The 937,492-nt window shown below is 43.3% G+C and overlaps 2 protein-coding genes, 9 long non-coding RNA genes, 2 other non-coding genes and 4 pseudogenes across 18 annotated transcripts, besides 42 other annotated features; 8 read left to right on the forward strand and 9 right to left on the reverse strand.

Annotated features, from left to right (window-relative positions):
* On the reverse strand, positions 14,910 to 191,488 carry F13A1 (coagulation factor XIII A chain). The gene is made up of 15 exons (NM_000129.4): positions 191,413 to 191,488; positions 189,361 to 189,508; positions 176,177 to 176,365; positions 137,384 to 137,635; positions 121,637 to 121,755; positions 119,138 to 119,245; positions 95,512 to 95,686; positions 92,859 to 92,997; positions 68,049 to 68,152; positions 66,623 to 66,711; positions 52,814 to 52,967; positions 45,406 to 45,693; positions 38,284 to 38,444; positions 22,639 to 22,775; positions 14,910 to 16,598 (listed from the first exon to the last, which is right to left on the reverse strand). Exons 2-15 carry the CDS (start codon positions 189,488 to 189,490, stop codon positions 16,445 to 16,447), a joined length of 2,199 nt encoding a protein of 732 aa, NP_000120.2. The 5' UTR covers positions 189,491 to 189,508; positions 191,413 to 191,488; the 3' UTR covers positions 14,910 to 16,444.
* Positions 39,811 to 40,476: an enhancer, noted in NCBI's record as "OCT4-NANOG-H3K4me1 hESC enhancer chr6:6169218-6169883 (GRCh37/hg19 assembly coordinates)". NCBI's record gives its function as "activates a minimal SCP1, AML or CMV promoter by ChIP-STARR-seq in naive H9 embryonic stem cells {active_cell/tissue: H9 hESC(naive)}" and the evidence as "EXISTENCE:reporter gene assay evidence [ECO:0000049][PMID:30033119]".
* On the reverse strand, positions 40,130 to 40,261 carry MIR7853 (microRNA 7853). The gene has a single exon (NR_107007.1). It is a non-coding gene; the product is annotated as a microRNA 7853 (primary transcript).
* MIR5683 (microRNA 5683) lies at positions 40,160 to 40,235 on the forward strand. Its single transcript, NR_049863.1, has one exon. It is a non-coding gene; the product is annotated as a microRNA 5683 (primary transcript).
* Positions 48,708 to 49,207: an enhancer, noted in NCBI's record as "H3K4me1 hESC enhancer chr6:6178115-6178614 (GRCh37/hg19 assembly coordinates)". NCBI's record gives its function as "activates a minimal SCP1, AML or CMV promoter by ChIP-STARR-seq in naive H9 embryonic stem cells {active_cell/tissue: H9 hESC(naive)}" and the evidence as "EXISTENCE:reporter gene assay evidence [ECO:0000049][PMID:30033119]".
* Positions 89,224 to 90,423: an enhancer, noted in NCBI's record as "CDK7 strongly-dependent group 2 enhancer chr6:6218631-6219830 (GRCh37/hg19 assembly coordinates)". NCBI's record gives its function as "activates an origin of replication core promoter dependent on BRD2, BRD4, P300/CBP, MED14 and CDK7 cofactors, with strong dependence on CDK7, by STARR-seq in HCT116 cells {active_cell/tissue: HCT116}" and the evidence as "EXISTENCE:reporter gene assay evidence [ECO:0000049][PMID:35650434]".
* Positions 156,713 to 200,993, forward strand: LOC124901253 (uncharacterized). The gene is made up of 2 exons (XR_007059428.1): positions 156,713 to 156,766; positions 200,579 to 200,993. It is a non-coding gene; the product is annotated as an uncharacterized LOC124901253 (long non-coding RNA).
* Positions 202,638 to 202,687: an enhancer, noted in NCBI's record as "active region_23915". NCBI's record gives its function as "activates an Ori minimal core promoter by ATAC-STARR-seq in GM12878 lymphoblastoid cells {active_cell/tissue: GM12878}" and the evidence as "EXISTENCE:reporter gene assay evidence [ECO:0000049][PMID:35858748]".
* On the reverse strand, positions 217,291 to 493,652 carry LY86-AS1 (LY86 antisense RNA 1). Its single transcript, NR_026970.1, has 8 exons — positions 493,458 to 493,652; positions 440,244 to 440,315; positions 435,121 to 435,214; positions 309,402 to 309,558; positions 239,828 to 239,981; positions 237,181 to 237,435; positions 219,437 to 219,576; positions 217,291 to 218,246 (listed from the first exon to the last, which is right to left on the reverse strand). It is a non-coding gene; the product is annotated as an LY86 antisense RNA 1 (long non-coding RNA).
* SNAPC5P1 (small nuclear RNA activating complex polypeptide 5 pseudogene 1) lies at positions 217,913 to 218,193 on the reverse strand (annotated as a pseudogene).
* Positions 232,448 to 233,647: an enhancer, noted in NCBI's record as "CDK7 strongly-dependent group 2 enhancer chr6:6361855-6363054 (GRCh37/hg19 assembly coordinates)". NCBI's record gives its function as "activates an origin of replication core promoter dependent on BRD2, BRD4, P300/CBP, MED14 and CDK7 cofactors, with strong dependence on CDK7, by STARR-seq in HCT116 cells {active_cell/tissue: HCT116}" and the evidence as "EXISTENCE:reporter gene assay evidence [ECO:0000049][PMID:35650434]".
* Positions 262,130 to 262,179: an enhancer, noted in NCBI's record as "active region_23916". NCBI's record gives its function as "activates an Ori minimal core promoter by ATAC-STARR-seq in GM12878 lymphoblastoid cells {active_cell/tissue: GM12878}" and the evidence as "EXISTENCE:reporter gene assay evidence [ECO:0000049][PMID:35858748]".
* Positions 263,128 to 263,297: an enhancer, noted in NCBI's record as "active region_23917". NCBI's record gives its function as "activates an Ori minimal core promoter by ATAC-STARR-seq in GM12878 lymphoblastoid cells {active_cell/tissue: GM12878}" and the evidence as "EXISTENCE:reporter gene assay evidence [ECO:0000049][PMID:35858748]".
* Positions 263,428 to 263,627: an enhancer, noted in NCBI's record as "active region_23918". NCBI's record gives its function as "activates an Ori minimal core promoter by ATAC-STARR-seq in GM12878 lymphoblastoid cells {active_cell/tissue: GM12878}" and the evidence as "EXISTENCE:reporter gene assay evidence [ECO:0000049][PMID:35858748]".
* On the forward strand, positions 405,406 to 406,654 carry CNN3P1 (calponin 3 pseudogene 1; annotated as a pseudogene).
* Positions 417,829 to 417,888: an enhancer, noted in NCBI's record as "active region_23919". NCBI's record gives its function as "activates an Ori minimal core promoter by ATAC-STARR-seq in GM12878 lymphoblastoid cells {active_cell/tissue: GM12878}" and the evidence as "EXISTENCE:reporter gene assay evidence [ECO:0000049][PMID:35858748]".
* Positions 417,969 to 418,018: an enhancer, noted in NCBI's record as "active region_23920". NCBI's record gives its function as "activates an Ori minimal core promoter by ATAC-STARR-seq in GM12878 lymphoblastoid cells {active_cell/tissue: GM12878}" and the evidence as "EXISTENCE:reporter gene assay evidence [ECO:0000049][PMID:35858748]".
* Positions 418,109 to 418,158: an enhancer, noted in NCBI's record as "active region_23921". NCBI's record gives its function as "activates an Ori minimal core promoter by ATAC-STARR-seq in GM12878 lymphoblastoid cells {active_cell/tissue: GM12878}" and the evidence as "EXISTENCE:reporter gene assay evidence [ECO:0000049][PMID:35858748]".
* Positions 455,909 to 456,018: an enhancer, noted in NCBI's record as "active region_23922". NCBI's record gives its function as "activates an Ori minimal core promoter by ATAC-STARR-seq in GM12878 lymphoblastoid cells {active_cell/tissue: GM12878}" and the evidence as "EXISTENCE:reporter gene assay evidence [ECO:0000049][PMID:35858748]".
* Positions 457,843 to 457,932: an enhancer, noted in NCBI's record as "active region_23923". NCBI's record gives its function as "activates an Ori minimal core promoter by ATAC-STARR-seq in GM12878 lymphoblastoid cells {active_cell/tissue: GM12878}" and the evidence as "EXISTENCE:reporter gene assay evidence [ECO:0000049][PMID:35858748]".
* Positions 457,943 to 458,072: an enhancer, noted in NCBI's record as "active region_23924". NCBI's record gives its function as "activates an Ori minimal core promoter by ATAC-STARR-seq in GM12878 lymphoblastoid cells {active_cell/tissue: GM12878}" and the evidence as "EXISTENCE:reporter gene assay evidence [ECO:0000049][PMID:35858748]".
* Positions 459,546 to 525,808, forward strand: LY86 (lymphocyte antigen 86). Its single transcript, NM_004271.4, has 5 exons — positions 459,546 to 459,696; positions 495,752 to 495,838; positions 497,119 to 497,247; positions 520,451 to 520,503; positions 525,370 to 525,808. The coding sequence occupies exons 1-5, from the start codon at positions 459,561 to 459,563 to the stop codon at positions 525,451 to 525,453; spliced, it is 489 nt and encodes a 162-aa protein (NP_004262.1). The 5' UTR covers positions 459,546 to 459,560; the 3' UTR covers positions 525,454 to 525,808.
* Positions 514,164 to 514,213: an enhancer, noted in NCBI's record as "active region_23925". NCBI's record gives its function as "activates an Ori minimal core promoter by ATAC-STARR-seq in GM12878 lymphoblastoid cells {active_cell/tissue: GM12878}" and the evidence as "EXISTENCE:reporter gene assay evidence [ECO:0000049][PMID:35858748]".
* Positions 524,683 to 524,873: a silencer, noted in NCBI's record as "fragment chr6:6654090-6654280 (GRCh37/hg19 assembly coordinates)". NCBI's record gives its function as "represses an EF-1alpha promoter that drives an FKBP-Casp9 reporter gene in an ReSE screen in phorbol 12-myristate 13-acetate-treated (for megakaryocytic differentiation) K562 erythroleukemia cells {active_cell/tissue: K562(+PMA)}" and the evidence as "EXISTENCE:reporter gene assay evidence [ECO:0000049][PMID:32094911]".
* Positions 545,118 to 545,617: an enhancer, noted in NCBI's record as "H3K4me1 hESC enhancer chr6:6674525-6675024 (GRCh37/hg19 assembly coordinates)". NCBI's record gives its function as "activates a minimal SCP1, AML or CMV promoter by ChIP-STARR-seq in primed H9 embryonic stem cells {active_cell/tissue: H9 hESC(primed)}" and the evidence as "EXISTENCE:reporter gene assay evidence [ECO:0000049][PMID:30033119]".
* Positions 565,049 to 565,998: an enhancer, noted in NCBI's record as "NANOG-H3K4me1 hESC enhancer chr6:6694456-6695405 (GRCh37/hg19 assembly coordinates)". NCBI's record gives its function as "activates a minimal SCP1, AML or CMV promoter by ChIP-STARR-seq in primed H9 embryonic stem cells {active_cell/tissue: H9 hESC(primed)}" and the evidence as "EXISTENCE:reporter gene assay evidence [ECO:0000049][PMID:30033119]".
* Positions 565,618 to 671,997, reverse strand: LOC101928004 (uncharacterized). Its single transcript, NR_187687.1, has 5 exons — positions 671,669 to 671,997; positions 664,976 to 665,131; positions 582,523 to 582,684; positions 581,698 to 581,807; positions 565,618 to 567,988 (listed from the first exon to the last, which is right to left on the reverse strand). It is a non-coding gene; the product is annotated as an uncharacterized LOC101928004 (long non-coding RNA).
* Positions 580,203 to 604,217, forward strand: LOC101928047 (uncharacterized). Of its 2 annotated transcripts, XR_001743949.2 has the most exons (6): positions 580,203 to 580,423; positions 581,812 to 581,893; positions 584,537 to 584,700; positions 588,636 to 588,754; positions 595,607 to 596,126; positions 599,822 to 604,217. It is a non-coding gene; the product is annotated as an uncharacterized LOC101928047 (long non-coding RNA). The 2 variants fall into 2 exon arrangements; XR_002956321.2 differs by lacking the exons at positions 580,203 to 580,423; positions 584,537 to 584,700; positions 595,607 to 596,126 and having other exon boundaries at positions 581,717 to 581,893.
* Positions 582,790 to 583,579: an enhancer, noted in NCBI's record as "H3K4me1 hESC enhancer chr6:6712197-6712986 (GRCh37/hg19 assembly coordinates)". NCBI's record gives its function as "activates a minimal SCP1, AML or CMV promoter by ChIP-STARR-seq in naive H9 embryonic stem cells {active_cell/tissue: H9 hESC(naive)}" and the evidence as "EXISTENCE:reporter gene assay evidence [ECO:0000049][PMID:30033119]".
* Positions 582,920 to 582,979: an enhancer, noted in NCBI's record as "active region_23926". NCBI's record gives its function as "activates an Ori minimal core promoter by ATAC-STARR-seq in GM12878 lymphoblastoid cells {active_cell/tissue: GM12878}" and the evidence as "EXISTENCE:reporter gene assay evidence [ECO:0000049][PMID:35858748]".
* Positions 583,747 to 583,896: an enhancer, noted in NCBI's record as "active region_23927". NCBI's record gives its function as "activates an Ori minimal core promoter by ATAC-STARR-seq in GM12878 lymphoblastoid cells {active_cell/tissue: GM12878}" and the evidence as "EXISTENCE:reporter gene assay evidence [ECO:0000049][PMID:35858748]".
* Positions 595,609 to 596,302: an enhancer, noted in NCBI's record as "OCT4-NANOG-H3K27ac-H3K4me1 hESC enhancer chr6:6725016-6725709 (GRCh37/hg19 assembly coordinates)". NCBI's record gives its function as "activates a minimal SCP1, AML or CMV promoter by ChIP-STARR-seq in primed H9 embryonic stem cells {active_cell/tissue: H9 hESC(primed)}" and the evidence as "EXISTENCE:reporter gene assay evidence [ECO:0000049][PMID:30033119]".
* Positions 595,619 to 595,678: an enhancer, noted in NCBI's record as "active region_23928". NCBI's record gives its function as "activates an Ori minimal core promoter by ATAC-STARR-seq in GM12878 lymphoblastoid cells {active_cell/tissue: GM12878}" and the evidence as "EXISTENCE:reporter gene assay evidence [ECO:0000049][PMID:35858748]".
* Positions 620,838 to 621,455: an enhancer, noted in NCBI's record as "H3K27ac-H3K4me1 hESC enhancer chr6:6750245-6750862 (GRCh37/hg19 assembly coordinates)". NCBI's record gives its function as "activates a minimal SCP1, AML or CMV promoter by ChIP-STARR-seq in naive H9 embryonic stem cells {active_cell/tissue: H9 hESC(naive)}" and the evidence as "EXISTENCE:reporter gene assay evidence [ECO:0000049][PMID:30033119]".
* Positions 622,076 to 622,693: an enhancer, noted in NCBI's record as "H3K4me1 hESC enhancer chr6:6751483-6752100 (GRCh37/hg19 assembly coordinates)". NCBI's record gives its function as "activates a minimal SCP1, AML or CMV promoter by ChIP-STARR-seq in primed H9 embryonic stem cells {active_cell/tissue: H9 hESC(primed)}" and the evidence as "EXISTENCE:reporter gene assay evidence [ECO:0000049][PMID:30033119]".
* On the reverse strand, positions 622,732 to 630,128 carry LOC105374901 (uncharacterized). Of its 2 annotated transcripts, none has more exons than NR_187807.1 (2): positions 629,781 to 630,128; positions 622,732 to 623,351 (listed from the first exon to the last, which is right to left on the reverse strand). It is a non-coding gene; the product is annotated as an uncharacterized LOC105374901 (long non-coding RNA). The 2 variants fall into 2 exon arrangements; NR_187808.1 differs by lacking the exon at positions 622,732 to 623,351 and adding an exon at positions 629,102 to 629,270.
* On the forward strand, positions 630,182 to 630,820 carry LOC124901254 (uncharacterized). 2 transcript variants are annotated; one of them, XR_007059436.1, is made up of 2 exons: positions 630,182 to 630,321; positions 630,627 to 630,820. It is a non-coding gene; the product is annotated as an uncharacterized LOC124901254 (long non-coding RNA). The 2 variants fall into 2 exon arrangements; XR_007059437.1 differs by having other exon boundaries at positions 630,192 to 630,321; positions 630,577 to 630,820.
* BTF3P7 (basic transcription factor 3 pseudogene 7) lies at positions 665,482 to 666,327 on the reverse strand (annotated as a pseudogene).
* Positions 673,871 to 675,070: an enhancer, noted in NCBI's record as "MED14-independent group 3 enhancer chr6:6803278-6804477 (GRCh37/hg19 assembly coordinates)". NCBI's record gives its function as "activates an origin of replication core promoter dependent on BRD2, BRD4, P300/CBP and CDK7 cofactors, and independent of MED14, by STARR-seq in HCT116 cells {active_cell/tissue: HCT116}" and the evidence as "EXISTENCE:reporter gene assay evidence [ECO:0000049][PMID:35650434]".
* Positions 674,380 to 674,559: an enhancer, noted in NCBI's record as "active region_23929". NCBI's record gives its function as "activates an Ori minimal core promoter by ATAC-STARR-seq in GM12878 lymphoblastoid cells {active_cell/tissue: GM12878}" and the evidence as "EXISTENCE:reporter gene assay evidence [ECO:0000049][PMID:35858748]".
* Positions 674,810 to 674,869: an enhancer, noted in NCBI's record as "active region_23930". NCBI's record gives its function as "activates an Ori minimal core promoter by ATAC-STARR-seq in GM12878 lymphoblastoid cells {active_cell/tissue: GM12878}" and the evidence as "EXISTENCE:reporter gene assay evidence [ECO:0000049][PMID:35858748]".
* Positions 674,880 to 675,019: an enhancer, noted in NCBI's record as "active region_23931". NCBI's record gives its function as "activates an Ori minimal core promoter by ATAC-STARR-seq in GM12878 lymphoblastoid cells {active_cell/tissue: GM12878}" and the evidence as "EXISTENCE:reporter gene assay evidence [ECO:0000049][PMID:35858748]".
* Positions 681,704 to 682,903: an enhancer, noted in NCBI's record as "P300/CBP strongly-dependent group 1 enhancer chr6:6811111-6812310 (GRCh37/hg19 assembly coordinates)". NCBI's record gives its function as "activates an origin of replication core promoter dependent on BRD2, BRD4, P300/CBP, MED14 and CDK7 cofactors, with strong dependence on P300/CBP, by STARR-seq in HCT116 cells {active_cell/tissue: HCT116}" and the evidence as "EXISTENCE:reporter gene assay evidence [ECO:0000049][PMID:35650434]".
* Positions 681,704 to 683,233: a biological region, named in NCBI's record as "P300/CBP strongly-dependent group 1 enhancer GRCh37_chr6:6811111-6812310".
* Positions 682,292 to 683,233: an enhancer, noted in NCBI's record as "OCT4-NANOG-H3K27ac hESC enhancer chr6:6811699-6812640 (GRCh37/hg19 assembly coordinates)". NCBI's record gives its function as "activates a minimal SCP1, AML or CMV promoter by ChIP-STARR-seq in naive H9 embryonic stem cells {active_cell/tissue: H9 hESC(naive)}" and the evidence as "EXISTENCE:reporter gene assay evidence [ECO:0000049][PMID:30033119]".
* Positions 721,962 to 722,256: an enhancer, noted in NCBI's record as "tiled region #12260; HepG2 Activating non-DNase unmatched - State 10:DNaseD, and K562 Activating DNase matched - State 5:Enh". NCBI's record gives its function as "activates a minimal TATA promoter and a strong SV40 promoter by Sharpr-MPRA in HepG2 and K562 cells {active_cell/tissue: HepG2 | K562}" and the evidence as "EXISTENCE:reporter gene assay evidence [ECO:0000049][PMID:27701403]".
* Positions 727,482 to 728,681: an enhancer, noted in NCBI's record as "BRD4-independent group 4 enhancer chr6:6856889-6858088 (GRCh37/hg19 assembly coordinates)". NCBI's record gives its function as "activates an origin of replication core promoter dependent on BRD2, P300/CBP, MED14 and CDK7 cofactors, and independent of BRD4, by STARR-seq in HCT116 cells {active_cell/tissue: HCT116}" and the evidence as "EXISTENCE:reporter gene assay evidence [ECO:0000049][PMID:35650434]".
* On the reverse strand, positions 742,520 to 761,180 carry LOC105374903 (uncharacterized). Its single transcript, XR_926431.3, has 3 exons — positions 761,096 to 761,180; positions 744,816 to 744,970; positions 742,520 to 744,027 (listed from the first exon to the last, which is right to left on the reverse strand). It is a non-coding gene; the product is annotated as an uncharacterized LOC105374903 (long non-coding RNA).
* Positions 756,499 to 769,394, forward strand: LINC03055 (long intergenic non-protein coding RNA 3055). Of its 3 annotated transcripts, none has more exons than XR_926428.2 (3): positions 756,499 to 756,859; positions 762,179 to 762,286; positions 769,046 to 769,394. It is a non-coding gene; the product is annotated as a long intergenic non-protein coding RNA 3055 (long non-coding RNA). The 3 variants fall into 3 exon arrangements; XR_926430.2 differs by having other exon boundaries at positions 769,049 to 769,394; XR_926429.3 differs by lacking the exon at positions 769,046 to 769,394 and adding an exon at positions 763,692 to 765,291.
* Positions 757,930 to 758,565: an enhancer, noted in NCBI's record as "H3K27ac-H3K4me1 hESC enhancer chr6:6887337-6887972 (GRCh37/hg19 assembly coordinates)". NCBI's record gives its function as "activates a minimal SCP1, AML or CMV promoter by ChIP-STARR-seq in naive H9 embryonic stem cells {active_cell/tissue: H9 hESC(naive)}" and the evidence as "EXISTENCE:reporter gene assay evidence [ECO:0000049][PMID:30033119]".
* Positions 789,628 to 789,677: an enhancer, noted in NCBI's record as "active region_23932". NCBI's record gives its function as "activates an Ori minimal core promoter by ATAC-STARR-seq in GM12878 lymphoblastoid cells {active_cell/tissue: GM12878}" and the evidence as "EXISTENCE:reporter gene assay evidence [ECO:0000049][PMID:35858748]".
* On the reverse strand, positions 809,432 to 809,723 carry RN7SL554P (RNA, 7SL, cytoplasmic 554, pseudogene; annotated as a pseudogene).
* Positions 839,522 to 839,816: an enhancer, noted in NCBI's record as "tiled region #4402; K562 Activating DNase matched - State 5:Enh". NCBI's record gives its function as "activates a minimal TATA promoter and a strong SV40 promoter by Sharpr-MPRA in K562 cells {active_cell/tissue: K562}" and the evidence as "EXISTENCE:reporter gene assay evidence [ECO:0000049][PMID:27701403]".
* LOC105374904 (uncharacterized) lies at positions 864,922 to 866,651 on the forward strand. Its single transcript, XR_926432.1, has 3 exons — positions 864,922 to 864,966; positions 865,876 to 865,979; positions 866,150 to 866,651. It is a non-coding gene; the product is annotated as an uncharacterized LOC105374904 (long non-coding RNA).
* Positions 872,202 to 872,496: an enhancer, noted in NCBI's record as "tiled region #13455; HepG2 Activating non-DNase unmatched - State 22:ReprW, and K562 Activating DNase matched - State 12:CtcfO". NCBI's record gives its function as "activates a minimal TATA promoter and a strong SV40 promoter by Sharpr-MPRA in HepG2 and K562 cells {active_cell/tissue: HepG2 | K562}" and the evidence as "EXISTENCE:reporter gene assay evidence [ECO:0000049][PMID:27701403]".
* Positions 913,292 to 914,180: an enhancer, noted in NCBI's record as "H3K27ac-H3K4me1 hESC enhancer chr6:7042699-7043587 (GRCh37/hg19 assembly coordinates)". NCBI's record gives its function as "activates a minimal SCP1, AML or CMV promoter by ChIP-STARR-seq in primed H9 embryonic stem cells {active_cell/tissue: H9 hESC(primed)}" and the evidence as "EXISTENCE:reporter gene assay evidence [ECO:0000049][PMID:30033119]".
* Positions 922,132 to 922,633: an enhancer, noted in NCBI's record as "H3K27ac hESC enhancer chr6:7051539-7052040 (GRCh37/hg19 assembly coordinates)". NCBI's record gives its function as "activates a minimal SCP1, AML or CMV promoter by ChIP-STARR-seq in naive H9 embryonic stem cells {active_cell/tissue: H9 hESC(naive)}" and the evidence as "EXISTENCE:reporter gene assay evidence [ECO:0000049][PMID:30033119]".
* Positions 922,465 to 922,584: a silencer, noted in NCBI's record as "silent region_16879". NCBI's record gives its function as "represses an Ori minimal core promoter by ATAC-STARR-seq in GM12878 lymphoblastoid cells {active_cell/tissue: GM12878}" and the evidence as "EXISTENCE:reporter gene assay evidence [ECO:0000049][PMID:35858748]".
* Positions 922,615 to 923,064: a silencer, noted in NCBI's record as "silent region_16880". NCBI's record gives its function as "represses an Ori minimal core promoter by ATAC-STARR-seq in GM12878 lymphoblastoid cells {active_cell/tissue: GM12878}" and the evidence as "EXISTENCE:reporter gene assay evidence [ECO:0000049][PMID:35858748]".

Here is a 937,492-nt window from a genome sequence, read left to right on the forward strand (position 1 = left end):
AAAAGATCATGAATCATCAAAAAGCAGAGTTTTGTTATTCAACTTTATATAGCTTTTTACTCACCTTTTCTGTGTCTTTCCTTTCCCTCTAAATATAGGAAATACATGTGAAAGTGATAGAATTAAAGCGAAATTATCATAAAAGTCAATGAAAATAGGTCTTGATAAAAATGACTGCATGTTGAGGGAGACAGAGAGAGAGAGGGAGAGGCTATTGTCTTTAAGGTCTCTTTGAAAATTTTTTATTTTTAATTTTTGTGGGTACATAGTAGGTGTATATATTTGCGGGTTACATGAGATATTTGATACAGGCATGCAAATCATAATAATCTTATTGGGATAAATAGAGTATCCATCACCTCAAGCATTTATTCTTTGTGTTTCAAACAATCCAACTATATTCTTTTAGCTATTTTAAAATGCACAATTAAATTCTGTTTTACTATAGTTGCCCTATTATGCTATCAAACTAGGTCTTATTCATTCTTTCTATTTTTTTTTTGTACTCATTAGCCATCCTTTCTCCTGCCCCTTCTCCCTGACTACCCTTCCCAACCTCTGGTAACCATCCTTCTATTCTCTATCTCCATCAGTTCTAATGGTTTTAACTTTTAGCACCCACAGATAAGTAAGAACATGTGATGTTTGTCTTTCTGTGCCTGGTTTATTTCACTTAACATAATGACCTCCAGTTCCGTATATGTTGTTACAAGTGACTGAATCTCATTCCTTTTTACTCCATTGTGTATATGTTCTATATTTTCTTTATCTGTCAGTTGATGGACACTTAGGTAGCTTCTGAATCTTGGTGATTGTAAGCAGTGCTGCAATGAACATGAGAGTGCAGATATCTCTTTGATATACTGATTTCCTTTCTTTGGGGTATATACCTAGGAGTGGAATTGCTGGATCATATGGTAGCTCTATTTTTAGTTTTTCTGAGGAACCTCTAAACTGTACTCCACAGTGGTTGTACTAATTTACATTCCCGCCTGTGGTACAAGGGTTCCCTTTCCTCCACATCCTTGTTAGCTTTTGTTATTGCCTGTTTTGTGGAAATAAGCTATTTTAACTGGGGTGAGATGATACCTCATTGTAGCTTTGGTTTGCATTTCTTTGATGATCACTGATGTTGAGCATCTTTTCATGTATCTGCCATTTGTATATCATCTTTTGAGAAATGCCTATTCAGATCTTTTTGCCCATTTTTAAATCAGATTATTATATTTTTTTCTTACAGAGTCAATTGAGCTCCTTATATATTCTGGTTATTAGTCCCTTGTTAGATGGGTAGTTTGCAAATATTTTCTCCCATTCTGTGTGTTGTCTCTTCACTTTGTTGATTGTTTCTTTTGCTGTGCAGAAGCTTTTTAACTCAATGTGATCCCATTTGTCCATTTTTGCTTTGGTTGCCTGTGCCTGTGGAACTATTGCTTAAGAAGTCTTTGCCCATTCCAATGTCCTGGAGAGTATCTTAAGCCTCTTAAAATCCAAATCTAGAACGCTTTTGGTGAGCTCTATATTTGATATTGCTTTTGTTCTCAGCACTGCCCAGAATTTTTTTTTTTTTTTGAGGTGGAATCTCTTTATGTTGCCTAGGCTGGTCTTGAACTCCTGGCTCAAGTGATCTTCCTGCCTCAGCCTCCCAAGTATCTGGGATGACATGTGCATGCCACCACATTTGGCTACCCAGATTTAATTTGGGTCCATTTATAGATCAGCCAGAGCCAGACTGCATCTGCTTTTATTGTCCTTTCCTGGAATTATAAAATCTAACATTCTTCACATGCACATGCAAATGAGCCAAAGTAAAGAGGAGATGTGCAGGGGAGGCAAAGATGCTGAGAACCCTCTCTGAGGTACAGTAGAAGGTGGGGAGGGAGCTACTGCAAATCTGAGAAGTCTGTGAAAAGAGATAGCATTGAGTGTGCCAGGCCAGCTAGTCTGCAGAGAGCCACCTTACCAGTTCCCAGTCCCTTCAGCCCCTCACACTCTTTCTTAGGACTTAGTGCCAATGCATTTAATATAAGGAGATATGGGTGTTGGTACTAGTCTTCTGAAACATAAGAAATTAATTTTTTTAGTTGCATCATTTCTTTTAATTCAGATTTTGCAGAGACCGGAGTTCTTATGCATGTAAAGTACTAAGTATTTGGAAATAATAAACATCCATCTTTCATTCTAATTAAGACATGTGTATATCTGGTTTTATTACAGTCTTTCTCTTTCCCAGAAAACTACTTCAGGGGAGGCAGAGACAGATACAAGAAGAAATCTGAACATGTACTCTTTCTGAGCAGTGCTGATATTTCCTGGGCTCTGCGAAGATGGAGGGCACAGAAAGTGGTAATTAGATCAGCAGCCTTTAATGCCTTATTCTTTATGCCTAATGCATAATGTCAGAACAGACAATCCTAATTTTCTACGACCTTAAGTAGGATTATAGACTATGTGGGCTGAACCTTCCGCCCAAGAACCCAACTCAGCTCTGCACTAGAGAAGACTCTTTACCGCCTCCTGGTGGATAAAGTAAGAGAAACATGTTTCCCTAGGGCCAAGGCCAGAGAATCAGTTCATTGGTTAAGTGCTTTTTTTTTTTTTTTTTTTCCAGAGGGGAGAAAAAAGGTGTAGCAATATTAATTGGATGTGGAGCTGTAAAGTAGGCAACATTTTGATACCTCCTTTAATCAAAGGCACTGTCTCTCTACTACATATTGTCATCCCCTGTTGGGCCTAGATACTTCATTGTGGTATTCATTCTGGCCCACTCTTCCTACTTAGGAGGTCTTAACACTTCCCATGATTCAAGAGGAGCTCCTGTCTCAGCTAACTTTGATGGAGGGGGAGCCTCCAACTGGTTGCACATCCTTTAGCTGTTTTGCTCCTGACAGCATTTCCTCCCAGCCTTGACTTCTCATTTCCAGCTATTTGAAATCTTGTTAAATTCTAGATAGTGGTTAGCTAGGAATGGGTCTATGCAACATTGAGTACGCCATGTTTTTCCATACATTTATGCTTCCAATACATACGCAGTGTTTCTTGAAAATTCAACCTCCTCCAACCAACTGATACAATTAACAGTCATTTCTGGAGCCTGGATTATTATTAATTGCTCAGTCCTCAACATCACTTTGCTTCTAGGCCTTTATTTTTCCTGCTTTTACTGACTTCCCATGGTTGTTAATTGAAAGGCAATTATTATTTAAAATTACGCATCAGGTGTTGTGGGAAAAAGTCTGGGAATCCAGCTAATAAGTTGAGAAGTCTGTCTTTCTTTTTGTTACATCTGGCGTATTTCATTATTGGTACTCCAAAAGCATATTGTCTTTATCTGATAAAAACAGTTGGCTACAAGGGCATACTGACGAGCCTCAAGTTGCGGGTTAAATTCTCACCTGGGTAAGGTAACAAAATGCTTGTTTGTGGACACACACTGTGAACAAGACCCGCAATAGCCATCGTGATCACAGGAAAGACTGAATGACACAGTGCATGTTTCAGCTCAGATTGTTGATGGGAAAATGTTAGGTGTTATATCAAATAAAGACCCATTTAATAATAGCTTCTTAGAGTTGGAAGTGACTTTAGTAACTCTCTTTTCCATTCTCTTGTCCAGTTTAGCAACCCTCATGAAACCATTCCCATCAGAGAAGGTGAGTCTTAGCGTCTGCTTGGGCACTGCCAGAGTTGGGGATTACCTCCTTGAGTGGCTGGAAACTGCATTTGTGGGAAGGTCAGCTCATGGTGCTTGGTTTTGAGATAGAAAATGAAAGTTCAACTTCTCTCTTTTTCTGTATATTTATCTCTAAATTTTTAAAACCTGGCCTCATCCCTGAACTCCAATCCCAGTAACAAAAGGAGCTCTGAGTGACAGAATCTTTCCTGCAGAGTTGTTTAAAGCTACTTTGGTGGTAGTATGGGAAAGAGAAAAGGACTGTTTCTGATTTTCTGATTATTGTCTTCTGCACGGGAAAATGGGAGGTAGGCTGCTGGGAAACTTGGTTAGGATAATTCAGGTTAGGATGATTTATTTCCAGAGGGGAGCAGATAGACAATGGGATATGTTCAAATGAGCTATGCTCAATAGTGAAGTTCTGATTCTCATTTTATCTTGACATCTGTTGTCTTTGATATTATTTGGGCTTGTATGCTGAGGACCCAGTATGGTGAAAAAGGAAACAAAATGCCTGAAGAAAAAGGGCTTTGGCATTTTGGGAGCATAAAAAAATTATTGAATGGGGGTAACCAATAACAGGAAGAGCCTGAACTATGGAGTACCAGGGAGAGTAACAGTTTTTCCCTACTCCATTAGATGACCATTAGGATAATTCATTCATTCAATACATGCTTATTCTGTACCAGGTAGCAATGTATACACCAGAACTGCAGAGCTCCTATAAAAAGTGGATGCTTGCCTAGATAGGCTCTGTTTTAGTCATTTGGGACTGTAGTCATTATTGGCAAAGGAAATCATCATGATGGGTCAGCCAGATACTACAATTCCTTTCAACCTTTGGTAGAAATTGTCAGGGAAGCCATGCCAGGCCACAACAGAGGTAAAAGAGATAATCAACTTTAGGCATAGAGGGTATGATTTTCCATGTGTTAACATGTGGTCTGCCATCCAATCTCTGTTTTATTTACTTATTTTTATGCACACTGAAGCAAATTCCAATTGATATGGGCAAATATTACTAATGAAGAGTGTTGGTTTTCCAAGTCCTTTTCCAAACTCTATCTATAATGTGCTACTAAAGTGAGAACAGCAGTGCCTCCCTCTCTGGCATCCAGACATTGTTTTTTGAGCTAGGGAACTTAAGCCTTTGACTAGGAGGTCAAAGCAGCTCAGTTGAGTCTGGTCAGATGGTGTCCTGTCAGGAAGTAAATCTGGAAGCTTGATGTTAAAGAGGGAAAAGCCCCAAGAAAATGAAATAGGACTCAATACATATTCATGGACAGCTTCTTCAGCCAAGGAAGAAGAACAATATGAAACAAATTAAAAAAAATTTGTATAGCCAGACCCTGTGGCTTTATCTTGGCAATTCTAAGAATAATTTTCTTCTGTTACTGTTATTGAAGCATAACTAAGATGGTCCCCAATGATCCCTGCCTCCTAATATCCATGTCCTTGTATAGTTCCCAACCTTTGACTGTGGGCTGGACTCACTGACTCACTTTTAGTACATGGAATACAACAAAAATGATGGGCTGTCACTTCTGAGATTAGGCTACAAAAAGATTTTGGCTTCTCTCTTGCCTGCCCTATCTTGCTCTCTTGATTTCTCACCATGATGAAGCCAAATGTCAAGTTGTGAGTTGCCCTGGAGAGATACTCGCATGACAAAAAACTAAGAGTGACCTCCCACCAGCAGCTAGCAAAGAACCAAGGCCCTCAGTCTACCAGTCTGTGTGGAACCTGTGAACAAGCTTGAAAGCAGATCATGTCCCACTCAATCCTTCAGATAAGACTACATCTCTGGCTAGCTGATGGCAGCCTGGTGAGCAAACATGAGCCAGAGGACCCAGCTAAGTCATGCCTGGATTCCTGACCTACAAAATTATGAGCTATAAATATTGTTTCAAGCAGCTAAGTTTTGGGGTAATATGTCACAAGAGCAATAAATAATGAATATAATAATAAATGTGTATTTCTTTTCCTTTTTCTTTGAGATGGAGTCTCACTCTGTTGCCCAGGCTGGAGTGCAGTGGCACGATATCAGCTCACTGCAACCTCTGCCTCGTGGGTTCAGGCAATTCTCCTGCCTCAGTTTCTTGAGCAGCTGGGATTACAGGCACATACTACCACGCCTGGCCAATTTTTGTATTTTTAGTAGAGACGGGGTTGCACTGTGTTGGCCAGGCTGGTCTAGAACTCCTGACCTCAGGTAATCCCCCCGACTTGGCCTCCCAACATGCTGAGATTATGGGCGTGAGCCACCGCACCCAGCCTAAATGTCTATTTCAATGAAGTTTTACAACACCCAGATCAAGAAATGGAATACTTCTGGTTTCCCAGAAGCTCTCTTGTGTCCCTTGAGTCCCTCTTCCAAGGGTAACCACCATCCTGACTTCTAACCTATAGATGAGTTTTGCCTATTTTTGAATTCTAAATAAATAGAATCATGTTATGACATGTACTATTTAGTGTCTGGTTTCTTTATTTCAACGTTAGGCTGCAGTTCTTTCATCTTGTAATATTTTATATAGTATTGTATTTTATGGAGCTATTTATCTTATTATATATTTTTAGTATTCTCATTGCTGTGTTACAATTAATTGTAAATATGCCACGGTTTATTTGTCCATTCTATTTTAGCATATTTCTATTGGAAATATGCCTGGGAGTAAGATTACTGGGTCATAGCATTTGTTCAGATTTAGCAGATAATGCTAAATAGATTGCCAAAGGGGTTGCACCAATTTACACTTTACCAGCAGTGTCTGAGACCAACTTTTATTTCACTATGTCAGCAGGCTTCTTTGCTGCCTCTCAGTTTAGCACAAGACAAATTATCCCATGGTATTTTAAAAGCATACTTTATTGGTAATACTACTACTAATAATAAGAAGAATAACAGTGATCATAATCTTTTGGATATCTAATTGCCTGATATGTTAATTTTCAAAAAGCAAGATACAGTCAGTACTTCATTATATTTTATATTTTATCTGTATTTAGAATGCATGGATACCATGGTTATCTTTAAATTAGACTTTTAGGAGATACCCAGGATTAAAGAAAAGAAATGGTAGAAGTAGAATGCTTTTATATTTAGATGATTTAAACGAACTTGGGCTTTTCTCTTTTTTTAAGCTTAACTTTCCCAGTTAATAGCCTTCATTTTCTGGTTAGTATTGCTAGTTGAAGATATCACTGAAGCCTATTGTTTTTCATCAGAGAGACAGGTTTTATTGTATTATATCTATTTTTCAATTTTGCATCAGTAATAATATTTTGTTGATCTATATGAGTTTTTAGCATTGTGTACTCAATAAAGATAATTGGAATATTACTGAAGATACCCAGCATTTCGTTTTAATGATAAGCATAAAAGGCAGATTCCTTTATTTGAGCCATAATTTTTGAATTCATGGTTATAGCCAAGACGACAGAATCATATGAGCTTAGCCTGTGTCTATAATAAAAGTAATGTATATAAAAGCAAATTTGGAAGTAGCAGGCCAATACATGGGTGCTTCAGCCTCGATAGGCTTGGTTTGGATAGGGAGATGCTTAATGGTTGTGTTTACTTGTCACCTGAAAGTCCCTGGAAAATAGAGATGTTCAAATTTGAGGTGTGGGTAACATTAGCCATATGGGCCTACCACCTGAAACTGTAAAGAAACAGTGAATAATAAAATGTCATCAAAAGTAGGAGAATAAGAATGTCATTGTGGCAGGAAAACATTCAAAAACCACATTAAATGCTATGGTTCACAATAGAAGGACATCCTCTATGAAGTTTAGGAATCTTTCTTCTGAGGAAAAAGAAATGGAATGGCAAATCAGATGCCCTTCCCCTTCCTGAGGGCTGTGTCATACCGATTGATGGGAAAGAACAATGAAGATTTACCAGAGAGAAGCACTCCCAGTGTATTCTGTCAGGGACCTCAGGAGACCACCTAGACTTGGGCCTTCCGTGGGTCTTGGGCAGTGCGTGCTCTGATGAAAGGGTTTACACAAAAACATGGGGTCTCAGCTGTGGCATAAATTGTCCTTGTAGAAAGAGTCTGGGCAGGAGAATGGCTGGTCATTGTGACCTCCGGTGAGGGCTGAGGACAAATTGCTAGAAGGCAAGATGGATCTCGGGTCACTTCTGTCAGTCATGCCAAAGTGCAACTGACTTCCTACACCCATGGCTGGTTTCTGACTCGCCTTTATCAGAAACACTTGGTTCCAGGCCATTATTATGTTTACTAATTCCAGGGGCTGCAGATTTTGGATTTAGGTATAACCAATATAAAAGTAAATTACTTTATTCTATTTTGTTTCACATAGTTTGAGCTATATCAGTATAAATCTATGTGCACATCAAGACATTTTTAAATATCCAAGAAGAAAAAAATAGAACGGGAGCTTATGACCAGACTGGCCATTCCTGAGTACTTCAGTTCCCAGGTAGGCTGGGTTCGTGGGGCTGCTAGTGAATCTGGTATCTCTTCAAGATTCTCCACAGGAAGGCCTCATTTCCTAGGTTTTTGTGAAAAAGAAATGTCATCTTTCATCACTGTGCTCTCTCTCTCATCTTCAAGTTATTCCTAATGGCATCTAACCAAATCTTGGTGGAGATAAGGATGGTGAAAGGCCCATAAAACCACAATTTAGCAGGAAGAGTTAAAGGAAATGGCAATGTTTAAACTATTATGCTTGGGAGTACACATTAGGTCTCCTGACATATGTGGAGGCTTCTGAGAGGCAGCATGCTGCATATCTGTACATAGTCTTCAGAAAGAACAGATAAAGTTCAAAAACACTAAGCATTTCCTCGAAGCAAAAAATAGCATTAACCAGTAAATTTCTCTCTCTCTCCTGAGATTGTTAAGCTTAGCGTTCTGGTAATGTTTTACTGCATTACCAATGACCTCAAACTTAGTGGCTTAAAATAACAGTTAACAACAACGGATTGCACATTTTAAAATAGCTTGAAGTGGGGACTTGAAATATTCCCATCACATGAAAATGATGAATGCTCATGGTGATGGATACCCTAAACTTCTTGACTTGATCATTATACATTCTATGCATATAACCCCATAAATATATATGTATATTATATATCAATCAAAAATTAAAAACCAACTATTTAATCCTATCTCATCATTTGGTGGAACAGGAATTTGGGCAAGGCTGGGCAGGGTGATTCTTAAGTGACATTGACTGAGGTCACTTGGTGGTGTTCAGGTGGTGGATGGGCTGATCTGGAGCGCCCAGGATGGCCTCATTATCAGGTCTGGTGCCTTGGCGGAGGTCGCTGGAAGGCTGAGCTCAGAGCAGGGTTGAAGTGTGTATACCCGTGGCTTCTCCAGCATGGGAGTCTCAGAGTAGTTGAGCCTTTAGGCAGAAGCTCAGGGCTTCTACGAAGAGGATTTCAAGAGAAAATAAGTGGAAACTGCCAGTTTTCCAAGGCTTGGAGCTGAGAACTGGCAGCATTGCTTTTATCACATTCTTTCAAAGCAGTCACGGCCCACCTAAAATCAAGGGCAGGAGAGGGAATGTGGTCCCCATTTCTCAATGGAAAGAGTGACAATCATTTTATGGTCATTTAAAATCTGCCACCTTTATAACAAATCCTAAATCTGGTGGTAACATATTTTTCATATTGTACCTTCCCACTGTCTAAACTTGCTCAAATCAGAAAAGAGAGGAAAGAATCCTCTTCGTTTATAGGTACATGCTGTTTACTAATAGGAAATGCTCATTAGGACCCCTTATGTTAGTTTTGGGACTATTGAAACGTTACTTAGGTAATTATGTAAGTCCTAGAACAATGATTAGTGTGAAAATGAATGGGAGTTCATGAGTAGTATCAACAGCTAGTTTACCAAGTATCTTTTAAAAATGTTCATTGTCTTTAGAGCTAGAAAATGCTGTGTATAATTCCTGGCAATTGAGGTGAACACAGTTTCCCTGTCCCTTTTCCCGATGCAACTGAGGCGCTTTGTTTCTCATTTATTTGTTTGTTTCGACAAAGTAATTTCTTACAGACACACTAAAAGGCTTTTTGTTTGTTTCATTCTTATGTAGAAAGGAAGGTGCTTGGGAAGGCAAACTTGAGTCTGAATGAGTTGGGGTGGTGAGAACAGAAGGACGAACTTGCCTTAAGGTGTGAAGGAATGTCTCTAGAAGCAGTTCATTTCTTTTCGATACTGGGTTGGAGAGAATTTTGCCTCAAAGACAGACATAAGCATGACCTGAGGGGCAAGATTCTGGGTCTTCAGCGCTACCTGCTCATGGTGATTTTACTTGGCTGCCCTAGAAGGAACTTGTCTGTCTACACTTCTATAGTTTCTGACATAGACAGCTCTCTGTCTCTACATGCTATCTCTCCCACTTTATCCACTTGAGCCTCGTATGTCTCATTTCCCTTCCTTGAATCCAACTGTGGCCACACCCCCATTCTGACACCTTCTTCACTGGCCTGAGTTAGGGCATTCCACCCCCTACTTTCTTGGCCCTGTCACTCCTTGAGCCACGCATAACTTTTAGTTTTGTATCTAGTTTGTTCCTAGCAGCCTCTCTTAGTTCTACTCTACAATACAGACGAGAATAAACAAATTCTCATTTCGGGAAGTGCTCCAACTCTGACCCATTCCTGCGTTTTCGGCCCCACCTCTTCTCACTGGACACTTACCATCTCTCCATCTCAAGCCAGTTGGGGGCCATGTTCATGGTCTTCTCTCTATGTTGTTACACGAGCTCCTCTTTGTTAAATGGTCTCCAACTTACCTATTATTTTTTCAAGATTCAATCTGAACCTTTCCTCCTTGATTCCTGGGCACATTGAGGAAGGCTTCTTTAGACATCTTTCTGTCTTCATTCCTATGGCACCCTGGGCATAGCTCTATTATTTGGTTGTGGATTATCTGTTTAAATATCTTGCTACTCCTCTGCTTTATGAACTCTTTCTGGGCAGGAACCATGGAATTTTTATCTTTGCATCCCTGTTCTCTAAAGTGATACCTGATGTGTGCACGGGTGGATTGTTGGAAAAAAAGGATGGATAGATGGCTTGGAAGGCTAGATGGTTGTCTGGATGTCAGGGGATGGCTGGATTGTCGAAAAGGTGAATTAATTGATGGTTGGGTTCGCTGACGATTAACTTTGTAATAACATTGGACGAATGTTCATAGGCAGTGACTTTCCCCCTGGGATTTTGTGACTTTTGATTGCCAATGAGTCTAGCACAAACTCAATTTCCCATGACATTTCTAATACAAATTTATACATATTTTTATTTGTTGTTCTACTGCAGCTCTTCAAAGCATCCTGAAGTTGGTCTTAAGCCAGCATTCTTAAAACTCTAAGGAGGCAACAAAAGATTTAAACAGTGTACAGCAAATGGTGACTCTGAAACCAGAGTTGTTTCACTGCTCACTGCCACCCCGAGATTGATTTGCCATGATAGATGGCTTCCTAGGCTCAATTAGGTTCTTAATTATGGAGATAGTTATATTTACTTCTGTCACAGGGCTGATGAGGTGAAATATTTGCAAAACAATCTATCTATATCTATCTATATCTATCTGTCTATCTATCTATCTATCTATCTATCTATCTATCTATCTATCTATCATCTTATATGTGTTGTTGTTGAGGTTGTTTGAGATATCCCCCAGGAGAAACAGAAATATTTATGTTTCTTATGTTTCCCCTCTTTTGTCTTTGAAGTCCCAAACACCAATAAGGATTTGTTTAAAAACACTGAGGACTAGCACAGGTAGAGACTCAGGGAGAGTTAGAACTCACAGTCCTGCTGCTACCTGAGACACATTGCTTGTTATCATTGCTAAATCATAACTCTTAGAGCCATAGCATTAATATGTATGAAATCCTAGCTATCAAAGGGAATGGGCTGGCTCTAAGGGTAAGCATGACAAACAGGTTCCATCTTGCGTGCCAGTTTCTTTTTTTCTTTCTTTTATTTTGCAAATTTTTATTTTTTAAAATTTTAGTTCTATAGATTTGCAAGAGCAGTGCAATAAGTACTCACATATCCTTCACTTACATTCACCAGTTGTTAATGTTTTTTTTTCTCAGTTTTTATTATTATTATTTATAAGTTTTAGGGTACATGTGTGCATTGTGCAGGTTAGTTACACATGTATACATGTGCCATGCTGGTGCGCTGCGCCCACTAACTCGTCATCTAGCATTAGGTATATCTCCCAATGCTATCCCTCCCCCATCCCCCCACCCCACAACAGTCCCCGGAGTGTGATGTTCCCCTTCCTGTGTCCATGTGCCCTCATTGTTCAATTCCCACCTATGAGTGAGAATATGCAGTGTTTGGTTTTTTGTTCTTGCGATAGTTTACTGAGAATGATGATTTCCAATTTCATCCATGTCCCTACAAAGGACATGAACTCATCCTTTTTTATGGCTGCATAGTATTCCATGGTGTATATGTGCCACATTTTCTTAATCCAGTCTATCATTGTTGGACATTTGGGTTGGTTCCAAGTCTTTGCTATTGTGAATAGTGCCGCAATAAACATACGTGTGCATGTGTCTTTATAGCAGCATGATTTATAGTCCTTTGGGTATATACCAAGTAATGGGATGGCTGGGTCAAATGGTATTTCTGGTTCTAGATCCCTGAGGAATCGCCACACTGACTTCCACAATGGTTGAACTAGTTTACAGTCCCACCAATAGTGTAAAAGTGTTCCTATTTCTCCACATCCTCTCCAGCACCTGTTGTTTCCTGACTTTTTAATGATCGCCATTCTAACTGGTGTGAGATGGCATCTCATTGTGGTTTTGATTTGCATTTCTCTGATGGCCAGTGATGGTGAGCATTTTTTCATGTGTTTTTTGGCTGCATAAATGTCTTCTTTTGAGAAGTGCCTGTTCATGTCCTTTGCCCACTTTTCGATGGGGTTGTTTGTTTTTTTCTTGTAAATTTGTTTGAGTTCATTGTAGATTCTGGATATTAGCCCTTTGTCAGATGAGTAGGTTGCGAAAATTTTCTCCCATTTTGTAGGTTGCCTGTTCACTCTGATGGTAGTTTCTTTTGCTGTGCAGAAGCTCTTGAGTTTCATTAGATCCCATTTGTCAATTTTGGCTTTTGTTGCCATTGCTTTTGGTGTTTTAGACATGAAGTCCTTGCCCATGCCTATGTCCTGAATGGTATTGCCTAGGTTTTCTTCTAGGGTTTTTATGGTTTTAGGTCTAATGTTTAAGTCTTTAATCCATCTTGAATTGATTTTTGTATAAGCTGTAAGGAAGGGATCCAGTTTCAGCTTTCTACATATGGCTAGCCAGTTTTCCCAGCACCATTTATTAAATAGGGAATCCTTTCCCCATTGCTTGTTTTTCTCAGGTTTGTCAAAGATCAGATAGTTGTAGATATGCGGCGTTATTTCTGAGAGCTCTGTTTTGTTCCATTGATCTATATCTCTGTTTTGGTACCAGTACCATGCTGTTTTGGTTACTGTAGCCTTGTAGTATAGTTTGAAGTCAGGTAGTGTGATGCCTCCAGCTTTGTTCTTTTGGCTTAGGATTGACTTGGCGATGCAGGCTCTCTTTTGGTTCCATATGAACTTTAAAGTAGTTTTTTCCAATTCTGTGAAGAAAGTCACTGGTAGCTTGATGGGGATGGCATTGAATCTGTAAATTACCTTGGGCAGTATGGCCATTTTCACGATATTGATTCTTGCTACCCATGCGCATGGAATGTTCTTCCATTTGTTTGTATCCTCTTTTATTTCCTTGAGCAGTGGTTTGTAGTTCTCCCTGAAGAGGTCCTTCACATCCCTTGTAAGTTGGATTCCTAGGTATTTTATTCTCTTTTTAGCAATTGTGAATAGGAGTTCACTCATGATTTGGCTCTCTGTCTGTTGTTGGTGTATAAGAATGTTTGTGATTTTTGTACATTGATTTTGTATCCTGAGACTTTGCTGAAGTTGCTTATCAGCTTAAGGAGCTTTTGGGCTGAGACAGTGGGGTTTTCTAGATATACAATCATGTCGTCTGCAAACAGGGACAATTTGACTTCCTCTTTTCCTAATTGAATACCCTTTATTTCCTTCTCCTGCCTAATTGCCCTGGCCAGAACTTCCAACCCTATGTTGAATAGGAGTGGTGAGAGAGGGCATCCCTGTCTGTGCCAGTTTTCAAAGGGAATGCTTCCAGTTTTGGCCCATTCAGTATGATATTGGCTGTGGGTTTGTCATAGATAGCTCTTATTATTTTGAGATACGTCCCATCAATACCTAATTTATTGAGAGTTTTTAGCATGAAGGGTTGTTGAATTTTGTCAAAGGCCTTTTCTGCATCTATTGAGATAATCATGTGGTTTTTGTCTTTGGCTCTGTTTATATGCTGGATTACATTTATTGATTTGTGTATATTGAACCAGCCTTGCATCCCAGGGATGAAGCCCACTTGATCATGGTGGATAAGCTTTTTGATGTGCTGCTGGATTCGGTTTGCCAGTATTTTATTGAGGATTTTTGCATCAATGTTCATCAAGGATATTGGTCTAAAATTCTCTTTTTTGGTTGTGTCTCTGCCCAGCTTTGGTATCAGGATGATGCTGGCCTCATAAAATGAGTTAGGGAGGATTCCCTCTTTTTCTATTGATTGGAATAGTTTCAGAAGGAATGGTACCAGTTCCTCCTTGTACCTCTGGTAGAATTCGGCTGTGAATCCATCTGGTCCTGGACTCTTTTTCATTGGTAAGCTATTGATTGTGTGCCAGTTTAAAATCAATTGCTAGTTGCTACCTGGAAATGAGAAAGATTCTGAGGTCTTATCTGAGCTACAATTGTTCAGTGATGTCTGCCATGAATATAGGATCTCCTATACGTGATTATCATAAGACCATAACATGTGTTCGTTATGCTAGGTCTCCATGCTGGCTATCCACTGATTCACCATAATGGTTCATAAGATTATTTATGAGAAAATATCTACAGAGATTTTATAGTTTCTGGAAGCTGGTTTTTGAACTAATATGCAACTTGATCCTTCAGTGAATATAGTTAATAAAATGTAGAAAGAGAGAGGTGAAGAAAACTGTGACATTAACACCTGTTAGAGTCATTTTCTTTAGAGGATAAATGCTTGTTGTTTTCCTATCCAGGGTGGGTTGTCTACTGCGGAGGAAGGATGGTTTCTCAAGAAGTTGTGATTAGTAGTGTGTTATATTGAAAATTAAAAGCATTCACTTCTGCACAGATGCAAATATAATCAGTTTAACTTTATTTTAAGCTTCTATTACATTGTAATTAATAATAATATACTAAGTTAAGCCAGTTTAACTGTCTAGCAAAATGCATTTCATTTTAAAATTGGATATTGGGAGACTTGGCAAATGCTGTGAGATTACTTAGTAAAGTTAAGTATGATGTATATATAGAGGGGACCAGCTCACCCTCATAGGTTAGTGCTGAAGGCTCAGGAACAGTCTCAAAGGCTTAGAAATGTGGTTATATAGACCAGAGCATTCCATTCTGATTTTGCCCCCAGTATACTTATCACTGTTCATTTTTTGCTAAGAATCACAGTCTACTGACCTAAATCACACCCTAGACATATCAGAGGGAAATTCTGACCATAAATCAGCCTTGCAAATACATAGCAGGCAGCCTTCTCTGTAGTAGCCTTGGAACATAATACAAATGATGTCAGCATCCTCTGTGGTTGGGTCAGAACTAGCACTGGCTATTTGCAAGGCTGAGTCCATATTACCCTTCAGCACCTGAGTGCCAAGCTGAGGTCTCAACATGGGTGATGTGAAGGACAAGAGAGAATCAGTGGCTGCAGTCCTTCTATATATCTGGTCACTAGATCCGCCAGCTTCTTCAACTTGTTGGGCTTATTATATCTCTGAAAGGGGACCTGAACCTGCATCATTCTGCAAAGGAGATGATTCCTGAGAGATGGGTGAAATATAATCACTAACTAAAGAGATAAATTCTTCACTTTACTTCCTAGTATTGCATCCCAGAAAGGGTTAAAGTAAGGGATATTGGCTCCTGCTGATCAGGCCACAGTGTGACACATTCTATAAAATGCATCACAAAACTACATTATTCAATAGACTTGAGTGTTGCACCTGCTTTCTTATCTCCTTGTAGGTGGTTAAGTTTCCCACAAATGCAATTTGTTAATATGGGGCCACCTCTTCTAACAAGGTAAATCTAAAATTTGGCAGGCATTTGCTTGGCTGCAGGTGCAAAATGAAAGATCTTTTTCTGGCTTTGCCAAAAATAAAAATTATGTTGTGCTCTAGTCCTGGGAAAAATATTCTCACATGGAGGGTAGAACCTGACCCCGAGAAAGGGGACTGGAATTCTAGAGCCCAAATCATGTGCTATTATTCCCAAAAGGCTGAGTGGGGAATCTGAAGTCTTGTTTTAAATGAGGCCAGGTATTGAGCAAATCTCCCTGGTAAGAGAGCCCACTGATATTTGGAGATGTAGCCATTTGTGATGATAAATGATGACTGTTACTCTTATGAGCTATGAGAGCTTAATTAAAGCTAATGCTTAGCACTCTTTGGAAGGTGGAGAGATTAAAAACTAACTTCCTTGCCGAATAGCCTGGGTTTGGAAAAGCATGTTTTTGAAATATGTGGGATCTCCACTCTGGAGCCCTCTGCAGTCCTGTCTGGGTCTTCACACCTAAGTCAAAGCAAGAGCTATTTTTGCGTTAGAATTTCCTTAGCCAAGACTACAAGAGGCCAAATGCCAGGGTTCATCTCAGCTTCCTGTGCATTCACATGGAAGGTCGTCTTTGAATCTGCACGTCCAGCTCGCCATACACATGTCTCAGGGAGTCACTGCTCATGCTGGCTATCAGCTTCCGATGCCCAGAGACCCAGGGCCGGCACACTTCTTCCCACTGCACGGTGGAGTTGGGCCGGATTTCACTGAAAGGATGGAAAAGAGAGGAGAGGTTGGAAGATCCAGCTTTCCACTTTGATCAGGAAGCAATGAAAACTCTTGCCTAAGTCACTTGCTTTCTTTCTCTCAGTTGGTGCTTAGGACACTGAAGACTCTCACTGGCTGATTCAGCAAGTTATGCCCCAAATGAGGCCCCCACATAAAGCTCTGCAGAACCTGTCACTGACAGTCTTATTGGGTCATGGTTCCTTCCACTGGGATGCATCCGCCAGCCTCCCAGTGGCCATCAGGAGCTGGGCTGATTCCCATCCAACCATTAATCAACTGAACTCTAGCTTGTCTCCAAGCCCTCCATAGTAGCCTTATCTATGTGACTGATCTTCTGAGCCTCAGCTCAGTTTTTGCCACTAGTTTCCTCCTGGAATTACAGTCCTATATGAATCCCCCAGCTGCCTTTGCTGAGGCCCTGACACTCGAATTAGCTTTTGCCAACTCCCTTGGGATAGACCTTGTTCCCAGGCTCAGCATCTGGAATATAGCCCTGCCTGCTGCCATTTGACTTTGAGAATCTTCATGTTCTGTAATTCAAATTCCTATTTCAACCACCAAATTGGGCCCCTCCACCTATGCAACTTTCTGCTACCATTTGTTGCCAATGCCCTAATGTATGCGGCTAATGACATAGCCTTTCATGGTTCTAGTGTTCTCCTCTTCCTCCCAGCCTTTGCCCTGAAGTCTTCCTGAGTGTCACGAACAAGCCCACATCAGTGCAGACTGAGACTAATCAGGGTTGGTGAGATTTAGTGTTCTCTGGGGTGCTTCACATATAGCCTCCCCTATAAACCTTGGGAGATTATATTCAGGTTTTATATGTATGACAGTTCTTTGAGGCAGATACTATTCAGCAGATTTTATGATCAAGAAAAATGGAAGGTAACCAGTGAAGTCCCTTTTTCAAGATCACATAATTGGTAAATGGGCAGAGATGAAATTTGAACCCGGGTTTTTCTGAGTCCCATATTCATACTCTTTCTGCTCCTCTTCACTGCACTTCATAAAAGTGTACACCATATGTTCTATAAGAAAAGGCTTTTTCTAAGATATTTGCACACACATATTTATAGCAGCACAGTGTGCAATTGCAAAAATATGGAACCAGCCCAAATGCCCATCAATGAGTGAATAAAGAAATTGTGGTATGCATATACCATGGAATACTACTCAGCCATAAAAAGGAATGAAACAATGGAATTCACAGTGACCTAGATGAAACTGGAGACCAGTATTCTAAGTGAAGTAACTCAGGAATGGAAAACCAAACATCCTATGTTCTCACTCATAAGCTGGAGCTAAGCTATGAGGATGCAAAGGCATAACAATGAACAATGACGCAATGGTCTTTGGGGACTCAGGGGAAAGGTGGGAGGGATAAAAGACTACAAAATGGTTACAGTATATACTGCTTAGGTGATGGGTGACCAAATGTCTCAGAAACCACCACCAAAGAACTTATTCATGTAACCAAACACCAACTGTTCCCCAAAAACCTATAGAAATAAAAAAAGAAAAGAAGAAAAGGCTTTTTCTGACCATTGTGCTTACTTTTTCATAGGTTTTATTTCTCAAGCAGGAAAGATACTTTTTGACTTAGTAATAAGAGTGTCCTGGAAGTGTTCATGGAGGATTCATTGAACTCTTTGCAAGATAATTTAGGAAAGTTTCTCCTGCCTGTATGCAGAGAGAAAATTCTCAGTGCTCAATTCAATACCAATATAAGTTTGGGATATTTATTTCTCAACAGCTGTGCTATTGTTACCTGTATCCATTCATTCTCTCTCCTCTGGTTCCCCCAAGTGATCAATCAGAAGCACTTTGTGAAACAGTGGCCCTGGTTAAGGACCCGACCTGAGACCATGTACTGTAGATAACCACCTCAAATAGAAGCTAAGTATTTAGCCCCCTCTTATCATTTTCTCTTACTCATAAAACCATCCGGCATAATGATGTGTACATACGAAAAAACTCATACATGAAAATACTCATACATGAAGATACGTATGCATGCTATTTTACATACAGATAAATTCATAACAGAGAAAAAAGTATTTTGATAAGTGGAGCAATGTTGGAGTAATCCTATTTTCTGGGGATGGATGTTGTGATAAACGATTCTCAGTAACGTGCTGAGCCATCAGGAGATACCGGCCATTTATCATCTTGAATGCACGCAGGCAAATAAGATTATTATTACAATAAACTGCAACTGCCCATGGTTTGTCCTCTGTGCTTCTAGACCTTAGCTTCTGTCCTATTTGAGAAACTTAAAGTTTAAGCCCAAATCACAAAGTGGGGGAGTTTTTCTCTTGAAATAACATATTGAACTGGATCATTTTCTAAAGAGCAAAATAAATCTGGAAGATAAATTATTTGACGCTCTGGAAGCATCAAGTGCAGAAAGTTAAGAGTCTGTGGAGGTGGAACCTCTGCACATCTGAGACAGGCCGGAGGCAGTGGGGGAAGAGCAGGAAGATAAACCATTTCAGAGTAGAGTTGGCTCACTGCGAGTGAGGGGTGAGACACAGCACCGCCTTCTTTGTTCCTGGCTCCAATTCCCTGTTTACCAGCTCCTCACCTTCCAGGCCCTCTGCTTTGGGTTCAATAACCCCTGCCTTCTAGACACCACATCTGGCAGGGTGTGGGTGAATGAGTGGGGGTGGTGATTCCCCAACTATTTAAGAGCTGTATTCTAGAAAGAAATACGGTCTTGCAAAGGATTTTGGTTTTGTGGAATTGCACTTTCTAGGCGTCCAAGTTGTTACATGGATCTGGCGCTCCTAGATCAGATCTTGGCAACATAGGGCACAGTGGAGTGCTTCTAATTATCTGACCATATGGAAGTGGGCACGGACTGGCTCAGGTCTTGGTTGTGAAGGTGTGTGCTGGAGTGAGGAGTAAACAGAGAAAGTGGCACTTGCTCCAAGTTGTAAGCCCATCTTAGATAACAAATGTTTTCTATGTCATGATTTTTAGCCCAAGTTTTGACTGTCTCTGAGAAATAAAGCTTCTCTTGTCTGGGAGATATTCCACCCTGAAGCTGGGTTTCTGTAACTATTCAGCCATAAAAAGAATAAAATCCTGCCATTTGTAACAACATGAATTAGACTTGGAGGAAGGGCATCATGGTAAGTGAAATAAACCAGACATGGAAAGACAAATACTACATGATTTCACTCACATGTAGACACTAAAAAAAAAAAAATTATTATACCATAGAAGCAAAGAGCAGAACAGTGGTTACCAGAGACTGAGGAGGAGAACATGAAGGGGAAGATGGGAAGAGGTTGGCCAATGAGAACAAAGTGACAATTAAATAGGAGGAATAAGTTCTGGTGTTCTATTGCATGATAAGGTAACTATGATTAACAGTAGGTATTGTATATTACAAAAGAGCTAGAAGACAGGCTTTTGAATGTTCTCACCACAAAGAAATGATAAATGCATGGGGTGATGGATACACTAAATACTCCGATTTGATCATTATACAACATATATATGTATCGAAACATCAAATTGCCCCACATAAATATGTAGAATTACAATGTGTCAGTAAAAAAAACTTAAAAAGAGAGATTGAGGACTGTTACGGACTAAATGTTTGTGGTCCTCACACATTCATTTGTTGAAACCCAAACTCCAGTGTGATACCATTTAGCGATGGAGCTTTGGGGAGGTAACTAAATTAGAATAGGTCATGAGGGTGGGGCTCATGATGGGATTAGTGCCCTTCGAAGAAGAGGTGCCAGAGAACTTGCCCTCCCTCTCTCTGCCCCATGTGAGGACACAGTGAAAAGACAGCCATCTGCAAGCTGGGAAGGGAGCCCTCATCAGGAACCGAATTGGTCGGCACCTTGTCCTCAGACTTCCCAGACTCCAGAAGTGTGAGATATAAATGTTTGTTGTATAAGCCACCCAGTCTATGGCATTTCTGTTACAGCAGCTCAAACTGACTAAGAGCAGCTAGCTCTCTGTCTATCTACTTGTCTGCCTAGACTTACGTGTTGCAGTAACTACTAACAGTACCTTAAGCCAGTGTGTGGGCAGGACATCTGTGTCCAAGAAGGGACTGGCCTTATCCATCCTTTCTCCCGATTCACTCCACTTTGCTCCACTCCAATGTCAGACATTAACAATAAACAAACCATCTGGAGATTTAACCTATTTTGAGCCTGAGGCCTCCCAAATAGTGGGTCATTGCACTGTGTAATAATTCACTGTGTAATAATTCATCTTTTGTCTAAGACACACAGTGTCTTTTTTCATGTGTTGGCCTTGACCAAGGTGGAATTCTAGGGGGATAGCCAAGGTGTAAAGATAGAGAAGTTTCCGGTACACTCAGATAAAGCTTGTGGGTTTACTGTCTGGGAAGGAAAAAGTTGGATACAGCAGGGGGCTGTATGGAAGAGGAAACGTGTTTCACTTTGCCTGAACGATTCTTGCATCTGATTTGAGTGGGAAGGTGCGAGAATGGGTGAGTGAGACTGTCGTTTCTGACGAAAGCAGGGGTATGGCTGCTGACCTCTCTATGTAGCTGGGGTTGATTACTAATTTACTTATTTTTTTTTCCTGTAACTTTCCTGTTAGCACAGGAAGGTTGCTATGTTTTGTGCTTGCGTTGTTTCAAAAGCACTAAGATTATTTTCTCTGTTGTTTATTGCATCTGCAATAAGGCATCTCTTAAATGATGAGATGCAGAAGCTACGAGCATTGTAATTTGAAAGAAATGCGGAGAGCCCTTTATGGGCAATAAAGTTGCCCCAGAGGGTATAAGTGAGGCCTTGCATTTATCCCACAGATTCCAGAGTGGGGTCGCTTCCATAAAGGGTGTCGGGAAAATTCTTGACATATCTGGTCATGAGGCAGTTTCCAAAGTCCTCTACCTCCCTTTCTATGCCTTAGAAGGTCACTCCACAGGAAATGTGCTAGATTGATTGATGCTGACAAGGACTTATTTGTGGTAGAAATGAAAGTAATAAACCTCAAAGATTGGGATCCATTCTGGGTGTCACACTTTAAGAGGAGTAGTGACAAATTGGAATGTGTGGGAGAGAGAGAGAGAGAGCTGAAACCATGTTAGAGGAGAGGGAAATAAAGTCAGGACAGATATTTGTCCCCAGGTAGAAAAGATTCAAGGAAGATGAGACAGCTGTTTGCAAACATTTGCAAACCATCAGATGGAAAAGAGATGGGCCTTACTTTCTGTCAGTCCAGATGGCAGAATTAGGATCATTGGCAGGATCAAATGGTAGAAAAACCTGTTTCCTTACTGTTAGAGCTACCTGACCATGGAATGGGTTATCTTGTTGGGTCACACTCTTTGTTAGTAGAAGTCACAGAAACTGAGACCTGTCAAGCACAATTTGAAGTGGCCTGTGTGTGGAAGAGGCTGAGTTTCATTCATATCATTACAGAACCTGGGGTTGTCTTTGGTCCCCTGAATGGGGAACCATCTAGAGCTCTTTAGGCTCAACTAAAAAAAAACCTGAATCCAACAGTTGTAGACACTGATTGGGATGGTAAAATCTGTGAGGTGAGGCTGGAGACAAAGCACCCATGAAAAGGGGGTATCTCTCAGCATAATATCTGACACGTGGTAGGAGCTCAATAAAGATGAGAAGAGACCATACGTGAGTAGGTAGTACAGCAAAGTGGTTCAAACTTGGGTTCTGGAATTCACCAGCCTGAGTCTGAATCTTGGCTCTGTTTTCATAAACTGTGTAACTGAACCTGTGTAACCAGTCAACCTCTCAAAGCCTCAAATTCCTCAGCTACAGAAGGGAGATAATAGCAGTATCTACATCGTAGGGTGTCTTTAAGGATTAAATGATGAAAGTGCTGGTCAAACCAACCCTAGTTTTACTCCACGCCCTACAGAAATGGTCGGCAAGGAGGAGGCAGCTTCCAAGACATTTTCACTGGGGAGCAGATCTATGTTTGGAAAAGACACACACAGAGAAAGCTTCCCACAGCCCTGCACTGCCTGCCCGGTCTCCCCAACCCAAGGTTTACCGGAACATCTTCTTCATTGGTCTTGTTACTCCAGGACCATCCAGGTGTACCCAGACATTTCGCAGGGTTTCTTTTAAAGGATTGGTAAACTCAACTGTCACAGTCATGTCAGAACCAACTACCTGAGTGCCACGGACCTAAGAGAGAGAATGCAGGTCATTAGCACCAAATAAAACCTCGTTCTGCTCTCTTGTTGTCTTAACCATCATCACTTTTACTAGAGTTTTATGATACAGTTATTTTTTTGGCAATGGAACCAGTGTGATGAGGATAGCTGATTGCTTTGACTGGAGGATACCTATTGAGAAAGAGATGGAAATTTACTAATTAGAATCGCACTCTTTTCCTCATTATAAAACCAGCCTAATTAGAGCTCAGGTCAATAGCGGTGGCCACTGACTGCTCTTTGACAGCAGGAGGGGGAAGTTCATTTGGTGTGGCAACACGTTTCCACGGTGAGGGCGGCCAAGTGAACTTTGCTTCTGGATAGGCATCAAGTTTCCTGCTGGGACAAAGGGGATTCCTGAGTTTAAGAAGTAGAAAATGCTTCAGGGCACATGTGCCTTCTTAGTTTTAGACACATTCGCAAGAAATATGCCAAGGATGGAGTCCTTACTGTTGAACATGAAGAGGAACCTGGATACTAAAATAAGTAAAGGAGATTTTTCTTCTACAGCCACAGTACCAGAGTCCAGGAAAATAAAAGGTTATTTGTTGGTGAGTTGATCTATTATGACTCTCAGAAGTATCAGGTATTTGGAAGAACACCACAGGAGACAGCCAGAGCTCAGTGCCAGGTTCAACACTTATTAACAGTGGGGACTCAGGTGATTTAGGCTTTCTGAGACTCAGTTTTCTTGTCTTTAAAATGGGCTGACACTTTTATGGGGCGATCTATGTAGAATGCTCTTATTATTACTATACCTTAAGCTGTGTTTACTGTATGCCACACACTTTAGAACCATATGCTTTTCCAACATAAACGCAATGTGCCGCAAAATGCCAGGTGGCTATAAGACTTGTTTGTTTGTTTAGGAGCTATGTATACCAAATGAATGGATCTGTATAAGCTCTAAGTAACTTGGGAATAAGATAAGAATAATAGTTCTTCCCTTGCAAGAAAGGTTTGGAATGAAAAATGCTCATAAAACGGCAAACATATTGCAAGGCACATGGCAAAGGCCCAATGCATTACAGTTGATGCTTTTTAGGGTAGCAATGCTCTGGGTAGTTTGTCTTATTCACCTTATATTTCAGCCCACTTTTAACTCCAATACTTAGTACTTCAATACCAATGTCCAGTAAATATTTATTAAATTAAGTCAATGGCTCAAAAATGGAATTTACTGGATGTCTGGATCTTCCAGATGACAACACAGCCATTACTATTCCATGTTCCTTTAGCCACTATATAATATGGGAGAAAATATATGGAAATGAGGCGTTTTTAAGAATGGACGTAAAGAGGAAGGACATTGCCCAGAGAAGAGGACCCTTGCTTACTTATGCTACAGTCAAGAATAAAATCTTCCTGATCTGATCATTACACACTGTATGCATGAATTGAAAAATCACATGTACCCCATAAATATGTACAATTATTATATATCGATTAAAAGAAGAATACACTCTTATGGCTTTACTCATCAAGCCATGCTTTGTGACTAAATTTATGGCTATGGGATTTCTTAAGTCTATAAGAAAAACGAAACTTTCAGCCAACTCCCTAAACTTTGTTACATTTAAATCCGCATCTCCTGGAGGGCAGTGGTGGAGAGCTGGATTCAGGGGAACTAGGAGAGGGGCAGACGATGGTCATGGTAGCAACAACAGCAGGTGCACCTAGACAGCATGGATCGTGTGCCAGGCAGGGAGTCCAGCACTTTAACCAGCAATCCTCAGTCTGGTAATGGGTGGATCCTGTAATTCATTTATTTGAGGCACCCCTGTTGATTACAAAGAACCAGCCCCAGCTGACAACCATAATTCACATATATTCTCACATAAGCCTCACAACACAAGGGCTATATTTGTATCAGCTCGATCAGACTATAATAATAGTTATTCCCTTAAGAAGAAGGAGGTTTTCTAGGGCAGGATCACTGGTGCCAGGCATTTCATTTTATAAAAGAGAAAACTGTGGTTCAGGAAAATAGGTAACTTGAATGAGGATTTGAAGCTGCCAAATGACCAAGGTGGGATTGAAGTTAAAGTCTGTCTAACTGGAGATCTTGAACTCTAAGATAGAGTGCTACTCTGAGGTCAGAGGAGCTGGAAAAGCCAACAACTCAGCAATAACAAGACAACCAAAACTGTTTCGTACTGACGTCCAAAAAAAAAAAAAAAAAACGGCAGTCAGAAAGTAAGGGAGATTTTCAAACCGGTGGGAGCAACATTGGATTTGAAGCCACACTGACAAGACTGAGAATGGATAAGGCCTAATGGGGAGGAGACTGGTTCAATGACAGGCAAACTAGAACATGAACCAGAAGTTACTTTTAGGCTGGCTGGCACATGGGGTGTGGAGAGAGAAGCCTGGTTTGAAGGCTGTGGCAAAAACAGTAATCATGATCTAGATCAGGGCTTCTCAGCATCAACACTACTGACATATCGGGCTGGATGCATCTTTGTTGCAGAGCTGTCCTGTGCCAGGTACGATGTTAAGCAACATCCCTGGTGTCTACCCACTGCATGCCAGGAGCAGCCCCGCACCCCAGCCATCACAACCAAAAGTGTCTCCAGCAATTGCCAAATATTCCTTAGTAAGCAAAATTGCCCTCCAGTTGGAAACCACTGGTATAGACAAAACATGTGGAAGACAGACTGAATTTTTCACTTTCTTCCCAGAGGCCCTGCCTCAATCAATTTAGATATTGAAGGTGTAGCAATACATCAGAATACTTTACATGGTGTCCCTGATTTCATTCTCAAGTGTGTCCAATATATTTTTTCCTGCATTAAGAAACATTTCAAAAACATCTTTGGATTTAAAAAATACAAAATAAAGATAGCATTTACAAAAGCTCTCTAAACTGAAGAAGATGGAGCTGCCACAGAGACATTATTGGCAAAAGTGTTTGCTATGATCACTATATTCTTTCTGGAAAAAATATTTTGGAGCCATCTGTCTTCTCCATGGTATGCTATATAAGGATGGGCATAAGCCCCTTCAAAAGTATATCTGATAGTAGCTACTGACCTTTCCTCTACACAGACATACACAGTGACAAATACAAGATATATACAATATGGGCATGTATTTTTAGGGGATGCACTATAGACCTATGAAGTCCATACATGGTTTTCTAGGGGCCCATGAACCCTAGATTAAGAACCCTTCCCATACCAGTAGACTGGCTCTACATGAAGCCTCCTACGCTGTGGAAAGTGAAATACACCCTTCCAGGTCACTGATGACAGTGAGAAGGAATGCTTAGTATTTGAGAAACTGGCCCATGCAATTGGGCCATCATAGATAGGCTTCAGATCTGAATATGTTCAGGACATTAAACCTTCTCAGGTAATTTCATATGTCATGCCTAATCAGTTTGCTTCCAGTATTGTCTCTGTAATTAGATGCTGGCATGGGTGTATCAATTCTGCCCAGATTTCCCTGATGCTGGAGTGGGGAGCAGGGAGAAGGATGGGGAGGGGTGAGAGGAGAAGCCCTTCTCTGGTTGTAGTGTGTTTCTTTTGCAATTAACAAAGACCAGTGTCCCTTTTCTGACACTTGTCTCCTGCACCGAGAATGTAAACTTCCTGTCCCTGACTACTGATGATAATGAGCCTTAGACACTCAAACCAAACTAAATGTAAAAACCTACCCAATGCTCGACATCACTGTGTTCTGCTTGGGAAATGTAACTGGAGGTGTCTCCCTCTCCTTGCTTCTTTTGAGGAAAATGCTGCCAACACATAGTGTTTTCACGTTATGTGTTGATTTCAGTGATGCACCATGCTATGGTACCTACAAAATGCTGAGAACAATGACTATTTGGGGAGAAAATATCTGTTTGCATCACATTATTTTAGGAATCTGCAAAGCTCCCTTTTCCTTATTGCTGAAAGCATAATTCCATATCTGCATAGTCATATTTTCATTTCATTTTCACAGTCATATTTTTCATTTTCTTGCTCTCATAAAACCTTAAATAAAGGGAGCCTTCAGGCAATTTAGAGAAGGTTAGTTCAAGAAGAAACTTTTATGTGTATTTGCTTTAGAGAAGAGTATTCATTACTTGGGCCAGAGAAAAGAATAAAGCATATGTCTTACTTGGTGACGTCAAATGCTTTTGCATATACTTGATGGCCTTAAGTTTTTCTCAATATTCTATTGAAAATATCTCTCTCTGTTTTAAAAAAATCAACCCGTAGTATGCTTTTTCAAGTTACATATCACTTACTGATATTGACATTCCTGTCCTTTATACTAATTCATGATAATGAGCTGCTACTCTGATTCTTTGGTAAACAAGAAAGTTACTAACACACACATACTCTCTTTCTCTTATATAAACTTTTTGGAAAGAAATTACTTTTTTAGAAATCACAAGATATCTTCCACTAAGCATATGCTTTAAAAATACATAACTGTATTCAAAATTGAAACTGAAATGAAGGAAAAAGTTTGAGAAAGAGTAACAATAAGTGAGGTTGGCAATTTGAAATACATGATTTATTAGCACACCTAACAGCTCTTATTTCAAGTACTTTCAATCATGTATTGCACGTATTTCTGGAAACTGTATTTTTCCCTCCCCCTTGGCCTGTGATCATTTTTGATAATGGGCAATTTCTTGTTTGCAAACTCTGCTCATCACCACAGGCACTGCCCCTGCTTTTAGCTGACACTTAGATGAACACTTACTGACCAATGCTAATGGTTCTAGGGTGGTTAGGAAATGTTCTCAGTCTATATTTTTCCAATATAGTAGCCACTAGCCACCTAGGGCTATTTATAATTAAATTAATTAAAATTAAGTGAAATGTAAAAAATTCAGTTCCTCAGTTGCACGAGCCATCTTTCAAGGACTCAAAAGCCTCATATGGCTCGTGGCTACTGCATTGGATGGAGCAGATTTAAAATGTTCCCATTACCCTAGAAAGTTCTATCAACTCACTTAATCCTCCCAACACTAAGAGGTAAATATTAGGAGTCTTCATTTTATAGATGAGGAAACTGAGGCACAGAGGAGTTAAGTAACTTGCTCAAGTTCACACCATTAGTAAGTAGGGTAGGAGAGATTCAAATGTAGACAGTCTGGGGCCATAGCCGTTGCTCAGCAACACGTGATCCTGACTCTGGTTAATGACAACAATAATAACAAGTAACTTACATTTATTTAGTTAGTGTTTACTTAGTAATGCAGGCATTCTGTTCATCAGTTTACTTACACTACCTTATTTAATCTTCTCTACAGCCCTATGGTCTTGGGGGTAGACATGATTATTAATCCCATTCTGTTTACGTGAAATTGAAATTTAGAAGATAAATAAAAAGCCTACAGAGTTAGGAATCTGGCGGAAGTTGGATATAAATCCAGGTCTTTCTGACTCTAAAACATTCATCTTCAAAACTACCTATACTGTGATCCCTGACAGAATACAGGTAAAAATAGAAACTTTTTTTTTTGCTGGAATAGCTTCTTTATTTTCTGAAATCCAGCAAAGAATCATTTGCAGCATCACCTTTTAAGTTATCGCTAAACCATCAGTTGAGGACGAGGATTATAAGTTGACCCTGAACTAAATTAGAAAACATCTATAACTCACCTCTCTCTTTTTGACTTTATAGAGAAGGAATTAGATTTCTATGCCAGAGTAAAATGTGACAAGGTAGCCTTGGGGCCTTGATATATATTACTTGATGATAATAGGAGTCACTATCTAGGATTTTCTCTTTTAAAAATGAGAGATGCCACTTTTAAAAAGAGAATCAGTAGCCCAAACATACTGGGATTACAGGACTGGAATGTGAGATTGGTTATTCTCATGTGTGTCTCTTTTTAAGATTCAAAAAAATAGCAAACATGAAATGCACAGAGCAAATTATGTTTTAGGTACCGCAGTTACCAGTGACTCCTCATTTTCATTCTAAAATGTGTACTGTTCTGTAGCTGTCCTGAAGAGAGAGATGGAAATGAACACCTTCGATGAGGAGGGCTCACTCATAGACATAGTTTACGATCATCTATCCTGGCTAAGGGCACCCACGGTTTGGTCCCACGGCCACAATCCTCTGTGAAAGTAGCCACGAGGGGATGGAGAGTCAGCTATGGGAGCAGGGCTGAAGGTGTCCCCTCCTAGGGTCCCCTGGGGTAAGCAGGCTTTCCTTGCTCAGAGTCCCTCAGGACTCATAGGTAGATACCTCTGATTTACTCCACAAATAACCTGAAACAGTGTCACGGACATAACTGAGGTGACTGGGATGCACACAGTGGTGCTATTCCAGGCCAAGCTGAAGGGAGAGCAAGCTGGATGCAGGGGCTGAAGACCGGGGCTGCCACTTTGAGTTTTTAGACAAGTCGCTTGACTTCTCTGGGCCTCAGCTTCTTATGCAGTTAGTGGGGTGACTCAATGTAATATCATACAACAGAGCATCTGACACATACTAGCATTAATGAAATATGAGGTTTAAAGGGAGAACATGTTGCCAGGGTGACCCTGAGAACCTCCTCACCTATAGGGTCTTCTATGGAGAATGACGTGGATTCGGTTTCTCAGGGGTTAGAGAAGAGAGCCACAAAGGGGAGAGGTGAAGAAGCCCACCTCCTGGTTCCCATCCCCGGCCTCCCCATGAAGGGTGTGGGTGTGGGCAGGGGTGAATCTTGGTGACGAGAGTGCGATGGAGCCACAGAGAGTGCAGGAGGCTGGAGAGAGAACGTGCTCGGTTGTGGACATGGAGGGGAAAATGGTCAGGGTTCAGCAATAATTAGAACACATAGTCTGTTCCCATTTTCCACCTTAATGAAGTTTGTGATATTTACAGCACTAAATGAAACTACAGTTAAGTCTCACAGTGTAGCCAGTCACTGTCATGTACTTTGTTTGGGGCACTCATTATATCTCAAGTGGTTTCCCCTTTTTTTCTTTCTTTTTTTTTTTTTCGAGACGGAGTCTTGCTCTGTTGCCCAGGCTGGAGTGCAGTGGTGTGATCTCAGCTCACTGCAAGCTCTGCCTCCCAGGTTCACGCCATTCTCCTGCCTCAGCCTCCCGAGTAGCAGGGACTACAGGTGCCCGCCACTATGCCTGCCTAATTTTTTGTACTTTTAGTAGAGATGGGGTTTCACCGTGTTAGCCAGGATGGTCTCGATCTCCTGACCTCGTGATCCACCCACCTCGGCCTCCCAAAGTGCTGGGATTACAGGCTTGAGCCACCGTGCCCAGTGGTTTCCCCAATTTTAATGTGTCCTCTGGGATAAAGTTGTATGAATGGGATGTGGGAGGAGTGAGATCAGCAGCCACCACAGCCACCCACCCTTCCTTGGTCCATCCCGGTGGGTTTCCAGGGTGTGAGCCGTAGGGAGACTGAAGAGGATTCTACTGTTAACCTCGGTAAAAATTGTGGGCATCTCATGAAAAGCTCCAGTTAGAACACAACATTAGGATGGTTGTTAAGAAAAAACAAGCTAGTGTCCCAAGTTGGAAGAGATCTGGACATGGGGCTGGAGCCAGGATGCAACTGTGCAAAGTGGAAAAGGGAACCCCCTTTTTTGGGGGGATGTGGCTCCATGCCAGGCTGCAGGGCTTGATGGTTGGCGAGTGGGCTGGACTGGGTCCCCTCACTGTCTCCTTCCCACCTGCAGATGGGCACAATCTGCACAGGGGTGAGTGCTGGCCTGGAGGGAAGCCGCCCAGAGGAAGGTCCCTGCCTCCTCTCCGGGGTCAACAGTGATACTTCCCATGGATCTTGTGTTATCTATACAATTCCCCACCAATCAGTGCTGGTCATGCAGATATTCTGCTTGTTGAAGTCGATTTCTGTGGGTTAAGCATCTTTCACAGGCCCCATGTACACTGTCTTTGCAAGAGGAGCACCCCAGGCTCTGTGTAAGTGCTGGTTAGCTCAGGTTAAAACAGAGCAACTGCACTCCTGGAGCTGTTCCAGGTGGGCCAGTGCTGAAAGAAAGTGGCGCAACCTTTCCCCATTTCAGAAAAATGCAACAAAAATGTTCTCACTGTTGGCCGGGCGCAGTGGCTCACGCCTGTAATCCCAGCACTTTGGGAGGCCAAGGTGGGTGGATCACCTGAGGTCAGGAGTTCGAGACCAGCCTGGCCAACGTGGTGAAACCCTGTCTCTACTAAAAATGCAAAAATTATCTGGGCGTGGTGGTGGGCGCCTGTAATCCCAGCTACTTGGGAGACTGAGGTAGGATAATTGCTTGAACCCAGGAGACGAAGGTTGCAGTGAGCCGAGATCACACCACTGCACTCTAGCCTGGGGGACAGAGTGAGACTCCATCTAAAAAAAAAAAAGGAAAGAAAGAAAATGTTCTCACTGTTGAATTTTTCTCTGATAATGTTTTGCTTTTGTTTTGTTTTGTTTTTTGAGTCTTGCTCTGTCACCCAGGCTGGAGTGCAGTGGCGGGATCTCGGCTCACTGCAGCTTCTGCTTCCTGGATTCAAGTGATTCTCCTGCCTCAACTTCCTGAGTAGCTGGGGTTACAGGCACGCACCACTACAGCCTGGCTAATTTTTTATTTTTAGTAGAAACAGGGTTTCACCATGTTGGTCAGGTTCATCCCAAACTCCTGACCTCAAGTGATCCAGCCACCTTGGCCTTCCAAAGTGCTGGGATTACAGGTGTGAGCCACTGCACCCGGCCTCTCTGATAATGGTTTTGAAAGCTCTAGGCATTTGCTACAATTTATTTACAGAGTGGGCACCAAATAACTATATGAAGAATGGATGAATGCAAGAGTGACTAAATAAAGAGATAAATAAAAACTAGAAAGTCTTTCAGCTAATGGACAAAATAAATACAGAGCAAACGCTTACTTTTAAAAACTCTTGGAAACAGTCAATTGTCCTCATTTTAAAAGCTTTTTTTTTTTTTGAAAAATTTGGAGACATCTGTTTGCTTATGCTTGTAACTTTAAAAATCACACACATAAAAAATGGTTATGTTTTCTCCTAGCAAAATTGTTCCTAGTTCACATGAGAAAATTAGTTCTATTGGTGCTTCCTGACATCCTGCAAAGGCTGCAGGACTTTTTCCACATGATAATACCACACAAGTGCTGGCTCCTGAGCTGCTTTAGAATGGCAGGTACTGAGTAGAGATCATTGGAGGAACATGTGAGTGTCTCCTCTCTCCCCTAGGCCTTACTCCAGGATCTCCAAGGCGGGCCTCCCTGCATGAGGAAGGCCCCATTCCACAGGGAATGCTGCATACACTCAACACCTGGTGACCAGAGATTCAAGAGATTCCATGCCACTAGGTGAGGGCCACACTCAGGCCACTGGCCCACTTCAGGCCAGTGGCCCACATGCTGCCCTAAGCAACCCCCATGCATTGATGGGACTACAGAGGAGAAAGAACATTTACCAACAGCTACTAGGTCTGGACGTGGGCCATGCATTCTCACAAACATTGCTACAGATGTCAATCCCCCCAGTGCAGTGTTTTATATGTGACTGTACTTAATAGAAGGAGCAGTATAATCATAGTGTATTCACTTTGCAAAGGGGATACTGAAGTTCAGAGAGAGGATGTGTGTGTGTGTGTGTGTGTGTGTGTGAGAGAGAGAGAGAGAGAGAGAGAGAGAACAAGCAACACATGGGAAGGCAGAGAAAAATTCTATGTCTGATTGTAATGAAATTTTCTTTTCTCATCAAAATATTTTGATAGCATGGGGAAAGAGACGTGTGCTCATTAAAGTTTAATGACTGTCTCTCTCTGCCTGTTTCCATGTGAGGATCACACACTCTGACTCACACATGGTGGGTGCTGGGAATGGTTGACTGGGAGCACTATTGAGCCCAGGCCCCATCTTTATCACCACAGGGACCAGTAAAATCCACGACTGGGTCCACTGGGATGCACAAACAGGAAGCCACTGGCCTGCTTTGGTTGACGGTGACTTGGATTCAGACATGTGAGCCCAGTATTGTTCCAGATTGGCCTAGATTTGATCTAAAGGGGAATCAGGTAAGAACAGCTGGAAACTAGCTTTTAGGAAACTCCAGTTCCAAGGCTGAGTTGGGTACTTCCTGGAGAAGACAATGCTTTGGGCAAAGGCTTTGAAGAGAAGGGAGGAAGAAAAAGCGGCTCCGACTTGTGGGAGAGCAGAGTTGACAATCATGTTACATTCCCACTCTAGAAACTCCCTTGAAGCCTCTTTGTTCAGAGAGTCGATGATAAAGCTCTCATCCAAAATTGTAGACTCCCCTCCACATAGCCTCAAGCTATCTTTTTCAGGTTACCCTTACTCATCCCTGCTCCCAGCCTCCACCCCAGCCAAGGCACGCTTCTCACTGCTCTACATACTGCCGTCCACCTCCCCTCTAGCCCTTGCTAACATTTTCTTCCTAGTATCTGAAGGGGTCTCTCCATCCATCTCTACTGGTTGAACGTTATCTGTTCATTGGAGACCATTCATCTTTCTACAGTCTTAATTCTTGATGTCCCACACCACTCAAGTGTGTGTGATCTCTCCTCCCTTGAATACAAAACTCTCTGCAAAGTCAATGACCACCTCTGCTTTTTGTGATAGTTCCATTGTAGCCCAGCGGCTGCCAGCACAGGCTTCCAAGTCAGGAAGACCTGGGCCAGAAGTGTCTCTCCTTCCCTCAACAGGCACGTGATCACGGGCCAGTTACTAATAAACAGCAATAATGGCAATAATAGCAGCAACCAACATATGTAGGTGTGCACTGTGACTCGGGCATCCAATGACTCATAAAAAACTCACAAGGACCCCAGGAGGAGAGTTACCATTGCTTTTGACTTACAGATGAGAATGCAGAAGCCAACAGAGGTGAAATGATCTGTCCAGGTTTACACAGTTATGATGTTCAGAAAACAAGCTTTAAACTCAGATGATTTGGTTCCAGAGCCCATGTTCTGACCACTGTGCTACAAGGCACTGCCTTCTCTGGTCCTCTCAGTTTTCTAATCAGTAAAATAGGGTTATAGTAACGTCCTCCTTGTAGGATGGTATAGAGGGTTAAATAAGATCATAGAAGAGAGGCGTTTAATAATGTAGTGCTTAATAAATCATAGCTGCTGTCATCATAATCACCAGGGGCTGGTCCCAACCCTTATCTTGACTGAGCTGAGCAGGAAGGGCTGTGGTCTCCTCTCTGTCTCTCACATAATTTCACCCTGTGCCTGGCACATTTGCCCACAGCAACCTTGAGGCTCAGTCAGTTGTGTGTCCATCCAGGCTCAAAGAGGTTGAAAAAGGGTGTGAGCGTTTTCTTAGAATTTAGAGAAACATATCCTATGTAATTCTGGACCTCTGAGCCATTGTGGTTTCGTACTTTTACTGCATTTAGCTCCCTTTCCAAGTCCTCATTTTTAAAAAACCTTTTATTTTAAGTTCAGGGGTACATGTGCAGGTTTGTTATATAGGTAAACTCATGTCATGAGGGTTGTACAGATTATTTTGTCACAAAGATATTAAACCTAGTAGCCATTAGTTATTTTTCCTGATCCTCTCCCTCCTCCCACGCCGCACCCTGCACCCTCCAATAGGACCCTGTGTGTGTTGTTTCCCTCTATATATCCACATGTTCCCATCTTTTAGCTCCCACTTATAAGTGAGAACGTGCAGTATTCGGTTTTCTCTTCCTGTGTTAGTTTGCTAAGATAATGGTCTCTGGCTCCATTCGTGTTCCTGCGAAGGACATGACCTCATCCTTTTTTACAGCTATGGCTGCATTGTGTCCAGTCTACCATTGATGGGCATTTAGGTTGATTCCATGTGTGTGCTATTGTGAATAGTGCTGCAATAAACATATATGTGCATGTATCTTTATGATAGAATGATTTATATTCCTTTGGGTATCTACGCAGTAATGGGATTGCTGGGTCAAATGGTAGTTCTGTGTTTAGCTCTTTCAGGAATGGCCACACTGTTTTCCACAATGATTGAACTAGTTTACACTCCCACCAACCGTATATAAGTGTTCCTTTTTCTCCACAACCCCACGAGTACCAGTTATTTTTTGACTTTTTAATTATAGCTATTCTGACTGGTATGAGATGGTATCTCATGGTGGCTTTGATTTGCATTTCTCTGATGATTGGTGATGTTGCCAATAACCAGCATCTATAAGGAACTTGAACATGTTTACAGGAAAAAAACCAAACAACCCCATTAAAAAGTGGGCAAGGGACATGAACATAGATATGGCCAACAAGCATATGAAAAAAAAAGCCCATGGAGGCTATAATTCTTAAGAAACTAATGCAGGAACAGAAAACGTAATACCGCATGTTCTCACTTATAGGTGGGAGCTAAATGAGGAGAACTTACGAACACACAGAAGGAAACAAACAGACACTGGGGTCTACTGGAGTGGGGAGGATGGGAGGAGGGAGAGGAGCAGAAAAGATAACTACTGGGTACCGGGCTTAGTACCTGGGTGATGTAACAATATGTACAGCAAACCCCTGTGACACGTGTTTATCTACATAACAAACCTTCATATGTACCCTCAAATCTAAAATAAAAATAGAAAGACAGGAAAGGAAGGAAGGAAGGAAGGAGAAAAAATAACTCTTAATTGAGTTGTGTTTTATACAATTTATCTGACCCCTCTCCCTAGGCCTCCTTTGGAATATTTCAACTTGAAGTTTTCTTATTACTCTCCTCTCCCCGTTTTTCTCTTCTCCCCCCCATTCTCGCTCCTTTTTCCCTCTTGTCCCTTCCTCTTCTCTTCTGTTCTCTCCTCTCCCCTCCTGTGCCTTCCTCTTTTCTTTCCTCTTTTTCTCCTCTCCATCTTCCCCTCCCCTCCCCTCCCTCCATCCTTTTCTCCTCTGTTCTCTCCTCTCCCCTCTGTTCTTCTCTCCTCTCCCTCCCTTCCCCTCCCTCCTTCCCTCCCCTGCTATGACTCTGCATTTCACCTCTCCAGGAGGCTAGGCAGGTCCCCAGTCCACAGGCCGGAGCTTCTGCACTCAGGGCCTCTCACAGCTCCGTGACTCCTGGGTGGTCCTTAGGGTGTGAGTGCTTTACCCAGGAGCACTTCTACTCCATTTGGATTTAGGTTATCCTTGGAGTTAGTTGGGCTAATGGTTAAAGGACAGTTTATGGGATGATGCCCCATTCCACCTTTTTGAACAAACTTGGCATGGACAGAAGCCAGAATCTCCATCTCTCTCATGCTCTCTTCCCTATCAAATGTCCCTACCTCTAAATAAGTTTCCTCCAGGAACAGCATCTCTGGTTGCTTTGTGGAAGGAAACACAAAACAATATAACTCTCCATTTAAAGTACTCTCTACATGCCCAGGTCTGCTAACTTGTGGGATAAGGTATTCTGATTGTGCCCTGGGGAATTAAACTGCTCTTTAAGTAAACCCAGAAGATAACTAACAAATAATCCTGCAAATTAATAGTGCCTAAAAGATGAAAGTTATCAGTTTCCTTCATACATCCGGTTTATTATCAGTGGTGCAATTAAATTCTATTTTCTGCTGTGGTTTGAGCACTTCACAGCTTGGGAAGCCTCTCTCCTGAGACCTTCACAGGGACAGGCCGTCACTTCATAATTAGGTACGCACACAGGCCTTGCTGCTGTCAGGGAAGGTTCAGGGTTGAGCTCATAAATGAAACCTGCGCAATAGCCCAGAAGGGTAGCAAAAGCTGCTTCCACCAAGCAGCTGGGACAGGCCTGCAGCAGGGGGTCCCACATGTCTATAGGAAGAGCCAGCTGTGAAGAACAGCTTCGGGGTTAGGGCATCCTGCACCTTAAGCTATTAACTTCACGTTCTCATGGATGATGGTACCTCTGCAGCAACCCTAATCCCCACCTCTCCATTTTGCATTTGTTTCTCCCTTTGCCTGCCAACCCTGCACAGCCTCGTTTTCATTCTTTTCAGGCGTCCTGTGCACACAACGCCATGGTGGGCCTGTGGGCCATGACAGAGGCGAAGGAAACAAAGAGACATGACAATGTAGGCCTTTGTAGAAAAGAAGGGCCTGGTGTTCTGCTCCCTGATGGGCATTACATGCCCGTGAGTTTGGGTGGGACTTGCCTTGGGGTGGCTCACTGTGTCAATTACACAGGACCAGACCATAAGAACGTTCAGTTGAAGGAGCTGGTTCCCAGCCCTGCTTTTGCAGCCAGCCTGCTGGGGTTGGAAGCCCAGCTCCGCCATTTGCTGGCTGTATGGCCTTGGAGGAGTTATAGAACCTCTCTGTGCTTCAGTTTTCTCATCTGTAAAGTGATGCCAGTACTCTTTACCTTGTGGGGTTGTTGGTGGTTGAAAATGCAACCATGTAAAGTGCTTTAAGAACAGCGTCTGGAGCCCAGTAGTTACCCAAGAAACACTGCCATTCTGAATGCTGCACAGCAGTCATTGGCTTTCCAAATGACTCACAGCAAAGGATTCACGAGAAGCAAGGACTACCTACCCTCACCCTGCCCACCTCTAGGACCATTAAAATGTGATCAACTTTATAAAGCTTTGATTTATCTACCACTTTAGAGCAATGTAGTTTAGCAGGATCTGTGCTAATTGCTCTTAATCACTTCAAGAAGATTGTTCTCCAGAGACTAGGGAAGGGCTCTAAGACCTGGATAAGGGCTGCATGAGATGTCACTCCTCAGGGTCACTGCCAGAAGCCTGGGTTCCTGCTTCCAGGGCAGGAAGGCGTCTCATGGATGCAACCACAGATGCCCCCAGAAGCTACAGCTGTGGGCCTGAGAAGTAGGAGCACAGAGGCTCCCACATTTATCTTCCACTCTCATCAACCCTCGGCCTTCCTCTGCCAAGTCTCTTGAGCCATTTGGGCAGAGATTTCTGGTGATCACTGGAGAGGCATCATGAAAACTACTGGTCAAATGGGCAAAACAAACCTATGGTGATAAAAGTCAGAAAAGTTACTATCTTGGTGATAGTCTAGGGGGTTATTGGCTGTAAAAGGCAAGAGGGAACCTTCTAGGGGTGTTGGAAATCCTCCATTTCTTCATCTGGCTTGTGGTTGCAAGGCACACGCACATACAAAATCATCATCAAGCTGTATATTTTGATCTGTGCAATCTACTATCCACAATTATACCTCCATAAACAATATTACTGTCCAAAATGTTGCAGGCAGTTTATCTACCTCTTATAGCATGCCTGACCCACTTTATTCTGGAGACACTGAAAGTTCTAAGTATCTGTAGCCATTACACATCTTTATCTTCCTCCACAAGTGTGTTTATACCCACAGGTTATATTTATATCTGCAGCCACATCTATATATTTAAATCTGGAGAGGAGAGGAAAGTGTTATATGTATGTGTCTATATATAGGGCAGTTTACTTCTTTCAAAGAACAAGAGGATCCTAGCACTGGTATTTTTTTTTTTTTTTTTTTTTGAGCAGGACATTCATTCACACACACACACACATACAAGCACGCATATGCACACATGAACACTAAGTCTGCGTGCCTTTGTCTCTGTTCCAGGATGAGACGCTAAGACTGACCTTGATGATGATCTCAGGGATGGTTAGCACGGTGGACTTTTGCTTGGCCAGAACATCCCTGGTCTCATTGATGCGAGCTGTGACAAAGAAGTGCAGGGACGCTTGTTCCAGCAGCTGACCCATGTACTCGCCGGCTTGGATCAGCACCGCCTCTTTCTTGACTAGTAGGAGAAAACACACACAGGCCTGGCATCAAGACTTGAGACAGGGTCTGCTTTACTTTTCTCCAAGTTTCCCTACCCCTCCCACATTAGCCTGGAAGCCACCAGGAACACAGCAAAGGTAAGGGGCAAGTGGAACAAAGAGTCAATTGGGGATAAGCTGTCCTGCTTCTTAGGTAAAGAATGTGCTGGAAATTTAATATTCATTGAAGTCTCACTGGAGAAAATGTGTCAAACCTTCCAAACAGTTCTTTTGCTGTTGTAAAAGAAATGCCATGGAAAAGATGTGATTTTCATGGCAAAGAAGGACCAATGGGTTTTAATGGTGGCTTTGATTTGGGCCGGGATCATCCCAAAATGGAACATGTGGGGTGCTGAAGTCCAAGGCCCCCATTCCACATAGGATCCCTTGTCAAATAAGAAGTGTCTCACCTAGGCCATGGGCCACACTCAGACTAAATTGTCAACTACCTACACATTTTCTCTGTAGCATTCCACATTTTCTCTCCAATCTGATATGATTTTTCTATTTAAGAGAAGGAAGCTGTTGAAACCAGTTTCTACCAAAGGCATTCAACTATCTCCGAACCTCTGTTTGTGATTTAGAAGACCTCTGTGCCAAACAATTGTTTTCTCAATGGAAACCAGTCACTGATGTCAGATTTCTAGGTCCTGGGGACAAGCCAATGAGAATGGCATTTGGAAGATGGAGAGTGGTCCTGGCTCCCCTCCAATTACCATCTGGGCTGAGGATGGTGAGTTCTATCTTGTGGCTCTGGCTCACTTTCTCTCTAACTCCCATTTCCCACTGTCCAGGATTCTAGAGAGCAATGGGCAGTTTTTCTGTAGGCTGAGCCCAGGTGTGCACCCACTGCTACCTGGTTGGAGCCAGATGCCTGTATGTGCCGACAGCTGGCAGACTCCGCAGGTGAATGGGTGACTCATTCCTCCATCCCCAGCCACAGAGAACAGACTCTATGAACCTTCACAGAACTGAATGTCTTTACTGCTTTCCTTCTCAGTTTCTGGCTTTTGCCAAAGACTTCCCCTTCCTGTGGAAGTTATTGAAGGAAACAGCTTCATGGCCAACAGTTTGAGCACAGAGGGTAATTCATTTTAGCCTGCTGTACTGAACAGCAGTTTTGCAGCAGGGTGGGGTGCCTGTGGATGGGCATGCACCAGAGCAGAGGGCAGGGCCCCTGACTCCCCACTGGCTCGAAGGTGTGGGTGCATTGAGCCATGCCCATCATCTGTGGAGGAACTCTCACACCTGCGATGGATCTGCAGCAGCTTGCTCTGGACCTTGAAGACCAAGAGGCTGGGAAAGCCTCTGTCTTGGGCAGCACTTCTATTTGGAAGTCTCTTTACAGATGCGTAAGTGCTGTGCCTTGCTTCCAGGACTTCTGATTGAAGAGTTCTCAGTCATGGCTCTATATCACAATCACCTGGGGACCCTTAAAGACCTACCAAGCTGGCTCTCATTCCAGGCCAATTAAATCAGAGCCTTGGAGGACCTAGACATCTGTATTTTTAACAGCTCTGCAGCTGACTCTGATGTGCAGCCAGGGTTGAGAAGGGCCACTCCAACAACCAGGGGCATCCCTGTAGAATCAGCCCTGCAGACAGCCTGGGTTCCAGTGGAAGGGATGGCTTTCCAGTCCAGGTCTTTGCTGTTCCTCCTGCGGTCTGCACACCAGCAGCACCATCATCACCTGGGAGCTTGTTACAGATGCAGATTCTCTGACTTCTTACTGCACCAGTGAAGTCAGGATCTGCATTTGAATAAGACCCCAGACAATGCCTATTGAAGTGTGAGATACTCTGAGAGACAGGAGGTTCTAACAGCAGAAGGGGTAAGTTAGGGCAGAGTTAGGGTGGACTGAGAACTACCTGGGTTTTAAATTGAAAGGCCTGCATCCTGAGAACCCCATCAATCCCTGGAAAACTAGAAAGGTTGGTCATCCTAGACTAGTAGTTGTCAATAGGAGGCAATGTTATCCCCAGGGGACATTTGGCAATGTCTGGAGAACTTTTTGATTGTCACAACTGGGGTGGAGGGTGGGTTACTACTGGAATCTGGTGGATAGGGGCCAAAAATGCAGTTAAACATCCTACAATGCACAGGATAGTCCCACAACAAAGTATCCAGCCCATAATGTCAATGGTGCTGAAACCAAGAAACCCCGCATAGGGCAGGTGGATTATTAGAATGTATTGGCCTATTTTGGGCAAGCGCTAAAGAGCTAGCTTTGTTGGCTTGATTCCTGGGGCAGAGCTATTCCATTTAGAGCTGACTCTTTAAAGCTATGACCTTGCCTTGACCTTGGCCCCCAGGTCCTGCCTTTTGGAATGACCCGCTCTCGTATTGCTGTCTTTGGACCTAAGCCTGGACCCTGCTTCCTCCATGGCTCCCCTTGCAATTAATTGTTTAGATGAGTGAGGTTCTGGCCCTCTATTGGTTACAGCCTCAGATGAGCACAAATGGTCAGTTTATCGTGTCTCTAGATAGAATGGATGAAGTGGCAAGGTGGAAGGCCTCGAAGAAGATGCCTTTTGCCTCTAGCTGTTTCCAGTAATAACAATAATAAAATGACTTCTTCTGACTATTTCTAGAGGACTATGTTTGACCACTGGATTTCTTTTGGCTAATGGGATATGATTTCTTTACAGAGGCTCTTGCTACCTTTATAATCTCAGTATCAGGACCCCTTTCTTCTCTGAGGTAGAACACTCCCTAAATCATAGCACTAAAGAAACCAGGCTGTGCTTCAGAGCCCAAGAGAACAGTGCTTCTGAAATAGTATGTTATGTAAGTGCTGTGTTTTGCCACTGCACAAGAAATTGTTCTAGATAAAGTTTATTAAACGTGGCAGGAGAAGGAGGAATAGGTTTTCGCTCTATGAGCGGTAGGGCTGGGATGCTGCCAATATCATTTACGGTGTCTGGGGAAAGCCAAGGGAGACACAGACTGGAGCTGCCTCATCTCTTTTCCAAAAAGCAAAGAAAACTAAATATAGCCAAGTGGAAATGATAGCACCTTTGAAGGTACGGAGAGGTTTAAGTTATTCAGATCTCCCAAGCTGATTCCAGCACACACATTCCCTTTAATCATCAATCTGGAAAGTATGCCTCCCATTCTACTTGGAAAGCTTTCTTTGCAGCAGAGGCATCTAAGAATGCTTGATCAAGGCCTGAAGTTATGTGGCTTTTTGCAATACACTGCAATTTAATTTATATTTCAATATACAATTTATTGGTCACAGTTAATACCACCTGCCTGCAGGGCAAAGGAACAAAGAGTCTCCAGTTCCCTTCAAGTTATTCAGGACAACCTGGGGCTGGCCAAGCGAATGGGAGATGTGTTCCTATGGACTCAGGCATAGGTTTGGTCAGCTGTCCCTAGGTCGATGACTGAGAGAATGATATCATTCTACTCACCCATACAAGCTCATTCTTTAATTGGATTAAAGAGGGAAGGGGAAGGAGATTATGAGACAGGACACTTGTGAGGTGGGAAAAGGGCTGGCATTTGGTTCTTTGTCTAAGGATCTGTGCTAGACTCCAGGTAATGGGAGCACAAGGAAGGGACCTGGCCCACTTGGGGCCAAGTTTACCCTGAACTGGCTCACTGTCACTGCTATTATCTGTCTACTCTATTATCTGCTTTGCCTCTCATTGCTGTGTGGGGGCTTGAACACATCGACTCATCTCTCGAGCTTCAGTTTCCCCAAATGTAAACATGTTGGAAGTTACCATTTACTAAGATTCTACCATGTGGCACACATTTCACATTCATCACTCATTTGGCTTCCTCCATACCTTCCTTCTCTCACACCACATATCCAGTCTCTCAGCCAATCAGGCGGGCTCCACCTTCAGCACATGCCCAGATCGGACTGGTTCTCGCTGCTTCCATCACTGCTATCAACCCCTTTCAGTGGAGTGATTGCAGAAGCATCCTACCAGTCTCTAACCTTCCGCCCTACTTCCTCTTTAGTCTCTTCTCAACACAGCAGCCAGTGGTCTTTTCAAAACCTAAGTTAGATTATGCCACATTTCTGCTCAAAACTCTCTAAAGGCTCCTCAGCTCACTCAAAATAAAAACCAAAGGCCTTATAAAGGCCTACAATTCTTTATATGGTCTGCACCCAGCACTGCCCCCTTGCCACCTTTGTTCCTGATTCTGGCTCCTTCCTGCTCATTGAACACATCAGACATGCTCTGGCCCCAGGGCCTTTGCACATACAGTTTCTTCTGGCTGGAATGCTCACTTCTGACCTTCACTCAGGTCTCTGTTAAATGTCACCCCATTAGAGAGGGTTTTTTTTCTGACCATCTCCACAGGTACTCCCCGTTTTCCTTAACCTGCTTTGTATTTTTCTATTACCCATATAACTATACTATAGATTCACTTGTTTGTTTGGTTCCCCCATGAGATCAGAAATTCAGTAAGAATAGGCATTGCTGTGTCTCCAGCATAAAACAGAACCTGGACTTGCAAGCACTAAATAAAGGTTAGGGGAATGAATCAAGAACCCCGGGGTGTGTGTGCTGTTTTTCCCCTTTGCAGATGAGGAGAGACAGCTCAGAGTGCTTAAGTACCTTGCTCAGGAAACACAGCTGGTAGGTGACACAGTCATCGCTTACATCCAGAATTGTCTATTTGCAAAACTCTCTGAAATCAAATGTGGCTGCCTGTTTTAAACAATCCCCATGACTGTTGTCCTCTTCAGTCCTTTACACTGACTATTCTTTTCCATGAAAATTACCTTTACTACCCTAGGAATAGGAAAAGTGCCAAAGCTTTTAGTTTCCAAAGAAAACACTATAGTGTTTTTTTTTTTTGAGATGAAGTCTTGCTCTGTCCCCCAGGCTGGAGTGCAGTGGCACGATCTTGGCTCACTGCAACCTCCACCTCCTGAGTTCAGGTGATTCTCCTGTCTTAGCCTCCCAAGTAGCTGGGATTACAGGCACCTGCCACAACGCCTGGCTAATTTTTTGTATTTTTAGTAGAGATGAGCTTTCACCATGTTGGCCAGGCTGGTCTCGAGCTCCTGACCTCAGTTGATCCACCCGCCTCAGCCTCCCAAACTGCTGGGATTACAGGCATGAGCCACCATGCCTGGCCCCACTATAGTGATTTCTTAATTGTTAGCTCCATTACTGAAGCTGGGGAGATTTGCTTCCTTCAAATTTGAGTAAGTTCCTTGGAATTAGGATTTTAAAAAATAGTTTCTCATTTTTCTGGGAATATTTTCCAAAACCTCAGTAAGGGGACCATGATCTGTGACAGCCACAAAATCCAGAGAGCTTGAGAGCAATTCAGACTTGTGGCTTGACCATCCCAGGGGAGCGTATTAGTTTTGCTTGCCTTTGCTTTGTCAAAATTATTATTTGTACACTTTTCTCTTCAGTGCCCCATGTCAGGCCAACAGAAATTGGTGCCCCAAAGTATCGAGGTCCTTTGCAACCTGCTCTAACTCATTCTCTGCCTAGAGACCAGTTTCTTCCAATGGACTTGTGTTGCCCATCGTGTGGTCAACTGTTGTGCCCACCAAATACGAACATCCTAGGAAATGTGATTTTTTGAGATTGTAATCCCCAAGGCAAGCTGTAGCACGTGGACCCTGATCTGCTTAAAATATTCTGAGTTTTTACAGTGATGAAAATGCTTGGAAGGATGTGCATGCAAGGACGAGAAAGAGGCCCCACAAGAGATGGCAGAGGCAGAAAACCTCTTCCTAGGCCCCTCCTAGATGACACAGCTTTGTTTCCAGCCTCCATTCTTTTCTTTTTTTTTTTTTTTTGAGACGGAGTATCGCTCAGTCACCCAGGCTGGAGGGCAGTGGCACGATCTCAGCTCACTGCAACCTCCGCCTCCCGGGTTCGAGCAATTCTCCTGCCTCAGCCTCCTGAGTAGCTGAGACTACAGGTGCCTGCCACCACGCCGGGCTAATTTTTGTATTTTTAGTAGAGATGGGTTTTCACCATGTTAGTCAGGCTGGTCTCGAACTCCTAACCTCAGGTGATCCGCTAACCTCAGCCTCCCAAAGTGCTGAGATTACAGGAGACAGCGTTTTAAGAAGCGGCCTATGTCAGCGCGTGTATCTTTTTGAATGGGAAAGCAAAGCACACTATTCATTCTGGACAGCCCCCAAAAGACTTTCCTAACTTGGGCGAGAGGCACCAGCAGAGGGCCTGTTTCTGAGATGGATCATTTAGATCCATGCTCCACAAACTCTCCTGTACACTCCAGTCTGCTTGGGATCTTGTCAAAACATGGATTTTGATTCAGAGGGTGTGGGGTGGGACATGAGATTCTACATTTTTTTCAAACTCCTGGGGAATGCTGATGCAGCTGGCTCATGGACCACACTTTGAGTAGCAAGAAGTTACATTTAATTCTCACAACTCATGGGGCTCTAGGCTTTGAAATTTTCAATGTTCACTTCTGTGCATGAGACGTGAGGATGAAAGTGGAGGCTTTTGGGCCGAGTGCGGTGGCTGACGCCTATAATTCCAGCACTTTGGCAGGCCGAGGTGGGTGGATCACCTGAGGTCAGGAGTTTGAGATCAGCCTGGCCAACATAGTGAAATCCCGTCTCTACTAAAAATACAAAAATTTGCCTGGCGTGGTGGCATGTGCCTGTAATCCCAGCTACTCGGGAGGCTGAGGCAGGAGGATTGCTTGAACCCAGGAGGCAAAGGTTGCAGTGAACCAAGATCATCGCATTGCACTCCAGCCTGGGTGTCAGAGCGAGATTCCATCTCAAAAAATAAAAATAAAAAAAAAGAAAGTGGAGGCTTTTGCAGAATGAGTGGGTTCTCCCTGTGAGGCTCACACTTCTGAGATCTTGGAGGGAACTTTAACTTTGATATAAAGCTATAACGGGCATTAACACCTAGCAAGACAGGGGCCAGACAGCGAGTCTCAGAAAGAACCACACCATTGTTAGCTTACAGGACAAGGGCTCCAGCGTCACGTCGAACGTCTCCTTCTTGAATTCTGCCTTCGGGACCCCGGTGTAGAAGGTGATGTTGGCTGAGAGATAAGCTGTGATGGTGTAACGGTTGTGGCTGTTGTTCCGGAAGGTGATGGAGAGCTTGAAGTCTTTTCCCAGCACAGCATTTTCCACTTCAAAGTCCATGTCAACGTTGGACCTTGATTTCATGACACCTTCTGTGTTGAGGGGCTTTTTAGCTCCGTACATCAGGGCAGTTTCTAGGGCCAATCTCTCTTCTTCTTGACCTGGGGGAGATCCAGAGATAATGACAGGCAAAAATACAATCCACCAGAGAGAAAGTCACATTAATGGATGCACCGTGTACTGCACTTGTTGGGGTGTTTCTATAATACAAGCTTCAGACCTCCCCAGGAGGAGGGTGCCGTCATTATTCCTATGTTATAAATTCTGCAAAGTCAGATTGCCAGACAGTCAGTGACCAGCCTAGGCTGCAAGTTAGGAGGTGACAGTGTTGGGATCTATCCAGAAAGGGGTTTCTCCGGGGCCACTATTTCAGGGGGTGGGAGGTAAAATTGGCAATGTCTATCTTTTCTTAAACTGTGGTGTCAGTTTGCTTGCTTTTCTTAGTCCCAGCCATGTGGCTAGAATTTGGGGACCTCTAATAATTGGAAATAATTGCCTCTTGCCATTCCACCTCCTGCAATGTAACTTTTCTCTCTGATTTGTGAATACCTGCCCCCCAATAAGACCTGTCTTCCTCATCTCTCCTTCCACTTGGGCCTGTCCCACTTGCTGTTTGCTGAGCTGACCCTTGAGGGCTCCTGCCCCGTTCTTCCCTATCTCACTCAATTGCCATTGCCCCCAACACCCATGCCATGGCAGAAGGTTCTACCAAAACTTGCATCCCCCAGTCCCCAAGGATGCTGGGCTCTGGCAAGACATTAAAAAGGCGACCCTGCCCAAGGTGCTCCGGTCAGATCCCTTGGAGATGCCCTAGTTGTCCAGCGCCTCCTGGAGATGTTCTCCACCTTAATTAGCAAATTAGAGGTTCTAAGTGAAGCCCAGCAGCAAGGACACCTCTTTGCCTTTCTTTACACAAGGTTTCCCAAACTCATCTGACACGGAGGGCAGTTTTTTGAGGGACATCTGTTGACAGGCGGTGGTGCACCTAAGTTCTAATGCAGTTCGAGGTGTGTGTGCTGCTTTTAGGAAAATGTTTTGTGCAGGGTTTGCAAAGTGGTTGTGGTGGAGATGAAGGGAGGAAAAAGAGGAGGGTAACCTCCAGAAGAAGAAAAACATAGCTTTGTCTAAGTGATGAGGCAGAAAATACAGATACAAGTCAGGCCTCAGAAGGAGCTTATGCCTCAGACACTGGGAAGGTGGGAGAACGGTCCTTACAGAGCCTTGGACAAAAGGCTTTGGCTTGGAAACAGGGCTCATGCAGATGTGAGGGATGGTCATCATCCTCTTTTCCATCCTAAATACCTTTGGGTTTATCTTTGTGTATCCCTAAGGATAGAGATGAGAAGATGAAGGCAAATTCCTTGGCTTGTAAAAACTAGGCTTGAGAATGGCTAGTGAAAAAAAAATCACTTTAAAATAAGAATCCTAGCTTTTATAATTATGCTAGTTTAAAGGTATTGTCTTCTACTTTATCTAGTTAATAATAAAATGCAATGGTGACTGAGAGGTCAATGAATCATCAGAACCCTCACTGAGGGCTAGCTCTGTGCCAAGCACTGGCATAAGTGCTTATGATGCATTGTGTCATTTAATCCTCATAACAACACTATAAGACAGACACTATTATTACCATCACTTTCCTTGTTTGTAAAATAAGGGTGTCTACATCCTAGGTTTATTAGGTGAATTAGAGGAAGTAGATATATAATAAATGGAAGCTACTCTGCAAAGACAGAAAAAATGCCAGAAGGCATTGCATACGAATGTGAATGTGTAGTGTGTGTGTGTATTAACGATTTCCCTGATTGTCAAGACTGCAAGAATGTGCCAGGAACAGTTGGTCTAGGACAAGCATCAGCTAGAGCACTCGGAGGGAGGTAAGAAAAAGGGAAGGAGGAGTGAGGACAAGGGAAGTGCAGTGAAATCTTTTAGCAGAAATCATCTGGCCAATAGATCCATGAGAAGAGAACATTAATGATGATCACTTTGGATGCGGGCCAGAGATGCATTGAGGCAAAATGCAGGAGGGAAATTCGAGCATCAGGAACACATCAGAGAGGAGCTGAGCTGGCCAAGGTGAGGTGAATGGGAGAAGAAGCCTTGAAGCCAGCCACAAGCAACTTCACAGCCTGCCATGGGTGCAGGAACCTGGAGCTTCCTTCTGGGGAAGCACTGTCCTCTGTGAGCGGAGACCGCCAAACAGAAGCAGGCTGGGGCTGTTCCAGGAAGCGCAGGCCCAGAGAGGAGAAAACAACTGCACGGCTTTCCCAGAGCCTGGCAGAGTAATTCCTGTTTCTCTACAGTTATGCTGCGTGCTCTGGCATCTTACATAATTCAGGGCCACAGGCAACATTTTAGTGCAGTGAGAGACATATCCAAAGCCAGATTATATTTTCTGAGATTCTTCTGCAGCCTCTGGGTGCAAAGTCAAAAATATCTTTCCATTAACTAGGATGTAATAAGAGAGCCCTTTTATGTTGGACGAAGCCTCTCATTCTTCTGGCTTTAGCTCCACTGTCACCTCCCCTGTCCTCCCCCTCTTACCTTGTGTAATGTGTCCTCAAACCCTAGTGTTCTCGGCTCTCCCTAACACATACCTGGTTTTATTTCCTCTTCCTTGTCACAGTACTAGTTACTGTGTGACATTATCTTCCTTGCTGGAATGCAAGCTCCATGAGAACAGAGACATGTTGTCCACCTCTGCATCCCCAGGCCCTGAAACCCAGCCTGGCACAGAGGATCTGAAGGATTGAGGTTTGGAGAAGCATTTTGCTTTCAGCCAGAGACAAAACTTTCCTCTTCATAATAGTCCAGTTTAGGACATTTTATGTTCAACTAAGCCTAGCTGTGAAAGTGCCTCCCCAGTAACCATTCATTCAAATCATCTCATGCTGTTGGAAACCCCATAATGTTCCAAACACCGTGCTAGGCACTAGGCACAGAGGAGAAACAGTCTTTCCCTCACTGGTGCAGAAGGAACACGTGAAGAGCAATGGCAGCACACAGGTGCTCACCACAGATGCTGGGACGGAGGTTGGCCTGCAGTGCATGGGGAAAGGAAGGGGCATGGGAGGCCTCTCGGAGTTTTTGGAGCGAGGGCAAGACCAGGGATGCAGGTGGGGGGCTTGGCTTGTTGGAGGAACTGCTGGCAGGTCCCTGGCCTCTGCATACAATACCTGTGGGGGCATGCTCAGGAGGTGCAGTGACCAGGTGCCGAAAAGCCACTTAGCAAGAGGCTTTGTGAGTTAGGACTGGATGCCCTGGAGGCCACAGGGAGAGGGGGGGGGGGGTGGGGCTTTTAAGCAGTGCTGGGAGAGGCTCAGGTTTATATTTCAGATATTACTTTGGCAGCAAGGCAGGGGCTAGACTGAGGGAAGGAGGGCCTGAGGAGGTGAGGTGGAATTGGGAAGCTAGAGCAAGTATTTTTCCAGGAGAAAACTAATCATAGCCCAAACTAATAGCAGTAGTATGGCAGGAATAACAGAATTACTAGTAATAGGGGAAACTTTTATTGGACACTTATTATGTGTCAGGCACTATATTAAGAGTTGTACACACCAGATAATATTTAATTTTTAGGCTACAGAGCTGGAGGGGAGGGGATGCATTCGAGAACAATTTCAGAGGGGACATTTAGAGGATTTGTTGCTTAACTCATTCTTAAGTAGCTAAATTTGAGTGGATGGTGGTTCTCTTCACCAGAGTAGGGGGAGTGGGAGAAACGGACCTGAGGTGAGGGAGAGAGTGAGAGGTGTCATTTGGGAAGTTCCGTGTCAGGTTTCTGTAGGACATTTAGGTAAAGTCCCGGTGGAGACACAGACATGGGGTGATGGTACATATGTGAACATTAACACCAGCTATGTGGGAAGAACATCAGGTGGGTGGGAATGGAGCCCAAGGATAGATGCCTAGAATGAAATGGAATTTGAAAAGGGTGAAGAAAGGGGAAAAGCTTATAGTCAAAAAGAGGTAGGAAAAGAGGGTCAGGCAGGAGGGGGTGGAACCAGGAGAAAGTAACATTGTAGAAACAAAGAAAAGACAGAATTGCAAGCAAAGGGAGTGAACAACAGCACCAGGAAGTATAGGAAGGTCAAGTAAGCTGAAGTCTGCAAAATGTTTCTTCCCTGTGACAATTGGGTGGTCTTGGCAACCTTGAGAACAACTTCAAGGAAGTGCTGGTAGCAGAAATCAGGACAGAGTGTGCGCGGAAGGAGTGGAGAAGGAACACAGCAGGACGCAAGTCCAGGCAGCGCTCCAGGACGGCAAGGAGGCGAGGAGGAAGAGACAGTGGTGAAAAAGATTTTTGTAATTTTTGTTTTTAACACAGCAGATATTTGAGCCTGCTTAAATGCTGATTGGAAGGAGAAAATAGAGAGGGAGAGGTGGAAATAACAGTGACCCTGGAAGTAACTGAAGGAGCAAAGAGGGAATGGAATCAAGACACTGTTATCAAAGAAGATATATTGCCACAGGAGAAGTCTTCAGAAATTCTGATTTTCAAAGTCTTATCGTTTCTTAATTATATATCTTGAAAAAAGTTATAAAGTTAATAATAAGCTTTAGTAAGTTGAAGTGAACCTGATCTTTCCATGATTTAATTCATTAAAATAGTTAAGTCCTAAATCTAGTAATAATTTGTTTCCTGTGATTCTACTCATTTCCATATTTTGGTATCTACACTCAGCATTTGTGGATCAGAGAAATTATAAGAGATTCAACGGTGAGAATCAGGGTGGTAAGTACTGAGCCACGGATATGACGAGTCCTCACTGCATGCCAGTGGCCAATGGCGGCCATCAATCCTTCTACCCGCCACATTCAGATGCAGTCTTGGTGTTCTTCTCAAAACAACATTCTACTTGGTCACTTCCAAAGTTCCAGTTTGAAATGTGTATGCCACCCTTGATTAAGAAACTATCCACTTGGGGTCAAACTCCAGCCCCGAAGCAGGATGAGTCGTCGCTTACAACCATCTATGTGGATTTAGGGATTCTTCTAGTTGGACCAGACCTCCACACTGTCCCTCTCCCTCAGCCTTGCCTCCTTGCTAAACTCTAGAGGCCTGGACCTCAGATGTCTTCCTCATGCAGTGCGGACACATTTTGTTTTAATTTGTTATCCACCCCCAGCCAAGCCCCTGACTCCTGTTTCGTGGACTGGGTTTTAGTCTTTCCTCTCGTGGCATCTGATTCTGTCCCATTCCTGAGTTGGCCTTCACTGTCACCTCCATGCTGACAGCTAATGGCAGCTGTGCTCGGCTCCATGGTTTCCAAGAGACATCTGTCATGTGGACAGCTCGCTTCCTGCTGCCCCTAGCTGCCTGTAGGTGCAACTTTTCTTCACTACTCTGTCTGGTCAGGACTTCTTCCAAATACGAGAGTTCTCACCACAGTCCTTGCCTTACTGCCTTTTCTTGGGGACCTCTTTCCCCAGCTTCATCTGCCAATTCTTGTGTGTCCTTTGGGCTTAGTGAGCCCATCACTAACTTCCTCCACGAGGTCTTCCCCAACTGCCGATTCTTGGCTGAGAGCCTTTCTCTGTGCCCGGCAGCACCCGTCCACCCTGTGCCAGAGCAATTCTCACCCAGCACAGTGAGGGCTGCCTTCTGCTTTTCTCCCCAGCTGCATGGGAAGGCAGGGCTGTACATGTATCCAGCTCTACACAGCACTGGAAGATGGCAGATGGTAAGAGCCAGCTGTCGTGTGGATGTATGTATGAATGAGTGGATGTTGCAGCTAACTTTTCTATGAACTTGCTTTTTTGTTTCTCCAAACCTTTTTTTGCTTATAACTCTACAGTAAGAGGGCATTGCTTGTTTGTTTTGTTTTATTTGCACTTATATTGTTTTAAATTTTCCTTTAAGGAAAAATCCAAATGACAAAAAAATACCACCTTTGTATCTGTGTTGTGCAATGGATGATAACCAACAGAAGAGGAAAATGAAGCATTTAAAAAATACAGTGAAAATTCACTAGTTCAGATAACAAAAATTCTGACTTTCTGAGACTATGCACAAGTGTTCTCAATTCAGCAAGCTTCTTCTTTGTAGTGCAAATTACTTTTGTAAATAAGAGCAGGGAGACTGTCTAAACTATTTAAAATAAATTCTGCACTCCTTAGCACTTCATGGATTCCAATGAATATTTAGGTATATGCTAATTACTTGTCATTTTTATCCATTTACTAAAAATAAATACTCCTAAGAACCTCTGGCAGTGAATCATTTGCAAAATATGTTGCATGTTCCCCATCAGGACACTCACGGTCCTCCAGTTCTGGCCACTGCTGGCCTCGGGCAGCTTTGTCTTCAGTCACTGGGCATTCTGAGCCTGCAGGATCCCCCTAAACATACCGGGCTGCTGCACGCCCTGTAACTTTGGTCATGTTCACACTGTCTGGAAACCCCTGTCCAGCTTCTTTAACCGAGGTCCACGACTTCTCTTCTCAAGTCTTTTTCTGAATCAGTTGGACTAAATGCCCCTACTTATTGTTTCCAAAGACCCCTCTGCACAATAATCCTGTCACTCGGACCAGGACAGGAACTGAGTCCTGCTCACTGCTGGAATCGCCAGCACCAAACCAATTGCAGGCATAGAGCGGACACTAAGCATTGATTGAGATAGAATTAAACTCAGTAGTGCCATTTGAAACATTCTATGCAATAAAAGTTAACAAAAACCCACCATGACATTATTTTGGAATTGAAACTGGCCTTCGACCTAATTGTCCTGAGTTAGAGAGATTGCATTGTCCTATTAATATTGTATTATCTACGTTGTAGTCTTCCATGATAATGTAATAGAACAATGTATGTGGAAATAATTGGTAAAGTACTAAACAAATGTGAAGTAGTTATTTTAATTTCTATTATTGGACTAAAATTACATTAGTTATACAGTGTTTTCTAATAGGATTATTTAAAATTAAGGTTCTTGTGAGCAAGAACATATTCTATATTCTGTTAAATTAGGTATGACTTTAAACCAAATCATTTTACAAGCCACGTGAATGAGAATTCTGCCCAAAGCAAGCTAGCAAAGAAAACTACAATGAAAAATTGCATATGTGACGTGTCTTTCACACGTGAAAGTTTATACTTCTGCTGTTGCTACCAAATGCTGCAAATGCCAGTGCATTCTCTGGAACTCATCTCTGAGTGACAATGAATAAGTACTCAATGGACTTGGGCAAATAAATCTTCATTCAGTGGTAGTAAATTACCTTCTTGGAATTTGTAAGTATCAGTAATATCCATCATGCCATCTCCTCCAATTTGTTTGGTCACAATTAATTTCCCAATGTGGGTGGCATCCACATTTTCCACCACATGAGTGCCATCTTTCTTAGCTGTAATGTAAATGAGGTCGCTGTTGACCTGGAAACAGGAGAGGAGAGCATTAGCCATCATCACATGTCTGCTGTTGCCAAAGTCTTTAACTGTCCATAGAGCAGTCGTCTAGAGATCTCTGGAGCTGACATGCCCCTTTCTTCAACAACATTGGATTCGTATCATAGGGCCAAACAGGTTTTGAAAATATTCTAAAGGCGAATCTAGTTGATTTAGTAGTACTTTAAATAAAGATTATTTGAGGCTGAGATAATAAACTGTCTAAGAAGCAACCATTTTTCTCCCTCCTCTGTCCTTGTGATAAGTCCTACCTCTCACAGGAGAGAAGACAATGCCATGCCACCATGCCCATCGCTTGCTTCCCTGGACTTCTTTTGGGCTAACTGTGGCTATGTGACCTACTGCCAGGAGGAAGAGGAAGTCTGCTAGGTGGCTTCTGGGAAACATTTTTCCCCTTTGAAAAAGGAGAGAGGTACATGGATGAGTTTGTCCTTCCCCTTCTGCTTTCAGCTGTTTTCAGGTGTTTTCAGGTGAAGGGATGCTTGAAGCTGCTGTGGCCATCGTGAGACAGTGAACAGAAACACTGCTGACAATGAGAAGGTGGCAGAGTAGAAAGCTGAGAGGCGTTTGGGGATTTGGGGGCCTTAATGATGCTGTTAAATGGCTAAGCCCGCATCAGGACCACCTATTTCAGGATTTCTTATATGAGAAAATCAGTCCCCATCTGTTTCAGCCACATTAGTTCTGCTACTTGAAGCCAAAAGTATTTAAATTGAACAATAATATTAGATGATCTAGGAGGAATTCAGGCTATTTTCTATTGGTTCAGCAACTAAAATGTGCTATTTGTGGGACTCAGAAATAGTGTCTTGGGGCCATGCTGTCTGCCCCCAAGCTCTCCCAAGGCTCTGCTTTACTATTCTACTTTCTAGAGACAATGACTAATGTGTGCCTGAAAGCTGACTGTACCAGAGTCCTTTATTACATATTTTATAATCACTTTCTTGAAGGTTCCAGTTATTATCATGGAAGCAGGTAGGAAGCATGAATTGTACTGCTAATAGTCATTGATGTATTTACTAAATGTTTCCCAAGCTCCTCTCCAAGCCTCAGTTACCCACTCTTTAAATAGGGTGATAATAACTCCTTCTTCATAGGACGATTGGCAGAATTAACAGAAACAAATGCACACACATTACTTATCATAGTGTCTGGCATAGAGTAAATGCTCAGTAAATGTTATTGATAATAATATTGAATAGTATTGCCAGATATTGTTTAAGGATTCAGAATCCTAATGATGAACAAAATAGATTTGGTTGCTGCCATTAGAGAGTTTATGCTTTAGTAAGCATGATTCTGTGCATCAGAGTCACCTGGAGAACTTTAAACAAAAATAGACGCCTGATTAAGGAGGTGGGACCTAAATCACGTGAGGCCCTAAATCCATTATATTTTACAAAAAGTCTCACATAATTCTGTTAGATAGTCAGGCTTGAGAAGCCCTGCAATACAGTGCGATAAGTACCATGAAAGAATAAGTACAAGATACTTTGGGAGCACATGGGGCAGTGGAGTCAAGGGTTGGCTAGAAAGTAACAGCCAAGGTGAAACCTAGATGGCATTTGAGAGGAATACTAGATTTGCTGCAAGAAACCTGGGTTCCGATAGTGGGTGTGTCCTTGTAGAAAGTGCATGTTAATCTCTATGAACTTCAGTTCCTGATTCTATAAAATAAAAATGATTAAATTTGTTCTGCCAATTTTATGGGAGCATTTTAGGCCAGAGTGAGATAAGATCTATGTGAACATGACTTGTAAATTTCAAAATTGAGTAAAAATATAATAGTCATCATTAGGTAATGGGGAAACTTGAAGATATATCCCTAGGTTTTAAAGTTGAGGTTAAAGAGAGCAATTTTACTTTCTCACAGAATGTTCTGAGTGCACATGAAGTCGGATTTCTACTAAGGGGGAGATAGCCAACATTTGTTGCATACCTACAATGTTTCAGGGACATTTTATAAAGGATTTAGTTTGAACCTCACAACAACAAGCCTGTGAGGTATATATTGTAACCGTATTATGGATGAGGGCACCAAGACTCAGAAGGGGGAGGCAAAGTGTTTGTGGTTTCATGGCTAGGAGCTGCTGGAGAAGCAGCTCAAGCCCTGGGACAGCCCATAACCTGGCCCTTGGCCTTCACGGCACACCGCCTTTCCCACACCACCCTGCGGGAGCATGAGCCCCAGCTTGAGTGGTGAGATGGTTCCACACTTGCGGCTCAGATTTCTGAGGGTGATAAACGGTGGCCCTGCCCCTCAGCAGAGCAGCCAGAACTCAGGGGTGCTAGCCACATGTTGTGAAAGGCTGAAATGTGAAGTCAGGAATCAGGACAGGAGAGGACGCAGCAGATACCTGTGGAATATTTGTCATTTTGGAAGCTTTAAATGAGCTGTCTGAGAATTCGGGAATTCCCTCTGGAGGAAGCCATGTAAGTACAAACAGCGACCCCCTCTACTTTCAAATCGTAGCAACAATAATGATAAATAACTTCTTAATAACAATCCTTATAACAGCTTGTGGTTTTCCAGGGAAACAAGCAAAATATGAAAGTGGCTGATTCCTGCCCCCCCACCTTGAATATGGCTTCAGAAATTCCTGTAGGCTGAAATCTCAGGACAGACCAACAGCACTGTCCTTTGCGGAGAGAGGAGACGAGAAACACCTGTATGGGGTGGCTTTTGTATATGTGTGTTGGGGTGGGATGTGGAGGGAAATTATTCTTTCCAAGCGACATTAGCAAGCTTTCTTTTTGGTTTCGGCCTGTAGTGGAATGGTTCTCTATTCTGGTTGTACTAGGGAATCATCTAGGAGCTTAAAAAAGCATGGAATGATTGGCCCCACCCAAAATCAATTGACGCTCTATGGTAGAACAATAGATAAGTTCAGAGTGTATGGCAAGGATTATTGGACTTAGGCTGTGTGGCTCTGGATGAGTTACTGAATCTCTCTCTTTTTTTTTTTTTATTATACTTTAAGTTCTAGGGTACATGTGCACATTGTGCAGGTTAGTTACATATGTATACATGTGCCATGCTGGTGCGCTGCACCCACTAACTCGTCATCTAGCATTAGGTATATCTCCCTATGCTATCCCTCCCCCCTCCCCCCACCCCACAACAGTCCCCAAAGTGTGATGATATTCCCCTTCCTGTGTCCATGTGATCTCATTGTTCAATTCCCACCTATGAGTGAGAATATGCGGTGTTTGGTTTTTGGTTCTTGAGATAGTTTACTGAGAATGATGATGTGATCTCATTGTTCAATTCCCACCTATGAGTGAGAATATGCGGTGTTTGGTTTTTGGTTCTTGAGATAGTTTACTGAGAATGATGATTTCCAATTTCATCCATGTCCCTACAAAGGACATGAACTCATCATTTTTTATGGCTGCGTAGTATTCCATGGTGTATATGTGCCACATTTTCTTAATCCAGTCTATCATTGTTGGACATTTGGGTTGGTTCCAAGTCTTTGCTATTGTGAATAATGCCGCAATAAACATATGTGTGCATGTGTCTTTATAGCAGCATGATTTATAGTCCTTTGGGTATATACCCAGTAATGGGATGGCTGGTTCAAATGGTATTTCCAGTTCTAGATCCCTGAGGAATCACCACACTGACTTCCACAATGGTTGAACTAGTTTACAGTCTCATCAACAGTGTAAAAGTGTTCCTATTTCTCCACATCCTCTCCAGCACCTGTTGTTTCCTGACTTTTTAATGATTGCCATTCTAACTGGTGTGAGATGGTATCTCATTGTGGTTTTGATTTGCATTTCTCTGATGGCCAGTGATGGTGAGCATTTTTTCATGTGTTTTTTGGCTGCATAAATGTCTTCTTTTGAGAAGTGTCTGTTCATGTCCTTCACCCACTTTTTGATGGGGTTGTTTGTTTTTTTCTTGTAAATTTGTTTGAGTTCATTGTAGATTCTGGATATTAGCCCTTTGTCAGATGAGTAGGTTGCAAAAATTTTCTCCCATTCTGTAGGTTGCCTGTTCACTCTGATGGTAGTTTCTTTTGCTGTGCAGAAGCTCTTGAGTTTCATTAGATCCCATTTGTCAATTTTGGCTTTTGTTGCCATTGCTTTTGGTGTTTTAGACATGAAGTCCTTGCCCATGCCTATGTCCTGAATGGTAATGCCTAGGTTTTCTTCTAGGGTTTTTATGGTATAAGGTCTAACGTTTAAGTCTTTAATCCATCTTGAATTGATTTTTGTATAAGGTGTAAGGAAGGGATCCAGTTTCAGCTTTCCACCTATGGCTAGCCAGTTTTCCCAGCACCATTTATTAAATAGGGAATCCTTTCCCCATTGCTTGTTTTTGTCAGGTTTGTCAAAGATCAGATAGTTGTAGATATGCGGCATTATTTCTGAGGACTCTGTTCTGTTCCATTGATCTATATCTCTATTTTGGTACCAGTACCATGCTGTTTTGGTGACCGTAGCCTTGTAGTATAGTTTGAAGTCAGGTAGTGTGATGCCTCCAGCTTTGTTCTTTTGGCTTAGGATTGACTTGGTGATGCAGGCTCTTTTTTTGCTTCCATATGAACTTTAAAGTAGTTTTTTCCAATTCTGTGAAGAAAGTCACTGGTAGCTTGATGGGGATGGCATTGAATCTGTAAATTACCTTGGGCAGTATGGCCATTTTCACGATATTGATTCTTCCTACCCATGAGCATGGAATATTCTTCCATTTGTTTGTATCCTCTTTTATTTCCTTGAGCAGTGGTTTGTAGTTCTCCTTGAAGAGGTCCTTCACATCCCTTGTAAGTTGGATTCCTAGGTATTTTATTCTCTTTGAAGCAATTGTGAATGGGAGTTCACTCATGATTTGGCTCTCTGTTTGTCTGTTGTTGGTGTATAAGAATGCTTGTGATTTTTGTACATTGATTTTGTATCCTGAGACTTTGCTGAAGTTGCTTATCAGCTTAAGGAGCTTTTGGGCTGAGACAATGGGGTTTTCTAGATATACAATCATGTCATCTGCAAACAGGGACAATTTCACTTCCTCTTTTCCTAATTGAATACCCTTTATTTCCTTCTGCCTAATTGCCCTGGCCAGAATTTCCAACACTATGTTGAATAGGAGTGGTGAGAGAGGGCATCCCTGTCTTGTGCCAGTTTTCAAAGGGAATGCTTCCAGTTTTTGCCCATTCAGTATGATATTGGCTGTGGGTTTGTCATAGATAGCTCTTATTATTTTGAAATACGTCCCATCAATACCTAATTTATTGAGAGTTTTTAGCATGAAGGGTTGTTGAATTTTGTCAAAGGCTTTTTCTGCATCTATTGAGATAATCATGTGGTTTTTGTCTTTGGCTCTGTTTATATGCTGGATTACATTTATTGATTTGCGTATATTGAACCAGCCTTGCATCCCAGGGATGAAGCCCACTTGATCATGGTGAATAAGCTTTTTGATGTGCTGCTGGATTTGGTTTGCCAGTATTTTATTGAGGATTTTTGCATCAATGTTCATCAAGGATATTGGTCTAAAATTCTCTTTTTTTTGTTGTGTCTCTGCCTGGCTTTGGTATCAGAATGATGCTGGCCTCATAAAATGAGTTAGGGAGGATTCCCTCTTTTTCTATTGATTGGAATAGTTTCAGAAGGAATGGTACCAGTTCCTCCTTGTACCTCTGGTAGAATTCGGCTGTGAATCCATCTGGTCCTGGACTCTTTTTGGTTGGTAAGCTATTGATTATTGCCACAATTTCAGATCCTGTTATTGGTCTATTCAGAGATTCAACTTCTTCCTGGTTTAGTCTTGGGAGAGTGTATGTGTCGAGGAATTTATCCATTTCTTCTATATTTTCTAGTTTATTTGCATAGAGGTGTTTGTAGTACTCTCTGATGGTACTTTGTATTTCTGTGGGATCGGTGGTGATATCCCCTTTATCATTTTTTATTGTGTCTATTTGATTCTTCTCTCTTTTTTTCTTTATTGGTCTTGCTTGCGGTCTATCAGTTTTGTTGATTCTTTCAAAAAACCAGCTCCTGGATTCACTAATTTTTTGAAGGGTTTTTTGTGTCTGTATTCCTTCAGTTCTGCTCTGATTTTAGTTATTTCTTGCCTTCTGCTAGCTTTTGAATGTGTTTGCTCTTGCTTTTCTAGTTCTTTTAATTGTGATGTTAGGGTGTCAATTTTGGATCTTTCCTGCTTTCTCTTGTGGGCATTTAGTGCTATAAATTTCCCTCTACACACTGCTTTGAATGTGTCCCAGAGATTCTGGTATGTTGTGTCTTTGTTCTCGTTGGTTTCAAAGAACATCTTTATTTCTGCCTTCATTTCGTTATGTACCCAGTAGTCATTCAGGAGCAGGTTGTTCAGTTTCCACGTAGTTGAGCGGTTTTGAGTGAGATTCTTAATCCTGAGTTCTAGTTTGATTGCACTGTGGTCTGAGAGATAGTTTGTTATAATTTGTGTTCTTTTACATTTGCTGAGGAGAGCTTTACTTCCAAGTATGTGGTCAATTTTGGAATAGGTGTGGTGTGGTGCTGAAAAAAATGTATATTCTGTTGATTTGGGGTGGAGAGTTCTGTAGATGTCTATTAGGTCCGCTTGGTGCAGAGCTGAGTTCAATTCCTGGGTATCCTTGTTGACTTTCTGTCTCGTTGATCTGTCTAATGTTGACAGTGGGGTGTTAAAGTCTCCCATTATTAATGTGTGGGAATCTAAGTCTCTTTGTAGGTCTCTAAGAACTTGCTTTATGAATCTGGGTGCTCCTGTATTGGGTGCATATATATTTAGGATAGTTAGCTCTTCTTGTTGAATTGATCCCTTTACCATTATGTAATGGCCTTCTTTGTCTCTTTTGATCTTTGTTGGTTTAAAGTCTGTTTTATCAGAGACTAGGATTGCAACCCCTGCCTTTTTTTGTTTTCCATTTGCTTGGTAGATCTTCCTCCATCCTTTTATTTTGAGCCTATGTGTGTCTCTGCATGTGAGATGGGTTTCCTGAATACAGCACACTGAAGGGTCTTGACTCTTTATCCAATTTGCCAGTCTGTGTCTTTTAATTGGAGCATTTAGTCCATTTACCTTTAAAGTTAATATTGTCATGTGTGAATTTGATCCTGTCATTATGATGTTAGCTGGTTATTTTGCTCGTTAGTTGATGCAGTTTCTTCCTAGTCTCGATGGTCTTTACATTTTGGCATGATTTTGCAGCGGCTGGTACCGGTTGTTCCTTTCCATGTTTAGCGCTTCCTTCAGGAGCTCTTTTAGGGCAGGCCTGGTGGTGACAAAATCTCTCAGCATTTGCTTGTCTGTAAAGTATTTTATTTCTCCTTCACTTATGAAGCTTAGTTTGGCTGAATATGAAATTCTGGGTTGAAAATTCTTTTCTTTAAGAATGTTGAATATTGGCCCCCACTCTCTTCTGGCTTGTAGAGTTTCTGCCGAGAGATCCGCTGTTAGTCTGATGGGCTTCCCTTTCAGGGTAACCCGACCTTTCTCTCTGGCTGCCCTTAACATTTTTTCCTTCATTTCAACTTTGGTGAATCTGACAATTATGTGTCTTGGAGTTGCTCTTCTCGAGGAGTATCTTTGTGGCGTTCTCTGTATTTCCTGAATCTGAATGTTGGCCTGCCTTGCTAGATTGGGGAAGTTCTCCTGGATAATATCCTGCAGAGTGTTTTCCAACTTGGTTCCATTCTCCCCATCACTTTCAGGTACACCAGTGAGACGTAGATTTGGTCTTTTCACATAGTCCCATATTTCTTGGAGGCTTTTCTGGTTTCTTTTTATTCTTTTTTCTCTAAACTTCCCATCTTGCTTCATTTCTTTCATTTCATTTTCCATCGCTGATACCCTTTCTTCCAGTTGATCGCATCGGCTCCTGAGGCTTCTGCATTCTTCACGTAGGTCTTGAGCCTTGCTTTTCAGCTCCATCAGCTCCTTTAAGCACTTCTCTGTATTGGTTATTCTAGTTATACATTCTTCTAAATTTTTTTCAAAGTTTTCAACTTCTTTGCCTTTGGTTTGAATGTCCTCCCGTAGCTCAGAGTAATTTGATCGTCTGAAGCCTTCTTCTCTCAGCTCGTCAAAGTCGTTCTCCGTCCAGCTTTGTTCCTTTGCTGGTGAGGAACTGCGTTCCTTTGGAGGAGGAGAGGCGCTCTTCTTTCTAGAGTTTCCAGTTTTTCTGCTCTGTTTTTTCCCCATCCTTGTGGTTTTATCTACTTTTGGTCTTTGATGATGGTGATGTACAGATGGGTTTTTGGTGTGGATGTCCTTTCTGTTTGTTAGTTTTCCTTCTAACAGACAGGACCCTCAGCTGCAGGTCTGTTGGAATACCCTGCTGTGTAAGGTGTCAGTGTTCCCCTGCTGGGGGGTGCCTCCCAGTTAGGCTGCTCGGGGGTCAGGGGTCAGGGACCCACTTGAGGAGGCAGTCTGCCCCTTCTCAGATCTCCAGCTGCATGCTGGGAGAACCAGTGCTCTCTTCAAAGCTGTCAGACAGGGACATTTAAGTCTGCAGAGGTTACTGCTGTCTTTTTGTTTGTCTGTGCCCTGCCCCCAGAGGTGGAGCCTACAGAGGCAGGCAGGCCTCCTTGAGCTGTGGTGGGCTCCACCCAGTTCGAGCTTCCTGGCTGCTTTGTTTACCTAAGCAAGCCTGGGCAATGGTGGGCGCCCCTCCCCCAGCCTCGCTGCCGCCTTGCAGTTTGATCTCAGACTGCTGTGCTAGCAATCAGCGAGACTCCGTGGGCGTAGGACCCTCCGAGCCAGGTGCGGGATATAATCTCGTGGTGCGCCGTTTTTTAAGCCCGTCGGAAAAGCGCAGTATTTGGGTGTGAGTGACCCGATTTTCCAGGTGCCATCCGTCACCCCTTTCTTTGACTAGGAAAGGGAACTCCCTGACCCCTTGTGCTTCCCGAGTGAGGCAATGCCTCACCCTGCTTTGGCTCGCGCACGGTGCGTGCACCCACTGACCTGTGCCCACTGTCTGGCACTCCCTAGTGAGATGAACCCGGTACCTCAGATGGAAATGCAGAAATCACCAGTCTTCTGCGTCACTCATGCTGGGAGCTGTAGACTGGAGCTGTTCCTATTCAGCCATCTTGGCTCCTCCCTCCGAGTTACTGAATCTCTCTGAGCCTACCTTCCTTGTCGGGCTGGTGGATAGATTGGTACTACTTGTGAAAGCCCTACATTTACGGCTAATTTTTCTTCCTTCTTTTGAATGTAATGTTAGTGATCCCCTTTTTCTATCCCTACACTTGAAGGGTTATCATCACACAAAATCTGGGCATTGGTGCATGAAATTGGATATTTTTTTCACAACACCACACCCTTGCCTCTTAAGTACAGGCACTTCCTACATAGTAGCCTCTACCATTGGTCAGGGCCCTAGCTTCTCAGTAAAGGTGGGGTGGAAAGCAGGCTTGGGGGCTGCTCTCTGCAAATGTCCACCTGGGCCCATAGAATGTGAACATTTGTCCACAGGTGGCAGAAGATATGCTCTTCACCACTGAGGCTAGAGACGTGCTCTTGCTTTCAGGACCCTGGACAGAGTTTGCTTTGGTTTGTTTATTTGTTTCCAAGTGGAGATAACCTTGTCTGCAGGCTCTGCAGAGAAAATGCTGCTTCTCAGAGGGCATATGGAGGCAGTGAATGCCTTCCTGGCACTGGACCCTAGATCCTGCTCTCAGCAATGCGGTTACAAGAGCTTCTACCTTCATGGAGCTCATATTCTAGAAGGGAGAAATGGAGTACACACTAAGGTTGGAGGATGAAAACAACAGGGCAGATGGTGATATTTTAGGTGCAGTTGGGTGAGCGAAGGCCTCTTTGAAGAGGTGACCAGAGCAGAGACTTGAATGCAGAGAGGGAACAAAGCATGCAAAGCATTCTTCCTACACAGAGTGAAAGATAGTGAGGGGAGCTTTCCTAGCAAAAGGAGCAGTATGTCTAAAAGTGCTGACACAAGAGGATGTGTGGATGCTTTCTGAAGAGAAAAATCTCAGTATGGCTGGAGGGAAATAAACAAGGGATGAAGTGGAAGGGAAGCCATGGAATCTTGTAGGAATTTATGTTCAGTTTTATTGTAAGGGTGGTGGAACTCCACCAGAAGGGTTGGGGCAGGAGTGTGATGTTTGTATTTACATTTAAAGAATAATTCTCTTGCTCTGTGGGGAATAGACAGAAAAGGAGCAAGAGGGGGATCAGGGAGATGAGTTAGGAGGAGTTAGGAGGTAACTTTATGGAGCTCAGTGTTGTACAGAGCTCAGAGGGTAACGATAGAGATTGTAGAAGTGGCTGGATTTATGATAATTTTGGGAAGGTATTTTTGGCAAGATGCATAAGGGAGGTTAAGAAGGAAAGCTAAAATAATTCCAAAGTTTTGTATGCTATTTGAATAAATGACTGGATTATTTTATAGCCAAGTAGGAGATGCCAAAAAAATAGGCTGCATCTGATAAGATAGTAGCAAAATAAATAAGTTTGAATTGAGAATGAATAATCTACAGGAAAACATCTCCACACGTTGTATAAGAGAACTGCTGGCCCACAGCAGAGGAGGGCTTAGCTTCTTGAGTGATGAGATGGTTGCTGTGGTCCCAGGGAGCCAGTTATTGCTCCTGTCAAAATCATCTCAGCGCCAGTGAGGGCAGGCAGGAGTGTGTGCATGCATGTGTGTGTGTATGTGAGTGAGTTTGGGGTGGAGTGGTGTGAAAGAGGGCAGCAGAGTTAATGAGAAGTTAGGACAGAAGAGAGTTATCTTTGGCAAGAAGGAGAGAGTTCTTCACTAAGAACCCCTGAGGGCTTCGTGAACATGGAATCTTGGAATACGACTCCAGACGCTTAGAACAGCTCTCATCTCCTCTCACCTATTTGGAAGCCCTAGGCCACCATAAGCTGGGGAGATAGGCAGATGGGGCTTCAGATCCACAGGAACCCACTGCAGCAGGGAGGACATGGGAAGGGAGGGGTAAGAGAAATAAGCTTCAAGCCCTGGCAGAAACCCAGAAATGTGGAGGGTGAACTTCCAAAGTGGAGGAGGAGAGAAAAAAGGAACAGAAGGTAAGACATTTTCCAGGCATACCCCTCTTCTTTTTAGGCTCTGCTTTCACTCATGGAGACTAAGGCCCTGGGAACACTAAAAAACAGTCAATGAACATGATGCTTGATCAAGCCTGGAAATGAGTAAGGAATGACCAAGAAAGTCAGCATGCTGGGAGGGAAGAGAAGGCGAGCTGATGCAGCAAGGACGAGGGAGAGCAGAGAGAGCCACAGACTCGAACCTGAGTCATATCGACTCATATGACACTCCCCATGGGGTCCCACTGCAGGCACCCTTGAGAAAAGATTCCTCATACACTTTTCATCAACTCAAACATCTCTTAAAAATGGCTCAGCCCCTGGAGCGCAGCCCATGCCAAAGCAACAAATTGTACCCTCTGTCAGACACGCCTCTGCAGTGGGTGAGAAAGGAGTAATTATAATCTGCAAATCCTGATGACATTCATAACACCCCGATCTATATTTAATAATAGCAAAAAGTGTTTGCATTTACAGCTATTAGGCAGCTTGCTTGTGGAGGGAGGTCCTCCTTCTCCTTCTTTGCAGCAATAAAGTGTAATAAAAAGCTGAAAACAAGGCTTTGTGGATTTCAGAGTGATCTCCTCATTAGGGGCTCTCGTAGCATCATAAACTATCAAATGACAGCTGGGAGGTTTGTGGAAATCTTCAAATCCCAAAGTGAAAACGAGGGGATAAAATTCCAAGTCCAGTAAGCTTGGTCTCCAAAGGCTTCTGTAAACTGCCACGGCAGGTACGATGAGATGAACACTGGTCTTTTGTGTGTTTCAAATTCCTGATCTTGCTGTCTGAATTTTGATGTTCGTTTTGCTTTCTAAATATTAACATTTCTCAGTCCTGCCTCCTCTTTTCCTCATTATTGCCATTTGTCTAGCTCATGCCCTTTCCATCTCTGGCTTGGAGGGATGACCAGCCCTCTAGATGTTCCCCACAACTTCATAACAACCCCTCCAATCCGTGTTCCACAAGGCTGTCAGCACCTTGCCCAAGTTCCCACCCAGTGAAAACTCTCCCTCACTTACAGGAGGGACAAGGAGCAAGTCTCTCAGGGAGGTCCTCTGCACTGCGTTCCTTCAGCCTCCACCTTCCAACACCCCTGATGCATCCTTGGCGTTCTAGTGAGTCTGCACAGCTTTCAACTGCCCCCACAAAGCTTTCAGATGCTCAACTCATCCCCCTGCTTTGCACTCCTCCCTTCCTCTGGCTTCTTTCTAATCATTTTGCCTAATCATCCCTCCTTCCCATGTGGTCCCACAGTTCTCTGCTCTTACTACCTGGGGACACTTCCACAGGCATCCTCACTGTCTGTTCCCAGGTCGCCCTTCCTTCCTAGATGGTGTCTTGTGGTCTTTGCCATCCTGCTTCAGTTCTTGGCCTCTACTTCCCAACTCATGCATCATATGAATGCAGATCTGTGCTCTCTACATGGCCCACCTGACAAGTATTGTTGTTATTTCATGTTCAGTGTGTTTGTGCCCTGTCACCTGGCATCTAGAAATACGTTTCTTAAAGACTTGAACCTTAGAATTCCCCCCAGTACAATGCCTGGTGTACATTAATAATAACTATTTGTTCCTCCTGGAGTACTAGAGTGCAATGGTTACCAGTATGCATTCAGGTATCTGCCTGGCTTCAAATCTTAGCACTGCTATTTATTAGCTAGATGGTTGTGAGAAAGTCACTTAATCACTCTTTGCCTCGATTTTATTTTCTGTAAAATGGGAAGAATTATCAATTTTAGAAGGTTGCTAAGAGCATCCAATGGTAGGCAAAGTGAAAGACATTATTTCAGTGTATTTACTGGTGCAAATATACCCTGGGGAAGTCCTGCCTCTCAGTCTTTCAAGTCTTCCTAGGCCGGCAGCCCAGCCTTCTCGTTTACCCAACATCTCTTACATTTAATTTGATTTTCAGAGCTCTCCTTGAGTATCCTTTAACAGCCTGTTCTGCTTCCAGTCCCTGCCTAGTTCTTCTGAAATGGCAGAGCCTTTGCCCAGGCATTCCCATCAACCCTGTAGGTGGGCTGTATTCCTCTCTTAGAGTAGCCTCCAGGCTCCCCTTCCTCCTTTGGCAACTCAACCCTCCCTCCCTGGCCACAGGTGATGGTGTGGGATGGCAGGACATAGATTGCAAAGGCCAGGGTAAGACCATGGTTGGGTGTGTGTATGTGGATTTTGTCTTACCTGGATTGCTGGACTAGTCCCAGAGGGAAGTGGCATGTCCTGAAATTTCAATTCATGACCCATCTCTTCCAATGAGGTTAGTTGAGAGATCCATTAGTCATATAATTTCTCTGGAGCAGTTGATACTTAATGGGTGCAGAGAACTAAGCTAATGTTAGTAAAGCATTTACTTTTGGGAGTAGGGAATCCCAAAACATCAAGGAAAGAAAAATGTTAAACAAGAACTGCATTTAGCATTAATAGCCTGGAAGTTGGAATAATGCCTAGTTACCTTTGTCAACACGAAGCATACGCTATGTACCTGGAAAACTTAGAAACAACAACTTTTAGCTTACTCTTTCATGTGTTAAGAGGTTGGGGAGAAAAACAGCACTTTCCTCCAGCTTCCTGCTTACCTCTGCAAAAACAAAAGGTGCATCAAATTGGAAGCAGACATGGCCGTGCTTGATGGCTTGAACCGAGGCGGGGCCACACCGATACATGCCTGCATTGCACAGAGGAAGGGCGGTGTGAGTTTGTCATCTCCAATTCTGTCCAGATACTGCAAGATTCATGGCACTGAGGGTGACTCTGTAAAGACCAGTGTTCCCAACTTCATTGCTGATTTAGCCCAGATGCTTTCCAAGGCTGAAGAGAATTCCATTGGCTATGCCCCCTCAAGCCAAAAATTGAAGCCATGGAAATAAATACAAGGCAACACTATTCCTGCATCTACTCTGCCACCTACAGACACATACCCAGATGTGTTGATGCCAAGCAGGTGGCTTACACAGCATTTATCTCTTGTTCAGGTGGTATCTGAAATGTTGGAAATGTTGATGTGTGCTCTGTGGTTGTGCTGCTGTTGCTGTTTGTTTTGCTTTTTGTCTTTTGTTTTTGGACATTATGAACATATGTCAAGTTTAACTGGAGAATTTGGACATTGCCTGTGCATTTTGGCCATGCCCACCATGCATTTAGGAAGTCAGAGGGCCTATGTTACTCTTCTAAAATGCTTTAAATTTTAACCACCTATCTATATAGTTAATAAGAGATTAGCTGCTATTAGTCACCTGTAAAATGTCCCCATGATATATATACCAGAACACCAGAAAGTGCTAAACTTTCTTCCTTAAAGCCTAGGATTATAATATGGTTTCAGTATGAATATCCATTGAATGTTTATGCATGTTCCTGTGTGTGCCCATCGATATATCAACACCTGAGGAAATAAACATAATATCCACAGTCTACTGATTCTTTATATTATCATATTAAAGAGAGATGGAGGCTTATGATGTGATTTTATAAAAATCTGGGGGAGGTCAGAGCTGCAGCTGCTTAGCATAGTTGGCAAGTTAGAAGACAAATACCCACATACTGAAGCTTTGGAGGAAATCACATGACATAAAAGGAGGCCAGGTTCTGGAAAAACAATTTAAAGGATGATCTATAATTATTTTTCGAGTTCTCTATTTTCTCTCCTGCCTTATATCTTACCAGTGCATACCACAAAGGGCTGAAGTATATTTTATAGCCTAGTAAAAATGCTTACAGATATTTTCTCTCCTGTCTTCAAAACTGCTTAGCAAAGCAAGAATGGATGAATTATACGTTGTTTTATATTCTTTCTCTAAAATCTGTAAAATAATCAGGGTAAAGCTGACAATGGAAATGAAATTAAACCTGATTGGAAGGTAGCTAATACTGTACATGTGCCCAGGAAGCACACTTCAGATGTTGCCTCCCAATGGGCGTGGTTCCCACACATCAAATGCAAGCATAAAAGCAAAACAAAGATCAGCAATGAAGCAAGTTCCCAGAGGGAGGACACAGTTTTACCATCGCTATTTTCCTGGGGGGTGCTGTCCACAGCTTGCCAGCCTCCAAATCCAACAGGAAGGTCAGGCCTTGTCATCCATGCTTCATTCCAGCAGTGGTAGTTCCTTAGAAAACACAAGCCCAGAAAGGTTAAACTTCCCATCACACCCAATGCTCCAAGAGATCAAGAAGTGACGGCCAGGCACAGTGGCTCATGCCTGTAATCCCAGCAATTTGGGAGGCCAAGGCAGGTGAGTCACAAGGTCAAGACATCAAGACCAGCCTTGCCAACATGATGAAACCCTGTCTCTACTAAAAATACAAAAATTAGCTGGGTGTGGTGGCGGGTGCCTGTAGTTCCAGCTACTTGGGAGGCTGAGGCAGGAGAATCGCTTGAATCTGGGATATGGAGGTTACAGTGAGCTGAGATTGTGCCACTGCACTTCAGCCTGGTGACAGAGGGAGACTCCATCTCAAAAAAAAAAAAAAGTGACCCCAAATCCTGTGCATATGCTATCTACAGATTATTAGAATGGATTAAGCCAAATCTGAGGGCTCCTGGAGATATCCTGGGGCTCTAGACTTGGGTTTTCTGGGCAGATTCATTCTCATTGGCATCCCTCAGGACACTCACATGGCTGGATGTCTCTTTCCCTCTGCTAAGAGCAGCTTCAAGGCCACCCAAAGATATTTGAATCAGTGCATTGAACAGTTTTAATCTTAACCATTTTCTGCTGACTAACGAAACAACTTACTAGGTACCGACAGGGTGGGGAAGAAAAGTTAACCAAAACTGAAATATTTATTTTGAACTTTTTAATATAGTTCCTATTTAGAAAAAGCATATTCCTTTGTAGCAATTAAGCAAAAAATACTTGTGTTTGTGGTCTTAGACTATTACTGTAGAAACTACAACAATTATGCCTGACTATAATTCTCTACAATTTCCATCTCGTGTCCAACAAGAAGAATACGTTGTCAGGGTGAATCTCTCTTTACCCTTTATTAAAAGTGCTAAGGGTCATGGAAAACTTCTCAGAAATTTGAATATGACCCTGGAAGCAAGAGCATGGAATAAAATGCCATCATGAATTGTATTATTATGTCCTTGAAAAGACCTGAAATTATATGACAGTACAGAATCAAATGAGAGCACATTAACCCCTCAGCACTATAGAAAATGTTCATATAGTAATAAAGAAAGATTTAATAATGTGGTGAGGTAGTTACAGCAGTCTTTGTTTATGACACTGATGAATTTCAGGTTCAACTACCACGGGTTCCGTGCCTAGACGCCCTTCAATGTCAGCTGTTTGCCCATGCTCCCATCTTTCTCTGAGTGCAGCCCATTTTTGATTGGTTCAAGAGATATTAATTTCACTATGTACCCACTACACACCAGGCACCTTGGTAGGTGCTGGAGACTCAGAGATGATCAAAACATAGATTCTTACCCATAAAGGGTAATCTTCTAGGAGAAATGACAAACCTGTAAACCAATTATCAAAACTGTCATAGGTTTGCTGTGAGACTTAAATAAGCTAATACATGTATTTCGAACACAGACTGGCATGTGTTAAGTGCTCAAAAATGGTAACTCTCAGGCTTTGAAAAATAATTAATTTAAATGATCCCTGGTAAAACGGGTGTTGATTTGGGGTGCCATGGAGTCTCAGTGGAGCAAAGTCTCCAGGTATTTGGGAAGTGATGTTTGAGCTGAGGCTCGAAAGATAAATGGGAATTTAGGAGGTCAAGAAAAGGAGGAAGAACAAAGTTACAGCGGCATGAAATAGCCATCATGGTTTGTTTGTGGAACTGTCTGCTGTGTGTTGTGGCTGGAGCATAGCGTGTTTGAACATTCAGGTTCATAGGAGAACGGTGATGGCAGGCAATGCACGAAACTAACAAATACATATAACACTTCCTTAGTGCGAAGTGGTGTTCTAAAACCCTCATGGATGTTAACACATCTGATGTCCCTAGCACCCTATAAGAACAGTACTATTGGTCGGGCGCAGTGGCTCACGCCTGTAATCCCAGCACTTTGGGAGGCCGAGGCGGGCAGATCACGAGGTCAGGAGATCGAGACCATCCTGGTTAACACGGTGAAACCCCGTCTCTACTAAAAATACAAAAAAATTAGCTGGGCGTGGTGGCGGGCACCTGTAGTCCCAGCTACTCGGGAGGCTGAGGCAGGAGAATGGCGTGAACCCGGGAGGCGGAGCTTGCAGTAGTGAGCTGAGATCACCCCACCGCACTCCAGCCTGGTCGACAGAGCGAGACTCCATCTCAGAAAAAAAAAAAAAGAACAGTACTATTATAATTACCCCCAGTTTACAGGGGAGGAAGCTGAAACCCAGGAAGGTTAAGAACCTTGCTGAGGTCACAGCTAGTTAGTGATAGAGCTCTGAAATCCACACTCTTCAACACTGACCTATGATATAGGTAAGGATAAGATTGTGAAATCCTTTGATATCAAATTAAACATTCATGCTTTATTCTTAGGCTATAAAAAGCCATTGGAATAATTTAAGAAGAAGATCTAAATTTGCAAATCTCTGTTCGTGGAAGATGGATGGAGAGGCAAGGCTGGAGATTGAGCTGAGTCCTCCCCGGCTGTCCCCCACCCCTGAAGAACTGCAATAGTGGACCAGAAAGGCATTCAGGTGGCCAGCACCATGGAGAGGGAGAGAAGCCATTGGGGATACAACCCACAGGTTTAGGGAGATGTGAGGGACTCGGATGAGTTGGGGAAGACTTTTGCCTGTCCAAGTAGTATGATGGTTTTGTTTACCAAGACTGTGAATAAAAAAGGAAGAGAAGAAAGTCTGTGTTGGGACTGGTGGTGATGGGTGGATGACCAGCCCAATTCTGGGCAGGATGAGCTTGAGTGCCTGTGGGAAACCCAGGAGGTGAGGCCTAAGAGGCATTTTTGTCTACACTTGTGATGCTCTGGATTGGATGAAGCGGAGGAGGAGGTTGCGGGAGTATTGGTGGGTGGTGGAGGAGGGCTGGGCAAAGCCAGCTGACAAATGAATGAGGAGGGAAGAAAGAGGTAGCTTCTTCCTTAAGAGTGACTTAGAGGCTGGCTACAGTGGCTCACACCAGTAATCCCAGCATTTTAGGAGGCCGAGGCAGGAGAACTGCTTGAGCCCAGGAGTTTGAGGCCATCCTGGGCAACATGGCGAAACCCTGTCTCTATTAAAGTTAAAGAAGTTAGCTGACCTGTAGTCTCAGCTACTTGAGGGGCTGAGTGGGAGGATCACTTGAGCCCGGGAGATCAAGGCTGCAGTGAGCCATGATTGCACCACTGCACTCCATCCTGGAAGACAGAGTGAGACCCTGTCTAAAAAAAAAAAAAAAAAAGTGATCTAGGTTGTAAGACAGAAGAAAAGATAGGGCAGGGGCTAGCATGTAATGCAATGCAGGGAAGTCTGTTTCGGTTATTTTCAAATTAAAAGAGACTGAGGCATGTTCATGGAGGAATGGAGGAAGGTAGAGACAGTGGGAATATAAAAGGGAGCTGAAATACCAAGGTTGCAAGAGGATGAGGCTGAGAGCAACACCCTGGACAGATGTGGGAAGCAAGGCAGGGTCTGCAGGGAGAGAAGGGTACAGATGTGGATTAGGGTGAAGGTGTGGAGGTCTCTGAGCAGGAACATGAGGTCAGTTCCCACCTGAGAGCCTCCATCTTTGCTTGGAAGCTGGAAGGGAGGTCACTGTGTATGTTAGACAATGACTCTGCTAGCCTCTCTCCAGAGCAGTGAAGGTTGCCCCATCAGGCAGAAGGACCCAGGGAAAAACAGCAATAAAACATTTGCAACCCTGAATGGACGCCGTCCTGCTTCCTATACGACCCGAAGTGTTTAGTGACCCCCTGGCTTTCACTGCTACACCATCACCCTAGATTAATAGGCTCCAGAATAGCCTTATTTAAATTCAAATATCCTTGGCAAGGTTAGCCTGGAACAAGATAAATATGCTTTGCACTTCAGATCTCAAGTAAAGACTTTTCTTTGAGGATAATATTTCTTTTCAAATGACCAGGACCCGGGGAAAAGTTTCTTTTCTCTCACTCTGACATCTAATTAGTTACACATGATCTCTTCTAGTTTCACTCATGGCTGAGACGTTATCTGTGTATTTAGGGTGGGAGTTTCATAACAGGGTCAGGAACTTGCAGGCAGTGGGTGAGGTGGGGAGGAAGCAAATGCTCCCAGTAGGGCTGGGCCTCCATCAATGGGTGGAAAGCTAATGGCTCAGCTCCCAGACAGCCCATGAAGAGAACGAGAGGGTGCTACCTCCACAGCCATGGGGATCTCTTTCACCATGCAATCCTCTCTACTCAGGAATGACTAGGGGAATTGTGTCCTAAGCCACCCGTGCCTCAAGAGTTTCCATTTGGCTGACATTACACAATTCTATTTAAGCATGCTCAGTTTTTTATATCCCAAGTTCCTCCATGAAAGAGGCTAATGTTTACAGACATTTATTTTCCTGTTTTTTGTTTTGTTTTGTTTTGTTTTCTTGAGACAGGGTCTCATGTTGCCCAGGCTGGTATTGAACTCCTGGCCTCAAGCCATCCTCCTGCCCCAGTCTTTTAAAGTGCTGGGATTACAGGCGTGAGCATTTTTCTCAGATATTTAGCATTTTTGCTGCAATTCATACGTGTCAGAGGATCTAATTTTCAATATACAGTAGTGTCATTTCCCTTTGTGTTGGAAAACTTCCTTTAGCATATCTTTAATTTTTTAAATAGACACATAATAATTGTATAATTGTATATATTATAGGGTACAAAGTGATGATTTTACATATATATATAAAATCAAATCACATTGCAGGATAATTAAGTTAATAACATATCGATTACCTCCCATATTTATTTTTGTGGTGCAAACATTTGAAATTTACTCTCCTGGCAATTTTGAAATATATAGTATAGTATAATTAACTATAGCCAACATGTTGTATATTTGATCTCAAACACTTATTCCTTCCGTACAGACTTTTCCTAATTTCATCTACTGATTCTCCAGGTTGGAAAATACCAACTGATTCCTGAAATGCTACTTTTTATTCTAAAGCTTCTTTATCTAGATCCATAAGAGTTTTTCTGTTTTCATCTTGCAATTCCATCATGCATTTGTAGAGTGCATAAATCTACTTTGGGAGCTCTGTTGGTCTTATTCTTCTACACATCTCCAGCACTAGAGCAGGGCCCAGTCATTAGGAGGTGCTCAGTAAGTGTTGGCTAAATAAATCATGAGGACATCTAGCAAGGAAGTTCTTATTAAACCTTTGCTTGTTTGTTTCTCTTTAAGATTCATGGTTTTTTATGTTCTCGGAGCCTTCATTTGAAACTTAAGTTCTCACTATACAGTCAAAAGGTACCGTGTCCCTTTAAAGTAAAAAAATTCTAAATCTCCTTGTTGCCTCTTTCTATAGAAGCAGTATAGAAATCAAAATAAAGGCCTCATTTCATTGAGACTTGTTTAATCAAGATGAGAACAACCTTTGGGAGGATAACGATGGAGATGACAAGTGAAGAACACATCTCTGCTTTATGTTTCTTCCTGTGTGTTCCGTGCAGTGACAGCTAGTAATTTTTAGAACTCCTTTCAAGGATGCTAATAATTCAGCAGTATTGGTACAAAGGACTCAGAGAACCTTCACCAAAGGCAGTACTTCACTAGAACAGCAGCACCATCCCCTGCTGGGGGACCCTACATGGGACGTCATAGTTTATGTTGTGATTCAGTAAATCCATGTGCTTTGAATTTGTACACGGGAAATAATCATACAAATGCAAAGACAAGTGTGTTATGTAAGAATGTTCATCATGGTGTAAGAAAGGGAAAGTGGAAGCATGGAAGCAGCCTAACTGTCCAACATGTGATCAAGTATTTTGAAACAGAATAGAATGCTATTCAGCCATAAAAATGCAGATCTATATTGACTAGGCAAGAAAGACATCCATGGCATATTAGTGTTTCAAAATCACATGCAGAGCAGAATTTTAAATGACTCCCACTACCTTTTGCATAATTTTGTATAATTTTCTCCCCTGAGTGTAGGTGAAATCTATAAACAGAACAGGCTAGTACTCCTGTGACTATGTTGCTTTATGTGTCAAGGAGGATTTTGCAGAAGTAATTAAGTTTACTAATCTGTTGACTTTGAGTTAATTAAAAGGTAGATTATCAGGTGGGTCTGGCCTCATCAGATGAGCCTTTTAAGTCTGGGTCTAGAGATCAGAGACAGAGCAAGTCAGGGATTCAAAGCAGCAGAGACATTCTCCTGCTGGCTTCAAAGAAGATAGAAGCATCTATGAGTTCTACAGCTGCAAGGAACTGAATTCTTTCAAGAACCTCAATGAATTTGGAAGAGGACTCTGAGCATTAGATGGGACAACAGTCCCAGCCAACACTGATCGATTGCAGTTATCTGAGACCCTGAGCAGAGAGACCCAGTCAACCAGTGACCAAACTCCTGACCCACAGGAATTGTCTGATGATAAGTTGTGTTTTTTTAAGCTGTTACGTTGTGGTACTTTGGTACTTTGGTATGCAGCATTAAAAACATGCATACGACACACAAAGAGACATATTACAGAAGGGTTAAGGAAATGTTACAGATGTTCTGAGTAGTTAGAAAATAGATACTTCTTACTTTGGTATTTTTTCTGCAACATTTAAAATACTGCATAATAAACATGTATTAGGTTCCCTCCGAAACACTGAGGACTATTTATTTATTTATGTATTTATTTTACCAAAACCCAGTAGAGCACAGTAGTTCAAAATCTGTCTTGGTTCTGGCTAAGGTCATATCCAGAGGTATAGGAGCCTATGGGGTGGTGAAGAGCTGGACAGAGAACACAGCTGAGACCAACATGGGCTTCAGGGTGCTATGTGTTTGAAGAAAATAAAGTGGTTAATTTAAACAAGGAGTCCTTTACTGACCTTAACTTGGCTAACTAACTGCTTAAACAGTCCACAGGGTCATCTCATTTACAATCTATCTGTCCAGAAATGTTTCAGAGAAAAGGAGTTCTTAAAAGGGAAGAAAGAGATATGGGCTTGTAATTTTGTTTGTGCAGCTTTATTAGGGCTCAGGGGAGAGCACAAATAAGATCAAGAGAAAGCCCTGGAGGAGATGTCTTGGACCAACTTCAACTGTAAACCAAGGGTTTGAATTCTTTCATAGCAAAACTGGCAGGGGGTGAAAGAAAGGCACTGTCTATCTTGCAAATCATTTGTGTATTTGTAGCAGATGGGTGTAGCCCTACCTCTCTGGTTCTGCTAATACATTCCGAATACAGACAACAATATTGTTGACAATAATGACAGGACATCCTGGATTATTAAGCTCTGGCCATTTCAGGGGCAGTGGGGATAGGATGGGGTGGGAGTTGTTGGAAAGAAGTGGGAACAATTTGGTGGACTCTGAGGCTTGTCTAACAAGACATTTCAAAGTGGAAATGAAAGCCTGGACTTAGAAAAAAACTTGTTAGGAAATATAATGAAGGAAGATGACAGAAAGGAATTATTCAGAGGAAAGAGGCATGCTGCAGGAATCTTTGATGGAGCTGCGAGCATGACACTATTTCAGAATACAGCTATTCATTGTTTGAGCCTGTTGGAGTGCTGAAACCAGCAAGGGGCATTTGGATGTTAACTGGCGTCATGTCAAAGGCCAGCAGTCCAGTCAGGTGGAGACTAGGCCAGGGCCCCTGTCCTCTCTGAGGCTCAGCTGCTTCAGATCCCTCTGGCTGGGAGCCACCTGGGGAAGCCCTGGGTAGCCAGTCATGAATGGCCTCATTTGCATAGCAATGCTATATGGGAGATAAATGGAGGGCGCCATGGGCATCCCAGCTCAGTAAAGGATGCTGTTGTAGGAATCAACTGACCGCCAAGAAAAAAGAAGAAATGAATGTGTTTATTCTTACTTGTCCTGTGAAGGCAAGGGGTTTTGCAAGTCTCACTGAGAAGTCACGTGTAAATACAGTCTGATATAGCACAAGAGACCTCAATGGAGGGGGTTGCAGATGGCGGGGTGCACTTGGACAGGTGCTGTAGCTTCCACCATTAAACTATGAGGTGTATGTGTAGTAGGAGTGATAGTCAAAACCATTAATAAGTGCTCAGACACAGGCATGAACCAAATGGATGTTGCAACCCATCGGAAAGGACATCAACGCTAAATGCAGTTCTACCAGGGCATCCTGGCTAGATACCAGTCCAGATGTCCTCACTCACATACACACTACAGGAGTACTGAACAAATTTCCATCCACAAAGTCTTTAGGGAGTGAGTCCTTCCTTAGTCCTGAGAGTACAGCCTTTCCACTCTCTTCTTAAGCTTCCAAGAACAGATTTCTTGGATATTTATCAAGAGAATTGTAAAGCAGCTTTGTTAATAGCAATTTTTAGAAAATTAGGGGCTGATTATCCAGCTTTCTTTTTTTCTTCTCCTTTCATTTTTCCCCATGGTGTGATTACGTGTTTTATTATTTTTTTTTTAGTGTAGTACCTCCAAATGGAACAGGCAGGGAATGAAACCAAATTTGGCAAAAATAAAACACAAGTTATAAAACAAAACAAAACGAAAACAACAAAAATTAAAATTAAAAATTTTCAGAAAGTAGATGCCACCCCATCACACAGACCACGTTTGCCATCATTAGTTAGCAGAAAGCCCTTTCTGAGCACTTCTGGGTTCCCTTTGCTGGGTTCATTTTGAAAATGAAGCCCTACCCCCTTTTACCACTCTGGCATAGCAAGCTAGGAATTAATATCCTGACTGAACATGAAGAAAATATTGAATTTTGAGAGCATTTGTTTGTAAAAGTCTAATGTATAAAAAAGTTTATATAATAAATTCTGGACAAGTGTCTCCATAATTATTGAAAAGGGTTAAAAGAATTCCAACCAATAGACCCAGTAGGTACCAAAGTTACTGTTTTGCATTATAAACTATTTATGAATATGATATTCTACAGCTGATGGCTCTTATTTTTGTAACGTGTTCCTAGAGGTATTATTAATTACCAAAAGGAATTACATTACATTCAGTATAGCCTAGGCGGTGCATACTTTATTAGTTTCTAATTACTTTAAAACTAGTAACCTTCTAACGGTATATATGATGACTCTTGTAGGCAAAAATTATGATTAACCAGAACATGATTCCATTGCCATATGGAGTGTTTTCTATGTGGTTTATTAAATGATTCCCACTTTTTTTCCCTTTCTGCCTAATTTCCCAAGAAGTTATTACAATGACCTCTGACATTTTACCCCCAAACTCCCCTTGGTTTACTCTCAAGTGAGACTTGAGTGGAATGAGGGCTTCAGGCGCTCTTTGGAGACATTCCAGCAGCAGGAATGGATGGGTACCTGAGAGGAACGGGAGGAGAGTGTAGGGCAGTGATTTCCAACCTTCAAAGAGCAATGCCCCCTTCTTGTTTTTAAGCAAATATTTTTTACATTCCTTCATTAGGCTGAAACTAAATCCATAGATGGCTTTCTACATACATAATTTTCTAAAAGATCAATATCATGCCCCGTAATGTATGGGAGAAATGGAGAAATAAAAGGATATACATACAATAATATGTGTTTCAGCAGATATATGTCAGGAAGACTCTACTAGATGCCAAAAATATTCTTACAAAATGTAAAGCACCTTAGCAGTGTGGTAGGAAGCACTTGTGTAGTGGTTAAGAGTGGGCTCTGGGAAACACCTCCAGAGTGGCAGAGTAAGGACTACTGGAAATCTGCTCCTCCATAGAGCAATGAGAACACTTGCAAATATGATCACAGCTGACCTTTCCAGAACTCTGGAAGTGAAGCAAACAACAATCTGAGGGGCATTTATTCAAGGAAAAAAACAAACAAACATAAATCTCAGTAAGAAGAGTGACTTTGTGGAGTTTTAATTTGCCTTATTCTCACCCCACCTCCACAGTAGTCTTAAAAACCAGTAGCCTCAGTAGCTTTGCAAACTTGCAGCCTAGAAACCAATGAAGGAGAGAAAATGAGTTTTGAACACTCCGAAAGCTCTTTCTCTCCAAATTGCCACTGCTTAACTTGCCTGGCAGCTCTCTGAAAAGCTCCATTCTCAGGGCTTGTTTTTATTTGATCTGATTCACAGCTCATTCTGAATCAGCCCTATTCATATAATGTATAAAAATAAAATAGAAGCAAATGTTTAACATCATAATGCCTGAAGGGGCAATACCACTTGAGACTAAAAAAGGGCTATCCAAAACACTTTGAAAGAAAAAACAGGGAATAAGATGTCCATAGGAGGCTTTGAAAAACTCTGACATAGATAGCCACAAACATGTGCAGGGCTGTGAGCATGCCCAAAAGAAAAGCCCCAGGAAGGTCCTCATCTCTCATCTCTGGTTGATCTTGAGGCTCTGTCCACACAGGAAGTGAAGGCTAATGAAGAATTTTAAACTGCCTGCGGGTTAATTAAAGACTTTCCCCAACACACACACAACGCTACTTGGCTAAAGCTGGGGAGCTTTTGGCCCAAGGTATTTAAGGAAATCTCTGTCCAATTGTTATATGACCACTAAGCTAACTCAGCTCACTTCAGTGGCCATACATGACAAGAAAAACAGACTTCATAGAATTAGTCCAAGAAGGTCACTAAATAAACGAGCAGCAGCAGCAAAAACAACAACAACAGCAAACATCAACAATAGGTGCTAGAGAACAGGAAATCTGATTTTAAGAATTGCCACATTATATTATTTTAAATGTTCAGTTTTCAACAAAAATTATAAGACACAGAAAGGATCAGAAAAGTATAGCCCATACACAGGAAGCAGCCAAGAGAAATTGGTATTAAGAAAGCTAAGACATTGGACTTACAAGACAAAGATCTTAAATTAGCCATTATAAATATGTTCAAAGAACTGAAGGGAAACCATGAGAATTATATCTCATCAAATAGAGAATACGAATGAAAAGATAGAAATTATGAAAAGGAACCAAATAGAAATTCTGGAACTGAAAAGTACAATAACCAAAATGAAAAATTCACTAGTTTCAACAGTAGAGTTAAGCAGGCAGAAAGAAGAATCAATGAACTTGAAGGTAGGCCAATTGAAATTATCCAATTTGAATAACAGAAGCAAAAAACTAAAACAAAATCAAAGCCCCAGAAACAGGTGAGATGTTACTTATGCAGTTGATGAAGTATATTAACATTTTCCTAATGGGAGTCCCAGAAGAAGAGGAAAGAGAGCAAGTAGCAGAAAGAATATTTGAAGAAACGATAGCCAAAAATTTCCCAAATTCAATGAAAGATATTATTATGTACATTGAAAAAGTTCAAAAACTCCAAGTAGGATAAACTTAAGATATCTACACTTAGACACATCATATTCAAACTGTCAAAAGCTGAAGACAAATAGAGAATCTCTTTTTTACTTTTTTTCTTTTTCAAATCTCAGACCTGAGTGAAACAAAGAATCTTTAAGACAACATTAAAAAAATAATTTACCATGTACAAGAGATAATCAATAAGATGATTTTAGTTTTCTCTCTTATTCGCTCTCTTATTTTTCTCTCTTCTCCATTTCTATTTATACTTCATACATACATAAAAAGTTAACTCAAAATGAATCCCAGACCTAGATGTAAGATCTATGATTGTAAAACACTTAGAACAAAACAGAGGAGCAAATCTTTGTGACCTTGGATCAAGTTATGGTTTCTTAGATATGACACCAAATGTATAAGCATCCAAAGAAATAATTAAAAAGTTGGATTTTATAAAAATTAATTTCTTTAGTGCTTCAAAGAACACCATTAAGAAAGTGAAAAGAGAGCCCATGGATGGTAGAAAATATTTACAAATCACATATATGATAGAGAGCTTATATGCAGAACATATAAAGAATAGTTACAATTCAACAATACAAAAGTAGGTCAATTTTAAAATGGGACAAAAATATGAATAACCATTTTGCCAAAGAAGATATACACAGGGCCAAGAAAAACACAAAAAGATGTTCAACGTCATTGGTCATTAGAGAAATGAAAATTAATCCCACCATGAAATACCACTTCACACCCATTAGGATGGCTACAATAATAATTAAAAAAAAAAAAAAAACAGAAAATAAAAGTTATTTGCAAGAATATGAAGTTGGAACTTTTGTGTATTGCTAGTGGGAATACAGAATGGAGTAGCTGCTTTGGAAAACAGTTTGGCACTTCATCAAAAGAAATTAAACATAGAGTTACCATACAACCCAGAAATTCCACTCTAAATATATGCCCATGAGAAATAAAAAACATATGTTCACATAAAAACTTTTACCTGAATGTTCATTACAACATTATTCATGAAAGCCAAAAATGGAAACAACCCAAATGTACAACTGATGAATGGATAAATAAAACCTGGTTTATCCACACAATGAAATATCATTCATCAATGAAAGGGAATGAGGTACTGATACATGCTACAACACGGACGAACCTTGAACACGTTACGCTAAGTGAAGGAAGCCAGACACAAAAGGTCACATATTACATGACTCCACTTATAGGAAATGATCAGAACTGGCAAATCCATAGAGAGAGAAAGTAGATTCGAGGTTGCCAGAGTTGGAGAAATGGGGAGTGACTGCTAATAGGTATGGCAGAGGGGAGAGAAAATGTTCTGGAATCTGATGATAATGATGGTTATACAAGACCACAAATATACTAAAAATGGCCTAGTGCCGTGGCTCATGCCTGTAATCCCAGCACTCTGGGAGGCTGAGGCAGGAGAATCTCTTGAGGCCAGGAGTTCAAGAGCAGCCTGGGCAACATAGTGAGATCTTGTCTCTACAAAAAAAAAAAATTAAAAATTAGCCAGGTGTGGTGGGTGTGCCTGTAGTCCCAGCTACTAGGGAAGCTGAGATGGGAAGATTGCTTGAGCCTGGGAGGTCAAGGCTGCAGTGAGTCATGATCTTGCCATTGCAATCCAGCTTGGGTGAGAGACAACCTGTCTCAAAATAATAATAATAATACATAAATAAAAATATACTAAAAATTATTGAATTGTGTACTTTACTTTAAAGGAGTGAATTTTGTAAATTTTGTAGCATGTGATATATATATATATATATATATATTTCTTTTTTTTTTTTAGAGGCAGTCTTGCTCTGTCGCCCAGGCTGAAGTGCAGTGGCACGATCTCGGCTCACTGAAAGCTCCACCTCCCAGGTTCATGCCATTCTCCTGCCTCAGCCTCCAGAGTAGCTGGGACTACAGGCACCTGCCACAGTTAGCCTGCAATGTGGGACTACAGGCACCTGCCACAGTTAGCCTGCAATGCCTGGCTAATTTTTCTGTATTTTTAGTAGAGACGGGATTTTTACTGTGTTAGCCAGGATGGTCTTGATCTCCTGACCTTGTGATCCACCTGCCTCAGCCTCCTAAATTGCTGGGATTACAGGTGTGAGCCACCTCACCAGGCCGTGAAGCATATTTTAATAAGGATGTTAATTATTTTTATTTATTTATTTTTGAGACCAAGTCTCACTCTGTCACCCAGGCTAGAGGAATACAGTGGCATGATCTTGGCTTACTGCAACCTCTGTCTCCCAGGTTCAAGTGATTCTCCTGCCTCAGCCTCCCAAGTAGCGGGGATTACAGGCATGCACCACCACGCCCAGCTAATTTTTTTGTATTTTTAGTAGAGACAGGTTATCACCGTGTTGGTCAGGCTGTTCTCAAACTCCTGATCTCAAGTGATCCTCCTGCATCGGCCTCCCAAAGTGCTGGGATTATAGGTGTGAGCCACCACGCCCAGTCAATAAGGATGTCATTTTAAAAAGAGTGGGCTCTGGGGTCAGCCCCCTTGGGTTTGTAATTCAGGTTCTGCCACTTATTGGCTGGGACCTTGGTTAAGTTACCGTGCCACTAACAGTAATTACCTTAACATGCTGTTAAGAGGTAGAAGTAAATTAATACATGTCAGCACTTAAATCAGGGCATTGCAAAAAAAAGTATTTTTGTGAACATGAGCTACTCTTATTCTTTGAAGGTGGCAAATAATGTTTTTTCCAACACTATTGTGTGCCTTCAGTGTATATTCTCAGTCCTCTAATGCTAAGGCTCATGGTCTAACTCCAGGTGATTTTCCTAAAACCAACTTGGCCAGAAATATGGTTAACAAGAAAATGTTTGAAAATAAGCATCTCTGATAACTGTCCAGAATTGGCAACTGCAATGCATCATGGGATATTTTTACAAACCCTTAAGCATCTTTAAGCAATTTGGTCTACATTCTGAATTTTTCTTCTCTACTATTTTACTTGGAATTCGTTTTTAGATCATTCTGCTTTGCAGACAGTGATTAAAATTGAAGATAATTTTACAATATAAAAGTCCAACTAGATGAGTCATACACAGCATCTAAAATAATGTATAGAAGTGACAATAATTAGGGGGAGGAGCCAAGATGGCCGAATAGGAACAGCTCCAGTCTACAGCTCCCAGCGTGAGTGACACAGAAGACGGGTGATTTCTGCATTTCCATCTGAGGTACCGGGTTCATCTCACTAGGGAGTGCCAGACAGTGGGCGCAGGTTAGTGGGTGCGCGCACCATGCGCGAGCCAAAGCAGGGTGAGGCATTGCCTCACTCGGGAAGCGCAAGGGGTCAGGGAGTTCCCTTCCCGAGTCAAAGAAAGGGGTGACAGACAGCACCTGGAAAATCGGGTCACTCCCACCCAAATACTGCGCTTTTCTGACGGGCTTAAAAAACGGCACACCAGGAGATTATATCCCGCACCTGGCTCGGAGGGTCCTATGCCCACGGAGTCTCGCTGATTGCTAGCACAGCAGTCTGAGATCAAACAGCAAAGCAGCAGCAAGGCTGGCGGAGGGGCGCCCGCCATTGCCCAGGTTTGCTTAGGTAAACAAAGCGGCCAGGAAGCTCGAACTGGGTGGAGCCCACCACAGCTCAAGGAGGCCTGCCTGCCTCTGTAGGCTCCACCTCTGGGGGCAGGGCACAGACAAACAAAAAGACAGCAGTAACCTCTGCAGACTTAAATGTCCCTGTCTGACAGCTTTGAAGAGAGCAGTGGTTCTCCCAGCACACAGCTGGAGATCTGAGAAGGGGCAGACTGCCTCCTCAAGTGGGTCCCTGACCCCTGACCCCCAAGCAGCCTAACTGGGAGGCACCCCCCAGCAGGGGCACACTGACACCTCACACGGCCGGGTACTCCAACAGATCTGCAGCTGAGGGTCCTGTCTGTTAGAAGGAAAACTGACAAACAGAAAGGACATCCACACCAAAAACCCATCTGTACATCACCATCATCAAAGACCAAAAGTAGATAAAACCACAAAGATGGGGAAAAAACAGAGCAGAAAAACTGGAAACTCTAAAAAGCAGAGCGCCTCTCCTCCTCCAAAGGAATGCAGTTCCTCACCAGCAAAGGAACAAAGCTGGATGGAGAATAACTTTGACGAGCTGAGAGAAGAAGGCTTCAGACAATCAAATTGCTCCGAGCTACGGGAGGACATTCAAACCAAAGGCAAAGAAGTTGAAAACTTTGAAAAAAATTTAGAAGAATGTATAACTAGAATAACCAATACAGAGAAGTGCTTAAAGGAGCTGATGGAGCTGAAAAGCAAGGCTCGAGAACTAAGTGAAGAATGCAGAAGCCTCAGGAGCCGATGCGATCAACTGGAAGAAAGGGTATCAGCGATGGAAGATGAAATGAATGAAATGAAGTGAGAAGGGAAGTTTAGAGAAAAAAGAATAAAAAGAAACCAGAAAAGCCTCCAAGAAATATGGGACTATGTGAAAAGACCAAATCTACGTCTGATTGGTGTACCTGAAAGTGACGGGGAGAATGGAACCAAGTTGGAAAACACTCTGCAGGATACTATCCAGGAGAATTTCCCCAATCTAGCAAGGCAGGCCAACGTTCAGATTCAGGAAATACAGAGAACACCACAAAGATACTCCTCGAGACGAGCAACTCCAAGACACATAATTGTCAGATTCACCAAAGTTGAAATGAAGGAAAAAATGTTAAGGGCAGCCAGAGAGAAAGGTCGGGTTACCCTCAAAGGGAAGCCCATCAGACTAACAGCGGATCTCTCGGCAGAAACTCTACAAGCCAGAAGAGAGTGGGGGCCAATATTCAACATTCTTAAAGAAAGAATTTTCAACCCCGAATTTCATATCCAGCCAAACTAAGCTTCATAAGTGAAGGAGAAATAAAATACTTTACAGACAAGCAAATGCTGAGAGATTTTGTCACCACCAGGCCTGCCCTAAAAGAGCTCCTGAAGGAAGCGCTAAACATGGAAAGGAACAACCGGTACCAGCCGCTGCAAAATCATGCCAAAATGTAAAGACCATCGAGACTAGGAAGAAACTGCATCAACTAACGAGCAAAATAACCAGCTAACATCATAATGACAGGATCAAATTCACACATGACAATATTAACTTTAAAGGTAAATGGACTAAATGCTCCAATTAAAAGACACAGACTGGCAAATTGGATAAAGAGTCAAGACCCTTCAGTGTGCTGTATTCAGGAAACCCATCTCACGTGCAGAGACACACATAGGCTCAAAATAAAAGGATGGAGGAAGATCTACCAAGCAAATGGAAAACAAAAAAAGGCAGGGGTTGCAATCCTAGTCTCTGATAAAACAGACTTTAAACCAACAAAGATCAAAAGAGACAAAGAAGGCCATTACATAATGGTAAAGGGATCAATTCAACAAGAAGAGCTAACTATCCTAAATATATATGCACCCAATACAGGAGCACCCAGATTCATAAAGCAAGTCCTGAGTGACCTACAAAGAGACTTAGACTCCCACACATTAATAATGGGAGACTTTAACACCCCACTGTCAACATTAGACAGATCAACGAGACAGAAAGTCAACAAGGATACCCAGGAATTGAACTCAGCTCTGCACCAAGCGGACCTAATAGACATCTACAGAACTCTCCACCCCAAATCAACAGAATATACATTTTTTTCAGCACCACACCACACCTATTCCAAAATTGACCACATACTTGGAAGAAAAGCCCTCCTCAGCAAATGTAAAAGAACAGAAATTATAACAAACTATGTCTCAGACCACAGTGCAATCAAACTAGAACTCAGGATTAAGAATCTCACTCAAAACCGCTCAACTACGTGGAAACTGAACAACCTGCTCCTGAATGACTACTGGGTACATAACGAAATGAAGGCAGAAATAAAGATGTTCTTTGAAACCAACAAGAACAAAGACACAACATACCAGAATCTCAGGGACGCATTCAAAGCAGTGTGTAGAGGGAAATTTATAGCACTAAATGCCCACAAGAGAAAGCAGGAAAGATCCAAAATTGACACCCTAACATCACAATTAAAAGAACTAGAAAAGCAAGAGCAAACACATTCAAAAGCTAGCAGAAGGCAATAAATAACTAAAATCAGAGCAGAACTGAAGGAAATAGAGACACAAAAAACCCTTCAAAAAATTAATGAATCCAGGAGCTGGTTTTTTGAAAGGATCAACAAAATTGATAGACCGCTAGCAAGACTAATAAAGAAAAAAAGAGAGAAGAATCAAATAGACGCAATAAAAAATGATAAAGGGGATATCACCACCGATCCCACAGAAATACAAACTACCATCAGAGAATACTACAAACACCTCTATGCAAATAAACTAGAAAATCTAGAAGAAATGGATAAATTCCTCGACACATACACTCTCCCAAGACTAAACCAGGAAGAAGTTGAATCTCTGAATAGACCAATAACAGGATCTGAAATTGTGGCAATAATCAATAGCTTACCAACCAAAAAGAGTCCAGGACCAGATGGATTCACAGCCGAATTCTACCAGAGGTACAAGGAGGAACTGGTACCATTCTTTCTGAAACTATTCCAATCAATAGAAAAAGAGGGAATCCTCCCTAACTCATTTTATGAGGCCAGCATCATCCTGATACCAAAGCCGGGTAGAGACACAACAAAAAAAGAGAATTTTAGACCAATATCCTTGATGAACATTGATGCAAAAATCCTCAATAAAATACTGGCAAACCAAATCCAGCAGCACATCAAAAAGCTTATCCACCATGATCAAGTGGGCTTCATCCCTGGGATGCAAGGCTGGTTCAATATACGGAAATCAATAAATGTAATCCAGCATATAAACAGAGCCAAAGACAAAAACCACATGATTATCTCAATAGATGCAGAAAAGGCCTTTGACAAAATTCAACAACCCTTCATGCTAAAAACTCTCAATAAATTAGGTATTGATGGGACGTATCTCAAAATAATAAGAGCTATCTATGACAAACCCACAGCCAATATCATACTGAATGGGCCAAAACTGGAAGCATTCCCTTTGAAAACTGGCACAGACAGGGATGCCCTCTCTCACCACTCCTATTCAACATAGTGTTGGAAGTTCTGGCCAGGGCAATTAGGCAGGAGAAGGAAATAAAGGGTATTCAATTAGGAAAAGAGGAAGTCAAATTGTCCCTGTTTGCAGACGACATGATTGTATATCTAGAAAACCCCACTGTCTCAGCCCAAAAGCTCCTTAAGCTGATAAGCAACTTCAGCAAAGTCTCAGGATACAAAATCAATGTACAAAAATCACAAACATTCTTATACACCAACAACAGACAGAGAGCCAAATCATGAGTGAACTCCTATTCACAATTGCTAAAAAGAGAATAAAATACCTAGGAATCCAACTTACAAGGGATGTGAAGGACCTCTTCAGGGAGAACTACAAACCACTGCTCAAGGAAATAAAAGAGGATACAAACAAATGGAAGAACATTCCATGCGCATGGGTAGCAAGAATCAATATCGTGAAAATGGCCATACTGCCCAAGGTAATTTACAGATTCAATGCCATCCCCATCAAGCTACCAGTGACTTTCTTCACAGAATTGGAAAAAACTACCTGAAAGTTCATATGGAACCAAAAGAGAGCCTGCATCGCCAAGTCAATCCTAAGCCAAAAGAACAAAGCTGGAGGCATCACACTACCTGACTTCAAACTATACTACAAGGCTACAGTAACCAAAACAGGATGGTACTGGTACCAAAACAGAGATATAGATCAATGGAACAAAACAGAGCTCTCAGAAATAACGCCGCATATCTACAACTATCTGATCTTTGACAAACCTGAGAAAAACAAGCAATGGGGAAAGGATTCCCTATTTAATAAATGGTGCTGGGAAAACTGGCTAGCCATATGTAGAAAGCTGAAACTGGATCCCTTCCTTACAGCTTATACAAAAATCAATTCAAGATGGATTAAAGACTTAAACATTAGACCTAAAACCATAAAAACCCTAGAAGAAAACCTAGGCAATACCATTCAGGACATAGGCATGGGGAAGGACTTCATGTCTAAAACACCAAAAGCAATGGCAACAAAAGCCAAAATTGACAAATGGGATCTAATGAAACTCAAGAGCTTCTGCACAGCAAAAGAAACTACCATCAGAGTGAACAGGCAACCTACAAAATGGGAGAAAATTTTCGCAACCTACTCATCTGACAAAGGGCTAATATCCAGAATCTACAATGAACTCAAACAAATTTACAAGAAAAAAACAAACAACCCCATCGAAAAGTGGGCAAAGGACATGAACAGGCACTTCTCAAAAGAAGACATTTATGCAGCCAAAAAACACATGAAAAAATGCTCACCATCACTGGCCATCAGAGAAATGCAAAACAAAACCACAATGAGATACCATCTCACACCAGTTAGAATGGCAATCATTAAAAAGTCAGGAAACAACAGGTGCTGGAGAGGATGTGGAGAAATAGGAACACTTTTACACTATTGGTGGCACTGTAAACTAGTTCAACCATTGTGGAAGTCAGTGTGGCGATTCCTCAGGGATCTAGAACCAGAAATACCATTTGACCCAGCCATCCCATTACTTGGTATATACCCAAAGGACTATAAATCATGCTGCTATAAAGACACATGCACACATATGTTTATTGCGGCACTATTCACAATAGCAAAGACTTGGAACCAACCCAAATGTCCACAAATGATAGACTGGATTAAGAATATGTGGCACATATACACCATGGAATACTATGCAGCCATAAAAAATGATGAGTTCATGTCCTTTGTAGGGACATGGATGAAATTGGAAATCATCATTCTCAGTAAACTATCACAAGAACAAAAAACCAAACACCGCATATTCTCACTCATAGGTGGGAATTGAACAATGAGAACATATGGACACAGGAAGGGGAACATAACACTCTGCGGCCTGTTGTGGGGTGGGGGGAGGGGGGAGGGATAGCACTGGGAGATATACCTAATGCTGGATGACGAGTTAGTGGGTGCAGCGCACCAGCATGGCACATGTATACATATGTTACTAACCTGCACGTTGTGCACATGTACCCTAAAACTTAAAGTATAATAATAAAAATAAATAAAAATAAAAATAAAATAATGTATAGAAGAACAATCTCAATTTCAAAAATGCACCTACAATGTGTGAAACACCATATGAGTACTGAGGACATAATGAGAATTAGGATTATACACTGATTAGGGCAGTGTCCCAGGTGTGAAAGCTGGTTAATTTCTGCTCTAAAATGTGCTTTGAAAAAGGTTTGTTTATAGATTAAGACCACCCATTGCAGCATGGAGTTTTTATGCATTAAAAATTTTTTCCAAGCAATTCTGTTTATTCAGTGCTTGCTCTATGCCCTGCACACTGTTACATGCTGACAAAACAACAAAAATAAAATAGATCAGACACTGCTCCCCCTGTGGGTGGGTGCATTCCGGTGGGGAAAAGCTGAGAGGAGGACACCAACCCTCACCCAGAATCATCCTATCAGACCACACTCTCTCCAGCAAAAGAACACAGGGAGGCTTCTTCATTTAGAAGGAGCGAAGCCTTTCATTGAAAAATCTTTCTTGATCCTAGTAAGTGCCAACGTCTCTGTCTTTTAAAATTGTTTCCATTTTGACTGTGACCTTTGTATAATGAGGTGATCAAGCTGAGCTCTTCCAAGGTGAGGCCAAACCATTGCTGTCCCCCTGCCCCTCTGAGTAGCCCTGACTCCCTCCTCACTGAGCCCTCGTATTCTATTTGCTGTTTGGACTGCAGCTAAACATTGAGCAAGCGTCTTCATTAAACTGTCCAGTGATTCATAGCTGCCTTCCCCCCAGAGGTTACACATAATTCAGAACTCATCAGCACGCTGGGGACAGGCGGCCGAAATTGCTCCTTCTGGGATCTGCTACTTTGCATTTGCCCACTTGGGGTTTCATTTGCTACCCTGGGATCTAATTACTCTGCCCTGCTCTGCCCTTCTGAGGTTCCTGAGTCCCCAGCCCTCTCCTGAACAGCTAAGGAGCTCAGACCATGGCCTCTGTTGGCGTCAACAGTGGGGCCGCTCTGTGCAAAACTGTAGCCCCCCTGAGGTGAGGCTCCCTCTTGGAAGGAAACATCCTTCATGCAGGGGACCTACGGTGGCAAACCAGGAAGCAGTCTGTCCTTGATGGTCTGCAGTAGTAAGGCGAGAAGGGTCACAGCAAGAGACAGAGCCAAACTTGTCACTCCTGGCTCTGGAGTGTGGCGAGCAGAATACACCTCTCACACCCTCTTGTACTTTTCCTCTGAGCCTCCCTGCTGGCTGATTTCTGGTTTCGGCAGGCTGGGATTTGGCTGAGTCATGGAGAAGAGGACACCCTGAGTCACTGAGACCTAACTGGACAAACTGATTCATCACAAACTGTGGACCATTGGGACCTGAGTGTTGAAGAAGAAATAGATGGTGGAGGATGAGAGATTGTTCTCAGGTCTCCTTTACTTGGAGAGGAGAGGGGCCCCAGCCACAAACCAACCAGGAGCGGGGAAGACAGGTTGAGGTGGGTGTGTTTGACCAGAGCCTGTGGAGGGAGGTAAGTATGAGGCCAATAGCTCCTGAGATCCTTGCTAGGAAATCCATCAGGCCATGTGTCGCCAGTCTACACCGCACTGACCTCACAGAGGTCAGCTGATGCCCAGCAAATCATTCCCACCCCCACCTCAGCCCCTGTTTAGCCTCCACCCTCACCCTCACCCTCACCCTTCCTCACCAGCCCTATGCTCAGGCAGCCCCTGCTTCTTACCAGTGACCAATAATAATTAAATCAGCATCAGGCCTACCTCTATGGTAAGCACTCTACCTGGATGACCTGATTTAATCATTATAGTCACTCCATCGGGAAATGGTAACTACTAAGATTACTTTCATTCTACTGATGAAGAAAATGAAGCTCAGAGAGGTGAAGTCATTTTCTCAAAGCCACACAGCAAGTAGCTGCCCAAGCCAGAGCTTGACATAGGAGTGTGGCTGTGGTGATCATGCACTGGCTGATCTGTCTGGGGACAGCCCGCACTAACCTCCTCAATCCAGGAGAGTCTTAGCCATACTCTTGTTTTCCTGGACCACCTATAACTTCTAAGGTGCATGGGTGTTTGCACTGGTGAGGCCAAGTGTCTGCTTTTTCTTTAAAAATACCCCAAAGTAACAGAAATAGCACAGTCATCTTAGGACACTGGGCATCCCTCTTTTTCTGACCGCTTTGATGTACTTGGGTTGATGGAAACATATTGCCTCTAAGAAATTCCAGCTGTGTGACTAATAATGAAGGCAATAATAGCAGCTAACGTTCATTAGGCACCTGTTATGCTCGGCTCTGTGATGAGTGAAGCAGGGAATATTGTTCTCTCCACTTTAGAGGAGAAAAGAGGCACAGAGAGGTTGTGCCTTGCCCAAAGTCACACAGCTTGGGCAGTAGCAGAGCCAAGTCTTGGCCTCAGATCCCACTGAGCCCTTTAATCCCTGTGCTTCATGGTCTGGGCACGTCCTGAGTTGTGCTGGTCTCAGCCCCGCAGTCAGTCAGAGCATCTGATCAGGCATCATGCGTTGAAAACCTACTACAAGCCAGGCAAAGGAAGGGAAGAGGAGTCTCGGGCAGTGGTCTGCAGTGGAGGGTGGGTGAGGGTCCCAGGCCAGGAAGAACAGTCTCAGGGTGATGGGATATTTGAGTAAGGCACCAAAGGAACAAATGGTGTCAGGAAAAGGGGAAGTAATTTGGAGCAGGGACCTGAATGAGGACAGGGTTACCAAGGGCAAGATCTACCTTCGCTATTTTGTATTAACTCTGTTTAGGGCCTGTGGGGTTATTTGTAGGAGTGCCTCATAGGGACTTATTTGATGATGGGAGGTACCTGAATCAAGGAGCTGGGAAAGATAACTTTGAACTGCACTTAGCTACAAAGGCTGTGTGTGTGTGTCTGTGTGTCTGTCTGTGTGTGTGTGTGTGTGTCTGTGTGTTTTTAAGGAAGAGATATGGAGAATGCCAAATAACTATCTTTTTGTCATTTTTAACAATTGCAATGAGTTTTTGGGGTGACTATTTTGGTCTGTTTTGTCATCCCATATACATGCAGGGCTGCTATATTATAATTCTGCAGGCTTAAAGTGTTCTTTAAATTTCTGTTCAATTTACAGAGACAAGGTTTTGTCTTACACGTGCCCTCCAGCTTACTATGGCTCAGCTCATTCCCTTCCAATGAACCGAACTATTTTTAATTCATGGTAGCACTTTGCTACTCATTCAGCAATTTCATTTCAACATTCTCCAATGAATGTGTGCCCCTACTGGTGAGTTAATACTGCTGCTACAACTGTGATCCATTCCTGTAACATGAAGTTCAGGCACTTCTAACTTTTAGTTTTGCTTAAAATGAACTTGTAACTTCCTACCATCCCCATTTGGATGCTTGTATAACAGAAAGTGTTTTAGCTTTATTATTTGTGCATGAGACTCATTTTTGGCTTAGAAGTTCTACCTAGCTCAATGCCTGACCACAGAGGAACTTATGCCCCAATTTCCTCCCACACAGACCTTGATAAAAATTCTTCCTACTTAAACTCTTAGGATTTTTTTCGTTTCTTCTTAGTGTATTGATTTGGACTTAGGGGGTCTCAAGGAAAAATGGAATTTCCCTGGGATCTTAAGTTCCCTCTAGCCAGCTTGTAACAAAGCTGTTCAGGGCAGTGAGAGAACCCCACAGCTGGTTTTGGGGAACAATTTCAGCTTTACTCCCATTTCTATATCTCAATGAAAGGTGACAATATAATCAAGGAGAATCTCATCTTTACATTCGAAAAGAAAACCTATACTGCTGAAGTCATTTAAAAGGTTGTGGTTAATGGTCAGAAGCATTTGGGTTTATTCCCAGCTCAACAGATGTATGACCGTGAGCAAGCCTTTTTGGGCCTCAGTTTCCTCATTTGTAAATGGCGATATTAATAACATCCACCTGATACAACTAAAAAGAACTGGATAAGATCATGCATACACCAAGACCGATGCATAGTAAATACTAAATAAATGTTAGCTCTATTAGTCCCAGGGCACTGACCCAGAGAACGCTTGGCTCCAATACTTCTGCTATTAACTGTAATATTAATATATCAAGGTAGAGAGGAACTAGTATAGGCATATGCAGCAGCTAAAACTATGACCTTTTTTTGGTGGTTGCTATTATAAGGAATGATTGATTTTTATCACTAGGAACCCAAACTGTCTCTTCAGTAACATTTCTAATCATTTGCTAGAACATTCTTTGACAATCAGAGTTTTCTGCCTGTGCTGTTGAATGGTCCTCAAAATAGAACAGAAACATCAGATTGAGTCTATCTTGTGGTAAATGTGTAACATTACTATAATGTGACATCAGCCAATGCCATTGTCAATCAAACTCACCACACTGAATCCTTGGTGAGTTTGGAATTCACGTTCCCATCTTCTTCCAGGAAGATGTCCATTTGCAAATTGGCATCATTATCATGGGCAGAGAAATAATTGGTAACAATTCTTGCTGGTATTCCAAGGCATCGTAAAACTACAGGAAAGGACAGACCACAGCTAAACACATCACCAGCATTTAATAAACACAGAGTGAAAAAACCCTTCTTGTAGGGGACTTTCTTCCTGACCCAACATGAAAAGCCCTTTGGACATGTTATTCTCAAATGTTCCATGCTGGAAAAGGGTGGTCATTCAACCCCATGGGGGCGGTAGAGAGAAATCTTGCTGTGTGATCCTTCAGAATTGCAGCTGGTGTCAGGTGAAGCCAACTAGAGTAGAATCCCAACAGGGTTCTAATTGTTTCGTTTCTAAGCGTTTGATCATCAACGTAGTATTATTTTAGTCCCATGAATGGGACTATGTTCCCGAAAATACAATTTTAAAAACCCACTAATAGGAAGTTAGGAATTTACAGAGTAGGTCCTTGGTGGAATTTGCTGTCTTGGCCAGAATTTGCTCCTGTGACATGCATTGGTGGGTGACACCACAGATTCATTTTAGTTCATTTTAATAGATAACAAATTATCTGAATACCTTTCTTGCCATATGTACCTACTGATTAAACTTAATCCAAATGCCCTCCCTGCCTCCCAGGACACCAGACATCAGGGCTCATTGAAAATAATTCAGCTGACAATTTTAAGATTAATGACTTGGCTTGCCTTTTTATTTTCTCCTTCAGAATAGTTTAGCATTTTTAACCAAAGACTACCCACCTCCTTCAACAGAACAACCTTGGAAGTCCAAACTGGAGTCTGGTAGAGATTCAAGGGTCCCCCTCCTTAAAGGACTTGATCTTAATGCCCCAAACAACAGTGGCAGCTGCCACGGGCCTCCCGTTCCCATTTTCCTTTCTTGATTTTCAGCCCTGTTCACCCAGGGTCTTATCAATAAAACGATTGCCACTCTCATTCTGTTTCTGGCTGAACACTAATTCACATTATCCCAGACACGACTTGGTCAAGACTCTGCCTTACTCATAATTTCAAGAAAGTGAGGCTTGACTTTAGGGCACCTGTTCCTCCTTCCCCCAATTTCCATCTTCAGGTTTACTCTCGTTGTGACTTCCCCACTGTGTGTTTCTGCCTTTTCTTGATTTACCGCCAAAGCCTGTTTTCAGGCATAGATTGGATAACCTTTTTATGCCAAAGACACGAACGGATGTAAGGTGTTCACTATTTTATCTTGTTGTGAGCCGGAAGGAATTACACTGGGATAGTGAAATTGTAGGCATGGGGAGAACTTGGGTCCTTTCTGTCTTCTAAAATCATTTCACAAGAGTGGTTGCCTCTGTTGGGCATCTTTTACCTTGTCTTGGTTTGGGAGCCTCGAGGGATGGGATGACCTCCAACCTTTAACCTACCATGAAGTTCCGGCTTCTATCTGGAACTTCAGAGACCAGTGCTTCTAGGGGACTATACTTTTGATTTTCATTGCTCCCAAGAAATATGTATTCCTTCTTCCCTGGGTTATATTTAAATGGCTAAGAAAATAATCTTATCCTGTTTGATACTATGGGAAAATAAAACAAAACAAAACTCATGACTTTTTTTTTTTAAATTTAGATCACCAAGTCTTAGACTGTTGAGACTTTGAGCTAAAACAAATAGGTTTTGTAATCATTTTTTTAAATGACCTCCCTCCAGCCTCCAACCCCTCCCTTTGTTTTTGATTTAAAAAATGTTAGCTAGGTAAAAATTCTTTATTAATGAGCAGGCAGAAAGGACACCCCAACTTGAGCTTAATGTTTCTCCAAGGCTGTAGAAATGACTTGTGAATGAAAATCATTACCAGTGATGAAGACATACTGAAATAAATGTATTTTTAAAAATATTCACTGAATTAATTGTAATATCGTCTGGGTCTAGAGAGGCAAATGCCTCTGAAAAATGATGCATGACACTGAAGAGAATAATTCTGTTCTCATATGCTTTCCTCTACAGATTGGATGTTGGGTGGATTAAAAACCAGAGGGGAAACTGGAGAGGGAAAGATTGTTCATTATGTTCTGATCTCTAATTGCTCAGGGGCATTGAGAAATGTGGAAAAATGAATATGAGACCACCTGCTATAATACCTTCCATAACTGGGATAAAAATTAAGTGTATATATTTATAAAATTCTCAATAATAAATAAATACGCATATTTATACAACTTCTCAATGATAAATAAGCAATATATATCTTTTGTTATTTATTATTTTAGTTTTAACTGTTTTAGTTTTTTTAAAATGTGGTGGCTGAAAAGAAAATGGCTTTTTTCTCTATATTTTTACTGTAACCCTCTATTTCTTCGGGTGTTAAGTGATGGATTACACAGGATATAGTCTATCATTCTTTCTATAAAGATTCTGCAGTCAAAGAGAAACTATGAGCATATTTGGCCCACTACAATTTAATTATGCATTGACTACATCCCAGAATGGCTCACCCATAAATTCTATAGTGTCAACAGGGGCTGCTATGTCTCTTTGTTAGGTTATAGAAAAAATGTCTTAGAGTGAAGTTTCCTTTATATTAAAAAGAAATTACTCAGTTGGATACTTACATGTGTTAAAGACACCAGCAAAAACCCAGCATTGGCCATACCGGACTGGATTCTCAGAGCTCCGGTATTCCAATAGAATGTCAACGCTTCCAGTCCAGGCCGATGGGGGGACGCCATAGGCATAGATATTGTCCCAGGATCCAACGAGGACACCTTCGTCATCTTTGGCATTCACCTAAATGAGTCCGTGAGAAGTGAGAAGGAAGAAAGTTCATTTAGGTTTGTCTACTCCAGGCTATGCATGGCGCAAGCTATGGCTGCCATTGCCTTCTATATGTTGTGCCCAGTGAAAAGAGTTCCACTTCTGTTCGGTTTACCATTACATTGTTAGAAAAAAAAGATGCAAAAACTAAATACGCAAGAGGAGACCAAGTAACCAAGATTGCCTGTTAAATCGCATATTATAGCAAGGCAAAGTTGAACGGCAGATAGGAGGAGTGTGACACCTACCGGATTGGAAGAAGACATACATAGGACACTTGGTTTGGGCTAGGTTAGTGCTCAAGAATGATGTGGGGAAGAGAGGAAGAAGACCTACAAAAGATAAAATCTCAAGTAGGGAACTTGTCTTGGTGGAAAGATAACTCAAAACTCACAAATGAGAAATTAGTGGTCTAATGGATTTTGACTTTCATTTTGAGTGGTAGACTCTACCGACTTGAAAAAGTTAACAGATGTTGTCATTTTGAGTGGTAGACTCTAATGAATTGAAAAAGTTAACAGATGTTGTCTTGGAATCATTAAGAGTTAAGAAAATAGATTCCCATGGGATGCTTACAGAGGTTTTTTGTTTTTGTTTCTTTTTTCTTTTCTTTTCTCTCTCTCTCTCTCTTTCTTTCTAAGATAAGGTCTCGATCTGTCACACAGGCTGGAATGCAGTGGCACGATCATGGTTCACTGTAGCCTCGAACTCTTAGGCTCAAGTGATCCTCCCACTTCAGGCTCCCGAGTAGCTAGGACTACAGGTGTATGCTCGGCTAATTAAATTTATTTTTTTTGTAGAGCCAGGGTCTCCCTATGTTGCCCAGGCTAGTCTTGACCTCCTGGGCTCAAGTGATTCTCCTGCCTCAGCCTTCCAAAGAGTTGGAATTACAGGCATAAGTCACCATGCCTGGCCCAGAGCTTCTTTTTCCCTTTGTAAAATTCACTTAAGTATTCTTTCTTATGATTGTTTAAACAGATTAAAGTTTTAGAGTTTTCTTAGAAGGTATTTCTGTTTCCATAAAGAACCTGGGATGTTATGGTTTAAATATGGAAGAGACTTTAGCAGAGAAAGGCAATCTTGAATATCTGGATAAAACTTGCCACACCTTCAGACTACATTCATCTTGTAGCAGCAGACCTAAAGTGCAGGAGCAAAGACCTTTTGTGTTTACATAGTAAAACAAAGGCCAAGAGGTAACAGTTTCAAGGCATCTTGCCAGTTTTTTTCTGGGCACTGCTGAATCTACCTCTCTTGGTGTAACGTTGATCATGTTTAATTACAGTCAGAAGAGTTTAGGTGGGGAGTCCAGGAGCTTTTCCAAAAACTGGTGCCATTTCAACAATGTTTACATTGACATTACAATGGTGTGGAGCCTTGCTACTTGAGGCATTCATGGATCAGCAATATTGGCATTCCCTGGGAGCTTGTTAGGAATTCAGAATCTGAGGCCCCTCCCAGAACTCTTGAATAAGAATTTGCATTTTAACAAGATCACTGGGTGATTTGTGTGCACATTCGTTTAGAAGCACAGGTCTGAGTTATAATGCAAAGACATTAGTAAGCAATGTGAAACATATGATTGAAGCATGTGTGTTTTGATTATGAAAATCACAGAAGAGACATTAAAACATGGTGAGCTTTTATGTGTTTGCTGCCTCACCAACTAACAACTCAGCCTCATCACCTGCCTAGACCCCTCTTTTTGACTTGCTGTGTCTAGTTGTAGAGAAGTCTGTCTTCCCCGCTGGTTTATCAATTCATTGGGAACAAAGAAAAAAAATCTCCGTCTTTCTGAGTTTTACCAAGTGTTAGCAAAGACTGGATGCTCTGTAGTTGTTCAATAATCACTTATATAGTCAACAAACATATAGGAAATGTATATTTGAGTAAGAATAAGACCTTATGCCTGGAGAGAGATGGTCAAGAAACCAATCAAGTGGATGTAAAGATTACTGGTATTAAGACAGAAAAATGTAGAGGTAGAGTGGGAACCTGAGGAAGGGAGTTATCAGTTAGATTGGAGGGTGGTGGTGGTGATGCTGGGGGGCCTAATAGAGGGAGATGACAGGCAAACTGGCCAGAAAAGGCCATCTACATAGTGGAAACAGTTTTAATAAATGTGTAGTGTCATGAAACAATATGGCAGGCTCTGGGACCTTCTAGGAGCTCTGCATGGGTATTATGTAAGTAGGCAATACCGAACGAAATAAAAAAAATACTAGAAGAAAACATGCAAGATGTGCAAGCATCTTTTACTGTGAATGACAAAGCCTTCACTGAAATTTGAGATTTACTCTAGCACTGAGTGGTATTTCCCAAGGAGGGTCCCTTCTGGGGAGTGTTGTCTAGAAGATCACTATTCAATTTGGTTTAGACATGCTATCTTCCCCCTTTAACTCTGTGTCCAGTCAGGTTAAAGTGAAGAAGAACTTTATGAACCACACAGTTAATTTGTTCAATGTAGGAAAAAATGAACTCTTTGGGGGTCTCTAAAAGACCTTGCTCAGCTAATTGCAAACTCATGCCTTTGATATAAATTTTGACTTTAGCTTATAGAGTCATGAAATGACTGGAGTGCAGCAGGCTTTAGCCAAACATTATGGCTATATTAAAGATCAGTACTTCTCCTTGCAGTTGGATTGATTATTTAAAAATCTGTATCCATTATCGTGAAGATTGAAGAATGCCTTGGTAGGCTATGATGTGGTTTGGTCTTTGTGGGTAGGTAGGTTTAGCTTTGAACTCACATTATCATTCCCTTATCACTGAGACATAAAATAGGCTCTATGAATTTCAGAGGTAAAGGCTCCTAAACTGTGGTCCTGATAACTGATTTTCAAACAGATAGCCATTAATTACAAGGGCTATTTATAGCATAGGGCTGAACTCAATCAGCTAAGGGGAAGAGTAAGGAAAAAAAGCTCTGTCCTCTACAGACCTTTTAATTGTTAATGCTGAGCTGTTCCCCTGTTGCTAGATAAATCACAACCCTCATTTATTAGCATTTGGGCAGATTAGCTACTGTTTTCTAATTAGAACATTGATTTCTAGGGAGCTCAGGCCATGAAAGAGGTAAGTTTTTAGTGACAGATGTAAAGGGTTAAAATAATATCTCCCCTCATAAGCAACAAGATATGTTTGGAGGACATGTTTGTCATTTTTCATGCCACAGTTGGCTGTTTTAACACCCTCTCATGATCTCAGGGTTTGACCAGTGGCAGAATAAAGTGTCTTGGTCTTGAGTCACTGGTGGTCAAGTAGACAATACAAGTCCAGGACTACGTACAGGAGGCATTATTCAACTTCATTAAGGCTACACTAAATTGCCCTCCCATAATACCTACAAAATTAGAAAAAAATTTCAAAAACCCCTAAAAGTCATTATCAGCATAATGCAATAAACTTCAAAACATGGTCCCAACAAAACATGAGGACTATGGAGTAAAGCAGAGAGGCAACATGGCTCAGCTCCTAACCTTAACCATCTTACCAGCTAGTCAACAAAAACCTGAGATTTCTAATTTATATTTTAAATTCTAGAAAGTAATAAATATAATCAAAATGCTGATCTTTTTGGCCAGGCATGTAATCCCAGCCCTTTGAGAGGATGAGGCAGATAGATTGCTTGAGGTCAGGAATTCAAGACCAGCCTGGCCAACATGGTGAAACCCCATCTCTACTAAAAATACAAAAACTAGCTGGGCATAGTGGCACATGCCTGTAGTCCCCGCTACTCTGGAGGCTGAGGCAGGAGAATCGCTTGAACCGGGGAGGCAGAGGTTGCAGTGAGCTGATTGTACCACTGCACTCCAGCCTGGGCAACAGAGTGAGATCCTGTCTCAAAAAAAAAAAAAAAAAAAAAAGCTGATCTTTTTATTGTTCTGAACAGAATGGTGGAAACACCTGCTGTGGAGAAACGAGTGAAAAAGTATCTGCACCTTAAAAGAGGTAGAGATTCTGGAACACAATTGGGAAATAATACAAGCTGAGCGTATCCCCCAATGGAACTGAGATATGCCTCCAGTTGTGGGGGTGGGTTCTGGAGTGACAGATGTAGGAGAATCTTAAGGGAAAGAGCAGACCCTAAGCATGATACCAAAGATTGTTCATCTTCTAATACTGTAGTCCTCACTCCAATCTCTTGCAGAGTACTGAAGAGTAGATAGAATGTGGTACATTGGCCTCAAATTGTAGTTCAGAAGTGAGATCAAACTAACCTTAGATTGAGAAGAATTTCATTTATTACAGCAAATAGAACGTCTAGAGACAAGAATGATGCAAGTTTGAGCATAAATATAGGGAAAAGAAACTGCATGCAGAGGAAGAGACAGAAAGAGAGAGAGGGAGAGATCATGAAAAAATATACATAGAAGAAAACGAAATTAAGGAGCATAAGTCATTTTTCTCACAACCTTTTAGGAGATCACAGACCAAGGCAACAAATTGAGGACCAAATCATACCATTACAGAGCTAATAATAAATTATAAACTGCAAGAAACAGAATACATATTATTAAAAATAAAAATTAATGACATAGAAGAAAACTTGAGATATCAAAGAAAATACTAATAAAAAACCAAAGTGATGAATTATTTAGAGAGATTCTAATAGTACCATAGTTATGGAAAACAAAGATGATACAACATAAGGATGATTAGTGTCCTTAAAATAGAGAACCCAAGGATTTGGATCATCATGGTGGATGGGAGGCAGGACTGGATTGCAGCTCTGGACAGAGCAGCATGTGGAGGCTCGTGCTGTAAATTTTAGATCCAGGTCGACTGCAAGAACAAACCAGCAATCCTGAGAGGACCACAGACTCTCTGAAGGAAGCAGACTGCTTCTGCAGGACCCGAGAGACCCCCCCAAATACTGTGAGTGTCCCAACTATGCAAGTGGGAAAGGGAGACCCTCCTCTCCCGAACACAAACCTCCACTGGAGAAGCTGAAGGTCTGTTTGTGGGAGAAGTTTCCGACTTCACCTGGTGCTGGGTCAACTTGGAGAGCTGAGGGAAATACAGGGGTAGAGGAAGCAGCAGAAAGGCCCTGGGAGCTTGCTAGGTCCCCTAGCAGGCCATCCCTGCCTGGCACCACAGAGATCCATCAGAAAGGTGGACAGAGGAGCAGAGGATAAAACTCCACATGGAGAAGGAAATCTCTAGCTGAACTTTGTAGCAATTTGAATGGGGTGAGAAGCCTCCTGGCCAAAACTTGGGGGAGGGTGCAAATCCGGTGTGCAGACTCCACAGGTGTGGAAGAACCAAACCCTTTTCTTTTGCAGCTGGGAGGTGGGTAGACCGGGTCAGGTTTTCAAGGCCATCTTGCCCTCTGCCTGGAAATGGACTTAGGGCTGTTGAGGGGGGCACGGTGGGAGTGAGACTGGCCCTTTGGTTTGCATGGCAGCTGGGTGACTCCTGTGACTGCCAGCTTCCCCCAACTTCCCTGACAACCTGCATGACTCAGCAGAGGCAGCCATAATCCTCTTAGGTACACAGCTCCAGTGACCTAGAAATCTCACCCCCATCCCCCACAGCAGCTGCAGCAAGACCTGCCCAAGGAGAGTCTGACCTCAGACACGCCTAGCCCAGCCCCCAGTTGATGGTCCTTTCCTACCTACCCTGCTAGTGGAAGACAAAGGGCATATAATCTTGGGAGTTCTGGGGCCCTGCCCACCACTGGTTCCTCCCCATACTACCACAGCTACTGCTCTCTGGAAAGCACCACCTCCTGGCAGGGAGCCAACCAGCACAAAAATAGAGCATTAAACACCAAAGCTAAGAACCCTAACAGTGTCCATTGTACCCCCTGCCACCTCCACCGGAATAGGCGCTATTCCGGTGGCTGAGAGGGACCCAGAGATGGCTCACATCACAGGATTCTGTGCAGACAATGCCCAGTGTCACTCCAGAGCTGGGTAGACTTGCTGGGTGGGTAGACCCAGAAGAGAGACAATCACTGCAATTTGGCTCACAGGAAGCCACATCCATAGGAAAAGGGGGAGAGTACTACATCAAGGGAACATCCCATGGGACAAAATAATCTGAACAACAGCCTTCAGCCCTAGACCTTCCCTCTGACAGAGCCTACCCAGATGAGAAGGAACTGTAATATGACAAAACAAGGCTCTTCAACACCCCCCAAAAATCACACTAGTTCACCAGCAATGGATCCAAACAAAGAAGAAATCCCTGATTTACCTGAAAAAGAATTAAGGAGGTTAGTTATTAAGCCAAACAGGGAGGGACCAGAGAAAAGTGAAGCCCAATGCAAGGAAATCCAAAGAATAATACAAGAAGTGAAGGGAGAAATATTCAAGGAAATAGATAGCTTAAAGAAAAAACAAGCAAAAATTCAGGAAACTTTGCACACACTTTTACGAATGCGAAATGCTCTGGAAAGTCTCAGCAATAGAATTGAACATGTAGAAGAAAAAAATTCAGAGCTCAAAGACAAGTTCTTTGAATTAACCCAGTCCAAAAAGACAAAGGAAAAGGAATAAGAAAATATGAACAAAGCCACCAAGAAGTCTGGGATTATGTTAAATGACCAAAGCTAAGAATAATCGGTGTTCCTGAGGAAGAAGAGAATTCTGAAAGCTTGGAAAATGTATTTGGGGTAATAATTGAGGAATACTTCCCCGGCCTTGCTAGAGACCTAGACATCCAAATACAAGAAGCACAAACAACACCCAGGAAATTCATTGCAGAAAGATCTTTGCCTAGGCACATTGTCATTAGGTTATCCAAAGTTAAGACAAAGAAAAGAATCTTAAGAGCTGTGAGACAGAAGCATCAGGTAACCTATAAAAGAAAACCTATCAGATGAACAGCAAATTTCTCAGCAGAAACCCTACAATCTAGAAGGGATTGGAACCCTATCTTCAGCCTCTTCAAACAAAACAATTATCAGCCAAGAATTTTGTATCCAGCGAAACTAAGCATCATATATGAAAGAAAGATACAGCCTTTTTCAGACAAACAAATGCTGAGATAATTCACCATTACCAAGCCACCACTACAAGAACTGCTAAAAGGAGCTCTAAATCTTGAAGCAAATCCTGGAAACACATCAAAACAGAACTTCTTTAAAGCATAAATCACACAGGACCTATGAAACAAAAATACAAGTTAAAAAGCAAAAACAAAAAACAAAAAAACCAAAGTACACAGGCAACAAAGAGCATGATGAATGTAATGGTACCTCACATTTCAACACTAACATTGAATGTAAATGGCCTAAATGCTATATTTAAAAGATACAGAACTGAAGAATGGATAAGAACTCACCAACCAACTGTCTGCTGCCTTCAGGAAACTCACCTAACACATAAGGACTCACATAAACTTAAAGTAAAGGTGTGGAAAAAGGTATTTCATGCAAATGGACACCAAAAGCGAGCAGGGGTAGCTATTCTTATATCAGACAAAACAAACTTTAAAGCAACAGCAGTTAAAAGAGACAAAGAGGGACATTATATAATGGTAAAAGGCCTTGTCCAACAGGAAAATATCACAATCCTAAACAAATGTGCACTGAACACTCAAGTTCCCAAATTTATAAAACAATAACAAATAGACCTAAGAAATGAGATAGACAGTAAGACAATAGTAGTGGAGGACTTCAGTACTCCACTGACAGCACTAGACAGGTCATCAAGACAGAAAGTCAACAAAGAAACAATAGATTTAAACTATACCTTGGAACAAATGGACTTAACAGATATATACAGAACATTTTATCCAACAACCACAGAACACACATTCTAATCAACAGTGCATAAAACTTTCTCCAAGATAGACCATATGATAAGCCATAAAATGTGCTTCAATAAATGTAAGAAAATTGGAATTATATCAAGCCATCTCTCAGACCACACAGAAATAAAACTGGAAAGCAACTCTAAAAGAAACCTTCAAAACCATGCAAATACATGGAAATTAAGTAACCTGCTCCTGAATGAGCATTGGGTCAAAAACAAAATCAAGATGAAAATTAAAAAATTCTTTGAACTGAATGACAATAATGACACAACTTATCAAAGCCTCTGGGATACAGCAAAGGCAGTGCTAGGAGGAAAGTTCATAGACCTAAAGGCCTACAGAAAAAAGACCAAAGGAGCGCAAACTGACATTCTAAGGTTACACCTCAAGGAACTGGAGAAACAAGAACAAACAAAACCCTAACCCAGCAGGAGAAAAGAAATAACCAAGATCAGAGCAGAACTAAACAAAATTGAAACAAACAAAAATACAAAAGATAAATGAAACAAAAAGCTGGTTATTTAAAAAGATAAATAAAATTGATAGATCATTAGCAAAATTAACCAAAAAGAGAGAAAATCCAAATAACCTCACTAAGAAATGAAACAGGAGATATTACAACTGACACCACTGAAATACAAAAGATCATTCAAGGCTACTATGAACACCTTAATGCACATAAACTATAAAATCTAGAAAAGACAGATAAATTCCTGGAAAAATACAACCCTCCTAGCTTAAGTCAGGAAGAATTAGATATCCTGAACAGACCAATAACAAGCAGTGAGATTGAAATGGTAATTAAAAACTTATCAACAAAAAAATGTCCAGGAACAGACGGATTCACAGGAGAATTCTACCAGACATTCAAGGAAGAATTGCTACCAATCCTTTTGACACTATTCCACAAGATAGAGAAAGAAGGAACCCTCCCAAATTCATTCTATGAAGCCAGCATCACCCTAATACAAAAACCAGGAAAGGATATAACCAAAAAAGGAAACTACAGACCAATATCCTTGATGAACACAGATGCTAAAATCTTTCACAAAATACTAGCTAACTGAATCCAACAACATATCAAAAAGATAATCCGCCATGATCAAGTGGGTTTCATAACAGGAATGTGGACATGGTTTAACATACACAAGTCAATAAATGTGATGCACCATATAAACAGAATTAAAAACAAAAATCACATGATCATCTCAATAGATTCAGAAAAAGCATTCAACAAAATCCAACATTGCTTTATCATTAAAACTCTCAGCAAAATCAGCATACAAGGGACATACCTTAATGTAATAAAAGCCATCTATGACAAACCCACAGCCAACATAATACTGAATGAGGAAATGTTGAAAGCCATTTCCTCTGAGAACTGGAATAAGACAAGGAGTCCCACTGTCACCACTCCTCTTCAACATAGTACTGGAAGTCCTAGCCAGAGCAATAAGTTAAGAGAAAGAAATAAAGGACATCCAAATAGGTAAAGAGGAAGTCAAACTGTCACTGTTTGCTGACGATATGATTGTTTACCTTGAAAACCCCAAGGACTCCTCCAGAAAGCTCCTAGGACTGATAAAAGAATTCAGCAAAGTTTCTGGATACAAGATTAATGTACACAAATCATTAGCTCTTCTCTACATCAACAGTGACCAAGTGGAGCATCAAATCAAGCATTCAGCCCCCTTTTACACACATTGTCGAACATGAAGTACTTCAGGGAATATGGTACCTATCATAACCAAACTATTAATACTTGAAAGTGATATCAAAATAATTAGGGGCTGAGTCAAACAAAGAACCCAGGAACAGAGACTCTGTGATAACAGATTCAGGGGTGAGAAAACTCTATATAAGTTAAGCATCTTTGGGATTTACAGTTACAGATGAATTTTAAGACTTGATAATATAAAAACAATAATCATCCTAAGAAAAAAGATAGGAGAAAGAGGAGAGGAACAGTGAAAATGGTAATGTTTTAGTGTGTGGGTCTCTCAGTTAATTGATACCATCTAACATTAAAGTATAATTTAAAAGTACATAATTACTTTATTCTTTTAATGGTTTTTATAATTTTTAATAACCTTAGGAAAACCTGTTAAGAAATGATATCTCTTGTAGTGAAGAAATATTTATTTGAAGTTTAATAATTTCTTCTGTTGCAATTTAATTTCTTTCCTATTAAAGTAAAATTCAATAAAACTTAAAATTAAATAGAATTTGGGTACAATTACATGTAATACTTTCAAATTAAGTAGCATGACACCATTTGGTATAAATACAAACAGATCAATGTGACACAATAGAGAACACAGAAATAGACTCACACAAATACAGTTAACTAATTTGTGATAAAGTTGCAAAGGAAATTTTATGGATAAAGGATAATCATTTCAAAAAATGAGGTGGCATCAATTGGATATTCATATGCAAAAATACGAGCTTTGATTCATACCTTGCACCATATGTAAAAATGAACTCAAAATGAACCTTAGACCTAAATATAAAACCTAGGGTTATAAAACTTCTAAAAGGAAGCAAAGGAGAAAATTGTGTGATCTTAGGTTAGGCAGTTTCCTTAGATAAAATATGAAAAGCATGATCCATAAAAAAATTTGTAAATCAGACTTCATAAAAATTAAGAACCTTTGCTCTTTGAAAGGCCCTGTGAAGAGAATGAAAAAATAAAACTAGAGTGGAAGAAGATATTTGTAAATCCTTTATCTGATTAAAAAGAAAAAACTTGTATCCAGAATATGTAAAGAACCCTTGAAACTCAATAGTAAGAAAACAAACACAACCTTAAAACAAGAGAAAAATATTGGAACAGATATTCCATCAAAGAAAATACGTGGGTGGCCAATCACAACAAAAGATGCTCAGTATCATCAGCCATTAAGGAAATGCAAATCAAAACCACAGCAAGGTAACATTGGACATCTATTTAAAAGTCTAAGATTAAAAAGACTGATCATATGAAGTGTCCGGGAGGATATGCAACACTTTAGACTCTCATATGCTGCTGGTGGGAATGTAAAATGCCCATCCAATTTAGGAAACAGTTTGGTAGTTTCTTAAAAATTAAACCTATGTTTAGCTTATGACCCAGCCACCTCACTCCTAGGTATTTACCTAAGAGAAATAAAAGCTTACGTCTATACAAAGACTTTTACTAAAGTCTTCCAAGCTAAAGTTTCTGGCTTTATTTGTAAGAGGCAAAAACGGAAAATGGCCTAAATGTCCATCCACAAGTAAATACATGGGCAAATAGTGATTCATCCATACAATGAAACACTACTACTCAGCAATAAAGAGGAATGAACTACTGAAACAAAAAACAGCATGGATGAAGCTCAGAATACAGTAAGGAAGCATAAAAGAAGCCTCACAAGGAGTACATACTGCATGATTATATTTGTGTAAAAGTCTAGAAAACACAAATCAATGTATAATGACAGAAGGCTGAGCAGTGATGGGGGATGGTACACAAAGCAGGGAGTGGTTTAAGGAAGAAATTACAATAAGGAAACTTCTGGGGGCAATGGATATATTCATTATTTTGATTTTAGTGTTCGTTTCATGGGTACATATACATGTCAACATTATCCAATTGTACATTAAGTATGCACATTTTATTGTCAACTATATCTCAATAAAGCTGTGAAAATCAATGAAGACTTTTAAATTAAACCAGCATCTATAGTATAATATTATCTATGATTTTAAAATTATTTCTCCTGTATAATTCAAAGAATAGAAATAGCCCTAAAACATGACCCGTACTGGACTTCTGTTTAATTTTGGTCATTGGAATATGAGCAGATTCTAACTTGATACTGAAAAATAAAGAAATGTGACATTTCTTGATTCTTCAATTTCCTGTAGCGCAGACCTTTACATTTTGTATAGTTACTATTTCTTTCTGCTTTTTAAAAAAATATGCAAGGGTACTTTTCTCCTCTGTGTGCATTTTATATGGCTATGATGAAATGACTTTTCTCTGTTATAAACCTATCATATTCCGTTAAATTTCATTGTTAAAAGTTATGTCCTCATAAAGGCTAGGATTTCCATAACTCTTTTAGAAAATAGTCTTATACCTAATTTTGTCCACAATGGTTTCTCAAAGACCATTGGAAATGAATTTTGATGTTGGGTAACACGAACTAACATCAAAGGCCTAGCGTTAAGTTTGGCAAGGAGAAGAATTATTTCCTGTAGAAAATCGTTTCCAGGTTTTGTGAACCACAAATCCCCAGCTACAGTGTGGTGGTGACCAGACTTAATCACAGGTGGAAGTGGTGTGGTGGATGTCAAATTGTGCTTCATGACATGCTAGGGTTTTGCAAAAGAAACTCAGTAGTTACGGTGTTGTGGGGTGGGGCAGGTGAGAATTGAATGTTGATAGTCAAGGCTGCAGTCACCACCTTTCTTTAATAATAGCTGCTCTGCTTTTTCTCTTTTATGTATTTGGATTCAATTGCTGTTTGAAAAAATTGTTCTAAAAAATAAAATTTAAAAGGTCACAGTTCTGGGAATGTAGAGATCTGTTTTTGTGCCTGCTCCGCCATTTGCCAAGTTATGTTGTAAGGATAGGAAGGGAGATGAGCTGAAGGTCAAGTACTCAGGTTATTCCATGGGCAGGCATCCCAGAAAATGCACAAGAAAAAAGAAATAGGGTAGCAGCAATTCTATTTCTTCCCTTGCCTGGCTCTTCATCCTTGATTTTCTTCTGGGCTTTTATGGCACTTACAACAGCCAGGGTCACATACTTGGTCGAAAGGAAAGGAAAATCATCTACCATGTCTTTGGTTTTTCATAGTGGTTTGCTTAATAACAAGCTGTTTTCTGCCTTGTTGTTGCTGGAAATGTTATTCTCGCTCCCTGGAATGTCCATCCACACTCAAACCTCTTCTTTACCTGGTGCCCTATTGATCCTTTAAAACTCAGCTGGTTTCACCCTGGGAATCTTTACTTATCACCTTGATTTGGATGTCCTTACTCTTTGATCACATAGTACTCTTTGCATAGTACTATCCATTTATCACATTGTATTGTGTCATTGGTTAGACTGTCCTTGTTCTTTTCCCAGACTTTATGTTCACAGAAGGAAGGAAGGCACTATGCTGTTTTGACTTTATATTCCCAGGGCTAGCACAGAGTGGGAACTCAATAAGTTCTGTTGAATGAATGGATGTGCTATCACTGGAAGATGGCTATAGGCTACATTTTAATACTTCTTTAATAGATCAAGACAACGGGACAGTTAGAATGCCAATAGGCACTTCATTAAAGCTGGAAAGTTGTTTCCAAAATTTACATAGCAATACAAAGGATCTAGAATAATTAAACATAATATTGAAAAAGAAGAACAAAAATGAATGACTACCTGATTTGAAGGTTTACTAGAGGAAAGCAGTAAAAAAGGCAGTGTGGTATTGTCATAAGGACATACATATAAACTAATGAAACAGAAAAGAGAGTCTAGAAATAGATCCATACTCATGTAGACATTTGATTTCTGACAAAGTCACCAAAGCAATTCAATGAAGAAAATGACAGTCTTTTCAACAAAGAAACTCTTTGCAACGAATGAAAGCCTTTCCAACAGTCTTTTCAACAAATGCTGGTGGAACAAATGGATAAATTTGGAAAAAATAAGATTTGATCCCTACCTCACACAACACCAAAAGGTAACTCAAGATGGATCATAGACCACAATGTAAAAGTTCAAATTATAAAGCTTCAAAAATAAAACATAGGAGAAATAGTGGCAAACATGGGCAAATAGTGATTCATGTGAAAGTCTTCATGTGGAAAGAACATTTACTGGGGATGACTATTAAAGAACAATGAAAAAATTTGATTTTATAAAATTTAAAAACTTTTGTTACTTAAAATATGCCATTTATAAAATATAACTACAAGCCATAGTTTGGGGAAAATATGTTCTATACATATCTGACAAATGAGAGGTATATACACAGAGCAACTATAACTTAATAATAAAAGTACAAATGACTGAATAAGAAAATCAGTAGACTTGAAAACATGCTGCATATATATATATATATATAGCCAATAAATGTATTAAAAGATGCTCAAAATCATTAGCCATCAGGGAAATGAAAATTAAAACTACAATGAAATGCCACTATATACCCATTTGATTGGTTAAAATTAAAAAGGTTCAAGACATCAAGAATAGGTGAAGCTGTGGAGAAACTGGAACTCTCATATGTTGCTGGCAGGAATGTAAAACAGTAGAGCTGCTTTGGAAAACTAGCCAATTCTTATAAAGTTAAATATATACATACTTTCTGATCTAGGCATGCTCTCTTTAGCTATTTACTCCAGATATATGAAAACACATACACAAAAACACTTGTACAAGAATGTTTATAGTAACTGTATTCATAATAGCTTCACATTGGAAACATCTTAAACATGCATCAATAGGTGAATGGATAGACAAATTGTGATATACAATGCAATAAAATACTTCTTAGTAATGGTAAGGAAAGCATTGAAAACACATGTAACAGTTGATGGAGTAAGAGAAGCCAGCCCTATTTCTACTGTGTGAATCCATTTATGTAAAGTTGAAGAATAGACAAATGTAACCCATTGCAAGAAATCAGAATAGTAGCTACCTAATGAGGTGGGGATTGACCGGAAGAAGCACGAGGGAAACTTCTGAGCTTGTGGAAATGTCTATATTTTGATTGGGGTGGTGATTACCCCAATCAAAAGTCATTGAATTGTGCATTTAATATCCATGATTTTTTACTGTATGTAAATTTTACTTCAATTAAAAAAAATCCTGTAACTAACTGTAATGAATAGTATGAAGCATATAACTACCGATATATGAATGTCCTTTGGTATATATATGACCCAAGCTCTGATAGGGGTGGGTAATTAGACTCATTTTTCATGATAACTATGACCACAGGAAATTATTAACCTTGTCTCTCTCAGTATCTGAGGATGCTCATTTGGCCAAAACATATTTTACTAATTGACAATAATGAGAGAAATAAGCAAATGTGGACTGAGAGAGAAAACTGAGATTTCAAGGTCTCCAAGTGTGGCCTGCTGTTTTCATTGCCATACCACTGCTGCATGGTGTAGAGCTGGTATAGAACAGGCCTCAAAAATATCTGAATTAAAGGAATGGACGTATGAGAGAGGGAAAAATGCAGAGCAGGAGGAGGAAAAAGGGAAGGATGTAACAGGAGGAGACAGGGGAAAGAAAGAGGGTATGAAGGGAACCCAAGGTGCATGAAGCTGTGCATATCCTAAAGGGCTGAGCTGGCTTTGCTTTGCTCCTTTGCTATCCATCTATCCTGGGGATGCTGGCCCCAGGAGACCAGAGCAGCACCAACCGCTCAGCTTGGAGGGAGTGCTGTAAAGCATCCCTGTGCTTCAGAAATAGCCTGTGTGATTACAGAATAGCTGCAGCATTGAAACCTCATTCCAGGAAGCAATTCAGGGAAAGCAGACATTTAGATTGCCCATGATTATCACATTCGAGAGATGCCTTGTAATAAATGTCTGTTTTTCTCCAAAAATATGGGGTGAAGAGGCATAAGAAATGTAAGCTTAATAATTGAGAAACCAAGCTGTTTGACCACAAATGGAAACTTCATTACACTGCTGGCTTTTACCATAAGAGAAAAAAGATAATGTCTGAGCAGTTCATCGTCCCCCCACTGCCCCCACCTGAAAGAGAAGGATTGAATCAGACAGGACATGTAAAAGGCATTATATCTGTATCCAAGGAGCTCATGTGACCGGGAGAGAGGACAGACAGAGGACAAATCCAGGGGAAATAGAACATTGTGTGTGAATTAGTGGGGCCAGGCAACTCATGACCCACCCCCAGTGCTACCAGCAACCTTGGATAAAGTTACTTAACTTCCTGATGCCTCAGTCTCTCCACCTGCACTTTGGTTATTTATGGAATGGATTTATGCAATTTCTCAAAAGTGGCTATGAAGATACTTTCTGTTAGATAAATTCTATTTTCCCACTGGCTTCCAATATATCTGTCAATTTTTTAAAAATCTTCAATGAACAGAAATGAAAATCCCTGGTGAATAAGGTGACCTTATGGTATTGTTTACTTTGAATACATTAGAGAATTGCTTTGAGTCTGTACCTCTCATTCATCATTGAATTCCCTGGGTCATTTTAGAATCATAGAAATGACTTTCATTCTTAGAAATACCTTGACTTTAACTTTAATGGTTTTCTAAAAAATCTTTTTAGAGTTGGTAATTTAGTACTTTACTCTGTTGGACTACAGTAACACTCTTCATTAATATAAATCAGTGGATTCTCCCAAAGTTGTCACCCCGAGAGCTCCTACTAATTGATATGCGTTACAATTGGAAAGGTTGCAAGGAACACCGGAGGCTTCTGCCTTTTTCTGCTGTTCCAAACTGAGAAATTTCATTCCTGATATGAATCATAGAAAGAGACAATAACACTTTTAAATAAAAGCTGATAGGGTTGGAGACCCAGAAGCTCTGGATGGAGACTCAAGTCCATGATGGAACCTACATCTGGCAGTGGTCACCACCTGGGGAATTTTGACCTCTAGGCATCTGTGGGTTAGTAATGCAGGTAGGCTGTTGTCGCTTTTATAAAAGACCAGATGGAAGTTGTATCTTTACCCCCACAAAGTGACACCGAATCATATTCAGTGTGGTCATACTCATTATCTGGTAGAGATGATTACCACCACCGCCACCATCATTAGAAGTTCCCATTGGCAGTTATATAAATCTGACACAAGAATGGGGTAACAAGGTATTATTACATAATCATGATTTGTTTTGATAGATGAACTTTTTCAAAAATTAAAATCCATATGGGTAAATGTGAAAAAGTTCCTTGGTGATTTAGAAATGCCAAGGACAATGCCCATTGAGCACCTGGGTCCTCAGATGTATCTACGACCGTTCACTCCAAAAAAAGAGGTTTAAGCTGCTTTATAAACCAAAGGATGGGTTAGATATTGCTTTGTAATTAAAATTTTTCTTAATAAAACTGTTACGAAAGTACCTTGTGACTGGTCTGTATGATCAAGGAATAAACTTTAGAAATAAATACAAACTTTATATATTTATTTCTGTCTTTACAGTTCATTTGGGATGACTCAGGTGTGAAATTTCTAATCAAAGTGAACTTTTAAATGTAATCTGAATATTTATAATTAAGGTTTGTTGCATGAAGAGGTTTGCTCAACGTGAAGCTTCCTATAAGATGACCAAGTAAACAATTGAAAGAAAATGAACAAAACATGGTTTTATAGTTAACCCCTTGAGGAGCTGCTTGGCAAGATATAAAAGTAGTTATGTCATTACTGTCTTTTTCATGCATGGAAAGAAAAAAATCTTTCTAAATACTGGGACAAAAAGAGGGGGAGGAAAAGATGGACAAAGGGAAAATAACTTTATTTTCTGTTTATCTGTAGGATCACAGATGCATGAGGATCAGAAGCACTAAAGTCCATTTCATCTCAAAGGTCTACAGTCATTCATCTTGTACTGTGTCCTAGAAAAATCCAGGACCTACTCCGAATTGTGGTCAGTTTGATTTACTAGCTGAAGTTCAAGATTTTTTTACAATGCTAAAGAGTACATCGAACATCGATTGGTTAAAAAAGTTTAGTCATGAGTTAGTTCCCAAAAGGCATAGTCAGAGCAAAGTATTAATGGGGATTAATGATGGCATTGTGGTTCGATATTAGCAAAAGGCCAGGGTTAAAAATAAATGCATACATCTCAAGGGAAGCTGGATAGTCCAGGATGGCAGCAGTACAAACACTGAAATTTAAAAATATGTAACTATATTGACGTTTTTTTCTCTCCTCCTACTTTCCTAATTTTCTCATTAATATTACCTTTTTTCTTACTACAACTGAATCAGAATACCATGGATCAAGTAACTGTAAATGTTGAGATCCTATGGAATAAACTTCAGTTGTGTCAACCTTAGTTTTCTGAATTGCAAAACAAACAAGCCCCCAGAAGAGCAAATAACCCTCTACTACATTTTTCTTCAGTGCTTTTGGTGACTAGCTGTTTGTATATAATTTCCACCATGGAGAAAGGGTTTCTTCAAATAATAGCATGGTTAATTACTGTGGGACCTCAGACATTCTTCTATCTTTTGATCCAATGTTTAGTCCTGGGAAACCTTTGAGCTACATTTGAGAGATTTGCTTTCCCATACAACCCTATGCTTATTTCCATCACAGAATTTGCCATGCTGAGCTAAAATTTTCTATTTACTAGTCTGTGTTCTCTGTTAGACTGTAAGCTTTGTGAAGGCAGAAACTTAATTTTGTTCACAATTGTACTCCAGTGTTCAGACTGGTAGATTGCCATAAACATTTGTCAAACAAATGAGTAAATACTGAGTGTTTTACCACCATCACCACCACCACTACCACTATCACCACCATCATAAATCACCACCACCACCACATTACGCCATCACCACCACTACCACCATCACTCCCACCACCATCACTCCTACCATCACCACCACCATCACCGTCACCATCTCCACCACCACCATCACCATCATCATCACTATCACCACCATAATCACCCTACCATCACCACCATTATTATCACAATCACTATCACCACCACCGTCACCACCACCATCATCACTAACTCTATCACCACCACCACCAAACACCACCACCATTATCATATCATATTTGGTACCTGATCGTCTTTGGAAGCTCATTCTCCAGGGCCCCAGTGCCTATGGCTATTTAGAATCCTCTGATTGATACCTTTCTTCACTTATTCCCCATTTTCAATAATTTGCCTCATCTGGGCTCCATTCCCTTGGGGCTCTCTTCTTTTCTAGGAAATGGCAATTCAATCTTACATAATTATTGTGTTATTGGCAATAACGTGTTGATAGTGGCCCTCTAAGGTAATATGATCTGAGAGTAAGGACCATATCTGGTTTCAGCTCAGCCACTTATTTGCTGTGTGACTTTGAGTGAGGGACACCACTTCCAAGGGCTTCTGCTTCCTCACCCAGAAGACTCTTGGAGAGTCCTCCCCATTGCACACGCTGGTTCAGCATGTGTTTCGACACAGATCCTCCACTGGTAATGCCTTGACCCACTGGAGCAAATATGGATGGAGGTGGTACATGTAGGTGTGTCACAGTGAATAACGAGCCTTTATCTGCAGTAGCGGCAGCCTTTGCAGAAGCAGCTGCATCTCCTTGGGGGAAATTCTCTGCCCATAGTTGCTGCCAGATCCTATCAGTCGGGAGGCAGGAACAGGCATAGACAGGTAACCACGCCGCAGTAATGCCAGGTGGTTGCACAGCCTTCCCTTTTCCCCAGAACCATGCTGCCCTTGTCACAATATGTCACGGCCCACCTTCTTTGATAGTCTGACTCAGGGCTCAGAGTCCATGTCTGGCTTATTCACAGAAACTTGGGGCTAGCAATAGAATGCTTTATTAATGCCATGTGAGGGAAGTAAGTGTTCGGATGGCACAAAGTTAAGCATTCTCCTTAGCTTTCTCTGGCAATTTTCCTGGTGGGAACTGTCACATCAGAAATGCATTGAAAAGAAAGCAGCAATCAAGCAATGCAATTTAAAGGGAGAAGTATAACTGTGGGCAAGTTTCTTCATTTTTTCTAATTGCTTCTCTTTTTTTTCTTTTCTCTCTTAAATCAATCTGCAGTATAGCTTGGTAAAATGCACCACTCAGTATTTAAAGGAGCCTAAGCAAAAGTTAGCTTATGTAAGGTTATAATATCTCAGGCCTAATCTCTAGATGATGAGAATACAGGATTTTGGACTTGCTTTCTCCTGGGAAACTCCAATAGCCCCAGGCTGTCCAGATTGTCATAACTTTTCCTACTTTTACATCAAAGTGAAATAACAGCAACTCAATATAAGAACAAGGGAAGTTACTGAATGTATAAAGGAAAAAATAGAAGAAGGGAGAGCACTATTTTGAAGAATAAAAGAGTATTCTTGCTGCCAATGTGGTTTGAGTACAGAGACAAAATTTCACTTTAAAGACAAAGATGCGAGGCCAGCAGAGGTGAGTTATTTACCCTGGGTCACATAGTAAGTTAATAGCACAACCAGAATCAAGGTCCAATCCCTCGACACGAGCTGAGTCGCTTCCCATATGATGCTGCCTTCACTTTCTTTTCAGTCAAGGATGAAAACCAGCAGGTTTTGAGTGAGTTAGGAAGACAGATTCGCTATGCAGGTGAGAAGAGAGTGTTACTTACATTCCATAGGTGGAGAAACTGAGTCACAGAGGGGTTTAGTGCTGTCATCCTCACTAAGGGTGATTTTTACCCCCAGTAGACATTTGGTAATATGTGGAATCAGTTTGAGTTGTCACAACTGGTAAGGGAACAGTTATGACAACTTGCATCCCCCAGGTAGAAGATAGGGATGTCGTTAAACATTCTACACAGGACAACCTTCTACAACAAACAATTACCCAAGGTCACATACAATAAATATAAATATACTGAACAATAAATATTTTTATCTGGGGATTGTGCACTTAAAATCCTTTTGAGATGGAGTTTTACTCTTGAGTGCAATGGTGTGATCACAGCTCACCACAACCTCTGCCTCCCGGGTTCAAGCAATTCTCCTGCCTCAGCCTCCTGAGTAACTGGAATTACAGGCATGCATCACCATGCCTGGCTAATTTTTTGTATTTTCAGTAGAGATAGGGTTTCTCCATGTTGGTCAGGCTGGTCTTGAACTCCTGACCTCAGGTGATCTGCCCGCCTCGGCCTCCCAAAGTGCTGGGATTACAGGCGTGAGCCACCGTTCCTGGCCCAAATTCAGATTCTTATTATGATTGAAAGTTTGCACAATTTGGGTTATCGGTGCTTTTTTCAACATGCACCCACCTGTTGCCTGAAAACTCCTTGCCAACCTTCAGTGCTAGACTTGTCCTGGACCACAGTAAGCAAATTTGTCTTTGGGGCCCCAGTCGTGTGCTCTGCATCTTGTCCCCACCCAGCTCCACTCTCTCCAGATACCCAGCAAAGACTGGTCTGCTCATCCTCACTGTTTCCCAGCAGCAAGTGCCCTCAGGAAAGTTCTGCCTTCCTTCACTCTCACCTGGGGATGAACTGAGATCTATGTGCTATTTCTTCTGGAGAGTCCACATGCCACCTATACCGCTGCTCTGGCATTTGCAACCTGCGAATGGGATTTCTAGCCTCTATGACCAGGCTGGGAGGTGTTTGAGAGGAATTCAGAACAACTCTGCACCAGCCTCTGTTTTACCTGTGAGGCCTGGGCCCAGCCCCTGAGAAAACACACACAGCTCTGTCGCCCTGCAACAGGGTTCTGGCTAAGAGTCCACAACTTCAGAACATTTTCTTGTGGGCTCTCTAGGCACATCTTTTCATACTAATAAAGTCAAATCATTCATTGAGAAATTTAAAGATTTTTTTTGTCTTTGTTCTTTGTTTAACTGCATTCAGAAATTTCATGATAGATTTCCAGGATTTGTGAACGGGAGAGTATCTGCCTGAATGACCAAAGAACACTTGATCTTTCCTCTGTGTCATTTTTTAAATTGATTTTTGGAGGCTCAGTATTTTAGCTTTTAAAATTATTAAAACGGAACAGATTTTGGAAAGATTCACAGAGGTATTCTAAGGTTTAAAGGAGCTAATAGAGGTGAAAGTGTTTTTGAAAACCATTGAATATTTTGTGTATATAAACAAGGGTATGACGGAAATGGAAATATTGCTCAAAATGTCTCAGGTCAGGACCTCTACCCCTTAACACCCAAATTCTCCCCCTCCAAAAATAAAACCAAACCGTTTTCCAAATGGATTTTCTCTGTCTAGTTTTAAATCTTTTAATTGGGATATAAATTTTCAAACTTAGAACTTCATAGGCTTTACATGATTAATAAAATCTCAGGGCAATTTGCATTAGGAGTATGTGTGCTTATTCAATAATTAACAGCTTCCGCTTAGCCAGCTGCCACCACAGACACATTAGGTTAACTGCTTCCTGTCTGCTTCTCTTTTGCACTGGCTTCTGCTAGGCAGTGATTTCTGACTTCTGGGTGCGTAAAAGTACACACAGTGTGTGAGTAAGCTTATGCTGATGAGTGTGCCATTTTAGAATGCTTAAGAAGGAATTAATTTAAATTTAACCACTGCTAGCTGTTGCTTCCTTTCTTACTGCAAAATTGTTATGGTAACTTCAAAGAAGAAAAAGAGAAATCTTGTGGGCGAAACAGTAAAAATAGTGATCAGATGCAAGTCTAATATATTTGTTATAAACGGTCATGACACTTTGGTAAACATTTCCCAAATTCAACATTCCCCCAAATCTTTGGAATTCATTGGCTTCCCATTATGGAATGTAAATGCATAGGAAACAAAACTGCCTTTACATGTTGGTTTCTATTTTTACTTTTTATGCTCTGCTGTTTCTTAAATTCACATGTAGCTTAGTTATTAATAAAATAAAAGCCACCATTCTTAAAAGCTAACCAGAAATTATATTTCATATCATTCACAGTCTAATATTTTTATATTAACAATATTGATTTCATTTAGCTCAAAAGAATATACAAACCAAACTCAAACATAACATTCTTTCAAAAAGAGGATTTCTTAGAAAACTTAGGGAAATTGGTAATATAAGTATTTCTTTTTTTCAGTCTTTGATTGTTTGAAATACCACCCAGTTTAACATTTCTTCAGAAATAATCTACTCTTCAGCCAGATTGGGTCTACTTCTCTGTACCAACATCTGGCTCTCCATGTTGGGTACATTGATATAATCCAGGACTGCATGGGTCCTGGACATCCCATTTAATCCACGTCCTATGCCTGGCCCACCCTTCCCACTCATGGGAGTTCTATCTCCTTTCTCAGAAAGTTGTTCCACTGCAAGATCTCTGCATTCTCAAAGTTGTTTTAGGATATCCTGCAGAGAGCGGCATGAAAAGTAGAAAATGTCTAGATTTGAAGTCAGCAGACCGGAGTTCTAGCTGTGGCTTTGTCACTGAAAGCTGTCCTTACCCTGTGTCCTAACTTGTAAAAGTGCATGAGTAATGGCTGCCCTACTTACCACACAGGATCCTGCAAAGAATCAATACCCACTTCGTAAGTGAGAAAGCCCTACAGTGACACATCCTTGTGACAGGAGTTAGGATGAGATGTAGCCATTCATTTCTTCACTCTTACTATCAGTGTGAAAATTGAGAAAAGCTGTGCCTTGCACATCTTCTGTGCACCTTGATGTTTGGTTGATCAACTGTTTGATTATAGTCATTGACATTTTTGTCATGATCACTCCTCAGTCTCTAGGCAAGGGGTTCTTAAGAATAACTGGTCTACAGTATCATTATATCTATCATTGTTTTCTAAAGCCAAAGAAACATACAGTATTGAGACGATAATTTTGTTTTATAGCACATGATAAGCTCAGAAAATTCCAGGAGCTATAACTGGGTGTCAGAAGCTAGAATCTTACAAATGAAAGTTTATTAAGTGTAAGTCATCATTTCAGCAGCTCTTAATGAACTGGCATATATACTGAGGCAAATGACAGGTGTAACAGATTTTAGGTATCAGTAATTGCTGCTTACCATTGCAGACCCCACACGGCTGACTTTGATGGGATTCCCTCTTCCAGAGAGGTCCATTTGTGCTCTGTCCATCACATACAGGCAAGTGTCCAGGATGCCATCTTCAAACTATTTGGAGAAAGAAAAACAAAGAGAAACTAGTGTTCACTCTGCAAGCAAAATATTCTCTGATGAAAAATAACATGAAACCACAACCTAATGTTTAGAAATGTGTGTTTCCTGTATAGTGATCTCCCATAATCTTTAGTATGAAATATTAAAGTAGAAGGAATGAGACATCTTCTTTTGTTTTTCATTAAAGTGAATAAGAATATAAAAGCAAGCCAGAAACATAAACAGAAATACTAGAGAGTTGATATACTCAGGGATCATAAGCTGACTTGAAGTTCTTCAGAAAATGATTCAATTTAGAAGGTCTTTTCAACATATTGGCTCCTGTACCCAAGAAGAAGGAATGAATCATTTACCAAAGTCAGGCCAGAGTCTTAGGACCTCGAAAGTAATGTGAATCCTCGTGCATTTAGAAAATAAAGAGCTCTCAGGTGTATCACAGGAAGGTGCTTCACACTACTTAGTTTGCACCCAAAATAGTAGGAGACCTCATATAGTGACTGTCCCTCTAAGGTTTCCCCTCTTCTGAGACAAGGTGGACCCCAGGATCAAGGAGAGGGCAGAAGGCTGCAGAAAGTAGATTACACTATCAAGGGAGGAGTCTGGTACCAGTTCAGTCTTCTTAGAAAGAACTGCTAGCCACAGGCAATACCAGAATTTTCTTAAAAAGGAATAAAGATCAAATAGCAAGACAGGAAGATTTTACCTATACTGTACCTCACTGTAGTAAGAGATTTTCCTGAATAGAGAAACCTTGTGTGCTATCCACCCAAGTGCTTGTGACAGAAACCACAATCATAATGGCTAATTACCACACAATTCTTTATTCAGTCCAGTTAGAATACCCACTCTGGGTGTATCCCAAACTGACAGGATGGATGCAGTAATGGGTAATTGCACTAGTTCTTCAGGTATGCAAATAGCTCAGTATTTTGGTTCTTATTAAGCAGCTTCTCTCAGCTGTGTTTGCTGGGCAGGATAGCAACTAACTGGAGAGTTAAGGAAATAGTCATAGAACGGATTGATTCCCTGCATCACTGTAAACATGCTTGGCTGGTTATTCTGGCCAAAGGATACACACCAATAGCCTCTTTGAGTGGCAGAAGATACAATCAAGTGACTGTGCTCCAGGGTGCCTACCCAAAGGCAAGCTGGCGAAGAGTGCCCTGACTGGGCTTGGGACACTTTTCCAGACCTCCTTGCTGCCCACCTTGATGACTTTTCCCCTTGTTAGCTATCTATAGATTGTCATATTTGGGCCATAAATAGAATCACCAGGCTAAAGGCTAGAAATTGGGGACCCAAGACAAGGGCATCAGGCAGTAGGCAGTATAGTCAAAGGTTGCATGTCACTGAGGAGGGGATGGCTTGAAACCAGGGAGTCAGGCAGGAATCCAAGAACAGGGGGTGCCAACTAGCTTGTAGCTTGGCAGGACATTAGAAATGCAGGCGGGGAAGCCTGAGCACTGGGCATGTAATTCTCCGGAGTCAGGGAAGCTGTTCACAAAGCCAGGTAGGCAGGATAACACGGGTACTGGAGCAGTGGGTAAGGAACACAGGGAGATCCCATATGGAAGTCAAAGCAAGGCATCCGGAGCCAAGAAAGTACCCTGTGACCACCAGATTCCATGAAAACTCCCTGCTGGATGCCCAGCGCAATGATGCACAGTTCCAGCCATCCCAGCCAAAACTCCTGAGAAATGACATTCGCCCCCGCTTGTGTCGCTAATTAAAAATCATTTTGAAATCACAGGACATGCATTCATTTATGGAAAATTGGTAAAATATCATTCATTTGCTCCATTGTTAAAGATACCAAACTGAAATAGTTTGAATGACTGAACATCTTAAAGAAATGCCATTTGCTACTTTGTGTCTAGACAATCAACTTGCAGCTGATAAAATCTTTCTATGTAAAAGCTCAGTGGCCCTTCCTTTGATGAAATGATAACACTCTTTTCTAATTAGCAGTACCCTAGGCTAACACTTAAAAAAAAAAAAAAAGAAGCTATTTCTTTGAATTGGGCACACCCCTTGCAGTATTCTTTGCATCACTTTGAAAATACCTTTCTTTATAAGCCAGGTTGAACTAATGAGATTTCACTGTTCTAAGTGGCCAAAGCATTTCTCAATAGAATGCCACATTATTCATGGAATCTCTCATTTCTGTAACACTGTAATACCCAGAGATATGTGGTTTCAGCTGATAAATTACGCAGTTGTCTTTATGAGTCCCTACTCCTATGCTCTCTGCCTTGGAGTCTCAGATCCTAAAAAGCAGGAAATTGTGCTTGTCTAATATCGATATATGGGATCCTGTAGGGATACATGTGACAAAAAATATGAAGTAAAAATGTCCTTGACAATAACAAATTTTAAGTGGCTCACCTGACCATAGCTCCAGCTTCTGGTCTTGATGTCATTGACCTCTCCATAAAAAATTACCCCGATGTCATTCAGGACATACTCTTCTCTTTCTTTCTCATTGTCCAGATACACAGCATCATCTGCATCAGGGTTTAAACATAGTGACTATTACCAAACCAGACTGTTTCCAAACACTTGCAAGTTTATGCAAGTTTATTTTGTTTCTAAACTACATTTAATCAGCCAAATTTTTAAAAAATGCCCTTTGTTTCACCAAGCATAGCTCATTTCCCAATATTTTTAGTAATGGTGAACATAATCAGCACCAAATTCAGTCTGTAAATGATGACATTTGTTAGCAAAATGCTGACGAACTCTGGCTCTTTAAGTTCCAAGCAGCAGAATTAAATTGATATGTCTCATTAAACATTTTATGATTCTGTTGCATCAGTAGTTTCAGAATTCTATGATGCTGATGTACGTCTCTAACACTAATTAAAATATAATTTCCAACCTTTTAACATTAATAGAAAACTAGATGAATTGAAAATGACTTTTAAAACAAATCTGGGACACGTGAGAAGGCCCACGTGTCATGTCTGTTTTGTGGCCCATCACTGGCAGGAGGGAAGCAGTAGGTCATCTCCTTTTAATGAAAGATACTTGTGAATGTGCAAGTATGTGTGTGTGTCCAACCAGCTTCCCTGGCCAGTGTCTTTCATTGCAAGGACTTTTCTTCCCTGTGGCTAGAATTTCAGGAGGATCATCCTCCCCGTCTATCATCAGTCTGGTACTTATTCCCAGGCCTGGTGGGAGAGCAGCAAAGCATCTTTAACACAGACAGGACCCTACAAGTGTAAATCGCACTCAGGAAAATGTGTGTGTTTGGGACAGGCATCTAAGCGTTTTTACACGAATTCTACCTCAAGGTAACGAAATAATTGATTATAATAAATGCAAAAGGAATGGTAGAATTAGAATGTCACGATCTTGCAATCCCTAATGAAGTAACGAATTGAGGCAGAAATAATTCGTTAAGAAGAGAACTTCGTAACGGGTGGATGAGACTGATAAAACGTGAACCAGATACTATTGACAAACCTAAATATATGTATCTTCTGCCAGGATGAATGTCCTAGGAAGCAATGGCGTGACTTATGAAATATTTTTGCCCCTTCCTCCAAAAAAAAAATGCCACTTGGAGCTGAATCTGACAGAGTCTGTAGATCTAACCAGCTGCTTAACAGAAAATGCCACAGTGGTTAAAAAAAAATCCCACAGTGGTTAGAGAAAAATATTTCATGACACCGGGGGATGGAATCAGCAAAATTCAGAATATGGAAAGTTCTACATAAAAAATGACTCAGTTTCAGCCATAAGTTTGTGGCATGAAGAAACAGATGAAGAGGATTACTCTAGAGGAAAAGATTTAAGTGACATACCAACCAAATTTAATCTACAGACCTTAATCCAAATAAACTAACTAAAAAGATAATTTTTAGACATTGGGAAAATTAAAGATGGTTCATTAGATAATACCAAGGAGCTCTTGTTGATTTGTATTAGCTGCAATAATTATACACAAACACACATAAACACATACATACACACATATGTACATATGTATCTATGTATACTGTATATATGTCTATTTTTAAAAAGCTACACGCTAAAATATGTACAGGTAAAATAATATGATTACTAGAATTTACTTGAAAATGCTAAGGCAAAAAATAAGGAAAAAAGGGATAGATAAAGCAAATGTGGCAAAATCTTGATAACCATTAACTCTGAGAGTCATATAAGTAGATATTCATTGTGCTACTCTTTCTGCTTTTGAGTTTATCTGAAAATATTTATAAGAAAAATTAACTTTGTCAAAAGATATAAAACTGAAATACAAAATGAACACATACAAAATGTTTCCAATTGGATGTGAACATTCAGTAATGTAAAGATATAAATTCTACCCAAATTAGTCTATATGACCAATGTGAACCCAACCAAACTTCTACTCAGAAGTTTTGGAACTTTGCATGCTCATTCAAAAGCTTATCTGGAAAAAACAATGTGAAAGAAAACAGCCAGGCAGGGCGTGGTGGCTCATGCTTGTAATCCCAGCACTTTGGGAGGCTGAGGCAGGTGGATCACTTGAGGTCAGAAGTTTGAGACCAGCCTGGCCAATACAGTGAAACCCCATCTCTACTAAAAATAAAAATATAAGCCAGGCATGGTGGTGTGTGCCTGTAATCCTAGCTACTCGGGAGGCTGAGGCAGGAGAATCGCTTGAGCCCAGGAGGCCGAGATAGCACTACTGCACTCCAGGCTGGGCAACAGAGCTAGAATCTGTCCCAAAAAAAAAAAAAAAAAAAAAGAGAGAGAGAGAGAGAGAAAATAGCCAAAAACTAATATGTTGAAAAAGAAGAAAGATTGAAGGACTTGCCCAAAGGTAAATTAAACTTTGGACCCCAATTTATAGTTTCCTGCATCTATGCCCTTTGCCATGTAACTAGCAGTTCTTCCCTCTAAATGTGGAATATCCTCTCTTAACTTTAGGCTTATTTTGGCTAATGGGGTGTTAGCAGAAGCAATGTTAGCAGAAGCAAGTAGGGGTCTAAAATATGACTGCGCAGCTGAGCATGTGATCATACAAATCTGCTGTTACCCTGAGGAAAATATGACCCAGCAAGCCCACTGGTCAAAGAAGGATGAGAGGCACCAGAGCAGAGGGTCTCCGGAGCTCTCAGGGAGAGACGGATCCTCTCCAGCTGTTCCCACCGGAAGCAGAGCTGGCTAGTCAAGCCCAGTCTGGATGAGCCCAATCCCAGCCAAGCCCCAGATCCCTGAGTAAGTGCTTATTGTTGTATGCCACTAAGATTTTCTGGTTCTTTTTAATGTAGCATTAGTGTGATTATAGCTAACTGAAACAAAGCTACACTTAAAACTGACATTAGCACAGTAATGGACAAATATATGGAAGGAGCTAGATGTGTATTAAATCTTAGTAAATAATAAAGATGGCCCTTAAAATCAATAGGTAAAAATAGATCTGATCAATACGTGGTGTTTTGACAGCTGGTTATCTATGTAAGAAAAAAAGTGTCAGTAAGATCTCTTTATCCTACTATATACAAACTGTATCCATAGATTTAAGAGGCACATGTGTGTCTCTCCCTGACGATCTTTATTTCACCTGACATGTTCCAGATATAAGCAGGTAGAGAAACATAACGTTCAATAAATATATGAAAAAATGCTCAACTCCACTAACAATCAGAGACATAAAAACCAAATTAACCATGAAATACCAATGAAATACCATAATTCTCCTACCATATCGGCAAATATTAAAACAAATGATTAACCACCAGTGCCAATGAGGGTATGAAGAGATGGATACTCTCATCTACTATGGCTGTAGTGTAAAATACTGCAGCCTTTTAGAAGGGTAATTAGGCAATATCTATGCAAATTTAAAATGTGAATTCACTTTGCCCAATGCTATTTCTAGATGTCTATTCTACAGTAACATTTGTACAAAATGTATGTGCAACCTTCAAAATGGCATAACGTGCTATAGTAAAAATGGGAAACAATCCAAATAGTTGTAAACAAAACACCAAAACAACATGATATGACCATACCAAGCAGCCATTAAAAAGAAGATGCAGGTACTGATATAGAAAACGCTCCAAGATATACTGAGTGAGAAAATGAGGTACAGAGCAACAGGTTGACACAATCTCTTTTGTGGTTTTAAAAAACCTAAATTCTCTAGGTATATATATGCCATCAATACATAAAATGATAGCAAAGTATCTGTAATGATATACACAGTTAAAGTTGGTTTTCCCTGGGGATTCTCTAGGATTGGAAGATTGGTGAAAAGGAAAGTTTTCTTTTAGCCATGTAAATGTACATGTGTGTTTATTTGAAAAGAACAATATATTCAATTAATTGCCAATTAAAAATGAAAAGCACTGAAAATACTTTAAATGGATGACATTACAACAAAATGTTAATTGTTAGTGTCTCTAATTTGTAGATCTTTGAGCTCTTTTTATGCTTTTATTATTTTTTATTTCTATAATGAGACTTTTCCATCAGATAAAGTTATTTTCTAAAATGTGTTTCCATTTAAGTGAAGCTACCCATTTAAAAAGAGATTAACAAGTCCAACTTTTGTGCATTAGTTTTTCTTTAAGAGCAATATAGGGTTGTGCTCTTTTTTATTATCAGAGTCCTTCAACACAACTTTTTTCTCCTTCTTTAAGTCTCCCTGAACCCTTTCCTTTCCAGCACAGATTGAATTAAACCTTGTTCCCTTAGTGCCCTATGGAGGCGGGGGTAACATTTATCCCACTGTATGGACATTGCCGTTTAATGATTATATTTATTGAATAAGTATGTGTTTAAGTATTTACTTCTTAATTTTTTTTAAGTAGTAGCATGTAAATAAGCATTGTTATACTGCTTATTTATGGCCAGGAACTTTCTAAGTGCTTTATAACAAGACACATGAACTCATCAACACTCATAACATCCTTGTGAGGAAAGTAGCCCCATTTCACTGATGAGGAAACTGAGGCAGAGAGAAACATAACTTTTCCAAGGTCATGCAGCTAGTGAGTTGTGAAGCTAGGATTTGAATAAGCTGCCTTCTAAGTAGTCCATGGCTCTTGGGTCCAAAGGATCGGATGACTGCGTCCCCAGCCCCCAACACTGTGCCTTGGAACACGGTAGGAAATCAATCAATGTGTACTGAAAGAATGAGAGATGGGGAAGATGTCTGGAGCTTAGAGAGTAAGGAAGAAGTCCAAGAAAATGAAGGATTTACCTTTGGGCTTTGCGTTAGTATTGATGGGAAGTGATAAATTTAAGTGGCAAAGCATGATAGAGAGGAGTTCTGGAGCTCCAGACTAGGCCACCCTTTCCCTTCCAACACTTGAATTAAATCTCACCTCAAACAGGCAGACATTATCATGAATCCACAGTATGGCAAGGAAGTCAAATGGGAAGGCTCGATTTTAATTTTAAATTTATTTATGATTTTAAAAAGAAGATTGAGGGTGGAAAGCAGTGCTTTATTTCCCGTTTTTATTCAGATCTGTCACTTTAAAATATAGTTGTCCAAAGCAAGGTTAAAAAAAATTGTATCACGATGGAAACTCCAAAAAAACTCCCTATGTTTGGAAGGCTAACAAAAATAGAAAAATGTAATCATTTGCCCTTGGAGATTTTTGCTGTTGGCTTTTTGATAGTGTTTTCGTTTGTTTTTAAATTTTTGGTTAGCTTCAGAGCGGTGGGGTTTCACTAAGTTTCAGGGGAAGCTAGTTCTTCACTTAGTAAAATGGAAGGCTCGACTAATAGGAAAAACAAACTAACAAACAACTCACTATTCTAGAAACCCAACAATTTGGACTGGTAGAAGGTAGACGTGTATGAGGCTTGTGTGGAATGTGGGAGCTGGAAACTATACTTAACTGAGGACTGAGGGGAGAAATAAGGTCTAGACAGCTCCCAGAGTAGGAGCGGCTGCACCTTGGACCAACTGACAACTCTTTGATCGTAGGTGACCTCTGGCAGACAACCACCATTACGATAAAACTCTGAGAAAAACAGATTACACATGGCACCATTGGTGAGTGTGACACAGCACCTCCATCCACTGCCCAGAGCAACTCTGTCACCAGAACAGACCTTCAAAATGCCTCGTAAATAACCACCCTTGCAGGCTGACTAACAATTTACAAGAGGCATGTAGTGAAGAATAATGACCTCATTTATTTTACTGTTCCTCTGGTGGGAATGGAAGGGTAGTTAAAAAAGAAAAGAGTGGGCCAAGAAAATTTGGGGTGGATTTCAGTCACCCTCTGACATTCCCACTGTCCTCCCGACCCAGAGAAGGTAAGGATTTATAACAAACATGTAAAAACAAATGCTGAGCCTACTGATTTTAGTATCTGTATAACCTCTTTGTGAGAAGGAAGATCATTCATCATTGCATGGGCTGATACATTCCTTCTGCTTATTTACATGCTATTTCAAAGTCAGAGCAAGTTCCATTTCCTTGGTCATTAGGCTCAAGTCTGGCAAAGGGAGCCCAGGAATTAAACAAAACTATGGTGCTAGAACAGCTAACCTACATGGTCTCTTTCAACAGTTTAAACCAGAGTTTGGTGTTGTTTCTAATCCTTTAGAAGGAATAATGGTTTGGCCCTTCCAAAAGGCAAAATGAGTCACCATTTAGGGAAGGAAGGAATTTAGAGCGAGGGGATTAGGAATCACTTACACTTGCTTCCCCCTTTATATAAAAGCTGAGCACCACTAAAAAGAGGAAAGATTCATGCTGGGAGTGTGTAATCACTCTTAGAGGGAGTGGCTTGATCTGCAGAGCAAATGTGACTCCGGACTGGTGTCACCATGATATGTTTTTCCATCACAAAGTACATCAAAAGGGGTGGCAGATTCTAACAGGCTGTGTGTGCTGTGGCATACCAGGAGTAACTTCCTGTCGGTGGCAATTGTGAGCATATTAAGGAATGGCATTTTTAGAGTCTGAGCTTTTTATTCTGGAAGGATCCAAACGCACTGCCTTCCTAAAATGGTTTCATATAGCCACTCCAGAGACGTTGCTTGCCTATCTAGTAACACTGGAATGGAATCAATCTATGAAGCACAAGCAAATGGTTCCTCAATAGTCAGTTGAGTTTGCTTCTTTCCTTTTAGCCCCTTCAGTATAAAGTAGAGTAGTTCGCCAGGACTGGTATCCTCGAAATAACAATGACTAACACCGCTTCTCTTGGAGACCCTTGAGCCTAGACCAGAATTTGCACCCTCAGGCTACTGCCATTCATCCATCAATTCACAGATATTGATAGTATATCTCCCACAGTGCTCACGACAGCACAATCATCCGTGCGTGCATAGTACAACATAGTTTACATTCCTTACAAACATGCTGCATTACAGCTCACACCAGCTTGAGAAGGTTACTGGATTTGTGCTAATTTGCCTGTTTTGCTGGTTAAGGGCTTTTTAGTGTACTGAGATATCTTCAGAAGATAGACTATTATTCATGAAGCAATTCTACAAAGAAAATGTCAGAGCTTCTTTACTTAGCACATATCCTCTAAGGGAGCCTGTGCCCTTGTTGGTATGCTTTAATTTTTTTTCCCAGAGAAAGCTTTCATTTGATCTTGTAAATATCAACCTGAATTTATTTATTTATTTATGTATTTATTTATTATGGCAGAAATTTCCACGTTGATTAGGTCATTACAGAATCTTCTCGGCTGGCCATCTATTGGTTTTTTTTCTTTTGTTACACAATGCCAGATACTGATGGCTTTTGTTTTAAAAATATAAGTGCTTACCTTGACAGAGTCAGGATGCTCCAGGGTTAGCCTCAGTTTGTTTCTTAATTTTCTATAGGACTTTGAGAAATGCACGTAACATCACAGAACCTGCTTTCTCTCTTGAAATCTGAGTCTAATAATCGTCTCCTTGCCTCTCAGAATGGTGATTATCAGTTCAGTTCAGCAAACATTTACTGAACATTGACTCAATTCCAGGCACCACGAAAGGCTGAATGAGATAAGGATTACACCTTCCAAACACACAATCTAGGGAGATACTGACTATGAGCACACTTTGAAGCATATAAGAGACTCTACAAGGAAGGAATTGTAAACCACATGAATTGGTGGGTGAATGTGTCTCTGCATTAGACACTTCCAACCATGCTCTTTCTAGAAACACCTTGTAAAGACCTTTGCACCTCAATCCTGGGGTCACCTACATGCCATTGAAAAGAAGGTTTACTGTGAGCTCTCTGGGATCCTTTCTGATTACAGGGCCACACTAAATGATCCTCGCTTGGCATAAAAAGCATAATAAGTCTCTAATGACTCAGATACTAGGAAGAATGATGCATACTATTTTATTTAAGAGGAATATTGAGTAAATAAAGGTTAAAATTTTTCCATAAGCTTTATTAAAACTTCATAAAAATTCAATTAACCAACTATTTGATTACTATCCTATGCAAATACTGTTCTGGGTGCTAGCCAAGGTGCAAAGCTAAGCCACTGGCCAGTCTCTCCTCGTTCCCCAAATAGGTCGGAGTCCCCAGTTTTGTGTTCTTCTTGTGCACTGACTTATTTTAGTACTTTTTACAATTGTAATCAGTTTTTTATTAGGAGCTCATTTGTAAAATCCTTGCTAGAAGCTATACGAAGATTGTGTCTGCCTTTTTCACTGCCATAGTCCCAGTACCTAATTCAGTATTGACTTTGAATTTTTCTGAATGAATACATAATACTGTCGTACTGTGCACAGGTCATTGTGTTGTCATGGGCATGGGATGCGACATACTATCAATATTTGTGGATTGATGGATGAATGGCTCTAGCCTGAGGGCGTAAATGCTGGTCTGGGCTCAAGAGTCTCCAAGAGAAGGAATGTGGGTCATTGTTACTCTGAGGACACCAGTCTTGGTTACTTACTCCATTCTGTATGAAAGGGGCTAAAAAGACCTTATATAAATACAAAGCAAATTGGCTAAGGATGAATTTAATGATAAAATACAAGCAGGTCATATTTATTTATTTGCTGTTAAAAGCATCCAAGATATTGGGAACATATTGATTTCTTCATATTAAATTAAATTGATTTATTTGTTTAAAGAAAAGTGAAAAAACACATTGAATAAAAAGGAAATATTAGATGCTAATTTGGTGTCAGATGCTAAGAGATAGAGAAATCCACACACACATCACCCACAGACACACTCCTCCCAGCACACCAGATATGTTTTTGACTTTTCTCAAGATGGTAAGGTCTGAGATTACATTTACAAGTTATCTGTAATGACAGGGTGCGGCGAACCTAGAGTATTTACTTGGGATTATTAAATCAACACAGCAAACATTTATTAAACCTCAAGTGTGCCAGAGGCTAAGGATATGAGGTCGAATGAGGTGAGGGAAAAGCAGTGATGGAGAATGGAATGGGGGAACAACTTATCAAGAGGAGAAAGATCCCTTAAAGGTAACTGATGCCCAATCAAAAATACTGCTCACTGCTTCTCCAGAGTACTAGGCACAGATATCAGAAATCTAAATCTTTCAGGACCCACTATCTGGCACTAGTGCTAGACTACCAAACTGGAACATTCTATATTTAAATAGTGAAATACATTCAATAGTTCAGAGTTCCTGAGTAGTTAGAAAAACATGATGAATTCATAATAACTGCCCGTCTCACTCCTGCTGCCTTTGTGGGTACAGTTCTCTCTAACACCCAGGAGAAGGGTTTCCTCCCAGAATGGACCCGAAGCCCGGTTAGCACCACTAAACTAAAAACTAAGCAAGCAATTATTCTCCCCGCATGCACCCCTGCCTTCACTGATGTGGCATTGCTATTGATCCCCATTAATGATTTAGTGATTAAGGAGGATAAATTGCCTATGAATGCAAAGCAGGCTGAAGGGCCCTCAGGAGCACAGCTGAGCATTCTCCTATCAATAAGTGCTGTGCATGCTGCTGTAATTTTCAGCCCAGCATCCTGTGCCACCTCGGGCCACAATCTTGTTCACCTGGCTGTCTTTTGACAATTTCTGGAAACAGTTTTCCTTCTTATCTTCTGCTATCTTTTTCACTTGGGCGACAGTCTCACCCCTCTCTTTTGACCTACTTTCCAGTTACCAGGCCATAGCGCTGAATCCTTTGTTATGCATTAACACACACACAAGCATAAAACTGCAGGGGACTGCTGGGCTACAGTGTATGTGCTTGTGTGTGTGTTGGGGGGAGCGGTTCATCATATCATCCCCTTTTTGGGTTATGCTTTGCGTGCTAGGCCGGGAAACCACACAATAAGTGGGGAGATGAACTCTTTCTCTCACTTCATTTAAAAAAATGGTGTTCAGGGCCCAAAAGCATGGTTGTTGGAAGAGATCAAGCAACAAAAATAATAAAGCTCACTGGATCCCTCTGCATTAAGGAAGGAGAATTTGCTCCTGGGACAGAATGGGAGAGAAAAGTTCAGAGAATAAAGGAGAACAGTAGGAGAGAGAGAAGGGGTGGTAAGGGAGAGAGACTGGAATTAGGTTCAGGGTAGAGCCAGTGAAATTTTAAGAAGAGTAAATTATAATCTCCTGAGGTTTTTTGTTTGTTTGTTTTGTTTTTGTTTTTTGAGATGGAGTCTCACTCTGTGGCCCAGGCTGGAGTGCAGTGGTACGATCTCGGCTCACTGCAACCTCCGCCTCCCAGGTTCAAGCAGTTCTCCTGCCTCAGCCTCCTGAGTAGCTGAGATTACAGGCACACACCACCATGCCCAGCTAATTTTTGTATGTTTAGTAGAGATGGGGTTTCACCATGTTGATCAGGCTGATCTTGAACTCCTGACCTCATGATCTGCCTGCCTTGGTCTCCCGAAGTGCTGGGATTACAGGCGTGAGCCACTGGGCCCGGCCCTGCCTCTTGAGTTTTAAAGTTATTGCTTATTGTCTTTCTTTCTTCTTAGAGACAGGCTGGCGGGGCTGCCTCGAACTCCTGGGCCCAAGCAATCCTCCTGCCTCAGCTTCCCAAGTAGCTGGGACCGCAGGCTGCTCTGGGGGCCATGCCCAGCTTTATTGTTTCGTGATTATTATGAAACCAGTGGTCCGCTAAGTGTTGACCCCGACCAGCAGCAACAGCATCTCCCAGGAACTGGTTAGAAATGCAAATTCTCAGGCCAGGCCTCAGACCTACTCAACCTGAGGGTGCTGCACAGAAGTGGCTGAACAAGCCCTCCAGGTGATTCTGATGTGTTCCAAGCGTGGTGACCCTCCAGGTGATTCTGATGTGCTCCAAGCGTGGTGACCCTCCAGGTGATTCTGATGTGCTCCAAGCGTGGTGACCCTCCAGGTGATTCTGATGTGCTCCAAGCGTGGTGACCCTCCAGGTGATTCTGATGTGCTCCAAGCGTGGTGACCCTCCAGGTGATTCTGATGTGCTCCAAGCGTGGTGACCCTCCAGGTGATTCTGATGTGCTCCAAGCGTGGTGACCCTCCAGGTGATTCTGATGTGCTCCAAGCGTGGTGACCCTCCAGGTGATTCTGATGTGCTCCAAGCGTGGTGACCCTCCAGGTGATTCTGATGTGCTCCAAGCGTGGTGACCCTCCAGGTGATTCTGATGTGCTCCAAGCGTGGTGACCCTCCAGGTGATTCTGATGTGCTCCAAGCGTGGTGACCCTCCAGGTGATTCTGATGTGCTCCAAGCGTGGTGACCCTCCAGGTGATTCTGATGTGCTCCAAGCGTGGTGACCCTCCAGGTGATTCTGATGTGCTCCAAGCGTGGTGACCCTCCAGGTGATTCTGATGTGCTCCAAGCGTGGTGACCCTCCAGGTGATTCTGATGTGCTCCAAGCGTGGTGACCCTCCAGGTGATTCTGATGTGCTCCAAGCGTGGTGACCCTCCAGGTGATTCTGATGTGCTCCAAGCGTGGTGACCACAGAGTGCATCCTTCCTGCTCTCACCCTCCATCCCAAACTGCAGTTAAGGTCTGGGCATTCACAGATGTTGTGTGTGGCTGCTTTTGTTGTTGTTGCCAACATTGAAATTGAAGGTGACGGTCAAGTTTCTCACTTGCAGCAGCACAAGTGTGAGTAGGACTCCTAGAGGCAGAGGCAGCCATGAAGTCAGAAATCCCTAAAGAATTTGCAGAGATGTTTGGGCCTCCACAGGCCAAGTAATGAAGAAGATTGTGCTAGTTTGCCCTGTGTTCTGGAAGCAGGGAGCACCCTCCCGGCATGTCCCTGTAATAAGTTCACCTTCTACCCTCCAGATGACTAGCTCACATCTTCCCTATCAAGCGTTTCATGCCCTTCCTTGCTGCTGCTTCTCAACACATGACTTTGCTTTACACTTCACTGACAAAAAAAAAAAAAAAGGAGTCACAAAATGGCAATCACCTCATTCTTCTTCCATTAAACTGGAAAATCTGCACCCCTCTTCTTCTACTCTACTCCTGTCTCTGGAGAGAGTAGATAGCCCCACCCATCACAGGCCCTTCTTCACCTGTTCCCTGGATTCCAACCACTCAAGGATTTCACTCCTGAAACTTCTCAACCTTAGCTCCAAGAATCACCTGCAGAACTTTAAAAAACCCCAAAGCCCAGGCTGCAGTCCAGAGCAATTACATCAGAATGCCTGCATGGGGGACTGAAGCATCCATAGTTTCAAAGCTTCCCAGATGATTGCAACGTGCAGCCAAGGCTGTGAACCACCGTCCTCTCTCTGGACTGCAAACTCTCTTTCCTGGTTCCTCTCCGTCACCATAAAATAACACCCACTCTCTCTTGTCTTTAAAAAATTCTCCTTTGACCTTCGCTTCAACATCTAGGTGCTACAGAAAGTCTTGAGAAAGGTGCCATCTCCCGCCGTCTCTACTTTCTCGCCTCCTGTTTACAACACAGCCCATGACCATCTCCCTGGCTTCTGTCTCTATCACTTTAGTGAAACCGTCCTTTTCAAGATCATCGAAGACATCCATATTTCCACACTATATGGCCACTTTCCTCCCCTATCCTATTCAACTAATCATAGCATTAAACAGAGTTGACTGCTGTCTTGAATCTATCAATGTGTCTGGCTCTGGGCTCTTTTGATCTCCTTGCGCTCCACTGACTGCTCCTGCTCAGCCTCCTTTGTTGACTTCTCCTTTGTCTCAACTCTTAATTGTTAATGACCCTGAATCATTTGTGTCCGTTATTGCTCCTAACCGTGCCCATGTTTACATGTCTAGCTCAGCCATCTCCTTTGAGTTCTAGATTCACTTTATTCAAGTGCTTACTTGACGTTTTCATTTGCATGTCTCATAGACATCACCAAATTAACATTTCTGAATGTAACTCTTAGCTTCACCCCCAGTGCTTCCCCTCCACTTCCCACAGTTTTCCCAGCTCTGAAAATGGCACCGCCATCAACCCAATTGGTCTAACAAGAAATCTAGAGTTATTCTTGAGTCCTCCCATTTCTTTACTTCTCATCTTGAATCCCTGTGCAATTTTTGTTCTAAATACAAAATAGATCTCCAATCTAACCCCTTCTCATCTCCACTGGTACCACCATGTTTAGTTTATCATCATCTTTGTCCTAGACCACAGCTTCCAAATTGGTCTCTGGTTTTTGTCCCACCTTCCTCCAATCCTTTCCATGAACTGAAAACCTAGGGGAGGTCCCTGTACAGCCTCTAGAACAAGAACGCCTCCAGACCTAAGTGACTTTTTCAGAACAGAGGTATCTGGAAGCTGCTCATCATGGATACAACTGAAGATCAAGGCAGCAATTAGAAGGTTATTAGATTGTCCACCTCCTGAGTAGTTATCCTGAAAGTTAATATGTCAAGCAACTTAACTAACCCTTTTCCCGTCAAGAAGAGTGGTCACATAAGTTGAAATGAATGCAGACACATATCCCATTTACACACATGATATAATCCAGAAAAGTTGCAAACAAACCAAAGTCTGGGTAAATTATAGCATTCCTGAAATTTCCTAGAGTTCTGAACAGTTATATGTAGCCTAGGATTTTCTTTTTGTAATAAAAAGAAAGTCAATAACAAACTCTTGATTGATAAGTATGAATTTTTAAATACAATTTTCTTAGAATAGGTTGCTTCCTACATACTCTTCCATCTCATTCTCTTTTGCTGACTCCTTCTCTACTGGACTCCTAAATGATGGTGTTCCTGAAGGCTAGATACTATATCCTATTTCCTTCTTTATCTATATTTTCTCCCTAGGTACAGATAACTCCCAAATATATATCTCTGATTTTCTTCTCCAGATTCACATACCTATTTGTCATTTCTGCTGTCTATCTATGGTTATCTCCAACTTAACATATTCAAAATCTTAATTTATATATCTGTAACTCTGATCCTCTCAGTATTTTTCATCTCTGTAAATATCACCCCATCAACCAGTTGCAAATGCCTCACATCTGGTTTTAAGATTACTATCAAGAGTTCATTTTTTGAACTGCACATGGCCCAGTTAACATTTCCTGTTACCATTTACCTTGAATATCTGTCTCATAGATAGGAGTGTTGGGTACAATATGATGAGGATGGATGTATAGGGAGTGTAGGAATAGCTTGGCGCCTTTTGCCAACACTAGTGGAACAGGTAATTCCCAAGCCATGCTGGGCATGGTGGTTCATGACTGTAATCCCAACACTTTGGGAGGCTCAGGCAGGAGCACTGCTTGAGCCCAAGAGTTCGAGACCAGCCTGGACAACATAGTGACACCACGTCTCTACAAAAAGTAAATAAATATAAATATAAAACAAAGAAAAGATCAGTAGGACCAAGGTGTATGTTCTAGATGAGTAGCAAATATTGTTGTGCACTTATCTATATCTAGGACAGATTAACCCTGATTCAAATGTGACTTTCACATACAAGGATCATTCAAAATCAGCAATAATATGGGCTCATTTTGGATGATGTTAGAGAGCAGTGCATATGGGGTAGGGTGCCATGGGAAGTCTCCTGCCCCATGTGAGCTTTCATATCTTTCACTGCCTTATTTCCTAGGACCTAGAAGTGGTCTCTCCCACATTGATGCTGCTGCAACATCTGCATCTGCCTCTGGAACTTAAAACAGCTTCGTACAAAGTGTGGGAGCAGGGGAGAGGTATGAAAGGGCAGAGATGAAGATGAGGAGAAAATGCTATGTGTGACTGAGGCACAAAACAGAATTGATAGAGAAATCATTGAACTTGACTGAGTTTTATTTGAATATAACTAGATTAAGCTTCTGCCGCAGACAGAAAGGAAGACTGAAAATAGCACTAGAGATCAAGTTATATTATATTAAAGTACAGCTACATCTTTGCACATCCAGAGTTATGGTTTGCAAAATTTGCACCCACTATGCACATAAACAACTTTGTGGAATCCTTTAGATATACAGACTTTCTGTTCTTAAAGTAGGGGGATAGAGAGGTTAGTTCTACTATGAACAGCGTCGACTTTATTTTATTTTTCTGAAGTCAGAGTTATAGACTCTAATAGTTTTGATAATCAAGCTTAATAAGCCCAATTTGTTTACAGAGTAATAGTGTACAGAGGTTATACTGTCAACATATATTAGGTTGGTGAGGTTGGTGCAAAAGTAATTGTGATTTTTGCAATTACTTTTAATTACAAAACTGCAATTAATAGCTCCACAAATAACTAACTGCAACTTTAGACAATCTCCAATTAATCCCGAAATAAATGTATAGCAGCATTGACTTCACATATAGAGGTTTTATCTTCATACACATGGAGGATGAATTTTCTATCTTTCTCTTTCAATCATTAAAGATGGTATATGTAGGAGAGGCATATGTATTTAGAATAATCTTACTACCCCTTCAAAAAGAGATGTATTGGAAATACATGAGCTTGTTTTTTTTCTTTTTTCAAAGACGGAGTCTTGCTCTGTTGCCCAGGCTGGAGTACAGTGGCACAATCATTGCTCACTGTAACCTCCAACTCCCGAACTCAAGCAATTCTCCCACTTCAGCCTCCCAAGTAGCTGGGAGTACAGGTGTGCACCACCACACCCATCTAATTTTTAATTTTTATTTTTTAGAGACTAGGTCTCAAACTCCTGGCCTCAAGCGATCCTCCCATCTTGGCCTCCCAAAGAGCTGGGAGTATAGGCATGTGCCATGGCACCCCGCCAAATAGGTGAATTTTTAAATGAGAAAACTAAATGTCTGCCTCTTACCTTCACACCAAGGATTGAAGAGAATGTACGTGTCTGTTTCTGGGTTTCGACTGGTTCGAAGTACGCCATAGGGAGTCCAGACAGCAACATACATGCGGAATTTCCCCACAATACATTTGGGGGAAGACTGGATGGACAGCCGCACAGACCTGTCCTCTCTCATGACAATCTTGGCCCCCCACTTTCCACTTTGTAACTCTGAGACTATAGGCACTGGGATGTAGGTTCCCTTGTTCTCCTGTGGGTAGCGACCTATGAGAAGAGAGAAGAAATACTCTGTTAGGTTGATTTCACAAGCCATTTTTGTTCTCACTCTGTTATCTTATAGCTGAAGGGACAGGAGTAATCCATTAGAATTATTCTTGACTTGAAGAAACATACAAATCAGGCAAGTCTGCAAATTACTTTGATTGTAAGCAGGAGAACCTTCAAGAGCAAAACTTATTCACTTCATTTGTTTTCTATAAAGCATGTAGAGGATTCCACATTAAGACAAGCAAACAGTGCTCCATTGTAACCTCCCTAATTACTAATTTCAAAGATCTTTAAAAGAGTCTTTGGTAGGCATATTGTCAGAGAGAGAACATTCTAAGGAGGTGGTTACATAAGTTACTGCTGTGCAATTCTGTGAGGATGCTTAATCTTAATGAAAATAATAATTTACACAGTGCAAACCACTGAGAAAGATTAGAACTTCAACACTTTGCTATTAGGGATATAGGTTATACCACTCAGAATGAATATCACATATACTTGTAAATCCAGCACAAATTTAAACATTGTTTTCTGCCTAGGTGCCATGGCATCTAAGTAATGCTCTTGAAGACTCATGGGACTCACCCTCTCAGGAGCCCCTCCATAAACCCACCTGCATAAGCATGTTTGTTCCAGAGGCACCCATCTCCTGTTTCTGCTCCCTCTTCGTGCATACTCAATCTTGGGATGAGCTTGCCCTTTTTACCAGAGGCTTTGTTTTTCTCTGGAACCCCTTTCACTGTTGACGTGTAGACATCAAAGGCAATCTTGCCAGGTAAATGGGACCCATAATTCATTTATTACAGTGGTTCCCAGCAGCTGTTGTCACTAAATACTGATTTAGATTCAGAATACGTCGTATTTAAAAAGATGCAAGTTTAGTAAAAATAAACTTAGAGATAAAAATCTACGTGTTAATGATAGATTTAAAAAAAAATAAGGGATGAAAGGAATTTTAAAGCTAATTATGTAAGGATGCACTTTGGGGAATAGCAAAAAACTAGAGAAGTACATCTGAAAGCACTCTTTGTACCTGTTATGTGCTCAACCTCAGCTTCACCTTTGTGCTAACTTCCACTTTTGTTTTAAAAGCTTCACCTTTGTACTAACTTCTACTTTTGTTGGGAACATGGAAAGAATGAAGACAATCACTAGTTTCCACTGTTACACTTTAAATTAAGACTTCAAAGACTCATATTGAATTTCACCTATCAAATCCAAGTTATACAAAAATAGTAAAGCAAAAGGAAAGCTATGCTTTTTCATGCTGACTTTGAATCCAGTCATAACCTAATTTAAAGACTACTTCTGACATTTTTCATTCATATATTGATATTGCCTACTATGTGCTAGACATTATCCTAAGTGCTAAGGATACAACAGTGAAGAAAACAGACAATAACTTCTGTGCTCATAGAGCTGATATTCCACAGAAAAAGCCAAAGCATGTGGCTTACCATGTTCTTATTACCCCTTTATTCCCTATAACAAAAGATGAGAAGGAAACCATTATCATCATCCTAATTTGACAAATCAGGAAACTAAGAGTCATTAAGCAACTTACCTAGGGTGATACAACTAGCAAATAGTGGAGTTCAGATTTGAACCCAGACCATCTGGTTTGAGAGTCGGCCTGTTCTAAGCTCTATGGCAGCTGTGTGAGTTGAAAATGTTTTGGAGTTGATGAGAACCATGTCAAATTCTGACTCCACTATTAACTACTGGTGCAACTTCAGGCAAATCACTTACTTGTCTTAGCTTCCATTTTCTTGATTCTTTGCAGTTTAGTTTGGGAAATAAAAAGACAATAGATTTTATAATATAATGAAAGCTTTATGCTTAGCACACAGTAGGGGCTGGCTGAGGGGGCACTCATTTTTTTTTTTTTTTTTTGAGAAGGACTTTCACTCTTGCCACCCAGGCTGGAGTGCAGTGGCATAGTCTCAGCTCACTGCAACCTCTGCCTCCTGGGTTCAAGCAATTTTCCTGCCTCAGCCTCCCAAGTAGCTGGGATTACAGGCACCCACCACCATGCCTGGCTAACTTTTTGTATTTTTAGTAGAGACAAGTTTTTGCCATGTAGGGCAGGCTGGTCTCAAACTCCTGACCTCAGGTGTTCCCCCCCGCCTCAGCCTCCCAAAGTACTGGGATTACAGGTGTGAGCCACCATGCCTGGCAAATTGTTTTTTTTTTTTAAGTATAACTTCTACTAGAAAGTAAAGGCAGAAGGAAGAAGGGGTGATTTCTTTTTTGCTCTCTGGTTCTGAATCTGAAGAAAGGTGAATGTCCCAAGGAAAGTACGTTACTTGTGTTGATTGAGATATTGTGGCTAAGGGGAAAGCAATTCAGCTGGCTCTAACACTTCTGTGTGATCTCGGGCAAAGCACTCATCCCCTGTCAACTAAAACTTTGCTTCTTCTACAAAATGGAGATCATGGTGGTCATAGTTTGTGATGGGGAGGGCAGCTTAATAATTGGTAGTTATCATTACTTCCCTGTTGTCCTGGGCTTTCTGATTCCTCTAAGTGATCCTTCTCTGCTCCATCTGTGGGAAATTAGGATGGGTTTACCAATTGCCAACAAACCTATCAAAGCCCAAATCTATTTCAAAGGCCAATTCATCCCAAACTAAAAAACCTTGAGCTGACTGATTTTTCCATCAGGAGAACTTGTAGAAGTAAAAAAAGAAAAAAAAAAGGGTTGCCATTTATTAGTAACCAAAAGCCTTAATAATTCCAGAATCATCATGGAGTCACCTGAAACCTCCCATTCAATCATAATTTCTGATTTTCTGAGTTGTTAATGATCAATGTAATCTCCATTCATCCTTTAGAGCAATGGTTAGAAAACTATAGTCTGCGGGCCAAATGTAGCTTACCTACTGTTTTTTTTTTTGTTTGTTTTATTTTGTTTTGTTTTGAGATGGAGTCTTGCACTGTTGCCCAGGCTGGAGTGCAGTGGTGCAATCTTGGCTCACTGCAAGCTCTGCCTCCTGGGTTCATGCCATTCTCCTGCCTCAGCCTCCCTAGTAGCTGGGATTACAGGCGCCCACCATCACGCCCGGCTAATTTTTGTATTTTTAGTAGAGACGGGGTTTCACCTTGTTAGCCAGGATGGTCTTGATCTCCTGACCTCATGATCTGCCCGCCTAGGCCTCCCAAAGTGCTGGGATTACAGGCATGAGCCACTGCGCCCAGCCTACCTACTGTTTATATAAAGTTTAATTGGAACACAGTTATGTTGATTTGCTTGTGTATTATTGTGCTACAATACAACCCTACTCTTGTAAGAGCAGAGTTGAGTAGTTGTGACAGAGTCCCTATGGTCTGCAACGCCTAACACAGTAGCTGGCCCTTACAGTAAACAATTGCCAACATCTGCCTTAGAGGATTTCACATTTTATTTATTTAAGGAGCGATTTATTACAGACTCTTGAAGTCTAACACTTGAGCCTAAGAAGAAAATACCATCACCTAGCTTCTCCTTCCAAGGAGAAATATGTTTCTAAACTATTCGCAAACATCTGTACTACTAGTAGGTCAACCTTTAGTTTCCTTAAAGTCGCCTAAATTCCCCACAGTCTCAGGGGGTGTTGAAAACATAGGAAGTTTGTAGCTTTTTATTGATTTTATGATTCATGGCTAAAATATTCAATTTTAAGATTGCAAAAGTTGTTTAGAGTTGCCAAGGCAGTTCACATAGTGATGCAAATAAAGTGACAGGAAATAAGTTTTATTTCTTGGGGTCCTTACAAAACCTCTGTGAGGAAATTTTTACAGATGGGAAACTGAGGCTTGGTGAGGGCGTCATGTGTGCACATCACATAGCTAGGCAGAAGTGGAGACAGAACTGGGGACAGGGAAGCCTGTTCTCTTTGCTCCATGTCATGCTTCCTCTGTGGAGGAAGGTGGAGAATGGCAAAAGGGATCTAGGGAGATGAAAGGAGACAAGAGAAGAATAAAACTGGAAAGTCCAAAGGAATATGAGGAAAAGGGACATTGAGAAAATATGCTGCCGTGGATAAGAGTTGTGTGAGCCAGAAATGTGGATCAAAGGAGGTAACAACTGAGTGAGTGAAGAGAAGGAAGACCAGGTGGAGAGAACCTGCATGAGGGTCTCTCTGGGCCAACTCATTTTTTTGTGATTTGCATTGGGAAGACTTCCAAAGTAATGTCAGACACCAAAGGGTGAAGGCTGAGCAATCCTGCTGATACGCTGATGCCACGTGGCCCGGGAACAGGTTATGGAAGCGTTATCAGGGACAGGGAGTGGTGAGATTAATTCCAAAGGAAGGAAAAAGAATCCTGATTGGCAGGCTTTTCATATTCCTGTATGGGAAAGCTGGTTAGGAATGTGGAACCTGATGTGCCAATAGAACCTCAGGGACTGCTCTATTACACCCATGTTTAATTCTGAATGTAATGATTTCAGTGACAGCACTGGGGAAGTACTCTCCATGATTGAATTGTGAGTGAGGAAGTTGTGACAGAGTAGTATTTCATTTCACTAAATAGCCCTTCTCAGCCCCAGGAGTCGGCATGGTTACGAGACCACAATCCAGCTACCCTGGGAAAACCCATCCATCAACATCCATGACTGCCCATCAGCTATCCTTGGCCCAATCTGGATGGAAAACATGGCTCCATACAGGGAACCTCCATGCACGTGTTTGCCTAGAGTATATAATGCCTGGATAGATGTGTTTTTCTCCCCCAAATCATGCAACTTTGCGTTAAAAACATCAGGGCAAGAAAAAGACATCGGGAAAGACAGCATCCAAGAAAGGAATCCCGTTTTGTTTTTAATAATTGCAGCCTTTGAAATTGGACTACTAAACATGAGGAAATATTATAATTACCAATTGCATTTTTTCACACTTATCAAAAACTAGTGCCATCTTCCCAAGTGATCTAGAAATTAACATATGCTCTTAGTTTCAGTGCTTGCTTCCATTTGTGAATTATTATTGAGGCCACAAAACTAATGTTTTTAAGGCAAAAGCCGCTTGGACCATATGCCTATATTCGAATGTCTCATTGTCCCTTTACTGAGGGCCTCACTCTCCTTACACAGACCTACCTTAATCCCCCCAGCTGGGATGTAGGAGGAAGAAGATGAAAATCTTTAATTCCATTTGTGATGTTACTCTTTTCCAACCTTAGCTACCTAGGCTTGATTGAGCTTTGTGCACAGTTTCTTGATATTAGTATTCTTCACAAGATAGGAAAGAGAAATCTAGCCACAGCTCAAATTCAGTGCTATGTGACCCTGGGGAAAATGTCCTCTCAACCTTTCAATGCATTCCACAGACCAGAGAGCCCACTGCACGCAAAGCCCTGCATTGGTAGTGCCCACTAGAAGAATTCATTGCCTTTTAAAAAATTAATCTTTTGGGTTAGTTGATGGCTTTGAAATATTTTTACATTAAAAATACAATGTCCTAGGTGGTGATTAGGTTCCCAGGTAGTCTAGAAAGGACATCAAATAGCACATGGTATGGTCAGTATGGTTGAATATTGTTCCTAATAGAACTGTTCTGACTCCACCTCTCTCATGCCTAGGACCTGGAAGAACATACTTGCCATCAAGGAGGGTTGGTATCAGTGACTGAGTAGACACATCTATCAATCACTGCTCCCTCTCGTGCTCCAAAATAAAGAAGCTGATAACTCAGGACACTCCCACTTCTCTCCTCTTTTGGGCATGTCATCTGTAAGTCCAGTGGCTGCAGTCTGTGCCCCTCATATGCTATACTTAGTAATAAGAAGACTTCTGGCCATATCGTTAGGGAAACGAACGTAGGAGAGCCAGGGTCACAACCTTTTTAAATCAACTGCATCTGAAAACTAGCAAGGCACTTTCCTTGCCAGTCAAAACCCATGGTCCTAAGATGTTGACAGCTAAGGAAACAACTTAGTAATGCCTGCAAGGACAAACTCCTACAACAACAGAAAGTCCAGATGTCCCAATACCCATAATGATATATACTTTCAAGAGAATTACAGTTATGCTTTGATATACTCACACACTAAAATGTCAAGGATAGTTTTCTTTAAATCAATAGAATAATAAATTTTGTCATGCTGTCATCCTACCCACACAAAAGCACAGCTTTGTTTAGTCTTTACATAGACAAGACTCCTATGTAAGAAAAGCTTAAAACAATGACAGCGCATTCCTCCACTTGCTTTCTGAGGATACCCTACTTTGTAATGGAGCAGCTTTTAATAAACTATCTCTTCTCACTGCTCTCTGTGACTCACCCTGAATTCCTTCCTGCATGAGATCCAAGAACACTCTCTTGGGGTCTGCATCGAGACCCCTTTTCCTATAACAATTATTTGCCAGAAAAGCCCAAACAAACATTTTTCTCCTTATTCACTTAGATATCTATTCCGCTTGTTAAACTGAACTGAAGACATTGTCTAATATGTCTGTATAGCTCCCATAGAATGTCACAGTGTTTTGTACCCAGTCGGTACCTAATAAATGTCAGTGAGGCTGAACTGAGCTCTCTGCAAATGGCAAGCCCCACTAAGATCATCATAGAGATGTTAGAAGCTCTGGAATGAGATGCCCACAGCAATCTGGGTGTTCAATCCAAGCACCCCTCACAAGAAAGAAACTTTTTTATTTCTAAGCTTCTTCCTCAGAGGGTGTTTTCCATTCTTATATAAACACATTTTAAGCTGAGCCCTGACTCCATCTACCTGCAGACTTCCCTTAAGAGTTCATTCTTATAAGAGGACTGTCTCTAAGGAACACAGGAATCTATCATGTCTTCAGCTGAGAAGGTAAATTTCATGATGTTAATTCATTTTTCCATTTGATTCATTTGTTTTTCCCAAGGCGCACCTTTCATGTTCAAAATAATCAATCTATTTCCAAATGGGCCCTTGAAGTATGAAGGTAACAGCATGATGTATGTGGCAGCGCTGGAAGTGTGAATACAGTTGCTTTGGAAAAGGAAGCAAAACTTGTGCTAACAGTCTTAGGATGGAAAGGGAGTGTGCTGAGACCAAGTGGGAATAAGTCACCAAATAACTCTTAGAAATACCAGGTTACCAGCTACAAAAACAAAATGCCACCACCAAAAAAGAAACAATCAAAAAGGCACAGAAATCATGGATGATAGCAACTAAGAGGAGAGAAACACAAGTATTCAAAAGCAAATCATCTCTTTGAGGACTGTAGAAATCCGCCCTTTCCATTGCTAAGTTGCCATTGGCAGATTACATACATATTTCCAGATGTTTCCTAAAGAAAAGAGACCTTCCTGGCCATGTTTATTCTAGCTCAGGCAAACTTAGGTAGGGTTGGGGGGAAACTTTGTGAAGACAGAGATGGAGTTTTGTTTAACTTTGTATACCCAGCAGCTTGCATGATGTTTGGAACGTAGTAGGTGCTCAATAAATATTTGGCAAATGGAAGCTAGGTACTTGTTAAGGTGTCTTTTCTACCTTGATTTTATTTTACTTTTCTTTCAGTGCTTCCTACATCACTTAAAGCCTCTTTTGGAGTAAATGTAAGGCGTAATTTTGTGGGATATACATGAAACCAGCATCGTGCTAGGTTTTTTGAGTGAATCAGAAAGAAATCATAAGGCTGTCACCTGATGCTGACTACCTGGTCCCTGGCTTTAAGAAGTGCACCACTTAGATGGCTAACCAAGGCAGGAATGTGAACATGAGGACACCCTGTCTCAGGATGATGCCAGTGGCATTCACAGGAAGTAAGAACATAACATGAACTTCAGAGAAAATACGAACAGCATTGAGATAGGAGAATTTCTCCCTAAGAATGGCTTATTTCTGAGAAAGAGGACTGTGAAGCCCCTTCAGTGAAATGTGCATGCATTTTAAACATTCCTACAGCATGCCAGCCTCTTCCTGGGACTACTGGTCACGAGGAACACAGTGTGGAAACCCAGAGGAGGAAGTGGCTAACAGTGTCTGTGGAAGTTGAAGAAGATTCCTCAGAGAATGTGGTTTTGGGATACAATCTTAAAGGTGGAAAAGGTAGAGAAAAGTCTTCCCAGCTGGGGGAGTAACCAACTGAGGGAATAAGGAAAGGATGGTGCATAAAGGGAATGGCAGGAAACTCAGGATACCTGTGGCAGAAGAAGCATTTGACCCAGGGAGGGTAAAAAGCAAAGGGACCTCCAACGCTGTGCAAAGGTATGTAGAGTGTGTCCTAGGGAGGGGATGGAGATGGGGCAGGAGCCATTGAAAAGCTTAAGTGATCTGGTGAGATTACATTTTAGAAAGATCAGTCTGTCTGCAAGATGGAAAATGGTTTGAGAGGGACAAGAGTGGAGCAAGGAAACCAGTCAGAGGGTGCTGAAGTGCTCAAGGGAGGCATGATGGTGTCTTTGACTGACTCTCGGGGGAAGGTAAGTGGAGGGGTGCCAGCGGAAGCAGGAAGTAGACGCAACAGGTATTTGATGTTGGCATTAAGTAGGGGGGCAGAGCCATAGGCGACCCCAGGTTTTGTTCATTCTTGAAAGAGTTTTTCAGTGCCTACAAGGTGCCAGGCACCATTTTTTTTATTTTTTTTGTTTGTTTTGTTTTGTTTGGAGACGGAGTCTTGCTCTGTTGCCCAGGCTGGAGTGCAGGGGTGCCATCTCAGCTCATTGTAACCTCCACCTTCCAGGTTCAAGCGATTCTCCTGCCTCAGCCTCCCAAGTAGCTGGGACTACTGGTGTGGGCCACCACACCCACTAATTTTTGTACTTTTAGTAGATAGGGAATTTTGCCATGTTAGCCAGGCTGGTCTTGAACTCCTGACCTCAAGAGATCCACCCGCCTTGGCCTCCCAATGTGCTGGGATTACAGGCGTGAGCCACTGTGCCTGGCCCTAGGCACTGTTTTAAGTGAGATACAGCCATGAACCAAACAGTCATTCCCTCTAACCCAAAGATTCCAGACTAAGCTTCAAGCATGGGAGAACATGCTGCTTTATGAGGAGTTTGCTCCAAAAGTTAGGACCTGGTGTTGTTAACTGCGATACAAATTTACTCCAGGAAGCTAGTTTTCTAGAAATTCCCTAACCCACATGTGTGTTGCCTCATTTAAGAGAAGACAGGATATTTTTAGTCTTTAAGAAAAAATAACCAGCAGAAAATGTTCTACAATGTAGACAAAGTTGGTTACAGAGCATAACATTACACTGCAGATTTGTTCACGTTGCCCATTCAATTCCGAAGGACCAGGAGGAACAGGAGTCAAAGAATCTGGACTTGTGTTTCCTGTTGTCCATTCGGGAATAACAACCACTTATAGTTTGTCTCAGCAACTCCACCTATTGACAGACTGGCTGTTCTCAGACCTATTGCCTGCACCCCTAGAATCTTCTGTCAGGTTCCACAGGAAGCCATGTTCCCACGCTCCTCTGCTCTCTGACTTCGAGGTAGGTTCGGCCAAAGAGAGGATTGGAAGCAGGAGGAGGGGAGATGTCAGGGTGTGTCTCCTGTGCTCTCTCTGTCTTGAGGTGAGAGTCTGAGTCTCCTCCATGGCTCCAGCACCTGCTGATGCCTTCTGGGTTCTGATGGGACCTCCTCCTCCATGTGCCTCCAGCTCCTGGTGTGGTGGCAGTTTTCTACTGTTCCTAATTCCTGGGTTGCCTCACCATGTCGTTTGTTTGGCTTCTTAGTCATTCACTCGCTTGTGTACCCAATTGCCTCCAGTAAGCTCCCACTGCTTACAAATCTAGAGCAGTTTCTATTTGCTCTATCACCTTTAAGGGTTATGTCCATTTTATATATGGGAAAACTGAGGCTCAGGTAACTTAAGTAACTAGCTCTAGGCTACATAGCTATCAGGATGCAGAACAATCATTTGAACCCAGGTCGGCTTGGTCCAGAGCTGTGACTGGGGAGGCTAATGAACCCTCTCAGTGCATTTTCCATCTGTAAAATTGGCATTCCAGAAGATGAGGATTAAACAATAGTGTGTGTGAAGGGCATTTCATAAACTGAACAAATTATTATTCTCCGTATTATATGGTGTCTGATGGCTATAATAGCAAAGAAATCTTACTAAACTTATTTTATTTTTATTTCTGAGCATAACCACACAGGTAGTGAATAAGGTGTGAGAACTAAAAGTAAAATCTTATCCCCACCCCACTCCCAACCAACTGTACAGACTCTTTCTTGGCTAAGGGGACCCCAGAGAAACCTTAAAAACTGAGCCGCAGCCATGATGGGATGGGAGGTGGTACACACCTCACTATATTCCCTTTCCTTTTGCTGTTTAGACAAAATTGAACAGAATCAATGTTAAAATAGAGATCATAAGACTGACACTGTGCAGGAGATCGAGACCATCCCGGCTAAAACGGTGAAACCCCGTCTCTACTAAAAAATACAAAAAATTAGCCGGGCGTAGTGGCGGGCGCCTGTGGTCCCAGCTACTTGGGAGGCTGAGGCAGGAGAATGGCGTGAACCCGGGAGGCGGAGCTTGCAGTGAGCCGAGATCCCGCCACTGCACTCCAGCCTGGGCGACAGAGCGAGACTCCGTCTCAAAAAAAAAAAAAAAAAAAAAAAAAAAAAAAAAAAAGACTGACACTGTGGCAATAAAATATATAATTATAAACAAGACCCAAGGCCACACCAGGCAAGGATTAAGTCATGAACCCCTGCATTTAAAGAATAAACTATGTTCTAACTGCCACAAAGTTTTTCTTTTTGTCTAGCAGCTAAACAAGCCCTGGTCTCAAGATGAGCAATGTTGGAACAACTACAGTTCATCCATCACCAGATGCTGACTAACTAACTCACATTCCACCAGCCACAACTACAGTTTTGATTGCGTAAGAGACTGATTTCAGCATCTTTCTCCTGGTAAGAGACTATCAACCATGGACTGGTTCTGGACGATTTACCGAAGCTGCACACTACAATGCATTCCTGTCCCTGCTTCACCTTTTGATGTATAGGGCCTAACTGAAGCACATATAAATGTTAAGTCTCACCCCAAAGCGAACATGGGTCACACATAACATGCATGTTTATTCAGTATGCATACATTAAGACCCTCTTCATAAATGTTCATAGCTCCTCCTGTAACCTGTGGAATATGTATATTTGGCCAACCAGCTCAGCATAAATTCCTGTTCCATCTTCCTTTCCCTTGAAGTGCCCACCTTTCAGCCTCTGCCAGAGGCTGTGCTTCTCAGCCTGTCCGGATAGTCACTCTGCAGGCTGTAACCTTTTATAAGAAATAAAGACTCCTTTCCAAATGTATAGATTTGTGATTTTTCAATTAACAAGTAATTGTTGCTGTGGCACGATTCAGGATCTTTTTCGTCAACAGGTTATTTATTAAGCACCATTTAAGTGCCAGGCACTGTTCTAGGTACTGAGAATACAGCAGTGTCAACACATAAAGATTAATGGAGTGTATAGTCTAGTGGGAGTATACGGACAATAAACAAATAAATACATGATACGTCAAACGGAGACAAGTGCTATGAAAAAATGACTAGAGCAGCTTAAGAGGACAGAGAGGGTCAGAGCTGGGGGTGCTATTTTAGAGACAGTGGCCAGAGGAGACATTTGAGAAGAGACTTGAGAAAAGTGAGGGAATGAGCAGTGCAAATATCAGGGGACAGGTGTCATCAGTGCAAAGACCCTGTGGGAGGTGGTACTTGGCATGCTTGAGGAGGCCAATGTGCCTGAAGCAGAGAAACTGTGGGAGGTGAGGTATCTGAGCAGGGGAATTGGGGGAGGTATGATGCCTGGGGCAGAGGGAATTGTGGGAGATTAGGTGCCTGAGCAGAGGGAACTGTGGGAGATAAGATGCCTGGGACAGAGGGAATTGTGGGAGATGAGGTGCCTGAACAGAGGGAATTGGGGGAGATTAGACGCCTGGAGCAGAGGGAATTGTGGGAGGTGACAGTGCCTGAGCAGGGGAATTGTGGGAGACGAGAAAGTTCCTGGAGCAGGGGAAACCATGGAAGATGATGTCAGAGACAGCCAGATCAAGCAGGGCTTTGTAGGACTTTGGATCTTATTCTGATTGAGAAAAGCAGTCACTAGAAAAGAGGCATGGTCTGCTTTAAGTTCTTTTAAAAAATCACTTTGGTTGTTCTGTGAAGACTGCAGGAGAGCAATCAGGATTGCTATGAAGATCTCTTGACCTCTCAATATTCCCCCTTTGCTTGTTGGTAATGAAAATCCTACCAACAGAAGAGAAATTAGAGATGATGCTGAAATGTTTATATCCCTGGGAAAGGCAATGTGTTTGCTTAAATTTACTGCACTATGTACCTTTCCTAAAAGCTGGAACTGGGTGTTGGAAATAGGGAGGAAAGTGGAGGTTGGAAATAGGGAAACTTGCTCAGGGGACATGGTATAAAAAATGTGGCCACCAGAAGCACAAAGTTCATCTACATGACCATTGTTTCTAGGGCAGTTTCCAGCCCTTCCTTGGCATGAGTTTAAACAAGACTGTGTTATTCTATCAATCCATGAAGGCTAAACTCTTTAAGATCTAGAGATGTGAGACAGAGAAATAGGATGTTGGTGTCACAATGTCTAATTTATTGTAGTTTGCCAGATTTCACAGTTATAAACCAAACTGCATACCCAGCTTTTTGCCCCATCTGACCCCAACTGTTATGCAATTCTTTCAACTGACAAAGAATGTTTCCATATTTCTTGGGTTTCTGACCCCTCGTGCTGGGGTCTGGAAGCCCAAGGGGTGGAGAGGGACTTGGTGGGGAGGCACACTTTGCACTGAACATGAAGGTCACTGACCAGATGCACTGCATTTAGCATCTTCGAGACCCATCTCTTTCATGTTCTCAGTCAGCTCAGAACACATGCCGTAAAGAATCTCCTACAGCAACTGAATTTCCCCCAGCAAATGGCAAGTCTATGGAGCCAAAGCACCATTTGCTCATTTGCTTGTGTTCCATCCATTATATGAGCAGAATGAGCCTTCTAGGTTTTACAAGAAAGGCTCATTTCGTTAAAATCATGGCAACTGACTTAAAAAATAAAGTGTCATTAGCCAACAAAGGAAAAAGTTTAGCTGAATGTCTTCCAAACAAAACAGGCCAACTGATGACATTTTTGCTAAAACAGTCAATTCCTGTTAATAATTGAATGGCAACAATAATGAGAATAAATCACTGGTAATTCTGATAAAGCATTTGTTTGTCTTTGGAGTATATATGAATGCAATATATAAAAGCAAGTGTTAAATGAGTTTGCATTGCCAGAGATTAAAGCAATTACTGGAGAAACAAAAATCAACATAGAAAACATTCTAAGGAGTATGGTACAGTCCATCTAGTATTAACCTACAAGTGGATATTTACAATACATACTCAATAAACATTTATTTAAACAGATGTTTACTAGTGCTTATGATGAGCAGAGTGATACCACTTAATCTGGAGGAGACAGGGTGGTGAATGTGCTGAGATATGATACATTTCCTGTGCTCAATGGGTTTATAATTAAATACGCAAGTTTAGACTGTAATTTAATTCATAATACTAATGCCACATGAGAATAACAGAGCAAGAGTAGTAGACCGTGGGGGAAGTCAACGACTTTATTAACTACATGACAACAAATATGGAACTCAAAGGACTGGCAGAAAGAATGACACACATTTGCATTTTGTTTATTCATATGTATATTTATGTGTGGATGTTTATTTGCTTACTATAGATGTTCATTGTTCCTTCATAAGTTGATTACCGCTTATATTTAAAAGCATCACTTTTAAAAAACTGTATTCAAGCCTAGTTTTTTGCAAGTGACATAGATAAACAATACAGGAGACCACGGATGTAGCTGAAACACAGGGATGTAAAGAAACCGTATTGAGGTTGGACCATCCTTGCCTAATGATGCCTTGTGGGGGAACACAATTGTTCTTGACATCTTTTTAAGGCCTTAGAATATATTCCAATCTTCTCTCATTTCCTCTGGTCATGTGTTCCCCACTGATTTGCCTTTAATAAAGGTCACTGCTGAGTACCTCTTTATTTGTGGGCTTGAAGGGGTACAATATTGCCTTCCGTAAATAACACCTAATTCCAGTGCTTTGGAAAGTGGCACAGTGGAATTTCTTCTAAAACATCTGCCACTACTTAAATTCCAGAGTGCTTTAAGCATGTACCCTGGAGTTTCATACTGTTTGCGGAGTGGCTGGAGAATCCTCACTTTGGGACTCAGCTGGGCCAGCCTTCCCTGGCAGCACCTAGTCATTGAACATCGCATGGCTCCCCATGAAAACGGTCATTTGGCAACTCGTTCTAAGGGAACTGGTCTCAGCTAACAGTTAATGGCAAGAGTCTAATAAATTCATTTTGCTAAAATGTTAATGTCTAAGAAGAGTGCTAATACTTCTTCTTACCTCCATATTTACACTTTGTAGAAAATAATTCCTTCATATCTTAAATGAATAAATTGCCATAATAGAATTTCACTCATTGCATAAAATTGGGAGAGGGCATGCTCTTTACTTCACATTCTGAAGACCTTGTCTTCTTCCTCAGGGGATTTTACAGTCTCAATGTAATTTCTTCTAAGACCTTTCCAGATCCCAGGCCCAGTGTCAGACCAGGTATACCAGGACCAGCCATCGGATCCTGATTATTCTGGACCATTTAGAGCCAGAATAATCAGGATCTGAATTCCACTGATTCCTCCCTAAGGGACGACACTAGGTAGGAGGAGCTCAGTTAAGATGTCATTACACCTTTTATATATCATTATACCTTATATCAAAATAATAAATGTTTGTTGTTTTAAGCCACTAAGATTATGATATTTTGTTACAACAGCAACATAAAACTAATGCAAACACAGAGCACACTGTTGGCACATTGTGAAGACTCAGTAAATGACAAGCTCAAAGATAAAAAATGTATGGAGGACGGCCGGGCTTGGTGGCTCACGCCTGTAATCCTAGCACCTTGGGAGGCCAAGGCAGGCAGATCACGAGGTCAGGAGATCGAGACCATCCTGGCGAACTTGGTGAAACCCCGCCTCTACTAAAAATACAATAAATTAGCCAGGCCTGGTGGCGGGCGCCTGTAGTCCCCAGCTACCCAGGAGGCTGAGGCAGGAAAATGGTATGAACCCGGGAGGCAGAGCTTTCAGTGAGCCGAGATCATGCCACTGCACTCCAGCCTGGGCGACAGAGTGAGACTCCGTCTCAAAAAAAAAAAAAAAAAAAAAAATGTATGGAGGACAAGAGTCATGAATCAGGGGTCACCATAGGTATGACAGAGAGGTGAAAAGAATGGTAAGTGAGATATACCTAGGTTGAATTGGGAAATACTGAAAGGAGGTAAAATACTAATGAGCACACCTAGGATCTAGACCTTGGTTTCTAAATACTACTTTCTATTAAAATGAAGTGGAGTTCTTTGGAGAAATGTTTCTCCTTAGATAAATGGTTATTTTGAGGGTAGGTGCAGGGAAAACTCAAAACGGGCCTGAAACATCTTACTGTAACAGACTATGAGGAAGTAAGGATACTGAAACTAGTTGGAACAGTCCAACTGGCAAAATCGAGGCTGTTTGAACATTAAGTTATTTAATGATAATAAAAGATTTAAGTAACCTATTTAATTAAAAGAGAAAATCAGGATTCATCCAGGTATTAATCAATCATTCTATCAATAATAATTTTGGTAATAAATGGGATTTTATAGTCTCAAGATAATTTCCTATAAAGTACTTATTAACTATAAAAGGAACAAAGAATAACTTTGCAGGGGTAACCCCAACAGTCACCTCTGTGTTGGGCTCTGTGATGTTCTGCCCAAGACACCTTCGGAAATGACCGACAGGCTTATCCTCAGCTGCTGGGAGTGATGACAGAAAATAGTCCTTGGTGGTTCAGGCCTCCTTGGGAGTTGCCTTAGCAGAAGAAAACTGCCTCATCCAGGGTCACACCTCATTCCAGGGGTGGCTCACATCCAGTGACTGATCACTATGGAGGAACAAAGCCCCATCCCTTTGTCCTCATCTCAGGAGCACTATGAAGAGCTATCTCAGCTCCAGAGTTTCACAGAGGGTCATCTGAGGCCTTTGGTGTGAGTGCATTGCAGCCTGACTCCCCCACTACCTAATACTGCTTCCTTCCACAGGAGTTGATCCCAACAGCACTCCCTAATCAACAGCTTGCATGCTAATTTCACAGTCTACTTCCTGGGCACTCAACCTGTGCCACCACCTTAATCGAGTGGTTAAGTTAACATCATCAGTAATGGGATCTGTAAAAGTTATGTGCAACCAGGTAGGAGGCACCAAGAAGAACACAGCATCATTTCTGCAATCTTCCTGTGAAAGATACGTGACTTGATTTTAACATCAAGTGAGGAAACATCAGTCAAACCCAAATGGAGGGGCATTCTAAAAATTACTGCCTTGTAATGTTCAAAAGTGTCAAATCATGAAAGTCAAAGCAAGATTATGAATCTGTTCCAAATTAAAGAAAACTAAAGACATGAGACATGACATCTAAATATAACATGTGATCCTGGACTAGCTTCTGTTGCTATAAGGTACATTACTGAACAAGTAGAAAAACTCAAATGTGTTCTAAAGATTAGACTACCATCAAATATCAGTGTTAATTTCCTTATTTTGATGGTTGCACAGAAGAATGTCTTTGCTCATAGGTAGTACACACTAAAGTATTCAGGGATGACGAGACATCAGATTGACAACTCTAATAACGGTTCTGGGAAAAAACAGTTCTTTGTATGGTTTGTCTTGTAAATTTTCTGTAAAGTGGAGTTTGTTTCGAAATTTAAAAAAAACTTTTAAACAACAACAATACATGTACCCAATTTTTGTACAATTATCCTGTATATTCATGTCCTTCCTTTTTTTTTTCCATCAGCGATGTAGGTTTTTAAGTTTCTTAAGAGAAACATTTTTGAACGAACTTTGTGTGGAGCACCAATCTTGATTCTTCAAAGTTACATGCTAAGGGATACCCTCCTGGTTGCCCTACCCTTGGCAACATCCTATCTCTAACAAAAGACACAAGGTGGCCTTTCCCCTCAAGAAGCATCAGCTGTAAGAGAAGATAGAACTAACTGCTGAGGAGCAGAACAGCAGTGAGGTGTTCCACCCATTGCATAACAATGCAAATAAATCCAGAGGCTGGAGAAATCAACTCGCAAGGGGTTACTTAGTGAATCACTGAAGCAAGGATGATTGAGTACCACAAGGCCAGGTTTACCAACCCATATAAATCTAAGGGAAAAGAGGCAGAGAGCAAAAAGAGATTTGTTTCTAACTTCCAAATATGATTACCTTATGCATGCGCCTTCAGTAATTAGGACTGTGATTTTTTTTCCTGAAATTTTGTCTTGATGGCTATAAACACAAGCACTGTCTTTATGAATCATCTTTATTTTTAAAATTTGGCTAACACTCCACTCAAATGTCTTTGACATGTTTAAAGCAATTTGTTTCACAAATATGAAAGTTAGAAAAGGTTGAAATGATGGAAATGATGGAAGTGAAGTAATGGAGAGAGTGTGTCATTTTCTATCACTTAGAAATATGTTGCACAAATAGAAAAGCTGTTTGATGGAAAATGCCACTGCAGCTGTCTCCACTACTTCATTTCCGTCATTTTAGTCACAGAAACATAAGGGTTTCTTCCTCTTTTTGTAAAATTAATTGCTTTAATACAAAAGGCCCCTGTCCACCCTGGGCACTAACCAAGCAATAACAGCAGACTGATTGCATGAGGGGAGCACATTCCTCATGGGCCTGCCTGATGGGCCTTTCCTGCCGCTGCAAGCTTCTTACAACTCCAGAGCCTTGAAACTGAGTGGTGTCCAAACTCCAAATGCAGCCAGACACTTGATTCAGGGAAATATTTCCTTCTCACTAGAAGCTTGTTTGCATCAGCAGAACAATAAGCTCCTGGACTACCAAGAATGCCGTCCTCCTTGCATGGAGGGTACATACTTCGTAGCCCTCTTGGAATGCTCCCAGTTCCTCAAGAGTCATCTCAAGACCTCCCTGCCCTTTTCTGAGATTTTACCCTTCAACTCTAGCTGATCCTCTTGCTCTTGACTGCCCAGAGTCACTTCGGCCAGTCGTGTCACACATTTCTGGAAGGCAACTGTATCAGTATAGCTCAATTATATACTCTCTGACTGTGTTCATTGTTTGTGGAATTCCTCTCACTCCAACTACAGTAAGCTCTTTAAAGACAGAGATGGTCAAAAGTTTGAAACCAGCCTGGCCAACATGGTGAAATCCCGTTTCTACTAAAAATACAAAAAATAAATTAGCTAGGCCTGGTGGCGGGCACCTGTAATCCCAGCTACTCAGGAGGCTGAGGCAAGAGAATCACTTGAACCTGGGAGGCAGAGGTTGCAGTGAGCTGAGATCACGCCACTGCACTCCGGCATGGGCACCAGAGCGAGACTCCAACTCAAAAAGAAAAAAGACAGAGATGGGGTCTTTCATTCCTCTTAAACCCCCTCTGGGGTGTCACAAACTGCTGGACACAGCAGAGGTTTCTGCATCACAAATTCACTGAACCAGACATGGGACAAGATGTTATAGAGATTTGTAAACAGAATTGGAAAGGAAATAGACAAGGAAGTTGAAGAAGCCAAAGCAAAACCTCCAACAGTGCAGAGAAGGAGCATCCCAATGGCTAAGCTAGGCTTTAGCCAGAGATGGGCAGCACATTTAGCACATCCAGCCCCAGCTTCCTGAAGGCTAAAGAAATGCTCATGAACAGACACAAAAACGGTCAGACCCACCTCCCAAGGGTAACTCCCATTACTTCTCTAACAAATGAGTAAATACCTATGCTACAGTAGGTACCTAGTCAGGCATGAGTAGGGGAGGAGAGGGCTTCCCCCACTACGCACACACCAGGAATGGCAGGCGACCATCAGGTGACGGTCATTGTTAAACTGTCCTTCTAAAATAATAATTGGTCCCAGCCAGTGCTAGGGAAGGGCAGTCTCCCAATAAACAGAAATACCTGAAACTGGTGATCAGCAGCTTCCCAATAAAACCTCAGCAGTTGGGTGAGTGGGCTCAGGCATGCGCACTAAGAGCCAAAATGGCGGAATTTAACCAGTATGTGGCCTTCCTCCAGGGACACTCAACTGGTAAGGAAAAAATGCATCAAGTGGTCACGAGTACAACACTAGTAAACGCACTGTGCATGCTCCGCTTCTAAGCGCTAGCAGGCCACTGCACACGCAGACACACCACTTAAGGGAAGAATCACAGGAGTAGGGACGCAAGACCCCAGAAGTATGCCAACAGGTAAAACCTGAAGTCAGTCAGGTGCGGTGGCTCATGCCTGTCATCTCAGCACTTTCAGATGGATTATTTGAGGTAAGGAGTTTGAGACCAGCCTGGTCAACATGGTGAAACCTCATCTCCATTAAAAATACAAAAATTAGCCGTGTGTTGTGGCAAGTGCCTGTAATCCCAGCTACTGGAGAGGCTGAGGCAGGAGAATCACTTGAACCTGGGAAGTGGAGGTTGCAGTAAGCTGAGATCGCGCCACTTCTCTCCAGCCTGGGTGACAGAGCAAGAGTCTGTCTCAAAAAAACGAACAAAAACCCTAAGTCAAAGTCAAACTGTACACTTGTCTTTCAAGTTACCCACTTGGCCCTTTTCCAAGTGTATTTTCTTTCCTTTCATTCCTGTTCTAAAGCTTTTGAATAAACTTTCACTCCTGCTCTAAAACTTGCCCCAGTCTCTCCTGCCTTATGAGGAGGCAAGAATTGAGGCTGCTGTAGATCCATGTGGATTCACTGCTGCTAACATACTTTGGTGCTGTGGGACTCCAGTACATTTGCTGCCACTAACACCTAGACGTGCATCCACAGGACAGTGTGTATGTATGCATGAGAGACAGACAGAGAGGAAGAGCAAGACAGAAACAGACAGGCCGGGATGAAAGTAATAGAAATCTTAAGAAAGAAGAGAAAAGATCAGAAAAGAGGCCAAGATACTGAGAAGAAAGAGGGTGAAGAGGGTAGCAAGAGAGAGGTACAGCTATTTATAGCCTGTCTTATGGTTGTGTAATACCTGTCTGGCTCTGGCTGCTGTTATAGTAGCATTTTATGAAGGTTATCCTTCCTTAAGGAATACCATAAGAATTTAGCTTTCCTACATAGTTGCAATATTGAAAATAAGGCTGGTAATTGGGTCATCTTATTAGGAAGGAACTATCACGAAGCAGTTCAAAGAGCTTCCAGTTATTCCCTCATTAATCCTTACAACATGCTTCTGGAGTAACTGGAGGGCAAAGATGAAGAATATTTAGTCCATTTGGATCCTTTCTTTAGTGGGCTGTAATTCCACTTGCATGCTCTCTTTTTAGATTAGAGACTCAAGAGCAAGTTATCGCAGTGGGCACATTTGTTTTCATTAAATATTTTCCCCCACCTTTTTCACCTCTTGCTTCATATGCTGCAAGAATGTCTTAGAATTTATGTGGAAAAGCCAGGGAATGCCCACAGTCCGTCCTCCCTGAGTTCAGACCAGCGCTTTCTGGTGGAGTACAGTTTCAATTATGTGGGTGCAAATGAGCCACGTTTATGAATTCTTGTAAGTGAAAGAGGTCATCATAAGATACAAGTGTGAAGACAGAGAGAAACAGACATAGGAGCAAGGGTGAAGGCAAATTAGGGGAATAGGAAAGAGGGGAGAAAGCACAGGAGGCAGTCAGGGAGGAAGCGTTTGTGGATGTTCTGAGTGTTCTCATTCCGATACCCATGGCCCTTCATAAGTGCTCTGTGTGGCACCCTTAATGTGACAAAGACATCAGCGACTCTATTACCCTAGGGACCATAAGCTTCACTGGGAAACTCCAGCTCTGCAGACATGATGTGGGTGACAGGGCAGGGCTGAGGAAGCACATGGTAAGGTCTCTGGCACCAAAATATGGATGGCAATCCCACCTACTTTGAGATTAAACTGTTTCTGTCACTTCAGCTAGAACTATGGGCAAATAATTCCAGGCAGAACTTGGCCTGTGGATTGTCAGAGCCCCTATGTGACTAATGAAGCTGTCAGAATGGATGTAACAAGGAGACTGGGTATTTCTGTTGGGAGGTTCAGTGATGGTTGTCTTTGCCACCAGGAGACAAAAGACATGAGAGCAATGCCCTCCTATTTGCTTTTGGAAGCATTTTCTTTGTGCGTGTGTAGATGTTTTTTAAAAAATAGACAATCACTTATGGGGAATCTATTGGGATACAATGTGAAGTTTTGATCTATGTATACATTGTAGAAAGATTCAATCAGCTAATTCACATGTTTATTACCTTACATAGTTACCTTTCTTTTCTATGTACATGGAAAAAAGAAAGGTAACTGTGGTGAAGACATTAAAAATCTATTCTTTTAGCAATTTTGAAATATACAATACATTATTTTAAACTGTGGTCACCAAGCCATGCAGTAGATCACTAAAACTTATTCTTTCAGTCTAACTGAGACTTTGTACCCATTGATCAACATCTTCTTTTTCCTCATTCCTTGCCCCCAAGCCCCAGCCTCTGGTAAACAACTTTCTACTGTGTTTCTGAGATTGACTTTTTCAGATTCCACATATAAGTGAGATCATACAGTATTCATCTTTCTGTGCCTGGCTTATTTCAGTTAGCATAGTGCTCTCCAGTTCTACCCTTGTTGAGAATGGCAGAATTTTCCTTCTTCTAAGGGCTGTATAGTACTCCATTGTGTCTATATACCACATTTTCTTTATCCATTGGTTAGGTTGCTTTCATATCTTGGTTATTGTGAGTGATGCTGAAATGAACATGAGACTACATACATCTTTTCAACATCCTGATTTCAATTTTCTTTAGATACATACCCAGAAGTGGGATTGCTGAATCACGTTAGTTCTATTGCTAGTTTTGTGAGGAACTGCCACACGACTTTCCAAAACAGCTGCCTTAATTTACATTCCCACTAATAGTGTATAGGGTTCTCTATTCCCTGCATTCTTGCCAAGGCTTGTTATCATTCTCTTTGGTAGTAACCATTCTAACAGGTATGAGGTGGCACCTCATTGTGGTTTTAATTTGCGTTTCCCTGATGATTAGAGGTGTTGAGCATTCTTCCATAAGCCAGTTGGCCATTTTGGTGTCTTCTTTTGAGAAATGTTTGCTCAGATCCTTTGCCCACAACCTGGGGTAAATCACTTAATCCCTGTGAACATTGGTTTCCATGTTTTTAATAAGTTTTATTTCTACCTTCCCTGCCTCCCAGTTTATTGTGAGAATAAAAAAGTGGTTTCCTATACATTATCTCCTTTAACCCATAAATGGCTGTTTAAAATAAATAGTATAGTCCTTATTTGCAGGTGAGGAAACAGTAATGTGATGGGGGGTGGGGTAAAGTGATTCTGTCACTGCTATCCATGGTGGAGCTCGGGTTCTGACTGGGCACTGCCTTGAGTCCAAGCCGCCTCTTTCCCCACCAAAAAGGGCTTCATTTAGCCCTTTAATCACGTGAGCTGTCATCCCTGAGATGGCCTACAAATGGCAGAGGGCCAGCCACTGGGGCATATTGTTAGTCCTCAGACCACAGTGTGTTACTTCACTACAGGTGAGTCCCATTTTACTATGCAAATACACACACACACACACACACGCACACACACATTTTACTACTTCTAGTTATAGAAGTAAACATAAGTTCCTTTGGGGGAAAAAAAGGAGGGGAAAAATCATACAAACTCATGCAGCATCCATTTATCCTATCATTTATTAGTGAGATTTTTTTCCCCCTTGAGTCTCTTACTAATGTCCCTAACAAAATCTCGGTCCTCCAATTTATCTTCCACACTTCTGCTATAGTAATCTAAAAAGTAGAAAAAAATCAGATCTTAATACTCTACCTAAAATGCTACTACAGAGGCTTCTGGCTGTTTATAGAATTACATCTAAACTTCTTATCAAGTCATACAAAGACATCAGTGTGCTTCCAAAATGTCATGCTCCACTGAACTTTTCTATTTTTTTTTTTCTAGAATGTATACAATTTCCATTCCCCTGGGTCAATTTCTATTCGTTTTTTGAGACCCGCCTCAAATAGCACTTTCTGGAGGATTCTTTCAACTATTCTTGCCATCAGTCACTCCCTCCAAAGTAGCTTCTAAGCATTTTGTTCAAAAGGTTGGCATTGAACACAGCCTTTCCTACTCAGACTGTCCCCTCTGGACAACAAATCCTCTGGAGGCAAGGGATGAACATATCTTACTACTCTAATCCCAATATGGTGCTTTGCACATACAAAGTATTAAATAAGAGTTCAATAAGCACATTCAAAAAGAAAATAAATAGGCTTTATGGTTGAAAGAAGCCAAATAAATATCTGAAAAATAAATATAAAAACATACTCTTAACAATTATTTTTGAAAAGTTACTAAATATGAATGCCAAATTAATAGTTATTTCAATGTTTGCACAAAATCTTAAGTGTCAAAAAGAAAAAATGGATATAAAGTTATCACAACACATAGACTACAAATCTGTTCAAGTTCTGTCAGCCACCTGCCTCAGTGTTGTATGGAATAGAGGTAATATGCCTCTATAGTTCAGCATTTCCTGGAATGAGTTCTGCACCTTATTCAATGGTATTATAAAAATAAAAATGTGGTAGGGTAGTGTTTATAGTAGAACAATTTTGGGAATTATTGGGCTAAACAAGATTCATTTTTTGACTACGTGTCTACTCATAGCCTTTTATATATTAATGTGCCTTGGGCCTCTATGAGAAGAGACACAAAACACAGCATGATCCAACTGTATTTGATGATGGAACTTTTTTCCCCCAAGGAGAATCTCACATGACAGGTGTTCATAGAGAACACACTCTGGGAAACACTGTCCTACTTTCTTAGATGCCATTATTAGTCACTTCACAGAGATGCTTAAAAATAAACACGTTGATCATCAATGCAGAAACCCATAGGAGCAAAAATCTGAAATGACATTCTATATAAATGTTGCTTCAAAATGATGAAATAGGCTGTCTATTTTCACCAAAATGCAGCACAAAATAGTTGAAAGAGTATAGGCTAAGAAATAGTTATCTACACGTTACAAGCTGCACAGTTTGGGGCAAGACATTTCTCAATAGAGAAAGTATGTTATGTATGTGAAAATCACACATCAGCATGATGATTTTACCTGGACTTTCTGAAACAAAATCCATAGGAAGACATAGTCTTAAAGGATATGGATGATGTTTTCAGATGTAAGGGTACTCATCTGCCCCTCTAAGACCCTATAGCACCTGCTCACCACCTACATCTTTAAATAACTTGAGATTGTCAGGCATGAGGCTTAGTTCATACTTCTCCACCTACGGCAGTCATACCCTCCTTCACCTCTTTCTCGACAACCTTGGAAGATGAGGAATTTTCCTTCCTACTCAGCCCCTCACCCGTGCCCCTGTCCTCTATGCTTCTCCTCCAGTCCCTCCTGAATCTTCAGAATTCTTCCTTGACTGATTCTTCCCTCTCTGCCTGCTACATGTTCCAGTCCCTCCAATCCTGAAACAAATACTGAAATTGAAACACCCCTCCTCTCACCCACATTCCTCTCTAGTTACCACCCAAATTTTCTTTTCCTCTCCTTCAAATTTCTTTAAAGATTCATCCAAATTGACTACACCCATTTCCTCACATCTCCTTGACTTTTAGACCATTAAAATTTGGAATCTACCCGAGTTCAACCAGTGTCCCCCAACTGTTGACTCCAGTGGGAAGTTCCTATCTCACTGCATCTCCTAGTTATATTTAATAACATTGGTCATGCTTTCCTCTTGAAACACACAACTCTCGTGGATTGAGTGACACTGCAACCCCCTTATTTTCCTTCTGTTTATCTGCTCATTTGGTCTTTGTCTCCTCCAGGGGCTCTAGTTTCTGGACTGATGCCTTAGAAGTTGTTTTCCCCAGGGCTTAAGCCTCAGTCCACTGCTGACTTGATTTACCTTTTTCTGAGTGAGCTTGCCCACGTGTGTATGATATCCAAATTATCTCCTGTCCAACCCAAACCTCCTCCCGAAGCTTCAGACTCATATTATCTATTGGACAGGTTTACCTGAAAGTCCCTCAAGTAATTCACACTCATCAATTCAAACAGAAGCATATTCATACCTCCACCATCTCCTTGGTGGAGGCTCCCTTGGTGGAGGTAGTAAGCATTGTAAGTAGAAGAGGCTGCTTGGGTCCAAATTGAGGTCCCAGCACTTTCCAGGTGTGACCTGGGTAAATTACTTAATCCTTTCAACCATTATCTCATGGGAAAAATGGAGATGGCCATAGTCCAATGCCCAGAGGGCTGCTTGAACAATTAAATGGGAGGCATACAGCACCTCTGCACAGCAACAGTGCCAATGAGTTATCAATGAAGCTACTACCTCCATTAGCATTTTCCACACTCGATTTTTTCCCTCTGGAATTCCAGGCATTCTTTATCTCATTTGGAAGTGCTAGCATCTGTCATCATAGTCACATAAGCCAGCCACCTGGAAGTCGACCTTGACCCTCCTCCCTTCCACCCCTCACAGACTCCCCAACACAAGTCCTGCAGATTTTGCCTCCTAAATATTTCTCAAACCCTGTCACTCCTGTCCATGTCTACAACTGCAGCCATAACCCCGGTTCTCATCCTCTCTCTTCTGATCATCTCCTCTCCTATCCTGAATTACCCTGATTCCCTGAAGTGGGCCAGAGCAAGCTATCTCAAATGAGAATCATCCATGTCACTCCCACCCTGAAAACACCATCCAACACCGCCGCTGGCTTTCCATAAATGCTACTCAAGAAATAAGTGAAAGAAAGATATTAAAGTGTTGCTGATGACATTTCCATGTTTTATAGGGTTTGTGATGCAGAACATGTGCAGTTGACCCAGTCCTAGAAATGCTTGAGCGGGTGATGAACAACCTGCCTCAAGGCTGCCAGCATTAGGACAGCACTTTTATACTCACAGGATGGCCCAGCTAGGGGGGATGCCCAGCACACATGACTGCGGGTCCACCAGCACCCACTTTCAGCTCTGCCCCATCCCTCTCCTCTGAAGAGACTGGAAAAAGGGAATACTTTCACAGCTTGCCTTACAGCTAAGGGTAGCAAATGAAACATAAACGATTGCCAGAAGTGCCTGGGAAAGCTTTTGTTTTCCTGATAAGTGGGGTGGGGCATGCTAATGCCATCCTTCTCCTCATCTTTCTGCTGTAACCAGAAATGTGAAGCTTGAATCTGTGAGGGCCATCATAGAATTGAGGGAAAGGTCAGGAGAATCTCCAAAGCGCTGACCTGGACACCCCCAGGTTCCTGTGGTTGAACTCCAGGGAGAAAGAAACTTGCTCATGGACCCTACTGTCACTTCGGAGGGCTCCTCAGGGAGTGAAACCTCTGCCGTTTTGAGGGGGAGACCTGGTAAGAAATACAGCTTGGGATTTCACCCTCAACTGGGTATCAAAAAAGCAGGGGCCCATGTCAAAGTAACAGCAAATTAACACCAGAAGCTGCTCCCAAGCTTTCACAGTCTCAGCCACAGGTTAGTAAAACCTGTGATTACCACTCCCCTCCTTGCCTTTCATGATTTGTCGAGGCTGCAGGCTCAGAGGTGAGAGAGAGAGAAGGCCCTGCAGACTCCCAGGGCATTTTTCAGCCACACCCACCTCCTCAGATTCATTAACACCTCCCACCTAACACAGAGATAGCTGTGCTCTGCCAGCAACTCATGAACGCAGTTATCAAAGCACAAAGAACCCCTGCAGCACAGCTCATCAAGCCGTGGCCAGGTAAGGCAGTAGCTCTCCTGCTCACCTTCTCTACTCAGAGCCCAGCACACCATCCAAGAGCCCTATTTATTTAAATATTTAGAAAGAAAGAAGGAAGAAGGAAAGAAGGGAGGAAGGGAGGAAGGGAGGGAGGAAGGAAGGAATGGAGGGAGTGAGAGAGAGAGGGAGGGAGGGAGGGAGGGAGGGAGGGAGGGAGGGAGGGAGAGAAGGAAATTGGTTAGAAGGCAGAATCACATAAATAAATCCCATGACCTAGGTTCTGAGAACAGCAACATAGGGAAACTCCAGTGTACTAACATATCTCAGCTCATCTATACAGGCACAGGGAATGAGAGAGCAACCTCAACAAAAAAACTGAATGCAAATTGGAAGCAACTAAGTATAAAGTTATTTTTTCTGTATTTTAAATATAATAATAGCTTGCTTTATGAAACAGCTATGTTTTTACCTATATAACAAACCTGCACATTTACCCCCGAACCTAAAAAAAAAGTTTTTTTAAGTATATAGTGAGTGTGATGGTTAATACTGTCAACTTGATTGGATGGAAGGATACAAAGTATTAATCCTAGGTGTTGCCAAAAGAGATTAACATTTGAGTCAGTGGGCTGGGGAAGGCAGATCCACCCTTAATCTGGTGGGCACAAGCTAATCAGCTTCCAGTGAATATAAAGCAGGCAGAAAAACTTGAAAAGGAGAGATGGGCCTAGCCTCCCAGCCTACATCTTTCTCCCATGCTGGATGCTTCCTGCCTTTGAACATCAGACTCCAAGTTCTTCAGTTTTGGGACTTGGACTGGCTCTCATTGCTCCTCAGCTTGCAGACAGCCTATTGTGGGACCTTGTGACCATATAAATTAATACTTAAATAAACTCCCCTTTATATGTATATACACACAACACTCACACACACACACACACATATATATATATACACACACGTATATGTACAAACACACACACACACATATATATATCCTATTAGGTCTGTCCCTCAAGAGAACACTGACTAATATAGTGAGTGACAGTAAGTCAATCTTTGTTGGTAAGTCTCTTGTTATAAACACTCTTAAAGATGTACTGGTAGAGATTCTTTTTTTTTTAGTCTTTTTTTAAAAATTTATTTATTTATTATTATAATACTTTAAGTTTTAGGGTACATGTGCACAATGTGCAGGTTAGTTACATGTGTATACATGTGCCATGGTGGTGCGCTGCACCCACTAACTCGTCATCCAGCATTAGGTATATCTCCCAATGCTATCCCTCCCCCCTCCCCCCACCCCACAACAGGCCCCAGAGTGTGATGTTCCCCTTCCTGTGTCCATGTGTTCTCATTGTTCAATTCCCACCTGTGAGTGAGAATATGCGGTGTTTGGTTTTTTGTTCTTGCGATAGTTTACTGAGAATGATGATTTCCAATTTCATCCATGTCCCTACAAAGGACATGAACTCATCCTTTTTTATGGCTGCATAGTATTCCATGGTGTATATGTGCCACATTTTCTTAATCCAGTCTATCATTGTTGGATATTTGGGTTGGTTCCAAGTCTTTGCTATTGTGAATAATGCCGCAATAAACATACGTGTGCATGTGTCTTTATAGCAGCATGATTTATAGTCCTTTGGGTATATACCCAGTAATGGGATGGCTGGGTCAAATGGTATTTCTAGTTCTAGATCTCTGAGGAATTGCCACACTGACTTCCACAATGGTTGAACTAGTTTACAGTCCCACCAACAGTGTAAAATTGTTCCTATTTCTCCACATCCTCTCCAGCACCTGTTGTTTCCTGACTTTTTAATGATTGCCATTCTAACTGGTGTGAGATGGCATCTCATTGTGGTTTTGATTTGCATTTCTCTGATGGCCAGTGATGGTGAGCATTTTTTCATGTGTTTTTTGGCTGCATAAATGTCTTCTTTTGAGAAGTGTCTGTTCATATCCTTCGCCCACTTTTTGATGGGGTTGTTTGTTTTTTTCTTGTAAATTTGTTTGAGTTCATTGTAGATTCTGGATATTAGCCCTTTGTCAGATGAGTAGGTTGCAAAAATTTTCTCCCATTCTGTAGGTTGCCTGTTCACTCTGATGGTAGTTTCTTTTGCTGTGCAGAAGCTCTTGAGTTTAATTAGATCCCATTTGTCAATTTTGGCTTTTGTTGCCATTGCTTTTGGTGTTTTAGACATGAAGTCCTTGCCCATGCCTATGTCCTGAATGGTAATGCCTAGGTTTTCTTCTAGGGTTTTTATGGTTTTAGGTCTAACGTTTAAGTCTTTAATCCATCTTGAATTGATTTTTGTATAAGCTGTAAGGAAGGGATCCAATTTCAGCTTTCTACATATGGCTAGCCAGTTTTCCCAGCACCATTTATTAAATAGGGAATCCTTTCCCCATTGCTTGTTTTTCTCAGGTTTGTCAAAGATCAGATAGTTGTAGATATGTGGCATTATTTCTGAGGGCTCTGTTCTGTTCCATTGATCTATATCTCTGTTTTGGTACCAGTACTATGCTGTTTTGGTTACTGTAGCCTTGTAGTATAGTTTGAAGTCAGGTAGTGTGATGCCTCCAGCTTTGTTCTTTTGGCTTAGGATTGATTTGGCAATGCGGGCTCTTTTTTGGTTCCATGTGAACTTTAAAGTAGTTTTTTCCAATTCTGTGAAGAAAGTCACTGGTAGCTTGATGGGGATGGCATTGAATCTGTAAATTACCTTGGGCAGTATGGCCATTTTCACGATATTGATTCTTCCTACCCATGAGCATGGAATGTTCTTCCATTTGTTTGTATCCTCTTTTATTTCCTTGAGCAGTGGTTTGTAGTTCTCCTTGAAGAGGTCCTTCACATCCCTTGTAAGTTGGATTCCTAGGTATTTTATTCTCTTTGAAGCAATTGTGAATGGGAATTCACTCATGATTTGGCTCTCTGTTTGTCTGTTGCTGGTGTATAAGAATGCTTGTGATTTTTGTACATTGATTTTGTATCCTGAGACTTTGCTGAAGTTGCTTATCAGCTTAAGGAGCTTTTGGGCTGAGACAATGGGGTTTTCTAGATATACAATCATGTCGTCTGCAAACAGGGACAATTTGACTTCCTCTTCTCCTAATTGAATACCCTTTATTTCCTTCTCCTGCCTAATTGCCCTGGCCAGAACTTCCAACACTATGTTGAATAGGAGTGGTGAGAGAGGGCATCCCTGTCTTGTGCCAGTTTTCAAAGGGAATGCTTCCAGTTTTGGCCCATTCAGTATGATATTGGCTGTGGGTTTGTCATAGATAGCTCTTATTATTTTGAAATACATCCCATCAATACCTAATTTATTGAGAGTTTTTAGCATGAAGGGTTGTTGAATTTTGTCAAAGGCCTTTTCTGCATCTATTGAGATAATCATGTGGTTTTTGTCTTTGGTTCTGTTTATATGCTGGATTACATTTATTGATTTGCGTATATTGAACCAGCCTTGCATCCCAGGGATGAAGCCCACTTGATCATGGTGGATAAGCTTTTTGATGTGCTGCTGGATTCGGTTTGCCAGTATTTTACTGAGGATTTTTGCATCAATGTTCATCAAAGATATTGGTCTAAAATTCTCTTTTTTGGTTGTGTCTCTGCCCGGCTTTGGTATCAGGATGATGCTGGCCTCATGAAATGACTTAGGGAGGATTCCCTCTTTTTCTATTGATTGGAATAGTTTCAGAAGGAATGGTACCAGTTCCTCCTTGTACCTCTGGTAGAATTTGGCTGTGAATCCATCTGGTCCTGGACTCTTTTTGGTTGGTAAGCTATTGATCATTGCCACAATTTCAGATCCTGTTATTGGTCTATTCAGAGATTCAACTTCTTCCTGGTTTAGTCTTGGGAGAGTGTATGTGTCCAGAAATTTATCCATTTCTTCTAGATTTTCTAGTTTATTTGCATAGAGGTGTTTGTAGTATTCTCTGATGGTAGTTTGTATTTCTGTGGGATCGGTGGTGATATCCCCTTTATCATTTTTTATTGTGTCTATTTGATTCTTCTCTCTTTTTTTCTTTATTAGTCTTGTTAGCGGTCTATCAATTTTGTTGATCCTTTCAAAAAACCAGCTCCTGGATTCATTAATTTTTTGAAGGGTTTTTTGTGTCTCTATTTCCTTCAGTTCTGCTCTGATTTTAGTTATTTCTTGCCTTCTGCTAGCTTTTGAATGTGTTTGCTCTTGCTTTTCTAGTTCCTTTAATTGTGATGTTAGGGTGTCAATTTTGGATCTTTCCTGCTTTCTCTTGTGGGCATTTAGTGCTATAAATTTCCCTCTACACACTGCTTTGAATGCGTCCCTGAGATTCTGGTGTGTTGTGTCTTTGTTCTCGTTGGTTTCAAAGAACATCTTTATTTCTGCCTTCATTTCATTATGTATCCAGTAGTCATTCAGGGGCAAGTTGTTCAGTTTCCATGTAGTTGAGCCGTTTTGAGTGAGATTCTTAATCCTGAGTTCTAGTTTGATTGCACTGTGGTCTGAGAGATAGTTTGTTATAATTTCTGTTCTTTTACATTTGCTGAGGAGAGCTTTACTTCCCAGTATGTGGTCAATTTTGGAATAGGTGTGGTGTGGTGCTGAAAAAAATGTATATTCTGTTGATTTGGGGTGGAGAGTTCTGTAGATGTCTATTAGGTCCGCTTGGTGCAGAGCTGAGTTCAATTCCTGGGTATCCTTGTTGACTTTCTGTCTCGTTGATCTGTCTAATGTTGACAGTGGGGTGTTAAAGCCTCCCATTATTAATGTGTGGGAGTCTAAGTCTCTTTGTAGGTCACTCAGGACTTGCTTTATGAATCTTGGTGCTCCTGTATTGGGTGCATATAAATTTAGGAGAGTTAGCTCTTCTTGTTGAATTGATCCCTTTACCATTATGTAATGGCCTTCTTTGTCTCTTTTGATCTTTGTTGGTTTGAAGTCTGTTTTATCAGAGACTAGGATTGCAACCCCTGCTTTTTTTTGTTTTCCATTTGCTTGGTAGATCTTCCTCCATCCTTTTATCTTGAGCCTATGTGTGTCTCTGCATGTGAGATGGGTTTCCTGAATACAGCACACTGATGGGTCTTGACTCTTTATCCAATTTGCCAGTCTGTGTCTTTTAATTGGAGCATTTAGTCCATTTACATTCAAAGTTAATATTGTTATGTGTGAATTTGATCCTGTCATTATGATGTTAGCTGGTGATTTTGCTCATTAGTTGATGGAGTTTCTTCCTAGTCTTGATGGTCTTTACATTTTGGCATGATTTTGCAGTGGCTGGTACTGGTTGTTCCTTTCCATGTTTAGCGCTTCCTTCAGGAGCTCTTTTAGGGCAGGCCTGGTGGTGACAAAATCTCTTAGCATTTGCTTGTCTGTAACGTATTTTATTTCTCCTTCACTTATGAAGCTTAGTTTGGCTGGATATGAAATTCGGGGTTGAAAATTCTTTTCTTTAAGAATGTTGAATATTGGCCCCCACTCTCTTCTGGCTTGTAGGGTTTCTGCCGAGAGATCCGCTGTTAGTCTGATGGGCTTCCCTTTGAGGGTAACCCAACCTTTCTCTCTGGCTGCCCTTAACATTTTTTCCTTCATTTCAACTTTGGTGAATCTGACAATTATGTGTCTTGGAGTTGCTCTTCTCGAGGAGTATCTTTGTGGCGTTCTCTGTATTTCCTGAATCTGAACGTTGGCCTGCCTTGCTAGATTGGGGAAGTTCTCCTGGATAATATCCTGCAGAGTGTTTTCCAACTTGGTTCCATTCTCCCCATCACTTTCAGGTACACCAATCAGACGTAGATTTGGTCTTTTCACATAGTCCCATATTTCTTAGAGGCTTTGCTCATTTCTTTTTATTCTTTTTTCTCTAAACTTCCCTTCTCACTTCATTTCGTTCATTTCATCTTCCATCGCTGATACCCTTTCTTCCAGTTGATCGCATCGGCTCCTGAGGCTTCTGCATTCTTCACGTAGTTCTCGAGCCTTGCTTTTCAGCTCCATCAGCTCCTTTAAGCACTTCTCTGTATTGGTTATTCTAGTTATACATTCTTCTAAATTTTTTTCAAAGTTTTCAACTTCTTTGCCTTTGGTTTGAATGTCCTCCCGTAGCTCAGAGTAATTTGATCGTCTGAAGCCTTCTTCTCTCAGCTCGTCAAAGTCATTCTCCATCCAGCTTTGTTCCGTTGCTGGTGAGGAACTTCATTTCTTTGGAGGAGGAGAGGCGGTCTGCTTTTTAGAGTTTCCAGTTTTTCTGTTCTGTTTTTTCCCCATCTTTGTGGTTTTATCTACTTTTGGTCTTTGATGATGGTGATGTACAGATGGGTTTTTGGTGTGGATGTCCTTTCTGTTTGTCAGTTTTCCTTCTAACAGACAGGACACTCAGCTGCAGGTCTGTTGGAGTACCCTGCCGTGTGAAGTGTCAGTGTGCCCCTGCTGGGGGGTGCCTCCCAGTTAGGCTGCTTGGGGGTCAGGGGTCAGGGACCCACTTGAGGAGGCAGTCTGCCTGTTCTCAGATCTCCAGCTGTGTGCTGGGAGAACCACTGCTCTCTTCAAAGCTGTCAGACAGGGACATTTAAGTGTGCAGAGGTTACTGCTGTCTTTTTGTTTGTCTGTGCCCTGAGGTGGAGCCTACAGAGGCAGGCTGGCCTCCTTGAGCTGTGGTGGGCTCCACCCAGTTCGAGCTTCCAGGCTGCTTTGTTTCAGTAAGCAAGCCTGGGCAATGGCGGGCGCCCCTCCCCCAGCCTCTCTGCCGCCTTGCAGTTTGATCTCAGACTGCTGTGCCAGCAATCAGCGAGACTCCGTGGGCGTAGGACCCTCTGATCCAGGTGCGGGATATAATCTCCTGATGCGCCGTTTTTTAAGCCTGTCGGAAAAGTGCAGTATTGGGGTGGGAGTGACCCCATTTTCCAGGTGCCGTCCGTCACCCCTTTCTTTGACTCGGAAAGGGAACTCCCTGACCCCTTGCACTTCCTGAGTGAGGCAATGCCTCGCCCTGCTTCGGCTCGCGCACAGTGCACGCACCCACTGACTTGTGCCCACTGTGCGGCACTCCCTAGTGAGATGAACCCCATACCTCAGATGGAAATGCAGAAATCACTGTCTTCTGGGTCGCTCAGGCTGGGAGCTGTAGACCTGAGCTGTTCCTATTCGGCCATCTTGGCTCCTCCCCCCGAGATTCTTTTAAGTGCCCTTTATTTTTAACAAAGTATTTATTCTCGTCTGTTTTTTTTTTTAATTTATGTTACATTTTGGTTCACTTTTAATAGTAAATGATATCTCAAATGTTTAGACATTTAGCTGATTGTAAAACGTTAGCTAAAATGGATCTTCTCTTGAAATGGTGTTGCCAGATTTTTAAAAATGAATAGAAATTATATTCTTTTTCGTTTTTAAACCATCACTTTTACCTTCTGAGTTTCTGGAAATTGAGGTGCACCTGTATATAGAAACCTTTGCACTTAATTTCATTTCTAGTTCACGTTCTATACTTGTCTCTTCTCATTATAGCAATTAGCCTTAAAATCTAATTTCCTTGGCTTTATTCAGTCCTATTGAAACAGGCACTGAATTTTAAGAGAATTATTTCCCCAGCAATGTTCTTTTTTCTTCCTGTCTTACAACTATGGCAGCCATGAAGTTGAGGCTCTCATGTAACTTCCTGAATGATGTGAGATGCAGAAATGACTCTGATCAAGATAAATCCTCTACCATGGGTCCTTCCACGCCCCTCGAAGTGTGCTTAATTTCTACACTAAATAGTAGAGTGTGGAATTTTGTCACTTGCCTTTCTTGTATCTACAACAGGTTGGGCAATGAAACATCTTCAAATGTGTGTGACCTATAATAGAAAATCTTCAAATACATGTGGCCCTGTAATGGCCCACACATACTAGAATACAGCTTAACTCTGAACGCACACATCATGGGTTCTGAAAGGTTTAGAATACATGTTGGTTTAAAAATATACAGATTTTATCTCAAAAACAAATTAGCTATGCTTTTCCCCCTCTTTTATTGAGGGAACAAAAGTAATAGTATTTCTTGTGTAAAAAAGAAAAGAGGACTTAAAATGTTCACTGTAATGGATGCTGTGGTGGGCTGCCTGGACCTTTCCCATTGTTGGGAGTGTTGGTGGCTGACAATTCTCATTCATTTAGTTGCTTTCAGGGGTTACCCTCAGCCACAGAGAACCAATTACACCAAGGCTGTAACCCCAGTCAAGGTATAAAAGGTATAACAGGCCCATGCCCTTGGCTCAAGGCGAGACAACTCTGAAGATCCAACCCATAGCTAGAGTTCACCTTGAGATCCACGGGGGCCCTGTCTGCACTGCAGTTCAACTCCTCCCTCTGTCCAACAGTGATTCCTCCACTCCCTTGCAGATGTTGATCCTGAGAGATCTCCCCAGTAAACTTTCTGCGCACAAGTCTTCTTCTCAGAGTTTATTTCCTAGTAACCCGATCTAAGACATTCATCTTACCAGTTTTTCTAAGACTTCCATTATCATAATTATTTTCTGAACGGCCTATGAGAGTGTTTCAAACCTCAGACAAGTCCAATTCAGAATTGAAGCTTCCCTCTCCTCTTCTCCCCACCCTAAATATTTGGCTTTAAAGATGGAGATAAAACTTCCCTCATAATTGCAGCAGAACTGTGGTCCAGAGCTTCAAACGTGAATTTGTTGTCATGCACGGGATGTAATATGTTGTTAGGCAGGTGATTTTGTCATTGTGTGAACATCATAGAAACAAAGATGGTACAGCCCACTACACACCTAGGCTATATGGCAGAGCCTACTGCTGTTAGGTTACAGACTCATAGTGTGTTTTACTGTACTGAATACAGCACTGCAGGCAATTGTAACACAATGGTAAGTATTTATATATAAACATAGAAACATTTATATATAAACATAGAAAAAGTACAGTAAAAATACAATATAAAAAGTAAAAAATGGTACACCTGCATAGGACACTTACCATGAATGGAACGTGCAGGACCAGAAGTAGCCCTGGGTGAGTGGTGAGTGAATGCGAAGGCCTAGGTCATTACTGCATGCTACTGTAGACTTTATAAACACTATAAACTTAGGCTACAGTACATTTAAAAAAATAAGTAATCTCACTATTCTATTATGATAGCTATGACATCACTATGTAACAGGAATTTTTCAGCTCCATCAGAATCTCATAAGATCACCTATGCATGATCTGTCATTGACTGAAATGTTGCTATGTGGCACATAACTGTACATGGTTCTTGCTTTCTTCTACAGTGTCAGAGTTTCCAGTTTTTAGTTAAGTCTGTTAAATTTCCTCAAAAAATTGTCTTTTTTACATTAATACTCATTCCATCTGAGATTTACTACTGTATATGGGACAAGATGAGGGTCAATTTTTAAACTTTCTTCCAGTTGGAGAGTCAGTTATTTCTGCATCATTTATGTAAAAACAAACAAGCAAACAGATAAAATCTCATATGGTCTTCTTACTTCATGAAACCAACAATCATATTAACTCATATACTGAAATCCATTTCTGGATTCTCTATTATGTCCTACTAAATATTTTTCATAGTATGTTCTGATAGCCGCTTCAGAAAGAAAATACTCTTACTTATTATTTCTTTGTATGATTTCCTTGGTTATCACCAGGTAATTATTATTTCAAATGAACTTTAAGATTATTTTATACAAGTCCAAAAAACCAAAACCAAAGCCAAAGACAACTCAAAACTCCACTGGGATTCTAATTGGAAATGCATTAAATTTACATATTAATTTTGGGAGGCTTTTAAAAATTGACAATCATAATTGTATATGTTTATGGGGTTTTGGGATGTGATGTTTTGATCAATATGTGATGTTTTGATCAAAATATACATTGTGGATTGATTAATTCAAGCTAATTAACATATTCATTCCTTCACATACCATTTCTTTGTGGTGAGAATATTTAAAATCTACTCTTTTAGTAATTTGGAAATATACATTATTATTAACTATAGTCACCATGCTGTGGAATAGGTCACTAAAACTCATTCCTTCCATCTAACTGAAATTTTGTATTCTTTGACCAACCCCTTGGGAGACTAAAAATGTATACAGAAAGACTTCCCACTCAAGAACATGTTTGACTTTTCATTGGTTTCTCATGTTTTTTATTAAGATTTAATAGCTGGTTTATATAGGTTGCGTGTTCAGGTTTTAGTCCTACATTTTATAGTTTTGGTCATGTGAAATTTTTTTATGTCTATTTCTGGGTGCTTAGTGCTGGGGAAGATAAAAGTTATTGATTTTTATATATTTATCTTCTATCTAGCCAACTTACAAAGTTTTATTAATACAGTGCTTTTTTCCCTTGAATCTGTTGGGTTTTCTACATACACAATCATAGTATTAGCAAATATATAGTTTTACTTCTTAGTTTCCAGCATTTATAGCAGATGTATCTCTTACATTGTTCATTTACTAAAACCTTTAAAGTACTTCTTTTTAAAAAGGGAATGATGATAGCAGGCATTTCTTTCTAATTTCTGATTACAGTGAAATTTGTTAACTTTTTTCCACTTAGATATCAAAAGTTGTTGTTTTGATGTAAGCAATCTTTATTATCATTGAGGTGTTTTTTTTCTAAATTTTTCCCCTTAAACTCTTCCTAAAACTGGATGCTGAATTTTACCATGTACCTTTCTGTGACTGCTGATTTGATTGCCTAATTTTTTCCTTTAATTTGTGCATAGGATTATATGGGCAGATTTCCTATGTTGTGCCACCCCTGCTTCTCTGTGCATGTATTTCCTTGATAATCTTATAAATTCCTATAGAAATGTTTACCAAAATGTGTCAAAAGTTAATAGCTATAACTTAATAAAAGGGTTCCATGATCAAATTAATTTAAGAAGCACCAGACCAAAGTTAAATGGTCCTTCCCCAGACCTTTGAAGCTAATGTGCATCGTTAATCTTCAAGAGGAGGTTAAAGGCTGGGCATGGTGTCTCATGCCTGCAATCCCAGCACTTTGGGAAGCTGAGGTGGGTGGATAACTTGAGGTTAGGAGTGCGAAACCAGCCTGGACAACATGGTGAAACTCTGCCTCTACCAAAAATACATAAAATTAGCTGGGCGTAATGGTGTGCAACTGTGGTCCCAGCTACTCTGGAGGCTGAGGCACCAGAATCGCTTGAACCTAGGAGGAAGAGGTTGCAGTGAGCTGAGATCACACCACTGTTCCAGCCTGGGCAACAGAGCAAGACTCTGTCTCAAAAAAAAAAAAAAAAAAAAGGGTGATTAAAGTACAAAGTGTTTAGTGAAGTTTATTGGACTATATTTTTCACGGGCCATCCCATGGGACTAGATCAGAGCAGAATCAACTTTCGGAATGCATACTTGGATTGCATGCTAAGATTTACAAACATTTTCAGCACGAGACCAATTAAATCATGGAGATAAAAGTTAGAATCATAGGATGCCAAAACCATTTGTTTGAGGAAGAATAATTTAGTTAAGCAACACATTATACCAGTTTTACTTTTATTTATATGAGATTTTCTCCTTGGGTGGGCCCAAGTTATCAATATTTGGCACTATACAGACCAGTCTTAGAGCACAGGGTAATTCAGGGGCTGGATGTCATTCCAGCTCCTGCCACTGTTGACATATGACACTAGGAAATCACACAACTGTGCCTGTACCCACCTCTCTCTACAATGCAACCCATGGTGTCAAGACTGGAGCTTGCACATGGCACTCACCAATGACGTATTCCACCCTGAAGAGATCCCTTCTGGGGTCATATGGACGACTGAAGTCAATCTGCACATAGAAAGACTGCCCTCTGCGGACAATCAGCTTGTTGTTTTCATACTTGTCAGTGTGGTGGTCCACCTTGTTAGTGTCCCATCTCTCCTTGAACAGGTGAACGCTCGTGACATTAAGAAACTCTATGAACAAGAAAAACAAGGGTTGAAGAAAATAATCAACTAACTTTAGTTTAAACATAAACTCAAAAACAAGATTATTTTCCCTGAAGAAGGCAGGTAGCAAGGTCTGCTGAATGAAACTCTGTAGGAGGCAGGGGTAGGGGAACACAGTCTCGAGAGTCAGCCTCTTGTGACATTCTTGTTTTTGAAGAGAGCTTTTTAAAGCTTTTTCCACCTTTGATCTCGTTTCAGACCACAAGGCACTCACTGTGGGATAGATGGATGCCTGTCTGGGAGATCCAAATACAGAGAAGCTAGGGCCAGAGTTGAAGTCTTCAGGTTCTCAGTCTCACGCTAGTTTTCGTTATGTTAGAAGCTTCCCATCATGTCACTGCCTCACTCTGTGACTAACCAGGCAGAAGCAGGGAATAGCCACTTCAATTTTCTTATCTTTCCAAAGGAAGGAATCAAATCTGACAAAGCCTCAAGGGGACATTCGAAGGACAAAGTTAGCCATTAATCTAAAATTCTCCTTTTACCTCAAAAAGGGTCAAATGCCTCCTCCCTCTGTAATTCTAAAAGTAGATCTCATCCCTCAAATGCAGGAAAGAGAGGGAGCAGGTCTGGAGAAAGGACACTAAGATTTCCATGAGATAAGTGTGATTGTTTTCAGTGACACAGAAACTATCCTCAGCTTTCCTTAGCTACTAATGGGCCAGTTCAAAAGTCAAAACCTGGACTGTCTGATGCCAACATTCACAGGTTTTTCTTTTGATTTGTGGCATCAGGAGTGTAAACGTAAATCACATGTTTCTTAGTTGTCTAACTTTGTATGTGTGACTTAAATTCATTTCTTCATCATAGAATGGAGACACTAATATTCATTTCATAGCCTAACATGTTCCACTTCTTACAGGAATGTGACAGGAGACGGCATGAGATGACACGTATGCAAGCATTTAGCAAAGGGTCTGACACATGAAAGTCAGCTCTCTTCCTGCCCTTTTCCCCTTCCCCTCTATGAATGATGACTGAAAGTGGGGGTCATCCTAACTCCCTGTCCTCACTGTACTTTAGAAGATCTAGTCTAGAGACTGGTTTCTGCATGTGCATTTGGCATTGTAAAGAGTTATTGGGGAGAAGGTGGGGTGGGAGGGTAGAAGGGTCGGCAGGGGTGCCCTGGCCTCTTGCCCTCCCCCTCCCTGCCCCTGCCTGATGCATGATTTGCCTTCATGGCTATAAGCACCATGTGCGCAGAAAGCACAGTTGCTGAGCTTGTACCCATGCCGGGGCATCTCCTGCCATAGTCGAATGGCTTCCTTTACCTCCACACATAAATCCTGTGCAGGATGCCTGGTCCCTTTGGACCCCATTGTGTTCCATAGTCAAAACCAAGAAGTTGGGCTCTTTAAGATCCTCTTCGGTCCTAAAGTCCAGGAGTTCCTGAAACACTGCTGAGCAATTCAAAGTTCAGGCAATCCTGAGTTTGAATCTCAGGTGTCAAAATTACTGCGTTAAGGTACTTTACCTTTCAGAATCTGAATTTTCTTATTTTAAAATGAGGATACTAATACCCTGAGAAGGTCTATGAAGGCTCAATGAGATAACGGTGCAGTGGGTCTGGCACTATGCCTGGCACATAGTGGGTCCTAGGCTTACTGTGGCTCACTGCCCCTAAACTGTGACAGCCATTTCACAGGGCGTGGTGCTCCCCGGGTTACCCTGACTGCAGCATTACGGCAAGCAGAAAGTGCAGGATGCAGTTTTATTTTTACCTCTTCTCAGAACCCTGTTGTATACATGTTCCCCTGAAGGGCACTTTCTTTCCATTATGCTGTGAGCTAAAGATGTTTAATTCTCTAGACCTCTCTATTCCAAGCTGCCTTTCTCCTAAGTCCTCTGGTCTTATTAAGACCACAATCCCCGTGATAAACCAGCCCAAGAATGAGCTGGAGGAGCACAAATGTTCCTGTTGAAAAGGAGCTTAGCAATCAACTCCTCTGGTCCTCTTTCTTAGCACAGGGGCTTTAAAGTTTTTTTTTTAAAAATAGCTAAACACCAAAGTCCTTAGAAATGGGTTTCATCAGTTCTCCGTTTACCAGCACCAATGGAAGGAATATACTGATATTACATCCTTACAGAATCTCACAGAACAGCAATAGCATTTTCTCAGCCATCTGGTAGAACTACTATACCCTGCATGAAACATTTTCATGAGAGCCCTACTACTTGGGCTTCTAGCTTCCATTTGAACAGGGAACTCATTTTTTCATAGGGCAAACAGTCCATTTTTAAACAACTCTAATTATTTGAAAACTTCTCTTAAGATAAACTGACATCTGCTTCCTTGTAATTTTTCTAACCATGGGTCCTCGTTCTGACTTCTAGATAAATATAGAATAAGTCCTCTTATTCATTTTAGCTGGCACTCTCTAGGTATTTAAAGACTGCTCATAGGATTTTTTTTTTTTCTGAGTAAAACATTCTTCATTTATTTAACTGTTTGCTTGTTTGAAACAGAGTCTTGCTCTGTTACCCAGACTGGAGTGCAGTGGCGCGATCTCGGCTCACTGCAACCTCTGCCTCCTGGGTTCAAGCAATCCTCCCCACCTCATCCTCCTGAGTAGCTGGGATTGCAGGCACTCACCACCATGCCCCGCTAATTTTTGTATTTTTAAAAAATTTAATAGAGACGGGGTTTCACCATGTTGGCCAGGCTGGTCTTGAACTCCTGACCTCAGGTGATCCGCCGGCTTGGCTTTCCAAAGTGCTAAGATTATAGGCGTGAGCCATCACATCCAGCCTATTTAACTGTTTTTAAGAAGTTATTTCTAGAACTTTTATCCAACGCTCTGTTTTGGAATATTTTCCACTTTGTCAATTTCTCTTTTGAAGTGTTATTTTCTGGAATTAAGTACATTACTCTAGTTGTGGTTTTTCTGTAAAAAAAAAAAAAAGAGACCATTACATCTTTTAAAATAAACAGTCTATTATTTCAAATCAAGATATTGTCAGTGTCTTGGATACTCTTAACTCACTGTTGATTTATATTATGCATCTGATAAAGCAAAACCCTTAAAACACATTCTTTTTTTTTTTTTTTTTTTTTTTTGAGGCAGAGTCCTGCTCTGTTGCTCAGGCTGGAGTTCAGTGGTGCAATTTCAGCTCACTGCAACTTCTGCCTCCCGGGTTCAAGCAATTCTCATGTCTCAGCCTCTCAAGTTGCTAAGACTACAGGCTCACACCACCATGCCTGGCTAATTTGTTTGTTTTTGTTTTTGTTTTAGTAGAGATGGGGTTTCACTATATTGGTCAGGCTGGTCTTGAACTCCTGACCTCAGGTAATCCCCCTGCCTCAGCCTCCCTTAAAACACATTCTAATGTTATTTCTAGCAACAATGGATCAAAATTCAGTTGAGGCCCCTACAAGTCACCCACTCATGTTGCTATTTGGCTATATTTATTTGTGCAATTGTTTTCTTCTGTTTAGTTCGATATTAAGACTTTGCATGGGTTAAATTTCTTCTTATTGAATTTGGCTCACTGTCCCATGCTCTTAAGATCATTTTAACCCCTAAGTATGCATTTAATATATTTAATATTCTCCCTAGCTTCTTGTCCTCTGGGAATGTTATAAGTGTGCTATTTTATGTTGCCACTCAAGACATGGGTATAAATGTTGATTAGGCAACTGTCTAATAACTACTAACTAAGTAAACGCACAGCAGTAGATGCTAAAATGTGGACAGATAATTATGACACAGTGTCAGACATCTCTGACAAAGGAAGTAAAGAGAACTGAGGGGAGTATCAGGGAGGAGCCCCTAACCCACATTTAGGGGGTAGAAAATAAGGAATTTCTCTGAAGGAAGTGAGACATAAGCAGTGAGCAAAAGAGGAGTCAGTTGTCCATGTGGAAAGGGGGGTGGAGAGGAATGCTTCAGGCGGAGAAAGAAGGATAGGTGAAGACTGAGGCAAGAGAGTGCATAGTTGCTTAAGAAATTGAAAGATGATGGTTGGCTGAAATGTACTAGTGGGAGCCACGGTGGAAGAGTAAGGAGGAGCCTGCTCATCACACGAGCCTTGGAGACCATGCGAAGGAGTTTGGGTTTTAATTGCATGGTGGATCCAGTGAAGAATCTGAAACAGCAAACTGACATGATTAGATTTATATATATATTGAAACTGCTTCTGGTGGCAGAGTGGAAAAGGGATTGGAAGGGGCAAAGCTGGAAGCTGAACCCAGTTAAGAAGCTGTTGCAGTGTTCTGGGTGAGGGGCCACGTGAGTTTAGCCTGCATGTAGGGGTTCAAGGCACTGCTCCTCTGGTACTCCTGGATTTGCCTTCTCTATTCCTACCCTCCCTCCCTGCATGATAATGTGTCCCTGAAATGAGTCCTGCCTTGGCTTCCCAAGCAGCTCTACCTACAAGGCAAAGTAAGGCTGGAGACGGAGAAATATTCGAGTATTTCTTTGGTATCATTGGTATGTCTCATCCATCCTAGTTCTCATTGCAAATGAAAACCTGGCTTTCCAGCTTTACCTCCTAGCCTAGTGTACCTGGTTAATGTCTAGTGAGACTGGTTAGAGTCAGTCCATCATGGCATAGTGCTAGTTTTATGGGATATTGACAGGTATTGGAAGAATTAGAGCTCCATGTTTAAACCAGTGTGGAAAATGCTGGCCTAACCAAAGCTGATCAGGATTCTTTACTGAAGCATTCATGTGAGACTTTAATATGCTGATGTATACCACAGATATCTCAGAGGGGCAATGGTTTCCAAATGTAAATGACTATGGAAACTTTTTTCTTTGGAGATCTGCATTTTTCAGAATATGTTTTTGGAAATGCTTCACTACTTACTTATTGTGCAGCCTCAGAAAAGTTATTTAATCTATCTGAGCCTCAGTTTTCTTATCTTTAATATGGGAATGAAGTACCTATCTTATAGAGTGGCTGACACCAAGTACATTCTTAATAAATGTTTATTATTATTGTTGTTGTTATTATTATTAAGAGAAGTAGAAGAGCATAGTAAGAGCATAGACTGTGGAGCTAGGCTGCCTGAACCCAAATCCCAACTCTCACGTACTGTCTTTGTGACCTTGGCAAGTTACATAAATGTCCTGTGCCTCAGTTTTCTCATCTGCAAAATGAAGTTGGTGTGAGGATTAAATGAGAAAATGCACCGAGTGCTCTATCCTAGGGCCTGGTACATGGTAAATGCTCAGAAATTGATGGCAATAATAATCATAATAGCACTGAGCATTTGGATTGGCCCTTAGGACCAATCATTAAGTAGTCAGGTATCTGAGAAGGCATGGTGTGAGGCTGGAATCTGAGCAATGGAAGTCACAAGGTAAAGAAGGTCCCTGGGAAGCTTTTTAGCAGTGGCCTTCCAGCCTTCCCAGGGAAGCATGCCATTTTATACTCCTTATCTTCTGAGCAGACAGGCTTGCTTTGAATTTCCACAGGTAAATAGAAAGCATTTCTCCTCTTGATTCGCAGGAAACATCTGTCTTTTTTTTTTTAAAAAAAAGTATCATTGTCTCTTTGTATTATCTTTATATAGGTGATTTTTTAGCCATGGGATTGTAATCCCCTTGAAGACTGGACCATGTCTTAATTATCTTGCTATAGTGCCTGGGGCAGTGTGCAGAAATGCCACAGCAAATATGCCTCCTTTCACCTGAACACCTTTTACGTGAAAATTTGGAGCGTAGAGTTGATCATTCATTTCAAAATAAATTATCTCATTTACTGTAGGATTAACCATAGGTGTCCTTTAAATGTCATTTACCATTTTATTCTCAAAATATGCTAGTTTCAGGACATATATATAGTTGAAGGTATGATGTGGGAATTTATAACATAAGACCTCCAGATCAGCAGTTTTGTTTCACATTGGAATAAAATACTGTCTTTCTAGCCTGCTTATATGTTGATAACAAAGGGTGAGAAAAAGGGTGCTGATTAATGCCTTTGAGAATAGAAAACCTAAGTCAAAAAAAAAAAGACAAAACCCCAGCTCATGGGTTTATAGTTTTTCCATAGTGTAAACAAACATACATATATATCATGAATATATATGTTTATATATAATATATAAAAACATATATTGTTTATATATTATATATTGTTCATATAAATTATATATATTACATATGTTTATATTATATAATGGATATAAACAAATAATATATTACAAATATATATTATTTATATATTATATATTACAAATATATATTTATATATTATATATTATTTATATCTTTATATATTATATATTGTTTATATATAATAGATATAAGCAAACTATATATTTGTTTATATATTTGTTTGTTTTCACTATGAAAAAACTATAAACCCATGAGTTTGGTTTTTAAAAATATATTGTTTACATATATAATATATAGTTTTTATATATTATTTATGTATATATTGTTTACATATTATAAACAATATATTTATATATGATATGTGTATATATATTATATATAAGCAAACTTTTTATATATATATAAAGTTACATATATATAAAGTTATACGTATAAAACAAAATTTATTTCATTGCCCATGAGTCAGCCACCCACAGGTCAACCAAGTATTTGGTTCTTATGACAGCTGATAGTATCAATTGTTTTAAATTATATCATCTATACTGGTATACTTTAGACATTTAATTCTAAGCATGATGTTTTCTAACATGTTACTTTTTCTAAGTGATCTTTTGATTCTCTGTTGCAATATCACTTCAACAAGCCAATGCCTCAGGAAAAACATAAAATCACAGTGGTACTATAAGTGGGGAAAAACTAAGGCAGTGATAAGTAAAACTTTCCTGTATAATCTCTTAAAAGTGCGTCTTGGGGGCCGGGCGCGGTGGCTCATGCCTGTAATTCCAGTACTTTGGAAGGCTGAGGGGGGCGGATCACGAGGTCAAGAGATGGAGACCATCTTGGCCAATATGGTGAAACCCAGTCTCTACTAAAAAAAAAAAAAAAGAAAAGTTAGCTGGTCGTGGTGGCACGTGCCTGTAGTCCCAGCTACTCGGGAGGCTGAGGCAGGAGAACCGCTTGAACCCGGGAGGTGGAGCTTGCAGTGAGCCGAGATCGCGCCACTGCACTCCAGCCTGGGTGACAGAGCAAGACTCCGTCTCAAAACAAAAACAAAAAAAGTCTGTCTTAAAATGATTTAAACAAAGAAAGACATTTCATAAAAAATAAAATAAAACTTGGCTAAGAAGGGGAAGATTAAAAGCTACACAGAGAGGTTGAGAGTTTAAAGAAATAATGTTCCAGACTGTAGTCAAATGGAAAAGACATGAGCAAGCTTAATGGGTTGTCCAAAGTATTGGGGATAGAGGTGAGGTCCCCAATACCACTGATTCAACAAAATTTATTTCATTGCCCATGAGTCAGCCACACACAGGTCAACCAAGTATTTGGTTCTTATAACAGCTGATAGTATCAAAGACTCTGAAGATGACTGTATAAAATATGAACATAGACATAAAAATATCATTGTTCATTCCATTGTCCATTTTGCCTAGGAAATGTCCCTTGCCATGGAGTGTGTTCCAGCAAGCATTGATGAATCTAGCATATTGATTTTTGCTTTGTTTACTGGGTTAACAAGGCAGTTTAGATGGAAAAAGTCTTATCATCATCCAGACTCCGTTTGCCACAAACAGGAAATGAATTTGCTTCCCCTGTCCAAGCCTAGTTCCTGGCAAAATGGAACAGCTCATTGCTAAGCCGCCTTTTTTTTTTTTTTTTTTTTAAATACGGTAGCTAGAAACTTGGCAGCTCGCTCTTTCAAAGTGACAGCTTTCAAACTGTCTACCTAACACAATTTAGCCTAATTCCAAACATATCGGAAAATGGACTGTTAAAGAAAAGAAAAAAATCTCCGGAGGAGCAACTGCCTCCCTGTCCTCCTACTTTTTGTCTAATATGAACAAAATGTAAATTATTGTCTCCCTAGGTTGTAAAATATTCTTCAGAGAATGATTATACCTGTCACAGATGGGATCTTGAAATAAGTTAAATGTTTAGGTTTATATACTAGGAATTCCCTAGTGAACTGAATTCTCCATGCAATTTTTGGTAATATTGTTATTGAACTATAAGCATAAATGCTATCCATGAGAAACTGATTTATTTAAAAAAAAACAGGAAAAATAACTCTTTCTCACATTTCTTTTGGGTACCCAGAATTTTAACATGTCCTTAATTAGAATGATTAAAAGCATTTTCTTAAGTGGCTTAATTTATAAAGTGTTGTTATTAATACATCCTGGAACCTATAATGTTGAAGGATTGCTCAGGTGCTCAGAGGAAGCTGGAACAAGAGAAATGAGCCCCATACCTCCAGGGGCTAAAACCCCTCTGGTCTATTCCTCTTCTAGCCTGGAGTATCTCTACAGCTTCCAAACATATCTCCTGTTCTCCATTTTCTCCTTACTCTTTTTTTTTTTTGAAACGGAGTCTTGGTCTTATCGCCCAGGCTGGAGTGCAATGGCACAATCTCGGCTCACTGCAACCTCCACCTCCCAGGTTCAAGCGATTCTCCTGCCTCAGCCTCCCGAGTAGCTGGGATTACAGGCGCCAACCACCACCCCAGGCTAATTTTTGTATTTTTAGTAGAGACAGGGTTTCACCATGTTGGCCAGGCTGGTCTCGAACTCCTGATCTGGTGATCTGCCCACCTCGGCCTCCCAAAGTGCTGGGGTTACAAGCATGAGCCACCGTGCCCAGCCCTCCCTACCACTTTGTAAAGCATAATTCTGATTATGTATTTCTGCTAATTAGAATCCTTCTCAAGTCCCGCATTATCTGCAGGAGGAAAGCAAGATCCCCAAGGCCTGGTATGGTGTGATGCCTGCCATCTTTTCCCAGGCTTATATCTTCTCTTTCATCTTTTAGTCCCTCCTCACTTGCAATATACTGTTCCCTCTACTGCAAACACTTTTCCATGCGCTTGCCTGTCAGGAACACTCATACTCATCCTCTAAGTCTCGGCTCCAATATCCTTGCATCAGGAAGCCCTCCTCATCCTCTTCCCCACTCCACCACACCGCTAGACATTGATTTCTGTTATTTCACTGCAATTTGCATAAATCACAGTCACAGTCTTTATTACACTGAATTGCAATGATCTTTTATTTATTTTGTCTTCTACACTGAGAGTTTCTTGAGGCCAGGGACTAACTTACTCAACTTCATGTCCCAAGGGACAGCCTGGAGCAGCTCCTGACACATATGTGAAAACCAGTGTATATTTTTCCAGGAACTGAATGAAAGGAGGAACTGCTGCTGGACAATAGCATTTCTCAGTCATACACTGAATGCCTCTTAGTCTCTCAGTAACCTTCAATCCAGAGAGGTTTACTCTGCACAAAGAGGAGGTTTATCATTAATTGGTTGATTTAATTCTGACAAGGAGTGGTGGGATGGAGGAGATTCTTAGAAAGGTATAAGACCCCATTAGCCTGAAAAACTACTAGAACCCAGTTTTTAAATAGGGCCAGGCTTGCTTTCCAGTTTTAATTCAATACAATAGAACTGTTAAATGATTCCAATTACTGCTACAAATGGTCGCCTATTGTTAACAATATAGAGCCAAAGCAGACCAACAACATAAGGTTTCTTCTGGAATATTACATTTCCAGCTACACATAACCTTTCAGACCAGGAAGGCAGTGGAGAGATTTTTCAGAAACACCAACTAAGCCTGCAGAACAGTCTATTAGAAATTGATACAAATCCAAATCTGAGGAGATCGTCTCAGTACCTTTCCTGGCTACAACTGAATTCAAAGGGTGACATTAAAGATGCCTAAAATCATGCAAAGATGTCAAACGCTACCACTGAATGGCTGGTCCCACCTCTGGGATTTCCGTGCCTACCTCAAATATTTCATTTTTTTTTTCTTGAATATCATGGTGTGTATGAGAGGAAACTTACATGAGTTTATACATTTTAAAATACAGATTTTACCAAAATAATTCTTAACCAAATGTTACCAAAGCCATGACTTAAGGGCGTTATATACACTCAGTATACCTTAGAACACTGTATATATCACACACAGTGATGGGCAGGACTCACTGCTACAGAACTATTAGAAATGAAAAAGCCGCCATTTCCCCCCTTTTCCTCTTCTTGCCTCTCTGCATTTCTCAGTCAGTATTACAAGAGCAGCTTGCTAACTGGAAGAGTGGCCACTGAAAAAAATGGAGACAAGAGTTTAACTTGGGGCTGGTGTTCCTGGAGCCAAAGTCATCATCCGCAGATTGGTAACCGCGGATACAAGGCCTCTTAGAGGCCACTAGTGGCCACTGGGTGAACTGCATGAAGATGGCATTTTAAAAATGAGTGTTCTTTCCAAGGTTTAGTCGCTTAGCAAATTTCGTCCCTTAGTGACTTGGAGAAAACTTGATATATAGTGCCAGAAAACCTGCTTTTAGAACAATTAAATATAAATCTGAAATGCAAAAGGTAACCAGGAGATAGACCTCCTTGTTCAGATGGTTTGTGTGCTGCTATGTGTGTGTGCATATATATATATATATATATATATATATATATATATATATATATATATATATATATATATATATAGTTTTTTTCCTGTCCTTCTCATCTGGGACTTGCTGTCATGATTCTGGGCTTCAGAAACCGTATCCCCAGAGCATGTAACACTTATCTTGTCTGTGAAAAATATTAAATGAATGCATATGTATGAAATCTGTAGCTTGTTATTAATAATAAATTATAATGCCACTAGAGCTATGAGTCATTCAATTCACAAGTGATTGACTGTTCGTTCATTCATTCTACAGTCACTGGACATTCATATTCCTATGCCAGTGCCTCTAATGGATATCCCAGAATGTCACTTGGGTTGTGGACACATATGTCTGCCAAGTAAATAATGACTGATTTTTTCAGAGTAATTCAGTTATGCTGCTCCCCACCTGTGCCTCCAGAAATCAACAAAAGCAGTAATCCCAGATTTTATTTTTCTTAATTGGCCTACCTGCACATGTTCTCTGACAGTTTTAATGTCTTACTAGCAGCATTTTGTTCAGATGTCAGATTTATGGGGGCTACAGGTCGTACATATTCCTCATAGGAACAAGTATTCCCTGGAGTGCTTTCCTGACCTTGCTGGGATATGATAAGTTGCACATTCCCAGTCAATGAACACTTATTGGTCACGTGCTGTGGGTCAGACTTGATCACAGACACTGCTCACTAGATGCTCACGACAATCTGTGAAGTAGGCATTGCTTCCATTTTGCTGATGGAGAAACTGAGGCTTGGGCACCAATATGACTTTCCCAGAGTGAGCAAGAAGTGGCAGATGTGGAACAGGAAGCCAGGTCTTCTGCCTCTGCTCTCTGCTTCCCTGCTTCCCTGCACTGCCTTTGTAGAGGTTCCCGTTTTTCCCAATCCTGGCAAGGGTGGCTGTGTCCTGACTCCTCGTGGCAAGGACGGTTGTGTCATTACTCCTCCTGTTCTTACTGCCCACTTCTTCCAGTGCCTACACCCCCTTTCCGGGGGCCCAGAGTCTTTTGGGCCACAGGGGAATTTTGCTAGAAGATGGAATACACAAAGGCAACCTGCTTAATAATTTGATATCTGTAGGCTTTTGCATTTTATTTGCATTCTTAAAGAAAAAGACTCGTAGACTGGGTAAGCAGTGAATATCAACTGCTTACCTTCAGCCTCTATTTCCTAACATATAACATGGGGATGAGGATTCATTGATTAGCAAGTCCTCTTAAACTCAGTTCTGTGGCTGTCAAGGTGGGGTTTTAGAGAGTGGCATCCAGCTGGGAGACAGATTTCAGAACTACAAGTTCGTCTTAGCCCCTCAAACTCTACCACCTGACTGAAGATGCCCTTCTGTTCTGTGAACTTCTTTTCCCAAACTTGGATGGTACTGGATACCTCCCTGATTTCACTATTTGATATCAAATCATCTAGTGTGACAGTAACACAATGACACCAGTCCACAACACCTGGGCAAGTGTCTGGCTTGCTGGATAAACTGCACTTCCCCTTTCCCTTTGCTATATGGAGAGCTGCATCAATCTGGGCTTTCAGGCATTGGTCTCCTTCTAATGAGGGGAATCGACCACACAGCTCCAGCATGACCATGCTCACCTATCCCAGCAAATAGGTGTTTATCCCCAGTGAAACCCAGCACAGAACACCCTTAGGAGTAAAATTAGATTTTGGTGCATGAATGTTATTGACAAAAAAGACTCCCTGCTCAATGCCACTCGGGGACATGAGTCTGAATGTCCCTGCCATGGCCCAGGGGAATGATGTCTGTATCACCAAACCAGTGCTGGCACCTGGACCTTGTCACCACTGACAGGGCTGAGAGGAGGTCAGCTGCCGGCTGCTGTACCCGGAACAGGTTTCTAGGGATCAGGCAGAGGCAAGAGGCTGGGGAAGCAGCTTGCCTTGCCAGCTCACCAGGCTGCTCTGGAGAGAAATAGAGGGCTTCTATCTCTATTACTGTCAGAGTCTGGCACTTCTCCCCGGCTCTGAAATTCACAGCAATGGATGGAGGAGGGAGGAGGGAGAAGGAAGGAGGTGCAAGCCAGACAATCAAAACAGCCACAATATTTTGGAAGTGGAATATTCCAGCTAGAGAAAATTCTCTAAAGCATTGAGCAGTAGGGCTGGAAGAGGCCCTAGCTAATCCAGCACTCTGGTTTTGTAGAGGAAATAGTTGAGAGGCAGAAAGACAAAGCAACTTCTCTGAGGTTACAAGGTCAGTAAGGGGCAGAACTGGGACAAGGCTCTGGGTCTTCGGTGCTTTCACCACTTAAAAGAAAGCTTTTGCTTTCTTCCTTTATAAAACCAGAGATTGGCAGGGGGCTTCCTTTTGTGGGAACCCCAGTGGAGACAGAGGATGTTTACCTGCAGGGAAGAGGGGCCAGGGCCCGGCTGTGCCTGGACCCAGAGTGGTGGGGAAGGGGGGTATGCTCATACCTTGCAGGTTGACGCCCCGGGGCACCACGCCCTGAAGCTCCACTGTGGGCAGGTCATCTTCCGCTGCATTAGAGTTATTGGGTGGAACTGCTCTTCTGCCTCCAAAGGCGGTCCTGGAAGTTTCTGACATTTTTGACTTTACAAGGTCCTTCAGAAAAAAAAAAAAAAGAAGACAACAGAAAAGGCATGTAAAGTGAGTAACATTTGAGACAAGGATTCCAAAATAGAGAAACAGATATATCTGTGTGTGATAGCACTTGAGCAACACATTTTGCCGTTTGCATAAATAAAAACTGAGAAGTGGCAGCAAGGATTAGTCTAATGATGGAATACAGTTCCCCAAGGATCTTGGGGAGATTTTTGTATGTGTCAAAACATATGGAAAGCAGAAGAAAAGGGGCTTATTCAAAGAAATTTAAAAATTAAAAGATTTTTGGAGACCCAGATTCCCCCACCCTCCATAATCCTACAGCAGCATCTTCGCAAGAAATGTTTCCTGTTATATGCATGTGCTGTATCTATGTTCATTTCATACAGATTTATGAGATTATAAGTCACTTTTAAGAATAAACGCACACAACCATGTCCAGACAAATGTTGTCTTCTAAAGCGTTTACATTTGCAATTTAATTCAACCAATATTTATTGAGGGCCTATGACATGCCAGGCTGTGATCTAGGTACATGGGATACATCAGAGAACAAAACAGAATGTTTGCTCTGATAGATTATAGTCTGATAGGGTTAGGGTGGAGCCCAAGAAGAGCCATAAGTAAATCCACTTAGGGGTGAGGAGGTAGGAACTGCTTTGGAAATTGAGCCACATGGAGGAGGATAAGGAGGTGGAGAGGTTGGGCATGCAATTTTCAATAGGGCTATCAATAGGCTTAAGAAGTCAGGGTTGCCAACATTTCCCATTCCCCAAGCCTGCTTCCCCTTCCCTTGGAGCTTGTGCAGGCACTGAGCCAGTTTAAACAACACACACCTGACGGTCAGTGCCCAGTAAGTACTTGTTGACCAAATGACCAAATGAAGGGGGACTTTGTTTCTGGGCCCAGTGAAGGTTCCCCCTTGATCCCCTGGATTACCCAGTCATGACTCCTGGAGACTTGGCTATTTTCAAAAACCAGGCACACCCCCAAGAGGTGAAGAGTCCCCATTATAGAGGCCACCAGAGTAGAGAGATGGTTCCAGAGACATGTGGAGCACTAACAACATGCTGGAGAAAAGACAACCACGCCTAAGGTGTCTGGTCTGAGAAGGAGACAGGAGTGTTTGGATGCATAAGGTGTGAATGGGTATCCATAAGTATAGATAAATATATTTACAGTCATTGGTGAGCTGACGGGGGAAGGGAGGGAGAAGAGCGAAAAAGGGTTAATGATAGGGAGAAGGCTGCGAGAGCCATCCTCTAGTGAGAAATACCGAAGGTAGGCTGCGGCATTGCCAGGGGTGCAGAACAGTGTGGCGCGCTGTCGGGAGACACAGTGCTAAGGGGGAGAAGGGGGGAGCCCCAGGTGCACGCCTGGCTGGGTGAGTGCGGCGGGCAGGAGCCCTCGCTTCTGGGCGGGTCTAAGGAGGAGAAGTGGCTCGAGTTCAGCTCCAAATTGGGACGGAGGCAGGCGATGCGCAGGAGTGGGGAGGCGCGCAGGAGTGGGGAGCCAAGCCGGCGGGGTTCCAGTCTAGCAGGCTGTTCTCACTTGGCCCCACTCCCTCCACCTTTTGTGTTCCAGCTCCATAATCTGCTCCCTGAGGAAAGGGGGCTCGTCCCTTGGGGAAGCACCTCCAACTCCCCCATCCCCATTTGGTGGCATTCTAAGCAAGCAACGGCTTCGGGAGAGCTGCCTCGAGAGCCTGAGAGAAGTCCCGCTTAGAAGCTGGGCTGGGCAGGTGCGGAGTTGGGGGCGGGAAGCCAGGATTGGGCAAGTGGAGCTGCCTGTGACCGGCGCCACAGGGCCCAGAGCAAGCCGCTTGCTGGTTCAACCAGGAAACCGAGGTGCAGAAGGTGGACGCAGCGGGCCCTGGCTCATAGGGTGCAGGGTCGGTGGCTTACCTGCAGGCGCTCCCCTCCAGAGGTGCCCTCGCGTGGGCTTGCTCTGTGCGCCTCGGGGACTTCCTCAAACGGACTCGGGAAAGACAAGACAGTTGGCTCTTAAATAACTTCCTAAGAGGAGCCCTCACCCTCCTCCCCTGTCCCACAGGGTTTTCTCCTCCCCCTTCTCCACAGCTGGAGCCAGTAGGGGAGCTCAGAGGATTTTCTATTTACTTCATCTGGCCTGTTATCCCGGCAGGTGCGCCCTTCTCTCCCACTTGCCCCTCTGACTCCCAATTTCCCATTCCCACTTCTCCTCCCCATCCCCATCCCTAGATCTGCCCTCCCCACCGCAACCAGTTGCTGGGAGTACCAGGCAAGGGGCCCTGCAGTGCCAGGAAGTCCCCACCCGTCCCCTTTGGTCAGAGGGTCTGGGAGGGTTTCCTTTACAAAGGAATGCTTTTGCCTGGCAGGTCAGCTGCTACTGTGGCTTGGCAGGAGGGGGGTCTGCCCTCCCACAGACAGGTCACACAGACAGTTGTGACCATGCATGCAGTGAGAGCAACGTGTCCCTCCTGTGCAAATAAGGCATGGTCTGCATTCCTGAATCATCCCAGAGCCACAGCCACCGCCTAACCACAAGACTTCCTGCAGGAATGGGATGCCTAGCCCCAAGGAAGATGAGTAAACATCTTTAATAATGCCATGCAGATTAGAAAATAACACTTGGTTTTCTCTGAAAATCATTTTAGTGCATGTTCAAAAATTAGAAAATTTTCCCCCTAAAATTTTAATTTTTTTCTTTTACTCTTTCTTTCTTTCTTTCTTTCATCTTTCTATCTTTCAGATGAAGTCTTGCTCTGTTGCAAAGGCTGGAGTGCAACCTCCACCTCCCGGGTTCAAGTGATTCTTCTGCCTCAGCCTCCCAAGTAGCTGGAACTACAGGTGCATGCCACCATGCCCGCCTAATTTTTGTATTTTTAGTAGAGATGGGGCTTTACCATGTTGGCCAGGCTGGTCTCGAACTTCTGACCTCAGGTGATCCACCCTCCTTGGCTTCCCAAAGTGTTGGGATTACAGGCGTGAGCCACCGCACCCAGTCAAACATGGCTATTTCTAACCTTCTTTACTGTCTTCAAATTTCTGACCCTGCCACTCAATCTCCCAATGTTATAAAGAAGAAAAAAAAAGATGCCATTGGTTAGAAATTCTCTCAATTTTCTGCTACCAATCTATGAACCTGCCTGCAACCTTATCTATCTTTTCCTCTTTCTTCTTGTTACTGAAGTTGGAAAGGTCCCTCCTCCCTCTGCATCTCCAAACCAGGCTTCTGCGTTGCCTTGTTCTCCGGGGCTTTGCTGTGACTCTTACGTACTCTTCCTCTTGCAGCTTCAAGCTCCTGCTTGCTAATAGTGGGTCTTCTCAGCATTCATGCAATTTCAGGTCTCTTCAGTATTTTTTTAAAAACCTCCCCCAACCTATGTCCCCACTCCTGCTGTTACTCCTCCTCTCCTCCCCTTCATCACTAAGTATCTGCCATCTGGCTTCCGCCTCATCATTCTACTGAAAGTGGAGGTCACGGTCTCCAAGGCCTGTGCTCAGGCCAAAAGACAGGATTCAGTTCTTATTTACCTGACCTTTTGGAAGCATTGAACTCTGTCTTTGAAGGTATTTTTCCTAGGCCTCCTTGACATTGAACACTCTGTGGTTTCCTCCAGTGCAGCGCAATATTCCTTGATTGTCTGAGGAACTCCCATAGTTTTCAAATTCCATCTATATCCTGACACCTCCCAAATCTGGGTCTTTAGCCAAGATCTTTTCCAGAATTGCAGATTCCCGTATCTAAGTGCCTACTGGCTATCCTCATTTGTCACATCCCAGTGACAACACACGCTCATCATGTCTAACATGAGATGTATCACTTTCCTGGAAAACCTGGTGCATCTCAGGAGTTCCCTACCTCAATGAATACCATCACTTTGCACGCAGGTGGTACACCAGACACATGGGCATCATTCTTGAGGCTTCCTTGTTTCTCTCCCTCAATCATCAAATCCGATCCTTGAGCAAATATTTTCTATCCTACCTCTTAAACAGCCCTTGAATCTACCCGTGTATGTACCCCTTTCCAGTCCATTCTCTACAGTGCAGTCAGAATGAGCATTTCAGGGCTAAAATCCGAAATCAAATTATTTGCACAAAGCCCTTATATGGCTACTTCTCTTTGCTTTTTGGATAAATTGCAAGCTGAAACTGACAAGGCCTATACAAGCTGGACCCTGCCTCTAGCACTGCTCTTTCCCTCAGCATCCATACAATTTGAGGTCTCCAGTATTTTTAAAAAACCTTCCCCCAACACCAATCTACCCTCCCTGCCTTCCACTGTTGTTTCTCCTCTCCTCCTCTTCATCACTAAGCTTCTGCCATTTGGCTTCCATCTTTCTTCCCTATCATCTTCCTCTGCCATCTTTCTTCCCTGCCCAGTCTCCCTCCACTGACTCCCCAGTTGTCTTGCAAGGAGTTTGCCTTGTTGTAGTGCTCCTCACACTGCATGATCATTTTCTGTTTCCTTGGCTGTACCTGCACTAGAGTACAAAAAGGTAGGGACTCCAGCCAGAGTTCCCTGGAGAGAGGCTGCTGACCACTTAACTATCCAAAGGCCGTCTTTGCCACATCCCTTGCTGAGTGCTAGAGAAAGACCCTAAAGATGTCTAGCACTGCTTCCCCTCAGCATTCATACAATTTCAGGTCTCCTCAGTATTTTTAAACCCTCCCCCAATCCTTAACGATCATATTCTGGTAGTTCTCCTGGCAAACATCAAATCTGAGTGTCTAGAATTCCAAGATACCCTCATCCATGTGGGGTTGGAGGATGAGCAGCCACCCTTGCACCCTTCAGATGAGGTTACGCAGATGCCAGGTACCCCTGGGACTTGGGGTTGAGTTGTGCATTCAGAACAGGATTGTCACCCTCACAACCACCTCCACGGTGTCACTTTTGGCCTTAGACTAATTATTGGCTTTGTGAACATACACACACAGTGGTTGGCTTTCTGACTCCCCCAAACCACTAACCTCAAGAGCATCATAAATGCAATGGCTTTCCTTGTGCTAAACAAAGTCGATAAAAATGTGTCTAAGCCACCAAGCCCTAGAATGCGGTTGAAGCCCATTCATTTTACAGGGTATTCCTCATGGTTATATGGCTGAGACATCAGAACAAAGGTTTCTGGTCACACAGTGAATCTTGAACTGTGCTAGGGATGCAACTTCCACAGGTGCATAGGCTCTGAGGTCCTTAAGGATGGGATGGTGTCTTTTATTTCTGAATGCCCCCTGCCTGGCATGGAAGTGGAGCCATGTAAATATTTAAGGCATGTAACAGACGGGGTTCATCCAGGAAAACAAAAACCACTTTAGGTCTTTCTAAAAGAAGGAATTTAAGGCAGGGGATTGGTTACACAGGTGAGAGAAGAGACAAGAAACCAAACACGAGAAGGTGAATCAACTCCACAATTAGCAACAGCAGAGAGGAGTTGGTGTCGTTGTAGCGGGAGGACTGAGGGTAGGTCAGGCACTGGAACCGTGTGGTCCTGTCTGGTGGGAGCTTTAGATCCCATAATTCCAAGAAACACTGTCTGAGGTCAAGAGGGAGGGAAGAATGATCCTAGCTTGTCCCTTTCTTCCCGCTCCCTCTCCCTCCCTTGTCTGCCGTTTTGCTGAACTCCACTAGAATCAGTTGACAAAGGACTCTGGAAAATACCGCCTGCAAAGTTAGCCCCACCACTCCTGTGCTGGGGCCCCAAGGCTACCCCCAGGTTCTGTGATTCACTAGGAGGACTCACCAGACTCGGCCACCCACGTAGCTATGATCAGATACAAATGTACATATATCATATATACTACACGATAAATCATGACGAAAAGATACAAATCCAAATCAGCAGAGAAAAGGCACTTGGGCAAAGTCTGGAGGACCAGGCAGAAGTTCCCAAAGGTCCTGTCCTAATCAAGGCACATGGGCTGTGCCTACCAACCCTGGCAATGAGTTGTGACAACACTGATATAATGTCATCTGCCAGGGATGCTCACCAGAGGCTCAGTGCTCAGGGTGTTTATGGGGGGCTGGTCACATAGGTACCCTCTACCTAGCTCATAGCCATTTTCCAGACTCCCTGAAGGAAGCAGGTGTTAAGCATGAGCCACAATTTTTGTACAGTTTAGGCCCAGCCAGCCCCACTTGTCAGTTAGGGAACAGTGGGAAGACTCCTGAAGTCCAAGTTCCCAGATGCCAGACAAGGGCCAAGCTTGCAAGTAGGGCTTTCTAAGCCAGTTTCAGGTTTGCTATGTTAACTCTTTACTGCATCCATACAGGGAAAGGGTGAGGAAAGGCTCTCTGGGCAAACAGTTCCAGGACTGCCACAACACACTGTGCTCTTTCATCATGGCATGGCCAGTCCCTCACATGAGATGTCAATAGGCCTGGAGCACGAGGAGACTCCAATGAGAACGTCACAAGGGTAATCCAGTTCTGCCCCTACTTTCTTGGCCTTACCAGCTCAGCATGAGACCTCCAAGGAGACGTGAACTCCCTCTGGCTGCACGGGCCTGGGCATACCTTCTCACTCTTCTGAAGCTGAAGGGCTCACCCCATTGCCTCCCCAAGAAGCAGGGTAAAAATTCCTAAACACATCACTCTGGGATCCTGGCGTCTCTCAGAAATATGTAGTAAACTTTGGGAGTTGTGAGTAAACAGAAAATACGTGGGAGGAGGGATTCCGGATCCCCTTACCTTGATCCTTTAATTCTGAGTTTTCATTTCTATGGTATTGACACTTTTCTCTGCAGTCTCTCCAGACAAACCATCTTTCTCCTACTTGGCAATACCCAAGGAGCAGACCATATTTGTTCAGGCAATGAATTTTCTGGCAAACTCTATTTGATTTACATGCAAAACTTCACATCTCAAACAAACAAACAAAAAACCCAGTCATGTCTGGACGCTGCTGGTTTTTTCCAGCTGAACAAGACCTGGATTTTGTTGGTTATAGATGTAATTCCAGAGGGAGGTGAGTAGATACATAAATAACAACTGGCCTTGTTCAAAGATGCCAGACCCTCTGACATGAATGACCCAAGTTCGTCTCTTGGGAGAGTCTTTCTCCTGCACTGCCCTTCATCCTGTAGGAGCTGGAGAAAACTTTCCACTCCAGATGGAAGTGTCCTGGGGGAGAGGATGGAAGGGAGGCTGGGTGGGCAGTTTGTAGTCAGGTTCTAGCCACAGTAGTGAGCAGTGGGGGAAGGCAAGCGGCCCTCTGTATCCATTCACATATTTTTCAAAGCCTCACGAGCGTTTTCACAAAGTCTGGCAATGACATTTTAAAAGGAATTTATAAAGCATCATCGCAGTTGCCACCACAATAGGGCGTGGGATCTAAGACAGGACCATGTCTCCCACAGCCTCTTTTCCTTCTTCTTTCAGGAAAGATGAAAACCCATGCCAGGGACAGGTCCAGATGGCAGGAGTTTTCTCTTTGCTTTGGCTTCCCTGGGCATAGCCCACTCTTGCCAGGGATCTACGATCACCTGTAATCTACCTTCCCGAGGAGCAGTGATGGATTGCTGGGGGCTGCCTCACCTCATGGCAGGCAAATGGAAGAAAGCTGTTCTCGCCTTAGGAAAGAAAGATTTAACTAATGTACCCACCTTCTTACAGTAAATATCTCTGTCTTAAAAAAAATTTTAATTGTGGTAAAATACACATAAAATTTATAATCTTAACCATTTTTCAGTATACAATTCAGTAGTGTTAAGGCTATTCATGGTATTGTATGACCCATCTCCAGAATGTTTCTGTCTTGCAAAACTGAAACTCTGTTTCCATTAAACAACTCCCTGTGAATATGTGTGTCTGTGTGTGTCTGGCTATATATTTGTGAGTGTATATGTCTGTCTGCATGTGACTGTGCACACATCTGTGTGAGCGACTGAGTGTGTCTGAGTATCTGTGTGTATGGGTATTTCTGAGCATGTATGCCTCTGTGTGTATGCATTGTCTACGTGAGTGTATGTGTCTGTGAGTGTGTGCACATCTGTGTGAGCAAGTGTGCCGTGCATATGAGCGAGTATGCAGGTGGAAGGGAAGGACTGAGGAAGCACTGAGGGTTTAGCTCCAGAAAACTTTCTCCACTGGCTTCCTAACTCCTCCAGAGTCCTGATGGAGTTTAAGGAGACTCCAAGAGATTTTTAAACTTGAAAAGACTTTATAAAACATGACGAAGGGTCAACTAGAAGTAGGTCTGTTACAGATAACGATTTTTCAAGTTTAAAGGAAAGAAATTTCATAAAAAATGAAAAATTCATAAAAAAAGAAAATTTCATAAAAAATGCTAGAAACACCCACAGTGGGAAGAGACATCAGTCATGCCAGCCTCACTGCATATGACACAGATGCATGCATGGTTTAATTCAATACTTTTCCTTAAGTGAAGCAAGAGACCCCACATCCACCCATCCCAAGTATCTCACTTTGCCAGAGGAAAAATTCAATGATAACAAAACATTATGAAAAAATTAGTAATTAAAATAATACAGCAATGTGTATGAACAAAATAATCAATGAAAGTGAAACCTAATAGTAATTCCACAAACTTATTACAAAGCTATTAATTTAAAGAGTAGTGGCAATTGAAAACCACAACCAACACCAGATAATGGGGATGCTATAAAAACAATGCTTGCTTCAGTAAAACTATCAGAATGCTGACTAAATGTGTATGCACATATGTGTGCATGTGTGTGTGTGTGTGTGTGTGTGTACAAGTACAGTAGGAGCTTTGGAGTGTTCCCAAGAGTAATATGGCAGCTGGAGTTAGAATCTACTATCTATGTAACCTTGGGCACATTACTTAACCTCACCTGTAAAATGGTGATCCTAATAATGTATACCTCACAAGATTATGAAGATCAAAGAAGAGAATACCTATAAAAAGGTTTGTATAGTCCCTGGCAAGAAGCTAGCTCTAAATAAATATTACCAGTAATGGTATGTGTGCACTGGACAACCTTCACTCATCCATGATGAATATTTTAACTTTTTGTAATAGTTATTACCTGTATTTTCTCATTATCATCCTCATATCAGGGAAGTGAATATTTAAGTTGCTAATAATTTTGGATAATTTGAAGAGGCCATTATCAGCATTTATTGCAGTATTTTCTGTCTAGAACCTCTTCAAGAGCTTCATGTGCAATTCATGCTTGTCAAGGGGTGAGATTTATAATTGGCTGGTTGTGGTTGTATATGTGAGGATATGTATATGTGAGGATATGTATATGTAAGGGTCTATTTCTCTTGCTCTGTCACCCAGGCAGGAGTGCAGTGGCGCGATCTCAGCTCACTGCAAGCTCTGCCTCCCGGGTTCACGCCATTCTCCTGCCTCAGCCTCCTGAGTAGCTGGGATTACAGGTGCCCGCCACCACGCCCGGCTAATTTTTGTATTTTTAGTAGAGACGGGGTTTCACCGTGTTAGCCAGGATGGTCTCAATCTCCTCGTGATCCGCTCGCCTCAGCCTCCGAAAGTGCTGGGATTATAGGCGTGAGCCACCGCGCCCAGCCAATGCCTTCCATTTTTAAGCTATATAAGAAAGATGTCTGGGGAGTGGGTCAGAGACTGATTTTATTTGATATATACCAAGTGAAGGCACCAGCTTCCACATGGTTGCCAGTGAAGGGACCAGCTTCCACATGTTGCCAGTTCTTTCTGGAAGCCCACATCCAGGTAGGCTTCCTGGGCAGACCCACGGGCATCTCACCAAACTCTTCTAATGAGGTCTGTGGCTATGGGTCAGCAGGGTGCCCCTGTCTTGGGCACTCTTGCCCAAGAGTGCCGCTGCCCTCTGTTGTAGTCGCACAACTGCACCTTCTTGCTGATGAGGTGAAGCACTAACACAAGGCCAGAAATGGAAGGGACATGATGTCAGCTGGAGTCTTCCTAACAGCAGAACTTCTGGATAATGATCTATGAATTTCTAAGGAAAGCCAAAGGCCATTGCATAATCGCATGTGTGGGTGCTAAAACAGCCAAATAAAGGGGCAAGTTCTCCTTTCTTTGATGCTCCCTCAGCAATTTCTGCAGTGAAGTTTCAGATAACTGTGCCAGAGCCCTTCCTGTGAAAGTGTTTCTTGTTAATGCATTTCTCCTCTCACAATGGTAACTATAAGTGGTTAAAATAGCATCAGAAACACTAACTCTATCATATGGACATATATCATGATTCACTAAAAATATTTCCCACAATGCAGTTTTAACTTAAACAAAAGTTGTTTATATATACGTGTGTGTGTGCATGTGTGTATTAATAAATATAGACAGTGTAACTTACCCAGAAGAGTTCCTTATGCCTATGTTCTGAAAAAGACAGCACAGATGCCCAAAAATATAAGAAATTTTATAAGGGGCTTTTAGTGGTCCAAGATTCTCCTGCTGGCTTCTATGAGTGATAATGATCTAGAATTCTTCGAAAAGCCAAAAAGAAGTCTTCCAACAGCCATGACTTAATAAAGTCCATTGTCCCTGATTATTCAAACTCCTTCTGATTGTTCCATCTGATTTCATGATCACAAAGCCTATGAAAACTTTCTGTTCTGGGAAACAGAATCAATAATGTTTTATAAGCTTAACTGTGTGATATGATGTGATATTGTGTTTTATGGAATTGGACATGGCCTATGTCTCTACTATATTTTCACCTTGTATGCAACCTCCTGGGATACCATTACATATATATATATATATGTGTATACACACACACACATATATATATACACAAATACATATATATACACATATATGTGTGTGTGTGTATATCTGCTATATACATATATATGCTATATATATATACACACACACATATTATAGCTAGGTATGGCTTTATGTAGTACTTTCTTAAACATTCACCCTCAAACCTGAAGGGTTCTTTAATGATTGTGTTCATTTATTCATTTGGGATTAGCTAGTTTCCAAGGATGGATCAACCATCCATGCCTCCCGGTATTCCCAGCCATGTGTAGTCCCCTTCCACAGTGAATCTGGCTTCAACCAACAGGGTGCAGTGGAAGTGGCCCTATGCCAGTTCTCCACCTAAGCTATATGATGTCCTAACAGCTGCCTTTTCATGCTTTTAGAACCCTTAACCAACATTAAGAAGTCTAGCTACACTCCTGGAGTCCAGCTAACATGGAGAAACCATACAGAGAGGCCACATGGAGCGGTGGGGACATGAGAATGTGCAGGGAGGGAGAGGAGTCCAGCTGCCTCATAATCCTACCGGAGCCCAGGCATCAGCCATCTCTGCCAACCTGCAGCACGAGTGAGGACGCGAGTGTGCCACCTGGCAAGTGGATCCTCTGGCCCCAGTCAAGGAGCTGCAGCTGATGGTGCATGGAGCAGAGAGAAACTGCCCTGCTGAGCCCTGCCAAAATCATAAAATTGTGAGCAATGAAACAAAGTGGCTGTTATTTTAATCCACTAATATTTGGGATAGTGTGTTACATCGCAATAGATAACTGAGACACATTCATCAAATAAATATTTATCTAACCTGCTGTTTATAATAATAATACAACACTAATATTGAGTATGCTGTAATATATAGCAATATAATTAATATGGTAATATTTATCTATCTATTATTGACAGACTTTGTGATGAGTAGGAAATTGTATCTATCTTTAAGGCCTGCAGTCAAGAAGGGGAAACTATATTAAAAGCTAGTGTTTTGGAATTTCGTCAACAAGTCTGTTTCCACGATTTAATAGACTTCAAAATATTCTGTGTTTTCCTCCTATAACAAATATGTTCCTTGTGGACCTAATCTGGCATATAATATATGTACAAAAATACAAGTTAATTAATGAATTAAAGTCAGTGGAATCTCTTATGTCAGTGAAAGCAATAGGGTTGCTGACAAAAAAAGAAAGTAAAAGTTTTTAGTGAATTGTATATGCACCACTGGTTTTTATTTCACCTTTATCTTAAACAGTCAGCCACTCACTTAAACTTTGGCTTCTGAGGCTGAGAGCCACATAAAAGGGAGCACTAAATAACTGCAAGTGTAAAGAATGATTTGTGCTCCCTAAAATGCTTTATTCATACAAGGGAACTGAGGCTTGGAGAGGCAAAGGGGCTTGCTCATAATCACACACCTGGCACATTACGGATTTCAGACTCAAACAGACATTTTTAAAACCAAGTCCATTGTCTTGGCTAAAGTACACCTTCTCCAAACTCCTATCTTTCTCTTACTCAAAATTTCCCTTCAAATCTACACATTCCAAGATCTCTCTTAGAGCTGGGCCCATGGTGCTCCTGGAAGATATGATTGGATTTCTCCTCACCCTCTGAGCAGTGTAGGCACAGGTCTTCTGGTGCAGGGGATGGGGACATTAGAATGTGGCAGCTAGCTGGTACCTATTGGAGACCACCCCTGTAGGTGGGGTGACTCTACCACTCTGGTCTGTCAACAGAATAGTTTTTATGGGACCCTCATACGGGTCAGGGACTCTGTTATGTGCTGCAAGGGATTTGCAGGGAGCAAGAGAGAGGTCCTTTCCCGCAAAAGACTTACGGTCAGCCCCTAAGCTTCTCGGTGAAGGGAAGAGCAACATTGAACATCCGTCTTGGACACCTTGCCCCTTGGTTCTTCTATCTCACGAGTGCCTCGCAGTGGCTCTGCCTGTGGACCCTTACTCATGTTCTCTGGACCAGGGTTGTTAACCATAGCAGGTTAGAACTGCCCATTTATTCTAAATACAACAGCCAACTACCATCTTTATTTCAACCCTCACTTCCCACCACTTCTTCTCTAGTCTCAAAATGCCTTTCAGCATAGGCAGGAAATATGACAGAAGAAAGTCCCAGTCGAACAAACAATAACCGAAAATGCTCTTTGTTGCTGGGCCTTGGCGATCAAAGCCCTGCACATGTTTGCCAGCTGTAGTTCAGATGGTTTCTATTTCACTCAGCATTAATTTTTTATGAAATCTGTGGCCCAGGGGCCCATAAGCGGCTTTTAGTTCTTCATTCTATACTGTCTGGTCTAATTGCCAAGGCATGGTAAGACTCAGATTTTAAGGTGTCGTTAATGTATTTACCAGCCTTCCGGTCTACAGGCAGGCTCACCTCTTTGTGTGGGATTTTAATCATGTTTTGTTTTTAGAAAGGAAATGAAGGTATTCTTGGACTAAATATACTTGCTTTTCTTTGGATTTATTATCAGTATTTCACATCAGCGAGACAGCATACACAACACTGCCAATCCCAAACCTCAGACTTTATCTTCCAGTTTAAGTTTGATTCTTAAGAAGCATATGGAGTCTGTGCAGTGGAGGTAAGGCCTGTTTAAAATGAAGGCTGTTGTTTGTATGAAACATGCTTATTTAGTAGTTTATGATAAGGGGCCTGCTGACCCCAAAGGCTATCTTTCTTCTCACTTAGCAGCAGCAGCCTGGACTTTGTTTCAGATCGTCTCTGGATGCTGTAGCAAAGCCAGCAAGTGACTCACTGTCTGTCCTCAAACTCTTTGCAGCCCCCATTACTGAAGAGCCCCACAGACAACTTAGAAAACACAGTGATGGGAAAGTGACAGTGTTTGCAGAGTTGCTGGTTGCCAGGGGTCTACATGCAAGGCCAGTGCCGCGATCATTTTCATGAATTTCAGATGTCCTTTCTCTTGCCAACTTCGTGTGTTTTCTGAAAAATAATAAGAAAAAAAAAAAAACCCAGTCATCTGGCCTTACTTCCTTAAACCGAAGCTATTAGAGGTATCCAGGATCTGACTAGGGCAGCTAATTTTCTTTCAGTAGTGATTATAGCTGCACACCCTGCACAAACCGCATGCAAGACTCCCCCTCAACATAATTTTACATGCTTCACTTCTCCAATTGGCTCCAACTGTTAACAGAGCCCAGGTTTTGCATACACAGCCACACTTGGGGAGAAAGAAAAATACTTTGTTGCAGGCAGTTTTGCCTTGATACTTGGCACTACTCCATTTCCTGACTGCGTTACACTCCCTTCCCTCCCAGGTACCTGAGACTTCTTCATGCATCTGAGTGTCTGGCTTTTGATGCAGCTCCTGGTTAGGAACCAGCCCTCTCCATGGTCATTAGCTTCCTTTTTTTTTTAAAAAAAAAAAAAAAAAACTACCATCTAGTAGGCAGCTTCTTCGGCACTATTGTTAATCTGAGAATTTGCTAGTACTTAACTCACTCTTCACACGCCATAAAAATCTCTATTCTTTGAAGTGTCTAAGTGTGTGATGGCTGAATGTGTTGGGAGGAGCTGTGTTTCAATATGTTTTTTACTTTTGTTCTCAGGCCAGAGAAATTTCATTCAGTTTCATGTGTTCAGTCCTTGAAACAAAAGGCAGTGCTTCTATTTGAAGCTTTGGTTCATTTAAAGGAAGTAATCAATTCTGTTCTGTGAGTATTCACTGAATACTTCCTAGGACCTATGAACTGATTCATGCCAGAGGCTGCAGGGCCTCTCAAAAAAAAAACCAATGTGTACCACAATCCTCTAGAGGCTTTCTGATTAGACAGATTGGGAGCAGGGTCCAGTTCATAAGCATTTCTGAAACATCCCAAGGGAATGCTGACGTTGCCTCGGTGGACCCCCTTTGAGTAACACTGCTGAGAGAGACACCTTAGTAAATGCTCAGGGTTTTGTGGGAAGACATTGAAACACATCTGAATTAGACAGTAAGACAACCAGTAACACAAATAATTCAAGCCCCAAAATGCACTCTAGAGATATAGAATGCCAGTGGCCTTCAGGAGGTGATAGGAATCACCAACCACTGTGGACCAAAAGTGTCAGATTAGTCGCCGCTATCTGGGGTAGGGTTTTGGAGGCAGTCGGGTTTGGAAGAAAGTGTATGATGTGGATAGGTGGGAAGGGAGAAGAAGGCTTCCTGGACAGGAGGATAAGGTAACAAATAATGATATGTTTGGACTGAGAGCTGATGCATAGTTTCTGCAGAAATAAATGAAGACCAACCAAATGAGAACCAGAAAACTATTTATTCAGAGCTTGCAAGACAGTTAGTCACCATCACTTGCATTTTGGCAGAAATCCAAAGGCAGGCAGAGGAGTGGGAAAGTTTTAGAGTGGCAGAAAGGGAAGGTTCCAGTGTGCGCTGATTAGAGGCTGTTGGCATGAGGAAGCTGGAGGTGGCTCACTAGAAATGGGAATCCCATTTGATTGGTTAGGGGGTATATTTTGCTTTTTCCAGTTGGTCCTAAATTGGAAGGATGGACAAAAATTAAGGAAGCTGTAATTTATTGATCAAGTCCTGGCCATTTTTGACAATTGTTATAGAAGTTATTGCTTGACTTCCTGAGTTGTTATGAGAGATAAGAACTTACTTTCTACAAGTCTGACTTATAAGTAGCATACTGGCTTCCTTGGCTGGCTACATAGAGGTGGGATAGTCTCCAGGGCAGGTTGCTGCAGGCTGTGGGTTGTAGTTCTGTTTTTATATATGGTCTGGCCATTGATGTTTGTACATTCACTCTCTTGTTTCTGGATTTTTGGGGTTTGCCCTGATGTCATCTCTCTTTTCATATTTTTTCTTCTTCATTTTTTGAGATTATGGGCTTCTAGCCTCATTCCACTTCGCCAATGACTTTTGAGAGTTCTCTCCTTATTTTCTGAGCACTCAGGAGCCCTTCTATGTTCTATTTATTCTCTCATCCCTCAGATTGATGATGAGGAACTTCTCCTGGAGGAGCAGATGTTGGTTCAGTTGCTCCTGAGTGAAGCCCAATCCTCAGGTTCCATCGCTATTCACAGGGTGACAGCTATCGCTTGTATGGAGATACCAAAGCTGCATGGGAGACATCAAGGACCAGGGGTCACAGTTCTCTCCTTGACCTCATATGGAAGGACAATTGAGTGCTCTCTGCAAGAGCTTCCAAGTCCCCAGGTAGAGGGAACCCTGCAGGCTCCCCTTGGATAAATGCAGATGCAGGCACTGGGCCCTCTGCGAGTGTCTCGAAATGGAAACTCTGCAGATGGGGTCTTTGCTGCCAAAGCTAACATCCTAAAGGCTCGTGGCCCCAAACAGCTGAGCGGGGTCACCTCTTTTTCCAGCAAGCGCTTAAAAAGGCTCCATATCAGTGCTCCCCAGACACCACACTGAAGCTTTGCAGGACAACTCTCTGTTCTCACCATCTGTCGGCAGCTGCTTTGGCCACAGCAGTCAGCTGCCAACTTCTATCTTCCATCAGAGATGGCCTTCCTTCAGGCTTCTTGACCAGCTCTTTGATGGCACATAACCTTTTAGCCACCTCTCTAATTCTGCAGGTGGCTCACCATGGTTTATTTATGCCATTTCTTTGGCTCTCTGAAACTCCTCTTGGGGTGGCTCCCAGGAGGTCTAGGGAGCCGTGAGCACCTAATTAATTTTCCATGAGAAGCTCATGTGTTGGGCCATCCTTTCTCATTTTTTTTTTCAGAATTGCTTATTTGCTGCACTTATAGTCATTTCTCATGGAAAAATTTGACATATAAATCCATCATATATTAGATTATTCCAGTAAACTAAAATGGCCATAGGCACTCAGTGTAAAATATTTTAGCATTTAAAACATCCATAGCAAAGGTTTTTCATTTATAATAATCATAGATATTATTAAAGTAAATAATACATCTGGGAGCTAGGGCTTTTTCACCTTTGAATTCAGACATGTTGGGTGTGTTCGGGTATGTGCATTTATTTTTTCTGGGCAGAAAACAAATATCTTTGTGATGGTTACATAAACGATGAAAAATTAAGTTATTGAAATAATGATTCTGTTATGTATATTGAAATTAGAGATTAGCTGCTCCTCGATATCCATTTTCTTTTTCTTCTATAATAATTGAACCTCCAGTATTTAGCTATGCACTTGTCTGCAAGAAGAATCCTACTTTCCAACTTTTCTTGTGTGTGGTTATGGCCAGATGACTAAACTGTAGAGAAAGGGGTATAAATGGAGATATGTGTGTGTGAAATTTCTGGCATGAGTCCTTAGAAGGTGGGGATGTGCCCTTTCTTGACTTATTTTCCTTTCTTCTGGCTGGAATGTGAACGTGATGGCTGGAGCTAAAGCAGCCATGTGGATCACATCGGGAAAGCCTTAAGGATGGTGTATGAAGCAGCCAATCAGAAGGAGCCTGAGCTCATTCCAGCCCTGGATCACCTCCTCAGCCTCTTAAGTGAGAGTTAAATAAACATTTGATCACTTTTTAAGGAGCACTGTTATTCTTGTTTTTTAATCGCTTGTAACCAAGCCTGATCATAACTAATAAAACACCAAAATAATCAAATATAAAGGAATACATTTTGCATTGTCCTTTAAAAAGATGGAAGGAACATTCATGCCACAAAGGACTGCCTAAATCCACCCAGAAGCATATTCACCAGAGTCTCAAATAGTAGCTCATCATGGTCACAGTCTTCAGTGTGTTAGAGCTGCTCATACCTTCAGGATACTGCAGAGGTCTTACTTCTAGTCACTCATGTTTGCCTTTGGATCATCACCAAGAATAAAACAATGTCAAATATGTTAAGCAGATAGGACATCATAGCACCCACAAAATCTCAGTTTAGAAATGATAGAAGGATGCATTTTCTTAAAAAAAAATAAAATCACAATAGGGGTAACCTAAAATAATTGGATGGTCAAAGCCAGTCTTCACTGTCACAATGTCAAATACATTTAGGGACAAACAGGTAACGTTAATGTAGTGTGATTTAGGACACCTGAGTGTCAGGAACACGTACTCAAACCTGAGAGTCCCTGTTCTGTCTGAACACACTCAGATTTTTCTAAAATACATGTCTGGCTAAATAAAACTTGTCTGTGAGCTGGTCCTATTCCCAGGCCACCAGTTCGTGCTCCCAATAAGTTTTTTTCAATATTTTCATTGGATTACAGTAGACTTCATTGTTGGGGTAAGACATGATCTCAGGCTTCCATTATAATTAAGGGGAAGACAAGATGGGTCAGTATAGGTGACTTTTAGAACCTGAAATGCCTCACTGGGCTCAAGGATTATAATCTGGGATGGTTATCGTCGAGCTTGGCGTGAAGTGTGGTGGCCACGAGAATGATCCATATTAGAAACCTAAATACTAGACAGACAAAGAAAGGAAGTGCACATCCAGGGTTGAGACCAAGAGAACTAGGGGTTCAAATACAGAGAGTAAGCCATCAGTCTCTGAGCAAGAGACAAGAAATAACCTGAACAGGAAGTAAAATTTAAAAGAAAATTTAAATTAAACAAATACAATTCATGTCTTGTATGTTGTATATAAAAATTAGATTTAAGTTAAGAAAGGATAATATGCAGACAACATAGACCTTATGCAGATAGGCTAACAGCCATTCTTCCCATCGACCCACACAAAAATAAAAGGCTCAAAAATAATTACGTAAAATCAGGATTTATAACAATGCCTCGAGTTAACAACCCGCCTACTTGGTTAAAGTTCCCTTTAATTTAAACAGGTGACATGATTCTGAAAGTTATTAAGACTACGTCTGTTTCCTTCAAGCTCTAATTTGATTATTGACAAGTATAAAAGATTATTTCATAGATTGTTCTTAATATAGGCTATGCTGGTTGTTCTTAACATAGGCTATGCTGGTCCAACTCCCCTTATGACAAAGCTGACAAAAATTCAGAAAATGAAACACATTTTCCTATAACATTACTTTTTTCCAATGTGTACCACTGTAACTGAATTAACATTACTTGGCTAGAAAAACATAGATAATTTTGTTTGGGTGGGAAAAAAACTAGAATATTAGAAGAAACTATGAGAAACTATATACTAAAAAAGGGGGCAGGAAATGAGCCACAAATCTTAAGGTTTATTATTGCATCCTTCACTTGTGAGCTATCTGCACTCTAGTGAAGAGAGGTAGCATATAAAAAATTTTGCCAAAGAAGTTCAATATATGGGAATCAACATATAGACACCTAAAAGGAGGTAAAACATAGCTCAATAGTATCAGCCCAATTTCTCACATCTTTACTGTGGGACAGATGGAGAAACAAATTGACATCCAAAAGGTCACTGATTTTGATATTCCTAGGACAGAAATGCTCCCAACTGGGAGTAAATCCACAAGTCACTGAAGTGTGGAGGACTAATCCACTTTATCACCTTCATCAAATATTTAGAAATGGTAACATTACTCATTGGAAAACCACTAAGGGGATAAGAAAGAAATGTTGGCCGGGCACAGTGCCTTACGCCTGTAATCCCAGCACTTTGGGAGGCCGAGGTGGGCAGATCACCTGAGGTCAGGAGGTCGAGACCAGCCTGGGCAACATGGCAAAACCCTGTCTCTACTAAAAGTACAAAAATTAGCCAGGAGTGGTGGCACATGCCTGTAAATCCCAGTGACTCAGGAGGCTGAGGCAGGAGAATCGCTTGAACCTGAGAGGCAGAGGTTGCAGTAAGCGGAGATCGAGCCAGTGCACTCCAGCCTGGGCGACAGAGCAAGACCCCGTCTCAAAAAAAAAAAGGAATGTTTAGGTTCTCTGGTTTAATATATGCACAAGCTGGACACTTTATTAAAACATTAGAATTGTTTTCCCATGAAGACAAAAACCTACTTGTGGGAATTTGAGAAACACAGTTGATGGGACTATGTCTCCAAAAGATTTGCATATGTCTTTGTATAGAAACACTAAAATCTCTCACACACAGATTACAATGGAAGAGATCTGCAGTCACAGGCCAGATGAAAATGCTTGGTCTGCCAGCCCAGTGACTGATGTTTTACATTAAGGATTGGACTTTAAAGATTTACCTTAAAGACTGAGTTGCTGGCCTGAAACAGAATACCAGCGAGGTTTCCCACTGGAATCTCTTCATCCCAGAAAATTGTTTCAGGGACATGGACCCAAAAAATCCCACTAAACTGTATGCAGCTATTTTTGGAATAATTAAGTATAAGCCCTTCTAAATGTAGAGTTGATTAGTAAAATAAGTGTTATCCCAGGATTCACTGCAAATATTGTTCAGTTAAATAACCCATTAAGCACAAGCTTCAAAACAGCAATTTCTTTCTAATAATTGTAAAGTTTTGCACAACTAAACAATAAAAGCCAAATAATCCACTCACAATAAAACCTGGTTGGATAAGATACAGAAGGTTATGCTATGAAACAACAGCCATCACAAATTAATACAGTTTTGCTCCCCAAGTACTATAGTTCTTTTTCGGAACATTGGTTGCCCTTTTAAAATTTTATTGATAAGGAAAAAAAAACAGCTACACAAGACCAGGATGTTGAAAGGTAATCTATATCCTCAAAATAAACTAAAGGTTATTGTAAATAAGTTAAATAAGTTATATCACATAAACTGCATTTACCTTTCCCCTCTACAAGTTATGGTACCCACCAGAGGCTGGAATCCCAAAGCAATGAAAAGACAATTAGAATTATATGCCTTGGTTTTGTTTTTATTAGTCAGAATGAAAAAAAAAATAACCTGGTGTTGAAAGCACAATGAATTTGAAATAACACCTAAGTCAGAGTCATAGCTGTGCCACCTTCGGCTGTGCAACTTGGGAAACTCAATTTATTTGTTGTCTTGAGTTCCTTTCCTATAAACTGCAAAATTTGAATAGATTATCTCTTTTTTTTTTTTTTTTTGGTTGGAGTTTTGATCTTGTTGCCCAGGCTGGAGTGCAATGGAGCAGTCTCAACTCACTGCAACCTCTGCCTCCCAGGTTCAAGCTATTTCCCCTGCCTCAGCATCCTTAGTAGCTGAGATTACAGGTGCCCACCACCATGCCCACCTTTTTTTTTTTGTGTGTATTTTTAGTAAAGACAGGGTATCACTATGTTGGCCAGGCTGGTCTTGAAGTCCTGACCTCAGGCGATCCACCAGCCACAGCCTCCCGAAGAGCTGGGATTACAGGCATGAGCCACCGCGCCTGGCTAGAATAGATTATTTCTAAAAGCTTTTCAAGATCTGACATTCGTATAATGATGAGCAGCTATTCTTTCCTTTAGGAATTCCTGGTGGGCTTTGCTGTCATTTCTTCATAACGCCTACTGGGGACACTATTGCTTTCTCCCTTAGTATCTTTCTTGTGACAACCGCATGCCTGGAGGTAATCAATTTCCTTTGGTGGTTGGTGGTTCATAAATGGGCATGGGACTTAAGTTAGGGACTCTAAGATCAGGGATTCTGGGAAAGTTCATTCTTAATTTTCTGCAAAAACTTCTGAAAATAACTCTGCTTTCTTTCTTTGAACTTGGCTGGGTGCAAAATGCGAAATCTGAAGTGTTAGTACTATCTCTCTACCACTCTAGAGGTGAAGCCAATGTGTGGAGAAAAGCTGAGTCCAAAGACTGTCAGGAAAAACACATCCAGAACCACAGGATTAAGTCAGCAAGGAAGCCAGCCCTACTCCGAACTTTCAGTTGTGTGAGCCAACACATTTTCTATTGCTCCAGCCACTTGGAGTTGATGTTTTATATAACCAAATAGAAATCTGAAATTTCTATTTCATTGTACTTGAAATGTCCATTTCTGCTTTTTTTTTTTTCTTTGTAGAGATGGAGTCTTGCTCTGTCGCCCAGGCTGGAGTGCAGTGGCACGATCTTGGCTCACTGCAACTTCTGTCTCCTGGGTTCAAGCGATTCTCCTGCCTCAGCCTCCCAAGTAGCTGGGACTATTGGCGCATGCCACCATGCCTGGCTAATTTCTTTTATATTTTAGTAGAGACGGGGTTTCACTGTGTTGTCAAGGGCTAGTCTCAAACTCCTGGGCTCAGGCAATCCACCCACCTCAGCCTCCCAAAGTGCTAGAGTTACAGGCATGAGCCGCCGCGTCCGGCCCATTTCTGCTTATGTTTCCTCTGCATCCACTCTGCATGCCGTGGTAGAAGTCCTAAGAGTGATTCACCTGCAATGTGTCCACTTGATCTAGAATCTCAGAGGGCTTATTTTATGTGTGTACAGTAAAGGAAAGTGACAGGTTTGAAATTCACCTGAAAATGGCTAAATGAAGAGAACATATAACTTAAAACCAAATAAAATTGAGGGAGATAATAAACGCCAGTTTGGAGTTTAGCTCTTTCTGTCATGACATTATTTGAGTTCTGCCAGAGATGGTTTTTTTTTCCCCCACAAACTGAAAGATGTCTCTTTTAATTTCTCAGTAATGGTGGGAGCAATGTTACATGTCTATTCTTAGCCTTCAACCTTTATTTTGCTTCTCCCTTGGAAACTAGATCATCTATAAAAATATAAGAAGACAGACCCTCATCTGTACTTTGCAAACAAATAAGAAAATTAGGTTGTTCTCCTTTCAACTGTACTTTTTAAGAGAGAAGGAAGACAGTGGAGAACAAATCTTAATTGAATTAAAAACCACATTATTTTTATAGCTGTGAGTTTAAATCATTTTCATTTAAGAATTTTTAATGTTCATTCAGAAAGTCTTATATCTTAAATAGATTTTTGTAAATAAGTGCATTGGGTTAAATGTTAATTGACTTATACGTGAAGCACCAAATAGTTAAAACCATCTGTCATAAGCCTTAGATACCAAGAACTTTACTAGGTTACCCTGAATGTCTTCCAATGGTCACTTCTGACATTTTCTGACATGCTTCCCAGAACTTGGGGACAAAGGAACATCTGGCACCACATATAAAATTTATCATTACATAAACCAAAGATGCTGAGGGCATCCTCATAAAAGCAGTACACTGCAAAGAAATTGAGTTTCAACGGTGATTGATCACTATTTGATTTGTGCTGTTAATTCTTCCAAGAAATTTCATAAACAAATAAGGCAAAATCACATTTATATAACATTTTATCATGTACAGATCCCTTTTACATTCATGGTTTCATCTGTCTTCTATAAGAATTCTGTGAGAGAGCTAGCCATACCCATATTTTGTTTTTAGATGAAAAAAACTAGGCTTAGAAAGATGAAGGGCTCTGACTAGGTCACACAGCTAGTAAGAGTAACACTAGCAGTTCTCAGGTGCTCTTTTCACCTACCTGATGGAGCCTCAGGTTGGATTGAATGGCTTCTTCAGAGAACCACTTCCAGGTTACAAAGAAAAAGAAGTGATACCTGATTTGAGTTCTCTCGGAACAGGATGTTCATAGACCCCAGGAACAAAGAAATGAAGGCAACTTTAATGGCTGGAGAATGTGGAGAGGAAGAGGACTGAATGACAGGGTCAAGACCAGGTGAAGGTAGAGCTACCCCCAGAGAAACATGTGGCCTTTGTTAAATCACTAGGGACAGGCACTAACTTTGAGGACATTTGGGCCAAATACTGTGCGAGGTGCCCAAATTCCTCATATAATTTTCTTAAAAACTTGTTTCCCAAGTGTGGAAAGATTCACTAACTCTCCCAGATCTACATAAATGGAAAGGAGAATTGGCATATTTGGTTCTCAAGCCCTCCCTGGCCTCAGTGTCCTCACTGACTTTGTTGATTTCTAACAGTCTCTTCCATCTCTCAAATTCTGAGTTGGCTTTAGTACTACTGATATGGTTTGGCTGTGTCCCCACCCAAATCTCATCTTGAATTGTAATCCCCATAATCCCCATATGTCGTGGGAGGGACCTGGTGGGAGGTAATTGAATCATGGGTGCAGTTCCCCCATGCTGTTCTTGTGATTGTGAGTGAGTTCTCAGAGGTCTGATGGTTTTATAAGTGTCTAGCGTTTCCCCTGCTGTCTCTCATTCTCTCTCCTGTCACCCCTTGAAGAGGTGCCTTCCACCATGATTTTAAGTTTCCTGAGCCCTCCCTAACCATGCAGAACTGTGAGTCAATTAAACCTCTTTTCTTTATAAATTAACTAGTGTTGGGCGTTTCTTCACAGCAGCATGAGAACAGCTGAATACAACTACAGTTCACTAACGAATCAAACTCTCCCGGTTGACTTCATTCCCCTGTAATGTGGTTCTTTGTTAATTTGAAATTTAAACTAGTAAATTGTGACGTATCTTACAGATCGTTATGGCTCAACAGTATTAGTTTCCTGTTATTGTTGCCATTGTAAAGGCTTTGGTTTTATTTGTTTTCTTTTTGGCTTTACGTTTTTCTAATTGTTTGCTAATATCTAATTTAGATATTCTTTATTTCACCAAATCATGCATTTGGAAAGACTACTCATATTTTGCCTGTTGTTTTGCAATCCAAATAACATACCATCAGGCAATCAGAATAACATCCTTTCTTTTTACAAAGACTGGCCAGTTTTTACTTATCTTAGAAAGCAACTGAATATGGACTCCAGTATGAAACATAAACACTTTTTGCTTTGTGCCAAATTTGGAAAATTTGCAGCCTCTAGTTCTTCAAATATTTTTTCTGCCCCATTCTCTCTTTCATGTTGGGATCTTAATTAAATATATGTTATGACTGTGGATATTGTTCCACTAAAGCCTGTTCATGTTTCCCCCAATCTTTTAGTGTCTGTTCTTCAGACTGAATAATTTCTATTAATCTATTTCTGTTTATCTTTTTCTTATGTTACCTCTAATCTGCTGTGAAGCCCACCAGTGAATTTATTATTTGAAATTTTATTTTATTGATTTATTTTTGTCCTAGAATTTCCATTAATTTCTTTTTGATCCTTTATTTTCCCTATTAAGATTTTCCATATGTCCCTATATGAGATTTCCTATGTATTCTTTCATTATGACTAAAGCAGTCTTTATCTTATTGAGCATGGTTATAATAACTGCTTTAAAATACTTCTCTAGTAACTTCAATATCCAAGTCATCACAGAGTTGGTCAATATTAATTTCTTTTCTCTAGAGCATGGGTCATGTTTGACTGTTTCTTTGTATGTATGGTAATCCTGCATTGCATCCTGGACATCATGAATGATATTTGTAGACACCATGAATTTTGTTATGTTCCCCCAAATAGTGTTGATTTGCATGTTTGCTTATTTTAGCAGTTAGCTCACTTAACTAAGTTTATTCCCATTACAAGAAGTGAAATTCCTAAACCCTTCATTTTAAAAGGCTTCTTTGAAGCACATGAAAAATCTGATATTAATCAGCCACTTCTTCTGAACTTATTACCTGAAAAAATATCATTCCACCATAAAGCAAATCAAACAGAGGGACCTGAGTAGATGTTTACAGAGCTCTTTAGTTTGTAGAGACTTCTCCTTCAAATAATAATAATAATAATAACAATAAAATTCTCTCATAGCTCTTCTGTTTTCCAAAACTAAGGGAGTTAATCAATTTGTTAGATTATGAAAGCATATGCGTCTATAATTTTATCAGTTTTCGGGTAGGTATTTAAACTCTATAAACCAGATCATCATTTAGGGGATTTCATATGACATTGTACTTAAATGACTTACACTTCTTGGCTGAACCAAATTTGATCTCCAAGAAAAGTCTTTGATTAATGAAACTACATTATTTATTATTACACAAATCATAGAAAACAAAAGAGTAGCTTTTAACAAAATTCGTCTATGTAACACAGGGTGAAGGACTATAGGGAATAGATCCAGCAGACAGAAAAAGAAATCTACATTCTGAGTTGGCTGCAGAACAGCTCAGACATGGCCAACTCCAGCTTGAGCTCCAGACAGTTGCACTGGTGCTCTGCTGGGAGATTTCAGGACAAAGTAATTTTGCAAGAGAAGGATCAACTTGAGATAGGACTCTGAAGTTTTTATTATTCACAGTACTTAAAGGTCTGGGATAACATATTTTAAGAACCCAAAGCAAGATGCTCAAATCAATTCTTACAGTTGGTCTCAAAAATAGATACACATAACTAGATGTTAGGACCAGGTTTTCTCCTGTTGCAGGGTTTCAATAACCAATAATGTTCCATTGGAAAACAGCTGCTCACAAGTCAGTTTATAAGCTCCTTTTTTGGTTAGTAAACAGTCTTCAATAATTGTAGCTGACCCATACTTAATTTTGCTGGAAATTGTTTTGCTTCTTTCTAGAGAAGCTTCTATTCATCAATGTAAGGAAGAATGCAGAACCTCCACAGAAAGGAATTTAACCTCTAAGAATCACTACTCTAGAAAATGATAAAAATAAAACCACTGAACTTGTTAATAGTAGAAGATTACTTAAAATGTTTTCATCCACTCATTACTGAATTTCATGTAAGAGATGTGTAATATTTAGAACTAAAGAAAACTTTACAGATCACATAATCAAACCCCTTTTGTTTCCAGGCTTGGACACTAAGGCCCAAAGCAGAGGTTTGGTTCTGCATCTACCTGTGTGCTAGCTGCTCCACTGTGTCCCTAAATTTACTTCATAAGGCTGTTTTTTTTTTCTGAGATAGATACGGAAAAGAGAAAGTGCAAGGACATAGAGAATGCATATTTCTCACTTTAACAGATATTGCCAAAATGCCCATGAAGATAGTCATGTTGGTTTATGCACCAACAAGCATGTATGAGAATGCTGGTTTCCCCACAGTTTCATCAGAACATACTATCAGACAAAACTGATTTTAAATCATACCCATTTTTGTAAAAATCATATCTCATTGCTTTAATTCCTCTTAGCACTAGTGAAGAAGCTAAGCAAATGTTAATGTGTTTAATTAGATAACTGCATTTCTTTTCTTTCTTTTTTTTTTTTTTTTTTTGTGAGATGGAGTTTCACTCTTCCCGCCCAAGCTGGAGTGCAATGGCCTGATCTCGGCTCACTGCAACCTCTACCTCCCAGGTTCAAGTGGTTCTCCTGCCTCAGCTTCCTGAGTAGCTGGGATTACAGGTGTCCGCCACCACACCTGGCTAATTTTTGTATTTGCCAGTAGAGACAGGGTTTCACCATGTTGGCCAGACTGGTCTCGAACTCCTGACCTCAGGTGATCTGCCCACCTCGGCCTCCCAAAGTGCTGGGATTACAGGCGTGAGCCATTGCTTCTCACTAATAACTGTATTTCTTCTGTGAATTTCTTATTCTTTGTCCATGTATTATTGGTTATTTGTTTTTACTAATTAACTAGTGTTACTCTTTACATATTGCAGTTATTAATTCTTTTAACTGTTACATATGCTGCAATTTTTTTTGTCTGTTTTCTCTAAGAGTAACTCAACATAACTTTAATGAAATACTGATTAACAAAAAAGGGTATCCATGTTTCTCTGGGAACTTTTACATAAATTCTGCTTGAGAAGGTTATTTGTATTTTGTTTGGCTTTCACTGTTGCTTTGGCAGGGAAAATTAATTTTATAATATTCAGCAACTACTCATTTCACTGTATAGTGAGTGGAAAAGGGACAGTATGCAGAAATGATCTCTACTTCAGATCCCAAGTATCAACAACTCTTATTCTGTAGCTGCCATCTCTGTTATAAAAATCCAGTCTTCCAAGCATGGCACACTTCTTCTCTAAGGGCCAGAAATGAATTTCAAACTATCTTGTTGTATCTTTTCATTAGAGGAAGAACTGCTTCTTTTTTTTTTCTTTTTTCTTTTTCTTTTTCTTTTTTTTTTTTTTTTTTTTTTTTTTTGAGACAGAGTCTCGCTCTGTTGCCCCAGCTGGAGTGCATTGGCAAAATCTCGGCTCACTGCAACCTCCACCTCCTGAGTTCAAGTGATTATCCTGCCTCAGCCTCCTGAGTAGCTGGGATTACAGGCGCATGCCACCATGCCCAGCTAATTTTTGTATTTTTAATAGAGACAGGGTTTCACCATGTTGGCCAGGTTGGTCTCGAGCTCCTGACCTCAAGTGATCTACTCACCTCAGCCTCCCAAAGTGCTGGGATTACAGGCATGAGCCACCGGGCCAGGCAGGAACTGCTTCTTTTCTCTTTTGCTATCTAGAAACCAGCAAACTCCATGATGGCTATTTATCTATAATTTATTTTTAAGAACATTCTGCCAATGACATCTCAAGCAAGATGTGACAACAGTTACACAAAGCAGTCTACAGCATGCAGTGTGTCTCAATGCCTCTGAGAAGTAGCAACAACTTTTGTTCTCAGATGGCCCTCAGTCCTTCCCCGTGTCATCTTTCTGTCCTAGACTGTGGCCTAACTGCTCACAAGGATTCAACGGCATGCAAACAGCTGTTAGTTGGTTTTCTTAAAAGAGGTATTGTTGATTGGAAAGACTGGCTCATATTTAAACTCTGCCCTTTTTGCAAATGCCAGATTTTCTCAATAGTATTCCAGAGGAAATTTTGTTTTGAACACAGTTACTGAATTTGACCAGACTACAGACATAGCACCACCCATATTGCTCAATGCTAAGACACAGCATCTTTGATTTTCTGTATGTCATAACGTTCTGAAGATTGAGTTATTGATGAGAAATTTTTGCAGCTACACATCCTCCTATAGTTCTTGCTCTCCATTCAAGCAGGCCCTAGGGCTCATGGCAAGATGATTTCCTTGGGGAGAAAGAGCCTGAGACTTAGAAATTTAATTTGTATAATGAATCCTGGCTTTTTCCCTCCTTTAGGGATCTGATTCTTCTTTCTCTTCCTCCTCCTCTTCTGTCACAGGACTCTATGCTCCACTCCAGCGTAGTTTGGTTGACTGATGCTTCATTCTCTATATGCACTGACATGACGTGTGACTGTTCAGGCACAGTTGGAGAAGTTGGAGAAGACAGCACCTCATCCCCTCTCCCAGAACTAATCATTGATTGGAGGGCCAATGCTTCAACCTTGATGTGATTCAGCAGGTCATGCGAGGGCTGCCTTCAACAGGAGCAGTGTCTCCTCCTCCTTGCGCAGTTCCTGACCCAGCTCGGCATGTTTCCTGGTGACACTGCTGCTCGCCACATGGCCCAGTGCTGCAAATATTTTTATATAATTACATTTGTTCATTCAATTTTTAAGTGTCTTTTTAATAGAGAAAACAATCACTTTATGAGCTCAAAATCTGCAAATCCCTTGTATTTTCTAAAAGACTTTCTTCAATTACAAAAATTCCCCTTATGTTTTATTCTAATACTTTATAAATTTTGTTTAGCTTGTTGATTTTGCATCTGAAATTTACATTACAATAAAATAAAGATAAAATTTAATATTTTCCCTCAGATGCATTGCCAAGTATCCCAACATAGTTTGTTGAATATTTCTTTTTTCTCTGCTGATTTGAAATGCCAATTTTCTCATACACCAAATTTCCATACAGATACATGGCTGTGGCTCTGTCCAATATTCTTTTCCACTGATCTGTTGGCATATTCCCATGCCACCATCTATGTTCAATTACTGTAGGATGAATATATATAGATATATGTATATCTATCTGTCTATATCAGAGCAGTTCTCTCTCATTGTTCTTGTCTTTTAAAATTATTATAGTTATCCTTGCTCATTTACTGTTCAGCATATTTTGCTTCCAGTAATCGATTGTAAGAAATGAATGTAATAATTTTTTTAAATGGCTCTGATGTTGAAAAGACTGTAAAAAAATGAAGTACACATTGGCCAACTTAGCATACCTTTTGAAAGATATTGTTTAAGATTCCATATTGATCTTGCAAGATCATTCCAGGGAAATAAGTGTGTTATTGTGGTGGATACACCCACCACAATCTCACCATTTGAGGATGTATCTCATCATTTTGATGATGGCTCCAAATCCACCTTATTCTAACACAAAGTGGACTTTGCAATCATAGTTCTTGTCCACTAATTGTGACACGTGGATTCCATCACCCTGTTGTTTCTGAGGCATTCTTTGCACTTGCTTCCATTAGGTTTATGAAATTTGTGAATTGGGCATTTTTACTGAACTTTTAATCTTTCATCATCTTCAAACGATCGAATAGGCTAAAAATGCTGCAGACTGTGCAAGGCTGTGCACCTCAATGCTAGAGGAAGTCTGTTAATCAGACCCGCTGCATGGATTTCATCATTTCACCTCAAGCTTTACCACAAAGGTTACATCTGCTGAATTAGAAATAGGGTGATAATTCTCATTTGCTTCTATCTCAATTCGGACTTAGATAAAGACTTTTAAAAACAAAATTACCTTCTGGACACTGCTTCTTGATGGACTCTGCCCATTTTAATTACAAGAGTTACTGTTTTTTTAGGAGTCAGGAGCTGGATTAATATGAGTTCTTTCACTCTCAAAAGACCTCACACCTCATGGCCTTAAATGGTTAAAACCTGAAAGAGACAGAGTTTAAAATATAATAATTCATTACTTGGCATGAGATTAGTCCTCAAGTATTTCCACAACCACTTGTACTTCAGGGAAACCCCCATCAAGAACCTCATTGATGGCTAAAAGACACCGTCAGGTAAAGAAGTAAATACAGTCCATACTTGTAATTTGGTTCATCTGGGTTACTGGAGCTTCCTCTCATCATTGCTTCTCTTCTGTTTCTATGCATTTATATTGCCTTCACTGAACATACCATTAGCTTCGAGTTGATTTTGTATAAAGAAAGAGCTTTTTAGCAAAGGTCTTTTGGCCCCTTGCTTGTTTTATTACTGTCAACACAGAGTTAGAAAAGAACTATTTAATAAAGTTGTCAAGGTCTTGAAATGATCGCTCAGCCAGTTCATCAAAATGATGGAAAAGATAGAGCAAAGTATTTTTGCATGATCCTGTCCTTATTATCTGTTGGTCATCCAACAAGGATCAGCTGTACAGACAGTCACCTAATAACGGTAGCTCTAAAACAATAAAAATGGAAAAATAGTAACTATATAGTGAAGAAACCTGGCAGACACCTCCTTCACCAAGTGGTCAAGTCCAGTAATGGGACAAATCAAATCCTCTGTCTCCAAATATAATGAACTGGGGAGAACGCAACACCTCTTTTGTGCTATTGCTGCCCCACAACCTGATTCTCACTGTGAGGAAACATGAAACAAACCCAAATGGAAGGACATTCTACAAAATATCTAGCCTATCCTCCAAAAATATCAAGTTATAAAAATCAAGGAAAGACTGAGAAACAACTGTTTCAGACTTAAGGGGACTAAAAAGACAGACAATATATCTTTCAGGATTTTCTCTGGTCATAAAGCATATTACTGGGACGACTGGCAAAATCCAAATAAGATCTATGGATTAGATAACAGAATTGTAGCAACATTCATTCCCTGAGTTTACTGTTTGTACTATGGTTATATATTTTGGAAAAAAAAATCCTTGTTTTACCATTTCAGTCCCCTGATCACTCCTAGCTACAAGGGAAAAATAGGAAAATCAGTCTATATACCAAGCCTAGTGAGCTGGTTAAAAATCAGAGTTCTACTACCTGTGATAAAGGAGAGAATCGATACTAGAATGAAACCAGTGGTCTTAGACATGAAGTATGTGTTCTTGAGAAATGCAGTTGTACAAAGACAAAGTCGCTGGAGAGGAAGACCTATTTTAAGGCTATCAAGGGCAATCTCATGGATGAGAATGAGATTATACATACCCCAGCCTCATTTGGACTAGAATGAAAACATCAAGGACTGACTGCCCTCACTCACGTGTTATCTCAGGGGCCAGACCATCTCCTGCACCTCTACTTTCCTTTATCTCGCACCCACCAGTTTCTTCTCCCCACCTGCTTTGCTGACATATGACTCCAAATAGTGTTCCCAGTTTTCAAGTCTAAATGGCATGGCAGGTCCTGCCTTCACTATCAACTACCGGTGCTCATTATATCTGTTTCTATTGAATTGATTCCACCCATACTTTCGTAAAAGGATTTCAGCAACCACAACACATCTAGAAGTGCTTCAGAACAGTTGTCCATCTGGGGCTAATCCTATGCGGCTTTAAGGAGGCAATGTCACATGGTTATGATTTGAGATTAGAGGGTTATGATTAGAGATTCTCTTGGAAGAATAAAGGGTCAGGATGAGAAATGATTGTGATAGTTGGAGGATATTTCAGAATACTTTTCATTTGAAAAAAAAAAGCCAAAATTAAGATGAAGTGATCATTCACTTCCAGAAGTAAAAAAACTGCTAGGATTGATCTTAAGAACAGCAAATCAAGTAGCTAAAGTGGAAATGTACAGTAAACATGATGAAGAAAATTACCCCCAGTAAAAATCCATCGATGGAATTTTTTCAAAGACCCTTCCCCAAGAGCATACATATAGAAATAGACGGGGCATGGGAGGGACAAACAGGCAGCAAATCAAAGCGATCTGCAGTGAAATTAAAAGAGAACTGAAGCCTGTGACATTATCCCTCTCTCTAGTAAGTTTTCTGCCTTTACTTGAATTTTTTTCTAAACTTAGGTCTTGGTAAATCTGGCAGCTGTCACAAAATACCATCTGTCCTAAGAAAATGGGTGTAGAGGTGGCTGTGACCCAGGGGATTTTCCCAAATGCTGTTGGCATGTATTTTTGGCCTGATCAAGTCCCTGACAAGAAAGTAAAAATCCTACAAAGAAAATCTCTGAAGCTGCACTCAAAAGAGAAATGGGTGCACAGTCCCGTTATAAAATTGGGGCAGGAGCTGTCCACTGTGAAAAAAGGGGAAGGTGGCTGGGCGCAATGGCTCGCGTCAGTAATCCCAGCACTTTGGGAGGCCAAGGCGGGTGGATCACGAGGTCAGGCGTTCGAGACCAGCCTGGCCAACATAGTGAAACCCCGTCTCTACTAAAAATACAAAAAAGTTAGCTGGGCATGGTGGCAGGCGCCTGTAATCCCAGCTACAAGGGAGGCTGAGGCAGGAGAATTGCTTGAACCCGGGAGGTGGAGGTTGCAGTGAGCCAAGATCGCGCCACTGCACTCCAACCCAGAGGGCAGTGTGAGACTCCGTCTCAAAAAAACCAAAAAAAAAAAAAAAAACAACAACAAACAAACAAACAACAACAACAAATGGGAAAGATGAGGAGGAGTACAACTTAAGATAGCTCATGCTTAACTCCAGGGGAGGCAGGGGAGAACAGAGAGAGGCATGGGAATTCTATAAAGCAGGCATGGAGTTTGCCCTCTGAGAATCCATCTATATCTGATTAAATGTACGGATTAGTCAGAATTGTCTGTAACTTTTAGTCTACCAGCTGAGAGCACACTTCTAACCTGAGTAATTTAAATATTGGAATTGCTCAGTCTTGGTGAACTGGGTACATTGAAAGCTGTCCTCATCAGCTCTGTTTAAGTTATCCAAGCATTTGAGAGGAAACCGTTTTAACCTCAGTCTGCCATCATTGATAACAGGAGGTTTTCTTCAACTTGCAAAGAAAGCCATCAAGTACCTTTAAGATAACTTCCTGCTACCGGTTCTTTCAGCGGGTGGGAAAATATTTGGCCAGTGCCCAGGTTTTGCAGGAGAGTCAGAGTATTGCAATTGCTCATCTATCTCCCAGCAAAACTGTGACTGTGGATCTTGTTTGCTCTGAGAGAATATCGAATACTTTTATTTATTTGTGTGTGTGTGTGCAGGGGGATTCGGATGCTTGTTTGTCACCCAGGCTGGAGTGCAGTGACATGGTCATGGCTCACTGCAGCCTCCATCACCTGGGCTCAAGCAATCCTCCCTCCTCAGCCTCCCAAGTAGCTGGGGAGCTGGGACTACTGGCACACACCTGCCCTAAGTTTTTTATTTTTTTGGGGAGATGGGGGTCTCACTTTATTACCCAGGATGGCCTCTAACTCCTGGCCTCAAGAAATCTTCCTGCTTTAGCCTCTGAGTCACTGGGATTACAGGCTTGAGCCACCACACCAGGCTCTGAATGCTTTTTAAACTAACCCCTTGGCCATTGTGCTGAGCAGGTATTAGGAAAACGGCAGACATGCTGATGAATACTCTAAAGCCTACTTATCCGTGCAGAGGGGGGCTCCCCAAAACTGATGGGGAAATGCAGCAATATCCTCCTGATTCCACTGGATGTTTAAGAGGAATGTGGGAGATGCCTCTACAAACTAAAACCTCAGCTAGGCAAAGGCCAGATGCATACGGACGAGAAACACACAGAAATAACCTGCAGAGGCCGGGCGCGGTGGCTCACACCTCTAATCCCAGTACTTTGGGAGGCTGAGGTGGGTGGATTACTTGAGGTCAGGAGTTCAAGAACAGCCTGGCCAATGTAGCGAAACCCTGTCTCTACCAAGAAAAAAAAAAAATTAGCCAGGCAAGGTGGTAGGTGCCTGTAGTCCCAGCTACTCGGGAGGCTGAGGTGGGAGAATCGCTTGAACCCAGGAGGCAGAGGTTGCAGTGAGCCAAGATCGCAGCACTGCGCTCCAGCCTGGGTGACAGAGAGAGACCTTGTCTCAAAAAACAAAATCAAAGAAATAACCTGCAAAGGAAACGCATGCAAACCATACACACTACACATACACACCACACATACACATCATACCATGCACACAACACACACTACACATACAAACCACACGTATACATCACACCACGCATACCACCATACCACACACACCACACATACACACCACACGTCACACCATGCATACCACATACATATCCACCAAACACAACCACACCACACACACCGCACACCACCTGCACACCTGTAAGGTAAAGAAGTGGATACAGTCCATATTAGTAATTTGGTTCATCTGGGTTACTGGAGCTTCCTCTCATCATTGCTTCTCTTCTGTTTCTGTGCATTTATATTGCCTTCACTGAGTATACCATTATCTGTCTCTCTCTCTCTCTCTCACACACACACACACACACACACACACACACACACACACACACACACTATGTACAGTAACCCCAGGCAGCAGCGGCAGTCCATGACTACTTCTTTCTCACATAAGTGACCCCGTGAATTCATTTCTGCACAGGTGTCTGAGCAGTGGGTGGAGTCTCTTTCTGTCAGTGACAGAAGGACCTGCAGGCTGGAGACTGTGGGAGTCTCCAGAATTTTCAGCATCGAAGGGGTTGCCTGCAGCCCCTGATGTGAGCAGATCCCTTGGCAGAAGCTGTGGAACCTGCTCATTTGCTGGGAAAGGAGGAAGAGTGCCAGCACGCAGTCTGTGTTCATGCTGAGTGGGGCGTCCTGAGACCTATCGGGGTGCACCAGCCTGTGAGGGAGGCACAGTGCCCTGTTGGTGCGAACGCCACGTCCTTCCAAAGTGTGAGGCATTCAGACTTGACCTCCAGGCACGCTTTGCCCCTCAGGGGATTTTTCCTTATCTCTCACTCTGTCCTCCAGGTGCTGAGAAGGACTTCCTTGAAGGTGCTCATTGAGCCAAAATGCCTGAGGAATGTAGGATTCCCTTGTCACACTGGGTTCTGGGCTTCATTAAAAGAAAAAATATATATATATGTATATGTATATGTATACATGTAATATACACTACGATGAAAATGTCAGACGTAATGTAAGATGTGATGTATAGTATGTTCAATATATTTTAGGTGTACCACATGTATTTATAATATAATAATAAATATTATTTATAATATATTTTAATATATATTACACAGATATAGGTATGTGCATATATGCACATGTATGCATGTGTCTTTTATTTAATTAACAAACACTTATATACCAATTTCTAGGTACACTGTCCCAAGCCCTTTATAAATGATAACTCATTTAATTTAACCTTCAGAACAACCCAATGCTACAGCTTCTTCCCCCCACCCCTACTCCCACTTTACAGAAGAGGAAACCACACCTGGGCAGGTTGAGTAACATGCTTCAGGGTGCATAATTAGCACGTGATGAAGCAGGGTTCAAACGGCCCCTCTGGCTCCTGATCTTGTAGTCATGTTCCATTCCAGCACCCTGTCCAGCTCACTCTCACCTGAGAGGGGGAATTTAGTCAGGCTTAGTTGGGCAGTTTGGTAGTATATAAAAATTTTCCCTGGGCTTTTCTCTGGCCACAAACTCTCTAAGATGATTTGAGGGATGTGCATCTACACCTCTGACCATTCACATTCAGCTTTGCAAGGTCTCAGACTTTGGATGAAGAGAGTTGTGGAGAACGAATTTGTTAACGCTGCAAAGAAATGTGAATTGTGGTGTAATTTCATATTAAACAGTGTGAAAAGTCATAGGAAATCTTCTTTCACAAGATATTATTTAAGCGATGCATTTATTTACTAGAGATGAAAATAGAAATAATCTAAATCCATTTTTAAATGTTTTTTTAAAAACCACGCTAAATTTTTTAAATGTTTTTTTAAAAACCATGCTACCAAATAATACAAAGAACAAATTTGTGCGTGTGTGTGTGTGTGTGTGTGTGTGTGTGTCTGTCTATCCTATGCATATAAATGTCTTATTATTTACCTGTTATAAAATTCTAGATGTCACCTCATTAAGCCCATTATCAACGAGTTATTACTGACCATCACTGATGTTTTGGGCTATTTTTACCTGCTTTTATTTATTTTGTTCTTTTTTAGGAAGTTTTACTCATATATTAACTTCTCCATTGACACTGCTTCTTACTTAACACTATGTGAATGCAGATTGTAGTCAAAGATATTCAAGGATTCAAGGGTTTGACTATTTTCTCATAGCAATAGCATTTGCTTGTGGAGTATCTTAAGGGCACTTTGAGATGAGTGAGAATGAGATTTTGATACTGAAGATGGGCTTAGAGCTGGTGCCCTCATCACCCTCCTTCTCTGAATGAGCCTCATGGAGCAAAAATGCCACCGTGGAAATGAGGTGGTGCACAGTGCTGGTAAAGCTTTTACAGTTTATAAATTCTTTCCTCCACAGTGTCTATTGGCATATCTCAAAAAGAGCCATTGTCCTGACGATGCCCATGATCTCCCAGAAAGATGTAAAGAGAAATGACACTGGTATCCAGAGTAGCCCAGAGGTAAGCAGAGCCCAGACCCCCATAGGGCTGCCCACGTTAGCAAATAGAAATACAGGAAGTTAAAGTCAAATTTCAGACCCTAGAGTGCTCAACATTGTACTACAGACCCCAATGCTTTACATTTCAGATAAGCAATAAATAATTGTCTGGTATATGTATGTCCCACATAAGCCATGGAATATATTTGTACTAAAAGAACCATTCACATTTAACTGGGCATCTGGTATTTTATCTGGCAACCCTAGCAAGAAGGCAGGGGCAGCACAGGTACATGAAGGCCACTTTGCTCTACTGATAGATGAATACAATATTCTTTGCATCTGTGTTTCCCTGATGAGTATTATAAACTAATGTTTTCGTGCAACCAAGATAGGAGTATATTTTAGGGAGTCTCTGCACAGCCATGAGTGAGAAGGTAGTGTTAACAAAGAAGAAGGAAGTGTTAGTGAAAAATTGGAGAGACTGGAACAGAAGTGCTGATTTCAAAGCATGCCTTGAACACTAGGCATTTGCCATCAGACAGGTCAGTAGACTCGTAGGGAAGGGAGAAAGGAAGGAAGACTTTTTCAAGTAGTTTAGCTTTGCCCATAAATTGTGATGATATCTACCTACTGACGATGGCTTTTGAGAGACTTAAATAATACCACCAACCACAAAAGTGCTTTATAGAGTACAAAATATTACACAAATTGTCAGGATCACATTTCCCAACTATACCTGTTTTAGGAGGAAGAAAGGGAGGAAAAGGAGCAGGAACCTCTTTCTCCTCCTCTTCTGTATCTATCTGCTTGATCCTGAGCTGATGGTCTTTCATGTATTAAGGAATGTCATATCACTATGACCACCTCAGCTACTGCTAATTAATTCAACTCAAGCTACTGCTAAATGAATGACAGCAGATTTCGATATCCTGCTAACTTGCTTTTTAGCTTAGAGCAGCCAGGCTATTTTGCAGCCAACCAAATACACATCAAAGAATGTTAAGTCTTTCTGTGCCACAGATATAATACAGATTTCTTTACAAAACAAAGATGGAGGGTCAATATTCCCTGAGGCAAAATGCTGAAATATATCAATTGCTATCCAATATAAAGCACTGTTTTAACAGTGAACATCCTTGGAGTCAGAAGACCTGGGTTTAAGGAGAAACTCTGCCATGTATTGTGTGTTCTGGGCTAATCCTTTAACCTCACTGAACTGTAATTTTGTTTTTTTTTTTTTTGAAAAATAACCTTATCTTTCATATAAGCTGTTGTGATGATTACATGTGGTTTATATACATATATAGCCCTTTGTGAAATACAATACACAATAAAATATAACCTGTTATTCTCATTAAGCTGTGTTGTGTTTGCATTATTACAACTGAAACAGGAGTCCCGATCTTCTACAAACACTCGCAAGGGTCAAATCCTAGCGTTATTTCCATCAGCTAGTTCCTACCCTGAGTTTTTGGACTTATATACTTCCCTGAAGTAAAATTGCCCCAACTTTCTTTCAACTAAAATTTGAAGTATTCAGGAGGCTTACATTCAATTTAGTTTAGCAGTAGTTTGGAAGGATGTCGAATATTTAAAATGTGTCGTTTTTCTGAGGTTCGAGGTCTTTAAGATGATTTGGGGGTGTGCAGATATACCCTCTGACAGTTCAAGATCAGCTTTGTAAAAGTCTTCATATTTCATACGCAGACAAATGCATTAACAGTGCCAACAAATGAGAATTACAGTGCAATCCAGACAAAGGGTGTAACAAATCCAAGGAAATCTGCTTTGGCAAGAACCACTTGGTGAATGCAATAAAGCAAGCTCTGAGCTGCAAATGTCACTCCCTGCCCCCACGTTGGTCTCAGCTGAGCAGGTGGGTGTCTGCCTTGCCTTGAGCCACTGAGCAACTAGGAGCGTGAATATTATTTATTATTCGTAAGAAATGGAGCCAGTGCATTTCAGATATTTGCAGAGTGTTGCAGACATTAATGAGAGTGGAGAAGCGATCTGTTCCCTGGTGGACCCCTACTGCATTTATTCGAATGTGTGATTATTAAACTGCACAAGTCTCTCTGGGGCTCAATGCCCAGAGTGCATTACACCCTGGAGAATGTGAAAATACTTTAATTAACAACAGGAGTGGGCAGACCTGCTGAGTGCCTTCTGTTACCATCCTTGCGACCTGGAAAGTCAAGACTCATTTGTCACCCCCACCATTTTTCATTATTGATATAAAGAAAACACTAAGCAACAATTTCATTTGAAATCAATTGGAAAGGCTGCTAAATATAAGATATTTCACTCCTTTCCTTCCTCTGGCTGAAGTTTATTAGTAACCAACATTACACAAACACATGCACACATCAGCATGCTCACACACACATGAGAAATGAACTTGAGATTTCTCTATATTCCACGTGCTCTGCAAATAGTACGGCACTCTGGAGCGTATAGATGGAGAACATGCCAAATTGACTTGGAATATGCATCCATTTGAACATGTAAATTTGCATTAGTCAATTACTCAGTCTGATAAATGCTTTGGTTCATTAGTTTAAATAAAATACTGGGAAACTCCTAACACCCTAGCTGACTAAGAAATGATGTGTTTTTGTTTGTTTGTTTTTTAAATGTTGCTTCAGTGATTTCTGCCTGAACTGGTTGTATTTAAGACCATGTAGTACCCAACCACAATTTACAGGCCAGGAGAAGGGGCCTGCCATGGACACTGTGCAAAGATCAACTCTCATTTTTTAATCTTGTACCCTCTGTCCAGAACTGATGTGTTGCCGCGTGAGAACTGAATGTGAGGAGAGTGGTTGTGCACACGCATGCAAGCCAACCTTGGATGTTGCCCCACAGCTGGTCTGCAGTCTGGCTTCTTGTAGAATAGAGCCACTTCATGACATGGACTGGTTTGGCCAGAATTCAGAATTTACTTAACAAAGACCTAATTGTCACATCACTCTACCAATTCTTAATTATTTATCGAGCATCCACTAGCGCCCCAGATTGGCATAGGCCCCCAAAACAGTGGGCAACCCAGACGAGAAGAGACCAGTATCTGAGACACATTTGGAGAAAATTAAATGCTGATTTGTGACATTGAGACTTTAACCTCCTTAAAAGCATACTATTTTTCCAGAAGTATTGGGGAAAATACTTTTCCAGAAGTTTTGTTTTTTGCTTTTTTGATGTACTAAATGAGAGTGGAATGGACGGTGAAGCAAGAAGCTATTTTTTTTAAAATAAACTTTTCATTTCAGAAGAGTTTTAGATTTATAGGAATATTGTGAAGGCAGAACAGAGAGTTCCCATATGCCCACACACCCAGTTTCCCTATTATTAACATCTTACATTAGTCCAGTACTTTTGTTATAATTAACAAACCAATAGTAATACATTAGTATTAACTGAAGTCATACTTTATTCAGATTTCCTTAGGTTTTGCCTAATGTCCTTTTTCTGTTCCAGAACCCCATCCAGGCTACCACATTACATTTAGTCACTGTATCTCCTCAGGCTCCTCTGGGGACAGTTTCTTAGACTTTCCTAGTTTTGATGACCCTGACAGTTTTGAGAAACACTGGTCAGATATTGTGTAGAAGGCCCCTCAGTCGGGATTTGTCTAAAGTTGTCCTCATGAGTAGATGGGGGTTATGGTTTTGGAGGGAGAAAGACCACAGAGCTGAAGTGCCCTTTTCATCATGTGAGATCAAGAGTGTGTACTATCAACATGACTAATTGCAGGTGCCATACTTTTCTCCCCAAGAAGACTATTGTCTAAAAGTATTTGAGGCCTTCCCTGCCAAAGTAGACGTATAAGGCATCAGTCATACACCAAGTCATATACCTGATCCACTTCTTGGACTATGACCAGCTTCTCAGTTTACTCACATGGCTTATGGACCCTAATATTTGTCATGCAGCACTTGCTTTCCCTAGTAAGCATCATTTTCAGCATTAACATTAGATATTTAAAATGTACAGAGGCTATGAACTATCTTGAAGAGAATATACTTTCCACCTCATTCTAGAAAATCAAGTGTATCGTGATTTACTTGTGAGAAACCTCAGCAACTGAGTATTTCAAGAAAGAGCTGAACCCTTATATTGACTGACTTGGTGATTTTACATTTTAAATGTTCCTGTCACAGTTGAGTAGCTATAGGTACAATTTTTTCATGAGATAACTTGCGGGATTGAGAACAGGAGTGTTTACTGAGCATCTACTATATATAGACATTTTACATAGTGTACCTCATTTAATGACCACAGTAATCCTACATCCAGGTCAGGTATAATTGCATGCACTTCACAGAAAAGGAAGTGAACTGTCTGGTAAACCAGGGCACATGATGACGAATGATGAACTAGAATGTCTACATGACCCATATTCTTTCTACAATACACTCTACTCCTGCTGGAGTTGATAATGCTGTGTTCTAAGGGGATACAGATAGGTCTCTCTCTCATGCCTGAAGTGTCTCCATAAGTGATGCAAGACTTTTGATCTCCAAGAATTGCCAGACTTCAAGAATCTTCTGGAAAAATAAAAGGTTTTTTCTTTATATACATTAAACCTTGTATGTTTAGTAAAAAAGTTCTGTACATTTCTTCATTTTTCCTATATTTAGGCAAAGTTTCCCACTCTTTTTTGATAATGATATTTAAAAATGTCTTTAATAAAATTGCTCATAAAATTTATAGGACTTGCCAGAGAATCAAAGTGAGGGAAACTTTAATAATAGTGTACAATAGAAAAATACATACTAATGTGATTAGTATGAAAATGGAAGCAACATATGTATTAAAATAGATGGTTTTTTTTTTTCCTGTAATACACAAGGAGCTTGTATAACTTAATGAGAAAAAGAACAATCCAACACAACCATGAACAAAGCTCAGGAATAGGCCGTTTTCAAATGAGGAAATAAAAATGGCTAGTAAATATATGAAAAGATATTCAGACTCTTTACTAATCAAATAAATGCAAATCAAAACAACAGTAAGATTTTTGACACATCAAATTGGCAAAAATTGAAAATGCCGATTCCCAGAATTGGCGAGAATTTGAAACAAATAGTTTTTTAGCAATACCAATCATAGCTTAAGTGTACATTTCCTTTGAACCAGAAATTCCCCTTCTAGAAACTTATGCTGTAGAAATATTTGTCAAGTACACAAAGATATGTTTCCCTGGGTGTTAATTGCATCATGGTTTATAAATTACAAACTAGGAAACAATCCAGCTATCAATTAGTGGGGGTTTATTAAAACAAATTATAGCACATACACACAATGGAAAGCTATGCAAATCATTAAAAAAAGATATAAAGGAGAGCCACATTATGTTTTTGAGTGAAAGAATCATGTGGCTGAAGTTTATATTTTTTATCCAATGTGTGTCACTATATGTGACTTTGCCTACACATTCCCATACCTATCTTAATGCAGCAGTGATTGGACTTTACAAGAAAGAGAATCCTAAACGAGGCATAATCTTATTTTTTGCATGCACTGATAATGCATCTGCAAACAGACCAGCAATTTAGAAAAATATTTGTAAGCATAGTCAGGATGTTATAAGCATGAAGTTCAGCTATTCATTAAAAACATGCTGAATTAAGGTCATTGTACATTATTAACCAGGACTCTGTTAATAGTGCACAATGACCTCAATCTAAGACGTTCTAGGAAATATCAGAAGCATGGGAGTTATATAAGACGATTTCTTCAAACATATGGATTTCATTAATTGCATGGCTCCAGATTCGACTAGTCTTTTCTCTAATTCCTTTGTCACATGCTGAATGTTATAGAATGAAAAGGCATAAATAAACATCATTACAGAAAATGTTCCTTTGCTACTAGCTTTAAGTAATTGCTATTCAACTCTAAATAACCCACTTGAAAAAAAGAAAACATCATTAGTCTGAAATGTCTGCTAACGTTTTCTTTCTACTTTGTTAAGGTCCATTTAAGGAGAGACTTATCACAGCCATACTCAAATAATCTGATCCTCTAAAAATACTTTATAGTTAAGTTACACTGATGAAAGTAATGTATTTACCCAAGAGGTAAACACATTGCCTGGAAAATTCCTAATTGACAAAGGAGTAGGAATTTACCCTGTTGTGTGTGGGGCAAACCAATGGTGAGGCTCTGTGGCCCTCAGTGGAGAATAAAACCTATAACAGCAAGGGTAATGTTCACTCTATATGTCTACAAAGGCTGAACTTGGACGCCATTGTCTAGCATCTTTTGAACTAAGTCTAGAACAATGACACTCCCCTTGGACTTTCTAAGATACTTCTAGGGCTTTAAGTTTATCTGATATTTGGCAAATGCTCAGCACAATTTTGATTCAGAAAATAGTCACTCTAGCCATATCTAATATGGATGGTAAAAACTGGCTCATTATTATGTAGTTATGGAAAGTTGTCCAAAGGATGCCAGGTGTTCATCATGGCTACTATGATTTTGAGTGGAAAATGTGGACCCAAAAATCTTTTATGAGGAGGTACAGATACGCCACCTAAAACAATAACCTACTAAAAGCACTAAGAGAAATGAACAACAAATGAAGCAGCCATGGGAAATACATCAAGAAAGTATGGCAATCTGGCTGGACCCAAGGAGTGCTTTGAACAGCAGCAAGCTCTAGAAATAGCAGCAGAACTTAGCCCAGTCTGGTTTGTGGGCTGCTGGTCATGCAGTGTGGTCTTTTTGGTCACCTTTGCTCACAAAGGTAGAGTTCATTGGAACAAGGGACTGTTATAACATCTTTCAACCTGGTATTCATTTTTGAATCATTGCATAACATTTACATGGAATAACACATACCAAGTTTTGAATAGTAACAGGCGCAACCTCAAAGGCACCATGACTTGGATAGGCCTTCAAAAGTCCAGCGACTTGGTTGAATGAATCATAATCTCTTTGATCTAACATCTGGACGGCAACCCCTTTAAGGATCTCATTTCCTGTATATTCACATCTCTTCCTTGCATAACAATATCCACCTTCAGACACACACAGGGTAAAAGCAGAGAAAATTTTCAGAGTCTAAGCTCAACAACAATTTTGTTTATTCCAGCATCATGGTTCAGCCTTTTGTTTTTACTTTTCAAAAACATTTTTAAAACAAATTGGGTATTTTTTATTACTACAGTCCTAATGTTTTACATATTGCTTAGCACATAATTGACAGTAAACAGTTAAGGAAGGAGTAATGGAGAAGGGGAAGGAGTTTATTTGAGAGAGTTGGGGCTTAATTATCTGTCACATCTTCAATTCCCAGATTTCCTGCAGCATGAGTCAACTACTAACCCAGTGAGCAACAGAAAATTTCACATCGTTTTAAGAAAGATAGTGGGGCAATCTTATTTCTACTGCCAGCAAAACCTAGGATGGCAGCAGCAGAAAAAGGTATAAAACATAATTTAGAGGTTAAGAGCAACTGGGGCAATGAGCTAGATACCCTAGTTGTGACGACAGACCCACAAAGTGGGGCGTCAGGTTGGGAATTCTGTGATTAATGGCTCTACAAAGGGAGAGATTTTAAAGAAGCAGAATATTTTATAAGTATCTTCCTAGTGTTCCTGTAGGCCCCTGACCAAATCTTTCTGATGATAAAAATAGCATTTCAACAATCATAGATCAATACTTCTGGGTCTCCACCCCTCCATTCTCTGATAAATCTCTGGCCTTTCTCAAACTCTTCATGCAGAACCATTGATAAACTCAACAAGCATCTATGAGCCACGACTAATATGTGCCAGTCATGGTATGAGGAATACAGCTGTGAAAAGGATAGTCATGAGCCCTTCTGTGAGGAGCTGATAATGTGATGAAGGGTTCTGGGCTCTCCCAGAGATGGTCTCACTTGTACTCTGAGTGCCAGTGCTGTTGGCTCTAAGAGACATCCAATGCTCTTCTTTCCTCGTCCCATTTTCTTTGGGGATGATCCCTACCCTTAGCTGTACCCAACCAGCACTGCTGTGGTCAGTGCCCAGAAGTCACACTGCTCCTCTGATGGCGCCCATCAGATTGCTCCAAGGCTGGTCTTGCACCTGTTAACCTATTTCCTGTTTGCCTGAGAATACTCTTGTCTCTCATCTTAATGTAACATCATATACATCTGTGTTACATTAGGATTAGAGACAAGTTCTGTTTAGAAATAACTACATGAAGTGTTTTTATATTTTATTTTCACATTGCAAATCAGTCAGATTTGCTTCAGCCTCAAACAGCATGTTTATGTAAATTAAATGAGCACTGGTAGCAAGCTGCACTTGTTTCATTTTTTTCTAAATGGGAAATAGGAAATGGGCTAAAAATATGGAGGACCATGGCCAGGCTGCCATTGGCTGAGGAAGCTGAAGCCATTGGGGGCATTTCCCATGGTGGCAGAAGGTGCCAGCACCCATGTTCATGGCATCTTGTCCTTTCCATGGCCCACAAGGACTTTTGTCAACAGGCTTTGCAATGAACAACAGTCCTTCTCTCAAAAACTTCACATTCTAGAGGGAGAAAATTGGGGAAGGACATATATATATACACATATATACATATATATATTACATATACACACACACACATATATATATATACACACATATACATATGTTCAACTCCATCAGCTAGTGGTGACCATTATCAAGAAAAACAAAAACAAAGGACAATAAGCAGAGAGAAAGTGATGGTAGAGATCACTTTTATATAGTGATCGTCAAGGGCCACTCTGACAAGGTGGCATTTGGGCTGAGACTGAATAAAGTGAGGTGGTCAAATGGATATCTGGGGGAAGGGCATCCCAGTGGAGGGACCTACTCGTGCAAAGGACCTGACGTAGGATTGCACCTGACATCTTCAGGCCACCCCTAGTAAGTGAGTGTGGTATGATCAAGATGAACATGAAGGAAATGAGGTCAGGTAGTGAAGGAGCTGGATTTCATAGGGTCTTGCAGACCTTGAGAAGGGCTTGGGGTTTTCTTCTGAGTTAGGTAAGAAGCCATGGTAGGGGTTGCACAGAGGGCAGCACAATCTGACCTCGGTTGTAGAATCAGCACAGACTGGCTGGGGTGTAGTGAATAGATCGAAGGGTGCTGAGAGGGAGATATTTGGGGGCGGGCAAAAGGTGATGGTAACTTGGGTAAGGTTAGTAATAGTAGAGGGGTTGGAGAGCATGCTTGGACTCAGAATTTGCTTTGTGTTGGATGTGAGGTGGGAGGGAAAAGCAGTTAAGGACAACTTCAGGATTTTTAGCCTGAGAAACTCTAGAAGTACTGCTAGCTATCTTTAATTGGAATGTGAAAGTCTAAGGGGAAGAAAGCTTATGGAGCAAGATCAGAACTTCGGTTATGGACAAGTTGATTTCAGATGCATATTAAACATCCAGTGGAGATACTGACTAGGCAGCTGATTACACAGGATTGGAGCATAGGAAGACATCTGGACCAGTGAGTTAACATTGGGAGTGTTCATCTTATAAGTTCATTGGACTAAATGAAATCGATGAGGCACTAAGCATTAATATTAAACAGATAAGAGAAAAATTCTGAGGACTTCTGAAGGATCCTGGAGACCTGCAGCATCCAGGGCTAAAGAAAGGATGAGAGTGTGTTTAAGGAAAAAAAAAAAAAAAACAACCCTGAGGAGGAGTAGCCTGTGAAAATACTATTCTGAAAGCACAGTGAAGAAATTGTGTCAAAGAGAAGGGAGTGGTCAAGTGTACCGAATACTTTTGACACATTGAGGAAAACGAGTATAGGGGTTGATGGAGAATTGAAGACTAGCATTGTCAACATGGAGGTCATCGGTCGGTGAACAATTAGTTTATTTTCTAAACTGGGACACTTTTAAGAGTGAAAGAGGATATGTACTAGTAATCTATTTCTGTACAACAAATTATCCCCAAAGCTCAGTGCTGTGTTAACACAGCAAACATTTATTACCTCCTACAGTTTAGATGGTCTAGAATTTAGAATTTGGTACAGGTTCTGGCTCAGCACCTCTCATGAGATGGCAGCCAGCTATTGGCTGGGACTGCAGTCATCTAAAGGCTTCACTGGGGCTGTGAGATCTGTTTCCAAGGTGACTCAGTCACATGGCTGGAAAGTTAGTACCAGTTGTTGGCAAGGGCTTCAGTGCCTCCCCACGCGGGCATCCCACAGACAGCTTGAGTATTCTAACAACATGGCAACTGTCTTCCCCCGGGTCAAGCAACCCGAGAGAGCAAGGCTGAAGTGGTTACTTATGTTGGCCCTACTCAATCTGGAAGGGGTCCCAGAAGAGTGTGAACAATTGGAGACTAGAGACTAGGATAATTAATTGAGGGCCATCTTCAAGGATAACTACAGCAGGGTTTATCCATATTTATGCTCAGGTAGCAGATATACACTGGGACCATCGCAGGCAAACTGAGATGCATGGTCACCCTAATCTTTGGTGACTTTGGGGAGTGTAGTGATAGAGATGAGAACCACATCAATGAAATCCAAGCCCAGATCTATTGCTCAATCACTCAATTAAAAAATAAGCTAATTTCTCATTTATTTCCACTAGACTTGAAGCAAGTGGAATGGTGAATGTGATGGATGCTCATTTTACCATTAACTTGCAGTCCAACAGGGTTAAGCAGAGTCGAGATGGAAATTTAGATTATATTTAATTAGATTTATTATCTAATAACATTGTTTTAGTACCTGGATCCGGCCAAGCCTAAAGCTCACATTAACTATAACAGTCATCACATTCTTCCCCCATCCTCCTTAAACATTTTAACTTAGACCTTTTTTTTTTTTTTGGAAATTTACAACCAAAGGAATCCAAATTAATGTCTCCCTTGTTTAAATAGATCCTTGTTGAACACCATCTACTAATCTCCCAGACACACCTAGGCGTGTCTGAGTGCAGGGTAAACATAGTTTAAACTCAATCTGGTCTCCCTGGTACACTAAGAAGGCTGTTCAGGTCATCTCCTTTAAGAACTTCAACTTGCACTAGCATCTTACCTAGTGATTATGATTAGAAGATGGATTTTATATGTAGGAGTATATATTGACATTGAGCTGATATCAGTATTTGAGCAATCCATAAAAGTCAATCTTCAAGATGGGCAATGACACAGGTACTTCTTTAGAAATATCTTTACTCTGAAACACTGAGGGATCTTCCTTAAATCATTCCAGTAGCAAAAGCCTTGCCCTGAAAAATGTTGTCAGCAGAATAGCTGGACCACCCATCTGGAACCAAGTTGAAGTTCATCTCTATAAAGGAAAAGAAAATATCTGTAAATTGCATGCTAGTTGCTTTCTCTTCTGTTACCTTCTAACTACCCTTCTAGTTCATGTTTCCTTTAGTCATCCCAAGAACAGAACTAGGTTTTCATACAGCCTCTCAGGATTTATTCTACTTATAGTATATCTATCTTGAATTGGAATGTGATTAAAACTCTATAGGTGTTAGGGACATAGAAGAAAGGTTAGAGGTGAATAGAAAAAGACAGCAGTGGCTGTAATCGGCCTGCGGGGCTCTCTCCTGCTGGAGGTTATCCCACGCTGAGGACTGGGGACTTGCAGCCATCTGGAGGTTACTGTAGATCAGTGCCTCTTTGGAATGCACATGTAGAGGCGGAACAGGACTGAGCTGCGCCTGTAGAAAATTGAATGTGTCCATTGATCCGCTAAGTCTGAATAAACTCTCATTCTTGTTAGCACAGCAATTAGTCCTCATGGTCACTGGAGCATTGAAACAAGGCAGTTTGGCCCACTTGTCTTGTTTTCCTGTATTCCCAAACATGAAACACGTCCAGATTGGGACAGAACAAACCTCCTTCACTTTCAATCACCACCCGCTTCAAATTAAGAAGTAGACTGAGAAGCGGCAACAGCATGGAGGTGACATTTAATCTCAAGATCTACCCACTGCTGTTGCTCAACATTAGCTTGGCCCTTTCAAAGAACACAAGCATGTTCTGGGCATCTACTTTTTTTATATACATAATCTCGCTTAATCCTCACAAGTGAGATTTATACAGCAGCCTCTCTTGCAGAAGCACAGTTCACGCAGAACATGTGCATGTGGCAGAAACATCGGCGATGGGCAAAATCTGCTAATGGATTGAACCTAGAGGAAAGAACCAGCAAAGCCAAGTCATGATTCTAGATCCACCACAAGATCATTTGTGCTCAGTTTCCCTTAAAATGCAATAGACAACATTAAGGTAAGTAGAGGATCAGTGTTATCATGTTCAATGTAGAACTCTGAGCTTCTTCATGGAAAGGTGTTTAAAAATGGACGGTATGACAGCAGTTGAGTAGTCCTTTCACACTCAGACTTACCCAGAGTGGGTGGGGAGAATAATGTGAATTGAGCCCACTGCTGTCTCTGTGCAGTTCAATGTTCCCAGATGGCATATTCAATTAGAGTTTATTTCATCATCTTAAAAGAAACTTATTGAGAAGTTATATTCTACACTCAACAAGGGAGAAAAGCATATCAAGATGCTAGCTCTAATATGCTGTTACTCTTCCATAGTTCATGGCATAGAACCTGCCATAACTTTCCCCAGCCACACTTAGAGAACAAGACAGTGTCATGTCCTCTTTTGAGTGTCAGTTTCTCCCCCTTAAGCAGGGTATCTCGGCCTTGTCACTATTGATATTTGGAGCTGGATAAATGTTTGTTGGGGCAGGGTGGCTGCCTTGTGCATTGAAGGACTGTTTAGCAGCATTCCTGGCCTCCACCTGCCAGATGCCAATAGCAGTAATGACAACCAGAAGTGTCTCCAAACATTGCCAACTGTCTCCTGGGAGTAAAATCACCTCTGGTTGAGAACCACAGCCTTACAAAATGCATAGCAACTGAACTACATTGCTTGTTTGAGTTAGGAGGTGTAGAGGGCTGACTGATCATTTATGCAATCATCCATTTTATAGATGAAGCCACTGAAGCCAAACAAATGTGGTGCCTTGCTTTAGGTAACACAGGTAAGTGGTACAGCTATCATTAGAAACCAGGCTTACTGACTACTCCCTGACTACCTTATCTAAGTCTTGGTAATGGAAAAAAAAAATCCTATTATCATCTACCTGATCAGCGCAGTCTGTTTGAAGAAAGCCCACTAAATCTAGATGGGTTAGATCTAGATTTAGTCGGCTAAAACCGCAATTACTTTTGCACCAACCCAATACATTAGGTGAACCTGTAGTTCTGGAATAGTCAATGGAATGTGTGGCAAATTAAAAGTAATGGCAAATTAAAAGTAATTAAAAGTAATGGCAAAAACTGCAATTACTTTTGCACCAACCCAATATTATTGGTCTAATCCAAGCTCCTCTGAGGTCATGCTGATTTAGGCAAAATAACCCTCTGTCAATTTTTTACCTCCGTCTCCTCAGCCCCACTCTTCTGTTCCCTCTAGTCCCTATAGAAGCTGTGCTATTTCTAGGACACACAGTCACTGAGTATGTTGCAAGATTGAACATCTTCAAATCCTCTAGTGAGCTCCACACCCTTACACAAGCCAACACATGGTTAAATGGTCATGAGTGCAGTTGGTCAGTCCCACCACTGTGCTTCCTTCTTCAGCTCACTTGATTTTCCTTTCTCTGCCCTTAGAGTCACCCATCCCCTTCCATGTACCAAATTCTCACTCACCTTCAACCAAAAAATCCTAGAATGGCCCCTACTGTCAGAAGATCCATGCCCTCCAAATCTGAATTGATCGTAGACACTTTAGCTGAAGATTCCTTTCTTCTTTAAGTATGTCCACCAAATTCTGGGCCTTGCCCAAGAATCAACAGGTAATGTCCTGAAAAAAAAGAAAGAAAGAAAAGAAGAAAGAAAGAAAGAAAGAAAGAAAGAAAGAAAGAAAGAAAGAAAGAAAGAAAGAAAAAAAGAAAGAAAGAAAGGAAGGAAGGGAGAGGGAGGAGGGAAGGAGGGAGGGAGGAAGGGAGGAAGGAAGATGTTTGAGTATGCAAATGTGGTGACATAGAAAGAAATGGCACACGGGGTATTTATTCAGGACATTTTGGGATATAAGATGTGACTATCAAGTAATGCAATGTATTTTCACTTAAGACTTATAGAACCAGGTCTCATTACTCTGTGGGAACTAGAGATTTCGGATACTGTCCCTGGGCTTGAAATTCCCTTATTCTTATCCTCTAAAACACAGGTCAGTTATTTGCAGAAATCTTCTCCAATCCTCTCTATCTCAGTTGGATATAAATGGCCCCAGACTAGGGCCTGATGGCATCATAACACATTGATTGTCCTTAGCACAGTCTATTCTTCTGAGTTGCAATTAGACACTCTCCAGGAGCAAATAAGAACAGTGAAACATGCATAGGGTATCCTGCTGTAATTACTCCAAATTTACAACAACATTTTAAAAGAATTTTATATAAATAATTATACTGCATAGAATTTCAGAATAATCAGTTCTCATAAATGACTTTAATTGCACTGTCAAATAAATGGCAACTTTTTTTTTTCTTTTGACTTAGCAAATTCTGTTTTCAGTTTTGGTGATGCTGACTTCTCAGACACCATGGAGAAATGCTTACCACATCTGGCATGGCACACAGGTGCTTACACACTATTTTTCAAATGTCAGTTCCTAGATTTCCCCTGTCCCACTTCCATGCCCTGCTGAGGATGAAGTTTCCTGTGCTTCACCCCTATCCACACATTCGATTGACCACCCCATTTACACCTCTGGGCTGAGAGGTCTTGGGCAGCTGCTACAGGAGGGCTGGGATCTGGGAAAGCATGAGTCCCACCCTCAAGGAGCTTATAGTCTGGTGAGGACAAAAGGCAGGTAAATCAGTAATAATAGTACACAGTAAAAAGTGGGCAGGAACCTACGGGGAAGGCTGCTAATCCCATCTTGGTGATTGCCCTCACCAAAGAGAAACCTTCCTAAAGAAAACAACATCTAACTCAAAATTTAAAGGTGAGTGGTCCAGGCAAAGTGAGGTGGAGGGAAAGTGTCCCATGTGGAAGTTTGAGGAACAGAGAATGTCAAGAAACCTCTCAGAGGACATCAAGTCTCTTCTGACACAACACCTTCCAAATATCAGCAACTGGCTTAAATGGCTTGTTCTTAGACAAGACTTTTGGACAAAATGATATCAGAGCAAGGAGAAAGTCCCCTGAACTGCCAAGACATCTCTCTGTCTATTCAGACTTGCCTGTAATTAACTGAGAGCACAAATATGCCATCCTATAGTTGGAAATAAAATGCCTCTGGAGAGGTCACTTCTTAAGGGTTAGAAGCTCTACACCAAATTATATAAATGGTGATGTCAGAGCTCTGGCTTCCCAAAGGCAATGATTCTTAAACATTAAAGGGCATAGGAATTACCTGGGAAGCCTATTTAAAAAGCAGGTTTGGATAGTTATACACCCACATACATAGCAACATTATTCACAATTGCCAGAAGTTAAAAACAACCCAAATATCTTTTGATACATAAATAGATAAGCAAAATGTGGTCTCGCCATAAAAATGGAATATTATTCCATCTTGGAAAGAAATCTTGTCAGATACTACAACATGGATGAAACCTGAGGACATGATGCTCAATGAAATAAGCCAATCACAAAAGGACAAATGCTGTTTGATTCTACTTACAGGAAGTACTGAGTAGTCAAATTCATAGCAACAAAAAGTAGAATGGTGGGTGCCAGGGGCTGGGGAGGGAGGAATGCAGGATTGTTGTTTAATGGGTATAGCATTTCACTTTGAAACAATGTAAAAGCCCTGGAGATGTGGTGATGGCTGCACAACCATGCGAACATGCTTAATGCCTCTGAACTGTACACTTAAAAATGATCAAGATGATAAATGTTATATGTATTTTACCACAATTAAAAACAATAATGAAAAAGAAAAAAAAGAAAAGCATGTTCCTGGGGTCTGCTGCCAGACAGTCCAATTCAACAGGCATATGCCAAGGAGGTACCAGAGAAAGGTAAAGTTCAACTTAAAGAAATAAAAAAAGATACATGATATGAATGGAAAAATCTCCAGTGAAATAGATAGCATAAATGAAAAACAATTACAACTTTTGGAAATGAAGGGTACACTAACAGAAATGCAAAAGGCACTGGAAAGTTTCAGCAATAGAATTGAACAAGTAGGAGAAAGAAATTCAGAGCTTGAAGGCAAGTCTTTTGAATTAACTCAATCCAACAAAGACAAAGAAAAAAGAACTGTAAGAAATGAACAAAGCCTGCAGGAAATTTGGGATTATGTTAAATGACCAAATTTAAGAATAATTGGTGTTCCTGAGGAAGAAGAAAAATCTGAAAGTTTGACAAACATATCTGAGGGAATAATCAAGGAAAATTTATCCAGCCTTGTTAGACATCTAGACATCCAAATACAAGAAGCTCAAAGAACACCTGGGAAATTCATCACGAAAAGATCATCACCATGGCACATACTCATCAGGTTATCTAAAGTCAAGATGAAGAAAATAATCTTAAGAGCTATGAGGCAAAAGCATCAGGTAACCTGTAAAGGAAAACCTGTTAGATTAACAGCGGATTTCTCAGCAGAAACCCTACAAGCTAGAAGGGATTGGAGTCCCTATCTTTAGCCTCCTTAAATAAAAGAATTATCAGCCAAGAATTTGGTATCCAATGAAACTAAGCTTCATAAATGAAGGAAAGATACAGTCTTTTTCAGACAATCAAATGCTGAGAGAATTCACCACTACCAAGCCAGCACTACAGGAACTGCTAAAAGGAGCTCTAAATCTTGAAACAAATCCTTGAAATAGAATCTCCTTATAGCATAATATCACAGGACCTATAAAACAATAACACAATGAAAAAAAATGCAAGGTATTCAGGCAACCACTAGCATGATGAACAGAATAGTACCTCACATCTCAATACTAATGCCGAATGTTAATGACCTAAATGCTTCACTTAAAATATACAGAATAGCAGAATGACTAAGAATTTCCCAACCAAGTATCTGTTGTTTTTGAGAGAGTCACCTGACACATAAGGACTCACATAAACTTAAGGCTAAGGGGTGGAAAAAGATATTCCATGCAAATGGACACCAAAAATGAGCAGGAGTAGCTACTCATATCAGACAAAACAAACTTTAAAGCAAGAGCAATTAAAAAGGACAAAGAGGGACATTATATAATGATAAAATGACTAGTCCAACAGGAAAATATCACAGTCCTAAATACATATGCAGCTAACACTGGAGCCTCCAAATTTATAAAACAATCACTACTAGACCTAAGGAATGAGATAGATGGCAACACAAGAGTAGTGGGGGACTTCAATACTCCACTGACAGCCCTAGACAGGTCATCAAGACAGAAAATCATCAAAGAAACAATGGACTTAAACTATACCCTAGAATAAACAAACTTAACAGATATTTACAGAAGATTCTACTCAACAACTACAGAATGTACATTCTATTCATCAGCACATGGAAATTCTCCAAAATAGACCATATGATAGGCCAGAAAACAAGTCTCAGCAAATTTAAGAAAACTGAAATGATGTCAAATACCCTCTCAGACCACAGTGGAATGAAATTGGAAATCAACTCCAAAAGGAACCCTCAAAACCATGAAAATACACGGAAATAAAATAAGCTCCTCCTGAATAATCATTGGGTTAACAATGAAATAAAGACGGAAATTTAAAAATTCTTTGAACTGAATGATAATAATGACATAACCTACCAAAACCTCCGTAATACAGCAAAAGCAGTGCTAAGAGGAAAGTTCACAGCATTACATGCCTACATCAAAAAGCCTAAGAGAGCACAAATAGACAATCTAAGGTCACACCTCAAGGAACTAGAGAAACAAGAACAAACCAAACCAAAACCCAGAAGAAGAAAAGAAATAACCAAAATCAGAATAGAACTAAATGAAATTGAAACAAAAAAAATTACAAAAGATAAATAAAACCAAAAGCTGGTTCTTTGAAAAGATATAAAATTGATTGACCACTAGTGAGATTAACCAAGGAAAGAAGAGAGAAGATCTAAATAAGCTCAATTAGAAACCAAACTGGAGACATTACAACCAATACCACAGAAATACAAAAGATCATTCAAGGGTACTACGAACACCTTTATGCACATAAACTAGAAAACCTAGAGAAGATGGATACATTCCTGGAAAGACACAACCCTCCTAAATTAAACCAGAAAGAAATAGAAACTCTGAATACACAAATAACAAGCAGTGAGATTGAAATAGTATTAATAATTAAAAAGTTACCAAAAAAAAAGTCCAGGACCCAATGGATTCACAGCTGAATTCTATCAGAATTCAAAGAAGAATTGGTATTAATCCTCTTGACACTGTTCCAAAAGAAAGAAAAAGAGGGAATCCTCCCTAAATCATTCTATGAAGTCAGTATCACCCTAATACCAAAACCAGGAAAGGGCATAACAAAAAAAGAAAACTACAGACCAATATCCCTGATGAACATAGATGCAAAAATCCTCAACAAAATACTAGCTAACTGAATCCAATAGCATATCAAAAAGATAATTAATCATGATCAAGTGGGTTTCATACCAGGGATGCAGAGATGGTTTAACATACACAAGTCAATAAATGCGATACACCACATAAACAGCATTAAAAACAAAAATCACATGATTATCTCAATAGATGCAGAAAAAACATGAGACAAAAACTAGCATCTCTTTGTGATTAAAACCCTCAGTCAAATTGGCATAGAAGGGACATAACTTAAGGTAATAAAGATCATCTCAGACAAACCCACAGCCAACATTATAATGAATGGAATAAAGTTGAAAGCACTCCCCTGAGAACCTTAACAAAACAAGGATTCCCACTTTCTCCATTTCTATTCAAGATACTACTGGAAGTCCTAGCCAGAGCAATCAGACAAGAAAAAGAGATAAAGGATATCCACATCAGTAAAGAGGAAGTTAAACTGTCACTGTTTGCTGATGACATGATTGTATACCTAGAAAACCCTAAAGATACATCCAAAAAGCTCCTAGAACTGGTAAATGAATTCAGCATACAGTTTCAGGATACAAAATTAATGTACATGAATCAGTAGTTCTGCTATACACCAAGAGTGACCAAGCTGAGAATCAAATCAAGAACTCAACGCCTTTTACAATAACTGTAAAAAAAATAAAATACTTAGGAATACACCTAACCAAGGAGGTGAAAGATCTCTGCAAGGAAAACTACAAAGCACTGCTGAAAGAAATAATAGACGACACAAACAAATGGAAATACATCCCATGATCATGGATGGGTAGAATCAATATCGTAAAAATGACCATACTGCCAAAAGCAATCTATAAATTCAATGCAATTCCCATCAAAATACCACCATCATTCTTCACAGAACTAGAAAAAATAATCCTAAAATTCATATGGTGCCAAAAAAAGAGCCTGTATAGCCAAAGAAAGACTACGCAAAAAGAACAAATCTGGAGGCATCACATTACCCAACTTCAAACTATACTATAAGGCCATGGTCACCAAAACAGCATGGTACTGGTTTAAAAATAGGCATATAGACAAATGGAACAGAATAGAGAACCTAGAAATAAACCCAAATATTTACAGCCAACTGATATTTGATAAAGCAAACAAAAACATAAAGTGGGGAAAGGTCGCCCTATTCAACAAATGATGCTGGGATAATTGGCAAGCCACATGTAGAAGAATGAAACTGGATCCTCATCTCTCAACTTAAACAAAAATCAACTCAAGATGGATCAAGGACTTAAATCTAAGACCTGAAACCATAAAAATCCCAGAAGATAACATTGGAAAAACACTTCTAGACATTGGTTTATGCAAAGACTTTATGACCAAGAGCTCAAAACAGAAACAAAGATAAATAGATGGGACTGAATTAAACTAAAAAGCTTTTGCACAGCAAAAGACATAATCAGCACAGTAAACAGACAACCCACGGAGTGGAAAAAATCTTTACAATCTATGCTTCCAACAGACTAATATCCAGAATCTACAAGGAACTCAAACAAATCAGCAAGAAAAAAACAATCCCTTCAGAAATTGGGCCAAGGATATGAATAGAAAATTCTCAAAAGAAGATACACAAATGGCCAACAAACATATGAAAAAATGCTCAACATGACTAATTATCAGGGAAATGCAAGTCAAAACCACAGTGCGATATCATCTTACTCCTGCAAGAATGGTCATAATCAAAAAATCAAAAAATAGTAGATGTTGCCATGGATGTGGTGAAAAGGGAACAGTTTTACAATGTTGGTGGGAATGTAAACTAGTACAACTACTATGGAAAACAGTGTGGAGAGTCCTTAAATAACTACAAGTAGACCTATCATTTGATCCAGCAATCCTACTACTGGGTATCTGCCCAGAGGACAGAATTCATTACATGAAAAACATACTTGCACATGCATGTTTATAGCAGCACAATTCACAATTGCAAAAATATGGAACTAGCCCAAAATGCCCACCAATCAATGAGTGGATAAAGAAAATGTGATATATATGGTATGTGTGTGTACTCAACATGGAATACTACTCAACCGTAAGAAGGAACAAAATAATGGCATTCGCAGCAACCTGGATGGAATTAGAGACTATTATTCTAAGTGAAGTAGCTCAGGAATGGAAAACCAAACATCGTATGTTCGCACTTAAAAGTGGGAGTTAAACTATGAGGATGCAAATGCATAAGAATGATACAACGGACTTCCAGGACTCAAGGGGAAAGGGTAGGAGGTGGGTGAGGGATAAAAGACTACAAATATGGTACAGTGTACACTGCTTGGGTGATGGGTGCACCAAAATCTCGGAAATCACTGCTAAATAACGTACTCATATACAAAAAATAAATTTAAAAAATTTACCCCCCCCCCCCCCGCAAAATACACAAAATAATGGGCATATGTGTGAGGGTCTCACCAGTAGACAGAATTCATTTCAGGTGCCTCAAATGAAGGTACTAAGAGGAGGGATTCCTCACTTAGATGAGGACAGGTTTGAGAAGACCAGCAGGAATGCTGAAGCACCCAGAAACCAATGGCAGCAGAAAGGTAGAACTGCTCCTAGGGCTGAAGAGGCAAAGGATGGAGATTGTGGTACCCAAGCCCAGTGAGCACTGGAGCTCTGATGAAGCCAGTCCAAGTGGAGGGGCCATGCAGCAGGAGCAGGGGTGTGAGGACCAAGCAGGGAGGGAACCGGAAGAAGCATGCCGACCCCTCTCGCCTCCTGTTCTCTGGTCTCCCCTTAGGGCCACCATTCACTGAGGCCAACAGAACTAGACAGGCAAGGAGCCAGGGATGCAGTTAATCAAGGTCAACCTCCCAGAGCATAGAGCTGGGATAGGGGAGCAAAATAACTAGCAGGGTAGTTATTGGGGGTGGGGGAGCTCTGAAATCAGCATTAAAAATAAATCCTCAAGAAATCCTTTTGCAGTGACCCCTCCACCACCACCACCACCACCACCACCACCACTGCCCCCCTCCCCACCCACCCCGCCGCTGCCCAGACACATCTTGAAGACACTGTCTTGGGGGAAGGAGCCAGAAAGCCTGAAAGCCCCGGGCAGCCAGGAGTGGAGACAAAGGTGGAAATGGAGTAGACGGAGTTGATAGAAGGGATGCCAAACACGATGTCACAACTGTGATCCACAGAGTGGTGCTATTTCTCCCCTTCAGTTCCCACACAGAATCTGTATATAGGACGACACCTTTGCATACTGCATCACTTCAGCAGGCTCTGAACTGCAAAGCATGTAACTATGGTTTCTGTGGACAAGCAAGCACCTGAAATAGATTTATGTGTCTGGGAAAGTAAACAATCTCTCCTTTGCAGACCCAAATGTGACATGGAGTATACTAAAACCATAAGCACACACTCTGGTTCCTTTACAGATGGTATAAATCTTTCGCCTTGGCCGGGCGCGGTGGCTCACGCCTGTAATCCCAGCACTTTGGGAGGCCGAGGCGGGTGGATCACGAGGTCAGGAGATCGAGACCATCCTGGCTAACACGGTGAAACCCCGTCTCTACTAAATATACAAAAAATTAGCTGGTCGTGGTGGCGGGCGCCTGTAGTCCCAGATACGCGGGAGGCTGAGGCAGGAGAATGGCGTGAACCCAGCGGGCGGAGCTTGCAGTGAGCCGAGATCACGCCACTGTGCTCCAGCCTGGGCGACAGAGCGAGACTCCGTCTCAAAAAAAAAAAAAAAAAAAAAAAATCTTTCGCCTTTTACTAAAACCATGAGCATCATTATTCTAAACACTATGTCCACTTTCAGGTAATCACTCAGATTAAGTCATAAGTCTGCATATTTCTGAGAAAGGTGCAACAAAAAGCAACTTTGTAATGTGTACAAATTACACAAATACGTTGTTAACCTTGGGCAAGCAAGAAGTAGCTAATTTAATAAATCGTAAGTTCTGTGAAGTTTGAGGTTTTTAACACGCAATAGGCATAAATTACACAATCACAGGATTCATTCTTCTTTTTTTTTTCCGAGACGGAGTCTTACTCTTGTCACCCAGGCTGGAGTGCAGTGGCACAATCTTGGCTTCCTGCAACCTCCACCTCCCAGGCTCAAGCAATTCTCGTGCCTCAGCCTCCTGAGTAGCTGGGATTACAGGCTTGTGCCACCATGCCCAGCTCATTTTTTTTTTTAGTAGAGACGGGGTTTCACCATGTTGGCCAGCCTGGTCTCAAACTCCTGACCTCAAGTGATCCACTTTGGCCTCCCAAAGTGCTGGGATTACAGGCATGAGCCACCGCACCCGGCCAGGATTTATTCTTATTTACTCATTTATTTAACTAACATTTACTGAACTCCTGTAATATGCCAGGAGCTAATCTAGCTGCTGAACAAAACAGGAAAGACCTGGGCCTTGGTGGAACTGAAATAGCTGAAGCTGGGGCAAATTACACTCTGGCTTCCTTTCTACCACATCACAGGTTTTTGGAGTTTAGAAAGACTGAATTGCCCTTTGCAGAACTTTATTGAAAATGCTGATGTCTTCCTAAGAGCAGGTGTATGGAGTAAAATTCTAGGCTGTGTCTCATAGACTCTGCCTGCCAAAGCTTGGCATGCCTCTCTTCCTCCCGCCCTCCCTCCCTCTCTCTCCCTTCTCCCGTCCTTCCTCCTTTCCTCCCTCCCTCCTTTCCTGTCATCCTTCCACCCTTCCTTTTCTTCTCTTTCTTTCTCTCTTTTTTCTCTTATCTGCTCTCTTTCTTTTTTATCCCCCAATCACACCCAAACTGTTATACTAGTTCTGTTCTGGAGTACAACCTTCAACAAAGCAAAACAAAACAAAAACACCCAAGGGTTTTATTTATTTATTTATTTAATTTTTTGAGATGGAGTTTTGCTCTTTTTGCCCAGTCTGGAGTGCAGTGGCACAATCTTGGCTCACTGCAACCTCCACCTCCCAGGTTCAAGCAATTCTCCTGCCTCAGCCTCCCGAGTAGTTGGGATTACAGGCATGCACCACCACACTTAGCTAATTTTTGTATTTTTAGTACAGACAGGGTTTCGCCGTGTTGGCCAGGCTGGTCTCGGACTCCTGACCTCAGGTGATCCGCCCGCTTGGCCTTCCAAAGTGCTGGGATTACAGATGTAAGCCACTGCTCCTGGCCTCAAGGGTCTTTTAGATTGAAGTAAAAAAAAAAAATTGGAATTTGTTAAATTGGTAGCCTACTTTGTGTTCCTATAAGCAAACAGAAAGTACTTCTCCCAAGGCACTGCCATACCACTATTTGACCATATTTTATTTATCAGTGACTCTCCAGGTCTAACCAGGGTGACCAACTTATCCTGGTTTTAACACTAACTCTTCAATCTCCTGGAAGCCAAGACAGTCAGTCACCCTTCCTGTAACACAATAATACCTAGCAGATTCTTTATACACACTTTCTATATGAATAAAGAAATACCCTCATAAAAATATGCAATACTCATCCACACACTTCATTGATTCAATTTTCTATAAGATGTTTTCTCATGTAAAAACAGAAAAAGGAGACTTTCATACACAAGGCTATTTCCAATTATAACCATTAAAAATCAAATGTTTTAGGTTTGAACGTTAAAATATTTAAAATCTCATATAAACTCAGTATGCAATATGTTTATTTTAGTATTCTTAGAGAAAAATGTCAGAGTATTTATTCTTGTTATACTCTGTAACTTTCATTCTGCCAAATGTAGGTGGGGTGAGCAAATAGATTTTTGAAAATAGATTCTGAAAACCAGATTTAAAAAAATCTAATGGTTTCAGGCAGTCATAAACTTGGGATTATGGCTTTCTGCAGGGCAGAAGTAATGAGGCGTGAATAAATATTGTTGATCTCACTTCCTCCCTCTGTAAATGACCAACAAGAGCCATGTTGTACATGTAACGCCACTGACTCACAGGCAGAGGAACCCAAACAACTTCATTTGTGCTTCATAGTTGAAGACAGCCCCTGTTGCGTGACCTCAGGCTAAATAAGCCATCACAGGTCCAGAGACAATTCTTCCTGCAGACACACTTCCCAGCCCAGCTCATCAGGAGACGCTAGCTCAGGCACAGTCTCTCCCACTCGAAAGCTTTATTAGCCATTATCCTTCGTGACTTCAAGGTGAGATCTCAACACACAGTAAAAACTGCTCATTTTCCATTGCTTCTCACCTAACAGGCAAATCTATTTCCCTTATAGGACAGGAATTACAAGTGTAAATGCCACCTACACAGCTATTTCACTGCAGGGGCCACCCCACCAAAAAGAGAGTATCTTAGCCATGGGATATGCTTTTCTGTGGTTTAAACCAAGTTTAAGTAAGAACGGGTCACAGTTTTATTTTCCTTCCTCCCTCCTCCTCTCCCTCCATTCTTTCATTCTTTCTTCCTTCCTTCTCTTTCTTTCTTTCTTCTCCTTCCTTCCTTTCTTTTTTCCTTTTCTTCCTCATGAGACTGCAGAAAAAACTTATAAAATACTAATCAACAGTTTGCAAGACTAACGTTCCTTAGAAAACAGCTTAGGAAGTACTGCTGTGAACATCGAATGGAGATTAATGATCTACCCTGTCCTCCTCATTTCAGCAGAATGTTCTGAACCTATGTTCTCACCTTTACTCCTTAATGGAGAGCTGCATGGGGGAAGTGCATCGGTTTCAGGCCCAACTTGGTCGCCAAACCACTGCTGGGTGTCATCTCTTCACCTCTACAATGGGAGTTTGGAATGAGGCATTCTTCAATGTTCCTTCAGTTCTAATCATGTTCTACATTAATTGGTACACATGCATGCACACACACACTCCAATGTAACCACATATAAAGGCATGGACAAAGTTGTTTCCCTCATCTCTCAAAACACTGTTGAAGTTCCAACCCCCAGTACCTCAGAATGTGACTTTATTTGGAGATAGGGCCTTAAATAGGTGATTAACTTAAAATGAGGCCATTAAAGTAGGGCTCTAATGGATTATGACTGGTGTCTATTTTTAAGAGGAGGAAAAGACACAAGGGATGCATGTGAAGAGAGAGAAGGGCATGTGAGGACACAAGGAAAAAGGACACCGTCTGCAAGCCAAGGAGAGAGCCCTCGGAAGGAACCCACCCTGACAACACCTTGACCTTGGACTTCCAGCTTCCAGAACTGTGAGAAATACATTTATGTTGTTTAAGCTGCCCAGTCTGGTATTTTGTGTGTTGCAAATATGTCCCCTTTCTATCAAGGAAGATCTGCATTGATGCTCTGATCCCAAATGTATGTGCAACATGAGAGAAACTGAAGATTTGTCTGGAAGACCCAGACTTGGATCCAAATGGTGCAGTTGGAATAACTTCCTTCAGGAAGATAATCCATACTGATGTGGTTTATGGCTGACCTTTAACCACAACCTCATGGCATGTCTTCGTTCTCTTGAAACCTGCAGCAGAACAAGCCTCATGCTGGAAAAGCCATGGCTGACATGGGCTTCTCCCCTTTGCTAAGATTCACGAAGACCCAGAAAATTCTACAAGTATTTACTGAGCACTCATCATGCACTGGGAGTGGTGCAAGACACAAGATAAATAAAACTGGGGCCTCCTGCCCCTGGAGAACTTACAAGTGAAGGATGATGGACATACAAGCAGCTCCACTAAGCCAGATGGTGTTTTGCTCAAGAAACTAAATGCTATGGAAGTTTTATCTGTGAGGAATTATATTTCATTACGAATAAAAGAAGTCCTAGGGAAAAGTGGCTCAAACAAGTAAGGACTTTATTTTTCCTATACAACTAGAATTCCAGAAGTTCATGGTTGCTGGTGTTGCTTCAAGGCTTCAAAGATGTTAGGGTCAAGGTCTTTGCAACAACTGTTTTCCCCCAGCTTTATTAAGATGTAATTGACCAATAAAAATTGTATACATTGACAGTATACAATGTGAGATCTCCACCTATGCATACACAGTGAAATGGTTAAATCAAGGTGTTTAACATCTCCATCACCTCCATACTTATTTTTATGTGGTGAGGACATTTAGCATCTGCAACAATCTTGATGGTCCCTTGTAGTTTCAAAGTGGTTACTCTAGCCACTGTGTCACATTGTGTTTTAAGGAGATAAAAGAAGGAAGGAGGAAAAGAGCAAAAGGCAGACCAATGCCAGCTGCATCTGCAGCCCATTTTAGAGGCTTTCTCCTTGAATCCCACCCACCTACTTCCATTAACATCTCACTGGCCAGACCAGTGCTCCATAACCTCTGGGCCTAGAGAGAGGCTGAGAAATGCATTTTTTTTTCACCTAGGCACTTTGCTGCTCATCCCTCCAACAAGAATGAGAAGGAGAAGTAGAGGGAGAATAGATTTGGGGTAGGCAAAACAAACAGAGAGCAAGGAGAGGTGTGTTCATCTGCAATGGCTCATTCCATGTTGTTAGAGGATGTGAGGTGTGAGCTGAGTCCAGAGGCAAGCAGTGTGGAAAGAGCAGTCTATGCAGAGGGGTCATCACCGCAAAGACAGAAGGTTCAAGACCACAGATCACATAAGAACCTCCGAGGCTAGGGCTTAGCATGTATGGGCAGTGAGAGAAAGTACCAGAAGATCAGTTAGAACATGCAGATGGGGGCTAACTGGTGAGTTTACTAGTTTCCTAGCGCTGCCATAACAAATACCATAGCCTGGGTGCCTTAAATACCAGATTGATTTCCTCACAGTTCTGCAGGCTAGAACTCCAAAGTCAAGGTGTCAGCAGGGTTGCTTTCTCCTGAGGCCTCTCCCCTTGGCTTGCACGAAGCTGTCTATCACTGCATCCTCACATGGTCACAGATGTATGCACACATCTCTCTGCATGTCCAAGTTTCCTCTTCTTATAAGGATACCAGCGACATTGGATCAGGGTCCACCCTAATGGCCTCAGTGTAACTTAATCACCATTTTAAAGGTCCTATCTTCAAATATGGTTGCATTCTGAGGTATTGGGGGTTAGGCCTTCGACACAGGAATTTGGGGGTGGGAGGGCAAGACATGACCAGAATTCAACCCATAACAGGGAGAATCTTAAAATCTAGGCCAAGGAGTTTGTGTTTTGTTCTGTATGCAAGAGGAAGACAGCAGACGTTCTGAGCGGGGAGAAACATTATTAGAGTTATTATTTTTTAGCAGGCTAGTCCTTTGTTCCCATTGTGTAGGATGCATTAGCAGCACGGAAACCCAAGGGAAACCATGGCTTTAGTGAGGGCAAGAGGGAATGATGATCTGAATTAGGGCAGTAGCAACAGAAATGCAAATAGGAAATGCAGTAGGAGATAAATCCAAGAGACACTGTGGGGGTAGAATAACCAGGATTTGCTGACTAATTTGATATCATGGTGCACATGAGGGAGGAGTTGGAGGCAATGCTGAGGTTCCTGAGGCCAGGCAGTGGAGTGTGTGGGGGTGGTATTCACTGACATGCTGTGAAGTAGAGGAGGCCAAGTTCAGTTTAGGACATGACCATGCTTATAAGATGTGCATATGACACTAGGATGGAGCGATCAAAAAAGCAGCTGAAAATGTGGGTCCAGAGCTTGGGCATCACCAAAAGCCTTATTTTAAACAACAGGTTGGCCTAAGCAAACTTTTGAGTAGGAAAATTTGTCCCTGATGTCTTTCCACCCCCTGTCACATTCTCTCTGCTATCCTTGGGTCCTAGGCCCACATGCTCTCAAACTGCCCTTCCTCCTCCTCCTGAATGCAAACGCCCCTGCACTCCATCAAGCTCCAAGTGTTCCTAGTCACGGAGAAGGAAGAGAGAATGATAATCTCCCGAAGGAAAGCCTGGTGCTTTTCAGGCAGTGTCAGGGGGAAGAGAGGAATCTCAGCCTGAGGCTGGGAGGCATTTTCACAGTCAATGTCTTTTCCTGCTGCTCCTGAAATCACGCTATGCCACTCAGCCTTCTCAGAGGACTCTGAACCCAGAAATCAGACTTTGACCATCTGCTTTTGGCTGCTTCTGAGAAAAAAGGCCTTAAACCTTCAGATATGTACTTGAAAATAAAGAATGCATACCATGGATTTGTGTGTGTCAAATGGGTTTGGTTCATATTTATAAACTTGACTTTCCTGAAGCAATAGATTGCCAAGCAGCCCTGTGCCCTGGGGAAAGATCACTGATGCAACCATGCCTCTAACAACATTTAATCTGAGTTACCTTTCTGTTTGCAGCCGAAGAATTCTCTAGAATGGCTTTCTTATTAGGATTAGGCATGGGTCAATGTCTGTCAAATTTTAGGTGGCACTAAAACTCCGTAAGAAAATGGATACCTTTCCATTTCAAGCATGCCAAGCCCTGGTCTTTGGTGAAGAAATAGACACATTCTCACCCAAATACAAATTCTGTTTCCCACGCACCTTCTCTGGGCTGTATTTCCTTTGGGTAGTGTGGCGCGGATCAGCCCTTGGGCTGCCTCCCAATTCTGGAATCTATTATTGCAGCAGAAAGGCCAGACTGCAGCTTCTTCGAGTTTTCTCATCGTTCTCACCCTGCCTCAAGAATATAGGTCATGGCATTTGTGGATGCACCTGTGGGACACAGTCACCTATATTCTCCTGTGGGCGCCCCCAAGGGATGGGCTTAGTTGAGATCTGTTGTCCCTGTGCAGGAACCAGCTCTGAGCTTGGGCAGAGAGATATGTCTTACACAGAGAAGAAGGGAGAGGAGAAGCAGTAAAAGAGAACAAGGCTGGAGTCAGCTGAGGGAGACTCAGTATAATTGATTGTTGCTGCCCAGGGCCTCTTTGGCCTTCACCCCCTGGGAGGAAAAGGTGTTATGCACCCCTCAGGTGCACAGGGCAACCCAGATGCAACCCTGAGGACTATGAAGAAGGAGACAGATGTAGCTCTGCACCTGTTTCTTTTTCTCTCACAAACCGCATTTCTGACATTCTTCACCCCACAGCCAATGGGAGTGATGGCTCCTTTTATCACTTGCAGTCTGACCTGCTGGCTGAGGATCTGAACTTGCAAGCTCATTTCTTTTCAGCTGTGGGTTGTTTGCAGTGAAACGATACCAACTGCCCGCTGAATTTCGGGTGGTCGTCGGCCACGGGGCTTTCAGGATGCTCCCCCTAGCCAGCCAGCTCAGAGTCTCAGTCCCCTTTTTGCTGACTTCAAATAATGTTCTAGCAGCTTGGAATCATTGCTTTCCCCCTTTCTGTTCAGGTTTGGGTGAGGCATTTATGTGTAGACAGCCCGACCCCTATTAGTTAGAATGAGAAAATACTAGGGCTGTGAAGCTCAGATTTGATGCTAAATTAATTCACCAAGTTCTTGCTTTTCTTATGGATAACACGATTCTGGAAAAAAAGATCATTGCATTCTCAACGTCTGCTCTGTCCAATACAGGAGCAACTAGCCTCATGTAACAATTTAAATTTGAATTAATTAAAATTACATAAAATTAAAATTCAATTCTTCAGTCACACTGGCCACATTTCAAGTACCCAATGGCCACATGTGGCTAGCTAGCAGCTACCATGTTGAAGAAGCAGACGTAGAACATTTCATCTTCACAGAAAGTTCTATCAGACAGCACTGATCCAACAATTCCATTTCTGACCTTTGACTATGAAATGCAACTGCTTCTTGGCCCTATGACCCTTATACCAAACACTTGGATTTTGTCTGATAACAACAGATCACTGGTGGCAGGATACGTTTAATGTTCATTATTGTTATATTGCTGTTATCATGATGATTTATAATTATAGAATACCTGCCAGGTTTTTAACTAATTTCTTTCCTTATTGTTTCATGGATCTGATTTGCTAGTGTGAATTAATAGCATTTATGGAATTTCCAAGGTTACTCTCCTTCTCCAACAGCATCCCCGTTGCTGACATTGATTCATTTATTCTTCGTGCATTCACTAGATGCTTCTGAAGGGTGTGTTCCCCACGCTTAGATGGGGGTGACATTTGTGAATTCACCTGTGGGACACAGTCACCTATACTGTCGTGTGAAGTACAGACACTGTAACATTCTATTTCAGAGCTGGGGCTCTGGTGTCCACTATGCAGCTTTGCCACTTTCTATCTGTGTCCTTCATTTTCTTATCTGTAAAATAAGGATAATAAACATATGGAGCTCTAGAGATTATGAAGATTAAATGAGCTAAAACATGCACAGTTCTTACACAGAAGGTGTTGTCTACTAGATAGTCTAACATGTTATTTTAATAATCAGCCTGTTCATTTTCATTATTGTTGATATGGGTTGATATTTTAAGTCCAATTCTTTTCTGGCCAATCATTCTACAAAAGAAATGAGGATCCAGAACGGGGATTGTGGTTAGTGTGAATATGTAGCTTCTTCCCAGAACAACCATTTCGACAGTTCCTGCAGCGTGGTGAAATTTCCTGTTCTTTGTTTTGCTGCTTTCTCTCCATGGATAAAAACTATGAGTAAGCTGAATAGTGGTAGCAAGCAAGCAAATAAGAAATTAGATTCTGAAAATGCTTGTTCTTCTTTTACAGAAGAACAGAATCTGTTTTCAGTGCCTGGAGCGGAGCTTATTTATTTATATATATATTTATTTATTTATTTTTCTAAAGAACAGAGCCTGTTCTAGAATACCCACTCAGCATGGCATTCACATCTTTTCTGAGTGACTTCATTGGAAGAAGAATAAAATCAATAATGAAAAATAACATCATCTTTGTTTCCTGAGAGCACTTGAATTTAGTAGAAATTGAAGGAATTCAAAGCACTTAAAGAATTAGATTATTTCTTGAACCTACATCATCTATGGCAGGAAGTCAGTGTGAGCAGGAAGCGTTTACATTTAGGAAATGCTTTGGTGCATCAAGGTCACCTTCACTTCTACAGCCTGGCTTCTGCTCCACCTGTCTGGGTGAAGTGACTCTTTCTGTGACTTTCCCAGGAGCCACACAGTTCGTTCTCCCTGTTTGACATTGCTAACCCCCTTAATCTTCCTTGAAAATTTATTTCCAATATTCACTGCTTTGTTTCTGGGCCTGGCTTGTAGAAGTATCTACATTGAAGAGGCTTTCCTATTGAAATGTAATAGTGTCTCAGATAAAGACCTTGATGGCATGATATTTACATTTTTGGATACTGTGAAGCTGAGAAAATTACCTACAGTGATAGCTTACACAATGAAGACAATAAGAATCAGCAGATTGGAACAATGGATCAACTGCAAAATCTTCATCTTTGGTGTCTCTGAAACAACACCCAGATTGAGGATAGGGAAAAAGAGAACTGTGTTACAAGCAACGTAAGATGTCTTCTGTTTTTTGATAATAGCCACCCTGAGAGGTATGAGGTGATATCTTGTGGTTTTGATTTACATTTCTCTGATGATTAGTGAATTAATTTTTTTTTTTTTTTTGAGATGGAGTCTCGCTCTGTCACCCAGGCTGGAGTGTGATGGTGCAATATCTCAGATCACTACAACCTCTGCCTCTGGGGTTCAAGCGATTCTCCTGCCTCAGACTCCTGAGTAGCTGGGATTACAGGTGCCTGCCACCACGCCCGGCTTATTTTTGTATTTTTAGTAGAGACAGGGTTTTGCTAAGTTGGCCAGGCTGGTCTCCAACTCCTGACTTCAGGTGATCCTCCCCCCTCAGCCCCACAAAGTGCTGGGATTACAGGGGTGAGCCACTGGGCCCGGCCAAGCATTTTTTCATATAGCTGTTGGCATTCTTATGTCTTCTTTGGAGAAATGTCTATTCAAGTCCTTGGCCCATTTTGTAATCAAATTGTTCATTTATTTTTACCATTGTGTTGTAGGAGTTCCTTATATATTTTGGATATTAACTACTTTTCAGACATATGACTTGCAAATATTTTCTTACATTTTGTAGGTTGTTTTTTTCACTCTGTTGATTGTTTTCTTTGCTGTGCAGAAGCTTTTTAGTTTGATGTAGTCCCACTTACTTATTTTTGTTTCTGTTGCCTGTGCTTTTGGTGTCATATCCATGAAGTCACTGCCAAGATCAACGTCATAGAGCTTTTCTCCTGTTTTTTTTTCTTAGGAGTTTTACAGTTTTGGGTCATACATTTAAGTCATTGATCCATTTTGAGTTCATTTTTGTGTATGACATAAGATAAGGGTCCAATTTCATTCTTTCGAATGTGGGTATTGTTTTCCCAACACCATTTGTTGAAGAGACAAAAGACAAGTGTTGGCGAGGATGTGAAAAAACTGTAATCCTTGCACATTGCTAGCGAGAATGCAAAATGGTGCAGCTGCTATATAGAAAACAGTATGAAGGTTCCTCAAAAAATTAAAAATAGAGCCACCATATGATCCAGCAATCCCACTTTTGGGTATTTATCCAAAAAAGTTGAACTCAGGATCTTGAAGAGATAATAGCATTGCAGCAGTATTCACAATAGCCAAGATGTGGAAACAACCTAAATGTCCACCAAGAGATGAATGGAAAAAGAAAATGTGATACACACATACAGTGGAATACTATTGCTTTTACAAAGAAGGAAATTCTGCAATACGTAACAACGTGGATGAACCTTGAGGATATTATGCTAAGTTAAAAAAGTCAGACACAGAATGACAAATATTGCATGATCCCATTTACATAAGATATTTAAAAATGGTCACAGAATCAAAGAGTGAAATGGTGGTCGCCAGAGGCCAAGGGAAAGCAGAAATTGAGTTACTAGTCAATGGGCACACAATTCTAGTCAAGAAAGATGAGTAAGTTCTAGAAAACTACAGTACAGCATTTTACTTACAGCCAACAAAATAACATGTTATAGACTTTAAAATGTAAGAGAGTAGATTTCCTGTTAAGTGTTCTTATCACAACAAAATAAAATAGAACAATGCAAGATGTAATAAGTTTAATAAGGAAAATTATGTCAATGAAGTTGGGGCATGTTAAGAGGAGTCTGGGTTGTAAAACAAGGGAGTCTAACTCTTCTCATTGATTCAAGAGATAATGATTGATTTAATGGCCATATAGCATCTGGTGGAGTGCATGAGTGGCACATGCTATGTGAGCAATGCAAAGCAGTCATCTTTCTTTCTTTGCTGGCCAGACCAGAGCCAGAGCTTGTTGAACTCTTCTGGGGTATGCACTTTAAGATGGGCATTGGCATAGAGAGCTCTGAGAGGGAAATGGCCCATAACAAGGAGATGGAAATCCACGTCATGCTGTGTGTGGATGCAGTTAATTAAGGGCAGGGGTAGCGCATGGTGTCAGTCCTCACATCTCTGAGGGCTGTCAGAGGGTGTTCTGATTTAGTGCCTCCCCAGAATAGGAAAGACTGTTGTCCACCCTGGAGGGGCCAGCCCAGAGCTGGGCTACCACTGCACTGTAATATTAAGGTGGAAATGAGTAGACTCTCTTCCATGCCTCAGATGTCCTGTATTTTTCAGTAAGTTTTGACTATATGTTCCATGAGGGCAGGAAGTGTGACTGTCTTTTGCACCCTTAATTCCCATATCGAACAGTGCACCTGGCACATAATAAGCACTCAGATTACATGTGGAGTTGAATTGAAGGTTCTTTCTCTCCATAAAGGTGTGTGTTCCCCACGGCTGAGCACTAGCCCATCTGAGCATCTCTCTCTCTCCTCTCTCTGATACCTCATTCACTCCCACGATTTCAACCCTCACTTCTCTATGGAGAAGGGACCCCTGAGTCTATGCTTCTTGCTAGGCCCACATTTCCCAATTCCCTGCTGAATTATTTCCAACTGGAAATTTTATTCTCTGTTATTTGCAGAATTGCTAAGTTCAAACTCCTCATGGTACTCACCAGAAAAGCCTTCTCTCCAATTTCCCTGCTTCAGTACTAATACACACATTTCTGCAGCCATCCATTTCTCAATGACAGCACATCAGCAGGCACTCAAGGTTCTGAAGAAGACATGCAGAGTGTAGCTTGTGATTGGTCAAAATGAGACTGACAGAAGCTGATCACCGAGGCATGAGCCTGGCATACCAGCCATTACAGGTGAGGGAGAGGCTCATTTTGGTCAAGTATACATTTTTTTATATATGTATATTTTTTATTATACTTTAAGTTCTAGGGTACATGTGAACAACACGCAGGTTTGTTACATATGTATAAATTTTTATGTCCACTTAATAAGTAAATTCATAATTATCACCTTCTCATCAATAACAAAGAAATGAAAGAATGCAAGGTAGTTCTATTCAATGTGGGCGTGTTTCCTCCAATCATGAAGACACTCTTAAACCCCAGCTTAGCCATCATTGTTGAAGAGTTTAGCGTGCTGCCTAAATAGACTAGATGCTTAATACTTATTTGTTGAATGAATAGAAATAAATCTATTTTCAGGGAATAAAACAACATCAGAAATCTAATCCTATTTCTCTTCTGGCATAGGACTACAGCTATTGAGCACTTGAAATCTGGCTAGTCTGAGTTGAGATGTACTCTAAATATAAAAGCAGCACTGGATTTCAGTCCTAGGATGTAGAATATTTTATTAGTAATTTTATATTGAATATTGATTATATGTTGAAACAATCATATTTTGGGTGTATTGAATTAAATAAAATACATTATTAAAGTTAACTTCACTTGTTTCTTTTTACTTTTTAAATATGACTTGTAGAGATTTTAAAATTATATGCCCAGCTTATATGCTATTTCTATTGGACAATGTCGTTGCAGACCCCTCTGTGGGTGCTACTGAACTCCTATTCATATTTTGGCAATGAAGAGGAGTTATTTGTTCTATGGGGGGCCCGTTCCATTGTATGGTAGCAGCCTAATTGAAAGAATATTAAGTTGAAATTAGTTTTTCTATCATTTCCATACTTCAATCCCAGGCAAATGCCCCACCCTCACCTTGTAATTTCATCGGTCAAATGAGGCAGCTGCGCTAGGTGACCTTGAGGCCCTCTCCCTGTCCAGCCATGTAGGAATCCTCTATTCCTGCCCTCCTCCCCCTTCCACCCAACAGCCCTCCAAATCCTTTCAGGCAGCCCTCAGATCTCTTCTTAGCTTCTGCCAGCTTTTCTCAGCTCCTCAGCACCTCTGAGAGCTTTGCAAATCATCCCTTCACAGCATCATCATAAAATATCTCACCGGAGCCAGTTTGAGGGGGAGGCAGCTTTTGCAGCTCCCAAGAGGGCAGATGCCACTCCCTGCCACCAGGTCTCCATGGCCCCTCCCACACTTGGAGAGTGAGGGCTCCGGGGAGGGTGGCTCTACTTCACTGCAGAGAAAATGCAGTCGGTGAGAGAAAGAGATACACTGAGGCTCCAGAGAGTGTAAAACAAGCATCTCGTCACAAAACAGAGAGGAAACTAAGTCTGGGATTTATTGCTGAGTCCCTTCTTCTGATAAAGAAGCCAGAGGAGCATCAACATTTTCCTTGGAGTCGGGAGTCCTTGGCACCCTCTCTCTGCAGAGTGAGTTCCATCTGAAAACTCTCCTTGGCTGCTCATGCCAATCTGCCTTTCTTCCAAACAAGGACATGAAATCACTCTCTCTAGAACGCAGATTCCATAAGGCTCCAGAAAGAGACTAGGTTTCATTTTAGCCATCAAGGCCCTCTGGCCCCATGCGCTGTTAGCTGGGTGGCCCCTCTTGGCAGAATGACTTCAAAGGGTATTTCCCACCTAAAAGGCCAAATATGTTTTTATAGTTACACCCTCACAGCTTCATTCTTCAACTCAGTGTCTCAGTTCCCTTTTTGCTGATTTCAAATAATGTCCTAGCAGCTTAGACTTATTGCTTTCCCCCTTTCTGTTCAGGTTTTGGGGAAATATTATATTATATATATATTATATATTAATATATATAATAAATAAATATATATATATATATATCATATATATGTTAAAAGAATCAGACTGTAAGCCATTGCCAGTGCACCCCTCAATTATCGGTGAGTCTCTTTCTTAGGAGTCAGCAGTCACTCAGCTCCGTGATACTGCATCTGTGTTGGGCTACACATAAGACAATGATCTACTCCTGGTGTGTTTTGTTTCCACAAATGACTGCACATATTTCCAAATTTTTCAATTGCTTAAGAATAATTGCAGCCCCCAAAGGCCAGTTGTTTGCAAGTCATTTCCCTTGGCATAGACAATCTAATCCATGATCCATATTGGATGCAACTCTCCTGATGTCCTCGACACCCAGAATTTGCCAATACATGTTTTTGAAATTAAGAAGAATTAATACATGAGGCTGGGCTTCTCTAGTCCTGTCTTAATCATGGGTAAAATTCAGCATGGGCTGTATTCCTTTCAGCAATGCCCACGCCATGCCAGCTACTGGACTTGGAGAACTTGAGGAGTGAAGACAACAGGCAATTATCATACTGTAAATGTGTACTGTGTTAGGGATGGTATAGGCAAGACTCAAATCAGCACCTTGGCACCATCAGAGCTAGTTTAGCTGTTTATAGCTCAGACTCATTTTGGTTGGTCAGAAGAGACTCCGACCTAGCTGGTGGGGGCAGTGGGACAGTTGATAAGCCCTGGAGGATTTGTCAACACCCATGGGACCAACAGAGGCAACAAACTCAAACTTTTCCAGTGAGGATGAAAGCCACACAACCCTGTCACTGTATCTTTGGGCTGACCCTCTGACCTCTTAGATGCTGAATCCACCCCTGCCTTCCTGTTCCTGCCACTGCTGTCTTCCTCACCAGGCCCTTCATGCTTGCCTCCCATCAACTGTCTCAGGTCCTGATGCCTGGCAGCCACCCAGACCCAGTATAGCGTATTTTGTCCTCGGGGCTTTTCAGAAGCCTTGAGCTTCTTGACAAACTTTCGCTCCAGTTGGAGGGAGGTCATGTGGTACAGAGAAGGGGCCTTGGAGTGCAGGATGAGAGTCTGAATTGTAGCCCTACCTATGAGAACCGTGGGAACAGGGGCAGGTCACGTGGCATTCTCATCAGTAAACTGAAGATGATAACATTTGTCCCAAAGGAGATCACATGAGATGATAGTGTAAAAACAGTGTGTAAGCCACCACAAGTCTTACCCAAATGTGAGGGTCTCACCTAAGCCCTTTGGAGACTGAAGCTGCACTGAAGCCCTATGCAGACTGAAGCTCACACCTTTGCAGCATCCTGTTTCAGTTCTGCAAATCACCCAATGACTGAGAGGTTTTCAAAACTGGCAAACTCCTATTGCCCATGGGAGATCTCCATGGGGATTCCCGCAGATATCCCTTGAGTCTTTCTGGCTAACTGCTACCTATTTTTCCCCCTCCTGTCTCCTGGATTCAAGGCTGAGTTTGATGCTCCTCCTTGGCTTGCTGACGGCACCCAGAGCATGCCTCTATTCAAGCACAGGCGTGGCACAGATTTTCTGATCTGTTTCCTCTATTCAAGCACATGCGTGGCATGGATTTTCTGATCTGTTTCCCTCTGTAAATCCCTTCGTGGTGGAGACTGTATCTTTCACTACTAGGTGAAAGATACCTTTCACATGTTAGGTCCTCAGTAAATATTTCTTGAACAAATGAATGAATGAAATTCTCACTCATCTCGAAAGTGTACATTCTCTGCTTTCTCTGAGCAGCCTTTCAACACAGTATGACCACAATAATTCTATTTTCTCAGTGGAATTGCACACCTTGAGGGTAGACACTGTCCTGGCAATGGCTACTATATAATAAGATGCAGGGAAGGAATTGCAGGCACCACTGGTTTCCCTCGCATGCTCTGTTATTACAGTACTCCTTTATTACAAGCTTGGGTTTTGTGTTTGCAGATGCAGTCACGTGGCAGAACCAAATCTCATAAATATATAGGTAACGTGGTAACCAAAAGACTCCATTTTGGAATGGCTGGAGTCTCTGAGACCTCTCTAGATGTAGTATAATGTAATGATTAAATGCCTGGGCTTTGGAGTCGATTAGATAGGCTCAAATCTCACTTCATAAACTATGTAATCTTAGGCAATTTCCTTAACTTTGTTGCCTCATTTTTCTCATCTTTATAAGCTTTGTGCTCCTCACATACTTGTTCTGAGAATTAAAGAAGATAATACATATTAAGCAGTTAGCACAGTCCCTGGCACATAGGAATTATCCAATATCTACCATATCTACCAGTTCTTTCTTTCATCATTGTTATTATTTTCATCATTAGGAAGTCATCTCTTTCTTCCTTTTGGTGGCATTCCCTGGCACCTCTCTCCCAGTTTTAAGGATCTCAAGGGCAGCATATTCCACAAGACTTTTAGTACCTCTGGTAGCATTTGTGGATTTGTGTGTCTGTGGATGTAGATATTTGGAAAAAAAAATGTCAAAACTCTTTACCCTCAACAAACCAAGAGTGTTTCAACAAGTATTCAATGACATCTCAGTCTCTTATCAACAAAACAATCTCAAATATTTATTCTTTTCCCCCCCGCTGATGTCTGGTCACCTCCTTCCCCTCCAGAACCACATGTGCCCTGCAGGAGGACAGCATTCTGCCATCTAGAAAGTTTCTATGCATTTCTCCTGCCTTTCTGAACAGGCCCACTGCCATGGAAAGAGAAAAATGTACTCCATTCTCCTGATTTCCTAATGCTGTGGACATGTGGGTCAGGGAGAGTAATTCCTATTTCACTTTTCCTTTCTGTGATTAAACAGCCAGGCCATGGTGCATGACCAAAGTTAAGCAGCTCTCCTCACCTGTCTCCAAAACAAGTCTGCTTACAGATGTGGGCCACATCTTGACCTCTTAACATCAACCACAGAGCAAGACCTGTACCCTAGAGATGCTCAGAAATGTTTGGTGAGTGAAAATGATTGGGTGAAGGAGTAAACAATTAAGAAAGCCAGCAGGATGAGTTGCATTAGCCATGAATTGCACTCGTACTGGATATCAGGGAGCAAACACAGGCTTCTCTGGAAAAAATGCTCTTTCTTTCACTCTCTATTATAACAAGAAGAAGAAGAAGAGGAAGAGGAAGAGGAAGAGGAAAAATGGTTGGAGTAGAAAAGGAGAAAGCAGATAAAGAGGAGGAGGAAAAAATAGAAAGGGATTAGACAATTAAACACGTTTTGCAATTCCATTTCTATGTGTATATTGCTTTACAGTTTTCAAGGTGTCTTCAGTTTCATTTAACACAATATATTTTTATTAAACAACTACATAACATTTGTAACAATTGGCTACAAATTGAATAGGACACAGTTTCTGCCATCAATTCAAAATGATCCTGAAAAGTATAAAGGCCACTTATTTAGATTATGCCTTGTTTTATGATGAGCAAACTGGAGCTTGCTCGGAATGGAAGATTACGAATATTACTTGGCCAAGAGCACAGAGCTTATCAGTGAGGGGATTGGACCTAGAATTCGAGGTCATATTCTCTACCCATACAAGGCTGCATCCTTTATCCTTTATTTAGACCAAGCAATATTCAAGCACTTGCAAACCATATGAATGTTCCAAATATGTATACTGGACACCAAGACTTTATGCACATCCAGTATCTCATTTGTTGTGAACTTTGTTTTTATAATATAATTTACTGCCAAAAATCTGAAAAGTGAGGATTTGATGATATTTATAATCCACATCTACACAATTAAGAATTAACAGCATTCATCTCCAGAATGTAATAAATATTAAATCAAGCTTTTATATGTGGCTAGTAGCTATTTGCCTATTACATTAGTTAGGCAAACTCATTTCAATACTAACATTTAGATTTAAACTATAAACTCTAATCATATTAAAAAGCAACACTGTGCCAAATCTTGAACTGATAGCAAATACTGATTCATATACCAAAATCAGAAGCTAAATTCCACGGAACCACCAGTGAACTGTTTTGAGCATGAATTAAATAGGAAAATATTGGACTTGAAAATTAAAATAATGTCCACAACTAGGTGTCAATCATTCCAACATTCTATTCATTTTAGCCCCTGTAATTGAGCAGGCAAGCTCTCAACAGGAGGATGGGCACCTGCTCACATAGTGGTAAGTACTGGCCAACCTTGCAGCCAAGTCCACCAGAATTAACAAACTTGACCTTGTTATTCAGTAACCAATATGGATTTTAAAAAGAAAGAAAAAACAATGAAAAACATTCATGATTTAAATGGGAACCATTTTGTAAAGAACAACTGCAAAAGCAAATTTTACGTTTCACTGTGTTGCAATCCAAAGTAGCTGAGAGTACTGCTCTGCCACTTCTATTTTTGTAATGTCACACGCCCACAGAGAGTTCACAGGCACGTAGCTGGAGGAGAGACTGGTTCTCCCTTTTGTACCACTACCCTTCGGAGACAGGCATTGGAATTGCTTCTGCTCAGGAAGGCTAATAAACATAGTAACCAGAAAAAAGAAAAAAAAAAAGAACCCAAAGCAATCAATCAATCAATTAGATTAATGGATTAATTTTCACTTAGGCCAGAATTTGAGTTATTTGTTGAGGACAATGCTGGGGAGAGTTAGGGAATAAATCAAGAAACAGGTGGATTTGAGAGGGAAGGCAAACTGGGTGGGGTTAGTGGAGTGACCTGCTATATTCGTTGGCAAAAGCCTTCTGATCATTTTCTTTCTCCCACTTCAAACAGGCTTCTGTCACCATCACTCCACTGAAAGTGCTTTTGCCAGGATCCCAATTTGAAAAGTGAAATTTCCTAATTAAAGGAAGTGGTTGACCCTGCAGCGTGCATATAGATGTGATCCATCGTCGTTCAGGTATACAACATGACTGCCGCCTCTCACACTTAGGCAGGGACCAAGGCTGATAGAATTGACCCTGTTACAGAAAAACTATCCCATCATATGAAGAAGGCACCAGTAAGCTATTTTCTTTCATTCATTCATCAGTTCATTATTTATTCAACAAACATTTGTGTCCATAACATCCAGTCTAGTTCTAAGCGATAGCGATGTGACTAAGCATTTGAATAAGACTGAGGTGATACTTGCTCTTATGGGGCTCACATTACAGTAAGCCAATAAAAGAATAAATGAACAACATAATTTCAGATAGAGATAAGCACAAAGAGCAACATGGGACAGGGTAATGTGGACGAGATCTGTCTTATATTGCATATCAGGAAAGGCCTTCTTGAGGATGCCATATTTAGTAACAAGAAGAACTCCTGCATGCTCTGTCTAAACCACCACCTGCCCACACCCCAGTAGCAACACTCCCAGAGTTGCCCATTCTCCCTCTCGTAGCAGCACATTTTCCATCTCTGCCAAATCATTCCTGTCTGTGTGCAATTTACCTACAGTATCTCTCAATTGTTAAAAAATACCCTCCTCTTGCCTTCCCTCCCCTTTCAGATTCCACCCCATTTCATTTCTCTACTCTCCTTCACTGCAGAAATCTACTAAAAAGACTTTCATCCTTTTTCTCCACCTCTCCTTCCCTTCTTTCTTGAACCTGCTTCAAACAGACCTCTTTCCACCACTCCAATGAAACTGCTCTGGTCAAGTTCTCACTGACCATCAGGTGGCCAAATCCTGTGGTCATTTTTCTGTTCTCACCTTGTCATTAGTGCTCAGTCCCTATCCCCTGGCACTCACCACTCCCTTATACACGGAGGTTTGTACTGTAGCCGTCTGGGACTCTCGAAGCAAGCATGGCCAGCTACAGATGGGCCGGAAGTCCTAGGGAGTCAAAGCCTGCAGGGGCAGCCCTCAAACAATGACAGAGAGGAACTGGTGTATAAATGCCTCAGTTTCCTTTCCCTCCTATGGGCGATTCTGACACAGGTTCTGTATAGGTTCCCAGAGGCATCCAGTGGCATTGAGTTCACTTTCCTACAGTGATAACCTTCTTATGAACACGCCTCGTGTGGACTCCCCTCCATTCCCTGTCTTACTTACCTGCACCCTTACTGGTGCCCCTTAGAATCACCTCTCATATTAAGTGCTTGCGATCAATTCCTTGTCCGGATCTGCCTCTGGGAGGATACAACTCTGACAAATTCGTGGCAAAAGTGACCGCAATTTCCCCCTCACTATATTTGCAATGTGACTTTGCAGCTCCTCCCATAAAGAGATGAAGATCATTTCTCCACTCCTGGAATCTGGGCTGATCTCGTGAGTTGTTTTACTTTAGGGAAAGCAACAGAAGCGACAGTGGCAAGTGATATGAGCTGAGGCCTAAATGATTGTTACATGCTTCTTCTTGCTCTCTTGGGACTCAGCCTCTGTATGTTGAAAAGCCTAGACTAGCCTGCAGAATAATGAGACATTACGTGGGCCAGTGCGAGTCATTTCTGTTACTGTCTGTGAGAACACTTAGCCAAAATCTGCAAAGCTAATCTGCAACTGACTCATTGCCAATCATAGACATACAGGTAACCCAACCCAAACCTGAAGAACCGTCCCACTAGGCCCTGCCTAAATTGTCAACCTATGTAATCTTGAGCTGAAGAAAAGGTTACTTTTCAAAGCCACTAATTATGGGGATGATTCATAATGCAGCAAAAGGTAATTGTTACATTTACTTAAATCAGATGGTCCCAGAAGTGGTCCTAAGAAGATCTTCATGATGAGATTGTGGAACCCACTTGCTTACCAAACAGATGGCAGCAAGTACCCCATTTCTGGTGGCATACAGTATCACAAATAGTGAGACTCTTACCTTTGGTGGATTGAGATGGGCAGAGATGAAAGGGGATACATTGCCTTCTGTAATAGTTCTAGCTCTTGAAGTTTATGTAGGCAATGATCATTATAACAATGGCTGGCCATGGTGGCTCATGCCTGTAATCCCAACACTTTGGGAGGCTGAGGCAGGCCAATCACTTGAGGCCAGGAGGGTAAGACCAGCCTGGCCAACATGGAGAAACCTCATCTCTATTAAAAACACAAAAATTAGCCAGGCATGGTGGCGCATGCAGGTAATCCCAGCTACTCGGGAGGCTGAGGCAGGAGAATCACTTGAACTCAGGAGGTGGAAGTTGCAGTGAGCCGAGATTGACCCACTGCACTCCAGCCTGGGTGACGGAGTGAGACTCTGTCTCAAAAAATAATAATAATTACTATTATTATTATAAGGATAATTGTACTGCTTCTCTTTGTTAATGACAGAAGCCCTGAAAGAATAAAATGACAGCTATCACTCCAAGCTCTAATTTGAATGACAGAAGTCTACAAGAAGGACCCACACCTCCTGTGGCCGGAAGACAAACTGTAATGAATAATCAGACACAATATTTGGTTATACGGTGCTAGAGATATAAACCACCTACACTAAAGTGTAGGTCTGATATAGAAGAGGTAGGACATTGAGACCTGGAATGGGGAACTTTGGGTAGATACACTTGAGAACCTTAAATCTCCCAAATTTACTTGAATTTGCATAAAAGCCTACTTCTTTCTTGTCAGAGGAGAAGTAACCTCTCATTACCTGGAGACCATGGACATGCTTCTCCTTACAAATGTCTTACAATATGATACTAGACCAATGAACAGGCTCAAGTTTCTTCATGTCATAGTGAGAAGTACTGACCCTTTTCTGGGAAGAAAGATGTTACTCACCAGGAACCAGAAGGTTCCTGCTGTTCCATATTTTCCAGAACCTACAACTTTTTTGGTGAATAATACCTTTCCTTCCAAAGAAGGTCAATGTTCCTGCTGGGGATACATATTGAGGGTATAGACTGAGATCCATAGATCTGAGGGGTTGGGGGGTCTCCTGGAGGTAAGATCCTGCAACATAACAGAAGGATTATCAGTAGCTCTTACTCCAGTCTTTCCCCCAAAGAACTGATAGCTGTTTTTCAAAGTAAATATAAACTGTGGAAAGGGAAGAAAGATCTTTTAACAGCTTTTGAATAAGGATATGGATATGGATCAACAGCTACTGTTAAGATGCCATTAAGCCTTTAATACTATCCTGACACCTTGTTAGAGTTGAGATTCACAGATGTCAGGAGATAAATGGAGTCCTGGTCAAAGCCCATCTCACATGAGTTCACCCTGAGTCTATGTCCTTTGTCCTAGCTTGCATAATAGAGACAGATACACATAGCATCTGGCAGCACCTTCATATTGGTTTCCTGACCTACGAAGTAAGAGCCATAAATGTAGGCAAGGCCAAGTGGGAGTCCCTGAAACTCTCTCTCTCCCTCACCAAAGATAATAAATCCGAAGTGATGTTGCATCTGAGGGATTATACCTGAGAATAGCACCTCTCTCAAAGATTTAAAACATGCAGAGATGGCGGTTCTCATCATATTCCCATTTAATTCAACGATATGGTTTTTGCAAAAACCAGATGGATCATGGTAGCTGATGAGGGGATAGCACAAACTTAGCCAAATGATAGTCCCAATTACAGTTGTTGTGCTGGATGTGATGTCTCTACTAGATTTAGAACTAGATCAAATAGCCTCTTTAACTTGGTATGTGGATACTGATTTAGCAAATGCATTCTTTCCTATGCTCATTGAGAAGCGGGATCAAAGGCAGTTCACAATAACCTAGGACAGATAATTTTAAATATTTACCATCTCTACCTCTTCTGATCTTTGTCACAATATGGTCAATTAAATATGTCACAATTAAAGTCCCAAGGGACTTAAATCATATGGACTGTCTACAGAAAATCATGCTGGTCAAGTATATTGATATCATGATAATCAGACCTGTGGAGCAGGAAATGGTAATTCTTTCCTATGTTTTGGAAAGACCCATGCATGCCAGCAGGAAGGAGAAAAAAACCACACAAAGATTCGGTGAAGTTTCTAGGAACTGTGAGGTCTGGAGCATGCTAGGGACATCCCCTCCAAGGTAAAGACAAGCTATTGTACTTTGCACCTCCTACCACTAAGAAAGAGGCACCATGTTTGGTAAGCATGTTTGGAATTTGGAGATATTATATATTACACTTGGAAATCCTCCTCTAACCCATTTATTGGATGATTCAGACAGCTGCAAGCTTTGAGTGGGCCCAGAGCAAGAAATAGCTCTGCAGTAGAAGCAGCCCTACTACTTGGGCCATATGATCCAGCAGATCCAATAGTGCTACAAATATCAATAGTTGAAAAGGACACCATATGGACCCTCAGACAAATCTTAGTAGTAGAAGCTCAGTCAGAACCCAAGGTTTCTGGAGCAAGGTAATGCCATCTGCATCAGAGAACTATTTGCTATTCAAAAAGTAGCTCCTGAACTGTTACAGGTACATACCTAATAGAGATTGAGTGCCTACTATGGAACATCAGGAGATTATGTGACAGATGCTGTACATCATGAATAGGGTATCATCACTGCCAGCAAGCTATAGGGTTTGCATGGCTCAGCAGCAATCTGTCATTCAACGAAAATTGTATGTTTGGGATTGAGCAGGTCTGGAAAGCACAGGTAGGCTGAAAACCCATGCCACATATCTCCATTGTACTAGGGTCTTCCCCTCACTTCACAGCTATGTGAGTTTAAAAAGTGGACTGCTTACAAACGACAGCCTTACTCAAGAGTTTCCCTGATATACAGTGAAGAGGGGAAATCCTCTCAGTGGATGGGGACATTCTGGCCATCATGTTTGTGTGGAAGAAGTGGTCCAAGGTAAGGTCTCTTGAGCATTGATGAATAATTTGACTGGGTGAGAGATCAAGAAATACAAGACTAAAGATCAGAGACATAGAAGTCTGGGGAATAACATATCGGAAAGACCTGTGGGAATGAGCATAAAGTCTGAGTCTTAGTGTCAATGCCAGCAGCTCAATCACTCAGTCACTCAAAGGCAGCAAAATAGATGTGATGATGGGCACATGACCATGAGATTGATCATCCTTACTCTACACCACATCACTCAGAAACCACCAGGCTGATAGAAAGTTGGATGGCCTCCCAAGGGACAGCTGGGGCATGGGCTTGGAATAGCTGAGATACTCCATATGACTGGAATGAAAGATGCTTATCTGAGATACAATTTAAGTTTTAAACTATTGTTTGACCATTTGATGATGCATTATTCATGATAGCTGGCTAGACTACATGGGTCCAGGAACCAAAAGGTTAGGTTAGAGTGGCCTTTCCCTCCCAATGGTCCACTTGGAGAAATTTGTGTTTTCTATCACTGTAATTTTAGAATCATATTGATTAAAAGTTCTGATTCCAAAGACTAAGACTTCACATTAAAAATTCCATTAAACCTTTTAACCCAAAAATCAATGAGTGTCACCTGGTCATTTTCGGCTCTCATACCAATATACACACAGGCAAAGAAACGAATGGTCATGTTGATGGGCATAATCAACCTTGATTATCATTAGGATCTATGGTTGCTGCTGGCTAAAGGTGGCACAGAAGAGTATATCAAGGACTCAGGGATGGCTTTTTGTGCTTCTGTGTCCAGTAATAACCATGAAAGAGCAGTCAGCAATCATGGCATGACTAGGGCACAGTAACCAGTAACTCAGAAGCTTCAGTATCAATGTCTGGGCCACCGATTGCACAAGAAACCCAAGCAGAAGTGTTGAATGAGCGTGAGGAGCATCTAGAGTGGACAGTAAAAGAGGGAGGTAAATGTCTATTATGTCCTTGGGATCAACTGAAGCAGCAGGGACTGTAGCTGGTCCTATTAATCCTCCTACTGAACTTTGCTTTGTTGTGTTTTAAAGAAATTATGGCTGGATTTCACTGTGAAGAATCAGTTATCAGACAGAGTGAACTTAAGATGGGACAGAATTTGACCACAGCAGTGCAAGTATTGAGGCTTCACCCATATTTTCTTGATATCCACTGTTCCCTTACAGGCAGATGGCTTTTAGCTGTAAGCATCTGTGACCCTCTTGCAGAGGGAATTCTCTAATCACGAGGAATTCTTGGTCTATGTGCACGACAGGCCTGAAGTGCCAGAAAGTTCATTCCCTCACAAGACGATCTCAATATGTCAGTCAAGAGTGGGTGGATAAATAACCAATCCGCCCCCACTCGAGTAGGACAATTCTGAAGCAGATTATATGTAGTGTCCCAGAAGCAAGCCCTCCAGTGGGATGGAGCTCCAGCTGCCCACATGGTAACAGCTCATTAATGAAGCCCGCAACGGCCTCCTTCCCTTCCTTGTCTCACTTCCTCAGCCCAACTGATTTCTTCTATAATAAGTCCTAATAACTCCTCAAAGGTTAAGTGTCTTCAGCAAGCCACAGCAAGGTTGTTTCCTTGGTAATGAAAGAAAAAAGAAAGCATTATAATAAATCTGAAAATATTATTCCCAAAGGAAGGTCTGTAATAAGGAAATTACATGGCATGGTATAATGTATGTTTTTAAAACAAAATAATGACTTCTTTGTAGAAAATTGATCAAAAGGAGACCAACTGTAAGTTATTACAGCATCTCAGACAAGAAATGGTGGTGGCTTGGCCTAGAGTCTTAGAAGTGAAGATGTATTACTTCTTAATTCCAACAGTGCGTCTGGGTTTTACACAAACCTTTTTGTAAACAAAAACCTGCAATTTAATCTGGTAAGGCTGTCTTGTTACAAGCTTGGACTAAAGCAATCAGTGAGAAAAAAAATTGCCTATCCAGGGATGGATTCAATGTTGACTCTTTAGAACCAGGTCCAACTAGTTTAGTGAACATTTTATAAAACAGCAACAAAAATATAAAATTATATAAAGCCCATGTGTTACCAAAACTGTAGATACCCTGGTCTTTGAAGTGTCATTGTCATCACTACTATGATGGAAAAAGTATAACATAATGATTAGTTAAGAGTCAAAGAAGGGAACCCTAGCTGCCTGGATTCAAATCTATGATCTGTCCATTAATAGAGAGATGACTTAACTTTCTGAAGCTTACTCAGTTCCCTCAACTATAGAGTGGAAATAATCATAGTATTTATCATAGCTTTATTTGTAAAGATTAAGTGAGATAATACAAAAATGAATAAACAAACATCATTAGGTATCCTGCAGACATTAAGCACAGAAGACTATTATTAACAACTTTCTGTCAAGAGAATTGATAATTTAGATGAAATAGACAAATTTCTAAAAAATACATCTTTTTAAAACTGATTTAAGAAGAAATAAGAGGAATAAACTGTAATATAACCATCAATGAACTTGAATTAGTAATCCAAACTCTCTCCACGATGATAATCCAAGGATATTTAACTTCCTTCACTAGATGATCTCACAAAATATTCAAGGAAAAAATGCTGATAGTTTTATCAAACTCTTTAAATAAGAAAAAGAGGGACACGTTCCTCAGTTCACCTTATGATTCTAGCAACACCTTGATGCCGAAATTCAATAAGGATAGTAAAACAAGAGGAAGAAAATAACAGACTGATCTTATCTATAAACATAAATGCAAAACGAATGAATAAGACATCGGCAAATGTAATCTAGCAATTTTCAAAAGGAAGAAATGACCAAATTGAATTCACCCGAGGAATGTAGGGTTGTTTCAACATTAAAGAAAAAAATATGTTGCTGTGATTAGCCACACTCACAGATCAAAGGAAAAAAGTCCACATAAACAACGTTAATAGATGCAGAAAAAAATGTTTGCTACATTTCAACATCCATTCATCATGAAGTGCCATCATAAAGTAGAATAAGATGAAACTTTCTTAATTTGCTGAGGGGAATCTACAAAAAAAACAACATCAAATATATTTTCTTTTACTTCATTTGGGTTTATTTTGCTGTTCTTTTTCTAGTTTCCTGGAAAGATGCTTAGTTCATTACTTTTGTGACTTTCTTTTATCTTACATATTCACCTTGAGGATATAAGTTTTTCTCTAATCCTGCCCTTAACTGTGTCCTATGAGTTCGAATATGTGGTATTTTTCTTAGCATTTTGTTTAATATATTTTCAAGCATCCATTATCCCTTCTTTGACTCATTGGTTATATAGAAATACATTTATGTATTTTAAAACACAGAGAGATGTCCTAGTCTTTCTTTCTTTAAAATTGCCTTTTTTTTTTTTTCTTTTTTTTTTTTTTTGAGATGGAGTCTCGCTCTGTCGTCCAGGCTGGAGTGCAGTGGCGCAATCTCGGCTCACTGCAGGCTCTGCCTCCCGGGTTCACACCATTCTGCTGCCTCAGCCTCCTGAGTAGCTGGGACTACAGGCGCCCACCACCACGCCCAACTAATTTTTTGTATTTTTAGTAGAGACGGGGTTTCACCGTGTTATCTCGATCTCCTGACCCTGTGATCCGCCTGCCTCGGCCTCCCAAAGTGCTGCGATTACAGGCATGAGCCACCGCGCCCGGCCCATAGTATTTCTTTTTTAAGTTGTAGACATAATTTGAGTCCTAGGATGGTACCTTCCTTCAAAGAGAATGTTTATTTGCTTCTACTAGTTGTGTGGGGGGCCATTAGTGCAAGACCACCTCAATCCAAGTTGAATCTTGAGGTTCCTCAGATGTCAGGAGAAGAGAAGCTGATCTCTGAGTCAGCATGATTGCTGGTTTACTTGTGGTTTACTCTCATCCTAAGGCTGGAGTCCTACCTTTAAATATGAGTGGGGGTAGATCAGATTTTTCACGTTCGGTGGACTTTGACTCTTGTTCCCCTTGTCCTGGGATTCTGCCAAAATCTCACTTCAGTTTTTCCACTGTTGTCTCTGGATCAGCAAATACTCTCACAGCAAAAGTTGTAAATGTTTTTTTGTTTTTTTTTTTAATTCCTATTTCATCTAACTGTTTTTACTTGTTCTCAACAATAGGGTTTCTTCAAATTGTCTTGCTCATCATTACTGAAAGCAGACAAACCCCACTGAAAAGTATACTTTATTTCTCAAATTTCAGTATTGATCTTATCAGCAAAATAGCAATAACAGTGATAATAATAATACCAACCTACTCTTCTTTGGTGAATGTTAAGAAAGATAAAGATTGAAATACCTATTTCTCTGCAGAAGACACATTCCTGTCATTTCTTTCACCATAGTGGAATTTAAGTCATGTTTTTCAGAAGCCAACTCTAAATTAAAATCACTATAAAGTCACCAACAAAAACCAAAGATAATATGGTCAAGATCTTCTTTTCTGTTTGCTTTAAGGATTTGTTCTATTTTAGAGTTCTCAAATAGTGGGGAATATTTTCTTAACAAAAGGGCTCAATCTTACTGCCATAAATACATGAATAGAGGAGAAAAGCCTCCAAGTGAGAACTGAAAGGTACAATCCCCACATTAAGGGGGGTGATTTTTTATTCTGTTTATAAATGGACTCAAATTTCATGACTTAATTTTACTTTTCTTAAAACTAAAAATAAATTCACTGGAACCTCAGAGTAGCAGAAATATCCTAAGTTAAAAATTCTAAAATTACTTCAAAGGCTTTGGGGTTCATGAAAAGAAGTTCCATTCTCAAAACTCTGAAAATGGTTCAGTTTATTCCCAAGGCCTGCTCAGGAATGAAGTGAGAGCTGAATCTGTTTTATTTTCAAGACTAAAAACATATCCAATTTTATTGAGTTTATTGCACAATTAGGCTGCAGATTTGAGGAGCCAAAATAAGAAAATTACAAATCATGTTTTGTACCTCACCCAAACTAGATGACATTTCTCCAAATTAATCAGCTACCCCATAAAGGATACTAACATGAGATCTGCAGAGACTTTCTTCATGCCAAAATATTATGGTGACTTTGTATCTAAACAACAGCCATTTCCAAGAAATGCTGAAGACAGCATGTTTCAAAGGCCAGGATCTTTCACCTGTATCCCAGCGCTTATTTTCCTATGTCCTGAATACACTTAGGTTGCTGGCTTTGGCTCCATTCTGATTTCTCATACACTGTTTTCTCTCTGTTCCTAAAACATTGTGTCATCATTTGTTGTGAACAGTTGGAGAAACATACAAAAGAGGCCTCCAGGCAAAGCTCTTTCCAAAGTGAGAGGAGCTGCTGAAAGATCTTGACTGGTCTACAATGTCAAAAAAGAAAAAAAAAATGACAAAGCCAAAGTTCCCCATCAACCTAAAGAGAGGATTACTTTAGAACTCATTGCATTGGCAGGACAAAGTACTTCATATGGTCTCTCAATTCTCTCTAACATCTTCCAAACCTCTTCACTGACTCTCATCCAGATACTTGCCATCACTCTCCTGCAGTGAATCCCAAGCTCTTGGCAGCATTGTAGGAATGACTCTGTTTGGCAAGCTTTCGTTGCAGTGGGCAAGTGCCACATATAAACTTCATGTGGAAATATGCACAAATACCTAACAGCGGGCATTCAAACACACTTGTTTGAAGATGCTAAGCTTCTTATAATACTTTCTTCTTTTGCATCATAAGAGAAAACATTCATCATGTGTCAGGGGGCAGGGGGTAAAAAGAGAGAGAAACACAAAATGAATCAGATATTCTCCATGTAAGCATTGATAGTCGCTTGGCCAACCTAGCAAAACATTAAAGCAAGAGCATCTGGTCTTGGTTATCCTCTGCTTTTCCCTTGAGAGTCTTCTTCCTTCAACAGGCATCTGTTTATCTCTGCCTCCCATCCTCCACTTTCTAAGTTCTCCAAACATGAAGCTGGTACTGTTTCCTGTGTTGCATTTCACTATTGGGAACCTGACGTTCCAGTTTTTCCCTCCTTCTCACCTAAACTGTCCTGCATTTCATTTCCTCAGAGCTTTGCTCTGTTCTGCTCTGCTCTCTCCAAACTGAATGATTCTTTCTGGCTCATGTGTAGATACAAGCTGTCTACACTTTGCAAAGTTCTCTCATGCATGAATTTCAGTTACCACAGTTACCACCAGTTCCCCCCAACAACATAGTTCCAATTTCCGTTACCACAGTACACTAACTCTGAGTAAATGCATGAAGTACAAACTTCACTGTTAGCTCTTCAATCCACAGATCACCACGCAATAACAGATGTACATCATGATCAGAGACCAACTACATCACTTCCTTCACATTCCCCCAGTGACTGGTCACTGTGCATCTGTTATCAGTTGATGCACAGACAGAAAAGCTGTGGTTGTGTTGCCTCCTTGGCTCCCAGTGGTAAACATACATGACGTTTTATAAAAATGAATACTCAAAAGAGGGAATTAGTTAATAAACATGACAGTCTAGTAAAAAACAAAAATGATAATGGTGAAAGTGAAATTCACATTGAAAGTAAATGGAGTTATAGGAAAAACAGCTGACTGTGGAGATGTGAACCTTGTGTCTATTGGAAAGACTCTAGATAGGCAGCCAGAGGAACTTAAGGAAGGTGAATTTATACACAAGAATTAGGAAGGCAGCAACAAGGAAAAGATTGAAAGTTAAGGTAAGATGTCTGAGAGAAAGACACATCAGCAAAAAAAAAAAAATCATATTGAAGGAATTGAAAGATGTTTCATGGCATTGAAAGTTCAAAGGATAAAATGTTGGAAGCTGATCCAAACTTAGAAAGGAGTGTGACATTCTGCCAAGGCATAGAAACTATGTTTGCTCCATAGAGTAAGGTTTATGACAAAAAGAAGGCAAGCACTCTTCAAACTACTCTTGGTAAGTTTTTTACAAAAAATAAAACTCCTGAATGCTCCATGTTTCTAATGACTTAAATTAGACTGCACTAAATAAATATTAGTTTTACTATATTTTTCGGTTTTCTGTATATTTATACCCATAGTAAGAGCGTTTTTCATATTATGGAAAAAAATTGAAAAACCACAAAGCAATCGTAATGATTATGAACATGGTTTTGCAGGGTAGCAGAGCTGTTTTTATTGTCCCACACACCATGCAGATCAGGGACTGACAGTCTATGCTCAACAACAGGATAACACCACGACCGCTCTTTGATAGAATAGATACATGTTAAAAGCTCTTCGTTAAAAGTATTACATAAGCAATAATTGTGCCTCTCCAACTCTAAGTGAAAACAGCCATCACACTATTTTAATTGAGTTAAGCAGGACTATATACAGTCATGTGCTACTCCATGGTATTGCAAGCAGTGACAGGCTACATACATGACAGTGGTCCCATAAGATTATAATACCATATTTTCATTGTACGTTTTCTATGTTTAGATATGTTTAGAGATACAAATACTTATAATTGTGTTACAATTGCCTACAGTATTCAGTACAGTAACCTCCTGTAAAAGTTTGTAGCTGAGGAGCAATAGGCTCTACCATATGCCCTAGGTGTGTAGTAGGCTATACCATCTAGGCGTGTGTGAAGGCACTCTGTGATGTTCGCACAATAATGAAATCACCTAATAATGGATTTCTCAGAACATATCCCTGTCATTGAGTGATGCAAGACTGTATATTCTAATTGATATCTATTCTAGCCCTCCAGCTTCATTTCTCTGCTACTCACTCTCCTTTTCTCTTCAGACTTGCTGGCGTTTTTTAAAAAATATATTAAATATTTTGGATAGACAAAACATATAAAGAGTATTAAAATTAACTGCCTACTACACTCCCCTGCTTAAAACAACAATTTTTACAATATGGCTGAAGCCCCTGTGTTCCCCTCTCAGATTGCACCCCCCACATCATTCCTCACCACCACCAACACCTCTGATCCCAGATTCTATGTTAATCATTCCCATTGTTTTGTTGCTCCTATTTGTTGGCATATCATGAGCACTCACACGCTTTTCCCGATCCTGGACCCTTTCATGCCTCCCCAGCACTGCTGCTGTTTCCTTTAGCACAAATCCCCTCCTCTGCTCCGCAGCCCTGCCCACCACGGTTCCCTGCTACTTTATTTCAGGTGAGAACTACATTTCGTCATCACCTTCTCGGAGAGAAGGGACCTGGGACCTCCCTCACTGGGTCAGCTCCTGTATTGCAAGTTCTCATAGCACCTGGCCCCTCCCCTTTGCACTGGGCATTTCAGATGTGGTTTTGCATTCATTTGTGTGATTCCTCCATAAGCGGATGTCTCCACACTGCTCCTGAGGGCAAGAACCAGGTCTGCATTCACTGGGCACTTCATCCTGGCACTGTGCCCTGTGCCTTGCATCTAGAAGTCACTTGATTCAGATTGAATCAACAGGGTCAAGACTTTCCTTGTTGTTATGCTCTTTGGGAAGCTCTCATAAAAATTTGAAGGTCAAAGCCCTCTGGCCACACATTGCAAAACCAACAAAATAAATAAAAAATATTTAAAATCCATGTGAAAACCAAATTCCAGCAATGACCAATGAAAAACATGCATACCGATCCCCAAAGGTCAGTGTGATGGAATTTGTCCTACAGTACTGAAGAAAACTGGGCACATGGAAGCAGCTTCCAAAGTGAATTTTCTTCTGCCGTGGCCTAATTTACAGATTGGGAAGTTTGTGTCTGTGAAAAGGTGGCACAGGCAGCACAGGCAGCACAGGCACCCCTGCCCAACTCATGGGTAGTGATGATTTCGGCAGAACTTAAAAGAAATAGAAGGGATGTTTGGAAGAGAAAAGAAAATGTAGCCCCAGACATTCATCAGAGGCTGGCTGGATTAGGAAATCTTTTAGGAGGGGGCAAAAAAGAAAAAGGCCATTTAAAGGTTTCTTGCTCAACAGTATACATTTTTACTGAGACTACTATGGACTTTACCGTCCTTCTCACCCAAAGACCTCATCTCCCAGCTCTGCTCCCAGGTTCTCTCCCTTGCCCACTGCCACTCCTGACACTTCCACTTACATCAGCTCATTAATCAGCACTTGCCCTTTGTGAAATACGCAGCTCCAAAATATTGTAACCTCAGCTCACGTTAATTACTTGGATAGTTGCACAGGATCCTGAGGGAAGTCAGAGACCTCTGCATACAGAAATGCCTCTGCCAAGCCTAATATTAGGATTTGATATTTTTAAAAAACCTCTTTTTAGTATCCGACGTTCTTGGTCAGAGCACATCTTAGAAAGAATAGTATCATGTACAGAGCAAGTGCATCTCCTATACAAAATTCTCTTGGGTTCCACTAGCCTAGATTTGGAACCTTTTAGATATAAATAACAGAGTTTCTGTAGAGTCACATTAAAGTACGTGTTTTTGATTTAGGGTTTATGAATGACCTGGGGCGGGGAGGAGGAGGAATCCATGCCATCCATGAAATTGTAGGCATGCTTTTAAGTGCTAAGGCATTTTTCTGTAGCAAGAATGATAGCATTTATTAGATCCTCAAAGCAGTTCACAGACCCAGCAAGAATCTTCTCAAATCTATTTGCTATTATTGGGCTGGTGAGTTAACCACAAAACTAATCTCTAAACTTGATTGGCCTAAATGCCTTGGACATTGAAATGGCTCCTCATGGCAGAGGAGCAAGATTGAAATTGTGAGAAGGACAAAAGCATTATTCCTCCTGTTAATTACTCATTATTCCTATAATGGTTTTCTTGGGATGTCTATGGATGTCTTACACGAGGAAAGAAAGCATATCATTTACTAAAATTCCAAAGAAACCAGAGCTTTAGGTATACACAGGCAGTGACATTAATTTGACAAGGGGCCTCTGAGATAAATTTGGCAAAGGTGATCTTCTCATCCCCAGAGATGCCTTGCCTGCTGTGTAGGGTTGAAAGCAGGAAGCACAGGGGAAATAAACTGGAGCAGTGCTGGGCCCTGCTCCCAACCACTCATGGGAGCCAACAGTGTGCTTCTCTTTTCAACAATATTTTCAGTGACACCACATTGGCAGCTTGGCATTGGCCATGCAGGGAGTATGTACACCCATGAAAGACAGCAAACACTATAAATACTTTCCTCAGAGATGCAATAATTAAACATTTACCAACACATAACTGATCAAGACCCTTTTGTGAGTTTTCAAGCTGTGCAGAGCTGGTTGTCCAGAGGCCATGCTTAGAGACTAGATGAAGACACATCAAAAAATTTTAAAAAAAAGCTAAATTATAAAGTAAAAAATGTGCATATACCAAATTTAAAGGCATTTTTTAATCATTTTGATGCAAAATTCTGAATAGGCTTATGGGAACGGAACTCTTCACAATTATTTGGTGCCCGTGTGTTGATGGGGCTTCGGGCTTAGGCTTTGTCTGTGTGTGGAGAATCCAGCACAGCTGTGGACATAGATGGAATTTTATTTTGCTTTCCCAAACAACCAGCTTATTCTATACTGGGCCAATGACCACAGTTCCACCTTTTTCAAGGTTTCCGAAACAAGATGTTTGTGGTGATTTTGTTTTGTTTTTGTTTGTTTTGCAACTCTCAGAAGCTCCTGACCAGTTAGGTTGTAAAGAATAACAAGACGATTTGGGTACTATAACACGGACAGGCTCAGGTGAGATTCCTTGGCGTTACCCCTGAAGAGTCAGGCTCTTGATCTGGAAGGAGCTAAATGATAATATCCCCTTTTCTGATGCAGCTGCCACAGAAAATAGAGGAAACAGCTCAGCGAGAAGAAACTAGAGTCCACTCTGCTCTGACTTCAACAGCTCACCTAGTGTTCTATGCCACCAGGGCAGCCAGAGGCTAGCAGGTTTCTGCAGGACTGAAACACATGAACCTCCAAATTCATGTGAGTTATACCAGCAAATACTGCTCCAGTTGGAAACCAAACATCTTTTTGATTACTGGCTATGTTAGTTTCTGTCTGCTGAGATGCAAATGCCAGAACGGGATTAGATGTACAAGAGATTTATGGGTGAGGCAGCCAGAGAGTTAGGAAGCACCTTGAGACTACAAGGAAGGTCTGACAACTGTGGAAGGAAAAAGGCAAGGAAGGAGAATTGGGCAAGAGGAGACTTGGACCACAGCCCAGTTCTAGGCAAGATTCGGTGAGACTGTTGGCGAGCACCCTAGTCAGAGTCACCTGGTAGGAGGAGTCCTGTGTCTCACCAGATTGGGCCTGTCTTAGACCACTGCCAAGCTCAGACTGACCGAGAGCAGCCCATGGGGAGTGTGGCTTCCAGTGAATGGAAGGTAGATCCAGAGGACAGCGGCTTTTGCTTCTTCAGCAGATCTGAGTGGTGCATTTTCATGGCCACCATGCTGGTCATTGTCATACTTGCACAAATACTGCTGTCACTGAATTTGCTTTTTTGGTTTTTTTTAATGCAAGGGCTTGCAATGGCCCTTTAATGCAAGGCTGCTATGTGAGAAGTACAAGGTCATGCAACAAATGTATTTTTATATATGTTGCACTTCTCTTGGGAAAAAGTTTGCAGACTAGAAATCACAACTATGTGAGGGTCTTCCAAGGCTGTTTATTGACTTTGGCTTGCGCTCAAAATGTACAAAGTGTCTAAGACATGATCTACAGGAACAGGAAATTGCAGAAAATGTAAGGGATTGGGAAGCTGGAAGCTCAGGCAAAATGTGGTTCCATCCTTGGGGATAAGAATATATACCTCTCGACGTACATACGAGGAGAATGAGTAGGAACTGACATTGGCAGTGCAAGAGAAATCTGTGCTCTGTATTTTACATTATCTTTGCTTTCTTTCCTTTTATCCTCTACGGCATTAAGTAATGTCCTCTAGAATGTTCTAGTCCTCAAAATGTAAGAACTCAGAAAAGTGATCTTTCATTTACTTTGGGGACAGAATTTTAGAAAGGAAGTCAGTGCAATGGTAGCCACAGTAATTTAAGAAGAGAAAACCCATGGGACAGATAAAATCTAGGAGGAACAGAGGCAGATGCACTTGGCCCCAATACCTTGTCTTACCTGGGCAGTCTCCTATGAGGACTAAAACTTTGGAGAGTCTGCATTTTGTTTTAATAAGGGAGTTCAATTCCCTTAGATAGATTATAAAAATGTATGCCTCTTAGTGAACCAAAGGCTCATTATGCAACACCTTCTAAACAGTGTTCCATAATCACTATCACAGACTCAGGAACTCAACAAACCATTAGCCCTTCCAAGCCTCTTTCAAGGGTTTTCTGTGAATCTCCAGCACCCCAGTCACATAGTCCTTAGAAGGCAGCACCTACAGTCTGATGTCAGAGGCCTGGATTATTTCGGGAGCTCCCAGTCACCCCTTAGCCACGTGCAACAGCCCACTTTGCTATGCAATACAGATTTAAGGAAAAGATTCTCTTGGTTAGGTTCTCAGAAGTATTAGTAGGCCAGGAAAATAGTCTCTCTGTCTCTCTCTCTCTCTCTCTCTCTCTCTGTCTCTTGGAAGTCTACCAAGAAATAAGTGCTGAATAAATGAACAAATGGATGGTGCAATCAGGTGAGAATTCAGACTAATTTTAATGCTACTTTCTTCTATCCTATACACCCAAAGAACTAGCCTTATGCCTCTGTCAGTGGACAGTACAGTAGATGTGGCCCAAGACCTCTTCCCAAGCCTGCTGCAGACAACAGGAGATATAACAAGAATACTTAACTGCTTCCTTTCATTTGGAACTGAGCTCTCGTCCTTCTAAGAGATGAAGGATAATTCTCTGTATTTTGCTCAGTGTTTCATAGTTTTCAAAGCAATTTTATAAGTTATCTTCTCTAGGACTCATATTAGATTTATAAAGCAGGAGCTACCATATTATCTCCATTTTCCCAAAGAGAAAACTGAGGCCCAGAGAAGTTGATTAACTTGTCCAAAATCAAGCGTCAGGGAGTGTTTGAGCTGAAATAATGGTGATAAACAACAGCAACAGCAACTACTTATTGAGTGCTTATTTTGTACTAAATACTAAAAGCTTTGCGTAGACTACCTCTAATTATTAAAAGAGCCTTGTAAAGAAGGTATCTATATGTTCATTTTGTAAACAGAGTAAGCAGCAAAATGCCATTCGTATATAGACCCTCAAAGAACATTAGCAGATTGATCAATTGGAATAGATAATCTGTTGGCTGAGTCCAAATCTATTAAATTTTTAGAAAGAGATTTAGACTTTTAAAGAAGTGTAGTTAGGCAGCAAACAAAAAAGGGAGGAGATATTCATCTAATTCAGAAACATCAGTTTTTCCAATGGGCTGAACTATGGTATTCAAGTATAAAATTTCCCTCTTGTATTCTTCTTTGATTAAATCCCTCTCTGTCAAAGCTGGCCTTATCTTTAGGTGGAGTCTGATATGCTGTAACTAGTCTGGAGGATCCTCAAAAGACCTCTACTTAAAAACCCTTCCCCACCAACAATCCTATAACCTATATTCCATAATTGTAGCTACCAGGCTTATAGTTTGAGAATACTCTAATTAAAATAGAAAAGAATATTACAGGTGGCCCTTTGACTCTCCAGCTATTATTTACCTCTTAGAGTGAACAAAGATTTTAAGCACATGCTTTAATGTGAGAGGAAGGCAGGAAAATAAGGTAATCTGAGTCTAGAAGGGAAAAGGAGGAAAAAGCTTCAGAATGAAGGCACAGCTCGTAGAAAACTTAATTCACGCGTTTGACTGAGCCTATCTTATTTACTAGGAGAAAATTAGTGCACAGTCATACTTCAAGTCATTTCACTCATTATTCCCCAACTGTTTCCCCAATTTCTCATCATTTCATCAACACTTCCTCCCCCTGCACACTCACACTCACACATATAAACTTGTTCCCAGGATATGATTCAGACAGTAGAGAAAATATATCTCTGGCATGATTCCTTCCACAATTTAATTAATACAAGCAAAGTAACAGGCGTGATAATCATGATGAAGCAAAACCACTAACAACGGCAGAAAAATAAGAGAAAAAATATACTCACTGGGAAGATGTTTTATTGCTAAAGTGGGTTACTAAGGTCCCCACTATTGCTCATTTTCTTAGAAGGCTTAAATAGTATAGTCAAATCAATTTGGAGTTGGCATCAATACTCTTGGAAATGCTCTTCCATTTCCAAAAACAGAATGGTAGCAAAGAAAGTTAGCCAAGCGCATGAGTATACATGTATTCATGAACTGATGGTGTGGTTCTATGCTTCAGAACATGACCCTGGGATCCCCTTTCCATTCTTCGTCAAAGATCACTTTTCAAAGCACAGCTCAATTTCTTGCTTTCCAGAAGCCTTCCTGGGTCTCTCAAACCTAGCAGAATCCCTTCTTTCTCAGAAATCCTAGCGCTCATTTAACTCACAGACTGTAATACAACAGTGGCAGCAAGAGATGGTTTCTATTCATGGAGTACTGGGTGTTGTTGTTTTGTTTTCCAGAGCCCAGTGAACAAGACTGCATAGGCTTAGCTGCATTTGTAAACCTCTCCATCCCATCATTTAGAAAGCTAAGCCAGGCATCCTGAGCAGTTGGCTCTGAAGCCTTTCACCTAGCATGGCTGCATGTGGTCCATTGATTGCATCTATACATGAATAAACATTCAGGAAATGCAGCCTTGTTGATAAAGGGGACCAGGGACCTGGGGCTCTGTGTGCACATCACTGGGGTTCCATTTCATTTGTCTGCCTCTACTCACGAGCAAGAGGGATTTATCCATAAAACAAAACAGGCATTTTAGCAACTCCTGGATGCTCAGTTCATCTCTTGGCACATCTTATTTAGGATATTGAGCCAGCTACCAAACCTAGGAGGGAATCTGAGTGGTCACTCAGATAGAGTGACCAACTGTCCAGTTTACCGGGGACTGAAAAGGTTCACGAAATGAGGGTTTTCAGTTTTAAAACCAAGGCCGTCCAGGGTAGAGTAAGACCCCTATGGATGAAGACTGATTCTTGTTCAATGGACAGAAAGCATACAAGAGGCCAAGGATTCAGTACCGTGTCTGGGTCAGCAGGAGAGGGCGGAGAAACACTTGAATTGTAAACGTGTCTTCCAGAAGAATGAGGCCCTTGCAGGATAGGGTTCCTCCAGCTTGTTCAGAGGAAACCATGTTTATGGAAGACATTATGCATACAATTCCAAATCAGGAAATGGATGATAACATAAAAGGAAGAGGCCCTAAGTCCCCTGATCAGAGAGACCTGAAAGTCAGCCCAAGTGACCCCACAGAGGACCACGCTACAAAAACCCCTGGGCTCCCAATCAGCAGCAGTGCCACCTGCTTCAGCAGAGTATGCCTCCAGGGCAGGCTGAGAAGTCTCTGATGAAGGAAGGTCCCAAGAGAGCAGTTCCTGCCCCAGGGACACAGGGCCATCAATGCACATACACTGAAGATCACATGGCATGGCTGGATTTCTTTCCTAATGAAACTTCATGTTAAGGCATAGGACCATCATTTCTGCCCTACGGGAAAGTGGGATTTCCTGGGAAGAACTGTTTGGGGCTTCATCCTCTTAGAAGCTAGACAGCTCCAAGAGGCAATAGAAGACCCTTTTGGCTATGAGCAACTGCAACACAAGATTTTCATTCCAAAGTGAGAATCCCAAAAGTCCAAGGGCCATGGAATAAGATAACAAAGCTTCCCAGGCCTAATATTTAGCAATTTGTCACCTTGCTCTTCTCAAACAGGGAAAAAACCTGGTCCCAAGGTAATCAGATTTCTAACACTGAGGAGCCTTTCGGGAGGTGGGAGCGACAACTGTTACGAACTCCTTGTAGCTCTTGCTAAGCTGTGGTTCCTGGGAGCACCCAAGCTGAATGTGGGTGGCACAGCTCTAAAACGTTCTTTTCCAATTTGTTCTAAATCCTCCACATGCTGGGAAACTGGACCACTTGCCAGAAGCAGGGCCCGGCCCCTCCAGCTCTGATTTTCAGTAGCCAATAGGACAAAATGGACTGCCAGAAGCTACGCATCTTGATGTCCAGGTGATGCTACCCTGTAAGCAACAAGCTTTTTAAAAAAATTCTGGAGTTTTACACATGCTCTGAAGAAAACAATCTTTTTGGATTTTTGCTTCAAGTCAGTGACATCTTTGATGGAGCTGGGTAATTGGAAAAGGGATTTAAATATGTCTGGAGGTTTCCCACACTGTAGAATTTGCAAACACTGTACGGAATCCGTAAGCAAACAGAATTTACAAAGAACCTCTCCCCTCTGGAATTATTCAAGGATCCAGTTTGAAGAGATTTTAGTTTATTTTGAGGTGATGCCAGAAGGCCTTGAAAAGAAGAACAAAGCAGAGTGGGGTGTGGTGTGGCGGGGAGGGACAGAGGGTGGGAGTCAGGGAGTGTCACTTTCTGGTAGAGAAAAAAAGACTGGTATGATCACCCATCTGTGATGGTGACAGAGCAGTTAAAAGGAAAAGCTCTAGGGATGAGGCTGCCCTAGAGTCATTGTTAACGCGTGCGTGTGTTTGTGTGTGAGTGCACATTGCGTGTTTCTAAAACACATTCTCTTTTAATTCATTAAGCAGAGAGAATATTCTTTGAACAACCTGCTCATTTTCCTGCATAGAAGCTATTGCTGGACACACAGAACCCTGCATACCTGTGCACACACATGTGTAGAGGCACTCAGTTCCATCTGGAGGTGGACCATTCATTCACAACGCCTTACACTCGCAACCATTTAAACTGCTTAGAAATGCCTAGGGACCCTCCACCCACCACTCCCACTATGGACTCCAAGAGACTGCACTTCACAGTCTCTGGAGTGATTTTTTAAATAAACATTTTTCATTTTAAAATAGTTTTAGATTTACAGAAAAAAATTGAGAAGATAGTACAGAGAGCCTCCATATACTCCACACATTCATTTCCCCCTATTTATTTACATATTTATGATTATTTATTTATTTTAAGAGAGGGTCTACCTCTGTCACCCAGGCTAGAGTGCAGTGACACAAGCATGGCTAAATGCAGCCTTGAACTCCTGAGCTCAAGCCTTCTTCTTGCCTTGACCTCTGAAAGTGCTGGGATTACAGGTGCAAGTAATTGCACCAGACCCTCCCTTATTATTATCTTACCTCAGTATGATGCATTTGTTGCAATTAATGAACCAATATTGATAGATTATTATGAACTGAAGTTCATACTTAGTTTTTACTTAAAGTCCTTTTTCTGCACCAGGATCCCATCCAGGATACCCCATTATATTTAGTCCTCTTATCTCCTTAGGTTCCTCTTGGCTGTGACCGTTTCTCAGAGTTTCCTTGTTTTTTGATGACCTTGACAGTTTTGAAAAGTACCGGTCAACCGTTTTGTAGAATATCCTTCAACCAGGATTTTTCTGACATCTGTCTTGTGATTAGGCTGGAATTGTGGATTTAAGAGAGGAAGACCATGGAGGCAAGATGCCATTGTCATCCTACTACAACAAGGATACATGATATCAATGTCTTTTCACTGTTGACATTGGCCTTCATCACCTGACAGGGTAGTGTTTGTCAGGCTTCTCCAATGCACGCCATGCTCTTTGGAAGGAACTTACCGTGTGCAGCCTGCACTTAAAGAGTGGAGAACTATGCTTACCTTTCTTGAGGGGAGAGTATCTACCTAAATTAATTCTGCATGGGACATGTGTCTGTTTTTCTCCAGTTATTTATTTATTCAATCAATAATTTATTTATACTAGTATGCACTCATCAATATTTACTTTATGCTTTAGTTTATATTCCATACTACTTTACTTTGTTGCTCAAAATAAAGTTTTGGCCACTGGGAGCTCTTTTAATTCACTCCTGTGTCTCTTTGACACCCTTCTCCCACCCACCCCAAACCTTGCGATATTATGGCTTAAAAAAAATACTTCCATTACTTTCTAGAGCTACAAGATATTTCAAGTTCATCTTGTCTATTTCCTGTCCCGGTCCTAGAATTATTATTTCCCTGAGGAGCCCTGGTTTCTTTTATTGAAGACTATTAATATTAGAAAACAAGATCTGGGCACTAGGTGTGCTCACTGCTACTGGGGTATACCCACAGCCCTTCTTCTAGACCTCTCAGCTGACAGAGCAAGGGTATATATGTGTGCACACTAACCTTCTTATATGCATATATCTATAACTATTGCTTTATGTAACCATCTGTAACCTATATTAAGCTAATTATGATGTCTCCTCTGAGGGATTTTAAAATGTAGAATATTGCTTAAAAATTAGATCTATTTCTTAGAAAGAACATTCTAAGAGGATTCTAATCTAGACTATTAGAGGAAGAAACTTGAACCACAGATATCTGTATAAATGTGTTTCAGAAGGTCAAGGCCTGATTAAGCTAGTGGCAGAGTATATCCTAAGACCTTGAATAGCCAACAGATGGAATTAAGCAGTTTTAAAAAATAAGGCTTATTGTCATTGTTAAGAATTTGCTTCCACTAAACTTTGTATTTTTTACCCCTTAGAAGTCACAGATGTGAATTCACCACTTTTTTAAATTTTTCAAATATTTTATTTGGCTTTTTATAAAATAGAATATTTTTTAGAGCAGCTTTAGCTTCACAGCAAAATTGAGTGGAAGGTACGAAGATTTTCCATATACCCCCTACCCTCACACATGCACACCCAACTTTGTGGCTTGCTGGGTTAGATAACACCCAGTTCATGATGAGCAGCTCAGGTCTCATGGTAACTTGGTGGCCCATGGCTAAGTGTTCAGTTTCTTTTATGACCCAGTGACAACCCAAGAACTGACTTTCAAAAGGAGAGCAGTTACCTGCAGATGGTGGAAGGGCCTTGCTCCAAAATCTTAAAGGCCTGCCCTGTGATTCTTCTATAGGTGCCTACCAAAGGCCTCAAACAGCATCCTTGTCTGCCACTAGCACCTCAAGCACCATTGGATCTGCTGGATCATATGTCCCAAGTGAAAGAGCAGCTTGCACAGCAGCCTGCACCTGTTGCAGAGCCTTCTCCTGTTCTGGTCCCCATTCAAAACTAGCAGCTGTTAGGGTCACTTGGCAAATGGTTCAGATTAACATGCCCAAATTACGAATGTGTTGCCTCCAAAACCCAAGTAGGCCCACTAAGCATTGTGCCTCTTTCTGGGTTGTAGGAGGGACCAGATGCAACAGCTTATCCTTGATCTTAGAGGGGGTATCTTGACATGCCCCACACAATTAGGCCCCTAAAAATTTCACTAAGGTAGAAGGCCCCGGAATTTTAGTTTGATTTATTTCCCACTCTCTGACATGCAAATGTCTTACCAATAAGTCTAGAGTAGCTGCTACTTCTCCTTCACTAGTCCGATCGGTATAATGTCATCAATGTAATGGACCAGTGTGATATTTTGTGGAAAGAAAAGTGATCGATATCCCTGCAAACTAGATTATGATATAGAGTTGGAGAATTAGTATACCCTGAAGTGGGACAGTGAAGATATACTGCTAGCTGAAGGCACATTGCTTCTGGTGGGCCTTATAGATAGGGATGGAATAAAAGACATTTGTCAGATCAACAGCTGCATACCAGGTACCAGGAGATGTGTTAATTTGTTCAAGTGATGAAACCGTATCTGGTACAGCCATTGCAATTGGAGTAACCATTTGATTAGGCTTACAGTGACCTACTGTCATTCCCCAAGATTCCATCTGTCTTCTACACAGGCCAAATAGGAGAGTTGAACAGGGATGTGGTGGGAATTACCCGCCTCCCGCATCTTTCAAGTCCTTGATAGTAGCACAAATCTCTGCAATTACTTCAGGGATGTGATATTGCTTTTGATTTATCATTTTCCTAGGTAGAGGCAGATCTAATGGCTTGTACTTGGCCTTTTCCACCATCACAGTCCTCATTTCACAGGTTGGGGAAGAAATGTGGGAATTCTGCCAGCTGCCAAGTATGTCTATTCCCATTATGCATTCTGGAACTGGGGAAATAACCATAGGATGGGTTCAGAGACCCACTGGATCCATACCTGAGCTAAAACTCCATTGATCATCTGACCTCCATAAGCCCCTATTCTGACCAGAAAGCTAAGATGATGCTACAGGTCTCTCAGAATCAATGTCAGTTCAGAGCTAGTGTCTAGTAGTCCCCTAAAGGTTTGATTTCCTTTTCTCCAGTGCACATTTACCCTGGAAAAAAAAAAAACCACAGGTCCCTTTGGAGAAGGCTTGGAGAGTGATTAACAGTATAAATTTTTAGTAGCGTATGGAGTCTTTCCTGAAGAGGACCTGACCTCCCTTTCATTCAGGGGGTTCTGGCTCTGCAAACTGGCTCATCTGGGAATTGATTGAGGGGCCATGATTTGAGTCTCAGTTTTTATTATTTGAGTTAAACTTTTGTTCACTTGACCTGCAAGTTTTCTACTTATACAGATCAAGCAAAAATTTAGATAGGCTTCCTGACTGTTTCACTTCTAGGAACACCATGATTAATTTGCAAATGTCGTAGATTTACATAGGTCAGACTATTCTGATTTTTGCTTTGTCTCTGCTGTTTTTTATGGTAACTATGCCCACCTTGCCTTTGGCAGGATTCTGGGATGACAGCTGCATCTTGGCTCCTGCCATCCCAGAATCCTATTATACCCACTGGATTTAAGTTTTCCAGTTGAATATCTGTGGTTCCCACTAGAAGATCTGACCTATTGAGAAGAATAATCATGGAGCTCTTCAGGGATGCTGGGACTCCTCTCACAAACCACTCTCTTAAAATGTTGGTGAAAGGTATATTTTCTTGACTTTCCCAGCATGGGTCAGCAAGTTTTAAGTGACTTTAGCATTTCAGTCTCCCTAAGCCTTTGAATCCCTTCCTCCATGTTAACCCAAGGGCAATCAGGCATCTCCAGCTTCTTCACGGTGGGCTATCTTTTGATCCATATTTTAGCCAATCAACCAACCAACCAAACAATTACAGCCCTTTCTAAGTCCCTGAGCTGCAACAGTAAATGCAGAATCTCAGCTTAGTGGGCCCAAATCAATAAAGTCAACCTGATCCCATTTTTTTATTCCTTCCACTATTACCCCTCACCCTTAATACCCATTCCCATGCATATTCCCTGGATTTCTGCTGATATAAATTAGAAAATGCAAGTAGTTCTTTTGGAGGGTAGTGTACTCATGGGTCACACTTTGTACTTTGCCTTTAGAGGCCTGCTGGGACTTGAGTCTAGTTATAGGTCTAGAAGCAAAGAAGGGTGGTGGAGGTGGGTCTTTGGGAGAATCAGCAGTGTCATGGTTGGCCACTGTTTCAGAGGGGGCCATTACCATTTCCTCAGGCAATGCAGGGTTAATCCTCTCAGACAGAGGTGGAAAGGCACATACCATTTTGGGAAAATGCTATGGAAGAAATGCTTAAAATAATTAGAAATCATGGAAACATAAACTAAGTCCATACATATAAGAGTGCATAAAATAAAAAAGCTGTGTAATGCTAAGCTCTGGTAAAAGATTGTAGAGATAGAAAACTTTCATGAATTGCTGGTAGGAGTATAGTCTGGTGTAGCCACTTCAGAGACCTATCTGGTTGTACTTAGACAAACTAAGAACACACAAACTCTAATATATTAGAATTCAGCAGTTCCATTTGTGGGCTTATATGCCCAAATTATTTTACACAGAATCATAAGAAGACATGAGCAAAGATTCTACTACAGTTTTACTTATGACATTGAGGAGCTAGATGTAACCTGGTGTTTACTCTGGGAGATAAGCCAGGTAAAATAATGCAGATGCACATTTGTGGAGTATAATGGAGCAGTTGGAAGAAACATGAATTTCTGGAAAACATTATGGTTGGTGAAAAAAGTAAAAAGTGAAATTTTAGAAGAATAGGCACCATTTACATGCATTTCAAAATACATTCATACAAGTGACATAACACAAAATGGTGGAATGAGAAGGTCTTGAAGTTGCTCCCTTCAACAAAACAAGAAATGAACTGGAAAAAGCACTTTTGAATCAGCTACATCAGAATTCTAGAACCTGATTGGACACTTAAAACAACTAGAGGAGTGCTGGATAAAGTCAGAGGCTGCTATTCCAAGGTAAGAGAGTGGCACACATAAACCAGCCACCATCCTGCATTATTCAGCCCCATCATGGCTGTGAAGATAGATGCTTCTGTTTTTGGAGCAGCTGGCTGGTGTCAGCATGAGCAGTGAGGACCTTCTCCTCCAAAAACTTGGGGTTGTGTGCATTGATGGGTCTGGGTGCCCTCAGGGACTGGCAGAGACACCTGCCTTGGTTCCAGCTCTCTCAGCAGCAGCAGCAGATCTCCCCAGTGACATGTATCAGAAGATTTAAAGGGCCAATGCCCTTTTTTCTTTTTTGTTTTTGGAGCCAGACATTTAAGAAAATCCTTGTCAGGTCACTAGCTGATAGCAGAGATAATGGAATATAAATTTTAGTTAGCACGTACAACAAGGAATATACTTTGCAAAAATGGTTTAGAAAAGTCACAAACAGACTGCCCCATCCTTCGACAAGCAGAAATCAATAATCCTTAAGTTCTCAGATAATCAAATTTACCACATTGATACTCAAATTGTGCAATTCTCAAAAAAAGAATTACAAGCAATACAAAGAAACAGAAAAGTATTAACTCATTCACAGGAAAGAAAAAGAATTTGACAGAAATCATTCCTGGGAAAGCCTAGATACTGGAATTACTAACCAAAGATGATTAACCAATTGCCTGAAATAAGCTCAGTGACCTAAAAAAAACCATGGATGAAGAACTAAAGGAAATTGGAAAAATAATGTATGAACAGAATATCAATAAAGAGATAGAAATTATGAAAAAGGAACCAAACAGAAATTCTGGAGCTGAAGTTACAACATCTGAAAGGAAAAATTCACTAGAGAGCTACAACAGCAGATTTGAATACATGAAAGAAAAGCTCTGTAACCTTGAAGATATGACAATTAAAATGATTAAGACTAAAGAGCAAAATTTTTAAAAAGATTAAAAAATAAACAGAGCCTGAAGGACCTGTTGCATAACATCAAGTATACCAACATCTGCACATAGTATGTATTGGTCCATTTTCATGCTGCTGATAAAGACATACCTGAGACTGGGCAATTCACAAAAGAAAGAGGTTTATTGAACTTACATATGGCTGGGGAGACCTCACAATCATGGCAGAAGTCAAAGAGGAGCAAGTCACCTCTTATGTGGATGGCAGCAGGTAAAGAGAGATGGCTTGTGTAGGGAAACTCCCATTTTTAAAACCATCAGATCTCATGGGACCCATTCACTATCACAAGAACAGTGCAGGAAAGACCAGCCCCCATAATTCAATCACCTCCCACTGGCTTTCTCCATGACACATGAGAATTGTGGGAGTTACAATTCCAGATGAGATTTGGGTGGGGACACAGACAAACCATGTCATAGTAGTATGAGAAGGAGAACAGAGAAAGAAAGAAGCAGAAAAAATTATCTGAAGAAATAATGGATGAAAACTTCCCAAATCTGACAGACATTAATACATATATCAAAGAAGCCCAATAAACTTCAAACAGGAAACTCAAAAAAATCTACACTGTGACACATTATAGTCAAATTGTTGTAAGTAAAAGACAAAGAGAAAATTTCCAAAGCAGCAAGAGAGGTGACTTGTCATGTACAGTGAGTCCTCAATAAGACTGACAATGACAATGTATTTCTCATCAGAAACTTTGGCGACAAGAAGGCAGTGGGATGACAAAGTCTTGTAAGAATAAAATTGTGAATGAAGAGTTCTCTATCTGGTAAAATGGCCGTTTAAGAGTGAAGGAGAAATTACAACATTTTCAGTAAAACAGAAGCTGAGATTAACTTTCCAGTAACTTTCCCTATAAAGAATACTAAAGGGAGTTTTTCAGGCTGGCATGGAAAGACTCTGGACAGTAACTTGAAGCTATAGGATAAAATAAAGAACACTGGTAAAGGAAACTATATAGGTAAACATACTGGCCAGCATTATTATACTTTTGGTTTGTAACTTCCCTTTTTATCCTACACGATTTAAAAGTCAAATGCATAAAATTATAAGTCTATCTTAAAGGGCAAATACTGTATAAGGATACATCTGCAACAATAACATAAAGGGGAATGAAAAGAGATGTATAGGAGCAGAGTATTTGCATACTATTGAAACTCATTTGATATTACTCAAACTGGGTTGTTATCAGTTTAAGATATTAATATTAATCTCCTAAGGCAACCACTAAGTAAATAACTTAAAAATATACAGAAAAGTAAAGAAGGAGGGAATCAAAATGGCACACTACAAAAAATCAACTAACTCCAAAAAGAGGCAGTACTGTAGTAGTGTAGTGTAGCAAATGAGGAATAAGTAAAATAAATAAACATGTAAAATATACACAACAAATAGCTAAATGGTAGAAATAAATCCTTTCTTATCAGTAATTACTTTAAATTCAAATTGATGAAAACCTCCTATTAAAAGACAGGGATGAAAACAGTGGATAAATTAAAAAATAAAAACATGATCTATGTACTGTATACCAGAGACTCACTTTAGATACAGAGACACAAAGAAGTTGAAAATGAAAGGATGAGATAAGATATTTCATGCAGATAATAACCAAAAAAGAGCTGAAGTGGCTATATCGTTGTCAGGCAAACTAACCTTTAATTCAAAAAAGTTTACTAGAGGCAATGGAGGACATTATACATTAATAAAATGTTCAAACCATCATGAAGATATAACATTTATAAACATATATGCATCTAACAACAGAACTCTAAAATATACGAAGCAAAAATGAACAGAATTGAAGGGAGAGGTAGATAGTTCTACAATAACAGTTGGAGACTTTCATACTACACTTTCAATAGTGAGCAGAATAACCATACGGCCATATAGCAGAATAGATCAAAAAGGAAATAGAGGACTTGAACAACACAATAAACCAATTTTACCCATACACATATACAAAACAATCCACGCAACAACTGAAAAATACACATTCTTCTCAAAAGGTATGTTTGGAACATTCTGCAAGATAGACCATAGGGCTAGATCACAAAATTTCTTAATAAATTTCAAAACATTTAAGATATTGAAATTTTAAAACAAAAAATCTTTTTTAATCACAATAGAAGGAAACTACAAATCAATAACAGAAGGAAAACTAGAAAATTAACAAATCTGTAAGAGCTAAACAACACAGTCTTAACCAACAAATGGGTCAAAGAGTAAATCACAAGGGAAATTAGAAAACACCTTGAGATTAATAAAAACAACAACATCTCACTTAGACTCCCACACAATAATAATGGGAGATTTTAACACCCCACTGTCAACATTAGACAGATCAACGAGATAGAAAGTTAACAAGGATATCCAGGAATTGAACTCAGCTCTGCACCAAGCAGACTTAATAGACATCTACAGAACTCTCCACCCCAAATCAACAGAATATACATTCTTCTCAGCACCACATTGCACTTATTCCAAAATTGACCACATACTTGGAAGTAAAGCACTCCTCAGCAAATGTAAAAGAACAGAAATTATAACAAGCTGTCTCTCAGACCACAGTGCAATCAAACTAGAACTCAGGATTAAGAAACTCACTCAAAACCACTCAACTACATGGAAACTGAACAACCTGCTCCTGAATGACTACTGGGTACATAATGAAATGAAGGCAGAAATAAAGAAAGATGTTCTTTGAAACCAATGAGAACACAGACACAACATACCAGAATCTCTGGGACACATTTAAAGCAGTGTGTAGAGGGAAATTTATAGCACTAAATGCCCACAAAAGAAAGCAGGAAAGATCTAAAAATGATACCCTAACATCACAATTAAAAGAACTAGAGAAGCAAGAGCAAACACATTCAAAAGCTAGCAGAAGGCAAGAAATAACTAAGATCAGAGCAGAACTCAAGGAAATAGAAACACAAAAAACCCTTCAAAAAAATCAATGAATCCAGGAGCTGGCTTTTTGAAAGGATCAACAAAATTGATAGACTGCTAGCAAGACTAATAAAGAAGAAAAGAGAGAAGAATCAAATAGACACAATAGAAAATGATAAAGGGGATATCACCACCGATCCCACAGAAATACAAACGACCATCAGAGAGTACTATAAACACCTCTATGCAAAGAAACTAGAAAATCCAGAAAAAATGGATAAATTCCTGGACACATACACCCTCCCAAGACTAAACCAGGAAGAAGCTGAATCCAGGCTCTGAAATTGAGGCAATAATGAATAGCCTACCAACCAAAAAAAGTCCAGGACCAGATGGATTCACAGCCGAATTCTACCAGAGGTACAAGGAGGAGCTGGTACCATTCCTTCTGAAACTATTCCAATCAATAGAAAAAGAGGGAATCCTCCCTAGCTCATTTTATGAGGCCAGCATCATCCTGATACCAAAGCCTGACAGAGACACAACAATAAAAAAGAGAATTTTAGACCAATATCCCTGATGAACATCGATGCAAAAAGCCTCAATAAGATACTGGCAAACCGAATCCAGCAGCACATCAAAAAGCTTATCCACCATGATCAAGAGGGCTTCATCGCTGGGATGCAAGGCTGGTTCAACATATGCAAATCAATAAACGTAATCCAGCATATAAACAGAACCAAAGACAAAAACCACACGATTATCTCAATAGATGCAGAAAAGGCCTTTGACAAAATTCAACAGTGCTTCATGCTAAAAACTCTCAATAAATTAGGTATTGATGGGATGTATCTCAAAATAATAAGAGCTATTTATGACAAACCCACAGCCAATACCATACTGAATGGGCAAAAACCAGAAGCATTCCCTTTGAAAACTGGCACAACACAGGGATGCCCTCTCTCACCACTCCTATTCAACATAGTGTTGGAAGTTCTGGCCAGGGCAATCAGGCAGGAGAAAGAAATAAAGTGTATTCAATTAGTAAAAGAGGAAGTCAAATTGTCCCTGTTTGCAGATGACATGATTGTATATCTAGAAAACCCCATCGTCTCAGCCCAAAATCTCCTTAAGCTGATAAGCAACTTCAGCAAAGTCTCAGGATACAAAATCAATGTGCAAAAATCACAAGCATCCTTATACACCAATAACAGACAAATAGGGAGCCAAATCATGAGTGAACTCCTATTCACAATTGCTAAAAAGAGAATAAAATACCTAGGAATCCAACTTAAAAGGGATGTGAAGGACCTCTTCAAGGAGAACTACAAACCACTGCTCAATGAAATAAAAGAGGACACAAACAAATGGAAGAACATTCCATGCTCATGGATAAGAAGAATCAATATCGTGAAAATGGACATACTGCCCAAGGTAATTTGTAGATTCAATGCCATCCCCATCAAACTACCAATGACTTTCTTCACAGAATTGGAAAAAACTACTTTAAAGTTCATATGGAACCAAAAAAGGGCCCACATTTCCAACACAATCCTAAGCCAAAAGAACAAAGCTGGAGGCATCACACTACCTGACTTCAAACTATACTACTAGGCTATAGTAACCAAAACAGCATGGTACTGGTACCGAAACAGAGATATAGACCAATGGAACAGAACAGACCCCTCAAAAATAATACCACACATCTACAACCATCTGATCTTTGACAAACCTGAAAAAAACAAGCAATGGGGAAAGGATTCCCTATTTAATAAATGGTGCTGGGAAAACTGGCTAGCCATATGTAGAAAGCTGAAACTGGATCCCTTCCTTACACCTTATACAAAAATTAATTCAAGATGGATTAAAGACTTAAATGTTAGACCTAAAACCATAAAAACCCTAGAAGAAAACCTAGGCAATACCATTCAGGACATAGGCATGGGCAAGGACTTCATGTCTAAAACACCAAAAGCAATGGCAACAAAAGACAAAATTGACAAATGGGATCTAATTAAACTAAAGAGCTTCTGCACAGCAAAAGAAACTACCATCAGAGTGAACAGGCAACCTACAGAATGGGAGAAAATGTTTGCAATCTACTCATCTGACAAAGGGCTAATATCCAGAATCTACAAAGAACTCAAACAAATTTACAAGAAAAAATCAAACAACCCCATCAAAAAGTGGGCGCAGGATATGAACAGACACTTCTCAAAAGAAGACATTTATGCGGCCAATAGACACATGAAAAAATGCTCATCATCACTGGCCATCAGAAAAATGCAAATCAAAACCACAATGAGATACCATCTCATACCAGTTAGAATGGCGATCATTAAAAAGTCAGGAAACAACAGGTGCTGGAGAGGATGTGGAGAAATAGGAACACTTACACTGTTGGTGGGACGGTAAACTAGTTCAACCATTGTGGAAGACAGAGTGGCGATTCCTCAAGGATCTAGAACTAGAAATACCATTTGACCCAGCCATCCCATTACTGCGTATATACCCAAAGGATTATAAATCATGCTTCTGTAAAGACACATGGACACGTATGTTTATTGGGGCACTATTCACAATAGCAAAGACTTGGAACCAACCCAAATGTCCATGAATGATAGACTGGATTAAGAAAATGTGGCACATATACACCATGGAATACTATGCAGCCATAAAAAAGGATGAGTTAATGTCCTTTGTAGGGACATGGATGAAGCCGGAAACCATCATTCTCAGAAAACTATCGCAAGGACAAAAAACCAAACACCGCATGTTCTCACTGATAGTTGGGAATTGAATAACGAGAACACGTGGACACAGGAAGGAAAATATCACACACTGGGGCCTGTCATGGGGTGGGGGGAGGGGGAGGGATAGCATTAGGAGATATACCTAACGTAAATGACGAGTTAATGGGTGTAGCACACCAACATGGCACATGTGTACATATGCAACAAACCTGCATGTTGTGCACATGTACCCTAGAACTTAAAGTATAATTAAAAAAATCAAAACAAACAAACAAACAAAACAACAACATCTCAAAACCTATAGGACACAGTGAAAGAGGAGCTACATGGGACATTTATGCTGTAAACAGTGACATTTAAAAAAAGGAGAGATCTCAAATCAACAACCTACCTGAACACCCAAAGAACAAGAAAAAGAAGATTAAAGTAAACCCAAAGCTAGCAGAAGGAATGAATAATAAAGATTACAGTGGAGATAAATAAAATTGAGAATAGATTAATGATAGACTCAAAAGTTGATTCTTTGAAAAGGTCAACAGAATAAACAAACCTTTATCTAGACTAAGTAAGAAAAAGAAAGCAAAGACTGAAATTGCTAAAATCAGAAATGACAGTAGGAATATTACTACCAATTTTGCATAAATAAGAAGGATGATAAGAAAATACTATGGAATATTGTATGCCAACACATTGGATAGTCTGGATAGAATGGAAACATCTAGACCCAAAATACAAAATTGATTCAAGAAGCAGCAGAAAATCTGAATAGACCTATAACAAGTAAGCATATTGAATCAGAAATCAAAAACCTTCCAACAAAGAAAAGTTCAGGGCAAGTTGGCTTCAGTGGTGAATTCTATCAAACATTTAAAGAATAACTGACATCAATAGTTCTCAAACTCTTCTAAGGAATCTAAGAGACGGAAACATTTTATAATGCTTTTCCTTAAGACTAACAGTACCATTATACTAGAACTGGGAACAGATACTATAATAAAAGACACCAGCAGGCTTTTATGAATATAGATTTAAAAAAACTCAACAAAGTACTACCAAGCCAAATTTATCAGTATAGTAAAAGGATTACACACCATGACCAAGTAAATTTTATTTCAGGAATTCAAATGTCCTTCAGCATATGAAAATCAATCAATACAGTATACCACATTAATAGAATGAAGGGGAAAAACTCACATGAGCATATTAGTTGATACAGAGAAAGCATTTGCCAAAATCCAGCATCTTTTCATGATAAAAACATTCAATAAACTAGGAATAGGGGGTAACTCCTTCAACATCAGAAAGGCCATATGTGAAAAACCCATAGCCAACATCATCCCCAATGGTGAAAGACTGAAATGTTTTCCCCTAAAATCAGGAACAAGACAAAATTGCTCATCATCATCACTTCTATTCAACATAGCACTGAAAGTTCCAACCAGAGCAATTAGACAAAAATAAAATAAAATAAAATAAAAGGCATCCAAGCTGGAAGGAGGAAATAAAATTATCTCTGTTCTCAGATGATATAAGCTTATATGTCGGAAGCTCTAAAGAAACCACAAAAAAAAAACTGTTGGAGCTAATAAACAAATTCAGCAAATTTGCAGGATACAAAATCAACACACAAAAATCAGTATATTTCTATACACTAGCAAGGAACACTCTGTAAAGGAAATTAAGGAAAAAAGTTTCATTAATGATAGAATCAATTTACAAATAAATTTAACCAAGGTAGAAAAAGACTTGTAAAGTGAAAACAACGAAACGCTGCTGAAAAAAGTTAAGGACAACATAAATAAACAGAAAGACAACTTGTGTTCATAGACTGGAATACTAAATATTTTTAAATGACAAAACTAATTAAAGCTGTCTAAAGATGTAATGTAATCCTTTCAAAATCCCAATGGTGTCTTTTGCATAAACAGAAAAACCTATTCTAAAATTTTTTAAGGAACTTCAAAGGACCCCAAATAGATCTTGAAAATGAAGAACAAAATTGGAAGACTCGTGCTTCCCAATTTCAAAACTTCCTACAAAGCAATAGTAATCAAAATACCATGGTATTGGCATAAGGATAGAGACATGGACCAATGGAATAGAATAAAGAGCCTAGAAGTAAGCCCTCATATATCCAGTCAATTCATTTTCAGCAAGGTTTCAAGACTACTCAAAGGGGAAAGGACAGTCTTTCCAACAAAAGATGGCGGGAAAACATGCATAATAAAGTTGAACTCTTACTTTATGTCATATATAAGAATTAACTCTAAATGGATTAAAAACCTAAACTTCAGAGATAAAAATGTAAAACACACAGAAGAACACTTAAGGGAAAATCATAACGTTGGATTTGGCAATGACGTTTTAAATATGACACCAAAAGCAAAAGCAACAACAACACCATAGATAAATTGAACTTCAGCAAAAATAACAACCTTTAAGCAAAGAAGACATACAAATGGCCATTAGGTGCATAGAGATATGGTCAACATTATAGTTGTTAGGGACATGCAAATTAAAACCACAATGAAATATTACTACGCACATTAAGATGACTGTTGTTTTAAAAAAAATGGAAAATAAGTGCTGGGAGGATGTAGAACAATTGGAATCCTAGTTGGTGGTGGGAAGGTAAAATAGTATTGCTGCTATGGAAAATAGTTTGACAGTTCTTCAAAAAGTTAAATATAAAATTATCGTATGACCCTGTAATTCCACTCCTACAATCCCACTCCCAAAATAATTAAATAAGGGGAATTAAATGGATACTCATACAACAATGTTCACAGTAGCATTATTCACACACAATAGCTGAAAGTGGCAACAAGTATCTATCAACGAATAAGTAATTGGATAAAATGGCATATACATACAATGGATTAATATTCAGCCATAAAATTGAATGAAGTTCTGATGGTTGCTACAGTATGAATAAACCTTGGAAACATTATGCTAACTGAAAGAAGTCAGACACAAAGGATAAACATTACATGATTCCTCAAAGATGAAATACCTAGAAAAAACAACTTTAAAGATAAGGAATGTAGAGTAGAGGTTATTAGCAGCTAAAAGGCAGGGGAAATGGGGAGTTATTGCATAATTACTAAGAGTGTTTGTTTGGAGTGATTAAAAAGTTTTAGAAATAGATAAAGATGATAGTTACACAGCATTGTAAATGTATTAATGCCACTGAATTGTACACTTAAAAATGCTTTAAATGATAAATGGTACGTTGTGTGTATTTTACAACAATAAAAATACATTCATACAAAACAGTAATGTTCGTTTCGAACACATACAAAACAGTATACATTAAAATGGTTGCATATGAAGTGAGAGGGGGGTACACAGGGAAAAGGCATAACTGTGAAAAAAAATGAATGAATAACAAGAAAGAGGCCTAACAAGAACCAATAATCAACAACAGACCATGAAATAAGAATTCTTAAACTCTATTCTGTACCTGAGGTCTGAAAGAAAACCAAAAACAACAAAAATATCTGAGTGTGTCAAATTATGAACTGCCATTTTGAATGGAACCGACACACATGTCCTCGCGGATTATGATACTCTTCTCATATATTGTCTCAGATCAGGATACTTAATTCCAAAGGGAGTTACTGAGAAATGGAAGGAAATGTATGTGAAGGCTACAGAGCACATTTTACTGAAAGACAGCTGTGTGACACTACCTTCATGTTGATGAATTGGTCCTCCTCTTAATTCTTACAGTACTTTTTATTGATAACATTTGTAATGAATTAAAGATGATAGTCAAGAATTTTTTGATGTTCCTGCTACCAAGAGATGCAGTTAATTTCCCTTACGTTTAAATATGGGTTGGTTTGCAACAGCCTTATCTTATACAGACAGTAAAAGTGTCAGTGTATGATTTCCAAAGCCAAGTTGAAGGTTGATTCCTTGGAATACATCTCTCTGGGACCCCTGAACTGCATGTAAGAAGTCAACTGTTCTGACATAGCCGTGCTCGACAGGCCATAAAAAGGCGCTCTGGGTGATAGCTCCAGCTAAGCCATTTTCTCTAAACCACATACATGCCCATAGTTAAAAAAAAAAATGCAGCTACAAGAAGGTGATGTGAAAAGTAAACATCTCCTCTCCTTGTCTCTCAACACTACTGCCCCTCCCTTTAGACAATTTCTGTTCGTTTGCTATTATTTCTTCCAAATATATTCTGTGCATGTGTTACATTTATATTTACATTTATCCATTCTTATTTACATAGAAATGCAGATATGACCTTATGCTTCTCAGTTAACAAAGTATCTTGGAGATAGATCCATATCATCATATAAAGAGCTTTCGTGTTCCTTTTCATGGCTGTATGTAAGCAATGTCTGGACGTAACCACAATTTATGTAACCAGTTCCAACTTGACTGTTTCCAGTCATTTGACATTCCAAACAATGCTGCAATAAAAAACCTTGCATATTTGACCTAGAAGCCCAATTCCTGGATTCCAGGATATGCACATTTTACATTTTGATGTATATTGACAAATTGCTTCTTAGAGAGTTTGCACTTATTCATACTCCATCAAAAATGTGGGGAATACCAGTGCAACTAGCACTGTGTACTATCAAGCATTACATTCTTTACAAGTCTATTAGGTCAAAAATGTTTAATTGCTCTCTAATTTGCATTTATTTTATTATGGATAGAGTACAACATCTTTTCATGTGTGATATTATATATATACATTTATCTATATCTATACGTATTTGTTTCAGTGAACTTATCTATTTATGATTTTGTCTATTTTATAGGGAGTAATTACTTGTATTTAATGATTTCAAAAAGCTCTTTAGATTTTAGTTAGCCCTTTGTCATATTAGATACATTTTTCTATTTTTTTATCTGTCTTTTAACATTACCTATATTCTTATTTTTGCCATACATAAATTATAATTTTTAATTACTCAAATTTGTCAACTTAGCATTTTTTCTTGATATTTTCTAGCCTTTCCTACCTCTTGATTTATTTTTTCAACCTAATATCTTTTATTTATTTGGTTTTTTTTTAAATTCAGGGGGGTACATGTGCATGTTTGTTACACGAATATATTACATACTGGTGGATACTGGGCATCCAGTGAACCCATTACCATTACCAAACAGTGAACATCATACCTGATAGGTTATTTTTCAACCTTCCCCCTCAACTCTTTCCCCTTTTAGAGTCCCTGGTGTCCATTATTTCCATCTTTAGGTCTATGTCTGCCAAATGTTTAGCTCACCCTTAGTGAGAACATGCAGTATTTAGTTTTCTGTTTCTGAGTTAGTTGACTTAGTATAATCGTCTCCACCTCCATTCATTTTGCTGCAAAGGATGTGATTTCATTCTTTTTTATGGCTGCATAGTATTCCATGCAGAATACATACCACACTTTATTTATCCAGTCAACCACTGATGAACCCTTAGGTTGGTTCCATGACTTTGCTATTGTGAATGGTGCTGTGATGAACATGCAAGTGCAGGTGGCTTTTTTATACAATGATTTCTTTTCCTTTTGGTAGACACCCTGCAGTGTGATTACTGGGTCAAATGGTAGTTCTACTTTTAGTTCTTCAAAAAATCTCCATACTGCTTTCCATAGAGGTTGTACTAATTTACATTCCCACCAACATTGTGTAAATGTTCCCTTTTCTCCGCATCCACGCCAACATCTATTGTTTTTGACATTTTAATAACAGCTATTCTGACTGGTGTAAGATGATATCTCATCATGGTTTTAATTTACATTTCTTTGATGATTAGTGATGTTGAGCATTTTTTCATGTTTTTGTTGACCACTTTTCATGTGTACGTCTTTAGAGAAAAGTCTGTTCAGGTCCTTTACCCAGTTTTTAATGGGGTTGTTTCCTTCTACTGTCTTTACAGACTCAAATTTTATCTTTAAATATATTTTAAACACTCTGAAAATTATAGACAGTGGAATGTACAAATATGAAGTACACAGTTTAAATAGTTTTAGCAAATGTGTGCATTTGTGCAACTCATGCAACTATCAGAGTTGAGAAAATTTTCATTTACTCCAGAAAGTTTCCTCATGCCCCCTTCTCGGTTCTCTCCATACCCTGCATTTGAAGCAACAATTTTCAGATTTCTCTCATCTGAGATTAGTTTTGCCTGTTCCTAAAAGGCTTATAAATGGGATCATGCAGAATATATTCTTCTGTTTTTAGCCCTTAATGCTCAACATGTTTTTTGTTTGTTTGTTTTGTTTTGTTCTGTTTTTTTTGGTTCATGAATGTTGTTGTGGGTATTAGTAATTCACTCCCCTTTTACTTACTGAAGCTGTGTCATTGTCTGGGGTAAATACCCAAGGTTCATCATCTCACACCAAGGAAATCAAGGACATGGACACACAAGAAGTGAGTTTAAGAGTGGAGGTTTAATAGGTGAGAGAAAAGAGAAAAGCTCTCCTTCCTGCAGAGAGGAGCTCCTGAGTGGGTCTTCCAATTTTATGGTGAAACGCATAGGGTTTTATAGACAAGCTTGAGAAGTGGTCAGACCAGGTGTGCCACCTCAACCTAATCTTTTATTATGCAAATGGGTTCTCTACCTGTCCGGCGCCATGTTGCCTGTTCCTTTATTGTACATGTGGTTGACAAAGAAAAAGGGAGGTGGAGCCTCATGTTGAACATGCCTGGCCCCCAGGTAGCCTTTTCCTATTGGCACAACTGCTAGCATTCACCCGTGCAAGCATCTAGCTTGCCTTTCTTTGTCTGCAGCTTGATTTTAGGGGCTGCTCTTTATTAGAAAAGAAATGATTTGGGGGCTGCTTTTCGTTAAAAGCGAAGCCTTACTGAGGACTCTCTTACCCTCACTAACAGCCTAAATAATTTCTTTTTAGCTCCTGTATCATTATGAGTAGTATTCTGTGGTATAAATATACCACAATTTGCTTATCTGTCTCTTAATGGTGAACATTTCCATTTTTGCATGTTCTGGCTAATATGTATAAAGCTATGTGATCATTCTTGCACAAACTTTTTGTAGACATGTTTACATTTCTCTTAGGTAAATACCTAGAAGTGTAATCCGTGAATGACACAATACATTTTCAATTTTTAAAAAGCTTTATAAGAAACTTTCCAAGTATTTTGCAATGTGGTTGTGTAAGTTTATACCTCATTATCATTGTATGAGAATTCCAGTTGGTCCACATCGTCATGAACAGTTGGTGTTCTCAGTCTTATTAATGTTAGTCATTCTGAATGGTGAATGCTAGCACGTTGTCATTTTAATTGCATTTCTGGTAACTAACAATGTGGAGCATTTTTTAATGTGCTTACTAATCATTGATATATCTCTTAATAAGTGTCTAAGTCTTTGCTCATTTTCATTGGATGGTTTGCCAGTTATGTATATTGTGACTATTTTCTCCAAATCTGTGGTTTCACTTTTTTAAAATCAGTGTCAAATGTTTTCTGAAGAACAGATGTTTTTAAATTTGATGAGTTCAGTTTATCAATAATTTCTACTACATGTTCATGTGTACATTCACACACACAAACACAGAGTTACACTTCTAATGAAAGCTAACCCTGTGGATCTCAAACTTTCTATTTCCACCCAAACCATAGTTACAGCTGTTACAGCTGACAGATTGTCATTAATCAAATTATTAATTTCATTCACATTAAAAATGCATACACATAAATACTTGTTGTAATGAAACAGCATATTTTAGAATGCATAGCCCTTCTCATTTTGAGCTCCCACTAACTTACAGGTGTTTTCAAACTTAAGATTATACATACGGTCATTTCCAAAAGGAGAGCTTTTTCCTAAATTCTTCATTAAAATTTATTAACTCCTTGTCAGAGAGGCTGAGGACAAAGACGCTTGAACTAATATGTCAGTACCATTGCCAGCAAAGATCAATGAGGGAGGAGAAAAACAAATCTCAACAATACTATGTCAGTGAAACTATTGGCTTAAATTTACCTAATGTATATTCGGCTATCCAAGAACATACTTTTACAGTAAGGATATACTCTCCTTCATTTCCATATCTCTCATTTTGGGGGCTGAAAAAAGGAGCTATTAATGCAACCAAATGGCTTATTCAGGTCACACAGCATTGAAGCAAGGAAACTAGCCAAAGCCGCCTGCCAACATTCACCAGTGAACACCCCATGGCATCGAGTCTGGCCATGGCAGCCATCTATCTTCACAGCCACCAGATCTCTTGAGCTTCTACATTTCCCTTACCCTCCCTTGGAGAACCCTACCTCCTGGTGCACATCTCAGAAATACAATCTCAGTGCTTCCCTCTGCCAGGATGACTTGGCCCATCTCAGGCATATTGATTGGAACTCAGTGGAAACTTTTCAGTCAATTTTTTTAAAAGAAAGAAAACCACCCAGGCACAACTGAAAAAAAAAACACAAAACCTTAAATTCTATTCAATGATCTGGGTTTGTGCCAGACTGGAGGGAACAACTTGCAAATTCTTCTTTAGAAGCTGTCAGAATACTTGCCTTAAATTTGCTCTGACTCAGCTCTCTGCAGGAAAGACATGTTGCCACAGCTGATTCATCAATAAACTGTTTCTTGTCCAAGACAAGTCATAGACTCACCTTTGATTCCACTTGACTCTGTTCGGTTCAAGAAAGGGGTGCTTGCAGTCAGAGTGGACCACCACACAACTCCCGCAACTCAGTATGCCTTGAACTGCTCAGAGAATGGCAGTTGAGCTTGTCTTCTTCACTCCTGGATGTGTACTCATTCCAAAGGCTTTCAACAAAAACAGATGTTTAGGAGAAAAGGTACAATTTAGAAAATGTCAAATCACCAGGTGCTTCCTTTTCATGATGAATAAATATCAATTTTTTTAAAAAGATGGTGTCAGTAGCAATCCAAAACACGTACTATAGGAAGTGAAAAATATAAGGGCATCCTCCAATTCTTTAAAGACTTATTTTTCTATGAATTGTTCTTCTGTACCCCATAGCATTGTGTTAAGTTTAAATACCAATAGCCATCTTTTATTTCTATTGCTGAAAGACTAAGTAGTAACTTACATGAAGGTAAAATATGTCTCTACCAATACATCTAACTGTATTTATCACATACATTCAATAGAAATTTCAATAGAAAGCTATTATCTGTCAAAAAAAATTCAGGCTTCTTATTGCATTTGAATCTGAATCTGATAGTTTATATTTTCTTTTATGCAGTATGTGAAAAGAAAAGTTGATTCCAGATATGTGGTTTTCCTGATCATCAGAAGATTATGCACCAGAAAAATTAAGCAACAACTTTGTACTTAATATTGGGCAAACAAGTAGGAAGGATTTTCTAGTCCTATTGAAGAGCTGATGTAATTTCAGTACTGGGATAAATATAACTAAGTATTTTTTTCCTTTATATATATTTTCTCAAGAATGTTCATTATTCTCTGAGCTCTTATCTGGACTCTGCATTGTAAATATTCTTTTTATAAGAAGAATACTATAAAATTGAAAATACTTGATAGTGAACTCTGATTCTTTCTTAAGGTTTATTATATACCACTGTGACTTATAATATATTTTAATTTTATCTAAGGCTGAATTAAGTTGTTTGTTTGTTTAGCTTTATAATTTCTATTTCTAATCACTAAAGAGGGGTAAATTTTGATAATCAGTGAGAATTTTGCCGGGGGGAAGGAGTTCTGGAATGGAAGACAGGAACTGAAATAAATTTGCTCCTCTATAAAAGCAACAGAAACAATGACAAAAGCCATCAGAATCAACTTGTTCAGAGCTCTGAAAGTTAATAAAAGGCAGGCAATTATTTGAGAAACATTTATTTAAGAAAAACTGCTGAACCTACATGAGAACAGGGCCTTTGTGATCTTTTAACTTGTTCGTAGGAGCCTTGAATACTAACCATCTGGCAGCCACAGTTGCTATAAAAACCAGCAGCCTTGCAGCCACTAAATGGGACAGACTTGATTTGAAACTTCTCAAAAGTTCCCATCTTCAGATCAGTGTTCACTATTTGACTTGACATAGAGCTCACTCTGCCAGAAAAGCTCTATTTGCAGTCACTATCTGACCTGACTTGGAGCTCACTCTGCTAGAAAAGCTCTACCCCCAGAGAATTGGTTGGAAACAAAGCTTTGAAAATTGTTTAGCAGCACAGTTGCCTGAGGCTGTGATACCAATAGGACCAAACAAGAGGTTGGCCAAAAACTTAAAAGGAAGATCTGGGGAATGGGCCCACACAGGGCTCCAGAAAGCTCTGACATATTCCTGAGGATATAGAAGGAAGGCCACATACATGTACAGAGCTGTGTGCATTCCCTAGAAACATCTGAGAGGAACCCAATCTTCCATCTCTGGCTGACTTTTAGGCCCTGTACAAGCAGGAAGTGAAGGCTAAGACAGAGGTGTAAACTACCTGAGCATTGAAAACACACCCCAACACACACACACAGTCTGTCAGCAAAGGGCAGAAGTTTTATAGCTTCAAGGCATGTAAGAAAATCTCTGACCAATTGTTGTTTGACTGCTAAGCTAACCAAGCAAAGGCTCAATAACTTCACACTACAGGGAATAAATACTTTACAGAATAAGTTAACAAATATCATTAAACAAACAGCAGCAACAACAAACCCCAGGAGTAGGGGTGGAATCTGATATCCAGAGTTGCCACATCATATCAAAAATGCTCAATTTGAAATAAAATATTAGAAGATATGCAGATAAATAGGAAAGGAAGGTTCATATGAAGGAAAAGAGCAGTCAACAGAAAAAGTTCCCAAGGGGCCAAATGAACAAATATTTTAAACCAGTTATTATATATACATATAAATATATATACACATAAATATATATACACACACATATATGTTCTAAGAATTAAAGGAAACCAAGTCTAAAAAATTAAAGTCGATTTAACATCGGAAAAAAGAACAAAAACCACATGATCATCTCAACAGATGTAGAAAAGGTATCTGACAAAATCCAGCATTCCTTCATCATAAAAACACTCAACAAACTTGGAGTAAAAGGAAACTTCTTTAACCTGATAAAAGGTATCTGTGAAATATCCATAGCTAATACCATACTTGGTGAAAGACAGAATGTTTTTCCTCTACAATCAGAAACAACATTGTCCATTCCTGCCACATCTATTCACTATTGCACTGGAGGTTCTAACGAGAGCAATTAAGCAAGAAAAATAAATAAAAGGCATCCACACTGGAAAATAAGAAGTAAAATAATCTCTAATTGGAAATGGCATAATACTGCATATAGAAAATCCTAAGGAATACACTAAAAAATTATTATAACTCATGAATGAGTTCCAAAGATTTCAGGATACAAGATCAATAAAAAAAAATCAGTTGTATCTCTATGCACTTGCAAGGAACAATCCAAAAATAATGTTAAGAAAATAATTTTATTTATAATAGCATCAAAATAAAATGCTTATGAAAAATTTAACAAATGCACACTGTGTACAGTATGAGACTTTTTCACTGAAAATACAAAACATTCCCAAAGGAAATTAAAGAAGATCTAAATGAATGAAAAGATATCCCAGGTTTTGGGATTAAAGGACTTATTATCATTAAAATGTTAATAGTTCCTAAATTAATCTACAGATTCACCACAATCTTGATCAAAATCCCAGCTGGCTTTTTGACAGAAATTGACAAGCTGGTCATAAAATGTATGAAAGTACAAGGACCCCATAATAACTACAACAATTTTAGAAAAAAACAAATTTAGAAGACCCACAGTTGCAACTTCAAAGCTTACTGCAATGTTACAGTAATCAAGATAGAACGCAACTGACATAAGGATACACACATAAATGAATGGAATCGAGGTGAGAGTAAAAATAAACCTCTACCTTTATATTTAACTGATTTTTAACAAGTGAGCTAAGATCATGTAATGGGGAATGAAACAGTCATTTCAACAAAAAGAGCTGGGACAACTAGATATCCACATGTCCAAGAAAGACATAGTTGTACCCCTTTATTATATCATACACATGCACAAAACCTCAAAATGAATCATAGGCCTCAACATAAGAGCTAAAACTATAAAACTCTTAGAAAAAAACATAGGCGTAATCTTTGTAACATAAAATTAGGGAATGTTTTCTTAGATATGATACCCAAAAGCAAGATCAACAAAATAAAAATTAAATAAATTGGACCTTGTGATGGTGCATTTTAGTTGTCAACTTGACAGGATGGAGGGAAGCCTATATGATTGGGGAAGCATTGTTTCTGGGTGGGTCTGAGAGGGTGGTTTTGGAGGATATTGGCATGTGAGTTGATAGACTGATTTGCATTTCTCTGATGGCCAGTGATGGTGAGCATTTTTTCACGTGTTTTTTGGCTGCATAAATGTCTTCTTTTGAGAAGTGTCTGTTCATGTCCTTTGCCCACTTTTTGATGGGGTTGTTTGCTTTTTTCCTTGTAAATTTGTTTGAGTTCATTGTAGATTCTGGATATTAGCCCTTTGTCAGATGAGTAGGTTGTGAAAATTTTCTCCCATTTTGTGGGTTGCCTGTTCACTCTGATGGTAGTTTCTTTTGCTGTGCAGAAGCTCTTTAGTTTAATTAGATCCCATTTGTCAATTTTGGCTTCTGTTGCCATTGCTTTTGGCGTTTTAGACATGAAGTCCTTGCCCGTGCCTATGTCCTGAATGGTAATGCCTAGGTTTTCTTCTAGGGTTTTTATGCAAATCAGAACCGCAATGAGATATCATCTCATACCAGTTAGAATGGCAATCATTAAAAAGTCAGGAAACAACAGGTGCTGGAGAGAATGTGGAGAAATAGGAACACTTTCACACTGTTGGTGGGACTGTAAACTAGTTCAACCATTGTGTAAATCAGTGTGGCAATTCCTCAGGGATCTAAAACTAGAAATACCATTTGACCCAGCCACCCCATTACTGGGTATATACCCAAAGGACTATAAATCATGCTGCTATAAAGACACATGCACACGTATGTTTATTGCGGCACTATTCACAATAGCAAAAACTTGGAACCAACCCAAATGTCCAACAATGATAGACTGGATTAAGAAAATGTGGCACATATACACCATGGAATACTATGCAGCCATAAAAAATGATGAGTTCATGTCCTTTGTAGGGACATGGATGAAATTGGAAATCATCATTCTCAGTAAACTATCGCAAGAACAAAAAACCAAACACCGCATATTCTCACTCATAGGTGGGAATTGAACAATGAGAATACATGGACACAGGAAGGGGAACATCACACTCTGGGGACTGTTGTGGGGTGGGGGGAGGGGGGAGGGATAGCATTGGGAGATATACCTAATGCTAGATGACGAGTTAGTGGGTGCAGCGCACCAGCATGGCACATGTATACATATGTAACTAACCTGCACATTGTGCACATGTGCTCTAAAACTTAAATAATAATAAAAAAAAAGATAGACTGAGTGGGGACGATTTGCCTCAATGTGGGCAGGCACCGTCCAATCAGCTTGGAGCCCGGATGGAATAAAAAGGGGAAAGAAGGATGAATTTGCTCTCTCTCTCTCTTTCTGCTGGACCTGAAACATCCTTTTACTTCTGTCCTTGGACATTAGAACTTCAGGGTCTTTGGCCTTTGGACTCTGGGAGGTACACCAGAGGCCTCCTGGGGCTCTCAGGCCTTTGATCTCGGACTGAGAGTTATGCCATTGGCTTCCTTGGTTCTTAGGCCTTACACCTGAACTGAACCATGCTACCAGCACCCCTGGATCTTTAGTTTGCAGACACACCACCATGAAACTTCTGAGCCTCCATATGTGAGACAGTTCTCCTAATATATCCTCTCTCATGTATCCATATCTATATCCATCTGTATCTGTATCTACATTTACATATCCTATTAGTTCTGTCTCTCTGAAGAACTTTGACTAATGAAGACCTCATCAAAATTAACAACATTTTGCTGCAAATGATACATCAAGAAAGTAAAAAAGCCACCCACAGTAGGGGAGAAAACATTTGCAAATTATATATCATACATCTGATAATTATATGTCATACATCTGATAAGGGACTTTATCCAGAATATGTAAAAAAGTCTTACAAGTCCACAATAAAAAGATGAATAATCTAATTAAAAGTGGGCAAAAAAACTACCAACATAGCAACACTCTGTCTCTACAAGAATAAATAATAAAAAAAAATTAGCTGGGCATGGTGGTTTGTGCCTATAGTCCTAGCTACTCAGAAGGCTGAGGGAAGAGGATCGCTTGAGCCCAGGAGTTGAAGGCTGCAGTGAAATATGATTGTGTCACTGCGCTCTAGCCTGAGAAACAGAGCAAGACCCCATCTCTTAAAAAGAAAGGTGGGCAAAAGATTTGAATGGATATTTTTCCAAAAAAAAAAATGTAAGAATGGCTAAGAAGCATATAAAAAGATTCTCAACATTGCTAGTCATTAGGGAATGCACATTAAAACACAGATGCCACTTCCCATCGTCTAGGATGACTATAATAAAAAAAAACAACAACAACAGACAATAACAAGGGTAGGCAAGGATGTGGAGAAATTGGAAGGCTCATAGATTTTGCTTGCGGAAATGTAAACTGGTGCAGCCACTTTTGGAAACAGTTTGATAGTTCTCAAAATGTTAAACATAGAGTTGCCATATCCAGCTATTCTACTCCTAGATACTATAGGAAACAAAATAATGCCCCTCAAAGATGCTCACCTCCTAATCCCTGAAATCTGTGAACATATTATCTTACATGAAAAAGGAAATTTCCACCTGTGATTCAGTGTCTCCAGATGGGGAGATGAACTTGGACTATCTGTGTGGGTTGAATGTAATCACAAGTGTTGTTATAAAGGGAGGTTGAGGGGATCAGAGTCAGAGAAGGCCATGCAACAACAGAGGCAGAGAGAGACGTTACAGCAGAGGCAGAGATCGGGAGGCAGAAATCATTATCAACAGAGGCAGAAACCATTAGCTTTTGATAATGATCATGGCAACACAGGTGAGATGCCATCGCTGGTAGAGCCAAGGAGTTTGGGTGTCTTAAGAAGTTGGAAAAGGTCCCCCTGGAGCTCCCAGAGAGGTGGCAGCATGGCCAGCACCTTGATTTTACCCTGGTGAAACTGATTTTGGACTCCAGACCTCCAGAACCATAAGATAATACATTTTGGTTGTGTTAAGCCATTAAGTTATGGTGATTTGTTACAGAAGCAACAGGATACTTATCCAATAACCAAGAGAAATGAAAACATGGTCACCCAAAAACCTGTACACCAATGTTCTTACAGCATTTTTCACAATAACCAAAAAGTGAAAACGACCTGCACATCCATTAACTGATGAAGAGACACAGAAAATGCGGTCTATCCAAACAAGGGCATGTTATTTGTAAGAAAAAAAAAATGAATGACTGATACAAGTGACAACATGGATAAACTTTAAAAACACTATGCTAAGTGAAAGAAATCAATTATTTATATGAAATGTCCGAAATGGACAATACAATAGAAATACAAATAAATTAGTAGGGAGATGAGGAGTGACTGCTAGCGGGTGTGGGGCTTCATTTTGGGATGGATTAATTATTCAAAATTAGATAGTGATGATGGTTGCACAACTCTGTGAATATAGTAAAATCTAATATATTGTATACATTAAATGGATGAGTTTTGTTATGAGAATATCTTAATGTTCATAACCTGTGACAAAATACAAATGCTCACCTCACTCTACTTGACAGCAATGTAATTCAAACACACAGCAAAACAACAATACTGTTTTTCATACATTTTTAAATTACCTTTATTGTTACTTTTCTTTATTTTTTAACTTTAAGTTCCAGGATACATGTGCAGAATGTGCAGGTTTGTTACACAGGTATACCTGTGCCATGGTGGTTTGCTGCACCTATCAACTCATCACCTAGGTTTTAAGCCCCACGTGCATTAGGTATTTGTCCTAATGCTCTCCCTCCCTTTTCCCCCCACCCCTTGACAGGCCCCGGTGTGTGATGTTCCCCTCCCTGTGTCCATGTGTTCTCATTGTTCAACTCCCACTTATAAGTGAGACCACGCGGCGTTTGGTTTTCTGTTCCTGTGTTAGTTAGCTGAGGATGATGACTTCCAGCTTCATCCATGTCCCTGCAAAGGACATGATCTCATTCTTTTTTATGGCTGCGTAGTATTCCATGGTGTATATGTACCACATTTTCTTTATCCAGTCTATCATTGATGGGCATTTGGGTTGGTTCCAAGTATTTGCTATTGTAAATAGTGCTGCAATAAACATACATGTGCATGTGTCTTTATAGTAGAATCATTTACATTCCTTTTGGTATATACCCAGTAATAGGATGGCTGGGTCAAATGGTATTTCTTGTTCTAGATCCTTGAGGAATTGCCACACTGTCTTCCACAATGGTTGAACTAATTTACATTCCCACAAACAGTATAGAAGTGTTCCTATTTCTCCACAGCCTTGCCAGCATCTATTGTTTCCTGACTTTTTAATAATCACCATTCTGACTGGTGTGAGATGGTATCTCATTGTGGTTTTGATTAAAGAGCTTCTGCCCAGCAAAAGAAACTAGCATCAGAGTGAACAGGCAGCCTACAGAATGGGAGAAAGATTTTGCAATCTACCCATATGACAAAGGTATAATATCCAGAATCTATAAGGAACTTAAACAAATTTACGAGAAAAAAGAAAAACACAAACAACCCCATCAAAAAGTGGACAAGGGATATGAACAGACACTTCTCAAAAGAAGACATTTATGCAACCAACAAACACATGAAAAGAAGCTCATCAGAGTATTGATTTGTATCTCTCAAGTGGCTTTTTAGTTTTATACTAAGCATTGTTAACCACGAAATAAACGCCAAGTTAACTGATTTATTTTTCACTCAACAAATGAATATATACTTCGTGTCACAGCCTGGATGGGCACTGGACCATGAGTGCCAGTGAAAGCACTAGTGCCATGAGTACTAATGGGCTTACTATATTTTTTATCTTATTCATACAAGGACAGTGGGCATGCTATCTGACTTCCAACTAATCACATATCTTAAATATGCCAAACTCCATTACTTCTGTCACTCCTTATGTAATAAAGCTATGTTATACCTTATAGATTTGTTTAAATGTACTAACTTTATAAGATTATTGGCCAGCTCTAATTTGTTGATACGGATTAGGTTTTACCTGTTTATATACACATGCCTCTCTACTAGGCTGAAATATTTGAAATACAATATAACAATATTAGCCAAATGCTTATGTGGACAAATATATAATTAAGTTAATGCTATGAGTGAGATACACAAGGAGTTAAGAGAGTAATTATCCCCTTGCCTTTTGAGTCAAAGAAGTTTTTTCCAAGGAAGCAGGCAGAAGAACATTTCAGGAAGGTGGCAACATGGCCAAGACCCAGAGATGTGGGTATGTTTGTTCATTTCAGGGAGGCCAATGTGGCCAGAGTTGATCAGCCTTAAAGGCAGATTAGTAGTGGCACCTCAACATCCACTTTCAAACTCTTCATTATGAATGCAACTTGTTAGCTGGATATTGTCCAAGTGGATAAAAGACTTTATATCCCACCTGCCTTGCAGCTACGTCTGGTTGCGTGATAAAGTTGGGAACAACTCAAGGTCAGCCGAATGGTCTCTCAAGGGAGAGAATGTTCTTGTCCATTTGATTTCTCCTTCCAGTTAGCTGGAAGATGGAGGCAGTGACTGGAGATCAGGCAGATATCTTGACCAGGGTGAAAGCTGCATGCTGCAAATGCCAGATCCAGGTCTTGGATACCATATTCGATGAATCAGCCCTAATCTGCCTACCTCTTAGGTCTTTTATGTGAGAAAGAAGAAATTTCTATCCAGTGAATCCACAGTTATTTAGGTTTTCTTTTCTTCACAGTAAAATATAATTAATACACTTTCGAGGATGTGTTAGTTTTTCCTACAAGTTCTGGGAAGATCATAAAGGTTAAGACATAATTGTCTTAGGCTTTAAAAAATGTTTTTCACTGTCATATGAAGAATTAATTGAAGTGAGAACTACTGGATATAGAGATACCAAGTGGGAAACGATTACAGTAATTTAGGTTAAAGATGTTGATGAATTTAGACTAAAACAGTGTCAGACAAAAAGAAAAGGAAAAATGAATTCAAGATATATTTAGGATACAGAATCAACGGCACTTGGTTACTGATCATTGTGGGGAGTGAAGAAAAGGGAGGTGTTAAGGATGATTCCAGTCATTCTAAGATGAGCAACTGGTGGGTTGAGGTGTTATTTCCTGAAATGGGAAATGCTGGAGGAAGAACAGTCTTAAGGGAAAGATCAAGAGTTTAATTTTAGACTGGGAGAGTTTGGAATGGCTGCAGCTATGGCAGATTTACAGTTGGATGTGGAGATATGGAGATCAGAAGATAGATTTAGCGTGGGCGTGGTGCCTCACACCTGTAGTCCCAGCGTTTTGGGAGGTTGAGGTGGGAGGATAGCTTGAGGCCAGGAGTTCGAGGCTGCAGTGAGCTATGACCTTGCCACTGCACTCCAGCCTGGTTGACTGAGCAAGACCCTGTCTCCTGTCTCAAAAATAAAATAAAAGTAAAAAAGAAGATAGGTTTGTATTGTAACTCACAAATTAGTGTTATAAAATGCTCTGGATGGAAACTTGAATTTGGGGGGATTTTGTTGTTGCTTTTCTTCCTCTGCTCTAGTGCTGTGCTTTGTAAACTACAGATTATGATCCTTGAGTGGCTCAGAAAAACAATATTTTTTACTTCATTAATGAGATAGAATTTTTAAATCATGGTGTTCCGCTAATAACTTAAAAGTTTTTATGCAAGTATATATAATGCACATACACATATGTGCATTTATACATACATGATCATGGGTGACTAGATATACACATAGGCTTCATAGGCAAATGTTTTTGCCTATTTCGATTATTGATGTATATCCATTGCCTAGAATGGTGTATGGTAGGCAGTCACTAAACATTAATTGAATGAATAAATATGTGAACATGTGAGTATGTGTACATTCACTGTGTGGCAATATAAAAACTATTTTTTACTATATTAATATTGACATAATTTCAGACTTAAAGAAACATTTCAAGAAAAGTCTAAGAATTCCCAGATACTCTTTTTTTATTATCTTTATTCATTCATTTATTTATTTATTTTTGAGACGGAGTCTTGCTCTGTCGCCCAGGCTGGAGTGCAGTTGGCGCGATCTCTGCTCACTGCAAGCTCCACCTCCCGGGTTCACACCATTCTCCTGCCTCAGCCTCCCGAGTAGCTGGGACTACAAGTGCCCGCCCCCATGCCCAGCTAAGTTTTTGTATTTTTAGTAGAGACAGGGTCTCACCGTGTGAGCCAGGATGGTCTCGATCTCCTGACCTCGTGATCCACCTGCCTCAGTCTCCCAAAGTGCTGGGATTACAGGCGTGAGCTACCACGCCTGGCCATTCCCAGATACTCTTTTTTAATGAGATGGAGTCTTGCTCTGTCACCCAGGCTGGAGTGCAATGGCACCATCTCGGCTCACTGCAGCCTCCGCCCCCTGGGTTCCAGCAATTCTCCTGCCTCAGCCTCCCAGGTAGCTGGGATTACAGGCACACGCCACCATGCCCAGCTAATTTTTGTACGTTTAGTAGAGATGGGGTTTCACCAGGCTAGCCAGGCTGGTCTTGGAACTCCTGAGCTCAGGTGGTCCGCTTGCCTCGGCCTCCCAAAGTGCTAGGGCTAAAGGCATGAGCCACCGCAACTGGCCCCCAGATATTCTTTATCCTTCACCCAGATTCCTCATAAGTTAATGTTTTATTTCATTTTCTTTATATATAAACACACACACATAGACACACACACACCACACACACACACACTTTTCTGAATCATTCAAAAACTGCAGACATAATGCCCCTTTACCCGTAAAGTCAGTATTTATGTCTTAAAAATATAAACCACATGTAGTTATCAATGTAGTTATCAAAACCAGAAAATTAACATTGAAATGCTGTTATTATCTAATCTACAGACAGTATTGGGATTTTTGGTTATTGTCCCAATAATGCCTTTTACAGCAAAAGAAGATCCAAGATCCTGTGTGGCACTCATCTGTCGTGTCTCTTCAGTCTCTTTTAATCTGGAACAGTTCCTGAATCTTTATTTTTATAAAGTATGTTTTTTTTTTTTTTTTTTTTTTTTTTTTTTTTTTTTTACTGTGGTCAGGGTAAAAAATTTTCTGACAGTCACTGGGCTAGTGAGCAGTTAGAGTCTAAAATATCACCTTGGTCTGCCTTCGAAGGGGAAATCACAGAAGAACATTCTCTTTCTTGAAATGGTAGAGGGTGGCTTCTGGATCTGATCGGGACATGGTGTTAGGGAAAGGAGAGCTATGAGAATGTCTTTGTTGCTGCATTTGGATTCTGAGAGGACATTAGAGTCCATTGTGGGAGTAATGAGGTTAAGGACACCTTTGTGTTGAAACCCTGGAAGAAGGTGCTGGCCGGCCTGAGCAGGTGGAATTCAGGGAAGAAGAGAACAGCCATTCTGGGTCTTTGCAAGGTGAGTTGGAACACTGGCTGATGTTGGAGCTTTGGTGAGCACCAGATCCTAAGATGTGAGGTAAGAAAACGGGAGATGCCCCTGGCCACACCTGGCCCTGTGGGAGGAAAGGCCCAACTAGGGAATCTACTCAGGCTCTGGATTAACACTGGCATCTGCCCACCTGGGTTGGATGTGTTGTCAATAGCCATGTGGTAGCAAGAGGCAAAAGATGATGGAATTTCAGGTTTTTCTAGTGAGAAATGGATTCACCCCACCCTAGCCCCATCTTGGACTGCTCAGGGCTTCCTGAGTTATCAGCAGAAGGATGGGTCCTCAAAGGGAAAATACGTCAATATTTGCTAATGTGGAAGGCAGGGCTCTCAACTAGCCAGATCTCATTTGAGTTGCAAAATATGAACATGGGTTTATATTTGCACAATGAGTTTTTGGAACAAGTCCTGCCAGTCACAGATTGTTTTTAAAATATAGGAGATGAAAGAAATCTCCTAAGCAGAAAGAAGAGAATAAAAAGAGAGCCTGAGGAATGCCATTATTTTAAAGTCAGGCAGAGAAGTACTTGTCAAAGGAGACAGAAAAGGCATTTCCACAGAGCAAGAAGGAAAAGCAAGAGTGTGCAGGTCACATAAGCTGAAGGACTTAAGATGGCAGAAAAGCTAACATATGGTTGAACTTTACCTGGAGCGTTTGCACCCTATCAAGAAGAAATAATTATTACACTCTGGCTATTGTACCCAGAATGTTCTGTGACCAGTGCTATTGTAGAGATGTGGATGTCTATGGCAAGTTCCAGCAGTTAAAGAGTCTATCAGGACTCATGCCATCAGCCACAGAAACACATTTCTGCTATCCTTGGATAACCAGGAGAGAACAGGCTTGGAAATGTGCAGCTGAGAGAGCTCTCATGGGCTGGACAAGCCACCACAGCCAAGGTCTTCTAGCAGGAACCCTATTGCTGTCCCCTCACTGAATATGCCTCCAGCCAGCCTGTGTGTTCCCTCATTCATTGAAAGTAAATGTGCCCAGAGGGGCACCTGCATGCCCAAGCTTGAATCACATGCCTACCTTGGGGTGCACTTAGATGGGGAAACACAGGATGTGGGATTCTCAGTTGCAGGGATATTTTACTTAAAACTTGAAACTATTAATGTAATTCCTGCATCCCTCAGTACAGGCAGAGAGGAGAGCAAGTGTGTCCTGGACCTACCTAGCTATAACTATGGCTTTGTGTGTGTTCATGTGCCACATGTGGCCAGGTGGTGGGCTCCAGCACACCACACAGATGAGGGGAGCCCTCCTGAACACTGGGCTATGTCTTCTGACTGACCCAGAAGCTGGTGGGAACAAGCTGTTTTGGCTCCCTTCTCCCCCTCCCTGCTATCCTGCCTCCCCACTTTTTACCACCCACCCCTGTCCCCTAACCACCACCAGCATTCAGTGATAGTCCTGGCAAGATTGCAGTTCCTGTGCAATCTCTCTGTGGACACCTCTCAGGCTGTAGGCACTGTGCCTCTTGGAAACTGGTAAATTTGCAGGGGAAGGGAAGTTCCTAACCTCACTTTGCCTGGAAATGCCATGCCTTCTCTACCCTGTTATTTGTTTTCCTTCTGTTCTAGTCACTAGGAACAGATCAGAAAGTTGGCTGGTGACACAGATAGCCTCGGAGGGAGAGGGAGGGGTGGCTGGAATGCTCCCTTGGCTTTGGAAAGCCTGTCCCTTTCTCCCAATTGGGTGGTGACTGGAACAAATGACACTCCCTCCCAAACACTGCATTTCCCCCAAAGGTGCTCCTCCCTTCTCCCAATCAGCGAGGATAGGATGTAGGGAGGGAATGGGGGTGGTGGGGGAATTCTCTGAACTGATACCTCTCAGCAGGCTCTGAAAGGTGGAAGCTGGGCCTGACCCCTGGGGGTCCAGGGTGACGCAGGGGAGCAGTTTGCTCTGCGGCAAGCAATTGTTAGAACTGAGACTTTGGTGGAAGTCACATGGGGATGATAAGGAGATGGGCTTTCAGTTGGTTTTGTTATTATATTTAAGCATTCTACAGACTGTGTGGCTCCTTGTTGTCTGCAGCCCAGAGTGGACTGCTCCCACCTCCCCACCTTTGGGACAGCATGGATAACAACTGACAGGCAGTTGCCGGACCTTAGGATGAGAACAATTAATGTGGTCACGGATAAGTTTCCAGGGTACCAAGAAAAAAATCAACATTGAAATCCTACCTGATTTTCCTAATATCCTGGAAATTTATCCATCACCACAAACATGGTTCTCATCCTAAGGTCAGACAACTATCTAGTGATGTCCCAAAGGTGGGGAGGTGAGAGCAGGAAGTGGGGGAATTGGATGATGGACAACCGGCGGGCAGGGGGAAGGAACGAATTTCCACTGCGATGAGTTTATAAGTATTAGAGAGAAGCATGTGTGTGTACAAATATTTTTTATGTGTACTTGTAATGTCCCACACATATACCCACTAGGAACCAAGGTTGCTTATACAGGCAGGGGAAGTAGACAAGCTCTTACTGGAGCAGTTTGAAGGGTGTCTCAGATATCTCCCCGTTGCCAGTTTTCACCGGTTGTGGATATCTAACTTTAGAAATTCATTCCTTTGTGAACCTGACCTTCAAGCCATTCTTTCCTTAGGTTTCCTCCTGAAAAACCTCAGCTAAAATATTTTCCTACTTCTCTGAATTTCCACATGCTTTATCTAAGGGCAGAAATCTCACAAAGTTAACCTTGTTGTATCCACAGCACCAAATGCAGTGCCTGACATACACTAGGTGGTCAACAAACAGATACTGAGTGAATTAAAATAGAATCATATCTGGGAATCCTAGAAAGCTAAGTCACTGGTATGTCAAGGGCATTCGGGCTAGTTTCCTCCTCAGAGGAAAGACAGAGGCAGCCTGAGAATCCCAGGTTGCTTTGGGCTATTAGAATGTTAACAAAGCATTGAAAAGAACTCACTAAAGTGACAGCATCAAAATGATGACATCAGAACATCTTGTACCCATTCCTGCTTCATCAAGTAACCTCAGGCTAGTCACGTAATTTCTCTGATGTCAATTTTTTTTATCTACAAGTTATCACGAGTGGATTAAACATTTTCTAAGATCCTTTTTCTCTTGGTTCTCTTCCCTGCTAGAGAGAAGGGAAAATACTTTGGTTATTATTTACTTGTCATCAAGTTTTGTCTCTTTCTACATACATCACATTGATGCTATTACTCTACTCCTTAAAATGTCTGTATCTGTAATTATCCGCCAATTACCTACCAGATCACGTCCAAACTCCATCTACAAACATTCATTCAAGACCTCCCCACCCCATCGACACTTTATCTTTTTCAGCCTTATTTCTCACCATTCCCCTATCCTAAGCTTCCCTTGCAGTCAAAATTGATCTATTTCTGGTCCACTAAATAGTTTATAAATTTTAAAAATTTTGTCCCTTTACTCAAATGCTTCTTTCTACATACGTGATAGTTCATTTCAGGTGTCACCTTGACTGGATTAAGGGACACCCAGATAGCAGGTTAAACATTATTTCCAGGCATTTCTGGAAGAGATTAGCATTTGAAGCAGTGGACTGAGCAAAAACGATCAGCCCTCACCAACGTGGGTGGACATCATCCAATCTGCTGAGGGCCCACATAGAACAACAAGGTGGAGGAAGGACAAATTTGCTCTCTGTCTTCTGCAGATACAACGCTCATCTTTTCCTGCCTTTGGACATCAGAACTCCAGGTTCTCCAGCATTTGGGCTACAAGACTTTTACCAGCACCTCCACCTGCCCTCAGACTGAGAGTCACAGCCTTGGCTCCCTGGTTCTCCAGCTTGCAGACAGCCTATCATGGGACTTCTCAGCCTCCATAACCATGGGAGCCAGTTCCCATGATAAATCCCCTCATATATCTTTATCTATCTATCTATTATCTATCTATCTATCTATCTATCTATCTATCTATCTATCTATCTATCCATCCATCCATCCTATTGATTCTGTTTCTCTGAAGAACTCTGACTAATACAACATACAATTCTCAAATCCTCCCATCTTACTTTGAAGTCCTCTCCATTCTTCCAAACAAAGCTCAAATGTAACTTCCCCCAGAAAGCCTTCTACAGCCAGAAGTGACAGTTTTTCCTTTAAATTCTTATAGAACCTCTTATTTCCTTTTTTTAAATAAGAATCTTTTTTTTCTTTACTTTAAGTTCTGGGATACATGTGCAGAAGGTTCAGGTTTGTTACATAGGTATACATGTGCCATGGTGGTTTACTGCACCTATCAATTCATTATCTAGGTTTTAAGCCCCTCATGCATTAACTATTTGTCCTAATACTCTCCCTTCTCTTGCACCACCCCTGAAAGGCCTCAGTGTGTTATTTCCCTCCCTGTGTCCATGTGTTCTCATTAGAACCTCTTATTTCTATCAACTCTATAGCTCTTTCATAAGGCCTTTTATTTTAAGCATTTGTGTACTTGCATTACTGCTATCTCCAAGTTTGCATGCTCTTTGAGGATGGGGACCATTACTTAGAAATCTTTCTGTCTTGTATAACTCTGCCAATAAAACCCTGCAGGCATGGCAAAAGAAACCCAGCATTTATTCATGTCACTATTGTGCAAAGAACTTTATATATGTATCTTATTTGGTACATATAATCATCCTATGGGGTTTAATATAATTACTCTTATTTTATGGATGTGAAAAATAAAACTCAGAGAGGTGTAGAAACTTGCTAATTATTAATATCCAGCAAGTAGGGAATCATGATCAGATGTGTCTGATTCTAATGTTGGTGATTTTCCCTACCAAAAAGCATCCAATTTATGTAATAGTTGCTCAATCAATATTGATGAGCATATGGTGAATCACTGTGGCAGAGAAAGCAAGTGCTCTCCAAACATCGTGCACTCCTCTGAGTTCCTCAGCCCCCCAAGTTGGGGCCATGTGACTGGGCTCTGGCCAGGGAGATCTTGCTTCAGTCTCATGGAGGCCATGCGTTTCAGATGGAGGAGCCCTCTCTGCCAGAATCAGATAGAGAGGTGATAGGAAATAAACATTTACTGGTTAAGCTGCTGAGATTTTAAGATATGTCTTTTGTCAATTAAGATTTACCTGTTAATTACTCTGAATAACAAAGTAACTGACCAAATGAGCATAATTAATATAATGATATGCTATTCTAAGAAGATTTATTGAATAATATCTAGGTGTCAATTTACTTGTTCCTTGTAACATCATCTGTGCTCTTAGAAAAGTCAGCCAAGATCACTGCTGTTCTTAGAGTAGATGCCAATGAACTCTTAATCCTTGAGCACATGTATTGAGAACTGTAATTTCAATACAATGTGTATGTGTGTTTAAGCTTTCATATACAGGCATACCTCTTTATTGTGCTTTGATTTATTGCACTTTACAGATATTGTGCTTTTTACAAATTGAAAATTTGTAGCAGGCCTGCATCAAGCAAATCTATTGGCACCATTTTTCCAACACCATTTTTCCTGTCTCTGTGTCACATTTTGGTAATTCTCATAGTATTTCAAACATTTTCACTATTATTATATCTGTTATAATGATCTGTGATCAGTGATCATTAATGTTATTATTGTCATTATTTGGGGGCACATGAACCATGCCCATAAAGATTCCACACTTAGTCAATAAATGTTGTCTGTGTTCTCACTGCTTTACCAACCTGCCCTATCATTCTCATCTCTCTCCCTGTCCTCTTGGGCCTCTCTATTCCTTGAGACACAGCAATATTGAAATTAAGCCACTTAACCCTACACAAACCTCTAAGTGCTGAAGTGAAAGGAAGAGTCACACATCTCTCACTTTAAATCAAAAGCTAGAAATGATTACACAGTGAGGAAGGAATGTTGAAAGCTGGGATAGACCAAAAGCTAGGCCTCTTATGCCAAACAGTTACCCAAGCTGTGAATGCAAAGGAAAAGTTCTTGTAGGAAATTGAAAGAGCTACTCCAGTGAACACACAAATGATAAGAAAGCAGAACAGCCTTATTGCTGATGTGGAGAAAGTTCTAGTGGTCTGGATAGCAGATCAAACCAGCCACAATATTTTCTTAAGCCAAAACCTAATCTAGAACAAGGCCCTAACTTTTGTGTATTCTGTGAAGGCTGGAAGAGGTGAGGAAGCTACACAAAAAAAGTTTGAGGCTAGTAGAGGTTGGTTCATGAAATTTAAGGAAAGAAGCTATCTTCAAAACATAAAAGTGCAAGGTGAAACAGCAAGTGCTGATGAAGACACTGTAGCAAGTTATCCAGAAGATCTAGCTAACATCATTGATGAAGGTGGCTACACTGAACAACAGTTTTTTAATGTAGGTGAAACAACCTTCTATTGGAAGAAGGTGTCATCTAGGACTTTAAAAGCTACAGAGGCGAACTCAATGCCTGGCTTCAAATCTTCAAAGGAGAGGCCAACTCTCTTTTCAGGGACTAATGTAGCTGGTGACCTTAAGTCAAAGCCAGTGCTCGTTTGCCATTCCAAAAATCCTTGAACTCTTAAAATTAAGCTAATTCTACTCTATCTGTGCTCTATAAATGGAACAACAAAGCCTGGATGACAGAATATCTGTTTACAGCATGGTTTACTGAATACTTTAAGCTCACTGTTGAAAACCACTGCTCAGAAAAAAAAAAAAAGATTCCCTTCAAGATGTTCATTGACAATAATGCACCTAGTCACTCAAGAGCTCTAATGGAGATATACAAGGAGAATAATGTTTTTCATGACTGCTAATACAACATCCATTCTGCAGCTCATGTATCAAGGAATAATTCAACTTTCATGTCTTATTATTCTGGTAATACATTTTATAAGGCTGTAGCTGCCATAATGATTCCACTGATAGATCTGGGCAAAGAAAATTGAAAACCTAAAAAGGATTCCCCGTTCTAGATGCCATTAAGAACATTCGTGATTCATGAAGGAGGTCAAAATATCAACATTAACAGGGTTTGAAACGTGGATTCTGACACTCATGGATGACTTTGAGGCACTCAAGATTTCAGTGAAGGAAGTAATTGAAGATGGGGTGGAAATAGTAAGAGAACTAGAATTAGAAGCGGAACCTGAAGATGAGTCTGAATTGCTGCAATCTCATGATAAAACTTGAATGGATTAAGAGTTGCTTCTTATGGATGAGCAAAGAAAATGGTTTCTTGAGATGGAATCGACTCCTGGTGAAGACGCTGTGAACACTATTGAAATCACAACCAAAAAATAAATGGAGCATTCCATGAACCAAGTTGATAAAACAGTAACATGATTTGAGAAGACTGACTCTAATTTGAAAGAAATTGTATCGTGGGTAAAATGCTATCAAACAGCACTGCTTGATACAGATAAATCTTTTGTGAAAGAAAGAATCAATTGATGTGGAGAATGTCATTGTCTTATTTTAAGAAATTGCTACGGCCACTCCAATCTTCAGCAACAACCACCTTGATAACTCAGCAGCCATCAGAATTGAGGGAAGACCCTCCTTCAGCAAAAAATATTACAACTTGCCAAAAGCTCAAACGATCATTGACATTTTTTTAGCAATAAAGATATGCACATTTTTTTAGACATAATGCTATTGCACACTTAAGAGACTACAGCAGAGTGTAAACATAACTTTTATATGCACTGGGAAGCCCAAAAATTTATGCAACTTGCTTTATTGCAGCATTTGCTTTATTGCAATTGTCTAGACCCAAATTGGCAACATCGCTAAGTTATGCCTGTATGCATTTGTATAACTTTCATGTCAGACAAGTATGACTCATGAGCCATCTTTTATTCCTTGATGCTTATTTAGTGAGGGTTACTTGTTTCTCCTTTGACCCTGGATGTAAATTTAGGCAGGGCTCGTGGTTATTTCCACATCATAGAAATTCCTACAGCCATTTTAAGATGTAGAACATAGTTTCAATTTAGTAATCATGTAATATTCATCTAAAAATCAACACTTCAAATTTGATTTAAGTTTGAGATTTCTCCCCTTTTTCCCAACTCAGGTCTATTGCAGGTAGGAAGTCATCCTTGGGAAGGGTTAGTTGCCTGCCACATTTTTCCATCCCCCTAGCTCTTGACCCTCCAGGGTTAGAGCCCAGGAAAGGATCAAAGGAAAGGGGAGTAGGAAGGTTCTTCCTTTTTTGATACTGAAGTGAGCTGATGCCAGTGACCTCTGGTCTTACCACAGTTTATGCTGATTTTTTCCTTGTGGGAACTTTCATGGGTTCTTTAGAAGCCCTCCCCTCCTATTTCTGGAGAAGTTTCTCCTACACTTCCACTGATACTAGCAGATGCATCTCTGTTTCTACTCAGCACTTCAACTCAGCTCCTTCCTCATCTCAGCCTTGGAATGGCTAGATTCCATTCACCTCTGGCCTTTTCCTGCTGAGCTGGCACCTTGAACTGGACTGGAGTTGATCCCACGTTGGTTTTCCCTTACATACAGCCTATATCCAGTCCATGGTTAACACTCGCCCATCCTTAGCTGCTACAAACTCTGGAAGCATAGACCATTCCCAACCGGCAGCAATCTCTCCCTGCTGGCCAACCAATATCCCACCTTTTAGATTTTTCTAGTTGGAAAAAAATCTAAATTTTATACAAATTAAATGAATTATACTTATGTGTAATAACACTAATTAAAATCTAAATTATGTACTGGCCCAGCAAACCCCAAAACTTCAAGGGTACCTTAAAGCTTTAAGTGATCTTAAAACCCAAATGCACCAATTTGGAGGGGGAGACTTGTAATACTCCAACAGTGCTCTCCAAAAACCTTCTCCCCAAACCTCCTTATTTAACTCCACAAAACTAACCCTTTATATAATGTGAGTAAGAGGTACACGAGTTATATAATTGCTATCTGACCATCGCCTTTGGGCAGATTTTCCCTTCCCTTTGGAATCTCTTATCTCAGTACTGCAAGTAACATTTTAAAGCTCAGTTAAACATACAGACTGTGGTTGAGGTCAAATCTAGAAAATGAAGTTTGCGGGGAGAGAGGTGAGTACTTTTCACTTTCATGCTTCTTGGTTTTTAAACAAGCTTGATAGTTTTGGAATAATTGTTTAATTAAAAACTACCCTTGGAAAAAAATTTTAATTGTTATATGTTCCAGTTTGTTATTCCTCTTAGGAATGTTTATTTTCATTAATTTATAGCCCATATAATTACATTTAAATATTTTAAAGCTGATTACTTATAAGAACTTTCAATAAATAAGATGTATAAAAAAGACAAGGACATGTTCGTAATGTCAAAAAGACAAGGATGTGTTCATAATGTTCATAATTTCAGCTGTTGCTGATGGTCAAAAAAAAAAAAAAAAGACAATCAGAAACAGCTCTCAGATTCCTTAAAGAACTAAAAGTAGAACTACCATTTGATCCAGCAATCCCACTACTGGGTATCTACCTGGAGGAAAAGAAGTCATTATATGAAAAAGATACTTGCACACACATTTATAGCAACACAATTCACAATTGCAAAATCGTGGAACCCACACAAATGCCCATCAGTCAACAAGTGGATAAAGAAACTGTGGTATACATATACAATGGAATACTACTCAGCCATGAAAAGGAATGCATTAACGGCATTTGGAGAGACCTGGATGAGATTGGAGACTATTATTCTAAATGAAGTAGCTCAGGAATTGAAAACTGAACATCGTATGTTCTCACTGATGTGTAGGAGCTAAGCTATGAGGATGCAAAAGCATAAGAATGATACAATGGACTTTGGGGACTTGGGGGTGGGAGGCGGCAAGGGATAAGAAACTACAAGTAGGGTGCAGTGTATACTTCTCGCGTGATGGGTGCACCAAAATCTCACAAATCACCACTAAAGAACTTACTCATCTGACCAAACAACACCTGTACCCCAATAACCTATGGAAAAATAAGTTAAAACAAAAAAAGAAACAGCTCCCCCAAAAATCATGGCTCATGGCAATTTTTCTGCAACTAGAGTAAGAAGGAGGCAGCTGACCACTGATGCGGGAATCCCCAACATAACCAGACAGCTTATTTCAAGATTGCAACAACTTAAATAAAAACTCTCAGATTTCTCTATCCAGGAAAGACTTCTCATGTCACTATTATTTGCAATAAAATACCTGGGTCAAAGATGCCAAAATTAACATATTTTTATAAGCAACGTAATTCCTGGAGAGCAAATAAAGTCACTATAAGATATCCCTACTGGCACCAACATCACCTGTCCTTACATTACTCAGCATACAGTAGGTGCTCAACAGATACTGCAGGGTTTTTTTAGAGGAAATTGTCATTACCACATGCCTCCAAATTGGCTTCCTGATGGGATGCATCTGTCTGTTCCACGGACCCACCAGCAGAGAGCTTTTCCCAGCTTGGATTCATACAGAACAACCTTATTAAGGACAAATTGTCATCACCACTTTCATTTTCTAACTTTGAAAAGGGGAGTGATTATCCACCCTCTTTTTATGTAAGTGGGAGAATAAATGAGTAGATCCAGACACATTTTTAATAGTATTTTGGGATTAAGAAATGAGTAGATCCAGACACATTTTTAATAGTATTTTAGGATTTAAAAATGGCCCCCTCTAAACTAGATTCCTGAGAACTGATTCACTGAAGATGGTGAGCCACAGGAACTTCAGAGAGTTCCTGTTATAGAATCACAGGGACAGAAAACACCACCTCAGCTGCCTCCCTCAAAATTATAAAAACCCAGGTGCTATTTTAGTACCGACCCGCTCCCCCCGACTCCAGTTCTAACACCTGTCTTGGTTTGGGTGATAAATGTGTATTCAAACCACAAGGCTGTGAGTGAAGATGTCTGCCTTTTGCTCCTGTGGGCTCCAACCCATCCCAGCAGAGGCGATGCCAGCAGACAGTGGTTAAAGGGATGGGTGTTAAAATCCAGCCAATTCCCAAGCACACCCAGCTCTGGAGAAAAATGCCCGTCAGACTTGCGGATGGAGCTGAGCTCCAGCAACCATGCAGAGCCTGGGAGGGGCAAGGAGACTGTGAGGGCAGAGGTCTCCAAGGATGTGGCTCAAGACAGGTGCCCATATGACCCAGGACACATATGGCAAAGAAGCCGAGTGCTAGAAGGGAAAAGTGTGGGCAGAGGGAGACTATCTTTCAGGAATGTAGTCTGTAATTACAAGTGTAGACCTGCACGTGGAGTAAATCCTCCACACTGCTGGGTCACTCCTGAGGATCAAGGAAACATCTCAATGGCCGTTGGAATAATCTGGGCATTTAGGTTAATTGACTTATGTCTTAGATTAAGATCCGAGATCCCTGAGATGGGGTTTCATAAGCTTTATTAGGAAGTGGATTTAGGAAACCAGTAGAGGGAAGTGGAGAAAGGAAGGGAAGGGAGCTCAGTCCTGCAGAGGATGCTGTAGAGACACAGCAACCACACCTCAGAGATGAAGGAACAAGAGAGCTGGAATAATGATAACATTGTATCCATCAGTCACCCACCATCAAGGACTACCATGGGGAATGGGATGGGGATGTATGTTCCTAGACACTTCCAGCTTTCAGAGTGTGCAGAGGAAGCCAAGTTGAAGGTGTTATTACAGGCTGAGAACAGTGGCGGTCCTCAGACAAGGCGACTCAGCCACGCTGGCTGTCAGGAGTGAAAGTTGTACAAGAATATGGCAGAAGAACCAAAGGGATACCTGTGGAGCAGCGCCAGCATCTGCTATAGGGGAGGCCATTGCCTAGAAAATCCACATAGGGGCTGCTTAGAAGGGAGTATGACCTCTGCTCAGAAAAGCACAGGCAATCTGCGCTCATCTTTCTAACAAAGAGTTCCTGGGCTACTCGTCTCAGATATTTTCGATGTAATTGCCCAGTTCCTGTAGTTTTAGAGAAATTTGCCCAGACTAGTCTTTCTCTCCCATCCTCCTCTGTATTCGTGTATTCTTCAAACCGCTTTTTCCAATTGCTGTCTTTCCTCTTTCCCTTTCCTCCTTCCTTTCTTTGCAATCTTTCTCCTACTCCTTCTTGCTCTCCTGCTCTCTCAGCCGTCGCTCACCTTGAAATGCCCATGTTTCTGCATAAAGACAGTGCAGATACCAAAAACTACTTGAGGCAAGAAAGGCAATCAAAATTAATTTGGCAGGTTGCAGTAAAGAAGCCAGCCAAAACCCACCAAAATCAAGATGGCAACAAAAGTGACCTCTGGTTATCCCCACTGCTCGTTATATGCTAATTATAATGCATTGGCATGCTAAAAGACACTCCCACCAGTGCCATGAGAGTTTACAAATGCCATGGCAACATCAGGAAGTTACCCTATATGGTCTAAAAAGGGGAGGGACCCTCAGTTCTGGGAATTGCCCACCCCTTTCCCGGAAAATTCATGAATAATCCATCCCTTGTTTAGCATATAATCAAGAAATAACCATAAGTATTCTTAGTCTAGCAGCCCAAGCTGCTGCTGTGCCTATGGAGCAGACATTCTTTAATTCCTTTATTTTCTTAATAAACCTGCATTCACTTTAAAAGAAACATAAGTTTAGAAATTTTTTCCCATTAAATCAGACTTCTTTAAGGGGGATAAAAATCCTTGGATTATTGACAGAGTATTATTTGATTCCAAAATCTCATTTAAACACCTTAAGTTTTAATAGGTTCATTGTGTCCGTATAGCCATAACGTGCATTTAAAAATCCATGCTGGCTCAGTGCTTCGTGGTATAGTCCTGTTTCTGAAGCTATGTGTTTATTTAGTGGTGGCTTTCTGTTTTATTTGGAGGTATTACCATGTGAAAACATTTGGTAAGCCTGTCCTCTCAGCCAAAATAAAATCTAAGAGAGTTTCAAACATACTTTGAAAGGCTAGTGGACACTAGCCAAAGATCAGGGATGTTTCCCCCACTTGTGCTCACACAAACTTGAGAAGAGATGAATAACTACTTCCTGTTCTCACTAATACCTATCTCTAATTTAAATCTGTCCCTAATTAAAAACGCAGTAGGATGAGAAAGTATAGGATATGATTTGGCTGTGTCCCCACCCAAAATCTCATCTTAAATTGCAATCCCCACCTGTCAAGGGACAGACCAGGTGGAGGTAATTGAATCAAGGGGCGGTTTCCCCCATGCTGTTCTCATGATAGTGAGTGAGTTCTCATGAGATCTGATGGTTTTATAAGTGTTGCTAGTTCCTCCTGCAGTCATTCTCTCTCCTGCCGCCTTGTGAAGAAGGTGCCTGCCTCCCCTTCACCTTCTGCCATGATCGTTAAGTTTCCTGAGGCCTTCCCAGCCATACAGAACTGTGAGTGAATTACACCTCTTTCCTTTGTAAATTACCCAGTCTTGGGTATTTCCTTCTAGCCATGTGAGAACGAACTAACACAGTATAATTGGAAGCCCTCATCATAATAGCTACAGAGGAGGCATTAGCAGCCTCCATCAAAATTCAAAGAACTGATTCATAAAATCAGACAAAGAGACAATACAAAATATGGACTTTGTTGCCTCTCTAAAGATACCAAAATCCACAAAATAATTAATGTCTGTATTTGTACTTCTAACAAATTAGCTTTAGGAATGAATGGGTAAAAAGAAACATAATTCTTGGCTTTATTTATTTTTTCCCAATACTTTGGACTTTGGGTTTGGACATTTTCAAAGAAGATATCTTTATTCTAACCATAATAATACAGTTTAAAAACTCAGTTACTTAATGTCTACTCTGGAGGGATACAAAATAAATAAGATGTAGATCTTGACCTTGGGATGCTTATACACTAAGGAAATCAAACATACACTTATGAAGTAATTTGAGAGGAATGAAAATATACATGTGAAAAATAATATTGGCAACAATTCAGAGTGGAAAAATAACTCCAATGCAAAAAGTGAGCATATGAATCAGGGAATCTTTCCTTACAATGGGACCATGGGCACAGGCAAACACAGTATGTCTTAAGTGGTAACGCTGCTTTTATTTAAGCTGGAAAGTAGGACTGGAGTAGTTTTACATTCTTTACTTGAATTTACTACTTTCCTATATTTATCTGAAAACTATTTTCAACCGTGTGTTATCAGGAGCTGCTGAATGAAGAATGTTGGGGAATTTATTTAAATAGATTCTTATTCCACGTTCACATAGATGTTTTTTAGTAGCCACTTTGACTCTCATTTGAACACATTCTCTCTAGTGAGAAGTAATAGAGTAATGAGCAAAAGCAGATACCCACCAGGATGTATGATAAAGGTGAAAGAACAGGCTTTGTGAAAGGAGGAATTAGATGCCAAGATCGGCAAGAAGAGACACATAGTACCATAGTACCCATCCTGTCATCATCGCAGGAAGAGCTGTATTTGAGCAGACACACTGCACGTCTGTGCTCTGGGGAAGGGGCATTGCCTTCCTGTCTTCTTAGATTGAGAGTCAAAAACAGCCTTGGTTGTGAGGAATGATTAGATGAAATGTTAGCACCTGCCATCTGCCTATATGTTTCAGCTGTAGGCAAAGCTGTCAGAGAACATTCACATTTGTACCCGGAGACCTTGTAAGATGCTGGATTCAGCTGCTGCATGGGCAGGGAAGGGGCACAGTCCTCGGGAAGCTGAGTTTGGGCACAAGACCTGCCACTGGAGAACAGGGGGCTCTTGACCCTGGTGAACCCACTGCCTGGCCATTGATCTTCCAGGCATTCACCGGACAATTTTCCTTACTTTGCCACAGTAGAAATAGGGCATATTTAGGATTGGGGAGATGTTGGTTGAAGGATACAAAATTTCAGTTACCCAGGAGGAATGAGTTCAAGAGATCTATTGTATAACATGATGACTATAGTTAATGTATTCTTGGAAAAAAGGAAATAGGTCACATTTATTTGAAAGAAATAATTAGGAGATACTTCACAGCTTCATAACCTCCAAGAGCCGGTATGCTGGTGGGCATGTCATATGCGTTCTAACAAGAGCTTCCAGAAAATTGCAAGGACTCAGCTCCAGGGTCACTCTGGAGCACTTTGCTTCCTCTGCCACATCTAATGAGGTGAGAATGTGATAGAGCCCTGTCTGTCTCCCATGCAGCCTGAAGTAATCCCATACCAGGAAGGGTATTCTCTGTTGGTCTTTGTTTTGGACAATTTGGCAACTGAATTCAACTCCATTTGCTGGGGGAAACCTGCTGCTACTGGTTTTGGCATCCTATATTAAAGTGATTATGATGACAGCAATAGGTATGCACTCGCTGCATGTCAGGCACTGTGATGAACACATTACCTACATTATCCTATTTAATTCTCCTGACAAATTAGTTATTTTTATGTCACCTTTTATCACAAAGAAAATTGAGTGGAAAAGTGGGGATTCCAACCCATCCTTGTAACGACTTTACTGTTCAGTCTTGACAATTTAGTAAAGAAGGCACTGATGCTCGAAGTTAGCCACAAGAAGTTAAGCCATAAGGCTGGGTGACCCTTACCTCCCTACCCGAAACCAAAGCTTTACGAGGGAAGAAATTTTGTGTCTTACTCCTCAATCTGTCCTCAGTGATGAGAACAGGGATTGGTACAAAGTAGATGTTTAATAAAATTGTACAATGGATGAACCCTCAAAAACCTCCTCTTCCAGGCCACAGAGGTGTGTCCCCAGCCCACTGTGCAAAGCTTGGAGGGAGGCAAAAATAGCTAAAGAGGCTAAGTCTGTCTTTGGGTCTTGCCACCTCTACTTCTTGGGAACTTTGCTCTCCGACACCTGCTGATTTAGAATCCTTACCTTGCCTCTTGTAAATTTCTTCTTGGCTAGGGTGTAAGATAAATATAAGAGAACTTAGAATTAGGAATGTCTCCATTAAAAACAACACCTCTGCAATTCCTCATCTACATGACTCCAAGCCAGTAACTTAAGCTTTCTTAGATCATTTGGAGACAACAATGTCTAACTCAAAGGAATATATATATACTTCAAAGTCATACATACATATTATATATCATCACTGACTAATTATCATTACTATTATTATTTTAGACAGGGTCCCACTCTGTCACCCAGGCTCTGGAGTGCAGTGGTGCGATCACAGCTCACTGCAGCCTCAACCTTCCTGCCTCAATCAACCCTCCCCTTAGTCCACCTGAGTAGTTGGGACTACAGGCGTGTGCCAACGTGACTGGCTGTATATTTGTTTTTATTTTTTGTAGAGACAAGGTCTCACTATGTTGCCCAGACTGGTCTAGAACTCCTAGGCTCAAACAATCTTCTGGCCTCAGCCTCCCAAAGTGCTGTGATTACAGGCATGAGCCACCATGCCCAGCCTATCACTGAAAAATTATTGTAAAGCATCTGAAAAATTAGTCTAAATGGAAAAGTTCATCAGTGACAAATATTTCAGGTATAGAATGTAGGCTTTCCTCGATATTTCTCAGATCAACCCCAAGAGCGGCAACCATCCGCTCTTGACTATATTTTATGGTCACTTATAATGGTATTCCATCTGTCATCTACTAATAAACATAACATCCCCTGTGGACCTTCCATTGAGACCAGTCATCAGATGGCTCAATCACCTCCATAGGTGCTTCTACGTAAGTACCAGAGAGTCAAGCCAGACCACAGCGCTCTGGGAAGTTAGCCCAGTTCTTTTGTATCAGAAATGAATGACTCCTGCCTTGTTCCCACCTCCACATCCTCCTACACACACACTTTGAAAAAGGTGATGTCAAATAAACAGATTTTTTTTTTCCTTATTCAAACCCTGCAAGTAACCTCAACTTACTGAAAGTCCCTGGGAACTTAGGAGAAAGAGAAAATGTGTCATCTTATTTTTTTACTTATCTTCTAATCAAACAGAAAAGCCTCAGCTTTGCTTGGGGGCACTGGAACACATTTCCCTTCTCTGGGCGATGAATATTTAACACATGGGTCAGCTGTAAACAGCTGTGGCTCCCTGATGAATCACCCACTTCAGACACCCAAGCAATGTCGTCATCCAGGCCCTGCCCACAGGCACCTGCGTTTCTCCGCCTCACCTTAAAACACCAAGCAGCTTGTTCCTAGCCTCCTTAATATCAGGACTCCTTTGCCCACGCGGCTCACAGGGTGGTAGTTGACATTTGATTGCCTTTGCCTCTATTGAGCTGATTCATCCCCAGCCTCACACTGCCTATCACTTGTCTGTAGTCTCGTACTTGACACCCATGTGCTTGTTGTTAACTGTGGGAGCACCACCCTTTCCCAGTTTTCTCACTGGCCTGCAAGTTTCTCCCCCTCTCTCTATCAAGCATGGACCCCAGTCTGTTTTATAAATGAGTAAATGGAACCATCTTTCCTGCTTACGTCAGAATTTGCTTCCAGTGCTTGTAACTCAAAGCATCTCAGTCAGACCTACTTCAGGTCAACAGCCCCAAATAACACTGCGCCCGGGCAGGGCGCGGTGGCTCACGCCTGTAATCCCAGCACTTTGGGAGGCCGAGGAGGGCAGATCACGAGGTCAGGAGATGGAGACCATCCTGGCAAACACGGTGAAACCCCGTCTCTACTAAAAATACAAAAAATTAGTGTGGTGTGGTGGCCGGCACCTGTAGCCCCGGCTACTCGGGAGGCTGAGGCAGAAGAATGGCGTGAACCCGGGAGGCAGAGCTTGCAGTGAGCCGAGATCGCGCCACTGCACTCCAGCCTGGGCGACAGAGCAAGACTCTGTCTCAAAAAAGAAAAAATAATGACAATAATAACACTGTGCCCGGCAAGGTCAGCTAATGCCACATGGTAATTGCTGCATGTGTGAGTAGCAAAATCACATGGAAGAGGAGCTGGCCTTGGGGACAATGCCACGTTACAGTGAGGAGCTCCAGAAAAACCCACGTGCAAAGTTCTCAGGTTCACGCTTGGGTGCCCATCCTCTGCCTGACCCCTCAAAAGAATAAAGATCTTACAAATATCCAATGAATACCAGGATGGAAATAACTTGTTTCCTGGCATTCAAGACAGAGGAAATCCTTACTATTAAAACTAGAAATGATTAGCAAAGACATGAAACACAACAGTTTAAAAAACCACAGGGGCCCACAAACACGTGTGGATATTCAATTTTTAAGGACTCGAAACTAATGCAAGCAGGTAGTTAATCTTACCCTCAGTCTCTTACCTCAGAGCAGTTATCTCATTTTAAAGACCCTCATGAAGGAAGTTTCACAGTCATTTATGCAGTAGCTCTGCAGGTAACCTTCATATCAAGCATCAATATGGACATACTGCACTTATTCAAGTACTCAACCTATTTCCTTCTCCTAAAGAGCTAATTCTGTAACACCTAAGAACAGTCACAGTTCTTCCTTTAAATCTAACCTTAATATTCTGTGCTGTGGCTTCATCTTCCTCACCTCCTCTTATTTTCCTCAATGGAGATGGGGCCTGTTTTATCACCATGAATGCCGTTTTTATACCAAAAATCATGTTAGTCTCTCTTCAGTGCTTTCTTCTTTTAGTCTAGTTGTTCAAATCCTTGGCTTTTTCCTTGTGAGCCTTTTTTCCTCTGACTGCATCCCCACCTTCATTTCCTGGGCCCTGTATACTTCTTACGACATGGTTACGTGATGGCCAGAGGGCAATTGAACATTCTGGTGAGTTTTGGCTAATTTGGAAATCACGAGAATCTCTCTTGGGCTGCTAAATTCTTCGTTCCTGTTAGTTCTCCCCTGGACACTCCTTGGTTTTTCTGAAAGTTGCACAACATTGCTGATTCACGTTCAGCCGGTCAGTGTGCAGATGCCAAACAGCATATGATGCTTCGATTGGCTCCACATAAGAAACATGAGCTTCCTGCCAAAACAGGGATAGAGGTGAGGCTTTACCTCCAGGCTCTGTTGCAATGGCCGATCACCCTCTTATTCTGTACTCACAAACTCTTGCAAGAAAAGGCTCAAAACTTGTTCACAGAATCACAACACTGAGGTGTTGCCTGGCTTTGAATGAGACTCATTTTGACTAAATCAATGTGTCCCCACAAGTGTTTGGAGGGCAAAAGGAGACAGGAGTTTGTTCTAACATCATGCCAGCTTAACCTCCACATTGTGTCACTTCCACCTAGGTGGCCAATGGGTTCCATTCCCTTTAAATGAACCTGGTTCATGCCCCTCATACTGCACTGAACCTTGCACAAGGCCAGTCTGAGTGCCAATATTCCATCTGCTCAGCCTCTGCTCTCCTCAGCTTTCCTGGTCTCAGGACCTCATAGGAGGTTGATTGTTTCCAAAAAATGGTCCCAATTCTCTGTCTTTCCCTGTATTCACATTGTTGTAATGTAGCTCTGTAGCTCCTCCCATCAAGGGGTGGAGTTTACTCCCCTACCCCTTGAATCTGGGCCGGCCTTTGTGACTTACTCTGCAGCAGAAATGACAGCATACCAGGTGCAAGCCCAAGCCTCAAGAGGTCTTGCACGCCTCTGCTCCCTCTTGCAACCCCAAATCTGTTGTGAGAACAAGCTTCTGGAGGACGGGAGATAACAGTGATCAGAGCTGAGTTATCCCAGCTGAAGCCATCCCAGAACAGCTAGCTCCAAACAACCAGCCTGCTAATCACACATGCAACAAGTCCAGCCAAGATCAGCCAAGATCAGCCAAGACCAGTTCTCATGAGTGGAAATCATGGATCAGCTGACCCATGGATTCATGAGAAGAAATGGCTGATGTTCTAACTCACTGAGTTTTAGGGTGATTTGCTATGCAGCCATAGCTAACTGATACATACTCCATACCCTGGTTTCTGTTCTCTATTTTGTCACTCAGATGGATGAGTCAATGAGAGGTCTTTTCTCATATTTGATCCCTGGCATTGCTGAAGTACATAATGTCTCTTTTCTGACGACTAGTTTCCTTCTCTATAATTTTGGAGAAAATGTACACTATTGTGGATGCACCTGTCTCCATGCCTTGCCTCCCGGGGGAAAGGACTCAGTCATCAAGACTGGATGATTCCTTACAGGCCCCTTCAATCACCCCTGCAAAGCCACTCTTCTTTCTGCATTTTCTTCTCCTGGGGGCATCACCTCTAGTTGCCTAGTCAGTCGCTCAAGCTAAAACCTAGAAGTAACCTAAGGCTTCTTCTTCCTCATTCCTTGGGGGCCAAGCCTTCAGATCTAATTTCTCATAACCACTCATTGTCATGCATTCCCTCCTCTCTATTCCCACTCCCAGGGGGCTCTGGCCACCAGCAAGCAGTACCCATATGGCAGGCTCTCATTAAATATTTACTGAATGATGGGTCTATCCACTCACATCTCTCTCTGTAACCAATAGAGTCATCAAAGAAGAGCTTGTGAAATATCATTTACACCTCCCCTTGTGTTCTCCCAAATCAACAATAACTTTGGTGAAATCATCTTTTGTTGGCATCTTTTGAAATTGTGGGTCACAGGATGAAAAGTCTAAAATGCATGCAGGATTCCTAATTTCTACTACAAATAATAATGCATTTGGGTTAGGTTTGATTATTATATAGAACTTAAATGTAAGTCAAAGGCACAAAAAGACTTTAAGAGTACTGACCTTTCTGTCGGGAATCCTGCCTAACGCCACAGTTTCATGAAAATCTTTCATTGTATTGAATTTAAGTGGCTCAAAATCATGTCACCAATGGCATTTGGCTTCACAAAGATTACCTGCCCTGGCCACAATCTGATACATACCTGATGATGACTGCAGAGAGTGAACTTTTGAGAGAAGGGATGCATTGTGTCAGGTGGGTGGGAGTAGGCCTGACATTTTAGACCCTCTCAGATGGATCTGTAACCAGCAAAATGCCAGAAGGAGGCCATTCTGGTGTTGGAGGTTCAGAGCCTGTTGGTGGAAGCACCACCCACTCGTCCTTCTCCACATAGCTCCCTGACTGCTATGATTAGGCCTTCGCCTTGGAAGTAGACCACAGGAGCCACAGGCCTTGTTGGGAAACAAGTGTTGATTATCCCAAACTGTCTCTGTAGGATGTGCTTAAATCCTGACATGCATGATTTTGTCACACTAAACATCTGAATAATCTTGGCACTCAGTAAGCAATGACTGGAGGGCAATGCCTAAGGAAGTGGTGAGCAACCTGCAGACCTAAGGCAATGCGGGAGTCACAAGAGGAAGCCCCAGGTCCCAGACCCTCTAGCAGCTGCTACCCTTTGTTACCCTATGCTCAGGGGTGAGCCCCTTCCCTTCCAATCTCAACTTGTTTGTAGCACTGCACAGATGACGTGATACTCTCACATCATTTTGTCAACAATCTCCATAACATCGAGACATGGAAAAATTATTTTTATTGTTCCCATTTTATTATGAAAATATGAAAATAAGGTAGTAGATTAACCAGTGTTGTCCAGGCGCAGTGGCTCATGCCTGTAATCCCAGCACTTTGGGAGGCCGAGGTGGGTAGATCACAAGGTCAGGAGTTCAAGACCAGCCTGGCCAACATAGTGAAACCCCATCTCTACTAAAAATACAAAATTAGCCAGACATGGTGGTGCGTGCCTGTAGTCCCAGTTCCTCAGGAGCCTGAGGCAGGAGAATCGCTTGGACCCAGGAGCTGGAGGTTGCAGAGAGCTGAGGTCGCACCACTGCACTCCAGCTTGAGCATCACAGTGAGACTTCATCTTAAAAAATAAAAATAATAAAATAAAAAGGATTAACCAATGTTACATAAATAATAGTAATACTGCTTACCATGTATTGGCCACTTTCTGTCTCATACTCACTTCCTTTTAGCCTAATTAAAAACCTTGCTGAGTAGCCTGCATCAGCATCCTTTAACAGAGCAGGAAACTAACCAGGGGAGGTCAAGGTCTAGTGGCTTGCCCAAAGTCACATAGCTAGGGAGGGTCAGAGATTGGATTTGCACCCAAGTCCTGCTGATTCAAGGCCCACGTTTGATTGGTTTTAGCTTACTTCCTCCAGGTTTTCTCTGCCCCACTTCCTTGTTTGCTTTTGGGAACCCGAGAATTCAGGGAAGGATGCACAGTTAGAGCTTCATTTTCTTGGTCTCATATACAACCATTCTCTCCTCTTCCTCCTCCAAGAAGAGCTTATGGCCACATCAAACTTGACTGCATTTGCCCATTGCATTAGGTAAATCCTAACTTTCTGAAGGCAGTTTGACTTCCCAATCGTCTCCATAGGAAGAGATTGGCCTCATCAAAATGCCAGATGAGACTGTCCTTTGAGCTGTTATAATCCTGGCATTTGTTTTCATTATTACATTAGCAACTGAGAATAGCTTTTACCTGGGTATCCCATTGAACTGACCTACATGCTGGCAGACAGAAGAATCTTACTGTATCCTCCTCACACCAACAGTCACTTGTTTGGAAAATGAAAATCCCTGACCTTTTCCTAGAAGATTCCAGTGCTTGGCTTCTTTTTCACTGATGGCAAAAGCTCAAAACAAAACCAATAAATATTTGTTGAGTGTCTGCTAAGTGTTAGTCATTGTGTAAGCATTTTAATATTTATTTCCTTTTATTAGATTGGTGCAAAAGTAATTGTGGTTTTTGCCATTAATTTCAATGGCAAAAACCGCAATTACTTTTCAATTACTTCTGCACCAACCTGATATTTTCATAATAACCTGATAAGGTAGTTATTGTTCTTCTTTTACACATCAGGTCAAGGAAAGAAAGGAATTTGCTTGTGGTCATACAGCTAATAAGTGTAAACTTGAGATTCAAGCCCAGTTTTTCTGATTGTAAGTCCAACATTCAATTTTTGCTCTGATATGAAGCCATGTAACTTAGCAATATGTATTATTTAGGACTCTTTGAAAATTCACACTCTTTAACCCCAACTTCTTTTTTTTTTTTTTTTTGAGATGGAGTCTCACTCTGTCACCCAGGCTGGAGCACAGTGGCGTGATCTCGGCTCACTGCAACCTCTGCCTCCTGGGTTCATGCCCTTCTCCTGCCTCAGCCTCCTGAGTAGCTGGGACTACAGGCACCCGCCACCACACCCAGCTAATATTTTTATATATTTAGTAGAGACGGGGTTTCACCATGTTAGCCAGGATGATCTCGATCTCCTGACCTCGTGATCCACCCACCTTGGCCTCCCAAAGTGCTGGGATTACAGGCGTGAGCCACCGCGCCCGGCTTTTGACCCCAACTTCTACTTGTATTTATTATAAAGAAATAATCAGAGACAATCATAAATATGTATGCATAAATAACACAACAGCGTTATTTATAATTGCAAAATTACAAAACCACTTAAATGACAATAGCAAAAATGTTTAAATAACTTCATCATCTGTATAATATTATACAAACATATTTTTGAAGATACAGCATGGCACTTGATGTGAGAAAATAACTAAACTGCAATAAATGGAAAAACACAGAATATAAAACTGTATATATAACCTCAATTTTATCCAAAATAAAAATTAAAAATGTTTACATATACATAAAATAATTGTAAGTGAATGAAACATGCTAACTTGAAGTCATCTCTTCATGGTTTTTCTTAAATTTTTCTATATTTTCCAAATTCTCATCTATGAGCTTCTGACTATTACAAAATAGAAACAACAAGTATACTATTTTAAAGAAAAATAATTCCTATCATTATTACAAATAAGCAGAGGTCAAAGTGGCTCAAGTCCAAAGGGCTGCTTAGAGCAAACACCTGGTCCTTTGCTACTTTACTCTCCAGCGCAAGGAGCGAGAGAGGCAGTGGCAGAGCATACAGATCTAGCTAATTCACTGTGTGACCTTGGACAAGTCACATTACCTCTGTGGGCCTCAGAGGGCTTTTCTGCAAAATGAACAGCCTGGATCAGTGAGCCGTGCCCTAGCAGAGCACAGCCTCCTGCCGTGGCTTCTGGGTAGAATTGCCTTTCATTGTGCAATTAAATCTGGCCTTCCCTCATGACGGGAGAGAAAAATATTTATGAATTACTCTCTAGTTTAGAAATGGATCTCTGTCTGGGAACAAAGGAACACAAGCCCCACTGGCAAATTAGAGTCCATTATCAGCTACTATAGCAGCAAGCTCAGCCTGGTGGTAATTGTATCTGCAATAATAAGGCTGTGAGGGCGACTCTAGGCCATTTGCTACCTGCATCAATCATCATTACAGTCTAGCACAGAGGGGATGCGGAAATGAGCCCATGTTATCAATGGCCAATTAGAACAAAGATCCATCCAGAAGCTCTTGGGAACCTGGCCAGGGCCAGCAGAGGGGGTGGATGAGGCGCACAGAACAACAGGTGGCCTGGGTCAGTCAGCTCGCTGATGTCACCGAGGAAGATCACCCTGAGACGCTGGCCTGCAACTCTGTTTAGAATCCCTAGTGACCTCAAATGATGTCAATTCTGCTTGGCTATGTGAACCCAAAATATCTGAAACAGGTCTCAGTCAACTTAGAAAGTTTATTTTGACAAGATTAAGGACACGCCCGTGGCATAGCCTCAGGACGTCCTGAGGACACGTAGGCAAAGTGGTCGGCACAAAGCTTGATTTGATACATTTTAGGGAGACATGAGACATCAATCAATATATGTAAGATGTACATTAGTTTGGTCTGGAAAGTCAGGACAACTCAAAGTGGGGAGGGGGCTTCAGGTCACAGGTAGAAAAGAAACAAACAGTGGCATTCTTTAATTGTGTGCATTTGTCTCATGTGAGCAAGGGAATGACTTTGAGTTCTGTCTTTTGTCCTTTAGTCCACAAGGAATTTCCTTGTGGGCAAATTGTGAGAGAGGTGTGTAGCTTTTTTTATTTTTGTAGCAACCTTACGTAGGAATAGAATGGGAGGCAGGTTTGCCAGTTCCCAGCTTGACTTTTCCCTTTGGCTTAGTGATTTGGGGTCCCCAATTATTTTCCTTTCACAGCGATGATATGCCAATTTCATGTAAATAACTGTGTATATTCCCTATTGATGGCACCTTTGGATCTACCCTGTGTATCACTGTTCTAGGACTGCCATAACAAATTATGCAAATGTGATGCCTTTAAACAACAGAAATTTATTCTCTTACAGGCCTGGAGACTAGAGGTCAGAAATCAAGGTGCAGTGGGCCCATACATACTTCCACTGAAGGCTCTAAGAATCCTTCCTTGCCTCCTCCAGCTGCTGGTGGCCACAGGCGTTCCTCAGGCTGTGGAAACATAACTGCAGTCTCTGCCTCCATCTTCATAGGGCCTTCTCCTCTGTCTCTGTGTGTTCCCTCCTCTTCCTGTAGGGATACCAGCCATTGGATTCGGGTCCACCCTGACCCAGTATGACTGCCTCTTCATTTGATGACATATGCAAAGTCTCTATTTCCACTAAGGTCACATTCTGAGGTTTCAGAGTAGACATGAAATTTGGGGGACACTACTCAAGTCACCACACCCTGATGTAGGACACTGTTAGATTTTCATCGGTTATCTTTTGCCTAAGTCTTATCCATGATAGTAGATGGGGTAATAATAGCTAATATTAAAATAGCACATACCACATGCCAGGCAAATTCTAATCTCTTCGCATATATTAATTCATTTTATTCTCACTATGAGGAAGTACTATTTTTGTCTTCATTCTTCAAAGGGAGAACAGAGACATAGAGAGATTAAGTAAAGTGTCCGAGATCACAGAGTAAGTGGCAGACCAAGCACTTCAGTTGAGCAATCCGGTTCTGAGCCTAGGTTCTTAACTATGCATCCTACCTCCTTAACGATGGACACAGCTAAACTAGACATCCTGACACAGGAGAAGAAATGCAGATGGCAAAACCCTTTTGGAAAGTAATTTGACAATCCATGTCAATAGTCTTGAAAACATCCATTCATGTTTTATCCAGTAATTATACTCTGGGGAGTTTTCCTTCGAAAAAAAAAAATCTGAATTGTATAAAGCTTCCATCCACAAAAACACTATAGCAGTATTGTTTATAAGAAAAAAGCTTACAAAACTAAGGGAAAAGATACTCTCAAACAAAAGATTACTTAAGTGAATAAGGTTATACCTATAGAATGAAGAATGTATCTCCATTAAAATAATATAGATAGTTTAGAGTAACAAAAGGAAATGCTTATGTTATAACATTAGGTGAAAACTGGAAAATAAGGTGGTCTATGTAAAATATTCTTGACTAGATTTTTAAACAACAGAAAAGAGAGAAATTACATTAACATGCTCACAGCAACTCTTTTAGAATAATTTTTTTCTTTCTCCTTTTTTAAAACCTTTTTGGATTTTTCAATTTCCATAATAAACATATTACTTTTGTAATTAGAAAAGAAATTATGAATATGGAAAATGTAAAGCAGAAGCAGTATTCTTACAGAAGGACTGAGGGGATAAGGGGAGGGGTAGTCAATTCTAGCCCTGGCCTTTACGTCAGAGATCTAAAATCCAAGACAGGCCATGGGAGATGCTCTCTTCTGGAAGCTCTAGCATTTGTTATTAAATTCTGAGACCATTGATTTGTCTTGTTTTTCAATCTGCTAAATTCTGGTTTTGACATTGATATATGCTATGCAAATATCTGTTGAATAAATAGGCAGCTGAGCTAAATAAGTGCACAGCATAAACAAATTAATGGAGAAGTGGAGGCATAGAGAGATTAAATAAATGGTTTCAATAGAAAATGTCTTTCTAATGGAAAAGTTTGAAGCCCCTTCCTTCTTGGTTTCTGAGACAATCCCACTAGGAATCTTGAGACTTGGTATCATTGACTTCACTTTGCAAGGCTGTAGATTAAGCTTTACCTCTTCAGCTATAAATGACGGAATCCCAAAAGAAGAAAAATAAATCTAAGCTGTGGGTCAAACAAATAGAAATTAAACTGACCTAAATCAATACCCAAAAAAGTAACTTTTCCTCTGAGCAAAGGCTGAAATGAGAACCTAGTTGCTTTAAAGGACAAACTGCCCTCCAGTTCAGGGAATCAGAAAAGTTTTTGTCTACATTCAAACCTTTGTAATACAACCCCCGACTTCCCATTTCCTTACATAGAAAGACTTCTATCTGTTTATAACCACATGGCGTCTGTTAGCAATCAGGATGGTTTTGTGGCTCTGAGTTAGGACACAGGGGTCACAATTTGGACGAGTCAGATTGCCTTAGCACGGCCACTCTGAAACTTATTACCATGTGCAAAACAAATATTTCCCCCTGAGGACTAAGCTCTGATTTCTTTTATCTTGCCCAAATTCCTATCTAAGGAGTCTGGGGTGTCATGCTCTACAAACCATAAATTCTCATCAGATAGGTTTTATTTAACCCTATATATCATGACTTATTTTCCAACCTGACTCTGGTATAACATTATGAGACAAGGAAGGAAACCAAAATATTTTCCCCAAAACATATTTCTTTGCCATATCTTGAAATGGCCCCGCAAGCCATCCTCTGTGGGGGAAAATTTGCATATGTAAAGAATCTCTATTAATATAGCTAGATCTTTTTCTTCCAGGCCCTCCCAATCCTAAAGAGATTAGACCTAAGAGTCTAGCACCTTTTAAAGATCTGAATAGGCAACATTTGCCATCTATTGTCTCTAAGGGCAGCCACTATAAGGCTTCAAAGGCACCTTGGTCTCCAAGTCTTTTATCTTAACCTGAAAATTTCATTTCTATCAATCCCAGGTCTTTAGACAAACTCGACCATTTGTCAACCAGCAAATGTTTAAATTTACCTATAGCCTGGAAGCCCCCACCATATCAAACTGTCCCGCCTTTCTGGAAAAAAAACAATGTATTCCTTAATGTATTTGATTGATGTCTCATGCCTCCCTAAAATCTATAAAACCAAGCTGCACTCTGACTACCTTGGGCACATGTTCTCAGGACCTCCTGAGGGCTGTGTCACAGACCATAGTCATTCGTATTTGGCTCAGAATAAATCTCTTCAAATATTGTACAGAATTTAACTCTTTTCATCGACACATCTTCTGACTTCCAGGGCTGGCTAGCTGAAAAAGGAATGTCCTTAGTCACATGCATACTCACACTCTCCTAATGACCCAGAGAACAGGGGCCCACTCGGTCCCCATTGCCACACAGGGGAAGATGCTTCTCTGCCCTTGAACTGATGGTGCAAAGTTAGCCACCAAAGAGCAGGAGCTAACTAGACTGTCCCTAGGACTTCAGGCTGTGGCCGTTCTCCAGAACGGACTCTCTGTGCTTCTGCTCAAGGGCATCAGTGTTTCAGGGCTCAGTGGAGAATATACATAAGCCAGCCTTCATGGACAAGCAGCGTGGCATCCCACTGTCAAGAAAGGGCTAATTTCATGAGGCAAAAGTTTGCTGAGACCCACACTTCATGGCATGGCCATCTGTCCAGCTCACAATAATTCATTCAGCAAAATTATGTGTGAAGCACTGAAGCAGGAGCTCAAGACACTGAGAATACATTCTACTGAGAGAGGCAGACATAAACCAACAATTACAATATGCACATTAGTTGATGGGGTTGGGGAGCTGTACTGAATCCGAGTGTTTGAAATGCTTGTTCCCCGGTGCTGTAAAGAAATAGCACTTGAACATAGATTGAATTTCCTCAGCAAGGCCATTTTTATACTTTCTGCAGAAAGGGTACACTCACCAGCAGTTTTGCCAGGAGAGTACAACGAACAAAGGAGACAGGGTCATTTATAAACTGAAGCGTCCACCCTACTGCTGTGTCCGGTTTCCACTGGCTGGAACGGGACCTCACATTCTGTATTTGTCCCGAATGGCTAGCAACTTAGAACTTTTTTAAAGAGGCAAAGGCAGAGGAGAACAAAGGAAGGAGGAAGTAACTTGTGGAATGCTGAGAAAGGTAAAAACACCTTCAAATAAGGAAGAGAAAAGGGCTATGACCTAATGCTTGCTTGGGCCAGTATAAGCATACCAGGGCAGATATTTAGGCTAAATTGTGGGAGCTAAGAACATAAAGTACATTGATTGCTTTATTATGGCTAGCAGATATTTAAGAATGTTAGCACAGGTCTTTGAATAAATTTTGCTTCTAAGAGAAGTTACTATTTCTTCCTAATTAGATGGGGAGGAAAGTCTTTGAAGAGGAACCTCTACTTTACTTTTTACACAAGTTGGAAGCAAAAAGATCCCAGAGGAGAAAATGACTAAACTGTGCTCTAAAATTCAGAGCATTCCTAGAGCACAGAGACCTGGGAACCTTTATTTCTCCTGAGAGGAGAAATAAAGTACACTGCCTGCATGTGCACAGAGTCTGAATCTACCCATTTTTCCAGGACGGCTAAAGTTATAGCCACTCCATGTAGAAGTACTCCCTGAGTCCCTTTGGGCTTCTAGAACTACAGGACAGATGGCTGCAGATAGCAAAGCCTAGCTGCAGACTAGCTTGGTGACGCAGAATTAGATCGTGGCTATCTATCATGTCCACAAAGAGGTAGGGCAAATTTCTACAATGCCAGGCCCCTTGGCAGCATTTTCAGGAACTGCAGCTCATGACTAGTGAAACGATATAATCAAGACTTGCAAGATGTGAAAGGCACAGTTCAGCTTGGTGACTCGGGGTAAATGTTTTATTGCTCACCCGGAGAACAGTGCCACCAGTCTTCTGTCCCAGGGTGTGCTTTCCACTTACTGGATAACAGGAGTTTGGATTCTTAATTGGCTAAAGAGGATCGTTTTGCTTGGCTGATTATTTGTGCTTTGAATGGAAGTGAGAAGATCTTCAGATTTTAGAGCGTGTGTTAGAGTGTGTGTTCAATTCTAAGAAAAGCACTTCATTTGTCTGGTTAAATTAGCTGCGCCAGTTACATATGTCTTAAAATTGAACTAAAACAGACCAACATTGGCAAGATCTTGGAGTTCATTGAAGAGAAACTAAACTAAATATTTTCAAATTGTAATGGTGGGTAAAACTAAAGATCTGAATTGGGCTACAGGGGTTTATAAACTTAGGATTCTATGGGAAGGGGTAAAGAAATTAATTCTTCAGCCAAAGTTCTTTCAAGTATGCTGTCTTCTCAAGCCAATGATGACAGTGTGTCTTGCAGTATTATAAAGAAAGTATATTCTGGAAGGAAATGTTCCATATGAAACTACAGGGACCAATTGCCTTTGACCACTGATGGCCTAGAAAGTTACCAGGATACTCTGAAAGCTCTGAAGAGAACCAAGAGGCTATCTCAGCATTTTCTTTTCTTTGATTTATTTATTTTTCCCACTCAAACCAGCTTGGGAGTAGCTCATGGCTAATTTTAGAACCCACTCCAAATTTATAAACTCTGAGCCCCAAACCAAAATGAAATTCCATTTTCAATTAGTTAAAATATTTTCTGAAATTTTTTGAAGTCTTACTCGAGCAATGATTCTCTTACGAAATATAATACGTGCAGAGTAACATCTTTATGATTTCAGTTCAAATGAAGCAGAAACCCAAAGATTATATTTTTCTTAAAAAATGAACAGTAGGTAATAAATTCACTGGGAAAGTCAAGTCTATGTGTTATTAAACAGAGAATATTCACAAGGTGATTCTCAGACTCTAAAAGGCTGCATGATTTCCTCCACCCCAACATGAATTCTGCAAAGGAGACAGATGGAAAAGTCTCCTGGGTTTTAGAAACATCTATTTTAAGGGGATTTTGAAAAGTCTCAATGTCCAAATCTGCTGACAAGATACACATCAGCTCATAAGGGAGATTCAGAGCCAGCAGTAGCCAACAAAGTAACCAAAAGCCTTCAGCTCCTGCTGTTTGGTGGCATGTGACGTTTGATTGGGATATTTCCCAGACTTAATCATGACTATTAACTTCTGTGATGAAGAAGTGTGCTGTGGGTGGAATCCCATCTTCCCACAGTGGAAAACAAAATAAAGAATTTTTATCTTTATTTCAAAGGAAGAAAACATCAATTATCCAGGGAAATGAACTGGAAGGTGCAGTTTCACAGCTTCCAGGAGTCCAAGCAATCCACAAAAGACAAGTCCATTTTTTTTTTCCTTCAGCAAAGCAATTACTGTCCTTTCTTCCATGTCGGATGCTCTTGTCACATCTGACACACCAGTTTGATTACCGAGAGAATGAGCAAAGCAATGAGCCCTCAGCACAGGGCTCTCTGAGACTACCAGCACCAGGGCACATTGGGCAACACTCCACTTGGTATTAGAAAATTAGTCTTTCAGAAGACAATGCTTTATCACAATTCCACTCGTACAAATGAAAGAGAAGAGAAGAAAAGGGCTTGGGAGTTTATTTCCTCATGAATGTGCTAAAGAAAGACATTCAATGAGAAGAGTTATGTCTGGGCTCTTTGTTTACAGGTGCCCTCTAGGACAAGTGGCCAAGAAGAAGGGCTTCAGTCATATGGAAGTATGGGATACCAGTAACTGATTTTGTTTGGTGCTTTTGTAACTCATCTTTTCTGCCTGGGCTGAATTGCACCCCACAGCAATGTTGGAGACAGCATAGTGACAGAAAACAAGGAAGCCATCGGACATGGTGACAGGGATGAGTAGGAGGCTCTCAGAGTGATATCACTTTAGGAAAGTATTCAAAGGCTACCACAATCATCTTTCTAGACTGAAATATTTTCCTTAGGATGACCCAAGTGAACTCAGATGTCTTGCAGTCTGGTCTTGGGAAAATACATTCCAAGTTGCTTGGCAAGGGAGACTCAAACCTCAAAGAATAGGACTGGCTACCTATTAGGAAGCCTCCAGAAGAGTATTGGTCACTGAAAGCCTGAACCATGCCTAGCTGGTTGTAATCATGAGATGGGAAAATGTCTTCCAACTTCTACAACAGCACTGGGAGCGTTTGAGGGGGTCTCTGCCAAGAGAAGCAGCGGTGGTCACAGCAAAGTTAAAAAACCAGCAAGGGAAGAGTAGATGCTGGTGGGGACCCAGTGGGAAGCCAGTGGGGAAGAGAGAGATTACATTTGGGGTGGGTGGGGCTGCAGACAGCTCAGTCCAGTGCTGAAAAGGGTGGGCGTGGCTCCATGTGGTTAAAGTTGTCACCCAGGTCTTGAGTACAGGCTAAGGAAACAGAAATCCAAAATAAAGGATTGAACGTTGTTCAACGTTATAAGCAATTTGCATTTATGGGATCCAAAACAAAGATTTATCCATTTTTCCTCTTAATAGAGGGAAATACTCATGTAAAGAAGGCTAAGGAAGCCCCCAACACCAAGATGGGGTTTTTAAAAGTCAGGGAGGCTGGGACTGTGTGACGGAAGTGTTAGGACTGCATGCCAATAAGTTAGACTGTGTTCATTCCCTAATCGCAAACTATTTGACAAAGCTATAGTAATCAAAACTGCATGATATTGGTGTAAAAACAGACATACCAGTGGAATAGAATAGAGAGCCCATAAATAAACCCAGGCATATATGGTCAACTAATCTTTGACCAGAGCACCAAGAATACACAATGAGGAAAGGACAGTTTTTTCAGTAAATGAGGTTGAGGAAACTGGATATCTACACAAAATAGAGTAATACTGGGCCCTTGCTTTTTACAGTATACAAAAATGAACTCAAAATAGATTTAAGACTTAAATATAAGATCTAAAACTATAAAACTCCTAGAAGAAAGTGAAAAGAAAAAGTTCCCTGACATTGGTCTTGGCAATGATTTTTTAACATGACGCCAAAAGCACAGGCAACAAAAAACAAAATAAACAAGTGGGACTGCATCAAAATAACAAGCTGCCGCACCGCAAAGGAAACAATCAACAAAATGAAAAGGCAACCTACAGGGTGGGAGAAAATATTTGCAAGCCATATATCTGATAAAGGGTTAATATCCAAAATATATTTTTAAAACTCACATTGAAAGTAAAAAAAAAAAAAAGAAAAAAGAAACAACACAATTATAAAATGGGCAAAGAAGCTGAATAGACATTTTTCTAAAGAAGACATACAAATGGTAAACAGGTATATGAAAAGGTGGTTAAGATCACTAATCCTCAGAAAACTGCAAATTAAACTACAATGACATATCTCTTTACATCTGTTAAGATGGTAACTATCAAAAAGATAAGAGATGGTAAGTGTTGGCCAGGGTATAGAGAAAAGAAAATCCTGTACACTATTGGTTGGAATTAAAATTGGTACAGCCATTATGGAAAACATAATGGAGATTCCACAAAAAATTAATAAATAGAAGTGCCATATGATCCAGCCATCCCACTTCTGAACATATATCCAAAGAAAATAAATTAGTGCGTCAAAGAAATGTCTGCACTCTCATGTTTATCCCAGCATTATTTACAATAGACAAGATACAGAAACAATGTACGTGTCCATCAATGAATGTATGGATAAAAGAAAATGTGATACACACATACACACACCCATCCCTCCCCCCACCCCCACACACACTCCCCCCCAACACACACAGAGATGATTCAGCCATAAAGAGAAAGAAATCCTGCCATCTGTGACAACATGGATAAGCACGGAGAACATCATGCTGGGTGAAACTAGACACAGAAAGACAAATACTGTATGATCTCACTTATACATGGAATTATAAAAAGTCTAACTCAGAGAAACAAAGAGAGCTCCTAGTTTCCAAGGGCTGGGGATTAGAGAAATGGGAGATGTTGGTCAAAGTGTACAAACCTTCAGTTATAAGATCAATACATTCTGGGGACCTAATGTATAGCAGGTTGACTATAACTAAAAATATTGTATTATTTACTTGAAATTTGATAAAAGAGCATATTTTATGTGTCCTCACCCCACCACACACACACACACACACACACACACACACACACACATACAGTAATTATGGGTGACAGAGGATGTGTTATTTTGATTTCGATAATTATACAATGTATACATATATGAAATCACATTGTATACCTTGAACATATACAATTTTTATTTTTCAGTTAAATGTTTCAAAAAGAAGAAAGGGAGGGAGGAAGGAAAGAAAAAAAGAAAGGAAAGAAGGAAAGAAAAAGTGAGTTTCATAATACATCATTAAAAGAGTGACAAGGCAAGCCCCAAGCTGGGACAAGATATTTGCAGTACATATATCTAACAAAAGACTTGTAAACTAGAATATATTATAAAACTCCTACAAATCCATGAGAAAAAGACAATCTAGGTTAAAAAAGTAAGTAAAAGACTTGAAACTGCATTTCACAAACAAGTTATCTAAAGGGCCAGTAAGTAAATAAAAAGTTAACACCATAACTGAGACACTAACAAATACCCATCCCACATGTACATGCATCCAGGTGCATGTACACACACACACACACGCACTCACAGAGAGACAGAGAGAGAGAGAAATGAACAAGATTAGAAGGACTGAGAACACCAAATGTAAAGACAGAGAACAACTGAGACCCTTCTATGCTGCTGCTGAGAACGGAAAATGCAACGCCACTCTAGATAACTGTTGGCAATTTTATCTGAACATAAACATATGCAGCACTGTGACCTAACAATTTCACTTACAGGAATAAAGCCAATAGATTCGAGTGCTTATGCACACCAAAAGATGTGTCCACAGTTAGCTTTATTCATAACAGCCCCAAACTGGAAACAACCCAAATGACCAGCAAGGGTAGAATAAATAAATTATAGTATATCTACCCAGTGGAAGACTACAGAACAATGAAGGAAGACTGCTAAAGGAAACAAAGTGAATAAAATCTTACAGCATAATGTTGAATGAACTAACCCAGACAAAAGGAGTACATACTGGGTAACTCAATTTACATGAAGTTTTAAAACAGCCCAGACTAATCCCTGATGACAGAGGTCAGAAGAGTAGCTACGTTTGGGGGGCATTACTGGTGGTGAAGGGGCATGAAGGAGCCTTTTAGAGTGCTGAAAATGATCTATATCTTGATCTATGTGGTGGTTAAAATGGGTCTATACATACATATGTAAAAATTCATTTAGCCATGAACTTAAGACATACGCATTTCACCGTATGTTAGGTGTACCCTGATTAGGAAGTTGGAAATATGTCCAGTACTTCATTTTCTTCTCCAAGACCTCTGTGCAGGACTTCAGCTTTGCATCCACCATGTTTTACAAGAGTTATTTGCCTTCTCTATTATGTGTAAGCTTCTTGCAGGCGAGCACCATGTCTCATTTATCTGTACTTCTCCATTTGCCTAGCCCAGTGCTTGCTATAAAAAAGTTACTCGATAAATGTGTGTTAAACTATCCTACATGCCATGTAGACTCTCAACCACGCCTACTGTCCATCTCCTGCCTTCTACTTTGGATTAGAAATTAAAGAACGAGGGCAAACTTGTATAATCCTTTCCATTTGTCAAGATTTCAGATGAAGAAAATATGCTAAATTCTCTCATGGGTGGTGGTTCAGTTTACAGCAAAGGTTCTCAAGATTGAAGAGTATAAAGTTCAAGTGCAGATCTTGTTAAATATGCAGACCCCTAGCCCTATATCTGAAGAGACTTAGGTCAGAGAAGGAACCCAGGTGTACACTTTTACCAAGCACTGAAGAAAGTTCCGATGGTTCATACTAACCATCCTATAACCTCCACCAAAACAGAAGGTTCTAAGACAGGTGTCTTACCAAAATATTTGTATGTAAATGCCAATTTGGGTATTTCTAAAACTACCCAAGTTAAGTGATCTGTTAGATTCCACCTTTCTTTGGAAACCAGGAAGCACATGACATCTTTAATTCACCTAGGGAAACAGCCATTATGGCTGAAAATCCACTTCTGAAGGAATGTTCTACTCAGCACTGGGGAAATAAGGAGGCTACATGAGGTTCTATTGGAGATTTTTCTTTTAGAAAAATAATATTCTGGGGAATTTTTTGCCAATTTCTCTCTAGATAGAGTTCTTCAGGCCACGACACAGACTGACAAGAAGCTGAAAACTCCAAATCAAGACTGGCACCTTGTCCTCAATTTACATCAGTAAGATGAGAACAAACTGTCCGACTCAACTTCTCAACTTTTTCTTTATGTTGAATTAGTTTATCAGGAATTGGTGTTCTTTGGGGGAAAATGTATAAAAACAAGGGAAATCCATCAGTTTAAAAGTTGTCTCTCTCCTCTAAGCATTGAAATATACATATATGCCATTACCAAATTCTGCAGACAGTGGGTTACTGACTTTACTGTGAGTACAACTCCCTGAAGAACTACTCAGAGCCTAGCACTCCTGTGATGTATCTTGGTTGCAAAGCAAAACCAACAGGCCATAAACAAACCAACAAACCACTTGCAAGCATAATGAATGTATGTCACGTACAAGTATGTGGCTGTCCAGGAATACTGAGTTTAGCTCCTCTGACTGGAATGTAACAAATAGCTTTTTAGTTTTGCTTTGTCATCTATTTCTTCCTGATGGAGACGAGGAAAATATTCTTGAAAAGCAGCTGTTAATGGATAGTGACTAGTGGTTTCCTGTGGTCTAAGAACAAGCCATCAATTAGTGCTTTTTATGTTCCTTTAAATTCCAGAGGCAAAGGAAGTTCGATAGTGGTATATTGGCTTCATGGTTATTGAACTAAGAGGAGGAATCTCGAGATAAAACAAAGGCTTTTTTTTTCCCTTTTTGAATGAAGTTATATATATTTTCTTCATTAACACCACGAAATTTCTGGGAATCTCTGGGCTTCAGTTTAGCTCCCCATATCTTTTTGTATGATATAGAATGGTAGAAATGAGAGCATCGGGGTCCAGTGTGAATAATCCCAGGAGAAGGTCAGTAATGCTCATCACACAGGAGGCAGTGGGCAAGGCATTCTAACTCCCTTAGCCTCGCCGGGCCTTCATCTCTCCACAGAAAGCCTTCTCAAAATGGTTTTAGGTCTCCTGGTTCTGACTTCATGTAGAAGAGACAGAACCCAGAAGCTACAATGAACTCTTCAAGAAGTATTTGGAATCTCCCTAAGCAAAATTTAGAGAGTTTGTCTTCTCTGGCCTCAGCCTTCCCAAGTCTTCCCTCCTCTCGCTTCCTCCCCTCACGGCTCCGTCTGCCATTATTTCCCATGACCACAGGTGGAACCACCAACCTCTCTCCACACTGCCTCTGGACTATCTGATAGCTCGAAGATATAAATGACTGGTAGCAGCTTCAAACATTGCCTCTTTCAGAGACTATTCATTCTGGCAGAGGTAAAGCAAAGGAATTGTCTTTGGAATTGAAGGAGAGAAGGGCACAGGGAGAAGAGACACGCTTTGGAGGCTGAAGGGAAGCCACAGAAGACGAGAGTGCATGAACAAGCTCCCACACGCAGTCACAGTTGGCCCATATTCTGGGACCAGGGCTCTGCTTACAGGCATCTCTTCAGGGAGACTGCCCTGACCAAGGGAAAACATGTCCACATAGTCACAGCCTTCAGTCTGTATCTGGAGAACCCCACTTTCTTCCTCATAGCATGTATTGCTGCTTGAAATTGTATCACATATTTATATGTTTTCTTGTTTATCATCTGACTTCCTCACTCTCTGCTAGGTAGGATCTTCATCTTGTTTACTGCAGAATACCCAATAGCTAGACTAGTACCTGGCATATAATAGGTGTTCAATAAATACTTGTTGAGCTAATGAATGAATGATGGAGTGGATGGATGGGTGGCGTCAGGCCTCCACAAGCCCACCAGCCAGCCATCCCTCTATCCGGGTACCCAGGGCAGCACCCCACCCCCGGCCCCCATGGCTCAGAAACCTAGAGCTAGTGTAAACAACTATTCTGGTTTACCTGAGACTAAGGAGGTTCTTGGGACATGGGGCTTTTTGGTGTTAAAGCTGAGAAAGTCCTGGGCAAACCGGGACGAGTTGGCTACCCTCCCTCGAGACACCTCCTGAAAGTCTTTGATAGCTTATGTGAAAAGAGCAAGGTCAGGGTATCTACTATCCTTTCAAGGTCACCTCAGGCTGGCTTTCTTGCTAACTGAAGGTCACTGCTCTCACCAGGTGGTCTCCTCTACCCAATCCTTCCCTTCCGGATTCCAGGAATCATTTCCACTCTTTGTCATTGGGGCCTGGGGGTGGTAGCAGCTCTGACACTACTAATCCTGACTATCTGCACCATTCCTGTGGTTCCTCTCTGCTCTCCTGAACCTCAGTAAATAGCACTTTTAAAAATAACCCCCTCTTGAGTTATCTAAAGATGAATGAGCCACGGTTTTCCATGGGGACCCTGACTGATGTGAGGGAAAAGGAGAAATGTAGAAATAAATGTTATCAGAAACCATTAAGATGCAAAGGTACTTAACCTCTCAAAGCCCCAGTTCCCCATCCATAAGCCTGTGATCACCTCATAGGGCTGTTATAAGAAATGATTAAGAAAATCTACTTAAAGCTATTTGACAGCATATCAAAAGCACTCAGCAAATTTTAGCCACCACTGTAGCTATTATTCTTTACTTCTCTTCTTAACAGAAACAAGCCAGAAGGCAAGATCAGGCTTGCCATTCTTCTGAGAAGGACCCCAGAATCTCACCTCTCCAGATGGCCTAAGGTAACAGGCAGAAATACTGTAAATTTAAAATTTCACATAGGCACAAATTCCTATTCTTTTAGTATTTTTACTTGGGCTTTGAGTGGAGGCCTTAATATTCTATGTTTAGAGATTGGATCTAGTGGTAAGTCCAATGTCTGTTTTGGAGGAGGCCAGGAATGTGGGAAATGGTGGTTGCTTGGCACATTTGCAGGAAATCCCTCCACCTGCGGGACACACCCGCACCTCCTGTCCTGGAAATATACAGGAAATCAATAGGCCACAAAATGGAAACAATTTTGAACTCAAGAAAAGGGTTCTCCTTTTCTAATTTAATGATGCAGTGAACTGTCTGCAGACTTTGGATGAAAATGAGGCCCTGAGAAGATCCTGGGGAGTGCAGGAGCATGAGGGCTGAACATCAAGAGCAAGAAAGATTTCTTTTTCATTAAAACAAATTGGTACACTTGGATTTATAGTACCCAGTAAAGTATAAGCAGGAAGATGAAAATTCCACCATGAAATAAGACAATTTAGGAAAGACAAGAGGGGGTGGAGATAGCACTCAGCTTATTCCAAAGTGAATAATCACACACACACGCACATACACACATACACAGAAACGCTTTGCACATAACTTTCTAGGAAAAGTGGGAATAAGGAAAGAATATATGAGGAAATAAGGCACACTAATGTTCCCAAGAACAGGGCTAGATTTAAATCATGTTATAATATGTTAAAATAGTATCTCCTAAATTCACGGTCACTCAACACCTCAGAATGTGATCTTACTTGGAAATAGGGTCTTCGAAGATGTAATTCGTTAAGGGTCTCAAGATAAAATCTTCCTGGATTTAGGGTGGGCCCTAAAACCAATAACTTGTCTCCTTACACAAGAAAAGAGAGGGAGATTTGGACACAAGGGAGACCATGTAAAAACAGAGGCAAAAATTGGAGCAATGTGTCTTTATAATAGAACGATTCATATTCCTTTGGGCATACACCCAGTAATGAGATTGCTGGGTGAGATGGTATTTCTGTTTTTAGGTCTTTGAGGAATCACCACACTGTCTCCTACGATGATTGAACTAATTTACACTCCCACTAATAGTGTATAAGCGTTCCTTTTTCTCCATTTTATATTCATCACAGCACTATTCACAAGCACAAAGACATGGAATCAACCTAAATGCCCATCAGTGGAAGACTGAATAATGGAAATCTGGTACATATACGCCACGGAATACTAGGCAGCCATAAAAAAGAAAGGCATCCCACATTTTGAGTAATATGGATGGAGCTGGAGACCATTATCCTTAGCAAACTAATGGAAGAACAGGAAACCAAATACTGTATGTTCTCACTTATAAGTGGATGCTAAATGATGAGAACACATGGGCATTTAAAGGGGAACAACACACACTGGGGCCTATTGGAGGGTGGAGAGTGGGAGGAGGGAGAGGGTCAGGAAAAATAACTAATGAATACTAGGCTTAATACCTGGGTGATGAAATAATCTGTACAACTAACTCCTGTGACACATGTTTACCTATATAACCAACCGGCTCATGTACCCCTGAACTTAAAATAAAACTTTAAAAAAAAGGTTGGAGTTATGCTGCCATAAGACAAGGAGCTACAGAAGCTACAAGGAGTTGGAAGGGGCAAGGAAGGATCCTTCCCTGGAGCCACTGGAGGAAGCGTGGCCCTGCTGCCACCTTCATCTTAGACTTCTGGCTTCAGAATTGTGAAAGGTTAAATTTCTGCTGTTTGAAGCCACGAGTTTGTGGTCATTTGTCAAAGCTGTTCTAGGAAACAAATGATGCACATATCAAAATACTTCACATAGTTTATACAGCAGGAGCTCAGTAAACACGACTGGCTAACAGATCACCTAGATGAATCTACTGCCCTATAAAACCATGGAGGTACAACTGTACTTACTTGTGGTCTCATCTCAGAATGAAGACCCAGCACTTCATGCTTCCTGTTTAACATTTTGCAACTAGTGCGCTTCATGTGGAATGAATGGGAGTTCAGAATATGGAACAATCTGACTGAGATTGGTGTACCTGCTAATCAAACCTGGCACTCTGTTTCCAAACTGCTCATTCCAGCAGAAGCCACTGAGTAATTACACCCAATAGGAGATTGGTACCCATCACTGCAGGGGTTTTCACATTACCCACATCTGTCTCAAGCAAGGCCCTATTAGGGTGACACCATGCCTAATCTTTGCAATGGTGTTCACATAATCTCAGGCCTTTGGTCATCCAACCATCCACGGTAGAATCCCAGTTCTTAAGACCCCCTAGCTATTACTGGCCACAGTGAGGGAGGGCCGCCTGCACAGGGAAGGTGGCAGTTGTTGGGGTGGGGGTTGGGGGGAGGTTACTAAGAATGAGGCCACTCTACTTCTGGAGAGGTTGGAGGAGGGCTGGAAGGAAGCAGAAATAGATAAAGCATATCTCCTACAAGACCCAGAGCAAAACATAGCTGGGAGTTCTCAGTCCCTTGCTCTGCTACACAGCACTCGGCCCAGGAATATTTTGAATCCTCGCTTCGAAGTCCCAGTGTACTTAGTGTGGCCCTAGTGATGTTCCTCTGCTCCATCTCACCACGTCCCTCTTCTTCCTGGCTGATGAAGCTATGGACCTTGAGTCCAGTTTGCTCCTCCTTCTTTTTGTTCCTAAATTATACTATTGGTTCCATCCCTCTGCAATTCTAACTTGATTCCAAGGCGGCCAGGTTTCTAGTTGATTATTGTGCTATTGTCCTCCGTTTGCCCCTCCTCATTGTTCTCTGCCCTTCTCCTGGGCCCCAGGGCATCCACTTTGACACACAGCATCAGCCAGACCCCCTAGCTCTGGTTTCTGGATAGGAAAGGAGATACTGGCAGGAGACCGGAGGAGAAAGAGGTCAGATCAGGGTGGGATCAGCGTGTCCTCTTCCCTACTCAGTCCTTGCCAGGCCTCCGTGGTAGCCCTGTCTCAGTGTCTCCACAGCCAGAGCTCTGCCAGTTCCTTCAGGCCTGGAACTGGAAACTGCTTCCTCCTGTTTCAAGTCCCTGAGTGCTAGACTTTGCCTTATCACTTCCTCAACTCTGTCCCACCTCAATAAATGGTGCTTCCATTAAATCCCTTTTATTCAATCCCTGAGGCAGTTACCAATATTAATCAGGTTGCACACATTTAATACTTTACCTAGGCGCAAGCATTACACACACACGTGCAAACCCTCTCTCTGTTATATGAAGAGTGTGGCTTCGAAATCAGACACACGTAAATAAACAGGCATGCCATAACTGCCCAGCTCACTGGGGTTCTTCAGTCTCTGTGACTCTCAGTTAATTCCTCTGGGAAATGAGAACAGAGTCTCTACCTCCTAGAGTGATGATGGAGCTGAACTGAACTTACACGGCACATTCCTGGTGTGCTGCTCCCTCATCTATTCATTCGGTATCATACAAGCGTCCCAGCTCTGTTTGGCAATCCCCCACTGAGCTTGCTTAGGTCTGGTTGTCTGACCTACTTCCAGGTGCAGTAACTTTTTCAGGCTAGGACTTGGGTGGTCCTGCCCACATGTCTAAGCATTTTGCTATAGGATTGACTCCAGCCTCACCACCTCCTTGTCCGGAGGGATGGATATGCTATCTCCAAAGGAGATTGTGGAGGTAAAGAGATGGGTGTAATGATTTCTTCATGTTTGCCCCAGTCCCAGTAGAACTGCCATGAGGAGTGGGGTCTCTATGCCCCCTGCCCCTGCCATTCTTTTGGAGGAAATCTCACCCAACATGTGGTTTGTGAATTGCCTTTCTGGGTGTGTGATGTGCCTGAGATGATGATGACAATGACCAGGGTTGGCGGAGGTTGGAAAAGAAACGGTGGAGGAAGTCACTGTGGGCACAGAATCAGCCCCCCATGCCTTGCATGCAACAACTTAGACGGAAACAGACTCACTTCTCAAATTGATGAATTGGCAGCTGGACATCCAGCTGCTGGGCGTTCCCATCCTGGTTGAAAATTCTGTGTGACATTGGCCATGAGCGATAAACCATGGAAACCAGTGCTAATGAGATCTTGTTCATCCATTGGCTCAAAAACATTGCCTCAGTGAGCACAGCTATGCATGATTAATGGTGGTCAAGAATGAATGCAGAGTTATCACTTCAGACAAGGGAAAAGTTGCATGCATCCCCCAAATTTCTGGAAAAAAAAGAAATGAATTCAGAAAATACAAGCAAGGGCAGGATAGAAGGGGAAAATACTTATTCGAGGTTTGCCACTAGAGATTTCACTTTTATGATGCATTTCAGCAAAACAAACAAACAAAAACATTTAGATTGTTTTCATGAACTATATAAAAGTAAATCGATCCATAAAAGGAGAATAAATAAAGAATTTAAACCACTTTCTTGCCAAAGAACCTTTAAAAAGGAAATATGTTGTTTTTAACAATTCCAAAATAGTCAATAGAATGTTTAGAAATAGTTGATAAAACTACTTTGTTTAGAACTCAATTTTCAAATTGAATCTATTTCTTTAATTAAAAAAACAAATTTACAAAAAAAGATAAAGTGGTAATAAAGGCTGAGATTGGCTGTATATTCAGCAAATGAACCTCCTCAAATCATAACTGCTACATCCATTTCACGACGACTAATGATGGCCACAGCCATTTGTGTTTGTATCATCATCCAGACTGATGACTAAGACAGGCAAAATGAACAGATCATCCATGGCCATTCATTGGACAAGTGTGCAGCTCTGCCTCATAAATAAGATCTACTGTCATTTTTTTCCTAATTGTATAAGCAATACATGGCCACTTCCCAAAACTGAAAAAACAAGGAAAATCACAAAGCAAAGAAGATTCAAGCTGTCGATAATTTCGCCTATAGTCCAAACTACTTAGAGGCTGAAGCAGGAGGATAGCTTGAACCCAGGAGTTCAAGGCTACAGTGCGCTATGGTAGTGCCACTGTACTCCAGCCTGGGCAACCAGCAAGACCCTCTCTCTGAAATTATAATAATAATACTAACAACAGATTCACATTTCAAAGTACTCATTGTTAACATTGTAGAGAATGCATTTCCATATTTTTCCAGTTCTTAATAAAAGATATAAATATAAATAATGTACAGCTATAAGTAAATAATATAAAATGTAAATAAAGTAAATATAAAACCCTATAATATGATTTCATTTTCTTTTATTATAGTCTCTAATTACTGGTCAAGTATATCTTTTCAATTTTTTCTCTGTTTTTGTTTTTTGTTTATTTTTGTTTGGTTGGTTTTTTTTTTTTTTTTTTTTTTTGAGACAAGATCTCACTCTGTCACCCAGAATGGAGTGCAGTGGTGTGATCTCGGCTCACCACAACTTCCGCCTGCCAGGTTCAAGCAAGTCTCCTGCCTCATCCTCCTGAGTAGTTGGGGTTACAGGCGCATGCCACTCCCGCCCAGCTATTTTTTGTATTTTTAGTAGAGACAGGGTGGTTTCAGTATGTTGGCCAGGCTGGTCTCAAACTCCTGATGTCAAATGATCCACCTGCCTCGGCCTCCCAAAGTACTGGGATTACAGGCATGAGCCACTGCGTCCGGCCCCATTTTTCTGTTTTAAAATCAGTGAAATTCCTTTTCTAATGTTTAAAGTAATTTAGTCTGCTGACCCTAACTGAAGATAAAAACTGAAAAATTAAACAACCAAACCCCACACCAACCTTCTATAAATTTTCCTTGTTATTTGAGGCCCCAGGATCTTTGCTTGTGCCCTTCCCTCCACATGAAATGCTCCCTCCTTCTGCTCATCTGCCTACAAACTCCTGGCTTTTGGTAGAGGGCACTTAACTACTTAGTTCCACGTGTTTTCCTTAAAGAGGAAGGACTTAGACGTCATTCCCAGGAGGGAATACCTCTTTCTCCCCTAACTCAGTGCTCCTGAGGTACAAGGCAAGAATATACAGCATTAGGGCGCCCCCTTGCTCCGGTGGACAGCCATGCTAGAGCTCATGGTTTCATGGGACCTCCTTCTTCTGGGCTGTTTTGCACTTGCCATGGGGAGGCCGGCTGTAGTCACACCTCTGGCTAGGTGAATATTCACTCTGCAGACTCAGTTACTCTCTTGCAGTAAACCGCAGGTCTTCACATGGACAGGAGGACTGCAAAGGCCAGAAGTTCCAAGTTTCATTCTTCAAACTTGCTTAAGTCGTTTAAAGTCTTAAGTGGGTATTTCAACACCTATCTAACTTCTACATGTAATTCTCAGGGTTCAGAACTGGGGCAGAACCCAAAAGTCTTCCTTGGACCACATCTGTCATAACAGAATTAACCTTTTATACATACATTTTATAGCACCGAATCATATTTGTTCACATGGCATATCCCATTTGAGTCTAAGGCCTCCTTAAGGCAGAATATTGAGACTTACTTGTCTCTTCATTTCCATAAATCATTCTATTCCTATTATGCTATTTCCTAGCATAATATCTGGCATATAGGAACACTTAGTAAAAAATCTGTTAAATGAGAAGATCGCAAATTGTTGGCAGTGTCACATATTTGTAAACAATCAGACAAATTTTTATCCAAAAAGTTTCCCTACAAATAATAGATTCTTATAATGATAAGATGTCCCTAGAACAGTGATTCTCACATGTTTCAGAATCATCTGGAGCAGAGAACACCTGCTGGGCCACCCCTGAGTTTCTGGTTAGTCGTTTTAGGCCCTAGACTTTACATTTCTAACAAGCTCTCAGGTGATATTGATGCACCGGTCTGGGAACCACACTTTGAAAACTACTATCCTAGAACAATCATTCTCAAACGATTATCAGAATCACTTCTGTTACAGTTGCCCCAGTACATTTCTAAAAAATAAAAAAAAATTTAAAAAGAATTACCTCTGTTTTGCTAAATTTCCACATATTGCTATGATATTCCGACCTGGAAAGGTGGATGCAGAAATCAAATATTTCATACATGACTCTGTGATAGCAAATCCATCCAAAGACAGATAATTGGAAATCACTGGACTTGGGCCGCACTCACAAGCTAACTTTGGAATGACATGTAAAAAAGAATTTCCTGGCCATATCTTCTGTGACTCATTCTGTAACTGTGAATTATTGAGTAACTAACAATTTTCTGGGGAAATCTACTCCAAGATACCGTATGGTGTCTTGGTTTGGGCTAAACTTCACTATTTAATTCCTGATTTTATCATGCCCTATAGGACTGTTCTTCTGATCTGATCAGGATACAGCAAGTCTCAGGACAGCAATCTCTTCACCAACAACTATTAATTAGACACCCACTAAGGGAAAACCACCATGGAAGCTCCAAAGTGGAGAGAAAGAAGCAAAATATTTAGCTGTCTGGAAATATCAGTTGGCTGTAAAGATAGAAAATAGATACATTTTTTAAAAAGATATTTCTAATAACAAACAATAGTTACCCAAAGATTGGTGAAGAAAAGAAAAACTAAAATAACTTTGAGGAAGAGAAGGATGGATTTCTCAAAGCTAGAGAAGTAAAGAAAAACCATTTGAAGAAGAAGAAGGAACTGTAGAGTTATATCGGAAGACAGAATTGAAGAGGCAAGATCCTACCTAGAATAAAGTTCCAAAGAGAGCTTGAGACCCAAGCCAATTATAGAAGGACAGGTCTAGTGATAGAAGTAGGACATCTTGACTTCCATAAAAACAACAAGGGCACCTCTGTCAATTAGCTACTGGCTCTCTTCTGCAGATGACATTGCTCTGGAATAGTATGAGTCTGATTCCTCAGTACCATCTGGCATTTTCTGACTAAGAGCAGCTCTTGTGCTGAAATGCAAAAATGGTAGTAGTTAAAATAGCACAGAGAAAATGGTGGCCTGTGTTTATCGACATGTCTTAGCGTATAGGAGTCAATAACTACTAGATGTTATAGAAAACACATTCATTTTGATGAGCCCTGAGGCCCTGGAATACCTTTCTCCAGTAGGTGATAAAATTGCTGATTGTTGTCTTTGGGAGAAGTTAAAGTGGAAATTAAATGGGCCCATGAAGAATAATAGCCCTTTTGATTTCTTTTTGGACGAGGCATGTGTGTTACTGCCTATGCCTTCACTTGATGTAGCAAACACTAATGATGATATCACGGTGTTCCTTAGTTATTGAAAACCATGTGAAACATTCTAAAATAATTCTGTAAAGTAATCTTCTATTTATCTCATCATGTAAATGTGGCACCACACCTGAAATCAGAAATAGAAAATATTGAAAATTTTGAAATCAAATGTAGCATGCCCTGAGATGAGACACGATTGTTACAGTATCCGCACTAGTGACATCAACGACTAGCTGTGGATGAATAGAATAGGATACTGAAGTGGTTAATCATTAATTATTGTCTTGGAGCCTTCATGCTTTTGTAAAATCATCTGCCCGCATCTGCAGCTTTGGCTGAGGGACATAATCAGACCACTGTGCTTTTATCAATACACTCATCTCTTCCAGGAAGCAGCTTTATGGGCATGGTGGACACGACTAAATCTTGGGAAATCAGATTCTCTCTCATAGGAAATTGGGTCTCTCACTGAAAGATTGTGTCCGTTACTAGTGGGAGTCAAGACAAAGTCATGCAGACTTGAGGCTGGTGGCCTCAAGCGATGAGCAGAGGAGCCAGTCTTTGGGGGAAGAAGGCTGAAGATATGCCTGACAGAAAAGCTGCCAGGTGACTTTCCAGTTCTTGTGGGACCCAGCAGGCCCCCAGCACTTTGTTTCTCATGGGCACATAAGAGGGAGCTGACCACGGCTGCGGCAGGGCCCGCGCCACATGCAGCAGTGTTTGTTCATGGTAGCGCCAGCTATGCAGCCCAGCGGGTCCATGGGTTTGGTTTGAGTATCTGCTTGAGTCAATGTCCATAATCCTCTTCCATACTTTTTCCTTGGCAAAATGAATCTTTATGGCTTTTAAGTGAATAGATGTCATAGCTGGATCCAAATGGGACCGCGCCGGTCTCCTCCTGAAACTGGAGTTCCTTGGAATATGTGTGAGATCAGCTGGCAGCATCCTGAGGCTGCTCTGTGGCAATGGTATGAATGCCACAGGCACTGATGTTTGTAGCCATGAACTTTCCAGGAGATATTTGTCCTGCTCCCTATAAAGATTAGTAAAATCTCCACACAAGATGAGCATTCTTCACATTCACATGGCCTCCAGGAGCATCAGTCTGGGCTCAGGAGTCCTCAGGAATGCAGCACCTCATGCCTTTGGCTAAAGGCCTTTGACAAAGTGCTGGGGGAGGGAGCGTGGCTATGGGAGGGGCATGGCTGTGGAGTGGGCATAGCTAATAAGCATTCACCACAGCTACAGGCTATTTTCATCTCCTCAAATTCTCCAAGAAGTTCTGTCATAAATTCAGTGGTAACTCTCCAGAAAAATCTTTCCCACCCCTCCCCTGTTCCCACTCACCTTAACCCACTTCAACTCATCCTGGCCTGGGTGCCATTTCGTATTCACCCATATAGCCCGTGAGGTAGCCCTTTGTGGTTAAATGTACATACTATGGCATAGTAGTATTTTTGAAACATTAACTGATTTTACTTCTTCTGATATTTGCCCTCTTCCTCCCCTTTATCCTCCACTCCCACTCACTGCCCCCACTCCTATTGAGGCAGATGGTCTCTTCTGGATTCATGGCCTCAAAGAAGGGCAGAAGGTAGAAGTGGTCTATTGATTTAGCTTTGATATTTACCAAAGCCTCCAACAATTAAAGAGATTACACCAAAATACCTCAATAGGGTGCTTTAGAGAGAGGTAAAAGGTCCCTCGACCTCTCAAGAAGGGGAGACCCCCTTACCACTCCAATGCAGGGCCTCAACAATGTAACTGGACTTCAAAGAGAGATGGTATCAAAGCCCTGAATTTCCTCTTTGGACATTAGGCACAGCAAAGATCTGTTGGACCTCAAGTACAATGAAGATGCCAGCATTTCTAATGTGGGTAATCTGGCTTCTCTCCACATTTTGGGCTCCATGAGTCTGTTGGAGCCCTAGTAAGGAGAAGATTACGACAGCGACTGACATTAAGTTTTCTATCCTCATGGTAATAGAGTTTTAGGGTCTCAATTAGTTTCATGGGAAGAAAATAAATGAAGTAGCAAGTGTGTTTTTTAAACTTGAGTCTTAAACACTTGCAGTGTCTGTGTTGTATCATCTTTTCATCAATAGGCCCTCAACAGCCGGAGGGGGAATGATGTGTCTGAGTTCTCCCACAGACACTCTGGAGCAGGTATCCCCAGTGTGCCAGGAACCCTGCTGGCAAGAACATGCTAACATATTTAGAACCGGTTTCTCTTGGGAGCTGTTCATTTAATACGTGTGGCACATGGTAAGGTGGTCAATGAGGCCAAGGTCTTTCAAAGGGATTAATAACTTGACTATTTTTAACTGCTCATCATACATACTTAAGAGAGAGTGGCACTGCTTGTTATTATCTCAATTTACTTCATTTGTTTGCTTTCATTTAAATCTGCTTTATTTCTCTTTGTTTTCTTTCTTCCTTTCTTTCCTTCTTTCTTTCTTTTCCTTTTTTCTTTCCTTCAACAAGAGCCTATTCTTGTCTCCAGAAATATTACGTTAAGTAGTAGGAATACAGATAAGAGATGAGAACACATTCAACAACAAAAAAATCCCATTTTTAAAAACAGCACTGTGGAGGTGGGCATGTGTCTAGTGCGAATAAGGTAGAATAGCACATGCATGTGCCACTCCCTGTGGCAGAGGTTCCACTTAAATAACTGTATGGACGTTCATAAATAAATAAATCTGTAGCAGTGAAGAAATTGGGAGCAATGAAGGTCTTTTGTAGATGGGAGACTTCAATGCATTTCTTGAATATGGAAGCAGATGGGAACATGAAACAGAGGAAACCAAAGCCCAATTATGTGTATGAGGGGACTTCAGGGGAAGTGGCTGCCAGTCAGCCTCACAAGATGTCAGCCAGCATTTAGGCATAGGGTTACTGGCTCCACTCCCACACAGGGCAGAGAGCACCAGGTTTTTATCTCCTAAAGAGGGCAGAAGAATAGCAAGAGACTCTTCACTAAGACAAATGGATAAACTAGCTGGGGAGGAATTTGTATTTTTTTTAATATAGAATGCTTCACAAATTTGTATTTTAGCGGGGATGTTGATCTAAGAGGAAAGCTCCCCTTATTCTGGCATTTGGTGGGTGGAGATGAAGCAGAATGTCTCATCTAAGGCTGATTCCCACACATGTACATCCTAAAACAAAATCTGTCAGTTAGCCCTATGCATTTGCGCAGATTTCGTGTCTGCCTTCCCATTCAGGGGAGATGTCTATTAAGAAACATATCATCAACCCAAATTAAAAAGAAACCTTTACTAGGTAGCTATTATTATGAAACGAATCCTTCACTCATCAATGTGAATCTACAAAAAAATCATCAGACATTTAAGGACAACCACAAGCAGAAAATTAAAAAAAGAAAGACCAAAACATACATAGTCTCAAAGGAAAAGAAATAATTCAAAAACTAGAAGAGATTTTTTAAATTGTTAATAAATATCTTTAAAGAAATTTGAGAAGATATTGCATTTATAAAACAAGAATAGTATGGCTGAAAAGAGAACTAGCAGAGAACACAGAAGAGTTCCTATAAATTAAACATCTAACCTCTAAAATATGAAATTCAAAAGAACAGCTGAAATATAAAGTCAAAATACTCTCCTAGAGCTTAAAGCAAATGGCAAAGAGATGGCAAATTTGAAAGATAAAGGTAAGAGTCATAGAGAAATAATACAGGAGTTGCAGAAATCTATCAGGTAGCTAAGAGGAATTATAGAAAAAGACAGAGAAAATGGATGGGGGAATTTTTTAAAGAAATAATAGGGCATACTTCACATTTGATGAATCCATTGAGTACTGAGCAGGATGAATTAAAATAACTACTGAGCCAGCACATCCTCTTGAAATTTCTGAACACCAAACATAAAGAAAAAAATTATAAAGCTTCCAAAGACAAATTCAGGGAACCATCTAACTCGTCATTAGTCAGATTAGTCAGAAGATAATGAAACAATGTGTTTAAAGTGCTAAGGGAAAAAAATCTTTTGAGCCTAAAATTCTATGCCCAAACTATCATTGCAGTATGAGAGTAAAATAAAAATATTTTCAGATAAAGACCTAGATGATATACCACACTTTCTGTGTGAGGAAGTCTTCTGAGTATATATACTAGTAAAACAAGGAGAAAAAACAGAAAGATGACATGGAATCCAGGGCTAGACTTTCATCCTGGAGGTCACTAATAGGAAGCCCAAGGATGGTGGCTGTGCAGCTGATCTGGACAACAACAGGTCCAGGATAGGAGAGTCTGGGAGAGACCCTATCCTGGGGCACCATGAGAGGATAAAGGGATTCAAGACAATAGTTAACACTATTGAAGGTCTGGATACAGTTGAGATTATGATAGAGAGTTGAGATTCTTTTCCAAATAAGAAAAAAATAACTCAATTAGAAACCTACCTGGTATTTTTTTAAGCCAGGGCCCAAAAATCAGGGGAAGAAAAATAACACTTGATTTTGAGTGACTGATAAAATGTAAGAACAGAAAACCGATGTGACCTTGAAGCTAGGAACACTCTGCTTCAAGTAGCTCTGGAGTCACGACCTGAGACCTACAGGGCAGGAAATGTCATCATTAGCTCCTTACTTGGCACTGCAGTCAACATTTATATAGTCTTTATTATGTCAATGCCACTTACTAGTTTTCCAGTTTTAGAATCCACCAAGAGATAAAGCACAGGAGATTGAATTATGATCACAGAATAGAAGAGAAATGTTATCAACTTTGACAAAGTAAAAGTGCTGCAGCAGCTGACAGAAGATGGGTAGTGAAAGTGATGAGATGTATAGGGAAGAGCAGGAGTGAAGGTCTTATTCTTAGTCAAGAAATAACGCTTACAGAATAAGAGGTGGAGGTTTATTAAAAATATTTAGGTAACCCATAGAATAATTAAAACCAAAAAAGTTGAAAGGGAGGGAGAAAAGGAGGGAGGGAGAAAAAGAGGTAGGGCATGCATAAGTAAGATAAATGCTCATCTCTCATAGCAGTGGTCAATAGATCTTGATCAAAAGGATCACTTAAAGTTCTTTATTGCAAACAGCAGAACTCAGGATGAGTAAGCAAAAAATACCTTTCTAATAGGGTACTGGGTAGCTCACAGAATCCTCTAGAAGTTCACGGTCAAGCAATTTCACATAATGCCAAGCCCAACTCCACTGCCAAAGTGGGCACAACAGTGGCAGCATTAGACTCATAGCAATGGAAAAGCAAATGTCAGCTCCTCAGATGGCTCTGCAGTGAGCTGTTATATACGAGCTGCTGTGGGGAAATTTCTCTATCACCACTCCAGCAGCTGGTGCAGCCCCTGCAGCCCCTCCAACAACACTCAGGCCTGGATGGCAGAAATTCTGCTGCCATTCCCTCCAAACAGTGCTGCAAGTAGTAGTTGAAGCACTACTACCACACTCACGGAAGAAAAGTGAACTCCCCACACAGAACTCCCTCCTCTGCCCCCTCCTAAGTGACAGCCCAGTGTGGTGTGGCAGGTTAGCAGAGCCTATGTCACAGTCTGCTTTCTTCCAGCAAAGGAGGCCAGAGAATGAGTTTTGGCTTCTAGCTTGGGGAGGTATGATACATAACATAACATAGAAAACTCTTCAAATAGAGAAAGGTATTAGGAAGACACTGGACCTCAGAAACCTGGCAAATGCCCACCACACTAAAAAAATCAAGCAATCAAGTTATTGGTTTTCAAAAATGTATTGAGTTTTTTGTTTTTTGTTTTTGTTTTGGTGGACATGGCATTTGATCACCAGAAAAACTAAAAGGAGAAAAAGTTAGTTGTCTTTGCATAGACTGATGGTGAGTAGGACCATGCCAAAGATAGGAAGTGTTCAGTATAAATCCTACATGCCATTTTATATGATGTGTACATGGGTTACTTGGATGACTTTTTAATTTATAATTTTTAAACTCACCCCTAAAACACTTTAACCACGCTATAGACTCAAATACCAAAAACTCTACCAGCCTCACTCACCATATATAAATTCCTACTAAAAAAAATAGTCTTCTGATATTGCCATTTATACACCAGCCAAAGGCAGGTTGGTATTGAACTTACTAGAAATCTTTTCTTTTCCCGTGAGCAGAGATTGTCTTCTATTTCATGGGAGAACCTTTTTAAAGATACTCTGTTGTGTCGAAGGAAATATAGGAGAATGTACAGCCTCGTGGGGAATGGTGCTAAACCTGAGACGGTTCTTTGGTGACGCAGTGGTTTTTCAAGGTAGAGCGAGAACCTGAACTGCCAAGAACAAGTCCCTGAGCTCAGCAAGTCCAGCTCCGTGGAAACTGCCTCCTCCCTCAAAAGCAAATGCAGAAACTACTATCTGCTTCCCCACACTTCGCTGATGTTTCCTATATTCTGACTAGAAAATGAGCTGATGCTATCTGGTTTTCTTCCCTTTTTTCTGCTTTGTTGCTTACAAGAGTTTTTTTTTTTTAATAAGAGCTAGTCTTTACTATGTGCCTATCATTTGCCAGGCAGCTTTTCATTCTTTCTTTTATTCATTTATTTAGCTACATTTACTGAGCACCTGTTCTGTACCAGGCATTGTGCTGAATGCTGGGGATGCAGCAATGAACAACATAGGCCATGTCTGTACACACTACAGTTGTGTAGCACAGCATAGTCGCTAAGCTCATGAGCTTGGACACAGGCTCATGGGTTCAGTCTCACATCGCCATGAACTAGTTATTGATTTAAATCACTTAACCTTACATCTCTGTTTGTTGTTCTAAAATGATGGACACATTTCTAAAATGGGAACATTATTCATCTCAAGGATGTTGTGAGGATTAAATGACATATCTTTGTAAACCCTTGGCACAGTATTTCAGTGAGGGGCAATTAGCAGAAACAGGCAATTATGACAGAATTATACATAAATAAGCACTAGAACAGTTTTAAGAGGAGCCTGCAAAAGGCCATGTATTCTTGCCTGGGTGGATCAGAGAAGGCTTCCTAGAGGAAGTAAGATCTAACCTAAGGACAAACAAGTGAGCGAAATTATTAGTTGAGAAAAGAATAGCAGGATGTTTTAGCTGGAGGAATAAGGTGGAGGTTTGGCTTTTAAGTATGCAACTTCCAGTTATGTTCCGTGTGGCTGACTACGGAGCATCAGTCAAAGAGTAGTCCAAGAAGGAAGCAGGAGCCAAATCAGGGGTTTATAGGTAACATTTTAGAAAACTGAGAACTACTAAAGTGATTTCAACTAGGTGATATTTTGATCAGGTCTACTTATAGAAGTATCACTCTAGATCAGATCTACTTGTAGAAATATCCATTTGGCTGCAGTGTGAAGCGTGGATCGAAAAGAGAACAGACAAGGGACATAATGTGGCATAAACGACTGCCACAGAAGGGATTGTGAGTCTGAAACCTATCCCAACCCAGATCTCATGCAACCAGCCTAGATGGTGGCCAAGTACATGAACCAATCTCTAACATCTTTAACACTTAAGGATCAAGAGAGAAGGATCACACACTCTATCTCTGGAGCTTTAACACGTGGGCTGCCTTAACTCCAAGATCTTCTGAGAAAGAGCTCCCATCAGCACCCTTGGATACAGCAACTGGCACCACACTCTGAACCGATTGAGCTTCTCCAGCAAAGGCAAGACTTCCCCTGTGTGTCCCTGTCTTCCACTGAAGCTGCCCCCACAGTTCTAAATAACCTCATTTCTTGAATCCTCTCAAGAGGAGGCTCAGATGCTTCTGTGTATCTGTGTGGCCTTATGCCATCAAAGATGCTTCAGCATCCAGCTGCTCTGGTCCACTGTGACCTTGTGACATTATGTGACTAACACCAGATCTTTTCCTACTGTTTTGACCCTGGGACCCTAAGGAAGTACCTGAGGGAACAAGTGGAATGAGTTTTAATCCTGCAGGCTTTGTGCGACTTGAATGACAGCCTCTTTCCTGAAGAGGAAACTTGAGAAGTTGAAAACCCACTCTCAAAGAGTAACTACTCTCAAAGACAACCCTCTGCCCAATAACTAGTGATCACTGTAGACATGCGGCTATGGCCCAGCCTCTGCTGAGCAGACAGCAATCACCAAGCTAGCAGAAACCAAGATAGGGCCAGGCAGGATTGGACTTCACCTCCTCAGGAGACCTGTTGGCTCTCTGAGACCCCAGGACCCATGAAAAGGAGGGGAGCAAAGGCCCGGCGAGGGAAGTGAGGGATGGGGATGGATCTGGCCTCTGGATTTCTTGCACCAGCATGTGGTGCCCAAACAGTGCCATCTGGAGACTGATTTGGGTATGTTTGTTTGAACCTAGATTATGTACTGGACCCTCCAATATATAAATGATCATTGATGTCTTGGATATGAAGGAGATTGTCCAGCAGAGGTGTACAGAAGAAGAGGATCCAGAACAGAAACTCAGTACCAACAACTTTAGGATGGGGACGAGGAAGAGGAGAAGACACTGGAGTCTGAGAAGTGTCCACAGAGCTAGAAATAAGTAATCAAAGTGTGGTTCCTGCAAGCCAAGGGAAGAGAATGTTTCAAGGGAGTAGGATTGGTCAATGTTTCTGAGAAGCCACAGAAGACAAAGACAGTCACTTAGTAACTGGGATGGCCCTGGTCATCTGATCAGAGCAATTTCAGTGGAAGCATCAGGGTAGGAACCACAGAACAGGACATGGAAGGTAACAAGGAAAGGTAGAGTGTAAGCAATGTCATGTCCATTACTTTCAACCGTCACATCAATCCTGCAAGCCAGGTATTGTTTTCTTCCCTTTGAAAAATAGGAAAAAGAGAGTTGCCCAAGATGACACAGCTAAGATTTAAACACAAGTCTGAGTGGCAGAAAGACAAAGTCCTTTCCACACACCACTGCCTCCCCAAGCACTTAGCCACCTGTGTGTCTCCGCTGACAATGTTGGAAATTTCTGATAACACTGCACTGAGCAGTGGGATGGGGACACTATGCAGTATGCTTGTTTGTTAACAGAGAAATAAAGTTACATGGAAAACTGGAAAAAAAAAAACAGCAGCAACTTTGCTCTTCTCTTTGTAGCAATGTGTGTGTTTGTTTTCGTGGGCCCTGTTCGTGGACTCCTACTGAACATCTCAGAATTCTTTGGACTCAGATACCTCTTTGCTGTAGTGCAAAGATGCTGACCTGCCAAAAGTGTGTTACAGGCTGTGCCTCTTTGAAGAACCAGCTTGAACTGATTGTTCTTCAGCTTCTCACATAAATTAGAGAACATGAGGCCCACAGCTTTGCCCAAAGTTGTCAACAGGTTTTAATTGTCTCTGCTTTTCCGTACACACAGATGGCTTGGTTAAGCTGCTCTGAGCAGACCTCTACTGTCTCCACTAAGAAAAATTAGACACAACAAATGGAAATCCATTTAAAAAGAAAAGTTATAATAAGGTAAAGTCCTAAGTAACTGTGGCTATTTTTTATGAAGGTAAATGCTATGAATAGTAGCCATGACAGTGCAGAGATAGAGGCAAATTAAGAAAAACTGTAACGAAAATGTGAACTTTTGAAGGCAGGTGCAGAAACTATCAAGAAAAGTAGATAGAAGTATTTGGAAAGGAAAGGAGGTTCTTTTTTTACTGATGGCATCTATAATAGGCCTTGAATTTCAAGTTTATTTTTCCAGGTTCACTCAGAGAAGCTAGAAATGATTCAACAATTATGCTTACAGGAATCTGTCCTTCAGAAATAATACAAGTGTGTAGAGTTATTTTAAAAGATTATATTACAACACTGTTTATAGTAGCAAAAAATTGGAAGCAAACTATTAGATTGGTGCAAAAGTAATTGCTGTTTTTTGCTATTGACAGTAATGGCAAAACCGCAATTACTTTTGCATCAACCTAATAATTAGTTAAATGTAGTTTACATAACAAAACATTGTACACCTAAAGTTAATAATATGAGCTTAAGTTCGTAGAAGGTCAAAGGGTATAAGCATCTTGCATGTTAAAAGGCATTGCTACATTGCACTGTGTAAAGGTTGTACCAAATTACATTTCCACCAACAGTATATGAAAGAACCTATGTCTGTACATTCTAACCAATGCAGCATGTATTACTAATGTTACAGGTTAAAAATAGGTAAGTAAATTATGCATCATTATCATTCTAATTACTATTTCCTTTATTATAAATACAGTTGAACACCATTTTGTTTCATTTGAGAACAATCATTTATATTTTCTTTACTATAAGTTACCCCTTCAGGGACATTTGCAGTGGCTCACGTCTGTAATTCTAACACTTTGGGAGGGCAAGGCAGGAGGATCTCTTGAGCCCAGGAGGTCAAGACCAGCCTGGGCAACATGGTGGAACCCTGTGAAAGGAAGAAGAAACAAAGAGAGAAAGAGAGAAAGACAGAAAGAAAGACAGACAGACAGAAAGAAAGAAAGAAAGAAAGAAAGAAAGAAAGAAAGAAAGAAAGAAAGAAAGAAAAAGAGAAGGAGAGAGAAAGGAAGGAAGGAAGGAAGGAAGGAAGGAAGGGAGGGAGGGAGGGAAAGAAAGGAAAAGAAATAAATTATCCTTTCTTTTTTTTTTATTTTCCTGTTGGGTTTTGGTCTTCATATAAATATATATGCTTATATATGTGAAATTGGCCCTTTTTCCTTTTGTGTTTTCACTTTGTTTAAAATTTTTTGCAATGCTATTGTTTTGTCAAAAATGTTATCAACTTTTAATGGTTTTATTATTAGAAAATATTTATCTATTTAAACTTTCTGAATCTTATATGCTTTTATAATACTTTTAATTCCCATTTTGAACACCTAAATTGTAGCCAATCTGTAGATTTCTGTGTATATAATATGTATGATGGAAATTCAGTCTTTTACCAGATAATTATAAAGATGATCCAAAAGCGTTAACTCGGTACTCCCTATTTTCTTTCACTGTATTAAAATTCCATCTATATCACCTACTAAATTAGTAATATGTATTGCTTCTGAACTTTTTGTTTCATTTATTGGTTTTCCTAGACATGCACCAATACCACATTGTTTTAATTCTGGTAGCTTTAAAATATGTTTTGATATCAAACAAAGATAGTACTCTTTCATTGTTTTTCTTTTTTAAAATATTCCTGGTCATTCTTATACACTTTTTCACAAGATGTTTACAATCTATTTAACTGGTTAAAAGGCTGTTGGAATTGCATTACATTTATGAATTGACTGGAGAACTTTACGAAGTTGAGTTATTCTACCCATGAAAATACCACAGTTTTTTCCAGTAGAATTCTTTATTGAATGAAGGGGGAAAAATCCATCTCTGTGCCAGGGACGTCGGAATCCTAATGCAAAGCTTTATCTACAGGCCCATTCATTTGATTGACACAAAACCTAGCCTTGGCTTAGTTATTTGTTTCTAATTTTGTAGAGAAAGATATTCAATAGCAAATAAGGCTTCTCTGAATGTTCCATTTTCACATGAAGGGCAGAACCAAGACTAAAGGAGTCATTCCCAAGTGGAATGCCTTCTATTTAACAATGCATTGATCTCTGACATTTACGCAACCCAAAACACAGTTTAGTTTTGTTTCCTCATCCCAAACACTACATGATGCCTCACTCAATGAGAAAATATCTAAAATTATCTCATTTGAAAACGCTTAAGAAAATAAGCATTATTGATAAACATTTGCTAATTAACTTTGAAAGATGTCAAGTTTCTTTGCCTGTTGATGGTCTTGGAAATTTCATTATTAAATATTTTCATTATGTAATGGTCACATTAGTTGACAATTTAGTTGCGTAATTTTAGTGGATTGTCATCAACTTCCTATGTAAAGAAGATCACCCACTGACTATTGACTGATTTTTCTAAGTTGAGTTGAGAATAAAAGAAGGAAACTACCATATCCTCACAGGAGTGAGGAAGCTCACTCAGTGCTAGTCAAATAAAATGTTACTGCTGAAGTGCAGCCTGTTAGCTCTGGACTCATTACTCTGAATGATCTCTGAATCCCATTCAGGGTCATTCTTCCCTTGTCTTGAAGAATAGTGTGTATTTTCAGCCAAATATCTCTATGGTCCAGTCCTGTAGTTATCTAAGAAGTCTGATGGCCTTTCTTTATTTCATTCTAGCTCTGTCTCCTTCAGTTCAAATTGTCGATGTTTCTGCTGGGGTGTCTAGGTGCCTGCATCACACCGATACTAATCTCCTTCCCAAATTGTTGTTCAGGCTTCAGAACAAGCTTTCTCTTCAGAACAAGCTTTTTATATTTTGCATTATGGATAGGCTAAAAATTTTCCAAACTTTTAAGTTCTGCTTCCTTTTGCTTAACATTTCCTTCTTAAATTCACTTCTCTCTTATTGCATTTTACCGTAAGCAGTCAGGAGGAACCAAGCCATTTCTTCAAACACTTTGCTTGGAAATCTCCTCAGCTAAAACTCCAATTTCATCACTCACAAGTTCTACCCCCCTTCACAAAACACTAGAAGACAGTTCAGTCCGTTCTTTGCCACATTATGACAGAGATCATCTTTCCTGCAGCTTCCAACAACATGTTCCTCATCTCCTTGTGAGACCTCACCGGAATGGACTTTAGGTTCATATTTCCACCAACATTCAGTTAATGATTTATGCGTACCCTAAGAAGTTTACTATCTCTTTATCTTCGTAGATTTTTCATACGCACTTCAAAAAGTTTGTTGTTAGATAAAGTGTCTTATAAAAGGCAATTAGCTCGAATCAGTTGATAGTGTTAATCAAGTCTTCCCAGTCTTTGCTGATTTCCTAATTTTTCTATCCATTATTGAGATTGATATATCTGACTGTAACTATAGATTTATCTATTTTTCCTTTCAGTTCTATCACGTATTTTGAAATTTTATTTTGGGGTACATAAATGTTCAGGGTTGTCATGTCCTCTTGAGTAATTGACCCCTTTTTATGAAATATCCCTCTTTATCGCTAATATTATTTTGTTCTGAAATCCACTTTGTCTGACATTCATATTGCCAATACAGTTTCTTTTTATTAACATAATGTATCTCTTTCTGTCCTTTTGCTTTTAACCTATTTGTGTTTTTACATTTAAAATGTGTTTATTGAAGGAAGCATATAGTTAGTTCTTGTGTTTTTATTCATCTGACCATCTCTGCCTTCTAATTGCAGTGTTTAGATCAGTTATATTTAATGTGATTACTGGTAGGGTTAAATTTAAGTCTGTCATCTTGCTATTTCTTTTCTATTTGTCACATCTGTACTTTTATTCCTTTTTCCTTTTCATTTTTTAGAATTCCATTTTATTTCCTTTGTTGCCTTATGAGCTATAACTGTTATTTTAGGTATAATGTGTATTTGTACATTTTTAACTTGATATGTACCATAATTACACAGCATACGTAATTAAATAAAATAATATACTATATATAATTATATATTTTAGATACTATAAAACATAAAATTATATTCTCTATATAATTATGCATTAGATAGTATAAAATACATAATTACATGGTATGTAGTATATAATAAGTAATATTATATTGCCAAGAACCATGAGGATCTGATATTTTACCATTCTTGTGAGCTAATGAGTTAGCGTGCTACAGTTTTAGAGATGCTCATAAAAGATATGACTTCTGGATCAGAAATGAAAAACAGTTTATTAATCATAGCAATAGCAGTAGCCAAAATATGAGCATTTTTTGTCAGTTCTCTGAGATCTAATTCACACATGTACATCCATCCCATCCAAAGAGCACCAGATGCCACCTGCACATGCAGAGAGTTGAAGCTGCAAAACATGAGTGCTTTATTATGAGCAGTGTGTAGGCTCTTTATTCCAGGCAAATACAGTATTCCTATCTTCCAAGGATGTTTGCTATATAAACAAACATAGGTAGAGATAATGTTTGCTATACAATCATCCATGAAAAGATAATTTAGAACAAAGGGACTTGCTTGCAACTGCCTTGGCTGTCAGGCATGCAGAAACACAAGAGAACCATAAAAAAATGTTTACCAGTGATACCCACCCTAATTTTTACACTGTCGTGGCTTCCGGTGAATTACCCTATAATACTCCACTTTGTCAATAATTATGATTAATCTGACCCCCAACGAGGACTCAAATCCTTTCCACTTGTTTCATACAACATTTAATTGAGACTACTATTAATAAGACCCCAAGCAGCAAGAGGAGGCAAACCTACAGTATTGATCTCAGTCATGCTCCCAGTGTCCCAGATCCAACCAGCTGAACAACTCCCATAAACCATAAGGGTCTAATGAAACCAGGCGACTTTATTATTATGTTTCTGTATTAACCTTCCGCCTTCATCCAAGGCATTAATCCAGGCACAACCGCATGCATTAGTGATTGCACAGACCGCCTTGGCTTGCAAAGAAGCAGCCTGAATTCTGTTATCCCTAAAAACCCTGGCCAGTGAGTTGAGATTGGCCTGAATGTCTTCCAGATTCTAGGTGATGCTACTGATCACTTCAGCTAAGATCAGCAACAAATTTTATACCACCTTTTCTAATTAGATGGGTTCCATCTTAGGGATGATTGTCTGCATAATGCACATAAATAATAAGTAAGTTATCCCTCTGGGAAGCTCCTCCCAAGTACACCAGGATATGCCCATTAGGTGATATCTCTACAGTCATTTGAGGCTAAATTACCTATTAGTAGAAACCTCTTAAGCCCTTGAAGTTCTCTTTAATGATCATCTTTAAAGTGAAGGTCACTGTGTTCTCAGGAGGAAGGCAAATTAATGCCTGGCTTCCACATGAGTACAGTCCCAGGAAGTACATGTGCTACTAGAAAGAATATATTGCTTACAATCATTGAGATTCCAAAGTGCGATTCATATCTGTCAAGGACACAAGTTAATGGTGTCTCTAATATAGCCTTGTGGCTAGCTGTTTGACCTTAGGATTCCTGCTCAGTTCAAATAATTGAGTCTAGTCCTTGTTTTTGGAGGAACTGCCTGAGGGGACATAGTATAACCTGGCCCACTTGTTCATGCCACCAACTGGGTGACATTCATTTACTCCATGGAATGGCTGAGTCTCATAAACAGGGGTTTATAGGTAGTGTGTGTGAAAAGCTCAGGAACGGGGCCAGCCCCTGCTGTTTCCAGGGGAAACATGGTGAGGTTAAGGGGAATGGCAATCCCATAGAGGCAAGAGCTCTCCAGTGGAGAATGGCAGACCCAGGGAGCAGTTAAATTTAAGAAGCTTGACCAGCTAGAGGAGCCACACCAGTGGGAGAGGATCTAGGGGTGATACGGAAAGGCAAAGATCAATAATGTTTTTCCTTCTTTGTACATCCTGAAATCTAAAGTGTTCCCACCTCATGTGTCAAAGTTGTTCTCCCTTCACCGTTACAAACTTGAAGTTTCCTGTTCCAGTAGGTGTGACTTCGCCTTTTGTACAATCATTTCCTACTTGCACCCAGATGTTTTATCCACAAGAGTCAGTTGAAAGACAAAGAAGGGTCTTTTCATAAAGCTTACAGAGACCCATTATAGCCCATATTTGGCCACTGTAGAGGGACCACTAAGAATGTACTCAGCCAATTATCCTCATGATCCAGGATCATGGCAATCCCACAGGAGAATCCAGGTGACTGAATCAGTAATAAATTTGAATCTCCTGGTCCCTTTTGGCTGGGCTGCCATCCTGAGGGTGCACCAAGGAGTTCAGCTTAGAGCTGCTATTAGGGAAAAGAAAGAGCATAATGCCCTGGAGTGGTGGGAGTGAACTCCAAATATTCACATGAGCCTAAATAACCCTCATCCCTTTCATCCTGACCATTACCCACAAAGCAGCTGGGAGATAATCCCTTTCCGGGGACAGCTGCTTTACTAAGTTGTGTTGATCAAGAGGACATCCATGTTAGTGACTTAGACAACTTGACCAGCAGCTGTGATTGGTTTCCATAGCTCATGGCCTCAAAAGGGGGTATCTTTAATCAGCTGGTCTACCATTCCCCAAGCAGCTGACCAGATGCCTACACCACTGACAACAGCCCAAGAGTCAGTAAAATATAACAAAGTTCGTCAAGGAGCTCATTGGCCAGAGCTGTGGGAATGATGTGTGCAATCCAGAAGGGCAAGATAATTTGCCTCTAAGGGGCTCCCCTTGGGCAAGGACATAAGAACATGTAGGTAATTCTTCACCTTTCTTCTCCTGGATGGCTATCCTGCAACACAGTTATATATTGTCTTCTCAGAGGACAATCACATGACATGGAGCAACCAGCCACACACACGCAGCTATGGCCAGCTTATTAATGCAACTTCTACTGGCCCTCCCTTCTCTCCTGCCCATACCCTTTGTTCCTTACTCATACTCCCTGGGAGTTTACTCCTCAATAAGATAGTAGCACAAAGGGAAAACCCAGGCTAAGACAACAAGACAATTTCAACTGGGAGCTGCATTACTCTAGAAAAATCACTACTTTATAGCATGATGACTAATATTATTAGAGAAGGTTATTATGTTGGCAATTTTTGTGATAAACTACTTTAGGAGGAAATGGTAAGTCAAAAGCAAAATCTAATTGAAAACACTCCAGTTTTCTCTTTGTTAACATTTATATTGCTGAGCTATAAGGCACTATCATCCACTTGTTGCCCACACATCCTAATTGCAGGCAAGGTAAGCAGAAGGAAATAAACAACCTCCTGAGCACAGGCCTTGCAAAACCAAACCTATAAAGCAATGACAAATGTCACTGAGCAGGACAATAATTGAATTTAAAACAAACAAAACAAAAGAGAACTGACTGAAAAGCATTTTGGTTTCATTTTTTTTTTAACTTTGGTTCAAATCTATAATTCATTAACATATCATTTCCCACTTCTCATCTGGAAATCAGAAATATTGGTGATATACATCATGTAGCAGAATCCAACAAAATAATTTAAGAACCATAAATTTGAATGCATGCAGAAAATGTGTGTTTTATTTGTGTTTTTAAATGGGAGGGGTGTTTTTACCTTTTGGAGGAGTTATGATTTAGATTCATTTTTCCAGCACTGGCTCTGAGCTCAGCACTTTCTAGGGTATTTCGGAATTTATGTTCCACTTCACATTTTTCAGCCCCACTATTTCTTTGTAAGGTATCCCAGTGGGAAGTAACCAAAAAAACCATTTCTTTTTTTTCTTCCCCAAGAATCTTAAAAGTCGCCTAAGAAAGATGAAATGACCAACGATGGCTCTCAAGGGGAACCTGAGAAACAGAGAAGATTCATGAGGGCTTCTTAATGTACAAGTTTCTCTCTCTGCATTCACAACCCACATGAATGTGAGAACACACAGATTGGAGGATGCAGGAGTGTGAGCTCTGCTTACACTTTCATGGAGTCAGCTAGTAGGGACAGATGCCCTCCTTTCTCCCAGAGACACTGCCCACAACTCAATGAAACACACCGCCCAATTCCTCCTAGATCAACCCCTTCCACTTCTCACTGGAAGGACTTGAGCTAAATGAAGGTGGTCAAGTTGTATAAAAGGTTTTCCTCATGCCAAATCCACACTGGGTCCATGCCAAGGATACGCGGAAAATATTCCACATTGCTTCCATAAGCGACTTTCTAAACAAGAATTGCACCCTTGCAAGAAATGTGATCATCTTAGCCATGTCATGCAGTTGAATGCACACTTTGGACATCATATTCAAGAAATGTTTACTCTCCCTTCATACAGTGTACAGTGTATAAGAAGGAAGAGAAACACTTGGATCTTCGAGCATTGATTATTTAGAGCAGCAAAATGTAGAGAAAATCATACTTATTACACTCTAGTAACACTATAAACTCCTTACTGAAGACCATGAAATCAGAGAAGAGGAAGAATGGCCAAGAAGGAATGCTGTAGCCCAGAAGAGAATTACACAAGCAAGTAAGATGGCAAAAATTCATCACAAGAGTCCATGGCCCAATGGTTGAGAAACACAGGACTAAAAAATTGATGTTTAAGAAAAAAAAAAAAGTTTCCATAGTTTAACCTTGTATTTAAGCACAACATATAAATGTGAAAAGCCCACCTGAGATGTTACTGATTACACAGATTGAAGAAGTGAGAACAATGTTCATCAGTCCCAGTGTTTTGGGCTTGGAGTGAGATGTCATGGACACTGGCATAAGCCTTTTGCATTTAGCAAGAATTACCTGTTCTGCTGGGTATGGTGTTTCATGCCTGTAATCCCAGCACTTTGGGAGGTCAAGGCCGAAGGATAACTTGAGGTCAGGAGTTTGAGACCAGCCTAGCCAACATGGTGAAACCCTGTCTCTACTAAAATAACAAAAATTAGCTGGAGGTGGTGGTGGACACCTGTAATCCCAGCTACTCAGGAGGCTGAGGTGGGAGAATTGCTTGAACCCAGGAGGCGGACGTTGCAGTGAGCTGATATAGCACCACTGCACTCCAGCCTGGGCAAAAGAGTGAGACTCCATCTTAAAAAAAAAATAGAAAAGAATTACCTGTTCTTTTTCTCTCATTAGGTCTTGATCTCAAACTTCTATGGGTCTTTCTGGAGGGGGAACAATCAGCCACAAAAGCCACTGGATAGAAGGTTGGCTATTTTCAGTGCTTTTGTTATAAAGACTCTGGCTTTCAAAAGGATTATTAAGAAAAATGCCTACTTCTTTGAAATCTACATCAAGTTGTTAAGGCAACAAGATCAAGACTAAATCTAGAAATGTTTGCTCCACCGCCCCCTCCGTCCACCCTGTTATCTACCTCGCAGGTTTTCGTGGGTTGTGCCAACTAATTGCAATCATTGCTGCATCTCTGCCATCTCATCCTGAGGTTTTTGAACAGCAAGAAAAGGAAAGCATTGATTTGAACGATGGCGTGGTAGTACGTATGTATGTGGTTACATTTGTACGTCTGTGGGTTTGTGAACAATTCTGGAAACAGCTCATCAAATTTTCCCCTAAATGCTGTCAGATTTAGCCAAAGAGGTAGGAGAATTGACAGTGGTCTCAGTAGCCAATGATTCAATGTGGGGGTGGTGAAGCGGGAGCTGGAGTGCAAAGGAGCCAAGGAAAGACGCATGGTGGAAATAGGAAATTCAGGGGGAAGAGCTGCTTGAGCTGTTTGCAACTTCTTTCCCCCAGAACCATTAAAAAAATCTCGTGAGCTCAGATCATCAATAAGAGATGATCGATTCCCCCCGAGTCTGAGCTGCACTGAAAACTCCCCCCGAGTCTAGGTTTTTGCTCTTTAGATGTGGGTTTGTGACTGCAGCTTCAAACCTCTCAGCTGCAGGCTAGCTCTCCTGTTTTGGGAATCCAGCACAGTGTCAGCCTTTGAGTGCCAGGGGCAAGAGCACTGGGATTCTAGGCAGGGCACCTTTCCAGAGGGCCCCTGTTGATCCCTGTCCAGGCCTGCCCTGTGCATTTCCTGGGTCCCAGCGTCAATGACCCTGCCTGCTGACCTGGTAGACAACACATCCAAATTTGAGAAGTACTCAGCAGGCAAGAAGAAATTCAGACACAGGGCTGTTGAAAGAGGTTAGGACTAGAGGTTCCATCTATATCCTATTCAAGTGAGATGATGAGGTGAGATGATGAGCCTCCCAGCCACAAGCTGGCAAGAGGAGAGAAAAGGACTGAGGAGGAGACTTTGGCCATAAGAGCCCATTTCTAACCAGTGTTGGCCTGGCAATTGCAGGACCTAACCCCAGTGAGCAGGTGAGAGGGCAGACAGCTTGCCCAAGACAGTGTGTGGTCTCCCGAAAAATTAACGAGCTCTGCTGAATCCCAACAGTCAATGGGTGGATTTTAGATATGTCTCACTCCCTGGACGTCTGAGCTCAGAGACGCCCTGGGGAAAAGCCTCGTGTTTCACACACTTCGTGACCCAGTTTCCATCTGGCTGACAGAAGCTCTTCCTGCCTCAGATGACAGGTCTGAAGGCAGCTTAGTAGGATGGGTGATGAGTTATATGAACACATTTCCACATTAATTGAATTCCCCTCAGTTGGACTTCTGCAAAATGAACTTTTTTTTTTAAGAGCTACATTTTATTTTACTAATAGGGATTTAACTGGGTGAAGGAAGACTGCTGACTCCAGAGGACGTTTTCTGTAGCCTTTCCCTAGAGAGGCAGGCTTGGTTGCAGGAGGCGGTGGGAAGAAGGCATCCCAGAGACCCTGTGTATGAAGAAAATGCCTCTGCCAAATCCTCTGCCTGCCCTAGGTCACTGGTTCCCAAATGTGGGTGAATCATCTTGGAGAACTCTGATTACACAGTTTCCTTAGTCCAGCCCGACCAACTCAATCAGACCTCACGAAGCAGAGCCCAGGAATGTCATTTTTAACAATCTCACCAAATATTTCTGGCACAGCCTTTTTCAAGACCCGTTTTCCAAAAATCACTACCATAAGGCATTCCATCCATCCTCTGTAAGAAATATCCAGTGATTTTCAACAGTTGTACGAGAATGGCATTTTCTCGACAAAGCCTATGAGAATGGAGGGTGAGGCTTGCTGATTGGAAAAAAAGCATTTTCTAAAATTGCTATTTGTTTTCACCACAATAACCATTTCTCATATCAAATCACATAAAAGCTTCTCATAAGATTGGTATCTTTAGCAGAAGAATTTTGGATCAAATATGGTTGAGAAAGGCCGGGCGCTGTGGCTCATGCTTATAATCCCAGCACTTCGAGAGGTTGAGGCAAGTGGATCACAAGGTCAAGAGATCAGGATCATCCTGGCCAATATGGTGAAACCTCATCTCTACTACAAATACAAAAATTAGCTGGGCATGGTGGTGCACACCTGTAGTCCCAGCTACTCAGGAGGCTGAGGCAGGAGAATCACTTGAACCCAGGAGGTTGTAGTGAGCTGAAATCGCACCACTGCACTCCAGCCTGGCGACAGAGTGAGACTCCGTCAAAAAAAAATAAGCCGAGAAATTTTACAAATTGTGAAATGCACACTTTCGTTATGCAAGATTGATCTTATCAGTTTTTCCAGAGTGTCCACCTCTGTTAACCTAAGTCTTTTCCTGTTTGAGTTCTGGATGGTGCAATCTCTGATGCCATGAGCTCTCTCTGGAGGGACACTGGGTTCCCTGCAATCATTAAGGAGAACACACAGCATCCAGGACGAAAGCTCAGATTCCCCCAGCGATGCCTGTCAGAGGGGTATCTTGCTCTCCTTCACACTCTCTCCAAACCCCAGAAGGCCAGGGTGCACGGTTCCCAGGGCATAGAAAATTGCATCCCAGGAAGACCTGCTCAGGAAGCTATTCTCTTCTCTTACCTTACACAGTGAAACCAAGCACCAAAACCCACAAATCTGAGAGCCAGTGTTCAGGCCACACCCACATAGACGGCTCAGCTATTCTAACTCACATCACTCTCCTCTTTAAAATCCACAAGAGACACAGCATGAGTCTCCAGCAAGTGGGAAGATCTGATCTTCGTTCTTCATCTCCTCTGAGTCTGTTTCCTCCTCTTAAAATTGGAACTAACAGTGGTGCCTCACGGAGAGGGTCTGGAAGGTCAGAAGGGCTCACCACATCATGGTGAGGGCCAAAACAAGCACAGGTCAAGGGCAGTGGGAAGCCGTGAGGAGCCATGCAGTGGAACAGGTCTCAAGAGTGTAAGCCCCAGTCCCACCTCCCTTGCTCTGATTGTGCTTTTTCTTAATAACTTGCTGGATGCAGAGAAGATGCTGTTTGCAACTTCTTTCTCCCAGAACCATGAAAAATCTCATGAGCTCAGATCATCAACAAGAGATGGTGGTGCTCAAACTCCCCCTGAGTGTAGCTTTTTGCTTTTTAGATGTGGGTTTGTGACTGCAGCTTCAAACATCTCAGCTGCATGCTAGCTCTCCTGCCTGGGGAATCCAGCACAGTGTCGGCCTTTGATTGTCAGGGGCAAGAGCACTGGGATTCCAGGCAGGGTACCTTTCCAGAGAGCCCGCTGCTGGGTGATCTCTGTCCAGGCCTGCACTATGCATTTCCTGGGTCCCAGTGTCCCTGACCCTGCTTGCTGACCTGGTCTCTGACAACCCTGGGCTCCAACCACTGGGTCCCTCACACTGCAAGCAACTCTGCCTATGCCCAAGGAAAAGCACTTCTTTCAAAGTTCTAGGCCTTTCACTTGACCTTTCACGACTTATTTTCCAAGAAGCTCCAACTCTTGGCTTCCAAAAGTGGCCTCTGTGGCGGGTGGTGTACAGTGTTTGGCCTCGTGCCAAGTTTCCAGAGTCTGCTCACATTATCCTGTACCTACCCAATGCCTGGTCCCCCAATGGCTCCTTACTCCTTCGGCTCTTCCCTCAGTTCAGCACGAATTGCCCACTTCTCTGTGGAATTCTCACCACAAGTAGATCCTCCTCTTTCCTTCATTCACTGCTTCTTCCTCTGCATTGCCCTCAAATTTCCTTTTTTAAATTTAACAAATACGTATGGAATAGGATCTATGCCAGAGATTGGGGATTATTTTTCCACTATGTCATATCCTTGAAAGCCTGGTATTGGGTGCATTCATCCAGCAAGCCTGTATTGAGGATGGATGTGTGTTGAGCACAAAGTACCTAATGGGAACATCATGGCTGTAGCTCCCACCCTACTTCCTATCCAGGGAAGGAGGCAGCAAACATAAAAACAACACCACTCAATAAAAAGATTGCAAGTTTTAAAAGTGCTGTAAAAAAACAAACACAAGAACTGAGGTAGAAAGTTATCAGGTAGGAGGGACACCAAAACTGGACACAGTGGTCAGGGTAGGCTTCTGTGAAAAGATGACCCAGAAGCTAAGACCCAAATGCTGAGGAGGAGTCAGGCAGAGAGAGTGAGGTAAATGGCTTCCAGGCAGAGGCAACAGCACATGCCAGGGAGCGGGGGTAGGGAAGACTTTGCCACGGAAGAAACTACAAGAAGACCAATCTGGTCGGACATTAACAAGAGGAAGTAAGTGGCCGAAAAAACGTTAGAGAGATTGGGAGGAGATATATTATGCAAAATCTTGTAGATTGGGAAGAGATATGTTATTCGAAATCAGTAAAGATTTTGAGTTTATTTCACTAATGAAATTTATACTTAGTCCCAAGGGGTCCGGAAGCCTTCTTGAAAATGAGCCTTTGGAACAAGATCATGTCCTTTGTAGGGACATGGATGAAGTTGGAAGCCATTATCCCCAGCAAACTAATTCAAGAACAGAAAACCAAACACCGCATGTTCTCACTTACAAGTAGGAGCTGAATGATGAGAACACATGGACACATGGTGGGGAACAACACACACTGGGGTCTGGTGGAGGGAGAAAGTGGGGGAGGGAGAGCATCAGGAAGAATAGCTAATGGATGCTGGGCTTAATAGCTAGGTCATGGGATGCTCTGTGCAGCAAACCTCCATGGCACATTTACCTATGTAACAAACCTGCACATCCTGCACATGTACCCCTGAACTCAAAATGAAAGTTGAAGATAAAAAAAAAAAAAGAAAAAAGAAAACAGGCCTTTGGCATGCCAGAGTTCCCGATGCCATGCCTTCCTGCGTTCACCACATATTTTAGAGAGCAACTCTGTGCTGGACACACAGTCATCTCATTAGTTTCCTGTAACAACCCCTTCCTACACCCACAAATCCACATCCACATATATCAACACTTGGATGTGATTTTTGTCTCTCTGCAATTCTGAAATAGTATCAGACCACCCAACGGTTCACAACTAGACTTTTGTTGTTGTTGTTGTTTGTTTTTGTTTTTGTTTTGAGACGGAGTTTTGCTTTTGTCGCCCAGGCTGGAGCGCAGTGGCACAATCTTGGCTCACTGCAACCTCCGCCTCCCAGGTTCAAGCGATTCTCCTGCCTTAGCCTCCTGAGTAGCTGGGATTACAGGCACCCCCCACCACACCCAGCTAATTTTTTGTATTTTTAGTAGAGATGGGGTTTCACTATGTTGGCCAGGCTGGTCTTGAACTCCAACCTCAGGTGATCCACCTGCCTCGTCCTCCTAAAGTGCTGGGATTACAGGCGTGAGCCACCGCACCTGGCCAACTAGATTTTTTCAGTTAGCAATATATGATGGACATCCCTACATGTTGGCAGACACATTCTCAGGGTAACTTTCTTCCTCCTCCTTGCTCAGCCTCGCCTATATGCACAGCTCACCCAAACATGGCCTCCCTCCTCAGCCTCTCCCTCCCCCAAATATACACTGCAGAAAACCTTGACACGAGATGGCAAGTGTACCTTGGAAAAGGCATACTGGAGACTTGTTCTCTAAACTTCCTTTTCTCAAATGGTACAAGCTCACAGCCCAGGAGACCAGTAGTCTCTGGTGAGGTCATGTTGGGCTTACATTTCATACTTTCAACAAAGTAATTTCCTTCATGCTATAAAATATTATGGAGTGGTGGGAGCAGGGGGAGATTCTGGAAGCATGAGGATTTGCATCTGCATACTCAGTGAATCCTCTGTGGAGGCAGTTGAATGTGGCATGAGGAGCTCAGGTTTCGGAGCAAGCCACAGCTGGGTTAAAATTCTGGTTTCCCTGCTAATTAGTCTGAGGGAGGTAACTGGATCTCACCATGCTTCCTCATCTACAAAAAGGAAATATTAACACACAATGGAATATTATTCAGCCTTAAAAATGAAGGAAATTCTAACACATACTACAACATGGTTAAACCTTGAGGACATTAAGCTAAGTGTAATAAGCCAGCCACAAAAATACAAATACTCTATGAATCCTACAGCAGCCAAATTCATACACAGTAGGATGATGATTGCAGGGGCTGGCAGAGGGGGAAATGAAAAATTGCTGTTCAATGCATATAGATTTCTGTTTTGCAAGATGAAAAAGGTCAGGAGATCCACTGCAAAACAAAGATTGGTAAATTTTATGTTGCATGTTTTTATCGCAATTCTTTAATGCAAAAAAGGTGAGAAATAGTAATACCTGTCTCATAGGGTTGGTAGAGTGTGTGTTAAAAGAACTGTGTGGGTAAAGAACTCCAACCTAGTGAACCCAAGTCAGCATGGCATGGAGTGGTGAGAGGGAGACAGAGAGAGAGAGATGAACAGAGAGTCCACTTTCCTCCATGCCGCAACACTGGGAAATGGTGGTGCTGGCAGCATTTCTCAATGGCCACCGTGCAGTTCCTCCTTCTCCCCACTGCACTCACACAGACTCACACACACACTCACACAAGCACATATGCACTGCAAACTCACACATGCAAATACGCATACACTCTCTCACACACACGAACATATGCACCACAAACTCACACACGCAAACGCACATGCTCTCTCACACACACTCAAACATGCGCAGTCACAGACACACACACACTTATTTCTCTCAGCTGTCTCCTCAGCCTCTCTGCCCGAGTCTCCTTTTAGCACAGGCAACAACAGGAAGAACAAGTTGTGTTCAAGGACTTCTGTCTTCAGGAGTCTCCTCAGTCTGCATTCTGGAAGATTCTTCCATATCCTATATTTCCTTACATGAATTCTTATTCCAAAGCATTTCAAGACACTCTTAAAATAATGGCTTTTAACTTTCAGAATCCTAAAATCTAGATACAGTGAAGCAGTTGAATCTGAGCTGTGTACAACATAATAATGTTTTATAATCATGCCTTATTTGACTATAATAAGTCTTTTACACTTTATAAGTTGTTTTCAATACATTAACACATTTAATTCTTAAAATAAAAGAAGGAGGTATTATTATCCCCCTTTTGTAAAGAGGAAAAGCAGTTTCAAAGAGTTTAAGTGAGGTGTGTTCAAAGTCACCAAACTAGCAGGGATCAGAGGTGAGTCTCTGAAACAGCCATCTGTTGGCTTCAAGATTTTTCTGCTCTTTTTACCTCATCACTGGGTAAGAGAGGGTAGGTCAGATAAGAGCTATCTAAGGACTCAGGAAACCGTGGGCACGCTGCCTGGATCGGGCACAGAATCAGAGCTGATCTAGAAAAGAGAACACGCATTTCCCTGAAGGCATGGAGAACAGGAGGAATTCAGAAAATAGGACACGAACTTTTTCAGAGCCTCACACTGAAAGCAGACTTCTTCTTGCAGCCAATAAACAGAAAATGTGTCACTACTAAGTGCTTGCTTCTGAGGGAAGGCTAGAAGAGCTAACAGAAGGGCCCTGTCTCCAAGTTCAGAAACAAAGGAAGCGTCCCAAAGTCCGCAGCACAAATACCGAAGGCAGGAGACGCCTCGTTTCAAGAGATTAGGGTTTTACAGTCTTAGGCAGGTTGTAAGTAAAAACATGAAAAAACAGACCCTGGTGCGTGATGTTCCTCACCCTGTGTCCAAGCGTTCTCATTGTTCAATTCCCACCTATGAGTGAGAACATGCAGTGTTTGGTTTTCTGTCCTTGCGATAGTTTGCTCAGAATGATGGTTTCTAGCTTCATCCATGTCCCTACAAAGGACATGAACTCATCCTTTTTATGGCTGCATAGTATTCCATGGTGTATATGTGTCACCTTAGGAGATATACCTAATGTAAACAACGAGCTAATGGGTGCAGCACACCAACATGGCACATGTATACATATGTAACAAACCTGCACATTGTGCCCATGTACCCTAGAACTTAAAGTATGATTTAAAAAAAAAAAAAGAAAGAAAAAACAGAGCCCCTACACCACAATAGCAAATTGTAGAAAGGTTACAGAGAGAATGAGAAACATTACCCTGTTCTAACTCCAAAAACAATAAAATTTAACGCTGATCCCTCAACATCCAGAGAAGAGTCCCTAGGAGAACCCTGCTATTTGGGGCAGTTGTCACTGTGGCTGCCACATGGTGTCACTTGTGAAACATAGTATTTGGTCTCGTGCCATCTTACCTCACTACTGGGATCTCTGGTAAACTGAGTACAGGGTAGACGCCTCCACTGAAACCTGCGCATACCCTCACTGTAGCCATTGAGAAATGCTGCCAGTACCACCATTTCCCAGTGTTGCGGCGTGGAGGAAAGTGGACTCTCTGTTCATCTCTCTCTCTGTCTCCCTCTCACCACTCCATGCCATGCTGACTTGGGTTCACTGGGTTGGAGTTCTTTACCCACACAGTTCTTTTAACACACACAGACACAAACATACACACTTTTCTCCCAAAACCTGTCAGCCTGTCCCCCAACCTCCATGTCCCAGATTTCTGAGAGCTGAGCTTGCTTCTCTTGATATCTAGTCCTAACCACTTCTTGCCCCAGGATAAATCACATTTCTCATAGGAATAAATTTTATGCTGTGATAGGTTTCATTCCACTTTAAAAGGCAGGGCGGGGCATGGTGGTTCATACTTGTGATCCCAGAGCTTCAGGAGGCTGAGGCGGGCAGATTGCTTGAGCCCAGGAGTTGGAAAGCAGCCTGGGCAACATGGTGAAACCGTATCTCTATAAAAAATATAAAAATGACCCGGGTGTGGTAGTACACATCTATAGTCCCAACTAACTCAGGAGGCTGAGGTGGGAGGATCATTTCAACCTAGGAGGTCAAGGCTGCAGTGAGCCATGATCATACCGCTGCATTGCAGCCTGGGCAACAGGGTGAGACCCTGCCTGTCTCTAAATAAATAAATAAATAAATAAATAACAGGCAGATGGACTCCTTACTTCAGAAAGAACTATCAGATAAACTGGAAGGATAGAGAATGGTTTGGGGGTAGAGTCAGTAGTGAGAACAAGTTGACGGAATCGAAGAAAGAGGATGCCTTAAAAATAAAAATATCCAGCTTTTCTTCCTTCAACAATGCAATTGAAAACCATGTAGTACATGACTATCTCCTGGAATGAGTAAATGGAAAGTTAAACAAAATCTTCAAGTATCCCCAGGTGAGATGCACGATGGGGGGAAAAAAGGCATGTAAAGGTTTAGATTTAGTTTTCTTTCTTTTTTAAAATTTCCAAGACTCACACCTTCTGCAAGTTTGAATGTATTAACCTAAATCTCACAAGAACACGCTCCAAGAACATCCTGTCCCATAAAACCATAGGAAAGAGGAGCATCTTAGGTTGGGCTCTCCAGAAGCAGATCCTGTGAGGAGGATTCCTGTGCAAATGACTTTTTGAACATGCTCTTAGAGGAAGCCAGTAAGAGCGGGGAGCAGGGCTGGGAAGGGAAGAGGCCAAGCAAGAAGGTGAACTCACTCAGGCAAAGTCTTGCAGAGAGTTAGGCTGCAGGGAGCTCAGGAGTGTAAGGCCTGTTCTGCCATGCAAGGGAGCTGAGGCTTTCAGACCCCTGTAGCCAACAGCCATTGGATAAGCTCACCCCAAGCAGATGTAAATTCCCCTGGCACTTCCAGCTCTCAGGTTGTGCATGCCAGGGAGGCTCGAGCACCCTGAGATTGTGGAAGAAGAAAGCCCCCTCAAGCCAACAGGCACACAAGAATGGCACAAAGGAAAGTAGCAATGATTGGGCAATGCACAGACATTATCTGCTATAAGGAGCAAAGAATGAAATCTGAGAGATTCAGTTTTCCCATATACAAAATAAGGTTAACGGTCCAGCACCCATCATCTGTAAAACAGGGAAGGTACTAACGCCTGCTTCATTGGGTGGTTGTGAGGATCGCATTAGACAATTGAGGAAGACATGTCTTCAGCTCTCAGAAATACCAGCGTCTGTAAATACCTACAAGCAAGTAGAACAGCAATTTCAGCTGGGCCTATGGCTCCAGTTATTTTGCCAAAAGAAATGTAGTGACCACACACGTATCCAAAAATCTCTGAGGTCTCTACCGTCTCTCAGCAATTTGGAGAATGCAGGAGGAACTTGGACAACTTCTAGGGGGAATTTAAAAAGCACTTTAAAAAGCATGAACCCACCAGTTTGAACTGTACACAAAGCATTTCTTTCTAAAAATGTCCACCTCGGGTCTGTACAGTGGTTTTTGCCCTGTTCGTCTCTCAGGCACACTTACGAGGAGAGCTTTCAATGCATCCAAACAATTGCTTACAAGCACCAACCTACCGTGAGGTTAGCCCCACACTGAGCTGAGGAGCCATGAGGGAGCTGTTTCTATGGCATTTGAGTAGCACAAAATGTGATTTTTCTCTGGAGAAGACTTTTGAGAATTAGAGGGAATTAGTCATATTTTCCAATGTGGGAATTTTAACAGTTGTGAAATTATGAAGAAGACCTGACTCAACAATTTCAATATTGCAATATGTCACCTAGCTGTCTTGTTACTCAAAATTACATGATTTAAAAGACAGTGACTTTAAAAAGAACCCAACCAAGGTTTGAAAGAAAAAGGAGATATGCAGACAAAGCAAAGGAAAAATATAAAATTGCTGAACATTTACAGAGCTAAGTTTAACAATTCTGGGCTCATTTAATACAGTTTTTATCTTAAATAGAACATTGAAAGGCATGTTTATCCTCTCAGTGAATTATATGTTAGAAATGCACTCTTTAAACAGTGGGTTTTTTTAAACCTACAATATGGAATCTGAACTGGATTTAACATGTTGCTAAATATTCAAATGGGTCATCCCTTCATACTCCCTTTTCGTAGGTTAAAAAAAGATGAGCAGACGTTCCGGACAAAGATGAGTAAAGCCAATTCAAGACCACCTTTGTGCTATACTTTTTCCAGCCTCTTAATTAGGCTACTCCTCATTAACTACCCTAAATGAGCTACAAATAATGATCGGGTCCTGTCCTTTATATATGAAAATTAGTCTATTAGCAAGTGCATGACTAGGGTATTTTCCAGGAGTAGTGAAGGGTTTGAATTTTTTCAAGTACACTCTCTCTGGGCTTTCCTTGTCCTCAAAAGCATACCTTTGCAGGACAGCTAGCCAGGGTGAGAAGGAAAGTAAAAGACTCTAAAACAGACCATTCTAATGAGCTTGGTCTCATTAACATTGGGTGATAATTAGGTAACCTATCCAGAACAAATGAAACACTGGGCAAATTTGAAGAGATATAGATAGCTCCATGGAATGTTAAATACAAAGCTAGAAGTGGTATTAGCCCTTGACTAACTAAATGAATCACTGAATAGAACAAGCACTAGTGCTTATAATCAAGAACCTTAAGGAAAAAAGGGTGGGTGTTATGGTAAAAGAATGATTGCTACCTACAACTCACCAAATTCCCACATACACACATTTCCTGACATATATTTTCTCCTATTGTAATAATACCAATTGAATATGTTAAGAGACCCCAGGCTTATTGTAAACAGTTAAGAAAGAGTATCTAAATCATCCCAAAGAAGTTTATTCCAATTTGTTAACTTCAAAAACTTATCACTCTTTATGCACTTTCAACAAAATAGTTGTCCTCAAATCGATCTATAAATTAAATGCAATTCCAATCAAAATTCTGGCAGAATCTTGTATGAACTTGACAAATTCATTTAGAAAGCTATCTGGAAGAACAAAGCAAGGAAACTTGCTTATCCAGACACTAAGAAACAACAAAGATTAAGTAATTAAAAAGAAAAAAAATATGGTCTTGGCATTGCCTAAGACAGAGATCAATGGAACAGAACAGGAAGCCCAGAAACAAACCCAAGTAAATGTGTGAATTTGTTCTGTAGCAGAGATGGCATTATAAATGAGTGAGGAAAGGATGAAACTTTTTAGTAGCTGATGTTAGGAAAACTTCACAACATAAAGACAAATATCTACCTCATGGCATATAAAAATTCAATTCTAAATTGATTAAAAACCCAGATATGAAAATTGAAACTATGAAATAAGTATAAAATTTTTTTTTAATATTGTGACATTAGGATGTACGGAAAGAGTTTTCAAATAACACTCTAAAAACACAAGGTGAAAAAAAAATTGACTACAACAAAACTGAAGATTTCCGTTCAATGTAGAATATCACAAACAGGGTTAACATATAGGTGATAGAATAGGAGAAGAGAATGCAATATCTAAAATAAATTGGAGGTTAATATCAAAGTTATACAAGGAATTCCTACAAATTAACAAAAACATATAGAAAGCTCAATTTTAAAATGTCCAATGTATAATAGGTAATTCACAGAAGGAAGAACTCAAATAATTAATAAATACATGAAGAAATCCTCAACTTTATCCAACAATAATTGTTGATATGTAAATTAAAACAACTTTATGACCATTTGGTTGACAAAAATGTGAACATTGGTAAATACCAAATGTTAGTGATGATGTTGGCATACAAAAACTTCTTGCACTGCTGGTGTGAGAGAATACTGGTTATGATATATGAGATTATTGTTCAAATATATTCACTACTTCTCTGCCACTTCCATCAGAGGAGTATATCTCCTCTCGTGATTGGGCTTGGCCATGTGACTCAATGTGGTCTCATGGTAGACACCCCTGTGCACTTCTCTGCTGCTGGACTTAAAACCTGGCCATGTGACTTGTTTTGGGCAATACTATGTTAAGAGAAGTGACTTGAGCAGAGGCTCAACATGTGGTTGCTTGGTTAGGCTTTATCCCTTGTGTTTCTGCCATTGCCATGAGAAGAATATGCCCTAGCAAAGTCCACCAGTCCAAGGAGGAAGAGAGATGCAGGGAGCAAACCTGAACCAACCTAAACCTGACCCAGAGCTAAGCCTACCTAAACATCCAGCTGACCCCTGACCCAGAGCCAAGCCTGCCTAAACACCCAACTGACCCACGGATGTATCACTGATAATAAATTGCTGTGTTTTAAGTCATTTAGTTCTGTGTAAGTTTATTTCACAGCGTTCTTTTGACAACGACTGACTGATACACTAATATAGCTTTCAGTCAGTATTTAATGGCTATAAATAGTATATACATTATGTAATAGAAACTTCTAAACAGGCTTCTCTGATTTTTCCTTGTTAGTAAAGGGTGCCTCCCACTATGGAGTCCTTTAATTCCACACACTTGCTTCCACAGTCTCTTTTATAATATATATAAAATGCTAGTCAATGGGACCAAAGAAAACATCCACTAATGGACTTCTGGCAAAAGCTTTCCTCTGTAATAAAAAGAGATGCATGGGAAGCTATAACCCTCTTCTTCTACACTGGCTGTGATCATGCCTGTGTGTGATGTTCACAGCTGCTACAATCATCTTGTGGCCAGTGGGAAAAATAACACTGACTTACAGAGGACGGTAGAGCAGAAAGATGAAATTGACCCGAGTCTTTGGTTACACCACTGAGCTGCTAATGCTTCCTCTAGAACGCTTGTTGTTACATGAGACAATTTAGGTTCTTACTATTTAAGCCAATTTAAGTAGAAATGCTAAAAGCATTCATAATTATCCATGAATCTCAACTCATTTTCCCATTAATCTCAACTCCTAGATATGAACAGGCACATCCGTAAGAGGACAGATGTGATTGTGCTCATTACAATATTGTTTTCTGACAGCAAGTACCCGGAGGTTACCTAAGTGTCCGCCACTTGGAACATGGATGATTAAAATGCCAATGATGAAATGTTAGGCAATAATCAAAAGTAGTAAGCTATATCTAGATAAGAAATTTGAATAAATCTCAAAAACATGGAGTGAAGTAATAAAAGTTAAAACATAGAATAAAATATAAAACACAGTTCCATTTACTTAAAGAATGTAAACACAAGACAACATTACAAATTTTCCAACCATTCATATATATTTAAGGAAAAGTATTAAAAACATTACAGCATGTGCTTAAGTAGGATACAAGAACGTTGGCAGGATTGGGGCATGAAAAAGAAAAATAATTAATTAAAAATCTGAGTACTTATACCAGTTGTTGCTACATAATGAATTATCCTAAAAAGTAGTAGCATTTTGGCAGAATTGGGGTCTCTCTTCATTGCCTAGGCAGATCTTGAACTCCTGGCTTCAAGTGTTCCTGCCACCTTGACCTCCCAAAGTGCTAAATTACAGGCATGTGCCACCACACCTGGCCTGTAGTAGCTTTACAACAATAAATGTTTATTATCTCAAAGTTTGTATGGGTTAGGAATCCAGGCATGGCTTAGCTAGATGCTTCTGACTCATGGTCTCTCAGATGACTCCAGTCAAGGGTTGGGCTGCAGTCTCATCTGAAAGTTCAGATGACAGTCTGAGGATCCATTGTTAAGCTCACCAACATGGTTATTAGCCACAGGATTTAGTTCCTTGTGGGCTGTTGGACTAAGGGCCTGAGTTCTTCATGGCCGTTGGTTCCTTGCCATATGAGTCTCTTTATAGGGCAGCCCACAGCACAGCAGCTTGATTCCTCAGAGCAAGTGACAGAGCAGGAGATAGTATGTACAAGTTGGAAGCCACGGTCTCATGTTTGCTGTATTCAATTTATTAGAAGCAAGTCACTAGGTCCAGCCCACACTTAAGGGAAGAGTATTACATGGGGGAATGAGAACCAGGAAGTGGGGATCACTGGGGGCCACCTTAGAAGCTCCCTACCTCAGTGCCATGACCAGTGATGATCACTTATCATGAACTGAGGAGCCTAATCACTTCAACTTGGTGTTCCCATGCTCCAAAAAATGAAAGGCAAACCAGATGGCAAAAAGAACCAGTGTGGCTTTGACTTTTATATATTTGCAGATCAAGTTCTAGATAATTGACATTAAATAGTTCTTGACAGACTGAGAAGTTATTTGGGACAACATGCTGACTTTAGGTATGTAACTATTAAGAAACACAGGGGAAAAAAATCACAGTTTTTTAGGTAAGATAAAATATCAAGAAGCAGAAAGAAGAAAGTGAATATTAGTATTGTTTCTATGAAAACAGCAGCAAATCCAGATTTAATGTAAAAAATACTGTTCTATATGATAAAACTTTTTGATGTAGATTTGGATAACTCTATAATCAGAGAAAGCTTTTAAGATTCCCTTATTTAACAGGAGGAGAATCAGAGGTTCACATGGCCAGTGACTTACCTGGGGTCATTATAGGCACCTACCCTGGGTCAAGCCACTCTTTTACCAAGCAGAATTGCTTGTCAGAGTGAAAATGTGATATTTGCAGCCTCCAAGTAGAATCTAGTCTGATTCTAAATGGGCTAGACTTGGCAAAATCTTTCTTCCTTTCCCAGGAAATTTACATCAAAGAGTTAATTGCATTAAATTGCTCTGTATTTAACTTCCGTGTCTGCTAACAAGCAAAATATCAATAACAGTCTCCATTTGCTGTGTAAACCGGAGAAGGACTTCTTTTATTTTGTTTCAGTACTATTTTTCTAAAGCTCTCTTTCTTTTTATGCTCCTCATCACAGTGTAAGTCCATGAAAAATTAACGCCCCTGTTCAGCAGGGAGGCTAGCTCCTCTTAAAAGAATGTTCTGGAAAACCCAACAGCAGGACATGCATCTCCAAGCAGATATGTCATAGAAAGGTACAGTGTGTTCCAGAAGCTTCTCCCAAGAGAGTGGGGGTCCCAAGGGCTGTGGCAATTACATTAGACTCATTTTATGTTTCCTCTGCTGTCCCTTACTTATTTCATGTAATAGCACGTTTTGAATCTATGAGTTTGCAAAATCCAGGTAAGCCACCATAAAGGTGTAGAAACCACTCTACTTTCTTGAACTCCATGGGCAATTAGGGAAAGCTGATGCGTCAAATTCAGAATTCCACCAACAAAATGGCATTTGCAATTGCTGAATACAACAATTGTGTTCTACGAGTAAGATATTTTGTGTACAACAAAAAGTTTAAAACATCAGTGTATATTAGAAAAATATGCAGTGAAACATGGGAGTAAGTGTGCTTGCAACACAAAAGTTAGTCAGTGTCATGAAAATTTTAGCCAGAGAACTTGGTTGGCGTAGTATTTAATGAAAAGTAAGTCTGTGTCTTCTCCTAAAGTTAAAAGTATAATTCTTTTTAGTTCCTGCATCAGTTTATTTTTATACACAGTTATAAATCCCCATTTGGATTAAGGTTTTTTACCTGTAAAACTGATAAGGGCTTTCAAATTATGTCACATTATTAAAGAATCACTCTGAGTATAGTAGGTAAGAGTAACCCAACCACACTTCACTTAGTGAGTTTGATTCTCTGGTTGATTAAGATCACCATTCTCCATTTCTGTGCCTATTCCTCTTTTGTCCCCCATCCTAGAGATACTTTGATTTAGCTCACCTCAGATTCATACCTGTTAGGCACTATCTCATAAAATCACAAAACCACCAGGCGAATCAACAGCTTCAACCCTAGAGGTAGACACGGGTTGACCACCAATGGGGAACCCCATCCAGTTGAATTTACTCGCCGACGCATTTACATCATCTCACCCCTCCATACCAGACCCCACTGGATTCAGCAAGAGCTATCTGTCTCTTCCATTTGTGCTCCATTTCTGCTTCAAGGCCAGACAGCTCTTAGAATCTTAGTCCTCAGCATCAAATTAGATGCCTCATTTAGTAAAAAGCTTTCACTCTGCTCACAATTCCTACCTTCACACCAGCCCCCTCTAGGTCTAATATTCTGTATATCTCATTACCCAGCTCCAACAATAACACTCGAATTTAGCCTCATCAAAGGTCATACTAGCTTCCGTACCTTCGAATGAATGGAATAAAACATATGGAATGCATGAGTCACATATAAATGTGGTTCACACATAAATGTGCAATATTTATTGTCTCTCAAAATATTTCACAAGTCCACCACCTTCATCCTTGAGTTTTGCAGGTAAATAAAATGAATGAGCAGAGGACATTAATTACCATGGGGTGTGCGCATTTTTAAAGGCTTTAAAACAACAGTGGTATTAATATCTCCTTGATGCACCAGAAGAGCAATCAGAGGAACACTAAAAAGTCTCCCATTCTCTCTTTTCAAGGTTGTTCATTAGCTGAGCTAAATCTCTCAGAATCAGAGCCAGCCACCTTCGTTCCTCTTATATATGTCTCAATCATTTTACATAGAAAGAATCCATTCCATTAACCATCAACTTTACAGGAAGCAAAGCATAAGATGGCTGCTAACATAGCTAATATAACCCAGTGCTACTCTAATGGAAGTAGAGAATCCAGAGCCCAGATGGCACTAGTTCCACCGTCTGGTCTTAGAACAGCGTTAAATAGTTAAAGGAGAAAAAGCCGTTTAAAACACAATTTTTAAAAACAGTCCTTTAGTCCAAACTACTCTGGCCTAAATCCACCCTAAATCACTGCAAGATTCAATAGAAACTCAAAGGAAACTGCACACTAATGGATTCTCCAAAGAAAAACACATTATAATTGAACCATCCTATTCCTTGGCACACGTAACAGCTGGTCTGACCACACATGTTCGATTCTGGAGCCATATTTTAAGAGGGACAATGACAAACTAGAACACATTCAGAATAGGGCAACCTATTCTGAAAACTATTTCCTATGATGTGGTTGAGAGGACTGGTGATCTATATTCACCAGTGAGAGAAATGAGAGAGCTGCCTGCAGTAATGGGAGTGGCTAGCTCGCTGGACTAGAATTACACAAGAGTGGCTTGAACCATTAATCAAGTAAAGAGCCCTAATCAAATAAATGTAAATTAAAACAACAGTGAAATACTATTTCCACATCCCCACATTCAGCAAACTGGGACATACACACACACATATAATTATTTTTTCCAGTGGAAATGCCTACAGTTTTACTGCTAGGAAGAGTGGGAAAAGCTTTTCTGTTAGTCTGGAAATAAAACTCAAAAGTCTGAAAATTGTACATACCTTTTTACCAAATGTTTTCATAGCTAAGAATTTATCTTAAGAAAATAACTTAACAAAATGTTCATCAGAACATTATGCTTACCAAAAAATAAAATAAAATAGAAAGAAAGAAAAAAACAAAACGGGGAACACCTAAACATCCAATAAAAATCTCTGGATTTTCTCCACGAATAATTGTATAGTGCTTACAACGTGCTAGTCACTGCCAGATATGTTCCTCCTAATTCTCAGAATCCCTGCAACAGCCCTATGTGGGGGACATTATTATCCCCATTTTACAAATAGGGAAACTGAAGTGCAAATGTGTCACGTTGCTCACAGCCTCACAGACAATACACAGTGGGCCTGAAAGTCCAACACAGGCCTCCTGCCCAGACCCTGCGCTAACACCCACATTAGATTGGTTAAAAAGTAATGGCGGGCAAACGCGTGGAATACAATTTTCAAAAATTAGGCGAAAGAGAAACGCGATGAACTCACTGGTACAAGTTAGCAAACTCCACCTTCTCCCTCTTTTAAAGAAAACAGACAACATTTGCCCTTCTGTCTTCTGGCACCTCTCCTCTTCTCCAGCTTTCCAAAGACCTCGCCCCTAGCCCTTCCAGCCCCTGAGGTGGAATTCTTGCAAACCAGACTGCCCCACGTGAGCAGCTCTGAGCTGGCTTGCAGCCTCTGGCCAGTTTTTGCTCTTCTCTCCACTGCCCTTATTCCACAGATTAACAGATAGAATAGAAGTAACTAGGAAGCATATTTTTAGTTTTACATCTCTCGCAAAAAAAAAAAAAAAAAAAAAAAAAAAGCAGTGTTTTTAGGCAAAATAAAAAGTTGAATTTGTAGGGAGCCTCCGTGCGGACAGCCAGCAGGATCCGGAGAGGCCCTGGAGCGCCTGCAAACCCCGTGGGACCCAGGCGTCCAGGCACCGCGCCCAGGAGAGCCAGCTCTGAGCATCCCCGGGGGGCCACTCCTTCTGCCAGGAGCCTGAAACCCAAACGCGAGAGATCAGGACCCCCGAGTGCAGCCTCTTCCCACCACCCGAACCATCATGGCTGACTTCAACTAGGGCCCTTCCTACGGGCTCTTGGCCGAAGTCAGGATCAAGATTGCTTCCAAATAGGATTATCAAACAAAAGATCTTCACAACTGGATAGCACAGGTCAGCTGGGCTTAAAGGAGGGCATCCTCCTCTGTGAACTCATCAACAAGCTGCAGGCAGGCCCAATGAAGAAAGTCAATGAGTCCTCATTAAACTGGCCTCAGCGGAGAATATTGGCAACTTTATTAAAGCTATTCAGGCTTATGGTGTGAAGCCACGTGACATATTTGAAGTAAGTGATCTTTTTAGGATGGAAACGTGACCCAAGTTCAGGCTACTCTGGTGGCCCTAGTAGGTTGGCAAGCACAAAAGGATACAACCACGGACATCAGGGTTAAATATACAGAAAAACAAACACGACGTTAGGATGAAGGAAAATTAAAAGCTGCTGAAACTGTAATTGGATTGCGGATGGGAACCAACGAAGTGCCAGCCAGGCAGGTATGTCAGCTTACGGGACTACAGGCATCTTTATGATCCCAACATGCAAACTGACAAACGTTTTGACCAGACCACAGTTTGTCTGCAGATGGTCACTAACAAAGCAGACAGCCAGGCAGGGATGTTAGCACCAGGCACCAGAAGGGCCATCTACTATCAGAAGCTAACATTACAGCCAGTAGACCACTTGACAATTTCTCTACAGATGGGTACCAACAAAGTGGCTTCCCAGAAAAGAATGGGTGTGCACGGGCTTGGGGGGCAAGTATATGGTCGCAAATACTGTGCTGCTCTGACAGAAACTATCATTCACAACAGAAACAAATGGTTTGAAAATCAGTGATAGTGATTATCACACAGAATACCCAGATGACTAACATGGCGAGTACCAAGGTGACTGCCCTAGAGATTACCAATATGGCGACCAAGGCATTGATCACTAGATTCACAGAAAAGAACTCAGTATTTAGTCTACTGTTTTCATTCAGTGAGAACCAAGCTATCTTTAAATAATTTTTATCTTGTCTTCCTAAAACACTATTAAGCTTATTGTACCTTAAAAAAATGACTTATATACATTCCTTTCTCCTGTATCTGCCTCTTCCCTAAATAGTTGCCTTTTCTTGTTGTAATAGTTAAATCCTACAGCATAACCAATAACTAGCATTTGAAATAAAAAGGAATACTGTGAAAGGGGAGAACTCTTGCACAGCCAATTCTTTTATTAAAGATCTATGCATTTTTACAATCTTAAACTGGTATTTTCAAACAATAGGAAACTACTATTTTTGTACAGTTTAGTGTATCTGATTTCTACCTGGAAGACTAAGCTCATCCTTATTTCTAAATATGGTCTTTGCCAACTAAACCTAAGATGCAACATTTTAGAAATTTACATAATGAATGTTGCCACCATACTGTTTAATTTTTAAAGTCATGATTAGTGTGTGTTTATGATTATATATGTACTCGTTCTCTTCCTTAGCTGACAAGATCTTTTCAGAAAGAGTGATGTTTTCAAAGGAGTATGTATGAAATGGTCTGCAGACATTTAGATCCAGGTGGTGCATTTGCTCTTCCTGATTTCGCCAATGTATCAGTGTGGAGCTGCTCTGTATCCTTCAACTGTATTGACTGCTGAATGTCTCAGCATGAAATTATCACACTACATTTTTTTTTTTTTGAGATGGAGTTTCGCTCTTGTTGCCTAAACTGGAGTGCAATGGTGCAACCTCCGCCTCCCGGGTTGAAGAGATTCTCCTGCCTCAGCCTCCAGAGTAGCAGGGATTACAGGCGCACTCCACCAAGCCCGGCTAATTTCTTTTTTTTTTTTTTTTTGAGACAGAGTCTTGCTCTGTCACCCAGGCTAGAGTGCAGTGGCGTGATCTCAGCTCACTGCAACCTCCACTTCCCGGGTTCAAGCAACTCTCCTGCCTCAACCTCCGGAATAGCTGGGATTACAGGCATGTGCTACCACGCCTGGCTAATTTTTGTATTTTTAGTAGAGACAGGGTTTCACCATCTTGGCCAGGCTGGTCTTGAACTCCTGACCTCATGATCCAACCCTCTTGGCCTCCCAAAGTGCTGGGATTACAGGCGTGAGCCACCACGCCCGGCCATTTTTTGTATTTTTAGTAGAAACGGGGTTTCACCATGTTGACCAGGCTGGTCTGGAACTCCTGACCTCATGATCCACCCACCTCAGCCTCCCAAAGTGATGGGATTACAGATGTAAGCCACCACACCCAGCCCACACTACATTTTTAATACATAAATTTTGTTTGAACATTCAAAAAATAAAATAATTAAAAACAATCATGAGTTTTCAAATTTTTATTTTAGAATAATTAGGGGAAAATTGGACAATAGATCTAATTGCTAAGAGGAAATTTTAAAACTTAGGTTAACCCCCAACACTTTTTCCAATGAATTCTAGTTTTTGTCTTTTTTCCTCTTCATGCTGAATAGTTCCTTGTCATCCTGTACAGATAAACAAACAAAAAATTCTTGCATAAGAAAAAGATAAATACAATTCTTCCTTCTTCTGCATTAGGAAATATCCTGTTGTACTGGGTGTGGTTGCTCATGCCTATAATCCCAGCACTTTGGGAGGCTGAAGCAGGAGGATCACTTGCCCAGGAGCTGGAGACTAGCCTGGGCAACATGGGGAAAACCCATCTCTACAAAAAATACAAAAAAAAAAAAAAAAAAAAACTAGCCAGGTGTGGTGATGCACACCTGTAGTGCCGGCTGTTCAGGAGGTTGAAGTAGGAGGACTGCTTGAGTCCAGAAGGTGGAGGCTGCAGTGAGCCATGATCACGCCACTGCAGTCCAGCCTTGGTGACAGGGTGAGACCCTCCAAGAGAGAGAGACAGAAAGAGGGGAAGGGGGGAAAGGGAAGGGGGGAGGAAGGAAGGAGAAAGAAAGAAAAGGAGAGAAAGAGAAAGAGAAAGAAGAAAGAAGAAAGAAAGAAAGAAATCTTGTTTTAGCATGTGACTCACTTGTGAATACAAGCTTGTTTTAAACTCATGTTCTGTTTCTCCACAAATTCCTATTAAAAGCTAGATTAAAATATAAATGACTAGATAAAAATGGTTTTAAGAGTCTCTTTATATAAATACCAATCAGAAGTAGAAAAATACATAGATGGAATTGCCTCAAATAATGCAAAGAAGTCTGTCATAGCAACATAAGTATTATATGAAGAACTGGTGGAATACTCAGAATCTACAAGTTTTGTGCATACAGAGCCAATGAGAGCCAGTGAGAGCTGAGGGTCACCCTGATCTTTTAACTTCCTTGGATTAAATGCCAGGACCAAGATTTGCAGACAGTCTGTCACCCTGCCAATCAATGATGGATGGGGTTTCCCAGAGGAGCCTCACATTTTTATGGTTACCCCTGACTGCAGGCCTGTATTTCTACTGAATTGGATGTCAGTGTGGATCCTAGCATAGTCCTCTACAGGCTGCTTCTGTTCTGTACCAAATCAATCCAGATATGGAAATGGCTTTTCTTCCCAAACAAACAAAATTCAGAAAACAAGCAATAAGTAAAGCCCATGTTCACACCAATACTCCACTTGGCAGACTTTATACAGGAGGTTGGAGAAGATCAAAGAAATTTACATCATAGCAATGCAAACAACAGATGAGGATAGTATAACCTGGTTCCAAAACCACTTTGGCTCGCCTCCCTGCCATGGGATTGCTGGTCACACCAACCCTAGTGAAGCTTCTGCCCCCTCAGCATCTTGCTAAGTTCCCTCTCTTTCTCCTCTCTCTCCTCTCAATTCCTAAATCCTGCTGACTGCAAGTGCAGAACATTTAGCTCTTCTATTTCCTTTTCTCCTGCTAACCCCATGTGATTTGTTATTTTTTTAAACAAAGCCAGTTCCTCGAAACGGAAATGCTAATGTTGCTACAAAGAATGTTTTTTATAATGCATCTTCCGTTGTAATCATAGAATCTTAGAAGGCATTTGGTCCAACACCCTTGAGAAATCTGTAAGAAAAAGGGATTAATGACTTACTCAAGATCTCATAACTTAGAAGCAGCAGAGCAAGCACAAAAACCCTATTCTCCCAACTCTGTCTGATGTGTTTTCTATTACTAAATGCAAATGCTAAGACAGTTTAATATTCATTAATAAGAACCACTAGACAAAGTGTTAATTTTATGTTTATTACGTTGTAAGAAAGTAACAAATCTAATACAAGTAGTCCCAAAAACTTTGAATCATCAAATATTTTTTGAGCACATAAATATTCCAGGTTGAGTAAATGCTTTTGTTTGACACATAGATCCTTTGTGGCATGGTCCCAAATTACCTAATTTATGTCTATAAATACCATCTATATACTGATGACTCTCCAAATTTATGTATCTCCACTCCTGACCTCAGCTCTGTACTCGTGTATCTAAATGCCTTCTTTACCAAGCTGACTGGTTGGCTAAAAGGCAAGACACAATTCCTGGATCCTTTCTCCACGGCCCCTTAAATAGTTCCTTCCTTGGATTCTCCATTTCAGTAAATAGCATCACAGCTGCCTAGTTGCTCAGGCCAAAAATCTTCTGACTTATCTTTGATTTAGCTCATTCAGTTAAAATCTATGCCTACTCTACGAGTTCCTCTCACAAAATAGATACTGATTCCATTCCGTCTGTCTCAACCATAACCACCTTATCCAAGCTCCATGAGCTCATGACTAGGCTGCTGTAAGAGACTTCTTGCTAGCTACTTTCAGTCGTCCAAATTCCTGCCTTCTACAGTCTATTATTCACAAAGCCAAAGTGGTTCTTAAAAGTGTAAAACACATAATACTCTTGCTCAAAACCCTCCACTGCCTTTCCAAGCATGACCACCAAGTCCCTTTCTTGAGCCTACAGGGCTGTGCATGACCTGGCCCTGTTTCTCTGTGATTAAATATATCATCCTCTTGTTATGGCTTTTATTTCATGCCTTGTTTAAGAAATCCTTTCTATTGCAAGAACGTAAGGACATTCTCCTAATTTTTTTGTAAAGGTCTGTAATCCGTGTGGAATTGATTATGGTGTATGGTGTGATGAAGGAATCCAGTTTCCTTTTTTCCTCATAAATAGCCAATTACCTCCACATCATTTATTGGACAGCCCATTCTTTCTTCACTGGGCAAATCATATTTCTATGAATGGGGTCTGTTTCTGGTTCTCAGTTCTGTTCCATTGGTCTATATTTCTGTAGATCTGAGCCAATACTGGATTATAATAATTATTAGAGCTTTATACTAAACCTTGATTTCTGATAAGGCAGGATCCCCACTTGCACCTTTTCTTCTGCAGGAATTTCTCAGTTATTGTTGGATATTTGCTTTTCTGCATACATTTTAGAATTAGCATTGCTTATAAATCTGCACTTATTCCTATCGTAGCTTGCATTGAATTTACAAATTACACTGGTAGTAATGGTAATTATGAATAGATGTTGAACATTATCGAGTGCTTTGTGTGCATCTGTTGACATCGTATTAATGCTTTTCTCCTCTAATGTGGTGATTGACAAATTCAATAAAATAATTTTCTATTGTTAAGCTAATTTTTATCCCAATATAACCCAATGTGACCATGTTTTTCATACATTGCTGGATTTAATTTACCAATATTTAAGATATTGTGACAATGTTCATAAGTAAGTTCATATTATTTTTGTCTTGTTTTGGAATCAAGATGATAGTAGCCTCAGAAAATAAACTCCCTCTTTTTCTAACTCTCAGGAAGATCTTCTGTAGTATAATTATCTCTTCCTTGAAAGATTGGTAAAACTCACCTATCAAGGATCTGGGCCTGGGTTTCTTCTCTTTTGATAGGGTCTCACTTTGTCACCCAGGCTGGAGTGCAGTGGTGTGATTATAATTGAATGAGCAACCTTGATCACCTGGGCTCAAATGATCCCTCCAGCCTCAGCCTCCCAAGTAGCTGGAACCACAGGCACGTGCCACCACACCCAACTAATTTTTGTGTTTTTTGTAGAGATGGGGATTTGCCATGTTGCCCAGGCCTGGGTTTCTTTATGAGAACATTTTAAACTACTAATTTTACCTTTAATTAATCATTATGGGATTGTTTATGCTATTTTTTCCTTGAACTAGTTTTGGCTAGTTAGATGTTTCTAGAAATTTGTCCTTTTATCTAAACATTCTAATTACTAGCATGTAACTTTTTATATAATTTTCTTTCATCATGTCTTCTGTACTCATGAGTATATCCCTTTTTTTATTCCTAATTGTTTACTTGTGCCATCTCTCATTTCCATAGAGTAAAGTCATTGGAGTTTTATCTGTATTGTTAGTGTATTTCAAAACACAACTTCTGACATTGTCAAATCTCTCTGGTGTATTTTAGTTTACTATTTCATTTATTTCTCTACTTTTCTTTGTTTTTTCATTCCTGCTGCTTTCTTGAGTTTATTCTGTTTTCTTTTTTCCCCTAACTTAAGTTGGCTCTGTAGTTCACTAATTCTTAATCCTTCTTCTTTTCTCATATATTCACTTTGATTTTCCTCAAATTACCTCTTTAACTTTATCCTCTGTTTCGGTAATTAGTATTCCCATTATAATTCTATGTTATGTGTCTCTGATAGTAATTCTTTGAAGTTTTTCTGGACTTGCTTTAAGGACTACTGCATGCCAATTTTTGCAAATGTTGCATGTACTTTTGAAAAGATGATGTGTTCCTTAGTTATTAGAGTTCTTGCTTTCTTGGGTGCTGGTAACTTTTGAGTTCATATGAGGTTGGATTTAAGCCATGGGAATTCGGAGGGGCTTGCAGAGAAATACTTTCCTCCAGAGATGATTTATGTTTGTTTCTGCAAGGTGCCTGGAGATCCTCAGCTGAACACTTGTCATGACATTTCAGCTCACTCTCAGGTTCTACTGTCACTTTAAGTTGCTAACACAGTCACAGGTCAGAAACTAACATATCCAGCCCCTGGCAGTAGCCAAAGCCCTTCGATTGAATATTAAATCTCCTCTCCTCCTGCCACCTGCAAAGAGAACTATGGGTACTACCCCTCTTCCCTCTTTCCCGTCTTCCCAGCATTCCCTTCCCACCACAGCTTGCCAATTGTAGTCTTTGACTCCTCCAGAATCAGGACCAGGGGAGAGGGGATTAGGGAAAAGGAGCCACACTACAGCAGGGCCATCTTTGTGACAAGTATGGCTGGCTGCTTCTCTCTCTCATAGACACCTTGTGGGTACTTCAAAGATTCTCCTGTTGGATTTTTCCAATTGCAATGCATGAGACGTGGGTGATGCTTTTTTTTTGTTTTTAATCAGAAATTTTTTTTTAGTGCAGTTTTAGGCTTGCAGCAAAATTGAGAAGGTACAGGCATAACTCTTAATTCAGGTAGACAAGGAGGTGACCGCCACATGCACAGCCCCACACATTTACAGCCCCCTATATCAACATCCCCTCCAGTGTGGTACATTCGTTACAATTGATGAGCCTACATTGACACATCATCACTCAAAGCCCACAGTTTACATTAGACCTCACTCTTGCTGTTATACATTCTATAAATTTTGATGAATGTATAATGAGATGTGTCCATCATTATAGTATCATACAGAGTGGTTTCAGTTCCCTCAAATCCTCTGTGCTCCACCCATTTATCCCTCCCTCCCCTCTAATCCCTGGCACCACTGATCTTTTTACTGTCTTCCTAGTTTTGCCTTTTCCAGAATGTCATACAATTGGAATCATACAGTGTGCATGAAGAAGCCTTTTCAGATTTGCCTCTTTCACTTGGTAATACACATTTAAGCTTCCTCCATATGTTTTCATTACTTGATAGCTCATTTCTTCTTCAGAGCTGAGTAATATTCCATTGTACGGGCGTACCACAGCTTTTTCATCCATTCACTCCCTGCAGGACATCTTGATTGCTTCCAAGCTTTGGCAATTATGAGTGAAACTGCTGTACACATCTGTGTGCCATTTTCTCTATGGACATGAGTTTTCACCTCCTTTGGGTAAATGTCAAGGAGTGTGAATGATGGCTCCTGTGGTAAGAGTATGTTTGGTTTTGTAAGAACTGCCCATTGTCTTCCAAAGTGGGTGACGGCCTTTCTCCCAATGGAACCAGCTGCTTCCCCTCAGCCCGCCTGCAGTTCTTCTTGCAGACTCTTAGGAGGAGTCCATTACCTCCTCCATCCTGGCCACTGGACAAGGTCTTAAAGTGCCTTCAGGCTGACTTTCCCCCCTACATGGACCACATCTGGCCCACGGAGCACCCCATAAATTCCTCAGGGAGTACAGTTACTTCCTTGATGCAATAGCACCTCCCCTGCGCTGCACCTTGCCAGCTGGTGCCTCCTCCCCTGTTCTTGCCTAGTAACTATGGATTGAATACAAAACATGGTGTGGCAAGGAATATGTTCCCTTCCTCCAGAAAGGCTTTCTTTGCTTGTGGCAGAAGACAGACTGCATGCAGGCCATCTGCACACGTCCCAGCAGAAACCGAGCCCATCAGAGCCTGTGTTGCTCTTGTCTGAAGGCCGCTCACCTGCTGGCCCTTACTCTTGCCACTTGGTCTCCTGGGTCTCAGCTGACAACCTGAGCTACTTACAGGGCGCCTGCTCCTTTGTGCCTGAACTGACAGTTACGTCCACCCAGCACCACCAGCGTGCCAGCATCTTGGCTTAGCTCTCCAGCCTCTTAGCAGCTGCTTCTGTTTGGTTTCTGGGCATTGCATTGTTCACACGCACAGCTTAGACATCAGGAAATGGTTTGAAGAGAAATCGCACGAAGACACAATTTTCCCTGGTTCCCTTTTCTCTGTGTTCATGGCCCATCAAGTCCTGACAACTTTGTATCCTGAATTCCAATTTTTTTGACTGTGGCAAGCTATGAGCTGCCACTTTCTGTTTGGGTTTCACACCCCATGACAGGACCTGAATCAGCGAATGCTCCCGGGGGACAAAAACAGCTGCAAAGAAAGAACTGACTTCAATGCACTTGTCTCCTTTCGAACATCTTGGCCCTTGGATTCCAGCAACCTTGGCTGCTCTTTGATGTTCTCAGACTACTCTATTACATTTTATTTGGTTTGGTTTTCACAGTTCTTCAGCAGGAGGGTTATTCTGGTACAAAATACTCCCTCACAGCCAGAAATGGAAATCCCCTTTAAGTTTTTTGAGGTTTTGTTTTTGTTTTTGTTTTTTTCAAAAAATGTACTAGGTGGCATTTTTCTTATATAATGAACATGTTTTCTCTTCGCTTTAAATGTGAAAGATAATTTGACATAGAACAAAAATGTTTGGTTCACAAACACTTTATCCTCAAAATTCTGTAGATGTGGTTCCATATTCTTTTTTTTTTCCCCCCCGGAGACAGAGTTTTGCTCTTGTTGCCCAGGCTGGAGTGCAATGGCGCCATCTCAGCTCACAGCAACCTGTGCCTTTCAGGTTCAAGCAATTCTCCTGCCTCAGCCTCGCAAGTAGCTAGGATTACAGGCATACACCAGCTAATTTTGTATTTTTATTTTTAGTAGAGACGGGGTTTCACCATGTTGGCCAGGCTGGTCTCGAACTCCTGACCTCAGGTGATCCTCCCAAAGTGCTGGGATTACAGGCATGAGCCACTGAGCCCAGCCAGCCATATTCTTTTTGCACTCGATGATTCAGAGGATAACTCCAATGTGGGCCCTACCTTTGTTCCTTTGTGAAAATTAAATTAAATTAATTGGACATTAATTAAATTAACGTTTCAAACAATACACTAAAAAGACTGAGATCATATACAAAACAATGTCTGCACGGATGTTCTGCAGAGGTGGCTGAGAAGGGATCCCACAGCTCCCAAGCCCTTGCCACAACCAGAGGGCAGGGGCCAGTGGGCAGCTGGGTGCAGGGATTATTTGTGAGGAGGGGTTTGGGAGGTGGTTTTAGAGTGTTTCTTCCAAGCCCTCCCTGGCTCTTCCACAAGTGTTGGGGTGAAGTGGTGCAGAGGGAGACATTGTGTCATGGAGCCCTGGGAAGCACTGAGATTAAGAAACCTCTCTCAGGAGGCTGAGATGGGCAGATCACGAGGTCAGGAGTTCGAGACCAGCCTGACCAACATGGTGAAACCCCGTCTCTACTAAAAATACAAAAATTAGCCAGGCGTGGTGGTGGGCACCTGTAATCCCAGCTACTCAGGAGGCAGGGGCAGAAGAATTGCTTGAACCCAGGAGGCGGAGGGGCAGAGGTTGCAGTGAGCCCAGATCGCACCATTGCACTCCAGCCTGGGTGACAGAGTGAGACTGTCTCAAAAAAAAAAAAAGAAGAAACCTCTCTCATTTAGCCTTCTATCTAACGATGTTTCTATACTGACCATGTTTAGAAATTAGCAAATAGCATATGGTCTCAACTAAATTAAACACCCACAGGAAAAAAATAGTTTAAGGAAACATACCAAAAGGATTATTATGTATTTAGAATCCGGGTAATATTTAATTTTTGTTTTCATATATTTCCTTATTTTCCAAAAATTGAGAAGAACATCTACTAGTTTCATAATGAAAAATCATATTTTCTAAATGCCTAAACACACAATGTTTAACATAACACTACGTACGCCGTACATGTATAACATACAATTAGGTAAAAATTATCCACATGGAAAACACCTGGATAGAACTCCCCTCCCTCCACACACACACACAAAAATCCCAGTGTTTTCCTCTGCATAGCGATTTCTCTATACATATCTGTAAATTTTCAAATTTTTATGTAATGGAGGAGGGAAGGGGAAACTTTAAAACACCAGTCCCAGAAATATGGCCCACCTGTGTGTGGGTGGTTAAGGAGCACACCTGGAACATTCACACCAGGTTCCCCTGGGAGCCCAGTGTCCTCCCCCACTCCAAAACCACGCCCGGCTACTTCTTGTATTTTTAGTAGAGATGAGGTCTCACCACCTTGGCCAGGCTGGTCTCCAGCTCCTGAGCTCAAATGATCCACCCGCCTCAGCCTCCCAAAGTGTTGGGATTACAGGCGTGAGCCACCGCACCCGGCGGTTCGTTTCATTTTCCTTCACTACCTTTCCTCGCTCACTCCACTGGCTCGTTCTTGGAGCCCCGACTCCTCTACACTGGGTCCCACTACACTGGCCCTTGGTACATACATTCCCACACTGTCAATCAACTCTTTCACCCCCACTCTGCGAGTCCCATCTCCCCAGGAGCCCGCGAGCTCCTGGGACAAGGATGTGACCATCCCCAAGCTCCTTCTCCAGGCTGAGCTGGGGGTGGGGGGGCTTTCCACAAATAAGATTAAACTGAACAGGCGCCCTTCCTCCCTCAGCCTTTCCTGGCCCTCATCCTTGAATTCCCAGCCCCCAGCTTTGCTTGGGAAATCAAAAGACGCCAAAAGGCAAAAAAACAGCTCACTGGGGAGAAAAACCCGAGTCTCCCTCCCAGGTCAGTAATTAGTGCGGCCGGAGGAAGAGCAGCCCCTGGCACAGTCGGGTCCTTAACAGCTCCCGCCCCAGAAGCTGCCTTCGGATGAACAGCCGGGTGAATCGCCATGAAAAATTAATCAGCCTCCGCCTGTCCGCGGCCTAGATGGGCGCAAAGCAGATGACCTGGCAGGAACCAGCCGCAGTGAAGCCACCGCAACCGCAGCCGCAGCCGCGGAGGGGAGGCCGTGCACCCGCCCGCCGGGAGAGCCGCGCGCCTGAGCCGGGCGCACGTGGGAAGTGGGCCACGAGACTGGAGTCCACCGAGATGGAGGCCCCGGCACTCGGGCTCAGGCCTTTGTGCTTAGCACGTACTGTTGGAATCCAGCACGCCCTGCTCCGGCGGGCGCCTCCGATCCTGAAGCGCGCACCTGGGAACTCACGCACCGCCCAGCCGCGAGGGGCTTGGCCTGGCTGAAAGCCACATTATTCTCGAAAACAACCGTGGGAAGCACACGCTGAGCTCCCGGGGCCCCTAGAGTATGCAAAGAGGCCGGCCCTGCGAGACTAAATAAGTCTCTCCCCCTAGGACCTAGTCCCTTGCCACCGGCTCCCGCGGCCACCGCGCAGCCAGAGTGCACCGTCCCTAGGGCTTTGGCGGTGGCCAGAGCCAGCAAGTGCGGCGGCCTGGAGCTGGGGTGGTGAGGGCGGATGGCAGGTTGGAGAAATGCAGCCGAGCCGCAGGTTTCTAGAGGCCTCTACAGCCCCTGCCATCTGGGCACTGCACAGACAGACGCTGCGTGAGACCTGGAGCTCGCCACCTCCATGCGGCGCTGCCAGCCACTCCGCTGCGGGTGCAGGAGCGTTCCATGTCGGGGACTGAGGGACCAGCGCCGGCTCCCCAGTTTCTCTGCATTGTGAAGTCATTTTCTTAAACTCGGGCTTTAAATAACCACCGATGACTTGCCTACGGGCCACGCAGATGCTATACTCTGACCTCGCTGGGATGTGCAGAAGTATTCTACTGTTTTGCTTTTGAATCAAATTAGGGAGTTTAGAGAAGTTTTAGATTCAGGTCAGGCTTTCCCAGGACCTCCAGGCTGTGGACTGTGCTCGAGCTTAGGCCAACAGCGCCATCTGGTGGTTATGATCCGCATGTACCCGCCAATGCCTGCAGACCGGAGAGAGTGATGTAATGGTCCACAATTGTTCCTGAAGCCAGCTCTGCAGCAGGCCAGATGTTATGGGTGTTTTATACCCCAGTTTTTCGTGTAAGTCACTGAGCGAGGGGGTTTCTTCATAGGACGAATGCTATATGCTGTAATGGAAATTCCCCTTTTTGCAATCTATTCTAGAGAGGGTGGATTTGAAGCTAGGGAGACATAGGACATAAAAAATCCAATCTCTTTGACTCCCAGCCTGACTACCTGACTTTACCAGGTCCCACCAAGACAGGATGTGAATGCATGCCTCTTGATTCCAAGAGGATGTGGAACTGTTTTACATTCCTATGCTGTCATGGCCTCCACCAGCTCATGCATTCCTTCAGGACTGAAAGCAGACTCCACACTGCCTGAAAAATTCCCGGGACACTGATCCTCACCAGAGTTGCCCCTCTGTCCCTCAGACGTCCTTTTATTCCCTTACTACCGCAGCCTGTGGCTGGCCTCCCGCCAGGGCGCTCCAGCACCTCGGACCCCTCAGCTGTCTCTCTACTCTTTGCCTCTTACCTTGACTTGCCCAGCACCCTGCAGTTGCTTTTCTGTCTTTACCCCATCTGGCCAAGACTAACTAGAGAATGTCACCAAACTATGCCAATTGGACCAGCTGCAAATTTAGGCTGTGGGACTTCAGATGAGCCCTCACTGCAACTCAGTTTTCAGCATTTGTTGATTCCTGCATTGCAGATATTCCAAATGTTTCCTTCCAATTTTTAGCTCTTGCCCTTACAGTATCTCACAATTTGAGAAACAACTTCTACTTTACAGAGTTGAAGTTGGCCTCATGTGAGTTTCCTCAATGTTGCCTCTTTTGCCCTTAAAATGTTTGTATCACCTTATTTTTTCATTCTACGTTACTTCAACAGGGAAAAATCCTTTGTCTTTCCAAACCAAATGCATCTGCTTTTATCTCTAACATAAAATATGAAGCCCAAACAAAGCAGGAAAAAAAAACTCAAAATAGAAGCAAAAGGAAACTTCAAGAAACTATCATTAACATTCTCAGAAGAATGAATAAAAAATATTGCACACATGAAAAAAGGATGCCACAAGAAAAGGAATATTCAGGAGGTGGAAAAATCCTATTAGAAATTAAAAAATATGATAGCAACAATGAAAGTTTCAAGAGAAGAGTTAGAATAGAAATTTAGTGAAGCCTTCCAGAAAGTACAATAAAAAGGCAAAAGGGCAATTTTTAGAAAGAAGGAAAACTACAACATTAGCCCAAGAGGCCAAGTCAGCTACGTAATTTGAGAGACTCAGTGAAAAATGATGATGTGGAGTTCTCTAAGAATTTTGGCTGGGCGTGGTGGCTCACACCTGTAATTCCAGCACTTTGGGAGGCCGAGGCGGATGGATCACAAGGTCAAGAGATCGAGACCATCCTGGCCAACATGATGAAACACCGTCTCTATTAAAAATACAAAAAATGAGCTGGGCGTGGTAGGATGCGCCTGTAGTCCCAGCTACTCCAGAGGCTGAGGCAGGCGATTCACTTGAACCCAGGAGGCAGAGGTTGCAGTGAGCTGAGATCGCACCACTGCACTCCAGTCTGGTGACAGAGGGAGACTCTATCTTGAAGAAGCTGGGGTCAGTGCAATGCACCTGTAATTCCAGCTACTTGGGAGACTGGCTTGAGGCGGGAGGATGGCTTAAGTCCAGGAGTTCAAGACCAGCCTGGGCAACATAGTGAGACCCTGTCTCTAAAAAAAAAAAAAAAAAAAAAAAAAATTAGCCGGGCATGGTGGCTCATGTCTGTAGTCTCAGCTACTGGGAAGGATTGTTTGAGCCCACGAGTTAAGGCTGCAGTGAACCTTTTCTAGTTCTTTATTAATTTTTTTTAGAAACAGGGTCTCACTCTGTTCAATTCTAGCTCATTGCAGCCTTGAACTCCTGGACTTCAACGATCCTACCACCTCAGCCTCCTGAATAACTGAGACTACAGGGACGTGTCACCACGCCCAGATAATTTTTTTAATTTTTATCTTGTAGAGAAAATGTCTCACTGTGTTGCCCAGCCTGGTCTCAAAACAATCCTCCTGCCTCAGCCTCCCAAAGTGCTGGCCTGAGCCACTGTGCCCAGCCCCTTCTCTAGTTCTAACTAGTGACCTTCTCTAGTGAGTCTCAGCCAGATGAGGTATAAGACATCATGTCACTGCACTCCAGCCTAGATGACAGAGCAAGACCCCGTAAAAAGTCTTTAAAAATTTCAGGGTGGCAACAGGAGAGCATTAAACCCAGCGGGGGGTTGCTGCAGTGGGCACAGTCCTTCGGTCCCTGCTTTATACCTTGTGATTCAGGGTTCTCAGCAACCCATGCCATGAGGAATCCTCCTCATCAGAGTTAAAGCCATAGGTCACACACTGCCTTGCAGGCTGTTTTAAAGTGGGTGGAAGGCGAGGATGCCCTGTCAGCCCTGAGGATTTAAAGCCATGTTCTACAGAAGCCTTACCACATGTGACTGTTCAGACCTAGATCTGGCTCATTTGATGCAGTTGTGCTGCCAGTGTAAACTACACATCAGATTTCACATAAAAAACAATGTCAAGTACGTCATTAATCATTGCATTATGTTGAATACATGTTGCAGTGATGTTTTGGATTTACTTGGTTAAATAACGTTTTATTAAAATTAAGTTTACCAGTTTCTTTTTGCTTTTTAAAAATGTGGCTACTAGAACATTTTTAAAATGTGGCTCCCGTTGTATTGTGATCCAAGAATCCTGGTCTAAAAGAGATTTATTATGGAACCAGTCACCAACCTAGTGATTTGTAGGTTTTATTTCTTGCTCTTCCATGACAAGGTGTCAGGGCAGCAGGCCTGGCCATGGCTGGATTCATCCATTTCCAAAGAAGAAAGCAGACACCACTGTAGGTATTTCAAAGCGGAAGAGATTTCATATAGGAAATCTGGTTACCAAATTCTTATTAAAACTGGAAAAACAAGGAAAATGTGGTGTTTCCAGAAATCCTGAACTGCAGAAAGCTGCTACCTCTTTTACAGGATCCAGTGCTCAGGTGAGCCCATACAACCCGGTCCCTGCACTGTTGCTCGGCAGCTCCAAGGCTTTGCAGTCATGTGCTGGCAACCCAGGCAGGAGCCTATAGCTGCTGTTGTTAGTGAAGACACACTGGCACGGTCGCAGGAGCCAACAGTCACCTTCTATGCTGAGCGGGAGTCACTGACATTTGCTAAGAGAGGGCCTACCAGAAAAATAATGGTTTCTATCTTCTAGACTTTCTAATTGCTGGGAATTCCTCCAGGTGGCGGACCTAACCGGAACCCAGGTGGGAAGAGGGTTTGTTAAATGCAGTTTGCAATCTTCCAGCCCTGATGGTAAAAAGGAGAGGGTAGTAGGGCAAGCCACAAAAGCCTTCTAAAGAATCTCTCCTAAAAGATGAAATGGGTAAATGGAGCTGAATGTACTGAGAGGAAAGCATCTGGGAAAATGGGAATGAATTATTGATAATGATACAAACTAAGAGAGCAATAAAAATGGAAAAAAGTCAATTATAAACTCTGGGAAAACAAAAGTCTTACAAATAAGGAAACAATCACAGTACACCACTTGGTTGTGTTGTGAACAATGTTTCTACGGTCATAATAATATTAATTCTGAATATTCGTTTACCAGCTATTAAGTATAATTTTATTGGGGTGATGGGTCAAGTAGGAGAGGGTATGTGCGGGAGGTAGGGCAAGTTGAGATCTAGGAAGTCAACACATTAGTTCACACCTAGCTGGGAGAGAATCAAGAAATCACAGCTTAGGTGTTTTTTTGCTTTTAATGTTTGCAAGTGTATCCTAAAGAAAACAGCTGACCAGTTAAAACAGGGAGTGAGGATCTGGAAGGAGGCAGGAGACAGGGCTCTACAGTTTGAGGTTTTAAAACGTAGGGAGTTATATAATTGCTTTTAATGATGTACATGTAAACCTATGCCTCACATTCAATAAATATAAACTTATATACAATACAAATGTTTCTACAAATTATTGTATATAAAATTCAAGAAACTTTTTACTTCATAAATGAGAAAAACTCTCACTCCCTAAAATCTTCCACTTCTCATAAAACATTGATTATATACCCAAATTTATAGTAATGAAAAGAACATGTCATTACTGTCAGGGTAAAGCAAAGCTTGACAGCACTGAGCGGTATGATTTATTTATGGAAGGAAGAGTTGACTGAGCAAGAAGCTAACTGCGATCATCTTTAGCCATTTTCTTTACCATAAATTTAAGTCCACTTATTCTTTGGGTGAGCAGTTGTGGTTACCAACACTGTTTTGAAAGGATACATGGATGGTGTCATTTCAATCTGTCAGCCATGCCACGATTGGTAGTTAGGTGACGCTGAAATCTGTGTTAACTCTTTGAAGCTAAATGGTATCTCAACAGAGAACTTACTGCTCACCAAATGCCTCACCTCCTGCAGTTGAGTAGGGCCATGTGACTTATCCTAGGCAACACACAGTGAGCGAAGTGATGTGTGTCCATTCTGAGCTAAAGCATTTTAGAGCCAGTGCCCAACTTTTCAGCTCTGTCCCCAGAGCCACGGTGATTGTTGAGACGAGAGTCTCCTATGTTGAGGAGAATCACGAGGTGGTGACAGCACCTTGAATTGTTGAGGTACCACATGGGGGAAGGTTACACTAGGAGTCACCCATCATTCACTGAACTTTGGGTGGTTGAAAAATAAATGGTTATTGCTTTAAAGCCTTGAGATTTGGGCATGTGTGTTACTAAAATATAAGGCATCCTATCCTGACACATTTCCTTGTGTTGTTTTGCTTATAGTGTGTCATTTTAGTATGTGCTATTTATGGAAATCCCTTTACTAATTCACCATCATAAACCCATCGCCAAGCATATGTAGGCCATGATTCTAATAAGAGCAATGGGTTTTGCTGAGTTCTACCCACTCTGTTACCCTGGGCTGTTAAGAACATTTACTTTAAGGCGATTGTGAACAGGGTGTCTTAGTTCAGGCTAGTTTAACAAAGAACCCTAAAGTAGTTGCCATGAACAACAGAAACTTATTTCTCACAGTTCTGGGGTGTGGAAGTCTGAAGTCAGGATGCCAGCATGGTTGGGTTCTGGGTAGGGCTCTCTTGTGGGTTGCAGATGACCAACTTCTCCTAGTTCCCTCACATAGCCAAAAGAGGGCGAGAGGTTTCCGGGGTTCCTTTTATAGGGACACTAATCCCATTCACGAAAGCTCCACCCTATTTACCTCCCAAAGGCCTCTCCTCCTAAGGCCATCATATTGGGGGTGAGGATTTCAACATACGGATTTCAAGCTGGGGGGATGCAAACAATCCATAACAGAGAGGGAGGTATCCTGCGTGGTCACGTAACAAATCTTTTCTCCGTGTGAAGTTAATTCTTCAAGGGAGGTGAACCCACAACGAAATAGCCATTATGTTTTCACTAACAGAAATAACTCACAGAGGAAACAGAATGAAAGGGGTTAGGCTGTTTAGACTGTGTCAGACCTTTCATTCAGTCAATCAATAATAATCGGAAGGCTGCTGAGGTCGATGTACTGTGCCAAGTACAGCATGAGACAGAAAATGAATGGGAAATACATTTAATTTCTCCTATGCAGGAAAGAACAGCCATGGGCAAGCAAAGCTAAACATATCTGCAAAAGTCACAGCTTAGGGCATGAACCCAGGAGGTGGAGCTTGCAGTGAGCTGAGATCGTGCCACTGCATTCCAGCCTGGGCGACAGAGCCAGACTCCGTCTCAAAAAAAAAAAAAAAAAAAGTCACAGCTTAACACATACACAATAATATTCTTCAAATGTCATTCTTGTGCTGAGGTCAAGGAAGAAAGGGGACTGGAGAAGTTACTAGGCAGGAGAAGTCATGGGAATGGTGTTCCAAGCTGGGCTTAGTAGGAGTCAAAGGACAAGTTTTAGTAGAAAGAGAAGAGAATGGACAGCATATGAAAATATGGACACACAGGACAGCAAAGGGAAGGGCCTGAAATATGCCAAAGGCAAGAATGGGCATGGATGGAGCAAGAGGAATTTAAAAAATGAAGGCCAGGCACAGTGGCTCATGCCTGTAATCCCAACAATTTGGGAGGCCGAGGTGGTTGGATCACCTGAGGTCAGGAGTTTGAGACCAGCCTGGCCAACATGGCAAAACTCCAACTGTACTAAAAATACAAAAGTTAGCCAGGCGTGGTGGTGCGCACCTGTAATCCCAGCTACTCAGGAGGGTGAGGCAGAGAATCGCTTGAACCCAGGAGGTGGAGGTTGCAGTGAGCCGAGATCGCACCACTGCACTCCAGCCTGGGTGACAGAGGAAGACTCTGTCTCAAAAAAAAAAAAACAAAACAAAAAACAAACCGCTGGGCGAGGTGGCTCACACCTGTAATCCCAGCACTTTGGGAGGCTGAGGCAGGTGGATCACTTGAGGCCAGGAATTCGAGACCAGCCTGACCAACATGGAGAAACCCTGTCTCTACTAAAAATACAGAAAAAATTTAACCGGGTGAGGCAGGAGAATCACTTGAACCCGGGAGGTGGAGGTTGCAGTGAGCTGAGATTGTGCCACTGCACTACAGCCTGGGTGACAGCGCAAGACTCTGTCTCAAAAATAAACAAACAAACAAACAAACTGCGGTAGGGAGAAATTAGGGAGGGGCCTTGAAGTCCAGATGAGAACCATTTAAGAGAATTGTGTAGAGCTTTATATAAAATGATCTGGGAAAGAGAAAGGTTATAGAGGTGGAGAAAGAAGGCCAGACAGGATTTAAGGCAACAATTCAACAATGAAATTAAGAATGGGGGTAGTGGCTTGGGGTTTGGAAGAGCAGGAGAAAGTCCAAAGGAAAACTCAAAAGGATCTGAAGACGGATGAGAGAGGAGGGTTTGAGAAAAGAGTGGAGACATGACTGACCCCACATTTTCAAGCATGGAGAAGTTGAAAGGGGGCTGCTTTGTGGTAACTAAGAAGCTTCCAAATTCAACAATATATTTCCCTATAGTCGCAGGGAAAGGAACAAATTAGACGCAAAGAAGACATAGAAAAGAACAAGTAGAGAGGACAATGACCCTAATCTCTTAGCTTTTTGAGGCCAATGATCACATTTACTTATGTTAGTATCCTCTTCATGTGCCTAATATGAGGATGAGTACCTGGAACCAACTAAAAATAGTTACTGAGGAAGAGAATAGGTTAACTCGAAATGATTTCGCTTTCCTGTACAACAGAGATGTTAGCGTGATCCAAAAACCTTCCACTACACACTGCAGAGGTTGAGGTCTACATTCCAGAATCACTGAAGGATTTCTCAGAAGAAAGCTAAGTGGGGAAGGAACCAGGTTCACTGATATTGAGTTCATAATAATAACCTTGGGCATCAGAGAGAAATTGTGATTCATGGTTAAATCGTCTCCAATATAATTAACTGGATACAGGTCTGAGTCCTGGACAACAGGGATGTAAATAAGACTGAAAGAGAGCTGCATCATCACTACCACTGTGGAGCAGAAGTGTAGACAGTGACATCCATGAAACTCTGGCGGCTCAAGTTTTGGGTTGGCCACCATGGAGGCAGAAAGAGCTACTGCACACAGCAGTGCAAGGCTGGGTTGCAATGTGCTGGCTGCTGGGAAGCACAGCATGGAGGCTGCAGCCCATCGTGGCAGTGTACAGATTATTGAAATAATTTTATTCATAAGCACATTTGAAAATGCTCCCACCACCTCCCAGAAGTACTTGAAGCAGTGGAAAATATTGCAGTGAGCTGAGGTCTGAGCGTCAATAAACCAAGACCTGTCAGACTCAGCTGAGATACAATCAGGGCCTTTGCCCAAAGTTCATGAGACTGTGAAGGACAGCACCCAAGCTGGTGCAAATTGCAAATATTTGAGGGTGCATTCCAGCCAAGAGGGGCCATAGCTGATTGGGGAAAGTGGAAAGGGTACAGCAGTAGCCATCCAAAGCTTCTGATCAATAAAATGTAACCCGTATGTTATGTACCAGTTTCTTGCTGTAATAAAAAGAAATCTGCAAGAGGATGGTAAACAATTAACTGTACCACACAGAAACTGTTGTAGAGACATCCGCCCCCTGCCCAAACCTGCCTTGCCCTTTCCTGCCTGTGCCTGCTCGCTGCCCAATCTCTGCATCCTCTGTAGCAGCAGAGCCTCTATTTTGTTCTGGTGGTAATGCGCGCATCTAGTCCTTTCAGCTTGTGTGGGTGGGGAAGACCACGCAGCACATCTCTGCGAGAAGTCTCCAGGTGATGCTTCTCTCTACAGAGGCTTTCTAAAAGGGGGCAGACTCCACTGGTCTGTGCCTTGGCCCGTTGTGCCCTGCTTCTTCTAGCATGGAATGGAGGCTCCCCTGCTAGGCTGGGGTTACTGGCCCTTTTGTGAACATGAGGCTATACACTTTTAGGACGAAAGCCTCATACCTAGGAGGGATGAGCAGAAAGGTAAAAGGAGACTAGTGCCCCGATGGCATCATGGAGCCACTATACCAATCCTGGGTTTCCTACCTCAAGATGCTGGCTTATGAGAGAAAAATAATCCTCCAATCAGGATAAGCCACCATGCCGGGCTTGTCACTTGTAGCCAATGCTGTTACTGCCTTTGCACCTTTGCTCAAGACATTACCCATCTGAATGGCTCTTTTCTCTCTTCTCAGCTTAACAAATTTGTCTCCCACTACAAAACATGCCTCTCTACTCCCCTAAATCTAGAGTTGACTCTTTTTTTGTACATGACCCCCCTGCAACTAACACTGTAAGATTCTGGTGACAGAGACCAAGGCTCATGCTCTTTAAGCTTCCACACAATCCTTGCTCTTGGTAGAACATGGTTCCCACTGAGTGCTTCCCTGAAAAATGTAATTCCACAATACTTTTGCATTAAAGTTCATGAACTATTTGGTCTGAGCTTCAAACTTATAGTGCACAAATCATGATTCATTCAGCAGAATAACTCCAGACTCCAGCCCACACACGGACGCAGCCGGCTACTCCCATGCTGTTAGAAAACACCAGTTCTGGGGGTTCCTCTCTGTGAGCACTCCTAACTGTTCCTGAGGAAACTTTGAGTGACTCATAGTCTCCCTTCTAACATCGCCACCTCTCTGTGCTCTGGCAGGTCCATCTGGCTTTCTATGGCCAAAATAGCATCCTGGGATGACTGTCCCAGAATGTACCAAAATAGGTAAAGGGAGAATTGTGCCTTCAGAGGCATTTGGATGATTGTCCGAAACAGAAAATAATAAGAGTTCTTTTCTGGGCCAGATCCTTTATTTGCCCTATGTACTAAAGCAGGTTTCCCCCCTCCATCCCATCTGCCCCTTCCTCGGTCCTTTGCAATGCATTATTTCCAACAACAGTAAGCTCTGCCATATGGCCAATAAATATATTGCTCAAGAACGTCAGTGTATTTCATCAGATGTTCTTCTCCAAAGTTAGAAGGATTGCCACAGTGAACTGGGTGAAGTAGATAGCTCTAATCTGCAACAGCACTATTTCATTTATTCTGATTTCTACCATGTTGCCTAACTGTGGAAAATTATCCCAGTACCCCAGGGTCTGTGTGTGCCCAGTCAGACCAGTGCTGCAGCAGTTCACACAGATCCCAGGTGCTGTGGACGAACTAAGCCAAAGAAACCTGCCCTTTGAATCACCCTGGTTGCTCCAGCCTACTACCTCTACATGTGGGCTCAAGTGGGAGCTGCCATGAAAAGGTCTCTCAATTTCTCCTTATCTGGCTCTCCCACAGGTGGCTCTAATTCCAGGAGCCTTGTGGGAAGCTGCAGACCAGCCAGGGAGCCACTAGAGGGCCCCCTACTAACATCTGCCTGAGCCAGGGGGCTCAGTCCCTCATGTTTTCTGGTATATTCCACACAACTTATCAAACTGCTTACTTTCTTCCATAAAGATTTGGAATACAATAACGATGTCACAGATGTCAAGCGAGGAGAAACTGTTTTTCGTTCATTAACTTCTGGAAAGAAAAGAAATTTAACTTTGGCCAGGAGTGCCCGACTGGGATCGGCGGCACGGCCACAGGGGCACCCTGTGGCTAAACCCCTCATGGAAGGCACTGGAAAGATCCTCTACCCCCAAACGCAGGGTTTAGGGCATCGTCTGTCCTTGCAGAAGCAGGAATCTTGTTAGAGTTACCCAAATACAACATTTCAGTAGGAAAGGCTGGGTGTTCTTGCTTTTTAATTAAAAATTTTATTGAGATAATTGTAGATCCACATACGTTTATAACAAAGAAATCAATAGAGAGTGTTACTAATCAATACTTACTTGCTTTACGGATTATTAGTCAATAACCATAAGAAAGAAATCAATAGAGATTGTTACTAATCAATACTTACTTGCTTTATGGATTATTAGTCAATAACCAAGAGTCTCATATGCGCTTTATGCAGCTTCCTCCAAAGTAACATTTTTCAAAACTATGACAACCAAGATACAATCTACTAATCAGATTTAGATTTCCCTAGTTTTACTGTTACTCGTGTGTGTGGGGGGTATGTATAGTTCCATACATTTTTATCATCTGTGGATTCACGCATCTGGCACCAGTCAGGATACTGAACACTTCCACCTCCACAAGGATCCCCGAAGCTGCCCTTTCATAACCACAACCCCTCCCTCCCACGTCTTCACCCTAACCCAAGCCTCTGGCACACACCAATTTCTCCTCCACTTCTAAAATTTCATCATTTCAAAACTATTATAAAAATGGCATAATATAGGCTGTTACTTTTCAGGATTACCTTTTTACTCCCCATAACTCCCTGCAGAGTCATCCAAGTTCGTACAAGTTGATTCATGCATCGATAATTCATTCCTTTGTGCTTGCATGCACTTCAGCGCATTTAACCATTCACCTGTCAAAGTCTATCTGGGCTGATTCAAGATTTGACGGTTAAGCAAAACTGCTATTGAACATTTGGGTGATGTTTTTAGCACTGATGGCGAATGACGTTGAACATGTCCGTATCCTTACTTTCTAAGTGTATTTTCTCTGTGAAATATCTCTTCATGTCTGTGCACATTTTCTAACTAAATTGATGTTTCACTGTTGAGTTTTGTGAGTTCTTTATGTTTGGATACTAACACTTCGTTAGATATGTGGTTTGCAAATTTTTTGTCTACAGCTTGTCTTTTTCATCCTCTTCACATGGACTTTCATAGAGCAAGTTTTCTGTTTTGATGAGGTCTAGTGTGTCAATTTTTCCATCCATGGATTGTGCTTGTGGTAGCAAGCTCAAGTACTGAAAATTTTATCTGATTTTTTTTCTGAAAATTTTGTAGTTTTACATTTACCTCTAAGACCATGATCCATTGTGAGAATGTTCACATAAGGTGTGAGCCTTAGGTCAAAGTTTATTTTTATCTACTGATGTCCAATTGCTCCAGCACCATTTACTGAAAAGCTATCCTTTCTTCAGTAAATTGCTCTTGTACCTTTGTCAAAAACCACTTGGGCAGATTTGTGTGGATCTATTTCCAGGTTTTCTGTCCTGCTCCTTTAATCAATATGTCTGTTCTTCCACCAATAGCACAGTCGTAATTACCATAGCTATACAGTAACACTATCAGACAGACTGAGTCCTCCTCTGTATTGTTGTCAAGATTGTTTTACCTATTCTGGAGTCTGTTTTTCCATACGCATTTTAGAATAAGCTTGTTTGTTTCTATTAAAAAATTATCTTGCTGAATTTGACAGGGATTCTATTAAAACTACAGATCAATTTAGGTAGAATTAACATCTTACCATGCTTAACTTTTCAGTCCATGAACTTCTTTGCTTTTTTTCATCAGTGTGTTCTATTTTTCAGCCTACAGATCCTGTATTTTGTTACATTTATACCTAGCATTTCATTTTCTTCAGAACGATTGTAAATGGTATTGCTTTTAAGTTCAGTTTGTAAGTGTTCATTGCTAGTATATAGAAAATTGATTAATTTTTGTGTTATCTTCCATCCCATGGCCTGAACTCACTTATTCATCTTAGGAGTTTGGTTCTTGTAGATTCCCTGAGATTTTCTACATAGACAATTATGCCAGCTGCAATTAAAGACAGTTTCATCTTTTCCATTTTTACTCCTTATCCTTCATTTTCTTATCTCATTTCAGTGGCTAGAACTCTCACCATTATGTTGAATAAGATAAATAAAAGCAGACACTCGACCTTTTCCTGATCTTAGAAAGTATGATGTTAGCCATAGGTTTTTCATAGATTCTCTTTATCAAGTTGAAATACTTCAACTTTATTCCTAACTTGCTAAGAGTTTTTATCAACTTGCTAAGAGCTGGGATTTGTCAAATGCTTTTTCTATATGAATTGATATGATTGTATGATTTTTGATTATAATAGAATAGATTACATTGATTGACTCTCAAATATTGAAACAGCTTCACACACCTGAAATGAACCCCACCTTGGTCATGGCATTTAATTCCTTTTATACATCATTGGGTTCAGTTTCCTAATACTTTGTTGAGGATTTTCACATCTAAGTTTATGAGAAATATTGCTTTGTAGTTTCTTTTTGTATTGACTGTCTGGTTTGGGTATCAGTTAATACTGGCCTCAAAAGATGAGTTGGGAAGTATTCCCTTCTCTTCTGTTTTCTGGAAGAGATTATGTAAAATAGGTGTTAATTCTTTAGTTGGTTTGTAAAGTTCTTCAGTGTAGAGAAAATAGCATAGCAGATCTGGAACTGCCGTCCTTACAAAGGGTCTCTTGCAAGGTTTACCCTTGGCTGGTATGAGAGAATGTGGCTGGAAAGGTAGTTCCCTATGGTGATGTAACACTTTCCCTAAATGATAAGAGTGACTCATTGTACCTAGACTGCTAGCATAATGTGATTATGCTGAACTACTGCTTTCCTTGTGAGTGTCTGGAGTGTCAGTGATGTCAGTCAGTCACACAGGCACTACGGGCCCTACATGCCCAATGGTTAGGAAAAACCCTCGAACCCAAGGCTCAGGTGAGCTTCCCTGACAGGCAACTCTTCACACATACTGGTGCAGCTCGTTGCTGGAGAAACTCAGAATGTCCTGTTTGACTCCACTGGGAGGTGACTCAAACACCTGCACCTTGTGTCTCCCAGACTTTGTCCAGCGTGCCTTTCCCTTTGCCAACCCCACCCTGTATCTTTGCACCGTTAATAAATCTCAGACATGCATGAGGCAACATGCAGGACCCTGGGAGCCCTCCTAGTGAATCACTGAACCTGGTGATTGTCTTGGGGACCCCCCACAGATGCAGTGAAACTATCTGGGCCCAGACATTTCTTTTTCAGGATGATTTAATTACAAATTCAATTAGAAGTTGTTAATGGTTATAGGGATATTCGGATTATTTACAGTGTTTCCTCTTTATCTGCAGGGGATGCGTTCCAAGTCCCCCAGTGGATGTCTGAAACCTAGGATAGTACTGAACCCTATCTACCTATCTATACTATGCATGAGTTTCTTTTTCATTCTTCACCATTTCAAGGATAGAAGATTCATTTTTACTGTAGCAGCCCCAGTATATTATTTTTTCCCTTTATTAAGTTGAGAACTTTCATTTTTTAATTTCATTTTTAAAGGAAGCACTTTATGGCTTCTCTTTGGCATATTCAAATCACCACTGTTGCACTCTGGGGCCATTATTAAGTAAAATAAGGGTAACTGGAACACAAGTACTATAATAACACGAAAGTCAATCTGAGAAAACAGCTACTAAATGACCAACAGGTGGTGGTGCAACTCATCAAGACACCGGACAAAGGGAGAATTCACATCCTGGATGCAAAGAGCAGGACAGTAAGAGATTTCATCATGCTACTCAGAATGACACACAATCTAAATTTTATAGATTGTTTATTTCCGCAGTTTTCCATTTAACATTTTTGAGCCACAGTTGACTGAAACAGCAGAAAACAAAACCACAGATAAGGAGTGACTACTGTATTTTACCTTGGTTGAGTTTTGGTAGTTTGTCATTTTCAAGGAAATGATCTATTTCTTCCAAGTTCTCAAATTGATGGGCATATAATTATTAATAGTATTCCCTTGTTATCTTTTCAATATCTGCAGGATCTGTTGGGATATCCTCTGTTTCATTCCAAATTTGGTGATTGGTGCCTTCATTCTTTTTATTTTTGTCAACTTTCATGGAGATTTTTTTCTTTTTTTTTTCTTTTTTTTTTTTGAGACAAAATCTCACTCTGTTGCCCAGGCTGGAGTGCAGTGGCGCAATCTCTGCTCACTGCAACCTCCGCCTCCCAGGTTCAAGTGATTGTCCTTCCTCAGCCTCCCAAGTAGCTGGGACTACAGGAGCCTGCCACCATGCTCGGCTAATTTTTTGTATTTTTAGTAGAGATGGGGTTTCACCGTGTTAGCCAGGATGGTCTCGATCATAGATATTTTTCAACGTCATTGATTTTTTTCAAAAAACCAGCTCTTTATTTCATAATTTCCCCATTGTTTTCCTATTTTCCATTTCATTGATTTCTGCCCTTATCTTTATTTCCTTTGTTATACTTGCTTTGGGTTTATTTTGCTATTCTTTTTCTAATTTCTTGAAGTAGGAATGTAGGTTATTCATTTGAGAACTTTCCTCATTTATAATGTAAACATTTAGGGCTATAATTTCTCACTTAGCCCTGCTTTAACTTCATCTCAGGTGTTCTTGATATCTGTTTTCATTTTTCTTCAGTTCTATAGGTTTTTGTTAATTTCTTTTGAGACATTCTCTTTGACCTTAGGATTTAGAAGTATGTTGTTTAATTTCCACCGATCTAGAGATCTTCCTGTTATCATTCTGTTATTGATTTCTACCTCGATTCCATTATGATCAGAGAATATGCTCTGTATAATTTCAACTCTTTTAAATGTTATGTTTATTTAGGTTTATTTTATAGCCTAGGATATGCTCTGTATTAGCCCATTTTCACACTGCTATAAAGAAATACCTGAGACTGGGTAATTTATGAAGAGAGGTTTAATTGACCCACAGGCTTAACAGAAAGCATGGCTGGAAGGCCTCAGGAAACTTAACATTAAGGCAGAAGGTGAAGGGGAAGTAAGGACCTCCTTCACATGGTGGCAGGATGGAGAAAGAGCAAAGGGAGACATGTCACACACTTTCAGACAACCAGATCTTGCAAGAACTCACTCACTATCAAGAGAACAGCAAGGGGGAAATCCACCCCCATGATTCAATCACGTCCCACCAGGCCCCTCCCACAACATGTGAGGATTACAATTTGAGATGAGATTTGGGTGGGGACATAGAGCCGAACCATATCATTCCACCCTTGGCCTCTCCCAAATCTCATGTTCTTCTCACATTTCAAAACCAATCATGCCTTCCCAACAGTCCCCCAAAGTCTTAACTCATCCCAGCATTAACTCAAAATCCACAGTCCAAAGTCTCATCTGAGACAAGGTAAGTCCCTTCCACATGAGCCTGTAAAATCAAAAACAAGTTAGTTACTTTCAAGATACAATGGGGATACAGGCATTGGGTAAATGCTCCCATTGCAGAGAGAGAAATGAGCCAGAACAAAGGGGCTACAGGCCCCATGCAAGTCCAAAACCCAGCAGGGCAGTCATTAAATCTTAAAGCTCCAAAATAATCACCTTTGACTCCATGTCTCACATCCAGGTCACACTGATGAAAGGGATGGGATTCCAAAGCCTTGGGCAGCTCCACCTCTGTGGCTCTGCAGGGAACAGCCACCGTGGCTGCTTTCATGGGCTAGCATTGAGTGCCTACATCTTTCCTAGGTGTACAGTGAAAGCTGTTAGCGGATCTACCATTCTGGGGTCTGGAGGACAGTGGCCCCCTTCTCACAGCTCCACTAGGCAGTGTCCCAATGGAGACTGTGTGTGTGGGTTCCAACCCCACATTTCCCCTCTGCACTGCCCTAGTAGAGGTTCTCCATGAGGGTTCTGCCCCTGCAGCAAACTAATACTTGGACATCCAGTGTTTCCATACGTCCTCTGAAATCTAGGTAGAGGTTCCCAAGCCTCAACCCTTGCCTTCTGAGCACCCACAAGCCTGACACTACATGGAAGCCACCAAGGCTTGAGGCTTGCACCCTCTGAAGCAATGGCCCAAACTGCACCTTGGCACTTTTTAGCCATGGCTGGAGCTGGAGTGGCTGGGACACAGGGTGCCATGTCCCAAGGCTGCACAGAGCAGAGGGGCCCTGAACCTGGCCCAGGAAACCATTTTCCCTTCCTAGGCCTCCAGGCCTGTGATGGGGGGGGCTGAAGCTAAGGTCGTTGACACGCCCTGGAGACATTTTCCCCATTGTCTCAGCTATTAACATTTGGCTCCTCTTTACTTACGCAAATCTCTGCAGCTGGCTTGAATTCTCCTCAGAAATATGTTTTTTTTTCTTTTGTACCACATGGTCAGGCTGCAAAGTTTCCAAACTTTTATATTCAGCTTCCCTTTTTAATGTAAGTTCCAATTTCAGAACATCTCTTTATGAATACATATGACTATACACTGTTAGAAGCAGCCAGATCACATCTTGAACACTTTACTGCCTAGAAATTTCTTTCCACAGATCCCTAGAGCAGGGGCACCATGCCACCAGTCTCTTTGCTAAAGCATAGCAAGAGTGACCTTTGCTCCAATTCCCAGTAAGTTCCTCATTTCCATCTGAGACCACCTCAGCCTGGACTTCACTATTCATCACTATCAGTATTTTGGTCAAAACCATTGAACAAGTCTCTAGGAAGTTCCAAACTTCCCCTCATCTTCCTATCTTCTGAGCCCTCCAAATTGTTGTAACCTCTGCCCATTACCCAAATTCCAAAATTGCTTCTACATCTTCAGGTATCTTTATAGGAATGCCCCACCTCTCTGGTACCAATTTTCTGTATTAGTCCATTTTCACACTGCTATAAAGAGCTACCTGAAACTGGGTAATTTATGAAGAAAAGGGTTTGATTGACTCACAGTTTCACAGGCTTAACAGGAAGCACGGCTGGGAGGCGTCAGGAAACTTAGAATCATGGCAGAAGGTGAAGGGGAAGCAAGGACCTTCTTCACACTGTCGCAGGAGAGAGAGAGAAAAGGGGGATGTGCCACACACTTTCAAACAACCGGATCTCATGAGAACTCACTCAGTATCACAAAAACAGCAGGGGGAAATCCACCCCCATGATTCAATCACGTCCCACCTGGTTCCTCCCCTGATAGGTGGGGATTACAACTCGAGATGAGATTTGGGTGGGGACTCAGAACCAAACCATATTATGCTCTATCCTGGTAAGCATTCTATGGGAGTTTTCAAAGGCGTGTGCTCTGCAGTTGTTGGGTGGGTGTTCTATGTATGTCAATCAATGCAGTTGGTTGATAGCACCATTCAGATGTTCTATATCCTTGTTGATCTTCTGCCTAGTAGTCCTGTCAGTTGCTGAGAAGGGGATGTTCAAAGTTGTGAACTTCAATAACTATTATTATACTACCTCACCATTTACAAATGGGGAGACTGAGGGTTAGGTAGTTCAGTTAAAGCCTTTAAGAGGCAAGGCTGGGCTTTAAAACCAGGTCTTCCTGTCCCTAAAATCCACACCTCTTCTACTGCAGTTCCCACCACCTATGAATGGGTCCAGATTCCTGTCTTTGAAATCAGGGGGGATACTTTCTGGAAATGCAGCTAAATTGGCTCCTTGCTCAGATTTGAGCAGCAGTGAAGCCCCTGGGCTAAAGCCAGGGTAGGTGTTGACCAAGGGCCCCACGCATGAGCAAACCCTAAACTTTCCTGCCACGACCAGGGACGAGGAGACCTATCTGAGTAGTACTAACCAGGGGTCCTCTTCTGCCTCATCTCTTTGGAGTCTCATACTGGGCCCAGCCTGGATATAGCCTGGGATTCTCCTTCCTTCCCCCAGCCAGCTTTCTCCACCTGTTGTCCTTAACTGTATTCCCACACTTTCGGTGCAAGCAAACTACAGGTAAATAAATGTGGCTGGAATTGGAAGACAGTCAAAATGGAATGAGATTGTCAAGAAGATATGGCTTGATTAGTGTAAATACAGCCTAGTGGGGTGGGGGGAAAGCAGAAACCTGACACTGTTTTTTATCATTAGATGCTGAGAAAGGCTGGAATACACTAGACAAATCCCCCTGCGATCTCATCACCACTAAGCCCAACCTGAGACATTTATTAAAATAAAATTTTAAAATTCTTTTACATCTCTTTCTTCCTGGAGGGAAAAAAATCGTGCATAGCCGGTACCCCCTATAATCATGGCTATAATGAATAAGTGAAACACTCTTGCACACTGGAGCAATGGCTGCCCCTTGGCTTTTTCACCTTGGGCTTCAGGCCAAAGACTGCAGGCAAGAGAGGTACTGACACAGCGTAAAACCCAAGGCCACCTGTTGTCAGCTCCTCTGCTGTATCCTTATCTACCATGTCCTGTGAGTATCCACTTTTGTGGGAACTGTTATATTTTTAAAGTCAACTCTACCAAGTTTGGCTATAAATCTTTTATGGAAATTTAAAGATGAAAAACATATTTCTTCTTCATTGGTCTTATTTGTCTAATAAATGCCTTAGGGACTCACTGCTCAATCAATGTTTCCAATCTCCTGAAATTAAATTATCTTCCTATTGTGAGCTAGACAAAAATGATTTAAGTAGGTGGAATAATTTGGTTCTTATCTTGGTGTTATTGAGTGAATGGCACTATCATCAGTGTTTTTCCCTGCCTGTGTTATTTAATTCAAGATCAACCTGGGGCTTCTGAAAGACAGAGATTATTTTGCCAAAGAGTATATTTCCCAAATAGTCATAGTGGAGCAAAAGGTACAAACTTGAGGCCAGTGGCCTTCATCAAATGCAAGTGGACTTAGTCTCCCCCAAACCAGAGCATTGATAATAAGGGCATTACATAACACAAGATAAACATATGAATTATAATTACAGAAGAAAGGAAAACTTCTGCATCCTTTGTTAACATATCTTGATATATTTCATTTAGGTGTTTGTGGCACAAACATACACTTAACATTATGTATTAGACTCAAGGCTAGGCTTTGCAGGTTTTAAGATGAACAACCCAGGGTCCTGGAACTCACATAGTTTATAGTTGGAAAGGTCCACATATAAATACATAATGTTGATAAAGTGGGATCATGCCATAGTTGATGATATAGTTGAATATATGCTATATAATGCTAGCCATATAACTGGCCATAGTGGGAAGGAGTTTGGGATGGAAGCACACCTGGATGGCATGTATTCTAAACAGTCCTGTCCAGCAGAAGCATCTTTGATGATAGAAATGCTCAATGTCTAAGTGTACACTATGACAGCCACTAGCCACATGTGGCTATTGAGCACTAGAAATTGTTTCCTTTTAATCAACTTTAATAGCCATATATGGTGACTGGCTATCATATTGGATATATAATTCTAAAGTAATGATCCTTGCATCTTTAGTATGCATCAGAACCACCTGAAGATCTCAGTTCTGATCCAGTAGGTCTAGGATAGGGCCCAAGAATCTGCATTCTTACAAGCTCCAGGTGACTCTGACACTGCTGGTCCATGGCTCTCACTCTGGGGAGCACCATTCTGAAGGACTCCAGTCCCTCCACAGTCCATGGCAATAAGCCCAGAGCCGACTTCTTTCCTTTGCCACAGGCAGACTTACTATGAAGTGGATGACGTCGACTGGCCAGCCCTCACTCCCATGGCCCCTTTCCAGGACCTATCTGGTGGTGTGGAGTGGCTGAGGGCATTTTGAGGATGATGCTAAAGGGAGATTGGTATTGGGCATCCATTCGATTGGTCAAGAGGGGTATATGTTTGTGATCCCCAGTCACTTATGTAGCATCAATGCTGGGGGTTCTGGTGCAGGAGTTGCTTCTGGGATGGTCCTACCACCCATTCTGCTGACGCACCAACACTGACCAGACAGCTCATGCCTTAGAGTCTCTCCATAGCACCAACCCTCAGAGACCAGTGGGTGGGGTGGGGAGAAACAAGGTTTGGAATGGAATCTGTGGGGAATGTTTCCAATCAGCAGGCTTGTATCATTGCAAGTGGAAGTTTCAGTCCTTACAGGCACCTAGGCAAAATGGAAGTTCTCTCCTATTAGAAATATTGTTGGTGATTCAACTAAAACAATTATAAACAAACCATCTTCTTTTTTCCCCTTTTTGTTAAGAGAATGAATTATTTTAAAAATAATTTCAACTTTGATTTTAGATTCAGGGGCTGCACACGTGCAGGTTTGTGACATGGGTCTATTGTGTAAATAACTCCACCACCCAGGGAGCATAGCACCCATGAGGTAGTTTTTCAGCCCTGTCCCTCTCCCCCTCTCCCCACTCTAGGAGTCCCCAGTGTCTATTGCTTTCATCTTCATGTCCACGGCACCTTGTGTTTAGCTCCCACTTACAAGTAAGAACATGTGGTATTCGGTTTTCGGCTCCAACTTGAAGATTTTTTTTTAGAGATTAGTATAGGAGAAAAGTTGGAAAGCCCTTGAATCTTATAATTACTGTATAAGGGAAACTCAGTAGACATTTGCCCAAATTTGACATTAATCCTGAAAATTTACCCATAACTAATTGGGGAACTAAAAATTCATTTGTTGTAAACTATCAGCAATAATAACAAATTCAATCAACAATGCTAGAGGGAAGACTTAATTATCTTCCTAGCTTCTTTCTAGGAAAATATTACAAAACTTTCATCTGAAGAGAGGGAAGTCAAAAATGTCTAAGAGAAACAAGTACTTAGGAAAACTACATAGAAAACTAGCTGAAATGCTTTTTCGTGTATTTTTCAATGTTTGTGGTACTGGTCAGTGTTTTAAATTTAATAAATTTAATAATATTTAATAATGTTTTATTTCTTTTATCATTTTAAACATTGAATCAAAATATTCATTTGTATTTGAAATTTTATATTTTTTCCCAAGGGGGCCCATCAATTATAAACGTGCTAGGCTCCACAAAACCTGGACTCACCCCTACCCTTCTGCAAGTAATTTTGAAATGAAGCTTCTATAAGCAAAAAGGACTTAGGAAATGCTTTCTTCACTATTGCATTGCCAGTGCCTACCACAGTGCCTAATACACAGTAGGTGCTTAATAAAAACATGTTAAAGAATAAATGAACAGTAAAGCCTATGTTCCAATAGCAGTGAACAATTATCCAAGACAGGGCTACGAGCATCAGGGGAGGTCCCTGGGCGGGTCAGGGGAATACCTATCCTATTCTGTTCCTCCTCATTAACCTGTATTTATGGCCCCTCTGAAGCAATGCTAGGTTCTGAAGGTCTAAAGCTGTATATGCCAATCCCTCAAGGAGCTCTAAACCAGACAAGGGCCCAGAACTTATACAAAACAGAGTGTGACCTCTGATAAATTCCAAGCCATTCTGCTGGTGCAATGGAGGTAAGAGAAGACAGACCCTCCAGGGTGTAGTTGGGAAAAGTCCACGGAAAGTAGCTGTGAAGCAGAGGAAAGGCAAAGAAGTCAAGGAAGAACTGCATGGACAAAGGTGGAGGTGGGAGCCCCGTGACTTGCTTATAAAGGGAAGAGAAGGCAAACCTTTATCCTCCCTGTAAACAAGGAGGCCCAAGGAGCAAGGTGTGAAGACCAACTTTGGGAAAATTAACTCTGAAAGCCAATTCCAGACCAAGGACTTTGACCGCCAACCTAAAAGTAGAAAAGAACATGCACAGGGTTCTGTGCATAGAAAGACCAGTGTGTCAGGTGGGGGTCAGAGCACTTTGTCCCCGTGACCCAGAGAAGGGCTTGGAAAGAGAGACTCCAGGCAGGACAGGACCAAAGGCTATTCCATAACTCAGTCTCAAGGTTGCACAGGCCAGGGCTGGAGAGGCGGTAAGAATGCAAAGGAGGGATGGAACTGAGAAATGATGCAATAAGGGAAGCGTTGGTTTGTGTGTGCATTTGTTTTTTACATGTACTGAATGCCTACTTCGCAACAGATGCTTTTTCATAGACTGCTTCGCTGGAAGCTCAGACATCCCTGGGAAAATAGAAGTCGTCATCCTCGTGCATTTAGAAGGATCGGGGGCTGTGTGCAGACTCACCTCCCGGCACGAGATTCAAGCCAGAACTTCACAAACATTCTTTTCTGGTTCCTCTTCTTTCCACACGCCACACTGAGGATGTGAGGAATGAGACAGAGTCAAGAACAGCTTATAAGTTTGCAGGATGGAAGCTAACGTTGAGTGGAACTCGAAGAGGTCTACCAGAGAGCAGGCTGGGGAGCAAGAGGAGGAATGGCTTGTTTTAAAGGGAATCTTTTGGAGGCAACAGTTTCTATTTGAACAGCTGGAGTACTGCCTCTTTCTCCTTGTTCTCTTAGCCTGACAAGTATTTTGAGCCCTGGGACTTTGAAAGAATCACTCCCCAGCTGTCCCTGACATTTTAAAATCTGTTCCCAGTTTGAATCAAGTGGAGTCTTTAGTCTTAGATATGAAGGCTATTGCAAAAAGTTTGTAGAAAGCAGTTAATTTCCTCTCTTTTTCCTTGCTGCAGCTGACCTGGAAAAAAAAATATTCAATACAAACAGGCTTTCCTCATCTCTAAGGAGAGAAAGTCTAGCAGATATGATTCACAGCCATCAGAAATTTGATGACCTCATATCTGCACTCCTAGAAAGGGTTCGGCTCTGCCATTCACTCCAAAGGGCTAAGCCACCGGCACACCTGAGGTTAAGCCAATAAAACACAGTAATTCCTTCATGTATATGCCCTCCATTTTTGCCAACTGTCTCCAGCTTTGTCCTTGGAGAAAATTCAAACATTTAGGTATGGTCAGGGGAGATGTGCTTGTCCTGTTCAATAAAGGAGTAAATATTTATGTATGTCCACAATTTACATTTTAATAGACATGTTAATTTGTTTAAATATTTCCTGACATATCAGTTTTAACATGTTATATTAATCTGTCAAAGACAACTCACCACAGCAGAAAAACAGCTCCCTTTTGCAAAAATCAAAAAAGCTGATCACTTTCAAATTTTCTCTTGTCATGGAGTAAAAATTAAGGAAAAACAATAATGGTGATACTACACCAGCAGGCTGACTTTGAAGATCCTGCAGGTATTTTTTAAGGTTTGAGAAAATGACATTAAAAATGAAAGAAACCTTTCAGAGGCCAAAGCAGGTGGATCACAAGGTCAAGAGAGCCAGACCATCCTGGCCAACATGGTGAAACCCCATCTCTACTAAAAATACAAAAATTAGCTGGGTGTGGTGGTGCACACCTGTAGTCCCAGCTACTCGGGAGGCTGAGGCAGGAGAGTTGCTTGAACTGGGAGGCGGAGGTTGCAGTGAGCTGAGATCATGCCACTCTACTCCAGCCTGATGACAGAGCAAGACTCCGTCTCAAAAAGCAAGCAAGCAAGAGAAAGAAGAAAGGAAGGAAGGAAGGAAGGAAGGAAGGAAGGAAGGAAGGAAAGAAAGAATCTCTACCTGCTCCAACTAATTCAACACCATTTTTAAATTTTCTTCATAAATTGCACAAGTGCTGTATGGTTATTATTTTAAAAGATACAAATGTTATAGAAGTATGCTACTAGAGCACTCCTTCCCTGCATATCTCAGAATATTGGGCTGTTATGAATATTACAAGTAAAATTTTCAACATACAATGTATAGTATGTATCTCAGGGATCATATAAAGAATCTAGACTGTGTTGTATACAATCTCTCAGGGCTCTCTGCCACTATAAAATGTCCCTGGTATCCTGGGCTCGGCTCCAAGTAGTTCTGAAATGCTTGCCCACAGATACATGAAACATTTTTACCAGACTCAGACAAAACAAACAAACAATAATAATATAAACGTCAGTGTGAGGTTATGAACTGTCCTGATTGTGAAGAACACTCCTTTAGTTTAAGATTGTATCTTTCATCACCTTTTTTTGGTGTTAAACTATCCTTTCTTTTAAAACAATTATAGCAATAGTAGATGGAATTTCTTTTCTAATGGCATTTGTTACAAAATAAAAAGTTAGCAATCCTAGTTTAGCCTCATTTTTAGAAACCATTTTAACAATTTTTAAGTGTAAAATTTAGTGGCATTAAGTACCTTCACAGTGTTGGGCAACCATCTCCATCATTTCCAGAATTTTATTATCACCCCAAACAGAAACTCGGTAACCATTAAACAATAATTTCCCATTTTCCCCTCCCCCAAGTTCCTGGTAACCACCATCCTGTCTCTATGAATTTGTTTATTCTAAGTGCCTCATATAAGTAGAATCATACGATGTTTGTCCTTTTGTGTCTAGCTTGTTTCACTGAATGTAATGTTTTCAAGGTTCATCCATGTTGTAGTATATCATAATTTCACTCCTGCTTAAGGCTAAGTAATTTTTAATTGTATGTATATACCACATTTTGTTTATCCATTCATCTGTTGATAGATATTTGGCTTCTTTCTCACCTTTTGGCTACTGTGAATAATGTTATAAGCATCAGTGCACAAGTATCAGTTTAAGTCCTTGCTTTCAATTCATTTGGGTATACACCTAGCAGTGAAATGGCTGAATCATACGGTAATTCTATGTTTAACTTTTTGGGGGACCACCAAACTGTTCTCTACAATGGCTGCACCTTTTATATCTCTACCAGCATTTGAGAGAATTCACATCCACATCCTTGTCAACACTTATTTTCCAGTTTTTTAAAATTAGCCATCCTAATGGATGTAAAGTAGTATCTCATCATAGCTTTAATCTACATCTCCCTAATGACTAATGATGCAGAGCATCTTTTCATGTGTTATAGATCTTCTTTCTACCTATTCACACTTTTGCCTGTTTTTGAGTTGGATTATTTGTTTTGTTTTTGAGTTGTAAGGGTTTTTTTTTTAATATATTCTGGATATAAATCCCCTATGAGACATATGACTTGTAAATATTTTATCCCATTCTGTGAGTTGTCTCTTCACTTTGTTGATAGGGTCCTTTGATGCACAAAAGTTTTAATTTTTATGAAGTCCAATTTGTCTATTTTTTTCTTTTCTTGCCTATGCTTTTGGTATCATTTCCAAGAAATCATTGCAAATGCAATGTCATGAAGATTTCTCCCTATGTTTTCTTCTAAGTTTTTATCATTTTAGATCTTAAATTTGGGTCTTCAATCCACTTTGAGTTAATTTTTGTATATGTATAAGGTAAGGGTCCAGCTTCATTCTTTTGCATACGAGTATCCAGTTTTCCCAGCATCATTTGCTTAAAAAAAAATACAAAACAAAACAAAAACTAAAACAACTGTCTTTCCCCATTGAGTGGTCTTAGCAGCACTCCTGTTGAAATTCACCATGTATTTGAGTGTTTATTTCTGGGTTCTCTCTTCTGTTTAATTGGTCTATATGTCTATCTTTATGCCAATAACACATATTTTGATTACGGTAGCTTTGTTGTAAGTTTTGAAATCAGGCAGCGTGAGTCATTCAAATTTGTTCTTTTTCTTCAAGATTGTTTTGGATTTTGGGGGTCTCTTGAGATTTCATATAACTTTTAGGATGAGTTCTCTATTTTTGCAAAATATGTCATTAGGATTTTGATAGGGATTGCACTGAATTTGTAGATTGCTTTTGGTAGTATTAACATTTTAACAATATTAAGTCTTTCAGTCCAAGAACACAGATGTCTTTCCATTTATTTATGTCTTCTTTAATTTTCTTCTGAAAATATTATGTACTTTTCAGTGTATAAGGCTTTTGTCTCCTTGGTTAAAGTTATTCCTAAGTATTGTATTATTTTTGATGCTGTTGTAAATGAAATTGATTTCTTAATTTCCTTTTTAGATTGTATGTTGCTAATGAATAGAAACACAGCTGGTATTTGTGTGCTTTTTTGTATTCAGTACCTTTATTAAGTTCATTGACAGTGTGTGCATGTGTGTATGTGTGTGCGCATGTGTATATTTACAGTTTTCTACATATAAGAATGTCATCTGCTAAGCAGGATAATTTTATTTCTTCCTTTCCAATTTGAATGCCTTTTACTATTTATATTGCCTACTTTCTCTGGCTAGAACTTCCAGTACTATGTTGAATAGAAATGGTAAAAGTGGAAATCCATGTCTTGTTTCTGGTGTTAGGAGGAAAGCTTTCAATCTTTCACAGTTAAGTGTGATGTTACTTGTGAGTTTCTCACATATTGACCAAAAGTTGTTTATTTTATTTAGTTGTGAAATCTGCCAGTTACCGGTATAGTGGCAAGATCAGCTTGGGAACCAGGCAAATTTAGGTTCAAACGAAATAATCTTCTAAGGTTTCTAGGGGCTTTTTGTCATGAGGAAGTAATGAGCATCAAACATACCCATCACCCTAAGCAACTGTAAAACTGGATAAAATATACAAAGCAATTATTTTCAAGAATTGGACAACAGGCAGCATGGGGCTGTAATACTTGAAATAAGAGAAATACAAAGTGATGTCCTCAATTATTCTGACTTTCTGCCTGGCACAGGGAAGTAGCACCCAAAACACAGCAGCAGTCTAACTGGAGTGAGAAAACAAAGATTGGAGTTTGGGGATATTCAGATAACTGGATTTTCATGAGCCCTCTGGACTGTTTGGCTAAATACAAAGTTATACACTATGCAGGGCAAAATTCTGCAAAGCCTCACAAAGAACAACTAAAGAAAGGCTGGGAACTGACAGAGATCCTGGAGGTTACTCATTATTGACAGACATTTGAATTTGATCAGCCAGAGTAAAGAGACTGTAGGAATTCAACTGAAACCCAAGAAAAGACACATCTCAGAGACAGAGCCCCTCTTAGCCCTATAGTGAGGATTATTCTAGGCCTACACTAACAAAACCTAAACCAAATTTCAGCATAATCAACCTGAGCTGCCGTGGGTTTACTACTCAAGATTTTTTGCTAACAAGACTATGTTAACAACATTCAATATTCTTTGAGGCAGGTCCACATAATTCAAACTCTCACAATGACCAGCATAGAATGAAAACATTACTAGACACTGTAAAGAAGCAGGAAAATGGAACCCATAATATATCAGTTAATAGAAACACAAAGACATGTCTCATATTGAGTTTAGCTGACAAGGACTTTAAGAAAAAGATAAACATAATGAATGGACAGATGAGTAGTCTCAGCAGAGAAATGGACATTATCAAAGAAGCCACATGGAAATATTGGAACTGAAAACATTATTTACAATAAAAAATATTATATTTTAAATTTCAAATAGAAATTATCCAAACTGAAACACAGAGAGAAATAAGATGAAAAAAAACAGAGCTTAAGTATTTGTGTGGTGATATCAGTCTAACATACAAGTAATCAGAGTCCCAGAAAGAGAGGAGATAAAGCAAAAAAATAATTAAGGAAATAATAGCCTTAAATATTCCAAATTGTAATTCAACTCATAGCTCCAGGAGATTCAAAGAACCTCAAGTAGGATAAACACAGATAAAATCATAGCAAGACACATCGCAGTCAAATTTCTGAAAACCAAAAATAAACAGGCAATTTTAAGAGCAATCAAAGAAAAAAAAACACTAGATGCAGAGGAACAAAAGTAAAAATAATCCTTAACTTCTCATGAGATTTAATGTAAACCAGAATACAATAAAACAAAATATTTAAAGTTCTGGAAGAATAACTGTTATCAAAATTCTATATACAGTTAAAGAATTCTTCAAAAATAAAAAGTAAAAGAAAGACATTTTCAGGAAAATAAAAGCTGAGATAATTAATTACCAGCAGATCTACACTTCAGAAAACATTAAAAGAAGTTCTTCAGTTTGAAGGGAAATAATATATGGAAACTAGGATTCTCACAAAAGAATGAAGAGCACCAAAAATGGTAAACGTAGGTAAATATGAAATCATTTTTTTCCTCATTTGTTTTTTTTTTTAAAGGCAATTGATTGTGTTGAGTAGTATGCCATGCATCATGGCCATCTACGCAAGTTCTTGCGGCATGTGCCAGATTTCAAAGTTTATCTGTCTCCTGATAAGCAGCAATTTCTGTAGCTAATCATGAAGGTGACTAAGTAGCAAGGTAATGACAGTGTAAATACTAGGAAACTACTCCCTTTCTAACGGTAGGAAGACTGGCCTGTTAGCTGCTTTCTGCAATGTTTACTGCTTGTTCAAAACATGCTAGGCACTAGACCCTGAGTTCCTTAGCTTCATCACAAACCCTCTGCTTGTGTAGTATCTATCTGGGCCCATCACATCGCCCATGTGGAACTTAGGGGAAAGAGGAGTCAATGCAAATACTCTGATGCTCATGCTGCTCATTGTTCTTTGAGTAATAAAGTCCTTGGACCCAGGAGTCTCATGTCTCTTGTCAACATCCCTCAAACAGCAACAGGGTACCTATTAGCTTGCAAGTGGGATGAAGTCTCTAAAACTTCACAGTTCTTAATAACTAGTTAAGAAAAAAAATAGTGACAATGTACTGGGAGATTTACAACATATATAGAAGTTAAATACACGCAATAGAATAAGAAATTGGAGTGGTTAAGTGGAAATGTATAATTGCAAGTTTCTTATATTATTGTATTATATTCTAATTATTCTAATAAATCTTATTAACCCATTATATTATATAATTATTGTATTAGTTATATAATTATTACATATATAATTATTGATAATTATATAATTACTAATTGAATTATGTTGTTATAATATATATTTTATATTCTATTAATATACTATCTTGAGAGCAGTACTGTCCAATAGAAATATAATATAAACCACAAATACAAGCCACATATATATCTTTAAATTTTCTAGAAGCCACATTAAAAGCATAAAAGAAATAGAGGAAATTGTAGTATTATATTTAACCTAGGATCTTCAAAATATTATAACTTCAATATGTAATCAACATAAAAAATTACTAGTGAGCTATTTATTTTACACGTTTTACATTAACCCTTCAAAAGCTAGTGTGTATGTTAAACCATCCACACATCTCAGTTCATTTCAGCCGTATTTCCCATGCTAACATAGCAAAGGGCTAGCCTACTGGACAACACACTAGAGCAACCACTAACATAAAACAAGAAGGTATAGTTAAACTGCTAGAGGAGATAAAATGGAATACCGAATAAATACTATATTAATCCAGGAGGAGGTGGGAATGAAAAAAAGCAAAGAGTAGATAGGACAAATAACACTTCTAGGCATGACAGATTAATCTGTTATCTTCTCCAGCTGGAACAGGGTACAGCCAAGGAAGCCGTGGCAGATGGAGTAATGCAAACAAAGACATTTAGTTACAACCCACTAATGGTAAGCTTTGTGAACATGGACAAAAAAACTAATCTTTCTTATCCTGCATTTATTCCTTTACCATAGAGCTTGTTTGCCTGCTAGTTTCTTCACTTGGAGCAATAAAGTGTTATAGTTAAGAAAATGGATTTGGATATTAGCTCTGGATTTGAATCTTGGCTCTGTCATTTTGAGACCTTAGACAAATTACTTAATTGCCCTAAACTTCAGTTTCCTCATTTGTATAATGGGTATTATACAATACCTGCCTCAAATCCCTGTAAAATACAGTGCCTAGCATCTTGGAAGCTCTCAAAAAGGTAAGTTAGTTGTTTCTTTTTATTATTGTTCAGTTAACTAACTCTTAAGACCATGAACTATAGTCCAGACACCATTCAAGACAGAAAGGATTCACGGGTGTATGACAAAGACCTTTTCCTTAACAGAGAAGCCAGACATGTAATATCTGACTGCCTATTTAAATGGCTGTTATGAGTCAGAAATAAAGCAGACAGAAGCACTAGGGTAAAAATATAAATGTTGCTATATAAGTGTCTGTATTATGATGTGTAATCTTTTTCCTTGGCAAAACACAGCAACCAAGCAGCCTGGAAAAATTATGGATATAGTTCTGATCCAGCCATTCTCTCCAAAAATTAGTAGGTTTTAGTCTACCAATGAGTGGGAAGTAAATTATTCTCATTTAACTTTAAAGAGTAGTTTTCTACTTGTTCACCAAGAAGCTCCAATCTTCTGAATCATATTCAACACTGTTAGAAACTACTATTTTGTTGATATTTTCTTCACTAGCATTTTTTAAAGTATTGTGTTCATTCACATATATGTCCCAACCCCTAATTCTAATTTAGACTGAACTATTTCCTAATGAGGGCTACCAGGTGTGTGTGTGTTTAAGTCGTCTGTGTTTATTCTTAGGTCAGGAATTATTTTTATTTACATGTTGTAAGCACTGTATACTTTATTAATAGTTGGCATCATCCTCAGAGTAAACTTAAGTCTCTCCCTCTGTGTATATGTGTGTGTGTGTATATATATATATATATGCATATATATATGGGTGTGTGTATATATATATATATATGCATATATATATGGGTGTGTGTATATATATATATAAAACACTTTGATACATGTTCAATCTTTATCTTGTTTTGTTTTCAAATCTGAAACATGGATTTAATAAGTTTCATTTTGCCGGTGAGTCTGTGACTTGCCAAAGACATAGTAGTCATTAGTGAGACCAGAATGTAGACATAGGTCTGTCTGTCCAACTCCACCCACCTCATGCAACCTCCTTTATATAGTGTCCTCTGCTGGTGAGTGCTTGGGAGAGAGCAATTGTTGAGCAATACTATTTTATATTTGTTCAAAATATAAGAAATTGATGGCCAAGCACAATGTTTCATGCCTGTGACCACAACACTTTGGGAGGCAGAAGTGGGAGGGTCACTTGGGCTCAGGAGTTCAAGACTACAGTGAGCCATAATCACACCACTACACTCCAGCCTGGGCAACAGAGTGACACCCATATTTAAAAATAAAAAATTAAAAAACATATAAGGAATTGGTCACACAAACACAACTGCCTTTACCAAACATTCAGAAGCTTCTCCAGAAGACCACGTACTCCAAGTTGCAGCTAAAACTGCAGCAGCAGTCTACAATCATGTGTTTGCCTTGAAGAGTCGCAACTAAACAATGTACCTGAATTCACCTTTTCCCACATGACTTCCAAGTTAATCATCTATAAGTATAGACAAATCACCCAAGCAAATGCAATACCTTAGATCAAGACTTATTTTTCTTTTTATTTATGTATTATAAGCACTGTATATTTTATTAATAGCCGGCATTATCCACAGAGTAAACTTAAGTCTCAAACAAATCTCATTGTAGGATTTTCTTTACCTGCACCAGATCATAACAATGTTTGTCCAAGAATAAAAAGCACTGTGCAAAAAGGAGGTAACAATAAATGCTGGTTAAACTGAATTTTCATGAAGGTTTAAATTCAGCAATCTCTTACCTTTTGTTTCTTTCCTTTAAATTTGATTTTATAATAGAAAATGGGTAATAGCCTTGCACAGAAATTTACTAAGGAAGAAACACAAATGTCCAGTAATAATAATGTAAAAAAAAATTCAACTCTATCAGTGCTGAAAAAAAAACCCAAGTGAATATAAGGAGAACCAATGTTTAACACTTATCTGACAATGTTTAACAAAAAATACTGTAAAATGATAATGCCTAGCGGCTGATGAGATGGTTAAATTTTTCAATGTATCTAGAAAACAACATAATAGCATGTATCAAACTCCTGAATAATCTCGTAACTCTTTCACGGAGCATTTCCCTTTCAGGTATTTACCAGATGGAAAAAATAATCATAGCTGCACAAAAATATAGCAATAAAGCAACTCTGTAGCATCATCTCCTATTAATTATTTTGTTATCAAGTGTCGACATGTAAAGTGTTTAAATAAATTGTGGTCAACCCATACAGTAGAATACTATGTAGTTATTGAAAGTCAAGTAATGGAAGAATTCTAAGTGACCAATGGAAGTACTATAATGTTATAGCATATACAGTTGGTACAGTATGATTGTGTGTGTGTGTGTGTGTGTGTATGTGTGTACTGGAAAGATATTTCACAAGATGTAAATAAAAGTGATTTCTAGGTATTGAGATTATGGGTGATTATTTTTCCTGTCTCTCCAGTTCCCCTGCCCCACAGAGGAGGGTTAGCTTGTATATCCCCCAAATCCTTCAATTAGAATATACTACTTTAAGAATGAGAAGCAAAAAAAGAGGAAAAAGGAACTGTGATCTACTTTCAGGGGAAGATGACACTCACACTCTGTTAACTTCCTGAGGGCCAGACTGCCTGGGAGGGAAGCCCCTCACCCCACCTTACTTTGCCCTGCCTGCCAAATGCAGAGGTCCAGTGGCCCAGCCAGAAAGACAAGTTTGTGGGGCTGTCCTCATCCTCTATATTTTGTCCATTTAGCCTAAAATATCTTGCGAAATATATATTATGTGCTAGCCATGGGGCACACAATAGTGAGGGGGAAAGAGAGAACGGAAGAGAAGGAAGGAAGGATGGGAAGAAAGTGGGAGGAAGAAAACTTCCCTGGCATATTATGCAGGAGTCTGACCTTCATCAAATGACTGACCCTGAGCCATGCTAGGCAGAGGCAGGGTCACAGGGCTATAGGAGCCGAGTTCAGTGGGAGCTCCCCAGCCCTGACAGAACATCTTTCTTCAGGAAGCAAGCACTGAGTTGAACTCTCAAGGAAGTGCAGGCAATATGGTAAAAAAGGGGTAAGGAAGGGCAGTCCAGGATAGGCACTAGAGATGCCAGGGCAGGGGAGAGCAGGCAGCAAGGCTGGAGTGCCCACAGCCAGGGAGGCTGGATGGGAAGAGACCAAAGCATGCGAGGCCTCAAAGGTACGTGCAGGGGGCACTGAGAGGCTTTGGCAGGGCATCCCTTGGCAGATGCGCCTTCAGACAGGATAGCTCTGGGTGTAGACTGGATAATGGATTTGGAAGGGGGCCATGGTGGATCCCAGGAGGCCATGAGAAGTCCCATCTAGGGCAGTGACACACACGTGGAATGAAATGATGTATTAGTCTGTTTTCATACTGCAATAAAGACGTACCTGAGACTGGATAATTTATACAGGAAAAACGTTTAATGGATTTACAGTTACACATGGCTGGGGAGGCCTCACAATCATGGCAGAAGGCAAGGAGGAGCAAGTCATGTCTTACATGGATGGCAGCAGGCAAAGAGAGAGCTTGTGCACAGAAACTCCCCCTTATAAAACTGTATCTAGTAAAACTTATTCACTATCATGAGAACAACATGGGAAAGACCTGCCCCCATGATTCAATTACCTCCCACAACATGTGAAAATTTAAGATGAGATTTGAGTGGGGACACAGTCAAACCATATCAAGTGGAAATACTATTTCAGTGACTTTGATGGGGAGTTTCCAATCTTACACTTCCAAATGGTAACAAAGATTGAGTGCAGTGACTCACACCTGTAGTTCCAGCTACTTGGGAGGTTAAGCCGGGGCAGGGGGGAGGATTGCTTAAAGCCAAGAGTTTGAGACCAACCTGGGCAAGACAGCAAGACATTGTCTCTAGAAAATAAAACATTAGCCAGGTATGGTGGTGCATGCCTTTAGTGCCATACTCGGGAGGCTGAGGCGGGAGGATCAGTTGAGCCCAGGAATTCAAGGCTGCAATGAACTATGATCACACCACTGCACTTTAGCCTGGGCAACAGAGCAAGACTATCTCTAAAACAAACAAATAACAACAACAAAAACAGTAACAAAAGAAAGCCCAGCTTTTTGGGCAAGAAGTGACAGCTCAGGACCAGGGACATTATAATACAAATTCCGGGTGAGCAGAGGCCACAGCCAATGAAGCACCATTTTGTCTGAAAAGTACAAAATGCTTCCCCTTCCACCCTTTGAACACCTGCTTTGTTCATCAATAACCTTACAATTGCAGCCCACATATCCAAGCTTCAAAGTAAAAGCAGAGAGCTCAATTTGTGTCTATGAAGCAGCGTGCCGTGATGTCATCTGACCCTTTGTTTTCATCTGTGTGCAGTGGAGACAGGAAAGGCACCACTCATCAGACTCCTGCAGGAGCCATCTGCCAAGCCTCTCTCTTCTGAACTGAGTCCTGTTTTCCGTGGCTATTTTACATTTCTAATGAGAAGCTATTATGTATCACATAGGTTCATCCATGTAGTCCCTCACTATGGAGGACCTGGCCCCAGCTGAGTCTGCACACTAGATGACAAAGAAGCTTTCAGCTTTAAGGCACCTCCAGATATCTAGTTTCCTCTAACAATAAAAATAGTAATAAAAGTTACCATTTATTATGATTGATTTTTTATAGGTAAATTAACCTACATTAAGGGAATGTAACTTATGTGACCTACTGATACCACAGAGTAGAGACAAGATGCAGCCCAGGCCTACAAGACCACAAAGGCCATTCCCTTTGAGCCCTCTCCCCTCAGCCTTTCCCCTCTCCCTCCATCTGAGGGAGACAGAAGCTTGGGTGAGACCTGCTTCTTGAAGCTACATGGTCCAAGTCCCCTCAGTTTCCAAGCACTTGGGGATCACTTGTGGGCTATCACTACAGTGGAAGATAAGCAAACCACTGGGCGTAGTAGGAAAGAGGCCGTTTTCTCAGAGGTCAAGAACTGAAGAAGGGAGTTTCACTGTCTGACCTCCAATGGCCCTACTGTGTGTATGATCTTGGATGCGTCACTCACTATGCCTCAGTTTCCTCATCAGGAGAACAAGAATCATACAACAGGCCCAGAATCCTTTCCCTGAAATCCTTCGGTACAGATGTGTTTTATAAATCAGAATTTCTTGATTTTAGAAAGGTAATAGAGTTCACATTTTATAACACTCCTAACGGAGTCTGGTACAGTACCCATTAACCACAAATCAATCACATTAATAGTATGCAGCAAAACATAGTGAAATACACCCAGTTGAGATAAATTAAAACTATAAACAGTCTCATCAGTTTAGATGAGATTTTTCCACCAAAAGAACTACCTTTAAAAAAAAGAATTTCCTCCTCTGTAGACTTGGAAGACTTTGGAATTTATTTCAGAGTTGCAGAGCCAGGGGTTGGGCAGGGAGGTGGGGTAAAGAGTGGATGACAGAGCTGTGTTTACCTTGTAAGGCTGCTGTGAGGATGAAATGGATCAAAGAATACATGGAATGCACTTAGAAGAATGCCTGAGACATAACAGAAGTGCATTTCGGATATTCTTATTCAATCCAAAAAAGAAAAAACACAGGCTACTTCAAAGGCCATTATTTGTATGTCAAAATTACTGCTAGGATGTTTACTACTACAGGGAATTAGAAGACATCTTCAGAAGAATTCTGAACAAGACCTCATCAGACCTCTTCAGAAGAATTCTGGGTGGATCTGCCGGCCACTGCCAGGAGAGGGAACTCAACAACATCCCTAAGAGTCTGATCCAGAGAATAGGTAAATTATTTTATTCCAAATACCACCTGCCAGTCCAGCAAAATGGGATCTCCAATACTTTGGATTATATGTGCCAAGTGCAAATCCCATAATGGCAGCCAGAAATTCTGGAATTAGCCAGAACTGGAGGGACACACTGAAGCCAGAGCCTGGGATCCTATCTACAACAGTGAATGAGGACCCCTTCTTCATAGCACGTAAAAGAACTCTTTGCATTCTTCATCCCATTTCTGGTTCCCTCCCCAGTGTTTTTCCTTCGGCTTACTGAAATCACTTCATTCTTATCAAGATGAGATCTTGAGAGCATTCTCAATTTGAGGAACAGAGTCATAGCTGCAAGTTGCTAATTTGTCCCATGCTGCAGAGGATTTTTATACAATGGTCGTCAGTCCTTTCACGCTAGAGCTCCCCTCTCTGCAGCTCAGAGCAATTTCTTTGACTTTAACCAGATGCTGCAATGTGTTGCTCTTTTCATCACTGGAAAATTGATCGGACTGATCTATAAGTACTCACCTCTTTCCCGGCCCAGCATACGTGTTCCTCACACCAACAAAAACCATTTCTGTTTGTAGTTTGCCATAGTATATGTAGACTTATTTGAAAAGTACTTTGCATAGTATGTCCTCAGAATAATAAAATATTAATAATAATAACAAATGGGGTAACAAGGAAATGAGGAAAGGGTAGTGTCCAAGATAGGGTTATCAATACGTGTTTGCTCCAATGGACAAATTGTAGTAGGCCTAATGAGCTACCAGTCTGGAGCAAATTAAAGAAAAAAAGTTTATTGTATATACACAATAAACAGCCAGCTGAAAGTATTTCAGAACACTTACTCCAATTTTCCTTGTGAAATCCAAGAAGCTTTTCAAAAAGCAGTCTCTTCTTTTATTAAACAATTGTACTAAAAATATTGTCTGTCTTTTCCCACTAAAAGTTAATCTCCCTGAGAACAGGAACTTTGTTTTGCTGTATTCCTGGTGCTGGGAAATGTAAGCATTTTGGAGGTGCTTAATAAATATTTGTTGGATAAATGAGTGGGAGAACCTGAAGCAAGCAGACAGATGAATTTTCCCTAGTTGTGTAGAAAGCATACAGTTGGTTTCTATACATTTCTATCAAATACATATACAGATTATGTGACATCAAGAGCCCAAGAGACTTTGGGGGCATCTCACACTTTCTGTGCAGTGAGTCTTCCAGAAGTCTGAGAGATCGTGAGAAAGACTACTGAAAAGCTTAGTAGGCTGGCATCAATTCCACAAAATACGTGTATAGCCCATATAACATAGGGTTTGAAACTAACTAAAAAGTAAAACCTCAGCAGTCAGTCAAGGGGGCTGTGAAACAGTGTTACACAGGAAGTTGCATGGTTTCCTGACTTCTACACAGGAGGGGAGCAGTTTTCAGGTTGCACTCAATCTAGGACAGCAGTCCCCAACCTTTTTGGCACCAGAGACTAGTTTTGTTGAAGACAATTTTTCCATGGATAGAAGGGTGGATAGTGGGTAGTTTTGGAATGATTCAAGTGCATTACATTTATTGTGCACTTTATTTCTATTATTACATTATAATATATAATGAAAGAATTATACAACTCACCATAATACAGAATGAATGGGAGGGCTGAGCTTGTTTTCCTGCAACTAGATGGTCCCATCTGGGGGTGATGGGGGACAGTGACAGATCATCAGGCATTAGATTCTCATAAGGAGTGTGCAACCTAGATCTCTCGCATGCACAGTTCACAATAGGGTTTGCTTTCTTATGAGAATCTAATGCCACTGCTGATCTGACAGGAGGCAGAGCTCAGGCGGTAATGCGAGCAATGGGGAGCAGCTATAGAGATGAAGCCTCGCTCACCTCCTGCTGTGCTGCCCAGTTTGTAAGAGGTCATGGACCAGTACTGGTCTGTGGCCCAGGGGTTAGGGACCCCCTGATCTAGAAGACAAAGGCAGGATGTGATCAAACCTGTCTCTTCCCACTGCAGTGTGGCAGAAACTCAGACAGGCCACAGAGAAAAAACCAAAGTAGCAGCGCTATGCAAAGGGAAATTTTTGCCTAATATAATAAAGATCTGAGGGAAATGAGAGGAGAGCACCCACAGTCGGATACAAATGATGAGGAAGGTACATTTGCCACTGGAGACAGAGTGCTACATCATCACTGTGTAGCGTCAAGACTAGTTAGGACTGTCTGCCATCTACTGGCACATGTAATGTAGGTTACATTGGCCCAAACCCCCTTTCCCTGACCTTTTGTGGGTCACAGAGTGGAGAGGGCTGTCACATTGCACACTGCACAGGAAGCAATGCAGAATCTGTTCCTAAGGGACCTTTGCTTGTCCCACCTGCTGGCAGGCTGCTTCCCTCCACTCCACAGCAGCCAATCACCTGCTTATCTCTCCTCTCCCCTTCTCTCCTCCTCTCCTCTCCTCTCTCCCCTCCAGGCCTTTCTTTTTTCTCCCCTCACTCCCTGGAGTATTGTATTTTCTCTTGTGGCACAGCTTCACCCTTACTTGCTTACATACATAGCTGGACTCCTGCCCCCAGAGTCTCACATTTGATTCTTTAAGTCTCTCCTCAAACAAACATTTTCTCCTTAAGAACGGCTTTAGGGATGGTCATCTTGATAAGAATATTTTTACTCTGCAAGAAAAGAAAGGCACCGTCCTCAAGAAGACCTCTATGAAAGGAAAGCAAGGGTGGGTGCAGTGGCTCACGTCTGTAATCCCAGCACTTTGGGAGGCTGAGGTGGGTGAATCACCTGAGGTCAGGAGTTCAAGACTAGCCTGGCCAACACGGCAAAACCCTGTCTCTACTAAAAATACAAAAATTAGCTGGACATGGTGGTACACGTCTATAATCCCAGCTGCTTGGGAGGCTGAGGCAGGAGAATCACTTGAACCCGGGAGGCAGAGGTTGCAGTGAGCTGAAATCATGCCACTGCACTCCAGCCTGGGTGACAGAGTGAGACTTCGTCTCAAAAAAATAAAATAAAATTATATATATATATATATGAAGGAGAGCAGTGTGAGACATGGAAGAAGAGGAGGATTGTCCAAAAAGTAGAAAAGAAATCTGAATGAGACCAGAGCACAGCTTCTTCAGCTACAGCCTGCTAAGAGATTAGAAGTCAGCATCAAAGCCTGACAGTATGTGTGTGTTTGGTTACCATTACGTAGACATAACCATATTTTAAATAACTACCATAAACCGATTCTAATTTTATTCTATAATTAGGGAATAGGACATTCTCAAAGAACACTCTGGCTGTCTTTATAAAGGTTCTAGTTAAAGAACTCCAGACATCATTATGGGTTGATTTCTGAACTAGACGGCCATAACTAATGATTTCAATCAAATCCCATTTTCAGTAGGCAGAACTAGTAAGTAGAATTCCTTAGAGAATGTGGCTTACTCTTAATCCTATATGGGTATGTTATATATGTGTTATATAAAATGCCATCTGTCATAAAACAAAACATTTTATTAAGAAGATTTTTTTTAATTGTACATTCTGCAAATGATCAAATTCTGTAAGCTAAACCAGAGGTCCTCAGAATGTGGCCCCAGATCAACAACACTGGCATCACCTGGGAACATGTTAGAAACACAGGTTCTCAGGCCTCACCAGACACACAGGAGCAGAAACTCTGGGGTGGGGTCCAGCAATCTGCATGTTAACAAGCCCCCCAGCTGACGCTGATGCCCTGAAGACCACTCTAGCCTGAAGACCAATGTCCTAGGGTCACCATGATCACAAGGTTCCTGATTGGTCCATTTGGAATATTTCTAAATGCTAGTGCGATCCCTGAATTATGATTCCTTTCATTTCCAGGTCTTTTGATTCTCAAGAATCTGTACCCCTGTCTTCAGATGACACTGTTTCTGCAATAAAGCCAATGTTTGTGGCCCTGCCCAAACTCATATGTTGAAATCCTAAGCCTCAAGGTGATGGTATTAGGAGGAAAGGCCTTTGGGAGGTGATTAGGTCATAAGAATGGAGCTCTCATACATGGGATTAGTGCCTTTATAAAAGAGGCCTAAGAGAAACCCTTCGCCCCTTCCACCATGTGAGGGCACAGCCAGAAGGCACCATTTGTGAACCAGAGGCCCCTCACCAGACACTGAATCTTCTAGCACCTTAATCTCCAACTTTGGACCTCCACCCTCCAAAATGGTGAGAAATAAATGCTTGTCATTTAAGCCACCCAGTCTAAGGTATTTGTTATGGCAGCCAGAACATACTAAGACCATTTCCCTGCCACAGCTGCCCACAGCTCTCTGCTAGGTTTTCTGCTCCCTGCCCTGCACTCCTGGACTCCTCCTCCAGTGTCAATCATGACGCACTTTGCAGGGAAGGAAGTTCTCACCCTCAATTGCTCTCCTCACTCACATATGTTCAGAGCTCTCTTTACAACTGCTGGAGCACTCACATATCCCAAGGGAAAGCTTCTGTGTTCCATCCTGGACCTTCTAGGGGCTACCACGCTTCCACCAGGGCCGCTGCTCTCACCATAAGCTTCAGACTCTCATCTCCCGAGATCTTGCTCACAGCGCAGCTGCCTTCCGCTCACACAGGCCAGAGGGGCCACCTTGTCTCTTCTTAGAGCAACTTCCCACCACTCCCTTGGGGCTCAACCTTCGCTTTATGTTCTGTAAAAGCCAGCAGTTCTCAAACTTGAGACTGCATCAGGCACACCTGGAGGGCTTGTGAAAATCCAGAATGGTGAGTCCCGCCCCCCAGAGTTTCTGATTTAATAGGTCTTGAGTAGCCCAGAATTTGCATCTCTAACAAGCCCCCAGTGGAAGCTGAGGCTGTCATCTTCCCAGGCCGCACTTTGAGAACTGCTGTTGAAAGCCATCATCACTGAACTTATTTGCAGAGGTACCTAAAAATAATCAATCCACAACTGTTCCTTCTCCAAATGACCACTCTCTGATGTCTATCAAGAAATCCAAATTATTTACCAATTAATTTATTGGTAATTATGTTCCACCTATTTCAAAAAAAGTTTTGAGCTAACTCTAATTTTTGCTTAGCCATCAGCAGAAATAGTAAATTTACCTAGTGCATTCAGAAAAATGCTGTTCCTCCCAGGGAAAATAGTGTTTTCTATTGCTCCTGAAATCTGCTGACCTTGGCACTGACTCTGGTCCTCTTACATTAAGGTGAAGCTGGGGCGGGGTTGAGGAATCAAGACTGAGAAACCTTGCTGTCCTGCAGCAGAATAGAGATACATGGAAGAAGGAAGACAGAATCTTGGCTTTGAAGAGAAAGTGAGATGTGATGTCAATGATCCCACTAACACCAAAACCAGCAAACCAGCCTCCTTAAGGGTGGCCCCACCTCCCCACCCTTCCTACTTTTTCTACCAAGCCAAACCCAGAAATAGAACACGGCTCACTTCTCAGGGCTATTGCCTCTGCCTCATCTCCAGAGACCACATCTGCAGCTCCCAAAACAAGGTCTGTTCTGCAGCTGGACAATTCACTGCTAAAATCCCAAACCTAAGAGCAGAGCCAAAGCCAGAGGAGAGGAAAGTGACAATAGGGCCAAAGCCTCATTCCAGATTCCAAATGTCATTCTGTAGCCCTCGTGCTATCAACTGCTGCCTGCTGGCTGCAGCCAGGTCCCTGGGTCCATACACAGCCTGCATCAAGAGCCTGCAGAGACTCGGGGGCTGGAGATGGGAAACAGATGGTGGCCTGCGCTTTGTCTTTCCCAAGTTTACAGCCTCACCTGGGGGTGGAGGCTGTTCTGAGGGGCCCCCAAGAGGTAAGTTCACGCATCACTACTGACCCTCTCCCTGTGAAAGCAGAAAGTCAGCACGCATCCTACCCCAGACCAGACCAGCCACACCTGTAGATTCAAGGTCCTGGGGGAACAGTATTCAAATGCCTCTGCTCTCAGCCTTTTACTTCTGACTGTGGTTCCCAGCGAGTCTAAAATTTGAGAAGTGAAACTGAACATCCAACTGCCTTGGTGAGGGGAGAGGAAGAAATTTTACAGGCTTTTTATTGGCCGGTTATTTTTCTGTGTGTCCCATACAGGCCCCCACCATGAAGGGTTTCACAGCCACTCTCTTCCTCTGGACTCTGATTTTTCCCAGCTGCAGTGGAGGCGGCGGTGGGAAAGCCTGGCCCACACACGTGGTCTGTAGCGACAGCGGCTTGGAAGTGCTCTACCAGAGTTGCGGTAAGCCCTTGCAGTACACCCATGTGTGTTTATGGGGAAAGCAAGGCCCACAGATGTGAGCCGCTAGTGCTCAGTTGGAGTTGGGGTGGGAGGGGAGAGGGGACCAGCAGCTGAACACTTTCTCCACCTGCAGCAGGTCTGGGAGGGCCACTGGGAGCTTTTGGAAGAAGGAGCGGTGGGGCCAGGACTGGGAGCGGAAGAGAATGGCAGAACAACAAAGAGTACAAGAAAGAGAAATTGAATCTAAATATAGCCATTTACTAACACCACAGAACCCAAAAAAGAACAAAATGATCAGTGAGTCTACCAAATCATCAAACCTCACCAGCTGAAAATTAGGAAAAGCAGCTTCCAGTAGGCCCTTCCTCAACACCGTACACCTGGGCTACCTTTCCATCTGATGTACTTTGCAAGTGAAGTGAAAAGATCACTTCTGCCCAAAGAGAAGATTCCTGTCCCTCTCTGGACACTTTCAGAGCTTTCACTGCAGCAGTAGCTCTCATGAATTCAGCAAGCACTTCGCATGCAGCTATCAATGCCAGGGTTTCTCAGTGCTAGAGATAATAAAAGTGCATATGCCAGGCCTGTCACCCCAGCGGGCCAACCCAATACGCCAACAGATAATTGCAATTCAGTGAAGAGAATGCAGTGAACTGTGGTAAGAAGTGTCAGAACCAACCAATCGGGCTGTGTCTTAGTCAGCTAGGGCTGCCATAACAAACCACCACAGGCTGGGGACTTAAATAACAGATTTATTTCCTCACAGCTCTGGAAGCTGGGCTGGTTTCTCCTGAGACCTCTCTTCTTTGCTTCTAGGTGGCATCTTCTCCCTGTCTCCTCATGTGCTCTTCCCTCTGTGTACATCTGTGTCCTCATCTCCTCTTCTTATAAGTACACAATCATATCAGATTAGGGCCCACCTCCATGGCCTCACTTTAGCTTAATCAGCTCTTTAAAGACCCTATCTCCAGCAGGGCATGATGGCTCACACCTGTAATCCCAGCACTTTGGGAGGCTGAGGAGGGTGAACCACTTGAGGTCAAGCATTCAAGACCAGCCTGACCAACATGGAAAAACCCTGTTTCTACTAAAAATATAAAATTAGCTGGGCATGGTGGCACGCGCCTGTAATCCCAGCTACTTGGGAGGCTGAGGCAGAATTGCTTGAACCCAGGAGGTGGAGGTTGCAGTGAGCCAAGATCGTGCCATTGTACTCCAGCCTGGGCAAGAGGAGCGAAACTCTGTCTTAAAAAAAAAAAAAAAAAAAAAAAAGACCCTATCTCCACATACAGTCACATTCTAAGATACCGTAGTCCCCCCCCAGTCTGCTAGGAATACGTTCCAAGACTCCCAGTGGATGCCTGAAATCATAGATCGTTTTGAACCCTACATATACTATGGTTTTTGGACCCAATAAATGAGACAGCTACTAAGTGACGGACAGGCCGGTAGTAGAGACAACATGGATATTCTAGACAATTCGTGTTCCTGGTGGGCTGGGCAGCACGAGATTTCATCATGCTACTCAGGAGGATGCTCAATGTCAAACTAATGAATTATTTCTGGAATTTTCTATTTAATATTTTTGGACTGCAGTTGGCTGAGAGTAACCGAAACCTTGGAAAGTGAAATCTTGGATAAGGGGGCTGTACTGTACTGGGGGTTGGGACTTCAATACATAAATTTGAGGGGATGCAATTCATCCCATACAGGGCTCCCAAGTGGGGAGCAACTCAGGAGCCCAGCCTCAGGATCACATCTGCTGTTAGAGGGACTGGCTTGTGCAAACGCATGGCATTGTGATATCTGCCACTTTGGAGGGAGATGGGGGCAAAATGCCGTTTGAACTACAGGAGATGGAAAAGAGAAGTTGATTAAGCATCTGAATTGGCCTCACTCTAAGCTGGGGAGTGATGAGGATGCAGTGCTTGAGCAAGTACCTGATCCTACAACTGCCACCCAAAGAGCTGCCCAGAGAGGTCCAGATGGTCACTCTAGTCACCAGGGCCATTTGTTCAATTTGACCTCACTTTTAAAAATAAGGGACATTGAAGTGCACACACACACAAAAATTAAAAATAAGTAAAAGAGAATGAACGACTGGATGCTGGAAGTGCTGATCTTGTCACTCTAGGTTTTCCCATGGCGTCAGGACCACTAGTATCCCATTCATTTTCAGTGCAGGATGAGAAGCAAGATGTGAGATAAATGGACTGGTCAGGGTTGGTTTTTCCAATTCATCCTTGCATAAAGGTTGCCACAGCTGATCTGTCTCCCAGACTCACCCTCTGCCTGCAGCCAGGCTGGTGCATCCTTTCAAGTCACTTGCAAGAGGACTGGGCACGTCAGGGAAAGAACAAGGACACATCACCTGCCCACAGGAGGATGGCTCTTTCCTCTGTAGGTGAAGTTTCCCCATGGAGTCAGTGAATGTCTTAGCCAAGCCACTCAGAATAAGAGATGGAAGAGATGCAGTTCTCATCCAAGGGAGTGGGACGATCAGACAATTAAGCAACAGGGTAAATGCTTTGTGTGAAAGGCTGTAGTGAAGGCAGGCATTGTGCACCAGGGACATAGTAGTCAGACGATGGTGAGGTTGGTATCTGGATCTGTTGGAAAAGGAGTCACCAAGCCTAAGTTGAGGCTTAAAGACTGATGAAAATACTAATGATAACACCTCATGTTGGTGGAGGCCACCAGGCTAAGTACTTTACATGCATCATTCTTATGTTGCAGATGTGTAAACTGAGGGATAAAGATGTTATGACTAGTGAACTTTTCCAAGGCCACACAGCTAATAGTGGCAGAATTATATCCCCAGGGTCACAGAGAAGGTAAGACATTGAGGAACTATTGATGGAATTAAAACAAATTGATCCCCAGCCTGCCTGACTCCAGAACCCATGCTCTAAAACTCCCTGTGGTCTAGAGTTTAATCAGCAGGCAAAGTGGACTAAAGGAGGGGTGAGAGGAGAAGTTTGGCAGAGACAATGACATGCGTGAAGGCAGGAAAATGGGACCAGGCACAGGGTTCAGGGAACTGCGGGAGGGCTGAAAACACAAAGGGCTGAAAGAGGAAGTGGAAGACATGAGCAAGACCCCAGACAATGGCGGGCTGCCTCCCTTTGGCCAGGAGGTTGCATTTTGGAAAGATCCTCGGGCAGTAAGCAGGAGTGTAGATTTTGAATTGGAAGCTATTTGAGGCTGAAAATAGGGTTTTCTCCAGGTGGAGCAATAATTCAGGAAAGAAACCACTAAGGCCTAAGTTGACATCATTTCCGCAGTCTTGATAACCTTGAGGAGAAGGGAAACTTCACAAGCAGTTACTGGGCTCTGAATACTGACTAGGAAGTAAGCAGTTTTCTGAAAAAGCAGAAGTCCTGGCCTGGCCAACTGTCAATGACACAGGAAAGAAGAGAGCCACTGTCTTTACTAAAGCAAAAGGAGGAGCAAACACAGTCAGGGCCTTGGGTTTGCTAAATCACGAGTCCCACGGTTACAAAAGCCCAGAGACTCCACTCCATGCACAAACCACAAACACCCACCGATATATTTATTTATATGCTGCCTCCAGCATATACACGAAGATGTGAGGAGATGACAGAAATACTTATGATTGGAAGGGGAAATAAGCAGCAGTGGAAGAAGCAGGGTGAGGGGAAGCATAAGGGAAAGTGCTATGGACTGAATGTTTGTGTCCCCTGAAGATTCATGTTAAACCCTAATCCCAGTGTGACAGCATTAGAAGGTGGGGCCTTTAGGAAGTGATTAGATCATGAGAATGGAGACTTCATAAATGGGATTAATATCTTAAAAGAAGAGGCCAGAGATCTCTTTTCACCACATGAGGACACAATGAGAAGGTGGCTGTCTGTAAACCAGGAAGCGAGCCCTCACCAAGAACCTGCTCCTGCTGGCTCCCGGATCTCAGATTTCAACCCTCCAGGACTCTGAGAAATCAATGTTGGCTGTTTAAGCCCCCCAGTCTATATAATTTGTTAAACCTGCCTGAGTTGGCTAAGGGGAAATCATAAAGGCAGGAGAGGTTAGGACACATGTAACAGATAGAGCAGCATGAGAGGTAAGAGCTTAGAATCTGGAGTCAGCAAAGCTCATTCAAATCTTGGGCAACACTCTAGATCTCATGTTATTGTTTGTAAGGAGGGTGTATTCGTTTCCTGTTGTTGCTGTGACAAATTTCTACTTGGTGGCTGAAAACAACACATGTATTTGCTCATAGTTCTGTGGTCAGAGTCCAAAATCAATTTCACTGGGTAGACAGGGCCTGGGCCTTGCTCCCTTAGAAACTCTGGGGGAGAATCCCTTTCTTTTCTTTTCCAGCTTGTATAGGTGCATTCCTTGGCCTGAGGCTTCTTCCTCCATCTTCAAAGCTGACAGTGTAGCATCTTGCTTCCTTCTATCATCACATGGCCTTCCTGTTCTGTTTCAAAGCTCCCTCTGCCTCCTTCCTGTAAGGACCCTTGTGATTAGGATCATCTCCCCAACTCAAGATCCTTAATCACATCTGCAAAGTCTCTTTTGCCAAGTAAGATAAGATTCACATGTTCCAGGGGTTAAGAGGTAGACATCTTTGGGGACCATTATTTAGCCTAATGTCATAGGGAGAATATATTACCTACGCAAAGGGCTGTGTGAAGATTATGTGAGAAGGACTATATGAAAGGTGCTTAGCACATACTGTGCACTCAATGTATCTTTGCTGCTGATGATTTTGTACAGTATTTTACAACTGATTGAGGTATAATAGACTCTGAGCTTCCTTGAAGCCAAATCAAACAAGGACATGGCATTGTTTCTGAAATAAAATTAGTTTTTAAGATGCTCAGCTTTTCCTGATATAGGGATGAGCGATGAGGGGAATTTCTCCCCAGAGTAGATGGCATCCTGGATGGTGTGTCTACTGAGAGGCCATGGTGACTCAAACCCGCTGTTTCTCATGATGCCCCTTGGTGCAGGTCAGGAAGCCAGAATCAAGATACATTCTGCAAAGGGCCAAGGCAGAATCCTCCATGAATATAGCATACAGCAATCACAGGTCAGCCTTCTTTGAGAGTGAAGGTTAGATTGTGTACAGGAATGGATAAGCTGCATGTCCTGTGGGCAATCCTCCATAAATATTGTTGCCATTGTTTTTGTTACTGGATGTTTGTAAGGGTCAGATAGAGTTCTGGATTGTATTTTTTGGCAAGGGCCCAGCGTTATAATTTCACATGCTTTGACATCAACCAGGCAGAGGAGGACCTGTGACACATGCTCAAATGACTTATGTCCCCCTTTGGTTTCCCTGATACTCACAGTCTACCTGGACAGAGAAGTGGCTCCTAGAAGTTGTGTAAGGCAGACACTTGCGAACTAGAGCCCGCAGGCCAAACCCCACTCGGTGCCTGTTTGCATATGGCCTGTGAGCTAGGGATGATCTTTATATTTTTAATGTTAAAGAATTCAAAAGAAGAAGAATATTCATGACACATGGAAATTATCTGAAATTCAAATTTCTGTGTCCATAAATACAGTTTTATTTGACACAGCTGCACCCATTCTTTTAGATGTTGTTTATGCTACTCGTGTTATAATGGCAAGGTAGTGTGACAGTGACCACATGGCAAGGCTCCACAGAGCGTTATAATCATCTGGAACTTTCTAGAAAAGGCTTGCCAATCCCTGGCCAAGAGTAGGAAGGAATCTCTTAAACTCTTCGCCAGATCAGAGTCTCAAGTTCCAGGCCTTCCAGATGATTCTACCCACAGAGAGGCTGCATGAGCAAGTGAACTCAATGGTAAACCCACCATGATTGCAAGGTATTTATAAGATCCTTTTCAGAGAATCATCATTGTCATAATAACCTCTCCCTTCTGCATGCCACTTTAAAATTTATGAAGTCCTTCCATTGACAAAGCCTCATTTAATCCTTACAAACAGGTAGATAGGAAGTTTATCTCCATTTTCTGGATATAGAAACTGAAGCGTACACACATTAAGCATTTTAATAAAGTAATATACCTGAGCCATGATACAAACCTATGTGTCCTTACTGCATGCTCAGTGACATAGAGCTATGTCATAGAACTCTAGTAGGGAGTAAGTCATGCCATCAGATCCCAGAAATACAGGGTGAGACCAGGCAGAAGGCACAGCACAAAAGATAAGTCTTCGGGTAAAAAAGTGAAAACGCCAAGCAGTCTGTGGACCAGCAAAAGAAGGATGGGGAGGAAGAGGAGATCAGGAAGAGAGGGAGGTGGTGAGGGAGAGGGAAAGAGAGGAGGAGAGAAAAGAGCGGAAGGAGGAGGAAAAAGAGGAAAAGGAAGAGGGGGAGAAAGAAGAGGAAGGGGAAAAGGAGTAGGAGGAGGGAAGAGAACAAGAAGGAGGGAAGGGGAGGAGGAGGATGAGGAAGAGGTGGGGAAGAAGAGGAGAAGGAGGAGGAGGTGGAAGAGGAGGAAGAGGAGAGAAATGAGAAGCAGGAGAGGAGAAGGGGAGAAGAAAGAAGAGAGGGGAGAAGAGAAGGAGGAAAAGAAGATGAAAGGGGAGAAAGAAGAGAAGGGGGAGGAGGGGGGAGTGGAAAAAGAAGAGAGGGAGAGGAAAGGAGGGGAGAGATTCATCTCCTGATGAAAGAATGGCTTCCCTCCTGCCCCACCCCACCCCAGCCCCATCCTCTCTACGCACATCCAGAACTGGGCCAATTTGGCTCTTCCCAAGTATCCCTCAGGAACATACGACCACCTCAGAAGAGAAGGAGCCCTACCACATCTCCGTTTTTCAGCCATGTGCACCAAGTTCTTGTTTGTTGCAAAGTGATGTCTAGAAATGACATCTTCCAAATTAAAAGAAGTATATGTAGGGCCACTCTCTTATCATTAAGAACAGCATATTTTATAGTCAGAGCCCTCCTGCACAGGAGGCATGCTAATTTCCTGAGGAAGCCCTATTTCCCATCCCCAACCATTCCACCACGAGGTAGTCAGTGAGCGGGGAGGGGAGGAAGCCCTATTCAGCAGTGTGTGGAGGGCTGTGGGTGGTCCCTGTGGGACCTGGCAGCCCCCTGGAAGCATCCAGGGTCAGTTTACCATGGCATCTGGTCACCAGGCTTCACACTTGCAATCAGCACCTGCTCTCCTCCCCTTAAAGACAGTTGGCCTTTAAGTCCACCTCTGCCTAAATAGGCTTCCCATGCTGCTGATGTTTGCTACAGGGCAGGTGCTTTAGCTGACCCCCAAAAAGCCTCTTAATTACAAAGCCTGCATCAAGTCACATGTGCCTGAATCATCCATCAAAGTGGCCAAACGGGACAATTAATCAGACTTGAAGAATGTAAAACATCTCCGTACAGAATAGAGGGTAAGCTGCAAACAACCTCGCCATGTAGCAGAACCAACAGGATATATTGATAAAATGCTCATAGAAAACATTCTAAAAGCTGCCCCAGGAGAAAATGGATGGGGAAAATGCTACTTTCCTCAGAACCTAATAATTCTGAAGGAAATGGAGCATAAAACAAGCATGCATGAAACATCAAAAAAAGAAAAGAAAAACCTCACAGGTCATCTAGTCACTTAGCAATACTTTCAAATATTGCATACAGACAGCAATTTCTCTCTTCATTTATTTTCCCAGATTAACAAGGATATAAAAGTATAATTTAGGAAAAGTAGACAAATAGCTAGAGAGAAAGATGCAATTTCAGAGGGATGACTCTGGGCGCGCAGGATTGAACAGCTAGCTGCCTTGAGTAGGGCAAGGCCTTTTGGCCCAAATTTAAAGAGAGGAAGTTGATAAAGAAACACAAGAATATCCAACACTGTGGTGCAGATTTTTTTTAATGCTAGATGAAAGTGAACGCTGCCAGAAGGGAAGCAAGCCACGTAGGTGTGTTCCTGTGACCACGCCACCAAGATCCTCTGGGTTTCCATTGGTGGGAACGTTTTACAGCCCAACCTCCAAGCCTGAGTTAATTCTCCAAAGTACTTTTTAAACGAGATGCTAAGTAACTTAGTGAATAGGAACCTAGAGAGGGAAAAAAGCCAAGAGTCTGTAGTTCTGAAGAGGCCTCTTCTGCAGGCAGGAAACGTTTTCCCAAACGCTGTTCACAGCTATTTCCATCCTTAGGCAAAATCTTAATGGGCAGCTCCGCTCATGTTTTGGGAGGAGAATCTTTGGAGAGGTAGAAATGGGAAGGGCTGTCCTCCAGCCCAGCAGCTATTTTTGTAGAAACTACAGCATAGGCAACACATTCCTAAAGCAGCAGCGATTGTGAGGTCCTGGGCATGGTTTCAGACCCAGGCCCGCAGGAGGGGGAGTGTGAAGACCAGAGCAGTTTCTGTTTTCTCCAGAGCCCAAGGAAAGCGAAGGTGGAAGAACCCATTCCCAGCTCCAGTAGTGCAGCCAGCGCTCCTGGCAGAACCTGACAGCACCAGGTGCCCCATGAGGCAGGAGCTCCAGGTGGACAGAGGTTGTCGATCCTAATTAGAGCAGTCAGAAGGCACAGAACGGGAGCAGGGCTGAGGATGGAGTATAGAGAGGCAGGTGCTTCCTCCAAAACCTGAACAAGGCGGGGTTTTCACTGAAATAAAAGGGTGACCCATCCGCGACCTGTGTACCATCTAGGTTGGTGTTCATTCCTTTCCAGGGATGCCATGTAAGGCAATATCTGAGGCCCCTGATCCATTAGCTTTGACTGGGGTTCTAGAGACACCAAGTGGGCAACAGAAGAAGCGTGGTGGGATCTATCGGGAAACCAATATTTGCACCTCCGTCTGTGGGATTCGTGTGCAGTAGGTAGTGTGCACGTCAGCATCCACCAGCCCCTGCATGGGACCCAGGAAGGCATCACTGTGTGTCCCTCCTCCAGTGCTCCCTGCCCTCAGCAGAAGTGAGTGGTAACCAACACAGTGGCCAGGAAGAAAAAATCCCCAGCCCAGAAATCTCCACTCGCGTTTCCAAGCACGGTTTACAGTCTAAGGTTCACAAGGTCTGCCTGGTTAGCCAGAATGGCGTCCAAAGGCTCTCTTATTTGAAACCTGACACCTTCCCTTCTGGCCAGTGGAAGCTACACCAGCTTCAGTGATAAATCTAGAACAGAATTATCAGGATTCCTTTTGCTTCCTAACCATTAGAATCCTTCCCCATAGCTGAGATCTTTCTTATTCAAAGGGCCTCTCTGTGTGCTTTAGTGCTCAATTTAGTCGTCTTATATTGTATTTTTTAAATATCCCTTTAAACAATTCAACACTACTTACACAACTAGTAAGTCAAAACTTTGTAAATTTAACAAATTAATTTTTGCAGACATACGTACACTGGCCACAAATTTGTCTTAAACATCTAATCGAATATAGCAGATTTTTTTAATTTGTCTTATAAATTTCAAAAGCAGACAAAGCACAAATTATCACAAAATTATTCAACTCATTTTTTTTCTTAACCTCATTTCAAAATACTGATACCATGAGTTTACATTTATCTCTTTATTATCTTTGTACTGACATTTATTTTTACCTATACTACTAAACTTTCCCAAGATTACAGTAATATTTATCTCAGTATTTTTCTGGGTGTCTAATACATTCCAGACCAAAGATAAAGGCTATCTCTTCAGATCATCTGAGGATGCAGGTTTTGACTTACCAACCAATTGATTCTGGGCTTGGTGGCCAGTCCACAAGTTGAGCTCTCTTTACTTAAATTTTACCTATTACATGCTTAAGACAATTTATGCCTCTTCCTTCACAAAGTTCCCTCTACCCTGCTGCTTTTTTTCTCAAGTGATGTGCTCTTTAAGTTGTGCTAAGTCAGTGTCTTGTAACTCATTGTCCCACCCTTATTGTATATTGACCTGGCCTACAGGCATCATTGGAAACTCATGCCTGCCCTTGCCTTCTCCCATTGGAAACTCATGCCTGCCCTTGCCTTCTCCACATATCATTAGAGGGGTGATTTACAGGACATGCTGAACTTTGTCTGCATGGTCAAGGTTAATCCTTACAACACTTAGCTAGTTCATCATCCTAGAACATAGCATTGACCTGTCTTTCCATTTGTATATTCTGTGCCATCACTGGAGCTGATTTGACTGTTGCCTGATATTCTGCCTAATTTGTATATGGGACCACTTGAGCTGATCAGTCCTTCTGTTCCATTTTTCCCAAGACTATCTGGCTCATTCACAACTCTTTGTCCTTACTCCTACTTGCTTACAAAGATAGAAAAAACTGCATAGTTGTCTCTGATCTATCCATATGGATGGAAATACTTGGAATCTCCAAATAACTAAGAATGAGGCTCCGTGCTCATCTAATGCTTGGGACATGACCCAATTTCCTTCCCATCTTTGTTATCACCTAGACATGCCTGCTAAGTAATTCTGAAAGACAGAATCACGAGAGATGAGGTCTTCAGGAGCTCAAAACAGTAGTCTTCCTATTTCTAGGAACTGCCTGGTATTGTTAATGCCATTCACTCCAACCAGCAGAAGAAACTTGAGCACTTTCCCTTAACCTACCCTCTAGCATTCCATCAGTGCAGTCGTAGAGGACTTTGGTCTTTTCAGTCAGTTCTTAGTGGCTAGGGATAAGAGGGAAGCATGCCCCAGTGTGGGGTGAGACACTGGAGTGGTTCCTGAATGTCAGCTTGATGTCCTGTGAGGCTGACTGACTGGTTTTTGACAGTGTCTGCCTTGCGGCTACTGGTGAAGCATTGGGTTGCAGAGAGCTGTCACATGACGACCTATTTCCCTACAAGCCTGGTGCTCTGCAGGCACAAAGAGAGGGGTCAGCATTCTGCCAGTCCCTTCCCACAGGCAGACGGGGTTCCCTTATAGGACTGGAAAATGTTCAGGCAAGATAAAGAGCCTCAGGGCTTCAAGCCAAGTGCCTCCTTGTTTAGAAAAGGAACATCTGAGCCAGAAAACCAATGTGTCCTAACCATGGTCACAAAGCCAGCCAGCCAGCAGCAGAGCCCGACAGCACCCTCCCAGGCAAACTGCTTCTTATTCAAGCATAAAAACCATCACATGAAGCAAACTCACCCAATGTCAGGTGAAAGATGCTACATAATAAACCAAGACCAGACCCTCTCCTGCACACCCACATCCCCAAAGCACAAAGGATCCTCTCACTAGGCAGCCCTCCTCTTAGGGCAATTTCCCCACGTCCTGTTTTGCCCAAGAGCCTACAAATAAGGGCCTTTGAATATGTAAGAGATCACTGGGGGCTCCTTTATAATATTGAGAAGATAAGCAATTCCATAATTGTACTATTATTGTAAACTTTACATAGAAATGGCATTTTCATAGGGCAGTGAAAGCAAGAGCTTGTTTAGGGTAAGGGCTGCCTTCCTCTGTGATAGGAGCCTCATTAAGGAGTCCAACAGCCTTTAGTAAACACATAACCATGACAGGGGATGCCTGATGAAAATATAGCAGGTCAACCAGGCGCGGTGGCTCATGCCTGTAATCCCAGCACTTTCAGAGGCCGAGGCAGGCAGATCACCTTAGGTCAGGAGTTCGAGATCAGTCGGTCCAACATGACGATACCCTATTTCTACTAAAAATACAAAAAATTAGCCAGGTGTGGTGGTGGACGCCTGTAATCACAGCTACTCAGAGGCTGAGGCAGGGGAATCGCTTGAACCCGGGAGGCAGAGGTTGCAGTGAGTGGATATTGCACCATTGCACTCCAGCCTGAGAGACAGAGTGAGACTCCATCAAAAAAAAAAAAAAAAAAAAAAAAAAAAAAAAAAAAAAAAAGAAAATATAGCAGGTCACTTGGGCCCCTAACACCCCAAAGCTTGAGGCCAGGGCCTGCTTCTGGTCTTTTCTCCAAATGTAGAAAAGCTCGCTGCATACAACCAACTTCATCCATCAGATAAACACCAAAATCCTTCCACTTCTCTCCACTGGGATCATTTGCCACGGGTCTGGATCACTGGATGTAGGATATTTTCCTAAAGGGAAGCATGAGGAGCCTCAAGTCTCCAGAGAGTAAATTCTAGACTGACCTACACTGTGCTTTTTGGAGAGAAGACAGGAACGTCATTCTTCCAGGATGAGCAACAGCTTTTCTGCCTCACACTTGACTTCAGTTTTGACTAAATTAAAGGGCAATTCATGTGTAAATAAGTGCACACTTCCAAAAAATACCTGAGGGGAAAACTGCCAGTGGCCCTTTGTTTATTTCAAGCAGCGGCTGATCAGAGTACAGGCTTGCTAGCAAGTATCAGGTATCCTAACAAAAATGTGCCTGAGGTTTTAGAGTCAATAACAAAAACAATGAACAGGAGACTCTTACGTAAATACTACCTGATCTCAGGATCTCAGCAGAGCTTCTTTCCTGGGGGAGTGGATCTTCAGCATTTGGGAGAAGCAGTGGTAGGAGAACAGGCAACGGAGAGAGAAGGCCACAGTTCCCTTCCTACTAAACCACAGTCATCCCCTACATCTCAACCATGCCAGAAGATGGAAAGTGAGGGTCAAACATGGAAATATCTTCATGGAAAGGGCAGATGATGAAGAGGGTAAGCTGCAATATACAATAGAAAGCAGTTGCAATATACACTAGAGGCCGGGCGCGGTGGCTCACGCCTGTAATCCCAGCACTTTGGGAGGCCGAGGCAGGCAGATCACGAGGTCAGGAGATCGAGACCATCCTGGCTAACACAGTGAAACCCTGTCTCTACTAAATACAAGAAATTAGCCAGGCGCAGTGGTGGGCACCTGTAGTCCCAGCTACTCAGGAGGCTGAGGCAGGAGAATGGCGTGAACCCAGGAGGCAGAGCTTGCAGTGAGCAGAGATCGTGCCACTGCACTCCAGCCTGGGAGACAGAGTGAGACACTGTCTCGAAAAAAAAAGAAAAAAAAAGAAATATACAATAGAAAGCAGAAGGGACCATGGTGCTTGCCTCATCTAAAGAGGGAAACTGCTGTTTCCCTCCATCTTATTGCCATGTGGGAATGCAGTACCTGGGATGCCTGATTTCCTCATTTTTCAAAAGAAGCTAAAGTTCTTCATCTAGAGGTGCAGCCTCCTAATTTATAAATATGGCAACTATTTTAAGTGTGTTTCAACATTGCGCAGACCAACAAAACCCATCTGGAAGCTAGGAACCGTAGAGGGGCTACCCATTTGCAGCGTCTGCTATGGAAAAAGGGTTTAGCCAGGTCATGCCTTTTATGCCACCTGACCCTACCACCTTCCTTCCCCTTCTTGACTCAAAGCACTTCCAGGAAACATCCTTCAGTTCGATTTTACCATCACCACCCTCTGTATCAAAATGGTGTCACCACATGAGTCCTGAAGAATGCTAATTATATAATAGTTATGTATCCACTTGTTCAGTTTGGAATATTCTCATCAGCCCAACAATCAAGTATTCAAGCATACCTAGTTCATGCCAGTCCCATCACCATTTGAACACCTGGAATTGCTAGATTTGATAACTAGCAGACCCAAATCTATTAAAAATTATTCTCGATACCCACAAACACCACTAAAACATGCATTTCCAAAAGACAGCCGAAGGCAAGAAACCTGGTGTAAATTACTCTGGTGATGAAACCACATCGGAATTAGTACAGTATACATAGTCCATACTCAATGTGAATTACAGGAATTTGCTTAAATATTGCTTAAGTTTAGAGTTTCCTCAGAAATGGACCCTGGCACTAAGAATTGAGTGCAAGTTTGTTTGAGAAATGATCCTGGTAGGCACCAGGAGAGTGAAGAAGCGAGACAGGGAAGAAAAAGAAGCCAGCGCAGGCCACCACTGTGGGTAACTGGGGTTCAGTCCTGGGGACCCTGGGGAGCCCTTGTGAAACATGCCTTAGAGATGTCATATCTCAAGGGGGAAGAAACTGGGGTATTGATCTATCAACTCCCACCTGTTATTTGTTGAGAGCTGTTCCTGTAGGCATTAACTCTCAGCACTCCGACTTAACTGTGTATTGGACAAGCTTACTCCCACAGTCACAGAAAGCCCTCAAGCAAAGAGTTATAGGTGTTTACAGGAAGAAATCTTTGAGGAAAATTAATACTGGTGTCTTAGTTCATTCAGGCTGCCATAAAAAAGTACTTTAGATCGTGTAACTCATAAACAACAGAAATTCATTGCTCACAGTTCTAGAGGCCAGGGAGTCGGAGATCAAGGTGACAAGAGGTTCAGTGTCTAGGGAGCGCTCACTCTCTGCTTTACAGATGGTCCTCCCGACTCTGTCCTTATATGGCAGAAAGGGCAAACAAGCTCCCTCAGGCCTCTTTTATGAAGGCACTTGTCCCATTCATGAGGGTGCTGCCCTCATGACCTGATGATGTCCCAAAGCCTCCACCTATTAATATGATTGCATTAGGAATTAGGTTTTAACATATAAATCTGGGAGGACACAAACATTCATACCAAAGCACCCTGCAGTGTCCTTGTGCACTCGCATCTCTAGCATCACACTAAAGCATTCATGAACAGGACACTGGCAAAAGAGAAACCAAGACAGTTCACAAAAATTACCCACACATCTAAGGAAACTGTATGGGCAGTCTTCTTGTCTACATAAAAAACTTCTGTCATAAAAAAACTGCCTTGCTATAAAGTATCTGAAAATAATGGATAAAATATGACAGAAATCTTTTAAATATATAGCTGAGCTTGCAATAAAAAAAATAGCAACAACAACAAAATGATGAGGTCTCCAGAAGCCAAAACAAAGCCAAAGCCAAAAACAAAAACAGAAACAGAAAAAAAAACAAACAAAAAAAAACAAAACACACACACACACACACACACAGAGTGGAAAACCAACAGTGAAGTTGTGTCTACCCACAGAAAACGTGTCAATGTCCATTAACCAGAACTTAGGCTTTAATGGCTGTGCATGAGTTTGGTAAGGAAGCCCTTCCCCATGTGAGATGGAAAGTTGATCCCTCCATGAAGCTACAACCTTCTAAGAGTTACAGTCACAGTAAAAAAATAATAGTAATAAATTAAGAAATAATAAAAGAAACAGAAAAAAGCAGGTGAGGAAGAAAAACACTATTAGGCAAAACAGAAAACAAAAAAAACTTATCTAACTCTGCCTAATCTCTTGGGAAACTAAGTCTTCCATGCAAATATGTCATCTAAGTATACTATCATCTAGGTTTGGGCCCCAAATGTATATACTACCTTCATAGTTCAAAAAAATCTTAAGCCTAGAAATTAAATGTAGAGTGGTTCTTGATTGGGAACATCTGAGGCATATAGGCAGAAGGAAATATTAATTATCTCTATGGGGTCATATACCCTCAATTCACATTTCACTGGGTCTCTAAATTTTTAACCATAAGCTCACAGTCCAAAATTCAAAAAGACAAGGAAATAAACCACCATGAGGAAGAGTCAGCAAAATTCTACCCAAACTGTAGAATTCTACATCCAAAGATATTAGATTTTAGAAATAAAAGATACAGTATATAAAATGTATAGCTTCTTTAATTAAAAAAACTCAAAACATGAGAAAAAAATAGTATCAAAATAATCAGGGAGGTTTGAAAATAAAATAAGACCCTTTAAAATGCAACATTTAATTGTTGAAATGAAAAAATAATGGTTATGTTAAAACATTGTTTTTAAAATAGCTGAAGGGAGAACTGATGGACTGGATGAAAGGTCTAGAGCTATGACTCAAAATCTACCACAGAGAAATAAAACGAAAAATATGGAGCTACAGCTATAGAAGAAAATAGGGGAAAAGGCAATTTCTGAAGAAAAATGCTGAAAATTTTCCAGAACTGCAAAAGACATGCATTTCAGCTTCAATAAATGCAATAACTCTTCAATGTTTATTAGCCAGAGATATCAGTGCATTACATTGGGGGTCTCTCCACCAGGCTACCCACAACATAGCAACGTGCTTCCCACAGTTTCCCAGAGATTCGTAAAAGAAATTTCACAATTAGACCAACCAGGATAAAACCACAAACCACCAAAGGAAAAAAAAAAATGGTAAAAGTTGCAAGAGAAATTACCTAAAAGAAGTTATAGACTGACAGCTGGCTCCAGCAATACTCTCATAGAAAAGAGAAAATAACAATCAACGTAGAACCTAGAATTCTATATACAGTATAGCTACAATTCTACATACAGTATAGTTAAGTCATTCAATAGTAAGTAAAAGACTTTGGAGAAAAAAAAATCTAGAGTGTTTGCCACCGAGACTCTCACTAAAAGAACTTTAAAGGGTACTTGAAATGACCCCAGAAGTCAGTTTTGAGATATAAAATGGAATGACAAGCAAAGTAGCAACTTTATCAATGAATGTAATGATGATAATGATGAATTTGGAACAAGAATGTGTTAGATTTCTATTTCTGCATAACAAATACCCTAAAATTTGGCAGTTAAAAACAATAAGCATTATCACCTCACCTCACAGTTTTTTTCCTCTGGGGCAGGAATTTGGGTGTGGTTTAGTTGGGGGTCTCTGGGAAAAGGTGATGAAGTAGTCAATTCTAGGCTTGGCTGGGGGAGCAGCTGCTTCCAAACTCATGTGAGTACATCGCAATGAACAGACCTCCAAAGATCCGCTTTCATGCCCACTCACAGGGCTGTTACTGGAGTTCAAGTCTTCAATAGCTATTAGCCAGAGATCAGTGCCTTGCCATGGGGGGTCTCCCCACAACGCTACCCCATAACATGGCAACGTGCTTCCCACGGAGTGGGAGAAAGCGCATGACAGCTGTCATAGTCTCATGACATTGCAGCCTCATCTCAGAAGCAACATTCCAATGTTTTCGCTATGTTCTACTGTGTCTGGAATTGATGGGTTCTTCATCTCACGGACTTAAAGAATGAAGCCGCGGAACCTCGCGGTGAGTGTTACAGTTCTTAAAAGGCAGTGTGTCCAGAACTTATTCTTTCTGATGCTGGGATGTGTTCAGTTTCTTCCTTTTGGTGGGGTTCGTGGTCTCGCTGGCTGACTTTCCCGGTGAATGTTACAGCTCTTAAGGGGGCATCTGGAGCTCTTCGTTTCTCGCGGTGGGTTCTTAGTCTCGCTGGCTTCAGGAATGAAGCTGCAGACCTTCACAGTATGGGTTATAACTCATAAAAGAAGCGTGGACCCAAAGAGCGACCACCAGCAAAATTTACTGCGAAAAGCAAAAGAACAAAACTTCCACAGCACGTAATACTACTCAAGCAGGTTACTGCTGCTAGCGCGGGCAGCCTGCTTTTATTCTCATCTGGCCCCACCCACATCCTGCTGATTGGTCCATTTTACAGAGAAGGCCGAGTGGTCCATTTTGACAGGGCACTGATTGGTGCGTTTACAATCCCTGAGCTAGACACAAAGGCTCTCCACCTCCCCACTAGATTAGCTAGATACAGAGTGTGGACGCAAAGGTTCTCCAAGGCCCCACCAGAGTAGCTAAACACAGAGTGTCGATTGGTGCATTCACAAACCCTGAGCTAGACACAGGGTGCTGATTGGTGTATTTACAATCCCTTAGGTAGACATAAAGGTTCTCCAAGTCCCCCCCAGACTCAGGATCCCAGCTGGCTTCACCCACTGGATCCTGCACCTGGGCGGCAGGTGGAGCTGCCTGCCAGTCCCACACCGCGCACCCGCACTCCTCAGCCCTTGGGTGGTCGATGGGACCGGGGCGCCGTGTAGCAGGGGGCGGCGCTCGTCGGGGAGGCTTGGGCGGCACAGGAGCCCACGGAGCGGGGGGAGGCTCAGGCATGGCGGGCTGCAGGTCCCTAGCCCTGCCACGCGGGGAGGAAGCTAAGGCCCGGCGAGAAATTGAGCACAGCAGCTACTGGCCCAGGTGCTAAGCCCCTCACTACCCGGGGCTTGCGGGCGGACCTGCAGCACTTGCGGGGCCCGCTGAGCCCACGCCCACCCGGAACTCGCGCTGGCCCGCAAGCGCCGCGCGCAGCCCGGGTTCCCGCTTACGCCTCTCCCTCCACACCACCCCGCAAGCTGAGGGAGCGGGCTCCGGCCTTGGCCAGCCCAGAAAGGGGCTCCCACAGTGCAACGGCAGGCTGAAGGGCACCTCAAGCGTGGACAGAGTGGGCACCGAGGCCGAGGAGGCGCTGAGAGCGAGTGAGGGCTGTGAGGGCTGCCAGCATGCTGTCACCTCTCACTACCGCTTAGAAGCAAGTCACTGGGCTACTCCAGAGGAGGGGATTGCACGGGACGTGAACACTAGGAGGGGGTCCCTGGGGCCATGTTGGAGGCTGCCTAGTGCAAAACGGCAGATAACAATAGCACACAGAGGAGGGGCTGGTGAGTGAACATTAAAGCATTCTCATGTCCTTGACCTGGTCTTTTTCAGGGAGGAGAGTAAAGACAATGTTTATTTATGCAAGACGAAAAAGTTCTAGAAATCTGTGGCCCAACAATGTGAATATACTGAAGACTTCCAAACTGTACTCTTGAAAATGGTTAAGATGGGAAATTCACTGTCATGTGTTTTTTGCCACAATAAAAACAAATATATACATACTTATATACCAAGGTTTTAAAAATAGGAAAAAGAGAAGTTTATTTTTAAGATTTATTAAGATATTCGTGTTAAATTTTCAAAGGTAAGTACTACCTGACTAGAAATAAAGTATATGATTTCCAAACTATAAACAAAACAATAAAAACAAAAGAAAAAATTAAAATATTCCAATTAAATCCAAAAGAATGCTGGAAAGAAGGGAGGAAAGGCATAAAGAAAGAAAACCCAAAATAGGATAAAATAATTATTAAAATATCAGAGGCTTGGCTGGGCACGGTGGCTCATGCCTGTAATCCCAGCACTTTGGGAGGCTGAGGCAGGTAGATCACCTGAGGTCAGTTGTTCAAGATCAGCCTGGCCAACATGGCGAAACCCCGTCTCTACAAAAAATACAAAAATTAGCTGGGCGTAGTGGCGGGTGCCTGTAATCCCAGCTACTCGGGAGGTTGAGGCAGGAGAATCGCTTGAACCCGGGAGGCAAAGGTTGCGGTAAGCTGAGATAGTGCCACTGCACTCCAGCTGACAGAATAAGACTCCATCTCAAAAAATAAAAATAAAAATAAAAAAATAAATCAGAAGCCCTAATAGATATAAATGGACTATATTAACCTGATCTTACAAAACAAAAAAATGACAAATTGCATTTTAAAAGTTAGCTGTCTGCTCTTTAAAGAAATACACCTAAAATATAGATCTACAGTGAACAATACATTTAATGGTGAAACATTGGAAACGTTCCCTTTAAAATCAAGAGTGAGACAAATTTGCCCGTCACTGCCACTTGTATTCAGCATTGTACTGAAGGACCTCACCAGTGTAGTAAGACAAGAAAAAGAAAATGTTAAAGGATTTGAAAGGAGCAAACAAAAATACTATTATGTGCATATAATATGACTTTGTCTACGCAGAAAAACCTAATCTACAAATTACTGGAACTAATGAAAGTTGAATTAGCAATTTATTTGGGGACTAATTTATTACATTATTTCAAGAGATAGCTAGCATGCATCGCGTTACTTAATTCATTTTCATGGAGGTAGAGTACATCATTATACGTATCGACTACAATTGTGTCCCTCCTCCTTTTGATAAAAATTTAGGTTGTTTCCACTTTTTTGCAATTACAAACTGTTGTGAATATCCGTTATTTATGTCTCCTGTGTCAGAAAATGTTTACCGGCCCAGTCCTTTTTTTCTTTCTCCAGTTTTCAGCAGCTTAAGCCTGGGCAAAAGTATTTAGACTAATTGCTCTAGTTGTATCAGTTTTGTCCAGTAATGTTTCCATGCACACTAACAGTTTTTAAATGTTCTGAAGACACATGAACAGATGGCAAAAAAAGGCTGAACAATATCCAAACGGTTACAGCAATGGTGTTACAGAGAAGGGCATAGCGTTGAGCCAGGCCTTCTTTAAACTTTGCTGTGAAGCAGAAGAAACTCACACGTGGTGTTTAACTTGTGTGCAGGTCTGCGGGGGAAGGACGGCTGTGATTGTTCAACGGGTGAACTCTTCTCCTTTATTCATCCGAAATCCAATTTCCTGTCTTATTTTTCATGGCAGCTTGCTATCTTTCAATATAATTCTTTTTATATCTTTAGCAAAAGTATTTTTTATTCCCCTAATCAGGAAGGGAATGCTAGGGTGTGTTGATTCTGGAGGCAGAGAAATGAGTCCTTTCCTTGGTTAGGAATGTATTTTGCTGGCAGAGAGACCAAGCCAACCGCAGCTCTGCTTTTCCCCTCCAGCATCCACCTGTAAGAGCTTGTAATCTTTTATTGTTCATGGCCCCGGGATCCTATTCCCGGATGGTCTATGTGAAATGAAGAGAAAGTACAAGCAAGTTCAGATTTCCCATAGAAACACCTCCCTCCTTCCTGTCCAGGAGAGCTCTATTGCAGAGTTGGAGCATCCAGCAGACCCACCCTGGCTTCATCTCATTGACATAAGAGATGCAGAAAGAAATGGCGAATTGGCTTTGGGAATGAAGAATTTGACTTCCCTGGTTCCAGTTCAAGACATACGGGTGGGAACTCCCACTGGGTATCCACTCTGCTTTCTTGGGAAAGCTTCACGGTATCTTTAGGAAGGAAGCCTGGGATTCCACACCCTGGAGATACTGGATCTCTTATTCTCTATGCACTTCCTTACACACTTTCTCTTCCTTCAAGGGCCTCTCAGTTGAGGCACTACTCCACCTTAAATCCAGGTGGCCACATTCAGAAGCACTGTCACGCTGGCCTCTCAGCAACATGCTAACACAGAAAAGGAGGCTGTTTATGAGTCAGCTCTGCCAACAGGATTGCTTCCTAGGAAAAGTGCAAATTGATTTTTTTCCTCCTGTTGGTCTGCTGGGGGATTGGAGGCAGCCACGGACAATTCATTAGCACATGTAGGAAGGCCAGGGAGAAAAATAAGCTAAGTTGCTCTCATACTAGAAAGCATTTAGGAAGCAAACCCATAAACATGGATAATTATTGTGTGTCCATTAAAATTTAAAAAAAAAAAAAGAATTCGTGCTTGTTCTGTAGGCCTCTGTGTATGGCCAAGATTGGCTACAGGGCCCTGAACATTGCAAGAAACGTTTGCACTGGCAAGGAAGGGTGCTGGCCTCTATTTTTGTAGAAACAGGGTCTATGTTGCTCAGGCTGGTCGTGAACTCCTGGGCTCCAGCGATCCTCCTGCCCAGGCCTCCCAAAGTGTTGGAATTACACACATGAGCCACCACGCCCAGCCAGGATCTGTATGGTGGTGCTTATACGCAGTAACCCTGCATAGAACTACAAGAGCGAACACGTGCGTGCGTGTGAAAACCGCTAAAACCTGAGTACAGTCTGTAGAGTACACCAGTGTCAATGACTAGGTTTTGATACGTGGTTCTGTAAGATGTTACCATGAAGGGAAGTGGGTGAAAGTACACAGGGCACCTCTGTACTCTTTGTGTAGCTTCCTATGTCTATCATTATTTCAAGATAAAAAGATTTTATTTTAAAAAAATGGCCTGAAGCTCTTGAGCCTGAGGCTACGCATCTCCCTCTGCCTTTATGACCCACAGTGCAGGCCCTGAGCCCCCAGAGTCTGGGCTCCACTGCCCTGGCCTCTGGGGCATCTGAGAAGCCTGGTACAGGAAGGAAGCATGAAGCTTAAAATAGTGCTCAGTTCCTCCTTTTACAAGTGAAGAAACGGAAGCTTAGGGGGGGGCAAGGTGAGTGCTAGCTGATGCCCTGATTTACTGCCTGAGTTACATGGAAGCTTCTGTCCCTAGGAACATACCAAGACAGTCTGCCCTAAAATGGTCAAGCTAGAAGGCCAAAGCGAGGGAGGGCTGGGGTTTTGTTTTGTGGGGTGTGTGTGTGCATTCTCATGTGTGTATTTAAGGGCTGCAAAGGACATACTGGTTTTGATGTCACACTATGAGCACAAATGGTGTAGAAATTCTATTCCACAACATGAGCGATGTTCAGCAAAGTCAGTAAGAAGGTGAGCATGTCTGAGCTTACCTGCAAGATGAAGGCCTGTGATGACGGTGGAAACTCTTTCTGACCCCAGCAGCCACAGAAATTTGTATTTTGCCAAGGAAGGCTCCTTCTTTGAAAATATATAGGAAGAAGACAGAAGTCTACCTTTCTGATACCACTTTAAGCAATAGAGGAAAAGAAAATTATCTTGTTTTTCCACTGTCCTTCCAGGGGTGATTCTAGGACCGTTAAGATCTGGCCGTGTCTGAGCAAACACCAGCCACCTCCGACCTCCAGCCTTTCAAAGAAACAAGCTGGACTGTTTGCATTTATATGATTCAAAATGAAGGTCACAAAAGCACAACTGACTTGATTTTATGAAGAGCTTTTGTTGACAAACGTGAAGTTCCCAGAATACACAGTCTTTGGGACTTGAGTTTTTTTGTATATATTATTCTCTGTGCCTGAGTTGGTAGAAAAGAGCCTACATAACATAGGCTCCTACTCCAGCCCAGTACAAGGTTTTCAACCTGCACACTTTCCATAAACCCTCTCTGCCTCAGTTTTCCCAATTCTAAAACACGGATGATAGCATCTCTCTTAAGGCTTTTGTGAGGATTTCAGCTAATACATACGTAGGGCTCAGAACAGGACCTGCTGTGGAAAGAGCTATAGAAGTGATCACTGTTATTACACTCATCTGTAATTACTGCAAGTATTTGGAAATATATAGGAATATACTTAAGATGAATGGACACAAAACCGCCTCCACAGCTTCCAAGGCAAAGCGCTGCTACCTGTCCACCGTGTGGCAGTTCCTGTCACCCACACTGGTGCCTCCCTGTTCTCTCACCGCACCTTGTGGCTACGCTGCGCGCCGGTCGTGTTTGTCCCCCCTTTCTCCTGAAAGTCAGGGGCTATGCTTAAGACTAAATCACCTTTGTATCCCACATCTAGCACAGTGCCTATCAAACAGTACGGGCTCAAAAAGCTTTAACAATCGGACCGATAAAATAGCAGGGCTTTTGTCTCTCCTGTCAATCTAGCATCTCTCCTTCCATTTTTTCTGCACCTACCAAAAATAAGAAAAAAATCAGACTGCTGCTGTGTTCTGCCAGCTGCTCTTAACTTCCAGCACGTGTCCCAAGCAATCTACTTGAAAGGATATCTACCCCCTTAACTGAGTACTGAACACTATGAAAATAATCTTTGTGGTCTCTTGTATTAGGAGAGAGCAAATTGAAGATGTTAAAAAGCCAATGTATTAGCAAGATTTGAGAAGATCCAAAAGCAAGCTGATTATTTCCAAAAATCAGCTCAACAACTCCTAAGATTGATAGATGTGTCCACAATTTGGGGGTTCTTGGTCTCACTGACTTCAAGAACGAAGCCACAGACCCTCACAGTTAAGTTCTTCAAGAGGGCGTGTCCAGAGTTTATTCCTTCTGATGTTCAGATGTGTTCTGAGTTTCTTTCTCGTGGGTTAGTGGCCTTGCTAACTTCAGGCGTGAAACTGCAGACCCTCGCAGTAAGCATTACACTTCTTAAGGTGATACATTTGGAGTGTTAATCATTTATTTTCCCCCAGTGGGTACCTAGTCTCACTGGCCTCATAAAAGAAACCGCAAACCTTCATGGGGAGTGTTACACTTCATAAAAGCAATGCAGACCCAAAGTGTAAACAACAAAAACACTTACTGCAAAAAGCAAAAGAACAAACCAACCACACAAAAGCAACGAAACAACCAGTTGTCACTAGTGGAGCCTGCAGCCTGACTTTATTCTCTTATCTGGCCCCTCCCACATCCTGCTGATTGGTCCATTTTACAGAGAGCCAATTGGTCTGTCTTACAGAGAGCTGATTGGTCCGTTTTGACAGGGTGCTGATTGGTCGCGTTTACAATCCCTGAGCTAGATGCAAAAGTTCTCCAGTTCCCCACTAGATTAGCTAGATACAGAGTGTTGATTGGTGTATTTACAAACCCTGAGCTAGACACAGAGTGCTGATTGGTGTGTTTACAAACCTTGAGCTAGATACAGAGTGCTGATTGGTGTATTTACATTCCCTTAGCTAGACATAAAGGTTCTCCAAGTCCTCACCAGCTTAACTAGATACAGAGTGCCAATTGGTGCATTCACAAACTCTGAGCTAGACACAGGGTGCTGATTGGTGTGTTAACAATCCTTGAGCTAGATACAGAGTGCTGATTGGTGTATTTACAATCCCTTGGCTAGACATAAAGCTTCTCCAAGTCCCCACCAGAGTAGCCAGATACAGAGTGTGGATTGGTGCATTCACAAACCCTGAGCTAGACACAGGGGGCTGATTGGTGTGTTTACAATCCCTTAGCTAGACATAAAGATTCTCCAAGTTCCCACCAGACTCAGGAGCCCAGCTGGCTTCACCCAGTGGATCCGGCACTAGGGCCGCAGGTGGAGCTGCCTGCCAATCCCGCGCCGTGCGCCCGCACTCCTCAGCCCTTGTGCAGTCTAGGGGACGGAGCGCTATGGAGCAGGGTGGCGCTGCTCGTCGGGGAGGCTTGGCCTGCTCATAAGCTCACAGCGGGGGAGTGGGGAGCGGGAGGAGACTTCAGGCATGGTGGGCTGCAGGTCCTGAGCCCTGCCGCGCCGGGAGGCAGCCAAGGCCCGGTGAGAAATCGAGCACAGCAGCTGCTGGCCCAGGTGCTAAGCTCCTCACTGCCCGGGGCTTGCTGTCAGGCCGGCCGCTCCGAGTGCGGGGCCCGCCGATCCCACGCCCACCGGGAACTCGCTCTGGCCCGCAAGCGCCGCGCGCCGCCCGGGTTCCCGCCTGCGCTTCCCCCTTCATATCTCCCCGCAAGCTGAGGGAGCCGGCTCCGGCCTTGGCCAGCCCAGAAAGGGGTTCCCACAGTGCAGCGGCGGGCTGAAGGGCTCCTCAAGCGCGGCCAGAGTGGGCGCCAAGGCCGAGGAGGCCCCAAGAGCGAGCGAGGGCTGCCAGCATGCTGTCACCTCTCAATAGGGCCCCTTACTTTCCCTGCCTGATGGTTTATCCGCCTTCCTTCAGTCACTCCTCGAACACTTAACCAGCTCCCACAGTGCAGTGTAAAGAGCGAAGCAAGGTGTTGCTAGAGTGGGGAATTCAGAAATCGTGAAGGGACGTTTTTAGCTCATTCTCAAATTCTGATGGAGATATTTTTCATACAGTTTATTCCTTAGAACCTTCTACTTACATTCCCTAAAAGAATAAGTTGTTATTTACAGCCTGTATTGGTTCCCGTGTTCAGGAACACAGGCAGCCTTTCCAGAAGAAAATCAGTGTTTAGGAAACAAAATGGATGAGTTGACTTTCCATCTCCAAAAGTCACGGTGGCTTATGGAGAGGCACGAAGCACACACAACGCAACACAATCCGTCCAAGTTCACAGCCGCAGAAGAACCACACCCAAAATTGCTGAGAGTGTGAACCTTGACTGCCTTACAAACACAGACCGCAAAGGGAGGTAAAGCTTATTCGGCTACAAAAGATGTTGCTTGTCTCTTAAGTAGTTCCTTCATTGACGCCAAATGTCTTTTATTTATAATCACGTCTCTTTTTTTTTTTTTTTATTTGAGTGTATGCTTGCATTCCCACCTTCAAATCATTGCTCTCCGCCCGAGCACAGAGCTCCCGCGAGCCTGCAGGCAGCCCAGGACTCCTGCGCATACCAGGCTCTCTGGTCTTGGCTCTCCCAGCCCCACGCCGCCCACTCACATCTGCCCAGCTCTGCTGTTCTTCCACGTTCTTCTCCACATTGGGAGTTTTTTGCAGGCGTGTCCTGTCTCATGCTCCCCATCCTCCGCTAGCTCTCCTTGCTCATCTCTTCAGCTTTGTTCTCTTTGTCCCTGAACTCTCATCTCAAATCTTTTCATGCCTAAGATCGTGCTTGGCAGAGAGTCGATGCTCAGGAAATGAAACAGAAAAAAAAAATGCTTTTAGGGGCTGTTGCAAGAATCCTACCTAAGCAGGGCCGTGCCTTTCTTGAAAGAATTCTTGAGAGTCGCTTGGGTAACTGCCAAGGTTCCAACTCCTCAGGACTGAGGCAGGGGAAACATGGTGTCCTGTAGAGACAGGAGCCAGAGACATGAAAAAAGAGGGAGAGGCCGGGAGCATCTCACCGGCTCATAAAGGGCTAAGCGGAGGCGGCTGCCTCTTAACGCTTCATAAATTCTGTACACCTTGTGAAATGGTTTGTAAGGAGATTTCTTAGGACATCTATGAAGGGGTTAAACTTTGAGCCGAGTGATACACGGTAGACGTAGGATCTCACGTTTAAGATCATATATCAGGAAATGAGCAAAAAAAACTTGGTGTGGCTTTTAACATTGGGTTTCAAACTAGGCAAGGCAAGAGAATCACCTGGGGAGCATTTGAAAACCAGGCAGCACCCAGACTTATTAAATCAGACTGTCTGGGGTGGAACTCAGGCATGGGTATTTTCACAGCACTCTCCTATTGATTTCAACGTGCAGCCACATTAAGAACCATCAGCAAAGAGCATCCCAACCATGAGGTTATGTTCCACCAATCCTGTTTAATCTCAAGGGCTGGGAGGCCCCAACTGACATCTAGGTTTCATCTCAGAAATATCTATTTAACTTAAAGCTTGGCTGAAGGCAGGCTGCGGTGGCTCACGCCTGTAATCCCAGCACTTTGGGAGGCCGAAACGGGTGGATCACTTGAGGTCAGGAGTTCAAGACCAGCCTGGCCAACATGGTGAAACCCCATCTCTACTAAAAATACAAAAATTAGCCCATGGTGGTGGCACACACCTGTAATGCCAGCTACTGGAGAGGCTGAGGCATGAGAATCCCTTGAGCCTGGGAGGTGGAGGTTGCAGTGAGCCAAGATTGTGCCATTGCACTCCAGCCTGGGTGACAGTGAGATGTTGTCTCAAAAAAAAAAAAAAAAAAAAGCTGGGCACAGGCACAGTGGACCACATCTGTAGTCCTAGCAGTTTGGGAGGCTGAGGTAGGAGGATCGCTTGAATCCAGGAGTTTGATACCAGCCTGGGCAGCAGAACCAGACCCTATCTCAAAAAATAATAATACAAAAAAGATGTATGAACTTAACTAAATTATTTTAAACCTAGGGTGTTCTTACATTAAAAAGAAAAATGTTAAAAAGAAGTTGGTTTCATTTTCTGCAACTGTAATGAGAATAGTCAATATTGTAATATCTTCTTTCTAATAGACTCCATCCTCCTTTTGCCCAATTATTAACTATCTATTATGTGCCTAGCACTGGCCAAGATGCTTTATATGCATTATTTTTCTTAATTCCTAATAAAACACTTCAGTGCATTTTCCTCTATCCCAGTTTCCTTTGGGTTGAGAAAAGCAGCACCTTCGCAGAGTGACAGTGACCTGCACAATCTCAGTGAAGAATTTTATCAAAATTGGGAAGCTTGTTGGGTCTTGTCCCTCTCTGTAAGCAACTTGAATCCTAGGAGGACCAGGTTCCGGCACACATATCTGGACTCGTTTCGCCTCCATCTAAAGCTCTGCTTCTGTCTTCTGTCTGCCTCGCTCATGTACTGCAGGGTGAGACCCGCACAGCAACCAGGGTGCAGTGCTGAGGGCCCTGGAGGCTGAGTCTGGAGATGTGAGGAAGTCACTTCCCTGCCTGAAATCTCAGTCTCTTCCTTAGCAAACAGGGATGTTACTAACACCCCATGCCCTGGCCACTCTCAAGACTAATGAGAGAATCAACAATTCAAATTGCATTTGAGGACCTCCTGGTACGTTTGGTTCAAATCCAGCACCATCAATGAGCAGACCAGGCTGGCCTCAGCTGTTACCTCCCAGCCAGTTTGTCAGTTCCTGCTCACCCATCCATCATATTCCACAACATCAGATGCCAAGGACAACAAACACCTTAGCTTTTTCTTTTAAATCATATCTAGTTCATGACTTCTAGAAGCAGAAGGGAATTCCTTTTCAGCATTTGCGGCATGTCAAGAAAAGTCCCAGAGATCATCTTTGCAGCTGTGCAGTCACGTAAACCACCCTGTGCATCTGGCCCTGTTTCTGTCCCCTGTCAAGAGACAGACAAATGCGTAAGAACCGCAGACATGAAATACAACAGGTGTATCCTGGTTGTGTGAGTGTCACCAGTGTCATGGTTCCCGCTGTCCCTAAGCCAGGCTCTCCCTTAGAAGGAGTGGTGAAATCCACATTGGCAGCGGAGAAGCATGTGCTAACGTCCAATCTTCCATTGTAAAAAGAGAGCAGACTAGCATTTATCCACTTTTCTATCCCACATGGACTGACTCCAAATTAGTAACAGAAAGTTGAACAATTACCAACACCAAGCCAAAGAGGCAAGTTCCCCTGATGCTTCTAGACTTGAGGAAGCCCTAGTAATCTGGTCGCTACTTAACCAATAGTAGGGCTCTGGGTGAACTGGCCTGGTCAAAATGCTCCTTTTCCACCTCAGTTCCACCACGGCTAGCACAGTGTCCAGCGCATATTAGACAGTTAAGAAACATATTGTAAGAAAGAAGAGTGACACTGTTATTAAGATGGTGTTTAAAATGAAGAGGGGCAGGCAAGGTAGTATAAAGTGAATCCGTGGGAAACATGCCTTGTCTACAGAAGACTATAAAATGTTGATGATAATGAGACTATAATGTGTTGACTATAAATGAGAGATTTAGAGTATATATAAAGTTTGCATGCATCTTTTGTTGAGTTTATTATTCAGTAGTGTGTTATCATAATCAGATGATGAAGTATTATACATACGATGATACCAGAAGCATTTCTGATTTGTCTATCCCCAAGACCTAATCCCCTTCCTATCACAGGGTAATGAATGATGAGCCAAGTTGCTCTTCCTATTGCATCCTCCAGCCACTAAGATGCACTGTCTCTCACCCATAAGACAGGTTCCAGTTTCCTCTCACCTTCATGTTAGGATCCTATGCTATGTGGCGCCATGGCACCCTCTTGGTAACACACAATAAAATCTTGCACTTAGTGCATTTGGTTTTTTTGTTTTGTTTTGTTTTTTGTTTGTTTGTTTGTTTTCTTGAGACAGTGTCTCACTCTGTCGCTCAGGTTGGAGTGCAGTGGCGCGATCTCGGCACACTGCAACCTCCGCCTCCCAGGTTCAAGCGGTTCTCCTGCCTCAGCCTTCTGAATAGCTGGGACTACAGGCACATGCCACCACACCCGACTAATTTTTGTGTTTTTAATAGAGATGGGGTTTCACCATGTTGGCCAGGCTGGTCTTGAACTCCTCACCTCAGGTGATCCATCTGCCTCGGCCTCCCAAAGTGCTGGGATTACAGGCCTGAGCCACCGCGCCTGGCTAGCGCATTGTTGATCTACTCCTAAGATGCAAAGATCAGACAAAACTGCCTCAATTAGGTCATTATTTTCCTCAAGACATTTGGCAAGATATTTTGGGCAGAAGAGTGTCTTCATTGCCACTCATCTGTTATGGTCTCTCATGTTTATATCATGATAGAAAAGCCATCTCCTCCTATGCTGATAGAAGCCAAACTTAGGTTATTCTGAGAAAGTGGAACTTAGAGGCCAGAGGGGCCATGCAAGATTCCTACTCCTTTTCTGTCAATAAAAAGGCTTATTATGAATTCAATTTTTTTTTTTTTGCAATTAAAAGCAGACAAGCTAGGGATCCAGAATTTTGAGTTTAGCAGCCCAAACATACCTTCTCACTCAAAAACATATTCACCAAGGTTGCCAGGCAGCCAGCAGGATGTTGCAGATTTTACCATCTCATATCACAAATAGTCGATATTCCATTATGATGGTGTTCATTTTATTTTTGTTGCATTTGATAGCAAGAAACATGTTTAAGTATTTTGAACACACCGTTTACATATCTGAGATGAAACCGGAAGCCAGTTCATACGTATGACTTGAATGTGTGAGTCAATTCCCGAGGAAATGCTGGCATAAGAGAGTCAAATGGGAGTGGAACTACTATTATTTGAAATAATGACCCATTGGGGAGCCTTGCTGTGCTACAGTAATAAGATTTGACAGGTAGAAAAAAGAAGAGATCAGGACATAATAGAAAACCACAGCTAGAATACATTTACCACATTGTAAATTATTTCTTTTTCCACAAAGGTGGGGAGGGAGTATGAGGGGAGGAGGAGGAGGGAACACAGTGGCATTAAGGACAGAAAAGAAGAAAGTTAATTTTGCATTGTGCTGGTAATGGATTTCCAGCAATGCGATTTTACTGAAGCCTTATGCATCATCCTCCTGTAAAGGTCTACGGTGACCCTTGAACGTCATCCTATGAATTCGCCAAGAAAATTAAGACACTCCAGTAAAAGTACAGCCATGAAAGAAGACAGACTTCTAGATCCATGCCCAACTAGATCTGTTTGATAAATAGAACACAAGCTGGCAGAATTGGCCATCAGCCAACCTAAAAGAAGAAATCAAAAGCAAGGTCTGTTTGTTATTTTGTTACATTTGGGAAAGAATTCTGAAAGATGCAGAGGAATATCTGCTACTATTTGGCCCGGGACTAGCAGTTCAACCACACTCAGACACTCTGTCTCCAGTGCCAAGTGGTTCTGTTTCTCTAGAGAACCCTAACACACCCCCCCATTATTAAACAACCATCCAGTACTGTTTTATTGAGCAGTCAGAAGCAGACCAGCTTTATTCACATTCTGTTAACCCAATTTTTCCTTCCCTCCATAAACTGTTTGCTAGAGGCAGTCTTGCCAGTGCAGCTAAGCTGCCTGTGGCTGGTAAGGTCTCCTGGGCCCTCTACGCCCTTTCTCCTCCGCAGGTCGTGCCTCTATTGGAAGCATGCTTGTAATACCTAACATCCTCCTGGGGCCAGCCTGTGTTCTGCCAAAAGCACATGCAGGAAGCAATACCAGCTCTTAGAGTAATGTGGGCCACAGGGAATGAGCCATGAATGTTAAGATGTGTTTGAAGAAAAGTCAGTGTTCTTAATCTCAGGATGGTAGCCAGATCTAAGTACTGGTATGAGAAGAAAAAGAGAAACAGAGAGAGAGAAAGGGAGGGAGACAGGGAGAGAGGGAAAGAATGAGAGACAGGAAGAGAGAAGAGGAGAGCTAGGAGAAAGGGAGGGGGAGAAAGACTACCTTTACAAAGCAGGAAGGACATTGCAATCTTGGGGTTGCACTTGGCCATGAGTATGTGGAAGGCTGGTGGAAGTGAGATTGGAGGGGGGTCAGCTCCTTTTCACAGCGACTCTGCTGTAAGAATTCTACCTTCCCCTGAGAGGAGGAAGACCAATTTCTAACCATTTTAAACCCAAGCAATAGAAATGTAAAAAACAGGCACATACATGCGCTTGTACACACACACACACGAATGATTGTTAAACTGGTGACATCTGAATAAACTTTGTGGATTGTATCAGTGTCAATGTCCCAGTTTTGGTATTGTCCTCCATGTAAGATCTTACCATGGGGGATGATGGGGAAAGACATATGAGACCTCTCTGTATCTTTTTGCAACTTCCTGTGAAAATATAATTATTTCAAAATATAAAGCTAAAGAAAAACCTCAAGTAGAGCTAGAATATGGAAAATGGGACTAGCTGTGTAAGAGTTGGGCCCTCCTCTATGCCTCAAACTAACCAGCCAGCAACGCAGAGGCCACAGGGGGCGGAGCTACATCCATGGCCTCCAGGACTTAGGGACATACATCCAAGCTTTCCGGCTGCCTGAAGTCAAATCAAGGATTGGTCCAGTGGAGTGTACCCGGGCCCCCACCATCCTCTGCTGAGGAATTTCACTTCCAGAGTCTGTGTCATTGGATTTTGTCTTCTTCCTACTGATTCCAGTTGAAAGCCCACTGCTAGCTGTTAATAGAAGCCATTCTGACAAGGTTGTCCTCCCCTCGACAGCTGCCCAGGTCTAGCCCAGCCTAGGCCACTAATGGAGGGTGGAAGGCACAACAATACCTTTGGAGCTGATATTTGTTCAAACGCTGCTCACTCTAAACCTGGCTTGTTTATCCAACTCTATTTTACTCCATGAATGTCCAAGAAAACTTTTCTAGAAGAGATTTGATTGTTGCTGCCCTTTGTATGCAAAACAGATGCTGCTGGCTGCTCTCCTAGAGCTCTTCCTCACTTCTGGCAGGGTTCACATGCTGCTGGTTTGGAGAAGCCTGCCTTCGAGGGCCCACATGCCCGGGGGAGAGGGGAGCAGGGGCAGTTTGGGGTGTGCTGGATTCACCCACTATAATGCTGTCCTCCCTTGGGTGGAAGCCATAGAAGTCAACAGGACAGACAGCAAGGGAGTGCCACATAGAGGCCAAGGAAGAAATATTGAAAATGAACAGTCTTCTATTTCGTGATGAAGTTTTGACTTCTTTCCTCAGGTCATTTGCTGAAATACAGTGAAGTATCTGGAGGAAACACTTATCTCTGCCCTTGAATTCCCAGAACGCCAACTCTGATTAACTTTCCGATGTTATTGCTTCAGAAAGTCCAAAGTCAGATGATCCGTCTTACATGTATTAAAAGTTACTGAGGCAAGGGTCCAAGGGAAAGTCTCTCCGCTCTCAGCCTGTCCGTCACTGTTCATACTGTAGAAGGAGAACTACTTTAAAATGCAACCTACCATCTTTTATATTGGTAGGTGATTCTGAGGCATTTGCAGGATAGGTAAAGCCTGGAAATTGATACAGTGATTATTTAAAGCAGTGATCGCCACCAGGGGTGAGTTTATCCCTCATGGATACTTTGGTAAGGTCTAGAGATATTTTTGGTTTCACAACTAGAGGGTATGGGGATGCTACTGGCATCTGGTGGGTAGAGACCAGGGATGCTTCTAGACATCCTATGATGTGCAGAACAGCACCCACCACAAAGGATATCCAAAACAAAATGTCAATAGTGATGACATTGAGGAATCCTGCTTTAAGGTTCTCGGCAAATTTACTACAAATAACCACTACTATTCATCCAGCAAACAATCACTGGAGATTTAGTATGATATTAAGACATTATGTATAGCCCTGGCACTGGGGAGTTAGCTTTGCAGTATCTAGTGGAGGAATGACAGAGGTATACAAACAAATATAATGTAATATAAAACATGCAAAGTGCCTGAGTGGAAATGCAAATAAATACAGAGAAGGATATGAGTTTGAGAGGGTGGGGTTGGGGGAGGAGGAAGAACCAATGTCACTTTCCCCAAGAGGACCACAAACTGCATGTTTACACTCAAAGATATCACTCTTGCATATAAATTTGAAATAACTGCTAGGAAAGCTCACCAAACCCTTAAGCGCTTTTTAAGCAATCTGTCTTTCTGCTTTTATATACATATCCTCAGAGAGATGCAGCCTACAGCTTTCTTTGTGACTTTGTTCTTTATTGAGATTATTTTCCTAACAACAATGTGTTTCTAGTACCAAGAAAATGCTTTATTTCCTTCTCCCGCCCTTAGTTGATTCTTTCTATCTATACCTTTAAAATATTGATAAACATACAGTGTAATTCTATAGCTGCTAATCAACAACACAATACGTACTTAGCCTCTTTTATTTTGCCTGGATAGCAACTTAAATTTATCCACAATTTTGAGGATTCACCTTCCTAAGCATCTGTTCATTGGCTTCTGTCTTTTTCAATACTGAGTGCCAAGGATGTAGCAGGAACTATCGTCTCCAACCCCCTGCTCCTATTTTCCAGGCTGAAAGAAACCCTGGGACAGCACAGAGATACTTAGGAAGGAGTCCAATGAGCATAAGACAAAAGGGCTCTTTCCCACCCTTAGGAAAATTAGTGACTGGACCAAAGGGGTTTTGATCAAACAAAAGTGTACTTACGTTAGATTTGCAAGGCTGAAATTGCCTAGTGATCATTTCCATTGCAGATATCATAGACAATGATGCATCTTCCAGGTCAGCAATGTGGATGATAAAACTGTCTGGAACACTACATTGGCAAATGTGAGCTCATAGCTAAGCTGAAATGGAAATCAGTTATGAAACAGAACTACCAGATGCCATATGCCTGCACACAAAATATTCTGGGCAATCTTACAAATCAAATAAGTAACATATGTAGTTGAGGTTCTACTTTGTGAGTTTCACTGCACAATACCCGGGAGCAATTTGTTTGTTTGTTTGGTTTTAACTCTGGCTTTGAATCTTGACTCTGACACTTTCTAGTGTGGGGATCTAGATAAGTTAATACAACATCTCCGAGTCTATATTTTCGTAACAGTAAAATGAGGTAAATCATACCTATCTCTTCAGATTATTGTTTATTCTGCAGGTCTGGGTGCTGTCAGGAAAACGAAGACCATATCAGTTATTTTAACAGAGAGAATTTGATATAGGAAGTTGGTTAGAGAACCAGTTGCTGGAGAACCAAAAGAGCAAAGAAAGGACCCCTGAAGGCTGGGAGAGCAAAAGGCAGAGGTTGTGGGGATTAGAAACTGGATGCTTGACAGAAGGACCCTGTGGAGCTGAGACACAGGCTGCTAAGGAAAGGGTGACAGCTTCTGATGTGCTGTTACTGCAGTAGCTTAGGGCCCCGCAGAGCTGAGTCTCAGCTGAAGCTGGGAAGGTGCAAGAGAGCTGGAAACTGGAACCAACTGCCACTGCCAACATGATGGGCCATCACCAGTGACACTCCCAGCAAGTACTCACGAAGGAGCAAGTCCCTTCTTCGACTCCAGCCTCCATCTCTCTGCTACCTTGACTGGCAGACAGTGAAGGAGAAACATGATTACCGAGAGCCCAGTGAAAAAGCAGAGGAAAGAGGGCTGGATTTGGAGCTGAGAAACAGCCCCAATATATGGCCCATCCATTCACTCAACATGTACATTTATGGAGTGCTTACTGTGGATCAGACTGTGAGGCTGTGAGGCTCTCTGCTAGGTGTTGGGGAACCTAGAGAATTAAATGGAAAACACTCCTAAAGTACAAGGCTCAGCTATTAGTACAAGGTAAACCCTCTGTTAAAAATAGCTCTCCTATCTCCAGTCCAGTGGGAAACATAAAGGAAAAGGAAATGGAAAGCAAAACAAACAAAACAAAACAAGAAACCAGCTCTGGCCTTTAAGAAATCTCATGTTTAGATTCAGTGTTGCAGGATAAGCCACGTAGCAAAGTGCAGAGTGATACATGTTTGTACACTTTACCAAGAATGCCAGACATCGCTGTTTTAAGAGTTCAAGGAAGCAAGAGAATATATGGGGGCAGGGAAGCCTTCACAAAGAAGATGGGAATGAGCAAGACCTGAGGATTTAGATAATGGCCAAAAAGACTAAGACCATTGCAAATGGGAGAAAGCACACAAGCAAATCAAACATGGTGGGAATGTGCTGGTGTGTATGTTGCCACTCTGGCCTCAAGGAATGAAGGATGGATTTGTGATGTGGAGGATGGAAGTTGGAGCCAGTCGCTCATTTCTGGACTGTATTCTGAGGCATAGATAAGCCATTGGAGCTTTGTGAATGAGCAGAAGTTGTATGCAGAAAATATTATCTTTATAGCCCCTATCATATCTAACACAATACCTTGTACATAGTGGAATATTTGGAGGAGGAAGCATTACATTAAATGGGATGGGATGGGATGGGATGGGATGGGATGGGTTGGGATGGGATGGGATAAAATGGAATTAGAAAGGCAGGTCTTAACTTTGAAAATCTTTTTAGAAAATATTTTGAGCCTAAGTATTAATGTCTACTCAAGCTCTCCTAACTTTTGTATCTCCCTCTGTTTTGATAATAATAATAGATACTTTATTAAATCCGCTATGCAATCCATGAGCAATTTTAAGGCCAAACGTTCAGGAACTAAAAAAATTCAGGCAATGATAAACATTTTCTATGATAAAAACATTAACAAGTAAAGATATAACCCAACTAGCAAGACCCTGTTTATTCCATGGATGGAGGCCCCCTGTTGTCAGAGTGAACATGATGTTGGCTTTGAAGACACGGGGGGGAGCTGATGAAAATATCATGGGCTTATTTTAAAAAGTGTTGGGCAATATGCTTTTGAATAAATGTAGCAATTCATGTGAAAACAATATTGTTGCAAATTTTGAATATGTTTGCAAAATATACGATGTACTCGCAACTAATCTATTGTTTTCTTCTTCGTAGATCCATTACAAGATTTTGGCTTTTCTGTTGAAAAGTGTTCCAAGCAATTAAAATCAAATATCAACATTAGATTTGGAATTATTCTGAGTAAGTAAAAAAAATGATTAGCATGAAATAAAACATTGCACAGCCTCTTCCAACTCCACACACCCAATGACTTATGTTAACTGTAATGACTGGCTAAACTACTGTTCCCTCACCACTCTCTGGAATTAACTCTATTTATATCTTCATTTTCAAATCTTTCTCTGGGTTATATTCAGGTAGGGTAGAACTCTCACTTAAAGCTGTACTTTTGTATTAAAAAGACTCTAGGCACTCATTTGGATGATATAAGCACCTGGAATCAGTATACCCAGCAAAAAAAAAGGAAAATATTTTGAGATTAAGTATTAATGTCTACTCAGGATCTCCTAACTTTTTTAGTTATCTCAGCAACAAATAAATCTACTACCAGCGGTACGGTTTGTCATTTGTGTTATTTTGTATCCCAAATAGTTAATACAAATTCTTAAACTTTGACATCGGCAAGGAGGAGATGTAATATTTTCTCTCCTACCCCAATCAGTAAGCTAGAGCACTTTCTGATTGTTTAATTTTCATATGATCATGCAATTATAGTTGGTCAATATATTTTCTATAGCTACTAGACGACCTCCTTTTCCAAAGCAGTTATATCAAAATCAAAGTAGAGAGGTTTAATAAACTTAGCATGTGGAATCATTCCAGAGAAATGGAGGGAACATTCATAGAAATCAAGAACTCTCACGCATCTTTGTATTTCTAGAATCTTACACAGTATCTGGACTCTAGCAGCAGCTGGAGAAATGTTATGGGGAGAGAAAAAGCGAGAAAAGAGAAATAGAAGAGTGGGTGGAACATAAAAGGGAGGAATGGAGAAAAAGAGAGAATTGGAAGCCACCACCATGGAACCCGCTGCAGCTTCCTGTGCACCTGTGCTGCAATACCTCCCTGGCAACAGCAGCAGGTGTATGTAGGCGTGACCACACCCCACCGCCATCATGGGGAACAAATGATACTATGCAACTGAGAAATTCCAGAAGCCAGACCTGCAGACATCACATTAAAAGGCCATAGCATCAGGGTGGGGAGCTCAGCTGATTAACTACCTTGTTCCAAGCAGGTATTTTGAGAAACAGCCACCTTTCATACGCAGGGCCCCATCATAATCCCCTGTAGCATTGCCTAAATGCTGTTTTACCAAGGAAAGAAGAAAACTGTTCCCCACACAGAGAAGATTAATGGAAACAAAAGGTTCTTTAGCTCATGCTGCTGTATACTGTGAATGCCTCTGATACACAGTGAAACACGCAGTAAGAGTAAAGCTGTTCTTCTCTTTCCTCCAGGAGAGGACATCAAAGAGCTTTTTCTTGACCTAGCTCTCATGTCTCAAGGCTCATCTGTTTTGAATTTCTCCTATCCCATCTGTGAGGCGGCTCTGCCCAAGTTTTCTTTCTGTGGAAGAAGGAAAGGAGGTAAGCCATCTGTCTTGCTCACTGCTGGCAGGGGCCTGCAGAGAGATAAACTCGAACTTGCATCTGAGGCCAGGACGCCCAGACCAGAGCTCTGTCTCTGCCCCTCGCCTTTGGACGAGCTTATCCTCACTTATCAGCATGTGTTGCAGAAAAATAACAATAAGGCCCATTCCATAGGCCTACCTTACAGGGCTGTTGTGAATATCAAAATGAAATGACACGTATGAGATGCTTTAAAACAGAACATTGTTACTGTGAGTAGCAGCATCTTATAAAAAAGGGCTGGCAGCAGAAAGAGCCAAGAGGTTCCAAAAATCCATTGAGGTTCAGAGTGCTCCCAGGTTTTCCCTCCACAACTTCCTTAGTGGCAGGATGTCCTTAATATAGTAATGGACTTCAAAAACGAAAAAAAAAAATGAAGCTTATGATATGTCACCACCTTTCCCACGTGGGTCATTGACTAGCAGGGCATCCGGGAGTTACACTCGAAGTAGAGAAACGGAAACCCCATTATATTAGCTACCTTTTCGGCAGTGCACCAACCCTCTACCGCCTGCCATACAGCCTTGAAGAAAGGGCAGGTCACCTTCCCCCACCTGTCCCCACCTCTCCTTTCCTCCTTGTCTTTACCCACAGCTTCACCAAGGCCCTGAGATGCTTCCGCGGTGTGGTTAAAACCTGGCTCTATTCTCTGACTGTCCTTCCCCAGGAGTGGTTCTCTCCCAGCTGCTCTCCCCTCCCAGGGTCTCCTTCCTACTCCCACTGGCCAAGGCAGGGCATACCCCCAATACACCCCTCACCCCACATCTCAGAAATACTCCTTTATCTATTTTCTCATTCAAGAGAGCTAGAATTTTAAACAGTAAATTCCTTGTGAAATGCTGCAATTACTCCTTTTAAATGAAAGATCTAGAAGAAATTGGAATCTCCTTTCTACAGTGAGGGATGCAGACAAAAGAAAACAAGGAACTTAAGGGAGGATTGGCCAGATGGAAGTCGGGGGAACTTTGCTGGGATCTGTAGAGGGCAGAACCAGCCTGGCTGCCTCACCACCCTCGCCATCCCTCCCGAGTGTGTGGCACATCACTGTATCCTAGCGTTTGCCATGTTGGACTGTCCTGGTTTACTGCCGTGTATCTTCCACATTGGACCACGAGCTGCTTGAGGGTAGGGTCATATCACCTTTGTCTTTTTATTCCCAGTATTTCAAATGTGGCTGACACACAGAGAGCTCTGAATACAGACACACGCAGAGCAAAATGCCTAACACGATTGAGCATTCGTACCAGGCCCTGTTCTAAGAGCTTTAGACCCAATAAGTCATTTACTTCCCACACCAACCTTACAAGTTAATACTACATTAATATTCCAACTTCATAAATGTGTAACTGAAGCACAGAGGGGTTTAGGAACTTGCACCAAGTCACAGAGCTTGAAGGATCCATGGCTTGAACCCAGGCAGGCTGACTCCAATCTTAGCTTTAATGAATGAATGAATAAAAGAACAAACAATACAACAAATGAGTGTGTCTTGCTTTTGGCCAAGGGGTTTATTTAAAATTATCATTTCAGAAATCTTTCTGCCCAGTGATCTGACTTTGTTTCAAATTGGGACTTTTTTTTTTTTCTTAGCTAACCCACCTTAAAATCATAAGTCAGTTTTCCTCTCTCAACTTACTGGAGACATTTCTGATTAATCAAGTACGTTCATGCATTTCCTCAGAATGGTGAACTCATCATTAGTCCGTCCCTATTTAACTTTTTCCACCTGCCCTCAGCTGGGCCAACCCCGAGCTCCTCAACCACAGTCAGTCCTTTCTCCTTCCCTCCCTCCCTCCCTCCCCTTCCTCCTTCCCTCCCCTTCCTCCCTCCCTCCCCTTCTTCCTTCTCTCCCTTCTCTCCCCCATCCCTCCCTCCCTTCCTCCCTTCTTCAGCCACATCTTGCTCCACCCCCCTATACATACCTGCGGCATCAGCCTTAAGGGATCCTTTGCCACTTTCTCTTCAGAGCTGCATTTTAACATGTGCAACATTATTTGGATGGTCCCCTTAGCATGTGTGGCCCACTTGCTATTTGCTTTTCATCCAGACCTAGCTCAAGTATCCCTTTCTCTCTCTGTCTCTCTGTCTGTCTCTCTCTCTGTCTCTCTCTGAAGCTTCCTCTAGCCCCAACAGATGAAGTGCTCCCTCTGGGTGCTCTGGGAGCATCGTGTTCCTACTTCTGCTGTAGTGCTTATCTCAGATGGAATTGAATTTTACGGTTAGTGTGTGTCCCTCCCAATTAAACTTTAAACTCCTTGAAGGAAGGCATATTTCTTGCTCCTATCTGTCTCTGCTGACATGGCAAAGAGACCTGGCACAAAGTAAAGACACAATAGATACTTGTTTTATTGCATTTGCCTGTGAACATATGATGGATTGAACACAGTTTTACCAGTTCACCTTAAAAATGACTACTTAAGGCTGCTTATGCATGGCACAAAGACACAACATGCATCAAATCCTAGCAGAGAGTACATTTTCCTGGTCCTTCAAGTATAAGAAAACCTTGCTATTTTTGCCTGCGTATGGTTTTAATAGGATTGATAAAACAGAAGAGAGATGGTTCCCTAAATCAGTTTGAGGTATTCAATTCAGTTTAGCAGCTCAAAAGGCTGACATTTGCCTTATTTGAAGGTTGGACAGCTCTGCAGCTATTTATCTGCTTTATTGCAATGGGAGTGATGACTGCATAGGCAAGCTGAGAAGCTGGCATTGGGGAAATTGCCAGAAAACTTCATATAGTGTAAAATATCATATAGTGTAAAATGATCAGAAAAGTGATATACAAATGCTGCATGAACAAATAATTATGTAAACTATGTAAGTCAGAGAAACTAAAATCTTAAAGTCAGAGGCTTTTTGGATAATTAAATTGTTTTAACCCACCCACAAACCTACTGCAGGAATGATTCTATTCCAAAGAAATGGTTAATAGTAAGACCAGAAGGGGAAAAAAGAACACCAGGGAGAACTAAAGTCAATCCAAATCCAAGCACAAGCTGCTGTTGACATGTTACACATAAAAAGGCTTGCTCTGGGGCTTGCAGGTCCTTCTTAGCAGAGCGGTGAGAAAACTTAATGTCCACTGTGGGTGGCACATTGTGGTGTCACTGGCAGTTGAGCTGTTTGGTATCATTGCCATGGCATTACTATGCATTCCTCTGCAAACTGCATCTCGCTGGCTTTTCTCCAAGCCAAATAAAACACAAAATGGGTCAGGCTTAGTGAGACTGAAATGTTGCCTCCTTTCCCTCTGCCTTGTCCTCAGCTAGCTTTAAGGCAAGCATCACATTGGATTCAAAGACCAGCTGATGCTCTTTCAGTATGATTACTTATGCTGTGATTGACAATGTGGAGGAAATAGCGTATATGGCCAACGATAGGGCATTGACTAAGTAGGTCATTATTCAGCCAAACAAAGGTACAGTATGCTGTGATTTTAAAATGATGCCGTAGATTACTAAATTACATGAAAATATACTTGTAAGAATATTATGTGACAAAGAAGCATGCTATAAAAGTGTAGTCACTGTTGAATCCTATTGTATAAAATGTGTGTAAGTGTATACACAAAAAAACTCTGAAAGAGTACACACTTTAGTGCTAAGAGTACTTATCTCTGCAGATCTTTATTTTTGTCTTTTTTGGAAATCTCGCTTGCTTTTATGATAAATTTGCAAGGTTACTCTTTTAAGTGTTACTTTATCATTACAGGAAAGAATAGAGAGAATAAATTCTCTTCCCCTGGGAATAAATTTAAGAGTTTTCAAAGAGAATTACAGCCTATGTAATATCCAGCGATATTTGGACTCGAATAGAAAGTTCTGAATCAAAGAGTTGCGTAGAATATCAAGGGATGATCTAACAGCCATCCTCTTGCCTGGGATACCCACAGCCCCATTTACTCAGGCTGTGGGCTCACTGAGAAGGAGACAACATTGGCCACTGTTTTACTTTCTTCTCTGTTAAAGCTGCCTTGGTCCTTCTGTCTCCTCTGATAGTATCGAGTCATTCAGATGTATTTGCTTTAGTTGATTGCCATGCTTTCAAACAGGTTCCATAAGCTACACATCCACTTTTAAGACTAAATTGAGCTTCATTGAATGTCCTTAATGACCACAACTAATTCCTAGCCCAAAGGAGGGAAGCTGCAGCCAACTCCCTCAATCCTCAAGAACAACAATGCCGATAGAACCCCTGTGTGATCCGGGAGCTTTGGTCTGGTCTGCAAACACCAAGCGCGCCGTTACCCCAGTGGGTCTCCATCTTGGTCGCACATTAACTGCTCCTGTGCTTTCTGAAGCAATGACCACAAGCCACAGGTCGCGACTGAGCCCTGAAATGTAGCCAGTCTGAATAGAGATGTGCTGTAAGTGTAAAGTACAGACTCAGTTTCAAAGCTTTAGTCTTAGAAAAAGAATGTAAAATATCTCTATCATTGTTCCACTGGTTATGTGTTGAAATGTTAATATTTGGAATATACTGAGTTAAGTAGAATTTATCATTAATATATTATTTTAATCATTTATCAATGATAAGATATTAATATTATATTAAAATTAATTTCAACTTTTAAAATGTGGCTCCTAGAAAACATAAAATTATATGTGTGACTCTCTTTAATGTTTTTACTGGCAGCGCTGCATTATTATCTCCCTTTATAATTTTGAAGCTCCCAACATCCAGGCCATACCCCAGACCAATGATATCAGAATCTCTAGGAGTGAGAGCCAAGCCAGGTGGTGACCAGAAGTGCTCTGTGTTGAGAATATGGGAGGAAAAAACTGTTTTTTCCTACATACACCCTCATCTTATCAGATGAGGAAATTGAGTCTAACTTACCCAAGGTCACAAAGCCAGCGGGGGGTGGAACTGGGTTTCTGTCCAGCTCCAAACCCCTCTGCTGTATATCTTCTGTAAACATAAAGAAAGCTTTGCTAGAGAAGAAGTAAACTCATTTCAGCCCTCCACTAAGACCGGAAAAAGATTTAAAGGGCATAACAAAATTATAGAAATCAAAGGATCATCTTTGGGCATAACCAGCCATTATTATAAGGCAGTGGTTCTCAAAGTGTGGTCCTCAGACCAGCAACATCAGCATCATCTAGGAAATTATTAGAAATGGCAGATTCTTGGTCCCTACCCAGACGTACTGAATCAGAAGCTCTGGGGTTGGGGCTTAGTGATCTGTATTTTAACAAGCCTTTTGGGCCATGTGTTGGCAAACTTTCTTCTGGAAAGGGAAGGATAGTAAACATTTTAGGTTTTGCAGACCATATGGTCTCTGTGGCAATTGCTCAACCCTTCCCTTGCAGAGATAATATGAAAATGAGTGGACATGGCTGTGTGCCCAGATTACATGAAGTGAGGTATGTCTATATCTGCTGCATGTATTTTATAATTGATTTGGCTTTGTTTAATTTATGGACACTGAAATTTAAATTTCATTTAATTCTTACATGTGGTGAAGTATTATTCTTCTTTTGACTGATCAGTCCTGCTCTAAGTGGTTCTGTGGCATGTTAACTTTTGTGAACCACTGCTAGAAGGTAAGTCAGAATCCAGGGCTCTTAGCCAGAGTTACTGAGCACAGGTATGCGGGGGCTGTCACCAGGTGGACACTTGACCTGAGCTGCAGCATAAATTCAGATCCAGGACACCAAGGACAATGCCACACCTGTGCTTTGACTCTGCTTTATAAGACCTGTGCCAAAAAATTAGATTTGGGGCAAAAGGGACTTAACAGATAGGCTGGTCAGAGTGGCAGCTGGCAGGAGGAAGAGCACCTTAGGAAAAAGCCAGAGAGCAGGCCTGGAGGTCTCCTTCCCTCCCCACAGCTGCCATGGACAGTCTGGAGGGCCATTACATTTCTCTATTTCTCAATTACTGCATCTATCAAATGAGAGTGGCCATAATTCATTATTGGGTAAGAGTGGAGACTAAATAAGATATGTGATGTGTCTGACGCGTTAGAAATCACAGCACTGAGTCCCTGGGCTTCCTCCCCTACCCGAGGGACCTTGAGGCAGAGGGTTGGAGCATTTTGTGAAAACTGCAGGGCTGATTGATAAACTCTGGTGGGTCTGTCATAGAAACAGGCCAGAGGACTCAAACTGGTTCACCATAGAGCCAGAGGAGCAGCCAGTCCATAACATCTCACACTGCCAACCTGCTCAGGATCCCAGAATTTCCTGACCAGTAACTGAACAAGTCTTTCATGGCTATGTTGTTCTGTTCTGTTTTGTCTTCTTCCTTTGATCTAAGGTCAGCCTCTAAAATTTTTATTTTCTACCACTGGCTTGACTTCCATCCAGAATGCATAATCTTAGGAATGTCTACTCCCTTCAAGGGAACCTGACATCTATCAAAGTGTGATCTGTCACCCTAGCCCACAATAGTCTGACATAAAGACTTTTCCCAAAGTCTGGGTTTGTCAGCACTCACCAGCACCACACATGAGACACCCACAGCCCTGTCTAGCTTGGAATGGAGTCAAGTTCACTCCAGTCTCTTTCAGTCTCTGATTTATCAAGCGTTCAACACATGTTGATGTCCACTCTCAATGAGGTTCATTTTGTTCAAGCAGTTTCCTAGAATATTCCACGTCAGGAAGATGAAAGTGAAATAAGTTAAATAGAGCCAAAATTTGGTTGTAAGATGTACTGTGGAGCCTGAAACTCAGGTATCACCCTGGGAAGTAGAAGCAACACTTCATTCTTGCTCCACAAGCTCTACCCAATTAAAAAGTGGAGAGAAATGACTTAAAGGTGGCTCATGTTTGGACTGTCAAGAATATATTGTGTAGGGCCGTGGAGACGTGAGGTTCTCAACTGGAAGTGAACCTGGCGATTTGGGTAGAGACTCAGATTAAAGCCATAAAGTAAATAGAATGAACACATGATTTTCTTTCTTTTTAAAAATTGTTTTATATTATTTCCAACTTCTATTTTAAGTTCAGGGGTACATGTGCAGGATGTGCAGGTTTGTTACATAGTTAAACGTGTGCCATGGTGAATAACTGCACAGATCATCCCATGATGATCTGTGATACCATCCCATGATAACACCTAAGTATTAAGCCCAACGTCTATTAGCTATTTTTCCGATGCTCTCCCTCCTCCCATCCCCCACCCTCCAACAGACCCCAGTGTGTGTTGTTTGCCCCAATGTGTCCAAGGAACACATGATTTTCACACTTGATAATAAGAGACATGTCAACTATCAAACCTGGTTCTGGCCAAATTTCTATGAGTTCTGACCAGGGTAGATCAACCCAGGCAAAGTGGCCTTGGTTCCATAACACCAAGTGAGTAATACTCTTTCAAAAATAATTTGTGTATTGATTCACAGACTGACTTGCAGATATCAATTGTACACAACCTACTGCCAAAATCAACTGAAATTAAAGGCTTAAGCGAGTTAAATAAATTGTGTGTGTGTGTGCATGTGTGTATACACTGAGTGTATATGATTATGAATTAGAGTATCTGTAGGTCAAGGAATCTTCTTTGAGACCTTGAAAGCTGCGATTGATGTAATTCAACCAATGAAAACCTGAGAGGACTTAATTATGCCTTATTCATGTCAGGATCCGAGAGAGGTGCAGAAGATAATGGTGCCCACAAGAACTGCTGATTCATGGCGCATCCATGCCTGCACAAGCCACTTCTCAGTATGAGCAAAATCCATTATGAAACACATTCAACAGATACACATACCTCCCTGTGTGCAAATGCAAGCTAGAGAAAATAATTAGGTTTAAACTTGATTTTAAATGCATTAATATTTAAAGCTTGCAATTAAAAGAAATATGATGACACCTTTTGCAATCTGAAGAATCCTCTAGTTGAGAAAATAACTGGTCCCTGGTTTATCTTTTGTGTAAATCTGAACTTTCCTACTGTTTGACCGAAGTGAGAAATACATTATAATGAGATGAATTTCAATATAAAACAGAGTAGATCCCCTGAGAACTGTATTTAAAGTCTGGCATAATATTGCCCATAAGGCAGATATTTTTGTGACAGCATCCAAGAGATTCTGTTGTAATGCTCACTGATTTTATACATACAAATAAGTCAAAGGTGTAACCACGGTGGGTGCTTGTGGTTACCCATCTTCCCTTCCTTTTCATTACGTTTCTTAATTAGATGTTTCTCTTCTGGTCCTGGTTCATGCTGAACACTAGGACCTGTGATCCTCCCAGTATCATTCATTGCAGAGCCTTCTCAATCTCACTGTCTGCATCAATTCAAAATTCTGTCTTAACAATAATATCTAGATCAGCAGTCAGATCCCATCAGTTAGATTTCTATGGCCTCCTCTATTTCTGTTTCAATGTGCTCCTTTCCACAGATCTAGGAAATGAAGGGAATTTGGGGGGAGTGCTGGGAATGCAATCTGTTTACTGCCTAGATTTGGAAAAAATCCACAAATGCTTTCTGCAAAATGCCTTACCCTCTGCGCTGCTGGAGTAGAAGACAGGGCTAAACCACCTTCCCAGCAGGTGCTACTTGAAGAAATTAATCTATGCTGATGACCTGACAACCTCTCTAAAGCATGCTCCCAGCCATGGCCCCACTACCATGGGCTTCATGATTCAGTTGTTTCATGTTCACTGCACATACATTAACAAATGCAAGCCCAGGAATTCAGGCATTGATTTAGGCTATAACAGAAGGGGAATAAGCAGCTTAACAGAAGCCTAAATTTAAAAATACAGTAGTCTCCTCTTACCTGATAGGGACATGTTCCAAGACCCCCAGTGCATGCCTAAAGCCATGAATAGTAACAAATTTTATATTTACTATTTTCCCCATATATACATATACCTATGATAAAATTCAATTTATAAATTAGCCATAGTTAGAAATTAACAATAACAACTAATAAAATAGAACAATTATAACAATTTACTGTAATAAAAATATGTGAGTATGGTCCCTCTTTCTCTTCCTCTCTGCCTTTCTCTCTCACTCTCTCTCTCCCTTTCTCTCTCTCTCTCAAAATACCGTAACATTTTCAGGCCACAGTTGACCACAGGTAATTGAGACTGCAGAAAGTGAAACTGCAGATAAGGGGGACTATTGTCTACTGTACATGTTTTCTAGGGTATCACCTATGTTATACTTGTTTGCTCACCTTTGATTTCTGGGCCATTTTAGACTTCCTGCTCCTTCAAAAGCTGCAGGCTTTCCATCCCCGCACTTCATTCCCAACCTTCCCCAATCCTAGCTTCTGGTCCTGCCCTTCAACTGCTGCCAGTATCCCCAGTGACAAAGTGGCTGAGATGGGAACTCATGTGCCTTGGCTCCTCTTCTCGTGGATGGATCTATAGAGCCATGGAGGGAGTGCTAGCTTTCTGTGACCTGGAAAATTGCACTATTTCACCTGCCATTATTATCCCCACTGTCATTTTGTAGCTGCAGGCAGCATGTTACCAAAACCAATATTATTATGGAAGCATTTCCTGTCCCCTGACTCATCAGACTGCAGTGCTGCCGCTGGAGAGCAGAGACCTTAGCCCAGTCCAGTGGTTCTCAACCTTGAGCAGGCATCAGCATCACCCGGAGCCCAGGTTCAACCACAGTTGCTGGACCTAGCCCCAGGGTTTCCAGTTTCGTACATCAGGTGGGGAGTCTGAGAATTTGCATTTCTTACAAGTCCCCCAGTGAGGCTGATGATGCTGGCCCAGGGACCACACTTTGAGAACCTCTAGCCTGGTGGTTATGCACAAGATTTGAAGCCAGACCTACATAGAGCTGAATCTTTACTGCCACTTACCATTTATGTGAACTCAGACAAGTAACTTAATCTCTCTGAGCCTCAGTTTCGTCATCTGTACAATATAGAAAATACAAGTGACCTCATGGGATAGTCATAAGGATAAAATGGGATAATACACATATAGCCCATAGAATGGCGTTCTGCACACAGCAAGCATTCAATAAGTGATCCATGGCAGCAACTTTGTGCAGCTGATGACAGGTTTCTCAAGCAAGGGCCCTGAGCCCCTCAAGTCATCATCTGTCTCAGACTGGAAGTCTGCATTTTAACAAGGCCCATGAAGAGGCAGTGGAGTCATTGAGGCTTAGAAGTTTAAGACCTTTTCCTTACAGGTAGCAGGAAGATGCCTTTGGTCTAAGCCTGCATATTTTCTGATGGTTGAACAAGGCGAAGTTTCCCTGGCCCTCTTGTCCCTGTGGGGAGAGAGTGTCATTTGCATCTCTCATGGAATTGGAAATTTGAAGCACCATCATCTCCCCTTCATTCCTTTCTTCCTTTCATGTATTATTCCTTGTCTCCAGACTTCAATGGTAGATTTCCTGCTTGTAAATACCAGGCAGCTGCTGCTGCAGCAAATTCATGCAGAATCACCAAAAACAATGGTTTACTTATTGCATTAGCCGAACTCCTACCCTCGAACTGCAAAAAAAAAAAAAACAGAACTAAAAGCAGTAGCCACCCTCTAGAGGGTACAAGCAATGACTAAGCAAAAGAGTACTTTTTCTTGCTAAATGGAATGAAAGGAAGCATATTGGTTTTTTTTTTTTTTTTTTTTTAATGAGAAGGAGTCTCGCTCTGTCGCCCAGGCTGGAGTGCAGTGTGATGTGATCTCGGCTCACTGCAAGCTCCGCCTCCCAGGTTCATGCCATTCTCCTGCCTTAGCCTCCCGAGGAGCTGGGACTAGAGGCGCCCGCCATCACGCTCGGCTAATTTTTGTATTTTTAGTAGAGACAGGGTTTCACCTTGTTAGCCAGGATGGTCTCAATCTCCTGACCTCGTGATCAGCCCACCTCGGCCTCCCAAAGTGCTGGGATTACAGGCGTGAGCCACCGCACCTGGCCACATACTGTTTTTTAAGGAATTCTAGAGCCCTGGGTGCTTTCTCCCCATCCTCAAATGCAAGCATGTTTGTAAATGAGCCAACCATGCTGCAACTGTACTTTGACATCAGTCAATTCTTTATGTTCCTTGAGCCCAGCATACTATGACTAAGGATGACCTAGGACCAGAAATACTTTTAATTTTCTAAGACAAACTTCTTTACAAATCCTTGACCGTTATGGAATTTCATAAATCCAGCTCAGTGACATACTTTGATGTAATAATCGTTTAGGAAGCTAATTAAGATGGCCAACTCACGACTCCCCCACATCACCCACTTGGATCCCAGAGCTGCTGGTATTTGCATTTTAAGAAACTAAACATCCCGAGAGCCCTGAGTGTGTGAGCCCGGAGCCCCCCAGTGTGAGAAACGCAGCCCTCTGTGATGTCTGTTTGTTTAGCTTTCCAGTCGCATTACTCTTTCCCAGGGTTGCCCAGGTTTCTGAGGATCAAGTCAATTTCTTCTCTTTGCTTCCATCATCATCTACTTCATTTCCATTTCTAGGAATCTAATCAGCCCACCAATTTATAAGTCGTATTTTGAATGTCGTATGAAGTATTTGTCCACAAAATTTAGGAACTGGTTGGTAGGTGGAACAAAAAAACTTAAATTCTTTTTGTTTTGCTGCTGGAAGTTAGGTATCTCTCAGAGGGGGAAGCTGGACAGCAGACAAACAGGGCTTGCAGACAGAATGCCACTGAAAAAGTCATTTTCCCTGCTAGGCCCCGCTTCCTCAGCAACGACTAAATAGTCGGCACCATCCAGACAGTAGCTACTGGCCCCTGCAGCCATTAAGTACTAGGAGCATGGCCAGTCCAAAGTGAAATGTACAGAATACACACCGGATTTTGAAGACTTAGTACAAAGTATGAAAAAAATAATGTAAATATCTCATTAAGACTCTTTATATTGGTTCCATGCTGAAATGGTAATATTTTTAATAAGTGGGTTAAACAAAATATATTACTAAATTAATTTCACTTATTTCCTCTTCCTTTTTTTGTATAGTTACTAGAAAGTTTTATGTCGCATATATGGTTCACATTATATTTCTCTTAGCCAGTGCTGATCTAGAATTGCACTGTCCAATATGACAGCCACAAGTCACATGTGGCTATTTGAAGAATTTACATTTAAGTTAAATTAAAAATTCAGTGCACCAGTCCTACCAGCCATATTTCAAGCTCCTAATAGCCACACATGCCTGGTGACTACTGTATTTGATGGCGTAGACACAGAACATTCCCATTTTTGTGGAATGTTCTATTGCACAGATCTGACCTAGTAGTATCTATACTGCTCTATTTTTTTTTATTATTATTATACTTTAAGTTTTAGGGTACATGTGCACAATGTGCAGGCTAGTTACATATGTATACGTGTGCCATGCTGGTGTGCTGCACCCATTAACTCGTCATTTAGCATTAGTTATATCTCCTAATGCTATCCCTCCCCCCTCCCCCCACCCCACAACAGTCCCCAGAGTGTGATGTTCCCCTTCCTGTGTCCATGTGTTCTCATTGTTCAATTCCCACCTATGAATGAGAACATGCGCCCAGCCATCCCATTACTGGGTATATACCCAAAGGACTATAAATCATGCTGCTATAAAGACACATGCACACGTATGTTTATTGCGGCACTATTCACAATAGCAAAGACTTGGAACCAACCCACATGTCCAACAATGATAGACTGGATTAAGAAAATGTGGCACATATACACCATGGAATACTATGCAGCCATAAAAAATGATGAGTTCATGTCCTTTGTAGGGACAGGGATGAAACTGGAAATCATCATTCTCAGCTCTAAAGTATTTTTAACAGTCCATCCTGAGTTCGTTTGTGAGTTTATGTTAGAAATTCTACTCTCTGGCCCAGCCCTAAACCCAAGCACTTTCTCTTCTGCTCAAATCCTAGGTTACATCCGTGTCATGGTTCTGAAGGGCCCTTTGTGGTGAGCACAAATACAAACAAGCCACAAGCCTTGTCCCTTCTCAGGCTCATCACCTGGTCCCTCCTTTCTTAATCCAAGGCCGCTGTATTAGCTTTCTATAGCTGCTGTAACAAATCACCATAAACGTAGCCATTGACAACACCATCAATTGATTCTCTTACAGTCTGGATATCAGAAAGCTAGCATCAAAGTATCATAGAATTGTGTTTCTTCTGGAGGCCCAGGGAAAGCCGGCTTTCTCGCCTTTTTCAGTTTCTAGAGGCTGCTGCGTTCCTCGGCCCGTAGTGGCATCACTCTACTTTCTGCTTCCATCTCCACCTGGCCTTCTCCTTCTGATCTCCTACCTCCCTCTTATAAGGACCTCTGTGATTACATTGGACCCCCCTGGGCCACACAGGGTAATCTACCCATCTCAAAATCCTTAATTCAGTCACATCTGCAGAGTTCCTGTTGCCATATAAGGTAACATATTCACAGTTTCTGGGGATTATGATTTGGACCACTTTTGGGGGGTCCTGCACAACCCCCAAGTGGAAAACCAGCATGCCTTGCTGAACTCTGTGTGCCATGTGAAAAGGCCCAAAACTGTGTATAATACGGGAAAAACTCAAACTCCATAGGTTTTCAATTAAAATGCTTTCATAGAAGTCCAACAACTCTGAGAACTTCACAGATAATGCGCTTGCTCACAAATCTGAGGCAAGAGATGAGTCTTTCTGTTAGGAGATTGTATCATTGCTCCCAAGGGCTTCCCTTATTGGGCCATTATTGTCACTCTTCCCCCATAAAACCACCACCTGCATGCCCTCTAACCAGAGGAGAAATGATTTGGCTAGGAGTCAATGACAGCCCATGTGCTGTGCCCATTCTTGGCAAAGAAAGATGGTAAGATGGCAAGGAGTCCTTCATCATGTTTGTCATGGAGAGAAAACCAGCTTCTATTAGGAATAAAAAGTGTAGGGAGAGGCCGGGTGCAGTGTCTCACACCTGTAATCCCAGCACTTTGGGAGGCCGAGGGGCACAGATTGCTTGAGCTTAAGAATTCCAGACCAGCCTGGGCAACATAGAGAAACCCCATCTCTGGAAAAAAATAAAAATAAAAAAAAAAGGCAGGAGGGGGCAGGGATAGCTGGGTGCAGTGGCTATGCCTCTCATCCCAGCAGCTACAGAGGCTGCGGCAGGGAGGATTTCTTGAAGCTGGGAGTTTGAGACCAGACTGGGCAACATAGGAAGACCCCCATCTCTAAAAAATTTTTAAAAATTAGCTGGGCATGGTGGTGTAGTCCTGGCTACTTGGGAGGCTGAGGCAGGAGGATCACTTGAGCCCAGGAATTTAAGGCTGTGGTGAGCTATGATCACACCATTGCACTGCAGCCCTGGGCAACAGAGTGAGATTTCTCTCTAAAAACAAAACAAAACAAAAAAAAAAGAAAAAGAAAAGGAGGGTAGAGATGAGTATATCTCTGAATCATTGCAGAGGCCTAAGGAGAGGACCATGAGTGAAGAAACCCAGGAAAAATTCTAATTTTATAAATGATTCATTACAAGTACACAGTGAATGTTTTCAAGTTGTAAATAACATTAAATTTCTCTAGGTAGTGAAAGGCCGTAAAATAAAATCTCACATGCCTCGTCAAACGGACAGGGAGAGATATCAAAGTAGAGTTAGCTGGAAGCAAAACTAAGATAACTTATGTATAGAAAAAGTCATCCAAACTCACATTATACAGTTATGAGTTCTCAAGTACACTTGTGATTCCAAAAACACCTCAGCAACTATTCCCAGAACACGCTGACCCTTCACACAGCCAATGGGGTGAGACCAAATATGCTGGACATCCCCAAGTAACATTTAGAAATAAAGTTGAGCAAGTTCTAATTGTGGAGCAACAGAAATAATCCTCCAACAAACGGCCATTTGACTTGCCAAAGAGTCCCAAAGTTTTCAAATCCACTTTATTAGAGTTAACTTGATTTATTATAGGTTATTCTACTTATGCACTATTGGACACTTGTGCGCTATTCAGGGACAGTAACTCTCCATCCAACTGAATGAAGAAAACAAAGACAGAGTTCACCGTGCCCCCCTCCTGCTTCCTCCAGTCCCTCTTTTCTAAAACTCACAGGCTTCCTCGCATACCCTCTTCCTCCCCTTGGAGCACAGCTGTGATCTTCACCTCTTGTCCCTGTCACTCAGCTCCTGTCTTCTCCCAGAGTGTGAGATTCAGAGAATTCAAAGAGATAATCCAGGGCATGAAAATTCTCATTCCTGGTCTTTGGCATAAAAGTCAAGGAACAGGTTCCAGGGCATTCGGGTACCATTTCTGAACTAGGTGGTTCCATCACAAGAAACAGGTGCAAACGTACCAGCAGCCAGGTGGCTAGGGCCACCACTAGCTCATCCATGGTCTTGGTATACATTAGAAAAAGGGGCACCTTCTGCCAGGAAGTGTTTCTAGTTTGGGGTACCCCCAAGTAAAGCCAGGTTCAAGGACTTGGGGGTGGGTTGTACACTGGGCTGGGGTGCCAGGAAGCCAGGGTGATGGGGAAAGCCAGTAAGAGATGCATCAGGGAGCTGATTACCAGCACAGGGAGCTAGGGCTCCATCCCTCAGCAACCCCTGGGGAACCGCAGCGTGTGCCTCAGAATTGTCCTTCTCAGGGTCAGGAGGCTTCAGGAGTTCACATCCCTGCACTTCCCAGTTGCCCTTCACGGGCTTCTCTGAAGCAGGAAAGCATGCAGAGGGGCAGCCCCTTGACATGGAGTAATGTCAGAGGCCCTGCTGATGCCCACTCCAGCAGCCGGGATTCCACCAGGGGCTGAGAGGATGTGGCCCCGACCCCTAAAAGCATATGCTGCTGGGATTCAGCCCAGTCCTTGGCTACAGGCCCTGACCCAGTAGGGCACAGCTGGATTTCTGATCCCACTTAACCCTGAGCCAGGCACATTCTGTGCAACTGTATGGGGAGAACTGGAAGAACCCCCTCTGAAATGGAGCAGCCAAGCCTGCAGCACTGAGAGTCCCGGGAGGACCCCTCCAGGGGAGACACAAAGGACTCAGAGGCTCAGAGGATAAGAGTTGAATGGCCCGGGAGCTTGAGGAGATGCCAAATTAGGACACACTGAAAAATAATACTAAAAAGTTACAATTAGGCCTGGCTTAGCTTGGAGCTTACCTACCCACACTGCCTGGAATCCATGGAAACCTGAAGAAACCTCCAGCCTTTAAGGCCCACTGGGATCTAGCTACCGTGACATTCGCCCTGAAGGCAGTGGACATTCTTATCAGTCCCTACTCCAAGGCAAGTTTGTTATTACCTTAAATGAGAGCCCTAACTTACCAGCTCCAAGTCTTAAGGGAACAGTAAGGACTACATCCTCGAGGGTCAGAAACTGAAGAAAGCAAAGCTTCAGATCAGAGGGGATGGGATGAGAAGCAGTGCCTGGGCCTTCCCCATCTTCCAGATCTGGTTCTCTCGGGAAATACCCAGAGGTAAGGAGAGGAATAAAGACTGTATCCAGAGCTCACTAGAACGAAGCCATGCACTCCCTCCCTCCTCCTCCTCCGGAGACGATGCTCTTGGTTGGTCTGGAACATCCTTCCCACCTTCCTCTTCGTCCTCTGGCCCCTCACCTTGGTCCTCCATTCACCAGATGTCATCACAGACTCTGAGCTTCCTCCCACTTTGCTCTTGGCCTCACCTGGAGGGGAGAGTGAGGGCTGCATCCTCCCAGGTTGACACTGCCTCCCTGCATGCAGGTATCCCTTCCAGATACTGATTTCATCTCCTTTGGATATATAAATACCTAGAAGTGGGATTGCTGAATCATATGGAAGTTCTATTTTTAATTTTTTGAGGAATCTCCACACTGTTTTCCACAGTGTCTGTACTAATTTACATTCCCACCGACAGTGGGAATTTCTCACAGAATTAGTCACAGTAGCCAAGATGTAAAAACAACAGCGACAGATGAATGGATAAAGACAATTTGGTCTATACACACAATGGAATATGATTCAGCCTTAAAAAAGAAAGAAATTCTGCCATTTGCAACAACGTGGACAAACCTGGAGGACCTTATGCTAAATGAAATAAGGCAGACAAACATTGCATGATCTCACTTACAGGTGGAATCCAAAAATAAAAGTCAAACTCATAGTAAGAGTAGATGAGTGGTTGGCAGGGTCTAGGGAGCATGGGAAAGGAAGAGATGGTGGTCAAAGGGTGCAAACTTGCAGTTAGAGGATGAGTAAGTTCTGGAGACCTAACGTACAGCACAGTGACTACTGTTGATCACAGTGTATTGTGCGTTGCTAACGGAGTAGCTCTCCAGTGTTCTCACTACACACAAACACACATGCACGCACACAAGCATGCATACACACAAAAACGCACATACATTCACACACAAATGCATGCATGCACACGAACACACACGTGCAGGCACACATGTGCACACAAACACACACACACGAAAGGTGACTATGTGAGGATATGCTAACCACGTTATACAACTTAAATATATACAATTTTTATTTGTCAATCATTTCTCAATATAACTGGGGCAAAAAAGAACACTGCCTCCCCTCTACCCTGCCCTACTGGGCCCAGCAGGTGGGAAAGGGACTCAAAATGCTAGGTAAATGAATGAATGATTTTTTAAACAAAAATATTTGTTCTGGATATGCCAATTGGCCTAGGCATCATAATTATAACTCTTGAGCATTTTTATACTGTTAAGCACCCTAAAAATGCTTCAGCATTAATGTACATTTTATAATAAATTTGGGAAATCGGCAGGAATTCCAGCAAGATCCTAGCAAGGGCTAGGAAATGGGGAGAGGGTTGCCTAAAAGAGTTCATGCAGTCAGCAGGCTGCATCTGCGCTGGTTATTGAGAACAAAAAGAGGCAGACCAGGACACAGGACCAGCCGGGTGCAGTGGTTCAGGCCTGTAATCCTAGCACTTTGGGAGGCCAAGGTGGGTGAATCACTTGAGCTCAGGAGTTGGAGACCAGCCTGGACAACATGGTGAAACTCCATCTCTACAAAAAACTAGGCGTGTATGGTGGCACGCACTTGTAGTCTCAGCTACTCAGGAGGCTGAGGTGGGAAGATGGGAGGATCACCTGAACCTGGAAGATGGAGGTTGCAATGAACCGAGATTGCACAACCTGGGTGACAGAGCCAGACCCTGTTTCAAAAAAAAAAAGGAAGACACAGGCCCTCGTATCAAGTTGATGTCACCCAAAACCCTTGGGACCTTTTATTTCCACAATTTAAAAACCAATTTTCTTTTCAAAAAGACACTCAGTGACAATCACCCAAAGATCTGGGTCAAAAAAAAAAAGCTGATATTCAGAAATGACTTCAAGTGTTCAGAACCAGGGAGGTGAATTTCTTTAATCCACTGCACATTAAAAACTGATAAAGATTGCACATGAAAGGAACGGAAGAAATGGGTGCAAATATACTGGGGCTCTTTTTATAGTCCTGGAGTGTGAGAATGTTAATTAAAGGAATCTCAGAATTGGAGAGGATCTGAGAAAGGATGGAGTGAAAATTTAATTTTAGGTGTTGTTTTATCAGGTTAAAAAAAAAGACAATTTCATGAGTTACTTGCAGTTACCTCAAGAACTTCATGAGCCCCCAAAAAAGCTCCAATTGAAACTGTAAACTGTAAGAGACCAATTTAATGAAAACCTCTCAGCCCAGTGAAGGACCTCTTAATGGTGAAGAACACAAATGAGCAAACCCCGGGAGCATTAAATAAGCATAACAAAATGTTAGGTATCATTAGAGTGTTGTTCTTCAAAGAGTCATACTCATCCATTTTTTAAAACGAAAGTTTAAAAAAAAGGCACAGACAGAACTTAGAAGTTACATACACTGGCTCAAGCAAGAAGCTCCAAAACCTAGTCTCATTGCGTATTTCAGCATCCACCAAGTGAATGTCCATTCTGTTACTGTTTTTCACACCTGGGTAAATAATAATATAGTTAATAACTAATTGCCATTTCTACCCTTCCTGGGGACCACATTCTGCTCAGCGGCTTTACACACAAGTTCTCCAGTCCTCTCAGTGCTCTATGGGGAGGCATTGCTATTTCGATTTGCAAGCACAAAAGCTGAGTTGCAGGATGGCTGAGCAAATTGCCCAACATCACTTAGCTAGTGAGTCAGAGAGCTGGGTCTCAAACCCAAGTCTGTCTCCTTCCTAGGTCAAGGAAGGAAGGAAGGAGGCTGTGCCACCCTACAGCAATTTGTAGAATTTGTAGAATATACCTGCACAATTTGTAGAATATACCTGCATAAAGCAGGTATAAACATGCCCAAGGGAACCCAGCCAGATCAGACAGGGATGGCACACCAGTCCTTGTTCTTGGATTCTGCTCCTGAGCCACACTGTGTCCAAACCCTGATAGCCAGCAGGAGTGCTCTTGGCTTGTTCATGCCCGTAGCAGCCACATCCTGAGTTGCAAGCAGAAGACACCCAATCCAGCCAACAAAAGCAAAGGGAATTTCTTGAAAGGACATTTAGGAGTCACAGAATTGGCAAGAAAGCTGGAACACCAGGCAGAAAGTGGGCAGCTCTAGAGACTGATGAGTTCTGCTTCTCTTGCCAGAACAGATTGGGAAGGGGTCTCTTTGTCTCTCTGCTCTGATTGTCTTGGCTTGGGTCAGAGAGTATCTACTGGGAAAAAGATAACTTCCAAAAACGAAATCATGTTCCAGTAGCTGAACCACTGCAGTGCATATCTGTTAGGGGCACCATTAGCATAGATTGCAATGCAAGGGGTGCATCCTCAGGCTGGGCAAAGCACCAGCATGACAAATGAACCCCGGGCAGGATGTCCCTCTGAACCCTCTATATGTAACCACATATTAGTTACAGTGCCTACATGTACTGCTCAGACAGGTTAAGTAACTTGCCCAATTAATAGAAAAAAGAGCTCAGATTCAAGCCCAGATAGTCTGACCCCTGGACGTGTGCTCTTAGCCACGATGCTTCGAATACACAAAGTTTGCAGTGCTGGGGGATCACAGGGGAGGCAGTAATCACTGAGGGGCTGGGCAAGGCATCATCCTTCTTGCTGACTTCAATACTGATGTGGATGGCCCACCAAGCACCATGATGTCTCAGTTCTTTCACCCCCTTACTTCCAACAACCATTTCCATCTTTACACCTCAACCACCATCTCTTATGTCAACCCTGGATATCTTACAGCCTGTAAAAATGCACCCTTTCTGAAATCTAAATGCCAAGCCCTCTGCCATGTGGCTTCCTCATATCCTGCCAGCTCACCAATTCTAGCACCTTGACTGCAATAATAGAAACTCCATTCAACTCACTTCCCCACTGTTACAATCAACAATTCCCTCCTGCCTTCACTTTCTTCCTTACTCGCCATAGATTCTACGGTATATTATTATAATCTTTTCCTTATGTCTAACCCAACAGCCTTCACTTTCTCTTCTTTTCATTCTTATCCAGTGAAACTCCAACCCAACCATTGACCTTCAGTAGCATCAGAGCTGCTGAATGTCTCTAAGAAAATATACATCTGGGCTAACTGGAGTATCTTTAAATTTATGGCCACAAACCTCAAAAAAAAGCACTCAACACTGCCTAGAAATCTTACTGTATTTCTCAAGTAGATTTCTTCCCCACTGTCCATGAATATTGTATTCCTCCTTTTGCTACTCAACACAACACAGGCACTCGCCATCTAGTGCCCCCTACCTGTCTGTGACCTTCACTGCAAAAATGAAAGTAATCAGTCAGGAGCCCCACTATTGGTTTACTGGCCCATCTACAAACGTATCTACACCTGAACTCATTCTGCTCTGTTTTCTCTCCTACAATTGTGGGAGTAATATTCATGCTTCTCTCAAATGCAGGAGGGAGTGTTAATAGCCTTCCTTTCCACCTTCTTAAACCCTTCATGTCTTCAGTTATTCCCTCTTCTGCATCTTCAATCTCTCTTTCTACAAGATTATTCCCTTGGAACAACAAATATGGTACAGTATCTCCCATCTCGAACAAAGAAACAAGCCATTCTTAATACCACACTCTCCTTCAGTTATCTTTTTTTTTCTTTTGCTCCCTCTTATAACAAAACTCTTAATTCCTCACCTCCTTATCTCTCTTCAGTCCACCCCATTCAGGCATCTGTACTCATCTCTCCAGTGTTCTTGTCAAGGTCACCAAATGACCTCCATGTTGCCAAATCCACTGCACAGTTCTGTTCTCATCTTACTCAGACTCTCAGCAGCAGCATTCAGCATGGCTGGCAATACCCTCCTGTTTGAAAAACATTCACCTCCTGGCTTCCTTGATCCCTCAGTCTCTGACTACCATCCACTCCACTGACCGTCTCTTCTTAGTCTCCTTGGTTGGCTTCTCCTCAACCCAACCTCTGAATGTTGGAGGGCCTCAGGAGGTCCTGTCCTCTCCTCTGTTGATTAATTCTATCTCCTTTGGGTGAGGGAGGCATCTCATCCTGTCCCATGGCTTAATCACCACATGTTAATAACTCTGATATTCATAGCTCCATTCTTACCTTTTCCCTAAAATTCCAGACTTGTATAGCCAACTGCTTCCAAGGATTCTTATTAACCATCTCCCAGAAATAGAGCTCTTCAATCATCACATACACACACACACACACACACACACACACACACACACACACACACTTCCTCATCAGGCTTCCCTAATCTCAATAAATGGCACCCCCATCTATCCAGATGCTCAAACCAAAATCTTCCTGGCCCCCACTCTCTATACCCACTCATCAGTGGGTGCTATCACCCAACACAGCTGTGATCTCATTCGTGTTCTCTACCTCCACCACCACCACCCTTCACCAATCCATCATTTACCTTGGCCACAGAAGAGCCTTCACACTTGGCCTCTCCTCTGCATTCTCTACACAGCAGAATGTCTCTGCAAAACATAAATTAGCTATTTTGACATGACTTTTAACACATTTCCACTGCCTCTGGAATGAAATCTGAACTCCCTACCATTTCCTGCAGGTCCTGAAATATCTGTCACCCCTCAATCTTTCCAAGCTCTTCTCAACACAGTTCCTCTTGTTCACTGTGCTTCAGCAGACTCATCTCCCTCTATCCTCCTAATTTCCTAAACTCTTTTCCACATCAAGGCCTCTGTCCTTATTTTGTTATTCTGAGATGATCTTCCCCCAGCTATTTAAATGCTTGGCCCATTCTGCTCCTTCAGGACTTGGCTCAAATGCTACCTCCTTACAGACGCCTCCATGACCTGCCACCCTGTGGAACATGGTGCCTCCCAGTTCCTGGCATTAGCAAGTATTCATGGAGTGCTTCCCAGGCATTGTTATTAGTGCTGTTTATTGATTACCTCTTTTAATTCCCCACCACCCTAGGAAGTAGTTACTGTTATTGTCATTATCTTACCCATCTTGGAAAAAAGAAAAAAACAAGGAAACTGAGCCCAAAGAGATAACAACTGTCCACAGTCAACTAATCTTGGGACTTAACCCTGAGTAACCTGGATCCAGCCTGGCCCCTCCCCCACCACACCCTCCTGCCTCTCTCATATTACTTGGTGTCTCTTTCCAGCACTTGTTACAATCTGGATATCGTCTTGTTTAGTTATTTCTGAATCATCATTCTCCTCAGTAGAATATGCATTAGTTCATTTTCATACCACTATGAAGAAACACCCAAGACTGGGTAATTTATAAAGAAAAAGAGGTTTAACAGACTCACAGTTCCAGAGGGCTGGGGAGGCCTCACAATCATAGTGGAAGACAAAGGAGGAGCAAAGGCACATCTTATACGGTGGCAGGCAAGAGGGCGTGTGCAGGGGAACTGCCCTTTATAAAACCATCAGATCTCATGCGACTTATTCACTATCGTGAGAACATCACAGGTAAAATCCACCCCCATGATTCAGTTACCTCCCACTGGGTCCCTCCCATGACATGCAGGAATTATGGAAACTACAATTCAAGATGAGATTTGAGTGGGGACATAGCCAGACCTTAACAGAATGTAAGCAATGTGTGGACAGAGACTTCTTTTTTTCATCCAAGGATCCCCAGGGCCTGCCACATGGAAGGTGCCCGACCAATATTTGTGGCATGAATGAATAAGTGAATGAATGGTAGGTGTAGATCAGGAAATGAAAACATTTCTAGCAATAGCTGCTCTTATTTTGGTGCCAATAATTGTCACACATCTGTGTAACCACAAATCATGTGAATGAATCATTTTTTTAAATGATTGAATAACATCATCTATGCTTTATATATTTTTTCAGAGCAGATTTACTATGCTGGGCCTGTCAATAATCCTGAATTTACTATTCCTCAGGTAAGATATTACTTACTTCTTGTATTAAATAGTTTGTTTCTTGAAGAAGAAGAAGAAGGCTAGAAGGAGGGAAAGGAGGAGAAACCAAGAAAGAAGAGAAGGAAAGAATTAAACAGTTTAAAACTTATCCATAGGCCATCCCTGCAAAAACCCTTTCTTAATAAAACTGCTGCTTCAGAGTGGGCACTTGAAATTTCTTGACACACTGGCTTTGTCATTTTGGCATTTAATATTTTACATGTCAGTGAACCTTAGGGAATCCTCCGAGTACAAACCTCCCACTGAGAGGGATGCCGGCGTCTTGTCCAGCAGGATTACGGCATTTGTGGGGTTCCATATGGCAGTGCTGCTGGGCTGTGTGGGCGGCACCATGCATGTGCTGGGACCGAGCTCAGGAGGCTGGCGGTTCAGAGAAAGGAAGATGCACAAGCCATGAAGGCATGAAGGTCCTCCAGTTACTGTCCTTTCATTGTTACTCATAAGCTGCCACTAAGTCAATAAAATGCCCACATCCTTAGCATTTGCTGGCAAAGCTCACAGCTAAGAGTAGAATTTTCCACTAATTCCTTTCTGTTCAAGATAATGTGACATTATTAAATGACTCAATTTACATCACTCTGCTATAAGCAATAAATGTTCAATATGCTACCCCTCAGATAATGGTTTTTTTTTTTTTTGAGAGAGTCTTGTTCTGCCTCCCAGGCTGGAGTGCAGGGGCATGATCTCAGCTCACTGCAACCTCTGCCTCCCAGGTTCAAGCTATTCTTCCGCCTCAGCCTCCCAAGTAGCTTGGACTACAGGCACATGCCACCACGCCCAGCTAATTTTTGGATTTTTAGTAGAAACAGGGTTTCACCATATTGGCCAGGTTGGTCTCGAACTCCTGACCTCGTGATCCACCCGCCTCGGCCTCCCAAAGTGCTGGGATTACAGGCCCCTCAGAGAATCTTATGGAACAATATGAAAAGGATCACAAAAATGTGATTTTTTAAAATGCATGCTGATGTATTCAGTACATGTGAGATTTGGTTATGTGTATGTAATATGTAGTGATCAAGTCAGGGTATTTAGGATGTCCATCACTGAATACATTTTTCTTAACTATAGTCACCCTACTCTGCTATCAAACACTGAATTTATGTCTTCTATTAACTGTGTGTTTGTACCCTTCAACCCACTTCTCTTTATACTCTCCCTCTCATCCTCTCCCTCCCCACTCTGGTATCTATCTTTCCACTCTCTATCTCCATGTGATCATGTTTTTTAGCTCCCACAGATAATTGAGAATAAACAATATTTGTATTTGTGCCTGGCTTATTTCACTTAAGATAATGACCCCCAGTTCCATCCATGTTGCCACAAATGACAAGATTTTATTCTTTTTTATGGCCATATAGTATTCCATTGTGTATATATACCACATCTTCTTTATCCATTCATCCATACATAGACACTTAGGTTGATTCCATGTCTTTGCTGTAGTGAATAGTGCTGCAATAAGCATGGGGGTGCAATTACAAAAATGTAATCACTTTAAATAGTTTTGTTTACAACCTCATCCTTTCAGTTCTCCAAAACCTGTATTTGGCTGAAGAAAAAGGTCTCTTTCTCCATAAAGAATCTCTAACTTAGTTTCACCTCTGGGTTTGTTTCCTTTCTTTCCCAGCCTCTGTGTTCCTATGTCAGAGTGCCATCTTGCTACCATCTCAGATTCCCACTATCATTGCTCTTGCAGCTGGGAAGTCTCCAGCCCTCTCCCTCTGGAAATCTCTAGTTTCCTCCTCAGGCCTTTCAGTAAAATACAAAAGTTTTGCAAGAAAGAAAAACTACACCTGTCTTCACTTCTAGTATGAGGGCCCTAAACTCTCCCAGAGAGTTCCATTTTTCTTTAAATCTTTGCTATTTGAATTGTTTTTCTTTCCCCATTGTTCTTCTGACCCTCCTCCCAACTAGAGGCTGACTTAAAATTTACTAACAATTGACTTTCACTTTTGCATTGTTGGCTTCTTTTTAAACCAGTTACTCAGCAACTGTTATAAGATAGAGGGGAAAAGAACTTCTTAAAGTCAGAAAACCCCTTTGAAAGTAAGTTGAGAGGCCAGGCACAGTGCCTCATGCCTGTAACCCCAGCACTTTCGGAGGCCGAGGCAGACAGATCACTTGAGGTTGGAAGTTCAAGACCAGCCTGGCTAACATGGTGAAACCCCATCTCTACTAAAAATACAAAAATTAACCAGTCATGGTGGTGCACGCCTGTAATCGCAGCCACTCGGGAGGCTGAGGCATGAGAATCGCTTGACCCCAGGAGGCGGAGGTTGCAGTGAGCCGAGATCACACCACTGCACTCCAGCCTGTGCAACAGAGGAAGACTCCATCTCAAAAAAAAAAAAAAAAAAAAAAAAAAGGAAAAAGGTTGACCAGATAAGTAAAAAGCTTTATTTTAATCACCTACAGTGCATGAAGGAAGTGCAGAACGTAAGTTCTTCAACCGCTGATGGTACTCAAGCAAATATTGCCCAGTGTGAGGGCATCGCATGTACAGCAGAGAGAGCTGGAGGCCTTAATCCCAAAATGGGCTCCCTACACCGGCTGCAGGTCAGCCGTGGCTGGCCCGCAATGCACGGAGGCTTTGCTTTCTTAATATGGAACAGACACAGTTCAAAGACTTTTGGTTGTAAAAGACGTACCCCATATCCCCTCCTCCAGCTAAATCCTCCAGAGATGGGCTCTGGGCTAATGGCAGTTCCCATGTGGCCAAAAACGCTCCCACTCAGCGATCATTCTCCAGGGTCTTGGTATTATTTCCCTCTGAACTCATCCAACCCCTTGGCCCGGATTGAAGCCCTACCTGCTGTCCTCTGTCTATGCCTCCTGCTTTCTGAATGAAAATTTAGGGGATCCTTTGGGCTCCCGAAGCATGTGGACAACAACTTGTAGGCACAGCCTGACCCATGTATTGCCAAAGGTGCACCTACAAATTCCTAACTTACAAACTCTGTGCCCTCCTCAACAGCAGAAACGCTGCACTCAGTCCTTCCCTACCCTGGCCTCCTGGCCTCCCAGCACACACCTCCATCTGCCTCCAGCCTGGCACGCTTGCCTAAATATTCTTATCTCTTATACCAGAGTCTGTGATATCTGTAATTCATAATCTAGAACCCCTTCCTTCAAATACAACAGCTCCTCTTAGGTTCATAATGTAGTAATGAAAAATTCTTGTGTTGTTCAATACATTTGTAGGTGTGTGTCTAAATGCACATAGAGATTTTAAAGAAAAGTACATGAGGAGGAAGAGAACGATGAAACACAACGAGATATAAATTTGAGCCGGTCTTTACTCATAATTAATTCTCTAACATTTGGACTGCTTTGGTTATATTCCTAACACTATTTCTAAAATTACAGCTGCTCAATATTTGAGGAGTGTGACTCATGGGAGCGTCTAGAATCATGGAATCACACCCAAGGCACCATCCAGAGCACAGCCTGGTTCTCTTGAATACAATTTCAGTGTTGGGGACTCCACTCTCTTTGGAAGCTCTGCTCATTGCTAGAAAGTTGCTCCCTTCTAACAAAAGCCACCTTTCATGCAGCTTCTCTCCGGTGGTCTCACCTACTCCTTCCCTCTTGCTTTATACAGATTAAACTCTTTCCTCCTTTGGGTGACAGGCAGTTCAAAGATGTGCCAGCAGTCTCCTGGCCTCCTCTGCCACAGTCCCTCTGCTCCGCTTGCGACCCTCCAACCACCCCAGAGCATTTTCCTCTCCAGATTCGTGTCTACAAACACATCACCGCTCCGTGGCTGCTGGGGTGCAGGACTGGGGTGCTGGCAGCAAACAAAACCAGAATGGCTCTTCTACAGTCCTCATAGGACCTGGCTGCCAGGTGGCTTCTGCCAAGCTGACTGCAAAGGAAGGGAGACCTCCTTACAGTGTTGCTGCCAGCAAGGATCCCCAAAGGCAGCCATTCTTTCTGTGATGGTGCATTTTGGTTTTGTGCTGGTGAACTGTGCTCCCCGGGGTCTTCTCTGTCTGAGCATACAAACCTTTCTCCTTCCAGTTGCTCAGGCCAGGAGCCTTGGAGTCACCTTTAACCCATTTCTTTCTCTCCCACCCACTTGCGTTTCCTCAGCGGATCCTATTGGCTGTTCTTTCAAAATCTCTCTGGCACCCAAAGCCTTCCCCCACCTCCACCTCTACTCCAAGTCATCTTCATCTCTCACCTGGATTCCTGCAATCGCCTCCCATCTGGGCTTTTCAGTGAGGCAGCCAGAGGGATCTTACCGACACAGGCGCCAGGGCAGGCCACCCTCTCCTGACCAGAGTCCCTTTCAGAGTGGAAGCTGATGTCCCCACCATGGCCTTTGAGGCCCTAAGAGTCTGGCCTCCTGTGTTGCCCTTACCTCACCCCCCCCATCCCCCCACTCCCTGCAGCCCCACTGGCCTCCTTCTGCCCCTCTAAGGTGGGGGCCCCAGCCCATAGCAGCACTGCACCTTCTTGCATCTGCTTCAGGTCTTTGCCTAAATGTCGTCGTCTCAGCAGGGCCTCCTTTCACCACCCTGCTCAAAATTGCAGACCAGCACTTGCCTTGACCCATCCAGTGCTTCCATCCACTCCCTTCCTGCATGAGTTTTCTCCATGACATGAGCACCTGACACACCATACATAGTCACATATCATAAGGGTGGTCTGTCTCTCCCAGAGATGCTGTCAGCTCCACAGGGCAGGGGTTGGCTTGTCTTGTTCTACGTTATCCACAATGTCCAGAACAGCACCCAGCACATAAAAGTTTCTCTGTAAATATTTGTTAAATGGTTAATTGTACTGTGGGTCACACGTCTAATACTTGACCTGTGCCCCTTGCAGGGAGAATACCAGGTTTTGCTGGAACTGTACACTGAAAAACGGTCCACCGTGGCCTGTGCCAATGCTACTATCATGTGCTCCTGACTGTGGCCTGTAGCAAAAATCACAGCCAGCTGCATCTCGTGGGACCTCCAAGCTCCTCTGACTGAACCTACTGTGGGAGGAGAAGCAGCTGATGACAGAGAGAGGCTCTACAAAGAAGCGCCCCCAAAGAGTGCAGCTGCTAATTTTAGTCCCAGGACCAGACATCCCCAGACTCCACAGATGTAATGAAGTCCCCGAATGTATCTGTTTCTAAGGAGCCTCTTGGCAGTCCTTAAGCAGTCTTGAGGGTCCATCCTTTTTCTCTAATTGGTCGCCTCCCACCAGACTCACCTGCTTTTCAACTTTTTAGGAGTGCTTCCTCACAGTTACCAAGAATAAAGAAAGCTGGCCACCATTGTTCATTGTGGTTTGTTCAAAGAATCTTACTACAATGCTGTAGTTAAAAAGTCATTTCCTCCAGATACAGTGCCGGATGCTGGTGCAGCATAAGCAGTTCCAAGAAATTCAGGAGGGTGACAGCCTGGCTAAAATTAGAACACTGGGAAAATGTGCCATTGCTTCTCCTGGGCAGGCCCCCACCCTTGGACCATGAGGGCCGAGAAGCTGATGCAACCTCACGAATAGGGACATCATACTCTCGCTTATCCAAACATTCATTTCACCTTCATCCCTCAAAGCATGATTACACTTGACCTCAGCATATGCTGGCGTTCATTACTGCATTCATTAATGAATGCAAGGAATAACTCCTGAACACTTAATGTGTATCAGGTGCTGTGTTCTTAAGTTGTCTTCTACGATGCTCTCCGTAAATGAGCATGTTGCCCATGCTACTTCCAGAGCCATTTCTGCGGCCCCGTCTTCTCTCCTGGGATGCACTGATCGCATGGTGGGCTGCATAGCCCCTTCACCATCCGACGCCCCTGTCCTTCCAGTGTCCCTGCTGGCCCTCTTGCTCCTGCTAAGGGGCTGGAGTAAGGTGGGTGAGTTGACACTATCATTCATAAAAATGCCACTATATTAGAGATTAAAAGAGAAAAAAATTCCATAGTTTAAAAAACAGTAGTTGCTATTAATCACTGTTTATACATCAGTAAACCACCTAGAATAGCAGGTCAAAAATGCCTGTCAAACTTTAAAACCAGCATCTGAGGTTTTCTGGGTTATGAGCAGGCAAAATTGCAGCAGCGTCCTTGCCTAGGCCCATAATGCTCGAGGGAAAAGACGTGCGTGGTCATACTAGGCTCAGGAGCAAACCTCTGAACGTACATGGGGGTGACGGTGTTACGCACAAGAATAGCAAATGATTCCTGCCCCTGGCCATTCCCTCTAGCTTGAGACATTCACCTCTCTCCCTTTTCAGTAACCATCACCACAAGTAGTAAAGTCCCTGGCTAGACTCTGTGTACGCACATGTTCTAACAGTACAAGACAGCTGTCACAGCCTTCCAAAGACACAGGTGGAACTCAGCCAGTCCCTTCCCAATCCCTTTGCCCTCTTCTTTAAATTGACTGTGTGGGTGCGTGTGCGTGAGAGAGAGAGGGAGGGAGAGAGAAAGTTTCAGATGCTATAGGTTTGTGTTAAACTGGAATTTCCATATATGGAGACTATCCTAGTCATAGCTGAATATACAAGTACACAGCCGTTTCACTAAGGACATGATTTGAGAGAAAAAAAAATGTTTCTTTGTCCCAGAATATGTCTTTTCTTAGTGTCCTGTCATGGGCCTTAAATTTCACCATTAGTTTTATTCCAGCAAGTTGAAAACATATTTCAATGTTCAGGAGTCTCCTCTTGGAATACGAACAGCCCTGCTAGGAGAAACGCTAGAGTCTGTCATTATTTAACACTCTGGCAGGATGTAGTAACTAAGATGACTTTGAAAGGGCCAGCCCAGGAAGCAGGGTTGTCAGGGGAGGTGGGTGACCCCAAGCCGAGCCCTCTCAGGCTAGCCATTGTGTGGTTACTGGCTGGGGTGGGGTCAAAGTGCCCAGACAATCTATCAAACTAAATTGACTTCTCCTGTAAAGAGAATTGCTACTGTTTCAAAAATCACTATCAACAACTCCAAAAATGTGTCCTCAATAAACTCTTCTGAAGAAAAAAAAAAAAAAAACAGCTTGGTTCAGGATGATGCAGTGCTGCCACAATTAAGGAATTATTATGAAAATCAGCCAGCTTCAGACATTGGAGTGCCCACCAGCCCTTCTTTATATTTTGAGGGCAATTTCCATCGTTACGTATAGAACGTTTTAAAAAATATTTTTGAGGAACATTCCAGTGCCCAAGGGAAGCTTTGTCAGGCTAGAGTCTAGGCAGAATGCTGATAAAGCCCCTCAGGACAGTGTGATCGCATCTCTTAGAACGTTTTGGCTATGAGGAACAGAGAACTCAATTGAATCTGGCTTATGCATAGGGGACTAGGTTGTCTCCCATGACTACTGAGTCCCAGGGTGGTTTAGGTGTCAGCCAGCGTTTGCTGCTGAGGTTCATTCATCATCGGCTCTTCACCTCCATTTCTCCACAGTTCTTCCACCTCGGGTCTCCTGGAATATTGCCTTTACCCTCAGACAGTCTGTCCCACAATAGCAAATCATTTCAGTAGCTGGAGACCTCACATCCACACTGTCCACAGTACAGAAGGCAAAAGAGACCTTTATCCCAAAACCCTGTTACTCATTCTGATTAGAATGGCTTGGGTCACATGACCTCTCCTTGTAACCACAGCAGACCAATCTGGCTCAACTCTTATATGATAAAGTTGTGAGTTGTTTTTCGGTTGCCGTGGACTCCAGGTTGAAGGTTATGTAACCCGAGCATGCCCAGATGAACCAAGTATGCGACCACAGGGGGACCTCAGTGCAAGACTGAGGAGTGGGAACTTAATTAAGAAGTGAACACGGCATGTCAGGATCCAGGATCCAATCATATCAGTTTCCAGCATCACCCCATGACGGGATCCAATCAGATCATGCCTCCCAGCATCACCTCATTGCAAGATCCAATCAGATCATGCCTCCCAGCATCACCTCATTGCAAGATCCAATCAGATCATGCCTCCCAGCATCACCTCATTGCAAGATCCAATCAGATTATGCCTCCCAGCATCACCTCATTGCAAAATCCAATCAGATCATGCCTCATGACCCCATGCTTATAAAACCTGTCCTAAACTCCAACTTGCAGAGACAGGTTGGAGTGTTTCCTCCTGTCTCCTTGCTGGTAGACTTGCAGTAAACCTTTTCTTTTCTTAAAAGCCAGTGCAGTGGGATTGGCCACAATGCACATTAGGCAGTGAGCCCATTGCTGGCTCAGTAACATCCTGACCAATCACTTTGACCCTACCCTGATTGGCTTAGCCTATGTCACATGCCCCACCCCTAGACCTGGATCAGAGTTATTCCCACTGGAACCACACATATCCTTAAGTGGAAACTGGGGAAGTTGCCAAGGGGTAAAGGGAGAGGAAGGGCATGTTTCAAACTAGGCCAAAGGACATGTCCAGATCATGTCTCGAATTAGGCCAGTTTTAAGTTCTAATTCTCTCCTAGCTGTTCACTGGGCAAGTGACTTTTATTGTCTAAGCCCCAGTTTCCTCATCTGTAGGTGCTGACCATAATAATAGTACCTATCTTGTAGAGACAGTGTGAGAATTAATGAGAAAATGCATGTAAAATGCTGAGAATAGGGCCTGGCACGTCACTCAATAAAAATAAGTCATTATTATGTTAAGGTGGGTGTTCACTTGCAGTGCTAAAGCCTCTTTTCCTAATTTACCTCTCCCATCCTCCTACATCATCAGAGCAAACAATCCTAGAAGCCCAGCCCTCACCCATAAGCCCACATTCCCTTCTGGGTCCTGAGATGGTCCCTTGGCATCTTGATTTCTTCTAAGTGTAGCTAGTTTTATTAGACCTGGCATGGGGGCATGTTCCCTGGGCCATGAACTCTGAAAAGAATTTAAGGAAAACATTTGGATACACCTTTCTGGCCCCCAAACAGAAACAATATAACCAGGCCAAAAGGGCCTATGAAAGAAAATGTGGGCCAGGTGTGGTGGTTCACTCCTGTAATCCCAGCACTTTGGGAGGCCGAGGTGGGCGGATCACTTGAGGTCAGGAGTTCGAGACCAGCCTGGCCAACGTGGTAAAACCCCGTCTCTACTAAAAATACAAAAATCAGCCTGGCGTGGTGGCACATGCCTGTAATCCCAGCTACTCAGGGGGCTGAGGCAGGGGAATCACTTGAACCCGGGAGGCAGGCAGAGGTTGCAGTGAGCGGAGATCATGCCATTGCACTCCAGCCTGGGTGACAGAGCAAGACTCTGTCTCAAAAAAAAAAAAAAAAAAGAAAATACGTGTATTTTTTTAATTAAACTTGTTTCCTGCACACAAAGACACACACCCAATGCCTGCATAACTAAATGTGACATCTGCAAATGTAACAATTACGTCTGCCTTCAGGAAAGATAATCCAAAATAGCTAGCACGAGAACAGAAAGGGCCACATCCTGATGACAACCCAGACTCGTTAGAATGGCGGAGTTTATTATCTCAACAGTTCAACTGCAGGTTTGAATTGGCCGTATTTTTCTCAATCAGCAAAACAAGTTAGTCTACCTAATTTTCCAATCATTTTATCAGGCAAGCAGGGGTCCTATAGGGCTTATAAAAGAGTTATTTTCATCTAGTTTGTAAATGTCTTCAGTTACTTAGTGTGGAACGGAAGCCTTCAGCTGCATTCAAATGCTCTGGCCTGAAATATTCTTCTCCCCTTGCGCCCAGCTTTCTTTTCACATGTGACACAAAACCACCTCCTTTCCTCCAGTGGTTTGGTCTCCTCACTTCTGTGGAAAAGGGTATGTATCAATGTTCCTTTAGCCAAAAACAATGATACCTTCTGCCAGCTGGTATTTTTCTGGATTTCCCTGAAACCCACCCAAGGGTGGAAAAACAGAAAATATCCCTGCCACCGAAGACTTTATCATATCATTTCTTTCCTTTTCTTCACTCAGAAGTGGTAGAAGAAAATTCAAGAAAGAGCCAGAGAACATCATTGACATAATCAAGGGGATGCAATAAGGTTTCCACATAAACTACAAAGATTAATATATGTGAGTGCAGAAAGATAACATCTGAGAAGGCAGAACAACCACCATGATAATAATAATTGTGTAAAAGCTAACAACGATTTGTGCAGGCTCTCTGCGCCAGCATTGTGCTCGGCCTGCATCTCAATACTTCATCTCCAGAACAGCCTGTGGGTGCGTAACACAATGGTCCACGTGATAGAAGAGGAAGTCTGGGTTTAGAGAAATTGAGGAACTGGCCTAAGGTTCCCCAGGCTTGTGAGCTCCATCAGTGAGCCAGGATTCAATTCTGTCTCACTCCAAATCCAGGCTCTTTCTACCTAATGTTGCTTGGCTGTTTGGAAAGACACCATATAATAAAGAAACACTTCATGGTTTTAGTTGCAGGCTTGCAGAATGTGTTAACTCAAGCAGCAAATGAGCTAAAAACAAAGGTAGGCTAATGACAGTTACATTAACTCAATGATGACAGCACAGAACAAAAAGGGATCATGAATACTAGTCAGTTTCATGATTTGTTCATGCTCTTCCACAAAAGCTTTTGGTCACTCACTGTCAAACCCACCTGGGTGAATGTGCCATAAGCATAATCTGGCTTTTTCACTGTTTTCTTCTTTCCCTTCGTAAATCTTTAGTCAGCACCTACGGTTTGCTGAGCATTGTATTAAGCACAATACATCAAATATAAAAAATAAATAATATATAGTATAATCCCAATTCAAACTCAGCTTATCTTTTAGGAAAAGGGAAGAAGAAGAGTACCAAAAATCTCCTGTGATGGAGAAACCATGGTAAGCAGCACAAGACAAGAACAAAGCACTGTGGGGGGCTTTGAGGCGGGGAGGACACGTGGCTTGGCTTCACGGTAGAAGGAGGGAACATGCTGGCCCTTGAAGGTTGGCTGGGACACTGGAGGTCCTGGTGCCTACATGTTGTGGACAAGCTCCTGGGGGCGGAGGCAGAGTGGGAGGAATGGCCTGGGGTCCCAGCTCTCTCCCTAGCCCCTTGGTTTTGTGGCAGAGCCTCCTGCAGAGAGAAGCAACAGCTAGGAGCTAACTTTATAAGGGATTTGGAGAAATACCAGGGCACCTGCAGCATTTCATGGGGTCCCGGTGGCAAGGTGGCATAAGGGCAGGAGGGTAGGGCACAGCATAGCTTGTTCCATGAACCTGAGGGGACCCAGAACACAGAGGACGGAAGGCCAGCAAGGCATAGACCCAGGCCCCTTGCCACCCCGGTGCACACCAGAGCAGAGAGACTCTGTCTTCATGTACCTGAAGCGGCTTGGACAGCAGCCCCAGGAAGAGGGAGCTAAAGGGTGAAACGGGAAAGAACTGTTCTTGAGCTGACATGAGGCTTCCAGAAATAAGCAGGGTAGGGAGTGAGGAGAAACTGAAGATTCTGTAACATGCATGTAGGGTTGTAAGTCAGTGATTTTTAATTATGTTATTATTGCTGAAATGTCTTCATATGAACCCACAGACTGTTGACACAGAAGAAATTCCTATTTCCCTGGTGAACAGGTTTTCCCTCCCTTGAAGCCACCCCAGAATGGGGATCCCATTTCCTTACCAAGCACCCCACCCCAGCTCCTTCTGTTCCCCCCACTGCCGTCTGGAAGGCCACGCGCACTATTGTAACACCTGCACTATTCCTATACTGTTGTTTTCCCCTCTGCTCTCAGACAGACAGGCTGCATTGCTCGCGATCCTCCAGACAACAGACAGGCTGCATTGCTCGCGATCCTCCAGACGATAAGTGTAAGAACCTGTTGTCTGTTCATATTCTGGACTGGAGCACACCCCCGAACCCCCACAGTACATCCATTGACCTCATTCCCAAAGCAAACTGGGGAGGGGGGGAGACTAAAGGAGAAGAAGCTGGAAGCTCAAAGTAATGTACAAAGTATTCAGTGTTTAAATATACGACAAAATAGAATTTGTAGAGGATTGTCCTAGCAACCCAGACGAAACATATAACTAACATTTATTAGCCAGTTACTTAGAGCTTTATTGCATCCCTAACTTTCTGGCTCCATAAAAACCACATATGGTCTTGACTTCAGGTGCATAAGCTGAAAGCCATAGAGTACGAGTGCAGGCTAGCAAGTTAACTGGGTGGTGGTAATTTAGCTAATGCCGTGGGAGTACACATGAGGGTTGCCAGAGAACCAGGCTCTAATTGTGTAACAGGGACTCGTTGGCAGACTTCCAACTGGTAGAATGGCCTTTGTTTCAAAAGAAACAAATGCTGCCTCATGCAGCCAGACCCAAAGACCATGCTTGGAATTACCTCTTGCACAGATGGCACCTTGTATGAATTAGAAAAAGGTGCCCTTTCTGGGTGGAACCTGAGTCAGTGGCAGATGACTGAGTAAGCAGATGGTATGTTTGTGCAAAACAAAGAGGTATCCCAAGACACGCAGCCTGGGCAAGGGAGCATATGCTGGATTTCAGTCCCCACTCTCCCCTTGGTCAGGGGTCCTTGTGCAGTCCACAAGCTACACAACTTTACCCAGCAGCAAGGGCTTTGGAATCTTTTCTTGCCATGTGGCACATGTTGATGAAAGAGGGCTAAGTATTCTGCCTTAAGAAGACATCAGTCTTTCCTGTGGATAGATGTTCCCTGATCTCATCAGGACCCCACCCTACTCAACCTCGACTTGTCACTACCAACCATCCCCCAGCCTTAATCAGGAAACATCTCAGCTAAAAGCGATTCTGGAGGCAGAACTGCTAAGTGAAACAAACACATTGGCTTCCCTTCTAATCTTGCTTATTCCTGTCATTTTTTATATATACTTGGAACTGTCCTTGTTCAATTATAACAACAAAAAGTCATTAACGCCCTTGCACCATAACAGGCGTGTTCTTTTCCAAATAAAACGACTACTCCATCATTTTGGGATATCACTCCCTCGAAGCAGCTGTGCTTCTCTGATGCCCACGCTAATTTAAGGGCCCCTCTTTGAAGCCCCTGAAGCACCCTGGCCTTGCCTTGCCCATGGCAAGACACCAACCACACTCCACTATCATTGCTTGTTGATGTGTCTGTGTCCCTAACTAGGACATGAGCCACCTGAGAGCAGAAACGGGATCTGTTCACCTCTGAACCTCTGAACAAATCCCCAGCACTTGGTTTAAAATATTAGTTGAATGAATGGCCTAAGGAAGAACAAGAACATTGGATTGTGTGCTGTATTAATTTCCCAGAGCTGCTGCAATAAAGTACCACAAAAGGTGTAGCTTTAAACAACAGAAATGTATTGTCTCATCGCTCTGGAGGCCAGAAGTCTGACATCAAGGTGCTGGGTGAGCCATGCTCCCTCTGAAGCTGCGAGGGAAGGGCCTGCTCCTGCCTCTCTCCTGCTTCTGGGAGCCCCGGGCACTCCTTGGTTTGTGGATGCATTTCTCCAATCCTTCACTTCTCATCGCCTTCTTGCTGTGTGTCTTTGCTTTATCTTCCTTATGTGCCTGTCGGTTTCGGTGTCCAAATTTCCCCTTTTAGCAAGGACATCAGTCACACTGGATTTGGACCCACCCTCATGGCTTCATTTTAATTTAATGACCCCTTAAAGACCCTATTTCCAAATACAGTCACATTCTAAGGCACTAGGACTTAAGACATCAACATACCTTTTGGAGGGGCACACAACTCAAGCCGTAACATTCTGGCCAAGATTGGGTAATTTTACTAAATCTTCATGGCAGTCCCACAAAGTCGGTACTATAATCTTCATTATTTGTAATATTAGGAAGCTGAAACTCAACAAAAGATTACAGGGTATTCATTGGTGAAGCCGGGTTTAGTACCCATGTAGGTGACTTCAACACTAGACAACCAGACCATCGTGGTGGAGACCAGCTGGGGCTTGAGTACAGATGGACCTCAGTTCAAGTCCTTCCTCTGCCACCTACAGACCATGAGACATCTGTTTCCTCGTCTGTTAAACAGAAATGATGACAAGACAATGGCCATATCATGTGCAGCACAGAGATTGACAAACATTGGCTCATATCATATCATTATATGGCTCTAACTAGGTCTTCCCAAGGAGTGGCCCTGGAGACAGTAGCGGAATTCAGTTAGAAATGAGGCCGCAGCCTCCAGCTTATCTCTGTGGAGGGTGAGACGTACAGAGCCCACCTGTCCTTTTGTGCATGTGGGGGCCATCTCTTTCCTTTCCCGCCCTCCCTCCTCCAGCGCTCTGTGCTCAGATATCATATTGTCAGAAGAGCAGGAATGGCAGGAGCAGCTGCCCAGCCCAGACCCCTCCCTGCTGCCGTAGCATTCCACACACTCTCTATACCTGCCCCTTTCTCTTCTTAGTCCCTATTGTCACTGTTTCATAACCACAAGTAACAATGGGGTGACCTTCATGCAACCACAAATTACAGAAAACCTTTAGAAGTCCTTTCAGTCAAAGGATACCTTAAGTAGGAGAACTGACCACCGAGACCTCTAAAATTCCCAAGAAAGAAAAACCCATACTTTCTTCGGTGGTATCTTTAGTAATAGCAATCGTACAGTCCTAAAATTGCATGTAACCCACGTCCTTATGCCTTTTTCTTTTCTTTCTTTTCCTGCTTTTCTTAAAGTGGTATAAACCTGAGGGCATGTTGCCGTGAAAACCAGAGAGGGGCTGAGTCTCAGCTCCATCATGTCCTGGCTGTGTGACCTTAGGCAAAGCTACTTAATTTTTTTATGTGTCAGCTTCCTCATCTGTAAAATGGGCTAGTAATTTCTGCCTCCCAGATTGTTGTGTGGAATATGTAACGTGCCAAGCTTGGTAAGGACTCAGTGGATATTATTCCCTCTTCCTTCCCTGAAGTCATTTTTAACTGCATGCATTAAAACAAGCACATATTTACATACAACATTAGAACAACTGTAAATATAGTCAAGAAGAAAATGTGGACTCTAAATTCACGGATGCAACTTGTATCTTAAAAAAATAGATCAGCTTGGGAAGATGAAAAAGTTCTGGAGATAGTGGTGATGGTTACACAATGTGAACGTGCCTAATGCCAGAGAACACTAAGAAATGCTTAAAAAGGGTAAATTTATGTTCTACATATTTTACCAAAATGTAAAGTACTGAAAATTGAAATATTTAAATTAAAATTGCTTTAACTGAAGAAAAAAAAAACAGTTCATTCTGAGCTTATTTTCCTTACTGGGCAAGGAAAAGAAAATGGATCCATGAATAATTAATACTTGAAGCCCTTCCCTATAATTTAATATTTTTTACAAAGCATTCACTATTGTATAAGCCTATTCAAATTTCTTTGATCCTGAAATGTTGACAGACATTGACACTATAATAAAAACTTATTCAAAAGCATTCTTTACATTTTCTCAAAATGCTTTTTTGTTTGTTTGTTTGTTTGTTTGTTTTTGAGAGGAGTCTCGCTAAGCCGCCCAGGCTGGAGGGCAGTGGCGCAATCTCAGCTCACTGCAACCACCATCTCCTGTGTTCAAGCAATTCTCCTGTCTCAGCCTCCCAAGTAGCTGGGATCACAGGCACCCACCATCATGCCCAGCTAATTTTTGCATTTTAGTGGAGACGGGGTTTCACCATGTTGGCCAGGCTGGTCTTGAACTCCTGACCTCAGGTGATCCGCCTGCCTCGGCCTCCCAAGGTGCCAGGATTACAGGCGTTAGCCACTGCGCCCGGCCCTGCTTTGTTTTTTAAAATTGTACACTTAAAATGGTTAAGATGGTAAATTTTATGTTATGTGTATTTTACCACATTTTAAAAAGTCTTTGTGGATTTTTTTATTTCAACCATTGATTAAGAAATGAAAACAGACATTCTGAAAAGAGAAGCTTTGGTGAAGGAAGTGTGAAGTCTTCTAGTAAATTGTTAGGTACTTTAATCACATCTTCTGCTCCTAATGGTCAGACTAGGCAAGGAAGGTCAAAAGGCCAGCCTGTCTGAATGCGCCTTCCGCTGTCTTGGGATCCAAGCCAGGTTTTCTGTCTTTTTTTCTTTGTCATTTTCCCCTGTAAGCCTCCCTTTTCAGTCAGTTTTCCAGTAGCTCTTTGACAGCTCAGCTGCCCCGTGAGCATCTGCCGCAGTAGCTTTTCTACACGATTAATCTACCTCCCTCACAGTTCCTGGGCAGCACAAGGTGATTTGCCTGCCATCTCCTCTTATGAAGGGGCCCGCAGGGCTACAAGCCTTCAGGTTTAGACAATAAATCCGGATTGCTTACACACAGCATTATGTTTGTATCCCTGGAAGATTAGATTTCTCTTAAACGTTTCCAATTTTTAGTCAGTGCCTCTATTCTGCCCTCTCCTTGTAGAAAACAGCTTACCAGACGGACTCTCATGCCAACACAGAGGCTGAAATCCACGTTAAGAGGGTAAATAGGAACTTGGCTGAGCCAGGCTCAGTCCCATGTGCTCCCAGGGCCCTCTTAGCTCTCCAAAATCACATGTATGGGGATCCTGCGGGCTGAAAGAGAAGAGGTGGGATGTCTAAGCAGCTATATGGCCCTGCACAGACAAAGGGTCACAGACAAGGGGAAAAGACCATGTTAGAAGGTGGTCTTCAGAGATGGCTTGCAAGACTGTGGATAAAGAGATAGACTATGCAAAGCGCTCAGCACAACACGTCACATCACACATCTACAGCAAATAAATACTCGGCAATGGGAACTATCACATGACCTGGGACGTACTTATATTCCAATAAGAATGTGTGTTGGGCTCAGCATTTAACCCAAAAATAGCATACCTTAATTAAGCATTTTATGATCCATGTACAGACCCAGTGGTCTTTCTTCACCGAGTTTAGGAAACGAGAATCAGAGGAGCCAGAATTTGTGTATCTGAAAGATGGGCCCACAGGAGAATTCCCGTCTGTTCACCAAGTGGAATTAAGGTTCTTGTTTTAATTCTGGGATCACTAAGCAGCCTTCCAGTTGTGACTTGGTTTCTCACATGAACTCCTGCCAAGGAGGAGGGCAGGTGCAGTGTCAAATCCTGGAGTCTTTCTATAAAATTGTGAGTGGGTTCAGGGTTGGAGTTCCAGTCCTGTCATCGATAAGCTGCCTAACTCTGAGTATGTGTTTTTACCTCTCTGGGTCTGTTTCTTGGACTAAATTATCTCAAAGTATCTCTTTGGCCCTAACATCCTGTAACTTTGAACATCCCAGTCCACTGTCAGTTACATATTTCACAGAAACTGTATGAACTCAGTATTCTCCTTTTATCAATTGGCCTGTCCTGAATTTGACTTAAATGACCGACTTCCTCTGATTCTGGTTATTCTAGGGAGAAATGATAAAAATTTAGTTTGTGGACTTATTAGCCTGAGAGGAAAGCCCCACCTCCTGGAAGGACACCCAAAATTGAGTCATTTTGTCTTTAAATTCTTCAAATACAAAAATCTCAGCCTCTTTTCCATCTGAAAAATAAAAGTGAAGCCAAACTTCAGTTTGCAAAGGATGATTGAGTATTCAAAAAATAACCTCATGAATTATACATTTGAGTAAGCACAAGTTATACTCTTCGTTTACTTTACATGTGTCACTAGGTTGCATATTTATACTACCAGTCAGGAAGAAGAAAATGTATTCTCTTTAGGTTTGGTCTGTTACTGGCTTGGTCTTCCTCCTGAGCTCCCACCTATCACGGGCAAAGGAAAGATAGTTAATATAGAGACTGGTTTTCAACCTTAGATGCAATAATTTAAATAGTCTCTTTGGTACTCATTTTTGGGGGAATGCTATCTCCATGCCCTTTTGCCATGCCCATTCCTTCCAAGGTGGTGTCTGGTACATGGGGGAGGAAGCCTCTCATGACCACATGATGGTGGGATGAAAGAGCGGGGGGACAGAGGACTATCCGCAGCTCCTTGCTTGCTTGTCTTGGCAGTATGGTAGTATAGTAGACTGGCAGTATAGTAGAGTTGACTTGATCTTGTCTGTTGAATCTGCCAGTCTGCTGATGATGTATGTGCATCACAAACCTGTGCCCATTCTTTCCCAATGGGCTTTCCATTGACTTTGTCTTCTCTCAGCTCCCACTGGTCAATAGACCACTGAGGCTGAGTACCGTGGCCCAGACTCTATGACTGAGCCCCTCATCTTACCACAGTCGGCCCTATGGTAGACTCACTGACTTTCCACTCAGCATTTATGCCATATAAGAATCAACATAGGGTTGAGAGTGTTAAGTAGACTCGTTCTGTATTCAACTGTCTCACACCACCATGTTGGATCACCCCTAAGTCCCTGCATACTGGCCTAAGTCCCTGCATAGCCTCTTCCCCAGTGTTCTAAATGGTAAACAGAGAAAGCATGCCCAACCCTTCTATCCATTCCTGTGTTCTCCTTGCTGTATCTGTCACAGTGGTGTGCTGGTAGTATGACAACAGGTTTTCTAGAAATTTATAGTGTTTTCCAGTTACCATGGTATAAATATTCCCACTATGTCCATCTCAAGATGCTAGCTATTTGAGGGGTCCATCCCAAGATGGCCGAATAGGAACAGCTCCGATCTGGAGCTCCCAGCATGATCGACAGAGAAGATGGGTGATTTCTGCATTTCCAAATGAGGTACCTGGTTCATCTTACTGGGACCGGTTGGACAGTGGGTGCAGCCCACAAAGGGCGAGCCAAAGCAGGGCCGGGGATCACCTCACCTGGGAAGCTCAAGGGGTCAAGGGATTTCCCTTTCCTAGCCAAGGGAAACCGTGATAGACTGTACCTGGAAAAACGGGACACTTCTGCCCCAATACTGCACTTTTCCCATGGTCTTAGCAACTGGCAGACAAGGAGATTCTCTCCGTGCCTGGCTCGGCAGGTCCCATGCCCATGGAGACTTGCTCACTGCTAGCGCAGCGGTCTGAGATCCACCTGCAAGGCTGCAGCCTGGCAGGGAGTGCGGGACGGGGGTGTCTGCCATTGCTGAGGCTTGAGTAGGTAAACAAAGTGGCGGGGAAGCTCAAACTGGGTAGAGCCCACTGCAGCTCAGCAAGGCCTATGGTCTCTATAGACTCCACCTTTGTGGGCAGGGCATAGCTGAACAAAAGGCAGCAGAAACTTCTTCAGACTTAAACACCCCTGTCTGACAGCTCTGAAGAGAGCAGTGGTTCTCCCGGTACAGTGTTTGAGCTCTGAGAACGGACAGACTGCCTCCTCAAGTTGGTCCCTGACCCATGTGTAGCCTAACTGGGAGACACCTCCCAGTAGGGGCCTACAGACACCTCATACAGGTGGCTGTCCCATCTGGAACAAAGCTTCCAGGGGAAGGATCAGGCAGTGATATTTGCTGTTCTGCAATATTTGCTGTTCTGCAGCCTCCACTTGTGATACCCAGGCAAACAGGGTCTGGAGTTGACCTCCAGCAAACTTCAACAGACCTGCAGCTGAGGGACCTGACTGTTAGAAGGAAAACTAACAAACAGAAAGGAATAGTATCAACATCAACAAAAAGGACATTCACACCAAAACCCCATTTGTAGGTTGCTAACATCAAAGAACAAAAGTAGATAAAACCACAAAGATGGGGAGAAACCAGAGAAGAAAAGCTGAAAATTCTGAAAACCAGAGCACCTCTTCTCCTCCAAAGGATTGCAGCTCCTCACCAGCAATGGAACAAAGTTGGACAGAGAATGACTTTGACAAGTTGACAGAAGTAGGCTTCAGAAGGTCGGTAATAACAAACTTCTCCGAGCTAAAGGAGCATGTTCTAACCCATCACAAGGAACCTAAAAACCTTGAAAAAAGATTAGATGAATGGCTAACTAGAATAAACAGTGTAGAGAAGACCTTAAATGACCTGATGGAGCTGAAAACCATGGCATGAGAACTTTGTGATGCATGCACAAGCCTCAATAGCTGATTCGATCAAGTGGAAGTAAGGATATCAGTGATTGAAGATCAAATTAATGAAATAAAGTGAGAAGACAAGTTTAGAGAAAAAGAATAAAAAGAAACAAAGAAAACCCCCAAGAAATATGAAACTATGTGAAAAGGCCAAATCTATGTTTGATTGGTGTACCTGAAAGTGACAGGGAGAATGGAACCAAGTTGGAAAACACTCTTCAGGATATTATCCAGGAGAACTTCCCCAATCTAGCAAGACAGGCCAACATTCAAATTCAGGAAATACAGAGAACACCACAAAGATACTCCTCGAGAAGAGCAACCCCAAGACACATAATTGTCAGATTCACCAAGGTTAAAATGAAGGAAAAAGTGTTAAGGGCAGCCAGAGAGAAAGGTCGGGTTACCCAAAAGGGAAGCCCATCAGACTAACAGTGGATCTCTTGGCAGAAACCCTACAAGCCAGAAAAGAGTGGGGGCCAATATTCAATATTCTTAAAGAAAAGAATTTTCAACCCAGAATTTCATATCCACCAAACTAAGCTTCATAAGTGAAGGAGAAATAAAATCCTTTACAGACAAGCAAATGCTGAGAGATTTTGTCGCCACCAGGCCTGCCTTAGAAGAGCTTCTGAAGGAAGCAGTAAACATGGAAAAGAACAACTGGTACCAGCCACTGCAAAAACATGCCAAATTGTAAAGACCATCAATGCTATGAAGAAATTGCATCAATTAACGGGCAAAATAACCAGCTAACATCATAATGACAGGATCAAATTCACACATAACAATATTAACCTTAAATGTAAATGGGCTAAACACCCCAATTAAAAGACACAGACTGGCAAATTGGATAGCGTCAAGACCCATCAGTGTGCTGTATTCAGGAGACCCATCTCACGTGCAGAGAGATGCACTTGATAAATAAAGGGGTGGAGGAAGATCTACCAAGCAAATGGAAAGCAAAAATAAAGCAGGGGTTGCAATTCTAGTCTCTGAGAAAACAGACTTTGAACCAACAAAGATCAAAAGAGACAAAGAAGGCCATTACATAATGGTAAAGGGATCAATTCAACAAGAAGAGCTAACTATCCTAAATATACATGCACCCAATACAGGAGCACCCAGATTCATAAAGCAAGTCCTTAGAGACTTACAAAGAGACTTAGACTCCCACACAATAATAATGGGAGACTTTAACACCCCACTGTCAATATTAGACAGATCAATGAGACAGAAGGTTGACAAAGTTATCCAGGACTTGAACTCAGCTTTGCACCAAGCAGACCTAATAGACATCTACAGAACTTGCCACCCCAAATCAAAAGAAAATACATTCTTCTCAGCACCACATCATACTTATTCTAAAACTGACCACATAATTGGAAGTAAAGCACTCCTCAGCAAATGTAAAAGAACAGAAATCACAACAAACTGTCTCTCAGACCACAGTGCAATCAAATTAGAACTCAGGATTAAGAAACTCACTCAAAACCACACAACTATGTGGAAACTGAACAACCTGCTCCTGAATGACTACTGGCTAAATAACGAAATGAAGACAGAAATAAAGATGTTCTTTGAAACCAATGAGAACAAAGACACAACATACCAGAATATCCAGGACACATTTAAAGCAGTGTGTAGAGGGAAATTTATAGCACTAAATGCCCACAAGAGAAAGAAGGAAAGATCTAAAATCGACACCCTAACATCACAATTAAAAGAACTAGAGAAGCAAGAGCAAACACATTCAAAAGCTAGCAGAAGGCAAGAAATAACTAAGATCAGAGCAAAACTGAAGGACATAAAGACACAAAAAAAACCCTTCAAAAAATCAATGAATCCAGGAGCTGGTTTTTTGAAAAGATCAACAAAATTGATAGATCACTAGCAAGACTAATAAAGAAGAAAAGAGAGAAGTATCAAATAGACACAATAGAAAATGATAAAGGGGATATCACCACTGATCCCACAGAAATACAAACTACCATCAGAGAATATTATAAACACCTCTACGCAAATAAACTAGAAAATCCAGAAGAAATGGATGGATTCCTGACAGATACACCCTCCCAAGACTAAACCAAGAAGAAGTTGAATCTCTGAATAGACCAGTAACAGGCTCTGAAATTGAGACAATAATTAATAGCCTACCAACAAAAAAAAAGTCCAGGACCAGATGGATTCACAGCCGAATTCTACCAGAGGTACAAAGAAGAGCTGGTATAATTCCTTCTGACTATTTCAATCAATAGAAAAAGAGGGACTCCTCCCTAACTTATTTTCTGAGGCCAGCATCATCCTGATACCAAAGCCTGGCAGAGACACAACAGAAAAAGAGAATTTTAGACCAATATCCCTGATGAACATCGATGCAAAAAGCCTCAATAAAATACTGGCAAACCGAATCCAGCAGCACATCAAAAAGCTTATCCACCATGATCAAGTGGGCTTCATCCCTGGGATGCAAGGCTGGTTCAACATATGCAAATCAATAAACATAATCCAGCATATAAACAGAACCAACGACAAAAACCACATGATTATCTCAATAGATGCAGAAAAGGCCTTTGACAAAATTCAACAACCCTTCATGCTAAAAACTCTCAATAAATTAGGTATTGATGGGACGTATCTCAAAATAATAAGAGCTATCTATGACAAACCCACAGCCAATATCATACTGAATGGGGAAAAACTGGAAGCATTCCCTTTGAAAATTGGCACAAGACAGGGATGCCCTCTCTCACCACTCCTATTCAACATAGTGTTGGAAGTTCTGGCCAGGGCAATCAGGCAGGAGAAGGAAATAAAGGGTATCCAATTAGGAAAAGAGTCAAATGATCCCTGTTTGTAGATGACATGATTGTATATCTAGAAAACCCCATCGTCTCAGCCCAAAAGCTCCTTAAGCTGATAAGCAACTTCAGCAAAGTCTCAGGATACAAAATCAATGTGCAAAAATCACAAGCATTCTTATACACCAATAAGACAAACAGAGAGCCAAATCATGAGTGAATTCCCATTCACAATTGCTTCAAAGAGAATAAAATACCTAGAAATCCAACTTACAAGGGATGTGAAGGACCTCTTCAAGGAGAACTACAAACCACTGCTCAAGGAAATAAAAGAGGATACAAGCAAATGGAAGAACATTCCATGCTCATGGGTTGGAAGAATCAATATCATGAAAATGGCCATACTGCCCAAGGCAATTTATAGATTCAATGCCATCCCCATCAAGCTACCAAAGACTTTCTTCACAGAATTGGAAAAAACTGCTTTAAGGTTCATATGGAACCAAAGAAGAGCCCGCATTGCCAAGTCAATCCTAAGCCAAAAGAACAAAGCTGGAGGCATCACGCTACCTGACTTCAAACTATATTGCAAGGCTACAGTAACCAAAACAGCATGGTACTGGTCTTCACCAGTTTCTAACAGAGGTTCTGGAACATAGTAGGTTCTCAATCAAGGTCTGTGGAATTGAATTTGGGTACCAGCAGTGCCTCTGGAAGGGGATTTTCTACCCCTCTACTTCTGCCTCCTTTCTCAGGTCCATGAAAACAACCTGCCATTGGTTATTCATCAACAATATGCTCCATGCTGGATCTTAAACTCCACCTTGGATCCAGGTTAATGACACTTGTACTGCTCTAAACTTCCATTGTGTGAACCACCAGATTTTCATCCTTTCTTCAGACTCGTGTGACTGAGTGCTGCTCCCACACATGACCACCCCCGACCTCACTCAGCATCTGTGGAGTTCAATTATATCAGGATCCACAATACCCTTGGGAAATCGATTTCCTCCCCCAAACTTCTGCCTCCTTCTTCTGACCCCCTAATAACCACCAGATACTGATAAAGTAAACCATGATTTCCTAGTTCACTTTACCACCCCTGCCCCATCTGTCTGTCTAGACCTTATCCCAAAAATACCTGATGTGCAAGCCACAGAGGAAATTTTTAATTTTCTAGTAGTCACATTTAAAAAAAAAGAAAAAGGTGAAATTAATTGTAATAGTACATTTTATTTCAATTATCTAAAATGTTATCATTTCAATATGTAATAAATAATTTTTAAAATTATTAGTAAGACATTTTACATTCTTGTTTTTCTCTAAGACTTCAAAATCCAGTCTGTATTTAATCCTTACAGCCCATCTCAATTTGGACTGGCTTCATTTCAAGTTTGTAACGGCCACTAGGAGCCAGTGGATATTGTATTGAATAGCACGTGACCAGAAATTAGGTATTAGTAGTAATAAAAATAATAATAGCTAATACTTACTGTGTACTTACAACATACCCAGCACGCTCCTGAGCCCTGGAGACTTTCTATGCATTCCAAAACTTACTTCTTACAGCAATCTCATAGGCTAGGGACTGTTATTAATCCCATATTGTAAACAAAGAAATAGCCTCACAGATTATGCACTTTCCCAAGCTGATACAAACTGTTGAGTGGCAGAGCCAAAGCTAGCAGACTGGTGGGTTTCCAGGCTCAGGCATTTATCACTCCTGTGACGCTGCTTCCTAACCTACAGAACAGTTACTAAACTTACGAAATTTCCACACATTGGGAATACATGCGAGGACTAAAAATGTGACGGATAGGCCGGGCGTGGTGGCTCACGCCTGTAATCCCAGCACTTTGGGAGGCCAAGGCGGGCGGATCACGAGGTCAGGAGATCAGACCATCCTGGCTGACAAGGTGAAACCCCGCCTCTACTAAAAATACAAAAAAAAATTAGCCGGGCGTGGTAGCGGACGCCATAGTCCCAGCTACTCGGGAGACTGAGGCAGGAGAATGGCGTGAACCCGGGATGCGGAGCTGGCAGTGAGCCGAGATCGTGCCTCTGCACTCCAGCCTGGGCAACTGAGCAAGACTCCGTCTCAAAAAAAAAAAATGTTATGGATAAAATAGCTGAAATGTTTCGAAGGCTAAATTCGTGTGTGTGTGTGTGTGTGTGTGTGTGTGTTGAGAAGGAGTCTCGCTCTGTCTCCCAGGCTTCAGTGCAGTGGCGTGATCTCGGCTCACCGCATCCTCCACCTCCCAGGTTCAGGTGATTCTCCTGCCTCAGCCTCGGGAGTAGCTGAGATTATACGTGCCCACCACCATGCCTGGCTAATTTTTGTATTTTTAGTAGAGATGGGGTTTCACCATGTTGGCCAGGCTGATCTGAAGCTCCTGACCTCAGGTGATTCGCCTGCCTCGGCCTCCCAAAGTGTTGGAATTACAGGTGTGAGCCACCATGCCCAGCCTAAATTCAGATTTTGAAAGTCATCAGAGAGGATAACCATATCCTTCCAGAAAATACCCCCCTGTGCCATAGCCAAAGAGGAAACCCAGCAAAGGGTAATATTTATTATGTTCTCGAGCTTTGAAAACTTCAAAAAGCATTCATTTAGAGAAAGTTAGTTTCCAACAGACTAGACAGACAATTAAAATCAAGCTGGTTTCCCCCTTGGTCCCTTCACTCAATAAACCCTGTTAGCCTCTGGAGCCAATGCTATTAGCCTGGAATGCGGTGGGGGGCGCTCTTAGCTGCTGTCTCATGTGCTGTTTTCAAAGACTTCTCCGTGAGGAACATCAATGGTTTCCTTCTGTTGCCCTGGCTAACTAAGTGGAACACCCTCTTAGCAACAAAAAGGGGAGATTTGCTAGCACCTTCACTATATGCAGCAAATATCATCTCCCAGTAATAGTCCTAGGTAATTAAACTTTTATTTTTCCCATGATTTATCGTCTGGGAAATACTAACTCTGTTAAACTTCGGACTTTACATATAAAATGTAAAATTTTTTTCAGTTTGGATAAAGTTCTGTTATAAGTAACTGAAAATCAAGCAGAGACATACACAAGTTAGAGGTTTATTTCTCTCTCCAGTAAACCTGGGAAGTTCATGGTGGCCCAGTTCACTAGGACTTGGACTTCTTTTATTTTGTAACTCCATCATCCTCACCTGTGGCTTCTGCCTTTTAGTCCAAAATGGCTGTTTCAGATCTAGTGATATCATCACATTCCAGCCAGCAAGAAAGAAAAGAAGGCAAGAAAGTGATAGCCCTCTTCTTTTAAGGACCCTTCTGGAAGTTGTATATACAACTTGTACATATTGGCCAGTAGGCCACCTGAGAAGACTGAGGGCCTCAGTTCTTTCCTAGCTGTTGGCTGGAGGTTGCACACAGTTTCTCATTACATGGCTTTTTCAATATGGCAGATTGCTTTATGAAAACAATATTCAGCAAGACCCAAGCTTCAAGGGGGGATGAGAAATGTAATATTTGCTCTCAGTTTCTGTGGTAGCCATGAAATTATGCCTCTCAGATGTCCGACTAAGGAAACGTAATTGTCTGAAGGCCCCAGCTGCTGTCCTCTGGAAAGGCTGAGGGAGGAGGGTTGCTTGACTTAGGAAGTCAAGGCTGCAGTGAGTTATGATCGCGCCACTGCACTCCATCCAACCTGCTTGACAGAGCAAGACCCCATCTCTAAATAAATTTTTAAAAATACAATCCGCCAGGCACAGTGGCTCACTCCTGTAATCCCAGCACTTTGGGAGGCCGAGGCAGGCGGATCATGAGGTCAGGAGATAGAGACCATCCTGACCAACATGGTGAAACCCTGTCTCTAGTAAAAATACAAAAATTAGCTGGGTATGGTGGCACACGCTTGTAGTCCCAGCTATTCGGGAGGCAGAGGCAGGAGAATCACTTGAACCCGGGAGGAAAATATTGCAAGGAGCAGAGATCGCGCCACTGCACTCCAGCCTGGCGACAGGGCAAGACTCTGTCTCAAAAACAAACAAACGAAAAACCAATCTACTCCAAAAATACTATTTAAATAACAGAAAAAGCCTGTTTCTATTTCTGTCAATGTATGTGTATTGCATGTATGTTACAAATAATCCTTTTCCTAACTTAGAACTTATATTTCTACAGGGTGAGGGCTTATGTATAAAACCAATATAAAATAATGAAGAGGAGAGATACCAAATCTTACATCTTTTCCTTGTACAACCTGAAGACATGCCTCAGACCCAATAATTTTTTATATTGCAATTTTCATTTTAATTCCTTAATTTTGTACTAATTTTCCAAAATGTTTGGTAGATTTCCCTCAATATGCTAAGAGGTCAGCTTAAGAGAATGGGCAGGGGGTCTTGGAAACTCAGATAAGGGCCTTGACACTTATTTTGGGCAAAGCTAACACTGAGTCACAGGGTTGTTCCAATGAATTATTTTCCCTGTTGCCTCAGATGAGAAAAATTCACTCTGATTTTATTTCTTATTCTTGTGTCTGCTTTATCATCACAGTTAATATAAAATATGCCAATAAATACTCTATCTAAACAATAAGTCTTCTCATTTCCTTTTTGCGCCACACAGAACTTGCAGAAAATGGGGAAAACGGGGCTACCTTTTCTTAAACCAGTTTGCCCAGGAAGCCCATGCTGTGTAGTTCACAATTTCAGCCAGGAGGTGGCGGTAGTAACCAATGGCAAAATCCTGAGACACTGCCTCTATCAGCTTCTCATTGTCCTGCGGACGCTTCCTGGATCTAATCTGATGCTTATGAAAGTGATTTCCTTCTTTCGAAAACACCAGGCCCAAACAAAAACTAACTTCATCCTGCAGATAAAAACTGTATGTGCCTTACAAGTTGTCAGACTCCTCCAGACCTTCAATCAATATTTTCCCAGCAGCAAAATGCAGCTGCACATTTTAGGAAGCAGAGTGGGCAAATTCCTTCTGCGGAAGCCCATGAACCATCAGGCCTCCCCCTCAGGGTGGCAGGAAGGTGTGGAAAGGGGGACTAAGCAATCCAAGCTGCTAGACAATCCGAGCTCCAGGGAGGCCAAGCACATTCCCCCAGTTTGTGCAGGAAACAGCAGGGAACTGAAAAAAGGGTTCTGTTGAGATGAGACTGATGTTCCCAAGTCCTGAGTCCTCAAACCGAATCACTTTCCGGCAGCAACACCTGTCTTTAGCATGCAAACATCGGTCTCATAGAGTCTTCCCTGAAAGATGTTTAATGATCATGTCATTACTGTCACTCTTTTTTTTTTTTTTGAGAGTGAGTTTTGCTCTTGTTGCCCAGACTGGAGTGCAATGGAGCGATATCAGCTCACCCCAACTTCTGCCTCCCAGGTTCAAGCGATTCTCCTGCCTCAGCCTCCCGGGTAGCTGGGGTTACAGGCATGTGCCACCACGCCTGGCTAATTTTGTATTTTTAGTAGAGACGGGGTTTCTCCATGTTGGTCAGGCTGGTCTCAAACTCCCAACTTCAGGTGATCTGCCTGCCTCGGCCTCCCAAAGTGCTGGGATTACAGGCGTGAGCCACTGCGCCCAGCCACTGCCACCTTTTAAACTACAGAAGATGAGTGTGCCTGCTCAGACAATGAAGGACTCTGAGGGATTTGGAGAGCCACAAGGAGTCCAGACCTTAACCTGAGGGCAACAGCACCATTAAAAGTTTCTAAGACAAGGAGGAACACGGCTCCACCAATTTACAATGGCTAAGAAGAAAATAAGCTCGTCGGAAGGCAGGAAGTTGAGTCAATTTTCTATCCATGAATCTCAGCATTAGGTTGTTTTTATTGAACTTCTGATAGTACATCTTGAAGAATGCTAAGGAAAAGTCTAGAAAGGTGCTCTTAGTCTCCTTTCTCTACTGCAGAAGCCCTTTGTGATCTCCAGGGGAAGCAGCCCCCGTTTCCATATGGTCCCAGGGAGACGAACGACGGCAGAACATTTCATGTGCTGTGGAGGCACCTAGCTTCAGAATGTGAAAAAGTAACCAGAGCTCTCAAACCTCCCTTTCCTCATGTGTTAAATAGGGATAATAGTCCTTACGTCAGGGTTGTTGGGAGAGTGAAATGAGATCACATATGTGAGTCACTGACCTACAGTAAGTGTTTGGTAAACAGTAGTTATCATGGGCGGAGGCCTGACCTGGGAAACGGTCGGCAGGCACAGTAAACTCACCAGCAGATGCTAAAGGGAGCCCCGAGGCTCATCATACCCACCACATGTACACGCATACACACATACACACACACGCACTCATGCACACACACAAGCAGGCACAGAGCATCCCTCCTACATCTCACACATGCCAGGTCTTCCGGGAGTCACTTCTGTGCTTCAGCCAAGATGCCCTGGAAATTTTCCTTTTCTCACCTGCATGAAAATGCTTTTGAGGCCCCCCAGCCTCCGCCCGGAGTTTAGCCCCTTCAGACTCTGCACCCCTGGGGGTGGCCCTGACCCACCCACCCCTGGAGCCCACCATTCCAGGGCTCCCTGATTGTTTACATGGCAATAGAAAGCTTGAGATCAAGCTGAGGTTGCGGCGCATATTTGAACTACAGGGAAGGGAAAGTGTCCTGCTGAGGTTTAGAAGGAAGGTGGGGACTCACAGAAGCCACACAATGAAAAGTCACTGATGATAAATGCCGATTTCACACCCGTTAACCACGGAGAATGCGCCTGCACCAGGCCCAGGTGTCTCTTGACGGAACGAGGTGTGCCTCTCCCCGCGGTGTGCAGCCTGCCCTGTTCTTGCCCTGCAGTCTCATGGGAACTTGCACTGTTTACCAGAGCTAAGTCGGAGTTCATCAGCATTCACTCAGACCTATTCCAAGTGACTTCTCATGCCCAACCAGGCAGGGACAGGATGGCTCAGTCCCCTGCATAGAAACTTCCAAAGTTCTAAAAGAGTCTTACAGCAGAAAGGAGTTCAGTGCCAGGCCTAAATTGATTCCTTTAACAAAACCTGTGCAGGTTCTGGCTTACAGGACTTGGTTCCAAATGTTGGTTTGGAATGTCACTTCCATCAAAACAATGACTCTCAGGGTGGGTGTGTTTCCAGGATTCCCTCAAAAGACAGTTGAGCCCACTCTCATCCTCCCGCAGAGCCGGGAAGCCAGGGAAAGCCTGGCACATTGGGGAGACTGAGTCAAGTTCAAAATGGCCAGAGAATTGATGAGGAGGGCCAGGAATGGAGAGAGAAGAGAGAGAAAGTACACAGAGGCCCATCAGATAATGAAGGACTTTGGAAGCCACTTTAGGAGTCTGGACGTTACCCTGAGATAATGGGGTGCCATGGAAGGATTTTAAGTAGAAGCCCCACTGATCAAAAAGGCTGAAACTCTTCTCCCTTCAAAGTATTGCAACAGTAGAAGTAAACTCTGTGGCTGGTCCAGGGCCTGGAGCTGCAGGGGTTCTCGGACAGCATAGGAGACAGGGAGAGCAACGAGGGCCCTGGGCTCCCTGCCAGGGTGGGCAGGGAGGGGAGCCCCGAAGCTCTTGGTTTCAGCATAGGGAGTGGGAGAGGCCGGAAGGAGAGGCCAATAAGACACTTCCCAACTCAGGGAGCTCTTTTTAGGTGGGAGGCTATGTTTAATGCAGGTGTTCCTCAGGGGATGTCTGCATCCTGCTTTCTTGAAAATGCAGTTTCCTCCAAGCCTAGAAACTACTATCAGTCCAGACATGATGGCTACACGGCAGTGGTCATACAAAAAAAAAAAAAAGAAAGGTGCAAGATGTGCAAGATGGAAAGAATGGATCTATTTTATGTGGGACATTAGTTATCTGTAAACGTTTGACAAACACCAAAGGCTGGTGCCCTGCAGGCCACAGTATATTGATTTCTCTTTATGCCCAGATATGAACTGCATAAAACTTGAAGCCTGTGGGAAGTAATTTAAGGTTAAAATATTTTTATGATATAATAGTGTTTTTCTAAAAGCAAAGATAGTATAAATAAATACACCTGCACACCAATGATAAGGTTAAAATTGTATATTTAAATATATTAATAAATCAAGCCATAGGGCAAACCGAGAGCAATAAAGGCAACACAGATCCCTAATCATGAGTCAGTCAGCACTGCAGCAAACAGGCAAGGTGCTCGGACTGAAATATTTTCATAAAAGCCATACCAACTTTGCACAAATGAGTTTTTATTCTCTAGACAGCACATGTTATAACGTGAGCCTTTTAATTTTCCTCACTTTTCATTTATTTTGCTTTTGCTCTAGACAAATGCCAGGATTAACAAAAAACATTCTTTCTACATTTATTAAAAAACAAAAATATATTCAGAAACCTAGGCTTACAATATTGGAACTTCCCCTCTCAAAAAGCAAGACAGCTTCTTAGCTAAATTGCAAAAACATTGGCAGGCTTCCATGAGATTTCAAAAATAGTTAAATAGCAAGATGGCCCACATATTTTTCCATGAATACATTAAAAACAGATTGATGACTATTGAAACATGAAACATAACTACTACCATATTTTATGGAATCCAAAACTGCCTTGGTGTAAGACACACTGTTATTTAATGAAGGACTAAGAAAATATAAACACTGACAGAACTCTATCTGTCACAATGTTTTATCACTTAGACTTTTTAAAGCATATTACAAGAGCTCTTTTAGGCCTAATTGAACTTAGAATTTATTCATCATATATCACTCTTCTGCATGAGCAGAAAAGCAAAGATAGGTAAATCACTGGGTTACAGTATGCCTAAGACTTCACAGTCAGCCTCTAACTCTTTGGAATCACTCTTTGATTCTGGATCTTTTATATCCATGTCTTCCCAGACACTGTTGAACCTCGAGCCATCAAGAGCTTCCAGGAGGGTTTTGGTGAGGCCGTATAGCTTTGAAAAGTGCCAGACAATTGTCTTCAGGATTTTCATCTAAGCCTCTGACACCCATCCTCTGAGCTTTGATGTTCACACAAAGGCCACGGCAACCATGTCACACAGCTGCGATGGGAGTATGGGACCCGGAGATTTCAGAGTGGTTGGAGCAGAAGAAAGCATTCCTCTTAGAATCGGTGAAATACACTCAAATGTAATTTTTACTTTTGTGGTCTTCCACTTCCACTTTTCCCCCCACCTCCAACCAGATACATTTATATACATCTAAGTCCAAAGATAACTCAGGGAAGGAGAAAATTCTGACATCTATAATAAAAAGTAGGAAAAAACACATTTAAAAAAAACATGGCAAACCTATCATTGGGGATTATTGCGTCAGTCTACACTCCAGAATGTCTCCAGCTGGTACACGGTGTAAATTAGCACTGCTGGAAGCTAGGAGTACATGTGGGTTAAGAAGCCTGGGGAGGCTCAGGGCAACAGAAATAACACAGGCGCTGGGGTCAGCCCCAGCTGGGAATGGGTGGCGGCTTTCTCATTTAACTTGCCTGATGATGTCCATGCTACCTAACCTCTCTAAGCTCCAGGCTGCTCATCTATTAAAAGGATGATAATAGTACGTGTCTCACTGGGTTGTGATAAGAAGTAAATCAAGTCACAAATATAAAACACCACCAATAAATGCCAAATATATTTTGGTCCCCCCCCCATTTATCCCGTCCTCAATAAACAGCCCCAGACATCACCCAAAAGCTGAAAATAAATCAGAACCACTCAAAAACAAAGAAACAAAATTGAAGCATGCTTTTGTCTGTGTATCACTGAGATTCATGAATGGCAACTAATTCTCTCATATTTTTCCACCAACACAGAAAATAGTTACAGCTCAACATCGGGAGCAACATCTTTGGGTTTTTGACATTCTACTACAAATGGTGATCTTTTAAAGAATAGTATATGAACATGATCCAAGTCTGTTGAGAAGTGAGTTCAGCCACAACCTTTGGCATTCTTGGATGCAGTCAGACTCTTCCACAGCAGTGGCAAGTTCATGCCTGGGCAGACAGTTGGTGAGGACACAGCCCGATCCCAAGCCCAGCTCACTCCCAGTGGCTTCTCTCCCTCCCTTTCTGTGGGCACACCAGCTACAGTATTCTCCTGCCTGCCCCCAAATACAATGCCTCCACGCAGGGCATGCAGATGCAAACCTCTGCCTTCCAGGAAACCCAGCAAAACTTCCTCCTTGGAGTTGGTTCCAGTAAAAGGTGGAGCTCACCCACAGTGGGCAGGAAGTTGAAAACACAATCCCAAACTCAGCAGCGACTTTCTTCTGAGGCCCTGGTAGCTCAGTTAATCATTTCACCTTGGTTTTCCATCTTTCTAATGGGAGTAATAGGCTTCCCTCCTCTACAAGTATGTTTTGAGAATTAAGTGTTTGGGGAATGTGGCTGTTTTGTATGCTCTGGTGGGTGGAACATTGAGAGAATACCAAACACTACTGTGGCGTATTTGTGGTGAACTGACAGCCTGACCCTTTAGTAAACCACATTACTAGGAATCGCGTCCATCACTACTCAAGGCTTTTATAGGTTAAAAAAAAAATCATGGCCAGGCGCGGTGGCTCACACCTGTAATCCCAGCACTTTGGGAGGCCGAGGCGGGCGGATCACCTGAGGTCAGGAGTTCGAGACCAGCCTGGTCAACACGGTGAAACCCCGTCTCTACCAAAAATACAAAAATTAGCTGGGCGTGGTGGCAGGCACCTGTAATCCCAGCTACTCAGGAAGCTGAGGTAGGAGAATCGCTTGAACCCGGGAGATGGAGGTTGCAGTGAGCCGAGATCACGCCACTGCACTCCAGCCTGGGCAACAAGAGCGAAACTCCATCTCAGAAAAAAAAAAAAAAGAAATCATGTAGTAGATGATTCTCTCTCTCTCTTTACCTCTCTCTTTATCTCTCTCCCCACCCTTTTCTCTCTCCATCTCCTTTCTTTCTCTCCCTCCCTTTCTCCTCTCCTCTTTCCCCATCTCTCCCTTCCTCTGTCTCTCCCTTTCTTTCTCCCCCTTCTCTTTCTCTTTCCCTCTCTCTCTCCTGTTTTTGGTCTGTGCAGGTTCATGTCTCCTCTGTTGTGGTAACAGCACTCCTTTCCTCTGGGCTTTTGCAACACTCTCCCCCACAATACCTCCTCCAATCCCTCTCCTATTTGGGGACCCCAGGCAAAGACCCAGGACTCAGGCCTCCCTGGTTATAACATCCCACCTGCCTCAGCCTGGGTTTCCCCCAAGGCAGAGCCTCACCAGCAGGTAGCTTATTAGAAAGAGGGCACAGGGATCAGGGGCGAGGCAAGGAGCAAAAGTCAATAGACCAATGAGTTAATAAGTCGGCCGCCAAGGTGGATGTCTGGGGGAAGATCTTGCCAGGGTTGTCCCAGCAACCTACAGCGTGCACCTTAGAACTGTCTGCCTGAGGGAAAAAAGGCAGGAACATTTAGCCATCGGCTCCTTCCCCTAGCTCCTCTGCTCCTTATTTCCAGGTAAAGCACATACGAGTATTGGGTGGGTTGTGCCCGTGTCCCCCACCAGAGTTTAGGAGAACTGCAGTAGGAGGCAACCCAAGTCAAGGTGAGCCACTCAGGATGTGACTGATGCCATGGCCAAGATGAGAGATAGTTCTGAGAAAATGCAAGACTTGTACAAAAGCTGTCCAGCGCACCATTCCTGGGTATTCTTCCAACAAAGGCACTTCTTAGAAAGCTGTTTTAACCTTATGACACTTTTAAAATTATAGCATTTCAGAATCCAGGAAACTTGATATAGCTCAGGGAGAGTCCCAGTGCACATTAACATATTACATTCTCTAAAAAGTTCTGCAACTTCTTTATCTCAAACGCTTGTTCCCCATGGTTAATCATCAACCAGAAACAGACACTAGGTCATGCTGCAGGAAAGCTTCCATAGAAAGCAGCAGGTAAGCAAATTTCCTTCAGATACTTTTGTGCAATTGATTCAAAGAGGAGGGTCAGGAATGCCATTTCTCAGAGGAGTAAAGCTCATTCACGCAGAAACAACCTGATACCATCAACAAGAATGTCTATATATTGAAGGTCAAGAATAATGAAAAAACTCAGTGATAATATACACCCTGTTTGTGAGGCACTCATCACATTATGGAACATTCAGGCAGTCCTCACCTTGCATAGTTCCCAAACGCACGAATTTTCATTGCCCTGTGGCAACTGAGGTTAAATAACACCAGCCCCCTAACAACATGGTTCCAATTTCAGTCACCATTAACTGTGAGTGATTGCATGGGGGACAACCTCTGCTGCTTGCTCTGCAGTCCACAGACCACCACGTAATAACAGATGTGCATCATGATCAGTGATTAACCGCATCACGTCCTTCAGTCCTTCCGTGTTATCAGTTCCCACACAGACAGCAAAGCGTGTGGTCGTGCTGCTCTCTTGGCTCCCAGTGACAAACCCACGTGACATTTCACAGAAATGAATACTCAAGAGAGGTAGGTAGCCAATGAAGAGGAAAGTATAGCAAAGAAACAAAAAGTGAGAATGCAGGAGGTGAAAGTTGACTCAGACGTAAACGAGTTTAGAGAAGAAAGAGCTGATGGTGGGAAAGTTGATGCTGTTGTCTTTTGAGAGATTCTGGATGTGTCTTTTGAGGGACTCAGGATAAAGATGCTGGCAAAAACTTCATATTAAAGAAACTCTTGGAGATATTTCACAGCACTGAAAGTGTGCAGGACAAAATGTAGGAAGCCTATCCAAATATAGAAAGGAATGTGACAATTTGCCAAGGCATAGAAAAGATGCCTGGTCCATACTGTAAGTTTCACAATGAGAAGGTGGCAAAGCCCTTTTCAATTTACTCTCCATAAGTCTTTTACAAAGAAATAAAACACTATTTCTCAATGTTTCTCATTTTTTAAATTATGACAGGCTAAATAAGTATTCAATTTGCTATCTTTAAATGTTCTTATACATTTACGACCAGTAGTAAAACAGTTCTTAACACTTTAAAAATTTTTTGAAGATTATGAAACAATCATAATTTTCCTTGTTGCTTCTTAAAATTGCTTCACAGTTTCAACCTGCACAATCATTTCTTCAGTCCCACACTTTCGTGCAAAGCAAAGACTTTACAATGCTGTGATGTTGTAAAGAAAATTCCCGTTGTCCTACTCTGAATCATTTGACAAATGCAACTGAACCCACCACGATGGAGTTGTGTAATACCAAGGTTACATGAATCTTTCTCTCACATAGTTTGCAGTTGAGGAAGAGGGATGGCAAGTCAACCAACATAATGGTTAAGGCTGACATTGATTGATAGCTTTCTGTGTGCTGGGCACTGTGCTGGTCCTTTTGTTACAGTGCATTGCCTCCAAGGTGGAGCTTTAGGAGGGGGATGATAATGAAAACTTCGGAGACCATGGGGACTTCATCCTTTAGAGCTTGGGTCCTCGTGCCTGTGTGTGAAGAAAGGCCCAGCCAGGAAGGCAGCGTCCCTCTTTTCTGCCCACACCTACAGGCTCCCAAGGCAGGGCCAAGGTGGATGTGAGGCCTGAGACGGGAACTCAACACAGCAGTCCCCTGTCATAAGGACAAGACTGGAAGTTGGCCAAGGTTTGCCAGCATATCATCGCATAAGATGCAAATGCCCGGGGATTCTTCTAACGTGGTGTTAGGCAGATGTACTTCATATCTTCTCCCTGTTTATCTAATTTCATGAAGGCACATTTCAGGAGAGTAAGCTGCCGCAAAGGGTATACATTGTGCCTTGGAAAACTCCCGGGCATGAAAACTATAAACCAGCCATCCAAATTACCTTCACATTTAGGAAATCATTACTGTTGATACGATGTGTCTTTGTTGGATCGTTGTATCTTGGCAGTCTCTTCGAGCCTGTGCTTTTTAGCCTTCTCTCCACCTGTACTTTTAGGCATTGCTTACTTTTTTATAGGCAAAAAGATTACATATGTGCACATGTGTGTGGCTACATGTGGGTAAATATGTATGTATCGGTAGGGGTACTGTATTAGTAGCTGGGGCTGCCATAATAAAATACCACAGATGCGGCAGCTTACACAACGGAGCTTTATTCCCTCGCAGTGCTGGGGGCTGGAAGCCCCACATCCAGGTGTGGGCGGGATTGGTTTCTCCTGAGGCCTCCCTCCTGGGCTTGCAGATGGTGTCCTCTCCCTGTGTCCTCACACCGTCTTCCCTCTGTGGGTGTCTGTGTCCTCATCTCCTCTTCCTATAAGGACTCCTGACATATTGGATTAGAGCCCATTCTAATGCCTTCGTTTTACCTTAATTATCTTTTTAAAGGCCTCATCTCCAAATACAGTCCCAGTCTGAGGTATGAGGAGGTTAGGGCTTCAAATATGAATTTTGAGGGACACATTTCAGATTATAACAGATACATACATATGTATATCCTATAAATGAAAATGTCAGGACGGATTTTAGAGATACAAGTTTTTACTTAATTATGATCCCCCAGCGATCTCATCTCCTCTTAGTCTCAATTTTTCTTGTCTAAGAGAGGGTGCTCCTACCCACATCTTCAGTCCAAATCCCTCTCCTGAAGGTCGGACCCGCATTTGCAGTGACGGTGACTGGACATTTTCTCCCAGGTGTTCGTCAACACTTTCAGCCCTACAGGTCTGAAACAAAACTTACCCACCTCCAGTGAAGCTCGTCCTCCTGGCCTTTCTGCTTCCTTTTTAAAGTCCATCCCCCTCCAGGCCTCCCATTACCGGCTGGGAGCCCCGCCCCTTCCTGGGCCTCCTCCTCCGGGGCTTTCAGCTCCTGGCTGGGAGCCCCGCCCCCTCCAGTCCGCCTTTCCAGGCTGAGAGCCCCGCCCATTCCAGGCCTCATCTCCTGGCTGGAAGCCCCGCCCACTCCAGTCCTCACCCTCCAGGCTGAGAGCCCCGCCCATTCCAGGCCTCATCTCCTGGCTGGAAGCCCCGCCCACTCCAGTCCTCACCCTCCTGGCTGGGAGCCCCGCCCACTCCAGGCCTCACCCTCCAGGCTGGAAGACCCGCCCCTCCCGGGCCTCCGGATCCTGGCTGGGAGCCATCTCTGCCTCCTGCCGCTTCCTGCACTCCTGATCAGGTCAGTGGCCAGTCACAGACCTCTGAAATGTCCTTCCTGACTGTTAGCTCCACAGCATTCCTACAGCTCCCGCCGCAGTTCCGCCCTCCGGAGGGTTCCAACAGCAGCCCAGTGCGCCTCCCCAGCCCCAGGCTCCCTCCACTCCAGTGAGCCTGCACCTGGCGCTCCCTGGCACACATATTTTCCATTGCTCTTCACTGCCAATTAAATGCAAATTTCTCATCGTGGGGTTCCAAGTTCTCTGTATTTGGTCCTCTTATCCTGACAGCTCTACCCTCCCCAGAGCACTACAATCTGGCCAAGAGCCTCACCAGCCTATTCCCCCGAACCATTGTTTTATTTATTTTAGATTCAGGGGTATTTGTATGCAGGTTTGTTACATAAGTATATTGCGTTATGATAAGGTTTGTGCTTCTGATGATGATCCAGTCGCCCAACATAGTACCGGATAGTTAGGTTTTCTTCCATTGCCCCCCTCTCCCTCCTTCCTTTTGGGGTCCCTGGTGTCTGTTATTCCCATGTTTATGTCCTTATGTACCCAGTGTTTAGATCCCACTTATAAGTGAGAGCATGTGGCATTTGGTTTTCTGTTTCTGCATTAGTTTGCTTAGAATAACGACTGCCAGCTGCATCCATGTTGCTGCAAAGGACATGATTTCCTTGTTTTTTATGACTGCACAGTATTCCATGGCCAAAAAAATGTGGTATAAAAATATGTACCACATTTTTTTAATCCAGTCCACAGTCGATGGGCACCTGGGTTGATCACATGTCTTCACTATTGTGAACAGTGCTGCAATGAACATACGTGTGCAGGTGTCTTTTTGGTAGGACTATTTATATTCCTTTGGGTATATACCTAGTAATGGGATTGCTTGGTCTAATATTCATTCTATTTTAGATCTTTAAGAAATCTGCAAACTGCTTTCCACAGGGGCTGCATTAATTTGCATTCTCACCAAAGTGTGTAAGTATTCCCTTTCTCCTCAACCTCTCCAGCATCTGTTATTTTTTGACTTTTTCATAATAGCCATTCTGACTGGTGTGAAATAGTACTTTATTGAAACCACTGCTTTAGAAAGTGAAAGTCCTTTTCAGGTTTGTTTTTCATTCACTGGCAGAGGTTGCTGGCCCAGCAGGGGTTGTGCAAACTCTGTCTTTGTTCCCCTGTATTTGCCTTCCTCTCCCTTTTTCCTTCCTTTCCCTTTCTCAATACACACACACACACACACACAACATGTACAGAAGGGCTCTTATCTGAAATAATCAATAAATATCAAGGACGTGAAGATGTCATGCAAGGAGCAAAGGGGGAAAGTAAACATAAGGAAAATGTACAAAACCTAATTTTTCACCATGTAACCAGCATGGGCTTTAAAGTCTACACAAGACAGACTACCACAAGCCTCTGCCCCTGCAGAAACTGGATAAATCCTGGAGAATGACTATAATCTCCATGACACAAATTCTTCCTCAGAAGGAAGGATCAAGGCTTCTGAATAAAAGGGCTAGGAAAAGAAATTTTCCTGAGGCTGCCAAAGGCAAGTAGGATTCTTTTTCAAGGTCAACAGGCATTAGAAACAGAAGACATACACAGTATGCCAGAAAATTACAAGATTTCCCTCTCCTTGACACCAAAGAGTTAAATATAGAAATGTGCATGTGGACAGTTATTAGGAGAAAGGAGAAAGGGAAGAGAAGGTGGCCCATTTCCTCCCTTGGCCAAAAAGAAAACAAACAACTTAAATAAAACAATAAGATGCTATCATCATGAAACACTGTGCATGTGTTGGCCAGTAGGCTATTAATACACAGCACAGCCTGGAGCTTTGCTGAACATGGAAATGCTTCCAGCCTTTTTGCAACACTGCCTGTATGAACACTGCTAAAAATATTGGTGGGATATATATGTGTGCTTGTGTGTGCATGTGTGCTTGTGCATGCATGTGTGTGCATGCATGAGGATGTATGTGTTGCATGTGTTTGTGAGCACGTCTCAGTAGATCCCAACACAGACTGCTTTGAGGAGAATTCATTTTCATTCCATCCAGAGTTGCTCACAAGTCTGATTAGCTGGGATAGTAAAAGAGAAAGGAGCAGACAGAAATCTATCCCCCTTTTCTCTTTATCTTTGAGACTCTTGGAGAAGCACATGCCTTCACTCTCACCCCACAGAACAACACACCCTTCAGAACCCACTCCCACAACCACACCCACTCCATTCTACACAGGCACATCCAACTGTCCTCCTGTCTGTCTTCACCATGGTGACCAGAGCCTCCACCCTCTACTTCCCTAAAGCAAAAATTGGCAAAGAACCCAAGGAAATGAATGTCTTTCCAGTGAACCAAAGTTTTGTTATGCACTGTTTGGATAACAGTGTCCTAACAGAATACCTGGAAGTTACAGAATATACTCATTAAACCTAGCTGCCGGTTAGTAAGCCCTTGAAATGCCTCAGGGCTCCCATCAAAGAGTTTCTGGAGACAGAGGGCTAGGCCAGTATCTAGGTCCTGTTTGAGAATAAGATTTCATTTCAGAGACCACTTGCTACACTGTATTGAGAATGTTTCAGGGGCTGAATCAGTCCCTCTGGGGGAAAAATGATCTCTGAATGTGTGTCCTGGGTGTGGAAAGGGGAGTGGCTCAGATTGGACATCTTCAATGTAGAGTGTACTCATGCATTGTCTCAGGAATCCTCATGGCTTCCGTACAGCAAGAATCAATCCACATTTCACCCTTTCATAAGGACTCCAGTCATACTGGAGTGGGATCCACCCTAATGACCTCATCTCCATGTGGTTAAAACTCTTTTTCCAAATAAGGCCACATTCTGAGGTTTGGGGGTTTGGACTGCAACAGATCTTTTGGAGATCTTTTTGGAAGGGGCACAATTCAACCCACAAAAGTAGTCCTTACCCAAAGGGACCTATGGATGTTTACTCAGGTGGCTAATCACTGAGGAAAGGGGAAGTCTCAGACAGTCCAAGGACTACTGGACACAGGTCTGAGTTGACATGGACACTTGGGTACCCACAGTGTCATCACAGTCCCCTGTTAGAGTGGGGCCCCCCACGGACAGAGACTAAGTGGAGCCCTAGCTAATGTCCAGCTCCTAATGGTCCTGCGGAGTCCACTAACATGCTGTGGGCATTGCCCTGTTTCCTGAGTGCACAGATGGAACTGATCTACTTGATAGTTGGATTAGCCTTAACATTGGGTCTCTGGCCCATGGGCTATGACCTGTCATAGTGGAGGGCACCAAATGGAAACTCTGAAAATACCACTGTCAGCTGAGGTTGTCAATCAAAAATAATATTGCATTCTGAAGTGGATGGCAGAAATTTGTATCACCATTAAAATCCTCAAGGGTACAAGGCAGTGCTATTAACCATATCTCTGTTTAATTCACCAGCTTAGCCCCTGCAGAAACTGGATAAACCCTGGAGAATGACTGTAGTCTACACCAGGATTAAACAAATAGTAACCCTGATTGCAGGTGCTGTACTAGACATAGTATCTTTGGTAGAACCAATTAGTGAGGCTTTCGGTACAACCATTGACATGGGAGATGCATTCTTTTCCATTCCAATCAAGAAAGAGGATCAGAAATGGTTTGTATTTAGGTAGGATAGAAAACAATATTAAACTGAAGTTTTGCCTCAGGGCTAAATGAACTCTACTGCCTTCTGTCCTAAAATAGCTTGAGGATATGTGGACCACCTGAATGTCCCACAGAACATCATGACACCTTGGTGATGGGGCAGAACCAACAATAGATGGCTATCTCACTAGAGGTCTTGGTAAGATACATGCACTAGAGAGGATGGGAAATAAACCCTATAAAGATTGAGAGATATACATGTCAATAAAGTCCTTACGGATCCAATGCTCAGGGTCATTCCTGAATATCTCCTCTAAATTCAAATAAAACCACTGCATCTTGCATTCCCTACCACAAAGAAGGAAGCACAGTGCATGGTGTGCCTCATTTGCTTCTGATGGCAACACATTTCATACCTAGGAATGCTGCTTCAGCCCCTATACTGGATGACACAAAAGGGTGCTAACTTTGAGTGGAGCCTAAACTAGGAAAGAGCTCTGCAACAGGTCCGAACTGGAGTGCAAGCACACCTGCCACTGGAGCCGTGTTATCTCACGGACCTCATGAGGTTGTAGGTGTCAGCAGTGGGACAAGATGCATCATAGGGTGGAAATTGTATATCTAAGATCAAACCTAGGCAGGACTGGAGGATACGCATGAGTAATCCACATAAGCTGGTAGCCCAGACCCCCATGTCACCCACCGCGGCTATACCAGCGCTCCTGCCTCAGCTCATATTTATGGCCATATTGGAGTGCTGACACACTGATCTGGGGTTACTCACTCACATCAGGCACTGGATGAGTACAGTGTCCTGGGCTAAAGTTGATCTATCCCAGACCCTCACCTTCAGCAGCATCAGTGGCCCTCACAGCAGCTCTCCCTCCTCTGTATTCCTACTTAGTGGCAGCTGTGGCCTGCAGCACCCAGAAACAGTGAGGTAGAGGGAATGGCAAGCATCCATTACCCTGTGCTCCATCAATGGCACTGTCACCCCCTCTGTAGGCTCTGTGCCATGTGTCAGGTAGTACCCAGGGCTTGTGAGACATCACTCCAAGTTTCCAACCAGGTATGCTCTTGATTCCAGTGGATGTGATGACGTTGTGCTCTCTCAGGGCTTAGGCTATGCCAGAGGAGGGATGAACATTCCTTGCTGAATGAGATCCCTCTAGCTGTTCCACCCAGGGCCTCTGGCCTGTCCTTTCCTTTGGTGATGGAGTGTAGAAGGCAGGCGTGGAGTTAACACAGAAAGATTTAACTTTCTGTGTTAGGCAGGCATGGAGTTAACCCTCTGAAAACACAGGATGCCAGTCTAAAGAGTGAAGAGAAAATGTGGTTGGAAGATGTGTTCTTCTACCTTTACATCATAAATTTCAGAACAGTGCATTTCATGACCAGAAGATGAATTACTGTTCACATTTTTCTGCATGCTCTGGATAAGATTTGCAATTGTGATCATTGCCAATGGAAGCACAGTAACAGCTTTCAGAGGGTCAGTGGAAGCCAGTATGGAAGATATACGCTGGACAAGGCAGCCTCTTGAGTGATGATGTAACTACCATTAAACACATGGTATCAGGGAACTACAGAGGTATGATCTGTGTTGCTTCAATACAAAAAAGTGAAGAAGAGCCACGGCACTGCCAGTAATAATGACGTTCCATGAGAGATATACAAGTAGCCAGAACTTTTGCCACTAAGAAGAAACTTCACACTGAAAGGACAATAGATAAATATGTAAATGCATCTTGTCTACCTATCACTCTAAATCAATTGATCAGTGTATACATCACCATGCCTCATGAATTTTGTCATAAATTTTTAATCAAATTGTTTATGCAGAGGATTCACGAAAATGAGAGAGATAATCTGCCCTGGATTAATCAATGACATTTACCAAGCTCTAATAAGAACAAGAATTGTGCTAGATACCATGGATACAATAAAGAACAATGCACAAATGGACTAAATGTAACTCACTGTCTAAACTGGTAGCAATGCATATAGACAGACGCAGGGTGTCCTGAGCAGGGACATAGGAAGGGGTGATGGAATGAACACCCAGCGATGGTTCCGTACTGATGTTCCCAGTTGAAGTCATCAAAAAGGTGACCACTCCACAGGAACTCCATTTGAGGGCCTTGTTCAATGGGACTTTTCAGCCATCCTCCCAATCCAAGTATTTTCTTCACCTATTAAACTTGTCTTTGATTAGCTCTCCATTGGTCAGAGATTCTGTGAGATACCTATGAAAAGATGGAAGTGACACTTACATATGCCTATCCCAACAGCCTAGCTGGAAATCACCAAAATGAGGCAAGAGAACAGGGTTTTTAGTGAACCTTTTTCCTGTGTGCCTGTTCTAGTTGAAGAATCTGGGTTTAATAGACCTAGAATTCTTTATAAAAGAATTCTTGCCAGGCCAGGCGTGGTGGCTTACGCCTGTAATCCCAGCACTTCAGGAGGCCAAGGCAGGTGTATCATGAGGTCAAGAGTTTGAGACTAGCCTGACCAACATGATGAAACCCCGTCTCTGCTAAAAATACAAAAATTAGCTGGACGTGGAGGCACATGCTTGTAATCCCAGCTACTCAGGAGGCTGAGGCAGGAGAATCATTTGAACCTGGGAGGCGGAGGTTGCAGTGGGCCGAGATCGCACCATTGCACTCCAGCCTGGGCGACAGAGTGAGACTTTGTCTGAAAAAAATAAAATAAAAAAATAAAGAATTCTTGCAACCACACCTCACAGATCACAGTTCCAGAACTGCTGCAGAAGAAGGTCTTTCTGAAGAAGGTACAAAGGGGAAAGATAAAGGTGCTGGGTTTTATCTCTGGTCCTGGTCAGAATCAACTCAGTCTTTACCAACAGGGATTGTCCCATCTGTCATCCTTGGTTACACAAGCCCCATCAGGCAGAATGGGGGAAGGACTGAGCTCTGGGCCTGGTGAGCACCACTGAGCGCCCCACTGCTACTTCAGGAATCGCCTATCAGGCTGGTGGGTGGGGTAGGAGTGAAAATAATCAGCACCAGTTTTGGAGTCCAGTCTAGAAGTGGCATTTGACCAGACCCCCCCATAGCTCTTGAGGGTCTTTTCTGAGGACCTTTACTGCAGTCTATGCAAAAAACCCACTCATAGTCCTCAGTAACTTCCAGTCCTCCAAAGCCATACAGTGTGGTCATTTTACTCATCCTCTAGGCTTTCTTTAGTTATTCATGCAAAGATAGGCCTGGCCTTGGGTGTCTGTAGCGAGGCCACAAGGCCTTGGATCAGAACAGCAACGTCAGGGAAAACAAAATCCAAGGGGCTGCCCAGTCCAAGGGCAAACTGGGAGTCTAGTCCCCATCTTGTAACCACGATCTCTACCTTGCGATGCTGCAGGGGCACCTCTTCTGCCTTTCACCTAGGCTCCTGGCAAAGGCCTTGCAAAGCATTATTCAGGGCACTGTGTGAGGCCAGAGAAGGAACTGAGGAAGACCACACCCATACACAGAGATGAAGAGTGTGGAGTGACAGGAAGGCGGGGCTTGAGCTGGTGGCAAAACGGGAAAAGTTCCCTTATCCCCGTGGCAGGGCTTGCGATGGAGGTGTGGCTGGCTTCTTCTGTGCCCCGCTGCTCAAACCTGTAGGGGGAGCATGCAGATGGGCAGGTGGTGGGGCTCCAACCCCACAGCAATGTCTAAGGGTGAATGTTTACAGCTCCTGAGGTCCCAATGGGCCTGTGTTACAGGATGCTGTTTCAGTTGAGCCATCCCTAGTCAGCTGTTAGACCTCCTGCCTTATTCCAAGGACAGAGGCTTTCTGTATCCTGAGGTTTCTTGCCTCCGTGCACCAAAAGAATCAGATCACACATGGGCTTGGAGAATGAGTGCAAGGTTTTATTGAGTGGAAGTAGCTCTCAGATGGGGGAGCCAGAAGGGAGACGGAGTGGGGAGGTGGTTTTCCCCTCTGAAGTCGGACCGCTCCGTGGCCAGGCTGTCCTCCAGCTGCACTGAGTGGTTCTGCCTGTCGATGGCCTGCCAGCCTGCCGTGGGCCACTATCAGTCTGCTCTTACACCGGTGTGTTCCTCTTGACGTCCAGAGGCTTGTGTGCGTGCCTGCTAAGCTCTCAGGTTTTTTTACAGGCACAGAATGAGGGTGTGGTAGGCCAGGGTAGTCTTGGGAAATCCAACATTTAAGCACGAAAACAGAAATGCCTGTCCTCACCTAGGTCTGTGGGCACAGGCCCGGGGGTGGAGCCCTAGCCAGGGACCACACCCTTCCCTTCCCAGCACTTCCCCGCCCCCCTTCCGTATCAGTAGCTTGAGGGAGTTACTTCTCAGGGAGATGTTTTGGTTTTTAGGGAGAAGACAAAACCTCCAATTTGAAAAACAAAGCGAGTCCTTTGGTGAGGGAAACACTGGACACACAGAGGGCGGGCTGGAAGGGCAGGTGCTGGGAAGACAGCAAGGAGTGCAGACCCACTGGGGAGGCAGCCTGGGAAGATGTTTATTTTCTGAGAGACGAGGAAAGACTGGGAAACGGAGAAATTTTTAGGGTGGAGGGTGGGAAACTTGGGAAACAGCAGATGGTCTTAATCTTCTGAGAAAGGAGGCAGTGCCAAGCCTGGCTGGGGCGACAGTGGGAGTGTGGGCTGAGGGATGGTGGGGACATCCTCTGCTAGCTGCTGAAGGTCTAGGATGGGCACTGAGGCGAGCCTCAGCGGTGCTCCCCGGGCTTGCCTCCCAGGAGGGACCCTGCAGGAAGGTGTCCAGATGCAGAGCCCCAACTCCTCCCCCAGAGACTTGGATTCAGTAGAACTGGGATAGGGTCCAAAATCTGTATCATTAGGACACTCTCAGAGTATACTTGTCATCAGGCAAAGCCTGGAGAAATAGCAAAAAGAACCGTTAGCCCCAGGGAGAGCCCACTGGAGGCTGGAAACGGGAAGTATTGGGGAATCACTTAGTATCCTTTATCACAGACTCTGCTGCCCAGAACCCTGGGGGAGAAAGCTGACAGGGGAAGGAGTGTGTAGCCACGTGGGATGTACCCAGGAGGGGAAGGTATCTCCAGGAGGGTAGAGTCCATCCAGGAGGGTGAGGTCTAGTTGGGGGGATGGGGTCTACCCAGAGGGGTGAGGTCTGGCTGGAGGGGGGATGGGGACAGTCCAGGAGGGAGAAGTCTAGCTGGGATGATGGGGTCTGTCCAGAGGATCAGGTCTAGCTGGGTAGAAGGGGTCTACCCAGGAGAGTTCTGGTTGGGGAGATGCATCTACCCAAGAGGGTGAGGTCTAGCTGGGGGGATGGGATCTGTCCAGGAGGATGAAGTCTAGCTAGGGGGATGGGGTTTACTCAGGAGGGTGAGTTCTGGTTGGGGAGATGGGTCTACCCAGAGGATGAGGTCTAGCTGGGGGGAGAGGGTCTGTCCAGGAGGGTAAGGTCTCTCCATAGGGTGCTTTGGGAGGTCTGGGGCTTGGGGTTCCTGTGATCACAGCCCAAATATATGACTTGGACCCACACTTGGCAGAGACCAAGGTGAAGACAAGACAGGACTGATGGACTCTGAGGAAAGAGCGTGGCGGGAGCAGGGTCAAGAGCGAGAGGCCAGAGTGCAAGGAAGTGGGAGGGTCTGAGGTGGGATCCCAGAGTGGGAGCTGGGGAGCTGGAGTGCTGGAAATGCTTCTCATGCTGGAGAGGCCAATCCTAGGGCTTGGTTAGACTAAGTGCGTTTAACTGGGGCAGCAGTTTTACACATGTATTTCAGGAGGAGATGATTTTATCATAAACACATTCCACTGATTCATGTGAAATCATTAAAAAAATTAAGGTCAAGGTTTTTTTCTCCTGGCTGCTTTAGGCTACATGCCCAGGACTCCTGTCCCTCTGTGGTGAGGGGATTTGGGTGGAAGAGTTTGAGAAGCTCTGCTGTGGAATCCTCTCCTTTTTAAATAAAGAGGGACACTCCAAGCCTGGCATTGAAAGGCACACCTCTCGGTGGAAGCAGTTGGCCAGGTTTTGATCCCTTAAGGATTGGAACCTTATGAAATTGCCAAGATTGGACCATGTTTGACTTGTGTAAATAGCTTCTTCCTGTGATTCAGTCTGAATTTTAGACTCCAGGTCTCATCGCTGCCTCCACCATGTGGCCTCAAGGGGGCGCCGCTCCGCCTCCTAAATCCCCAAGGACAAAGCCCACTTTCTTGGCTTCTGGAAGCAGCGCGAGGGGTCATTGGTGGAAAGAAGACTGCTGTATTTAAAAAAGGAAGCAAGCAGAGAGGAACATGAATTCAATTAGAACAGTTCCTTGTCCCCTAAAATATGGTCCCCAGACCAGCAGCATCAGCACCCCCTGGGAGTTTGTAGAATTCCTGGACACTAACCCAGATCTGCTGAACCAGAATCCACAGTTTAGCAGGACTGCCCAGGCTCTCCTACGTATGTGCGCATAGCAGAAGCACCAGTCTAGCCAGCCAAGAGTCTGCTTATTTGTCACCTGCCTTTCCAGCCCCAAGCAGTCTGGGCCCCCCTATCACTTCCCCTGGGGACACATTATTAGACCCTCCATTCTTCAAAATCAACATAAGGTGTGGCTCCCACAGGAACATGTTCCTGTCTAAAGAGCCTCCCCTTCTTTCAGAAAGTATATTCGTTATCTTTGCTGTGTAATAAATGACCCTAAAACAGAGGTTTAAAACAATAAACATTTATTTTTGCCATATGCTGTTGGTTAGAAGCAAGTCACTAATCCAGCCCAGGCTTCAAGGGAAAGGGATCACACCAGGGCCTGAATACCAGGAAGCAGGGATCACTGGGGATCATATTCCAGGCAGCCTACTGCAGGGGATAATCTCCACTCTAAGGGGCAGGCCTCAACAGGGCAGCCACATCAGAATACAAGAAAACCTCCAGAGTCATGTGGTAAGGACGACATGCATTCAGCAACAGGATGCTTGAATAAGCCTTTCAACTGTGGCTTGCAGAATGGCCACATTAGTATCAGTTGGGAAACATTTAAAAAATACCAATGCCCAGGCGCTACGCAAGACCAGTTAGATCACAATCTTCAGGGCATGGGTTTTTTCTAATTTTTAAATTCCCCAGATAATTCTATTGCACAACTGAGGTTAAGAACTATGGCTTCAGGCCAGGTGCGGTGGCTCACACCTTTAATCCCAGCACTTTGGGAGGCTGAGGCAGGCAGATCACCTGAGGTAAGGAGTTTGAGACCAGCCTGGCCAACATGGTGAAACCCCATCTCTACTAAAAATGCCAACAAATTTAGCTGGGCATGGTGGCGCGCCTGTAATCCCAGCTACTTGGGAGGCTGAGGCAAGAATCACTTGAACCCGTGAGGCGGAGCTTGCAGTGAGCTAAGACTGTGCCACTGCACTCCAGCCTGGGCAACAGGTTAAGACTCCGTCTCCAAAAAAAAAAAAAAAAAAAAAAAGACACAGAACTATGGCTTCATATGAAAATTTTCAAATGCTACAGTGAAGTAGTGGTAAAGATTACTAGTGCAAAAGATGATGTGAGGCTCAGCAGCTTGGACTTCTGCTGGGGAATCTGTGGATTGGAAAAGTGGGCCTTAAAGAGTGTTGGAACCATCTCGGAGGTGAGCCAATAAGGCTGACAAGAGATTTATGACTTTCTATGATTGCCTATCTTAGCAAAAGTCCCATCAAGTCATGATGCTGGGGAAAATACATCCAAGAGTTAGGAATACAGAAAGAAAGGAAGGTGGTGGGAGGAAGGAAGGAAGGAAACCTATATGAAGCCAATCTGAAAAGGCTTCATGATGTATGATTTCAACTACATGACATTCCGAAGAAGGCAAAGCTATCGAGGCAGTAAAAAGGTCAGTTGTTGCCAGGAGTTTAGAGTGAAAGAAGGGACAAACAGGTGGAGCACAGAGTAGTTTTAGGGCAGTGAGACTACTCTGTATGATCCTGCAGTGGTGGATAATGTCATTATACAGTTGTTCAAGCCCATGGAATGTACACCACACCAAGAGTGAAACCTAATGTGAACTATGGAGTTTGGGTGATGATGATGTGTCAGTACAGGGTTGTTGATTACAACAAAGGTACCATTTGAGTGGGGACATTGCTAATGGTAGAGGCTGTGCATGCATGGGAGCAGGGGGCATATGACATATGCCAAGTTTCCTCCAAATTTCGCTGTGAACCTAAAAGTGTTCTTAAAAAATAGTCTTTTTTAAGAGACAGGGTCTTGCTCTGTTGCCCAGGCTAGAGTTCAATAGCACAATCACAGCTCACTGTGGCCTCAACCTCCCAGGTTCAAGGGATCCTCCTGCCTCTACCTCCAGAGTAGCTAGGACTATAGGCACACGCCACCATGCCTGGCTAATTTAAAATTTTTTGTACAAACAGGGTCTCACCACGTTGCCCAGGCTGGTCTCAAACTCAAAAGCAATCCTCCCACCTTGGCCTCCCCAAAGTGCTGGGATTACAGGTATGAGCCACTACACTTGGCATTTATTTTAAATAAAATTTTTTAAAAAGAGACAAAAAGAAACCTATCTATTGTTAAAACTTGTCCTCAACTCCAGCTGATGACTACAAAGAAATGGAAACAAAATGAAGACTCAATAAAAGTGCCCATAATCTTCTAGTCTCCAGTCTGTAGAGACACAGAAGGTGAGAACTGGAGAGGCCTTAGAGGTCAGCTCACCAATGCCTTTGTTTTGTGGTTGAGGAAATCGAGACATGAGGTCACTGGGAGGTAATGGCCTTGCTAGGATTAGAACTCACATCTTCAAACCTGAGCCCAGTGCTCTACCTGAAGACTTTCCACATACAGGGCATGACTGTCAATGGGGCATGTTGGACTCCTTCCTGCACACCAGCGCGTGAGAATGAGGCATACTGAAGAGTTAGTCAAGGGAGAGAACATGCACCCTCTTATGGGAACACCATGGCCTTTCACATAAATGTTTCACTGAGGGCTGGTTCACAGGAGGTTGGTGGTACATGACCAGTACTGCAACAGTTAATTTACTCTGTCTCATGGGAACAAGTCAATAGGTTGATCGTAGTCGCTGAGTCTAACATGCTCCCAGCTTGAGCTGCACCCACTCTGTAAACAGCCCCTAATGGTAGCAGCTTTACCCACAACAATAAAACGGCTCCATCTTCAGGCAAGTCCAACCTTTACCTCTCCTCCCTGCCCCTCGCCTGCCTGATTTTAGACACTGTTCTCATTCCCAGGGACCGGGTTGCTCCCAACTTGTTGCCATAGCCACAGGCCTCACCCAAAGCATACCAACGCTGTAATGCTCACAGATCTTGGCAGACATCCAGGCAGATGCAGAGCAGTTGGGGTGAATAACGTTCTCCTCTGAAAGCTGGGCCAAGGCTGTTTGGTTGCACTCTCTCCGCTGTCGGCTTGAGTCTTATAGAGCTGTCCATTTGGCTGCCTGGCTGTGAATGAGCCATGGTTGTTAATTTCTTTCCCCTGCATCAGCTTCTTGGGAGCCTCTAACACAAAACTTAAACAAAGAGCTAAATCAGGCTGTTCCCAGAGCTCCGGACCCTGGCTGTTTACCAAACACTGAAAACGTTACCAGTTGCCACCAGTCCCAAATCTCTAATCTCTTCTATCTAAAAGTCGTGAGGAATGTTGTCCCGAGAGGTCCAGGCCTGGCCCATCTGTGATGCTCTTGGGTGTCCGTTTCAACATCGCAGTCCTGTGAGTTGAAGTATCTTTTCCAGAGAAAGAAATGAAAGACGGGGGTGGGGAGTGGGGTGAAGGAGCACATGGCAAAATAGAGATGGAATCCCTTCAAAAACAAAGAGGAGCCGTCCATGTGCAGCGTGTTCACCCTTGGATGATTTATATTGGCCCAGTGCTCCAGTTCATGGCAATTACAAAGAAGGAGGGAGTGTCAGAAGGAATCTTCCATGAATACCAACAGTACCAGCCAACATCTGTCCCTTGGGGTGGGCAATCTGCTCCAGCCTGTTCAGAATTCTACTTAGAATTCTCAAATGGGACAGTGAACACAGAGGCACTCTGTAGGTTAGAAAACAGTGCATACTGGTAGAATGTTGTTTTCATCAGGCATTCCCTTCGCTCCTCCATTGGCGCTCATGAAGTGAGTTAAGTCCCTCGGCCCCTGCCCCAGGGTATGTGCCCACATTGCCATAGAACCTGCCTGGTAGGGAGAGGGCTCACAGACCTTCTCCCACATGAGAAGGGATTAGGATGGGGGTGGGCAGGGGCCACTTCTGCTGATGAGAACACAGCAGTTCCAATCTCCCTGGAACTGGCCCCCAAGCCCCCTCTCCCCAGTTGCATTTCTGCATTGATTTCCTGCCCAGAGATACTTCACCCGCAGTTGCCACGTCTTTGGCTAAGGAGTTGCTTTAAAAGAGAATACAAGATTTAGATTTAGCTGCCTGGAAGAGGAAGGTGTTTTATTCTTCTTTAAAGGTAGTCTGGAAAATTACCACTTTAGTGGGGGGAAAATATACTCTTCAATTAATAACATAAAAACGAAGCTGGGTGCAGTGGCTCACACCTGTAGTTCCAGCACTTTGGGAGGCTGAGGTGGGAAGACTGCTTGAGCCCAGGACAAGACCAGCCTGGGCATCATAAGGAGACCTCATCTCTACAAAAAAAACCTTGAATTTTTAAAATAAAACCATCACTACGACTAACTTTTAACAACACACTCTAAGAGCAGGGGAAAAAAAATCCTGGGTACTAATGCTGAAAATGCATATATTCCAAGGAATGGTAGCCATCATATCCCCCGTATGAGACAGAACGATTGAACCAGATCCTACACAGCTTGCCTCAAATCCCTGGGCAAGACTTGCCACAAATCCTGAACTTCCCTTCATGTTGTCTTTCCATAATTCCTTCTCCTCCCAGCACCAACATCAGTCTGATTTCTAATATTTAAACCACCAGAAGCTGGGCAGAGCCCACCCAGGAAGAATTCTAAAATGTCATTAACAAATACAGCCTGAAATGGCTTCAGAAGTTGCTGACACTCTGTTGAGACAGTGTCTTTTGAAAGACAAGGACAGTTGAAAACTTCTTGCACCACTGAAGGCGGCGCCCTCCTGCACGTTAACAGTTTCTCCCTCCACCACACAGTTCGCTATCTCTCCATCGCTGGCATTCATACGGCCTCACCCATCTCCCCGAGGGACAGCTGCTCCCAGAACCACCCTGCAGCTGAGCAGCAAGATGAGCAGAATTTTCCCTGTGAGCAGGAGACAAGGCTAAAGCTGCATGTGTGTCAATCGTGAAAGCCCAAATCAGGAGACAGATTAGGACTCTAAGGGAGCTCCACTTACCGAAGACCATCTCCCCAGGAGAACAGGCACTGAGGGCCGCCCACCCCCACCACGCTCTTTTCTGAACAGATAAAGGGAAACTCACATTTTTTTTTTAAACTGAGTTTTGAGTCTTTGGGAAGCTCGTATGCAGTTGACACCCGCTGACTTCTGGAGACATTTAAAAAAAAATTAAAAGCATATTAGGGGCCGGGCGCGGTGGCTCACGCCTGTAATCCCAGCACTTTGGGAGGCCGAGGCGGGCGGATCACGAGGTCAGGAGATCGAGACCATCCTGGCTAACACAGTGAAACCCCGTCTCTACTAAAAATACAAAAAAAATTAGCCGGGCGTGGTAGCGGGCGCCTGTAGTCCCAGCTACTCGGGAGGCTGAGGCAGGAGAATGGCGTGAACCCGGGAGGCGGAGCTTGCAGTGAGCCGAGATCGCGCCACTGCACTCCAGCCTGGGCGACAGAGCGAGACTCCGTCTCAAAAAAAAAAAAAAAAAAAAAAAAAAAGCATATTAGGATGTGATGTGGCACAGCAGATTTGGAGTTCAAAGGGTGTCAGTTCAGATGTGGGTCTGCCACTGATGAGCCAGCTGCATAACCCTGAGAGCCTTCAGCTCTGGAGCACGTGATAGCTTCCCCTGCAGGCTTGTGAGGCTTAAAGAGTACCCATGACAGGCAGGGCAGCATCTGCTATGCAGGAGGTGCTCCACACACCTGCTCTGAATGAGTGAATGTATTTTCCATGCCTGTGACACAGTAGTCACTCAGTAAGTGTAGATTTTGTCCCTTTCTTTTCCCAGATGAGCAGCCACCATAGAGAGTTGGTTTCTGTAGTTCAATCTCTCCATCAAGCCAAAAACATAGCTTCTTAGAGGGACCAGGCCATCTCTGCAAGGTATCGAGGGGGCATCTGCAAAGAGTTTCCATCCTGGCTCCTGTCACTAGCTATGTGTGCAGCTCTGCACGCAGTGGTCTAGTCCCTCTTCCCTCATTCCAAGCCTCATTTGCTCACAGTGAAAATGAAAGAGCTGGACTAGATTCATAGCTGTCGACCATGGTCTATCATCCAAGCCCTTTGTTTGTAAGAAATCTGATACAGCCCCATTAAATAAAATATTTCAAGAAAAGGGGCCAGTGCTTAGGCCTAAGTCAGCTCAGCTCTCCAGCCCACCTGCTCTTAGAGGCTGACCAGAAGGCACACCCCGACCCCCACACACAGGAGCCCCTAGGGTTCCTTGGAGCACAGTTAGAGAACCATAAGACCAGGTTGTCTTTAAATCTCCTTCCAGACCTGACACTCCACGATTCTAAGTGTTTACAGAGTAACTGCAGCACATTATTGAACCTGACCAAATTAACTCAAGCCTGATGTGTAACACCTATCAGAAAGAATACAGCCAGGGTCTCTCCTTCGTCCCCAGCTCCTCAGCCCTGCTGCCTGGGCAAAAGTTACTCAGCATGAAGTCCTTTTTGACTGGTTTCAGCTTGAAACCCTACAGTATCAGGGACAAGAGGAAGTAATATAAAAAAATACTTGCAATCTTATCCTGAAGACAGTGTCCCGTGAACATAAAGCAATTAAAGGAGGCTGTAGAAATAAGACCTGCAATAAATTAGTATGAACAATAGGTGTGGAAAGTGGGGAAAGGGCATCGGGCAGGAAACGCCTAATCCCAGGTTGGCATGACCTTGGGCAAGGTGCCAGTGTCTCAATGACCTTGATGGTAGAGCTGAACCAGGTCACCTCTGTGAGAATTATCTAACCATAAACTTCTGTGACTCTAAGTATTGCATGGCCAGGCACGGTGGCTCATGCCTGTAATCCCAACACTTTGGGAGGCTGAGGCAGGCAGATCACCTGAGGTCAGGAGTTCCAGACCAGCCTGACCAACGTGGTGAAACCCCTTCTCCACTGAAAATACAAAAATTAGCCGGGCACCTTAGTGTGTGACTGTAATCTCAGCTACTCGGGAGGCTGAGGCAGGAAAATCGCTTGAATCTAGAAGGCAAAGGTTGTAGTGAGCCGAGATCACGCCACTGCACTTTAGTCTGTGACAGAGTAAGTAAGACTCTGTCTCCCAAAAAAAAAAAAAAAAAAAAAAAAGACTTGTAAGTACTTCAGAATGTTTATAATGATGTTGTCAAATTGTCAAAATTGGCATATTCCAGCTACTTAAGTTTGTTACTCCTAGATATTCCTCAACTGTAACATCAGTACCTATCTTAGGCCATCGGCAGGGAGTGAGCTGACTGCTCCCCAGGGTCTCAGGTAAGGAACAGATAATGGTTTTCAGTTTGTAAGCTCAGCATGAGCACTATCTCCCAGAGGCCTCTGGGCATAAATGAGCACTTATCAAATCCACGAGAGGCAAACAGCCATCTGCAGGCTGGCAGAACTGTCTGCAAGGATTTGCTTGACACAGATCTCTGGCTGGGCTCATGGTATCAGAGGTCCCCAGGTTTATTGTTTTTAACGATCATTTTTTTCACCACCTAAACAGAAAGACCCTGTAGTTGAAAGCAAGAGGAAGCAACAGAGAGAGGCAGTGAGAATCAAATGGCTCAGTTAAGCCTCGGTGTGGCTGGGCTAACGCTTTTTCAGGTCACTCTTACAAGGTAATCCATTCGCCTGAAGAGGCATGCAGCATCTTGAAGGAAGGGAACCGTTGTGGCTAGGTGATTGGGTGGAATGGCATTCCCTCTGGAATCTGATTGCAGAGCCTGATTTCCAGCTTGGTCCCCTGGTCTTCTTTAGCTTTTGACTTCCAAAGTCTTATTAGAACTAGCTAGGTGGCCCCTAGATTTATGTATCCACTTTTGTCAAAAGCAGGCTACGGAGATGGAGCCTAGTAAGGAAAATAAAGGTAAAGTATTATGGCATTCACTCATTAGGGACAAGATGTCCTCTGGTGTACGTCACAAAGCTTTCACCTGCAAGTGACACTCAGCTCAAACCACCTTTAAAAACAAGGATATTCTAATCTCAGATAAGAAGTCCAAGCAAGTTCCAAGGAGATTAAAACCAGTGGTTCAGTGTTGTTGTCAGGAACATAAATTCCTTCAAGCTCTGGGCTCTACCATCCTCAGAACATTGGTTTTGGCCTTAGGCAGCTCATCCCATGTTTCAAGATCCCTCAGCCCTCCTGGTTTCATAACCACATCGGCAGAGACCACTTCATGGTGACCAACCTGTCATGCTGCACAAGGCCTTGTGCTTAGAAGGACCCACACTTGGCTTAGTGCTCTACCATCACCGTCTTAACATCCTTAGTCTTATCTGTGAACTTGTGTTTTACGAGTGAAATCCTATGGGGACAGTGGAGATGCATGTGAGCAGAGGAGATGTACGCAGTATATATGTCCTCCTTTCCTGCTGTCCTATGTGCAGGTCATGTTGGGGATCCCCATAAGCACAGAATTCCAGGGACCCACGAAGCATGGGAGTCAGTGAGACAGACTCAAAGCCAGCACATTAAGCCCACAACCAAGTAAGTGGCAGCACTGACAGCCCTAAGAGGCCATGCTTTTTGTCCAAATCAGAACTTGCTCTGAACACAAAGAAAATAGAGCTCTAAGAAAACACAGAAGATCAAGCAACCCTACTCTATTCTTTTGAACACGTGTTACTTCCTCGTATTAGACAACTACTTCCACTGAAAATGATGACATAGGTTGGGTATGGTGGCTCATGCTTATAATCCCAGCACTTTGGGAGGCTAAGGTGGGCAGATCACCTAACGTCAGGAGTTCGAGACCAGCCTGGCCAACGCGGTGAAACCCCGTCTCTCCCAAAAAATACAAAAGTTAGCCGGGCGTGGTGGTGCACGCCTGTAATCCCAGCTACTCAGGAGCTGAGGCAGGAGAATCACTTGAACTCAGGAGGCGGAGGTCACAGTGAGCCAAGATTGCGCCACTGCACTCCAGTCTGGACAAGAGCAAAACTCCATAACAAAAAAAAAAAAAAAAAAAAAAAAAAGAAAATGACATAGAAGGAAAGACATAAGTGGTTGGCTAATACACCTTAGTGAACTATTTCAGAAGAAAATTCAGCACAATTCCAGCCTATAACTCCAAAAGCCTCAATTTCTTGCCTTGTTCCTGTCCCTTGATTTTTGTCCCCTCTTCTTTCATCGACAGAGCAGAAGGTCAACTGCCTCAGGTGTGTGCAGTCACTTACTGGCCCTGGAAATGTACATCCAGAACAGAATATTATCTTCCTGGCAGCCGTCCCATTCAGCCTGTGCATGGAGCTGTCCCAAGACCTGAGCCTTCTTAGTTTGGTGATGCTTCACTATGGCTTCAACTCTCCAACTTCTGCCCTCCAAGACCATAGTGATAAGAAAACAAAGATCAACTACCCCCGAGCTGGGAGGAGGACTCCTTTTTTCTCTGTACAGCCTTTTATATGTTTAACTTGCTTACCATGTAATATGGATAACCTATGAAAAAGATTTCACGTGTATACCTTTTTAAATCACTTACTCTACTTGTTTGTGAAGACAAAAATAAATTTAAAAAATGCCACAGACTTCTTGCAAGTTAAAGAAAAAAATTCAGCTTCCTGTGTAATAAGAAATATTGTAAGTCACACTCGTAGTCCGAGCTATTTGGGAAATTGTGGTGGGAGGAACACTTGAGCCCAGGAGTTCGAGACTGCAGTGAGCTATAATGGTGCCCACTGCACTCCCATCTGGGCAACAGAGCAAGGAATCATCTCTAAAAAATAATAAAAATAAAAATAATTTTAAAGATTAAAAAATATATTTAAAAGAAATATCACAAGTGAACTATAATTCATCCCAAAAGAGAATATGGATCTTTTCAAAGAGCAACATCAAAATGTCCAAGGCTAGTCATCATTTCTTTCTTGAGAACATTCATAAGCCACTGCTCACCCCTGGACTCCATTTTAAAAACAGATGCCACAGAGTTCTTCACTGCTTAGCCCATTCTCACATCACCAGTCCCCAAGCACGGACCTCACCCCTGGCCAGCCTTCCGGCATGCCAGGCCTCCTCCTCCCTCAAGCCCATGCGGAAGCAGGGAAGTGGGTCACACAGGGAGCCCATGCTATGGGTGGACGTACCCTGCCGACGAAAGTGGAAGGGCAGAGGTGGAGTGGTTTCTTCTTCCTTATTCCTTTATATTCTGTTAAGCTTTAGCAACTCTCTCAACTGACTCATGCATGGACTTGTTCTAGAAGAAACTGTTAGAGGCAGCAGAGGTCTGAAGGTGCTTTAGTTCCACCCCTAGATGAGAGTGACAGTCCCAGACACCCAGCAAGTTGGCATTAGAACCAGAGCTAGAACCCAGAGCTTGTCCCCAGCCAAGTTCTCTTTCATCTGCAATATCTGATTTCCCAGAATCATCCTTCATGGTGTGTTCTGGACCAATTTTTTGTCCAAAAACTAGACAAAAAGATAACTGTTTCATTTCTATTTCTACACTACAGCTCATACAATTTAAAGGAAGGACACTGCTGTAAGAACCATCCTCCATCACCAAAGAAAACTGGTTGAGTTCTTTTTATTTATTAAATAAGACTGGAAAGGGTCATTGTCTTGATCAGCGTTTCTATGCCTTGACACTGCTGACATTTTTGGTGGGATCATTCTTTGATGTGGGGACCATCCTATGCACTGCAAGATGTGTAGCAGCATCGCTGGCCTCCACCCACGAGGCACTGGTAGCATCTCCTCCCCTCCACTTGTGACAATCAAAAATGTCTTCTTTGGACATTGCCAATTGTCCCCTGAGGGGCAAGATGCCCCGGTTAAGAGTCACTGATCTACGGGAAACTCGATTATTTGGTTGTCATTGAAAATACTCAGCAAGCAAAAAATTGTTCACATTAGGGCTTTATAGACAAATAAATTGGAAAACTGAATCCAGGGCATTCCTCAACAGCCAGTGCCCAGAATAGCCTGAAAGGGGTCCTGGGGAGATAGGTGGGGGCTTCCGTAAACCCGAGGCATGGCAGTCCATGTGTATTATTGACCTTTCCAGGTGAAGGCAAAAGGATATTTGAGTCAGGGTTGAAAGCATACTGATAAAAGCAGAACATGGTCGGGCATGGTGGCTTATGCCTGTAATCCCAAGCACTTTGGGAGGCTGAGGCGGGTAGATCACCTGAGGTCAGGAGTTTGAGACCAGCCCAGCCAACAAGGTGAAACCCCATCTCTACTAAAAATAAAAAAAAAAAAAAAAAAAAAAAACAACCTAGCCTGCTGTGGTGGTATGTGCCTGTAATCCCAGCTACTCAGGAGGCTGAGGCAGGAAAGTTGCTTGAACCTGGGAGGTGGAGGTTGCAGTGAGCCAAGATCATGCCACTGCACTCCAGCCTGGGCAACAGAGCAAGACTCCATCTCAAAAAAAAAAAAAAATTTTTTTAGCAGAACATAAGTTGATGACTGTGAGATGAATAGTGTTGGGTGGAGAGAAGCCAGAATGGTGTTGGGGTCCTTAGAGAAAGCCTGGTATTGTCTATTTGAATAATTGCTTGTGAGCTTTGGACTAGTTGGTATCCCATTGAGCCTCTTTACTGAGAGGATGGGAGTATCACAGGAACCAGACATGGAGACTAGAAGAGCTTTGTGAAGGACACCTTGAATTATAAGTTGAAGATCTTGGAGAATTCTTGTCTTGAGGATATTATACTTGAGAGTAGCATGGAAGGTTCTATTTCTACGTTGAGAGGTTTGGCCTTCTTGATTTGGCCTGCGTCAGTTGAGTGACCAGCTCAAAGGCAGTCGGGTATTTTAGTTAGCATAGTTTGTGCTTGAGGTTTTAAAGGGGGATCAGGGATTTTGACAGAAACAAGAAAAGTGTGATGGTCAATAAGAGCCATGAAAGGGCAAAGATGCAAGGCTGGGAACCCAAGGACCTCAAGTGTGAGGCCCTCGGGGAGCAAAACTACTGACAGTCCAGTTGGAAAGTAACTCTTTCCAGAAGGTTTACTGGGTAGTGGAACTAAGAAGCTGTGCTGGGTGGGGAGGGTCCTAGTAAGACAGAAGGTTCTGTTAAAGGCAGCACATGGATGCTTATCAAGTCCCACCAACAGGCATGGCTTGTGTGCTCTTAGGGAGTGTGGCAAGAGGTGTTCATGGTGAGATGTGTTGCTCGGGGTCCATTAGGAAGGGAGGGGAGTGTCCATTGATGGGGAAGATTCTCTCCTGAGTTAGTGTGGACACAAAGGGGAACATACCCCTCCAAGAAAGTCGTTAAAAGATGGATTTTTAAACCCTTGCTCTCTTTTGTTTTAAAGCCAGCCAATCCCAAGCCAGCATTCTTTTTATTTGTATCTGCATGTGTGCCTAGCAAGTGGGGGTTTGGAGTAAGCAGATTGGCCTGGTTTGCTTCCTTCTGGTAAGTTGTGCAGCCGTCAGTTTGCACTGTGTTGATTTGGCCTTTTCTCTCATGGATTCTTCAGGGTGTTGGGCTAGTGTAACACTTTCAGAGAGAGAAGCGTTCTGCCTACTTACATTGGCTTTGGGGTAATATCTTTGATTTCTGATCAGAAGCCATTAACATAATTAATAAAAGCAAAAGTGGCTCAGTCATCAAATATAAGATCAGATCATATACTTTGTAGAGCTTTAGCAACTCTCGCAACTGACTCTCTGAAAATGTCCTTCCTAACATTTTCTAATCTATGTCTATATTGAGAGGCACATTCATCTCTGTGTTGTCTGCCGTCTTTTATCTTTGACCAATCAGTTTTCCAGGAGCCACAGTGGGAATGGATTCTAAAGTCTCTCCCCTATAGTTCTGGCCTGTATCAGGGTGTTCTGATTTCCTTGGAAGTCCTCATGAAGAGTAGCCCGTGTGGCTTTTCAAACCATAAGGTGGCATCTCTGGTACCCATTAACAGCTGCAAAAATTGATAAAGTTCAGGGAACCCAGGAGAATACGCCCCAAGGACAAAACCAAATGGATTAGTAAACTCTTCCCTGGTCTGTCTGAAAAGCCCTTCACAACTGCATATGGACCTGAGTGAGTCCTTATTCAATTCGGCCCTCGGGTCATGGGCCTTCTATCATGATGGGGAAGCACCAATACATCAGGATGAGGTAGGGAAGTAGGAGCAGGGAAGATTGGGGAGCAGGGGCTAAAGGAGGAAAAAAGTCCCTCAGACTAAGGAGGAATACTGGGTAGGGGGGAAAGCATCAGAGCAGGGCCCATAGAGGGGTGGGGCAGGGGGAGAAAGGGTTGAGAGGTTTTGTTAAGGGTGGAGGAGTGGGAGGAGAGATTGGTAGTGAGAGACGTGCTTAAGGGACTGCTCAGTTTGAAGTAGATTGGAGACATTTTCTCATGTTTCAGCCTCCTTGGACCAAGCAAAATAAGCTGACCTTTGAAGAGAACAGATCTTGAGGGGGATCTGTAGATGGACACAGGGAGATTCCAGGTGCCTCAGAGGGATCAACTTGCAGTTCCAAGTTGTCCTCAGGGAAATCTTGCCATTTTTTGGGATAATGAACTGAATTCTCATCACAGTGGAATACGTATCATCGGAAGGGATTTTTAAAGGGCAGGGTGAGAAGTGGATTGAGAATTTCGCATAGCACCAAGGTTAAACAGAAGCCAACTACGAAACAAAGCCAGAAGGGCACTCAAGCAAATAATCAAAATCAAATCCTTACCACGCTGCCAGGGACCGATATATCCAGAGCATGGGACCAGGAGCTGGACTCACGGTGGGATCTCTGATCAGTCACAGAAGGAGCTTGACGAGCTCATGGGGTCTCTCTCCCTAGGTGGAGAAGACAGGGCTCCAAATGGACTTCCAGTCCCATCCACGTCACAGAGGCAAATTGTCAGAGACAAAGACCTAAGCCGGTAAGCAAACTGACTTTATTCAGGTTATTATATTATAGTCGGGAGAGCACCCAGATCCCAAAACCTGAGTGTCCTGGCAGTTGGTTTTGTCTAGACTTTTATAGGGAGGAGTGAACCAGTTCCAGGTGGGGGTGATTTTACAGTTGGCATGTTTATGTCATCAGGAGGCATCTGTCAATCAGCTGGACAAGGAGTATCTAGCTGTTTCTAGCTTGTTTGGAGGGACAAATAGTTCAGCTAATCATTTAAGAAACAAAGAATGGTAATTTGGAGGGTCTCTGTGTCCTTATCACAGGAAACAAGGCAGTCACCCATGACTGTTACGGAAATCACAAGAACGAGTATACGGCATTTATGAATGGACCTACTGGTGTGCTAGTAGGGCTGCCATAACAAAGTACTGCACAGATGGGGCTTAACCAGAGATGCATCGTCTCACCATGCTGGAGGCTGGAAGTCCCAGGTCAACACATGGACAGGGCTGGTTTCTCCTCTGGCCTCTCCCCTCAGCCATCTTCTCCCTGTGTCCCCACATGGTCTTTCCTCCATGTGTCTGTGTCCTCATCTCCTCTACTTATGAGGACACCTGTCAGGTTGGATTAGGGCCCACCCTAGTGACTTCATTTTACCTTCATCACCTCTTTAAAGACCTCTTCAAATACGTTCACACTCTGAGTTACTGGGGGTTTGGACTCCAACATCTGAATTTTAAGAGGACACAACTCAGTCCGTGACAGCGGGTCTTCTCGAAGTCTCGTGGGGAAGAGTGGTTCTTTGCAGTAAGTCATTTCCTGGAACACAAAAGGGTGGGAGACATCTGACATACAAGTGTGGGCAATTGCCCTTGGCTGTTGTCCAGAGGCACAGGGCTCAGGTGCAGCCCTGCACTGTCACAGGGTCCCAAAGGAGGCCCCTTGGTTTGCTGTGCTCCACACTCCAAGCTTCCACGAGCTGATGGGGGAGGGGTGAGAAAGAACTCGCAAGGGAACCGAGACCTACTGAAAAAAGGAAGAAGTGAAGACGATGTCTACGGGGCTGAGGGATACAGGGGAAATGTGGTTTGAGGTTGACAGAGGGGAGGGGGAAAGAGCCACACGGCAGGAGGCTGGGCTGAGAGAGATTCTGAATGGTCTCCAGGAGGCACAGAATGTGAGAGACAGGTGAGGGAGGGAAGATTTCCCCCACAAATCTTCACCCTGTTAATACATGTGGGCTCAGCCCCACAGGAGTTGTTCGGTGAGCACACACATTACTGTTGAAGACTGGAATCTGATTTGTGCAACTCTGTGTTCAGCCCCTGCTAAGAAAGGCCTGGGAGCAGGGTGCATGAAAGGGTCTGCTTCATTCTGGGTGCCCAGCCACCAGCAGGGTACCACTCCTGCCAGACGCATGGGCAGGCAGCTCGCCTCGTTCCTGGACTGTGAGCTCCCTGAGCACCAGGAACGACCTACTGCTGCCTTACTGTTCCCTCTGCACACAGCAGAGGCTTGGATGGAAGGAATTCCTGGGTCCCTCTGAAAATGTTCAGGCATTAGTCACGTATGAATCAATCTAGACCTGTTTTTGCGTCCGATTATGTTTTCAACTTGCACCACCTCTTGGGGGCACTGATGTCATAATTCTTCCATTCCCCATGTGTCCTGACCAGGCAGGAGCTACGTGGCTGTCTGAACTCTTGTGGGTTTGTGATAAATGGGCGAGTGTTGAAAGAGAAAGGCAAACAAACTGCTTTCCCAAAGAAGTCGGGAGACGCCCTCGACAAGCCCTGGACAGAGCAGAGAATGGGCTCCGCCAGGAGCTGAGGAGAGCCTTGGGGAGGCTTCTGTATCCAGGGACCTCAGCCTTACTGCACCTACCCTACCAAGCAGTGCCCTGAGGACCTGAACTTAGCCCTGTGTGTGGACGTCTGTTGCAGAATGCGCCAAGTGCCCAGAAAAGAGACCAGGGAGACAAAGGCAGCAGGGTAGGATGGCAGAGGGGACACCTCCTCCATCCAGCCACCTCTGTCTGGTGCTTAGGCATCTGGGTGCCCCACACTTCCTGTGCTGCCCAAACAAGCACCAGCTCGGTTCTAAAGGGAAGTAAGACAACACGCACAGCAGAGGCCTGGAAACGGCCAGGGAAGGAGGAGAGGCCAAACGTTAGCATCTGAGTACTTTCTTTTTGGGAGGTGCTGTGAGGCGTGCAAAAGCGAACAGTAATGGCTCTCAGTAACCTCAGCAAATGCCAGCACTCAGCAGCCGCCCTTCCAGAGAGGGGTCGCTGGCAGCTGCAGCATCAAGCGGAGTTGCTGCATAGGATGCTTTTTATAGTGCTGTTTGTCTTCACGGTTCTCCAACAGATGAGCTGGAGGGTGGATGTTTTTAAGATCCATTTGTGTACCGTGAAAGCACATGGCCTGTCTTCCCAAGAGTTTCTGCATTTCCAACTTCTTAATCCACAATAGAAAAAAGTCTAGAAAAACTAATGCAGTTAGAGCAGGTTTTCCTCGTGCCAGTGTCCTCATATCCCACCCCCCCCCCCCCGCTAAAAATGACTCCCCAAGGAACTCCAGCAGAGTGTGGTATTGTCTCAAGATAAAAACAAAAGCAGTAGAGCCAGAGATGGGGCAGAAAAAGTGAGATGAGACATTTACTTCCTCAGGTCCTTTTCCAGGAGTAAATGACCATCGTGCGCCCATGGGAAGAGTGCTGCATCCACGGAGGACATGGGCCAACAGTGCTCTCAAATGGGTTTCATGAAAGCATCTGTGACTCATCCCTGTTCAAGAATGTTTTCATTACGATTCAGCAGAAGCGATGTGCCAGGTCAGCAAATACAACTGCAAAACCGGGGCCTGCCAGCCTGGCCAACACAGCAAGACCCCGTCTCTACTAAAAAGTAAAATTAAAATTAGCTGAGTATGGTGGTGCGTGGCTGCAGTCTCAGTTACTCAGGAGGCTAAGGTGGGAGGGTCACTTGAGTCCAGGAGGCCGGGGCTGCAGGGAGCCGTGATCGCACCACTGCACTCCAGCCTGACGCCGTCTCAAAAACAAAACAAAAAAAACCCAGGGCCTGAATGCAAAGTGAACACTTGCTCCTGTTAATCGTAGCACTTGCATTACAGGCCTGGTGGCTCCTAGCATCCGTCCGCAGCACAAGGCCATGTTGTGTAGTGGCACATCCCCAGTCCAGCCGCGGGGAGCTGCCTGCAAGGGGAGGTGGTGAGCAAACAGCTGCGCAGCAGCAGGGAAGCGTCATCTCCATCTCACTTCATGGCCCTCCCCAGCTGCTGCAGAGATGCTGGGGGTCCCTTCTACAGGCAGGCCTGTGTTCTAATGAGAGCCAGGAGACTGGCAAGATTAAGCAGAGTCCTCATGAGTGATCTGGAAAACCTCACTGCACTTTAAAACAGATCCCTAGATTCTGGGCTTCACCTCATTTAAAAAGGACATTGTGTATACTGTTTCAAGTAAATAAAATGAGAGAAAGAGGAAAGAAAAATAGTTTTCAAAAGCTATCCTTTAATTCCCTGAGAAGCACAGCTCTCGGAGTCTACAAAGGGTTTAATCTGTGCTGGTCGGTGGACAGAATAGTCCATGTGCTTGGCCCAGTGTCCTACTCTCTGAACATTCTAACTGCATGAGCACACTGGGCAGCTGCCTGGGACCCGGGGCTGGGGCTGTAGCCCTAACTTTGTGGCTAGTCCCTCCATATGACCAAGCTGAAAGGCATTAAGTGGATTAGGCCAGCTCCAAGCGACACGGAAGGTACTCTTCCTCTTCTGCAGAACAAGGCTCTCATTTTCAGCTTTAAGGATTTCCACTTCTGAAAATCAGGACTGTTGTTCTGGATCTCAGTGAGACAGCACCCAGCACACCCAGTGGACTTAGAGAACAGTCTCTTGCTGATAGTCTTTAAAAAAAAAAAAAAAAAAAAAAAAATAGGGACCATGGAGGCAGGCAGGCCAGGCTGCACCCATGGGTCAGAGGACTGGGAATTCCCAGGCGTCACTTGGCCTTTGACATCTGTTCATCTTTACAGGCCAAGATTCCAGCAGTCGGCCCATGATGACACAGACAGGGCTAGGGTAGGAGCCACGCATTAGAGCCACAGGGCTGCTCCTGAACCTCATTCTCCAACAGCTGCAACTCTGTCTCCTTAACACAAGCGGATGACAAAATGAATGCAGCTAGTTTGAATTCTGCTTACTCAACCTCTATGGAGTGAATGAGCAGTGAAACGCATGAGGTGGGCAACAATGAGCAACAGGCCCAGATAAAACACAAACGGAGTGAATATGCGGTGGCCTATGCTTTGCCAACCAGCAAGCATAACCACTTTATGCCACGGGTATGGAGTCTGTTTGGGATGGGCTGAAGGCTTCCTGATCCCTTCAGAAATGTGCAAAGGACCCCTCTCTCTGTGGTGAATGGACAGGCTCCAGGAGATCCCAAAGCTCACAGATTCCAGAAGTGAGGTCTAAAGTTCCCCTGGGGCGCAAGACACAAAATAAATTTATTATAGGGACCCCCCCAGGACCAGGCCCCATGGCTGGGGTGGAAGGCTTCCAGGGAGCTATCAGTACACTTCCATCCTGGAGTCAAGCCATTCACAAACAAATGCAGGAATGCAGAAGGGGGCTGGAGGTGAGAACAGAAAGGAGGCAGGCCAAGGGTCGGGGAAGAGCAACAGTGAAATAACGAGGTGATTTATACAATTTATTGTATATTTCAAGGTGGCTAGAAGAGAAGAATTGCAATGTTCCCAACAGAAAGGAAAGAAATGTTTGAGATGATGGATATCCCAATTATCCTGATTGACCATTGCATATTGTATAGAGGCATCAAAATACCATGTATACCTCCAAAATATGTACAACTGTTACATATCAATAAAATTTTAAAAATATAACTTTAGGCCGGGCACGGTGGCTCACACCTGTAATCCCAGCACTTTGGGAGGCCGAGGCGGGCGGATCACGAGGTCAGGAGATCGAGACCATCCCGGCTAAAACGGTGAAACCCCGTCTCTACTAAAAATACAAAAAATTAGCCGGGCGTAGTGGCGGGCGCCTGTAGTCCCAGCTACTTGGGAGGCTGAGGCAGGAGAATGGCGTGAACCCGGGAGGCGGAGCTTGCAGTGAGCCGAGATCCCGCCACTGCACTCCAGCCTGGGCGACAGAGCGAGACTCCGTCTCAAAAAAAAAAAAAAAAAATATATATATATATATATATATAACTTTAAAAAAGAACTTTGTGATTTAACACTGAAACGAAGACAGACTAGTTTATATCTGTTATGTAAAATTCATTCACTCATTCTGCAAGTTTCTTCAAAAATTTCAAGTTCCATATCTACATACCTACCGTAGAGGAAAAGGGCTCCTAGGGAGACCAAGAAAACACAGTTGGTCACTGTATTCTAAGCTGTGACTTCTAGTCACTGCAACGTACTTTTCATTGACTGATGAGAATAAACATTCAAATGGACATTCAGAAAACTGTTCCTGCCGGGTACAGTGGCTCACGCCTGTAATCCCAGCACTTTGGGAGGCCAAGGAGGGCAGATCACTTGAGGTCAGGAGTTTGAGACCAGCCTGACCAACATGATGAAACCCCATCTCTACTTAAATACAAAAATTAGCTGGGCATGGTGGCAGCAGGCATCTGTAATCCCAGCTACTTGGGAGGCTGAGGCAGCAGAATCACTTGAATCCAGGAGGTGGAAGCTGCAGTGAGCCGAGATCACGCCACTGCACTCCAGCCTGGGAGATAGAGTGAGACTCCCTCTCAAACAATATTAAAATTAAAATTAAGAAAACTGTTCCTGGTCCTCTTGTTGTCGCGTTAAGAAACCCAGTCTCATCAGAAGATGCTCCCCCTCTGAACCCCATGCTTCGAAGGCCCTCCTTCAGAGCTGGCCGAGTATCAGCTCTGGAATTCTTGCTGGGTTCAGCGTTTCCTTTGTCTCTTGGGCCAGTCTTCAGGTTCCGACAAGTGGGTGAATTTTCCCTAAATTTTCATGTAACACAAAAGGAACTTCTGTGCTAAAGAACTTTGTGGGGGGTGTGGTTTCTTGCTTGTGGCTTGGGTCCTGTCACTTATGTCCCTCTGCTGAGCTGTGCTAGAGGAAGGATTGAGAACCCCTGCTACAGTCACAAGCCTGGAGGAGACGTGGGTGAGCAGAGGTGCCCCGGGGCCCCACTCAGGACACCTGAGTGCCAACACCAGACCTGCTACCCTGGGCTCTTGTGCCTCATTCCCATCACTGTGGGGAAATACAAAAGGGCAAGGGGTAGGGGCACAGCTTGGTCTAGGATCAGGATTTCTCAAACTCAGAACTACTGATATCTTCGGACAGAAGATTCTTTGTTGCAGGGATTGTCCTGTGCATTGTAGGATGTTTAGCAACATCTGTGGCCTCTACTCTCCTACAGTTATGAGAATCAAAAATGCCTACAGACATTGCTACATGTCCCCCAAATGGGGCACCCAGCCCCCAGTTGAGACTCCTGGTATAGACCTACGCTGTGTAATCCAGAAGCCACATGTAGTCATTAAGCATGTGACTAGTCCAAATTGAGATGTGCTTTAAGTATAAATGTACACTGGATTTCAAACATTAAAGAACAAAAGAATGTAAAGTAACCATGAATATTAATATATTACATTTCGTTTTATATCATTTGTTATAATACTATTTTTTCATACATCAAGTAGATTAAAATGTATTAATTTATTTCTTTTTTTTTTTTTTTAAGCTTTTGATAATGTGGCTACTTAAAACAACTGAAATAACACATGTGGTCCCATTGTGGCCACATTAGATTTCTACTGGCCAGCGTGGGACTAGACTCAGGCTAAGGTCCTCCCAACTCAGGTAAGTCCCAATTCTGTGAGTTACTACTGCAGGAATAAGAAATCATTTTCCAGCACTATCTGCAGATAGCTGAGGCGTAACAGAGTGTGGACACAGAATCCCATCAGAACATTTCCCAAGTGTTTGAAACTCTCTCTTCCATAGTAAACTAAGCAAAACCTGCAGCATCAGCGTTTAGAGGCTACACCCTACTCCATCCCACAGAGGAAGCAGCCCCAACTGTCAACATCCTGTTCTGGCAAGCCCAGGGATGCAATAGGCCCTGGAAAACCCCATGCAGAGGCCCGGGGAAGCCAGTCTCACTGTGGAAACTTTCCACTCCTAGCTACCCATAAGTAAGAGAGCCTGGGACCTGTACTTCTCTAGCCAGGAGAGCCAGCTTCTCATGGGAACTGGTGGAGTGCTTCATGATTTACTATCTTTCCACACACATCACCCTTTCTTCATTCCTGCAACTGTCATGCAGCTGTGAACTAAGATGTCTCCATTTTATATGTGGCCAGTAGAAATTTTGCTCCAGAAACTCAATCACAAGAAATATTCATTTCTTTTTTTTTCTTTGAGAAAGTTTTGCTCTTGTTGCCCTGGCTGCAGTGCAATGGCATGATCTCAGCTCACTGCAACCTCCACCTCCCAGGTTCAAGCGATTCTCCTCCCTCAGCCTCCCCAGTAGCTGGGATTACAGGCACCCGCCACCATGCCTGGCTAATTTTTGTATTTTTAATAGAGACGGGGTTTCACCACGTTGGCCAGGCTGGTCTCGAACTCCTAAACTCACCCGATCTGCCCGCCTTGGCCTCCCAAAGTGCTGGGATTATTGCCAGTGGGCCACTGGCCCCCTGTGCCTGGCCCATTTCTTCATATTGATTGAATTAAATGAATTCTAAGCCCAGATGCCACTAGAGTGGTCAGAAATTCAACCTCAGCCCTTTCTCCACTGTCCTGTCTCATCCCAGCTCCTAAAGTTGTTCCAAAGGCAAAGGTCCATGACTGTGAGCAAAGGAGAACATGCATGGTGGCTTCTCTGGTTTTCCTCCCTGGTCATCCTTACTAGATCATTGTCTTGGCCCACCTGGTACCTTAAAGAGATCTGTGTGCTGCTCACAGGATGCACCACCCCTTTCCGAGGCTTGGCCACCTCTGGGAGCTGTGACTGACAATCCAGGACTCGAGTTCCTAGCGACCCCCCTGAATTCCCAACCCGACTCTCCCCTAGCCACGGAAAGCAACCTGTCTTGTCTCTGCTGGGCAGCTAGCTCTCCTTGAAAACCAAACCAAACCAAACCAAAAGCACCAGCCCTCAATGGCCTTGTCCTCTCACCCCCCCATCCTTAGGCACGAGCTAGCGTGATCTCCTGTATGACTTTAAGCTTTCAAAATAAAATCCATGAGGGAAAATCTGCTTAAGTCCTACATCACAAACCTCCTAAGCAAGATGAGGAGCTCGAAGGCTGGGCAGCTTTCTGGGAATGGAGGCATGAAAGACCACAACAGACGAGACAACTTAAGATCTCTGTAAATGATGCTTTTTTCACCAATGGAGACACCAGGGCTCTGCAAGGTCAAATGACCTGCTCAAGATTACGTTCTGTTAAGAGTCAGAGGAGGGACTGAAACCCAGGACCCCTGACTCCACCTAAACATATCATGAGCAGCTCCTATTCCATGCTCCATCCTGAAATCACCAAAGAGCATAGAAAGAATTCTGTCCGCTCCGCTCCACTGTAAGCTGATGGCTTAGGGAGATTCCCAAGGCCCTTCATTTCTAGTCCTAGAAGCTCCTTCCTCAGAGGAAATGCTCTGTTCCCCACAACCATGTTAGGGGCACACTTCTCTGACCCCCTGGAACATAGCTGGACCTTGCTGGAACATTTCAACAAGACCTTGTTAAAGAGGTGATATTGACACATTACTAAACTAGATATTGATTTACAAGAAATGTTTTTCACAACATCTACAAAAATGTTAAAAAAAAAAAAAAAAAGTATTCAGAGAAACCCACAGGAGCTTCAGAGGTTCTGCAGAGAGGTAATTCCAACTGCACTGATTTCCACTGCATGGTTTTGGATGGAGGAGTTCATTGGAAAAGCCAGTTTAGAGGTGGTGTGAAATGTAGGGTGATCTTAACAGATGGAGTGCTTCTCAGCCAGGATAACTAAAGGGCTGATCGAAGTACTCTATCATAAAATTATAAAAGGAGCCCTAAAATTAAAAAGCATCCTGGCCATACTAGTAGGCCCAATTGGAGGACTCTGCAGGAATTGTCACATGGAATGTGGAGTTTATTAGAGCACCAGAAACAGAGCTGAGGCTTGATGTCCCCACAGGAGACGAGAATCACAGGACCTGATGTAACGTCTAGAAAATGCGTTTAGCAAAGGTTTCTGTTGAACTTTAAAAAAGAAATGTTCTACTCTACTCAATAAGCTTACCACATGCTGCACGGCTAATGACAGAACTGGAAGGATCTACCTATAAAAAAAGCATGGCTTAATAAGACATGGGAATATAAAGCACACACACAAACAAAAATCAAGTAATTATAACTCCTTAGAACACTAGGATGCTTGTTGCAAATGACAAAGTTTGAGTTTCACAGACACGAAGTTGAACCAAAAATCCAGACACAAGAGTACACACTCAATGATTCCATGAATATAAAGTTAAAAACCAACAAGACCAGCTGTGAGTAACCAGTATAGCAGTTCTTCAAACAATTAAAAATGGAATCGTCATATAATCCAGCAATTCCACTTCCGGGTACATTCCCAAAAGAATTTAAAGCAGGGCCTCAAAGACATCTTTATACATCCGTGTGCAAAACGGCATTATGTACAATAGCTGAAGGATGGAGGCAACTCAAGCGTCCATCAACAACAGATAGATGAGTAAACAAAATGTGTTGTATCCACACAATGAAATACATTCAGCCTTAAAAAAGAAGGAGATTCTGATATACGCTGCAGCATGGATGAACCTTGTGAACATCAAGCTCAGTGAAACAAGCCAGACACACAAGGATGAATGCTTTATGATTCCACTTGCATGAAGTACATAGAGGAGTACTGTCCATAGAGACAGAAGGTAGAAGAATGGTTGCCAAAGGCTGGGAGCAGGGGAAATGGGGAGTTGTTTAAGGTATATGGAGTTTCAGTTTTGCAAAATAAAGAATTCTGGAGGCAGATGGTGTTGATGGTGGCACAACAATGAATATGTTGAAATGTCACTGAACTGTATATTTAAAAATGGTTAAGATAGTAAATTTTATGTTGTATTTTACCACAATTAGTTTCTTTTAACCAAAGGGAGGAAATACAGGCAAACTAAGCTATGGAAAGGATGAGGGCTGGTCCTGGAGAAGTGGTCAAGGTGTGTACCCGGGAGCTGGTCGTGTTCTATAGTTTAATGGGAGTGCTGGTTATGTAAGCCTTTTGAGTTTTTGAACTTTTATCAACCAAATATTTAGAATTTTGCCAGTTTTCTCTATGAGTGTTGTGGTTTAATTAAAAGTCTTAGTTTATAGGAACAAAAAAATACCTATACAAGAAAGGTCATAAGGATGAAAGAATCTAAATTCTAGAGTGATATACTACACTACTAACTTCTGCTCATATTTTGTCCCATAATAGCTTCTGGAGCTCCCAAGTTTAAAAGCAACTTTTTATTGCCACTTTGGTTAATGGGCAAGAACCACCACCCCAAGAGTCTATTTTTGTTTTTAAGAAACTTTCTCCTAGGAGTCCCTCCCACAAGGCTGCTCAGCACAGTCCAGGCTCAGTCAAGCACTTCGAGTACAAAACAACTTGAGTGCGTGGAGATCTCACTGTGTGAGCTTTGTAGGGATTAGGTAAATCACAGGTGCACCCTTACCTGAACCAGCCAGCAGCTTATTCATTAATCAAGTGCTTAACAAGCTGTTGCTCCAAGTTCCCCTCTCAGCCTGGCAGACTGGTGTCTTTGGACTGATTCCCAGTTTGGGGCCCCCTCAGCTCCCCTTTTCCACTCTGCCAAAACTTCTCCCTGCAGGTCCTGTCCTATTCTCTTCTCTGCTATATTCCCCATGCAGAGTTGGCCTCTTGGGTTTCTCCTATGTTTCTCCAGCTTTCTGACTCCTGCCCAGAGGCTGCTCTTAAGACTCAGGTTGTGATCTGAACCAGTTTCTCCACAAGGAGTCCCAGGTCTGTCCTCTCTGAACCATTGTCTTTCTTTGCAAAGCTTTTCTACTTGGATCCTATATCCCCTTCCCGCACCTGCCCATGGTCCAAATGCGGCACAGAACTCACCAAAACCAGCTCTACATGTCATTCCCATCTGCTCAAGCCTTAATACTGACTTCTTCCAATAGAATAAGCCCTGCATCCAAACAATCTAATGCTCACATTTTCATTTTACCAGGGAGGAAACAGGCTTGGAGAAGTAACTTGCCTGTGAGCCTATAAAAGTGGCAAAGCTGGCCGGGTGTGGTGGCTCACGCTTGTAATCTCAGTACTTTGAGAGGCCAGGGTGGGAGGATTGCTTGAGCCCGGGAGTTGGAGACCAGTTTGGGCAACAAAATGAGACTTCACTACAAATAATTTTTTGAAAATTAGCTGGGTGTGGCAATGCACCTATGGTCCCAGCTACACGGGAGGCTGAGGTGGGAGAATCACTTCAGCTCAGGCAGTCCAGGCAATATTGAGCTGTGATCACGCCACTGCACTCCAGCCTGGGTGACAGAGCAACACCCGATCTCAAAAAAAAAAAAAAAAAAAAAAAAAAAAAAAGAGGTGGGGGGCAAAGCCACAATGCAAGGGTTACCTGAATTTGGTGGGCTGCCTATTGCACGGGGTAGGGTATATTCAGAGCCTCGTCTACTTTCTGCTGAGCTGAAGTCCTACTGTTGGGTACCATTTTCCCCAGGACCCCACGGCATTCAGATCTTGCCGGCTTCCTCCAGCCACTGCTAGAAGAACATTAGCAGCGAATCATGGAATGTCAGGGATTCAAAGTAGAGGCCCTCTGGTTACATCCTTTTGTTTTAAACATCACATATAAGCCCAGGGCCCTCTGTTTACTTTTGATTTTACCCAAATAGAACCAACTAGGGAGCAGATGTGTGCAGCTCAGCAGGAATCCAGCTTTGGGGAAATACTGAGGTCTCCAGACTTGGGACTGGCTTTGTGTGAAATGCTTGGTTAGGGGAAAGGGGCTCCCTGCTGAACAAGACTGGAAAAACATCTCCCAAAGGCACCTTGTGGCATCTGTAAGCTGTGGGTTGCAGGGGTGCTCATAAAACAAAACTCAAGATAGAAAATACACATATTTCAGACCCAGCTCTGTCCCCTTGAAGCCAGCACTAACAGCCAGCTTGACCCTTTTTCCTGACAATCCCTTACAATGTGGGAGCCAGGGTTCCCACAGGGCCTGAAGAGGACATGCCCGGGGCTCCTATAGCCTTAGAGAGCTGCTCACACGATCTGGGGCTGGATGAGCACCATCAGGCTTATGGAGAGAGACTAGGCCAAAAGTTCAGGCCAGTTCTGTTGAAAGAGAGAACACTTTAAAAAAAAAAATTGTGTTTCTTCAGAATTTGCTCAGGATTATCAGAAAAGAGAGAAGGAAAAAAAAAAACTTTCATCCTCTACAGTTGAGCAGGGAAGGGATGGGGAAAGACTCATTTCCTAATGACAGCCTTTTGTAACTGAAGATCTAAATAAGGTAAAAAATAAAAATGCTTCTCCATTTCTACAAGAAGTGGCCAGCCAGGAAAGGGACTTCTTGTCTAACCCTCCTGTGAAAATGAGGCTCATTCAGTCAGATTTCAACCCAGCCTTCTCCACTTTCTGCCTCCATCACCCTTCCGGGGGCAGAATTTAGCAGTGGTCTGCCACCCCGAGCAGCCGCTCCCACAGGAACTGCCTCATTAAGCTCTGTGACCAGTAACTCCCAACTTAGGAAAAGCTCAAGAAGGACCACTCTGCTTTGTTTGCACTTTTCCAAGAACCCTTACTACATAAAACGTTCTAAACTTGGGAACACTAACTTTTGCACTGTTTCCCACCGAGCCACAGAGCTCGCACCAGCATCACGCTCTCCCTTTGCCAGGATCTGAGCTCGCTGGAGGAAAATACAAGTTCCTCTTTCAGCTTCTTTCCTTCACTTCTGGAGACAAGCTTTCCAGCTACCAAAACAGAACGTTTCCCAGGTTTTCCTCCCACACCTATGAACTTTGTTCCTTGATTAAATCCTAGTTTCCCCTCTAAACAGAACTGGACTATGTCCAACCAATGTCTTCAGTTTCTGCAAACATTAACTCTGATGTTTTTTTTCAAGAGGTTTGTGTTCGGCTTTTGAGTAGGTTCCGGAGGCTGCCAGTGGAAAGTCTGAGGGGGGTATCAGCAGCATTTTACCCCATCCCCCGCATCCCCTCTGGCCAGCAGGACAGGAAAAGGAAGCCTGTTTGCGTGCACGAGCCTGCTGACCGGCCTTTGCCATGCGCTGTGCTTTCCTTTGTAGACACAGAGGGACTGCGAGGGAGGATGAGCAACTCCTTCCTAAGCTGGTAGGGTACATGGCTCCAAGAAACGCTCCTGGTCTGGAGTGGAATGTAGGACCGTTCTCCTCTCACAGCCAGCCACACAAAGCTACCTGTCTTCGGACATCTTTCCCCGACGCTTGAGCAGGCTGCAGGGAAAGGGGCCCGCTTACCCGGAGGAAGGAAACCCTCCGCAGACCCTCCAGGAAGGCAGGCCTGGGGCGCCCCTTCCCCGGGGAGCCTGGAAACCCACAAGGCAGGAGCCATTAGAGGGCAGCACGTGCCTGTCTCATAACACTGAGCAGACTCGTCTTTTTTTTTTCTTCTTCCAATTACAGGGTGTTTCAAAAAGCAAAAGTACCGTGGCTCCAGCGTCAGCAGAAAAACAAGTTAGAAAGACAGGCAGGGGAGGGGGCGATCCCTCCAACTCCAAAGCTGTGCCAGGGAGACACCGCTCTTGGGGAAGTTGGGCTGCAGCCCCCGCACGTGCTAGGAAGATAAGTGAAGGTCCCAACACATCCTGTCCCCTTAGAGCCCCTGGGGCCCAGCAGCCGGGCCCAGCAGCCCGACCCAGCGCCTAGAGCCCATTCGCAGACAGCGCGCTGAGGCGGCTTGGGCGCCATGCCCTTTGGGTTACTCAGCTCTTCAGCCTCCTGGAACGCTAGGACAAAGGAGTGCCTTGGTGCTGGCAGAAGCCGGGGGGCACAGCTGGGTTTTACAAGGAAGGACGAAATCTCATCTCAGCAATCGGGATAGATCAACCGTTGCCCGTCTGAGGTGACCCAATTCAGGGACCAGCCGCTTGGCTCTGAACACACACGTGTCACAACCCCAGCTCGTACCCAGGCCTTGCTAGAGGTAAGAACGTGGCATCCCTCCCTGGGACCAACTCGAGCGCCACTTGGGCGTCCCCTGCCAGGACCGCTCTGCATTGCAAAGGGCCCCTGGGGCGTTCAGGATTGGCCTCTGCCCCTCCTCCCACTGCACCATTCTCTTCTTCCCACCGCACATCTCTTCCTAATTCACCAAGGGGTTCCACCCCAAGGAAGAACTCCTTCGTGCTGGAAAAAGCCTGGGGCAGCACGGTGGGCCTCCCCCTCCATCTGGGTCACCAGAGGCAGGGAGGGAGGAGGCTTGTGTAATCTTACTATTCATTTCTCCGTGCAAGCTCCTCGGGACAGGCCTGAATTCATGATACCATCTCATTGGAAGACCTTTGCCCCCAAAGGGCCTGGGCAGATTGAAGCGTCTAGCAGAGGTGAGGGGTGACAGGTGACCAAACCCCAGCCCTGAGGTCTCACCACCTGCTCACAAGCCCAGAGCTGGGGTGGTGGGGTTCTCACTGCCTTCTCCCCATCCCCCTTCTCATTGCATTTCCTTTCCCCCACTCTGGCCTCGGAACCCAGGCGGCCAGTCCTTAGCCAGTCCCTTCTCGCTGTTGTCCAATCTGTCACTGTGCCTGACTATTCTTTAGGAAGTGGTTACTGTTTGTTGCACACCATTCACAAACACTTCATTTTCAGATCCTGCCCTCTGCACACTACGTGCTAGGACCTTGGCAGGCCCCGTGAGTGGCCAAGTTCCGTACTCTTGGTCATCAGCATCTGATCTGCCTCTGGAACTCCTCTTTCTCCTTCCTTGTTCAATTCAGCGGTTTCAGTTGACAAAGACCAGGGAGCCTCTAACCCCGGGGGCGTACTAACCATAGAAATATCACTCAGTCTAGCATAGAGTGCGCCTATAACTGAATGGGGAACTTCACTGATAGTGCTTCCAGTTTCCAATAGCATTAGGCTAGGTATTTGGACTACATTTCCCACTGACAACCATTTAAAAGCTGGATAAGATATAAAACAACTCAATCTTTCTGTTGAAATTGTCAAATAGTAAGAAGTAATACTGGCTGTTGATCCAGGGAATCATGAGGGACTGAGTCAGTCCTCTCTAATCCTATAGGCATCAGAAAAAATCATGGGTACAGTAATTCCAAAGTCAAACTGACAGGTAGTTTTCATGAAATTTTCCTAGTAAATTATCCCAAAGAACTAATAAGCTGGACAAAAATTATATTGCATGAATATTTATACAATATCTTTTCTGGTAGACTAATTCCACCTAGTTGACAGCTCTGTTAGATTCCTTTGGGGGCCCTCTTGTCTGCCTTGCAGCTGTGCCATTCCTATACAAAGTGCAGAAAGCACCTGCCCTTGTTTGCAGCCATAATGGAAAAAAACCATGCCATTCTACTCTATCCCTCCAATGTCCATAATGCAATTATCAGGTCTCTCGACCTGTCAGATTTTTACTTGCACTCACCAAAAAGGCTTCACTCTTCACCCCTAAGATGGTAGTAATGTAACTACCCCAGTGTTACGGTAAAGGTTTAAATAAGATAATGTACAGAAAACACTGAGCACCACATATCAATAGTAAGTGCCCAATTAATGTTATTCCTATTGTTTTAGCATTAGTATCAACCATAAATGGTTATGATTGCCGTCTTGTTTAAGAACATATCCAACGTTTGAATCTCTTTGGAAACATTGCACCAAATATTCAAACTTTTTCAAAGTGAGACATACTTCCTCATGAAGCAGCCCATCCATCATTGGACAACTTCGGCTACTGTGAAGTGCGTCTCTGTTGAAAATGAAGCCTAACTCCAGTGAACTTAGTCCTCTGCCTTGCAGCCTAATGTCTGATTTCTCTTCCTCATTATCTGAATACTGTTATCACATCCTTTTTTCCCTGCACTTTTTTTTTTTTTGAGATGGAATCTTGCTCTGTTGCCCAGGCTGGAGCGCAGTGGTGTGATCTCGGCTCACCGCAACCTCTGCCTCCCAGATTCAGGTGATTCTTGTGCCTCAGCCTCCTGAGTAGCTGGGACTACAGGTGTGTGCCACCATGCCTGGCTAGTTTTTTGTATTTTTAGTAGAGACGGGGTTTCAACATGTCAGCCAGGATTGTCTTGATCTCCTGATCTCATGAGCTGTCCAACCTCGGCCTCCCAAAGTGCTGGGATTACAGGCATGAGCCAACTACACCCAGCCTTTTTTTTGTTTTGTTTTGAGATGGAGTCTTGCTCTGTTGCCCAGGCTGGAGTGCAGTGACACGATCTGGGCTTACTGCAACCTCTGCCTCCTGGGTTCAAGTGATTCTTGTGCCTTAGCTTCCCAAGTAGCTGGGATTACAGGTACACACCACCATGCCTGGCTAATTTTCGTATTTTTAGTAGAGATGGGGTTTCGCCATGTTGGCCAGGATGGTCTCAAACTCCTGACCTCAGGTGATCCGCCTGCCTTGGCCTCCCCAAAGTGTTAGGATTACAGGCATGAGCCACTGCGCCCAGCCCCATGCTTAATTCTTTCGACCTGTCCCTGGTTGCTCTTGACAAATGTGGATGGCTGGCCATTTCCTTTTTGAGTGTGGTGTGTGACCAGCTGCTCACTCCATTGTATTTCTCTCAAGTCTAACCTCAAATGAGCTTTGTGGGGTCCACATCTGCTGGTGGCTTCTTTTACCCTACTTTTGACTAAAACCCTTTTAAGTCTTTTTCACTCCTCAGCTACAGCTCCGTTATCCTGCTCCTGTGCGATTCATTTGCCACCCCCCCCCCCACTCCAGGTGAAGACAGTGGCATATTTTCCTGTTAGAATCAGCCTATTTCCATGCCTTCCAAGATGTTTTGGATCTTGATTCTGTCCCACTAAATGTTAGTCTCTCAACATTCAGTAACCAGCAAATTTGGTAAAGAGGGACCTTTATGACTTCCTACGGGTAACATGATGAAAGTTTTGGACAAGACATAGCAGAGGAGCCCTTCCTTGTGAGGGCCCAGCTCTGATATTCAGAGCCTCAGAGTCGCCACCTCCCACAGGCTGCCTTCCCCGCTGTGCACTGTCTGTGAGGCATGTTCTGCCTAGCCTAGGCCTTCACAGCAGGGGGCAAGGGGGATGTCAACAGTGCTTGGAAACAGCGAGAGGGACGGGGTCTGGGGTTGCATGGGGGATGTTGAAGCAGAGAATAGAAGGGCAAAAAAAAAAGTCAGCAAAATAAGGATGGTAAGGAAGGAAAAAACCAGTTAGGACAGTAATTGGGTAAGTTAGAAAGAGAGGAAGGAGTAAATGTTGGAGGAAGTAGGTAGAAATTAACAAAGAATTTTCAAAATGGACAACAAACCAATGTAACAAAGATGGCAAGATGGAAATAGTCAGGGGCATTGAATGAGGCAAAACCCTAAGGGCAAGAAGAGACTAAAAGGCCACCAGACCGAGAAGTTCTCCAGGCCACCCTGTGGCCACGGGGATTGTTGAGTTGTGGGGTTTCATGCTGGTTACTGGAGCAGCTGAAAGCAGCCTCAGAGGAAAGAGCTTCCCAAGATGCATTTTGATTCTAAGAATATTGGTTTCACGGTAGGATGTTTTCATGTCTTGAGAATCTTTAGACACAGGAAATGTACATATCAGGCTTTGCGGAATACATCTGCCTGGAAAGGGCAAGATGGATTTAAAATACTTTGTGAAAACCAACCATGATCCCATTGTGTTTTGAAGCTCCAGGTTTATGAGCCGTAACTCAGCAGAAGCCTAGCATGAGAACAACTCATCTGAAGCTCCAACATTTGGGGAATGCAACCTTTCGACAGACATTTGCTGAATGGATAGGAGACTCCTGAAAGCAGAATTCTGCACATTCTGTGGACCAGCCCTGACTACGGAGAGCAGGTGTTAGCCAGTATCCATGCGCAGTGCCTCTTAGTCTTACCTGTCTGCTGCCTTACGCAAGCATGGAGCTTAATATGCTAGCTGTGTTCTCCTAACCTCAGATATCTGTAAAACCAGCCACAGTAAGATAACATGGTAGAGCACAAAATGCTTAGAAGAGATTTATTTGAAGCAATGCTTCCCAGAAGTTTTTCAATGCAGCTTATGGCGAGAAACACATTTTACATCTCTACTCAGTACGCAGCCACTCATACTCAACTGAAACATCTTCTGAAACAATATTTCACTTCACTCTCTGCAATACAGAAAATACCAGATCGTATTGTATGTTATTTCATTGTTTTAAAATCCTGAGCCTAGCTTGCTAATAGATTACAACTCAGTTTGAAAAGCACAGGCTAAGGGGCTTCAAATAGGGGTGACACATTGAACACACACATTTATCACCTCTCCCTTCACAGATCTCATTAAAATGATAATAAAGGAACAAAATGGCAGAAATCCACAAGGACAAACAGCAAACAAGAGGGACATCAGCAGATAGGCAACCTCAACAAGTATATCACAATGAGTGACACACCCCCTATAACAGCCAATTTTGATGGTCCTCCCATAGCTCTTGCCTTATTCTTTGTAATAGGATTCAGATTGTTTAAAATCCCCATATTCTACCGCAAAGTCATGTTATCAGGAAAGACCAACCCTAACCCCAGTTCCATGGAGTAAAGATTAATTAATCTAAACTCTATTAATTGTATTCCCTTTATCTGGTGATAAGTTTAAGAGCTGATCCCTTAATTTTGGACATGGGAGCACAAGAGAAACTCACTCAAGACTGGGATTAATTGTAGGAAATATTTCACAGTTTCCACAAGTCAGAAGAGCTAATCCCAACCCTCTGTATCTGGAACATACACTGCTGCCATTTTCTGCCCATGAAGGGAAATACCCAAGGTACTCTGGCAGAACAGATTTTTGAAAACTTGAGTCCCTGATGATGTAAGTCAGCCACAATGTTAATCAACCCCAGAGCCACCTTATTTCTAGACTTATTATGCAAGATAAAAAAAATCAACTTGCAGTATGAACCACTTTTAGTTGGGTTTTATTTCGGCAAACATATGCCAAGGCACAGCATAAAATTCCACAAGGGACAAATCAATGAGCCCAGAACTTCCAATGAGGGGGACAACTAAGTCATATACACAATAACTAGAATGTAAATGGTATTGAACTTCAAGCACAACATTGGATGCTAGAAAAAAAGAATGCCTTCAAAGTTTTAAAAGAAAACACTTTTCTACCTTGAATTCTGCAATCAACCATACCATTGATCAAGAACAAAAGTAGATAGAATTATCCTTAGACATGCAAGGACGAAAATTTACCTTCCATATGCCTTCTAGGAGCTAATAGTTGATGGGTTTCAGGAAAAGAAAGGAATATAAATGAAAATAAGGGAAGAGAAGGGACCTAGGAACCAGTGAGTCCAGTCAGCAGGGTGGAAGAGCTGACAGCTACACTGTGCAGTCCACACAAGAGTAGAAGGGGAAGACATCCAGGGAAAAATTACATAGACTTAACAGAGTAGAAATATGGCAGATCTAGTGGCAAAGTGATCATCAGAAAGAAATCAAATATGCTGTACTGTATAACGAATTACCCTGAGACTTTCAGACTTAAAATAAGCATTTATTATCTTCTATTTTCTGAGCATGAGGCATCTGGGAGCAGCTTAGCTGGGTAGTTTCAGCTCAGGATCTCTTCTGAGGTTGTCAAGATGTCAGCTGGGGCTCCAGTCAGCTGAGAGCATGACCAGAACCGTAGAATCAGCCTCCACCATGGCTGACTCATGTTGCAGTTGGCAGAAGGCCTCAGTTCCTTGCTGGCTGTGGGCAACAGGCCTCAGCTGCCTGCCACATGGACCTGTTCAGAGGGCTGCTCAAGTGGCCTAACATGGCAGCTGGTTTTCCCCAAAGCAATCCATGAGAAAGTTCGTGGGGGGGGGCTGTAATGCCTTTTATGACCTAGTCTCAGAAGTCACATGTCATTATTTCTGCCATGTTCTATTTGTTAGAAGCAATTCACTAAGTACAGCCCACTTATAAGGCAAGGGAAATAGGGCTCTGCATTTTATAAGAATATTGAATTTTTGACATGTTTTTAAACTATTACACATATGCATATAAAAGTAGCATGTAAGTTAATAAGTGTGGCAAAGAGATAACTTCAAGGGAAACAAAATCTAAAGAAAAAATGTAATCCTAATGCACCACGCAGATTTGCTATTAACAATATCGACATAGTTTTGGTGTTATAAAGTGATTATTGATGTAATTAAAAGCAACTATAGGCCAAGCCCAGTGGCTCATGCCTGGAATCCCAGCACTTTGGGAGGTGGGCGGATCACCTGAGGTCAGGAGTTTGAGACTAGCCAAGATGGTGAAACCCTGTCTCTACTAAAAATACAAAAATTAGCTGGGCATGGTGGTGGGTGCCTGTAATCTCAGCCACTTGGGAGGCTGAGGCAGGAGAATTGCTTGATCCCGGAAGGAGGCAGCTGCAGTGAGCTGAGATCATGCCACTGTACTCCAGCCTGAATGACAGACTTAAACAAAAAACTATGCAGCTATATAAAGAGGGATGAGGAAAGATAAGAGCATAAGGGAGCCAACTTTTCATTAACTCTGAGGAAGCCAATTGATATTACCTGTAATTGATAAATCAAAAAACTATGATCAAGACAGTCTTGCACTGGCAAAATAGGTCAATGACCATATTTGTTCATTGAAAAAATAGAAAACCCAGACAGACCTCACCCAAATATAATCAACTGATCTTTGACAAAGGGGAAAGGATAGTCTTTTCAGTAAATGGTGCTGAAACAACTGGACATCCACATGCAAAAGAATCTAGTCACAGACTATATCCTTCACAAAAATTAATTTAAAATGGATCATAGATGCAAATGTTAAACCTAAAACTAAGACTCCTAGCAGGTCACATAGGAAAGCATCTAGATGACCCCTGGGTTTGGGAATGACTTTTTAGACAACACCAAAGAAATGATTAAAGAATTGATAAATTGGACTTTATTAAAATTAAAAACTTCTGCTCTGTGAAAGGCACTGTCATGAAAATAAGAAAAGCCACAGATTGGAGAAAATATTTGCAAGAGATAAATCTGATAAAGGACTGTTATTCAAAATATATAAAAAGTCTTAAAACTCAATAAGGAAACAACTTAATTAAAAATGGGCAAAAGATCTGAACAGATACCTCACAAAAGACATACAGCTGGCAAATAAGCATATGAAAAGATGCTCCACATCATATATCATTAGAGAATTGCGAATTAAAACGAGATACTGCTACACACTTATTAGAATGGCCAAATCTAGAATACCGTCAACACCAAATGTTGGCAAGGATGTGGAGCATCAGGAACTCCCATTCATTGCTGTGTGAATGCCAAATAGTAGTTTGGAAGACAGTTTGGCAGTTTCTTACAAAGCAACTACTTTTGCAATATACTCCAGAATTTGTACTCCTTGGTATTTACTCAAATGAGTTAAAAACATGTCCACACAAAACCCTGCACATACCCTTCACTGCTTCCATGTTGTAGCAACCAATGAATAAAATTGCTAGAAACAATGTCCTTCAATAGGTGAATGGATAAACCATCGTGCATCAAGACAGTGGAATATTATCCAGTACTAAAAAACGCAATATGGAAGCCATGAAGACATGGAAGAAACTTAAATGCATATTGCTAAGTAAACAAAGCCAATCTGAAAAGGCTACACATGCTGTATGAGTCCAACTATGTGACATGCTGGAAAAGACAACTATGGAGACAGGAAGATGATCAGTGGTTGCCAGGAGTTAGAGGGGAGGGAAGGATGACTAGGTGGAGAACAGAGGATTTTTAGGGCAATGAAACTGTATATTACAGTGATGGATTCATGGCATAATACATTTGTCTAAACCCATAGAATGTACAACACCAAGAGTAAACGCTAATACAAACTGTGAACTTTGGGTGAAAATGATGTGTTAATGTCAGTTCATCAGCTGTTACAAATGGACCACGCCGGTACAGGATGTTGATGGAAGCAACCGTTTAGGGGTGGGGGCAGGCATATGGGAACTCTGTACTTTCTGTTCAGTTATGCTGTGAGCCTAAAACTGCTCTAAAAACAAAGCCTAATAAGAAAAATCACACGCTAGGTCTGGTCTATCAGCATAGTTCTTCTGCCTCCCACTGCCAACCAGTCCCACCTGCCTCCTTTCCTGGCCCTTCCTCACTGCCAGGTCTTGTTTCAGCGCATGGATTACCAGAAGGAAAAATGCTCCCACCGGCCTCTCTCTGTATCAAAACACAGGAGTGAAATAAACCAGCTTTTCAATAAAGAGGCTGGGGTGGGAGGGGCTAGAGAAAGGATGACTTGCTCATGACCCCCAGATCCTCTGACCCATCAGCCCATAATCTCACCTGCCTTACAGTCTTGACCTCTCCCCTAATTCCCACGTACTTTCTTCCTTCCCCCATCTTGATGGCACTGATGGAAGAAACTCTGGACCACTTGCGCCAGGGACACCAAGTCTGCATCCTTAGCCTTGATCGGGCCATGGTGATGAGACAGTCCTCTCCCAGCCCCATTCAGCTCCCTCTCAGCCCCCACAACAGTTCAGCCTCAGATTTTTTCCTGGAGCCTCATGGCTCCCTCGTCATCCTGCACAATAGGAAGCCTTGCCCCCTACTAAACAGGGAAAGGTGAGCTGGCCAGTCATGAATGCCCTGAGCTCTGCAACTCACCCCTGCCCTGCCTCCTGCTCGCTCCTGCCTTCACTGGCCTGACACTGCTGTGCAGACCTCATTCTCCTCTCTGCGCTAGCATCCCCTCCCTGTTCTCTTCACCCTCTCTCCAGGTGTGCCCTTCGTCGTACCCATCACAATTCTCTCCAGGGAAAAGCAAAACCATAATGAAGACAACAAAAATACTCTCCCAGGGATAGCAGGAATTGCACCAAACGGCTTCCTTGCCAGGGCTTTAGCGGGTTTTGACTGGGCACTGAGGGTGGCGAGTCCCTAGGTTTGAATTGCAAAGGCACAGGTGCAGCTGTCGAGCAGAAGAGTGGGTGGTTAAAAAGTGGGCAGATCTCTTGGTTTGTTACTCCAACCCCTTTCTGGCATATATAACCCCCTCCAGACACACCGCTGGAGACTTGAGCCTTCGTGAAGTAAATACCATTATAAACCCCTGCCTCCGAGCAAAACAGCAGAAAACCTTACACACAGAAACTAGCGATCAGATTCCTCCAGCAGCTTTGGCATTCCCTCTAACTTCTGCCCCTCTTTGCCAAATTTTCTAAAAGTACTTTCACTGTCCTACTTACTAACCTCCTGTAGGCTGGTGTTGGGACCCACCACATGTCCATTAACCAGCTCTTATCACACTGGTTACTGCTGAATTTCCAAGTCTAATGGACACTTCTATTGTGTCTTAATAACCTCTGCGGGGCACTGACTCATCACTCTTCCTCCTGGAAATTTCTTCTCCCCTGGCTTCCATGACCCTCTGGCCTGGTTCTCCACCACCACCCCACCCTCACCCAGTCTTTCCCTCTCAATCTGCTTTCTAAGCTCGTTTCAGCCTCTGCCTTGACCTGGCCGTTCTCCCCCAGACAGAGCTCCAACCTGCTTCTCTTTGCTTCTTGTGCTCCACGCCCGCTGTGAGCCATCTGACCTTCTACACACTTTCCTGTACAGCACATACTCTCCTGACTCCTGGATCCGCACTGCCATCCCAGTTAACAGTAACGAGTCTCCCAAAGGGGGTTGAAATCTGAAGATCCAGTCCAGGAGGAATCTAGGAATCCGCAAAGGCTAAACACACTAGGAGTAGGCAGAGCTGGGGGCACCCCTGGCAAGGTGCTGGGGCGGGAGGCTCTGTCAGTTCCTTCTGAGCCTCATGATTAAGCACTTCATGATTAAGTGGGGGATGAGGCTCACTGATATGGGGAGAAAGAGACCTGTCCTGGGATCAAACAGCAGCGCTAAGGCTCCGCATTAGACCACAATCAACCCCCTGCCAATCAACAAAGCAACACTCAGCTGTCCCAGTGCATCTGTTCAGGCTTTGGACACACGAGTGCAGGTTTTAACTCCATGGCACAAGTGTGCATCCGTTTCCAGCCTTATTTGGGGGAGGGGAAAGTTGTTTGAGTCATTTTATATGAAGAATCCACTGAATGGAACATTTGTTACTATTTAATTAGAACAGACGACGCAGCTATGTAAAATGGAAACTGCATTTAACATGTTAAGCATACACAGAATGACCCACTGCAACCTGCCTTCTTAATGGGCATCACCAAGTGACGTCCCCACCAGTCCCCACCGTGAACAGGGATGCCCTGATCATCAGCTGGTTAGACATACACCTAGAAGCATTTTGTAAAGTCAGCTATCAGAATTTAGTCATTAGAATGTACTAAAAACTAATCACGTACTTCAAGCAACATGGATAAAATAAAGTAAATCAACGATGTTTAGTGACAATAAGGCTAGACCCACCATAAAAATGTCAACAGATGGGGAGAATGTTAAGAGCAGAAAACTTGAGACAGATGATGCAAAAAGGCAGAAATGGGGAACTTGGGAGGAATTCTGCTTGTCTAGAGTCAGGATAAGAAGCTTTTGTACCATGTATGGTAGCAGTGGTGTCACTTTTTGGTCCAGCTGGAAAAATAAAAACAGATGCTAGACAGAGGGGGAACAGCAATGCGTGAGATTGCATCCATGACCTAAAGCCCGCCTGGTGTTATTGGGGTGGCCAGGGAGAGGCAAAAGGTGACAACAATGATAGTGTCAACAGCACAGAGTAACTGTGGCCCAAACACCTTTTTGATTGCCATCTATAAGGTGACTCCCCAGTTTCTCTTAGCCCTGAGCTTTCATATCTGCAGACCCATATATCCAAGTGTCTGTTTAAAACATCGGCATGGATAAGTGTTTTCAACCCAACATGTCCCAAACTAAACTCTCAATCTCATCAACAAACTTGCTCCTCCTCCAGGCTTCTGTCTCAGTGACATCCCTATCCCCTCCACCGCACATGCCAGAATCCCTGGAAGTAGCCCTAATTTTTCCCACTGTCTGTTCACCCCACCTCTGAGCCACCATTTTCACACTTCCTCTTCGTCCACGTCACCATCACTTGCATGGACTTCTATACTCCTACGTTGCCTTTTTGCTTCCATTCTCATCTCCACCCCTATAATCTGTTCTCTCCACGGCAGATAGAATAACCATTTTAAAACTTAAATCCAAAATCTTTCTGTGGCACTCAGGATAAATCCCAGCCTCTATGGGCTCACAGGGTCTGGCCTCTGCCGGCTTCTCATTTCTCCTGCAAATACTTCAACCTGCAATGAAAACTTTGCCTATGTGAGTTCCATTCCCAAGTTCTCTTGCATCTGCCAATTCACTCCAAAGAGAAATCAAGCTCCCTTTCAGGCTAAGATGCAAAATAGAGTTTGGCGTATCTCCTAAGGCCAAACTCCGAGCCAATCTTTTAAAATCTCTTGCCCATGTAAAAATTCTTGAAAAGCAATCTCGATTCCCGGCCAGACTCCCTGCCCACGTGTTCCCCACCCGCGTCCCCACAGCTCCGTCCGCCTGCTCTGGTCAACACCACAGCTGGGCCCTGCCCCTTCGGAAGCTGATGCTCCAGCGAGGGCAGTGGATTTATGGTGCAAGGTTACTTGGCGCGTAAATCTGGGCCTCAGGAATCAAGGGCTGTGACATTTTTACAGCCTCCTCCTCCAAGCCCCTGCACGGACATGAGGCAACTGGAGGGAAGAACATCTGGTTTCATTTTTTTTATTCACGGCCACAGCTCCCATCTGACAATATTCTGGATCTCGCCAGAGTTCTGGTCCCGGCTGAATGAGAGGCGAGGCCGTGCTCTGCAAGAGATCTCGTTTTTCTGCCTCACCATGGTGTAAGGAAGCCACCAGGAATTAAAAATGGCACCACCATCACACTGAAAGCATTTGCTCGAGTCCTGGGCTGGGCGGCCACCTGCCAACTTGCTGGAAGTTAAGAAAGGGCATTTCTGAGGGAGGCAGGAGGCGGCTCCGGGCCTCTGTTGCAACAGGGGCTGATGCCGGGGGCTTGCACAGTGCATGCTGGGACTTGTAGTCTCCGCGGGCAAGATGGCCGCTGGGTCCTCAGGGCAGGACACAGGGGCTCCTCATCACCCGTTCCTGTGATCTCAGACACAGCCTGCCACAGCAATGACTGCCATGGCCATAGGTCACCTTGGGAGAGTGCATGCAGAAACACATATCAACCGCTCGACTCTACGCCCAAAGATAAGCCGCTGATTAGGTGCGCCTTTCTGGACATGACTTGTCTCAGTTTCCACATGGCCCAGAGCCCCGCCTCATGACAAGCGGCTTCCTTTTCATCTGATTGAGAACTCCAGACTGGAGCAACTTCAGAAAAACGTGCCCCTCTCTGCTGTCCAACCAGCAGGGATGATTAGAACAATCAGAAAGAGGTCCCTCGGAGGAATGTTCCCCTGCAGTGAACGGAGCACCAGATCCCCTGTCCCTAATCACTGTGTGTGGCTCTGATCAGACCCAGTGAGGGAAACGGTAACTCATCATCTGTTTCCTCAACTACGCATTCGCCTGAATGTCCCAGTAAAGAAAGAAAGCAAAGCAAAGTCCAAGCAGGGCATGGTGCCATGACCCTGTGAGAAGGCACCCTGATCTGCCCTGGGGGCTCCAGTCCACTTTCTTGCCAGGACTTTGAATGCAGACTCTAAGTCACCCCAGCTCAACATCCTTCAGCAGTCCTCACAGCCTAGTAGATAAACTCCTTTCTACACATTTGCTTTTATGGCTCTATCTCATTACTTTCTCATTCTCGTCCTCAATCCTAGTCAAGAGGGTATTTGCCAATGCTTATAGTGACCTTTTACTGAGCACTTACTAAATGCTATGAGCTTTGCTAAGCATTTACACCCATTATCCCATTTAATCCTATATTAATCCATAAGGTAGTTGCCGTTATGCCCATTTTTCAGATGATGAAACTGAGGCACAGAAGTTAAAGTCTTCACACTATCTACCACCATCAAACCTGCAATCAAGCAGATAGTTCTTTGAGGCAACCATGTAGTCAGTCACCACAGGACATGCATAATCACCTACCTCCAAAGGCCCCCAACATTTGCCTGGAAACATTTCTAAGTGCCCTCTCCCACACTCTGCTCCCACCCTTTAATCCTGTGGCCACTCTCCACAACTCCCTTTGCCTAAGTGATCTCATCTATATTCATAGCTTTCACACTTACGACCTCCAGATTAATCCCAGATTCGTATGTACAACTGCCTATTTGAAATGTCTACTTCACTGTACCAAGGCATCTCACATGTAGCATGTCCTGACCATACCCTTCCTCCTATAGATTGCAACTCTTCTAGATTCCTCCCAGCTAAGACTAATTACAAGCAGTGTCCGAAGCCTATCAATTCCAGCACCCTAATGGCTTTTAAATCTGTGCCCTGTTCTCACTGCTTTAGGGTTAGATTACAACCCCTTTTCCTTTTCACCTGATTCATAAAATAACCTCTTATTTTGGAACCTCCACAAACATCTTAAATTGCATCTGCAAGTTCTCTAGCACACCTTCTTTCAAAGGGTGGAGTCTAATTCCCTTACCTTGAGCGTGAGCTAGACATAACAGCTCTCCTCTACCAAATAGAAGATGACAATACGTCATTTCTGAGGTCAGATCACAAAACACATTGCCACTTTCACCACTTTCTCAGATCATTCTTACCTTATTCTGGGGTGAGCCAGCTGCCATGTCATGAGACTACTCAAGCAGCCTATGGCAGGGTTGATGTGGAAGGAACTGGATGTATCTACAAACAGCAATCACCAACTTGGCAGCTATGAGAGTGAGCCACTTGGAAATGGTCTGCTTGCTCCAGCCATGCCTTCCAGTGCCTGTGACCCCAGCCTGCACCTTCATGGCAACCTCCTGGGAGACCCTTAACCAAAACCTCTCAGCTAAGCAGCTCCAGAAATCCTGATCTCCACCCTGCCACACACACAACCAAATGTGCTGTTGTTTGAAGGCATTATGTTTTGAAGTAATTTAGTGTGCATGATAAGTTAAACCCTTATCCCGTTCCCCACTTATCACAGCCAAAGCTGTATTTTTAAAATGCAAGTGTGATTATGTCATTCCCCTACTTAAAATTCTTTTATGACTCTCCATCACCTACAGGCTAACTGTGAAACTCATTAAGACAGCATCCAAGTTCTTCAGCATCTGGCCTCTTTGGCTTCAACTCTCAAGAGCTCACTGAAGGACTCTTCTCTGGCAGGCCATGATTTGTTTTATATCCGATACCCCTTCTCTCAGATACTGCTTGAAGTGTTAGATCACACTAAGAGTTATAGGTAATTTTTATCAGTACACGCATGAACATCTACGAGGGCACTGCCCACTCCTGTCCTAAGCAATAGAACAGTACTGAGCTAGGAGGAGGCAGTCAGGAAGTAATTTTCATGCAAGAGAGAATGCAATTGATAGGGAAGTTATCTAAGACTGATTTAAATAGCAAACGCTGACTGAATCAGAGCCCAATTCCAGCAGACATTCTCTATCAACTCATCTAGATAAAACCAACCTCTTTGGAGACTAAGTCCCTTTCTGGAGACAGAGTCTGAAAAAGTTTTGTGTTTTCTGGAACAGCCTGGTGGGATGGTGTGATGCTTTAAGGTGGCACCTGCATCCTCCCATCCCCCCACGGCCCCGATACCTAAGGCATCCTATCGGGTCAACCTGACACCTGGGTGCCATTGGAAACCAACTGAACCTGGAACACTGGGATTTCAGGTTCAATGTGGGTTTGAAGGGCGTGCCTATGAGAGACCTGGGAAGTCAGTCCTGGCACATTTACTTTAACCAGTGATGTAGCTAAGTCACTACTATATACAGACCTGAAGACTTTAGATATATCTGTAATCTTATAGGGGAGGAAAAGTGAGTGGTATTTTATACTGCTCACCTAAGTGATTTTTTATGTAGGTTAGGAAACACCAATTTTAGTCACTCTTAGAAAAAAGTATTTGTGTAGGGGGATGCCTGGGGGCTCTGGAAGGTCACTTAAATTGGTGGTTGCCTCACCAAGGTGATGAGCCTGAAGGCTTTTTTTTTTAATGGAGTCTCACTCTGTCGCCCAGTCTGGAGTACACGGGCATGATCTCAGCTCACTGCAACCTCCGTCTCCCAGGTTCAAGCGATTCTCCTGCCTCAGCCTCCCGAGTAGCTGGGACTACAGGCACACACCACTATACCCAGCTAATTTTTGTAATTTTAGTAGAGATGGTGTTTCACCATATTGGTCAGGCTGGTCTCAAACTCCTGACCTCAGGTGACCCACCTACCTTGGCCTCCCGAAGTGCTGGGATTACAGGCTTGAGCCACCATGCCCGACCTGGAAGCTTTTATACTTAGAAATACCTGAACTCCTCCACATGGCTGACAAGGCCCACAGAGCGGCAGGGCCACCCAGGCGGCTCTGGCCTCCCCCGCCCCACCTGAGGCTGTTACCTGGGTCTTTCATTCCTGGGATGTGGTGAGGGACTTGATGTCTCCTCCTCCAGATTTTCGCAGGGCTGGTTCCCTTAGGTCTTCAGTCCTAGCTCAGATGCCACCTCCTGGGGGCTTATTCCCTGCACCACCTTTGAGAAGTCGCCCACCCCTGTGTCAAAGACAGGCTGGAGCAAGGAATTTGCATTTGGGTAAAAGCACTGCTGATAATGATAGCTAAGAAAACTCATTTCTTCATACCAAAACCTTGGTCCACTGGGCATTGGTGATGGAGATGGGAGGATTCATCCTTGTTGCTTCGGCTTTTTGGAAATGATTGCTTTTAGCACTTGCTCCACAAAGGGGGGAGAATATAGAAATGCTCTGGTTTCACTAGAGGGTTAATGATTTCTTCTAGTGCTTGCCTAATTGCCTTTAATTGGCAAAAACTTGAAAGAAGCTGCTGGCTTAAACGCCAGCAGTTCATAACCCTCACATAGGTAATTTACTTTGAGGCAAGGGAGTGGCTTTTGTGCCCTAGGGTGGGAAGGAGAAGGGGCAGTGTAACCTCTGGGCCAGGCAGGCCTCCCTCAGTGCAGGGCCTTAGCTGCTGACTAGCAGCGGCGAGGCAGGGCTGCACTTAATGAAAGTGACACTTGCATTCCTTCCAAATCCCCACTGGTCACCACAGCACCTCCTACAGTGTCTGGATACTGATGTCTCCAAGGCTGGTGTTTTCAACCTCTTGATTCTTTATTATGGACTATTCCATAGTCTAATTGTATGCCTGTCTTCTTGTCCTATTTATAGTGGGACACATTTATATCATATTCCTTTTTATATGTATTATATTACAACGATTATATATAGTATGTTATATAAGGCAATATTATATATAAGGAATATATATAAGTAGTTACATTTTAGTCCTGAAATTTATCAAAGATTAGTTATAATGTGATATAATATGTAAGAATTATGTAAGATAATATATATAATATATTGTATTATATTCCTTGATAAAATTCAGGACTAAAAAAAAGAAAGTGAAATAACCAGCCATAATCCCTCCTGGCTGCTCCATGCAGTCATCAGTGGTGTCCTGGTAAGCTGGCTCTACAGAGGAGCAGGAGAAAAAGCCCTGACATGCCATTTGCTAGTTTCCCTGGTATAAATACTCCTACCATGGCCAACCAGCTAGCAAAATTTCTAAATATATTAACAGTCAGCTCCCAGGAGCCCATACAGGCCAGTCATAGCACACCCACAGCAAAACACCTTCCCATCGGCCCATCTTAGGGCTACTGCACTCTGAGCTCCTGCTGCAGCCCCCAACTAAAGAAAATAAAGGCCAAATACGGTGGCTCATGCCTGTAATCCCAGTACTTTGGGAAGCCAAGGTGGGAGGATCAGTTTAGGCCAGGAGTTCAAGGCCAGCCCAGCCAACACAGCAAAACCATATCTACTAAAAATATAAAAGTTAGCCGGGCATGGTGGTAGGTGCCTGTAATCCCAGCTACTTCGTAGGCCAAGGTGGGAGAATCACTTGAACCTGGGAGACAGAGGTTGCAGTGAGCTGAGATCGCACCACTGCACTCCACCCTGGGCAACAAGAGCGAAACTCCCACTCCACAACCACAACAACCACAACAACAAAAAAAAAAAAAGGAAAAAAAAAAAAAAAAAAAAAGAAAAAGAAAAAGAGGCAAGACTAGTGCCTTACTCCAAACACTGGTAGCCCTTATTTTCTAAAAGAAATCTAAGCTGGCATACCAAAATCTGGTTGAGTGAATATTCAAGAAAAAAAATCACCAGTCACTATGAACAATCAGTCTCTTATATGAGAAGCATATTGATTGTGTGTCCTGTCCTGCTTCTCAGCTTGTTGCTGAGTGTGGGGGCGGGGAGAGTTCTTGATGGCAGGGACCTTACCTCCTTAATTCTCCTTTGTCCTCCAGCAAGGTCAAAGTATTCAATCCACAGGGAAGCTCAATTATCCTAATAGGAGGATAGCTGCCCTTACTGAGAGTTAACCGAGTTAGGAGCCACAGCCTTTACAGAAAAGATGGATGAAAGCTGGAGATGAACCTGACATACATAAGGTACCAGGACTGAATCCTATTCATTTGACAGATGCAAACAGTCTTCATCCAGGCTCTGCTGGAAGGCAACCAGTGGAGGCTTACCTGGCTCCAGTGCAGGGCTCAGCAGCAAACCTGGACCTGCCCCCACATAAACTGGAAATTTCAAGGCTAAGCCAGGTATGAAGCTATGCAGAAAGAGACAAGACACATATGCCCCACCTCAGCCCATGCACACCCCCGGCAATGCTAACCAAATCCCATCCCAGCCAAAGGGCCAGGGAAAAAAAAAATGCACCACATGGAAAAGAAAAAATTCAGCAAATAGCTGTCAAGACTAAATGCCTAGGAAACAGCTCTGTGGCAGAGCTCCTCCTTATTGTGGGGGGAAAAAAATAAATGTTCTGCACCTATATATCTCGCGTGGATAAAAACAACGAAGCTGTTGTCTCACGGATTGTGTCAACATGGTAAGGGGTCCTTACCATGTGCCAGTAACTGGGCAAAGCGATGAGAACACAAAAGCAAAAAGGAGAGGCTGTGTCCTCCTTCAGGTCTCATGGCCCTGGCAAGCAGGCAGCCGAGTCCCCGCAGGTGTTCACGCACGTGCAAATGCCTGCCGACTGCAGAGTACGGAGCCAAGAAGTGGCAGAGGATGGAGACCAGAGGCAAAGCAAGGATTCAGACCAATGGCCAGCCCTGTCGAGACCCAGGCTGGGAAGCCAACACCAAGTAGGAGGTTAAAGTACTGAAGCCAGTCACCGAGATAGAGTCAAGTAGGTTTGGAGTAGACGTTGAGGGCAGCACCTGCAAGATTCTTTCAGGTACAGAAAGGAGCCTGTGTTCTCCCCATAGTTGGGAAAGGAGTTATTAGAACTACTATTACTGATTGAGGAACTCTCGAGGCAATCTAAAACACCATCAACCTACCATTATTTGGTGTACCACTAAGTAACAAATCCTAAAGTATTATGACACACCACCAATGTTCCACGCATTTCAACTTCAGAAATGCTAATAAAAACCAGCGTGTATCTTACAATCAATGAAATACAGTAGTGGGGCATAAATACTTTGGTGAAATATTTGAAGGGAAAACGGATACTGACACTGAATTGCCAGAATAGATTAAATAACGTCACACTGGGACACACTTATCACGTTGGGAATCCTGGAAAACCATCGAAACAGGCAGGGCACAGCAAAAAGAATGAAATGGTGGTCTCTGGCTCAGCCATCCTAAGAGTGAAATTCATCAGTTAGGAACCCTTATTAACTTGGTGTCTATTCCTCCATTCTTTCAGTGTCTTCTTTCTCAAATCATATCTATAGGGGGAAAATGCATTATGAGCACCAAAATGTGAAAAAGTGCATTAGTTCTGTGAACTTCTGTACCTGTGATCCCTTTCCTCATACATGTATTGTCTCCTACCCACGGTTGGGTTGACTTCCACTGGAGTGACACACACATAAAGACACAATGTCAAAAATAAGTAGCTGTATTGTTCAACACCCATAAGCTTGGGCCTGGTGGATGAATGGCCGCAGGTGGGAAGTAGGCAATAGTTAGGTCTCCTTAGAGAGACAGGTATGGCAGAGCTACAAGTTGAAAACAAGATTAAGACCACCTGCATGGCGAGACTTAACACACAAAACTGATGAGCCATGAGGAATGCATGTTTTTAAACAGACTGCACCAGTACAAACCAGTCTATCCTACAGGGGCTAATGGCTGGAAAGCCACAAAAGGTCACTCCCCTAGCACCAGTAACATCAGCTAAGATGGAACACTGGCAGATCTACTACTAGCAGGATTAGAGAGAATAGTAGTTAGGCTAAGCATCACATGATCAGTCTGCCGGCCCCAGGCCTTCTACCCTAGTTTGTTCTCTAGGGTATCCTACCCACAGCACGGGCCACGCAGAACAGGGCTGAAGGATTATGGGTTTTCTTTACAATCCTCCCCAGCTGTCAGAAACTGCCCTTATGCCCGACAATAATCCTACATTAAATCACCCCAGCAAACCAAACCCTTATCTAGGCTGGACCACCCCAGACTTACCCTGTGTGTTAAACTTTGGAAAGCTTTTGGTTTCACTGATTTCAAGAATGAATCCATAAACCCTTGGGGTGAGTGTTACAGTTCTTAAAGACAATGTGTCCAAACTTCGTTCTTTCTGACGTTCAGACGTATTCAGAGTTTTTCTTCTAATAGTAGGTTCACGCTCTCACTGACTCAATAGCCAAGCCGCAGACCTTCATGGTGTGCGTTACAGCTCATAAAGGGAACATAGACCTAAACAGCAAACAACAACAAGATTTACCGCAGAACAAAAGAACAGAACTCGCACAATATAAACACACACCACAAAAGAAAACCGACCAGGTTATAATTGCTAGCGCGGCAGCCTGCTTTTATTCCCTTATCTGGCCCCACCCACGTCCTGCTGATTGGTCCATTTTACAGAGAGCCGATTGGTCCGTTTTGACAGGGTGCTGATTGGTGCGTTTACAAGCCCTGAGCTAGACACGAAAGTTCTCCACGTCCCCACTAGATTAGCTAGATACAGAGTGTGGATTGGTGTATTTACAAACCTTGAGCTAGATACAGAGTGCCAATTGGTGCATTCACAAACCCTGAGCTAGACACAGGGTGCTGATTGGTGTGTTTACAAACCTTGAGCTAGATACAGAGTGCTGATTGGTGTATTTACAATCCCGTAGCTAGACTAAACATTTTCCAAGTCCCCAGCAGATTCAGGAGCCCAGCAGGCTTCACTCAGTGGATCCCACACCGGGGCCGCAAGTGGAGCTGCCTGCCAGTGCCGCGCCCTGTGCCCGCACTCCTCAGCCCTTGGGTGGTCGATGGGACTGGGCGCCGTGGAGCAGGGAGCGGCGCTTGTCGGGGAGGCTTGGGCTATGCAGGAGCCCACGGCGGTGTGGGGGGAGGCTCAGGCATGGTGGGCTGCAGGTCCCGAGCCCTGCCCTGTGGGGAAGCAGCTAAGGCCCGGCGAGAAATCGAGCACAGCAGCTGCTGGCCCAGGCACTAAGCCGCTCAGTGCCCGGGGCTTGCGGGCCGGTCCGCCGCTCGGAGTGCGGGGCCGCGGAGCCCACGCCCACCCGGAACTTGCGCTGGCCCGCAAGCGCCGCGCGCAGCCCCGGTTCCCGCTCGCGCCTCTCCCTCCACACCTCCCCGCAAGCTGAGGGAGCCGGCTCCGGCCTCGGCCAGCCCAGAAAGGGGCTCCCACAGTGCAGCGGCGGGCTGAAGGGCTCCTCAAGCTCTGCCAGAGTGGGCGCCAAGGCCGGGGAGGCGCGGAGAGTGTGTAAGGGCGGCCAGGACGCTGTCACCTGTCAATTTCAGGGGCTTAGAGGAAGGCTTCACCTCCCCTGCAGCTGAATGAAAGCTGCCACGTCCCACTTACCCTCTGGGGTCGGATCTAGAGAGTCCCCGGGGCTGCTCTACCACACCATATTCCCTAGATCTTTCTGATCACTGCATGTCCCCTGCGAGGGGGTCTGCACATCTGCCTGCTGGGGGCTGGGAGTGACCGAGAGCCCCAGCTCCCAAACTAAGACCTAATCCTGAGTGTGCAGAATGGCAGGTCTCAGATGCAGAGCCACCGCTGGCACAGAGTAACATGGAAAATGCCTGGCCATGGCAAAAGTGCATTCTGCTCGGAGTATCTGGCAGGAATCGTAATCAGGGCAGAGGCAACTGCATTTGTGGGGAGAAAGTTTGGGGCGATGCAATGTCCTGAGCAGCTTCCTGACCCCCGTCATCGCCGTCCTTGCTTTGTGCCACCACCCTTGAAGATACCCCTTTTTGTGGTTCTGTGGGAGCTGCTGCAGATAAGGACGGGGTGTCGGTGTCTGTTTCTCCTCAGCCGCTCTCAGCGAGGTCACTGGGTGCCAGAAATGGAAACATAAATGGCAGCTGCTGTCCTGAAAGCAGGTGGCTGCTCTGACCGGGGAGGGAAATGGCTTGGGGACTTACTCATGCAGCCTGAGAGCCACAGAGTAGGAATAAGCATGCAACTGGTGTGTGTGGGCACGATTGTGTATGCCTATTTCTGCATGTAAGTTCCAGAGCTGTGAGCTCACACACACAGGCACACAGATACACACAGGAACACACAGACACATGCACATGCATGCACAGACACACACAGACACGCAGAGACATAGACATATACACACAGACACAGAGACATACACACATATAGACAGATGCACACATACAGACATACACACAGACATGCACAGACACAGACACACACATAAGCACACACAGACATACCCAGAGACACAGACACACGCACACACAGACACTGACACACACAAACACACGCAACACAGATACAAACACACAGAGATACAGAGGCACACATATATTTATATATACACAGACACACACATACACATGCTTACTCACATAGCACACACATACACAGAGACACATGAAGATACGCACATACCACACGTATGCAGTCACACATAACACATGCATCTCCCACCCCATTGGTGGTGTCCACAGGGCTGTCCGGAGAGCAAGCAATCAGTAAGTGTTTGTTGGATACTAAGTGAAGGATGAAATGACTGAATGCACCAGTAGGTGAAATGGATGCTTCTGCTTGCAGGGCAGGCTCTAAGATTTGAACAGCGGCATGGCAGAAGCATCGCCACAAGTGCTGATGAGGTGATGGCTTAAAATACTGCAAGCCCCATGCAGAGTGAAAACTCCTTTCACGGGAGGAGATAGACGGCCCAGGAACTGTTGCTCTAGCCTCATTATCTGTGAATGATTGATTCCAGACAGGAATTGAAGATGAGGCAACTGAGAAAAGGAAAAGGGAAACACCCTGTGTGCCTGTTAAATGCCCTTGTTCACCTGGCGAGAGATATGCATATATAGTCTCACCACTGACTATCTTTTTATATATATGGTGTATATATAAAAATATAGAAGTGTACAGTGTATGTGTATATGTGTGTATATATGTGTATATGTCTGTGTATAGACACATATATGCACATACACACATTATGTACATTTATATCTATATAACGGCAATGCCTGAGCTGGCTATTTCCAGGCGGCCAATATCCTGTTTTAAACTGATTTAAAATATTGCCACTGTAAACTAATATCGTGATTTGCAACCACTTAAATTCTGGAAGAATTTCTCAGGACTGTGATGAAAATCCCAGCGTCTGGTGGTTCCCTCATCGCAGCTTAACCCTAATTGCCTACACTAAGTCCAATTAGTGGCAAATCAGATTCCCCTTCATTTCATCTGATGAAGTAAGCTTTGGCAGGAGCATCTGCCCACGCAAAGCAGGGTGAAGACAGAGAGAAGAACGGGGCTGCAGGGAACGGGGACACGAGTGTGGGGACCCAAGGGTGACCACAGTCCTCCTGCCCCTGAGTCCCCACGGCTCCGTGCCTCCGGCTTGCAGATTCCTTTCCCTGGATAGAGTTTTTGCAACTGAGTTTGGTGAGAATCAAATCTATCAGGTACAGTCCTAGAAACAAATAACTTGAAGTCTACTTTAAAGGCAGATTCTCTTGGTCTCTTTCTTTCCTGTGTCTGTACCTCTGTGCATCTCTAACACACACACACACACACACACACACACACACACACACGGCCCTTCTGTAAGCACACTTTCCTCGCTGTCCCAGTCCTCTCAGTGTCCACGCTCCTGCAGGCGCTGACTTGGGTGGCGGTTGCAGAGGAACCAGTAGGACTGGCACGGCCATGGCCATGGAGCATGTGGTCCAGGGCACAGATAGCAGCAGCTCTGGTTCCAAAGGCAGTGCGTCCTGCCAAAGCCTTCTCTCTCTGCATCTCAAGGTCACAATAATAGATTACGAAAGAGTGGAAAAGCACAGCTCAGAAAATGGGCCATGGGGACTTTCCTCTGGGTGAGGAGGGAGAGAACAATGCCCGATGCGGCAGCAGGTCGTTTGAGCTCTGCTAGGGAAGGAAACGCGGAGCGTGAGGTCCCTCCAATGCCCGGCACCTGCAACGCCTCCTGTCCAAGGGCTCTGAAAACACAAAAATTGGGACCATTGGAAAATGATTTTTAAGGTGCTCTGATGTAGAAGAAATTCCATCACAAACATTAACCTGTTTCACAAGAATCAAATATTTACTATTGTGTTTCATGGTGGCTACTTTTTAAGTCCCTTGCAAATTAAGGTAGGACAAATGTTCTCACAAAATAAACATTCTCCTGTCTTCAGAAACCACTGATAAATAGTCCAGGCCGATGGATCCTTGCCTCTCCTCAGAATAAGGGAGGGCTGTTATTTTAAAGCAGCAAATAGAACAGATCCTCAAGTGCCCTGGCGGAACAGAAGGCTGGACTGTTAAAGTCTGTGACACTCTCAGTGATGACGTTGGTTTCTAAGGGCTGCAGCAGCCATACCCAAAGAAAACATTTTATATATGATGATGTAGTAACTATACTTCAAGTCTTGACTTAAAAATGTATAATTCAACAACAAAATTACAATTTCTCTGTAAAAGGAGCACTTTTTAAAAATCCAAGCCACTTACACTGGTTTGAAAATATTTGGGGGGTCTTAACTGCTTCTGAGGCTATAGCAAGTGGTTTCTCATAAAATCAGACCCAAGGGAACTCTCTGAGAGGACCCTAGGCACTTAGATTTTATTCCGGGTATAATTTATTCCAAACAGTTTAGCAAAATGATGGTCACATTATAAGAGCATACTCTGGATGCAAAATGTCCAGGAAAGACAGAAGTAGAGGTGGGGTCCAAGAAACAATTCCAGTCTCCTAGAAACCATGCCTTCTGCTCAAGCCAAGTGCTTCTCCTGATCACGTCCTCCTGGTAACTCCTAGCAGCTGCGAGCATTGGAACATAGTCTTACCAGTTCCGGAGCCACCAGGCACCTTCTCTGAACGTCTGAACTATCAGCCCCTTCCCTCAGAGCAGGCCTGCAGGGACTCAGCAAGGCTGGGTGCTGGAGGGCCACTCTGTAGGTCTGGCCAGAGGGAGACCACACCACCCAAAGAGCCATTCAGCGACCAAGGCTCCCCTGAGCGGTCGCTGCTGGTGACACAGGCCCTTTGCTGGGAGAGCCCAGCCCTACTCAGAACAGAAGGGCTCACTGCTCCAGCCTCCAGCCTTCAATCCCAGCTGCAGCTTTTCAGCTCTAGTTTTCCCTCCAGGTTATCTTCCCTCTGTGGCTTCCAGCGGGTCACCCTGTGATGCTGCAGTTCCCCAGTCTTTGCAAACGGGGGAGAGATGACTACTGACTTCCGCGATGATTCATGCTGGTTGTTTACAGCAGAGACAGAGGCAGTGCGCTGCCTGCACGTCTTGGAATTAGCTGAGCTGTGAGGGTGCAGCGAGGCCAGCACCGGGGTTCCCGGGTATGCCAAAGCTGGAATTGTGCTGCTCCTCTGCAGAGGTGCAGGGGGAGGGGGGAGCAGGGATACAAAACCTTGCCGGTCAAGGAACGCAGTGTTCCTGGCCCTGTCTGGAACCTTCACAAAGCAGGTGGGAAGGGAAAGTGCATGGGTAAGACGGACTTCCCAAAACAGCTTCTGCCAAATGAAATAAAGAATATCCAGTTCCTCCTTTTTAAATAAATAAATATATATATATATATATATATAAAATTATGAAATAATTTAAATACGTAGAAATATGCAGAAATAATAGATCAAAGGCCCAAGTACCCACTCATCAGCTTTAACATTTTGCTGTCTATACTACAGATTTTTTTATTTTCAAAAACAAAAATGTAATCAGTCAAGCAAGCACATGGCAGCTCCTGAAGGGATTTGATGTTGAGCAATCGCAATATCAAATGAGCCCACCTCCAGTTCTCCGCTGAACGGATCAGCTCATAGGTGTTACTTCCCTCACCCTGCCACCCCCGAGTCTCTTCTGTTGCTTGTGGGACACCGTGGCGAGAGCTCCGGAGTCCAGACTCCACTGTGGAGACTGACATGGTTCCCTGAGCTCCCTGCTTGGTCTCCTGTCCTGCCTGGTCTGAAGTCCTGCCTACGAAGACTGATGGCACTGTACCAATGCAGCAGCTTCCAAATCACTGAGCAAGCAGCCCCCAGCTTCCCCTCTCCCCCTGAGCCCACCTTCTCTCCACGCTCCCTTGTCCCAGGCTGTCCATAGGCACCATTTGGCTCCAATTCCACATCATAAGCGTTTCTATGAATATAGGCTTTGTGGAATGTTTATTCATAGGACATTAATCCCAGAGGGGAATAAAAGCAGTGCTGTCCATGACATTATCTGTGTTAGCCTTGGATTGTCTGCTGTAAAATGCTAATTGCAGCCTCTGGAGTTGAGAAGGTGTTTGTAGGAAGCCTGAACAGGGAGCAGGAGGGCAGGCAGAAGAGGCAGCCCAGCCTTCTAGGATGCCAGGGCCCTCAGAGGAGGAGGAAGGCCTGAGGCCAGGCAGCAGGTAGACAAGGCACAGAGCCTGGTTCTGGAGCTGGGCCTGGGAGGAGGCCTTTGTACTGCCCAGAGGAGGGGCCACAGTGTCCCTCCAGCCACCTGCTCACTGGTTTTACCAAAGCTGGTATCCACACATCCCAAGGGTCTCCTCAGAGCCCATGCCGCTGAACAAACCCACGTTTTTTAAAATGAGAGTGACACCAGCCTGCCCATCCTCACAGTGCAGCAGGGTGTGAGTGTGCAGTGGGGAGCAGGGAGCTAAATCCTAATATACGTGATGTATTTTGAGATTCCAAGGAGCTCCTGGATATGCATTCAAGGGTGGCAGTGTTTCAGGAGGGGCAGATGGGTGTGCAGGCAGCCACACCCTTTCCCCTCCCCCTCCCCCTCCCCCAGCAATTTGTTCCTTTTCAAGTTTGAGACACGCAAGTCTTGCATCTGTGTCTCTGGAGCCGCCTACACAAACCAGCGCAGAGATCACAGGGCTGGGACTGGCTGGCGACAGTTCGCTCCCTTAACTCCAGAGGAGGAAATGGAGCCAGAGGTCGTAAAACGATGATAGAATCGAAAACAAGACCATTTCTTTCTGTACCCCACACCCTTTTTACTTTCACAATGCACACACCCACACCCCACATGCACACTCACACCCATGTCCAGGGTGGCTGGACAGAGCCCCTCCCAGTACTGCCATTCATTTTGCATACATGTTTGGCTGGCTAGTGGGCAGGATTATGTCTGAGAAAACCTCCTTTTAATCAATCTGATGCTTGCCAGCCAAGGAGCTGACAACTGTGCAAAGCACTGAGCCATGGGGCAGTGTTCCGTTTTGTCTCCTCTGGGCAGCTGACAAGATGGAGTCCCTCGGAGGTGAGAGGATGGTTTCTAGAAGCACAGGAATTCTCAGTAGTGGATTAAACTGCAATGCAGACCTTCTGCATCCCCAGTGGAGAGTCAGAAGCCTGGGAGGATGCTAAGCATTCCAAGCAAGCAGTCTTCCAGAAAACTGCCAGCTTCCCCACAGCAGCCAGGGTGATGATGGGAAGAGTTGCTGCAGTCCTCGGCTTCAGCTTGTCCAGGAGCCGGCCCAGCACACCCAGCAGACTTCCCAGAGAGCAGGGGCTGGGGGATGGGAGGGGACCCAGTCCCCTCAGACTTCACAACAGATAGCCACCTTACAGAGAGGCCCATGAAATACACTTAAAAGGGAGGAATAAGGAAGGAAGAAAGGGAGGGAGGGAGGGAGGGGGGAAGGAAGGAAGGAAGGAAAGAAGGAATCTGTCAACAGCTAAGCTATGTAAGAAGGCTCATGCTAGGAAGTCTATATTTTTTACAATGATAAGGATGCCAGTTTGTCTGGGACTTTGCTCATCAAACCCTACTCATACCCCCCATAAAATCCCTTGCCTTCTCTATCGCCAGTTCTTAAGGACTTCATTTTTTCACTTAGCCGTTAGCCATTCGTGAACCTTACAAGTTGTGTTCTGAATTCTACCTTAGCTACTAAACCATACCTAAAGATACTGGCTCAGGAGCCAGCTCAGTCTAGTCTTATCCTGACTGTCCTGACACTGGGCCGTGAGCAAGTCTCTCAGCCTGTGGAGGGGAAAGGTGCTTGGAAGTCAGGCAGCCCCGCCTGGCTGCAGACACCACACAGGCTGTGCAATGGTGATATATTGTGATTTAAAATAAGAAATGTGTATTTTGGCCTATGTCTCTGGTTTCTGGAACAGAACTCCTAAAAGAAAGACAAACAAACAAACAAACCAACAAACAAAACTTTGTGATTTCTTGAGCAATAGGAGAACATCTTTTGTTCTAACGTTTGGTCTTTGACATGGTTCTCAACATAGAGCTCCTAAATCCCTTGGAATTTCCTGGGTGATAGGAGTGCTTTTGTTCTAATGAGGCGGCCCTTGGTGTGCTCCTGAGTCAGGGCTGGTCACCAGCAAGACCAAGCTATGATTAGAAGCTTGGAACTTTCAATCCCAACTCTCATCCTTTGGGGAGACTGAGGGGCTGGAGATTGAGTTAATAATTGACCATTCCTACATGATGAAGCCTCCATAAAAATTTCTGAACTCTGGGGCTCGGGGGGCTTCCGGGTTGAGGAATAAGAACACACATGTGTGCCAGAAGGGCGGCACACCTGAGAGGGCATGGAACTTCCTCGCCGCTCCCCCATACCTTGCCTTCCACCTGGCGGTTCCTCAGCTGTATCCTTTTATAATAAATGGGTTAAAGTAAGCAAAGCCTTGCCGTGAGCGCTGTGAGCCATTCTGGCAAATGATTGAACCTGAGAAAGAGGCTGTGGGAGCCTCAGATTTGCAGCCAAGTTGGACAGAAGTTGTTTGTAACCTGGGCCCTACTACCTACAATTGCAAGAAGTAGGGGGCAGTCTTGTGAGACTAAGCCGTTAATCTGTGGGATCTGACACTATCTCCAGGTAGATGGTGTCAGAATTGAATTGTATTGTGGGACACCCAGTTGGTGGCAGAGAACTGGTCAATGTGCCAAAAACCCACACATCTGGTCACAGAAGTGATTTGTGTGGTCAGAGAGAGTACAGAGAAGGAAAAACAGTCAGTTTTTCCTGTCTTACTGATGGTCACCAAGGTTTCACCCCATGGCCTTTGGGGACCTGGGGTTGAAAGAACAACCATCGGGGGTCCTTGAAGCTATCTTCCTGCTAAACATTATCTAAAGCAGTACATCCAATATGGCAGCCACTAGCAACGTGTACCCTTTGAGCACTTGACATGTGGCCATTGGGATGTACTGAAAGTGCAAAAGAAAAAACCACTGGATTTTGAAGATAGTGTAAAAAAATAAGGTAAACTATGTCGATAATTTTTTAGCATTGATTATATGTTGAACTGATAATATTCTGATTTTATTGAGTTAAATGTCATATAGTATAAAATTATATTCACCTTTTTTATTATCATAAAATACAAATATCATAAAATTTACCTTTTCTTTTTTTTGAGACAGAGTCTCGCTCTGTCACCCAGGCTGGAGTGCAGTGCCACACTCTCGGCTCACTACAACCTCTGCCTCCCGGGTTCAAGCGATTCTCCTGCCTCAGCCTCCTGCGTAGCTGGGACTACAGGTACCCACCACCGTGCCTGGTTAATTTTTGCATTTTTAGTAGAGACAGGGTTTCACCATGTTGGCCAGGCTGGTCTCCAACCCCTGACCTCATGATCCACCCTCCTTGGCCTCCCAAAGTACTGGGATTACAGGCGTGAGCCACCGTGCCTGGCCAAAATTTACCATTTTAATCATTTTAAGTGTGCAGTTCAGTAGTGTTAGGTACATCCACATTGTTGTGCTACCATGACCACCATTCATCTCCAGAACTTTTTCATCATCCAGAACTGAAATTCTACGTTCATTAAACAATAACTCTTCATTCTACTTTCTGTCTCTATAAATTTGACTCCTCTAGGTAATTCATGTAAGTGGGATCATAAAGTACTTGTCCTATTGTGACTGGCTTATTTCACTGAACATTGTCTTCATGGTTCCTCCCTGGTGTAGCATGTGTCAGAATGTCCTTTTTTTAAAAAGCTGAATAATATTCCTTTTTCTGTATAGACCACATTTTGTTTATCCATTCATCTGTTGTTAGACACTTGGGTTGCCTCCACTAAGGGTGGTTATTGTGCATAATGCTGCTATGAACACAGTGTGCAGATGTCTGTTTGAGTCCTAGCTTTCATTTCTTTTATTTTATTTTTTATTTTTTTATTTTTGAGACGGAGTCTCGCTCTGTTGCCCAGGCTGGAGTGCAGTGGTGACATCTCGGCTCACCGCAACCTCTGCCTCCCAGGTTCAAACGATTCTCCTGCCTCAGCCTCACAAGTAGCTGGGATTACAGGCGCCTGTCACCATGTCTGGCTAATTTTTGTATTTTTAGTAAAAACTGGATTTCACCATGTTGGCTGGCTGGTCTTGAACTCTTGGCCTTGTGATCTGCCCGCCTCAGCCTCCCAAAGTGCTGGGATTACAGGCATGAGCCACCGCGCGCAGCCCTAGCTTTCATTTCTTTTGGGTATATACCAAAAGCAGCTGCACCATGTTACATTCCCATCGACAGTGCACAAGGGTTCCAATTTCTCCACATCCTCAGCAACACTACTTTCTGTTATTTATTTTTAAGTTTTTCATAGAAACCATTCAGAGAAACCATGGGTATGAAGCAGTATCTCATTACGGTATTTATTTGCATTTTCTTAATGATTAGTGATGGATCGAGCGTCTTTTCATGTGCATAGTGACTATTTGTATATCTTGTATGGAAAACCACCTGTTTCCTTTTACTTTTTTTTTTTAATGTGGCTACTAGAAAATTTAAAGTTACATGTATGGCTCACAATGTATTTCTACTAGACAGCTCTAGTCTAGAGCAAATAAAGGTACAGCTCCTACCATACGGACTGTTTTAGCAATGGAAGGAATCCTGTTATTTAGAATGTGGCAAATGCAGTTCCAATTAATTATCTCTGAGTTTCTTTCCAGGAATAATATTTTATGGTCTCTTTCTCTCTCTGCTCTAAGGACTTAACCTACTGCTTTCATGTCAAAGGAGAAGAAAGGAATCATTCCCCCATACAACGTGGAAGACCCAAAGGTTCAGGGGATCCCTCATCTCTGTAGAGTGGACTGGCTCTTCTGACTGGGGGGTGTCTTGGCTTCAGAGCTCACCACTGTCCTGTACCTGGGGGAAGAGGCATCCATGCATATAAATTAGGCTGATAAAAGTTTGCACCTTCTGAGGTTCCAAGGGAGGGACGAGATACCATCAGAATCAAGTCCCTCAGGCTGGGCACAGTGGCTCACGCCTGTAATCTCAGCCCTTTGGGAGGCCGAGGCGGGCGGAGCACCTGAGGCCAGGAGTTCGAGACTAGCCTGGCCAACATGATGAAACCCCATCTCTACTAAAAATACAAGAACTAGCCGGGTGTGTTGGGTGGGCACCTGTAATCCCAGCTACTTGGGAGGCTGAGGTGGGAAAATCACTTGATCTGGGAGGCAGAAGTTGCAATGAGCCAAGATCATACCACTGCACTCCAGCCTGGGCGACAAGAGCGAAACTCCATCTAAAAAAAAAAAAAAAAAATTTAGTCCCTTGGTCTTGGGGTGGAGACTGCAAGTTTGTTCTGCTAAGATAAATGCATTTCTTGATTCTACAAGCCATCCCACCCACAGAGGCTGCTCCTAACAGAGGCTGCTCCTAACGGATTCCTGGGAATCTCATGCTACATTTAGTAGAAGAAAGCTGTCATCATTTTCCACCATTGAACAGTTATAAGAATGGGGTAGGCTCCAAAGTTACTTTTCATACGTTTTCTTATTTCCTCTGAGGAAACAGCATCACCAGCCCAGATTTCCTTCCTTTTATCTTATTTAAAATCTCGCAAAGGCATGACCCACCATCAGGATTGAGCTTGGCACTTACAGAAAACCCACAAATGCTGTGACCTAGAACTTAATTTCAAAGGTAGAAAGAAGAAAAAGAAGAAATTTTGTGGAAAAAGCAAGAACTATCATGATGTCTGTCACTTTTTCTTTCTTTTTTCTTTTTTTTTTTTTTTTTTTGAGACAGAGTTTTGTTCTTATAGCCCAGGCTGAAGTACAATGGCATGGTCTCTGCTCACTGCAACCTCTGCCTCCCAGGCTGGAGGGATTCTCCTGCCTCAGCCTCCTAAGTAGCTGGACTACAGGCGCGCCACCACACCTGGCTAATTTTTTGTATTTTTAGTAGAGACGGGGTTTCACCATGTTGGCCAGGCTGATCTCGAACTCCTGACCTCAAGTGATCCCCCGGCCTTGGCCTCTTGAAGTGCTGGGATTACAGGTATGAGCCACCACGCCTGGCTGTCACTTTTTCTTTCTAAGAGGAATACATTTGCAGCAGACCAGCCTTTGCAATAGCTGTTAATGTGGCTTGAAAGGAAAATGAGGACAATATTTTAATGTCAGATAACAAAGTGGAAACCAGGCAACACTATGATCTGGTCACCTATATGAAAAGATAATGAAAGAGTAATACGAGGTAGAATATATTTGAATGTATTGAAGGAAAATGCTCTGTAAACATAGGCTTTATAGTTTATGTGTAAAATATAGCTTATAGAAATGTTATTTGCTGGCCAGGCGCAGTGGCTCACGCCTGTATTCCCAGCACTTTGGGATGCCAAGGCAGGAGGATGACCTGAGGTCAGAAGTTCGAGACCAGCCTGGGTAACATGATGAAACCCTGTCTCTACTAAAAATACAAAAAATTAGCCAGGTGAGGAGGTGGGCTCCTGTAATCCCACCTACTCGGGAGGCTGAGACAGGAGAATCACTTGAACCTGGGAGGCGGAGGTTGCAGTGAGCCAAGATCGTGCCACTGCACTCCTGCCTGGGTGACAGAGTGAGACTCTGTCTCAAAAAAAAAAAAAAGAAAGAAAAGAAAAAAATGTTCTTTGCTATCTAGATTCATATAAATACAGGGGACTTGATATCTTGGAAATAATAGTAACTCATGCCTTGATAAATCCTTTTATACCCTAAATTTTTGACCCTGTAGTAGAATCATCTAATTTCTCTGTAAAAGAACCATCGAATTTCCCTATAATAGAATCATCTAATCTCCCTAATGTCAGTGTCCTCATCTGAAGAATTAAAGATATAATTTGCCCTACAAGATTTGGGGGATTTTTGTAAGAACCTATTGAAATAATAGATGTATGAACATTCTAAAAAGTTACAAGTGAAATAAAAATGATTTTATAAGAGTAGTTCATTATACTAGATTTCCTATCACACTGACTAACACTGATATTCATGGAAAGAAATGAGAACCTGTACCAGCACTGTTGAAGACTGAAACAATATGGGATTTCCATCCATCCCACCAATTTACTTGGATCATCTTTTTAGGAGGCTTACAGGGAAGTTGTGCATCATATAGTTTATATTTAATATACAGAAACTTTTCTTTAAGGCAACCTGAGGCTGGGCGCGGTGAGTCACACCTGAAATCTTAGGACTTTTGGAAGGCCAGGGCAGGCAGATTGCTTGTGCAGGAGTTTGAGACCAGCCTGGGCAACAGAGCAAAACCTCATCTGTACAAAAAATACAAAAATTAGCCAGGTGTGGTGTGGTATGCGCCTGTAGTCGCAGCTAATAGGGAGGCTGAGGTGGGAGAATCACCTGAGCTCAGGGAGGTTGAGGCTGCAGTGAGCTGTGATTGCACCACTGCACTCCAGCCTGTGTGACAGAGTGAGACCCTGTTTCTAAAAAATAAAGAGACCTGAGTGAGGGTGGGAGAGAGTTAACCAAAGAAAACTGAAAATAATACTAGAACCTTCGCTATTATGGGCAGAAAGTTTCCTGCAAGCAGCAGCCAAGTTCCCAGAGAGGAAAACAGTGTGTGTCTGTGTGTGTTTAGCTTCATAATCACAGAACGCTTAGGTACTATGTTCTTTTCTCCAATCTTCCTTCTTTCCAAAAAAAAAGAAAAAGAAAACGAATATGGATGCAAGCAGCAGAGGTCTCAGAAATCTTCAGGCAGTTCTGCCTGAATTGCTAAAGCAGGGAGTAGCTGAGGGCCTTGCAGCCCATTCCTCTAGTACCTGTGGCATCTGGGGCCTGCAGCAGGTGTGGCGGTGACGCGGGTTGTTTGTTTTCCAGGGTCAGGTTGGCCCATTTCTAGCCCAGGGCTCTGGGTAAATGTTTAGATTTCATTTTCTGTCTGGTGTTCAACTCCTGGGCGTCAAAGGCAGGCCCCCTGCATGCTGCTGCCCTCCCACGTCCTTTGTCTCCTCCCCGGGGCTGGTGGGAACACTAGAGGTGAGAGGAAAGGGGAGGGGAGGGAGTGGACGCTTTGCCGAGATTCCAGCTCTCCTCAAGAGCCGCTTTCCAGGCACAGCATCCTCCTCTCCCTCGCCCTCTCTAAGGAGGGCTAGCAACGCCCCAGTACTGGGAATGGGGCTTGTTTACACAGCTCATTATTCTCGCTTTGCAGTTGCTATAGCAACCACCAGGGGTCAGTTTCTAGAAGGAGAGGAAGTTCCCTTTTGGGGAGTTAGCCTTCCAGCCCCTGTGCAAAGCGCAGCTGAAAACAAAAGCCGTAGACACCCATGAAGGAAACACATGGAAAAGCTTCCTATGACCGTAAGCATCCTTTAGGGCAAAAACCACTCAGAGACGCCACGTCTCTCCCTTGCTGAGAGTCTCCAGCACAGCTGACGGCAGAATGAAGGTCTGACCCCCGCACGGGCCAGGCTTTCCTCTCGCCCCACCCGATCCTCTCACCCCTTTGCCCTGTCTTAACGGCCTGAAGACATTCGTTGGTAGTTAAGATGACAAGGGCGGCTACCTGGGTTCATTTAAAGTGATAAGTTTCATTAATATTCTGTATTAACTGAGGACCAGGAAGATCTCTGTGAACTGGTACGATTCCCATCTTCTTCCTGAAGGGAGACGCAGCACCGCATCAGAGCAGCGCGCCCATCTCAAGATCCACACCCACGAGAGAAGAGCCGCGCTGCTTCTGTAGAGCTTGCTGGGAAGACCCCCCCAGGACGCCTGGCCAGTAAAGAGTGGCCAGCACTAACCTGCTTAGCTAACTTGATTTAGCAAACAAAAAATACAGATGCCTAGTTAAGTCTAACCTTCACAAAAACAAGGAATTTTTGTGTAAGTCTTCCACGTAGCATCTGGGCCATATATACAGTAAGTCTGTGTAATCCACCATAAGCCAGTCCTTGCCCTCCTCCTCACTGCTCATCATCGCCTCCAAAAACGTATAGCAGATTGTATAGCAGATGTATAAGTTCTCTCTTACAAGCAAATAAAGTGCCAGCTTACTGTTCAGGATGATCTAACCCTTGGACTAGCAGGCTGATCATGAAAAAAATGAAAGGGACTGATTTACATATATGCAAATCAGAGGCCAGGCTAGCCAGACATGTGAGTTCACTAATTTTCCCTCAGATATAAACACCAGCATGAGTTACTTGATTGGTAAACAGAACTCATTTTGTGAATTATCTAAAATCAGTAAAGGGTAATGATTTCTATTTGTTTGAAAGGAAAAACATTTGTACTGTATATGTTTAAAGGAATAGACCAAATTTGTTTCAGTGCTACACACGTACATGGAAGAAAGTCATATTTGCATTTATCAAAGTCACACTCTTCCCAGCATTTCTTTTGCTAAGGTTTTACTTCTTCACCAAGAAGGGTGGCTCAGTGAAAGTTTTACTGAATTTTGTGGCAATTCTGGAAAACCTAGACCGTTGTAATCCTGTGTTGACCCTAAATCCACGAACCCAAAACTTAAGGCAAAAAAAGTTAAGCATAAACTTTTATGAAAATAGCAGCTGTAATATATTCCATCAGGTCCCCACCAACTCAGACTGCAGACTCCCACAAGCTCTAATCCAAAACAGGTAATTAAAACTGTGAAGCCAAACATCAATAAAAATGTTCTCACCTGTTGCTAACTCTAAAAATCTCAATATAGATTTCAGAGAGAAAAAGTGTTGGTTTTAGAAGCTGATCCTTCTAAAGCCCAGAACACTGAGTTCTAATTTTGTCTCTTCAGTGTCTGATTGTGACCTCTGTGGAAGTCTGTAGAGAGTTCTGACTTGGTCTCCCCGTGGGCAAAATGCAGTTACTGAATTTTATGTGTTCTTCACCTAACCGAAAGTGTGTAAGAATGTCTATACTTAACACTGTGAGCGCTTCAGACAAAAGGAAGTACAAATGTGATTTCTGCTCTTCACCTTTTAAGCAACTTTAGAAGTTGGAATCAGTTGGTTTAAAGCACTTAGAAATAACTTCATTTTGGAAACCCTATTTTCATTTATTTAAACCAATAGTCCCATAGTCCTTTCTTAATCGTCAATAAACCCCTACGTTTGAAGCTCAAGCGGTCTGATAGTATCTCTAACACCATTCAACAGCTATTAGATGGGATAATCACCTGTTTATCCTCATGTCACTAATTCAAACGCTAATTGCACTCTAGACTTGGTTTATTCCCTTACTGAAGCCAGACCAGGTGTGCAAGACCCTAGAAGTATGCTGCGGTGTCATGGAACTCCAGTTTCCAGTAGTACAGACAGAACACACGCACCCTTGCACAAAAATCAGCATGTCGCCCACAACTGTGAAAAATTAGTAATTACCTAAGTGACAGATCACAGGGAAGTAAACCAAAGGAAACCAGAGCACGTATCATGCAATTAAAACATTTGTGTATACAGTTAAACACGAAAAAAACAACCATATTGAGTTAAACATAAAACTGTCTGGAATTGGTGGGTTCTTAGTCTGACTTCAAAAAGGAAGCCTCAGACCCTCGCGGTAGTAACAGTTCTTAAAAGTGGCGTATCCGGAGTTTTGTTTCATTATTACGTTTGGGTGTGTTCCGAGTTTTTCTTCTAGGTGGGTTTAGTGGTCTTGATACCTCAGCAATGAAGTTACGGACCTTCGCGGTAACTATTACAGCTCTTAAAGTGGTGCGTTTGGAGCTTTTTCCTCCCACCAAGGCTCAACAGCTTATATTAGCTTCGAAAGTAAAGCTACAAACCTTCGCAGGGAGTGTCATAGCTCACAAAGGCAATATAGTCCCACATAGCAAAACAACAAAACTCCCACAAAGCGCGAGACGACCCGATACACGTTCCCACTAACCAGCTGGGGGCAGCCTGCTTTTATTCTCTTATCTGGCCCCACCCACATCCTGCTGATTGGTCCATTTTACAGAGAGCCGAGTGGTCTGTTTTGACAGAGTGCTGATTGGTGCGTTTACAATCCCTAAGCTAGACGCAAAGGTTCTCCACATCCCCACTAGATTAACTAGATACAGAGTGTGGACACAAAGGTTCTCCAAGTCCCCACCAGAGTAGCTAGATACAGAGTGTTGATTGGTGCATTCACAAACCCTGAGCTAGACACAGGGTGCTGATTGGTGTGTTTACAAACCTTGAGCTAGAGACAGAGTGCTGATTGGTGATTTACAATCCCTTAGCTAGACGTAAAGGTTCTCCAAGTTCCCACTAGACTCAGGAGCCCAGCTGGCTTTACCCAGTGGATCTCGCACTGGGGCTGCAGGTGGAGCTGCCTGTCAGTTCCCTGGCGTGTGCCCACACTTCTCAGCTCTTGGGTGGTTGATGGGACTGGGCGCCGTGGAGCAGGGGGTGGCACTCGTTGGGGGAGGCGGGGGCTGCACAGGAGCCTATGGAGGCGGGGGAAGGCTCAGGCATGGCGGGCTGCAGTCCCGAGCCCTGCCCCGTGGGAAGGCAGCTAAGGCCCAGCGAGAAATCAAGGGCAGCGCTGGTGGGCCGGCACTGCTTGGGGACCCAGCACACCCACCGCAGCCGCTGGCCCAGGTGCTAAGCTCCTCACTGTCGGGGGCGGCAGCGCTGGCCGGCTGCTCCAAGTGCGGGGCCCGCCAAACCCACGCCCACCCGGAACTCTAGCTGGCTCTCAAACGCCGCGCGCAGCCCCGGTTCCCGCTCGCGCCTCTCCCTCCACACCTCCCTGCAAGCTGAGGGAGCCAGCTCCAGCCTTGGCCAGCCCAGAAAGGGGCTCCCAAAGTGCAGCGGTGGGCTGACGGGCTCCTTAAGTGCTGCCAAAGTGGGAGCCCAGGCAGAGGAGGCGCCGAGAGGGAGCGAGGGCTGTGAGGACTGCCAGCACGCTGTCACCTCTCAAAACTTATGTAAACAATATGGGAAAATATTTTGCACAGAAAAAGAAAAAATATGCTGGGAACTAAAATAAATCAATTTTTAAAGTACTGATTAAAAGCAAAGACAATCGTAGGAGTCAGGGATACATCAGAAGTTCCTGCTTTTTACATTCTGGAAGAGAAAAACAAAACACAAGTACAGAACTCATCAATAAGATATATTTGTAGAGTGATGATCTTAAGAAAATTTACAAAGGGCTATGGGGAAAGGGTCTGCTTTAGTTTGGGTGTTGAGGGAAGAACTCTCACAGAAAATGCGAACAATGAGAAGCCCCAAGATAGGAGTGGGCTTGGCATGGTGGAGGAATGGGCACAGGTTGGAGTGCAGTGAGCAGGGAGAGTGTGGTAGAAGGTGTGTTTGGAGAGGCCCCGGGAAGAAGCAAGGGACAGGTGCAAGGGTGGAGGGAGAGACCAGAGTACCCCGCTAGGGCCAGATGTGCAGGATAGAGCATGGGCTAGGGTGGCAACCATGGAGATGGATTCAGGTAATTTTTTGAGGGTAGAACTGGCATGAATTGCTGATGAACCAGATTTGGGGTGGAGGAGAGATGGGAATACTGAATCAAAAGAGAAGAATCTCTTATGACTCCTAGATTTTTGGCCTCAACAACTGTATCGTAGTTCCACTCATCAAGCTGAAAAGGACTCGTGTAGGAACAGGTTTGTGGTGGAATTTTTTATTATTATACTTTAAGTTCCAGGGTACATGTGCACAACGTGCAGGTTTGATACATAGGTATACATGTGCCATGTTGGTTTGCTACACCCATCAACTCATCATTTACATTAGGTATTTCTTCTAATGCTATCCCTCCACCAGCCCCCAACTCCCCGACAAGCCCCGGTGTGTGATGTTCCCCGCCCTGTGTCCAAGTGATCTCATTGTTCAATTCCCATCTATGAGTGAGAACATGCAGTGTGTGGTGGAAAATTAAGAGTTCTGTTTAGACAATTTTATGTTTGAAATGCCTGTTAGATATCCCAGTGAGGATGTCAAGTAAGGAGTCAAGAGGCTCTGAAGTCTGCCTGTCAGGGAAGCATCAGGGCTGGAAATATTTTGGAAGTCACTTGCATGTTGATGGCTTTTAAAGCAAGATACAGTATGGAACAATGTAGACAGACTACACAGAGAAGAAAGGCATCCCACAGCAGAACTAGAGACTGGGCTCAGGAGAAAGAGCCAGTAAAGAAATGACAGCAGGCACAGTGGCTCACACCTGTAATCTCAGTGCTTTGGGAGGCCGAGGCATGAGGATCACTAGAGACCAGGAGTTGAACACCACCCTGGGCAAGATCCTGTCTCTACACAAAATCTTTTTTTAACTAGCTGGGCATGATGGCATGTGCCTGGAATTCTAGCTAATTGAGAGGCTAAGGTGGGAGAATCATTCGAGCCCAGATGGTTGAGGCTGCAGTGAGCCAAGATCACACCACTGAACTCCAACCTGGATGACAGAATGAGAAGCTGTCCCTAAAAGAAGAAAGAGAAAGATAGAGAAAAAGGAAGGGAGGGAGGAAGGAAGAAAGAAAGAAAGAAAGATAGTGAATTAGAAGGAAAGCTAGGCGAGTATGGCATGCCAAAACCAAGAGAAAAAATTTAAGACAAAAGAAAACAGTAATGGTATGAAATGCTGCTGAAAGTTTGAGAAATAGTGAGAAGTTACTATGGTTTGGATAATTGTCCCCTCCAAACCTCATGCTGAAACTTATCCCCAATATTGGAGGTGTGGCCTAGTGGGAAGTGTTTGGGTCTTGGTGTGAACCTCTAATTAATGCCCCCCTTGGGGTGAGGGAGTTCTCATTCTATTCGTTCCAGAGAGAGCTGGCTGTTGGAAAGAGCCTGGCACCTCCCCCATTCTTGCTTCCTCATGTGCCATGTGATCTCTGCACATTCCCCTCCCATTCACCTTCCGCCATGAGCCTGATGCCCACAGCTGATGCCCAATCTTGAACTTTTCCAGCTCTTAGAATTGTGAGCCAAATAAACCTTCTTTCTTTATAAATTACTCAGCCTCAGATATTCCTTTATAGCAACACAAAACAGACTAAGACAGAAGCTTCCTCTGGTTTTGGCAACACGGTGACCCTTACAAGATCAGGTTCAGTGGAGTGGTAAGAGTGAGAAGAATGGGAGGGGAGGCAGTGGGTTCAGTGACCATAGATGACACACATGAGTGACCCTTGGAGCAGATCAGAGAAACAGGCCAGAGCTAGAGCTGTGCCAGCTGGGTCAAGGGAGAATTATTTTAGGGAATGATTTCAGAGCACACTTGAATATTGGTAAGAATGATCTAGTAGAAAGGATAAAAGAGATGGTGGAGGAAAGAGAGAAAAAGAAGAGAGATTACTGAAAAGCAAGCAGGATGGAATCCAGAGAAGGTAGGATTTGGCCTTGATAGAAGCAGGGAAATTTCATCCATCATAGCAGGAGAAAAGACCAGAAAGAACTGGCATAGATGTGGGTAGACCAGGAGATCTGGAGGGAACAAGGGAAGGGGGTTCCTTTCTGATTGTTTCCATTTTCTTGATGCATCCTAAAACAACATTGATAAGGTTTGTGTCTGTGCCCCTACAAAATCTCATGTTGAGTTCTAATTCCCAATGTTGGAGGTGGGGCCTGGTGGGAGGTGTTTGGGTTATGCGGGCAGATCCCTCATGGCATGGCGCGATCCTCACAATAGTGAATGAGTTCTCCCAAGATCTGGTTGTTGTACAGTGTGACACCTCCCACCCCAACTCTCTCTCTTGCTCTGGCTCCTGCCGTGTGAGACACCTGCTCCCCCTTCACCTTCTGCCATGATTGGAGGCTCCCTGAGGCCCTTAACAGGAGCCAAGCCAAGGACCAAACGCAGCTGTGTTCCAATAAAACTTTATTTATAGGCTGGGCACGGTGGCTCACGCCTGTAATCCCAGCACTTTGGGAGGCCGAGGCGGGCGGATCACGAGGTCAGGAGTTCGAGACCAGCCTGGCCAGCATGGTGAAACCCTGTTTCTACTAAAAATACAAATAGCCGGGCATGCTTGAACCTGGCAGGCAGAGTTTGCGGTGAGCCAAGATCGCACCGCTGCACTCCAGCCTGAGAGAGAGAGCGAGACTCCATCTCAAAAAAATAAAATAAAAAAATTTTAAAAAACTTTGTTTATAAACGCTAAAATTTGAATTTCAGATAATTTCTATCTTCATAAAATATTCTTCTTTTGATTTTTTTCCAACCATTTAAAAGTAAGAAAACTGTTCTTAGTTCATGGGCCTTATACACACAGGTGGCCCACAGGCTGTAATTTGCTGACCTTTGTGTTAGAGGAAAACATGCGGTTCTTTTTCGTGACAGACTGGGAAGTGAGTGAAGCCTTTGGCCAGGGCATACCTCTCTTGGACAGCGTGAGGTGGTGCGGCCATCCAGGTGCAGGGTCTTCTGAGCCATGTCAGAAACAGTTAGGGCTTCTTGCCTCCTGCTAGCAGAGATTTATTTCTCCTTTCAACTTGTATTTTCCAACTTTTCTTTAAAAACCCTGTATTAATTCCGGCATTTAAAGGTTCTGCGTATCTTGCAGCAGAGAGAAACAATTAGTCCTGTACAAGTGACCATCTGCACCTCCAGTGCTGACTCAGGAGTTGACAAGAACCCAAGCCTCACTGAGGTTTGAGTGCCAGCTTTGCAACCTTAGCTGTCTTCAGGTTGTGAAGTTCATTCCAGTCATACTGAAATTTCAAGACAGTTAATCTATAACTATTTTGGATTAGGAAATATTATAGGCATATTTTACTAATTGAATTGAGAATACCAACATGAAAAATTCTTTTTAACATTCTAATTTACTCTCAGATTTTTTTAAAACTACTAAATTATTTTTAAATCCTGTGTATCTTCATGTGTAAGAGAGAATATGAAAATAGTTTTAAATAAATTGATAGAACCGAAAACTAGGGAAAATTCAGACAGAGAAAGCATGGAGAATATAATTTCCTGTTAAGAACAAAGGAGGTGATAACAAAGGTAATTTAATTATAAGACCAAGATGAATTTAACATAATGTTCAAATGTTCATCGATCACTCATTCCAAGAATTTTAAAAGAAAATTTTAAATAAATAATTTTTTTTGGAGGGGGGGATGGAGTCTCACTCTGTCTTCCAGGCTGGAGTGCAGTGGCACGATCTTTGCTTACTGCAACCTCCACCTCCCGGGTTCAAGTAATTCTCCTGCCTCAGCCTCCCAAGTAGCTGAAATTACAGGCACTCACCAACCACCATACCCAGCTGATTTTTGTATTTTTTTAAGTAGAGACGGGGTTTCACCATGTTGGCCAGGCTGGTCTTGAACTCCTGACCTCAAGTGACCCACCCACCTTGGCCTCCCTGCTGGGATTACAGGCATGAGCCACCACACCCGGCCAATAAATTAATTTTTTTAACCAGTGTAAACTCTCTAATTTTTTAAAAGATAGAATACTGTTGTTTTTTTTCAGGCACATTTCCATGTTTTACTTTCCAGATCTGCCCCCATAAACCAAACACCCCCTACCAGGCCCTCCCACCCACCTCCAACATTGGGAATTACAATTCGACATGAGATTTGGTAGGGACACAGGCATGGAACATATCATTGTTGTTTTAGGATGCATCAAGAAAATGGAAACAATTAGAAACAATCAGAAAGGAACCCCTTTCCCTTGTTCCTTCCAGATAAATCATTAGAGTGGCACAGTATTTTTTTTTTTTTTTTTCTGAGATGAAGTTTCGCTCTCGTCGCCCAGGCTGGAGTGCAAAGGCTCGATCTCCGCTCACTGCAACTTGTGCCTCCTGGGTTCAAGCAATTCTCCTGCCTTAGCCTCCCGAGTAGCTGAGATTACAGGCATGTGCCCCCATGCCTAGCTAATTTTGTATTTTTGGTAGAGATGGGGTTTCACCACGTTGGCCAGGCTGGTCTCGAACTCCCGGACATCAGGTGATCCACCCGACTCGGCCTCCCAAAGTGCTGGGATTACAGGCATGAGCTACCGTGCCCAGCCAGTATTTTTAAAAATTCACTTTAAAATGGACATATCTGGGTTATACTTATTTCAGGGAGTTACAGACCTACCTACAGGGTGTATGTTTCAATCAAACGTCTCTAGCACATCCACCTCTATTCATAGCTTTGCCAAGGGTTGTGGAGTACCAAAAGCACAAATTTTGCCAAAGGCCATCTAGGGCATCACTCATGGTCACTTGCTGGTTGTGTGACTTGGGCAAGCTATTTACCTTTCTGAGCCTCGGATTTATTCCTACAACAAGGAAAATATGATACTTAGCACTTGGAATTGCCAGGGGATTAAAAATGATAACATATAAAAGCTCCTAGAGAGTCCCTGGGAGACAGGTAAACTCTTACCAGGTGTCGGGACTCTTGTCTTAGTTCCCAAGCTAAATGTAGCCAGCACTCTAAGAGCCTCTGTACACTGACGCAAAAGGGACAAAGCAGAGTGCTTGGCACATAGTCAGTGCTCAACACACATTTGGAGGCTGATGAGTTAATTAACTGGCTAATTAATTAATGTAACCAAGGGCCTTCCATAAAAGAACAACAAAATCACAATGATTTATTTCTATGGATGTTTTACAGTCTCTCCAATGAGTGAGTCATGTCTAGAGGGCCACTATTACACAAGGAGGGATGGAAGCTAAACAGGACCACGTTGTGAGCTGAGGGCATGGATGTTTCTCTCTTCATTTTCAACCAATTTGTTCTTTCGTCCAACGTGCTTTCAGTCAGTGCTCTAGACTTGTTTATTGGCTCCCAGCCGACGTCTCTAAGAAGGGTAGGTAGTCCTGGCCAGGCATGGTGGCTCAAGCCTGTAATCCCATCACTTTGGGAGGCCGAGGCAGGTGGATCATGAGGTCAGGAGATCAAGACCATCCTGGCCAACATGGTGAAACCCTGTCTCTACTAAAATACAAAAAAATTAGTTGGGCATGATGGTGCGTGCCTGTAGTCCCAGCTACTCGGGAGGCTGAGGCAGGGGAATCCCTTGAACCCGGGAGGCAGAGGTTGTAGTGAGCGCCACTGCACTCCAGCCTGGCAACAGAGGGAGACTCCCTCTCAAAAAAAAAAAATAAATAAATAAAAAATAAAGGGAGAAGGGTAGGTAGTCCTACACGCCACAGGGCTCCCACCACCATCCTCCTACCTTTCCTACCTTCCTTCCACTGCCATCCACCCAGGGTATTAGATGACTTGGATTGGGCAATGAGTTCCAAAGCTTGTCAATGAGATGCTCAAAGTTTCAAACCGAGGTATGCAGACACCACTGGCAGATGCAATGAACTCGATAGTCAATAAAGGTAGCATTGGAAAATCAAGCTTGGTGGCATTATTGAGCTATATTCAAAGTGAGTAAACAAAGGAAGTCAGTTGAGAGAAAAAACAAGAGCAGATGTGTAAGGAAAAGCAAAAATGAGAGGCCATGTAGCCTGCGAGAGGCCACTGGAAAGGATAGCTGCCATGGCATCCAGGAGGTGAGGGTCCTGCTCTTGGCTCTTGGGCTCCAGAGGCCCTAAGCACTCATGCCTGCTGAGTGTCCTCTCAATTGGCCAGTGACATTAATCTGTGATACTGTTGGCTGGGTCAACAGGACAGTCTGTAGTGTGAAATGGAAAATTCTCTGCAACCTCATCTGGCCCATTGGAAGCCTTGCCATTAACTATCTAAGGTACACTATCAGGCAACAAGGTGGGAGAGCACAAGTAGGTTCAACTCTCCAGATCCTTATTCCCAACTCCTTCCACCTGTCTTACCATAAGGTAAAAGCTCAAACCTCAAGGTAGTCTACAAAATGCAGCTAGAATTGTGGGCTTTCCTGACTTTTAAACTAGCTGCTTCCATGTGTGTGTGTGTGTGTGTGTTGCACACTCACAGCTGAATTGTAATTTATTCTCATTTGATTTCTTGGTGTCAGTCTGTAGAACCCCAAACCTGAATCATGGTGCCTATGCTATCCTTTTCTCACAACTCACCCTCTCTGTGTGAATTTGATTTTCAAATCCACTAGTGTTTTGAAATGTCTGAATTATTCATTCAGAGAAGCAATGCACCATGCACCAGACACCAAATTACTTTCTATGATACTTAGTCAAAGAAAAGGCCCCCTTTAAAAACACTTAATCTTAAATCTATCTAGTCTCAAGGAAGGAAAGTAAGTTCATATTCAAAATCTGTCAAGTCCTAAGTTGCCCTGGGGAAGTAAAAGCAAATTACAAAAACTGTTCCAGGGATTTGTCCACACTTGTTCATAGCTGCATTATTCACAATAGTCCAAAGTGGAAGCAAACCAAGTTTTTCTCAACAGGTGAATGGATGAGCAAAATGTGATCTATCCACACGATGGAATATTACTCAGCCTTAAACAGGAAGAGAATTCTAACACATACTAGAACATGGATGAACCTTGAAGAAATTACACTCAGTGCAATAAGCCAATAAGTATTTGTCACAAAACGACAAATACTGTATGATTCCACTCATATAAGGTTCCTAGAGGAGCCAAATTCAGAAACAGAAGGTAGGATGGGTGTTGCCAGGGGTTGAGGGAAGGGGCAACTGAGAGTTATTGTTTGATGGGTACAGAGCTTCAGTTTGGGAAGATGAAAAAGCTCTGGAGACGGATGGTGGTGCTCGTTGCACAACAGCATGAATGTACTTAACGCTGCTGAACTATATGCTGGAAAATGGTTAAGATGTTAAATTTTATATTGTATGGAAGCATTACAAAAAGTATCCTGTAAAATCCTTTCTACCTGCCCACATACGTCTTCATGATAAGAGGCTTTTTTTTTTTTTAAGTTTACTTTTAAAGAATGGAACTCAGATAAGAAAAGACCATTTGGGCAGGGCGCGGTGGCTCACGCCTGTAATCCTAGCACTTTGGGAGGCTGAGGTTGGGGGGTCACCTGAGGTCAGGGGTTTCAGACCAGCCTAGCCAACATGGTGAAACCCCGTCTCTACTAAAAATACAAAAATTAGCTGGGCATGGTGGCACATGCCTGTGATCCCAGCTACTCAGGAGGCTGAGGCAGGAGAATCGCTTGAACCCAGGTGACGGAGTTTGCAGTGAGCTGACATCGTGTCATTGCACTCCAGCCTGGGTGACAGAGTGAGTCTCCATCTCAAAAAAGAAGAAGAAGAAGGAGAAGGAGAAGAAGGGGAGGAGGAGGAAGAGGAGGAGGAAGAAGAAGGAGAAGGAGGAAGGGAGGGAGGAAGAGGAGGAGGAAGAAGAAGGAGAAGGAGGAAGGGAGGGAGGAAGAGGAGGAGGAAGAAGAAGGAGAAGGAGGAAGGGAGGGAGGAAGAGGAGGAGGAAGAAGAGGAAGAGGAGGAGGAGGAAAAGGAAGAAGAAGAAGGAGGAGGAAGAGAAAGAGGAGGAGGAGGAGGAGAGACCATTTGGGAAAGGTACAGGACCACCCCATTTGCTTCTCTGGACATAGAATACCAGCCAAGGAAAAGTTAGCACCAAAACAGGGTCAATTGATTTTGTTCCTTAAATTTGATGTCCCTCCTCATCCAACTCCTCTGCTCTCCACCCAGCACAGGCAGAGGTGACCAGTTCTTGCCCCAGGGCCTGTGCTGATGTCTGGCAGGACTCTGGAAGGAGCTTCCTCCTCCCCTTGGAGAGCATTGCCCAATGGCAGGTGGAATGAAAGGAGTTTTGTCTGAGATGTGTAGAGTAAAATCCTAGTCACATGCACAAAAATTTTCATGAATAAAGAGCTTTCATCAGAATACATTTGGATTTTGAAACAGAAAGTTGAAAGGTCTCACCACGTTTCTCAATGCAAAATTTGAAAGTGTGCTTAAAAGTCTTCCTTGTTGCTGTTGCCATTACTTAAATATGTTTATTTCACTCTGCTATTGCTAGAGATGGATAATACCTCTGAATGTGTAAGATTTCTAAATGAGCATGCTTCTTTTGTAACCTAAATCTCCCCAGGTTTTACAGCCATATGGCGCTCCTCTTCCTTTAATAGTCAATTAAATATATGCACGCTATAATCTCACAGGACGGCACAGAGACCAGCAGTCCCAATATTAACCATCCAGGGAGGGTCTGGTCCAGGCAGTTTTTTGCGTTGCCTCTTGCTACAACACCTGACTCCAGCTTGGTGCTGGAGAGCCTTAGGCCTCTGCCCTCTCTTCATAATAACCTGGTGCAAACAAAGCACCTCTCTTCCCACCAGATTCCCCAAGATGATGTGGCATTATGCATGATGGCCAATGCATGAGTACAGGGAGAAACTCGAAATAGAATATCAGACCTCTAGTTCCTAGAAATCATTGCCAATTTCTTGGCACTGGGTCCAGGCCTCTTATCAGATTGCTGGGGTCCTCACCTCTCTCAAGTACTGTTGCCCTATACCTTCTTCCCTCTGGAGGCCCCAGCCCCTTCTCTTTAGGGCTGCCAGAGGGGAATCACAGAATTCTCCTTCTTTTGTGCTGAGCCATATACCTTGCTAGGCTTCAATCTCTTCATTCACATTATGTTTTAAGCCCATTAATGTATTTTCCTGATAAAAGAGACATTTGCCTTGGTTTTTCACCATAAGCAACCAAAGACAAAAGCAACAGAAACATTTAAATTATGTTTTTATCAATTTAAAATTTTTCTCATGACTTCAAGCTTTTCCCAAACGTTATCTTCCCAATGAGGTTTACAATGGCCGTGCTGTTTAAAATAGGCAAGCTGTCGTCCTCTCCCTCCTGATCTTCTTATCTTGCTGTCTAGGATCGTGTTCCCTGGAACAAAAGGCTGAGACCGAGAGAGAGGCATGCAGCAGGCTCTTGGGGGGTGCTCAGGGAGCACACACCTGTGAGGAAGCTGGGAAGGCAGGATCGGGAGAGAGAAGCCGGCACCCCATGTGGTTGGCTGGCTGCCACTGAGGACTGAGCCAGCCTTACAGGGAGCTCTGGAGCTGGGAAGGCCCTAGAGTGTCTCCAGTTGAGGAAAGGGGCTGGGCCTTATATCCCAGGTCAGGCAGACTTGGTCATGGGCTTCACCCTGGGAAAGGCATAACTGTAAGCAAGACTGTTTCCAGAAGCTGAGGGAGGCAGCTGTGATTCACCAGCCACCGATATCCCAGCAGCTCGGGGATGGGGATATCTTCATCCTGAAGAGGAGGTCTGGACAGAAACCCATAACATCCACTGTGCCTGCTCTACTTGACTTTTTCCAATGGCACCTGCCACCTCGTACCATGCTATACACAGTACCGTGATATTTATTGCATCCCTTGTTTGTGGCTGGCCCCAGCTGCCTCTGCCACCAGCCCTGCTAGACTGCAGGCTCCATGAGAGCCAGTCTCTTGCTCTGTTTTGCTGGGCAGAGGGCTTTGCAGAACCGTACCTGGCACAGGTAGGCACTCCACAATTTTTTTTTTTTTTTGAGACGGAGTCTCGCTCTGTCGCCCAGGCTGGAGTGTAGTGGCACGATCTCAGCTCACTGCAAACTCTGCCTCCTGGGTTCACGCCATTCTCCTGCCTCAGCATCCCAAGTAGCTGGGACTACCGGCGCCTGCCACCACGCTTGGCTAATTTTTTGTATATTTTTTAGTAGAGATAGGGTTTCACAGTGTTAGCCAGGATGGTCTCGATCCCCTGACCTCGTGATCTGCCCGCCTTGGTCCTCCCAAAGTGCTGGGATTACAGGCGTGAACCACCTTGCCCAGCCCAAATATTTGTTAATAAATGAAAGGATTCACGTGTCTCAAGTTAAATACTTAGGTAGGATGCAGGTGTTCCTTACACCAGCCATCACCATAGAGAAGGCAGTGGAAGATCTTTTCTCTCTCTTTCCAGGGCAAATCTGAAAGATATTTTCTTCTCCTCCCTACAATAGACTAGTCATTTCTGTGCACTCCTTGCTTGATTAGCAAGCTGTGTAACCTTAACCTAGTCACTCAGTCTCTCAGCGCCGCCCTTCTTATTTGAAATCATTTTTGATGGATCGGAGTTGATGAAATTGACTTCCTGCTTACATATTCTAAGAATTTGTTGAACATCTGCGGATGGCCCAGCATTTTCCCTGTTATTATTTTAAAGATGCCAACTCTAAAATTCTGTGAAATATAGGGCCACATAAAGCAATCTTCTGACCCTTTGTGAATCGATAACTGCTGATCCTATTCTGCAGAAAGCCCAGGAAGTAAGTCCTGACAACATCCAGGAGCACATTCTAGAACGTATAGAATCACACAGTTAAAAAGTCTCCCTCTTTTCTAAATTCTTACTGCCACAACTAGTCATATGTCTCTTTATAAATAAGCATTTTTCATTAAACTCTGAGTTCCTCTTAGAAAAAAGCATGTACTGGCCAGGCGCGGTGGCTTACGTGTGTAATACCAGCACTTTGGGAGGCCAAGGCGGGCAGATTGCCTGAGGTCGGGAGTTCGAGACCAGCCTGACCAACATGGAGAAACCTCATTTCTACTAAAAATACAAAATCAGCCGGGCGTGGTGGCGCATGCCTGTAATCGCAGCTACTCGGGAGGCTGAGGCAGAAGAATTGCTTGAACCCGGGAGGCAGAGGTTGCAGTGAGCCGAGATCGCGCCACTGCACTCCAACCTGGGCAACAAGAGCGAAACTCCATCTCAAACAACAACAACAACAACAACATGTACCTTACTTGAAGCCCATTAAAGTGTCTGAAACCCAGGAGACCCTTGGTAAATATTTGTGGAAACTGATTAACTAAAGGGTCCATGGGTTCTAGGCTTGAAACTTTAAACTTCAGCATTCTCTTTTCCCCAATAAATCAACTTACTTAAACAATTAGACTATACCCACTCACAGCATTGAACAGCCATGGGCCAAGACCCTTAGATGATCAGAATCTTGTCTTGTCTCTTAGAGATGAAAAAACTTTTGGGAATACCTACATCTGCCTGAAGATATTTAATCAAATCTATTATCTATTTAATAATTTGCTTTAGGTGTTGTGGCTTTTAACAATGGAGTGGGCAATCAACTTCATGAAAATTATCATGCCTAACCCTTGCAACAACAATTATATGACCCATTCAACTCAAAAGGAACCTGAGGTACAGTGAAATTAAGTGGCTTGCTCACAGTCACAGAACTTGGTAGAATCTGGATTCGTAACTGGTTCTTTCTCACTGCAGTGACTGAACTCTCTCTGCTACACTATCCCTAATAGATTGCATAATACTTGTCTTATGAAGGAATAGAAAATTAATGGGGAGGAAAAGAGAGAAAAAAATCCCTTATAGTGCTTCCAAAAGGTGAAGTAGGAAAAGCAGTATTTTGACACCTGTATGCAAATGCCTACAGAGGCCAGGCACGTAACCAAAAACGCCAGTGGGGGAAGGTGGGGAGCAGGTGAGTACCAGGTGGGGCCTTTGGCTGCCTGAGGGGCACAGCTCTGTCCCCGTGTCAGTCAGCTGCTGTTGTTGGGCAGGCATTTGTTTTCATGAATCTTCTGATTTCTTTCAAGGGAAATTAGAAATTGGTATTTTCCTGTAAATCTCCTGATTTGTAATTGTTCTCAATAAATTCAAATATTTTTATTAAAAATATAAAACTATGGGAGTCATAAAAAAACCCACTACTATGGCACCATTTTGTGACCCCTGGCCCAGAGCATGAAGTCCTATAGTGATGAGGTCAGAAGAATTCTTCCAGAATTTCATAGACAAAATATTACAGAGAATAGGCTCCTGTTTGGTGCAGTTTTTAGCCCTGTTACAAAAAAGAAGGCAGGCTGTCAGCCACCTCTCATTAACCACTATGTGGAGCAACAACAGCCAACTCTTTTAGTGAAGGCTTTGAGTACCTATCTCCATTTCTCTAAATAACATGCTTATATTGTAATTTCTTGATCTTTTTAAGCTTTAGGCATTTGCTATGGACTTCCAACTCTGGAAGATGGCCATTTGGGTCTCTTTCATATTACATCCTCAACATACACTCCTATACATACCTTCCATGTCTTCCCATCCTACCATCAATGACACAGGTGAACCCCAAAATTAGGGCTCAGCCCAGGTGGGTTCTTGGCTTCACATAGGAAAAAATTCAAGAGCATGCCAACAAAATAAAGTGAAATCAAAGCAAGTTTATTATAGCAACAGAGTATAGGAAAATGGCTGCTCCACAAACACAGCAGGGCTGCCCTATAGGCAGAGTAGCACTTGTGGATTGCTGGCTAGCTGTATTTATAACTATGCCTTAATTATATGCTAAATAAGGGGCAGGGTATTCACACATTTTCTAGAGAAGGGGTGAGGAGCTCCTGGAACCAAGAGTTCCTCCCCTTCTAAACCATATAAAGTAAATTCTGGGCATTTCCATTGCATTTATAAACTGTCATAGTGCTGGTGGGAGTGTCTTTTAGCATGTAGTGCATTATAACTAGCGTATAACAAGCAGTGAGGACAACTTGAGGTCACTTTTGTTGCCATCTTGGTTTTAGCTGGTTTTGTTCAGTTTCTTTAAACATCCTGTTTTGACCAGATCCTGTTTGATCAGCAGGGTTGGAACAAGTGCTCAGAAAACAAGTCCTGCTGATCTCCCACCTCACCAATATTTTCTGTTATTAAGTTTAATTGGATCACTATCCACTGCTTACATTACCATGACTGTGAAGATGCCATTCACAACTGAGCCACATAGTATACTATGATGACTTTTTCTTTCCTAAAAACTGTGTTTTTCTAGAAGTTAATAATCATTCTCTTTCTTTTGCTTAGTTAGTTTTTTCTGTACCTTCCACTAATCCAATCCCAAATTCTCAACCACCTATTAAACCTCTCAATATTTTCAGGTTATTGGGCCATCTGGGACTCTTCTGGAGGTTTCTGATGTCTTAGATCAGGAATGATTGCCCTCTCTGCCCAGGGTGAAGCAGTCCTCCCAGGATGTCTGAAAGATCCTTCCACCTTTTTCATGTATTAATTCCCCCTTTTCTAGCATTCTATGCATCCTTCTTTCTTATTTCCTTGTTTTGGAGAAGCCAATCCTCCAATAGCTTCTTGAATAACATGAGAGGTAAATGTTTTGAGCCTTACATATCTAGGAAATGTGTATTATTCTCCCATACACTCAAGTAACAGTTTGAGCATAGAGTTCCAGGATGGAATTAGTTTTCCTTTAGATATTTCAAAGCATTGCTTGATTATCCCCTACCTTCCAACAATATCATTGAAAAGCTTTCTACAATGGGGAAAGGATTCTCTATTTAATAAATGGTGCTGGGAAAACTGGCTAGACATATGTAGAAAGTTGAAACTGGATCCCTTCCTTACACCTTATACAAAAATTAATTCAAGATGGAATAAAGACTTAAATGTTAGACCTAAAACCATAAAAACCCTAGAAGAAAACCTCCGCAATACCATTCAGGACATAGGCATGGGCAAGGACTTCATGTCTAAAACACCAAAAGCAATGGCAACAAAAGCCAAAATTGACAATTGGGATCTAATTAAACTAAAGAGCTTCTGCACAGCAAAAGAAACTACCATCACAGTGAACAGGCAACCTACAGAATGGGAGAAAATTTTTGCAACCTACTTATCTGACAAAGGGCTAATATCCAGAATCTACAATGAACTCAAACAAATTTACAAGAAAAAAACAAACAACCCCATCAAAAAGTGGCAAAGGATATGAACAGACACTTCTCAAAAGAAGACATTTATGCAGCCAAAAAACACATGAAAAAATGCTCATCATCACTGGCCATCAGAGAAATGCAAATCAAAACCACAATGAGATACCATCTCACACCAGTTAGAATGTCAATCATTAAAAAGTCAGGAAACAACAGGTGCTGGAGAGGATGTGGAGAAATAGGAACACTTTTACACTGTTGGTGGGACTGTAAACTAGTTCAACCATTGTGGAAGTCAGTGTGGCGATTCCTCAGGGATCTAGAACTAGAAATACCATTTGACCCAGCCATCCCATTACTGGGTATATACCCAAAGGATTATAAATCATGCTTCTATAAAGACACATGCACACATATGTTTACAGCGGCACTATTCACAATAGCAAAGACTTGGAACCAACCCAAATATCCAACAACAATAGACTGGATTAAGAAAACGTGGCACATATACACCATGGAATACTATGCAGCCATAAAAAATGATGAGTTCATGTCCTTTGTAGGGACATGGATGAAGCTGGAAACCATCATTCTCAGCAAACTATCGCAAGGACAAAAAAACCAAACACCGCATGTTCTCGCTCATAGGTGGGAGTTGAACAATGAGAACACATGGACACAGGAAGGGGAACATCACACACCGGGGACTGCTATGGGGTGGGGGGAGGGGGGAGGGATAGCATTAGAAGATATACCCAATGTTAAATGACGAGTTAATGGGTGCAACACACCAACATAGCACATGTATACATATGTAACAAACCTGTACAATGTGCACATGTACCCTAAAACTTAAAGTATAATAATAATAAAATAAAATAAAATAAAAGCTTTTCTAAATACTGTTTCTTTTATGTGACCTCTTTACATTTCCTCTCTCTGATACTTTCTGGTGGGTCACGTTTTATTTTCATTTACTAAAACTTGGGGAAATTCTTATAGATGTATGGGTTCACCCTGTCACCTTTACCCTGAAGTTCCAATCATGTATTTCTACTCCCCCACGACTGAGCAAGTTAGAAGCTGCCCATGTAATCGCATTACAAAGGCTATTGGAACAACAGCAGAAGAGCTGGAGTCTCTCATGTGAGGTGAGAACTACACAACAATAAAAAATGAAAAAAGCAAGCTACACACCAAAACCTCACAAAACAGCAACTTGGACAAGAAGACTCTCCAGTTGGCCTTTCCTGGTCCCCAACCCAGAAGACAGGCAACCCCTTGACCTGCTTCACAAGATTCCTCAGGATTTGCCTGGCTGCTGGAAGTTCTGCTTGGCTGGTGTGGGTGGACATTCAGGCATGTTAGTGGGTTCTATTTCTTATACATTGGACTTGCCAGTTTAGTGTTTGTTACTTCATCCCTGGAACTGAATGTGAATTCTGTAATCCTAAAAGACATATGGGATGCCGAGGCCAGCGGATTACTTGAGGTCAGGAGCTCGAGACCAGACTGGCCAACATGTCGAATCCCCATCTCTACTAAAAATGCAAAAATTTAAAAAAGAAATAGATATTCTTCTAAAAAGCCGCAATGCAATGATCGCAACTCAGAAATTCCCTACAGTAATTCCCTACTGTCACCTAATATCTAGTGCATATTCCAATTTCCTCAACTGTTCCTTAAATGTCTCTCTTAGATGTTTTTTTTTTTCCTGTTCTTCATCACCTTATTGGTGGCTGTTGTTTTGACCGAGGATCTGAGGTAAATATTCCTCATTTGACTCTCATGTCTCTTTAGACTCCTTTAATCTTTTCCTCTAGAACGGTCCCCCCAACCACTCCCCCGACACACACTTTTAAATCATGATGTTGATTTTCTTCCTGAGTCCAGGACAGTCTTCTTGTAAAATTTCCCCTATTCTTGATGTGTCGGTTTGCTTCCTCATCCTACTGTGTAGCTTGTCCTTAGCCTGCCCCCGTATTTCCAGTAACTTGAAGGATAGGTCTAGAGGCTTGATGAGATTCAGAATGAATGTTTGGGCAAGAGCATGCCCTGAGTGAGACTGTGTGCTTTATGCTGCAGCCCATCAGGAGGCCCACAAAGTTGGGTAGTGTCATGATGAGTGCTGCCAAGTTTGACCATTTCAGCCAAGTGGTGACCATCGGATCTCTCCATCATGAAGGTGCTTTTATCCCATGCAATTAGCAAACAACTCTGGAGAGATTGGCACATGTGGGTCCCCTGTGCCTCAACAATCCGCCCAATGGCTTGGCCCCATTGATGATCCTTTAGGGTAGCAATCATTACATGAACAGCCCATCAGTTGTAAAATGCCTAATGGATGACTGGGAAGAAGAGAAAGGAGGGTTGAGGGAAGACACAGAGAACAAGGAGTAGAAAGCTGGAAACAGGGAAAACAATTCTGAAAGCTTTGCTGAGGGCTTCCCCTATTTATATTCAACTTTTCCAGAGTCATGAACCCTTTAAGGAAATGCTGGCCTGAAGCAATGACTAAAGAGGGTCTTCTGCACAAGCCTGCTTCATTAGCAAAAAAAGAAATGCATTTCAGTGTGTCCGGGTATCTAAATTTTGTTCTGAACTTCATCTCTGACCTTAGCCAAGAAAGAGCTAACAAATCAGGAGGATGTGTACAGTCGCACCCCAGATCGGGTATTTGGACAGCGGACTTACATGCGACAAGAAAGATGCTGTGCCCGCTCAGCGTACCTGGACCTCTTTGTACAGGGCTCGTTTATCCAGCACACTCAACAATAGGCATTCATCCAGAACTCTCAGTTCCAAATCGTTGCTTCTTTCAAAGCAGTACTTGCTCCGCTCTTCAGAAACAAGTTTCTTTGAAAGATACAAGTGGACACTTTGCTGACCAGTTCAACCTATGCATTGTCTCAGGTAAACTGTTTTCTTTCAGATTTTAGGACATTATGTGTGTCTCCGTGAAGAATTTGGTGAATGCCTGCATCAAAAAGTATTTCCCATGGACTCATATATTTATTTTTTTATTATACTTTAAGTTCTGGGATACATGTGCAGAATGTGAAGATTTGTTATCGACTCATATATTTAAATCACTTCAGTTTATCTCAAAATACATGTCTTTTAAAAGACATCCCAATATTGAAAACTTTGTTCTCTGTTGCCCAGGCTGGAGTGCAGTGGCTCAGTCTCGGCTCACTGCAACCTCGGCCTCCCGGGTTCAAGCTATTCTCCTGCCTCAGCCTCCCAAGTAGCTGGGACTACAGGTGTGCACCACCATGCCCGGCTAATTTGTGTATTTTTAGTAGAGACAAGGTCTCACCATATTGGCTAGGCTGGTCTTGAACTCCTGACCTCGGATGATCTGCCTGCCTTGGCCTCCCAAAGTGTTGGGATTATAGGCGTGAGCTACCGTGCTCGGCCTGATTCTGTGGCATTCTGATTAGACTTATGACAGTCAAGAGCCCTAGCCTCCAAAACAGAAATTAAAGTTTACTCCAACACACACAAGGGGCAAGCACAAACTCTCTGGCAAAGAGTTGACAATTAAGCAGGAGCAGTAAGTCTAGAAATTCTATAATACACAGCACAGCATGAGGCTGGCAGCAGGAACCTGGCAGGAGGCTGGGGGAGGGCAGGGCAGAACACTTCTCTGACTTGAAGAAGCAGAGGAGGTGTCTCCCGGAGGGACTCCCCCAGGAATGGAAAATTATTCCCCAAGGTGGGAACTGACTCCTGGGAAGTCCGCCAGTGCTGAGTCACCAGGTCTTTATGAAAGCCTGAAGGAAGGCTACTCTCCACAAGCTACAGTTTCACGACTCCCTAGAAAGGACTAGAGTTATTTCAGGGGGAGTGTTTTTCAAACCTTGTATTTTTAAAATATGTATTTCAAAACAATGAAATCTTAAATTCACTTTAGTTTTATTTTAATGGATGCATTATTTCTAAGAAGAGGGAGAAAAGAGAATCCTATGATCAAGCAAACAGTTGCAAAGGGTGCTCCAGCTCCTGACAGGCTGGGAATTTGGAATCACTGCCCCAGAGAAGCAAATGCTAGATAAATGCTGAATTGGCAAATTCTTCAGATGCTTTTTTATTTTTATTTTTTTAAATAAAGAACTATAGTGTCTCTTTTCAACAATTTTACCCTATGCCTGCCTCCCAGCCTCCTGGACTCCCCCACCCCATCTTTTGTGCCTTGTCTTGTGCTACTTCATCACCAACAAATTTCTCCTCAGCCTTCCAATTCCCTCCTGCAGAAGTGGACACAAATTTGCAGGAGACTAACTTTGCAGGGACAGAAAAGCCCAACTAAGCAAAACATTCTAAGCTTTCAAAAGGAGCTGGCCAGAAGCTCTTCATGTAGGAAATTTATTGCCAATTACACAATCTCACTATTGGTATCAGCAGTGGAGCACTTGAAGGGCAGGAAACCAATTCTGACTTTAAAAATAAAATCCAGAGGGGAAAAAATCAGCCTGATGCTTCTGATGCACATTAAAATTGTGTGATTTTTTTTCCTAATAGACATAATAATATTATTTCTAATAACGAAGGGGAATGGCATTATTCTCTCTTTTAGAGTGTTCAGATTTGGAATACCATTCTTTGTGTTAGGGATCGAAAATTCTGTTTGAAAGTTCTATTCCTGTCCTTTCAACCATATTCTCTTTTGCTCTTCTCTTTTGTCATTAAACAAACAAAACACCAAACCTGTGTCATCTCTTGCATCTTGAGGTCCGGAGTTCAAGACCAGCCTGGCCAACATGGTGAAACCCTGTCTCTACAAAAGTACAAAAATTAGCCAGGTTGGGAGTTCAAGATCAGCCTGACCAACATGGAGAAACCCTGTCTCTACTAAAAGTACAAAATTAGCCAGGCATGGTGGCACATGCCTGTAATCCCGGCTACTAGGGAGGGTGAGGCAGGAGAATCACTTGAACCTGGGAGGCAGAGGTTGCAGTGAGCTGAGATCACGACATTGCACTCCAGCCTGGGCAACAAGAGCGAAACTCCATCTCAAAAAAAGAAAGAAAGGAAGGAAGGAAGGAAGGAGAAAAAGAAAAAGCAATCCCACTTTGCAAACTGGTCAGTGAGAACTTCCAGGAGCAGACAACACTGCAACCTTGGTCAGTGTCAAGGCCCTGGGGTCAGGCTGCCGAGAGTCAGTCCTGACACTGAACTAGGCAAGTGGTTTAACCTCACTCTACCTCAGTTTTTTCATTGGCAAAATGGGGACAGTCAGTACACCTATCTCATGTCGGGTGAATTAAATTAAAGAATCCAGGTAAAGTGTTCGGCACCATGCCTGAGAGCCAATCCTAACTATTACAATGATGATGGGCATCGCTATCTCCTTGTGCCCCCCAAGCAATCCCAGCTCATCTCTGAGCAATTCCTCTGCTTCTCCTGAAGGGCTCTGGACAAAGGCAAAGGAACATCCTCCTCTGGGAGGGAAGCTTTGGCTGTCAAATAAATAAAATATAGAATAACAAATAATTAAATAACAATTTGAAAAAGAATGTTGACATTTACACTAAGGGTGACCTGGTCCAATTGTTACTGGAGTTTTTATGTTCCATGTGTTGTATTTTTTTATTTGCTCAGTTTATTTATTTATTTATAGAAATAAAGCATTTTAAGTTTTATTTGCAGGCTTAAAATGCCCTTTTTTTGGTCACAGAGGAAACAAGTTTGCTTCAAAATCTGATTCTTTATCTAAATAAACTCACCAAATGACTAGTTGGCATTACACAGAAGTGGCACAAAAGATAGTTGAATCTCAAGAAAATTGATGTCTCTCATTCAGTAGCAAAATCAACCATTTTGACCATTGGTAGAGAACCAAGCTAGTTGTGAATGCTCATCTCTTCACCAAGCATGAAGCCCTATCTGCCTCTGCATTTCCAGAAGGTCCCCAAGGTTTTCCACCTTGAAGGTGGGGCTCACCTGAGCCTAGGGGAACCTGCTTCTCATGTGTATGCCCTCCCAAGCCTACAGGGTATTTGGTGGTTGAGTTCTCTTCCTACAAAAACCAAAATGGTGAAGGGTCTGGGGTGTGGACCAGTTTAAAGGAAAGGCAGAGCAGAAGTGGGCTGACATGCTCATCGCATGAGCCTTCCACGGTCTATGGCATTCTTCTCATTCTTTTGTAGAATTGTCTATAGAATGAGTTTTACTTATACTGTGAGTCTAAGCATGCAATCTTGCCACTAATGCTTCACACAATTCCTACCACCCACCATGAGGTAAGAATCCCATACTCCTTCCTTAGGTTCCCAAGAACTAATAACTTAAAAAGGAAATGATTCACAAAGTCTTCATTTTACCCCATCTAGGCATGTGTGGATTGTTTTGCCTATTGCTTTTGATCTCTTTGTTAGTCTAATACTGACAAGCATTTATCTGTTCATTCACTTTGGAAATGAAGCTTGAATCTTACATGTCCTGGCTTTCTTAAGCAAGATAAAGTTAAGAAAATGCTTTAAACAAAGGAAAAGCTAACACGGTTATGGTAAAATAGAGACTAAGAAATTGACATGTTAGCACTCAGTGGTGAGATTTTACCTAACCAAATCCATCCCCTCTAAAATAGAGATAATAGTATCAGCCTGACTGGTATAGCTATTCTTGGGGGTGGGGGCGGGGGGGAAAGCAAAAGGTCCAAAACTACTTCCTAGATCAGTGGCTTCTATAATTTTATTTTATCATTTTATTTTATTTTACCAGTTTACATGGTAAAAAGTATATATATATATATATATACATCTTTACACCTTGACCGGGTGCACAGACACATAAGCTGAAACAAAAGTTTTATGAGTCAATACTTCCCTTAATTACAGGCAATACAGGATGGTATTTTCTAACTCTATTCTATTTCATTTTAAAATGTTGATGTGACTTAGTAAATAGTTGCAGCTCACAGTTTGAAAAACCATGCCCTAGAAAATTACCTCCTGTGCAGCTGTCTAATGAAGTCAAGCAGAGTGTTCTTGAGGCAAAGGCTAGCTTTCCCATTCTCACGCAGTCCCTGCTTGCACTGCTTCTGCACTGTTTCCCAAATGCCAGTGATAATATTATTTTGACACTTGTTATAAGGGTAGGGAAGACTTTATCCAAGATTACTGCAGGATGTGGTGGCTCACACCTATAATCCCAGCACTTTGGAGGGCCGAGGCAGGAGGATCACCTAGTAGGCCAGGAGTCTGAGACTAGCCTGGGCAACATAGGGAGACCCTCTCTCTGCCAAAAAAAAAATTGTTTTTTTAAAGGACTATTGCAATAGGGACAGTGCAATAAGGGAGAGAGATTGGGCTCAACTCCAAATACAACAAAGACTGCTGGGGCCAAGGAACAAGATGGGGATGATTGGATGAAAAATTACCAAGAGGACACATCAAGGGTACAGAGATTCTTGCAAAACTGACCTAACAGAATTCTTGCTAAAGGCAGGCCAAGGATATATACATCAAAAGTGAGGGATGTTAGAAATGAAAGTGTGAAAGTGCAGTGAGAAAAGAAAATGTGGTACATAAAGAACTTGATCAGATATTAAGGGTGATCATAAATCAAGGGTGAGGGATTCTTGCTAAACTGACTTAACAGGATTCTTGCCAAGACTGGGCAGTGCAGGCTCGGCAACGACTAAGACCAAGGCCGAAGCCTAGTCGATAAGAGAGCTCAGAGGAGCCTGACTAAGCCTTGGCCAAGGAGAGTCTTTGCCACCAGCTGTGGTAAACACAAAGATGGAAATGACTTTGTTTTTACTACGGGAGGAAAAAACTCTCAGATACTGAAGTTGTCTTGCAGAAAGCAGGATTACCTAATGGTTCAAAGCATGGCCTTTGGGACTTCTAACTAAACATAGCAGATTGACCTCCAGAGGCAGGAAAGGAATTAAAAGACATCAGAAGAAGAGATCTCAGCAGGTGTTTTTATTATTATTATTATTATTATTATTATTTTGGAAGATGGAAAGCAGATAAAGAAATGGTACAGATTTAGGAGTAAGTTGTGAGCTAGGGTGCCTGCAAGGGGAAGGGGGAGAAGAGGGTGTGAGAAGAGGCCAGTCCTCTTCCAGGACTCTGAGAGCATAAGCTAAGGCACCAGATGCCTTAAAAGACAGGTGCAAGGCTTGGGTGTGAAATAGGGGAGCAGAGTGAAAGTCAGAACATGGTCTAGTTCGATCTCCATGTGCCCTTTTCTCCCTTTGACCGCAGCAACTACCCTCCAGCCCATACATACTACTTCACTTCCACCCGACCCCAGCCTGGGACTGGCAATTACACTCTGGGAGAAATTAACCTGAAATTCTCTAGACTTGGGGTCATCACACACAGTGTAAAGTAGGGGTCAATAAAACTGAAGGGACGGGGGATAGGGGTAAGTTTGCACAGTGGAGACTGAGACACACAGGGATCCCCACTTCGTCACCTCCCCCTGCCCCCGCTCACAGCTAGCATTTTACCAACCAGGGTACAGATATAGACATTAGTTCCCTGGATAGACTAAATGGTCCTGGAAAAATAAAAATAAAAAAGGATTCCTTTAGATATTGAAATATGGGAGTCCCCACAAAAATGTCCCGCTCACCACTAACCCTACTTTGATACCCACCAGTTAAAAGCCCAACCTTGAAAACACAGAGCTTCCAAGTAGCTAAGGGTCTCTAGGCAGGCAAAGTAAGACTTCAAGATTTAGAAACCGAAACAGACACAACAAAAATAAGAACCCAGGAGAAACAGAGACAACGCAGGAAAGAGAAGAAAACTTCTAAAATAAAAATAAACCAGATTACTCTCCTTAGAAAGAGAGAGAAGATATTGAATATGTAAAACTAGAATAAAATGTTTTTAATGTAAAGCAGTCAGAAAACAAGAAATTGGATCATTAAAATTCTAATAAACAATTGAAAGATAAGTCAAAGAAATCTCCCAGAAAACAGAACCAGAGGAAAAAAAGAAATAAGAGAGATAAAAGAAGAGACTTAAAAGCTCAATCCACAAGTTTCAAATTGAATGGTAGGAATTCCCGAGGCAATATATAAATTGGAAGGAAGGAAATTCTATATAAAGAAAAGTTCCTATAACTAAGTTTCTATAACTAAAAGCTAAGATTCTCAAATTGAAAAACACCACTAAAATAATAAAATTTTTAAAATGTGCCCTTTTTTGGCACAACCAAAGTCCTGTGCCATAAATTTCAAAATACCAGGGTTAAAAAGAGAATTCTATAGGGAACACATAGCAAACCAAAAAAAGGGGATCAAATGGCTTCAGATTTCTCTCCAGCAACACTTATTACAGGAAAACAATGGAGCAATGTTTCACAATTTTGAGGAAAGATCATTTATAGTCTGAAATTTTAAGCTTGTCCAGTTACAATTCAAGTGAATAGTAGGACATATACATTTTTAGACATGTAGGCACTCAAGAAAAATTACCTTCCATGCACGCTTTCTTACAAAGCTGCTAGAAGATCTGCTCCAGCAAAACAAAGGAGTAAATCAAGAAATAAGAGGGTATGGAATCCAGGAAACAGGACATCTAGCACAGGAGAGGGAAAGGGAAATAGCTGATAATGCTGAAAGAAAGGTCCAGCAAGTAGCTGACTAAGAGGGGGCTCCAGGGAAGGGTCTCCAGGAAAAGTTTGCGAAAAATAAGACTACAATTTCAGCATTTTTAAATAGAGACCTTATGTTGATAAGATCTACACTGCAGGAAGCCAGAGATTGAGGCCTACTACACTTCAATTTTTTTTTTTTTTTTTTTTTGAGACAGAGTTTTGCTCTTGTTGCCCAGGCTGGAGTACAATGGGGCGATCTCGGCTCACCGCAAGCTCCGCCTCCCGGGTTCAAGCGATTCTCCTGTCTCAGCCTCCCAAGTAGCTGGGATTACAGGCATGTGCCACCACATCCAGCTAATTTTGTATTTTTAGTAGAGACAGGGTTTCTCCATGTTGGTCAGGCTGGTCTCAAACTCCAAACCTCAGGTGATCCGCCTGCCTCGGCCTCCCAAAGTGCTGGGATTACAGGCGTGAGCCACCACGCCCAGCCCATACTTCAAGTCTTTAACAAATAAAAGCGACTGACTTTCTTTTATGAACCAAAAGTTGATGTATCTCCTTGAGATAATCAAGGAGGGAAGAGATCCTGTGACACTCAGCAGGTAAGGGGAAGGCAGACCCTAGAACTAAAAGTCAGCACACTTCGAATGTGCTATTTAAAAGGGGAATGATGATACACTTTGAAAGAGGTCATAGTATTTGTCTAGTAGAATATGTAGCATCTATAAAGTGGTCACAATATTTGCCAAAGAGAGTAAAACCTTTAAGACCAATAAAGGATCCTTGAGAGCTAAACTTCCTGTTTTCATCACTTTGTTAATTTGTTAAGATTTTAATTTTAGAATCCATAACACTGAGTTCTATTTATTCTGGAGGCTGGTTTACTTCACACTTGCCCCCCACCCAAAGAAAAAGATACAGAGAATTTACAATGTTTGAAACAGGAAAACAACATGTACATGCATTTAACATGTCTGATGGTGTGTGTGGAAAGAATTAAAGACCTATGTATTGAAAACTAAGTCTTTTTTTAAAATGGGCAGTTAAACGCAGGAAAAACAAAAATTAGTTTAGAAAAGGAAATGCAATCACGACTGATAACTCTCTACTTGGCTATGTAGTCAGCAATATTTATATAGTTTAATAATGTAAATACTGTCCAACTAATGATGTCAACAAATATGATATAATTATATTGAGAGGATACTGGAAGGGGAGTGTATAGTTGTATGGGGATGGTGTGGGGGTAAGTTGTATCTAATTGTAATGAATAGACTATTCATAAAAGTGTGAAAAGGGTTTAGGAAAACAGAGTGCAGTACCTAGCACTGACAGTAGCAGGCAGTCATTGCCACCTCTAGGCATGAGAGCTCAAGGGCAAGGTAGGAGCAATTTCTAGAACCTAAGAGAGCGGCTATATGGAGAGCACTGCCTGCCAGAAGAGGAGGAAGGGGCTTATCTAGGAGAGTAAACACTCTGGCCCCTGCATCTTCCTCCAATCCAGTCTCCTGCCAATGTCTCTCATGAGCCACACCCAACCCAGAAGCCAGTGATCAGGTAGCCTGTTCACTGCGTTCCTACAGGTCAGCCTCTTGGGAGAATGCCCAGGGTGAGAAGAATACATCTGGAAGAGGCAGATGGTGTCCAGTAGAGAGAGACAAAACTTCATCACCGGAAGATGCCAAATGTCTCAAATCAACACATCAATAAAAATTGCCGTTCTCCTATTACATGTAGAATTGAACTGGCTAACATTTGGAAGTGGCTGCCTCTGGGGAGCAGGAAGAATTGGGAGAAGGTGGGCAAGAAAACGCTGTTTTTCATAAATCTTAAACTAGTTGATTGTTAAAATATTTATGTATATTGCCTGATTAGGAAAAAATAGCAAAATATTGTAAAATGTTAAAAGCCAAAACAAACAAACAAAAAACAAAACAAAACAAAACAAAAAAACCTCAGCAGGCACAAGGAGGGGAAGAAATGTGCCAGCTTTGTCACTAAGATAGACCCCATGGATTTGAATCTGTCTAGCTGTGGGGCCCTGGGTCACTCACTTTCCCTCTCTGGCCTTAGTTTTTACAGCTGTAAAACAAAAATAGCATTTCCAACCTCAGAGAGATTTGAATGAGATGATGTATAAAAGCATTTGGTACAAAACGAGCCCTTAGATAATGAGATGCACAGAATAAAAAAGAGAGGGAGCGTGTATGAAAGTCACTAAAAGACAATAGATATCTTTATCATTGGTTTGCTTCTGTCTTTTCTACCTTCCCTTGAAACCTCAACAGCTAACAGAGTCTGGCTCATGGCAAATGCTCAGTGAAAATCTGTTGGAGGAGAGAGTAGAAGACAGCCCTAGAGGACTTTTCTGCCTTACTCCTCCATTTGCTGTAACAGGCCAGATCCAAGGGCCTTGGGATCTGCCTCTCAAAGTTTCACCTTGAGCCTGCCCTTGCAGTCAGTCACTCCCCTGATAGCCCCAGCCCACCTCCTGGCTGCCCACCTCCCTGCAGCTGGCTCCTAGACCATCATAACCCTGTTTTGCATGTGGAGCTTCTCAGAGTCATGCCCCATCCCTGAAGCATCTCCCAGCTTGTATACACATTCCCTCCACTCATCACTCTGGAGCCTTTTTTGTGGGATGATGAACCAAGTAAAGGAGCCGGGGCTGGTCCCTGTGGGACTGGTACATTGGAAAGACTGTTGATGCTCTGCCAATGGCTTCACCACAAATGCCCAGGGATGCTTTTTCAACACAGTGATGGCAAGATTGAAGAAGCACAGTGAAGCATAGAAGAGACCCCTGTGGCTCAGTCACAGGGTCAGAGAGTCAGGCCGTCCTGACTGCACCCCTGCTCATACTTCCAGGAGTGCTCCAAGGACAGGTTCTGATTTCACCTTCATGCAGCTCCCTGGCCACACATGCTTCTCCACTGGGTGCAATGCTCTGGTGGGAGGAAATGAAGTCCTTTGAATTCTTTACTCATTAATACCTATTCCCCATGCGGGACACATTTTTATGGCCTACCAGTGGCCAGTCCCCTTTCATTAATAACAGAACCCTCGTGTATGGCAGTGAGTGCCCTTTTGCAGTCATAGACCGTGGAGTCATCATGTGATCAAGGCCTGCCTCTAGGGAAGGTCCCTCTCCCTGATGAGAGAGGTTCAGGGGGAGGAAGCCCTTTGCCAAGTCTCCCTCGTCTCCTGCTTGGGTTTCCACGGTGTGCGAGGAAACATGGTGGTCATCTTTGACTAGAAAGCAGGATGTTGCTGACACGCCAAAAATGGTAGAGTAGTAAGACAGAAAGAGCCTCCACCCTTGGGGTTATCACAGAGCCACAGAATTCACCCTGGGCCATTCCTAGTGCTCTAAGTCAAGGGTCATGGGATCTTCAGCTGGTTGCAGCCCAAACAATCTTTAATGATGCAATGTGTACACCATCAACAGAGACATCAAAGTCAGTTTCGTTGCTCTTGTATTGCCTGAGAGATGTGGATGCCTTTTTGTCAAAACTCAACCCTAAACTGAGGGCATTCTTATTTTTTGTTTATTTATTTATTATTATTATTTTTAGAGATGAGGTCTCGCTATGTTACCCAGGCTGGACTTGAATTCTTGGGCTCAAGCAATCCTCCTGCCTCAGCCCCCTGAGTAGCTGGGACTATATGCATGCACCTCCATGCCCAGCTCAGGACATTCTTGCAAGGGCAACTATGATGTCTGTGGGTGGAACCAGATGACTTTGATCCCAAGAAAGGGCTCAGGCAGTCAGGCATGCACATTTGCAGCCTGAAGGCCACACACAATGATAGGAGGCAATGGAGCTTACCTTCCTTCCCTGCCCATAAACCTGATGTCACCCTGTGAGTCCTACGGATGTGAGTCACTTTGCTCTTATGATTCTGAAAGAGGGTTTGTGGAGAGGCTTCCTCGGGAGGCTGGAAAGAGAGGGGCAGGTCTCTTCCCTGCCATGATGCCAGCAAGCACTGCAGAAGTGGGACCCAGCAAGTGAGTCTTCCTGGGCGGGAGCAAAAACCTTCCTAGTTGCTACCTTTGGCCTAGTTATATGGAGAGGAGATACCACCTGGATTCTATCCTTTATCTCACCAGTGGTGCCTGGAAGGCTTCAGATTTGCAGCGTGCTTTGAAATGGTTGATTTTCTTCCTAACAGACGGGTACAAGAACCCCTCTTCAGTGCTTCCAGAAGAAATCATGTGAAAGAATACAGTCAGCCCTCTCAGGATAATGGAGACAAGTTCTCACATATTGGTGGGCACACGCATGACCTAGGGAGCTTGTTTAACAGGCAGGTTCTGGGCCTCAGCACTAGTACTTTAATTCAGGAAATCGAGGCAAGGGCCCAGGAATCTCCTTTTGAAATAAACCCTGCATGTCCTTCAACACAAGGTCATCAGACCATTGAAAAATAGATAGAAATGATTGAAATCCATTGATTATTCAGGAAGTTTCATTTTGGGCAATGATCTTTTCTCCTTTTTTTTTTTTTTTTTTTTTGAGACAGGGTCTCGCCCTGCTGCCCAGGCTGGAGTGAAGTGGTGTGATCACCACTCACTGAAGCCTCACCCTCCCCGGCTCAAGCAATCCTCCTGCTTCAGCTTCCTGAGTAGCTGGGACTACATGTGCACACTACTACACCCCACTAATTTGTTTTTAATTTTCTGTAGAGGCAGGGTCTCACTATGTTGTCCAGGCTGATCTCAAACTCTTGGCCTCAAGGGATCCTCCTGTCTGGGGCTCCTAAAGTGCTGGGATTACAGGTGTGTACTTGAATGTTATCCATTAACTCTCTCTTCCCAGCCCCTCCTTCCTCAAACCCTATATACCTCACCCATTTCTAATTTTCATACCAGAATTACTAAAATGTAGTGGCGTGACCCTAGGTATGAGAATTGTTCTTGCATCCCACAATTTATGCCATCTGAACTCTTTATCAAGTATACGCTCTCTCCCTCAGACACATTCCACAGCCATCTGCGGAGCACGTGCTGGGGGCTCAGAAACCATCAGGGCCTCAGTCCTTCATCTTCTCCGGGCTCCTTTTTCTGGTTTATCTTGCCTCCATTCACCTTTACCATCTCAACGCCACTCCTTGGGAGCATCCAAATCCCTCCCCTCCCAGATCAGTTACCCAGTGCCCAGACCCAAGTCCTTGTGCCAGTCTTATTCCACTTGCTCTCCCTTCTCGTCTCACGCTTTCCCGCTGTAGTCACTCTCGCCTGAGATCTGGATAGCTCCTCTGCACCAACCATCTGCCCACCCCCGGCACCTCAAACTCAACAACTCCCTCCCTCCCCAGCAACTCCTCCTGGGTTTCCTGTTTTCTGATTCTGACACACCTACTTTACCTGGGTCAAGACCTTGGAGTAACATTTGATGCTTTTTTTTTACCCGATTTAATTCCTTACCAAATTTGACTCACTTGTTTTCTGTTTCTCTCCCCTCTGTCCCTTTCATTTGCATCATGATCTTTGTGCTTGTCTCGAATTCAATTCTAGTCAAGCCTCTGGTTGCAAGAAAGAAATAACCAGTCAACCTAAGGGGGTTATGAAAAGGCAGAGGCACATCTCACTGACACACAATGGAAATACAAGGGGCCTCATAGGAAACAAGATTAGATCTGGGAAGGTGTTGAGGCAGCTGTGCTTCCAGTTGTTTTTTTTGCCTCCTCTGGGGCCATGTGGTTTCTTACCTGGATCTCTTTCTGCAGATTTGGCCTGTTCCCCTGCCTTTCTAGCTTGTTTATGTCCCCAGATGATTATCCCAACCCCTCATGACCTTCCCGTGCAACTGTTCTCCAGTCTAAATACAGCTTTGGTCACTTGCTCAGATTCGGAAAGGAGAGGTTCAGTGGACACTGGCCAGCCAATGGATTGCACTGGCCTCACCAGGAGCCCAGCTTTAATGCTTTAATACCAGGCAGAATCATGGTATTAACATCGATTCCTGGGTGTGGTCCTTCAGCAGCAGCTATTGGGAAGGTGCATTCCAGATGGGCTGTTTGGGGGTTCCCTGTTATAGTCTACTGCAGTGCTTCCTAGAAGCTGGGTGAAGGACTGGTGGCATGTCCAGAACGAAGTTCTTGCCTTTTTGTGATGAAATGAGAAAAACAAGCATGTAAGTATGTGAGCGTGTGCATGTGTGTGTTGGGAGGAGAAATGATATGTTAATATAAAGTCCCAGATGTCCTTTTTGGGAAATACTGCCTACACAGCAACAACATCCTTCCTGCTTAGGGAAGCTAGCATGTCCTTTTATTTACAAAGTGATAGTGGGACTAGGTGGTTGTTCTTATTGTTATTGTTGTCTATGCCCTTATTTGGCAAAAATAGAATATTGGGACACTTAGGTCAATCTCTTCAAGTTTTGAGGGGAAACTTGGCTGGTTCATGAAATCCAAATGTCTTAGAAACACTAGGCTATGTCCTGGCTCTTTTCATAGCTTCCTAAACGGTCTCTTGACCTTCCAGATCTCTTTTCCATCACATCACTGTCACACTAATCCCTCTAAAATGTTGCTGAATAAAGTATTTTCTTGTTTAAGTCTGCAAGGGCTTTGCAATGATTGTGAAATCGAATAGAAAGTCTTCAGCCTGTACAAACCAGCTCCAACCTAAGGTCCCAGCCCTCTCCCATACCTCTCCCCACGCCCACCATGTGCTTCAGACAAGCTCCTCCTTGGCCCTTCTGACCCTGCCCCTCCCACCGCTGGGCCCGCTTTCCAGCCTATGCAGGTCCAGTGATAATCCCTCCATGAAGTTCTCCAATACTCAGCTAAAGTGAATCTTTCCTAACTCTAAAGTCCTTCTACTAAAACATGCATACATTCTTAGACACATATTGCGTTCTGTGTCATTTGTGGTTTTTTGTGCCATTTCCTACTTACCCCACTCATCAGAAACCCTTGAGCTGCTACGTGTGTGGAGGAAGCGTGGTGAAGAGGAAGTCACAGAACATGGGATCCAAAGCTTGACTCTGTTCTGGTGAATGTCACTAGGAATGTCACTTGACTGGGATGTTCCTCCATTTGTTCCTCTTCTCACTGGAATATATATTCCATGAAGACAGGGATTTATTTTATTTTATTTTATTTTTGAGACAGAGTTTTGCTCTTGTTGCCCAGGATGGTGCACGGTGGTGCAATCTTGGCTCACCGCAACCTCCGCCTCCCAGGTTCAAGCGATCCTCCTGTCTCAGCCTCCCGAGTAGCTGCGACTACAGCAGTCTGCCACCATGCCTGGCTAATTTTTGTATTTTTAGTAGGGACAGGGTTTCACCATGTTGGTCAGGCTGGTCTTGAACTCCTGACCTCAGGTGATCCACCCATCTCGGCCTCCCAAAGTGCTGGGATTACAGGTGTGAGCTACCGCACCTGGCCTTTTTTTTTTTTTCCTAGGCAAAGAACTTTATTACTCTTTGTTTCAAACTTTATTCCCAGGCTTTTTCAGCTTAATTAGCTGCAAAGAATGAAATAGTGTATAAGCAAAAGATGAAAAAAGCTGCAGTGTCCAAAGAGCTTGGGCTTAAAAATATTACAGATCTAGATTTTATCAGATCCATTAGCAAAAATTTCTTAAAATGCAGTCATAATATAAGATAGCAGCTCCCAGCAAGTTCTTCAAGGTTTATCTTCTTCAGAAGTTGGCTCAATTCAGTTTGCCTCATTCTTGGAAGCCTCATCAAAATTCTCCACAAGATCTGGAACTTCATTATCATCATCCTCTCCAGTAGCAAGTGGCGCTTTTCCATCCACAGGTTATTTGGGCAGAGCTTCAGCCAGTCTCCTTAACTTAGTGGGACTGTCTGCACCAAGCTGGTTTAAGATGCCGGGTAGCATTTCTCTCAGCTGCTTTGCCTCAGTGTGGCCTGTAATGGTGAAGGTGTTTGCTGCCAAAGATGCCTGAACTTTAAGGTTGTGAAAGTGGATCACTGTTTCTTGGTTTGTAAACATATTCACCTCTTCAATACTAGAGGTATTGTTTAACCCTAACTTCTTTAAGGAGAACTGAAGATTTTATCATCTGCTGTGGCTGTCCCATGAACCACTTTCTTCTTTTTGCTGGCAGTTCCTTTCCCGCCAATGTGCACTTGTACCTGTAGTTTGGTGAGTTTTCCCTGGTTCATGATTATTTCTTTCATCTTGTCGGAGCAGAAAAGGGGCAGCACGGGGGTCTAGGGTGGGTGTTCAGGGGGTCTCAGGTGAACCAGCTGAGATTAGGCGCACACATGCAGAGATGCCCATTTGTTCATCTTTAAACTGGAGATAGTAATGCCAGCTCCTCAAAGTCATTGTGAGGTGACTCAATAACCCATGCAAAGTCCCTGGAAAGCAGTTGCTGATGAATAAATGGTGGTTTCCTCCCTTGCTTGCCTACAATGAAGACTTGCAAAATATTTGTCCAACTGAGAACATCTTGAATAAGTTAAAAGAGGAAAACAAATCATATTCAGATGTGAATGTGACTTGTAATTTACCTCCAGGGAAGATTCCAGGAGAAGAGTTCAAAATCACCTGAGTGACGCATCACACTGGAAAAAGTGCCCTGCTTCCCAGGTGACCTCAAAGGACAGTGCTCCCTTGGAAACATGAACCCAGGCAGGTTTTGCTTTTATTTTCAAAAAACGTCATTCCTCTGCATGGCGGCTGCACCTCATAAATGGGCCAGTTTGGCTTTTACCATCTCTCCATTCTCTGCTCAACCTTGGTAGACTCACTCGATGATCACCAAAATGGCTCAAAATCAGGCAAAAAGATTAGGAGACATAGAAATGTCTGGAGAGACCATCTGCCTCTGAATTTCCTGCTAAGTAAGCATGAACATCTGTATTGAAGAAGCCACTTTGTATTACTTGCTGCTAAAAACACCGTAACTGGGCGTGGTGGCTCACGCCTGTAATCGCAGCACTTTGGGAGGCCAAGGCGGGAGGATCATGAGGTCGGGAGATCGAGACCATCCTGGCTAACACGGTGAAACCCCGTCTCTACTAAAAGAAAAAAAAATACAAAAAAATTAGCTGGGTGTGTTGGCAGGCGCCTGTAGTCCCAGCTACTTGGGAGGCTGAGGCAGGAGAATGGCGTGAACCCGGGAGGTGGAGCTTGCAGTGAGCCGAGATCATGCCACTGCATTCTAGCCTGGGTGACAGAGTGAGACTCTGTCTCAAAAAACAAAACAAAACAAAACAAAAAAAAACAAAAAACACCGTAACTGATTTAAACAAAAGAAGCAATTATGCCAGGTTCTCTTGTAGTCAGAATTCAGGTTGAGACTACAAAATGTGTTATGGGGAAATGGGCTTAAGGGGTCATAGAAAGCACATTGATCCATGCCTAGGTGTGGAGCCCTTGCTAGGCACCAGGTGCTATTTTTTTTTTTTTTTTTTTTTTTTTGTGATAGAGTCTCACTCTATCACCCAGGCTGCAGTGCAATGGTGTGATCTTGGCTCACTGCAACCTCCGGCTCCTGGGTTCAAGCAATTCTCCCTCCTCAGCCTTCCGAGTAGCTGGGACTACAGCTGCCCACCACCACACCCGACTAATTTTTGTATTTTTAGTAGTGATGAGGTTTTGCCATGTTGGCCAGTCTGGTCTTGAACTCCTGACCTCAGCTAATTCACCTGCCTCGGCCTCCCAAAGTGCTGGGATTATAAGCGCGAGCCACCGTGCCCAACCCACCAGGTGCTACTCTAAACCTTTCATGCACTTGGTCCCTTGCAGCCTCCCACGAGCCACGTGTTCTTACTGCTCCCTCCACCAATGAGGAAACGAAAGCATCGAGAGGCTGACTAAATTACCCAAGGTTGCAGAGCGAGTGCGTGGAACAGCAGGATTTGCACCCAGGCAGTTGAGCTCCGGGGTTCACCTTCTTTATCACTACCCCATTGGGCACCTGGTAACAGATGGTTCCCCCCAGAGGCCATCATCTGGGGTCCCACCTGCCTGAAAGTGTCCACAGTCTTCACATTTGGTCTCATTTCCAGAGGGGGAAGAAATGAAGACAGCATGAGGTGCAAAGAATGATCTGTTCCATGCCTCAAGCCCATTGATATGGTCTGGGTCTGTGTCCCTGTCAAATCTCATGTAAAATTGTAATCCCCAGTGTTGGAAGTGGGGCCTGGCGGGAAGTATTTGGATCACGAGGGCAGATCATTCATGAATGGCTTAAAGCCATCCCCTTGGTGATGAGTGAGTTCTTTGAAGAGCTGGTTGTTTAAAAGTGCGTGGCACCTCCTCCCTCCCTCTCTGTTGCTTCCACTCTGGCCGTGTGATGTGCCCGTGTATGTGCCTGATCCTGCTTCACCTTCTGCCGTGAGTAAAACTTCCTGAGGCTTTGCCAGAAACCAAGCAGATGCTGGTGCCATGCTTCTTGTACACCCTGCAGAACTGTGAGCCAATTAAACCTCTTCTCTTTATAGATTACCCAGTCTCAGGTATGCCTTCATAGCAATGCAAGATTGGCCTAACATACCCATGCTTTCTCTCTAGCAGTGTTAACACCCTCCTCACAGTCTCCAGGTCACCCACTCTGTCCACCCCTTGCTGCCTCCCTGCGCCCCATCTCTGTGCTTTGAGCCCCTGGCCTTCCTGCTCTCCCTTTCATGCCCAGGCCAGCAGCTCCTCTTCCTATTAAGGACAAGTCCATGTTGCTTTTGCAGATGCTTGCTTCCAGTCAGGCTTCTTCTGAGGAAATGTATTCCACTTTCACATAGAGATGAGAGGAAAAATCAAAGTAAACAGACATAGAGAAAGCATGCAGTGTGCAAAGCCCCTTATCCCTACTCAATAAACAACTGCTAAAATCATGGTAACGATGCCTAACTTTAAAAAATTCAGTTCAGTTCTATACATTTCAGGCTTATGAACACTTGCAAATATTGCAGTTAAGATGTGTTAAACACCTCTTCTTTCATTAAAAAAAGAAAATCTCACAAATAAAATCCACAATAGTAATAGGTTTAGTGTACGCCCTTCTAAGCACAGTCAAGACAACCGCCTGTGTTCTTTTTCTACCTGACAAAATATAGCTGTCATGCTTTAGTCACAGAATTACAATGCTTTGCTTTCATGACAAAAAACACTGATTAGGTTTTTAACATGTGCCAGGTTCTGTGCTTGGGGGAAACCAAAATTGTGTGTCAAACAGTCCCTGGAAGCTGACACCATGTTCTGTAAGATGATGATAGAGTTCCAGAGCAGAACACCTCCTCACCCTGAAAGGCCTCACAATGCTCCATCAACGGTGATCTCTGCTGAGCAGAGGCACAAAGAGGCAACGTGACATTTGGTGACAGCAACAGACTAGGACTTGGGGTTTTGTCCCTAGGTGGCCCCTGCAGTTGCTGCTTTGCTTTTTAGGACATCTTTCTTGCTTGTCTCTGTGGGTAAATGCTGACTTATTCTGCAAAACCACACTCAAAAAATGCCTCCTCGATTCCCCAAGACCCAGAAACTTGCTATTTTGCACTGTTCACTGCAGCTCGTAGCTGCCACATTGAGTAATCATTCATTTGCAACTTTAAAAGGAAGAGAACTCACTCTATTCATTCTTGGAATCCTCATCTCCCCGCTCTGTCCCTCAGCACTCATAACACTGTGGCTGGCAAAGGAAGATGGTGGAAGCCAGATGAATAAAACATGAGTGGGTGGCAGAATGTACACCACTGGTGAAGGGGGCTCACTCCCTCAAGGATGTCACTTTGTTCACAGGTATCTCCAACTTTGGTCTCCTCCTCACCACTTCCCTCCCCATCCCAACCGTAAAAAGACATAAAGATGGCGTCCTAGTCCTTTTTCTATTGTTTATAACAGAATACTGGAGACTGGGTAATTTAGAAGAAATGAAATGTCTTTCTTACAGTTCTGGAGGCTGGGAAGTCCAGGGTCAAGGGGCTGCATTTGGGGAGAGCCTTCCTGCTGGTAGGGACACTGCAGAGTCTCATGACAGCACAGGGCATCTTGTGGGGAGAGAGCTCACTGGGCAGGCACAGGCCTCTCTTCCTGTCATAAAGCCAGCCACTCCCAAAACAACCCTTTAATTCATTAATCCATTAATCTATGAATGGATTAATCCACTCATGAGGGCAGAGAGCCCTCATGACACATTCACCTCTTTTTTTTTTTTTTTTTTTTGGAGACGGAGTCTTGCTCTGTCGCCCAGGCTGGAGTGCAGTGGTGCAATCTCGGCTCACTGCAAACCCCGCCTCCCGGGTTCAAGTGATTCTCCTGCCTCAGTCTCCCGAGTAGCTGGGACCACAGGCACATGCCACCACGCCCAGCTAATTTTTTGTATTTTTAGTAGAGACGGGGTTTCACCGTGTTAGTCAGGATGGTCTCGATCTCCTGACCTCATGATCCGCCCGCCTTGGCCTCCCAAAGTGCTGGGATTATAGGCGTGAGCCACCGCGCCCGGCCGACCCAATCACCTCTTGGGTCCCACCTCTCCATCCTGCCACACTGGGGCTTGAGTTTCCACAAGAGTTTGGGAGGGAGCAAACATTCAAACCATAAGCATGGAAAGAGTCTCGTCCGTGATACAACAGCCTTCCTTGAACATTCCTTCTCAGCCATCGAAAGCCTTTTGAAAACTGGCTGCTTGGCTTTCATGTGGCCAGAAAATTTTGTAAAAGCCAACTGTGGTTCTAAGAAAAGATTTTGCTGAGTGAAGTGAAACTCCTCTCATAGCTGCCTGCAGACTGAGGGCAACTTCCCCAGTGTGGCCTCTAGAGAGGAGGGGGAGCCCCAGCTGAGCCCGGGTGGTGAGGGGTGGGGAGTCGGGGGGACTGAGGGTCTTGCTCCACCTGTGAAGGAATGAGCATAAAGAAGGCCTGGCCCAGGAGCCCAAGGCTTAGAGACAGACAGCAGCCAGCGTCCTATCTCTGCAGCTGCTGTTCCCTCTGCTCTGAAGCTCTTACCCACAGATACCCAGCTCACCCTGAATGGAAAACACTAGCCAAATGCCACCTCCTCCAGGAAGTCTTCTGGGGTTCTTCTGGCCAGAATTAACCACCCTTTCCATTATCCTCCTTTGTCATGGCCCTATTCTACCCAGGAACATTGCTATATTTGTTGGCATGATGGTAAACCCTAGAGGTTGGTGACTGTATCTTAATCTTTTTGTTCCCTCCACCCTATCCACACTCATTCTCCCTCTCCTTTCTCTTTCTCTTTCTGTCTCTTCATTTCTCTCTCCATCTCCCTCACTGTATATCTCTCTGTCTCACTCACCCTCCATCTCTCCATCTCTCTCTGTTTCCCTCTGTGTCTCTCTCTCACTCCTCCCTCTGTCCCTCACATACCTTCACATTCTCTGTTTCTCTCTCTCTCTCTTTCACACACACACACACACACACACACACACACACACACACACACACTCAGCACAGTGCTGGTCCTGAGAACCTTTCAAAGGAGCCTGTTGAGTAGCTCTCGGAGAATCTCTCCACTTCCACAAAGAAGGGTGACTAATTCCTTCCAGTGCTTAATGGGGAGAAGTGAGTTTTCAAATCTATCTGAACCACAAAAACTGAGCTCAAGCCACACCAGTTCAGACCCCTTTGGTGGCCCAAGAAAATACTCACTCACTTTGGCACGGCTCCTGGATTTTCCGGTTCCCTTGCATTTTAGAAAGCAGAGTAGTTGCCCCCACTTCTGGGTGCCTTGCTTCGTGCCCATATCATCCGCTCACACTAAAGCTTCTGAGACTCTATGCAAAATAATGTTGAAGACCAGAGATGCCATGGAGAACCATGAATTTACAAGTGAGGAAACCAAGGACCTGAGGACAAGGTGCTGTACCAGTTTCACAGCCGGCTGGTGGCAGGACACAAGGTGCTGTACCACAGTTTCACAGCCAGCTGGTGGCAGGACTTGGGCCCAGGCCTCTGGCTCTGCCGAGTGTTCCCCTGTATGGTGGGTGGGAGGTCCCCTGACAGTGACTTTTGCTTGGTTTTCCTTTTTTCTTTTTTTTGAGGTGGAGTCTCACTCTGCCACCCAGGCTGGAGTGCAATGGCGCAATCTCGTCTCACTGCAACCTCCGCCTCCTGGGTTTAAGCGATTCTCCTGCCTCAGCCTCCTGAGTAGCTGGGGTTACAGGCATGTGCCACCATGCCTGGCTAATTTTTGTATTTTTAGTAGAGATGGGGTTTCACCATGTTGGCCAGGCTGATCTTGAACTCCTGACCTCAGCCGATCTGCCCACCTCAGCCTCCCAAAGTGCTGGGATTATAGGCATGAGCCGCTGTGCCCAGCCCGGTTTTCCATTTAAAAAGCAGAAATAAAGGTTTCACGTTTTATGGTACTGTCAATTCTTAAGATTCAACTAATAAGGAGGAGAAAAAGAAATTTCAACAGGGGAGGCACCAGATGCCTTCACAAACCTTGACCTTCCTTTAGGCTGGCCACAGGTGCTGCCTGACCACCCCTCACCAGCAGCCACGCCTGGTGCACTTAGTTACTGCAATGTGGAGCAGTTTCCTGATCTTGAGGGAGGCCATGGGGATGGGCGGCCATGGTGGGGTGGGATGCCCTGGCCTTGCTCTGCGACACAGCCCTGCTCCCTGCCTCCTTCCTGCACCTGTGGTGAGAGATAATAAACTGGACAAGGCCCCAGCGGTTGCAATTCCAGGCAGTGTGGCACCCTGGTGGAAATACATGGAGAAAAGCGGGGCCAAGCCCTCAAGCATGAGGGAAGAAGGGATCAGGGAGGGAACAAGAAAGAAGCATTACCACGTTGCTGCTGCCAGGAATCAGAACACTTGAGCCTCTTAAAACTAGTGAGTGGCAGGGCTGGAGAGGTTCCCCTGTGTGTGAATGAAAAACTAACCCAGGGATTACAACACGTGCCTTCCTGGCTCTCCTCTCTGGGCCTGGAATGGCTCCTGCCTCAGTTTACCCATCTGAAAACTACCTAATGAGACGCATCCTCGGCCCAGGGGTGGGAAAGGATGAGTGAGTGGAGGCAAGGGGGATGGCCCGGGTGGCCGGCTGCATTCTCTGCTGTCCACCCTCCTGCCCTCCTTCTGGCCACGTCACCTCTCCTCCCTCTCCTTGAATCAGATTGACCCAATAACAGCCTGATCATCCAACTTCCACCCCATAGGCATCTCCCAAGACACACTGGGTTGAGAATGACTGTGCTGCCACTCCTCACCGAAAATCTCTCCCTTCTATGAACACCTCCCTGCTGGGACCAGCCCTCCCTCTCAGGTCGCCAGTTGCCGCACCAGCCCTTGTTGCGTGCTGGGGACAACACCATCACTTAGCTCATCACAGTCTCTTCTTGCCCCCTCAGTGTCGTTCTTGGCTTCCACAAGGGTGCTGGGCTCCTGACATCAGCACCCAGCTCCTTGGGACACACCCCCCTGCCATCTGCTTGAATCAGGAGCCAACATAGGGAGGCAACCTGGAGTCCTCAGGGTCCCTATGAGCTGGGGACAGAGCGGTCATCATTACTTACACGGTCAAGATGTCCTCTTTGTTCTTGGTCATGAGCTTGTTCTTTGTTGGAGGGAAAAAAATTGAGGGATGTTATTCTTTAATAAAAGTTTAAAGAAAAAAGAGTGGAGGGAGTGGCGAGGAGCCAGGGAAGAGGATGTTGTAGAAATCGGGAGAGGGGAGATGAGGGAGCACCTGCTCGGAGACAGTCCTTTTCAGGCCATGCAGTGACACCTGGACCTCGAGGTGAGCCACAAGCACGGTGGGATGCTTCCCGTCCATGGCACCACCGCAGGGGCTCCCTACGGGATCTGAAGGGTGAGGAAGGTGAGGACGGCCACCAACCGAGACAGCGTGGGCCAAGCTGGGTTCTCTGACCCAGCCCTTTCACGTGCCTAGTGTGGCATCAGCAAACAAAAAGGAACTGTGCGCACTGCCCTTGTCCCCCTCCCCAAGCCCTGGAGAAGCCCTGCAGTCCTGCTCTGTCGGATGAGGCTTTGTCACAGAGGAAGCATTGCGTCCGTCATTGCTAATGATGAACAGGTGACAGGGTACTGCCAAGTGCTGAACCTCATGAGGGCACAAGCAAGCCACCCACCAGGAATTAAAGGGAGTCACAGGGTTTACTCAGAACAAGCCAGGTGCCTTTCAAGCAGGGATTGTGTAATCCTCACCATAACCTAATCAGGTCTATGTCAGAGCCTCATCTTGCAGATACAAACACTGAGGCCCAGAGAGGCTGTCATACATCACGGTTGCACAGCAGCTGGGGGAGCCGGGATTTGAACTCAAGACTCCAAAGCCCTTTCTCCTTGCCTTGCCCAAGATGCCCTCTTATGAGATCGGCAGGCAGCCTTGTTATCATTCAGCAGCTAAAGCTGTGGCCAGAGGAAGGTGGAAAGGTGAGGACACACTGCTTCTCCTCACAGTCCAGCGAGTCCCTGCCCGACTCCTGCCCTGCCTCAGGGGAGGGAAACACAAAAAGGCAGATCCTTTCCTGGTGCTGGACACACCCCGTGACGTGTCCCAGGGGTACATGGATGCCTCTGTCATGAGTGAGCCTTCGAGGCCGGGCGAGCACCAAGCGTCTTGCAGTGCTGAGACACACCTGGGGCCAGGCTCCTCCTTCAGGGAGGAAGAAAGATGTGGCAAGATGAGTAATGAGGCCGGGCAGGGAGGAACCTGGCTGGTTTCAGTTAACGCAGGTTTGGGGAAGCACCCAGCTAGCTTCAGTTCAGGACACCACTAGGCGAGGAGGGCACCTCTCTTCACGGTTCTGTTCCATCGTGATGTCTGTCCTAAGCAAATGCTGTCTATGATCCTTCTGCAATCTTAGTGCCCCAGAAGTGGCTAGGGATCCTTGATTTGGCCATAATGTCCTGCAGATTGGACCTTATTTCCATCTCCCCAGAAGCTTTTTGGAAACAAGAAAGGCCATTTCAGAGTACAGGTGCAAGAGGGCCACAGAAGAGCCTGAGGCTGATGCCAAGCTGATGGGGTGAATCTAGTCCACATGACCCTAGAAGGAATATGTCTGACTTCCTGCTCCAAGACTATGGGAGGGGAAGGAGGCAGGAGGTAGAAAAGGGGGAGGCAGTGTCTGCCTGGCTGGGTTTTAGGGCAAGGGGCAGGAGGAGGGTAGGGTACAGGCCAAGGCTAGCACGACATCAGCCCTGGCTGGACAGAGGTGCTGCTGCCGGCAAGAACCCACCCTCATCCTCATCCTCATCTGTTGCCCACTAAAAACTCCATGGTTTCCACAGAAACAAAACGAGTCCCATCTGCAGGTGGGGCAATCCTCTTGTCCCTCTTTCTGCCTCACCCTCGTTTCTCACTGCCTGTCTCCTCCCTCTCCCTTCTTCTTTTGCATCTCTGTCTTCCCCTGAACCTCTTCCACACCGCCATTCCCTTATCTCCACTCTCCTTCCTCCCCCTCCCATCCTGCTCATGCCCATTTGAAATGGGAGCACACACTGGGCACACTCTGCAGTGCCCCCTCAGGCGCTCCCAACCCTGGCAGCTGTGCCATAAGCTGCCAATTCGTCTCAATATTCTATTTTACCATTCTGGCAATTTTCAGCTATGCATGAGATCTCTCAGAATATTGCCTTTGCTTTACTTCTAGGTGTGGCATTAGGACTAAGTCTGGGCCAGTGAAAAGTCAGCAGGTATGCTGTGTGCAACTTTCTTTTTTATTTTAGAGATGCGAACTCAAACTCCTGACTCAAGCAATCCTTCCACCTCAGCCTCCCCAGAAGCAGAGACAACAGGCCGGTGCCACCATGCCCAGCATAGTGTCCAACTTTTTAGAAGTGACCACAGATAAAGGCAATGTGCCTCAGTCTTTCCTTTCCACCATCCTTGTTAGCAGGAATGTGGACATGATGGCCGGAGCTCATGCAGCCACTTTGGCATATGAAGTCTATGTCTCAGCCAGTGTATCTACTTCCCAGGATCTGCTCAAGTGTGGTTCCTCTGCTCAGTACCACATTAAACTTCTGAGAGGATCACCTGACATCACCACCTTCTTGTAAACCATGAAAGAGTTTTTATTTTTTTAAATGAGGTTCATTGAGTTTCATGCCATCTGGTGGCAGAGATTACTGTGCCATGACATTTCACCTGCCTGGCCAGGCTGGGCCCATGGTGGTGGATGTTCCTGACTTCCCATGTTGCTTGTAGGCACAACCCAACAGCACATTGCTTCATGCCTCGCGTCACATGCCTCCCACCACCTGCCTCAGGGCTTCCCTGTTACTGTGAAGAGCAAGAAACCCGGGGATCTACTCATTCAGGTAGACACACGGCCTTTCCAGACAAGGTCTGTTGGGCTGAGATGGGCAGGTGGAGAGTCCCCCTGACTCACACCCGCTCACTTACTGGCCCCAGGTCCTGTGTTCACAATGCAGATGCTCCTGCTGCTGTTTCAGGAGCTGCTTTTCCCAGCTAGGAGATGCCAGCTGGTGCCACCTGGAAGTGTGGAGTCCTGCTGCCCCGTGAAGCCAACTTTGACTAATGGGGGACATGGCCAGGCAAATTTTTCTCCCTTCTTCTCATATGTATTATTCCAAGCCCCAGTGGGCCTTTCTAGAGACACTCTGTGAAACTAAACAATTAGCTGCATTTGTTGAAAGCTGGGGCCGGCCTCGTAAAGCACCCCTTTGTATTCTACTCCTTCCTTCTCGGCCTCACCTCTTTCCCCCTTCCTCTTGCTTCCTGGAGTTGCATTCCTCAAGAAAGTATTTGTACATTAGCTTTGGCCTCAGTCTCTGGTTTTTAGAGAACCCAAACTAAGACAGGGAGACACATGGAGGATGGCAAAGAAGAGATGCGGAAGGAGCCGGGGTCCTAAGAATTGTGGCGTTGCCAAACCCCTCCTGGACTGGGGGCTTCTTGGCCTTTAACCTGGGAGAGAAACAAATGTCTCTCTCATATTTAAGCTACAGCTATTCAGGACTTTCTCTTACCTGTAACCTTTTCCTAATAAATGCAGCTGCACGAGCCGGGCTTGGTGGCACACGCCTTTAATCCCAGCACTTTGGGAGGCTGAGGCGGGCAGATCACCTGAGGTCAGTAGTTCAAGAACAGCCTGGCCAACATGGAGAAACCCCATCTCTACCAAAAACACAAAAATTAGCCAGTTGTCATGGCATGCACCCGTAATCTCAGCTACTGGAGAGGCTGAGGCAGAACCCAGGAGGTGGAGGTTGCGGTGAGCCGAGATTGCACCACTGCACTCCAGCCTGGGCAACAGAGCGAGACTCTGTCTCGAAAAAAAAAAAAAATGCAGTTGCACATGCAAATCACCTCTGGGTTGCAATTCCCTGGACAACACCAGCCCATCATTAAAATGCTTTATCTCCTTTCATTCCCATTTCACTTTCACTGGCATTGCCTTATTTTGATCCATGCAACATTCCTACAAGGCAGGTTGGACAGATGTAATTATTCCTTTCCATTCACCACCCCTTCCTACCAACTCCCTACTTAAAGAGTAAAGAAATGAAATCTCTTTGAGGTTATATGATTTCCCTAAGGGCAAGGGCTAATGAGAGAAAATCCCTGGTCTCCTAGGCTATTAGACCAGACTGCACCACCATTTCACCCTGACCCTTCACAGGCCAAGCAGTTTGGAAGTCACCAGCTTTTCAGTTCTCCTCCCAGGCACACAGTGGAATTGCCTTTTCTGCTGTCTTGAAGTTAGAAGTGGCCAAGGCAATGCACACGGGAGTGTTGCGCCTAGGCGGAAGCTCCAGAAAGCGGCGATGACTCACCCAGCATATCTTCCTCTATCCTGGGGACCATTCGAACTAAGGATGGTGCCTGCTCGGCCACTGGTTCCTGAAATGAGGCTGATGTGAAGAAGGGCATTGCCCCAGGCATAATGGACATATGATGAGAAAGAGAAGTAAACAGGGGCGGGGGATGTTTGCTTATGCACCATAACCCAGCCCCTCCTGCCATGACTATACATGCACTACATAGGTCCCGTTCTGGGATTGTAGCTCATTTTCATTTGTTTTTAAAGGGGACAAATCTAAGCCAGTTTTATTAAAATATCAAAGATCTTCTCAAATTCCGACAGCCCTGAGATCCTCAGGAAGGGCGTGCCTGTGTTGGTTGAAACATTCGCAGCAAGGATGTTGAAAAGCCTTCAAGATTAAAGCCAAGGGATGTGCTTTTGTTTCAGAGCTCACAGGCCTGTACTCAAAAGAGTGGCTTCCAAGTTTCTGTTATCAAATGGAACTTTTCCACAGCCCTGACACAGACTAGACATTCTTGCTAAGAAAAATTGGTTTTTGTTTTTAAAGGAAAGCTTTTCTCTAACATGTAAGTCATTTATCGTTTCATACGTAGGAAGAGACAAGTGTCCCAACAAAGGTGATTTGCCTACTTGTTCTCCCTCCAGCTCTAGGAAGAAACCCCTCCACTGAATTCCATCAGCTCCTAGGCGTTCTGCCCCTGGGTGCAGAGAGCTGGTAAACACTACATTGAGCAAATTGGGGAGAAATAAATCCATTCCTCCTTAAAATCCCTGAGCCTCTCTGGAAGCCACAGTTCTTGAGGGAATGGTGGGCCGATTCCCTTTACAGTGACTTTGGATGTATCTCAGAATGGAAAGAGAGAATTTGCCCCAACACAAGGCTCCCCCTTATTTGTGGAAACATGGCAAGATCACGGCTATGTTTCCTGCCCAAACCCAGGAGAATTAAACACTTCAGAAAGGACATGGAATTCTCACTGGAAGCTATGAGCTCTTCGCTTAGGCAAAGGAGACTCACGGATCTTTTGAGTTTGTAATCTTTGTGAACTCTTCAGGCACTGCAGTTCTATTTAAAGCTAATATATTGCCCTTGTCCAGACCTTGCAGGGGGTTCTTCTCCTCCTGCTCAGCCCCTGGGTGCAACCTTCCCATTCTCAGGGTCCCTCCTGCCACCCTTTATCTTTGCAGCCCTTCAAAGTTACTCCAAGTCCAACCCATCCCCTATGCAACTTCAAGCCACTTAGCTCCCTTTTGGACACGTAATTTTACTATTTCAAGCTAGTAATGGAATCCCTAAAACTTAATTATGTAATTAATCGTTCCAATGTGCTGCGTCTTTCTCCAGCTTCACTGTAAACTGCACAGAGCAGGCATCACACCACATTTTCTTTGATCGCCATCCTGCTCTTTCCACGGGGATTGTGCTGAGGGTGCAATAGTCACTCAACAAACACTCTGCTTCATTTCTCATGAGGGCCGAACCCAGGCTGTTTTCTCCTTTTAATGTTTTAAAATAGATTGTGAAAGTCAAAGTGCTGACAACTGCCACCACTGGGGCACAAATAAGCCTCCGTGTCCCACCTGGCCAGGTGACCAGCTAGACAAAGTCCACCATAAAGTCCATGGTCACTTTTTCTTTGTAACTAACTGGTAAGTGCTTCCTGGGGAGGGACTCTGAAACTTTTTTTTCTTTCTTTCTGTTGTGTGTGTGTGTTTGTTTTTCTTTTTTAAGAGACAGGGTCTTACTCTGACACCCAGACTGGAGTGCAGTGGCGTGATCATGGCTCACTGCAGCCTTGGACTCCCGGGCTCAAACCATCCTCCTGCCTCAGCTTCCCAAGTAGCTGAGACTACAGGTGAGCTCCACCATAGCTTGCAAGATATTTTCTAATCACTAGAGTCCAGTGTCTTTCTTTCATGTGCAGGTTGCATCTTCTACAGATTCCCTTGAAACTCTTCCAGCCCCGTTTGACCTGCTTTACTTTAACTAAATGTGTTTTGTTCTGCCTGCTGAATGATGGGAAGTGGGGCAGAATAGCTCAGGATTTATGGACACCTGGTTGCTGGTCCTGTCATAACCTCTCTGGAACCTTAGATCGCAGATCTGTAAAATGGATACTAAACAGGAGCCGAGTGAACTCTAAAGTCCTTCCAGCTTTGTGATTGCACAATTTAAAAAGCACAAATTGCGATTGCAGGATTTGGACCTCCTCCACCTCTGTCTGAAGGTCCCTGTGTCTGTATTATAATTGGCTATTTCAACAGTCATTCACTTTACTAATGGGGTAGGTAGTTTGGGGAAAGAGGTGTCTCTTGGAGTCCTCCAGGCACAGTGAAGGGGGAAGAAAGTAGGAGCTTTAGTTTTCTCTAATGAACAGCGACCACTTACCTCACAATGTTCACAAATGGGCGCCTGCCCCATCTCGTTGTGTCAGCTCTTTGGGGAAAGATTTTTATGCTTTTGGAAGTTCATGAGCACATAGAAATGATCATAATTTTCACTGCAAGAGAAGAAGTTTTCATTTAACTCCTCCTTCATCTGCTTGGTAAATTAAAACACACACTCAGAGAGAGACAAAGTAGATTAGTGGTTGCTTATGGCTGGTGGGGGGAGGGGCGAGGCAGTAGGAGAGGGGTAGCTAAAAGGGCTTCTGATATTCTACAGCTGACTGTGGTGATGGTTGCGCATATCTGTGAATGCATTAGAAATCATTGGCTTATAGACTTTATTTATTTATTTAAATATTTATTGAGACTGAGTCTCACTCTGTTGCCCAGGCTGGAGTGCAGTGGTGCCATCTGGGCTCACTGCAACTTCCGTTTCCCAAGTTCAAGTGATTCTCCTGCCTCAGCCTCCTGAGTAGCTAGAATTACAGGTGACTACCACCATGCCTGGCTAAGTTTTTTATTTTTATTAGAGACAGGGTTTCACCATGTTGGTTGGCTAGGCTGGTCTTGAACCCCTGACCTCAAGTGATCCACCCACATCAGCCTCCCAAAGTGCTGGGATTACAGGCATGAGCCACCGCACCCAGCCTGGACTTTAAATTGACCAATTGTGCGGTGCATAAATTACATCCCACACAAACACACACAACACATGTTGGCAAGGAAGCACCATAAGAGGACCCTGAGTCTCCCCGTGCTGATGGTAGGGACTAGAAAATAGACCATCCACACGTGGTCCTAGGTGAGGTCAGGAGAGGTTTAAGGTGGTCAGAGAGCAGGGAGAGCCCTGTGGCAGAAGAAGTGGCAGGTACAAGGACTGGAGGATGGGAGGGGCCTCATAGGGAAGGAAGGGCAGGGTCCTGCTTGGGCAGGTGCACCTCTCTTGGTTGATCTCAGGGTCTTAACGGTAGATCACCAACCAGGTCATCTCTTTCCAGGCTGAGGTGTGCAGAGATTCCTGATAAGGAGGGGACCTGGGGCCAGGCTGCCTGCTCCTAGCACAGGGTTCTTGCCTACCACCTCTCTCTCCCACCAGCACCAGAAGTGCCAGGGGTGGGGGCAGGTCGGGGGGGTGGGCAGCGGATCTCAAGGCTTCTGGGAAGTGAAAAGTATATCTTCCTCCAAAAATTTTAGATACATAAATAGAGCTTTACTGATTCCAAGAGATAGTATAGTGAGATTATTGCAACGAATTTAAAAAAAATCATGATTTGGATCTTAATTTGGCAAACTCCCAGCTGTGTGACATTGGGCAGGTAAGTTATGTCTAGACTTCACTTTCTTCATCTATAAAATGGGGACAGAGATTATGCCTTCTTCATCGAGTAGTTGTGGAGGTTCAATGAGAATATGAATTGGAAACACTTAGTAGAACACCTGGCCCCTAGTAAATACTCAACGAATGTCAGGTGGTGTTGGTCTTCATCTTTATTGTGTGAGAAGGATGATGAACTCACTGAACATATGAGGAAACTGAGAGGCCAGAGTGGAAGCCAGGACTGTCATGCAGGTCTCTGACGCGCTGTCAGTTTCTGTTCTGCAGGCTGTGAGCTGATTTGTACCTGGGAAAGCCAAAGTGTTCACATAGACTAAGTCAGAATAAGCTCCTCCAACTCGACTTGATCCTGGGTGCAGAAAATGCTGGAAGCCTGACACAATCACAGCCCAAAGGGAGCAAATGAAAAGAAATCCTCTGAATGAAATTTGGGGTCTCACTTCGGGCAGCACCCACCCTCTGCAAAAGGGAGATGTTTCCACAGCTGCTGATCCTGGATCCAGAGGCAGCACTCCCTCCACGAGGGACACTCGGGCATTGTAAACTCAAGCATCCCTTTGTTTTCCATTCTTCACTCAGACATTCCTGATGACTAACTAGGGATCAATATAAATCACGTCATTGTGATCTCGGGTCTTTTCCTGCTAAAGAAAAGTAGAGAGTATAAGGAAATGACGGTGGTTTGAAAACAGAAAGCAAAAGTACTCCCTACAAAAGTTATCTGGAGCTATTAGGAAAACAAGGAAGAGGCTCCTGGTGATTTGGAAGCCGGGCCAAGGTCTAGGATGCAATTGATGTCAATAGGTCCTTTGCAGGTAGAGGGACAGGTGAGGTCATAGTCTGACGTCTGTTCTTACAGGGCTCCTCCCTGGAAATGACTCGCTCTCTCTGTACTCATTTCCTCTCAAGGCTTTGTTCCAGCAAGGGTTTCTTTTGAAATAGGAGAATCCCAGGTGGCACAGGATGGGATGGGGTCTCAGTGGGAGCAGTTGCTGCAATTGCGAAAGAGGAGGAGGAGGAGGAGGAGGGGAAAGAGGCAATACTTCCAGCCTCCAGGGAAAATCTCTGTGCTTGCTGCCTTATCACAGTGACTGGGTAAGCCCAGGGATCCAGTAACGAAGGAAGGAGGTAGGGGGTGGCCAGGACAATAGTTCAGTTGTTGTCCAAGGCACGCCCTCATCACCTTCGTCATTTCTCTTTTTGAGGCAGAAATCCACCCTCAGATGCACACACAAAGCTGTCATTAACAGAAGCTTCACGTGCACCCCGGAAAGCAAAATTGGGCACTCGGCTTCAAAGGAAACGGCTTCTTCCTTCACAATACTTCATCACTAAATGGTTGTCTGGCATGTTTGTTTTTTCAAATGTCCACATTTTATTTGTCCAACTGATTGTCTCTTTATCAGCAGCAGCCAGGACCACAGCTGAACTGTTTGTGAGTTGGTAGTTTATAAAATCAATGCTAAGTCTTTGCTAGTGTTTCTCTAACACGCTCATTTGTATTTATTCGTCTCAGAAGTCAAAGAAAAAAACACAACATACAAAAGGCAGAGTGGTGCTTTTCTATGTCAATATGTGTTTGAGGACTTTTCTAGCTAATTGACATAAACTCGACAGCTAGACCAGATGACAAGCAAGAATATCCATCCCATAATGAGGCTTCCGGCACTGGCTTAATCAAGTAAATCCAGAAAACAAGGCTCAAAATTACTTGAGAAAGGTTTTAATTGTTTTTGCATCTTTTCTCTTTTTTCTTTCTCTTATTTTAGAAAAATTATTCTTAGAGGTAGAGTCTCAATACACTTCCCAGGCTGGTCTCAAACTCTTGGTCAAGCAATCTTCCTGCCTCAGCCTCCCAGGTAGCTGGGACTATAGACCTGAACCACTGTGCTGTTTTTGCATCTTAAAGGCAGAGCTCTGAGGGAGAGGTGGATCCCAAGCCTGTGGGTTCACCTGCTCTAAGAAATCAATAAGTCAAGGGAAACATCAAAGGGCATTACACATATGGGCTTTGACGCCAGGCCGACCAACTTCAATCCAGGTCTAAATGAGGGTTGAGCTTCTCTGAGCCTGTTTCTCATTCCATAAAATGGGAGTTGCAATTGTACCTACTGCATACAATTATTATACAGTAAGTATTTAAAACAGTGCTCAGCAAACATGAAAGAACTCGATGTTGAAGATAAATGTGTAGTCCACCTCCTCAGTGTGACAGATGCAGAAAGTAAAATTCACAGAATTTGTGCAAACCTCAGTTAGTTCAGTCAAGTCCAGAACCCAGACTCCTGACTCATAGTCCAGTGGATTTGAAATTTTTTTTAATTATTATTTTTTATTTTATTTATTTATTTATTTATTTATTTATTTATTTATTTATTTATGTTTTGAGACAGAGTCTCGCTCTGTCACCCAGGCTGGAGTGCAGTGGCACGATCTCGGCCCACTGCAAGCTCCGCCATTCTCTTGCCTCAGCCTCCCGAGTAGCTGAGACTACAGGCATGCGCCACCACGCCCAGCTAATTTGTTTTGTATTTTTAGTAGAGAGGGGGTTTCACCATGTTGGCCAGGATGGTCTTGATCTGACCTAGTGATCCACCCGCCTCGGCCTCCCAAAGTGCTGGGATTACAGGTGTGAGCCACTGCACCTGGCCACGCCCAGCTAATTTTTGTATTTTTAGTAGAGACGGGGTTTCACCATGTTGGTCAGGCTGGTCTTGAACTCCTGACCTCAGGTGATCTGCCTGCCTCGGCTTCCCAAAGTGCTGGGATCACAGGCGTGAGCCACTGCGCCCGGCCCCGAGTGTTCTTTCTTCTGAGCACACTCGCTTGGCCCTACCTACCACCGCCCCTTTGGGGAAGGAACAGTGGGAGGTGGGAGAAGGTTCAGGAGTAAAAGGAACTCCTCTATAATGAGAGAAGAAAAATGCCTTAGCCTTAGGGTCACTTGGGTTTGCGTAGACTATTTTGAAAGGATGAAACAATTTAAATATTAGTAGCATGCAGACCTCACTAGCTAGCACACAGGCCAAATGTGGGCTTACCCTCTTACTAAAGGACACTGATTTACTAAGATATAAAGAATTTTAAAAAGAGAAATGTGCATGCTTTTAGAAGGTAGTGAAACATTGCTTGTTGTACTCATCAGCTCCAAAAGCCCTGATCGGTGAGATGATTCACTCACCTACGTAAGAGGGGAGGAAAGAAATATCTAAGAAAATTTGTAATATTAAAAAAATATATGTATTTGGAGAGAATTGAGAAGAAAAATGTTCTACACATCTCCTGGCTTCCATGACAAGAAAAGAAGAAAGGTGACATTCAGTTACCTGCTGGCTCAGCAGAGGGTCTTGTTCCTCTCTCTGGTCCTTCCTTTCTTCCTTCATTCCTTCCTTCCTTCCTTCTTTTTTCTTCCTTCTTTCCATTGGTCATTTATGCATTCAACAAACACTGAGCACCTTCACTATCAGTTCCTGTCCCAGTGCCAGAGATACGATAGATAAGAAGATAGGAGAGACCCTTGCTCTAGTGGAGTCTTCATTCTTAAATTCTAGTCATATCTCATTGAGCGTTCACTACACGTTGATCACAGAGGAAAATAAAGTTATTTCATAATGCCTCCATTTTCCACTCCGAGAGTATTCCCAATTTGACAGGCATTTTCTTCATAAATACTCTCAAGTTCCCATTTTCCTCTGGAGAGACCAAGGTACAACAAAGTAAAATAGAAACAAATTGATATAACTCCTGTCAGAGAGGAAGTCAGTGGCAGAAATGATCATGAAAATAACAACGATAGCTGCAACCACAAACATGGTTTAAAAAAAAAAGAAGAAGAAAAGAAAGGACCTAAGTTCAATTCACAAATTGAGCTCAAGTCATTATTTAACAAAACAAATACTAAAGGGTCCTACCTGCCATCATCCTATCTCAAAACTATATCTTATCTGTAGCAAAATGTTGTCCAGTGTAAGAGTCATAAAGTTGTGTTGAGCCTCCACAGATAAAACCAGCACTCTAACTGTGGAAAACTGTTTTAAAATAACAAAATAGACCATGTTTGTTGGTTTTCCCGGGAGAGACCTCAGCTCAGCTGTAAAACTAAGCATGAAAATGGGATTCCTCCCATCCTCCATAGAGCCTGGATCATGAGAAATCTTGCCTCTCAACATGCCAACAGGTCAGAGGGCAGTCATGTTCTTTGCTGTTCATAGTACCACGTTGTAGAAGGCAAGCTGTCTAGGGAATAAAAGAAATTCAGAGCGATTCATCTGGAAATTGCTCTCCAGGGGCTATTATTTTCAAGGTTAGATGACCCCAGAAGAGCATTCTCTTTGCTGACGCAGCCCCAAGTGACCACCTGCATTTTTGTATTTTTTCGGAGTAGTTAGAGGAGGCAACGATCGTCAGCAGCCCCTGCAAACGCAGAGACGGAGCAGGATAGAAATGTTTCCCATTGCTGTGTACAGTCGGTCAGCTCTGCCACCTTCCACGCAATTCACTGCTTAGCTCTTACAGCCTCTGTGGAACAGAAAAATCATCTGAGCTGGGGGGGACTCAGAGGCCCAGAGGCCAGCATTCCTTGGTCAATGCCAACACTACCTTTGCATGTCTGCCATGCATTATTAAGGACTCAGAAAAGTGCTGCAGTGAAGAAACCGGTTGAATTGTTTAATTCATCATTTTCTTTTAGAGATAGGGTCTCATCTTGTCACTCAGGCTAGAGTGTAGTGGCATCACTCTACCTCACTGCAGCCTCTAATTCCTGAGCTCAAACAATCCTCCCACCTCAGCCTCCCGAGTAGCTAGGACTACAGGCATGCATCACCACACCCAGCTAATTCTTTCATTTTTTTTGTAGAGACATCGTCTTGCTACTAATATGTTTTCCAGGCTGGTCTTGGACTCCTGGGCTCAAGTAATCTTCCTTCCCCAGCCTCCCAAAGTGCTGGGATTAAAAGGCATGAGCAACTGCTCCTGGCCTAATTCACCATTTTCTAGACTTATTTGATCACAGAAATATTATTCCTTTAAAACTGGTTAACATCTAGTGGATTCTTTGAAATATGGTCTGGGAAAATACTGATTGCATACAAGTTTCTTACTCACACACACGTATGCACATGTACACACACACACACTTTATACCAAGATCTCAATAAAACATTCCTAGGTAACAAAAGCACACCATAAGTCCATAAGTGTTAATCGAGTGAATGACTAGATTGAGAAATTAATGAGAAAATGACTCAGCGAATTTACCAGAAGGCCTTACACATCCCACTGGAAGACTTGGCAGCAGTGAGCCAAGCCCTCTCCACAAACTCTCCCTCTCCCGTGTGGAATATTCAGGAAGGGATCCTGGGAAACGCAGGGCCCACAGTGCTGTGGTTGCCTCTGAGCCTGGCTAGCATAAAAGGGTGCACTCCAGGTGCTTGGACATGGGGCAGGCAGAGGAAGTTTCAGACTCTGGGGTCTCTGGTAGGTTCATGTCACCTTAGACTTAGGAATAGAGGGCTAAGCACGCCTGTCAAGTTGTCATCTGGTTGGATCCCATTCCCTATCAATAAGGGTGTCTGATGTTTATGTAGTATATGCATAAAAAAAGGTATGCTTCAGGTCCACAATCCCGTATCCAAAACCCTTGGGGCAGGTGTACTACAGATTTCAGAATTTTTCAGATTGTTCCAAAGATAATGTGGTACATATACCATATATTGTGTAATTCCATGCATGGGGGCACTGTCTCATATTCACATATTAACATTTTTGCAATGAAACATGGACATTCACAGCAAGTGAGATAAATAAAACTTACACATTGTTTCAAGCCAGTTCCAGTCAGATGATGCTGCCACAGTGGTGTCAAGTATACAAAACACTGTTCGTTTTCATAGCTCTCTGCATTTTGGGGGTTGTAGGTGAGAGAGTGTGGGTCCTTAATATACCTGTCATGGGAAGGATAGTTGCTACAAAGAGAAAAGGGTGATGGCAAGTCCCCACAATAAATCTAAGGACCTCTTATAAAGAGAAGGGGGCACTACCAGTGCCTCGCATGCTCTTATTTGTAAACAAAAGACTTCCCAATGCTCTATTTAGGGTCAATGCACTGTGGGCCTTGCTTTAATGTTATCTGCTTCAGTTTGGAATCCACTATGAAGGGAATCTATTTTTGCCCTTGAAGGACTCATGAGAACTTTAAGCTGCCTTAACCATAATGAGAAGTGGCTCAAGAAAGAGGGGGTTTCCAAGACAAAAGGATGAAGAACAAAGACCTAATGAGTCACTCATTGATGCATTTCTAAATTCACCAAGATGCCTACATTTTGGGTGAATTTCAGTTCAATCACATAGTTTTATTTTTACTTTTTATTTATTTTTTGAGACAGAGTCTCGCTCCGTCACCCAGACTGGAGTGCGGTGGCGCGATCTCGGCTTACTGCAAGCTCCGCCTCCTGCGTTCACACCATTCTCCTGCCTCAGCCTCCTGAGTAGCTGGGACTACAGGTGCCCGCCACCAGACCTGGCTAATTTTTTTTTTTTTTTCTTCAGTAGAGATGGGCTTTCACCGTGTTAGCCAGGATGGTCTCAATCTCCTGACCTCATGATCCGCCCACCTCGGCCTCCCAAAGTGCTGGGATTACAGGCGTGCGCCACCGCACCCGGCCTCAATCACATAGTTTTTAATGAGCGCAGTGACAACGACACAATGACTTGTTTCTCTCCCTGTGTGCACTTTAATGAACTCAAATATCATTCTTTTTTATTTCTGCCTTTATGGCCTTAGGATTTAACCTAGAAAGAAAAGTTAAATGCAGATGTCTTATCTCCTGTAGGCAATTTTCAAGGAGCCTGCAAGTTTCTAACAAAATTCTCACAACACAATCAATCATTATTTGCCTTAATAAAGTGTATATGTTCCACAACATGAAGTACTTAGCCACAATGCTAATGAAACAGTGATAAGTGGTCCAACTTCAGAAATGGTTGGTATACTATTGGGATATAATACTGGAGGATTCTGCCTATGAGACAGCTGAGCTTTATTCATTAGAGTTCAAGCAAGTTGAAACACCAAGATTGTATCTTCTCTGCATCAGGCCATAGGATCATTGACAAATAGATGTAGAGAGTTCACAAAATCAAAGTGCAAAAAGAATGTGGTTGATGGTTTTTCTTTTCTTTTCTTTTCTTTCTTTCTTTTTTTTTTTTTTTTTTTTTGAGATGAGTCTAGCTCTGTCGCCCAGGCTGGAGTGCAGTGGTGCAATGTCAGCTCACTGCAACCTCTGCCTCCTGGGTTCAAGCGATTCTCGTGCCTCAGCCTTCCAAGTAGCTGGGACTACAGGTGCCCACCACCACGCCCAGCTAATTTTTGGTTTGTTTGTTTGTTTGTTTGTTTGTTAGTAGAGATGGGGTTTCCCCATATTGGCCAGACTGGTCTCGAACTCCTGACCTTGTGATCCGCCCACCTTGGCCTCCCAAAGTGCTGAGATTAGAGGTGTGAGTCACTTCACCCGGCCATGGTTGATGATTTTACTTCAAGCCACACTGCATTAAACTTATCAGACCCATCATATTCACTTCTGTTTGCAAACATCTGCAGACGTAACTGTTCTTCAATGCCTGAATCATTCATTCCTGCGTTTAAAGCCCCTCACTGTCAGTTTGTGGCAACTCACCCCAAAGTCCCCAGATAATAGGCCAATTATATCTTGTCACTGGAGATCTAGTCTCACCAGGCCACCAAGGCTTAATAACCTCAAGAAGGGAATTTCCTAAACCTCATACCCAGCTGGGGATTTAGGACAATGAGTTTCTCTCCATTAATCTTTAATTCCTGAAAATGCTGAGGTTGCCGATAATGGTCGCGTGTGTTTCCCTCCAAATCATGAGCGGCAAGAAGCTGAAGCGCCATGGTTGCTACAGGAGGTAAAGTCTGCCTGTATCCAGCTCCCAGGTGGCATTTGGTCCTAGCAGCTGGGAGGGGACAACAAGGGCAATCCAAGGGCAGAACAAAGGAATGGGGAGAAGCCCCCAACAGCGAGAGTTTACCCTGCACCCACGGGGAGGGAAAACCAAAGCTGAACAACTCAGTGGCCAGAGGCCCTGTGCTTCACACCAAGCTCTCTGAGAAGCCAGAGACTCCTGCTGTCGGGGGGATGGTGACCCAGTGGGAATCTGCACAGGACATAGAGAGAGTGTGTTGGTGGGGGTGGGGGAAGAATCTCCCAAGAGGAGGCAGCCTCTCAGGGCACCATTCTGTCGGCAACTTCCATGAAGCCTCAGAACAGTGCCTGGCACCCAGTTAAGTGCTTAATAAATCAAAGTATTCTCCTGTCTCCTGGTCTGTCCTCTCTAGGCACAAGATTGTCCACTTTGTTCTCAGTTGGGTCTCTGTAGTTCAAACACATCTACTTCTTATGTTTGCATAGAAATCCTTAAGTCAGAACTCTGTAGTGAAATAACTAGTTAAAAAGTGATTGAAAAGGGCCAGGCATGGTGGCTCACACCTGTAATCCCAGCACTTTGGGAGGCCAAGGCCAGTGGATTACCTGAGGTTGGGAGTTCGAGACCAGCCTGACCAACATGGAGAAACCCCGTCTCTACTAAAAATACAAAATTAGCCGGGCTTGGTGGAACATGCCTATAATCCCAGCTACTCGGGGGGCTGAGGCAGGAGAATCGCTTAAACCTGGGAGGCAGAGGTTACGGTGAGCCGAGATCAAGCCATTGCACTCCAGCCTGGGCAACAAGGGCGGAACTCTGTCTCAAAAAAAAAAGTGATTGACAAAAGAAAAAGATTGAATTCCTATCTATCTAGCATTCTCAAAATAGCGAAATTATAGAGCTGGAGAACAAATTAGTCGTTATCAGGGGTTAGATATGGAGGAGGGAGTAAGGAGGTGGGAGATTTTTGCAATGATGGAACAGTTCTGTATCTTGATTATGGTGATGGTTACAAGACTCTACCACCAGTTCAGTGTGATAAGGCTGCACAGAACTGCCCCCCTGCCCACACACACACACACACACAAATGAGTGCATGCAAAGCCGGTGAAATCCAAGGAAACTCTGTAGAGTATACCAATGTCAATTTCCGGGTTTTAATATTGTATCTACTTCTATAAGATGTTACCTGGGGAAAACTGAATGAAGATGAAGGATACACAGGACTTCCTTGTACATTGTTCTGCAATTTCCTGTGAATCTATAATTCTCATAAAAAGGCTGAATCCATGTGAATGAATTACGTATGCAATTTGCTAAACAGTTAAGGTAAGCATAGATAGATATATAGAAAAACTGCGAATAATATGCACTGTTTGGCTCTGATGTTAACTTTTCACACATCCCTCACTAAACGATTGGGATAAACCAGAGCCATCACTTTGAAAAACTCCAGGGTCATCATGCATATTGCAGTCTCTATGAGGTGCACCTTCAGGAGCTGTGCCATATACAACCTGTACAATAATACACAGCAATCCTGCCTTTAGGCAACTGCTGCTAAATGATGCATCTCCATTGCTGGTTCTTTTCATTCATCATCCTGGCTTCATGATCTATTTCTGTTCCTCAAACTGCTCCACCTTTGAAGCCAATCTAGATTGGAATAATCAGTTTTGCAGCAGCATTGATATTTTTGTTACACAGAATTCTCAGTTTCTTGGTCTGTAATTGCTCAGATTTCAAACATAAAACAGACTTTTTATTAATGTATCTAATAACTCTTCATTGAGACCTTACTGTGGGCTATAAAGATTGATTTCTGTATTGTTGTTATTGTAACCATGATGAACCATAGTTCACATGTACACTTGTACAATGCTGTAGTTCGAGGCGTTTCACGCTCTTCCACCAGCTCATCTGTGACATGCTTTCTCTTTAGAGAGAAAGCTTCTCTCTGTAGCTCTGGTATATATCTAGTTCACTAATTTGTTGGCGGAAAGAGAACCTTCCAGCGTGAAATCCACCTGAAACAAGACTCCCTGCTATGCAGCAGTTGATTCTGTTTCTTTACAAGTTGAACCATCCAGCTTGGCTGGTGCCAGACTTTTATTGTTTAACCGTTTCAACCTATTGATGTGCGGGCCATTCATGATTGTGTGGTTCACAGCAGGGCTGGTCCCAGGACAAGCCCAGTGGTGACTCAGTTAAAGGGGACAGATACGGAAACAGATGAACAATGCATGGGGTGAGGAGGTGGTGGTGGCAGGGGCAATGCAGGGGAGAGGGCTGGACAGGTGAGGCAGGCCAGAACCGGTGACTCATGGGCTCCCCTTGGTCAGGAGGGCTGGAGCAGGTAAAGCCCGCCCACAGCCGGGGAACCCACACCCAGCACACGTTCTCTCCTGATCTGCTACTCCCGCCCCAGTTTCCCATCAGACACAGGAGCAAGAGATGCACAAAAGCTGCTTCCTGAGCAGCGAGTTGGGACAAAGCCAACAGGTGATCTCAGGGCTTGGCACTTTCCCCATGCCTGAAAGGAGATCAACCATGAAGGTTACAATACAGGTTTAGAGAATTAATAAAAAGGTGTGGGATGGGGTGAGTTTCAAGCTCCAGGATCCAAGTGTTTACTTTCCTAGAGCAACTTCTGTCTGAGCACCCCCCAACACACCCACCCACCCACACACACACCCCTACACATCTGGAATTTTCTCTCCACTTGCCAGTCACCAAATCCCCTCTCCACCACCACTAGCAGCCCTACTCCCTGATTAGCTCGAGTCAGTAAAAAGGCAATGTGGCAGAGGGGCTAAAAGGTTCACCTTTTCCCAGCTCTAATTAGAGAAAAGAAAAGAAAGAGAAAGGAGCTGGCTAAAAAATAAGACTTTGCCTAGACTCCACTAACCTGGCCTTGCAGCTAAAGAAAAGACTATCTTTTTAAAAGGAGGAGGAGGAGGAAGAGGACATGATGACGGGGGAGGAGGGGGAAGAGGGAGAAGGAGAAGGAGAAGGTCCTTTCATCCTTACTTAACCGTAAGACAAATTTGAATCCAGCTGCATCACTTAGTAGCTGTGTGATCTTGGACAAGTTTCTTTACCCCTCTGTGCCTCACTTTCCTCATTTGTAAGATGGAGATGATGGTGATAATGATAGTGGTGATGATGATGATGATGGTGTGGTGTTGATATTTGTGGTGATGATGGTGATGATGATGGTGGTGATGATGGTGGTGATGATGATGGTGGTGATGGTGGTGGTGATGATGACGATAGTTGTGGTGGTGGTGATGGTGATGATGGTGGTGATGATGGTGGTGGTGACGATGATGGTGATGATGGTGATGGTGATGATGGTGATGGTGGTGATGATGGTGATGATGATGGTGTGGTGATGATGATGGTGTGGTGATGATGATGGTGATGGTGATGATGGTGGTGATGATGGTGATGATGATGGTGTGGTGATGATGACAATACTACCAACCTCATAGGATTTGGGGGGAGGCTTGAAACTGTTGATATGTGTGAAACCACAGAGATATGCCTTGCACATAGGAATGCTCAGTGCACTGAGGCCATTCTTTAAAACTCTGGCTGGAAACCCCTTCACACTCCCCAGTTCCCACAGAGACTCCATCTTCTCCCTCTGCTTCTTCCTGCCTCCCTGCCTTGTGTTCTTTCAGAGTCCCTCCTGACTGTGTCTTTTCCCCATCCCCTTTCCCCCAAAAGACAGCTGGGTTTCAATATTAAAATCAGCGCTTTGGAGTCTGACCAAGGTGAATTCATATTCTTGCTCCACCCCATCCTGGCTTGGGCAGGTGCCTGGCTGTCCTCACCTGGAAACTGTGGCCTCCATCCTGCCTCCCAGACCTAGTCACAGCCATGAGGATGCCAGCCAGGAAAGTGAAAGAATGCCCGCCCTGAACAGGAGCTCAACAAATGGAGCCATTCTGCTTCCATGGCACCTGATGCCTAATTCTGCAGTTGCTCCCAGTTTCCCTCTTTTCTTCCACCCTCCAGACCATATTGTGCTACTAACAAGAACCACCACGTACTGAGCATTCGTGCCTTCCCAGCACTGTGCAAAGAATTTTGCTCCTGTAATCCTCACAACTCCTGGATTTGGGTTCTGCCCTCTGCTCCCAGAGCTCTGTCTACATTTCCCAAGGGTACCACTCAAATAACAGCGCATTGCTGTGAAGATCAAAGCAATAGGTTCACAGTGGGAAAAGAAGAGGAAGACATGAAGGGGCACCTAATGGGGTGACCAGCCCTCCAGGCTTGCCCAAGGCTGAGGACCAACCTGAACGGACGGTCACTCTAACAATCCAGTCATCCACAATGTCCAGGATGCCTGAAAATATCTTTTGCTGCTATAACAATGGCTCAGAAACCCACCTGACGATTTTGGAAGGTACTTAACTTCTCTGAGCCTCAATTTCATCATCTAAAACAGGGATAGCAATGGCTACCTCCTCACGGGGCCGCTGGAGAGATAAAAAGGGAAGAAGTGCATCCAGCATCCTCGCAGCATTCGTCTCATGGTGAGCCTTCCTCCACAGGTGTCAGCATCAAGTCCTGGAAATCACACCTGGGCTTGTCCACCTGCCAGCCACCACCCCTGGCCACTTCCTTATTCTCTCCAAATCTCAACTACCCGAACTTAATCAGTTCAAGCCAGGCACAGTAGCTCACACCTGTAATCCCAGCAATTTGGGAGGCTGAGGTAGGAAGATCCCTTGAGACCAGGAGTTTAAGATCAGCCTGTTCCACACAGCAAGACTCCATCTCTACAAAATATTCTTTTTTAAAATCGGCTCAGTGGGGAGATTAAGTAAGTTATAGACAGCTTGTGAAGAAGAAAAGAGGAGGAAGAAAAAAGAGAAGGAAGAAGAAGAAGAAAAGGAGGAGGAGGGGGAGGAGGAGGAGGCAGAGAGAGAGAAAGAAGAAGAAGAAGGCGGCAGAGAGAGAGAGAGAGAAAGAGAGAGTGCTAGCTGAAAAGAGCATTTTGCCTAGACTCCACTGACCAGGCCTCACAGTTTTTAGAAAAAGGAAGAAGACAAACCTCACAGATGCAGACTGGCTGGAAAACCCCAGTCCCTCAGTTCTTAACCACCAGACAGGGAAGTCTTGGCCAAACAATGGTGGAACAGATTCTTTGAGGGACAGACAAGAGACAGAGGGGGACAGAGGGCCCCAGCTTCAGCCTGATGCTTGGGTTTGAAATGTCCAATCCACCAGCACACCTGACACTCCTTGGCAGGAAGAGGACAGAAACCCTGGCAATCTGGGGGGAGGCACAGCCTGTTCACAGAATCAGAAATGTGGGAGCAAAAGTCATGGCCTTTGGTTCAGAAATGCCAAACATCTAATCACCTCCGGCAAAGTCCCTGGCCCAGTTCCATGTTATTGTGACCTCTGAGTCCTGGCCGAGTGCAGGGCAAACTCCACTACCTGCTCGGTGGCCCACGGGTCCCTTGCTCCTGGCACTGGGGTCCTGTTTCTTTTTACCCTTTCCAACTGGGCTATCTGGCAGGGATCAATCAGTCCCCACATAGAAGACACACTGGCAGGGGTCTCCAAGGCCTTTATGTGAAGGTCGGTGGCTTGGACGTTACTATTTTTTCAAATGGATTAAATGCCAATGGCATGCTGAGCCCACGGAGAAATCAGAGGTAGACAGTCGGCAGGCAGGCACTCTGGGGAGATAAACAGATGCGTGGCATTCCACAGCTCTGAGGAAAGATGCCCCTTGAAGCTAGGGAGAAGCTTTTGTCCATGCTGCCACCTTTAGGGGCTTTCTCAGAAATTCCCACTCCTACGCTCAGTGACGGGATCATCAGAGCCTAACAGCTTCTTGGCCATGGTCGTGCACAGCCATCGCCAGCCACCCTGGAGATGGCAGGCTGTGCTGGGACGGCCCTTTGCTCCCTGCACCCCAGGTGCTCCATCATGACAGGGCAGCTGGAGGCAGGAGCAGCCCCACTGTGTTCTTCACAGCCACCCTAGCTTGGATCAGCTGGTCCCTCTCCTGGGGCTAAAGCAGCGAAGGATTTACATCAACCCAGAAGGAAAAGCCACTGCTTTTGGAAGGGGCCAGGGAAGTGCAGCAGGAGGGGTCAGCAGAGCAAGAGAGGACAGGGACCCACCATGATGATGAAACTGATGACTTCTGTTGCCTCCAGTTGATCGCCCCACTCACCCTCAGCACCTGTACCAGCCTGTGCTCGCCTCCCGCTGTTGCAGGTGTGGAGGCTCAGGACACGCGGGGTGGGGGCAGCCCCTGAGTTCTCCTGCTGTGGAGGGACAGCTCTGACAGGAGTTAGGTTCCTACACTGATTTGGGACAATTACTCTTTCTCTGGGCTTCAGTTTCCTCATTTGCAACATAAAAAGCTTGGGTTTGATGGGTTTTTGAAGGTCCTTTGAGCTCTCTGATTCAGCAATGTGAGTGGAGTCTAGCCGGGAATGGCCCCCAAATGTGCGGCTGGCCCCATCTCTGTGGAGGGATGGAGATGGAAAATCAGGATGTGGTGGCAGGGCTGTCTGTGGGATTCTCCTGGGAGCAATGCTCTTCCCCATCTCACAACTCACCCACACGGCCCTGCCAGATGCCCTGGGTCTGCACCAAACGTTCTCCACCCTCACAGCTTACATCCTGGCTCACCTTGCAAATGACTCATGACAGCCGGGGACAGGGTGCCCCAGAGCACGCCCACAAGTCAGTGCCCATCCGCCCCTTCTCCAGGTGCCACTGCTGGGAGCTGTGGAGTTGTCAGCTGTTCCTAAGCCAGGGGCGCTCCTTGAGTTACAAAACCGAGAGGACATGGAAATTGAAATAGGAGAAGCAGCCAGTGGGGGCCAAAGGGCCCCTGGGCAGCTATGGAAAGACAACCCTGCCAGAGTGAGCACATTATTTATCAGCTCTCTTGGGGAGACATATATGGTTATAAACAGAACCTCTTCCTATCACAAGACATGCCTGCCAGCCTTTTCATGGATCACCAAAGCACCCCCAAGCTTCGCGCTTAGGGTGATTGCCAGGCATGGGAAACACCTAACAGTTGCATGTCAGCACCGAAGGAAGTGGGATTCAGACAAAAGGTGTTCCATTTCACAGCAGGGAGGAGGGAACGCCTTGGAAGAAAAAAGTCTTTCTTGGGGCTACCCAGCAAGCCCAGCCAGAGCTTCTCAGCAATCAGGTGTGCATTTCTGGAGCCCAAACCACTCATTCTCAACCCAGGAACGGGATTAGGGGACTAGGGATATTTTGAGACCCAAAGAAAATTGACCCCCTACAAAAGAGCCCAAAGTGTTCCCAGCATTCTGCAAACCAGCATCTGGACTGCGAGGACATGAGGGCTGCATTGAGTCGGGGGAGAAGGAAGGCTGGCCAGTTAGGAATGACATCATGTGGCCACCGCTAAAAAACAAACAAACAAACAAAAAAAAAACAAAAAAAAAACGCACTCTGCTGTTGAGAGCTGGGGCATAAATGCCACGGCAGTTGCTGGGCATTTATGCCCCAGCTCTTAACAGTGGAGTGGGAATGGATCTCTCCAGGTTGGATCGAGTGGCTGCTTTCCTGGAAACCAGGCTCCTGGTTGCTAGGGCCGATAAGACAGGGAAAATGCTACACTCGGTGTTCATGGGAAAACATTTTGATATTGAAGAAGAGCTGAGACGTGTTAACAGTTGAATAAAAACAGAGCAGCCCTGGCTCAGGGGCTGCAGCTACCCGCCCGGCGGGCACTCAGATTACCCACGTGGTGTGCTGCAGGCAGTGAGTCAGACCGTCCATGCTCCTGAGACTGAGGGATGACAATCCCAAAAGGACACACCACCAAATGTGGCTCCTCCAAGTAGGTCCAAGGACCTGGCCTCTACTCCAGATGGCTGTGGGCCCCTGCAGGCCTCTCACTGCAGCCAGCCACCCCGGCACACACAGTGACTGTGGACGCTGATAGGCAGTGTCATAAGGCTGTAGATGGGGAAAGGGACTGTACAGGCGAATGGGGGATGCTCTGTGGCAGGGCACAGGAAGCCCCTAATGGGGACAGATTCTCCACTGGCAGGTGTGGCCAGAGGGGCACTGGCCTTGGAGCCTCTGTTTGTAGCTCTGTGCTGGGGCTTGGGGCACAGGGCAGCCCTCAAAGGGAAATGGTTTTAGTGGTTCAGGAAATGAAACCCTTTGGCAGAGACCCAGAGCTGGCCTGACGCACGCTGCTTTCTGCCCTACAGCAAACAGCGTGGTAACAAGGTGCCTTTAGGTTTCCATTTTAATCCACTAAGCCAATGCCTTGCCTGAGATTTACAAAGTTTAGACCCCACATTGGAAGATCCAAATGTCCCTCATTATCTGCCTCCCACAAGACAGCTACGAATTTTCCCATACGTAACTAATAACTTCAGTTTTTCTCTGCTATTTCCTACTGGTCTCCACGATCTCTCGGGAAAAGCGTGAGAGCACTGAGCTCAGGATGGCTGGACCCAGCAAGGCCTGAGGGTGGGGCTTAGGGCCACAGTGCTGCCATTGACCAGTGGTGCTGGGAGCCGGGAGGCCCAGTTTTGTTTTATGCGCCCGGCTGGGCATCACTGCCCCAACCAGGGAAGCAGAAATCAGTGAGTCCCAGCTACTTCTCCGTGATGCTCCTCTCACCACAGATACTCCTGAGAGATTGGATCAATGAGTCCCAGCTACTTCCCTGTGATGCTCCTCCCACCGCAGATACTCCTGAGAGATTGGATTGTGTTCCGGAGGGGAGTGGGAATAATGGACAGAGGAGAGAGAAGAGAAAGGGAAAAGAGAGAAGGAGAGAGGTCTGAAGCCAGCAACCCAGCGGGGTAAGGCAGAAAGTGGGAGCACAGAAGGGAAGACAGAGGGGGCTCCCCACCCGGCAGGAGACGACCCGGCATGCTTAAAGTAGAATGCAAAACACAAGTTTTGCATTGTTTAAAAGGAATATTGTGAAAGAAAAAGGAGGCCGGGTGTGGTGGCTCATGCCTGTAATCCCAGTTCCTTGGGAAGCCGAGGCGGGTGGATCGCTTGAGCTTGGGAGTTTGAGACCAGCCTGGGCAATACGGTGAAACCCTGTCTCTACAAAAAACACAAAAATTAGCCAGGCATGGGGGCACGTGCCTGTAATCCCAGCTACTCCGGAGGCTGAGGTGGGAGGATCAACTGATCCTAGGAGGTCAAGGATACAGTGAGCTGAGATTGAGCCACTGTACTCCAGCCTGGGTGATAGAGCCAGACCCTGTCACGCCAGTAATCCCAGCACTTTGGGAGGCCAAGGTGGGCGGATCACGAGGCCAGGAGATGGAGACCATCCTGGCTAACACGGTGAAACCCCGTCTCCACTAAAAATACAAAAAATTAGCCAGGCGTGGTGGCTGGCACCTATAGTCCCAGCTACTTGGGCGGCTGAGGCAGGAGAATCGCTTGAACCTGGGAAGGGGAGGGTGCAGTGAGCCGAGATCACGCCACTGCACTCCAGCCTGGACAACAGAGCGAGACTCCAAAAAGACAGACAAAAAGATAGAAAGAAAGGAAGGAAGGAAGGGAGGGAGGGAGGAAGGGAGGGAGGGACTGCTTGAGAGTAGAGGCTGGGAGAAGGGTCAGGATCAAAAAACTACCTATCTAGTACTATGTTCATTATGTGGGTGACAAAATAATCTGTACACTAAACCTCTGTGACATGCAATTTACCCAGTAACCAACCTGCATATGTACTCCCTGAACCTAACACACAAATTGGACAGAAAGAAGAAAAAAAAGACCAGGCACCATGTCTCACGCCTGTAATCCCAGCACTTTGGGAGGCCAAGGCGGGCAGATCACTTGAGGTCAGGAGTTCGAGACCAACCTGGACAATGTGGTGAAACCTCATTTCAACTTAAAAAAATACAAAAATTAGATGGGCGCTGTAGCACACACCTGTAGTCCCAGCTACTCAGGTGGTTGAGGCACGAGAACCACCTGAACCCAGGAGGCAGAAGTTTCAGTGAGCCAAGATAGCGCCATTTAACTCCAGCCTGGGTGACAAAGTGATGCTCTGTCTCAAAAAAAAAAAAAAAAAGAAAATGGAAAAGACTGAAAAGTTGAAGTGGGGGGAAATTAATCAGTTAGAAACAAGGCTATACCCCAAGAAGGAGCTGAAATTTGAAGTTTAGAAAATAAGGCAAACTACATATATGTGTAATATATATAAAGAAAAAACAAGAAGCAAACATCTAATTAGAGCAACAATCTTCATTCCAGAAAGGTAGCAGAAATAAGCACTTAGCAAATTTAAAGTATTCTGACTAGCAGAATGACAATGACAAAAAAAAAAAACAATATTTATAAAATTGAGCAGTGGCCTTCAAACATTTTTGTCAGGGGGAAAAAATTCAAGTGGTACTAGTGCATTAATACTGCTTTGTTTATAAATTTCATATGATTGCCTCTATATAATTTTTAGAAACATTAGGAAATATAAGAACAAAAATTTAAAGAAAATATTTTAATAATTTAAAATATTTTATTTATCAACCATATAAAAAGCTTTATATGAGGCTGGGCACAGTGACTCATGCCTGTAATCCCAGCACTTTGGGAGGCCAAGGCGGGTGGATCACGACGTCAGGAGATCGAGACCATCCTGGCTAACACAGTGAAACCCCGTCTCTACTAAAAATACCAAAATTAGCCAGGCGTGGTGGTGGGCACCTGTAGTCCCAGCTACTCAGGAGGCTGAGGCGGGAGAATGGCATGAACCCGGGAGGCGGAGCTTGCAGTGAGCCGAGATTGCGCCACTGCACTCCAGCCTGAGCGACAGAGTGAGACTCCATCTCAAAAAAAAAAAAAGCTTTATATGTAATGTTAATATTCTATGAGAGTAATATGATTGAATAATTTTAGTTATTTTTTCAAATCTTGGCTTAGCATGTGATTTGAAGGTCATATTTTGATATTTGATTTTAATGACTGTCATAAGTAAAAGACGTGCCTCACAAACATAAGTAGGTCCAAATGAGGATCTTGGTACATTGGTACGTATCTTTTAAACCTATCCACCATATTAAGCAAAAGGTGTATTGAAATTTGGCTGTTAAGTATCAGTCTTCACTAATGTTGATTGGCTATTATTAAAAATTAATCAGAAGTTGTTGTACTTTATACTTTTAACAAATGTCTTTAAAACTCACTGAAATTTTTTATTTGACAAATTGGGGGCAGAATAGAAAATTCTTTTTCCATATTTTTAAAGAATGCAGGTACGAGGTCTATATTTAATAAATATCATTTTCAGCTGAAAGGAAGGACGAGAAGGAAGGAAGGAGGGAGGAAGGAAGGCAGGGAGGGAAGAAGGGAAGTAGGGAGAGAGGAAGGGAGGGAGGGAAGGACACTGCAAGATTTAGAAATAATCTCAAAGACCTGTTTTCAACATGCTCTCACTGCAACATAACTTTCTTTTGAAAATCAATTATTCTTTCACTCATTATTAAAATGTCATCTGTATTGAGAAGAGACAAATTAAGTTGTTCTTAATTTTCAAGATGATTTTCTACATAGCTTATATCTACTGATAGCTACTCATCAGAACAGGTCAGAAATTTTGGAATTGCTGTCAAATCTGCATCTTCAGATCTGACAAATCTCCTGAGAGCTTTGCCTTGAATAAACCTCTACTTGAAATACATGTTTCCTCTCTACTTCCCATTTCATAAAACGTGAAAAGATTCTACATAGAAGTCAGTTATATGCTATGCTACATATGTATATGTATGTATATATGCATATGTGTGTGTATATACACACACACACTTATTTAGCCACACCACGACCTCCTTGTAGCACATGAGCTACATGTGACAAGTCATTGGCAGATGTGACAAGTCATTGGCAGTGAACATGAGTGAGCATGTCGTTATCTGTCAGTCTCTCAAATTGTCAAATGCCCTCTCTCCTCACAGGGCCGTATATAGGAATGATCACCTGACAAACAGATCAAGTGAAACTACCAGTGTTAATCTACATATTTTCAATTAATCAGCCAAGCACAGTGGCTCATGCTTGCAATCCCAACACTTTGGGAGGCCAAGGCAGGTGGCTCACTTGAGCCCAGGAGTTCAAATCCAACCTGATCAACATGGTGAGACACTCTCTCTACAAAAAATACAAAAATTACCTGGGCATGGTGGCACACACCTGTAGTCCCAGCCACTCAGGAGGCTGAGGTGAGAGGATTGCTTGAGCCCAGGAGGTCAAGGCTGCAGTGAGTCACAAACACACCACTACACTCCAGCCTGGGCAACACAGCAAGACCCTGTCTCAAAAATAAATAAATAAATAAGAAAAAGAAAAAAAAGATTTAATTAAATCAATCAAGTTCAATTTGTTTCATAATTTTAGTTTAGAATACATTGAAATCAAAATTCCAGCTCTCCTGGAAACTCCTGCAGAGGGCCCAGGATCCAGCAAAGAACATAAATGTCTGCTCTGGGAGCCTGTGTTCAATCCCACCTGGACCATTTACTGCTGTGCAGCCCTGAGTAAGTCCTCTAAGCACTCCATGCCTTGGTTTGCCCATCTACAAAGAGAGATAATAAAAATTATGATCCTATGCCGGAGGTTGGTGTGACAATCAAATGAACAAATCCATGTAAAGCTCTTAGATTTTTTTTTTTTCCTGAAACAAAGTCTCTCCCTGTCATCCAGGCTCTGGAGTGCAGTGGCGTGATCTCGGCTCACTGCAACGTCTGCCTCCTGGGTTCAAGCAATTCTTCTTCCTCATCCTTCTGAGTAGATGGGATTACAAGCGCATGCCACCACGCCCGGCTAATTTTTATATTTTTTAGTAGAGACGGGGTTTCACCATGTTGGCCAGGCTGGTCTCAAACTCCTGACCTTGTGATCTGCCCACCTCGGCCTCCCAAAGTGCTGGGATTACAGGCGTGAGCCACGGCTCCCTGCCAGCTCTTAGATTTTTTAGTTTACAGTGGAGATTCAAAAAACATTAGCTGTTATGATTATCACATGAAATAATTTTGTCCTTCTACAAACTGGAAGTACCTGGTGGCTAAGAAACCAGTTAGAGGACTGTTTCTCTTATCCAAACAAAAGAGGATTGTGGCCAAAACCAAGGAAGTGGCAGCGGGGTTGGACAGAAGGAGAAGGATCTGAGAAACATTTGAGATATTGAGTCAGTAGACTTTTAAACTGTTATAATATCAAGAGAAGGAAAAAAGCAGTCAAGTGTGACTTCGAAGTTTCTAGTGCATGTGATTAAGGAGTATTAGCTGAGAAAAGGAAATAAGGAAAGGTCTAAATCTGGTGGAAAAGAAAAACTTATTGAATGCTTACTATGTGCCAGGAAATATTCTAATCGTTTTCCATCCATGAAGTCATTTAATCGGCGTAACAACCTTGTGAGATAGATGCTATCCCCGTTTTATAGATGACAAAACTAAGCCATAAAAGGTCTGTAACTTTTCCAAGGCTATACAGCTGGGCTTCTAACCCAAGGTATCCAACCCAGAGTCCATGACCTCCACTGCCCCACACGTAGACTTTCTTAGAGATAATGAGTTCAGTTTAGTTTGAGGGACATGGAAGAGGCTATGTGGAGGAGTGGGTTGAATGTAACAGTCTGAAACTCGTAAGAGACGTGGAGATAGCAACCAAGCTTGAGATGCCAGATTCACCAGCATAGAGGTGGGATTGCAGCCACAGAAGGGCACATGGGAAGGAAGAGAGATCGTGTGCACGGGAAGAGGCCTGGGAGATATCCCTGGGGACATGGATGCTCCCGACCTGCCCACAAGGGTGTCAGTGTTAGCTGCTTTTCATTGTGGATGTTTGCCTATCATAATAGCTTTATGCAAGGGGGTCTTGGGCTGCTCCGCATCTGAACCCCTTTGCCATATTGGGGAATCTGCCTCGGTCTTGGTGGGACACACACCTTCCACTACAGTAGTCAGAGAGCCAGACATTTGCTGTTCCTCAGCCCTGGAGGCCAAGCCTGAACAAACAACATGTGTCTGGCCAATCTAACAGGACACTGAGTCCTCAGCAAGTGACACAGAAGCAAAGAATGGTGCCACATGCGTTCCACCTACAGCAATGCCTGCACTGTCTTGGGGTGGCAGGGGGGCCCCCTAACCTGAGGCACAACCTTGGCTCCGAATTCCCTTGGCTTCCCCTCTTTTTCTTGCAGTTGTTCTCTAGTCTTTCTATCTGTTCTGTGAACTTCTTGGCTTAGTCCCCTAAATGTCTTTCTCTAGAGCAGTTTCTCTTGTTTAACTTGCTCTCTCACTGGTCCAGTACCAATGCTTAGATAATTGGTACTGGATAATTCCTTAGATAATTCTGTTTTCCTTGCGCTCCTTTCTCTCCATTGTAATAGATTGTGGAAGTGGTTCTATATTTTCACCTAAAAACGTTCCTAAGAAACAGTCACCTCTGAGATTTAATTGTAGGACAAAATACATCCATGAAGAATGATTACCCTTAATCAGAACAGTTATCCAAATGTACAAATGGAATAAGTATGAGTTCTTCCACCACACGTGGAGTGTAACAAATGTCTTACCAAATGTACAAATGGAATAAGTATGAGTTCTTCCACCACACCTGGAGTGTAACAAATGTCTTATTGCACTTTCTTAATTAAATTCAATCCCAGCACCACTTGCCAAGGTTGGTTACAATGGCTAATATCAGGCCGGGCGTGGTGGCTCACGCCTGTAATCCCAGCACTTTGGGAGGCCAAGGTGGGTGGATCGCTTGAGGTCAGGAGTTCGAGACGAACCTAACCAACATGGTGAAACCTCATCTCTACTAAAAATACAAAAATTAGCCAGGCATGGTGGCGGGCACCTGTAGTCCCGCTACTCAGGAGGCTGAGGCAGGAGAATCGCTTGAATCCAGGAGGCAGAGTTTGCAGTGAGCCGTGATCGTCCCACTGCACTCCAGCCTGGGTGACAGAGTGAGACCCTGTCTCAAAAAAAAAAAAAAAAGGCAATATTCATGATCTACCATCCTGGAACATGTAGGACTCCCAGGGCTTACTCACATCAGAGAAATGGGGAAGGGTTCTGAATGGCCTTCAGCTCTGAATGGTCACTATTTCTTTGCTGCCCATAGCCACTGCCAAGAGCAAGTTCTCCCTTCTGGCGTGCCCTGCCACCCTGGCAGCCCCTCACAACTGTCCTCCCATCAACCACAGTTTCAGCCATGTAGCCTTGCCAGCGTCCCCAAGGCCGCAGGACCCAGTGGCCAACCTCACTGTCCTATCCACGCCAGGTCCTTGGAAGTGCTGGCCAAGGGGTGCCCTCATCCAGCAACCTGTGGGTCCTGGAGGTCCTCGTGCACAGATGGCATCTCCAGCCTCCTGACCCTCAGGATGGCCTTCCACACACACAGCCAACACCTGTGTGAGGAATCCAGCTTCTTGCCCCTTCAGGTCCCAAGATAGCAGAGAACACAAGAACCCCTCAAAAGAAAGCCCCTAGCTTTTCCTTATGGAGAAAGTGGAAATTACCTCTTTCTTGTGCCAACGTGCCTCCTAGGGAAGCAGATGAACAAATATACAATAAAAATCTCAGTTCCAGAGCCAATGTATTTCAGAACAGCCCTAAAAACGCAATTTATTTTTAATAAGAATTACTTTTGAAGCAAAAGTTATGTTGATAGATGTTCTGTCTGCAAGTAAAAGAAGTCATCCTAGTGTAAGCCAAAACTGGGCACTTTTTTTGGTCAATGCAGAAATAGAGCCAGACCTCTGAAAAGATTGGAACCCCAACCTGGAAGGCTGCCAAAACCTCCGCGTACTTTTGCCTTGCCTATGCTTTGCTCTGCACACCTGCTTTATTTTGCTCTCTGCAGACCACTTGAGCTCCCCAGAGTATTGCGGAAGAACGTGCTCATAGCTCCAACGCACATACTCCCACTCCCCACCTCCACCTCCCTCCGGAAAGATTCATTCTGTCCATTTCTCTTTCCCCTTTTCTTTTCTTTCTTCTCTCTCTCTCTCTCTCTCACACACACACACACATTTCTCTCTCTTCTCTCTTTTTGCCTCCTCTCTCTCCTATCACTTTCTCTCTCTCGCCCATCTCTTTCTTTCTCTCTCTCCCCTCCCCGCCCCCCACCATCCCTGCTAATTTCCAAGTTCCGAGAAGGGACTCTCATTGGTCCAGGTGGACTCAGCTCTCTCTCTCTCTGGCCCAATCAACTGGCAGAAGGACAGGCTCATGTTACCCAAGCATGGCTGTCAGGAGCCCAGCCTCATCACTTGACAGGCTGCTGAGAGGGAGGGCAAAGATAAGGACGGCATCTTGTTTGGATCTCCCTAAAAGCCGACCCTGAAGCAAGAACTCAAGTGCAAGTGGGGCATTTGGGAGGTGCCAGCAATACCAGCTGGGAAATGAGGAGGTGATGCAGGAAGAGGACGAAAGGCAATAAGGGCTTCTTATTAAAGTAGCTGCCCCTGTGCATGACTCTGGGAGGGAACTCTGGGAAATGGTCCAAGCCTCAAAGTGATTCCACCTGAGAGTCAACGGAGCCAGAGTTGACGTCAGCTCCTGAGAGTCCTCGGTGGAGGACGGCTCCTAAGTGGTGATCACCCTATGGCACTTCCCACCTGTGTTGTGTGTGAGAGCAGAGTGGCTCTCCCCACTCTATCTGTATCTATAGTGTAAAGCCAATTATGTACATTTTAAACAAACACATACCGAAGACACTATGTGTTTTATATACATACATATACATAAATACACATGTTATATATACATATTATATATACATACATATATAGAATTCAAGGACTTAAATCAAGCACATTTAAAGTGGTTGCCTGTGAGGAGGAGGGAACTGAAATTTAGGGATCAAATAAGGAAAAAATATAAAATAAAACAAGACAAGGCTTTGCCCAGACCCCAAAGGGCAGGGCGCCATGAGCTGAGGAGTAGACTTCACTCAATTCTCTGCCATCTATCTGAGTTTTTCAATAAATGTTTTTAAAGCCAAAGTTGATTCATTCCTACAGTGGCATTTTGAAGGGACTATTTTTCCTTTGACCTAGATTGCCCAAACCTTCCTGAGTTTCTGTCCCTCCCAAGGCCTGGTTTTCCCCATTTCCTCCAATTCTGGGAGCCCTCCCATATCTTTCCAATAAATACCTTTTTCCCCATAATTTAGCAGAATCGGCTTCTGTTGCTTGCCACCAAATAACCCAATAAGGCCTCAATGCATGGGGCTCTGGAGGACCATCAACAATCTTCTCAGGGAAAAGACTTCCAGGTAGAGAGATCAAGAGGTCATTTATTTCCACATCCAGTGTCTAAGCTGCTCTGTCTCCAGGGCTTGTGGCTACTGTTTGGGAAGGGCAAGGTCATGCTTCAGAGTGGAGTCCCCAGCACCTTGCATGGGGCCTGGCCTACAGTATGAGGTCAATAAATGCCTTTTGAATGGATAACTTCATGAATGAAAGAGCAAGTAAGTGAGTTTACAAAAACTGCTGTTGTTCAGTTGCTTTTTAATAGAATCCTACCTCCACCCGGCCAGATGTATTTATCTTAGTAACCATGGTATAACAGGCAAAGGACAGCAGGTGTTCTGTGAATTATCTTGGTTGGACAAAATCGCTATGGGTTAGCCCCAGAACCAGTGTCATTGGTGGATGTCCTGTGCAAATGTGCTGTGCCTTTGCTATTTTAAAACCCTTCATAATTTTTTTAACAAGGGGTCTCACATTTTTATTTTGCTCTGGACCCTGCAAATTATGTAGCTGGCCCTGGTTAGCGCCAGACTAAATCAAGCAGCATACACCTACAGGAAACCCAAAGAAACTAAAATACCACTGTTGAACTCCAGTACTGCCTGGCATTCACAATGATAACTTTTAGTAGCAAAGGAATTTCTATTCCAAAAACTGTTCTCTTAGGATCATGGCCTTTCCTTCTTATTTCTGCAGAGCAGGGAAGGGCAATTCCACAAAATCCTCTCCTAAAAACAGATAACCAACCATGTAGAAACCAAATATATGGAAATTTCGGGCACAGACAGAATACATAAAGATAATTATAAGTGGTCTTGCTATGCAGTATAGCTTGGAACAGTACTTGGGTTTCTACAGACATTTTCCATTCCATTTTCTGGAAGAGGGGTAATGTTTTGGGAAGAATATGAATTTGGGACTTAAGCAGAGCTCAACATGAATATTCTTTTTTCATTTAGTTGTATAAACTTGGGAGAGCTATTTAAGTTCTTGGAACCTTAAGTTTTATCTTTAAAGTAAGAATAATCATAAGATTGTTAGGAGAAATAAATTGAGATTAGAATAAAAGGGAAGGAAGGAAGGAAAGAAAGAAGGAAGGAAGGAAGGAAGGAAAGAAAGAAGGAAGGAAGGAAGGAAGGAAGGAAGGAAGGAAGGAAGGGAGGGAGGGAGGGAGGGAGAGGGGAGGGAGGGAGGGGAGAGACAGGAGAGGAGGGGAGAAAAAGGAGAGGGTGGGGTAGGAGGGAGAGGGGAGGAGAGGGGAGAAGGAAAGGAAAGGAGAGGGCAGGAAGGAAGAAGGAGGAAGGGAGATGTCAGCACCTGCTATGGTCTCTGAAATGTCCTCAGTGTTCAGCAAATGGGAACTTCCTTCCTTATTCCTTCTTACTCTCATTTCAAAAAATGGCTGGTTTGGGGTGCTCTGGATTTAGCACCGTTTTTCTCTAGTCCCCACAAGCCTTAAATCCATTCTCAGACAAACACTAAAACTAGGAGCACGCAGGACATTCTGAGATTAAATCTCCCTCTCTTGGCCCATATTCGAATCCCACACAGTGTTTAGCAGTTCTCTGACTTATTTAATTACTCTTTGTGCTTCCTGAATTTCTTTTTCTAAAAGTTCTCAATCTATACACATCTCCTAACTCCCCGCCTCAGTCATCCCCATCCTACCAGCCCACAACCCTCCCAATCCATATCTCCACACACCCCTTCCTAATATTTCTCCAGCGCTCCTGGGTAGCAAGAAGAGTCATTCTCATTGCCTGGGGACAAACACCAGCATAGAAAAGCCCAGGTACATTTTGATAAGTGCAGCCTCGGTCTGGTAGCCACTCTCTGGGCACTTAAGTAGGTAGGGGGCAAAAAATGCTGCTCTCAACAGAATCCACATGACTTGGTTTTGAATTCCTACTTGGTGCTGACCTGGATCTTACCACCTTGTCATAACCTTTGCTACAGAGAGGAGTCACACGATTCACCCACCTCCTGCAGGGCTCGGAGGACAATCAGTAAATTGTTATTAGTGAATGGTGCTTTTCTTATTATTTACTAGCCATGCCAGGAAAAACCAGTTATTCTATCACAGACTGCCTCTTACAAGCAATTAAAAAAAGGAGAGAGTCCAGGGAAAGACAGATAAGGAAGAATTTCTAAGCCAGAAAAAAATAAAATAAAATGATTAAATTTGTACCCAGTTTAAGATTTCATTTATCCTCCAGCAAAGTGAAATTCAGCCCCTTCCAAAAGATATGAGAATCCCTGAAACAATGTGGTCTATAAGAAAGAGACAACCATGATTTCTCAGTTAATAAAATTTCAAAGCCTGCTTTCGGTAAGTATGAATCTGACTCTGGAATATTATCTTGGAATCTCCAGATGTTGGTAACAGGTGAACTCAAGAAACCTGCATCTGAATGGGGATATGGCTTTATCTGGAAATAGATGCTGTTATTATGAGTAAGGTGTACAGTTTATCTTTATAGAGATAGTTCACATACCACGCAGCTTCTTTATTTCCCCAGCTAAATTCCAGCAGCCATTTGTCATTTTTGCTAAGGATGCCTTCAACCAGAAAAGTTAGGCTGGGTCTAAAAGAAATCAAACACCATAATTTGTTTGTTTGTTTGTTTGTTTAACATCCTAATCTCTCTTTTCTGTCCCTGGTGGTTTTACTTTGTGGGCATCAGTGAGTGTGGGAGAAACCTGAGTGTGCATACCAAGGCAGTCAGGTGGTATCTTGTACGGCAGAGATGCAGTATTGAGGTTGGAAAATGGAGTATGGGGCTCAGGAAAGGCAAGCGTGCTAGTAATTCATATTTGCTTTGCACTTTACAATTGACAAAATGCGTAAGTGATTTCAGTCTAATCGATTCTTTATTCTACAGTTTTCATCCTTTTTTGACCTTTAGACATAATGATCCAGTGTGTCACACGCAGAGACATTCAAACATAGAGCATCAAAAATAAACTCTCACACAATGACACTTACCTTTACTCTATGTGAAACACTGTGTTATTTTCTATTTTATTCCATTTGATTTGTTAAAGATGCTGGCCACACCCTTCTAAATTGATTTTGCAACCTGCTAATAGAATGCAACTCTCAGCTTTCTTTCTTTTTTCTTTTCCTTTTTCTTTTTTCTTTTGTTTTTTTTTTTTGTTTTTGTTTTTGTTTTTGTTTTTGTTTTTGAGACAGAATCTCTCTCTGTTGCCCAGGCTGGAGTGCAGTGGCGCCATCTCGGCTCACTGCAACCTGGCCTCCCAGGTTCAAGCGATTCTCCTGCCTCAGCCTCCCTAGTAGCTGGGATTAAAGACTCTTGCCACCACACTCGGCTGATTTTTGTATTTTTAGTAGAGAGGGGGTTTCACTGGTCAGGCAGGTCTTGAACTCCTGACCTCAGGCAATCCCCCCTCCTCGGGCTCCCAAAGTGCTGGACTTACAGGCACGAGCCTCCACGCCCAGCTGCAACCCTCGGCCTTTTAGTCAGTGGGCTGAACACTGTGGGCTGTTACCCTCATCTCCACCTGCTTCTAAGCTCTTTCTTGACTCCTCGGGGCTAGAAGCAACCATCTTACCAGCAAGGATCCACTATCATTTGTGCCAGTACAATGCCCTTGTGTGAGATTTGGAAGGCAGAAGTCAAATGAAGTCTTCCTTCCTCCAGCAGGAGCAGTAGCCAATGACAGGCCACTCAGGTAAACGTGAGCCTTTTCTGGGGCCAGGAGTCTGGGCCTTGCCCTGCCAGCCACTCGCCCCAGGATGCTGTTTCTTGATCTCTGGGTGGAAGTAGCAATTTCCTGATGCTCACAGCTTTGCAGCTACACAGGCGAACTGGAAAGCAGTGGTACTTCTCTCGCCTTCTGTTCTCCCAATCTCTCCTGTGGTTTTTAAGTACCTAACTCCCAGTATTAAGTGCCCATTTGCTTTAAATATTGGTTTCTGTTTTCTGACTGAGGCCTGGTTGAAACAGATAGATGCTAGAAATCTTTATTTTATTTTTGCAGAAACCAAGACTCAAAGTGGTCAACAGTAGTGGGAAATCTACAACTCAATCCAAGCTTCCTGATTACAAATTTACTTTTTTTAAAAAAAACTATACCATAGCTGTATGTACATTAAATAGTTGCTCGGTATTTTGTTTCTACAAAGTTATACTTGTATACCTGCATTATGATAAAACTCCTCAAAGTGTTCGCAATTCTTTTTTTCTCCTCTTTGTCAAATTAAATTCTATTCTTATGTGCCTTCATGAACATACTGGCTGGAGTGCAGTGGCGCAGTCTTGGCTCACTGCAACCTCCACCTCCTGGGTTCGTGCAATTCTCCTACCTCAGCTTCCCAAGTAGCTGGGATTACAGGCATGCACCACCACACCCAGCTTATTTTTGTATTTTTAGTAGAGATGGGGTTTCACCGTCTTGGCCAGGCTGATCTCAAACTCCTGACCTCAAGGGATCAACCCGCTTTGGCCTCCCAAAGTGTTGGGATTACAGGAGTGAGCCACCGCACCTGACACAAATTCTTTAGGTAAGAAGACATTTTCTGCGAGGCAGTTTGGGTAAAGGAGAATTTTATTCAAGGGATAAAATGTAAGAGCCCTCTTCCTAAAATGAAAACAGGACCCAGTCAATGAGGAAATGGAAGTCCACACAATTCTGCCAACAAAGAGGGAGAATGATCCTTATTGGATTCCAACAATTTATACTAACTGTTTTTCCTCATTTTCCCTTCACTTGATTTCCTCAACTGTTTGTCATTTTTCTAATGATGCATAGTTTTACAAGGCAGTCTCAAGTCCTTTGTGAAATGAGACAGGGTTTAACAAAGTGTTTCCATAGACACCCACTCTGCACACATACTGAGGTCTAGAAAATGTTCCCTGCCACCTGAGGTTGAGATCTGACCTGACACCTAACTCTACGGTCAATGCCAGGCCAACAGCATCAGCCTCACCCAGGATTTTGTCAGAAACACACGCTCTCAGGCCCCTCCCCAGACCTGTGTTGGAAACTTTGGGGACTCTGTTGCATGCTTAAGTTGGAGAACCATCACTGTAGACATTTGACTCAAATCAGAAACACTTCCCCTCCTACTTCCCCATTCACGGCCTCTATACCCACCATCCTAAAGCTGTATAAAAGCAAGGGAAACATCAGAATTAGACAGGACTGTGTTCAGCTCCACCTTCTAGCATTCAGGGTGACCTTGTGCAATACTGAGTCTGGCTTCTGAGGCTGGGCTTCCCAATCTGTACAACAGAAACCTCATGCTACCTAGTGAGGCTGCTGTAAGAATTAGCAGTAGTTCTCAATCAACGGCAGCAGCGATCCCTTCTGTGTCGTAACACCCTTGCCTCTCTGCAGTAATATGAAGGCACATATTGCTTTTCAATTACACAGCCTGCATCTTTCCCTCCATGGGAATTGCAATCCATTTCAGCTGATAGATGAGTCAAGAAAAAAATGGCAATAAACATGAAGATACAGAAGGAGCATAGTGAAGAAAGCAAGCAAAAGAGAAAAAGAAGGGATGAGAAGAAAGCAAAACATAGGTGAGAAAAAAAAGGAACAGGAGAAGTTTAGGAAGAATGAAGAAGGAAAAAAGTGACCAGGAAGCAGGTGGGGAAAAAGAGAAAAGAAAAAGTGGGGAAAGAGAAAAAATGATGAGAAGAGAGAAAGCATCAGTGGAAGGGAGGGAAATGAATGAGTCCAAGTTCTGCTGGGAGCCGAGCTTTCTGTCCCTCCTAGCATGAGACTCTACCTAATTACCCTGCCCCTCCAAGCCGCTTCTCAGGCTGGAAAGTGGTCTTCTGTCTGGAAAAAGCCATAAGCATCTTATGTACATATGTTCCACCTAATCCCTGGCAGTGCAGCCTGGGTGCCTGCAGATGGGGTCATGGGTTTGTGCCAGCTGCCACGTGGTGTGGGCAGCTCAGGCAACTCCAGTCCTGGATACCCACAAGCCAGAAGCTCAAGTGGCACCCTTCATCTCCCCAGACCCTGGCCAGGAGCAGGAAGGACTTCTTCCTTTCCCAATTTAAGGGCTGGAAACCAAAGAGAGTCCAGATTCTATTTCCAGTCTCCTCACATTGCTTCCTCCCTAAGCTTTTCCTCCCAAAGCCAGCTTGGTCTGGATGGGCAAGCATCCAGTTCTTTCAAATGAAAAGATGAGAATGAGAGAAAGAAAGGGGGAGAGAACAGAGGCACAGGGAGGAAAGGAAGGAAGAATGGAGAAGAGGAAGAAGGGAGAAGAGGAGAGGAGAGGAGAGGAGGCGAGGGGAGAAGAAGGGAACCAGAAGGGGAACCTGTCCTTGCTCACTCTCTTTCACTTAAAATGTAACTCTACCTGGAGACAAAGAATTTGCCCAAAAGAGCATCGCCCCCGACACGGATTTTTTTTTCACAAGTTTCGGTTTTCCTCTTTCTTTTCTTTCTTTTTTAAAAGCAGGAATGAATTCAATCCTAGAGTCTCATGAGAGGAGATCACTCAGCCTGCTAGAAGGACCATCCTGTCTGGAATCACAGGAATTAAGAGAAACCACAACTTTTCTCAACTCTCAGCGCAACATAAAACATGTCAGCACTTGGGAAAAGGCAGGTGAGTGACAAAGAAAAGCCCTTGCAATGAACTCATTCCTTCCTGGTTGTCTGTCCGGGTCTGCTTGCTATCCACTCGCCAATCTAGAGACCTCTCTCTCCACACCCTCCTCTCCAGAACCCACCCCACATCCTGACCGCTCTGCAAAATGATAGGTGTGATTAACCTGCCACACACTTGAACTTAGAGAGAAAGTGTGTTAAGGAAACAGGAAAGGGAGGGGAAATAATGTGAATATCAAATGTATGGTATATACCAAGTAGGTTAGCAGGGCAAGCCTTAAGTGAAGGGTGAGAAAGCAGCATTCGGCCGCACAGGTGCACTTGGGGAGTTGAGAGTTAAGCTTCATTCACTCACATTTCATTCTGCAGCGACAAAGGCTGCGAAGAACCACCTTGAGCTTAAAAAATGCCCAAGCATGATGGGACAGAATAGGATGGGTTACCAGGGAATCTTAAGATGGGGTCGGCGATGCTCCACAGAGCAGTTGGTCTTGCACCTAAGAACACCTTATGTGTAATTCGCCAAGGTTAAGCAGGGCCCCTCTCAGAATTTCACCTTGGCCCCTCCTTCATGGCCATGGTTTTAGGGCAGCACCTCCAATGAGAATGGAAAAGGGCACACCTTTTGCTTTTCCCCAGACACAGAATTCAACCACTAGTGCAATGCGTGGAGAACACAGACTTTCCAGGCTTCCTGTTTAAATCTCTCCAAGGAAAGGTATTTACAACACACCAGGCTGGGATGAGTCATTCAAAATACTCAAGAATTTTCAGCTCCATTTTAAAGGCAAACAAGCCGGATCTCTTCAAAAACTGCCTTTGGGAAGGGCCGAAGAGTAGTCAGGAGATTCTATCCTGACTTCATCTGGCCATCTATGTAACGAATGATTGCTCTGGTATCTCTTTACTCAGGGCCAGCTCTGCCACACACCCCACCCTCCACCTCTCCATCCAGCTAATCCTCACCATGGCGCCCTCCAGAGCATTCCCAGGCCAGCTTCTGACACCTCTACTACCTCTGACTGAGGGGAGCAGTAATTTTTTAAAAAAGAAAAGAAATCCCCACTTTTTTTTCTCCTTCCTTAGGGCAGAAAATCCAGAATTATTAAATAATGATAACCTAAAGCTGTACAACATAAATTACTGACAGTTTCCCCTTGGAAGACTGAAAATAAAATTACCTTAAGCCAGCATAATTCCTTAGCACACAAAGGCAAGCTCTAAAATAGCAAACATGGACTGAAGCTTTGCACATTTCCAGGTAACTTTCTGTACACAAATATGGAGCAGCCCATTCCTTACTAGTAAATATCCACTTCCAGATGGAAGCTTGGGTGAGCCTTGTCAGGAAATTCTCTGTTTCTTGGAAGCAAAGAAGTCCATTATGGAAGATTGGAGGTCTATTTTTTTTTTTATTTTCTTCAGAGACAGGATCTCGCTATGTTGCCCAGGCTGGTTGCAAACTCCTAGGCTCAAGAGATCCTCCTGCCTTGGCCTCCCAAAGTGCTGGGGTTACAAGCATGAGCCATCATGCCCAGCCAAGGCTGCAGGTCTAAAGAGAGGTCCCCAGAAGTTATCTTTGAGGTCACTCATGTTCCAGGAACTCCATCTTTGTGTATGGCTTCTGGAAGCCACAGAAGGACTGTCTGCCCAAAGGACTTGGGAAGGGCCCCAGACTCCAGTGCCCCGGTACTAACAACGTCTTTCTGGTGTGCATTCACACAAAAGCGCATAACTACTTTTCTCTTGAACAAAACCAGGGATAACAAATCGTGATTGTAATTTTACAGGTGTCTTTTTAAGAAATAATATACTTTATGTTTCAGAACAGTCTTAGATCTACAGAAAAATTCACAAAATAGTACATAGAGTTCCCATGTACCCTGATACCCATTTTCTTCTATTATTAACATCTCACATTATGATGTTGCACTTGTTAACAATTAATGAACCAGTATTGATAATGAAGTCCATACTTTTTTCAGATTTCCTAAATTTGTACCTTAGCTTTCTGTTACATTTTGTTTTTCCTTTCTGGGCACTGCATTACATTTAGAGATCATATCTCCTTCAGCTCCTCTTGTCTGTGATAGTTTCTCAGACTCTCCTTGTGCCTTGTGTTTGATGACTTTGGCAGTTTTGAGGAATACTGCTCAGGAATTTTGTAGAGCATTCTTTGACTGGGTTTGTCTAATGCTTTTCTTATGATTAGACTAGGTTATGGGCTTTTGGGAGAAAGAGCATAAAAGTGAAGCACCGTTCTGCTCATATCATGCCAAGCTTACACGCCATCAACGTGACCTATGACTATTTGTGCTGACCTTGATCACCTCGCTGAGGTACTGCTGGTCAGATTTCTCCACTGTGAAGTTACTCTTTTTCCCCTTTCTCCATAAGGAAGTCACTATGTGCAGTGAACACTTAAGGAGTGAAGAGCTATGCCCCACCTGCTTGAGGGTGAAGTTATCTACATAAATTCATATCTGGAATTCTTGTATATGAGAGATTTGTTGACCTGTCCCATTTATTTAATTATATCAGTATAGACTCATGGACATTGATTTTATACTTTGCATTATAATTCAATGCTACTTTATTCTATTGCTCAAATAAATTTTGAGCAATAAATTTGCTCTTTGGCCATTGGGAGTTCTTTCCAGTGGCTCTTGTGCCCTTTTGACATATCCCCATCAATTTGGCAGAAGGAAGAGAACACTTCCTTACTTTCTGGCACTACAGTATGCCTCAGGCTCATTTTGTATTTTTTTGCCCCAGTCCTATTTCTCCAAGGAGCTCTGGGTCCTTTTATGTGAGAATGATGCTAGAAACCAAGATCTGGGTGCTAGGTGTACTCCTTGCTACTAGGGTGTCTTTTTATTGTTTGTTTGTTTGGTTGGTTTTTTAGACCCTGTCAGCTGACAGAGAAAAGAAGTATTTGTTTGTATACTACTGTATATACATACATACCACACATACACACACACACACACGTACATACATACATTTATATACATACAAACATGCATACACAGTTTTTTATATATATAATATTTCTATATGTAACCATCTTATATTAAGTTAAACATGAGTTTTTACTGATGTTTCCAACTGTAAGCTGTTACCACATGGACCATTCTAGCTTCTTTCTCTTGATTTTCTGTAAATACCGACTCCAACAGTGTGAAATCTCTCTCCTACCATCCACTATTCATTTATTTCATGTTCATTACAGTATAGCTATAGCAATAATAAGAATTGTTAACCTGTAACACTGTGAGAAAGAACGTTATCAGCTAGAGTACAGTGCTTGTGTGCAGTCATTTTGCCTTTAGTCTTACATAGTCTACTCATTTCCAGTAGTATTTAGGTCAGTACCGTTTCTCCCACCCTCTTCAGTGAGGTTGTTCCATACATTTTTAATACAGTTAGCCTCTCTTATTACAGTCTGCATTTCTTCCTGAGATCCCACAACCTTCTAAATGACCTTTTCTTTTTATACACTGTATATATTAAAATTTTATGGGTTTTGACAAATGCATAATGTCATGTATCTGCCATTATAGTACCATCCAGACTAATGTCACCACCCTAAAAACCCCTGTGCGTCATCTCTTTGTCCCTCCCAACTAACCCCTGCCAACCACTCATCTTTTTACTGTCTCTGTGGTTTCGTCTTCTCTGGATTGTTGTATAGTTGGAATCATTCAGTATGTAGGCTTTTCAGATTTGTTTCTTTTACTTAGTAATATGCATTTAAGGTTCTTCCATGTCTTATTGTATCTGGTTTGTTTTTTAATTGACTCCAGGAAAGAAAAAATAAGCAGCCCAAATCTGTCACTTCACCTAATTTTGTTTCCCAACCCAAGCCAAGCCATTTCCTACACATCTGGATTCAGATATCATACGAGAAAACACGTTCCTCGACACCCATATAAAACTGCAGTCCCCGGCCCTCATTCTTTCCTGGCTTTATTTTTAGCACTTTCTCATACACCTTTACTTTTATTTATTCATATTGTTTAATGTCTGTCTCCATGAGCACAGGGGTTATTGCTATTTTATTTTTTGTTGTTTTTCCAGCTCTTGAAATAGTGTCTGCCATGTAGGGCCCTTGGTAAACATCGAATGAATACATCAAATTGACACCCCCCAAAAATATTTATGTGCACTCGTGTGCTTGACTCCATGGCTGGCATGCCCCTTGGCTTGAGAGGAAATCAAGAAATTAGGATGGGAAGATGGAGTGAGGAGGTGTAAGGAAGTGGTGGCTGCTCTCAGTTCCTTATCCTACCTACATGCTTGCCATGGTGGCTGACATTTCTCTCTTAGAGATTAATTTAGTTGGGGTTCTTTTTCTCTACTAGAATTTTGATTTGTGTTTTTAAACATTTAATAGAATGGTTTTGGCTGGATGCGGTGGCTCATGCCTGTAACTCCAGCACCTTGGAAGGCCAAGGTGGGCAGATCATTTGAGGTCAGGTGTTTGAGACCAGCCTGGCCAACATGGTGAAACCTCACCTCTACTAAAAAATACAGAAAATTTGTGGTGGCTCATGCCTGTAATCCCAGCTACTCGGGAGGCTGGGGCAGGAGAATCGCTTGAACCTGGGAGGCAGAGGTTGCAGTGAGCTGAGATCGTGCCACTGCACTCCAGCCTAAGCGACACAGCAAGACTCCCCCCACCAAAAAAAGGCCAGGCGCAGTGGTTCACGCCTGTAATCCCAGCACACTGGTGGGCCAAGGCGGGTGGATTATCTGAGGTCAAGAGTTCGAGACCAGCCTGGCTGACATGGTGAAACCCCGTCTCTACTAAAAAAAAAAAAAAAAAAAAAAATACAAAAATTAGCCAAGCATGGTGGCAGGCACCTATAATCTCAGCTACTGGGGAGGCTGAGGCACAGAAGAATCACTTGAACCCAGGAGGGGGAGGTTGCAGTGAGCCGAGATCTCACCACTGCACTCCAGCCTGGGAGACAGAGTGAGACTACGTCTCAAAAAATAAAATAAAATAAAATAAAATAAGATAAAATAAAATAAAATGGCTTTAAGTGACTTTTTAAATTTCTGAATGTTTATTGTAATGAGTCAAATAATTTAGAGAAACCCAAAGAGTATTAAAGAAGAATCTTAACTCTCTTCCCCACTCCCCTGAACTGCACTTAGAGCTGGGCAGCTGGGGCCCCTGCCCTGAGCCCTCTGCATTAGAAGGCCAAGCCTTACCTATGGAACAGGAGTCTTCAGGGCCAAGAAGATATGCCCATCTGCAGTCAGTGACTCTCCTGCTAGACCACATTCCAGGTGACCAGGATGCTAGAAGTCCCTGTCCGCCTGGCCTCCAGCCCTCTTCCAAGACCAAAGTGGGCCTCCTCCTGGGCCTGTCCTCCCAATGGCAGACTGGCCCAGGATGAGCACACCCCTAGACCCAAGGAGCGTTTGTATGGAGTGAATGAACTGGGGTAAGCAGCGTGGGGTGCCAACAATTGTGTGCACAAGGTCTCCTCAGGTGCACAAGGGACTAGAGTAAAAAGCAGGGGAGACAAGGCCCGAGTTTCCATTGTTTCCATTTGATTTCTTGCCTTGGGCGCGCCACCTGCCTCACAATGCTGAGACCAGGCCAGGCTCCCCCACTATAATTCCATCCTCCTGAGGTGACAATGGTAATGGTTTTGGTATGTAACCTTCACACCCTTCTATATGGGTTCACAAACATGTAGAAACATAAACACATATGGAAGGGGTTTTCTCTCTTTCTCGATCACTTGTTTATGAAAACGGTATCCTAATACACAATATAACATATATCATGATTCTCTCCACTGTACATGTAGATCCACGGCCTTCTTTTTATAATGTGCCACAGAATGAATGCATGTTTCCTTATGATGGATATTCAGTGTTCTCCTCCCACCCAGCTTCCCACCTTAAACAACACTGAAATAATCTTTATACCTACAGTCTTACGTCCTGGTGCTTTTATTTTCTTAGCCATAACTTGGATTCCTAGAAATAGGATTAGTGGTTCAGTTAAAGAATATAAACATTTATTTTATAGATGCATCCAAACTACTTTGGTAAATACACCAATCTGTACCAGTACTGGCAATGGATAACATGCCCATTTCACCAAACCTCCCCACTCTGGATGCTATAAATTGTTTTAAATTTTGAACATTGGATAGGTAGAAACTGATGTCTGGTTAATTTCACTTCTATTTCCCTGACTGCAGTGAGGTTCACCATCTTTTCATATACTCTAGCCATTCGTATTTCCTCTTCCATAAATTGCCTATTGTTAGCCTTTGAGCATTTTTCTGTTGAGATGTTAGCTTTCTCATATCAAATTGTAAACATTTAATTAATAAACTTCAGTAGTTATAAGATTATCAACTTTTTTCCTGACGTTTATCAAATTTAAGGTATATTCTCATGTAGATAGTTCTCAGTTTTGGGGGTAGTCAAATCTGCAATCTTTTTTCTTTTTAAATGTTTCCTGGGTCTCCTAGCTTATTTAAACAGAATCTCTACCTATCCTCCTAAATGTTATCCTACCCTTTTTATTGTCATGTGCTTCTGTGCTCACTTCATAATAGAGCCCATTCAGAAAACAAAGGAGTCCATAGAAAGAAGAGAGTCCCTGAATTCTGTAATTCTGTGTTCTTAGGTCTTTTCTTCTGTTCTTCCATCATTAAGACTAAAATTTCTTTCTTTTTTCTTTTTTTTTTTTTTTGTTGTTGTTGTTGTTGAGATAGGATCTTGCTATGTCACCCAGACTGGAATGCAATGTTGGGATCTCAGCTCACTGCAACCTCCGCCTCCCAGGTTCAGGTAATTCTTATGCCTCAGCCTCCCAAATAACTGGGATTGCAGGCGTGTGCCACCGTGCCCGGCTAAATTTTGTATTTTTAGTAGAGATGGTGTTTTGTCATGTTGGACAGGCTGGTCTCAAACTCTTGGCTTCATGTGATCTGCCCGCTTTGGCCTCCCAAAATGCTGGAATTACAGGCGTGAGCCACGGCGCCCAGCCATAAGACTAAAATTTATTGTCTCCCAACAATCTCTTCTTAAATTGTAAGCAATCCTGCAAAAGTAACACCTCAAATCCTCATCAGCAAATTAGGCTGAAATTTATGAGAGCTTTCCAAGGCAGACATGTTGGGAAAAATAAAAGGCAAAAAACAGAAAGAAGGGGGAAGAAAACAAAGGTGTGAGGGTTCTCTGCACTCATGTGTTCCTCCACACAGCAGGAATAAACTGAGTGTCTTCTCCACATAAGCGGGGCCTATGGAGAAACAAGACTCAAGGGACAACATGGTCCCTGTCACCCAGGGGTTTAGCCTTAGAGGGGAAATGAACACTACAGTCCAAGGTAGACTATACAAGGTATGGCCAAGGGCAGAGAAGATCACTTCTGGCTGGGTGATCAGGGAAGACTTCAAAGAAGTGAGCATGCGGCTGTGTGGAAGGATCGTTTGAGCCCAAGAGTTAGAGGCCACTGTGTGCTATGATCTTGCCACTGCACTCCACCCTGAGCAACATAGTGAGACTTGTCTCAAAAAAAAAAGAGGGAGTGAATATTTACTTATTTATTTATTTTTGAGACAGGGTCTCGCTCTGTCACCAGGCTGGAGTGCAGTGGCTCAATCTCGGCTCACTGCAACCTCCGCCTCCTGGGTTTAAGCAACTCTCCTGCCTCAGCCTCCCCAGTAGCTGGGATTACAGGTGCGTGACATCACACCCAGCTAATTTTTGTATTTTTAGTAAACATGGGGTTTCACCATGTTGGCCAGGCTAGGGAGTGAATTTTAGATGAGGTTTCAAGAATAGCTAAGATTTCAACAGGCAGAAGAGGAGGACTTTCAGAAGAAAATAGCATGAACAAGGACACAAAAGTGGGAGGGGGTAGAGCATTCTGGGGTAAGCAGCTTATCCAGACAAACAAGAGGTGCACATAGAGGAGCCATGAGAGATCTGCCGGAAAAGTCCGTGAGTCCAGACCTCAGGAGGCAGAGCAATGGGGAACATAGTGGCCTGCTTGGCCCCTGTGCTGGAGCTGGCCCTGAAAACAGCGGGGGTACATCCCGGGATCCCCACTTCCATCCGATCTTCAGAATCACCTGAAGCATGTTAAAAATACAGATTAATGGCCGGGCGCAGTGGCTCAGGCCTGTAATCCCAGCACTTTGGGAGGCCGAGGCAGGCGGATCACGAGGACGAGAGATCGAGACCATCCTGGCCAACATGCTGAAACCCTGTCTCCACTAAAAATACAAATATTAGTTGGGTGTGGTGGCAGGTGCCTGTAGTCCCAGCTACTTGGGAGGCTGAGGCAGGAGAATCGCTTGAACCTTTGGAGGCGGAGCTTGCAGTGAGTGGAGATCGCACCATTGCACTCCAGCCTGGTGACAGAGCGAGATTCCATCTCAAAAAAAAAAAACAAAAAAAACCCAGATTCATTACACTCAGTGTGTCCCGCCTCAAACCAACTAAATCTAAATGCCTCAGTAATTTTGATGATATGCCAGCTAGGAACTTCTACTTCTGGCTAAATCTGCCCCCAAGGAAGTGTGATCATATTTGTAGGATTCCTTAGAAATTATGTGTTCCTCCACTTCCTCTAGTCTGGCTTCCCCATGAAAACGCAGCCGCGTTGGTAGCAAAGACCAGCTGCTTTGGCTGTCCAGCTTCATTATCTTGGCTTTTTCCCTGGTAACTGTCCCAGATTCTCCGTAGGTGTTTACTTTGTGTGAGTCAGCTGGCTCTAGTGTAAAGCATGTGACCTGGGTCTAAGCCAATCAGCATCTCATAAGCCTCCTGCCATGACTGGTTCAGGGATAGGCCCTTAGTCCAATCAGAGACCATGAAATGCAATGAGGCTTTGCCTAGAAATGCTGAGCTAAAGATCTTCACTTTCTATGCAGGTTTTGAAGCCAGGAGCCCCTCTTCTTGAGATCTATTGGCAACCATCTTGTGAAGGAAGAGCCCATTGTGTAGGAGGCAGATGCTGGAGAAAAAGAGACAACAGGGCCGGGTTTTATCATTTGAGACTTGAGTAAAGTCATACCGGAAGTCACACCCAGTCTACCCTGGGAAGCTTGGTTACAAGGGCCAGTAAATTCCCTTTTCTTTTCTTTTCTTTTCTTTTTTTTCTTTTTTTTTTTTAAGAGATGGGGGTCTTACTCTGTTTCCCAGGTTACTCTCGAACTCCTGGCCTGAAGCCCCCTGTCTCTGCCTCCCAAAGTTCTGGGATTACAGGCTTGAGCTACTGTGCCTGACTAAATTCCCTTTTTGATTAAGCCTGTTTAGATTAGGTTTCTTGTCAACCTGCAACTGAAAGAATTATCGCCAATACAAGGTACAAAGTCCTGAAAGGTAAGCTCTTTGAAGCACAAGAAAAGCAGGAACCCTCAGTCTTCTTTATAAAGGAGATGTCCTCATGAGAGAGACACGGGCCACTGGCAACTTGAATTCATCTGGAATATTCATAAGCTTCTAGAAATGGCAAAGAAAATGGTTTATTTGATTGGCCAAAGAAGGACTCTCCTGATGATGTAATAATTTCATCTCCTTGCTTCCTTGGCTGTATTGCAGATTTGACAAAGTATTAAAATGGCACATTGTAAAAAATCTTTATATTACGTAAGCATAAAGTGTTCTGCAAAAATCAGAAAGAATTGTGCTGGTTTGGTGATTGCTGAGTCATAAAAGTAAAACATAAAAAGTAAGGTTTGCCGTAAACAGCACTATAAAGGATTTAGTGAACCTAACATGAGTATAAATTACCAAAAGTATGGATAGTGCACAGGGAAAAAGTAAGGTTATCGTTGTATTTTAGTAAAAGAGTCAGTAAATTCTTATAAGATACAAGCTGGAATGGCCCATAAAATAACTTCAGGGAAGAAAGTTTAAAAATAATGAGAAAAAAATTAAAATAACGATTGATTGCATTTGGGGGAGAAGAGGGAAGTCTTTAAAAAAAAATGTAACTTGCAGCCCTTTCTTGCTGTTTTTCATTTATGCATCTGTACCAGGCAGCTGATCAGAAGGACCCATTTTATCTGCCACCACGTGTTTTTGGACAGTGTGCTCAGTTTGGGATGTAACTTTGGTAGGTCATGTTCATTTGCCCTTACTTTACCATGAAATTATTAAAGGGACAATTGTCTGATTTCTATCCTAGCTGGTGGAGGGATTGCTTTCTTGTTTTACCCACATTGTATATATATTTTATTTCAGAGTAGATAGATGGGAGGGAGCATTTACAATTCATGTAAGTACTCATTTTAGAGATAAGAAAACAGATCTAAAGAATGATAATCAATGTGTTGCACCTTCTTCAGTATAGTAGTCCCTTAGTATACATGGGGAATTGGTTCCAGGACCCCCACATGTACCCCAAATCTGCAGACACTCAAGTCCCACAGTCAGCCCTGCAGAACCTGAGTACGTGAAAAGTCAACCCTCCTTATACATGAGTTTACCATCCCACCAATACTGTATTTTCCATCCATCTTTGGTTGAAAAAAGTCCACATAAGTAGACCCCTGCAGTTCCAACTCCCGTTGTGCAAGAATCAACTGTAAAATGTTATTGGAGAACAACATGCCCATTTCTTTATGTATTGTCTGTAACTGCTTACATGCTACAAAGGCAGAATTGTAGTAGTTTCAACATAGACTGTATAGCCTGCAAAGCCAAAAATATTTACTGTGTGGCCCATTCAGAAAAAGCTTTTAAATCCCTGCTCTAGAACTCAAGTCTCCCAATTCTATGATGAATTTACTTCATTTCACCCAGTACTTACAGCACCTGCTGTGAGCTGGGCCTTCCAAATGGGTAAGACAGCCCCAGTACCTACACTCCTCCAGGAGTAGCTCCAGCTCCACTGGTATTCTTTCTACTATGCCACTATCCTTCTCAGTTAACAGCGGGAAGTGGAAAACTCGAAGTTCATTTATTTAGCAAATAGTATTAAGCACTGCTATATCCCAGGCACTGTTCCAGGCTTTGGGAATCCATCAGTAAGCCATAAACATATAAATCCCTGTCTTGGCTAGGCACGGTGCCTCATGCCTGTAATCCCAGCACTTTGGGAGGTCGAGGTGGGTGGATCACCTGAGGTAAGGAGTTCGAGACCAGCCTGATCAATATAGTGAAACCCTGTCTCTACTAAAAATACAAAAACTAGCCAGATGTGGTGCGTGGTGCACACCTGTAATCCCAGCTACCTAGGAGGCTGAGGCAGGAGAATTGCTTGAACCTGGGCGGCAGAGGTTGTAGTGAGCTGAGATAGCACCATTGCACTCCAGCCAAGGCAACAAGAGCAAAACTTCGTCTCAAAAAAAAAAAGAAGAAGAAAAAAATAAAATAAATCCCTGTCTTCATGGACTATCCATTCCAGTGAGAAGAGGTGGACATAGACAGTATTTTTAATTTCTATCCCTTAGATAAAGAACTGCCCAAGGTGAAAGCTAATGAGGACAGAGCTGGAATTAGAGCCCAGGGCTAACTGACTAACATAGAGGTGTTTCCAAAAGATGATTTTGCCTCTGTACAGAAGAGCATGTTGTTTTCTTGGATCTTTCTCCTTCAATTCAAAATCTTGATCTGTCAGGAGAGCTGGGCCAACCCATCAGGTTGCAGGCAGGTGTCCATGGTGATGAAGGGATGGAAAAACTCACTCCTGACCTCCCTCTCAGGTTTTGGCCTCTCAGGCACCAAATTCCTAAGCACAGAACTGGGAAGTAAGATCCTCGGCGGCCCTTCCTACGGGACAGTCCTGCAGGTCCATCAGAGTATTTGATTGTTTAAACGAACATCTGTCTGGGGCAGAAACTGCAAATAGGATAGGAGAAGTTTGTTTGAATTTCCCTTTGGGACCTCAAAGCAGCAGGTGGAGAGAAGGAACTTTTAAAATTTCCATGTCAGCAGTGAGGAAAAGTGGAAGGAAGGAAGAGAAAAACAAAAGGAGGTCTCACAAAAGCATGTCAGAGTCAAAATCAGAAATAGATGTGAGAGTCTCTGGAATCATGTCCTTAGTTCTGGCTTCAAACAGAGACCCTTCCTCTCTCTGCAGACCACTCTCCAGGAAAGTCAGCATAATAGGGTAGGTACATATAAACATTTTACTCCATAAGAATTCTTCTGTCAAAAAGACTTTCATCTTTGCATTTTGATTTTAGGGTTAAGAAGTCTGATGCTTTATTAAACTGGAAAACTCACCTGCCCAAAACCATTGCTTTCTTCAATGGTTCTGCACTACTGAAATCACTCAGTACTTTCTGACAAACAACTTAAAATGAACCCATCCTATACTACTGTCTGACCTTTAAAGAATGTGTAGAAACCTTTTAAAGTAGTATCTGAGCTGGGCGCGGTGGCTCATGCCTGTAATCCCAACACTTTGGAAGGCTGAGGGGGGCTGATCACCTGAGGTCAGGAGTTCGAGACCAGCCTGGCCAACAAGGCGAAACCTGTCTCTACTAAAAATACAAAAAATTAACCAGGCTTGGTAGCACAGACCTGTAATCCCAGCTACTGGGGAGGCTGAGGCACAGGAGAATCACTTGAACCCAGCAAGCGGAGGTTGCAGTGAGCCGCGATCATGCCACTGCACTCCAGCCTGATCAAGAGTGAGACTCTGTCTCAAAAAAAAAAAATAGTATCTGTACTGTAAGAAAATTACCAATGAATGTTTATTACTCCCAGGCTAATATTCAATAGCAACTTTTCCCTAAATCTATTTTCTGACGTCCTGAAGGACTTCTACTAGAGCCAGGAAGTATCATTAGATTTCCATCATTGACACCCTAACAAATCTTAGAGACTAAGGAGTCACATTTGCAGCCTGCTGGCCATCTCAAAAGCCTGTGCCTCTACTGAGGGAGTGGGAGAAAAAAGACCTCAGGACCAGAATTTAGTGAGATATTCTATAAACTCCAAATCCAACCATTTTCCATCCATTCATTCAACATATATTTATTGAGCTCCTCATGAGTGCCAGCCACCATCTAGGCATTGGAGATAGAGTGGTGAACAAGCCAACTAAGTCTCTGCTTCCATGGAACTTGTACGTTCTAGGGAAGGAGAGAAATCAGTAAACAAATGCATGTGTAAGACAATAGTCATCGAAGAGAATTTTAGGCAGGGATAAATACTACTAAGAAAACTAAGGCAGGCCAGTCATGGTGGTTCACACATGTAATCCCAGCACTTTGGCAGATCACTTGGCCCAGAAGTTCAAGACCAGCCTGGGCAACATAGTGAAACTCCGTCTCTACAAAAAAAATACAAAAATTAGCAAGTCTGGCTGGGTGCAGTGGCTCATGCCTGTAATCCTAGCACTTTGGGAGGCTGAGGTGGGTGGATCACCTGAGGTCAGGAGTTCAAGACCAGCCTGGCCAACATGGCAAAACCCCATCTCTACTAAAAATACAAAAATTAGCCGGGCATAGTGGCATGCGCCTGTAATCCCAGCTACTTGGGAGACTGAGGCAGGAGAATCGCTTGAACCCAGGAGGTGGAGGTTGCGGTGAGTGGAGATTGCACCACTACACTCCAGCCTGGGCAACAGAGTGAGACTCAGTCTCAAACAAAAACAAAAGCAAAAACAAAAACAAAAATTAGCCGGGCGTAGTGGCACGTGCCTATAGTCCCAGATACTCGGGAGGCTCAGATGGGAGAATCACTTGAACCCAGGGAGCAACAGAGTGAGACCCTTTCTCAAAAACGCAAACAACAACAACAAAAATTAGCCAGGTTTGGTGGCTTACACCTGTGGTCCCAGCTACCTGGGAGGCTGAGATGGGAGGATCAAGGATCAAGGAGGTTGAGGCTGCAGTGAGCCATGATTGCACTATTGAACTCCAGCCTGGGCAACAGAGCAAGACCTTGTCAAAAAGAAAAGGAAGAACGAAGGAAGAAACTAAGGCAGAATGGGAGATAGTGATGATGGGTGGGTGGGGTTGCATTCCACAGAGCTGTCAGATAATGGGAGGAAGGAGCTAGACATGGAGGGTCTGGGAAAAGCATCCCAGGATGAGGAACCAACAGAGATCCTGTGTCGCAGGACCAGGTTTGGAGGCTGCTGGCACCATGAGGACGTGAGGGCTGTAAGCTGGCAGAGCTCTTAGAGTGAGCATGCTGAGAGCTGTAGGTCATGGGTCGGAGCGTGGGTTCTATTCTACTGTGACAGGAAGTCATGCCGTGAGAGGATTTCCCCGCAGTGAAGTCAGGTGATTCGTGTCCTTAAATGCTGCCCGAGGACTTCTGAGTAGGTGGAGCCTAGGGAGGGAGAGCAGAGGCAAGGGGATCAGTCGAGCCCCGCTGGTGGGATGAGTCTGCCGGGACAAGGGGTGCTAGCTGTGGTCCTCGTCTGCCTTGTTCTCAGCTGTATCCTGGCCCCCAGATGAAGCCTGGCCACAGTGTACTTGGTAAATAGTGGTTGCAGGAATGACTGAAATCCTGGCCTGAGTGAGCTCACAACTTTCCATATGAGGCAAATAAGCAGATCTGTTGGTTATGACCCAGATACGTGGTGACCAGGGCAAACGTTTGTCAGAGGAGTGACGGGTGGGGGCTGGACTGTCTTCCCGGTACAGCTGTGGAGGAAAGCAGGCAGTGCAGCTGGGACATGCAGCCGCTGTCCCCTGGGGCTGGCGGAAGGGTGTGGAGTGACGGAGAGGGAGAGCTGCTGATCAGGGAGCTGGGCATCCCGTTGCAGCCTTACTGGGAAGCTTGCATCCCAGAGCCGACTTGCCTCACCTTTATTCAGGGATTCAGGCCCTTCCCCTCCCCCAAGGGCTTGCTTAATTCCCCTGGCTTCCTTGAGGCATACTCAGAAATTCCTTTCAGTTCCCCTTTCTGCTGGCTGTGCTTGAGGCAGGGATGGGCCAAATACCCTCCACGCCCTTGGTCCATCCAGAAGTACTGAGTCAACAGCCCTTTCCCAGAATCTACCTCCATCTCTTTCCACACCTGCAGCCGGACTGTTCCCAGGAATGAGGTGGGGCAGGACCTGAGAGCAAAGTGTGAGCTGGTGTGCAGAACCACCCGGAGGTGGAAGGAAGCTAGAATCTAGTGTAGGGTGCCTCTGACACTTGTCCCACACATAGATCTCCCAGGGATGACTGTGTGGGTCCGAGGTGGGATGGAAAACTTGCATTTCTTACAGGCTGCTGGGGATGCTGGTGCTGAGGCTTCCGATCACCCTGGAGGCACGGCTCTGTATGAAGGCAGGGTGAGGTTGGCAGAGGAGAGATAAATACAGTCACAATTTACTGAGTGCCAGACACCGGGCTAAGGGCATTATGTGAATAATCTCTTTTAATCCTCACCAGCCCTGTGAGTTGGCACCATTATTATGCCTATTTAACAGATGAGATTTAGAAAGACTGGTGAACTTGCTCAAGGTCACAGAGCTTGCAAGTGAGACTTGAACTCAATTGTCTGACTCCAGCAGTTGAACTATTAAGAGAAATTCCGAGAGGATAAATCTTGATCGTCTGACTATGATGTGTTGTAAGCAACAACTAGAGAAAAGATCAAGAAATGAAAAAAGATGCCCATACAGCCAACAAAGGGAAGGGTGTATATTGTATATGCAGCTATGACTGGACCCAGTAGAATTTCAGGATGCCTCAACTTCTGAACCAATCAAGATTAAAAATAGCTGTGACAAAAGAAAAAAGATAGCATGACACATTATCCTCTTTGCTTCGAATCTATCTAAAAATCTATATTTCAGGATAAAATTCCCTTCAGATTTAAAAATTTCTCTTTTATTTTTGTTGTTCTACCCCACCACATCCCAGGGCGTTTCGTTCAAAATATGTAGTAAGTTATTTCTCTAAATTGTCTTTGTTTTTTATGTATAAAGTATAATAGATAAGCACCTAGTATAAATTATTTCAGATTACTATACTACTGTACAAGGTAAACAGGAGATATGCTGAAATGCAGTTGTGGAGTTACGGCCTGACTTGGTATGAATAGCCTTTAGGTGTTGGACAGGGAAAAAAATGTTGGACAGAATTCTCCTTGCTGGACATCGTGCACATTGAAAATTAAAATACGTCGTGGAATTTAAGTATTTATAATCAGCACAACTCAAGTAAAAGCAACAATCTGGTTTAAATCCTTCACAAAAGGAAACTCAACGTTGGAGCATCTGAAGGGCGTACTAGCCCAACTGTTTTCTTTCCTAGGGAGAAAGTCCCTTGAATGTTACACAGGCTTAAAGCATGACCTTGCATTTTCATCCCTTGGCTTCCTCATTTTTGTAGATTTCAAATCAGACCCGAAAGACCGTCTCACGTGGTTAAATAATGTAGTGTCTGGGTTAATGACTCCAAAATGCAAAATGAGACCGGAGAGAGAACAGACTGTTTCTCCTATAGGCTGCCCTAACTCTCAGCCTCTGGGTCCTCCAGGCGCCCCATAAACATAATCTTGTGCGCTTCTGCTCATCACACCTTGTATGAGTACTCCACGGGTTTATTATACACGCAGGCTCTTGGTGGGGAGACAACAGTGAAACTGATAGATTGTAATTCACGTTCCAGTGAATCCTATGCAGGAGGGGAGGAGTCTGACCACAATAATGAGGCGTTCTTTGTCTTAGTTTTGCTTTTTTAACAAGTTTCCTAAACCTTGGTGAGCTCCATGCTCAAAGGAGTTCAGGGGCATTCTATTCAGGAAATTCTGTTTTTCCTTATAAAATTGGAATTAAAATGCTCTCATCTGCACTTGCTCCCCCAGGCCTTGGAGACTTGGTCCTGGGGACTCCCATGTGTGCAGACCTTGCATTGTCACCCGTGGTGCTTTTTCTCAGCTCCTCCTCTGAGTGGCAGAAGGAACGCTAAAACTCAGATTTCCTGCTTCCACTGCAGGCCTTTCTTCAGATGCTGAATGCCTTTCTACGTTCACTCCGGAATTATTAATATCGGACTGACACCCCCCTGCTTCCATCCTCAATTCCTGTACATATATGCCTGATGTCATCTAATGTTTTCCCTTTGGGGGAAAACAAATTCCAGCTTTCCAACAGAAAGCCCTAGATTTATCAACTCTTCAAGGCTCTCTGTATACAGCATTTTGAATCTAGACAAAATACATAAAGAGTTGATACCTTAGTTTCCAAGAAAATTATGAAAGCAAGCCCTGCTGTTTATGATTATGGGCTCTAAATGTGTAGCCCGGCCCTGTCCAATAGAAATATAATACAAGTCATGCACAGGATTTTAAATTTTCTAGTAGCCATGTTCTAAGAAAAGTAACAGATAAAATTAATATCAACAATATATTTTATTTACCTCAGTGTAACCAAAATAGCATTTGAACATATAGTTAATAGTAAAACAATTGTTAATGGGCAATTTTGCATTCCTTTTCACTCTAAATCCTCAAAATCCAGTGTGTTTGTTACAATGACAGCGTATCTTGATTATGACAAGGCACATTTCAGGTGCTTGAGAGCCCGGCATGGCCAGTGGCTGCAGTGTTGGACAGAACTGGGGTGGCCACTCACGTAATAGCTGGAAAAATCTTCGGTGAGTGCTTTAACTTCTCTACCCCTTCCATGTTTTCCTTCTTAAAGATAGGCCACTGGCTCCGCCTGTCTCTGGATAGCCTACCTATTACACATTCAATAGAAGGAAGGCAAGGAGGGAGGGAGGGAGGGAGGGAAGGAAGGAAGGAAGGGATTAATTTTCTTTTTATGCCTCTTAAGTCATCCCATCTAAAAATATTAAGTATAAAGTCTGTCAACATTAACATGTATTTTTTAACCAGGCAAGGCAGCGTGCACCTGTAGTCCCAGCTACTCAGGAGGCTGTGGCAGGAGGATTGCTTGAGCCCAGGAGTTGGAGGCTGCAGTGAGCTATGCTCACACCACTGCACTCTAGCCTGGGCTAGACAGCGAGACTCTGTCTCTTTAAATAATAATAATAATAACATGTACTTTTTTAACCTGAAATTAAGCTTTTTTTTTTTTTGTAAAGAATTTGAAGAAGGCGAAAGGGGTTTACTTTGGCAGAAGTTTCCATATGACCTTGGTCCTGCGGGATCTCACTGAAAGCTAATGCTGCAAACTTGTCATACTTTGACTTCAAAAAGTCAATGTCAGACCGGGCTCGGTGCCCCACGCCTGTAATCCCAGCACTTTGGGAGGCCGAGGCAGGCAGATCGCCTGAGGTCAGGAATTCGAGACCTGCCTGGACGACATGGTGAAACCCCGTCCCTACTAGAAATACAAAAATTAGCTGGGCATGGTGACGGGTGCCTGTAATCCCAGCTACTCGGGAGGCTAAGACAGGAGAATCGCTTGAATCCGGGTGGCGGAGGTTACAGTGAGCCGAAATTGTATCACTGCACTCCAGCCCGGGCAACAAAGTGAGACTTCATCTCAAAAAGACAAACAAACAAAAAGTAAATGTCACCAAGCACCCACATGCAGCCGAAGCTAAGTTGGTTGTTCAGTAACATTTGAGACAGAGGCCCAAACTCCACAAACTCCACAAGGCGCTGATCCAGCCCCATGCCTTTGAGCAAGAGCAGGAACAGGAAGGGATTCCCCTGCAGACACAGTCCTGGGGCGGCTGCCACTCACACATGCAGCACTGGGTCACTTTGTCTCCTTCATCGCTGCGGCTGCCACTCACACATGCAGCACTGGGTCACTTTATCTCCTTCATCACGGGTGGGCCCAGCCCTGGTCAGCGGGGCCCCCTGCCCCAACGCCACAAGTCTGAGCCCCTATCTACTTTCTGGGGATATTCTCACCTCCCTCCTTCCCAGCCTTGCCTCAACTCTAGCTCCCACCTCCAGGACTATTTCCCCAGCACAAGAGCCCTGCTGTTTAAATCATCAACTGAAGCCTCGTGCACTGCTTCCCTGAGTGGTGTGGGCTAGGGAGTCCTTCCAGGATTTTTCTTTTCTTTCTTTTTTTTTTTTTTTTTTTAATATAATGATGTCCTGATCCCATCCTAATGGCTGAGCTGGACGATTGCTCCGCTGAACACATGGTTCTTACCTAGGTTCTTACTCACCTTCATTTGCATGGGACTTTGAGCTCAGCCCAGATAATCTGCTGCCTCCATCACTGAAACCATCCAGATCCTTTTCAGTCTGGAGAGCTGCTACCACCTCTCTACAATTAGCAATAGGAGCAGAATGAGGAGGACAAGGCTCACAGAGTCCCACCCAAACGATCCAGACACAACCCAGGGTGATTCCAGGTCATTCATTCATTCATTCATTCTAATCTGCTCTCACGGAGCTTCCAATGTAGAAGTGCTCACAGAGAAGTGAACAATCACTTAAATGAAGCAACGTAAATGCCAAGCTGGGGGAAATTTTCACTGACCTTTGCTATCCAACTTTGTGAGCAGTGAGGATGATGGTACATTTTGAGGTAATTCACTCATTCCCTCAGTAGCAATGTGTCAGACAATAAAGATAAACAAGTAAAATATTATAGAATGTTAGAAATAAGTACCAAGGGGTGAGTAAATCGGAGAAGGGGTATAGGAATTTGCTATCTAAAGGTAAATTCTCAAAGACACTCTTCTTTTTTCATAGTAATAATTATAAAATACAGTTTGAGCAAACAGAGCCCGCCTGTAAAAGTGCTTCTTATCTTGGTGGGTGTGTGCAGTCAGAGAGGGGTGGCTCCGATAAAATTCTGTAAACTGGGCCCCAACTTCCTCATCTGTGAAATGGGTGCAAGTAGGGAGGACTAACTCACTAAGTCCATTAGCCCAGGTCTTCTAAGAAGCAGACTCAGAGGGTAGATTGAACCTGCAAGAGATGTCTTTAGGGAAAAAGTTGTAAGAGAAAGTGAAGAGGGAACTAGAGGAGGTTGGGAGAGCCAGGAGACCAGGCAGCAGCCTGGTGGCCTCGTGCAGGAGAGGGAAGGGAGGAAGGTTGGGTAGGAAGAGTCTGACGCTGCAGTACAGTTTCAGCCAAGCTGATGGAGAGCCAAAGTTGCGGGCTCTAGGGAACAGGCCTGCCTCAGTATCCCTGCTGTACTCTTCCCTGGCTGGGAGCAGCCTGTGGGAAGCCTGGCCTCACACACGCAGAGTTCCAGGGTAGATTTCAGAGCATGGTAGCCAGGGCACGTCAGCTGGAGAAGTGACAGGCACATTTTTCTTGGCACCACGGTCCTCTCCTTGTGCCATATATTAGTCTGCTAGGGCTGCCATAACAAAGTTCCACAGCCTGGGTGCCTTCAACACCAGAACTTCATTTTCTCACAGTTCCAGGGGCTGGAAGTCCAAGATCCAGGTGTCACAGGGTTGGTTTCCTCTGAGGCCTCTGTTCTTGGCATACAGATGCCACCTTCTCCCTGTGTTTTCACATGGTCTTCTTTCTGTGTGTGTCTGTGTCCTCACCTCCTCTTCCTATAAGGATACCAGTCCTATAGGAGTAGGGCCCCCCCAATGACATCTTTTCACCTTAGGCCCCTTCTTTACAGGCTGTGCCTCCGAATACGGTCACATTCTGAGGTGCTTGGGTTAGGATTTCAACATGTGAATTTTGGGGGCACAGTTCAATCCATAACATGCCACGTAACTGCTTCTCTCCACAGTTGCAAGTTGCAGCCCCCGTGGTCCCATGTATCCCTCTTCCCTAAAGAAAACTCAGAAGAAGAAAGTAAGACAAATTACAGCCCCCAAACTGTGGTTGATCTTGGGGCCAAACCCATATCTGTCGTCTCCCTCCTCCACTCTCCGGTTTGAGTTCCCTTCACCCTCAGCTCTCACCCTGGCAGGTCCTGGTTGTTTACCTGGTAGTGTGACCTTATCCTCATTCATGCAAGGTCCTGATACCCTTCTTATTCTGGGGTTGCAAGGAGTGTCTAGTCATAGTTGCTATGAGGCAGAAGGTCCCAAGAAGCACCCAAGTGGATCCCTGGGTCCCACATGAATCTCTCCTTCCCGTTGTTTAAAAGGAGCCCTTCCTCCTCCTTCCAGTCAGGGTGGCTAACACTTGCCCGTTGGTGACTCTTCTCACTCACTGATCCCGGACACAAATCCAAGGTGTCCTCGTGGCAGCCATAACTTACAGTTCCTCACTATCACCAGGACTTCTAACCCCATAGAGAGCTCATAATTGTGAGAACCAGGAACACAGAATCTCCCAGTGAGTCACCAGGAGGGATGGTAAGGCATTCCTGTTTCTACTCCTTCAGCCCTGGATCTGTGTTTCAGGGTCCCGGGTTTTGCCCATCAGAGCCCTTAACTTCACAGGAACTGAGCTTCCCAATGACTCTGGAGCTCAGTGACTCTAATAATCAGATTGTCAGTCTGCCCCTCAGCTGTGTCTGCTGTTCCGCTGCAGGAGATCCTTGACTGGGAGCAGCCAGTGAGAAGCACGACCTCCACACAGTCATGGTGACAGATTCCACCATGCGGTGGCAAGGACTGTCCCATCAGCCACACTCCTTCCCCATTGAAGATCTAAAATCATGGTTGCCATGCACAGAGTCTGTGATCGTTCACTCATTATTGTCTCTATAGCATTTAAGGATGTCTGGGAACATGTTTTGGAGTTAAAAGACTTATTGACATTTTAAGACTTATTGACTACATTTTTCTCTTCTATACTATACTGAAAGCTACTGCATTATACGTTACTTTTCTGAGCATCGGTTTCCTCATCTATAGTGCTTACTCATCAGGTCAGTGTGAGACTGAAGGAAATGGTGCATGACTTTTTGTTATGGACTGAATGTGTGTGTCTCCCCAAGATTCCCCCAAATTGAAACCCTAACCCTCAGCTTGATGGTATTTGGAGGTGGGGCCTTTGGGAGGTTATTAGGTCATGAGAGCAGAGCCTTCATGAATGGAATTAGTGCCCTTATGAAAAAGCAATTCTAGAGCTTGCTCCTGACCTCTGCTCTCTTGGCCATATGAAGATACAATGAAGATGGCTATTTGCGCACCAGGAAGTGGGCCCTCCCCGGATACCAGGTCTGCCAGCACTTTGATCTTGGGCTTGCCAGCCTTCAGAATGGTGAGAAATAAATGTTTGTTGCTTAAATCACTCGGACTGTGCTATTCTGTTACAGAAGGCTGAGCTAAGCCTGAGCTAGACTTTTTTTTTTAAAGTTAGTTTACAAACTTGTGGAATGGGTCAAAATGATTCTAAAATTCATACAAAAGAATAGATTTTCAACAATTGCCCAGAAGTTTTATAAAAAGATTAGTATGCAATAAGATCTTTGCCCTGTTGTATATTAAAATGCACTGTAAAGCTGTTACAACCAAAACAATATGGTTCTCGCATAGTAAATGTAAGTGGATTAATGTAATAAAATAACCCCAAATAACTCAAGTATATGTAAGAATTTAATATAGAATAAGGTTCTATTTTGGTTCAGTGGGGAAAGGATAAACAACTCAATAAATAGGAATAACTTAGGGGAAGATTAGAACCCTAGTTCATTCCATCTATCTCTAGGCAAGCTTGCAACACAGTAGGTAATAGGGCCAGGACTCAGGTGAAACAGGAGAGGAAGGCCTCCAGGGCAAAATGTGAGAAGGCATTCATTTTCAGGGTTGTGCAAGTGTCCTAGGTGTGCCTGAGATGCTCATCCGCCTTATCCTAGCCCTAGTCCTGGTAGGCAAAGGTACCTCTCAGAGGAGGTGCTTGGAAACAACCTACATGCCCGTCATTAGGGAAATGAAAGAGTAAATTATAGTGAATATATGTCATGGACTGCCCAGGCTATTAAAAGGGACGAAGCTGGCATGAAAATGTGTCCATAACGTATTAAGTGAAAAACGGAAGTTGCAGACCAATGTCCATCATGACTTATGCTACACACATGTGTGTGCCTGGCATACAGTTTCCTGAGAGAGGTGGAGAACACCCAACAGATAGTTAATCATGGCCCCTTTTAGGGAGTGGGCCGGGATGAGAAGAGAGAGATTTTTTTCTTTATTCTATAACTTTGTTAGCGGGTGAAATATCGAATCATGTGCCCTTTTTGCTTTTGATTGTGTGGAATTTTTCAGGGGTAAAAAGCTGGTGGCAAATTCCTCTCAAAGAAACTACCCAGTTTAGCAACGCATCAGATATGTTGGTTGTGCTAAGGCTGCTGCGGTAAGGGTGAGATGGGGGAGCCACCAAGTTCTGCGTGACAGAATGGGAAGAATTGTGAGTCCTTGGGCATGGGTCAAGGGTCCAGAAATGAATGACAGTGGAGGGGGAGAGGGGACCAGCACAGGGAAGGAGGCCACGCTTCTGAAGAGGAAAGCTGGCCAGCGAGACAAGTCCCCGTGTCTGCAATGGCAAGAAACTTGCAAGAAATGAGCACTTCCTTTTAAGTTGTCCCTGTGCTGCATGGGAGTGACTCTCCCCAGCCACTCCCACTGGCAGCCCCAAATCATTTGGCAAATCTACCACATGCGACTGTCTTTGGGGACAAGACAAAAAATTGGACTCTGTTGACTTAATGTGAATCAGAAAGTAGAGAAGAGACATGAGAGGCAAGATGTGAGATTCAGAACTGAGCAGAATTTTTTTTTTTTTTTTGAGTCGGAGACTCGCTCTGTCACCCAGGTTGGAGTGCAGTAGCGCGATCTCGGCTCACTGCAAGCTCTGCCTCCCAGGTTCACGCCTTTCTCCTGACTCAGCCTCCCGAGTAGCTGGGACTACAGGTGACTGCCACCACGCCTGGCTAATTTTTTGTATTTTTAGTAGAGACGGGGTTTCACTGTGTTAGCCAGGATGGTCTCGATCTCCTGACCTCGTGATCCGCCCGCCTCGGCCTCCCAAAGTGCTGGCATTACAGGCGTGAGCCACCATGCGGGGTCCAGAATTTTTTTTTTAATGTAGCAAGAAGTAACCAGAAGTAGCTAAAATAAAATAAAAATTAAAAAATTAGAAAAAAGACAGATAATAGCAAGTGTTTGCCAGGATATGGAGGAATTGGAACCCTTGTTCATTGCTGGTGGGAGTACAGAATGGTGTAGATGCTTTAAAAATCAGTCTGGTTGTTCCTCAACAGGTTAAATCATATGACCCAGCAATTCCAATCCTAGGTATATCTAAAATAAATAAAAACATACTCCACACAAAAACTTACACATAAATATTCAGAATGGCTTTATTCATTCATAAGAGTCAAAAAGTGAAAACAACCCAAGTGTTTATCAACTGCTGAATGGATAAATAAAATGTGCTATATCTATATAATGAACTACATTTGGCAAAAAGAAAAAAAAAGAAAAAGAAAAAAAGTAATGATGTTTGGAGACATGTCATAACATGGATGAACGTTGAAAACATTAAGTGAAAGAAACCAGCCACAAAAGACTACATAGTGTATGATTCCATTCACATGAAGTGTCCAGAATAGGCAAATCCACAGAGACAGAAAGTAATTAGTGGTTGCTGGGGCTGGGGGAGGAGGGAACAGGAGTGGCTGCTCATAGGCATGGGATCTCTTTTCTTTTTAAAGACTGTTTTTTAGAGCAGTTTTTGGCTCACAGAGAAACTGAGAGGAAGGTACAGAGATATCCGCTGTCCCCCACCCCACACAGCCTTCCCCATAATCCACATCCCCCACCACAGTGGTCCATTTGTTAGAATAGATGGACCTACATTGCTAATCATCAGCACCAAAGTTCATCGTTGACATCAGGGTTTACTCTTGGTGCAGTTCATTCTATGGGCTCTGACGTGTGTGTCATGACATGGATCCAGCACCGTGATGTCATGCACAGCAGTTTCACCCCCTTAAAAAGCCCTGTACTGTGTGTAGTCATGCCTCCCTCCAGCCAACCCCCGGCAACCACCACCAACCTTTACGCTCTGCATAGTTTTGCCTTTTCCAGAATGCCATATAATTGAAATCATACTGGAATTTCTTTTTAGGGTGATGAAGATGCTCTAAAGTCAATTGTGATAGTTACACAGCTCCGTGGCTATGCTAATAACCCATTGAATTATATACTTGAAGCTGGGGCATTGGATGGTATGTGAATTATATCTCAATGAAGCTGTTAAAAATAAATAAATCACAAGAAGACATGTAAGCCCTACCCCATCCCAATATTCTATGTAAATTGTAGACAGTGCACCCAGGGAAGGTGTTCCCACCCACCAGGGAAGTAATTAATACTTAAATATTCAAGTGGAGTGTGTCCTGTGGGCTACAAAACTTTGGCCACCAGGCTGCTGACATCAGAAACGTGCCTGATGTGTTCAGCCCAGGGCCTGAGATGCAGTGAGGACTCGATAGATATTAACTCTGTTAAACTCTTGTTATAACTGAATCCGTGCCACCCAGAATCATCTTCCCTCTATCTTTCTAGCTCCTTTGACCATAACACATGCATGCAGAGGCCCACACTATGGAAGTCTGTGAATAGAATTTTAACTCTATTAATTAGGGTATGGAAAAAATTGTATCTTGTTAAAGGACTTTTTTATTTTTATATTTTTTGAGACAGGGTGTCTCTCTGTTGCCCAGGCTGGAGTGCAGTGGCACGATCACAGCTCACTGCAGCCTCAACCTCCTGGGCTCAAGCAATCCACTCTCCTCAGCCTCCTGAGTAACTGGGACTACAGGCATGTAGACCTAAACCCAGCTAATTTTTGTAATTTTTGGTAGAGATGAGGTCTCACTATGTTGCCCAGGCTGGTTTCGAACTCCTGGGCTCAAGCAATCCTCCTGCCTCAACCTCCCGAGTTACAGGAACGCATCACCATACCTGTCTAATGTTAAAGGAGTTTTCAAACTGTCAGGGACATCTCATCTGATGGTGGGTGGGGAATGGGCAGGGCACCTTCTCTTTCTCCAGCAGAAATCAGGATAGCTGTAAAGAAGAGTTTCTCGACCTCGGCCTAGAAGATTCTTTATGGTGGGGGCTGTCCTGGGTACTGTGGGTACTAGCATCCCTAGTCTTACCCACTAGATGCAACCCTCCCCCTGCTGTGATAACCAAAGTGGTCATGACCAAATATGTCTCCAGACATTGTTCAATATCCCCTGAGGGGAGACGTCTCTCTCTCTCTCTCACTCTCTCTCTTTCTTCTCCCGCTGCCACACACCTGCCGAGAGCCATGGTGAATTTTCTTTTACTTCTTTAAGATCAGAAGGCAGCAGAAGGTTCTCAGGCAGGTTCCAGGCATAACAGTGACTGCCTCTGTGTTTTCCCGCATCTGCTGGACACCCCTTCACATGGGGCTCCTAGACCCCACTCTTAATACCCTCTTCTGTGCCACCCCTTATATCTGCCCCATCATCAAGGACCCCCAAACAAGCGTACAGCCTCCAGCTTTGATATTCAGAATTCACATCATCCGTCCCAATCTGTAGACATCTGAGACGTCCGCAAAGCCTTGGGCCTGTGTGTGCCCGGGAGGTAGAGACCGGACGCAGGATAGAAGCCCCGCAGGCGGCCACATCTGAGTAGCTCCCAAAGAAAGAGCAGGAAGGGGGAGCTGCCATTTATTGAGCAGCTATCGCATGTATCAGGTTTATGTCAGTAGTTTCTTACACATTATTTCATTGAATTTTCACAATAACTTTGCAAAATATGTATTTTCCCCTTTTCACAAATAAAGGCATTGAGATTCAAAGGGGTTATCGCCAGTTGCCTGAAAATATAGCTGCCAAAAATTCCTCTCATCCCTGACATGCAGAGCTCCTGCCACCATGAGATGGGGCCTATTTCTCCTCCCTGTGAGTCTTTGACTTGCTCTCACCACACAATCAGGCAGGAGCAGGTACTCTGGGACTTCTGAGCTCCGGCCTTCAGCAGACCAGCAGCTTCTGCTTTCTCCCTCTTGAATCCTGAGGCCACCAGGCTATAAGGAAGCTCAAGCTTTACATGGGCCAGGCGCTGTGGCTCACGCCTGTAATCGCAGCACTTTGGGAGACTGAGGTGGGTGGATCACAAGGTCAGGAGATCGAGATTATCCTGATTAACACCGTGAAACCCCGTCTCTACTGAAAATACAAAAAATTAGCCGGGTGTGGTGGCGGGCGCCTGTAGTCCCAGCTACTGGGGAGGCTGAGGCAGGAGAATGGCGTGAACCTGGGAGGCGGAGCTTGCAGTAAGCTGAGATCGTGCCACTGCACTCCAGCCTGGGCGACAGAACGAGACTCCCTCTAAAAAAAGAGAAAAGAAAAGAAAAGGCACGTGGGAAGAAACCAAGACTCTGTGGTTAACAGTTCCATCCCAGACACTAGCTGAATGCAGGGACCTGGGTGAGCCCAGGCAAGACCAGCAGAAAAATCAGTCAGTCAAGCCCCAGAATCATGAGAAATAATAAATTGTTGTTTGAAGTCACTAAGTTTTGAGATCATTTGTTATGCAGCAATGGATAACTGATACAGTAGTTAAATAAGTTACTGTAAGGTTAGGCAGCTGTAAGCATAGAGAAACCAGAGTTTCAACAGAACTCGTCTATGCAAAAGCCTCTGCTGTCCCATGAAGGTACACTAATCCATCCCCTAAAGTGTGAGACTGTCTCCCTGGGTTGAGGTGAAACCACGCATGAACACTAACTGAACAGAAAGGATATCAAAGCAAATGGTTAACCATTTGACAGTGATTATACCTGACAACTTTATACCTATAGAAATATATGAAAAAGAATCACTAAAGATAAGATCTGACTATGGAAAAGTTAAATTCATTAGCTTAATTTATATGAAGGGTTTACATTTGTGCTTAATCAATATGCAGCATATGTTGTTTAAATATAATTAATTGTGCTGTAGCAGTAAATTCTGAATGTGGGCGTATCTATTCCCAACTTATCTGCTTCCACCTTTTAAAAGGAAAAAGAAAAACTGGTTGGCAAGTTAATTATTTGTATGTGAGCTTCAGTGCTTCTCACACCCGATGGCAAAGTCAGAATGCTAATTTCCCATCCCTTCTAATCATTATCCCCACAGCGAGGGATGAGCAGGCTCTTTTACTATTGACCTCTTGAGCACTGACCACAGCAGACCTATAAGCAACATTCAAGCTTCCTCCATTCAAGATCAGAATTAGACAATATGGAAGTCTAGGTCCGATATAGTCCATGACTTAGAATTTGAACAAATTGAGGGTAAATGAAGAGGTCAGATCACCTCTCTATATGAACAAACTTTAGTGGATAAAATCCTTAATCCCACAGTGATGTGGTGGTAGATGGTAAGTAGTCAATAACCAGATCTCTTGGAGGAAATAAAGCCCTGATGTGTATGTAGCATTTGCCAATTCCTGTGGTGTAAATACTCCCACCATGGCCAATTTCAGGCTACCAACGTGACATTCACCAGCATGCAAAATTCATGAAAATTTAACAGTCAGTTCTTACCTGAATGGCAGCCCCGGCTCACCACTGACGGCCCACCTACCATGCACACAATATTGTATCCAACAGATTTATATTCACCTGCAAGTGACAGAAAATCCTAAAAGGTTGTGGCTTCACAGAGAAGTATATTTCTCCCTATGTAAAAGAAGTCTAGAGATAGGTAGTCCAGGACCACTATTGCAGTTCCAAATGATTATCGAGAACTTAGTCTTTTCTGGCTCTTAGTTCTACCATCCCTAGGGGACAGCCCTCATCTTTATGGTTTGAAATAGCTGCCCTCCCATTCAAGTTTGAGTAAGCAGAATGGAGGAAGTTGCAGAAGTACATGCCTTCTCTTTCGTAAGGGGGATACTCAGAAACCTCACCAAATATATTTTTAAATGTATTTTCTTTTTTTAGAGACAAGGTCCCACTACGTTGTTTAGGCTGGAGAGCAGTGGCGTGATCATAGATCATAGCTCACTGCAGCCTCAAACTCCTGGGTTCAAGCGATCCTCCTGCCCTGTCAACCTCCAGAGTATCTGGGACTACAGGCACACCCCACCATGCCCAGCTTTACTAAATGTTTTGTTTAGTCCAAGCATAGTCCAAAATATTATGTTTACATTTATATTATAAAGTTACATGGTTCTATCTAGCTGCGAAGAATCCTGGGAAATGGTTTCGGTTGTGTGCCCAACTGAAAGTCAGCACGTTACTGTATTGAAAGGAGAATGTTGAGGTAGGAACCTAGCTGTTTCTGCCTCAGCTACCATTTATGACTGCTAGGGCTGGGCCTTATACCAAGCTCCTCGTGCACACCACTGAAGCTTTTTGTATCACATTCTCAAAGTGCAGCAGGACCTGAGAAAATTTCAAGTGAATACAAACGAGCACCTTAAAAACATTTTAAGAGTCATGCATTTATTTTAATATGCAAGAAAAAAGAGTACAGCGAACACGTAGTTTCACAGAGATTTTTGCTTGGGACTAGGCTAAGGTAGATCATGCCAGTTTAAGTTGAAAAGTTATTAAATTCCAGAAAAATATGAAGAAATAGTATAAATGACATGAGAAGATGGCAAAAATTCTAAAGGGGACGTCAGCTGCCTGAGATTAGGGAAACACTCAGATTTGGTGTAGTTTCCCTCAGTTTCCAGAGGAAGAAACTGAGGCTCCAGGGGAGTGACACAACTTGCCCCAGCTCACAGGTAGGTTTGATAACATTGTTCTTGAACAATGATTAATATCTAATATTGGCTGGGCATGGTGGCTCATGCTTGTACTCCTAGCACTTTGAGAGGCCTAGGTGGAAGGATCACTTGAGCCGACGTGTTTGAGATCAGCCTGGGCAACATGGCAAAACCCTGTCTCTACAAAAAATATAAAAAATTAGCCAGGCATGGTGGAGTGTGCCTGTAATCCCAGCTACTTGGGAGGCTGAGGTGGGAGGATCACCTGAGCCCAGGAGGTGGAGGCTGCAGTGAGGCGAGAGATCACACCACTGCACTCCAGCCTGGGCAGAGTGAGACCCTGTCTCAAATATATGTAAATATAAATCCCTAATATTACATTTGAGAGTAACTATAATGCACCTTCCAGTACTTTTGGTAAAATCCTTTTTTTATACAGATATAAGGCTTAGATATAATCTCTTTTCTATACATATAAACGTAATATTATAATTTCTATAAATACAGTTAAAGGCCCAATTTAATAATTAATACTTTTGGACAGCTCTATGGGATGTTTCCAGGAAACCCGATGTCTCTACAGATAATACCTAACAATAGCTACCAGCTAACAAGAGACCTTTTGATGTCCTCTAGGGCTGGATTTCACCACACACAATGGTGATATTTAGTAAGCATTTCCTAAAAATTAGAACAAATTCTAGGAAATGGAGGACAAACTGGTGAAACTCAGTACATTAGTAACAGCCAGTGACAAGGGTCTAAGGGGAACAATACAAATTTTAGTGCTGTAAATGAGAGGTTCTCGTGTACCTCTATGCAAATTTGTGCCAAAATATATGTAAATTTATGCCAAAAAAAGTCTCAACCCCTGGGGTAGGGGAATATACATATGTGCATATGTATATTTTCTTTTTTAACCAGACTGTAATTCTGTTGTTTGTCATGGTTTCCTGGTATGTGGCCTCACCAGCATGCCCTTCACAGAGAGCTAATTCAAACATCAGCAAGATCCAGCATCTGAAGCCACCAGTAGGGTCTGAGTGACCAGGAGACCACAGGCTGTTGGAGGTCTCAGAAACTCTGGACAAGGTCCCTGGCAGTGAAGCCTCTAAACTCAGAGATGAGTAACAAAGCAAGGTCGCAGAATCAATCAGCTGTGTCTGTGAGCTTCTTTAAAAGCAGCCTTCTATCTGTCCAGGTTGTTTGTGGGCCATTCTGTTGGGAGGAGACAAAGGGATGAGATAAGCGTTCAAGGTTCCTTGGCCTCCAAGAGTGGCTGAAGCCTCCAGATAGACTTGCCCGTCACTGGGATAGATATGCTACCAGGGTACCCCCTGGCGGGTAGAGGAAGGTGATGTGGTGGGGGTAAGGGTGGGACAGAGAAAGAGGCGAATATTTCTGTTTCCAGTTAACACTTTGTGTCTACTATATCATTATAGAAAAAAAAAATGCAGACTTAAAACAGCCTAAACTAATTACGAGTGGGGAATTTGTAAAATGATATGATGCTGCATGGCCTCTGAATAGTGCCCTGCTGTATTTCTCCATGTGACAAGTTATAAATAAAGCCCAAACCTAACCATCAAACTTGAAGAAAAAGTGGGGAAGAGAAAAGCTGCTGTTCATCTCTAAAACCCACCCCTGTGCACATGCAAAACAGATGAGTTCAGAGAGCCCCAACTCAACATCATCTCTTCATAATGCAAATCTGAAAATGGCTTCCAGATGGAATCCGAGATACATAGCTTATCATTATATCAGGGAGCAGGCCCACTTTTGACCACATCCAAATGAACCACTGATCCACAGCGTCTATGCATGGGCAAGTTTGGCTTTTTCAGTTTGCCTGGAACATTCTTAGACCTGCCACTGTGGTTCCTGGGCTCTCCCCTGGGTTCATTGCTGAGATGACATTGACCAATAATGGGACCAGGCAATGTTTCAGGCAGGCCCATGACAACCCCTAACCTCCTCAGTCCCGTGGCAACATCCCTCCTGCTCACCTTCCTCATTTTATTTTTTCCGGGCTGGCCAAATGGGACATGCAATGACATCAAAACATGACGGGGTCTCCCGAGGGTTAGGCTTCCTCCCTTCCTCTCCAAGCCTGAAACTGCAGTACACTCTGTGTGGTGGTAGCCTCGGCTGGTAAGTAGAGCTGAAAATGTAAGAGGGTGAGTATTGGAAAGCATGTAAGTTAGGATTAGATTTGGCTGCAAGTGACAGAAGGTCCAAAATGACAGTGGCCTAAACAATACAGGCATTTATCGACCTCTCAAATGAAACCACACTGGAGGTAGACAGTCCATGGTTCATAAGGAGGCTTCACAAAGTGTCAGGGACTCTTTCCAAGTTGTTTCTCCAATTTTCTTAGCACAGGGCCTCCAGAGCTTGTCCAAGACAGCTGCTTAAATTCTACTTAATAGCATCGTGTCCATATTCCAGCCACTGATGCGGCAGATTGTTTTTAATAATGGTCCTCCAATGAATCACGCCTCCTTGTTTTAAAGCCCTTTGCAATGTCAATGACACTGTCTATTCTTCCATCAAGATGTGGGGTCTAGTTCCTCACCCTTGAATCCAGTTTGGCCAGTAGAATTTGACAGAAGTGGCGTTGTATAAATTACAGAGCCTAGTCCTTAAGCAATCTTGAAGCTTCCTCTCTCTCCCTCTTGAAACCCTGAGGCTGCCATGTTGTGATAAGGTGCATGTGGCTTTGGGAGAAGGAGACACTTCCCAGAGAAGAACTGAGGAGCCCCCGCTGGCAGACATGTGGATGAGGCCATCTTAGATCCAACAGCAGCTGGGATATCAGGCAAGACTGGCGTGAGAAACCTCCCAGATTTCCCAGCTACAGAATCACAAAAAGTAATAAATTATAGTGCTTTTAGCCACTAATTATAGAAGTGACTTGGTACACAACAACAGATAACTGAAAGCAAGCAACTAGCAGGAGAGGCAAAGAAAAGACAAAAAGCACTGTCTTTTAAGCAGCTCTCCCTTTGGCTGTCATGTAACATGGCTGTTGATATCTTTGGGGCTACAATCCGCTGCGAGGGAAATACAATCTTTCTCCTCGGCAGCCTGGTGCCCAGTTACCACCAAGGGCATGGAGGACTAAGAAAAAGCCGACATTAGGTTACGCAGCTGTCACTTAATGAGAGAGGGGGAGGATTAGGAAACAACAAATATACAGCACTTTCCCATGAATAGCAAAGATGTTAAGTTAGAAAGAGCTGTGGCCGGGCGCGGTGGCTCACGCCTGTAATTCCAGCACTTTGGGAGGCCGAGGCGGGTGGATCACCTGAGGTCAGGAGTTCGAGACCAGACTGGCCAACATGGTGAAACCCTGTCTCTACCAATAATACAAAAATTAGCTGAGTGTGGTGGTGCACTTCTGTAATCCTAGCTACTTGGGAGGCTGAGTCAGGAGAATGGCTTGAACCTGGGAAGCAGAGGTTGCAGTGAGCCAAGATTGCACCACTGCACTCCAGCCTGGCAACACAGCAAGACTCCATCTCAAAAAAAAAAAAAAAAAAGAGAGAGAGAGAGAGAAAGAAAGGAAAGAAAGAAAGAGGTGTAACCATCTTTTCCTTTTTTTTTTTTTAATTTTAAAACTTTTTTTTAAATAGAGACAAGGTCTCGCTATGTTGCCTAGGCTATCTTTGAACTCTTGGCCTCAAGGAATCCTCCCTCCTCAGCCTCACAAAATGCTGGGATTACAGGAATGAGCTACTGTGCCTGGCCTTTATCATTATTATATTATTATGATAGTTTTTTTAAATCTTTTCCCTCTTAAACTTGAATTCTCCCAGCTCATAATAAGAGAAGGTAAATGAGAACACCTCCCAAAAATATGCTACCCTTCTGAGATATAAAAATAACTAAGATTTACCAGCCTGAGGAAGGAAGAGGGGAAGAAAGCTATAACTGACCTGTGGAGGTCAAGGGCGCTGGTGATGGGACCAGCCTCCTCAGTCTACAGTGAAATCACACAGGCACTTAAGTGACTCATAAGGAAGCATCTCTGAACTGTAGTCTGGTAGACTCTGAAATGAGGCAACAAGTGGTATTATTGGAATCCTTCTCTTGCTCGTTAAAACTCTGATGAATTCTCAGCTGTCTTTAAGGGTTTGGATTTCATTCATAGTGCACGAGAGAGTGAACTGGAAGAACTCTAGAGGACTCTTCAAGTCCTTCACTTCCATGAAATAGAAAAGGCCTTTTGCTGTGTGTTTGTGCAGGACTCCCACGTGCCTGGCACACTCCTGGGCCCTCGGGGGAAATAGGAAAGAAGGATATGACAAAGTACCTGCCCTCAAAGAGCTTACAATCTATAGAAAGCAATTTCTATGGCCCCTCAGTACACAAGCCCCAGGGAAGTTTCTGGGAGCTGCTGAACAGTTTTCTCCAATTCTGCTGCATATAGGTGAGTTGTGATCATGGGTGAGGCTCTCCCCTTAATTAAGAAATGCCAGCCAAGGCCAGGAACAGTGGCTCACGCCTGTAATCCCAGCACTCTGGGAGTCCAAGGCAGAAGGATCGCTTGAGGCTGGCCTGGGCAACATAATCAGTCCTCATCTCTATTAAAAGAAAAGTCCCGAGGATATATGTAAATTTTAAGAACTTTTTTTATCTTAAAAAGGGAAAATGAGAAAAAGAAAAAAAAAAGAGAGAAATGCCTTCCCTCTTCATGATTCTTCTTTACTCTTATAATCTTCCAACTCACTGGGCACCCCCTAACTTTGGGTTCTTGAAGACTTTCCGGGAGGCACAGCTTGGCTAGTCTTAAGAGAATCAACTTGCAGATTCTCATCTTCCACGTGCACTCTTTCTTAAGGCGGTTGGACTGAGAAGGTGCCCCAGAGTTCCTTCATGATAGCCTGTCTCCCACTTTAGACAAGAGAGGCCCCCTTTCTGCTCTCCCATGTCTGATTCCAATTCATCATTCCATGATGGGGAAACTCCAGGGCAGCAAACAAAAGGGAAGCCCCCTTTGATGATAACAGCGCCATCAACTCAGAGTGTTCTGGAGATTTCCCTGGCATTATATATTTGCTTGTTTATTTGTTAAAGGAACACCCATTATTAAAATTTGGGTATTTGGGAATAGTCTAAATTCAGTTATATGGTAGAGGGAAGTGAAAAACAGCTTTTCATCCACAAAGTCACCTCTTATTCTTCCTAATTGCGTGTGTGTGTGTGTGTCTGTGTGTGTTTGTGTGATACAGACAGAGACAGAGAGAGAGAAAGGAAGGGAGGAAGAAAGAAAACTTATCACTCACTAGGGTTAGTATTATGATAGCAAATTAAGGGAAACTTTTGTAAGAATTATTGAATGCTAAAAAAGACTCTTTCCTCACTTTTTTAAATATAAAAAATTCTTTGCAGCTCTTCTTAAAACTCATCCTTAGGAGGTGTCATTAGCTGCAAAGAAAAGCACATTCAAATAAAGCCTGATATTTACTAATGCTGGTCATTTTTACCATAACTCAATTTTTTTCACAACTTCTAAAATTTTCAAGATACATTAGCTAAAGCCCCAGATTAAAGATTCATGTGATTTCTTGAAAAAATGCTCATCATCACTGGTTATCAGAGAAATGCAAATCAAAACCACAATGAGATACCATCTCACACCAGTTAGAATGGCGATCATTAAAAAGTCAGGAAACAACAGATGCTGGAGAGGATGTGGAGAAAAAGGAACACTTTTACATTGTTGGTGGGAGTGTAAATTAATTCAACCATTGTGGAAGACAGTGTGGTGATTTCTCAAGGATCTAGAACTAGAAACACCATTTGACCCAGCGATCCCATTAGTGGGTATATACCCAAAGGATTATAAATCATGCTGCTATAAAGACACATGCACACGTATGTTTATTGCAGCACTATTCACAATAGCAAAGACTTGGAACCAACCCAAATGTCCATCAATGATAGATTGGATAAAGAAAATGTGGCACATATACACCACGGAATACTATGCAGCCATAAAAAAGGATGAGTTCATGTCCTTTGCAGGAACATGGATGAAGCTGGAAACCATCATTCTGAGCAAACTATCACAAGGACAGGAAACCAAACACTGCATGTTCTCACTCATAGGTGGGAATTGAACAATGAGAACACTTGGACACAGGGAGGGGAATATCACACACTGGGGCCTGTCGTGGGGTGCGGGGCTGGGGCAGGGATAGCATTAGGAGAAATACCCAATGTAAATGACGAGTTAATGGGTGCAGCAAACCAGCATGGCCCATGTATACCTATGTAACAAACCTGCACGTTGTGCATATGTACCCTAGAGCTTAAAGTATAATAATAAAAAAAAATTCATGTGATTTCTTTCAGATTTGATATGTTGTTGAATAGGATAATTATCAAATTATAACATTAAAACCTAATTCTGAGGTGGGCGGATCATTTGAGGTCAGGAGTTTGAGACCAGCCTAACCAACATGGTGAAACCCCATCTCTACTAAAAATACAAAATAATTAGCGGGGCATGGTGGTGCATGCCTGTAGTCCCAGTTACTCAGGAGGCTGAGGCAGGAAAATCGCTTGCACCCAGGAGGCGGAGGTTGCAGTGAGCCGAGATCACGCCACTGCACTGCAGCCTAGGCGACAGAGTGAGACTCCATCTCAAACAAACAAAAAAAAACTTGTTCCACTTAGAGTTACCCTTTATCTTACTTTATATTCTCTAAGGTCACTGATATCTTTCCAGTCTTCCTGAAAATACAAGCAAATACTGACACAGATGCTATTTTCTTACACAAAATATAACCAGCTATATATACTCAATGCTTTTTGCTTTTGTCTCTTCACGGCATTTTCTGGAAAGCTTGCCAGGTCTGTGCACAGACAGCAGCCCTGCTCCTTTGCCCTGCTGTGTAGTATTCATGTGTGGGATGTTCACGGATTACCCAGTCCTCTAAAGACGACACTTGGGTTGCTTCCAGGCTTCTGCTCCTACAAGAGATGCTGCCGTGAATAACTGCTCACGTACATCCTTCCATACGTGTGCAGACGCCTCTGGAGGATCAGTTCCCAGAAGCACCACCCCACCTTTTATTGCTAGCAAACTGTTAATCACCCACTGACACCCATGGCTCAGAGAGCCAGACATGAGAAGAGGCATGTCCAGAGAGGCACAGGAAATGCAGCTGCATCTGCCTTCTTTACTCAACTGTGAGCATCTTAGGAGTCTGGACCCCTTCTTATCTAACTTTGTATCCCCATGAATAACTCAATAAATAAACAAATGAACAGATGGTATTCAAACTTAGGCTTCTTTAGAAACTGAGAAAGACAACCTCTAAGCAGAGAAGGCTACTCTTTCTCTAGGTACTGATTAGTGCTTACTGCTATGAAGTTTATGTTTCTACACAATCTAAGAACTCATAACCAGAACAGGGAAGTTATTGAGAACACAGAGCAAACCCCAGCGACCCATTTTTCTAGACACAGTTCATTCCTCAACCCCATGCCTTACAGCAGATTGTCTGAAGAAAATACCTTGGCTGCCTATGCATAAACTGCATTTTGACTACTCTTAACATGGTTTCTTTTTGTGTTCTGGGACATTAATGGAAGTCATCAAATGAAAACAAAATAAGGGGAAACATATTTGGTAAAACCCTATAGTTTTGGAGAGGCAGAGTATGAGGAAAACTCTTTAGTATGGAGAGGCAGAGTATGAGGAAATGAAAGTGTAAATGGTTTGCCAAGAGGTGCAGTGACTCACGCCTGTAATCCCAGCACTTTGGGAGGCCAAGGTGGGTGGATCACTTGAGGTCAGGAGTTCGAGATCAGCCTGGCCAACATGGTGAAACCTCGTCTCTACTAAAAACACAAAAATTAGCTTGGCACGGTGACAGGCGCATGTAATCCCAACAACTGGGAAGGCTGAGGTAGAAGAATCGCTTGAACCCAGGAGGCAGAGGTTGCAGTGAGCCAAGATTGTGCCACTGCACTCCAGCCTGGGCAATAGTGTGAAAGTCTGTTTTAAGAAAAAGAAAATGTGGATGGTGCCTACATGATGATCGTCGCTAACATGTATCAAATCTTTGCTATGTATAGACCACTGTTCTATGTCTTTAAATAAATATATTCTCTCATTTAATCTGCTCCTCCAAAAACAAAAAACAAAAAAACAAAAAAACCCAGCCAAACAAAAACTACACAGTTGTTACTATTATTATTCCCAGTTTCTCAGTTTGGAAACTGAAGCACAGAAATGTTAAGAAACTTGTCTAAAGACACACAGCACTTAGCAAGTAGTGGAGTTTGGATTTGAAGCCAAGCAATGCTGTTTCTTCTCGTGTGTGTGTGTGTGTGTGTGTGTGTGTGTGTGTGTGTGTATTTACTTTCCATGGTACATTAGGTAGAAATGGGTTCATTTGTAAGTTTCAGAAAAACCCAAAAATAACTATAGCTTGTCAGAAATGCAAGTTTGTAGCCAGGCACAGTGGCTCACGCTTGTAATCCCAGCACTTTGGGAGGCCAAGGTGGGCAGATCACAAGGTCAGAAGTTTGAGACCAGCCTGGCCAACACAGTGAAACCCCGTCTCTACTAAAAATACAAAAATTAGTTGGGCATGGTGGTGTGCGCCTGTAGTCCTAGCTACTTGGGAGGCTGAAGCAGGAGAATTGCTTGAGCCTGGGAGGCAGAGGTTGCAGTGAGCTGAGATCGTGACACTGCACTCCTGCCTGGGTGACAGAGTGAGACTCCATCTCAAAAAAAAAAAAATAAAAATAAAAAGAAATGCAAGTTTATATAGCTTTCACATAAATAGTAACGGTCAGCAGTCCAGGGTTGCAATACTGGCCAAGATCGTCAGGAACCCAGGCTTCTTATCAACACAGAGCTTCTACCTCATGGCCCAAAATGGCTACTGAGCTCCAGCTACCACATCCACATTCTAGCCCGCAGCAAGTAGGAAAGAGAAATAAGGACACACCCCCTCTCTTTAATACTACTTCCCAGAAGTTGAACATGATACTTCTGCTTTTAGTCCATTAGCCGTAGCTTTCCCCTTGACCATGCCTAGATCCAAGTGAGACCGAGGAAAGAAGCCTTTGCCCTTGAAAGGTATGCTAAAATTGTGGGTTATCATTACTGATGAAGCAGTGAAGAACGGGTATTAAAGAGTAACTAGCACAGTCGGCCATACAGTAGTAGAGGAGATGCATTCACGGAACCCCAGTGTGAAAAGGCATTTTGAAGAACTCCAGTGCTTATCTGATGCTTAAGTCAATTCCACAGCATTCCTCCCTACCGATTGTCCTCCCCTCCCTACTAAAAAAAGAGAGAGGCTTGAAGCAACCCGTCTGATGTCTGGACATTGCTTCCATCAGTTGAGCTGATATCCAGTTGGTCCTATTTCATCCCCTTGAGGGCATTCACATTAACTCTCAAATCTAAGTTCTCTCAGACCTAAGAATTCAGAACTAATAATATTTGGAGACATTTATCAAGTCCCACCCCTAGACTCCTCTTCTCCAAATAACCACCCACTGTGCTCTCAAATACCCCTCCCTGTCATCCTCCCAGTGTGCTCACAGCTCTCTGAAGGTGTCCTACCTGGAATCCTGGGAGTGGGTTTACACAGAGGCAGCTTACAGCTCTCAGATAAGATGCATCTATTCACCTACATCTACAGTGGCTTCTCAGAGAGCTTTAAGACTTTTGACAGTTGCTTCACACTTTTAACTCAGAGTGTTTGACACCTACCAAAGCTACAAATCCCCCCAGTGGCCGTTTTTACTGTTGATTTGGGGCTCTGATGCAGAACCTGACATCTCCCTATCTTACCTTCTCCAGTTGATGAGGCCTCTTTATAGGCCTGAACCTATAAAGATAGTTGTAAATCCTGAGTCCATCCATCAACAAACCCTCTGTTCCTCCTACCTCCATCTGCAAGTTTGGTAATAACTCTATGACTTCATCCAGCAGAAGACTGTGAAGGGCAGGGTCACCCCTGAAATCCTCCCTCCGGGTGACATTGATTAATTAAGCAGCTGCTCTGTGGCAACAGTGAAAACTGGTTTGGATGTATGTTGCTGCCATAGTGACATCCAAGCAAGCAGCTAAGAACCCCGAGGCCTTAGCTGTTGGCAGCATTTTCTACCAGAGCTTTCCTTCCACAGGGAGAAGATTCCCAGAGCCCTTAGGAGCCAGGATCTGGCGGTTGGGAGATAGCAGTCATTCATGCATGCATGCATTCATTCATTCATTGTTCATTTGTTAAATATATATTGAGGTCTTCTAAAGCTAGATGTGCTATGTCCTGAGAATAAAGGTGAACAAGACACAGTGCCTCCCCTCAAGGAGCTTGTCAGTCTAATGGAGAGTAAAATTGCAGACAGAAGGACTCTGTGGAAAGCTCCAGACAGGTCATGTCACTCCTCTGCTCAATACTCTACAATGGCTCCCATGCTCCTCAGAGTAAAGGTCAAGGTCCTTCCCACAGCCCCGTGGGACCTGGCCACCCCATAGCATTTATCCATCCTCCTGCTCTTTTCCTCCTTTTCTCCTCTCTAGCCACACTGGCCTCATTTCTCCTGTCTTCAGGACTTTGTACCATACCTTTAGATGCCATGCCATACCATACCATACCATACCATACCATACCATACCATACCATACCATACCTCACCATACCATACCTCTAGACGCTCTTCCCCAAATAGCTAGATTGCTCACTCCCTCCCATCCTGCAAGTCTTTCCCCAAAAGAGGCCTTCTCAGGGAGGCCTTGTCTAGCCACCCCATCTAAAATGTCAACACCCCCAGTATTTCATATCCTCTTCCTGATTTATTTCTTCTTCTCAAGACATCTTCCTCTCTAATATTCTCTACCCTACCTCCTAATCTTGCTTAATTTCTATCTCTGCCCACCAGCATGCAAGCCTCCGAGAGCAGCAGGGAGCTTTGGATTATTTTGGTTTTGTTTTGTTTTTTTGTATTTAGAGCAATTAGTGACTAATACAATATATAGAAGAGGGGGGAAGAGAGGAAGGAAGGAAGGAAAGAAGGAAGGAAGCAAATGAAATTTTCAATATAACCTGGCACCATGGAAGCACACAGAAAAGCCTCCTAGCCCAGCCTTGGGAAGCCAACAGGCTTTCCTGAGAACTGTAGAATGAGTCAGAGTTGGCCAGGTAAGGAGCAGACAGAAAGGTAATTCCAGGAAGAGGAAGCAGCACACACCAATGGCCACACCTGCAGGGAGACCTAGGTGCCGTGGGAACTCGGTGGCTGGAAGCTGCATACAGCTGAACGTGGCACAGTGGCGAAAGGAGGGCGGGGGCTGAGTGGAAGAATCCTGCAGACCATGAGAAGGTGTTTAGAATCCATCAAGAGAGCAGAAGGAGGCAGCGGAGCAAGCAGCCAAGTGCCATAACCAGATTTTCCCTTTACAAAGGCCAGAGTGAGGAAAATAGATGGGAGGAGAACAAGACTGGAGGCATAGACATCAGTTAGGAAGATGTTTCACTCACTCCACTGAAAGACGCTAATGGATGAATTAGGGCAGGAGTCAGCAAATATTTTCTGTAAAGGGCCAGATAACAAATATCTGGGGCATCTTCGGCTCTGTCTTTTTAGCAAGAAAAGAAGCCATGGGCCGGAGCAGTGGCGTAGGCCTGTAATCCCAGCAATTTGGGAGGCTGTGGTGGGAGAATCACTTGAGCCCAGGAATTCGAGACCAGCCTGGGCAACAAAGCGAGGCCCCATCTCTACAAAAAAATTTGAAAACTAGCCAGATGTGGTAGTACATGCCTGTAGTCCCAGCTACTCAGGAGGCTGAGGTGGGAGGACAGCTTGAGCCCAGGAGTTCGAGGCTGCAGTGAGCTGTGGTTGTACCACTACACTCCAGCCTGGGCAACAGAGTGAGACCCTGTCTCAAAAAGAAAAGAAAACAATAAAGAAATCAGCCATGGGCTGGGCACCATGGCTCACGCCTGTAATCCCAACACCTTGGGAGGCTGTGGCAGGTGGGTCTCTTGAGCCCAGGAGTTTGAGACCAGCTTGGGAAACATGATGAGACACCATCTCTACAAAAAAACAAACAAACAAAAATTGCCAGGCATGGTGGCGCATGCCTGTAGTCCCACCTACTCAGGAAGCTGAAGTAGGAGGATCGCTTGGGACCTGGGAGATTGAGGCTACAGTGAGCCGAGATCGCACCACTGCATTCCAGTCTGGGTGACACAGAGACCCCATCTCAAAAAAGAAATCAGCCTTGGATGGTATACAAATGAATGAACATAGCCATGTTCCAATAAAACTTTATTTACAAACCAGTCAGCAGACAGATCAGGCCTAAGAGCCATAGTTTACTGACTCCTGAATTAGGGGGTAATAAAGAGAAATCCATGTATTGAAAGAATGTTTAAGAGCTACAACTAGTAGAGCTTAGTGATTAATTGGCTTTGGGAAGCAGTCAAGGAGGTACCAGTGGCTGAAACAATCAGCACCCATGCCCATGAGTAGAGGCTGACCGTGAGTCACTCGGAGAATCTCTGTATCTTCCTATTTCCAAGAAATCAGTGAAAAGTTGTGCAACTTTTTTAGTGTAATGTTAAAAAAAATTCTTCTATATGTGGGATAAAATTGTCACAATGCTTAAGAGGATACATAATAAAATCTCAATTTTCTTCTCCCTTGATCCCCGCTTCCCAGTTCCCGGGCTTGCCACCGTGCCACTTTCAACTTCATGCAGCCTCCAAGGGCACCAAGTTTCCATGGCATCCACATCTCCTCCAGGTACAGGAATTGGCTTTCTCTCTGCCTCTTACCTGGCTGACTCTGACTCGTGTGTTCCAGGGAAGAATGGCCTAAATTGCAATGAGGGAGAGAAAAGGATCCCCCTGCAGCCCTTAAGCCCAGGCGGGTCTGGGGCCTGCCTTGAATTGTAGGGATCACACCCCTCTAGGCCTGAGAGCCGCTGAACGGCCCTATTAGTGTTTTCCTGCCCGGAAATGTTTCCCTCCTCCAGCCTCCTCTGCCAGGTCTTCTACAAGGTGCCCTGTACCTTTCCTTTCACCCGACTCCTCCCCAGGTCAGATAAAGCTGGGAGCAGGAGGCTCCTCGAGCCCCACTGAGAATCAGAAAATATCAGGGGGTGCGTGTGTGTGCTGGTGGGGCTGTTGCCAAACTATGCCTGGAGGTGACAGCAGTGATGCCAGGACACGGGGGCCGATCTTGGGTCTTCACAGGGAGGGAGAAGTGCCAAATTCTCCAAAAGTGCGCATCAGGCAGTGAGGTTAAAAATAACAATAAAATAAATTCTAAAATAAATAGGCCAGGCATGGTGGCTCACACTTGTAATCCCAGCACTTTGGGAGCCTGAGGTAGGAGGATCACTTGAGCCCAGGAGTTCATGACCAGCCTAGGCAACAGAGCGACACCCCATCTTTAAAATAACATTACATTAAATTAATAAAACAGAATAAAATCAATTCAAAAAATAAACATAAATTTAAAATTAAATGAAATAAAATGCCAAGTGGCCAGCGGTGGGCCGCAGCGTGTGGGGCAGGCAGGCAGGAGAGTGGCGGGAAGAGGGACTCCTCCTTCTGAGCACAGTCTCCAGAAGTGGCTCCTTGTCAACAATTGTAAAGGTCACATGCTGACGCGACAGTTGCTGAGGCTGTGATGCAAACGCACGCAGGAAGCGTTGTGCAAGCAGGCTCTGGAGACCCGCAGGCTCCTGGGCAGAGGGCTGCCTTCTGTGTGGGCTTGCCCCTCGCCACACCTGGCCAGGAGCCTCCCCCAGCCCCGTGACCCTTGTGTCAGAGCCTGGCCAGATGACAGACGGCCTGGGGTGCAGGCGAGACCCACTGAACTGGCAGCTGAGGACAGGTCCAGGCCCAGTGGCTGGGGGACTTCTCAGAGCAGGTACCACAACAGCTACCCAAGGACTCAGGACTTTTCTCCCACAGCCAGACTTGGTGATTGCATGAAGGAGCCCAGCCTCGGATGACCTTTCCCCGTGACAAGGCACTAGGAGAGCACAGACCTCCCCACACAAACAGTAAGTCAGCATGTGGTTAAAAATGTAAATATGCACTACAGAGTTTAAAATATATCAACCGAAGGAGTAAAACCAGACTGTCTGCTTGTCTTGGATTCATTTTGTGCTGTACAAGGCTCAAAAGGAACCCAAATTCTGGCTAAAGAGGCCTTTTATGGGAGGCCCCGCCTTGACGGTGACAGGTTGAGACCTATTGCAAACCCGTGGTGGCCTCACCCACCAATTTCCTCTGCAGCTTCTTCCCCCTCCATGCTCCAGGCTGGCCAGCAAGCAGGCCGGGGGCCAGGGGCACACTAGCTCCAGGCGTGACAGCCAGATGCTTCCTGCACCACCAGGCCTGCTCCGAGGCTGCATCCCAGAAGCCACTCCAGGCAGGCAGGGTTTCTTCCCAACATCTTGGGAAACAGAACTTACACATTACCCCCAGCACACACACAGTACCTAGAACACTCTGGCTTCAATGCCACGCCCATCTCTGTCTGTGTCTACACTGTTTGGGGTTGATTGATAAGGCCCCAAATGCATTCCCACCAAGAGCTCGTTTTGCAGACTTATCATATCACACCACGCCAGGGGCACGTGCACGTTTTAGAACATGGTATCCTAGAGGTGACAGTGCCCTACCCCAGTGTTCATTCTTTATTTGTTCAAACTCCATGTGCATCCAATTGGCTTTCAGTAACACACAAGAGCTCAGGTAACAAGAAGAGAACTGTACCCGGATGATGAACTGGAACATCCACCCTCATCTTCACCTCCTCCACCCCAGGCCATGTGCTTCACAGTCACACAGGGGAGCTTCTGGAATGGACAGTGTTCCTGGTGTTGACTATAGCCGTGGGCCTCTGAGAAGCTGAAGCAGTGTTGGGCGGAGACAGCTTCAGGGTCACCAGGCCCAGCTAGAACTCCAGGCTGACCTCAGGGCAACGTCCAGCATCAAGATGAGCTCCTGGGGCATGAGGCTACGCAAGGCCTGAGACCCCACAGATGGAGGACGCTGGGCCACCTGGTGGGGCTCCTTCAGCAAGAGAGGAAAGCAGGCCAAGGCCAGAGGCAGCTGCTGTCTGAAGATGGGAGGGAGGCGTGCAGGCCTGGCTCCAGCCCACGGTGCGCAGCAAACTCCAGCCTGCTAGACGCAGATGCAATTGGAGCCAAGTGCACCTTGATACCTCCAAGATGTGACCCCTTACCAGACCCTAAACAAACCTTGTTGACAGAGCCAGACCACCCCTATTTGAATCAGCTGCGTGGCCACGTGCCTGTCATTCGGTCTCTCTGTCCCCATTTCTACAATGTAAAACAGGAAAGTGAAACCCATGGGCCAGCGGCCGCATGCAGGAAAGCTGGCACTGTCAGCCATGGCTGTGGTGACTCCCTGGGCCTTAAGCGAGCAAAGAGCCCACACACCCAAATTCAGCACCTTCTTTCCTGTTCTCCTTTGAAGGAAACACTCTTCATATAAAAAGACAGGAAAAGAAACTCGAGACTTTTTCTTCTTTTGGGAGGGTCTCCAATTTAGAATCAGCATATCAATATTCTCTCTAAACCAATGCTTCTATTAAGGCAGAGTAAATGGGAAGAGAAATTCCACGGCCTGCATCTAGCTTGTCACTGCAAAGTGATTCACACAAACACACACTCACACTTTCACACACACGTGCACCTCTGATTGAAGCATTGCTGCTGAACTGATGAGACACCACTATGTAACCTCTGTTTTTCAATTAAGTGCAAAAAGCCAATTCTTAATCTATGCCATAAACTTAAGTACAAGTGTAGTTGAAAGCAATGATGCCACAAAAGACCAGGTCACAGACTGACTGGGGGCTGCGCTCAACTTGTAAGCCTCTTGCCTCACTCCTCTGGCAGCTACAAGTGCTAGAAAATGTCAAATCTGCATTATTCACTTGTTAATACTGACTAAGCAGTCAAATATACTGCCACACTGTGTGACACTCCAAAAGCCACAAGGATGTACTCACCCTTAGAGCATTAACATAAAACTTAATTAAGAACGCCTTGGGGCCGGGTGTGGTGGCTCACACCTGTAATCCCAGCACTTTGGGAGGCTGAGGCTGGCAGATTATGAGGTCAGGAGATGGAGACCATCCTGGCTAACACGGTGAAACCCCATCTCTACTAAAAATACAAAAAAAATTAGCCAGGAGTGGTGGCACATGCCTGTAGTCCCAGCTACTCGGGAGGCTGAGGCAGGAGAATGGCATGAACCTGGGAGGCGGAGCTTACAGTGAGTCGAGATCACACCACTGCACCCCAGCCTGGGTGACACAGCGAGACTCCATCTCCAAAAAAAACAAAAACAAAAACAAACCTTGGCCAGGCATGGTGGCTCACGCCTGTAATCCCAGCACGTTAGGAGGCCGAGGCAGGCGGATCACGAGGTCAGGAGTTCGAGACCAGCCTGGTAAACATGGTGAAACTGCATCTCTACTAAAAATACAACAACAACAAAAAATTAGCTGGACATGGTGGTGGGTGTCTGTAATCCCAGCTACTCGGGAGGTTGAGGCAGGAGAATCATTTGAACCCAGGAGGTGGATGTTGCAGTGAGCCTAGATCACACCATTGCACTCCAGCCTGGGAGACAGGGCGAGACTCCGTCTCAAAAAAAAAAAAAGAATGCATTAAAAGCAAGAAAATTTTGACACATGCTACAACATGGATGGACCTTGAGAACATTATGCTAAGATAAGCCAGACACAAAAGGACAGATACTGAATGATTCTGCTTACAGGGGATACCTAGAGTCACCACATTCGTAGAAACAAAGTAGAAGTGTGGTCATCAGGGGCTGGAAGGAGAAGGGAAAAGGGACTTGGTGTTCAATTGGCACAAAGCTCCAGTCTTGCAAAATGAAAAGAGTTCTGGAGATGGATGGTGGTGGTGGTAGCAAGACCATGTGAACGTGCTTAATGCTGCTAAACTGCCAGTGCTCATGCCTGCAGTCCCAGCAACTGGGGAGGCTGAGGTGGGAGGATCACTTAAGTGCAGGAGGCCAAGGCTGCAGTGAGCTGTGAGCGTGCCACTGCACTTGAGCCAGTAAGACTCTGTCTCTAAAAAAAACAAACTGCTACACTGTACACTTAAAAATGGTTAAGATAGTAAGTGGGGTTTTTTTAAATTTTATTTTTGAGAAGGAGTGTCACCCAGGCTGGAATGCAGTGGCGCAATCTTGGCTCACTGCAACCTCCGCCTCCCAGGTTCAAGGGGTTCTCCTGCCTCAGCCTCCCAAGTAGCTGGGATTACAGGCATGCGCCACCACACCCAGCTAATTTTTGTATTTTTAGTAGCGACAGGGTTTCGCCATGTTGGCCAGGCTGGTCTCGAACTCCTGACCTCAGGTGATCCACCCGCCTCGGCCTCCCAAAGTGCTGGGATTACAGGTGTGAGACACTGCGCCCGGCCAGTAAGTTTTACGTTATATGCACTTTACCATAGTTTTTAAAAGAGAAAATAAATTAGAACAATAATCCCATAAAGTTAAAAGAGGTCAGTAGCGCAGCATGGACCAGGAGATCCTGGGAGTTGTGAAAGTCAGGGAAAGCTCCCTGGAAGAAGGGGAGCTCATGTGGTTGTCCACATCCCCCATCATAAGCCAAGAAGAACTGCCTACCAAAGTGTGAAGGCTGTCCTTAAACCCAATGATGTCTATGGTAATGGAGGGCCAGGCCTCAACTATCAAGGAAGCTGCATCACCAACGTTTGTCCATCACCAAGGCATAGCATGGTATGGCCAGCGTGATCACATGACCCATATTCTGAGACCAGACTGAGAGTGAAGGGCACTGTTGATAATTACAGTGGACAACAGCATATGGTCTCCTGGGGTATAGCAGGAACAGCCCAGGCTTGGGACTCAGGCAGACCTGGTTTCGAATCCTAGCTTAGGCACATACTTGGGCACATTGCTTTCTGCCTCAGAGCCTCAGTTTCCCCTCCTGTAACGTTTCTATCTCGTGAGGTTATTGTGAGTAACAAAAATAAGATGAGAAAAACTTCCAGTCCAGGGCCTGAGAAGTCCTAAATATTACAAGCCTGTAATCTCTTATCTGCAATTCTGGGAAACTAGGGTTCAGAGAGAGGAAAATTGAGGTTTTTATTGTGCACCCTGTTATCTATTATGAATTTCTTACCCTACTTATAAATTTTTTAAGATTAAACCAAAAGTGCCCCCCACCCGACAAGGAAGCACAGCCACAGGAGTCTCTAAGTTACCCTGGGAGAGCTGGGTCCTGTCCCACTGCTAATGCAATTCACACAGGCAGGTCCAGGGGCTTCTCCCAGTTTCAGGCTCCTCGTGTGTACCACAGACGTGCCTTCAGAGATTCCAGCTACAGATCAGTTGGGAAAACAGTGCCCAGCCTAGGTCTTCAGCAGAGGGGATGGAACATGGGGAACTGGTTGCAAAGACGTTGGAGTTGCTGAAAAGTCAAACAGGGGCAGTGAGGCAACCCAGAAAGAAATAACAGGAAGAAGTTTAGAAGTTTCTACCCACTCTGGGCTTGGAAAGGGGATGTTATCTGAACCTGAATCCTGCACTATCTGGTAGGAATTGGAAGGATGGAGGGAAGGGCCACCCAGCCACAGAGGACCAGTGCCAAGGACCCTGACCAGGCTGCAGAGAGACAGAGAAACGCCCTGAATCTCCCGTCCGCTAGCCCTTCGGTTTATCTTCACTGACTCCCTGGGTGGAGGCCAGCCAGAAGCCAGGAGCAAGGGGACCTGGGAAATGTAGTTCTCAGAAGACAGAGCCCTGCAGTCCAAAGCAGAGCAGGGCAATCCAGGAAAACGACCACCACAGTGCAGCCACAGCAGCTGGGGTCGTCCCCCACTCAGAAGGGATCTTTCCACTTTTGTTTGGCATTTCTGCTTCCCTGGTATTTCCATTTTAGATGCCCCATATGCAAACTAATTAAATTCAAAGTTTCATAGAAGAGAAACTTTTTAATTAGCCTGGAAATCTCACACTTGGGGCCTGTCCATCACTTCTGAATCCCCCAAGCAGATTTGCGTCCTCTGACTCCCCTCGCCAGACTGAGCATCTCACAGCCAACACCTGCTCTGCAAGGCAGGCTGTGCTAGGCAGGTGTGCCATGCTGGGGACACAGAGAGAGCTGGATTCCACCTGGCTGCTGGGGGAGGAGGCAGCGGCACAACAGGTTCCCACATCACCTGGAGAGCAGGCGCATTACTTCCTCCAGCAGGGCTGGGCTTCCAGGTACAAGAGACCAGAGGTCACTGTGGTCCAATGGGCTGAGCCGTAGATTAGGAACTCAATTGTTCTTTGTTTAAATCCAGCTGAGACACCCAACCTTGCGTGACCTTGAGCCAAACACAACTCTTAGGATGTAACCTGCTTTACAAGATGAGAAAGACACGAGTAAAAACATCAGCAGACTCTGGAAGGTAAATGAACAATCCTGATAACACCCAGCCCTTCCCCCGAGGCGGGCTTTTAAGCATGATCTTGCTTGTCCTTGAAATCATCCCTGTGAAGGCAGGGAGAGGGAGGACCATTATCTCCATCTTACAGAGAGAGAAACCAGGCACTGAAAATAGACAGCAACCCACACAGCGGGTCATGCTGGCATTAGACTCAAGGCCACATGAGTGTTGGCCCTGACCTGTTTCTTCTGCCCCATGGAGGACCAGTTATTTCCTTAGCCCAGGGGCCCCAGTGACTGAAGGAAGGTCTGGAGGGAGACACTGTTTTTAGGTCTAAAAAGGGGAGAGGAAACAAGAGAGAAGAAGAAGGAGCAAAAGAAAAAGGGAAGGAGGGAAAGCAGAGATAAAGATGGGACCTGGAAGGGGCAGGGTAGACACTAACAGGTTGCCAGGACTCTTAATGACAGCACATGTGAGAACCTGGCTTGGCAAGCTCGGTTTTACCAGCCTTAAAGGCTTCCATGCCCTTCCATCATCACCCAGCATTACTGGAAATTCACTAGGGTTATACATTCAGAAGAATACACAGCCACTCCCCTTCATTTCTGAGCAGGGGTAGCTCCCATATCCGCCAGCCTTTTTCCTCCCCTCAGGGCCCGGTTTACGACACTTCAAGTTTTGTTCTCTGTTGTCAGGTGCTGTTGTGTAAGGTGGGAGAACAGATACTCCTGTGGGTGTGCTTGAGCTGAAACACATTTATCTAAATCTGAGCAGCAGGTGCTTTCACACACAGGAAGAGTGGTATCTGGTACCTTCCTGTAGGGCTGCGAGGGTCCTTCCCTTTCTGCCCACAGCAGCAGATCTGGGCCCACGTTGAAGACAAGCCCTCACTGCACTTGGGCAGCTATAATTTACCAGGCACGTCAAGGGTTGGGAAAGCTGTGACTAACAAGTCTAGCTTGTGCAAGACTCATCCTCTTACCTCTCTCTCACCATCACATCCCCAGCCCCACTAAAGAGTAGGATTCTGGCTGAGTCTTTGGCTAAGATGACAAATGGCAGCCCCTCTTGTTGAGACATCCTAACTCACACCGCTGGATCCGGAAGATGCACACAAACTCCACTTTTGCTAGCTTGCAGCCCCAAGGGTGTTCCAGAAAGTAGACCTTTATAACAGAACAGCTTCCTGGACTACAGGCATTGCTGTATCACTGCATCCAGGCCATAATTCTGATTGCCCCCTGTAAACCGGGAAACTCACTCCTCAGGATGCCCACCTTGCTGTTTGCCATCATGGAAATGCACTGAAGTGGCTCACCTACATTGTTACAGATAAACCACGGGCCACAGTTGCAGCACTCTTCTCAGGGTGTGGAGGGGAAATGACATCTATTCTTTGATTAATGTTGTCTCTCTCTGTCCCCAGAGTCAGTAAACAAACAAGCTGTCCTTGGAGCAAGCAAGCGCTTCCCTTTCGGCATCTCCCCCTCTCTGAGCGGCAGCCCTGCAAGTGAGGCCAATAGCCGTCCCTCAGCTGTGTACAGGACAGGCATTCTTGGACCTCAGAGTCCTGCAGTAGCATTTTGAGGACGCCAAGTTATTGATGGGGACAGGTGCTCATAATTCAGCATAACCCACCCAAGCCGTGTTTCACTTTTTCTGGAAACCTCTTGATTTAGGAATGAAAGCCCCTGGCTCCCCCTGGGCTGGGCTGGCCAGTAAACATCTCAGTCTGAGTTTGCCGAGGTGGGTTGCTAAATTTAATTGCCAGTTTCCACACCATGTGATGGTGTGTGACAGGCCAGCTCACCCTGTGAGTTAGCCAAGGGGTTTTAAATAAATGCTTTCTGACGGAAAGGATGATAAAGGTTCCTATTATTCACCAGTGAGCCTGGAGACTGAGCTGGTCCGGTTTTTACGACTGAGGCACAGCAATGTCAATCTCATGCTCTCTGTCACTACTTCCCACTGTGGCTTGACTAGGACAGCCTTAAGCGGCCTGCAGAAAGAGCTCCAGCCGGGTAGTCAGGAGACCTTTGCCAGCCCGATCCGTCCAAGGTTTCTGTGACCTTGGAAGGCAAATAGCTCTATGGGCCAGCGTCAGCCTCTGCGTCTGCAGAGAGGAGTGCTTCACAGGTCATGCTTGGGGCTTTCAGGAAGCATGTAATAGATATGCAAAGGCATTGCTGTTGGTGAAACATCCGTGGAACACCAGGCAACAAACCACTAAAAGCAGCATTTTTCTTGCTCCGATCCTTTAAAATATCGATGGAGATAAACTGATGCTGCTATTTGTGTTTTCCTTGACTATTTCCTTACGAAGCCCTGCAGTCACCGAATGCTCACTCAACCTTCCTTCAAAAGTGATTCAACGTGTGGCCTGAGAAGCGGCAGCATCAGCCTCACCTGGGCGTTGGTGAGAACGGCAGCATCTTGGCCTCTCCTGCTGAATCAGAGCGCGCTGCTTAACACGCTCCCGGGTGACTCGTACGTAGTCAGTGCTGGGAAGCGCTGGTCTACAGTCATGTTTCTCAAGCTTGAATGCACATCCGAATCCCCCGGAAGGTTTGCTAAAGCCTTGCTGGGCCCCACCCCCACGTTTCTGATTCAGCAGGTGTGGGTCGGGGTCTGCGAACTTGCATTTTTAGAAAGTTTTCTGGTGATGGTGATGCCTCTGGTCCAGGACCACACTTTGAGAACTTCTGGTCTTTCTTGAGCAGCTGTTTAGTGATACCTTCATTCCCACGTCACTAAGGGTGCATAACGTCTCTTCGTTATGTACTCTGGCTTCCTCAATCCCTGGAATTACTGTGGTATCCTCGTGATATATCTTCATTTCTTCCTCTTTAATCATCCTTGATCTCCCCCTTGATTTCAATATGTGTTTATCTCTCTTTCATTAGGAAGCTCTAGACACAGAAAACCAGACAGCTCGGTGCTGTGCAAAAATGGGAGGATTTCATGAAAATCCTACTTTTTTCTCCCATGTAGTTGTTTTAAAATTCCACTTGTTTTTTGTTTGTTTGTTTGAGATGGAGTCTCTCTCTGTCGCCCAGGCTGGAGTGCAGTGGCGCACTCTCCGCTCACTGCAACCTCCACATCCCGGGTTCAAGCAACTCCCCTGCCTCAGCTTCCTGAGTAGCTGGGATTACAAGCGCCCGCCACACGCCCAGCTAATTTTTGCATTTTTAGTAGAGATGGAGTTTTGCCATGTTGGCCAGGCTGATCTCAAACTCCTGACCTCGGGTGATCCACCCACCTTGGCCTCCGAAAATACTGGGATTCTAGGCGTGAGCCACTGCGCCCAGCCCAAATTCCACTTGTTTCTTTTTTTCAGCCAGAGTTATACACTGCTGGCCCATAAGGAACTTGTTACGATGTGACTACTACAGAATAACCAAATCGATTTGCTGCAGTACAATTTTTTTTATTTTTAAACCGCACAAGCAATATAGTGACACATTGGATTAAAGCAATCAACACTGGGCCGGGCACAGTGACTCACGCCTATAATCCCAGCACTTTGAGACACCGAGGCGGGTGGTTCGCATGAGCCCAGGAGTTTGAGACCAGCCTGGGCAACATGGAAAAACCCCATCTCTACAATAAAATACAAAAATTAGCCTGGTGTGGTGGCGTGCACCTGTGGTCTCAGCTACTCGGGAGGTTGAGGCTGGAGGATTGCTTAAACCCGTGAGGCGGAAGTTGCAGTGAACTGAATTTGCACCACTGCACTCCAGCCTAGGTGACAGAGCAAGACCCTGTCTCCAGAAAAAAAATAAACACTGAAGAATAATGAACTAAACCTTTATGCCCCACACCCCCCCCATCTCCTAGTCCACGCTCCTCCTCAGAGTTAATAAACATTGGCAGCTAGGTGTGTGTCTTCCATGCCTTTCTATATGCATATATATACCTACACATTTACATGCAGAAATATGTTTTGGATTTAAAAAAAATTACAAGTACTGTTAATAAAACTTCCTTTTATTAATAAACAATATTTTTCAGAGATGATTTCAAATCAATAAATAGACTACATTCTTTTTAAGGCTGCATGGCAGCCAGGTACAGTGGCTCAGTGCCTTGGGAGGCTGGGGCTGGAGGATTGACGCCAGGAGTTTGAGACCAGCCTGGTCAACATAGAGAGACCCTATCTTTACAAAAAATAAAAAAAATTTACCAGGTATGGTTGTGCATGCCTACAGTCCCAGCTACTCACGAGGCTAAGACGGGAGGATTGCTTGAGCCTAGGGGTTTGAGGTTGCAGTGAGCCATGACCACACCACTGCACTCCAGCATGGGCAACAGAGTGGGAACTTGTGTCTAAAAATAATAATAATAATAATAAATACATACATTTTTTAAAAATGCCTGTCACAGGAAATGTAAGGAGAAAAGAGAAAAGGCTGTATGGCTATATTTTAAGTTATGGACATACTACAATTTATTTAGCCATTCCCCTGTTGATGGCCACTTACATTATTGCCAATAGTTTACCATTACCAACAATATTAAATTAGCACTGTCACGAGATTCAGCTAAGAAGTTGGCCTCCAAAAAGTCTGTATCAATTTACATTACTGCCCCTCACAATGAACATGCTTATTTTACATGGAATCAACACAAATGCCCATCAATGACAGATTGGATAAAGAAAAGGTGATACACATACACCATGGAATACTATGCAGCCATGAAAAGAATGAGATCATGTATTTTGCGGGAACACGGATGGAGCTGGAGGCTGTTATCCTCAGCAAACTAATGCAGGATCAGAAAACCAAATACTGCATGTTCTCACTTATAAATGGGAGCCAAATGATAAGAACTTATGAACACACAGAAGGAAACAACAGACAATGGGGTCTCCTTGATGGGGGAGAGTAAGAGGAGGGAGAGAAGCAGAAAAGATAACTATGGGATACTGGGCTTAATACCCAGGTGATGAAATCATCTATACAACAAACATTCCTGACATTTGTTTACTATGTAACAAACCCTCACATGTACCCCAGAACCTAAAATAAAAGTTTAAAAAATTAAATTAAACAACAAAAAAAGAAAGTGCTTATTTTAACCTTCTCACCAATACTGGCAATTACCAGTCTTTCACGTCTTTACCAATATATTGAGGCTATCTCATTCTCTAAACTTGGTTTTATCTGAAGACTGCTTGAGGTTAAACATTTCTCCATAAGATTATCAGCCATTTTATTTCCCTTTCTCTAATTACTCATTCAGATCCTCTGTCCTTTCTCTATTGGCTTGTTGGTTTTTTCTGTTTTTTTTTTGTTTGTTTGTTTTTGGTTTTCTTTTGCAGTAGGGAACACAGGAGCAATAGTCTGGGTATTAATCTTTGGTCTATTAAAAAAAAAGTCATAAAGTTTTATCCAAGTCTCTCACTTGACTTTTAATAGCATGCTTTATTTTATCTTTTGTTGTATAAAACTTCTAGTTTTCATATAGTCCATAATACGATTTCAGTTGAATTCATGCATTGCTAGAAATCACCTTCTAGAAATCTGCATTATATGGAGGAGAAACAGTCTCTTGGATGTGAATGAAAAGAACTTAATAGAGGAAGTTGTAAATAAAACTTAGTAGGGAAATAATGAATTAATTCAGGCCCACATTCCCTTTTCTTCTTTCTAGCTCCTGTATCTTTTGGCATGAAGTTTTGGTTTGGTAGGAGGTTTATAAAAATAAGTGCGCTGGTTTAGGTGATTTAAAGATTTGTATGGAAGAGTTGAAATGAAGTCAAAGGTGGCTGCTAACAGGAGGCAGGAGTCTCTCTTCTTTCTGATTCTCTTGCATGCAGAAGCACTAACTCTGCTCCAAACTTTGCAAGGATGTTTGCATAGAGAACGGCCTTTGAAGACAGAGATAGTGCTTTCCTCTGGAGCAAAGGGCTGGTTTGTTTGCTGTCCAGTATAATAAAGATAATGTCTTCCCCAGGCAAAGGTTGGCAGGTTTACTTACCGCCCTTAATAAAAGATTGGGGTTTCCTAAACTCAGGGCTCCTCTCCTGTAACACACCCTGTATGTGGAATTGACACCTGGCCCTGCTTGCCTGCCCTGTGAAACTGGGGTTTGGGGAACCAGCACAAGAAAATGGTGGTACTCAGGCTACTGCTATTGCTGTGAGTAGTAAACTGTCCTTTATCTCTAAACCAGGAGTCTTGTGTCTTCTGCCAGCATCTTGAAACTGTGGCAGGCTCACTTGCTAACTTTGAAAATAGGGTAAAATCTCAGAACCTTCACAGTTCCTGACAGTCACCACATAATGGAAGGTTAAAACACTTAAACTCTGCTCTTGTTCCAGTCAAATTTAACCCTCTGCCTACAATACAAAAGTCACATTCTTCTCTTAAACTGAACAGTCCTTAAATGGTTAGGGAAAAGAGAAATTCACTGTAAGAATTTTTTATATCTTGTATATAATTCCTGCAAGTCTAATATTTCAAAAGGTGTTCATGTGGGTGAAGTAGATTTACTCTGTTCATTTCTCTGGAGAAATGAACTTACAGACTGAAAATTTTCAGCTCAATAAATAAAGAAAAACGAATTTTAACAATTAGAGTTATCCCAAAGAGAATAAAGTTTGAGGTCACAAGCTCACTGCTGGCCTAGGTGACCACTAGGTCCCATAGGACTTCTAATGGGGCAGGGATTAGACTGGATGATTACAAAGCTCTCTTCAAATGGAAGATGCTAGTGGGGAGGGTGTTGTTTCAGTGGACGCTCTAATCAGATGTCTTCTCATACCACATAATGAAGCAGGCGAGCTGGTGGATTCAACTGGGACTCAGAAGACTGCACTTGAGGAGATCATCGTGAGTTGAAGATCTCTTGCTTAGTCTCGCAGAAACTTCATCAAGTCTAGCTCACCTGGGAGTCAGTTGGTGCCGGCGAATCAATTCGTGCCAGTGAAATTCACCAAGAGCCTGATTTACAAACTAGAGAGCCATGGCCTTAATTTTAGAGCAAAAGACAAACTTTTCCAATGAATATAGTTTTCTTGTCCAATAGCTAGGACACCCCCCTCCACCTGCTGTGTACTAATGAAGCAGATTTTTTTTTTTGAGTTTTGCTCTTGTTGCCCGGCTGGAGTGCAATGACACCATCTTGGCTCACCACAACCTCCACCTCCGGTTTCAAGTGATTCTCCTGCCTCAGCCTCCCAAGTAGCTGGGATTACAGGCATGTGCCACCATGCCTGGCTAATTTTGTATTTTTAGTAGAGACGGGGTTTCTCCATGTTGGCCAGACAGGTCTCGAACTCCCAACCTCAGGTGATCCACCCGCTTTGGCCACCCAAAGTACTGGGATTACAGGCGTGAGCCACAGCGCCCGGCCAATGAAGCAGAATTTTTAGCCAGATGTGTGTGATACACCAAACCAAAGTGAAAGGAATTGAATGACCCTGGAACTTGCTTCATCTGATAGGATGCATTAGATAGAGGCTGATAGAATATCTCTTCCCAGATGGTGAATAAACTTTTTCTAGTGACCAACATGTTTATGTTCGCTAAACACAATGTCTTTCTGCTTTGACAGTGCTGGAAGTAACTATTCTTAACTTCGTCCGCTCTTTTGGCACCCCCGGAGGCTCAGGCCCCTGCTCTTTGCCCATAGTGACAAGATGATGCATTATTTGTGGTTAATCCCATTTAAGAAGGGCTGCTTCCTAAAGGTATCTAAGAAAAGACCTTAATTTCCTTAGTCCTAGAAGTGTGCGAAGCACCCAGTGGCTTAGTTTCTAGTCCCAGCTCTGCCACATCCTAGCTGGTGTCCTTGTACAGAATTACTTCACTTCTACAAGCCTCAGTTTCTTCATTTGTAACCTACTTACTTCTGGTTAAAGGTTGATCATCATGTAGATAAAAAATACAAGGCCAGGTGCGGTAGCTCACGCCTGTAATCCCAGCTCTTGGGGAGGCCAAGGTGTGCAGATCACAAGGTTAGGAGTTCGAGATCACCCTGGCCAATATGGTGAAACACCATCTCTACTAAAAATACAAAAATTAGCCTGGTGTGGTGGCTGGTGCCTGTAGTTTCAGCTACTCAGGAGTCTGAAGCAGGAGAATCGCTTGAACCCAGGAGGCAGAGGTTGCAGTGAGCTGAGATCGCCCCACCGCACTCCAGCCTGGGTGACAGTGCGAGACTCCATCTCAAAACAATCAAACAAACAAACATATATATATATATATATATATATATATGGGTCGGGCACTGTAGCTCATACCTGTAATCCCAGCTCTTTGGGAGGCCAAGGTGGGTGGATCCCTTGAGCCCAGGAGTTCAAGACCAGCCTGGCCAAACCCCATCCCTACAAAAAATACAAAAATTAACCCAGCGTGGTGGTGTGTGCCTGTGGTCCCAGCTACTTGAGAAGTTGAGGTGAGAGAATCACTAGAGCCTGGGAGGTTGAGGCTGTAGTGAGCTGTGTTCATGCCACTGCACTCCAGCCTGGGCAACAGAATGAAACCCTGTTTCAAAAAAAAATACTTTATAGCAACAGAAGGGAACCCTCATGGAAACTATGGACTTTGGGTGATAATGACAAATCTGTGTAGATTCATTGATTGTAAGAAATGTGCCATTCTGGTGAGGGTTGTTGATAAGGGGTGCGGGGCAGGGGCAGGGGGCAGTAAGCGGGGGCAGGGAACTCTCTCTTCCTTCCTCTTAATTCTTCTGTGAACTTAAAATTGCTCTTAAAAATTAAGTCTTTAATAGAAATAAACACATAATAAACTCTAAAAATACTAAGATCTGAATGTCGAAAAAATTTGTAATTGTTCTAATAACCATAGATAACAACAGCACATAGACCACATTACAATCGGCGGTTTTCCCGCATGCAGCTCGTCCCATTCGTAGTGTGAAAGTCTCATTAGCTTCGATTTTAAGCAGTGCGTTTTTTTTAATCTTCCCCTACGTTCTGGTTCCCATCTTATTTTTGAGGCCCATAGCTGTCTAAGTCATGGTATGTGCAGAGAGAGATTTTTTCCTGCTGATTGTATGAAAAATTGTGCAAAAGGGGTTGTCATCTAAAAAAGCGTGTGACACTGGGAGAGACCTTGTATAGTGAGCAGGGCTTCCCATGAGTTCATCCTGGATCTTTCACTGAGAACAGGATGTTTTGTCAAGGATGGGCAAAGAGGGGCACAGCAGAAAGACAAAAGGATGTGCCAGCTACAAAAACCACGTGGGCCAAGGACAGGGGGCTGCAATGCAAAGACTGGAACTTGCAGCACGGCAAACTAGAGCGTGGCAAGATTAGCGTTTCAGACTCCAGACAAGGCCACTTCCCTCTCCAGGAAAGACGATCTCCTCACCAACACAAGCGCTTGGCGCTTCCCTTTTCCGTCCAGGCGTCCTGGCTGGAACGAGGAAACTCAAAAGTGCTACGAAAGAACAAAAGTGGCCCAAATTCTGAAAATTCTTAAAATTAAAAGATTGTAACTCAAAGGAAGATAAAGAGCATGACTTTTAATTTCTCCAAGCTACTTCATTCATTTTCAGTGCCAAAAACCCAATGCCAGTCTTACATAGTAATCCACTTACTGTAGTTGAAACCTGAGGTGTGAAAAGTTCCGTGTTGACAAAGATTTGCATCAGCTGCTGCCGCTAAACAACATGTAAAAACTTGCAGTTTAATTTTAGCTTCAGAACAAATAAGCGCTTTTCCAAACCCACCCAGGAGCGCAGGCTGTCACTAGGTCTACAGGTGTGCTCTGAAATCAGACACTATCAAGAAATTCTATCGTGCTAAAATGAACAAGGAGCCGGGACGGCACAATCCATCATTTTTTAATGTGTTTTGGGAACTGTCTTAACAAGTGTGGAAGTGTCCCAGCGAGATGTTGTATTCAGCTTCCACTGTGCATATATTAAGCCAGCGTGCGTGTGTGTGCATGCACACATGTTCGTGTCTGCATTCTATATTAGAAGGTCTCAGGAAAAGAGTGATAAATAAGATGAAGCGGTAAGAGGGCACCAAAGACCATAATTAAAGGCGCTTGAGAGCAGTTAGCTGGCCTTAGCTTACTCCTTCAACCAGCCCCATTTATTTTGCTGCTCCGGTGTAGCAGATACTGTGCAGGGCCCCGGCAGAGACACAGGGGTCACGGAGATACAAGCCACTCTCGGGGAACCCCCAGTCTAATTAACATACAAATAGCAGTGACACCCGGCAGAAGCGCTACAAGGCAGGGCAGGCTACAAGGCAGGGCAGGTGAAGTGCTTTGGTGGCTCTGGGTGACAGTTATTGCCACATATCATCTTCCAGGAGTCCTGGGGCCATCTGAAAAAAAAAGAGATTTGATGAACTAGTTTTTCTTCCAGGGGTGAAAGTTGTTCAGTTTCTTGTGGCAAAGAAATATAAAATGAATGGAAAAAAGAAGAGGTTATATGGGTGAATTATTAAATGTAAGGAGTGGAAAGATATTACATCTGTGTAAGGAACACACAAAGATTTTTCTAATTTTTAGTCATAACATTTATAATGACAAATTACACACTAGCCTTGTGAATCCTATGTGTAACACATAAGGCAGGAATAGGCCCCAGTGTTTTGGGTTTTTTTTTTTTTTTAATAGAAGCAGGGTCTCACTATGTTGGCCAGGCTAGACTCTAACTCCTAAGCTCAAGTGATCCTCCTGCCTCAGCCTCCTTCGGAGTAGGGACTACAGGCACACACTACCACCAACCTCACTCTGTCACCCAGGTTGGAGAAAGTGACGCTATCACAGCTCAACATAGCCTCAACACCCCAGGCTCAAGTGATCCTCCCACCTCAGCCTTCTGAATAGCTGGGACAACAGGTGTGCACCGTCATCCTGAGCTACATTTTTTACTTTTGTAAAGATGGAGTCTTACTATGTTGCCCAGGCTGATCTCCAACCCCTGGGCTCAAGTGATCCTCCCACCTCTGCCTCCCAAAGTTCTGGGATTACAGGTGTGAGCCACCATGTCCAGTCTACACCAGTGTTTCCTTTTCCACTGATTTTGGACGCAAATGCTGCCTTCCTAAGAGATGGGTCACCTAAGTCACTCCTTGTCTAGTTCATTCACAACTTCATGCTGATGTCTGCAGATAAAAACCCACATATTGGACTTCCAGTTAACAAGTCACCTCCTCCGTGAAGCTACCCTGAATTTAATTCATTCTTCTAGTTGATTGAGTGCCTACTTTGTGCCCAGGACCATGTTAGAGAGTGGTTGGTGGTCAGGGTTAAATGAGACAACATCCAGCTCACACCGAGATGCTGGCCCACTCTGCCTTATCCCTGTGTTCTCACTAGCCTCTTCTCTGAGGGTTGAGTTGCTTGTTCAAATCCCCTGATAACCTGTAAAGTCCTTAGGCAGAGACGATAGCTTTTATTTTTGCGTTCCCAAAGCCTGGCACATTCTAACTGGGAGGAGAAGCAGCTCACCTCACAGACAGTTCTCACTGACTCAAGCTCTTTACAATATTTATAAGTATAGGTTGCATGTTGTATGTGCATACACAAAAAGTTTGGCCCATATATATATATTTTTTTTTTCTTTTTTTTTGAGGTGGAGTCTCACTCTGTCACCCAGGCTGGAGTGCAGTGGTGTGATCTCGGCTCACTGTAACCTCCGCCTCCCATGTTCAAGCAATTCTCTTGTATTACTTTTCAAAAAATTATTTTTGAATTAGTATTAATATTTCTTCATTTATTTCTGTGCATGAATGTATTTAAATCTTCCCACTCATCATTAAACGGTGCAATGGCAATTTTAAACGCAAATTATTGGAACATTCAGGTGGCATGCAGAACAACCACAAGCGTACAATTCATATTTTGTAGCTCATATACGTATACATTTTGTTCTTTCCCAAATGGCGGAAACACTCCATAAAATTAGCCAAACTTTTTGTTTCACCTCTTGATATGTGCACATTTCACCAACACTACCTTCAGCTTACTGAGGTGTAAGGAAAAACAAAAGAAAGGGAATGATAAGTTCCTATCTTTTCCTTGTCTTCTATGTCATTATTTTCAGCATAACTGGTTGGCTAATACAGGAAAAAAAGTAACATGCGTGAGAAAGGACACGGTAGCCTTCCTTGGTCGTTGATGTTTATTAGAATGCTGTTGCCTTCTTTGTGCATTTGAAGCAAGTCCTGGTTCTAATGGAAAGTATAGCCACTCTCCTCCCTCCCTACTTGCTTTCTTCTTACTCTCCCTTCCCTATGATTCAACTGTGGACTTCACGTCTTACCTTGTGCTTGCTTTGAGCCCTAGTGCTCTCACTGACTCCCATGTATCATGGGGCCCCTGGAATCTGTGCTCATGGGGTATCCCAAACTGTGGATGGGGCAGCAGGGAAGGAGGACGCACACACTGCATAGATCTCCTCTGCACATGTGTATCTCCATTGTCCCATGGGACTTCGCTCATCAAACACAAGTTCACAGGTAAAATCATTAAGAGGCCTAGTGTAGCGGCTCATGCCTATAATCCCAGCACTTTGGGAGGCCGAGGTGGGCAGATCACCTGAGGTCAGTAGTTCGAGAGCAGCTTGGCCAACGTGGCGAAACCCCATCTCTATTAAAAATACAAAAACTAGCCAGGTGTGGTGGTGTGCACCTGTAATCCCAGCTACTTGGGAGGCTGAGGAGGGAGAATCACTTGAACCCGGGAAGCAGAGGTTGCAGTGAGCCATGATCGTACCACTGCACTCCATCCTGGGTGACAAAGCGAGACTCCAGCTCAGGAAAAAAAAAAATTATTAAGAACATCAAGACGTCAACAGCAGAGCACTAAGCAAGTTCAGGGACCCTGTGGGGACAAGGACCTGTGCAGCATCACAGGTGGCATGCCCATGAGCTGGCCCTGACTGCCCTGAATGGGCACAACCAATTACAACTCATTTTCAAGCAACAACTGGGTTGAAAATAGCTGAAAGAGAAAGCCTGAGTTCCAGGACCATAGCAATAAAGAATATCACTTTTCCAAGTTAGATGAGCTGTAAGTATTATAATGTGACTTAAAAGCTATCAGACGTGACTCTGACATTCTGTTTAATTCAACAGACATTTATTGTGCTCAGCACTGTCCAAAAACCCGGTAGGACAGGGGTCGGGGAGTGTTCCTTGTACGCACAGACACTGTGATCTCAAGAACACTAGTCTAGCTGGGGAGACAGAGAGCTACAGAACCGTATCTCCAGACAGACTATGGCTGCTGCTGTCATGGCCAAAATAAGTGCTAGGGAAGCACGAGGGAGAGAATATTTTATTCTAACTGGGAAGATGGAAGTTTTATATTTGAACTGATCCTTAAAAGGTTAGCAAAATATTGATAAAGGCTAGGGAATGAACATTTCTCTTAGCTTGGTTTTCACCCCAAGAAATAAAGCCTGAAACAAGGGTTTTGCGTGAAGTAAGTTTATTTTGGGAAGTAATCCCAGGAAACAAAAATGAAGGAACTTGAAAAAGGGAAAGACAATCTGAAAGGGTATTCCTGCACAGGTCAGTGCTTCGGGTAAATGGGGCTCAGTCCCACTGTGGCCCTCTTTGTTTTTTTTTTAGAGGCAAGGTCTTGTTCTGTCACTCAGCCTGGAGTGCAGTGGTACAATCACAGCTCACTGCAGCCTCGAACTCCTGGGCTCCAGTGATCCCCCTGCCTCAGCCTTCTGAGTAGCTGGGATTACAGGCACACACCACAGTTGTAGAGATGGGGTCTCACTATGTTGCCCAGGATGGTCTCAAACTCCTAGCCTCAGGCGATCCTCCCACTTTGGCCTCCCAAAGTGCTGGGATTATAGGCATGAACCACTGCACCCATCCCTGACTGGGTCCCTCTGAGGAGCCACTTAGAATGCACCTCCATCCCAGGAGCATGGGGAGCGATCTATCCCCTGGCTCCCATCCTCCATGGGTCCAGGACTGCCCTGGGCTGTTAATTCACTCCTCAGCCTTTCCAGGTTTGCCCAAGCTCGGAACAGCTGAGCAGGCCCCCCAGTTACCCCCCACTGTGGGAGTAAAGCAGCCCAAGGGCAGAAAATAGATACAACGTGTAGCTGAGGTAAGGTTTACCCAGCTACACCTATGTGCTGCTGGTTGCCACAGCAACACCTGGAAAAGAAAGTGGAGTGAGAAACATCAGAGAAGTTATGTGCGGTACCTAGTCCAGTGCTTCTCAAACTTGAGCATGTGTCAGAGTCACCTGGGGGGCTCGTTGCCACCAATATATGGGCCCCAGCCTCAGAGTTCCTGGTTCAGTAGCTCTGGGATGGAGATTAAGAATGACCATTTCTAACACATTCTCGTTTACGGGCATTAAGGCTTCTAAGATAGCCATCCATTCTGTACAGAGACACAAGGCTAATCAAGCAGAAGAAAGAGAAGTTTCCTAAACTGAAAAAAAAAATACATACATATTTCCAACAAATGCATAACATGGATTTCATCACAAGAATAGAGCTGGCATGCATTGTCACACACCATCACCACTGATAATCTACTGAGAATTGCTCATCTATTGATAGCCTAATGAGAATTTCAACATCCAGGAATGAAGAAGAGGTTGATGTTGGTTATTCTGTTTGTGCCTTATCCCTGCCTCATTCGAGATCTATTCTCTGTGAATCAGTGCAGTGTGGGAAATAGACAAATAAACATCATTCTCTGCCCTTCTCTGGGTCAGGGAGGCTAAACTCTCTGGACTGGACCATCCAGATTGGCCAACTGGAAGCACTATCAGGAAATCAAAAAGTGAGAGAGGAGAGAAGTAAGAGCGATTATTCCCCCTGCTCCCTTGTGGTTCTCCAGGGACTGCTGGTGGCTATGTCACCAGGCGGCTGCCCTCCTGCTGGAGGCTCATTTCTTATCAGACGCTGACAATTCTGTCCTCACCCCCCACATTGGGCATGGGGATTAGAGCTTCTCACTATTCCTGGTTCCGGGTGCCTCACCACTCCAGGCTCGTTCCCTTAACTCTGCTCAAAGTGCTTCATTAATAGTCTTTCCAGTTCAACTGTCTTTTTTTTTTTTTTTTTTTTTTTTTGGCCAGGATCCTGACCAATAACAGTGTGTTCAGAGGGGGGAAAAAAAAAAAAAAAAAAGACCTGGGTAAAGCTATACATCTGTATTTCTGAGCCTTTTGACATAAAAAAAACCCTGATAACACTCAAGTTGACATTGAAATTTGAAGACCTAAATGCAAGATAAAATGAAATGTAAAATGAATAAATAGATGAGTAATATGTAAACATAAAACAAGGCCTTGGGATGATTGTGTCCATTAAAGATATACCAAAAACAAAACAAAACAAAAACAAACAAACAAAAAACCACAAGAAGAACTTGATAGAGACTTTTTTCTTTCAATCCCTAAGGAATTTGCTACAGGCAAGGGAGAGGCCCCAGAAGTACTAATTTGTGCTATATGAAACTTTCCCCCATCTACACACGTTCTGGGAACATGGAATATTGGCACGAGAAAAGATAGTGTAATTTAGGCTGTGCACATGAAAACCTTCAGAAGCATCTTGGGAAACCTAAGATAAGATCAGACAGAAATTAAATAACCAGAGAACACACTGCTAACACAACGTGTTGCAATCAATTTAAAGTTCACATCTTGCTTGATCTATGCATCCATAATGAAATCAACCAAAAGCTGAGGGCTCTTCCATCAATTTCAACTCTATTCCACAGCACTCCCCAGCCCCAGGCTCTGCCAGAGCTCTTGGGTCAACGTCTTAAAGAACGCTATGATGCTTCTGCTTCTGTCCTCAAGGATCCTATGAAAGTCAGAGCTTCCAGGAGGAGACCCGGTATTCTTCAGCAAAGATGGCCAGTCACTTCAGATCTTGCAGGGACTTTGTAAGTGAGGCACTTAAGTGAGACAGCAGGGTTTTTTACAGCAAGGGAGGATTTCGTTTTAGGCTTGCTGCTCTTCTAAAAGGCCCTCTGTTCTTTTTTTCGCTGTATACACTGTGCCCTGTTGTTTTCCAGATTTCCATGGTTAAGTCCAGCACCCCTATTAAGGCTGTTTGAGTCCTTCAGAATTTGCAGAGCTTCTCTGCTAATCCGATGTGTGTAGTGCTTTTCTTTCAGCTGGGCGTGAATGTAGGGCAAACCAATGCTTTTGTTCACTACAGCAGAATTTTTCCCCATGTGATAATGTAAGATGTGGTGTGTGTCTTTAATCTTCTTATCAATGAGTCATTCTAGTTTATTGGTTCCAATATTTTACCTCAGGTGAGAGGACATCACGATCATGCCCAAAATAGTAGGTAATGAACACTTGCTATGTACTAAATGATGCATATTAAAGTACTTAATCCTATAGTAATCCTGCCAGGTATCCCCATCTTTACAGATGAAGAAATCAAGCTTAAGAGAGACTAAGAGACTTTTTCAAGATCATAGAGCTGGTCAGTGGCAGAGCTGGGATGTGAATCCAGCCAGCCCATTCTTTAATTCTTTAGTCTAATCCAGTTGATCTTGACCGAGGGTGACTTTGGCAATGTCTAAGGACACTGGGTTGTCACGACTGAGGAGATACTACTGGCATCCAGTGGGCTGAGGCCAGAGATGCTATAAGCATCCCACACCAGCACCCCCACAAAGAATCACACAGCCTCAAATGGCCACAGTGCCAAAGCTGACAGACCATGGCCTACCCACTGTGCTATATTAGGTTATAATCCTTTTTTGGTTTGCTTTAATGTCAAGGTATTTGTTAGGATGTCTTTGTTGGAATAGGTTATAGGCATGTCTCTTTAAGATTTACCCTTGATATATTAGAAAAAGTAAGTTCTGCTCCTCCCCCCAGTTTCCTTCATCTCTCTTCCCTTTCCTGAGTTGGAATAAAAGAATGATTAACTGTTTGGTAGAACATTCATTCTGGGAGAACAGTATGTTGTACTTGGATGTCCTGTGATGAGCTGTCCGGTTCTGGGTTTGACTTGGTAGGATACATCCAGGCAGCTTTGCAGATATATATAAAATAATTATCATAGGAGGTTAGAGAAAAGAATTCTCATGATTTCCTTGGCTCTTCCTGTACAGTACATTGAAATATCATACCAATTCTACAGTAGTTTGAGAAAAGCACAGTGCAGGGCTGCAAGCTGTATTTTCAGCTTTTATAAAAGGTCTTTGGGCCGGGCAAGGTGGCTCACACTGGTAATCCCAGCACTTTGGGAGGCTGAGGTGGGAGGATCGCTTAAGCCCAGGAGTTCAAGACCAGCCTGGGCAACATGGCAAAACCCCATCTCTACCAAAGGAAAAAAAAAAAGAAACAATTAGCCGGGCATGGTGGTATGCACCTGTAGTCCCAGCTACTCAGGAGGCTGAGGTGAGAGGATGGCTTGAGCCCAGGAGGCCGAGGCTGTAATGAGCCGAGATCATGCCACTGCATTCCAGCCTGGGCCACAGCCAGACCTTGTCTCCAAAAAAAGTCTTTGAAGCCTAGAGGCCCACTTATTTGGGGCAATGCAATGGTTAGCTCATATGCATTGGCCTTTGCGTGTGAGCCAGGGGAAAGCAGCACCCCAATATCAGGATGCAGCTTTTCCTTCTCCCAAGATCCACAATCTTGTTTCTCTGAGGTTAATATGCCTACATCCTAGACAAGGAGGAAGGCTTTCTTCCTGTTTGTTTATGAATGGAAAGCGTGCTGGCAAATTAAAGAATTTTTTAAAAGATCCTCCCCTCCCCCCAAAAAAGACCTACAGGCAAGTTTGGAAACTTCTAGAAGGGTAGAGCAGAAAAACGCTTGGAAAATCAAGGCCATGAATGGGGCTGTTAATGTAATGCAGGAGAAGTCCTGCCGGGACGGAGAACTGTGGGAACAACTTATAACTTTCCATGTGGCCTTAGGCTGGACGTGAAAATCTGATAATGACGATTTTTAAGCACGCAATGAGCAGAAACATCTGGAAACACGTCTGTGTGCTGGTTGGCAGGTACAAATGCCCTGACTGAGAAAAGCCATGGGAGAGAGCCATGGATGAGCAGTCCCAACATTGCAGGGACCCAGCAACCGTCGGCCCCAAAGCCCTGTGCTCTCCTTTCTCCTTCAACTCCACCTTCCAGCCGCAGAGTGAGGGCCAAACACTCAGAACCTAAATGTGCAATGTGATCCAGTCGCTTAGAGTGCTCTGGGGATCTTGTTGAAAGGCAGGTCTGGAGGGGGCCTAGGACGCTGCATCTCTGCCGGGTCCCAGGTGGTGCTGGCTCTGGCGAGCCCTGCCACTCCACAGACCTCGCTTTGAGTAACGAGGATCTAACCAGGAAGGGAAAGGAACCCCACACCCCGACAGCGAAGGAGCCTCATGAACATTTGCTCACCAGCCCCATTTTCTTCCCCGTTCCGACACATTCTCCGCGTTGCCGTGAAGTCAGAGAAGTCTTCCCAGATGCAGAATCGGATCACATCTCGCCCCTGTCCTTTGCCCTTTGCCCTTTGCTGTTAGAATGAAGTCCCAACTCCCAGCTTGGCATTTCAGGACTCCGGGCAGCCTGGTGCCAGTTGCCCTGTGGAACCATCACCTTCACCTCTCTCTGCTCCACTACAGGCAACTTCTCCCTCGGCTGAGCAGCCCAAGCTCTTCCACACCTTCTCTCCTTCTTCCCCTCTCCATCCTTCATCCGAGATGTCCTCCTCTCTCCCCACCACTGAACTCCTCCTCACCCTGTGACACCCTCCCCTCCAAAGCCTTCCCGGCCAGGCAGTTGCTTCCCATAGCCATCTTTAAAGACCTCTGATATAGTGCATAGGCCACTGCATTGATATGTTTTATGATGCTTGTATGTTGCCCCCTAAACTGTGAAACCTCAGGAGCAGAGACTGTTTCATATTTGGGCAATCCCACATCTTCACACAGCACTGGGCACGTGACATACACAAAAACTTAAAGAAGGGAAGGAATTAAGTATCACATCCATTCCCATCTCTCTCCTCCCAGCACATCCCCTTTTCTTCCCAGGCCTTCCATGCATCTTTTTTTTTTTTTTTCGAGACAGAGTCTCACTCTGTTGCCCAGGCTGGAATGCAGTGGCATGATCTCGACTCACTGCAACCTCTGCCTCCTGGGTTCAAGCGATTCTCCCGCCTCAGCCTCCCGAGTAGCTGGGACTGCAGGCGTGCACCACGATGTCCAGCTAATTTTTGTATTTTTAGTAGGGACAGGGTTTCACCATGCTGGCCAGGCTGGTCTCAAACTCCTGACCTTAAGTGATCCACCTGCTTCGGCCTCCCAAAGTGCTGGGATTACAGGTGAGCCACTGCACCCGGCCGGGGTTGTATCTTTGTGTGGCTTTAAAATATTCATGATAAGAGCTAACTTTTCTAGCATGTTAGACCTCATTCTAAGCACTTTAGTCTTAAGGCATTTAACCTTCCTAATGATTTCCACAGCTCTACCAAGTTATCATTGTCGTTCATTACTGTTCCTGTTTTAAATGTGAGGAAACTGCAGCACAGAGAAGGCAAGTAACTTGACCAAAGCCACACAGCTAGGAAATGCTTGTGCCAGGATCTAGACCCAGGAAGTGGGATGTTAAAAAAAACAGGATGCATCTTTGGCAGGGCCTGATAATAAGAGAAATGAATCACAACTCTGTCCCTTGCTCCTTGCCATGCTTCATCCTCACCCAGCTTCCGAAACAAACAGCCCTCAGGCAAGCTTTTTCTTTGTAGTGGATGCACCCTGGAGCTGGACTACGTCCCGGTGTGTCCTTCATGTGGTGCTCACAGCCCTCCTATGGGCCATCGGAAATGTCATATGTGGCAGCCTGTCAATCATTCAATGATAAGGGAATAGGGAAGGGAGCACGGAGCTCAAACATGTGTTTGCAACCAAGTCGAGGGGTGTGCGAGGGAGGGTGGGCACTGCCCTTGGGCTATGAACAGCATCCCACAACTTCCAGGCAACACGCACAGTGCCAGAGCCATACTGAGTTGGCCTGCAGATTTCACAATGTGAGTCTCTTGACCCCAGTTGGGTCTTGGTCCAGGTGTAGCATCCATGTTCACTGTCACAGAGGGGTTAATGAGAGCCTCAGTGGATGCCACCATCCCAACCAGGACCTTCCAAAAAGAACTTGAAGCAGACTAGACAGCTGGTGTCGGGGCCAGTGGGGCCTGACTTCCCCACTTGCCATTAGAGACACCCAAAGCAAGGAGGTGGATAGCCCTACCACTAGGTTGGCTGAAGCTTTGAGAGGTCTCAGGTGCGATTCAAAGTCTGCGTCTGTTCAGCCCTGCTTCCTCCCCCTTCATTGGCCTAGATTGCTCGTAAACTTCATCTCAGCGTGTGGACAGCCCAACCTGCAACAGGCTGGACTTGGAATAGGATATCTCCTCCCATGTTCTTGCTCCCCTCTTTCTCCTTCATGAAGCCTGCATGTTACAATCCCTCAGCCACACAAAACTAGTTTGTGTCTGCAAAAGACCACGCATATCTGTGTGTCCTCACTTGGGCTCATTGCGATCTTCCCTTCCCCTCCTTTTCCTGCATCATCTACCTGGCAACCTTCTCACCTTCCTATGCGGCTCAGCTCAATGGCCTGACTCTCCTAGCTTTCTTTTTCTTTTTCTTTTTTTCTTTTTGAGACAGCGTCCCACTCTGTCATCCAGGCTGGAGTGCAGTGGCACAATCACTGCCCTAAGGGATTTGGGCCCTTATAACAGAGATGCTTGCTCCTTCTACCACATGAAGAAACGATGAGAAGACAGCATTTATGAGACAGAAATAGGACGCTCACCAGACACTGCATCTGCCGGCACCTTGACCTTGGACTTCTCAGCCTCTAGAACTGTGAGAAATAGATTTCTGTTGTTTATAAGCTGCCCAGTTTAAGGTAGCTTTAGTATAGCAGCCTGAACAGATTGAAAGAGCAGAGAACAGCCAAAAGAGAGTTTTGATAACTGGCTCCTTCCTTGAAAAGGAGATTTATAGATCTGTGGCATTAAGTTCATAAGATTCATACCTGGAAGGAGGAGGAGGGCAATTTATTCAACAAATCCTCCCTAAGCACTTCAGTGTGCCCAGCCCTGTTCTAGGCACTGGGGATGAGGCAGGAGCTTACAGTGGTGGCCCCGTTATGGTCCAATGTAGCATTCAATTAAACACTAGTGCAACATCCAAAAATATATTTCATTCTCTACTGTTGTTTCTCATAAAAACACCAAAGAGGGAGTGTCCATTCATTATCAGAACTGACAATTTAAATCCTCTTTCTCATCGCCTCCATTTGCCACTCTCACACCCAGCAACTGCCCCCAAATCCCCCCATGCAAAACGCCCAACTCCCCACAGCCAGTTCGGCCCCTCCTGTAATGGAGAGCAAAAGGCAGCAGCAGTGACAGAAAAATAAATAGGTCATTGCCTAAAGTTGGCTCCCAAGTCAGAAAGGGAAGTGCTAGAACCCAGGGCCCCAAAACAGGGAGCGGAGCCCCACCAGCTACCATGCTTTACATTTTTTTTAAAGGCAGAAATAAATCTTCAGGAGGCCACCGACTTCATCCTACATCATGGCAGCGAGCTGCCTCTTGGGGAAAGCTAACTCCAGATGGTGTTTATCAAGGAAGATGGTGAGAAGGAACAGCAGTGTTTATTGTGAGAATGTAAAAGATCCTTTGTCATTGTTTATTGGCCATTCCTGACACATCGAATGACTAGTGTGTACTTTATTATTCTGTTTGATGGATATTAAGGAGAAAAAAGTCACTCATCAAGTGCTGAAGAACTGCCTTCTGCCTAAGGCACTCTATGAAGATGTAAATTTGATAATAAGTTCTGCCAGACATTTTCAGCCCTTACGAACCAGTGAGCTGGACAGCCTTCCTTCACCACTTGATCCAGGGCTTAAAGAAACAGAAGGGCAATTGCCTGAACCCCTACCAACCTCAGGAAGTATTTGTTTTGTTCCTGCTTTTTGGCTACCTCACCACCTATGCTAATAAGAATAGCTACCATGTATTGAAAGAGTACTATGTGCCAGGCAGGGTGTCTGCCCTCTTCCATGGATAGTTCTCGGTCAACATGCTTAGATCCACCGCATTCAAAGATGAGGAAGTCAAGGTTCAGCAGTTTCCATGGCTTGCCCGAGGTCCCGCAGCTAATACCAGAAGGAACCATTTCACTGACGCAGGAGTCAGTAGCCCAGCTCCCTGGGGTGCCCAGCCACCCTGCACCTTGGGACAGGAAGAGGGGCAACCCTGCTTTCTGTGCAGATGAATTCATTCACAGCTCACAATAAGGCTTTGCCCCTGCAGCAAACTCCACCAGGTGAACCCGACAGCTGATCACTTTCATGGGGAAAGAACATCACTTTTATTTTATTTTGTTTTATTTTTTAAAAATTATAAATTACAAAATAGAGACAGAGTCTCCCTATGTTGCCCAGGCTGGTCTTAAAACTCCTGGGTTCAAGCAATCCTCCCACCTCAGACTCCCAAGTAGCTGGGACCACAGGCACGCACCACCACGTTTGGCTAGTGTTTTTAAATTATTCCTGTAGAGACGTGGGTCTCGCTCGTTGCCCAGGATGGCCTCAAACTCCTGGGTTCAAGCAATCCTCCCACCTTGGCCTCCCAAAGTGCTGGGATTACAGGTGTGAGTCACTGCACCCAGCCAAGAACATCATTTTTACTAGTTAAGATACCAGAGGGAGACAAACTGAGTTGATCTGGAAGCTTTCTAGACAGTCACTATCAGAACAAGATGCAAAACCCCAAGCTCTGCTGTTTCTAGATTATTCTTTGGCACATGTAACCTCTGAATCTCTCATGGGAAAATTCAATCCCTCTGCATTTTGCCAACCCTGAAATTGACTCAATCCCATTTTAAATGTTCACTCTCCCACCCCAACCCCTGCAACTTTCTGAATAAGTTAATTTTAACAAGGGGAATTTTGCTTTTCTTGTTAAACACATATGTAAAAGATGAGCTGTCTAATTGGTGACAGGTTATTCCAATATTATTGTAACAAAAACCATAGATCTCAGCTATTGTAATTCTTCTAAAAGTGTATTTTGTTTCTAATATTTCAATATAAATCTTTCAAGTGTTTGAGACACAGTGCTGCCTGCAGACAATTGAGGATGGAATATACAGACAATTAGACCTTACCCCTTGCAGTTCAGCATTCACTTTGGAAATAAAAAGCCTTTTTAAAACATTAGTATTGAAACAAGTTTGGGGGGCAGGTACTTTCCTTTTGCATTTATTTATTTATTTATCTATTTATTTATTTATTTATTTATTTATTTATTTATTTATTTGAGACAGGGATTCTCTCTGTCGCCCAGGCTGGAGTGCAGTGGCACAATCTCTGCTCACTGCAACCTCCATCTCCTGGGCTCAAGAGGTCCTCACACCTGAGCCTCCCGAGTAGCTGGGACTACAGGCCTGCACCATCATATCCCACTAAACTCTTATTTATTTTTAAACAGAATTATAACAGTAGTTTAACGGAGACATTTAAAAATTCACTTAGAATTACACCAATCTGACAAATAAGTTCTTGTTATTTTCCCTTCCAGACGCACACATAATTTCCCACCTCTGCAATCCTATCCTGTATGTTTTCAACACTGCTGAATAAAAATATCATTAGTTTTTGTGCATATTATTAGTAAGGGCTTGTTTCTCCTCCAGCTAGCAACACCTAGTAGCTGGGTATCTATGCATCATATTGGGTGCATAATAAATATGCACCTCAATTCATTTGAGGTGCATCTGATGAGTATTTATGCTTTTAGCTTGGTCACAATTCTTTCACATCCATTATTTCATTTCATTCTTACAGTAACTCAATGAGGTTTTATTATTTTCATAAATGCAGAAAATAAGATAGTAGGTTGTACTGTGGCCAACAGGGACAGCTTTTCTCTAAAGGATCAGGTAGAGAGTGAACTCTGCTGGCCATACGGTCTCTATGGCAACTACACAGCTCTGCCATTGCCCTGGGAAAGCAGCCCCAGACCATATGCAAATGAGTGAGTAGATCAGTGTTCTAATAAAACTTTATTTATAGATCCTGATATTTGAAGTCATATCATTTTATGTATCATGGAATACTATTCTCCTTTGATTCTTTTAGACATTGAAAAAATGTAAAACCACTCTTAGCTTGTGAACAGTACATAAACAGGCGGTGGCCAGATTGCCCCGCCTGTGGGCAGTAGTTTGCCAAACCCTGGCCCCCTGAATTAGGATGGACCATGAAAGAGCTCTAATTGGATTGTTTCTGCTTTCATGGGTGAGAAATCCCAGCCTCCAGAAGGCAGGTAGTTTGCTGTGGCCGGGTAGAACTAGAACTCAGATATTCTGAGTCTTAGTTCAGTGCACTTTCCACACGAAGGCACTGCTTAAAATGAAAGCAAATAAAAAGCCAGTTAAAGAGAAAACTGCAAAAACTGCTCAGCATTTCACCCAAAGACAAGAACACCCCGTACTGGCTGCTCGGCCGTTGCTACTTTTGCAGACAGCTTTTGGCATGCTTTCAGAGGGCTTGAGAAATGATCACTGGTTAGGCAGAAATCGTTCCAAGAAACAGACAGTGACTTTTGCTCTGCTACTTCCTTGCACTATTACAATTTAACTCCTCTTCTGCCTGAGTTATGAAATCCGTAAAATAAGGAAATTGATATTATCATTTTACCGTTTACGATAGTTTCACTCTTTATACCAGCTCTAGCAGTCCAAAAATACAATTCCACTTTTTCTTTTCCAGGTAAGGGCTAGCAAAGTGGTTGCATAACAACCACGACAAAGCAGCTGAACTTTCTCCATCCCTTCTGTTTGCTGGAGCTCTGAGTTTCCCCTAGCCTCTTTCTCTTTGTTCTCTACTGTTTCAGTAGGAACAAAACCTCACTAGCTGGAGGTGATAAGGCAGAGGAAAGGTGAGTCCACCCCTCCCAAAAATCAGACATTCTGACAGCTGGAGTAGAGACCACGGCTGTGTGTGTGTGTGTGTGTGTGTGTGTGTGTGGGTGTGTGTGGGTGTGGGTGTGTGGGTGTGGGTGTGTGTGTGTGATGCCACACTTCCACATGCCTGTGCTCATGGAGAGAAAATGGAGACAGAGTTAAACTTTTGGGAGGAAGGAAAGCAGAAGGAGGCAGGCAGCACTTGGTATAACAGAGTAGAAGTCTACCTAGCCATAAGTTTCACCTTGCCACGTGGGCAGAGAAAAGAACACTCTGGAAGTTCTTTCCTATTCCCTGTACTGTTGCCTCCATTAGCCTCTTACTTGATTCGTTCTCAGTGGCCTGCCCTGTCTCTCCGGCCTGGCTGCCCTGAGTCATCAGTCCAGACAGAAGGCCCTGGGGGCCAAGTCACTTCCCAGGCCTCCCTAGGCCCCTCGTTTGTGCACTGTGTGCTTGGTCCCACCTCCCCTGCAGAGCACCCCACCTGCGTGCTAGTCCAGTGTGGGCCAATGTGTGAGCGTCTGCAGCCTCCCCTCCTGGCCTGAGAGCCCCTGAGACCAGGGACTGCATTCACTGGACCCATCACTGGGTGCCAGCCCCTAGCAAAATGCCTGGAACACAGCAACAGAAACTGTTAAATGTTACAGAGCAAGTGAGCCGGGTTCCAAAAATGAAAAACTGAAAAATAGAAACCCACACTTTCTAATGAAGACTCTGTGTTGGTCACATAGGGCCTGCTGCCCTGGTGGGAAGCTGGACTGAGCTGGGGTCCACTGTGATCTCCAGCAGGGCAGAAACAGCAAGGGCCTTAGGACTCAGGTAATAAACAAGCCCTGACCTTCTGGGGGCGACAAGGATCATTAAGGTTATTCTCCCATTTGCCCACGTTCCACCTGGTGGAGGTGCTCAGTTGGCGAGAATCTTTGGCTCTCCTAAGACCCAAAGGCTTCTGTGAGGTGAGTCAGTGGGGAACGTGGCCTTGTCGACAGAGTGCACTGGCATTACCTGAGATGAGATCCGGGGGGAGTGGCCACAGAAGTGAAATGAGTAGCAAACTACACAGCCTAGAGTCATGCCCACAAGATGTCCTTTTTCCTGCAGGTTCTCCATCCCTAAAATTAACATTGTTACCATCTTTCTCCCACTTCACCCCTCAACTTGGAATATTGTCTAGCAAATACTGCATTGCTGCTTTATTCAGTCACTTTCTTACATTACCACTTTCAACATTTATTAAGCATCTACTATGTGACAGTCACTGAGCTGAGTTCTATGGAGAAAAGACAGAGGAAAAGCAGATTGGCTGCCCCAGAAGCTTGTAGTCAGTCTGGGGAAGTGGAGAAGTTAAATTACCCATTTGTAATCAATAGAATTTTATTAGGCACCTATTAAATGCCAGACACAATGAGAAAGTAGGTTAAATGAAATAATGAAGCCCATAATCCAGTAAAACTGATAAACAAATATGCAAATAGCTATGATACATTATAAGATGCAATATGGTTGGAATAAATGGGTATTAAGCATAAAAACTTCAATTTGCCTGGAGGTTGGGGAAGCCTTCACCATATGAGTTTTTAATTGAGCCTTGGAGAATGAGGGGGAAGCAGTGGGGGCGGCGGGGAGAAGCAGAGGGAGAATTTGGAAGGAGGGGCCTTATGGACCAAGTGTATAGATTCGGTAAGAACCCAGGCCTAAAATACTATTATTTAGAGAATGCCAAGTACACATGGGCTTGGGGGAACCTGGCAGAAAACACGGGAAAGGGGTGCCAGGCTAAAAATAAAATTGGTAATGTACCCCACAAGCAATGGAAAGCCAAGGAAGGCTCTCAGGCCAAGGAATGCAACCACCATGCTCAGGTTGAAGAACAACCATTGACTGAAAGAATTAAAGGTCAGTGTGGGTGAAAAACCAAGTTAAAATTCTAAAGCAAATATTTTGACTCCCATTCAAGTGCTCTTTCCATCACACAAGTCAACCAGGACAAGGCTCAAAAAGAAGCCACCAATCTTTGACCACTGGAAAGTAGCTGGGACCTTCCAAAGGAAGAGATGGGAGGCGAAGCTGTGAGCACAGAAACGTGGGAAGTGACATGTATTCCCAGATAGTGGCCTCTTCCAGGGCAAGGACCATGTCTTACCAATCCGTGCATGGAAGCATCTTGCAAAGGCAGGTGTGAACTCCCTGGGGAGGATTCTCTAGAGAATGAGCAACTGCAGGCTGAGCAGGAGCGTGTGTGTGGGTGTGGAGAGAGGTATCCTCCACTGCGCTGGTCTTTCATGTGGGGTAGCCGAGATCTCCTCCTCACCGCCATCTGCACAATAAGCCTTTGCAATTTCAAAGCACCATCCCACGTTTTCTCACATGTAACTGGCTGGTGGAGCAGATGTTGATGGGGAAGTCCTGCTGAAATGACTAATCACTGTCGACTGCACTGGAAAGAGAACCCAGGCTAGAAGCCAAATAAGGCAAAATGACATCACAGCAGCTTAAGAAAGAAAGGACCATTCATGTCTGACAAGTGTGTGATATTTGCGACTCAGAGCTTTATTAACAGCGACGGGGCCCCAAAGCATTCCTACTTGTCCATCATATAAAAATTTAACAACAATTGGATTCCACAAGTCTTATCAAATACACACACAGACTGTAGTAATTAAGATCCTTCAGGAATTATATTTTACATTTAGTCCTACGTCTAAATTGAAAAAGATTTTCAGATCACTTTCGTGTGCACTGTAGGCTCAACTGTTTTTTGAAACTGCTTTACAATAACACAAATTGTGAGTGTTAACATAATAGATGCAATAATGTCTAATACATTGTTGCTAGGCATTTACAAAAAAGCCAAGCGCTATTAAAGTATGTGGTCAAAAGATTACAATGTAACTGAAGCCACATAATATGTTATAATGAGTATAAATTATGCATTTAATTTTAAAGGTTAGCTATATGTTTAGTAGAGTGCTTTAAAAGCAAAATAATCTGATGACATAAACTTGAGTCATGCAAAAGCAAGTTGGTAAATATCGCAAAATATGATGGAGAACAATTTGGTCTCAGCTCTGGACACCCTAGTACTTTAATTGATAATGTGTCTTCTGGTTTTTTGGTTTAGGATGTTTTGGCATAAATGAAAAAAAGCAAATCAGAAACTTGTTTTATTCCAAGCAGCTGGGGGTGTAGATCTTGACTGTAATAGGCCACAAGGGTCCAGTTACACCAAGACCCTCAAAGAATTCCAAACCTTATTCAGACTGGGCATGCTCTAAGCCACCTGGTAAGGGTCACTCTGACACAAAACCTAGGATTCCTCTTGTTCCAGAATCCCTGAGCTTACCTTGGAGAAAGCAAGGGTGTGTGTGTGTGTGTGTGTATGTATGTGTGTGTGTGCACGCATGCCCATGCACACCCATTCCTCTTTAACTCTGCTTTCTTAGTCAATTGCAATATCCCGCCAAGGCCATGTTAACTCCTCCCTGCCTCTAATGTGGCTCTTTCCTACTTCCACCCAGTGCTTCTGCGACGTGGTTTATCTGCCTCCTTTACGGGAGACAGGGCATTTCAACTGGTACTAACCCTATCAACCATCCCTCCTCACCGGTCCACCTCCCCGTCGCCTCCTTCCAGCGGCATCTCCTCACCCTGCCTCATGCACTGGGGCCACCTCTGCCAGCTTTCCATCATGCAGACACCTCCTCTCCCGCCTCTTTCTTCAGCTTCCTGCCTCTCCTTGGAGAAGACATCTCCTTCCTCCTGCCTTGTCTCCCCTGACCCCCACCATTCAGTGGTGACGATGGGTGTGGCCGTCCTTCCCTTTCAATTCCAGTCCGAGTTCTCTGCCAGTAAGTGGCCTCTCCCTATGCCACCCATGTAAATGACACTTATCAGAGTGTTTCTGCATCATACCCAGCCTGGCCACTGCCAGCGCTCACCCAAGCCTAACTCAGCACCTGCTCCCCTAGCAAATCACAACCTTTCCAAGATCCACCTCTCCCCAGGGGCCATCTTGTTCCCTAATAACCTCCAAATTTCTGATCTCTGTTCTCACAAGGTCCTTCAATTACTCAACCTCTTTATACAACTGGCAGCCCTTCAACCCTCTCCTGGCTATACCGCCAACTCATTCTCTCTGTAACTCACAGCCAGTGCTACTGTTGCCCTTATCAGAGCTCTGCATTCCTCCTACCAATGCCAGTATTTAGCCATGATGGCCAGGTCCCACTCTCCCATTGGTTATGAACTCCTGCCTTAAGAACTCCTAATAGAGTCCACTGTGTTGGGAGTACTGGGTACCTGAGCTGTGTGGTGATACTGAGTTGGGGCGCTCCTGGGCACCACGGCCTCCTCAAGTCCACATGCAGGCCCCTGTGATGGGAGAGAGGCCTTGTAAAGACCCACTCTGCAAAGAAAGGGAATGAGGCAGACATGCCCTAGAGATGACAGAGCCTGGGCCAGTGCATGAGGAGCTGCCAGACAGCTTTCAGGTTCCCATGATGTCAGCCTCCACTTCCTCCTGTTGAGCTCCCCGTGGGTCCCCTGACACCCTACAACAAATCCCACTTCACTTAAGCTAAGTAGGTTTTTGTTTCTCGCCACCAAGCCATCCTTGACTGAGATACCTTCAACACAGCTGCGGGGTCGTCCCTCCCACCCACTTGCTCAGTCTTTTCCCCTGCGGAATCTGCTTGCCTGTTTCTATTGATACAGGCACACACCACACAGAGCCTTAATTTTCACTTGAACAAATGCTGCCTGGCTTTGTCCCAAAGAGAACAAGAGGCAGCCCCATGACTTAATCACACAACAGGTGAGCCAGTCCGTGCCAACGTTTACACCAACTTGTCTCGGACCTGCTGGAGTTATCTGCCTGCCGGAGTTTCCTAACAAAAATCCTAATCACTGGCATTAAATTGTGGAATATCCCAGAAGTTTGCAGCACCCCGGCTCCACAGCAGCAGGAAGCACTCCGGCTTTGAGGGTAGAGTTGTATGCGGAAGGATGACCACAGGGTAAAATGTGTTCAAGCAAACATTCTTCATCTCAAATCACTTAGAACTTCAGCAATAAGATGAATGGTTCCTATGGCAATGGATAAGCCCCAGGTGCCAGCAGAAGACTGTAGCTTTCTCAAAACTCCTTAGGACAAGGGTACCTACTCTCTATCACCCCTGTGCACTGGCCACATTTCTTCTTTCAGCTTTGGTCAAAAGTAAATGTTCTCTTGCACATTTTATGACATTGTCTAGAACATTCTCTTCTGAGACAAATTCACTTCTTTTCCTCTTGGGGGTTTCTGAGTGTACGCTATCTCGTTGTTCCTAAAGATAGGATGCGCCTACAACAATTTTGGATTTTTCCTGTCCAGTGTTGCAGTTTGGGGATATGGAAGGAGGTTGTTCCCATGTGTTTCATTTGATTTGGATCATCCTGTCTTCCTCTCGCTCTCCCTTGCCCTTCACTCTTCCCAAGCTCCCATCCTGTCGTTCACGTTCAGATACGACACGAACCGTCACACAGCTTGTGGATGTGAATGCATCCTTTTAGCAGCACCTCTAAATGAAAGGGGCACACTCGGGGAAGCACTCAGTTCTAACAAATGGAAGGTGGTCTTCCCCGCTGGACAGAATAGACTGCTTTGAGAACCCAGGATCATGTTACACAGTGATGTCCACTGTGTATCCTTTCCTGCAGCCTGTCCTTTGAGGGGCCACACTTTGACATAAAGACTGGTATGCCACATTAGAAAGAGCAAAAACATGTTCTCTATGTTCTTTTTTTAAAAAATTTTCTGGTTGATTCACAGAAGCAGTAATGACCATATGTATAGATATAGCTTCTATGGTACATATTTTTTAATGTGAATAAGAAATAAAGTGATACTGATGGGAGCATGATTTGCATTACACATATTGTCTTAGTCCATTTTGTGCTGCAATAACAAAATATCTGAGACTGGGTAATGTATAATAAACAGGAATGTATTGGCTCATGATTCTGGAGGCTGGGAAGTCCAAGATTGAGAAGCCAACATCTGGCAAGGCCTTCTTGAGTCATCCCATGGCAGAAGGCAGGTGGTAGGGGAGCCCTGACTTGTTTTTTTAATAAAGAACCCACTCCCAGGATAATGAACCCACTTCTGAGAAAATGGCATTAATCCATTCATGAGAGTGGGGCCTCCACGACCCAAACACCTCCCATTAGGCCCCATCTACAAACATCACTGCATTGGGCTTCAAGTTTCCAACACATGAGCTTTAGGGGATATATTGAAACCACAACCCTATCATGCTTGGTTTTATCATGATCACAAACAGGCACTGGCACTGTGCAAGGAAGAGAAAAGGCTGAGTGCATTCATAGGCACGTTTGGTTTAAGTGGCCGATGGTCCAGGCGCCATCTTGCTTCTCTACTCTCCACTGGGGGCCATGAGCTTTGTTTGCTACAACGTACTTTCCTTATTTGTAAATACATGGATTTTTATTTCCCATCTTGTATGCTGTATAGGCTTTCTCCTGTGATATTTAGGATTGTTTTTGCCCATTTTGATTAAACAATTCAGTTTTAAGTTTTCAGTAACAAAATATATCAAATACCTTTACAATGGCAATGCCTGCAAAAAACAAATAATTTGTGGGAAAGTGTCTCCCTTTTTTAACCATTGAAATAATTATTTTTTTATCAAGTTGACACTTAAGGAGCCATGAAAAAGAAATAATCATTTTTTAATTTAGATTTTCATAACCCAAGGTTTCTTGGGAATGTAGCCATGGCCTTATTGCAAAACAGAGCATACCATGAAATCTCAGTTATCCAGAACGGCATTTTCTAGTTAAGCAAACATTGGATGTACTATATGCAAAGAAGACTAAGTTAGCAGTCAGGATACCTGACAATCTATCAGGGCATCACTGCCAGACAGAAATACTGCGTGCAGAGACTGTTCCTTTTGTTCTAATTCTCTGTACGTCAAGCTACCACCTGCCCACGTCTCTGGCATAGCACAGCAAGATCAGCCCACTAGATGGAAGGGCCTTGGGCAAATGACTGGCCCTGATTTTTAAGCCACGTTCCTTCCAGTGGAAAATAATTTCACTAACCTAGAAAGGTATTCCGAATTTATTAACTAAAATATTAGTTTTTCAAGTGTGCACCTCAGGATTGGATTAGGGAAGGAGGCTGAGGTGGCAAAGATAGATGCAGGAAGTACGAGGAGGCTGTTGTGATAATTCAGAGGTGAAGGTGGCTTGGACCAGTGCACTGAGGATAAAGAGAATTCGGATTAGGTGGGTTACAGATCATTGACATTTTCATATAGAATTAGGTTAAAAACCTTATTTGGGCTCAGGGACACTTTTTTTTTCAGTCAATTTGGTTAGCATGAGTCAGACCTTTGGTCAACATTTAACTGACCAAATCCAGTTTCAGGACCTAAGAATTCAATGGTTCCACTGGGAAAAAGCCCCAGGAAGGCTCTGCCTGTCGTAGACAACAGAAGTCTCCCTTACATTCCATTTCACATGTCTATATAGGTATATATGTACACACACACACGGATGTATCGTAAAAGCCACAGAAGATTCACGTAAAATGTTTATGGACCCTGGATATACCTCACAGAAGAGTTTTCTGAATTAAGACTTCACAGAGGCAGTTGAACAAGAAGAAACATGAGCTTTGAAGTCAGAGAGACGTGCCTATTACTAGCTCCGTGACTAGCGAAGATAAGTTACTCAGCCTCTCAGCCTTAGTGTCCTCATAGGTAAAATGGACACAGGATCTACCATATGGCTATTGTAAGATAAAGTACCTAGAAACAGGCCAAGCATGTTGGCTCACACCTGTAATCCCAGCACTTTGGGAGGCCAAGGCAGGCGGATCACCTGAGGTCAGGAGTTCAAGACGAGACTGGCCAACAGGGCAAAACCCTGTCTCTACTAAAAATACAAAAATTAGCCAGGTGTGGTGGCGTGGGCCTGTAATTCCAGCTACTCGGGAGGCTGAGGCAGGAGAATGACTTAAACCTGGGAAGCAGAGGTTACAGTGAGCAGAGATTGTACCACTGCACTCCAGCCTGGGTGGCAGAGCGAGACTCCATCTCAAAAATAATAATAATAATAAAGTACTTAGAAACATAATAGGTCATCAACAAATAGTAGTTGCTGTTTGATTCATTTTGTTGGCTAAAAATAAAAAAATTATTTTGTGATTATTTGCACTCTACCTGCCCTCCTCTCTCTCCTGCTCCTGACCCACTTAGAGAAAGCATTAGGACCACCATCCTTTCCCCATTCTCTACCTTCCCCTCCCCTCTGCTTTGTCTATGTGGACACGGGGGTGAATCTGGGTCTCTTCACATGGGTTTCTGACAGGTGGTCCACTATAGAGGGAGATGGCCAGTAGGAGAGAAGAAAAGGGATTCACAAGGTCCTGCAAAATCACCAAGAACTGGGAAAGATTCCATGTATCCCTTTCCTGCCACAGCCCAGATGGCAGTACTGTGACTTCCCTGTCCTTGACAGCAGTTCACCCATGACGCATGCCCATCTGATTTGTGGCCAGGTGCAGGGAACACACAGAAGAGGCCACTGACCCTCCCATCTGTCCTCCATTCTTGCCTCCAGACCCCTGGAGAATCAAAAACCATGGCCTCCAGGCTGTGAGGAAGATGAGCGCATCTCAGCCCAGGTGCTCCTCAGCAAGACGCAGGCTCAACGCTAAGAAAAACTGGCGTCCTCAACTCCTCCTGTCTTTAGGTTTTCTTAGGGGATATAAGATAGGACTCAGACCCACGTGCCTCAATATAAAATGTAAATTACCATTGGTCAATGGTTCCTCCATGTTAATCCTGGATAGAGGAATAGACCCAAACATGTGAAACCCTGGCCCTTAGAAGGAATAAAGCTTTGCACAGAGAACCATGACACAGAAAATGGGTCCCTGCCCAGAAGAGCTTACAGACTAATACCTATAAGGGCAGAAGCAAAACAGGTTTTCCCCATACGGCATGTTGTTGAGATCTTGCTCTTAATGGTATAAATCTTTGTAAATCCTCCAGATTGAAAGATGAATTGAGGGAAGCGTGGTGTGTATAGCAGAAGGCATTTCAGCCGGCCTGTGGATAATGTGACAAGCCCAGGGACTCATGACCCGAGTAACCATGTGGAGGGTCCTGCCAGGAGGGGCAGGTGCTACTACTGCTGAAGACTGTCCCTCCAGACTGTCCTCTCTGACACTGGCCACTAAGCCCAGGCAGTCGCCCAGCCCACGGCCCACCTCCATGCATCTGTCTCTATTTCCCAAGAAGAGTGTGCCAGATGCCAACTGGGTTATGCTGAGACTGAGCTTGACTTGTCTTGTTCCCAGTGCCCAACACCAAACTGGGCACACACAGTCCGTGCTCAGTATTGATGGCATGAAAAAAATGAATTAACTAATGCACTTGAGAAAACAGCCCCCAAGCCTAACCTTAAACCCTAACCTAACCCTAACCCTTCTTTTTGAACTTTCATTACAGGACAAACATGAGAAGCATCCTTGGTCACTTTTACAAATGAGTATCTTCATTACATCACACTCTAAACATGATCACTGAGTCATAGTTCGTTCAAGTTGGAAGGAATCTCAGATATCTGCTAGCCTGGCCATTTCCTTTAACACGAGAAATGTGATCAATTCCACCAGGCAGCGAATGTCTTAACTACTTGCCGACACAGGACCTTAGTAACCTGAAGACAAATAATGTCCACAAGGCAGCATAAGGACCTCCCAAAATCTGGCCAGACCTGAGGGTGTTCATTAGAAGACCTTTACATTGTAAATCTCTATTTCATTGTAAACTCTACAAGATTTGGAAGTATATTCATGTGTGGGAACCAAATCAGCTAGAATTGTTTTTCAAATTATTAAGGTATACTCACAGCAAGCAATTCTTTTAAATTTAGCTGTCACTGAGGAACTGTTATATGCAAGACTCTCCAAAGGTACTCTAGAGGGATGCAAAGGTGAGTTCAATATCGCTGCCCCCAGAGGCTCCTGATTGTATGCAGGCCAGACAAACATGTACCAACGATCCTGATACAAGGCAGACCACAGCACCTGCTGCAATAGAGAAACAAGGTTCAGAGGGAAAAATAACTTCAAGGACTTGGGCCCAGCAGCTGAAAAGGGAAGGAAGTACCTAGTCCTTGAGAGGCGGGTGGAAATCCAACAGGTACGTGGAAGAAGGCAAAGGCATACCGCATGAAGGAATCAGCATTAGCTAAAGCAAGGGATAAATGGGAATCATTTTTTAAAATTTTACACCAACTGTATGTTGGACACTTTAGAAGTATAAATTCATTTATACTCACAACAACCAAATAAATTAGGTATCACTGCTTCCATTTTTCAGAGGAGGGAACTGGACTTCGGAAAGATTAAAAATGTATCAAATGAGGGTCAGGAGTATATAACGCATACGGGGCAAAGCCCAGATGTGAACCCCTGCAAGGCTGACTCCAATGCCAGGACTTTCTCCACTTCGCCGGCTGCCTCCCTGGGAGGGGGAGATGGCAAGGCATAGTTTAGGGACATTAGCTCCGTGTGGCTAGTTCATGGGGACAGGGGAACTCGGATGGTAAGGGGTTGAGAAAATGAGGAAGATGACAGAGAAAGGAGGGAGGCAGGAGGAAAACAAGATAAGAGCTTTGCTGCTGGTTGTTTTGTAAGATGAAGGAAACTAGAGAAAGTCTCAAGATTCAGGGCTCAGAGGAAAAGGAGGTTTAAGATGAGAAGAAGTGACAGCTGAGCAGGATCGCAGAGAAAGAAGAGAGACCAGGCACCGTGGCTCACGCCTGTAGTCCCAGCTACTCAGGAGGCTGGGGCAGGAGGATCATTTGAGCCTGGGAGGTCAAGGCTGCAGAGAGCTATGATTGCACCACTTCACTCCAGCCTGGGTGACAGTGAGACCCTGTCTCAAAAATAAAAATAAATAAATAAATAAAGAGAAGGTTAGCAGCAAGGGTGGGGGCTTTAGCCTTAGAAAGAATAAGGAACATTTCTCCCCCAAAACAAAATGAAAGAAAAAGAGAATGAGAAATTATCCCCATTAAAAAAAAAAAAAAGTCAGCAATCTCCGTAGTGGGGAGGGGTGGTTTGCTTAGCCAATGCAGTGAAGAGGTCTGTTCTGGAGAGGGGAACGAGCAGGGTCAGTTAGGGCTGGAGGAGAGTGGAAAAGATTTGGAGCAGCTGTCCTGGGAATCTGATAGGGAGCTAAAAACGGAGTCAGAGGACCATGCCTGAAGGCACTGGGAGCGTCCCCAGCAGGACTGGGCAGGGCGTCCAATTACTTTCGGGGCACAAATCTCTTCAGTGGAATTCAGCACTTTGGGATCAGGAGTAGATGAAAGGATTGCCCAGGGAGACACAGGGGAAGGTCAAGAGGGTAAGAAAAGGGAGGTGCTTTTGAGAACTTTGCCAAATCATTTCACCACAAAGGGAGGGAGGGAGGGAACAGATGCAACCAGGACGGGTCCACAGTGCCAAACACAAGGAGGGGCTCCAGGGGCCGCGATAAAGGCGAAGAAGAGGCTTAGCAGGAACGAGTGAGTGGGACCCATGGAAGGACGGGGTGGTGGCTACAAAGCCATTTCCGAGATGGCCATCCGGAGGGTGGAGCCTCCTACGGGGTGTGGCTATGCAGAGTGGCAGAGACGCTGAGGGAAGGGGGTCACTGGGCTTGAAGGGGTCAGGTCAGCCAGGGAGAAGTAGGACCGAGGATCACAACCCTGAAGCCCTGCAGAGGAGGGTAGCAGGGGTGGGGCAGAATGAGGACCAGGCGCCGTGCGGAAGCCACCCACCAAGCTCACACAAGGGATGTGGCTGAACATGTGCTGGGCAAACACTAGAGGGTGAGAGTGGGGCTGACTTAGTAAAAGGGACATGTGGCTTGATTTTTAGTGAAATACCATAGTGTCACAACTAGTGCTGTCTCTGCCCCACGCCAAAAGGAAAAGTCAAGTGAAATAGGCTGGGTAGAATTCCCCCAGGGTAGGCAAAATGCTAGGAATCTGTACAGAGAGGGAGGCCAGAGGGAGTGAAGAAGGCACAGGGCACGGTATGGCGCACGGACGTCCTGGGTGGAAACCTACTAAGGCTGAGCTCTTGAGATTTAGAAAGTGTCTTCTTTGACCCTATGCCTTAAACAAAGCCAGCCCAGCCATCTATCCTGTGTCCAGAACTAACAGTAGAGGGCCTGTAGGTATCTCGACCCCTCCTCACAGCAGAAGCCCGATACTCACCCCTAGGCAGGTGTCTTTTTTTTTTTTTTGAGCGGCGTCTCGCTCTGTCGCCCAGGCTGGAGTGCAGTGGCGCGATCTTGGCTCACTGCAAGTTCCGCCTCCCAGGTTCACGCCATTCTCCTGCCTCTGCCTCCCGAGTAGCTGGGACTACAGGTGCCCACCACCACGCCCACCTAATTTTTTGTATTTTTAGTAGAGATGGGGTTTCACCGTTTTAGCCAGGATGGTCTCGATCTCCTGACCTCCTGATCCGCCCGCCTCGGCCTCCCAAAGTGCTGGGATTACAGGCGTGAGCCACCGCGCCCGGCCTAGGCAGGCGTCTTAACTGGCTCCTCTCCAATGCCTGCACGGGCCAGGTTCCAACCCCAGCCCCCGTGTTCACCCCTCAATTTGAGAACAGGTTTGACTCCACCTCATTTGACCTTGGTCTTCTCTTTTTTTCTTTTTTTTTTTTTTGAGACAAGGCCTTCCTCTGTTGCCTAGGCTGCAGTGCCGTGGTGCAATCATGGCTCACTACAGCCTTCAACTTCTGAGTTCAAGGGATCCTCCACCCTCAGCCTCCCCCAAGTTGCCAGGGCTACGGTTGCTCCCCGCTAAACCTGGCTAATTTTTTTTATTTTTTGTAGAGATGGGCTGTCACTGTGTTGCCCAAGCGATCTCAAACTCCTGGGCTCAAGCGATCCTCCCACCTCAGCCTCCCAAATTGCTGGGATTACAGGCTTGAGCCTCCATGCTCAGCCTAGTACTCTCTTGGACACAGTTTTAGACTCAATGATAGCCTCCACCACCATCCCCTGCCAGGCCTTGCCCACTTCAAGACAGCATTTCATAACAACTAACATTTAGCACTGCTCAGTACATGCAAGGCATGGGCTAGAAAAGGCCTTGAAAGTCCTTCCGTTCCATTCCGATTCCTCCTATAACCTTTCCACCAAAAACTGACGCAATGCTGCTAGAACATCCCAGAGCCTGGGAAGTCACTCCTCCTGACACTGTCCATCTCACTGCAGAGTGAATGAATGGCTCTGCTGGAAACTCTTCGCTACTGAATCCTTGTTCTTTCCTCCACAGTCATGCAGAACAAGCGTCATTTCTTTCCCATCTGATAGGAATCTGAAGATGACCATCCTATCTCAACAAAGCCTCCTCCTTTCCAGGAGAAATACACCTCCAGGTCTTTACACTTCTGCTCGTGAGACACATCCTCAGGTTCTGTCCCCTGCCTGTTCCTCTTGCCCAAGTCCCTCTTAAGATGTGCTCCCTGGCATCACACACGGCAAACACTTAGAGCACTGACTGTGCCAGCCACTTTCCAAGCCCGTAGCACATATTAACTTATTTAATCCTCATACTAATGCTATATGCTATTGGTACCGTTATGATTTGCATTTTACAGATGAGGAAACTGTGGCAGACGTGGAAAATAACTGGGCCAAGACTAGTACCAGTGGCAGAGATGAGAATCGAGTCCAGGCAATCTGGATGCACTCAGAAGCCCCATGCTGACCCTCAAGCTTGGCAGCCATTGGAATCACCCTGGGGAGTTCTAGAAACTCCCGAGCCTGGGATCCACCCCTAGAGATTCTGATTTGACTGCACCATGTATCATCTGGGCATCTGAACTTTTAAAATCCATCCAGGTGCTTCAAGTGAGCAGTCAAGAATGAGAACGACTGCTCTCTGCTGTCAAGCTAACACATTCCCAGGGCAGTCTGGCTGGGGCAGAGTAGGGTTGCATTAGAGAGGAGTGATGGAAATTTCCAGGCTTCCCTGGAAGAGGCTAATGCAGGGACAGGCTCAGACACGGGTGACAAGAGCCAGCCTTGCAAGAGCGCTAAATAAACAGTGACTCGGGTGGTACGAGTCTAGAGGCTTTCTCAAAAAAGGAAAGTAAGAAAAAGAAGACACAGAATCCTCCCCTTATAGGATACTTGGCTTCAAGGGCTTCCTCTGGAAAGGACTTCCCCTGGTCACAAAGCCCACCTTGGGCACAGAGCCATCGCTTCCTCAGTCAGCAGCTGCCCGTCCAGTACCATCAGCACAGCTTCCTGATCGCCTTCCAAAGGCTAGAGGTGGATGCAGCAGGGGTGCCAGCCCTTCCCATCCCACCCTCTCCTCTTTCCTGGTTCTGTGAATTAGAACAAGAAAGCACAGGGGCCAGTGGCTCCACAGGCTGAGGACAGGGCCTCTCCCATTCCCAATCGAACACAGTCTCCAGCCCTGCCTTCAAAGGGTATCTGAACTTGGGCCATCCCATGGTACCACTCTTCACTTTCCTATCTCTCTGCTGATATTCCCTCTTGAGCCTAAGCTTGGGTTATTGCTGTTTTTTTTTATTTTTTGTTAGTTATTATTTTTAGAGATGGGGGTCTCACTGTGTTGCGCAGGCTGGTCTCAAACTCCTGGCCTTAAGTGATCCTCCCACCTCAGCCTCCCAAAGTGCTAGGATTACTGGCATGAGCCACCATGCCTGGCCAGGGTATTGTTTTTAAAGCACAAGGGTCTTTATCAGTTAAAGAGAAGCCAATCAGATATTCTCTGGTTGTGCTGGAAACTTCTGCATCTTTCAGTTCCTTGAACTCGCTCTCAGCCATCTGGGCCACAGTGTCAGGGCACAGGGTGAGGCTCTGACCTTGAACAGCTCCACGAAGGCTCAGTAGCCCTTTCCTCCTTTTCACCATCCCCCTCTGCCATCCCTGGAAACCCAGACAGCCATGGCAACCTGAGCATGAATAAAAGAGAAACTACCCTCACCCCAAGCCCTATTAATACTTAATGCCAACATCTGAATGCAAATTGACTTCACTTTTGTTTTATTCCCTTTCCTCCGTGCCCCTCTCTGATATAGAATGCCTTTCATGGAAGGCAGCAGCGGTCCTTCTGTTTGCTAGAAATAGGGAGTCAAGGTGGAGGTTCCTAGCACGGAGGAGAGAAGCACAAACAGGACTGCACATGGCTGGGGCAAACCCGGAAGTTCCAAACTGTATTTTTTAGAATCTTTCCAAATGAGAGTGCATCTCAGGGGCATTTCTTCTCTGTAGAGGTCACAGTGACTTGCTCAACCTGTGGGGGGAATTTTGCAAACAAGGATAGAATATTGGTAGCCTGGAAGCTGTGAAAAATAATCTCCTTCTAAACCTGTAAATCCTCTCTTTTTCTACAGCTAAGAAAAGGCAGATGGTTCAGCAGACAGCTTTGTTCCTATCCTGCACAGTCTCTGAACCTGGCGCTTTTCTCGTCTGTGTGGCAAGACTAAGGCACAGAGGGTTTTAAAGGGGGTTCGGGGTATTAAGTTTTAAAAAGAGAGCAAGAAAGGCAAATGTTGATATAAAAATATTTAATTGTTTGGAATGGCAAAGAATCAGGTAGGTGCTTGAGAAATAAGAAAATTGTTAACACTGTGTCTGTAGTAATAGGGTGAAAAAAAAGAAAGAAAATTGAACAGATCTGGGGTATTTATTAATGAGTTACTTATATTTCTGGTAAAAAGGTGAGGCTAGTGTAGAGTTCATTCACTATAAGGGTGTCTTAAATAGGGGTACTGGCCAGTGGCTCTATTTTTGCAGAGAGGAGTGTGATGACAAAGAAGGGGTCTTGAGCAAATGTCTACTTGCTGTTGGATGCATTTCATTTTCAGCCTCTCTGTGTTTGTAAACACACACACACACACACAAACACATACACACCCACACACACAATACACACACACGCACACACACGCACGCACACACATGCACACACACACATGCATACACACAAATACACATGCACACAAATACACATGCACACATGCACACATACACATGCACACACATACACACATGCACACATGCACACATACACATGCACACACATACACACACATGCACATACACACATGCACACATACACATACATACACACAAATACACATGCACACATGCACATACACACATGCACACACATACACACACATGCACATACACACATGCACACATACACATACATACAAATACACATGCACACATGCACATACATGCACACATACACATACACGCACACACAATACACACATACACATACATACACAAGCACATACACACATGCACACATACACATACATACACATGTACATACATACACATACATACACACATACACACACAAATACACCCATACACACACATACGCAGGAGCTGTGAGAGTCAATCCCCACTCATGTGAGCGGTGTGAGTACCAACGACACAAGGAACTAGGGCCAGAGAATACGTCTGCTAACATAGTGTTTCCTAAACCCTCATGAACCGTCTGCGAGGACAAAGATGTCATAATTCTTTGGGAATTGTTTTCTAGATTGATGGGGGACATGTATAGTTCAGAGCAGAGATAAAAAGACACAAACAGGCTAAATGGCACACCAAGCTCACACAACAAGTCAGGGGTGCAGCTGTGAAGAGAACCACAGTCCCCGAGGGCTCCTGGCTCACAGAGGACAACTGCTCTGCTCGGGTATTAGGATGCGTTCACCCTCGATGATGATGGGCGTTCATAAGGAGGTGGGGACGACACATTACTCTCCAACTGTTCATCAGAACACTTCAACAGCGACATCAGCTAGGAGAAGAAAACACAGCAAAGAGGGATAAAGCAAGGAGAAGAAAAAAATAGGGCAGAGTTGCACAAATTATTCTCAAATTGCTGGATGTAGAAATTAATTCTTAAAATCCCAACTAGAAAGTATAACCAGTAACAAAGGCTACGTAGGCAAACAGAAACTTAATTGACATGATTACTTGATAATTTTTAAATGGGAAGTGAGAAAAAGAATAAAACACAAAACACCTTGACTATAACCATAATGGAAATGTTTTCGTTTTTCTTTTCCTTTTTTTTTTTGAGATGAAGTTTCACTCCGTTGCCCAGGCTGGAGTGCAGTGGCACAATCTTGGCTCACTGCAACCTCCCCATCCCAGGTTTAAACTATTCTCCTGCCTCAGCCTCCCAAGTAGCTGGGACTACAGGCGTGTACCACCAAGCCCAGTTAATTTTTGTTTTTTTAGTGGAGATGGGGTTTCACCACGTTGGCTGGGCTGGTCTCGAACTCCTGAACTCAAGTGATCCTCCCACCTCGGCCTTCTGAAGTGCTAGAATTACAGGCATGAGCCACCGCGCCCGGCCCATAATAGAAATATTTTCTTTGTTGACATGTGCAAAATAAGGGTATTCAGTGGAAACCAAATGAAGCCTGAAAAAGAAAGATGCACCCTTGTTTCAATGGGTGATGCTTCCTTCTACTGGGGGCTCATTCTACAGCAACTCCAGGCTGAAGTGGTACCTGACTCAAGCTTTGAGAACCATGGAAACAAACAGCAAATGCTAACTTTATAAGGGCCTGTTTCCTCTGTTGTTTGAGTGAATCACACTGGGTCACTAGATACTATAATATTTGGAATTTTACATTATCAAAGCCTTGCATCTCCTCCACAGGATTGCCAGAAGAATTCATGAAATTAGACGGATTCATAGACAATTTTAAGTTTCTCATGTGAAAACAGTGTGAGAAATACAAGATGATAATCATAAAAATAACTGTGGCTAGGATGGAAAAGGTGGGCATTGTATGCAATTTGAAAAAGCCTTCTCAAGGTTATATTTATGTCAGGGATACTGGAAGTACTGTTTTGGGGATAAAACTATAAAAAGTACAGTTCAGCTGGGTGTGGTAGTTCATGTCTGTAATCCCAATACTTTGAGAGGCTAAGGTGGAAGGATGACTTGAGCCCAGGAGTTCAAGACCAACCTGGGCAACACAGCAAGACCCCATCTCCACAAAAAATTAAAAAATTAGCTGAGTGTGGTGATGCACACCTGTAGTCCCAACTACTCAGGAGGCTGCAGTGGGGCCTCACTTGAGCCCAGGAGGTCGAGGCTGCAGTGAACTATGATCACACTGCTTCACTCCAGCCTGGGCAACAGAGAGAGACCCTGTCTCAAAAAAAAAAAGTATATAAAAATAAAGAGCAAAATTTGACTGGTTCTTTTTGGCCGATAAGAGAGGAAGCCCAGAATATATTGGGATTCTTAACAGGAGGACAAGCCACTGTATCAGAGGCATACCAGAATCTGGAAGAGAAGGGGAGGGTGGATGACAAAGGACATATAAATTTTATATCTGCAAACTTCATATACATGTTTTAAAAGGTAAAAAAGCAAACAAGCAACTCCACCGACCGCGGCTACTCAGGCTATAGTCAGGACCCACAGTGTGGGCATCCCATGGAGCCTGATAGAAAGGGGGACTCTCAGGCCCACCCAGACCTACAGAATCAGAATCCGCATTTTGTCAAGATCCCCAGGAGATACCCATGCACGTGAATGTTTAAGAAACTTGGTTGGGTGCAGTGGCTCACACTTGTAATCACAACAGTTTGGCAGGCTGAGGCGGGCAGATCTCGTGACCCCAGAAGTTCGAGACCGGCCTAGGCAACTTAGCGAAATCCCATCTCTTTAAAAAATAAGCCAGGCTTTGTGGTTCATGCCTGTAGTCACAGCTACTTGGGAGGCTGAGGTGGGAGGATCACCTGAGCCTGGGAGGTGGAGGCTGCAGTGAGCCATGATTGCACTACTTCATTCCAGCCTGGACCACAGAGCGAGACCCTGTCTCTAAAAAAAAAAAAAAAAAGAAAGAAAAAAGAAAGTTTGAGAAACTTTAAGACCCTTTGCAATAAATTCACCTCACATCTACGACAGTGTATTTGACAAGGAGCTTCATATCCAATGAAAATATTGGAAGCTGCGGTAATAGCTGTCAAAAGCCGAGTGGCTTTTCCCAGTACAGTTTCCTTAAGTAAGATGTCTTTCCTACATTTTTATACTGTGCACAGTCCTAAGTATTCTAACCGCTTTGCACTAATTTGGGGATACATTATATCAGAAGTTTGCTCTATTGGGGCTGCATGCAGTGGCTCATACCTGTAATCCCAGCACTTTGGGAGGCCAAGGCAGGAGGATCACTTGAGGTCGGAGTTCAAGACCAGCCTGGGCAACATAGTGAAACGCTGTCTCTCAAAACAAAAAAAACTTAAATCTGAAAAAAAAAAGAAGTCTGCTGTTTTCCTCTTAAATTATGGGATTTGACATTTAGCCCTTTTCTTTATGAACATATATGCCTTGAATCTCTTCCTATATAGTACACATGTACACCTACTGACATATGTATAATCAGTAGGTTTGCTTTTGTCATTTGTCATTGTATGCCCCCATTTTGCAGGTGTTGACAGGGTCCACCTGAGAATCATAATCATAAATCATAAATGACCCATTCTGGCTGCTTTGCTGGACAGATTCTCTATTGTGGCCCTTTCTAATTCTCCACCACTATAAATAGAGGTATTATGAATATTATTGTGCAAAGTTACTAATTTTCCCCTTTTCAAAAGGTTATTTCCTGGTGGAATATCCCCAAAGAGATAAAGCACAGTTCCTGACTTGAGGAATCTTTCGTGGGCATGTGGAAGTTGGCACCCTGCAGGGCCACACACTTGGGCAGGTGCTGGACACACCCTCTGCCCCTCCGGGCACACTCTCTATCCTGCTCCAGCCCCAGGCCCTGCCTGGCCTTTAAGAACTCTATCAAAGGGCTCATTTTCCTTCTGGCTCCCCTTAGGGCTGACTAGAAGGAGGCTCTAGGAGGAGAAGGGAGAATAGGTGGAGAGAAGGAGGAGTCCCTCCCTACCAGGCTGCAGATTGGCACAGGATCTGCTCCTTACCAATGCTTCCATCAGGAGGCTTCCCTGCACTTGAGGGACTCTTTCTTCTTGCCCCTTCAGGCTTCGGCTGGCCACGGTTTCCCCAGTGCTAGCCAGCTGGTTTTCCATAAACCTGCCCCCATCTTTGTAAAGAGATTCTGAGGTTCTCCTGAATGGTTTTAGACCATACCTTCTTCTTGCCACCTGGAGCCTGCATGGGGCAACAGCATGCCTTGGGACTATGAAGAGAGACTCTATTATTATTATTTATTTCAAGAGATGGGGTCTCACTGTGTTGCCCAGGCTGGTCTCAAATTCCTGACCTCAAGTGATCCTCCAGCCTCAGCCTCCAGAGTAACTAGGATTACTGGCATGAGCTACCAGGCCTGGCTAAGGAACTCTGACCAACAGGGATGGAGCTGTGGCAGTCTTGCCAGGAGAAATATCTGCTAAGCTGGAAGCTCAAAGGCAGGACAAGTTAGCCTGCCTGGGGATAGGGTAGGCAGAAATGTTGGGATCAAAACTGGGAGGGTGAGAAGGAGAGCCTGCTAGAGGCTCAGCATGGAAAGACACATGGCTGGAGAGAAACTAGAGTGGTCATCTCAGATGCTACCGCAAACACAGGCACGTGCACAGGGGAATTTCACGGAGCTACTAAAAATTATGTTCACCAGACTTTTTTTTTTTTTTTTTTTTTTTTGAGATGGAGTCTCGCTGTTACCCAAGCTGGAGTGCAGTGACACGATATTGGCTCACTGCAACCTCTGCTTCCCAGGTTTGAGTGATTCTCGTGCCTCAGCCTCCTGAGTAGCTGGGATTATAGGCATGCACTACCACACCCAGCTAATTTTTGTATTTTTAGTATAGATACGGTTTCACCATTTTGGCCAAGCTGGTCTCGAACTCCTGGCTTCAAATGATCTGTCCACCTTGGCCTCCCAAAGTGCTGGGCTTACAGGTGTGAGCCACCACGCCCGGTCCACCAGACTTTTTTTGTTTTTGTTTTTGATTTTTGTTTTTTGGAGACAGAGTCTTGCTCTGTCGCCCAGGCTGGAGTGCAGTAGCGCGATCTCGGCTCACTGCAAGCTCCACCTCCTGGGTTCACGCCATTCTCCTGCCTCAGCCTCCCAAGTAGCTGGGACTACAGGTGCCGGACACCACGCCCGGCTAATTTTTTATATTTTTAGTAGAGACGGGGTTTCACCGTGTTAGCCAGGATGGTCTCGAGCTCCTGGCCTCGTGATCCATCCTTCTCAGCCACCCAAAGTGCTGTGATTACAGGCGTGAGCCACCGCGCCCGGCCCACCAGACTTTTTTTAATGGCTGAAAACAAAGTTTTCAAACAAAAATGATGAGAGAGCTTGCCCTCCGTATACTAAAACTATGAAAGCCATTGTAAACTCTATAGAATTGGCACAGAAACAGACAAATAGATTAATAAAAAATAGAGAGCCTAGAAGTAGATTCAACAATCTATGGAAACTTAACTATATCATAAAGGAAGCACATCAACCCAAGGGGGGACAAAAACATTTATTTCATACATAACGTTGGCATGACTCGAAAGCAACTGAAAGGCCTGGTGAGGTGGCTCACGCCTGTAATTCCAGCACTTCAGGAGGCCGAGGCTGGCGGATCATTTGAGGTCAGGAGTTCAAGACCAGTCTGGCCAACACAGCGAAACCCCATCTCTACTAAAAGTGGAAAAATTCGGCGGGCATGTTGGGCGGGCATGCTTGTAATCCCATCTACTCTGGAGTCTGAGGCAGGAGAATCGCTTGAACCCTGGAGGCAGAGGCTGCAGTAAGCCAGGATTGCACCACTGCACTCCAGCGTGGGCAACAGAGCACGACTCCGTCTCCAAAAAAAAAAAGCCTCCGGAAAAAAAATTAATTAGATGCCTCCTTCTCCATACCATACTAAAAAATAAAGTCCAAGAGAGATGAAGAGTTTTAATGTCAAAAATAATCAATACAAGCTTTAGAAGGAAATACAGGGGGAAAATGTTTTCTTGAAATAGAAAGAGTCTTAAAACCAAAATCTTAGAAGCCAAAGAAAAAGATTGAGAGATTTCACTGCAAGAAAATTTTGCCATAGTGTCATGGTGTCTGCATGACAAAAAACACCCAAAAAATCAATAGATAAACAAGAGGCTAGAAGAAAATACTTAACACTATGATAACTTCTAGGTTAATATTAAGATCTCTAATTTTATTTACTTTTAAAAAAAATATGGAGTCTCCTGTTGCCCGGGCTGGAGTGCAGTGGCTATAAACAGGTGTGATCCCACTACTGATCAGCACAGGAGTTCTGACCCGCTTCATTTCCACCTGGGCCAGTTTACCCCTACTTAGGCAACCTGGTGATCCTCCACTCCCGGGAGGTCACCTTATTGATACTGAATTTAGTGTACACACCTGATCAGCATAGCACACTACAGCCCAGAACTCCTGGCCTCAATCAATCCTCCTGCCTCAGCCTTGTAGCTGGAACTACAAGCATGCACCACTACACCAAGCTTAGTATGTTTTAATCCTATAAATCAATAGAGAAACAACCCAAAGACATAGGAATCATAATATATAGGCAGGCAATTCACACAAGAAGAAATGCAAATGACCAAGAAGTAAATGAAAAAAAGGCTCAATCTCTCTAGTGACAAGGGAATTATAAATTAAAGCAATAATGAGGGCCGGGCGCAGTGGCTCAAGCCTGCAATAGCAACACTTTGGGAGGCCGAGGCGGGCAGATCACAAGGTCAATAGATCAAGACCATCTCTACTAAAAATACAAAAATTAGCTGGGCTTGGTGCTGCATACCTGTAGCCCCAGCTACTCAGAGGGCTGAGGCAGAAGAATCGCTTGAACCCAGGAGGCGAAGATTGCAGTGAGCTGAGATTAAGCCACTGCATTCCAGCCTAGCCACAGAGTAAGACTCTGTCTCAAAAATAAATAAATAAGTAAATAAATTTTTTTTTAAATAAAAAATAGCCAGGCGCGGTTTCTCACGCCTGTAATCCCAGCACTTTGGGAGGCCGAGGCGGGCGGATCACTAGGTCAGGAGATCGAGACCATCCTGGCTAACACGGTGAAACCCCATCTCTACTTAAAAAAATGCAGAAAATTAGCTGGGCGTGGTGGTGGGCGCCTGTAGTCCAAGCTGCTGGGGAGGCTGAGGCAGGAGAATGGCATGAACCCGGGAGGCGGAGCTTGCAGTGAGCCGAGATCCCACCACTGCACTCCGGCCTGGGCGACAGAGCGAGACTCCGTCTCAAAAAATAATAACGAGATATAGTTGACAAAACGTTACAACATTATCCGCATCTAGTCTTTGTGAGAACGTAGAGAAATGTGCATGCTCACACACTGCTGGTGGCAGTGTGAATTGCTCGAATTGCTCTATTGTTTGGAAATTAAACTGTCAATATGTGTTAAAATTAAAATTGGGCATACCCAGCAATCCTACTTCAAGATATGTATTCCACAGAAGTAAAAGCTTCAGTACTTATGGCCGGGTATCCATAATTCCAGTGAGAGATGACACCATGCTGGCAGCTCTTGCAGCACTCGCTCGCTCTCTGCGCCTCCTCGGCCTTGGCGCCCACTCTGGCCGCGCTTAAGGAGCCCCTCAGCCCGCCGCTGCACTGTGAGAGCCCCTTTCTGGGCTGGCCAAGGCCAGAGCCGGCTCCCTCAGCTTGCAGGAAGGTGTGGAGGGGAGAGGCGCGGGCAGGAACCGGGGCTGCGCGCGGTGCTTGCAGGCCAGCACGAGTTCCTGGTGGGTGTGGGCTCTGCGGGCCCCGCACTCGGAGCGGCCGGCCGACCCGGCCGGCCCCCGGCAATGAGAGGCTTAGTACCCGGGGCAGCGGCTGCAGAGGGTGTGTTGGGTCCCCCAACAATACCGGCCCACCGGCGCTGCGCTCGATTTCTCGCCAGGCCTTAGCTGCCTCCCTGCAGGGCAGGGTTAAGGACCTGCAGTCCATGCCTGAGCCACCCCCTTCCCCCGTGGGCTCCTGTGCAGCCCGAGCCTCCCCGTCGAGCGCCGGCCTCTGCTCCACGGCGCCCAGTCCCATCCGCCACCCAACGACTAAGGAGTGCGGGCCCACAGCTCGGGACTAGCTGGTAGCTCCACCTGCGGCCCCAGTACAGAATCCACTGGGTGAAGCTAGCTAGGCTCCTGACTCTGGTGGGGGACTTAGGAGAACCTTTATGTCTAGCTAAGGGATTGTAAAATACCAATCGGCACTCTGTATCTAGCTCAAGGTTTGTAAGCACACCAATCAACACCCTGTGTCTAGCTCAGGGTTTGTGAATGCACCAATGGACACTCTGTATCTAGCTACTCTGGTGGGGACTTGGAGAACCTTTGTGTCTAGCTCAGGGATTGTAAACGCACCAATCAGCACCCTGTCAAAACAGACCACTCGGCTCTCTGTATAATGGACCAATCAGCAGGATATGGGTGGGGCCAGATAAGAGCATAAAAGCAGGCTGCCCCAGCCAGCAGTGGCAACTCGCTCAGATCTCCTTCTTACGCTGATGGATGTTTGTTCTTTAAAATTTTGCAGCTGGTTATTCTGGGTCCACACTTCCCTTAAGAGTTGCGATACTTACCGTGAACGGTCCCTAACTTCGTTCTTGAGCTAGTAACATCACGAACTCTGCTAGAAAGAAGAAACTAAATACATCCGAACATCAGATGCAACAAACTCCAGACAACAGTCACCAGGGGAGTCCGTGGCTTCATTCCTGAAGTTAGTGAGACCAAGAGCCTACCTGGTCCTACACACACTGTGGCTCCACTTTTTAATATATAACTGTCTGGTGTATATATGACTTGTCCTTAGGAGAACAAGGCAATCTCGGTGGCTCAACGCCTGTAATCCCAGTATTTTGGGAGGCTGAAGGCGGGTGGATCACCTGAGGTCAGGAGTCAGACCAGCCTGGCCATCATGGTAAAACCCTATCTCTACTAAAAATACAACAAAAATCAGTCAGGTGTGGTGTGTGCCTGTAGTCCTAGCTACTTGGCAGGCTGAGGGAGGCTGGTGGCTTGAGCTCGGGATGCGGAGGTTGCAGTGAGCTGAGATTGCGTGACTACTCCAGCCTGGGCGACGGAGGAAGACACATACACAGAAAGGAAAACAAAGGATCATTAGCAATGCCATGATGGAGCCTGGAGGGGGTGGGTAGAAACCTGAAGGAAGGAATACTTTCTGAGAGAGAAAGAGACTGCATTGCACCCAGGCTGGAATGCAGTGGTGTGATCATAGCTCACTGCAGCCTCAAACTCCTGCCGTCAGGTGATCCTCTTGCTTCAGCCTAAGTAGCTGGGACTACAGGTATTCCCCACCACGCTTCTCTAATTTTCTTATTTTTTGTAGAGGTGGCGTCTTGCTATGCTGCCCAGTCTGAACTTGAACTCCTGGCCTCAAGTGATCCCATACCTTGGCCTCCCAAAGTGCTGGGATTAGAGGGGTGAGGGACCTTACCCAGCCTTAAGTGTTTTCTTGATGCTGCTCTGTATTGTTTAATTGTTTTGATCAATATGTGGTACTTTTCTGATTATTTTAAAATACCATAAAAAGCTGAGACAATTGTGTACCAGTTATAAAGAGGACTGCACATTTTTTATACTCGTTATCCAAAGCAGCAGCGCACAGGCAGAGTGAAAAATCCAGCCACAGCTGTGTGATTTAGAGGACAGTCCAACGCTCCAGGTCCCTCTTGCTGTCAGACAGCACCAGGTCACCAGACCTAAATGCCCCAACAATGCCTGAGTCTGCAGTGCTGAGAGGGTACCCGTGTCCAGCTTGGGAGGCCCACCTTTTCACTCCAAGGTCACACTGCAGGTCCCCAGGCCTTTGGCCCCAGATGTACCTGTCCCTTAACTTTCCCTTAAAATCAAATCTTAGGTTCTTACAAACCACCCCAATAAACTCAAAACTCGTGTTATGAAATTCCTTTACTAGTAAATATGCTGTCACTTGGAGACATTTTGCTTACTCCAGGCTGTACATTGGTTAAAGGCCTTCCACTCATCCTTGCCGTCTCTTCTTGAGGAATCACCTGCTGCAGACTTGGCTAATCATAAACCAAGGGGAAAAAAGTCAGAATTCACAACAGTGTTCACTTTAAAAGTTTAAAAAAAAAATGTGAGAGGAGAGGTGGGTATTACAATTTACCTCATCCGCGTGATTATTCACTTGTTGAATTGAAATTGAAGGGAAATTTGCGACTTGCACAAAGACAGGAACCTCTGCTGGAGACTTCCATCTGGGGAGCAGATTTATAAGCCTTTGGAGATGCGGAATAACTTTCCTGTAATGAAGCGCAAGCAAGACCACCCCCTCCAAATGGCGTGTAGGGCCCAGGGAAAGCTAAAATGCACAAAGACACCCAGACGGGAGGGTTTGAGAGGCGTCAGGGTTGAAACCTGAATAAAGCCAACCTTTTAAAAGTGAGTTCGTAGAAATGAGCTGTTCTGTACGTGCTGTTGTTTTTTTTGTTTTGTTTTGTTTTGTTTTGTTTTTTAATGACTTCTCAACCAGGCGGCTGCTTAGGGCTTTGAAAGCTCAATTTGAAATACAGGGAAGGAAGTGACAGAGCGTGATGCAGCCAGGCAGGTGCCTGTCTCAAGTGGAACATGGGCAGACCGTTGCAGAAGAGCGGGAGGGCTGGCAGGAGCCCCAGTGTCGTGCCGGAGCGGCTGGCTGCGCTCTCCACAGCCTCCCCTACAAACCACATGTTGGCCAGTAAACAGAAAGACCAACCGCTTGACGTGTCCTGAAATGGAATTACCAGTGGGCGATATAATAGCAAGATTCAAAGCAGGAAGCAAATAGCTTTTTCTACAAGTTTATTGTCAGAAACATTTTTCCACTCATTTTTTTTTTTTTTGCTTTGCTTTTGCAATACAGTAATGAAGGAGGACCCCAAAATGCTATTCTGGGGAACTGGAAAGAGTATTAATTCTCAGTGCTAAAGATGACACAGACCACAAAAATAAAAACAAAATACAAAAATAAATAAACAAGATTGAAAGGAGGGACTGGAATAGATATTTGTACCTCCATGATCACAGCAGCATTATTCACAACGTGGATGAACATTGAAGACATTATGCTCAGTGAAACAAAAGGGCAAATACTACATGATTCCACTTGTATGAGGTCCCTAGGAGTAAACTCACAGAGACAGGAAGTAGAATGGGGGCTGCCAGGGGCTGGGGGAGGGAGAATGGGGAGTTGGTGTTTAATGGGTACAGAGTTTCAGTTTGGGAACATGAAAAAGTTCTAGAGATAGATGGTGGTGATGGCTGCACAACATGGTGAATGTACTTAGTGCCACTGAGCTGTACACTCAGAAATGGTTAAGATGGTAAAATGCATGTTACATATGTTTTACCACAATAAAAAAATAATCAGGCCACACACAGTAGTCATGCTTGTAATCCCAGCACTTTAGGAGGCCAAGATGGGAGGATCACTTGAGCCCAGGAGTTCAAGACCAGCCTGGGCAACATTGGGAGACCTCGTCTCTACTTTTTTTTTTTTTTTCACATTTTACAACTAAATCTTTATTAAATAATTATTTCACAAGTTAGTAATATAATTATTCTTTTTTTTTTTTTTTGAGACGGAGTCTCGCTCTGTCGCCCAGGCTGGAGTGCTGTGGCACGATCTCGGCTCACTGCAAGCTCTGCCTCCTGGGTTCATGCCATTCTTCTGCCTCAGCCTCCCGAGTAGCTGGGACTACAGGCGCCCACCACCACGCCCAGCTAATTTTTTGTATTTTTTAGTACAGATGGGGTTTCACCATGTTAGCCAGGATGGTCTAGATCACCTGACCTCATGATCCGCCCGCCTCGGCCTCCCAAAGTGCTGGGATTACAGGCGTAAGCCACCATGCCCGGCCTTTATTGATATTCTTCTTCAGGTACTAGACTTCCTATGCATCCTAAACTGACTTTTTTATTATTATTATTATACTTTAAGTTCTAGGGTACATGTGCACAATGTGCATGTTTGTTACATAGGTATACATGTGCCATGTTGCTTTGCTGCACCCATTAATTCCTCATTTACATTAAGTATTTCTCCTAATGCTATCCCTCCCCCATCCCCCCACCCCACGACAGGCCCGAGTGTGTGATGTTCCCCACCCTGTGTCCAAGTGTTCTCATTGTTCAATTCCCACTTATGAGTGAGAACATGCGGTGTTTGGTTTTCTGTCCTTGTGATAGTTTGCGGAGAATGATGGTTTCCAGCTTCATCCATGTCCCCACAAAGGACATGAACTCATCCTTTTTTATGGCATGGTGTATATGCGCCACATTTTCTTAATCCAGTCTATCACTGATGGACATTTGGGTTGGTTCCAAGTCTTTGCTATTGTGAATAGTGCCGCAATAAACATACGTGTGCATGTGTCTTTATAGCAGCATGATTTATCATCCTTTGGGTATATACCCAGTAATGGGATCACAGGGTCAAATAGTATTTCTAGTTCTAGATCCTTGAGGAATTGCCACACTGTCTTCCACAATGGCTGAACTAGTTTACAGTCCCACCAGCAGCATAAAAGCGTTCCTATTTGTCCACATCCTCTCCAGCACCTGTTGTTTCCTGACTTTTTAATGATCGCCATTCTAACTGGTGTGAGATGGTATCCCATTGTGGTTTTGACTTGCATTTCTCTGATGGCCAGTGATGATGAGCATTTTTTCATGTGTCTATTGGCTGCATAAATGTCTTCTTTTGAAAAATGTCTGTTCATATCCTTTGCCCACTTTTTGATGGGGTTGTTTTTTTTTTCTTGTAAATTTGTTTAAGTTCTTTGTAGATTCTTGATATTAGCCCTTTGTCAGATGAGTAGATTGCAAACATTTTCTCCCATTCTGTAGGTTGCCTGTTCACTCTGATGGTAGTTTCTTTTGCTGTGCAGAAGCTCTTTAGTTTAATTAGATCCCATTTGTCTATGTTGGCTTTTGTTGCCATTGCTTTTGGTGTTTTAGACTTGAATTCCTTGTCCATGCCTATGTCCTGAATGGTACTACTGCCTAGGTTTTCTTCTAGGGTTTTTATGGTTTTAGGTCTAACATTTAAGTCTTTAATCCATCTTGAATTAATTTTTGTTTAAGGTGTAAGGAAGGGATCCAGTTTCAGCTTTCTACATATGTCTAGCCAGTTTTCCCAGCACCATTTATTAAATAGGGAACCCTTTCCCCATTCCTTGTTTTTGTCAGGTTTGTCAAAGATCAGATCGCTGTAGATGTGTGGTTTTATTTCTGAGGCCTCTGTTCTGTTCCATTGGTCTTTATCTCTGTTTTGGTACCAGTATCATGCTGTTTTGGTTACTGTAGCCTTGTAGTACAGTTTGAAGTCAGGTAGTGTGATGCCTCCAGCTTTGTTCTTTTGGCTTAGGATTGTCTTGGCAATGCGGGCTCTTTTTTGCTTCCATATGAACTTTAAAGTAGTTTTTTCCAATTCTGTGAAGAAAGTCATTGGGAGCTTGATAGGGATGGCATTGAATCTATAAATTACCTTGGGCAGTATGGCCATTTTCATGATATTGATTCTTCCTATCCATGAGCATGGAATGTTCTTCCATTTGTTTGTGTCCTCTTTTATTTCATTGAGCAGTGGTTTGTAGTTCTCCTTGAAGAGGTCCTTCACATCCCTTGTAGGTTGGATTCCTAGGTATTTTATTCTCTTTGTAGCAATTGTGAATGGGAGTCACTCATGATTTGGCTCTCTGTTCTTGGTGTATAGGAATGCTTGTGATTTTTGCACATTGATTTTGTATCCTGAGACTTTGCTGAAGTTGTTTATCAGCTTAAGGAGTTTTTGGGCTGGACCTCGTCTTTACTTTTAAAAAATAATAATTAATTAATTTTAAAAATAAGCAGGGAAGAATACTCTTAACATGAATTCTATGTGAGCATCTATTCCACATTAAGTACACACAAGCAAGCCAAGCCATGCATTGAGAAAACAGGACTAGTAATCTGATTCAGATTTGGCTCACACGCTGCCAAACATCTCAACGAAAACAAAAGCTACACTCAATTATGTAAATATTTCCCTCCCAAAGTTGAGAATCCTGAAGACAGAATACATGCTCCAAATAACTGATTTGCTTCTGTGCTAATTTCCAGGCTTTCATCATTTTTGCCTGTTTGCAAATAATGAAAATGTGTTAAGGGTAGCAGGCACACTCTGTGTTAAATATAACCGTGACCCCAGGCACCTTCGGAAGATGCTGAGCTCCTTGGAGCTCCTTGGAGCCCTCCCCCTTCAGTCTGAGAGAATGGACCACATGCAGACCAGGCTTTCCTCAGGGGAGGGAGAAAAATGCAAGAGACTGAGAAGGTAGGCTCCGTGGGTGATTCCATAGGTCAACAGTCAAGTTAAAAATGAATCTAGTTCTCTTTAAGTTCCAGTGCACAAAACAGCATACAGCAGTGTGTTGTAGTGGGAAAACCTAGACAGAAGTGAGTTGTAATCTTAACTCCACCATGTAATTAATTATATGATCTTGGGTAAGGGCAGGTTTCTGAACCTTGTAGTCTCAGACTTCAAATGGGGAAAATACAGCTGACCCTTGAACACCACAGGTTTGAACTGTGTGGGTTCACTTACGTGCAATTTTTTTTCAATAAAAGTTACCCCGAGTGTGCCTGCCTCTCCTGCCTCCCCTTCCACCTCCTCCACCTTTTCCACCTCTGCCACCTGAGACAGCAAGACCAACCCCTCCTCTCCTTCCTCCCCCTCAGACTACTCAACATTGTGAAGACAAGGATGAAGGCCTTTATGATTATCTGTTTCCACTTAATGAATAGTAAATATATGTTTTCTTCCTTATACTTTTCTTAATGTTTTGTTTTCTCTGGCTTACTTTGTTGGAAGAATATAGTGTATAATACCCATAACATGCAAAATAGGTGTTAATCATTTACATCATCAGTCAGACTTCAATCAGCAGCAAGCAATCAGTAGTTAAATCTGGGGAGAGTCAAAAGAGATATTCAGATTATTTACTTTGCAGGGGTGGGGTGAGTGCCCCTGACTCTCATGTTGTTCAAGGGTCAACTGTATTTTCCTTTTGTTGAGACACGGTCTCCCTATGTTGCCCAGGCTGGAGAGCAGTGGTATGATCATGGGTCACTGCAGCCTCAACTTGGACTCAAGCCATCCTCCCACCTCAGCCTCCTGAGTAGCTGGGCCCACAAGTGCATGCCACCATGCCCAGCTAATTGCTGTGTGTGTGTGTGTGTGTGTGTGTGTGTGTGTGTGTGTGTATAGACAAAGTCTTGCTATGTTGCCCAGGCTAGTCTAGAACTCCTGGGCTCAAGCGATCCTCCTGCCTTGGCCTCCCAAAGTACTGAGATTACAGGCATGAGCCACTGCACCTGGCCAGGTCAACTGTAATTATAAAAGTATGATAGATTCTTTTATAATATATATACAGAACATATATATATATATATATATATATATATATATATAAAATCTAGAATTATAATTTCATAGGGCAGAATTCTCAATATGGGGGACTAGGGAAGGTAGACTACACTTCCCGCCACCCCACCTCTTCACAGAAGTCCTGCTGGGGGTGGAGGGGCAGATTGCAATTGACATGACCTCTGTATTTTTAACCCCCCACCCCAAGTCATTATAATATACGACAGAGGATCATTATCATGGTAACTTTGGGAGGATCTAATGTGGAAAGATGTTGAATGCATCTGGCAGAGCACCTAATAAGCAATCAATATTATTCACATTAGCTTCCTTCAGGCCTCTAAACAAAGTACCTCTGAGTGAGGTCTCTTCTGATCAGGGTCTATCATTCTTTTTGTATGTCTTCAAATCTCTCCCTTCCAAGCTCTTTGGCCTTTGTCATGCATATATTTGCTCCCAAGTTGTATTTCTTAAGCATCTTGTATGATGAGTTGGGTGGGCCATGGCGGCCTCCTGTTAGCTGTTGAAATCGTGGAAACTAGACAAGGAGCAGATTTACTTCTCAAGGACCAAGCGTGCGGGCATGGCCCATCCCCTAGCCACCCTTAGCCGAGCAGCCTTATCTGCTGAGGGTTTCTCTGGCCACAGGTCTCAGGGCATTCTTCCATGTGGAATGAGGACCGCCCTGGGAGCTTGTCTACTCACTCTTTTGTAGCTGTAACTGATATTTCCATCGTATTTTGGGGTGGCTTGGAAATAAACCAAACTGAAAGTAACTTGGACAGAGCCCGAGAGGTCATTCTTGCCTACCTTTGAATCCAGAATTGAGCTTAGACCCCAAGGGGAGTACACACATGAAAAATCTGGGGAGGCAACTTAGCATAATGGTAACAAGCATAAACACAAATATTAGCAGGACATGGGTTTAAATATTGGCTGCATACTTTGAGAGGCCACGGCAGAAGTGCAGTGATCACCTCACTCTGTCACCCAGGCTAGAGTGCAGTGGTGTGATCTTGGCTCACTGCAACCTTTGTCTCCCGGCTCCAGCAATCCTCCCACCTCAGCCTCCTATGTAGCTGGGACTACAGGCATACCCCATCACACCTGGCTAATTTTTGTATTTTTTATAGAAACGAGGTCTTGCCATGTAGCCCAGGCTGGTCTTGGACTCCTGGGCTCAAGCGATCCTCCCGCCTCAGCCTCCCAAAGTGCTGGGATTACAGGTGTGAGCCACCACATCTGGCTTGGGAGCTAAACCTCTGGGTCAAGGTTTCCTCATCTATAAAATAAAAATAACTGGACGCAGTGGCTCACGCCTATAATCCCAGCACTTTGGGAGGCCGAGGCAGGTGGATCATGAGGTCAGGAGATTGAGACCATCCTGGCTAACACAGTGAAACCCCGTCTCTACTAAAAATATAAAAAATTAGCTGGGTGTGGTGGCGGGCGCCTGTAGTCCCAGCTACTTGGGAGGCTGAGGCAGGAGAATCACTTGAACCCGGGAGGCAGAGGTTGCAGTGAGCCGAGATCACGCCACTGCACCCCAGCCTGGGCAACAGAGCGAGACTCCGTCTCAAAAATAAATAAATAAATAAATATAATTTTTTAAAGAGCTCACACGGTTTTGTGAAGGGTAGCTGAGGCGAAGCACACAGCACAAGGCTTAGCATATAGTAATTGCTCAATAAATAATAATGAGTGCTAACAGAGGAGTAAGACTCAGGCTTTGTGCTTACAGCAATAATGCTAACATTTATTGGGCATTTGTTATGTGAAAGGTACTTGTGTTAAAGCTCTATTTCTATATATACACACTACCTCAAGGCTTACAAAAATTGTTTGAGGTGTTGTCTTCTTTTTGAAGATGAAAAAAACCCAAAGCTTAGAGAGGTCAAGTAGCCTGCATAAGGCTGCAGACAGAGTAGTGAACAGACCAGCTGGTCTGTAACACTGGAAACCACTATTCCATATCCACTGAGGCAAGGTGTTTAATCCTTACTACCAAATGAGTATATAATGGTAATGCCCACTTGACCTCCCTCGCCAAGGATCAAATATGATGGATAAGGAAGGCTCAGTCTCTCTAAAGAAGTGTACACATGCAAGACGAAGCCATTATTAAGAGAGGTGAACTCTGCTTAAACAACCCACAGTCTAGTAGGGGAAGACAGACAAGTGCACAAATAACTATAACCCAGTGTAGGAGATGATCCACCATAACAGCAGTACCCACGGAGTTTAAAAGAATACACTTGCTTTTATTTTAGTTAGCCTTGGTATGAGAGGCTTTTTTTTTTTTTTGAGACAGGGTCTCACTCTATCACCCAGTTTGGAGTGCAGTGGCGTGATCACAGCTCACTGCAGCCTCGACCTCCTGGGCTCAAGTGCTCAAGGGGCCACAGGTGTGCACCACCATGCCCAGCTAGTTTTTTGGGTGTGTGTGTGTGTGGTAGAGTAGGGGTTTCACCATGTTGTCCAGGCTGGGTGAATTCCTGGGCTCAAGCAATTCACCTGCCTTGGCCTCCCAGAGTAATGGGATTACAGGTGTGAGCCACTGGGCCCAGTGGTATGAGAGGCTTTATGAGAAACAGCCATAATGTTCACATATAGTTTATTTCCTTTGTATTTGTTTTGAATTTTTTACAACTGTATCAATAGTTAACAAATAAATGCATACATTCAACGTATACAATGTGATGCTATGCTGTATGTATTGATTGCAAAATGATTACACAATCAAGCTAATTAACACATTTATTATCTCACAGTTATTTTGTAGTGAGAACTCTTAAGATCTACTGTCTTGGCAAATTTCAAGTAGACAATACAGCATTACTGACTATAGTCATCATGCTGTACATTAGATCTCCAAGACTTATTCATCTTATAACTGAAAGTTTGTATTCTTTGACCAACATCTCCCCATTTCCCACTTCCCAGCCTCTGGTAACCACCCTTCTACTCTGCGTCTGTGAGTTTGACTTTTTTAGATTCTACATACAAGTGAGATCATGCAGTATGAAACCACCAGAAGACCCTGAATAGCCAAAACAATCCTGAACAAAGCTGGAGACATCATACTTTTTTATTTCAAACTATATTACAAAACTATAGTAATCAAAACAGTATGGTAGTGGCATAAAAACAGACATGACACATAGACCAATGAAACAGAGTAGAGAGCCCAGAAATAAACCCAAGCATATGCAGTCAACATCCACAATGGGGAAAAAATTTTCTCTTAATCGATGGTTCTGGGAAAACAGGATATCCATAAGCAAATGAATGAACTTGGACCCTTATAATGAAACTGACCCAATAGTCCCATAGACAGTTCTTTTTGATAAACATAGAAATTGACCCTTCTGGCCTTAAAGCTTGAAATTCATATTTGAAATTTTAAAACATATAAACATTTATTTTTTTTTAATCTCAGTTCCTTCTTCAGGAAACTACCTTCAGCCCTCTCAAGAAAAAAGTAAGAAAGGACTGAAACTCACCAGATCACAGAATCCAGACAATGAGATGCTGGACTTCTCCTTCATCAGGATTGCTTCCTTGCTTCTTCTTAGTTCCTGTTTTCTTACACATTGTTACATTTCTTCCCTGCTATATAAAACCCCTAATTTTAGTCAGTCAGGGAGATGGATTTCAGGCTGAGCTCCCATCTTGTCGGCTTCAGCACCTGATTAAAGCCTTCTTCCTTGGCAGTACTCATCAGCTCAGTCCTTGACTTTCTGTGCTGCAGGCAGCAGGACCTAGACCAAACCCCTGATGTTTCAGTAACAATACCATAAACACAAATTAACTACATTTTATTCAGACAATTGTACATCTTGAATAAGTTGCCATTTACCCAAGAAACAGCCGGGAACTCAACCGAATTCTCTTTTTCAAGGCCCCTTCTGCTCCTGACAGGAGGGGACGGGGGCAGCCTTTGGAACAGCAGGCAGGGCACAGACAGGACCCAGGACATACCATACCATACCATACACGGTCAGAACAAGGAGGGTCCTCAAAGACCAAGTGCTCCAACCCCAAACCTCACCCCATCAGCAGGAGAACTGGTCAGTGATTCCTCAGCCTCTTCTGGAATATTCTCAGGGGATTTGCCAGCTGTTGCCCACCTTCTCCCTCCATGAAGCTGCAGTCCCTACCCTGCAGCTTCTGACCATTTAACCTCTGATGGAAATCTCCTTAAGGGTGGCCTTAGGAGAGTGTTCACGGATTAGGTTCTTGTACTAGCATTCAGGAATGTACAACTAAGAATGGAATTCTGTTCCTTTGATAATGGGTCCTAACAGTATGTATTATGTGCAAATGCCCCTTTCTGTGTAGCCATGGTGATTTCCTGGTTTGCTGCACGTGGGTCTGTCTGCATTTGCGTCGGTCAGCCTGTCATTGTCCCTAGCCCTCCCACACTCTCAACTGGGTCCGTGGACCCTTCCCTGCCTACCCTTAGAATCCAGGATCAGAGGAAACCGGACCAGCTGCAAGCAAGAGGGGTTTATGGACTATCAGTTCACCCCTCTAACACTTGGCACCCTCTCTGTCATAGCTCATCCAATTCTATTACTTCACCTGGCTGTGGTCTTGTGTCTGCTCCAAACACAAGGCAGTGAGGGACTTAGCACCCGGGCCAGCAGCTGCGGAGGGGGCGCCAGGTCCCCCATCACTGCCAGCCCGCCCACGCGGCGCTCGAATTTTCGCAGGGCCTCAGCCGCCTCCCCGTGGGGCAGGGCTCCGAATCTGCAGCCCGCCACGCCGGAGCACCCCCGCAGGGGGTTCCCATGCGGCCCGAGCCTCCCCAAGGGGCGCCGCCTACTGCTCCGCGGCGCCCGGTCCCATTGACCACCCAGCGGCTCAGGAGTGCAGGCGCACGCAGTAGGAGTGCGGGCAGCTCCAGCTGCGGTCGCGGCGCAGGATCTCCTAAGGAAAGCCAGCTGGGCTCCTGAGTCAGGTGGTGACTTGAAGAACTTTCATGTCTAGCTGGAGGATTGTATATGCGCCAATCAGCACTGTGTGTCTAGCTGCGGGTTGGGGGGCGGGGGTTGGTTTGTGGATGCACCAATCAGCACTCTGTATCTAGCTAATTTGGTGGGGACTTGGACAACATTTATGTGTAGCTAGAGGATTGTAAATGCACCAATCAGCACTCTGTGTCTAGCTCAGGGATTATAAATACACCAATCAGCATTCTGTGTCTAGCTAAAGGTTTGTAAACGCACCAATCAGTGCTCTGTGTCTAGCTAATCTAGTGGGGACTCAGAGAACTTCTGTGTCTAGCTCAAGGTTCGTAAATGCACCAATCAGCAGCCTGTGAAAAATGGGCCAATCAGCAGGATGTGGGTGGGGTCAGATAAGGGAATAAAAGCAGGTGGTTCGAGCTAGCAGCCGCGATTTGTTGAAATTCTGTAGTAGGTGTGTTTGTAGTCGTGCTGTCTTTATGAGCTGCAACACTCATTTTAGAGGTCTGTAGCTTTCCTCCTGAAGACCCCTAGATCGTGAACTCACTAGAAGGGACGAGTGACTCCAGACACGTAGCTTTTAAAAGCTGTAACACCATGAAGGTTTGCAGCTGCATTCTTGTAGTCAGCATATACCACGAACCCACTAGGAGGAAAATATTTGAGACGCATCTGAACAGTTGAAGGTATAAACTCTAGACACACCATCTTTTAACAACTGTAACAGTACGAGGGTCAGTGGTTTCGTTCTAGAAGTCAGCAAAACAGAACCCACCAATTTGGGACACACCTGGACAAACGTCAGCCTACCGTGAAAACTTTTAAAGATGTAAATTACCTAACCGCGCTCCACACCTTTGGAGTCCACAGTTCGGAGGTGGATCCCAGAGCCAGCTCTCTGCATTTTAGCAAGCTCTTACGGTGGTTCTGATGCACATTGCAGCTTGAGAACCACGGTCCTACGTTGTAACTGTTACCTTCTGGCTGTACAAAGTCTACTGCTGTGTCTTCTATGCTCCCACCCTGGCTTGGTTAGAGACTATCCCTTTCGGGCAACTATGATCCATGGCAGCCTTAGGAAGCCCACGTATAAGCTGACTCCAGCTGCTGCTGTCTTCCTCCACTGTCCCTGGGCTGAGTTCCCATCATAGCATCTATAGATGCCCTCATTCCTCCCTGAGCTTTCTTTGCTCCTTGTCTTTCCTTTCAAATGTAGTAAAGTTGTCTCATGCCCTGCTGAAGACTGTTGGGGTGCAAAAAGTCGGGCCCTGGGCTTGGAGTGAGTGGCCCTGGGCCCCACCAGGTGCTGCTGTTTGAGCTATGGACAGCCAGTTAAATGACCAGCAGGTGTGAAGTATCTGACCCAGGGCTCAAAGCCTCTCCACCCATGGCTTCCTAGGACTGTGCCCAGCGTCTCTTCCCTCCTTTTGAGTATCCCTCATCTCTAAAACCAGGGTGGTACTGCTTACCTTAACACAAGCCAGATCTTAAGCAAAACAAGACTGGAGACTTTATAAACGTCAAGACTTGCCGACCAAAGTGTGGCTTATGGCCAGGCACAGTGGCTTATGCCTGTAATCCTAGCAGTTTGGGAGGCTGATCAACTGAGGTCAGGGGTTTGAGACCAGCCTGGCAACCATGGTGAAACCCCATCTGTGTTAAAAATACAAAAATTGGCCGGGCACGGTGGCTCACGCCTGTAATCCCAGCATTTTAGGAGGCTGAGGCAGGTGGATCACCTGAGGTCGGCAGTTCAAGACTAGCCTGAACAACATGGGGAAACCCTGTCTCTACTAAAAATACAAAATTAGCCGGGCATGGTGGTGCATGTACGTAATCCCAGCTACTCAGGAGGCTGAAGCAGGAGAATCGCTTGAACCCAGTAGATGGAGGTTGCAGTGAGCCAAGATCATGCCATTGCACTCCAGCCTGGGCAAGAAGAGCAAAACTGTCTCCAAAAAAAAAAAAAGTTAAAAAAAAATACAGAAATTGGCCAGGCATGGTGGTGCACACTTATAATCCCAGCTACTTGGGAGGCCGAGGAGGGAGAATCACTTGGGCCCAAGAGGCATAGGTTACAGTGAGCCATAACCACACCACTGCACCCCAGCCTGGGTGACAGAGGGAGACTCCATCTCAAAAAAAAATTACAAAACAGAGTGTGGCTTGTGGGTCAGCAGCAGTGGCATCCCCTAGGATTCTGTTAGGAATGCAGAATCTCAGGCCACACTCAGGCCCCTGAGAATCTGCATTTTAACAAGGTCCCAGGGGATGCATCTGTAAAGTCTGAGAGGCGCTGATTTAAATAACTAGAAGAATGGGAGACACTACATATGTATCTGTCTTCAAGTTCTTCCGTCACACCCCTTCCCTCTCAGTGCTTTCCCACCTCCAGAAGAAATGCTGTCCTCTCCCTTGTCTAGAGCAGTCGTTCCTAACCAGCTGGCCCATGAGAATCACCTGCACCAACACTTAGGCCAGACCCCAGGCCAGTGAAATTAGAATATCTCAGAAAGGGCCCCACATAAGGATTTTTTTTTTTTTTTTGAGATGGAGTCTTGTTGTGTTGCCCAGGCTGGAGTGCAGTGGTGCGATCTGCTCTCACTGCGACCTCCACCTCTTGGGTTCAAGTGATTCTCCTGCCTCAACCTCCTGAGTAGCTGGGACTACAGGCACACATCACCACGCCCGGCTAATTTTTGTATTTTTAGTAGAGATGGAATTTCACCATGTTGGCCATGCTGGTCTCGAACTTCTGACCTCAAGTGATCCACCCACCTCTGAAACGGAAAGAGTTCCCTTTTTCCCCTCGCAGGATGTGTGACAGGGGGAGTGCCCCACTTCTTCAGGGTCCTGCTGCTCAAACCTCTAGGGGAGCATAGAGGTGGGCAGGTTGTGGGACTCCCAGCCCATGGCAGGGTCTAGGGGTGAATGGTTATGGCTCCTGAAGCCCCAGTGGGCGTGTGCGCTTTAGTTTAGCCGTCTAGAGGCGGCTTGTGTTAACCAGCTCAATTTGACCCTCTTCTGTCGAAAGGACAGAGGGCTTTCTGTATCCGAGTTCTTGCCTTGATGTACCAGAAGAATCAGATCACACGTGGGCTTGGAGAATGGGTGCAAAGTTTTATTGAGTGGAAGTAGCTCTCAGCAGGTGGGGGAGCCAGAAGGGAGATGGTTTGCCCCTGAAGTCAAGCCGCTCGGTGGTCCTGACCGCCCCAGCCAAACTCTGCGTCATTCTGTGGGTGGAAGTCCTGCAGGTGTGCCGGCGTGCTCTCCTCGGGTCCTCTCAATGTCGAGCTGCACGAGTCTTCTTCCGCCGATGTGTTCCTCGAGACGTTCAGCCACTCGTGTGCTTGCCTGCTAGGGTCTCGGGTTTTTACAGGCACAGGGTCGGGGCATGGCAGGCCAGGATGGTCTTGGGAAATGCAACATTTGCGCATGAGGTCAGGAGTGCCTGTCCTCACCTAGGTCCATGGGCACAGGCCCAGGGGTGGAGCCCCCGCCAAGGACCTGCCCTTTTCCTCCCAGCACTTCCTTGCCCCCTTCCGTATCACCTCGGCCTCGTAAAGTGCTGGTATTACAGGCGTGAGCCACTGCGCCTGGCCCACATTCGGCTATTTTTTAATTCCCTAGATCATTCTCATGTGGGTCCAGGGTGAAAGCGCCTATAAGCCAACTCCACTATGGTTCCACTCTTCAGTTCCACCGTCTCCCAGGGAGCTCCTCGCCACACCATTTGCCTCACCTCTGCCTCTCCACACCTGTACCTCTCCACTCTCTACTCACCGCCCTCCCCACTGCATCACCAAACACCCCTCACCCCATCATCCCTGGCTTGCCTCTCCCTTTGGCTCCTAGAACAGTCCTGTGACTTTCACTTGACCAGAATTCGGAGAAAATCCTGATATGGATTTTAAACCTCACACATGGACAGAGCTCTCTCCACTGCGATGCCAAACATCCACTTCTCTGTCCTTCCAACTCTCATCCTGCCTCACTTCCTCTGCTCTCCAATTCCACAAGCAAGTGGTCCCTGCTTTCGGCCCCCATTTCTGCCACAGTATGACTCCTACTTGCTGGAAGTTAAAAGGCCTCTCCCAACACCTCTCCAAGGCAACGGCACCACAGCCTTCAGACTACCTGTGCTCAATGCCTGCGGGAGAACACTGGTAAAAGGCGGTTTACTTGAGGAGTTCACTGCTATTGGGTAAACAAAGGAGGATTTTTCAAGAAACCTCCAGTATCCATAAGACAATAGATCAAAGAGGAGCCCACATAAGCCAAGGGAGGCCCAATGAAGAAGAAAGGGTTGGCTCTGTTCCACCTGGGAAGCACCTGCCCACCAAGAACTGGGGATCTGAAGGGATCTTTTTCTGTCAGTGGCAAAGCTGGGAGTTCCTCCGGGGCCTGAAGCAGAAAGCAGACAGGACCAGGAGAACATGCATACTTCTCAAAGAAACACAGAGAACAGCCCCACGGGCTGGACCCTGTAACTGAAGAAAGGAGTCAGGAACTTTTTGCTCTAAGAGTCCTTGCTGAAACGGCGTAATGTTGTAGGGACTGTCGCGGCCCTGTGTTGTACCCTCACACATCCGCACCTATGGCGTGCTGGTGGTGTTGAATTCTAGAAGCCGACTTGAAAATAAATTGTTGCCCATCCTCCCATCATTCACTCATCAAATATGTCATCAATGCCTACTTCATGCTAAGAGTTAGAGAAACACACATCATGAGGGCTGGGCGCGGTGGCTCACGCCTGTAATCCCAGCACTTTGGGAGGCCAAGGCGGGCAGATCACAAGATCAGAAGTTCGAGATTAGCCTGGCCAATATGGTGAAACCCCATCTCTACTAAAAATACAAAAATTAGCTAGGCATGGTGGTGCATCCCTATAGTCCCAGCTACTCCGGAGGGTGAGGCAGGAGAATCGCTTGAATCCAGGAAGTGGAGGTTGCAGTGAGCCGAGATCACGTCACTGACTCCAGCCTGGGTGACACAGCAAGAGTCTGTCTCAAAAAAAAAGAAAGAAAAACACACAACACACATCATGACACAGCCCTTGACCTTGGAGAGCCCAAAGTCCAGAGAGAGCCAAACAAACAGATTATAAAGTGATGCCTGTGATTAAAAAAAAAAAAAATAGAAGAGAATGCAGGTAACCAGTGTTTTGGGAACCCAGAAGGGATCCTTCTGTGGGGCTAGGAGATAAGGCAAGGTTTACGGCCCTGAGGATGCCGAAAGCTTCAGGGATGAAAGCGGGGACTCCAGGCTTATAAAATATGATTGATCCCTTTCACCTCTTTTTTTCATCCCCAAACAGCTCACTTTACTGAAATTGACATCACAGGCCACTGTTTTTAAGGTTTGGCATCAGAATTGTGAAATGGTTGTCTAGAGACGTGCTGATCCTGCTGGACAATGAGACAGTGTCTATTTCTCCAAACCCTTTAGAAACCCGAACACTCTCACTGAAACAATGAGAAGGTCACTCTGATAGGCTAAAATGGAATTAAATGGTTGTGCTAATTTATATTTCTTAGACTACTAGTAAAACTAAACATGCTTTCAAGATAAATGACATGGAATTTGTCTTTAATTGACTCCTTTTTTGTCCCCTGCTCCAGAGCCATGTTGTTTTTTCTTTGATGTCTCTACTTTGTCCCTGTCTCTCCATCTCTGATGTCCTCCACCCAGTCCAGGCCCACATCACTGCTCCCTATTTTCCTGGCCTAAATTGTACCCCTGGCCCCAGTCCTCCAGCCTGCTCCGTGCACCTGCTTCTCCTGCTAAGACAGCCCTTCCATCAGATCACTCCCTCCTTCAGAAGCTCTGAGGCTCCTGATTGCTCAACAGACTGAGTCTTCTGCTAGCTTTCCAGGCTGTCCATAGAGGGGACTCTTCCTGCCTAACATCCAACCACCCCTTGTCTCAGCCCGGCCTCTTCCCATCCCTGCATCCCCACCCAACACTGCTCTCTCTTTAAGGCATCACACTTTGGAGCTCCTCTCTGCACCTTATCCTGGTTACAGGACAGGAAATCTACAACTTGTCCTCCTAATTTCAATGTAAGTTAGCCATTTGTGACCAAGAACCCAGAATCCTCTAGAAACATGTTAACTGCTGACAGCCTGTATCACAAAAGTAGCTTAAGCCCAGAATAGAGCTGAACCACAGTGCTGACAGTCCCTTCCCACATTCAGGGTTTGGGGAAGCATGATGCTTCCAGAAACAGCACATCACATCAAAGAGACCACAGCTCAGTAAAGTCCCTGCCCTGCCACCTACTTAGAAGGAATTTGGGAAGGTTATCTCACTCTCTAAACTTTATTTTCCTTGGTGTCCCAAGTTGGGGGTTCCAGGAGAAAGACACTGAGATGGAGTTTGGTTTGCAGGATATTTATTAGAAATCAACGTTTACAGAAAAGAGGTGGAAGAATCACAGCTGGGCAGAGGGACCAAGCCTCAGCCAACCCAATGGAAAACTCTGGGGCCTATGTGACAACCCTGAAATTGTCCCCTATTGGCCAGAATGGCCAAGGCTTTATCCCCTTGCCTGGATCAGTCATCGATGTAGACAGCCCAGGGTGTACACTGCATAGAAGAGGCCGACTGCTGGAGGCTCTGGGCTGCACACCTCCATACCCACTGCACTTGTTTATAGAAGGAGGTAATAATAACAGGACCTACCCTATGTTGTTGCAATGATGGCATAAATGAAACATTTAGCACATAGCATGTCTGGCACAGAACAGGAATTCAATAAATGCTTGCCGTTATTGTCATTGTCATCACAGGTCGAGTAGCAGCTGGAGGAAGAGTCCTCCCCTTCAGTAATTCACCGAGTGCATGCATTGAGCACTTATCATGTGTCAGGCACAGTTCAAGGATCAGGAGTGCTGCTCTGAGGTTACAGGTGTTCAGTAGGTGGCCATGACAGGCCTTGCCCAGAAAAGAAAACTTGAGCAAAGACTTGACGAGGCTAGAAACAGGAGACAGCCATGCAACCGCCCTAGAGAAGGAGCAAGCCTAGAACGTTCCAGGCCAGAGGGGCTGAACAAAGTGAGCCAGAGGGAATGGGGTGGGAGTAAAGGTCAGACAGGAAAGACTGCTTCTGGGGTGGAGGGGCAAGTGTCAAAATAAACCAAACTCAGATCTGATCAAGTCTCGCCATCAACTTAAAGGTACAGAAATACAGGGGCAGATCAACATGGTAATACAGAGCAACATGATAATACCTTGAGATTATCATCAGCACAAGTAAGGCTGTGGAAGACTCTACAGGAAAAGTGACCTAGTTTCTTCAAAAACAGCCAAAAACTGAAAAATTGCAAGAAAGAGGTAATGAAGAGGCTCCTATGGATTAAGACTTGAACAAATCAACCAATCCCACTATAAAAACCTTATTTGGATCCCAATTCCAACCAGCAAACTGTCTTACCACTATTCATCAGCATCTTATAACTGAGAAAATATAAACAATGGCTGGACTTTTAATAATAATAAAGAATTGCTACAAATTATTTTTAGGCATCATAATGAAATTGCTTTGTGGGCTTTTTTGAGCCCTTATCTTTGAGAGATAGGTACTGAAATCGTTATGGATAAAATGATAGGATGCCTGAAATTTGCTTCAGAAATAATCAAGGGGTGGGGGAAGGAGGTGGAACTGAGAGAAAGACTGTCCATATTTGGCAACTGTTGAAGCTGTGATGGGTACATAAAGATGTATTATGCTATTCCCTCTACTACACTGTTTTATGTACATTTGCAATTTCCCATAATAAAAGGTTGCAAATACACCTGCCAGTGATTCTGAAGCATTGCCTCAAACTCCTCCAGGACACTCCCTCCACAATTACTACGTTTGACTGGAATCCACCCATCCCCTACCTGGAATCTCTTGGACATCCTCAGACCCTCCAGTGATCACTGAATGGAATGCTGATTTTCTCCAGTGCTTAAAGCCAAAAGCAGGTTTTTCCAGGCCCACCTGACCTTCCACAGCTTGAGGGCATCCAGCCAACGTGCCTGACTGTGGTTGGTAAACAACCAGTGAGCTCACAATTTCTAAGGGCTAGAGAGACCCAAGAAAATCTCATGCACATATGCAACAAAAGACTGTTTATAAGAATGTTTATAGTTGCTATATTCCTAATTGCCAAAAATGGAAACAGCCAAATGTCTATCCACAACAGATGGGTAAATAAGGTATGGTATAATTATGTGATGGAATACTACACAGCCATGAAAAAGATCAAACTTCACATACATGCTGCTACAGAGATGAATTTCACAGACAAAATGTCGAGTGACAGAAGCCGGAGACAAAAGACTATATATTGTCTGATTCTATTCATACGAAGCCAAAATTGGTGTGTTAGGGGAAGGAAGGGCTACTTACCAGAAAGAGGCATGGGGGTTTCTGGGGATGCTGGAAATGTTTTATACCTTGCGGTTACTTGGAAAACATATATGTTAAATTTGGTCAACTATACACTTAAGATTTGTGTGCTCTACTGTGAGTTATATTTCAAACTTGTGGGGTTTTTTTTATTTAAGAAAAAAAATTTATTATTCCCATCACCATGAAATGGAGGCAAAAAATAAACGCAGGAAAGAAAAAAATTTTTCTAAGAGAGTCTTTTTTTAATTACTCTTTTTCTGAGACAGTATCTTGCTCTGTTGCCCAGGCTGGAGTGCAGCAGCTCAATCAGCTCACTGCAGCCTTGATTTCCCGGACTCAAGTGATCCTCCCACCTCAGCCTCCGGAGTAGCTGGGACCACAGACAGGCACCGCCGTGCACCGCTAATTTTTTTTTTTTTTTAATTTTGGTAGTGATGAGGTGTTGCCCAGCCTGGTCTCAAACTCCTGGGCTCAAGCGATCCTCCCACCTCCCAAAGTGCTGAGACTACAGGCGTGAGCCACCGCACCCTGTCATTCTAAGGGAGTCTTATGTGTTGGATAATCATATAATGTATTAGCCAAATTTGGAGAGTTCTAAGAGTAAAAACAAGTGCTATTAAGAAATACGTCAGGCTGGGCATGGTGGCTCATGCCTGCAATCTCAGCACTTTGGGATGCTGAGGTGGGAGGATTGCTTGGGCCCAGGAGTTCAAGACCAGCCTGGGCAACAAAGTAAGATCCCATCTCTTGAAAAAAAAATATTTTAAAAAAAAGTAGTATGTCAGAACAACAGGCCTAAGCCAGGCTGTGTGGCTACCCTGATTTAATTTATTGGATGTTGACTTCTGGGATCCCTTTCCTGCTTGCACCAGTACCTCTCAACCAGTCTACACAGTCCAATCTCCTCTGCAGCTTTTAAGAATCCCCTGCTTGGGAATATTGCTTTCCTTGGGAATTCTGGTTTACTTGGTGGAGAAGAGGGCCTGGTTGTCCCCCTTTTTTTTCTTATAACTCTCCAAGTAGTTCTAATGTACAGTCAGAGTAGACAACGTTGCCTCAGGCACAGGATAGTGGTAGTCCACCAAATGGCTCAGCGTGTCCCGGCAGCTGGCAAATTAAGAAATAATAATACTAAGGCTGTGTAGAGAAGATAAAGGGACAGTTTTCTTCTGTATGAGTTTCTATGTATTTGCGGGGAAACATGCCCTGTGCATGAACCTGTACTTCCATGTTCCTCTTGTATTTCAAAGTCTTGTGCCCAGTTCATGGATTCTTGTCTGTTGAGCTTTTAGCTCTGACACTTATGTTGGATGTTTTTAATTTTGGTTATTAAAATTATCTTAGTTATCCAAACAAGATGACCAACCATCCTGGCTTGCCTGGGACTGTCCTGCTTTTCACCTCAAAAGTCCCACATCCCAGGAAACCAGCGTCTCTGGCAAACGGAGATGGTTGGTCACTCGCAGTAAAACACATTATTCTGGAATAGTTCTAGTGGCCACATGATTTAAGGAAATTAGATTGTGGATCTGGAAACTGCTATGAATTCGGGAAAATCTCCAGCCCCAGCACTGCAGACCCAATTTAGATAATAACTCTCTTCCACTTTTCCAAATTCCTGTCCACTGTGTGTGGGAAGCTCAGCCTCAGGCCACACTGGCCAGTACAGCTGACAGGCCCAGGGACATTCCTGTCCTCTCCCATCTCACCTCCCTTCCTTCTGATATTGTGTGAGCACCAAGATAACTCATGCACTTCTACTTCCCACCCTGTGTGCAGCAGAGAAACATCGCCAGCGTCTCTCTGCCTGTAACAAGCCCACCTTTGCTTCCAGCTCTGAGAAAGCACGTTATCTGTGTGCTCAGCTCCTGAACCTGGGCACCCCTCTGCTTTGGTCTCTAACCTGACTTGAAGACGGCCTCTTCACCCCACCATTTCTGCTTTTTTTTTTTTTAATTCCTTTTACACACACACCACACAATTTTGTTTTAATTTGACCAATGAATTCACATCACATATTTTTTCCTCCCAAAGAAGGTTCACACTCAATCTTCTTTGCAAGCCAAATACTTTGCATATCTGAAAGCACATCCTTAGATCATGTGGAGTGTTTTTTTAAGTATTATAAAAAGGGATTTCTGGGCCGGGCACCGTGGCTCATGCCTGTAATCCCAGCACTTTGGGAGGTCAAGGCAGGCAGATCACCTGAGGTCGGGAGTTCAAGACCAGCCTGACCAACATGGAGAAACCCCATCTCTGCTAAAAATGCAAAATTAGTCGGGCGTGGTGGTGCATGCCTGTAATCCCAGCTACTCTGGAGGCTGAGGCAGGAGAATCGCTTGAACTCGGGAGGCAGAGGTTGTGGTAAGCCAAGATGACGTCATTGCACAGAGTGAAACTCCATCTCAAAAAAAAAAAAAAAAGAAGAAGAAGAAGAGATTTCTGAATTAGTTGATATCTACTGATACTTTGCTGTCAATTCTGAAAGGATTGGAAAACAGAAAATGTACAGCCGCTGTAAGCTTCACAAGTGAGCAGTGAGCCAATTAGCAGCCCCCTCCCCTTTTTAAAAATAAGAATCCGAGCTGGGCGTGGTGGCTCACATCTGTAATCCCAGCACTTTGGGAGGCCAAGGAGGGTGGATCACTTGAGGTCAGGAGTTTAAGACCAGCCTGGCAAACATGGTAAAACCCCCTCTCTACTAAAAATACAAACATTAGCCAGGCATAGTAGTGGGCGCCTGTAATCCCAGCTACTCGGGAGGCTGAGGCAGGAGAATTACTTGAACCCAGAAGGCAGAGGTTGCAGTGAGCCGAGACTGCACCACCGCACTCCAGCTCTGGGTCACAGAGCAAAGACTCCATCTCAAAAAAAAAAAAAAAGAAAGAAAAAAGAAAATCTCTTTCTTTCATCAACATACGATACCCCTTTTCCTGCAAAACCTACTGATTTTCACTCACTTAATATGTCTAAGAAATGGTACTTCACTTTATGCCCAGTAACAGACCTCAAGGGCCATTCCCATGTGACTGGGAAAGCTTCCCTCTTCCCCTTGCAGACAGATGTACATTGCTAGCTGTTATACTGATGAAGAAGACACAGTACCCAGAAAAGAATAACCAGTGACACTCCCCATAAACACTTTCATGAGGAATAGCATCAGAGAAAAAAATGCCTGCACTAGAACCAACTTTCAGAACTGCTGCTAGCCAGCTATGAGACATCTTTTGCCTCTCAAAGCTTTAGTTTCTCATCCATAAAATAAGGCATTTGCACAAAATTATCTCCACAACCTTCTTTCTACCCCAAAATGCTATGGTCTTCCTTACTGCATTATTCTTCATTCCTCCTTCATCATTTACTTCCAAAGCATAGTTCACAGGAGTCAAGTATATGATGAAAAAAAAAGATAATGAATAATTACAATCAGTACATATTAAAGATTAAACAAACCAATTTTAAAAATACAAATAGTAAATATATACATTGCAAAGAAAAAACACAAATGGCTGATAAATATATAAAAAGATGCTTAACCTCACTAGCAATCAAAAAAATTAAAATGAGATGCCGTTTTTTCTCCATTGAATTGGTAAAAATGTAAAAGAATGATAATGTCAACCGTTGGCAAGGATGTGGGGAAACAGGAGTGTGACTCAGCACAGACTCCTTAGGGACAATTTCACATTGTCCACAAGCATGTAAAAGTTTAGGTACCCTTTCATCTGAATCTATAAACCTTATACTGCAGAGTATTCATATATGTTGCACCACTCTGTGTACTTTTAAAAAATCGAATACAAACTAAAGGCCTTTCTACAGGAGAGTTTGTTGAATATGCTTCATCCAAAGATAGATTAAAGGCACTTAGCTTTCCTTTAGGAAATCTGCCCATTGGACTTTAGGATCAAAAAAAAAAAAAAAACCAGTTAAGGTTAACTCTTCTCTCAGCCAAGAACTATAATTTGCATTTGGCATCTGCCACTTCGAATGAGTAGCTTCCATCTTTCTTGCGTTGGGCACAGAGATCACATTTGAAGGTGGTTGTCTCTCTACCTTCCGTGCCATTCTTCAAAATGGTAGCGAGAAATCGGAAGGAAATCCAGCATACAGAAAGAGAAACCCTGTAACAAGGCTGTCTCTCTGAGCTGAGAGTATCTTTCAGGGCTGCAAGGCACACATGGGAGCCAGCCTGAGAAACATCCCAAACAATCGGAAAAGTCCAGGTATTTCCACTACAGGTAACTTCAGTCTGAACTTCAGTATTTCTTGAGGTCAAAAAAGGCACCATAGAAGGGGAAAAAAATTCAGACCAGCTGTAGTGTGAGGAAGCCTGGGCAGAAAACAAGCTCATCAAGACAGAGGAAGCAATTCTGTCTTCTTCAAGTTGAAGCAAGACCTGCACTCCTCAAAAGGGACACTGCCCAATAAAGAAAGCATAGGGGGTATAAGAAAACCTCACTCCTCATAAGAACATGCATTTCAAGATGGAAGATGAGGCCGGGCACGGTGGCTCATGCCTATAATCCTAGCACTTTTAGGAGGCCAAGGCAGGAGGATCACCTGAGGTCAGGAGTTCGAGACCAGCCTGGCCAACATGGTGAAACCCCTCTACTAAACCTCTACTAAAAAATACAAAAATTAGCTGGGCCTGGTGGTGCATGCCTGTAATCCCAGCTACTCAGGAGGCTAAGACAGGAGAATCACTTTAACCCAGGAGGTTGCAGTGAGCCGAGATCACATCACTGCACTCCAGCCTGGGTGACAGAGCAAGACTTCATCTCAAAAAAAAAGGAAAATAAAAGGATTCAAAGAGTTTTCGAGATGATAGACACTTCTCATACACAGTACTAATTTTTAGTTAAAAATGCGTAGCCTTCCCAAGTACATTAAAAATTAACTAAAAGAAGAAAAAGTTGGTTGGACCCACTCTTGTTTGGGAAATTTCATTACCCTGAAGTTTCTGAACATACTGTTCTCTATACCAACAAAAGAGAAGACAGTCTATCTAAAAGCAAGTACAATGTATTTTTATGGAAATAAACTAGACACAGATTCTAGGCTAAATAGCTAATCATTAAATACACACACAGAGAGTCCTGGCCATTGCCACACCAATGACTAAACGCCTTTAACAATCAACATCCTGGAGGTCTGAACATTTCCTCCAGGAGCCTAGTGTTTTTACAGCCACCATCTCATTTCTGTACACATTCTCAGAATGTTCCTAGACTATCCCCATTTTGTAAGTATAAAAAGTGAGATGCCAAAACCCACCTAACTGACTTGCCCAGGGTCATAGAGCCATTAGTCAGGGCCTTGATGTCAGGCCTGCAGAGCACACAGCAAACTACCTGTGCCTCTTGGGGGCCAGCATCACAAAAATTATATTTGAACCTTTCAACAACCATTTTGGACACGATCTTTCTCCAAACCACATTGTAATAAAGTTGTCACTTTGGTTCCAAGAATACTCTTTGATGGCGAAGAGTTGAACAAGCCTCTTCCTCTATCAAAACTGGTTCGCCCAGACATCCTAGCTCAACAGGTGGGAGGAAGGGCAAATCTGGGAACCAGGACCTGCAAACAGAGCCAACTCAAAACAGAATCCAATCATCACCCTAGCAAGTTTCCTCAACCTGGGTGTGAGATTGATTCCCATTCTGGGCATAAGTCAGAACCTTTACTCTCAGTGTAAACAGCAACCAAACAGCAAAATCCTAAGACGTTTTCTCAACATCCCTTAAAATTCATTGCTCGTTCATTCCTACAAGGCCCTTCAGGTTCCTGCCTCAGTTCTTGGCCTCAGGCATCTTGAACTAATACTAGCCAGGGAATGTTCTGTGCTCTCTCTCACCTCTGGGTCTTTGCACATTCGTGTCTCCATCCAGAAAACTGACTTCTTGGTACCCTCGTCTACACCACTCCTTACACACCCAGCTTCTCCCCATCTTAGAGGTCACTTCTTCCAGGAATCCCTCCTGGCCTCTCTCAGTTATGTGTTTCTTTATCACCCTGTATTCCTCCTATCATAGGACACAAAATGACCCTCCACATGTAATTACCTGGTAACTTGTCTGCCTCCTCTATTTAAACCATAAACTCCATGAGGGTGGGAGCTGGGTCTGTCCTCTTAGCCATTGTATCTCTAGCACCCTGCATAGCATCAGGTTGTGGATAAATGAGCAAGTGAATACATGAAATTAATAAACATCTATGGTTTACCATTACAGCAGGCCTGCTGCTGGACACAGGATAGAAAGATAAACTTATGCCCTCTGCCTTCAGACAAATTGTCATCTATCAATCCATAATGATTTCTTATCTTTATTTCACATATAGATAGACTTTTATAAAAACAGCTACCCAACATGAGCCCTGAAGCTGATTCTCACTAGAATGAGAATGTCCTTCTCTGTGCTGTCAGTGGTGTCTCTGAAATGTTTAGATCCAGACTTGGCCTTTAAACTCCTGCTTTGTGAGAATCAACAAATAGATGAGAATACTCTGTATTACAAGCAAGCATCGTGCCTGCTGGCTTTAGGCTCCCCAAAGAAATGAGATTCCAGAAGTTCATCTGTTTCAGGATTTTTTCTGTGTTTTTTTTTTTTTTTTTTTCTTGGAGAAAGGTTCTCTCTCTCTGTCACCTGGCTGAAGTGCAGTGGTGAGATCATGGCTCGCTGCAGCCTCCAACTCATAGACTCAAGCAGTCCTCCTGCCTCAGCCTCCCAAGTAGCTGAGACCACATGTGTGTGCCACCATGCCCAGCTCATTTGTTTTTTATTTTTTGCAGAGACAGGGTCTCCCTATGTTGCCCAGTCTGGTCTTAAACTCCTGGACTCAAGAGATCCTCCTGCCTCAGCCTCTCAAAGTGCTGGGATTACAGGCATGAGCTACCACTCCCGGCCTCAGAAGCTGATCTGAATAGGAATAAACGTAGAGTAAGAAGTGAGACAGAGGTTTTTGTTTTGTTTGCAGCTGTCCTTTCCACAAAAGAACTACAAAAAACACAGCACCTCCATCCCTTCTGCCTTCTAAACTAAAAAGGAACGCAGTCCACAGGCCTTTGACTTTATCTTTCTGAGCTGTTTCTAAACTAGGCTCCACCCCACCCAACCCCTTGTACCATTACCCAAGTCTGTGGTTCTCAAAGGTGGTCCAAGGACCAGCAGCATCAGCATCATCTAAGAACTTATGAGAAATGCAGATTCTCAGGCCCCACTCCGACACACTGAATCAGAAATACTGGGGTGGGGCCCGGCCATCAGTGTTTTTATCAAGGGCTCTAGGGAATTCTGATACACACTCAAATTTGAGAGCCACTGCCTAGTTCCTTATCACAGCACTTACTGCAAGCTGAGTTGTCTTGCTTATTTATTTAGATGTCTTATTTCTTGTCCTCCTTCACTGGAGGATTTCAGCTGCATGAAAGCTGGGACCTTGTCCATGTGGCTCAGGGCTCTGCACCTTCTGTGACTTAGAAAGTGGCCATCACGTAATAGGTGCACAGTAAATATTTTTCAAATAAACAAACAAATCTTCCAATGTTTGCTTGTTTTCCTCAATTTCCAAGGAGCTGGCCCTGAACAATCCCAGAAGTTAAAGCACCCTTGTGAGTCATCTGGGCAAGCAGCTGGTTATCTACTGGGTGATAAGGCTCCAAGGACAGGAGGTGAATGCTGCACAGCCTGACCCCATGTCCCCTTCGCCCAAATCCCCAAGGCTGGAGTGCCCCTTCACAATCGTGCTGAACTCACCTTTCCCTATTTCAGAGGCCTGATGTTGTTCCACCACCGAGACATCCTGGACTCATGAATGGATTCAGGATCACCAAGGAGATTTCTTGTACAGGTGAACCAACTCTTGGCTGCCCATTCCTCTGCAGAGTCCTCCCTCCCTCAGGGCACCCTCCCCTTCTCCACTAACTACCACACCCAGGGAAGCAGAAGCCAGTTGTCACTATGATGCATAAAGTCCCATCTCCAGGTTACATAGCCGAATTGTTTGAGAAGTTCTTCCCTTATTAGTCGAAAGGGCAGGAAAGGCAGATCTTGGGGGAAGAGACAAGAGAAACAGCCATTCAGAAAAAAGAAAGATCATCGCTGCTTCTCACACCAACCGGTGCTCATTTTATCTCAGGGAAACACTCATAAGCCTAAAATGTACACATCATGATGACCGTTCCTCAAAATAAGGAAACTAAGGCTTAGAGGGTAACTTTTCCAGCCAGATGTGTGGTGGCTCACACCTGTAACCCCAGCGCCTTGGGAGGCCGAGACAGGTGGATCACTAGAGGCCAGGAGTTTGAGACCAGCCTGGCCAACATATAGTAAAACCCTGTCTCTACCAAAAATACAAAAATTAGCCGGGTGTGGTGGTGGGCACCTGCAGTCCCAGCTACTCGGGAGGCTGAGGCAGGAGAATCGCTTGAAACCCGGAGGCGGAGACTGCAGTGAGCAGAGATCACGCCTCTGCACTCCAGCCTGGGCGACAGAGCGAGACTCTGTCTCAAAAAAACAGAGAATATCTTTTCCAAGATCTTACAGTGGACCATAACCCTAACTCGGCTCTGACTGCAAAGCCTTTCTTCATCTCTGGCCCCTCCCTTCCGTGGCCCTGCCAGCAGCCGTTCACCCAAACAGGGAAAGAGAGAATGCATTTTCAGGAGGGAATAAGCCAGGTGACTTGAAGAGCCAAGAGGACACCTGGCTTCTGGCGTCTCCACCCACCGCCCTGCCCTGAGGCTGCCACGCCTCTCTTCCTGGATTTGCCCTGGGCCTGCCTGGGATGGTTAATATTAACGAGCACTGAGCACCTTCAGGTTCCCAAGGCCCCTGTGGAAGGTGGGATGCTGACTCACAGCCTACGTGGCAGCCACATGTTTCCACAGCTCCCAGCAGCAGCAGCCAGCAGGCGCCTCCTATGTCCTACGGGCTAACAGGAGGAGACCCCTGATTAGGGCAAGGAAGGGGAAGTTGCTGTTTTCAATGTCTCCATTGGAGGAGGGAGGCTGGAGGGGCTGTTAGCAATGGAGGGAGAAGGAATTCTGAGCAGCTTCACAAAAAGCTTCCATGAGATGGCTTCCCACTGTCCCCTCTGCCTTTTACATCTCTAAAGGATTGATCCGCTTTTACCCAATCACACCAACTAACACGCAAGGGGAGGTTGGGATGTCGTGGCATGAAGATTTACAAAAAGCGCACTGGCACAAACGAGGAAGGGCTTAATGCTACCCTGCAGGATGCTCAGGACCTCCAAAGAGAGCGTGAGGATTCCAAAGGCCAAGTCCCCAGGTCAATCTGCCACTCACTCCACCCTCACCCTCTGTCCAAACAGCACCTGGGGCTTTCAGGTTGAAAGGTCTCTAGGTGAGGATGGGGATACTGGGCTCCCTTCTTCCTGCCCCCTGTGTGCCTCTCATCAAAACCAAATGAAAACGTGATGTACAATTACAAACACAAGAGACAGTAGGACCAACAAACTTAAATCTCATTATCCTGAATGGAAGCTTGCCCTGCTTCTCGGGGATGCCTTTGAATCTAAGAGACTGGGAGATGCTGAGACAGGCATGGGTATGTTGGCACGCGTGCAGCCATCCTCTCTACTGTGATGTTCCCAAGAGTGTTAGAAACCTCAATGAGTTCAAATAAAGCCACTCCCACCCCTGAGCAAGGGGTACTGGAGGAAGGTGAAATCGGCTCAGGGTAGTTCAGGGAGGAAGGCGAGAACCACCCCTGGGCAGAAGGGAGGATGCCAGGCACCGGCCACAGTCAATCTAGCCCTCGGCCACAGCCCTGAAATAAAGCCCTGGCTTTCGGGAGCTGGAACTCACATCGCTTCTGCGCCGCTGCAACATGCCTGGATGCTCTGCGCTGTGGGCGCTGGCTCATCGCCCCTCTGATTCACACCGTTATTAAACCAGCACTCGGGCAAGAAGCAAAATCGTCCAGGGCCCAGCACTCTGGGCAAAAACTGAAGAGCACGCAACCTCAGAATACACGGATGGGGAAACAAATGGTGTGGCTGCTCAGCCCACTTTCCGTTCCAAATGATGTCTACATGTCCCCCTGGAGCAGAGGAAAGCCACAGGTGGAGAAGCCGAGCTCTCTCTGGACTACACTGGCTTCTCCCTGGCATCACCCTTTCCCATTGCTGTGACGCCCTGACTTAAGCACCAGAACTAACCCACGGGGCCGCAGCATCCCTCGCCAGCCCATGCCCCAGCTGCAGGTGACATCACGTGGCTGACATCAGGCCTGCAGTCTGGGTTAGCTGTGCTGGGGGCCCAGAAGCTGTGGCTCCCTCGCACGACCCTGGTTTCGACAGTGGGTTAAAGTTCAGAAGCGGCCTGGTAAAAACATCCCTGGTGATAAGCTGCACCTTTCCTGGCAGATAACCCCAGCACGAGTGAAAACATTTTACAACACCTCTGAGCTGTTCTTCCAGTAGCCTCACTCATGAAGGCCTCTAACCAGCCTTTCTGTATTGATCACCAATTACAACTGCATTAACAGAATTTTAACATTTTTTTCCAAAATAAACAATGAGCTTGGCGTTTTATTTTCCAACACACTGCTTCAACATCTAGCTTATTTTTAGTGAAATAAACCACCCTTCTTCCAAGCAGTGTTTTCAGAGGTAAAGTCAAGGAGATTTTTCTGCTTTCAGGCTGCTCGTGGAATCAGGGTTTAGGATTCACCAAGCGGACCTAGGAAATGTTGATATTCAGAGTCACCCCTGAGCTCCAGTTGCTGGCATCAGGGAGACAGGCATAGGGCTCTTCCAAGGGGACTTGAACTTTGTCGTCTAGCCAAAATGTTCAACCGGACCTAGAATCTTTAAGGATCCTCTAGCATGGGCCATCAAAACATCCAAAGGGGAGACTGTTACTAGGTGTAGCTGACTTGGGGTAAGGGGGTACAGGATACAAAAATGCAACCCAAGCCTTTGTGAGCTTCCAGGGGAGTTCAAAAGACAAGAGCAAAACACAGAAAAGGTAACAGAAATACAGAGTTGTTGGACCCAAGGCCTCTCCAATATGGTCATTGTTTAGATGGAAAGCGAGCAGCTTAGATTTTTAAAAGCGGGTTGGGGGTTTGCATAGAAGACAGGGCAGGCCAGGAGCAGTGGCTGTCACTTGCAATCCTGGCACTTTGGGAGGCCAAGGTGGGAGGATCACTTGAGCCCAGGACATGGAGAGATTCCATCTCTCTAAAAGAAAAAAAATCTTTTTAATTTAAAAAATAATAAAGAAGAGTAATCATTGTGGGCTGTGGGTTTGGAAAGGGATGGTGAGACAAAGAACTTACTAAAGAGGCTTTGAATCAGAATGGAAAACAGCTGCTACTCTCCCAACTGCATCCCAGCCTCCTGACTCTCTTTCTCCACACTCCCCCTGGGCAATCTCACCCACAGCTTCAACTACTACCTCGACAGGATGACTCATAAACCTTTATCTCCAGTCTGGCCCTTTCTCCTCAATGCCAGACTCCAGTGGTCTGTGAGGTAACTTCCCTCCATCCCAACTAGAGACTCTAACTTACCGTCTTTTTTCTCTCTGCTGTGCCTGCTTTGGCTACCCTCCTATCTCCCATTGCTATGCACCTACCAAAGGGAGAGGCCCACACAGACAACCTGGGTTCATCCTAGTCTCCTCCTCCTGATGTCCCGTGTCCAAGCCCAGCCCGCCATACCCTCTAATTGACTCACAAGCCAGCCCTCCTGTCCACCCCAGGCGCATGTTGTCTTAGTCTCAAGTACTCATTATTTCTGTTGCCTTCTCTCAGGTTGCCCAGACTCTGGTCTTGGTACCCTCTGACTTTTCATAACAGGTCAGTCTTGCTAAAACAGTCTTCTACTTGGACAGACATGGTGCCTCATGCCCATAACCCTAACACTTTGGGAGGCCAAGGCAGAAGGATCTTTTAAGACCAGGAGTTCACGACCAACATAGCAAGACCCCATCTCTACCAAAAAATAAAAAACTATCTGGGCACAGTGGCATACACCTGTAGTCCCAGCTACTCAGGAGGCTCAGGCAGGAGGATTGTTTGAGCCCAGGAGTCTGAGGCTGCAGTGAGCCATGATCATGTCACTGCACTCCAGCCTGAGAAACAGAGCAAGACCCTGTCTGCAAACAACAATAACACCAAACAAACAAACAAACAAAAACAATCTTCTACTAAACCCTTCAGCGGTGAACGCACGTGAAACCCTCTCTTCAAAGGGTGGCCATAAACTGAGAGACCTGGGCTTTGCCCCAAGGCACCGAACTATAGTGTGCACAGCATTTTAAAATAACGATTTTAAAAGCTTAGCATGTACTTAGCAAGACTAATTAGTTCAAATAGGAAGCTGCCAGATGGTGCATATTATTAATGACACCCATTGGAAGGCCCCCCGAGAACGCTCTGAGTTGATGTGAAAGTGCTATTTCCTGTTGCTGCCCCTGCACCCACATAGTTCATTTGGGATCTGCAGATGAGACTTTCAAGGTCAGGCCCAGCTACCTTCCAGCCTCCAGGTACACCAAGTTCCACTCAGTTTTGATCCACTTGAGAGTATTGGAATGGACCGTGCTCTCTCCTCCCTCCATGCCTGACCATGATGTGGTCCCCTCTGATTTCCCTGGTGACCCAGTGATTCTCCATCAGGGCCAATTTTGTCTCCCAGCAATGCCTGGAGACTTTTTTCATGAACACGACCTGGAGAATGCAGGGTTGCTATCACCAGCATCTAGTGAGTAGAGGCCCGGGATGTTGCTAAACATCCTGCAGTGCACAGGGCAGCCCCCCACCGCAGAGAATTATCCAGCCCAGAATGTCAATAGTGCTGAGGTGGAGAACCCTGGTCCAGATTCAGCTTAACTCTCCCCAACCCGGCTATTCAAAAGTTTTCTTCTCCTCCGTGAAACCAAGAGCAGCAGACTTCCTGCTTCAGGTCCAAAACTCTCTTGCAGCAATGATCACATTGACATGACTGTTTTCTTCTCAGGCCCTTTCCTAAGTTCCTTGAGGGCAAGAAATGTGTCTTTTTTTTTTCTTTTTTTGAGACAGAGTCTTGCTCTGTCGCCCAGGCTGGGGTGCAGTGGTGCGATCTCGGCTCACTGCAAGCTCCGCCTCCCGGGTTCACGCCATTCTCCTGCCTCAGTCTCCCGAGCAGCTGGGACTACAGGCCCCCGCCACCACGCCCAGCTAATTTTTTGTATTTTTAGTAGAGACGGGGTTTCACCGTGTTGGCCAGGATGGTCTCAATCTCTTGACCTCATGATCCACCTGCCTCAGCCTCCCAAAGTGTTCGGATTACAGGCGTGAGCCACTGCGCCCGGCCACGTCTTCTTAATCTCTTTATGACACGGAACATAACACCTCGTAAGGTCTCAGTGACTGACATGCAAAGAAAAAAATAACTGCGTCTGTTCAAGGCCAGAAGTAATTATACAATGCACCTGAGAATAACGTCTACCCACCAAGATTCACACTCTCTTATTTACACTATCACGAGTGACAAGCAACGTATAATCACTAGTGACATTTAATATATGAAGACTGCCATGTGCTAAGTATCCCAAAGAACATAGATTTTAGACACGATTGTTTTTCACTTCAGCTTACACATTAAAACTAGCTGGTGAGTCAGTATATCAAGGTCAAAAGAGTATTTCAAATATCAACTATTGCTCTTAGCCAACTACAAAAAATACATATCCGTGCTCAGTGCATGTGCTGCCTTGAGAAAAGTGAGGAAATGGAGACAGGAACGTCAGTCAGAAGAACACGTTCTTGGGAAGACTGTATAAAAGAAAAAGCCCTCAGAACCCTAGGAGAGGCCGGATGCGGTGTCTCATGCCTGTAATCCCAGCACTTTGGGAGGCAGAGGGGAGCAGATCACCCAAAGTCAGCAGTTCGAGACCAGCCTGGCCAACATGATGAAACCCCGTCTCTACTAAAAATACAAAAATCAGCCGGGCGTGATGGCGGGTGCATGTAATCCCAGCTACTCGGGAGACTGAGGCAGGAGCATCCCTTGAACCCGGGAGGCAGAGCTTGCAGTGAGCCAAGATCACACCACTGCACTCCAGCCTGGATGACAGAGCGAGACTCTGTCTCAAAAAAAAAAAAAAAGAACCCTAGGAGGAACTACCCTCCCACTTGGCACAATTCATGTCTCCATAGCCAGTGAGTATAAGAAGAAGATGCTGAAATACAAAGTACAGGAGAGTTACCTAGAAGTTCTTGAACTTAAAAATCTTTCCTGGATGATGGCCCTAATGTGATATGGTGCAAAGTTGGTGCCTATTGACCAAAGGGGAAGTGCCTACAGTTCTGCAGGTCAAGGTCATGAACTTTCTCTCCACGGTTTCCAGTCCAAATTAGGTTGCTCCATATAATCCTGGAACACAACCTATTTTAGTCTCCTCTAGTTCCAGTTTCTTTTTTTTTTTTTTGATGTGAGACCAAGTTCCATAGTAGTAGATAAAGAGTTGCAAAAGAATCCTCAACCCTTATCTTTTAGTCCCCAAATTAGACTGGGCCTAACCTCCTTGGTAGCTTCTTAAGTACCATTATCAAAGAGACAAATAAGAAACCTCAGGCTGAAGACAGATTCACCAGTGGAGCCAAAGTTATCATCGGAAGTGGCGTTCTCTCCCATGGGAGGGCCAGGGCAGTAAAGGGTCAGGAACAGGAAGCTCCTATACAAGAGCCTTGTTCTGGCTTCACCTCTGCTAGTAGAGAAACATACAGCACCTGCTCACAGCCCATTGCAGTTGGCACAGGGCTTTCTTGTGCATCATCAGCTTTTATTTTAAGCCTCTCAGCTTCCCTTGATAAATACAACGTAGTCAGTGCCGTGTGACAGAATCACGTGGAGCCAAGCAGAGGGTCACTTCAAAAACAAGCAGAGGGTCACTTCAAAAACAATCGTTCTGACTGGGTGCGGTGGCTCATGCCTGTAATCCCAACAATTTGGGAGGCTGAGGTGGGTGGATCACCTGAGTCCAGAAGTTTGAGACCAGCCTAGGCAACACAGTAAAATCCCAACTCTGCAAAAAATTAGCTGGGGGTGGTCGTGTGCACCTGTAGTCCCAGCTACTCAGGAGGCTGAGGTAAGAGGATCCATTGAGCCCAGGAGTCTAAAGCTGCAGTGAGCCGTGATCGTGTCACTGCACTCCAGCCTGGGCAACAGAGCAAGACTCTGTCTCCATCAATCAATCTATTTTTAAAAAGTGTTCTGCTTGTCACTGGCAAGCACAACATCAGCCACGCTTTAAAAACCTCTCTAAAACAGCCACATGGAACTAAATTCTCCCTTTCTTCTACCCCAGAACTTTAGGGGAAGAGAGGAGGTGATGTACCACTGGTTCCAAAACCTAATCAGAAAGAATCTGTTCCTAGGCAGGAGAGGTGGCTCATGCTTATTAATCCTAGCACTTTGGGAGGCCGAGGCGGGCAGATGGCTTGAGCTCAGGAGTTCAAGACCAGCCTGGCTAACATCGCAAAACTCTGTCTCTACTAAAACTACAAAAAAATGAGCTGGGCGTGGTGGTGTGTGCCTGTAATCCCAGCCACTCAGGAGGCTGAGGCAGGAGAATTGCTTGAACCTGGGAGGCAGTGGTCACAGTGAGCCGAGATCACGCCACTGTACTCCAGCCTGGGTGACAGAGTAAGATTCTGTCTCAAAAAAAAAGAATCTGTTCCATTTTCAGACACTTACTGAGCACCTTTACATACCACCTTCCAGATGCCTGCACAGTTTGTTATAAGAATTTTAACTTGCATAATAAGTATATACTTATTTGATTTCAAAGCAAAGCAAAGGGTAAAAACTTAGATTAAGGAATAATTTTTCCTAATAAGTTCAACAAACATTTGGAATAAGTGAGGAAATTAACTTTGTTATTGAATATATAACTGCTATGTCACATTTGCACAGAAAGCCACAAGTCTGGTCCAAGGAATTTATTTGTTACAAGATCACTTTCAATAGAGCAGGGAGAGTTTGGTTTCTGTTTGGTCAAATATTTCTATGTATTAGAGTTCAAAGTGGGCACAGTGACTCACTCCTGTAATCCCCACATTTTGGGAGTCTGAGGCAGGAGGATCTCTTGAGCCCAGAGTTTGAGACCAGTCTGGGCAACAGAGTGAAACCCATTCTCTAAAAAAAAAAAGAAAGAAAAGAAAAGAAAAATGTATATACACAAAAATTAGCTGGGTATGGTGCTGCACGCCTATAGTCTCAGCTACTCAGGAGGCTGAGGTGGGAGGATCACTTGGGCCCAGGAAGTTGAGACTGCACTGAGCCATGACTGTGCCACTGCACTCCAGCCTGAGCAGCAACAGAGTGAGACCCTGTCTTAAAAAAAAAAAAAAAAAAAAGTTCAAAATGAATCCTAAACCTAAAGCTGTTTGGTGAGAAAACTTGAAGAAAAGAGATTTTTGTTTGGCACGTAACCTGTTATATATGGCCATTGCACATTTTACACGGTGTTCCTGTTGTTTCCCTATAGCTTTAATCGAGCAGCTGAAGGTGCCCAATAAATTACCACACATATTAAAAAGGTGCCTATCATGGTTGGTGAGAATGTAAAATGGCCCAGCCTCTGTGGAAACCAGTTTGAGGGTTTCTCAAAAAGTTAAACAGAGAATGACCACAGGACTCAGCAATTCTCCTCTGGGTGTACGCCCGGGGGAATTGAAAGCAGAGACTTGAACAGATGCTTGTACACCCGTGTTCATAGCAGCACTATTGGCAATAGCCAAAAGATGGACCCCACCCAGGTGTCCATCGGCGGGTGAGTGGATGAAGAAAATGTAGTCTATCCACACCGTGGAATATGATTCAGCCTTAACAAGGAAGGCCATTCTGACCCATGCTACAGCATGCATGCGCCTCAAAGACATTATACGCAGTGAAATAAGCCAGACACAGAAGGACAAATGTCCTTCCACTCGTACGAGGCACCTACGATCATCAAATTCCTAGAGACAGAAAATAGAATGGTGGTTGCCCGGGGCTGGAGGGAGGGAAAAATGGGAAGCAATTGTTTAATGGGGACAGAGTTTCAGTTTGGGAAGATGAAAAAGTCCTAGAGATGAATGGTGGTGATAGTAGCAGGACAACATGAATGCATTTAATGCCACTGAGTTGGAAGAATAGTTGAAATGGTAAATTTTATGTATGTTTTACTATAATAAAGGAAAAGAAAAGCAGAGCCTGCCCTGAGGATAATCCAACCCTCCAAACCCTTAATGCCTGGGGCCACCCAGGCACTGATCCTTCCTACCCAGACCTTAAAAACCGTCACCCTCATAGGCAACAGGGAGATACTCAAAGGCTTTGGAGGATGGGAATTTACCCCGGCCGGACAAGTTTAACACATTTCATAAAGGAGAAAGAAAGGGCCTGAAGAGACCTCATTTTCCAAGACTGAACTCATAACTCCAACAGTGCTGATATAAGCCAAAGTGCCTAAGTACCTAGTGTATCTCACTGGTAGGACAAAGGTGACACTTTCTTCCTACCTTTCCCAGGCCCTTCTGAAGTATGGGGACAGGAGATGGTCCCTCACCTCCAGCTGCCCATGGTTCTTACTAAAACTGTGAGGGAGAGGAAGGAGCTTATGTGCAAAAGGAAAAGTGTCAGTAGAGCACAAAGAGGAAGGGAGGAAAGGTAAATTCGTGTAAACAGCTGGGACCAACAAGCTGGTACCAGAGCACAATGACTGTGTCTGTGATTCACTAATCCAAGAAATCAGGATTAGGGCGTGGAAGGAGGAATTCGTGTTTCTGGAAGTCCGTCCACAAAATTGTAGCCTCTTGTCTTGAAGCGGCATTGCACACTGTAGCTGGAAAAAAAATTATATCAGCTCCAGAAGTACTAGCAACATGCAGGGAAGCACAGAGCAGGAGATTTAGGGTAAACAGCACAAGGAGCTTCTCCCAAGGAATACCTATTGTACTGCACTTTCAGCTTCACTACTTAATTGTCAAACATTTCCACCTGCTTTATAGCACTTCTCAATAACACTTCATGATGCAAGAAATGTATGCACTTAATTAAAATAGATTTCATCCAGGTGTGGTAGCTCATGGCTGTAATCCCAACACTTTGGGAGGCCAAGGCAGGAGGATCACTTGAGCCCAGGAGTTTGAGACCAGCCTGGGCAACATAGTGACAATTGCTGCCCTGACCCCCGGCACACGCCCCGCACCACTTCCAGTCTCTACAAAAAAATTTGTTTTCGATTTTTTAAAAAGAAAACAGATTTTTACATGCTACCTGACAGTATTTTGTTACCCCTTTAACAAAACATAACAATTTTTAAAAGAAGTTGCACAAAGGAAGTATTCTGCAAGCTTTAAATTGCTATGTAACTTGTAATTGTTAGCTAACTTGTTTATCAGTCTGCTAGGGCTGCCAGAACAGAAGACCACAGGCTGGGTGACTTAAACAGCAGAAATTTATTTTGTCACAATTTGGAGGCTAGAGGTCCAAGACCAAGGTGCCAGCAGGGCTGGTTCCTGGTGAGGCCTCTCTTCCTGGCCTGCAGACAGCTGTCTTCTCACCGCATCTTCACGTGGCCTTTCCCCTGTGATTGCGCCCAGAGAGATCACTGGTGTCTTCCTCTTCTTATAAAGACACCAATTCTGTCCGATTAGGGCCCCATCCTTCTTATCTCATTTAATCATAATTATCTTTTTTAAAGCCCGTCTCCAAATATAGTCACACTGGGGGCTGGAGCTTCTGCATAGGAACTTTGGGGAAATCCAGTCCAATCCATAACAACTTGCTGCACTATTTACCTTGCAGTTTATAGTTTTCAAAGCACTCTCATATTTCATTTATTATCCTTGCAACACATCTGGAGATAGACAAGCACGTGTTGCCCCATTATACAGAGGAGGAATCCAAGGGCCAGGGGATTCCACAACTCACCAGGGATACGAAACTGTTAAGTAGCAGAGCAAGAAATCAAATCCAGGTCTGTGGGACTCCAAGATCCTTCACAAAAATAAAAAAGTCACTGGTTCCAGTAGAATCATATACAATGTACTTAGTACTTGCGTGACACTTCACCAGGGGGAGTACAAAAGTGGGAGACCCCACTGGAAGGAAAAGCAGGTGGCCTTGGGAGTCAGAAACACAAGCACCTGTGCCCATGCGTACACAATGCCAAACTTCCCTGCCTTCTTGCCTTCTCTCATATACAGCTTCCCTTCTGTACAGAAGTTAGGTGACCTCTGCTCCCCCAAGGCCTCATAGCCCACAATGAGTTGCCCTCTTCCGAGATGTGTCTACCACTTGCTTGAAAACAAATCCCTTTCTGCCTAGAGAGTGGTTCAGTTTCATGGATCTCAGCCATCCCTGCTCGCACCTAAGTCTGATTCTGTTCTGCACTTTCTCTGCTTGCCACAATAGTTCCAGATTTTCTGTTTGTTTGGGGTTTTTTGTTTTGTTTTGAGATGGAGTCTTGCTCTGTCGCCCAGGCTGGAATGCAGTGGCGCGATCTCAGCTCACTGCAGCCTCAACCTCCTGGGCTCAAGCGATCCTCCTGCCTCAGCTTCCCAAGTAGCTGGGACTACAGGTGCCCACCACCATGCCTCACTCATTTTTTGTATTTTTTGTAGAGGCAGAGTTTCACCATGTTGCCCAGGTTGGTCTCAAACCCCTGGGCTCAAGTGATCCGTCCGCCTTGGCCTCCCAAAGTGCTGGAATTACTGGCATAAGCCACCATGCCCAGCCCAGATTTGTTTTTAAAAGTCTTCCCCAGAAAATAGAAAATTAAAAAAAAAAATTAGAAAAGACAAAACGAGAAAGAAAAAATATAAAATAAAATAATAAAAATGTAACAAATAAGTCTTCCCCAAACCTTACATATCTGCGGAGAAGAAATCATTTTATTGATAACAGCCTAAATCTTGGTGAGATTGCAACATCCTTCTCCCAAGGCTGAAAAAACATGAAGCAAAGAGCTACGAATCTCTGCAGTCTGAAAGCCAGAAGGCCACGTCTCCCTCGCCCAGGGCATGCGTTCCTGCGCAAGAAGAATGGAAAGCGTTCCTTGTTTTTGTTTTGGCTTTCTTCTAGGAGATTTTCCAAAATAAAGAGATCCTGCAAGCTGGCACTTCCTGAGTATGGGGAGATGGAGTAAACGCCCCTCCCATAGTGCAGTACTGTGTATTACATACGTTCTAGGAACACAGTGCCCAAAGCAGTAGTGATTCGACAGTGTGTTAAATTCCAGACATGAACACATGAGTTATTGGACTCTGCGGAGGCGAGCCCTGACCCCTTCTCAATCCAGCCTAGTCCAAACCCTGATGATCTGACAAATAGATATGCAGCTGGTGGATACTACGGACAGGCATACTCTACACAAGCTGTACTATTTAAACAGTTACCTCCTTTGGGTTAATAAATGTACTTCGAGATGACAATATCATTGTTTCAATGGGTGAACTAAATGCAAGAGGGTCTTCTAATTAAAATGGGCTGTGTTTTTCAAAGTTGTCTTTAAGTTTCAGGTTAACTATCCTAGTTTGTGCAGAATTGGAGGGGTTTTCTCAGGATGCAGAACTTCAGGTGGTAAAACTGGCAGAGTCCCAGGCAAATGGGGACAGTTAGTCACCCAGTTCCATGATGGGGAACTTGTCAGGCATTGTGGAGTGCATGGCCTTTGGGGGCGGGGGCTTTTTCTTGGTTAAGTCACGTCATTTTTCTGCACTTCTTTTCTGCATGTGTCCTAAAGCAGGGATACTATCACTAGCCTCAGAGCTCCCCTGTGAGGGTTAAGGGATTCCCTTTGTGTGAGTGGGCACAGCCAGTACTTTGCCACATCAGGAGGGGTAATGGGCAGGTGTGATGAGCCAAGGTGTGGCTGGCCAATTCCGGTGCTCACACCTTGGCCCTGTGTAGAGTTGCACTTTGAAGAGGTATCCATGCCAGGAAGGGTTGTGCCATGAGTCATGAGGGCAAAGCTGAAGTCAGGGTCTGGAACACCAGGTTGGGCTCAGGGACATGAACAAGTTTCAATATAGAAGCAGGAGACTGGGGTCAGTGCTGAAGATGCTAAGCAAGAGGATGGGCCGGGCATGGAGGGTATGCAGGCTGGGGCAGGCAGAGAGAGGCGAGCCGGGTGGTAGGCATGGGAGGCCTGTGTTCAGAGCAGCAGGAAGTCAGAGCTCAGAGACCCAAACTGCCTAGAGGGTACCATCCAGGAGCCATTTCAGCCATGGGAACATAGCTGAGAAACTCACAATATGAAGGGAAGAAAAGGCCTCGGAGGAGCCCAAACCCACATTGCAGTCCCCATACAAGACCCCCTCTTAGACCATGACTCAGATCATGATTCTAAGACGTTTTGTGATCTGTCTTCCATTGCAACGCAGACGCCAAATATTAGCACAAGAAGTGCCATCACAGTCACTCTGAGAAGAAAGGTGTATTAACCATCGGTCAATGGAGAAAACAAATACAAAAGAAAGAACAGATCCGTCTGGGGCCATTTACCATAGACCTATTTACCTAGACCTCGAGGGTCCAAGATCAGAGCCAGACAGACCGTTCCGCTCTCATTGATCCATCCTCCAAGTTTTCAGGATGGCTTATGCCTTATAGATGTTCAAGATCCCTCCCTCACTCACCCACACACCCACTCATCCTGGGAGAATAGGTGAATGAACTGTGGTGCATTCATACAATGAACTACTCAGCAGCAAAAAGGAACAAACCATTACTAAGCAGAACCATCTCAAAAACGTTGTGATGTAGGGGGAAGGGGCAGATGTAAAAGAATTTATACTGTATAATTCCATTAGCATGAAATTCTAGAACAGGCAACACTAACTTGTGATGGCAGAAAGTAGAAAGTGAGCCATTCTGGAGGGCATGAAGGATTTGACTGGAAAGGTAACACACAAGGAATTTCTAAAATGGCAGAAGCAGCTGAGCATGGCGGTGCACACCGGTAGTCTCAACCCCTTGGGAGGCTAAGGTGGGAGGATCCCTTGAGGTCAAGAGCTGGAGATTGTAGGGAGCTATGATCCCACCACTGCATTCCAACCTGGGTGACAGAGCAAGACCCTGTCTCAAAATAAAATAAAATGACAGAAGCATTCTGTCTTGCTTGTGGTGGTTACACAGGTGCATGCCAATTTGCAAAACATATCAAACTAAACACGAGGTCTGTATATTTTATTGTCTATGGTATTTAGTTTTTTTGGTTTTTTGAGATGGAGTCTCACTCTGTCACCCAGGCTGGAGTGCAGTGGCGTGATCTCAGATCGCTGCAATTTTCACGTCCCGGGTTCAAGTGATTCTCCTGCCTCAGCCTCCTGACTTGCTGGTACCATAGGCACGCACCACCACGTCCAGCTTTTTTTTTTTTTTTTGTACTTTTAGTAGAGGTGGAGTTTCACTGTCTTGGTCAGGCTGATCTCGAACTCCTGGTCTCAAGTGATCCACCAGCCTCAGCCTCCCAAAGTGCTGAGATTATAGGCATGAGCCACTGTGCTCAACCATTTTATTGTCTATTAATTACACACCATTTAAAAACAGTTTAGCTGTCTGGGCACAGTGGCTCATGCCTATAATCCCAGCAGTTTGGAAGGCCCAGGTGGGCTAATCACTTGAGCACAAGAGTCTGAGATCAGGCTGGGCAACATGGCGAAACCCTGTCTCTACAAATAATACAAAAATTAGCCAGGTGTGGTGGTGCACATCTGTAGTCCCAGCAACTCGGGAGGCTGAGGGTGGGAGGATCGCTTGAGCCAGGGAGGCAAGGTTGCAGTGAGCCAAGATTACACTGTTAACACTCCAGCCTGGGATACAGAGCCAGATCCTATCTCAAAAATATATATATATTTATATATTTTATATATATAATATTATTATTTATATATATAATAAAATATATTTTTTTGAAATAGGGTCTGGCTCTGTATATATATACATACACACATATATGTATATATATATACACGCACATATATGTGTATATATATACACACACATATATATAACATTTTGAAATGCATCTACTGACAGCATTTTTTTCTGATTTAAAAGTACTGCATGTGTCAATTATCTGTTTGAAAATTCAAACATCAAAATAACTTTTAAGAACTCTATAGTCATTCCAAATGTTACACACACACATCATTCACCCCTCTGTGTGCCTGGCATCGTGCTAGTCACTGGGAATACAAACGTCAAGAACCATGATCCAACTGCGGACAGATAGACCCTTGACCCAATGCTTACAGGATAGTGTGACAAGCAATGAGGGCAATGAGTAAGAAGAGGTCGGGAGGTGGGTGGGTGGGAGTCTGGGAAAATGTCCAGGCACTGACAATGTTGGAGCTGAGCCTTGGAGAATGCATATATAACTAAGCGGATGGGGCATGGCAACATGACGGATTCCAGGCTGAAACAGCACACGCGCAGAGAGGCTTCAAGGGTACTTGTATTGGGAAACGTTGATGCGCCCAGTACAGTCGGGAAACAAAAGGAGATGAAGCTGAGAAGGCAGAATGTGGCCAGATGGCGTTTGGACTTTGTCCTGTGGCAAACAGGGAGCCCATGGAGATTTTATAGAGGTTTTGAGCAAGACAGTGAATGGTCAGGATTGTCTTATCAATGGCTCACTCTGCAGTGGGGTGGAGCATGGCCTGGAAGAAGAGACTGTAGGGCAAAGAGACCAGTTCCACAGCCGTAGAAGCCAAAAGACATGGCCAAGGGACACACAAAGGCAGTAGTCTAAGGGATCCGGCTTTTCCAGGAAAACAAAAAGAAGAAGAAGTCCATAGGATTCAGTGAGATTTGGTGATGTTGAAAATAAGAGACAGGAAAGAGCTAAGACAACTTTAAGACACTCGGCTGAGGCATTTGGCCCAGAGGTCATCCTTTAACCGAGATCACAGCCAAGTTGCCAGAGAGGGGACAATGTGCCTGAGGTGCCTGCAAAACTTCCAGGAACATTTGTCCAGTTGGTTTCCAGAAATAAATGTCTGGAGTTCAGAATAGAGTTCTGGACTAGACATCCTTCCAAGCGCAAAGGAGTCCAGGCAGAACACAAACTATTGCATGTAGGGGGTGTGAATCTGGGCTAATTCAACATTGCTAAGACATTCAGAAGTCTGAAGCATACCTCTCTGTCCATAGGCATCCTTAGTGAGGAGAGCGTGGGCTCAGGAACCAGGAGAACTGGGTCCCAATTCCAGAATTCTTACTCCACACCTTATATACTCCAGTATGGTGAGGGCAAGCAGAGTTGGGGGGAAAGGAAGGATAGCTGGAGAGAAAGAGGTGTAGGCCAGGAGCAGGGTGAAGCTAGCACCTACAGGAATTCCTTCCAACCTCCTTCTTGCCCCTATAGTCATCTTCCTCCTGCTCAGGAAACACCCCTCATCATGTAGCAGAGCTGCTCAGCCTGGCTCTTGAGGTCTGGGAGGTTGAATACAGTCAGCACCACCATAGAAAGAGCCACGGGCATTTGGTAAGTGCAAACGTCAGTGGTTTGGTTAGCGCTGCATCATTTCTGGGGCTCACTGTACAATAAAAATGCAAAGCCTCCTCCAAAAAAAAAAAAAAAGGTGGCCAGGGACACGGTGGCTCACATTGTAATTCCAGCACTTTAGGAGGCTGAAGCGGGCAGATCGCTTGAGCCCAGGAGTTTGAGACCAGCCTGGGCAACATGATGAAACCCCGTCTCAACAACAACGAAAAAGAATTTCAAGACTGTGATAGTACAGCCTTAAACCAAACACCGAGATGTTCTAAGTGCAGGAACCAGGGCATTGCCCATGAAGCTGGCCCTGCCTTTCAGCTCTGAGGCCCAGGGTCATGTAGCCATTTAGAGCCTGGACTTAGGAATCAGGCAGAGCTGGATTTGAATTTCGCTTCTGTCACTTGCCAGGTTTGTGAGCTCAGACAGTTTCATTTCTCCAGGCTTTAAAGTGCTCCCCTGTAAAGTGAAGCTAACAGTACTTGTTTCGTGATGTTCTAGGGAGAATTAAATGATAAGCATGTGTATACAATGAACCTGACTCATATAGTAGGAGCTCAATAGCTGGTAGGATTTTGCATCCACTGCTCAGCTCCATCTGCTCTCAGAAGCAATAGTGATCTCCACTGCAGGGAAGCAACAGCTCCTTAGAAGACAGTCAGTGGTAATCCTGGCTTGTCTTGGTGAAAAACATTTTCAGACTAGGCACTCATAAAATGACATGCTTTGGACACTTTTTGTAAATATAGCAGCAAAACAGGAAACAAGGCAATGTTAAAGGAAGCCTCTCTCCCCCAGGAATGAACTTGCTTTCATCATGTTGCATTGCCCACATGGTACTGGGAGGCACATGTATGTGGTGCTATAAATAACATGTTCTACCAGGAAACCTTGGCTGGTGCAGAAATGAGTGGTCCATTTACTGAAAGGGATTAGATAGATGTTGTACATCGAAAACTTGTTGATTTCATCCCTAGGATGCTTATTGAATCCCTGTGCAACTTAGGCCATTGTGATGAAAGGATTGAAGAAACCTTGTGTGCTTTAGTTAACTGGCAGATAAATACAGATCTTAAATGTATTTTCCTAAAAGTCTTGATTGATAAGCTGTAAGAGTTTATCCAAAGCATGTTAGGACTCCTGTGGCAGGCCAGTGGGGAAGCTAAACATGTTGGGATACGCCAAGGAAGGGTCAAAATCAATTGAACTGCAGTACTAGCACAAGCAAGGAAGATGACCAGAACTACAATATGCAGGGTCCTAAGAGAGGCAGCCTGGTTTGTCCTCAGTCCATAGAAATATTCAAGATGTGTACGGTGCAAGAGTCAACTCAAGGTGCTTCTGTTAATCTCTAGAGTCAAAAGTTCTGTGTATACACATAGCTAATTTATGAGGCTCAAGTCAATCCAAAAACCAGTTGTCACAAAGGCCAGTTTATGAGATGAACATTTAACTGGTTTCCCAGTCCTCTGATGAGATAAACCAACCTAACCTCCTAAATATCATAATTTCATTAATAAAATGAAATGTGGAATCTTTAATAGACAATATCTTTATCCTAGGAGTCACTCTATTGTCTCTCATCTCTGGGAAGTTATTAGGACAAATATTTTAGGCAGTTGGAAACTTTGAGGCCCTTCAAATGACACTGCAAAGGCATCAACCTGGCTTATGTGTGCAAAAACCAAGCCTGGGCAGATAGATCCATAGTGGATATATGCCTTGCATTTTCAATATCCTTCCACGTTAGGGCACTTCCAAATCTATGAGCCCCACTTTCCCAAGGTGGAAGCCAGCCTCCTTCCTCTGCAACTACGGCAAAAACATGCGTTTTAACCTCAACCAATCAGATACACCTGCATGCCTTATTTTTCCAGTTGTGTTACAAAAAGTTCCAAACAGGAATAATATAGAGAGAGAAATGTGGAGACGATGGAGGCAGGGGCACAGTTTGTTAATCTCTCTGAATTCCCACAAACAAACGAAACAGATAAAGCAACTAGAAAGCAAAACCAAGTTACCATGGACAATTACAACAAAATTAGGTCACAACATTTTCCCCACAGACCCCAAAATACAAGCTCATGAGGATACAGCACCAGTAGTCACATAAGCTGCATCGTCTCTGTGGGAGGAAGCAGAGCAACACAAAAGGGTGTTCCAGTGGGTCTGAAAATTGGAGAACCTGAAAGTAGCCATGGTATTTAACAGAGAGCTCAGTGAGGCCATCTGCGAACAGCAGCTGAACTGGAAGGGCTTTCGCCGAGTAGGTGAGTATAAGAGGCTTTCAGTAAGGATCAATGGGTCTGCAGAAATCCAGCTCCTGTGAATTCTAGAAACCAGCAAGTCAGGCTCCCTTTCAGAACAGAACCCCCCCACTGAGACACTTCTGGGAGTGGAATTTTTTTTAAAAAGGTAGGCAGGGACAGAGGAAAGAGTCCAGTTAAAAGTGAGAAAGAAGAGAGTCAGGAAATCTTGAGAAACGAAACTAACATATTTTTAATTGCTGCATGAAAATAGCCGAAAGGCCGGGCGCGGTGGCCCATGCCTGTAATCCCAGCACTTTGGGAGGCCAAGGAGGGCAGATCACAAGGTTGGGAGTTCAAAACCAGCCTGGCCAACACGGCAAAACACTGTCTCTACTAAAAATACAAAAATTAGTCGGGCGCAGTGGTGGATGCCTGTAATCTCAGCTACTCGGGAGGCTGAGGCAGGAGAATTGCCTGAACCCGGAGGTGAGGTTGAAGTGAGCCGAGATCGTGCCACTGTACTCCAGCCTGGGCAACAAAGCGAGACTCCTCAGGAAAAAAAAAAAAAAAAGAAAAGAGCCAAAGATAAAATTTCTTTTAATTAATTTTTTTTCTCTAGAGACTGGGTCTCACTGTGTCACCCAGGCTAGAGTGAAGTGGTACAATTATAGCTCATTGCAACCTCAGACTCCTGGGCTCAAGAGATCCTCTCATATCGGCCTCCCAGAGTGCTGGGATTGCAGGCATGAGCCACTGCTCCCAGTCTAATTTGTTTTTTTTAATTGAGGCAGAGTCTCACTGCATTGCCCAGGCTGGTCTTGAACTCCTGGGCCTTAATCCTTCCACCTTAGCCTCCAGAGTACCTGGGATTACAGGTGCCTGCCACCATGCTCGGCAGGAGATAAAATTAGAAAGAGTACTCTTAACCATGCCTCCTTCTAAAAGGTCAAGAGACTTAATTTTATTTATTTATTTATTTATTTTCTTTTTTTTTTTTCTTTGAGACAGAGTCCCACTCTGTTGCCCAGGCTGGAGTGCAGTGGCACAATCTCAGCTCACTGCAACCTCCACCTCCCAGGTTCAAGCGATTCTCCTGCCTCAGCCTCCCGAGTAGCTGGGATTACAGGTGCCCGCCACCTCACCCGGCTAATATTTGTATTTTTAGTAGAGTTGGGTTTCACCATGTTGGCCAGTCTGGCCTCGAACTCCTGGCCTCCCAAAATGCTGGGATTACAGGCGTGAGCCACCGAACCTAGCCTTAATTTTAAAAGTAAGCAGAAAAAAAAGATCAAATCCCATCCGAAGTTATTATAAGAAAAAAAAGAATAAGAAGCTGAAAAACATCTATATAGATAATGAAAATCTACTAAAAGACATGCCCAAAGAAAATATCAAAAATATCACTTTCTAGTTGAAAAAAAAAACTGAAATACATTTTTAAAGGCTATAAGACATAAAAGAACAACATAAATTAAAACTAGGAAAAACTTAGAAATGAGGTGATACAACTCGGTAAGTTAATTGTATATCAAAGATAACATCATTTCAAAAATGAAGAAAAACTAGAATGAATAAATACAGTCAATAATGCCTTAAAGGAAATAGGAAATAAAAAGACATTTTAAAAATCAAAATAAGGCTGAGTGCAGTGGCTCATGCCTGTAATCCCAGCATTTGGGGAGACCAAAATGAGAGGATCACTGCAGTCCAGGGGTTTGAGACCAGCCTGGGCAACATGGGGAAACCCCATCTCTACAAAATAATTTAAAAATTAGCCAGACATGGTAGCATGTGCCTGTGGTCCCAACTGCATGAGGAGGCTAGGGCAGGAGGATCACTTGAGCCCAGGAGGTTGGCTGCAATGAGACGTGTTCATGCCACTGCACTCCAGCCTGGGTGACAGAGCAAGCCCTATCTCACACAAACACACACACACACACAAAGTCAAAGATAAAGAAAAATAAATAGGATATGAGGCCAGGCGTGGTGGCTCACGCCTGTAATCCCAGCACTTTGGGAGGCCGAGGTGGGCAGATCACCTGAGGTTGGGAGTTCGAGACCAGCCTAACCAACGTGGAGAAACCCCGTCTCTACTAAAAATACAAAAATTAGCCAGGTGTGGTGGCACACGCCTGTAGTCCCAGTTACTTGGGAAGCTGAAGCAGGAGAATCGCTTGAACCCAGGAGGTGGAGGCTGCAGTGAGCCAAGATCACACCACTACACTCCTGCCTGGGTGACAAAGTGAGACTCCGTCTCAAAAAATAAAATAAATAAATAAATAAATAAATAAATAAATAAATAAATAAATAAAGGGGACAGAGTACAGCATGCAGTGACTACATGCTCAGGCAAAATTGATGTAGTATGACTATGGGGAAAATAGGGAGACCACGTGAAGAAATAATATTTAACTGCTCACAGTAATTCTACTCATGGTGGTAGCATTCATATTGGTAGTCTGAGACTATTGTGTGCTCACTACAAGATAAAGTAAATGAGTAATTAACTATAGGATGTTCTAATTATATAATCTCCTGTATATATATAATTTTTTTTTTTTGAGACAAAGTCTTGCTCTGTCACCCAGGCTGGAGTGCAGTGGCTCAGTCTTGGCTTACTGCAACCTCTGCCTTGTGGGTTCAAGCAATCCTCCTGCCTCAGCCTCCCAAGTAGCTGGGATACAAGCATGCACCATGCCCAGCTAATTTTTATATCTTTGGTAGAGACAGGGTTTCACCATTTTTACCAGGCTGGTCTCAAATGCCTGACCTCATTCAGTGATCTGCCTTCCTTGGCCTCCCAAAGTGCTGAGGTTACAGCGGTGATCCACTGCCCCCAGCCCCCATGTATTTTTGAGGACCAAGATTTTCAGTACAAAAGAAAAGATGCATAGATTTAACACAGAAAAGGCAAAAGTTAAACACCTAATCTAGATCTGAATTGGAAATACCAGTATAAATGCATGTGTTGTTTAATCTTTTACCTTAAAATAGATATAATTGTGTATATATGCACACATATACACATGTACGTATACACATATACAGATCCATCAGCCTGAAACTTCTTGTCATACCAGATAGTGAGGAAACCATTAAAGACCACCAAGAGCTGGGTGCAGTGGCTAATGCCTGTAATCCCAGCAGTGTGGGAGGCCCAGGCAAGAGGATTGCTTCAGCCCAGGAGTTCAACATCAGCTTGAGCAACATGGTAAGACACCATCTCTACAAAAAAATTAAAAATTAGGTGGGCAGATCACCTGAGGTCAGGAGTTCGAGACCAACCTGGTCAACAAGCTGAAACTCCATCTCTGCTAAAAAATGCAAAAATTAGCTGGAAATGGTGGTGTGCTCATGTAGTCCCAGCTACTGGAGAGGCTGAGGCATGAGAATTGCTTGAACCTGGGAGGCAGAGGTTGCAGTGAGCAGAGATCGCACCACTGTACTCCAGCCAGGGCGACAGAGTGAGACCCTGTCTCAAAACAAACAAAAAAATTAGCTGGGCATGGTGACACACGCCTGTAGTCCCAGCTACTTGGGAGGCTGAGGTGGGAAGATCCCTTGAGATCAGGAGGTCAAGGATGCAGTAAGCTCTGACCATGCCACTGCACTCCAACCTGGGGACAGAGCAAGACCCTGTCTCTAAAAAATATTTTTTAAATAAAAATAATTCTTAAAAATAAAGACCACAGGCCAAGCACGGTGGCTCACGCGTGTAATCCCAGCACTTTGGGAAGCTGAGGCAAGCAGACCATGAGGTCAAGAGATCAAGACCATCCTGGCTGAGATGGTGAAACCCCATCTCTACTAAAAATACAAAAAATTAGCTGGGCGTGGTGGCACGGGCCTGTAGTCCCAGCTACTTGGGAGGCTGAGGCAAGAGGATCACTTGAACCCAGAGGCAGAGGTTGCAGTGAGCCAAAATCGCGCCACTTTACTCCAGCCTGGCAACAGAGTGAGACTCCATCTCAAAAAACAAACAAACAAAAAATAAAGACCACAAAAGTCATGTCAAAAGAACTCAAGAACCAAATTAAAGTGGTTTCCACTAGAAAAAGATAGAACAATTTGAGCCTCAAAAATGAACTACAACTGGGGCTGGGCACGGTGGCTCACACCTGTAATTCCAGCACTTTGGGAGGCGAAGGCAGGTGGATCACTTGAGGTCAGGAGTTCGAGACCAGCCTGGCCAACATGGCAAAACGCTGTCTCTACTAAAAATATAAGAAAAGTAGCCGGGCATGGTGGTGCTTGCCTGTAATCCCAGCTACTTGGGAGGCCGAGGCAGGAGAATCACTTGAACCTAGGAGGAGGAAGTTGTAGTGAGCCGAGATCATGCCACTATACTCCAGCCTGGGTGACAGAGCAAGACTCTTGTCTCAAAAAAAGAAAAAAAAAAAAAAAAAAGGAAAGAAAGAAAGAAAAAAGAACTACAATTGACTGAAGCTCAAATATGTTTTAATGCATGAAGTCATATTGATTTTCTTTTTTAAAAAAATGAATTGGCCACCTTTAAAGGATGATAGGGTGCTAGAGAACCAATTTTCATGAATTTAAGAACTAATAAAGGGAAAGAACCAAACATTTATCTTGCCTTTCTATTATAGCCTGACCAACCTGTAATTAAAAATAGCTAAGGGGAAGAGTGTCCTTATTAAACTATTCCAATTTCCAAAAAAAAAAAAATTTAAATAGGCTGGGCACAGTGGCTCATGCCTGTAATCTCAGCACTTTGGAAGGCTGAGGCAGAAGGATTGCTTGAGCTCAGGAGTTTGAGACCAACCTGAGCCACATAGCAAGACCTCATCTCTACTAAAAAAAAAATTTTAATTAGCCAGGCATGGTGGCACTCACCTGTAGTTTCAGCTACTCAGAAGGCTGAGGTGGAAAGATCTCTTGAGCCCAAAATATTGAGGCTACAGTAAGCTATGATTGCACCACTGTGCTCTAGCATGGGTGACAGCAAGACCCTGTCTCTAAAAAAAATAAAATAAAATAAAATAAAAAGGTTTTGTTTTAAAAGAAATGGCACAATTACAATATCACCATTTTGTAACTTCCAAGGAATTAATGGGTCTAGGCAATGATTATCCATAGCTGCTATCATCAAAAAAATAAAGTCCACCAGATATTAGTGCCTTCTGATAAAAGAATGTCACAGGTGATGCTGCGTATGTCATAATGGATCACATTATGACACATGCTATATCAAATTTTCTCATTTTGGAGATGCTAAATTTGATCACTTGGTTAAGGTGGTGAATGCATGTGATTTTGACCTGGAGAAGATTATTTTTAAAAATAAAAGAGCCGGGCGCAGTGGCTCACGCCTGTAATCCCAGCACTTTGGGAGGCCGAGGCGGGCAGATCACAAGGTCAGGAGATTGAGACCATCCTGGCTAACACGGTAAAACCCCGTCTCTACTAAAAATTAAAAAAAATCAGCCGGGTGTGGTGGCACACACCTGTAGTCCCAGCTACTCAGGAGGGCGAGATAGGAGAATCACTTGAACCCGGGAGGCGGAGGTTGCAGTGAGGCGAGATTGTGCCAAGGCACTCCAGCTCGGGCGACAGAGCGAGAGTCAATCTCAAAAAAAATAATAAAAAAAATAATAAAAGAGATGTTTTTTCAAAAACAGAGGAAGTCACCCAGGATCCATTCTGGCAAGGTGGCAGAGCACAAGGAAGGGAGATGTCTACCTTTCAAGGGTAACTTGGCAGAGGTTCTCACAGCAATGCCTCACACCCAGTGTTGGCAGCAGTCAGTATTCTACTGGAACAATCTGGCAATGTGATCAATGTAGTTCAGCTATTGTTTTTAAGAACAAAGCTCTCCTGGAAATTTTCTGAGCTACTTAGTTGCTATTACTAGATTTTTTTTTTTCCTAGCATGGATTCTGTTGTTTGTAACTAAAAGACCTGACTGATACAGGATCCAAAAGATTGACAACTGTGTGTGTGTGTCTGTGTGTGTGTGTGTGTGTGTGTGTGCCCTCACATTCAAATTAATGAGTCTCCAAAATGCTATTGATTTCTCCAAATGCATTTTAAAAACCTAGGTTGAATGACAAGAAGTTATTTAACTTGATTGATGATTGCCTCAGAAAGCCTTGAGGAAGATAAACAGAAGCTTGGCTGTCCTGGAACTCTGTATTTCACAACTGTTGGAGTGCATGTACAGTAATCTTTGATTTTATATAAGCCTGACAAGAGAGTGAGCATGACAAGCCTTTCTCAGAAAATTCTTAAAGAATCATTTGTTCTCAGCTGGGCATGGTGGCTAACGCCTGTAATCCCAACACTTTGGGAGGCCAAGGTGGGGGTATTGCTTGAGGCCAGGAGTTCAAGACAAGCTTGGGCAACATAGTGAGACCCCATCTCTAGAAAAAAAGTTAAAAACTTAGCTGGGCACGGTGCTTCATGCCTGCAGTCCCAGCTACCTGGGAGCCTGAGGTGGAAGGATCACTTGAACTCAGGAGTTAGAGGCTGCAGTGACCTATGATCAAACCACTGCACTCCCACCTGGGTGATAGGGCAAGACTCTGTCTCAAAAAAATGAATTTATTTATTATTATTATTATTATTATTTAATTAGAAAAAAATAGAGATGGGATCTCGCCATCTTGCCCATGCTGGTCTTGAACTCCTGGACTCAAGGGATCCTCCCCCTCGGCCTCCCAAAGTGCTGGGATTATAGGCATGAGCCACCATGCCCAGTCAAAAAAAAATGTTTAATTAAAAAAAAAGAATTGTTTGTTCTGGAAGCAATTAAGTCTAAAAGCCCACTCAGTGTTACTGTTGATTCCATATTTGCATGTCTCTTCTGTACCACACTTTCTGGTAGTCTCTACAGGTTATTTTGCATATATTATATTGTGGTAAACTGTAACAGTGTTCCAAAATATTCACTGCCTCTGCCAGGAGAGAATTCTATTTTCTCTTCCCAGTCCTGTCAGGCTTGGCCATGTGACTTGCTTTGGCCCACGAAAGGTGAGGAGAAGTAACGCAGGTCACCCTGGGCTCTAACAGCCGGTGTGGGCTCTGCCAAGCTCTCTCTGTCCTCAGCTTCTCTCTGGTGTTCCAGATACAACCTTTCAGTCAGCATGAGTCCCAAGGGAAGATGACTTGGAGCGGAGCCTCAGCGCATCCACAATGGTCGTAGGGCATCAATATATGAGGGATAACGTGGTAAGACACTGAGCTGGGGAACCCCGTGCAACCTACTCTATCCTGCCTAATACGGTATTCATTGCTTATGATTGATAATAGCTACTATTTCATCAGCACTGTTTGTAAACCAAGCACTTGTGTTCTTACAACATTATTATGAAGTAGATATTCATTTCTCCACTTTACAGGTGAGGAAACAAGACCTGTAGAGATTAAGGAACTTTAGACCTGAGTTTAACCAGCTTTGAGACCTGGGCCTGAGTCTGTCTAAGGCTGAGGCTCTTGCCTCATGTTGGAAAACCAGCTACATTGGAAAACCTCCTGCATATCCTCCACAGCATTTGTGATCTCTTCCCTGAGCTCACAGAAGCACCCAGCAAATGCTTACAAATGACTAACTGAAGGGCAATGACTTGAGCACAGCTGCTGAATATGTGAATGAAGAAATGACTACAGCCAGTTCCTGACTTGCAACAGTTCCACTTACGATTTTTTTTCCTTTACAATGGTGCAAAAGCAGTAGGTATTCTCTACACATCTCAGCATATGGGGATATGTCTGATATCCCCATCCTAAATTGAAAATACCATAAGTCAAAGGTTCAATATTTTCGCCGGCCACACTGGCTCACGCCTGTAACCCCAGCACTTCGGGAGGCTGAGGCAGGTCACTTGAGCTTAGGAGTTTAAGACCAGTTTGGACAACATAGTGAAACCCTGTCTCTACAAAAAAAGATAAAACTTAGCCAGGTATGGTGGTGCATGCCTATAGTGCCAGCTATTCAGGAGGCTGAGGTGGGAGTATCACTTGAGCCTGGGAGGTGGAGGCTGCAGTGAGCCAAGATCATGCCACTGCACTCCAGCCTGGGCAACAGAGCCAGACCCTGTCTCAGAAAACAACAAAACAAAAGGTACAATATTTTCAACTTAGGATGAGCTTATCCAGACATAACCTCATCGTAAGTAGAGGAGTGTCTGTATTTGTTGAAAACTGCATTAGGTAAAACTGTCTAGAATCTCTCATGTAATACAAAAAAGATACAGACCATATCTTCAAAAACTAGATAATAAAGAGGTGAAATGGACCAAATATAATATTTAGAAGTGGTGTTGGAAGAAGGCCACACATTGGCCAGAGGACTAGACCAGGAATCCAGGGTCTGCATTCTAGTTCCTCCTACAGCTGTGTGCTGTTGGTAATCATTTTAACCTCTCTGAGCCTGTTCCATCACACAAAAAGATACTAATAAAACCAGTTCTAGGTGTCGAATGAAATAATATATGTGCTATGTTATGAATGTGTTTCCCAAAATTCATACGTGGGAAACTTAATCCCCAATGCAGCAGTGTTGGGAGGTGGAGCCTCTGAAGAGATCTTCAGGTCACAAGGGCTCTGCCCTCATGAATGAATTAGTTCCCTTTCAAAATGGGCTTTCAGTAGTGGGTTCATTCCTTCCTGCTCTTCTGCTATGTGAGGACACAGGTCCCTCTCCTCCAGAGGACACAGCAAGTGCCATCTTGGCAGCAGAGAGCAGCCCTTGCCAGATGCTGGAGCCTTGATCTTGGACTTCCCAGCCTCCAGAACTGAGAAATAAATGTCTCTTCTTTATAAATTACTGAGTCTCAGGCATTCTGTTATAGCCGCACAAAATGGACTACGACAACATGTAAGTCACTTTAAATTCTACAGTGGGTTGAAATGTCCCAGCATGGGGCCTGTCTGAACAGGAAAGTGGGTAAGTTCAGAAGAGGACTAGAAAGATGCTTCATCCAAGGGCTATAACCCTTTGTGGCGGGGCACTTGAAGAACATAGACTTTTTGAGTTACTGAAGTGTCTCTTTTATAGAATATATAATGCATATTGATTTTTTTTATTTTGTTGAAACTTCTTGATTTAAGAAGCATGCCACAAATTGCTATAAAGTTATAAAAGAGTAAGAAATTACTAAATTGGAGGCATCTCCTGTACAATCTAAAATTCAGGACCCCTTGTGAGAGGTCACTTGCTCCCTGTCGCCATGGAGGGGCATGGGATCTGTGCGTAAACATAAAATCTCTATGCACACATGTGTACACTTGCAATTAAGCCAAAGAATCTGCAGAGTATGTTTAAACCAGTGTAACACACCTCTCAGTCATCTTCACCCCAAAACGCTTTACAATGGAAATGGACTTTGTGCTCTGGGTTACTGAATTCTAGTCTTGGAAATATCCTCAAGCACGTGGAAAAGGAACTCGCACTTACTGAGTGCCCTCTGCGTGTCACAGACTTTACATAGGTTATCTCTAATGCTTATAGCAACCCTTCCAGATCTGAAGTTTAAGAGGCTTATATAACCTGCTCAAGGTCACACAGTTAGCAGGTGACAAAAGATAGATAACAAAAGCTACTGAAATCCTAGTTTATCTGACCCCAAAGCCTAGGTGCTTCCTCCTAGACCAGGGGGTTGGCAAATTACAGCCCATGGGCTAAGTCCTGCCCACCACCTTTGTTTTTGTACCACCTGTGAGTCAAAAACATTCTTTACATTTTTAAACAGTTGAGAAAAAGAAGAAGAATTTGTGGTGCGTTAAAACAATATGAAATTCAGATTTCAGTGTCCACATGTAAAGTTTTGTTGGAATGCGGCCCTGTCTATTTATTTACCTATCGTGTGTGGCTACTCTTGCACCACGATGACAGAGCTGATTGGCTGCAACAAAAACCATATGGCTGGCAAAGTCTAAAGTGTTTGCTTCCCTGGACCTTTTAATTTTTTTTCTTTAAGTAGAAATGGGATCTCACTATATTACCCAGGCTGGCCCCAAACCCCTGGTCTCAAGTGATCCTCTTGCCTCGGCCTCCTAAAGTACTGGGATTACAGGTGTGAGCCACTGCACCTGGCCTGCTTCCCTGGACCTTTACAGAAAAACTGTGCCTCCCCCTGCTCTAGAGCCTGTAGCCCTGTAGGTGATCCTTTTACGGATGAGAAAACAGAAGTCCACAGAGATTTAATAACCGTGTCCCAAGTTAAACAATCTTGGGAGAGATGCAGGTCTGACAGATGAGAAATCCTAAATCATAAATGTGCTGAGTTTCAAAGAAGCTCATAGATGGGTCAGCAAACCTGGCTGACCGCGATGGAGAGAGTGAGTGAGTGGAGTGGAGCAGAGCAGCCCAGAAGCTGCAGAGGTCATAGCAGAAATTCGGGCTCTGGTGGAGAATGATGCAATCAATTTGGGAATCTGAAATGACAAAGAGACAGAATATCCTGCCAGGAAGACACTGTCATCTGCAGCGTGGAGGCCGGATTAAAGGAGAGCACTCAAGACTCACTTGCCAGGGCAGAGTAAATCACTCTCAGAACTTGATCTTTCACTCAGTGAAACAAATAAAAGAAAATGGTAATAAACAAAAATCGTGGTACTATTGCAATTAATTTGTTCATAACATATTAAGAGAACGTTTATAAAATATGATTGTTTTTGTAAAAGAAATTGCATATGTATTTGTGTGTGTGTATCCATAGGAAAAAGCAAAGATAGATTTACATCAGCTTTCCAATGGTAGCTACTTCTACAGAGAGAGAGAAAAGAGAGGAGGGAAGCTCTCGTGTTCTATTTTATACAAAATTATATCATTTGAATTTTTATCTTGAGAACATAATATTTGCAAAAACTTAAAAACAAAATAAGTGATCTGTTATCTGTAAAATAAATAGACTGTAAAAGATTGTTTAGTGTCAGTGTGGAAGTCACTAGGAGGTAGCCCCCAAAAGCCATTAGGCTGGTAAAAATCTAAGCAAAGCCTGTAAACCAGTTCATTGCAAGATCTGTAAACTAATTAGCTGTATGATGCCAATACCAATTTCCTGGTTTTGATCAGCATATAATACTACATAAGATGTCACCATTGCAGAAGCTGAGTGATGAGTGCATGGGACCTCTTAACACTGTTTTTGCAACCTTTTGCTTTTTAGAAGTTTAAAATTGAAAATTGAAAATTGAAAAAGAGCCGAGCATGGTGGCTCACGCGTGTAATCCCAGCACTTTGGGAGGCTGAGGTGGGCAGATCAGTTGATGTCAGGAGATCGAGATCAGCCTGGCCAACACGGCAAAACCCCATGTCTACTAAAAATACAGAAATTAGCCAGGCATGGTGGTGTGTGCCTGTAATCCCAGCTGCTAGGGAGCCTGATACATGAGAATCACTTGAACCTGGGACACAGAGGTTGCAGTGAGCCAAGATCGTGCCACTGCACTCCAGCCTGGGCAACAGAGTGAGACTCTGTTTCAAAAAAAAAGAAAAAGAAAATTTTAAAAGCGGCTGAGCATAGTGGCTCATGCTTGTAATCCCAGCACCTTGTGAGGCTCAGGTGGAAGGATCACTTAAGCCTAGGAGGTCGAGGCTACATTGAGCCCTGATCTCGCCATGGCATCCTAGCCTGGGTGACAGAGTATAACCCATCTCAAAAAAAAATAAAAAAAAGAAAGTTTTAAAAGAAAACTACTAGGTGGAACTACATGAAGTTGTAATATTGGACTGTTTTTGACCCACAAATATGGCAATTTCATATAGTTAACTCTACAGTTAATCTAGGGAAAGGTGTAGCTGAATTAACTGTATTTGAACCTGTCTGAAAGAGCTTTGGCAACAGATGGAGGCCGTCTGCATGGGGTATGGCAGCTTCAATTCAGCAAGCCTCCTGAGGACTTCATGGTTTCGAGGGGCAGCTGTGGTCCTGGGGTTCAGCTCCCTCTATTCTGACTCCCCCCTCACTAAGCAGCACTGGTGCTGGGAACATGGGTTCCCCAGTCCCTGGGAAGATACGCAGCTCTTGACATGCAGGCTGATGATCCTTCCCTGAAAAGTTTTGTTAGCAAAAGCTGCGCAGCTGGAAGAGTTCTGGGTGAGTGGACAACATTATGCTTCAGGTCCTAGAAAGCTGAGGATAACCCTTAAGAGTGTGGTGGTCACAAGCCAGCACCACCCCTCGGGGTAGCCAGGCTCTCTCTGACGTGGCTTCTGCATGGTCAGCACTGACCAAAGACACAAACAAAGGGTGGACCTCAAAAGACCCAAAGGAGAAGTAGGATGCCTCAGCAGCTGCTCCACAGAAGCAGCCACCGTGGTGCCGTGGCAGCCCTTTGGACAGGGCTCCCAAATGTGCGGAATACTTAGGCTGAAGGAAAAGAGCACATTCTGGCCAGGCGCGGTGGCTCACGCTTGTAATCCCAACACTTTGGGAGGCCGAGGCGGGCAGATCACCTGAGGTCGGGAGTTTGAGACCAGCCTGACCAACATGGAGAAACCCCATCTCTACTAAAAATACAAAAATTAGGTGGGCGTGGTGGCACATGCCTGTAATCCCAGCTATTTGGGAGACTGAGGCAGGAGAATCACTTGAACCCAGGAGGTGGAGGTTGGGGTGAGCTGAGATTGTGCCATTGCACTCCAGCCTGGGCAACAAGAGAGAAACTCTGTGAAAAAAGGAAGGGAGGGAAGGAGGAAGGGAGGAAGGGAGGGAGGGAGGGAGGGAGGGAAAGGAGCACAGTCTCTGTTATAGGCAGAGTTTGACACAAATTTCCCAGGCCATAGAAACTCTGGGACTGGACTGAGGAATAAATGACCCTAGGTTATTCTCCTCGACAGCAGGACACCAATAAAATCGCTGAGAAAATTTGTCAAATACATTGTTTCAGAAAGAGTATTTGCATTTTCAGTGTCAAAAAAAAGAAAGTAAACTAAAACTAAACTTAATTTTAAGTCTTAAAATTAAATGGAGTATTTATTTTTTCCTTAACGTCTTTTGCCTGTTACCAGTACTAAAAAGAAATATTTTAGAAAGGTGTTAAACATTTGGGTGAGAGAATAGCTGAAGAAAGCAATACCATGGGCAACCACTGAAGTGCTCTCGGAGAAGAGCATGGAATGAGAAGAGTGCATTACTTTGCTAGTGCATTGCAAATGTCAGACTGCATTACAAATTCATAGACTGGGGGGCTTAACAGAAGTTTATCAACTCAAAGTTCTAGAGACTGTAAGTCCAAAATAAAGGTGTTAGCAGAGTTGCTTCTACTAAAAGGAAAACTTCAGACACATTAAATTTAGCAGAGTTTACATGACCAAAGAATGATTCATGAATAGGGCAGCCATCTGAAAAAGAAGAGGTTCAGAGAACCCCACCTAGCCTTGTGAACAGAGAGCTTTTATAGGCCAAAGATGGGGAGGCAAAGTAGACAAATCACCTGATTGGCTATAACTAGGCATTTGCCTTATGGGATATTACTGGTGTCCTTATAATAAGGGAAATTTGGACACAGAACACACACAGGGAGAATGCATGGTGTGATTTGTTGGCTGCTGCTGATTGGCTGAAACCTATTTGTTACAAAAATGTACTATTAAGTTAGGTTGTGGCTTGTTGTGTGGGAACTCTTAGAGACAGCCTCAGGCCAACAGCCTCCTGCTTATTGAATTCAACACTTCTTTTCAAAGGCTGTGGGGGAGAACCTGTTCCATCACTTTTTCTCAGCTTCTGGTGGTTTGCCAGCAATCTTTGGTGTCCTATGACTTGTGGAAGCATCCTCTCAATCTCTGTGTTTATCTTTTTATTTTATTTATTTTTATTTTTATTATTTTTATTTTTAGAGACGGGGTCTCACCATGTTGCCCAGGCTGGTCTTGAACTCCTGGGCTCAGGCAATCCTCCCATCTCAGCCTCCCAAAGTGCTGGGATTACAGGTATGAGCCACCACGCCCAGCCTATTTTTTTTTTTTTTTTTTTTTTTTGAGACAGGGTCTCAACTCTGTCTCCCAGGCTGGTGTGCAGTGATGCTATCATAGCTCAATGAAGCCTTGACCTCGCAGGCTCAAGCCATCCTTCCACCTCAGCCTCCCAAGTGGCTGGGACTACAAGTGCATGTCACTATGCCCAGCTGATTTTTTTTCTTTTTTTTTGGTAGAGACAGGGTTTTGCCATGGTGCCCAGGCCGGACTCCAACTCCTGTGCTCAAGATCTTCCTACACCTCAGCCTCCCAGAGTGTTGGGATCACAGGCGTGAGCCACTGCGCTTGGCCTTTGCCTTCATCTTCACATGGCATTCTCCCTGTGTGTGTTCTGTGTCCAAATTTCCCTTTTATAAGGACACCAGTCATATCCCATTAGGCACTTACTCTACTCTAGTGTGACCTCATTTAAACTAATTACGCCTGCAGTGACCCTATTTCCAAGGTCACCTTCTGAGGTACTGGAGATTAGGACTTCCAGGTAGGAAGTTGGGGGGCACAAAAACAAGGGGCAATGGTCATCATTCACACTGAAGTTTCCCAAACTCCTTCTTTTCTATTCACTCTTTTCGTGGTTGTGACACCCAGTGACACCTCTTTCATTACGTAGGAAATGCATTACAAGAAGACTCTGAAGCAGCAGAATAGCTGCCAAAGGGGTGTAAAAAATCTGATGGGGAATCACTGAAATGAAATGATATCAGGTCAAAATCTGATGGAGAATCACTGAAATGAAATGACATTGGCCATAGGAGGTGTCCTGGCCTGGGCATCAGAACACGTGGGCGGTAGTCCAGGCTCTGACTCTACTCCACCGGGGAAATCTGAGCACGTCACTGTGCTTGCTGAGCTGCAGTACCCTGCCCCATAGGATGGAAGGGCTAGACAACCCCCACTTCGCGAATGAGCCAGCCGCGGCTCACAGAGGATAAGCGACCAAATCCACTCGCTGGCTGAGTTGGAACCAGGACAAGAGCCCAGGTAGATCTCTTTTGGCCTGTTACTTTCCCCACTGTACCTACATCTCTCTGAGATTCCAAGTCCAATCTCGTGAGCCCTGAGAGTCTAAGCCAGGCCTTTTCAAGGCTAACTACAGGCTTAACATGTAACCTTCCCTCAAAACCTCTGACCCACCTCAAGATCGGTAAGTCACCCCATAATCTTTTTAAAAGGCCTGGTGGCTGGACAGCCTATAATTTCCTTGATTAGCATCACCCAACCCCACAGAGATCAGAACTGCTCTGGGCGGGACAATTCCTGGTATTGAGTAGACTCTGGGTTTGCTGGTCTCGGTAGATGGTTTTCCACGGCCAGCGCTCACAGAGGGCTGTTCTGGAGGCCCATGCCGAGGCCAAGTTTGGATAGCATTATAAGTGTGCATAACGTCAGGCCCAGCACACCAAAGTTTGGTTACTCCCACTCCTGTGCCCAGCAAGGATTTCCACACATCTGAAAATGGAAAAAGCACTAAAACCTTAACCATTTACCTTTCCTTCAACTTTCTGCCACGTCCCACGCTCACAAATAGCATAAGAAGCCCTTTTTCTTCCTCCCTGCGAGAACAGTCTGAAAATGGTGAACACAGATTGCCGGTTAGCATTAGCCACAGGGAGGGAAAATGTAAGATATTAATGTCGCTTTTTCATATGGCAGTGTGAGCCTTTGTGGATAATAAGAAACCCTTATTTGCAGGGTCAAACACCACAATATGTACATATCCCTAAAGAGTGTTTGCAAAATAGGCAATAACGGCTAGAAATAGACTGTCTCGGAATGGCTAATAAACAATAAACCTCTTGCCTTTAAAATTAACAACAACAAAAAGAAGCATATTGTGTGTAGTCTACACTGGGTGGAGTGGGGTGCAGTGGAATGTGTTCACGACTCAGTTCTGTCCTCTCCGTTACTCCTGGCACAGCGGGAAGTCATGGTCCTGTAAAACAGCGACAAAAGGAAAACCCGCAAACACTGCCTGGAGAGGCAATGCCAGAGAAATTCAGAATTTTACATCTGGGAAGAACTTTTGTGTCCCTTGAACTCCAGCTTGCCTGGTCCTCAGTGTGCAGTGACTTACCCGAGGTTACACAAGGTAAAGCAGGAAATGCCCACAGGAATCTTCCAGTCTGAGGAAGTTATGGTTTGGGGGTTTGCTATAGAATATGCTGGGCTTGAATCCAGGAGCCCTGCGTTTCTCCCTAGCTCTGCTGCTGTGTGAGCTCGAATACATCCCTAAACCTCATGGGACATCACGTTCCTCTGCAAATAGAAGTGGAAGCACCTATTCATGGTGTTGCTGTATGAGACAACGTGGGTAACAGAACCTGGCAAATGTAAAATGGCATTAAATGAAATACATCAAGCAATAATATGAGTAAGAAATGCTATATTTTTTAAGTGATATTGTTACAATGATTATAAAATCTCAGAAAGTCAGTTGCTATCCAAGTTGTTAAATACCTCCACCTTTGCAGCGTGAAATAATTGCTTCTGGAGTAATAACAATATCAGATGTGTATTTAGACCTTTCCTGGTTACCAAGTGCCTTTAATACAACTTTCTGCATTGATTCTCACTGAGGAAACCAGAACAAGACTCAAAGCAGCCCACAACATCCTCAAGGTCACCAAGTTAAAGAATGGCAGGGCTGGACTTCCGATGCTCAGTGAGGCGCTCCATCAACAAAACCACATTGCCTCTGGAAAGAAACTGCCCAGTCTGGGCAAGCTGGTATCTCAAAGTGGTTGCCCATTGTTGACAAAGGCTCATCTGGACCCAGGACCATTGCTGGGCTGGTTTGCAACCTCACATGGAGAGTCCCGGAGCGTGGGGCTGAGGCCCAGACTATAAAGCAGCCTTCTCCCATGAGGCACAGCCCTCCCACAGTCACTGGAATGGGAGACGTTGCTCAAGGCAGCAGGAAATGAGGCTCAGCACAGCCTCCTCGTGATGTCCCTGATCTCAGATCCTCCTCCCCGCTGTCAACACCTCTTGTAAATCGGTGCAATGATATAAACCCCTGAGCCCTTTCCAGTCCCTGATCCCAAATGCAAATAAGATCTGCACATAGAAGCAATAACTCTCTCCTGGATGAAAGAAATATTCAGAGTACCAAATCTCATACAGAAAACTAAATCGGCCAGGTGCAGCAGCTCACACCTGTAATCCCAGCAACTCGGGAGGCTGAGGCAAGAGGGCAGCTTGAGGTCAGGAGTTCAAGGTCAGCCTGGGCAACATAGCAAGATCCCCATCACTAAAAAAAAAAAGTAAAATAAGCATTCAGTATTTTATTTGTGTGTCACCAAGAGTTTGCACATGTGAAACTATTCAGCTAAATGCATAAATTCAGCTTTTTATTGGCATATTTTCTCACTGTAAAGAGAATCACAAAGACACAAAGGAAGCCTCTGTGCTCCTCAGTTCCCAGGTCTAAAATTTCAGAGTTATTTCTGGAAGCCCTTTTGGCATTGTCCATCAAGTACTCTAAGTTATCCATATCCATTGGCCCAGTGATTCTCTTTTATTTACTTATTTGTTTGTTTTGGATTCAGGGGGTACATATGCAGGTTTATTACGTGGATATATTACCTGCTGCTGAGGTTTGGGCTTCTAATAATCCTGTCGCCCAAGTAGTGAACATACTCCCAGATAGATGGGCTTTCAACCCGTGCCCACCTCCGTCACTCCCTCCCACAGTTATTCCCTTTATAAGAATCATGATCAGAAATTCAGATGAAGATATTCATCACTTACAATTGTGAAGAGTCAGCCATGAAGCTCAGTGTTCGCCACAAGATGTTAACAGCGGCTGCCTCCAGCAATGAGGTTATGACACAGCTGTATTTTTCTCTTTTTCTTTACATGTTTCTGTAATTTCCAAAATTACCTATAATGAGAAACAACCCAAATATACATTGACAGATGAAGGGATAAACAAAATGTGTAGATGCGCGCAATAAAATACCCTTCAGCCTGTAAAAGGAAGGCAATCGGGTCACACGCTGCAACATGGATGAACCTGGATGATGTTATGCTCAGTGAAATAAGCCAGGCACGAAAAGACACAGACTGTCTGATTCCACTTGAATGAGGTTCCTAGAGTGGTCAAACTCATGGAGACAGAAAGTAGAATGGTGATTGCCAGGGGCTGTAGGAGGGGGAGTGGAGAGCTGCTGTTTCATGGGGATGGAGTTTCAGTTTGGGGAGATGAAAAAGTTCTGGAGACGGATGGTGGTACTGGCTGCACCACGATGTGAGTGTGGAATGTGCTTACTGCCACTGACCCGCACACTTAAAAATGGTCAAAATGGCAAATATTATGTATATTTTACCAAAATAAAAAAAATGGTTAAGGAAAATTATTTGTAAATATGTATTTTACTGTGCTGGGAAAAAAAAAAGTTGCATTAAGAGAAAATTAGGCCGGGCACGGTGACTCACACCTGTAATCCCAGCACTTTGGGAGGCCAAGGTGGGTGGATCACCTGAGGTCAGGATTTCTAGACTAGTCACATGGCGAAACCTCATCTCTACTAAAAAAAACACAAAAATTAGCCAGGTCTGGTGGCGTATGCCTGTTATCCCAGCTACTCGGGAGGCTGAGGCAGGAGAATCGCTTGAACCCAGGAGATGGAGGTTTCAATGAGCTGAAATTGTGCCACTGCACTCCAGCCTGGGAGAAGAGTAAGACTCCATCTCAAAAAAAAAAAAAAGGCAGGGAAAATTAAATAACCACGCTGGCTTTGTCTAGATGCTTTCCCTTCCAGCTCCCACCAGCCCTGCCTTGATGCCATTTTCCTATCTGTGCAGCGACATGATGAGTGTTCCAAGGTCATGCTAAACAGTGACCTCTGGACTCATCTCAGATGCATGCAGAGACTCTTATTTAGAAAGAAATAAGTCTCATTATTTCCTTTTAATAAGTTCCTTTACATTTTATACTAAGTGTTTTTTTTAAAAGGAAATTCCAAATCTAAATTCAGTGCTTGAGGGGTACAAACATGCTTGCTTAGACCTTTTTATCATAATCACGAGAATGAGAAAGGAGGAGAGCATTCCATCACCCACACATTTTCTGTATCAGACCACATCTGTTACATTTAAGTGAGTAGCGATACTTGGCAAATATGTCATGCACCTTCCTGTTTCATGACCTACAATTTTAAAAAATGATCTGGGCCAGGCACTATGGCTCATGCCTATAATCCCAGCACTTTGGGAGGCTTAGGCAGGAGGATCACTTGAAGCCAGGAGTTTGAGACCAGCCTGGGCAACACAGACCACCAAGTCTACAAAAAATTAAAAATAAAAAAATTATCCAGGTGTGATGGTACGTGCCTGAGGTCCCAGCTACTTGGGAGGCTGAGGTAGGAGGATTGCTTGAGCCTAGAAGTTCAATGCTACACAAGAGCTATGATCACGCCACTGCACTCCAGCCTGGGAAACACAGTGAAACCCTGTCTTGACCGGGCATAGCGGCTCAAACCTGTAATCTTAACACTTTGGGAGGCTGAGGCAGGAGGATGGCTTGGAGCCCAGGATTTTGAGGCCAGCCTAGGCAACATAGCAAGACCGTTTTTGCAAAAAAAAAAAAAAAAAAATCAAAACATTAGTCAGGCATGGTGGCATAGGCCTGTGGTCCCAGCTTCTTGGGAGGCTGAAGTGGGAGGACCACTTGAGCCCAGAGGTTGAGGCTGGAATGAGTCACGATTGCACCACTGCACTCCAGCCTTGGCAACAGAGTGAGACCTTGTCTCAAAAGAAAAGAAAGAAAAAGAAAAAGAAACCCTATCTCTCAAAAAAAAATAAAAAGTAGCCAGGTGTGGTGGCTCATGCCTGAAATCCCAGAACTTTGGGAGGCTGAGGCAGGAGGATCACTTGAGGTCAGGAGTTCGAGACCAGCCTGGCCAATATGGTGAAACCCTGTGTCTACTAAAAATACAAAAATTAGCTGAGTGTGGTGGCATGTGCCTGTAATCCCAGCTACTCAGGAGGTTGAGGCAGGAGAATCACTTGAACCCAGGAGGCAGAGGCTGCAGTGAGCGGAAATTACGCCACTGCACTCCAGCCAGGGCAACAGAGTGAGACTCCATCTCAAAAAAAATAAAATAAATAAAAATAAAAAGTAGAATCATACAATGTTTGTCTTTTTGTGACTGGCTTACTTCACTTAGTATAATGTCTCCAAGCTTCATTGATGTAGTATGTAGCAAGATTTCTTTCCTTTTTAAGGCTGAATAATAGTCCGTGTAGGTATACACCATATTTTGTTTATTCATTCATCCATGAGTAGACACTTGGGTTGCTTCCACCTGTCGACTATTGTGAATAATGCTACTGTGAACCTGGGTGTACAAAAATTCAATACAAATTTTAAGAATTGGTGAGCCATATGTGTCTAGGAAAATAAAGCAGATGACCTCTATCTCACTGGTACCAGGAAATCACTTATTTCATGGAATCAGAAAATGTTAGAGCAGGAAACAATTATTAAATCATCATCTATATTTATTTATAGATGAGGAAACAGACATGAAGAGACTTAACTAGGATGGTTTGTAAAATGTTCAGTTCCTACGTTTGGGGAGAAGGAGCTGTTGAAAAGAACCCCTCTCCCAGGCAAAATTTTCTACCCAACTTGTCATGCCACATACCTCAAATTCCCTACATCACAGATTTATTTACTTCGATGAAGGCACTGGTAATTTTACCAGGAATCTCCTAGTAAAATAAAAATAGCTCCAAGGGAAAGCCATTGTTGACCCACAACCCTTTGTCTTGAAAGACTGGTTTTCCATGAAACAATAAGCTTAGAGTGGCGCTCTTAGGGAATAGAGCCTGCCCAGGGGAACTCAAAGAGGAGGTGGAGTCTCCAGGAATTGTCAGCATAGACAAGCCACAAGGAAACAATCGCCTCTTGAAAAGCTCCAGGCATCCAGGGGTAGTCAATCCCCAGAAAAGTCAAGCTAGAGAAGGCCAAAGACCAACTCAGGCAGCATTACAATGCTGGCTAGCTCTTTACGCCATGTTGGGCTTCATGTCAAAATATAAGACTTCGCCATCAGTGCTCTGGGGCCAGGACTCAGTTCAGGATGTTCGTGGCATATTTCACCAGGCTTTCTCAGTCACATGAGCAAAGACTCTTTTTTTCATTAGCAAGAATGGAAAATGCCCAAATGCATCACCAACTGAGGAAATCATTTTGTTTCAACAGATTTCAATCTCTCTGGCACCAAAACGTGTTTCATGATGGAGCTGAGGGAATTCTGTCAGCAAAATGCAGTGTTCTAAGACCAAGAGAACTCCATTATAACACAGCTCGTTAGCACAAGGATCTGAACATTCCTCGGGTCAGAGACTGCTCTCTATAAACACAGCAACCAAGTTCGATTCTTCAGTAGAGTGTTATTTCTACCTCCAATTCCAAAGCTATGAAGTGGTTCCTTCTTATGCCTGCAGAAGAACAACAAGATTTGAAAAGAGAATTATGGTAGACCAAGGAAAGCATGCACCTACAAATATGTTTGACAATATCCACAAATGATGGATAGAGCCTTTTGCAATCCCAACATCAAGGCGGATGAGACCAGAAAACCTGCTATTTGTTAAAAAATCATAAAACAACATCTAATTGGCCAATAAGAAATGAGATTTACTGTTCTATCTGCAGGTGAGTCAAGAGAATGTAGAAACTGGGTAATTAAAACAAAGTCAGGCCAGGTGTGGTGGCTCATGCCTGTAATCCTAGCACTTTGCAAGGCGGAGGCAGGCGGATCACTTGAGGTCAGGAGCTCCAGACCAGCCTGGCCAACATGGTGAAGCCCTATCCCTGCTAAAAATACAAAAATTAGCTGGAAATCGCTGGAACCTGGGAGGCAGAGGTTGCAGTGAGCTGAGATCGTGCCACTGCACTCCAGCCTGGGCAACAGAGCAAGATGCTGTCTAAAAAAAAATAAATAAATAAATAAAATGAAACAAAGTCAGAGGTGCGGCTTGGTGGCTCACACCTGTAATCCAGCACTTTGGGAGGCCGAGGCGGGAGGATTGCTTGAGCCCAGGAGTTCGAGACCAGCCTGGGCAACATCATGAGACCCCATCTCTACAAAAAATACACACACACACATACACACAATTAGCCAGGCATGGTGGCCTGTGGCTGCGGTCCCAGCTACTAGGGAAGCTGAGTTGGGAGGATGGTTTGAGCAGGGAAGGAGGAGGTTTCAGTGAGCTGAGATTGTACCACTGCATCCCAGTCTGAGCAACAGAGCCAGACCTTAAGAAAAGAAAAGAAAAAAATAAGAGAAGAGAAGAGAAGAGAGAGGGAGAGAGGGAGGGAGGGAGGCAGGGAGGCAGGAAGAAGGGAAGAAAGGAAGGAAGAAAGGAAAGAAAAGAAACCTGGCTGGGCACGGTGACTCACAGCTGTAATCCTAGCATGCCACTTCAGCTCAGGAGTTTAAGACCAGCCTGGGCAACATAGTGAAAGCTCATCTCTACAAAAAGGTTTTTATACAATTAAAAAAAAAAGCCAGATACCACAGTAATTAAGACAGTTTACACACATTAGCTGTATAGTTTACTAAACTAGGAATCAACCATACTCTGGGGAGAACCCAGAAAACAGTATTTCTGGGGCCCTGCCATTGTGATACCTATAGTATGTGATAAGTAAAGTCCACAATAACAAAATATAGTAAGTTCACAACAATTTAATCTAAATAATAAAAATTAAATTGTAGCATTACTCCAATTCCCGTGGTAGTAATATTCGGCTTACTTCACTGACAAGGTAATTGTTAATTGAGCCAACATCTGCTTTATCCTCTCCCATGTCCCAGTAGGCCAAGCTCATATGACCTATTCCAATCTTCCCCAGAGGCCTTCCTATCTTGTGTCTCAGCAGCCTAAGGAAGCATACTGGACTGTATTAAGCTAGCCCCTAACCAACAGAGCCCACGCTGCAATCTTTTTTTATGGATCTTACCACGGAGTGGACAGCCCCCAGAACTGGGTTGGGATTGTCAGAGACACCACTAAAGGCTGTCCTCTCCAGCACTTGTAAGCTTGGTTTCATTTTTCCATTAAAAAAAAAAAAAAGGAACATATGGCTAGGCACAGTGGCTCACGCCTGTAATCCCAACACTTTGGGAGGTCGGTGGATGGATCACCTGACGTCAGGAGTTCGAGACCAGCCTGGACAACATGACGAAACCCCATCTCTACTAAAAGTACAAAAATTAGCTGGGCATGATGGTGGGCGCCTGTAATCCCTGCTACTTGGGAGGCTGAGGCAGGAGAATCGCTTGAATCCGGGAGGTAGAGGTTGCAGTGAGCTGAGGTTGGGCCATTGCACTCCAGCCTGGGTGACAAGAGTGAGACTCTTATCTCAAAAAAAAAATAAAAAAGTATATACACAAAACACATTATATTAGTACGTCCCTGCTATAATGACTATAGAGGGAGGCACGGAATATTCCTTTGATCAGTTTGGTTTATATTTTTCCAGCACTTTTCCCAAGCATTTATATATATGGCTTATAACCTGTTTTGCAACTAGAGTTTTTGTTTAACAAATATGGCTCAGATCCTAGGTCTTCTGCAGGTTTCCTAGAGGCTTTTTAGCAGGGACATGAGAGAAGGTTTGGCCTCTACAGTGCCCCCTCAGAAACTGTCCCTTCAACCTGTTCTCTCTGTCAAGCCTCTCGCACTTGAAGGAAAGTCGCATCAAAGCAAAGGGGCTGCCTGTCTCTACAACATGCTCTGGCAGGAGGGCTGGGCTCCAGCCAAGCCAGAAACCACACTGAAAACCAGAGATCCAAATAAAGGTAGCAAATGAGAGAAGGTAGCACATCTAGGAGGCCATAGGGTAGATCGAGCAGGAGGCCAGGACCAAGGGCTCAGCACCAAGAGCAGGAGGAAGACAGACACAGGCAGGGGTATCACGGGTATGATGCATGGGCTGGTCTGCCAGATTTACAGAGTCCAGGAGGCCAGGGCGGTGGCTCACGCCCGAAATCCCAGCACTTGGGAAGGCTGCAGGAGAAGGATCCTTCGAGCCCAGGAGTTCAAGACCAGCCTGGGCAACATAGCAAGACTTCATCTCTACTAAAAATATTTTGTTTTTGTGTTTGTTTTCTACTAAAATTTGTTTTTAATTAGCCATGTATGGTGACACATGCCTATAGTCCAAGCTACTTGGGAAGCTGAAGCAGGAGGATCACTTGAGCCCAGGAGTCCAAAGCTGCAGTGAGCCATGATCATGCCACTGCACTCCAGCCTGGGCAACAGAGCAAGACCCTGTCTCTTAAAAAACAATTTTAAAAATTAAAAAAATAAAAAATATATATATATGTGTGTGTGTGTGTATGTGTGTGTGTGTATGTATATATACATATATACATACACACACACGTATGTATATATACATATATACATACACACACGTATGTATATATACATATATACATACACACACGTATGTATATATACATATATACATACACACACGTATGTATATATACATATATACATACACACACACGTATATATATACACACACAATCAGGAAAGAGAGGAAAGAAGAAGGCAGTTTGAGATGGAATCTACTGGATTTGCCCCAGTGAGTCCTGAAGGAAGGAGGGCAGCAAGGGGTCCCATGTGACCTACGACAGGGAGAAGGTGGTGCAGTTATAGAAATGGGGAAAGCAGGGCCCAGAGGCAGGTTTGGAGAGATGGATGAAATGAATCTGTTGGATGGGGAAGACAATGGTAGATGTTTTCCTCATGGTCCTGTCTGCTCCCGACATTCCTTGCTGCAGTGAGTTTATGGAGGAAAGGGGCATCAACATGAGAAAATAGGTTCCTTTATCTCACCAAATAGCCCTCATCCCACCCTCCTTTGGGGCATCATCTTTGTTTACCTTTTCTTATCTCCCACTGGGAAATATACTCCTAAGGGAAGCCCATCTGTCTTTGTCACCTCTGTAGCACTTTATAGGGGATTTAAAGGGGCTTCAGGTTTGGGAAAACAGCCAGATCCATTTTTCACACCTGAGTTAAGGTTTCAACTCTAGTGATGGTCACAACAGCCGAGGCTTCAAAGTCCCTCTATGCTTTTCAAGGTCCACCCACTCAGAGAAGGCAAGGTGTGGGCTGCTAGAAAGACCTGGCAATGACCAGAGTGGTGGAATCTGTCCAGGATGTCCTGGGGACAGCCACACCACAGAAAGGAGGGAACAAGAGAGAAAAGATGGGAAAGGCCATGTACGAGAGACTGAAATAGGAAATTCTGGACCATCTTCATGGAAAGCCTTTACAAAATATGGGTGGAGCTCATGCCTTCAGAGAGAGAAGAAATGATGAACAAAACCCCCAGAGCTTAGCAGTGTTAGAAGTTGCATGAAAACATTTGGAAACACCATGACTCGTTTTTGGCATGGAAGCAAGGATGCAGGTCGATAGATTAAGTTAGCATCTTGAGTGGCATTATGCAGATACCTCTCTGGAAGAAGCCTTCACAGGCGGCCCAGAGGCACCTGAGCTCAAGGTCGACCAGGCGACCCATCTGACCAGCAGGGCTAATTTATTGACAAAGAGCAGTGAGAATATACATTTCAGCCAAGATCTGGGAGTAAAAGTTAGGGGCAAGAATGGAATCAAGACACTTATTTAGGGCTGGACATGTGGCTCACACCTGTAATCTCAACACTTTGGGAGGCTGAGGCAGGAGGATTGCTTGAGCCCAGGTGTTCGAGACCAGCCTGGGCTACATAGTGAGATCCTGTTTCTTAAAAGAAAAAAAATAATTAGCTGGGCATGATGGTGCACACCTGTAGTCCCAGACACTGGGGAGGCAGAGGCAGGAGGATCGCCTGAGCCCAGAAGTTCTAAGCTGCAGTGAGCTGTGATTGCACCACTGCACTCCAACCTGGTCAACAGTGCAAAACTATCTCTAAAGAAATTTTTAAATTAAAAAAATTAAAAAGACACTTATTCAGGAAAAAGGAGGCTCTGCCAGGAGGTGGGGCCCAGGGCCTCTAAGAACCTTTGCTCTAGCCCACTCTGTCCAAAACACAACAGTTACAAAAGGAGGAGGATGAAAAAATAACTAAAAGATAAAAAAAGAAAAAACAGTAATACAAGTTTCTCAAAAACAAACAGTTCAACACAAAACAGGGGAAGCTATAATCATTACAAATAGTATCAGTAGAAATAAAGTCAGTTTTTTTCTTTTCTTCTTAAAAAAAAACAAAACAAACAAAAACATAAACGGGATCCATGTGCAGAACGTGAAGATTTGTTACATAGTATACATGTGCCATGGTGGTTTGCTGCACCTATTGAACTGTCCTTTAGGTTCCCTCCCCTCACCCCCCTACCCCCAACAGGCCCTGGTGTGTATTGTTCCCCTCTCTGTGTCCATGTGTTCTCATTGTTCAACTCCCTCTTACGAGTGAGAACATGCAGTGTTTGGCTTTCTGTTCCTGGATTAGTTTGCTGAGGATGATGTTTCCAGCTTCATCCATGTCCCTGCAAAGGACATGAACTCATTCCTTTTTATGGCTGCATAGTTTTCCATGGTGTATATGTGCCACATTCTCTTTATCCAGTCTATCATTGATGGGCATTTGGGTTGGTTCCGTGTCTTTGCTATTGTAAATAGTGCTGAAAGTCATTTCTACTGCCTATGCTTTTGGAAATGCATCTGAGGAGTGGACTAAAAATGCCAACCCTCACCCTCAGCCCAGTGGCTTCATAGTACATGGGGACTAGCAGGTGGTACCTTCAAGTTCTGGGACACTTTGTTTCTTCCAGCACTTCTGCAAGGGCTATGGTGGGAGGGCCGTGTCACTTTGGGGGTCAGTATCTCGGGGCAATGGTGTGGCTGCATGCAACACTGTATTGTGTTGTAATACAACCTTTATTTGTATCTAACCATATTTATTAAAATATAATAATCTACCTTACATCATTGTTTTCTCTCTCAAGGCTCATTCTGCCCCAAACTATTTTTCCCCTTGCTTTTGTACAGTGAGATCTGCAATCTGAATGCCAGCTTGCTGAGGCCATGCCTGTGGCTATAGTTTTGAACAAGGAAGTGTGACTTGGAATCAAACGTGTTTTGAGGAGCTGGGGGAAAGAATTGGTGGAGACTGCGGTGAGGGGAAGGAATCAGGGCAGTCAGAAATGGGTATGGGGCCGGGCGTGGTGGCTCACGCCTGTAATCCCACACTTTGGGAGGCTGAGGTGGGTGGTTCATGAGATCAGGAGACAGAGACCATCCTGGCTAACATGGTGAAAACCCATCTCTACTAAAAATACAAAAAATTAGCCAGGAGTTGTGGCAGGCGCCTGTAATCCCGCTACTTGGGAGGCTGAGGCAGGAAAATCGCTTCAACCTAGGAGGCAGAGGTTACAGTGAGCCCAGATCGCACCACTGCACACCAGCCTGGGCGACAGAGCAAGACTCTGTCTCAAAAAAAAAAAAAAAAAGAAATCATGGAAGGACGGTGGCATGAGAAAGGCAAAGGACATTCATTTAATTGGATTTATTTGTTAAATTTTTTTTATTTCCATGTGCCCTTCTGAACTGTATTTCTCCTCAAGAGTAAGAACTAAATGCCTCCCACCTCATGTAATTTAATTAATTATGCCACCTCAATCTTAGCATCACTGTTATGGAAGGGCGATCAGGTTAGTGCCTAAGTGTGGCATTTTATTTAAAAAATCAATAAGCAATCTAGAAAGCTAAATTTTAGCAATATTAATTCTTAAACAATGTTTGACACTTAAATCCAGAAATTTGATTTTTAAAGGTTTCCTAATTATTTCACCAAAATCAGGTTGAATGAAAACTGCTTTTGTCTAAAATAGTTTTGCGGATGGCGATTGTTAAGTTATTGTATTGTTCCATTTTGCACCCTACAATTTCACTGAAAGGCAGATTAATGAAAATCAGCTAGGCCAGTTTCTGAACATTACCCTCTCCTCCAGAGGACACACCTCCAGGGCAATCTGCCCCTTTTGGCCTGCCTTCACAGGGATCCTCCAGTACCTGCCTCTCCGAGGAAGGTTGTCCTGAACAGACAAATCTAGAAATGAGCCGGGCGCGGTGGCTCATGCCTGTAATCCCAGCACTTTGGGAGGCCGAGGCGGGCGGATCACGAGGTCAGGAGATCAAGACCATCCTGGCTAACACGGTGAAACCCCATCTCTACTAAAAATACAAAAAAAAAAAAATTAGCCAGGCCTAGTGGCAGGCGCCTGTAGTCCCAGCTACTCAGGAGGCTGAGGCAGGAGAATGGCATGAACCCAGGAGGTGGAGCTTGCAGCGAGCCGAGATCATGCCACTGCACTGCAGCCTGGGTGACAGAGCAAGACTCCATCTCAAAAAAAAAAAAATCTAGAAATGAGCAGCCAGGGGTGCAGACGCTCAGCCTTTGCTTTGGAACAATGACTAATTCCTGTTTCTGCCAGGAGGAGGGACACAAGGGAACCCACACGTTTTCTTGGAGTCACAGGAAGAGGGGACTCTCAACTTCGAGAGTCGTTCTCGCTTCCCCTTTCCTCATTCACTCATATCCAATAGACATTGGTTGCAGGTCTGTGCTCTGCCACACTCTGGGAATAAATACCAAGATGAGTTATCTGGGGCCTCCAGGCTCATGGGGTATGGGGCAGTCATGCCAGGACACGGTTACAACCCAGTGTGAAGGTGCTGGACCCTAGAGACGCCCAGGCTCCATGTGAGCACATCAAAGCAGAGCCTAAACCAAGATAGGGGTTGAGCAGTTGGAGTCAGGGAAGAGTGCCTGGAGCAGTGACCCTAACACTTACATCCATTCAGCTAGTACTGATTATCATGTGTGCGACACTGCTCTGAGTGCTGAAATACGGCATAGGGAAAAGACCCACTAATGGATAGAGGAGTATGACACAGAGTCCTCCAGGGCCCGGGGAGGTGTATATATAGTTTTTAAAAATAAAATATATGACATATATTTCATTTAAAATATTCTTTATATATTGTAATGATATAAATATAAAATATATATTTTATAAAACTTATATATTGAAATGTGTGTGTGTGTATACTTTTTTTTTTTAGGGAAGGGGTCTTGCTTTGTTCCCCAGGGTGGAGTGCAGTAGCGTGATCACAACTCACTGCAGCCTTGAGCTCCTGGGCTGAAGCGATCCTGCTGCCTCAGCCTCCTGAGTAGCTGGGACTACAGGTATGTGCCACCATGCCTGGATAATTGTTTAGTTTTTTGTAGAGATGAGTCTTACTATGTTGCCTAGGCTGGCCTCGAACTCCAAGGCTCAAGATATCCCCCCAAGCCTTGGTCTCCCAAAGTGCTGAGATTACAGGCACAAGTTGGTGATTTTTATGCTGAGACCCTAATGATAAGATGGAAGGAAATGCTTTTCTTTTTTTTTTTTTTTTTCCTTCTTTTTTGAGACAAAATCTCACTCTATTGCCCAGGCTGGAGTGCAGTGGCACGATCTTGGCTCATTGCAACCTCCATTTCCCCGGTTCAAGCGATTCTCCTGCCTCAGCCTCCCGAGTAGCTGGGATTGCAGGCGTGTGCCACCATGCCCAGCTAATTTTTGTATTTTTAGTAGAGACAGGGTTTCACCATGTTGGCCAGGCTGGTCTGGAACTCCTGGCCTCAAGTGATCCACCCAACTCAGCCTCCCAAAGTGCTGGGATTACAGGCGTGAGCCCCACGCCCAGCCTAGATTTGTGTTTTAAAGTGGTCACCCGAGCTGCATGGTCAGCCCAGGGAGTGGGGAGGAGGAAGAGTGCTTGAAGGAGGCAGCATGTGAACAGGTCCTGGGAGAGGTGGCCCCAGCGATGCAAAGCCATTCTGTGTGGCCATTCTGGGAGCATAGCATCAGGTGGAATGGAGAGAGGCAAGGCCGGAGACTCTGGCCAGGACAAGACCAACAAGATTCTCCCATGCCACACCAAGGTTCTCATGTGCCACTCCACACATACCATGCCAAGCATAATGGCATCAGCTGGAGGCCTTGAAGCAGGACTGACATGATCACTATTTACTAAACTCACTGGATGGTTTTTTTGTGTGTGTGGACCCCTCCAATATTGTTCAGGCTGGTCTTAAAATCCTTGGCTCAAGCAATCCTCCCAGTTTGATCTTCCAAAGTGCTGGGATTACAGGCGTAAGCCACCATTCCTGGCCTTGATGGCTTTTCTATTGCGGGTAGTGTTGAGGCAATGAATTCCCCTAATAACAAGGACCAAGTGTGTGGAATAAATTCTATGTTTAAAGATCCAAATTTTACACTGTTTTTCAGAGTTACTAAAATGTATTAACATTCTTCACATTCTTCCACATGAAGCAATGGTTTTCTCATTCTCCAGAGCTCAATGGGTAAAGGAGAGAAGCTGATTATTCCAACTTAGGGTGTATGGATATAAAATATAGACTTATGTCAGAAATAAAGATTTACATCAGAAATACACTAGTGCTTTAAGAAGAAATGCAGTATTTCATAAGGATGTAGGTTCTAGGGTCAACATGGCATCCACCTCGCCAGCTGTGTGACATGTGGGTCAAGTTGCTTACCTCTCTAGTTTCAGTTTTCCCATCTATAAAATGGGAGCCAATACGATACTCACTTTATGGGGTAGTTATAAGGCTTATGCAAGTGATATAAGTTAAGGGCCTAGACCAGAACCAGGCCCAGAGTAAGCACCAATATGTGATTACTATCGTTATTTTTATTTTTTATTTATTTATTTTTGAGACAGAGTCTCACACTGCTGCCCAGGCTGGAGTGCAGTGGCTCACTGCAACCTCTCCTTCCCGGGTTCAAGTGATTCTCCTGCCTCAGCCTACTGAGCAGCTGGGATTACAGGCAGGCACCACCACACCTGGCTAAGTTTTGTATTTTTAGTAGAGACAGGGTTTCACCATGTTGGCCAGGCTGGTCTCGAACTCCTGACCTCAGGTGATCCATGCACCTTGCCCTCCCAAACTGCTGGGGTTACAGACGTGAGCCACCATGCCCAGCCACTATCATTATTTTATTGTCTTTGCAATTTACTTTCTTACTGCATTTCACACTACTGATCACTCACTTCCTTCTTAAACTTCCTTCCTTTGGCTTCTATAACTCTGGACTGCTCTGGTTTTCCTTCTTTGTTCCTTTCTAGATTGTTTTACTGCTTCCTCTTCATCCTCTCACCCTCTAGGAGTTCCTTGAGGCTCTAGCCTCTACTCTTTCTCAGCAGTTCCTCCACCCATGTGGGTGCTCTGTGCAGATGAATCCCAGGCTAATCTCTTCGCTTCCAACCTCCCTGCCGAGCATGACACCCACGCTTCCAAACTTGCTGCCCACCCGATGTCACAGGGTCCTCTCAGGTTCAGTGGGGCCAAACTGCTCACTATCTTCCCCAAACCATTTTCTTCCGAAGTTCTCTTTGTTAGCACAGTCGCCCGTTTACCCAGACTAGAGTCCCCAGCCACTCTCCCTCTCTCTTGCTCGCTCTCCACACCCAGCTGATCAACAAAGCCTGGGCCTTGTCATTTCCCCCACGTCTTTAGAATATGTCCCCTCCTTTCCTTTTCCATGGCTACCATCCTAGTTACAGCTGTCATTCACCTTAACTGTTGCAAGCATCTCAAAATGGTCTCCTTGCCTTTGAAATTTATTTATTATCTCAATTTATCGCAAGCCCCAAGCACAATCTTTAATCTGGCTTTGTGCTGCTCACAGTAAAAAGACACCATTTAGGCTTGAGTTTTCTCAACTCTCCACCTCATCAAGCCTACTCCTACTACAATCTCTCTACATCTACATTTACCCTTGGTTCTTCTCCAGTCTGACCTGATCCCCTCATCTGTACCCCACATTCTAATCCTTTCATCTCCACTCCAGACTCTATTTATCTCATCTGCACTTCTCTCCCTGCATACAGCCACCAAGTTCTGATTCCCATGGTCAGTACACAGGTTCATTGCCAGAAACTAAGGGATTCTCATTAGGGCTGAACAATATGCACCAGCTACCAATGCCAGCTGGTCTCCAGATCTTCATCGAGCATGTAAAAGATAACCAGGGACAGGACGGTGGCTCACGCCTATAATCCCAGCACTTTGGGAGGCTGAGGTGGGTAGATCATATGAGGTCAGGAGTTCGAGACCAACCTGGCCAATATGATGAAACTCCATTTCTACTAAAATAGCTCAATTGAAAAATGAACTAAGGATTTGAACATACGTTTCTCCAAAAAAGATACACAAATAACCAATAAGTACATGAAAAGATGCTCACCATTATTAGTGAATAGGGAAATGCAAATCAAAACCACAGTGAGATCCACTTCACACCCAGTAGGATTGCTGTAGTGAAAAAAAAATGAAAATAACAAGTGCTGGAGAGAATGTGGAGGAATTGGAACCCCACTACATTGATGGTAGGAATGTAAAATGGTGCAGCTGCTTTGAAAAAGTTGGGTAGCTCCTCAAAATGTTAAATATGGAGTTAACACATGGCCCATCAGTTCAAGTCTTAGGAAAATAAAAACATGTATTCATACAAAAAGTTGTGCATGAATGTTCACAGCAGCATTATTCATAATAGTCAGAAAGTGAAAGCAACCCAAATACCCACCAATTGATGAATGGATAAACAAAATATGGTCTATCCATACAAGAGGATATTATTTAGCAGTAGAAAATAAAGTGCTGGGCCGGGCGTGGTGCCTCATGCCTGTAATCCCAGCACTTTGGGAGGCCGAGGCAGGTGGATCGCTTGAGGTCAGGAGTTCAAGAACAGCCTGGCCAACATGGTGAAACCCAGTGTCTACTAAAAATACAAAAATCAGCCAGGCATTGGGAGGCTGAGACAGGAGAATTGCTTGAACCTGGGAGGTGGAGGTTGCAGTGAGCCAAGATCGCGCCACTGCACTCCAGCCTGGGCAACAGAGTGAGACTCCGTCTCAGGAAAAAAAAAAAGAAGAAAGAAAGAAAAGAAAGTGCTGGTATGTTACAACAAGGATGAACCTTGCAAACATTATGCTAAGTGAAAGAAGTTAGTCACAATAGACCATATATTTACGATGCTTTTTTTTCTTTTTTTTGAGAGAGGGTCTCACTCTGTCACCCAGGCTGGAGTGCAGTGGTGCAGTCTCAGCTCACTGCAGCCATAACCTCCCTGGGCTCAAGCTATCCGCCCACCACAGCCTCCCAAGTAACTGGAACCACAGATACATGCCACCATGCCCGGCTAATTTTTGTATCTGAGATGGAGTTTCGCCATGTTGCCCAGGCTGATCTCAAACTCCTGGGCTCCAATGATCCCCCTGCCTCAGCCTCCCAATGTGCTGGGATGACAGGCATGAGCCACTGTGCCCAGCTACTATGACACTTTTTATTTGAAATGTTCAGAAGTTCAGAATAGACAAATCTAGAAACAGAAATAAGATTAGAAACAGAAATTAGATTAGTGACGGGCTGAAGAGGGTAGGGGAAATGGGGACTGATAACTAATGAAAATAGAGTTTATTTTGGGAATGATGAAAATGTTCTAAAAGTGATTGTGGTGGGTGGTGGAGGTTGCACAAGAAACAAATTACAGTTGTTGCTTCTGGGAAGGGGAACTTGACAACTGGGGGCCAGAAGTGTCTATATATATAGACTTGTGTGTGTGTGTGTGTGTGTGTATATATATATACACACACACACAAAAAAGTGGGTAAGTATATATAAGTATATATATACACACACACATAAACATATATATATATATATGCGCCCTGGGTGCTTATTTAATTTTGTATCATGCGTATATATAACCTATTCACTAACAAATAAATAAAATAATATTTTACAAAGAAACTGCATTTGGAGCCAGGAGTGATGGCTAATGCCTGTAATCCCAGCACTTTGGGAGGCTGAGGCGGGCAGATCTCTTGAGCCAGGAGTTCGAGATCATCCTGAGCAACATGGCGAAAACTCACCTCTACAAAAAATACAAAAGTTAGCCAGGCTTGGTGGTGCACATCTGTGGTCGCAGCTACTCAGAGGCTGAGATGGGAGGATCGCTTGAACCTGAGAGGTCTAGGTTGCAGTGAGGCTGTAACATGACAGAGTGAGACCCCATCTCAAAAAAATAAAACATAAAAAAGGAAATTGCATTTGGAATCACAAGAGTCATAACCACAGATTCAAAAGAAATTCAAAAAGTATTAGAGAACAATATATTTTCATGAATACATATGTAGCTCTAGATGAAAAAGGTAATTTTTAGGACAATAAAATGTCAAAAATTGACCTTGAAAAGGATAGAAAACCAGACCAGGCTAATGGTTAGATGAAAAACTGAAAAGATAGCCAAAATTATATTCCCTCTCCCACAAAAAAGAACATCAAGGGCAGAAGCGTTTTACTGGTGACTTCCAATTCTTCAAAGAGCAGGTACTTCTTATAAACTGTTTCCAGAAACAGGAAAATAACCAGGGCTCCTTCACTCATTTAATAGGAATAAATATCAGTGTATACAAATTGGAGGATAACAAAATGGAAGAAAGAAAGGAAGGAAGGAGAGAGAGGGAGGGAGGAGACAGCAGAAGCATCGCTCCAGTTTGGTTTGACCCGTGCTGTCGTCTCTATGTATCTTTCTTTTCTTTTAATGGAACAGAGTCTTCGCTCTTGTCCCCAGGCTGGAGTGCAGTGGTGCAGTCTTGGCTCACCACAACTTCCACTTCCCGGGTTCAAGCAATTCTCCTGCCTCAGCCTACCAAGTAGGGCACGGTGGCTCACACCTGTAATCCCAGCACTTTGAGAGGCCGAGGCAGGCGGATCACCTGAGGTCAGGAGTTTGACACCAGCCTGGCAAACATGGCGAAATCCCGTCTCCACTAAAAATACAAAAATTAGCCAGGCGTGGTGGCGGGCGCCTGTAATCCCAGCTGCTCGGGAGGCTGAGGTGAGAGAATCGCTTGCACCTGGAAGGTGGAGGTTGCAGTGAGCGGAGATGGCGCCATTGCACTCCAGCCTGTGCAACAAAAGCAAAACTCCATCTTAAAAATAAAAATAAGAAGAAAATAGAATAAAAAGCCAAAGATATGAATGGGCAAGTGTAGACAGACAGATAGATAGACAGATAGATAGATAGATAGATAGATGACAGACATTCAAAGAAACTCACATTCAATAATATTGAAGGAAGCAAAAATTTAAACAAAAATGAGAAATCATTTTTACCCATCAGATTGACAAAACTTTTAAAACTTATAATAATCAGCCTGTAAGGGTTTGGGAAAATAGATACTTACTTTTGTCCTCATGGGTATTCAAATTGATACAACATTTTATGGAACAATTTGAAGATACTTATTAAAAATTTAAAAGTGCATATATTTGAACTCCAGCAAATCCACTTCTCTATGTCTATCCAGGAGAAATACTGGGAAATGTATTCAGATGACCATGGTGTTTTCTATTGCTACATAACAAATTACCACAAAATAGCTTCAAACAACACAAAATCGCTGTCTCACAGCTTCTCAGGATTAAGAGTCAGGTGCAGCTTAGTTGAGTCCTCCAGTCAGAATCTCACCAGATTTAAGTCAAGGTGTCAGCCCATTGTGTCTTTTTTTAACTTTTTTACTTTAATTTTTTTCTTTTTAGAGACGAGGTCTTGCTTTGTTGCCCAGGCTTGTCTCAAACCCCTGGGCTCAAGCAATCCTCCTGACTCAGCCTCCCAAAGTGCTGGGATTATAGGTGTGCCCCACTATGCCCCACTAGCCCAGCGCATTTTTTTTCTATTTTTTTATTTAGATGGAGTCTCACTCTGTCACCCAGGCTGGAGTGCAGTGGCATGATCTTGGCTCACTGCAACCTCCGCCTCCCGGGTTCAAGCAATTCTTCTGCCTCAGCCTCCTGAGTAGCTGGGATTTACAGGCACCCACTACCACGTCCAGCTAATTTTTGTATTTTTTTAGTAAAGACGGGGTTTCACCCTGTTGGCCAGGCTGGTCTCAAACTCCTGGCTTCAAGTGATCCACCCACCTCGGCCTCCCAAAGTGTTGGGATTACAGGCGTAAGCCACTGCACTCGGCCCTTTTTTTCTTTTTTTTAGAGACACAGTGTCCCTCTGTTGCCCAGGCTGGAGTGCAGCAAGAGTGAAACACTGTGCCAGCCAGCCCAGTGTGTTTTCCTCTGAAGGCTCAGCAAGGGAAAGATTTGGTTCTGAGCTCCCTCAGGTTGTTGGCAGAATTCATTTTTTCAAGGTTATGTGGGGTCCCCATTTTCCTACTAGCTGTCAGAGAGGGCCCACTCTCAGCAACTAGAGGTCCTGGGAAGGATCACATGACCTGGCCTCATAACTCCCTTCCTTATGCCCCTCACACTTCCAAATCTCTCCCTTCAGAGATCCCCTTTTAAGAGATCCCCTGATGAGGCCAGATCCACCTAGGATAATCCAAGTTGATCAACCTAATCACAGGGTTGTATCCCATCCGGTTTCAGTGTCCTGCCCACACTCAAGGAGAAGGGATGACACAGAGAAGGGGCAACAAGATGGGTGAGACACTCAGGGCAATCGCAGAACTCTGGCTGGGCATGGTGGCTCACATTTATAATCCTAGCACTTTGGAAGACCAGGATGGGAGGACTGCTTGAGCCCAGGAGTTTGAGACAAGCCTGGGCAACATAGCAAAACCCCATCTCTACAAAAAATACAAAAATTAGCCAGGAATGGTGGCGTGCACCTGTAGTCCCAGCTACACAGGAGACTGAGGTGGGAGGATCGCCTGATCCCAGGAGGTTGAGGCTGCAGTGAGCCAAGATTGCACCACTGCACTCCAGCCTGGGCAACAGAGTGAGACCCTTTTATTTTATTATTTTATTTTTTTTTTTTTTGAGACGGAGTGTCACTCTGTCTCCAAGGCTGGAGTGTAGTGGCACAATCTCGGCTCACTGCAACCTCCACCTCCCGGTTCAAGTGATTCTCCTGCCTCAGACTCCCAAGTAGCTGGGATTACAGGCGTGTGCCACCATGCCTGTCTAATTTTTGTATTTTTAGTAGAGATGGGGTTTCACCATGTTGGCTAGACTGGTCTTGAACTCCTGATGTCAGGTGATCCACCAGCTTCAGCCTCCCACAGTGCTGGGATTACAGGTATGAGCCACTGTGCCCGGCCAAGACCCTTTTTTTAAAATCTCAGAATTCTGCCTGCCACCGCCCATATTAAAGGATGCTCCTGCCAGTAGAGAGCTGGTAAGGATGAAAAACTGGAAACAATGTAGAAATGGTTAAATACATTGTGAATGCTTATATAGACTATGTACATCTATACTATGGAATATTGGACTGAGTTGTAAAATTGAACGAAATAGATCAAGATGACATAATAACTAGCACAAAAAAGGCAAGTTTCAGAATAATATATACAGTGGGATCCCGTGTATGTATTAACAAATAAATGCTAGCTTCCTGTCTCTACCTTTGTCCTCTGAAATCCTCTATTCTGCTGCCAGAGAGGCCTTTTCAAAATTCAGATCTGATCAGGCCACCAGCCTCTGCACCCACCCTGCCCCCCCGCAGGCTTAAAATCCAACCTTGGATTCCCGTCATTCTTAGGATAAAGCCTAACAGGTCTTTATCCTGGCCTGGGATGCGGCCCTAGCTGGTCCCTGCTGCCCCGAGCTCCAGCCACAGCTCTCTGGGTCCACAGTTCTCCCTCTACCACTGAGCCTTACCAGCAACTTCTCTGCTGAAATGCTCTCTAGTCACCCCCCTTTCACCAGGCCAACTTGATTCATGCTTTCAATCTCAATTCTAGCTGGGCACAGTGGCTCACACCTCTAATCCCCAACATTTTGGGAGGCTGAGGCTGGAGGATAACTTAAGGCCGGTATTCAAGACCAGCCTGGGTAACATAGTAGGACCCTGTCTCTTGAAAAAAAAAAAAAGAAGAAGAGGAAGAGGAAGAAGAAGAAGAAAGAAGAAGAAGAAGAAGAAGAAGAAGAAGAAGAAGAAGAAGAAGAAGAAGAAGAAGAAGAAGAAAAGAAAGAAAACAAAATCTCAATTCAAATGACACTCTCCTATCTCAAATCCCATCTGCCCACAGACCAGCCAGATAGCCTGTCACAAGCTCTACCCATGCTCCCTCGCCACTCCCACAGTTAGTAAGGCTTCATTTATGTGTGTGTGGATCAGATCAGATCATTTATCTGATCCATATCTGTCTTCCCCAAACGACCTTAACCTCCACAAGGACGGGACCTTATCTGGCTTTGCATACCATTGTGCCTCCAGTGCCTGCTACACTATCTGGCAAGAAGCAGGGGCTCAGTCAGTATTTGTTCATGACGCTGGCTCTCCTGTCCCTTTCTCCTCAGATTTTGCACACCTTGCCCAGGCACATTCACATCTCTGGGCCTGGGCATGTCATTTCGTCCTTCTGGAAGGCCTTGCCACTTTTGAATTGCCTGGCAAACTGCTACTCATTTTGTAAAGCCCAGTTGAAATGGCCCCTCTTGAAGCCAAGATAAAATCAAAAAAGAGAGGCCAGGTGTGGTGGCTCATGCCTGTAATCCCAGCACTTTGGGAGGCTGAGGCAGGTGGATCATGAGGTCAGGAGTTCAAGACCAGCCTGGCCAACATGGTGAAACCCCATCTCTACTAAAAATACAAAAATTAGCTGGGCGTGGTGGAACGTGCCCATAATCCCAGCTACTTGGGAGGCGGAGGCAGGAGAATCGCTTGAACCCAGGAGGCAGAGGTTGCAGTGAGCTGAGACCGCACCATTGCACTCCAGCCTGGTGACAGAACAAGACTCTATCTCCAAAAATAAAAATCAAGAAGGAGAATGCCAAAATGTGAATAATGAAGGGTGAGATCACAAGTGATATTTATTTCTGTTTTACACTTCCTAAATGTTTTGCAATGAGTGGCTATTACTTTCATAATTATAAAAAGTAAAATAGATTCCATTCCAAGATGGTCGAATAGGAAGACCTCCGATCTGCAGCTCCCAGCATGATCGACACAGAAGATAGTGATTTCTGCATTTCCAACTGAGGTACCTGGTTCATCTCATTGGGACTGGTTGGACAGCGTGTGCAGCCCACGGAGGGCAAGCTGAAGCAGGGCAGGGCATCACCTCACCCGGGAAGCACAAGGGGTCAAGGGATTTCCCTTTCCTAGCCAAAGGAAGCCGTGACAGACTGTACCTGGAAAATCGGGACACTCCTGTCCAAATACTGTGCTTTTCCAACGGTCTTAGCAAACGGCACACCAGGAGATTATATTCCGCACCTGGCTTGGCAGGTCCTATGCCCACGGAGCCTTGCTCACTGCTAGCGCAGTGGTCTGAGATCGACCTGCGAGGCAGCAGCCTGGCAGGGGAGTGGCGTCCACCATTGCTGAGGCTTGAGTAGGTAAACAAAGTGGCCGGGGAAGGTCAAACTGGGCAGAGCCCACTGCAGCTCAGCAAGGCCTACTGCCTCTGTAGACCCCGCCTCTGGGGGCATGGCATAGCTGAACAAAAGGCAGCAGACAACTTCTGCAGACTTAAACGTCCCTGACTGACAGCTCTGAAGAGAGCAGTGGTTCTCCCAGCACGTGTTTGAGCTCCGAGAATGGACAGACTGCCTCCTCAAGTGGATCCCTGACCCCTGTATAGCCTAACTGGGAGACACCTCCCAGTAGGGGCCAACTGACACTTCATACAGGTGGTGCCCCTCTGGGACGAAGCTTCCAGAGGAAGGATCAGGCAGCAATATTTGCTGTTCTGCAGCCTCCACTGTTGATACCCAGGCAAACAGTGTCTGGAGTGGACCTCCAGAAAACTCCAACAGACCTGCAGCTGAGGGACCTGTTAGAAGGAAAACTAACAAACAGAAAGGAATAGCATCAACATCAACAAAAAGGACATCCACGGCAAACCCCATCTGCAGGTAACCAGCCTCGAACACCAAAGGTAGATAAAACCACAAAGATGGGGAAACCAGAGCAGAAAAGCTGAAAATTCTAAAAACCAGAGTGCCACTTCTCCTCCAAAGGATTGCAGCTCCCCACCAGCAATGGAACAAAGCTGGACAGAGAAGCGGATAGAAGTAGGCTTCAGCAGGTCGGTAATAACAAACTTCTCCGAGCTAAAGGAGGATGTTCTAACCCATCACAAGGAAGCTAAAAACCTTGAAAAAAGATTAGACAAATGGCTAACTAGAATAAACAGTGTAGAGAAGACCTTAAATGACCTGATGGAGCTGAAATCCATGGCACGAGAACTACGTGACGTGTACACAAGCTTCAGTAGCCAATTTGATCAAGTGAGAGAAAGGGTATCAGTGATTGAAGATCAAATTAATGAAATGAAGTCAGAAGAGAAGTTTGGAGAAAAAAGCATAAAAAGAAATGAACAAAGCCTCCAAGAAATATGGGACTATGTGAAGAGACCAAATCTACATTTGATTGGTGTACCTGAAAGTGATGGGGAGAATGGAACCAAGTTGGAAAACACTCTTCAAGATATTATCCAGGAGAACTTCCCCAACCTAGAAAGGCAGGCCAACATTCGAATTCAGGAAATACAGAGAACACCACAAAGATACTCCTCAAGAAGAGCAACCCCATGGCACATAATTGTCAGATTCACCAAGGTCGAAATGAAGGAAAAAATGTTAAGAGCAGCCAGAAAGAAAGGTCAGGTTACCCACAAAGGGAAGCCCATCAGACTAAGAGTGGATCTCTCAGCAGAAATTCTACAAGTCAGAAGAGAGTGGAGGCCTATATTCAACATTCTTAAAGAAAAGAATTTTCAACCCAGAATTTCATATCCAGCCAAACAAAGCTTCATAAGTGAAGGAGAAACAAAATCCTTTACAGACAAGCAAATGCTGAGAGATTTTGTCACCACCAGGCCTGCCTTACAAGAGCTCCTGAAGGAAGCACTAAACATGAAAAGGAACAACCGGTATCAGCCACTGCAAAAACATGCCAAATTATAAAGACCATCGATGCTAGGAAGAAACTGCATCAACTAACGAGCAAAATAACCAGCTAACATCATAATGACAGGATCAAATTCACACATAACAATATTAACCTTAAATGTAAATGGGCTAAATGCTCCAATTAAAAGACACAGACTGGCAAATTGAATAAAGAGTCAAGACCCATCAGCATGCTGTATTCAGGAGACCCATCTCACATGCAGAGACACATATAGGCTCAAAATAAAGGGAGGGAGGAAGAGCTACAAAGCAAATGGAAAGCAAAACAAAGCAGGGGTTGCAGTCCTGTTCTCTGATAAAACAGACTTTAAACCAACAAAGATCAAAAGAGACAAGGAAGACCATTACATAATGGTAAAGGGATCAATTCAACAAGAAGAGCTAACTATCCTAAATACATATGCACCCAATACAGGAGTACCCAGATTCATAAAGCAAATCCTTAGAGACCTACAAAGAGACTTAGACTCCCACACAATAATAATGGGAGACTTTAACACCCCACCCCACTGTCAATATTAGACAGATCAACGAGAAAGAAGGTTAACAAGGATATCCAGGACCTGAACTCAGCTCTGCACCAAGCAGACCTAATAGACATCTACAGAACTCTCCACCCCAAATCAACAGAAAATACATTCTTCTCAGCACCACATTGCACTTATTCCAAAATTGACCACATAGTTGGAAGTAAAGCACTCCTCAGCAAATGTAAAAGAACAGAAATCACAACAAACTGTCTCTCAGACCACAGTGCAATCAAATTAGAACTCAGGATTAAGAAACTCACTCAAAACTGCACAACTACATGGAAACCGAACAACCTGCTCCTGAATGACTGCTTGGTAAATAACAAAATGAAAGCAGCAATAAAGATGTTCTTTGAAACCAGTGAGAAGAAAGACACAACGTACCAGAATCTCTGGGACACATTTAAAGCAGTGTGTAGAGGGAAATTTATAGCACTAAGTGCCCACAAGAGAAAGCAGGAAAGATCTAAAATCAACACCCTAACATCACAATTAAAAGAACTAGAGAAGCAAGAGCAAACAAATTCAAAAGCCAGCAGAAGGCAAGAAATAACTAAGATCAGAGTAGAACTGAAGGAGACAGAGACACAAAAAAACCCTTCAAAAAATCAATGAATCCAGGAGCTGGTTTTTTGAAAAGATCAACAAAATTGATAGACTGCTAGCAAGACAAATAAGAAGAAAAAAACAGCATGGTACTGGTACCAAGACAGATATATAGACCAATGGAACGGAACAGAGGCCTCAGAAATAAAACCACACATCTACAACGATCTGATCTTTGACAAACCTGACAAAAACAAGAAATGGGGAAAGGATTCCCTATTTAATAAACGGTGCTGGGAAAACTGGCTAGACATATGTAGAAAGCTAAAACTGGATCCCTTCCTTACACGTTATACAAAAATTAATTCAAGATGGATTAAAGACTTAAATGTTAGACCTAAAACCATAAAAACCCTAGAAGAAAACCTAGGCAATACCATTCAGGACATAGGCATGAGCAAGGACTTCATGACTAAAACACCAAAAGCAATGGCAACAAAAGCCAAAATAGACAAATGAGATCTAATTAAACTAAAGAGCTTCTGCACAGCAAAAGAAACTACCATCAGAGTGAACAGGCAACCTACAGAATGGGAGAAAGTTTTTGCAATCTACCCATTTGACAAAGGGCTAATATCCAGAAACTACAAAGAACTTACACAAATTTACAAGAAAAAATCAAACAACCCCATCAAAAAGTGGCAAAGAATATGAACAGATACTTCTCAAAAGAAGACATCTATGCAGCCAACAGACACATGAAAAAATGCTCATCATCACTGGCCATCAGAGAAATGCAAATCAAAACCACAATGAGATACCATCTCACACCAGTTAGAATGGCGATCATTAAAAAGTCAGGAAACAACAGATACTGGAGAGGATGTGGAGAAATAGGAACACTTTTACACTGTTGGGAGTGTAAACTAGTTGAACCATTGTGGAAGACAGTGTGGTGATTCCTCAAGGATCTAAAACTAGAAATACCATTTGACCCAGCAATCCCATTACTGGGTGTACACCCAAAGGATTATAAATCATGCTACTATAAAGACACATGCACACGTATGTTTATTGCAGCACTATTCACAATAGCAAAAACTTGGAACTAACCCAAATGTCCATCAATGATAGACTGGATTAAGAAAATGTGGCACATATATACCATGGAATACTATACAGCCATAAAAAAGGATGAGTTCATGTCCTTTGCAGGGACATAGATGAAGCTAGAAACCATCATTCTGAGCAAACTATCACAAGGACTTAAAACCAAACACCGCATGTTCTCACTCATAGGTGGGAATTGAACAATGAGACACTTGGACAAAAGGCAGGGAACATCACACGTGGGGGCCTGTTGTGGGGTGGAGGGGAAGGGGAGGGTTAGCATTCGGAGAAATACCTAATGTAAATGACGAGTTAATGGGTGCAGCAAACCAACATGGCACATGTATACCTATGTAACAAATCTGCAAGTCGTGCACATGTACCCTAGAACTTAAAGTATAATAATTAAAAAAATAAATAAACTGGAAAAAAAATTTTTTTAAGGCAAAAAAAGTAAAATAATCTCTCAGCGTCTTCAAAAATATACATTTGCTTCATGAAGCAACAAATGAATTCCCTTCTCAGTCCTCCAGATCCCCCTTCTTGTGGGAACTTGGCCTTTCTGTTCTCGTCAGACACCCCCTCATGGATGTGTACCTGTCTCTGGGTTCTCCGGGTACTCAGTGTCCTGTACTGGATTGTTTGCTCACAGACCAAAGTGTCCCTCCTACTCTGAGCTCTTCCCCAACGCCATCAGCCCAGTGCTCACCCTAGAGAAGAGCTCAATAAACGCATAATGAGAAAATGAATGGACAACCAATCGGCCTCTTTCCATTATCTCCACTATTTCCAGTGGATGTCCTTTTTGGGGATGGTCCTGGGTCTTTAAGGCTCACTGCAGCAAGCAGACTCTTCCTGCATGGAGGGTGGAACAGGCTCTGGGGGCACAGATCCACTACAGTGGCTGGGAGGGAGGGAGTCCTTCCTGGGAGGAAGAGGATGGCAACGGCGAGTGTGGCAACAGGCGATGGGAAGTATAGTCAGCACTGGGGAGGCCCAGTGCAAGGAATATGGTGTCTCACCAGGCATGAAGAGCCACATAATGAGGGGTCCCAATGGAAGCCTCTGTTCTGAGCGAGACATCAGAGAGGGACCCCACAGGGCCCATCCCAGGGCCCTGCACAGTGCCCAGCTGGTCCACAGGCCAGAAATGGAAACTTGACACTGAATTCTGCGCCCTCCAAACTGATGTTTTCTGAGCAGTTTCCCCTCTGCCCCTTGGCTTGCATGCCCGTCCTCCTCAGCTGCAGGGTCTAAACAATGAAGAACCCGGCAGCAACAGGGGCAGGAAGTGAAAGGGAAAATGATTGAGTGCAGGGCAGGAAAATCAAGGCGTGAAAACCCTTTTAAGGGGTGTAAGCTGAAAGTATATTTTGTAAACTGTTGAAATTGGTGCCCCTTTAGTGGGGTGTGATGGTGCGTCCCTGTAGTCCCAGCTACTTGGGAGGCTGATGCGGAGGATAGCTGGAGCCCAGGAGGTTGAGGCCGCAGTGAGCCATGATCTTGCCACTGCACTGCAGCCTGGGCAACAAAACAAGACCTTATCATAAAGAAATAAATAAATAAAATAATTTTAAAATTAAAGAAAAAAAAAGGCCAGGTGCGGTGTCTCACACCTGTAATCCCAGCACTTCGGGAGCCCCAGGCAGGCGGATCACTTGAGGTCAGGAGTTTGAGACCGGCCTGACCAACATGGTGAAACTCCGTCTCTATTAAAAATACAAAAATTAGCCAGATGTGGTGGCGCACACCTGTAATCCCAGCTACTTGGGAGGCTGAGGCAGGTGAATCACTTGAACCCGGGAGGTGAAGGTTGCAGTGAGCCAAGATCGCACCATTGCACTCCAGCCTGGGCAACAAGAATGAAACTCCGTCACTCTGTCTCAAAAAAAGTAAAGAAAAGAAATTGGTGCCCTCCAGTAAGGCAGGCAAGTCATATTCAAACGGACCTGCAGGAGTTTGGGAATATCTCCATCTCCAGGTCATTTCATACAGTTACTGGGCCCCCATTTGTGAGGTGGTGAGGACATCCCTCCAGGCACTCCATCACTGTTCCTCTCTTAAAATCCACCATTCTCCATTGTGCCTTCATTTAGATAGATCTCACTTCTGGAATCTAGAATCCAGAATTCACAAAATTAAAGGAAGGCAGAAACTAGGAGCACGCAGCTAGGAACTTTCAAAATAAGAACTTTTACCTAACAAGCACATTCAGATTTTCAAGAACATCAGCCCTAGCCCTCACTTTGGGGCCTTTACTGGGCAGAAAAAAACATGCAGCGGGTGTCGGGAGGCATTCTGGAAACAAGACTGCGCTGGATTGCAGAAGAGCCTTGCCAAGTGACAAACAGGAAGGAGGGGAAAACGCATCTCAGCACTTTCAAAGCAGAAACACAAATGACTGTCCCCACCCTCCTCTCTCCATCTCTAAATTTCTTTAGTAAAATAAATTTGGAATTAGGGTTAAATAAAGCCATCCAAGTACCCCTTCCTCTCCAGTCTATGCCACAAGGAATCTATCCACTGACTCGGACCTTGTCTGGAGTTTCCGTCTGTGTGGGGATAAGTTATCTGCATGGGGATAAGAGAATCAAAGGAAATTTAAGCTACATGTATAGGTTACTGTGGTTATGCAGAACGTTGGACTTTTCCTGCCAAATAAAAGTAGCTACAAGGGGCTGGGCATGGTGGCTTACACCTATAATCCCAGCACTTTGGGAGGCAGAGGAGGAGGATCACTTGAGTCCAGGAGTTCAAGACCAGCCTGGGCAACATAGTGAAACCGTATTTCCACAAAAATTAGCTGGGTGTGGTGGCACGCGCCTGCGGTCCCAGTTACTTGAGAGGCTGAGATGAGAGAATCATCTGAGCCCAGGAGGTGGAGGCTGCAGTGAGTGAAGATTGTGCCACTGCACTCCAGCCTGGGTGACAGAGCAAGACTCAGTCTCAAACAACAACAACAGCAACAAAAAGTAGTTACCAGGGAATTTTCTCTGGGAAAGTTTCCCTTTGGAAGAATTGAAAGGGAAAAAACAATGTCACCATTGCATCAGAAAATAATGAAGCCCAGGAAAGGGTATGAGAAGGGTAACATACCAGGGGAGTGGGCACGGGTGACTCCTTCAGTCACACCAACAATTGAACACCTAGCAGACAATGTTACCATGAGGTTCTTGGGCTTAATTTGAATAAACCACAGGATTTCATCATCTTAGGGAATTGTGATATAGTTGAATTCTCAAATAAAATTATTCCTAATTGGTTTTAATTCTTTAATACTAGCAGAGGTGAGAAGACATTAAATCAAACAGAAGGCAACATAAAAAACAAACTTCAAAAAATATGAGAGTTGTTGCCTTATTTCAGTGGTTCCTTCCTCAAATGCTGCCACCCATCTAAAAATAAAAATTTCTTTCTCTTTTCTCTCCTTATCCAAATAATTGAGAGCATGCTCCCTCCTTTCACACTCCATGATTCAGCCATCAAAGAACCAACCTCAGCCTCAGCGTAAGTATTTGCCTGTGTCAAGCAAAATCTACAAGAATACATCTCTCTCCCTCTCTCTCTGTCTCTCTCTTAGGTAGGTACGCAAGAATCTCCACATCAGTTGATCATAGTGGATTGGCTCTACCCAGTGTCATAAACTGAAAGATGACAACAAGGAATTTTCTGCAAAATGTCAAGTAAATAATACACACACACACACACACACACCACCACCACCTTCATCTTCAACTGTCGGAACTGCTCCTAGCAAGCTTTCTACTTCAGGGGAAGACAATGTATATTGTATAAAAAAAAAAAAAAGACATTTGGGAGTTGCTGATTTAAGATGCAAAAATGAAGGCTGGGTGCGGTGTCTCATGCCTGCAATTCCAGCACTTTGGGAGGCCAAGGCAGGAGGATTGCTCTAGTTGAGGAGTTCAAGATCAGCTGGGGCCACATAGCAAGACCTTGTCTCTACTAAAAATAAAAAAAAATTAGCCAGGCATGATGGTGCACACCTGTAGTCCCAGCTACTCAGGAGGCTGAGGTGGGAGGAGCACTTGAGCCTGGGAGGTTGACGCTGTAGTGAGCTGTGATTGTACCACTGCACTCCAGCCTAGGCAACAGAGCGAGACCCTGTCTCAAAAATAAAAAAATAATTAATTTTTAAAAAGGCAAAAGTAAGAAAATGTACATTTTTTTTTTTTTGAGAAGGAGTCTCGCTCTGTCGCCCAGGCTGCTGTGCAGTGGCATGATCTCGGCTCACTGCAACCTCTGCCTCCCAGGTTCAAGTGATTCTCCTGCCTCAGCCTTCCAAGTAGCTGGGATTACAGGCGCCCACCACTATTCCTGGCCAATTTTTTTTGTATTTTTAGTAGAGACAGGGTTTCACCATGTTGGCCAGGCTGGTTTCGAACTCCTGACCTCAAGTGATCCACCTGCCTTGGCCTCCCAAGGTGCTGGGATTACAGGTGTGAGCAGCACATCCAGAGAAAATGTACACTCTTAACTGGTATGGGGCAAAGAAGATTTTCTGGTGGAGTGCAGTGGCTCACACGTGTAATCCCAGCACTTTGGGAGGCCAAAGTGGGTGGACTACTTGAGCTCAGGAGTACAAGACCAGCCTAGGCAATATAGGGAGACCTCATCCCTACGAAAAATTTAAAAATAAAAAATAAAAAGGAAGTTTTACTATTTGTCTACCCTCCCCCAATAAAATATAGGCAGGAATGGTATAATAAGTATTAATATTTGTTGAGCAGTTATCACATGCTACACTTTGCATGGATTATCTCATTTAGCCCTCACGACAACCCTATAGGTAGATACCATTATTATTCCCATTTTACAGGCAATGAACTGAGGGTTAATGAGTCTGGCAATGAGCCCAGGAGTTTGAGGTTACAGTGAACTATAATTGTGCCACTGCATTCCAGCTTGGGTGACAGAGCGAGAGCCTGTCTCAAAAAAAAAAAACAACAAAAAAAAACCTAGTAAGTGGCAGAACCAAGCTATGCACCCAGACAGTCTTACTTCAGGGCTCATTTCCTTAACTAGCAAGCTCTGCTGCCTCCCTGCAGAATGTGGTAGACAGGAATCAGAAGACTGGCTTGGCCTCAAGACCTCCCTCTTACTTGCCACTAGCTTGTTCTAACACATTGAGTAAGACAGAGGAAGATCTTAACATGTTTGACCAAACAATGTTCTACAGGTATTTCCTAGCTCTTCCATTTTGGTTTTCCAGAAACCTCACATCTGACTTCGCTGAATCTTAGGGACTGCCGGCAAAGGACATGAAGCAATCTTTGCAAATGAGTTTTTAAAAGCAGAAAGAGCTGTGTCGGAGGTTACAACCTACTGAAAGGTGAAGCCAAAGTTCTAACCCTTTAGCCTAGCCCTGTGGGGTGAGAGTGGGGTGAGAATGATCACGGGTAGATCCCCAGCTCCCAAGGCAATGACAGCAGCTGCAGACCCCATGCTGTACAAACTGAAGCTATACTGAGTGCACACATTGATATGCTTGATGTAGTGCACCTACACAGTCTGTTAACATTTGTGTAGTGACAAATGGATGCAAAGCTCTGTACTAAACATGACACCACCCAGCTTTGTCTTCCAAGAGCTGATGATCTGAGGAGATATGAGACAAATAATCATGCAAATGGCTCCCAAATATATAGCAGAAAACAAGAAGAAAGAGCTGTTATTAAAAGCTTGGGGATTACAGGAGAGAGACAAGCAATGGAGATGGGTGAGGTCAGACCAAGAATTGAGATAGTCTTGGGGCGGCAATGACAGGGTTGCTTAACCTCAGATTTTGGTATAGGCTCCATAAAAAGACAGTGTTGCTGGGGCAGAGTGATCCTTTGGTCTTTTTTTTTTTTTAATTTTTAGAGATGGGGGTCTTGCTTTGTCACCCAGGCTGGAGTGCAGTGGCATGATCATGGCTGACTGTAGCCTTGACCTCCCAGGCTCAAGCAATCCTCCCACCTCAGTCTCCCAAGTAGCTGGGACTATAGGTGCACACCACCACGCTGGAAAAATTTATATATATACATTTAATTTTGTAAAGATGGAGTTCCCCCTCTTTCCTGATCTTGAACTCCTGGGATCAGCAATCCTCCCACCTCATCTTCCCAAAGTGCTGGGATGACAAGTGTGAGCCACAGGTCCTTATCATTATGTTTGAAAGAGGAAGCACTAATGCCACATTTACTTTTCTGTTTCCTACTTTCTTAGGGGAATGTTCAGCCTTCTTCTATACAGGGGAATTTCTACAGTAGTAGGTGTTCAGTAAATATCTGGCTGGATCAATGAATTGGGAGGTGGGGGTGTCTTACGTTGGTGCATTTATTCAACACATTCTCACTTATTCAACAACGCCTGTGGTGGTTTTAAAGTATGTCCACAAATTCTTTGATATGCTGTCCTTCTTCAAAAGGTGGAGGCTAATTCCTTTCTTATTAAGTGTGAGCCGTATATAGTCTCTTCTAACAAATTCAATGTTGCCAAAATGGCCAAAATAATGATCCAAGTGAGTCTAGGACATACTAGGCATAGTGGTCTCCTCTTTGCTCTTTCTCTTAGATCACACCTTCTGGGGGAACTCAGCTGCCATGTCGTAAGGACACTCAAGCAGACATTTGGAAAGGCCCACGTAGTGGTGAGTAGCTAAGGCCTCCTGCCATCAGCCATGTGAGTGGGCCATCCTGGAAGATCATTCAGCCCCAGTCAAGCCTTCAGATGACTGCAATCTCATGAGAAAGCTAAGTTGCTCCCAAATTCCTGACCCACAAAAAACTGTGACATAATAAATGCTTGTTGTTTTAAGCCACTAGGTTTTAGGGTCTTTTGTTATGCAGCCATAAATAACTCATATAGACCTCTACCCTACTGTGTGCAAGGCTCTGTAAATATAATAGTATATAGAATCGCTCTATTCCTGGCCTCACAGAGCTCATCTATTAGACAATACAGACAAAAACCAATTAATATTGAGTGACAAATGCTCTAATAGGAAGAAAGAGGCCCCAGTGGGTGGGAGTTTGAGGATGGGGTAGAGATGAAAACAACCTAGCCCAGTCTGGGAGGTCATAGCTAAGTGATATCTAAGCTTTATCTCTAAAAGACAAGCAAGAATTAGCCAAGTGAAAGCTTACAAGGAGAGGGGAGACCAATCCAGGCCAATGGATTAGCATGTACTGAAGACCACATAGGCAAGATGTAGTATGTGAAATTGGAGAATTATGAGTGTGAAGTGGGGGAATAGAGGAAGAGTTGATGCCAGGTCATACAGGGCCTTGTGAGCCATATCAAAACATTTAAATTTTATCCCAAGAGCAGTAGCAATCCTTGGAGAGTTTTAAGAAGGTAAGGAAACTCACATTATCTGAGTTGCATGAATTGGCAGGAGCAAGAGTCCACACAGGGAAGAGATGATGGTGGCATGAACTGAGGTGGCAGTGATGAGGTGGAGAGAAATAAAGAGATATGCGTAATTATGGAATGGAAAGTGTTGAAGGATTAGCTGTTGTTGTGAGAGGGAATGGGAAGAATGGAAGATGATGCCAAAGCCCCTAGCTTTGGCCAATTGATGGCCAGTGGTGCCCTTCTCAGGGATAACACAAGAGGGCTTGGGGCAAAGAGGACAAGTTAGGTGTTGGACCCTTTGAGTTTGAGGTTACTCAAGCCACAGACTTGTTGTGCATACATGTGCACCCAAGAAGAAAGATACAGTCTGAAGACAGAGATTTGGAAGCCATTCACATAAAGCTGACAGTGGAAGCCCTGATAATGAATGAGATCTCTGAAAATGAGAGTGCCTTGAGATGAGAGAATAAATATATCTTTGGAAACCATGAACCCTGAAGAGACAAGCAAAGCATCATTCAGAGAGAGGAAGGAAACCAAGAGAACAGATTCATTCAAAATATCACAGCAGCAAATGATGTTGAGAAGTCAGATAAGAACTGTGAGGTGCCCCTTAACTGTAGCAACAAAGACATCGCCCAAGACCTTGACAAGCAGGTCAATTTCAGGGATGCTCTCTTGAGGTCAAGGAGTTCTTTTTTTTTTTTTGAGGCAGAGTCTCACTCTGTCGCCCAGGCTGGAGTGCAGTGGCACGATCTTGGCTTACTGCAAGCTCTGCCTCCCGGGTTCACGCCCTTCTCCCGCCTCAGCCTCCCGAGTAGCTGGGACTACAAGCGCCCGCCACCACGCCCAGCTAATTCTTTGCAGTTTTAGTAGAGATGGGGTTTCATTACGTTAGCCAGTATGGTCTCGATCTCCTGACCTCGTGATCCGCCCGCCTTGGCCTCCTAAAGTGCTGAGATTACAGGCGTGAGCCACCATGTCAGGCCATAGTTCTTAATAGTTTTAAAAATATTAGAAAGATTTATTTTTCTTTTCTTTCTTTTTTTTTTTTTTGAGATGGAGTCTAGCTCTGTAGCCCAGGCTGGAGTGCAGTGGCGCGATCTCAGCTCACTGCAACCTCTGCCTCCCAGGTTCAAGCAATTCTTCTGCCTCAGCCTCCTGAGTAGCTGGGATTACAGGTACGTGCCACCATGCCCAGCTAATTTTTGTACTTTTAGTAGAGACAGGGTTTCACTATGTCGGTTAGGCTGGTCTCGAACTCCTGACCTCGTGATCTGCCTGCCTTGGCCTACCAAAATGCTAGGATTACAGGCGTGAGCCACTGTGCCCAGCCGACTTCTCTTTTTTTTACGAAGAAGGGAGAGCTACTCAGCCACTGGCATTGCCCCCCAAAAAATTCCCTTTCTAAGCAGATACTCCTCATTGGATTAGCAAAATGGCCCCCATGTTTTCCCTAAGGCCAACAGAGAGGTCACTAAGACAGGGTCATGTGAAATATAGCAGGAGCCTCCTGCTAATGGCTCAGGAACCAAAAGAGGCGTCAATGGACATGCTTTAAAACACAACCAACTTCACCCAATGTCCTTCCAGAACACAGGAAATAAATTATTTCTTTTCAGAGAAACACAGGGGAGAGGACTTAATTTCCAGTGCTGTCACAAGTATAGGCAGAACCCTGTCCAGAAGGTCCCTAGCATGTATTTCTTTCTCTAGACAGCATAGCCTCAGTGCCTGAGTTTGATATTAGCTAATCACCCTGCGCTCATTACTTAGCCTCCTCAAATCTCCATTCCTTCATCTGTAAAATAAGGGTGAATATAGAACTCACCACAAAGGGCTGAGTAAGGATTGAGATTACTGAGCACAGTGCTTGGCACACAGTAAGAATTCGGGGGAATGTTTTTGCTATAATAGATGGTAAAGTTGTGCAATGAATATTATCACTACTAGATTCAAGTCACCATCAGAAATCTTTCTCTTTGCATTGTTTTTTGGTGTGTGTGTTTGTGTGTGTGTGTGTTTATGTCTTATGAGTAAAGTGCCAACATCTTAACAAGGTGTCTCATCTGTGCAAAAACCCAATCACTATGCTTATGAACTATAAAAGGGCTTCTCTTTGCCTTGTAACTTATGACTGCAGGTTTTTCTCAGCCCTCTCCATCACTACTTGCACCTCCACCACCCCTTTTCTGCCTGCAGCCCTGCTCTTAGAAGCAGGAGATAAGTCTCATTATTTTATTTTATTTTTTTTTGTTTTGAGACAGTCTCGCTCTGTCACCAGGCTGGAGTGCAGCGGCGCGATCTCACCTCACTGCAACTTCCGCCTACTGGGTTCAAGTGATTCTCCTGCCTCAGCCTCCAGAGTAGCTGGGACGACAGGCGCGCACCACGCCAGCTAATTTTTGTATTTTTAGTAGAGACGGGGTTTCGCCATGTTGGCCAGGATGGTCTCAATCTCTTGACCTCGAGATCCACTGGCCCCGGCCTCCCAAAGTGCTAGGATTACAAGCGTGAGCCACCACACCCAGCCTATTTTATTTTATTTTATTTTAGAGACAGGGTCTCTCTCTGTCACCCAGGCTGGAGTGCAGTGGTGCAAACTCAGCTCATTGCAGCCTCCACCTCCTGGGCTCAAGGGATCCTCCCACCTAAGCCTCCTGAGTAACTGGGACTACAGGCACACACTGCCATGTCTGGCTGATTTTTTTATTTTTTATTTTTTGTAAAGACAGGGTCTTGCTATGTTGACCAAGGTGGTCTCGAACTCCTGGCCTCAAGCCGTCCTCCCATCTCGGCCTCCCAAATTGCTGAGATTACAGGTGAGAGCCACCGCACCTGGCCTCATTATTCTCATCACACACCTGATGTCTAGTATAGTATAGTGCCTGGTACGTAGCAGTACATCAATAATGCTGTGGGATGAGTTAATAATAAATTCCAAGTGTATCCCCCAAAAGGTACTTATTATAGCAGAGAAATGTTGCTTCTAGGAGCAGAAAATGTCCTCTATGAGGAGCCAAGGAAAGGTTGGGGAGTCTGAAGAGAGAAGGACCTGAGGCTTGCACCATATTCTGGATGAGGAGCATGGAGATCACTCTCAAATGAAGTTTGGCCAGATAGTGAGCAAAGCAACAGAGCAGCCAGACTGCTCAGCAGGAAGAAAAGATAACAGCTCTGTGGGGTTTTTTTTGTTTTTGTTTTTCCCCTTGCAGGGTAACTCCCTTCATAGGCAACAGACCAGAGAGAGCAGTTGAAGATGAATGTGTCTCTCTTGGCAAATGCTGAGGAGCGTGCACTTCTATCTCATCATTAATCAGGAGGTAGAAGAGAGAGGGTTCTGGTGACCAGTGATGATTTGGGAACACCAAAAAAGACAAACAAACTCCAAACATAATCCAGTGAAAACCCAACAAATTACATGACATTTCAAACCCAGCAGGAGACAAAACGCAGACCCCAAAGAGGAAGTGATGTATTCACCCTAGCCAAACAAAGAGGTCGACACTTTGAAGAGGAAAAAGAAAATCAAGTACAAAGGGACAGCCTAAATTCCTTAAAAGAGCATGGAGGTTGTGACTGAGATCCCATTCCTGGCCTCTGAATCCTGTCTCCCACAACCAGTCAAGCCTGTGGTGATCCATGGACTACCATGTTCTGGAATGAACCAAGAGAAATTAAAGCCTCCTCTCCTCGGAGACAAAACTTCATGCAAACGACATCACTTGAAGTCACCATGGAAAAGAATAGATGGAGTGGGGAGGGGGCAGCATGGAATGAATAGTGGGAAAGGTGACCAAAAGACCTTGAACGATATTCATTCAAAGATAGGCCTCAAGTTGACAATAAAGATGGAATCTTCCATGTAATGCTGCTTTGCAGTAATCAGATCTCTAATCCCAGTTATCGCAAAGAAATGCAAACATGAATGAGGTATTGCCAATGTCTCTAGGGGAATTGCATTTTCATCCTTCATTTAACTGAGAAACTGAGGTGCAAAGAAATGAAGGAAATCGCTTAAAGGATGACAGTGTGAGTCAGCAGCCCGACCAGGAAGCCGGGGCTGCGACTCCTCACTTCCTGGTTTTCTCTACAAATATGAAGAGTACATTCCCTTCCTCTCAGAATCGGTTTGTGGCAGCAGTTCTCTAGCTTAGAAAGGCAGCTTTCCAGGAGAGAAGGCACGGGCATTCGGCTCCTGCTGGGGAGGGGCGAGGTAACCCGACATCAGGTCCACAGGTCCACAGAAACTGAAATTTCTTCCAAGATGAGGCTTTCCCCTTCCTTCGCCTGGAAAACCAATTTGCGCTGATGCCCTGACTCCCTCTCCTTAGAGTGTCCTCCCTGCTCACCATTCTAAGGCAGCGGCTGCACAAATTAGCAGTGCTCTTTGTCCCTAGAGCTCCAGAATCCGATTGTGTTCCAGTGTGTGCCGCAGGCCTCGATGTGTGCTGTGCATTGTAAAACACTGGCACGTGCTTCTGCAAAGAATTTTGTTCTTCTTAACAGCCACCAGAAAGTTTGTTTGGCCATCCATCCCACTGAAGCAAAAAAGGAGAAGAAAGAGAAGAAAAGGCTGTGAACCGCTTATTAGAAGCTTCCAAAGCTGAGTGGAAGTTTAACCAATTTCAAGGAAAGCACACACACACTAAACCCCCCACTGTTTGAGGACTTTCCACGTTTGCATGCACTGGAGCTGGACTCTGGAGCAAAGGGCAGCAGTGATTATTCTAGAGGTTATGTCATAGATGGTGTAACATTATCTTCTGCCCACTGGGATCTTATCAGCCATGTGTGCCTGGTCTATTTTGAGACCCATCTGAGCCTGCTACCTGGGACATGGGTAGTGTTAACAAATCAACATATGGCTGACAAGAGTTTAACCTGCCTCGTCTGGTGAAGAACAGTCAGAGCAAACTGTCTGTCAGCAGCAGCAGCTGAACTTGTGATATGAAATATTGCTTTCTTGCCTAAAAGCAGGACAGAGAAAGAAAAAGAAAAAAGAAGCAAAAGAAATATTGCTTTGTCTTCCAAATAAAATTTAGAGGCTCAGTGTAAACTGCAACTGTGACCCCAATCAACCAAGTAGGTGAAACACACACACACACACACAGAGACACACACACATCTTTTTACTTAGATAGCTTTGTTATTCAGCAAGAAGACAAATTATTAAAAAGTTGCCGGGCACAGTGGCTCACCATGCTGTAATCCCAGCACTTTGGGAGGCTGAGGCGGGTGGATCTCCTGAGGTCAGGAGTTCGAGACGAGCCTGGCCAACATGGCCAAACCCTGTCTCTACTAAAAATATAAAAATTAACTGGGCGTGGTGGCAGGCGCCTGTAGTCCCAGCTACTCTGGAGGCTGAGGCAGGAGAATCGCTTGAACCCGGGAGGCAGAGGTTGCAACGAGATCCCGCCACCGCACTCCAGCCTGGCAACAGAGTGAGACTCCGTTTCAAAATAATAATACTAATAAAATAAAAAAATTAAAAGTTGAGCTCTTTCCACGAGTGAGGGCTGAGAGCTGGCATCCTAGGCAGGCAGGCCAGACCCAGGGTGTGCAATGGCCCTATTTGTTGCCTTGGTCTTACGTACGGAAGACCTCGGCTTCTCTCTTTGCCATTAGCAGGAGTCGAATTCTCAGGGCCTAACCTCACGTTCTATTTTCAGCTATTTCCACAAAGCGTGCAGCCTCTTAGTCTGCCGTCTTCCTGCTGTCCCTCACCCTCCAGGCCAGCAGCAGTGCCGGCCACCTGCCAGTAGCACCTGCTCCCTGCCCTGCTGCCTTGCTGTTTCCTTGGGTCCAGAAAGCCGTCCCTTCCTCCCAACTCTCAAATATAAGTGGCTTCCAGGCAGGCACGGTGGCTCACACCTGTAATCCCAGCACTTTGGGAGGCCAAAGCAGGAGGATCACTTGAGGCCAGGAGTTCAAGACCAGCCTGGGCAACATAACAAGACCCCATCTCTACTTTTTGAATAACTTTTTCTACTTTTTGATAAACTTTTTAAGTGGCTTCCTCTTATTTGTCTACCCAGCGAGTGGTGACGATTTATGTAGTGTAGGGGAGATCTCAGAAGCTGTCAGCCTGAAACACCTGGCCTTTGTCTTCCTGAAGAGAGGGGTTTATTTCTGGCAGACAATCCTACTGGATTTAAAGTTGGGGTGGTTAGAGAGGCTGCTTCTTCATCCATCTTGAAGTGGACATGATGAGGAAAAAATACACTGAGGAAAATGGCCAGTTAAAGACTTCATTATTGGCCGGGCGCAGTGGCTCATGCCTGTAATCCCAGCACTTTGGGAGGCCGAGGTGGGCAGATCACCTGAGCTCAGGAGTTCGAGATCACCCTGGCCAACATGGTGAAACCCCGTCTCTACTAAAAATACAAAAATTAGCCAGGCATGGTGGCAGGCACCTGTAATCCCAGCTACTCGGGAGGCTGAGTCCAGAGAATCACTTGTACCGGGAGGCAGAGGTTGCAGTGAGCCGAGACTGTGCTACTGCACTCCAACCTGGGTGACAGAGCGAGACTCTGTCTCAAGAATTAAAAATAAATAAAGACTTTAGCTGATGGTAATATGGCTCAGGGTCCTACAAAGCTCATAGAAAGTGAGAGGTGCCTTCTCGTCAAAGTACCTAAGAAAGGCTGGGTGGGAAGAGAAACCAAGAAGATTCTCCACTTTTTTAGCCACCATACGTGCCAAATAGTGGAATCTTCCAGGGTGCATGTGTTATTTGTGACTCAATAGCTATTGTGTGCAACAGCCTCTTCATTGACTTCTCCTCAGACAAGTCATAAAAAAAAAAAAAATCTCCCTTTCTTTCAGGAAAGTTAGAAATTCATTTGCCTCCAAAATAATTTTCTCTTCTTTCAGGTAGAGAGACCTAAATAAGTCTTTCAAAGTCTCCCTTTTTTTGATGACTATTTCTAGAAGTAAGAGCCAGAAAGGGCAGAATAATTAGGTTAAGTCACATCTAGCCCTGTGCCATCTGTGCATGGAGTGTGCGGATGATCTCGGTAGCGGTTAAGCCACTTACTAACCTCCTATCCACTGGGAAGTGATGAAGGAAGAAGTGACTAATGATGCTAAGGAGACAGCTGTCCTTATTTGGGCTCAGTTTACAGCAATTCTTGCCTTTGCAAAGATAACCAGGGGTTCAAAGCATGACATCTAAGAGTTGGTGAGGAAGCCCCATCTGTGCTAGTTAGGGCTTTGGAGTCACAGACTTGGGTTCTAATTCTAATTCTGTCACTCACTGGCTGCATGACCTTAAATTACTTAGCCTTGTTAAGCGTAGATTCCTCATCTGTAAAATATGGAAGAAGAAGCTTTGCCTCTTAGGGTTGTTGTGAAGATTAGCATAAAATGCCAGGTGCAGAATAAGGGCTTAGTAAGTGGCAAATTATTATTGGGGAATAAAATAAATGAAGAGGATTTTGTTAATAAACAAGATTCTTCCAACTAATCCCACCTTCAATTATGATTTGGGAGCTCAGTGTATCATCCTTCGCACTGGAACCCTGCTCAGCAATGATGCCATCTGCTTGTTTGCTTGCTGTAATAATCCAAGACTAAAGACCCTTAAAAAAAAAAAAAAAAAAAAAAAGATACCCTGCTGAAGGGAAAATTATACAGGGCAAGTAGAGATATTCAGAGTAAAAATATACTTAGTAATAAAACCTTCTGTGTCACTATGAACACCATTTGTGTTTCTGACAAGTACCACTCAATTTTGTTTTCATGACCATAAAAAATTCCAGCAGAGACGTAGATCTTCAGTATTTCAGGTCTGGTAGTGTGCATGGATTGTAAAACCTTTTCTTGGCTTTGGGCACCAAAGTAGGTTAGGTAATAAAGAAGTTGCAAAGAAGAGATGTTTGGAGTTTCCAGTTTTGATAGCCAAATGATAAAACAAATGTGATGAGAGCATAGAGTTATCCCCAACACCGTTATATCCCATAAAATCAATCAAAAAATTATGTTACATAAAATAAGGATAGAGAGAGAAAGAGAGAGAGAGAAAGAGAATGTCTGCTTTACTAAATTGATTTTCTCTCTCTTCAGAGTTGGTTCTCCTTTTTTGACCCCCACCACATATATAAGACAATAGCTTTACTTTAGTATTCATTAATTTAAAAGATACATAAAAATTAGCTGGGCATGGTGGCATGCACCTGTAATCCAAGCTACTCGGGAAGCTGAGGCAGGAGAATCACTCGAACCCGGGAGGCAGGGGTTGCAGTGAGCCAAGATCACACCACTGCAGTCCAGCCTGGGTAACAGAGGGAGGCTCTGTTTCAAAAAACTAAATACATAAATAAAAGATACATAACATAATAATAATGTAAAAATTTATGAATGTAAAAATGCTTTTAAATGAATTTGTGGTTTATTAATTAATGACAAAGACATACATTTGGACAGAGTGCCTTTATATGTCAGTACTATTATTCCATCTGCAGGAAGTGCTGGGTGCACATAAAGCACTGTTGACCCTTTGCAGTAACTCGGTGTCCCTGAGGGAGTATTTAGCCATCAACTGGGAACCACTGACTTCGAGCAGAAATATGATGTGAAAGCAGGAAGGGATGCTCAACACATCCTTAAAGTGTTTTTCTGTAATTTAAGCAAGGTGAAATAAAAATATTTTTCCCCTAAGCATCTGAGCCTGTGAAGTTAGTCTCATCTTGCAATTAGTTTCATTTCCATGTGCTTAGAAATCCAGCCCATGTTACAGTTTTTCAGCTCCCTACAAAACCAGAAGTTTTGCTAATCAAATATTTATTGAATGATAGTGATCTTGCTTATAACCTCAGTGGTGTCTATCCCTTAAATTAACCACATTCATTGTGTTGTCTTTGTGAGATTTTGATCGTTTCCAGATGCAGATACACCTTATATGAATAGAAAGAGAAAAAAATCCAAAGTCATTCAAAATAGAAGCAGAACCATAGCTACCACATGTGTTTTAAATATATTACCCATACAATTAAGAATACAGTATTATAAACCAGCTCTATAAATCTTGTAATAAAAACAGAAATGCACCAACTCTTCTTAGCCACAAAGAGGCCCTTAATGATACTATAGATTCCATGATGATGTGGCGTTGGGACTAACTTAATATTCCATAGGAAGAATGTCAGCTGGCTGAAATAAATAGAGCGTATCCCTTTCTGTGCATAACTAAAATGAAGGGAAAATATTTTTCTTTCATATAGACAAAAAAGAAGCTCTTTTTATTTTGGAAATTCTTAAAGATACATAAAAGTAGAGATAATAGTATAATGAATTCTCACATGCCTACCACCCAGTTTCAGCACATGGCATCTTATTTCATTTATATTTTTCATTTTCTAACCCGCCAAAAAAAAAAAGCTGCATTATTTTAATACCAGACATCACATCATTTTGGTGCAAATATTTCATGATGTATGTCTAAGACATGAGAACTCTTTGAAAAAAACAGTATGATCACAAATTCACTAATACTCAAACCAGTAACAATAATTCTTTAATAGTCTTTAATAGATAGTATTCAAATTTCCCCAAACATCCCATATTTGTTTACTTTTTAAAATCAATTGTATCTTCAACTTTTAAGGATAGTGGCTGTTTTTAAGGAACTCACATAGCTGAAATCCCCTTACAGTTCCTCTGAGAAATATGTCTTTAAATAAGCGCTTAGTCATGGGACATTTTATCACTGATTCAACAATCACTCTAGGCCTTTATTGAGATGGGCCCAAACACTGCACAGCAGTGGAAACAGGCTCTATTAAGACTTCTTCTCACTGTCTCTTACGGTAGGGCAGTGCCTTAAAGTGCACAGAGCTGGGGGCGGGGGATCCTTGATTCTAATCTTCATGTGGTTGTTATATAACTGTATAACCTTGAGCATATCTCCCTTCTTTGTCTCAGTTTCCAGGCCTGTAAAAAGAGTGGCTTAGCCTATGTAATTTCTAAATTTCTTTCTGGCTTTTAAGATTCAACATGTTTGGTTTTATGTCTATGTCAAAAGCTGTATCGGCATGGTGTTATTTTCAAAAATGAGAGAATGTCTATTGTAAAAGAGAGTGGGTCTTATGAAATCATAAGACTAGTTGAATCCTGACTCTAGGTCCCTTGGGTAAGTCGTTAACCTTTTTAAGCCCTAATGTCACACTGTATTACAATTATTTATTTTACATATCATCTCTCCTATCAAAAGTGAGTTTCTAGAAAGTAGGGTTTTCTCATATTTGTCTTTCTATCATCAAAGTCCAGGGTCCTGTCTGGAGCCTGGTAGGTTCTCAATAAGTGCTTGTTACATAAATGAATGGGAGGGTATGCAATCTGAGGGTAAGAATGGTGGCTCCATCTACCTTACAGGATTACTGTACCGTGAAATGAGCTAATGCACATAAATTCACATTTTATATTTGTATTTTAAACATTCTAAGTAGGATATTTTATTTGCTTATAAAAATCTCTGCTTTACTTCTTACCTTTAGTAAGGGATTAGTGAGGTAGATTTTTCTTTCCTATGCTCAATTTTTTTTTTTTTTTTTTTCCAGAGACAAGGTCTCACTCTGTCACTCAGGCTGGAGCGCAGTGGTGCAATCACAGCTCACTGCAGCTTCAAACTTCTGGGCTTAAGCAATCCTCCCACCTCAGCCTCCTGAGTAGCTGGGACCACAGGCACATGACAACATGCTCAGCTAATTTTTTGTTTTAAGTTTTTTGTAGAGATGGATTTTTTCGTTGTTGCCCCAGGCTGGTCTCATCCTGACCTCAAGAGATCCTCCTGCTTTGGCCTCCCAAAAGGCTGGGGTTACATGTGTGAACCATCACATCTGGCCTTCTATCTCCAATTTCATTTGTCTTTGGAAAATTGTACATGCCTCCTGCTCTTTTTTTTTTTTTTTGAGATGGAGTTTCACTCTTATTGCCCAGGTTGGAGTGCAATGGTGGGATTTTGGCTCACCGCAACCTCCACCTCCCAGGTTCAAACGATTCTCCTGCCTCAGCCCCCCGAGTAGCTGGGATTACAGGCATGCGCCATCACGGCCAGCTAATTTTTTGTATTTTTAGTAGAGATGGGGTTTCTCCACGCTGGTCACGCTGGTCTCCAACTCCTGACCTCAGGTGATCCTCCCGCTTTGGCCTCCCAAAGTGCTGGGATTACAGGCATGAGCCACCGCGCCCAGCCTAGAGTACACTTTCATGTGCTCACCACCCTTTCTTATTTTTCTATAACAATGTTTTGGGGGACTTTTTGTAAGTAATTGGGGAGTGGCTTAGTGCCAGTCTACTTTAAATAAGACATTTTTATTGACTCCTACAAATTAAAATAATGCAGGAGGTAGTGTAACATGGATTAGATATATCAGATGCATGAATTTTCCGACATACTAAATGTTCACTGGAACCAGTTCTCTAAAGATGGTCCTGATTCAGTTTCCACTACAGCCAAATGTGAACAGGTCTGCCTCTGAATGTTTCCTCAAATGGTCTTTCTCTTTTTGGTAATTATACTAAAATTTAGTTTATCAGTTGATGATTCCTAATGACACCATTTTGAAACGTGAACACTTCTCTCAACCCTGTTCAAATCTGGCACAATTCCTAGAGCAGCAGAGCAGCAGTACCCAGAAGGAACACTAGCCCTGGGCAAAATCCTCACCAAAAAAAACCAAAAAACAAAAAACAAAAACGGTGACTGAACAAACATACTTAGGAAAGTTTTCATATTATAAACTCTTCGTGGTGATTCACAAACACCTTAGCACATCAAAGATTCTGAAAGGCCTTACACTGCTGTATTTATTTCTTGTGTAACAAATATACTTGATTTAACTTGCTTAACTCAGCATTTCTCAAACTTCCTTATTTTATGGACCACTAAGAAAGAAAATCATAGCCAATTAAACTATGACCCAATGCTAAGATGGCACCAAATAGAAGACATCAGAGATGTTAACATTCAAAACTGTGTATATCTGGGAATAAATGTGTTGTGATATATGACCACAGAGCCCTTTTTTCAAATATAACTTAAGGCCATATTGAAGATTTAGTTCTTTGGAATGGTATTCTGGAAAACTACGCTCTAGCCTAGACTTTCATAATTATTTCAGAGGAAAAGGGTAGAAGGTTATTTTTTTTTTCATTAAGAAGTAAAAGAAAATAATGTCGTGGGATTAGAGAAAAGAGAAAAAGAAGTAAAAGAACCAAAAATGTTGAATCCAAAAAAAGAGAAATACTGTTCACCCGTTCGTGGTGTGAAATAAATTGACCTTATCCAGTTAAAAAGTAATTTCCAGGTACACATCACAATGTAACTGTCCAGCTGGCCTCATGAACATGCAAATCTCTTTAAATTAAGATGGCATGTAATTAAATCGTTCAGCTGGTTGCCAGGCTTCTCCGCGCAGGTAGTTTACTTTCGCTTGAAATAACCCCTTTGCGTCTGAAGATCCCCACACCCTGAAGTGACTCAACTTCATAACACCACCATTGAAATCTCTAGCTTTACAGGCAATAGGCTTGGCCGGAGAGCATCAGTAACTCGGCAGTGAGTCAGATGAAGAGCTCTGGGGAGGAAGGTTGGAGGCTAAGTTTGCTTGCAGGGAATGGGTGCGGTTGAGCGCCCGGGCCTGGCCAGAGCCTCCCAGTTTACATCCTGCTTCCCTGTTGCCAATCCGACTCCCGGGAGCCGCCCTGAAGGGGTGTGGGCAGAACTTCGGGGACATGGGGTACCATCCCAGGCCGTCCCAGGTTCCCTGTACTTCTGGATTTAGCCCCACTGAAGCTTCAGAATGTCTGAACTACATGAATTCACCTTCCGGGACGCGCACCTGGGACTAGCGAGACCGGCAGGGCTTTGCGCGGTCCTTAAGACCCGGAACAAACACCTGATGACCCCGGGGTCACCTTCACACTCTCCTCTGCCCCACACCTCGTAGCCCCCGCCGGCGGCCTCCTTCCAGGCTGGGGCCTGCCTCTCCAGGCGGCGTCCCCCGAGGGCGGCTGCGGCGCGGAGCCGGGCGGTAGGGCAGCAGCCCTGCGGCGGCTCGGGAAGAACAACTTGTGCGAACTGGGCCGCGCTTCCCCCGGGCGCTGCATCCGCCTTCCGAGATGCTGGCAGCCCGGGACGGCCTAGCGCGGCCCTCTCCTTATTTATCCACCGAGCACAGTTTCCATGGTTCCGCCGCCATCCTTCCGCCCCCTTCCTCGCGCGGAGCCCAGCGGCAGTCGAGGGCCTGGCTGGTGTGGGGCTGCGGGGTGCGTGCGCGGCGCGGGGCCCGGGCGTATTTTTCAAGCCTCGGGGCGCGTGGGTGCGCCCCCCAACTCCTGTCCCCCGAGAGGCTGTGCCACTTCCGCAGCCCCAGCCCAGTCCCTTCCCCACTGGGCCGCACCTCCAGTCTGCCCGCAAGGCGCCGCGCAGCCCCCGGCCCGGCCCGGTGGCGCGGGGGAGGGGCGCGCCGGGCAGGCAAAGTTGCTGAGTTGCTCTGCACGCTCAGAAGTTGCAGCTGCGACGGCAGCTTCCCTCCCCCTTCCTGCACTGGGCTACCCGGAACGCACACCCACCCGTCACCACCCGCTACCTGCCCTCGCCCCTGCGGCCCCGGCCGGGACTCCACAGCATCCCCACCCTGCGCCCGCGAGGAGCCCAGGTTTCCAGCGGAGTTGGGCTGGGGGCGGGCGCACCCCATCTCCCCGCTCCGCCTCGGGGGAGGCGGGTGATGCGTGGAGGGGGTGGTTAGGATCCCCTCTACCGAGTCGCCGCTTGCCTGCGGCGCTTTTGCACTTTCCTAAGCTGAGCAGCTGTGCAGGCGTCGCCCGCCGGCCCCTGCGCCCTCCTAGCAAAGCGGGGTTTGCAGAACGGGAACTGGGCGGTCTTCCCATTCCCTCCCGCAAGGAATTTTGCTGTGAGGGTGGAGAGGGGGCGGCGGGGGGCTCGGCTTGGGGCTGAGGTTGCCAACAGGTGCTCGCGGGTCCATGTGACCGAGGAGGGAGCGCGCAGGGAAGCCGGGGGTGGGGGTGGGGGCGGGGGCAGGCTCCCTCGGCGTCCCCCCCGTAGTGCCCGACGCCGGGTGCACCCAGCCGGCAGCTGTCTGGGGAGTGCTCGCGGATGGCTCCTCGGAGCGCTGGCGCCCTCGCGGCCTGTCTGGGAGGAGGAGGAAGAGGAGGGGGAGGGAGGGGACGCGAAAGTGGGTCAGGAATGTAACTGGATGCTGCATACCCCCCACGCACACCCCCGCTGTGGCCGACCGAGGCGGCCAGCTCCAGCCTTGGAAAGCGAGTCATTTGCTGTTGTGGTTCCCCAGCATTATCGGTGGACGGTTACCAGGGGATCCCGAGGGATGTGTTTCCCTGTGACCCTTTGGGAAGGAAAACTTGGTTGCCTCAGTAACCGAGTTTGGCTTGGATGCAATGATGCAGTGAGTGTTCTAGGTGAGCCTGGCCGAGAAAGAGGCTGCAGTTGCACTAGGGGGTGGATTAACTTTTCTTATTACCGAACCAAGACGTGAAAGGAAAGCTGGGGAGGAGGTGGAGTTTTGCTCTGTGTTTGTTTTTTTACTATTTCAGAGAATACGAACTAAACGTTTTTGCGTTAGGGTTTGTCTTCCAAATGCACGCCCGGGCTGCCATACATTTACCAAAGTTTTACTACTCACCACTTAGTTCATACAAAGGTTTGAAGCTGATATCCTAGAGTTGGAAGGAGCAGGGGACAGTGACAGTTTTGTATTTGAGGAAGGCCTGAGAAACAAACGTGAAAAGGCCTTTATTAAAAGAAGAAGAAAAAAAAAAAACGACCCTCCTCAAAGCAGAAGGAGAGCAGCCCAGTTCCCTCATGAGCACAGTGGCATCTCACACCCCAGGCACGTGATGATTTGGAAAGGGAGGAATGGAGATTTAAAAGGGATGGGCTTTGGGTTTGAATGCTAGCGAGACAAGCAAAATCAAGAAAAAAAAAAAAAAAGATGAGACTGCAAAGGGAAATTTAGCTGTGTGAGTGTATAGCCCAAACTCTTCTTGAGCACCCTACCTGGTTTTTGTCCCATTTTTTTGCATCCGGTTTTGTCCAGTGGACCTTAGTCACAAGGTGTAGGCAGGGCTGCTGAACCAAGGCCCAAAGAGCAGTGAAGCTGCAAACCCAGAAGCAATGTGCAACTGCTGGGACTTTTTATCTAGAAGCAAAAAAAGGGGTGTGTTATCCTCTTAAGGGTTATCTGAAAAGCTGACTTAGGCTGTAAATTTCTGTATCCAAGGCACTCTAAAATAAAGAAACATACATTGAGATGTATTTTACTTTAAGGAGTATATAGTATATTCTTAGGAGACAGAAACTAATCAATTGAATTATATTCTAAATATATAAAAGTAGAGGTTATTTTGTTGTGAAAACTTTTGTGGAGATGTAATTATCCCCAGTCTACATTTATTTACTTATTTATTGGTAACTAGGTAAACCTTGCTGAAGTTGTCTCACTAGTAGAATGAGAATAATAATAACAATTGGCCTTATTGGCCGGGCGCAGTGGCTCACGCCTGTAATCCCAGCACTTTGGGAGGCCGAGACGGGCGGCTCCCGAGGTCAGGAGATCAAGACCATCCTGGCTAACATGGTGAAACCCTGTCTCTACTAAAAATAAAAAAAATTAGCTGGGTGTGGTGGCATGCGCCTGTGGTCCCAGCTACTTGGGAGGCTGAGGCAGGAGAATCCCTTGAACCTGGGAGGCGGAGCTTGCAGTGAGCCGAGATTGCGCCGCCGCACTCCAGCTGAGGCAACAGAGCGAGACTCCGTCTTAAAAAAAAAATCAAAACAAAAACAATTGCCTTCTTTGAGGAGGTAGACTGGACTTTTTTAGTTTTTGTTGCTGTTGTTTTAATTTTGTAGAGATGGGGTCTTACCATGTTGCCCAGCTTGGTCTCGAACTCATATGGGCAGGCTCAAGCAATCCTCCTCTCCCAATCTCTCAAAGTGCTGGGATTACAGGAGTGAGCCACCACACCTGGCCTGGATTTTCTACATTATTTTCTGGATAGAGAATCCAGTTCAACTGGCAAAAGTCATTATTTTCATTTATGGTGTTTGCTTAAACTGCAGAACAGCTGTAGTTGAAAGATCACAAATTCTATACTTTGAATAGTCTTGCATTCTGAATGAAAATAACAGAGTTATACAAAAGTTTTCTTGGAACTTGAACACATTCATGATCTTAGATTTTGTCACCCTGTTAAGGAGCAGGATTTCCTTCTATGTAAGATAATTAGACTTTAAAATTTTGGTTCAAACCAGAATTGTTGCTATAGAAATACATTGAAAATTTAAGTAAAATGAAGTGGCAAACTTCCTTTTTCCTCTCATCCTTTCTGCCTACCCCCATATTTCATCTCTGAATTCATGAAACATTTATATCTAGGGTGATCTGCATTTTAGCTGTAAATCAGATTAATAAAGCAAATTAAAGAATGAGTATCTGTTAAGAAAAGATTACCAATAGGGTTCTTCATATTGTGAAGTGTTCCTGTATATTTAGAACGTTTGATATATACATTTTGGGGCACTTTTCAAGAAATCATCTACGTATAGCAGGTTTTCACATAGATTACCGTGGGCAATGCGCTTGGAACCATTTACTCACTGACACCCTCAAAATATTTTTTGAATGAATGTTTTAAACATCTGAGCCACCTATTCTTGTGCAGATCTATGTTTAACACTTTGAGAGTTACAGAGAAGTAAGTATATGCATGTTCTTTTAAGAGTCAAAGGGTTCAACAGCTAGATGACAAATATAAGAAGTTTAACTGTTTTAAATATTTTTTTAGAGACAGGGTCTCACAAGGTTGTCCAGGCTGGAGTGCAGTGGCTTTTTTTTTTTTTTTTTTTTTTTTTTGAGATAGAGTTTTGCTCTTGTTGCCCAGGCTGGAGTGCAGTGGTGTGATCTCAGCTCACTGCAACCTCCGCCTCCCAGATTCAAGCAATTCTCCTGCCTCAGCCTCCTGAGCAGCTGGGATTATAGGCATGCGCCACCATGCCTGGCTTATTTTGTATTTTTATTAGAGACGGGGTTTCTCCATGTTGGTCAGGCTAGTCTCGAACTCCCGACCTCAAGTGATTCGCCTGTCTCAGCCTTCCAAAGTGCTGGGATGACAGGCGTGAGCCACCGCACCCGGCCAAGAAGTTTAACTGTTGAAGAGTTAAATAAAAACACCAGTAAGGCCAGGCACAGTGGCTCACGCCTATAATCCCAGCACTCTGGGAGGTTGAGGTGGGTGGATCACTTGAGCTCAGGAGTTGGAGACCAGCCTGGCCAACATGGTGAAACCTTGTCTCTCTACTAAAAATACAAAAATTAGCCCAGGGTGGTGGCGCAAGCCTGTAATCCCAGATACTCTGGAGGCTGAGACAGGAGGATCACTTGAACCTGGGAGGCGGAGGTTGCAGTGAGCGGAGATTGCACCACTGCACTGCAGCCTGGGCAACAGAGCCAGACCCTGCCTCAAGAAAAAAAAAAGTGAAAAAAAATGTGCATAAAAAGAGATGATGGATTCACTTACGAAAGTTTCCATGAGTTGGCCAGGCGCGGTGGCTCACGCATGTAATCCCAGCACTTTGGGAGGCCAAGGCGGGCGGATCACGAGGTCAGGAGATCGAGACCATCCTGGCTAACACGGTGAAACCCCGTCTCTACTAAAAATACAAAAAATTAGCCGGGCACGGTGGCGGGCACCTGTAGTCTCAGCTACTGGGGAGGCTGAGGCAGGAGAATGGCATGAACCCAGGAGGCGGAGCTTGCAGTGAGCCAAGCTAGTGCCACTGCGCTCCAGCCTGGGCGAAAGAGCGAGACTCTGTCTCAAAAAAAAAAAGAAAGTTTCCATGAGTTGAGAAGTGGAATAATAAGAGTTTTTTTAAAGTTTTTTCTTCTTCTATTTATTCTCTAAAATGTTGGTAATAAACCTGTACTGCTTCTGTATAAGAGATTTGCTCTTTTTGAGGAAACATTGCCGGGAAGCCACTGTATGAGTGACTGTCAATGAAGTGTCAGACAAAAAGTGCCCAGGAACTTCCAGAAAGGCCAGAGAGCAAAGCAGGCTGGGCCAAGAGGACTGTGTGGAGTACTAGGAACCAAGTTTAGCTTTGTCAAAAGTAGAACGCAGAGGGAACGAGGGAAGGGAGAGGGGAAGGAAGAAAGGTTCAGATGTTGCGGGGTGCTGGGTGTGTTCTGGGAGGGTGGCTGTTAGGTGGCAGCCATCAGGAAGTGCTTCAAAGGGAGATGGTAGGACTTGAACTTAGGCCTTAAAGGCTGTACATGATTTTATACCTAGTGAGAGAGAGGCATTCCTAGTGGCATAAGCCTAGTGAGATAAGCCAAGAGGCAGCAATTTGCACGACACCTTTGGGGAATTTGAATAGGTCAGCTTTGCTAGAAGAGATGGATCATGTATGAAATCTGTCATTTAATGATAGATTATAGTGTTAGGCCCTTATATGCAGGTAATAGGGAATTATGAAAGGATTTTGAGCAGGGGAAATACATGGTCAAAGTTGGATTTGGGGAAAGTTAATCTTATAGGTCCGATTGGAGTGGGAGTTTAGGGGCCATGAATGGCTATTGCAGGGAACCAAGGGGACCTGGACAAGGATAGTATCAATGGGAATTGCTTGGAACACAATGCTTTGTGAGTTGTTATGAAAGAAAAATTGTCATCATTTTATAGTGTTTAGATGTGGAAGGCAGGAGATTGAAGAGTCCAAGATGACAGAGGATTTAAATCCAGAGAGACCTTGAGAGGTGGGACTATCAACAGAAATGAGAACAGGAAGCCAGTGTTCAAGGTAGGTTGAAGGGTTGATTTGCATTTAAGGCTAGGAGGGGTAGCTGGGTTTAGGTGAGTTAGGGGCAATCGATGGGTCAGGGCTGAAACTAGAGCTGTGAGTCATCTATATAGAGGTGATTATCATTCACACGTGTGAATGAGCACCTAAATTTGAATTTGGTGGCAAAGGACTAGTTTTAGGGAACATTCACAATTAGAACTTGCCTCAAAATATAATTTTGCAGGCCGGGAGCAGTGATATGCTTGTAATCCCAGCACTTTGGGAGACTGAGGCGGATGGATCAGTTGAGGCCACGAGTTCGAGACCAGACCTGGGTGACAGAATGAGACTCTGTCAAAAAAAATTTTTTAATATATATTTATATATAAATTAACATTAATAAATGTAAATGTATTAATAAAATTACATATATATGTAATTTTGCAGATTGTCCTCCTTCCTCATAGAGTGTAAGTTAGTCATTCCTTGGCTTTAGTTAGAACCGATACGCTGACTCAGCACTGTTCCAACCAAGTGCTTTAACCCAGCGGCTCCCTAACCTGCCTCATCAGATTAAGAGGCCGCACCACATAGTTGTTGCACCAGAATCTCCTGGGCCAGCAGTCCATTTTTTTTTTTTTTTTTTTTTTGAGACAGAGTCTCGCTCTATCACCAGACTGGAGTGCAGTGGCGCGATCTCGGCTCACTGCAACCTCCACCTCCTGGGTTCAAGTGATTCTCCTGCCTCAGCCTCCCGAGTAGCTGGGACTACAGGCGCGTGCCACCATGCCCAGCTAAGTTTTGTATATTTAGTAGAGACAAGGTTTCGCCACGTTGGCCAGGCTGGTCTCCGTCTCTTGACCTCAAGTGATCCACCCGCCTGGGCCTCCCAAAGTGCCAGGATTATGGGCATGAGCCACCGTGCCCAGCCAGTCTGTATTTTTAATAAGCTTTACAGGTCACTCCGGTATGGATCATTTTGGGGAACCAGTTTCTTAGCTAGTTTGTTGTAGAGCCTGAGACCTTCCCGTGAGACCTCCTATGTCTCTCCCAGGGAGAGAAAGAGCTCAAACTTTTTATGAGTTCGTTTCAACCTGTCCTTTTGCTTTTGTATATGATGGACGGTCATTGATAGTGGTGCTCAAAGTTGTTTTTATCCAGATGACCTGCTGCTTTCCAAATTTAGCACTGGTCTGAAAGAGTGGAGGGATGTGTCAGAAGTCCTCTGCCCTGCTGCTAGGCTGGAAGGAGATTTGGGTTGAAGAGCTATGTGGAGAGTGGAGAGTGACTCAAACTTTGTACATTGAAGCTTGTTGGAATGATGCAATCACCCAGGCATTGGACAGACCACTTCCTGTACCTTTGGATACACAGACCCAGGGTGTGGTATTTGGCAGTACTCTCAGGAGTAGGCTGGCTGATCCTCTTCAAGGGAGCTGAGTAGTCAGAGGTAAGGCCAGGCAGGCTGCAGGCTCCAAACCCACAAATGTTTCTAGTTTAGAGATAGATGGATTGTCAGAAACTTGGAGGGGGATTTCTAAAAGGTGATGAGTATGAACACCTTTCTCAAGGAATACCTGGCTCTCTAGGTATATGTTTCTTTCTTTATTGTCAGAAGACAAATGTCTGTCCTGTGGAGCAGCAGTTACACACGTTGTCACAGCCAGCTTTGAATTAGTTTGATGCTGATGATCTGCCTACAATTATCATTTGCTCTTCATTTTCCCATTTGGTTTATAAGCTGTAAAGAGACGAATTCACCTGTCTATATTATTACATGCCTGGTGAATGAGCAGGCGGAAATGAATGTTTAAAATTGATGGTGGAGGGTTTGAGGGGTAGGATCACACCACACCCCACACCCCATACCCGACTCCAGCATCACATACACAGAATTCAAGCTGTCCATTTTTCTAAGTCTCTAACTGTTGAAGCCAAGGGTGGGTCATTTTGTTATTGCTCCACCCCTACCCAATAAACAGTGGAAGTTGATAGAGTCTAGTGGGGTTTTTTTAATTGTGGGAAAGTATACATGTAAAATTTATTATTATGGCTTGAAGCCGGGAAGCAGAGGTCACAGTGAGACAAGATCATGCCACTGTACTCCAGCCTGGGCGACAGAGCGTGACTCCATCTCAAAAAATAAAATAAAATAAAATAATTTACCATCTGAACCATTTTTAAGCACACAGTTCAGTAGTGTTAAGTGTATTCACATTGTTGTGCGGGAGAATCTAGGTTTTTAAAAATCCATTTAGAATATAAGGAAGTATTCTAAAAATGTCAGAAAATGAAACCCAGAGTTATTAAAAAAAAACTATACATGAAAGAAAATAGTTTTATGTGCAAACACAGCATTTGTATTCTATCCTAAGAGAAGGCACATAGAATGTTTTTCTTGTAGGACAGGCTTGCCTGAGTCTGTCCTTTCACAGTAACTAATTTTAATCAGTACAGAGGAAAAAGACAATCTGGTGCTTGAGATGGCTTTAAGAAGCCAGAAATAGGCCAGGTGCAGTGGCTCATGCCTGTAATCCCAGCACTTTGGGAGGCCAAGGCTGGCAGATGACGAGGTCAGGAGTTCGAGACCTGCCTGCCCAACATGGTGAAAACCCATCTCTACTAAAAACACAAAAATGAGTCGGGAGTGGTGGTGTGTACCTGTAACCCCAGCTACTGGGGAGGCTGAGGCAGGATAATCACTTGAACCCGGTAAGTGGAGGTTGCAGTGAGCTGAGATTGCACCACTGCACTCCAGCCTGGGTGACAGAGCAAGACTCCGTCTCGAAAAAAAAAGACTGGGTGCGGTGGCTCACACCTGTAATGCCAGCACTTTGGGAGGCCAAGGTCTTAAAAAAAAAAAAGCCAGAAGTAGTGCTAGCATCTTGTTTTGTTGTTGTTTGTTTTTGAGACAGAGTCTTGCTGTGTCGCCCAGGCTAGAGTGCAGTGGCGTGATCTCGGCTCACTGCAACCTCCACCTCCCAGGTTCAAGCAATTCTCCTGCCTCAGCCACCTGAGTAGCTGGGACTACAGGTGCCCGCCACCATGCCCAGCTAATTTTTGTACTTTTAGTAGAGATGGGGTTTCACCATGTTGGCCAAACTGGTCTCAGACACCTGACCTCAAAGGATTCAACTGCCTCAGCCTCCCAAAGTGCTGGGATTACAGGTGTGAGCCACCAGGTCCAGCCTAGTGCTAGCATCTTGATACAGATGTTCAAGTTTTCTTGAACCTGTGAGTATACAATGAGAGGAGACATCCAGTCAACTGTGAATTTACAGATTTTAATTTACACAATTTCCTAGAGTTTCCACTTTGTTTTTCTATACTGTATGAAAATATTCTCTTGACAGACACTGAAAGTAGGTGATATTTGCCATTGTTTTCCTAGTGAAAGACAGCTTATTATTATATACGAAAATATGGATATCAGTGGCCAAAAAAATCCACATGGGCAGGGATCTTTACATCTGTTATCAGGTAAATGACCACATCGTTAAATGAAAGAATTTTGAAAGTTGAATAAATCTTACTTAAGATTCACAAGAAAGATTGGAAACATTATTGCCATTTGCTGAAGTTCTTAGTCAACCCAAACTGTATTAACAGTTCATTCTTTTTTTTTTTTTCACATTAGAAAATTTATTTTCACAACCACTTACTGTTTGCACTCAGTTGTTCATAATACCTACAAAACAGGTTTGAAGGCAGTCAGTCCAACAGGATGTGAGCTACAGTTCCAAAGAAGGTATGGTTTGTGTTTTACCAAAGGAGAAATGCCTTCCCTATGTATATGTCTCATGGCTTTGGGAATTTATAGCTTATTTAGCAACCCTCCATTTAAAAAGTGCTGCTAGATTTGAGGAAACTTATAGAATAATTCTGAGTTTCTCTTATCCAAAACTGCTTCAGTAAACTTTTGCTTATCAGTCTTGAAAAGATGTGTTAAAACCAGTTTGGCAACTTTTTAAATATAGCATGCTGGAAGGCCTTGAGAGAAGAGTTTTGAAGCAATATCAGTGTTGGAACTAAAAGGGAACACTTTTATTTATTTATTTATTTATTTATTTATTTATTTATTTTTGAGACGGAGCCTTGCTCTGTCACCCAGGCTGGGGTGCAGTGGCGCGATCTCGGCTCACTGCAATGTCTGCCTTCTGGGTTCACGCAATTCTCCTGCCTCAGCCTCCTGAGTACCTGGAACTACAGGCATGCACCACCACACCCAGCTAATTTTTGTATTTTTAGTAGAGACGTGGGTTTCCCTATGTTGGCCGGGTTGGTCCTGAACCCCTGACCTCAAATGATCTGCCCATCTCGGCCTCCCAAAGTGCTGCTTGGATTACAGGTGTGAGCCACCGTGCCCGGCCTAAAATGGAACACTTTTAAACAAGAATATTCATGATGCACATTTCTCTGTATTTGGAGGGCTCATCTTTTAAAAACCAAGTTTTTGTGATAGGACTGAATTAGTGGAAGAGTTCTCAATGGTAGAACCATACCCAGCATAGGCAATCTAGAGCTTTGTTAAGAACTCAGGAGATTGTTTATGCTGTATGATACCTACATATTCACAACCTTGCCTCCCACTCCATTCCATAAAACTTACTGGAATCTGTTTACAAGCAGTCTTTACACAGATATGTGAATACTTTGTACTACAATAGCATAGACATACGGTATTTCAAATGAGAGTTCTCTCTAAAGGCTTGATTTGGAAGTCATAGTTATTTTTAATAAGGCCGGGCATGAAGGCTTACGCCTATAATCCCAGCACTTTTGGAGGCCGAAATGGAAGGATCACTTGAGGCCAGGAGTTCGAGACCAGCCTGGTCAACACAGTGAGACCACATCTCAATTTTTTTAAAAAAGTTGTTTAAAAAATAAGGTACAGTCACTCTAGCAATTTGAAAGGTATGAATCAACTATTTTATATTGCAGTTCTAGAATATGTTTGTCCTTCCCAGTGCAGTATAGTCACGAGTTTCAGTGGAATTGCTGAAGGAAAGGGGCAGCTGATTCATATTTCTGCATCACAAATCTATATAGAAAAGACAAGTTGAGATGGCTCTGAGAGTCCAGCATATCTTAATTTTAACTTTTATTATAAAGCTGAGATCTTACATTTTAATTGAAAAATGCTCTCATTTAAAATCAAAATATTTATCAATCTGTGGAAGCCTATTTTTACAGTGAAATTCTGTGATCACAAACAGGAAATTTAAGTATTGCATGCTGGTACAGAAATACATTGTTCTACAGTGGCGGCCCTTTGCTTTGTCATGGCTGTGTTTAACAGGACTTTCTGCCTCCTGAAATGTCAGCGTAGCCCTCAAACTCATGTCTATTCTACTTTTGATTACCTTGGTCCTCAGCCAGCCTCATATTTGACACTTTCAGCACGGGCAGTGTAGGTCCTTCTTGATGTTGAGCTGTTAATCTTTTTATTATTTCCTGTCACTTTTCACCATGATTGATGCTCTTGAGCCAGAGGAGGGAAAAGTGATGAAAATGACTTTGAAAACAGCTTTGAAAAGGAGTATTTTAAGTTGGACTTGGGTCTTACCTGAGACCATAAAGCGACTGAAAAAGCGCACGGTATGTTTTGTAAGGCACTACCTGGGCCCTTGCAGTGAGGGAGCAAGTGTGCTAATAACGAGTGCTTGGGACTAGGAGTGCTGAGGGCTCTCCTGGTGTTTGTGCAGCGATTCAGGTGGCTCAGGTCTCTGGGTCTGTGGTGTGAGGGATGCTGAGACCTTCCAGATGGTCTGTATTTAGCTCTGCGGAAAGGTTACAGAAAAGCGTCCTCCTTCCTTTAGACCTAAAAATAAGATTCTTTTTCAGTTTTAGGCATTACCAAGCCTCAGACATTTTTATCTTCTGCAGTATTCCCTCTACCCCACATCCGATTCATTAATTTTGGGTTTGGCTTTGGAAACTTCTCATCTCCTTGCCCCATAGCATGCAGGGTGACCCACTGGAGTGTGAGAAGAAAATATTATAACCTCTATTTGTATTTTTACTTTGTCCTTTCTAAAAAACTATTTTATTGTGGCGAAATATATATAACAACATTTGCCGTTGTAACCATGGTTTTTTTTGGTGGTGGTGGTTGTTGTTTTTGAGACGGAGTTTCGCTCTCGTTGCCCAGGCTGGAGTGCAGTGGCACAATCTCAGCTCACTGCAACCTCTGCCTCCCGGGTTCAAGCGATTCTTCTGCCTCAGCCTCCCAAGTAGCTGGGATTACAGGCACCCACCACCATGCCTGGCCAATCTTTTGTATTTTTAGTAGAGATGGGGTTTCACCATGTTGGCCAGACTGGTCTCGAACTCCAGACCTCAGGTGATCCACCCACCTCAGCCTTCCAAAGTGCTGAGATTACAGGTGTGAGCCACTGCGCCCAGCCCCATTTTTTGCATATATAATTCAGTGGCACTAATTCACGGTATTGTACAACTATCACCACTATTTCCAAAATTTGTCGTCACTGCAAATAGAAACCCCATACTCATTAAGCAGTAGCTCCCTATTCCCCCTTCCCCCAGTCCCTGGTAACCTCTGATCTTTCTTTTCTTTTTTAATTTTTTACATAAAAATGAGACAGGGTTTTGTCATGTTGGCCAGGCTGATCTCGAACTCCTGGCCTTCAGTGATCTACCCACCTCAGCCTCTCGAAGTGCTGGGATTACAGATGTGAGCCATCGTACCCAGCCTTCTGTGTTTAATTTCTTAGGATCCTCCATGCTGTTTTCCACAGTGGCTACACCATTTTACATTCTACCAGCAACGATTTAGGGTTCCAGTTTCTCTATACATTGACCAATACTAGTTACTGTTAAATATTTTCCATTTTAAAAAAAATTTAGCCATCCTATTGGATGTGAATCACATTGTGGTTTTGATTTTCATTTCCCTGATGGCTAATGATGTTGAGCATCTTTTCATGCACTTACTGGCCATTTGTATATCTTCTTTGGAGAAATGTCTGTTAAGTCCTTTGCATTGGGCTGGGCACAGTGGCTCACGCCTGTAATCCCAGCACTTTGGGAGGTTGAGGAGGGTGGATCACTTGAGGTCAGAGTTCAAGACCAGGCTGGCCAAGATGGCAAAACCCCCTCTCCACTAAAAATACAAAAATTAGCGGAGTGTGGTGGTGCGCACCTATAGTCACAGCTACTTGGGAAGCTGAGGCAGGAGAATCCCTTGAATGCGGGAGGCAGAGGTCGCCATGAGCTGAGAAAGTGCCACTGCACTCCAGCCTGGGCGACAGCCAGACTCCATCTCAAAAAAAGTCCTTTGCATTGTCCATTTTTGCAGGTTTTATAAGATATATATATATCAGCAGTGTATAATTGTATGCATTACATATAAATAATAAAAATTGGGATATGCTTCAGTATATGCAAATGTTTTGTTTGTTTGTTTTTGTTTGTTTTTTGAGACGGAGTCTCTCTCTGTCGCCCAGGCTGGAGTGCAGTGGCGTGACCTCGGCTCACTGCAAGCTCCGCCTCCCGGGTTGACGCCATTCTCCTGCCTCAGCCTCCCGAGTAGCTGGGACTACAGGCGCCCGCCCCGACGCCCGGCTAATTTTTTGTATTTTTAGTAGAGACGTGGTTTCACCGTGTTAGCCAGGATGGTCTCGATCTCCTGACCTCGTGATCCGCCCGCCTCGGCCTCCCAAAGTTCTGGGATTACAGCCATGAGTCACCGCGCCCAGCCGCAAATGTTTTTTAAAGATAGGAGGAATAATTTTAAAAAGTTAGGAGACCATTATAATGGACCATAACGATGATTTTTTTTTTTTTTTTTTTTTTTTTTTGAGGTGGAGTCTCGCTTTGTCGCCCAGGCTGGAGTGCAGTGGTGTGATCTCGGCTCACTGCAACCTCCGCCTCCCGGGTTCAAGTGATTCTTCTGCCTCAGCCTCCCAAGTAGCTGGGACTACAGGTGCGTGCCACCACGCCCGGCTAATTTTTGTATTTTTTAAATAGAGACGGGGTTTCACCATATTAGCCAGGCTGGTCTCCAACCTCTGACCTCGTGATCCACCCGCCTCGGCCTCCCAAAGTGCTGGGATGATAGGCATGAGCCACCGCGCCCAGCCGATCCATGTTTTCTTAGTGCCTAACATTAGCAAGAAACTATTGATAAGAATCCTTAAGCTTCATCAGGAGAATCTTATTTGGTTAAATATAACGTGTTTCTTGGAGCCACCATATGAAATTAACCCTAGGATCCCAAGGCTGTCTTTTATGATGTTTCCTTTTGGTACTTAAGAAAGTCAATCTCAGCTGGGCGCGGTAGCTCACGCCTGTAATCCCAGCACTTTGGGAGGCCGAGGCGGGCGGATCACGAGGTCAGGAGATTGAGACGATCCTGGCTAATACGGTGAAACCCTGCCTCTGCTAAAAAATACAGAAAAAAAATTAGCTGGGCGTGGTGGCACACGCCTGTAGTCCCAGCTACTCGGGAGGCTGAGGCAGGAGAATGGTGTGAACCTGGGAGGCGGAGCTTGCAGTGGGCTCAGATAGCGCCACTGCACTCCAGCCTGGGCGACAGAGCGAGACTCCATCTCAAAAAAAAATAAAAATAAAAATAAAGTGAATCTCCTTGGATGAGTTTTAACATAGACTTGCCATATGCTCAATCCCGTTTTATGGCTAATGGTGGCGTTCCAGGGTGCTAGTATATCTTATTAAGAGATAGAAACGGTTTTTCGTACCATGTTAAATACGAGAACCAGAAGGCACAGATTAGGGCCAGGCACGGTTTCTCACGCCTGTAATCCCAGCACTTTGGGAGGCCGAGGCGGGTGGATCACCTGAGGTCAGGAGTTTGAGACCAGCCTGGCCAACATGGTGAAACCCCGTCTCTACTAAAAATACAAAAATTAGCCGGGCATGATGGCGGGTGCCTGTAATTCCAGCTACTGCAGAGGCTGAGGCAGGAGAATCGCTTTAACCTGGGGAGGCAGAGGTTGCAATGAGCCGAAATTCCGCCATTGCACTCCAGCCTGGGCGACAAAAGCAAAACTCCGCCTCAAAAAAAAACAGAAACAAAAACAGAAGGCACAGATTAAATCTAAAGGAAGAGATTTGATTCTAAAATTATTATTATTATTTTTTTAAGACAAAGTCTCACTCTGTTGTCCGAGCTGGAGTGCAGTGGTGCCATCTTGGCTCACTGCAACCTCCACCTCCCGGGTTCAAGAGATTCTCCTGCCTCAGCCTCCCGAGTAGCTGGGACTACAGGCAGGCGCCACCATGCCTGGCTAATTTGTGTATTTTTAGTAGAGACGGGGTTTCACTATGTTGGCCAGGCTGGTCTTGAGCTCCTGACCTCGTGATCCGCCCATGTCGGCCTCCCAAAGTGTTGGGATTACGGGCGTGAGCCACCATGCCTGGCCTCTAAAATT

Source organism: Homo sapiens, chromosome 6 (genome assembly GCF_000001405.40).
Source record: "Homo sapiens chromosome 6, GRCh38.p14 Primary Assembly".
Lineage (NCBI taxonomy): Eukaryota > Metazoa > Chordata > Mammalia > Primates > Hominidae > Homo > Homo sapiens.

Excerpts from the sequence above, each read along its gene's own strand:
- F13A1 (NM_000129.4), bottom strand. The coding sequence starts at position 189,490 with ATGTCAGAAACTTCCAGGACCGCCTTTGGAGGCAGAAGAGCAGTTCCA. Across the intron at positions 66,712-68,048 it reads CCCCCAGGAAAATAGCGATG|GCATGTATCGGTGTGGCCCC; the intron begins GTAAAACTGTGT and ends TGTGCAATGCAG. Across the intron at positions 22,776-38,283 it reads TCCCTGAGATCATCATCAAG|GTCCGTGGCACTCAGGTAGT; the intron begins GTCAGTCTTAGC and ends TCTCTCTCTTAG.
- LY86 (NM_004271.4), top strand. The coding sequence starts at position 459,561 with ATGAAGGGTTTCACAGCCACTCTCTTCCTCTGGACTCTGATTTTTCCC. Across the intron at positions 495,839-497,118 it reads TAGATTTGGAATTATTCTGA|GAGAGGACATCAAAGAGCTT; the intron begins GTAAGTAAAAAA and ends TCTTTCCTCCAG. Across the intron at positions 497,248-520,450 it reads CTGTGGAAGAAGGAAAGGAG|AGCAGATTTACTATGCTGGG; the intron begins GTAAGCCATCTG and ends ATATTTTTTCAG.